The sequence below is a fragment of the Dama dama genome, chromosome 19 (genome assembly GCF_033118175.1).
Source record: "Dama dama isolate Ldn47 chromosome 19, ASM3311817v1, whole genome shotgun sequence".
Taxonomy (NCBI): Eukaryota; Metazoa; Chordata; class Mammalia; order Artiodactyla; family Cervidae; genus Dama; species Dama dama.
The window spans coordinates 79,276,595-80,430,027 of record NC_083699.1 but is presented as its reverse complement, the minus strand read 5'-3'; the positions used below and the strand labels follow the sequence as shown (position 1 = coordinate 80,430,027).

Here is a 1,153,433-nt window from a genome sequence, read left to right as displayed (position 1 = left end):
TTTCTTGTGGAAATGTTTTTCTTAAGCTATGTTAATGAACTATGTATTTACCCTAGACTCTTCCTTCAAGTCGGTTCACCTAAGACTCAGAACAGACTTGACAAACCAGTATGTTTTACTCAACAAACCAGTATGTTTTACTCATGCAAATGTTCTAAGCTATGTTAATGAGACTATGTATTTGCTTGGAAACCTCCTTTTCTTCAAGATTCACGTCAATCGTTTTATGGCCTGGGGTGACTTACCTTGTGCCAATGTTATCTCAAAATGCATGTTGTGAGTGAGGGACATGGTGCCACTCTCTGAGTTTTGAGACATTTCCTTTCTCTAATTAGCAGGCTGCTAATAAGTATGTAACTTCCTGCTAAAGACAAGCTTGGGGGCACTCTTTCAGCTCCCTTCTGATGTCTATGTCAGAAGCTCTCTCTATCTCTTTTATACTTTAATAAAACTTTATTACACAAAAGCTCTGAGCAATCAAACCTTGTCACTGGCCTCAGATTGAATTCCTTTCCTCCAGAGGCAAGGAATCCCAGTGATGTTCACGGCTCAGCAACAGCCTTTTGGTTCTCACTCCAGTCTGAGGATTTTCTTTTGTTCCATGTTCGAGGGCTTTTCCCTTTCTTTGTCTTTTAGCCACCGCCACTTTGGACTCCTTTTTCCTATTCTAACTACCTAACAAGCTGCACTTTATTTCTTTGAGCACGACTGTGGTTTTAGATTGGACATCATATGGGCTTGTTTTATATGGGTTGGAGAAGGGGGCGGTAGAGGATGAGATGGTTGGGTGGCATCACGGACCCAATAACATGAGTTTGAGCAAACTCCAGGAGATAGTGAAGGACAGGGAAGCCTGGCGTGCTGCAGCCCACGGAGTCACAAAGAGTCAAATACAACTTAGCAACTGAACAACAACACTTGTTGATGAGCTGATTTGGTTGAGTGACCAAAGAAGAACAGGGGAAATTTGACATCAGCTCTCTGGGTGTTCCCTCATAGCTCGGCTGGTAAAGAAACTGCCTGCAATGCAGGAGGCCCCAGTTCAATTCCTGGGTCGGGAAGATCCCCTGGAGAAGGGATAGGCTACCCTCTCCAGTATTCTTGGGCTTCCCTGGTGGCTCAGCTGGTAAAGAATCCACCTGCAATGCAGGAGACTTGGGTTCGATCCCTGGGTTGGGAAGATCCCCTGGAGAAAGGAAAGGCTACCCACTCCAGTATTCTGGCCTGGAGAATTCCATGACGTGTATAGTCTAAGGGGTCGCAAAGAGTCAGACACAGCTGTGACTTTCACTTTCACTCCAGGTGTCAGTGTAACTGTCACTCATTCAAGCAGGCTCTGTAGTAGGGGGTCCAGGATAAGAACTCGTATAAGTCAGCTGAGCTATGTGGTAGATGACAAAGGCTTCCATTTTTCTTGGCAGTAGTTGACAAGACTAAGTCACACCCTAGAGACGATAAAATGTACTGTGTAAAAACGACTTCCCACCATAGGTAATGATGTATCACATGGTAGACACATTTTTCTTTCTTTTTTTTTCTTACCATAGGTCTTTCTCATTTAAAAAGTTAGAGGAAATGCTAAATGCCTTTCATGTTCGAGGGACTTTTTTGTATGTCTGATTGAATCCTCACAATAATCCCAAGAGGTAGGATTTATATCCATATTTTACAAATGATGAAAGAAGGCTCAGAGGGGTTAAATAATTTGTTCAAAATTACACAAGTAGTTAGCAGCAGAACCAGCACTTGAAACCCAGGTCACTCTGATTCCAAAGTCTATGAATTTTTGCTCATAGACCACTGCCTTTCTTAGGCAGGGAGTTTCAGTCATATTAGCCAGGAGGGCATTTTCCTCTGAACTTTAAACAAATGTCTCCCAGAGGAGGTTCCTCACATCTTCATATTATGTGTGGATTGAAGGAGAATTAAGTATGTGTGGGGAAAAAAAGTATAGGCAATTAAAGAAAAAAATGTTGATTTTGAGCAAAGTTCATGACACTGAAGAGAAGTGCTAATGCAATATGAGTCTCCCATGACAGAGAAGCCTTCTTTAGAAAGACAGAGACTGGCTTTGATAAATCTTTCACAAGCTGTTTTCCCATCTATCTACACTTTGCACCCCTTACTACTGAATGAGTAACCACACAGAAGATTCTATTGCGGATATATTCTTTAAGGGGAGCTACCACAGTTTAGTTCAACCATTGGCAAAATCTGAATTTGAGTATGGCAATTAAATACAAATATGTTTTAACCTCTCTTGTAATCCTATTAGGAATCTGAATTTGGACGCCAGTGGGAAACTGAGCCAGACTTGCCTGTGAGTGTCCAGGAGTCTCCAGTAGAGCCTTGGGTCCACAGTTTGGTCTCAGGCCAAACAACAGGGAGGGGACACAGCCCTGCCCATCAACAGAAAATTGGATTTGAGATTTACTGAGCATGGCCATGCCCATCAGAACAAGACCCAGTTTCCCCCAGAGTCAGTCTCTCCCATAAGGGAGCTTCCACAAGCCTCTTATCCTCATTCATCAGAGGGAAGACAGAATGAGAACCACAATTACAGAAAATTAACCAAACTGATCACATGGATCAGAGCCTTGTTTAACCCAGTGAAGCTATGAGCCATACTGTGTAGGGTCATCCAAGAAGGATGAGTCATGGTGGAGAGTTCTGACAAAACGTGGTCCACTGGAGAAAGGCGTGGCAAACCACTTCAGCATTCTTGCCTTGAGAACCCCATGAACAGTATGAAAAGGCAAAAAGATATGACGCTGTAAGATGAACTCCCCAGATTAGTAGGTGCCCAAAATGCTACTAGAGTGGAGAAATAACTCCAGAAAGAATGAAGAGATGGAGTCAAAGCAAAAACAACACCCAGCTGTGGATGTGACTGGTGATGGAAGTAGAGTCTGATGCTATAAAGCATAATGCTGCATAAGAACCGGGAATGTTAGTTCCATGAATCAAGGTAAATTGGAAGTGGTCAAACAGGAGATGGCAAGAGTGAACATCAACACTTTAGGAATCAGTGAACTAATGGACTAGAATGGGCAAATTTAATTCAGGTGACCATTATATCTACTACTGTAGGCAAGAATCCCTTATATTCTTGGAGTAGCCCTCATAGTCAACAGAAGAGTCTGAAATGCAGTACTTGGGTGCAATCTCAAAAATCACAGAATGATCTCTGTTTGTTTCCAAGGCAAACCATTCTTATCATGGTAATCCAAGTCTGTGTCTCAACCACTAATGCTGATATGCTGAAGTTGAATGGTTCTAGGATGACCTACAAAACCTTCTAGAACTAATGTCAAAAAAAGATTTCCTTTTCATCACAGGGGACTGGAATGCAAAAGTAGGAAGGAAAGAGATACCTGGAGTAAGAGGCAAGTTTGGCCTTAGAGTACAAAAAGAAGCAGGGAAAAGCTAACAGAGTTTTGCCAAGAGAACGTACTGCTCATAATAAACACTTTCTTCCAGAAACACAACAGACAACACTACACATGGACGTTACCATATGATCAACACTGAAATCAGGTTGATTATATTCTTTTCAGCCAAAGATGGAGAAGCTCTATACAGTCAACAAAAACAAGACCAAGAGCTGACTGTGGCTCAGATCATTAACTCCTTATTGCCAAATTCAGACCTAAATTGAACATAACAGGGAAAACCACTAGACATTTAGATATCACCTAAATTAAATCCCTTACAATTATACAGTGGAAGTGACAAATAGATTCAAGGGATTAGAGTCTTGGAGAACTATAGATGGAGGTTCACGACATTGTACAGGAGGCAGTGATTAAAACTATCCCCAAGAAAAAGAAATGCAAAACAGCAAAATGGTTGTCTGAGGAGGGCTCACAAATAACAGAAAAGAAGAGAAGTTATAGGCAAAGGAGAAAAGGAAAGATATACCTATCTGAATGCAGAGTTCCAAAGAATAGCAAGGAGAGATAAGAAAGCCTTCCTCAGTGGTCAATGCAAAGAATTAGAGAAAAACAATAGAATGGGAAAGACTAGAGATCTCTTCAAGAAAATTAGAGACAAGGGAATATTTCATGCAAAGATGGGCATAATAAAGGACAGAAACTATACGGATGCAGCAGAAGCAGAAATATTAAGAAGAAGTTGCAAGAATACACAGAAAAACTATACAAAAAAGATCTTAATGACCCAGATAACTATGAAGGTTTTATCACTCACCTAGAGCCAGGTATCCTGGAATGCAAAGTCAAGTGGACTTTAGGAATTATCATTAAGAACAAAGCTAGTGGAGGTGATGGAATTCCAGCTGAGCTGTTTCAAGTCGTAAAAGATGATGCTGTGAAAGTGCTGCACTCAATATGCCAGCAAATTTGGAAAACCCAGCAGTGGCCACAGGACTGGAAAAGGTCAGTTTTCATTCCAATCTCAAACATGCCAAAGAATGTTCAGTCACACACTTGTGCTCATCTCACATGCTAGCAAAGTAATGCTCAAAATTCTCCAAGCTAGGCTTCAACAATATGTGAACTGAGAACTTCCAGATGTTCAAGCTGGACTTAGAAAAGGCAGAGGAACCAGAGATCAAATTGTCAACATCTTTTGGATCATCAAAAAAGCAATGAATTCCAGAAAAACACCTGCTTCTGCTTTACTGACTATGCCAAAGCCTTGGACTGTGTGGATCACAATAAACTGTGGAAAATTCTCCAAGAGATGGGAATACTAGACCATCTTACCTGCCTCCTAAGAAATCTGTATTCAGGTCAAGAAGCCACAATTAAAACCGGATGTGGAACAATGGGCTGGTTCCAAATTGGGAAAGGAATATGTCAAGACTGTATATTGTCACCTTGCTTATTTAACTTATATGCAGAGTACATCATGCAAAATGCTGGGCTGAATGAATGACAAGCTGGAATCAAGATTGCTGCGAGAAATATCAATAACCTCAGATATGCAGATGACATACCCTTATGGCAGAAAACGGAGAAGAACTAAAGAGCCTCTTGATGAAAGTCAAACAGGAGAGTGAAAAAGTTAACTTAAAACTCAACATTCAGAAAACTAAGATCATGGCATCTGGTCCCATCACTTCATGGCAAATAGATGGGGAAACAGTAGAAACAGTGACAGACTTTATTTTCTTGGGCTCCAAAATCACTGCAGATGGTGACTGCAGCCATGAAATTAAAGGATGCTTGCTCCTTGGAAGAAAAGCTGTGACCAACCTACTATGCTAACCTTTTTATCATAGTAAAAAGCAGAGGCATTACTTTGCCAACAAAGGTCTGTCTAGTCAAATCTGTGGTGTTTCCAGTAGTCATGTATAGATATGAGAGTTGGACCATAAAGAAAGCTGAGCACTGAAGAATTGATGCTTTTGAACTGTTATATTGGAGAAGACTCTTGAGAGTCCCTTGGACTGCAAGGAGATCCAACTAGTCCATCCTAAAAGAATTCAGTCCTGAATATTCATTGGAAGGACTGATGCAGAAACTGAAACTCCAATACTTTGGCCACCTGATGCAAAGAACTGACTCCTTGGAAAAGACCCTGATGGTGAGAAAGATTGAAGGCAGGAAAAGGGGATGACTAAGGTTGAGATGGTTGGATGGCATCACTGACTCGATGGACATTAGTTTGAGGAAGCTCTGGGAGTTGGTGATGGACAGGGAAGCCTGGCATACTGCAGTCCATGGTGTGGCAGATTTAGACACAATTGAGAGACTGAACTGACTGAACTGATAATTACCTGTAGCTATTTGCTTTTTATGGGCTTACCTGGTCACTCACATGGTAAAGAATCTGTGTGCAATGCTGGAGACCTGGGTTTGAACCCTGGGTTGGGAAAATCCTCTGGAGGAGGGCATGGCAACCCACTCCAGTATTCTTATTTGGAAAATCCTCATGGACAGAGGAGCCTGGGGGGTTATGGTCCATGGGGTCACAAAGAGTCAGACATGACTGAGTGACTGAGCACAAAGAGGATTCCTAGGAGATCTGCATGCACATTAATTTGTGAATCACTGCTCCAGATAGATTGTACCTTGGAGGGCTTGGAGACAGGGCCAGACTGTGACTCCTTCCATCTCCATAATCAAATCACTGAAGCACACTGATAGATTGCTCCTCTTCTTCTTCCCTGTGGACTCTTGTTATAATATTATGAACTGGTTTTCTGCAAACTTGGACAGCACTAAGATTTCTTGCAGAGCAGCCTCAGCTCTTGGTCACAAATATTGAGAGTGGTGCCACTTGAAATATAATCAGTTTGACAGTAGCCAACAGATTGCTATTCAACTTGTTTGCCAGGAGATTTCCCCCTTCTTCAGATACAATTAAGTTTTTCCCCTGCTTTGGTCTGAAGCCAAGGTAATAAAATTTCCAGTGTAAGTGGGTAAAACAGACTTACAAAACAGTAATGGGGAAAATTTAGGATTTTTCAGCCTGGCATTAGGAAGGGTCATACAGCCAAACTGCTTAATAAGATGCTGTAATTCTTTGGTAATAATTGGAAATTAGCTGTTGTTCCCATGCTACCCTTGGCCTCCCAGCTTTTCTTTGGACTCTCCTTAGACCCCATGATCCAGCACTCAATAATTTAAGTATTCTGGCACATTGGGAGTCCCCAGGAACTTAAATAATAGTATCTAAATTTCTTCTAATTTGTCGGTGCTCCTACCTTACTGGTTGTTAGGTACATTCTGCTTATTTAACTTATATGCAGAGCACATCATCTGGACTGGATGAAGCATAAGCTGGAATCAAGATTGGCCGGAGAAATACCAATAACCTCAGATATTCAGATGACATACCCTTATGGCAGAAAGCAGAGAAGAACCTCATCAAGAGCCTCTTGATGATAGTGAAAGAGGAGAGTGAAAAAGTTAGCTTAAAACTCAACATTCAGAAAACTAAGATCATGGAATCTGGTCCAATCACTTCATGGCAAATAGATGGGGAAACAGTAGAAACAGTGATAGACTTTATTTTCTTGGGCTCCAAAATCACTGCAGATGGTGGCTGCAGCCATGGAATTAAAAGACATTTGCTCCTTTGAAGAAAAGTTATGGTCAACCTAGACAGCATATAAAAAGCAGAAGTATTACTTTACCAACAAAGGTCTGTCTAGTCAAAGCTATGGTTTTTTCCAGTAGTCATGTATGGATATGAGAGTTGGACCATAAAGAAAGCTGAGCACCGAAGAATTGATGCTTTTGAACTGTTATGTTGGAGAAGACTCTTGAGAGTCCCTTGGACTGCAAGGAGATCCAACCAGTCCATTCTGAACGAAATCAGTCCTGAATATTTATTGGAAGGACTGATGCTGAAGCTGAAACTCCAATGCTTTGACCACCTGATGCGAACAAATGACTCATTGGAAAAGACCCTGATGCTGGGAAAGATTGAATGTGGGAGGAGAATGGGACGAGAGGATGAGGTAGTTGGATGGCATCACCGACTTGATGGACATGAGTTTGAGTAAACTCCGGGAGTTGGTGACGGACAGGGAGGCCTAGCATGCTGTAGTCCATGGGGTCTCAAAGAGTCGGACATGACTGAACGACTTAACTGAACTGAACTGAGCTACACTCAAACCTCACTATTTGCACATTCTACTTTTGTGAATATGCTTACTTGGTAAAATTTATTTGTAAACCCACATCAATACTCATGTGGCTTTTGGGACTTCCCAGGCAGTCCAGCGGTTAAGACTCCACACTTCTGCTGCAGGGGCCGTGGGTTCAATTCCTGGTCATGGAACTAAGATCCCACATGCCACCCATTGTGACCAAAAAAAAAAAAAGCTATGGGGCTTTTGCCATCATTGGTGGACAAGTGCAGAGTGATGGAAAATATGAATTTTTGGACAAGTACATTCCCTGCTGATATTGAACAAAGTCATGTTCTGCTTGTTTCAATTCTCATACTATAAACTGTCCTTTTCATAGTTTATTTTCTGCCATGTTTTCTGCATTTTATGCTTTGTTGTTGATGACTTCAGTGTTTAAAATGAACCCCAAGTGCTAATGTGCTATCTAGGGTTCTGAAGCACAGAAGCCTTAAAGAGAAAATGGTTTAAAGAGAAAATCTTTAAAAGATGTGCCCTAAAGAGAAAATACTGTATTAGAAAAGTTCCCTTCAGGCATGAATTATAGTGCTGTTGGCCAAAAATTCAATGTTGATCAGCAATGCTTACTAAATAAAGTGCCTTTACAATATGATACTGGTACAGAAAGACAAGTATAGACCAATGGAACAAGATAGAAAGCCTAGAAATAAACCCACACACCTATGGACACCTTCTCTTTGACAAAGGAGGCAAGAATATACAATGGAAAAAAGACTGCCTCTTCAATAAGTGGTGTTGGGAAAACTGGACAGCAATGTTTAAAAAATAAAATTGTAACACTTCTTACAATGTGCACAAAAATAAACTCCAAATGGATTAAAGATCTAAACGTAAGGCAGAAACTATAAAAATCTTAAAGGAAATAATAAGCAAAACACTCTTTGGCATAAATTGCAGCAATATCCTCTTTGACCCACCTCTTAGAGTAATGGAAATAAAAACAAAAATAAACAAATGGGACCTAATTAAACTTAAAAGCTTCTGCACAGCAAAGAAAACTTTTATAAATAAGATGAAAGGGAGAAAATAATTGCAAATGAAGCAACTGACAAAGGATTAATCTCCAGGCAGGTCATGCAGCTCAGTATCAGTAAAACAAGCCAATCAAATGTCAGTATATAAAAACCAAACAACCCAATAAAACAACCAGAAGACCTAAGCAGACATTTCTCCAAAGAAGACATACATATGGCCAACAAACACTTGAAAAAAATGCTCAACATCACTAATTATTAGATAAATGCAAATGAAAACTACAATGAGGTATCACCTCATACCCATCAGAATGGCCATCATCAAAAAATCTACAGACAATAAATACTGGAGAGGATTTGGAGAAAAGGAAACTTCTTGAGCTGTTGAATGTAAATTGATACAGCCACTATGGAGAACTTAGTATGGAGATTCCTTAAAAAACTAGGACAAAGCTACCATATGACCCAGCAATCCCACTCCTGGGCACATACCCCAAGAAAACCATAATTCAAAATGTCACATGCACCCCATTGTTTATTGCAGCACTATTTACAATAGCCAGGAGATGGAAGCAACATAGATGTCCACTGACAAATGAATGGATAAAAATGTTGTGATACACATATACAATGGAGTACTACACAGTCAAAAGAGGAATGCATTTGAATCAGCTGTAGTGAAGTGGATGAACCTAGAGTCTATTATTTAAGTCAGAGAGAGAAAACCAAATATCATATATTAACACATGAATATATATGGAATATAGAAAAATTGTACTGATGAACTTATTTGCAGGGCAAGAATAGAGACACAAACATAGAGAACAGACTTATGAACACAGTGGGAGAAGGAGAGAGTGGGACAAATTGAGAGAGTAGCGTTGACATATATACATTACCATGTGTGAAATAGCTACTGGGAAGCTGCTATTTAACGCAGTGAGCTCAGTTCAGTGCTCTGTGATGACCTAGAGGGGTGGGATGAGGGAGTGGGAAGGAGGCTCAAGAAGGCGGGAGGGAGATATGTATACTTACGGCTGATTCATGTTGTACAGCAGAAACCAACACAACATTGTAAAGCAATTATCCTCCAATTAAAATGAATTTAAGAAAATAATTTAAAAATATAAATAAGTTAAAAATTAGCTGTCTTTAGTCATAAACACATATGAAACAAGGTTCTGTATTGCTTGGGTACCAAAAATGTTGTGATCATAGGCTCCTGGGAAACTAAGCCTAAGGTTGCTTTAGAAGTAGTGGTTCAGGATTCACTAATGCAGTGTGTGTGCTGAATGTATACAACATAGTTGCTGTGAGAAATGAAAATCAGCTGTTTTTAGAATATCACCCTAGGGGTGTGGCCTATAAATGTTTGAATCTAATTCTTTACTCTTCCTAGCTTTGCTGAACACTTAGAGAGCCATCACTTTACCTTCTTGCTGGAGTGTGAGTTTCAAAGTACTTGCTGGATGGAATAGTCAAGTGTTGCACAAGCAAACTCTGCAATTGCACAATCTGAAAATGTGGTGTGTATGTCTTCATCTTTTACAGTAAGTCCCATACATATGAAAAAAATTCCATTCTGGTAGCATGTTCATATGTTTAACAAAGGTTCACCTAGGTACTCAAATAACACAATCAGCTATATAGTACTGTACTTTAATAGATTTATACTATTTTTCACACAAATAATACATTAAAAAAACCACAAAAATAAACATTTTAGTCTTATAGTAAAAGTGATAGTGTTAGTCGTTTAGTCCTGTCCAACTCTTTGCGACCCCTGGATTGTAGCCTGCTAGACTCCACTGTCTATGGGGTTTTCCAGGCAAGAATACTGGAGTGGGTTGCCATTTCCTTCTCCAGGGGATCTTCCCAAAACCCAGGGATTGAGATTAGGTCTCCTGCATTGCAGGTGGACTCTATCATCTGAGCCAGTCTTATACTACAGTACCTTGAAAAGTACAATAGTGCAGTACAGCAGCTGGCATACAGGGGCCGGCATTGAGTGAACAGACAAGAAGAGTTACTGACTGGAGAAACAAAAAGAAGTGGGAGATGGTAGAGCTCAAGGGTCCTTAGCAACAGGAGACAGAGGACAAGCTGCAATTTCAGTCATGTTTGACATTGATAGCACAGGTTCTGGTTTCTTGCTGAGTTCAGTTCTACTCACTTGAAAAATAACCCAGGGCTCTCTGGCTAGTAGCTCTTGTTTTCTCATCATAAATGACACAGTAGCACTGGATTGCATTCTGAACGGCTGCTGCACCCTTCATGTACCATTCTATATTCAGGTCCTGTGCCTCAAAAGCTAACAGTGCCTCCTCAAATACCGAAAATCCCCTTGCCATTTCCTGTGCTATGAATCTCTTTGGTTCACTTGAACAGTTGCACTGAAGAACAGAGTTAGCTAGCCTAAAAACTAGCTGCTTTATAGCTTGGCATCAATTTTTTATTTTTCTGATGTAACTTGAGTCTGGCATCCTTTTCCAGTACAGTCCTGTCTCATCCACACTAAAAACCTGATCGGGTAAATACGTGTCTTCATCAATATCCTGGAAACATTTCAGGAAATTGCCAGGCAGCTACTGTAACTGCACTTGCTGCCTCACCATTTACTTTTCCCTAGCCTTGAACTGATGAAACCAGTCATGGCTGGCATTAAAAGATGCGTCCTCTGATTCCTCACCATGTTTCTTCTTTAAGTCTTCATAAAGGCTTTTGGCTTTCTCTTGAAACAGCCTTATGCTGAAAGGGACACTGATGCTGATCCTGCATCCACACACTAAGAAGTTTCTTCATCTCCTCCATCACTTCTCCACACTTTTTCAATATTATTTTCTACATCATTGGCACAGCAAACTTCACATGTTCCATGATCTTGTCCTTATTCTTCAGAATCATGCTGATGTTTGGACAATTCATGTTATAAGAATGAGCAATGGCTACCATCTTTTTGCCTCACTCCAATCTCTCAATTTTTACTTTTTTTTTTCACTGTTATCTCTTGGTGATTCTTCACAGTACCAGCCACATCATTGCTGTTTTTACGCTTGCTTCCTGATAGCTTGGGCTTGAAGTAAATATACTGTACTATGTACTCTATACAACACTGTACCAGAAAGTACACAAAAGCAGAAGCACTTGTAGAGGTGGAGGAAGCATGCACATGACAATGTGAGGCAGGCACGTGAACTAACTCGTGATTGGACATGTGAACGTCCGTTTACATCTTTAAAGTTTGCAATTTGCATGTTTCTATGTAGCGGACTTACTGTATTTCCAAGGTAGCTAAATGTTTCCAGCTTATAGTTAACTGTATGCTATATACATATATGCATATAGTTATATACATATATATGTCTACATACATATATAGATATACATATAGTTAACTATATGTCAGCTAAATGTTTCCAGGATATAGTTAATTGAACGAAGTCTTAACTGGAAACCCCAATGAACTGGTGATGGAACTGTGAAGAGAGGAAGAGACTCAGTTAGGTCCCTGGACAATGTTCCTTGCAAAAGTTATAATTCCTTTAGCGACAGAGTGGATGCCCTTAGTGGAAAAAAGCCATGAGCAAGACAGACTGTAAATAATTCCCATTCCATAATCATAGCTATAGTCAGATCCCTCTGTATCTGAGAATTCTGCATCCTTGGATTCAACCAACCATGAATTGAAAATACTCAGAAAAAAACTGAGAAAGTTTCAAAATGCAAAACGTGAATTTACAACATCACAGCAACAATTTACATTATATTTACAATTATTTACATAGTATTTGTATTGAATTCACAACTGTCTATATAACATTTACATTGAATTAGGTATTGTTCACTCTTGCCATCTTCTGTTTGACCACTTCCAATTTACCCCCACTCATGGTTCCTATGCAATATTGTTTTTCACAGCATTGGACTTTACTTCCATCACCAGTCACATCCACACTGGGCATTGTTTTTGCTTTGGCTGCATCTCTTCATTCTTTCTGGAGTTATTTCTCCACTCTTCTCTAGTAGCATATTGGGCATCTACCAATCTGGGGAGTTCATCTTACAGCGTCATATCTTTTTTCCTTTTCATACTGTTCATGGCATTCTCAAGGCAAGAATACTTAAGTGGTTTGCGATCCCCTTCTCCAGTGGACCACATTTTGTCAAAACTCTCCACCATGTCCCGTCTGTCTTGGGTGGCCCTACACTGTATGGCTCATAGTTTCATTGAGTTAGACAAGCCTCTGATCCATGTGATCAGTTTGGTTAATTTTCTGTAATTGTGGTTTTCATTCTGTCTTCCCTCTAATGAATGAGGATAAGAGGCTTGTGGAAGCTCCCTAATGGGAGGGACTGGCTGTGGAGGAATCTGGGTCTTGTTCTGTTGGGCAGGGCCATGCTCAGTAAATCTTTAACCCAATTTTCTCTTGAAGGGTGGGGCTGTGTCCCTTCCCTGTTGTTTGGCCTGAGGCCTGAGGCCAAACTATGGTAGGGGTGGCTTCGAGGGTAAAGCATCTGCCTGCAATGTTGGAGACCCGGCTTCAATCCCTGGGTCGGGAAGATCCCCTGGAGAAGGAAATGGCAACCCACTCCAGTACTTTTGCCTGGAAAATCCCATGAATGGACGAGTCTGGTCGGCTACAGTCCATGGGGTCACAAAGAGTTAGACACGACTGAGTGACGACATGTTTAATGGTGGTAACGGTTGCATTCATTGCCCCTGACCCTGCAGCAGGCACTGTCGACCCACGCCTCTGCCAGAGATTCCCAGATACTCACAGGCAAGTCTGGCTCAGTCTCTTGTGGGGTCACTGCTCCTTTCTCCTGGGTCCTGGTGTGCACAAGGTTCTGCTTGTGCCCTCCAAGAGTTTGTTTCCCCAGACCTGAGGAAATTCTGTAATCAAATCCCACTGGCTTCCAAAGTCAAATTCACGGGGGGTTCTCAGTCCCTTTGCTGGATCCCCAGGTTGGGAAATCTGTTGTGGATCCTAGAACTGTCATAACAATGCAAGAACTTCTTTGGTATAATTGTTCTCCAGTGTGTGAGTCATCTTCTCAGTGACTCTATGGTGGGGCTAATGGGGACCTCCTCCAAGAGGACTTATGCCACAAGTTACACCTCCCAGGTCTGCTGCAATCAGAGCCCCTGTCCCCACGGCAGGCCACTGCTGACTTGTGCCTCCACAGGAGACACTCAAATACTCATGGGTAGGTCTGGCTCAGTCTCTTGTGGGATCTCTGGGTCCTGGTGTGCATAAGGTTTTGCTTGAGCCCTCCAAGAATCTCTGGTGGGTTGGGGTTTGACTCTAAATGTGATTTCACCTCTCCTACCATCTTGTTGGAGCTTCTCCTTTACCCTCATAGTCAACAAAAGAGTATGAAATGCAGTACTTGGGCACAATCTCAAAAATGACAGAATGATCTCTGTTTGTTTCCAAGGCAGACCATACAATATCACAAGTCTATGCCCCAACCACTAATGTCAAAGAATTTGAAGTTGAATGGTTCCATGATGACCTACAAGACCTTCCAGAACTAACACCAATCATAGGGGAGTGGAATGCAAAAGTAGGAAGGAAAGAGATACCTGGAGTAACAGGCAAGTTTGGCCCTGGAGTACAAAATAAAGCAGGGCAGGGGCTAACAGAGTTTTCCAAGAGAATGCACTGGTCATAGAAAGCAGCCTCTTCCAGCAACACAAGAGATGACTCTACACATGGACATCATCAGATGGTCAATATTGAACTCAGATTGATTATTTTCTTTGCAGCCAAAGATGGAGAAGCTCTAGACAGTCAGCAAAAACAAGACCAGGAGCTGACTGTGGCTCAGATCATGAATTCCTTATTACCAAATTCAGACTTAAATTGAAGAAAGTAGGGAAAATCACTCAGGTATGACCTAAATCAAATCCCTTATGATTATACAGTGTAAGTGACAAAAAGATTCAAGGGATTAGCTCTGATAGAGTGCTTGGAGAACTATGGATGGAGGTTCATGACATTGTATAGGAGGCAGTGATCAAGACCATCCCCAAGAAAAAGAAATGCAAAACAGCAAAATGGTTGTCTGAGGAAGCCTTACAAATAGCTGAGAAAAGAAGAGAAGCTAAAGGCAAAGGAGAAAAGGAAAGATATGCCCATCTGAATGAAGAGTTCCAAAGAATAGCAAGGAGAGACAAGAAAGCCTTCCTCAGTGGTCAATGCAAAGAATTAGAGGAAAACAACAGAATGGGAAAGACTAGAGATCTCTTCAAGAAAATTAGAGATACCAAGGGAACATTTCATGCAAAGATAGGCACAATAAAAGACAGAAACAGTATGGATCTAACAGAAGCAGAAATATTAAGAAGAAGTGGCAAGAATACCCAGAAGAACTGTACAAAAAAGATCTTAATGACCCAGATAACCATGATGGTTTTATCACTCACTTAGAGCCAGATATCCTGGAGTACAAAGTCAAGTGGGCTTTAGGAAGCATAACTAAGAACAAAGCTAGTGGAGGTGATGGAATTCCAGCTTAGCTGTTTCAAGTCGTAAAAGATGATGCTGTGAAAGTGCTGCACTCAATATGCCAGCAAGTTTGGAAAACTCAGCAGTGGCCACAGACCTGCAAAAGGTCAGTTTTCCAATCTCAAAGAACGGTAATGCCAAAGCATGTTCAAACTACCGCATAATTGTACTCATCTCACATGCTAGCAAAGTAATGCTCAAAATTCTCCAAGCTAGGCTTCAACAGTATGTGAACTGAGAACTTCCAGATGTTCAAGCTGGACTTAGTAAAGGCAGAGGAACAAGAGATCAAATTGTCAACATCTGTTAGATCAAAGAAAAAGCAAGAGAGTTCCAGAAAAACATCTGCTTTTGCTTTATTGACTATGCCAAAGTCTTTGACTGTATGGATCACAACAAACTGGAAAATCCTTAAAAAGATGGGAATACCAAACCACTTTACCTGCCTCCTGAGAACTCTGTATGGAGGTTAAGCAACAGTTAGAACCAGACATGGACTAGTTTCAAATTAGGAAAGAAATATGTCAAGGCTGTATATCGTCAGCATGCTTATTTAATTCATATGCAGAGTACATCTTGCAAAATGCCAGGCTGGAGTCAATATTGCAGGGAGAAATATCAATAACTTCAGATATGTAGATGACATCACCCTGATGGCAGAAAGTGAAGAGCGACTGAAGAGCTTCTTGATGAAAGTATAAGAGGAGAGTGAAAAAAGTAGGCTTAAAACACACGTTCAAAAACTGAAGATCATGGTATACAGTCCCACCATTTCAAGGCAAATAGATGGGGAACAATGGAAACAGTGACAGACTTTATTTTCTTGGGCTCCAAAATCATTGCAGATGGTGACTGCAGCCATGAAATTAAAAGACGCTTGCTCCTTGGAAGAAAAGGTATGACCAACCTAGATAGCATTTTAAAAAGCAGAGACATTACTTTGCTGATGAAGGTCCATCTTGTCAAAGCTATGGTTTTTCCAGTAGTCAAGTATGGATATGTGAGTTGGACTACAAAGAAAGCTGAGCACTGAAGAATTGATGATTTTGAACGGTGGTGTTGGATAAGACTCTTGAGAGTCCCTTGGACTGCAAGGAGATCCAACCAGTCAATCCTAAAGGAAATCAGTCCTGGGTGTTCATTGGAAGGACTGATGTTGAAGCTGAAACTTCAATACTTTGGCCACCTGATGGGAAGAACTGACTCATTTGAAAAGACCCTGATGCTGGGAAAGATTGAAGGCAGGAGGACAAGGGGATGAGACGGTTGGATGACATCACCAACTTGATAGACATGAGTTTGAGCAAGCTCCAGGAGTTGGTGATGGACAGGGAAACCTGGCGTGCTATAGTCCATGAGGTCACAAAGAGTCGGACGCGGCTATGCTACTGAAAATAACTGAGAGTTGAAAAAGTATTTGGAAGGAGGCAGGTAGGTTATAGGCAAATAGTAGGGCTCTTCGTGTCTGTAGTGGTGTTGGGGAGTGTCCTGGGACTAATCTCCTTCAAGTACTGTTTGAAATGTTGTGGGAGAATTTGTGGGAAAACAGAGGAGGAAATGTCTGATTTGTTCCAGGAAATTACAATAGAGAAGGAGAAATTTGAGCTGATTTTTATGTAGGGAGAGGTGTTCTTTAGTTTGGCGAGAGGGTGAGGTTAACTGGGGGCCTGGGATTAGGGAGAATTCCAGCCAGAAGAGCAGAATTGGCAGAGGCAGGAATGTGTCCAGAGTGTGTGTATAGACAGAGGAGGTGTGTAGGAGTTTTGGCAGACAACGAGGGGGCAGTAAATTGGGGATGTGGAGGGGTAGTGGCTAGACCCCATGATCAGGGTTTTGGACTTTTCACTGTAGGTATAGAAAAGCAGTACAAGATCTGAATTTAGGAAAGATCATTCTGGCATCAGTGGGCAAGGTAGATGGGAGGAGCGAGACTTTGTGCTGCCATTGGTACTGGTGACTAATACCCAGCTCCCCCTTCCCCTCCTGAGAGATCTCAGTGCTCTGGGGACTCCACAAGGATGCCTACCTGTGGTCCGTTTCTGTAAAAATCTTACCTTTTCAGACTTGACTGGGCATACAAATCTCATTGGATCACAAATTCTGATTCAGTAGTCCTGAATCAGAATCTGAGTAGTTCTGAATCTGAGTGGGATCCAAGCTTCTGCCACTGCCAGTCCATAGACACACTTTGAGGAGAAAAATTCCAACTTGCTTGCACACGGGAATCACCTGGATTTATAAAAACAAAAACTGATGTCTGGTGCCACCTATGAGATTCTGACTAAATATATGTAAGGTGTGGCATGGCAATGAGCATTTTAAATGTGTCCAAGGTGAAGGTTCAGGTGTCTTCATTTGGTTGTTTTATTTTTAATATTTTACTAGAGGATACTGGAATCTGGAACCACCAGCCATGCAGGATGGATAGTGAATGGAGATTCAGTGTCCTGGGAGGGAAGGAGTAATTACTTCACCCTGGATTTGTGCTGGCTGCTGGAGGTTGGAGTGGGCAGAAATGGAATGGGACTTCCCTGCTCATTGTGTTCCTGAAACTGTGGCCCTTGGGAGGGTGGGGGAAATCCCAGGGATCCCTAATAATTGCCTGGTAGTGGTGGTTTAACCTGTCAGCTAAATCATTACATAAGAGCAAGTGGGGAAACTATTTTCCTAGCTTCTTGGGTTTTCCTTTTAGCTCTTCTCTCCCTGCCTCCATAGTGAGTGATATATATTGACTTTAAACTTCTTGCTTAAGAGCAGTACCAGCTGTCTACTCCCATGCTCTTCTGTATTGCAACAAGCTTTGTTATTTCATATATGTTATTTCTTTCCCATGCCTTAACATGGACCCCCAGTATAGTTTTGCACAGAACTAATGAAAGTGATTGATCTCCCTTGAGTTGTTCCTGACTTTATAAGAAATGATTTTAATGTGTTACACATTCGTTCTTATTTCTGGAGGGAAGGGAGCTAGTTTTTAATAGTTTAAAAAAACTCCTTCTATTTTTGATAGAGTTAGAAATTTTTCTTCTTTTCTAGAAAACTGGAATATTACTGATGTTCATCAAAATTTCTTTTTATCTTTTGAGATGCTGGCACACTTTTCTCTTTATGTTTATTAAGGTGGAGAATTACATTAAAGGATTATCTAATGTTAAACTATCCTTGCATTCCTGGGGAAAAATCCATTTTGTTTGTTATCTTTTATTTACCAGTTTTGCAAAAAAATAGCTTTTGTAAATAGCAATGAATGAGGTTGTCCTGTGGTTCTTCTTATTCATACTCTGTACATTTGGACATCAAGGTTTTGCTAACCTCATTAAATGACTTTATCTTTACCTACTCCTTGAAAGAATTTATATAAGATGGTAAATATTTCTTACTTGAATGTTTGATAAGCTTGATGGTTAAGCTATTGGAGCCTGGGTTTTTTTGTTTTACTTTTGTTTATGGTAGATTTTTAAAAATTTTAATTGGAGGATAGTTGCTTTACAATATTGTGTTGGCTTCTGCTATGCAACAACTGAATCACTCATATGTACACATATGTCTGGGCTTCCCAGGTACTCAGCTGGTAAAGAATCCACCTGTAATGAAGGAGACCCTGGTTCAATTCCTGGGTTGGAAAGATCCCCTGGAGAAGGGCTAGGCTATCCACTCCAGCATTCTTGGGCTTCCCTGGTGCTCAGGCAGTAAAGAATCTGCCTGCAATGCGGGAGATCTGGGTTCAATCCCTGGGTTGGGAAGATCCTCTGGAGGAGGACAGGACAATCCACTCCAGTATTCTCGCCTAGAGAATCCCCATGGACAGAGAACCCTGGTGGGCCCCAGCCCATGGGTTCCAAAGAGTCGGATACAACTGAGCGGCCAAGCACAGCACATGCATGTATCCCCTGCTTCTTGAGCCTCCCCATCCCAACCTGATCCTGTCCCACTAGATTGTCAATAGCACCAGACTGAGTTCCCTAATGACCTAAATTCTGTAATGTTGTGGTTGCTCACTGGTTTCAGCAGTGTAAATTCTCCTACTTTGGCTGACATCAAGCTAACAATAGTGTCAACTTAAAAAAAATGCACAGCATGAGAGTTTCGAGTTAAGTTTTATTTGGGGCAAAATGAAGACTGCAGCTCAGGAGACAGCACCTCTGATAGTTCTGAGAAATTGCTCCAAAGAGGTAGCGGGGAAAGTCAGTATAACATATGTGATTTTAGTGAAGGGGGAAATGCATGCAGTCAAGCACATATTTTTCCAAAAGGCTTTTATGAATCTCATGAAGCTTTTGCTAGTCACAAGGAATAGTCATCACCTTGAAGGATCATGGCATCCGGTCCCATCACTTCATGGCAAATAGATGGGGAAACAGTGGAAACAGTGCCTGACTTTATTTTTGGGGGCTCCAAAATCACTGCGGATGGTGATTGCAGCCATGAAATTAAAAGACGCTTGCTCCTTGGAAGGAAAGTTATGACCAACCTAGAGAGCATATTAAAAAGCAGAGACATTACTTTGCCAACAAAGGTTCATCTAGTCAAGGCTATGGTTTTTCCAGTGGTCATGTATGGATGTGAGAGTTGGACTGTGAAGAAAGCTGAGCACCAAAGAATTGATGTTTTTGAACTGTGGTGTTGGAGAAGGCTCTTGAGAGTCCCTTGGACTGCAAGGAGATCCAACTAGTCCATCCTAAAGATTAGTCCTATGTGTTCATTGGAGGGACTGATGTTGAAGCTGAAACTCCAATACTTTGGCCACCTGATGTGGAGAGCTGACTCATTGGAAAAGACCTTGATGCCAGGAAAGATTGAGGGCAGGAGGAGAAGGGATTGACAGAGGATTAGGTGGTGGGATGGCATCACTGACACAATGGACATGGGTTTGAGGGTACTCCGGGTGTTGGTGATGGACAGGGAGGCCTGGCGTGCTGCGGTTCATGGGGTTGCAAAGAGTCCGACACGACTGAGTGACTGAACTGAACTGAACTGAAGGATTTTAGTGCTTTTCTAGATATGAGGCTCAAGAACTGGGCTCATAAAATTGGCTCCTGAAAATATTTAACTATCTGAAGACTTGTTTTGCCAGGTGGCCCTGCCTCCCACCAAGCACAGAGTGCCTCATTTCTGCTTTCTACACTGAGTTCCTTTCAGGGGTTTTTGGAAGTCAGTAGCTACATCTGCTCATGATTTAATCCTTTTATTTTTAATATTTTGTTTGTTTGTTTTGTTTTTTCCATTTATTTTTATTAATTGGAGGCTAATTACTTTACAATATTGTAGTGGTTTTTGCCATGCATTGACATGAATCAGCCATGGATTTACATGTATTCCTCATCCTGATCCCCCCCTCCCACCTCCCTCTCCACCCGATCCCTCTGGGTCTTCCCAGTGCACCAGCCCCGAGCACTTGTCTCATGCATCCAACCTGGGCTGGTGATCTGTTTTACCCTTGATAATATACATGTTTGGATGCTGTTCTCTCGAAACATCCCACCCTCGCCTTCTCCCACAGAGTCCAAAAGTCTGTTCTGTACATCTGTGTCTCTTTTTCTGTTTTGCATATAGGGTTATCGTTACCATCTTTCTAAATTCCATATATATGCATTAGTATACTGTATTGGTGTTTATCCTTCTGGCTTACTTCACTCTGCATAATGGGCTTCAGTTTCATCCATCTCATTAGAACTGATTCAAATGAATTCTTTTTAATGGCTGAGTAATATTCCATGGTGTATATGTACCACAGCTTCCTTATCCATTCATCTGCTGATGGACATCTAGGTTGATTTAATCCTTTTAGAGGGAGATGGCCGGTGCCAATGTCAAGTGCCAATTTGTAATGGACAACAGCTAACAATCACCTTACAAAACTCCTTAATACTTAATAACTGGCTTCTTAATTTCAAAGTGAGGTGACTCCAGGCCACTCATATAGGGTTACATCTTCTGGGAGTTTTCACTGGAATTGCATTATTTTTCTTCTATAAATTTGTCCATTTAATCTATAGTAAAATTTATTGACATAAAAGTGTTCATAATATTCTCTTGGTGTCTTTTAAATCTCTACATCACATTTAACTCTGTCTTTTTTGTCATTCTTATTATTATGTTGGGAGGGTTTTTTTCTTGATCAATCATGTTAATAGTTTGTCGTCAGCTTTTGTCTTTAGTATATACTTTTTGTATTGGATTGTTTTGTACTGGATTATTTCTACTTTATTTTTTCTTTCATCTACTTTTAAAAAATCTTTTTTGCAAAATTATTTAATTATTAAATTAAATTGTTTATTCCTTTTTCACTTATTGGCTGTGCTGGGTCTTCAATACTGTGTGGGATTTTCTCTAGTTGTCATGAGTAGGAGCTTCTCTCTAGTTGCAGTGCATGGGCTCCTCATTTTGGTGGCTTCTCTTGTAGCTGAGAAAAGACTCTAGGGCATGTGGGCTTCAGTAGTTGCAGTGTGAGAGCTCAGTAGTTGCAACTTCCAGGCTCTAGAGCACAGGCTCTATACTTGTGGCACATGGGCTTAGTTTCCCCACGGCATGTGGGATCTACCCAGCCCAGGGATTGAACCTGTGTCTTCTGCATTGGCAGGAGGATTCTTCACCATTGAGTCACCAGGGAAGCCTTCACCTCTCATCTTCTTTCTTTGAATTTATTGGGTTACTTGGGTTTTATTGGATGCTCTATTAGCCAGAGTACTGGGAGGAAATAGAAGGCATACTCAAAGAAAGGATTAACTGAAGAGACTTCAATGAAGAGAATACACAGATATGGCATGGTTAAGGAAACCAACAAGAGATGAAGCAGTCGAAGTTCATGGCAGTAGGAATCCAGCATTATTCCTCAGCCTGAAATTATGAGGGGAAGGGGCTGTGTTTTCAGACTCGCTGATGAGCCTTGGGAGAGGTGCTGTCCAAGGAGAGCTATGGCCTTAGGCAGAGCAATGTAACCTCTGCCAAAACGAGTAAGAAGGGAGCAGAGAATAAGTAACCTGTTACTCTCTGGGTAAACTCAACTAGAAGTCAGCTGAAACATAGCTGGGATGATGTAGTCCTCAGGGACAAGGCCCTTGGAGGCACAGAATAAGAAAAAGTCAACCAATGGATCTAGAAGGCATACAGAAAGTAATCAGCAGAGATTTAATTCATTTAAGTCCCTCTGCACCCTCACCAATTTGTGTATTTAAGGGTATATAGTTTCCTCTAAGTCCTGTTTGAGCTGCCTCTCATAAATCATGAAATAAGGTATACAGTAGATCTTTATTAGTTATCTATTTTATATATAGTACTGTGAATATGTCAATTCCCATCTCCCACTTTATTTCTCTCTGCTTACCTCCTGTTAGTCATAAGTTTGTTTTCTATACTTGTAACTCTTTCTGTTTTGTAAATAAGGTCATTTGTACCCTTTAAAAAAATCCCACATATAAGCGATATCATATTTATCTTTCTCTGTCTGACTTCATTAAGTATGACAATTTCTAGGTCCATCCATATTGCTGCAAATGACATTATTTCATTTTTATGGCTGAGTAATATTCCATTGTATATACACACCATTCCTCTGTTGATGGATATTGAGTTGCTTTCATATCCTGGCTATTGCAAATAGTGCTGCAATGAACATCAGTGGGCATGTATCTTTTTGAATTATGGTTTTCTCCAGATATATGCCCAGGAGTGGGATTGCTGAATCATATGGTTGCTCTAATTAATAATAGAACTATTAATTCTCTCTTCCCATTTATGTTTCGTCAACACTTAGACCTGCCACATTTAGGTTTTGTATGAATGGCAAACACCCTGGCTGCGGTTAATATTTTTGGCTGCTGCCACAGAGGAGAAGGTAGTTCTGTTCATTGGTATAAGTTTGTTTACAAAAAATTTTACAAGAAATTTGTAATGAAACCCTCCTTTATTCTACTACTCTTAGAAACTCTGTGAGCTCAACACACAAGATCTTTTCTGGGTCTCTAAGAGCTCAGTGATGGTGTGAACAGTAGTCCAGGTTTTTCTTGGTTAGATCCCAATTTTAAGAGAATCAATAGTATAAAATTTCATCCCTGAGTGGGAAATTGATTTTAAAATGACAGATGGGAGAATAAAATTTGATCGATGTTAATTCCTGTATGACTCTCACAGGTTTTTGTGAGAATTGAGAGTGGATTTGTTTTAAAGCATCTGGCCCTTCCTACATTCCTTCCACTTAAGAGTAAAGAGGCAAATTGCTTGGGGAAACCCCCAATCAAGCAGCTACAGTCTTCCTGGAGATGAAATATCAAAATTTTGGTGAGTGTAGTTAGGGATCAAGTGAATCACTGCCTAGTGACATCAACTCATTACCACCTGTGACAGACCAGAAATAGTCACTCCCTTTAAGCAATACTTGGACACAACTGCTTGATCTATGTATCCCAATAAAAAGGGGAGGAAAAAAATGGGAATTTCCTGGCTTTCACCTAGGGAGCTAAGTTTTCCTTTTTAAGGTCCAAAATTACAGTTCTAACAACTATAACGCTCCAAGGAGAAGAGAGCTGGTCTAAAGGATCCTGGGAAAGCCAGGATCCAAGCATCAAGCTGAGAAATTTAGAGGTGAATTCACTCTGGAATGAATTTGATCCAAGAAACAGATGTGAGCTTGTACAATAAGACCCAAATGATTCTCTTAGGAAATATTCTTTAGAATCTCTAGAACCTCTAACATTCTCTAGAATCCCCTTAGATTTGTATCTCTAGGGCTTCCCTGGTGGTTCAGCAGTAAAGAATCTGCCTGACAGTGCAAGACTGTGGGTTCACTCCCTGACTTAGGAAGATCCCCTGGAGAAGGAAATGGCAACCCATTCCATTATTCTTGCCTGAAAAATCCCATGGACAGATGAGCCTGCTAGGATACAGTCCACGGGATCTCATAGAGCTGGACATGACTTAGCAACTAAACAATACACAGGGTCTTTCAGCTTAGAAATGAAGTACTAAGAGTAGTAACAGCTGCCACAGATTGACTATGCGTCAAGCACCCTGACAAGTGCTTTGTTTACATGCACTGTGACTTTTAAACTTAATCTTATGATGTCAGTTTTGTGAGTATCTGTATTTTGTAGATGTCGAAAATGAGGATCGGAAGAGTAAAGCCACCTGCCCAAAGTCACATATAACTAGGATTTGCACTCATTTCTGACACCTGGACCCTTGCTCTGAATCATCATGCCTAACTTCATGTGGGTGCACAGCATTTTGTGAACAGTAATGGCATTTTTCACGTTCAACTTCCCCATCTCTGCTATGATTATGTGAGGCAGGGCCAACTGATATAAGCTACAGTTACTCCCCTGTTGCAGAGGAAGAAACTGAGGCACAGAGGTTGAGTGATTCACTCAAAGTTCTATAGCAGCAAGTGATGGAATCAAGGCTGAGATCTCGATAGTCTCAAGGCCAGTTTCTCCCCACTGCCATGCTGCTCTTGGAAATATGCTGTTTTCTGACCCCTGAAGGCATGGGCAGAGTTTGAGATGAGTGTGAAGTTGAGTCAGAACCCAAATAATTGCTAAGAGTACATTTTAAAGCCCTTAGAATAGAAAGTTGTTATTTTTGTTGTTTTAAAACATCTGATACTTCCCATAAACAAAATGTATAGTTTTAGTTTGGAATACAATTATCTCACTGACCTGCTTTTTAATGCTCAAACAAACCTGATGCAAGATAAGTCTAACAAAACTGAAAGTTGCCTGAACAGAATCAGTTTTTGCTTTATGGTCACTTGTGAAGCCAGAGAGTAGATACAAATATAGAGGCAAGAGAAATAGCAGAGGGGGTGCAGGAAGAGTGTGCAGTGAGGAAGAGAAAGCAAAGAGCTAAAAACCCTTTGAAATGGAGCAATAGAGCATTTAAGAAACTCTTTGTAAATTAAACTTTAGAGGTTTAAAAGACAAAACCAAAAAAAATAAAAATCCTGATAGACTGCAGCCTGGTCAAGGTGCTCATCTCACCTTTTCCTTTTATTGATATACACTGTAATATTTATAGATGAAATGATTATGTCTGAGATTTCATTCTGAATCATCCAGAGGGTGGGGCAGATGAATGGGGTAGGTAAACAAGGTTGGCCAGTTGTTGATAATTGTTGACATTGGGTGATGGATACCTAAGGATTTATTATGATATCTCTATTTCTGTGTGTGTTTAAAAGTTTCCATGGTAAGAAGTTTTAAAATTTTGAGATTCTCTGATGGCTCAGAAGGCAAAGAATCTGCCTTCAATGAGGGAGACTTGGGTTTAAATTTTAAGAAATTCTATTTCATCATAACCAGCTAGTGCCATCTATGGGAGATCTATGGGAACTGTCCTTTAGGGGAGGAAAACCAGAAAGGCTAAACCAGGCTGCAGAGTGACTAAGAAATGAAATGCTTGTGTACTAAGTTACTCCAAAGGACTAAGCAATCGGCAGTTGATGGGTCTGCTCCTAATTTTGGAGTCAGAGGGTTGGAAATAGTATGAATATAAACTTTGCCTGTCTAAGTCACAGGCACAGAACTTAACATGAGATCTGGTCTGCTTTTAGTACTCGCTAATTGCTCATGAATAAATAAATAAATGAGTGATTCCCTCAGACAATAAAGCAGATTTTGCAGGAATGGGTCATATTGCAAAATTCATGGTACGAGTGTTCAAAGTGCTGATTCAGACACTGAAGCTAACTAAACGTTATGATTTCTTCATCTTTATAAACAAATGGCATACTTGTACTTCTTCTTTTCTTTCCTCCCTCACTCCCTTCCTTCCTTCCTTTCTCTTTCTGGGTAGATTTTAGCAACTCAACAGTTTGGAGGGTCACACAAATTCTACTATAAATAACTTTTAATGTTAGAAAATAACTTTTCTGAAATCATGTCTGTACTACTTTTTCTTAATTTTTTCTTCAGTTCAGTTGCTCAGTCGTGTCTGACTCTTTGCAACCCCATGGACTGCAGCATGCCAGGCCACCCTGTCCATCATCAACTCCCGGAGCTTGCTCAAACTCATGTCCATCGAGCCGGTGATGCCGTCCAACCATCTCATCCTCTGTCGCCCTTCTCCTCCCGCCTTCTATCTTTCCCAGCATCAGGGTCTTTTCCAATAAGTCATATCTTCACATCAGGTGGCCAAAGTATTGGAGTTTCAGCTTCAGTTTGTTGTGATCCAGACCTTCAAAGGCTTTGGTGTAGTCAATAAAGCAGAAGTAGATGTTTCTTAGGTAATCTTTCTTAGGTTATTCATAATCTGTAACAGAAGTAGTTATTTTGGAGTTCAGAGGCTCAGGGTCATTGTGTATACTGTGTTCCTTTCACTGAATTGACTCATTTCTGCCCAAATATCCTACTTGAAGATTAAGCATCATTTTTACTGAGAAAAGACATTGGAAGACAACAATTTAGGTATCCATTTTCCCCTGCCTCTTTGCTTTTTCTTATTTAATCCTCACAAACACAATGCCATGTTGGTACTTGTATTTGTTTGCTAGAACTCCAGAACAAATACCCCAGACTGGGTGGCTTAAACAACAGGAATCTATTTTCTCATAGCCCTAGAGCCTAGAAGCCCAACATTAGTTGTCTGCAGAGTTAAGTTTCTTCTGAGACCTATCTCCTTTGGTTGGAGATGGTTGCCTTCTTGCTGTGTCCTCACATGGCCTTTTCTTTTTGAGTGCACCTCTGGTGGTGCCTCTTCCTCTTCTTATAAGGATCCCAGTTCTGTTGGATTAAGGCCCACTCCACTGACCTCAGTTAACCTTAATTATCACTTTAAAGACCTTGTCTCCAAATATAGTCACCTTGTGAGCAACTGAGGTTAGAACTTCAACATATGAATTTTTGTGGAGGATACAATTCAGTTTATAACAGTGTTGTTGTTATTATAATTATTATTCCATTTTTGCCAGTGATGAAGTCAAGAATTGGAGAATTTTTATATTCTGTCAAAACTTCATAATACAAAAATAGCATAGTCTAGATTTGAATCTAGATTATTTGCACACTCTTCTCTCTCCCATATTGCTAGTGTCCTATTTACCCCTTTCTTCATGGAAATAAGCACTTTTCCTGTCTCTGACCTCTTCTTGATGAGCTGGTCATCAGCCTCCCAGGTCACTTACTCTCTTTGTCTTTGAGAACAACAAAGATTTTGTTGTTGTTTTATTTTTAGTGTTAAATTAAGGATTCTTAGCTTACAACTTTTAAATTCAATTGTATTTATTTCAGTAATAAATGAAGTTTTTTACTACTCATTTCTGTAGGGAAATAGGCATGGGCTAACACAAATAGTAGAGTTGGGGCCATAATAAACTCTTGTCCTGATTTTCCTTCTTTGTTGTCCAGGTTACTTTTCTTAGCTGCCTCATCAGGAGCTCTGAGTCTTCCTATTTTCTACTTTCATCCTACAGATAAGCTTTCCACCAGTCTCCATCTCCCTTCATTTTCTTGTCCCATCATTTCTTCTTCCTTTGATCTATTCCTCCAGGAAAATGTCTGTAGTTAGTTTCTAACTAGGGCTTCCCTGGTGGCTCAGATGGTAAAGAATCTGCTTGCAATATGGGAGACCCAGGTTCAATCCCTGGGTCAGGAAAATCCCCTGGAGAAGGGAATGGCAATACACTCCAGCATTCTTGTCTTGAGAATCGCATATACAGAGGAATCTGGCAGGCTCCTCTGGGAGCCTGGGATCACAGAGAGTCAGACTGGACTGAGTGACTCACATTTCATTTCATTTCACTTCCTTACTAAGGTTTGAAGGCTCACTTTGAACTGACCAGCAGTGGTGAGTCAACAGACTTTTGACTTCTTTGAAAGTCCAGGAAGTCAAAAGTCTGTTGACTTCCAATAGTAGTTTATACCTTAAGGGAACCCCAGATGGGTAGCTACCATCTCACTTGACATCTTCTTGGTATAAAAAAATTTTCTTACCTGTCAACAGTAATACTAAGAATAAAACTTCCTGTTTAAGATGGGTGACAGAGCATTCCTGTTTACCTGTCTTCCTTTCCCAAATCCCACATGAAAAACTATAAAAACTGAGTATAACAATATTTTATATTTCTTCTTTCACATACATCCATTTAATTTTTATGACAAATTTGGGAGGTAGGTATTGGGAGGTAGGTATCAGTATTTTCCTTTTTAGTTTTTTTGAAGTATAATTGACTTTCTGTGGGGAGAGAGCAAATTAGCCAAGATGGCACATTCAGGTTCTCTCACCCCATACTTTGTAAGTAATGACTATGCAACAACTAAGCTCATTTATAGCACTGCCCATGTGTGTCACGTGGTACTTGCTTGGCCATGGGCTACTTTTGTTATATAAACTCCACTCAAAAAAGCAGTGGCATTACTGCCACTTCATGGCTGTGTCTGTTGGGTTCAGCCATGAGAGGAGAGAATACAGCGGATCTGCTGCTATGGCTGCTGCTCCAGCCAGGAGAGAATAACTGCTTCTGTGGTTCCTACAGCGCCTCGCATTTTCTTCCAGCCTCTTAGCTCCTGCCTTGCCCACCATGAGTTCAGTGAATTGTGGGCACAGAGCGATACAGTGAGACAACTGGCGCAGTGAGCAGGATCAGCAATAAAATTGGTGTAGTCAGCAAGATATTCAGAGGGTAGAGGAGCCTGAGGCTCCACCGGATGGAGGAAGCCAGTGGCCACCAGATAGCATGTGGTGCCATGTGGCTGCAATCCTCTTGGCTTGGGCTCTGGTGGAAGACTGGGAGGCAGTAGATTCACTGGATAGCATTGAAAAGGCCTTAGAGGCGGTGTTTCCATTTGCTGAACAAGGCAGCCCAGACTGCCGCTGGTACTGTGGGGTGGATTTGTCTGACTGCCCTGAGGCGAATATGGATCATGCTGTCTGGGAGGCTGTGCTGGTATGCAGTGTGCAGAGATGCTTGGAAGAACTAGAGCAACAAATATTGGCATTAGAGCAAGAACTAAAGAACCGAGCACTTCTGATAGCAAGGCGGTAAGTGACGGTAATGATGAACCTTATGGGACTGCAGGTCCCCGCTTGGCAGTGAGGCCCACTGTGCAGGGGAAAGGGAAGCATGAGCAGTCGGTGACCCGTGGGGGACATCCTCTAGGGGTCCCCAAGGTGACCATACGAGTTCCCGACGTATCGACCACATATTCAGGCAGTGTTGGTCGACTTGGGTGAGCAGTTTTGGTAAAAGCAAGAGGAAACCTTGGCAGCTTGGCCTTTGCAACTCTGGGATACAGGGGTGGCCCCAATGCTGGTGGGGGTTTTGCGGGTCCTTAAGAGAAGTCTCTGCTTCTCTTAACGGCATGAGAGATGCCATTTTGAAAGCATGAAGACCCCGAAGTGGGAAGAGCTGGTAAAGACCCCATCCAGGTGACGAGAATGCAAATGTGGGCTGATTTGCTGGCAGTGGGAGTTGACAGAAATAAAATGGATAGACAGCCCAATGCTCTGCTCCTAGAGCTATGGAGGTTATTGAGACTGGGGCAGCAGTTAACCAATTTTGGAAAGCACCCACAGTGAGAGATATGGGCAGTTCAGTTAGAAGATTTCATGGTGCCCAAAGATGTTCCTTTTGATGACACCCTTTTCCGCTTTGAGTAGGACTCAGACCAAGGTGCCCTCCTGAAGAGCTCAAGCAGGGACTGGAGGTCCCATGTAGAGAACTTGCAATTTGCTGGTCACTAACTAAGGTACAAAAAGAGTAATGGCCCTGGCAGACTCTGGTGCTGAATGTAGGCTTGCTTATGGCAAGCCAGGGCAGTTTCCTGGTCCTGGTGCATACAGTGATGGCTTGCTTATGGCAAGCCAGGGCAGTTTCCTGGTCCTGGTGCATACAGCCAAATGATATAGATTTAGACTATAAAGGCTGTGTCCTATGATGTATGATGTAGATTTATGCTGTGTCCTGTGATGTAGATTTAGTGGAACAGTGTGTAAAGACTGTGTCCTGTAATGTGATACTAACCTCTGATTCTCCTGCGGACTTAGAACAGTGTGAAGAAAGCATTTAGAATCATGTAGGTGTGCTGTGAATGCTGAAAAAAAAAAAAATCCCCTCCTTGAAGGGGTGGGCCTGGTGCCCCTGGGGAGAGTTTGTGGGTCCTTAATAAAAAACCCTGAAGGGTGGAAGTTGCCCTTGTGGAGGCTTTCCTGCAATTTCCCAAGGACAGAAGGTGGACTGGACTTGGCCATGGAAGATAAAGTCACACCATATGCAGTGGGTGGCTCTTCCAGCCCCATGAAGGCAAGGACTGCAACATGATACCTGGCATTGGGTTTTGCTATGTATTGGGGATGTAACTGTTGTTGTAGCTACTGCTGATGCAAGATGTAAATCCAAGGGTCAGTGTTACTCACCAAGGGAATATTGCAGAAGATGGACTGCACATAGAATGTGAGGCGAGAGACCCTGAAGAGTGGGGAGAAAGCGAATTAGCCAAGATGGCACGATCAGGCTGTCTTGCCCCATGTTTTGTAAATAATGACTGTGTAATAGCTGAGATCATTTACAGCACCGACATATGCGTGTCACAAGGTACTCGCTTAGACATGGCTACGTTCATTATATAAACTACCCCCAAAAAAGCAGCAACATTATTGCTGCATCACAGGTGTGTCTGTTGGGTCAGCCATGAGAGGAGAAAATATGGTGTGTCTGCTACTATGGCTGCTTTGCCAGCCAGGAGAGAATAAATGCATCTGCAGGTCCCACAACTCTTCGCATTTTCTTCTAGCTTCTTAGCTCACACCTTGCCTACCATGGGTTCAGTGAACAGTGCGCACAGTGAGACACAGCGAGACAATTGCTGCTGTGAGCAGGATCAGCAGTACAATTACTATATTATTTTACTTTCAGGTGTACGACATAGTGATTTGATATTTTTATACATTGTGAGATACCATTTGTCACCCTACAAAGTTGTTACAAAATTATTAACTGTATTCTCTATGCTGTACATTACATTCCCATGGCTTATTTATTTTATGACTGAAAGTATGTACCTTTTCATTACCTTCCCATATTTTTCTATATTTTACTCCCTTGCCCTCTGGTAACCACTGCTTTGTTCTCTGTATCTGTAAGTCTGTTTTGTTATATTTTGTATTTTAGATTTCATTCTACCTTTCAAACCCTAGTTCATTTCCTGCAGCCAGCACACCACCTTGGGTGCCTGCATTCCAGACCTAGGCTTGGGCCAGAAGTCAGGCTTTAGTCTAGGTTTAACTTGCCTACAACACAGGCACTTCTGTATCTTTAAATCAATTGGAATGACATATACTAAGTATCTACTATGTGCCAAAATTATGCCAAGTGTGAACCAAGAAGTGAGTAAGACACAATCCCTGGCCTCAGTGTGTTCTTAGCCAGGAAGCAAGCCTGTGAAATAAGTCAGACGTCTGTGAGTTGTACAAGCTGGGCTAGCTTCAGGCAACTATTACCTCTGTCCAGAGGAGTGAGGTTATAGGTAGTTCCCAAGAAGAGCTGATGGTAAGTCAGGGTCTCAGATAAGAACACTATCTCACCAGAGGGAGGGTGGAGTAGAGGCAGGGATGCACGGAATGGTGGTTGAGTCCCAGGCAAAGAAAACTGTATGGACAGATGCTAGAGCCAGATGGACACAATTGAAAGCAACTGGGGCACAACATGTGACATGGGGAGTGTCATAAGACGAGGCTTAAACTGTGCAGGCAGGCAGGGATCAAAATACAGGAAATCTGTGTTGCGCTAAGAGGCTTGGAGTTTGTCATGGAGGCCTCTGAACAGAAGTCACCTAGATGCACCTGGTTTTAAAGCAACTGCCCTGGGAGTCGTAGGGGATGGATTTGAAGATTGGAGGCCAGAAGGCCATTTAAGAGGCAGTGGCACTGCATGCAGGGGTGGGGATGGACTTAAGTTGATGTCAAAGATAAAATCAACAGTACCCAGTGATTAACTAGAACTGGGGAGGAGAGGTTGAAAGAAGCCCAGAGTTGTGTTACATGTTTTGTAACGCAAATGACTAAGTACGCAGTCACCAATCTAGACAGGAAGGAGGCTGATCAGATGGTAAAATAGGCAGGTCCAGCACCCAGCTCTCAGCCCGCACTGAAATCCTGACTATACCACCCATGAGCTGTGTGGCCACTCTGTGCCTCAGTTTCCTTACTTGAAAAATCAGTGTGCTAACAATAATACCTGTTTTGTGGGACCCTTTGGTGATGATTCAAGAGGAAGTTATGGCTGGCACTTTTAGTACCATGCCTGGCAAGTAACAGGTATTTAGTAAACATGGACTATTATTATTACATCAAAGCAAAATAGGAGGAGATGCAGGTTTGGGCAGGAAGATAGCTGTAGTTTGGGGCATACTAGCTTTGCAGTCTGAGGTTTCTGTAAAACCTCAGAGTAGAGAGGCTGGAAGGGGTTGTCTGCAGCCCTCAGAGAGCTGTGAGCTCCTTAGCTTCACAGCAGCTGATGGGCCTCATCAGGGAGAATTTACTGCAATGACAAATTCCCTTGGCCTTTCTTCTCAATCTTGGAGACACATAAGATTAAAGGTTCTTGGATTGAAGCTCAAAGGACTAAGAATAAGCGGTGAACTTAGGGCTTTTAAACTTTTTTTCCCAACTGTAAAATGAGAGAGAGCTCACCTGGATGAGATCCCCTTGAAAATCTGATGAAATCATGTACAATATACAATACAAGCACACATACAATATTTGCCCGTGATTCATGATTCAGAGTTTAACATGAGCCTCTGCAGTCTAGTTGTGGATACCCAGTTAAGATCCTCTCCATGTCCAATACTTGATTGCAGCTTGTGATATTTACAGCATTCACTGATATGCCCAGATATTTATGGGCAGTTGGTGGTATATTTTAAACACTGGAAACTTAGACTGAGAACACAGCACTGAGCTTTAGGTTCTGAGAAGAGAATGAACACACGTGCTCTGGGAAAATAGGAGGTGGTGTGGCTAGAAGGGCATCAGGGATGAAATTAAATCTGGGAGGAGTCTCAGCCACACAGATATTTACGAAGTATGATGAAACTTATAAAAGTGGGATAAGTACTTTAGAATCAGGGGGGATAGCTCAGTGGTAGAACATTTGACTGCATATCAAGAGGTCCCTGGTTCAAATCCAGATGCCCCCTGTTTTTTTCTTTTGCTCCTTTTAGCAGCTTCATTAAAAAAGTGGATTAGGGTGACTTAAGCAAGGTGCTTAGGACTCAAAATTCAAGGAGGTGCTAACTCTCAGGTTCATGGAGACACCTTGGCTTATTAATCTCCTCACAGTAGAGCTTTGTGCTCATATAAACTCATGCTTCCTACACTAGACACACAGAAACACAGCCACATACCCAGAGACACTCCCATGCTAGATGGCCCCCAACCACACACATACACCAATACACACACAGTCACACACAGATACATAATAGAGAAAAATACACATACGCGTGCACTTTCTCACATGTGCCTTTATTTCTTCTGACCTATATATTCAAGTCTTATCAGTCAGAACTTTCCAGCTTCCTTTCTGCAAACTTTTAATCTTTTAGTAATTTGAGAGTTACAGAAGAGTTGGAATGGTAGTGCAGAGAGGTCCCCTAGAATTTTCACTCAGCTTTCCCTAATGTTGACAAGCTTTCAAAACCATGGCATATTTCTCAAAGCAATGAAATAAACATCAGGGCAGCACTATTAGCCAAACCATAGACTTCATTCAGATTTCACCAAATTTTCCACCAGTGTTTTTTTTCCTGTTCCAGGATTCAGTTCAGTCTCCACCAATCTCTGAGTCTGCTACATTGGTAAAATTTTTAGAGATCCAAAGGTGAGACACATCTGATTATGCCTTCTTAAGTAAGAGACACCACACAAGATAAGGTGTATCACTTGGTGAGCCTCTTCGAGTTTTGGTGGCAATGTATTTGGGTGTGTTTCTCTGGTATGTTTACTAGGCAACAATAATCCATAAGATTATCAAGTTTTCAGTGGATCCCAAAGCAAGAAAATTGCCTGTCTTCAGGCTATGTTGAACAATAAAGATTTGTATCCTATTCATGCACTGTCTTATATGGGTCTGGTGGTCCTTGTCCCTCTTGTAGCTATGTCACCTAGCAAAATGTGGCCCCTACATCCTTGCTCCAGGGGTAGAGAACATCAGTTCATAGCTGCCTTAGCTCAGCTAAGGCATACATCATTTGTGCTCACAGTTTATTGGACAGAACTAGTTATGTGGCCCTAACTTCACTGCATTGGAGGTTAAGGAAAGTAATAAACCATTTGGGCACTTGGTGAGTATGAATTTTCTTTGCCATAACCTATCTGCACATTCCAATATGGGCTCCTAGTTGGTGGCAATTCTTTCTGATTCTTCTTGTTATGACCAGTGACTGGCAAGGACCTTGCCCATAATCGGAGCTCAGAAAAGCATTTGGTGAATAACAGCTTTTGGGCACTTTAGGGAATGAATAAACATTGAAGCTAGATATGTAAAGAAAGCATATTTTTGGCTTCCCTGGTGGCTCGGTGGTAAAGAATACGCCTGCCAATGCAGGAGACTCAGGTTCAATCCCTGGTCCAGGAAAAGCCTACATGCTGCGGAGCAGCTAAAGCCCATGTGCCACAACTACTGAGCCTGTGTTCTAGAGCCCAGGAGTCGCAACTACTGAAGCCCTTGTGCCCAAGAGCCAGTGCTCCATCCACAACAGGAGAAGCCACTGCAATGAGAAACCCACGCACCACAACTGGAGAATAGCTCCCTCTTGCCACAGTTAGGGAAAAGCCTGTGCAGCAGTGAAGACCCAGCGCAGCCAAAAGTAAATAAATAAATAATTATTTTTTAAAAAGAAGTATACTTTTAAATGACTTGTTAACTCTTTTTTTAATAAGGTAAATTATACTTCTCACATTAATACTTTGATACATTGATACTTTTCTAAGCAATCTCTTAAAAGACTGAAACTTTATTAAAGAAGACAATGTTGTCTGTGCCCACCAAGTAAAACACAGAATAATAATTGTTTTTACTGGTTTGCTTTACTTTGAAAAATAGATGTTTCCTACTCTGCCTCCCTTTCTAAAACTGTCCACATCACCTTCAGCCACTGTAAAGTCAAAACACCTTTATTACGTAAAATTTTAAATAGATATCAAAGAATAAAGGAGGGAATAAAATTTGGTTGCTCTTCATCACTGTCTTTCTTCTTATCCTGTTGTCTATTTTTATGTGTGATTGTGTTTGTACATGTGAGTTTGTGTTTCATGAATGAATGTATGTAAATATTTATTAAACAAATATGTATCAGGTATGTCTTAGGCAGCATCTCAGATCCTCTCGGCCTTGACCATTTCTGAGGCCCTTGATCACCTTTTCTGTGCGGGCTGCCACGAGGGTAACAGAGCATGTAAGGACATGTTGGCTCCACCCAGGCGTGCCCTGCAGTCTTCCCTCCTGTCCATGCTGGATGCCCCCGCCTCCCTCTCTCAGCTTCCCTTATACTTTTGAGGTGTGAAAGGTCATGGGCCCAGTTGGTGAGCCTGCATGCAAGGTCTGGAGGTGTTGGAGAATCCATGTACCATGGGAAAATTTTCACCAATGAGGTGCAGAAGCTGAGGCTAAAATCATCTCATTCCTTAAGACAGATTGTCTGGGGATGCAGTAGTTCACACATCCTCTCGAGACAGCTTTATGAGATCAAGTCATCAGTGCACTTGTTACCATGTGAGGGCCAGCTTGGAAATTCACCCTTGAACGGATTGAACCTTCTTTCTCTGCCTCCCATCTTTTTCCCCTCACTCCTGCTCCCTGGGAAGGCACTTTTGGAAAAACTCATAGCACATAAGCTTTTGCTCAAGATCTAGGTTCTGGATATCTGGTTACAGCAGATACTCTGGACACTGCCAGTTTTTCCCTTCAGCCTTTACCACACAGTTCACCTGGACCTGATTCTAACTGCCAGCATCTGCATCTCTTCCCCTGAGGTTTTTTATTTTTTCCTCACCCAGAGCCTACTCTACATCTGTTCATGGCAAGCTGGAAGTGCCAGAGAACTAATGGTCTTGGGAACAATCTTCAGTGACTGACAGAAGGTGCTATTTAAATACCCAGTGCTTTACCCCTTCTGCAGGATCACGCTGAGCCATGATGCTGTCTGCCTGGGTTCCAGAATTCTCAATGAAACTGAGTTGGGTTGTCCGTGGTGGTAGCTTGCGTGACTGTGCAACCTTTATTGGCATTTTCTTCCCTGTCCCACTTCCCCTCTCCTCACAGTGTTCCCCGTGGTCACCTCCAAAATATTAATAAGTTCTTGAATTTGAATTTTTTAAACTGAAGGATAATTGCTTTACAATGTTGTGTTGGTTCCTTCTGTACAACAACATGAATCAGCTATAAGTATGCATATATCTCCTCCCTCTGAAGCCTCCCTCCTCTCATCATCCCACCACTCTAGGTCAACACAGAGCACTGACCTGAGCTTCCTATGCTTTCTATTTTATACATGATAGTGACTTATAGTCTGCTGATGAGAACCCAAACTAAGATAGCAGCCCAAGATAATTTTTTAAGTTGATATGAACTGATTTTTCTTTCATTTAATAACGTATCCTGTACATGATGAATATTCTAAAACTTTTCTACAATATATGAGTTTTAAGAGCTGCATACTGTTTAACATATGGCTTATACAAATACTATGTTGGACATTTCAGTTGTTTCCGAATTTCCTATCCAACTGTAATTAACCAGTGCAAATGGAACTGGACAGGCTTTGTCATTAGGGCAGTGTTGTAAATACACAAGCCATACACAGGTCATGTATGTTCATGGTGGGAAAGAAATAATCAATGTAGAGATTTTCCCTGACTTCTCTTTGATGTTTTTTGAAGGTTGCCATTTAACAGGAGTTCTTTACAGAAAAATCAAAGGAATCTCAATTGTATTCTACTTTAAATGGAAATGGGTTGCATCCAAGCTTTCATTAAATGAAGTATCTCTGTCTGTTTCTCTGAAAAAAATGACAGCTAAAGCTCATCATGTAAGCTACCCAATGGATTTTGTTTCTTTGTGGGAAAACTCTGCCTTCCTGCTTTCAAAGAGATATAACTTTGTCACTGTTACATAGCTAGGGTAACTTCTGAAGGTTTGTTCTAATTTCCTGAATGTTTGGGGCCACTTAACTAATCACTGTAAGCTCTGGGTTCTTTTTATTTGCACATTGGCGATAATAATAGTATTCCCCTTACTAAGTTTGATGCCAAATTGTATAATATAAATAGAGTACATAGTAATGGCTCAGTAAATTAAGGCAATTATTTTACAGCTGAGGCTTCCCTGGTAGCTCAGATGGTGAAGAATCTGCCTGCTATGCAGGAGACCTGTTTTCAATCCCTGGGTTGGGAAGATCCCCTGGAGGAGGGCATGGTAACACACTCCAGGGTTCCTGCCTGGAGAATCCAATGGACAGAGGAGCCTGGCGGGCTACAGTCCATGGGGTTGCAGAGTTGGACATGACTGAGCAACTAAACACAGCACAGCACATTTTACAGTTACTTCATTTTCAGTGGTGAAGCTAATAGCATAGAGTAGAGGGTGAGGCTTAAGAAATATGAAGAAACAAGGAACATAAGGATAGGACATATGAATGTTTAATTAGATTCAGGGAACATGAACACGTCTCTGCTCAAAACAATCTCCTCTCCTTCCTGCTGTGACAGACCTGGGACACAGGCCTGTAGTGCTTCTCAAAGCACCCCAGGAGCATCAGCAACACGTGGGAACTGATTAGAAATGCAGGGGTCCCTTGGATTTTAGGCTCAGAATCTCTTGGGGGGCGGGACCTAGTGATATTTCTTTAAAAAAAAAAAAGCTACTGATGCACTTTAAGGTTTGAAAACTACTGATCTAACTTGAGTCTTTGTACCTGGCCTGCCCTGGGGGTCCTGCCTGATTCAGGATCCCTCTCTCATAGCCTCCATCCTAAGATGTTACTTTTTGCTCTGTCTCAATTATATACACCTTTCTAGCTCTGATTTTGACTCAACTTTTGTGTTGTACAAAGACCTTCAGTCTGCCATGGGATTTCTACTCATGTAATTTTAACTCATCCCTTGGTTTCTATATCTGGTGGTTCCAAACTCCTCATCCTGGGACAGTCTAGCTGCTAGGACCTCAGTTTTCCTAGAGCCAGAGCAGGAAGCCAGCATTTCTACCAGGTTTTGGCCCCTGTGAGAGGATTGGCCTGTTACTAGCCCAACTTCCAGGCTCAGTCCTGCCCCAGGCTCTGCAGCAAAGGGACTCCATGTCAGGGATATAAAAGAACACCTGGGTTCATAGCTCTGTCTCCAGGACTCAGTCAAGCGTGTGGTTCCTCTTGCTTTGACTGCCCCAATTTCCATCCCTGAGTTCCTATTTTTGTTCACAATTCAGTGCCCCCTTTCCTCTTGGGCTGGAGCTCTGCTTGACAATCAGTCTTAGTGACTGGAGTCTTATTGTTCTCAGTATATTAGTTACCTAGTGCTGCCTAAAAATTTACCCCAACACGTATTGACTTAAAACAGTGATGAACATTTGTTATCTTACACAGTTTCTTATTGTCTTACATAATTTCTAAGAGGCAATAACTCAGGAGCAGTTTGCTAGGTGGTTGTGGCTTGGGATCTCTCATGAGGTTGCCATCAAGCTACTGATGGAGGAAAGCTTGACTGCCAGTGGCCATGCCACTTTCAAGAGGCTCAATCATACAGTTGGCAAACTAATACTGGCTGTTGAAAAGAGGCCTCAGCTCTTTGTATCCAGACTCCTCTGCATGAATGCCTGAATATCCTTATGATGTGGCAGCTACATCCCCTATATAAACCATCGTTTTTTTTTTTTTTGTTAGAAGCAAGTCATTAAAGGTAGTCCACACTTTGAAAATGGAAATTAATCTGTGCCTTCTAAAGGGAGGAATATCAGTCAATTTGTGGGCTTATTTTAAGACCACCAATCTTGGGGAAAAGCTTCCTGCCACATACTACCCAATTTATATAAGGGGACAACAGAGGATGAAATGGCTGGATGGCATCACTGACTCAATGGACATGAGTTTGAGTAAACTCCGGGAGTTGGTGATGGACAGGGAGGCCTGGCGTGTTGCAGTCCATGGCGTCACAAAGAGTCAGACACAACTAAGTGACTGAACTGACCTGAACTGATATATTTATATATTATATCTTCTTTCAGATTCTTTTCCATTGTAGGTTGATATTGAATATAGCTCCTTGTTCTATAAAGTAGGTCCTTGTAGTTTATCTATTTTATATACAGTAGTTTGTGTTAATCTCAAATTCCTAATTTATCCCTCCCCCACCTTGCTATCTCCTTTGGTAATCTTTCTTTTCTATGTCTGTGAAACTGTTTCTATTTTGTAAATAAGTTCATTTGTAGCAATTTTTGGATTCCACATATAAGTAATATATATTTGTCTTGTCTGACTGACAATATGATGATCTCTAGGTCCATTCATGTTGTCAAAAATGGCATTATTTTATTCTTTTTTATTTCTGACTAATATTCTACCATATTTATGTATATAAACACAACATCTTCTTTATCCATTCATCTGTCAATGGAATTTAGATGCTTCTATGTCTTGGCTACTGCAAATAGAGCTGCTATAAACATTGACGTACATGTATCATTTTGAATTAGAGTTTTCTCCAGATATATGCCCAGGAGTGGGAGTTCTGGTTCATATGGTAACTCTATTTTTTGTTTTTCTTTTCTTTTAATTAATTTATTTCTTAACTGAAGGATAATTGCTTTACAAAATTTTGTTGTTTTCTGTCAAGCATCAACATGAATCAGCCAAGAAACCTCCATATTGTTTTCCACTGTGGCTGAGGAACCTCCAGACTGTTTTCCATAGCGGCTGCACCAATTTGCATTCCCACCAACAATGTCAGAGGGCTCCGTTTTCTCCACACTCTCCCCAGCATTTATTGTTTGTAGATTTTTTTTGGCTTTCCTGACTGATGTGAGGTGATGTCTCACTGTAGTTCTGATTTGCATTTCTCTAATAATTAGTGATATTAAACATCTTTTCCTGTGCTTTTTCACCATCTGTATGTCTTCTATGGGTTTCCCTGGTAGCTCAGATGGTAAAGAATCTGCCTGCAGTGCAGGAGACCAGGGTTCAGTCTCTGAGTTGGAAAGATCCCTTGGAGAAGGGAATGGCAACCCACTCCAGTATTCTTGCGTGGAGAATTCCATGGACAGAGGAGCCTGGTGGGCTATAGTCTATGGGGTAACAAAGAGCTGGACACCACTGAGCAACTAACACACACATACACGTGTGTCTTCTTTGGAGAAATGTCTGTTTAGGTCTTCTTGACTAATTTTTGACCATTTTTTGACTGAGTTCTTTGTTTTTTTGATATTGAGCTATTTGAGCTGTTTGTATATTTTGGAAATTAATCCCTTGTCAGTTGCATGGTTTATAAATATTTTCTCCCATTCTGTGGGTTGTCTTTTCATTTTGTTTATGGTTTTCTTTGCTATGCAAAACCTTATAAGCTTGCTTAGGTCCCATTTGTTCATTTTTTTTTTTTTTCCCATTACTCTAGGAAATAGATACAAAAAAATTATTGCTGTGAGTATTCTGCCTCTAAGAAGTTAGAGTATCTGGTCTTATATTTAGGTTTTTAACCAATTTTGAGTTTATTTTTGTATATGCTGTTTATTTATTTATTTTTTCATTTATTTTTATTAGTTGGAGGCTAATTACTTCACAATATTGTAGTGGTTTTTGCCATACATTGACATGAATCAGCCATGGATTTACATGTGTTCCCCATCCTGATCCCCCCTCCCAGTTCCCTCCCCATCCAATCCCTCTGGGTCTTCCCAGTGCACCAGCCCTGAGCACTTGTCTCATGCATCCAACCTGGGCTGGCGATCTGTTTCACACTTGATAGTATACTTGTTTCAATGCTATTCTCTCAGAACATCCCACCCTTGCCTTCTCCCACAGAGTCCAAAAGTCTGTTCTGCACATCTGTGTCTCTTTTTCTGTTTTTCATATAGGGTTATCATTACCATCTTTTAAAATTCCATATATATGCGTTAGTATACTGTATTGGTGTTTATCCTTTTAGCTTACTTCACTCTGTATAATGGGCTCCAGTTTCATCCATCTCATTAGAACTGATTCAAATGAATTCTTTTTAATAGCTGAGTAATATTCCATTGTGTATATGTACCATAGCTTCCTTATCCATCCCAATGTTCATCACAGCACTGTTTATAATAACCAGGACATGTATATGCTGTTTAAAAATGTTCTAATTTCATTATTTTACATGTAGATCTATGCTTTTCCATTACTTATTGAAGAGACAGTCTTTTCCTCATTGCATATTCTTGCCTCCTTTGCCATAGATTAATTGATCATAAGTGTGTAGGTTTATTTCTGGGCTTCGATCTCTGTTCCATTGATCTGTATGTCAGTTTTTGTGCCAGTACCGTAATGTTTTGATTATTTTATCTTTGTAGTATAGTATGAAGTCAGGGAGCATGATTCCTCCAGTTCCATTCTTTCTCAAGATTGTATCATCCAATTTTTAAGATGCTCTGTTCTGCTTGCCCATCTCTTGGCAGATTCTAGACACTGGGTTTTGTTTTGGGCCAGGAATACTGCATCACCCACAAGACAGATAGCTCTTTTTATCCATTTTCAGTATTCAGTCTAGGTTGGTATTGATAGCCCAAAAGTCATCTCTTTATGATGATAAAAATCAGTCAACATGGAATACCCATTATGTGAATTGATTAGTGGCTTATTATTGCCTATTTCTAACTGAGTCAGGCATCTTCTAACACAAACAAAGCCTTTGTCAACAGGAAATCAATTTGGGTTAATAAGTTTATGTTAACTGGGCTCAGGGCTGTTACATAAACACATGCAGTTAGAACGAAGCTGCTCAGCTGATAGGAGGAATAGTAGCTGAAATCCAGTCCACACTTCAGTAGCTGAGCTAGTCTGAATTGCACATCTCTACTGAGAAAGAACTCTTTCTCATGGCATTAATGTGCCATTGATTTGCTGAGCATTAAACTCTCAAGGCTATGCCCACCCAGTATGGGTATTTTTCCCCCTTATTCTCATAAAGGTGTATATAAATGAAGAGTGACTGTGGTTAGATTTCTTTTTGTTGCACAGAAACTTAACTCAAACTGTTGCTAGCAAAATAGGAATTTATGTGGAAAATCAAGGTTTTATATTTTACTTTAAATATCACTGGATCCATGTTCATGTTACCAGGAATCTGTTTCTGTCCTTTCCTTGGATCTGCTTTTCTCTGTGTTTACATTATTCTCAGGAAGGGTCTCTCTAAGTAGTGGCCAGTTGACCAAACTGACCTCCTTCCCTCTTTGCCACCAGTTAGGGTTCAGGCTAGGATTAGGACAAAAGGAAGTTTGCCTTCTATTTATTTCTAGCATAAGTCCTATGATTAAGCCTGGCCTGTTTCAGGTAGTAGGGTAGAAAGTCATGACTGCAGCCAGCCGTGTAACAATGGCTGTGGAATTCTGTGACTTGATTGGGTCTTCATTCTTTGCCCATTTCTAGAGCTAGGGAGTTGGTTCTGCCCCATTCAGACCACACTAGGATTGGGAGTGAGTTTTTACCTAAAGAAAATTTGGATGCTTTTACCAGAAAAGAGAAAGTGGACTCAGAACAATGCATTGCTGCTGCATCCATTCACCAAAGTGTCATCACAGGTTGGAGCAGCAGAAGGGGGCTGGAAGGTGATAAAGACAAAGCTTGGGTTTTGCTCATTATCCTGTGGCAGACACAGGTCCCATGCAACTCCTTCTCAGGAAATGGAACAGCTGATCACACAGCTCAGTGAGGCCTCTCAGTGTCAGCAGTATAACTGACTTTCTCACACAGCCTCTGCATTCCTCTCATTTCATTTCATTTCCCATCCAGTTCTTGGTCAGGGTTCCTTGATGTCACTAGCCTTTTCCTTTCTCACTCTAATGCTGCCTCAGTTTTGAGCTTAGATTCCAAGGAGCAGGAGCTGATATTCACAGGTACAGATGCTTCTGAAGAGAGCCCAGAGAGCATCCTTCTCAGGCATAAGAGGCAGTTTGAGCCATCTGAGAAAGGACCAGGAGGGTGCTCAGAGCTCTTGTGGCCAAGAAATGCCTGTTGATGGTGCCACATCTCCCAAAGATTTGATTGAAAGGTTAGGAAACATTCACTTAAGGAGTTTATCCTATTTCAGGCTATATGTTTGGGCTGGCCCATTCTTAGTTTGGGTCACTTAAGGAGTTTATCCCATTTCAGGCTATATGTTCAGGGTAGCCCATTCTTAGTTTGGGACCCTAAGCCCTTCAGACAATTGCATTTCTCTCTCTACAGTAACTGGCTTAGGAGTGGAGCCACAACCCAAGCAGAGCCAATTTTTCCTAAAGGGACTTTTTCTGATTATTTTGGGAAACGGTTCCTTTCTTGTTTACTTCCTGTGCGCCTTGATCCTGGAAGTATGCAAAGCTGGAGCTTTTTGTGCCAACTAAAAACCATAATGGGTAGTCTGTTCTGAGGATGTTACTAGTGACATGATTTCAACCCCTGAAGCAAGTCATGCTAGAAACTAGACAATTTCTGGACTTTTTAGTCATGAGACCCAGTAAATTTCCTTTTGGTTGTAATTCTGTCCCCTGCAAGCAAAAGATTCCTAGCAGTTGCATCTTGATACCACACTACTCTGGCACACTAAATCCTAACATCAGAATTTCATTTACTCCCTCCACCTCACAGAACTCATTTCTCTCTTTGTAAATCTATAATAATGCCAAGCCACCCACCACTTATGGGGGTTGAGAACTAGAAAGCTTGTGAAATTGTTTTTACAAAATGTCAGTAAAGGAGTTCAGTGCTCGCTCTTTTAATATCTCTTACTCTTGATTCTCCTTCATCCCCCTTTTTTGGGGGGGGGTGATATTGAAAACATCTAATAATAAATAAGTTGAAACTTATTTGTATGCTTTAACTAATGATTTTGAATTGTTTTTAATGCAGCTGTTATCACTTTAGCTTTTATTATTATTATTTTTAAATTTATATACTTTTTTGTTGAAGGATAATTGCTTTACAGAATTTTGTTGTTTTCTGTCAAACTTCAACGCGAATCAGCCGCAGGTATACATAAGTCCCCTCCCTTTTGACACCCCTCTTTTTTCAAACAACTCTTCTGCAATGTAAAATTTCTTTTAAAAAATGACCAATTATCTAGATTAACCTCTTAAACTATAAAAATATCCTTCTCTCTGTTAAGAAGTGGGTGGATTCAGGGCCAGACTGGATTTCACTCTCCTGTGTTCTCACTTTTCTTCCTCAACCTTCCTAAATTCTTGACTTTTGGGTTTCCAGTACTGGAAAGAAATGCAGTTTATAACAAAAGCAGCAAGGCATTAACTTGACTTTGTTTTGAATCTAGGTTTATCAGCAATTAGTCTCGTTTTTCCTTGACTTGTGTGAGTAAAACAGATTCATTATGAAGGAAATTAACCATATGATACAGACACTGGGAAAGAAAACGTGGCTGAAATGTAATGGGAAGGAGGAAGACAGGATAAGCAAAAACAGGAGGAAAAGAACATGAATTAAGGTAGAAAATACACTTGGATCAACCTCTGATTATGGTGTCAAATTTTGGTTAAACAGTAGAATATTGGTAGAGTTTCCAGATTTATCAAATATAAATACAGGATACCCAGTTGGATTTTAGATAAATAAGAAATATTTTAGTATAAGTATTTCCCACTTAAATATTGCATGGCCATGCCTAAATGAAGAGTATGGGGATTTTTCTTTTCTAAGGACACTGGATTATTTTACTGACATTCAGGAGACTATAGGTGATACTGACTAGCTCATAGCTTGAGATCATACCATGGAGTAGTTGTATTACAAGTTTCTGGAACTTCTGACCTCTTCCTTGCTTCCACAGATGTCTTCAGCAGGCTGAAATATTCTTTCTTACCTCTCATCTGAGCACTAAAACTGTATTTCTTTTTAAATACTTTTTTTTTATTTTGGAACACTTTCAAATACACACAAAAGTGGAGAGAATTTTCAAGACCTTTCATTTCCCTGTTTAAAGAATTGTCAATGTTTTGCCAACCTTAATTCATTTTTTCTCCACTCCTTTTATTTTGCTTGAGCATTTAAAAAAAATTCTCAAAGTTCTTTTCACCCTTAGAGACTATGTTTCTTTTAAAATATTATGTTCCCTCTCCTGTCCTTCAGTTCAGTTCAGTTGCTCAGTCATGTCTGACTCTTTGCGACCCCATGAATAGCAGCATGCCAGGCCTCCCTGTCCATCACTAGCTCCTGGAGTCCACCCAAACCCATGTCCATTGAGTCGATGATGCCATCGAGCCATCTCATCCTCCGTCATCCCTTTCTCCTACTGCCCCCAATCCCTCCCGCCCCCAGTCCCTCCCAGCATCAGGGTCTTTTCCAATGAGTCAGCTCTTCGCATGAGGTGGCCAAAGTATTGGAGTTTCAGCTTCAGCATCAGTCCTTCCAATGAACACCCAGGACTGATCTCCTTTAGGATGGACTGGTTGGATCTCCTTGCAGTCCAAGGGACTCTCAAGAGTCTTCTCCAACACCACAATTCAAAAACATCAATTCTTCAGTGCTCAGCCTTCTTTATAGTCCAACTCTCACATCCATACATAACCACTGGAAAAACCATAGCCTTGACTAGACGGACCTTTGTTGGCAAAGTAATGTCTCTGCTTTTTAATATGCTGTCTAGGTTAGTCATAACTTTCCTTCTAAGGAGTAAGCGTCTTTTAATTTCATGGCTGCAATCACCATCTGCAGTGATTTTGGAGCCCAGAAAAATAAAGTCAGGCACAGATTCCACTGTTTCCCCATCTATCTGCCATGAAGTGATGGGACCGGATGCCATGATCTTAGTTTTCTGAATGTTGAGCTTTAAGCCAACTTTTTCACTCTCCTCTTTCACTTTCATCAAGAGGCTCTTTAGTTCTTCACTTTCTGCCATAAAGGTGGTGTTATCTGCATATCTGAGGTTATTGATATTTCTCCCGGCAATCTTGATTCTAGCTTGTGCTTCCTCCAGCCCAGCTTTTCTCATGATATGCTCTGCATATAATTTAAATAAGCAAGTATATCTAATTGGCTTAATATGGCCAAGATCCCACTTTTCACTTCTGTCTCCCTTCACATAAAATAGTAAATATAAAATAATATCTGTCTCCCTTTATAAGATATTATTCCTTTGTTTTCTCCCTCAGAGCACCCCTGAAGTTCATGACTTTCCCCTAACTCTGTAGCCTGTTTAGGACCTAAGAAATCTGTTCCACACTGTACTGAGGGGACCATGGGCTGTGGTAGGTGGGAGGAGGGGTAGGGGTGGGAATGAGGATGAAATTGAGATTACCATTTTTTGGCTTTCTCTCAAACTTCCTTCCTAAGAGAAATACTAATTCTTTCTCTCTTTATTTCTAGCTTTATGCATCATGCAAGTCTATACTTTTTAGGGTAACTATTGGGTCCTCTGAATTAACATTTAAATATTCCCAGAAGTAAGTTTCTTGTTTTGCTTTTAATATTCCTAGGAGTGCATTTGAAGATACTGAGAGCGGCATGGTAGCACACAATGGTACTCAAACTTGAATGTGCACAGATTCCCCTGGAGGATTTGTTGAAGCACAGATCCTGAGTTTCTGCTTCAGTAGCCCTGGGGTAAGGCCTGAAATTTTCTATTTCTGCAAGTTCCCAGGTGATGAATTATTGGTAGCCCAGGGAGCACACATGAGAACCACTGGTACAGTAAAACCTAAAGTTATATATAAAGGTTGGTTATAAAAACCTGAAGAAGAATCCTTTCCCTGTGCCCTTGCTTAACCTCTCAGATTTAGTTTCCTTATCTGTGGTCAACACACGTTCCTGCCTTCTCTTTTTTCAACAGCAACTTGCTGTTTTTTTTTTTTTTTTTTTTTTTTTAAAGCAAGAGCTCACCTTTCTTTCATTCTGTTTTGTCAGTGGAAAACTGAATGCAGCTTTTTGCATCTCCAGGGTAGAGCTGTGGATAAACAATAAGATGAGTTCAGGGGATAGTATCCAGGTTCCTGAAGAGAGACAGTGATGAGGAAGTGACTATAACTCATTCATTCAGCAAATACCTATTCATCACCTACTGTGTTTATCATGATGCTATCTAATCAGGAGGTCAGAAGTGCTTTAGAAATATTCAAACTCAATTGGTTCTTAGGTGACAGCAGAAAGTAGCAAATTTAGAGAACCAAAAATGGCAAACTATCTTGCAAATGTTTTTAGATGTCACTATATTTTGTGCCAGAAATAAGTTACCCCTTGATCACATGAAATTATTTGAAGCTCAACCCTGGAATGCTTCCCAGTTTCATTGAACTTACATGTTATTATAAGGTCCATATAGTTAATGATGTAGGTAAGGATAAAAAATGATCTGTTTCTATGTGTTTAAAACAACTAAAAATAAAGAGATAATTCTCCAAAAATGTCAGGTTAGATCTGAAATACAGTTGAGAAAATATAAAGCACTTTTCCTTGCCTTCTGAGAAATAGTCCATTGTGAACAGTTGTCAGCTGGCAAGGTACATTCATATTAAGAACACTGTCATCAACACAGAAGAAAGACTGATTGATTGTATTGAAAGAAAAACTGGATATAATGCACTTTAGGTAATTGTTAGTGAATTAGAAAAAGAAAGTTGACATGAAAATGCTCATGATCACAAATATATAAGAACGACTCAGGCAGTTAGGCAAAGAGGTAGAAGTCATTATTCCTCCATTGAATATGGTTATGCCAAATGTAGGCCTTGTTCTGTTCATAATATAAATGGACAATATTTCTGTTTCTATAGGAAAAACCTTTAAAATATGGTACAATGAAATGTTGGGTGAATTCTATGAGTAGATAGAATGATTTCATGTCTCTTCTAAAAAATAGTTTACATACTCATAAGAATACCCAGTGGTCACTAAATTCAAATGTAATCAGTCACTGACACATGCAAATTAATGACATTGACAAATACTAATAAATGGGTACACATCTATAAGAAGCATACCATATATAAAATTTGATAGCCAGTGGAAATTTGCTATAGGTGGCCGGGAGCTCAAATCCAGTGCTCTGTGACAACCTAGAGGGGTGGGATGGGCTGGGAGGTGGGAGGTAGCTTCATGAGGAAAGGGACTAATAGCTGATTAATAGTAATATATGCAGAAACCAATGCAATATTGTAAAGCAATTATCTTCCAATTAAAAATAAATTTAAACATACTTTAGTATATAATATATAGCATAAAGTCAAATATATTACTATGTTAATATTTAATATAAATCATATCAGGAAATTAACCATGTTGAAGTCAGAAACATATTGATGCAAATAGAATACAATAATATATGTAGTTATGATGGATGATATTGTAAACCAAGTGAAAATTATTGAGAAAGCTCTTCAATGAAATTCTGACTTCATGTAAATGCATGCTTATTTAAAGACCTCCCCGCTTGTCTACAGGTTGTGGGAAAATAACTTCTAAATTTGTTATAGGTATATAAAGCTTTATCAAGTCATAGTAACAAAATTTCTGATATAGCAAATAAAAAAGAAAAACAACAAAATGGGTAGGATAGAATCTACAGCTACAAATACCAGTTCTTTGGGAAAGGGGCTTATGATAAAAAATGAGATTATAGACATCCTAATTTCACCTTTTGAATGATGATATACAAAATTAGATGAAATCTTCAGATTTTGTATTTTAGTAGCAGAAAATTGATTTTCAGTGATTGTATCTAAGTTATACAAAAGCACCTTTTTTGGTCCTTTAATATTTTGAAGGTTTATGTTTTAATATATTTCATCTAAATGGTCTCTAGCAGTATGCAATTGTTGGTGTTTTAAAAACACCAACATTTCTTCAAAAAGATGAATGCACCCCAATGCTCATTGCAAAACTATTTACAATAGCCAAGTTATTTAAGCAACCTAAATGTCCATCCACAGAGGAATGGATAAAGAAGATGTGATAATCATATACAATGGAATATTACTCAAGCATGAAAAGGAACCAAATAGCGTCATTTGAAGAGATGTGGATAGACCTAGATACTCATGCAAACTGAAGTTTTCTGGTCCAGAGAATATCCTGGATTATACCTTCTATGGGATCACAAAGACTCGGACATGACTGAATGACTCTCACTTCACTCAGAGTAAGCAACCTGTTATTCCACTGACTTGCATAGCGCAATCCCCCAGTTCTCCAAGGTATGAATTACAGCTTTAGCCAAGAGTCTTGGGTTTCAAAATTCACACCCAACATGTTTCTACACAGTGTCGAGACTCCCAGAGACCACACTGCTTTCTTCATTAAAAATACTTTCTGTGGTGATAGGTGTGAAGAGCTAATAATCTGCCTATAAATAACTCACTTGGTTGTGTGGAAAAGACACTGAGAGGAGCTGCTAATACGACGTTGCAAGCTGTAGGTTTCTTTCAGAAAACTCCAGGGTAAGACTATGGCACTTGTGGGACTGAATAAAACAAGAGCAACTAAAGTGGTTTTCAGCTCTCTTTCAATGTATAACTAAGTAGCTTTCTGAGGCAGAAAATGGGGTTTACCCTGGAGCTTTCCATTTCATGGTTCATACACACAAGTCCCTGAACAGTATGGAAACTCAAACAGAACATCCTGAATCCTTGTTTATGAGGACTGTTTTGAGAATTGAGTTCTGGCACTAGTGTGAACTCCACATATATCTAATAACCTGGTAGGCAATAATGTCCTCTAAGAAGACCTGCTGAAAATAATTCCAAGCAGGCTGTTTCTTTCAGAAAACTCCAGTCTTAGAGTAAGAAAGTGTAGAAATGAATTAAAGCGAGAACAAATGGTGTGCTTTCTATTAACTTGCAGTCTGCAACTACCAGTTTTTCTACGCTGAGGTACAACTTTAGCCAAGAAGTTCAGATTTCAAAATTCACACCCAGCATGTCTCTGAATGGTGTTGAGACTCCAGCAGACCACACAGGATTCCAGGAATTTGAGAATCCTGGTTTGAGTAGACTGTTTTTGAAGAGCTAATCCTCTGCCTACATATAACTCATTTGGTTTTGCGGAAATGTATACTGAGATAAACTGCTAACATGTTGTTCCAAGGAGCCTGTTCTTCAGAAAACTCCAGGATGAAACTCTGGAAGTTTTGAGACTGTATAATACAAGAGCAACCAAAGCAGTTTTCAGCTAACCTTCAATCTGTAACTAAGTAGCTTTCCAAGGCAGAGAATTCAGCTTTACCTTAGAGCCTTGGACTTCATGGTTCACATACACATGTCCCTAATAAATACAGAAACTTAAACAGGACACCCTGAATCCTTCTTTATGAACACTGGTTTGAGAATTGAGTTCTGGGACTAGAGTGAACTCCACATATATCTAACACCCTGTTTAGGTAAAAAGGGCCTCTGAGAAGACCTAGTGACAAAGAATTATAAGCAGGCTGTTTCTTTCAGGAAACTGCAGTTTTAGAGTATGGAAGTGTAGAACTGAGTAAAGTGAGAGCAGACTACCCACTTGTAGTCTGCAACTAACTCGTTTTTCTGGACCAAAAGTACAACTTTAGCCAGGAGGCTGGGATTTCAAATTTGATGTTGCTAGCAATCTGCGGCTTTCTAGAAACTCCAGTGTTACAGTATACTTAGAAATGTTGAAATGAGTAAAGCTAGAGTGGCTTCCCTGATAGCTAAGTTGCTAAAGCATCCACCTGCAATGCAGAAGACCCTGATTTGATTCCTGGGTTGGGAAGATCCAGTAGAGAAGGGATAGGCTACACACCATTATTTTTTGGCTTCCCTTGTGGCTCAGCTAGGAAAGAATCAGCCTACAGTGTGGGAGACCTTGGTTTGATCCCTGGGTTGAGTAGATCCCCTGGAGAAGGGAAAGGCTACCCACTCCAGTGTTCTGGCCCAGAGAATACCATGGACTGTACAGTCCATGGAATCGTAAAGAGTCGGACACGACTGAGCGGCGTTCACATCATTTCCGAGTAAACAACACGTTATTTCACCAATTTGCATAATACAATCCACTAGTTCTCCATGGTCAAAGGTACAATTTTAGCCAAGAGGCTTGGATTTCAAAATTCATACCCAACATGTTTCTGAACAGTGTCAAGACTCCATCAGAACACACTGGTTTCTTCATTGGGAATGCTGTTTTGAGTAAATAGTTTTGAAGAGCTAATATAAATAACTGAATTGGTTATATGGAAATGTACACTGAGATGAATTGTTAATATGACATTCCAAGCAGTTTGTTCCTTCAGAAAACTCCAGGGTGAAACTATGGAAGTTTTGAGACTGAATAAAACAAGAGGAACCAAAGTAGTTTTCATCTTACTTTCAATCTATAACTAAGTAGCTTTCCAAGGCAGAAAATTCAGCTTTATCCTAGAGACTCAGATTTCATAGTTCACACACACATGTTCCTAAACAATATGGAAATGCAAACAGGGTACACTGAATCCTTTATGAACACTGGTTTGAGAATTGAGTTCTGGCACTAGAGTGAACACACATTAGATAACAGATAATACCCTGGTTAAGTAAAAATGTCCTCTGAGAAGACCTGCTAACAAAGAATTCCAAGCAGGCTGTTTCTCTTGGGAAACTGCAATCTTAGCGTATGGAAGTGTAGCGATGAATAAAGCGACAGCCAACAGCATGTTATTCTACTCACTTGCAGACTTCAACTAATTCGTTTTTTTCTGGACTGAAAATACAGCTTTGGCGAAAAGACTGTGATTTCAAAATTCACATACAGCATGTCTCTGAACAGTGTCGAGACTCAAACAGAACACACTGGGTTCTCGTTTGGAAATCCTGGTTTGAGTAGACCATTTTGGAAGAGCTAATCTTCTGCCTGTAAATAACTCACCTGGCTATGTGGAAATGTATACTTAGATGATGTGCTAACATGTCATTATAAGTAGCTGGTTCTTTCTGGAAACTCCAGTCTTACAGTAAAGAAGTGTTGAAATGAGTAATGCTATAGCAATAGCATGTTATTTCATTATTTCCATAATACAATCAACTAGTTTTCCAAGGTCTAAAGTACAGCTTTAGCCAAGAGTCTCAGATTTTAAAATTCACACCCAGCATGTATCTGAAGACTCTCGAGACTCCACCAGACCACACTGGTTTCTTCATTGGGAATTGAAAAACTAATAATCTGTGTATAAATGGCTGACTTTTTTAACGTGGGAAAGTACTTTGAGATGAGCTGCTAATATGACTTTCCAAGCAATCTGGTTTCTTTCAGAAAAGTGCAGGGTGAGGCTATGGAAGTGGTGGCACTGAATAAAACAAGAGCATTCAAACCGATTTTCAGCTAACTTTCAATCTATTACTAAGTAGCTTTCCAAGGCAGAAAATTCTGCTTTACCCTAGAGGCTCGCATTTCCTGATTCACACTCACATGTTCTGGAACAGTGTCAAGACTCAAACAGGACAAACGGAATGCTTCTCTGGGAACACCAGATTGAGAAATGAGTTCTGGGACTAGGAAGTACTCTACTTACATCTAACTAACCTGGTTAGGTAAAAATGCCCTATGAGATGACATGCTAAAAAGTAGCCTCAAGGAGGCTCTTTCTTTCTGAAAACTTCAGGGTTAGGCTATGGAAGTTGTGGACCTGAATAAAACAAGAGCATCCAAAGCAGTTTTCAGATAACTTGCATGGAACAAGTAATTAGCTTTATGAGGCAGTAAATTCAGCTCTAATCTGGAGGCTCGGATTTCATGATTCACACACACAAGTTTCTGAATCTTATCTCTTATCGAGACTCACACAGGATACCCTCTATCCTTTGGGAATACCTGTTGAGAATTGATTTCTGGGACTAGTGAGTACTCTACCTATATCTAACTTACCTAGTTAGATGTTACCTAGTTCTGAGATGACCTGTTAAAAAGGAGTTCTAAGCAAGCTGCTTCTTTCAGAAAACCTCAGGGTTAGACTATGGAAGTTGTGGGACTGAATAAATCAAGAGCCATCAAAGCAGTTTTCATCTAAATTTCAGTCTATAACTAACTAGCTTTCTGGGGCAGAAAATAAAGGTTTAGCCAAGAGACTTGGTTTTCAAGAGTCGCACACAGCATGTTTCTGAACATTGTCAAAACTCAGAGTACACATCTGATCCTGCTTTGTGAACCCTGGTTTGAGCAGAGATGTCTGGGATAGTGAGTCCTGGTTGGCTGAAAATGTACTCAGACTTCTTACCAGAAGGTCAAGCAGTCTGCTTCTTTCAGGAAACTCCAGTCTTAGAGTCAGGATGTGTGGAAATGAATAAAGCTAAAGCAAACAGTACGTTATTCAACTAACTTGCAGTCAAAACTAGTTTTCCAAGGCCAAAAGTACAGCTTTAGCCACGATGCTGAGATTTCAAAATTGACACATTGCCTGTCTGTGAACAGTGTCGGGACTCAAGACACACTGGATTCTTCTTTGGTTGCTGGTCTAAGTAGACAGTTTGTGACTACCTAGTACTCTGCCTATAAGTAACTCACCTGGTTAGGTGAAAATGTACTCTGAGATGGCCTGCTAACAATAACTTCCAAGCAGCCTGTTTCTTTTAGAAAACTCCTGGGTGAAACAAAGGAAGTGATGAAACTGAACAAAATAAGAGCCAGTAAAGCCATTTTCAGCTAATTTTCACTCTACAACTAACTAGCTCTCTGAGGCAGAAAATTCAGCTTTGGCCTAGAGTTTCAGTTTTCATGATTCATACACACATGTTCCTGAACAGTATCAAGACTCATACACATTGAATCCTTCTTTAGGAATACCAGTTTGAGTGTTGAGTTCAGGGAGTAATGAGTACTCTACCTATATCTAACTTACCCGGTTAGGTAAATATGTCCTCTGACATGACCAGTTAACAAGGAGTTCCATGAAGCTCTTTCAGAAAACTTCAGGATTACATTAGGGAAGTGTGGAACTGAATAATACAAGAGCAACTGAATGAAACAAAAGCGGTTTTCAGCTAACTTTCGGTCTAGAACTAACAAGTTTTCAGAGACAGAAAATAAAGCTTTAGCCAATAGGCTCGGATTTTAAGAGTCACATGCTGCATGTTTCTGAAGAGTGTCTAAACTCAGAGTACACACCAGATCCTGCTTTGCGAACATGGTTTGAACGGAGAGTTCTGAGACTAGTTAGTATTCCACCTATAAGTAACTTACCTCATTGGTTGAGAGAGTCCTCAAAGATGACCTTTTAACCTGAATTCCAAGCAGCCTGCTTCTTTCAGGAAACTCCAGTGTTAGACTAAGGAAGTGGAGCAGAATAAAACTGGTGCAATCAATGTGCTATTGAAGTAACAAGCAGCCTACAACTAACTAGCTTTCTGAGGCTGAATGTAAAGCTTCAGCCATGAGACTCTGTTTTCAAAATTCACACTGCATGTCTCTGAACAGTGTCAAGACTCAAACATAACACACTGGATTCTGTGGCAATGCTGGTTTGAGTAGACTGTTTGTGACTAACTAGTACTCTGCCTGTAAATAACCCAAGCGGTTAGGTGAAAATGTACTCTGAGATGACATGCTAACAAGTTTCAAGCAGCTCTTTCTTGCAGAAAACTCTAGGTTAAGACAAAGTTGTGGAACTGGATAAAGCAAGAGCCACCAAAGCAGTTTTTAGCTAGATTTCAGCCAACAACGAACTTAAATTCCAAAACAGAAAATAAAGTTTTAGCCAAGATCCTTGGAATGCAAGAGTCACACAAAGCATGTTTCTGAAGTGTCAAAACTCAGAGTACCTACCAGTACTCTGCCTTGTGAACCCAGGTTTGAGCAAAGAGTACTTCAAATAGTGACTATTTCACCTAAACTTACTAACATGGTTGGCTGAAGATGTCCTCTGAAAACACTTCCTAAGCCAAATTCCAAGCTAATTGTTTCTTTCAGGAAACTTCAGTCTTAGAGTAAGGACATGTGGAAATGAATAAAACTAGAGAAAACAATGCTTTATCCCACTAACTTGCAGTCTACAAGTAATTAATTTTCCAGGGCTGAAAGTACATAGCCAAGAGACTCAAATTTCAAAATTTACACAGGGCATGTATCTCAACACTGTCCAGATGCAAAGAGAACACCCTGGATACTTCTTCAGGAATGTTGGTTTGAGTAGACAGTCTGTGACTAGCTAGTGTGTGTGTGTTAGTCACTCAGTCGTGTCCGACTGTTTGAGACCCCATGGACTGTAGCCCACCAAGCTCCTCAGTCCATGGGATTCTCCAGGCAAGAACACTGGAGTGGGTTGCCGATTGACTAGTTAGTACTCTGCCTATAAATAATTCACCTGGTTAGGTGAAAATGTACTCTGACATGACCTCCGAGATTCACACACAACAAGTTTCAGAACAGTGTCCAAACAAAAATAGGAACTATTGTATCCTTCTTTGTGAACACTGGTTTGAGCAGACAGTTCTGGGACTAGTTAGTACTTTACCTATATCCATCTAACCTACTTAGGTGAAAATGTCCTCTGAGATGACCTCCTAAGAAGGAACTCCAAGCAACCTGTTTTTTTTTTTTTTCCAGAAAACTCTGGGTTTGGTCTAAAAAGTTGTGGGACTGAATAAACAAGAGCATCCGGGGTGGTTTTCAACTTTCAATCTCAACTAATTATCTTTTCAAGGCAGAAAATACAACTTTAGTCAAGAGACTTGGATTTCAAGATTCACATACATCACGTTTTTGAACAGTGTTGGCATGCGGGGCTCACTAGATCCTTCTTTTTGAACACTGCTTTGAACAGAGAATTGTGGGACTAGTTATAATTCTACCTATAACTAACTAACCTTGTTAGGTAAAAATGTACTCAAACTTCCTGACAAGAAGTTCCAAATAGCCTGTTTCTTTCAGAAAACCTTGAGAGATAGATTCAGGAAGACGTGGAACTGAACAAATCGAGAAAAACCAAAGTGTATTTCAACTAACTTTCAGTCTACAACTAACTTTCCATAGTAGAAAGTACAGCTTTAGCCAAAGAATCATATTTCCAGATTCACACACCCCATGATTCTGAACAGTGAGGATAATAAAACAGGAAACACTGGATCCTTTTTTGTTAACATTGGTTTGAGCAGAGAGTTCTGGGACTAGTTAGTGTTCTACCTACAACAAACTAAACTGGTTAGGTAGAAGATGGCCTTCTAACAAGGACTTCCAAGCAGACTGTTTCTTTAAGAAAACTGCAGGGTTAGACTAAGAAGTTGTGGAACTGAATAAAGAAAGAGCAACCCAAGTGTTTTTCAACTACTTTTCAGTCTGCAACTAACTTGCTAAGGCCAAAAATACAGCTATAGCTAAGAGGCTTGGATTTTAAGATTCACCCACAGCATGTTTCTGAACAGTGTCAAGACTCAAACAGGACAAAGTGGACCCTTCATTGTGAACACTTGTTTGAGCAGAGAGTTCTGGGACTAGTAAATACTCTACTTGTAACTAACTAATGTGGTTATGTTAAAATGCCTGCTCAGATGACCTCCTAACAAGGAGTTCCAAGCAGTATGTTTTACACAAATATTTGTAAGATAAATATAAACTATACCTATTGTGGTGGATCCCATAATTCAGTGAGTAGAAGAATCTTCTAAGGAGCTTATTAGAAGTAAAGATTTCCTTGGCAGTCCCTTCTCTACCCCAAAAGTTTGGCATGAGTCCAAGAATTTGCATTTTTGATGAGCATCCCAGTTACTTCTGATACAGGTCATCCTATTGACCACATTTTGAGAAATATGTACTGCTTTATGAAAACATTGAAATTGAGAATGAAGAGGTCAGATCATAGATTCCCTTTTAAAAGAAGAAAAAGGATAAACACATTTAATATTAGTTTTGATATTTTCTATCCAGAGACATTTGCATCTAAATCAAATGTCAAATGGATTCCAGAATTAGACATTACATGTGGAAATGGGCTGACTTTATGAAGAATAGTGGCTGAGAGGAAAATAATTCCTTGTACTTTAAAATATTTTTTAGTTTGCTGCACACACTTATTAGCAATAATTTGTTTAGCTCTATAATTCAGCACATGGGTAGGTATTGTTTTGCCACAGTTTTGAACAAAATGCCAGTAGAGACTGAATGGAAATCAAGGTCTCTTTCATAACCAGTACACTGCTCTCCATGGCTCTCAATGACCCCTTTCAAGTGTCCCTGAAGAATGCTCTCATTTGATATAAGGAGACAGCTCAATGCCACCATAGTTTACCATTATTGATCTGCCCTAAACTTCCTTTCTTACCAAAATGAAGGACTCTGTATCAGGTGATTTTCACTGAAGAGTGAATCCTCTGGAGAAGAGAAGTGCATGGCATGGCTGCTGTAGTTTGTTGTTCTGTATCCCTGGGAATTAAAAGAGCAGTGAGGGGATCTGGGTTACTTCGAACAGAACAGGAACAAGAGTTGTGAGAGTATGTTGAAGGCATTTTGAATCTCTGGCTTCTTTTTATTTGATTTTGGACATCCCTTATAACTCTATTTAACTTAGTTATTAAGTTCTTAAATGAAAAGAGTTCGTTCCTTATTGGGAGGAAGGGCAAAAGGGACCTTGGTAGACAGGATTTCTTGGAGAGAGTTCTAAGAGTGAGTCTTCACCTGATGGAGAGGAATGGAGAACAGGCCTGCTGGGTGGATATAGATAGGTTGAGGATATAGAGGGGGATATTGCTGGGAGAAATATCAATAACCTCAGATATACAGATGACACCACCCTTATGGCAGAAAGTGAAGAGGAACTAAAAAGCCTCTTGATGAAAGTGAAAGAGGAGAGTGAAAAAGTTGGCTTAAAGCTCAACATTCAGAAAACTAAAATCTTGGCATCTGGTCCCATCACTTCATGGCAAATAGATGGGGAAACAATGAAAACAGAGTCAGACTTTATTTTTTTTGGGCTCCAAATTACTGCAGATGGTGATTGCAGCAATGAAATTAAAAGACGCTTACTCCTTGGAAGGAAGGTTATGGCCAACCTAGATAGCATATTAAAAAGCAGAGACATTACTTTGTCAACAAAGGTCTGTCTAGTCAAGGCTATGGTTTTCCCAGTGGTTATGTATGGATGTGAGAGTAGGACTGTGAGGAAAGCTGAGTGCCGAAATATTGATGCTTTTGAACTGTGGTGTTGGAGAAGACTCTTGAGAGTCCCTTGGACTGCAAGGAGATCCAACCAGTCCATCCTAAAGGAGATCAGTCCTAGGTGTTCATTGGAAGGACTGATGCTGAAGCTGAAACTCCAATACTTTGGCCACCTCATGTGAAGAGTTGACTCACTGGAAAAGACCCTGATGCTGGGAGGGATTGGGGGCAGAAGGAGAAGGGGACGACAGAGGATGAGATGGCTGGATGGCATCACCGACTCAATGAACTTGAGTTTGAGTAAACTTCAGGAGTTGGTGATGGACAGGGAGGCCTGGTGTGCTGTGATTCATGGGGTCACAAAGAGTCGGACATGTCTGAGCAAGTGAAGTGGACTGAACTGAACTGACCAGGAAATGTTAATATGTGAGACAGTACTGACTTCATTCTCTCTCTCAAGGGGAACCCTGACTTGTCTGAGGCTTAGAATTCTGCCTGGTAAAGCTGGAGATTTGCCAGAGCCTTATCATACACTGGTCATTGGGCCTTGCCTTAGACCAACATGAAATTAGATGTGTAATGTAACTTCTTGGATAACGGTGCCAGGACAAATGAAAAAAAAATTCAGAAGCCTCAGACCCAGGTCACAGATCATAGTGTCAGGTGTCAACTATTAGACTGTGCCTTCCTTTGCCTTAACTATTGCCTACTCATAATTGTGTTACTTACCACTGTGTTTATGCTATCTCAGTTTTCATCCATAAGACAGTACAGTTTAACACTTAAAATCAGAGTCAGTAGGGAAGGGACAGGGTCTGGATCTTAGCTTCATGTATTGTGATGGTGGTGAGAGATAGCCAGATGGAAAAGGAACAGGACCCAAGGTAATTGCAAACTCCAGTCCTGGTTGAGGATGAAGTGGTGGAATGACCCTGGAGCTACAGCAGAGATGGCAAATATTGATATGTAGTTTCAGTTATTTTGTAGTTCAGTTGTGTCTGAATCTTTGTGACCCTATGGACTGCAGCACTCCAGGCTTCCCTATCCTTTACCATCTCCTGGAGATTGCTCAAACTCATGTCTATTGAGCTGGTGATATGCCATCCAACCATCTCATCCTCTGTTGTCCCCTTCTCCCCATGCCTTCAATCTTTCCCAGCATGTACTATGTATACATAATCTTTCCAGTTATGTATTACAGTAAAATAAACTTATCCCAAAGTTAATGGTGTAAAACAAAAGTTATTATTATGCTCATGAATTCTGTGTGTCCGGAATTAAGAAGGGGCCTGATTGACATGGCTTGTCTCTATTCACATTGTCTGGGGCCTCATCTTGGAAGACTTAAATGTTGGGGAAGACTTGACACTTGGAGTTAGAATGACCTAAAGACTTGATCACTCACCTGTATTGTTTTTAGACTTGAACTGGGACAGCTGGCCCAAATACATAGGCATGATCTTTCCATATGGTAGCTTGGGATTCCTCATAGCATGGTGGCTGGGGTCCAAGAGCAAGAATTCCAAAAGAAGCAGGTGGAAGCTACACATCCCTTTCTGACCTAACTTTGGAAGTCATACAGCATTACTTCTGCCATACTCTTCTGGTTATAGAGATCCCAAGCCCCTGGTAAGAAGCAAGTGGTGGGGACATGGGACATCACTTTCAATGGGAAGAGTGATGAAGAAAAGTGGGGTCATGTTTTGAAATGAAATCCATCCTCTGACCACAACTGTTTACATTTCTCCCCCATGCAAAATAGTTTCACTCCTTACAAGCCCCTACAAAAGCCTTGCCCCAATATGAAATCAGGTTCAGCCTTAGTGTCTCGATTCACATGGGCTCCTCAAATCCGGGTCCCTGAGGACCATCTTTCTCAATCTGAAGACCTGATTATCTGTCCCACTATTGTGGGACAGGCATGCAGTAACTGCAACAGACACTCCGCTCCCCTTCAAAAAGAAGGAAAACAGGGGGCACACAGCTGCCACTGAAATTCCAAAATCCAACAATTCAGCAAAACACATATACTAGTTTCTTATTAGGATTCAAAGCTACTATCTGGGAATACTAACTCCATGGGTCTTGACTCTGCTCTGTGGGTTCTTTAATTTTAGCCTCAGAGTTACCCTTCTTCATCCACAAGAAATAGACTCATAGGTAATGTGTTTTGGGAAGGAGTTTTGGGAAGGGAGGCAGCCAACACCTGGGCTCCCTGCCCATAGGGAGCAGAGCTTTGGCCTCTGGGTTTGGTTTTGGAGCAGGGATCTGGCATTCCCTTGGGCATAAAGACTGGTTATGCATATAGCCCAGGTCTTTGTTGAGGGGACTAGACAGAAATTAATGTCCAATATCCCTCATACAAAGTGAGGTAGAGGATCCAGGTAGATGAGGGAATTGTATTACATATTGTCTTGTTGCTCACACTGTTCATTGAACCCAGGGTGGATGAGGCACTACTTGGGAAGCTGGAAGAAGACTCGAGAAGAAGCTGTGGGGACTGCAGATGTTTATTCTCTCTGGGTAGCAGCAGCAGCAGTAGCAGGAAATCTTCAAAGATTACTGATATACTAAAATTGAACAAAAGTGGCTCATGGCCAAGTGAGCACACAGGCACAGTGCTACCAAGGTCAGCAATATCATTGTTTACAGAGCATAAGGTAAGAGGCTGTGAGAGAGTGGGGCAGGAAAGCCTGACAGACTCCATGTTGTCAGTTAATTTCCCCACACATAAATAGTGAAGTTATTTCACTCCATGTAAAGTTGGTCAAATGAGAAAAAACTTTATGTTTGCTTTTTTCTCCCCCTCAAAGTTTAATGCACTTCCTAGAAGTCAGTCAGGGCCCTTTGAGAGACGTATTCTTCCCAGCAACATTAAAATAATGTATTAACTGGTTGTTTCCAAGTGTCACAGTGTAGGGAAAGAGCCAAGATGGTGTGGTCAGGCTTTCTCACCCCTCGGTCTCTCACTCTTGCCCCATGTTTTGTAAATAATGACTATATAACAGCTGAGGTCACTTATAGCACTGCACATACATGTCACGGAGGCCAGCAGTCCAGAAAGGAAGATGAATGTGAAGCAGGGGCAAGAAAGGACAAATTAAAACCACAAAGACAAATTTGAATCCACAACAGTCTTCTGATGCCTCCAAACATCCAACCTCAATGATGTGGGTGACCTGCTGGCACACTTCCCTCTGACTCTGCTCATGTACCTGGTTCAGGATTCAGAGAGCTAAGGAGGAGCTCCAGTGAGAAGTGGACAGAACTGTGAGCCTGGGGCTGCCCGAAGCCAAGGTAGGCCATGAGATTGGTGAGTGTGAGTGGACTGCAGCAGCATTTCCCCTGAAATGCATCATGTCTACCCTTATATCTCCTGCCCACTTTCCTGTGGGAGCAGCCCCAACCTGGAACTGTGGAGGGAAGGAGATTCTGGGAGATGCAATTGTCTTGGTCTGTGAATCAGGCCGAAACTGTTCACTAAGTTGGAGCTTGAAAAGAGCTTACAATCCAGTGAGACAGGTGCTTAAGTGTTCCTGCTGTTTCTATAGGGCATATGTGTTTTGTTTTTGTTTCTTCTTTCAGTTCAATCACTCAGTCATGTTTGACTCTTTGTGACTCTCTTCTTTCTTTATCTTTTAAAAAAATCATTTATTTTTAATTGAAGGATAATTGTTTTGCAGTATTGTGATCATTTCTGCCATATGTCAGCATGAATCAGCCATAGGTATACATATATCCCTCCCTCTTGAAACTCCCTTCCACCTCCCACCCCATTCAAGCCCTCTAGGTTCTCACAGAGCCCTTGTTTGAGTTCCCTGAGTCATAAAGCAATACCACTATCTATTATGCATATTGTAGTATATATGTTTCAATGCCACTCTCTCTATTCCTCCCATCCTCTCTCCCCCCCTGCACCATGTTCATAAGTCTGTTCTCTATCTCTGCATCTCTATTGCTGCCCTGAAAGTAACTACATCAGTACCATCTTTTTAGATTCCATATATGTGCTTTAATATATGATATTTGTTTTTCCCTCTCTGACTTACTTCACTCTGTTTAATAGGGTCTAGTTTCATCCAATTCATTAACACTGACTCAGAGGTGTTCCTTTTTATTCCATTGTATACGTGTACCACAGCTTATTTATCCATTCATCTAGGATGCTTCCATGTTCTAACTATTGTAAAGAGTGCTGCAAAGAGTATTGGGGTACATGAGTCTTTTTCAGTTACGATTTTCTCAGGGTGTGTGCCTGGTAGAGGGACTGTTGGGTCATATTTTAGTTTTATTCCTAGTTTTTTAAGGAATCTCCATACTGTTCTCCAAAATTGCTGTATCAATTTACATTTCCAAGAACAGTGCAAGAGTGTTCCCTTTTCTACACTCTCTTCCGCATTTTTGTAGATTTGTTTGTAGATTTTTTGGTGATGGCCATTCTGACCAGTCTGAACTGACACAGTAGTTTTGATTTTTGCATTTCTCTAATAATGAGCAATGTTGAGCATCTTTTCATGTGTTTATTAGCTATCTGTATGTCTTCTTTGGAGAAATGTCTGTTTATGTCTTTGACCACATTTTGATTGGGTTGTTTGTTTTTCTGGTATTGAGTTGCTTGTGCTGCTTATATATTTTGGAAATTAATCCTTTGTCAGTTGTTTCATTTGCTATTATTTTAACCCACTCTGAGGGTTGTCTTTTCACCTTGTTCAGGCTTTCCTTTGCTGTGCAAAAAGCTTTTAAGTTTAATTAGGTCACACTTGTTTATTTTTGTTCTTATTTGATTACTCAAAGAGATGGGTCATAGAGGATCTTGCTGTGATTTATGTCATAGGGTGTTCTATCTGTGTTTTCCTCTAAGAGGTTTACAGTTTCTGATGTTACATTTGAATGAGTAAATTGAGTTCACCTTTGTGTATGGTGTTAGGAAGTGTTCTATTTTCATTCTTTTACACATAGCTATCCAGTTTTGCCAGCATCAGTTATTGAAGAGACTATCATTTCCACATTCTATATTCTTGCCACTTTTGTTAAAAGTAAGGTGCCCATGATTAGTTTTCTGTAATTAGTTAATCATGAGCATCACCACAGCCTTGTCTAACTCAATGAAATTATGAGCCATGCTGTGTAGGGCCACCCAAGATGGACAGGTCATGGTGGAGAGTTCTGACAAAATGTGGTCCACTGGAGAAAGGAATGGCAAACCAATACAGTATTTTTGCTTTGAGAACCCCATGAACAGTATGAAAAGGCAAAAAGATATGACACTGAAAGATAAACTCCTCAGGTCGGTAGGTGCCTAATACTCTATTGGAGAAGAGTGGAGAAATAACTCCAGAAAAAGTGAAGAGACAGAGCCAAAGCGAAAATAACACCCTGTTGTGTGTGTGACTGGTGATGGAAGTAAAGTCCAATGCTGTAAAGAACAATATTGCATAGGAACCTGGAATGTTAGTTCCATGAATCAAGGTAAATTGCAAGAGGTCAAACAGGAGATGGCAAGAGTGAAGATTAACATTTTAGGAATCAGTGAACTAATACAGACTGGAATGGGTGAATTTAATTCAGATGACCGTTATATCTACTACGGTGGACAAAAATCCCTTAGAAGAAATGGAGTAGCCCTCATAGTTAACAAAAGAGTCTGAAGTGCAGTACTTGGGTGCAATCTCAAAGATGACAGAATGATCTCTGTTCATTTCCAAGGCAAATCATTCAATATCACGATAATCCAAGTCTATGTCCCAACCAGTAATGCTGAAGAAGCTGAAGTTGAATGGTTCTATGAAGACCTACAAGACCTCCTAGAACTAATACCCAAAAAAAGACATCCTTTTCATTATAGGGGACTGGAATGCAAAAGTAGGAAGTCAAGAGATATCTGGAGTAACAGGTAAATTTGGCCCTGGAGTACAAAATGAAACAGGGCAAAGCTAACAGAGTTTTGCCAAGAGGATGTGCTAGTCATAGCAAACACCCTCTTCCAACAAAACAAGAGATGACTCTACACATGGACATCACCAGATGGTCAATACCGAAATCAGGTTGATTATATTCTTTGCAGCCAAAGATGGAGAAGCTCTATACAGTCAGCAAAACAAGACCAGGAGCTGACTGTGGCTCAGATCATGAACTCCTTATTGCCAAATTCAGGCTTAAATTGAAGAAAATAGGGAAAACCACTAGACCATTCAGATATGACCTAAATAAAATCCCTTACAATTATATGGTGGAAGTGAAAAATAGATTCAAGGAATTAGATCTGATAGACAGAGTGCCTGAAAAAGCGTGGATGGGGGTTTGTGACATTGTACAGGAGGCAGTGATCAAGACTATCCCCAAGAAAAATAAATGGAAAAAACAAAATGGTTGTCTGAAGAGGCCTTACAAATAGCTGAGAAAAGAAGAGAAGCAAAAGCCAAAAGAGAGAAGGAAAGATATACCCATTTGAATGCAGAGTTCCAAAGAATAGCAAGGAGAGATAAGAAAGCCTTCCTCAGTGATCAGTGCAAAGAAATAGAGGAAGACAATAGAATGGGAAAGACTAGAGATCTCTTCAAGAAAATTAGAGATACCAAGGGAATATTTCATGCAAAGATGGGCCCAATAAAGGACAGAAATGGTATGGACCTAACAGAAGCAGAAGATATTAAGAAGAGGTAGCAAGAATACACAGAAGAACTATGCAAAAAAGATCTTAATGACCCAGATAACCACGATGGTTTGATCACTCACCTAGATCCAGACACCCTGGAATGTGAAGTCAAGTGGGCCTTAGGAAGCATCACTATGAACAAAGCTAATGAAGGTGATGGAATTCCAGTTGAGCTGTTTCAAATCATAAAAGATGATTCTGTGAAAGTACAGCACTCAATCTGCCAGCCAATTTGGAAAACTCAGCAGTGTCTACAGCACTGGAAAAGGTCAGTTTTCATTCCAATCCCAAAGAAAGGAAATGCCAAAGAATGTTCAAACTACTGCACAGTTGCACTCATCTCACATGCTAGCAAAGTAATGCTCAAAATTCTCCAAGACAGGCTTCAACAATACATGAACCATGAAATTCCAGATGTTCAAGTTGGATTTAGAAAAGGCAGAGGAACCAGAGATCAAATTGCAAAATTGGGGGATCATCGAAAAAACAAGAGAGATCCAGAAAAATATCTACTTATGCTTTATTGACTATGTCAGAGCCTTTGACTGTGTGGATCACAACAAACTCTGGAAAATTCTTAAATGGGAATACTAGAGCATCTTACCTGACTCCTGAGAAACCTGTATGCAGGTCAAGAAGCAGCAGTTTGAACATGGAAAAGCAGAGTGGTTCCAAATTGGGAAAGGACTATCAAGGCTGTATATTGTCACCCTGCTTATTTAAGTTTTATACAGAGTACATCATGTGAAAAGCTGGGCTGGTTGAAGCACAAGCTGGAATCAAGATTTCTTGGAGAAATATCAATAACCTGAAATATGTAGATGACACCACACTTGTGGCAGAAAGTAAAGAACTAAAGAGCCTCTTGATGAAAGTGAAAGAGGAGAGGGAAAAAACTGGCTTAAAACTCAACATTCAGAAAACTAAGATCATGACATCTGGTGCCATCACTTCATGGCAAATAGATGGGAAAACAATGGAAACAGTGAGAGATTTTGTTTTCTTGGGCTCCAAAATCACTGCAGATCATGACCGCAGCCATGAAATTAAAAGATGCTTGCCCCTTGGAAGAAAAGCTGTGACCTACCTAGACAGCATATTACAAAACAGACACACTGCTTTGCTGACAAAGCTCCATCTAGTCAAAGTATTGTTTTTCCAGTAGTCATGTATGGATGTGAGAATTGAACTATAAAGAAATCTGAGCACTGAAGAATTGATGCTTTTGAACTGCGGTGTAGGAGAAGACTCTTGAGAGTCCCTTGGACTGGAAGGAGATCCAACCTAATCCTAAAGGAAACCAGTCCTGAATATTCATTAGAAGGACTGATGCTGAAGCTGAAACTCCAATACTTTGGCAACATGATGTGAAGAACTGACTCCTTGAAAAAGACCCTGATGATCAGAAAGACTGAAGCATGAATAGAAGGAGGTGACAGAGGATGAGATGGTTGGATGGCTGACTCGATCACTGACTTGATCGACATGAGTCTGAGCAAGCTCCCGGAGTTGGTGATGGGTAGGGAATCCTGGCATACTGTAGCCCATGGGGTCACAAAGAGTTAGACATGACTGAGCAACTGCACTGAATTGAAGTGAAGTTGCCCATGGATGTGTGGGTTTAATCTCTGGACTTTATATCTTATTCCATTTGTCTATAGTTCTGTTTTTGTGTCAGTACCATATTCTCTTGATGACTGTAACTTTGTAGTATAGTCTGAAGTCAGGAAGCTTGATTCCTCCCACTCCATTCTTCATTCTCAAGATTGCCTTTGCTATTTGGGTTTGTTTGTTTGTTTGTTTTCATACTAGTTGTGAAATGTTTTGTTCTAGTTCTGTGAAAAATGCTCTTGGTAATTTGATAGGGATCACATTGAATCTGTAGATTGCATTTGATAGAATAGTCATTTTCACAGTATTGATTCTTCCAACCCAAGAGCATGGAGTATTTCTCCTTCTGTTTATGTTGTATTTGATTTCTTTCATCAGTGTATATATAGTATTCTGATTACAACTCTTTTTTCTCCTTAGGTAGATTTATTCCTAGGTATTTTATTCATTTTGCTGCATGGTACATGGGATAGATTCCTTAATTTCTCTTTCTAGTTAGTGTATAGGCATGCAAGTGATTTCTGTGTATTGGTTTTAAATCCTGTAACTTCACTAAATTCACTGATTAGCTCTATTAGTTTTCTGATAGTATCTTTAGGGTTTTTTAAAAATATAGTATTGTGTCATCTGTGAAGTGTTTTACTTCTTCTTTTTCAATCTAGATAACTTTTTTTTTTTCCTTCTCTGATTGCTGTAGCTAAGACTTTCAAAACTGTTGACTAATATTGGTGAGAGTGAGCCCTTTTGTCTTGTTCCTGATCTTAGAGGGAATGCTTTCAGTTTTTCACCTTGAGAATAATGTTTCCTGAGGATTTATCATATATATAACCTTTATTATGTTGAGGTAGTTTACTACTGTGCTCAATTTTGAAGAGTTTAAATTATAAATTGCTGCTGAATTTTGCCAAAAGATTTTTCTGCCTCTATTGAGATTATCATATGGTTTTTATTTTTCAATGTATTAATATGTTATAACACATTATTTTGTGTATAGTGGAGAATCCTTACATTCCTAGGATAAAACAGACTTGATCATGCTGTATGATTTTTTAAATGTGCTGTTGAATTCTGTTTGCTAGAATTTTGTTGAGAATTTTTGCATCTATGTTCATCAGTGATACAAGCCTGTAATTTTCTCTTTTTGTGATGTCTTTGTCTACAAGGGTGTTGGTTGCTTTGTAGAATGAGCTTGGAAGTGTTCGTTCCTCTGCAATTTTTTGAGTTTCAGAAGGCTATAGGCAGTATCTCTTCTCTGAATGTTTGGTAGAATTCACCTGTGAAGCTTTGTGGTCCTGAGCTTTTGTTTTTTAGGAGAATTTTGATCACAACTTCTATTTCAGTGTTTATAATTGATTTGTTAATAATTTCTACTTCTTCCCAATTCAGTTCTGGGAGGTTGAACTTTTCTAAGACTGTCCATTTCTTCCAGGTAGTTCATTTTGTTGTCATTAGTTGCTCATGATAGTTTTTTTGTTTTGTTTTTTTTTTTAGTTGGAGGCTAATTACTTCACAACATTTCAGTGGGTTTTGTCATACATTGACATGAATCAGCCATGGAGTTACATGTATTCCCCATCCCGATCCCCCCCTCCCACCTCCCTCTCCACCCAATTCCTCTGGTCTTCCCAGTGCACCAGGCCCGAGCACTTGTCTCATGCATCCCACCTGGGCTGGTGATCTGTTTCACTATAGATAGTATACATGCTGTTCTTTCAAAACATCCCACCCTCACCTTCTCCCACAGAGTCCAAAAGCCTGTTCTGTACTTCTGTGTCTCTTTTTCTGTTTTGCATATAGGGTTTTCGTTACAATCTTTCTAAATTCCATATATATGTGTTAGTATGCTGTAATGTTCTTTATCTTTCTGGCTTACTTCACTCTGTATAATGGGCTCCAGTTTCATCCATCTCATTAGAACTGATTCAAATGAATTCTTTTTAACAGCTGAGTAATATTCCATGGTGTATATGTACCACAGCTTCCTTATCCATTCATCTGCTGATGGGCATCTAGGTTGCTTCCATGTCCTGGCTCTATAGATTCAATGCAATCCCTATCAAGCTACCAACGGTATTTTTCACAGAACTAGACCAAAGAATTTCACAGTTTGTATGGAAATACAAAAAACCTCGAATAGCCAAAGTCATCTTGAGAAAGAAGAATGGAACTGGAGGAATCAACCTGCCTGACTTCAGACTCTACTACAAAGCCACAGTCATCAAGACAGTATGGTACTGGCACAAAGACAGAAATATAGATCAATGGAACAGAATAGAAAGCCCAGAGATAAATCCACGAACCTATGGACACCTTATCTTTGACAAAGGAGGCAAGGATATACAATGGAAAAAAGACAACCTCTTTAACAAGTGGTGCTGGGAAAACTGGTCAACCACTTGTAAAAGAATGAAACTAGAACACTTTCTAACACCATACACAAAAATAAACTCAAAATGGATTAAAGATCTAAATGTAAGACCAGAAACTATAAAACTCCTAGAGGAGAACATAGGCTAAACACTCTCTGACATAAATCATGATAGTCTCTTATGATCCTTTGTCTTTCTGTGTTGTCTGTGTAACCTCTCCTTTTTCATTTCTAATTTTGTTGACTTATTCTTCCCCCATTTTACCTTGATGACTCTGGCTAATAGTTTTGTTTATTTTCTCAAAGAACCAGCATTTACTTTTATTAATCTTTACTATTATTTCCTTCATTTCTTTTTCAATGATTTCTGCTCTAATCTTTATGATTTCCTTCATTCTATAACTTTGGTTTTTGTTGTTGTTGTTCTTCTTCTTCTTTTTCCAGTTGTTTTAGATGTAAAGTTAGATATGTTGTCCTTGTTTCTTGAGGTAGGATTGCATTGCTATAAACTTCCTTCTTAGAACTTATTTTGTTACATCACATAGATTTTGGGTCACGTTTTCATTGTCATTTCTTTCAAGGACAGTTTTTGATTTCTGTTTTTATTTCTTTAGTGACCTCTTCTATTTTAGAACCATATTGTTTAATATCTATGTGCTTGTTTTTTTACAGTTTTTTTTCCCCTGTAATTGATATCTAGTCTCGTAGCATTGTGATCAGAAAAGATGCTTGATATGATTTTTTGTTTTTTATTAAATACATTTATTTTTTAATTAAAGAATAATTGCTTTACAGAATTCTGTTGCTTTCTGTCAAACATCAACAAGAATCGGCCATAGGTATACATATATTTCCTCCCCCTTAAAACTCCCTCCCATCTCCCTCCGTATCCCACCCCTCTAGAATGTTACAGAGCTCCTGTTTGAGTTCCCTGAGACATATCAAAAATTCCCATTAGCCGTCTATTTTGCATATGGTATTATAAGTTTCCATTTTACTATCTCCATACATCTCACCCTCCCCTCCCCTTGTGTCTGTATGTTCTCTATGTCTGCTTCTCCATTGCTGTCCTGTAAATCAATTAATCAGAACCACCTTTCTAGATTCCATATATGTGCATTAGTGTATGATATTCATATTTCTCCTTCAGACTTACATCATTCTGCATAATAGGTTCTAGGTTCATCCAACCCATTAGAACTGACTCAAATGTGTTCCTTTTTATGGCTGAGTAATATTCCACTGAATACATGTATCACAGCTTATTTATCCATTCATCTGTCGGTGCACATCTAGGTTGCTTCCATGTTCTAGCTATTGTAAATAGTGCTGCAATGAACATTGGGGTACATGTGTTTTTTTTCAATTTTTGTGTCCTCAGGCTATATGCCTAGGAGTGGAACTGCTGGGTCATATGGTGGTTTTATTGCTAGCTTTTAAAGCAATCTCCATATCATCTTCCATAGTGGCTGTATCAATTTACATTCCCACCAGCAACGACAAAGTGTTCCCGTTTCTCCACACCCTCTCCAGCAGTATTGTTTGTAGACTTTTTGATGATGGCCATGCTTACTGGTGTGAGGTGGTATCCTGACTGGTGTGAGGTGGTATCTCATTGTAGGTTTAATTTGCATTTCTCTAATAGTGTGTGATGTTGAGCATTTTTTCATGTGTTTGTTAGCCATCTGTATGTGTTCTTTGGAGAAATGTCTGTTTGGGTCTTTTGCCCACTTTCTGATTGGGTTGTTTGTTTTTGTGGTATTGACTTGTATGAGTGGTTTGTATATTTTGGAAATAATTGTCTGTCAGTTATTTCATTTTCTATTATTTTCTCCCATCCTGAGAGTTGTCTTTTCACCTTGTTTGTAGTTTTCTTTGCTGTGCAAAAGCTTTTAAGTTTAATTAGGTCCCACTTGTTTATTTTTGTTTTTATTTCCATTATTCTAGGAGGTGGGTCACAGAGGATCTTGCTTTGATTTATGTCTTTGAGTAACTTGTCTATGATTTCCTCTAATAGTTTTATAGTCTCTGGTCTTATATTTAGGTCTTTAATCCATTTTGAGTTTATCTTTGTGTATGGCATTAGGAAGCATTCTAATTTCATTCCTTTATAAGTTGCAGTCCAGTTTTCCCAGCAACACTTACTGAAGGGGCTATCTTTGCTCAATTGTGTATTCTTGCCTTGTTTGTCAAAAATCAGCTACTAGAGGCACTAGAATTAAAGACTGATAGAGGCATTTTAATAAACTTACTGAAGTATTGGAGAATGAGATGGCGGAGGATTAGGTGGATGTGGAGTACATCTCTCTTCACAGATACATCAGGAATACACCTTCAGACACAGAATTGCACACAACACCAGCTGAGAGTGGACAGGAGGACCTGACCAGTGGAAAAGAATATATAGAACCATGCAAGACTCGGTAGGATGAAGGAACTACAGGACTGGAGTCCTGTAGTTAGTAGGACTGGACCCGCCCTCAGTGGGTGGGGGATCTGAAGCAGGGGTCCAATCCCTATATCAGGGTAATTGTCTGAGTCAGAGGAGAAATATTTAAGACTGCAAGTGAAACAGCTGATATGTGGCAGCCTAAATGGAATGAGAATCAGACAGTCCTTGTTGCAGCCCTACACACTCCAGACAGGGATGCAGGTCCCCTAGAAGGCACAGCAGGTGGGAGCTGGAGTTTAGGGATTGTGGAGCAATCCCAGGGCCAGGGCTGCTGATGATAGCAGAGAGACTGATCGAGGGGATGCGAGGAAGGAGATTGTGGTGGGAAATGCCTGTGGAGGAAAGTAAAGCAGCCATGGAAGCAAGATGACACTGCTGAGTCACGTTTAGTGGGTGGAGCCACCACTATAGCCTCTCTCCCCCGACATGCCAGCATTGGCAGCTGAACAATAGAGAGGCTGGCCCATCAAATGCCTGACACAGTGAACTACAGAGCAGGACCCCACCCAGGGTGCCCTTTTAAGTGCCTGACCCACTGTCTACAGAGTAGGACCCCAGCCAGTGGGGCCCCTCTATGTCCCTGACAGTTGGGGTCCTTTAATGGACCGGAACCTTGTGGTATGGAGACGACGATAAGAAAGTGAGAGAGAAAGAGGCTGATATCCCTTGGTTTACCCAGAGGACCAATAAAGTCCTTAATACAGGACTTGCATCGCTCACGAAGGCACCAGGCGCCCTCTCGAGGGGGTCTTAGAAGCCCGGGCAGAAAAGTGAGCACAACGGGTCTCCACGCTCCAGAGAGTCAGCCAGAAAAAGAGAGAGAGAGAGAAAGAGACAAAAAAGACCCGGGGACCTAAGTTCTGATGGAGCAAAGGTGCTTTAATGATTTTTCTATGAGTATATATAGGCTGCAGTACAAGAAACTTCTTTCGGGAATGATAGAGATCAGAAAACCAAATGTACAGCAACCGTTACCAAGGGAACAAGGGGTAATGTTAGTCACAAGGTCGGGAGACAATCCATATCTCAAGAAAGGGGAAGGAGATTAAGCTGTTTTGTCCTAAGGAGAATGTTTACTAAAGGAGACTCATGCTTGCCTCACACAATGACCTCAGTCCCTGGGAGCAGCGTGCTGTTCCGCTTGAAGAGGGACAAAGGACTCATGAGAGACAGCATGTAGGAATCCTCCCGTCAAACATTCCCTGACACCTGACATGTGGAGCAACAGAGAAGGACCACAGGCAAGAGAGAACTCTAAGTGCCCGAATGGGTGGAGCTACAGAGGAAGACTGGCCAAAGAGGCCTGATTGCCAGCTACCAGAGGCTGGGAAAAAGACTCGTATAAGGCCATAACTCCTGTGGTGGAGGCAGTCCGTGTTCCTGCACACTTGGCGCCACCAGGGTCTCCTTAAGCCAAACAGCTCTGCCACCTTCATGCTCAACCTTCACTGGGGCAGAGCTGCCACAGGCAAGAAAAGTCTTGTGTCTATGCATGCAATATCACTTTGGTCATGTCCAGACTCTGCAAGGACTGTGGCCTGCCAGGCTTCTCGGTCTCAGGGACTCCCCAGGCAAGAATACTGGAGTGTATTGGCCAATATGGTTTCCATACCCATTTAGAGCACTATATTTCCTGCTGCCCTAGCCGCCAACCCCCTGAGTACCTGGTGCTGCCAGAAACCCTATGACCCAAGCAGCTGCACCACCTACACACCTGGCCCTCACAGGGGCAGAACCAAGTCCTCCAGAGCAGCCTCTGGAGAAAAACCCAGTGGACGACCCACATATAGAGGTGGATATAAAACCACAATTGAAACCCAGGGGCAGTGTGTCTAGGGAAGAAGACCCCAAACCTTTCCACCAGCTGTACAAGCTGCAGATTAAATCCACATTATCAACTAGCAGACTCTGTGTCTATGGAATATATAAAAGGACATTGAGAGCTCCCACAAAAGAAAACACACTAGTTCTGAGAGCTGTGGACATCAGAGGCAAGAACACACAGGAGTAGAACCAGATTAGAATCTGAGCTGCCTCCCGCAGCAGGTCCGGAGATGAACACAGTGTGGGAGGGCATCCTAGGGAGCTGAGGTGGACTGTTACTTCCAGCGAGGGGAAAGACTCTGACACCAGTGACTCAAGGAAAACATTTATTATTCTTATGTTTTGATTTGTTCTATAGACTCTTTTGAATTTTTTTTCTTTTCTTTTCCTTCCCACCAACCCCCTTCCTGACCCATTGTAGTTGTGGGTTTTAATGGCACTATGAAATCTGATTAAGCTTTTGAGCTTTTTTTTTCTCCTCAATCACATTTTTTATTGTTGTTATAAACCTCTGCCTCTACATTGGGCATTTGCAGTTCTGTGGAGCTTTTCTTTTTTTTTCTTTCTTTTATTAATTTTATTTTTAAACCTATTGTTATTTTTTCTTCATTTATTCCTTTGTTTGCTTTTCCTACTGTTCTTTTCCCCTTGCAGTTAATCTTTAATGTATGTAAATCTTCTTCATCTACCTCTATTTAATTTTGCATATCTATTCTTTCTTTTCTTTTTTTCCTTTCCTCTCAACATATTTGTTAGTATTGTTTTCACTGGTTTATTCCCCACTTGGCATCTTGCTTTAGCTTTATTTTCCAGTTTGTGCTTTAGTTAGTTTTGTTCTTAACTGGTAAAAATAATTTTTGATTTCCTTTGTTCACTGGGTTGATCTACTGCACTTTATTTTTGTTGGACTGTTTTGATTTTGCTTACAGACGTATATGTATATGTGTATATTCCATTATTTTAACTATTATTTGCCTGATTTTGTAACTGCCATTTATCTGGGTTCATCTTTTGTTTCTCGATTTTGGGTATTTGTTTTAAAATCACTTAATGCCATAAAAAACCATTTGTGCAATCTTCGTTCCTGACCAGAGATCAAGGCCCGAGCCTTTGGAGCAGGAGCACTGACTCCAAGACACTAGGCTACCAGAGAACTAACCCTAGGGAGTATCAGATAGTGAGAACACACACAAAGGAAATCACTTGAATACAAGACCTGGCATCACCCAACCACCAGCAGGACCCTGTGCAGGATGCCTCATCTAAACAATAACCAAAACAAAAATACAAACCCAATCATCAGCAGACAGGATTACCACCTCACTCAGCCTTGCATCAAAGGAAAAACAAACAAACAAAAAAGCCCAGCACAAATCTCACCCTACATGAAGCTTTCACAAACCACTGGGCCAACCTTAGGAGGGAAGAACCAAAAGGAAGAAACAATTCAACATTGAAGACTGGGAAAAGGAGACCTCAAACACAATAAGTTTAAAAAAAAAATGAAAAGGCAGAGAAATACTACACAAATGAAGGAACAAATTAGAAACACAGGGTCCAAATAAATGAAGAGGAAATAGGCAAACTCCCTGATAAAGAATTCAGAATACTGATAGAAAAGATGATCAAAAATCTTGGAAACAAAATGGAGAAATGCAAGAATCAATTAACAAAGACATAGAAGAATTAAAGAATAAATATACAGAGACAAACAACACAATTACTGAAATTAAAAATATTTTGGAAGGAATCAGTAGCAGAATATCTGAAGCAGAAGAATGAATCAGTGAGCTGGAAGATAAAATGGTGGAAATAACCTCTGAAGAGCAGAATAAAGTAAAAAGAATGAAAATAACTGTGAATTGTTTCAGAGACATCTGGGATAATATCAAACACACCAACATTTGAATTATAGGGGGTCCCAGAAGAAGGGGGAGAAAAGGGTATAAGAAAAGTTTTGAAGAGATTATTGTTGAAAATTTCTCCAACATGGAAAAGGACATAATCAATCAAGTCAAAGAGGCACAAAGATTCCCATGTAGGATAAGCCCAAGGAGAAATATGGCAAGACACATACTAACCAAACTAACAAAGAGTAAACACAAAGAAAGATTATTAAAAGAAGCAAGGGAGAAGCAACAAGTAACATACAAGGGAAACCTCATATACTTAACAACTACTTTCAGCAGAAACTCTGCAGGCCAGAAGGGAATGGCAGAAATAAAAGGAATCCAGAACGGAAAACAAGAAGTAAAGCTCACTGTTTGCAGAAGACTTGATACTGTACATAGAAAACCCTAAAGATAGTATCAGAAAATTGCTAGAGCTAATCAGTGAATTTATTAAAGTTGTAGGATACAAAATTAATACACATAAATCACTTGCATTTCTATATACTAACAATGAAAAATCAGAAAGAGCAATTAAGGAATCAATCCCATTCACCATTGAAATAAAATAATTAAATATCTAGGAACAAATTTACCTAAGGAGACAAAAGAACTGTACATAGAAAATTATGGCACTAATGCACTAATGAAAGAAATCAGAGATAACATAAACAAATGGAGAGATATTGCATATTCCTGGGTTGAAAGAATCATATTGTGAAAATGACAATACTATCCAAGGCAATCTACAGATTCAATGCATTCCCTATCAAATTACCAATGATATCTTTCACAGAAGTAGAACAAAAAATTTCACAGTTCATCAGTTCATTTCAGTTCAGTCATTCAATTGTGTCTGGCTCTTTGCGATCCCATGGACTGCAGAATGCCAGGCCTCCCTGTCCAACACCAACTCCCGAAGTGTACTCAAACTCATGTCCACTGAGTTGATGATACTATCCAACAATCTCATCCTCTGTCGTCCCCTTCTCCTCCCACCTTCAATCTTTCCCAGCATCAGGGTCTTTTCCAAGGAGTTAGTTCTTTGCATTAGGTGGCCAAAGTATTGGGGTTTCAGCTTTAGCATCAGTCCTTCCAGTCAAAATTCAGGACTGATTTCCTTTAGGATGGACTGGTTAGATCTCCTTGTTGTCCAAGAGACTCTCAAAAGTCTTCTCCAACACCACAGTTCAAAAGCATAAATTCTTTGGTGGTCAGCTTTCTTTATAGTTCAGCTCTCACATCCATACATGACCACTGGAAAAACCATAGCTTTGACTGGACATACTTTTGTCAGTAAAGTAATGTCTCTGCTGTTTAATATGCTGTCTAGGCTGATCATAACTTTCCTTCCAAGGAGCAAGAGTCTTTTAATTTCACGGCTGCTGTCACCATCTGCTGTGATTTTGGAGCCCCCTGTCCCGAAATAAAATCTGTCACTGTTTCCTCATCTATTTGCCATGAAGTCATGGAACCAGATGCCATGATCTTAGTTTTCTGAAAGTTGAGCTTTAAGCCAACTTTCCCCCTGTCCTCTTTCACTTTCATCAAGAGGCTCTTTAGTTCTTCTTCACTTTCTGCCATAAGGGTGGTGTCATCTGCATATGAGAGGTTATTGATATTTCTCCCGGCAATCTTGATTCCAGCTTGTGCTTTGTCCAGTCCAGCATTTCTCATGATGTACTCTGCATATATGTTAAATAAGCAGAGTGACAATAAACAGCCCTGACGTACTCCTTTCTCTGTTTGGAACCAGTTTGTTGTTTCATGTTGTTCAAGTTTCAACTGTTGCTTCTTGACCTGCATACAGATTTCTCAGGAGGCAGGTAAGGTGGTCTGGTATTCCAATCACTTTAAGAATCTTCCAGAGTTTGTTGTTATCCACACAGTCAAAGGCTTTGGCATAGTCAATAAAGCAGAAATAGATATTTTTCTGGAACTCTCTTGCTTTTTCAATAATCCAATGGATATTGGCAATTTGATCTCTAGTTCCTCTGTCTTTTCTAAATCCAGCTTGAACATCTGGAAGTTCATGGTTCTTGTACTGTTGAAGCCTGTCTTGGAGAATTTTGAGCATTACTTTGCTAGTGTGTGAGTTGAGTGCAATTGTGTGGTAGTTTGAGCATTCTTTGGCATTGCCTTTCTTTGGGATCAGAATGAAAACTGACCTTTTCCAGTCAAGACTCCAAATAGACAAAGCAGTCTTGAGAAAGAAGAGTGGAGCTGGAGGAATCAACCTTACTGACTTGAGATAATACTACAAAGCTACAATCATCAAGATAGTATGGTACTGGCACAAAAACAGAAATATAGACCAATGGAACAAGATAGAAAACCCAGAAATAAATCCATTCACCTATGAGTACCTTATTTTTGACAGAGGAGGCAAGAATATACAATGGGGCCACTCAGCCTCTTCAATAAATGGTGCTGGGAAAACTGGACAGCTCCATGTAAAAGAGTGAAATTAGAACACTTCCTAACACCGTACACAAAAATAAACTCAACATGGATTAAAGACCTAAATGTGAGACCAGGAACAATAAAACTATTAGAGGAAAACAGAGGCAGAACACTTGATGACATAAATCAAAGCAAGATCCTCTATGACCTACCTCTTAGAGTAATGGAAATAAAAACAAAAGTAAGCAAGTGGGACCTAATTAAACTTAAAAGCTTTTGCACAGCAAAGGAAACTACAAACACGGTGAAAAGACAGCCCTCAGAATTGGAGAAAATAATAGCAAATGAAACAACTTACAAAGAATTAATTTCCAAAATATACAAGCAGCTCATACAACTCAATACTAGAAAAACAGACCCAATCAAAAAGTGGGCAAAATTCCTAAACAGACATTTCTCCAAAGAAGATATACAGATGGCTAACAAACACATGAAAAGATGCTCAACATCACTTATTATTAGAGAAATGCAAATCAACGCTACAAAGCGATATTACCTCACACTGGTCAGAATAGCCATCATCAGCTAGAGAAGGTGTGGAGAAAAGGGAACGCTCTTGTGCTGTTGGAAGGAATGTAAATTGATACAGCCACTATGGAAGACGGTATGGAGATTTCTTGAAATGCTAGCAATAAAACCACCATATATCCCAGCAATCCCACTCCTAGGCATATACCCTGAGGAAACCAAAATTGAAAAAACACATGTATCCCATTGTTCATTGCCACACTATTTACAATAGCTAGAACATGGAAGCAACCTAGATGCCCATTGCAGATGAATGCATAAAGAAGTTGTGATATATATACACAATGGAATATTCCTCAGCCATAAAAAGGAACACATCTGAGCCAGTTCTAATGAGGTGGATGTATCTAGAACCTATTATACAGAGTGAATTGAGTCAGAAAGAGAAAGATAAGTATCATATTCTAACGTACAGATATGGAATATAGAACAATGGTACTGAAGAATTTACTTACAGGGCAGCAATGGAGAAATAGACATAGAGAATAGACTTATTGACATGGGAGGAGGGGAGGAGAGGGTGAGTTTTATGGAAAGAGTAACATGGAAACTGACGTTGAGTTCAGTTCAGTCGCTCAGTTGTGTCCAACTATTTGCAACCCCAAGAATCGCAGCATGCCAGGCCTCCCTGTCCATCACGAACTCCCAGAGTTTACTGAAACATTACCATATGTAAAATACCAATGGGAATTTGCTGTATGGCTCAGGAAACTCAAACAGGGGCTCTGTATCAACCTAGAGGGATGGGATGGGGAGGGATATGGGTGGGAGTTTCAAAAGGGAGGGGATGTATGTATATCTATGGTTGAATCATGTTGAGGTTTGACAGAAAACAACAAAATTCTGTAATGCAATTATTCTTCAATAAGAAATAAATTAATTAAAAAAATAAGATACCCATATGTGTGTGGGTTTATCTCTGGGCTCTCTGTCTTGTCCCATTGATTTATATTTCTGTTTTTGTGCCAGTACCATACTATCTTGATGATTGTACTTCGTAGTATAGTGTGAAGTCAGAAAGGTTGATTCCTCCAGTTCCGATATTCTTTCTCAAGACTGCTTTGCCTATTTGGGGTCTTTTGTGTTTCCATATGAATTATGACATTTTTTGTTCTAGTTCTGTGAAATGTCATTGGTAATTTGATAGGAACCACATTAGATTTGTAGATTGCATTTGATAGTATAGTCATTTTCACAATATTGATTCTTCCAACCCAGGAACTTGGAATATCTCTCTAACTGTTTATGTCATCTTTTAGTTCTTTCATCAGTGTCTTATAACTTTCTGTATACAGTTCTTTTGTATCCTTAGGTAAGTTTATTCCTAGATATTTTATTCTTTTTGTTGCAATGGTGAATGGGACTGACACCTTAACTTCTCTTTCTGATTTTTCACTGATAGTATATAGGAATGCAGTGATTTCTGTGTATTGACCATGTATCCCATGACTTTAATAAATTCACTGATTAGGGCTAGTAATTTTCTGATAGCTTCTTTTGAGTTTTCTATCTATAGTATGATGTCATCCACAAACACTGGGAGTTTTGCTTCTTGTTTCCAATCTGGATTCCTTTTATTTCTTTTTCATCTCTAATGCTGGAGCTAGGACTTCTAAAACTATGTTGAATAATAGTGGTGAGAGTAGACACGCTTGTCTTGTTCCTAATCTTAGAGGGGATGATTTTAGTTTTCACCACTGAGAATAGTATTTGCTGTAGACTTATCACATATGGCCTTTACCATGTTGAGGTAGGTTCCTTCTATGCCCATTTTTTGAAATTTTTAAAAATCATAAATTGGTGTTGAATTTTGTCAAAAGCTTTTTCTGCATCTATTGAGATGATCATATGATCTTTATCTTTCAATTTGATATTATGATCTTTATCTTTCAATTTGATATTTTGGTGTATCACATTGTTTGGTTTGCACGTATTAAAGAATCCTTGTATCTCTGGAATAAAACCAACTTGATCATGGTGTATGAGCTTTTTATTGCATTGTTGAATTTTGTTTGCTAGAATTTTGTTGAAGATTTTTGCATCTATGTTCATTAATGATATTGGCCTGTAGTTTTCTTTTTTTGTGTTGTCTTTGCCTGGTTTTGGGATCGGGATGATTGTGGTCTCATAAAATGAGTTTGGAAGTGTTCCTTCCTCTAGAATTTTTTGGAAGAGTTTTTGAAAAATAGGCATAAGTTCTTCTCTAAATGTTTGACAGAATTTGACAGTGCAGCCATCTGGCCCTTGGCTTTTTTTTGGTTGGGGATTTTTTAAAATCACAGTTTCAATTTCAGTGCTTGTTATTGGGTTGTTCATAACTTCTGTTTCTTCCTGGTTCAGTCTCGTGAGGTTGAACTTTTCTAAGAACCTGTCCATTTCCTCTAGGTTGTCCATTTTTTTTGGCATATAGTTGCTCATACTATTCTCTTATGATCCTTTGTATTTCTGTGTTGTCTGTTGTACCCTCTCCTTTTTCATTTCTAAATTTTTTTATTTGATTTTTCTCCTTTTTTTCCCACCTTTGAATCTCACTAGTAGTTTGTCAACTTTGTTTCTATTCTTGAGGAACCAGCATTTAGTTCTATTTATCGTTGCTATTGTTTCCTTCATTTCTTTTTCATTTATTTCTGCCCTTTTCTTTGTGATTTCTTTCCTTCTGCTGACTTTGGGGTTTTTGTTCTTTTTTTTTCCCCCAGCTGCTTTAGATGTAAAGTTAGGTTATCTAGTTGATGCTTTTCTTGTTTCTTGAAGTAGGATTGTATTGCTATAAACTTCCCTCATAGAACTGCTTTTGCTGAATCCTATAGGTTTTAGGTTTTCATGTTTTAATTGTCATTTGTTTCTAGGAATATTTTTATTTCCCTTCTTGTTACTTCAGTATCCTCTTTGTTATTTAGTAATGTATTGTTTAATCTCCATAAGTTTGTGATTTTTTTTTTGTTGTTGCAGTTTTTCCCCCCTGTAGTTGGTATCTAGGCTCATAGCATTGTGGACAGAGAAGATACTTGATATGATTTCAATTTTTTAAATTTTCTGAGGCTTGATTTGTGGCCAAAGATGTGGTCTATCCTGGAGAATGTTCCATGTGCAGTTGAGAAGAAATTGTATTCACATTTGGATGGAAAGTCTTGAAGATATCAATTAGGTCCATTTGGTCTAATGTTTCTTTTAAGGTTTATGTTTCCTGATTGATTCTGTTTTGATTATCTGTCCACTGTTGTAAATGGGGTTTTAAAGTCCACTACTATTATTGTGTTACTGTTGTTTTCCCCTCTTATGCCTATTACTGTTTGCCTTATGTATTGACGTTGGGTGCATAAATATTTACAATTGTTATATATTCTTGGATTGGTCCCTTGATCATTATGTACTGTCCTTCTTTATCTCTCACAATATTCATTATTTTAAAGGCTATTTTGTCTGAAATAAGGTTTGCCACTCTGGCTTTCTTTTGGTTTCCATTCACACATAATATCTTTTTCTGTCCTTTTAATTTCATTCTGTATGTGTCCCTAGGTCTGAAGTGGGTTTCTTGTTGGCAGCATATATGGGTCTTGTTTTTTGCATCTATTCATTTGGTCTGTATCTTTTGGTTGATGCGTCTAATCCATTTACATTTAAAGTAATTATTGATGTATAATTCCCTATTGGCATTTTCTTAGCTGTTTTGGGTTTGTTTGTATAGGTCTTTCCTTTCTCTTGTGTTTACTGGCTTTAGTAGTTGTTGTAGGGCTGGTTAGGTGATGCTAAACTATCTTAACTTTTGCTTGTTTGTAAAGCTTTCAATTTCTCCAAGCTGGAAAATTTTCTGCCAGATATAGTAATCTTGGTTGTAAATTTTTTTTCTTTCAGTACTTTAAATATATCCTGCCATTCCCTTCTGGCATGCGGAATTTCTCCTGAAAGATCTGCTATTAATTGTATGGGTTTTCCCTTGTATGTTACTTGTTGCTTTTCCCTTACTGCTTTTAATATTCTTTCTTTGTGTTTAATCTCTGTTAGCTTGATTACTATCTGTCTCAATATGTTTCTCCTTGGGTTTATCCTGTAAGGGACTCTCTGTGCTTCTTGGACTTGATTGACTATTTCTTTTCACATGTTGGGGAAGTTTTTCAACTATAATTTATTCAAAATTTTTCTCAGTGACTTTCTTTTTTTTCCTTCTTCCTTTGAGACCCCTTTAACTCCCAAAGGTCTCTGAGGCTATCCTCAATTTTTTTTTCATTCTTTTTCCTTTATTTTGCCCTTCAGCAGTTATTTCTCCTATTCTACCTTCCAGCTCATTTATCCTTTCTTCTGTTTCAGTTATTCTGCTGTTGGTTCCTTCTAAAGTATTTTTAATGTCAGTAATTGTGTTATTCATCTCTATTTGCTTATTCTTCATTTCTTCTATGTCGCTGGTAATTGTATTAACTGTTTTAATTGTTTTTGCATTTTCTCCATTCTATTTTCAAGTCTTTGGAGCATCTTTACTATCATTATTCTGAATTCTCTTTCAGGTAGATTGCATATTTCCTCTTTGTTTACTTGATCTTGTGTTTCTACCCTGTTCTTTCATTTGTGCTGTATTTATTTGTCTTCATTTTTTTTTCTAACTTGCTCCGTTTGAGGTCTCATTTTCCCAGGCTTTAGGGTTGCATTCCTTCTTCCTTTTGTTTTTTTCTCCCCAAGGGAAATGTTGGTTGAGGCGTTTGTGTTGACTTCTTGTTAGGGGTGACTCGTGCCTGTGTTCTAGTGGGAGGTGGTGAGGTTTTTTTCTTTTTTTCCTCTATGGGTAGGGCTGTGTGAGGTGGTTTATTTTGAAGTGTCTCGGCAATCCTGTCTGTTGATGATTGTTTTCACATTTTTGTCTTGCTTTCTGTTTAGGTAAAGTGTCCTGGAGTGGATGCTGTCAATGACTGGGTGATACTAGGCTTTGTGTACAGGTGTCAAAGTTCTCAGTATTGAATACTCCCTGGAGTTAGGATTTCTTTGGCAGTCTGGGATCTTAGACTCAATTTTCCTACCTCACTGTTTCAGGTGAAATCCTTGGCCAGGGGACTGGGGCTCCGTAAGTTGCTTGTTATGGATTAAAGTGGGCTAAAGCAAACACATTAAGACACAAAGCAAAACATGACATGAAATAAAAGATGAACTCAGATAGATTAAATTAAATACAAGATTAGGCAGGTAATTACAGAAATAATGGGACACATACACACACTTCCATACACACAGATATAACCAAAGTATTCTAAAGAAAAGAGTACAGGAGATTGACCCTGTGAACAAGGGAAACTAAAAGTGATATTGGCCAATTAAAAGCAGAGCCTACTAATGGTCAATCTGGAAAACTGAGCCTGAACAGAAGGCAAATTGGGGAATATAGAGAGACAGCACAACAGTTTTACCTACATGGTGAAAAAAGAGTGAAGATAAAAAGGGAAAGAAAAAAAAAGCAGAATGGAGAGTAAAGAGAATAGGAAGGGGTGGAAGAGAAGGTTTAAAAAAAGAGAGTAAAGAAAAAATAGAAAAGCAGAGATAAATATACATATGTGAAAAATATTTATACACACACACACACACACACATTCACGAATAGCTACATTGGTAAAGAAGTATTAGAACAGCATTCAAACATAACAAAAACATAATCAAAAAAGACCAGCAAAAAAGAGGGGTGAAAAAAAGTCTTAAAAATTTTTTTGCTTAACAAGAAAAAATAAGAGGAAAACTCCACAGAAATGCAAAAGGCTAATGTAATGGTAGAAATATATAGGGGGAATAAACAGCATGATTTAAAAGAGGAAAAGATAAAGGTTCTCAAGGTTGTGGTTCTTCTTGGTTGTGGAATCCACCCACATGGATCAGGTTGGATTTGTGTGTTGTGATGTTTTCCTGGTTGGGGAGCTTGTGTCTGTGTTCTGGCTGTTGGAGCTGGACCTCATCTCTCTGAAGGTCAGTGCAGTGACCATTAGTAGGTTTTGGGGTGTCTATGGGATCAATATGTCTTCAGGAAGTCCTTCTGGTGTTGGCAATTTTAAACATGTCTATTTCCACAGATGCGTTGAAGTGGCCTCTCAGCATTTCTTCCCTGCCGCCAGCTCTCTACTTGTCCCTGGAATCTTTACCAGTGCTTCTCTTCCCTAGACACACCCTGCCCTGCAGGCCAAAGTTTGCTGGGTAGGTGCTTCTGTGGATCTTTACTTGGCTCCCCAACCCTGCCCTCTGCATTGCAGAGACTTGTGTGGGCTTCTCTTGGTTCCCCAAGCCTGACGTCTGGTCAGGGCCACTCTCCGTGAGCTTCTTATGGCCTGAGAAGTGCAGCTTTCTCTGCAAACTGCCCTCTGGGTCCCTGCTTTGCCTGGTTTTCTGAGATTCCACAGCTCCCCCTTGGCCCACCTATGAGGGAGCTTTCCAGTGCATGGGAACTCTTCCTCCTTCACGACTCCCTCCGTCCCTTGGGGCACAAACTCCTGTCCTGAATTTCTCTGTTTCTTCCCTTTTTATGTCTCCATCCTCTCTTCTACCTCATTCTAGGGAGCTTATCCTGCCCACCCGCCTCCCCCTGCTCCCCCCCCCCAGAGGCCTGGGGTCTTCTTTGTCACCTAAAAGTTGCTTTATAGGAGTTGCTCTATATCTTGATGAGTTTTTGATGTATTTGTGGGGAGGCTGGCCAACTCTTCATCTTACTCCTCTGCCATCTTCTTCTGATCTCTTGATATCATTTTAATTTTCTTAAATTTGCTGAGGCTTGATTAGTGATCCAAGAAAGGTATGTTCCATGTGCACTTAAGAAAATATATTCTGCCTTTGGATGGAATGTCCTGAAGATATCAATTATGTCCTTCTGATGTAATGTGTCATTTAAGGATTGTGTTTCCTTGTTAATTTTCTGTTTTGATGATCTGTCCATTGATGCTAATGGGATGTTAAGTCCCCTACTATTAAGGTGTTACTGTCTTTATGTATATTAGTGTTTGCCTTATATGTTGAGGTTCTCGTTTGTTGGGTGCATAAATAACTACAATTGTTATATCTTTTTTGTGGATTGATCCCTTGATCATTATGTAGTATCCTTCCTTATCTTTTGTAATATTCTTTATTTTAAAGTCTATTTTGTCTGATAGAAGAATTGATACTCCTTCTTTCTTTTGATTTCTACCTGCATGGCATATCTTTTTCCATCCTCTCACTTTTAACCTGTATGTTTCTAGGTCTAAAGTGGGTCTCTTGTAGGCAGCATATATTTGGGTCTTGTTTGGTATCCATTCAGCCAGTCTATGTCTTTTGATTGAGCACTTAACCCATTTACAGTTAAAGTAATTATTAAAATATACATTCCTACTGGCATTTTTTTTTAATTTTTTATTTTATTTATTTATTTATTTTTATTAGTTGGAGGCTAATTACTTCACAACATTTCAGTGGGTTTTGTCATACATTGATATGAATCAGCCATAGATTTACACGTATTCCCCATCCCGATCCCCCCTCCCACCTCCCTCTCCACCCGATTCCTCTGGGTCTTCCCAGTATTTTATTAATTATTTTGGGTTTGTTTTTGGAAGTCTTTTCCTTCTCTTCTATTTCCTGTCTATATAAATCCCTTTAGCATTTGTTGTAAAACTGGTTTGTTGGTATTAAATTCTCTTAACTTTTGCTTGTCTGTAAAGCTTTTGATTTCTCCATCAATTTTTTAAATGAGATCCTTGCTGGGTAGAGTAATTCTAGTTGTAGATTTTCCCCTTTCAGTACTTGAAATATATCTTGCCATTTCCTTCTGGTCTGCAGAGTTTCTGCTGAAAGATCAGCTGTTAAATTTATGGAGTTTCCCTTGTTTGTTGCTTGTTGCTTGTCCCCTGCTGCTTTTAGTATTCTTTCTTTGTTTTTAATATTATTTATTTTGATTAATATGTGTCTTGGTTTGTTTCTCCTTGGGTTTATCCTGTATGGGACTCTTAGCACTTCTTGGACTTGATTAACTATTTCCTTTCCCATGCTGGGGAAGTTTCAATTGTAATCTTGTCAAAAAATTTCTCAGACCCCTTTTTTTTTCTCTTCTTCTCCTGGGACCTCTATAATTTGAATGTTGATGCATTTAATATTGTTCCAGAGGTCTCTGAGACTATCCTCAATCTTTTAATTCTTTTTCCTTTATTCTCTTCTTCAGTAGTTATTTCCTGCATTCTATATTCCAGCTCACTTTTCTGTTCTTCTGCTTCACTTATTCTGCTATTGATTACTTTTAGAATATTTTTAATTTCAATAATGTGTTGCTCATTTCTGTTTGTTTATTCTCTAGGTCCTTGTTAAGTGTGTTTATTGATTTTTTTTCATTTTCTCTATTCTAGTTTTGAAGTTGTGGATCATCTTTATTGTCATTACCCTGAATTCTTTTTCAGGAAGTTTGCCTGTTTCTTCTTTGCTTATTTGGTCTTGTGAGTTTCTACCTTGTTCCTTTATTTGCACAATATTTCTGTCTTTTCATTTTTTCTCTAATGTACTGTGTTTGAGGTATCCTTTTCCCAGGCTTTATGGCCTTCTTCCTTGTGGTTTGTGCCCTCTGTGGGTAAGGTTTGCCCAGTGGTTTGTGTAGGCTTCATGTTGGGAGTGACTTGTGCCTGTGTTCTGGTGGGAGGAGGTGTGTTTTTTTCCCTCTTATTGTCAGGGCTGTGTGAAGTGATATGTTTTGGGGTTGTCTGTGGGGACCCTCTCTGCTTGGATTTGTGTTTTTGCCTTGCTCATTGTTTGTGTGAGGCATCTTCCAATGGGAGTTGCCCACAGTTGGATGATACTGGGTCTTGTATACAGATAGAGGCCCTCATGGGAGTTCTCACTATTAACATTCCCTGGAGTTAGGACTTCTCTGGCAGTCTAAGGTTCTGGACTCAATGCTCCCACTCCCGAGGCTCAGGCTTGAGCTTTGGCCAGGTAACCAAGATTTCACAAGTTGTTTTAGCATTTAAGAGGATTAAAACAAACACAAAAACAAAAAAAAAACAAAAACAAATCAAGGAACAAAAGACCAACCCAAGACAAATGGTAAATAGAAAATCAGACAAACAATAATAGGACACACACAGACACACACACACAAAATCAAAACAATCCAAAGAAAAAAAAAATACAAGAGAGTGATATGGTGAGCAAAGAAAACCAAAAATGATATCAATCAATTAAAAACAAAACTAAAAGGCAAACTAGAAGATAGAACCTAAACAGAGTGCCAATGGGGGAATAAAGCAAAGCAAAGAAAACAGATTAACAAACATGGTGAAAAGAAAAAGAAGAAAAGAAAGAAAAAATAGAAAAGTAAAGTTAAATAGAAGTATATAAGAAGATTTATACATATTAAAGAATAATTATTTATAGCAGGAAAATTACAAAAGTAAAAACAAACAAAATAAAAAGATTTTAAAATTTAATTAAAAAAGAAAAAAAAAAAAGAAATTTAAAATGAGAGGAAAAACCCCCCACAGAACAACAAGAGGCCAACTTATACATAGAAACATATTAAAGAAATAAAAAGTGTGATTAAAAATAAGAGTTCTCAAAAACAGAGTTAATAGTAATAATAAAATCAACAACTACAGTAATGAAAGGAAAAAAAGAAGAAAGAAATCCAAAAGTAACTATAGAGCAAATAAAAATATAAGAATAATAATAAATGTTTTATGTTTTTCTCAGATCTCAGCTGTCAGTGTCCTTTCCTTTGCCCCCTCCCCTTCCAGATATCCTCCAGTACTGGGCTGGTGTCTCTGTATCTTCCAATACTGGCTGGGCTGTGTGGACAGCTCAGACTCTAATCTTGTCCTATTTCCATGTGTTCTTGCCTCCAGTGTCCACAACTGCCAGAGATAGTGCGTTTTCTTTTGTGGAAACTCTCATTATCCTTTCATATATTCCATAGACACAGAGTCTGCCTCGTTGATCTCGTGGATTTAATCTGCAGCTTGTACAGCTGGTGGGAAGGTTTTTTTTTTTTTTTTTTAGAATTCCCCAAAAGTTTATTATTATTTTTTTCCATTTATTTTTATTAGTTGGAGGCTAATTACTTTACAATATTGTAGTGGTTTTTGCCATACATTGACATGAATCAGCCATGGATTTACATGTGTTCCCCATCCCGATCCCCCCTCCCACCTCCCTCTCCACCCGATTCCTCTGGGTCTTCCCAGTGCACCAGCCCTGAGCACTTGCCTCATGCATCCAACCTGGGCTGGTGATCTGTTTAACTCTTGATAGTATACTTGTTTCAAAGCTATTCTCTCAAAACATCCCACCCTCGCCTTCTCCCACAGAGTCCAAGTCTGTACACGCCAGTCAGGATGGCTGCTATCCAAAAGTCTACACACAATAAATGCTGGAAAGGGTGTGGAGAAAAGGGAACCCTCTTACACTGTTGGTGGGAATGCAAACTAGTATAGCCACTACGGAAAACAGTGTGGAGATTCCTTAAAAAACTGGAAATAAAACTGCTATATGACCCAGCAATCCCACTCCTGGGCATATACACCGAGGAAACTAGATCTGAAAGAGACACGTGTACTCCAAAGTTCATCACAGCACTGTTTATAATTGCCAGGACACAGAAGCAACCTAGATGCCCATCAGCAGATGAATGGATAAGGAAGCTATGGTACATATACACAATGGAATATTACTCAGCCATTAAAAAGAATCAGTTCTAATGAGATGGTTGAAACTGGAGCCCATTATACAGAGTGAAGTAAACCAGAAAGATAAACACCAATACAGTATACTAATGCATATATATGGAGTTTAAAAAGATTGTAATGAAAACCCTATATGCAAAACAGAAAAAGAGACACAGATGTACAGAACAGACTTTTGGTGGGAAGGTTTTTGATCCTTTTCCTTAGCCACATTGCCTCTGGAATTCAACTGTGGTTTTATCTCCACCTCTGCATGTGAATCATCCACAGGGGTTTGCTCCTGGGGCTTCCCTGGAGGACTTGGGTGTGCCCCTAGTGAGGGCCAGGTGTAGCGGTGGCACAGCTGCTTGGATCCCAGGTACTCGGTCAGTGCCAAGTACACAAGGGAGCTGGCAGCCAGGAGGAGAAGGAAGTATAGCACTATTAGGTTTTTTTCTAGCTTCTGACAGCTCTGCCCCAGTGGGGGTTAGCATGATGGTGGTGTAGCTGCTTGGATTGTGGGGGCCCTGGATACACCAAGTGTGCAGGGATGTTGGCTGCCTCAGCTGCAGGAGCTATGGTACTATTAGATTCTGTTTCTATCTTCTGGCAGCTGGTATTCAAAGGGGCTCATTGGCTGGCCCTTTTCTGTTTATTGGCCCTTTCAGGTGTTTAAAGGGACCCCCTGATGGGAATCTTCTCTGTTGCTTGGTATGGTAGACACTTGAAGGGCAGTCTCTCCAGGGTCCCTGTTGGTCAGCTGTCAGCACTGGCGTGTGAGAGAGGCTACAGTAATGGCTCCAGCCCCTGCATGTGACTCAGCAGCATCGCCCTGCCTCCGTGACTACCTGGTTTCCCTTCAAAGGCATTTCCCACCAGGATCTCCTCCTTCATGTCCCCTTTGGCCTTCTCCCCACAGTCAACAGCAGACCCTGCCCTGGGATTGCTCTCTGATCCCAATCCTCCAGCTCCCGGCTGTCATGCATTCCAGGAGACTTGCATCCCTGAAGGGATGTGGCAAGGATTGTCTCTGTGATTCGTATTCCCTTCAACCCATCTCAGATCAACTGCTGTACTCTCCAACAGTCTCAAATGCTTCTCCTGTGTCCCAATCAATTGTGTCAATGTTGGGATCTGACATTAAGTCCCCCATCTCCCTGAGTGTAGGCCCAGTCCTGGTCACTCTCCTCTTTCCCCCCTCCTTACTTTATCTTACCGAGATTTGCATGTATCTATACATCCCTTTCCAGTGATCTCCTGCCTGTTTTCAGCTGGTGTTCTGCGAGGTCTTCTGTGTCTGAATGTGTATTCCTGATGCATCCGTGGAGAGAGATGTACTCCATATCCACCTATTTCTCTGCCATCTTGTCTCCTCCATATTTGGTTCTTGAGGTGGTGTGATTTGTTTCTCAATTTCTTTCTAATATTAGAGCATAGATTTTTGGGGATAAAAATATACATAACATTATATTTATCATGATAATCATTTTCTAAGTATACAGTTCATAAATGTTGAGTATTCTTATTGTTGTGCAACAGGTGTCTAGAACATTTTTATCTTGTAATGTAAATCTTTGGAACTTAAGCCAGAATATTTGGCTCCTATATCTTGTAGTTAAAAATGTATTAACTTTTACTTTTGTTTATGTTTTGAAAATGAGAGCAAATTCACGTGTGAAGGTAGCAGGCAGTTAGGAATGAAACTGTACAGAAGCTCCAGTGTCCTTGTCTTTTGAAGTGAAATGCTGACTAAAGAATTAATGATTGGAAAAAAAAGAATTAATGATTGGGAAATGCAAAGATTTAGAAAGAATAGCTGTTGGTATAGGGGACTGGTAACAATTCAGACTATAATTCTGCCTCATAGCAGAATCCCCAAACTCTCAGTTCCTTGAAAATATAAACACCTAACACACATTCCCAAGTTATTTTTAGAAAGCAGACCCCATCCAGATGAAAACTGAGGACCACAAGAACATAGACCCTAAATTAGTTGAAACCACAAGGTTGATGATTCTTGAAACTTCACTTTGATGCCAGCCAATCTCTGCTGATCATGCCTTGCTCCTTGAATACTATAAAACTCCCCACTACCCACTCCAGGGTGGGCCACACAAATTGAGGGCATTAGCCCAATGTGGCCCCTTTTGCTTGGCAAAACACTAAAAGCTTTTCTTTTCTACTTCACTCTGTTTCCATGTTTCTACTCAGAACTAGTGAACAGAGGATAAATTTCCACAAGAATACAACAACAGGTCTTTGTAGTCTTTATTACTGAACCCCCATCTTGTGGCAGATGCTGTTGTGGATCTCATGAAGTATGTGGAATCTCAACAATATGGACAAAAACCTCAAGGTCAGTACAGACCCAGCATTTCTTCCTGGAGCATGTCATGTGTATTCAGGGTCTCCTGAGAAACAGAACCAACAGGTTGTATATATGTATGTAAAGAGACTTATGATAAAGAATTGACTTACATGATTATGGAGGTTCGAAAGTCCCATAACCTGCCATCAACAACCTGGAGACCTAAGTGAGCTGAAATTTCAGTTTGATTCTAAAGGCAGGAAAAGACTGCTCAAAATAGTGGGGCAGAAGGAGGTCTCTCTTGGTCTTTTTTATTCTTATTGAAGTATAGTTGCTTTACAAAATTGTGTTAGTTTCTGGCATACAACATAGTGGTTCAAAATTTTTATAGATTTTAGTCTATTTAAAGTTATTATAAAATATTGACTATACCCCTATGCTGTACATTATATACTTGTAGCTTATTTATTTTATACCTAGTAGTTTGTGTCTTTTTATTCCCTTCCCTCTCCCACTGGTAACCACTAGTTTGTTCTCTGTATCTGTGAGTCTGTTTATGTTTTGTTATATTTATTCATTTGTTTGACTCTTTAGATTTCACTTTTAAGTGGTAACAAAAAATGTTTGTCTTTGCCTGATTTAATTTATTTAGCATAATACCCTCCATATCTATCCATGTTGATGCAAATGTCATTGTTTTATCATTTTTGCTATGGCCGAGTGATATTCCATTGTGTGTATCTATTAGGTTGGCCAAACAGTTTGTTTTGGTTTTTCCACCACATTTTACAGAAAAACCGGAATGAACTTCTTGGCTAACCCTGTAGGTAGGTAGGCAGATAGATAGGAATATATAGATACATATCTTTGTTCATTCATCTGTTGATGGACACTTAGGTTGTTTCTGTGTCTTGGATATTGTGAATAGTGCTGCTATGAACATGGGGGGTGCATGTATATTTTTTAATCAGAGTTTGTCCAAATATATGCCCAGGAGGGAGATTGTAGGATGGTGTGGTAGTTCTGTTTTTAGGTAGTTCTATTATTGAGGAATCTTCATATTGTTCCATCAATTTATACCCTCACAAACAGTGCATGAGGATTTCCTTTTCTCCATACCTTTCCAACATTTGTTATTTGTTTTTTTTTTTTTTTATTTACTTGATCACACTGTGGTTATCACTCAAGGTTTCCAAGATGACATTGGGGACCCTGGACAAATTTAGCATCTATGTGATCTTGGACAAGTTATTTAACTTCTCCGTGCCTCAACTTCCTCATTGTAAAGATGATAATTGCTCCTCTCTCATTGGGTTGTCTCAAGGATTAAATGAATTAGAATTTGTAAAGCACTTAGAAGGGTGCATGGCAAGTTGTAGGTACAACAGGTGTTACATTCAATTTTAACATATCTCTGAAGCTCTATGTTTAGTTTGATGTACAGTACAAATAAATGTAATTGACATGATTTCAAGGATATATTTGCTTAGTATGAGGCTAAATAAAAAGCAGTAAGTTGATTTCAAGACAAATATTAAGTAAATACTAATATAGAACTGGACATGGAACAACAGACTGGTTCCAAATAGGAAAAGGAGTACATCAAGGCTGTATATTGTCACCTTGCTTATTTAACTTATATGAAGAGTACATCATGAGAAATGCTGGGCTGGAAGAAGCACAAGCTAGAATCAAGATTTCTGGGAGAAATATCAATAACCTCAGATAAGCAGATGACACCACCCTTATGGCAGAAAGTGAAGAGGAACTAAAGGGCCTCTTGATGAAAGTGAAAGAGGAGAGTGAAAAAGTTGGCTTAAAGCTCAACATTCAGAAAACTAAGATCATGGCATCCGGTCCCATCACTTCATGGCAAACAGATGGGGAAACTGTGGAAACAATGTCAGACTTTATTTTTTTGGGCTCCAAAATCACTGCAGATGGTGATTGCAGCCATGAAATTAAAAGACACTTACTCCTTGGCAGGAAAGTTATGACCAACCTAGATAACATATTAAAAAGCAGACATTACTTTGTCAACAAAGGTCCATCTAGTCAAGGCTATGGTTTCTCCAGTGGTCATGTATGGATGTTAAAGTTGGACTGTGAAGAAAGCTAAGCACCGAAGAATGGATGCTTTTGAATTGTGATGTTGGAGAAGACTCTTGAGAGTGCCTTGGACTGCAAGGAGATCCAACCAGTCCATCTATAGGAGATCAGTCCTGGGTGTTCATTGGAAGGACTGATGCTGAAGCTGAAACTGAAACTCCAATACTTTGGCCACCTCATGCGCAAAGTTGATTCATTGGAAAAGACCCTGATGTTGGGAGGGATTGGGGGCAGGAGGAGAAGGGGACGACAGAGGATGAGATGGCTGGATGGTATCACTGACTCGATGGATATGAGTTTGAATAATCTCCGGGAGTTTGTGATAGACAGGGAGGCCTGGCGTGCTGTGATTCATGGGGTCGCAAAGAGTCAGACACGTCTGAGCAACTGAACTGAACTGAACTGAATATAGGAGTTACAGGAAAATGGTAAAAAAAAAAAAAAAAAAATATGAGACAGTGAAAAGTGCATGATTAGGTTTTGTAAATACTATGAATGAAAAAAAAAAAAAAGGTCATATCTTTGGAGACCAACCAACCCCAGCCTGGCTTTCTGAGAGGTTTCCTGGGATGCAGTACTTTCAGTACTAAATCCAGAAGAATCCCCAGGAAACCAGGATATTTGCATTGAATCTGTATATTGCTTTCTGTAGTACACTCCTTTTGACAGTACTGATTTTTCCAATCCGTGAACATGGCATATCTTTCTATCTCTTTGTGCCTTTGTTGATTTCTTTCATCAGTATCTAATGGTTTTTAGAGTACAGGTCTTTTGTCTCCTTACGTAGGTTTATTCCTAGGTATTTTATTCTTTTTGACGTGATGGTAAATGGAATTGTTTCTTGGATTTTCCTTTCTGATTTTTCATTGTGAGTGTATAGAAATGCAACAGATTTCTGTGTATTAATATTACAGACTGAAACTTTACCAAATTCATTGATGAGCTCTAGTAGTTTTCTGGTAGCATTTTTAGGACCTTCAATGTATAGTATCATGTCATCTGCAAACAGTGATAGTTTAATTTCTTTTCCAGCTGGATTCCTTTTAGTTTTATTCTCTGATTACAATCGTGAGGACTTCCAAAACTATATTGAGTAAAAGTGGTGAGACTGGACACCCTTGTCTTGTTCCTGATCTTAGAAAAATATGCTTTCAGTTTTTCACCATTGAGTATGATGTTAGTTATAGGTTATCATATATAGCCTTTATTATATTGGGATATGTTCCTCTATGCTCACTTTCTAGAGAGTTTTTATTATAAACCGGTGTTGAATTTTGTAAAAAGCTTTTTCTGCATCTACTGAATGATCATATGGATTTTCTCTTCAATTTATTGATGTGGTATATCACACTGATGATTTACCAATATTAAAAAATCCTTACATCCTTGGGATAAATCCTACTTGATCATGGTGTATGGTCCTTTTAATGTATTGTTGGATTCAGATTGCCAGTATTTTTTGAGGATTTTCACATCTATGTTCATAAGTGATATTGGCCTGTAATTTTCTTTTTGGGGTGGTATGTTTGTCTGATTTTGGTATTAGGATGGTGGTGACCTCATAGAAAGAGTTTGGGAATTTTCTGCAACTTTTTTGGAACAGTTTCAAGAGGATAGGTGTTAGCTTTTCTCTAAATATTTGATAGAGTTCACCTGTCAAGCCATATGGTCCTGGACTTCTGTTTGTTGGGAGTTTTTAAATCACAGATTTAATTTCAGTGCTTGTGATTGCTGTTTATATTTTCTATTTCTTCCTGGTTCAGTCTTGGGAGGCTAGAAGCTATACCTTTCTAATAATTTGTCCATTTCCCCCAGATTGCTCACTTTATGGACATATAGTCGCTTGTAGTACTTTCTTATGATCCTTAGTATTTCTGCAGTGTCAATTATAGTTTCTCCTTTTTCATTTCTAATTTTACTGATTTGTGTCCTCTCCCTTGTTTTCTTGATGAGTCTGGCTAAAGGTTTATCAATTTTATCTTTTGAAAGAACCAGCTTTTAGTTTCATTGATCTTTGATAATGCTTTCTTTATCTCTATTTTATTTATTTCTGCTCTGATCTTTATGTTCTATTTCTTTCTAACTTTAGGTTTTGTACATCTTTCTCTAGTTGTTTTAGGTGTAAGTTTAGGTTGGTTGAAATTTTTTGTTGTTATTGATGTAAGATTGTATTGCTGTAAATGTCCCCCTTAGGACTGCTTTTGTTGCATCCCATAGGTTTTGGATCACTGTTCTTTCCATTATCATTTGTCTCTAGGTATTTTTTTTAAATTTCCTCTTTGATTTCTTCAGTGATCTTTTGGTTGTTTAATAACATATTGTTTACCCTCCACATGTTTCTGTTTTAATAGTTTTTTTTTTTTTTCATTTAGTTTATTTCTAATCTCATAGTGTTGTGATGGAAAAAGATGCTTGATATGATTCCAATTTTCTTAAATTTACCAAGGCTCACCTTGTGGTTCAGCATGTGGTCTATCCGGGAGAATGTTTTGTGTGTACGCAGACGGAATTCTTGAGAAGAATTCCGTCTGCTGCTTTCAGATAGAATGCTCTATAAATATCCGTTCAGTTCGGTTCAGTCACTCAGTCGTGTCCCACTCTTTGTGACCCCATGCATTGCAGCACGCCAGGCCTCCCTGTCCATTACCAACTGCTGGAGTTTACTCAAACTCATGTCCATTGAGTAGGTGATGCCATCCAACCATCTCATCCTCCATCATTCCCTTCTCCTCCCGCCTTCAATCTTTCCCAGCACCAGGGTCTTTTCAAATGAGTCAGTTCTTCGCATCAGGTGGCCAAAGTATTGGATTTTCAGCTTCAGCATCAGTCCTTAAGTTGATTTGATCAAATGTGTCATTTCGGGCCTGTATTTCCTTATTAATCTTCTATCTGGATGATCAGTCCATTGATGAAAGTGAGATGTTAAAGTCCCCCACTATTATTGTGTTAGTGTCAGTTTCTCCCTTTATGGTTGTTAGTGTTTGCCTTACATACTGAAATGCTCCTATGTTGGATGCATACACATTTACAGTTGTCATATGTTCTTACATTGATTCCTTGATCATTATGCAGTGTTGCTTTTTGTCTCTTCCATAAAGTCTTTTTGTCTGATATGAGTATTGCTACTACAGCTTTCATTTGATTTTCTTTTGTGTGGAATAACTTTTCCATCCTCTCACTTTCAGTCTGTATTTATCCCTAGATCTGAGGTGGGTTTCTTGTAGACAGCATATATATGGATCTTTATACACATACACACACACACATAATAAAACATGGATATATACATTTGTATCCATTGAGCCAGTCTACATCTTTTGGTTGGTGCATTTAATCCATTTACATTTAAGGTAGTTATTGACATGTATGCATCTGTTACCATTTTCTTAGCTGTTTGGGTTTGATTTTGCAGGTCTTTTCCTTCTCTTTTGTTTCCTGACTAGACAAATTCCTTTCAGTTCAGATCAGTCACTCAGTTGTGTCCAACTCTTTGTAACCCCATGGACTGCAGCCCACCAGCTTCCCTATCCATCACCAACTCCTGGCGCTTACTCAAAATCATGTCCATAGAGTTGCTGATGTCATCCAACCATCTCATCCTTTGTCGCCCCCTTCTCCTCCTGCTTTCAATCTTTCCCAGCATCAGGGTCTTTTCCTTTAGCATTTGTTTCTAAATTTGCTTTGGCAGTGCTAAATTTTCTTAAAATTTTCTTGTCTGTAAAGCTTTTGATTTCTCCATCAAATCTGAATGACAGTCGCACCGGGTAGAGTATTCTTGGTTGTAGATTCTTCCTTTTCATAACTTTAAATATATCATGCCACTCCTTTCTGGCTTTCAGAATTTCTGTTGAGAAACCCACTGACAACCGTATGGGCATTCCCTTGTGTGTTATTTGTCATTTTTCCCTGTTGCTCTTAATATTTTACATTTGTTTTTAATTTCTGTCTGTTTGATTACTATGTGTTTCAGCATGTTCCTCCTTGGGTTTATCCTGTCTGGAACTTTCTGAACTTCCTGGACTTGGTTGACTATTTCCTTTCCTATATTAGGGAAGGTTTCAGCTATTATATCTTCCAATATTTTCTCAAGTCCTTTCTCTCTTCTCCTTCTGGGATCCCTATAATGCAAATGTTGATGTGTTTACTATTGTACCAGAGGTCTCATAGGCTATCTTCATTTTTTTTTTCATTTTTTTTTTTTTTACTATATTCTTCTCTGTGACAGTGATTTCCACCATTCTGTCTTCCAGGTCACTTATTGATTCTTGTGCCTCTGTTATTGATTCCTTCTAGTGTATTTTTCATTTCAGTTATTGTATTGTTCATCTCTGTTTCTTTGTTCTTTAGTTTTTGGTCTTTGTTAAACATTTTCTGTATCTTCTCAATGTTTACCTACATTCTTTTCCCAAGATCCTTGATCATTTTCACTATCTTTATTCTGAATTCTTTTCCTGAAAGGTTGCCTATCTATACTTCATTTAGTTGTTTTTCCAGGGTTCTATCTTTTTCCTTCATCTGGGACATAATCTTCTGCATTTTCATTTTTTTTAAACTTTCTGTGATTGTGGTTTTAGTTCTGGAGGCTGCAGGATTGTATTCTTCTTGCATCTGCTCTTGCATCTGCTATCTGCTCTCTGTTGGATGAAGCTATCTAAAAGACTTGTGTAAGCTTCCTGATGGGAGTGACTGATGGTGGGTAGAACTGGTGGTTCTTGCTCTGGCGGGCAGGGACATGCTCAGTAAAACTTTAATCTGTTTGCCTGCTGGTGCATGGGGCTGTGTTCCCTCCCTATTAGTTGTTTGGCCTGTGGTGACCTAGCCCTGGCATCTACAGGCTCCCTGGTAGGATTAATGGCAATGACCTCCAGCAAGGTTTACTCCAATGGGTGCTTCCAAGAACTGCTGCTGCCAGTGGCCTTGTCCCTGCACTGAACCACTACCACCCCACACCTCTGCAGGAGACCCTCCGGCAATGGCAGGTAGGTCTGGTTCAGTATCCTGTGGGGTCACTACTCCTTTCCCCTGGGTCCTGGTACACGTAAGATTTTGTGTGTGCCCTCCAAGAGTGGAACGTCTGTTCCCCCAGTCCTGATTGCAAATCAAATCCTGCTGGCCTTTAACAGCAGATTCCCTAGGAATTCCTAGACTCTCCACTGGCTTACTAGGCTGGGAAGACAGATGGCTCAGAACCTTCACAACAGTGAGAGATTATCTGCAGTTATAGTTCTCTAATTTGTAGGTCACTCACTTGGCAGGTATCTGATTTTATCATGATTTCACCCCTCCAACTGTCTCATAGGAGCTTATTCTTTGTCTTTGGGCATGAGATATCTTTTTTTTGGGTGGGTTCCAGGATCTTCCTGTCAATGGTTACTCAACAGTCAGTTGTGATTTCAGTGGTCTTGCAGGAAGGGCAGAGGACACATCTTCTTACTCCATTATCTTGAACTAATTTGGAGCCTTATTTCTCTTCAACAAATGAGATTTTATAATTGGCAGTATTCCAAGTTTCTGGCATGTTATGCTGCACAAGAGTGTATCTCCTTGACCATTGGTTTTTGTTTGAGTAAAATCATCTTACACTTATGTCTTAGAAAAGTTATCTCACTCAAATCTTGTTTACACATATTTTTTCCAGAATCAATTTAATGCAACAAACATTTATTGAATACCAGCTATGAGCTCAGTTCTATGAAGTCAGAAAAGGAATGAGGATCTCAGTTGCTGGGAACCATGACTGTGAATGCATGATAGGAATCCAATTAGCACATAATACTGATGATGTCACTTGTGGCAAATCTGATGATTTTTACCTGGAGCTGAGGTTCACTTTTTATGGGATATGGGAGACAGGCTTGGGGTATGGAAAGTCTAAAAGAGTTTCTAGGCTCAGAGAAATTAATTCTCAGGACTCATGTCATTGTTTATAATGAAATTCTAAGACTTGTGGTGCCGAGACTCTTTCCAGACAGCATTCTCTCTAATTGTATTAATAGCTCCCCTGAGTCCTTGCAGGTTTTAGAAAGACAATGTTGAAAGAGAAAAATAGATTATAAAAACAAGTCCATTTCACTGGGGTTATAACTCAGGGATAGAGTTGCTATAGCTCAGAGATAGAGCATTTGACTGCAGAGCAAGAGGTCCCTGGTTCAAATCCAGATGCCCCCTGAATATTCTTCTTGATTTAGAAAAGTATGGATTGATTTTGACTTTTATCTTCTGTAGTTCATGACTTGTTGAATAATGTCCCTTGTGTGTATGCCAGATGGCAGACTAGGTTCTTTACATTAACTTCTTCCATCTCTTACCAAAATTTTAGAAGGCATATTATGTCAATTTTGCATGAGGAGTCTGAGACTTGGAGATACTACAAAGCACAGGTTCAGGATTTGAACTCAGAACATAGTTCTCAAAGACTTTATTCTACTCTTCATACTGTTTTCTTTCTGTTAAATTCTTTGCCACAAAATCCCACCTAGCGATGCTCCCAAGATGCTAGGACTGTCCATAGACTTTTAGAACATTTTGGCTGCAGGGCAAACCTAATAACTTAGTGGTGGTACCCACACTTTGCAATGTCCTGGGGACAGTCAGGGAATATTGTCCTTTCTCACAAAACACTGCTGAGGATAAACATGAACTGGCCTACAATTTAGGAAATGGCACTCTTTTCTTGCTCTAAAGCTTGTGGATTTTCTACTACCTTTCCACCCCAAGTTCATTTCTTGCAGCAAGCACCCACCATAGGTGCCTGCATTCCAGACCCAGGCTGGGGTCAGAGGTTATGCTTCAGTACAGGTTTAACTCCTGCCTACAGCACAGGAACTGCTGCATAGTAAAATCAGTTTGAATGACATACACTAAGAACCTACTATGTGCCAAAATTGTGCAAGATGTGAGCCCAGAAGTGACACAGCCAGAGACACAGCCTCTGGACAGTGTGCCCTCAACTAGGAAGCAAGCCTGTGAAACAATAGCTGTGAGCTGTACTGAGCTGAGCCAGCTTCAATAACACAGAGGAAAGAGGTTACAGGAGGCTTCCCAGAGGAGCTGTTGGTAAGGCAGCATCTCAAAGAAGAACAATATCTTATCAGAGGGAGGGTGGAGTAGAGGCAAGAGCATGGGGAGTGGCAGAGGCTAGAGCCAGATGGATGCAGTTGGAGGCAACTGGATCCAACATGTGACATGGGGAGTGTCAGAAGAGGAGGCTTAAACTGTGCAAGCAGACAGGGATAAAAATGTAGGAAATTTGTGTTGTGCTAAGAGGTTTGAAATTTATCACGAAGGCCTTTAAACAGGAGTGACCTAGATACACCTGGGTTTCAAACAACTTCCTTGGGAGCCATAGGGGATGGATTTGAGGAATGGAGGCTGTGAGGTCATTTAGGAGGTGGTGGCACTGTGTTCAGGGGTGAGGATGGACGTAAGTGATGTCAAAGATAAATTAACAGTGCCCAGTGATTAACTGGAACTGAGGAGGAGAGGTTGAAAGAAGCCCAGAATTCTTTTAGATATTTTGGCTGAATGACTGAGTACACAGAGGTGTCACCCACCAAGACAGGGCGGAGGCTGATCAGATGGTTAAATAAGCAGGCCCAGCACTCAGCTCTGAGCCCACACTGAAATCCTGGCCCCATCACCTCCCAGCTGTGTGGTCACTCTGTGCCTCAGTTTTCTCAATTGAAAATTCTGTATGCTAGCAATAATACTTGTTCTGTGGGATTTTAAAGTGATGATTCAGCTGGAAGTTATGGCTAGCACTTTTAGTACCATTCTTGGTACATGGAAAGTGTTTAGTAAATATGGACGTTATTGTTATAACAAAGCAAAATAAGAGGAGATGCAGATTTGGGCAGAAAGATAAGTTTAGTTTGGGGCATACAGGGTTTGCAATATGAGGTTTCTGTAAAACCACAGAGTGGAGAGGCTGGGAAGTTCATCTTCAGCCCTCAGGGAACTGTGAGCTGGAGCTCTGGGAACTGTGAGCTCCTTAGCTTCAGAGCAGTCTCATCAGGGAGAATTTGCTGCATTGTCAGAGATTCCCTTGACCTTTCTTTGGAGACACATAAGATTTAAGATTCTCAGATTGAAACTCAAAGAACTAGGAATCAGTAGTGAAGTTTTGACTTTTTAATTGTTTTTCCCAGCTGTAAAATGGGACAGTTCACTTGGATGAGATTCCCTTGAAAATCGGATGAAATCATGCACCATATACAATACATACATAATATACAGTATTTGCCTGTAATGCAGTGTTTAACACAAGCCTCTGAAGTCCAGTTGTGGATACCCAGTTAAGATCCCCTCCATGTCCACGATACTTAGAATACTCATCAATGTGCCCAGAGATTTATGGGCAGTAGCACACATATTTAAATACTGGCTATTAGATTGAGAATACAGCACTTTTCACGCTGGGAAAAGAAGGAAGTGGTGTGGCTTGAAGGGAATGAGGAATAAAGTTAAACCCAAGAATGTCAGCCATAAAGGCATTTAGGAGTATGATGTAACTCATAAAAGTTGAATAAGTACTTGTAGGGGTCACATTATCACCAGGGGGTATAGCTCAGTGGAAGAGCATTTGACTGCAGATCAAGAGGTCCCTGGTTCAAATCCAGGTGCCCCCTATTTCTTTCTTTTGCTCTTCCTGGCAGCTTTATTAAAAGGTTGGATCTAGGGTGAGGGAAGCAATGTGCCTAGGGCTCAGAATTTAATAAGGCAGTAACTCTCAGGTTCATGGAGGCACCTTGGCTTATTAATTTCTCACAGAACTATGTGTTCATATAAACTCATCCGGTCTGCACCAGAGACACACAGGCACACTCAGAGACACATTCATACACACTCCCACACCCTATGTCCCCCAACTACACACGCACACACACACACACACACACACCCCAAAAGACTAAAGCACACACTGCATACATTGCTTACAGTGTCCTATATATTGTCCACAATTGTCCTATACATTGCTCCCTGTCTTATATATTCAAGTTTTATTAACCAGAACTTCCTTTCTTTCTTCCTACAAACTGCTTATCTTTGAGTAATTATAGATTTATAGAAGAGTTGAAAAGACAGTATAGAGAGGCTCCTCATACCCTTTACTCAACATCCCTTAATGTTGATGGCTTACATAACCATGGAACATTTCTCAAAATTACAAAATAAACATCAATGCAGCACTATTAACCAAACCACAGATTTCACCAATTTTTCCATCAGTGTCTTTTTTCTGTTCAAGCATTCAATCCAGGATTCCATATTGCATTTAGTTGTAATGTCTTCTTAGTCTCTATCAACCTCCAATAGTTGATCAGCCTTTCCTTGTGTTTTTTAAGTTGAAGTATAGTTGATTTACAGTGTTGTGTTAATTTCTGATGTATGGCAAAATGATTCATGTATATATATGAATATAAATGATACATGTATATATATATCCTCATTCATGTTCTGTTTCATTATGGTTTATCAGAGGACACTGAATATAGTTCCCTGTGTATAAAGTAGGATCTTGTTGTTTATCCATTCTCTCTCTCTCTCTATATATATATACTATATTCTATATAGTATATAAAATATATATATTCTATATAATAGTTTGCATTTGTTAACCCCAAACTCCCAGTCCATCCCTCCCCTAACCCCTTTCCTCCTTGGCTGTGAACATAGGGGTGCATGTACCTTTATAAATTGGCGTTTTGTCCAGATATATGCCTGGGGTCATATGGTAGCTCTATTCTTAGTTTTTTGAGAACCCTCTATACTGTTCTCCATGGTGGCTACACCAGTTTACATTCTCACCAACAGTGTAGGAAGGTTCCCTTTTCTCTCTTTGTGGGTTTTTTGTACACCTAAAACTTTAAAATCCCTAGCCAGATATTTTGTAGAACACCTCTCACTTTGGGTTTGTCTGATGTTTTCTCATCATTAGACTGGGGTTATGTGCTTTGTGAAAGAAGATCACAAAGATGTTGTGTCCTTTTAGTCACATCTTACTAGGGCTGGAAGAAAAACGCTGCAGGAATTTACTGTTAGTGAGAGACACTAAACAGAACAAGGCTCATTGTTTGGTGAACCCCTTTGGGTTTCAGTGGCAGCACATTTGAGTTTGTTTCTCTGGTATGTTTGTTAGAAAAGGACAACCCATAAGATTGTCAGGGTTTTTGTTTGTTTGTTTGTTTTTGTAGATCCCAAGGCAAGAAAAGAGTCTGCACTCAGCTGTGATGAGCAGTAAAGATTTGTGTCTTTTTCCTGAAAGGGCTGATGCAAGTCTGATGGACTCTGAACCTCTTGTAACTATGTCATCTAGCAAAACGTGGTCCCTAGCATCACCACACTAGTTCATAGTTGCCTTAGCCCAGGAATGACATACATCACTTCTGCTCACAGTTCACCAGACAGAACTAGTCATGTGGTCCCAAACTTTGTTGCACTGGAGGTTGGGAAAGGTAAGAAAACATTTGGGAACTAGGTGAGTTTGCATTTTTTTTTTGTTTGCCATAACCCATCTTATCTATTTCAATATGTAAATTTATATAGTATGTGCTCTGCTCAGCTGTGCCCAACTCTTTGCGAACCTCTGGACTATAATCCAGCAGGCTCCTTTGTCATTGGGATTTTTCAGGCAAAAATATTGGAGTGGGTTGCCGTTTCCTCCTTCAGGGGATCTTCATGACCCATGGATCGAACCTATGTCTCCTGCGTCTACTGCGTTGTAGGAGGATTCTTTACTACTGAGCCGTTGGAGAAGACCCTATGGGCACTTAGCTGGTGATCACTTTTTCTGATTCGTCTTGTCAAGTGACATGCAAGGCCCTTGCCCACAGGAGGGGCTCAGAAAGTATTTGGTGAATAACAGAGAGTATTTGGTGAATTTAGTGAATTAATAAATAAATGAAGCAAGATATATTAATATAAAGAAAGTATACTTGTAAATCATTTGGAAACTATTTTTATTATAAGACAAGAGTTACACCTCTCACATTAAAAACTACTTATTCCCTTTATTTATTTTTTTTTTTTGAGTTTTCTTTTTTTCTTTACTGGTTTATAATAATCTTAAAAACCCCATCACACCCATAAACCACCACAGGTGAGAGGATGAGGGAGATGGAGAATGAATGCTACAGTATGTGGACGGCAGGAGACCCAGATTATTTTCTAGGGGTAGTGTGGAATGGAGGCGCGGGTGTGGATAGGAGGCCCTGGCATGGACCTTTATTGCTGGTTGGGGGTTGGCTGGCAAGGGGGAAGAGGGACTCAGGGTGAACTAGGAAAAATCTCCCACCAAAGGTGAGGGTAGTGGGGGCAGGGGGGTCACAGTACATTTTCCATGCAGACTAGGGGTGGGAGTGAGAGCTTCAGATGCACCCCTACACAGGAAGAGCTGGGTTTGAGGTTTGATTTTTAAGCCCCCAAGTTGGTGTCTGGTCCAATTTCCTAAAATAGCAGCTCACCTTTTGGGGAGAGAGGCATTGGAAAAAAAAATTACAGCAAAAATATCTGGTTTGGAGATCAAGCAGGGGATAAGCTGAGACAGTGGTGTCCTTTCAGAGAATTTAACTCAAAAGAAGCGAGAACTGGAACGGGCCCCTGGGTGAGATGGTGGCCAACACACTGGGAGAAGGCATCGCACCAGAGGCTGCTGGTGCTCCTGGGGGCTCAGGACAGGGAGGTACCAGTGTCTACAGACGGCAGCAAAACAACGGGGAACAATAAGTTAGGGCTCCATGTTGCTATCATTTGGCATAACACAATCAGGCATTATTTTTCCTTGTTTTTTCTCTTTTTAAATATAAGGCAACTTGCCAACACGTAATTTAAAAACTGGTCTGCAGTCACATTGCTTCAGATCACTAGAGAATTTCTGGCTAAGGAACAGTGGATAGTATAGTAAACAAAACCAAGAATCTTAAATAACATCAGCTCACATTCCCCAGAGACAAGAGGAAAGGGTAGGGCTTATTTGGTTTAAAGGAAAAAAAAAAAAAGAAAACAACAGCCCAACTATGTGTCTTTAACAGAAGGGTGCAAAACATTACAACAAAACAATCTAAGTTACAGAAAAGTTTAAAATTTCTAGCCAACTAACTGTCGCCGGGGAACAGACACTCGAGCATGGAGTGGGTGAGGGCGGATGAGGGCGGGCGAGGGTCAGGAGGGGCTGTTTCCAATAGGGGCCCATCTCCAGCTGTTAGAACCATGCTCATTTGGTAAAGGAGAATTCAAAGAGCTTAAGGCTTTGTGTTTTTCTTTCTTCATTAAACAGGGGCTGCGAAAGGTGACTAGACAGTGAATGCACCTGTGGGGCCGCTCACACACATTGCTACTCAAACCCGCCCTACATTCATACAGAAACAGGACGCTTAAAACTTACAGTGTAGAGCAATATTCTTAGCCAGTGTAGAGAACCAAATGCAGTTTAACTTTTTTTTTTTTTTCAGTGTTTTTAATTCCAAACTCCAATGTGATCATCCCACACCTACTACCTAATTCCTCAAGTAAGACTGGCTTTTTGTTTGTTCTGTTTGTGAGGGGGGAGTGGGGCGTGAGGGCAGCAGGTGACTCAGGAGAGAAACAGTGAGGAAGGTCTTGTATATGCCAGACGGTCCTGGCATTTCTCTACTGATGGAAAGGGAGTTAGGAACCAAGGTATCAATGCAAAGACAGGTTCCCCGCCCCCCTGCCATGTCTCAAGGCCACGGCCACATGCTTGCAGGATGCCCTTGAGGAGTGTGGCAAGGACAAGTGTAGTGGCTCTGGGTTCAATGCAGGTGTAAAACAAAGCCTTGAGGAATGGGGAAGGGCTGGGAGGAGATGCAGACCAGGTCAGTTTTGATTTGAGGTCTTTGGGTAAGTAAGAAATAGGCTCCTAGAGCACTTGGGAAGTCTGGCTTCTTAGTCCCAGAAAGAGACAGACAGACAGGAAGAAGCCTAGCTCAGGCGGCTGGATGCTGACTACTACCTCGCCTACGGGACCCTTCCCTTAGCCCATACCTCAGTCCTAAGGGCAACAGTGAGAGGTGCAGGTAAAGATGAAAGGAGGCTGGTGGGAAATGGTCGGGGCGGAGAGGGGGCAGGGACTGGACTGATAAGCAGGCAATGGAGAGTCAAGCTGGGAGCTGAGATTAGGTCCCAACATAAACCCAAAAGCTGCTGGGGCTGGTACAGGGCAAGATGAGGGCGAAGAGGACCCCCCTCTGTCCTCAATTAGATCCCACTGAATTCCCTTTCTTAGACATCTAAGAATGATCACGTTGGAGCAGTGAAACTTTGAAACTATCCATTACTCAAAAGTAAGACTAAACCTAGGAGGGTGATGTATGACATGGGACTTGTGGGGGGCACCAGGGCTCCCTATCTGTACCCTGGGTGCTGAATATGAAGACTTCGACTATCTGTGGGGTCAGGGGCTCGGTTGCCAGGGGCTCGTTGGGCCTTGCTCAGCATGGCCAGGCTCTGTTCTAGGAAGCAGGCCTGCTGGAAATCCCCACTTAGGTAATCCACCGTTTGTATCAAGCTGTTCTGGCTTGCCACCGGACCGCCCCCGGTCCCTGCCCGGAAGTGCACCCCAGCAGCCACCGCTGCACAGTTGAGGGGTGCGCCCGCGGGCTGCCCAGCGTGGAACGGCCCGGCGAGGTCCTGAGACCCCGAGCTGTCGCTATTGGGAGTGGGCAGAATGTTGTTCCACAGGGGTTGGAAGTAGTGACCATTGGGGTAGGCCAGTGGGGCGGCCAGGCCGTTGACGGGTGGGGATGGGGTTGGCTTCTCCAGGGGTGGCTTCAGATGGAAAGACTGTGCCAGGCAGAGTTCCTGCGGGTAGGCAGGGGCCTTGCCCACCAAGCCAGGCCCTGCCAACTCGCGTCCTGCCGCATGCTTGCCTGTCAGGCCAGGGGCCGACGTCCCACCGGCCTCACCGCACATCTGCTGCAGGTGGGCCAGCTGGTGCTGGTTCCAGGCGACTGGCTTGAGGTCGCTAGGGTAGCCAGTGGGGGCGCGCGTGAGGCCCGCGGGCAGGTTGACGGGGCCCGCAGCGGGCAGCGCGGCCCTGGCCGCGTGGGTGTGCTCCATGGGATTGACCACACATGAAGGCATTGGTGTGGGGACGCTGTGGGTCAACACCCGAGTGCTTGCATTGATGAGCAGTCTGCGACTAACGGGGCTGGGGTTGGCGATCTGGCCCTCACACACTGAGGGAGTGCTGACGCCCGCCCGCGTCTGGCAAAACTGGTTGATCTGGTGCACGATGCCGCTCGGGTCCGGGGGCTGGCTGTGCTGCAGGGTGGCCGCCATGGAAAGGGGGATAGTTGAGGTAGACACGATCACATTCGGGGCGGGGGGGGGGGGGGGGCATCTGAGTCTGGCATCTTCCGGCCTCCATGCAGCAAGGGAGTGGGGGGGTGCTGGAGACCCTGGTGAGACAGGGCCTGAGGGTGGACCAAGCCCTGGGTCTGGGCCATGGGCTGAGGGTGCCCCAGGCCCTGAGGCTGCTGGAGGCTCTGGGGGTGCGACAGCGCCTGGGGTGGCGGGATACCCTGAGGGTGCTGCAGCGTCTGGGGAGGGGCATGGGCCAGGGTCTGTGCGTGCTGCAGGGCCTGCTGGCGGGCCAGAGCCTGGGCCTGGGGGTGGGCTAAAGTGCTGGGTGCCACAGTGGCATAGGGCGCCACTGGGGGGTTCATGATGGCCTCGGGGAGCAACCGGGCTCCGGTGCCGTCAAAGTCCTTGAGTATGCTTTTGGCTGGCACTTTGACAATGGCCAGCAGGCCTGCCCTGGTGGCGGCCTGAGTCGGGTAGGGGCTGTAGCGCTGGGCCGATGTGTCCAGGCCGTTCACAGTAGGACGAACGTGTTTCCGCTGGGGAACCTTCCTTCACAATTTCTGAAGTCCAGTGTTCATCTGCGTGTGAGAAAGAAGCTGAAAGGACAGGTCACCTGGCCCTGGTAGACAGGCTAGCATGGCAGACCGGCATCAACACAACATGAGGCAGTCACTCACATGTCGGTGGCTGGGCCCGGCCCTCATGGCTGCTCCATTGCCGCCCGCCGCCGCCACCGCTGCTACATGCCCCGGCCCCTCAGTCACCGCCGCCGCCGTCGGGACTCGCCGGGAGCCGCTCCTGCCTAAAAACTACTTATTCCCTTTAGAAAGATGGTAACGATGACCCTACATGCGAGACAGCAAAAGAGACACAGATGTAAAGAACAGACTTTTGGACTCTGTGGGAGAAGGCGAGGGTGGGATGATCTGAGAGAATAGCATTGAAACATGTATATTACCATATGTGAAATAGATCATCAGTCCAGGTTCGATGCATGAGACCAGGTGCTCAGGGCTGGTGCACTGGGATGATCCTGAGGGATGGGATGGGAGGGAGGCGGGAGGGGGGTTCAGGATGGGGAACACAAGTACACCCATGGCTGATTCGTGTCAATGTATGGCAAAAACCACTACAATATTGTAAAGCAATTAGCCTCCAATTAAAATAAATAAATTTAAAATAATAATAAAAAACCCAAATTACTTATTCCTGCTTTTCTAAACAATTTCTTAAAAGATTAAACCTTTTATTGAAAAGGACAATATTGTCTGTTCCCATCATGAAGAAAAATAATTATTACCAGTTTGTTTTATGCTGAGAAATAAATATTTACTATGCTACTTTCCTTTCTAAAACTGTCCACATGACCTTCAGCCATTGTAAAATCAAAACATCTTCATTATATAAAACTTTAAACATATATAAAATAACATAGGAGGGAATAAAATTTGATTGGCTTTTCACCAATGTCTTTTTAAAAACCTTGCCTTTTTTCCATGTGATTTCATTTGTATATATAAGCATATGTTTTATGTGTGAATGTATATTGATATTTATTTTTTAAAATGCATCAGATACATCTTAGGCAGCATCTCAGATCCTTCTGGCCTTGATCATTTCCGAGGCCCCTGACCACCTTTTCTGTGCTGGCTGCCATGGGGCAACCAAGTATTTAAGGACATGTCAACCCCACCCAGGCAAGCCCTGCAGTCTTCCCTCCTGTCCATGCTGGATGGCACCCACCTCCCACTCTTGGCTTCCTTCTTACTATTGAGGTGTGAGAGGTCAAAAGACCCACTCGGTGACCACACAAGCAGGGTCTGGAGGTGGTGGGAAGTTCATGAATCATGGAGAAACCTTCCACCAATGAGTTTAGATTCCCAAGGATAAAGTCCCCTCATTCCTTAGGACAGATATCTGGGGTTGCAGCCATTCACACATCCTCTCAAGAGATAGCTTTATGAGATCAAGCAATCAGTGCACTTGTTACCATGTGAAATTCACCCTTGACTTGATTGAACTTTCTAGCTCTGCCTCCACACTTTCCCCTCACTCCTGCTCCCTTGGAAGTCACTTTCTGAAAAAATAATAGCACATAAACTTTTGCTCAAGTACTGGGTTCAGGAGTACCCAAGTACAGCAGACACCCTGGACACTTTACCAATTTTCCCCTCAGCCTTTACCATGACAATTCACCCTGGCCTGATTCCTACTGCCAGAATCTGCATCTCTTCTCCTGAGAGTTTTGTTGTTGTTGTTGTTGTTGGTTTTAACCCAGAGCCTACTTCGCATCTGTTCATGGCAAGCTAGACATGCCAGGAGGGACCTTCAAGATGGCAGAAGAGTAAGATATGGCGATCACTTTACTCCCCACAAATATATCAAAAATACATCTGCATGTGGAACAACTCCTACGGAACACTTAATGCTGGCAGAAGACCTCAGGTCTCCAAAAAGGCAAGCTGTTCTCCACATAATGGGGCTAGGGCAAAAGAAATAAGAAGAAAGAGAGACAAAAGAATCAGGATGGGACCTGCACCTTTGGGAGGGAGCTGTGAGGGAGGAAAATTTTTTTCACATGTTCAGAAACCCTCTCATTGGTGGCAAAAATGGTGAGGTTTGGAACCTCAGGAAAGTGTAACAACAGGTGGGTGGAGGACAAATTGGAGAGAATTCTGCACAAAGAGCAGTGCCAACTAGCATCGCCCAGCGTGCACACCTGCTGGGATAGGTGGGGACTGGGTGCTGAGGCTCAGACTTTGGAGGTCAGACCCCAGAGAGAGGAACTGTCTACCATGAAGACAGTTTGAGGGGGCTAGTACAACACAGCTGAAGGAGTCTAGGAAAATTCATGGGCTTGCAAGAGGGACAAGAGAGCCTTGTCGTGGGGTACTCGAGAAGAGTCGGCCAGCCTGGAACTATCTAACTCAGTGTGCTCACAGATGGCAGGGGACTGACTCCAAAGGGCCGGAGGTGGGGCAAGCTGCAGATGCTGTCTCCAACCCCAGAAGTGGGCATGATACTGCTGAAACTGCTACCAAGCTGTGAGCAGGTGCAGGTCACTGCCTACATTTTCCCTGGAGGCTGTAGAGTTGGCACTGCTGAGGAACCCACAACATTAGGGCCAGTTCCCCTGGGAGAGCACATGACTGACCTCAAGCTATGGCAATGTCTTGCAGGCCTCTGCCACTGTAGGTACTCACTGCACATCCCAACTGTGTCTGCTGTATTCTTCTTTCTCCCTGGCCCTAGTGAGCAAGTGAGCCCTAATCAGCTGCTACTTTCACCCTCTCTTGTCCAGGTGGGGAACAGACACTGGAGGGCTGCACATAAACAGAGGCAGGGCCAAAACCAAAGCTGAGCACTAGGGACTGTGTGACCAAAGAAGAGGAAGGGAATTCCTTTGTGCAGTCACAGAAGCAGCAGATAAAATCCCCACAGTTGACTTGGTAAATGTTGCTTCTGTGGAATATCTGAATAAACAATGAATGTTCCCACATTTGAGGCTGTGGACTCTGGGGGCAATTGTGAACTTTGGAAGCAAGTGCAAGTTGGACTAAGTCCAGACCAGGGTCTGAGCTGGCCCCACAGTGCACACAGCAGGTCCACAGACATTCTCAGGTATATTGGAGGGCTTCCTAAACAGGCCAAATGCCAGGATCTCACTGTGAGAGCAAGGATACAGAAAGCTGAGCCACAGAAAAATGTTCTTACTACTTTTCTCTCTGTATTATTCTTTTTTCTTCCCTATTTTGTTCTATTGTTTGAAAAATTATCCCTTTGATTTTTATTTACTTTTTCTTTTTATGCTTCTATTTTCAAATAAATTTATTTTTTCCTATTTCTACACTATGATACTTTTTCTTTATATTGAATTTTCCATGTTTTGCTTTGCTATATTTTATATTTCTCTCCCTTTACTTCTTTGATATTTAATATTTTTTCCTTCTCTTTTCATCTCATTTTTACATTTCACCCCTGTTTTGACCGTATTGATGTGTTTCTTTTCTTTGCCCTTTTTTTAGTTTGCTTTATGCATTTGATTTAATCTTGGTTTTGTTTTGCTAGTTTGTACTGTTCGTTTTCATTTATGGATTTATTTGTTGGTTTGATCACTTTCTTCTTTTTTGTTGCATCTTTTTTCTCTTTTTGTGAGTGTGAGTATGTGAGTTTCTTTGTATGTTTTTGTCTGATTAGTTTTGCTTTTACCGTTTGTCTTGGGTTTTTCTCTGCCCATTCCTTTTCTTAAAAGTTTGGTTTTTCTTATTATTTCTCTTCTGTGCTGTGTAGTTTACAGATGCTTGGTGCTCCAACCAGGGACCAGGTCTCTGAACTTCTGTGTTGGGAGACCTGTGTCCAGGATGTTGGACCACCAAAGAATGAGCGATCCTATGGAATATTAATTGGCAAGAGCTCTCCCAAAAGTTTCCATCTCAGCACTAAGCCCAGGTTCCACCCAATTGGCCAGAAAGTTCCCAACAGCCAGCTGGACACTTTGCACAAAACAACACAGGAACACAACTCCACCCATTAACACACAGACTGCCTAAAGACATACTAAGCTCAAAAACACTCCCAAATATACCACTGGATGTGGCAATGCCCATCAGAGGAAAAAGATCCAGCTCCACCCACAAGAACACAAGCCCCAGTCCCCCCACCAGGAAGCCTTCAAAAGGTACTGGGCCAATCCAACCTACTGGGGGCAGACTCCTGCCTATAGAAAGGAGAACCCAAACACAGTAAGTTAAGAAAAATGACAAAACAGAGAAGCATGCAACAGATGAAGGAACAAGATAAAAACTCACAAGACCAAACAAATGAAGAGGAAATAGGCAGTCCACCTGAAAAACAATTCAAAATAATGAAAATAAGGATGATCCAAAACCTCAGAGATACAGTGGAGGCACAGATAAATCAAATGGAGGCACAGATTGAGAAGATACAAGAAATGTTTAACAAACATCTAGAAGACATAAGGAACAGAAAATCAGTGATGAATAAAACAACATGTGAAATAAAGGATACATGAGAGGGAACCAATAGCAGAATGAGTGAGGGAAAATAATGGATAAATGAGCTGGAAGATAGAATGGTGAACAAAATCGAAGCACAGCGCAATAAAGAAAAAAAGAATGAAAATAAATGAGGGCAATCTCAAGAGACCTCTGGGACAAAATTAAGCCCTCCAACATTCAAATTATAAGGGTCCTCGAAGAAGAGGAGAAAAAGAAAGGGTATGAGAAAATATTTGAGGAGATTATAGTTGAAAACTTCCCTAACATGGCAAAGGAAATATTCCACCCAAGTCCAAGAAGCCCAGAGTCCCATACAGATTAAACGCAGAGAGAAACAAACATGCCAAGACACATATTAATCAATCTAACCAAAATTAAACTCAAAGAAAAATTATTAAAAGCAGCAAGGGAAAAGCAACAAGTAATATATAAGGGAATCCCCATAAGTTTAACAGTTTATGATCTTTTAGCAGAAACTCTGTAGACCAGAAGGAAGTGGCAGGATATAATTAAAGTAATGAAAGGATAAAGCCTACAACCAAGATTACTCTACTGAGCAAGGATCTCATTCAGATTTGACAGAGAAATATAAAGCCTTACAGATAAGAAAATTTAAGAGAATCCAGCACCACCAAACCAGTTTTACAACAAATGCTAAAGGAACTTCTTTAGGTGGGAAGAACAAAAGAAAAGAAAAAAGACCTGCAAAACAAACCCAAAACAATGAAGAAAATGGTAGTAAGATATGTATGATCCTTAAATGTGATGACCTTAAATGTAGATAGATTAAATGCTGCAACCAAAAGATAGAGACTGGCTAAAATGTCACAAAAACAATATCCCTATATATGCTGTCTAAAAGAGACCCACTTCAGACCTAGGGACATGTACAGACTGAAAATGTGGGGCTGGAAAAAGATATTTCATGCAAATGGAAATCAAAAGAAAGCTAGAGTAGCAATACTTATATCAGATAAAATAGACTTTCAAACACAGACTGTTACAAGAGACAAGGAAGGACACTACATAATGATGAAGGGATCAATCCAAGAAGAATATATAACAACTATAAATATATATGTACCAAACATGCATGCATGCTCAGCCACTCAGTCAAGTCTGACTCTGCAACTCTATGAACTTTAGTCCACCTGGCTCTTTTGCCCATGGTATGGTCCTGGTAAGAATACTGGAGTGAGTTGGCATTTTCTCCTCCAACAGATCTTCTAGGTCCAGTGATTGAACCCACAGCTCCTGCATTGGCAGGCAGATTTTTTTTTTTTTTTTTTCCACTGAGCTACCTGGGAAGCCCATGCACCCAGCTTAGGAGCACCTGAATACATAAGGCAAATGCTAACAGCTATAAAGGGAATGTCAACAGTAACATAATAATAGTGGGGGACTTTAACACCCCACTCAGAAAAATAGACATATCATCCATAGAAAATCTAAAGGGAAATGCAAGCCTTCAATGACACATTATACCATATGGACCTAATTGAAAGCTACAGGACACTGAATCCAAAAGTAGCAGAATACAATTTTTTTCTCATAATACATGGAACATTCTCCAGAATACATCACATCTTGGATCACAAATCAAGCCTTGGTAAATGTAAAAACACTGAAATTATATCAAGCATTTTAATGATCTCAACACTATGAGTCTAGATATCAGTTACAGGGAAAAGCTGAAAAAAAATGCAAAAACATAGAGGCTAAACAATATGCTTCTAAATAACCAAGAGGTCATTGAAGAAATCAGAGGAAATTAAAAAACAAAACAAAACAAAACAGAAACACATGAGAATGAAAACCCAGAACCTATGGGATGCACCAAAAGCAGTGCTTAGAGAGAAGCTTGTAGCAATCAAGCTTGCCTCAAGAAGTGAGAAAAATATCAAATAAATAACCTAACCATATCCCCAAAGCAACTAGAAAAAGAGGAACAAAAAACCCCAAAGTTAGTAGAGGGAAAGAAATAATAAATTTCAGAGCAGAAATAAATGATAAAGAAATGAAGAAAACAATAGCAAAGATCAAGAAACACTGAAAGTTATTTCTTTGAGAAGATAAACAAAACTGACAAACTAATAGCCAGAGTTATCATAAAAAGGGGGAAAGACTCACATCAATAAAATTGAGGGGGGGGGGAGAATTTACAACAGGTAGCACAGAAATGCAAAGGATCATAAGGGACTACTATAATCAACTATATGCCAATAAAATGGACAACCTAGAAGAAATGACCAAATTCTTCAAAAAGTACAACCTTCCAAAACTGAAGCAGGAAGGAACAGGAAATATGAATAGACAAACCACAAACACAGAAATCAAAACTGTGATAAAAAAAAAAAATCTTCCAAGTAAAAGCCCAGGGTTAGATGGCTTCACAGGTGAATACTATTAAATGTTTAGAGAACTAACACCTATTCTTTTCAAACTCTTTCAAAAATTTGCAGAGGAAGAAACTCCCAAACTTATCCTATGAGACCACCATCACCATGACACCAAAACTAGACAAAGATGTCATAAAAAAAGAAAATTACAGGTTAATATCACTGATGAACATAGGTGCAAAAATCCTCAACAAAGTTCTAGCAAACAGAATCTAACACAACATTTAAAAGATCATATGCCACAATCAAGTGAAGTTTATCTCAGGGATGCAATGTACATAAATACATGTAATAAATTTAGGTAATATACATAAATCAATCAATGTGATACACCATCTTAACAAATTGAGGGATAAAAACCACATCAATCACTTCCAGTTTAGGATGGTGGAGTAGCAGGACATGCACTCAATCTCCTCCTTGGAGAGCACAAAAATCACAACTAACTGTTGAACAACCATTGACAGGATGATGCTGGAACCTACCAAAAAAGATACCGCATATCCAAAGGCAAAGAAGAAGTCACAGTTAGATGGTAGGAGGGGCACAATCACAATAAAATCAAATCCCATACCCACTTGGATGGGTGACCCACAAACTGGAGGACAATAATACCAAAGAAGTTCTCCCACTATTGTGAAGATTCTGAATCTCATGTCAGGTTTCCCAGCCTGGGGATGTGACAAAGGGACTGGGAAAATCCAGGGAATCTGACCTAGAAGTTCAGCAGGATTTGATTACAAGACTTCCACAGGACTGGGGGAAATGGAGACTCCAGTCTTGGAGGGCACAAACAAAACATTATTTGCACCAAGACTCAGAGGAAAGGAGCAGTGACCCTCATAGGAGACTGAACCAAAACTACCTGCTAGTTTTGGAGGATCTCCTGTGGAGGTGCGGGTCAGCAGGGATTTACCACAGGGATTGGGGCACTGGCAGCAGCAATCTGGGAAGGTGTTAACTCCCTTGGAGGTTGCCATTAACCCAACCAAAACCCTGGGTCGCCTCAAGCCAAAACACTACCAGGGAAAGACTGCAACTCCACCCATGAGTAGATAATTGGATTAAATTACTGGAATTAATTGCTGAGCAAGGCCCTGCCCATCAGAGCAAGATCCAGTTTTTCCCACCACGGAGTCCTTCCCATCAGGGAGCTTAAACAAGCCCTCCAACAGAGGGCAGACAGAAGAAAGAACAACAGTCCCACAGTGACTAAAACAAAACCACGTTACAGAAAGTTAATCAGTATGAAAAAGCAGAAAGTTATGTCACAGATGAAGGGACAAGATAAAATTCCAGAAAACAACTAAATGAAGCAGAGATAGGCAAACTTTCAGAAAAAAAAAAAAATCAGAATAATGATAGTGAAGATGATTTAGAATGTCAGAAAAAGAATGGAGGCAAAGATTGAGAAGATGCAAGAAATGTTTACCAAAGACCCAGAAGAACTACAGATCAAACAATCATAGATGAATAATATGCTAGAAGAAATCAATAGCAGAATAACTGAGGCAGAAGAACAAATAACTGACTTGGAGGACAAAATGGTGGAAATCACTGCTATAGAACAGAATATAGATAAAAGAATGAAAAAAAAAAAAAAAGACAGTCTAAAAGACCTCTGGGACAACATTAAATGCACCAACATTTGCACTATAGGGGTCCCAGAAGATGAGAAAGAGAAAGGACCTGAGGAAATATTTGAAGACGTAGTAGCTGAAAACTTCTCTAACATGGGAAAGGAAATAGTCAAACAAGTCCAGGAAGCACGTTGAATCCCAGGCAGGATAAACCCAAGAAGGAACACACTGAGACATGTAGTAAATTACACATTTTTTCATTTTCACTAAGAACTTTCATAAACAATATGTTCAACATTTTGTTCCACTACCTTCTGCCATTTTCCAAGCAACTTCATAATTCCATCTTCCCAAAACTTTTTATCTTCTTGAGGAAACAACTGTTCCATGTAACTTTTATAGTTGTCCAAGGAATGGAAATTTTCTCCATTAAGAGAATTTTGTAAATACCAAAAGAAATGGAGGTGCAAAATTTGGTGAATACAGCAGATGAATCAGAACTTCCCAACCAAGATGTAATTGTTTTTACCTCGTCAATCAAAAACATGCATTTTGTGTTATCTTGATGGAGGATTATGTATTTTCTGTTGACTAAGATTTTCACTTCAGTGCTGCTTTCAGTCAGTTTAAGTGGGAGCGGTACTTCTTGGAATTACTCTTTTGGTTTTCTGGAAGGAGCTCATAATAGAAGGTTCCCTTCCAATCCTATCATATACACATCACATTCTTTGCATGATGACTGGCCTTATGTGTGGTTGGAGATATTTCACTTGGCCCATAATCTCTTCTTTTCTACATTACTGTACAATTTCTACATTTTACCACCTATTACAATTTGTTTTTTAAATTTATTTACTTTAATTGAACGATAATTGCTTCACAGAATTTTGTTGTTTTCTGCCAAATATCACATGAATCAGTCATATGTATACATATATCCCCTCCCTCTTGAACCTCCTTCCCTTTTCCCTCCCCATCCTACCCCTCTAGATTGTTACAGAGCCCCTGTTTGTGTTCCCTGAGTAATATAGCAAATTCCCAATGACTATCTATTTTACATATTGTAACATAAGTTTCCATGTTACTCCCTCCATACATCTCACACTCTCCTACCTCCCCTAGCCCCCATGTCCATAAGTCTGTTCTCTATGTCCATTTCTCCATTGCTGCCCTGAAAATAAATTAATCAGTACCATCATTCTAGATTCCATATATATGCATTAGTATACAATGTTTATATTTCTCTTTCAGACTTACTTCACTCTGCATAATAGGCTCTATTTTCATCCACCTCATTAATACTGACTCAAATGTGTTCTTTTTATGGCTCAGTAATATTCCATTGAATATATGTACCACCGCTTCTTTATCCATTCATCTGTCAATGGACATCTAGGTTGCCTCCATGTTCTAGCTATTGTAAATAGTGCTGCATTGAATATTGGGGTACATGAGTCTCAGTTTTGGTTTCCTAGGTGTATATGCCTAGGGGAGGGGTTGCTGGGTCAAGCAGTTTTATTCCTAGTTTTTAAAGGGATCTCCATACCATCTTCCCTAGTGACAGTATCAATCTACATTCCCACCAGCAATGCAAGAGGGTTCCCTTTTCTCCACACCCTCTCCAGCATTTATTGTTTGTAGACATTTTGATGGTGGCCATTCTGATCAGTGTGAGGTGATATCTCATTGTAGTTTTGATTTGCCTTTCTCTAACAGAAGCAGAAGACATTAAGAAGAGGTGGCAAGAATACACAGAAGAACTGTACAAAAAAGATCTTCATGACCCAGATAATCACGATGGTGTGATCACACACCTAGAACCAGACTTCCTGGAATGTGAAGTCAAGTGGACCTTAGAAAGCATCACTACGAATAAAGCTAGTGGAGGTGATAGAATTCCAGTTGAGCTATTTCAAATCCTGAAAGATGATGCTGTGAAAGTGCTGCACTCAATATGCCAGCAAATTTGGAAAACTCAGCAGTGGCCACAGGACTGGAAAAGGTCAGTTTTCATTCCAACCTCAAAGAAAGGCAATCCCAAAGACTGCTCAAACTACCACACAATTGCAGTCATCTCACACGCTAGTAAAGTAATTCTTAAAATTCTCCAAGCCAGGCTTCAGCAATACGTGAACCATGAACTTCCAGATGTTCAAGCTGGTTTTAGAAAAGGCAGAGGAACCAGAGATCAAATTGCCAACATCCACTGGATCATTGAAAAAGCAAGAGTTCCAGAAAAACATCTATTTCTGCTTTATTGACTATGCCAAAGCCTTTGACTGTGTGAATCACAATAAACTGTGGAAAATTCTTCAAGAGATGGTAATACCAGACCACCTGACCTCCCTCTTGAGAAATCTGTATGCAGGTCAGGAAGCAATAGTTAGAACTGGATATGGAACAACAGACTGGTTCCAAATAGGAAAAGGAGTGTGTCAAGGCTGTATATTGTCACCCTGCTTATTTGACTTCTATGCAGAGTACATCATGAGAAACGCTGGGCTGGAGGAAGCATAAGCTGGAATCAAGATTTCTGGGAGAAATATCAATAACCTCAGATATGCAGATGACACCACCGTTATGGCAAAAAGTGAAGAGAAACTAAAAAGCCTCTTGATGAAAGTGAAAGAGGAGAGTGAAAAAGTTGGCTAAAAGCTCAACATTCAGAAAACTAAGATCGTGGCATCTGGTCCCATCACCTCATGGGAAATAGATCAGGGAAACAGTGGAAATAGTGACTGACTTTATTTTTTGGGTTCCAAAATCACTGCAGATGGTGATTACAGCCATGAAATTAAAAGACACTTCCTCCTTGGAAGGAAAGTTATGACCAACCTAGACAGCATATTAAAAAGCAGAGACATTACTTTGCCAACAAAGGTCCATCTAGTCAAGTCTATGGTTTTTCCAGTAGTCATGTATGGATGTGAGAGCTGGACTGTGAAGAAAGCTGAGTGCCAGCGAACTGATGCTTTTGAACTGTGGTGTTGGAGAAGACTCTTGAGAGCCCCTTGGACTGCAAGGAGATCCAACCAGTCCATCCTAAAGGAGATCAGTCCTGGGTGTTCACTGGAAGTACTGATGCTGAAGCTGAAACTCCAACACTTTGGCCACCTCATGCGAAGAAGTGACTTATTGGAAAAGACCCTGATACTGGGAGGGATTGGGAGCAGGAGGAGAAGGGGACGACAGAGGATGAGATGGCTGGATGGCATCACCGACTCGATGGACATGTGTTTGGGTAATCTCCGGGAGTTGGTGATGGACAGGGAGGCCTGGTATGCTGTGATTCACGGGGCCACAAAGAGTCGGACACTACTGAGCGACTGAACTGGACTGAATAATGAGTGACGTTGGGCATCTTTTCATGTGTTTGTTAGCTGTCTGTATGTCTCTTTGGAGAAATGTCTGTTTAGGCCTTTTGCCCACTTTTTGATTAGGTTTATTATTTTTCTGATATGGAGTTGTATGAGCTGCTTGTATATTTTAAAAATTAATCCTTTGTCAGTTGTTTCCTTTGCTATTATTTTCTCCCATTCCAAGGGTTGTCTTTTCACCATGTTTGTAGTTTCCTTTGCTGTGTAAAAACTTTTAAGTTTAATTAAGTCCCACTTGTTTACTTTTTTTTTTAATTTCCATTACTTTAGGAGATTGGTCATAGAGGATCTTGCTATGATTTATGTCATCGAGTGTTCTGCCTATGTTTTCCTCTAAGAGTTTTATAGTTTTTGGTCTTATATTTAGGTCTTTAATCCATTTTGAGTTTGTTTTTGTGTATGGTGTTAAGAAGTGTCCTAATTTCATTTCTTTATATGTAGCAGTAGAGTTTTCCCAGCACCATTTATTGAAGAGGCTATATTTTCCCCATTGTATATTCTTGCCTCCTTTGTCAAAAATAAGGTACCCGTAGGTTCATGACTTTATCTCTAGGCCCTCTATCTTGTTCCATTTGTTTGTATTTCTGTTTTTGTGCCAGTCCCATACTGTCTTGATTGCTGTAGCTTTGTAGTATAGTCTGAAGTCAGGAAAGTCGATTCCTCTAGCTCCAGTTCTTCCTCAAGACTACTTTGGCTATTCGGAGTCTTTTGTGTTTCCATATGAACTGTGAAATTTTTTGTTCTAGTTCTGTGAAAAATGCCATTGGTAATTTGATAGGGAGCACATTGAATCTGTAGATTGCATTTGATAGTATGGTCATTTTCACAATATTGATTCTTTCAACCCAGGAACATGGAATATCTCTCCATCTGTTTATGTCGTCTTTGATTCCTTTCATCAGTGTCTTATAATTTTCTTTATACAGCTCTTTTGTATCCTTGAGTGAGTGAAATGGCTCAGTCGTGTCCGACTCTTTGCAACCCCGTGGACTGTAGCCCACCAGGCTCCTCCATCCATGGGATTCTCCAGGCAAGAATACTGGAGTGGGTTGCCATTTCCTTCTCCAGGGGATCTTCCTGATCCAGGGACTGAACCCAGGTCTCCTGCGTTGCAGGCAGACCCTTTAACCTCTGAGCCACCAGGGGGTTCTTTGTGTCCTTAGGTAGGTTTATACATAGATTTTACTCTTTTTGTTGCAATGGTGAATAGGACTGATTCCTTAATTTCTCTCTCTGATTTTTCATTGTTAGTATATAGGAATGCAAGTGATTTCTGTGTATTGACCTTGTATCCCATGACTTTACTAAATTTACTGATTAGCTCTAGTAATTTTCTGATAGTTTCTTTTGAGTTTTCTATGTATATTATCATGTCATCTGCAAACAGTGAGAGCTTTATTTCTTTTCTGATCTGGATTCCTTTTATTTCTTTCTCTTCTCTAATTGCTACAGCTAGGACTTCTAAAACTATGTTGAATAATAGTGGTGAGAGTGAACACACTTGTCTTGTTCCTGGTGTTACAGTGAATGCTTTAAATTTTTCACCGTTGAGAATAATATTTGCTGTTGGCTTATCATATATGGCCTTTACCAGGTTGAGGTAGGTTCCTTCCATGCTCTTTTTTTGAAGCATTTTATCACAAATGGGTGCAGAATTTTGTCAAAAGCTTTTTTTGCATCTATTGAGATGATCATATAGTTTTTAATGTTTCAATTTGTTTATACAGTGTATCACATTGATTGATTTGCATATATTGAAGAATCCTTGCATCCCTGGAATAAACCCAACTTGATCACAGTGTATGAGCTTTTTAACATGCTGTTCAATTCTGATTGCTACAATTTTGTTGAGGATTTTTGCATCTATGTTCATCAGTGATACTGGCCTATAGTTTTCTTTTTTTGTGTTGTCTTTGTCTGGTTTTGATATCAGGGTGATGTTGGTCTCATTGAGGGAGTTTGGAAGTGTTCTTTCTTCTGAAAATTTTTGAAAGAGTTTTAGAAGGACAGACATTAGCTCTTCTCTAAATGTTTGATAGAATTCCCCTGTGTAGCCATCTGACCCCAGGTGTGTGGGCTTTTTTTTTTTTTTTTTTTTTGGTGGGGGGAGTTAGATTTTTTAATTACAGTTTTGATTTCAGTGTTACAATTTCTATTTCTTCCTGGTTAAGTCTTGGAAGATTGAACTTATCTAAGAATCTATCCTTTTCTTCCAGGTTGTCCATTTTATTGCCTTATAGTTGCTCATAAAAGTCCCTTATAATCCTTTGTATTTCTGCATTGTCTGTTGTAATCTCTCCTTTTTCATTTCTGATTTGGTTGATTTGATTCTTCTCTTTTTTCTTGATGAGTCTGGCTAAAGCTTTGTCAATTTTGTTCATTTTCTCAAGAAACCAGCTTTTAGTTTTATTAATCTTTACTATTGTTTCCTTCATTTCTTTTTCATTTATGTATGGTCTGATCTTTGTGATTTCTTTCCTCCTGCTAATTTTTTTTTTGTTTGTTTGCTTTTCTTTTTCCATTTGTTTTAGGTATAAAATTAGGTTGTTTATTCAATGTTTCTCTTGTTTCTTGAGGTAGAATTGTATTGCTATAAATTTATCTCTTAGAACTGCTTTTGCTGCATCCTATAGGCTTTGAGTTGTTGTGTTTTCATTGTCATTTGTTTCTAGGGCTTTTTTAAATTTCCCTTTTGACTTCTTCAGTAACCTGTTCATTATTTAGAAGCATATTATTCAATCTCTAAGTGTTTGTTTTTTTACAGCTTTTTTTCCTTGTAATTGATATCTAGTCTCATAGTGTTGTGGTCAGAAAAGATGCTTGATATGATTTCAATTTTCTTACATTTACTGAGATTTGATTTGTGACCCAAGATGTGGCCTATCCTGGAGAACGTTCCTGTGCACTTGAGAAGAACATGTATTCTTCTGCATTTGGATGGAATGTCCTGAAGATATCAGTGAGATCCCTCTGGTCTCATGTGTCATTTAAGGCTTGTGTTTCCTTATTAATTTTATGTTTTGATGATCTGTTCATTGGTGTAAGTGGGGTATTAATATCTCCTACTATTACTGTATTACTGTCAATTTCTCCTTTTATGTCTCTTGGTATTTTGTCTTATGTATTGAGGTGTTCCTATGCTAGGTGCAAAGATATTTACAATTGTTATGTCTTCCTCTTGAATTGATCCCTTGATCATTATGTAGTGTCCTTCCTTGTCTCTTGTAATATTCTTTATTTTAAGGTCTATTCTGTCTGATATGATGATTGTTACTCCATCTTTCTTTTGATTTCCATTTGCATGAAATATATTTTTCCATCCTCTCACTTTCAGTCTATAAGTGTCTTTAGGTATGACTTGGGTTTCTTGTAGATAGCATATATATGGATCTTGTTTTTGTTTCCATTCAGCCAGTCTGCATCTTTTGGTTGGAGCATTTAATCCATTTACATTTAAAGTAATTATTTATATATATATATATATATATATATATATATATATATATTCCTACTGCCATTTTCTTAATTGTTTATTGTGTTTATAGATATTTTTCTTCTCTTGTATTTCCTGACTATCTCAATCCCTTTAACATTTGTTGTAGAGCTTGTTTGGTGGTACTAAATTCTCTTAACTTTTACTTGTCTGTAAAGCTTTTGATTTCTCCATCAGTTTTGAGTGAGATCCGTCTGGCCTGCAGTTTCTGCTGAATGATCAACTGTTAAACATGTGGGGTTTCCCTTGTATGTTGCTTATTGCTTTTCCCTTGCTGCTTTTAATATTCTTTCTTTGTGTTTAACCTTTGTTAGTTTGATTAGTATATGTCCTGGTGTGTGTCTCCTTGAGCTTATCCTGTATGGGACTCTTTGTGCTTCTTGGGCTTGACTGATTTCCCCAATTTCCCATGTTGGGGAAATTTTCGACTATAATGTCCTTGAAGATTTTCTCACACCCTTTCTTTTTCTCTTTTTCTCTGGGACCCCTGCAATTTGAATGTTGGTGCATTTAACATTGCCCCGGAGGTCTCTTAGATTATCCTCCACTCTTTTCATTCTTTTTACTTTATTCTACTGTTTAGCAGTTATTTCCACTATTCTATCTTCAGGTTCACTTATCCATTCTTCTGCCTCAGATACTCTGCTGTTGATTCCTTCTAGAGTATTTTTAATTTCAGTAACTGTGTTGTTTGTCTATAACTGTGTTTGTCTATGTTTACTTTATTTCTTCTAGGTTTTTGTTAATTGATTATTGCATTGTCTCCATTCTATTTTTGAGATTTTGGATCATCATTACCATCATTATTCTGAATTCTTTTTCAGGTAGTTTGCCTATTTCCTCTTCATTTATTTGGACTTGAGTGTTTTCTAGGTTGTTCCTTCATTTGTGCAGTATTGATCTGCCTTTTGTTTTTTTTTTTAAACTTATTGTGTTTGAATTCTCCCAGGCTACAAGGTTGAATTCTTTCTTCCTTTTGGTTTCTGCCCTCCTAAGTTTGGCCCAGTGGTTTGTGCAAGCTTAGTGTAGGGTATGAATGTGATTGTGTTCTGGTAGGACGTGAGTTTTTATTTTTCCTCTGATTGGCAGGGCTGAGTGAAGTGGTAACCTCATCTGATGATGCTGGGTTTGTATTTTTGTCTTGTTTGCTGTTTGGATGAGGCATTGGCAGGTGGGTGATGTTGGGTCTTGTATACATGGTTGCCTTTGTGTGAGTTCTCACTATTTGATACTCCCCAGGCTTAGGAGTTCTCTGGTAGTCTTGTATCTAGGTGTCAGTGTTCCCACTCCAAAGGCTCAGGGCATGTCCTCTTGTCAGGAACAGAGTTTCCACAATTTGTTATGGCATTAAGTGGGATTAAAGCAGATACACAAAAACAGATGATAATTACAAAATCAGGCAAATAATAACAAAAATAATGGAATATACACACATACATATACACCCATAAACAAAATCAAAACAGTGCAATACATAAATAAAGTAAAATAGATTGACCCAGTGAACAAAGGAAGCTGAAAATTGTATCCACCAGTTAAGAACAAAACTAACTAAAGCATGAACTGGAGAACAAAGCTAAAACAAGATGCTAACTGGGGAATAGAACAACAAAAACAAACTAACTAGCAAGTATGGTGAGAAAAAGAAAGAAAAGACAGACTCTAAATGTAAAGTTAAATAGAGATAGATAAAATATATATATATAATATATATATATTATATATATAATATATATATATATATAATATATATATATTAAAGATTAACTGCAATGGGAAAAGAACAGTAGGAAAAGCAAACAAAGGAAGAAATGTAGAAAAAAATAATAATACACTGAAAAAAATTTAAAGTTAAAATTAAGAAAAACAAAAGAGAGTGGAAAAAAAAGAAAAAAGAATGGGAAAAACAAAGTTAAACCCCACAGAACTGCAAAAAGCCCAATATAGAGGCAGAAGTATACTACTTTTTTTATATACTTCTTTTATAAGAAATAAAAAGTGTGATTAAAAAATTCTCAAAAGCTTAAATGGATTTAAGAGTACTAATAACATTGACAACTACAACAACAGAGGGAAAAAAGTGGGAGAGGGAAAAAAAAGAAAGGAAAAAAAATCCAGAAACAGATACAGAACAAGTCAAAATAATAAATGTTTTTCTTGAATCTCTACTGTCAGCATCCTTTCTCTCACTGGATGTCTCAGCCCACCTTGCCTCCCTAGGGTGCCCTCCAACACTGTGCTCATTCCTGGACCTGCTGCGGGGGGCAGCTCAAACCCTGATCTGGTCTTACTCCTGAATGTTCCTGCCTCCAATATCCACAGGTGTCAGAATTAGTGTGTTTTCTTTTGTGAGAGCTCTCATTGTCTTTTCCATAGATACAGAGTCTGCCTAGTTGATTGTGTGTATTTAATCTGCAGCTTATAGAGCTAGTGGGAAGGTTTTGGGTCCTCTTCCTTAGCCACACTGCCCCTGGATTTTTATTTGTGGTTTTATCTCCACCTCTGCATGTGAGTCATTCACAGGTGTTTGCTACTGAGGCTGCCCTGGAGGGTCTGCCCCAGTGAGGGCCAGGTGTGGAGGTGGCACGGCTGCTTGGGTTGCAGAGGCCCTGGCAGCATCAGGTACTTACAGGAGCCAGTGGCTAGGGCAGCAGGAAATATTATGCTCAAGAAGGTTATGGCAACGCACTCCAGCATTCCTGCCTGACAGAGAAACCTGGCGGCCACAGTCCACAGGGTTGCAAAGAGTTTGATACGACCAAAGTGACCCTGTGTGCACAAATGCAAAACCTCTTCTAGCCTCTGGCAGCTCTCTCCCAGTGGGGATCACGCATAGAGGTTGTGCAGTTGCTTGGATCATGGGGACCCTGGCAATGCCAGCTATGCGGGAGCACTGGTGGCTATTGTCATAGGAGATATGGCGCTACTAGGGCTTTTCCTAGTCTGTGGCAGCTCTGCCCCTGTGAGGATTGACTGTGAAGGTGGCACAGCTGCTTGGGTTACCAGGACCCTGGCAGCACCAAATGTGCAGCAACATGGACTGCCTCAGCTGCAGGAGCTAGGGCCTGTCAGAGTCTTTTCCTAGCCTCTGGCAGCTGGCGATCAGAAGGCCTCTTTAGCTAGCCCTCCGTTGCTCTGCTTGTTCAGGTGCTTAGAGGTCTCCCCTGTCTGGGGTCCTTCTCTGTTGCTCAGCGTGTCAGGCACATAAAGGGGTCACCCTGGCTGGCATCCTACTCTGGTGTTTGGTGCATAAGGCACTAAAGTGCTCCCCTGGCTGGGGTCCTTCTCTATTGGCGCATCAGGCACTTAGAGGGCTCCCCTGTCTGGGGTCCTTCTCTGGTGTTTGGTGCATAAGGCACTAAAGTGCTACCCTGTCTGGGACCCTTCTCTGTTGCTTGATGCATCAGGCACCTGAAGGGCCAGCCTCTCTATTGTTCAGTTGCCTGTGCTGGCCTGTGGGGTGGGAGAGGCTATGGTGATGGCTCTAGCCCCTACGCGTGACTCAGCAGTATTGTCTTTCCTTCATGGCTGCCTGGTTTTCCTCCACAGGCATTTCTCACCACAGTCTCTTCCCTCACATCCCTTTTGGCTGTCTCCCCACAGTCAACATCAGATCTAGCCCTGGGTTTGCTCCACAGTCCCTACCCTCCAGCTTCTAGCCACTGTGCCTTCTAGGTGACCTGCATCCCTGTCTGGGGTATGTATGGCTGCAGCAAGGACTGTCTGTGTGATTCTCATTCCATGTAGGCTGTTGCCAATCAGCTGCTTCACTCTCAGCCCCAAATGTTTCTCCTCTGACCCAAATAATTGCCCCGATATGGGGATTCGACCCCTGCTTCAGTTCCCCCACCCACCAAGTTCAGGTCCAGTCCTACTAACTCTCTTAATCCCACCCCCCCACCCCCACTTCCTTTGTCCTACTGAATTTTGCATGGTTCTATATATTCTTTTCCAGTGGTCAGGTACTCCTGCCCTCTGTCAGCTGGTGTTCTGCAAGCACTTCTGTGTCTGAGGTGTATTCCTTATGTATCTGTGGAGAGAGATGTACTCCACTTCCACCTACTCCTCCACCATCTTTTTCCTCCATCCAATTTCTCTACAATTTGCTTTTAAAATGAAACCTTTTCATTACATTTAGGTAGAGAATCTCATGTAGAAATATAGTCAAGAAGATTTTTTTTCAGTTAACTTATGTGGAACCCAAGCAACCAAGCTGGTGCAAGTGATTTTCGGGGCTTGATTTGGATATCTTGAGTATGTAGACTGTCTTGCATGAAGTATAACATTGATTGCTCTCAATTAATATCTAATCTGATCGCTATCAACTTCAGTTGGTCTACCCAATTCTGGAGCATCATCCAGCTACAAATCTCAAGCACAAAACCTCACAAACCACTTTTGACACATTCATTCAGTCATAGCATTTTCTCCATACACTGTAGAAATCTTTCTTTTGTGTGTGTGTGTCTACCTTTCTTGAAATAATTATGTATAGTATACCAAAATGTTGATTTTTTTTCTTTTATCTTCAATATTAAAATGACTGCCCCGAAATTAACCTTTTTTTTTTGTTTGTTTGTTTTTAATGTGTGCTGTCACAACTGTCACAATACAACCCAACAAAATTGTTTTGAATGAAGTTAAAGACAACTAAGTGCTACCTGAGCCATCTTAGGGAAAAAAGTGAATGGTTTGGCCAATCCAGTATTTACTGAGCACCCACTCTATGAAAAGCTCTGTTTCAGCTGCTAGAGATAACAGTTAGACAAGATCATGCCCTCAGGAAATTTGTATTCTAGTGGGATGAGTGAAAAGAGAAAAATCTTGGTGGGGCCCTAATGAAATAGGAAAAATACAGTGATGAGTCAGCCCAATAAAAACTTTTATTGAATATTATTCTCTTACAGTTCTGGAGACCAGAAGTCCAGGTTTGGTTTCACTGTGCTAAAGATAAATTGTCTGCAGGGCTGTGCTTTCACCGAAGGCTCTAGGGAAGGATTTGCCTCTTTGGAATTTCTAACTTCTAGACCTGCTTTTCTTGGTTCATGGCCCCTTCCTCCAGTTTCAAAGCCAGCAGTATAGTGTTTTCAAACCTTTTGCTTCTGACATATCACTTCCTTCTCCTGGTGTATCAACTGAATATACCGTGAGTTGGTGAAACTCACAGGGTGAAGAACAACCCTGGAAAAATGTGAACAAAGTCTGAAAGCTGTGATTACAACCTGCCATGAGTGTTGCATGGTCCCACGGTAACGATGATGAACATTTATTGGAAGGTTTCCATGTGTCAGGTGTTAACAAGCATTCTCACTTTAATTCATACCAACCCTTTGTCCTGTTTTACATGTAAATAAGACTAGGCTCCTAGTTCAGCTTGCCCAGAATCTCACAGTTACTGCGTGGTAATACCAGGATTGGGCTTCCCTGGTGGGTCAGTGGTAAAGAATCCACCTGCTGATGCAGGAGACTAGGGTTCAATCCATGGGTTGGGAAGATCCCCTGGAGAAGGAAATGGCAACCCACTCCAGTCTTCTTGCCTGAGAAATCCCACGGACAGAAAAGTCTGATGGGCTACAGTCCATGGGGTTGAAAAAGAGTTGGACACAACTTAGTGACTAAACAACGATACTAGGATTACTAGGCGGGCTACAGTCCATGGGGTCGCAAAGAGTCGGACATGACTGAGTAACTAAGCATAGCACAGCCTGCCTCCCAAACAGAAGCCTAATGAAAGCCTTGCTACACTGTATGGTCTGAGAACCAGTAACATCAGAATCACCTAGGGACTTAAAAAATGCAGACTCTCAAGCTCAACCCTAGACTTGCTGAATCAGAATCCGCATTTTAGTAACAGCCTAAGTGATTCCAATGCACTGTAAGGTTCATGAGAAACTAACAAGCAAGGCACTTAAAATGCAATGAAACTATGTTTTCAGCTGCTGTGGGAGCTGGTGGAGATATCCTTCTCTTTCGTGTTTGTTTTCACAGTATGAGGCAGCCCAGTTAGTCTGATGAGTAAGCATCAATTTGAGTAAGCAAATAACAATTTTTTTTAAAAAAAACCTCTCACGTTCATGTCTCCAAACCTAAAGAAGGATGACACAGTGTACTCTAAACAGCAGTTATTTGCCTCCTGGGGACTAAAATATTTGCTGACCATTTTTTATCATCTCTGAGTTCTGCAGGTCCAGGGTGATTATCATAGAGAGAGTTATTAAACTGCAACACTCTCTCTTATATCAGATGCTGGTATTAGGTATATTTTGGGCACTTCAATTGTCACACAACAAGGAGAGAGAATCCTGATTATTGTACTTATAAAAAGATGCTTATTCACAGAAGACTGTCTTTACCCTAGGTCCTTGTGGGCTGCTACTCTATTTCTAAGCCCCGGGATATATAGTTTTGGTTAAATCAGGAGTAGAACAAATAGAAGATGATTCATATCCTAGCATTTCTCGTGAACATTTGCATTAAAGTTATTTGGTACTGGTTAAACATATGGGTCTTTGAGTCCTACCTGGAAAATTAGAGTCTCTAGGGGTGATATTCAGAAATTTTAATTTGTAACAAGCTCACCAGGCAGTTCTTACATAAACTAATAGTTTAGAATTACTATTATTGATGGTCAGACTGACCCTGTTATCATATGGATAGGGAGTCAGAAAAAGAGAGCAATATAATTATGTGCCTAAAACTTCAGTGCCCTGTGTATAGTAAGTTTTCATTTCCATGTATATATATATATGATTATGTATATATAATGAAAGATGTGATTATATTAATAGATAAAGAAAAGCCTAATACAGATGGTCTATTTTTCAGGAGAGCCTTCTATATCCATAGAATCTAATAAAGGCTGGGCTAGCTGATTTTGAGTGTCTGCATATGAGGTAGGCAAGTAAGTACCAAGTGTTTAAGCAGTTAAACTTAAGAATCTCTCTTGTGATGTTGACCATTTGTCACCAGACACGCCCAATCCACAGAATTTTACTAGAATTTATTTTTCATTTTATTAAAGTATCATTGACTTACGTTTCAGGTATAGAGCAAGGTGATTCAGTTATTCATATACACGTATTATTTTTCAGATTATTTTTCATTATAGGATATTAAAAAATATCTTAACTATAGTTCCCTGTACTATACAGCAAATCTTTGTTGCTTGTTGCGTATCTATAAATTTTACTAGAATTGAGAATTAAGGCACCTGGCTGAGTTCCTTGAAAGACCTGATATGCTACAAACTGCCAGAAGAGGGCAGCAGAGAGCTGTCAAATGGCGCTTAGGGGCCAAGTGAGCCAAGGTTGAAGATGTTGGGACAGCAGTCCAAACTGGCTCCTCCCCAAGTCTGCCGAGGACACAACTAATCTGGACAGACTGCAGCTTAGTGAGTCTAAGCAAAGCAGTTACTTCTCATGAAAGGAGGCAAAGGCCAGGCTAGTGTGTGGAGGAAAGAAGATGAAGTCAGAAAGGCAAGCAATCAGGAGTGGGGTGAGAGGTGGGTGTGTCACAGTAGAATGTCAGGAGCCTCAGATTCTCCTCAGGTAATTATCCTGATTCCCAGCATTTTAGGAGCCACTGCCTTGATAAGATCAGGAAACAAAAGGACTCCTGGTGGAGACCATCTCCTAACTAGATGATTAAGAAAAACCTGGAACCTGATAGCTTCTTCCAGAACCCATTTGGTAGTGAGATCTTCATTTTTTTTTTTTTTTTTTTTTGAAGATGACCTAGATGAAAAAAAAAAAAAATAAGGAATACAGGACAGTACATGATTAAATACTGCAATACAATCAATTCTTTCTAAAGAAACTTCAATGAAGGGGGAGATCCATGAAGGTTGGAGTAGCCAAGGAAGGCTTCTTTAAGGAAGTGAAAGTTTATCTGAGCCATAATGGACACATAGTTCAGAAAGTGAGCCAAGGGAGACAATTTCAGTCTGTTTGCAGGCCTGGGGGAGACGATTTGTGTATCAGGGTGCCTGGAACTTGCAGTGAGCTGGAGCATAAAAATAACTGTTTGATCTTTGTCAAACTTTTTTATTTGATGGTCTCCATTATGTTCTAAAGGAACAGGATCCAGCTTCTTTAAGCAGTGGGAGTGCATCATTCATTAAGAGGAAGTAAACATTAAAGTCACATATATCTGAAACAGGGAGCTCACAATGAGAGTTTGCTCAGGAGGATGTGTTCCTGATTTTCCCAGTTGGGGCACCAAAACCACGACTCTACAAATAGGTAGGATCTCCTCAGTTCATGTCTAGATATAGAAGATTATGCCAAGAATTTTATAAACATGATAAAAGGTTTTATTGAACTTGCTTTGTGGTCCAGTGGTTAAGAATCTGCCTTGCAAAAAAAAAAAAAAAAAAAGAATCTGCCTTGCAGTGTGAAGGACATGAGTTCCATTCCTGGTTGGGGAAAAAGGGTTTCATTGATAATTTCATATTCTGTGCTGAGAACCAGGCACAGTTAACTATACACTTACACATTAAAGGACGCAGAGGTCCATCTTTCATCCACTAACAGGCTGGCAATTTTCCCCCTTACAACTGCATTCTACAGAGTAATTACAATGTGCAATTCAGTTCAGCCACTCAGTCGTGTCTGACTGTTTGCGACCCCATGAACTGCAGTACACCAGGCCTCCCTGTCCATCACCAACTCCTGGAGTTACTCAAACTCATGTCCATTGAGTCAATGATGCCATCCAGCCATCTCATCCTCTGTCGTCCCCTTCTCCTCCTGCCCCCAATCCCTCCCAGCATCAGGGTTTTTTCCAATGAGTCAACTCTTCGCATGAGGTGGCCAAAGTATTGGAGTTTCAGCTTCAGCATCAGTCCTTCCAGTGAACACTCAGGACTGATCTCCTTTAGATGGACTGGTTGAATCTCCTTGCAGTCCAAGGGACTCTCAAGAGTCTTCTCCAACACCACAGTTCAAAAGCATCAATTCTTCGGCGCTCAGCTTTCTTTATAGTCCAACTCTCACATCCATACATGACTACTGGAGAAACCATAGCCTTGACTAGATGGACCTTTGTTGGCAAAGTGATGTCTCTGCTTTTTAATATGCTGTCTAGGTTGGTCATAACTTTCCTTCCAAGGAGCAAGTGTCTTTTAATTTCATGGCTGCTATCACTATCTGCAGTGATTTTGGAGCCCAAAAAAATAAAGTCAGCTACTGTTTCCACAGTTTTTTGCCATGAAGTGATGGGACTGGATGCCAGGACCTTAGTTTTCTGAATGCTGAGCTTTAAGCCACCTTTTTCACTCTCCTCTTTCACTTTCATCAAGAGGCTCTTTAGTTCTTCACTTTCTGCCATAAGGGTGGTGTCATCTGCATATCTGAGGTTATTGATATTTCTCCCGGAATCTTGATTCCAGCTTGTGCTTCTTCCAGCCCAGCGTTTCTCATGATGTACTCTGCATACAAATTAAATAAGCAGGGTGACAATATACAGCCTTGACACACTCCTTTTCCTATTTGGAACCAGTCTGTTGTTCCATGTCCAGTTCTAACTGTTGCTTCCTAACCTGCATACAGGTTTCTCAAGAGGCAGGTAAGGTGGTTTGGTATTCCCATCTCTTTCATAATTTTCCACAGTTTATTGTGATCCATACAGTCAAAGGCTTTGGCATAGTCAATAAAGCAGAAATAGATATTTTTCTGGAATTCTCTTGCTTTTTCAATGATCCAGCAGATGTTGGCAATTTGATCTCTGTTTCCTTTGCCTTTTCTAAAACCAGCTTGAACATCTGGAAATTCATGGTTCATATATTGCTGAAGCCTGGCTTGGAGAATTTTGAGCATTACTTTACTAGCATGTGAGTAGTTGGGTAGAATTTCTTTGTATGTCCCCTCTCTACTGGGATGTTAATGACTTATTTTTTATTATTATAGGTCTTTATATTTTTGCATATACACTTATTTAAAACACTCTCTCCTTTTCAATTAATTTTTATAGGGGATTTCATTTCTCTTCAACACATTCTAGAAAGGACTAGCTTATATTTAAATGGCTGACACAGCAACTCTTGTTTCCTTGATGTAGACATTGTTTCACAACTTCTTACTTATCTGTTCTTCTGAGAAGGTTGCAAGATAAAACACTTCCCCATCAGCGATAGTAGCTCCCTTGGGTAGATACTAAAGGGAATGGAGATGGAGTTGGGAGTGAAGTGGGAAAGGACAAGTCACTCATCATAGAGGGAAACATCACAGAGATCCTGGGAAATCCTCCTCTCCAAACCATGTAGGGCTAAGGAGCATTGTTGTAGTTTCAGGATTGGGACACTGTGGACTGTGTCTGTGTGTGTGTACATATTTTGCAGTAATCAATGTTCTCCATCTGCTGTTGGTTTGGGAGGAACATATAAGTCCTTTTTAGTGAATCCCTTTGGTGGCTCAAATCACGCCCTTTTCAGGATCTAAGGGAAAGCATGTCCTCATTGGGCAGCACCAAGGATTCTGGGATGGCTCTTGGACAGAAGCTCTGCATTCCTTCTCACAGTATAAGTTTAAAAGGAGTTCAGAGAGAGGATTATTTAATTATTTAATGTCCAATGTCAGGATAAGCGTTCTTTCAAGAAAGCATTTCCCTTTAGGGTATCCCTTAGGGTGTCAAGACATTAACAAAAGATTATTTGAAGAAAAGAGCTAAAGTCGGGGTCATTTGTTGGAAGTTCCACGTAACAGGAAGGATGCTTTTTTTTTTTTTAATTCTCTTCTCTTATAGTCTATTATAGAATATTGAGTAGAGTTTCCTGTGCTATACAGTAGGTCCTTGTTAGTTATCTATTTTATATATAATAGCATGTTTATGTTAGTCCAAAACTCCTAATTTATCCCTCCTCCTCTTTCCCTTTTGGCAACCATAGGTTTGTTTTCTATGCCTGTGGGTTTATTTCAGTTTTGCATATAAGTTCATTTGTACTTTTTTTTTAAAGATTCCATGTATGAGCAATATCCTATGATTTTTTTTTTTTTTTTTTTTTCTGTATGGGTTACTTCACTCAGTATGATAATCTCTAGGTTGTTGCTACAAATGGCATTCCATTCTTTTTTATGGCCAAGTAGCATTCCATTGCATATATATACCACAATTCCTTTAACCATTCATATGTTAATGGACATTTAGGTTGTTTTCATGTCTGGGCTATTGTTAATAGTTTTGCAATGAACATAAGTATACATGTATCTTTTGAATTAGAGTTTTGCCTGGATATAAGGCATGGGATTCTTATTTTCTGGCCCTGTTCTGCTTTCTGTGGTAGAGGCTGATCTGGGCTGCTCCTGACCTCAGAAAACTCCAATACCAAACGGCATCATCAGGGGGGCATTCAGTTGATATCTGCTGTGAAACCCAATGGTCTGTGCTGTGTTCTTAGTCACTCAGGCATGTTCAACTCTTTGTGACCCTATGGATGATAGTCCACCAGCCCCCCTGTCCATGGGGATTCTCCATGCAAGAATACTAGAGTGGGTTGCTGTGCCCTCCTCCAGGGTTTGAACTCAGGTCTCCCGCATTGCAGGTGGATTCTTTACCACCTGGGCCACGAGGGAAGCCCAAGAATACTGGAGTGGGTATCCTATCCCTTCTCCAGGGGAACTTCCTGACCCAGGAGTTGAACTGAGGTATCCTGCATTGCAGGCAAATTCTTTACCAGCTGAGCTACATAGCCCCAGCCACAGATTTCTCACTCGTTCCCACCTCTAGTTTCTCAGTTCAGGGCAAATTGGAAACCATTTTACATATAAAATCTGTACTTCCACAATATTCCAGGTCATGCTTTATGGAATGAGTAACCTGCTATGCAGGAGTCACAAACCTGGATTCATGCAGAGTTATAAACTTCTCTGGGGACTAGGCCTTGGACAGCTCCCAAGAGACCAAGGTAGGGCTGGAGGAAATGAACTTAAGCCCAACCCTAAAGCTAACCCTCCTAAGCTGATCAACACACCCAACAGCCCAGTGTGGGTATCAGCTTGACTCTAGTGCCATCTTGGAGAGAGACTATCTTGAACTGGGATTCCTCTCTGCGGCCTGATCCAGGACTCAGAATTGGTTCTAGCTGTGGCCCACTGTGGCCCAATGGTCTGGCCCTTCTCATTTTACCTGCAAACTTAGCCCTTGGCCTGGTTCTTACTGTGCTGTGGGTACCCTAAAAGTCTGAGCGAGACTCCCTATTGTGATTGCCTCCATGAAACTCCCCAGACTGACTCTCAGGGGCTTTGGGGAACTTTGGGTACCACCTATGGGACCAGAAGGCAACATTGGAAAGTTAACTGAGAACTTTTCCTCTGTTGAATAATTTCTTATCATGAAATTTTGCTTGAGTCCAGGGGCCTACATTAGGATATTTTCATGCTAGCATTGGAAACCTTAACTTCCTCCTTATACCTCTGTTCTCTGGGACTCAGGTCCAACTAGGATAGGCTGAGGTACAGCTTATCTTCCACTGTCTCCTCTGTTCCTTCTGATCTCAGGTGGCTTTAACCTGCCATGGCTTGAAGCAAGATTTCAGTTCCTGGCCAGAGACTGATATCGGGTCACAGCAGTGAGCATATGGAATCCTAGCCACTAGCCTGCCAGGGACCGGTGGCCAGTGACAAGGCCCTGGATCATCAGCTTTGTGGAAATGAATTTCCACAAAGAAACAGAAAGTAGTGAAGAAAGTAAAGTGTTTATTAGGAGGAAAAAGAGTATGTGTGAATAGATACACACAGGCAAATTCAGAGAAAAATTTGCACCCTCCTGGTGGTTTAAATCACTTACCTAAGGCATATTTTCTGGGTTTCCTTTGGTCAATCATCTTGCTTTGCCTGGTTCTGAGTCTGTGTTTGATTTATTCTGGGGTCCTCCCATATGTGCATATGCATCTCTTAACCACAGTGGATTCTAGCTAAAGGGCCTATGGATAATTTGACTTCACTCCCTTTCTTCCTTTTTGACCTCTAAGGAGCTTTTCTATGCATCTACAGTTGGAAAAGTCTCCTTGACCTCGAGAATGAGAAATACATGGTCTCTTATCCGGGCAGGGCTCAGCTTCTTCTCCCTCTTGCTATTGTCTTCATACTGGAGTATCTGTCCACAGGGCACAAACTCCGGCTGCTCAGCTTGGGACCCATCTACTCTCTTGCCTCATTTCCATTATGCTTGAGATTGGAAAGGGAGAACTTTGGGCTTCCTGCTTCCTCTGTGCTTTATCTTCTTTCCACCTAAGGGCAGCAAGCCTTGTGATGAGCCATCGGACCTGCAGAGTTGTCTCCTTGTGGTGGAGAGAATGCTGTGGTCCATGGACCTGTTCTGGGAGTTGGTGATGGACAGAGAAGCCTGGCATGCTGCAGTCCACGGTGTCGCAAAGAGTTAGACATGACTGAGTGACTGAACTGATGGACCTGCAGAAGCATCACTGGAAGCTTATTAAAATGCACACCTAACTCAGACCTAATAGCTAAGATTCTGCATTTTTAAGAAGATTCTCAGGTAACTTACGTGCACATTAAGGTTTGAGAAGCACAGGTATGTAATAATCACTAAACTTCTCAAGGGAAATGAATGTTTCTGATATGGAGAGTTCAGTATAAGGAAATGCAGAAGAGAAAGCTATTTAATCAAATTAAAATCTTAGCTCTTATAGATTTTTAAAAAGGAAAAGAAAATCACAAAAGATGAAATGAGTAAAGCAGTTAAGTGGATGACAATATAATTTTTATACTTGAGTTTTTCTTTTATAACCTTACCCTGGTGCTATACAGTTTGTAAGTAAAAAGCAAATTTAATTGATTTTTGTCACTATATTCATGCTTCCTAAAGTGAGTTTTGCCAAAGTGCTCTAAAAAGGTGGGTTTCATCAACCAGTTTGCCAAATGCTATGAACCATATGGGGGCTTCCCAGGTGGCTCACTGGTAAAGAATTCACCTGCAATGCAGGAAACACAGGTTCAATCTTGAATCGGGAAGATCCCCTGGAGAAGTAAATGGCAACCGACTCCAGTATTCTTGCCTGGGACGTCCCATGGACAGAGCAGCCTGGCAGGCTACAGTCCATGGGGTTGCAAGAGTCAGATAAAACTTAGGGACTAAACAATTAAAATAAATTAAATAAATAAATAAAATTAATTAATTAAATAAATTCAATAAAACTTAGGGACTATACTTAATTACTTAGTGACTAACAACATGAATGACATATTCTTCTTGGAGACTTCCAATAAGCATTATGACTATAGTCCTGTTGAGAAATCCCTCCGACCTTATCTAATGGATTTCTAAAACACGGTTTGTCCATGGAACTCTGTTTCATGTAATATCCATGAGCAAGCCAAAAAACTGCGTTCTCTTGATCATGGTTTAGACTTTTCTAATCTAAAACAAACCCTTCATATTAAATAAGAAATGGTTGATAAATCTAATTTGCAGTGTCCCCAAGTTCCACCTGGTGCACCATAGAAGGTCCAAACTGAGCCAGATACTCTTTTACTCACCAGCAAGGTCAAGGACCAGAGTCTACAGGACTCTCTCTGCAGTGCCTCTATGCTCTCTGCCCTAAACCCAACTACTATGCTCCAGATACCTCTTTTTGTATTCAGTCCTTATTTTCTGCCTTTCTAATTCAGTTGATATTTTGTATTGTCTACTTGCTCCTCAATTCAGTTTTTCCTCAGATGCTATACCCCTTAGATCTTCCTGAAACCAAAAACGAAGCAGATAATAAAGAAGCTGACAGTGCCTTCTCACAGCCCAGTTCAGACTCTGGGCCAGATTCTTGAGACTTTTGCTGCTGAGGAGGAGAGCTAGACAATTACTGAAGTAAACTTACTCCAAAGAGTCAGCACTGATCACTTGACCATAGACACAAGAGTAAAAGAATTGGCTTTGCAAACCCAAAAGGAGGATACATAATCTGCAAAGAGTTTCTGTGTCATTTCTTTGAAAAATTTTGACCAACTTTCAAATTCTGTGTGAGGATAGTCTTGCAGTTTCAGATTCTTGATAATGTTGCATAGATACAGGATATGTGTATTTAGAAACCACAGGGTTTCTGAGAACCTCTCCTCTTTTTCTCTTGTACAATGTGCTTGAATATCAGGCCAAGTTCTGTGTCATGCATCTAATCAACTGCATATAGACTAGCATGAAGTTGTCTTCCATGGAACTAATTTTGGGAGATAAAAGTCAGAAAAGAGTCCTGTGCACAAAACAAAGTTGGAAACTTCTGGGATGATACTTGAAATGCTGATGGGGTGAGAGCTGGGTGGAAGGGACTCCAAAAAGCTAATGGAGTGTTGGAAGTAGTAGAATTAGACACCCATGCTCAAGCTATAGCCTCATAGTTCCTGCCCCTTGACTAGGGCTTGCCATGTGTCTTGCTTTGGCCAATAGGATGTTAGCTGATCTAATGTGAACAGAAGCTTGAAGTAAGCTTGTGCAAGAGTGTCCCCTGGGCAGCTGCTGCTCCTTTGGTCTGGGTTCCAGTATGGGTGTTCCAGAGGTGGCCTGAGCCCAGAGCCACATCAGTCAATCTTCAGCCTGAAGCAGAGGTGCCCAAATGAGGCCAGTCTTTTACTGACCAAGGTTCTTGTCAACCTGCAGACCAAACCAAAGCCCAGATTTACTGACCAAGTTATTGTCAACCTGCAGACTTCTGAGTATCAGAATAACTGCTTTCTGTAAGACAGAGTTTTGGGGGTTATTTGTTATGCAGCAGTATTGTGGCAATAGCTTCCTGATAACCTGGATTAAACAAAGTTAAAAAGATTTCTCAATTGCATTTTCTCAAAGACCCTAATCAGCTTTATGCATAGCAAGATGGTCATAGAATGAGTGGCATTTCCCACTGCATCTTTATTTTTCATAGCAATTTATGATACCAAGGTAGGTAGAGACCAGAACTGTCCTCTAGAGGAAGGGTAATTAAACCTCCCCTTCTCTACCCCCTAGTGTAACACACACAAAGAAGTCTGGTCCCCTAAGAAGGGTCCCTAATATGATGGGTAACAGATACATAGTTATTGGGTCAGGATTTAGGTACAATAGTTTTGGGTATGCAGAGGGCAAAGGAGAAATTTTTGAGATTGCTCCATGCCTTACCTTTGGGTATACTGCTGCTAATATATCTATAGCAAATATTTATGCTTTGAGAGATGGATACAAAATAGAATATGAAAAGTGTCTGAGGGAGTAGAGATACCCATGAAGAATTAAGAAGGGAAATATGAAGAAAGTCTATGAGAAGCTAAGAAGGGAAATATGAAGGAATTCTATGAGGACTTAAGAAGGGAAATATGAAGTGTGACAATGAAAGAATTCAACTAGCTACCACACTTACTAGCTCACTAGGAGTATGTTTGCTTCCCAAGTTTTTCTAGTGCATCCTTTTCTCTTGTGAGGGCTGATTGGAACTGGGGTTTCAGGGAGAGGAACTTCCTGCCTTGAGAAAGCTTAGGCTGGGAGAAAATTCAAAAGCAAAATAATTTGCAGCAAATTAAACATTACAACTTGATTAATTACAAAGAGGCAAGTGAAATTTGCAAGACAGCTATCAGGAGACTTAAAGCTCTTGTGCATTTCTTGTGAGTTAGAAGGGTAGTCAGCACATTTACCCTTGTGGAAGGTCAGCAGGGTAACTATGATTTCAACTCCATACTAAAGAGACCCACATCACCTGCATGGAAACCTTCCTGCATTTCTGTGCACTTGAAAATTTAATAACACTGCCTCAAAACACTGCCCTGATTTCTTCCGTTTTATGAATTGCCTAAGTTTTGTGCCATCACTTTGTCTTACAGGACACCTGCAGATAGTTCATTTAAGCAAGCGGCAGTAGAGTTCCACAAGCAGTCATTCCTGCTGTTCATGATCCACTTAATTACCAGCTTTTCTAGATCACCCATGAAGTCACCCCAAAATTTTTCCAAAGAAACGGAGAGATTCTAATCAAGGAGAGAGATTTAATGGTTGCCAGCATGTGATGGCATATTCCTGCCTTTGGGGACCAATGAATTCATCTTCAGGCTGCAAAGGTAAATGGGTCTTATTTCCCGCAGGTCCATATGAGAGTGTTGACAGCCTCGGTAGGGAGGCCAGAGGTCCCCAAGCAGCAGGAGGAAATAAACTGCAAGTGCAGAATTTTTTCCCTTTCTACGGACTACACCTGGTTCCGCCTGAACTTTTTTCAGACCTTGAGCTAACCAATGTGTTTTTCTTATGGAAATGTTTTCCTTAAACTTTGCTAATGAAGCTATGTATTTGCTTTGGAATCGGCCTTTCTTCAAATCGGATTCTGCCTAAGACTAACTTTTTTCCTTTTCTCAAACTTTGGGCTGATGATGGCTCAACAAACCAGCATTCAGGTCAAATATTTTATGGCCAGAGATGACACATCTTGTGCCATTCTGTCTCAAAAATACATATTGTGGGAGAGTAGACTGGTGAAACTCCCTCAGTCTTGAGGTGTCTCTTTTATCTGATTAGCAGCTCGCTAACAGACTTAAAGCACCTTGCTAAAAACTAGCAAGCAGGCATTCTTTCTGTCCTCTTCTGACGTCTATGTGTCCAGACTCTTTCCTCATCTCTACTACACTTTAATAAAAGTTTGTACAAAACTGTACAAAAGCTCTGAGCACTCAAGCCTTGTCTCTGGCCCCAGATCGAATTTGTCTCCTCTGGAGGCCACAAATCCTGGTGAGGCACATGACTTGCAACCGCAAACTTTCACATAGAGAGAAGTGTCTTCAGATACTCTGGGAGTATGGAGAATGCAAACAGAGAATTCTATGGGCTAATTAAAAAAATCTCTATCTTTAATTCTATTCTATTGACTCTCCTATAAAATCTAATTAGATAATTTTCCATCTGATACTGTCCCCAAACCTTATGTGCCTTGTTGTCATCTCATTTTGATGCCTAATGAGTAGTATTGGGCTCATGCTTATCAGCTGGTCTTCTTGAGGTCTGCAAAGCCATCTCCAGGGTGAAAAATCACAGGTAACAGTCCCAGTGAGGAGAAGGGGTGTAACTTTCTTCTAAAAGCAGTAGCCTGGGTTACATTTGCTTTGGATTAGTTCTTACTTTCAGCCTCTAAGACAACAATACCTTCTGAAAATCAACTATATAAACAACAGCAATTTTTAAAAATCCAAAAAACCCAAGAAGTAGTCTGTCCAGTGTGGTGAAAGCCTTGGAATTGACCCAAATGGCAATGCAAATTAGATTATTAAAATTGCTTCTTCTTTTGCATTTTTATTAGTGTGACCTAATGAACCTATTAGAAGAGATGCATTTGAAAAGACAGTCTGAGTAAGGTATATGAACATACAATAAAGTCACAAGGTCATACTGCACTTGCCTTTGTTTTTACATCATTTGTCTGTCAGTCTCAGTTTTACCACCAACTATTTGGGCGGGGGAGTTCATCTTCCCCTTTTTGTTTGGAAAATTCCACTCTTCAATTCCAGAGTTACCCAAATTCATGTTACCTAAGTCAGTCAAATTACTGCATGCCTTCTGGCAACGAAGATGAGTTTTATCTGGGTCAAATGTTCACCCATGAGATATCTTTAGATGATTGCTGAGGCATATGAGATAGGGGCAAATGTTCTTTCCACTGGGTTAGAATTAAAAAAAAAAAACCAATGCAGTCTTACGGGTTGTTGTGACCATGTTGCCCTCATGTGAATACAAAGCATGGGTTCAACATCTAGACAGCAGATCCAAGAAATAAAGCGGAAGAAAGATTTCTGGGAACATCGTTGGATCAATTCACACCTGATTTTCCTATGAATATTTTAATTATGTAAGATAACCAATCGTTTCTTGCTTGAGTCACTTTGGGTTGTTTTCTGTTACTTGTAAGCCAGTAAGGCCTAAATATTCAGGTCTAAATGGCCATTATTCATGCTGAAAGGGACTAAAGGATGATGCTCTCCACACTTTATTTCTAGAAGGCATAAAGGTGGGGCACTGACTTGGCACCATGCTGGTGATAGAAGCATATCTAGCCTCTGGGTATTTTTCCTTTCCTACCTTTAAATTAATAACTAGATCCATCAACAGGAGATAAGACACATTCAAGAAAGTCACTTAATCTTTTGAATTTATTCTCATTCAAATGTGCCAGTTCTGCTGTCAGTTTTTAATTTATATATTTTAAAATAAAATTACAACTGGCTTTTCAACTAAAACATATAAATCGGGGCTTCTCTGGTGGCTCAGTGGTGAAAGAGTTCACTTGCCAGAAGATATGGGTTCCATTTCTGATCGGGGAGGATCCCACATAGTGGAGCAATTAGCTGTTATAGCCACGCTTTCCGGGAAACAAACTCACTCAGAAGGACAATGCAGATAGTGGAGTGCAGTTTATTACACCGGTAGGCCCAAGGCAGAGTCTCCTCTTAGCCAAGGGCCCTGACCAGCATTTGTGAAAATCTTTTTTTTTTTTTTTTTTTATTAGTTGGAGGCCAATCACTTCACAACATTTCAGTGGGTTTTTTCATACATTGATATGAATCAGCCATGGATTTACACGTCTTCCCCATCCCAATCCCCCCTCCCACCTCCCTCTCCACCCGATTCCTCTGGGTCTTCCCAGTGCACCAGGCCGGAGCACTTGTCTCATGCATCCCACCTGGGCTGGTGATCTGTTTCACCATAGATAGTATACATGTTGTTCTTTTGAAATATCCCACCCTCACATTCTCCCACAGAGTTCAAAAGTCTGTTCTGTATTTCTGTGTCTCTTTTTCTGTTTTGCATATAGGGTTATCGTTACCATCTTTCTAAATTCCATATATATGTGTTAGTATGCTGTAATGTTCTTTATCTTTCTGGCTTACTTCACTCTGTATAATGGGCTCCAGCTTCATCCATCTCATTAGGACTGGTTCAAATGAATTCTTTTTAATGGCTGAGTAATATTCCATGGTGTATATGTACCACAGCTTCCTTACCCATTCATCTGCTGATGGGCATCTAGGTTGCTTCCATGTCCTGGCTATTATAAACAGTGCTGCGATGAACATTGGGGTGCACGTGTCTCTTTCAGATCTGGTTTCCTCAGTGTGTATGCCCAGAAGTGGGATTGCTGGGTCATATGGCAGTTCTATTTCCAGTTTTTTAAGGAATCTCCACACTGTTTTCCATAGCGGCTGTACTAGTTTGCATTCCCACCAACAGTGTAAGAGGGTTCCCTTTTCTCCACACCCTCTCCAGCATTTATTGCTTGTAGACTTTTGGATAGCAGCCATCCTGACTGGCGTGTACTGGTACCTCATTGTGGTTTTGATTTGCATTTCTCTAATAATGAGTGATGTTGAGCATCTTTTCATGTGTTTGTTAGCCATCTGTATGTCTTCTTTGGAGAAATGTCTGTTTAGTTCTTTGGCCCATTTTTTGATTGGGTCATTTATTTTTCTGCAATTGAGCTGCAGGAGTTGCTTGTATATTTTTGAGATTAATCCTTTGTCTGTTGCTTCATTTGCCGTTATTTTCTCCCAATCTGAGGGCTGTCTTTTCATCTTACTTATAGTTTCCTTTGTAGTGCAAAAGCTTTTAAGTTTCATTAGATCCCATTTGTTTAGTTTTGCTTTTATTTCCAATATTCTGGGAGGTGGGTCATAGAGGATCTTGCTGTGATTTATGTAGGAGAGTGTTTTGCCTATGTTCTCCTCTAGGAGTTTTATAGTTTCTGGTCTTACATTTAGATCTTTAATCCATTTTGAGTTTATTTTTGTGTATGGTGTTAGAAAGTGTTCTAGTTTCATTCTTTTACAAGTGGTTGACCAGTTTTCCCAGCACCACTTGTTAAAGAGGTTGTCTTTTTTCCATTGTATATCCTTGCCTCCTTTGTCAAAGATAAGGTGTCCATAGGTTCGTGGATTTATCTCTGGGCTTTCTATTCTGTTCCATTGATCTATATTTCTGTCTTTGTGCCAGTACCATACTGTCTTGATGACTGTGGCTTTGTAGTAGAGTCTGAAGTCAGGCAGGTTGATTCCTCCAGTTCCATTCTTCTTTCTCAAGATTACTTTGGCTATTCGAGGTTTTTTGTATTTCCATACAAATTGTGAAATTCTTTGGTCTAGTTCTGTGAAAAATACCGTTGGTAGCTTGATAGGGATTGCATTGAATCTATAGACTGCTTTGGGTAGAATAGCCATTTTGACAATATTGATTTTTCCAATCCATGAACACGGTATGTTTCTCCATCTGTTTGTGTCCTCTTTGATTTCTTTCATCAGTGTTTTATAGTTTTCTATGTATAGGTCTTTTGTTTCTTTAGGTAGATATACTCCTAAGTATTTTATTCTTTTTGTTGCAATGGTGAATGGCATTTTTTCCTTAATTTCTCTTTCTGTTTTTTCATTGTTAGTATATAGGAATGCAAGGGATTTCTGTGTGTTAATTTTATATCCTGCAACTTTACTATATTCATTGATTAGCTCTAGTAATTTTCTGGTAGAGTCTTTAGGGTTTTCTATGTAGAGGATCATGTCATCTGCAAACAGCGAGAGTTTCACTTCTTCTTTTCCTATCTGGATTCCTTTTACTTCTTTTTCTGCTCTGATTGCTGTGGCCAAAACTTCCAACACTATGTTGAATAGTAGTGGTGAGAGTGGGCACCCTTGTCTTGTTCCTGATTTCAGGGGAAATGCTTTCAATTTTTCACCATTGAGGGTGATGCTTGCTGTGGGTTTGTCATATATAGCTTTTATTATGTTGAGGTATGTTCCTTCTATTCCTGCTTTTTGGAGAGTTTTAATCATAAATGAGTGTTGAATTTTGTCAAAGGCTTTCTCTGCATCTATTGAGATAATCATATGGTTTTTATCTTTCAATGTGTTAATGTGGTGTATTACATTGATTGATTTGCGGATATTAAAGAATCCTTGCATTCCTGGGATAAAGCCCACTTGGGCATGGTGTATGATTTTTTTAATATGTTGTTGGATTCTGTTTGCTAGAATTTTGTTAAGGATTTTTGCATCTATGTTCATCAGTGATATTGGCCTGTAGTTTTCTTTTTTGGTGGCATCTTTGTCTGGTTTTGGAATTAGGGTGATGGTGGCCTCATAGAATGAGTTTGGAAGCTTACCTTCATCTGCAATTTTCTGGAAGAGTTTGAGTAAGATAGGTGTTAGCTCTTCTCTAAATTTTTGGTAGAATTCAGCTGTGAAGCCATCTGGTCCTGGGCTTTTGTTTGCTGGAAGATTTTTGATTACAGTTTCGATTTCCTTGCTTGTGATGGGTCTGTTAAGATCTTCTATTTCTTCCTGGTTCAGTTTTGGAAAGTTATACTTTTCTAAGAATTTGTCCATTTCATCCAAGTTGTCCATTTTATTGGCATAGAGCTGCTGGTAGTAGTCTCTTGTGATCCTTTGTATTTCAGTGTTTTCTGTTGTGATCTCTCCATTTTCATTTCTAATTGTGTTAATTTGGTTCTTCTCTCTTTGTTTCTTAATGAGTCTTGCTAATGGTTTGTCAATTTTGTTTATTTTTTCAAAAAACCAGCTTTTAGCTTTGTTGATTTTTGCTATGGTCTCTTTTGTTTCTTTTGCATTTATTTCTGCCCTGATTTTTAAGATTTCTTTCCTTCTGCTAACCCTGGGGTTCTTCATTTCTTCCTTCTCTAATTGCTTTAGGTGTAGAGTTAGGTTATTTATTTGGTTTTTTTCTTGTTTCTTGATGTAAGCCTGTAATGCTATGAACCTTCCCCTTAGCACTGCTTTTACAGTGTCCCATAGGTTTTGGGTTGTTGTGTTTTCATTTTCATTCATTTCTATACATATTTTGATTTCTTTTTTGGTTTCTTCTATGATTTGTTGGTTATTCAGAAGTGTGTTATTTAACCTCCATATGTTTGAAGTTTTAACAATTTTTTTCCTGTAATTGAGATCTAATCTTACTGCACTGTGGTCAGAAAAGATGACTGGAATGATTTCAATTTTTTTGAATTTTCCAAGACCAGATTTATGGCCCAGGATGTGATCTATTCTGGAGAAGGTTCCGTGTGCACTTGAGAAAAAGGTGAAGTTGATTGTTTTGGGGTGAAATGTCCTATAGATATCAATTAGGTCTAGCTGGTCCATTGTGTCATTTAAGGTTTGTGTTTCCTTGTTAATTTTCTGTTTAGTTGATCTATCCATAGTTGTGAGTGGGGTGTTAAAGTCTCCCACTATTATTGTGTTACTATTAATTTCCTCTTTCATACTCGTTAGTGTTTGCCGTACATATTGCGGTGCTCCTATGTTGGGTGCATATATATTTATAATTGTTATGTCTTCTTTTTTGATTGATCCTTTGATCATTATGTAGTGTCCTTCTTTGTCTCTTTTCACTTCCTTTATTTGAAAGTCTATTTCATCTGATATGAGTATTGCAACTCCTGCTTTCTTTTGGTCTCTGTTTGCATGAAATATTTTTTTCCAGCCCTTCACTTTTAGTCTGTATGTGTCTCTTGTTTTGAGGTGGGTCTCTTGTAGACAGCATATATAGGGGTCTTGTTTTTGTATCCATTCAGCCAATCTTTGTCTTTTGGTTGGGGCATTCAACCCATTTACATTTAGGGTAATTATTGATAGGTGTGGTCCCGGTGCCATTTACTTTGTTGTTTTGGGTTCACGTTTATACAACCTTTCTGCATTTCCTGTCTAGAGAAGATCCTTTAGCATTTGAGGAAGAGCTGGTTTGGTGGTGCTGAATTCTCTCAGCTTTTGCTTATCTGTAAAGCTTTTGAATTCTCCTTCATATCTGAATGAGATCCTTGCTGGATACAGTAATCTAGGTTGTAGGTTATTCTCCTTCATTACTTTCAGTATGTCCTGCCATTCCCTTCTGGCCTGGAGGGTTTCTATTGATAGATCAGCTGTTATCCTTATGGGAATCCCTTTGTGTGTTATTTGTTGTTTTTCCCTTGCTGCTTTTAATATTTGTTCTTTGTGTTTGATCTTTGTTAATTTGACTAATATGTGTCTTGGGGTGTTTCGCCTTGGGTTTATCCTGTTTGGGACTCTCTGGGTTTCTTGGACTTGGGTGGCTATTTCCTTCCCCATTTTAGGGAAGTTTTCAGCTATTATCTCCTCGAGTATTTTTTCATGGCCTTTCTTTTTGTCTTCTTCTTCTGGAACTCCTATGATTCGAATGTTGGGGCATTTTGTGAAAATCTTTTATACCCCATGTGTACATGTCCAAACCCACCACCCCAAATCCCTTGAGGCTTACAAAGGAAGGGTAAATACAATCACAATAACCCCATCATTCACATGTTCAAACAGTTAATAATCAATAAGCCCGTGGTTACATTCCAACCAGTTAATAACGGATAAGCCTGTGATTACATTTCGATAGATACTGTCCGGAGGCAGGGGTGATTAGTGTCTGTTTTCTCTTCTTCAAGATTCCCCTGCCCAGAGTGGGGTCTTATCCTTCCATTGTCATTCCCACAGGCACTAAGCAGAGAGTTCAGAGTCCACTGGAGAGGTGGCTGCGCACGATCAGCACGGACAGGCCTGAGATGGAGTCCAGGCCGTATGAATTCCTTCTTCAAAGTCAGTAGGCAACAACTACTGAGCCTATGCTCTAGAGCCTGGGAACCTCGACTACTGAGCCCATATGCCACAACTGATGAAACCTTCATGCCCTTGAGCTCATGCTCTGCAACAAGAGAAGCCACCACAGTAAGAAGCTTGCACACCACAACGAAGAGTTGTCACACTTGCCACAACTAGAGAAAAGCCTGTGGAGCAATGAAGACCCAGTACAGCCAAAAACAAATAAATAAAAATGAAAACACACAAACAAAAGAGATATAAACAAACAAAAATAAGAGTCATCATAACAAGCCCTTGGCTTATCAATCTGAGTTGAAACTATAACATCCTCTGTGGCTGTGTGATGGGCCTGGGATAAACCTGGCCTCTGTTAAGGGAACCCCACTCCAGTACTCTTTTGCCTGGAAAATCCCATGGACGGAGGAGCCTGGTAGGCTGCAGTCCATGGGGTCGCTTAAGAGTCGGACACGACTGAGCGACTTCACTTTCAATTTTCACTTTCTTGTGTTGGAGAAGGAAATGGCAACCCACTCCAATGTTCTTGCCTGGAGAATCCCAGGGACGGGGGATCCTGGTGGGCTGCCGTCTATGGGGTCGCACAGAGTCGGACACGACTGAAGTGACGTAGCAGCGGCAGCAGCAGCTGTTACCTGGTAAGTGGTTCCATCTTGCCCATTAGCATCAGACAACTTGACTTTGACCCCAACTCCTTCATGAGTTCTAATCGGCCCAACCTCTGGGATCTAGGGACAGGGCCACATCCTGTTTTTCCTGGAGTCAGTCTCTGTTCAGGGAGACTTCTCCTCAGGGTTGATTCTAAGTCATATCTCTGGTCACCCTTTCTGTCTACTCCTCACTGAACTCTCTCTCTCTGGGACTTTAAATGTGGCCTGAACTCTATTTATCCTATAAACTCAACTTCTGATCCCTTCTGCCTCATTAAAGGACATCTATGGATTTATGGTGTTTTCCCACTCTGATGGCCCCTGGGACTCCTCTGACTATGTTCCTTGGGATGACTGGAATATTTCTTTTTAGGAAATTAAAAGTAAATAAAAACTTTTTTAAGAAATAAAAACTGTGCTATGCTTAGTTTCTCAGTCATGTCTGACTCTTTGTGACCCCATGGACTGTAGCCCACCAGGCTCCTCTGTCCATGGAGATTCTCCAGGCAAGAATACTGGAATGGGTTGCCATGCCCTCTTCCAGAGGATCTTCCCAACCCAGGGATTGAATCCAGGTCTCCCGCATTGCAAGTGGATTCTTTACTATCTGAGCCACGAGGGAAGCCCAAAGAAATAGAGCAATTAGCCTATTTGCTCAGAAGACTTCGGCTAGTACTGAGGTTCTGAGGGCCTAACTAAATTTACAGACTTAAGAAACAGTAATTATAAGGCAATATTTAAAAACCTGTAGGATTTATGTCAGAATTATGCAGTTCTGGACTAGTCCTAGGAAAATTAGATGATCTGGCAACAATGCTTTCCTATTTCATAACTGTGGGGGCCTGTGCCACAGTCCCTAGCATCCCTGTTACATCGCTTCCAGTTCTATCATGGTTTTAACTTTTATACCTGTCCAGTATTTCTATTTGAGTTTGGAACCTCTTCCCAAGTTGGACCTTTCTAACTCTGCTGTCATCTAAATTATGTATTATGAGAGTCTTTATTCTCAAGAAATATGTACTTTTTAACCAAAATATAGTTGATTTACAATGTTGTATTATTTTCAGGTGACAGTACTGTGATTCTTTTATTCTTTTTCAAATTCTTTTCCCTTATAAGGTTATTACCATGTATTGACTACAGTTCCCTTGTTATACAGTAGCTGGTTATCTATTGTATATAGAGTAATGTGTAATTGTTAATCCTAAACTCCTAATTTATCTCCCTCCTCCCCTTTCCTCTTCGGTAACCAAAAGTTTGTTTTCTATGTCTGTGGGTCTATTCCTATTATGTAAATACATTTATTTGAATCTTTTTTGTTTTGCTTTTGTTAAATTCCACATATAAGTGATGTGCTCAGTCAGTTCAGTCATATCCAACTCTCTGTGACCCCATGGACCACAGCCCACCAGGCTCCCCTGTCCATGGGATTCTCCAGGCAAGAATACTGGAGTGGGTTGCCATTTCCTTCTCCAGTGATAAGGTATGAAGTGAGTGAAGTAAAGCCGCTCAGTCGTGTCTGACTCTTTGCAACCCCATGGACTGTAGCCTACCAGGCTCCTCCGTCCATGGGAATTTCCACACAAGAGTACTGGAGTGGGTGCCATTTCCTTTTCTGCATATAAGTGATATCATGTGATATTTGTCTTTTTCTGTCTGGCTTATAAATGAGATATGCTCTTGAAGTTGTATGTACAATTCCCATTGTGAATATATTCATTTTAGTTTTTCTTAGCCTGTTGTTTCTTAAAGAGATGCGAATATCAGACCATCTTACCTGCCTCCTAAGAAACCTGTATGCAGGTCAAGAAGCAACTGTTAATGGACTGGTTCAAAACTGGGAAAGGGGTATGTCAAGTCTGTATATTATCACCCTGTTTTTTAAACTTATATGCAGAGTACATGATGTGACATGCCAAACTGGATAAATCACAAGCTCAGATCAAGATTTCTGGGAGAAATATCAACAGCCTCAGATATGGGCTATGAGTCTATCATTATCCAGAAGGCTGGCCTGAGCTTGTTTCCCTAGTGGCTTGGCAGGGTTCCAAAAAAAAGAGTGTAAGGTCTCTGGAGACATAGGCTCGAAACTGGCACAATGTCACTTCTGCTGTGTGTTCTTGACTAAAACTAGTCCAAGTCCAGCTCAGACTCAAAAGATTAGGAAGTAGACATTTGATGGAAGGGACTGCAAAATCACCTTGCAAACAGATGTAGATGCAGGAAGGCCATATTTGTAAACGATCTACCCAATATCATTCTGTGAGCAAGCAGAGCCCACTATATTGGAATTTAACTCCTCTTCTTGTGGGCACAACCTGTCCAGGCACTCACTGAGTGAGTCAGTGGCAACATGGTGATCACACTGATAGCCTACCGTGAATGGTGTTGGATTCATGATCTCCGAAGAAGATTTAGCTTCAGGACCAGAGACCAGGCTTGATCACTCGAGAGCTTTTGTGTAGCAGAGTTTTATTAAAGTGAGAAAGGAACATAGACATAGACATCAGAAGTGGGACAGGGAGTGCCCCCCCCCCCCCCCCCCCCCCCGGCTAGTTTTAGCCAGGGAGTTATGTAGATTTTTAATTACTTACTACAATAAATCAAAAGAATGTCTCAAGGTTGTAAAGATCTTACTAGACCCACTCCCATAATTTACATTTTAAGATAATAGGATTAGCCAGAAGGTTTTCAGGAAGGAGAAACTGTCCACCAGTGGGATACATTGTTTTTATGTAATCCTTAGTACAGAGTTTAAACTGACTTGTTTGTTATGTAATCATCAGTTCTGGGCTTAGAGAAAAAAATGTTTTATGTGACTAAGACTAAGGAATATAGAGGAAAAAGAAAAAGATGTTTGTTCTTTCCTCCTCCTTGAGAATTCCAGATTCTTATCTCCTCCTTGAGAGCCCCAGACACCTTTCTCCTCCTCAGGAATCCCGGGCTTCTTATCAACCTGCCTAGGAATTGACTCTCTCAACACCATGGCTTGATCTTTGATCTAGATAGCAGGCTTCTTGGTACTGATTACCTTCAATGTTTTTGGTAATGGCTTGCTACCCAAGGAAACCAGTCCTACAAGGAATGCATAATACTAGCAGAAGCAAACAATACAAAAATGGCAGTTGAGTCCCATGACTTCTGGGAATGTCTGATCTCTTTCTCAGTACATGACCGATAGTACCTCAAAGCTGTTAATTATTTAAGCAGTAAACTCCCTAGGTGATGATCTTGGAAAATCTTATTCTGTAAAGAATTTTCTTTTTGTCTCACCCTCACTGTGCCAATGGGAGCTGCCTTTAGGACTTCTTTGTAGCTGAACAAAGCTGGTGACAAAGTTCCATGTATTAATATGTAGTGAACCCATTCCACAGAATGGCCCTTGAATGTCAAATATGCTTTACTGTCTAAACACAGCATGCAACCATCATTAACACTCCTCATGTGCCTTTTGTAAGAATTACAAGCTAATTGGTGCTGGAGAAGACTCTTGAAAGTCCCTTGGACAGCAAGGAGATCAAACCAGTCAATCCTAAGGAAATCAATCCTGAACATTCTTTGGAAGGACTATGCTAACACTGAAGCTCCCATATTTGACCACCTGATGTGTAGAGTCGACTCCTTGGAAAAGACCCTGATGCTGGGAAAGATAGAAGGCAGGAAGAGAAGGGGATGACAGGATGAGATGGTTGGATGGCATCACCAACTCAATGGACATAAGTTTAAGCAAACTCCAGGAGATAGTGAAGGACAGGGAAGCCTGTCATGCTGCCGTCCATGGGGTCACAAAGAGTCAGACACGACTGAGCGACTGAACAACAACACAAACTAATTACAGAATGCATAATTAAGGCTTCATCTTTCAGACGCTGAAAAAAATTACCAAGCATTCCTCGCTTTGAGTTTGATATTACTATTGATGATTAGCAGCATGGTTTACTCTGAAACTGGAGGGGTGCGCTTTGAAGCATACTTTTTGCTTTTCAGACATAATAAGAAGTTGAAAGCTAAGAATGTATGTGTTATTCACTTAGTCGTGTCCGACTCTGTGACCCCATGGACTGTAAGTCCGCCTCTGTCCATGGGGTTCTCCAGACAAGAATACTGGAGGGGGTTGCCATTCCCTTCTCCAGGGAATCTTCCCAAATTTTCCCCTGTAGAAGTAGACTTTTTTATTTGTTTGTTTAATTAATTTATTTATTTTAATTGGAGTATAATTACTTTACAATATTGTTTCTGCCATACATCAACATTAATCAGCCACAGGTATACATGTGTCCTCCCCATCCTGAACATCCCCCTCCCTCCCAACCCTATCCCTCTGGTTGTCACAGAGCACTGACTTTGGGTGCCCTGCTTCATGCATTGAACTTGCACTGGTCATATCTTTCACATATGGTAATGTACATGTTTCAATGCTATTCTCTCAAATCATCCCACCCTTGCCATCTCCCATTGAGTCCAAAAGTCTGTTCTTTACATCTTGATTGGAAACTCTTTTCTTGTCATCCGTTATGAATTATTGTTTAGTTCTTAAGTGGAGTGCAGCCTTTTCTCACTGGCTGAGGCCAAGGTAGGAGATCTGTGAGGCATAAGACAACAACTATTAATGTTAGTGCATAATTTTATAGTTATTAAAACTTGTTGTACCCAAAATTCATTCAGTGCTCACAATAAACTTTTAATGAAGTTGTTTTTAATCTCCATTTTGTAGTAATGTGGTTCAAAGTCTGTAGTTAAAGTCTATTTCAGAGTCTACAAATGTCTAACAATTAAAGGATGATTGAGATCTTTGACCAGGGTCCAGCATGATTCTAGATTCCATGTACTTCCTCCTACAACATTATGGGATGTTGTAGGGATGAGGAGTCAGCTTTAAAAGTTCTGTAGAGGTATGCCTTGGGGTACCAATTTCATCCCTGGAATTCCCCTGTGTCTGATATATTAATAAAAACACTGTTTTTGTGATATCTGGTGATCATCTGGTGAGATTAAAGTGGGAATAATCATTGCAGCACAAAGTAAATAGGCAAATTCATCCACTGAAGGATGTAGATGTAACACTGTATGAATATCGAGATTTGATTGTGGAGTTGAATCTTGTTATAACATGAGTTCCCCTTAAAGTGACTCAGAAAGTGTGGGCATGAGGATGCTTCAAAGTAATTACATATATGGAAAGGGAAAAACCATTCTGTTATTTTTCTACCCACACTCACAGCATTTCTGAAACCAGATGTGTGGGGTTTTGCCACACAAACCAAACCTCTGAGTGTCCTGCAATTCAACTTAGTTCTGACACTCTTCTTGGAGTTAAGAGCACAGTCCTGCAAGTTGGCCCCTACTTCAGATGCAAATCACAAGTCCCAAGTTTTCACCTGTACTTCTGACCAAGCAGCATAAATCTCCTGATCCCTTGCTAAAACAGTTTTCAGGACTCAGGGAAACACTTACTTATGTATCCTGGTTTATTATATAGTAAATGACTTGATAAAGGATATGGATCAACAGCCTGATGAAGAGATATACAAATGAAGGTCTGGAAGGGTCCTGAGCACAAACACTTCTGTGGCACTGGGGTGGGTTACCCTCCTGGCATGCGAAGGTGGTCTCCAACCAAGAGTTCTCCAAATCCTATAGTCTAGTTATTTTTTAAAGAATATTTATTTATTTATTTTTGCCTGGCCTGGGTTTTCATTGTGTGCTTTCTCTAGTTGCATTGAGCAGGGGATATTCTCCAGCTGCATTGTGGTGGCTTCTCTTGTTGCAGAGCACAGGCCCTAGAACTCACAGGCTGTAGGACAGGGACTCAGTAGTTGTGGTGAATGTGATTAGTTGCACACAGCATGTAGGATCTTCCTGGACCAGGGATTGAGCCAGTGTCCCTTGCATTGCAAGGCAGATTCTTAACCACTGGACCACCAGGGAAGCTCTAGTCTAGAGATTTTTACAAAGGCTTTGTCATACAGGCACAACTGATTATTAACTCAATTTCCAGTTCTTCTCCTCTTCTAGGAAAATAGCAGGTAGGGCTGAAAGTTCCAAGCTGCTAGTTATGACTTGGTCTTTCTGATGTCCAGCCCCCATCCAGGCAACCATCTAGAGTTGCCTTATTAGGACAAGAGATGTTTCTACCAGCCAGAAAATTACAAGAAATTCAGGAGTTCTATGTCAGGAACTGGGGTCAAAGACTAAATATTAGCATGAATCAGTATCTTTCTATCTATCTATCTATCTATCTATCATCTATCAATCATCACCATCTATTAATATCTATCATCTACCTAATTTACCAAAGAAGACCTTCACTGACACATAGTAATCACCCAAAGCCCATAGTTTACACTAGGATTCATTCTTGGTGCTGTACATTCTATAAGTTTGGACATGTATCTTTTTAACATCATGCAGAGTATTTTCACTGGCCTAAAAATTCTCTGAGGCTTGCCTAGTCATCTGGATTTTGATCATTCTAATAAGTATGTAGTGATATCTCATTGTCAATTTGACTTGCATTTCCCTGGTGCCTTTTGATGTGGAGCATATTTTCATACCACTGGGTTGGGAAGAACCCCTGGAGGAGGGCATGGCAACCCACTCCAGTATTCTTGCCTGGAGAATCCCATGGATAGAGAAGCCTGGCAGGCTATCATCTGTAGGGCCATGCAGGGCCTGACAGAACCGAAGCGAGTTAGCACTTGCATATATTTTCATATGTTTATTTGCCATCTTTATGTCCTCTATTGTGAGGTGTTTATTGTGATCTTTGACTCCCTTTTTAATTGGGTTGTTTGTTTTCTTATTGTTGAATTTTAAGTGCTCTTTGTACATTTTAAATAACAGTCTTTTATCAAATATGTCTTTTGCAAATATTTTCTCCATGTCTGTGATTTACATCCCAATTTTCTTGATATTGCCTTTTACAGAGCAGAAGTTTTTAATTTTAATGGTGTCCAACTTAATAGCGATTTCTTTCATAGATTGTCTCTTTGTTGTTGTATCTTAAAAAAGGTTTTGCCATACCCAAGAACATCTAGGTTTTCTCCTGTGCTATCTCCTAGGAATTTTATGTTTTTGCTTCTTACATTTAGGTCTGAGATCCATTTTGAGCTTTTTTTCAGATATAAGTGAAATACTTCATTAATATTCATTGCAACTATTGTATTAAATTTATTTTTAATTGAAGGATAATTGCTTTACAATGTTGTGTTGGTTTCCGCTGTACAACAGTGTGAATCAGCCATAAGTATAAATATATCCCCTCCCTCTTGAACCTCCCTCCCACCGCCCACCCCACCTCTCTAGATTCAATTATTTGCATGTAGGCATCCAGTTGTTTCATCACCATTTATTGAAGAGACTATCTTTATTGTATTGCCTTTGCCCCATTGTCAAAGATCAGTTGACTATATTTATGGGAGTCTATTTCTGGGCTCTTTAAACTGTTCATTTGTCTATTCTTTTGCCAATACCGTGCTGTCTTGATTGTTGTAGCTTTATAGTTAAGTCTTTAAGGTGGGTAGTGTCAGTCATCCAAATTTATTCTTGTCTTTCAATATTGTGTTGGTTATTCTGAGTCTATGTCTCTCTATATAAACTTAGAAATCAGTTTAATTACCATAAAATGACTTGATAGGATTTTGATCAGGACCTGATAATGTAATCTTTCTACTCATGAACATGGAACATGACCCCACTTATAGTTTTTCTTTGATTCTGTTCATCAAAGCTTTGTAGTTTTCTTCATACAGATCTTGTACATATTTTTGTTGAATTTATTCCTACTTTATTTTGGAAGGTGTTAATGTAAATGATATTGTGTTTTTAATTTGAAATTCCAGTTGCTCATTGTTGATATATAGGAAAACAGTCAAGTTTTGTAGAACATTTTTTTAAATTTAAAAATTAATTTTGTAAAAAGTATGTTTTTGTTTAAAACGGAATTAAATTGGCAATCAATCACAGAAAGAAGTTTGGGAAACTCACAAGCATGTGGAAATTGACCAATATTCTGAAGTAGACAATGAATCAAAGAAGAAATCACAGGGGAAATTAAGACTAGTTTGAGATGAATGAAAATGAAGATGCAACATACCGAACATTGAGATGCAGCTTAAGTAATACTTAGAGGGAAATTCACAGTTGTAAAATGCCTGTATTAGGAAAGAATAAAGATTTAAAATCAATAACTTAATCTTTAAGGCACTGGGAAAAAGAAAAGAACAAACTAAACCTAAACAAGAAAAAGAAAGGGAATAATAATGATTAGAGTGGAAAGTGAAAGTGAAGTCGTTCAGTCGTGTCCGACTCTTTGCGACCCCATGAACTGTAGCCTACCAGGCTCCTCCGTCCATGGGATTTTTCAGGGAAGAATACTGGAGTGGGTTGCCATTTCCTTCTCCAGGAGATCTTCCTGACCCAGGGATTGAACCCGGGTCTCCCGCATTGTAGGCAGACGCTTTACCGTCTGAGGCCCCAGGGAATGATGATTAGAGTGGAAATGAATGAAATGAAAACATGAAAAACAGTAAAGAAAAATCAACAAAATCAGAAATTATTTTAAAAAATATCAACAAAATAGGCAAAATTTAGCTATATTGACCAGGAAAAAAAAGGAAGACTCAAATTACTAATATCAGAAATTAAAGAGGACACATTATTACTGACTGTCTTAGCTCAGGCTGCTATAATAATAAATTATCATGTACTGGGTGGCATATCAAATGTCAACATTTATTTCTCACAGTTCTAAAGCCTGGGAAGTCTGAGGCCAGGGACCTGTGTGACCAGGTTTTGGTGAGAGTGCTTCAGTGGGCTGCAGATGGCTGACTTCTTACATCCTCACATGGTGGAAAGAGAGTGTGCTAGCTCTCTGGCCTTTCTTATAAGGGCACTAATCCCACTCATGAGGGTGTTGCCTTATTCATCTAATTACCTAAAGCCATACTTCCAAGTATCATCACGTCAAGGATTCGATTCCAATGTAAATTTTGATGGGACACAACACTCAGCTTTAAACACCTTTCATAAATTAAAAAAAAAAAAAAATGGTAAAGGAATACTGTGAACAGCTGTATCCCAATAAGTTAGATAACTTAGAGAAACTGCAATCTATAGAAAGAAACAAATTACCAAAATTAAGTTAGAAGCAGAATGTCTGAATAGGCCTATAATAAGTAAAGAGATTGAATTAGCAGTTTAAAAAAATACAAAGAGAAAAATGACTTTCACTGGTGAATTCTACTGAACATTTATAAAATAATTAATACTGTTTTTTTTTTTTTAATGTGTGTGCAAATTCTTCTGAGAAATAAAAGAGGAACATATGATTAATACAACCTGCTTTTTCAGTTCCCAGGCCTACACTTCAGTCCCTGGTTTATGATGCATCTCCTGCACCTGGGCTTTCTAACACCACTTCAATTTTTCCTTGAAACCCTTAACTGTGAACTGCCAGTGGAGAAATCTAATGAGGTGAAGCCCCAAACCCTAAAGATATTCCTGCCTTTTCTGGTCTTGGACCTCAGAGAACAGACCTGGTTGAGCTTAAATGCTATCTCTCTTTATCACTTCCACTGGTTAAGAAATGATTTAACCAGCCAAGAAACACAGAGACTCTACTCTGTCATGCCTCTGATTGTGTTTAGTCCAATCAACAGGGGTACAGACTCCCTCAGAACATGTGACAACTGATTCTGTGTCATTTTCCATCCAGAATCTGTCTGGTAGCACCAGGTCGAGGGATGGGGCACCACAAGGGTGTGTGAACACCTGTCTAGATTTAGCCTTTTCCAGGAAATTGACCCATCTTCAAGAGGTTCTTGACCTCAACAAGCAGGGCATTTCAGTGGCTGCGTCTGGCTTTATGGTCTATATCAGAAGCTTCTTGGAGTAAATAAAATCATAGGAAGGGCTTATAACAATGTCTGGGATGTAAAAACCCTCAGTAAATATTAACCATTGTTGTTCATTGCTTTTATGATGCCTGGCCCTTAATAGAGACTCAGTCAATGATAATTTATCACTAACAATAATTCATGCTACCCTTCATATCCCATAGAATTTATATGAAATCAAAAAGAAAATAATTCTGTTGGCTGTTAGTAACCTGAAAGGCATGAAACAAATGCAAGGGGAAAAATTCATGGAAATAGCTGCATGCATGATTTTCAAAGAATTATGAGAAAAAATAGCATAGACATGCATTAAAGTATTTTGACTAACTGATTGTTACAAAAAGTTAGACAACACAATCCCTTTAGTGGTACCTGACCTTAGCTCTGCTGTGGAATTAAAGATTCTTAATGACAAGAAAAACATAAGGTGTGTGTGTGTGTGTGTGTGTGTGTGTGTGCACGCATGCTTAGTCATTCAGTCATGTTTGACTCTGTGTCATGGACTGTAGTTTGCCAGGCTCCTCTGTCCATGAAATTTTCCAGGCAAGAACACTGAAGTAGGTTGCTATTTCCCAATCCAGGGTATCTTCCCGACCTAAGGATGGAACTCACTTCTTGGGTTCTTTACCACTGCACCAACTGAGAGGCCCACAATTTTTATATAAGCACAGATTTATCATACGTTGATAGACATTCTAGGATATATAGTTTGAGACAATTCACACTCATTATTCCTTACAGTTTCTTTCTCATTATCTTGTTAGACTTGAGAAGACTGTTTGTGAACTTGAAATCTATGTAAAAAGAATGAGACTCCCATTGTTTTTCAGTCAGTCAGTTCAGTTGCTCAGTCATGTCCGACTCTTTGCGACACCATGAACTGCAGCATGCCAGGCCTCCCTGTCCATCACCAACTCCTGGAGTCCACCCAAACTCATGTCCATTGGGTCAGTAATGCCATCCAACCATCTCATCCTCTGTCGGCCCCTTCTTCACCCACCCTCAATCTTTCCCAGCATCAGGGTCTCCTCAAATGAGTCAGCTCTTCGCATCATGTGGCCAAAGTATTGGAGTTTCAGCTTCAACATTGGTCCTTCCAATGAACACCCAGGACTGATTTCCTTCAGGATGGACTGGTTGGATCTCCTTGCAGTCCAAGGGACTCTCAAGAGTCTCCTCCAACACCACAGTTCAAAAGCATCAGTACCGCTGTGCTCAGCTTTCTTTGTAGTCCAACTCTCACATCCATACATGACCACTGAAAAACCATAGCCTTGACTAGATGGACCTTTGTTGGCAAAGTAATATTTGTGCTTTTTAATATGCTGTCTAGGTTGGGCATGACTTTCCTTCCAAGGAGTAAGCGTCTTTTAATTTCATGGCTGCAATCATCATCTGCAGTGATTTTGGAGCCCCAAAATATAACATCAGCCACTGTTTCCCCATCTATTTCCCATGAAGTGATGGAACCGGATGCCATGATCTCAGTTACTGAATGTTGAACTTTAAGCCAACTTTTTCACTCTCCTCTTTCACTTTTATCAAGAGGCTCTTTAGTTCTTCTTCACTTTCTGCCATAAGGGTGGTGTCATCTGCATATCTGAGATTATTGAAATTTCTCCCAGCAATCCTGATTCCAGCTTGTGTTTCATCCAGCCTAGCATTTCTCATGGCGTACTCTGCATATGAGCTAAATAAGTAGGGTGACAATATAGAGCCTTGACGTTCTCCTTTACCTATTTGGAACCAGTCTGTTGTTCCATGTCCAGTTCTAACTGTTGCTTCCTGACCTGCACACAGATTTCTCAAGAGGCAGGTCAGGTGGTCTGTCATTCCCTTCTCTTTCATAATTTTCCACAGTTTATTGTGATTCACACAGTCAAAGGCTTTGGCATAATCAGTAAAGCAGAAATAGATATTTTTCTGGAACTCCCTTGCTTTTGTGATGATCCAGTGGATGTTGGCAATTTAATCTCTGGTTCCTCTGCCTTCTCTAAAACCAGCTTGAACATCTGGAAGTTCATGGTTCACATATTGCTGAAGCCTGGCTTGGAGAATTTTAAGTATTACTTAACTAGCGTGTGAGATGAGCGCAATTGTCCAGTAGTTTGAGCACTCTTTGGCATTGCCTTTCTTTGGGATTGGGGTGAAAACGGATCTTTTCCAGTCCTGTGGCCACTGCTGAGTTTTCCAAATTTGCTGGCATATTGAGTGCAGCACTTTCACAGCATCATCTTTCAGGATTTGAAATAGTTCAACTGGAATGCCATCACCTCCACTAGCTTTGTTCGTAGTGATGCTTCCTAAGGCCCACTTGACTTCACATTCCAGGATGTCTGGCTCTAGGTGAGTGATCACACCTCCGTGGTTATCTGGGTCGTAAAGATCTTTTTTGTACAGTTCTGTGTATTCTTGCCACCTCTTCTTAGTATCGTCTACTTCTGTTTGGTTCATACCATTTCTGTCCTTTATTGAGCCCATTTTTGCATAAAATGTTCCCTTGATATCTCTAATTTTCTTGAAGAGATCTCTAGTCTTTCCCATTCTATTGTTTTCCTCTATGTCTTTGCATTGATTACTGAGGAAGGCTTTCTTATCTCTCCTTGCTATTCTTTGGAACTCTGCATTCAAATGGATATATCTTTCCTTTTCTCCTTTGCCTTTAGTGTCTCTTCTTTTCTCAGGTATTTGTAAGGCCTTCTCAGACAGCCACCTTGATTTTTTGCATTTCTTTTTCTTGGGGATGGACTTGATTCCTGTCTTCTGTACAATGTCATGAACCTCCGTCTATAGTTCATCAGGCACTCTGTCTATCAGATCTAGTCCCTTAAATCTATTTCTCACTTCCACTGTATAGTCATAAAGGATTTGACCACACTGGAGCATGAGAGGAAAACACTAAAGGCAGATTTGGTCGTGTGAGGGGGCGGGGGGTACTGAGAGGACTGAGACCTGAACCAGGGATCAAGAACACTTGTGAGGAAACCAAGATCCCACCCGGGGATCTTCCCAATCCAGGGATTGAATCCAGGTCTCCTGCATTGCGGGCAGATTCTTTACCAGCTGAGCCACAACGGAAGTCCCCATTGCTTTTAATGTAACCTAAATACTCCAGGCAAAGTCAAAGTCAGCCAAAGATAAAGAACATTTTATAAAAATACCTCCAAATCAGTTTGTTCTCTCTCACCTCTGCTCCCCACCTGTCTGGTGGGATCTTGGTTTCCTCACAAGTGTTCTTGAAATTCCTGGCTCAGGTCTCAGTCCACTCAGTCCCCACCCCCTCCCCCCCAAATAAATCCGCCTTTAGCTTTTTCCTCTCATGCTCCAGTATGGTGTGTTGGCTTCCTCCAAGCCCTGTCCTTCTCCCCAGGAGCTATTGCTACCTCAGTGGTGCCAATTCCTATCCAAAACCACCAACACTTACCCAGGGTGTCCTGTAACCATAGAAACTACCGCTACTCATGTCGTCTTTATGGTCCAAGGAGAGCATAGGCAAGTCTGTACTTGCTCACTAGTTTATTCAACCTTCCCTTTCCATGAATCAGACATGAGCCTACAGAAGTTCTGGAACAATCTTGGGAATGACCTGCTCTTCTCATGAGCAGAACAGAGTGCCTCCACCCCTCACAGCCTGGGTCCCACCCTTGAACCCCGCTGCCCCTCTTCCTTGCCTCCCTCCCCTTTGTCATAGCACACTTCAGATGTCCCAGTAGCCCAAATGCCACAGCAAACACAGCTTGGGGCAAGTCTCAGACACCGGTTGCCACTAATGACGTACAACTGGTAATTAAGTTTTAAAATCAAACAGATCATTTTCTTTGAAGAGGTAAGCACCTTAAAAAGAAGGTGTCATAGTTCTTATTTCCAGAAGATCCTTCACAATTTGTTAACAAAGATTTCCAAACAGCCCCATGGATAGGTGTTACACCAGACATGAGTCCTGAAGTCACTCTGTATTTGAATCTTATCTCTGCCATTTAATTAGTTATATAACCTGGGCAAGGTTCTTAAGTTCTATGAAAGTTGATTTATTCATCTTTAAAAATAAGAATAAAAATAACTTCCTTTAAAAGTCAATTTCCATTTTTTAAAAATTGAAGTATAATTAATTGATTTACAATGTTGTATTAGCTTTAGGTGTACAGCAAAATGATTCAGTTTACATACAAACATGTTATTGTTCAGTTGCTGAGTCATGTCCCACTGTTTGTGACCCCATGAACTGCAACACTCCAGGCTTTCTCTATCTTTCTCTATCTCCTGGAGTTTGCTCAAATTCACGTCCACTGAGTTGAAGATACTATCTAACCACATTATGCTCTGATGGCCCTTCTCTTTTTCCTTCAATTAGGGTCTTTTCTGCCAGCTTTAGGATCTTTTCCAATGAATCAACTCTTTGCATCAGGTGGCCAAAGTATTGGAGCTTCAGCATCAGTCTTTCCAGAATATTTAGGGTTGATTTCTTTTAGGACTGATGCCATCCAAGGGACTCTCTAGAATCTTCTCCAGCACCATAATTCAAAGGTATCAATTCGTCAGTGCTCACTCTTCTTTACGGTCCAACTCTCACATCCATACTTGACAAATGGAAAAACCATAATTTTGACTATACAGGCTGTTTTTGGTAAAGTGATGCCTCTGCTTTTGAATATGCTGTTTGATTTGTCATAGCTTTCCTTCCAAGGAGCAAGCATTTTTAAATTTCATAGCTGCAGTCACCATCTGCAGTGATTCGGGAGCCCAAGAAAATAAAATGTCACTTCTTCTACTTTTCCTTCATCTATTTGTAATGAAGTAATGGGACCAGATATCTTGATCTTCCTTTTTTGAATGTTGTGTTTTAATCCAATTTTTTCATTCTTCTCTTTCACCCTCTTCAAAGGGCTCTTTAGTTCCTTTTCCTTTGTGCTATTAGACTAGTATTATTTGCCTATCTGAGGTAGTTGGTATTTCTCCTGGCAATCTTGATTCCAGCTTGCAATTTATTTAGCCCAGCATTTCACATGATGTTAAATATTCAGGATGACAATATATAGCCTTGTCATACTCCTTTCTCATTTTGAAGCAGTCAGTTGTTCCATGTCCAATTCTAACTGTTGCTTCTTGACCTGCATATAAGTCTCTCAGCAAACAGGTAAAGTGGTCTGGTGTTTCCATCCCTTTACGAGAATTTTCCACAGTTTGTTGTGATCCAACAGTCAAAGGCTTTACTGTAGTCAACAAAGCAGAAGTAGATGCTTTGCTGGAACTCCCTTGCTTTATCCATGATCCAACAAATGTTAGCAATTTGACTTCTGGTTCATCTGCCTTTTATAAACCCAGCTTGTATATCTGGAAGTTCTTGATTCATATACTGCTAAAGCCTAGCCTGAAGGATTTTGAGCACAAAAAACTTGCTAACATGTAAAATGAGTGCAGCTGTACATCACTTTGAACAGTCTTTGGCATTGCTCCTCTTCATAATTGGAATGAAAAGTGACCTTTTCCAGTCCAGTGGCCATGGCTGAGTTTTCCAAATTTGCTGACACATTGAATGCAGGCTTTAACAGCATCATCTTTTGGGATTTGAAACAGCTCAGCTGGAATTCCATCACCTCCACTAACTTTGCTCCTAGTAATGCTTCCTAAGTCTCACTTGACTTCAAACTCCAAGATTTCTGTCTCTAGGTGAGTGAACATACCATCATGGTTATCTGAGTCATTAAGTTTTTTTTTTTTTTTTTTTTTTTGCTATAGTTTTTCTGTGTATTCTTGCCATGTCTTCTTAATCTCTTCTGCTTCTATTAGGTCCTTATCATTTTTCTCCTTTATTGTGCACATCTTTACATGAAATATTTCCTTGATATCTCCGATTTTTTTGAAGAGACTCCTAGTCTTTCCCAATCTGTTGTTTTTCCCTACTTCTTTGCATTGTTCATTTAAAAAGTCCTTCATATCTCTCCTGCTATTCTCTGGAATTCTGCATTCAGTTGGAAGAAAGTCCCTTTCTTCCTTGCCCTTTCTTCTCTTCTTTTTCAGCTATTTGTAAATCCTCCTCAGACAACCACTTTGCCTTCTTGCATTTCTTTTTCCTTTGGGATGGTTTTGGTCATTACGTCCTATACAATGTTACAAACTTCAGTTTATAGTTCTTCAGGCACTCTGTCCACCAGATCTAATGCCTTGATCTGTTGGTCTCCTCCACTGTATAATCTTCAGTATTCTTGCCTTGAAACCCCATGAACAATATGAAAAGGCAAAAAGATGAAAGATGAACTCGCCATGTCGGTAGGTGCCCAATATCCTACTGGAGATCAGTGGAGAAATAACTCCAGAAAGAATGAAGAGACAGAGCCAAAGCAAAAACAACACCCAGCTGTGGATGTGACTAGTGATAGAAGCAAGGTCTGATGCAGTAAATAGCAATATTGCATAGGAACCTGGAATGTTAAGTCCATGGATCAAGGCAAATTGGAAGTGGTCAAACAGGAGATGGCAAGAGTTAACATCAACATTTAAGGAATCAGCGAACTAAAATGTACTGGAATGGGTGACTGAGTAATATTCCATGGTGTAGGAATGGGTGAATTTAACTCTGCTTCTGCTGCTGCTGCTGCTAAGTCGCTTCGGTCGTGTCTGGCTCTGTGCGACCCCATAGACGGCAGCCCACCAGGCTCCCCCATCCATGGGATTTTCCAGGCAAGAGTACTGGAGTGGGGTGCCATTGCCTTCTCTGGAATTTAATTCAGATGACCATTATATCTACCACTGTGGGCAAGAATCCCTTAGGAGAAATGGAGTAGCCATCATAGTCAACAAGAGAGTCCAAAATGCAGTACTTGGATGCAGTCTCAAAAATGACAGAATGATCTCTGTTCGTTTCCAAGGCAAATCATTCAATATAATGGTAATCCAAGGCTATGTCCTGACCAGTAATGATGAAGAACTTGAAGTTGAATGGTTCTATGAAGATCTACAAGACATTTTAGAACTAACACCCCAAAAATGTCCTTTTCATTATAGGGAACTGGAATGCAAAAGTAGGAAGTCAAGAGATACCTGGAGTAACAGGAAAATTTGGCTATGGAATACAGAATGAAGCAGTGCAAAGGCTAACAGAGTTTTGCCAAGAGAATGCACTGCTCATAGCAAACACCCTCTTCCAACAACACAACAAAAGACTCTACACATGGACATCACCAGATGGTCAACACTGAAATCAGATTGATTATATTCTTTGCAGCCAAATATGGAAAAACTCTATACAGTCAACAAAAACAATACTGAGAGCTGACTGTGGCTCAGATTGTGAACTCCTTACTGCCAAATTCAGACTTGAATTGAAGAAAGTAGGGAAAACCAGTAGGCCATTCGGGTATGACCTAAATCACATCCCTTTTGATTATACAGTGGGAGTGAGAAATAGATTTAAGGGACTAGATCTGATAGACAGAGTGCTTAATGAACTATGGATGGAGGTTCATGACATTGTACAGGAGACAGGAATTAAGGCCATCCCCAAGAAAAAGAAATGCAAAAAAGCAAGATGAATGTCTGAGGAGGCCTTACAAAATAGCTGTAACAAGAAAAGAAGCAAAAAGCAAAGGAGAAAATAAAAGATATACCCATTTGAATGCAGAGTTCCAAAGAATAGCAAGGAGAGATAAGAAAGCCTTCCTCAGTGATCAATGCAAAGAAATAGAGGAAAACAATAGAATAGGAAAGACTAGAGATCTCTTCAAGAAAATTAGAGATACCAAGGGAACATTTTATGCAAAAATGGGCTCAATAAAGGACAGAAATGGTATGGACCTAACAGAAGAAGATGATACTAAGAAGAGGTGGCAAGAATACACAGAAGAATGGTACAGAAAAGATCTTCACGATGGAAATTCCATACTGTTTTTCAGAGTAGCTTCTCAAATTTACATTCTCACCCATAGTTGTAGGAGAATTCCTTTTTCTCCTTACCGTCTCCAATATTTATTAGTGTTTATGATCTGGTTGTGAGTACAAGTTGGTACTGGGTGTTTAACAGAGAAAGTGGCCCATTAGTGAACATTATTTTATCAAGTCCAACCTACAGTTTTCATGGCCCTTAGGTCTTGAAATAACTTGAAATAAGACAAAGATTATTTTGGCTTTTTTTTTTTTTTTTGCTAAAGTCTTTATTTTCAGGAAGAGAAGTAAAGGTCATGATATACAAAAGATTGTTAGTCACATAAGTAAAAAAAGTGTGGTAGATTTTCTTCTAAGATACAATTATACTACTGAACTTAATTGCCAACTGTATTTTTCTATAGCAGTAAAACAACACCTGACTATTATTTTACTAAAGCAAAGTAAAAATTATTTATCATGCTATATTTTATCTGAGAAGAATCTATTCTTTAAAATCCTTCTTGTCCCATTAGGTATGTGGGGATTGATAAATATTTTTCTGAAAGAAAGAAATCTACACAGAAAATTCAATAGACATTAGATAGCCTAAAAGTTTAATAAGCCAAGTTACTTAATGTAAAGCCTTCAAGGTATATATATAAGTAGGAAGTTCAACCTCTACAGTTTGATCAAAGAATTGCAATTCTGAGTCTGAAAGTTTGATTTCTGCCATCATGGGTATTCCTTCTACCCTAGGGAAATGTCCCTTTCCTGGTATTATTTTAAAATATAGATATAGATTTATGGGCTTCCCAGGTGGTGATAGTGGTAAAGATTCTGTCTGCCAATGCAGGAGATAAAAGAGACATGGGTTCGATCCCTGAGTCAGGAAGATCCCCTGGTGGAGGGCATGGCAACCCACTCCAGGTTCTTGCCTGGAGAATCCCATGGACAGAGGAGCCTGGCGGGCTACAGTCCATAGTGTCTCACAGAGTCAGACACTACTGAAGCAACTTAGCATGCACACACATGTAGCTATATAGGTATAATTTTTTAGATTAATTTTTATTAAATTTTAAGTGAAGTATAATTATCTTTTTTTTCTAAAATATGCTCAGTTGGTCTCTTCTTTTTTCTTCTTCTGCTTTAATTGGTGGAAAATTGCTTTACAAATTTGTGTTGATTTCTTCCATACAACAATGCAAACCAGTTATAATTATATATAAATTCCTTCCCTCCTGAGCCTCCCTCCCCTCCCCATACCCATGCCTCTAGGTCACCACAGAGCACCAGGCTGGGCTCCTTGTGTTATTTAGCAACTTCCTACTAACTATTTTACACATGATAGTGTATATATGTCAATTCTACTTTCTCAATTCATCCCACCCTCACTTTCCCTAACTTTGTCCACAAGTCCATTTTCTACTAGGTTCATCAGTACCATTTTTCTAGATTCCATATATTTGCATTAATACACAATATTTGTTTTTCTCTTTCTGACTTACTTTATTCCGTTAAACAGGCTCTAGATTCATTCACCTTATTACAACTAATTCAAATTTATTCCTTTCTATGGCTGGGTAATATTCCACTGTATAAATATACCACAGTTTCTCAATCCATTGATCTACTGATGGACATCTAAGTTGCTTCCATGTCCTGGTTATTGTTAACAGTGATACAATGAACATTGGGGTACATGTGTATTTTAGAATTGTGGTTTTCTCAGAGTATATGCCCTGCAGAGAGATTGATGGGTTATATAGTAGATTTCTTCCTAAGTTTTAAAAGAAACTGTTAGGGAAATTTTTAAAAAGTACTCTTGTTTAGGCTTCAGAGACAATGCAGAGCAGGTCTCTGATCCTGCTTCTAACCTGCCTGGACACTGCCCCGACTGGGAATGACTGTGCTTGACTGCCTGCTTCGAGTGCAAGACTTGCAGCACCTTAGATAAGATGGGGGAGGAATCTTGAGATTGTTGAATCCCTGAAGGGGGACTGGCCAACCAAGCCCCAGGCTTAGCACCATTCCAAGTTTCACAAGACAGAGCAAACAGCATTAGCATGAAACCAGGCTTGCAATTTGGCCACAGAGTAATGATGATATCAGTTTGCATCCTGGGATTATAAATGGAATCCCAAACTGCAATCTTTGAAGTCTCACCCGGAGAGCAGAGGTGCTGCCTGGGACCTTTTCCCAACTGGGACTCCAGGTGTGCTGTGACACGGCACTTCCCAGCACTGATTAAGTCTGGATGTTGGTCAAAATCCAATTTGGTGATGTATTCTCTGCTCTTTATATTTCTCTTTTCTTTAATGTTAGCATGTTGAAAGTAAGACAGATAATTCTCTAATAAATATTTGTTATTTATTTATATATAATGAGTGGCTTATTTTGTTAACCAATCCTTTGAACCTGAGATGAAAGTGAAAACTTTTGGCAAAACAGAATCTCCATACTCTATGGACTGTCTCAGTACATAATGACTGATCAGTTTACATTCCTACCAACAGGGTAGAAGGGTTCCCTTTTCTCCACATGCTCGCCAGCATTTATTTGTGGATTTTTTTTTTTTGATGATGGACATTGTGATTGGTGTGAAGTGATACCTCATTGTAGTTTTGACTTGCATTTCTCTGATAATGAGTGATATTTAGCATCTTTTCATGCCTCTATTTGCCATCCATATGTATTCTTTGGAGAAATGTCTGTTAAGGTCTTCTGCTCATTTAAACAAATTCATTTATTTTTAATTGAAAGCTAATCACTTTACAGTACTGTGTTGGTTTCCGCCAAGCATCAACATGAATCAGCCATAAGTGTTCATATGTCCCCTCCCTCTCACACCTCCCTCCCCATCTCACCCCCCTATGTTGTTACAGACTCCGGTTTGATTTCCCTGAATCATACAGCAAATTCTCACTGGCTATCTATTTTACATATGGTAGTGTATATTTGATGTTACTCTGTCCATATGTCCCACCCTCTCCTTCCACCTCACTGTGTCCATAAATCTCTTCTCTATGCCTATGTCTCCATTGCTATCCTGCAAATAATTTCATTAGTACCATCTTTCTAGATTCTATACGTATGAATTAGTATATGATATTTGTTTTTCTTTCTGACTTACCTCACTCTATATAATAGACTCTAGGTTCATCCACCTCATTAGAACTGACTCAAACGCACTCCTTTCTATAGCTGAGTAATATTCCATTGTATGTATGTACCACAGCTTCTTTACCTATTTATCTGTTGATGGACATCTAGGTTGCTGCCATGTCCTAGCTGTTGTAAATAGCACTGCAATGAACACTGGGGTACATGTGTCTTTTTTAGTTTTGGTTTCCTTTCAGGGTATATGCCCAGCAGTGGGATTGTTGGGTCATATGGTGGCTCTATTCCTAGTTTTTAAAGGAATCTCCACACTGTTCTCCACAGTGGCTGAACATTCCTACCAACAGTGCAAGAGGGTCCCCTTTTCTTCGCACCCTCTCCAGCATTTATTGTTTGTAGACTTTTTGATGATGGCCATTTTGACATGTGTGAGGTGATATCTCATTGTAGTTTTGATCTACATTTCTCTAGTAATGAGCAATGTTGAGCATTTTTTCATATGTTTGTTAGCCATCTGTATGTCTTCTTTGGAGAAATGTCTGTTTAGGTCTTTTCCCCACTTTTTGACTGAGTTGTTTGTTTTTCTGGCATTGACTTGTATGAGCTGCTTGTATATTTTGGAAGTTAATCCTTTGTCAGTGGTTTCCTTTGCTATTATTTTCTCCCATTCTGAGGGTGTCCTTTCACTTTGTTTATAGTTTCCTTTGCTGTGCAAAAGCTTTTAAGTTTAATTAGGTCCCATTTGTTTACTTTTGTTTTTATTTCCATTACTCTAGGAGGTGGGTCATAGAACTTGCTGTGATTTATGTCATAGAGTGTTCTACTTATATTTTCCTACAAGAGCTTTATAGTTTTTGGCCTTACATTTAATCCCTTAATCCATTTTGAGTTTATTTTTGTGTATGGTGTTAGGAATGTTCTACTTTCATTCTTTTACACATAGTTAATGAGTTTTCCCAGCACCACTTATTGAACAGACTGTCTTTTTTCCATTGTATATTCTTGCCTCCTTTATCAAAGATAAAGTGCCCATAGGTGTGTGGGTTTATCTCTGTACTTTCTATCTTGTCCCATTGATCTGTATTTCTGTTTTTGTGCCAGTATCATATTGTTTTAATGATTGTAGCTTTGTAGTATAATTGGAAGTCAGGAAGGTTGATTCTTCCAGCTCCATTCATTCTCAAGATTGCTTTGGCCATTTGGGGTCCTTTATGTTTGCATAAAAATTGTGAAATTTTTGTTCTAGTTCTGTGAAAAATTCCTTTGGTAATTTGATAGGCATTGAATCTGTAGAGTGCTTTGGGTAGTATAGTCATTTCAATAATATTCATTCTTACACTACAGGAACATGGTACATCTCCCCATCTGTTTGTGTCATCTTTGATGTCTTTCATCACTGTCTTATGGTTTTCTGCATATACAGGTTTTTGTCTCTTTAGTTAGTTTTAGCCTACATATTTTATTCTTTTTATTTCAATGGGATTGTTTCCTTAATTTTTCTTTCTAATTTCTCATTATTAGTGTATAGGACTGCAAGAGATATCAGTGTATTAATTTTATATATTGTGATTTTACTAAATTCATTCATTCATTAGTTCTAATAGGTTTTTGGTAGCATTTTAAGAGTTTTCTATGTATAGAATCATGCCATCTGCAAACAGTGAAAGTGTTATTTCTTTTCCAATCTGGATTACTTTTATTTCTTTTTCTTCTTTGATTGCCATGGCTAGGATTGCAAAATAGTATAGCTGTGAGAGTGGGCACCTTTGTCTTGTTCCTGATCTTAGTATAAATGCTTTCAGTTTTTCATTGTTGAGAATGTTTGTTTTGGGTTTGTCATACATAGCCTTTATTATGTTGAGGTAGGTTCCTTCTATGCTGATTTTCTGGGAGGTTTTTTTTTTTTTTTAATCATAAATGAGTGTTGAATTTTGTCAAAGGCTTTCTCTGCATCTATTGAGATGATCATATGGCTTTTATCTTTCAATTTGCTAATATGGTGTATTGCATTTATTGATTTGCATATGTTGAAGAATCTTTGGATCCCTAGACTAAATCCCACTTGATTATGGTATATAATTCTTTAAATGTGCTGTTGGATTCTGCTTGGTAGAACTTTGTTAAAGATTTTTGCACCTGTATCCTCAGTGACATTGGCCTATAATTTTCTTTTTTGTGATATTTTTATCTGTTTTGGTATCATGGTGATGGTGGCCTTGGAGAATGAGATTGGGAATTTTTCTCCCTCTACAATATTTTGGAACAGTTTGAGTGGGATTGGTGTTAGCTCTTCTCTGAATTTTGAATAGAACTTGCCTGAATTATGAATACAATTCACCTAGAATCTGTACTTTGACTTTTGTTGGTTGGAAGATTTTTGATCACAGTTTGAATTTCAGTACTTGTGATTGATCTGTTCACATTTTCTACTTCTTCCCGATTCAGTCCTGGAAGGGTGTACTTTCCTAAGAATTTTTCCATTTCTTCCAGGTTGTTTTCTTATTTGGCATATGGTTGCTCATACTAATCTCTTATGATCTTTTGTATTTCTGTGTCTCTATTGTAATTTCTCCTTTTTCATTTCTAATTTTATTGATTTTAGTCTTCTCCCCTTTTTTTCTTGGTGAGTCTGCCTAATGGCTGGCCTGTTTTGTTTACTCTCATAGAACCAGCTTTTAGTTTATTATTATCTTTTCTTTCTTTCTTTCTTTATTTTATTAGTTGGAGGCTAATTACTTCACAACATTTCAGTGGGTTCTGTCATACATTGATATGAATCAGCCATAGATTTACACGTATTCCCCATCCCGATCCCCCCTCCCACCTCCTTCTCCACCCGATTCCTCTGGGTCTTCCCAGTGCACCAGGCCGGAGCACTTGTCTCATGCATCCCACCTGGGCTGGTGATCTGTTTCACCATAGATAATATACATGCTGTTCTTTCAAAACATCCCACCCTCACCTTCTCCCACAGAGTTCAAAAGTCTGTTCTGTATTTCTGTGTCTCTTTTTCTGTTTTGCATATAGGGTTATCGTTACCATCTTTCTAAATTCCATATATATGTGTTAGTATGCTGTAATGTTCTTTATCTTTCTGGCTTACTTCACTCTGTATAATGGGCTCCAGTTTCATCCATCTCATTAGGACTGGTTCAAATGAATTCTTTTTAATGGCTGAGTAATATTCCATGGTGTATATGTACCACAGCTTCCTTACCCATTCATCTGCTGATGGGCATCTAGGTTGCTTCCATGTCCTGGCTATTATAAACAGTGCTGCGATGAACATTGGGGTGCACGTGTCTCTTTCAGATCTGGTTTCCTCAGTGTGTATGCCCAGAAGTGGGATTGCTGGGTCATATGGCAGTTCTATTTCCAGTTTTTAAAGAAATCTCCACACTGTTTTCCATAGTGGCTGTACTAGTTTGCATTCCCACCAACAGTGTAAGAGGGTTCCCTTTTCTCCACACCCTCTGCAGCATTTATTGCTTGTAGACTTTTGGATAGCAGCCATCCTGAATGGCATGTAATGGTACCTCATTGTGGTTTTGATTTGCATTTCTCTAATAATGAGTGATGTTGAGCATCTTTTCATGTGTTTGTTAGCCATCTGTATGTCTTCTTTGGAGAAATGTCTGTTTAGTTCTTTGGCCCATTTTTTGATTGGGTCATTTATTTTTCTGCAATTGAGCTGCAGGAGTTGCTTGTATATTTTTGAGATTAATCCTTTGTTGCTTCATTTGCTATTATTTTCTCCAAATCTGAGGGCTGTCTTTTCATCTTACTTATAGTTTCCTTTGTAGTGCAAAAGCTTTTAAGTTTCATTAGGTCCCATTTGTTTAGTTTTGCTTTTATTTCCAATATTCTGGGAGGTGGGTCATAGAGGATCTTGCTTTGATTTATGTCGGAGAGTGTTTTGCCTATGTTCTCCTCTAGGAGTTTTATAGTTTCTGGTCTTACATTTAGATCTTTAATCCATTTTGAGTTTATTTTTGTGTATGGTGCTAGAAAGTGTTCTAGTTTCATTCTTTTACAAGTGGTTGACCAGTTTTCCCAGCACCACTTGTTAAAGAGGTTGTCTTTTTTCCATTGTATATCCTTGCCTCCTTTGTCAAAGATAAGGTGTCCATAGGTTTGTGGATTTATCTCTGGGCTTTCTATTCTGTTCCATTGATCTATATTTCTGTCTTTGTGCCAGTACCATACTGTCTTGATGACTGTGGCTTTGTAGTAGAGTCTGAAGTCAGGCAGGTTGATTCCTCCAGTTCCATTCTTCTTTCTCAAGATTACTTTGGCTATTCGAGGTTTTTGTATTTCCATACAAATTGTGAAATTCTTTGGTCTAGTTCTGTGAAAAATACCGTTGGTAGCTTGATAGGGATTGCATTGAATCTATAGACTGCTTTGGGTAGAATAGCCATTTTGACAATATTGATTTTTCCAATCCATGAACACGGTATGTTTCTCCATCTGTTTGTGTCCTCTTTGATTTCTTTCATCAGTGTTTTATAGTTTTCTATGTATAGGTCTTTTGTTTCTTTAGGTAGATATACTCCTAAGTATTTTATTCTTTTTGTTGCAATGGTGAATGGCATTTTTTCCTTAATTTCTCTTTCTGTTTTTTCATTGTTAGTATATAGGAATGCAAGGGATTTCTGTGTGTTAATTTTATATCCTGCAACTTTACTATATTCATTGATTAGCTCTAGTAATTTTCTGGTAGAGTCTTTAGGGTTTTCTATGTAGAGGATCATGTCATCTGCAAACAGCGAGAGTTTCACTTCTTCTTTTCCTATCTGGATTCCTTTTACTTCTTTTTCTGCTCTGATTGCTGTGGCCAAAACTTCCAACACTATGTTGAATAGTAGTGGTGAGAGTGGGCACCCTTGTCTTGTTCCTGATTTCAGGGGAAATGCTTTCAATTTTTCACCATTGAGGGTGATGCTTGCTGTGGGTTTGTCATATATAGCTTTTATTATGTTGAGGTATGTTCCTTCTATTCCTGCTTTTTGGAGAGTTTTAATCATAAATGAGTGTTGAATTTTGTCAAAGGCTTTCTCTGCATCTATTGAGATAATCATATGGTTTTTATCTTTCAATGTGTTAATGTGGTGTATTACATTGATTGATTTGCGGATATTAAAGAATTCTTGCATTCCTGGGATAAAGCCCACTTGGTCGTGGTGTAGGATTTTTTTAATATGTTGTTGGATTCTGTTTGCTAGAATTTTGTTAAGGATTTTTGCATCTATGTTCATCAGTGATATTGGCCTGTAGTTTTCTTTTTTGGTGGCATCTTTGTCTGGTTTTGGAATTAGGGTGATGGTGGCCTCATAGAATGAGTTTGGAAGCTTACCTTCATCTGCAATTTTCTGGAAGAGTTTGAGTAAGATAGGTGTTAGCTCTTCTCTAAATTTTTGGTAGAATTCAGCTGTGAAGCCATCTGGTCCTGGGCTTTTGTTTGCTGGAAGATTTTTGATGACAGTTTCGATTTCCTTGCTTGTGATGGGTCTGTTAAGATCTTCTATTTCTTCCTGGTTCAGTTTTGGAAAGTTATACTTTTCTAAGAATTTGTCCATTTCATCCAAGTTGTCCATTTTATTGGCATAGAGCTGCTGGTAGTAGTCTCTTGTGATCCTTTGTATTTCAGTGTTTTCTGTTGTGATCTCTCCATTTTCATTTCTAATTGTGTTAATTTGGTTCTTCTCTCTTTGTTTCTTAATGAGTCTTGCTAATGGTTTGTCAATTTTGTTTATTTTTTCAAAAAAACAGCTTTTAGCTTTGTTGATTTTTGCTATGGTCTCTTTAGTTTCTTTTGCATTTATTTCTGCCCTGATTTTTAAGATTTCTTTCCTTCTGCTAACCCTGGGGTTCTTCATTTCTTCCTTCTCTAATTGCTTTAGGTGTAGAGTTAGGTTATTTATTTGTTTTTTTTTCTTGTTTCTTGATGTAAGCCTGTAATGCTATGAACCTTCCCCTTAGCACTGCTTTTACAGTGTCCCATAGGTTTTGGGTTGTTGTGTTTTCATTTTCATTCATTTCTATGCATATTTTGATTTCTTTTTTGGTTTCTTCTATGATTTGTTGGTTATTCAGAAGTGTGTTATTTAGCCTCCATATGTTTGAATTTTTAACAATTTTTTTCCTGTAATTGAGATCTAATCTTACTGCACTGTGGTCAGAAAAGATGACTGGAATGATTTCAATTTTTTTGAATTTTCCAAGACCAGATTTATGGCCCAGGATGTGATCTATTCTGGAGAAGGTTCCGTGTGCACTTGAGAAAAAGGTGAAGTTGATTGTTTTGGGGTGAAATGTCCTATAGATATTAATTAGGTCTAGCTGGTCCATTGTGTCATTCAAGGTTTGTGTTTCCTTGTTAACTTTCTGTTTAGTTGATCTATCCATAGTTGTGAGTGGGGTGTTAAAGTCTCCCACTATTATTGTGTTACTATTAATTTCCTCTTTCATACTCGTTAGTGTTTGCCGTACATATTGCGGTGCTCCTATGTTGGGTGCATATATATTTATAATTGTTATATCTTCTTCTTGGATTGATCCTTTGATCATTATGTAGTGTCCTTCTTTATCTCTTTACACAGCCTTTATTTTATCTGATATGAGTATTGCAACTCCTGCTTTCTTTTGGTCTCTGTTTGCATGAAATATTTTTTTCCAGCCCTTCATTTTTGTCTGTATGTGTCTCTTGTTTTGAGGTGGGTCTCTTGTAGACAGCATATATAGGGGTCTTGTTTTTGTATCCATTCAGCCAATCTTTGTCTTTTGGTTGGGGCATTCAACCCATTTACATTTAGGGTAATTATTGATAGGTGTGGTCCCATTGCCATTTACTTTGTTGTTTTGGGTTCACGTTTATACAACCTTTCTGCATTTCCTGTCTAGAGAAGATCCTTTAGCATTTGTTGAAGAGCTGGTTTGGTGGTGCTGAATTCTCTCAGCTTTTGCTTATCTGTAAAGCTTTTGAATTCTCCTTCATATCTGAATGAGATCCTTGCTGGATACAGTAATCTAGGTTGTAGGTTATTCTCCTTCATTACTTTCAGTATGTCCTGCCATTCCCTTCTGGCCTGGAGGGTTCCTATTGATAGATCAGCTGTTATCCTTATGGGAATCCCTTTGTGTGTTATTTGTTGTTTTTCCCTTGCTGCTTTTAATATTTGTTCTTTGTGTTTGATCTTTGTTAATTTGATTAATATGTATCTTGGGGTGTTCCGCCTTGGGTTTATCCTGTTTGGGACTCTCTGGGTTTCTTGGACTTGGGTGGCTATTTCCTTCCCCATTTTAGGGAAGTTTTCAGCTATTATCTCCTCGAGTATTTTCTCATGGCCTTTCTTTTTGTCTTCTTCTTCTGGAACTCCTATGATTCAAATGTTGGGGCGTTTCACATTGTCCCAGAGGTCCCTGAGGTTGTCCTCATTTCTTTTGATCCTTTTTTCTTTTTTCCTCTCTGCTTCATTTATTTCCACCATTTTACCTCACTTATCCTATCTTCTGCCTCTGTTATTCTACTCTTGGTTCCCTCCAAAGTGTTTTTGATCTCATTCATTGCATTATTCATTTTTAATTGACTCTTTTTTATTTCTTCTAGGTCTTTATTAAAAATTTCTTGCATCTTTTGAATCTTTGTTTCCAGGCTATTTATCTGTAACTCCATTTTGTTTTCAAGATTTTGGATCACTTTTATTATCATTATTCTAAATTCTTTTTCAGGTAGATTCCCTATCTCCTCCTCTTTTGTTTGACTTGGTGGGCATTTTTGATGTTCCTTTACCTGTTGGGTATTTCTTTGCCTTTTCATCTTGTTTAGATTGCTGTATCTGGAGTGGACTTTCTGTATTCTGGAGGTCTGTGGTTCCTTTTTATTGTGGAGGATTTACCCAGTGGGTGGGGTTAGATGATTGGCTTGTCAAGATTTCCTGGTTAGGGAAGCTTGCGTCAGTGTTCTGGTGCATGGAATTTGATTTCTTCTCTTTGGAGAGCAATGGAGTGCCCAGTAATGAGTTTTGAGATGGGTCTATGTGTTAGGTGTGACCTTGGGCAGCCTGTATGTTGACGTTCAGGGCTATGTTCCTGCATTGCTGGAGAATTTGCGTGGTATGTCTTGCTCTAAAACTTACTGGCTCTTGGGTGGTGGTTGGTTTCAGTGTAGGTATGGAGGCTTTTGGACGGTCACTTATTACTTAAAGTTCCATGTAGTCAGGAGTTTTCTGGTGTTCTCAGGTTTTGGGCTTAAGTCTCCTGCCTCTGGATTTCAGTTTTATTCTTCCTGTAGTCTCAGGACTTCTCCAACTATACAGCACTGATAAGAAAACTTCTAGGTTAATGGTGAAGAGATTCTCCCCCGTTAGGGACACCCAGAGAGGTTCACAGAGTTACATGAAGAAGAGGAGAGGGAGGAGGGAGATAGAGATGAGCAGGAGGAGAAAAAGGGAGACTCAAGAGGAGAGAGACAGATCTACACAGCTGTCTGTTCCCAGAGTGTTCTCCGTAGCCCAGTCACCTACAAAGATTCACAGAATTGGATTGGGAAGAGAAGGGGAAAGGAGGAAATAGAGGTGTTCTGAGGTAGAAAACAGAGAGTCAAGATTGGGAGAGAATAATCTTCGATTTAAAAATAGGGCTTCTCTTCTTTTTTTTTTCTGTAAGATTATAGTGTATTGAAAATGAAAATTAAGGAGTAGTGGAGGAGTACTAGAGGACTTTAAAAGAAATAAGAGAAAAAGAAAAATAGAAAATAGAAGAGCAAAAGGAAATAAAAAAAGAAGAAAAAAGAAAAAAAAGAGAAAAAAAAAGAAAGAAAAAAAATTTTTTTTCCCTAATTAAAAAAAATCATAAAAATCTATGGAAATGAAAGTTAAGGAGTAATGGGGGAGTAGTAGGGAATTTTAAAGGAAAATAAAAGAGAAAAAATAAAAAAGAAAAAATAAAAAAAGAAAAAAAAAGAAAAAGAAAAAAAAGTAAAAATATATCTAGGAGTTTCTCTGGAGCTGTTGCGGTCCGTGTGGGTTCGGCTCAGTTTCAGATAGCTCCTCGTTCCAGCTTACACTTCTCGATATCTACAGGCCCCTTCCGGTGTAGTCGGTGTTTTCTACAGGGATTTTAATCTGTTGCACCAGTCCCTTCTGAAGCGGTTCCCTTTGTTTATTTGGCTTCTGTTTGCCGATCTCTTCAGAGCCTCATTTCCGCCCTGACACAGGCGGGCGGAGGTGGACTCTTATTCAGGTAGCTAGTTCTGTCGCTCTGCGGGGAGGGGCTGGCGCTGCAGGGACGGGCTGGAGCTGCGGGGACGGGCTGGCACTGCCGGGAGGGGCTGACGCTGCTTTCTCCGTCTGCGCTGCTCAGGCTCCCGGCTGTTCTATATGGAGCGCGCCCCGTGCTGCGCGAGGTTCCAGCCCTCGGGTGTTCCACAAAAGCGCGGAACGAAAAGCTGCGCCCGCTCTCTGTGCCTTCCCCGTCAGAGCGGTCCAGGCAGCCAGGGGCTTGATGGGTGCACTCTACCCAGGTGTGGCGCGCCCACTCCCTTCCACGGACCCAGTCTCAGTTTCCGCCGGCGCCAGTCAGGTGCGCGCGCCTTCTGCCCTCTGCGTCCCCAGCCCCAGTCCCCGCCCGCGCCGGTCGGGTGCCTGCGCCCTGTGTCTCGCCGCGACCTTCCCCTCCCCCCTGCCTCCTGCCTCCGGCGGAGCTGGGCCAGTCCGCAGCCTGCGAGCTCTTCTCTGGACTTTCTCGGTCTCTTTGTTCTGCGAACGGCCGGCAGTGTGTTCGGGCCGGTTAATTTTCTCTCTCTCTTTTGGTCTCCCACAGTTCAAGTTGGAAACTCACAGAAGCTCCCTCCGATTGTCCTCAGGGCACTCAGGCCCGGACCCTACCCCAAGCAATGCCGCCTAAGACTCCCTTCCCAGGACGGATCTCCGTCCTTAGCTCTTTTGTCTCACTTTTTATCTTTTATATTTTGTCCTACCTCCTTTCGAAGACAATGGGCTGCTTTTCTGGGCACCTGATGACCTCAGCTAGCGATCAGAAGTTGTTTTGCGAAGTTTGCTCTGCATTCAGTTATTCTTTTGATGAATTTGTAGGAGAGAAAGTGGTCTCCCCGTCCTACTCCTCCGCCATCTTGGCTCCTCCCCCCCAGCTTTTAGTTTATTGATCTTTGCTACTGTTACTTTCATTTTTTTTTCATGTATTACTGCTCTGATCTATGTGATTTCTTTCCTTACACTGACTTTGGGGGTTTTGTCCTTTTTCTAGTTACTTTAGGTTTAAGGTAAGGTTGTTTATGTTTTTCTCATTTCTTGAGGTAGGATTGTATTGGAACAAACTTCCCTCTTGGCACAACTTTACTGCATCCCATAGATTTTGATGTGTTTTCATTGTCATTTTTTCTAGATATTTTAAAATTTCCTCTTTGATTTCTTCAGTGACTTCTTGAGTATTTAGAAGTATGTAGTTTAACCTTTGTATGTTTGTGTTTTTTACAGTCCCCCCCCCCCCCCCCGTAATTGATATCTAATCTTAGAGCATTGCGGTAAAAAATCATGCTTGATACAGTTTCAATATTCTTAAATTTACCAACACTTGATTCATGACCCAAGATGTGATCTATACTGGAGAATGTTCCATGTGCACTTGAAAAAAAATGTATTCTGCCATTTTTGGATGTGATGTTCTATAGATATAAATTAGGTATGTCTTGTTCAATGTGCCATTTTAGTTTTTTTTTTTATTAGTTTTTTGGCTGCATGAACTATCCATTGGTGTGAGTGGGTTGTTAACTACCTCCACTCTTATTGTGTTACTGTTGATTTCTCCTTTTATAGTTGTTATCATTTGCCTCATGTATTGAACTGCTCCTATGTTGAGGGCATATATATTTTTATTTTTATTTATTTATTTATGTTTTTGTCTGAGCCTCATTTTAATATCCAATTGTGGGATTTTTTTTTCATTTATTTTTATTAGTTGGAGGCTAATTACTTTACAATATTGTAGTGGTTTTTGCCATACATTGACATGAATCAGTCATGGATTTACATGTTTTTAATTGTTTTATCTTCTTGGATTGATCCCTGAATCATTGTGTAGTATCCTTCCTTGTCTCTTGTAATGATCTTTATCTTAAGGTTTATTTCATCTGATATTATTATTGATTGTTCTGCTTTCTTTTGATTTCCATTTGCATGGGATACCTTTTTCCAGTCCCTCACTTTCTGTCTGTATATGTCTCTAGGTCTGAAGTGGATTTCTTATATACAGTATATATAGAAGGTCTTGCTTTTTTATCCATTCAGCCAGTCTGTATCTTCTTGGTTGGGCCATTTGATCCATTTACATATTAAGGTAATTATTGATGTGTGCACTTACTTTATTGTTTGGAGTTTGTTTTGTCTTTTCTTTCTCTTGTGTTTCCTGACTAGGGAAGTTCTTTTAACATTTATTGTAGAGCTGGTTTGGTGGTGCTGGATTCTCTTAACTTTAGCTTATCTGTAGAGCTTCTGATTTCTCCATCAAATCCAAATGATATCCTTGCTGAGTACAGTAATCTTGGTTGTAGGTTTTTCCCCTTTTATCACTGTAAGTATGTCCTGCCATTCCCTTCTAGCCTGCAGAGTTTCTGCTGAAATACCATCTGTTAACATCATGGGGATTCCCTTATATGTTACTTGTTGCTTTTCCCTTGCTGCTTTTAATAATTTCACTTTGTGTTTAATTTTTGTTAGCTTGATTAATATGAGTCTCAGTATATTTTTCTTTGGGTTTTTCCTGTGTGCTTCTTTGACATTCAGGGTTATTTCCTTTCCCAAGTTAGGGAATTTTTCATATATAATCTCCTCAAATATTTTCTCATATACTTCCTTTTTCTCTTCTTCTTCTTCCATCACTCATATAATTTGAATGTTCATGCACTTAATGTTGTCCCAGAGGCCTCTGAAACTGTCCTTATTTCATTTTTCTCTTTTTTCTTTATGCTTCTTTGCTTCAGTTTTTTTCAACTATTCTATCTTCCAGCTCACTTATCCATTCTTCTGCCTCAGTTATTCACCTATTGGTCCCCTCTAGTTTGTTTGTTTGTTTGTTTGTTTTGAGAAGGCAATGGCAACCCACTCCAATACTCTTGCCTGGAAAATTCCATGAACGGCAGAGCCTGGTAGGCTGCAGTCCATGGGGTCGCTAAGAGTCAGACATGACTGAGTGGCTTCACTTTGAATTTTCACTTCATGCATTGGAGAAGGAAATGGCAACCCACTCCAGTGTTCTTGCCTGGAGAATCCCAGGGATGGGGGAGCCTGGTAGGCTGCCATCTATGGGGTCGCATAGAGTCACCTCGCACGACTGGAGTGACTTAGCAGCAGCAGCAGTGTTTTTTTTTTTTTTTTAGTTATATATGTTGTTCATTGTTGTTCATTGATTGTCTGTTCTTTATTTATTCTAGCTCCTCGTTAAATGTTTCTTGTATCTTCTCAATCAGGGCCTGCATTCTATTTATCTGCATCACTATTTATTTCTGAGGTTTTGAATCACCTTTACTATCATTACTCTGAATTCTCTTTCAGGTAGACTGCCTATTTCCTCTTCATTTGTTCAGTCTGGTGGGTTTTTATCATGCTCCTTCATCTGCTGAATGTTTCTCTGTCTTTTCATTTTTTTCACTTACTGTGTTTGGGGTCTCCTTTTCAGAGGCTGCAAGGTTGTAGTTCTTCTTACTTGTGAAGTCTACCCCCAGTGTGTGGGATTGGACAGCACCTTGTGAAGATTTCTTGGTGAAGGGGAATTAGTTCTTGTGTTTTGGTGGGTAAAGTTAGATCTCTTATCTCTAAAGGGCAGTGCTGTACCTAGTGGTGTGTTATGACATGTTTGTGAGCTTAGTATGACTTTGGGCAGCTTATCTGCTAATGTGTAGGATTATGTTCCTATTTTGCTAGTTGTTTGGAATGGGGCATTCATCACTAGAGCTTGCTGTCCTCTGGGTGGGGCTAGATCTAGTGTTGAAATGGAGGCCTTTGGGAAAACTCTAGCTGATTAGTATTCCATGGGGTCAGGACTTCTCTAGTGGTCCAACATCCTGGACTCTGGTCTCCCACCTTGGATGTTCAAGCTTGACCCCTTGCTGGAGCACCAAGATGCCATAAGCTGCACAGAAGAGAAAAAGAGGGGAAGAAATGGGGGAATCAAACCAACATACAAAAAAACAGACAGACAAAACCCCAAGACAAATGGTGAAAGCAACACTAGTCAGATAGGAACAAACAAAGAAACTCAAAACTCACACTCACAAAAAGAATAAAAAAGGAAAGAATGAAGAGAAGAACCAAAAAAAGAAGAGAGAAACCAAACCAATAAACAAACCCATAAATGAAACAAATGCTAAAAACTAGAGTAGAAAAAATATAAGGCCAAAACATGGAAAAAATTGCAATACAACAAAAATTTGTTGTAGAAATAGGAAAAAATAAAATGAATTTATTAAAAAAATAAAAGCATTAAAAAAGGAAAAAGTAAGTAAAAATAAAAATTAGAGGATTAACAAAAAGGAACAACAATAGAACAACATGATAAAGGAAAAAACCAAATTTATATATATATATATATACATATTATGTATGTATGTATTCTAGCCTATGTATGTATTTCTCTCTCTAGCAGAGACAGAGAAACAGTGGTAGTAAGAAGCAAGGGGCTTCCTTGGTGGCTCAATGGTAAATAATTCACCTGCCAATGTAGGAGATTTGGGTTCAATCCCTGAGTTAGGAATATATCTTGGAGAAGGAAATGGCAACCCACACTAGTATTCTTGCTTGAAAAATTCCATGAACAGAGGAGTATGGTCAGATCATGGGGTTGGAAAAGAGTCATAAATGACTTAGCAACTAAACAACAAAGTAAGAAGAATATTATCCTGTGAAGACAGTTGTCCTCACCACATGTCCTCACCACATGAACTACAGCCAATCTGCCTACTCAGAAAGTCCTCTAATATTTTTAGGAATGTCTCTGGGCCTGGTGTGGGCACTGTGGGGTCAGCTCCTACTGGCCTTACTCCAGCTTGTTCTTGCTTCCAAAGTCCACAGTCTCAAGCTAATTTTCAGGGATTTAATTCACTGCATCTGTGGCTGCAGGAGTGAATTCCCTTCCTCTTCTTTGTTCACACAGCCCCTGGTGCTCAGTTTTTGTTTTGGCCCCACCTCTGCTTCTAGGCTGCCTTCCAGTGTCTGTTCCTTGCACGGATTAGAGGTGGTGAGGGCTGAGGCTTGTTAGGGCTCACTTGCTCAGTTGGGCTGGGGAGAGAGAGGGGTATAGCAGCCACAATTTGAGTATGTGGGGAGTGCCTGTGGTGGTAGGGACCTGTAGGTAGTTGCTGCACTCTGAGGCGAGTCATGCACTTTCCCAGGGGAATTGGCCCCAGGTTGAGGGTCCCTCAGAAGAGTCAAGATTCATAGACTCCCAGGAAGCTTTTGACAGTGACTTGCACCTGTTCACAGCTTGGTGGCCACTGCAGTGGTCATCATGCCCATCTCTGGGGTCTCAGACCACAGCCCCATCTCGCCCCGTCCCTCTGGCACTTGTGCCAGCCTTGGCAGCAGCAGGTCCACAAGCATGCCCACCTCTGGGATTGCAGATTGCAACCAGCTTGTTCCACCTAGGGCACTCAAGAAGCTGCGTCTTGTTGTCTGCATGTACAGAGTTAAAGTCCCCATGACAATGGTCTCTTACCTCTCTGGCTGATCCAGGCTTTCCCCTGGATTCCCTCAGCTGTGTTGTACTAGCCTCATCAGAGTATCTTCAATGCAATTAACACCAGACCTCTCCATGGGGTCCAACCCCCAAAGCCTGAGCCTTAGTACCTAGTTCCCACTTGTCATGGCAGGTGTGCAAATAGCTTCTCAGCTGGGAAGTACTGGTCAGCACTGGTCTCTGTGCTGACTGCTTTGTCTTCCATGCACTTGTTGCTGTGCTCCCTTCTGAGGTTCTGAAGCTCCTCGCCATCCCTGCCTCTAAGAGGTTTCCAAGTGTTATGAAACTTTTCCTCCTTCACAACTCCCTCCCAGAGGTTCAGGGCCTGTACTATTTTGTCTCTTTTTTGTCTTATTGCTTTTTCCCTACCACTTTATGTGGAGTTTAGCTTGCCTTTTTGGAAGTCTGAGGTCTTCTGCCAGTGTTTAGTAGGTGTTATGTAGGAGTTGTTCCACATGTAGATGTATTTTTGATGTATTTGTGGGGAGGAAGATGATCTCCACATCTTGTTCCTCCACCATCTTCAACCCATCTCATGGGGGTTTTAATATTTTTGTGAATTCAAAGGAAAGACAGAAAAGAAGGTATCTCAGGCCTGCCTCAAAGTGTATGACCTGAAAATAACATTCAATAATAAGAATATTAATATTTATGACAAGAAATATATTTTCCTTGTGCAAAGGATGGGAAGAGGGATATCACTAGTTGAGGTGGGACAAATAAGCCAACTGTTGCCACTTTCCTCTCTTAGGAGGTACACTTAGGGTTGCCAGAGGTAGCAAAGAAAAATAAAGGACACTAAGTGAAGTTTATATTTCAGAAAAGCAACTAATAATTTGTTAATATGAGTAGTGACCAAATATTGCATGAGCATCTTGTATTTTGTTTGGCAATCATAAATCCAATTATAAAACCTTCTATCTCTTCTCTTGAGATCCTGGCACCATCAAGCTTTCTGCTGTAGACATTTTACCAGACATTTTGGTAATGAGTTTGTCTGTCTGTGTCAGAAGATCAGCAGTTACCCTGAATTACAGAGCTCATATATCAAGGCTGCGCTGTTTAATCAGTGAAGAGATGCTGGCTGCAAGGCTTCTGCCTGGCTCAGACCTTGAGAATTATCCTAATCCATTGTCCTTAAGTATGCAGCTCAGAATATATGTGCCTTTGTGGCTGAAGCTAGACCCCAAAACACTTGGTAAATGATGGCAATTATTGTGATCCATATCAGGGTGGATCTGCTGATCACTTGGCATCATCTGCTCTAGCTCCACTGTGTGAGGAATCTTGACAGAAATTCCTGTCCATCACAGCTGGGGCTTTGGGGAGTAGGATTGGTGGCAATTACTTGATAATATATATTTGAGAAGGCTTCCCTGTTGACTCCGTGGTAAAGAATCCACCTGCAACACAGAAGATGCAGGTTTTATCCCTGGGTCAGGAAGATCCCCTGGGGAAGGAAATGGCAACCTACTTCAGTATTCTTATCTGGAAAATCCCATTAACAGAGGAGCCTGATGGGCTACAGTCCACGGGGTCACAAAAGAGTCAGACATGATTAGAGATTAAAGAACAACAATGCATTTGAGAAGCTGCATTGCTTTGTGATAATTATGAAATCATGAGTAAACTATGCTTCCCCCCTTCTTTACATTAATAGTCACATGGACATGTAGAAATTTCAATGATATATTAATGATCTCTCCAGGAAACTCCTTTTCCCAGGCAGCTGGAGTGTTTGGGGACTGGGTAAACTCAGTATGGCAGCTGCTCTTCATCTTTTCAGAATGAACACAGTAGTCTGGAGCTTCCTTAGGGCTTCTTAAGAGGCCACCTATCTTCCTTCCCTTAGTCTCTCCTGACTTAGTGGGGAAGCTGAAATTATTAATAGAAACTCATTGACTGAAGTTTGCAAAAGTCAGTAATAAAACCAGACATTTGTAGAAATTCTTGCAAGATTCCTTCATGCATTTTTTTCCCCTCTTTGTTCCAGTATCCTTGCCTGGAGAATCCCCATTGACAGAGGAGCCCGACAGTCCTGGGGTTGCAAAGAGTCAGACACAACTGAGCGACTAAGCACAGCACAGCATGAAGGAACAAAGAGAAAAAAATGCATGAAGGAACCCAGGTATTCCACATTGCAGGTGGATTCTTTATCATCTGAGCTACCAAGGGAATCCCTTGTTCCTTCATAGCAATCACTAAAATCTCCACTTCACAGAAGAACAAGTGCTAGTGCTTCCCTACAGTAGTTAAATTTCCAGGATTAGAATCCAGATCACCTGACCATTGACAAGAGCACATTATATCTTACTTCCTTTTTAAATTCAAAAAAATTTTTTAAAATTTATTCTTAATTAGAGTGTAATTGATTTACAATATTATGTTGGTTTCTGCTGTATGAAAACAGGAATCAGCCATGTGTGTACATACATCCCTTCCCTTGTGAGCCTCCCTCGTACTCATCCCCACACCTCTAGGTCATTACAGAGCACTGAGCCAAGCTGCCTGTGTTGTACAACAGCTTTATGCTATCTATATTACACATGCTAGTGTATATGTGTCAATGCGACTCTCTCAACTCATTCCCCCATCTCCTTCCCCACTGTGTCCACAAGTGATTCTCTATGTCTGCATCTCTATTTCTGCCCTACGTATCTGACTTCCTTCTGCAGTCACCTTCTAGGAGAGACAAGTTACTTCATTAGCACTTGAAGACAATTTCATGGTTCCAGAAGAAGGTATAATTCCCATTTGGCCCCAAATTTCAATTAAGGCACCATGGAACTCAGAAAATAGTACAAATTGTCTACCCCTCTGTAATGAGTTAAATAATTACCAGTATACCACTGTTAACCCTACAGGACAGGACTTCTCTATCAATTTATATGGTCATTATTTTCTAAAATAAATTTTCGTTACTGTACCTGCACAGTTTGGAATGGAAACACTAGGTATGTGTGTTTTCTGAGCTTTTGAAATGTGGCTGGTTTGGGCTGAGATGTTCTGTGAGTGTAAAATATATACCAAACATTCAAGACTTAGTAGGAAAAATATATCTCATTAATCAAACTATTGACTACATGTTGAAATGATAATATCTTGGCTATGTTTGGTTTAATACAATGCATTGTATGGTAGTTTGACCATTCTTGAACCAGGGTTTCCCTGGTGGTTCAGACAGTAAATAATCTTCCTGCAATGCTGGGCACCTGGGTTTGATCCCTGGTTCAGTAAGATCCTCTGCAGAAGGGAATGGCAACCCACTCCAGTATTCTTGCCTGGAGAATTCCATGGAAACAGAAGCCTGGCAGGTTGTAGTCCATGGGATTGCAGAGTCAGACGTGACTGAGCAACTAACACTTTCACTTTCACTTTGAACATTCTTTGGCATTGTCCTACTTGGGGACTGGAATGAAAACTGATCTTTTCCTGTCCTGTGGCTACGTCTTCCAAATTTGCTGACATATTAAGTGCAGCACTTCCACAGCCTCATCTTTTAGGATTTGAAATAGCTCAGCTGGAATTCCATCACCTCCAGTAACTTTGCTCCTAGTAACGCTTCCTAAGGCCCACTTGACCTCAAACTCCTGGATGTCTGGCTCTAGGTGAGTGACCACACCTTCATGGTTATCCATGGTCATAAAACCTTTTTTATATCATTCTTTATATCATTCTTCTGACAAACTGTGTATTCTTGCCACCTATTCTTAATCTCTTCTGTTTCTATTAGGTCCTTATCATTTCTATCCTTTATATATTTGCCCATCTTTGCATGAAATTTTCCCTTGATATCTCCAATTTTCTTCAAGAGATCTCTAGTCTTTCCCATTCTATTGTTTTCATCTATTTATTAACATTGTTCTTTTAAGAAGGTCTTCTTTTCTCTCCTTGCTATTCTCTAGAACTCTGCATTCAGTTGGATATATCTTTCCCTTTCTCCTTTGCCTTTTGCTTCTCTTTTTTCCCCAGCTATTTGTAAAGCCCCCTCAGGCAATCACTTTGCCTTCTTGCATTTCTTTTTCTTTGGGATGGTTTTGATCACTGCTTCCTGTACAATGTCATGAACTTCAGTTTATAGTTCTTCAGGCACTCTGAAGATCTAATCTTCAGGCACTACCAGATCTAATCACTTGAATCTACTGGTCACCTCCATTGTATAACCATAAGGGATTTGATTTAGGTCATACCTGAATGGCCTAATGGTTTTCCCAGCTTTCTTAAATTTAAGCCTGAATTTTGCAATGAGAAGCTCATAATCTGAGCCATGGTCAGCTCCAGGGCTTGTTTTTGATGACTGTATAGAACTTCTCCATCTTCAGTTGCAAGGAGTGTAATCAATCTGATTTTGGTATTGACCATTTGGTGATGTTCATGTGTAGAGGCATCTCTTACATTGTTGTAGAAGGGTGTTTGTTATGACCAATGAGTTCTCTTGACAAAACTCTATTAGTCTTTGCCTTGCTTCACTTTGTACCCCATGGTCAAGCTTGCCTATTATTCCAGATATCTCTTGACTTCCAACTTTTGTATTCTAGTCCCCTATGATGAAAAGGACATTTTTTTGGTGTTACTTCTATAAGGTGTTGTAGGTCTTCCTAGAAGCAGATAACTTCAGCTTTTGGCATCAGTGGTTGGGGAATAGACTTGGATTACTGTGATGTTGAATAGTTTTCCTTGCAAATGAACCCAGATCTTTCTCTCATTTTTGAGGTTGCACCCAAGTACTGCATTTTGAGCTCTTTTGTTGACTATGAGGGCTACAGAATTTCTTCTAAGGGATTCTTGCCCACAGTAGTAGATATTAAATTTGCCTATTCCCACTCATTTTATCTTACTGATACCTAAAATGTTTGAATTTCATGGCCGCAGTCACAATCCACAGTGATTTTGGAATGCAAGAATCTCCTGCTTGACCATAACCAATTTACCTTGATTCATAAACCTAACAGTCCTGTGAAATATTATTCTTTACCTTATCAGACTTTACTTTCACCGCCAGACACGTCCTCCACTGAGTGTCATTTCCACATTGGCCTACCTCTTCCTTCTTTCTGGAGCTATCATTAATTGCCCTCTGCTCTTGAAGATGGGCAAATCTGGTTTAGAAAAGACAAGAAACCAGAGATCAAATTGCCATCATTCATTGGATCATAGAAAAAACAAGGGGTTTGCAGAAAAACATCTACTTTTGCTTCATTGACAATAAGAAAGTCTTTGACTGTGTGGATCATTGCAAACTGTGGAAAATTCTTCAAAAGATGAGTATACCAGATCATCTTTCCTGTCTCTTGAGAAACCTGTATGTGGGTCAGGATACAACAGTCAGAACCAGTCATGGGACAACTAACTGGTTCAAAATTGGGAAAGGAGTACAACAAGGCTGTATATTGTCATACTGCCTATTTAACTTATATGCAGAGTATATCATGTGAAATGCCAGGCTGGATGAATCACAAGCTGGACTCAAGATTTCCAGGAGAAATATAAGTAACCACAGATAAGCAGATGACACCAACTTTATGGCAGAAAGTGAAGAGGAACTAAATAGCCTCTGGGGGGAATAGAGGAGATTGAAAAAGTTGGTTTAAAACTCAACATTCAGAAAACTAAGATCATGACAACTGGTCCCATCACTTCATGGCAAATAGAAGGAGTAGAAGTGGAATCAGTAACAGATTTTATTTTCTTGCACTCCAAAATCACTATGGATGGTGACTGCAACCATGAAATTCAAAGATGCTTGCTCCTTGGTAATAAAGCTATGACAAACTTGGACAGCATGTTAAAAATCAGAGAAATTACTTTGCCAACAAAAGTCCATACAGTCAAAGTTATGGTTTTTCTAGTCATATATGGATGTGAGAATTGGATCATAAAAAAAGCTAAGTGCCAAAGAATTGATGCTTTTGAATTGTGATGATGGAAGAGACTCTTGAGAGTCCCGTGGATAGCAAGGAGATCAAACCAGTCAATCCTAAAGAAAATCAACCCCAAATATTTACTAGAAGAACTGATCCTGAAATTGAAACTCCAATACTTTGGCTACCTGATGCCAAGAGCTGACTGATTGGAAAAGAGCCTGATGCTGGGAAAGATTGAAGGCAAAAGGAGAAGAGAGCGGCAGAGGGTGAGATGGTTGGATATTGTTGACTCAATGGACATGACATTGATCAAACTCTGGGAGATAGCAGAGGACCGAAGAGCCTGGTGTACTGCAGTCTATGGTGTCAGAAAGAATTGGATATGACTTAATGACTGAACAACAACAACATTATGAGTTATCAGCAGTATATGAATCTTCACACACACATTACTGTGTGTGTGAAGCATGAATTTCACCCTTTATTTTTTGCATTTGTTACTCTGATGACTAGAAAATGTCAGAGGGCATTCATCATTCACATTATATGTAGGATGGGCAGCATTTCTGGACTGTAGGCTCCTTGAGAGCAGGAGCCATATTCCTTGGTAAATAGTGAAGTCTGCTATACAGCAGGTGCTTGATAAATGCATGTTGACCAAATGCCTAGAAGAAGATAAGCAAAAAGAATAACTCTATAGGGGATGATTGAGTGGGATCTTATCATCCATAGACCTGCACAACAATTAGAGCTAAAGGGGTGAGAAGTAATATACATAGACCCAGTTCTTCGGTAGGAACAGATCATCTTAGGATTCCTGGTGAAGGGCACTTGAATTTGCAGAAAAATGTTTGGTGACTGCAAACTAATGCCTTAAGAGGGCATCTATCCCTGGCAGGGCCTTTATTTGCTCCAAGGATCCCCACTGCATAGTCTTGGGCACATGCATCCACAGAATCCCAGCAGCTGCCTCATGGATGAGAGTGGCTCCACATTTTAACTATCTTCCTCTTCCCTGTTGGTCATTGTTGGCCTGTTTCTGGGATCCTTCCTCTTTAACCAGCTATGGGTAGCTTGGTGATCTTTTTGCATATCATCCGGGATTTTGAATGAATTCAAGGTGCCACTGCTTCCTTAGTTGCTCCCTCAGCATCACACATCCAGGTTCTCAAACAAGGAAAGGACTCAGTTTCACCCTCACATGATTTTTCTGGTAAAGATCACTGGCTTGGAGCACCATCCAGAGTTTATGCTGCTTAGACAGGGGAACTGAGGTGGTATCAGTTTACCCTCTCCATTGCTGGAGATATTATCCAGGGGGAATCTTTTTAGCTTTAATTCTCATAATTGCCCTAAGAGACAGGCAGTATTTTTTAAACGGAAGTATTATTGATTCACTATGTTGTGTTAATTTCTGCTGTATAGCAAAGTGATTCAGTTATATATATGTGTGTGTGTGTGTATATATATATATATATGTATATATATATATACACACACACACACATTATTTTTAAAATATTATTTTCCATTATGGTTCATCACAAGATATTGAATGTCGTTCCCTGTGCTATTCAGTATGACCTTGTTGTTCAAGTAGTATTATTAATTCCATTTATACTGATAAAAGAACTAAGCCCTGACAAAATTAAATAACCTACCAAAGCTCATTCAGAAAGAATGACAGAATGGGAATTTGACACAAGTTAAGTCTGATTCCAAAGTCTAAGTTACTAGTCATGTTGCTATGATGTTTTGTAATCAGTTAATTCTGCATTCTGAAGTTCACATTCTCTCCTGCCTTCCTTCACAAGTCTTCCCCTGCTTTCACGGGGTCATCTCTAAAGAGTTTGAAGAAAGCAGTACCTTCCTCCTTTGCCTAATTTATTTCAGACTGATCAATTTTATTTTCTTCTGCTTTTCCTCATCCAGTATGTTGAGTGGGTATGCTGCTACCATCCCATTTCCCCTGTCCAAGCAGCATGAACTGTTAGACCAATCCTATCACTCACACCTTCACTGGGAGTTGGTCATACTTCCATTTTAGAATTAGAAGAAGGGTATATGAGAAAATAACTTATAGCTCTTAAAAAGAATATTTATATATACTCATCTGAGTTTCACAATAACCTTGAGAAGTAGTCTTGATGTTTTTAGTTATTGCAATGATTGCAGACAAGAAATTAAGTGACTTATTCAAAGTTATACATGTGATGAATGAAACAATTAAAATTTTGAGTCTAGACCATCCCATGCAAAGTCCATCTTTTCCCCACTTAAATGTACTAATACATGATGTTTATACTTATTGGCACATTAGCCCTGGTGCTTGGTTTCATGGGTTCCTGTACTAGAGTTCCTTGGAAAGTCTGAGATTATTTTGACAGTAAGATTTACTCTTTCAGAAATATTGCAAAGGCATTGCCATTTATTTTTAAAGAAGCAAGTTTCAAGAGATTAATTGCATTTTTCTAGAAAGCCTTAACTTTAGTTGAGAAACTTTCTTGGATGGTTGGAAAGAAAGACAAGAGACTGAAGGAAACCATTATAAACACCTGGTGAACCAACTCACAGCCCTGTGGACTCCTGGGAGAGCATTTAATAAAGTCTCTGATTGCAGTAGGCTTTCAGCAAGTGTTCATTTCAATAAGTGAACTCATGTAGCCTTACAAAGGTAGAATAGAGCACACTAGCCTTCTTTCCCTGTGTGCAGAGCAATGAGAGCCTGAAAAACTGAGGTAACTTCTCAATATTTAGGAGTATTGAATATTTAATGACTTAGCTAAGGCCAGAGCTCAGATTTATGTATCTGGGCTAGCCCTGGCTTTGGTTACCACCTATATCCTACCAGAGTCCCTTAGAAAGGTCTTTAAGGAGGATGGGTGAATAGTTGTCCTGGTAACCAGGTTCCATGGTAACCAGACACAATTAAGATGGTGATAGTGGTGAAATTATAGCCAGTATATTTCTCCATCACTTCCAATAAAAAGATTGCCTCACAGTTCCTGGGGAGAGGACTAGGGCATGTCCAACAGCAAACAGGTTTCCAACAGAAATGAAGCAGCTTCATAAAGTTTCCTGTAAGATCACCACTGAATTATATTGATCAGCCCTCTAAAAAGTGTTCAGTGTTCTGTTTAACAGCTCTCAGCCATATCATCACTGTGCAGTTAAATGAAATAGCATTTTTTCTGGCTGTCAGGTGAGTTTTCACAACTTAAGTTAGTTTACTGCTCCTTTTGCCTCCACTCATTCACTTGAATACAGTAACACCATTTTTCTTTCCTGGTTGGCATATATTTATAAATGCAGGTTGCTCTGCATTTATATCCAGCTTAGCAATAATGCATGCATAATGATAAAATAATCATGGATGTCAGGGTACTGCTTTGCAGCTCACCAAGTGCTTAGTATAATCATTATATTTCCTCCACATATGACTCCTGGGATGTACTTATGATCCCAGTTTACAGATGAGGCAGAGAATGAGCCTCAGAAAGTGGAAACATCCTATTCAAATCAGGACACTGGTAGTGAAGGGGATGGAACAAAAGAAAGGTCTTTTCAACCTCAAGACTCTATGCCTCCTACCCCACTGCATGGAGCACAACCTCTTGTGTGTCTTTCCAGCTTTTTTTCTTGCTGCTCCTGGAGCCATCCTAATCTGTGCTGTTACATTCATGGGAAACTGTGTGCCTGGTCTCTGAACATCATTCTTCTTCTCTAATTGCTGCCTGTTTTTCTTCTTCAGGACTCTTGTTTAACTTCTGCCCCTGCTGGAAAGTGTCTCAGTCAGTTCAATTCAGTCACTCAGTCGTGTCCGACTCTTTGCGACCCCATGGACTGCAACACGCCAGGCCTCCCTATCCATCATCAACTCCAGGAGTTTACTCAAACTCATGCCCATTGAGTCGGTGATGCCATCCAACCATCTCATCCTCTGTTGTCCCCTTCTCCTCCTGCCTTCAATCTTTCCCAGCATCAGGGTCTTTTCAAATGAAAGTGTCTACTCATCTTTAGAACTAGATAAAGCATCACCCTTCTCCATGAGAGATTCCTTGAACATCTCTGCTTGGCTGAAAAAGACCTGTCATTCTAAGGAATGGCTTTTATCACTTTTCCCATTTGTCTCTCCACTAGGCTATCAATTATTGAGGGTAGGGCTTGCTTCTCTTTGTTTCTGTATTGCCTGGACCTACCTCAGTGTCCAAAACTGGGTAGAAATATAATAAACAACTTTTGAAATGATAGGCCCATGTGTATTCCTTTTTAATTTTAAAATTTATTTTATTGAAGTATAGTTGATTTATAATGTTGAGTTAACTTCTGTACAGAAAAGTGATTCACACATATATATTTTTAAATTTTCTTTTCCATTATGGCAGGATATTGAATATAGTTCTCTGTGCTATACAGTAAGACCTTATTGTTTATTCCTTCTCTATATAATAGTTTGCTTCTGCTAACTCCAACCTTCCAATCCCTTCCTCCCCCTTGGCAACCACAAGTCTATTTTTTTGTTTCTGGGCCCACATGTACTTCTAATGGTTAAATGCAATTCAATTCCAATTGGTTTATGAACGTGTCACTCCTTCCCACGAACTGACATATCCTTGCAGATGATGTTTGGCCTTTCTTGATGGTGAGGACTTCCAACTGACCAGTGTTCAAGTAGCTCATGAGGTACATTTTAATTTTCATGTGGGTTCCAGAATGAGAGTCCTTTTTTTTCCCCGCAGTGGCAAAGTTTATTGGTATTTATTATTAATTTCTACTCTTTAGTCTTTATAGCTCCCATTAGCTTACTTTTCTATAAAATTTTTCTTAACAATTACTGTGTACAGGTCCAATTTATAACCCTTATTACTCAGAGAAATTTGAGAAACAACTTGTTCTAGGCTCAAGAAGGCTGGACACTTTGAAGCTTTCTCATCTCTTTAGAGCAGTGCTAAAAAATAATTTATTTTCTCAGCAAACACAATTTCTCAGTCACCGAATCCCACACTTGTCCTTCTCAGTGAACGTAATGGCCTAAGATGACACTAATTTTCCTAAATGGAAAGAAGAGATTGTAGGCATTACCATTAGGTTTTGACAGCTTTGTTTTGCCTAGAGCTTTCATAGTTCTATTCCTTCATATATGGTGGTAAAAATTTCCTGTGTTTTTAACTAAAGGAGTGTCTTTTTAAAAAATTATATGCTAAGAATTAGACTATAGGGTACTTACATATGCAAAAAGTATCTGTGTTGGTATATGTGGGAGACACTGTGAGTTACTTTCCCTTAGTCCTGGCTAACAGAACTCCAGTTTTTTTAATATATACATTCTTTTTCATTATGGTTTATAACAGGATACTGAATATAGTTCCCTGTGTTATACAGTAGTACCTGTTGCTTATCCATTCTTTGTAATACTTTGCATCCTAAAATATGCTATATTTTAACTATATATAATTATATAATTATTTAACTATAAATAATTATATTTCAACTATAATCCTAAACTCAGAATCCATCCCTCCCCCAATCCTGTCCCCTTTGGCAACCACAAGTTTGTTCTCTATGTCTGTGAGTGGGTTGGTGGGTCACATGATAGCTCTATTTTTAGTTTATCAGGACCCACCATACTATTCTTCATAGTGGTGGCACCAACTTATATTCCCATCAACAGTATAGGAGGGTTAACAGAACCTCAGTTTATTTTCCAGCAGCAGTGTGTCCAGCCTTGACAGAATACTTGTGATTAGTGCAGTGTATCATGGCTTTCTGGTTCTCCTTTCTCTGCCTCCCTGGCCTAGAGGTAGAATTGTGTCAGTGAGTTAATGGGAAGGTTTTCTAAGTAGACTGCTTGCATCCCTATCACTTCTTGCCTTGGGACCTTGAGGTGACAAGCATAAGCTTAAAGAACCAAATCCTTAGAAGGATGGAAGAAAGCATAGACATTGCTGGATCCTTGAGGACACTTCTGAGTTTCTGAACCAGCCATGGGCTCCTCACCTCTGGGCATGTTAGGTAAACGACAAATGTATGGAAAGTTTAAGCCATCATGAGACTTTTCATTACTAGTAGTCTAATTTCCGCATCCATAGCAGTCAGGGACCCTACCTGCTTGCAAGGACCCATCTCTTCCTGGATTATGGTGCTCCTCTAAAATATATTGCTTTTTTCCCTCTGGCTAACATTAAGGTTTGAGAAACACAGGTATATAATAATCACTAACATTATCAAGGGAAATAAATGTTTCTGATATGGGAATTTCAGTATAAGGAAATGTAAAAGAGAAAGCTATTTAATCAAATTAAAATGATAGCCCTAAGGGAAGAGAGGGTGAGATGTATGGAGAAAACAACATGGAAACTTACATTACCATATATAAAATAGAAAGCCAACAGGAATTTGCTGTATGTCTCAGGAAACTCAAACAAGGACTCTGTATCAACCTAGAGGAGTGGGATGGGGAGGGAGATGGGAAGGAGGTTCAAAAGGGAGAGGATATGTGTATACCTATGGCTGATTCATCTTGAGGTTTGACAGAAAACAGCAAAATCCTGTAAAACAATTATTTTTCAGTTAAAAAAATAGATAAATTTTTTCAAAGTTAGCCCTTATAGATTTTGAAAAAAGAAAAGAAAATCACAAAAGATGAAATGAGTATAGCAGTTAAGAGGATGACAATATAATTTGTTATACTTAAGTTTTTCTTTTATAACCTAACTCTGGTGCTATACAATTTCTAAGTAAAAGGCAAATTTAATTGATTTTTGTCACTATATTCATGCTTCCTAAAGTATGTTTTTCTGAAGTGTTCTAAAAAGGTGGGTTTCATCAACCAGTTTGCCGAACGCTATGAACCATATGGGGGCTTCCCAGGTGGCTCAGTGGTAAAGAATTCACCTGCAATGCAGGCGACACAGGTTCAATCCTGAATTGGGAAGATCCCCTGGAGCAGAAAATGGCAACCCACTCCAGTATTCTTGCCTGGGAAATCCCATGAACAGAGGAGCCTAGTGGGCTACAGTCCATGGGATTGCAAGAGTTGGACTTGACTTAGCAACTAAACAATATATTTAATTACTTAGTGACTAAAAATAACAGCAGAACTGTATATTCTTCTTGGAGACCTCCAATAAGCATTATTAATATAAAGGGGCTGCAAAGTCCTGCTGAGAAATCCCTCTGACTTTTTCTAAAACACGGTTGTTCATGGAACTCTGCTTCATGTAATATCCATGAGCAAACCACAAACTGTGTTCTCTTGACCGTGTTTTATTTTTTAAAAATTATTTTATTTATTTTAATTGAAGGATAATTGCAATATTCTGATGGCTTTTGCCATACATTGACATGAATCAGCCATGGGTATACATGCGTTCCCCCAACCTGAGGCCCCCTCCCACCACCCTCTTCACCCTATCCCCATTGGGGTACCTGTATCTCCTTCAATTCTGGTTTCCTCAGGGTGTATGCCCAGCAATGGGATTGCTGGGTCTTATGGCAGTTATATTTCCATTTTTAAAAAGGAATCTCCATACTGGCTGTACCAGTTTTCATTCCCACCAACAGTGTAAAGAGGGTTTCCTTTTCTCCACACCCTATCCAGAATTTATTGTTTGTAGACTTTTTGATGATGGCCGTTTTGACTGGCATGAGATGATACCTTATTGTGGTTTTGATTTGCATTTCTCCAATAATGAGTGATGTTGATCATCTTTTCATGTGTTTATTAGCCATCTGTATGAAGGAAATGGCAACCCACTCCAGTATTCTTTCCTGGAGAATTCCAAGGACAGAGGAGCCTGATGGGTTACAGTCCATGGAGTCACAAAGTGTTGGACACCACTGAGGAACTAACATATTAGTCATCTGTATGTCTTCTTTGGAGAAATGTCTGCTTAGTTCTTTTGCCTACCTTTTGATTGGTTGTTCCTTTATCTGGTATTGAGCTGCATGAGTTGCCCATATATTTTGGAGATTAATTCTTTGTCAGTTGTTTGGTCTATTATTTTCTCCCATTCTGGATGAGAGAGTCAATTCTTAGGTAGGTTAATAAGAAGTCCAGGGTCCTCAAGGAGGAGAAAGGGGTCTGGGACTCTCAAGGAGGAGAAAGGGGTCTGGGGTTCTCAAGGAGGAGAAAAGACAAACTTTTTTTGGTCTACATTCCTTGTCTTAGTCGCCTAAAATGCTTTTATCTTTAAGACCAGAGCTAATGATTACAGAACAAAACAAATCATCTTGCCCAAGGATATGTTTTTCCTTAAACTCTGTACCAAGGATTATATAACAACAATGTATCCGCTTGAGGACATGTTTCTTCTTAATAAGAACCTTCTGACCAATCCTCTCACCTTAAAATGTAAACTGTGGGAGTGGGTCTGGTAAAATCTTTCTATTGTTAACTCTAATCCCATTATCTTAAAATGGATGTTGTGGGAGTGGGTCTGTTAAGACCTTTACAGCACTGAGACATTCTTTAGATTTACTTTAGATTTCAATAACCAATTGAAAAAGTATATATCTCCCTTGCTATGACTAGTGAGGGGGGGCACTCTCCATCCCCCTTCTGATATCTATGTCAGCAGCTTTCTCTGTCCCTTTTCATACTTTAATAAAACTCATACAAAAAACTCTTGAGTGATTGAGCCTGGCCCCTGATTCCAAAGCTAAATCTTCTTTGGAGATCAGGAATCATTCACTGTAAGCTATCATAAGGGCTGTCTTTTCACCTTGCTTATAGTTTCTCTCATTGTAGAAAAGCTTTTAAGTTTAATTGGGTTCCATTTGTTCATTTTTGTTTTTATTTACATTAATCTAGGAAGTGGGTCATAGAGGATCTTGCTGTGATTTATGTCAGAGAGTGTTCTGCCTATGTTTTCTTCTAAACGTTTTATAGTTTCTGGTATTACATTTATATCTTTAATCCGTTTTGAGTTTATTTTTGTGTATTGTGTTAGAAAGTGTTCTAATTTCATTCTATTAGATATGGTTAACCAGTTTTCCCAGCACCACTTGTTGAAGAGACCGTCTTTTCACCATTGTATATTTTCACCTCCTTTGTCAAAGATAAGGTGTCCATAGGTGCATGGATTTATCTCTGGACTTTCTTTTCTGTTCCATTGATCTATATTCCTGTCTTTGTGCCAGTACCATACTGTCTTGATGACTGTAGCTTTGTAGAATAGTCTGAAATCAAGTAGGTTGATTCCTCCAGTTTTATTCTTCTTTCTCAAGATTGCTTTGGCTATTTGAGAGTTTTTGTGTTTTCATATAGATTGTGAAATTATTTGTCCTATTTCTGTGAAAAATGCCATTGGTAATGAGACAGTAATCCAAATTCTTGTCTGCAGAGCTGAAGAGTGGAATCGACAAACATGTAAACAATCACAGTAGCAAGCAAATAGGATTTATTAAAGAGGAAGAAAGCGCAAAGCTCTCAGCAGAGAGGGTAGAGCCCCCCCAAAGTGGAACTTACAGCAGTTTTTATATCCTCCCTTAAATAGCACTAATTTTCATTTCAGTTCAGTCCAGTTGCTCAATCATGTCTGACTCTTTATGACCTCATGGACTGCAGCACACCAGGCTTCATGTCCATCACCAACTCCTGGAGGTTACTCAAACTCATGTCCATCATGTCAGTGATGCCATCCAACCATCTCATCCTCTGTCATCCCCTTCTCCTCCTGCCTTCAATCTTTCCCAGCATCAGGGTCTTTTCCAAGGAGTCAGTTCTTCACATCAGGTGGCCAAAGTGTTGGAGTTTCAGCTTTAGCATCAGTCCTTCCAAAGAACACTCAGGACTGATTTCCTTTAGAATGGACTGGTTGGATCTTCTTGCAGTCCAAGGGACTTTCAAGAGTCTTCTCCAACACCACAGTTTAAAAGCATCAATTCTTCAGCTCTCAGTTTTCTTTATATTCCAACTCTCACATCCATACATGACTACTGGAAAAACCATAGCCTTGACTAGACAGACCTTTGTCGGCAAAGTAATGTCTCTGCTTTTTAATATGCTGTCTAGGTTTGTCATAGCTTTTCTTCCAAGGAGCAAGTGTCTTTTAATTTCATGGCTGCAGTTACCATCTGTAGTGATTTTGGAGCTCCCAAATTAAAATCTGTCACTGTTTCCATTGTTTCCTCATCTATTTGCCATGAAGTGATGGGACTGGATGCCATGATCTTAGTTTTCTGAACGTTGAGTTTTAAGGAGCTTTTTCACTCTCCTCTTTCACTTTCATCAAGAGGCTCTTTAATTCTCCTTTGGTTTCTGCCATAAAGGTGGCATTATCTGCATATCTGAGGTTATTCATATTTCTCCCAGCAATCTTGATCCCAGCTCGTTTCATTCAACCTGGCATTTGGAATGATGTACTCTGCATGGAAATTAAATAAGCAGGGTGACAATATACAGCCTTGATGTACTCCTTTTCCTATTTGGAACCAGTCTCTTTTTCCATGTCCAGTTCTAACTGTTGCTTCTTGACCTGCATACAGATTTCTCAGAAGGCACTTAAGGTGGTCTGGTATTCCTAATCTCTTTCAGAATTTTCCACAGTTTGTTGTGATCCACATAGTCAAAGGCTTTGGCATAGTCAATAAAGCAGAAGTAGATGTTTTTCTGGAACTCTCTTGCTTTTTCAATGATCCAGTGGATGTTGGCAATTTGATATCTGGTTCCTCTGCCTTTTCTAAATCCAGCTTGAACATCTGGTTATTTCTAACCAATCAATTTAAAGGTCAAGATACTTAACATCTTTATGGCTTCTCTTGATCCTTGTATTAACTCACCACCACCCTTTTTCATGCCCTATGGCCATTTTATCATTGACCAGATGTATGGGCTTAAGATTAATGATCACCAGTTGTTTTTCCCTAAAACATATGGGTCAGAATTTAATTACTGTCCTTCCCTAGATCTGAGTGCTGATAATTTATTAGACTAAAGACACATTCCAGGAATTTAGGACAGTGGAGCAGGATGTTTACTGAAAACAAGATCAAGGTCTCAGAGTTCTACACTGGCTTCCTAATAATTTCTACCTCGGTAGTTTTATAGGGATTGCATTGAATCTATAGATTGCTTTGGGTAGTATACTCATTTCACTATATTGATTCTTCCTATCCAAGAACATGGTATATTTCTCCATCTATATGTATCATCTTTGATTTCTTTCATCAGTGCTTTATAGTTTTTTATATACAAGTCTTTTGTTTCTTTAGGTAAATTGGGAAGGGAGCAAAACACACAGCCCATCTCGGGTGCTCCAAGCAGAGCACCTGAGAGCCTGAGCAGCTTAGATCTGGAAAGTGCACAAAACTCAGGACCCTCTTGTGACAGTGTGCTCATGGAGCACTCGGTAGCCTGAGCAGTGTGGATATATCTGTGTTTTAAGGGATATCTGTGTTTTAATCCTATATCCTGCGAATTTACTATATTCATTGATTAGCTGTAGTCATTTTCTGGTGGCATCCTTAGGGTTTTCTATGTAGATGATCACATCATCTGCAAACTGTGAGAGTTTTGCTTCTTCTTTTCTGATCTGGATTTCTTTTATTTATTTATTTTTTCTTCTCTGATTGCTGTGGTTAGGACTTTCAAAGCTATGTTGAATAATAGAGGTGAGATTGGGCACCCTTGTCTTTTGGGTTGGCTCTTGTCTACTAATGTTCCCTGGGGTCAGAAGTTCCTTGATGATCTCAAGTTCTGGAGTTGAGCCTACTGCCTCTGGGTTTTGGTCTCCCTTTTACAGTAGGCTCAAGACTTCTCCATCCACACAGCACAGAAGAGAAAACCCCTAGTTAATGGTGAAACAACTCTCCACAGCCAGGAAAACCCAGAGAGATTCACAGGGTTATATAGAGAAGAGAAGAGGGACAAGGGAGATAGAGATGTCCAGGAAGAGGAAAGGAAAAGTCAAAAGGGGAGAGAGCAATCAAGCCAGTAGTCCAATCCCTAAATGAAAATGCATAGTAAAGATTAGATTCTTAAAGGCACAAAATTGATACCAAATATCAAAAAGCAAAGATCAAAAATCTAGTATAGAGATTAGACTCTCAAAAATGCAATATAAAAAATACAAAACAAAATCGATCAGAAAAACTAAAAGAAATATATGTATATGGGATTTGTTTGAAAAAAAAAAAAACAGTTTTGTTTTTTTTTTAAGGTAGGCTATACAAATTAAAGTTAGAGGAGTAATAAGGAACTAAAATTTAAAAAAAATTAAAAAGTGATAATAGTAAAAATATATCTAGGAATTTCTCTGGAGCATTGTAGGCAGTGTGGGGTCATTTCATTGTCAGATAGTCCCTTGTCCTGGCTTGTACTTGTTCTCAAACTCTATAGTTGCTCCTCAAATGCACAGTCTCAGCTTAACTGCAGGGTTTGAATCTATTTCACCTGTCACTTATGGGATGGTTCCCCCTTCTTTGCTTATTTTGTCTTTCTCTGTTTGGAAGTCTCTTCAGTGTCTAATCTCTGCCCTGCACGAGGGGGTGAAGGTGGCTACTTATTCAAGCTCACTTGCTCAGTTGTACTGTGAAGAGAGAGGGACACTGCAAATACCGCTAACGTATATGGGGTGTGCTCGCAGTGGATGGACCACACTGGGGATGCCACAGCCCAAAGTGGAGGGTACTTCCCAGGTCCACACTGCTCAGGCTACCGAGTGCTCCGTGAGCACAGTGTCGCAAGAGGGCCCTGAGTTTTGTGCACTTTCCAGATCTAAGCCGCTCAGGTGCTCTGCTTGGAGCACCCGAGATGGGCTGTGTGTTTTGCTCCCTTCCCAAGTCCAAGCCACTCGGGTGACTGGGTGCTCCACAAGGGCACTGTCCCAACTGGGTCCTGTGACTTGTGAACTTCCCAGATCTAAGCTGCTTAGCCTCTCGGGTGCTCCACACAGGCACATACCCAGATGGGCTGTGCATTTTTCATCCTTCCCAGGTCCAAGCCTTCCAGGCATCCGGGTGCTCGGCAAGTGCACTGTCCCAGGTGCGCTTATGCACCTCCCAGGTCCCAGTTGCTCAGTTCCCCAGGGGTGGTGCGCTATGAGGGCACAGCTTCAGGTGTGCCATATGTCTCCTCTGGGGAGCTGATCTCAGGCTGTGACTCTCCTGGCCAACGTGAACCGTCCATGATCCCAGGAGGACACGGTTGGCAACTGGCAGCCTGCTCACCGTTTGGTGGGAGGTGTGGTCTCCGGGGCTGAGATTGCAGCAGCCCTTTGCCTTCTGCCTCTGGCTGTTGCACATCTGCCTCTTGGTTCCCGGGTAGGGAGGGTTGTAAATGGCAGCAGTCTTGCTCTCATTTGGTATTTGCTAGGGCGCAACCTTTTGTTCCGTGAGCATACCAGGGGTCACCTACCAGTAGCATTAGGGCCTTCTCTCAGGAAAGTCCTTTTTTTGTTTGTTTGTTTGTTTGTCTCTCTGGCATTCCCACAGTATGAGTTGCTATGTCACATTATCCCCTTCAGATTGTCCTCAGGGCATTTAAGCCCGGTCCTTACCTTAAGGACCAATGATGCAGCCTGCGCCTCTGCGCCCAGCTTCCACTTGCTGCTGGTCGATGGATGTGAGCATCTGAATCATTTCTCTGCTGGTAACTGCAGTTTTGCCTGCATTCTGGGGTGTTGGCTTTTTTTTTTTTTCCAGTTATGTTGTCCTCTGAGATTTCAAAACTCTCCACTTACCCCACCTGTGAGAGGGTTTCCTATTGTGTGGAAGATTATCCTCCTTCACGAATCCCTCCCCAGGATAGGTCTCCTTCCCTAAATCCTTTGTCTCTCTTTTCATCTTTTGTATTTTGTCCTATCTCCTTTCAAAGAGACTGGTTTGCTTTTCTGGGTATCTAGTGTCCTCCACCAGTGTTTATAAGTTGTTTTGTGGAGGTTGCTCCACATTCATATGATCTTTTGATGAATTTGTGGGGGAGAAGGTAGTCTCCCCATCCTATTCCTCTACCATCTTGGTACTGCCCCTTGACCATGTTTTAGACTCTTCTGATAGAAATACCAGTAACCTCAGATATGCAGATGATACCACCCTTATGGCAGAAAGTGAAGAACTAAATAGCCTCTTGATGAAAGTGAAATAGGAGAGTGAAAAAGTTGACTTAAAGCTCAACATTCAGAAAACTAAGATCATGGCATCCGGTCCCATCACTTCATGGCAAATAGATGGGGAAACAGTGGAAACAGTGGCTGACTTTATTTTTTTGGGCTTCAAAATCACTGCAGGTGGTGATTGCAGCCGTGAAATTAAAATACACTTACTCCTTGGAAGGAAAGTGATGACCAACCTAGACAGCATATTAAAAAGCAGAACATTACTTTGCCAACAAATGTCCATCTAGTCAATAGATGCCATCAAAGTCCATCAAACCATCTATGGTTTTTCCATTGGTCATGTATGGATGTGAGAGTTGGACTATAAAGAAAGCTGAGCAATGAAGAATTGATGCTTTTGAACTGTGGTGTTGGAGAAGATCCTTGAGAGTCCCTTGGACTACAAGGAGATCCAACCAGTCCACTCTAAAGGAGATCAGTCCTGGGTGTTCATTGGAAGGACTAATGCTGAAGCTGACACTCCAGTGCTTTGGCCACCTGATGGAAGAGCTGACTCATTTGAAAAGACCCTGATGCTGGGAAAGATTGAGGGCAGGAGGAGAAGGGGACAACAGAGGATGAGATGGTTGGATGGCATCACCGACTGAACGGACATGTGTTTGGGTGGACTCCGGGAGTTGGTGATGGACTGGGAGGCCTGGCGTGCTGTGGTTCATGGGATCACAAAGAGTTGGGCAAGACTGAGGGACTGAACTGAATATGAAACAAACCCTTCATATTAAATATGAAATATATTGCTAAAATTTATTGCTTTATTCCCTCTGGCTAAGTATGTGCCACCCATATCTTTATAAATTCAGCTTGCCTTAATCTTCATTTGATCTGTATTCTATACTCCATCATCTAGGACTGTCTTTGCATTTTGTTTTAATATTTCCAGGCAACAGCAGATGAACCTATCCCAGCAAATATAATGAATGCTTTGTTCTACTTTTCTGACTGCATAACTATCTCTTTCTTTCATCTAGGTCAGTGCTACCCAATAGAAATATAACAAGAGCCCCATGTGTAATTTAAAATGTCCTAAAAGGAGAAAATACATATAGATTACAGTACAATAATATCTTAGGAAATGCAATGGTTAGAGTGAAATGTACTCTTACCAAAATAATAAAGTGTGATAAACAGAAAAATAATTTTTGTATTGCTTCAGTTTAAAAATTGATATTAGTTAATATTAGTTTATTGTATTGGCCATATTCAAATAGCTGTATGTGAAAACTCTATTGGATAGCTTTAAACCTCTTGAGAGCAGAAACTGTGTTCCATGCAGGTCTCCCCTTGGTTTGTTTCCTAGAATACTTCCCAGGTCCCCCAAGACTGGGTTAAGTGCTCCTCTTATGTGCTCCCACAGACCTCTGCACTAACTTGTCAGGCAGTGCTTACCTCCAGCATTGCAATTACTTGTTTACCTGTCTGGAGGCTCCTTACAGCAAAGACTCTTCCTTTCTTTCTCCTTCTTTCTTCTTTTTCTTTTGATGTGCAAGACTCTTTTTTAAAAAATTATTTTTCATCATGGCTTATTACAGGATATTAACTATCCTGTGCTATACAAGAGAATCTAGTTGTTAATCCATTTGTATATACTAGTTTGCATCTGCTAATCCCAAACTCTCAAGTCATCCCTCCCCTTGACAACCATAAGTCTGTTCTCCATGTCTGAATCTGTTCCTGTTTTGCAGATAAGTTCATTTGAGTCCTATTTTAGATTCTACATAAAAGTGATATCATATGGTATTTGTCTTTATCTTTCTGACTTACTTCACTTAGTATGATCATCGCGAGGTCCATCCATGTGGCAAATGGCATTATTTCATTCATTTTAAGGCTGAGTAATATTTCATTGTAAATATGTACCACATCTACCTTATCCATTCATTTGTTGGTGGACATGTACCACCATTTGTTTCTGTGTCTTGGCTATTGTGAATAGTGCTACTATGAACATAAGGATGCAAGTATTTTTCTGAATTATGGTTTCATCCAGATGTATGCCCAGGAGTGGGATTGCTGGATTATATGACAACACAAAATAGTTTTTTGAGGAACCTTTACACTAGTCTTTATAATGGATGCACCAATTTACATTCCCACCAACAGTGTAGGAAGGTTCCCTTTTCTCCACACACGCTAGACAAGAACTGTTTCTAGTTTTCAGTTACATGCTCTGTGCTTAGTATGGGGCCAGGCATATCAATGACACTCATTAAATATTTGTTGCTTTTTTGATGAATTATTAAATTCACCAAAATAAGTTATTTGGGGAATTTTTATCAGAATAAGGATTTCTTGAAGGTAGAGATCATGATTTATTTATCTCTGTAGTCTCTTTACCTGGCATAAAGCTTAGCACATAGTAGGCACTCAGTAAATGTTTGTTGAATGACTATTGAACCCTGTCAAAACTCCAGGCTATCCAGCCCTTCTATCTTCACAGCTATGACTGACTGCAGCCTCAGCTTCTTCCTCAGGGTTTGAGACTTTGAATCACCTTATGAAGACTTGTGTCTGACCCTCTGAGCTGGAGTCTGCCTTGTACCCTCTGTCTGGTGCTGAGGGTCGTCTTGGACTTGTCAAGCTTCCTCTGCCTCCATCATCCTCTTTATGACCAAAGGCAATGGCCCCCTGGCTTTTTGAGTCCAGTCTCCCTTCAGAGTGCTTCATCTTGGATTATGCCTTCCTTTGATTTACAGGCTATGGTGTCCTGATGTAGACTGATTTCTGGCCCATAACCATGGTTGCATGTACACTACCAGGCTAGATTTCCTCAGAAGTTGACCTAACTTATAGTTGTTTGGGTTTTGCAATGACAGAATGCACCTCCAGGGGCAACATTCATTTACCCTAGATATAAATCATTATTTTGACAGCATTCCAGTAGATGGCAGTAAAGTGTTTTAAGCAAAACTTGTCTTTTTTCTAGTTTGCACAATGTCTGCAGACAAGCCAGGATCTGGGCTACCAGTGGGTTCTGCCTGCAAGTCTAGCAGGAGCTTCTAGTTGTGGTTTCTTGTCTGTCTCCTTTTCCCCTTATCCTGGCAATTAATTGTACTTGGCCAGGTATACTGAAGATGTTATAAATAGGAAAACCTTAAGCTTGAAGAATGAAACATATTTCTTTAGGACAATTTCCTATTGCCAAGCATAACAGGGTAGCACAACACGGACCCTCCCCAGCCCTGCCCTGATTCTGGCACTCTGGTCTCATTCTCTCACTTCTTATACTTCATCTGTAGACAACACTTGTGTTCTGTCATAAGTCTGATTAAAGCTCTTTGCATGGAACACGATGGCCCTGGAGATGTCAGAATATTCTATGCAGACTTTTTTTTTAAGAGAAAACTTTTTAAAAACTATCAATAGGAAAGAATACCATTTGCAGCAATATGGGTGAACCTAAAGATTAACATACTAACTGAAGTAAACCAGAGAGAGAAATGTTGTATGATATCACTTTTATGTGGAATTTAAAAAATGGTACAGGTGAACTTATATGTCAAGCAGAATTAGACCTACAGACATAGAAAGCAAACTTATGGTTACCAAAGGGGAAAGGGGGAGGGATAAATTAGGAGTTTGGGATTAATATATACACAATACTATATACAAAATGGATAAACAAAGATCTACTGTACATCACAGGAAACTCTACTCAATACTTCGTAGTAACCTATAGTGGAACAAATCCAAAAAAGAACATATGTATCTGAACAACTTTGCTGTATACCCAAAACTAACACAGCATTATAAATCAATTATATATCAATTTTAAAAATAAGTAAATAAAACCATCAAAAAGAAAGAACAAAGAAATGAAAGGGAACTAGTTAGTGGTTCCAAGAGAAGGAAGGTTCCCAAATGTTTGTGATGCTAATTTTCCTTTTAGACCCAATCCTCTGGACTGTGGAGTCATATCTAACTGTGAGAGATCTGTAAAGCTGTGAGCATCTCTGTGTGTAAGTCCATAGGAGGAACAGAACCCTCCAGTTACTAGCTCTCATGGTGCAGTTTAGAGTGCATTTGGGAAGGAGAATTTAACCCCTGCAAGGCTAGACTCCATCCCTCCACTCAGCAGGCTCCAGAGAGAAGAGCACATCACAATATGAAGCATGTGGTCAGGTCTATCCTGTTTTAGGAGACAACTTCATACTCATGAAGCTCCTTATCCCCAACTCCCCTGGGAATGTATTCCTGCTTAGGAGAGCAGAACCTTGTTTGGTTCTTCCAGGGTTGGATGGTTCTGGGTTATTTCTTAGTGGTTTGTGGGTCAGTTTGATATTGGTGACAAAAGACCATCACCCATTGCTTGGGAGAACTCCCCACTGACCTGGCATAGTGGAGATTTTCTCAGTTTTCTTTCCAAAGGCTGTGTAACAGATATGGACAAGATTAAAGGGAACTTCTCTCATTGTTGTGAAACATTGCTGAGGATAATAAAGAGAATTAGATGGGCAGAAAAGAAAACTGAGGTCTAGCTTTTGATCCTACCTTTCAAGCAGTTACTTAGCTTTGGGAAATTCATCCTTTCTGAATGCTACTTCTTGTACATTAAATGTAAATTTGAAAGAGAGAAAGTTTCCAGAATTATCTGATTTGGGTACTATAAACCAGCAGCCTTTTCCAGTAGAAATACTGAATTATTACGAGCAAGAATGGCAAGTGCCTGGAATGTTGCTGCTACGTTGCCCAAAATCAATCACACTACCCTAGACGTCCCTAGCGGTTTGGTGGTTAAGAATCCACCTGCCAACGCAGGGCACATGGGTTTGATCCCTGGTCCAGGAAGATCCTACATGCTGCAAGGCAACCAAGCTTGTGCACCACAACTGCTGAGCCCACAGGACCTATAGCCCATGCTCCACAACAAGAGAACCCACCAAAATGAGAAGTCCATGCACCACAACTAGAGAGTAGCTCCTGCTCACTGCAACCAGACAATGCCTGTGTGCAGCAATGAAGAGCCCATGAACCATAGCAAAGACCTAGTGCAGCCAAAAAAAAAAAAAAATTACACTACTCTTTCCACTACCAATTAACTGAAGTTGGCTTTCAAGATAGCCATCCCAGACTGTGAGTTCAATGTTCTGCCTCTCTCATCATGCTGGAATTTCCATTTCCCTTAAAGCTACTAAAGATGGTTAGTTGTTCATGACAAGAGTAGTCTCAACAGACTCATTAGCATAAACTCCCATTTCCAGTTTGGGCATATATCAAGGAAAGAATGCCTGAATGTGAAAACAAATGAAATGAACAACAATAAAGACAGAGGCTACATATATCAGTATAAATGAATAACATTGGATTTGTGCTCTATTAAGTAGGAGAAATAGAGAATTTAAAAAAAGATCTAAAATCTAGTTTGGCAAAGTAACCTCACATCTCCAAATAAAGGGGAAAACTCTTTAACTGATGATATATTAACAATTCTGTGTTGCTGATTTGATTTCTTTGCCTTAGTATAAATTGATGCACAGTAGAGTCTGCTGTGTACACTCTCCAGGAACAAGAACCACTATATCCAAGATCTTACATCCTCTATTCTTTAATACGAATCCTTTGCATTTTATTTAGATGCAATATTGTACAGTTCATAACATTGTACAGGAGGTGGTGACCGAAAACATCCCAAAGAAAAAGAAATACAAGAAGGCAAAGTGGTTGTCTGAGGAGGCCTTACAAATAGCTGAGAAAAGAAGAGAAGCAAAAGGCAAGGGAGAAAGGGAAAGATACACTCAACTGAATGCAGAGTTCCAGAGAATAGTAAGGAGAGATAAGTGAACAATGCAAAGAAATAAAAGAAGACAATAGAATGGGAAAGACTAGAGATCTCTTCAAGAAAACTGGAGATATCAAGTGAATATTTCATGCAAAGATGGGCACTATAAAGGACAGAAACAGCAAGACCCTAACAGAAGTAGAACAGATTAAGAAGAGGTGGCAAAAATACACAGAAGGAAAATATAAAAAAGCTCTTAATGACCCAGATAACATGATGTGCCGTCACTCACCTAGAACCAGACATCCTGGAGTGCATAGTCAAGTGGGCCTTAAGAAGCATTACTACAAACAAAGCTAGTGGAAGTGATAGAATTCCAGATGAGCTATTTAAATCCTAAAAGATGATTCTGTTAAAGTGATGCACTCAATATGCCAGCAAATTTGGAAAACTCGGCAGTGGCCAAAGGACTGGAAAAGGTCAGTTTTCATTCCAATCTCAAGAAAGGCAATGCCAAAGAATGCTTAAACTATCATAAAATTGTACTCATTTCACATGCCAACAAGGTAATGCTCAAACTTCTTCAAGCTAGGCTTCAACAGTATGTGAACCAAGAGTTCCAGATGTATAAGCTAGGTTTAAGAAAAGGCAGAGGAACCAGAGATCAAATTGCCAACATCCATTGGATCATAGAAAAAGCAAGGAAATTGCAGAAAATTTCTACTTCTGCTTCATTGACTATGCAAAAACCTTTGATGATGAGAATCACATCAAATTATGAAAAATTCTTAAAGAAATGGGAATACCAAACCACTTTACCTATCTCCTAAGAAACCTGCATGCAGGTCAAGAAGCAACAGTTAGAACCTTACATGGAACAGCAGATTGGTTCAAAATTGGGAAAGGAGTATGACAAGGCTGTATATTGTCACCCTATTTATTTAACTTACATGCAGACTGCAGCCTGGGGTGCTGAAGTTGATGGGGTTGCAAAGAGTCAGAGTATATTATGTGAAATGCTGGGCTGGATGAATCACAAGCTATAATCAAGATTTCTGGGAGAAATATCAACAATCTCAGATATGTAGATGATACCATTCTACTGGCAGAAACTGAAGAGGAACTAAAGAGCCTATTGATGAGGGTGCAAGAGGAGAATGGAAAAGTTGGCTTAAAATGTAACTTTAAAAAACTAAGATCATGGCATTGGGTCCCATTACTCCATGGCAAATAGATGGGGGAAAAGTGGAAACAGTGATAAATTTTATTTTCTTGAGCTCCAAAATCACCAAGGATGGTGACTGCAGCCGTGAAATTAAAAAACGCTTGCTCCTTGGAAGGCAAATCTAGACAGTATATTCAAAAGCACAGACATGCTTTGTTGACAGAGGTCCATATAGTCAAAGCTATGGTTTTTCCAGTAGCCATGGAAAAGTTGGACCATAAGAGGGCTCAGTGTGAGTGATAGTGAGTGGCTCAGTCATGTCTGACTCTTTGTGACCCCATGGACTATAGCTATGTCTTTAAGCCTGTTTCTATTTTGTAGGTCATAAAATAATCTGTTTTGTAGATAAGTTCCTTTGTGTCATACTTTAGGTTCCATATATCAGTGATATCATACGGTATTTGTCTTTCTCAAGTATTTGACTTACTACATCTGTTGCTTAGTTCGAAGGTATCAAATCTTCAGTGCTCAGCCTTTTTAATTGTGCAGCACTCACATCCATATATGACTGCTGGAAAAACCATAGCTTTGACTTAACAGACCTTCTGTAGGCTGTCTAGGTTTGGCATTGCTTTTCTACCAAGGAGCAAGCATCTTTTAATTTCATGGCTGCAGTCACCATCCAGAGTGATTTTGGAGTCCAAGAAAATAAAGTCTATCTCTGTTTCCATTGTTTCCCCATCTATTTTCCATAAAGTGATGAGACTGGATGCCATGATGTTAGGTTTTTGAATGTTGAGTTTTAAACCAGCATTTTCACTTTCCTCTTTTATCTTCATCAAGAGGTTCTTTAATTCCTCTTCTTTTTCTGCCATAAGGGTGGTGTTATCTGCATATCTGAGGTTATTGATATTTCTCTGAGCAATCTTGATTCCAGCTTGTTCCTCAGTCCAGCATTTCAAATGACGTATTCTGCATAGAAGTTAAATAAGCAGGGTGACAATATTCAGCCTTGACATACTCCTTTCCCAATTTGGAACTAGTTCATTGTTCCATGTCCAGTTCTAACTGTTTCTTCTTGACCTGTAAACAGGTTTCCCAGAAAACAGGTAAAGTAGTCTAGTATTCCTATCTATCTCTTTAAGAATTTTCCACAATTTGTTGTGATCTACACAGTCAAAGGCTTTATTGTAGTCAATGAAACAGAAGTAAATGTTTTTGGAATTCTCTTGCTTTTACTGTGATTCAAGGGATGTTGGCAATTTGATCTCTGGTTCCTCTGCCTTTATTAAATCCAGCTTGTACATCTGGAAGTTTTTTGATTCACATACTGTTGAAGCCTAGCTTGAAGGATTTTGAGTGTTACTTTGCAAGCATGTGAAATGAGTGCAATTGTGCAGTAGCTTGAACATTTTTGGGGTGTTGCACTTCTTTGGGATTGGAATAAAAACTGATCTTTTCCGGTCCTGTGGCCATTGCTGAATTTTCTAAATTTGCTGGTATATTGAGTGGGTCACCTTAACAGCATCATCTTTTAGGATTTTGGAAAAGGTCAGCTGAAATTCCATCCCTTCCACTAGCTTTATTCACAGTGATGCTTCCTAAGGCCCACTTGACTTCACATTCCAAGATGTCTGGCTCTAGGTGAGTGATCACACCATCATGGTTATCTGGGTCATTAAGATCATTTTTGTATAGTTCTTCTGTGTATTCTTGCCATCTCTTTTAAATATTTTCTGCTTCTGTTAGGTCCATACAGAACCTAACAGGACTGTATAAAGGACCTATTAGGTCCTTTATTGTGCCCATCTTTGCATGAAATATTCCCTTGGTATCTCTAATTTTCATGAAGAGACCTCTAGTCTTTCCCATTTTACTGTTTTCCTCTATTTCTTTGCATTGTTCACTTAAAAAGGCTTTCTTATCTCTCCTTGCTAGTCTCTGGAACTCTGCTTTAAGATGGATCTATCTTTCCTTTTCTCCTTTGCCTTTTGCTTCTTGTCTTTTCTCAGCTATTTGTAAGGCCTCCTCAGACAACCATTTTGCCTTTTTGCATTTCTTTATCTTGGGCATGGTTTTGATCACCACCTCCTGCACAATGTTATGAAACTCTGTCAACAGTTCTTCAGGCACTATGTCTATCAGATCTAATTCCTTGAATCTATTTGTCACTTCCACTGTATAACCAATCATAAGGGATTTGATTTGGGTCATACCTGAATGGTCTAGTGGTTTTCCCTACTTTCTTCAATTTAAGTTTGAATTGTTCAATAAGAAGTTCATGATCTGAGTCACAGTCAGCTCCTGGTCTTGTTTTTGCTGACTGTATAGAGCTTCTCCATCTTCAGTTATAAAGAATATAATCAATCTGACTTTAATCTTAACCATCTGGTGAAGTCCATATGTAGAATTGTCTCTTGTGTTGTTGGAAGAGGGTGTTTTCTATGACCAGCATGTTCTCTTGGCAAAACTCTGTTAGCCTTTGCCCTGCTTCATTTTGTACTCCAAGGCTAAACTTGCCTGTTACTGCAGGTAACTCTTGACTTCCTACTTTTGCATTCCAGTCTCCTATGATGAAAAGGACATCTTTTTTTGGTGTCAGTTCTAGAAGGTCTTATATGTCATCATAGAACCATTCAACTTCAGCTTCTTTGGCATTAGTGGTTGGGGCATAGACTTGGATCACTGTGATATTGAATGGTTTGCCTTTGCCTTGGAAATGAACAGAGATCATTCTGTCATTTTTGAGATTGCATCCAAGTACTGCATTTCAGACTCTTTTGTTGACTATGAGGGCTACTCCATTTCTTCTAAGAGATTCTTGCCCAGAGTAGTAGACACAATGGTCTTCTCAATTAAATTCACCCATTCTGGTTCATTTTAGTTCACTGATTCCTAAAATTTCAATGTTTACTTTGTCATCTCCTGTTTGATCACTTCCAATTTACCTGGATACATGGATCTAACATTCCAGGCTCCTATGAAATATTGTTCTTTACAGCATCAGGTTTTATTTTTACCACCAGACACATCCACAGTTGGGCATTGTTTCTGCTTTGGTCCATCCTCTTCATTCTTTCTGGAGCTATTTCTCCATTCTTCTTCATTAGCATATTCAACACCTACCTACCTGGGCGGTTCTTCTTTCAGTGTCATGACTTTTTCCTTTTTATGCTGTTTATGGGGTTCTCAAGGCAAAAATGTTGCAGTGGTTTGCCTACTACACTTAGTATGATCACCTCTAGGTCCGTGTTGCTGCAAATGGCATTAATCCTTTCCTTTTTATGGCTGAGTAATATTCCGGTGTGTGCATATGTGTGTGTGCATGTGCATGTGTGTGTATTTCACATCTTCACCCATCCATTCATCGGTCAGTGAACATTTATGTGGCCTCTATGTCTTAGCTACTGTGAATAGTGCTGCTATGAACATTGGGATGCATAAAGATACTGTTTATTTAATTTATATATAACATAAGAAGAAAGGGGTATATATACACTTATCATATATATAGTTATGACTAATTCATGTTGTTGTATGGCAGAAACCAACTCAACATTGTAAAGCAATTTCCTTCTAATTAAAAACTTTAAAAATATATATGTTACAGATTAAGAGATTCTGTGAAAGAATTCCATCAGCTAATCCATATGTCACCAAACCTTTCTAAGGGTCCTTGGCACAGAAGCTTGGTCATTTGGGATATGGAAATGACCAGGTGATTTGAGTGGGAAGTCCACAAAGGATACACAATGACTGAGTTATGTAGAGACTTAACTCATAAGCTTTAGTTTTCTCACATGTAAAATGATGTTGGTTAACATATTCCTAATGGGTTTGATGTAAAGACTGAATTACATGTACAGTTCTTGGCTTGAGGCAGACAATTAACACTGGCTTTCTTTTTGCCTCCATAAGAAATAATGAATGCACTCCTTAGGACATAGACACTGGATAATCTGTATCTTTGTGCTTTCTGCTTAGATTCAGCTTTAATGACCCTGAAGCTGTCCTTCTCTACAGAAGACAGTTTAAGGGACTTTCCACTTGGTGCTATATTGATGCTCTTTTTATTGGTCTGTGCTTCTCTCAAGTGGGTTACCCATTTCTAACACTATCTTCCTCATTAAAAAGATTCTCAGCACTCAAGGAATGATACAGAACAACTACCTCATCTTCTTTCACTTGGAGAGGAACACACAAAGCATCACCCATAATTAGTGTATTTCTGTCTTAATGTTCCCAAGTCAAGCCTACAAGGAGCCAAGGTTATTGTATCCACTTGGAACATCCTTTTCTACCCCTCATCAGGAGACAGCAGAAGGAAGTTTGTGTTTTTCTCTTCCTCTGCAACTATTCTTCAATCTGACACTGAAAACACTCATGCTTGAAGTTTAATTTGAATATCTATGGTATAAAATTACCAGCATTCACATGCCCTAGCATTTTCCTGACAAATTAATTGCCAATACAATTTTCCATGGCAGGGGTATATGGAGGGTGGTGGAGTTGTAGGTTCAGTTTACAGAGGTAATTACAGGTGCACTTGGCCAAGAAGAGCAGAGATGATACAAAGGAGGCCAATGTTAAGGGTAAGCAACACTTGCTTCTTTGCCTACTCCATAGATATGTATGTCTAGGAAAAACATGTAATCTGGAGGGCTTAGCATCTGCCTTTGGTACAGGTAATTCAATTTCTTCAATGTGTTATAATCTGTGGCTTCCACAAGTTCTCTGAAACTACACCCTGTGTCACCATCACCTGGTTCTTAGGTCTTTGCTGTATTTTCTCAGCATTCAGAGTCCTCAAAACATTAGGATAATGACTGCAAATAACAAAACCATGCACTGAGTACATACATGCTAAGTCTCTTCAGTTGTGTCTGACTCTGTGACCCCATGGACTGTAACCCACCAGGCTCCTCTGCCCATGAGATTTCCCAGGCAAGAATACTGGAGTGGGTTGCCATTTCCTACTCCAAAGGCACGGGGTAAATGAGGCTAAGAAGATTCTTCATTTTGACTGGATCTTAGGAAAGGGGTCATGGACAGAAAAGTCTAGGGTTGCAAAGAGTCAGACACAACTGAAGTGACATAGCATGCACGCATGAGGGAAGGGGCAGTTTTGTTGACATATCTGAAAGTAACTGACCTTCACTAAAAAACATGGGGAAATATTCTGTTGGGATGAAGCATCTGTTAGGGTGGCATTATAACCTTTTAAGCAATAGTCTATGCTCATTTCAGAGCCTTCATTGAAAAACCATTTCCCTGAAAGATACACCTTTGGAAAAGATGCATGTGTTTCTTTTTCAGCCAAAGCCTCTTACAGTAGCTGTAATTCTCTTGTGTCAGAGGCATTTCCTGCTGGAGTTATTCTAATTTTTTAGTGTGCTTGTGTGCTAAGTCATTTTAGTCATGTCCAGCTCTTTGAAACTCTGTGGACTCTAACCTGCCAGGCTCCTCTGTCCATGGGATTCTCCAGGCAAGAGTACTGGGGTGGTTTGCCATGTCCTCCTCCAGGGCATCTTCCAGACCCGGAGACTGAACCCTCATCTCTTACCTCTCCTGCATTGGCATGTGGGTTCTTTACCATTAGTGCCACCTGGGAAGCCCTAGATTCCATATTTATGCATTAATATGCTGTATTTATTTTTCTCTTTCTGACTTACTTCACTCTGTATAACCAGCTCTAGGTTCATTCACTAAAGTTCTCAAAGATAATTTTAGAAATAAAGGGTTTTAACATTCAGTTCAGTTCAGTTCAGTTGCTCAGTCATGTCAGATTCTTTGCGACCCCATGGACTGCAGCACGCCAGGCCTCCCTGTCCATCACCAGCTCCCAGAGTTTATCCAAACTCATGTCCATTGAGTCGGTGATGCCATCCAACCATCTCATCCTCTGTTGTCCCCTTCTCCTTCTGCCTTCAATCTTTCTCAATATCAGGGTCTTTTCAAATGAGTCAGTTCTTTGTACCAGGTGGCCAAAGTATTGGAGTTTCAGCTTCAACATCAGTCCTTCCAATGAGTATTCAGGACTGATCTCCTTTAGGATGGACTGGTTGGATCTCCTTGCAGTCCCAGGGACTCTCAAGAGTCTTTTCCAACACCACATTTCAAAAGCTTCAATTCTTCAGTGCTCAGCTTTCTTTATAGCCCAACTCTCACATCCATACATGACTACTTTGTTGCAAAGTAATGTCTCTTCTTTTTAATATGCTGTATATGTTGGTCATAGCTTTTCTTCCAAGGAGTAAGCATCTTTTTATTTCATGGCTGCAGTCACCATCTGCAGTGATTTTGGGGCTATGTGAAAAAAACAACTACAACATAAAACAGAGAAATGCATATATTTGATACCAGTAAGTCTAGTTCTCAAGTTTTCCCTGTGATGTCAGTCACTTTTAAAGATATTAAAGATATAATGAAGATAAGATAACATTTCTGGCACTTTAGTTCCTGGAATAATAAGATTGGAGAGAAGAGCATAAGATTCTTTGTTTGTCAAGGCTAATGAACAAGTACTTCACTTGGTTTTTTGATGAATTTGGATATTATCATCCAAACATCTCATGTCTCTCTAGTGAGGTGGATATCATTCCTAGTTTACAAATAAGAAAATCAAGGTTCAGAAAAGTTAAGCATTTTGCCCAATATCTTTCAGCTGTTAGTGTAAGATTTGAACCCATAAATAAATGATTTCAAGTCCATTTATAGTTTTTCTATTCACTATCTTTGTTTCACCCATCCCAATATTATTTTTGTTACTCCTTCTAGCACCATGAAAACCACAAAGCTGGGTCAAGATAATCGGCCTTATGAACTTACACAGGCATTTGTAGGACATCTACCAAACATGAGTTTTGTGTTTGGTGGGAGAAAAATAACAAAGAAATATGAAAACTTTATATAACTTTATGTTTCATCCTCAGAAACTGGAACATTGCCTGGCTTATGTTATAAATTAGTAAGAGAATGGACAATGGAAAATATTTCATTGCTATTGAAATTTCAACATTTTGATATTAAAAGCTAACATTATTTGCAAGTGTTTATCTAAGCAAACTACCAATCTATATAACAGCATTTTTTTGTTTGTTTGCTGGTCTGAGATAAAGTTCTTTGGGGTTGCAATTCATGAATTAAGAAAAGAAATGTGTGGTAGAGGGAAAATTTTTCTTTTTAAACTTTTACCAGTTTCATATAAATTGATTTAGTTAGGGTGGCATTTAGGGATTTTTTATTTAACTGCCCAGGTGAGTTTTTCTCTAAATATTTATTCAGCATTTCCCTAGAGAAATGCAGATGTTTACCTTTGGCACATGCAAAAATGAGCATGAAACCTTCCCATTTAATTTACAGGCACCTATCATGAAGCAGCTTATTTCTTGGTTAAAAACATCCATTTTGGAGAGAATTCATGCATACTTTATGAGTTAACTCTGCAAGAATCCGCTGCAGATATTCTTAGAATGAAAAGGAAGGTAGCTGCTCTGAATTCTGATGAGACATCCTGGGAAAAGCTCTCACATCTGTGATCTACAAAGGCCCTATAAAAAGGAAAATGAGAAATAAAAACCATCTGATATGCAATATATGTCAGGTGACATAAAAAAATGTGATCTTCTTTTAGCTCTCATTGCAACTTTATGAGTCAATATTGCCCCCATTTTACAGAGTGAGAAGCTGAGCTCGAGGTTAGTATTTAATCCAAGTCATCCACCTGGTGTCTACTTCTGCTTCATTGACTACACTAAAACCTTTGACTGTGTGCATCACAACAAACTGTGGAAAATTCTTCAAGAGATGGAAATACCAGACCACCTTACCTGCCTCCTGAGAAATCAGTATACAGGTCAAGAAGCAACAGTTAGAACTGGACATGGAACAATGGACTGGTTCAAAATTGGGTAAGGAGTACATCAAGGCTGTATATTATCACCTTGCTTACAAGCAGAGTGTATCTTGCAAAATGCTGGACTGGATGAAGCACAAGCTGGAATCAAGATTGCAGGGAGAAATATAAATAACCCCAGATATGCAGATGACACCACCCTTATGGCATAAAGTAAAGAGGAACTAAAGAGCCTCTTGAAAGTGAAAGAGGAAAGTGAAAAAGCTGGTTTAAAACTCAACATTAAAAAAACTAAGATCGTGGCATTTTGTCCCATCACCTCATGGCAAATAGATGAGGAAACAATGCAAACAGTGAGAGACTTTATTTTCTTGGGCTCCAAAATCACTTAAGATGGTGACTGCAGCCATGAAATTAAAAGATGCTTGCTCCTTCTAAGAAAAGCTATGACAAACCTAGACAGCATATTAAAAAACAGAGACATTACCGACAAAGGTCCATACAACCAAAGGTATGGTTTTTCCAGTAGTCATGTATGAATGTGAGAGTTGGACCTTATAGAAGGCTGAATTTTGAAGAATTGAAGCTTTTGAACTGTGGTGTTGGAGAAGACTCTTGAGAGTCACTTGGACTGCAAAGAGATCAAGCCAATCAATCCTAAAGAAAATCAGTCCTGACCATGCATTGAAAGGACTGATGCTGAAGCTGAAGTTCTATTACTTTGGCTACCTGATGTGAAGAACTGACCTATTGGAAAAGACCCTGATGCTGGGAAAGACTGAAGGCAGGAGGAGAAGGGGACAACAGAGGATGAGATGGTTGGATGACATCCCCAACTTGAACATGAGTTTCAGCAAGCTCTGGGAGTTGGTAACGGACAGGGAAGCCTGGGTGCTACAGCTCATGGGGTTGCAAAGAGTCAGACATGACTGAGCAACTGAACTGATCCAGCTGGTAAGCAGGAAATTCAAATCCATGTTCCTTCTACTGTATCACTGTCCCATCATATTTACTCTCATCCTCCACCATCTACTGCCCTTGCTAGGATGTTTCTACTGCTGCCTTTTTACATGAAAACTCTTTTGTGGGAGCCAAATTTCCCACTTACTACAGAAGAACATCCCAGGGATCAATCACATTATAAAGGTTTTATGAGGAAAACAGAAATGATAGTGCAAAGTCTTCCATATTACACAGACAGAAAAGGCTCTCATTCTGGAAATCCAAAAATAGAATTTTGTTTCCCTCACAGGAATTTGGCATGCTTGGTCAGCAGATTCAACCAAAATGTAATTTATCAAGGATTTGAGAGGTCAGCTATTGTGGTTTCCCATACACACATGTATGTTACTCTATTAGTCATACATTGTCCATTTGTTGTTATTGCACATTTGCTAACTGGTGTCCCACTTTTGTGACTCCATGGACTGCAGCACATCAGGCTCCCCCATTCTCCACTATCTCCCTGAGTTTGCTCAAATTAATGTCCATTGAGTCAGTGATGCTATCTAACCATTTCATCATGTGCCTCTCCCTTCTCCTTCTGCCCTCAATCTTTCCCAGCATCAGGGCCTTTTCCAGTGAGTCAGCCTTTCATGATAGGTGGCCAAAGTATTGGAATTTCAGCTTTAGCATCAGTTCTTCCAAGGAATATTCAGGGTTGATTTCCTTTAGGATTGACTGGTTTGATCTCCTTGCTGTCCAAGGGACTCTCCAAGAGTCTTCTACAGCACCACAATTCCAAAGCATAAATTCTTAAAAATTCAGCCTTCTTTATGGTTCAACTCTCACATCCATACATGACTATTGTAAAAAACATAGCTTTGACTTGGATCTTCATTGGCAAAGTGATGGCTCTGATTTTTAATACATTGTCCAGGTTTAGACGTAACTTTCCTTCCAAGGAGCAAGCCTCCTTGAATTTCATGGCTGCAGTCACTGTACACAGTGATTTTTTTTTTTTTTCCACAGTGATTTTTGGAGCCCAAGAAATAAGGTCTGTCAATGTTTCTATTGTTTCCTCATCCATGTGCCATAAAGTGATGGGACTGGATGCCATGATCTTCTGAATGTTGAGTTTTAAGTCAACTTTTTCACTCTCCTTTTTCACCCTCATTAAGAGGTTCTTTAGTTCTTCTTTGCTTTCTGCCACTAGAGTGGAATTATGTGCATATCTGAGGTTGTTGATATTTCTCCTTGCAATCTTGATTGCAGCTTGTGAGCCATCCAGCCTGCATTTCACATGGTGTACTCTGCATATAAGTTAAATAAGCAGAGTGATAGTATACAGCCTTGTCGTACTTCTTTCCCAAGTTTCAACTAGTCTGTTGTTCCATAAGGTTCTAACTGTTGCTTCTTGACTTGCATACAGGTTTCTCAGGAGACAGGTAAGGTGGCCTAGTACTCCCATCTCTTTTAAGAATTTTCTGCAGTTTGTTGTGATCCACACAGTCAAAGGCTTTCTTGTAGTCAATGAAGCAGAAATAGATGCTTTCCTAGAATTCCCTTGTTTTCTCTATGATCCAACAAAACTTGCCAATTTGATCTCTGGTTCCTCTGCCTTTTCTAAGCCCAGCTTGAACATCTAGAATTTCTTGGTTCATGTACTGCTGACAGTGAGCTTGAAAGATTTTGAGTATAACCTTACTCATGTGAAATGGGCGCAATTGTTCAGTAGTTTGGATATTCTTTTGCATTGCCCTTTTATGTGATTGGAATGAAATCCAACTTTTACCAGTCCTGTGGCCACTGCTGAATTTTCCAAATTTGCTGGTATATTAAGTGCAGCACTTTAACAGCATCATCTTTTAGTATTTTAAATAACTCAGCTAGAATTCTATCACCTCCACTAGGTTTATTTGTAGTCATTCTTCCTAAGGCCCACTTGACTTCACACTCCAGGATGTCTGGCTCTTGGTGAGTGACCACACCATTGTGGTTATCCCAGTCATTAAGGCCTTTTTTGTATAGTTCTTCTGTATATTCTTGCCACCTCTTCTTAATCTCTTTTGCCTCTGTTAGGTCCTTACTGTTTCTGTCCTTTATGGGGCCCATCCTTGCATGAAATATTCCCTTGATATTTCCAATTTTCTTGAAGAGATCTCTAGTCTTCCCCATTCTATTGTTTTCCTCTACTTTTGCTGTTCATTCACCAAGTCATGTTTGACTCTTTGCGACCCTGTGGACTAGGCATGCCAGGCTTCCCTGTCCTTCACCATCTCCTGGAGTTTGTTCAAATTCATGTCCATTGTGTTGGTGATGCCATCCAACCATCTCATCTTTGTCACCACCTTCTCCTCCTGCCTTCAAGCTTTACGTTAAATTTTTATTGAAGGATATCTTCTTATCTCTCCTTGCTCTTTTCTGGAACTTTACATTCAGTTGAGTATATCTTTCCCTTTCTCCCTTGCCTTTCACTTCTCTTCTTCCCTCAGCTATTTGTAAAGCCTCCTCAGACAACCACTTTGCCTTCTTGCATTTCTTTTTCTTTGGGATCGTTTTGGTCACTGCCTTCCTGTACAACGTTATGAATCTCTGTCTTCAGGCACTCTGTTTTTCAGGTCCTCTGTCTACCAGATTTAATCCCTTGAATCTAGTCATCACCTCCACTGTATAATCAGGAAGGATTTGATTTAGGTCACACCTGAATGGTCTTGTGGTTTTCCCTACTTTTTTTTTTTTTTTCAATTTGAACCTGTATTTTGCTATAAGGAGCTGATGATCTGAGCCACAGTCAGCTCCAGGTCTTGTTTTTCCTGGCTCTATAAAGTTTCTGCATCTTTAACTGCAAAGAATATAATCAATCTGATTTTGGTATTGAACATTTGGTGATGTCATTGTCAAGTGGAGGACCTAATTCAGACTGGATATACTGTGATCCTATGCTGACAACAGAATACAAAAGAATTTCTAGAACAATGTGATATTCAAAGAATTGAACCTTTCTTTCTAGTCATGTGAAGGCAGTGCAAAGAGGGCAGAGGGTTTCTTGGACACTTTCCCCTCCTTGTTAGATTGTAGAACTAAGACAAAGCCCCCTTATAGACATATTCTGGGACCTTTCTTATTTCCTAAGATGCTAAACTTGCATCTTTCCCACTGAGAATGAACCTATAATTCTATTCCAGAGGCTATGCAAAGGTCCAAGACAAGAATTTCAAGTAAACCCAGAAGGCCACCTAGGTTTCTAGGAGTTTTCTGTTATAAACCATGAGGGCTTTTGCAAAATGAGTCCTGAAAGTGCATTAAAATTTTCCACAACTCTTTGTATAATTCCCACTAGAAGGTGCTCATCAGCAACTTTCTGGCAAGCCTATACTTAGAACTTTTTACAAAAGTACTGCAAAAAGGTTATATTTAAGTTTAAAATCTTTTGGAAAACTAGAGCTTTGTAAAATACATTTCCTCTCATTTCCTGGTTCACAGTCCATTCTTTCAGAAATCGGAATTCAAAGGACAGTAGGGAATGTAGCACTTAGTTTATAAAGTTGCTTTCTTTAGTTTATAAAAATTTTGTTAACTTTAACATTTCCCATGGCTCAGAGAGAAAAAAACATAAAAACAACTAGAGAATGATTCTTCTCCATCTATTCCCATTTTGTTTTCATTCCCACTTAGGGGATGACTGTTCCCCTCCCCCTCCCTGAACAGAATTTTTTTTTTTTTTACTTGTTTTATTGAAGTATAGTTGATTTACAGTGTTGTGTTAATTTCTGCTGTATAGCTAGTGTTTTAACTATACAGTTATAGTTATATAACTTATATAATGGCCCACTTGACTTCGCATGGTTTTTCCAGTAGTCTACTATGGCTGTGAGAGTTGGACTATAAAGAAAGCTGAGTGCCAAAGAATTGATCCTTTTGAACTCTGGTGTTGGAGAGTCCTTTGAACAGCAAGGAGATCCAACCAGTCCATCCTAAAGGAGATCAGTCCTGAATATTCATTGGAAGGACAGATGCTGAAGCCGAGACTCCAATACTTTGCCCACCTGATGTGAAGACCTGACTCATTTGAAAAGACTCTGATGCTGGGAAAGACTGAAGACGGGAGGAAAAGGGGACGACAGAAGATGTGATGGTTGAATGGTATCACCGACTCGAAGGACTTGAGTTTGAGTAAGCTCCAGGAGTTGGTGATGGACAGGGAAGCCTGGCATGCTGTAGTCCATGAGGTTGCAAAGAGTCAGACAGGACTGAGTGACTGAACTGAGTTTATCCATCCTAGTTTGCATCTGTTAATCCTAAACTCCTAATCTCTCTCCCATCCCTACTCCTTGGCAACCAAAAGTTTGTTCTCTATGTCTATGAATCTATTTCTGTTTTGTAGATAAGTTTGTTTGTGTCCTATTTTAGATTTCACATATTATATGTCATTTGTCTTTCTATTCCCGATTCCATTTAGTATGATAATCTCAAAGTCCATCCCAGAGGTTTGTTATATTTTGGCTCAATCCCCAGCCAGGGATTAAACCTACAGCCACTGGAGTGAAAGCACTGAGCGCTAATCAGTTGGCCACAAGGGAACTCCCTCTGGAGGTTTCTATTTGGAGATCATTTGCTTACAACTCAAAGTCCCCCTCTTGAAACAGGTGTTTTAAATAATAGTTGTGAGATATTCAAAAATGCCTGCTCAACCCTTCTTGTGCCAGCAGTCAGAGTCTCAGTATGATTTCAGTAAAATCTAGGCAGTGTTTACCCCATTGTTTTTGAAAATGGATTCTGAAATATTTTACCTAGTGGAGACCCAGTGGCTGAAACAGTTCTTCTGGCACCAGTAATTTAGTGATTTCTTATCTTGGATTATACATAAGGATCTCAGGAGCACTTATATTGTTTTGTTATTTTTTAATGGACAAAGACTGATAGTTCCACTTTCAGAGGTAAACATGAACTTTCTCCCCATCCAGGGCTGTGGGAATACATTATTATTCTACCAAATAATGCTTTTCCCTCAAAATCAAGTCTTCAATAGTTTTCAGTAGCCACAGTTTTATCTTTGGCAGGTGCTGCCCCACAATCAAGTAATCCTTTATAAAGGATAGCTGAGGGGAACATTTGAAGTAGAAAATGCTAAAAATGTAGTTCAGGGTGTAGCAGAATCAAAGGAAAACTTTCATGCTGAGTAATTCACTAAAAATCTTTTAGAAACTGTGGGTCACCTTTATCATTGCTAGTGGGACACCATTTCTTTCTACAGTCAGGCCCTATCTGGTCTAAGAAGAGATGGGGTCCATAGGTTAGGTCTCAAATATTTCCCAAGATTTTAGGATCCAGTTGATCAATCTGATTTTAACACAAAGTACGTTCTCAGCTCTTTGCTAATTCTCACAGGGGCAGAAATGTTAAATTTTAGTGTTAAGTACATAAGAGACAATAAGGCTCTGTTAATAATATGCTATTGTATGCTCAACATCACTAATTATTAGCAAAATGCAGCCTCACTCTGGTCAGAATGGCCATAATCAAAAAGTCTAAAGATAATAAATACTAGAGAGAGTGTGTGGAGAAAAAGGAACCCTCACTATTGGTCAGAATGTAAATTGGCAGCCACTCTGGCAAACAGTGTGAAAAGTGAAAGTCACTCATTCGTGTCTGACTCTTTGTGACCCCATGGACTATACAGTCCATGGAATTCTCCAGACCAGAATACTGAAGTGGGTAGCCTTTCCCTTTTCCAGGGGATCTTCCCAACTCGGGGATTGAACCCAGGTCTCCCTCATTATAGGCAGATTCTTTACCACCTAAGCCACCAGGGAAGTCCAAGAATACTGGAGTAGGTAGCCTATCTCTTCTCTAGCAGGTCTTCCTGACCCAGAAATCGAATCAGGGTCTCCTGCATTACAGGTGGATTCTTTACTAACTGAACTACCAGGGAAGTCCAAACAGTGTGGAGGCTCCTCAAAAAAATGAAAGGGAGTTGCTGTATGATCCAACAATCCCACTCCTGGGCATAACTAAACAAAGCTAGAATTAAAAATGAAACATATACCACAAGTGTTGATTGCAGCACTGATTACAGTAGCCAGGACATGGAAGTAACCCAACTCTCCTTTTGACAGATGAATGGATGAGGATGGTGTGGTACCTATGTACAATGGAATATTACCCAGTCATAAGAAAATAATGAAATAATTCCATCTGCAGCAACATGGATGGACCTAGAGATTATCATAATAAGTGAAGTAAATCAGGCAGAGAAAGACAAATATCACATGTATGGCTTACATGTGGAATCTAAAAGAGAAAAAAAGAAAGAGATATAAATGAGTATATGTAAAACAGAAATAGACACACAGACATAGAAAACAAACTTATGCTTACCAAAGGGTAAGGAAAGAATTTGAAATTTGGGATTAACATATACGCACTACCAGATAAAGGAAAGACGGCAGGGGAGTAAGACAGGGAGATTACCTTTCTCCCCAAAAGTCCATCTGAATATGGAACAACTCCCACAGAACACCTTCTAAATGCTAGCAAAAGACCCCAAACTTTCAAAAAGGCAAGCCAATCTCCTTAGAATGAGGTCAAGCAAAAGATAAAGACAAAAATAAAAGAGACAAAGGATTTCAGGATGAGGATTTGTGTCCTGGGGAGGGAGTCATGAAGGAAGAAAATTTTCTACATACTAGGAAAAACCCCACAAATAGAGCAAGGGGGGTAGTTTTAGAAGCTCAGAGCGGGGTGCAACAGCAGGGGCTCAGAAGGCAAAGCAGAAAACAATTCAACACAAATCACAGCCGAACAGCACTTTCCAGCCAAGAAGCAATGTGCACACCTCTGCCAACAGCAGAGGATGGGGGCAGAGTGCTGGGGCTCAGGCATGGGTGTCAGATCCCAGGGAGATGACCAGGGTTGGCAGCCATGAGGATACTCTGAGAGGGCTACTTCAACAAAGTGGATAAGAGACTGGACCAGACTAGACTTCGCTCAGAGAAAAGACTGGGTGTCCCAGAGTAGCAAGCAGTCATTGTCACTAGGACACTAACTTTATACTAATAGACAGTGGCCGAGTGCCCACCTGCAGCTGCGAAAACCAGCAAAACCATTCAGAGCACCAGCCATGGACTTAGACATGACTGCCACTGCCAAAGCTGGGGAAAGTGCTTGAGACAGCAGGCAAAATGCTACTGATGCAATCCTGATCCCACAGTTGGCAGCTACCACCAGACTGTGAGCAGGCAGAGGCTACTATCTACACCTTGCTGGTAGTTTAAGCATCTTGGCTCTTCCTAGGGACCCACGACCTGGGACCGATTCCTCTGGGAGAGCACATGACTTGCCTCAGACTGTAACAACATCTGGCAGGTCTCTATCACTACAGGCACTCCCTGATACATCCCAGTTGGGGGTGCCTTATCCTCCCCTCACCCTAGCCCAGGGGAGCAAGTGAGCCCTAATAGGCCTCAACCTTCACTCCCTCATGCTTGGGCAGGGAACAGACTGTGGACTCTAGGGTCAACTGTGAACTTTAGGAACAGATACAACCTGGAGTAAGCCCAGATCTGAGACTGAGCTGACCCCATACACTGACCAAGCAACAGGTCCAGAGACCTTCCTATAAATATTGGAGGACTTTGGTGTGAGTCTATCTGGGTGTTCTGGGCTGTTGAGTGTTGCCTTCACCAACAGTCTTAGAGTTTTGTCTTCTGTGCTCTGTGGCTTGTGAGATCTTAGTGCTATAGTTAGGGTTTGGTCTTGAACCCCTGAGGTGGGAGACAGGAGTCCAGGACTTTGAACTATCATAGAACTCCCAACCCCAGGAAACACTAATTGACAAGAGCCCTCCCAAAGGCCTCCATCTCAATATTAAGACCAAACCCCGCCCAAAGGTCAACAAGCTTCAGTGCTGGAAGCCCCATGCCAACCCTTCAACAAAACAGGAGCAAAATCCTGCACATTAGCAGATTGCCCAAAGTCGTACCAAACCCATAGACAACCCAAAACACACACTGCATATTGCACTGCCCTGGAGACAAGATACAGCTCCACCCACCAGAACACAAGCACAAATTCCCCATACTATGAAACCTTCACAAGATCCAACCCCACCCATAATGGGCAAACTCCAAGATTAAGAGAAACTACAACCTCCAGCCTGCAGAAAGGAGACCACAAACATAGTAAATTAAGCAAAATGAAAAGACAGAAACATACAGCAGATGAAGAGACATGATAAAAACCCACAAGACCAAACAAATGAAGAGGGAATGGACAGTCTACCTGAAATATAATCCAGAGTGATGATAGCAAAGATGATCCAAAATCTTGAAATTAAAAAGGAGGCATGGATAAATAGACTGGAGGCATGGGTTGAGAAAATGCAAGAAATGTTTAACAAGGACCTAGAAGAGTTAAGAAAAAACAATCAACACAATAACTGAGATTAGAAATACACAAGAGGGAACAAACATTAGAATAACTGAGGCAGAAGAAGAGAGAAATGAGCTGGAAGATAAAATGATAGAGAATTGAAGCAGAATACAATAAAGAAAAAAGAAAAAAAAGTAATGAAGAGACTCTCAGAGACATCTGGGACAACATTGAGAATAACAACATTCAAATCATAGGAGTCCTAGTAAAAGAACACGAAAGGAAAGGTAATGAGAAAATATTTGAGAGGATTGTAGTTGAAAACTTCCCTAAAATGAGAAAGGAAATAGCCACCCAATCCAGGAAGCCCAGTGTACCCTATACAGGATAAACCCAAGGAGAGGCATGCCAAGACACATATTGATCAAACTAACAAAAATTAAACAGAAAGAGTGAATATTAAAAACAGCAAGGGAAAAGCAACAAATAACATATAAGGGGATTACAACAAGACTAACAGTTGATCTTCTGGGAGAAGCTCTGCAGGCCAGAAGGGAATGGCAGGATATATTTAAAATGATGAGAGGGGAAAGGCTACAACCAAGAATACTCTGCACAGAAAGGCTATCATTCAAATTCCAAGGAGAAGTCAAAAAGTTTATAGATAAGAAAAAATTAAGAGAATTCAGCACCACAAAACCAGCTCTACAACAAATGCTAAAGGAACTTCTCTAGACAAGGAACACAAAAAGAAAAGTATACAAAACATGGATATGAGAGAAAATGAGGATTCAAGGCAACTTAAGTGTTTGGATGGAATAACCAAGGAAAAGGTGATATACTGTCTAACTTAAGAAGGTAGAATAAATTTGGGTACAGATATGATGAAGAGTTTTGGGAAGATTAAGATGCCTATTTGATATCTAAGTGGAGACGTCAGATAAGTTATTGGATGTATATTTTTGATGTACTATCAAAATTGGAATGGTGTCAGAATTGGAAATGAGAATTTTAGGGTAGTGGCATATGAATGGTTTCCATAACCACAGTAATGAAAGAGATTTCTTAAGGAAATAATGTTGATAGAAAAGAGAAAGCCACCAATTAGGTATGAACATTACAGATATTCTCACAGAATGGGAAATGTATCTTCCCAAGCCAGGGATCAAACGTGGGTATCTCACATTGCTGGAGGATCTGCCAGATCCCAGGATCTGGAAGATCCCCTGGAGAAGGAACTGGCAACGCACTCCAGTATTCTTACCTGGAGAATTCCATGGACAGAGGAGCCTGGAAAACTAGAGTCCAAGGGGTTGCAAAGAGTTGACCATGACTGAAAGACTAACACCCGTGAAAGCTGTTGCTTGACCTTTGCTACAAACAAAAGTTTGTTGTCACTCTGAAGGTGATGGGGCAATCTGAATTGAGGAAGAATTTTCTTTAGGAGTGTCTTAGGCACTTCAGTTGCCTTCTCTATTCTAGAAGGGAAGGCTTCTATCCATCCAGTAAAAGTATCTGCAAAGATTAATAAGTATTTGAAACCCCAGAAGGAAGGCATCTGAGTGAAATCTATTTGCCAGTCCTCTCCATGGTAACTCCATAGCTGGACTGGGCTAACAAGAAAGGGAGGCTTGACATTGCCTCCTGGATTACAGGTGGTACAAAGGGCACAGGCTCAAGTTACTCTTTTAAACTGTCTCCAGGAGTCTTTTCCTTATAAAAGTTCAGAAAACTATTATAGATACTGCATCTCTCCCCAGGTGAAGAGAATCATGTAGCACTTTAATAATTTTCAATTAGTTAGAAAGAGGTATGAGCAATTTCTGATCTATGTGCCACAATAAAGGACAGAAATGGTATGAATCTAACAGAAGCAGAAGATATTAAGAAGAGGGGGCAAAAAGACACAGAAGAACTATACAAAAAAGATCTTCACTACCCAGATAACCACAATGGTGTGATCACTCACCCAAAGACAGACATTGTGGAGTGTGAAGTCAAGTGGGCCTTAGGAAGCATCACTACAAACAAAGCTAGTGGAGGTGATGGAATTCCATTTGAGCTATTTAAAATCTTAAACGATGATGCTGCAAAAGTGTTGCACTCAATTTTCCAGCAAATTTGGAAAACTCAGCAGTAGCCATAGGACTGGAAAAAGTCAGTTTTCCTTCCAATCCCAAAGAAAGGCAATGCCAAAGAATGTCCAAGGTACTGCACAACTGCACTCATCTACACACTAGCAAAGTAATGCTCAAAATTCTTCAAGCCAGGCTTGAACATTATGTGAACTGAGAACTTTCAGATGTTCAAGCTGGAATTAGAAAAGACAGAGAAACCAGAGATCAAATTGCCAATATCCACTGAATCATAGAAAAAGCAAGAGAAAATCAAAAGAAATTCTGAAATTTCTACTTCATTGACAATGCTAAACCCTTTGCCTGTGTGGATCACAACAAACTGTGGAAAATTCTTCAAGAAATGGAAATACCAGACTGCCTTATCTGTCTCCCATGAAACCTGTATGCAGGTCAATAAGCAACAGTTAGAACTGGACATAGAACAACGGACTGGTTCAAAATTGAGAAAGGAGTACATCAAGGCTATATATTGTCACCCTGCTTATTTAACTTACATGCAAAGTACATCATGTGAAATGCCAGACTGGATGAAGCACAAGCTAGAATCAAGATTTCTGGGAGAATGTCAATAACCTGAGATACACAGATGACACCACCCTTATGGCAGAAAGTGAAGAGAAACTAAAGAGCCTCTTGATGAAAGAGAAAGAGGAGAGTGAAAAAGTTGGCTTAAAGCTCAACATTCAGAAAACTAAGGTCATGGCATCCAGTCCCATCACTTCATGGCAAATAGATGGGGAAACAATGGAAACAGTGACAGACTTTATTATTTTATTTATTTTTCTAGGCTCCAAAATCACTGCAGATGGTGACTGCAGCCATGCAATTAAAAGATGCTTGCTCCTTGGAAGAAAAGCTACGACCAACCTAGATAGCATATTAAAAAGCAGAGACATTACTTTGCTGACAAAGTCCGTCTAGTCAAAGCTATGGTTTTTCCAGTAGTCATGTATGGATGTGAGTGTTGGGCCATAAAGAAGGCTGTGTTTCAAAGAATTGAAGTTTTTGAACTGTGGTGTTGGAGAAGACTCTTGAGAGTCTCTTAGACTGCAGAGAGATCAAACCAGTCAATTCTAAAGGAAATCAGTCCTGAGTATTCACTGAAAGGACTGATGCTGAAGCTCCATAATTTTGACCACCTGATGGGAAGAGCTGACTCATTAGAAAAGACCTTGATGCTGGGAAAGATTGAAGGTAGGAGGAGAAGGGGATGACAGAGGATGAGATGGCTTGGTGGCATCACTGACACAATGGATGTGAGTTTGAACAAGCTCCAGGAGATGGTGAAGGACAGGGAAGCCTGCCATGCGGCAGTCCATGGGGTCGCAAAGAGTTAGACACAACTGAGTGAAAGGACAACATGTGCCACCAACCATCTGTTCCCTTAGTTTCCCCCTGTCTCGTGCCCAGTTTTCTTCATAAATTGAGTACCTGGATATAATTTTAGGAGGATTAAAGGATTGGAATTAGAGCCATTTTGTTATAGGCATCAGGGCTGCTTTCTTGCTTCCCAAACTTCCCTGTCTTTTCCTCGGGAAATTTGAGAATTTCCTTTTTGGTAGCAGTGGATGACTTCTACCTGTTCTGGTTTCTGGACCACCTCTGTGAGTTGTAAAATCTCAGCCGCCTATTTTATAGGGGAGTTTATTGCATTTAGCAGTTTGTTCTCTTTCAAGATAACTGCATGGGCATATAAGACAAGAGAGGCATATTTTGAGTCTGTGTATATATTTACAACCTTTCCTTCCCCAGATTATGGCTCGGGTTAGAGCTATCAGTTCAGCCTTTTGGGCCAAGGTGTTAGGTGGGCAAAGATTTTGCTTCTGTAATGCTGTGACCATTCAAAATAGCATATCCTGCCCTCCTGGCTCCATCTCTAAAGAAACTACTGCCATCAGTAAACCATTCTTCCTCAGAGTTTTCTATGACCTGGTCTGTTAGGTCAGACCTGCAGGCAAGAATGTGTTAGCTCTGGTCTTTCGGTGGGCATTAAAGTAGTGGGGTTAAGACTGTGGCAGGTTTTTGAGGGTTAACTCTGAGAAGTCAAGGGGCAAAACCTAGTACTTGATAAGGTGGCCTCCAGTTAACCTTTTATCTCTAGAATCCCTTGTACCTGATAAGGGGTCTGGACTTCAAGTAAGCTTGTTAACTTTTTCCACCAATAAAGGCCAGCAGCTACTGCCTAGAAGCAGCCAGGCCAGCCTCGTGCAATGGAGTCTAGTTGCTTGGGAAAGTCTCCTACAGGCTCAGGAACTTCCCCTAACTTCTGTATAAGAACCCTCAAGGCTGTCCCCTGCTTTTCAGCCATGTACAAGAAGAATATGCTGTGCTTAGTCACTCAGTTATGTCTGACTCTTTGCAACCCCATGGACTGTAGCCCACCAGGTTCCTCTGTCCTTGGGGATTCTCCAGGTGAGAACACTGGATTGTATTGCCATGCCCTCCTTCAGAACAAGTATCCTATAGGCTCAGGAACATGAAGAATGGCTTTTATAAATTGGGGAGACCCTGAGCAGGGGCCCTGGTGAGGGCCTGCTTGATATTGTTAAAAGCTTTTCCTGTTCCCCATTCCAGAGCAACTGTTTGGTATCTGGGCCTTTAGTGGCTTCATATAGGGACTTAGCCATTAGCCTGAATCCTCGAATCCAAATTCTAGATAATCCTACCATGCCCAGAGAGTAATGGAGATTTTCTTTGACTTTGGAGTGTTTAGACCCAATATAGCTTGTTTTTTATCTGGAGACAACTGTCTACTTCTGAGATTCTTTACCATGATTGAAAATGGATTCAGAAATACCAGACCTCCAGCTATGTGACCACAGGACTCAACTACAGTCTGAAAATTAACCATCCCTTCAGATAATTTTTCATTGGTGGAGTATAAGAGAGACCCTGTCAGAAAGGGAGGACACTAGTTCTCCTTAAGGGCCAGTCACCCTCTCATTTCCCTCTAATAAATTTCTCTTTTTGCCTGACTGCCCAACTCACTCTTTTTTTCTCTGCACTCAAATATACCATATTTGGTATGACTCAAGATGTCCCATGTGTGTGCACACATCTCAGCCAGGGTGGATTTTATCGAAAAGGTGTCTGGGTAGAACTTCCCTTAACATGACTCCCCGTCAGCCTTCAAGGAGTCTTTCTGTGCACGTGTGGTCAGGGAGGTCTCCTGACTTTGAGAAGGAGAAATATGTGGTCTGGGCAGGGCCCAGGCTCCTTTCTTAATTGTCTTTCTATTCTCTTCATGGAATTTTCCTCAATAGGGAATGAATCTCCAATTGCTTTACCAGCATGGGAGAGCAGGTGGCATCTTCCTCCTGTCTCAGGCTGTTCTTAACATGCTCTACCCTAGTGACTTCATGCAGTGATGGTGAGACATGAGAACTAGGACCAAGCTTGGGTTAGACATCTTGGAAAATGAAAGGAGACATTAGAGCTGGGAAAAAGAAAGTTTCACCGGAAACACTGGGACACTGCTTCGTGAATTCCACTTAATCTCCTCCATTTTCTAACTTTTCTACAAGTACAATGTACTACATTTAACCTTGAACAACACAGGGTTTGGGGTGCAAATCCCCAAAGAGTTGAAAGTCTGCATATAACTTTATAGTCAGCCCTCAGTAATTGCAGTTTCACACCCACAAATTCAACCATCAGAGGATTGTAGTACTGTATTTATTGAAAGGAATCCTTGTATAAGTGAATCCATGCAGTTCAATCCTGTGTTGTTCAAAGTTTAACTGTGGTTGTATCATTTGTAATATTGTGATTTATAATGAATTTGCATTTGGGTTCTGTCCTAAGCACAGAGCTCCTAAAACCCTTGTAATTTCCTGTGAGGAGGGCAATAAAGGTGCCTTTTGTTATGTTAATGAAGTTATATTTGGAAAGCCTCTAAGGAAGGGGACTGTTGCCTTGGGAACCAACTCTTTATTAGAGGGTTGGAACTTTTAGTCCCTGTCCCTCCCCAACATTTGGAAAGAGAAAGGCTGGAGATTGAGTTCAATCACCAACAACCAATGCTTTGAACAATCACACCTATGGAATGAGGCACCTGTAAAAACCCAAAAAGGAGGGCTTTGGACAGCTTCCAGTTCAGTGAACCTAAACTCATCTATGTGCTGTTGTGCTGGGCCTTAAATTCCTTGGACACAGAAGCCCCCTTTGTCCAGGATCTTGCAATGTTTATCTGGCTGTTTCAAGTCTTTTAATATCCCGTGTAATCTAATGAGTAAACTAATTTCTTAACTAATCAAACACAAAGAGTGGGTCATGGGGACCTCTGATTTGTAACCAGCTGGTCAGAAGCACAGATAACGACCTGGATTTGAGATTGGCATCTGAAGTGGAGGCAGTCTTGTGGGACTGAGCCTTTACCTATGACTGCTGATGCTATCTCTGGATAGATGGTGCCAGAATTGAGTTGAATTGTAGGACACCACACTGGTGTTAGAATTGGTTGGTATGAGGAAAAAAAATCCACATCAGGACTGGTGCTAGAATTATATTATTAAAATCACCTTACGTCCCCCAACCCCACATAGGCATTAAATGTATTGAATTTAAGCAAATTGTTTATCATGCATTTATTTAAAATCATTGAGGTCAAAAGGGTGAGACTATGTTTCCAGCTTGGCTTATGCCCAAGACTTGGGTACTTACAGAACTTCTCTATCGAAACAATAGAAGTGTTACCAAGTCCAAGCTCACTCTGCTTGCTGCACGACAGGCCAATGAATCTGAGAGAGTGAGGTGTTGAGGCAAGGAAGAGACTTTAATCCGGGAGCCGGCAGACTGAGAAGACGGCAGGCTAGCGCCTCAAAATAACCATCTTATTTGGGTCTGGATGCCAGGTTCTTTTATATACCAGAGAAAAAGAGGCAATGAGGAACTAAAATCAAAGACAGAATAGAGTGTGAGAGGCAGTTGGGGAAGTAAAGTGAAAGGGTCTTCAGTTTTGCAAAACATTTCCAAGGGAATGGCCAGTCTTCTGAAGGGGTGTGTTAATCTCTTCTATTCATGGATGGGCAGGGACAAACTACCTGTCCATGAGCTGAACAAAGGCACTTTTCTTCAGTCAAGCAGAGGGGCAGGGTACTTCAGGCAAGTCACTGGAGAAAGAAAGTGTCAGTTGCTCAGTTGTGTACGACTCTTTGCAAACTCACGGACGGTAGCCCATCAGACTCCTCCGTACGTGGGATTTCCCAGACAAGAATACTGAACTGGGTTGCCATTCATTTCTCCAGGTGATCTTCCTGATTCAGGGATTGAACCCAGTTCTCCTGCATTGCAGGCAGATTCTTTACCGTCTGAGCTACCACAACAGCCATTAAGTATGCTTATAATAAAAGCAATGAAAAGCAAGACAAAGAAGCAGTTTCCAACATGGAGTCAGAATTGGCTTCCTCCCTGCAACATCAGTACTTACTCAAAGCCAGTGCATCTGAGTTAACTCAAACTTAATTTTTTTCAATTGATTGAAGTAGAGTTGATTTACAATGTTGTGTTAATTTCTGCTATATAGCAATGTGACTCAGTTATACATATATATGTGTGTGTATATATATATATAATTTTTCATATTTTTCCATACTGGTTTATCAAAGGATACTGAATATAGGTCCCTGTACTATATAGAAGGATCTTGTCTATCCATCCTGTATAACAGTTTACATTTGCTAATCCCAATCTCCCAGTCCTTCCCTCCCTCACCAGCTGTCCCCAGTGGCAACCAAAGGTTTAACTCAAACTTTAAAATGTTTATGATTCATCTCAAGATCTTGTTACAATGAAGTTCTGATTCAGGATATATGGAGTGGGGTCTCAGATTCCTCATTTCTAACAGTTCCCAGGATTCTGATATTGCTGCTTCAGGGATTGCATTTGAAGAGTCAGGATCTAGGCTTCTTCAAGGTTGAAATGCTATGATTTTATGGTAGGAGATATAGAAGGTGTGTCATTGGCACCATTCATTCACTCAATACATATTTATTTGCTGCTCATCATGCATCAGGACTTGTGCTAGATATTGGCATTGCAGAGGTGGATGTGGCCCAATCCCTAGTCAAGGAGACAGATGTGCAAACAAACATTTTTCAAAATCAGTCTGACCCAGATTCCTGAACATCTATTTCTTTCATTTCTTTAAAATCCCTATCTAGTCTCTGGCTAAGTCTCTTTTATTCATCCATTCTGAGGCCATCTTGAAAGATATAATGTAGGGCAGATGCTGATAGCCATGTTTCTAATGAAAGGATGAACTCACAGAGTTCTTTGTGAGTCTCAGCTCTTTAACAGCTACAAGATCTTGGGCAAAATTCTCAAGGCCTCAATTCTATTGCAAAATGAGAAGTGTTGTACCCCACTTTCTTATTATATGAAATTTTCATGTAGCTTAGAATGAGATAATGGATGTGAAATGTGTTTGAAACTGTAAAATGAAGTCTAAATGGAAAGAAAACTTCAGCTTATCACATGCACATGAAAAACAATGTTATCTAGCCATAATGATGAAAATATAAATACAAATATTTCAAAAGTGGAACTGCTGTAAGGTTAAGACCTTAGAACTAGGCTAATGGAACTAGTTGTCAGTTGTAGACCATGGCAGTTAAGAGCCTTTGTACCTTCCTGATCCTTCCCTTCCCCAGTGCAGACACCCCAAAGGCCGCACATACAAGATTATCTAACTACATGGTAGAAGCAGCCCTGATTTTCAAGTCACCATTTGGAGGAAAACCACACAGAAAGACCACCTTGATCTTGGGAGTTATTTATTATTAAAGAATAGCCCATCTTATCTTAACTGTGCTCTTATAGCAAAAAATCACAAGGCCAATAGTATGTATTTGTAATTGCCTATATATCAAAATTCACTGAAAGTCTGAAGGAGTGATTTTTTGCCATAAATGTTCCTTTACTGTATATACTGTAGTGCAACTTATTATTTTCACTCAATAATATACTGGAGACATGTTTTAAGTTGTTTAATATAGCTCTACCTTATTCTTTCAGCAGATACAAAATATTCATATTAGATGTGTAGCCTTTCCTACACTGATGGATATTCTATTTTTCACTCTTTTAATTCGATACTGAAATAACTATATTTGTTCCTTGGTGTACATGTGGATGATTTTTTAGAATAGATCCTGAGTTACAGTGCCTGTGTTAATAAATGTTAATAAATACTGCCAAATTGCTCTCCAAATTAACTGTTTTTATATAAAGCATTTGTATACTTTTTTTTTGCTTTTGCATTTTGTATAAACTGAATTTTAGACCCATTAGCAGTATGTGAGAGTGTTCAAATTCCCCACACTTTCCTCTTACTTCTTAAGTAAGAATATCTAAAAATCATTGTTTATCTGTTACTGCATAACAAACCACCCTCAAACTTAGTAGAAACAATAGGCATTTTTATTATTTCTCATGACTCTAGCTTTACTGGATTCCATTGGGCAGTTCTCCTGCTGATTATGTCATAGGCAGAGGCTGCAGTTTTCTGAGGACTCAGCTGCCCTGGAATATCTGAGAAGATTCATTCTTGTGGTTGCCATTGTATCTTCTCCATGTGGCTTAGACATCTGATATTAATGGAAAAGCAGCTGGATTTCTGGAAAGGAAGCAGAAGCTTCCAGTTCTCTTCAGGCCTGGGCTCTGAAGTTCCAAGCATCATTTCCCTCACATTGGTCAAAGAACCCATGGGTCAGCCTAGGTTCAAGAACAAAAGAACTCAGAAATTGTTGGTAGCTCTCTTTAGTGACTATTTACACAGGAATTGTACTATCAAAACAATATTTGTATCTTTGAGTTTGAACCAAGTTGAAGAAATCCTGTCTTCAAAACCTCCAATAAGCTAGTGGAGTTTGGGTAGGTTTCTTGATTAAGAAGTAAATGTGATTTGTGCTGATCAAGTTAGAGAGGTGTGAATTTTGCTAGGAATTATCTCAGCTTGAAGGTCAGTCATTTGACCAGTGACTCTGTAATTCAAGGTGTGAACAAGATGTAATTTTTTTTTTTACCCTCTCACACTATCTAAATGTACCAGTAGAAAATAAAATGAAGGTACAGGTTCAGATTCATTTCCAGGTATGTATAATGTGCTTGGGAGTTTCAAGATGAGATATGATGGGAAGCATTCAAAATAAATGATTCAGACATGTGCAAGATCTGCATCATTCAGAGTGATGGCTCATTAATTAATCTCCTGCTCCAGAGACGGGGTAGGAGGTAAGGCAGATAAAGGGGTTGTGTTGGGAGGGGTGGGAAGCACCACTCAGAGCCTCCTTTAAGAGAGAACTCATTGCCCAACAGGAAGGATAATGTTTGACTAACAGCTTCCAGCTGTAAGCACTTTCACAGACTACCTACACTTTCAAGCCTAGGACATACCATTCTGGGAACAGCCCCAGTCAATGACTGACAGAAGACATGGTAGTGGGAGTCTTGCTATCCTGAAAGCAATCCCTAGCTAATAACTAAGCAAGACATGTGGTTCAAGAATTAGCCATTTTCAACCAGTGTAGGACTCCTCCAGTGGACAATTTCCACCACACCCCAAACTCCCCATTGGGATAGCAGACATTTTGCCAATTCAGCATCACAGTGTTAGCTCTCCCAGGGCCTGCTGGGATTGTGTGTCCAATTATGGATGGACCAGTGATGCCAAAGAGACAAGGTAGAAAGCTGGCAACTCCAATTTATTTATTTATTTAACATGGTGAATTTTATTTTTAATTAATTAGTTTGGCTGTGTTGGGTCTTAGTTGTGGCATGTAGGATCTCTCTGCAGCATGTGGGATCTTAGTTCCTTAACCAGAGATTGAACCCATGTCCCTTGCGTTACCTGCCAGAATCCTCTGTCCATGGAATTCTCCAGACAATAATACTGGAATGGGGTGCCATTTCTTTCTAGGGGATCTTCCCAACCCAGGAATTGAATCCAGGTCCTCTGCATTATAGAGAGATTCTTTACTGTCTGGGACACTAGGGAAGCCCCTGGAAAGAACATAAAGAACATCAAGATCTCATTCTTCCAACCAGCAGAGATGCAGACACTCTTACCTCATCCACTGCTTCAAGAAACTCCACAGCTAAGAAGATTTGTTCAGTTTTATTTATCTATCATTTTTTGTATCAGGGGTAACAAAATAGGAGTATCAGTTTGTAGCAAAACAAACAGTAAATTTCAGTCACTTCAAGCAACAGCGGTTTTTTTTGGCTCACAGATCTATGGGCTGGTTGGTGTTTCATCAGGGCTCAGGCAAGCATCTGTCCTCAGCTATGGGGCGGGTGCTCACATATCTGGCTATTGGCTGATTTGGGGTTGATCTAGGATGCCCTCATCTGGGAGAGCTGAGCTCTCCTCCTCCGGGTGGACTCTTGTCCTTCAGCAGGCTAGTCCAGCTCATTCATATGATGGTGACAGCATTCTAAGAGAATGAAAAGAAGTGTGCAAAGCCTCTTGACCTGGACTTGGAACTTGAAAAACATCAAAACAGGCCAGATCCAAGGGGTGAGAAAATAAACTCCACTTTTTTTTTTTTTTCTCAATTGAAGGATAATTGCTTTACAGAATTTTGTTGTTTTTGGTCAAATCTCAACATGAATTAGCCATAGCTATACATATATTCCCTCCCTTTTGAACCTCCCTCCCCTCTCCCACCCCATCCCACCCGTCTAGATTGATACAGAGCCCCTGTTTGAGTTTCCTGAGCCATACAGCAAATTCCTGTTGGCTGTCTATTTTACATATGCTAATGTAAGTTTCCATGTTACTCTTTCCATACATCTCACCCTCTCCACCCCTCTCCTCATGTCCATAAGTCTATTCTCAATGTCTATCTCTCCGTTGCTGCTCTGAAAATAAATTCTTCAGCACCATTTTTCTAGATCCCCTATACAGGCATTAGAATACAATATTTCTCTTTCTTTCTGGCTCACTTCATTCTGTATAATAGATTCTAGGTTCATTCACCTCATCAGAACTGACTCAAATGTGTTCCTTTTTATGGCTGAGTAATAATCCATTGTGTATATGTACCACAACTTCTTTATCTATTCATCTGTCAATGGATATCTAGGTTGATTTCATGTTCTAGCTATTGTAAATTGTGGTGCAATGAACAATGGGATACATGTGTCTCTTTCAATTTTGGTTTCCTCAGGGTATATCCCTAGGAGTGGTATTGCTGGGTCATACGGTGGGTTTATTCCTAGTTTTTTAAGGAATCTCCATATCATCTTCCATTGTGGCTGTATCAATTTACACTCCCACCAACAGTGCAAAAGCATTCCCTTTTCTCTCATTTCTCTCCACACCCTCTCCACCTTATAGTTTCCTTTGCTACACAAAAGCTTTTAAGTTTAATCAGGTCCCACTTGTTGACTTTTGTTTTTGTTACTGTAGAAGGTGGCTCATAGAGGATCTTGCTTTGATTTATGTCATTGAGTGTTCTGCCTATGTTTTCCTCTAATAGTTTTATAGTTTCTGGCCTTACATTTAAGTCTTTAATCTATTTTGAGTTTATCTTTGTGTATGGTGTTAGGAAGTGTTCTAATTTCATTCTTTTACATGTAGCAGTCCAGTTTTCTCAGCACCATTTATTGAAGAGACTGTCTTTGCCCCATTGTATATTCTTGCCTCCTTTGTTAAAAATAAGGTACCTATAGGTGCGTGGGCTTATTTCTGGGCTTTCTATCTTGTTCTATTGGTCTATATTTCTTTCTGTGCCAGTACCATACTGTCTTGATGACTGTAGCTTTGTAGTGTAATCTGAAGTCAGGAAGGTTGATTCCTCCAGCTCCATTCTTCTTTCTCAAGACTGCTTTGGCTATTTGGGATCTTTTGTGTTTCCATATGAATTGCGAAGTTTTTTGTTCTACTTCTGTAAAAAAATGCCATTGGTAATTTGATAGGGGTTGCATTGAATCTGTAGATTGCATTTGGTAGTATAGTCATTTTCAGAATATTGATTCTTCCTACCCAGGAACATGGAATATCCCTCCATCTGTTTATGTCATCTTTGATTTCCTTCATTAGTGTCTTATAAGTTTCTGTGTGCAGTTCTTTTTCCTCCTTAGGTAAGTTTACTCCTAGGTATTTAATTCTTTTTGTTGCAATGGTGAATGGGATTGAATCTTTAATTTCTCTTTCTGATTTTTCATTGTTAGCATATTGAAATGCAGGTGATTTCTGTGTATTGATTTTGTATCCTGCAACTTTGCTAAATTCGCTGATTAGCTCTAGTAATTTTCTGATAAAGTGGATGACAGAGGATGAGATTGTTGGATGGCATCACTGACTCTATGGCCATAAGTTTGAGTAAGTTCCAGGAGTTGGTAATGGACAGGGAAGCCTGGCATGCTGCAGTCCATGGGGTCGCAAAGAGTCGGACACCACTGAGTGACTGAAATGAACTAAACTGAATTAATCTTTAGGGTTTTCTGGGTACAGTATCATGTCATCTCCAAACAGTGAAAGCTTTACTTCTTCTTTTCTCATCTGATGCTGCTGCTACTAAGTCGCTTCAGTCATGTCCAACTTTGTGTGACCCCATAGATGGAAGCCCACCAGGCTCTCCCATCCCTGGGATTCTCCAGGCAAGAACACTGGAATGGGTTGCCATTTCCTTCTTCAATGCATGAAAGTGAAAAGTGAAAGGGAAGTCACTCAGTCGTGTCTGACTCTTAGTGTCCCCATGGACTGCAGCCTACCAGAGTCCTCTGTCCATGGGATTTTCCAGGCAAGAGTACTGGGGTGGGGAGCCATTGCCTTCTCCGTTTCCCATCTGGATTTCTTTTATTTCTTTTTCTTCTCTGGTTGCTGTAGAAAAGACTTCGAGAACGATGTTGAATAATAGTGGTGAAAGTGGACACCCTTATTCCTGATATTAGGGGGAATGCTTTCAGTTTTTCACCATTGAGAATAATGTTTGCTGCAGGCTTATCATATATGGCCTTTACTATGTTGAGTTAGGTTCCTTTGTGCCCATTTTCTGAAGAGTTTTAATCATAAATGTTTGCTGAATTTTGCCAAAGACTTTTCCTGCATCTATTGAGATTATCATATGGTTTTTATCTTTCAGTTTGTTAATATAGTGTATCACATTGATTGATTTGCATATATTGAAAAATCCTTTCATTCCTGGAATAAACCCAACTTGATCATGGCGTATGAACTTTTTGATGTGTTGCTGAATTTTGTTTGCTAAATTTTGTTGAGGATTTTTGTATCAGTGATGTTGGCCTGTAGCTTTCTTTCTTGTGTTGTCTTTGTCTGGTTTTGGTATCAGGGTGATGGTGGCCTTGTAGAATGAGTTTTGAAGTGTTCCTTCCTCTGCACTTTTTGTAAAGAGTTTTATGATAGGCATTAGCTCTTCTCTAAATGTTTGATAGAATTCTCCTGTGAAGCCATCTGGTCCTGGGCTTTTGTTTTTTGGGAGATTTTTTTAATCACAGCTTCATTTTCAGTGCTTGTAATTGGGTTGTTCATGATTTCTATTTCTTCCTGGTTCAGTCCTGGAAGATTGAACTTTTCTAAGAATCTGTCCATTTCTTCAGGTTATCCATTTTATTGCCATATGGTTGTTCATAATAGTCTCTTACAATCCTTTTTATTTCTGCATTGTTGTAACCTCTCCTTTTCCAAATTTTGTTGATTTGATTCTTCTCTCTTTTTTTCTTGATGAGTCTGACTAAAGGCTTGTCAATTTTGTTTATCTTCTCAAAGAACCAGCTTTTAGTTTACTATTGTTTCTTTCATTTCTTTTTCATTTATTTCTGCTTGGATATTTATGATTTCTTTCCTTATACTAGTTTTGGGGGTGTTTTTGTTCCTTTTTTCATTTGTTTTAGGTGTAAAGTTAAGTTGTATATTCGATGTTTTTCTTCTTTCTTGAGGTAGGATTGTATTGTTATAAACTTCCCTCTTAGAACTGCTTTTGCTGTATCCCATAGGTTTTGAGTTGTCATGTTTTCTAGAAATTTTTTTTATTTCCCTTTTGATTTCTTCAGTAACCTGTTGGTTATTAAGAAATGTGTTGCTTAGTCACCATGTGTTTTTGTTGCTAGCAGTTTTTTTTCTTGTAATTGATATCTAGTCTCATAGTGTTGTGGTCAGAGAAGATGCTTGATACAATTTCAGTTTTCTTAAATTTACTGAGGCTTGATTTGTGGCCCAAGATGTGGTTTATCCTGGATAATATTCCATGTGCATTTGAAAAGGTGTATTCTTCTGCATTTGGATGGATGTCCTGAAGATATCAATGAGATCCATCTCATCTAATGTATCATTTAAGACTTGTGTTTCCCTATTAATTTTCTGTTTTGATGATCTGTCTGTTAGTGTGAACGGGTTGTTAAAGTCTCCTTCTGTTATTGTGTTACTTTCAATTTCTCCTTTTATGTCTGTTAGTGTTTGTCTTATGTATTGAGGTGCTCCCATATTGGGTGCATAGATATTTACAATTGTTATGTCTTCCTCTTGGATTGATTCCTTGATCATTATGTAGTGTCCTTCCTTATCTCTTGTAATCTTCTTTATTTTAAGGCCTATTTTGTCTGATATGAGAATTACTACTCCAGCTTTACTTTGCTTCCCATTTCCATCCTCTCACTTTCAGTCTATATGTGTGTTTATGTCTGAAGTGGGTTCTTGTAGACAGCATATATGTGGGTCTTGTTTTCATATCCATTCAGCCAGTCTGTGTCTTTTGTTTGGAGCATTTAAGCCATTTACATTTAAAGTAATTATTGATACGTATGTTCCTATTGCCATTTTCTTAACTGTTTGGGGTTGATTTTGTAGGTCTTTTTTCTTCTCTTGTATTTCTTGACTTTATAAGTCTGTTTAACATTTGTTGTAAAGCTGGTTTGGCGGTAATGAATTCTCTTAACTTTTGTTTGTCTGAAAAGCATTTTATTTCTCCATCAATTTTGAATTGGTGGGTACTGTAATCTTGGTTGTAGATTTTTCCCTTTCAATACTTTAAGTATATCCTGTTTCCCCTTCTGGACTGCGGAGTTTCTGCTGAAAGATCAGCTGTTAAGCAATGGAGTTTCCCTTGTATGTTACTTGTTACCTCTCCCTTGCTGCTTTTAATATTCTTTCTTTGGGTTTAGTCTTTGTTAGTTTGATTTGTATATGTTGTGGTGTGTTTCTCCTTGGGTTTATCCTGTATGGGACTCTTTGTGCCTCTTGGACTTGATTGACTATTTCCTTTCCCATGTTGGGGAAATTTTCAACAATAATCTCTTAAAAATTTTTCTCATACCCTTTTTTTCCCCTCTTCTTCTGGGACCCCAATAATTCGAATGTTGGTGCATTTGATATTGTCCCAGAGGTCTCTGAGACTATCATCAGTACTTTTCATCCTTTTTATTTTATTCTGCTTTTCAGAAGTTATTTCCACCATTTTATCTTCCAACTCACTGATCCATTCTTCTGCTTAAGATATTCTGTTATTGATTCCTTCTAGAGTATTTTTCATTTCAGTAATTGCATTGTTTGTTTTTGTATGTTTATTTCTTTAATTCTTCTAGCTCTTTGTTAATTGATTCTTATGTTTCTCCATGTTGTTTTCAAGGTTTTTGATCATCTTTACTATCATTATTCTGAATTTTTTCTCAGGTAGTTTGCCTATTTCATCTTCATTTATTTGGACTTCTGTATTTCTAGTTTGTCCTTTCATTTGTGTGGTATTTCTCTGCCTTTTCATTATTTTTTTCAGCTTGTGTTTGAGGTCTTCTTTTCCCAGGCTTCAAGGTTGAATTCTTTCTTTTGGTTTCTTCTCTCCTAAGGTTGCTCCTGTGGTTTGTGTAAGCTTAGTATAGGGTGAGATTGGTGCTGAATTTTTGCCTGTTTTTCCTCTGATGGGCAAGACTGAGTGAGATGGCAATCCTGTCTGCTGATGATTGGGTTCGTATTTTTGTTTTGTTTGTTGTTTAGAAGGCGTCCTGCACAAGGTGCTACTGGTGGTTGGGTGATGCCGGGTCTTGTGTTCAAATGGTTTCCCTTGTGTGAGTTCTCATTATATGATGCTCCCTAGGGTTAGTTCTCTGGTTGTCTTGGTTTTGGAGTCAGTGCTCCCACTGCAAAGGTTCAGGGCTTGATCTCTCTCCAAAGACTATGAAGAGGAATCTCACCTGAAATGAAAGGGCCTTTACTTGAGTTCCAAAAGCTAGTGCACAGGAACTAAATGGAGATCTTTGACTCAGTGGAAGTTCAGTATTCCCTGCCACATGGACAGGCCTCCTTGGATTGTCTAAACTCCACTTCTTGATGAAAGGAGCTGCAAAGCTATGATGCAAAAGATGCAGGCAGATACCGAGAAATGTGAAGAATTATGGACAATTCTGCAAAAAGAAAGACTATGACAGGAATTAAAATATAACTTACATTTTCCCCAAAATATGATCTTTTATTATAAAATAACAATTACACTTTACCTGCATCCTCCCTTTACTTATAACTGCTTCACCTCCTACTACCTTCTTTCCCTTGATACATCATTTACCCGTACATCACAGGTGAGAAGGCCTCAGAAGTTGAAGAGAATTCAGAAGAAAGAAATTCTTCACTTGGCACACAAAAAACCCCACAGAGGCTGGATTTACTGTGTGTGGGAGGAGGACTGTTAGATAAATCAATGAAAGGGAAAAGGACATGAAGTTACCTCTGCAAAATGAGAAGGTATGGCTGGATCATTCTTTACATGCTGTCAGAATGGCCCATATTGATTCACTCTACTATTTCCTTTTTTCACAGAAATCTCACCCAAATAAGAGAAAAGGGTAGTCAGAAGAATGGAGTCTAAAAGTCACTCATGTCATAAAACAAAATAGATGTGGGAAATAGTAACCTAGAGTTATAGAGAGCAAAAGAGAAAAACAGCATTTATTGAGTTCCTCAGATCTGCTAGACTTAGCACTCTGCATCTGCTGATGTATTTTACCTTTCCCACAATCTATGTAACCAGGTAGTAGCAACCTTATTGTACAGGTGAAGAAATGGAGACTCAGGAATATTAAGAAATATGTCCCAAATCTCACAGTTAGTTAGTGGTAACTCTGCTGCTATTTATTTATTGGAGGGTGAGGAATTGCATGGAACTCTGCAACAGAGTTTTGCAGGTGCTGATGGGGGAGAAGTTGCCAAGTTCTGTGGTAATGATTGTGAGCTTCTTGAGGACCTGACCTGTATCAGCTTCACCTTCATATCCCACTGCTCAGCACAGTTCCTGGAGACATTCAAGTGAAGTGAAAGTCTCTCAGTCATGTCTGTTTCTTTGCAACCCCATGGACTATACAGTCCATGGAATTCTACAGGACAGAATACTGGAGTGGGTAGTCTTTCCCTTCTCAGGGGATCTTCCCAACCCAGGGGTCGAACCCAGGTCTCTCACATTGCAGGCAGATTCTTTACCAGCTGAGCCACAGTGGAAGCCCTCCTGTAGGCATAACTGTCTATTATTCTGCAGATAATAACAAGGGCTCCATTGATGTGTAGTGGTCAGAGCACAGTTGAAGTGCTGGGGAATAGACATGAATTTGAGGCATAGTGAAGGTCACGGGAAAATAGAGATGAAAGCCAGAGCCAGGGAAAATAGAGATGAAAACCAGCTGTGGGATGGGACCAAACAAGGGTGAAGAGAGAAGCTACTAGAGTCTAGCTTTCTGCACCCAACAGAATGAGATATCAGAGCCTCCTGGATTTGCTAGAGCCAGTACCAAAGCTTCTCTCATGGCACAAGTGAAGGAAACACTTGGATCTTTAGCTTTGACACAGTTGAGGGGGAAATAGTAATAATGGAAAAGAGAAGATTCTAAGAATGGAATGAAGTATAGGGAGTTGAGACAAACTTCAGACTGCTCCTGTGGGTCATGAGGTAATCCTGCCTTATTATATACTGACAGGTACTGTGCACTAACCAGTTACTGCAGCAGGTATGGAACAAGTGTCCACAGACTCCAGACATGGGTTTAATCCATATGCTTTATTTTTAAACTAAGCAGCCAGTAGTTGTACAATTGAAGACTTTCTTCTAAAAATAATGGAAAGCATAAAAATACCCTGGAAAAATTGTAACATCCAAAGTTTTGCTAGTAGATGATTTACCAGTGTGATTCTAGTTACTGTGATAACAAACAAGACCAAGACTCAATGGCATAAAGTAACTGTCTTCTCATATTTACAGATTTTGTGAGTCAGGAGTCCAGACAGGGCACAGCATTCTCTGATGCTCCTTCAGGTCTGGGTCCTCAGAGTCAAACGCTGGGGTCTCTCAATATCTTGGGGGGCTGGAATTACCTGGAGGTGGAGGTGCCTTCACTCACATGATTGACAGTCAGTTCTGGCTGTTGGCTGGGACCTCAACTGGGCTCTCACCTTAACAGTTACAGGTAGCCTCTCTGTATGTGGTTTATCTTGAGCTCCTTTAAATAAGGTACCTAGATTCCAAGAGAAGTGTCCCAAGAGAGCATGGTAGATGCGAATGGCATTTTCATGGTGTAGCCTCAGAAGATGCATCATTCATCCTGCCCTATTTTTTGAAGAAGCCACTAAGATCTGCCAAAGTTTAAGAGAGGGAACACAGGCTTCATCACTCCCTTGAGAAGTATCGAGGCACAGTGTAGGAAGGGCATGAAGCATAAGGGAGAATGTTGGGGTCATTTTTGGAAAACACAATCTTTCATAAATGCACATTCCCTTTTGATGATTTAATGGCAGTGCTTGTCATAACTGGTACGATTCCTGGTACTAGACTCTTAATACATTAGTACCACCCTGGACATGAGGAGAGCTTCTGGCAGAACTCATCCTAAAAGAACATCCTGGGTTGGAAATCAAGTGGCCAGAATTCCAGATCCAACTCTGCCACAACTATTTGGACCTCAGCCCCTCATCTGTAAAGTGTGAGAGATCTAAGGAATTAAGAACTCTGTTCTTATTAGGGAAAGAAACTTGTTCCCTGGGCATTAAGTTGGATTCTCAGACCTCCCCTTACCCTAGCCCCAGAGATATGGCCCACCTCCCTGCCCCTCACCAGTTTGGCTGTCTATACCCTGGATCCACGACTGTAAGCTGGCTCCATTGGGATTACCCTCTTGGGAATCTGGAATTCTGGGTTGGAATTCCTAAGACAAAGTAGGTGGTCCTGGACATTGAGATAAGAAGTCATGTGGAACCATTAGACATTTCCCACCATAGGCCACTGAAACACAGAATATTGCTTTGCAGAAAGACAGGAGTAAGGCCTTTGTGAAGGCAGAGTAAGAGGAAGGAGTTGGGGAGGGCAAGCTGGGTGGGTAACACTGACTGTGGTTTTATGGTCCCTGGTTTAAGTCTCTCATTAGATCTAATTGCTTTGTCTACTTTAGTTCTAAGAAATCGCTGTATCTTCTTTAGTTGTACAGTGAAAACGACTATAGTTTCTAGGAAATCACCCATCTGCTTGAGAAGTACATTAAATCATTCTATTCTTTTGAAAAAACCCTGCCTGAATAAGATGTGTATTCAGACTTCAGTGTAATGAACTTGACAGTATAACCCAGATGAGACCTGTCCATTTCAGACACTCCTGCCCAGCTCTCACCATTCATAGCTGGGGCCCATATTATAAAATCTAGGGAGAGTATCACCCTGCAGTTTATTATTAAGTGAGGATATAGAACAGAGAAGGAGAACATTTGTAGGTGTCTGTCCTGGAACAGACTTTGGAGATAGTTGAGACCAAGTCTCTCACATTGCAGGGAAGCAAGTGCAGAGAGTGAAGGGACTTGCCCAAGGCTGTGGATTATTATCAGTGGAGCTGGCATGAAATGCATATCTGATTGTTATTTCCGCACCTGTATGACTTTGAATCAGCCAGATCTACTTAGAAGAGAGATAGCAAATGATTGAGCAATCAAACAGTTCTGCATCATTTTTCTCTGCTCCTCTGTTCTCCTGGGAGTCAGGCTATATAGGAAAATCTTTACTGCTCACAATGACAGATTTTGGTTATTGCCTTGATGCAGGGCAGTAAGGGTAGAGGAGAATAAATGAGGCTCATAAAGGGGTCAAATTAAATTTGTGCAAGTCCGGCATGTCTTTTGAAAACTCTAGTGACACAATTGGGGCTATAATATGTCTAAGCATTATATACACTTGCCTACCTCCCAGTGGGGGAGGGACATTGACGTGTCATCATCTTAAGCCACTTCTTGTTCCATGACTCTCATTATGTTGTACCAAAAAGACAAAGGTACTTCTTTTAAAATTTTTATTCTGAATTATCTTAGACATATACAAAAGGGCACAAAATAGTGAACTGAATCTCCAGACAAGAAAGATTTTTTTGTGGTTAATGCAATGGATATTATATCATATCTTAGGTGCATGTTTAACCTTTTAAGAAATTGCTAAACCATCTTCCAAAATACTTTTAGCATTTTGCATTTCCACCAGCACTACAGGAGTGTTCCTGTTCCTCCATATCCTCTCCGACATTTGCTATGGTCAGTTTTAAAAGTTTTAGCCACTCTAATAGACATCAGTGGCATCTGAGATTTTACTTTCAACTTTATAATCGAAATTATAATTATGTTGAGCATCGTTTTAATGTGCTTATTTGACATCCACGTTTCTTCATTGATGAATTGTTGATTCAGGCCTTTTCCTGATTTTTTAAAAATTGGGTGGTTTGTTTTCTTGGAATTTAAATAAAAATTAAATAACTATAAAAAGACCATAAAAAAGTTCTTTTAATACTTGGGTTTATGTTCTTTATCACATATATATATTTGACAAATATTTCTCCCAATCTGTGGCTTGTCTTTTCATTCTCTTAATGGTGGTTTTGTTGTAGGAAGGAGGACCCCTTCTAGGGCCCGAGAGTAGGCTCTTGTCCAACACTCAGAAATCGATTGTCCTAGGAGACACATGCTGGCAAAGCAAAAGATTTTATTGGGAAGGGCATCCAGGCGGAGAATAGTAGGGTAAGGGAACCCAGAAGAACTGCTCTACCACGTGACTCACAGTCTTGGGTTTTATGGTAATGGGATTAGTTTCTGTGTTGTCTTTGGCTGATCATTCTGATTCAGGGTTCTTCCTGGTGGTGCATGCATTGCTCAGCCAACGTGGATGTCAGCAAGAAGGATTCTGGGATGTGGTCAGTTTCAGGGTGTCTCCTTTTGACTTTTCCTGAACTCTTCCAGTTGGTTCACTTCAGTTCAGTTGCTCAGTCATGTTCGACTCTTTGCGGCCCCATGGACTGCAGCACACCAGGCCTCCCTGTCCATCACCAACTCCCAGAGTTTACTCAAACTCATGTCCACTGAGTTGGTGATGCCATCCAACCATCTCATCCTCTGTCGGCACCTTCTCCACCTGCTCTCAATCTTTCCCAGCATCAGGTTCTTTTTATTTTTTATTTATTTTATTTTATTTTTTTATTAGTTGGAGGCTAATTACTTCACAACATTTCAGTGGGTTTTGTCATACATTTACATGAATCAGTCATGGAAATGAGTCAGCTCTTCACATCACGTGGCCGAAGTATTGGGGTCTCAGCTTCAACATCAGTTCTTCCAATGAACACCCAGGACTGATCTCATTTAGGATGGACTGGATGGATCTCCTTGCTGTCCAAGGGACTCTCAAGAGTCTTCTCCAACACCACAGTTCAAAAGCATCAATTCTTCAGCACTCAACTTTCTTTATAGTCCAACTCTCACATCCGTGTATGATTACGGGAAAAACCATAGCCTTGACTAGATGGAAATTTGTTGGCACAGTAATGTCTCTGCTTTTTAATATGCTGTCTAGGTTGGTCATAACTTTTCTTCCAAGGAGTAAGCGTTTTTTAATTTCATGGCTGCAATCACCATCTGCAGTGATTTTGGAGCCCAGGAAAATAAAGTCAACCACTGTTTCCACTGTTTCCCCATTTATTTGCCATGAAGTGATGGGATCAGATGCCATGATCTTAGTTTTCTGAATGTTGAACTTTAAGCCAACTTTTTCCTTCTCCTCTTTCACTTTCATCAAGAGGCTCTTTAGTTCTTTTTCACTTTCTGCCATAAGGGTGGTGTCATCTGCATATCTGAGGTTATTGATATTTCTCCCGGCAATCTTGATTCCAGCTTGTGCTTCATCCAGTCCAGCATTTCTCATGATGTACTCTGCATGTAAGTTAAATAAGCAGGGGAACAATATACAGCTTTGAGGTACTCCTTTCCCTATTTGGAACTAGTCTGTTGTTCCATGTCCAGTTCCAGCTATTGGTTCCTGACCTGCATACAGATTTCTCAGTAGGCAGGTAGGGTGGTCTGGTATTCCCATCGCTTGAAGAATTTTCCACAGTTTGTGGTGATCTACAGAGTCAAAGGCTTTGGCATAGTCAATAAAGCAGAAGTAGATGTTTCTCTTGCTTTTTCAATAATCCAACGGATGTTGACAATTCAATCTCTTGTTCCTCTGCCTTTTCTAAAACCAGCTTGAACATCTGGAAGTTCACGGTTCATGTATGGTTGAAGTCTGGCTTGGAGAATTTCAGGCATTACTTTACTAGTGTGTGAGATGAGTGCAGTTTGGTGTGGTAGTTTGAGCATTCTTTGGGATTGCCTTTCTCAGGGATTGGAATGAAAACTGACCTTTTCCAGGCCTGTGGCCACTGCTGAGTTTTCCAAATTTGCTGGCATGTTGAGTGCAGCACTTTAACAGCATCATCTTTTAGTATTTTAAATAGCTCAACTGGAATTCCATCACCTCCGCTAGCTTTGTTTGTAGTGATGCTTCCTAAGGGCCATTTGACTTTGCACTCCAGGATGTCTGGTTCTAGGTGAGTGATCAAACCACTGTGATTATCTGGGTCGTGAAGATCTTTTTTGTATACTTCTTCTGTGTATTCTTGCCACCTCTTCTTAATATCTTCTGCTTCTGTTAAGTCCATACCATTTCTGTCCTTTATTGGGCCCATCATTGCATGAAATGTTCCCTTGGTATCTCTAATTTTCTTGAAGAAATCTCTAGTCTTTCTCATTCTATTGATTTCCTCTATTTCTTTGCACTGATCACCGAGGAAGGCTTTCTTATCTCTCCTTGCTATTCTCTGGAACTCTGCATTGAAATGGGTATATTATTCCTTTTCTTTTTGCTTTTTGCTTCTCTTCTTTTCACAGCTATTTTTAAGGCCTCCTCAGACAACCATTTTGCTTTTTTGCATTTCTTTTTCTTGGAGATGGTCTTTATCCCTGGCTCCTGTACAGTGTCACAAACCTCCATCCATAGTTCATCAGGCACTTTTTCTATCAGGTCTAATCCCTTGCATCTATTTGTCACTTCCTCTGTATAATCGTAAGGGATTTGATTTAGGGGCTGCAGCTGAATGACGCTGGAGTGGCCATGAGGAGATACCCCACATCCAAGGTCAGAGAAACCCAGCAAGATGGTAAGAGGGGTGAATTTGCATTTAGAATCAAACCCCATTTCCACCAGAGACACTCTGAAGTCTCAAATAAACCTTGTGTGCACCAGGACCCAGAGACCACACAGAGACTGAGACAGAACTGTGTTAGTGTCTCTTATAGAGGTATGGGTCAGCAGTGGACTGCCACAGGGGCATGGGCTCTGGGTGCAGCAGACTTGGGTATGGCATAAGCCCTCTTGGAGGAGGTCACCATAAATCCATAGAGCTGCCAGAACTTACACAGGACTGGGAAATAGACACTTGGAGGGCACAAACAGAACCTTGTATGCACCAGGACCCAGGAGAAAGGAGCAGTGACCCCACAAGAGACTGACCCAGACTTGCCTGGGAGTGTCCAGGAGTCTCCAATGGAGGCGTAGCTTTGTGGTGGCCCGCTGCAGGTTTGGGGGCAGTGAATGTAGCAGTACATGTATGGGATCTTTTGAAAGAGGTCGTGATTATCTTCATTACCTCCACCATAGTTTGGCCCCAGGTAAATAGCAGGGAGGGAACACAGTTCCACCCATCAACAGAAAATTGGATTAAAGATTTACTGTGCAAGACCCAGTTTCCCCCTCAGTCAGTCTCTCCCATCAGGAAGCTTCCGGTTGGTGATGGCTTATAAATTCTGTGTTCCTTACCAGGACCTCATGTTATAAAATAACCCACACAGATGGTTACTATGGTGGTTGGTCAGGGTGGACGGTTTCAATCAGTGTGCTTCCCCTAACAGTTTTAGAAGAGCAAGCATTTTTAATTTTAGTAAAGGCTAAGTTATCAATTGTTTTTTCATGGATCACACTTTTGATATCTTATTTAAGACATCTTTGCCTAATTCATGATAACAAAGTTTTTTTCCTACTTCTTCTTTTAAAATTTTTAGTTATAAGTTTTGTATTTGTCTGTGATCCATTTAAATTATTTTTTAAATTTATTTTTCATTGGAAGATAATTGCTTTACAATGTTGTGTTGGTTTCTGCCCTCCAACAGTGTGAATCAGCTAAGCATGCATATGTTTTTATTTAAGATGCACGATTGGATCAGAGTTTATTTTCTTCACATAGCCAATAATTGTGGTACAATTTGCTGGCAAAACTATCATTTCTCCAGTCAATTGCCCCTGCACTTGTTAAAATGATCCTAGAAGAGTTGAGGAGGAGATGACATTTGTTCTGGATTTTGAAGAATATATAGTTCTGAGGAAGGCTGTTCTTTCAACTCCCACTTAGTCACATAAGAATGAGGTTTAGGTCTTAGCAAGAGCTAAAAGAGCCCAGAGAGCCTGTGCTGGGCTTATCCCCTTGTCTGAGGATATCTTTCTTGGTTTTAGGTGCAATGAATAGTCTTTTCCCTGCCTAAAGTGAGTGTCATGTGACACCTGGCCAGCCTACTGTTACATCTGTCCTCTAAGAGGAAAGTTAGGTTTCCTTCCACTGTAGCACAAGAAAGGTGCACATAGGCAGACTGTCCCGTACTGGCTGCTAGGAGAGTCCTATTGGCCACGAAGGACTGATGCTGTCTATTGAGACTGATCTAGTTTTGTCTCTTATTTATCTAAGGAAGTTGTTGCTCCATCCAGTTCTTGACTGCGTGTTGTGTTTTCTTTGGCAACTCTGATACCAAATTGCTGTGGGTAGAGGGTTTAGAGTCCTTTCTTGGGATTGGCAACCCGTGCATGGCATTATGCTCCCTTGGGATTGAAAACTAGTGCATGGGACTCTGCTTGACAACAAAGACTGTAATGTTTGGGTGAAAGAAAATTCTGAGTTAGGAGGTAGACAGTGTGGAACTCACAGGGCAACAGTAGCACAGAGCTATCTGCGCATCAGACGCTTAGAATTAAACCTGGTCCTAAAGATCTTTCTAAATGCATCTCCTCATGTGACACTGTTTTATTATAAAATCCTCCCATTGGACTCCAATCACCTACACACAAGCACCCTAATGATCTGGCCTGATATATCTCTTGTCAGACCCCTCAACCCTTGTCTCCCAACTTAATATTCAGATAAACGATTTCCAGATTTCTGCAGAAGCCATGTTCTCTCTAGACTATCAGACTTAGTCCATCCTGTTCACTCTGCCTGGAACCTCTCCCTCCTTTTCCCTTGACTCACTTTTCCCAACTATTTCCAACAGCCTCTGAGAACTTAGCTTTTGAATTTTCTTCAAATCCAAACTTTATCCACCTCTAAGTTTTGTTGCTAACAGTGTTGGTTATGTGACTGGCAGAGCCTAGTGGAAAACAAAAATGTGGAGTCTCTTGTTTAAACAGTAGGAGTAAAAGTGCCATTAATAGTACTACAATAAAAAGAGTTTTCTTTCTTTCATAGCCTGTTGTTTAATGTTTGCTATTTGCTATTTATGTGCTATTTAGTGTCATTCTAAGTAAAGAAAGTTTAAATTCTGTGGTGTTAGCATGAATTTTATCATTCATCTCTATAGTGTGCATTGCCAGTTTTATATAAGAACATTTCCCTCATATGTAGGATCATCAAACTCGCAGAATGGATGTTTCACAGCTTGTACATACATATATATTTTGTTCCTATCAAGCAGTGAAAAATATGCACCAAAGTATCTCAACATTACTTCCACCATAGTTTGGCCCCTGGTAAAAAGCAGGGAGGGAACACAGCTCCACCCATCAACAGAAAATTGGATTAAAGATTTACTGAGCATGGCCCATTAGAACAAGACCCAGTTTCCCCCTTAGTAATTCTCCCCCATCAGGAAGCTTCCATAAGCCTCTTATCCTTTTCCATCAGAGGGCAGACAGGCTGAAAACCACAATCACAGAAAACTAACCAATCTAATCTCATGGACCACAGCCTTGTCTAATTCAATGAAACTATGAGCCATGCTGTGTAGGGCCACCCAGGATGGACAGGTCATGGTGGAGAGTTCTGACAAAATGTGGTCCACTGGAGAAGAGAATGGCAAGCCACTTCAGTATTCTTTCCTTGAGAACCCCATGAACAGTATGAAAAGGAAATGGGGTTGCAAAGAGTCAGACACGACTGAGCAACTGAACTGAACTGAACTGATTTCAACACTAAGTTTTGTTTTTTGATAAATACATATTTCCCAGAACTCTCTACCTTCAACTACTGATGATTAAGAAAGGACGAAAGATAAGTAATTGACTGATACACAGAGGTAATATGAATAAACTAGAATATAATAGTGTTTTTTGGCCATATGTATTTGTTAGAATGCCACAGTCTTCTTTTCTGTTGTTTGATGAGACTTTTGGTTAGAACTGTAAGTGTGGCTTCTCAGAGATGTCAGCTGTCCTTTCCCATCTACTTCCTCAGTTGGAGACAAAACAGCTTTATCCTGCACTCACTCTGAGTCTCACTGAGTTCCCATGCATTGTGAGTCCACTGGGATTCATGGGTCAGAGTATCAAGGTGCTGTACATGAATGAAGCAGCAAAGAATAGTGAACGTGCATATTACATGTATCTCCCTCTGCTCATACATGCTCTACATTCCATAAAATTTCATTTACAAAATACAGATTTAAAGATAAAGTTACCAAGATTTTCAAGATCATGATAGTAGAGCATATAAATTAGTCCTTCTGAGTGTAAGTCCCTCTGTGGCTGCATAGGTAATCCACCTGTGAAGCCAGCTCTAGTGCTAATGATCATTAATTATTGTATCATAAATGCTTGATATTGTAGGAGAATTCCAGGAAGTCATATTAGGATTCTACAGAGAGACCCATCTATCTATCTACATGCTTATCTGTCTGTCTGTCTGCTGGGAACCCAGGGAAGAGTTGATGTTGCAAGTTGAGTCTTAAGGCAGTCTAGAAGCAGAATTCCTTCTTCCTTGGGAGATGTCACTCTTAAGGCCTTCAACAGGTTGAATGAGGCCCACCCATATTATGGAATACTGAAAGTCTACTGATTTAAGTTGTTAAGCACATCTGAAAAATACCTTTATAGGAACATTTCATCTATGTTTGAGCAAAACCTGGGTGCCATATCCTAGTCAAGTTGACACAGACAATCAATCGTCATGGAAGTAGAGTCTGAGAGGATATCAATCAGTGGGCAGAGGTTCTATTAAGGAATTCTCTGGGATCAATATTGTGGAAAGGAAGAGGAGGAAGCAGGAGAGGTCAGAGGAAGGAGGTGAACTGTGATACAGTACCAGCATCAGCCAACCTATGGGAAACTCCAAAGAGGAACAATCTTTCAGAAGTGACACAGTTTGGAGCAAGGGGACTGTTCCTTTAGATGCTCAAGTTGATCATGTTGGCTATGAATTCTCAGGAAGTGGGCATGACCTTGGGCAAGGGCGTTCCCTTTGATCCAGGCATTACCTCTAAGGGACTGTCTGTAATTGCAGCAGCTGGGGGAATAAGTCTTTTTCTTTTAAATTTAATTATTTGTTTTATTTTTAGTGGCACTGGCACTTTGTTGTGCTTAGCAGCTTTCTCTAGTTGCAGCAAGTGGGGTCTACTCTCTAACTGCAGTGCATGGGCTTCTCATTGCAATGGCTTCTCTTGTTGCAGAGCATGGGCTCTAGGACATGCAGGCTTTAGCAGTTGTGGTGCACGGGCTTAGTTGCTCTTAGGATGGGCATGTGGGATCTTAGTTCCTGGCAGGTAAGTGAACCCAAGTCACCTGCATTGTCAGGTGGATTCTTAAGCACTGGACTACCAGGGAAATAAGACTTTTGACACCAAAGGGGGATTTGGCTGCCACATCACAGCATCTATTATGCTTAATCTCCTTTTCCTATTGCCTTCACTCCCCTCATGCTTCCCACCCCACCTCACAGACTAAATAGTTTTTGAGAGTCAAGATCTTTATTTCTTCTGTATTTTCCACACAGAACCCATTGTCTGGCACATAGCAGGCTCTCAGCAAACCTTTATTAAATGAATCAACAAAAATATTGAGACAAAAATAATTTTCTCTAACAAAAAGTACATAGATAGGAGAGAATGACTGAATGTTTATACTGCTTTTTCCAGTCTCCACAGGTCTTTCACATTTATCCCATCTAAACTTCACCACAACTTGGTGAGGTAGGGAATGATTGTTTTCATTTTCTAGATGAAGAAGAAGCTCAGAGAAACAGAATGATTTGCCCAGGATCATATAGTTAATTAGTGGCTTTTGCAAGGTATTTTTTGCTGCAGTTTGAAGGGATTGTGTTATGTGAACTAAATGTGTACCAATCTTCTTATCTCTTGAGACCCAGCTCTCATGTGCTCCAAGAACTAAGTGAACAATCAATGCCTTTCCTTCCTTTATCTACTCAAAAGGTGCTACAGATGTGTGTTTCCAGTAGCAGCAGGAGTTAAGGGAGATCCCACCTTTCTGGACTTTATTGCAACTACTGATGTCAACAGTGGTTTAGGTGGCCTCCTCGGGGATAGAACTAGTACCTGTCCTCTTTATGTTACCACACTCTAACTATCAAGGCAAGTGATAAGACAAGATCAGGCTTGAGGCTATTATGAGGAATGAGATTTGTGAGAGCTCTTCTGAATTTCTCCTTTTACTTCCATGGTGCTGACCTTTAAAAATCCTGCAGACCATCAGATGGACATAAAAATAGCCTTTTTTGGCATTGAATAATCTGATTTCCCTTGACAAATAGGTCATAGACTCCTGTCTTTGATATCTTCTTTTTGATTAACTAGTCAAATCTGTTGAGGAAAGAGCATTCACTTCTTTGGAGGAAGAAAAATGGAGATATTTAGGTAAAGGACATCTTTCTTTTTTTTTTTTTTTTATGTTCCTAAAAGGTGACTTCCATTTGATAGTATAGCACACATAAAGTATAGATCTGTGGGTTAGAATGATAGCAACAGAACTAAACTCTATTTTTTGAGAGCAAATAAGATGTACCAAATATGTCTCCTGGTGCTTGCTAAAGAAATTAAAACCTAAAGTAAAGAGCCCATTAATCAGTACTCTTAAAGCCATCTGTGATGTAATGGGAAAACAATAGATTCAGATACAAGTGGATGTTAGTCCATTTACTAGCTCTGTGATTCTAAACCTTAGTTCCACAGCTGTGAATGAAGAATAAAAACATATGCCTTATTGAACTATTTCCCAGATAACATATAAGTGAAAATTCTCTTCAAAGAGTAAAGTTATTTTTACTATGAAGTATTTTATTTATTAACATTTATTTAATTTTTGCTTGTGCCATGTGGCATGTTGGATTTTGGTTCCCTGATCAGAGATTGAACCTATGACCTCAGCAGTGGAAGCTTGGAGTCTTAACCACCAGAAAAGTCCCACCAAGGTACTCTATTATTTGTAGTATAAGTAAGGATGAAAACAGACTTCTAAAGGCCTGTACCAATTAGAATTACTGGGTATCAGGTCTCATGGTTAATTGTACACCATGTTTAATCTAATCATGAATTACATGACAAGCCTCTTGGAATAATATATCAATCACTTGGATTCCAGAAAGTCTTTTGGTATTATCTGAATCTAAAGAGTCTGAGTGATAAAGTGTGGTTTTCAAAGGGTCTCTACCCATTAATGGAGCCAAAATTAACTTATTCATTTAAAACGTACAATTCCATGAATTTTTACTAATGTAGACATCCATTTAACCATCACCATAATGAAGATATGGAATATTTCCATCATCTCCTGAAATTCCCTTGTGCCCTTTGATGGTTAGTCTTCTCTTAGATCCCAGGAACCGCTGGTATTTTTTTTTGTCAGTAAGAGCAGATTTATATAGAATTTTATATAAACAGAATTATATAATATGTACTGTCTTTCATTTATTATAGAGTCTGTGAGTTTCATCCATATTTTGTGTATCAATAGTTTCTCTTTGTTGCAGAGTAATAGTCTTTTGTCAGGATATATCACAATTTGTTTACTCATTCATTTGTTGTTGGTGATGGTTGTTACCTTTTTTAAAATATTTATTTTAGTTGAAGGATAATTACTTTACAATATTGTGAAAGTTTTTGCTATACATCAACATGAATTGATCATAAGTATACATGTGTCCCCCCTCATCCTGAACAACCCTTCCACCTCCCTCCCCACGTATCCCTCTAGATTGTCCCAGAGCTCTGACTTTGGGTGCTCTGGATCATGCTTCAAACTCACACTGGCCGTCTGTTTTACATATGGTAATGTATATGTTTTGATGCTGTTCTCTCAAATCATCCCACCCTCTCCTTCTTCCACTGGGTCCAAAAGTCTGTTCTTTATGTGTCTCCTTTGCTGCCCGTACATAGGATTGTTGGAACCATCATTCTAGATTCCATATATGTGTATTAATATACAGCACTTAGCTTTCTCTTTCTGACTTCACTCTGTGTAGTAGGCTTTAGGTTCATCTACCTCATTAGAACTGACTCAAATGCACTCCTTTCTATAGCTAAGTAATATTCCACTGTGTGTCTGTGCCACAAATTCCTTATCCATTCATCTATCAATGAACATCTTGGTTACTTCCATGTCCTAGCTATTGTAAATTGTGCTGCAATGAACATTGGGGTACATGTGTCTCTTTTGGTTCTGGTTTCCTCAGGGTATATGCCCAGCAGTGGGATTGCTGGGTCATATGGGAGTTCTATTCTCAGTTATTTAAGGAATGTCCACACTGTTCTCCATAGTGGTTGCACCAGTTTGCATTCCCACCAACAGTATAAGAGGGCTCCCTTTGCTTCACACCCTCTCCAGCATTTATTGTTTGTAGACTTTCTGATGATGGGCATTCTGACTAGTGTGAGATGATACCTCATTGTGATTTTGATTTGCTTTTCTTTAATAATGAGGGATATTTAGCATCTTTTCATGTATTTATTAGCCACTTTTATGTCTTCTTTGGAGAAATGTCTATTTAGTTATTTTGCCCAGTTTTTGATTGGGTTGTTAGTTTCTCTGGTATTGAGCTACATGAGTTGCTTGTATATTTTAGAGATTAATCCTTTCTTAGTTGTTTCATTTGCTATTATTTTCTCCGTGAGGGCTGTATTTTCATCTTGCTTATAGTTTCCTTCATAGTTCCAAAGCTTTTAAGTTTTACTAGGCCCCATTTGTTGATTTTTGGTTTTATTCCATTACTCTGGGAGGTGGGCCATAGAGGATCTTGTTGTGATTAATGTTATAGAGTGTCTGCCTATGTTTCCCTCTAAGAGTTTGATAGTTCTGGCCTTACATTTAGATCCTTAATCCATTTTGAGTTCATTTTTGTGTATCATGTTAGAAAATGTTCTAATTTCATTCTTTTACATGTGGTTGACCAGTTTTCCCAGCGCCACTTGTTGAAAAGACTCTTTTCTCCATTGTATATTTTTGCCTCCTTTGTCAAAGATAAAGTATCCATAGGTATGTGGATTTATCTATGGACTTTCCGTTTTGTTCCATTGATCTATATTTCTGTCTTTGTGCCAGTACCATAATGTCTTGATGACTGTAGTTTTGAAGTATGGTCTGAAGTCAGGGAGGTTGATTATTCCAGTTCCATTCTTCTTTCTCAAGATTGTGTTGGCTATTTGGGGTCTTTTGTGTTTCCGTACAAATTGTGAAATAATTTGTTCTAGTTCTGTGAAAAATACCATTGGTAGTTCGATAGAGATTGCATTGAATCCATTGATTGTTTTGGGTAGTATACTCATTTTCACTGTACTGATTCTTTCAATCCAAGATAGTGGTATATTTCTCCATCTATTTGTGTCATCTTTTGTTTCTTTCATCAGTGTTTTACACTTTCCTGAATACAAGTCTTTTGTCTCTTTAGGTAAATTTATTCCTAAGTATTTTATTCTTTTCATTGTGATGGTGAATGGGATTGTTTCCTTAATTTCTCTTCTGATATTTCATTGTTAGCATATAGGGTTTCAAGGGACTTCTGTGTATTAACTTTATATCCTGTGACTTTACTATATTTATTGATTAGCTCTAGTAATTTTCTGATGGCATCTTTAGGGTTTTCTATGTAGACCATTGCGTCATCTGCAAACAGTGAGTTTTACTTCTTTTTTTCCAATTTGGATCGTTTTTGTTTCTTTTTCTTCTCTGATTGCTATGGCTAGGGCTTTCAGAACTATTTTGAATAGTAGTGGTAAGAATGGGCACCCTTGTCTTGTTCCTGATTTTAGAGGAAATGCTTTCAATTTTTTGCTAATGAGGATAATGTTTGCTGTGGGTTTGTCATATTTGGTTTTTATTATGTTGAGGTAGGTTCCTTCTATACCTACATTCTCAAGAGTTTTTATCATAAATGGGTGTTGAATTTTGTCACAGGCTTTCTCTGCCTCTGTTGAAATAATCATACAGTTTTTATCTTTATCTATCTTTTTTATCTTTTATCTTTCACATTGGTTGTTTTGTAAATTTTGAAGGAGAGATGCTGCTAAACATCCTCCAAGGAACAGGCTTATTCCCCAAAGAATGTCACCATTATAAATGTCAATGGTGCCAATACTGGGAAACCCTGATCTACCAATTATCACTACTTATAAATATAGTTTATTTGCATGTTTACTTAATATCTATCTCCTTCACTATACTGGAAAAGATCCTAGTTGATTTATCACTGAACTCAACAGATTATAAAATATGGCATGCCATGTAGAAAGTGCTCACAAAACTTTGTTCAATGGATAAAATAATTCCAAATATAATTCACTCATATTTACTCATTTAAAATATTTTTCAGATATCTACTAAGTGTCAAGCACTGGAAAACCAAGATGAATAAACTTTAGACCTAGCCTCTATACATCTTTCTTGCTGTATTTATTGTATTTACTATGCACAGCTAGTAAACTGTGAACTGTCTCTTCCATAATTCTCTCATTTATGCTTCACAAGGACTTTCTGAAATGGGTATATTATTATGATCATCATTTTCCCATAGTTAGCACTCAGAGAGTTTGGTTGATTTGCCAAATATCACATAGTAAGCACATAGAAAAACCAGAATGCTGCTTCAGTTGCATTGAATTATCAATAGCTCTTTCCAAACTACATCACAGTATTCATTGCTTTAGAATTTACTTTCAACCAAGACTTCGCATTTTTGTTTTATCAGTTGCTTTATTAGAACTAAAATGCAAATGCCCTGAGAGATAATAGGTATAGGGTTTATTGAAACTATTTCATTTTTATTGTTTTTTTTTTTTTTTTTTTAATGTGGACCATTTTTTTTTTAAGGCCATAATTGAATTTGTTACAGTATTGCTTAGGTTTTGGTATTTTTGGCCACAAAGCATATGGGATCTTAACTCCATGACCAGGAATCAAACCCACAACCCCTCCACTGGAAGATAAAGTCTTAACAATTGGACTGCCAAGGAAGTCCTGTAACTGTTTTAAACATGAGGAAAAAAAGTGTGCAGTAAAGCCAATTGATCTGCTGCAGGACATATGTCCAGTAAGTGGCAGAATAAAAAAGGAAATGCAATGTTGATGTTTACCAGCCAAAAACCAGAAGGAACAAACCTGTGATGGAACAAATTGGCTTTACTGACACTTGTTTCAACAAGGTAGGGCATACACCACTGGGAACAAGGGACCTTTCTGCATGAGAAGCTTGCTATGGGATTGAGTTTGGATTAGAAGCATTAGAGGAATACTAAACCATTCAAGGAAGCATGGGTTTATTCTGGATTGAGGAGGAAATTTTAGATAACTGCAGTTGAGTGTCCTAAAAACTTTTATTCAGGAAGTGGGAGAAGTGGTGTACGGATAGAAAGGCAGCAGCCACTCATTTTAGCCACTGCAATAGGATATCTTTGTGGTTTGCGCACTTCTAGAGAGGTTTTGTTTTGTCTTTGACAAAAAATCATTTTGTTAGATGCTAATGTCCTGTAAAATAGTTAACTAGAAAATACCAGGCTTTTCCTGTGAGTGCTGACCAGCTAGTTTGTGGCAGCTGTCAGTAGCTGCTCTTTTTCTTTATGAAAGTCTTGGTACTTCTAATTCAGTGATTTCACTATGCCACACTACCTGCTTATAAGCAATTTTCTTAATACTGTGTCCAGGTTTACAGATGTCTCAGAAAGGGCAATGTGAATGGGGTTGGGAGTGGTGTGTTATGATCCTCCCTCCTCACTGCAGGCCAACAATATGCCTTTTCCTTTTCTCCCTTTACTCAATACTCAGCCATGTAAGTCTTGCCTCCTCCCAGTCCAAACTTGATCCCCGGGACTTCCCTGGTGGTCCAGTGGTTGAGACTTCACCTGCAAGGGGTGCAGGTTGGATCTCTGATCAGGGAGCTAAGATTCCACATGACTTGGGGCCAAAAAACCAAAATGTAAAATAGAACAATATTGTCACAAATTAAATAAAGACTTTAACATGGTCCACATCAAAAAATCTTAAAACAAACAAACAAAAACTTGCTTCTCCAGAAGATATGAAACTGAAAACTCCTTGAGTTGTAATAATTGATGACATTCCCAGAGACCCTAGGCAAAAACAAAATACCAAAGTCCTATCTTCTCTAGAGGATTGTGAAATTTTCACCAGTTTATTTTAAGAAGTCTTTATTTTCATCAGAAAAGTACCATATGCTCACTAAATGAGGAATAAAGAGAACTGTGGAAATTCAGAGTCACTGAGAATCTCACCACCTGAAGAAAAACACTGTCAATATTTTTGAGCCTTTTGTATCAGAATTTTCTCTATACATAATATTGTGTGAGATATTTGTGATGTGTATTGTTTTGATCAGAATCACTCTATAATTTTTGTCCTGTTCTTTTTATTAACTTAGAAAATAAGTTGTAATCAAGATTTCAATGTTGACTTGATACTCCATCATATGGCCATGCCAAATTTGTTTCATATTTTAATTTGGGGGCATTTGCATCAGTTTCATTTTTTAAAATACATGGTTGTCCTTCAGTATCCATGGAGGATTGGCTCTAGGACCAGCCCCCCAAAATATACAGATGTTCAAGTCCCTTATAGAAAACAATATAGCATTTGCACATACATCCTAATATTACTTTAAATCATCTCTAGATAACTTATACTACCTAATACAATGTGAATGCTGTGTAAATTGTTGCAAGCCTGCCAGATTCAAGTTTCACTTTTTGGAACTTTCTGGATTTTTTCCACATATTTTTGATCTGCTGTGGTTGAATCCTGAATGCAGATACAGAGAGCTGACTGTGACAAGCAATGCTGTGGTAAACACCTCCTGTCTCTGTTTTGTTAGACTAAATGGTTATACTGGTGTTGATAAATTGGAGGATATAAACATTTGAAATACTGTTAACATGTATTATTGAACCTGGACAATTATGTTTTGAGAATGAAATCCTTGACTACAGGAATGACAATTTTTAGTAGAATTCCAGGTGTTGGGCAGCTGGTGGGTGGGGGCGAGGGGGGAAGTAATGTGAGACATGAGTTTTCCTGAAAAGCACCTCATTCTTTCTCTTCCACATGAGGTTGGTTCAGGTGTTCAGAAGGTCTCTGGAGAAAGTCTAGCAGACCAAGAGGGCAAAGGGGCTGAAGAATTAGAAGGTCAAAGAGAAGAAATCCAAGATTTATCCTGAAAGTAGTGACCTTGCTTTAATTTAATCCCCCCACCCCAACCTGGTAGCTCAGCTGGTAAGGAACTGGCCTGCAATGCAGGAGACCCTTGTTCGATTCCTGAGTTAGGAAGATTCCCTGGAGAAGGGATAGGCCACCCACTCCAGTATTCTTGGGCTTCCCTGGTAGCTAAGCTGGTAAAGAATCCTCCTGCAATGAAGGAGGCCTGGGATTGATCCCTGGGTTGGGAAGATCCTCTGGAGAAGGGAATGGCTACCCACTCCAGTGTTCTGGCCTGGAGAATTCCATGGACTGTATAGTCTATGGGGTTGCAAAGAGTCAGACACGACTGAGTGACTTTCACACATGCACCGCCACCCTGAAGGAGCATTGCTTTGAGCTGCTCACAGAGCTGAGGGCTGCAGCAAGGATCCCAGGCCCTCACCTAAGGCTGTTGAGACGGGGAGAGTGATTGGTATTCATTAGCATTTGCCCAAAATGAGACATGGGAAAAGGGAAATACACATTGGCAGTCAGATCTTAAGCTGCAATTGGTGTTAAGGCCAAAGCTTCCCATTCTCAGCTGCACCTCATTCAAGACATCTTAATTCCCCCTTGTCCCCTGGTGAGGCATTAACTACACAGCCAAGGGAAGCCTGTGAACTCTAGGTGTCAGCAGAGAACATTAACTAATTCTTTTCTGGTTGGCAATTCTCATTCTCTCTCTCTCTGTCTCATGACCTCACTATTAAGAATCCTGGAGGCTCTTTGAAAGTCTGATGTTGCAGCGCGGGCGAAGAGAGGAGGTTGCGGTGCACAAGAGGCTGCGGAGACCAGAAAGTCTGATGTTGCTTAGTATAATCTATAGTATCTTAAATGAAAGGTGGAAACCAAGATGATATCACTTTCAGAAGGGCACCAGCAAGTGGAGAAGCTAGCAGGACTTGGCACTTTCCTGGAGCTGTAAACCAAAGTGCAGGCAGGTTATGTTATCAAACCCAGGTTTGGTTATTCATCACTCAAAGCCATTCAAGAGGACAGGTTGGTGGAAAGTTTGCTTTATTTTGGATTCCAGGAACCTTGGGGTGGGAGAGAGACATTTGTCTGAAAGCTGACTCCCTTATGTCTGAACAATCAGTGGAAAGGAGCTTTTATAGGTTGAGGGAGGGGGCTACATGTAAAAGCAGAAGAGTCAGCTCTGACAGTCATCTTGAAATTGGTCATTTGTGGTCTGACAACTGTCATCTTGATTGTTTTAGGTATAGTTAATCTTCAGCTCCACAGTCAGTTGTTTCCATTTCTTTAAGGCTAATTCTCAGAATTGTGGCAGCTTATGTCATGACTTCCCTCATGGCTCAGACAGTAAAGAATCCGTCTGCAATGTGGGAGACCTGGGTTTGATTCCTGGGTTTGGAAGATCCCCCAGAGGGCATGGCAAGCCGCTCCAGTATTCTTGTTTGGAGAATCTGCATGGACAGAGAAGCTTGGCAGGCTAAAGTCCATGGGGTTGCAAAAAATAGGACACAACTGAACGACTAAGCACAGCATGTCATGGCTGGACTTCCCTGGTGGCACATTGATAAAGAATTTGTCTGCCAGTGCAGGAGATACAAATGATGCGGGTCTGTTCCCTGTGTTGGGAAGATACCTTGGAGGAGGAAGTGGCCATCCACTCCAGTATTCTTGCCTGGAAAATTCCATGGGCAGAGGAGACTGGAGGGCTACAGTCCATGGGGTTGCAAAGAGTCAGACATGACTGAGGGGCTGACCACACATACACGAATCTCATGCCTACAGTCTGGTCATCATGCAGTTTACTTCTTCCATCTGGTGGGGATTTCAGTGTCTATAAGACAGCTCACAGAATATGGCTCAGAATGTTATCTATAGCCCTTGAGAAGGAACTGGAAGTCCTTGATTATGCTTAAAGACTAAACTATTGTTCTTTGGTCTCCTTTGACTGTTTTCCCTTGCTTCTGAATTTTCTCACTTCTCTGATTAAACTTATTCTTTGGCTAAAGTTTCTCCACAGACAAAAGACAGGCAGAGGGCATGAGGGTCAAGGACCATAGAGTCTTGCTCTTTTCAGTTATAGACCAGAGAGGTGGAGGCATGCATTCTGCCAAGACAGCAGGGGAAAAATCACTGCTGTGGAATACTGTCACCTGGTAGAAGTGTTAGAGTTGCAATGTGCAAATTAGTTACCAAATGTTATACTACAAGAAAGAGAAGGAAGGAAGAAAATGAATATTTATCAAGCATCTATTAATTAATAGGACCCTGATTGTCACTGATCTTATACTTTCTCATTCATGTCCCAACTTGTTCTATGAAACAGGTGTGTAAATAATAATAAAATTCATCTTTAATGTGAGAAAATAGAGTTTCAGAGAGGTTTGCTGCATGCTGAATTCACAGAGCTGATGTGAGTGGGAACAAGGATGCAGAAGTAAAGCTGATGCCAGTATAACATATGTAATGTATATGGAAATGCATAAAAATGCATTGAAAGAAATAATATGTAAGTTTTAAAAGTTAAACATTCAGGTGTGCTTTATTTAGTTGTAGTTTACATACCTTGAAGATCATCCACTGGGGGGGGGGGCGGTGGGAATCACCATTTATAAATCACCATTTATGGTTAAAAAATAACCATTTAGAATGGTTTTAGTAAATTTATGAAATTGTGTAACTATCATCACAAGCCAGTTTTTTTAAGATTTCTATCCAGGTGTACTTCTTTTTATGCAATAAGGTTATGACTGAAGATATAGGTAGAGAAAAATACTGTAATTTCTATTGATTGCCTATATTATCTTTTCTAGATTCTAGAAAATACGATGTTGACCCAGGGTACAGAGAGTCATGACAGCTTCTTAGAACAAACCAAAGCTGGGTGAAATTTCCAGAAAGATAACTAAAAATCAATGATGCCCCATATGACATCACTACAAAATAAACTCTGTAGTGCAAACTAATGCTCTCCTAGTATTAGTTAAATAGACATGCAACATTAACACTTTAAATTACTGGCCTGTTGTTATAAAGTTCTATTTATATTTCATGTTAATCTTAAACATTCTAGGATATTAAAGTATGTGGATGTAAAAAGCTGAAATGATCATGACTCAGTCTGTACTGTTTTTTCCTTTCCCCTGTGATCTACTTTGCTGGTACTTGCTTGGTCATTACTTCCTCTGGGCATATAGTTCTGACCTTCTTTCTCTTCTTCCTAAGTATGGTTTGTATTTCCCTATAAAATCCTGTGATTATTGCTACCATATTATCATACTGTATGCTTTTATCCCTCTACGTTTATTTGTTCCCCATTAGACACTAAGACACTTTAAGGCATAGGAATAATTTTTTTCTACATTCAGGGGTAAAAAATTCACTTAGATTTCATTTGATTCTAGCTCACCTAGAGAATTGAAAAGCTATAAAGATCACATATTCCTTTAAATTTTTTTAGAAGGGGGTGTCAACTTAAAAAATAGTCACAACCTAAAAGTTGAGAGTTATGTTTTACCCAACAGGAATTTTTAGGACTTCAAGCCCAGGAGATAGCATCTCAAGTAACTGCTTTGAGGATGTTGGGGCAGGAGTCAGGTTATAAAGAGACTGGCAAAAAAGGGTAGGTAGTCTGAACATCAAAAGTAGTTTGGGGAATTAAAGAAAATCAGATATCCCAAGTTAAAGAATTTAGCAATTTCTATGTCTGGGAATATGCAAGAGTGTGGGCTTACTGAAATTATTCCTTTTGTGTTCATTGCAGCTACCTGGGAGTCAGTATCCTCTGTTTTTCACATCCTGAGTTCCTCAGGGCTTACCATAGGGAGTGGTTACAGCCTGATGGCTGCCAGATCGCAGGTATTCTTCTCCTTTCTAAGTGCACTTTATGGATTGAATTAAAGTCGCTCAGTCGTGTCCGACTCTTTGTGACCCCATGGACTGTAGCCTACCAGGCTCCTCCATCCATGGGATTTTCCAAGCAAGGATACTGGAGTGGATTTAAGTGCACTTAGGAATCAGGAATTCACATTTGAAGGGCTGGAATTTCTGATAACTGTGACATCCTTATTTACTGATATGGCAGGAAGTACTCCATTTCTCGGGTCTAGAAAAGACTGAAAAGTATTAGGGCAGAATTCTCTGGTGGTCCAGTGATTAGGACTTAACACAGAAATTGAGTATTTCCTGCCATATCAGTAAACAAAGGATGTCACAGTCATCAGCAATTGCAGCCGCCACAGATGGTGAGCTGGTGAGCCCTGAGGGAACTCAGGAAGGAAAGAATACCTGCCATCTAGCAGCTATCAGACTTCAGTCAGTCCCTGCAGTGAGCCCTGAGGAAACTCACTGTATGGAATGGCTCTTGCATCTTCTCATACATAGAAAAGTGCTAAATTTCTTAACTTGAGATATCTGGTTTTCTTTAATAAACAATAATCTTTTGATGTTCAGACTACTTACCTTTTGTTGCAAAACTTCTATATAAACTGGCTCCTCCCCTCACTTTACCAGAACAGTTCTCTCAGGGTTACTTGAAATGCTGTCTTTTGGGTGAGAAGTCCTAAAAATTCCCACTGAATAAAACATAACTTTCAATTTTTAGGTTTTGAATATTTTTTAAATCCATAGTGCTTTCATTGCCAAGGGTGTGGGTACAGTCCCTGGTTGAGAAATAAGATCTGGCAAGCCCTGCAGTGAAACAAACAAACAAACAAGCAAAACAACAACAACAAGAACAAAACAGCGTTGGGGCCATTGTCATCTAAAGGAGAAGAAAGCCCATTGGAAAAGAATATGAAATATTCCTAAATTTTCAATGTCATTAAATGGGACTATATAACAGTTTGGGGATGGGAGTTGTTTAAGAAAATTCCCAGGTCTCCCCACGCAGTTCAGTGGAAAGAATCTACTTGCCAGTGCAGGAGATGCAAGAGATTGGAGTTTGATTGATCCCTGGGTCAGGAAGATCCCCTGGAGGAGGAAATGACAGCCTATTCCAGTGTTCATGCCTGGAAAAATCCGTGGACAGAGAAGCCCAGTGGACCATAGGACACAAAGATTTGGACACGACTGAGTGACTGAGGCACAAGAAAATTTCCAGTTATTAAAAAAAAAAAATGTGTTTCATAAATTCACATATGGAATATAGAATCCTCAAAACTTCCAAATTATTTAGAAATTATTTATCTTACCATCTCCTTTATACTAGAAATCTTGAAATTTTCCTAGAGTTAACATTTAACAGTAACTTTAAGCAAAGCTCTTGAATTTTCATTTGATTCAATTTTATGTAACTATAGTCCTCACTTTTTAAAAATATTTAATACTGTACAATATATTGCCTGAAAAATGACTTTTCAAGTGATGTTTGCAAATGTTCTACCACAGCAATATGATTTTCTTTTGGCTATCATATGACTGTATGCTAAATGAATGTCTGGGATTTTATCTTAAACATGAAATTGGATAATAGTAATTATTCAATATGTGAAGTTCTTGTTGCAATGTTCAGTTCAGTTCAGTTCAGTTCATTCGCTCAGTCATGTCCAACTCTTTGCGACCTCATGGACCACAGCACGCCAGGCCTCCCTGTCCATCACCGACTCCCAGAGTCTGCTCAAACTCATCTTCATTGAGTCGGTGATGCCATCCAACCATCTCATCCTCTGTTGTCCCTTCTCCTCCTGCCCTCAATCTTTCCCAGCATCAGGGTCTTTTCCAATGAGTCAGCTTTTCGCATCAGGTGGTCAAATTATTGGAGTTTCAGCTTCAGCATCAGTCCTTCCAATGAACACCCAGGACTGATCTCCCTTAGGATGGACTGGTTGGATCTCCCTTGCAAGGGACTCTCAAGAGTCTTCTCCAACACCACAGTTCAAAAGCATCAATTCTTCAGCACTCAACTTTCTTTATAGTCCAACTCTCACATCCATACATGACTACTGGAAAAACCATAGCCTTGACTAGACAGACCTTTGTTGGCAAAGTAATGTCTCTGCTTTTTAATATGCTGTCTAGGTTGGTTGTACTTTTTACTTCCTTGTACACTCTGTACTCTATATGACTGACTCTTCTGCTGATTCATATTTAAACAACTGTTTGCACACCTCAACAGAATTCCTCCCAGTTTTCTTGTGCCTTTTGTTATGCTCTAGAAAATATTTTTTACTTGTTGAAGCTATTTTTTTTTCTTATTGCTCATTGGCAGCAAATGTAACTGCTTCTGATTTCTTTATTTGCTTTCTTATTTGCTTGTTTATTAAGAACTAGGGAGTCTTCAGTCTGGATGATAATTTAGGAGGTTAACTGTCTCCAATTATCTTTCTTAGAACAACCAATTATCTTTTCCTGATTTGGCTATTTCCTGGAATTTCTTCACCTAATTGAGGGATAACTGGGAAGCCACAGCAGAGTCATTACTAAAAAGGTTTCAACTTTGGTTGCAAAGGTAGAAGGATGGGTTAGCATTGTGTTTCCCCCCCAAGTTACTATCTACCTTTTTCCTCTCTGTCTGTGGCAGTCATTTATTTTTATACTAAGCTGGTTCAGATGTAATCACAACCATTATTTGTACCGATCTTTTCTCCTGGAAGCTAAAGATGGAACTGGGCTCTTACTGAACAGCTCATGTGGCTTAGAGCTCTTCAGAATCACAGAGGAAGAATTGAACTGAATGATAGAAACTGCCAAACTTCCCTGGAATTCAGGGGGTTTCATCCAATGATAATGGCAGAATCTTGACTGAAAGAGCCTAAAGATTATTATCAAGCTCAGTATTTTCCCATTACCCTGTTTGCTATGCAGTACATACTGTATTTGTTTGGACCTCAGATGCATGGAGTTAAGATCAACATTCTTTTCAGTTCATGGTGCACTATCACTAGAGTTCCAACTCTTTTTTTTTTAACTAAAAAAAATTTTTTTTTGAGTATATGATTCAGTGGTAAAGAATCCACCTGCTAATGAAGGAGACTCAGTTCCAATCCTTGGGTTGGGAAGATCCCATAGAGGAGGAAATGCAACCCATTCCAGTATTCTTGCCTGTAAAATCCCATTGACAGAGAAGCCTGGTGGGCTACAGTCCATGGGGTCACAAAAGAGTTGGACATGACTTAGTGAATAAACAACAACAGCAACAATGCTGTTATACAGCAAAGTGATTTGATTTTATACATGTGTGTATATATATATACAGTCTGTTTTAAATATTCTTTTCCATTATGGTTTATCATAGTATATATTGTTTTAATTGTAGGATAATTGCTTTACAACGTTGTGTTAGTTTCTGCTGTTCAACAATGTGAGTCAGCTATATGTATGTGTGTATATATCCCCTCCCTCTTGAACCTCCCTCCTATCCCCCCATCCCACCCACCTAGGTCATCACAGAGTACCATGCTGAGCTCCCTATGTTATGCAGCAGCTTCCCACCAGCTATCTTTCCTGCTCTTGTTATATTTTTATTTTCTCTTTTATGCCTTAGCCTCTCTTCCCACTCTTTATCTATAATATGTTGCTCACTAGGTAGCCTGTTTAATGTGTCAGATGCATATCTTTAAGTTTTTGTGGATTCTTAGTGTCTAAAATGGTAATCACAACCTGAAAGTCAGGAATTCTGAGGACTGCAAGCCCAGGAGACAACATCTCAGGTGACCTTGTTTTCGAGGAGGTGGGTGGGGAGGAACCAGGCTATATGGAAGGAGCCTGGTAATCTGAATTTGTAGATTATTATTAATTAAATAAACCAGATATCTTTTGTTAAGGGACTTAGCACTCTTCTATTTATGGAAAATGCAAACATTTGGGCTCACTGAATTCATTCCTTTCATGGGATGTCAAAAGTCAGACAGGACTTAGTGACTAAACCACCACCACCACCAAATGCATTTCAGCTATTTGGGGTCAAATTCTTCTTAAAAAGCAGAGACATTACTTTGCCAACAAAGGTCCATCTAGTCAAGGCTATGGTTTTTCCAGTGGTCATGTATGGATGTGAGAGTTGGACTGTGAAGAAAGCTGAGCACCGAAGAATTGATGCTTTTGAACTGTGGTGTTGGAGAAGACTCTTGAGAGTCCCTTGGACTGCAAAGGAGAGCCAACCAGTCCATCCTAAAGGTGATCAGTCCTGGGTGTTCATTGGAAGGACTGATGCTGAAGCTGAAACTCCAATACTTTGGCCACCTCATGCGAAGAGTTGACTCACTGGAAAAGACCGTGATGCTGGGAGGGATTGGGGGCAGGAGGAGAAGGGGACGACAGAGGATGAGATGGCTGGATAGCATCACCGACTCGATGGACATGAGTTTGAGTAAGTTCCGGGAGTTGGTGATGGACAGGGAGGCCTGGCGTGCTGAGGTTCATGGGGTGGCAAATAGTCGGACACGACTGAGTGACTGAACTGAACTGAACTCTGCTTCTTGCTTATTCACACCCTTAATTCCTCATTCACCTTTTATCATATAGCAAATGGCTGCCTCTTGCACTTTCTCACATCACTCCCCCCACCCCTAACTTCTCAGCACTAAAGGGGAAGTGGCTAATGGCCGCCTGATAGTGCAGTATTGTTTTCCTGGGCTCAGAAACTTACATTAGAAAGGCTGGAATACCTAATGGCTGTGACTTTCTTCTTTACAGGTATAGCAGGAAATATTTCATATCATATTAGAAAACATAATGTGTGTGTTCTTTGGGGTGGTTTTATATTGTAGCCTTTATTATTATTATTTTTTAAAATTTGTATTTATTTATTTATTTTTGACTGCTCAAGGTCTTAGTCATGGCACACGGGAGCTTCGATCTTTGTTGTGACATGCTGGATATATTTAGTTGCAGCGTGTGAGATCTTTTTAGATGTGGCATGCAAACTCTTAGTTTCAGCCTGTGGGATCCAGTTCCCTGACCACGGATCAAACCCAAACCCCCTGCATTGGCAGAGGAGAGTCTTAGCCACTGGACCACCTGTAGCCTTCATTATGATTTTTACTTTTATCACTTGACACTAACTTTCTGAGATTTAGTTATTTTTTCTAATTAATTAATTTATTTTAATTGGAAGTTAATTACTTTATAATATTGTAGTTGTGGTTATGTTGTTTTATCATGTTGAACATCTAGTTCATTGTTTCTAATTCCAATGAAATACTCTACAGTTTGGGTCTACATTTGATTTCTTCATTCCCCTAATGAATAAACCACACTGCCTCCAATTTCCTACTTCCACAAAAAGGATTCAAACATCCTTGACTCCTTTTGGACCAAGACAAGGATTTCTTTAGGGAATATGCCTTGGATTGGTGATGCTGTGATTTCAAGGATGCACACAATTATCTTTACTATCTACAACCAGATTTATTTCCAAAATGGCTATACTGGGTCATAATTCCAGTAGCCATGTATCAAGTTTCCCATTTCTGCATGTTCTTTCCAATACTTGGTATCACATAATTTTTTTCTTTTTTTACTTTTACTAATGTGATGAACAAGAAGTAGCATTTTATTTTGATTTGTATTTCTCTGATTATTAGTAATGTTAGCTTGGGGGTTTCACTTTTTTGAACTACCTATTCATATTTTTCTGGTCATTTGTTTTTATTAGTATTTTCATCTTTTATAGCAAACTGCATTTTGTTGGGTATAAATGAGTAATAATGAATCATTTTCCTATTTCACTATACCTAGAGCTCTGCCTATCTTTCCATCTACTGACCATGGCTTCCTATCAGTCTTTCTAATCAATGAATTGGTATAATTCCAGCTAAAATAAGACTTATTTATCCATTGATTCATAAGGTTGTATGCTAATATAAACAGAATTTCCACTAGCCTTTTCAAATACTTGTGGGTAGAACACTGATGACACACCTCTAAGAACTCCTAGAAACCCATCTGGTAATCATGGATTTAACTCCCTAAAAGGAATTAAAATCTTCCTAAAACCTAGAGTACTTTTTTCCTGGATTTAGCATCTTTAGGGCTGATCACTTGACTAATCAATGAAATGCTATTGCTCCATAAAGGAAGGTCATTATAAAGATACACTGGGTGCCTATAAAGTAAGTGATGCTGTTAAAATTAGATATGTAAGTCCTGGTTTGGCTTTCCTTCAAGAAGCATTTGTTTAAGAATATTTATTAAGAAGAATCAGATATGAATTCTTCCCTCATGTACAATTTAGTTATCATTCAAATTTCCACCTTTGGAGGTAGCATCTTTTATCCAATGATGCTATATTGTTCAAAATATTGTGGTATTCTTCAGTTCAGTTCAGTCATTTATCTGTACCCAACTCTTTGCAACCCCATGGACTGCAGCATGCCAAGCTTCTCTGTCCATCACCAAGTCTGGGAGCTTGCTCAAACTCATGTCCATCGAGTCGGTGATGCCATCCAACCATCTCATCCTCTGTCATCCCCTTCTCCTCCTGCCTTCGATCTTTACCAGCATCAGGGTCCTTTCCAATGAGTCAGTTCTTCACATCAGGTAGCCTAAATATTGGAGATTCATTTTCAGCATTAGTCTTCCTAATGGACTGATTTCCTTTAGGATTGACTGGTTTGATCTCCTTGCAGTCTAAGAGATTCTCAAGAGTCTTCTCCAACACCACAGTTCAAAAGTATCAATTCTTTGGTGCTCAGCTTTCTTTATGGTCCAACTCTCACTTGGTCCAACAGCTTTCTTTATGGTCCAACTCTCACTTTTTCCCAATAGTGGTATTCTTACTGTTTTATAGTTATTGAAAAATCCAAGTGATTACATGCAGCCACCACTGTTTGTAGCTGGGAATTCTGAACTACTCTTCAAGAAAGCCGAGTTAACATGCAGCTTTATCATTCTTAGTTGTGAGGTGCTGTGCATGGTGTGTATGTAATGTGTACGGATTTCACTTTTCTAGGGCAACAGAGATCCCTCACTCACAGGGCTGGTGAGGAAGATAAACAAGATAACTCATGGGGAAAGTCCTAGCACAGTGATGGGTACAGAATTAATGTTTACAAATATTTCTTATATTGGAATCCAAATTTGTGTCAAAATCATAGTGAGCTTCCTAGAGTAGCCTTTGTCTAAGTTCTGAAATGTACTGAGGCAGAATGTAGGTGAATATCTCAAAGTTTTGTTTTGGTATTCACTTGTATGTTGGTGAGATGCCATATTTGCCATCCTTTTTGTGGAAGCAGGTCCATCCTGTTTACATCCTGACAGTGCCATCTGTTATGGGGTAGCAATAGTTCTAAGTTTGGGTAGTTAAACAGAGTGTATTCAGAAACCTACCAGGGAGAGGGCTCTCCGTTTCTATCTGAAGTGGGTTCACCTAATACAATATTCTCTAACAATGGTTGATGGAAACTAAAAGCCCAGCTTGGATTCTAGGGGCAGATTTCTACCCTGTCATTCAGATGAAGCAGCTTTAGACTTTTGGAAAATGTTTGCCATTGGTAGTTGTCTTATAGAAGTTCTCCTGTTGTCACATTTATCATTTGGGTTCTAAGAACACAATCGAGTAGGTCCATCTTCCAACTTGCATCCTCATTTTAACCAGCCACATGACCTTGAATGAGTCTAATCTATTTCAGCCCCATTTTTTAAATTTACAAAAGTAAAAAAGAGATCTCGCAGGGCCACCATAAGGATTAAATAAATTAATGCATGAAAATCCTAAGCACTTTGGCAGGCCTACTGTAGGTCTTTAGGAAATTTTACTTGCTTTCTGATTCACTTAGCCACAGAAAAAGTAGGCTGTTCTGTAAGTGGAAAGCCAGTGTGCCCCGGCACCTCATGCCTTATTCCAAATTGGGCCTGTTTCTCAGATGCCTGCCAGGTGCTCTAACCTCCATTCTTGTTTTGACAGAGGCTGGATTCTGGATTTACAAAGACCATTCTGAGACCTGCTGAGTATAGAAATGAAGCCTCTCCAACAGCTGCTGAATGTCAGGAAGTAGCACTTCTGCCAAAGACTATCAGTGTGCTCTCTTTTGCCATCACTGCTCTGAGCTCTCGGAGCACCTTTTAAAATTTCAAAAACCAATGAACTTCAAGGGCTTGCCAAGGCAGGACTCAAGCTTTCTCACTGTAGCCTGAGAGGCATGGTTAGACATAAGGATGCACTGGTGAGAGGCTCAGGGAAGTACTCATGACCTGAGCTGGGGTTCCAATACCATGGGCTCAGAGCACATACTTTTGAGGGAGAAGAGAAAGGTGCTAACTCTCATTAGGTGTGATGGGGAACAGTGGCCTCCTTTACTTATAGGGAGGGTCTTTCTGCTCAGTGTGCCAGGGATCCATTTCCCAAGCCCTAGGATCCACGACAATGGTGTGACTCCATGGTGAAGAGGAGGAAAGTGAAGCCCATTTCAAGGAATATGGTTCATAAGGCTTCACTAAGTAGTAGAGGTCTTTACTCATGACAGACAGACATTTGTAAACAGACCACAAAACTAGAAACAAAGAAAGACAGAAACTCTATACTATTTATAAGTTGTCTTTGCATCTCTTAGCTGACATCCAATGCTTTTCTCTAGCTTTGACCTGGGCTTGCCCTTGGCTCCTCTCATGCACAAATGTCAGAAGCTAGACATCATCATTATTATCATTGCAACAACAGTAGCAATAATGGTAATATTTTAAGATCTGGTACAGGTTACATTGTATGTGAGTAGGTCTTACAGCTTGAAGGGATCAGGCAGAATTTTATAACTGGCTTCAATGACGTATTTTTGGTTTTTGGCTAGTGTAGTGGTTAGCTATTGCTGTTTAACAAACAACTATAAAAAAATCTCAGTTGTTAAGGATAAGTGTTAGCTTACATGTCTTCCGGTTTGCCAGGGTGTCATTGCCTTAAGTTGAGGTTCCAGCTGCTGCATATGCTTTGTTCTAAGGTTAGGATCAAGAACAGCTACTTCTTAAGGCAATGGCAGAGACACAAAACAGAAATAAAAATACATGTGGCCTCTGAAGGTTGAGCCTTGAAACTGGCACTCCTGCCTGTGTATAATTGGATAAAGAAAGTAACAAAATCAAGTCCAAAGGCAAAGGTTAGAGAACTGTGTGCCATCAATGGAGGCAGGAGGAAATTTCTTTTTTTGAAAACTCATAGCATAGGGCTTGAATATATGGAAGAGTGAAGAATTGGGGCCAGCAATTCCTACCAGGAATTAACAGGAAGACTTTCTGTTTTCAGTTCAGTTCAGTTCAGTTCAGTTCAGTTCAGTCTCTCAGTCGTGTCTGACTCCTTGTGACCCCATGAACCGCAGCATGCCTCTCCTCCCTGTCCACCACCAACTCCCGGAGTCTGCTCAAATTCATCTCCATTGAGTCAGTGATGCCATCCAGCCATCTCATCCTCTATCGTCCCCTTCTCCTCCTGCCCTCAATCTTTCCCAGCATCAGGGTCTTTTCAAATGTGTCAGCTCTCTGCATCAGGTGGCCAAAGTATTGGAGTTTCAGCTTCGACATCAGTCCTTCCAATGAACACCCAGGACTGATCTCCTTTAGGATGGACTGGTTATATCTCCTTGCAGCTCAAGGGACTCTCAAGAGTCTTCTCCAAAACCACAGTTCAAAAGCATCAGTTCCTCAGCGCTCAGCTTTATTTATATTCCAACTCTCACATCCACACATGACTACTTGAAAAACCATACCCTTGACTAGATGGACCTTTGTTGGCAAAGTAATGTCTCTGCTTTTTAATATGCTGTCTAGGTTGGTCATAACTTTCCTTCCAAGGAGCAAGCATCTTTTAATTTCATGGCTGCAATCACCATCTGCAGTGATTTTGTAGCCCAGAAAAATAAAGTCAGTCACTGTTTCCACTGTTTCCCCATCTATTTGCCATCTATTTTATTAAATGTAATTTGTATTTATTTACTTAGCAGATTACTTTGTGATTTGTGGTACTGCATTGAGGGCTAATGTTTCCCTCAAGCACACACATGCCAGCCAGAGTGGGATATGAGATATATGTGCTATTTCTCCATTCCAACTAATATTCATGAAGGTAAACCATAACTGAAATTAAGTGAAGTTCCTAGAGTTTTCTTTTAAAAATGTTGCTCATGATTAATGATTAATTTGTTGCTCATGATTAATATACATTCCAAAATTCCACATAGTGTACACATCATGAGGGCATAGCTTGAAGTTGTTGTTCAGTCGCTAAGTTATGTCCAGTTCTTTGCAGCCCCATGTACTGCAGCATGCCAGGCTTCCCTGTCCTTCACTATATCCTTGAGTTTATTCAAATTCATGTTTGTTTGAGTCTATAATGCCATCCAACCATCTCATCTTCTGTGTTCCGCTTCTCCTCCTGCCCTCAATCTTTCCCAGCATCAGGGTCTTTTTAGATGAGTCAGTTCTTCGCATCAGGTGGCCAAAGTATTAGAGCTTCAGCTTCAGCATCAGTGCTTCCAATGAACATTCCAGGTTGATTTTCTATAGGATTGACTGGTTTGATCTTGCAGTCCAAGGGACTCTCAAAAGTCTCCAATACCACAGTTCAAAAGCATTAATTCCTTGGCACTCAGACTTCATTATGGTCTAACGCTCACACTTATACATGACTTAATAGCTTTAGTTCAGTTCAGTTCCATCATTCAGTCCTGTCCGACTCTTTGCAACCCCATGGATCGCAGCACGCCAGGGCTCCATGTCCATCACCAACTCCCGGAGTTTACTCAAACTTATGTCCATCAAGTCGGTGATGCCATCTAGCCATCTCATCTTCTGTCATCCCCTTCCCCTCCTGCCCCCAATCCCTCCCAGCATCAGGGTCTTTTCCAATGAGTCAACTCTTCGATGAGGTGGCCAAAGTACTGGAGTTTTAGCATCCAATGAACACCCAGGACTGATCTTTAGGATAGACTGGTTGGATCTCCTTGCAGTCGAAGGGACTCTCAAGTGTCTTCTCCAACACCACAGTTCAAAAGCATCGATTTTTTTTGGTGCTCAGTTTTCTTCACAATCCAACTCTCACATCCATACATGACCACTGGAAAAACCATAGCCTTGACTAGACGGACCTTTGTTGGCAAAGTAATGTCTCTACATTTTATTGCAGCCATGAAATTAAAAGACATTTACTCTTTGGAAGGAAAGTTATGACCAACCTAGATAGCATATTAAAAAGCAGAGACATTACTTCCCAACGAAGGTCTGTGTGGTCAAGGCTATGGTTTTTCCAGTGGTCATGTATGGATGTGAGAGTTGGACTGTGAAGACAGCTGAGCGCCAAAAAATTGACGCTTTTGAACTGTGGTGTTGGAGAAGACACTTGAGAGTCCCTTGGACTGCAAGGAGATCTAACCAGCCCATCCTAAAGTAGATCAGTCCTGAGTGTTCATTGGAAGGACTGATGCTGAAGCTGAAATTCTAGTACTTTGGCCACTTCATATGAAGAGTTGACTCATTGGAAAAGACCCTGATGCTGGGAAGTGTTGGGGGCAGGAGGAGAAGGGGATGACAGAGATGGCTGGATGGCTTCACCGACTCGATGGACATGAGTTTGGGTAAACTCCGGGAGTTGGTGATGGACATGGAGGCCTGGCATGCTGCGATTCATGGGGTTGCAAAGAGTCGGACACGACTGAGTGACTGAACTGAACTGAACTGAGGTTGGTCATAACATTCCTTCCAAGAAGTAAGCATCTTTTAATTTCATGGCTGCAATCACGATCTGCAGTGATTTTGGAGCCCCCCAAAATAAAGTATGACACTGGTTACACTGTCTCCCCATCTACTTTCCATTGAAGTGATGGGACCAGATGCCATGATCTTAGGTTTTTGAATGCTGAGCTTTAAGCCAACTTTTTCAATCTCCTCTTTCACTTTTATCAAGAGGTTTTTTAGTTCTTCTTCACTTTCTGCCATAAAGGTGGTGTAATCTGCATATCTGAGGTTATTGATATTTCTCCCAGAAATCTTGATTCCAGCTTGTGCTTCTTTCAGCCCAGCATTTCTCATGATGTACTCTGCATATAAGTTAAATAAGCAGGGTGACAATATACAGCCTTGGCATACTCCTTTTCCTATTTGGAACCAGTCTGTTGTTCCATGTCCAGTTCTAACTGTTGCTTCCTGACCTGCATACGGGTTTCTCAAGAGGTAGGTCAGGTGGTCTGGTATTCCCATATTTTGAAGAACTTTCCACAGTTTATTGTGATCCACACAGTCGAAGGCTTTGGCATAGTCAATAAAGCAGAAACAGATGTTTTTCTGGAATTCTTGCTTTTTCAATGATCCAGCAGATGTTGGCAGTTTGATTTCTGGTTCATCTGTGTTTTCTAAAACCAGCTTGAACATCTGGAAGTCATGGTTCACATATTACTGAAGCCTGGCTTGGAGAATTTTGAGCATTACTTTACTAGCGTGTGAGATGAGTGCAATTGTGCAGTAGTTTGAGCGTTCTCTGGGATTGCCTTTCTTAGGGATTGGAATGAAAACTGACCTTTTCCAGTCCTGTGACCACTGGTGAGTTTTCCAAATTTGCTGGCATATTGAGTGCAGGACTTTCACAGCGTCATCTTTCAGGATTTGAAATAGCTCAACTGGAATTCCATCACCTCCACTAGCTTTGTTTGTAGTGACATATTCTAAGGCCCACTTGACTTCACATTCCACGATTTCTGACTCTAGGTGAGTGATCACACCACAGTGATTATCTGGGTCATGAAGATCTTTTTTGTACAGTTCTTCTGTGTATTCTTGCCACCTCTTCTTAGTATCTTCTGCTTCTCTTAGGTCCATACCATTTCTGTCCTTTATTGATCCCATCTTTGCATGAAATGTTCCCTTGGTATTTCTAGTTTTCTTGAACAGATCTCTAGTCTTTCCCATTCTGTTTTTTTCCTCTATTTCTTTGCACTGGTTGCTGAGGAAGGCTTTCTTATCTCTCCTTGCTATTCTTTGGAACTCTGCATTCAAATGGGAATATTTTTTCTTTTCTCCTTTGCTTTTCCCTTTTCTTCTTTTCACAGCTATTTGTAAGGCCTCCTCAGAAAACCATTTTGCCGTTTTGCATTTCTTTTCCATGGGGATGGTCTTGATCCCTGTCTCCTGTACAATGTCACAAACTTCCGTCCATAGTTCATCAGGCACTCTGTCTATCAGATCTAGTCCCTTAAATCTATTTCTCACTTCCACTGTATAATCATAAGGGATTTGATTTAGGTCATACCTGAATGGTCTAGTGGTTTTCCCTACTTTCTTCAATTTAAGTCTGAATTTGGCAATAGGGAGTTCATGATCAGAGCCACAGTCAGCTCCCAGTCTTGTTTTTGCTGACTGTATAGAGTTTCTCCATCTTTGGCTGCAAAGAATATAATCAATCTGATTTCAGTGTTGACCATCTGGTGATGTCCATGTGCAGAGTCTTCTCTTATGTTTTTGGAAGAGGGTGTTTCCTATGACCAGTGCGTTCTCTTTGCAGAACTCTATTAGCCTTTGCCCTGCTTCATTCCGTACTCCAAGGCCAAATTTGCCTGTTACTCCAAGTGTTTCTTGACTTCGTACTTTTGCATTCCAGTCCCCTATAATGAAAAGGACATCTTTTTTGGGTGTTAGTTCTAAAAGGTCTAGTAGGTCTTCATAGAACTGTTCAACTTCAGCTTCTTCTGCATTACTGGTTGGGGCATAGGCTTGGATTACCGTGATATTGAATGGTTTGCCTTGGAAACGAATAGAGATCATTCTGTCATTTTTGAGATTGCATCCAAGTACTGCATTTTGAACTCTTTTATTGACCATGATCTCTACTCCATCTCTTCTAAGGGATTCCTGCCCACAGTAGTAGATATAATGGTCATCTGAGTTAAATTCACCCATAGCTTAAAGAGTTCTTATTAATACTAATTGAGCACAGCAGTGTAACCAGCATGTAGATGAATTAACAAAATCTAATCAGTATCCTGGAAGTCTACTTTATACCATCTTCCAGTTGATATATCCTAAGTGTAGCCACTGTCTAGACTTCTAGCATTATTGATGAAATTTAGGACTTTATATGAATGGATCATATCATAGCCAGATTCTGTCTTGTGAGCCTCCAGTTTCTCCTTTACATGGATTTCATAAGTTCTCCCTTTTCAAGTTTCAGGAGTCTTTAGCTTTCACATCCTTCTTGTTAAAGGATTCTATAGTTCATTGACACTTAGCTTGGTATGCAGTATCAGCAATGTGGTAGTATTTAAAATTATTTTATTTCTAAATACCTATAGAAGATGTGTCCCCTGATACAGACATGATTGGTAATGGTATGAAGACAGGGTCAATTGTTCAGTATACTTATTGATGTTATCTAGTTATTCTACTATTTTTGAGAGAGTTGTGTTAACGTTTTTGGGTAGAGTGGGTTTTTTTGTCTCTTTCTTTAGTTTCATCAATTTTTGTTTCATACATTTTGAATTTTTATTAGATGTGTAGCATTTATAATTGTTGTATCTTCCTGACTTTGACACCTTTATTATCCTAAAAATCCCCTTTAGCCTATTAACCTATTTTGATCTGAGATGATCCCAGGGATACAGAGCCAAGTGTCACACTAGTATGTCCCTTCCTGAGACCACCCTGACCAGAGAGGGGAACCTTTGTATAGGTCAGGTCATGGTCATGGAGGGAAATGGATGACACAATTGAAAGTTTTAGGTGGAGAGAAGTTGATGAATGTGGATTGAGATAAAGCAAACCCTGAAGGATGGGTAAACACCCAGAGATTGGCAACATAGAAGGGCTGTGAACTGCCCAGGCCTAGAGAGCGGAGAGAGGAGACATTGTGATCACAGTCTGGAGAGTTGCTGCCCAGCAGGAACAGATGAGGAAGTAACCTTGGCTGGCACTGTAAGGAGGACAAAGGATTAAGGGCAGGAAATTGGGAATAATTATCCTCTTCTCTCCCTCTCATCTCATGTCAGCCCGTTGCAATGTCTAGCCAGAATCCTGAGGTCAAGGGAACCTGGGTGATGCAGGCAGCGTTCAGTCTGTGGGACACAGAGGAAGGCAGAGAAGGGTGCATACTGCTAAGTTGAGGGGAGATAGAGGATAACCAGTGAATGCTTCAACCTGAGGTCCATCAGGGTTCCTACAGTGTCCTGGGAGAGAGAGTGGAGAGCAACGCACTTAGGAACCCAGACTCTAGAGCCAGATTGCCAAGGTTCAAACCATGCATCTATCACTCATCTTGTACTAAAACATACTTGTTCTATCACATCCTTATTCTATACTATAATGTATAGGATATACATCCTATGCTATAACATACTTGTCCTATACAATAATGTCCTTGTCCTGTACTATAATGTACTATATCCTATACTGTGATGCCCTTATCCTATACTATCACATACTGTATCCTTTATTATAATGTCTTGTAATGTATACTATGATGTCCTTGTCCTATACTATAATGTACTATATTCTGTACTATAATGTCCTTATCCTATACTATAGCATCCTCATCCTATGTTGTAATGTTCTTATCCTATACTATCATGTACTATATCCTAATGTGCTTAACTTCTCTTCCCCTCACTTCCACTCCTCCCCTTAAAGGTGACTATAATAATAGCATGCTGTTTTTGCATTTATTGTAAAAACATATAATATATTTTCTAAAAAACTGCCTCACAGGGTAGTTTTGTGGAAATTAAATGAGCAAATGTATGTAAAACACTTAGAAGAGTTCTGGACACATAACACTACAGAGACGATGCTTTCATATTTACAGTCCAATGGCTAGGAAATCTTGCTTGTTTAAGAGTCCTTGCCTTGTCCTTGTCTCTGGGTCATAGTACTTTGGTGTGTCAGTAACTTTGAAACAAGGATAGAGGGGAGCATGGGTTGATTGGATTAAGTGAAGAAGATGCTGGGTGCAGAACAGGGCTCCGTAAATATTTATAGATTAGTAAATTGAGTAACCCTGCAAGTCATGCCCACAGTTTGCCTTTAAAATGTCATAGCCTTTTCTACTTATGTAAAAATGATGATATATCAGTCAACACCAGTCACTGTGTGCCACCTTTCCAGAATTTCCTTATCATCCTTTCTTGCCTTCATTATCTTCCCAGTAAATGGCTCAAATAAACTGATGGGCTACATAGCTTCAATATTCCTTAGAAAGTTCCTCTTGTTAATTAGGAATATGTTCATCTGAAAATAAAATATCAGCTGAGAGAAGTTGAAAAAAGGATTTTTCTCAATAAAAAACAGCAAGGAAGTGTTGCAGTTACCAGTCCCAGAGATGGCCCTGGGGACTCAGGCTCTGTCTCCATCCTGGCTGGGTCAGCCTTCATCCCCCTGCTGGTCACCTATTGGTTGAAGATGGTGAAGTGGTTATGTCTCTAGGCCTCACAATTGCAGAAAGTAATGTGAATGGTGGTGGGGTGTCTTTTTAGCAAGGCTTAGCTCTTTTATCCATGGGTGTTAGCCTATATTTAATCAGTCAGGCATGTGCAATAGGACTACCTCTATCTACAAGGGAGTAAATTGTAGATGGTTACATTACTGTGCTGAACAAATCAGGTTAGCAAGGAAGAAGCAAGTGTGAGCTAAGGGGGAAGATGGAAGGAGTGGGTGATATTAGGGGGGTATAGACATTGAATAGATAATTAGCAATGTCTATGCCAAGAATTTACCAATCCCATGGTTTTAGCAATGGGTTTTCTGTTCTGCTCACACAAACCCAGAAGACTGCCCTGATTTATGCTCATACAGAATGAGTAAGGCAGAATTTATAACCCAGTAGACAGCTTCAGCAGAAGATCCTGGAGGTAAGCTAGACTTTCTGTTTCACTTTTGTCCATCTTAAAGAATAATTTGAGTGTGAGATAGTCACTCATTTTGCAGTAAATTTCAGACAGTAATTGGGGTACACGCTACATGTGGCAAGTGAAAAATCAACCCCTCTGTTGTTGCAGTGGAAATCAATAAAGAGAATCACTAGTCTAACAGTTGGAGGGCTTTGATATTTTTAGTAGGAATCCCTTCCAGATAAAGGGACTTCCACTGTGTTCTTTGCTTGGACTTAGCTTCTGTCTCAAGCATATCATTCTTGAGTTTTTCTCCCTTGCAACCAACCAGCTCACAAACAGACCAACCCTCTCACTGAACCAAGAAGTCCGTGTCACATGAGAGAAATGATAATACCATAATATCACCTTGCATTTAAAGTCCCTTGCATTTCATAGCCTTTTCTACAAGTATCACTTTTTTTTAACAATCGTGTAGTGGGAGTTCGGGTACAGCCCTAGGAAAAAATCTCAATTCATTCTCTTTGTAGATAGGCAGACTGAGGCTGTAAGAGAGGAACTTTGTTAAATCCACTGAACTGGTACTTGCCCAACTTCTGATCCTCACCCCACTGAACCAGGAACTTTTTTATGGAACCAGCTGTCACTTAATTTAAAAAGCCACAAACACTAGCTGACATTTTTGATGATTTGATGCTCATCTCCTGTGTTTTCTTTTCTTCCTAAATCTCTATTTTTAACTCTGTACATCTTTCTAACTTGAAAATATTTGGGATTATTTTTAATTCTCTTCTTGATCTTGAACCTGGGTTCCAACACAGTTTGATATGCCCTTACTCCTTGTGATCCCAGGCCTCCTTGGGCTCTTACTAAGGGGCAAACCATGCAGTGACCTTTGTACCAACTTGCCTCCTCATCTTTATACCATCTTACAAGTCACAGTGCAGTTGTTTGGAATAAAACCATAACCAGAATAATACCGCCCTTCAATCTTTTAATGATCAATAACAAACACAAGCTTTTCAGACTAGCATTGCATTTTACATTCAGTTTATCTGGAAGTCTGATTCATTCTCTTGCTTTTGCTTGGCAGTGGCCCAAACAGTTTTCTCCCCTTTTAATATTCACCCAGTAGTTCTCAGGATTTTCATGAATTCTGTTCCCTGTTCTCTATCTCTTTCTTATGTGGAAAATCTGTGTAGCGATTTGAATTCTGCTCACCCATCCTCCTCTGTCAGGAGCCTACCCAACCATGGTTTTAGTAAATTCTTTCTTGCCACCTTGTACCTATTTTCTGCCCTCTGTTTTCTTGTCCCTGGCAACAATGTTCCTGGTGCTTAATATCTAATTTTCAATTTCTCCATCATGCATCTTTCAACAGAGAGGTCTTACAGTGTGGTGGGAGACCTAGGAAGGAAAAAAATTTCCAAATGACAGCAGGCATTTGTTGTCTTCATTCTTGATCATATTTCTGCCTGCCAGCTATACACAATTTCCTTGCTGACTGCAGCTTCCTTAGTCAGGGGCCCTATGCCACATTTCCAGAGGAGGTTACTGTTAGCATGTCTCTCTCAGTTTTTTTCCACCTGATAAAAATGGATGAAAAACTGGTTGCCAGGGACTTCTCTGGTGGGCCAGTGGTTAAGGAGATGCCTGCCAATGTAGGGAATGCAGATTCAATCCCTGGTCCGGGAAGACTCCACATGCCACAGAGCAACTGAACTGTGTACCACAACTGCCAAGCCTGTGCCCTAGAGCCCATGAGCCACAACTACTGAGCACACAAACTGCAATTACTGAAGTCTATGTGCCCTAGGACCTGTGCTCTGGATTAAGTGAGGCGGCCACAATGCGAAGCCAACACACCGCAACTAGAGAAAGACCATATGCAACAGTGAAGACTTAGTACAGCCAAAAAAAAAAAAAAAAAAAGAACTGATGGCTTCCTTGGCCCAGAGCCAGGAAGTAGAAAGGCTGAGTTAAAAATTAAAATTCACTCAGTTGTGTCTGACTCTTTGCAACCCCATGGACTATAGCCTGCCAGGCTCTTCTCTCCATGGGGATTCTCCAGATAAGAATACTGGAGTGGGTTGCCATGCCCTCCTCCAGGGGATCTTCCCAATCCAGGGATTAAACCCAGATTTCTTGCCTTGCAGGCAGATTCTTTACCATCTGAGTCACCAGGGAAGCCCAAGAATACTGGAGTGGGTAGCCTATCCTTTCTCCATGGGATCTTCCTGATCTAGGAATTGAACTGGGATCTCCTGCATTGCAGGCAGATTCTTTACCAGCTGAGTTACCAGGGAAGCCCAGGAAGTAGAAAGGCTGAATTAAAAATTAAAATTCTCTTCAGAATATGGAAATTAAAATCATCTCAAACTTACAGTGTCTCCAAAGAGGAAAAAGCAGCAGTTCTATATCTGATGGTTCTTGTGAAGTGCAGCAAAAGAATAGGAGACCAAAAGAATAAGCACGACTAGATACTGGGGAACCTGTTCTATTGCAGACTTTGTGCTAACCAACTAGTTTTGCGATTGGAGCAAATAAGTAAACCTTTCTGAGTCTTATGATTGGACTAGTCTGTTTCCAGCTTTAAAATGCTGAAAAAGGAAGAACTCAATGTGTTCATTTCCCTTCAATGTTAGTAGCTCAGTCATGTCCAACTCTTTGCAACCCCATGGACTTTGGCTCATCCGGCTCCTCTGTCCATGGAATTCTTCAGGCAAGAACACTAGAGTAGGTTGCCATTTCCTACTCCATGGGATCTTCCCAGCCCAGGGATTGAACCCAGGTCTCCTGCATTGCAGGCAGATTCTATACCATCTAAGCCACTAGGGAAATCTCCCTCTAGGGCATCAGCTATTCCTGCTTACCATTCTCTATGTTTCATGCTCAAAATGTATTAGAAGTAGGAGCCAGGGTCTGAGCTAGATGTCCAGGGTCTATGCTTTTTTAATGAAGAGTCTGCTACCATCAGCACCTTTTTCATTTTACACAATAGGCCTATGTCCTCTTTTATTGTGAATCAGTCTGGCACAAGGCAGGGGTTCTCAAATTTGCGTGTACATGAGAGTTGCTCAGAAACCTAATAAAATATAAGTTGTGTGTCCCACTCCCAGAGCTATTATTTAGAAGTCTGGGGGCAAGACCTCCAAATTTTTATTTGTGACAAATTCCCAGGTAATGCTGATACTGACAGAGTGGGGCTCACACTTTCAGACTTTGACGCTGGAGTGAGCAGAGATCTTCCAAACAGATAGTTCAAATGTTGACTCTGTCATTTACTGTTTGTGTGACTTTGGGCAAGTTATTTCATTCATCTAAGCTTTGGTTTCCTCACAAAAGGAGAAAAAATATTTTTTAGGTCACTGTAATATTAAACAGTTGCCATGTATTAGTGTCTGGTAGTTTTACAAAATTCATTTCCTATTCCCTTATTCTTTTTCTCCTCCACTTTAAATCTTCCAGGAAAATAATCAAATCATGGATCATTGTTGCAGACAGTGACCATAATTTCACAAGCAGAATGAAAGGAAACAAGCCTCTATTCTAAGATTCTTCCTAAAGGTTATAATTTTAGTGTGCTTGATAAAAGCCTTCTTGAACACTCAAGAAAATCTTTAATAGGAATCTTCCCATCTGAAACTCTTAAATATTTGTCAGTTATAGCATATATGGCCAACACTTTAGCCTTTATTACTCATTCAGAGTCCTATAAATCAGGCCAGAACTAAAATGAAGCACAAAATCTTGAAGAAATTGGTAATTATCATTTACTTTCTCTTAACTTAAACATGTGGGACTTATGTATCTGAGTGGATGACTAAGAATTTTGGTATCTACTAGATAAATTACATGTTCTCTTAGCCTAGTCATACAAAGAATCACGGGTGAATCACAATGAATGACTCTTTCATGGATCACAGTCTTGTTGTGGTGAAGGGGCTTGTGTAACTCAATAAAGCTATAAGACATGCCCTGCAGGGCCACCCAAGACCAGCGGGTCATAGTGGAGAGTCACAAAATGTAGTCCACTGGAGGAGGGAATGACAAACCACTCCAGTATTCTTGCTATGAGAACCACATAAACAGTACAAAAAGCCAAAAATATATGACACTGAAAGATGAGTCCCATAGGTTTCAAGGTGTCCAACACACTACTTGGGAAGAGTTGAAAGCAATTACTAATAGCTCCAGAGACAATGAAGCCACTGGGCTAAAGCAGAAACATTGCTCAGTGATGGGCGTGTCTGGCGGTGAAAATAATGTCCAATGCTGAAAGAACAGTATTGAACAGAAATCTGGAATGTTAGGTCCATGAATCAGATAAACTGGATGTGGTCAAGCAGGAGATAGCAAGAGTGAACATAGACATCTTAGGAATCAGTGAACTAAAATGGACAAGAATGGGTGAATTTATTTCAGTTGACCATTTTATCTACTACTGTGGACAAGAATCACTTAGAAGAAATGGAGTAACCCTTATAGTCAACAAAAGATTCCAAAATGCGGTTCAGTTCAGTTCACTTCAGTCACTCAGTCGCATCTAACTCTTGGCGACTCCATGAACCACAGCACGCCAGGCCTTCCTATCCATCACCAACTCCCAGAGTCTGCTCAAACTCATCTTCATTGAATCGGTGATGCCATCCAACCATCTCATCCTCTGTTGTCCCCTTCTCCTCCCACCCTCAATCTTTCCCAGCATCAGGGTCTTTTCAAGTGAGTCAGCTCTTTGCATCAGGTGGCCAAAGTATTGGAGTTTCAGCTTCAACATCAGTCCTTCCAATGAACACCCAGGACTGATCACCTTTAGGATGGACTGGTTGGATCTCCTTGCAGTCCAAGGGACTCTCAAGAGTCTTCCCTAACACCACAGTTCAAAAGCATCAATTTTTCTATGCTCAGCTTTCTTTATAGTCCAACTCTCACATCCATACATCTATACATGACTCATGATGTACTCTGCATATAAGTTAAATAAGCAGGGGACAATATACAGCCTTGAAGTACTCCTTTCTCTATTTGGAACCAGTGTGTTGTTCCATGTCCAGCAGTACTTGTATGCAAGCTCAAAAATGACAGAACAGAATGATATTGATTGGTTTCAAAGACAAATCATTCAACAACACAGTAATCCAAGTCTATGCCCAAACACTGATGCTGAAGAAGCTGAAGTTGACCAATTCTATGAAGAAGTTCTAGAACTAACACCAATAAAAGATATCCTTTTCATTATAGGGAATTGGAAAGCAGAAGTAAGAAGTCAAGAGATATCTGGAATAACCAGCTAGTTTGGCCTTGGAGGTTTTTTTTTTTTTTTTTTTTTTTTCATTTATTTTTATTAGTTGGAGGCTAATTACTTTACATTGTTGTAGTGGTTTTTGTCATACATTGACATGAATCAGCCATGGATTTACATGTATTCCCCATCCCGATCCCCTCTCCCACCTCCCTCTCTACCCGATCCTTCTGGGTTTTCCCAGTGCACCAGGCCCGAGCACTTGTCTCATGCATCCAACCTGGGCTGGTGATCTGTTTCTCCCTAGATAATATACATGAGGAAACCAGATCTGAAAGAGACATGTGCACCCTAGTATTCATCACAGCACTGTTTATAATAGTCAGGACATGGAAGCAACCTAGATGCCCATCTGCAGACGAATGGATAAGGAAGCTGTGGTACATATACACCATGGAATATTACTCAGCCATTAAAAAGAATTCATTTGAATCAGTTCTAATGAGATGGATGAAATTAGAGTCCATTATACAGAGTGAAGTAAGCCAGAAAGATAAAGACCATTACAGCATACTAACACATATATATGGAATTTAGAAATATGGTAATAATAACCCTATATGCAAAACAGAAAAAGAGATACAGATGTACAGAACAGACTTTTGGACTCTGTGGGAGAAGGTGAGGGTGGGATCTGTCGAGAGATCAGCATCGAAACATGTATATTATCTAGAGGCCTTGGAATTTAAAATGAGCAGGACAAAAGATAACAGAATTTTGCCAAGAGAATACACTAGTCATATCAAACAACCTTTTGCAACCACACAGAGAAGACTCTACACATGGACATTATCAAATGGTCAATACCAAAATCAGATTGATTATATTCTTTGCAGTCAAAGATGGATCTATACAGTCAACAGCAACAACTAAAAAACCTGGATCTCACTTTGGCTCAGATCATCACTTGCTTCCTGCAAAATTCAGGCTTAAGTTGAAGAATTTAGGGAAAACCATGAGCCCATTCAGTTCAGTTCTGTTCAGTCACTCAGTCGTTTCTGACTTTTTGCGACCCCATGGACTGCAGCACGCCAGGCTTCCCTATCCATTATCAACTCCCAGAGTTTGCTCAAACTTATGTCCATTGAATCAGTGATGCCATCCAACTGTCTGTCCTCTGTTATCCCCTTCTTCTCCTGCCTTCAATCTTTCCCAGCAGCAGGGTCTTTTCCAATGAGTTAGTTCATCGCATCAGGCTAAAGTATTGGAATTTCAGCTTCAGCATCAGAACTTCCAATGATTATTCAGGACCAGTTTCCATTAGGATTGAGTGGTTGGATTTCCTTGCAGTCCAAGGGACTCTCAAGAGTCTGTTCCAACACCACAGTTCAAAAGCATCAATTCTTCAGAGCTCAGCCTTCCTGTGGTCTAACTCTCACACCCATACATAACTACTGGAAAAGCCATAGCTTTGACTTTTGTAGGCAAAGTAATATCTCTGCTTTTTAATATGCTGTCTAGGTTTGCCATAGCTTCTCTTCCAAGGAGCAAGAGTCTTTTAATTTCATGGCTGCAGTCACCATCTGCATTGATTTTGGAGGACCCCCCCCCCAAAAGTCTGTCACTGTTTTCATTGTTTCCCCACCTATTTGTCATGAAGTGATGGGACCAGGTGCCATGATCTTAGTTTTCTGAATGCTGAGTTTTAAGCCAACTTTTTCCACTCTCCTCTTTCACTTTCATCAAGAGTCTCTTTAGTTCTTCTTCGATTTCTGCCATAAGGGTGGTGTCATCTGCACATCTGAGGTTATTGATATTTCTCCCGGCATCTTGGTTCCAGCTTGCACTTCATCCAGCCTGGCATTTTGCATGATGTACTCTGCATATAAGTTAAGTAAGCAGGGTGACTATATACAGCCTTGACATGGTCCTATCTAAATTTGGAACCAGTTTGTTGTTCCATGTCCAGCTCTAGCTGTTTCTTCTTGATGTGCATACAGATTTCTCAGGAGTCAGTGGACTGGTATTCCCATAACTTTAAAAATTTCCACAGTTTGTTATGATCTATATAGTCAAAGACTTTGTCATAGTCAATAAATCATAAGTAGATGTTTTTCTGGGAACTCTCGCCTTTTCTATGACCCAACAGATGTTGGCAATTTTTCCTCTGGTTCCTCTGCCTTTTCTAAATCCAGCTTGAACATTTGGAAGTTCTCAGTTCACATACTGCTGAAGCCTGGTTGGAGAATTTTGAGCATTACTTTGCTAGCATGTGAGATGAGTACAATTATGCAGTAGTTTGAACACTCTTTGACATTGTCTTTCTTTGGGATTGGAATGAACACTGACCTGTTCCATTCCTGTGGCCACTGTTGAGTTTTCCAAATTTGCTGACATGTTGAGTGCAGCACTTTCAAAGCCTCATCTTTAGCATTTGAAATAGCTCAACTGGAATTGCATCACCTCCACTAGCTTGTTTGTAGTGATGCTTCCTAAGGCCCACTTGACTTTGCACTCCAGGATGTCTGGTTCTAGATGAGTGATCACACTATTGTGGTTATCTGGGTCATGAAGATCTTTTTTGCATAGTTCTTCTGTGTATTCTTGCCACCTCTTCTTAATATCTTTTGCTTCTGTTAGGTCCATACCTTTTACGTCCTTTATTGTGCCCATCTTTGCATGAGATGTTCCCTTGGTATCTCTAATTTTCTTGAAGAGATCTCTAGTGTTTCCCATCCTATTGTTTTCCTCTATTTCTTTGCACTGATCCCTGAGGTAGGCTTTGTCATCTCTCCTTGTTATTTTTTGGAACTCTGCCTTCATACAGGTATATCTTTCCTTTTTCCTTTGTTTTCAGCTTCTCTTCTTTTCTCAGCTATTTGTAAGGCCTCTTCAGACAACCGTTTTGCCTTTTTCATTACTTTTTCTTGGGAATGGTCTTGCTCATCTCCTCTGGTACAATGTCATGAACCTCCATAGTTCTTCACACACTCTGTCTATCAGATCTAAGCCCCTTGAATCTATTTGTCACTTCCACTGATTAATTGTAAGGGATTTGATTTAGGTCATACCTAAATGGTGCAGTGGTTTTACCTACTTTTTTTTTTTTTTTTTTTCATTTTAAGCCCGATTTTTGCAATAAGGAGTTCATGATCTGAGCCACAGTTAGCTGCTGCTCTTGTTTTTGGCTGACTGTATAGAGCCCTCCATCTTCAGCTACAAAGAATAAAATCAATCTGATTTTGGTATTGACCATCTGGTGATGTCCATGTGTAGAGTATCTTTTGTGTTTTGGAAGAGGGTGTTTTCTCTGACCAGTATGCTCTCTTGGCAAACTCTGTTAGTCTTTGCCCTGCTCCATTTTGTACTCCAAGACCAAACTTGCCTGTTACTGCAGGTATCTCTTGACTTCCTACTTTTTCATTCCAGTCCCTTATGATGAAGAGGACTTTTTCTTTTTCTTTTTTTTTGGTGTTAGTTCTAGAAGGTCTTTTAAGTCATCATAGAACTGTTCAACTTCAGCTTCTTCGGCATTAGTGGTTGGGGCATAGAATTGGATTACTTTGATATTGAATGGCTTGCTTTGGAACCGAACAGAGATCATTCTGACATTTTTAGATTGTACCCATGTACTTCATTTTGGACTCTTTTGTTGACTATGAAGACTATTCCATTTCTTCTAACAGATTCTTTCTCACATTAGTAGATACAATGGTCATCTGAATTAAATTCTGGACATTTTAGTTCACTGATTCCTAAAATGCTAATGTTTACTCTTGCCATCTCCTGTTTGACCACTTCCAATTTGCCTTGATTCGTGGACCCAGCATTCCAGGTTCCTATGCAATATATTGTTCTTTACAGCATCAGACTTCACTTCCATCACTAGTCACATTCACAACTGGTGGAGAGTTCTGAACAAAATGTAGTCCACTGGAGAAGGGAATGGCAAACCTGTTCAGTAATATTGCCTTGAGAACCCCGTTAACAGTATGAAAAGGCAAAGAGATATGACACTAAAAGATGAACTCCCCAGGTTGGTAGGCCATTTAAGTATGACTTAAATCAAATGCCTTAAGATTATGCAGTGGAAGTGATGAATAGATCCAAGGAATTAGATCTGGCACAGAGAGAAGGAAGAACTATAGACAGGGGCTCATAACATTGTACAGGAAGCAGTGACCAAAACTATCCCAAAGGAAAAGAATACAAGAAAACAAATTGGTTGTCTGAGGAGGTTTTACAAATAGCTGAGGAAAAAAGGGAAGTGAAAGGCAAAGGAAAAAGGGAAAGATATACACAATTCAGAATTCCACAGAATAGCAAGGAGAGATAAGAAGGACTTCTTCAATTATCAGTGCAAAGTAATAGAGGAAAACTATATAATGGGAGAGACTAGAGATCTCTTCAAGAAAATTGGAGATATTCAGGGAACATTTCATGCAAGGATGGGCACAATAAAGAATAGAAATGGTATGGACCTAATGGAGGCAGAAGAGATTAAGAAGAGGTGGCAAGAATATACAAAAAAATGTCTTAATGACCCAGATAATCTTGATGGAGTGGTCACTCACCAAGAGAAAGACATCCTGGAGTGCAAAGTCAAGTGGGCCTTAGGAAGCATTACTATGAACAAAGCTAGTGGAGGTGATGGAATTCCTGTTGGGCTATTTCAAATCCTAAAAGATGGTGCTGTAAAAGTGCTGCACTCGATATGCCAGCAAATTTGGAAAACTCAGCAGTGGCCACAGGACTGGTAAAGGTCAGTGTTCATTCCAATCTCAAAGAAGGGCAGTGTCAAAAAACATACAGACCACTGGAAAATTGTGCTCATTTCCCATGCTCGTAAGGTTATGCTCAAAATCCTTCAAGTTAAACTTCTCTGTTCATTTACTGAGAACTTCCAGATGTTAAAGCTGGATTTAGAAAAGGCAGAGGAACCAGAGATAGAATTGCCAACCTTTGTTAGATCATAGATAAAGCAAAGGAATTCAAAAATTCTACCTCTGCTTCATTGGCTATGAGAAAGTCTTTCCTGTGTGGATCATAACAAACTGTGGGAAATTCTTAAAGAGATGGGAATATCAGACCACCTTTCCTGCCTCCTGAGAAACCTATGCAGATCAAGAAGCGACAGTTAGAACCTTACATGGAAAAACTGACTGGTTCAAAATTGGGAAAGGAGTATGATAAGACTGTATATAGTCACCCTGCTTATTTAACTTAAATGCAGAATACATCATGTAAAATGCCAGGCTGGATGAAGCACAAGCTGAAATCAAGATTTCTGGGAGATATATCAATAACCTCAAATATGCAGATGATACCATTCTAATGGCAGAAAGCAAGAGGAAGTAAAGAGCCTCTTGATGAGGGAAAAAAGGAGAGTGAAAAAGTTGGCTTAAAACTCAACATTCAGAAACCTAAGATCATGGCATCTGGTCCCATCACTTCATATAAGTGGGAAAAGTGGAAGCAGTGACAGACTTTATTTTCCTGGAATCCAAGATCACTGCAGATGGTGACTACAGCCATGAAATAGAAGACACTTGCTCCTTGGAAGAAAAGCTATGACAAACCTAGACAGCATATTAAAAAGCAAAGACTTCACTTAGATGACAAAGGCTCATGCAGTCAAAGCTATGGTTTTTCCAGTAGTCATGTAGGGATGTGAGAGTTGGGCCATAAAGAAGGCTGAACACCGAGGAATTGTTGCTTTCAAACTGTGGTGCTGGAGAAGACTCCTGAGAGTCCCTTGGACTGCAAGGAGGTCAAATCAGTCAATCCTAAAGGAAATCAACCCTGACTATTCATCGGAAGGGCTGTTGCTACCTGAAGCTCCAATACCTAGGCCACCTGATGCAAAGAACTGACTCATTGGAAAAGACCCTGATACTGGGACAGATTGAAGACAAAAGGTGAAGAGGGTGGCAGAGGATGGGATAGTTAGATAACATCCCCAACTCAATGGACTTGAACTTGAGCACACTCCAGGAGATTGTGAAGGACAGGGAGCTTGGCCTGCTGTAGTCCATAGGGTTGCAAAAAGTCAGCCATGACTGAGAGACTGAACAACAAGAAATTTCTGTTCTTTTATTTCACTCTTACAATGAATCATAGTAGGAATCAGCAGGGTTTTCTGAATTCAGGAAATACAGAAGTCCTTAATAAAGAGAATTGAAAAGTGTTCAGATATACTGGGGGCTTCCCAGGTGGTGCTAGTGTTAAAAGAACCCACTTGCCAATGTAGGAGATGTAAGAGACATAGGTTCCATCCCTGGGTCAGAAAGATCCCTTGGAGAAGGGCACAGCAACCTACTCCAGTATTCTTGCCTGCAGAATCCCATGGACAGATGAGCCTGGCAGACTACAATCCATAGGATCCCACATAGTTGGACACTACTGAAGTGACTTAGCATGCCCACACAGATATTATTACTAGGAGGAAGTTTTCCAATATTTCTTTAATCCAGAGTCAGAAAATCAATTATCTGACTTGTTCAGATATGCATCCTTGTTATCATTTGATTCATTAGATCAATTTAACTTACATTTATTTAACTCAGATTCACTTTTATTATTTTTAAAATCTTGAACCTAGAAAAAGAAAATTGACTCTAACATGGAGATACGTTTTCTCTCATTCACTTAAAATGCATGTCCAGATTTTTTTTTTTCTGTTTTCTTTTCTTCCAGCTTATTCTATTTAACTTTTTAAGATTTTTTTATGTGGACCATTTTTAAAGTCTTTATAGAATTTGTTACACTGTCACTTCTGTGTTATGGTTTGGTTTCTTTTGGTCTCAAGGCATGTGTGAGCTTATCTCCTTGAGCAGGGATTGAACCCACACCCCCTGCACTGGAAGGCAAAATCTTAACCACTGGACTGGCAGGTTAGTCCCTCTTCCAACTCATTTTAGAGATATGAAAAAGAACTTGATATTATATTTAACTTATTTAATAAAAGTGAAAATGAAAGTTGCTCAGTAGTTTCTGACTCTTTGCTACCCCATGGTCTATACAGTCCATGGAATTCTTTAGGCCAGAATACTGGAGCTGGTAGCCATTCCCTTCTCCAGGGGATCATCCCACTCTAGGAATCAAACCCAGGTCTCCCATATTTCAGGTGGATTCTTTACCACTGAGCCACAAGGGAAGCCCAAGAATACTGGAGTGGGTAGTGACAGGTTGCTGCTGGAAGCCGTGTGTTATGCTGGGATTCGTGACCTCCAAAGGAGAGGATTTCCGTCTGGGGTCAGAGGTGAGGTTTGACTACTTGGAGCTTTTTGTGTAGCAAAGTTTTATTAAAAGTATAACAGAGATAGCGAAAGCTTCTAACATAGACCTCAGAAGGGGACAGAAAGAGTGCTCCCTTGCTAGTTTTTAGCAAGCTGTTTTATGTCTATTTAGGCTTCCCTGGTGGCTCAGATGGTAAAGCATCTGCCTGCAAAGCGGGAGACCTGGGTTTGATCTCTGGGTCCAGAAGATCCCCTGGATAAGGAAATGGCAACCCACTCCAGTACTCTTGCTGGAAAATTCCATGGACAGAGGAGTCTGGTGGGCTACAGTTCATGGGGACACAACTGAGCGACTTCACTTTATGTCTGTTAGAAAGCTATTAATCAGTTTCATCCATCTGATTAGAACTGATTCAAATGAATTATTTTTAATGGCTGAGTAATATTCCATAGTGTATATGTACCATAGCTTCCTTATCCATTCATCTGCTGATGGGCATCTAGGTTGCTTCCATGTCCTGGCTATTATAAACAGTGCTGCGATGAACATTGGGGTACATGTGTCTCTTTCAGATCTGGTTTCCTTGGTGTGTATGCCCAGGAGTGGGATTGCTGGGTCATATGGCAGTTCTATTTCCAGTTTTTTAAGGAATCTCCACACTGGAACCCATTAAACAGAGTGAAGTAAGCCAGAAGGATAAAGACCAATACAGTATACTAATGCATATATATGGAATTTAGAAAGATGGTAATGATAACCCAATATGCAAAACAGAAAAAGAGGCACAGATGTACAGAACAGACTTTTGGACTCTGTGGGAGAAGGCGAGGGTGGGATATTCTGAGAGAATAGCATTGAAACAAGTATACTATCAAGGGTGAAACAGATCACCAGCCCAGGTTGGATGCATGAGACAAGTGCTCAGGGCTGGTGCACTGGGAAGACCCAGAGGGATGGGATGGAGAGGGAGGCAGGAGGGGAGATCAGGATGGGGATGTAAATCCCCATGGGGATGTAAATGGGGATTTACACATGTAAATCCATGGCTGATTCATGTCAATGTATGGCAAAACCCACTACAATATTGTAATGTAATTAGCCTCCAACTAATAAAAATAAATGGAAAAAATAAATAGATAAATTGTATGGTCAAAACTAAAAAAAGAAAGAAAGAAAGAAAGGAAAAAAAGCTATTAATCAAATAAAAGAGACACCTTAAGGCTGAAGGAGTTTCACCAGGCCCCTCTCCCATAATATACATTTTTTAGATAGGATGGCATAAAACAACTGACAGGAATACTGCTGTGTTCAGCCATTATCAGCCCTAGGTTTGAGAAAAGAAAAAAAGTTATTCTCAGGTGGAACCATTTTGAAGAAAGGTAAATTCCAAAGCAAATACATAGTTTTATTAACATAGCTTAAGAAAGAGGTACTGGTTAGCTCAAGGCAGAACCAGGTGTTGTCAACACAAAATTAAAAGAAGTCTCTTTTTAATTTTGTGTAGAGAAGGAAAAAAACATCTGCCACTTGCAGTTTATTTCCTCCTGCCTCTTGGGGGCCTCTGGCCTTCCTACCTGTTACCCTCTCAGTAGCCTATCCCTTCTTCTAGGGATCTTCTAGACCCATGAATTGAACCGGAGTCTCTTGCATTACAGGCAGATTCTTTACCAGCTGAGCTAAAAAAGGCAATACATGTGTGGTGATAAATGGAAACTGTTGCTCAGTCTTAGGATAAAGAAGATGAAAAGGCAGGGGACAGATAGTGAGTAACTAAAACCTCAGGCCCTGCCTTTAGACACAGCTGCTACACACCCAGAGCAGATCTCTGTCATGTGAAAAGAAATGAACCCATGACCTCTTTACTACCCAATTAATAATAAAATTTAGTTGAGGAATTCGAGAAGGGGAGCTGGGTCAGGGTCAGGAGTAACACCGCAATCAGCAAATGACATGTCTTCCATCTCCTTGTCCCTACTGTGTTTGGTATGCTGGGCACTGGGGCCCTGGAAGTGCAGGTATGTATAAATGGTATACATGGCCCTACCTCGTGAAAGATTCTTCTTGAGCATTTTACATGGGGTGGTAGGTGGGGGAGAAGCTTCGCCTTTGATTTTTTTTTTGGTATAAATGAGGAGAGGCAGAGAATAAGTATCTTCATTCAGCCTAGGAATGGAAGAAAGGGATGGGGCACCAGGGTCGGGGGGAAGGGTGGAGCATGCTACTTCACAGAATTAGAATTCACTAGTGATAATGACCTACGTGAAGACATCTCCCTTAACACCTGAGATAGCAGGGTGCAACATTTAGACCCAGTTCAGCTCAGTTCAGTTGTTCAGTTGTGTCTGAATCTGTGACCCCATGGACTACAGCACGCCAGGCTTCCCTGTATGTCACCAACTCCCAGAGCTTGCTCAAACTCATGTCCATTAAGTCGGTGATGCCATCCAACCATCTCATCCTCTGTTAACCCCTTCTCCTCTGTTGACCCCTTCTCCTCCTGCCTTCAATATTTACCAGCATCAGGGTCATTTTCAATGAGTCAGTTCTTTGCATCAGGTGGCCAAAATATTGGAGTTTCAGATTCAGCATCAGTCCTTTCAATGAATATTCAGCACTGGTTTCCATTAGGATTAACTGGTTTGATCTCCTTTCAGTCCAAGGGACTCTCAAGAGTCTCCTTCAACACCACAGTTCAAAACCATCAATTCTTCAGCGCTTAGCTTTGTTTATAGTCCAGCTCTCACATCCATACATGACTACTGGAAAAACCATAGCTTTGAGTAGATGGACTTTTGTCAGGAAAGTAATGTCTTCGCCTTTTAATATGCTGTGTAGGTTTGTCATAGCTTTTCTTCCAAGGAGCAAGTGACTTTTAATTTCATGACTGTGGTCACCGTCTGCAGTGATTTTGGAGCCCAAGAAAATAAAGTCAGCCACTGTTTCCATTGTTTCCCCCATCTAATCACCATGGAGTGATGAGACCGGATGCCATGATCTTAGTTTTCTGAATGTTGAATTATAAGCCAGCTTTTTCACTCTCCTCTTTCACTTTCATCAATAGGCTCTTTAGTTCCTCTTTGTTTTCTGCCATAAGGGTGGTGTCATCTGCATATCTGAGGTTACTGATATTTCTCCCGGCTATCTTGACTCCAGCTTTTGCTTCATCCAGCCTGGCATTTCTCATGATGTACTTTGCATATAAGTTAAGTAAGTAGGGTGACAATATACAGCCTTGATTCACTCCTATCCCAATTTGGAAACAGGCTGTTGTTCCATGTCTTGTTCTAACCTACATCTTGATGTGCATATAGACTTCTCAGGAGGCAGGTAAGGTGGTCTGGTATTCCCATCTCTTGAAGAATTTTCCATAGTTTTTTGTGATCCAGATAGTCAAAGTCTTTGCCACAGTCAATAAATCAGAAGTAGATGTTTTTCTGGGAACTCTCTTGATTCTTTTTTTATGATCCAATAGATGTTGGCAATTTGATTTCTTGTTCCTCTGCCATTTCTAAATTCAGCTTGAACATCTGGAAGTTCTTGGTTCATGTAATATTGAAACATTGCTTGGAAAATTTTAAACATTAATTTGCTAGCATGTAGATGAACACAATTGTGTGGTAGCTTGAACATTCTTTGGCATTATCTTTCTTTGGGATTGGAATGAAAACGGACCTGGTCTGGTTCTGTGACCACTGCTGAGTTTCCCAAATTTGCTGGCATACTGAGTGCAACACTTTAACAGCATCATCTTTAAGGATTTGAAATAGCTCAACTGGAACTCCATCCCCTCCACTGGATTTGTTCATAGTGATGCTTCCTACATCAAGTCAAGGCCCACTTACTTTGCATTCAGTGATCACACCATCGTGGTTATCTAAGTCATGAAGATCTTTTTTGTATAGTTCTTCTGTGTATTCTTGCCACCTCTTCTTAATATCTTCTGCTTCTGTTAGGTCCCAACCATTTCTGTCCTTTATTGACCCCGTCTTTGCATGAAATGCTCCCTTAGTATCTCTAATTTTCTTGAGAGATCTCTAGTCTTTCCCATTCTAATTTTTTTTCCTATTTCTTTGCATTGATCCCCGAGGAAGGCTTTCTTATCTATCTTTGCTATTTTTTTGGAACTCTGCCTTCAGATAGGCATATCTTTCCTTTCCTCCTTTGCTTTCAGCTTCTCTTCTTTTTTTTTTTTTTTTTTTACTTTTATTATTATTATTTTTTTTTCCAGTGGGTTTTGTCATACATTGATATGAATCAGCCATAGATTTACATGTATTCCCAATCCCGATCCCCCCTCCCACCTCCCTCTCCACCCGATTCCTCTGGGTCTTCCCAGTGCACCAGGCCCGAGCACTTGTCTCGTGCATCCCACTTGGGCTGGTGATCTGTTTCACCATAGATAGTATACATGCTGTTCTTTTGAAATATCCCACCCTCACATTCTCCCACAGAATTCAAAAGTCTGTTCTGTATTTCTGTGTCTCTTTTTCTGTTTGGCATATAGGGTTATCGTTATCACCTTTCTAAATTCCATATAAATGTGTTAGTATGCTGTAATGTTCTTTATCTTTCTGGCTTACTTCACTCTGTATAATGGGCTCCAGCTTCATCCATCTCATTAGGACTGGTTCAAATGAATTCTTTTTAATGGCTGAGTAATATTCCATGGTGTATATGTACCACAGCTTCCTTATCCATTCATCTGCTGATGGGCATCTAGGTTGCTTCCATGTCCTGGCTATTATAAACAGTGCTGCGATGAACATTGGGGTGCACGTGTCTCTTTCAGATCTGGTTTCCTCAGTGTGTATGCCCAGAAGTGGGATTGCTGGGTCATACGGCAGTTCTATTTCCAGTTTTTTAAGAAATCTCCACACTGTTTTCCATTCAGCTTCTCTTCTTTTCTCAGCTATTTGTAAGCCCTCCTGATACAACCATTTTGCCTTCTTGCATTACTTTTTCTTGGGGATGGTCTTGCTCATCACCTCTAGTACAATGTCATGAACCTACATAGTTCTTCAGGCACTCAGTCTATCAAATCTAATCCCTTGAATCTATTTGTCACTTCCACTGGTTAATTGTAAGGGATTTGATCTAGGTCATACATGAATGGTCTAGTGGTTTTCCCTGTTTTCTTCCATTTAAGTCTGAACTTTACAATAAGAAGTTCATGATCTGAGCCACAGCCAGCTCCCAGTATTGTTTTTGCTGACTGTATAGCGCTTCTCCATCTTTGGCTAAAAAGAATATAATCAATCTGATTTTGGTCTTGACTATCTGGTGATATCCATGTGTAGAGTTTTCTATTGTATTGTTGGAAGAGGGTGTTTGCTATGACCTGTGCATTCTCTTGGCAAAACTCTCTTAGACTTTGCCCTGCTTTATTTTGTACTCCAAGGCCAAAGTTGCCTGTTACTCCAGGTATCTCTTGATTCCTACTTTTTCATTCTAGTCCCCTATGATGGAAAGCAAGTCTTTTTTTAGTGTTAGTTCTAGAAGGTCTTTTAAGTCATCATAGAACTGTTCAACCTCAACTTTTTCAGCATTAGTCATTGGGGCATAGACTTGGAATGTTGTGATATTGAATGGTTTGCCTTGGAATTGAACAGAGATCATTCTGTCATTTTTGAGATTGTACCCAAGTACTCATTTCAGAAGAGAAGTTATGACAAACCTAGACACCATATTAAAAAGAGCAGACATTACTTTGCTAACAAAGGTCCATCTGGTCAAAACTGTGATTTTTCCAGTAGTCATGTATGGATGTGAGAGTTTGACCATAAAGAAAACTGAGCACTGAAGAATTGATGCTTTTGAACTGTGGTGTTGAGAGTCTTGAGAGTTCCTTGGACTGTGAGGTGATCCAACCAATCAATCCTAAAGGATATCCGTACTGAATATTCATTGGAAGGACTGATGCTGAATCTGAAACTCCAATCTTTGGCCACCTGATGTGAAGAACTAATGCATTTGAAAAGACCCTGATCCTAGGAGATAGTGAAGGCAGGAGGAGAAGGGGACAATAGGGGATGAAATGGTTGGATGGGATCACCAACTTGACAGACATGAATTTGAGAATCTCTGGGAGTTGGTGATGGACAGGGAAGCCTGGCATGCTGTAATACATATGTTCGCAAAGAGTTGGTCATGATGTAGCAACTGAACTGACTGACTGACTGCATTTCGGACTCGCTTGTTGACTATGAGGGCTATTCCATTTATTCTAAGGGATTCTTGCCCACAGTAGTAGATGCAATGGTCATCTGAATTAAAGTTGCCTGTTCCAGTCCATTTTAGTTCACTGATTCCTAAAATGTCGCTGTTCACTTTTGCCGTCTCCTGTTTGTCACTTCCAATTTGCCTTGATTCATGGACCTAACCTTCCAGATTCCTATGCAGTACTGTTCTTACAACATCAGACTTTACTTCCACCACCAGTCACATCCACAGTGGACATTGTTTTCACTTAGGCTTCTTCCTGGAGTTATTTTTCCAATGATCTCCAGTAGTATATTGGGCACCTACCGACCTGGGGAATTCATCTTCCAGTGTCATATCTTTTTGCCTTGTCACATTGTTCATTGGGTTCTCGAGGCAAGAATGTTGAAGTGGTTTGCCATTCCCCTCTCCAGTGGACCATATTTTGTCAGAATTCTCCACCATGACCTGTCTGTCTTGGGTGGCCCTATATGGCATGGCTGATAGTTTCATTGAGTTAGACCAGACTGTGATACACATGATTAGTTTGGTAGGTTTTCTGTGATTGTGTTTTTCATTCTGTCTTCCCTCTGATGGATAAGGATAAGAGGCTTGTGGAAACTTCCTGACGGGAGAGACTGATTGTGGGGGAATCTGGGTCTTGTTCTGATGAGCAGGGCTATGTTCAGTTCAGTTCGGTTGCTCAGTTGTGTCCGACTCTTTGTGACCCCATGAACCGAAGCACGCCAGGCCTCCTTGTCCATCACCAACTCCCAGAGTCTACCCAAACCCATGTCCATAGAGTCAGTGATGCTGTCCAACCATCTCATCCTCTGTCGTCCCCTTCTCCTCCTGCCCTCAATCTTTCCCAGCATCAGGGTCTTTTCCAATGAATCAGCTTTTTGCATCACGTGCCAATGTATTGGAGTTTCAGCTTCAACATCAGTCCTTCCAATGAACACCCAGGACTGATCTCCTTCAGGATGGAATGGTTGGGTCTCTTTGCAGTCCAAGGGACTCTTAAGAGTCTTCTCCAACACCACAGTTCAAAAGCATCAATTCTTCAGCGCTCAGCTTTCTTTATAGTCCAACTCTCACATCCATACATGATCACTGGAAAAACCATACCTTGATTAGATGGACCTTTGTTGGCAAAGTAACGTCTCTGCTTTTTAATATGCTGTCTAGGTTGATCATAACTTTCCTTCCAAGGAGTAAGTGTCTTTTAATTTCATTGCTGCAATCACCATCTGCAGTGATGTTGGAGCCCCCAAAAATAAAGTCAGCTATTGTTTTCACTGTTTCCCCATCTATTTGCCATGAAGTGATGGGGCCAGATGCCATGATCTCAGTTTTCTGAATGTTGAGGTTTAAGCCAACTTTTTCACTCTCCTCCTTCACTTTTACCAACAAGCTCTTTAGCTTTTCTTCACTTTCTGCTATAAGGGTGGTGTCATCTGCATATCTGAGGTTATTGATATTTCTCCTGGCAATCTTGATTCCAGCTTGTGCTTCCTCCAGCCCAGCGTTTTTCATGATGTACTCTAAGTACATCATGAGTTAAGTTAAATAAGTTATAAGTTAAGTAAGTTAAGTTAAATAAGCAGAGTGACAATATACAGCCTTGACACACTCCTTTTCCTATTTGGAACCAGTCTGTTGTTCCATGTCCGGTTCTACCTGTTGCTTCCTGACCTGCATACAGGTTTCTCAAGAGTCAGGTCAGGTGGTCTGGTATTCCCATCTCTTTCAGAATTTTCCACAGTTTATTGTGATCCACACAGTCGAAGGCTTTGGCATAGTCAATAAAGCAGAAATAGATGTTTTTCTGGAGCTCTCTTGCTTTTTCGATGACCCAGCAGATGTTGGCAATTTGATCTCTGGTTCCTTTGCCTTTTCTAAAGCCAGCTTGAACATCTGGAAGTTCACAGTTCACGTATTGCTGAAGCCTGGCTTGGAGAATTTTAAGCATTACTTTACTAGCATGTGAGATGAGTGCAACAGTGTGGTAGTTTGATCATTTTTTGGCGTTGCCTTTCTTAGGGATTGGAATGAAAACTGACCTTTTTCAGTCCTGTGGCCACTGCTGAGTTTTCCAGATTTCCTGTATATTGAGTGCAGCATTTTCACAGTGTCATCTTTCAGGATTTGAAGTAGCTCAACTGAAATTCCATATAACCTCCACTAGCTTTGTTCATAGTGATGCTTCCTAAGACCCACTTGACTTCACATTCCGGGATGTCTGGCTCTAGGTGAGTGATCACACCATCGTGATTATCTGGGTCATGTAGATCTTCTTTGTATAGTTCTTCTGTGTATTCTTGCCACCTCTTCTTAATATCTTCTGTTTCTGTTAGGTCCCTACCATTTCTGCCCTTTATTGATCCCATCTTTGCATGAAATGTTCCCTTGGTATCTCTAATTTTCTTGAAGAGATCTCTAGTCTTTCCCATTCTATTGTTTACCTCTATTTCTTTGCATTGATTGCTGAGGAAGGCTTTCTTATCTCTCATTGCTATTCTTTGGGACTCTGCCATCAAATGGGTGTATCTTTCCTTTTCTCTTTTGCTTTTTGCTTCCCTTCTTTTCACAGCTATTTGTAAGGCCTCCTCAGACAGCCATTTTGCTTTTTGCATTTCTTTTTCTTGGGGATGGTCCTGATTCTTGTCTCCTCTACAGTGTCACATACCTCCATCCATAGTTCATCAGGCACTCTGTCTATCAAATCTAGTCCCTTAAATCTATTTCTCACTTCCACTGTATAATCATAAGGGATTTGATTTAGGTCACACCTGAATGGTCTAGTAGTTTTCTCCACCCACTTTCTTCAATTTCAGTCTAAAATTGGCAATAAGGGATTCATGATATGAGCCAGTCTTGTTTTTGCTGACTGTATAGAGCTTTTCCATCTTTGGCTGCAAAGAATACAACCAATCTGATTTCAGTGTCGACCATCTGGTGATGTCCATGTGTAGAGTCTTCTCTTGTGTTGTTGGAAGAGGGTGTTTGCTATGACCAGTGTGTTCTCTTGGCAGAACTCTATTAGCCTTTGCCCTGCTTTATTCTGTACTCCAAGGCCAAATTTGCCTGTTACTCCTGGTGTTTCTTGACTTCGTACTTTTGCATTCCAGTCCCCTATAATGAAAAGGACATCTTTTTTGGGTGTTAGTTCTAGAAGGTCTTGTAGGTCTTCACAGAACTGCTCAACTTCATATTCTTCAGCGTTACTGGTCAAGGCATAGACTTGGATTACCGTGATATTGAATGGTTTGCCTTGGAAACAAACAGAGATCATTCTGTCGCTTTTGAGATTGCCTCCAAGTACTGCATTTCGGACTCTTTTGTTGACTATGATAGCTACTGCATTTCTTCTAAGGGATTCCTGCCCACAGTAGTAGATATAATGGTCATCTGAGTTAAATTCACCCATTCCAGACCATCTTAGTTCACTGATTCCTAGAATGTTGATGTTCAGTCTTGTCATCTCCTGTTTGACCACTTCCAATTTGCCTGGATTCATGGACCTAACATTCCAGGTTCCTATGCAGTATTGCTCTTTACAGCATCGAACCCTGCTTCCATCACCAGTCCCATTCAAAACTGGGTGTTGTTTTTGCTTTGGCTCCATCCCTTCATTCTTTCTGGAGTTATTTCTCCATTGATCTCCAGTAGTATATTGGGCACCTACTGACCTGGGGAGTTCATCTTTCAGTGTTCTATATTTTTGCCTTTTCACACTGTTCATGGGGTTCTCAAGGCAAGAATGCTGAAGTGGTTTACCATTCCCTTCTCCAGTGGACCACATTCTGTCAGACCTCTCCACTGCTACCCAGCCGTCTTGGGTGGCCCCACCAGGAATGGCTTAGTTTCATTGGGTTAGACAAGGCTTTGTTTCATGTGATCTGATTGGCTAGTTGTCTGTGGTTGTAGTTTCAGTCTGTCTGCCCTCTGATCTCCTCTCTCAGTGCCTATGCCCTTACTTGGGTTTCTCTTACCTTGGATGTGGGGTCTCTCTTCACAGCTGCTCCAGCAAAGCACAGGGCCATGTTCAGTAAATCTTTAGTCCAGTTTTCTGTTGATGGGCAGGGCTGGGTTTCCTCACTGTTGTTTGCCCTGAGGCCAAACTATGGTAGGTGTAATGGTGGTAATAACGTCCTCCTTCAAAACGACTTCTGCCCACACTCTTGCATTCAGTGTCCCTGACCCCCCAGCAGGCAACTGTTGACCCATGCCTCCACTGGAGACTCCCGGACACACCCAGGCAAGTCTGGCTCAGTCTTTTGTGGGGACACTGCTCTTTTCTCAGACCCAATGCTGGCCCAGAAATGGGGGCTCAGTGGCAAAGCCCACTAGTGTGCTAACAGCCTTTACCAGTAGCTCCCACCAGCTCACCTGGTGCCACCTCACTTCACACACATGAGCTAGTAGTGCCCACATGCTTTTGCTCTGCACTTTATGCTCAGCTTGCAGTGCTCTTGTGAAAAGCATTCCCCGGAATCATTGCTAATCAACTGATTTTTTAAACTTAAAAATAAGTTTAGCCTTATCCTAAGCAATAATATCCATGAAATTGTTACCGAGTCTAAGCTCACTCTGCTCACCACATGACAGCCTAATGAATCTGAGAGATGAAGTGTTGAGGCGAAGAATATGACTTTATTTGGAAAGCCCACTAACCGAGAAGATGGCAAACTAATGTCTCAGAGTAACCATCTTATTGAGATTTGGAAGCCAGGTTAGCCGGGGAGCCCAGTTAGTGTTCTTTGTTCAGACAAACAGATGAGATATTCTGGGTATTCTGGGTATAGTTTTCAGGTAAAGCGAGGTTGTTGAATTGAAGTGTAGTGAGGGAAAGAAAGAGTCATGATTAACTCCAGAGTTTTAAACTGAATGATGAGAAAGATGCAGTTGCCATCAATTGAAATGGAGCAAGTTTGAGTAAGTTTGAGAGGGAAAATCAGGAGTATTGGACACATTGAATTTCAGATGCCTATTGGAATCCAAGCGGCTAGACATTAGGATCTAGGAGAAAGCTCTGAACTCAAGATGCACATTTAGAAGTAGCTATCGTTTATGTGTTATTAAACCCATGAAACTAGATTTAACTGTCTGATAGACTGCATAAACAGAGAAGAAGAGCTGACCAAGGACTCAGCTCTGAGGAACCTCAACATTAAGAGGTCAAGTATAAGAGAAATCAGGAGACTAAGAAGGTGCTGCTAGGGGGATAGAAGCATGAGCATGTGGTGTCCTGAGATCCAAGTAAACGAAGTGTTATTAAGAAGGAGGGAGCGAGGAACCATTAAATGCTGCTGATGGATCGAGAAAGATGAGGACTGGACACTGACCGTAGGACTAGACCACAGAGGACACCTTCATATGAGCAGTCCTGGTGGAGCAGCCATGGAAAAAGTGAATTTGGAGGAGTGCATTTAGGTGAAAAAAGAATTTTAGTTAGTTTGTATGACCAACACTTTCAAAGGGTTTTGCTGCAAGGAAAGGTAGCTAGAGGTAAAGTGGGAGCTAGTGGACAAGATGTTTTTCATTGAAGTATATAGCTAATTTATAATGTTTTGTTAATTTCTGCTGTATAGAAAAGTGATTCAGTTATACTTATGTCAGATATATATATATATATATTATATTATATTTTCCATCATGGTTTATCACAAGATATTGAATATAGTTCCCTGTGTTGTACAGTAGGACCTTGTTTTTTATTTATTCTATATATAATAGTTTGCATCTGCTAATCCCAAACTCCCAGTCCATCCCTCCCCCCAAACCCCCAACCTTGGCAACCACAATTTTGTTCTCTATGTGTAAGTCTGTTTCTGTTTTATAGATAAGTTCATTTGTGTCCTATTTTAGATTCCATATATAAATGTCATCATATGGTATTTGTCTTTCTCTTTTGGACTTACTTCACTTATGATAATCTCTAGGCCCATCTAGAGAGCTTTTTGTAAGATGGAAGATATAAAGTGTTTGTAAACTGATGTAGGTAATTTCAAAGAGGGTGAAAATTTGCTGATGTTGGGAGAGAATGGGGCTTCCCAGGTGGCACTAATGATAAAGAATGTGCCTGCCAATGCAGGAGACATATGAGATGTGGGTTCGATCTCTGGGTGGGGAAGATCCCCTGAAGAAGGGCATGGCAACCCACTTCAGTATTCTTGCCTGGAGAATTCCATGGACAGAGAAACCTGGCAGGCTACAGTCCATAGGATTACAGAGAGTCAGACATGACTGAAGCCACTTAGCACACAAGCATGCAGGAGAAAGCAACTAATTGTTAGGAGAATATTGCTAGGAAAACATCTTTCAATACCAGATGGGATGTGACCAAGTATAGAGGGAGGGTTTTTAGACAGGAGTGTGGTTAATTCACATGTTAGCAGATGAACAGATAGGAAATGTGGCCTTGGAGATGGTAGATAGGTAGAACCAGTGGTAGGGTTTGCCTCACTTCTATACTTCCAAACTTCTCCAGGAAGAAGCAAGTGAGAATTGGCTAAAAATAAGAATGTGGGAGGTTTCTTGAGAGTTTGAGAGAAGGTGTGAGAGAGTCCTTTCAAAGGGTAGGAAGTGAATGGACTGAAAAAGTAGAGTATGATCTCTCTCTCTTCCCCCCACTTCTCTTCCTACTTTCCTCCCTCAATCCCTCCCATCTTCCCTTCCTTTAATCCAGCTTCCTCTTGTGTGTCTCTAACACACCAAGCACTGGATATATGTAAACAGAGGCACAAACATTTTTCTCAGTGAATTCTAGAGGAAGAGGGAGCCTGTTCCAAGTTGGTATCATAAATTAAATAATCAGGTGTCAGACCCATCCCAAAGTCTTCAAAGCTGTTGCTAGCAAGCAACAAAGGATGGTTAAAAATGGGCAGTAAAAATAACAGCTGAGTTTTACAGGAGAGTAGAAATCCAAACTCCAGCAGTGAAGCTGAGTTTGCCTCCCTCCCACACATAGGTTTTAAATTTCATTTTCAAGGGAGGCTGTTCTCATTAGTCTAGTTGACTAGAAATTTAATTTGGATTATTTCTCAGAGCTAGATGAAAAATATTTTTTTATAATGTAGCATTTTCAGACTGTATCCAAGCCAAGGAAATCCATCAAATGAATCAGCTAAAGATTGTTGGTCAATATATCTTCCTCAAATACCATCAGGATTTTCAACACCTTCTGAGTGCTTGGAGCCTGTAATAGGGATTAGTTCTTGTTGTTCATGTCCAACTCTTTGCGACCCCATGGATTCCAGCATGCCAGGCTTCCCTGTCCTTTACCATATCCCAAAGCTTTCTCAAACTCAAGTCCATTGAGTCGGTGATGCCATCCAACCACCTTGTCCTTTGTCATCCCTTTCTTCTCCTGCCTTTACTCTTTCCCAGCATCAGGGTCCAATAGGGGTTGGACATTGTCTGTATTCATAGGGACCCAAGACAGAACAATATAGCATTTGTAGAGTGAATCTCAGGTGGGAAGTTAAAACCTTCACTGGAAAACAGAATGGCTAGGTACCTTATCCTAAATAGCTTCTCTCCTTTCTTAAAATTCTGAGGGTTAAACAACAATATGAGTTTGGTTGCTTTTAATCTTTCCAGGCACACCATTTTGGCTCACAGTTTCATTATGTTGGCCCCTCTGTCACCTCTTATGTTAAGGTGTTAATGTACTTCTGATAGTTGAGTGGCCTAAAGGTGGTCAAGATAGTTGAGTGAATCCAGATCCATGGTTCTTACTAGAAATGCATTTTAGAGGTTTGATTAGAAAGTGATTGCATTAATTTTTCCACATTTCAATTACAATGTAGTTTTCAATTGAAGTATAGTTGATTTACAGTGTTGTGTTAGTTTTAGGTGTACAGGAAAGTGATATATATACATATTTTTTTCCAGATTCTTTTCCCTTATGTATTATTACAGAACATTGAGTATAGTTCCCTGTGTTATACAATAGGTCACTGTTGATTATCTATCTTATATATAGTGGTGTGCATATGTTAATCCCAAACTCCTAATTTATCTCTCCCTCCCTTTCCCCTATGGTAACCACAAGTTTGTTTTCTATGTCTGCAGGTCTATTCCTGTTTTGATTATAAGTTCATTTGTATCATTTTTTTTTTTTAGATTCTACATGTAAGTTGTCTATCTATCTATCTATCTATATCTATCTATCTATCTATATATCTTTGTATGGCTCACTTAGTATTATCATCTCTTTTCAGTTCAGCTCAGTCTCTCAGTCGTGTCTGACTCTTTATGACCCCATGGACTGCAGAACACCAGGCCTCCCTGTCCATCACCAACTCCTGGAGTTTACTCAAACTCGTGTTCATTGAGTTTGTGCATTGTTCATTGAGCATTGTGATGCTATCCAACCATCTCATCCTCTGTCATCCCCTTCTCCTCCTGCCTTCAATCTTTCCCAGCATCAGGGTATCATCTCTTCAGATCCATCTATTTTGCTGCAAGTGGCATTATTTCATTCTTTTTAAAGACTGAGTAATATTCAATTGTATATATTTACCTGGAAAAGGTCAGTTTTCATTCCAATCCCTAAGAAAGGCAATCCCAGAGAACGCTCAAACTACTGCACAATTGCACTCATCTCACACAATAGTAAAGTAATGCTCAAAATTCTCCAAGCTAGGCTTCAGCAATACGTGAACCATGAACTTCCAGATGTTCAAGCTGGTTTTAGAAAAGGCAGAGGAACCAGAGATCAAATTGCCAAATATCCGCTGGATCATCGAAAAAGCAAGAGAGTTCCAGAAAAACATCTATTTCTGCTTTATTGACTATGCCAAAGCCTTTGACTGTGTGGATCACAATACACTGTGGAAAATTCTGAAAGAGATGGGAATACCAGACCACCTGACCTGACTCTTGAGAAACCTGTATGCAGGTCAGGAAGCAACAGTTAGAACTGGACATGGAACAACAGACTGGTTCCAAATAGGAAAAGGAGTATGTCAAGGCTGTATATTGTCAACCTGCTTATTTAACTTATATGTAGAGTACATCATGAGAAATGCTGGACTGGAGGAAGCACAAGCTGGAATCAAGATTGCTGGGAGAAATATCAGTAACCTCAGATATGCAGATGACACCACCCTTATGGAAGAAAGTAAAGAGGAACTAAAAAGCCTCTTGATGAAAGTGAAAGAGGAGAGTGAAAACGTTGACTTAAAGCTTAACATTCAGAAAACTAAGATCATGGCATCTGGTCCCATCATCTCATGGGAAATAGATGGGGAGACAGTGGAAACAGAGTCAGATTTTATTTTTCTGGGCTCCAAAATCACTGCAGATGGTGACTTCAGCCATGAAATTAAAAGACTCTTACTCCTTGGAAGGAAAGTGATGACCAACCTAGATAGCATGTTAAAAAGCAAAGACATTACTTTGCCAACAAAGGTCCATCTAATCAAGGCTATGGTTTTTCCAGTGGTCATGTATGGATGTGAGAGTTGGATTGTGAAGAAAGCTGAGCACCAAAACATTGATGCTTTTGAACTGTGGTGTTGGAGAAGACTCTTGAGAGTCCCTTGGACTGCAAGGAGATCCAACCAGTCCATCCTAAAGGAGATCAGTCCTGGGTGTTCATTGGAAGGACTGGTGCTGAAGCTGAAACTCCAGTACTTTGGCCACCTCATACGAAGAACTGACTCATTGGAAAAGACCCTGATGCTGGGAAGGATTGAGGGCAGGAGGAGAAGGGGACGACAGAGGATGAGATGGCTGGATGGCATCTCTGACTCAATGGGTATAAGTTTGAGTAAACTCTGGGAGCTGGTGATGGACAGGGAGGCCTGGCATGCTGCGATTCATAGAGTCACAAAAAGTCGGACACTACTGAGCAACTGAACTGAACTGAACTGAACCATATCTTCTTTATTCATTCATCTGTTACGGGATATTTAGGTTGCTTTCATGTCTTGGCTATTGTGACAGTGCTATGAACTTTAGGGTTCATGTACCTTCTTTAATTGGAGAAGGCAATTGCAGTCCACTCCAGTACCCTTGCCTGGAAAATCCCATGGATGGAGGAGCCTGGTAGGCTTCAGTCCATGGGGTCGCTAAAAGTCGGAGAGGACTGAGCGACTTCACTTTCACTTTTCACTTTCATGCACTGGAGAAGGAAATGGCAACCCACTCCGGTATTCTTGCCTGGAGAATCCCAGGGATGGGAGAGCCTGGTGGGCTACCATCTATGGGGTCACACAGAGTCGAACACGACTGAAGCGATTTAGCAGCAGCAGCAGCAGCAGCATCTTCTTTAATTAGAGTTTTCTCTGCATGTATGCCCAGGAGTGGTATTGCAGCATCATCTGGTAGCTCTATTTTTAGTTTTTTAAGGAACCTCCATACTTTTTTCCATGTTGTCTAGGAAGTGCTTGTGTTTCTAGGGGACTTAATTTTTTATTGTAATGAGCTAAGGTCATATTACAATACAGATGGTACCATGGCATCATTGTTCCATTTGCCAGTAAATCATGGAGTGACTTGTGGTTGTGTTCACTGTTGAATCTGTCCTGAGTTCAAGTCTAGGTTCCTCCACCCTCTGACATGATATCTTGATTAATTGATGTGGGTCCTCTCTTGCTTTGTTATTGGTCACTTATGGAACTCCCTGGGACAGCCCCCTTGGAGGGACATGACTCCCTCGTTGTGGGTTCATCCAAAGGCTGGATGTGGAACAGATAACATTCCTTCCTGCCCACCCCCAATTACACTGTCCTCAACATATACCTCTCCAAGTGGCATGGGATTGCTGCTCTTTATTGGAGAGTTCAGAGAGAGAGTTTTTAAAACTGTATTTTATTGAAGTTGAGTTGATTTACAATGCAGTGTTAATTTCTGCTGTACAGCAATTTCATTTGGTTTTAATTATGTATTTTTCATATTTTTTCCATTATGTCTTATCACAGGATATTGAATGTAGTTCCCTGTGCTATACAATAGGACCCATGCTATATACAATAGTTTGCATATACTAATCCCCAACTCCCAATCATTCCTTCCCCTACTCCCCACTCCCTTGACAAACACAAATCTCTATGTCTGTGAGTCTGTTTATGTTTTGTAGATATGTTCATTTGTGTCATATTTTAAACTCCACATATTAGTGATATCGTATGGTATTTGTCTGGCTTATTTCATTTAGTATGATAATATATAAATGGCATCATTGCATTCTTTTTTATGGCTGAGTTATATTCCATTATATATATGTATCACATCTTCTTCATTCATCTGTCGATGGGTATTTACCTTGCTTCTGTCTTGGTTATGGTGAATAGTCCTGCTACAAACACTAAACATTGGGGGTACATATATATTTTTAAATTAGAGTTTTCTTAGATATATGCCCAGGAGTGGGATTGCAAGAGCATATGGTAGCTCTATTTTTATTTTTTTAAGGAACTTTCATACTATTTTCCATAGTGGCTGTACCAGTTTACATTCCTACCAACAGTGTAGGAAGCTTCTCTTTTCAGAGAGGAAATGTTAAACTGTAGATTAAATTTAACTTTTGGCAATTTTCAAGGGAAAAACAGGAGAATCAGACCTTTCTAAAGGTTGTCAGGCAAAGACCCCTCTGGTTACTAGTCCTACGCTGCCAGGTGCTTGCCTCTGCCTGGCATAATTGATCCCTTTTTTTTTTTTCCAACCTCAGGTCTGTGGCTTTCTGTCCAACTTGTTGGAAACCTCATTTCTTATATGGTTAGGTTTCAGATTCTTGACCTATTCAGTGAACCACTTAGGTCTACCATGAAACTATCTTTCTTCAAGATCTTCCTCAAATAGTCCTAGAGTCCCACATTTTGAGGTCTTGACAACCTCCATCCCCTTCTCTGTTGAGCAACCCCTTTCTTTGAGGGCCTTCAGGGGAATTCTTCTCTTCTTCCTTCATTCCCCACTGAGACATATAATATAACTTAAAGGAGTTTGGGCTTTCACCGCGACAGAAATATGTTTCATCATATGCATCACTAGAAACTTCAGCTTTCTGCTCAGTAATCACTCTCTGCGAATTACAAGGAATTAAAAAGAGCTTGTCTACTTTCTTGAAGTGGAAATGGGAGAGGAGGTAAAAATTCAGAAACAAAAATAAAATAATATCCTGTGAAACATGAGAAATACAAATGGTATAGTTAATAACACTGGTGGAATTAAAAGTAAATACTTTAGCCATGAGCCTCCCACACCAAACCAGTTTTTTTTTTTTTTTTTTTTTTTAAAGATCATCAAGACTAGGGGATGGGTCACTTAAAGCAGAAATCTGATTTTTCATGTGGTTCATCAAATGTGTTACATTAAAGGATTTATCAGGTATGAAAATACAGCATTCACTTTGAACTATAGCACAGATATCTCCCTGAGATGCTATAAGGTGTCAAGGGCCTTGCAGTTGTGTAACACTGCCTTTCTCATCATAGAGATCTCAGAATTCAATAAGCTAAGAGCCCAGTTGCTATCATTTAAAGCTTATGAAAGTTATTAAGGCTTTGATATGGCCAATTACATCCTCTAACCACAATGAAGACATACACACACCAAAAACAGCTGCTAAATAGTCATGCCAGTAGAATACAGATCTTTGACCCACTGGGATCATACCAATAGTAGATTGGATGGGATTACCTCTAATTTGTTAACATATATGACCTTAAATTCATGGGAATCCCAGGCTACACCTTCATATCCATCCCTGTAGATGTGAAAGCCATAAATTAGTACCACAAATCCACTGAGTTCCACGTCAATCACTCTCTCTAAAGGTAATAATAGGCATATTTCATAAAGCACCCAGCCTTGTCTCATAATTACCAGATTGATCATTTTCATTATGATTTAACCCTTCCCAATATAGAGGAGATTTTAATCGTAAATGACCATAGCCTGGTGTTACTATGTTTGTGGGAATTTTCCCTTTAATAGGTGAGAGGTTTTTGTTGTTTTTTTGTTTTGTTTTGTTTTGTTTTTGAGACTTAGCTCCTCACACTGATTGAGTTTTAATGACCCTAAGAGAGAACTTAACTCTATGGCCAGCATCAGAGCAGGTATTATTAACTGGCCAGGTGAGAGGATCCCATCTAGTAATATCATGAAAATAGAACAGGATGGAACACTCATCTAAAATAATTCCTTAGAGGGTATCCAATCAGAGCCCTAGAGAACAGAAATCCACTAAGGTAACCCAGAAATACTAGACGCAGGTAATTGGCCACAACCAAACAATTGGACTGAATTTTAAACTAGCATAGAATCATGTCCATGATAGAAAACATTTGATTGATAGACATAGGTCCAAGGAATCAACAACATTATAAATGATCCTACAAGTCAGCTCAGCATCTGTCTACTTCTGATGTCGTCTTCTTCTCATCCTAGTGTAGTTTCCTCTGTTTGAGCATTGTTTTAAGGTGAGTTTGAGGTTAGTAGGCCTCTTTATAGACCAGTCCAGCTTAGGGGCCTTTGGAAGTGGGAGTTGACACAAGAGTCAGTTTCCCTTCAATTTCACTGGGCATGAGCTAGTTAGGAGTACCTGATAGACAGGTTCTTCCTTTTTATTATTAAATAAGATTATCATTTCTTGTATTACCAAGTGTATGACTGAGCCTCCAATGAAAATAATGATGACTAGGCTTGAAGCAGTTGATCAAATGTATAGATGTATAGCTTGATATATGATCAATGATTGTAATAGTGGGTTCAGGGAGAAGAATTACCGCCCATTTCTCAATGGGCTTTAGGGAAATTTCATGCCATTCTAGGGTTGGTCACAGCTTATCTTTCAAAGAGCAAGTGTCTTTTAATTTTGTGGCTACAGTTACCATCTACAGTGATTTTGGAGCCCAAGAAAATAAAGTTTTTCACTGTTTCCATTGTTTCCCCATCCATTTCCCATGAAGTGATGGGACCGACTGACTTTTTTTTGGCGGGCGGGGGTGGGGGGGGCGGGGGGCTCCAAAATCACTGTAGATGGTGATTGCAGCCATGAAATTAAAAGACGCTTACTCCTTGGAAGGAAAGTTATGACCAATCTAGATAGCATATTAAAAAACAGAGACATTACTTTGTCAACAAGGGTCCGTCTAGTCAAGGCTATGGTTTTTCCAGTAGTCATGTATGGATGTGAGAGTTGGGCTGTTAAGAAAGCTGAGCACAGAAGAATTGATGCTTTTGGACTATGGTGTTGAAGACTCTTGAGAGTCCTTTGGACTGCAAGGAGATCCAACCACTCCATCCAAAAGGAAATAAGTCCCGGGTGTTCATTGGAAGGACTGACGTTGAAGCTGAAAGTGCAATACTTTGGCCACCTAATGCGGAGAGCTGACTCATTTGAAAAGACCCTGATGTTGGGAAAGATTGAAGGCAGGAGGAGAAGGGGATGACAGAGGGTGAGATGGTTAGATGGCATCACCAACTCAATGGACATGAGATTGGGTAAACTCGGGGAGTTGTTGATGGACAGGGAGGCCTGCCGTGCTGCAGTTAATGGGGTCGCAAAGAGTCGGACACGACTGAGCGATTGAACTGAACTGAACTGAACTGATGGTTTTTATGATTTAGTTAGTTTTTTGAATGTTGATTTAAGCCAGCTTTTTCCCTCTCCTCTTTCATGTTCATCAAGAGGCTCCTCAGTTCCTCTTCACTTTCTGCCATAAGAGAGGTGTCATCTGCATATCTGAGGTTACTGATATTTCTCCCAGCAATCTTGATTCCAGCTTGTGCTTCATCCAGTCTGGCATTTCACATGATGTACTCTGCATATAAGTTAAATAAGCAGGGTGACAATATACAGCCTTGATGTACTCCTTTCCCTATTTGGAACCAGTCTGTTGTTCCATGTCCAGTTCTGTTGCTTCTTGATGTGCATGCAGATTTCTCAGGAGGCAGGTAGGATGGTCTGGTATTCCCATCGCTTGAAGAATTTTCCACAGTTTGTTGTGATCTATACAGTCAAAGGCTTTGGCATAAACAATAAAGCAGTAATAGATGTTTTACTGGAATTCTCTTGCTTTTTTATGATACAATGGATGTTAGCAATTTGATCTCTGATTCCTCTGTCTTTTCTAAATCCAGCTTGAACATCTGGAAGTTCTTAGTTCATGTACTGTTGAAGCCTGGTTGGAGAATTTTGAGCATTACTTTGCTAGCATGTGAGATGAATGCAACTGTGCAGTAGTGTGAACATTCTTTGGCATTGCCTTTCTTTGGGATTGGAATGAACACTGACCTGTTCCAGTCCTGTGGCCACTGCTGAGTTTTCCAAAATTACTAGCATATTGAGTGCAGCACTTTAATAGCATCATCTTTTAGGATTTGAAATAGCTCAACTGGAATTCTGTCACCTCCACTAGCTTTGTTTGCAGTGATGCTTCCTAAGGCCCACTTGACTTCACATTCCAGGGTGTCTGGCTCTAGTGAGTGATGACACTGTGGTGGTTTTCTGGGCCATGCAGATTTTTTTGTACAGTTCTTCTGTGTATTCTTGCCACCTACTCTTAGTATCTTCTGTTTCTGTTAGGCCCATACCATTTCTGTCCTTTATTGTGCCCATCTTTGCATGAAAAATTCCTTTGGTATCTCTAATTTTCTTGAAGAGATCTCTAGTCTTTTCCATTCTATTGTTTTCCTCTATTTCTTTGCATTGATCACTGAGGAAGGCTTTCTTATCTCCCTTTGCTATTCTCTGGAACTCTACATTCAAGTGGGTATATCTTTCCCTTTCTCCTTTGCCTTTCACTTCTCTTCTTTTCACAGCTGTTTGTAAGGCCTCCTGAGACAAACTTTTTGCACTTTTTTTTCTTGTGATGGTCTTGATCACTGCCTTTTGTACAATGTCATGAACCCCCATCCATAGTTCTTCAGGTGCTCTGTCTATCAGATCTAATCATTTGAATCTATTTGTTACTTCCACTGATTAATTGTAAGGGATTTGATTAGGTCATACCTGAATGGTCTAATGGTTTTCCCTACTTTCTTCCATTTAAGCAAAATTGGCAATATGGAGTGCATGATCTGAGCCACAGACAGCTCCTGGTATTGTTTTTGCTAATTGTATAGAGCTTCTCCATCTTCGACTGCAAAGAATAAAATCAACATGATTTCGGTATTGACCATCTTGTGATGTCCATGTGTAGAATCTTCTCTTGTGTTTTGGAAAAAAGGTGTTTGCCCTGATCAGTGCATTCTCTTGGCAAATTCTGTTAGCCTTTGACCTGCTTCATTGTGTACTCCATGGCCAAATTTGCCTGTTACTCCAGGTATCTCTTGACTTCCTACTTTTGCATTCCAGTTCCCTATAATGAAAAGGACATCTTTTTGGGGTGCTAGTTCTAAAAGGTCTTGTAAGTCTTCATAGAGCCATTCAGCTTTAGCTTCTTAAGCATTACTGGTTGGGACATAGACTTGGATTACTGTAATACTGAATGGTTTGCCTTGGAAATGAACAGAGATTATTCTGTCATTTTTGAGATTGCACCCAAGTACTGCATTTCAGTTTCTTGTTGACTATGAGGGCTACTCCATTTCCTCTAAGGGATTCTTGCCCACAGTAGTAGATATAATGGTCATCTGAATTAAATTCACCCTATCGAGACCATTTTAATTCATTGATTCCTAAAATACTGATGTTCACTTTTGCCATCTCCTATTTAACCATTTTTTGTTTACCTTGATTCATGGACCTAACATTCCAGGTTCCTATGCAATGTTGTTCTTTACAGCATCAGACTTTACTTCCATCACCAGTCACATTCACAACTGGGTTTTGCTTTCTCTTTGACTCTGTCTCTTCATTCTTCCTGAAGTTATTTCTCCACTCTTCTACAGTAGCATATTGGGCACCTACTGACTAGGGAGTTCGTCTTTCAATGTCCTATCTTTTTGCCTTGTCATACTGTTCACGGGTTCTCAAGGCAAGAATGCTGAAGTGGTTTACCATTGCCTTCTCCAGTGGACCATGTTTTGTCAGAACTCTCCACCATGACCCATCCATATTGTGTAACTCTACAGTGCATGGCTCATAGTTTCGTTGAGTTAGACAAGGCTGTGGTCCATTTGATGATTTTGATTAGTTTTCTAATCAGGGAGGGAACAGAGCCTCACTCATCAACAAAAAATTGGATTCAAGATTTACTAAGCTTGGCCCTTGGAGAGTCCCTTGTACTGCAGGGAGATCCAACCAGTCCATCCTGAAGGAGATCAGTCCTGGGTGCTCATTGGAAGGACTGATGCTGAAGCTGAAACTCCAGTACTTTGGCCACCTCATGTGAAGAGTTGACTCATTAGAAAAGACCCCGATGCTGGGAGGGATTGGGGGCAGGAGGAGAAGGGGACGACAGAGGATGAGATGGCTGGATGACATCACCGACTCGATGGGCATGAGTTTGAGTAAACTCCGGGAGTTTGTGATGGACAGGGAGGCCTGGTGTGCTGCGATTCATGGGGTCGCAAAGAGTCGGACACGACTGAGTGACTGAACTTAAATGAACTGAACTGACCTGAACCTTAGCCCTGCCCATCAGAACAAGACCCAGTTTCCTCCACAGTCTCTCCCATCAGGTAGCCTCCAGAAGCCTCTTATCCTTATCCTTCAGAGGGGGGACAGAATGAAAATGCTGGTGTAGTTCATGAATAACTTCCGCCAGAGTTGAGCCTCAACATCAGAGACCATAGCTTATCTGTTTTTGAATGTTTTGCCTGGAGAACTATGTTGAATTCATAGTAGCTGCTCAATAAATGTTTATTGTATAAAAGAATAGAGTCATTTAAATTCCATCTGACCCAACCCTCAAGGACAGTTCCAAGTTCATGAAGAAAAGGGACTAAGAAAACTAAGAAGCCTGTGATTTCACAATAAGCTTTATAAAGCTGCTGGTGACTGTGGCTACAGCCCCTGACCCCAGCTGGCAGAAATGGCATGCATAACACCAGTGGCCCCAGCAAGGTCGGAGTCCATGGAGAAGGAGCCGAAGGAAGCAACAGCTGTTGTATAAAGCCACTGTGCATTGGGTTGGATATAACTCCATTGGTAACAGTAAAAACAATAATAATGGCTACTATTGTTATAATTATTAATATAACAGTCACAACAATTATACATTAGCTAAATTTACTAGAGCACCATGTGCTGCTGTATGTGCTAAGGAGTTTAGAAAAATAAATCTCTATAATCTCAAAAACCATCAAGTAAGATAGGCATATTATTATCGTTATATTTTAGAGGTCAGAGCTCTGATCAAGAAAGATTAAGTAATTTTACCAATAACACATATCTATTAAGAACAGAACTGGTATTTGAACCAAAGTTGATCTGACCCAAAAGTCTGTGATCATTCCTCTGTATCTTGTGTCCTTCCTAGGAAACTTTCAATGACTGCTGGGGAATGTCAGATCCCTCCTGGAATAAATTAAGGATTTCCAGGTTTGGAGTGTCAGGGATTCTCAGGGTTGAGATAATTGAAATAGTTACCCAGTTCTTGACTGCTCTGACCTAGAAAACAAAGGATATATTAAAATACAGAATATGAATAAATATCTCACTCAGAAGGAAAACTTTCTTTCTGAGCACTTCAATTTCCTATACTTCAATGCTCTGCATCTTGAAGACACATCCCCTTAAAATCTTTACCTGAATGGGATGGCATGCATTGATTGCCATTTCATTTCATCCCTGGAGCATCTCAAACCATTTCATTATTTATTTGCAAATGGTCATTCAAGTAAAGTTGTATTCACTCTGGGTTTATGAACATGGAAATCTATTTCCTATTCATTTTGCTTCAAGCATTACTTACGGATTTACCTCCATCATAAGTAAATCATTTTAAGTCAGTTTTTAAAGTATTCACTTTCATCAAAGATTTACATGCCGATGATTTAACAAGTCAAACTGTGATATAAAGTTTGGTAAAAAAAAGAGTAGCACTGCTCCTCTACCCAGATTTCTTTCTTTTAAGAGGGAGAAGCATTCGTGAATTCTTTTGATATTTACTGCCTTGTTTTAAAATAACATTTTCCCATTAGGCATTATCTATTGACTTCTGAACAAGAGAATTTAACTCTCTGTCTCAATCCCTGTAACCCTAACACTCACACTTCCCATTTTCCTGTCATACTATATTTATAAGTTAGAGCAACACTCAGAGTTTACACTATGTGAATGTAAGGAGTTTACAACTGAGCCATGTAATGCTCTAGAATAACTATTTTGCACTGCTTTTTGTTTTCAGCAGTGAAATTGTCTCTTGTTTCCTTGCTTTCTATGTACCTTTCCCTAAATTCAGTCCAAATTTTCATAGGCTATCCAATTCACCTCTCAATATATATTCATATACATCAGCATTAATACAATTTCATTTTCTTGAAGAAAATTATTCTCAAGCTGTCTTACTTGCCCCAGTATGGATGGATTGCTTTCTTTCCTGGGTAGCAACTGCTTGGGGATTCTGGTGTTATTTTTCCCTGTTTCCTGAACCCAAGCCTTTTTTGTCTGGTTTATTTCTCTTTTAAATAACACATATCCATCAGAAAATACCAAGAAATGTTGCATTAAAAAGTCAACTATAATTTTAGAGATACATGTTTGGGTAGTAAATCTATAAAGTAGAAAAAAAAAAAATTTAGGATAATGGTTACCTAGAGGGGAAAGCAGTGGTAGAGATTGGGAAGGTCCAATGACAGTTTCTAAATATGGTAATGTTCTTCTTTTTTCCAAACCCAGATGGTGGATGTTCCCCCACTAAGCTATTGAACTATGCATTTTTGTTTTGTCCGCCACTCTGTATGGATAAGATATTTGACCATGTGTGTGTATTGTGTGTGTTCAGTCACTAGGTCACGTCTGACTGTTTGTGACCCCATGGACTATAGCCCACTAGGATCCTCTGTCCATGGAATTTTTCAGGCAAGAATACTGGACTGGGTTGCCATTTCCTCCTCCAGGGGATCTTCCAAAACCAGGGATCAAACCTGAGTCTATTGCATCTTCTGCATTGGTAGGCAGATTCTTTATCACTGTGACACCTGGGAAGCCACATATTTGACCATAAAAGGCATTTTATTTTATTTTATTTTCAGGAATTTTTTTTTTCATTTATTTTTATTAGTTGGAAGCTAATTACTTCACAACATTTCAGTGGGTTCTGTCATACATTGACATGAATCAGCCATGGAGTTACATGTATTCCTCCCTCCCACCTCCCTCTCCACCCGATTCCTCTGGGTCTCCCCAGTGTACCAGGCCCGAGAACTTGTCACATGCATCCCACCTGGGCTGGTGATCTGTTTCACTATAGATAATATTCATGCTGTTCTCTCAAAACATCCCACCCTCGCCTTCTCCCACAGAGTCCAAAAGTCTGTTCTGTACATCTGTGTCTCTTTTTCTGTTTTGCATATAGGGTTATCATTATCATCTTTCTAAATCCATATATATGCGTTAGTATGCTGTAATGATCTTTATCTTTCTGGCTTACTTCACTCTGTATAATGGGCTCCAGTTTCATCCATCTCATTAGAACTGATTCAAATGAATTCTTTTTAACGGCTGAGTAATATTCCATGGTGTATATGTACCACAGCTTCCTTATCCATTCATCTGCTGATGGGCATCTAGGTTGCTTCCATGTCCTGGCTATTATAAACAGTGCTGTGATGAACATTGGGGTGCACGTGTCTCTTTCAGATCTGGTTTCCTCAGTGTGTATGCCCAGAAGTGGGATTGCTGGGTCATATGGGAGTTCTATTTCCAGTTTTTTAGGAAATCTCCACACTGTTTTCCATAGCGGCTGTACTAGTTTGCATTCCCACCAACAGTGTAAGAGGGTTCCCTTTTCTCCACACCCTCTCCAGCATTTATTGCTTGTAGACTTTTGGATAGCAGCCACACTGACGGGCGTGTAATGGTACCTCATTGTGGTTTTGATTTGCATTTCTCTAATACTGAGTGATGTGGAGCATCTTTTCATGTGTTTGTTAGCCATCTGTATGTCTTCTTTGGAGAAATGTCTGTTTAGTTCTTTGGCCCATTTTTTGATTGGGTCATTTATTTTTCTGGAATTGAGCTGCAGGAGTTGCTTGTATATTTTTGAGATTAATCCTTTGTCTGTTGCTTCATTTGCTATTATTTTCTCCCAATCTGAGGGCTGTCTTTTCACCTTGCTTGTAGTTTTCTTTGTTGTGCAAAAGCTTTTAAGTTTAATTAGGTCCCATTTGTTTATTTTTGCTTTTATTTCCAATATTCTTGGAGGTGGGTCATAGAGGATCTTGCTGTGATTTATGTCGGAGAGTGTTTTGCCTATGTTCTCCTCTAGGAGTTTTATAGTTTCTGGTCTTACATTTAGATCTTTAATCCATTTTGAGTTTATTTTTGTGTATGGTGTTAGAAAGTGTTTTAGTTTCATTCTTTTACAAGTGGTTGACCAGTTTTCCCAGCACCACTTGTTAAAGAGGTTGTCTTTTTTCCATTGTATATCCTTGCCTCCTTTGTCAAAGATAAGGTGTCCATAGGTTCGTGGATTTATCTCTGGGCTTTCTATTATGTTCCATTGATCTATATTTCTGTCTTTGTGCCAGGACCATACTGTCTTGATGACTGTGGCTTTGTAGTAGAGCCTGAAGTCAGGCAGGTTGATTCCTCCAGTTCCATTCTTCTTTCTCAAGATTACTTTGGCTATTCGAGGTTTTTTATATTTCCATACAAATTGTGAAATTATTTGTTCTAGTTCTGTGAAGAATATCGTTGGTAGCTTGATAGGGATTGCATTGAATCTATAGATTGCTTTGGGTAGAATAGCCATTTTGACAATATTGATTCTTCCAATCCATGAACACGGTATGTTTCTCCATCTGTTTGTGTCCTCTTTGATTTCTTTCATCAGTGTTTTATAGTTTTCTATGTATAGGTCTTTTGTTTCTTTAGGTAGATGTACTCCTAAGTATTTTATTCTTTTTGTTGCAATGGTGAATGGTATTGTTTCCTTAATTTCTCTGTCTGTTTTCTCATTGTTAGTGTATAGGAATGCAAGGGATTTCTGTGTGTTAATTTTATATCCTGCAACTTTACTATATTCGTTGATTAGCTCTAGTAATTTTCTGGTAGAGTCTTTAGGGTTTTCTATGTAGAGGATCATGTCATCTGCAAACAGCGAGAGTTTCACTTCTTCTTTTCCTATGTGGATTCCTTTTACTTCTTTTTCTGCTCTGATTGCTGTGGCCAAAACTTCCACCACTATGTTGAATAGTAGTGGTGAGAGTGGGCACCCTTGTCTTGTTCATGATTTCAGGGGAAATGCTTTCAATTTTTCACCATTGAGGGTGATGCTTGCTGTGGGTTTGTCATATATAGCTTTTATTATGTTGAGGTATGTTCCTTCTATTCCTGCTTTCTGGAGAGTTTTAATCATAAATGAGTGTTGAATTTTGTCAAAGGCTTTTTCTGCATCTATTGAGATAATCATATGGTTTTTATCTTTCAATTTGTTAATGTGGTGTATTACATTGATTGATTTGCGGATATTAAAGAATCCTTGCATTCCTGGGATAAAGCCCACTTGGTCATGGTGTGTGATTTTTTTAATATGTTGTTGGACTCTGTTTGCTAGAATTTTGTTAAGGATTTTTGCATCTATGTTCATCAGTGATATTGGCCTGTAGTTTTCTTTTTTTTGTGGCATCTTTGTCTGGTTTTGGAATTAGGGTGATGGTGGCCTCATAGAATGAATTTGGAAGTTTACCTTCTTCTGCAATTTTCTGGAAGAGTTTGAGTAAGATAGGTGTTAGCTCTTCTCTGAATTTTTGGTAGAATTCAGCTGTGAAGCCATCTGGTCCTGGGCTTTTGTTTGCTGGAAGATTTCTGATTACAGTTTCGATTTCCTTGCTTGTGATGGCTCTGTCAAGATCTTCTATTTCTTCCTGGTTTGGTTTTGGAAAGTTATACTTTTCTAAGAATTTGTCCATTTCATCCAAGTTGTCCATTTTATTGGCATAGAGCTGCTGGTAGTAGTCTCTTATGATCCTTTGTATTTCAGTGTTGTCTGTTGTGATCTCTCCATTTTCATTTCTAATTTTGTTAATTTGGTTCTTCTCTCTTTGTTTCTTAATGAGTCTTGCTAATGGTTTGTCAATTTTGTTTATTTTTTCAAAAAACCAGCTTTTAGCTTTGTTGATTTTTGCTATGGTCTCTTTAGTTTCTTTTGCATTTATTTCTGCCCTGATTTTTAAGATTTCTTTCCTTCTGCTAACCCTGGGGTTCTTCATTTCTTCCTTCTCTAATTGCTTTAGGTGTAGAGTTAGGTTATTTATTTGGCTTTTTTCTTGTTTCTTGATGTAAGCCTGTAACACTATGAACCTTCCCCTTAGCACTGCTTTTACAGTGTCCCATAGGTTTTGGGTTGTTGTGTTTTCATTTTCTTTCATTTCTATGCATATTTTGATTTCTTTTTTGATTTCTTCTATGATTTGTTGGTTATTCAGAAGCGTGTTATTTAGCCTCCATATGTTTGAATTTTTAACAATTTTTTTCCTGTAATTGAGATCTAATCTTACTGCACTGTGGTCAGAAAAGATGACTGGGATGATTTCAATTTTTTTTTGAATTTTCCAAGACCAGATTTATGGCCCAGGATGTGATCTATTCTGGAGAAGGTTCTGTGTGCACTTGAGAAATAAAAGGCATTTTAAAAGATAGTTTAAACCAATGGTTAATCTGTAGTACACCTTCAGGAAATGTTTGCTGTTAGTGTACTGTTAAAGCAGCAGTTTTCAACTAGTGGAAATTTCACCACGCTGGGGACATTTGGCAATTTCTAGAGCATCACCAACTCCACGGAGATGAGTTTAGGTAAACTCCAGGAGTTGGTGACGGACAGGGAGGCCTGGCATGCTGCAATTCATGGGATCACAAAGAGTCGGACACGACTGAGCTACTGAACTGAACTGATCTAAACTGAGAGATATTTTTGGTTGTTTCAGCTGAGAAGAAGAATGGTGTTACTGAATCTATTGGGTTGAGACCAGAGATCCCGTTAACATGGTACAGTGTACAGGAAAGCCCCCGATAGCTAAGAATTATTTGAACCAAAATGTCAATAAATTATGCTGAGGTTGAGAAACTCTGTTGTAAAGCCTCTCATATCATATGTAATGCCCAGAAGACCTTAATTAATGGTGATCACCACCCTCACCACAAATTATATTCTTTACTTATATCTGTTTATAGCCTTCTTATCAATTACATCACTGCTTCAATATGATAATAATTCAGGGCTTCTGATTCCTTCAAGGTCAAATACTGGATGAACTCTAAATAGATGAGAATAATGAAATGGACATGATTTTCTCTTAAATCACTTAGGTGGGATAATGTTTTATTTGCTAACAATTAACTGGGCTCTCCAGAGAGTTATCAGATTTACTAGGTATATGCTGCATCTGTCGTTTCTTCTGAATAAACAATGGTCATCCTTTGTTTTGTTGAAGGCTTTTTCCTGTAAATTCAGTATGCATCATTGCAGGCCTGGCTCCTCAGGCAGTATTGGCAAAGGGTTCATGGATGTCACTTGCATAATCTTTACTTAAGCACCAGAGATTTAGACCAGTGGGTACAACTCAAGGGGCATTGGCACATCTAATGTTTCTTCTCTGGACATAACTAAAGATCTGTTGGGTTACAGTAACTGACTTTACCAAGTCATAATGGTCAGTTTATTAGATCAAGATAATCACAAATTATAATAATTTTTAAAAACTCACTTAGAGAAGATTACAGATAATCCAAAATTAGTGTGGCAGTGGTATAGGAAAAACCTCAAAATGGAAGCAAGAGAAGCTTCTGGTTCAAGATGGCAGAGTAGAAGGACATGCACCAATCTCCTCCTGAGAGTGCACCAAAATTGTTGAACAATCATAGACAGGAGAACAGCAGAACCCACCAAAAATATACTCCAGTCCAAAGACAAAGAAAACACTGCAATGAGATGGTAGGAGTGGTGCAGTCATGATATAATCAAATCCCATACTCCCCAGGTGGATGACCTACAAGTTGGAGAACAATAATACCAAAGAAGTTCTCCCACTGTTGTGAAGGTTCTGAACCCCGTGTCAGGCTTCCCAGCCTGGGGATCTGAAAAAGAGACTGGGAATCCCCAGGGAACCTGACCTTGAAGGCCAGTGGGATTTGATTATAGGATTTCCACAGGACTGGGGAAAATAGAGACTCCAGTTTTGGAGGGCACAAACAAAATGTTGCATGCACCAAGAGTCAGAGGAAAGGAGCAGTGACCCCACAGGAGACGGAACCAAAACTACCTGCTAGCGATGGGAGGGGCTCTCCTGTGGAGGCATGGGTTGGCAGGGGTTTACCAGATGGATGGGGGCGCTGGCTGCAGCACTCCTAGAAAGTCCTCCTTGGCATAAGCCCTCTTGGAATGCACCATAAATCCTAGCATAGCGTCCATAGACCCCAGGGCTGGGTTGCCCCAGGCCAAACAACTAATAGGGAGAGAGTGCAACCCCACCCACCCATTTTAATCCAGATAATCTGAGCAAGGCTCTGCCCATCAGAGTAAAGTGAAGAAGTGAAGTTGCTCAGTCATGTCTGACTCTTTGCGACCCCGTAGATTGTAGCCTACCAGGCTCCCCACTCCATGGGATTCTCCAGGCAAGAATACTGGAGTGGGTTGCCATTTCCTTCTCCAGGGGATCTTCCCGACCCAGGGATCGAACCCAGGTCTCCCACATTGGAGGCAGACACTTTAACCTCTGAGCCACAGGGAAGCCCGTCAGAGTAAGACCCAGCTTTTCCCATGCCAGTCCCTCCCATCAGGAAGCTTATACAAGCCTTTTAGCTTCCTCCATCAGAGGGCAGATAGAAGAAGCAAGAAGAACCACAGTCTCACAACTATAACAAAAATCACATTACAGAAAGTTAATCAGGATGAAAAAGCAGAAAGTTATGTCCCAGATGAAGAGAAAAGATAAAACCCTAGAAAAACAACTAAATGAAATGGATATAGGCAACCTTCCAGAAAAAGAATTAAAAATAATGATAGTCAAGATGATCCAGGATCTTGGGGGAAAAAATGGAAGCAAAGATTGAGAAGATGCAGAAAATGTTTTCCAAAGACCTAGAAGAACTAATGAACAAACAAATAGAGATGAATAGAACACTAGAAGGAATCAATAGCAGGATAATTGAGGCAGAAGAATGAATAAATGACCTGGAGGACACAATGGTGAAAGTCACTGCCACAGAACAGAATATAGAAAAAAGAATAAAAGAAATGAAGACAACCTAAGAGACCTCTGGGACAACATTAAAACAAACATTCACATTATAGGGGTCCCAGAAGGAGAAGAAAGAGAAAGTTCCTGATAAAGTATTTGAAAAGATGATAGCTGAAAAATTCCCTAACATGGGAAAGAAAATAGTCAACCAAGTCCAGAAAGCAGAGAATCTCAGGCAAGATAAACCCAAGGAGGAACACACTGAGACACATAGTAATCAAACTGACAAAAATTAAAGACAAAGAGAAAATATTAAAAGCAACAAGGGAAAAACAACCAATAACATAGATGGGAACTCCCATCAGGTTATCAGCTGATTTCTCAACAGAAATTCTACAAACCAGAAGGGAAAGCCACAATATATTTAAAATGATGAAAGTGAAGAACCTACAATCAAGAATACTCTACCCTGTAAGAGTAAGTCTCCTTCGGATTTGATGGAGAAATCAAAAGCTTTCCAAACAAGCAAAAGTTAAGAGAATTCAGTACCACCAAACCAGCTTTACAGCAAATGCCAACGGAACTTCTCTAGGCAGGAAACACAAGAGAAGGAAAAGACTTACGGAAATAAACCCAAAATAATTAAGAATTTGGTAATATGATCATATAAATCAATAATTACCTTAAATGTAAATGGACTAAATGCACCAACCAAAAGACATAGACTGGCTGGGCAGATTAAAACATGTCCATGTATGCATTTCCACTCATCACGTCACTTTGCTTGAACCCCTCAATTGTATGTAATTATTTTATATTGTTAGGTTAATCATGTTCCCATTATGGTTTGCAATTTTAATTATCTTTTCTTTTTTTGTCTGGCTATTGATTGTAAAAACTGATAAACATCTTTTACTATTGTGATTAGGTAACTATTACTCACTTAATACCATTGTATCATGATTGGTCAACAGAAGAGTAATAGAATTCTATATCATCAAACTACCACTTCATAGAAAACCTGTAATCACTTTTTAAAATCCAGATGCATATCAGAATTATCTTGGAGTTTTTGAAAAATACAAATGCCCAGGTATTTCTCTTTTTCTCCAAAGCTCCAGATATGTTTCTAATGAACAGCCATGTTTAAAAACAACTGGACTATACGATGATCTTTTATCTAGTTTGTTTCACTTTTTCTATTTCACATTCAGTGCTTCTATTTCATTTAGTTTGTTTTCCAATTTCTCCATCTTTTCTTTTTTTTTGTTGCTGTTTTTCTCAAGCCTTTATCAAGTGTAGCAGAAAAGTTTTTGTATGCATATAGTATGTATAACATATAAATATTTTAGAAATCATGAATTTTTGCCTAACTAAAAAAATTATGATATTTTGATTCCACTTGTTTGACTTAATATAAATTGAAGGCTAGATTTCTAATCTAAAAAAAAATAGGTATGCAACATGCCACAAAGGTTTACTGTATAGCACAGGAAACTATAGTCAATATCTTGTAATGACCTATAATGGAAAATAATCTCAAAAACAATATATGTGTATATGTATAACTGAATCACTTTGCTGTGCACCTGAAACACTGTGTCAACCATACTTCAATAAAATATATATTAAGATAAAAAAGGGAAGAAAGAAGCTGAATCAATATTTATCTATATTTATTTGGTGGAACAATTGTGAGGCAGGCAGTGATTAATTTGGGTGTTCTGTAAAGTTTTTTTATATGCCTTCATAATAAGTAAAATAATACACTTGAAACTTGTTAAGTGAAATCCTTTTCTTATAAGTTATTTCATCCCTTCTTTAAACCACTCTCCCTGATAAAAGTAATGCTTTATCAGCTTAGGAATTCCACAAGCTGGACTAGGTATGATTCAACAAGCCACACTCTCAGTTGGGACCAGATTCTGATATCACACCTGTGGTTTTGTGTTTTTCCCTGTGTGCGTAAGACAACAACTTTCTCATGGAGGTTGCCCCTAGATCTGCAGCCTTCCTGTCAGAAGCTATCCCTGGATACAAAGTTTAGATAAACATCAAATAACAAGGGATTCTGATTATTTTGGTCTGACTCTTTTGTGCCAGGATAGAGGAATGTTCTCTTTCTCTACTATTATCATTTCACCACAGTTTGAAGCAAGTTTTCATGGTACAATTAAAATAACAAAGATTTTGGCTTTGTTGGATCCCAATTCTGCCATTTACTGACTGCATGGGAACATTCATTTAAACTCTCTATGTCTAAATTTCCTCATCAGTAAAAGGAACAGATATTTTGAACAGCTATGAGAATGGGGAAGGAGGTGTCATGGGCTTTTAGATGGACAATTTTAAGAAGTGGTGTGGGAGAGCCAGGGAATTAAAAACATCTCTTAGTAACTAGGGACTAGGAATTATGTTCTGAAGAAAAGTTAAAGACTTAAGATTTAATTTGGGTGACTGTAGAGAGAGGAAAAGAGAACATAAAGCATCTTTGTGAATGTCTATATGCCCATCATATATGCTAGGTACATTTACTCATTTTCACCTTGTTTAAATTTTTACAATAGTCCTACAAAGTGAATATTAGTTTGTTCCTTTTTCAGTTGAACCATAGGTTTGCCAGAGACCTGTATATAATATGGCCTTGACTTCAAAGATGAACTGGACCCATCAGGCCCTGTTTCTTGGAAATCAGGAAACAGAGAGAAAGGGAGAGAAGGAGAGAAAATGAGAGGGGAAGAAGGAGGGAGAGAAGAGAAGGGAGAGAGGTGGAGAAAGAAGGAGAGGAAGAATACAGCTCAGGAACTGGAGGACAGGTACCCAGTCTACATGGCTGCCAAGGTGCTGTCAAATCCTTCAGTTCCAAGTCAAATGTATCCTCGCCTAATCCCGAACCTCCTGTATGTATTCAAAGATAAAATCATTTGGGCTGTTCTCCGAGATCCTAGTTAACATTGTAATATCATAAACACGTACACAATCCTGAACAAGCCTCTCCTGAGTGTTGCTTGTGAGCAAGGCAGTGTGCACAAACAGACAAATGTAGCTATCATGGCCACAGAGATATACTTGGGTCTTTCCTCAGGGTTTCTCTGCATATTTTCTCACTTCTTCACAGCTGGCTCCTAACTTCTGGCCTTGCCTGACCAATGAGAATGAATGAATGAATGGGTTTTTCTTTTTTTCATTTATTTTTATTAGTTGGAGGCTAATTACTTTACAATATTGTAGTGGGTTTTGTCATACATTGACATGAATCAGCCATGGTTTTACATGTATTCCCCATCCCGATCCCCCCTCCCACCTCCCTCTCTACCCGCTCCCTCTGGGTCTTCCCAGTGCACCAGGCCCGAGCACTTGTCTCATGCATGAAGCTGTGGTACATATACACCATGGAATATTACTCAGCCATTAAAAAGAATTCATTTGAATCAATTCTAATGAAATGGATGAAACTGGAGCCCATTATACAGAGTGAAGTAAGCCAGAAAGATAAAGAACATTACAGCATACTAACACATATATATTGCATTTAGAAAGATGGTAATGATAACCCTATATGCAAAACAGAAAAAGGGTTTTTCTTTTGAATGGGGTTCTTAATCTCATGGAGCTACACACTGTATCCAGCACCACAGTAGGGAGTTATTAGGACCTGATCAACTCCTCTTCTCACATTGTGTATGGTCTTCTCTGCCTCTTGCCCTTTCTGCCAGGCCAGTTTTCCCAAATACTTAAAAAAGCCAAATAAAACAACTGTGTGTGCTTGTAGCCACCACCTGGAACTTATCCCCACCTCTGCTCCTGACCGTTTGATTGTTCCTGGTTTTCTCTAGCCTTTGATACTCACCCTCTGATTTCCCAGTTCATCTCCAACCATGAACTTGTCCTCACTTCTGGTCTTCAGATCTACAGTTCTGTTGTGTTGTTCAGTTGCTAAGCTGTGTCCAACTCTGGGACTCCATGAACTGCAGCGTGGCAGACTCCCCTGTCCTTTACTATCTCCCAGAGTTTGCTCAAATCATGTCCATTGAGTCAGTGATGCCATCCAACCATCTCATCCTCTGTCACCCCCTTCTCCTCTTGACCTCAAACTTTCCCAGCATCAGGGTCTTTTCCAATGAGTTGGCCCTTCATATCAGGTGGCCAAAGTATTGGAACTTCAGCATCAGTCTTTTCAATGAATATTCAGGGTTGATTTCCTTTAGGATTGACAGGTTTGATCTCCTTGCTGTCCAAGGGACTCTCAAGAGTCTTTAGCACCATATTGAACGCATCAGTTTTTAGGTGCTCAGCCTTCTTTATGGTCCAGTTCTCATATCCAAGGTTCTGTAGCAGGGTTGTCTAGTGTTTAAACCTTGATAGCCTTTCCCATTCAGAATTTATTGTAATATAATTGTTCATCATACTGGCTAAAGTACCCTGACTAGCAGTTGTACCATCCATAGTCCCTTGTAAGATGACGAGGGGCATGCAGGCATTCTCACAAAGTAAATTTTTCAACATCTGCACTGGTAGGATTTAGTAACCCAGTAGAGTAGCCTGTATATGAGTCCATGTCTGAAAGGGCTGGGATGAAAGGCAGGGAAAAGAATTGAAATGAAATCAGAAATTTGAGGTGAAGAGCTAGTGAATTTTTATCTTTCATTGGAGACTTTAACAGGAATCTGTTAAATCTGTTAAAGAGAGGAATCTGGCAGGTTAGAGGTTTATCCTGGTGCCCTGAATAACTCAAGTGTATGACAAGAATCCAGCATTGTTGATAAGCTGATTGATGGCTTCTTTTGGCTATTCATTCTCTTGTTCATCACACATTTATTAAGTATCTGCCATGTGCCTGGAACCCAGTTTAAAAACACATCTTTTCTGCTTTCATGCAATGCTTCAACTACTGGATTTCCAAAAATAAGCATTGTAATCTTGACCATGTGTTAGACGAAGGTGAGAACAGGAGGTCTCCATTTTCAAACTGTGCTGTGGCTAAGAATTTACCAGGACAATTATGTTTGCTCTCTTTTCCCAACAGCCAGCTGCATGGTGCAATCTGAGCTCTAGTGAAGGAAGCAAAAGGGCTTTGCTATAGAGTCTGTGTGGAAGAAGTGCCTTGCTTGAATGGGACAGTTAGAATAGGGACTCTAATCTGGGCTTAGTCAGTGAGTGAGCTATTCTCTGCATATAGAAAACGTACAAAAGTCTAGAGAAGAATTTTATATTTTCTATGACCTTAACCTTCTGACACAATTTTGTGTACAAATAAGGTTACAAGATATATGTATGCTATTTGTATCAAGTGCTTCCCATTATGTCTTGAAAACTTTCCCACTTCATTAAATATTTCTAGGATATATATTTTTAAAAATTTATTTCATTGAAGTATTGCATTGGCCAGCAGATTCTTTACCACTAGTGCCACCCAGGGCTTCCCAGGTGTTAAAGAATTTGTTAATGCAGGAGACACAAGCAAAGTGAGTTCAATCCCTGGATTGGGAAGAACCCCAGAGTAGGATATGGAAACCTCCTCCAGTATTCTTGCCTGGAAAATTCCATGGACAGAGCAACCTGACAGGCTACAGTCATGGGGCTGCAGAGTCCAACATGACTGAGCAACTGAGCACATACTTATTGTTGATTTACAACATTGTGTTAACGTCTACTCTACAGCAAAGTGATTCAGCTATACATATTTTTATATAAGTTCTTCTTCATTTTATTTTTCATTATAGCTTATTGATAATGAATATAGTTCCCTGTCCTGTGAAGTAGGACCTCATTGTTTATCCATTCTCTATATGATAGTTTGTATCTGCTAATCTCAGATTCTCAATCCATCCCTACCCAAGACCCTCCCCCTTAGAAACCACAAGTCTGTTTCTGTTTTGTAGGTAGGTTGATTTGTGTCCTATTTTATTTTTTTATCTGTTTTCTTTTACTTATGTGAATTTCTGTCTTATACATTTGGTATAAAATTAATTATTTTATTTTTGGCTCCACTTTATTTTGGCTTAAGGTCTTCATTGCTGTGCAAGGAGTCTCTCTAGTTGCGGTGAGCAGAACCAATCTCCAGCTGTGCTGCACACGCTTCTCTCCTTGCAGAGTGCAGGCTTTATGCACACCGGCTTCAGTAGTTACAGCTTGCCGGGCTCAGTAGTTGTAGCCCCTGGGCTTTAGTTGCCCTATGGCATGTGGAATCCTCCTAGACCAAGGATCTCACCTATGTTCCCTGCACTGGCAGGCAGATTCTTCATTACTGGCCCACCAGGAAAGTCCTGTGTCCTATTTTAGATCCTACATATGAGTGATATCATATGGTATTGGTCTTTCTCTGCCTGACTTACTTCACTTGATATGATCATTTCTAGGTCCACTCATGTTGCTGCAAATGGCATTATTTCATTCTTTTCGTGTCTGAGTAATAGTCCATGGTATATATAAACTTTATCCATTCCTCTGTCAATGGGCACTTATATTGCTTTCATGTTTTGGCTATTAAACAGTTCTGCTATAACACTGGGGTGCACATATCTTTTCAAATTATGGTTTTCTCCAGATTTATAACCAGGAGTTGGTTTATAGGACCATATGATAATTTTATTTTTAGTTTTTTAAGGAACCTCCATACCATTTTCTATGAACACTGCCACTGTGTAGCTGAGATGGTAAAGAATTTGCCTGCAGTGCAGGATTGACCCAGGTTCAATCCCTGCATTGAAGGGTCTCCAGGAAGATCCCCTGGAGAAGGAAATGGCAACCTACTCTGATATTCTTGCCTGGAGAATTTCATGGCAGAGGAGCCTGGTGGGCTACAGTCAGACACAACTAAGCGACTAACACACACATACACACATAATTTTAATGGCTACATACATTTCATTATTTGAATGTGTCTTAATTTATTTAACAATATTATTGATTTTTTTTATCATAAATGGTGCTTTTATGAATGTTCTTTGCCTGCATCCCTAACTACTTTTGTAGGTAGATTCTTAGAAGTACTGAGTTTAGGAATTTTAACTTCTAATATTTTTGAGGCCTACTACAAAAAGTAAGATTTTTCAGACCGAAAGTCCCCATATGCATCCCAACAGCAAAGTATAAAGATGATTGAAAAACCACACTGTCTCCAATATTGTGTATCATTTAAAAAATTCTTCTATGATTGAATTAGTTGTTGCATTATTGGTTGGAGGCCAAAAAGAGTTACTTGTTGCATGTGAGGGTTTATTATCCTTTTCTGACTCTTTCCCTGGGAAAGACGAAGCGATTGAGCAGGTATCCACAATGTCATAACTTTTTGTTTTCTGTCATGTGCCTTCATCTTGCTGCCAAGAAATGTTGTAAATGATTCCTGTTCCTCTTCACCTCTCCCCACTCAGAACACTTGTCTCAGTGATATGATGATTTCTCTCCTCTCATTCTGGCTGATAAAGAAGTCAGAATGTTCTTGGGGTAAGATATAATTTGAAGCTGCTGATTGGGACCTGGGAAAGGAAAGGTTATTAAGACCTTAGCATTTTGACCCTGCCTTAAAATTTTACTTCAAGAATGCAGTCTTATTTTGGTTTTGTAATACTGAGGGATATTTTCATTTTTAACCAAAATTGCCACAAAATCTTTTTTTTCCAAAAGTAATTTAATATATTTACCTTGAAAATTAGCTTAAAAAAAACTTTTTAGGAAGAAAAGTATGATAAAACCAAACAAATGAAGTGGGGTTTCTAACCCCCCTAAAGATTGGCAAACAGTTCCCTAACAGTCAAGAATTTTCCTCTGTGTGGGATGCTTTTACACAGCTAGGGATGTGGAGTCTTGTTTGTTTGCATGTTTGCTTTTTCTGAGAATAGTGAGGTAAAGTTGACTGGGATGAGACCAGAGCTAGGATTATCTGCTTTTGGGGATCAGATGGCAGTTTAGGGGAGAGAGTTAACTGTGGAAGTTGGAAAAAAATGTAGCCTATCTGTATAAAATAGTACTTAAATAATATGGTAACAAATACTAAATAATATGGCAATTGGTGATACACAAAGTGGGTTTCAACAGGAAATAATGGGAACATCCCAAGTGGTGGGTGCAACGCAGTGTGAAAGTAGATGGCTATTGTGATCCAGCCAATGTGGTCAGCATTTCTATCAAGGCTTTCAGAAGTTTGTTTGTGTCCAGACATTATGAATATAGGACTGAACCCTGGTTCCTATCTTCCTGGGAGAGTAACATGGCTGAAGGACCTGCAAAGATTGGGATCCTAGGCAGAAGGGCAGGTAACCAGACTACTGCATAAGATTGTCAACTTATTTAGAAAAGAGGACTTCAAGTTTAAGTACAGAACTGCTTCACAACCCAGATGCAAAGCTGGATGGTGGCATTGGGCAAGAGCTTATGATAATATGCCTGCCTGGAATTGACTTGGTCCTAGTACAGGCTGATAATGGATGCCTCTGGGGACCCTGTTTCCAGGGTGAAGCAATTGAGCTGGGATTAAGAGCCAAGCAGGCTTGACTCTAAACTAGGAAGATGGCATGGATAATGCATTTCATGCTAAATGTCCCTGTTTGGCCTCAGCACAATATCTTATCTTTTGAATGTATGGATGGATTATGAAGACAGTGTTACATCCATCCCTCTTATCTTCCCTTTTCTCATTTATCTGCCAGAAGTCAATCATTAGCACTCTGTTGAAGAGGAAAAAAGAGAGGCCTGAGAAGAAAGTGCATCAAATACACCTCACCAATGTCACACTTGTCAGAAGGTAGATGAGGGCTGCAGGGATAGCACATCCATCTTTTCCCACTCGACTGTTCTTAAAAAAGTGATTCATGGGACCAGAGCAGCCCTCCATCATAGGACATTTAGCCCTTACCATAACTGTGCAAAGTTAGAAAAGTTTTGTGCAAGTAGAATTTGGGGGAAAATGCTCTGAATTTAAGAGGAACATAGATACTGTTATTTTTCTCCTCACCTTGATCAAATCATCTGTCTATGTTTCAAAGCATCTGCAGTGTCATGCAGGGGATACAGCATGAATTTGTGGGTCAAATAGACCTTAAATCACCACTTTTTACCTGAAACTGATTCCCAGTTTCCTCAATTATAAACCTTTCTCTTCTTTGCTGTCTTCTAGGATTGTTTTGCATTTCAGTTGGAATAATGCAGGTAGAAATGCTCTGCATAGTGAAAAGTGCTACATAAAAATGACAGCTACTAAGTGAAAAGAACAAGTAAAATAATGAGTCATCTGTCCTTCAAGTTGACTTTCCACCTCCCACTTTAACCCTGGTCAGAACTTGGAGATAAGTAGGGCAGTGCTTTCAGGTCCCAGATCAGCAGAGCTAAAGTCAGCCTGCAGGACCACACAGGGCCATTTCACACACAGTCCTGTGCCAGGAAGGGAAGAACCAGCAGGAGACCTTCTATCCACTCTCTTTTTATTGGGGGTGATACTCCAGGGAAAGAAAGAGAGCAAGAGATACAATCAAATTTCCTAGTAAAGAAGCTAATGACAGATTTCCTAGAAAATATGTTCAGTCCTTGTCTATAGGATGTTTTTGGAGGGTTTCAAGGATTTTATCCTAAATCTAAATCTTAGGAAAAGATATAGGACCTATCCTAAACCTGTATCTAGGGATTAATAGATTAATAGGTCACAGATCCTTAGGAAATGGGAGGTAAGTTGAGTTCTGCACAGTTCTATGTAAGTGATATGAATTGTGCACATTGCTCAGAGACTCATAGGTTAGTCTGGGCCTGAAGTGAGATGGATCAGAAGTCAGTGTCTGAAGTCTCCAGGCCTCCCTTTGCTTTGTCTGGGTCTTGTAGTTACCTACATCTTTGAAATTATTAGAAAAGTTTGATAACTGGGTACGATTTCGGTTACATGTTGGTATGTTTTGACAATCTGATTTTCATGTAATCTCAAATACCTTCCTTAAAAATGAGCTGAAGCTCTGTAACAGGAATGACCTGTTATTCTCTTCAGAGTGCTTGTTCTCATGGGCACTAAGATATGCCATTCAGGTATGACCTAAATCAAAACACATACAGTTATACCATGGAAGTACAAATAGATTCAAGGGATTAGATCTGATAGACAGAGTCCCTGAAGAACTATGGATGGAGGTTCCTAACATTGGACATGAGGCAGTGATCAAAACAATCCCCAGGATAAAGAAATTTTAAAAGACAAAATGGCTGTCTGAAGAAGCCTTACAAATAGCTGGGAAATGAAGAGAAGTGAAAGGCAAAGGAGAAAGGAAAGATAAACCCAACTAAATGGAGAGTTCTAAAGAATAGAAAAGAGAGAAAAGAAAGCCTTCCTGTATTCCCCATCCCGATCCCATATTGTAAAGTTATTAGCCACCAACTAATAAAAATAAATGAAAAAAAAAGATGAAACATATAAAAATAAAACAAACAAACAAAAGCCTTCCTAAGTGAACAATGCAAAGACACAGAAGAGCAAAATAGAATGGGAGAGACTAGAGATCTCTTCAAGAAAATTAGAATACCAAGGGAACATTTCATGCAAAGGTGAGCACAATAAAGGACCAAAACAGTATGGGCCTAATAGAAGCAGAAGATATTAGGAAGAGGTGGCAAGAATACACAGAAGAACTATACAAAAAAGATCTTAGTGACCCAGATAACCATGATGGTTTTATCACTCATCTAGAGCCAGACACTGTGGAGTGCAAAGTCAACTGGGCCTTAGGAAGCATCGCTACAAACAAAGCTAGTGGAGAGGATGGAATTCAGTTGAGCTATTTCAAATCCTAAAAGATGATGCTGTGTAAGTGTTGCACTCAACATGACAGCAAATTTGGAAACAGGTCAGTTTTCATCAAGGTAATGCTCAAAATTCTCCAAGATACGCTTCAGCAGTACATCAACCAAGAAATTCCAGATGTATAAGCTGCATTTCGAAAAGGCAGAGGAACCGGAGATCAAATTGCAATCATCCGTTGGATCATCGAAAAAGCAAGCAAATTCCAGAGAAACATCTGCCTCGACTTCAATGACTATGTTAAAGCCTTTGACTGTGTGGATCACAACAAACTGTGGAAAATTCTTAAAGAGATGGAAATACTGGAACACCTTACCTGCTTCCTGAGAGACCTGTAGGCAGGTCAAGAAGCAACAGTTAGAACCAGACATGGAATAATGGACTGGTTCCAAATTGGGAAAGGAGTGTGTCAAGGCTGTATATTGTCACTCTGCATATTTAACTTATATGCAGAATACATCATGTGAAATGTCGGGCTGGATGAAGCACAAGCTGGAAGCAAGATTGCCGGGAGAAATATCATTACCCTCAGATATGCAGATGACACCACCCTTATGGCAGAAAGCAAAGAGGAACTAAAGAACCTCTTGACAAAAGTGAAAAAGGAGAGGGGAAAACCTGGCTTAAAACTAAACAATCAAAAAACTAAGATAATGGCATCTGGTCCCATCACTTCATGGCAAATAGATGGGGAAACAATGGAAACAGTGAGAGACTTTATTTTCTTAGGTTCCAAAATCACCACAGATGGTGACTGCAGCCACAAAATTAAAAGACACTCACTCCTTGGAAGAAAAGCTATGGACAACCTAGACAGAATATTAAAAAGCAGAGATATTACCTTGCCAACAAAGGTCCATATAGTCAAAGCTATGGTTTTTCCAGTAGTCAAGTATGGCTATGAGAGTTGGACTGTAAAGAAGGCTGAGCATGGAAGAATTGATGTTTTTGAAGTGTTGGAGAAGACTCTTGAGAATCCCGTGGATTGGCAAGGGGTCAATCATTTGGGGATTGACTCTTTCCCAGTCAATACTAAAGGAAATAAACCCTGAACATTCATTGAAAGGAATGATGATGAAGCTAGAGCTCCAATATTTTGGCCACCTAATACAAACAGCAGACTCACTGGAAAAGACCCTGATGCTGGGAAAGATTGAAGGCAGGAGGAAAAGGGGATGACAGAGGACAAGATGGTTGGATGGCATTACCAACTCAATGGACATGAGTTTGAGCAATCTCTGGGAGATGGTTGAGGACAGGGAAGCCTGGCATGCTGCAGTCCACAGGGTCACAAAGAGGCAGACATGATTGAGCAATGGAACAACAACAAAAATAGGTGTAGCTTGTTCACGACTCAGTGATCCAGTAGCAAATTTTGTGTCAAACAAAAGCAATATTGATCAGTTTGGTCATCAGTTCAGTCAGTTCAGTTCAGTTGCTCAGTTGTATATGACTCTTTGTGACCCCATGGACTACAGCACGCCAGTCTTCCCTGTCCGTCATCAACTCCCAGTGCTTACTCAAACTCATGTCCACTTAGTGGTGATGCCATCCAACCATCTCATCCTCTGTCGTCCCCTTCTCCTCCCACCTTCAATCTTTCCCACCATCAGGATCTTTTCAAATGAGTCAGTTCTTTTCATGAGGTGGCCAAAGTATTGGAGTTTCAGCTTCAGCATCAGTCCTTCCAATGAATAGTCAGGACTGATTTCCTTTAGGATAGACTGGATGGATCTCCTTGCTGTCCAAGGGCTCTCAAGAGTCTTCTCCAACATCATAGTTCAAAAGTATCGATTCTTTGGCACTCAGCTTTCTTTATAGTCCAGCTCGCACATCCATACATGACTACTGGAAAAACCAAAGTTTTGACTAGATGGACCTTTGTTGGCAAAGTAATGTCTCTGCTTTGTAATATGCTGTCTAGGTTGGTTATAGCTTTTCTTCCAAGGAGCAAGTGTCTTTTTATTTTGTGGCTGCAGTCACCATCTGCAGTGATTTTGGAGCCCCCCAAAAATAAAGTGTCTCACTGTTTCCACTGTTTCCCCATCTATTTGCCATGAAATGATGGGACCGGATGTCATGATCTTAGTTTTCTGAATGTTGAACTTTAAGCCGACTTTTTCACTATCCTCATTCACTTTCATCAAGAAGCTCTTTAGTTCTTCACTTTCTGTCATAAGGGTGGTGTCATCTGCATATCTGAGGTTATTGATATTTCTCCTGGCAATCTTGATTCCAGCTTGTGCTTCATCCAGCCCAGCGTTTCTCATGATGTACTCTGCATAGAAGTTAAGTAAGCAGGGTGACAATATACAGCCTTGATGTACTCCTTTCCTGATTTAGAACCAGTCTGTTGTTCCATGTCCAGTTCTAACTGTTGTTTCTTGTCCTGCATACAGATTTCTCAGGAGGCAGGTCAGGTGGTCTGGTATTCTCATCTCCAAGAATTTTCCACAGTTTGTTGTGGTCCACACAGTCAAAGACTTTGGCATAGTCAATAAAGCAGAATTAGATGTTTTTCTGGGAACTATCTTGTTTTTTTCATGATCCAACGGATGTTGGCAATTTGACCTCTGGTTCCTCTGCCTTTTCTAAATCCAGCTTGAACACCTGGAAGTTCATGGTTCATGTACTGTTGAAGCCTTGCTTGGAGAATTTTGAGAATTACTTTGCTAGCGTGTGAGATTAGTGCAACTGTGCGGTAGTTTGAGCACTCTTTGGCATTGCCTTTCTTTGGGATTGGTATGAAATTTGGTCATACTGATTCCTTTTCCCCTCTGTCTTTCTCTGCCTTTGCTTCCTCCCTGAAATCTCCCTCCTAGAACCCTGTTCATCATGTCCTGATCTGCCTCAGTTTACTATTTCTTCATTGGACCTCAGCTTCCCAGGTGGTGCTAGTGGTAAAGAACCCACCTACCAGTGCAGGAGACATAAGAGAGGCAGATCAATCCCTGGGTTGGGAAGATCCTCTGGAGGAGGACATGGCAGTCCTCCCATGACAACCCACTTTAGTATTTTTGCCTGGAGAATTCCATGGAGAGAGGAACCTCACAGGCCACAGTCCATAGTGTCACAGAGTCAGACATGACTGAAGCTATTTAGCACTCATTGGGCCTCGTTAGCATTGAAATTAGTAGAGTCCTGCAGCTGTCTTGAGAGAGACTTGAGATGTTATCTAATCAATCAACTTTGAATTTCCATCTATGTCTATTGAATATGCCAGGGGTCTGCAATCCCCAAGCCGTAACCATTGTGGCCTGTTAGGAACCAAGCCACACAGCAGGAGCTGAGCAGTGACAAGTGAGAGAAGCTTCATGTGTATCTATAGCTCCTCCCCATTACTTGCATTGTGCTCTGTGCTGTGTCACTTCAGTTGAGTCCAACTCTTTGAGACACTATGGACTGTAGCCTGCAAGGTGCCTTTGTCCATGAGGTTCTCCAGGCAAGCATACTGAGTGGGTTGCCATGCCCTCCTTCAGGGGACCTTCCCAACCCAGGGATGAAACCCACGTCTCCTATGTCTCCTGTATTGGCAAGCAGATTCTTTACCACTATGGCCACCTACTGCCTAAAATTGCAAATGACAGTGGCCCTAAAAGTATGTTTGAGACAACTTCAAATCTCCCTAAATTCTGGATTAAAGTCAAGGCAGAATATCCTGAGATTGCCACAAATGCACTGAAAAGTCTGCTTCCACTTCCAACATCCTATCTTTGTGAAGCAGGGTTTTCTGCAGTGACAACAAGAAAAATGAGGTTATAGAGTAGACTGGACCTAAGCAACATACTTTGAGTGTCACTGTCTCCCATAACCCTCAGATGAGAACATCTAATTGCAGGAAAACAAGTTCAGGGCTCCCACTTATTCTGTGTTATGGTGAGCTGTATACTTATTTCATTATCTCTCACAATGTAATTATAATAGAAATAAAGTACACAATAAATGTACTGTGCTTGAATCATCTTGAAACCATCCCCCATCCCTGGCCCATGGAAAAATTCTTTCATGAAACCAGTCCCTAATGCCAAAAAGGTTGGGGATGGCTGGAATATGTGACCCTTGTGTAGATTCTTCATTCTCTTCTTGGATTGGCCACTCAGTGGTCACAGGAACTCAGAGGTTCCTGTCCCCCCCACAACTTTCATTACATGGGTTGAGAACTATACAGCTGAAGTTCACACAGAGACAGTTATAGACTCAATAATACACTTTGCACGTCCACACTGTTTCCTAATCTTCACAGCTCACATGCAATCATCAGAATAAAGATTCACGTATTGGTAAGGAATTGCTTTAAAGCTTCTCACAGACAAATAGTTAACTTCCTGCTCTACCCTGATTGGGAGAGATGGCCTTCCTAAAATCTTTGATAAATGAACCTGTTCTTCTGTACTACTCTGCCCTTGTGGATTTGTTCTATTAGAGAGGTCCTTGGTATTTAAAAATCAGTTTGAGAGGGGAAAGATGTTGCTACATGGGAAGAACAACATCTGATTCTAATTTTTTAAAGTGTGTATTGAAAGCTTTGGAGTCCTATCTGGGATGACTCTGTGTCCTTTTCATCATTCTTCTTGTGCCTCTTGGAGGGAGGAGCTAGGTAGTGTTGTGAGATAGTAAAAGGATGGAAGGACAGGAAACTTTAAGCCACCAGGTTGTGAAGTGAAGAGAACCTCCTTCCATTTAGTCACTGTGTGGCCTTGGGCCCATCCTTTTTCCTCTCTGAGTCACACTTGCCTTATGTATAAAATTGAAATAAATATATACATTGATGGATGGTTGGGAAGGTCAAATGTGACGGTGAATATGAAAGCATTTTGTAAACTACAAAGTGCTACAAAGAAATGTTCTGATTTGGTATTTTAAATAAAAGGTCCTGATTGTTTCTGGGGCTTTCTAAGCTATCTTTATTACCCCTGCTCCCACCCTGATCAGAGGTTCCATAAACATTTAACATGGGAGTGTAGTATGCTCTATCAGGCTCATGGCAGACTATCTGCTAAATGAATCCTGAAATCTGTCCAAAAGAGGGCAGAAATTCAGTGAACCAAAGTACACATAGATGATTGTGTACATGCACACACTCACACAGGCACACGCACACACACACCCTTCCCCTCAAATCTCATGTGTGTGTACTAAGCTGCTCAGTCATGTCTGATTCTTTGCAACCCAATGGACTGTAGCCTGCCAGGATCCTCCGTCCATGGGATTCTCAGGCAAGAATACTGGAGAGGGTTGCCATGCCCTCTTCTAGGGCATTTTCCCAACCTATGGATGGAACTACATCTCTTAAGTCTCCTACATTGGCAGGTGGGCTCTTTACCACTAGCACCACCTAGAAAGCCCCCCACCAAAAAAATTCAGAGCTACCATTTCTTAAAGTTATGTAATGAAAATAAAATCAGATTGTTTCTCCACAGCAATTTATAATGCCAGCTGGAAAGCAGCATTCGTGCCTTTTGAGGTGGTGCCTCCATGCCGGAGGCATGACTGTGAGGTCCGAAGTGGGGGAGAAACAGGACGCTCCCACAGAAAGGGTCACCTTGGGATCAGAAACCAGAATTAGAACTCAAGATTGCAAAGCTCAATTTTCATCCTGGCATAGACTTTCTGGGGACTTATTCCTTACCTCCATCCCCGTCTCTGAGGCTTCCTGCTGTTATCTCTTGGGGATGGTCTGGAAGAGAGTGGGGAGCTCCAGTGAGCTTCTGGGATGGAGTCAGAGAGCAGGACAGCCTTGGCATGTCCCCTAGGGATAGAGGACATTGGAATCAGGTTACTCATGAGTACAAAGTCACGCCCAGGATATTTTTCATTATCCTAGATCTTTGTGGTTCAAACCAGGTTTGCGCATCTCAGAGTAGCTATATAATTCTTTCACTTTTCATTGGGCAAATCTTCATTTTTTGTCAAAAATAAGACTTAGAAAAACTAGCTTGAATTATGGTTTCCCTTCAGTGCTGTTCCTAGATATTTGGTACAATGGAACTAAACAGATTTGAGTTCAAATCCCACTAACTAGTTCCAAGGCTACGGGCAAGATGGCTATGCTCTCTGCAGGCAATTTCTTTATTTGTAAAATGTGGATAATAATGTTGACAAAATCACACAATTGTTGCCAGTTTTGGAGTAGATACTCACTAAATGTTAGTTCTTTTCCAGGCCCCATTTCTTCTTCAGGTCTCTTTGTTGGGTCTCTCCAGGAAAACTCCCTCCACCCGTAACTGCTCTTTAGAGTCAGATTATTTCAAACTCATTTGGTTATTTGTCCAATTGTTTTTGAGGTAATGGAGATAAAAAAGAACCTCAGAGGGCCTATCACATGGGTCCATTGTAAAGGATGAATGATGTATATTTATTTTACAAATAAAGCAGTACTGAGCTTGGCAAGTAGGAGGTAGATGCAGGCTAGCAAAATGTATCATCCTTCTGATAAGGGAAGAAAAGACAGTCCTTGAGTCACCCATCAACTCCATCTCTAATTGTTCCCTTGGCGCCATCTCCGTAAGTCAGTAATCCTATTTGAATCAGGAAGTCTTTAAAGTAGTGTACCTATTCTGAGTGACCTGACACTACAGAAACATTTCAAGTCAACTAGAGCCTTGTCTTTGTTCTGTTTACCCTGCACACCTTCATTGTTTGGCTTATTGCAATTTGAATTGTTGAGAAGGCAAGACGCTTCTACCATTCCCAAAGAGTAGAGAATGAAATGCTCCAGAAAATTCTGTGCTGGGCTTTTTGTGTTTCAGTGGGCTCATATTGTGAGGATGAGATGTCAGGGTCTGGAAACCCTACCTTTTACAAAGGAAGACACACTTTAATTTTATCATTTTCTGGTTCTAACTTCAGATCACAATGCAAAGTCAAATCCACCACCCTCAACACACCTTCGGCAACCTAGGGATGGCACCTGATTCCAAATTATAACTTCTGGATGCCAATTCCTCAGAAGCTCTGCTTTCTTTTGATACTGATATTATTGGGACTCATTTTTTCTAATTTCAAGAGAACAGAATATGTAATAACACTGATCAAGAAAGGTAAAAGATTCCTACCTGGAAATGAATATTTGTGGCATCAGAAACATGCAGCTATTTTTAGGTATGTATAGAACTGGTCCATTGGACAACAGAATAAAGAAATGCTTCCCTAAATATCAGTATGCAGAGAATGGAAGATGTCATATTAATCAGGAAACAAAAAGAAAAATTACCATTTTAAACAGCAGAAAAATGAAAGCAGCCAGTTTTTTAGGCTGGGGAGAGTTTTATTTTACATCAAAAGAGGTGGGGAATTAAGATGGAGAATTAAGAATCAATCTTGATTGTTTCTTTGTAGGTGGAATCTGAAGGCTCTTCATCATAAGACATCAACTTAAGGGAGAAACAGTAAGATGGGTGGATAGCAGGATTGCTCTGCACAATAAGCCTAATAAATCTGGAGTGGGGGATTTTGGATTTCTAAGGGCCACCCAGGAAGAGCTAAGATATGTAAAGATGCAAGGAAACTAGGAGATGTGTGTGCATGTGTGCATGCTCAGTTGTATCTGATTCCTTGCGATCCCATGGACCATCCCATGAACGATCCCAGGCTCCTCTGTCCATGGAATTTTCCAGACAGGAGAGGGGAGATAGCCAAATGAGGGTTCAGGCAGCCAGGGGTCCCTACATTGGCAGGAAGCCTAAAGGAACGAACGCAGCCAGCAAGAGATTGTGAGAGGGAAGGATGTATTTTGGAGTAAGATGCATGATTTTGCTGATGTGCAAGAAGACAGAGCAGTTGCAGGAGGAGGGATGCAGAAGCAGGACACTGGCTGTAGGATAAGATGAACAAAGGACAGATTAAGCCCTTTGTGAATCCTCAGAAATATCGCAAGGGTGGGGGCAGTGAGAAGGGAAGAGTGTAAGTGTTGGATTTTCTAAAGAAATTAAGAGAAGCACTTTAGATTCTGTTGGAAAATTAAAGGACAAATGAGTCCCTGAAAGCTTGAAGATGCAGGTCCCCCAGAGACAGCTGATTTGTGTGTATGTAGTGGTTGTGGGGAAATCCTCAGGTAAGGCAATTAACAAATGCTGATACCTTTTTTATTTTTTATTTTTTTTTATTTTTTTATTTTTATTATTATTATTTTTTTACCTTGGTAAAAGATTTTTTTTTGTTGTTTTTTTTTGTTTTGTTTTTATTATTATTATTATTTTTTTTTTTTTCCAGTGGGTTTTGTCATACATTGATATGAATCAGCCATGGATTTACATGTATTCCCAATCCCGATCCCCCCTCCCACCTCCCTCTCCACCCGATTCCTCTGGGTCTTCCCAGTGCACCAGGCCGGAGCACTTGTCTCGTGCATCCCACCTGGGCTGGTGATCTGTTTCACCATAGATAGTATACATGCTGTTTTTTGAAATATCCCACCCTCATATTCTCCCACAAAGTTCAAAAGTCTGTTCTGTATTTCTGTGTCTCTTTTTCTGTTCTGCATATAGGGTTATTGTTATCACCTTTCTAAATTCCATATACATGTGTCAGTATGCTGTAATGTTCTTTATCTTTCTGACTTACTTCACTCTGTATAAGGGTCTCCAGCTTCATCCATCTCATTAGGACTGGTTCAAATGAATTCTTTTTAACGGCTGAGTAATATTCCATGGTGTATATGTACCACAGCTTCCTTATCCATTCATCTGCTGATGGGCATCTAGGTTGCTTCCATGTCCTGGCTATTATAAACAGTGCTGCGATGAACATTGGGGTGCATGTGTCTCTTTCAGATCTGGTTTCCTCAGTGTGTATGCCCAGAAGTGGGATTGCTGGGTCATATGGCAGTTCTATTTCCAGTTTTTTAAGAAATCTCCACACTGTTTTCCATAGCGGCTGTACTAGTTTGCATTCCCACCAACAGTGTAAGAGGGTTCCCTTTTCTCCACACCCTCTCCAGCATTTATTGCTTGTAGACTTTTGGATAGCAGCCATCCTGACTGGTGTGTAAAAGGAATCCAGATAGGAAAAGAAGAAATAAAACTCTCACTGTTTGCAGATGACATGATCCTCTACATAGAAAACCCTAAAGACTCTACCAGAAAATTACTAGAGCTAATCAATGAATATAGTAAAGTTGCAGGATATAAAATTAACACACAGAAATCCCTTGCATTCCTATATACTAACAATGAAAAAACAGACAGAGAAATTAAGGAAACAATACCATTCACCATTGCAACAAAAAGAATAAAATACTTAGGAGTATATCTACCTAAAGAAACAAAGGACCTATACATAGAAAACTATAAAACACTGATGAAAGAAATCAAAGAGGACACAAACAGATGGAGAAACATACCGTGTTCATGGATTGGAAGAATTAATATTGTCAAAATGGCTATTCTACCCAAAGCAGTCTATAGATTCAATGCAATCCCTATCAAGCTACCAACGGTATTTTTCACAGAACTAGACCAAAGAATTTCACAATTTGTATGGAAATACAAAAAACCTCGAATAGCCAAAGTAATCTTGAGAAAGAAGAATGGAGCTGGAGGAATCAACCTGCCTGACTTCAGACTCTACTACAAAGCCACAGTCATCAAGACAGTATGGTACTGGCACAAAGACAGAAATATAGATCAATGGAACAGAATAGAAAGCCCAGAGATAAATCCACGAACCTATGGACACCTTATCTTTGACAAAGGAGGCAAGGATATACAATGGAAAAAAGACAACCTCTTTAACAAGTGGTGCTGGGAAAACTGGTCAACCACTTGTAAAAGAATGAAACTAGAACACTTTCTAACACCATACACAAAAATAAACTCAAAATGGATTAAAGATCTAAATGTAAGACCAGAAACTATAAAACTCCTAGAGGAGAACATAGGCAAAACACTCTCCGACATAAATCAAAGCAAGATCCTCTATGACCCACCTCCCAGAATATTGATACCTTTTATAAACATCATTTGTACTTGAGAGAGCTATTTTGTATAAATCATAAGGCTAAAAACAGAGCCTGAAAGCCTTGTTATGTGGTTCTGGTTCTTGACAGTAAACTATTCCACACTGGCATATTGGAGGTAATCTAGCTGCCACACACAAATAGGTCAGATCAGAGGTGAACTCATTTTGTAGACAAACTTAAGATCCTTTTATAAAAGAGGATCAATTAGATTATGCTTCAGTTAGGTTGTGATAACCAGTTAAGATTGTGTTGTTTTATCCTGCAACTGTGCTATAGCTTCCTTGGCAGGTGGTGCTACTGTGTAGACAGCTATTTTTTGTGTACCTGGCCTAGGTGGTAGTGGAGAGTTAATACCAGCCTTCACTCATCTTGAGAAATTGTCTGTTACCTAGTGGGCCCCAGAGCCTTGAAAGTAAAAGGCATTATCTCATTGTCATCACTCTTTTTATTTTACTTCTTTTGTGTCTTTTTGTAATTCTTAGTTCAATGGTTCTTTGTGCAATGTACCTTCAGAATATTCTTATTGATGGGCCAAACTTTTAAACTCAATCATTTTGTCCTCTCTGAGGTGACATGCTTCAATTTCCTCAACTTCTAAAAAAAAAAAAAAAAAGAGAGAGAGACCTTGAAATACTATACAAAGTATCCACTTGGCAAGTTCTTATGCTTTTCTTAAGGAAAATAAAGCAATTATTTCATAGGAAACTTGGAAAATGAAAGTTTTCAATAAGAACTCATCATATCTATGGTTTGCATGGCCTATCATATTCTTTAGAATGACTTTAGAATTTCATATATTGCAACTTGACCATACCAGCCGGAGTACAAATCTAAATGGAAAGGGGCCAAGCTCACACTCTAAGGCTAGGATAACAAGATTACATTTTGGTATGATTGGTAGTAACTGCCCTGAGCAGTGTGTTGTAAAGATGATAGGGCTATATTCAAGCTGACTCAGGACTGGATGGCCACAGGCCATTAGTGGTGCCTGCTGTAGATATGAAAGAGTAGGGTATATGCCATGTGGTATTATGTGGTCCTGCTCTAGGCCCTTTTTATAGTATTGAACAGAATAGGTACTCAATAAAACTTTTCTTTGTTTCATAAATTAAGACAAAATAAATTGCTACCAAAGGAATGCTGGAATTCTCACATTACCCAATTTCTGTCTGTATAGGACAATAAAGTGTATACCTACAATCACATGGTTTATTGTTCAAATTTTTCAAAAATTCTTTTCTATCATGGCTTATCACAGATATTGCATATAGTTCCCTGTGCTACACAGTAGGACCTTGCTGTTTAATCCTATACATAATAACTTGTATCTACTAATCCCAAACTCCCACTCCATCCCTTCCCCACACCCTTGTCCCTTGGCAACCACAGGTCTGTTCTCTATGTCTGTGAATCTGTCAAACTTGTACACTCTTGTAGTGAAATAGCTAGTATTAACTATTTCCTGGGACAGAGGATATTTGGGATTCCTCTGGGTGGCTCAGATGGTAAAGAATCTGCCTGCAATGTGGGACACCTGGGTTCGATCCCTAGGTTGGGAAGATCCCCTGAAGGAGGGCATGGCAACCTACTCCAGTATTCTTGCCTGGAGAATCCCCACGGACAGAAGTGCCTGCCAGGCTACAGTCCATGGGGTCACAAAGAGTCAGACATGACTGAGTTACTAAGCACATTTACTGGGACTGCTGCTGATAAACAAGACATATGGATCACCCTACATATCTCCTTGAAGTGACTCTGTAGGGTAAATTAATATTTCTTCTAATCCAAGGGTTAGCAAACTATGACCCATAGGCCAAAAACAACCAGCCATCTGGTTTTACAAATAAAGTTTTATTGGAACTTTGCAATGCCTATGTATTTATGTTTTGTGTCTCTAGTTTCTCTTGCTACAACAGTGTTGAGTAGTCATGACATAGACTGTATGGCCTGCAAAGCCAAAAATATTTACTATGTATCTGGCTCTTTACAGGAAAAGTGCTGACACCTCCTAATCAATGATGTGCTTGTTGTCAGAAGGGTCTGTGAGCTGGCTTCTTGGAAAAGAAAATGAATGTACTAGGACTTACTATGTGCTGAGCCTCATGCTACACACTTCACATTGTGATCTCATTTAATCTCAGATGACATCAAGACACATGCATAATCGCCAATGAACTTGGGCTTTTCCTGGCTACCAAGGACAAAAGAAATGAGACTTCCTGACCAGCAGTGTTCAGAATCTTTTCCTGTAAACCCTCTGACCACCTGTAAGGCATTCATAACATTCCATAGCCAAACCAGCAGCAAATCCTGTGGACTCCACTTTCAAATTTTATATCTAGAATTTGACCACTTCTCATCATCTTCATGCCCTGGATGCGGCAACCCCTATCTGAAGTTTCATGCAGAATCCACTGTCACCTCTTACTTGAATTGCGTCAGCTTTCTCACTTTCTCCAAGCCTACTCTTGAGCCTACAGCTGTTGTCACTGTATTATCAACAGTGATCATTTAACCCAGCTCACTCATATGCTCTGATCCAGTTTATTCCCCTCTTATTCAGAGTAAGAACCAAAATCTTGATAAGGGCTCACCTTCACTGCCCAATATGGTGGCCCCATGGAGTTCTTTAAACATATGAAAATTAAATAAAATTAATAATTGAGTTTTTCAGTCACACTAGCCCCATCTCAAATGCTCAGCAGCACACATGACTGATGGCTATCTTGGACAACACAGGCATGGAACACTTCTATCATCACAGAAAGTTCTTCTAAATGGCACTGGGACCCGTTCCCTTCTTGTCTCTCATTGCTCTTCCTGCTCCATCTCAGTAACATGCTCTCCTGGCTGTTTCTTAAACATCCGTGCCTCAGGGTCTTCAAACACATTTCATAAATCTGTTGTGAATGCTCTAAATATATACATCCCCTCCATTTCCAATCACTTTAACATGACTTCTAATGAGACAGCTTTAAGAATTTTGGGTTTTGATTGTCTTTTCCCCATGACTTTCCCCAGCTCACAGCAATGAACTCAAAGTGTCTGATGAAAGAAAGAATGAATGAATGAATATTCAGCTTAGAAGCCTACCTAACTTTCTCCACATTGTACCACACTGTTTCTTCACCCACTAGTCTTGCTTTGTTCTGTAATTGACTGTGGTCCTGTCTCTCCTCCCTGCTCGTCTTCAGGAGTACACAGTCCCTGTCTATAATTCTTCTGCCTCCTTCTCCAGTGCTCAGAGTGCCTTCAGACCTACTTTTGCTGACTCACTGGTGTCCATCAAACCAAGAACCCTTAAGTTACTCTCCTAACTCAAAGCAGTAGGAATATATTAGGTTGCCAATATTTCTTCTTCATTGCTGCTTCTAAGAGCTATTTTCCCATTGCCATGAGAAAACTGATGTGCACTAGTGCCATTACGCTAATGGAGGAGAGTTTGTATTATTTTAATTAATCAAAGTTCCACATGTACACAAAAGAAAAGATCTAATGAAAGATCATTTTCATGGCAACATGTAATTGTAGTATGCCAGTGGAGGAATATTTGTCCATCAGAAGTTATGTCATCCTGTCCTTTGACAGGAATTTGGATCAGATGAAGCTGGGTCTTGACTACTGTTACTATGCAAAATGGTGAAAAAATTTTTACCTGGTTTTAAGACACACATGTTCTAGAGAATGAAGTGTGACTGAATGCTTAGTGACTCAGTCATGTCCAACTCTTTGTGACCCCATGGACTGTAGCCTCACAGGCTCCTCTGTCCATGGGGATTCTCCAGGCAAGAATGCTTCCATCACCAGTCCCATCACAACTGGGTATTGTTTTTGCTTTGGCTCCATCCCTTCATTCTTTCTGGAGTTATTTCTCCACTGATCTCCAGTAGCATATTGGGCACCTACCGACTTGGGGAGTTCCTCTTTCAGTATCCTATTATTTTGCCTTTTCACACTGTTCATGGGGTTCTCAAGGCAAGAATGCTGAAGTGGTTTACCATTCCCTTCTTCAATGGACCACATTCTGTCAGACCTCTCCACCATAACCCGTCCGTCTTGGGTGGCCCCACATGGCATGGCTTAGTTTCATTGAGATAGACAAGACTGTGGTTCATGTGATCAGATTGCCTAGTTTTCTGTGATTATGGTTTCAGTCTGTCTGCCCTCTGATGCCCTCTCACATCATTACCTTTATTAGGTAGGTCACTTCAAATGTTCAGTTCAGTTCAGTTCAGTTGCTCACTTGTGTCCAACTCTTTGCGACTCCATGGATTGCAGCACTCCAGGCCTTCCTGTCCATCACCAACTCCCGGGGTTTACCCAAACTCATATCCATTGAGTTGGTGATGTCATCCAACCATCTGATCCTCTGTCATCCACTTCTCCTCCTGCCTTCAATCTTTCCCAGCATCAGGGTCTTTTCAAAGGAGTCAATTCTTTGCATCAGGTGGCCAAAGTATTGGAGTTTCAGCTTCAACATCAGTCCTGCCAATGAACACTCAGGACTGATCTCCTTTACAATGGACTGGTTAGATCTCCTTGCAGTCCAAGGGACTCTCAAGAGTCTTCTCCAACACCCCAGTTCAAAAGCATTAATTATTCGGCACTCAGCTTTCTTTATAGTACAACTCTCACATCCACACATGACTACTGGAAAAACAATAGCCTTGACTAGATGGTCCTTTGTTGGCAAAGTAATGTCTCTGCTTTTTAGTATGCTATCTAGGTTGGTCACAACTTTCCTTCCAAGAGGTAAGCATCTTTCAATTTCATGGCTGTTGTCACCTTCTGCAGTGATTTTGGAGCCCCAAAAAACTAAAGTCTCTCACTATTTCCACTGTATCCCCATCTATTTGCCTTGAAGGGGTGGGATCAGATGTCATGATCTTAGTTTTCTGATTGTTGAGTTTTAAGCCACCTTTTTCACTCACCTCATTCAATTTTATCAAGAGTTTCTTTATTTCTTTGCTTTCTGCCATAAGGGTGGTGCCATCTGCATATCTGAGGTTATTGATATTTCTCCCGGCAATCTTGATTCCAGTTTGTGCTTCATCCAGTCCAGAGTTTCTATGATGTATTCTGCATATAAGTTAAATATGGGTGACAATATATAGCCTTGATGTACTCCTTTTCCTATTTGGAACCAGTCTATTGTTCCATGTCCAGTTCTAACTGTTGCTTCCTGACCTGCATACAGGTTTCTCAAGAGGCAGGTCAGGTGGTCTGGTATGCCCATCTCTTTCAGGATTTTTCACAGTTTATTGTGATCCACACAGTCAAAGGCTTTGGCATAGTCAGTGAAACAGAAACAGATGTTTTTCTGGAACTCTCTTGCTTTTTCAATGATCCAGCAGATGTTGGCAATTTGATGTCTGGTTCCTCTGCATTTTCTAAAACCAGCTTGAACATCTGGAAGTTCACGGTTCACATATTACTGAAGCCTGGTTTGGTGAATTTTGAGCATTACTTTGCTACCATGTGAGATGAGTGCAATTGTGTGGTAGCTTAAGGATTCTTTGGGATTGGAATGAAAACTGGCCTTTTAAAATCCTGTGATCACTGCTGAGTTTTCCAAAGTTGCTGGCATATTGAGTGCAGCACTTTCACAGCATTATCTTTCAGGATTTGAAATAGCTCAACTGGAATTCCATCACCTCCACTAACTTTGTAGTGATGCTTCCTAAGGCCCACTTGACTTCACATTCCAGGATGTCTGGCTCTAGGTGAGTGATACACGATCATGATTATCTGGGTCATGAAGATCTTTTTTGTACAGTTCTGTGTATTCTTGCTACCTCTTCTTAATATCTTCTGCTTCTGTTAGGTCTCTACCGTTTCTGTCCTTTATCAAGCTCATCTTTGCATGAAGTGTTCCCTTGGTATCTCTAGTTTTCTTGAAGAGTTCTCTAGTCTTTCCCATTCTATTGTTTTCCTCTGTGCCTTTGCACTGGTCACTGAGGAAGGCTTTCTTAACTCTCCTAGCTATTCTTTGGAACTCTGCCATCAAATGGGTGTATTTTCCTTTTCTCCTTTGCTTTTCACTTCTCTTTTTTTCACAGTTATTTGTAAGGTCTCCTCAGACAGCCATTTTGCTTTTTTGCATTTCTTTTTCTTGGGGATGATCTTGATTCCCGTCTCTTGTACAATGTCATGAACCTCCATCCGTAGTTCATCAGGCACTCTGTCTATCAGATCTAGTCCCTTAAATCTATTTCTCACTTCCACTGTATAATCATAAGGGATTTGATTTAGGTCATTCCTGAATGGTCTGGTGGTTTTCCCTACTTTCTTCAATTTAAGTCTGAATTTATCCCACGTTCAAGGTAAGAGAGACCCCAGTAAGATGGTAGGCACTGAGAGAGGGCATTAGAGGGCAGACAGACTGAAACCACAATCCCAGAAAACTAACAAATCTAATCACATGGACCACAGCCTTGTCTAAGTCAATGAAACTAAGTCATGCTGTGTAGGGCCACCCATGATGGACCAGTTATGGTGGAGAATTCTGACAAAATGTGGTCCACTGGAGAAGGGAATGGCAAATCACTTCAGTATTCTTGCCTTGAGAACCCCATGAACAGTATGTAAAGGCAAAAAAATAAGACATTGAAAGATGAACTCCCCAGGTCAGTAGGTGCCCAATATGCTACTGGAGAACAGTGGAGAAATAACTCCAGAAAGAATGAAGAGACGGAGCCAAAGCAAAAATAACACCCAGTTGTGGATATGACTGGTGATAGAAGCAAGGTCCGATGCTGTAAAGAACAATATTGCATAGAAACCTGGAATGTTAGGTCCATGAATCAAGGCAAATTGGAAGTGGTTAAACAGGAGATGGCAAGAGTGAACATTGACATTTTAGGAATCCGTGAACTGAAATGGATTGGAATGGGTGAATTTAACTCAGATGACCATTATATCTACTACTGTGGGCAAGAATCCCTTAGAAGAAATGGAGTTGCCCTCATAGTCAACAAAGGAGTCTGAAATGCAGTACTTGGATGCAATCTCAAAAATGACAGGATGATCTCTGTTCATTTCCAAGGCAAACCATTCAATATCACGGTAATCTAAGTCTATGTCTCAACCAGTGAAGAAGCTGAAGTTGAATGATTCTATAAAGACCTACAAGACCTTTTAGAACTAACACCCAAAAAAAAAGACGTCCTTTTCATTATAGGGGACTAGAATGCAAAAGTAGGAAGTCAAGAAACTCCTGGAGTAACAGACAAATTTGGCCTTGGAGTACAGAATGAAGCAGGGCAAAGGCTAAAAAGTTTTGCCAAGAGAACACACTGGTCATAGCAAACATCCTCTTCCAACAACACAAGAGAAGACTCTACACATGGACATCACCAGATGACCAACATCAAAGTCAGATTGATTATATTCTTTGCAGTCAAAGATGGAGAAGCTCTATATAGTCAGCAAAAATAAGATCGCGATCTGACTGTTACTCAGATCACGAACTTCTTACTGTCAAATTCAGAGTTAAATTGAAGAAAGTAGTTAAAGAGTTAAATTGAAGAACCACTTCAAATGTAGATTTTTCTTTTTCATCTATAAAATGCAGAGTTGGACAACATGGATGCTTTTTTTACATCTCTTCTATACTTAACATTTGAGAATTCAACTGTATTTGCACTCATAACACTGTTTTTATTTTAGAATCCTCTGGGTTTTGTTCATCTTCCTCTGAGTGTTCACTTTATCATCCATGCAATAACTCTTCGCTTTTGTTTCCCCAGGATGTGATTCTTGACACCCCCAAGCATAGCCCTGAGCTATATGGAATCAGCCTGAGTGAACTCTCATTCTTGCTTCTCCCCCTCCAAGTCATTTCTTAGGTAAGCTAACATCCTTTAGAACTTGCTATGGCTTTCCATCTTATGCATTTAAAGTTTATGTGGGAGCTCCTGGGTTGCCTACATTTTAGATAATGCATCAGATGCTCATTTGGATGGCCATTGAACATTGCTGTTAGTGTTTACCTGTTTGGATGATGCCTAGTCAACCTAGATTTAAGACAGAAAGCCTAGTGCTCAGCTCAGGATATAACCAGGCTGTACCTATGTACCTAATGTTATACAACTAGTTAGAGGTGGAAAACAGTTCTGGGATCCAGGTCTTCCAATTCCAAACCCAGTATGTACCTTGATGTTTTTACTGGGAACATCTGGGTATACCATATAGAAATGCTATACATCCTTTGATTCATCAAGTTTGGCAGACTTGATAGAAAATGAACTTAGAAGGGAAAAGCTATGAAATGGTGACATTCTCAAGATTTCAAAGAAGATAGTTGGGGATTACAGGCTGCATTTACCTAGGCTTCCATTTGTAATTAGTCTGAAGGGCTTCCCTGGTAGCTCAGATGGTAAAGCGTCTGCCTACAATGCAGGAGACCCAGGTTCGATCCCTGGGTCAGGAAGATTCCCTGGAGAAGGAAATGGCAACCCACTCCAGTATTCATGCCCAGAAAATCCCATGGACCAAGGAGCCTGGGGGCTACAGTCCATGTGGTCGCAAAGAGTCGGACACGACTGAGCAACTTCAGCTCAGTTCAGCTCAGTAGACCAGAACTTGACCCAGGTGTTAGAAAAACAGATCAGTTAGGAAAAGTCATGGTGAAACTTCTACAATCAAACAAGAATAGGAGGAACGGTCAACGGATGAGGCTGGACACACTGCACTGAGTGCTTTGCTTTACTCTCACTTCAGTGGTGGTTATATCATCTGTGTTTCATTCACTGATGGAAAGTTATCCTGAAGTTGAGATATAATTTGGCAACTCATAGAGTTTGAGCAAGCTCCAGAAATTGGTAATGGACAGGAAAGCCTGGTGTGCTGAAGTTCATGGGGTCACAAAGAGTTGGACATGACTGAGCGGCTGAACTGAACTGAATTGGAAATACTGTATTTTTGCTTCTTTCTCATTTTCAACTCTGGAACCATGCATAAAAATGTACTCATCAGCCACGTGGGAGAAGGATTTTCTTTATTTAACAGCTAAATGTACCCAACATTATGTTAGACATTTGCAAAACATACCTAGAGAGTGGGAATTAAAGTGGTTCAGGGGAAATTTGGGGTCTCAGAAAAAGGAGTGAGAAAAACAATGAAGTGTCTTTTGTGACATTGGATTAGGATGAGATTGGAGGTTGTAAAATCTCAAAGGTTATGAAAAGTCTTAATATGAGTTTGTTCAACAAAACCCCTAAGAAATTGGAAGAACCAGTTCTGGAATCACTAAAGAGAGACATGATTCCACGCAGGAGACAGCAAACTTTTAAGATTTGTAACAGAAGGTAGCAGAGTTGAAAATGCTGTTTCTCTGCAAGAATATAGATATATCCATGGGTGAAAACTCCATTCAAAGTTGTTAGTAGAAATGAGGGTTGTTTGAACTGAATTGCTGACCTCATATGGCTGATGTCATTGGAGACCATCATGAACTTCAAAATACATTTCTTGGGGTTCCTCTGAGAAATGGAATTCTAAATCAAATAAATTGTGTTTCTGAACTGGAAGTTTATTGTTGTTAATGACCTCACTATTTTATAAAAATGTTTCATAGACTCAACCTAAGAGATTCAAAGAATATAAAAAGTACAAGTAACTATCATCAACATCAAGTGAACATTATTATAAAACATCTCTCTCTCTCCTCTTCCCTCTTTCTTTCTCCATATATATACAAAAAAGAAAAGTGGGTGGTTTAGGTGGAAATGATGATTACATTAAGAGATCATACTATATATATATATGTCATTTTATGTAAAATTATTAAATCCCCTTAAATGTAAACTGAAATAATGATTTCCCAAGAGAATCTAGCTCCTAAAGGCTCCTACTAAGACAATGGTCTCTGGACCAGCAGCATCAACAATTCCTGAGAACTTGCTAGAAATGCAGGTTCTTGGGCATCAACTCAAACCTGCTGAAGTGGAAAATCATGTGAGCCCAGCAAGCTGTATTGTAACAAATCTTCCAGATAACTTTGTGCATAGTAAGATTTCAGACCTGGGCTTCCGAGGTGGTGCAGTGGTAAAGAATCTCCATGTCAGTGTAGGAGATGCAAGAGACATGGGTTGGGAAGATCCCCTGGAGTAGGAAATGGCAGCGCACTCTAGTATTCTTGCCTGGAAAATTCCGTGGGCCAAGGAACCTGGTGGGTTACAATCCATGGGATTGCAAAGAGTCAGATACAACTAAGCGACTAAACACACACACAAGATTTGAGACCCACTGTTCTACTAATAAGAAAACAGTTGGTAGAAATGTTGACAGATACAAGTCCTACATGGTTTTTAACTGTGTTCCATGTTTGTGCAATGCTGATTACTTCTCTATTATGAAAAATGAAAAAAACTTGCACATTTATATTTTCCCCTATTTTCCTTTCCCTTATGTCCTAATTTCCTTTAGCTATATGTTGTGTTTAAGTTGTCAAGATCTATAACATTTACTTCTATTTTTTACAGTTCCCATAATTGTTTAATCCTAGTTTATGGAAAGAAATTAGTCCCTTTTACTTCAGTTTCTATATTTTTGTATTTTGTATTTCATTTTAACTCTCCGTTGGTTTGTTTTGACCATCTGTGGGTTTTTTTTTTTTTTTTCTCAAGGTTTCTCAGGCATTATAATCCCTTAACTCCTTCATGGTAAAAGCAATTTTTTGTTTCTTCTATATTTGAAAGACATCTTGATTTTGCAAGATAGTCAGGTCAGAATTTCTTGAACTCAGAAATTTGTAGCCATTGATAATTGGTTTCTGTCATTAAATTTTGCTGTGGAGGTTCTGATGACATACTCTATTTTTTCTCCTAATGACTTGCTTTTTTGTCTACTAAATACCTGAAGAATTTTATTTTAGCCTTAGAGCCCAATAACTTAATGATGATTTCATTAATTCTCTCACAATCATTAATTTTTCCTGGAACATTTTATATCCTTTCAGTCTGTAGATTATTTTCCTAATTTCAAGGAAAATCTCTTCAATAACTTTTAAATGCATTTTTGCCCCATTTATTTGAATTTTCTATTTCTGGAAGAATAATATGCCTTTTGAGGGCAATTGGCTTTTTTCCCCTCTCTTTCTGTTTTCTGCATTTATTACCTTTTAATCTTATTGATTTAGGTTCTTGGGTTTTGTTTTGTTTTTGGTGCTGTTTTATTCTTGGAGTTCCCGCCCGCCGCCCGCCCCCGCCCCCCCCCCCCCCCGAAGTCCTTGTGATTTCTTCCTTACATGTTAATAAATGTTTTTAGCTGTGTCTATTACATTCCTTGTTCCATAATGGGTTGTTTTGGTCTTTGGCTTCTTTGCCTGTCATTACAATCTCAATTTTCATCTCATCCTTTTGTTTTATTATCTTTGGTTTGTGGTCTTATTTTATAGATTTCATTTTCCATAGAGGCCCATAGAAAAATTATAGCATGAAACATTGCCAGAGAATTTCTTCCACATTAGCTTTAGGAAGAGTTTTGGCATATTCTGAACTGCTTCTCCCCTCCTTGCTCCCCTCACTTTCACTCCTGCTGTGCCTTCTTTTAAGGTCACACTTTTATTTGCATCTTCAATGCCTGATGGGGACAACCTTTCCTAGAGTTTCTATTGGTTCTAACAATGTGGACATATTTTCCTTGACCCTTTTCTTGTGCTATCTGTGACTTGTTTGTCCTTCTCTTCTGAGCTACTTTGAAGTGTAGCAGCTTGTGAATTCCCCTCATTTTCAAAAATAGCCTGGAGAGGTGGGCGGGATCTTGGAGAGAAAAGCTTGGGTCATGTGCAACTTTCATAGGATCTGAGACTTCTCTTCCTTCCAAAGCTTTGTAATTGTCCTGTGTCAAACCTCACTGCACTTGGTTGGCTGGTTTCTATTCATGTGCAGGTGAGTGAGGACAAGGATGGCATCTTTCTTTGGTCTTTTCTCCAAGTCAGTGTTGACCTTACTTAATCAGAGTAATTGTCATATCTCCATTCCCACTAATCTTCTTTTCTCAATAGCTTTTTCTTTCCCACAGTTAGAAGAAGAAAAAGGACAATGATTAGAACTACCCAGATCTAACCTTTCCAACAATAACAGAGACAGCAGAACAAGACAAAAAATGTGCTCCTAGGGTACAGAGAGGGTGCTCTGAGAGGCCTGGATGAAGACTCCCTTCTCTGTTCAAAACTGAAGAAGGACCCAAATCTCAAGAAGACCTTTTTAAATTTAAATTTATTTTATATTAATATATATTATATTATTAGATTCTTTATTAAACTTGGAGGTGCCCCAAACTGGCTGATTAGAGCAACAGTGATTGTTTATTGATATGTTGTATAAATTTGAAGTTGGAGAACATTGGGGGTGGGGGTGGTGTGGTGGTTAACACTGGTATCCTTGAAATAGTCCCACATGACATTGTCCAGATACTAGGAAATGATCTTACTGAAAGTTCCATCAGGAAAAGCTTTCTCTGCCTTTGGGGAATATTCACATGAAACAGTAAAAATGGCTTGAAATCAAATGGTGTAGTGAAGAAATATGAACATTGAAGCCAAACAGGCCTAAGTTATGTCCAAGCTTTATCATACACACTTATGTGACATTTAACCACCATAACTTCAGATTCTTCACCCGTGAATGAGAAGAAATGTCCCTTGCTGTGTAGATTAATGGGGAGGATTCAATGGGATGGCACATTCAAAGCACTGGGTCTACATCTGACATGACTCTGTTGCTGGGAAATGTGGTTCCTTTTCCCCCTCCCCCACCAATGCCTTCCTCTATCCTTTCTGATCTGCAGACACAACCATCAGGAAATGAGGAGGGATGACTAGTATCCTGACACACACATATTATGTGTCACCGATGCTTTTCTTGCCTTGTATTATCTCATCTAACATAAGGAGTATGAGGTGAAATCAAGTCACGGGCAGGTGGTGGGGGGGAAGTATTTTACTTTTTGACCTATCCCTAGATAGTGGGTGTGTTTTCCTTTAAACTTCAATTTGTGTAAAGTCCAAAAAGGCATATAAAGTACTAAAATACACTAAACTACTTGTTCTCCCAGCAAAGATTAACACATTAATATAGCATAGCTGTTTAATTTTTAGATGATTTGCAATGGGCATAACTCCCTCTGCTTGCCCCCAGTCACTGGTGAAGATAGAGGCCCTGGCAAGGAAGGCAGGAACATGACTTGACTAGAATCTAATATTCTACTCATCTGCCCTCCAGAAGAATGGTCCTGAGTGGGATCTGGCCATTTGCCTCTGTTGAGTGAAAAGAATGATTTGAAAGAGACAAAGGAGTATACATGAGTATATATGAGTACAAAGTCTCTTTCAGTTAATAAATTAGATGAAAGTGAAATGCTTAATTTGAGTTTCCCCAAAAGCTAACCCTGAGACAAGGATTTTGGCACAAGTGGTTTATTTGGGAGGTGACCCTAAAAGACTATGGAGAAGATGCCAAGAGTCGTCTCACACAAAGACAAGTAAACTAGGGTGTTTATCTACAAACTTCCATTCCTCTTTGGCAGAGGGTCACTCCTGAAGCACTGATTTACAGCCAGTAGTCAGAATACCCCTAGACACAAATGCAGAGAACTCTGTGTGTATGAATTGTCTGCAGGTAATCTCAGATGTGGGCAGAGGTATTGTGGATCCACATTAAATGGCCCCAAGCCAGTTTTTGTCTTATGAATATCTCTGGAATTACTCAGCCTTCTCACTTCACTCTCACCAACATCATCTTTTCCCAAGATCACTGCCACCGTCTTAAGTAAGCAGTCTCTTGACCTTAAATCAGTTCTCCACCCAACTGGTAGAAGGGGCTTTCTAACATAGAAATAAAATCATGCTCAATTCAGTTAGGCCGCTCAGTCATGTGCGACTCTTTGTGACCCCACGGACTGCAGCACGCCAGGCTTCCCTGTCCATCACCAACTCCCGGAGTTTACTCAAACTCATGTCCATTGAGCCGGTGATGCCATCAAACCATTTCATCCTCTGTCGTCCCCTTCTCCTCCCACCTTCAATCTTTCCCATCATTAGGGTCTTTTCAAATGAGTCAGTTCTTCCCATCAGGTGGCCAAAGTACTGGAGCTTCAGCTTTAGCATCAGTCCTTCCAATGAACACTCAGGACTGATTTCCTTTAGAATGGACTGGTTGGATCTCCTTGCTGTCCAAGGGACTCCCAAGAGTCTTCTCCAACACCACATTTCAAAAGCATCAATTCTTTGGTGCTCAACTTTCTTTATAATCCAACTCTCACATCCATACATGACTACTGGGAAAACCATAGCTTTGACTAGATGGACCTTTGCTGGCAAAGTAATGTCTCTGCTTTTTAATATGCTATCTAGTTTGGTCATAACTTTCCTTCCAAGGAGCAAATGTCTTTTTAAATTTCATGTCTGCAGTCACCATCTGCAGTCATTTTGGAACCCCCCAAAATAAAGTCTCTCACTGTTTCCAATATTTCCTCATCTATTTGCCATGAAGTGATGGGATCAGATGCCGTGATCTTAGTTTTCTGAATGTTGAGTTTTAAGACAACTTTTCCACTCTCCTCTTTCACTTTCATCAAGAGGCTCTTTAGTTCTTCTTCACTTTCTGCCATAAGGGTGGTGTCATCTGCATATCTGAGGTTATTGATATTTCTCCTGGCAATCTTGACTCTAGCTTGTGCTTCATCCAGTCCAGCATTTCTTATGATGTACACTGTTTATAAGCTAAATAAGCAGGGTAACAGTTCACAACCTTGACATATTTCTTTCCCTATTTGGAACCAGTCTATTGTTCCATGTCCAGTTCTAACTGTTGCTTTTTGACCTGCATACAAATTTCTCAGGAGGCAGGTCAGGTGGTACGGTATTCCCATCTCTTTCAGAATTTTCCACAGTTTGTTGTGATCCACACAGTCAAAGGCTTTGGCATAGTCAATGAGGCAGAATTAGATGTTTTTCTGGAACTGTCTTGCTTTTTTGATGATCCAGCAGATGTTGGCAATTCAATATCTGCTTTCTCTACCTTTTCTAAATCCAGCTTGAACATCTGGAAGTTCACAGTTCACATACTGTTGAAGCCTGGTTGGAGAATTTTGAGCGTTACTTTGCTAGTGTGTGAGATGAGTGCAATTGTGCGGTAGTTTGAGCAATCTTTGGCATTGCCTTTCTTTGGGATTGGAATGAAAACTGATCTTTTCCAGTCCTGTGGCCACTGCTGAGTTTTCCAAATTTGCTGGCATATTGAGTGCAGCACTTTCACAGCATCATCTTTTAGGACTTGAAATAGTTCAACTGTAATTCCATCAACTCCACTAGCTTTGTTCATAGTGATGCTTCCTAAGGCCCACTTGACTTCGCATTCCAGGATGTCTAGCTCTAGATGAGTCACACCGTCGTGATTATCTAGGTCATGAAGATCTTTTTTGTAGAGTTCTTCTGTGTATTCTTGCCACCTCTTCTTAATATCTTCTGCTTCTGTCAGGTCCATGCCACTTCTCTCCTTTATTGTGCCCATCTTTGCATGAAAAGTTCCCTTGGTATCTCTAATTTTCTTGAAGAGATCTCTTGTCTTTGCCTTTCTATTGTTTTCTTCTATTTTTTTTGCACTGATCACTAAGGAAGGCTTTCTTATCTCTCCTTGCTATTCGTTGGAACTCTGCATTCAAATGGGTGTATCTTTTCTTTCCTCCTTTGTCTTTCACTTCTCTTCTTTTCATAGCTGTTTTTAAGGCTTCTTCAGACAACCATTTTGCCTTTTTGTATTTCTTTTTCTTGGGGGTGGTCTTGATTCCTGTCTCCTCTACAATGTCACGAACCTCTATCCATAGTTCTTCAGATATAATCGCTTGAATCTATTTGTCACTTCCACTGTATAGTCATAAGGGATTTGATTTAGGTCATACCTGAATGGTCTGGTGGTTTTCCCTACTTTCTTCAATTTAAGTCTAAATTTGTAAATAAGGAGTTCATGACCTGAGCCACAGTCAGATCCTGGTCTTGTTTTTGCTGACTGTATAGAGCTTCTCCACCTTTGGCTGCAAAGAATATAATTAATGTGATTTCAGTATTGACCATCTGGTGATGTCCATGTGTAGAGTCTTCTCTTGTGTTGTTGGAAGAGGGTGTTTGCTTTGACCAGTGCATTCTATTGGCAAAACTCTGTTAGCCTTTTCCCTGCTTCATTTTGTACTCTAAGGCCAAATTTGTCTGTTACTCCAGGTGTTCCTTGACTTCCTACTTTTGCATTCCTGCCCACTATAATGAAAAGGACATCTTTTTGGGGTGTTAGTTCCAAAAAGTCTTGTAGGTCTGCATAGAACCATTGAATTTCTGCTTCTTCAGCATTACTGGTTGGGGCATAAACTTGGATTACTGTAATATTGAATGGTTTGCATTGGTAATGAACAGAGATCATTCTGTCGCTTTTGAGATTGCATCCAAGTACGGCATTTTGGACTCTTTTGTTGACTATGATGGTTACTCTATTTCTTCTAAGGGATTCTTGCCCACAGTAGTAAATATAATGGTCATCTGAGTTAAATTCACCTATTCCAGTGCATTTTAGTTCACTGCTCCCTAAAATGCCGATGTTCACTCTTGCCATCTCCTGTTTGACCACTTCCAATTTTCCTTGATTCATAGACCTAACATTCCAGGTTCCTATGTAATAATGCTCTTTGCAGCATTGGACCTTACTTCCATCACTAGTCACATCCACAACTGGGTGTTGTTTTTGCATTGGCTCCATCTCTTCACTCTTTCTGGAGTTATTTCTCCACTGATCTCCAGTAGCATATTGGGCACCTACCGACCTAGGGGGTTCATCTTTCAATATCCTATCGTTTTGCCTTTTCATACTGTTCATGGGGTTCTCAAGGCAAGAATACTGAAGTGGTTTGCCATTCCCTTCTCCAGTGGGCCACATTTTATCAGAGCTCCATCATGACCCATCCATCTTGGGTGGGCTTAACACACCATGGCTCATAGTTTCATTGAGTTATACAAGGCTGTGGTCCATGTGATTCGATTGGTTAGTTTTTTGTTATTCTGTTTTTCATTCTGTCTGCCCTCTGATGGAAAAGGATAAGAGGCTTATGGAAGCTTCCTGATGGGAGAGAATCATGCTATTCCCCCTTTAAAATTTTTCAATGATTCCTTAAAGTCTGCTCTTGAATGGCCTTGTAAGATCTCCCATTGTCTGTCCCTTCCCCCTCTTGATTCTCATGGAACATTTTGCCATCTCTTTTTCCAATCTGCAACCCCTCCCTTAACTTGCCAACGTGCCTCTTTCTTCCAACTCTCTCCCCAGTCAATTTTATCTCCACATTACAACCCTTTCTCTGCCTTTTCCTCCTCCCTCAATACCGTTTTCCTGACCAACTTATGCTAACCCTTTAAGTCTAAGTCTCAATCTTACCTCTTAAGGAAATCTTTCCATTTCTGTTTCTTTAGATCATGTTAACTTCTCATAACCCTGATGCTTCCTTGCAGCCCTGAATATTCTCTATCATAATCTCACCATGCTTTATTAGATCAATCTGACTATGACCATCACTCCATACAAGTTTATTTTATTTTTCCCATCTCTCCAGTGACAGGAAAAGGACCTGGCATATAGAAAGTGCTCATCAATACTAAATGAATGAATGATGATTAACACTTGCCTTTGATTCTGTGCTTCTCTATTCCCTGAATTCAAGAAGAAATAAATCATGAATAAATTGCCATGCTCTTGTGGCAACTCTAATAAGAGGCTGTGAAAACATAGTGTCTGTTCCATCCTTGCTCTCATTTCTGATAGATGAAAAAATATTTACAAAGCAAAGGTCATTTTGAATACTATAAAAAGCAGAGATATTTTGAGGTGTTGAATCACTTTCTACAAATCTGATGGCCTGAATCACACCATTAAATGACCTGACCATCATCTTTCTTTATCCTGCATGTGTGCTAGTTGTTCAGTCATGTCCAACTCCTTGTGATTTTATGGACTGTAGCCAGGCTCCTCTGTCCATGGGATGGTCCAGGCAAGAATACTGGAGTGGATTGCCATTTCCTCCTCCAGGGGATCTTCCTGACCTGGGAATTGAACGTACATTTCCTGTGTCTCCTGGGGGACTTGGTTTTAGTTTGAGCCTCACTGGACTGCAAGGAGATCCAACCAGTCCATCCTAAAGGAGATCAGTCTTGGGTGTTCATTGGAAGGACTGATGTTGAAGCTGAAACTTCAATACTTTGGCCATCTGATGTGAAGAGCTGACTCATTGGAAAAGACCCTGATGCTGGGAAAGATTAAGGGCAGGAGGAGAAGGGGCCAAGAGGATGAGATGTTTGGATGGCATTACCGACCCAATGGACATGGGTTTGGATGGACTCCGAGAGTTGGTGATGGACAGGGAAGCCTGGTGTGCTGAGGTTCATGGGGTCACAAAGAGTCGGACATGACTGAGCGATTGAACTGAACCAAACTGAAAGCTACTTTTTCTGTCCCCAAAGAGCAGAATGTCAAATCCTTTTCCACTGTTGCAGATAAAGTGAAATACAGAGACTTCCTATAAGAATAATACAGAAATAAAGAAGCAGAAGAAGATGGCAGAGGAGTAAGATGGGGAGATCAGCAGCCGACACACAAATACATCAAAAATTCATCAAGATACAGAATAACTACTACAGAGAAACCTTTAGGAGACAGCAGAAGACCTCAGGTCTCCAGCGGGACAGACTAAGCTCCCTGGTGAGGTACGAGAGAGGATGGTGACATAAAAAAGGAAAAGAGGGAGAAATTCTGGATGGAAGCTTATGCCCTGAGAGAGGCAGTGAGTCATGAAGCAGGAAGAGTTCTGGTGCACTGGGAAGCTCCCTCACAGGGGGCCCAAAGGGGAGCTGTGGAATCTCAGAAAGCTGGGCAAAGCAGAGACTTAGAGGGCAGAAAACAGAGAAAATTGCACTTCTCAGCCTATGAACAACTCGTGGGCTGTGGCTCCGACCAGACGGCAGACTCGGGGAACCAAGAGAAGACCACAGAAGCCTCATGCAGAGGTTGGGCCTGGGGAGGAGGGGAGATGAGAGAGGCATGGTATACAAGCCTCTCAAGTGCACATGACCCTCGAGGAGCAGAGGGTAGGCCCAGGTAGCTTGAAGAAGAACACTCAATATCCAAGACATAGAGGGCAGGCCCAGGGAACAGAGAAAAGTGCACACAAGCCCTGCAATATGGTGGGTGAGCTCAGGGGCCTGAGGGAAGCCCACCCAAGTGTCCACGACACACAGGGCAGGACTGGGGAGCTGCCACACAAGCCCCTGCCTAGCAAGCTTTGGCTTGTAGTGCACGGCAGGACCAGGGAACAGAAGCACCAGCGAAGATTCCAGGGACAGTATGAGGCTGGCGGCAGTGAAGTTACGCTGAGAGGGCCACTTTGATGAGGCTGCAGATACAGATGTGTCTAACATGGCCAAAGCCAGAAGGACTCCCCAGAGATGTATTGAACCCATAGACAGCTCGAAACCTACTTACTGGCCACTGCACTGCTCTTCAGAGACATGAGATTCAGCTCCATCAACATACAAGCACAAGCTCCGCCAACAAGGAAAACATCACAGGACACTAATCCAACCCCATCCACAAGAGCAGACTCCACAACGAAAAAGAACTATGACCCAAAGAATTTTTTTTTTCTTATAAATCACACTGTTTATTCCCCTTACTTATTTCTACATTCACTTTAGCCTTTTGCAGTGCTGTGGAGTTTTCTTCTTTGCTTTTCTTGTTAAAAAAATTGTTTTCAAGTTTTTTATCATGCCACCACCCCTTTTTTGTGGTGTTTCTGATTTTGTTTTTGATACATTTGACTGCTTTTTTAATAGTTTTTTTTTTTTTTTTTTTACTGGCTAGGGCTATCCCTGAGTGTACATAAATCTCTTTCACATATGTCTATCTTTGATTTTCTACTTTTCCTTTTCCCTCTTTTTTTTTTAAACCATCTTCCACCCCTTCCTCTTCTCTTTTCTCTCCTTTCTCCTCTTTTTTCCTTCACTCTTTATTTTTTCACCATGTAGTTTATGTTGTTGTGCTGTCTTTGCTATATTCCCCAGTTGGCAATTTGCTCAGGCTCAGATTTCCAGATTGAGTGTTAGTTGACTCTGCTTTTAATTCATCAATATCACTTTTGGTTTCCCTTGTTCACCAAGTCAATCTCCTGTACTCTTTTCCTTAGAATACTTTGGTTATAACCGTATGTGTGGAAGTGTGTTTATATGCCCCATTATTTCTGCAACTACCTGCTTGATCTACTTGATCTTCTCCCAGTAGAACACAGGCACAAGTCACCCCTAACAAGAAATCAGTGTAAACCACTTTACCAACCTTTCCCTTTCCCTCCAAGGGAAAAAACCAAAAGGAAGTTGGAATATAACCCTAAAACTTGGGAAAAGGAAACCTCAAGTGGAACAAGTTAGAGAAAAGATTATGAAAATAAAGAGAAATACAGCACAAATGAAAGAACAAGCAAGAAACTCACAAGACAAATAAATGAAGAGGAAATAAGCAATCTACATGAAAAAGAATTCAGAATAATGATAGTAAAACTGCTCTGAGGACTTGAAAATAGAATGGAAAAGATTCAAGAAAAGATTAACACAGTTATTATAATCACCAAGGACATAGACAAAATAAAGAATAAGCAAACAGAGATGAATAACACAATTACTGAAATTAAAACTACTCTAGAAGGAACCAAGCCAGGCTTCAACAGTACATGAACTGTGAATTTCCAGATGTTCAAGCTGGATTTAGAAAAAGCAGAGGAACCAGAGATCAAATTGCCAACATCTGTTGGATCATCGAAAAAGCAACACAGTTCCAGAAAAACATCTAATTCTGCCTTATTGACTATACCAAAGCATTTGACTTTGTGGACCACAACAAACTGTGGAAAATTCTGAAAGAGATGGGAATACCAGACCACCTGACCTGCCTCCTGAGAAATCTGTATGCAGGTCAAAAAGCAACAGTTAGAACTGGCCATGGAACAACAGACTGGTTCCAAATAGGGAAAGGAGTACATCAAGGATGTATATTGTCACCTTGCTTATTTAACTTATATGCAGAATGCATCATGAGAAACGCTGGACTGGATGAAGCACAAGCTAGAGTCAAGATTGCCAGGAGAAATATCAATAACCTCAGATATGCAGATGACACCACCCTTATGGCAGAAAGTGAAGAAGAACTAAAGAGCCTCTTGATGAAAGTGAAAGAGGAGAGTGGAAAAGTTGTCTTAAAACTCAACATTCAGAAAACTAAGATCACGGCATCTGATCCCATCACTTCATGGCAAATAGATGAGGAAACATTGGAAACAGTGAGAGACTTTTTTTTGGCGGGGGGGGGGGGGCTTCAAAATCATTGCAGATGGTGACTGCAGACATGAAATTTAAAAAGACGCTTGCTCCTTGGGAGAAAAGTTATGACCAACCTAGAAAACATATAAAAAGAAGAGACATTACTTTGCCAACAAAGGTCTATCTAGTCAAGGCTATGGTTTTCCCAGTAGTCATGTATGGATGTGAGAGTTGGACTATAAAGAAAGCTGAGCACCAAAGAATTGATGCTTTTGAAATGTGGTGTTGGAGAAGACTCTTGAGAGTCCCTTGGACTGCAAGGAGATCCAACCAGTCTGTCTTAAAGGAAATCAGTCCTGACTATTCATTGGAAGGACTGATGCTAAAGCTGAAGCTCCAATACTTTGGCCACCTGATGTGAAGAACTGACTCATTGGAAAAGACCCTGATGCTGGGAAAGATTGAAGGCAGGTGGAGAAGGGGACAACAGAGGATGAGATGGTTTGATGACATCATTGACTCAATTGACATGATTTTGAGTAAACTCTGGGAGTTGGTGATGGACAGGGAAGCCTGGCCTGCTGCAGTCCATGGGGTTGCAGAGAGTTGGACATGACTGAGTGACTGAACTGAACTGAACTGAGAAGGAACCAATAACAGAAATAACTGAGGTAGAAGAATGGATAGATGAGCTGGAACAGAGAATGGTGTAAATAACTGCTGAAGAGCAGAATAAGGGAAAAAGAATGAAAAGAATTGAGGACAGCCTCAGTAACCTCTGGGTCAATTTGGACAATATTAAATGCATGAAGATTCAAGTTATAGTGGTCCCAGAAGAAGAAGAAAAAAGAAAGGCACTGAGAAAATTTTTGAAGAAATTATAGTTGAAAATTTCCCTAACATTGGAAAGGAAATCATCAAGTCCAAGAAGCACAGAGAATCCCTTACAGGATAAACCCAAGGAGAAACACATGGAGACACATGATAATCAAGCTGACAGAGATTAAACACAAAGAAAAAATATTACAAGCAGCAAAGGAAAGGCAACAAATAACATTTAGGGGAAAACTGATAAGATTAACAGCAGATCTTTCAGCAGAAACACTGCAGACCAGAACTCTGTAGGCCAGAAGGGAATGGCAGGATTTGTTTAAAGTACAAAAGAGAAAAAAAAAAAAAAAAAACTACAACCAAGATTACTTTACCCAGAAAATATTTCATTCAAAGTTGTTGGAGAAATCAGAAGTTTCACAGACAAGCAAAAGTTAAGAGAATTTAGCACCACTGAACCAGCCTTACAACAAACACAAGAGAAGTGAACGACCTACAAAAACAAACTCAAAAGAATTAAGAAAATGCCAATAGGAACATATATATCATTAATTACTTTAAATGTAAACAGATTAAATGCACCAACCAAAAGATACAGACTGATGGATATAAAAACAAGATCCATATATATGCTGCCTACAAGAGACCCACTTCACACTAGGTGTGACACATACATACTGAAAGTAAAAGGATGGAAAAAGATATTCCATGTGAATGGAAACCAAAAGAAAGTTGCAGTGGCAATCCTTATTTCAGACAAAATAGACTTTAAAATAAAGAATATTATAAAACACAAAGAAGGACACTACATAAAGATCAAAGGATCAAAAAAAGAAGACATAACAATTGTAAATATTTATTCTCCCAACATAGAAGCACCTCAATACATAAGGCAAACACTAACAGGGATAAGGGGGGAAATCAACAGTAACACAATAATAGTAGAGGACTTTAACGCTCCGTTTACACCAATGGGCAGATCACTAAAACAGAGAATCAATAAGGAAACGCAAACCTTAAATGAAACATTAGACCAAATGGACCTAATTCATATCTTGAGGACTTGACATCCAAATGCAGAAGAATACACCTTCTTCTCAAGTGCACATGGAATATTCTCCCGGATAGACTACATCTTGGATCACAAATCAAGTCTCAGTAATTTTAAGAAAATTGAAATCATACCAAGTATCTTGTCTGACCACAGTGCTATGAGACTAGATAACAACTACAGGAAAAAAAAAATGCAAAAGCACAAACTCATGGAGATTAAACAAAACATTACTAAATACTGAAGAAGTTACTGAAGAAATAAGAGAAATCAAAAGATTCCTGGAAACAAATGACAACAAAAGCAAGATGACCCAAACCTATGGGATTTAGCAAAAGTAGTTCTAGGAGGGAAGTTTATAGCAATATAATCCTACCTCAAAAAGCAAGAAAAGCATCAACTGACAACCTATATCTACATCCAAAGCAAGCTGGAGAAAGAAGAAGAAGAACAGCAGCAACAACAAAACAACCCAAAATCAGCAGCAGAAAAAAAAAAAAAAAAATCATAAAGACCAGAGCAGAAATAAATGAAAAAGAAAAGAAGGGATAAATTGAAAGATTAGTGAAACTAAAAGCTGTTTTTTTGAGAAGACAAACCAAATTGACAAACCACTAGTCAACTCAACAAAAAAAAAAAAAAAAAAAAAAAAAAGAGGGAGAAAAATAAAATCAAAATTAGAAATGAATAAGGAGAGGCTACCACAGCACAGAAATACAAAGGATCATAAGAGAATATTATGAGCAACTATATGCCAATTAAATTGACAACCTAGAGGAAATGGACAGATTCTTAGAAAAGTTCAACCTCACAAGACTGAACCAGGAAGAAACAAAAATCATGAACAAGCCAATTACAAACACTGAAATTGAAACTGTGATTAAAAAAAAAAAAAAACTCTCCCAAAAAGCAAAAGTCCAGGCCAGGGCCACGACAGCTTCATAGGGGAATTCTATCAAACATTTAGAGAAGAGCTAATATCTATTTTTCTGAAACTCTGCCAAAAGAAATTGTAGAGGAAGTAACATTTTCAAACTCATCCTACGAGGCCATAATCACCCTGATACCAAAGCCAGGCAAAGACAGCACAAAAGAAGAAAATTACAGGCCAATATTACTGGTGAACATAGACACAAAAATCCTCAACAAAATTCTAGCAATCAGAATTCAACAACACATGAAAAAGTTCATACACCATGATCAAGTTGAGTTTATTTCAGGGACGCAAGTGTTCTTCAGTATACACAAATATATCAATATGATACACCATATTAACAAATTTAATGGTAAAAACCATATGATTTCAATAGATGCAGGAAAAGGCTTTGACAAAATTCAGCATTCATTTATGATTTAAAAAAAAAAAAAGACACTTCAAAAAGAATGGCGTAGAAAGAACCTACCTCAACATAGTAAAGGCAATTTATGATAAGTCCACAGCAAACATTATTCTCAGTGGTGAAAAACTAAAAGCAGTCCCTCTAAGATCAGGGACAATAAAAGGGTGTCCTCTCTCACCACTATTATTCAACGTAGTTTTGGAAGTCTTAGCTATGGCAATTAGAGAAGAAAAAGAAAGAAGAGGAATCCAGATCAGAAAATAAGTAAAACTCTCACTATTTGCAGATGACATGATACTATACATAGAAAACCCAAAAGAAACTATCAGAAAATTACTAGAGCTAATCAGCGAATTTAACAAAGTTTCAGGATACAAGGTCAATACACAGAAAACACTTAGATTCCTAAAATATACTAACAATGAAAAATCAGAAAGAGCAATTAGGGAATCAATCCCATTCACCATTGCAACAAAAAGAATAAAACATCTAGGAATATGAGACCAAAAAGAACTGTATATAGCAAATCGTAAGACACTGATGAAAGAAATCAAAGATGACATAAACAGATGTAGAGATATTCCATGTTCCTGGTAGGAAGAATCAATATTGTGAAAATGACTATACTTCCAAATGCAATCTACAGATTCAATGCAAGTAAAAGTCGCTCAGTCATGTCCAACTCTTTGTGACCCCATGGACTATGGAATTCTCCAGGCAAGAATACTGGAGTGGGTAGCCATTTCCTTCTCCAGGGGATCTTCCCAACCCAGGGATTGACCCAGGTCTCCTGCATTGCAGGCAGATTCTTTACCAGCTGAGCCACAAGGGAAACCCAAGAATACTCTAGTGGGTAGCCTATCCCTTCTCCAGCAGATCTCCCAACCCAGGAATCAAACCAGGGTCTCCTGCATTGCAGGCAGATTCTTTACCAGCTGAGCTACCATGGAAGCCCCCAGATTCAATGTGATCCCTATCAAATTACTAATGGCATTTTTCACAGAACTAGAACAAAAAATTTCACAATTCATATGGAAACACAAAAGACCCTGAATAGTCAATGCAATCTTAAGAAAGAAGAGTGGAACTGGAGGAATCAACCTTCCTGACTTCAGACTATGCTACAAAGCTATAGTCATTAAGACAGTTTATGGTACTGGGACAAAAACAGAAATATAGAACAATGGAATAAGATGGAGAGCCCAGAGATAAACCCACACACATATGGGTACCTTATTTTTGACAAAGGAGGTAAGAATATACAATTGGGCAAAGACAGCCTCTTCAGTCAGTGGTGCTGGGTAAACTGAACAGCTATGTGTAAAAGAATGAAATTAGAACATGTCCTAATGCCATACACAAAGATAAACTTGAAATGGATTAGAAACCTAAATGTGAGACTGGAAGCTATAAAACTCTTAGAGGAAAGCATAGGCAGAACACTCAATGACATAAATCAAAGCAAGATCCTGTATGACCCACCTCCTAGAGTAATGGAAATAAAAACAAAAATAAACAAATGGAAACTAATTAAACTTAAAAGCTTTTGTGCAGCAATGGAAACCACAAACAAGGTGAAAAGACAACCCTCAGAATGGGAGAAAATAATAGCAAAGGAAGCAACTGAAAAGGATTAATTTCCCAAATATACAAGCAGTCATACAACTCAATACCATAAAAACCAACAACCCAATCAATATGTGGAAAAAAGATCTAAACAGACATTTGTCTGAAGAAGACATACAGAATTCTAACAAATATATGAAAAGATGCTCAACATCAATAATTATTAGAGAAATGCAAATCAAAACTACAATGAGATATCACCTCACACCAGTCAGAATGGCCACCATCAAAAAGTCTACAAACAATAAATGCTGAAGAGGGTATGGAGAAAAGGGAACACTCTTGCACTACTGGTGCATGAAATGTAAATTGATACAGCCATTATGGAAGACAGTATGGAGTTTCCTTAAAAAAAAAACTAGGGATAAAACCACTATATGACCCAGCAAATCCACTCCTAGGCATATGCACTTAGGAAACCAAATTGAAAAAGACACATGTACCCCAATGTTCATTGCAGCACTATTTACAATAGCTAGAACACAGAAGCAACCTAGATGTCCATCAACAGATGAATGGATAAAGAAGCTGTGATACATACGTACAACAGAATATTATTCTCCCATAAAAAGAGCACATTTGAGTCAGTTCTAATGAGGTGGAAGAAAATAGAGCCTGTTATACACAGTGAGTGAAAGTCACTCAGTCATGTCTGACTCTTTGTGGCCCCATGGTTATAGAGTCCATGGAATTCTCCAGGCCAGAATACTGGAATGGGTAGCCTTTCCATTCTCCAGGGGATCTTCCCAACCCAGGGGTCAAACCCAGGTCTCCTGCATTGCAGGCGGATTCTTTACTAGATGAGCAACAAGGGAAGCCCAATAATGTATTAACCCCCATTAAATTTTAACAAAGTAGAATTAGTCCACTTAAATAATGTTCTAATGTCACAGTAAGTTGTGAATTGCTGAGGCAAGCCACAAACATAAGGAAGCAAACTAAAGACAGGTGGGCATGAAAGAATTCTGATGGTCATAAGGCAATCAAGTATGTTAAGTAAGTCTATGCAGATGCTGAATATAAAAGTTAATATTTGGGGACTCTGGGGTTTTCATGTTGTTGTTTAGTTGCTAAGTCATGTCTGACTCTTGTGACTCCTTGGACTGTAGTCTGCCAGGCTCCTCTGTCCGTGGGATTTCTCAGGCAAGCCTACTGTAGTGGGTTGCCATTTCCTACTCCAATACTGAGTAAAGTAAGTCACAAAGAGAAAGATAAATATCACACACTAATGCATATTATATGGAATTTAGAAAGATGATACTGATGAATTTACTTGCAGGGTAGCAATGGAGAAACAGGCATAGAGAACAGATTTATGGACATGGTGGGGAGGACAGGAGGAAGAGGGTGAGAGGTATGGAAAGAGTAACATGGAAACTTACAAAACCATATGTAAAATAGATAGCCAATGGGAATTTGCTGTGTGAATCAGGGAACTCAAACAGAGGCTCTGTAACAACCCATAAGGGTGGGATGGGGAGGTATGGGAGGGAGACTTGGGAGGGAGGGGACATGGGTGTACCTATGGATAGTTATTGTTGATGTTTGACAGAAAAGAGCAAAATCTTGTCAAGCAATTATCCTTGAATTTAAAAATTAATTAATTAAAAAAAAGAAATGAAAAATAAGACCCAAAAGAGAAAAGTCATTCCCAAAGCCAGGAACAACCAGCAGCTGGAGCTGGTAGAGCAGATTTGAAGAACTGCTTTTTAGAAATAGTTGATGAAGCCTCTGCATTTAAAATGTTAACTTTGAGTGATTATCCATCAAGAGGCTGTAGAGTTTCTGCCAATCATAATAAAGGAGCCCTACTTTGAGCACTGTTCCATCACAGAATGATGTTGCGATGGAGCTCAGCAGAATTTGTATAATGTGAGACATATTGAGAGCAGATCACACACAGAACGTACGTCCTGTGAATCATCATGAATTCAGTCATGGAAAACAATGTGGTGACAAATGCAGAGTCATTGTTAGTTAGAGCTGATACACATGACTTTTTTTTTTTTTTTTTTAATACTTGTTATGAGGAAAGATTTTCTTTTTCAAATATATTTTATTGAAATACAGTTGATTTACAATGTGGTTTTATTTCTGCTGTATAGAAAATTATTCAGTTGTACATGTTCAGTTCAGTTCAGTCGCTCAGTCATGTTTGACTCTTTGGGAACCCATGAACATGAGATATCACCAAGGAGGCACGCCAGGCCTCCCTGTCCATCACCAACTCCCAGAGTTTACCCAAAATCATGTCCATTGAGTCAGTGATACCATCCAACCATCTCATCCTCCGTCGTCCCTTTCTCTTCCTGCCCTCAATCCAAATTTGCTCACATATTGAGTGCAGCACTTTCACAGCATCATCATTTAGGATTTGAAATAGCTTAACTGGAATTCCACCACCTCCACTAGCTTTGTTCATAGTGATGCTTCCTAAGGCCCACTTGACTTCACATTCCAGGATGTCTGGCTCTAGGTGAGTGATCACACCATCGTGATTATCTGGGTCATGATCTTTTTTTGTACATTGTATGTACAGTCTTTTGTATGTGTATATATATATATATATATATATATATATATATATATATATTCACATTCTTTTCCATTATGGGTTATCACAGGATATTGAATATAATTCCCCGTGCTCTAAAGTAAGACCTTGTTGCTTATCCATCTCTATATAATAATTTGTATCTGCAAATCCCAAATTCTGAATCCATCAATCCCTTACTGTAACCACCCCCTGCCCTTGGTAACCACAAGTCTGTTCTCTATGTCTGTGAGCACATGAACTCTTTTCTCAATGTTGGCCACTACTTCCCCACACAACCCACTTATTTTTGGAGTGGGAAGATTAAGCCATCAGCATTTCACATTATCTTGCTCCCAGCATTGACCCTTTGATGGTTATATGGCCTAAGTGATCCAATCAGAATAGACCTAGGAAGTTTTGCTTAGGGTTTCTGGACAAAAGTAGTTCCTTACATCCTCTGAATCTGTGAATGTGTAACCTGAGCAGTTAGTTACATGATAGCTCAGTTGGTAAAGAATCTACCTGCAATGCAGGAAATCCCAGTTCAATTCCTGGGTCAGGAAGATCCTCTGGAAAAGGGAATGGCTACCCACTCCAGTATTCCTGGGCTTCCCTTGTGGCTCAGCTGGTAAAGAATCTGCCTGCAATGCAGGAGACCTGGGTTTGATCTCTGGGTTGGGAAGATCCCCTGGAGAAGGGAATGGCTATCCACTCCAGTATTCTAAGGTGGATAATTCCATGGACTGTGAAGTCCATGGGGTCGCAAAGAGTCGGATATGACTGAGTGACTTTCACTTTCACTTCACTTTCTGTTAGAGCCGTAAGACAGCCAGAGTTTCTGGCTAAAAATCATCTGATTATTATCCTGCCTATTCTGTCTTTCAAATACCTAAGCCAATCAATTCCTGGCTTTTTATGCTAGCTTGTGTTCCTTTTTCTATTACTCATTACCAAAAAATATTCTAACTTTGCTTTCTTGTGTGCTGAGTCTTAAAAACCATGAAAACTCTCTTGAAGTTAAATCACACATAAGGAAGAATAATGACATATGATTCATATATTCAATGAATATTTACTGAGAGTCTACTACATGCAAAACTCTGTGACAGCCCTAGGTATACAATGGCAAATAAAACAGACAGTATGTTAAGGGATATGAGTAGTTAAACCAGCAAATACAGTACTGAGTGATAAATGCTATCATAGGGTAGTACAGGCTACTCGTGGGAACATAATGAGACCGTGTTATCTTGTTTAAGACATTCAGGGCAAGATTCTTAGCAGAAGGGAAATTTCTTCTAAGACTTAAAAAAAATATGTGTGTGTGTGTCTATGTGTGTATGTGTGCTCACATACTTCAAAGGACTTCCCACTTGAGACAATAGCATATGTCAAGAAGAAAGGCTCAGAAATAGGAGCTAAAGGACCTGAAATAAGTCCAATCTAGCTAAAGTGTGTATGTCAGGAGCTGTATGAGGTCATAGTATGAGAAAAGTCAGAAAAGTAGGAAAAACTGGGTCATGTAGGAACTACTTTGCCGAGTTAAGGAGTTCAGACTCTCCCGAGAACAATAGAAAAGGGCTGAAGGGTTTTAACCAGAGGAATGTCATGATCTAATTCATTGTCTTTCGGAGCCAAAGAAAGAAGTAATGAACTAGAAGAATGACAAAATCAAGGCCGGACAATGAAGTTATCAAACTCTGTCACTGACCAGCAGTTGCTTGATATCCAGCTCAGGTATAGCTGCTTCCTCCTCTCAATCTCAGTCTTGCAGGGACCCTGGACCTACAACACCACGTAGGGCACTTTCACCCTGAGACATAGGCCTGCAGCAGTAAGTAGTCTGGTGAGCAGCTTGGCAGTGGACCCAATGAGCTTATGCTCCAGGCTCTCTTTGAGGTCTACAGAAATGTCAAAAGTTCTTACTTTTGTGTTGAACTTGTTAAGGTTGGCCTGCCACAGGAGGTTCAGATTCGTGCAGGAGCCCCAACACTTCCCCAAGTTTATCCAAGCTTATTCAAACTTCCGGGGCTGAGGATGTTAGAGTAGAACCTACACTGCTTCATCAGGGGGTATTTCTTATCATTACCTGTCAGGGGCAACTTCCTGGGCTGCCCCAAGTCTGAGGGCATGGGTGGGGCCATAGCAGGGGTAAAGGTGGAGTCTTGGGGTCAGGGCTTGGAGGAAATGTCTCCGACCCAGAATCTGGTTCCTGAAGAATGCTTCCCAGGTTATGCTCCATGTTTCTCAGAGTACACGCTTGGCCCATAGGAGTTAGGGGAATGGGGCTATTAGGCATTAATTAAACTACTTTTATTTGTGTTGTGACAGATAGAAAGTGAAAGGACATGCACAGGACACAAAAGGAGAAAGGTATGGAAAAAGAGACAAGGCACAAAGGAGGGATGAATAGAAGAGCCCCACAAGGAGAGGGGAAGGGAGTGCTGAGGGGTAATTGGCCTTGCTTTTAAAGAGTAACAGGCCAGTTTGCCAAAAGCAAATCATTTCTCATTGTGAGGTGATTACATTTTTACACCAAGGTTAATGCATTTGTTTCAGACTATGTTATTGAAGTTAAAAAATAGCTGTCTCTCACCCTTCTCTCCATTGAATGCATCATTCTTAACAAAGGTACATACATGCACCCATGCTGTTCACTAATGGCAGAAAGCTAGGGAAGGAACTCTAGTTTTATTACATTCAAGTAACTGTGACACTTGGTTGTGTTGGTTTTTATTCTTGTTTTCATTCCATGGACAGGGGTTCAGTAGAGGTCTTGGATTTATTTAGTCCTTGGGTTGACTCCTGACTTTCCCCACTTATTAACTGTGTGGCTTTGGAGACCTTATTCAATCTTTCTATGCCTTAGTTTTCTTTTAACTTAAAAAGAAAGTTGACTATCTTCTTGTACTTTTGATAAAAAACGAACCACTTTCAAAACTCGGTGTCTTAAAATATGAAGCATTTATGAGCTCAATCTTTTGCCCAGACTCAGTTGTTTATGGCATGGCTGATTCATGTGTCTACGGCCAATCAAGGACTGTCTGAGAGCCAGTTTGCTGATCTTGCCTAGGTTGTCTCACATGACTGGGCTTCAATTGCAGTAGCTCATCTCCACTCATCTGTTAATCCCCCTCCAACAGGATGGACCAGACTTTTTCTGGTGACTGAGTGGAAATATGCCAGTCCTTTTAGAAGTCTAGGCTCAGAGCTGGCACCAAACTTCTGCAGCTTTCTCTTGAACACAAGGTCAGCTTAGATTTAAAACATTTAACTGCCCCCCCCCCCCAACCCTACTCAACTGGAGGAGTTGTAAAGCCACCTGGCAAGGGATACATCCACATATATCCACATATTTATTTGCATATATGTATGAAGGTGAAGAATAGTGATCATTTTTTGGAATCTCCCACTCTGTTACCCTGCACTGTTGGGAAAAATCAATGAGAACACATCTGAAGAGGCCTAGTACAGTGCCTGGTTTTCAGATGCTTAGGACCTGCTAATGTCTCTCTTCCCATAAATACCAACAGCAAGATCAGACACAATGGAGATCACCCTGCTGCATGCTGCTGCCAGTGGAGGTGATAGAAACAAAACAGATGAACTTTTTAATATAGGCCTCAGCATTACTTATGCCTCTCCCAATAGGCAAGTGTTTTTAAAAAAGATTTTCAAAAGAGCAAAATTACAGGCCTCACTTTTAGAAGAAAGAGGCAGTGTGGTCTTTCTCTGGCTCATCTTTTCTTTTCCTCCAAGAACACCCTCAGAATGATAGGATTTCACCTTCTCTTCTCTGGAGGAACAATGTGTTATTTTGGTCTGCCTTTGATCACCAGTGATTCACTTTAAAGGCAGTGCTGCTGGGAAAATGCAAAAAGCAGAGTTGCAATCAGAAAAATGACTATGTACAAACGACATCCTCTGACTTTCTGTCCTTGTTTCGCAGGTGTTTTGTTTTGTTTTGTTTTGTTTTCCTGGTCACTTCTTCTTAATTCCTTTGCCCTATGGGAACCAACCAGGCTAGGAAAGTTGGGCTGGTTCTTAAATCTTTGGCCATTCTCATCAGTATTCTCTCTGAGTTCTGTGGAGAAAACTGGGAAATGTTTTCCTGTGGAATTTGCCAAGGAGACATTTGACTTGAAGATGCCAAGCAGATAAAGTAAGGTTTTTGCTGACAAAGTAGGCAAAAATGATGCCTTAAGATAAATAACCATTAATTTCACAAAATTTATCCAGAGCATGAAAATTTTGCAAAGGCTTAACTTCAACTAGTCTAACTTTATCTCAAGGAGACAAGTGGAAATGTTGTATGTTTTTTAAAAATAGAGTTTTAATTGGGGATAATTTTAGATTTATGGAAAAATTATAAAGAACAATACAGAGAATTTCCATACAGTTATCACCCATTTTCCCCTAGTGCTAACAGATCATGTATATTACCATAGGACATTTGTCATAACTAAGAAATCAACACTGGTGCATTACTATTAGGTAGACTCTAGACTGTATTTCACCGGTTTTCCCATTACATTATAGGCAAGTAGCTGTCTCTACAACATAGTGATAGTTGCATAATGACACTCCTTAAACCCAAAGGAATGGAGTTTTCATGTATTTATCACTCTGGAGTGGTGTAGCAGAGCAGACATGATGTTGCTGAAAAGCAGAATCCCAGAACTGAAGATCAATTCAAATGTCTTCCTTTTACAACGAGGAAACTGAGAGCTGGCCAAGAGGCCTAATTAAATGCAAACTCAAACTATTTTATATATAGGATGGATAAATAACAAGGTCCTACCATAGCACACAGGAAATATAGTATGTAGTCAGTATCCTATGATAAACCATAATGGAAAATATATGAAAAAATATAGATGAATCACTGTGTTGTACAGTAGAAACTAACACAACTCTGTAAATCAACTAAACTTCAATAAAGAGATGAATGGTTTCCTTTGTTGTGCAAAAGCTTTTAAATTTAATTAGGTCCCATTTGTTTAGTTTTGCTTTTATTTCCAATATTCTGGGAGGTGGGTCATAGAGGATCCTGCTGTGATTTATGTCAGAGAGTGTTTTGACTATATTCTCCTTTAGGAGTTTTATAGTTTCTGGCCTTACATTTAGATCTTTAATCCATTTGAGTTTATTTTTGTGTATGGTGTTAGAAAGTGTTCTAGTTTCATTCTTTTACAAGTGGTTGACCAGTTTTCCCAGCACCACTTGAAAAGAGGTTGTCTTTTTTCCACTGTATATCCTTGCCTCCTTTGTCGAAGATAAGGTGTCCATAGGTACGTGGATTTATCTCTGGGCTTTCTATTCTGTTCCATTGATCTATATTTCTGTCTTTGTGCCAGGACCATACTGTCTTGATGACTGTGGCTTTGTAGTAGAGCCTGAAGTCAGGCAGGTTGATTCCTCCAGTTCCATTCTTCTTTCTCAAGATTACTTTGGCTATTCGAGGTTTTTTCCCTGGAATAATTTCCATACAAATTGTGAAATGCTTTGGTCTAGTTCTGTGAAAAATACCGTTGGTAGCTTGATAGGGATTGCATTGAATTTATAGATTGCTTTGGGTAATATAGTCATTTTCACAATATTGATTCTTCCAATCCATGAATACGGTATATTTCTCCATCTATTTGTGTCCTCTTTGATTTCTTTTATCAGTGTTTTTATAGTTTTCTATATATAGGTCTTTTGTTTCTTTAGGTAGATATACTCCTAAGTATTTTATTCTTTTTGTTGCAATGGTGAATGGTATTGTTTCCTTAATTTCTCTTTCTGTTTTCTCATTGTTAGTGTATAGGAATGCAAGGGATTTGTGTGTTAATTTTATATACTGCAACATTACTGTATTCACTGATTAGCTCTGATAATTTTCTGGTAGAGTCTTTAGGGTTTTCTATGTTAAGGATCATGTTGTCTGCAAACAGTGAGAGTTTTACTTCTTCTTTTCCTATCTGGATTCCTTTTATTTCTTTTTCTGCTCTGATTGCTATGGCCAACACTTCCAAAACTATGTTGAATAGTAGTGGTGAGAGTGGGCACCCTTGTCTTGTTCCTGACTTTAAGGGAAATGCTTTCAATTTTTCACCATTGAGGATAATGTTTGAATCAGTTCTAATGAGATGGATGAAACTGGAGCCCATTATACAGAGTGAAGTAAGCCAGAAAGATAAACACCAATACAGTATACTAACACATATATATGGAATTTAAAAAGATGGTAACGATAACCCTATATGCAAAACAGAAAAAGAGACACAGATGTACAGAAGAGACTTTGGGACTCTATGGGAGAAGGCGAGGGTGGGATGTTCTGAGAGAATAGCATTGAAACAAGTATACTATCAAGGATGAAACAGATTACCAGCCCAGGTTGGATGCATGAGACAAGCACTCAGGGCTGGTGCACTGGGAGGACCCAGAGGGATGGGATGGGGAGGGAGGTGGGAGGGGGGATCGGGATGGGGAACACATGTAAATCCATGGCTGATTCATGTCAATGTATGGCAAAAGCCACTACAATATTGTAAAGTAATTAGCCTCCAACTAATAAAAATAAATGAAAAAAATAAAAATAAAAAAGAAATAAATGGGGTAATCTGCTCTGAAATAATAGAAAGATAATTTAATGTTTTTAAAACATCACCCATGGTAAAATATAAAATCTCAGAAAGAAAACACTCTCTGCCAATGATTTTTAAAAAGCAATGAAGAGCTAAAGGGATTCTGATGCCACCTATTGGTAGACAAAAGAATAGGGCACCCCTTCATGACTGGGAGATTGTGACTGGTGGATAGGTGCCTGAGGTCTTCACATAAAAGAATGACAGAAGTAGAAGATATCATCTCGACACAAGCTTGGAATGTGCATATCAGCTCTCCACTGACTCTCAGCATCTTAGAAGGACTTTCTTAGAGCATTCCTCTCTGCTTTCCAGTAACATAACCCATTTCAGGCATATATAGAAACACCAGAGGAAGACATATTAGTCAATTCTCAAAATCACATAAATAGAAAAAAGAACACATTTTATGTATATAAATAACCCTGGGGGGGAGGAATGCAAGATTCTTTTCTGATCCAAAGTCTCCAAAATAAGTCCTGTTATTTATAGCAGTCTCTTTGACTGGTTGAGGATGCAAAAAAGAAAAGATAAGAAAGAAAGAAAAAAAGAAAATAGGAATTCAATTTCAAAACAAAATGCTCACCCTGAATCATTCAGGGAAAAATCTAAGGTTTCCAATACAGGGCACTGATTCTCTGCCTGTTTTTCCCCTTCATCATCTGTCACCCTTAAAAAAATGGGATCAATTGAATTGGTAAGAATCCACATTTTTTCCCTTTTCATTTCCTGGCTTCATTCCAGTACTGCACTTGTCACACTGATGGGAGGGGTGCCTTTCATATTGGCATAGGACAGTAAGCAAATGCCTCCCCTTATGTTATCAAACAGAGATCCAGTGAGAGGATCTGCACAGAACTGGAGGCTCCGTTTGCGACTTGGGAATGCCAGTGGTGCCGTGACCCCGCGGCTTTCTTTAGATCATTTTAACTATGTCTGTAGAGCCCAGCAGCTCAGAATCCACGAAGAGGAGAGTTGGAAGGAGGTGAGTGATACCGATCGGGGGTTTTGATGTAACAGTAGTTGACGGGACTCCAGCGAATGAGCAACTTGCAGTGACTGCGACCTGAGTTCATGAGCTGGTTATAGATCTTCATTTGTAGAGATGGGCTGGACTGTTAGTTTCATGGGTGAGGTGGGAGAGAATTTTGCTTTCTGTGCCTGGCAGAGAGCCTCTTTGAATTTACCTTCAGTGTAATTTTTTTCCTTGAGAAAAAAAAAAAATCCAAATTTCTGGCTAGAGTTGCCCGTGTGTTCTGCACACTGGTTTGCAGGCAACTGTTTCTAATTAGGGAGCTGAAGCCTGCTGGCAGAGGAAACCGTATTTGTCACAAGCAGTGGCACTGTGTTCAGCTTGTGTGTTTGTGCCTTTAGCACGGGGACTAACAATGGTTATACTGGACTCTTCCTGTGGTTCTGTCTAATTTGCCCTGTGGTTCCTGGGTATGTCATTTTTAGTTGTGCTTTCAGAGCCTGCTTCCATCAACACTGTGTTCTCTGGTCTGTGCATCTGACCACCCAAACCCTGGGCTTTTTGTGAAGATAATAAAATCTATGTGGGCAACTGGTGGTGATCCATAGAGTAGCTTACAGATTGCCTGGAAATAGTACATGATCAACATACCTTAATGTCTTTTCTCTCACCTTAATTCCTTTTCCCATAAGATGCTTGTGTTCAATAAACTCTAAGGCATTTTTGTAAATTTAACAAATGTTTATTGACTATCTGCTAAGTGACAGACATTGCAATGGCATCAGGGTTGTGATCACAAGACAACAAAACAGACCATCACCTGCCTTCATGGGACTTAGATTTCAGAGGACACAATCAACATGCAAGGAAATACATAATCACTTTCCTTTTTCTTTCCCTCATTTTTGCAAATTCAATCCAGCTCAACTTTATCTCCAAGGCTACTTCTTTATTAAACTGGAAAGGAATATTTTCTTACTTAGTATTTCCACATTCAGTAAACATATGCTGACTTTGCCTGCACAGCACCTATCCCTCGTTTTCTTGTAGTACAACAGTGAATTTCCTTCGGGGGACCATCCTGTGTCTCATGCTCAGCTGCTGTGGATCAGGCAGAGCTCCACGTCGGCTCCAGAAGTGCAGCAGAGCACAGTGAATGCTCCCTAGCTCTGCGGAAGGCCTGTAGCATAAAGGGAATCCTGTGAGGCCACAATGATTGACTTGTGCTTAACCACCTGACCCAAGTTTCTCCAATCAAAGTGAATCAAAGGAACTTACTATACAGACAAGCTCCCTAAGTGTCTTTCTAGGGTCGATATTTTGTGGCTGAAGGTCTCAAGACCTTCAAAATGGCATACTTGAGAGGTAACCTGGGGGAAGAGAAATATTATCTTCCTCTGCCTCTCAAAGATCTTCCTAATTGGCTCTACAGAACCATAAGTGAGGTTCCTGTTCCTCTTCCAATTATTTCTTTTCTGGTCTTTGAAATTTAGAACACTGTGGTTGGTAAAAGTCCTTGGCTGATAACCTCTTTAAATGAAGAGAGGTCTTGTTAGACGTGCCTTAGGAAGATGGGGAGGAAGACCCGGCTATGTCCCTGTCTCCCGGTCCACATCGTGTGCAATATCCTCCATGTCATTCCAGTGTCGGACAGAGACAGATTTTTCTGAACCTTATGGATTCTTAAGTCCAATGTGTGGTTCTGACAATACCCTCCATGCTGAGAGAACGTAACTGTCTAGTTTATCTACTATTTTTGGAACAATCAAGAGCAGTGCACAGTATACATCTGAACCACTTACTTGCCTGAATTCGACCTAAGTTTGGAGCAGAAAAGTCATACTTTCTTTCTAAAGTGCTTCATAACATGTGGTCATGGTTAACCTCTTAACATAAGACGGCATGTTTATACTTATTTTTAAGCAGTGATATTCCCCAAGCAGTTCTTTATCTTATATTATTTGTAAAGCGGATGTATTCCGGAAGATATTATGAGATGAAAAAGAGCCTCAATATCCATTCATTTATTCATGCATTTATTTACTAAAAAATAACTACCAGGCTCCTACCATACGCCAAGCACTCTTGTAGACATAGAGGATTCAGAGATGAACGATCTCGTCACCGCTTTTGGTGGCAGATGAGCATCCATCCAAGAAGTTTCTAGGAATGTGTGCAAAAAGTAGCATCATTGCTACCTCTTTCCAGATATTTCCGATTTCTTCTGAAATGAAGAGGAGGTCTCTAGGGTGACTTGACCCCAGGACTCCGGGGTGAGCGACTGGGCCTCGAGGGGAGCTAGGGCTGCAGCTGCCACCAGCGTGACCGCTATCCAGGGCTCAACAGCGGCTCAGGATCCGCTCCCGGAGGGCGGGGCAGCGCCCTCAGCTCCCGGCCGCGCCCTCCTCCGAGGCCCCCAGGGGGCGCTCGCTCCCAGGCCTCAGAGCCGGCTGCGCGCGGGCGGCGGGGCGCGCGGGTTTCGTCAGAAGGTGGAAGCTCTCTGTCGAGTCGTAGTTCCCCGCCGCGGGGTCCCGCCCTGCCTCCCCGCTCCCGCTCCGCCCCGCTCTCCAGCCCCCCCACCTCTCCCCCGGAGTGACCGAGGGCCGAGCGACTCCGCCCCCGCCCCCGGCATGATGCCCGGGTCCCCGCGCCGCCCGAACTCCCAGCTCGGCGCCTCTTCGTTCGGCGGTTGCTGAGCTGCCTAAGAGCCCGAGGGGAGGGCGGCACGACCCCCGAGCCCGACCACGTCCCCGCCCCCGGCCGCACCGCAGCTGCGTCCAGGTCGCCCGCCGAAGCCCAGTCCGCCTTCGGGGCCCGCGCCAGGTAAGTTGGTTGGGACCCTGCACCGCGTACGGAGACCAACTTTTGAGGTGCGGGGCTTCGCTCCGAGCCGGCGCTGCTGTCTAGGAAGAGCCGCGCGCCGCCTCTTGGTCCAGGGGAACTTCGGTCCCTCCCCTCGCCCCTCTCCTCCGCCCGGCGGGCTCGGCTAGTGGGGGTTGGGGAGGGGGTGGATCTGCCAGTCCGGAGGCAATCGGGACCTGGAAGCGCAGCATCTATCCTCCTGACGGCGGGAAAGCGAGGAGGATGAGGGTGGGGGTTGTGCGGGGTCCCGGGGCTGGACCGCCGCGGTGAGACTCAGCCTCTCAGCCTCCTAACCTCCCCTCCTCCTCCCTAATCCCCCTAGGATAGGGTGCGATAATAATTGTATTTCGGGCTCTCTGGCTTAAAACTCATCCATGGTTCTCAGGTTCCTTGATTCAGCCACATCCCTCTGCACTCCTTCCTCTATTAGTTAAAGTACCACGGGGAGGGAACGGGGTTGGGACTGAGGGACCTCTGAAGCGCTGGCCGCAGCCCAGTGAAGAGGTCGGGACCAAAGCTGTCACAGAAGCCCAAGGACCCTTAGGGTGAAATTGAAGAAGACAGTTAGGAGTTGGTACCTGCGGGGTCAAGTGTGTATTGATCACCGTCGTTTGGGGAGGAGGCTGACCTCTGAAAAGTGCTGTTAGGAAGATCCGTTCCTTCCTCGCCTTGAAGAACGAGGGTGGGCTTTAAAGGTTTCAGTTCCCCCACCCTTCCTCCAGGTCCCACCGCGCCTCCAGCGGCCTTGGAAGCCTGACTTCCAGCCTCCGAACTTGCCAGGCTCCGGGAAGAATCCAGGCTGCAGAGATGGTCCCTAGGGGCTCGAGCATAAAAAGTGCTGCCCCCGGGGTACCGGAGGTGGAGGGAGGAAGGGTGAATGGTAGTGAGGTGGTGTAGGGAGGAATGAGTGTCCTGGGAGACTTGAAGAGAGAAATACCCTCCGCCCACGCCCCCAGCAACTGACCCATTGATGCCAGAGCTGATGCTTCTGCTTCTTTCCTCCTGTATTCAAAATTATGCAAAACCAGCTCCTCATCCTCTTGCTGCTTTGCCAGGAGTTGTTTTTTTTTTTTTGCTTTTTCTGCATTTATTGAGATAATTGTAAGATTTTTCTTTTTTATTCTATGTAGTGAATAACATTGGTTTTCTTTTTTTTTTGGATGATATTTATATTTTTATTTTATTTTATTTATTTATTTATTTTTATTAGTTGGAGGCTAATTACTTCACAACATTTCAGTGGGTTTTGTCATACATTGATATGAATCAGCCATAGATTTACACGTATTCCCGATCCCGATCCCGATCCCCCGTCCCACCTCCCTCTCCACCCGATTCCTCTGGGTCTTCCCAGTGCACCAGGTCCGAGCACTTGTCTCATGCATCCCACCTGGGCTGGTGATCTGTTTCAACATAGATAGTATACATGCTGTTCTTTTGAAATATCCCACCCTCACATTCTCCCACAGAATTCAAAAGTCTGTTCTGTATTTCTGTGTCTCTTTTTCTGTTTGGCATATAGGGTTATTGTTACCATCTTTCTAAATTCCATATATATGTGTTAGTATGCTGTAATGTTCTTTATCTTTCTGGCTTACTTCACTCTGTATAAGGGGCTCCAGTTTCATCCATCTCATTAGGACTGGTTCAAATGAATTCTTTTTAATGGCTGAGTAATATTCCATGGTGTATATGTACCACAGCTTCCTTATCCATTCGTCTGCTGATGGGCATCTAGGTTGCTTCCATGTCCTGGCTATTATAAACAGTGCTGCGATGAACATTGGGGTGCACGTGTCTCTTTCAGATCTGGTTTCCTCAGTGTGTATGCCCAGAAGTGGGATTGCTGGGTCATATGGCAGTTCTATTTCCAGTTTTTTAAGAAATCTCCACACTGTTTTCCATAGCGGCTGTACTAGTTTGCATTCCCACCAACAGTGTAAGAGGGTTCCCTTTTCTCCACACCCTCTCCAGCATTTATTGCTTGTAGACTTTTGGATAGCAGCCATCCTGACTGGCGTGTAATGGTACCTCATTGTGGTTTTGATTTGCATTTCTCTAATACTGAGTGATGTGGAGCATCTTTTCATGTGTTTGTTAGCCATCTGTATGTCTTCTTTGGAGAAATGTCTGTTTAGTTCTTTGGCCCATTTTTTGATTGGGTCATTTATTTTTCTGGAATTGAGCTGCAGGAGTTGCTTGTATATTTTTGAGATTAATCCTCTGTCTGTTGCTTCATTTGCTATTATTTTCTCCCAATCTGAGGGCTGTCTTTTCACCTTACTTATAGTTTCCTTTGTAGTGCAAAAGCTTTTAAGTTTCATTAGGTCCCATTTGTTTAGTTTTGCTTTTATTTCCAATATTCTGGGAGGTGGGTCATAGAGGATCTTGCTGTGGTTTATGTCGGAGAGTGTTTTGCCTATGTTCTCCTCTAGGAGTTTTATAGTTTCTGGTCTTACATTTAGATCTTTAATCCATTTTGAGTTTATTTTTGTGTATGGTGTTAGAAAGTGTTCTAGTTTCATTCTTTTACAAGTGGTTGACCAGTTTTCCCAGCACCACTTGTTAAAGAGGTTGTCTTTTTTCCATTGTATATCCTTGCCTCCTTTGTCAAAGATAAGGTGTCCATAGGTTCGTGGATTTATCTCTGGGCTTTCTATTCTGTTCCATTGATCTATATTTCTGTCTTTGTGCCAGTACCATACTGTCTTGATGACTGTGGCTTTGTAGTATAGTCTGAAGTCAGGCAGGTTGATTCCTCCAGTTCCATTCTTCTTTCTCAAGATTACTTTGGCTATTCGAGGTTTTTTGTATTTCCATACAAATTGTGAAATTCTTTGGTCTAGTTCTGTGAAAAATACCATTGGTAGCTTGATAGGGATTGCATTTTGAAGCACTGCTGTGGCTCACTTGGGTTTTGGTTCCCTTACCAGGAGTTTTGAGCTGTCCAAGGTATTTTAAAGTGTTCTCCTGAAGCTGATACTAAACCCTATTCTTTTGGAAAAGCTACCTTCACTTCAGAGGAGATGTTCTTTTCTCCCCATTCCTTCTCTCTACTGTCCTCTTAACAATCTCTGTTCTCAAGGACCGGTTTTGTGTTTTACTTTTTTGCTTTATGTTAAAACAACCTCCCCCCCCACCCTGCACTCTCCCACTCCCCCCCCACCCCTGAAAACAACAACAATGACACCAAAAAAACTTTCCTAGAACACAGATGTTTCAAATCCATGCCAATGTTTTGTACTTCATGTACACTGGTTGAAAAGACCCTGATGCTGGGGAAGATTGAAGGCGGGAGGAGAAGGGGACGACAGAGTATGAGATGGTTGGATGGCATCACCAACTCAATGGACATGAGTTTGAGTAGGCTCCGGGAGTTGGTGTGGACAGGGAAGCCTGGCGTGCTGCCGTTCGTGGGATCACGAAGAGTCGGACACGACTGAGCAACTGAACTGACTGACTGGTTAAGCTTCATAAGATCCCCTCAAAAGCCAGAGGCAAACAATGTTGCTTACTTCATTTGATGTTCTTCAAGCTTAGGAAGGTTCCATTTTATTACCCAGCAGATAAGACAGAGCTCTGGATGGCTGTGGTTGTGATTAGCTAACTTCTGATGTTTTCATTTCCCTTACCGAACTGCTGCTTCTAGGTTAAATTCATTTTATTATCAGTCCATTTTTAAAGAAAGACCTACAAAGTCACTCTAATAGACAGGTCTGAGTTCAGAGCAGATGAAAGGTACCTACATGTAGGGAGGTGGATAAAAATAGGTTTGGGAAGTACAGCTAGGACACCTGTGTTCATTGTGCATATTAATAAAGGCCAGGATCTCCTCATTTTTCTCTGGAGGGAACTTCTGAGGGTTTCATAGGACCAAACTCAAACCACATGAAAGCTAGTTGATTTCCCCTAAGCCTTACATGAAAAGAAGTATCCCTCCACAGTGGGAGTGGCTGTTGAATCCTGGGCTGGTTTTAATGGTTCAGTGAGAAGTTGTTGAGTCACTAAGTTGTGTCTGACTCTTTTGCAATCCCATGGACTTAGCCTACCAGGCTCCTCTGTCCATGGGATTTCCCAGGCAAGAATATTGGAGTGGGATACCATTTTCTTCTTTAGGGGATCTTCCCAACCTGGGGTTCAAACCCTCATCCCTTAAGTTGCCTGCATTGGTAGGTGGCTTCTTTACTACCAAGCCATCAGGGAAATCATCAGTCAGAAGAGCTTTCCTGTAATGGAAACAAAGGTCTGCTAATGTGTTGCCCTGTGAAAAGGTTCACGGACGTCAAACCTATACCATTCCTGTGAGTGCTCATCCTGGCATAATTTTTTGGGAGCAGTGATCTTCCCAGCATAAGACAAGCAGTTTCCTGCAGTTGCTGAATATCTCTTTAAAAATAGTTGCTCTGAGATTTGTGTGTTTCTTTTTATTTATTTATTTTTAAATTGAAGGATAATTACTTTGCAGAATTTTGTTGGTTTCTGCCAAACATCAACATGAATCAGCCATATGTCCCCACTCTCTTGAACCTCCCTCCCATCTCCCTTCCCATCCCACCCCTCTAGGTTGTTACAGACTTCCTGTTTATCTTCAGGTCTCAGGTAGTAGCATGGCATTTTGCTTGAATCCTTGGTTTGTCTTAAGGAGACCCTGCTTCTGGAGGTTTTGATTAAAAAATGCCTTGTTTGACAGGTTTCTTGATCTGCATGTGGGCATCTGATTTTAAGATACTGTACTTTAGTTAGTGGGAAGCAAAGTTGTTATCTGTTTCCAAAGTAGTTTCATGGAGTATTCCAGGAAATAGAGGCTGTATCCTTCTCATTATCCAGTGATTGAGTCCACTTTCATGACTGAAAAACTTTAGATTCTACTAGCTAGAAGGAATCACAGAGGGGGAAAAAAATGGGTCAGTGGTGAAATCTTTATTCTCATCTATATTGGAATCTTTTGAAACTCAGCTGAAGGTATTTATAGACTTTGCACCATGCATTTCTCTGTCTTCTCTTTGCAAGTTTTCTGAAATATAATACGCTGGACCTTTAACCACCTTTATTCTCATAAAGAAAGGATTTTCCCATTTGGAGATAAAACACATTGGCGGTTAGTAGCTAATATGGTGTATAATCAGTGTACCATACTTTCACAGGGGCCTCAATCCAGAACAAAAACATAAGAGAACTCTGGTGGTACCAGCCTCACTGGTTGAGAGAAAGTCTCTAAACCAGTTTGGAAAGTCACTTCACAAATCTTTGTATTTTTAAATCAGAGATGTGACCAGAGGGTCTGTATTTCATGCATTTTGAAAAGGAAAGGGGCTGAATTTATTCTCTATATTTACTTTTCCCATTTTTGTCATGTTAATATTTAATAAAAAGCAACAACAACAAAAACAAAAACCTCTTTGGATCCCTGCAGTAACCCAAAGTCATATTTCCTTGGCAACAGTAGCCAGTGTATTAGAGTCACAAAATATCTATCAAGACAGAAAAGTTTCAATGCACTTAAAATAAAATGTCACATAGTTCAAGACCATGCTATAGTGCATTAAAACTGACCTGCCAGCATATGATAATAGAGTTGCCTTTAACTTTGCCTTTCTTCTGATTGAATGCATATAGTAAAGACAGATTATAGAACTTTGATTCTTTTTAGCATGATCTAAAAATTCTGGAATGGTCTTTCTTTTGAGGGAAGTATGTTATCAAAATTAAGGGGGCTGGAGTAACATATCCTTTCTTTGAGTGAGAAGTTCTTGTGGAGGTTGGTAAGTCCAAAATCAAGCCCAATCAATGGGTTGGGCAAAATGTTATATTTTCTGTGTTGTTTGAAATAGAATATATAGTAGAACCTCAGTTAGCATTAAATTCAACCAATCTGCTAAAACTTGTGACTGCAGAGTAAAAACATAGTAATGCCTACATATACTTTTAGTCTTTTCTGTACTAGAAATCACATTTATGTGGGAGCTTTCCGCTACGAACTACTAAATATATATGACATATAGTATATGTTTTCCCTAAGTTAGCAAATGCTGGGAAGTCTTTTCTTTGGTGGTGTAGTCTTGGGAAAGCATCTTGAGAACCACTAGCTTTTTAACTGAGTAAACATAGAAGGCCTGAAGGCAAGTCTTGAAGAGTGGAACGTGATAAGGATGACTTATTTGGGAAGGTTTATCCTTGTCCTATGATTTTGGTGCCCTTGTATGGGTCGGGTAGCCCCTCTAAGCTGGGCTGTGGTGGGCTTATCTCTGAACTGTGAACAACAATTTTATCACTTTGAATCTTTGACTGTCAGAACCGGAAGAGAGCTTGGGGATCATCTATTGACTCCAGCTGTTTAATTTGACAGATGTGGGAACTGAGCCTCAGAGAGATGACATGCTCAAGATCAGGGAACTCACTAAGCAACCCTCTTGATTACTAAGCAAGTCTCTTGATTCTGAGAAGAGACTCACATTCCCTGGAGATAATTACTGTGGTGGTGGCCATGAGTACTGATGATCTTGACGAAGTCCAAGTCGGGGATGATGGTGGGGGAGGGGTTCTCCTACCTTCACTGGGTGTCTTGAGTCTTAATATTTTGCTGTCTCTTGGAGCCAGTGCAGTATTTACTCAATAGATGTGATTCAATTTGTACAAAGTCATTGTCTGCAGCCATCCCTGTTAATGTTCATGTTTTATGAAGAATTGCTCATGCTCAGTCCTAACTTTCTATTTTAAATGTCACAATTGAGTCAATAAAGTAAATAGAGATTTTATGTGTATCCAGTTTAAGAAAGTCCACAGGGGAATCCTTTATTCTGTCTTAAATGAAAGATCCATTCAAAAAGAACAAACTTTCTAAAATGTTGCTTTTGCATCTCTTGCTCAGAACATCATATTGCTGACTTTCTTCTGACTTAGAAAACTAGAGCTGCAGCTTCAAACATCAGGAGAAAAATGTAGTACTTAAGGTTAATTCTAGAAGCAACCTTCTCAGGTTTAAGGTGTATTGACTAAAAGAGCTTCCTTATTCAAGAGATGCTAACCTCTGTAGGGCACTTCATCGCACTTGGAGAAGAGGAACAAAATCAGGCTGGCTAGTGCCCAAGGCGAGTGCATCCCCCAGAACTGGAGAGGGAGGAGGAAGGGCTGAGAGATGGCGTTAGAGCGGACTGCCGCGAGAGGGCGCCGGAGCACCAGCGGAGCCCTCCTGCGGCTCCCAGGCCCAACCTCTTGGCTGGGGCGTGGGGTTGGAGATCGGGGTGACAGAACCCCAAGGAGATGCCCAGAGAGGAGGGGTTGGTTACGGGGCACCTCTGACTCTCTGGCTCAAACCACGTTGCTTCACAGAGGAGACAGAGATCTGCCTTCAGTATCGGATGGGGCACCCCAGCCTGGTCGGGTCCTAGTGTCTGGACACCTGACATGCTGTCTATAGTCTCACAGCCCTTTGTTTCTCTGGAGGCAGGACTCCAGACCCAGAAATGCCTGACTCGAATCTCGGGCTTGCAGGTTTGCAAGCTGCAGGCCTGCGTGGATGTTGGCCTGTGGAAAATGAAGCTTGTGGTGGTGAATGTGGAGTGTGTAGAAGTGGTGTTTTAGTGGGCAGGCTGTCCTCATCCCTGTGACCTTTCTCTTGAGAGTTCTCCCTAAACTTCCTTCTTCTCTTTCCATCTGAGCCTTTTCCTCCTGTCCCCATACCCCTCCCTTCAGCAGAAGCGTCTCACGTATCCATCTGTTGAACAATCGCTGAACTCAGCCTCTATGCTCTAGGCTGAGTTAGGTACTGGAATCAGTCAATATGGAGTTCCCCTGGCTTGGAGTTGTGGCTTGAGGGGCAGATGGTGATCATGAGGGAGAGATGAACAAACCTTGTGGGTTGAGAGAGACTGAGTCATTTGCTTTGTCTCAGAGACCCCAAGAAATGGTCTCTCAAGTTCTTTACACTCATGTTTTTTTTCATCTCCCTGCATTTTAAGGAATCTGGTGTATAGAGGGTAGTTCTGAGGGAGGGAAAAGGGGATGAAATCTCTCTCAGCATGTGCTTTGGTTTATATATATATTTAACTGTGCTAATAGAGGTTCTTAAGTCCAACCAACCTGTACTACTGCCCTCTATGTGTTGTTTTCATCAGTATCATTAAGATAAATGCCTATATAACTGACTTAATTTCATTTAAGCAGGAAAATGATTTTTATTTATTTTTTTTTTAGGAAAATGATTTTTAAAGGAAACAGAAATATAACAGCAAAATCCTTACTTCTAAAGGTTGGGTCTGGAACAACCTAAATCAGGGTTCTGTTTTTAAAGTATTGCAGATGTGGTCAATACAAATGACAAAAATGAAAAATAATGAGGGCAGCAGAATGGTTGCAAGAAATACTTTATCATTAAAGTGACAGAAAACTGTTTATTAGTAAGCACTGGGGAAAACTGTTTATTAGTAGGCACTGGGGACAGAGGATGCCTGATTTGATGTCTTTGTTATATTTCTGCAGTTATTTCAATAAGTAACTTGAAGACAAAATGGGAAAACAAGGTTTGTGCCTGAGGTGGTGGGGTTTTTTTAATTTAATTTTATTTATTTTTGGCTGTGCTTGGCCTTCCGTTGCAGCACGAGGGCTTTCTCTAGTTGTGGCAAGTGAGGGCCACTCTCTAGTTGGGCTGTGCAGTCTTCTGTAGTGGAGCACCTCTTGGGGAGCACCGGCTTTAGGTGCACAGGCTTCAGTAGTTGCAGGTCTCGGGCTCTATAGAGTGCAGGCTCAGTAGTTGTGGCGCATGGGCTTAACTGTTCTGCAGCACGTGGAATCGAATCCAGTGTATTGGCAGGTGCATGCTTAACTATTGAACCACCAGGAAAGTCTGAGATGGTGTCGATGTGAAACCAGGTATGGCCACCTGGGCCAGGTGAGTTAAGTTTACTTGGCCAGGTAGATAGCAGCACTCCGGAAAAACCAGGGTGGTCATTCTTCTGCTGGGTGCCCTGTAGGTTCTGTGACTTGACTGACTGTGAATTATGTTGGCAGGAAGGCCTGCTCAGAGAAAAAGGGTGGAAACAGTTGATTTGGGGAGCAGCTAACAACATTTATCACATTTCATAGCCTGACTGAATTTTAAAGAGAGAGGAAAACAAACACTTCTTATGGAATCAGAGAATGTGAGAGCTGAAGTATCTCATAAAATTAGGAACACTTCTTCCCATTTTCCAGTTGAGAAAACAGAGGCCCAGCAAGATGAAATTCATTACTCAACCTGCACCCATTTCTCCTCCCAACTATGTGCTTCCCAGGAGGCAGAACTCCTCCTGTCTTGTTCACTGCTGAACCCCAAACAGGGCCAGGCATCTGGCTGCTGCTCCAGGAAGTTTGATCAGCTACATTAATAATGCTATTTCTTTTTCTTTCACCCTTATTCTGGATCACTAGGCTGTAATATAATTGATAAAGATAAATATTTATTGAGTTTTTTTAAGATAAGGGCTTAGGTTTAGATGGTAAACAGACTTGCTTCAGATCCTGGTTCTGCCACTCAACAGCTGTTTGGTTTTGGGAAGATTACTAAATCTCTCAAGTTGTATTTGCTCATTTGTAAAAATGAGGATAAAACTGTGTAAGGCAGCAGAGGACCTGGACTGAGTGTTGGTTTTTCTCAGCCTTCCATTCCTGCTGTGTTCTTCCCAGAGAAGATTAAAGGGGGATATAATGCTTTTTTAAAAGGAGTTTTAATTTCTTACAGATAATACACATTTGCAGAAAAGATTATTCCACTATAGAAATATAAATGCCTGAAATCACTACAAATACATATTCTGTGGGTTAGATATTAGTTCCATTTTATAAATAATTGGACTAATGCCAAAGCGCTAGAAACAGGAGGAAGAAGACTCAAACCTAGGATGCCCCCCATCCCATTTTCAAGACGAGAGAATTGTTTTTCTTTTTTTTTTTCCTTCTTCATTTCCATAGGATATGGACTATAGTTCCCTATGCTAAACAGCAGGCCTTGTTTTTTATCCATTCTGTATAATAGTTTGCCTCTGCTAACCCCATACCCCGAATCCATCTCCCTGACTCCCTCTCCCTTGGCAACCACAAGTCTGTTCTATATGTCTGTGAGTCTGTTTCTATTTGATAGGTGAGTTCATTTGTATCATGTTTTGGACTCCACATATAAGTGACATCATATAATATTTGCCTTTCTTTGGCTGACGTTTTTACTTGGCGTGATCATCTCCAGATCCATCCATGTTGCTGCAGATGGCATTATTTCAATCTTTTTTTTTTTTTTTTATGGCTGAGTAATATTTCATTGTGTATGTATGTACCACATCTTCTTTGTCAGTTCATCTGTTGTTGGACATTTAGGTTACTTCTGCGTCCTGGCTATTGTAAACAGTGCTGCAGTAAACATTGGGGTGCATGTACTTTTTCAAATTATGTTTTTTATTTTTCCCAGATGTGTACCCAGGAGTGGAACTGCTGGATCATATGGCAGCTCTATTTTTAGTTAGCTCTATACTGCTCTCCATAGTGGCTGCACCAATTTACATTTCCACCAACAGTGTAGGAGGGTTCAACTAGGGTGTTTTTTTAAAATCCTTGTTTCATATGGTCTTTGTATCTCATTTATCCTTCTGTGTGTGAGTCTCTCAAGAAGGCTCGAATCCTCCCTTTTCACATCCTCCTGAATGGCTGCTCTCTAGCCCCAGTTGTGTGACACTGGTGTGCACGCGTGTGCCTGCCACCCCCGTGTACCATGGGCGTTGCCAGGTAGTGGCTGTACTGTGTGCTGCTTGCTGTGACCAGAGTGCTTAGAACGTTCTGGTACATAGGGTGCTCCTTCTGTGCCTGTGTCCTTATTGTACATCCTGCATCTGAGTCAGGTTTATTAGTGACTGCAGTGTACATTTAGTTTCCTCAAAATAAACTCCACACCCTCAATTACTTGTTAAAAATACTCACATTGCATTTTGATTGTTTGCTTTCTATTATATAATCTAATGTGTGACGTATAGATATATTACTGTGTGCTGTCATAGTGTCATGTAAGGTACTTGGTGAACAATTTATGGGATTTTTTTCAAAAATCATTTTGACTTTGAATCATAGCCCTTCCCTAAAGTGTGCTCTATTATATTGTGTTCTGTGTGGGTAGGTAGACTCATTAGTGTTCCTGAGTTTGAATTCCAGCTCTGCTTAATCTGTTGAAGCTCAGTTTCTACAGATGTAAAATGAGAATAATGTGAGAGCCTGTGCCCTGGAGTTGTTGTGAGCCTTGGAAGATGTGTGCATCCCAAGATCTGATCATATTGTGGGCACATGGAAATTCCTCAGTGACAACTGTTGTTGTTGGCTGATGGCATCCCTTTAAGGTTTGTGTTTAGGAGCAATTACCCTAAAGGCAGTGGTTTGCTGTGTTGTGAGGGAGTTGTGAATACTAGAAGAAGTATGTGATAGTACAGTAAAAACTAGCAAAAAATATGTGCTCTTACAGCTTCTAGCACAATCATTCACCATCCTTTCATTCCCCCTCACCTCTGTTTCCACACACTAGCCACAGAGATGACTCAAGGACTATGCTAGGGTTTCTCCAAGGTAAAACCGCCTGCTGATTCCAGATTTACTTCAAATGCAAAGTATGTTTAGCACTGGCCCCCAGATATACAGCCAGAATACACAATGAATCACTCTGCCCTACAAGACTTCACATTAGACATTTATTGTATTTATACATCTCCTGTGTGTGTGTGTGTGTGTGTGTGTGCATGCTCAGTCATGTCTGATTCTTTATGACCCCATGGACTCATCTGTCCATGGGATTTTCCAGGCAAGAATACCAAAATGGGTTGCCATTTTCTTCTCCAGGGATATATCTCCTCTATCTTTACCCAAAAGATTCTGGGCAGCCAGCAACAGATAGCATATTGGGTACACTGTACTGTCAAATCCACAATTCTGCTAGCACAAGATATTCTTTTTTTAGGGAGACCCCATTCATATTGTAAAGCCATGGTTCTCACACTGGAGAAGGAATCGAGAAACTCCTGCAGGCCTTTTGTTATAACACTGATCTATGGGCCCCACCATCAGAGTTTCTGATTTGGAGGGTATAGTGTTAAGAGTCAAATAATTTGTATCTCTGACAATATCCCAGGTGATGCTGATGCTGCTGGTTTGGGAACCACACTTTGAGGACCAGTGCCTTAGATATTCGCTTTATTTGGATAATCTGTGCATTTTCTCTCCTGTGGGGTGTGACTGAGAATAGCATTGATGATGAGGAAAGGGATCTGACATTTGCTGAGCACCTGTGACATTTGCCGTATTCCAGGTACCTCAGTAGCACTTTACACATATTATCCTATTTAAGCCTCACAAGTGCCCCACCAACCAATTCACAGTTGTTTATTGAGACCCTGTCGTGTATCATGTGCAGTGCTAGGTGCTGGGGGTGTGGAATCAACACCACAGACATAATCAGGTAATGAGCAGGTAATTATGAGGGTGATTAGTCTGATCCATAGAAAATGGAAGATTGGAGAGTTAAGTAACTGGGCTCAGGTGACACAGCTGGTGGGAAACAAAGGAGACAAACTTCAAAAACATTTTACTCAAAAATGTACAATCCCTCCACTAAAGCGGAGGTTCTTAGATTTTTGGTCTCAGGTCACCTTTATGCTCTCATAAATTATTAAAGACCTCAAAGATTTTTTTTTTTTTTTGCTTATTTAGGTTAAATCTATCAACATTTACAGTATTAGAATATAAAACAATGTGGTTCATACTTTGAGAACTGTTACACTAAACCAGGCTGTGAATAGTACCATTTTCTTATGCTCTAAACCCTGACTTGTTTTAATGACTTCTGTAAGCCATCAAAGATAAGAAGCTTCTCCTAAACTATTTTTATTTTTTTTTTAAAGCACAAGGGCCTCAGTCTTTACTTCTAGTGCTGATGCCTTCCTAAAGACAGGGCTGACCTGCTTTGGAATCACAAATGTATGTGTGTGGGACTTCCCTGGTGCTCTAGGGTCTAAGACTCTGCATTCCCAATGCAGGAGGTTGAGGTTCTATCCCTGGTCAGGGAACTGGATCTCACATGCCCCCAACTAAAGATTCTGAGTGCCAAAACTAAGACCTGGTAAAGCCAAATAAATAAATATTAAATTAAATAAATGTATGTGTGTTTATGATAAGTAAAAGCAACAGTTAAATGACCAGTTGCAGAAAAAAACAAGATGTGGTGGCTTTATTGTTCACCGAAGGGTCCCTATCCCAGCCGGTGTTATTTAAAAAGTTACAGTTCACACGAGTTACTGACATGCATTGCCTTCAGTGTTCCTTGGGGCAAATGCCATGGCCAGAGAAGCACTGTGGGATCACTCTTGCTGTCTCGTTACAGTGAGAGAAATAGATGGAGGACTGGACTCAAGTCTGGCAGTTTGTATGTAATGTTGGCAGCTGAATCATGTTTAATTGTGGGTTAATGACTAAAATACTGCCTTTCCCATCATTTGGATTCATTGTCTAATGAGCATGAGATGGCCTAGTAGATACTCACCCTCTGTGTGTAACAGTCTGTGGTTGTTCAGATACCAGTTCTCTGCCTGACTCTGAATGTTTTATGGCCTTGTTAAGTTTTACTGAGTAAAACCACCAAATCAGGGCTGCCATAACTCAATGCAATTCTTGGTGGATGATCAATGAGATCAGATCTCCTTTTATTTTTATAGAAACCAATGAACCAGCAGCAGGGGAAGGGGGCTTCTCCAGCAAGACCTGTGCAGTTATTTAAATGTAGTAGACCCTAGGATGAGAAGCAGGAAAGAGAAACCTCCAGTCATCTGACTGTGTGGTCTTCTTGACACCAAACATATGGATCACTGGTTCATGGGCAAACTTTTAAAATGTTTATCCAGGTATTTTGTGTCACACATGCACATTCCACAGATAAATCAAAGTAAATGAGAAAAATGAGTGATGCTGGATAATCATTCATCATCTTCCTTAAAGGCTGAATTTTGACACCAAGCATCTCTGTTGGTCAACCTGAGGTAACATGGAGTCCTTCACATGGCATTTCTGCAGAGGGCCTGTTTTGCCTGGTGACTGTAACATTTTAGAGGAAATATTTTCCTGGAAAGAGGCAATTGTAGGAAGATCCAAGACATGAGGCAAGTTGAATCTCCTTTTTACCGTCACATCAAATGGGAGACTCCGTTACATCCCCTGAGGGGCCATCTCCTGGGAATCCTTTTAGCTAAGTTTCTTTTGCTGTTTGTAAATCATGAGGTTCTTGCCCAGAATTCTGTTTCTGAGTCCATGGGCTCATGTGAGCAGTTCTCAGTGATGAACCCTGTTGGCTTTGCAGATTGTTAGGTCCATTTTCTAGAACCCCTATTTTCTAAAGCAAGCACAAGGAATTGCCTCTCTGTCCAATGATTAGGACTACCAAGGGCATGAGTTTAACCCTTGGTTGGGGAACTAAGATCCTGCAAGCCATGTGGCCAAAAAATAAAAAGATAAAAATAAAGCAGGCACAACCATGAAAGGTAGCTGGGCCTCTGCTCCTCACCAGCCCTCCTTGTCCAGGGATGGGGCTCAGGGGAAACCAGACCTGCTCACTGACCCTCCATGTCTGTTGTGTGTCTGCCTTGCCAACAGTCAGCCTCAGTTTCTGCCCAGCGAACAGTTGCAGGAAGGGATGGGGTTATTATCTATGGGGATGGAATAATGGAAATCCACCTGACATCATGGGAACATTGTCTTCCCTAAGTTGGGGAGAAGACACAGCATTTATTTAGGGAGGTGCAGTGTGGTTACTTAGGTTTCCCAGGTGACACTAGTGGTGAAGAACCTGCCTACCAATGCAGGAGACTTAAGAGACTTGGGTTTGATCCCTGGGTCAAGAAGATCCCGTGGAGTAGGAAATGGCACCCCACTCCAGTATTCTTGTTGGGAGAATGCCATGGACAGAGGAGCCCTGGTGGGCTACAGTCCATAGGGTTGTAAAGAGTCAGACACTACTGAAGTGACTGAACATATAGCATGCAATGTGGTTACTTAGGAGGAATCTTAAAATATTAGAGGAGGTGAACATTTATGCTTTGCACCCTAGTCTGCAGTGACAGCTACAGCCTCTTGAATCCTCATCAGTCATGTTCATTCAGCATGAACCAGAGTTATTCAGTTCAGTTCAGTCGCTCAGTTGTGTCTGACTCTTTGTGACCCCATGGACTGCAGCACGCCAGGCCTCCCTGTCCATCACCAACTCTCGGAGTTCACTCAAACTCATGCCCATCGAGTCGGTGATGCTATTCAGCCATCTCATCCTCTGTCGTCCCCTTCTCTTCCTGTCCCCAATCCCTCCCAGCATCAGGGTCTTTTCCAATGAGTCAACTCTTCACATGAGGTGGCCAAAGTACTGGAGTTTCAGATTCAGCATCGGTCCTTCCTATGAACACCCAGGACTGATCTTTAGGATGGACTGGTTGTATCTCCTTGCAGTCCAAGGGACTCTCAAGAGTCTTCTCCAACACCACAGTTCAAAAGCATCAATTTTTTGGCGCTCAGCTTTCTTTGTAGTCCAAATCTCACATCCATACGTGACCACTGGAAAAACCATAGCCTTGACTAGATGGACCTTTGTTGGCAAAGTAATGTCTCTGCTTTTTAATATGCTATCTAGGTTGGTCATAACTTTCCTTCCAAGGAGTAAGCGTCTTTTAATTTCATGGCTGAAGTCACCATCTGCAGTGATTTTGGAGCCTCCAAAAATAAAGTCTGACACTGTTTCCACTTTCTTCCCATCTATTTCCCATGAGGTGATGGGACCAGATGTCATGATCTTAGTTTTCTGAATGTTAAGCTTTAAGCCAACTTTTTCACTCTCCTCTTTCACTTTCATCAAGAGGCTTTTTAGTTCCTCTTCACTTTCTGCTGTAAGGGTCGTGTCATCTGCATATCTGAGGTTATTGATATTTCTCCTGGCAATCTTGATTTCCAGCTTGTGCTTCATCCAGCCCAGCGTTTCTCATGATGTACTCTGCATATAAGTTAAATAAGCAGGGTGACAGAGTTATTAGGCAATGTCAAAAAGCATGACCATCTGCTGCTACTATGTATCGAGTGTCTTATATGGAGAGAAACAAGGAGGGTTAAGAGTTGAGAGCATCCAAATTATGCTTAATGGCTGTTTGGAGTTGCTTTGTGGAGCATTGTTTGTGTTCTGCAGCTCGTGGTGTGACCTTGGGTATGTGCCAGATGTCCCAAATCACAGAAGGGTGGTGAGTGGTAGATGGATGATGTGGTGGGGGATGGAGGGAAGGAGAGGTGATGGCAGTAGTCTTCCACTTAGGGAGAAACGTGAGCTGTGCTATGGGGGAGAAAGGCTCATGCTCCATCGTGTGATCTGGCAGCAGACTACTGATTTAAAGTTTATTCTGTTCCTTCCTTTAGGACCTGGAGTTCCTATGGTCCCCTTTCCTAAGGAGATAGCCAGAGTTCCCGTCTGCTTAGCTCCACAGGGTTGACTGTGGGGTCATCATTTATTCATTCATTCGTTTGGGAGGGTGACAGGCTGCCTCTGCTGATATGTAAGCAGGCCCCAGCCTTTGCATCTGTATCCAGGCTGCGCCTGGGTTTTCCTTTCAGGAGCTGCAGCCTTCAGAGCCCTGGGATTCAGCTGAGTGGCCCTGCCTTCTCCCATCCCACACTGTGGCAGGTCTGAAGGCTAAGGTCAAGCAGGATGTGAGCAGCCCAGGGCTGAGGAAGGGGAGGCCTGCTCACTGGCTCTTGGCGTTCATGTGCAGGACCCTTTGGGAAGAGAAGGGCAGAAAGGACAGGACCAGCATGGAGCACTGTATAGTTTGTGCTGTGTTCTGACTCTCATACCTTTAAGCTTCATGGCTAGGAGGCATGTTGCAGTGACAGACTGCCTAGTCCTGCTGGAGGAGCAGAATTTGTTCATTCTAGATTTTTAATTTCTGAGAGCTCATAGTTCTTAGAACTTCTGAAATTTTTTTAATCTTAGGACTGGAGGTAGAGGGATTGATCTGCTGAAGTGTGGTTAAATTTGCAGTTCAGGAAATTGCATGATTAGGTCAAGTGAGAAAATTAAAGCACATTCTCATTAGTTTTATATTGGTTGCTTCTGTTGTCTTTAAAAGTAAGTATCTAATTGCAAACTCTCCTTCTTCCTTTATATGTGTATCTTCATGTTTCCCGTGAATGTATATTTACCTTTATTTATCAAATTTATTTTTCAGATATATTGTATGACATACTGATGCAATACCATGCCCATTACTTTGAACCAGTTATTTAAGTCTTTCATGTGAAATAACAGTTATCTGAGTATTTCTGATACTTACTACTTAGGGCTTAGAAGATTTCATGTGCAGTTGAGGCAAAGTCCTACAGTAGAAGGGATGGCATGCTTTCTAAAGCTTGGAAATGAAGATACTAATACTCAGCTTCACAAAATTGTACATAATTTAAAACTGCATACTTTCTTGCTTGCTTTATTTTTAAATGTTGATCCTGGCACTCAGAATCTCAGAGCTCCTATTTTCTTATTTTACAACTCCTAAGGAATGTGCAAAAGGAAAGGTAATAACGGACTATCTTTTCAAGATAAAAACATGAATCATAAAGGTGACAGCCATGCCATATGTGAGAAGTGATTAATAGCTGTCGTGTCTGCTAATGGCTTTTTAAAAATAAAATGATAAAGCAGATTTTCCTATTATTTAGTGTTTCAGTGCTTGCTCAAGTACATTGCCCTGATTCTTTTTCATACCCCAGCAGTGCTGTGTTAGAGCTTACTTAACTATTTCACATAGCTCCATGGTTATTCTTCTAGTATATTTTAAGTTTCAGGACAATGATGTGGTATGTTAAAACCATAACCGCCACTTTTTATTTCTGGAGAGTGCAATTGGATGGACAGAAGGCAAAGTATTTTCAAGGTTTGCTCATTTGGAATTTCATCCAGAGCAGTAATGAACCAGTAGTCATGCACTTAATCAAGCACATGCACACATTTCGATGGCCTTCCCTTGCCATCCTCAGCAGATCTGCTGCAGGCCTCATGGGGACAGACAAACAGGCCTGAAGACCTCTGAGTGAAGGATGGAAGGGGAAGAAAGCTCTTATTTTAAAATTCAGTTGTCTTGCCTTTCTCTAATAATGAGTGAGGTTGAGCATCTTTTCATGTGTTTATTAGCCATCAGTATGTCTTCAGCCACTATAGAAGACAGTATGGAGACTCCTTAAAAAACTAGGATTAAATTCAGTTGTCATCTTAGCAAAATTGGTTAGTTCTAGGAAATGCATCTCCATGAAATTCTATTGTTTTTGGCAAATAACCAAACCCTTTCCCCTTCACTGATAAGCTCCTTGTATATGTCGGTAGTTTTCCTCTTGTTTGGGTCACAGTTTCCTTTGAGAATCTCCTGAAAGCCATAGATTCTCTCACCTAAAAACTGAAGACACTTACTTGTACACAAAAGTCTGCATCCAGTTTCAGGAGTTTACAGACCTCCCTGAGGCTGAGACCTTTCTCTTTTCCCATCAAGAACCCCTTCGTTGTTTTTCCAGTGGATGTGTTCTTCATGGTAAATTTCTTTGAAAAAATACCTACATTAAACCTGTGACATGGCAGCGTTTCTTTTAGAGGAAAGGGAGCAGTGGAACTGGGGACATGTTATTACCATAAATAGCTGTGCATTGTGTTGTCTGGGGCACAGTCTGCATTGAGCATCTGGCTCCTCAGCTCCTGGGGATGCTTGGAGGAAGCAGGTGCAGGAGGGGTGAGGGCAGTGCCTTGGGTGTTGGCAGTGAGGGAGGCATGGCTGCGTGCCAGTCATTGTCCTCAGGGGCGCTCCCTGCCCCCACTCTGTGAAGTCCAGGAGGCCTGATCCCTGACGGGCTGCCCAGGAAGCTAGTGAGTTGAATGCATCATGTGATGCCTTGCCACAAATAAGAGGAGAAGGCCTCCTGCCGCATTCCTGGTGGAGGGCCAGCAGCGCCCAGGCTTTTGCCCAGATAGCCTCCAGAGCTCCAAGCCCTGGGTCATGAGACACAGCGTTTCTGGGACCTGCTTCCCTAGACCAGGGCTGCTGTGCTCACAGGAGATAGTGGCTGCTTACCAGTGAAGCTAATTGGCCTTGGATGTGGTTCCCACACATCTTTATGCAGGTACATCAGCCAGCCTGGAACTAGGTGCTGGGTGCCTTGTAAGGTCCCAAGAGATACTTTGGAAATAGAGAGGGAAGGAGAATGAACATGGAGGACCTGGAAGCTCAAGGGTAAGATGTGTCCTCCATCCCTTTATCTCCCCCCTTTTCACACTCCTTCTTCCTTCCTCCTGCTCCTTCCTCCATCGTTCTGTCCATCTTTCTTTCCTTCCTTTCTTTCATCCTTCTCTCCTCCTTCCCTCTCTTTCTCCTTCTTCTTTCTCTATTTTTCTTTCCCCTCCTCTCTTTCTTCCCAATATTCTTTCTTTCAGTCTTTTCTTCTTTTCCGTCCCTCCTTTCAAAAAAATGTGTTCGGGCATCTGCCTGGGTCTGCTGGTTCTCAGCTGGAGTGGAATTTTGGTGCCCTTTCTGGGTCCAGCTCTTCCTACCAGGGAGCATTTTTGTACTGTGTTGCCTTCCCCTGCTCCTTCCTTCATCAATATATTGAACAGCTGTCTTTAGAGAAAAAAAAGCTAAAATGATTATGGACTTCACTTTCAGGAAGGAAGATTAAAATCAAATTTAGGAATTGAGGTACAAGTATATGAAAAGCTAAATAATAGTGGGATAATGACATGATGTCTTCAAACAAGAAGGTGACATGCCAGAAGACAGAATGAGCATTATTCTTAAATGAGTGAAACGAGACATGTTTGAGTTAGGAGAATTGAGTAGTTTTTGTGGAATAGGTGGGTTTGGGAAAGTTTTAGAGAGAAAGAGTGTAAACTGGGGTTCCAAATAGGGTTTTCATATTTGGAAAAGAAAGAGAATTTCAGTCCAGGAAAGGGGAATGACGTGGGTAAAATCTTAGTGGTGTTGGTCTCTTTCTTTGGTCTCCTACATTTTCCAAGGGAACTTTCCAGTCCAGGGAACCTCTTTTTCTCTCCTGGTCATGGCTATCTTGTCTCCAGTCTGTATCTTTTCCCACATCTTAAATTCAGCTGTTGATGTGCTCAGGGGAAGCACCTGGCGTGTCTTAGCTCCTGCCCTGATCAGCAGACTGGTCATTTTCTGCTACATGTAAGGAGCTACTTGGGGGGAGATATTTAAACTGAAGAGAGGGCATTGAACCATCTTTCCCAGCTTAGTGGTTGAAATTCCAATAGTAATTTTTTTTTATCAGCCCTTGGGGACCAGAGCACTGCTTTTAGCACTCATGATTTAATATGCTGGAGGTCTCAGAGCACCTGAAGTCAAGGCTTTGGATTGGCATTCTTTATGTGACTTGTCCAGTGTGATTGAGTCCAATCTAGGAAACACTCTCATTTTTCTTGCACATTTTATGTACATTTAGCCATTGTTCTTGTAAGTTTTCATAGTAGATAGGTATTATAAGCTGAAGCCAATCTATATTCTTTTGTTCCAGCATCTTGAGTCCTTGAAAAAATAGTTGATTTTTTAAGATGCCTGATGAGCTTTGTACCTAGCCTGGTGTCTGGGTCTTTCCTAGCAGTGACTTGAGTCAAATCTGACTAATATACTGTGGTAACACCTGGGCTGTGAAAGTTGAAGATTCTAAGTTTAATCCCTCTGAGTCTCGAATTTCTCTTTGATTGTTCCATTGGATCCTTTCCAAGGCTTAGCCTCTTTGGCAACATTGCTGGGGAGATAGAGGGTTGCTGGGATTCTCCTAGGCATATGAGCTTTTGATATTTGCCCCTAAGTAAAAGAAATAATTCCTTTACAGAATACTTGCTAGTTGTCCAGAATTGAAATTTTCTGATTGGTCCATTACATTTAATTATTGAAAAGTTCACATTCAGGCATTATATATGTCATGTGTTGTGTGTGTGTGTGTGTGCGTGAAGAAAATTCTTTTTCCTTTCAAGAATAGTGTGGTGATTCTCAGGATCTAGTTGATCTTCTCTTCTTTCATAATCTGGTTTAAAAGGTTACTTTGGAGCAGAAGGGAAGGGGGATGATGACCCTGGTGGTAAATGTAAGCCTAACTGAAAGCTGTCCTAGAATGCTATTGTCAGAGGACAATTTTGAAAGTTTTAATTCAGCTCCCCATGTTATGCAAAAAGGAAAACGTAGGTCCAGGAATGTGAAGTGATTTCTGCCAATACGATGCAACAGATTTAAAGACAAACCAGGATCTGAGTATAGGTTCTCTGACTGTTAGAAATAATTACATGTACAGAATCTGTGCAGCCTGTTATCAAAATATGTAGGACAAAGAAAGCAATGATAAATAGTTTTCAGCAGAATAAAGGAAACAGCTTTGTGCCACATTTAATTAGGAGTGATTTAACAACATGTTTCAGAAAAAATTTTAAATTGGAGGATAAATATTTCTCAAGAATACAAAGATCTTTTGCTAGGATATTTAGGGTCTGTTTGAAAAATACTATCAGTTAAAAAAAGCAATCAGACTTCTTGCCCATGACATTCTCATAACACCATATAATGACTTTGGAGGTGTAGAGTGCTAAGCTAATCAAAAGCTATTCAGTTGCTTGAAAACTATTAAATAACTGTTTTTGTGAAAGAAGCCAAGTACACAATATATTAAAAGATACTAGAAGTGCAGTCTTCTCATATACCATGGGATGCAGTCAAAACTGTAATTAGACTGTATTTCCTGTTCCCGAAGCCAGTGTTAGACAAAAGAAGAGATTAAAATAGCTTCTGAATCAAAAATATTTTAAGTAAAAAAGAAAGAAAAAGGAAAGAAAAATCAAAATCATTTGGGTATTGAGGAAGGAGAAAGCAAATGGTCTAATGAACAAAGCTATCATTTGTAGCCCAGCTTGATGGTGCCTCCTCCCACCTCTCCTTCTCAGCTGCCCCTCATTCTCACCCCAGTCTCTGAGAAATGCCTGGCCCCTGTACTCCACTAGGATCTTGGGGAGGTGTGGAGAGGAGGCAGGGACTACCCTGGCCATTTTCTGTGCTCTGTTGCCTCAGGGAAGGCTCTCGGAGGGTCAGAGAGAGAGCACTGTTCGCAGTTGTAGGCACATATCCAGGGCCTGGGAGGTGGCTGAAGAAAGATCTTCTTTATGAGCTGCAGACAGGCCTTCTTTCAGCTCCTCCAGTAGCAGCCACCCTCTTAGAGCTGAGTTTGGGTGCAGAGCCCTCAAGATAGTCCTGGGTTCCCCACCCAGGAGAGTGTGCAGAGTGAGCTCATGGCACAGTTTGGTTTAGCTTCAATCCAGATCTCTTCCTTTGCTCTCCTTCTCTCAGAGTCACTACTGTCATCTACCCCAAACATGTGCTGATCACCTGTGCTGTTGCATTGTTCGGAAGCTATGGTATAAATAGAGCAGAAGGGCACTGGCTCTGGAGCTGCAATACCTGGGCCCATATCTGGACTCCACACTTAGTAGCGCATGGTTTGGGGCAAGTTATGCAATTTCTCTGGGCCTCAGTTTCATTATCTGTGAACATGGAATAATAATGATGTGTGAGTGCTTAGTCACTCAGTTGTATCTGATTCTTTGCAACCCTAACGACTTAGCCTCCCAGGCTCCTCTGTCCATGGGATTCGCCAGGCAAGAATACTGGAATGGGTTGCCATTTCCTATGCCAGAAGATCTTCCCGACCCAGGGATCAAATCTGGCTCTCCTGCATCAGCAGGCAGGTTCTTTACCACTGAGTCACCAGGGAAGCCCTGGAATAATAATGATAATAAATCCCAAGACATGGGTTGTGAGGTTCTTAAATGAGAAGGGAAAAGCACTGTGATCGTGCCTGGCATGGAATAGCGGCTCCTCAGATATTAGTGATGATTATTACTCTAACCTGTATGGATGCTGGGAAAGAATATAAATACCATCCCTGCCCTGGATGGATTATGCTGTAATCTGGGAAACTGGACATTTTTCAGTCATGGAGAAGGAAGTTGGTCTTATAAAGCTGGTCTAGTGGAGCTGAATTCTCTTAATTTTCACTTGTCTGTAAAGCTTTTGATTTCTCTGTCAAATTTGAATGAGAGCCTTGCTGGGTAGAGTGATCTTGGTTATAGGTTTTTCCCTTTCATCGCTTTAAATATATCTTGCCACTCCCTTCTGACCTACAGTTTCTGCTGAAAAATCAGCAGATAATCTTATGGGGTTTCCCTTGTATGTTATTTGTTGCTTTTCCCTTGTTGCTTTTAATATTTTTTCTTTGTATTTAATTTTTGTTCATTTGATTACTGTGTGTCTTGGTGTGTTTCTCCTTGCATCTATCCTGCCTGGGGCTCCCTGTCCTTCCGTGACTTGGGTGACAGTTTCCTTTCCCATGGTTGGGAAGTTTTCAACTGTAATCTCTTCATATATTTTCTCAGACCCTTTCTCTTTTTCTTCTTCTTCTGAGACTTCTAAAATTCAGATGCTGATGTGTTGGAAGTTGGTCTTATGACCTTGTGTGTCTAGCAAAGGATCACTTTTATGTCTGAGGGTGGATTGCTGGCCTTGCCTGTGCGATCTAGCATGGATGGAGCAGAGGGTCCTTATTTTTCAAAAGAGCTAAGCCCTCTAATCATGTTACTTTTTCCAGATCTTAGCTTCTGAGAAATCCTGTCTGGGTTTCATTCACTCTTTAGGAAAAAAAATAAAAAGCACGTGGTTACATAGGAATAACTACGTGTAACTGGCCAAAGAAATAGAATACATGTGAATTCTTAAATATGCTACTGTTTTCAAGGTCATCTTTTTGATTGTGCCCCTTTGGTATCCTGGGAAAATGCAGAGGGAAGACCAGTCTGTTTTGTGGACTCTTGTATGAATTTATCAATCTCATAATGCCTAGAAGATGCATCTCTTAGAATGAAGCCTCCATGTTCTAGTAAGTCCCTCCTCTTATTGTGTGATGCCAGTCTTTTCAGGGAAGGATTTCACACCATTGCCATTTTGGATACTAACTTCTGTTTGGCTGGTAGCGTCAACTCTTGGTGGCTTTCCTGGCTCCTGTCAGTGAACTGGGGCTCAGGTTCTGCCCACTCTATGCTCAGCACTGCCTCAAGCAGAGGTCAGCAAACTAACCAAGGAGCCCAATCTAGTCTGCCACCAGTCTTTATACATAAAGCTTTATTGAGGCGCAGCCACAGCCATGAATTCACATATTACCTATGACTGCTTTTGTGCTACAAATGCAGCATTAAGTAGTACTTGGGAGAGGCCATATGGTCCACAATACCTAGAAAAAGTCCTGTCCAACCTGCTGATCCTCGACCTAAAGATTAGATGTAGAGAGAGGGGGAGTCCTCCCAAGGCCACATGGGGAGGCAGAGATCACAACTGCTCAACTGTAGGGAAATTCAGGACAAGAAAGTATAAGATGAGAGTAAGAAAGTTGCCTGTAGAATCAAGGAGATGAAGTAGAAGCTGAACTGTTTGGATACAGGCTTCTGCTGTGGTATGTAACAACTTATCAAATTCCACCGGAAGTTGCCCCGATCGTATGTTTTTCTCATCACAGGAGTCACATGAAATCCTCCAGTGAAGGGAAATGTACTGGGTCTGTGACACGATTCCCTGTCTCCCTGCAGCTCTGCTGTGATGGCCGGTTCCAGTCTCCAAACAAAACTGCCCTTTGAGATTTGACCTTACATTTCTGTGTTGACTCAGAACTGGGTAATGAGATTCCTGTATTTCCAGCTACCAGAGCCCCCTCACTCCTTTGAAAATGCTGTGTGAAGTATCCCTGAGGAAGCCACACCACTCCAAGTGTCTGCCTTTCCCCTTTCTGTCATTGAAAGGGTCACAAGAAGACAGAGTATGAAATCCAGTCCTGTTGACCCACGAATCTTGCTTTGCAAGGAGAGCAGCGGCTTAGGAGCCACTCATTTTCCGTATATTACTGACTCCATCTCTACTAAGAGCTTGTCAGTCTGATCTCAGCTCTGTGACAACCCCTTCCCAGAGCTTCTTCACAGGACTCTCTGCTGGCCTGGGATCTCTGCTGGTTGCTGGCTGTTCACTGTGGCCCAGGACTGCCTCCATCCTGATGGCCACCATTTCCAACTTACACAAGGCATCCTGTGGACTGGCAGCAGTCCTGGGTCCTGTTCCTTTCCCTCTCTGAGCTTCGGTGTTGCCTGCTTGGGGAAACTGAGCTAGATGGCTTCTAAGGCATCTCTTAACTGTTTGATTTGTAGTCCTTTTGAGGAGTCTGTGTGGCTGGTGAAGTTCCCTTCATGCTCTGTGGTGCTTCCCTGCCTGGAGTGCCTTTGAAACCAGCAGGAAAAGCTGTGCACCAGGAAATCCAAGGGCTTGAGAAGAGAAGGGCTGTTGGGTTGCTCTGGAGACTGGACGTGACAGGGTCAAGGCAAATACTGGCTTCGAGTGTCAGACCAAGGGCAGATATGGCTAAGCCTGGACTGCTCTTCTCAACATCAGAGCAGGAGAAAAGCTGGAGCCCCTCTGGCTCCCTGTGCAGGGAGAACAGCAGCATGTGCCCAAGCGTCTTCTCTCCCTGACCAGACCATGGCTGGAGTCTGACAGCAGAGATCTGGACGCCAGAGTGACGAGATGCCTGGGCTGAGCGAAGGGACAGTCTTAGGGAGGGGAACAAGGCACCCTGTGGGTGTAAATACGCAGAGGTGAGGCTCACTGAGGCCTCAGACCCTCTAGGGAAGAGGCATCTCTGAGCTTCCTGAGATCTTGTCAAACCCACACTCCAGTTCCTTTAGATTACTAAAGTGTTTGGTGTATTTTCCTTTTTAAAAAAATTTATCTGTTTATTTATTTTACTTTACAATATTGTATTGGTTTTGCCATACATTGACTTGAATCCGCCACGGGTGTACATGTGTCCCCATCCTGAACCCCCCTCCCACCTCCCTGCCCATCCCATCCCTCTGGGTCATCCCAGTGCACCAGCCCTGAGCACCCTGTTTCACGCATCGAACCTGGACTGGCGGTTCGTTTCACATATGATAATGTACATGTTTCAGTGCCATTCTCCCACATCATCCCGCCCTCACCTTCTCCCACAGAGTCCAAAAGACTGTTCAATACATCTGTGTGTCTCTTTTGCTGTCTCGCATACAGGGTTATCGTTACCATCTTTCTAAATTCCATATGTATGGGTATAATAGGCTCAGTTTCATCCACCTCATTAGAACTGATTCAAATATAGAACTGCCATATGACCCAGCAATCCCACTGCTGGGCATAAACACTGAGGAAACCAGAATTGAAAGAGACATGTGTACCCCAATGTTCATCGCGGCACTGTTTATAATAGCCAGGACATGGAAGCAACCTAGATGTCCATCAGCGGATGAATGTATTTTTCTTAAAAACCTTGTTTTCTTCTGTGTTGTCCCTACTTTGTTGGGTGTTGATAATGATGGATGTGGACCTGTTGCTAAATGATTTCCTATTATCTCATGTAATTTAAACCTCACACGGCTAGCTGTGGCCAGTTCTCTCTACATTTGGCAGAAGAGACAACCATGGCTCACTGGAATTAGATCATCTGCCCAAAGCTATAGGGCTAGAAAGTTCTGCAGCTGAAATTCCAACCCAGACCTTCCACCTGGATGATACTGCTTTTAAATGCTGTGTCCCGATGCCAGTCCACATGGGCTTGAATGTGGCTAATGGAATTGCTAGTGCAATGAGGTTGCAGGAGCAGGGGGAGCTTTCTTACCTGTGCAGAGTTAACAGAACTCAGGGGTCCTTAACAGCACCTCTAACACTGGGGCAGAGGATTCTTTGGGTGGGGGGACTTTGCGGTGCACTGTGGGAAATTTAGCAGCATCCCTACTCTCCACCCAGTAGGTACCAGTAGCATCCTCGTCTCCACCCACTTGTGACAACCCAGGATGTCTCCAGACTTTGTTCAGTATTCCCTGGGAGACAAAGCTGATCTTGGTCCAGTGAGAATCACTGACATGTTAATTTGTCAATAATGAAAAAAAAAATCTCTCATATGTAATTCTTTTATTGTCTACCTTTTTTCTCCTTTTACACCAAAATTCTACCCTTCAGGGCTTGAGCCCTTCTTCCTGCTTGGCTGACATCCTGAACTGTGTCACTGGGAACACTTTACCTTGCTGGCATCTTGTCCAGACACTCTCTCTTTGAGCCTGGAGCCTCCTAGGGGAAGTATTAAGAGACAACGAGCTATGAAAACAGTGTGTTCTTCCTTGTGCTAAGTGCCTCTGCTCTGGCAGTAAAACGCTTCAGTGGTGTGAACATATGGCATCAACTCAGCCTCTGAAAACCATGCTGGGCATCTAACATGCATGGAGGAAAGGAGACAGGCTGTGTGAGCTCTGGAAGCTTTTGGAAGGGACTCCCCTCTCCCCAGGAGCAGCTGGGTTGGGATTCCTCGGAGATCTTGACTCCACACAGGCCAAGGCTTTGCAGGCCTTGAAGCCATTGCATTTTGCTCCTTTAATTAAACTCCCTGCAGCCCTTGACATCTGCCACAGAGGAAGGCCTAGAGCAGAGCAGCCTAGTGGTTCAGTACCAGCCCTCATCTTGGCTCCAGGCAGGCGTCTGTTAAGGGAAGGGTCAGGGCACACCAGTAGGAACCCACTGCCTTCTGTCTGCACAGGCTTCTGACGGTGGGGTGTCACTTGGAGACTTCTAGGCCAATAAACAGCCTGGGGCATTGGTCTCAGAGCAGGGTGTCTGAGCTGCTCAGCCACCCAGTTTAATAGTCCCAGCTGTAAAAGTTTAGCGAGGTCAGGGGTTTAATGTGCCAGAAAGTGATGGCTGTGAATTTTCACCAACATGCTTCCTGGGGATATCCTCATGGGATCTGAAAATGAGTTTTAAAATAGTCTTTTTTTTTTTTTTTTTCAGAACATAAATCTTTGGAGCTAAATAGAATTATCAGGAGAAATCTTTGAAAGCTTAGTCCACAGGGATTATATACATGTCCTGAACCCTGGCTGTAGGTGGGTGTACACGTGCCCGAACCTTTATGTCCATGTGCACACATGCGCTTGTCTCCATGTGAAGGATGAGGGGCTTAAGGCCAGATGAGCCTGTTTCACATTCCAGGTCAAGTCAGTTGCTGCATATACCCATGGACGAGTTACTTATGATCTCTGAGCCTGTTTCCTTATCCTTAAAATAGGAATAATTATACTGACATCCATGGCACTGTTGTGAAGGTTACCAATAACGTGTTTGAAGTTAACAAAGCATAGAAGACACTCAATAAATGATGTTGTTGTTTCTATCACAATATCCTGTTGTGAATTGTTAGGGAAAAGATACCAAGTCTAAGGTAGAACTGAATTTCTTAGATTCAGTTCAGTCGCTCAGTCATGTCTGACTCTCTGCGACTCCATAAACCACAGCATGCCAGGCCTCCCTGTCCATCACCAACTCCCGGAGTCCACCCAAACCCATGTCCATCGAGTCGATGATGCCATCCAGCCATCTCATCTTCTGTCGTCCCCTTCTCCTCCTGCCCCCAATCCCTCCCAGCATCAGGGTCTTTTCCAATGAGTCAATTCTTTGCATGAGGTGGCCAAAGTATTGGGGTTTCAGCTTCAACATCAGTCCTCCCAATGAACACCCAGGACTGATCTCCTTTAGGATGGACTGGTTGGATCTCTTCAATGATTAGGTTACTATATCTCATACTTCCTTCATTTCACTCTTGGGACTGGATGTGAATATATTCAATTTCAAAATATTCTCTCATTCAATAATAATAACATGATCTTTCAGGAACTTGACTTTTCCCTTAACGCCTCCAAAGGCTCCTGTTTTGTGTTCATTACTGTGAACCTTTATGAAGTGTGTACTGTGTGCCAGACCCTTTAACTCCAGAGTTCCTGCTTGGAGAATAGGAGAAAAGAGTAGCTTAAAAGGAAACTTAATGGTTTGGGTCTTGTCTTTTAGAACAAAATGCTTGGGTCTCTGAGGTCAAAAGAGACTCATCTGGTCCAGTGCTGTTATCTTTTTTATTATTAATTTTATTAATAATACATATGGTGTATTTACCACCTCTACTAGATGGGTTTTTATGGGGTCTGGGATCCATGCTTCCCTTAAGGAGAGGATGGAGTGCTTAGAGTGCTTTCAGTGTCTCTACTTCAGAGAGACACTGAAATGGTTACTTTTCCAGGTTTCAGGCTCCAGGTCACAAGCTTAGTGAGACCCTTGCCCTGTTTTCTCCACCGTGATCACATCACACTCTAAGCACTCCATCCTCTCCTTAAGGGAAGCATGGATCCCAGACCCCATAAAAACCCATCTAGTAGAGGTGGTAAATACACCATATGTATTATTAACAAAATTAATAATAAAAAAGATAACAGCACTGGACCAGATGAGTATTATCATGTCCAGTGTTATTGCAGTGGACACTCAGCCCCTTGGCCAGGAGATGACGTCCAGCTCAGATGTGCTGTTTCTTTTATAAAAAAGTTTAGCCTGTCTCCATTCCTGACTCAGCAATAAGCTAGATCATGCACTGCCATGTTGGTGTCCTGTCAGGACTGTGAGCTCACAGGACCTTCCCCGCACTGCCCTCTGAAGTCTCAGCACCTCATGCTCCTGTGTGATCCTGGAAACTGGCAGGAGTAGGGGGTCGACTGACTGCACCTGATTGCTAGTTGCTCTTAAAACGCAGTTTATTTCTCATCAGATTCATAATGTATCCGTTCAGTCTAGAGAATTGCAGTTCTTAGGTGAAAGAAAACTTTATGGCAGGTTAAGTAGAGTTGTAGATAACAGTGAATGCAATTTTAAAATTTCAGGAAATGGAGGGTTAGAAATTGCATGGCTTTTGAAGGGGAATGTAGTCTGCCTGCTTTGGAAACATCCAGCTTCTTATACTGTTCTTCAAATTCCAGAAGCTGTAGGATTCTTAGAGATAATCTACTTACAGTTGTAGACAGGCTTTACCTCTTTAGTTTGGTTATCTTAGAGAAAGAAGGGGAGTGGTGAGAAAGAGAATTATATTTCTGAGTTATGCACTTGATTTCCTTAATTTCTTTCAAGGGTCCTGACAATGAGATATTATTGTCTCAATTTTACTGTTGATGAAACTGAGGTCCTCAGAAGTCCCAGGGCCCAGGGTGTGTGTTCAAGCTTTTTGTCTCTGGACTGCTCATGCCCTTTCTGTAGTAATGTTTATTTTTGCACTCAGGGAGGGAGTTTTCTTAAATAGAAGGAGGAGCATTTCTGTTTTAACTAATATCTACTCTAGGTAAATAAAAACAATAATGGGTATTTAATGAGTAGTTGCTATGTTAGACGCTATGCTAGGTGTTGTATTTTCCTGATGAGGAAGGCACTGTTTTTCCGTATTTGACAAGTAATGGAGCTGAAGCTCAGGGGCAGATGATTCCCTAGAGTGGTACAGGTGTTAGAAGCACTCTGTCTTTATACTCATGTATTCTTTGTACCTTCCTTCCTTCTCTGAAGCATAGTGGCTTACAGCTCATATGTATGTATGACAGGAATGGAATGTTCTTTTTGTGTGTGTGTGTGACTGTGTTAGTCAGGATAATAACAGGTTGTGCTAACTTGACAAATAACCACAGCAGATTGGTATCTTGGAGCAGCTTTCTAGGGTCCCTGTCCCCCATCATCAGTGGTGTAAGATGTGCCTTGACCTTTGGCTCTGCATTTCCACATAAAGCCCTTTCATAGTCACCCCAGTGGGACAGCTGGGTGCTGGGACTGTCCTGCCCTGGTCATTGAAGAGAAATACATCATACTGGTCACATCCTATCAAGCTGAAATTAGTTGTATGCCCCTAGACAGCAAAGAAAGTGGAGAGGAGGAATTCTGCCCTCTGCACAGAAGAGGAAAGTTAGATGTAATTGATCTTGAAGACTCTAGTCCACTGGTACTGATGCTTTGTTTTATTCCCTCTACTGAGTATAGAAAAAGTTAAAGGTAGCAGTTATAATACTATGATATCTCTTCGGAATACTTTCATGGATTTGCAGTTCCATTTGGCAAATGATACTAATTTCAATTCCATATGTTTAACCACAGTGACTCATGTCCAACTCTGGCTATTTTAAATTTTTGTATGTTGGCTATACCAGTAACTGCAATTTTTTTAAAGGATAAGATACTTCTTCTAAACTGTCAAAAATGTTTTAGCTCAGGAAATTGTTCTATTTTCTTGATAATATCTCAAATTATGCCTTAACTGGAGTTCTCAACTTTTTTAAACATCAGTGTAAAAATATTTTCCAACAGATTGTTAAAATCCTTCACAAAATGCTAAGTGAACCTAACAAAATATTAAACTATATATATTATGATTCCAAATTGCTGTGTCTCTCTGATAATTGTTGTTTGTGTCACTCTGTCTTCTATACACACACACACACACACACACACACACACACACACATATCCATATTGTAAATCAGTATATCAAAATATTAAAAGCTATAGTATCTGAGCCTAATGATTACTTTTATTATATTTTCCAATCTTTTTGGAATTAAAAAAAACTTTATACCAAAATATCTTTTAAAAAATTAACATAATTTTCTCAGATCTATTATAACCAGAAAAATGCATTTTATATGTTTATATAAATATAGAATGATTATGTATTTCTTGTTATTCTGTCTCACAGAACAGAATTCAATGGTTGCTCACCATAGATTATTCCTTGTTTCCTTTTTCAAGTCATTTAGAACTTGGAGGCAGTGTTGAGAACAGGAAAGGAGAGATGCCATTCAGAGATGAAGGGAATATCATTTGCATCATGAAATCCAGTTTAATTAGGGTCAGCCAGTCCCCACATCACTCTCCTCTTGTCTTCTTCCTGGATAGTTACTGGTGTCTTCTGATGAATGTCATCTTGCAGTTAGCATGCTGGTGCTGGCGACTTTCAGCATCTCACCTGCTATGGCTCCTAGGTGTCCGCAGCCTTGTCTTTTCAGTTAGGACCTATGTGGCTCTGTTTATTCAAGTAACTTTGTACTTCCCCAGATTCTAGTGAATTTGGATGGAGAAGAGGGACACTAGTTGAATTTTAGTTTAGTCACTTGCCTGTTGGGAAACATGCTAAAAAGATGGCATTAGGATGGTTCGTACAAGGCCAGGATAAGGCATCTGCTGGCGCCTGATTCCTACTGACTTGTCAGCCTGGTACAGAGCACTGAGGGTGAGCATCAGGCCTGCCACCTGGGAGCAGAAAGTGAGGATGGCTTTCCTTGAAAGAAGGAGAGAAAGGCAGCCCATGGCTGTTAAGGTCATCCTAATCCTTGCTGTCTGAGTTGTGAGTGGAAGGGGATATGGCCTCCACATGCTTGCTCCCTGGGAACAAATGACTGAGGCAAGGTGCTTGCTGGGATCAGTGGAGGATGAGCTGATTGATGAGGGCTTTCTGAAGAGGCTGATCAGACTGACAGCTCAGAGTCATCACAAATAGACTGAGAAGTTGTGGTCTGTGACAGATGCCTCCTCTCCTCCATCTCCCCTTACTTGTCACCTTAACTGCATGGAGTCCCTCAAGCAGCACCTGTGTTGTCATCTGCTTGACCTGTGTGGCTGGGTGGCCTTACAGTGTGGCCAGCACTGGGCTGACCAGCAGGGTGTGCTGGCGGTGATGAGTTCCATTCAAAACCTGAGAACTCACTCAGGGAACTCAAGGCTCTTGAGCCTCAAAGTGCAGACAGATCATCTGGGGATCTTGAAAAATGCAGATTCTGTCTCAGTAGGCCTGAAGTGGAGCCTGAGAGTCTGCATTGCAGCAGGTTTTCAGGTGATATTGAGACTGCAGATTGCAGGACCCCTCTTTTGAGTTGTCTTTACTGGGGCCAACAGCCTATTAGGATACTGGCAAAGCTTGGCTTCTTGTATACATTCTTCTATTTGAATTTTATCTGGGACTTTCCTGGTGGTCCAGTAGTTAGAATCCACTTTGAAATGCAGGGCACGTGGGTTTGATCCCTGGTCAGGGAAATAAGATCCCACATGCCACAGAGCAGCTAAGCGTGCATGCCAATGTTACACAGGGAGCCTATGTTACACAGCGAAGACCCTGCATGCCACAACTAAGATCCATGGCAGTCAGATAAATCAATCACATAAACAAACACATATAAATAAATTTTTATCTATTGCAGAGGATGATTGCTTTAATGTAGCCTTTGATAGGGAATGGCGACTCACTCCGGTATTCTTGCCCAGGAAATCCCGTGGACAGAGGAATCTGGTGAGATACAGTCCTTGGGGTCGCAAAGAGTCAGACATGACTGAGCGACCAGTTCACTCTGATGTAAAAATAGATCTTAAAGGGATTGATTCATGATTGAGTTTCTTTCTGGTTGTTTGTTTAGTTGGAAGTGGAAGTGCCTAGATGGGCACTGTGGTCTCATTTTCTGCAAGAGGAGGAACACGTTACCTTATCTAAATATTGCAACCCTAATTCCCTAAGTTGTAAGCTTCTGGAGAACAAGGGCCAATACTTGTGCAAACTGGTGCTTAATAAAAACTTTCTTATCATAATCTGTGTACACTTTTTGATGTGATCTATCTGGGCAAAGAATAAAAAAGATGTAGGCGATTGAGTGAAATATGACAAGAAAAATTGAAGCAGTGTCTCTGGAATGTCATGCCTTATTTTCCTACTTAAATCAGAGTTCAGCTCCTTACAAGACTCCCATGAAAGTGGCAAGTTGGCGACACATTAATGAGAACTTTGTCCCTGTTTCTTTCTGGCTCCCTCTGAGGCTTTCTGGTGAGGCATAGGTTTAATGTAATACCCCCCCCCCCCCATCTCCATAGCAGTTGGTTTTTGGCCATCTCAGACTGTGTTCTGAATGCCATGGTATACTGGTGAGATGACAATTGGGGCAGATAAAGGAAGTCAAGCACGTAGCTCTGGGAGGCTGTTGCCATGGGGCATGGGTGCCAGAACTGATGATGAGATTGGCAGCCTAATGGATTTTATTATCTAGTATCAGTTGTGTCTGCAGTGATCTCATCCCTTCAGAAAGGAGCTCAAGACTCACTGGGAACAACATAACCTGGTTAAGAAAAATAAAAATGTTTGGAAAGAATCACACATGGGAAAACATTCTATTCAGTAGCAGCTGACTTAGAGAAGGTAGAAAAATGAACTCAGTTGCACGTGGGTCACCATAGTTAACATCCAATGATTTCTTGCACTGAGCAAGAGTTAAATAACCTCCATGACTTGGGGGACTCAGTGATGTGACCCAAGGATGTGGGTTTTAGCCTTGATGTAGCCCCCACATCTCTGGATGTCATCCTCATTTGTGGAGTGTGCAGAGGGAAGAAGGGTTGAGCCTGTCTTCCATCTACTTTATCCAGGCATAAAGTATTTTTGGACTTGTTACTTTGCATCCAAGTTTTTCAGAATTGTTGCTTTGCATCTGTATTCAAAGCATGGATGGAAGTTTTTCTAAATGCTGAGAACTATAGGTGTTTCCTATGGTCTGGGCCAGTGGGCTTGGAGTTTCTGATTAGGTCATATTTGTTGTCTGTGGTCTGTTGATTAAAACAACCACATTGCTGACAGTATCTACTCACCATACTTTGATAAGATTCCCCTCTCTGCCCCTTCATGAAAGTGTCTTATTCTGGTTCTTGTGAATCAAGACTAATCAACATCTTTATCCGTTCAAGTTGAGTAATCTTTCGGTTGACTTAGTTAACTGTCTTGCTCTCAAGCCAGCAGAGTAAATCATTTAGTATCAGAATTTTATTGAATTTGCTTCACTTTGCTTTCTTGATCAGGTTATAATATTTGGAACCTTAGACTTTTTTTCTCCATGCAACACTTGCATCTCCAAAGCAAAGAACAGAGACTTTAATTGTACATTAGAGCATGGTACATGATCACAACTAATTCTACTGAGGGTTTGTTTTGAGTGGATTGAGTGTATCTTAACATTTCTGTGCTTTATTTTTCTCACCTGTCAAATGTGGATTATTATAGCTCATAGAGTTTATGACTGTGGAATTAAGTGAGATTATAATGTCTTCCCCACTTTTCCAACATTTGTTCTGTCTGCCTAGAATGTTCTCCCTTCCCAAACTCTAATCACCAGTTAACTCTTTTATGTTTTTACTCAAGAATTCCCTTCTCGGACTTCCTTGATAGTCCAGTAGTTAAGAATCTGCCTTTCATTGCAGGAGATGTGGGTTCAATCCCTGGTTGGGGAATTAGGATCCCACATGCCGTGTGGCAACTAAGCCCATGTGCTGTAACTACTGAACCCACGAGCTGCAACTAGAGAGAAGCCCAAGCGTGAAAACAAAAGATTCTGCATGCTGCAACTAAAACCTGAAGAAGACAAATAAATAAATAAAATGTTAAAGAAAGAATTCCCTTCTCAATGAGTTTGCCTTATCTACAATGTCACCTGCCCGATAATTCACATACTCTTTCTCTGTTAATTCTTTGTCTTAGATCTTATCACTACTATTAAGCTGGGCATTTTGTTTATTTATCTTATTTATTGACTGTCACTCCCTCTCTCCAAACCACCCTGTTTAACTTGTAGCACTTGAGGATAAAGTAAATATGGCTAGTGTGCACGCTAAGTTGATACAGTTGTGTCTGACTCTTTGTGGCCCAATGGACCCAGGGATCCAATGCCTTGGACTTTCCAGGTGGTGCTAGTGGTAAAGAACTTGCCTGCCAATGCAGGATACATAAGATATGCATGTTTGATTCCTGGATTTGGAAGATTCCCTAGAGGAGGGCATGGCACCCACTCCAGTATTCTTGCCTGGAGAATCCCCATGGACAGAGGAGCCTGGTGGGCTGCAGTCCTTGGGGTTGCAAAGAGTCATTCACAGTTGAGGCAGCTTAGCACAGCGTGCACACTATGCTTCAGGCACAGAGGCTGCTTAATAAACATCACATGGTGGCCGCCTTCTTTCTGCTGATTGTCTGTGCTCCACAGCTGAATCCAATTTCATCACCTTTCTTTCTGGGTCCACTCAGATGCCCTCCTCTTGCCAGCTGCTTTCTTTAAATTCCTTTTTTTATTTTGAAAAAAGAGTTTTTAAAGATTTTTTTTTGATGTGGACCATTTAAAAAGTCTCTATTGAATTTGTTACAATATTATGTCTATTTTATGTTTTGGTTCTTTTTTTTTTTTTTTTTGGCCACCAGGCACGTGGGGTCTTAGTTCCCTCTCAAGGGATCAAACCCACACCCACACGAGAAAGCAGGAAGTCCCCAAATCCCAGTTTTTATGATAGCATTATCTGTTTATTTTCCCTAACTTGTTCTCTGATTATTTCATACAAGTTGGTCCAGTTGTGTCGACTGTATCTACAGGTTTCTTGTGGGGAATAAATAGCTCGTACTTCTGCCCTATTTGCTTCAGCATAGTGCCCAAGGCATAGTGAGTAGTCACTGAATATTGTTTCTGTATCAATCTGCATTGAGGAAATGATGTGTGACTACAGAATTTACTGTTTACTAACTAGAAACCATGACACCAGTTGAATGAAGGGAAAGAAGTATTCAACCAAAAATCACATTGGTGAAATGTTTACTTGTGTGAGTGATTTGATCAATACTTGTCTCCATCACATTAGGGTACTCTAGCTGCACTGGCCATCTTCTTGTCTTTCCCAAGCTGTCATTGTAAAAAATTTTAAATATCAGAAAAGTTGAAAGAATTTTACAGTAAATACCTAAGTACCCACTAATTAGATTCTACTATTAAAAATTTTAGTTTATGTCATGTGTAAAATAGTTAGTGGGAAGTTGCTATAAAACACAGGGAGTCTTTAGGGAACATTCTAATAGCAAATGTTACTATGCAGGGAAAAGAAGCCTATCATAGATAAACTGCTTTGTCACTCAAAAAAAAAATAAAACCACACACACACACAGGGAGCCCAGCCTGGCATTCTGTAATGACCTAGAGGGATGGGATTGGGGGGAGGGAGGGAGATTCAGGAGGGAAGGGACATATATGTAATTATGACTGACTCATGTTGTTGTACAGTAGAAACCAACACAAAATTGTAAAGCAATTTTCTACCAATTAAAAACAATAAAAAATTTAAAAAATTAGTCTAGTTGCATTATCACATTCTTCTGCCTATTAATCAAACATATATTTTGGTGCATTTCAAAGTAAAACGAAGGAACTTCCCTGGCAGTCCAGTGGTCAGGACTCCACTGTGCGTCCCCTTCAGTGGGCACAGGTTTGATCCCTGGTAGGGGAACTAAGATCAGCATCCCTGCCTAAAGAGCATGGCTACATAGATAAGTAGATAAGTAAATAATTGAGTAAATAAATAAATAAAATATTGATAGGAAATTCCCTGGCAGTCCAGTTGTTAGAACTCGTGGTTTCACTGCTGAGGGCTCAGGGAACTAAGATCCCACAAGCAGCTACCGGGAAAAGGGGGAGGCGGTGGGCAAGTAAACTGATGACATCAGTATATTTCTGCCTAATTGCTCAGCATATATTGAAATGGAGTTGATTGTATAAGTGGAAATTCGTCATGTACTATCTTGTTGCATGAGGCTTGCTCACTAAACAGCGTTCCTAAGATTTATCCATGTTCTTGTAAGCTCCTTCCTTTCCACTCTTGAGTTCCATACTTTGTCTTGCCCTAGCTGCTGCATGTTGTGACCTATTTGGGTGCTATCCATGTGTGTTTGTGTGCAAAGCTATCTTCTACGCCTTGGATTTCAAACACCTCAGATGAGATTTCTGGGTCATAGAGCACACTCTTTCTTGTTTGTCCTCAGACATACCGAGCTTTTCCCTACCTTAACACCTTGGGCATTCACTCTTTCCTGTGTTTGGAATGCTGTTCTGTGTATGAAATATTTTTGCTCCTTATTCTCATGTAACATGACTTTGTTGTATCACTTAGATCATAGGCTCCCCTGACAGACATTCTGAAGTAATCATGTAGTCTCTCTTTAGCACGTGATACTTTTATAATTATCTGCATAGCATTTCTCATCCTGTGATAATTTTGTTTTCCCCTAATGTAAGGCATGAGATGTTAAAGATGGGATGGTTAGATAGCATCACCAATTCAATGGACATGAATCTGAGCAAACTCCGGTGGAGATGGTAGAGGATAGAGGAGCCTGGAGTGCTGCAGTCCACTGGGTCGCAGTTTGACCACAGAGTAATCTAAAACTATTAAAGCCTAAACTGTCGTTGAGCACTTTAGGTTATAGAATGAGAAAAGTAAAGCTGACAGGCCCTTTCCCTAGCTTACATTGTTCTTTGTTCAGTCACTCAGTTGTGTCTGACTCTTTGTGACCCCATGGACTTTGTGACCCCATGGACTTTGTGACCCCAGGGACCCCATGGAACCATGTAACCCCCAGGCTCCTCTGTCCATGAAATTCTCCAGGCCAGAATACTGGAGTGGGTTGCCATTTCCTTCTCCAAGGGATCTTCCCGACCCAGGGATTGAAACCCCATCTCTTGCATCTCCTACATTTGCAGGTATATTCTTTACCACTGCACCACCTAGCAAGCTGTAGTAGGCACTCAAAAAACATTTCATGAAGAAGTGAATACAGGGATGAATACACAGTTCTGAGTTGCTGGACCCCATCCACCTTGTTTATTGTTTAATCCTCAGTACCCAGCATGTGGCAAGTGTACCCCATCTATTTGAGGGTAGTTCTATTCCTTGGTAGATCATAAACTCCTAAAATGCCACTCTGGAAAAATATCTTCTTTCATGCCTTGTCACATGAAAGGAGTTAACTCAATTCCTTAAACATGTTCAAAACCTGGGTAAAAATATCTCACAGTTGGAGATTCGAGGTATCTGTCATCTGTCTTGATATCCAGCAGGATGTTTCTGGTGGCAAAGTGGAAAACACATTTATAAGCTGCCTTTAACATATTGGCTCACTAACCTGGTTTTTAATGCTGCTAAAATATCTTTCTCCAAATTTAATTACTAATAGTTACCCTGATTCAGGGAGTAGGGGTGAAGGAGAAAGGACTTATGTGCCTATAGGGCAGTTAGTACAAACGGCGGGGTTGGCGACTGGACTTGGGTTTCTTGTCTTGCTCAGGCATTGTCATCCAGCATGCCCACAGCCATAGCAATAGGAGATCTTTGAAGTCTGAGGGAAGGAAAAATCAGCATTTTATGCTCATACAGTCCTGGGGTGGTGGAGAGGGACAAGAAAGAAAGACTTCCTGGTGACATCTGCCTCTAGGTTCTCCCTTTTTCAGTTTGGCTGACCTTGTACTATCTGGGAGCAAAGAGCTGGACATGCTCGTCCTGCAAATTGAGAAAGAGTCCTTGTATCTTCCAATACTCCACCAAAGAAGTGGAAAACCAGTGGGGACAGTGGAGGAAAATCTTCCCAGTATCAGCTTCCTTCTACCTTGGCCACTGTTGTGCATGTGTCCTGAGCATTATTATAGGCAGAGGTATGAAAAAAGGCAAGGCAGAAGTTATGGTTGAAGTGAATAGCCCCCAAAACAGTGCTACCCCCTTATCCCTGGCCCTACCACAGTGGCCAGAAAAGAATCTGCTTATATGGAGATCAGACTCAAGCAACCACCTTCCACTGTGTCTTTCACTATTTATCCCTCTCTCAGGAAGAACTGGATCCAGATATTAAGGCCTTGCTTAGTGTCCAAGTTGAACCAAACCATATCTGTTAAATTCCTCCATTTGAGGGAAAGGAAAATGAGGGAAAGGACAATCAAGACACTCTAGGGCAGCTTGATGAGGGAGGAGGGGAATCTTACGTGGGCTTCTCTTTCTGCACTAGGCATAACCATGAAATAGCCAAGCACTCACAAGGTTCTCTTTGTTTGTTTTTTAAATACCAGGCTATGGTAATTCTAAGGAGGTGCCAGCTACTCTTAATGTAACATTTTGCAAAATAGAGTTTTTCTGTAATATGAGTAACCATCCTACATTGTATCCTTTAGAACCTTGGACTTTCATCTTTTTAGCTGTACTTGAATAATGTTTGAGTTCAGGGGACAATTTGTGGTAAGGGACTCTGGGAAGATGCAGCTTGAAGGTGTATCCTTCGTGTCAGTCCCTCTTGATTCCAAATTATCTGCATCTCATGGGCCAAGTAGCAGATGGGATTGACACTGGAGGTATTATTGAGGCCACTTTTCCTGGGATTTTGGATAAGGGAGCAAGCTTAGGACTTTATTACCTTTGGGCCAGATGTTGTTTAGTTGCTAAGTCATGTCTGACTCTTTGCAACCCCATGGACTGTAGCACACCAGGCTCCTCTGTCCTCCACCATGTCCTGGAGTTTGCTCAAATTCATGTCCATTGAGTCTGTGATGCCATCTAACCATCTCATCTTCTGCCACCCCCTTCTTTTACTTTTAATCTTCCTAGCATCAGAGTCTTTTCCAGTGAGTCTGCTTTTCACATCAGGTGGCCAAAGTATTGGAGCTTCAGTTTCAGCATCTGTCCTTCCAGTGAGTATTCAGGGTTGATTTCCTTTAAGATTGACTGGTTTGATAGTCTTCTCCAGCATCACAATTCAGAAGCATCAATTCTTTGGCACTCAGCCTTCTTTTTTTTTTTTGGATTTTCTCCCAGTACTTTATTTTATTTTTTTTATTTTATCATCTTTTTTTTTTTTTTTATTAGTTGGAGGCTAATTACTTCACAACATTTCAGTGGGTTTTGTCATACATTGATATGAATCAGCCATAGATTTACACGTATTCCCGATCCCGATCCCCCCCTCCCACCTCCCTCTCCACCCGATTCCTCTGGGTCTTCCCATTGCACCAGGCCCGAGCACTTGTCTCATGCATCCCACCTGGGCTGGTGATCTGTTTCACCATAGATAATATACATGCTGTTCTTTTGAAATATCCCACCCTCACATTCTCCCACAGAGTTCAAAAGTCTGTTTTGTATTTCTGTGTCTCTTTTTCTGTTTTGCATATAGGGTTATCGTTACCATCTTTCTAAATTCCATATATATGTGTTAGTATGCTGTAATGTTCTTTATCTTTCTGGCTTACTTCACTCTGTATAAGGGGCTCCAGTTTCATCCATCTCATTAGGACTGGTTCAAATGAATTCTTTTTAACGGCTGGGCACTCAGCCTTCTTTATGGTCCACCTCTCACATCTGTAGATGACTACCGGGAAAACTATGACTTTGACTGTCCAGACCTTTGTTAGCAAAGTGATGTGTCTGCTTCTTAATACGCTGTCTAGGTTTGTCATAGCTTTCCTAAAAAGAAGCAAGAGTCTTTTAATTCATGACTGCAGTCACCATCTGCAGTGATTTTGGAGCCCAAGAAAATAGGTTCTAGGAAATACAGAGACTGAGAGGCCAGGGGCAAAGAGTGGTTAGAGATAGGCATAGGAGAGATGAAAGGACCTCCATAAGGAGGGAGTCCAAGTAGAGTCTTCGATGGCGGGCCTGATGGATCTTCCTGGACCCTGAGTAGCTGCCTGGGAGATAATTGGATGGGATGAAATCCTCAAATCTTCAAGTCTAGGAGACAACCAACTCTTGTAGCTCAGGTGGTCTGGATGTGGAGGCTTCCTCGGGAAGAAGGAATAGAAAATGGACGGTTGCTGACCAGTGCTTCACCAGCCCCCAGTGACTGCTGCAAGTTTCCTGCTATCTTGGGTAACACTTACTTGATTGCTGGAAGGTGGGAGAAGTGTGGGAAGATTCTAAGTCATGATTAGTCAGAGGAGACAGTAGTGCAGCTGGAGAGAGGAGGGCAACAAATGTTGCCTAATGAAATTGAACTGCTGGATATACAAGCTGACCAATGACAATGAGACTAGTAAGGATATTTAGGAAAATTTTCTTACCAGGTAAAAAAGTTATTGGGATTTAAAAATTATTTTTAAATTAAAAATGCAGTAGTTCAACTGAAAGAGAATAATTGCTATTAAAAAAAAGTGGCTTGGAAGGTGAATGAGAAAAAATATTTCAAAGTACAGACTAAGGAGATAAAAATATGAAAGTAAGGAGGGATGCCAAAAGACCCAGAGGACAGTCTGAGATCCTCACTAGGCATTTCAGAAGGTCTGTAAAAGAACAAGTGGTAGAGAGACAGTTATTTTTTAAAATGATGAAAAAAAAATTCCTTACTTTGAAGAAAAACTTGTCTATAAACTGAAGGTCCTCACTGAGTTCTGGAAAGGATTAATTATAAAGATATACATCTGGATTTCAAAAATATGGATGTAACTGTCAAAAGCTTCCAAACATCAAGAAATGACTGATAAGCTCAGACTAGCATCAGACTTGTCTTCTGCAGCTCTAGAATCTAGAGTGTGGTAGAAATAACATCTATGGAAAATCTGTTTTTTTATATCTGATGTCGAACTCTCTGAGAAGAGATGATTACTGGCTTGAGACTACATTGATATAGAAATGTTAACTGTTTTATTGAGTTAGAACTTGGAAGACTAGTGGGCACTCCTACTGATACTGTCACTACAGAAAAAGTCTTTTGATTGCATTTTCTGGCAAGACTTACCATTTCTTCCTGGGAAATTTCTTCCCAGTATCACTGAAGACAGTTCTTGAAAATAGAATTATTTGAGAATTCCAGACTGCAAATGGCTCTTCTGTATTATCTGGTTCTACTGCTACCTTACAGAGACTAGGAAACTAAAAATATCAAATAAGTTAACAAAGGTTTCATAAGGAATGAGTATACAAGTCAGGATAAGAACATGGATCTGGTTTCCAGTCTAATCAGCCTTCCAGTTTAGTTGAGGAGAGGAAGTCCTTTACTTCTGTGATCGATTTCACATCCTTTGATATATTTCTTTCTTGAATAAAAGTCTATCTGTTCTCTCAGTTTCAATAGTAGCATATAATCATATGATTACTAACTTGGTATTTCTAGGCATGACCTTTTCCTCTGCTTTCAATATCTCAAATTTCCTAAAAGAAGTCTCTCTCTGCAGGACTTACTCATTTTTTCAGATTCAGCAGGCATCAAGTCAGACTCACAATGTCATTTCCAAAATCAGTGTTTTCTTCATGTTCCTGCTTATGTCACCTATATCACTTACTCTAGGAATCCACATCACTTTTCATGAAACATTTTCATTGTCATTCTCTTCCTCAGAAACCTCTGCCTTTCTTTGCTGCTTGCAAGATCTTGTATGTTAACACCTTGGCTTAGCAGTCAAGTTCCTATCAAATCTCATTATTTTATTGTCATTAATCTATGACCATATCTGTGACCATACTGGACATTCCAATCTAAAGTGAATTTCCCTACCTGAGAATTTTTTTGCATATTGCATGTAAAAAAAGATCTAGCTAGTATTGTACAGCAACTATCAGTTCAGCTCAGTCATGTCCAACTCTTTGCAACCCCATGGATTGCAGCACACCAGTCTTCCCTGTCCATCATCAGCTCCTGGAGCTTGCTCAAACTCATGTCTGTAGAGTTGGTGATGCCATCCATCTCATCCTCTGTCGTCCCCTTCTCCTCCCGCCTTCAGTCTTTCCCAGCAACAGGGTCTTTTCTAGTGAATTCAGTTCTTCACATCAGGTGGCCAAAGTATGGGAGCTTCAGCTTCAGCATCAGTCCTTCCAATGAATATTCAGGACTGATTTCCTTTAGGATTGACTGGTTGGATCTCCTTGCAGTCCAACGGACTCTCAAGAGTCTTTTCCAACACCACAGTTCAAAAGCATCAATTTCTTTATGGTCCAACTCTCACATCCTTACATGACTATTGGAAAAACCATAGCTTTGACAAGATGGATCTTTGTCCGCAAAATTGACGTATAGTTGCTGTCAATTAAAAAAAAAAAAGCTCTGGCTTTGTGCTTAAAATCAAAGATTTAGTTCCACTAATCCTGGCTATCGGTCCTTGAAGCTTCAGTTATTTTTATCTATAAAATATGCACATTTTCTGTTCTAGGCCAGACCTTTCATTTTTATTCATATAATAGAAAAATAAGACAGAGAATTTTAAGGACTCGATCAAGGTCATGTTGCTTCCAAACAGAAGAAAGCTAAATGAATGTGAGATGCTACATTCTCAGGAGGACTGTTTCTCAGGAGTCCCCTGCCTGCTGCTGCTTGTAGCCTTAAGCATATTCAGCTGTGAAGATCGGTCAGTACACTGGGGATAGAGTGGGTGAGGGGAACGATTTGGGCAGAGTCTGATCTGTAAAGTTTGTTTCAGTCTTTAGTATAACAGCAGCTATTGGAAATTTATTTCTGAGTGACCTGCCCTTTCCACTGATGGTTAAAAACAGACTTTTAATATGTTGGGAAATATTTTTTCAGGGAGGCAAATTAGAAAGTTGGAAAGCATGCTAGAATCCAGAGACCTTGATGTGAAAATGGGTTCCATTGAAACCACGGTGGAGGGAGGGACTCTTAACCATACTGAGTTGAAAGCATTTCTGGTCATAATGCCAGTGTCTACACGGATTATGTGCCCCCCTCACCCCATAGGTCTCCCTGTATTATTATTTATGTGTACGAGTTTTTGGTATTACCCAGTCATTCTCATCACCAACATGTAGGTCTCCATCCTTCTTGAGGCAAGTGTTTTGCACATTTAGAATTTCTTGAAATTCTCTAATTTCAAGAATGCTAGTGCAAACCCTCCAGGTTTCCTGAAATTCAGGCTGTTCCATTTCTGGACAGAAACACTTTTCAAAAAGGTGTGGCCATTGCTTCATTATCCCACCTCCTAACTCAGAGACCAGATTGTGCCTTGTACGTCTGTGACATCGCACTCCCAGGAGGTTGGGGATGCCACAGTCAGTATCAACTGATGAGGTCTGCTCTCATACATAACCCACCTGACAGATCTGAACAGTTCACGCCTGGGCTCTGCAGACAGGTGCAAGGTGAGCTGAGAGGTAATGATTGAAGTGCAAGGGGCGTTAAACACTCTCCCTGACCATGTGAGGTTTGCTTGTATACTTGTTGTCTTGGGGCTTACTCCCCTCCCCTCCTTATTACCCTCCCCATTTCACACTGTCATTGGGCTTCTCCTTCTGCCTTCGCCAGGTGCGCTGATTCCTTTCCCTCCTACTTGTTGACTTTTTCATCTCAAGTCCTCCTGCCTTCCAGCCTGAGTTCATTTTATTTTTAATGGAATTTCTCCTCTGGTTCTCTTCTCTCTCCTCCTACTCTCTGTGTTCTTCTACAGTCCCTAAGCTATAAATAACCCAAGGCATCCAACCTTTTGCTCTCATGGAGAAATGAATAATTAAAACTCCAAAGGAAGACACGTGGATTAAATCAGGCACTTAATTCCTTCAAAACACAGAAAGTATTTTGTGATGTCCTGTGCAAATAGATGAGTCATAGCCAATTACTTCCAGAGTGAGAGAAAGCTGCGGTTTGATTTGGTCAACAGCGTAATTAAAAAAATGGAGCATGCTCATGAATGTCAGATGTTGGATGGGAATAATGCTCCTCCCACATTCAGCAGCGTGAGCCCTGGAGTCCCAACTGTAACACATGTGAAAGTGATAGAGTTTACTGACCAGTGATTTGTAGAATGTTTCTCTACGCTGTTTCATTTACATTATCAAATATGACAGATTTGAGTTCTTTCTTATTAAATGTACCTCATCAACAGTTCATTTGTTAGCCAATGCTCTGTTTGGTGAACTGGAGAATTGAGATTCTCTTAGAGACGTTGTTGAGATGATGGCTTATGGGACTTTTTAATAGTCAGTGCTCAGAAAGCTTAGGGATGTCTCAGGAATGGGTCCTCAAAGGAGGCTGGCGGTTGCCAGGCTGAATGGTTCTCACTGGCTCCCCTTATGGTGTAAGTTCTTCAGCTTTCCAGAAACTGCCTGTGTTCCTTCCAGAATGGTCTCATTTTATGGTGTCTTGTCTTACCCCAAGACATCTTGCTGATGTTGTCAAAAAAGCGCAGGCATCAGGATCCACTATGCCAGGCTCCTGTTCTGCTGCTTTGTAAAGAGACTTTCTGAAGGAAAGTCTTTCAACCTGGATGAAGTCTACAGAGCCTTTTATGGGAGGCCAGGGGCTCTGCAGAACCTTGAAGGGTGAGGTATCATTCAGAGACCCATGAAGAGAAAAGGCCTGGGTACTGGATTCAGAAGTAAAATACACACACAACCCTAAAGAAGATATTGGTAATTTTACAGAAATATCTCAGACCTGGCTCAACCCAGGAAATAGCCATGTGTTGGAACTCTCAAAAGAACAGGGTGTGTGTGTGAATTCTGCTTTGAGAACAGATAACATAAAAACTGCCTTAGAGGAAATTACTCAGTGAGGTAGGAGGGAAGGAAGAGTGACATCTTAAAAACTGAGCAGTAAGGAGGGCAGTAGACTTATATTTTTATTAAAAAAATCATTTGGCAGCATGTGCTTTTGTTAAATCCCTTCTTCTCTTTGAACAGTGATTAGCTGCTTTTCTCTGCAAATGAGTTTCATTATAGAAAAACATGTTTTCATTTGTTTATCTCCCCTTGCTCATATGCTACACTTTCAAAGTTTAGGTCCTTTGGAGGAGTAGGTGTTAATTAAGCTAATTATTTCCTTCAGTTTATTCAGACCTTAGAGATGGCTTTAGGGCCCAGTGCACAGGGCTCTCCCAAAGAAACATGTCTTTGAAATAATTTGTTTCTTTTATGTACACTTTGCTGCTGAATAAGGGGAAAGATTTTGGATGAGGGTAAGTTGTTTGGGGAAGGGCTGAAGGTGGAAGTCAGGAACACAGTGCTTCTTAAACCTGAGTGTGTACACGGATTGAACTGCCAGGGCATTTTGTTAACAAGGCAGGTTCTGGTTGGGCAGGGCTACTAGACGGCGCCACTGCTGCTGGTTCTGAACCACACTTTGAGAACAAGGAGCTGGCATTTCAAACTGTGATTCCATCACAATTGCAGCTCACAGTTATCTTTACTTCTTCTTAGCTAAGTTTATTTTTTATAATACATAACCACAAAACTCACCTTCCTGATACTTTGATGGGTGTTGAATTGAGTCTCTCTCTCTCTCTTTAGTCTCTAAGTCGTGTCCGACTCTTGTGACCCCATGGACTATAGCTTGCCAGGCTCCTCTGTCCATGGGATTCTCCAGGCAAGAATACTGGAGTGGATTGCCATTTCCTTCTTCAGGGGATCTTCCCGACCCAGGAATAGAAACTGGGTCCCCTGCCGTGCAGGCAGATTCTTTACCAACTGAGCTATGAACTGAGTGTGTACAACAATATCCAGTCTTCTGATATATTTCCATTTATTTAGGTCTTCTTTGATTTTTCTTGTTAATGTTTTGTGCTTTTCAGCATATAACCTTGGGAGAATCTTGCTAGATTTAAATCTTTATCTAAATTTAAAATTCATCTAGATTTAAATTTCATGTTTTTGGTGCCACTGTTAATAGTAATTTTTTTAAAATGTTACTCTTCCATTTCATGGCTATTATATGGACATGCTGTTGTTTCTTATATGTTGTCTTTGGATCGGCAATTTGCTAATAAGTTTACTGTTAGTACTAATAGTTTTTTTGTAGACTTTTGGGATTTCTTACATAGATAGTCATTTTGTCCAAGGACAGAGACAGCATTATTTCTTTCTTGCTGAAGCGACTTAGCACTTAGCACATAGCATGCAACCTGTATGCCTTGCCATTTCTCGTTTCTGGCATTTTTACATCAGCAAAGATCACTAATATGATGTTGAATAGGAGTGTCTTACTAGTTTTTTTAAAGCTAGGAATATTATTTTAAGCAATAATTAAAGCAGATCTATTATTTTTATTTTAAGCAATAATTAAAGCAGAGGAGAAGGGGATGACAGAGGATGAGATGGTTGGATGGCATCACTGACTCAATGGACATGAATTTTAGTAAGCTCTGGGAGTTGGTGATGGACAGGGAAGTCTGGCATACTGCAGTCCGTGGGGTCGCAAAGAGTCAGACACGACTGAGTGACTTAACTGACCTGAAAGCAGATCTAAGAGTGGTATCTTAAATTGAGGGTTGTTGCCTATTAATATATCTTCAGGCGATTTTTTTCAGTTACTGCAAAAAGAGACTCTTCTCTGTTAGAGGGTTAGAAACCTTCTAGGGCTCATCCTCTTCCCGAGTTTAGTTCTTGCTTCTGCTATACTTGAGATGTCAGTGTTTGCTCAGACACCCTCACTTCACAAAGTCACGCTGGTGATGGCTGGACCTCTGGCGCTCAGTCTCTGAGCTGTGCTGTCTCTTACCATTCCTGCCACAAAAGGGGGGTGTCCTCTTCTGCCAAGGCATCCCACAATTGAATAGCTCTAACTGACAGCACTTTTTCTGATTGTTTTCTGCCTTCTCAAAAGGTTGCTGAATGTGAAATAAAAATCACAAGTTTCCTGTGCTCTAATTTTAAAAAGGGCCTGAACCCAGGTAGCATATAACCTTGGGAGAATCTTGCTAGATTTAGATCTTTATCTAAATTTAAAATTCATCTAGGTTTAAATTTCATGTTTTTGGTGCCACTGTTAATAGTAATTTTTTAATAATGTTACTCTTCCATTTCATGGCTATTATATGGACATGCTGTTGTTTCTTATATGTTGTCAGTCTATATATTTCTTATATGTTGACAGTCAGAACATGTCAGTCTACTTAGCTTCCATAGCAAAGGACACAGCAAATAATGTACTCACTTCAGAACTGGAAAATCGTCTGTGATGCCTTCACATCAGTGAGGTAGAAGAGAGCAGACAGTTTTGTGTGGGCCCACCACCTCCTAAATCACAGCGATGCAGTTCCTTATGGTTCTGCAGAGCTATCACTGGGAACTTCCTCCAGCCCTGCCCTGTGCTTTATGCTTCATTAGCTTTTCAGCCTCTCTGTACTCCTTTTCTAGTAATATCTTTGTCAATAAATATCCTGGACAAAGAAATTGCACTGGGAGCAAAGGGTCGCTAGTGATTTTTTGAATCTATTTTTGAACTATAAATCTCCAAATCAGATATTTATTATAAGAGATCAAGGAAGATAAGAAGGCGAACTTTTTTTACATTTTCACTTTGTACTGGCATCATGTTGTAAAGTCAAGGAACATTTCTGTTGCATTTTTCATTGAATATGTCCTTGAAAAGCTTCCTACAATTGTTATTGTATTTGCTGGAGGATTTTAAAGGGAAAAGGAACTTAAGACAACATTTATTCCACATGTATAACATTTCAGTCAGTTCAGTCACTCAGTCGTCTCTGACTCTTTGCAGTCCCGTGGACTGCAGCACACCAGGCGTCCCCGTCCATCACCAACTCCTAGAGCTTGCTCAAACTCATGTCCATGGAGTTGGTGATGCAAGATGGTGGAGTAGAAGGACGTGGGCTCATCATCTCCTGTGAGAACCCCAAAATTACAACTCACTGCTGAGCAGCCATTCACAGGAGAATGTTGTATCCCACCAAAATAAGATACCCCACATCCAAAGGCAAAGGAGAAGCCCCAGCAAGACAGTAGGAGGGGCAAAATCACGTTTAGAATCAAACCCCATACCCACCAGGGAGGCTTGGAGGGTTCGAACAAAACCTCGTGTGCACCAGGACCCAGAGACCCCACAGAGACTGAGCCAGACCTGCCTTTGAGTGTTTGAGTGTCTCCCGTGGAGGAACAGGTCAGCAGTGGCCTGCCGCAGGGGCAGGGACTCTGGGTGCAGCAGACCTGGGTCACACAGCGTGTGGCATAAGCCCTCTTGGAGGAGGTCGCCATTACCTCCACTGTAGAGCCACTGAGCAGACGACCCACAAACTGCAGAACAATTTTACCAAATAAATTTTTGCACTGTTAAGAAAGTTCTAGGACCCAAAATAGATTTTCCAACCTGGGAATCTGGCAAAGGGACTGAGAACCCCCAGGGAATTTGATTTTGGAGGCCAGTGGGATTTGATTACCGCTTACACAGGACTGGGGAAACAGACTCTTGGAGGGCACAAGTAAAACATTGTGCACACCAGGACCCAGGAGAAAGGAGCAGTGATCCCAGAAGAGACTGACTCAGACTTGCCTGTGAGGGTCCAGGAGTCTCCGGCAGTGGGTTGGTGGTGGCCTGCTGCAGGGTCGGGGCACTGAGTGTGGCAATGGGTGCATGGGACCTTTTGAAGGAGGTTGCCATTATCTTCATTACCTCTACCATAGTTTGGTCTCAGGTCAAACAAGGGAGAGGGAACACAGCCCCGCCCATCAACAGAAAACTGGATTAAAGATTTACTGAGCATGGCCCTGCCCATCAGAACAAGACCCAGTTTTCCCCACCATCAGTCTCTCCCATCAGGAAGCTTCCATCAGCTTCTTATCCTTATCGTCAGAGGGCAAACAGAATGAAAACCACAATCACAGAAAGCTAATAAAACTGATCACGTGGACCACAGCCTTGGCTAACTCAGTGAAACTATGAGCATGCCATGTAGGGCGACCTATGACAGGCAGGTCTTGCTGGAGAGTTCTGACAAAACGTGGTCCCTTGGAGAAGGGAATGGTAAACTACTCCAGTATTCTTGCCTTGAGAACCCCATGAACAGTATAACATTTATCCTCTCTCTATTCAATAATGGCCATTTGGACTTAGTTGCTACAAAATTGGGTAAAACCCCAAACTCACCTCAGCCCTCAAACCAAGAAGTGTTTAGGGAAATAAGAACCTTTCTATGGCACATAAAATCACAATTTAGATACTGAAATTCTTTTTACAAAATAAAACCTATTGACTCTCTTTTTTCTGTAAGAAACCTGAAATTAGATTATTATTTTTCCCTTTTGGAGATATAGTCATGTAAGTTTCTAGAGGCTTGTATGATAAGCAGAAAATGATAAATGACGATGTGCAATTTTAAATCTTTGGTATTGTTATTCAGTCGCTAAATCATGTCTGACTCTTTATGACCCCATGAACTGCAGCTCACCAAAATTCCTTCTCTCTCTTTGTAGCACTAATTTCATTCTGTTTGGGTTATCTTTCTTCTTACCATGTCTGTCTCCTGGCAAATTACATTTCCATGAGGATAGGACTCTTGGTTTATGTGTCCCCAAATTTGCACTGGGTTTTGGCTATTTTTGGTGCTCAAGAAGTATTCTTAAAACAAGTGTATTTTATTTAAAAAATTATCTGGGATACACATTATCTGGGGTACATACATTGATGTATGTATATAACAAAGCTATTGCCACAAGAAGTTATTAATGCCTGAGACTCTCTCCAAGTGAATTAAACCACAATATATGGAACAGCAGTTCTCAGTCTTCACTGCAGTCTGGATCCACCTGGGGAACTTTAAAAACCATGGATTCCTGGGTCTCACTCCAGAGATTCTGATGAAAACCCTCAAGGTGATGCTGAAGTACAGCCATGGTTGAGAACCATTGGTCTAATTGGCATGGGTATTTTTATAGCTCTGTGTGATTCAGATGAACATCTAGGGTTGAGAACCACTGCTAGAAACTAATGGTTCTAAAAGATGAATGTGCCTAAGAATCACTGGTGAAATGTAGTTTTAAAAAAAAAAGTATGTGTATTTGTAGCCAAAGCCTCTTGTGATACACCCAAAATGGTTGATGGAAATTCAGCGTTTATGTTTCAGATTCCAGAGGAGCATTTTGTGCCTGAAACAAGCTTGTGTGCTTCTAGGGGCATTTGGTTGACTTACCTTTAGACACCCCAGGCAGCTCTAAACTCCCATATTTTTATGTTGCATGTGATCTCAGTAGCCACCAAAAGTGGATGCACTATAATGAACCCAGGACTGTGGCTTGTCTCCTAGAGGTCATGTTCATCATCATCTTTGCAAGGTACCTGCTGTCATCCAGGAAGTGGGCTCTGAATGTACATTAAAAATGCATGCTGTTGTGCTCGCTTCGGCAGCACATATACTAAAAATGCATGCTGTACACTTTAAAAATGTACAGCTTTTATTTGTCAAGTATACCTTAATGAAGCTGGAGAAAAAACTTCACAGTTTTACATGTTAAAAAATACATTACTCTGGAAAGTAAATTCAGCACATTGCAAGTCAGAAGAACACACAATTATGAGCAATTTCCTAAATGTGTGTCTTCATATTACAGTAGTCAACTACTGATTTATGAGAGCTAAAGGGAAGAAGGAAGGGATGCACAAACAGAAGGATTATTTGGATCCAGTTTTTGAGTTTTGGGGGCTTTATATTCACAGTGAAGTGTAAGAGGACTTGGCATTACAGTGATCCGTGGTTATGTGGAAAGAGCTATACATACATAGGGAAAGAGCTGTGCTGACCATTGGAAAAGAGATGCCATTGTTGTCAAGCTGTTTTTTAATTTCGTGTGTTTATTTCTAGGAAAAGTCTTATATTGATAAGCTGTGTTTACTGGAAAATAATAAATTTGTATGAAATTGGGAGTACCCTGGAAAGCCTTAAAAATATGGAAATAATAAGCATAATGTTCTTCACCTTTGCAAATGACATCCCCAGTTTTATTAGAGTTGTGCAAATGAAAAGACTCAGACTCATCTTTGACAGCCTCGTTGTCAGTCTTTAATGAAGACTTGCTCGTGTTCCTAGATAAGTATCCTTAAACCATCACTGTCTCTATAGCTGTCACCCTTGTCCAAGGTAAAGTCACCTCTCCTCTGGTCTACTAGATTAGGCTTCTCTCCTGGCACCCTCTAAGGGTTCTCCACACTGGAGTTAGAGTGATCTTTTTAAAAATGCAAATCTGATTATGCCATCCCTCAGCTTAAAACCTTTCAAAGGCTTCCCATTGCTCCTCAGATAACGACTAGAATCCTTACTGTGGCTCTCAAACTCTGGCCGCTGCTTGCATCAGTGAACCCATTGCTTAACTGCTGACCATCACTCCTGACTTTCCAGCCACATTGGACTTATTTCTGCAAACTCAGTTTTACGCTGGTCTTATAGCACTTCTGCCAGTTTGGATGAGTGAATATTTAGGATGAGCATTTTCTGGTCTAATAACTCTGGGGAGGGGAAACAGGCACCTGCTCATAGCAAATGGCAGAGACTCACTGAGATTTTTTTTTTTCAGTTAGTGAGTTTTTTTTAAACTTTTTATTTTATTTTATTATATTTTTTTTTATTTTATAGTGGAGTATAGCTGATTAATATCGTTGTGATAGTTTCAGGTGGAAAGCAAAAGGACTTGGCCATACATACATATACATGTATGCATTCTTCCCTAAACTGTCTTCCCATCCAGGCTGCCACATAACAGTGAACAAAGTTCCCTGGCTATATAGTAGTACCTTGTTTATCCATTTAAAATATAGCAGTGTGTACATGTCAATCCCAAACGCCCTTTCACTTCCCATCCTTTTCCCTGACAACATACATTTGTTCTCTAAGTCTGTGTGTCTGTTTCTGTTTTATAAATAAATTCATTTGTATTATGTCTTTTTAGATTACTCACATAAGAGATGTCATATGATATTTCTCCTTCTCTGTCTGACTTTCTTCAGTGAGTGAATTTCTTGTACGAAAAGTGTTGGACTGTGACTTCTTCAAGGATAGTGTATGCTGGAGACATGTCCAGGGCCTGTTGTTCATACCAGCTGGGCCCAGCCCTGCAGCTGGCACACATGGGCACTGGGTAAGCATTTGTAGCACATTTACTTTAAGTCACAAAGACTCTAGCTGAGAGCCTTAAGACTCAGACAAGCATCATCAGCATTGCTTGGGAGCTTATTAGATCCAGATTCTCTCCAGCCTTACCAAATCAGGTTCTGATTTCCCCCCTAGACCCACTATTTAATTGTTGAAGTGTAGCATGTATAAAGTATGTAAATTGTACTGAACTTCAGTGCATGACTTAATGTGTTACCACTTCTCAGATCAGAGGTAGAACATTCCCAGCACCCAAGAGGATTTCTTTCTTCCTGTTGTTTTGCCAAAAGTTTTCACTTTCGTCTCAGGTTCAAAGGATTTGTTAACAAAATAAGCCATTCGTTGTATACAAATAAATAATACCAGTATTTATTAGAGAATTATCTAGCTTACTTTCAATATCCTAACATTAAAAGTAAAATAGAGCAGAAGATACATCACCAAATTGGATTTTGACCAACATCCGACCTTAATCAGCCAAGGGAAGTACCGTATCACGGCACATCTGGAGTCGAGTCCCAATTGGGAAAGGGTCCCAGGCAGCATCTCTGCTCTGTGGGTGAGACTTCAAAGATTGCAATTTGGGGTTCCACTTATAATCCAAAAGATGGGCTCAATAAAGGACAGAAATGGTATGGACCTAACAAGCAGAAGATATTAAGATGAGGTGGCAAGAATACACAGAAGAACTGTACAAAAAAGATCTTCACGACCCAGATAATCACGATGGTGTGATCACTCATCTAGAGCCAGACATCCTGGAATGTGAAGTCAAGTGGGCCTTAGGAAGCATCACTACGAACAAAGCAAATGGAGGTGATGGATTTCCAGTAGAGCTATTTCAAATCCTAAAAGATGATGCTGTGAAAGTTCTGCACTCGATATGCCAGCAAATTTGGAAAACTCAGCAGTGACCACAGGACTAGAAAAGGTCAGTTTTTATTCCAATCCCTAAGAAAGGCAATCCCAAAGAATGTTCAAACTACTGCACAGTTGTACTCATCTCACAAGCCAGCAAAGTAATGCTCAAAAGTCTCCAAGTCAGGCTTCAACAATATGTGAACTATGAACTTCCAGATGTTCAAGCTGCTTTTAGAAAAGGCAGAGGAACCAGAGATCAAATTGCCAATGTTTGCTGGATCATTGAAAATGCAAGAGAGTTCCAGGAAAACACCTATTTCTGCTTAATTGACTATGCCAAAGCCTTTGACTGTGTGGATCACAATAAACTGTGGAAAATTCTGAAAGAGATGGGAATACCAGACCACCTGACCTGCCTCCCGAGAAATCTCTATGCAGGTCAGGAAGCAACAGTTAGAACTGGACATGGAACAACAGACTGGTTCCAAATAGGAAAATGAGTACATCAAGTCTGTATATTGTCACTCTGCTTATTTAACTTCTATGCAGAATACATCATGAGAAATGCTGGACTGGAGGAAGCACAAGCTGGAATCAAGATTTCTGGGAGAAATATCAATAACCTCAGATATGCAGATGACAGCACCCTTATGCCAGAAAGTGAAGAACTAAAGGGCCTCTTGATGAAAGTGAAAGAGGAGAGTGAAAAAGTTGGCTTAAAGCTCAAGATTCAGAAAACTAAGATCATGGCATCCGGTTCCATCACTCCATGGCAAATAGATGGGGAAACAGTGAAAACATTGACAGACTTTATTTATGGGGGCTCCAAAATCACTGCAGATGGTGACTGCAGCCATGAAATAAAAAGAAACTTACTCTTTGGAAGGAAAGTTATAACCATCCTAGACAGCATATTAAAAAGCAGAGACATTACTTTGCCAACAAAGATCTGTTTATCAAGGCTATGGTTTTTCCAGTTGTTATGTATAAATGTGAGAGTTGGACTATAAAGAAGGCTAAGCGCCGAAGAATTGATGCTTTTGAACTGTGGTGTTGGAGAAGACTCTTGAGAGTCCCTTGGACTGCAAGGAGATCCAACCAGTCCATCCTAAAGTAGATTAGTCCTGAGTGTTCATTGGAAGGACTGATGTTGAAGCTGAAACTCCGATACTTCGGCCACCTGATGAGAAGAACTGACTCATTTGAAAAGCCCCTGATGCTAGGAATGATTGAAGGTGGGAGGAGAAGGGGAAGACAGAGGATGAGATGGTTGGATGGCATCACCGACTCAAGGGACATGAATTTGAGTAAACTCTGGGAGTTGGTGATGGACAGGGAAGCCTGGCATGGTGCAGTCGGTGGGGTAGCAAAGAGTTGGACATGACTGAGGGACTGAAGTGAACTGAACTGAATTTATAATCATGGGATGCAAACTTATATCAATCTGTGAGCAAATTGCAGTTCTGGTTTCATGTTCATGTTGTTTGTTTTGTTATGTAAAACTTGGAATGTTGTTAAGCCCAGGGCTTGATTGGCCAGGCCCTCTCCAGTGCCTTAGCAAATTCCAAGATCCACTCCCTGTCTCTCTGTTGTTTCTCTTCTGACACTCACTGCAGGGGTGGCAGACACCCACAGCAGTAGTCTGGGCACTGTCCTGGTAGGTCAGAAACAAGGTCAGAGGGCTGCTCTGCTGTTTTGTCTCTGAAGCCTGAGCAAAGCTACTTCCATTTAATTTCCCTAACATTTATTTTCAGTCAGTACTCTCTCAGAAGGAACCACTCATCTTACTTCTCTCTTTATTAATTAGCTTTTCATGTTCTTGAATTTACAGGGTGCACTTTTTTACTTAACATTTTCAGAATCTGCATTTTCACAAAAAACCTAAGTGAGTTGCATTCAGGTTCAAGTTTGAGAAGTATTTCTAGAGAGCTTTAGTTCTTACTCCTGGCGGTATATTGGGTCAATTGGTGCCCAGGTACTGCCCTCACTGATGCTGATTTAATTGGTCTTGGGTGAGCCCTAGGCAGTAATTTTTTTTTTTTTAAATCCTGAAGGAATTCTAATTTGCAGCAAAATTGAAGACTACTCTCTGTTTCCTATGTCAGCCAGTGCTCGCTGCCTCTCTAGTCCATGCTGGGAAAGAACAGTCATTACCTCTCTGAGTGAAACAGATATCACCCAGGGCAGATTTTGTCAGCTTTCTCAGTTTACTGCTTTTCTCACCTCCCATCTTCCCTAGGACCTAGAGAAGATACACTTAAGCCTTTGAGTTGTGTTTTCATCACTCCATGGGAGTAGTGGTGTGCCAGAGCTGGCTCATACAGGCTTGTGAAGGCAGACTTTGTGCTTCTCTTTCCAAGTGTGCGTTAAAGAATCCCATGTTGGCAGCTCAAAATTGGCCATGGTGGGAGTTTATTTACACCACAGAAATGGGCAAACATGGCCATTCAGGTTCTGTTTCTTCCCCTGTCTCTTCCTGGAGAGTTGGTTTGCATCACATATTCCCTTATATAGGAAAAGTACTTTTCAAGTGGTTCCCAGTGTCCACTCATTCTTTCACTTCTGCCAACCCTTAACTTACCACTTGGCATTTCATTGTATGTTTCAGTAATATTGGCAGTGCATCCACTGCTTTGGGAATATAAGAAGATGGGCATGATTATCATGTTTCTTCCATCCAGTGGAAATCCCTAGATGTACGCTTCCAGGGTCACTACTGTCTTGCCTTATTTAGGCCATCAGTATGTGAATAATGAAGCAGACGTCAGTGAGAACATTCATTACGGTACCTCACTTAAGATTTTTCATTGCATCTAGTATTCTCTTGGAGTTGTTCAGCATTTGACTTATCTGATTTCTATTGACCATTGGATACAACTGATTACAAAGTGATTCAGGATATGTTGCAGACATTTTGTAAGTATATCTGTTGGTCAACACTGATAAAAGATTTATGGTTCTTAGTAGTTAAAACCAAGACTTTTAAGTCAGATAGATTTGTGTATTAATTGTGACTCATGCCCTCCTAACTGAACGATGGTTGGTCTGTTATAACATCTCTAAGTTTCTGATTCCTCATCTGTAAAATGAATGTAAAAATCCACTGTGGAATTGTTATGAAGATTAATTAAGGTAAAATAGGCAATGCACTAGGATTCAAACCTGACACATAGTCAAAGTTTATTCATTGTCTTAGGTTGGGTCCCAAGGAATAGACCCCAAGACAAGGACTTGGGTGGAAGTAGTTTGAGATGTGATCTCAGGAAATATAGGTGGGTAAAGGGTAGAAAAGCGAGACAAGCAAGAGCTGGAAACTAATAAAAGGTGCCATTGTCAAGCCACTTTACACTGTTAGCAATTGGAACTTAATCCTACTGGGAAACTCTGAGGAACAATGTAAAACAGTGGTCCCCAACCTTTTTGTCACCAGAGATCTGTTTTGTGGAAGACAATTTTTGCATGGACTAGAGTGGGGGAGATGGTTTCAGGATTATTCAAACACATTACATTTATTCTGTACTTTATCTCTATTACTATTACATCAGCTCCACCTCAGATCATTAGGCATTAGATTCTGGAGGTTGAGAACCCCTGATATAGAAGACAGAACTCAGGTTTGTCCCATTAGAAGGTAGAGGAAGTGGTGGTATTAATCCATCAACCCAATAGTAATAGCTGTGTATGGGAAAGTTTCCCATACCAGATGTTTGTTTTTCTGATCCATTACTCTGATAAAGGCAGGATAGTGTAGCCAGAGGAACATTAGTTCATCTCCTAAGGTTTGTTCTAGCTCTGTTATTCACAAATAGTCTCTTGGCTTAATTTCATTTTGTATTCGCAAACATTACTGCTGGTATTGAATTAAAATCGCATTCACACATACACTCACACATGCAGAAAACCCTTGTACAGTTTTGCTTTTCTTAGTGTAGTGATAGGAAACAGTAGCTATTCAGCTGTAATATCCTGAAGCATAGATTTGTCTAGAGGCAGTGTGGCTCCATTGTAATACCACAGGGTAAGGAGTTAGGAGGCTTTTGTGGAATCTTGACTCAGTCACTTACTATTTTTGTAGTCCTTAAAAGGAGCAAAATTTCCATGAAACTGCTGAAGGGGAAGAATTTACCTGCCAAGTTAATTCTTTGTGGTGAGAAGAACAAGGGTAGTGCTTTAAAAAGGGGTTGTCTTATATGCTGTGGTCTATATTAAAGGAGCCAAGTCTCCATCAGTCATCAGAGCAAGGTGCTTCTGGTTGCTTTTGGCAGGATTCTTGAATTCCTGTAGGACTTGGGAGTTACCTTGTTATTCTCCTGTATCCACAGTATTGCAGTAATTTGTAGCCTAAAGACATGGTGACTCTTGGGAGACCCTAAGACACCCTGATGTAAATCTGCTGGTTCCAAGGATTCTGTGAGTCTCTTGGCTTCAGTGGAGGGTGTGGCTGCAACAACTTTCTTTAGTTTCTCCTAGGAAACAGTATTGATATCAGTCTGACATCCTGGAATATTTCCTTGGCTCCTCAGACATGAAGGAGAAGAAGGACAAATACTTACACAACTTTATTCTTCCTTGTTCTCAAATCCCAGGAATGATCATGTTGGACTTGGACAGAAGCTTCTTTGCCCTCAACATGTCCATCACTTTATGAATTAAGTTCTGTATGCATATAAGGTCTTTAATTACTGAACTGATTGTCACTGTGTAAATATTTAGAGGGCGCCCAGGTTGCTTTATTGACTATGCCAAAGCCTTCAACTGTGTGGATCACAATAAACTGTGGAAAATTCTGAAAGAGATGGGAATACCAGAGCACTTGACCTGCCTCTTGAGAAACCTGTATGCAGGTCAGGAAGCAACAGTTAGAACTGGACATGGAACAACAGACTGGTTCCAAATAGCAAAAGGAGTGAATCAAGGCTGTATGTTGTCACCCTGCTTATTGAACTTCTATGCAGAGTAAATCATGAGAAACGCTGGGCTGGATGAAGCACAAGCTGGAATCAAGATTGCTGGGAGAAATATCAATAACCTCAGATATGCAGATGACAGCACCCTTATGGCAGAAAGTGAAGAAGAACTAAAGAGCCTCTTGATGAAAGTGAAAGAGGAGAGTGAAAAAGTTGGCTTAAAGTTCAACATTCAGAAAACTAAGATCATGACATCCGGTCCCATCACTTCATGGGTGCAAATAGATGGGGAAACAGTGGCTGACTTTATTTTTCTGGCCTCCAAAATCACTGCAGCTGGTGATTCCAGCCATGAAATTAAAAGACTTACTCCTTGGAAGGAAAGTTATAACTAACCTAGACAGCATGTTGAAAAGCAGAGATATTACTTTGCCAGCAAATTTCCATCTAGTCAAGGCTATGGTTTTTCCAGTGGTCATGTATGGATGTGAGAGTTGGACTATAAATAAAGCTGAGTGCCGAAGAATTGATGCTTTTGAAATATGGTGTTGGAGAAGACTCTTAAGAGTTCCTTGGACTGCCAGGAGATCAAACCAGTCCATCCTAAAGGAGATCAGTCCTGGGTTTTCATTGGAAGGACTGATGTTGAAGCTGAAACTCCAATACTTTGGTCACCTGATGCGAAGTGCTGACTCATTTGAGAAGGCCCTGATGCTGGGAAAGATTGAGGGCAGGAGGAGAAGGGGAAGACAGAGGATGAGATGGTTGGATGGCATCACCGACTCAAGGGACATGGGTTTGGGTGGACTCCAGGAGTTGGTGATGGACAGGGAGGCCTGGCGTGCTGTGGTTCATGGGGTCACAAAGAGTCAGACATGACTGAACGACTGAACTGAACTGAACAGGTTGCTCAGTGGTAAAGAATGTGCCAACTGATGCAGGAGACATTAGAATGGGAAAGACTAGAGATCTCTTCAAGAAACTTAGAGATACCAAGGTACCAAGGGAACATTTCATGCAAGGATGGGCACAATAAAGGACAGAAATGATATGAACCTAAAAGAACCAGAAGATATTAAGAAAATGTGGTAAGAATATATAGAACTGTACAAAAAAGGTCTTAATGACTCGGATAACCATGATGGTGTGATCACTCATCTATAGCCAGACATCATGGAATGTGAAGTCAGGTGGAACGTAGGAAGCATTACTATGAACAAAGCTAGTGGAGATGAAGGAATTCCAGCTGAGGTATTTCAAATCCTAAAAGATGATGCTGTTAAAGTGCTGCACTCAATATGCTGGCAAATTTGGAAAACTCAGCAATGGCTACAGGACTGGAAAGGGCCAGTTTTCATTCCAATTCCAAAGAAGGACAGGACCAAAGAATGTTCAAGCTACCGCATAATTGCGCTCATTTCACATGCTAGCAAGATTATGCTCAAAATCCTTCAAGCTAGGCTTCAGTAGTATGTGAACTGAGAATTTCCTCCAGATGTCCAAGCTGGATTTTGAAACGGCAGAGGAACCATAGATCAAATTGCCAACATCTGCTGGATCATAGAAAAAGCAAGGGAATTCCAGAAAAACATCTATTTCTGTTTCATTAACTGTTCTAAAGCCTTTGACTGTGTGGATCACAACAAACTGTGGAAAATTCTTAAAGAGTTGGGAATACCAGAGCACCTTACCTGTCTCCTGAGAAACCTGTATGCAGGTCAAGAAGCAACAGGTAGAACTGGACTTGGAACAACTGACTGGTTCCAGATTGGGAAAGGAGTATGTCAAGGCTGTATATTGTCACCCTGTTTATTTAACTTCTATGTAGAGTACCTCATGTGACATGCCAGGCTGGTTGAAGCTCAAGCTGGAGTCAAAATTGCAGGGAGAAATATCAGTAACCTCAGGTATGCAGATGATACCACTCCAGTGACAGAAAGCGAAGAAGAACTTAGGGTTAGAGCCTCTTGATGAAGATAAAAGAAGATAGCAACAAAACTGGCTTAAAACTCAACATGCAGAAAATGAAGATCATGACATCTGGTCCCATCACTTCATGGCGAATAGATGGGGAAGCAATGGAAACAGTGACAGGCTTTATTTTCTTGGGCTCCAAAATTACTATGCATGTTGACTGCAGCCATGAAATTAAAAAACGCTTGCTCCTTGGGAGAAAAGCTATGACAAATCTTAAAGCTTCCCTATTGGTTCAGCAAGTAAAGAATCTGCCTGCAGTAGAGGAGACACAAGAGATGCTGGTTTGATCCCTGGGTCAGGAAGATCCCCTGGAGAAGGAAATGGCAAGCCACGTCAGTATTCTTGCCTGGAAAACCCCATGGACAGAGGAGCCTGGTGGGCTACAGTCCACAGGGTTGCAAAGAGTCAGACATGACTGAGTTACTAAGCATAACACTTATATACAATGTCTGGAAATGACAAATCTAGACAGTGTATTAAAAAGCAGAGACATCACTTTGCCAACAAAGGTCCAAATAGTCAAAGCTTTGGTTTTTCCAGTTGTCATGTATAGATGTGAGAATTGGACCATAAAGAAGGCTGAGTGCCAAAGAACTGATGCTTTTAAACTGTGGTGCTGGAGAAGAATCTTGAGAATCCCTTGGACTGCAAGGAGATCAAACCAGTCAATCCTAAAGGAAATCAACCCTGAATATTCATTGGAAGAACTGATGCTGAAATTGAATCTCCAAGACTTTGGCCACTTGATGCAAAGAATTGCCTCATTGGAAATGACCCTGATGTTGGGAAAGATTGAAGGCAGGAGGAGAAGGGAACGACAGAGGATGAGATGGTTGGATGACATAATCGACTCAATGGACATGAGTTTTAGAAAACTCTGGGAGATAGTGAAAGACAGGAAAGCCTGGAATGCTGTAGTCCATGGGGTTGCAAAGAGTTGGACATGGCTGAGCAACTGAACAACAAAATATTTAGATGGAAAACTTTGGAATTATAAGACTTTATTCCATGTTTTGAACTTTAAAAAGGTCCTTTTCTATAAATTAGGTTGTCCAACATAAGTTTTTCTTGCAGCTCCATGTGGGAGCAAGAAACTTATATTATGTATTTACTTTAAAGATGCAGTGTAGCATTTTAACAATTAAAGGATCTCAATATAATGTAAATGTAAATTAATCTCATCAGATTCTATGTTTTAAATTGCAGTGAAAAACTATATACATTTTAATGATGGACCTACTGTTAGGAAAAAAACACTATTTTTAAAAAAATAAATGTAGACAATATAGAGCAAGCTAGAATTAACTAGAGTTGATTCTCAAGTCCCTAAACTTAAGTACTTGAAAATTTAGATATTTATAAGTTAGTAGTTTTTAATTGGAAAGTCTAATGCTTACCAAAACTATTATTCAGTATTAATGTAGTTACAATATTTTTAGTTTCATTTTCTAAAAAAAAAAAATTAGTGAGTTTTAGAAAGTAAAAATTATGACACAAAGATCATAGGAAATAATTATATCATCCTTTTTTAAGTTGGTTTTACTTGTTTAAATCAGCATTATCTCTAACTTCAGCATAAGCATACATTTCAGAGTATCCATAAAGATAATGTGTGCAGAATATTTATAGATAGTTTCTTATATAGAACATGTATAATAGCTTTATTGTGAGCCAATTAGAAGTTTGTTGAATATTGCACATATAAATTAAAATAAATATGGCTCTTTTTCTATCAATGGAATTTTTTATACATGAGCAAAAGAACAGCTCTTATGAGCAAATACTAATAATAGGCCACCAATGATCCCACAGTGAAGTATACAAATAAAGTGGAAGTTATGATTTTCCTTTAACCATAAACTCTAATCATGGCAAAGGGGATAAAACAACATTGTTTTTAATAATTCAGTATTTAATAATTATATTTGCTAAACTGATTATTCCTTTTATGTGACCTCACTTTCTAAATCTAACACTTCAGTTTTGTTAGTGGAAGGACCTGCATATTGCATGCAATATATAGAAATTGTACACTGAATAACTGTAAATTGATTGGACTCTTTTGACTTTTTTAGTCATTTTAAAAATTGAAGTATAGTTGATTTACAATGTTATGTTAGTGTCTGGTGTATAGCAAAGTGACTTGGAGATATATATATATATATATATATATTCTTTCTCAGATTCTTTTCCATTATAAGTTATTATATGATATTGAATATAGATCCCTTTGCTATATAGTAGGACCCTGTTGTTATCTATTTTATATATAGTAGCTTATATTTGCTAATCCCCAACTCCTCATTTATCCCTCTCTCTGCTTCCCTTTTTGGTAATTTTAAATTTGTTTTCTGTGTCTATCAATCCATTTCTGTTTTGTAAGTAAGTCCATTTGTATCATTTGTAACTGGAATCACAAGATTCCAGTTATAATACATTTGTCTTTCCCTGACTTCACTTGGTATGATAATCTTTGGGCCCATCCAAGTGGCTGCAAATGGCATTATCTCATTCTTTTTATGGCTGAGTAATAATATTCCACTGTGGGCTTCCCAGGTGCCTCAGTGGTAAGGAATCTGCCTGCCAGTTCAAGAGATGCAGGAGACATGGATTCGCTCCTGGGCTGGGGAGATCCTCTGGGAAAGGGAATGGCAACACAGCCTAGTATTCTTGCCTGGAAAATTTCACGGATAGCGGAGCTTGGCAGGCCACAGTCCATGGGGTCATAAAGAGTCGACCACGACAGAGCACGCACGCTGTGTTCCATTGTACATATGTACATCTTCTAACCTAAATGGACGCATTTAGGTTGCTTCCATATAGTGCTGCTACACTATTGGGTGTATAGGTTGGAATGCATGTATCTTTTCAAATTCAAGTTTTCTCCAGTTCTATGCCCAGAAGCACGATTGTTGGATCATAAGGCAACTCTAATTTTTAGTGTTTTAAGGAACCTCCATACTGTTTTCCAGTGGTTGCCCTAATTTATATTTCCACCAACAGTGTAGGAAGTTTCCTTTTCTGATTGGACCCTTTTGAATTCTACTATGTTCACTAACTTATCTCTATGACACTTTATTTGTATCTTTGTGTTTTTTTAAAATTAATTAATATATTCTAATTGGATGATAATTACTTTACAGTATTATGATGGTTTTTGCCATACATTCACATTAACCAGCCATAGGTGTAAACATCTGTCCCCTCCATCCTGAACCCCACTCCCACATCACTCCCCACTCTATCCCTCTGGCTTTGGGTGCCCTTCCTAATGCATCAAATTTTTGGAGTGTTTTTATTAAGTCATGTTATTTATGTAAGACTTTCTGGTTGTTTAAAAGGACTAATCTATTAAGAGATCTGAACAGATAAGTCTTAGTAATAAGAGAATTTACCTCATAGGTTCCATTGGTAAATGAAGCTTAGGGATATATAGTTAGAAATTTTTAGAGCTTTCAGTGATCAAACAATGGACATTTTAAAGACCATTTACAGGAGATGCCTGAAGCTAAATAGCTTTGCAGTGGTTTCTATGTGGTGGATCAGTGAGGAAGTATTTTCCTCCTTGGGTGATTTATTGTCAAATATGGATTGACTGGATATTCAGCACAGGCTGTCACCTTAATCACAGGTCCTCACTGAGGTGTGAGCTTCTATTCTAATGCTACTTTTCACAGCCCTGAAAGGAGAAGGTTTCCTGGTGGCTAATTATTACTCTATCTTGTTATTACTGTCACAACAAAATGGTATCTTGCTTGATTTAATCATCAGTCCATGTGGTGAAGATTCCTTCCTGGGACTTAGCAACTTATTAAACGGTTGACCTGCAGTTTTGCGGAGAGTGGTGTTTATCATCCGGTGTCTGCTGCCATCATGCTCTTGTAAGTAACAGGAAACTGTGGTCTCTAATTCCTGTCTCACTTTGGTTCCTTTGCTTCAAGTCCAGCATCCTTGAATACTGGATAGAATTAGTTCATATGTGATTTTCATCTTTACAAAGAGTGTTGAGGAAAAGAACAAAATAAATTTCACCTAAAATAGCTTTATCAGAAATGATAGTGTTTTTTTCTTTATTACCCACTAATTTTTCAGTATTGGATGTTTGTTCCTTTCAGATATTTAGAAGCCAGTTGCCAAATCCTTCACCAGCCATTACACAACCAGGTCATTTCCTTTGGTGCCAACTTGGAAATAATTTCCTTGATCATTTATGCAATATTCCCTCCTGAGCTTCCCTTATTTACTCTTCCTTTTAGATACGGTGCAGCCTGGGATGCTAGATAAAATTCTGACAATCATTTCAGAAAACTACTTAGGGGGACAGATTTCTTATTTCTTTTTGTGCCCTCCTCCTTCATTCTCAAATAAATAAAACCAAAGCCAGAAAACAAAGAACCAAAACACTTTTTCTTAGTGTCTCAGGCTGCAACTGCCACAAATAGGCTGATATCTTAAAGAAAAAATAGCTGAGGTAAACTCTGAAAGTTTTTGTTGTCTAGTGTTGGGTTTTTATTGTTTGCTGGTTTTTATGTGAACCATTTTTTAATTGGAAAAGTAAACCATAGTCATAGTATGAAAAAAATAAACCCCATAGCAGTGTATTTCTGTCCCAACTCAGACTCCTGACCCCCGATGCTTCTGTTGAAGTGATAGATATGCTGATTTCAACGAATAAGGCCTTCTTACAGGAGAGAAAGATGAGGCAGTTATTTTGTAGCATGTTTAACTACCTCATTGCATTTATCTTTCCCCAAATCAGTGACTTTCCAAATTCAGTGATTTGTGCCTGAAGACACGGTGGTGACTCTCCAGAGACAGGAAGACACACTTAAGTAAATCCACTGGTTCTAAGGAGTCTATGAGTCTCTTGGCTTCAGTGGAAAGTGTGGCTGCAATGGCTTTGTCAGTTTCCTCCTGGAAGGCAGTATTGATATCAGTCTGACATCCTGGAATATTTCCTTGGCTTCTCAGACATTAAAGAGAAAAATCAGGGACAAATACTTATGTAACTTTATTCTTCCTTGTTCTCAAATTCCAGGAATGATCATGTTGGATTTGGACAGAAGCTTCTTTGCCTTCAACATATCCATCACCTCATGAATTAAGTTGTATATGCATACAAGATATTGGCTTTCAGTTACTGAACAGCTTGTCACTGGGTAAATACTTAGGTAGAAGACTTTGGAGTTGCAAGACTTTACTACATATTTTGAACTTTAAAGAGCCTTCCCCCCACTAAGTTAGGATTACTTGTGATCCTAGAACTACTTCAAGGATTGAATGTTACATGGGAAAGGGGATAGGAGAGAATGAAAGGAAGAGAGAGCATTCCCTTTTTTAAAAAGATTAATAGTGACAGCCTAAGTTTTTTTTTTTTTTAAAACTCAACTATATATTTTAGAGGTCTTTCTATATCAACATCCATAAGTCTACTTTATGCTTCATCACAACTGCGTAGTATGGATAAGTTATCATCTATTTGGGCTATTCTTTATCAGTGGACATTTCAATTATTTCATTCATTCATTCATTTTGACTGTTAAAGTCATGCTGTAGTGATTGCCCTTATTGATACACCTTATACCTTGTGTATACTTGTCAAATAAAATTCTGTGCATGCTACATATAAATGTCTTCATATGCAAATATGGTATAACTGCATGTATACTCAAGCAGAAGCATTAAGAATGCAGTTCTGCATCACCCTAATTTCTTCACTTTACAAAATATCTTAGGACGGCAGCAGGTACAGAGCCATCTCATTCTTCAGGTTTTCTTGCCTTTCCCTCCGTTCAGTCCTGCAGAAGTAGCATGAGTAGATGCCCCCTGGATATGAAACAAATGGGCTGAAGAGGTTGGAACCAGTGGCAGGCATGCTTGTTGTAGTTCAGAAGACTGGGCTCTTGGTCATGGGAGAGACAATGGGGTAGTGGAACCCAAGCCCTCATTCTCTGAGTGGAGGAACTGGACATCCAGGCAGGGTCATTCTCATGCCAGAGTCACTTATCCAGTGAGGGGCAGAGCCTCCCAGTTTTCTACTCAGGGCTTTTTCTACTACCCATGGAAAACTCCATGTGTTGTCTATTTCTTGTTTGTTGACTCTCCTGTTCTTTATTATTTCTCCTTGTGACCTTGACTGGGTTCTTTTGACCCAATTGAAGGGATATTTAAACACCATCCCACTCAACTTCTAGAACATAGTTAAAATTTGACAGGCAGTTTTGTCTTGCAAGAGAGAGTTTTGCCAACTTCTCTAAGGCCCCCATCTTAGTTTAATAATAATAATTTCCAAATCATTGCTAAAAAATAAAAGTGATATAACTTTGGAGGAGGGGAAAGGGAGAGTGAGACAAATTGGGAGATGAAGATTGACATATACAATGTGTGTATAAAACTACTGTGTGTAAAACAGATTGCTAGTGGGAACCTGCTATAAAGCACAGGGAGCTCAACTTTGTGCTCTGTGATGAGCTCGAGGGGTAGGATGAGCAGGGTGGGATGGAGGTCTGAGAGGGAGGGGATATATGTATACATGTAGCTAATTTACTTCATTGTACAGCATAAATGAATACAGCCTTGTAAAGCAGTGATATTCCAATAAAATATGTATCTCTATATATAATCTTAAAATATAACTTTGGGGGAAAAATGGTGGTTCTCTGTCTTTCCCTCTTTTGCATCCCATTTGAAGATGCTTAGGTGATGGGGGAATAATGGGCAGCCAGGCCTGGCCCTGTTGATATGGTATGGGGGAGGGGAAGAAGCAGTGGTAACCTTAATGAACCAGATCACATCTGTGTGGGCCCTTCTCTCATGGAGCTCAGAGAAGAGAAGATGCTGCTTGGTATCCTTTCTCAGCTGAACTCAGCCTCCAGGTGGACAGGCATCTTTCAGAATCATGAGCTGAGAGTACTGTGGTGAAAGGAAGATGGGAAGTCAGGAAATATCCATCATCATTTGAATGTGCATGTTGTAAATATATACAGACATGAATTTGCTATATATATATATGCATGCCATGTACATGTATGTGTGTGTACAAATGGGGCATATACACATGGCCTGTCTATGCACACACATTGATTTTACAGTGTATGGCTGTGAAGGGAAGAAGAAGATAAGGACTCACTCAACCCTCTTCCATGTAGGAAAGAAAAATAAAACCACCTGTATTAATAAGATTTGAGAACAGAAAGTTCTGACAAAAGCAAGGTTGTTTGTCTTCCTAAAGTGAAAGATCTCCCACAGGACAGATTATCTCCAAATACCCACTTTCTATCACAAGCAGGATTTTAATGACAGCCCTTCTTCTATTTGTTTACATGGGGGCATCTCCACTGACACTGGTTGCCATGGTAATTTGAAGCAACTGATCTGGGCCTGTAGTTTAGGATAATATATTTTGAATAGGCAGGGTAAATAAGGAGCCCAGAGAATGCACATTTGTGGCCTGGCATCTTGCTAATCTGTGCTGAATTCTTAGGGTTAAAAAAATATATATGCCAGTGGTATACTGTGTGAACCAGTTTCTTTTGACAAGTGCTCGAGACATGTCTGCTTTTCCCAGGTAATTGATCTGCAGATTAAATTGACCTTAGGGATAAACAGTCACACTCATTCCTCCATGGTGATGATAACTATTCAAAACCTTCCTTCCGAGTTTCTCTGAACAAGATTCCCATGTGGGAAGATGTTGTGGAAGCACTGACTCATGTCCAATTACCTGGGTTTGAATCCCAGCTCTGCCACTTACTGGCTGGGAGGCCTTGAGAAAATTATTTAAACTTTTGGGTCCTCAGCTTTCTTACCTGCTATTGGGAATGAGGATAGTCTCTACCATTTGGGGTTGTATTGAAGAAAAATTATTTGATATACAGAAAGCAGTTAGAATTATGTCTGGTCCATACTACAGGTTACATAAATGTCAGATATCACCATCATATTTCTGTTATTATTATCATATTTAATTTTTATTGGGAAGACTTGACTTTTTTTCTCCATCCTACACTTTGATGAACTCAGGGAGAAAAAAGACAATAAAGTTCCTAGAGTGGAGTCTGAGTGGAAGCTTGAAATCTCAGGAATTCTTTGAGATAACCTGAAAATCTTCTTGAACACACCTGAGAACCTCCAGCCTTTCTTTCTTCTCTTAAACTGAGATTTTGGTAGCTTTTGAAGTTTTGAAGTAGCCATCTTTCCACTTATTGGTTATAGAAGTGTTTTTTCTCCAAGCCACTGGAGGCAACTGAGATTCTATACTCAGTCACACTCTGCTACTACAACCAGTTGTAGTTTTTTGAGCCAGGAGATGAGTAGGGAGTATTTGTACATGTGAGGGGGAGAAGATGGGATCAAACTGAAGTTGTTATGGGTCTTTGTTATTTCTAATCCCCCCCCCCCTTTTTTTTTTACAGTATATAAGAAGGCTGAGTTCAGGGAAAGATTGAGAGTAGAACTCATTGTGCAATGGTTTCTTAGGAACTGTGATCTCATAATGACAAAGCTGGGATGAGTCCATTGGGAATATTCGCTTCTATACTCTGCAGGTAAAACATGGAGATGGACCTGCAGGGACAAGCACAACTCTAGCATAGTAGGACTTTTGTAAATGAATCTAGATGACCCTCTTGGGCTAAAAGGAAAGCATTTAAACTCATAGGGAATTACTATTTGCTCATTAAAGCTTAATGTTATTACTGGTGTTTTTTTTTTTTAAATCTAATGATATCTTAGGGAATCAGAGAAGCAGTCAAGAGGGTGCTCTTTCATGGTATAATACATATAATTACAGATGCTTTGTTTGCCCTGGCACTGAGTTGCAGAATTTAATTCCCCTTCCTATCAACTAGACATAGCCTTTTTTTCACGAGTAAATCTCAGCAGAAGTGAACTTCTGGGACTTTTAAAGCTAGATCCTAAGAAGCCTTGCAGATTCTACGTTGGAACACTCTTAAGAAATCCAGTTTCCTGAGATGACCATGTTAGACTAGGTCCTGGATTTAACATAATCAGATGAATCCCTGTCTTCCAGCCATCCCTACTACAGTTCCAGACATGTAAGGGAAGACATCTTGGACTTGCTAGACCAGCCTCTTCGCCAGATAAGCACCAGTAGATGGCCTCATCTATGCTACTGAGCAGAGCCCTTCCCAAATTTCCCACTCACAGAACCAGTGGTATACAATGAAATGATTGTTGTTTTAACACACTAAGTTTTGAGGTAACTAATTAAGCAGGAGTAAATATTTGGGAAATGCCCTTACCATTTATGTCCACACTGTTAACAGGGGCTGGCAATGACCCTCCGCCAACCCCTATACACAGAGATACTAACACATACCACTTTAATTTTGCAATTCCGTTCTCAGCAATCTAGGCAGGTAATTGAGTCTAATGTGAAGCTGTTGATTCTGGATGAATTTTGAATTTGGGGAATGGAGAAATCAGTAAAGAGCAGCACCGCCAGTTAACCTGTGCAGCCTGGGGACAGTGCTCAGATGTGTCTGACTCTTTGCAACTCCATGGTCTCTCAGTCCATGGAATTCTCCAGGCCAGAATACTGGAGTGCATAGCTGTTCTCTTCTCCAGCCCAGGGATCGAACCCAGGTCTCCCACATTGCAGGCAGATTCTTCACCAGCTGAGCCACCACAGAACCCTGGGGACAGTGCAGTGAGACCAGTGAGATCAGAAAAGGAATGAATATTAGTAAACAAGGTACTGGTCAGAATATACTGGACTATGCCACTGTAGCAAACTCCAGATCTCAGTGACTTTATACAGGTAAAGCTTTTCTCCTGCTCTTCCATAGGTCCAACTCAGGTTGGTGTGTGTGTGTGTGTGTTGGGGGGGGGGGGGGAGGGTTGTCTCCATTTATTGAAGTTACTCAGAGACACAGAATAACTGAGCTTCACACAGTTTATGCTTCCACCGTATCCTGAGCTTCAGGAAAGGTAAATGGCAGCTCACATATGGTCCTTTAAGCTTAATTTGGACTAAAAGAGAGACCTTCCATTCACACTTCACTGGCCAAAGCAAGTTATTGGTGGGGGGGGTGGGTGGTGCAAGCTAAATTGCTTTAGTCATGTCTGACTCTTTGTGACCCTCTGGACTGTAGCCCCCCAGGCTCCTGTTGTTCATGGGATTCTCCAGGCAAGAGTACTGGAGTGGATTGCCATTTCCTCTTCCAGGGGATCTTCCTGACCTAGGGATCTAAACCACATCTCTTAAACCTCTTTCACTGGCAGGAGGGTTCTTTCCCACTAGTGCCACCCAGGTAAAAAGGGCAGGGACTTCTCCTGGGAGACAGTAGAATGGGTAACCCTTGGTGAGGAGCACTGGTTATGACAACGAGAGTGTGTTATGGGACAGGCACTCTACCAGGCATGTCTCACTGAATTCTAACAAAACTCCATTTTATAGGTAGAAAAGAGGCCTGTGGAGTGAAGCAAGCTGTTCATGGTCACAGCTGATATTTATAAGGAGGGCCTGAGACCGGGGTCCTTGGATCAGATTCCAAAGGGAAGACTCTTTTTGACATGATACTTAACCAAGCATATTCATATTACTGAGGAACAAGAACAGACAAGAGGAAGTGAGGAGAATTTGATAATTATTTGTATTTTGCAGCAACTTTCATCTTAATAAGGCACTTTGCTTCTCCTTTGACCTATGCTGTGAGATACATTGAGATGCTTGGTAAGTTACAGAGGCCTCACTGTTTTCAGGGCACTGTTCTTGGTCTGAGCAAAAGAAAGAAATCAGAACACAATATCCTTGTAGAGTTTATTATACTCTAGTAAAAGGAGACATACTTTAAAAGAATAAGGATTCCTTTTATATACAAATATGTGTGGAACTTGCTCAGATATAAATGTATATTGTTCCAAGCAGATTTTAGAACAGTGGTTCTTAATTTTTTTAATGTGCTGAAAGCTATTCTCTTTCCTATAAAAGTAAATTTGCATACTTGAACATTTTTCACAGTTTCTAGGTCTCCATAAATGCATTTTCCTCTAGAAGCTCATCCATTTGCTCAGGACTCCATGATTTAGTCAGTTATTCATTGGAAGGACTGATGTTGAAGCTGAAACTCTAGTACTTTGGCCACCTGATGCGAAGAGCTGACTCATTTGAAAAGACCCTGATGCTGGGAAAGATTGAAGGCAGGAGGAGAAGGGGATGATAGAGGATGAGATGGTTGGATGACATCACTGACTCAATGGACATGTGTTTGAGTAAACTCCGGGAGTTGGTGATGGATAGGGAGGCCTGGCATGCTGCAGTCCATGGGGTCGCAAAGAGTCGGAGATGACTGAGCGACTGAAGTGAACTGATACATTTTTAAGTTCCTAAAGCTGTACCTACCCCCTATCAGGTGCTCTCTGTCTCTTTCTCTCTCTCTCTATATATATATATATGAAATATATATATATAATATATATATGAAATATATATATATAATATATATATTTTAAATCAACTGTACAGTTGATCTACAATGTTTTGGGTGTACATCAAAGTGAATGACTGGGAAGAGAAGGAAGGAATATTTAGATGTAGTTCTAATATATGCTCATCCTTATATGGATGTCACTCAGAAGTATGGTCTGTATTTTCTCTGGGGCATCTTAGCACATTTTTGTTGTTGTTGTTCATGTTCATAGCATGAGAATTGGGCCCCATGGAACTGAGAGAAGATCAATGACTGAATGGAGAATAAAGCAATGGATTGATTTTTAACTGTCAGAGTAGTTGCTGTTAGGCTTGTTGCTGAAACATGTAACAAATTCTGTGGGAAGAAGATATTTCATCATCTACCCTTGACTGAGCATCCACTAAGCACCAAGCACTTGTTGGATGGGCACTTAGGAAATAGAAATTAAAGGGAAAATTATTATCTTGAGAGGCCCGTAGTCTAATGGATGAAACAGAAGGGAACAACTGCCTACAATGCATTGTGAGAACAGCGGCAGGGACTTGAGTGACTTGGAGTAAGTGGTGTTCCTGGATCCAGTTCCCGTGTGTGTGTGTGTTTGACAGGGTCCTTCCTCATGCCAACAAGGACATCCTGCCGGTGTCTGATAATTCAATTCAGTTTTGACACTCTCTTCCTGGAGATAGATATGAGAAGATACAAGAATTTGGGCTCATAAAATCTTTGGAAAAGAACTTTTTTAAAGGCCTTATTCTGCAAAGTTTTCGCAGAGCACAGAGTATCTCGTTCCTGATCTCCACCCTAAATTCTCTCACAAGGTATTGAAGTTCAGTGGCTGCAGTGGCCACTGACTTAGTTCCTGCAGAGGCAGATGGCAGGTGCCAATTTTCAGTTGGCAGGGCCCCTTCAGGGTCATATACTTGACCATGATACTGTGGGTGGTATTTCATTACCATTTTGTCCCATGGTGCTCAGAATGCTTATTCCCAGGTATGGCAAAGATTTCACTGATAGGCCACCCAATGTGCTATTATTGGACTAGGCCTTATTATCAGTGCCAAAAGACTCTGGACCACCTGTTTTACTAGTCTCTTACATTCCAGGAAAATATGCCCTCTTGTTGCTTCTTCCCATATTTAGGGTTATACTAATACAACTATTGACGTCATATGAAGCTATATATCATCATTTTTTCGGAGGCTCACATTGGTAATGGAAGAAATAATTTTGTAAAATAGGCAAAATAAAAAATAATATAGCTAGCAGTATTTGTAAGGTCCTAGGTAAGAATTTAAGAACTTCCATTAGGTGCGGCCCAGTATATCCTAGATCGTCTGGCTTTGTCTGCTCCCTATCAATCCTATGTTTAAGGAAAATTATATATTTACGTTGTCCGAAAGTTTCCCAGTGCAGTTTCCTAGTGTTACTAGGCTAGTTATCCCTAGTATGGTTTAATTGTCTCCAACATAAGGCAGCCTTCAAATTTAAATAACCATAGTCTGGTGTTAACCTCCTGGTTGTAGATCATGGAGCATCTGATCTTCAACCAAAGATAGATTACTGAGTTAAACTTCAGAAACAAACTTAAAGTGTCCTTTTAATAATTCAATTAAACCTGCAGTTCAGTTCAGTCGCTTAGTCATGTCTGACTCTTTGTGACCCCATGGACTGAAGCACGCCAGGCCTCCCTGTCCATCACCAACTCCTGGAGTCTACTCAAATTCATGTCCATTGAGTCGGTGATGCCATCTAACCATCTCATCCTCTCTCATCCCCTTCTCCTCCCACCCTCAATCTTTCCCAGCATCAGGGTCTTTTCCAGTGAGTCAGTTCTTCATATCAGGTGGCCAAAGTATTGGAGTTTCAGCTTCAACATCAGTCTTTCCAGTGAATATTCAGGACTGATTTTCTTTAGGATGGACTAGTTGCATCTCCTTGCAGTCCAAGGGACTCTCAAGAGTCTTCTCCAACATAACAGTTTAAAAGCATCAATTCTTCGGCGCTCAGCTTTCTTTATAGTCCCAATTAAACCTTACAACAATGTAACATAACAGCAAGGAACTATCTGAAAAGTGAGTCTTAGTGAATACAGACCTCAGTAAACAGAATTACATTTTGGTGTCCATTGAAACGTCTCTTTCTCTCTAAAATTGCTCTCATTTTTATCAAATATAGTCAAATCAATATTAACTTTTCCACAAATTAATTTTAATTAATTGACAAAAGGCCTGCCTGGGCCAGGAAAGCCTCACCAAAGGCTTGTCACAGATTTAGGTAAAGTCCTCCCTTTTTGAGGTCTACAGAATACCCTCAGCTTCGCCCGCCTGTTAGGAGGTGGCATTCCTGACTTATCTTAATTGCTAGAAACCTAAGAATTTAGGAAGGATTAGGTAAAGAGAAAACAGAACTGTTTCAACTCTGCTTACAAAGGTATAATTTACCAAATTGCTGTAAGTAATAATTAGTTTGAGAGGCGTTATATTAGTTATATTTGAAAAGTAGATGCTGTTTTTCACTTGCTAAGTTGTGTTTGACACTTTGCAACCACATGCACTGAAGCATTCCAGGCTTCCCTGTCCTTCACTATCTCCTGGAGTTTGCTCAGACCCATGTGCATTGAGTCAGTGATGCTATCTAACCATTTCATTCTCTGTCATCCCCTTCTCCTCTTGCCCTCAATCTTTCCCAGTATCATGGTCTTTTTCAATGAGTAGGCTCTTCACATCAGGTGGCCAAAGTCTTGGACCTGCAGCATCAGTCCTTCCAATGAATATTTAGGGTTGATTTCCTTTAGGATTGACTGGTTTGATCTCCTCGCTGTCCAAGGGAATCTCAAGAGTCTTTTCCAGAGCACAATTCAAAAGCATCAGTTCTTCGGCACTCAACCTTCTTTATGGTTGAACTCTCACATCCATCCATGACTACTGGAAAAACTATAGCTTTGACACATGGACTTTTGTTGGCCAAATGATGTCTTTAGTTTTTAAGACGCTGTCTAGATTTCTTATAGTTTGTCTTACAAGGAGCAAGCATCTTTTAATTTCATGGTTGCAGTCACCATCCAGAGTGATTTTGGAGCCCAAGAAAATAAAGTCTGTCACTGTTTGCATTGTTTCCCCATCTATTTGCCATAAAGTTATGGGACTGGATGCCATGATCTTAAGTTTTTTTTTTTTTTTGTTATCTATTTTATTTTTTTAATTTTTTTTCATTGTTCAAAAATTACTATATTTGGCTTATAGAACTATTCATATAGAATACAGTTATGACAATGTTCATAGGAATCATAAATTTGAAACATAGGACAGTGGTTCTACTTATAGAGAGGAGGAGAGAAGAGAGTATTGGGGAGGTATACACAGTGGGCTTCAAATGAAACTTTAACACATATTTTAAAACTAAAGAATTTAAAGCATTTTTTAAAAACTAAAGTATTAAATTTGACAAAGACTTAACAAATATCAAAACTAGTTCATAGGTACATGAATGCTTATTACATTATCCTTTCCACCTCCCTATGCTTGATCTTAAGTTTTTGAATGTTGAGTTTTAAGCCAGTTTTTTCACTTTCATCTTTCACTTTCATCAAGAAGATCTTTAGTTCCTCTTTGCTTTCTTTCATTACAGTGGTATCATCTGCATGTCACAGGTTGATATTTCTCCTAGCAATCTTGATTCCAGCTTGTGAGACATCCAGCCTGGCATTTCACATGATGTGCTCAGTATAGAATTTAAATAAGCAGGGTGAAATTATACAGCCTTGACACACTCTTTTCCCAATTTTGAACCAGTCCATTATTCCACGTCTGGATCTAGCTGTTGCTTCTCGATCTGCATACCAGTTTCTCAGGAGACAGGTAAGGTAGTCTGGTATTCCTATCTCTTTAAGACCTTTCTACAGTTTGTTGTGGTCCACACAGTAAAAGGCTTTAGAGTAGTCAATGAGCAGAGGTAGATGGTTTTCATGAATCCCCTAGCTTTTTCTATGATCCAGTTGTATGTTGACAATTTGATCTTTGGTTCTTGTGACTTTTCAAAATCCAGCTTGTACATCTGGAAGTTCTCGGTTCATGTACTGTTGAAGTCTATCTTGAAGGATTTTGAGCATAAACTTGCTAGCAGGTGAAATGAGTGCAGTTGTATGGTAATTTGAACATTCTTTGGCATTGCCTGTCTTTGAATTGGAGTGAAAACTGACATTTTCCAGTCCTGTGGCCACTGCCACGTTTACCAAATTGGCTGGTGTATTGGGCGCAGCACTTTAACAGCATCATCTTTTAGGATTTGAGCTAGCTCTGCTGGAATTCCATCACCTCTGCCAACTTTGTTTGTAGTAATGCTTCCTAAGGCCTACTTGACTTTACACTACAGGATGTCTGGCTCTAGCTGAGTGACCAAACCATCATGGTTATCTGGGTCATTAAGACCTTTTTTGTATAGTTCTGTGTATTCTTGCGCTTGCCTTTATTTCTGACCTTTATTGTGCCCAACTTTGCGTGAAATGTTCCCTTTGTATCTCCAACTTTCTTGAAGAGATCTCTAATCTTTCCATTCAGTTGTTTTCCTGTTTCTTTACATTGTTCACTTAAGAAGGCTTTCTTATTTCTCCTTGCTATTCTCTGGTACTCTGCATTCAATTGGATATATTTTTCCCTTTTTCCTTTGCCTTTTGCTTCTCTTCTATTCTCAGCTATTTGTAAGGCCTTCTCAGACAATTACTTTGCCTTCTTGGATTTCCTTTTCTTGGGGATGGCTTTGCTCACCACCTCTTATACTATGTTATGAGCCTCTGTCCTGGTTCTTCATGCACTCTGTCTACCAGATCTAATCCCTTGAATCTATTTGTCACCTCCATTGTATAATCATAAGGGATTTGATTGTGGTCATACCTGAATGGCTTAGTGGTTTTCCCTACTTCCTTCAATTTAAGCTTGAATTTTGCAATGAGAAGCTCATCATCGGAGCCACAGTCAGCTCCTGGTCTTGTTTTTGCTGACTGTATAGAGCCTATCCATCTTCAACTGCAAAGAATATAATGAATCTGATTTTGATATTGACTTTCTGGTGATTTCTCTCTGTGTAGAGTCTTCTCTTGTGTTGTTGGAAGAGGGTGTTTGCTATGAGCAGTGCATTCTCTTGGCAAAACTCTGTTAACCATTTACCTGCCTATTTTGTAGTCCTAGGCCAAACTTGCCTGTTCCTCCAGGTATCTCTTGACTTCCTACTTTTTCCTTCCAATCCCCTATTATGAAAAGAACATCTTTTTTGGTTGTTAGTTCTAGAATGTCTTCATTCAATGTCAGCTTCCTTGGCATTAGTGATTGGAGTATAGACTTGGGTAAGTGTGATATTGAATGGTTTGCCTTGGAAAGGAACTGAGATCATCCTGTCATTTTTGAGATCTCATCCAAGTACTGCATTTTGGAGTCTTTTGTTAACTGTGAGGGCTACTGCATTTCTTTTAGAGGATTCTGGCCTGCAGTAATAGATATAATGCTTATCTGAGTTAACTGTGCCCATTTCCATCCATTTTAGTTCACTGATTCCTAAAATGTCGATGTTTAGTCTTGCCGTCTCCTGCTTGACCACGTCCAATTCAATTCATCTTGATTCATGCATCTAACATTCCAGGTTCCCATACAAAATTGTTCTTTGCAATACTGGACTTTTTTTCACCACCAGACACATCCACAGCTGAGTGATGTTTCTGCTTTATCCCAGCCTCTTCATTATTAGTGGAGCTGTTTCTTTGCTCTTTGCCAGTACCATTTTGGACACCTACTGACCTTGAGGGCTCATCTTCTGGTGTCATATCTTTTTGCCTTTTCATTGTATTCATGGGGTTCTCAAGGCAAGAGTACTGATGTGGCTTGCATTCCCTTCTTGAGTGGACCACATTTTGTCAGGCCCTGACTAGCAGAGACATGTCCTTCAGCTGCTCCATGTAGCCGGATGACATGCCTGGCACCCTGGTTGTCCCACTGCTGGTCCTCATTGACTGTGTAAACCTTCACTGATCACTGGGTGTCAGCCAACATGCTGCCCAGGGGCCGGGGCAAAGCCCCTGCTGGAGTCAATGGGAAGGGGATGGGGGAAAGGCTGGAGACAAGGTTGGAGGACACCCAGGAGTGGATGGGCCCTGGCATCACTGCTGCTGCTGGCTGCCCTGGGGCAGCTCTTTCACACAAGAGTAGGTAAAACTCATAAAAATTATAAACATATTCACTAGTTCACTCCGTAACTAATACTTTAATCAACTTTTTATGAAGCCATCAGGTTTTTCTTTAAGAGTCAATAATTTCTTATGGAATTCAGCATTATGGTCTGAAAGTTAGATTTCATATTTATGCAAAAGTCAAGGGAATTTCAGAAAAACATCTATCTCTGTTTCATTGACTACACTAAAGCCTTTGACTGTGTGGATCTTGAAAAACTGTGGAAAGCTCTTAAAGAGATGGGAATACCAGACCATCTTACCTGTCTCCTGAGAAACCTGTATGCGGGTCAAGAAGTAACAGTTAGAACCCTATATAGAACAACTGATTGTTTCAAGATCGAGACAGGAGTACAACTGGGCTTTCTGCTCTCATCCTGTTTGTTTAACCTATAGCCTGAGCACATCATGAGAAATGCTGAGCTGGATGAGTGACAAGATGGAATCAAGATAGTTGGGAGAAATATCAACAACCTCTGATATTCGGATGATACCATTCTGATGGCAGAAAGCAAAGAGGAACCAAAGAGCCTCTTGATGAGGGTGAAGGAGAGTGAAAGAGACAACTTAAGACTAAATATAAAAACTAAGATCATGGCATCCAGCCCCATTACTGCATGGCAAATAGAAGGGGAAAAGGTAGAAGTAGTAACAGAATTCCTCTTCTTGGGCTCCAAAATCACTGGATTTTGGTGACTGCAACCATGAAATTAAAAGACATTTGCTTCTTGACAGGAAAGTGATGACAAACCTAGATGGTGTGTTGGAAAGTAGAGACATTACTCTGCCGACACAGGTCCATATAGTCAAGGCTTTGGTCTTCCCATTGGTCACACATGGTTGTGAGGAGCTGGATCATAAAGAAGGCAGAGCGCCAAAGAATTGATGCCTTTGAACTGTGGTGCTGGAGAAGACTCCTGAAAGTCCTTTGGGCAGCAAGGAGCTCAAACCAGTCAATCTTAAGGGAAATCAAGCCTGAATATTCACTGGATGGACTGATGCTGAAGCTGAAGCTCTGGTATTTTGGTCATCTGATGCACACAGATGACTCACTGGAAAAGTCTTTGATGCTGGGAAAGATTGATGACATAAGGAGAAGAGGGCATCAGAGAATGAGATGGCTGGACAGCAACACCAATGCAGTGAACATGAACTTGGGTAAAAGCTGGGAGATGGTGAGGAACAGGGAGGCCTGGTGTGCTACAGTCCATGTGGTCTCAAAGAGTCAGACACGACTGGGCAACTGAACAACAATAACCTTTCTATAAATCTTCTTGAAGAGGAAGCATTTTTGCAGAGACATCACAGTGAAACCATAACTGTCTATAATGCAGAACACTTAAGAGTACACATTTAAATCTGATTACAGTGCAGTTGACAAAGTAACTTGGTTACTGCTATGACATACAACTTTCAGATAAAAAGTAGCATTATGATGGATAACATTTTACCAGGACATATGAGATTTTTAGGAACTCCATATAATTTCTAGAATACCTATATTAGTAACACTTATCATACAGTATAACTTAAGATTTATTACTCATTTGACAATATTTCCCATATAATTTAACGTACCTAATGAACCTAATTAGCTTAATATCTCTCTTTGGGATGTTTTAGGGGCCCTTTGAAATTAGCTAAAGGTCAAAAGGATTTCATTAGAATTTGATGTGGGAAATTTTTTGTCAAAAAATATCAAAAGGATTTAGAACTCTTAGTCAGATAGAATCATAGGTCACTGCGAGACAATAGTTATTCACTTAGCCAATGACAATAAAAAATTTCAAAGGCAAATATAGAACAGATCACTTAAAAAGTCAAGAAGCTTAAAATCTGTTGTCAAAAGCAGTTTAACATTTTAAGAAAACTTGTTCTTTTAACAGAGAGAAAGGCCACATTCAGGTTTTGTACCAGCTTACTTTTTTTTTTTTCAGAAAAAATGGCCAGAATAAATTTCAAGTTAAATGAGATCTAGGAAATACTCAACAGAAGTTAAAGGTATCAATTACTAAACAGAGAAACCAAGAGTATTTGGGACTATTAGTTAATATGGTTGGTGCCACCCTGAGAAGTTCCCTATTTTAAAAAATGCTTTTAGAAATTATCATTGGTATTTATGTTTACCAATTTACACAGCACTAATGTAAAAGACAGTTCATAATTGCTTACTTCTTAATTTTCACAAGAAATTAAGTTTTTAAGAGCTGAGGAGTCTAAAATATGTAATTAAAGCTACTAGAAATAATAAAGGAAACATTTCAGTATACAGTAGGAAAGTAGGATGTGTGTTTTAAATAAAGAAGATGTGAGGAATGGAATTGTACTTTATTAAGGGAAAGGAAAGTAAGTAACTACTTTTTTTTCTAGATGGAGAAGAGAATGGGGGACAGACTAACTGGATACAGAAAGTGATGGAATGTTTGTGGATGATCAGTGCTGGCCACGTTTAGATTGAAGTTAACTGAGTAAATAAATTAAAAAAGTAAGCTGGTGACAACTCTACAACAAATTCTGAAGGAACTTCTCTAGGCAGGAAACACAAGAGAAGGAAAAGACTTACAAAAAATAAACACAAAACAAATAAGAAAACGGTAATAGGATCACACATATTGACAGTTACCATAAATGGAAATGGATTAAATGCACCAAGCATGGCATAGACTGGCTGGGTAGATGAAAATACGTGCATATACTGTTTATAATAGCCAGGACATGGAAGCAACGTAGATGCCCATCAGCAGATGAATGGATAAGGAAGCTGTGGTACATATACACCATGGAATATTACTCAGCCGTTAAAAAGAATTCATTTGAATCAGTTCTAATGAGATGGATGGAACTGGAGCCCATTATACAGAGTGAAGTAAGCCAGAAAGATAAAGAACATTATAGCATACTAACACATATATATGGAATTTAGAAAGATGGTAACGACAACCCTTTATGCAAAACAGAAAAAGAGACACAGAAGTACAGAACAAACTTTTGAACTCTGTGGGAGAAGGTGAGGGTGGGATGTTGCGAAAGAACAGCATGTATATTATCTATGGTGAAACAGGTCACCAGCCCAGGTGGGATGCATGAGACAAGTGCTCGGGCCTGGTGCACTGGGAAGACCCAGAGGAATCGGGTGGAGAGGGAGGTGGGAGGGGGGATCGGGATGGGGAATACGTGTAAATCTGTTGCTGATTCATGTCAATGTATGACAAAACCCACTGAAAAAATAAATTAATTAATTAATTTAAAAAAAAGAAAAGAAAAAATAATTTTTACATTAGTATTTAAAATATCCAACTCTCAAAAATTAATATAATGAATACAAAAGTAGAAGAATATAGTAGATCTGAAAAGCGGTATGAACCAGTTCAACATAATTAAGATTTAATGCAGTTTTCACACAACAGCAGGTTTCAAATTCTGTTCAAGTTCCCAGGGACATAAAACATGGTGCAGAAATTTCATGGTCTAAAGGTATTGAAATCATTCAGAATTTGTTCTTTTATCAATGTGGAACTGTGTATTAGAAATCAATATCAAAAGATACTTGAAAATAACCGACATATTTTTAAGTGCAATGTGACATTTACCAAGAGAGATCTTTTACTTAACCACCGAAAGCCTCAATAAAATTAAAAGGGTGAAGAAACACAGAGGGTGATTGCAAAGAAGAAAGCATCTAAATGAGAAATTAGTATCAAAGGTGCTTTAAAAATACCTTGTATTTGGATATTAAATGTCCACTTTTAAATGATGGTATATCTAAGAAGTCATAACAAGGAAAATTACAAAATATTTGTAATGGAATAAAAATGAAAAAAGTATTTATTAGAATTTGTTGCATACTGCTGAAGCTGCTCAATGAAAACAAATACAATGTGAAATCTTAAATAAGGTATGGAAATAAATAATGGACATTAACAAAATTTTGTGAGATTTGAATAAAATATGTACTTAATAGTACTGTATCACATGTTAATTTCCAGTTTGTTTGTTTTTTTGTTTTTTTTTTGCAACATAGTATTTCTTTATAGTCTCAGAATTGGATTAGATGTTTCAAGTTTCATTCAATTTTTTGAAAAAAAAAATCACTAAAATAATAAGCTTTCTAGACTTTTAGCAGTAATACTAGATGCCAGAATAAATGGAACTATATCAAAGTTTTGAGTGAATGTAAAGTCTAGCATTCTATTTATACTTAGTCAAACAGGTGGAACCAAAATGTCATAAATTTTTTAGCTAAGCAAAATTTTATAAGTTTTCTAAAGCATATGTATTACATATTATATATATGTATATATATACATACACACACATATATATGTATCAGAAGTTTTTCTACTACATTTGATAAAGGCTTGGAAAGACTCTTGAGTGTCCCTTGGACTGCAGGGAGATCCAAGCAGTCAATCCTAAAGGAAATCAGTCCTGTATTGAATATTCATTGGAAGGACTGATACTGAAGCTGAAGCTCCAATATTTTGGCCACCTGATGTGAAGAACTGACTCACTGGAAGAGACCCTGATGCTGGGAAATATAGCAGGCAGGAGGAGAAGGAGATAACAGAGGATGAGATGGCGGGATGGCTTCATTCTCTCAAAACTATGGACATGTAAATCCATGGCTGATTCATGTCAATGTATGGCAAAAACCACTACAATATTGTAAAGTAATTAGCCTCCAACTAATAAAAATAAATGGAAAAAAAAGAAACTATGGACATGAGTTTGAGCAAGCTCTGGGAGTTGGAGATAGACAGGGAAGCCTGGTGTGCTGTAGTCCATGGGGTCGCAGAGTTGGACATGACTGAGCGACTGCTGAACTGAGAAAGAATAACAAAAAGAGACAGAGAAATTGGGAAACATAAACTAAATGAAATGGGAGCACTGAATATGAAGTAGAAAAGGTGAAACAAACTAGATAAAAGATCATCATATAGTCCAGTTATTTTTAAACATGACTGCTCATTAGAATCGCATCTGGAGCTTTGGAGAAAAAAACAGTTCTTGGGCATTTGTATTTTTCAAAAAATTCCAAGATAATTCTAATGTGCATCTGGATTTTTAAAAGTGATTACAGATTTTTCTATTAAGTGGTAGTTTTAGAATCCTCAATTCTTAAAGCTGTATAGAATTTTATTATTTTCTATTGCCCAATCATGATACAGTGATAGTAAAACAAATAATAGTTACATAATCTCAGTAGTAAAAGATGTTTATCAGTTTTTGCAATCAATAGCTAGACAAAAAATAAAAGATAATTATAATTGCAAGCCATAATGGAAACTTGATTAACCTAACGATATAAAATAATTACATACAATTTGGGGGAAGGTCAAGGAGAGTGATATGGTAAGTGGAAGTGCATATATGCACATATTTTCATCTACCCAGCCAGTCTATGCCATGCTTAGTGCATTTAATCCATTTCCATTTAAGGTAATTGTCAATATGTGTGATCCTATTACAGTTTTCTTATTTGTTTTGTGTTTATTTTTTGTAAGTCTTTTCCTTCTCTTGTGTTTCCTGCCTAGAGAAGTTCCTTCAGAATTTGTTGTAGAGTTGTCACCAGCTTACTTTTATAATTATTTACTCAGTTAACTTCAATCTAAACGTGGCCAGCACTGATCATCCACAAACATTCCATCACTTTCTGTATCCAATTAGTCTTTCCCCCATTCTCTTCTCCATCTAGAAAAAAAAAGTAGTTACTTACTTTCCTTTCCCTTAATAAAGTACAATTCCATTCCTCACATCTTCTTTATTTAAAACACACATCCTACTTTCCTACTGTATACTGAAATGTTTCCTTTATTATTTCTAGTATTACATATTTAAGTTAGACTCCTCAGCTCTTAAAAACTTAATTTCTTGTGAAAATTAAGAAGTAAGCAATTATGAACTGTCTTTTACATTAGTGCTGTGTAAATTGGTAAACATAAATACCAATGATAATTTCTAAAAGCATTTTTTAAAACAGAGAACTTCTCAGGGTAGCACCGACCATATTCACTAATAGTCCCAAATACTCTTGGTTTCTCTGTTTAGTAATTGATACCTTTAACTTCTGTTGAGTATTTCCTAGATCTAATTTAACTTGAAATTTATTCTGGCCATTTTTATACTTCTGATTATACAAGTGCTTTGTTTAAGCCAATTAAGTAGAGCCTAATTTGGTTATATTTTTGGTTATACCGTACATCTACGACATACATAGATACATACATACACACACATAGAGAGACCTCATAGTCCTCATTTCAAAATTTCAGCCCTGAGTCAGGTACAACAACATAAAATCCATCAGTTACAATGGTTTGGGTTCATATTGGGCTTCTGGCAGATGGAACAAATCAAGGTCATTTGTCTAGATGGCTAAACCCTTTTTTACTAATATTTACAGAAAAGACACTTAGGGTTTCTACTACTCCTTGCAAGTCAGTTCAATTAATTTACCTCCTTTTGCAAAATTTGCATTTTAAAAAGATGGTAGAGATAAGGGTTCCTGAGTAGACCAGGTAAGACATTGTATCTCAAAGGTACAGGCAACTATATATGCCAAAAGAAACAGTTTTAGAATTTTCAAGACTTTTTCCTACACCAGTTTTTTCCAAAGTCTAAAGAATATGATGGCCACTCACTGTCATAATAAAATACTACCTCTTTCTTAGACATGGGGTCATACTTAGAATATTCCCAGTCACACAGAATTCGTTCAAGAAGGCTCCACAGTGGAACAGAACCAGAATTTCCCATTTGACAGTGCAGAATGACCATCACAAGACACCACACAGAACCCAAAGTGTAAAGCACACAGGCATGGCTGTCCTAATCGGACATTCCCTTCAGTACAAGATTTCAGTCTCTCAAAAAAAAAAAAAATCTCACACAGAAACATAGCTAAGAACTGACAAAGAGGAAATGGAAATATCTTGAATCTTCAAAAATTTCAAAGGGAGGAAAGGAGGCCAGATTGAAAGAAGGGAAGGGGAGGGGACAAAAGTGGCCTTATGGCTGTCTTCTGCCACCTGCAGATACCCAGGCATTATAGGGCTTTTCCTTGGGCTTCCAAGGAGGATTGGAACTTGGCCCTACCAGAAACCAGATTGTTGTTTAGTCGTTAAGTCATGTCTGACTCTTTTGCAACCCAATGGACTATAGCCAGCTAGACTTCTCTGTCCATGGGATTTCCCAGGCAAGAGTACTGGAGTGGGTTGCCATTTCCTTCTCCAGGGGATCTTCCCGACCTGGGGACTGAATCAATGTCTCCTGCATTGGCAGGTCAATTCTTTACCATTGAGCCACCAGAGAAGCCCTCAGAAACCGATACAAGACCAGACCAGAATTTGAGTTCTCTGCCCACTGAAGGTGATCAGGCCCTAACCCTCAGATCGGGCAACAGTCCTTCAATTGGACTGTTGAATCCAGGACCTGGCGAGAGAAGAAGGGTAGGATAGGAGAGGTTGAAAAGAGGAAAGGAAGAAGAAGGGGGAAAGAGGTCGATAAAGCCTCTTATTTCTTACCCCATCAGAGTACTCTGCATCAAGAGACCAGGGACAAAAGGTTTCAGTTGTGGCTGCTGGGTCTGGTCCATTGGTAGGTCAGCTGGTCCCCAAGAGTGATCAGGACGTTAGTTGTGGCGAAAGAGAGGTCCTGCCAGAGTCACCATTTGTTGCAGGAAGGGGGACCCTTTCTAGGGCCTGAGAGTGGGCTTTTGTCTCACATTCAGAAATGAATTGTCTGAGGAGACACTTGTGCTAACAAAGCAAAAGACTATTGGGAAGGTTGCCCTGGCAGAGAGCAGCAGGGTAAGGGGACCCAGGAGAACTGTTCTGCCACGTAGCTTGCAGTCTTGGGTTTTATGGTAATGGGGCTAGTTTCTGGGTTGTCTCTGCCCAATCATTCTGACTCAGGCTCCTTCCTGGTGGTGCACATGGCTGCACCGAGATGAATTCCAGGGAGGAGGACTCTGGGAGGTTGGTAGGACATGTGGACTGGTATCTCCTCTCTCCTTCTGACCTTTCCCAAATTCTTCCAGTTGGTGGTAGCTTTACAATTCCAAGCTCCTTACCAGGGCCTCCTATTGTAAGATAATTTGTACAAGTGGCTACTGTCTTGCCTGGCCACAGCGGGCAGGTTCAGTCAGTGCTTCCTCTAACAACAGGGCTCACTCGCTCTCTTCCCTCACACAGCATATTGCCAGACTCACAGTTCTTTTCTTTTCAAGGCTGAGTCATTTAAATGACCTGACTCTTTAGAAGCACCACATAGTATGACATATTACTTGATTTGTTATGGGTTTTGGTATTCAGAAGATATATTTCTTAAAATAAGGGATTAATCAGTCAAAGATAGTTCTTTTAGACATTCATATCCATAGCTCACTGTTATTGTAATTCAGGGCACTGTATAACATTTAATTTAGGTGGCTTTATATAAGAGTGGGCAGGAAGGGGTGGTAAAGGGGAGCAAAAGGATTTTGCCTTAATTGCATCTGAGAGTGGAAAACATTCTTTATACCTTCCATTGTTTTGCAAAGGTGCCATCATGCTTTGGTGTTACAGGCAGTTACACCGGCAAGTTAGACTGAGGGGAGGAGAGACTTTTTAATTGGGAACTGCACTTTCTCCCTTACGGTCCCATGGACAGAAGTCTGCCAGGCTTCTCTGTCCATGGAATTTTTCAGACAAGAATGCTGAAGTGGGTTGCCATTTCCTACTCCAGGGGCTCTTTCCAACCCAGGGATCAAACTCGTGTCTCTTGTGTCTCCTGCACTGCAGGCTGATTCTTTACTGCGGAGCCGTCAGGGAAGCTTCCCCCTTTCATAGTGGTCCTCTAATGAGAATGTTGTCAACTGAAAGAAAAAAAAATGCACAACGTGAGAGTTTGAGTTAGGTTTTATCTGGGGCAAAATGATATACAGCCTGGAAGACAGAATTTCAGGTAATTCTGATAAACTGATAAACTGCTTCAAAGAGATGGAGAGGAAGGTCAGTGTTATATATGATTTTAGTGAGGGAGGATACGTGTAGTCACACATTTTTGCAAAGACTTGCTGCTAGTCACAAGGAGCAGATGTCTCTGTTAATGATTTTAGTGCTTTTCTAGATATGAGGAGATGAAAGAATTGTCTCAAGCCCTGTTCTGCCAGTCTTCCCGGAGCACAGAGCGCCTGAACACAGCCTGCAGCAGCTCATGATGTATTCCTTGTAGAGGGAGATGGCAAGTGCCAGTTTGTGGTTAGCAATGTTTAGGAAGCTGGTGGCTGTGCCTTGGTGATTGGTCGTCTGTTCTGAAAGGGCAGTGTTTGAGTTTGTGATTTTTCTCTTCTATGGGTTTTTATTAGAAGCAGCCTGCCTTTTCTTTCTTACCCTTCTTGTCCCCCTGCTGCCTAGATATTGAAATATTACACTCATTTCCCTACTGTTTGATGTTTTTGAACTTTGGTGCGCAGGGATGCCTGGCTCCTGTGGACCTCTGCACATGTTAATCCCAATCCCTCCAACCTTTTTTTTTGCTAACTTGTTCATTTTGGTCAGAGAATTGTTACTTAATTCACAGCCTATGGCCAGTTTACATCCAGATATCATTTATGGAGCCTTCACTGCTCTAGGTTCTTGCATGTGTCTCATTATATTCAGTATAAAACCCACTAGGATTGGGGAATACAGGGTTACTTATTACTAACTCCATTTTTTAATACAGAAGAATTGAAGCTTAGGAAGGTATATAGATTGTCACAGGTCACACAGCTGGCACATAGGAGAGCTAGAATTTCATTCCAGATAACTGACTTAAGAGTCTGGGATAGAGCAATGGTTCTCAGGCATCATGTGGGTCAGAACCCTGAAGGGCCTGCTAAAAATAGTGTCCTGGACCCTAGCCTCAGTTTCTTAATCAGCTTGTTAGGGACAGGACCTGGAAATTTGCATTTCTAGTATGACCCTGTGTGATGACCATACAGCCAGTTTGACACTGGAAACAAAAATGTACAAAGAAAGGATTTCTAGAGTCAGTCTATCTGGATTTAAATACAGATTCCATTACTAATTAAGGGAAAGTGCAGTAGAACATCACTTGGTCTCTGAAATACTCATTGCTCCTCTAGACCTGCTTCAGAGAGTTATAGTAAGAATGACATGAAATAAAGCATTCCAAATGGTTCACAGAGTGCCTGAGATATGTGAAGTTTCATATTGTTACCACTCTTAGTGAATATCTCTGCCAGAACTCTGCAAGTCTTTCTCATGCTCTGAGACATCACATTTTCTATTCTTGAAGTCCTATGATTTGCTTAATGCACTCATGTTGTTTTCTGTCAGACTTCTCCTGGCTCACTTCCGATCCAAAGTACAATGTTGAGAAGCTTCTGCAACCACATGGGTAGCATAAAACTCCCAATGTCAACTTTATCTCCAACTGTTTTCTGCTACCTTCTGACGCAGAAGATGCAGTAGAATCATTTGACTTCAGAACTTTTCTTCTAGAATAAGCTCCTGGAAGACAGGTGTGGTGTGCAACAAATCCTTGATCCTCTGCAATGCCTCTCACTGTTAGCAGGACCCTAACACATACCTGGTGAGCGAATAACTAAGTGAAGGAACTGGAAGGCATGAGGTCAGAAAGAGCCTTGCTACCTAGGGTGGATTATTTTCCCATTGTGGGTTTTGGTTTCCTCAATGAAAGGCTTGAATTTGAATTTTAAAAAAATATAAATGCGTGCCTTTTCTATTACATCTGTACACACCTCAGGTCAAATTATTTCCTATTCAGTAGTTTGATAATAATGCGGGTAACCAAAGGCTCTATGCATGCTCCTCTTTTCTTATTTTACTATAAGTCTCCTTGCATATCTGGTGCTGAACAAAAGGCAGGACTTGCTAGTGACCATTCTGGTGACTTTTCTTTTTCAAAATCCCCGTGATTCAATTCAAGAAGCTATTATATTTGTCCCAGGATCAGGCTGACTGGCATGGGGACAGCATTCTCCTTCAGTAAGGTTTGCTTTATTTCAGTTTAGAAGTTGCCCTAGATGTACTCTGACAGGCCTAAAGTTCTAGTGGGGACGTGTTCTGATACCAGTTTTAGGTATCAGCAGTTTCTCCTCAAGTTGCAGTGTTGGGTTATTTTGTATCCCTGCTCAGTAAGTAGGACATAGCATTGCATTAGTGGAGCTAACACCCCATCCTGGATCAGCGTGGCTTTAAAAACAAGGATGAATTTTTAAAATCTGTTATAATATGTTTTCTTCCTGATGGTAGAAGTATCATTCGTGTTCATGATAAAATATATATGTAACAATTTAATGAAAAATATAGCAAGGTTAAAACTTTGGGATATGTACTATGAGTCTTTTATTCTCTCTCCTCTTTTCCTTTCCCTCTGTCTCTTCCTCCCTTTCTCTTTCTGTCTCTCCCCTTCCCTCCTCCCTCCCTCTCTCTTATTTGCAGACAAAAGTAATAGAATATATAATTTTTTTCACCTTTCAACCATAATATTCTCTCACACTCTCTAAATATTATTCAAGAATATAGCTTTTGTTGGCTCTGTGGCATTTAATTGAGTGGATATAATACTTTGCTGAAAACAATCTCAATTTTTAATATTTATATTGTTTCCAAAATTATTGGTGTTATAATAAGTACTGTATTGAACTTCCATCCCTATGTATAAATTTTGTGTATCTTTTTGATAATTTCAGTCAGTAAACTAAAGTAGAATTTTACTGGATCACAGGGCTTGAATGTGCTGTGCTGTTCCATAGATCTCAAACTACATTTTTTATGCAAGCCATTTTAATACTTAAGATTTTATTGACTGAAGGTGACATAGAAAACCACAGTGAGCAATATCCATTAAAGAAATAGTCTTTGTAGTTAAAAATATGCCTCCATCAATTCTATACCTCTAAAGAATAAGAACTACATCAGGCCACTAAAAGTTGAACCCAGGTTTCATCAAACATCAACCGGTAGTCTCTATCTTATACATATTTTAGAGAACACAAAAAGAAAGAAAATTATAGATTTTTTTAAGCTATATTATCTTGATACTACAACCAATACTCAGAATTTAAAGAAAAGGCTACTATAGACTAATTTCACTTAGGATCATAAACGAATAATTCCTAAATGAAATGCTAGTGCATGAAATCCAGTATTTTTAAAATATATCATGTCCAAGGAGAATTTATCCTGAGGGTGAAGGATCGGTTGACATCAGTCTTTATATCAGTATATATCAGCATATCAATGTCAGAGATTAAAAGAGAAAAATGTTACCACTGTCTTAGTAGATGTGCTAGGTTTTAGTCTGAGTACCCTAGGCTGGATCTGCTAGAAAGCAGAGCCTGGGGTGCAGATTACAAAGTTGACACTTTGAGGGGGTGCAGATTTCAGCAGGAAGAATGAGAAAACAGGTGACATCTGGCAAGGAAAGTTGTGAAGTAGTTGTACTGTTGCCATATTAGCCACAACTGCCAAATAGATTACAGACATTCAGTCTTGTGACTTCAGCTTATGGGAATTTACACAAAAGGTTTGCAAGAAGGAAGTGCCCCCATTGAGCAGATCCATAGAGGAGCAAAGGGAGGGTAAATTTATCTGCCTGACTTCCTCTTGACTTTGTTTCCCATTAGTCATGGTCTATTCCGCAGAGACCTGATGCTTTTTTATACCTGGTAAGATGGGGACAACTAAATAAGCCCCATTGTGTGATATTTCATCCAAGTCCAGAGCAGAGGGCAGATTCAGCTGGTTGGAGGACCAACAAAGAGAGCAAAGGAGGAGGCAGCTGAGGGAAACAGGTGATACACAAAAACTTTAGATGCAGTGCAACTTGAAACACTGGATGTGATGTAACACTTATGATAAAAATAAGTAAAACCAAAGGAAAATTTCATCATTAACATGGTCAATATATCTATCAAAAAGCTCTTGTAAATTTCAGGTTTTAAAAGCTTAGAGATAGTTCCATTAAGTCAGATATAAGACAAGGATGCCCACTTTTCTGCTACTATTCCATCTTTAACTGAAGATTCTAGCCTTACCCTTGTGGTTCAGCTGGTAAAGAATCTGCCTGCAATGTGGGATACCTGGGTTCAGTCCCTGGGTTGGGAAGATCCCCTGGAGAAGGGAAAGGCTACCCACTCCTTGTATCCTGGCCTGGAGAATTCTGTGGACTGTATAGTCCATGGGGTTGCAAAGAGTTGGACACCACTGAGCAACTTTCCCTTTCCCTTTATAGCCTTACCACTTAAAAAACTGAAGTGAAAACAAAAACAGAGGGCTTCCCTGGTGGTCCAGTGGCTAAGACTCTACCCTCCCAATTCAGGGGGTGTGGGTCTGATTTCTGATCAGGGGAGTAGATCCCACATGTAACGAAGAGTTTGTATGCCACAGCTAGATATCTTGCGCACTGCAACTAAGACACAGCACAGCCAAATAAATAAATATTTTATTTTTAAGTTTCATTAGGTCCCATTTGTTTAGTTTTGCTTTTATTTCCAATATTCTGGGAGGTGGGTCATAGAGGATCTTGCTGTGATTTATGTCGGAGAGTGTTTTGCCTATGTTCTCCTCTAGGAGTTTTATAGTTTCTGGTCTTACATTTAGATCTTTAATCCATTTTGAGTTTATTTTTGTGTATGGTGTTAGAAAGTGTTCTAGTTTCATTCTTTTACAAGTGGTTGACCAGTTTTCCCAGCACCACTTGTTAAAGAGGTTGTCTTTTTTCCATTGTATATCCTTGCCTCCTTTGTCAAAGATAAGAAAACCAATAACTTAATCACATGATTACAAGGGAGCCTAAAATATGTTATGTTTAGCTGGTGGCCATGTACTTAGCTAAAACAGGTGTGTGTATTGGGGGGAAGGCCTTTTACCAAAATGAAAATATGGTGAGTGGGTGCTGGGACCATAATTAGCACTTTCTGCCCCATCGATGTGGGAAAAGTACCAATAGTATCTATAAACAATAATCAAAAATAATAGAGCTCAGTGGTTCCAAATAAAACATTAACAAAAACTTTAATAGTGTGAGAATGTAAATTAGTACAGTCATTATGAAAAACAGTGTGAAGGTTCCTCAGTAAATTACAGTTAAATCTACCATTTGTTGTTGTTGTCCAGTCACTCAGCCGTGTCTCTTTGCAACACCATGGACTGCAGCACAACAGGCTTTCCTGTCCTTTGCCATCTACTGGAGCTTGCTCAAACTTACGTCCATTGAGTCAGTGATGCTATCCAACCATCCCATCCTCTGTACCCCACTTCTCCTCCTGCCTTCAACCTTTCCCAGCATCAGGGTCTTTTCTGATGAATCGGCTGTTCACATCAGGTGGCCAAAGTATTAGAGCTTCAGCTTCAGCATCAGTCCTTCCAACGAATATTCAGGGTTGATTCCCTTTATGATTTACTGGTTTGATCTCCTTGCAGTCCAAGGGACTTTCAAGAATATTCTCCAGCACCACAGTTTGAAGGCATCAGCTCTTTGGCACTCAGCATTTTCAATTGTCTAGCTCTCACATTGGCACATGACTATTGGAAAAACCATAGCTTTGACTATACGGACCTTTGTCAGCAAAGTAATGTCTCTGCTTTTTAATATGCTGTCTATTTTAATTTCATGCCTGTAGTCACTATCCACAGTGATTTTAGAGTCCAGAAGAATCCAGCAATTCTAATTCTGGGTACATTACATATCCAAAGAAAACAAAAATACTGTCTTGAGATATTTCTGCTACCCCCATGTTCATTGTATAATTATTTACAGTAACCAAGACATGGAAACACACCATGGTCTGTGTCCATCAGCAGATGAATGGATAAATAAAATGTAATTGATGACATCCATTGGATCATAGAGAAAACAAAGGAATTCCAGATAAACTTCTATTTCTGCTTCATTGACTATGCTGAAGTCTTTGACTGTGTGAATCACAACAAACTGTAGAGAATTCTTTAATAGGTGGGAATACCAGGCCACTTTACCTGCTTCCTAAGAAACCTGTATGCAGGTCAAGAGGCAACAGTTAGAACCAGACATAAAACAATGGACTGGTTCAAAATTAGGAAAGGAGTATATTGTCACAAGGCTGTACATTGTCACCCTACTTATTTAACTTCTATGCAGAGTACATTGGGTGAAATGCCAGGCTGGATAACTCACAAGTTGGAATCAGGATTGCTGGGAGAGATATCAACAACCTCACATATGCAGATGATAACACTAATGGCAGAAAGCAAAGCGGAAATAAAGAGGCTCTTAGTGAAGGTGGCAGATGAGAGTGAAAAATCTAGCTTAAAACAGCGTTCAAAAACTAAAATCATGGCATTTGATCCTATTACTGCATAGCAAATAAAAGGGGAAACAGTGACAGATTTTATTGTCTTGGGTTCCAAAATCACTGCAGATGGTGACCACAGTCATGAAATTAAAACATTGGTTCCTTGGGAAAAAAGCAATGAGAAACCTAGTGTATTAAAAAGCAGAGACATCACTTTGCCAATAAAAGTTTGGATAGTCAATGCTATCGTTTTTCCAGTAATTATATATGGATGTGAGAGTTGGACCATGAAGAAGACTGAGTGCCAAAGAACTAATGTTTTCGAATTCTGGTGCTGGAGAAGATGCTTGAGAGTTCCTTGAACAGCAAGGAGATCAAATCAGTCAATCCTAAAGAAAATCAACCCTGAATATTCATCAAAAAGACTGATGCTGAAGCTCCAATACTTTAGCCACGTGATACAAAGAGCTGACTCTGGAAAAGATTGAGGGCAGGAGTGGAAGGGGGTGGCCAGAGGATGAGATGGTTAGATGCCATCACAGACTCAATGGGCATGAGTTTGAGCAAACCCCAGAGACCATGAAGGACTGGAAAGCCTAGCATGTTGCAGTCCATGGGACCACAGAGAATCAGGCACGACTTACTGACTGAACAATAGCAACTATATATATATATATATATATATATATGCATGTGTGTGTGTGTATATATACACACACACACACATATACACATGGACTTCTCTGATATCTCAGGTGGTAAAGAATCCACCTGCAAGGCAGGAGATGCTGTTTCAATTCCTGGGTCAGGAAGATCTGCTGGAGAAGGGATAGGCTACCCCCTCCAGTATTTTTGGGCTTCCCTTGTGGCTCGCTGGTAAAGAAACCACCTGCAATGCGGGAGACGTGGGTTTGATCCCTAAGTTGGGAAGATACCTTGGAGAAGGGAAAGGCTACCCACTCCAGTATTCTGGCCTGGAGAATTCCATGGATGGCCCATGGGGTCACAAAGAGTCGGACACGGCTTATTGATCGAACAACAGCGACAGTATACACGCACACACACATATGTGTATATAAAAATGAACTATTATTCAGCCATAACAAAATGAAGAAGAACTAAAGAGCCTCTTGATGAAAGTAAAAGAGAAGAGTGAGAAAGTTGGCTTAAAGCTCAACATTCAGAAAACTAAGATCATGACATCCAGTCCCATCATTTCATGGCAAATAGATCGGGAAACAGTGGAAACAGTGTCAGACTTTATTTTTGGAGGCTCCAAAATCACTGCAGATGGTGATTGCAGCCATGAAATTAAAAGACGCTTATTCCTTGGAAGGAAAATTATGACCAACCTAGACAGCATATTGAAAAGCAGAGACATTACTTTGTCAACAAAGGTCCATCTAGTCAAGGCTATGGTTTTTCCAGTAGTCATGTATGGATGTGAGAGTTGAACTATAAAGAAAACTGAGTGCGGAAGAATTGATGCTTTTGAACTGTGGTGTTGGAGAAGACTCTTGAGAGTCCCTTGGACTGCAAGAAGATCCAACCAGTCCATCCTAAAGGAGATCAGTGCTGGGTGTTCACTGGTAGGACTGATGTTGAAGCAGAAACTCCAATACTTTGGCCACCTGATATGAAGAGCTGCCTCATTTGAAAAGACCCTGATGCTGGGAAAGATTGAGGGCAGGAGAAGGGGACGACAGAGGATGAGATGGTTGGATGACATCACTGACTCGATGGACATGGGTTTGGGTGGACTCTGGGAGTTGGTGATGGACAGGGAGGCCTGGCCTACGGCAATTCATGGGCCCGCAAAGAGTTGGACATGACTGAGTGACTGAACTGAACTGATTCAGCCATAAAAAAGAAGGAAATCCTGCCGTATAAAATAATCTAGATGTACCTTGAATTCATTATGCCAAGTGAACAAATAAAGACAAATACTATAAACCTAAGTTAATCTCACTTATATGTGAAATCTTAAAAAAACAAACTCGTAGAAACAGAAAGCAGACTGGTCATTACCAGAGGTGGTGGGGGGGGGGCGGTCAGAATCGGGTGCTAAGCTGCTAAGAAAGCAGATCTTAAAAGTTCTCATCACAAGAGAAATATATAACTATGTGAGGTGATGAATATTAACTAAACTTATTGACATGATCATTTGGCAATATATATGTATATCAAATCAATGTGTTATATGCTTTAAATGAATGCAATGTTTATGTCAATTATATCTCAGTAAGAAAATTTTTAGTAATGAGCCCTATAGCAATAGTAATCAATTAGAAAATGCTATGGGGATATATAAATTATAACAAAAACTATGCAGTGCTAGAAATAAATTTAATTCCCAAATGTACAATATTTTTCCATAGAAAAATCACAAAACATCTCTGAAATACATAAAAGAAGATAGTAATAGATCTTTTAACAATGTTATTTCTCCTCAAACTGACCTATAAAATCAATGCAATTCTAATAAATTTTCCAACAGAATTTTTTTTAAAAGTGGGCAAACCTGTTCTAAAATTTGTATGTTGAGGTATATATCCAAAGATAACCAAAACAAACCAATCAGCAAACAATAGGAAAATGGGAAATGAGCATCTGGGCAATTCATAAAGGACAAAATTTATAAAGGGGTTCTCAATCTTATTAGTAATCTGATAAATCCACCTTTAAGCAACCAACCAAAAATTGCCATTTTAAGTGCCCTGGATTGACAGAAGTTAAAAACAGTAACAATACTAAAGGTTGGAAATGATGTGGGGACATTAGATGGGGTGCAACTTGTGATGGAAGTGAAAGAGGTACAACCGTTTTGAGCAACAATGTGCCAACACCTAATAAATCTGGAAGATGGCTATAGGTTAATGTCTAGCCAGATTTGCAAATTTGCCCACTTGCTAAAATGCATTTGTAATCCTCAAATCAGTGCCTATAGTGCTTTCACAGTCACTTGTAGATGAAGAGCGGCAGGAGTTTGCATCCATTCATGTGCACAGTCCCAGCTGAGGCCACAACAAGGTGACACTCTGCCTTGAGAAATGGAATATTTCCTTCTACATCAGTAAACAATGGATGTCACAGTCATCAGCAATTACAGCTACTTTGGATAGTGAGCTGGTAAGCCCTGTGGGAACTCAGGATGCTGTGAAAACACAGGATTATTTCCCCAGTTAGCTGAGGTATGTATCAAAGAATGATTTCAGTGAGCACAGACTCTTAGATCTTTCCATACAGAGAAAAGCACTGAATTCCTTAACTTGGGATATCTGATTTTCTTTAATTAACAGTAATATTTTGATGTTCAGACTACCTGCCCTTTGTTGTAAAATTTCTGTTTAACCTGGCTCCTTCTCCTTGCCTCCTCAGAGCAGTTCTCTCTGGGTCACTTGAGTTGCTGTCTCCTGGACTTGAAGTCCTAAAAGTCTCCACTGAGTAAAACATAACTCAGCTTTTAGGTTGTGAATATTTTTGAAGTCCACAGCCTTCTTGTTTTGTTTGCAAATGAGTGTCCTTCCAGTCATGGTCTTTTTTGTGTGTGTGTGAATTTTGTTGGTGATTTCACTTATAAAATGCTCCCCCCTCCCCCCAATATATGCTGGAGTGCTGTCTCATGTTCCTAAATTCAGGAAGGCTGCTTGTGTTAAATATACTTTGTTTAGCCATGAGTCACAGTGCTTTTGACTGTGAATTCAATGTCAGTGAATTCAGTAGCACATATATAAGGGGTCTTGAAACAGAAATACACATAAAACAAGAATTGATTGACAAAAATATTGTGACCAGAGGTTTTCAGGGATCTAACCCTGTGTTTCCTCTAGGAGCAGTAAGTACAGTTCAGTTCGGTTCAGTTCAGTCACTCATTTGTGTCCGACTCTTTGCGACCCCATGAATCACAGCACACCAGGCCTCCCTGTGCGTCACCAACTCCCAGAGTTTACTCAAACTCATGTCCATCGAGTTGGTGATGCCATCCAGCCATCTCATCCTCTGTCATCCCCTTCTTCTTCTGCCCCCAATCCCTCCCAGCATCAGGGTCTTTTCTAATGAGTCAACTCTTCGCATGAGGTGGTCAAAGTATTGGAGTTTCAGCCTCAGCATCAGTCCTTCCAATGAACACCCAGGACTGATCTCCTTTAGGATGGACTGGTTAGATCTCCTTGCAGTCCAAGGGACTCGCAAGAGTCTTCAATATCTGGTAATTCAGTGTTTGCAGTACTTTATAAGACACAACTACTGCAAATAACAAGAATCAACTGTAAAGCACAGAGAAACTCTCATATGTGAATAAAAAGACATAAAGAACATTCATTATTTGTAATGGTGAAAATGTAGATATGATGCTGATGTCTTTCATGCAGCGAATGGATGAATGCATTATGGTATATCCTTGCAATGAAACACTCTCATGGTGCTAGCATTTTGGTGGAGAGACATACAATAAACAAAATAACTATGTAAAGTATATAATTTGTTAAAAGGTAGTGCATGCTGTGGAGGAAAATTAGGTAGAGAAAAATTTCAAGTCCTGCTTTGAAATTTTAAATAATGTGGCCAAGCAATGCCTTCCTGCAAAGATGTAAAGTAATTAATATTTGATATTCTCTTATTTCATAAGATAGAACTTCTAGAATTTATTAAATAATGATTAGTGATAGCACATTTTTTTACTCCTGGCTCAGAATCTAGCAAATAATAGGGGATGAATGAATGTTTACATAATGAATGTCTCTGATGTTTCACCTAAATATGATTTTGGTTAATGTCCAATACATCCACATTTCAGTGCTCTAGGAATTTTGCATATTTTGCATGTTTTATTATTTCAGTTGGAAGAACTGTTGTAGGTTTTCCTGGCTTTCCTCCATTCTGAGCTGGAGTTCCTTGACTGACATTTTAATGTAAGTGAAGCATTGGGCCTGACATGAATTAACACTCAATAAATGTTTTTTAATTGAACTAATGAAGAAACTGAGAGGGGGAAGGGAATACAATGTTTACCTTGATTTGTACTTTTTAAACAATCATATATTTATTAACTAAGCCTCTTTTTCTCCTTTTGCCATGAGCTCTGCAGATGGTAGGGGTGGGCTTAGCCAAGGGAACTAGTATTTGTCAGCTGCAAGTATATTCTTTTTTTTTTTTTTTTATTAGTTGGAGGCCAATCACTTCACAACATTTCAGTGGGTTTTGTCATACATTGATATGAATCAGCCATAGATTTACACGTATTCCCCATCCCGATCCCCCCTCCCACCTCCCTCTCCACCCGATTCCTCTGGGTCTTCCCAGTGCACCAGGCCCGAGCACTTGTCTCATGCATCCCACCTGGGCTGGTGATCTGTTTCACCATAGATAGTATACATGCTGTTCTTTTGAAATATCCCTCCCTCACATTCTCCCACAGAGTTCAAAAGTCTGTTCTGTATTTCTGTGTCTCTTTTTCTGTTTTGCATATAGGGTTATCGTTACCATCTTTCTAAATTCCACATATATGTGTTAGTATTCTGTAATGTTCTTTATCTTTCTGGCTTACTTCACTCTGTATAAGGGGCTCCAGCTTCATCCATCTCATTAGGACTGGTTCAAATGAATTCTTTTTAACGGCTGAGTAATATTCCATGGTGTATATGTACCACAGCTTCCTTATCCATTCATCTGCTGATGGGCATCTAGGTTGCTTCCATGTCCTGGCTATTATAAACAGTGCTGCGATGAACATTGGGGTGCATGTGTCTCTTTCAGATCTGGTTTCCTCAGTGTGTATGCCCAGAAGTGGAATTGCTGGGTCATATGGCAGTTCTATTTCCAGTTTTTTAAGAAATCTCCACACTGTTCTCCATAGCGGCTGTACTAGTTTGCATTCCCACCAACAGTGTAAGAGGGTTCCCTTTTCTCCACACCCTCTCCAGCATTTATTGCTTGTAGACTTTTGGATAGCAGCCATCCTGACTGGCGTGTAATGGTACCTCATTGTGGTTTTGATTTGCATTTCTCTAATACTGAGTGATGTGGAGCATCTTTTCATGTGTTTGTTAGCCATCTGTATGTCTTCTTTGGAGAAATGTCTGTTTAGTTCTTTGGCCCATTTTTTGATTGGGTCATTTATTTTTCTGGAATTGAGCTGCAGGAGTTGCTTGTATATTTTTGAGATTAATCCTTTGTCTGTTTCTTCATTTGCTATTATTTTCTCCCAATCTGAGGGCTGTCTTTTCACCTTACTTATAGTTTCCTTTGTAGTGCAAAAGCTTTTAAGTTTCATTAGGTCCCATTTGTTTAGTTTTGCTTTTATTTCCAATATTCTGGGAGGTGGGTCATAGAGGATCTTGCTGTGGTTTATGTCGGAGAGTGTTTTGCCTATGTTCTCCTCTAGGAGTTTTATAGTTTCTGGTCTTACATTTAGATCTTTAATCCATTTTGAGTTTATTTTTGTGTATGGTGTTAGAAAGTGTTCTAGTTTCATTCTTTTACAAGTGGTTGACCAGTTTTCCCAGCACCACTTGTTAAAGAGGTTGTCTTTTTTCCATTGTATATCCTTGCCTCCTTTGTCAAAGATAAGGTGTCCATAGGTTCTTGGATTTATCTCTGGGCTTTCTATTCTGTTCCATTGATCTATATTTCTGTCTTTGTGCCAGGACCATACTGTCTTGATGACTGTGGCTTTGTAGTATAGTCTGAAGTCAGGCAGATTGATTCCTCCAGCTCCATTCTTCTTTCTCAAGATGACTTTGGCTATTCGAGGTTTTTTGTATTTCCATACAAATTGTAAAATTCTTTGGTCTAGTTCTATGAAAAATACCATTGGTAGCTTGATAGGGATTGCATTGAATCTATAGACTGCTTTGGGTAGAATAGCCATTTTGACAATATTGATTCTTCCAATCCATGAACACGGTATGTTTCTCCATCTGTTTGTGTCCTCTTTGATTTCTTTCATCAGTGTTTTATAGTTTTCTATGTATAGGTCTTTTGTTTCTTTAGGTAGATATACTCCTAAGTATTTTATTCTTTTTGTTGCAATGGTGAATGGTATTGTTTCCTTAATTTCTCTTTCTGTTTTTTCATTGTTAGTATATAGGAATGCAAGGGATTTCTGTGTGTTAATTTTATATCCTGCAACTTTACTATATTCATTGATTAGCTCTAGTAATTTTCTGGTAGAGTCTTTAGGGTTTTCTATGTAGAGGATCATGTCATCTGCAAACAGTGAGAGTTTCACTTCTTCTTTTCCTATCTGGATTCCTTTTACTTCTTTTTCTGCTCTGATTGCTGTGGCCAGAACTTCCACCACTATGTTGAATAGTAGTGGTGAGAGTGGGCACCCTTGTCTTGTTCCTGATTTCAGGGGAAATGCTTTCAATTTTTCACCATTGAGGGTGATGCTTGCTGTGGGTTTGTCATATATAGCTTTTATTATGTTGAGGTATGTTCCTTCTATTCCTGCTTTTTGGAGAGTTTTAATCATAAATGAGTGTTGAATTTTGTCAAAGGCTTTCTCTGCATCTATTCCAAAACCAGACAAAGATGCCACAAAAAAAAAAAAAAAAAGAAAAGAAAACTACAGGCCAATATCACTGATGAACATAGATGCAAAAATCCTTAACAAAATTCTAGCAAACAGAATCCAACAACATATTAAAAAAATCATACCCCATGACCAAGTGGGCTTTATCCCAGGAATGCAAGGATTCTTTAATATCCACAAATCAATCAATGTAATACACCACATTAAGAAATTGCAAGTATATTCTAAGTACAGAGTGCAGCCCTTCACATGTAATCATAACAAAACCCTGCAAGGCTGATATTATTTCTACAGAAAAGGAAATAGTTTCAAAGAGGTTATACAAATTTCTCAATGTGATACAACCCAAATCATAGCAGAGCTGGATATTCCAACCTAGTTGGTCTAACACCAAAACCTGCTGTTTCCTTCACATAATGGTGCTGGTTCCTAGAAACATATCAGAGTGTTCAGAACTGTCTGTGTATTTTTGCTTGCTTTTTCCTCCATTGGCATCTTATACTCAGCATTGCCATGCCAAAGCATATCAGCATATAGGGAAAAATCAGTTCTTGTTTTCAATTTAATAAATACTTAGAGTTCCTACATTGATTATTTTCAATACTTTATAAAAAATATGACCTTCTCAACATGATAAAAGGCATTTATAAAAAACCCACAGCTGACATCATGCTCAGTGGTGGGAGATTTAAAGTTTTCCCCTTAAGGTGGGGAACGGACAAGGATGCTTGCTTTTACCACTGATATCCAATATTGTACTGGAAGTTGTAGTTAGAGAAATTTTTTAGGAAAATAAAAGGCAATGAAATTGAAATGGAAAAAGTAAAATTATCTCAATCTGCATATGACATGATCCTGTATATCTCAAAGAATCTACAAAAAAACTGTTAGAGCTAATAAATTTAGCAGAGTTGCAGCATGCAAGATCAACACACAAAAACCAGTTGTGTTTTTAAACTCCAGCCATGAACAATCTGAAAAGGAAATTAAGGAATCAGTTTCATTTACTATCCCCAAAAAGAGTACAATACCCAGGAATGAACTTAGCCAAAGATGCTAAAGACTGTGTGGTATAAAACATTGCTGAAAGAAATTAAAGAAAACTTATATAAATGGGAAGACATCTATGTTTATGGATTAGAAGACTTATTCAGATATCAGTATGATTCACAGTAAACTATAGATTCAGTGTAATCCTTATCAAAATTTCATTTTTGGCAGAAATGTAGAAGCTGATCTTCAGATTCATTTGGAATTGTAATATCCCTCAAATAGCCCCCAAAAATCTTGAAAAAGACAAACAGCTTCTTGATTTCAACATTTACTACAAAGCTTCAATAGTTAAAATTGTGGTACTGGTACAAAGATAAACTTATGGTCCAGTGGAATAGAATTGAGAGTTCAGATGTGATTTCATACCAAATTATGGTATATTCATGCAATGGAATATTATTTAGTCATAAAAAGGGATTAAATACTGATATCTGCTGCAAAACAGATGAACCTCCAAAACCTCAAGTTAAGTACAAGAGGCCAGACACAAAATGACAAATATTGTATGATTCCATTAATATGATATCTTTAGAACTGAGAATTTCATAGAGATTACAGATTGGTGGTCACCAAGGACTGGGGAAAGTTGGGAGTAGGGAGAAACCATTTAATGAATAAGAGGTTTTGTAAGTGATGGAAATGTCTTAGAACTAGATAGAGAAGATGATCTCAAGAAAACTTTGAAGATACTAAATGACACTGAATTATTCTCTTTAAAATGGTTGATTTCATTGAATGTGATTTTCACCCCAATAAATTACTTTTTTAAAGTCATGACCAATCTCAGAGATTCCAGTAGGTCTGAGATGGGTATCAACTCTGTTTTGTAAACATAGCACTAGTGGTTCAGATATATATCAAAGATTGTGAACTTTTGGTCTCCATGCCACCAGTGTCCTGAATAAAGGAGGAAGAAAACAGATTTGGTGGAAAAGGCTTTCAGAGTGTGATGCAAATCTGATACCTATGAAAGGGGAACCAAAAGGAAGAGGGCTTGAGGAGGAAAAGCCTCAGACTTCAATGCAGCCCTGGGAAATGCTCATCTAGGCAATAAGATCCCCAGAGTAGATTGCCCATCAGAGGAATTCTCAGGATGGAATGGCCCATCTCTTGTACCTGAATTATTCCCTTTCATTGGCCAGGAGCAGCTCTGGGAGGGAGTGGTCTCAGGGATGGATGCTGCTGCATATTTGAGTATAAGGCACCTGGAGAATGTCCACCAACCAACCTTCTTGCAGCAGGTTTTCTTGAAAGATCTGAGTACAGCACGTACACCGCCACCAATAGCATGATACTGGGAAAGTCTTGTAATTGCTCTGAACCTTATTTGCAAAATGGAGTTCATGTCATTTCCATCACAGGTTTATGTGAAGACAAACTTATATAAGTAAAAGTACTGTTGAGGTATTTGGAGTGAATATAAGTGATTGGCAGTTCTTCCTTTTCCCGTCAAACATGTGAGCAAACTGTGGCTGAGAGAAAACTGACCTTCCTGAAGGTTGCAAACCTCCTGAGTAGCAGATGCATGATTAAAACCCAGCTTGACTTCATGTCCTACACATGTTCTATTTAATAGTATAGTTATACAAAATTTTTATCCCAGTACCTGGAACGGGGATCTACATGAACTTTCAGTAAAGCTGTCTGTGGAGACACGTCTGTCAGCTCTGGGTGTGCAATACATACTTTTACTTTATTTCCTCATGTCTTCCTTTCCATTGGCACACCACAGAAAAGAGCCAAACATCTTATGTCATCTTTAAAGAGAATTTTTCTGTTCCTTTCTTGTTTAGATACCCTTCATTTGTTTTTATGGACTAATTGTGCTGGCTAGGAATTCTGTTACACATGGAATAGAAGTTCTGAGAATGGACATCTTTGTCTTATTCCTGGTCCTAGAGGAAAAGCTTCCAGCTTTTCATTGTTGTGTATGGTGATAGCTATGGACTTCTTATATGTGGCCTTTATTATGTTGAGGTATGTTTCTTCTGTTTATATTGTTGAGAATTTTTTATAAAAGGATGTCAGATTTCATCAAATGTGAGATGATCATATGATTCTTTGTTTTATGTGGTGGGTGATTCATGAATTCTGAGGCCTATAGCTCCCAGAGCTGGGTAGTTTGTAATCCAGTCCCTCAGAGACAGCTGTAACAGTTGGGGTGCTAGGTATGGACAGGCTCCTTCCAGGGAGAAGCTCAAAACTTGATTTCACTTGCAGTGAACCAGGAGAGGTAGTGGGGGATGTGCCCATGAGCTGTTTCAGGCTCATGGGAGGATCCCAGTCTCTTTCCACATTCAGGCTGATTAGAAGCCAGAGCCTCTGGCAGCAGCTGGGAAAGCATGCAATAAATCCAATCCATGGAGAGACTGGGAGATGGGTATTTTTGCCTTCTCCTTCTTCAGTAAATCTGGAGAGGGTAGCTTCAGGAAGTGCTTATGCAGCTGTTTGAAAACTGGGTGGGTTTTTTCCCCTTTGTTTATTATGTTTCTGTGGGACTCGTGAACGCTGAGCTCATTGGCTATCAGAACCAGATGATTTGAGGGTCCATGTCTTGTTTGGCAGCTTCAAAAGTATGGACAATCTCCTTGGACCCTTGGTTTTGCTGTTGAAACTAGGTGGAGAAAGTGTCCTTTCAGACTCCCAGGAGAATCCAAGTCAGCCCTAAAATTCAGGCTGATTAGAAGCTAAGCCTTCAGACAGCAGCTAGGAGAGTATTGTAATCAAATCTCTTTCAAGAAAAAAACTGGGAGTTGGGCGTTTTTGTTTGTTCCATGTACACTGAACCTGGAGGGGATGTCCAAAAGGAGTGCTTCTGTTCTTTGTTTGCTACAGTCCTGTGGGACTTTGAAATTCAAACCTCACTTGCTGTCAGAGCTGGGTGATTATGTTGTCCATCCCTCAAGTGACAGCTTTAAAAGTTGGTACACTCCATGTGTGGCCCAAACCCTTTGCTTCTCATAGAGAAGCTGTCGGCTTCCTTCTCAACTGTATGGTATTGTGCTTAGGGCAGAGATCATGGTGAGAACGTGTTTCAGTCTTTCCTATGCATTTCAATGTGAGCATTTTCTCAGTTGCCTGATGCCCAGGAGTCACTCAACTTCTTTTTGGATTTTCCTCAGAGGGAAGTGATACATGTATAGCTGTATATTTAGTGCATCTGTAGGAGGAGGCTAAGTCAGGAGCCTCCTAGATCATCATCTTGGTCAGTCCTTCATTTCCATCAGCAGAAGCATTTAATAGTGACCAGTAAATATACTGATTCTTTCCCTTCTTTCTGGCTTTTTTCTCTTTTATCACTTTATTTGAATCATTAATATTATCTTTCTTATTAACTTTGTACTATTAAATATGCCTTTATTTTTCTTAATTGATATATCAGTTTTAAATGACATGCGGCATGTTTTTTTCTGTCAGATGCTCGATAGAGCAGACAACACTTTTTTTTTTTTTTTTAAAGGCGGCTAACTTTTACTTATTTATTTACTTAATTTTGGCTGAACTAGGTCTGGGCCTTCACTGCAGCATGCTGGCTTTCTCTAGTTGTGGATGGGGGTGGGGGCTTCTCTCTACTTGCAGCATGTAGGCTCTGTTGTGCCACAGCATGTGGAATCTTCCCAGACCAAGGATCAAGCCTGTGACCCCTGGTAGATTCTTAACCACTGGACCACCAGGATAGTCCTAGATACCATATTTTCTTTATCTCCCAATTTCTTTCCTCTTTGCTCCGTCATATTTCTGTTATTTACCTAATTTATGTGATCAAGATGTTGATAGATACATTTTGTTTTGGCATCTTAATTCTCACTTAGTTTTTCTCTTAATTGGAGAGTTAAATACCTTCAATGTTCCTTTGCCATAGTTCTTCAGTCATTTTGTAATTGGTTTGTCTTCTAGTATTTCCTCAAGAAAATCTCAGTAGTACAACATACCTAGAAGTTGCAAAGTGCTAGTCAATGACCTTTTAACCTAAGGTATCAGTTCAGTTCAGTTCAGTTCAGTCGCTCAGTCATGTCTGACTCTTTGTGACCCCATGAACAGCAGCACGCCAGGCCTCCCTGTCCATCACCAACTCCCGGAGTTCACCCAAACCCATGTCTGTTGTGTTAGTGATGCCATCCAACCATCTTATCCTCTGTCGTCCCCTTCTCCTCCTGACCTCAATCTTTCCCAACTTCAGGGTCTTTTCAAATGAGTCAGCTCTCCGCATCAGGTGGCCAAAGTATTGGAGTTTCTGCTTCAACATCAGTCCTTCCAATGAACACCCAGGACTGATCTCCTTTAGGATGGACTGGTTGGATCTCCTTGCAGTCCAAGGGACTCTCAAGAGTCTTCTCCAACACCACAGTTCAAAAGCATCAATTCTTCTGGGCTCAGTTTTCTTTATCATCCAATGCTCACATCCATACATGATTACTGGAAAAACCATAGCCTTGACTGGATGGACATTTGTTGGCAAAGTAATGTCTCTGCTTTTTAATATTCTGTCTAGGTTGGTCATAACTTTCCTTCCAAGGAGCAGGCGTCTTTAAATTTCATGGCTGCAATCAACATCAGCAGTGATTTGGAACCCCCAAAAATAAAGTCAGCCACTGTTTCCATTGTTTCCCCATCTATTTGGCATGAAGCGATGGGACCGGATGCCATGATCTTAGTTTTCTGAATCTTGAGCTTTAAGCCAACTTTTTCACTCTCTTCTTTCCCTTTCATCAAGAGTCTCTTTAGTTCCTCTTCACTGTCTACCATAGGGTGGTGTCATCTGCATATCTGAGGTTATTGATATTTCTCCTGGCAATCTTGATTCCAGCTTATGCTTCCTCCAGCCCAGCATTTCTCATGATGTACTCTGCATAGAAGTTAAATAAGCAGGGTGACAATATATAGCCTTGATGTACTCCTTTCCCTATTTGGAACCAGTCTGTTGTTCCATGTCTTGCATACAGATTTCTCAAGAGGCAGGTCAGGTGGTCTGGTATTCCCATCTCTTTCAGAATTTTCCACAGTTTATTGTGATCCACACAGTCAAAGGCTTTGGCATAGTCAATAAAGCAGAAATAGATGTTTTTCTGGAACTCTCTTGCTTTTTCAATGATCCAGTGGATGTTGGAAATCTGATTTCTGGTTCCTCTGCCTTTTCTAAAACCAGCTTGAACATCTGGAAGTTCATGGTTCACGTATTGCTGAAGCCTGGCTTGGAGAATTTTGAGCATTACTTTACTAGCGTGTGAGATGAGTACAATTATGCGGTAGTTTGAGCATTCTTTGGCATTACCTTTTTTGGGATTGGAATGAAAACTGACCTTTTCCAGTCCTGTGGCCACTGCTGAGTTTTCCAAATTTGCTGACATATTGAGTGCAGCACTTTCACAGCATCATCTTTTAGGATTTGAAATAGCTCAACTGGAATTCCGTCTCCTCCACTAGCTTTGTTCATAGTGATGCTTCCTAAGGCCCACCTGACTTCACATTCCAGGATGTCCGGCTCTAGGTGAGTGGAATTGATCACACCTTCGTGAAACCTAAAGTATAGTTTGGCTATACTTGAAATCCTTGGCTTATCATTTCATTCTTTCAGAACCTTGTAAGTGCTACTACATTATGTTCACTGTAGAATTTCTCTGTAGAGAAATCTAATGCCAGTCTGATTTATCCTCCATAGTTATCCTACATAGTTGTTCAAATAGTTACTTAAAGTGTGATAACTTCACTGGGATATGTCTTTGTTGTTGTTCTTTAGTCACTCAGTTGTGTCTGACTCTGCAACCCTGTGATCTGCAGCATGCCAGGCCTCCCTGTCCTTCAGCATGTTCTGGAGCTTACTCAAAGTCATGTTCATTGAGTCAGTGATGCCATCCAACCATCTCATCCTGTATTGTCCCCTTCTCCTCCTATCTTCAATCTTTCCCAGCATCAAGGTTTTTTCCAATGAACTGGCTCTTCATATCAGGTGGCCAAAGCATTGGAACTTCAGCTTCAGCATCAGTCCTTCCAGTGAATATTCAGGGTTGATTTTCTTTAGGATTGACTTATTTGATCTCCTATGTCCAAGGGACTCTGAACTTCAGTCTTCTCCAACACCACAGTTTGAAGGCCTCAATTCTTTGGCTCTCAGCCTTTTTTATTGTCTGTGACAATAGACAGATGGATAAAGATTGCATTAATATACAGTGGAATATTACTCAACCCTAAAAATAATGAAATTTTGTCATGGCTTTGACTATACAGATTTTTTGTAGGCAAAGTAATGTCTCCACTTTTTAATATGCTCTCTAGCTTCGTCACAGCTTTTCTTCCAAGGAGCAAGTGTCTTTTAATTCCATGGCTGCACACAATGATTTTGGAGCCCCCCCCCCAAATATGTATTTTTATTGTCTATTTTTGTATACATTTCCTAGTGCATGTACTATACTTTTGATAAATATATTGAAACATTTTATTTCAGGTAACTTTTCTTAACCATATTAAATTAGTTTTACTGTGTCTTTGTTTGGTTTTCATCTAGTTTTATAAGTGGGGAACTGAACATTTGCAAGTTGGCTTTTTTTTTTCTTTTCACATAATTTTTATTGTCTGTCTAATCCCTAATTCATTTTTGTGGCTTTTTTCAGTTTTGATTCTTGTTTTTTTTTTTTTTTTTTTTTCTTTTAAATATCTGGTGTCTGTTCCATTCCTGTGCTAGCTGTGATGTCTCCTTTTCTCATGTTCTTTCAAATTGCATCTTTACATCTGTGATTATTTTTTCCTCTGCTTATTTCCTAGGTTCTGCCAGCTAATTTTTTCTTGTTTTTTCCATCTTTTTTCTAAGATTACTTTATTAAAATTATTATGATTTGTTGTAAAATATTTTAATGACAGTTTTGATATGCCTATGACACTTTCTGATGTCTAGTTTTTGTCTTAGCAAGTTTTTTCTCCCCTTTTCCACATTTTCTGTGCATCCTGTCTGTGCCAATTCACTTTCAAATCATTGAAGTATAGTTGGCTTACAGTGTTCTCTTTGTTTCAGATATACAACATGGTAATTTAGTATTTTTATAGACTATACTCTATTTAAGGGTATTGCAAGATAATGACATTTCCCTAAGCTTACAATATATTCTCATTGCTTATTTACTTTATACACAGTAGTTTATGTCTCTTAATCCTCCACCCCATCTTCCCCCTCCCCCCTTACTTTTCCCCCCTGGTAACTCCCAGTTTATTCTCTATATCTGTGGAACCTGTTTCTGTTTTGCTATATACATTCTTTTGTTTTAATTTTTAGATTTCACCTATAAGTGATAACATACAGTATTTGTCTTTTTCTGTGTGACTTATTTCATTAAGTTCTCTCAGTTAATCCATGTTGTTGAAAATGACAAAATTTCATTCTTTTTATGGCTGAATAATATTCCATTGTACATTTATGCAATCTTTTTCCATTTGTCTGTTGATGGACACAAGTTGCTTCACTTTGTTGGCTATTGTAAATAGGTGTCCATGAAAATTGCAATGCATGTAGTCTTTTTGAATTTGCATTTGCATTTTCTTTAGATATATACCTCAAGTGAAATTATTCTATCATATAGTAGTTCTGTGAACTTCCCTTTTGGCTCAGTGGTAAAAAATTGGCCTGTCAATGAAGGAGATGTAGATTTGATCCTTGGGTTGGGAAGATCCCTGAAGAGGGAAATGGCAACCTACTCCCAGTTTCTTGCCTAGGAAATCCTCTAAGGACAGAGGAAACTGGTGGACTACAGTACATGGGATCACAAAAGAGTTGGACATGACTTAGTGACTAAACGAAACAACAACAATAGTAATTCTGTTTTTAATTTTTTTGTGGACCCTCCATACTGTTCTCTGTAGTGGCTGCACCAATTTACACTTACATTTCCACCAGCAGTTGTGGGAGGGTTTCCTTTTCTTCACATCCTTTCCAGCATTTATTGTTAGTAGACTTTTTAATGATGGCCATTCTTACTGGTGTGAGGTGATACCTTATTGTAGTTTTTTTTTTCTCTGATAATTAATGATGTTAAGTAATTTTTTCATATGTCTGTTGGCTATGTGTATATCTTTTTGGAAAATATTGAAAGGTTGTTACTGAACGATAAGACACTGGGATTCTTGGCCTCCAGAGGAGACGATTCAATCCGGGGCCAGAGACGAGGCTGGATCGCTCAGAGGTTTTGTGAAATAAAGTTTTATTAAAGTATAAAGGAGATAGAGAAAGCTTCTGACATAAACATCAGAAGGGGCAGAAAGAGTACCCCCTGCTAGTCTTCAGCTGGATGTTATATAGTCACTAGCAGTCTGTTAATGAAAAGAAAGGAATGTCTTAAAACTCAGAATGGCACCAGGCCCCTTGTCCATAACATGCATTTTGGGATAATCTTGGCACCAGCGGATTCATCCCAGGCCATAAAATGATTGACTTGAATCTTGTAGAAGGGCAGATTGCCATACAGATAGTTTCGTTTACATAGATTAGGGGAACAATATCTGAGTATAACATACTGGTTTGTCAAGTAGGTTCTGAGCCATTAGGCAGAACCGACTTGAAGACAGAGTCTGGGGTAAACGCATAGCACATTAACATAGCTTAGGACAAACATTTCCGTAAGAAAAATGTATTGGTTAACTCAAGGTTTGAGAATAGTTAGCTTCAGGTGAAACCAGATGTCATGGCAACACAGTATTTTAAGAGAAATCTCCTTTTAAATTTGTATAGAGAAGGAAAAAAATATCGCTAGTTTGTTTCCTCCTGCCGCTTAAGAGAGATAAAAATGTCTGACACTTGCAGCCTATTTCCTTCATTTGGAGACCCCTGGCCTTCCTGCCTGTTAACCTTTCACTATCTATTTAGGTCTTATGTTCATTTTTAAAATTGGTTTGTTTGCTTTTTTGATACTGAATTATGTGAGCTATTTATATATTGTGGATATTAACCCCTTGTCAATCATATTTGCAAATATTTTTTCCCATTCTTTAGGTGGTCTTTTGTTTTGTTTATGGTTTCCTTTGCTGTGTAAAAGATTTTAAATTTAATTAGGTCCCATTTGTTTATTTTTTCTTTTTTTCAGATCAGAAAATATAGTTATGATTTTTGTCAAATGTGTTCTGCCTATTTTCTCTTCTAGGAATTTTATGGTTTCTAGTCTTACATTAAGTCCTAAATCCATTTTGAGTTTATTTTTGTATATCGTGTGAGGAGCTGTTCTAATTTCATTCTTTTTACATGTAGCTGTCGAATTTTCCCAGCACCACTGTCCAGCCTTTTCGTCATTTGTATGTTCTTGCCTCCTTTGTCATAGATTAATTGACCATAAGTGTGTGGGTTTGTTTCTTGGCTGTCTCTTCTGTTCCATTGATCTGTGTGTCTGCCTTTGTGCCAGTGCCATGCTGTTTTGGTTATTGTAGGTTTGTAGTATAATCTGAAGTCAGGGAACATGATACCGCCAGCTTTTTTCCTTTTGTCTCAAGATTGCTTTGGCACAATTAACCTTTTATTACTCTTAAGTAAGAAAGTTGGATTTCTCTGAGCTAGTTATATTTAGAAAGTTTCTCTTTGAGGCGGTATGGGTCCAAGGTAAACTTACAAGCATCCCAGTCCAAATATTCTCTCCTTTCCTGCTGCCACACACACCCATTCTAGTGTGTCTTGTGTAATCCCCTCTTATCTTGTCTGAACCAGGCTTAGTAGAACAGGTTTTCTGCTAGCAGCCCTACTCACCCAGTCCACACTGATTATTGCAGAGCCAAGTCATACCTTGCTCTCTTCAGGTGAAGCCCTCACCTTTAAGTGAATTGTTGCTTATCCCTTCAATGCTGAGTTCCCTTATCTGTTTATTCACTTTTCACCCCGTAGAAGGCTTCTTCTCAGATGCTTTAACGTGTTTTGACTCTCTGTGGATTAAATCTCTCTTTTCTCACAAAAATAGAGTTTGAAGATTTTATTTTTCTTTATTGCTTTTTTTAATGATTTTCATGAGGAAAACAGTAACATACTTACATAGCTATTATCATACTGGAAGTCCTGAATAATATTTCTGCCAAAAACAACATAAAATGCAGTAGGAGGCCCCTAATTATGGAATTTACATTGGATTTCCCTGCCTTTAATCTTTAAAAGGAAATTTATACCCCTTCACTAATCCACACATCTTCTTTACATACTTCTTTCTGTAGTGCACTAAACACTACCCCTCCTCTCCAAAACCTGCTTCTAGTTGGTGCTTCTTAGAATTCTTCAAATAATGAACTTCTTTAACTTTTATACTTCTAATGGAAAATTTCCATCCTCTAATTTGCCTAGGTTAATATATGTTTGAATCCCTAAGACAGCACTTTTTCTGTGTCCTTCTCAAGCAGAGTCTATTTATCAAAGCCATGCTGTCATGCCCAGTCTCCTTATTATACCCTTGCTATTACTGAAGGCTTCACTCAATCTTCCTCAGTTCCTTGCTTTCAGCTATCATCCTTGAAAATTGACATCTGCTTGAACATCCTCCAAAGGGCTCGGACCTCTCATTTTCTTATTTTAATTTTTTCTATCCCCAGTGACCCTTTGTTGTCTTCAACTTTGTTGATCTCATCTGTTATTTATGTTGTTGACTTTGGTGATTAATTCAAAGTACCCCACCTCCAGTATTGCTAATTCATTCAACCCACTGTCCAGCTTATTTGTTCAATTATCTCTCCACAATGATTGTGTGACCACATGAAGATGTCCAGTCTATTGGTATCTCCAATTTCTCTCTTGACTTCTTCCTGTTTTATTTCCATCCTATCCAGATCATATTTTATTGGCCTTGATTTTTTTAATTTATTTTTTATATATGTATATTTATATTTAATTAATTTTATTTTAATTGAAGGATAATTGCTCTACAGAATTTTGCTGTTTTCTATCAAACTTCAACATGAATCAGCCATAGGTATACATATAGCCCCTCCCTTTTGAACCTCCCTCCCATCTCTTTCCCCATCCTGCTCCTCTAGGTAGATACAGAGCTCCTGTTTGAGTTTCCTGAGACATATAGCAATTTCTTGTTGGCTATCTATTTTACATTTGGTTATGTAAGTTTCCATTTCCCTGTCACCTCCCCTCTCCCCATGTCCATAAGTCTATTCTCTATGTCTGTTTCTCCATTGCTGCCCTATAAATAAATTCTTCAGTACCATTTTTCTAGATTCTGTATATATGTGTTAATATACAATATTTATCTTTCTCTTTCTGACTTACTTCACTCTGTATAGTAGGCTCTAGGTTCATCCAACTCATCAGAACTGACTCACATTTGTTCATTTTTATGTCTGAGTGATATTCCATTGTGTATATGCACCACAACTTCTTTATCCATTCTTCTGTCGATGGACATCTAGGTTGCTTCCATGATCTAGTTGTTGTAAATAGTGCTTCAGTGAACAATCAGATACATGTGTCTTTTTCAATTTTGGTTTCCTCAGGGTATATACCTAGGAGTGGGATTGCTGGGTCATATGGTGGTTTTATTCCTAGTTTTTTTAAGAAATCTATACCATCTTCCATAGTGGCTGTATCAGTTGACATTCCCACCAACAGTGGGACAGTGTTCCCTTTTCTTCACACCCTCTCCAGCATTAATTGTTTGTAAACTTTTTGGTGATGGCCATTCTGACTGGTATGAGGTGATATCTCATTGTAGTTTTGATTTTCATTTCTCTAATAATGAGTATTATGGATGTGAGTGTTGGACTGTGAAGAAAGCTGAGTGCCGAAAAATTGATGCTTTTGAACTATGGTGTTGGAGGAGACTCTTGAGAGTCCCTTGGACTGCAAGGAGATCCAACCAGTCCATCCTGAAGGAGATCAGTCCTAGATGTTCATTGAAAGGACTGATGCTGAAGCTGAAACTCCAATACTTTGGCCACCTCATGCAAAGAGTTGACTCATCTGAAAAGACCCTGATGCTGGGAGGGATTGGGGGCAGGAGGAGAAGGGGATGATAGAGGATGAGATGGCTGCATGGCATCACTGGCTCGATGGGCATGAGTTTGAGTAAACTCTGGGAGTTGGTGATGGACAGGGAGGCCTGGTGTGCTGTGATTCATGGGGTTGCAAAGAGTCGGACACAACTGAGTGACCGAACTGAACTGAACTGAATAATGAGTAATGTTGAGCATGTTTTTATGTGTTTGTTAGTCTTCTGTATGTCTTCTTTGGAGAAATGTCTGTTTATGTCTTATCCCCACTTTTTGATTAGGTTGATTGTTTTTCTGGTGTTGAGTTGTATGGCTGCTTGTATATTTTGGAAGTTAATCCTTTGTCTGTTGTTTTATTTGCTGTTATTTTCTCCCATTCTGAGGATTGTCTTTTCACCACGTTTGTAGTTTCTTTTGCTGTGCAAAAGCTAAGTTTAATCAAGTCCCACTTGTTTACTTTTGTTTTTATTTCCATTAATCTTGGAGGTGGATCATACATGATCTTGCTTTAATTTATGTCATCAAGTGTTCTGCCTATGTTTTCCTCTAAGAAATTGATAGTTTCCAGTCTTACATTTAGGTCTTTAATCCATTTTCATTTTATCTTTGTGTATGGTATTAAGAAGTGTTCTAATTTCATTCTTTTAATGTAGCTGTCCATTTTTTCAAGCACCATTTGTTGAAGAGGCTATCCTTGCCCCATTGTTTATTCTTGCCTCCTTTGTCAAAAACAAGGTATTCATAGGTGCATGAGTTTATTTCTGGGCTTTCTATCTTGTTCTGTTGATCTATATTTCTGTTTTTGGCCAGTACTATACTGTCTTCATGACTGTAGCTTTGTGGTATAATCTGAAGTCAGGAAGGTTGATTCCTAGAGCTCCATTCTTCTTTCTCAAGACTGCTGTGGCTGTTCAGGGTCTTTTGTGTTTCCATATGAATTGTGAAATTTTTTGTTCTAGTTCTGTGAAAAATGCCATTGGTAATTTGATAGGGATTGCATTGAATCTGTAGATTGCATTTAGTCATATAGTCATTTTCACAATATTGATTCTTCCTACCCAGAAATATGGAATATCTCTCCATCTGTTTATGTCATCTTTGATTTCTTTCATTAGTATCATAATTTTCTGTGTACATTTCTTTTGTCTCCTTAGGTAAGTTTATTCCTACATACTTAATTCTTTTTGTTGCAGTAATGAATAGGGTTGATTCCTTAATTTTCTTTCTGATTTTCCATTGTTAGCATATAGAATTGCAAGCGATTTCTGTGTATTGATTTTGTATCCTGCAACTTTGCTAAATTCAATGATTAGCTGTAGTAATTTTCTGATAGTATATTTAGGGTTTTCTATATACAGTATCATGTCATCTGCAAACAGTGAGAGCTTTATTTCTTTTCTGATCTGGATTTCTTTTCTTTCTTTTTCTTCTCTGATCATTGTAGCTAGGACTTCCAAAACTACGTTGAGTTACAGAGGTGAAAGTGGACACCCTTGTCTTGTTCTTGATCTTAGTGGGAATGCTTCCAGGTTTTTACCATTGAGAGTAATGTTTGCTGTGGGCTTATCATATATGACCTTTACTATGTTGAGGTAAGTTCCTTCTCTGCCCATTTTTTGAAGAGTTTTCATCATAAATGGGTGCTAAATTTCTTTAAAGGCTTTTTCTGCATCTATTGAGATTATCATATGGTTTTTATCCTTCAATTTGTTAATATGCTATATCACATTGTTTCATTTGCATATATTGAAGAATCCTTGTATCCCTGGAATAAACCCAACTTGATCACGATGTATGAGCCTTTTAATGTATTATTGAATTCTGTTTGGTAAAATTTTGTTGAGGATATTTGCATCTATATTCATCAGTGATATTGGCCTGTAGTTTTCTTTTTTGTGTGTTGTCTTTGTCTAGTTTTGGTATCAGGGTGATGGTAGCCTTGTAAAATGAGTTTGGAACTATTCCTTCCTCTGCAGTTTTTGAAAGAGTTTTAGAAGGATAGGCATTAACTCTTGTCTAAATATTTGATAGAATTCTTCTGTGAAGCCATCTGGCCCTGGACTTTTGTTTTTTGGGAGACTTTTGATCACAGCTTCAATCAGTACTTGTAATTGGGTTATTTATAATTTCTATTTCTTACTGGTTGAGTCTTGGAGATTGAACCTTTCTAAAATCTGTCTATTTCTTCCAGGTTATCCATTTTATTGCTATATAGTTGTTCATAATAGTCTCTTATAATCCTTTGTATTTCTGCACTGTCTGTTGTAACCTCTCCTTTCTCATTTCTAATTTTGTTGACTTGATTCTTCTCTCTTTTTTTCTTGATGAAGCTAGCTAAAGGTTTGTCAATTTTATTTATTTTCTCAATGAACCAGCTAGTTTTATTAATTTTAACTGTTGTTTATTTCATTTCTTTTTCATTTATTTCTGCTCTGAACTTTATGATTTCTTTCCTTCTGCTAATTTTGACATTCTTTTGTTTTTCTTTTTCCAGTTGTTTTAGGTGTATACTTAGGTTGTCTATTCGATGTCTCTCTTGTCTCTTGAGGTAAGATTGTATTGCTATAAACTTCCCTCTTAGAACTGCTTTTGCTGCATCCCATAGGTTTTGAGTTGTCATGTTTTCATTGTCATTTGTTTCTAGAAATTTGTTTATTTCTCTTTTGGTCTTTCTTTGGTCTTCCAAAGAAGACCAAAGATTTCTTTGGATTTCTTTCTTTGGTCTTCCCTTGTGGCTCAGCCTGTAAAGGATTGCCTGAAATGTGGGAGACCTGGGTTCGATTCCTGGGTTGGGAAGATCACCTGGAGAAGAAAAAGGCTACCCCCTCCTGTATTCTGGCCTGAAGAATTCCATGGACTGTATAGTCCATGGGGTTGCAAAGAATCAGACATGACTGAGTGACTTTCACTTTCATTTTTTATTTCTTCAGTAGCCTGTTCATTATTTAGAAACATATTGTTTGATCTTCATGTGTTTGTGTTTTTAACAGTTTTTTTTCCTTGTAATTGATATCTAGTGTCATAATATGTAGTCAGAAAAGATACTTGATACGATTTCAATTTTCTTAAATTTACTGATGTTTGATTTGTGACTCAAGATGTGGTCTATCCTGGAGAATGTTCCATGTGAACTTGAGAAGGTGTATTCTTCTGTATTTGGATGGAATGTCCTGAAGATATCAAGGAGATCCATCTCATCTAATGTATCATTTAAGCCTTGTGTTTCCTTATTGATTTTCCGTTTTGATGATCTGTCAGTTGGTGTGTGTGGGGTGTTAAAATTTCCTACTATTATTGTGTTACTGTCCATTTCTCCTTTTATGTCTGTTAGTGTTTGTTTTATGTATTGAGGTGCTCCTGTGTTGGGTGCATAGATATTTACAATTGTTATGTTTTCCTCTTGAGTTGATCCCTTGATCATTATGTAGTGTCCTTCCTTATCTCTTGTAATCTTCTTTAAGGTCTGTTTTGTCTGACATGAGGATTGCTACTCCAACTTTCTTTTGCTTTCCATCTGCATGGGATATATTTTTCCATCCTCTCACTTTCAGTATATATGTGTCTTTAGGTCTGAACTGCGTTTCTTGTAGATAGCATATATATGGGTCTTTTTAGCCATTCAGCCAGTCTGTGTCTTTTGGTTGGAGCATTTCATCCATTTACATTTAAATTAATTAGTGATATATATGTTCCTATTGCCATTTTCTTAATTGTTTGGGATTTGATTTAGTAGTTTTTTCTTCTCTTGTATTTCCTGACTATATAAGCCCCTTTAACATTTATTGTAAAGCTGATTTGGTGGTACTGAATTCTCTTAACGTTTGCTTGTCTGAAAAACTTTTAATTTCTCCATCAATTTAGAATGAGATCCTTGCTGGGTACAGTAATCTTGGTTGCAAATTTTTCCCTTTCAGTGCTTTAAGTATATCCTGCCATTCCCTTCTGGCCTGCAGAGTTTCTGCTGAAAGATCAGCTATTAATCGTATTGGGTTTCCCTTGTATGTTACTTATTGCTTCACCCTTGCTGCTTTTAATATTCTTTCTTTGTGTTTAGTCTTTGTTAGTTTGATTATTGTGTGTCTTGGTGTGTTTCTCCTTGAGTTTATCATGTGTGGAACTCTTTGCACCTGTTGGACTTGATTGACTATTTCCTTTTCCTTGTTGGGGAAATTTTCAGCTATGATCTCTTCAAAAATTTTCTCATACCCTTTCTTTTTCTCTTCTGTTTCTGGGACAGTATAAATCAAATGTTGGTGCCTTTGATATTGTCCCAGATGTCTCTGAAACTGTCCTCAGTTCTTTTCATTCTTTTTTGCTTTATTCTGCTCTTCAGGAGTTATTTCCACTATTTCATCTTCCAGTTCACTGATTTGTTCTTCTGCTTCAGATAGTCTATTGATTCCTTTTAGCGTATTTTTCATTTCAACAATTGTGTTGTTTGCCTCTGTATGTTTCTTCTTTAATTCTTGTAGGTATTTATTAATTGATTCTTGCATTTTCTCCATTCTCTTTTCAAGGTTTCTGACCATCTTAACTATCATTATTCTGAATTCTTTTTCAGATAGTTTGCCTCTTTACTCTTCATTTATTTGGACTTCTGTGTTTTTAGTTTGTTTCTTCTTTTGTGCATTATTTCTCTGTCTTTTCATTAGTTTCTCATTTTAAACTTGTTGTGTTTGAGGTCTCCTTTTCCCAGGTTTCAAGGTTTAATTATTTCTTCCTTTTAGTTTCTGCCCTCCTAAGGTTGGTCCAGTGGTTTGTGTAAGCTTCCTATACAGTGAGATTTTTTCTGAGGTTTTTTTTTTTTTTTTTTTTTTCTCCTCTGATGGGCAAGACTGAGTGAGGTGATAATCCTGTCTGCTGATGACTGAGTTTGTATTTTTATTTTGTTTATTGTTTGGATGATGTGTCCTCCTCAAGGTTCTACTGGTGGTTGGGTGATACCAGGTCTTGTATTCAAGTGGTTTCCTTTGCGGGAGTTCTCACTATTTGATACTCCCTAGGGTTAGTTCTCTGGTAGTCTAGATTCTTGGAGTCAGTGCTCTAGCTCCAGCAGCTCAGGGCTGATCTCTGGTCAGGAATGAAGATTCCACAAGTGATTCGTTATGGCATTAAGTGCGATTAAACTAATACCCAAAAATGAGAAACCAAAGATGAACCCCAGACAAATGCCAGTTACAAAATCAGGCAAATAATAATTTAAAGAATAGAATACAAACACATACACACACACATATACACACACACACACCCATAAGCAAAATAAAAACAGTCCAACACAAATAAAGTAAAATAGATTGACCTGGTGAACAAAGGAATCCAAAAATTATATCTACCAGTTAAGAACAAGACTAGATAAGTCCAAACTGAGAAGAACAAGTAAAGTAAGGTGCTAAGTCAGGAATAAAGCAATGAAAACAAAACTAGCAAATATGGTGAGAGGAAAGGAAAGAAAGAAAGAATAGCTATGCAAAGTGAAATAGAGGTAAATAAAGATTTATATCCATTAAAGAGTAACTTCAAGGGGAAAAGAACAGTTGGAAAAACCAACAAAGTAATAAATGCAGAAGAAATAATGACATGTTTAAAAAAATTAAAAATTCATGTTAAAAAAGGAGATGGGAAAAAAAGAAGGAAAAGAAGAAAGGAAAACTCCACAGAACTGCAAAAGCCCATGAGGCAGAGGTTTATAACAATAATAAAATGTTTGATTGAAAAAAAGTAAATGGCTCAAAGCTTAATTAGATTTCATAGTACCAACAAAATCAACAACTATGACAGAGGGGGAAACAAAAGGGAAAAGAAACGGAAAAAAAAAAAAAGACAAAAAATCCAAAACATACTACATAACAATCAAAACATAATAATATTAAATATTTTTCCTGAGTCATTGCTGTTAGGGTCCTTTCCCTTGCTGTGAGTCACAGTCACCTCATCTCCCTAGGTTACCCTCCAAAACTGTGCTGGTCTCTGGATCTGCTGTGGGGAGCAGCTCAGATTTTAATCTGGTCCTACTCCTGTGTGTTCTTGCCTCCAGTGTCCACAGCTATCAGAACTTGTGTGTTTTCTTTTGTGGGAGCTCTCAATGCCCTGTTATATATTCCATAGTCACAGAGTCTGCCTAGTTGATCGTGTGGATTTAATCTGCAGATTGTACAGGTGGTGGGAAGGTCTTGGGTCTTCTTCCTTAGCCACACTGCCCCTGGGTTTCAATTGTGGTTTTATTTCCACCTCTGCATGTGGGTCATCCACTGGGATTTGCTCCTGAGGCTGCCCTGGAGAACTTGGGTCTGCCCCAGTGAGGGCCAGGTGTGGAGATGGCGCTGCTTGGGTTACAGGGTTTCTGGCAGCACATATTCAGGGGAGTTGGTGACTAGGACAGCAGGAAATATAGCGCTTTAGAAGGATATGGCAACCAGTATTGGCCACTACATTCCAGTATTCCTGCCTGGAGAACCCCACTGACAGAGAAGCCTGGCAGAGCACAGTCCTCAGGTTCACAAAGAGTTGGACATGACCGAAGCAATCCCATGTGCACCGACGCAAGACTGTTTGCCTGTTGTAGCTCTGCCCCAGTGAGGGTTGAGCGTGAAGGTGGCACAGCTGCTCGGGTCATGGGGACCCTGGATGTGCTTAGTGTGCTGGGACACGGACTGCCTCAGCTGCAGGAGTTATAGGCCTACCAAAGTGTTTTTTCACGCCTCTGGTAGCTGGCAATCAGAAGGCCTCTTTGACCAGTCTTTCTCCGTAGCTCCACCTATTCAGGCACTTAGAGGGCTTCCTTGCCTGGGTTTCTTCTCTGCTGTTCGGCGCATTAGGCACTTAAAGGGGCATCTTGGGTGGGGTCCTACTCTGTAGTTCAGTGTATCAGTCACTTAAAGGAGCACCCTGGAGGGATCCTACTCTGTAGTTCAGTGCATCAGGCATTTGATGAGCCAGCCTCTCTATTGTTCAGCTGCGGATCCTGGCGTGTGGGGAGAGAGGCTATGGTGATGGCTCCACCCACTATGCGTGACTCAGCAGTATTGCCTCACTTCTGTGGCTGCCTGGGTTTCCTTCACAGGCATTTCCCACCACAGTCTCCTCCTTCACATTCCCTCGACCCATCTCTCCGCAGTCAACAGCATTCTCACCCTGGGATAGCTCCCCAATTCCTTAAACTCCAGCTCCCAGCCGCTGTGCCTTCTAGGGGACCTGCATCCCTGTCCAAGGTATGTATGGTTGTGGCAAGGACTATCTGATTCTCATTCCACTTAGGCTGCCACAGATAAGCTGTTTCACTCTCAGTCTTAAGTGTTTCTCCTCTAACTCAAGACAGTTGCCCTGATCTGGGGCTTGGACCCTTGCTTCAGTTGCCCCACCCACTGAGGGCAGGTCCAGTACTACCAACCCTCTTTTTTTTTCCCCTAGTTCCTTCATCCTACCAAGTTTTGCATGGTTCTATATATTTTTTTCTGCTGGTCAGGTACTCCTGTCCACTCTCAGCTGGTGTTCTGCATGCATTTCTGTGTCTGAGGGTGTAGTCCTGATGTATCCGTGGAGAGAGATGTACTCTACATTCACCTACTCCTCCGCCATCTTGTTCCCTGCCACCTGGCCTTCAATTTAATGTCTCTTTTGCAAATACTCTAATGTTCTTTGACCTTCTCTCTATCATTATGGCTGCTTGATCTCAGCTCAGCTAAACCACTTATGTGTCTACACCCAAGAGCTAGGTCAGGTTCTCTTGAGAATATCACACATTGGTAAAAAGTGGTGATTTGTAAATCCATGACCACCATCCTTCAACTGGGCTGTCAATAATGCCAAAATAGCTTGTTTATGTTTTCTTATTGAGGTTTTTCTTCATCATTAAACTAATATTGCACCTCCTCCATGCTCCTTATATCTCTAGACACCTTTCCCACAATGTGCATCAAATGGCATTTTTCTTTTTTAAATTAATTTTATTGGAGTATAGTTGATTTACAAGTGTTATGTTAATTTTTGCTGTACATCAAAGTGAGTCAGTCATACATAAACACAAACATATATAAATCCACTCATTTTTAGATTCTATTCCTATATGTCACTACAGAGTATTGAGTAGCATTCCCATGTCATCCAGCAGATTCTTTGTTTTTGGACAGGCATTTTTTAAATTAGAGGATAATTGCTTTGTAATGCTGTGTTATTTACAACAGTGTGAATCAGTCATTTGAAGGCCAGAGAAGTAAAGTGATTTCACCAAGGTCACATGGTTATGAGACCCCTTTGTCCACACTGTTCACTTCATGTGCATGCCAGCTTTAGATCAGTTTCCTTTGGAATGTTTTTTGAGTTGGAAAAAAGTAGAGCAGAATGAAAATGGGGATGAAATGGGTATGAGAACTTAAACATCATTGTGATTAGAGGGAAAGGCTCGAGTTCTGCCTCTCTCAGTGTTGAAGGAGATCTCACAAGTCATTAAGCCAAAGTAGTGTGGCAGATCCTATAAACCCAGCAGTATGAAGCTCAGTCAGTCAGTTCAGTCACTTGGTCGTGTCCGACTCTTGCAACCCCATGGACTGCAGCATGCCCGGCTTTGCTGTCCATCAACGATTCCCAGAGTTTGCTCAAACTTATGTCCATTGAGTTGGTGATGCCATCCAACCATCTCATCCTCTGTCGTCCCCTTCTCCTCCTGCCTACAATCATTCCCAGCATCAGGGTTTTTTCTAATGAGGCAGATCTTCCCATCAGGTGGCAGAAGTATTGGATTTTCAGTTTTAGCATCAATCCTTCCAATGAGTATTCAGGACTGAACTCCTTTAGGATGGACTGATTGGATCTCCTTACAGTTCAAGGGACTCTCAACAGTTTTCTGCAACACCACAGTTCAAAAGCATCATTCTTCAGTGCTCAGCTCTCTTTATGGTGCAACTCTCACATCCATACATGACTACTGGAAAAACCATAACTTTGACTATTTGGACCTTTGTCAGCAAAGTAATGTCTCTGCTTTTTAATATGCTGTCTTGGTTTGTCATAGCTTTTCTTCCAAAGAGCAAGCATGTTTTAATTTCATGGATGCAGTCACCATCCACAGTGATTTTGGAGTCCAGGAAAATAAAATCTGTCACTGTTTCCATTATTTCCCCATCTGTTTGCCATGAAGTGATAAGACTGGATGCCATAATCTTCATTTTTTGAATGTTGAGTTTTAAGCCTGCTTTTTCACTCTTCTCTTTCACTTTCATCAAGAGGCTTTTTAGTTCCTCTTTGCTTTCTGTATAAGGGTGGTGTCATCTGCATATCTGAGGTTATTGCATTTTTCCTATATAACTCTCTTTCCCTGCATTCTAGCTCCTCCTGTTGTCTGTTTATTGTATTATCCCTTGAATTTTCCCTGTATCACACTTACCCTAATTTGAGTGTGCCATTTTTTTCCTTGTAAAGCCCCTAACTAATACAAGCTAGATATCAAGATGAAGTCTGTCTCACTGGAAAGTTAATATCCTTACCATAGACAAAACAGGAACTGAGTTCTTGTTCATGGAGCTGAAGAATGAACTTCATGAACATGCAAACACTCACAGTAGCAAACAGGCAGAATTTATTCTAAAGAAAAGCACAAAGCTCTTAGCATAGACACTGAGAGGGGGTGAAGTGCCCTGAAAAGGCGGAACTTACAGCAGTTTATATCCTTATTCGTATTGATCTATACATTTTTGGTTGATGCTTAGCCTTAACGTATGTCATTTCTCACCAATGAGTTTACAGTGCTTAACTTGACATCTTTATGGCTTTTTTGATCCCCAATTTCTAAGTCTCCTTGAACATTGAATCGCCATCCTGTGACCCTGTCTTATGACCCTTGGCCATTTCACAAAGGACCAGGTATCGGCCAAAAGTTGATGGTCTGCCTATTGTTTTTCTTTTAATAAGAGGACCAGGAGTTAATGGTTGTTCTGTGCTGGATCTGGTTATTTTATGATCTAATAGGCCAAAGAAGCATTCCTCTGAAAGTCAGGAAACTGGAACAAAGGGTATGGCTTTAGGTTAATGGAGTAATGGAGTAATAGGTTTATTGAAAGAAAAAAAAAAAAAAGAACGAGGTCTTAGAGTCTTACACTGACTGCCTAGCAATTTCTACCTTACTTCTCTCTCTTGATAATACCTATTGAAAAGGGCTAGTACTTTCATGTCAATGTCTGTTAAGTGGAGTCTCTGGCAAGGACCTCCAGGATGGTAGATGCTAGTTGCTTACTTGCAAATCTTCACAGCTCATTTATAGTAGCACTTGTGGCCAAAAAGCCCTGCTGTCTATATGCATGCCATATATGATTCTCAAGTGATTTCCTAATAAGACACGTTACAATAGTCCTTCCTGTGGAAAGGCTCCCCTGCTCACAGCATCTTGTCAGGCAGCCAGTGCTGTTAATGCAGATGCATTCCACAGCTCTAAGGTTTGCATCTAGGAGTGTTCAGTTAAAGACTTAAAAAGCTCTGTCAGGGGAGAGAGTACACACTTGTGACAGAATGGCTAATTTCTTGGTGTGCTTTCCAACAAGTTAGCTAGGTGGAGAGAATGGAATGCAGAAAGGGTTGACTGTGATAAGGGGGAGAGAATATGCAGAACAACTCTGTGTTGATAGCGGGTCTGTGCAGGTGAACGGGATGGTGAGGGGTCAGGGGGGCCAAGGGCACACCTGATGGAGTGGGCAGGAAGACATAGGAGTTCTAGAAAACAGATGTGGAACAAAGTGGAATCTCCACCTCCGTTAGAGGTTCTTTTTTTTGCCCTGAATGATATCATTATAGATCTCTGGCCAGTCATCGTCCTGGCTTAGAGTTTAATCTTTTCACCTCATGATGAAAGTCACTCTGATTTCCTACTTAATTTTCAGCAGAAGTGGAGTTCAAGGCAGACAGATTATCATGAGTGAGTCAGTAGGCTAGAGGGCATCTCCATGAAAGAGATCCCAAGAGCAGGAGAGGTTGGCACACTTTCTGAGAGGATGCATTCTTTCTTTAGTTGTTTATCCTTTGAATTAGGTGCAGGGTTATGGGTAGGGGCTACCAAGAAACCATGGAGCCTATATAAGTGCCACCTCTGTCTCATCCTCTGTAGCCATAAGGAGAAAGTGGATGGAATGGAAAGATAGAGGTGATATACAGCGGGTGGAAGGACCATGGAAGGAAAGCAGTGGCTAAGCTCAAGCTCTGATAGCAGATTCTGATATCGCTACTACTGTTACTGCAACTGCTGCTGCGAGTACTCCCACTGCTACTGCTGCGGCTCTTACGACTGTGCACCTCCCAGGTTTGCTGTGAGAGTTAAAGAAATTAAGTGCTTAGCGCAATTCCTGGCCCACACTAAGAGCTCACGCTGTGCTGGCCATCATAATTATTGTTGCTGTTACGCAGAAAGGGAAGGAAGGACTATTAACAGTTGGCGAGAGGTTGCCAGAAAAACTTTCCCCACTTGAGTTTGGCTGGAACTAGTCCTGGTTGTGTAACTCAGAACCACCTTTTGGATCCCTTTTGTTATTTATTCACCCATTCAAGAAATATTTCTTGAATGTCTGCAACATGCTAAACATATGAGGAGGTGGCTTTGTGATGGGGAATGTTTATAGTCTCTCATGTAACTCAAAAGTGAAGGAGAGCTTGGAGAACAGATTATTACATACAAGAGGGCACGTGCTTTATTAGGGGTGGAGCATGTTAAGTGTATATGGAGAAGGAAGACAGGAGAAGGCGGTGGGAATTTAAGTTGGCTTGGAACAATGTCCAGGTTGGCTTCCCACTGATACTGACTAACCCCTTAGCTGAAGAAGACTGATACAGATATACCTTGTTTTATTAGCCTTTACTTTATTACACTTTGCAGATGGTGTTTTTTTTTTTTTAAACAAATTGAAAGTTTATGGCAACTCCATGGCAAGCAAATCTATTGGCATCATTTTTCCAACAGCATTTGCTTACTTGATTTCTCTGTGCCATATTTTGATAATTCTTGCAATATTTATAACTTTTTATTATTATTATACTTGTTATGGTAATCTGCTATCAGGGGTATTTTTTATATTAATATTGTAATTATTTGGGGGCATCACAAACTGTGCCCATATAGAATGATGAAATTAATAAATGTTCTGTGTGTTCTGAATGTTCTTTCTTCCTATCCCCGGGCCTGCTTCTTCCCTGAGATGCAACAATACTGAAGTTAGACCAATTAACAATTCTAAAATGACGTCCAAGTGTTTAGGTGAAAGGAAGAGTTCGTGTCTTTAAATCAAAACTTAGAAATGATTAAGCTTAGTGAGCAATGTTGAAAGCCCAAACAGGCTGAAAGCTAGGACTCTTGCTCTAAACAGTTAGCCAAGCTGTAAATGAATGCAAAGGAAAAGTTCTTGAAGGAAATTAAAAGTACTGCTGCTGTGAACACACCAATGATAAGAAAGCGAAAGAACCTTACTATGGACATGGAGAAAGTCTGAGTGGTCTGGATAGGGGATATAACCAGCCATAACATTCCCTTAAACCAAAGCCTGATCTGGAGAAAGGCCCTAACTCTCTTTAAGTCTATGAAGGCTGAGAAAAGTGAGGAAGCTGCAGAAAAGAAGTTTGAAGCTAGCAGAGGTTACTTCATGAGGTTTAAGGAAAGAAGCCATCTCTATGACTTCAAAAGGCAAGGTAGAGCAGTGAGTGCTGATGAAGAAGCTGAGGCAGTTATCCAGAAGATTGAGCTAAGATTATTAAAGGTGGCTACATTAAACAACAACTTTTCAGTGTAGATGAGACAGGCTTCTACTGAAAGTAGATGCCATCTAGGACTTCCACAACTAGAGAGGAGAAGTCAATGCCTGCCTTCCAAGCTTCAAAGGACAGGCTCACTGTTGTTAGAGGCTGATGCAGCTGGTAACTGAGATAAAGTCAGTGCTCATTTATCATTCCTAAAATCCTAGGGCCCCTAAGAATTACTCTAAATCTTTTCTGCCTGTGTTCTATAAATAGAACAACAAAGCCTGGGTGACGGCATATCTGCTTACAGCATGGTTTTCTGAATATTTTAAGCCCACTGCTGAGACCTATTGCTAGAAAACAAAATTCCTTTTGAAATATGACTGTTCATTGACAAGACACCTAGTTACTCAAGAGCTCTGGTGGAGATGTACAATAAGATTATTATTGTTTTCTTGCCTACTAATGCAACATCTATTCTCAGGCAGTGGATCTAGGAATTGTTTTCACTTTCAAGTCTTCTTATTTAAGAAATACATTTCAAAAAGCCATAACTGTCATAGATAATTATTCTTCTGATGAATATTGAAAAATAAATTAAAAACCTTCTGGGAAGTATTCACAAGTGTGATTCATGAGAAGAGGTCAAACTATCAACATTATCAGAAATTTGGAAGAAATTTATTCCATCCTCCTGGCTGACTTTATGAGGTTCGAGACTTCAGTGGAGGAAGTAACTGCAGATGTGGTAGAAATAGCAAGAGAACTAGAATTAAAAGTGGAGCCTGAAGATGGGACTTAGTTACTATACTTTCAGGATAAAACTTAAATGGTTGAGAATTGCTGCTTATCAATAAAACAGAGAAAGTGGTTTCTCTTTTCTGGTGAAGATGCTGTGAAAATTGTTGGAATGACAAAGGGTTTAGAATATTAAACTTAACTGATAAAGCAGTGACAGGATTTGAGAGGATTGATTATACTTTTGAAGGAAGTTATGCTGTGGGTAAAATGCCACCAAACAGCATTTCATGCTAGAGAGAAATCAGTCCTGAAATTGATGTGGCATCCTTCATTGTCTTAGCTTTAAAAATCGCCACAACCACCTCAACCACCACCCTGATCAGTCAGTAGCCATCATATCAACTTCAGACTCTCCACCAGCAAAGATATTATCATTTGCTGAAAACTGAGATAATGGTTAGCCTTCTTTAACAGTAAAATATTCTTAGGTTAAAATAGGCACATTGATTTTTATGCATAATGCTATTGCACACTTAATAAACTACAGTATAGTATAAACATAACTTTTATGTGCTCAGGAAACCAAAAACTTCCTGTGACTCTCTGTATTATGATATTCACTCTTTTGCAGTTCTGGAACAAAACCTGCAATATCTCTGAGGTCTTCCTGTAGCTGTGCATTAAGCAGTATTCCCATGGTCAAAGTTACTTTACTGATTAATTCAATAAGTGTTTATTGAACACACCTCCCTGGAAGCCATCAAATGAGATGCTTTAAAACTCCATGAGGTCAGAGAATTTACCTCTGTTACTCTCTTCTTGGTCAGTAGTCTGAGAAACTCAGAGATCCAGATAATACCAAAAGTCTTTTGAATCTGTCTTTCCTAGGAGTCTCTGGTCCCTATGGGCTTGGTGTTTGTAATAAGGTGATGAGTGGGTTTCTTTTCTGGCACAAATGAATGTGCAGGGAGTAAGTGCAGCTCTTCAACTCAGTGGTATCATCCAAACACAGCATGTCTTTCTTTGTGGACACAAGTTGGGGACTGGCGATTGTTGAAGAAAGATGAATGTCAGAATGTGTGACATACGAATCAGGCTGAACTGAAAAATCTTAATGATTCAGAGGCATCTCCTCTGGCTTGATGAGCATTGGAAATCTGAGTGAGTTTCATTGCAGCCATTGTTTGGAAAATGCTCAGCTCTGCTTCTCCTCAGCTGGTCCTGGGACAAGCCTTCTCTGCTGGACCCAGTCCAGCGTTTCCTTACTCACTGTTTATACCAGAAGCTGGACTTTGATGCTGGATCAGCCAGCTGCTGCTTTTTACTTCAGTTTTTCTGTATCTTGACAACTGTGTCAAGAAACATGACTTCTCACATGACAGCTTTCCCTGGTTTAGGCCTGAGAGGCTCAATATTCTTCCACCTCTTCTAATCAGGCCTAGAGAAAATGTGGACAGCAGGTAGTCCCTCATGGATGTTGCCTTAGCAAGCGTTGTCAGGTACAGTTACGGAAGGATACAGGCCCTGTTTCCTTGTGGTGGTCACACTTCAGGCACTCCCAGTTGGACACAGCCCCGAGTCTCGAGGTTGGCTTTGGGACACAGGCTGTAAGCAGTCACTGCAGGGTTCTGTTGTCCTCTTGTACCTCTGTCTATAACAGAGAGGCACCTCTTGCTGCTGAATGGCAGAGGAGAATAGTGGGGGCCACCAGCTTGAAAGGCTTTTTCCTTTCAGCTGCTTTGATTATAAAATTCCCTTAGGATTTCATAGTCGAGTAGATTTAAAGCATGAGTTATAAAGCTTTCGTGTTAAATACAATCCCAATTTTATGTGCAAACTATTTTTTTTTTTTTTTTGAAAAGCAGACTGTTCTAAATTTTGACTTATCTCTACTTTAATTCACTGATATGGTATGTATAATTACTACATGCTTATTCTAGATTTTGAACATTGATATAATGTAAGAGCTCATCTATAGAGTTTGTTTAATGCTTAAAATGTAATACTTATTGTATTTTTGTTATAAAAGTAATGTATGCATGTATATTATCTACAATTTAGAAATATCAAAATGTGAAACACTGAAAATTAAAACCATCTATAAGCCTATTACTCTGAAATAGATTAAGATTAGCATTGTAGTGTATTTTCTTCTGTGTTTTTATCCAGTGCATCCATCTAGTATGTTTTTTTTTTTTTTTTTAATTTTTTTATTAGTTGGAGGCTAATTACTTCACAACATTTCAGTGGGTTTTGTCATACATTGATATGAATCAGCCATGGATTTACACGTCTTCCCCATCCCAATCCCCGCTCCCACCTCCCTCTCCACCCGATTCCTCTCGAAACATCCCACCCTCGCCTTCTCCCACAGAGTTCAAAAGTCTGTTCTGTATTTCTGTGTCTCTTTTTCTGTTTTGCATATAGGGTTATCGTTACCATCTTTCTAAATTCCATATATATGTGTTAGTATGCTGTAATGTTCTTTATCTTTCTGGCTTACTTCACTCTGTATAAGGGGCTCCAGTTTCATCCATCTCATTAGGACTGGTTCAAATGAATTCTTTTTAATGGCTGAGTAATATTCCATGGTGTATATGTACCACAGCTTCCTTATCCATTCATCTGCTGATGGGCATCTAGGTTGCTTCCATGTCCTGGCTATTATAAACAGTGCTGCGATGAACATTGGGGTGCACGTGTCTCTTTCAGATCTGGTTTCCTCAGTGTGTATGCCCAGAAGTGGGATTGCTGGGTCATATGGCAGTTCTATTTCCAGTTTTTTAAGAAATCTCCACACTGTTTTCCATAGCGGCTGTACTAGTTTGCATTCCCACCAACAGTGTAAGAGGGTTCCCTTTTCTCCACACCCTCTCCAGCATTTATTGCTTGTAGACTTTTGGATAGCAGCCATCCTGACTGGCGTGTAATGGTACCTCATTGTGGTTTTGATTTGCATTTCTCTGATAATGAGTGATGTTGAGCATCTTTTCATGTGTTTGTTAGCCATCTGTATGTCTTCTTTGGAGAAATGTCTGTTTAGTCCTTTGGCCCATTTTTTGATTGGGTCATTTATTTTTCTGGAATTGAGCTGCAGGAGTTGCTTGTATATTTTTGAGATTAATCCTCTGTCTGTTGCTTCATTTGCTATTATTTTCTCCCAATCTGAGGGCTGTCTTTTCACCTTACTTATAGTTTCCTTTGTAGTGCAAAAGCTTTTAAGTTTCATTAGGTCCCATTTGTTTAGTTTTGCTTTTATTTCCAATATTCTGGGAGGTGGGTCATAGAGGATCTTGCTGTGATTTATGTCGGAGAGTGTTTTGCCTATGTTCTCCTCTAGGAGTTTTATAGTTTCTGGTCTTACATTTAGATCTTTAATCCATTTTGAGTTTATTTTTGTGTATGGTGTTAGAAAGTGTTCTAGTTTCATTCTTTTACAAGTGGTTGACCAGTTTTCCCAGCACCACTTGTTAAAGAGGTTGTCTTTTTTCCATTGTATATCCTTGCCTCCTTTGTCGAAGATAAGGTGTCCATAGGTTCGTGGATTTATCTCTGGGCTTTCTATTCTGTTCCATTGATCTATATTTCTGTCTTTGTGCCAGGACCATACTGTCTTGATGACTGTGGCTTTGTAGTAGAGTCTGAAGTCAGGCAGGTTGATTCCTCCAGTTCCATTCTTCTTTCTCAAGATGACTTTGGCTATTCGAGGTTTTTTGTATTTCCATACAAATTGTGAAATTATTTGGTCTAGTTCTGTGAAAAATACCATACCATGTTCATCTAGTATGTTTTTGAATGATTTTTACATATAAAACTTGTATCAAGAATGTAGGCAAAAGAAAATAGAATTGCTTTTCTTACCTCTTGGCAAGATTATCTTTGAATGAATGGTCTTTCAGATATAACCCAGCCACCTGTACTTCCTGCTACAAAAGCAGAAAACCATGGTGGGGAAGTGGAATGTGGGGACTGGCAGAGAAAATTGAAACTCTGGTTACTATCCAAAACAGAAGGTCAAATATACATACAGAATGTATTTATATAGTAACCAAAGATGATGTGATTGATTGACTCATTCATCCATTCAGCAAACTTTGATTGAGCCCTCGTTTTGAACCATGTATTGTACTTGGCAATAGGATAAAAATACAAATAGGACCCAGCCTTGACCTTTAAGAGGGCAAGATGAATAATTCAGCAGTGACAATGAGATGTCTTTGAGTTATGAATGTTAGAAAATACAAGCCATTTGCAGTGGATGGGGAGAGGTATTTGAGGAGATGGGGCAGGAGAAGGGCTCTGTGTTAACGTGATACTAGGTAGTTTGTTTTTAATCCTTAAAGCACATGGATGATTGTAAAGAGGAGAGTTAAATGATCACTTTTGTATTTTGGCTAGCACTGTTGGGATCCCTGGGTGTCTCAGTGGTAAAGAATCCGCCTGCCAGTGTAGGAGACACAGGAGACATGGGTTCAATCCCTGGGTCAGGAAGATCCCCTAGAAGAAGAAATGGCAACCTACTCCAGTATTATAGTCAAGAAAATCCCATGGACAGAGGAACCTGGTGGGCTACAGTCCATGGGCTTGCAAAGAGTCAGAACCAATTGAGCATGTGCACATGATGCCTACTGGAAACAAACAGGATTTTGATGTTACATAGATCTACAATCCTCTGAAAAGCAAACAAAACTACTGAAACCCAAGCAAATCAACAAACATGATTCTCCAAACCTCAGTCTGGTCTTCTGTAAAATGGGAACAGTAACTGCCTGTAAGGTTGTTGTGAGAGAGAAGACAATATGGTGGAGCAGAAGGATATAAGCTCACCTCTTCTTATGGAAGTACCAAAATCACAGCTAACTGCTAAACAACCAATGACAAGAAACAAAGCAAAACAAAAAAAACGCTGGAACCTATCAAAAGAGCTAGCCTACATTCAAAGACAAAGAAGCTGCAACCAGGCAGTAAAGGGATACAATCATGATCAAAATGAATTCCATACACTCCAAGTGGGAGCCCCACAAACTGGAAAATAATTATGCCACAGATGTCATCTCACTGGTGTGAAAGTCTTGAGGCCCACCATAGGCTCCCCAGCCTGGGGGCCCGGGGTTGGGAGGAGACCCCAGAGAATCAGGCTTTGAAGGCCAGTGGGGTTTAATTGCAAGAATTCCACAGGGCTGGGATAAGCAGAAACTCTACTCTTGTATGGTACACACAGGAACTCACGTACACCGGGACACAGGGTAAAAAGTGGTGACCTTGTAAGACTTCAGTTCAGTTCAGCCACTCAGTCATGTCTGACTCTTTGCAACCCCATGGATTTTGGCATGCCAGGCTTCTCTGTCCATCTCCAGTTCCAGGAGCTTGCTCAAATTCATGTTCATTGAGTTGGTGATGCCATCCAACCATCTCATCCTCTGTTGTGCCTTCTATTCCTGCCTTCAATCTTTCGCAGCATCAGGGTCTTATCCAAGGAGTCAGTTCTTCGCATCAGGTGGCCAAAGTATTGAAGTTTCAGCTTCAGCATCAGGCCTTCTAATGAATATTCAGTACTGATTTCCTTTAGGATTGACTGGTTTGATCTCCTTACTGTCTAAGGGACTCTCAAGAGTCTTCTTCAACACCAAAGTTCAAAAGCATCAGCTTTCTTTATAGGCCAACTCTCACATCCATACATGACTACTGGAAAAACCATACCTTTGACTAGATAGTCCTTTTTTGGCAAAGTAATGCCTCTGCTTTTTAATATGCTGTCTAGGTTTGTCATAGCTTTTCTTCCAAGGAGCAAGTGTCTTTTAATTTCATGGCTGCAGTCACCATCTGCAGTGATTTTGGAGCCCCCCAAAATAAAGTCAGTCACTGTTTCCACTGTTTCCCCATCTATTTGCCATGAAGTATGGGGCCAGATGCCATGATCTTAGTTTTCTGAATGTTGAGCTTTAAGCCAACTTTTTCACCCTCCTCTTTCACTTTCATCAAGAGGCTCTTTAGTCCTTCTTCACTTTCTGCCATAAGGGTGGTGTCTTCTGTGTATCTGAGGTTGCTGATATTTCTCCCGGCAGTCTTGGTTCCAGCTTGTGCTTCATCCAGGCTGGCATTTCTCATGATGTACTCTGCATGTAAGTTAAATAAGCAGGGTGACAATATACAGCCTTGACATACTCCTTTCCCAATTTGGAATCGGTCTGTTGTTCCATGTCCAGTTCTAACTGTTGCCTTTTGACCTGCATACAGATTTCTCAGGAGGCAGGTAAGTGGTCTGATATTCCTATCTCTTTAAGAATTTTTCAGGTGGTTGTGATCCACACAGTCAAAATCTTTGGCGTAGGCAGTAAAGCAGAAGTAGATGTTTTTCTGGAATTCTCTTGCTTTTTCAGTGATCCAATGGATGTTGGCAATTTGATCTCTGTTTCCTCTGCCTTTTTAAAATACTGCTTGAACATTTGGAGTTTCATGGTTCACATACTGTTGAATCCTGGCCTGGAGAATTTTGAGCATTGTAAGACTTACTTGCTGGTATTGGATGGTCTCTGTGGAGAGAGTGGACAGCTGTGGCTCACTGTGGGGACAAGGACAGTGGTGGTGACCTCAGCGTTAGCCCTCCTTGAGGCCACTGTTTTCTCATCAAGACCTGCCCACCCCCCCCCACCCCCACAACAACCTAAAGTCTCCAGTGCTTGGACACTTCAGTCAAAAAAACAACAGAGTAGGAACACAGCCTCACCCATCAGAAGACAGGCTCCTTAAAGTCTCTCTCAGCACACAATTGGTTGACAAACACACTCTGACATGGTTCTGCCCACTAGATGGACAAGATACACCTCCACTCCCCATAGGCAGGCACCAATCCCTCCCACTGGGAAGCCTGTGAAGCCTCTTAACAGCTTCTTTAACCAGAGGACAGAGACCAGAAGCAAGAACTGTAACTCAGCAATCTGTGGAACAGAAACAGCAAATCACAGAAAGTTAGACAGAATGAGAGAGCAGAGGAATGTGTCCCAGATGAAGGAACAAGCTAGAGGCAAAGAAAAACAACTAAAAGAAATGGATACTTAGCAGATATACATTCTACCTGAAAAGAATTCAGAGAATTGATAGTAACGATGACCCAAGATCTTGGAAAAAGAACAGAGGCACAGATCAAGAAGTACAAGAAATGATTCTAGTACAAAGACCTAGAAGAACTAAAGAATAAAGAAATATCATTGAGCTAGGCAATAACTGAAATGAAAAATACACTAAAATGGATCAACAGCAGGAAAACTGAGGCTGAAGAATGGAGAAGTCACCTGGAAGAGACAATGGTGGAAATTGCTACCATGGAGCAGAATAAAGAAAACAAGTTGAAATTAAATGAAAACAGTCTGAGATCCCCTTGGGACAGTCTTAAGCACACCAACGTTCACATTATAGGGGCCCTAGAAAGAGAACAGAGAGAGGATCTGGGAAAATAATTGAAGAGATAATAACTGAAAATTATACTAACATGGGAAAGGAAATAGTCACCAAATTCCAGGAAGTATAGAGTTTCAGGTAGGATAACTCAAGGAGGAACACACTGAGATAATTAGTAATCAAATTGACAAAAATTAAAGGTGAGAAAAAATATTAAAACTACAAAGGAAAAGCAATATCCATCTAATGTGCGAGAGAACTCCCTTAAGGATATTAGCTGTTTTCTCAGCAGAAACTCTGCAGACCAGGAAAAAGTGGCATGATACATTTGAAGTGATGGAAAGGAAGAGCCTACAACCAAGAACACTGAACCCAGCAAGTCTCTCATTCAAATTCAATGGAGGAATAAAAAGCTTTATAGACAAGCAAAATCTAAGAGAATTCAGTGCCACCAGACCAGCCTCACAGCAAATGCTAAAGGAACTTCTCTAGGTGGAAAAGAAAAGCCTCAGTCACTCAGTCGTGTCTGACTCTCTGCAACCTCATGGACTGTAGCCCACCAGGTTCCTCTGTCCATGGGATTCTTCAGGCGAGAATACTGGAATGGGTTGTCATGCCCTCCTCCAGGGGATCTTCCTGATCCAGAGATTGAGCCAGTATCTCCTGTATTGGCAGGTGGATTCTTTACCACTGAGCCACCTGGGCCCATAATTATATGTATGTTTTAATTGCCATTTTGTTAAATGTGTTCACTTTGTTTTTGTATGTCTTTTTCCTTCCCTTCCTCTTTTGTTCTCTTTTCATGTCAATTGATGACTAACTTTAATATTGTGTGTGTGTGTGTGTGTGTGTGACTGAATACATGATTGATAATTACTTTAAATGTAAACAAATTAAATGCTGAAACCAAAGGACACAGACTGGCTGAATAGATACAAAAACAAGACCATCATATATGCTGTCTACAGAAGACCCATTTCAGATCTAGGGATACATATAGACTGAACATGAGGGGATGGAAAAAGTTATTCCAGGCAAATAGGAATCAAAAAGAAGCTGCAGTAGCAATATCCATATCAGACAAAACAGACTTTAAAATAGACTGTTGCAGGAGACAAAGAAGAACACTACGTAATGATCAAGGGATCAATCCAAGAATATATAACAGTTGTAAATATATATCCTCCAATACTTCCAATACTTTGAAGCTCCAATACTTTGGCCACCTGATGAAGAGCCAACTCAGTGGAAAGGACTCTGATGCTGGGAAAGATTGAAGGCAGGAGGAGAAGGGAATGACAGAGGATGAGGTGGTTGGATTGCATCACCAACTCAATGAACATGAGTTTGAGCAGACTCCAGGACATAGGGAAGGACAGGGAAGCCTGGCATACTGCAGTCCACGGAGTTGCAAAGAGTTGGACATGACTTAGCTACTGAACAAGAATAACACATATATATGCACTCAGCATAGGAGCACTTTAATATATAAGGCAAATACTAACAGTCATAAAAGAATAAATCAATAGTAAAACATAATAATGGGGGACTTTTAACACTCTATTTTCATCAGTGGAGATATCATTCAGGCAGAAAATAAGGAAACACAGGCCTTAAATGACACATTAGACCAGATGGAATTAATTGACATTTATGGAGCATACCATTCAAAAGCCACAGAATGAACATTCTTCTCAAGTGCACATGGAGCATTCTCCAGAATTGACCACATTCTGGGCCACTAAGCAACCCTCAGTAAACTTAAGAAAATTGAAATCATATCAAGCATCATATCAATCATATCCAGCACCACAATACTGTTGGAAACAGCACTAGATTAGAAATCAACTACAAGCATTAGATTAGAAATCAGCTACAAGGAGGGGAAAAAAAGCTGTAAACAAACCCAAACATGTGGAGGCTAAACAATATGCTGCCGCTGCGGCTGTCACATCAGCTGTGTCTGACTCTGTGCGACCCCATAGACAGCAGCCCACCAGGCTCCCCCGTCTCTGGAATTCTCCAGGCAAGAACCCTGGAGTGAGCTGCCATTTCCTTCTCCAATGCATGAAAGTGAAAAGTGAAAGTGAAGTCGCTCAGTCGTGTCTGACTCAGAAACCCCATGGACTGAAGCCTACAAGGCTCCTCTGTCCATGAGATTTTCCAGGCAAGAGTACTGGAGTGGGTTGCTATTGCCTTCTCCGAAACAATATGCTGCTAAATGCAAATGGACTGCTGAAGAAGCCAAGAAAAGAAATAAAAAAATACCTAGTGACTGTGAAAACAAAGGCACAATGATCCAAAACTGATGAGATTCAAAGAAAGCAGTTCTAAGAGGAAAGTTTATGGCAGTACAGTCTTACCTCAGGAAACAAGAAAAATCTCAAATAAACAACCTAACCTTACATCTAAAGCTACTAGAGAAAGAAGAAGAAGAAGAACAACAACAACAACAACAAAAAATTAGTAGAAGGAAAGAAGTAATAAAGATCAGAGCAGAAATAGATGAAATGGAGATGTAGAAAACAAGAGCTAAGATCAGTGAAACTAAAAGCTGGTTTTTTGAAAAGACAAACAAAATTGCCAAGCCTTTAGTGAGATTCATCAAGAAAAAAGAGGGAGAGGACTCAATCAAAATTAGAAATAAAAACGAAGTTACAGCTGGCACTGCAGAAATATGAAGAATCATAAGAGACTTACTACAAGCAACTGTTTGTCAATAAAATGGGCAACCTAGAAGAAATGGACAAATTAGAAAAGTACAGCTTTCCAAGACTGAATCAGGAAGAGTTAAGAAGCATGAACAGACCAATCACAAGTAATGAAATTGAAACTGATTTTTAAAAAATCTTCTAGTAAAAGAAGTCCAGGATTAGACGACTTCACAGGTGAATTCTGTCAAACATTTAGAGAAAGACCTATCCTTCTCAAAGTCCTCCAAAAAGTTGCAGAGGGAGGAATTCTCCCAAGCTCATTCTGAGGCTACTATCACCCTGATACCAAAACTAGACAAAGATATCACAAAAAAAGAAAATTAAAGTCCAATATCTTGATGACCATAGAAGCAAAAATCCTCAAGATTCTAGCAAACCAATTTGACAACACATTAAAAGGATTATGCATCATGATCAGAGGCTTCCCAGGTAGTACTATTGGTGGGGGAAAAAAAAACACCTGCCAATGCAGGAAATGTAAGAGATGTGGGCTCTATCCCTGGGCAGGACGACCCTCTGGAGGAGAGCATGGGAACCCACTCCAGTATTCTTGCCTGGAGAATCCCGTAGACAGAGGAGCCTGGTGGGCTCCAGTCCATAGTGTTGCAAAGAGTCAGACATGACTGAGTGACTAAGCATGCATGCATGCACACCATGATCAAGTGGAATTTATCCCAGGGATGCAAGGATTCTTCAGTATACATAAATCAATCACTGGGGTACAGTACATTAACAAATGAAGGATAAAAACCATAGTATCATCTCAGTAGATGCAGAAAAAGGTTTTGACAAAATTCAGCACACATTTATGAAGAAAAAAAAAAGACTTTCCAGAAAGTGGGCCTAGAGGGAACATACCTCAACATAATAAAGGCCATGGATGACAAACCTGCACTAAATATTATTCTCAGTGGTGAAAAATGGAAAGGTTTTCCTTTGAGATCAGGAACAAGACATGGATGTCCACTCTTACCACCTAAACTTAACATAGTTTTGGAAGTCTTAGCCATGGCAATTAGAGAAGAAAAAGGAAAGAAATCCAAATTGGAAAAGAAGAAAACTGTCACTGTTTCCAGATGACATGATACTGTACATAGATATCCTAAAGATGCCACTAGAAAGCCACTAGAGCTCATCAGTGAATTTGGTAATATTCAGTTCAGTTCAGTTGCTCATTCATATCTGACTCTTTGTGACCCCATGGACTGCAGCATGCCAAAATTATTACACAAAAATCTCTTACATTCTAATGAGTGATCAGAAAGAGACATTCAAGAAACAGTCTTGTTTACCATCACATCAAAAAGAATAAAATACCTAGAAATAAACCTACCTAAAGAGACAAGAGAGTTCTACTCAGAAAACTCTTATTAGATACTGATGAAAGAAATTAAAGATGACACAAACAGATGGCGAGACATACTATGTTCTTGGTTTGGAAGAATCAATATTGTAAAAATGACTATACTACCCAAAGCAATCTACAGAGTCAGTGCAATTTCTCTAAAATTACCAATAATATTTTTCACAGAGTTAGAATAAAAAATTCTACAATTTGTATAGAAATACAAAAGAACCTAAATAGCCAAAACAATTTTGAGAAAGAAAAATGGATCTGGAGGAATTATGCTCGATGAAATTAGACTACACTACAAAGCTACAGTAATCAAGACAACAGGGTACTGGCACAAAAGCAAAAATATAGATAGATGGAACAAGATAGCAAACCCAGAGATAAAACCATGCATTTATGGGCACTTTAAGAAGTGGATGGCCACTTGCAGTTTTCCCCATCAACTGTTACAAAGTTAGTGCTCAGTGTACCATGGCATCACTGATTCAATGGACATGAACTTGGCAAACTCTGGTTGATGGTGAGAGGCAGGGAGGCCTAACATGCTGCAGTCCATGGGGTCGCAAATAGTTGGGCACAAATTAGTGACAGAACAACAAATGGGCACATTGTCTTTGACAAAGGAGGCAAAACTATAAATGGAGGAAAGATAGCCTCTTTAATAGTTCAATATCGAAAAACCAAACAACTCAATTGAAAAATTGGTGGATGATCTAAATAGGCATTTCTCAAAGAAGACATAGAGATGACCAAAAAGTACATGAAAAAATCCTCAGCTTTACTAATTATTTTTTGAAAGTTGCTCAGTTGTGTCTGGCTCTTTGTGACCCCATGAACTATACATGGTCATGGAATGACCATGGAATTATCCAGACCAGAATACTGGAGTAGGCAGCCGTTCCCATCTCCAGGGCATCTCCCTAACCCAGGGATCGAACCTAGGTCTCCTGCATTGCAGGGAGATTCTTTACCAGCTGATCCATGAGGGAAGCCCAAGAATAGTGGAGTGGGTAGCCTTTCCCTTCTTCACCTAGGAATTGAACTGGGGTTTCCTGCATTGCAGGCAGGTTCTTTACTAGCTGAGCTACCAGGGAAGCCCTGGTGCTTACTAATTATTAGAGAAATGCAAATCAAAACTACAATGAGGTAAATCACCTCAACACCAGTCAGAATGGCCATCATCAAAAAAAATCTACAGACCGATAAATGCTGGAGGGGGATGGAGAAAAAGGTAACCCTCCTATAGTGCTAAAGGGAATGTAACTTGGTATAGGCACTGTGGAAAAGAGTGTGAAGGTTCCATAAAAAACCAAAAGTAGAGCTACCATATGATCTAACAGTCTCACTCCTGGGCATGTATCCAGAGAAATCTTTAATTTGAAAAGATATATGCACCCTAACATTCATGGCAGCACTGTTTGCAATAGCCAGGGCATGGAATCAGTCTAAATGTCCATGACAGAGGAATGGATAAAGTTGATGTGGTATATATCTATAATGGAATATTACTGAGCCATAAAAAGTAAAATAATACCATTTGCAACAACATGGATGGACCTAGAGATTGTTATATGGAGTTAAGTAAGTCAGTTCAGTTCAGTTCAGTCACTCAGTCATGTCCAGCTCTTTGTGACCCCATGGACTGCAGCACGCCAGGCCTCCCTGTCCATCACCAACTCCCGGAGTTTACTCAAACTCATGCCCATTGAGTTGGTGATGCCATCCAACTATCTCATCCTCTGTTATCCCCTTCTCCTCCTGCCTTCAATCTTTCCCAGCATCAGGGTCTTTTCAAGAATCAGCTCTTTGCATCAGGTGGCCAAAGTATTGGAGTTTCAGCTTCAGCATCAGTCCTTCCAGTGAATATTCAGGACTGATTTCTTTTAGGATGGACTGGTTGGATCTCCTTGCAGTCCAAGGGACTCTCAAGAGAAAGATAAATGTTATATGATATCACTCATATGTGAAATCTGGAAAATTTTTAGAAGTGAACTTATTTACAAAACAGAAATACAGTCACAGATTTAGAAAATAAATTATGGTTACCAACAGGGAACAGGGGGAAGGGATAAATTGGGAGTTTGGTATTGACATATACATACTACTGTATATAAAATAGATGATAACTAATAAGGACCCCTGTAAAGCACGGGTGACTCTGCTCAAATATCTGTAATAACATATATGAGAAAATAATCTAAAAAAGAATGGATATATATAGGTAAAGCTGATTCACTTTGCTGTAAAGCAAAAGCCAAATAACATTGTAAATCAACTATACTGCAAACAAACAAACAAACAAAAAAACTTAGCTGATATTTCCCATTTGCCTGCAATTTTCTTGGATTAGTGACCCTGTCCTTTCCTCTTTGTATCTGCCAGTACCCAGCATGGTTCCCAGCACATATTTGAAATGTTAAATAAATATTTTATGAATGAATGAATGAGATATAACTCTCTGGGACTGTCAATCTTAAGGGACTCATCTACAATTAGAAACTGAACTGGGATGTTAAAGTTTACAGGGGAGGCCAAATAACATTACAGGCTGAATCCTGTAACTTTGGAGTTAAAAGAATCTGATTGAATCCTGTGATCTAGGAATTTACTTAGATTTTCTGACTCTCAGTTTTCTCATCTGTAGAACTGAAATAATACTGAGTTACCCTTCATAGCGATTGAAAGGATTGAATGTACTGGTGTAACTGGCAGCACTGAGAACAGTGCTGGTCACGCAAATATCCAAGAACAGTTGTGGCTGGTTTCATCGGTACTATTGTGGTTGTCCTTGTGGCACTTGTTTGTTTCTATGCTGTGTCTCTGCCTACCCTGGAACCTGTAGGCTTACCTGTGTTCATAATTATCCTTAAAGTCAGTGAGGATGGAAATCTGTGGAACTTCCAGCCCCTACACACATGGCTTCAGTCAGGTTTCTTTGCCATCTCATCATGTCTTGCAAATGCCTTGTCCAGGTGCTGAAACTTGATCCATTCGGTCAGTATCTCTTCCTGCTCCCAGCAGATGCCTGAAGTTTCTCAGCGCTCATGAGGAAACGGTACTTTTCCTTTTCAGACTCCTCCACTAAATGTAAATTTTTCATGTTGTTACACAAAAGCAGCCCCACTTTGTACTCTGGAAATTCACTGGGAGAAAGAGGGAGAGAATTAATGTGTGCATGTGTCCACATGTGAATACTGACATGCAGATACCATACCTTTCACATCTGCTATTTGCTTTTGAAGCATCATGATTTGTACTTACAACAGATATCTGAGACAGGTAATGATGCTAACCTCCAGAACAGCTTGCCTTTCCAGCAGTCCTCTCTCCACTCCCAGATCTCACCCTGTCTACATAGTACTCCTACCTTAGTTATCATCTCTTATTTGTTTTCATCCATTGCTATTCTAGCAAGGCCATAAGCTTATGTCTTGCCATTTTGAAACTTTATATAGAAACGTCATTACACATCAAGCATAAAGGTTCAGTTCGGTTCGGTTCAGTTCAGTTCAGTTCAGTCGCTCAGTCATGTCCGACTCTTTGCGACCCCATGAACTGCAGCACGCCAGGCCTCCCTGTCTGTCACCAGCTCCCAGAGTCCACCCAAACCCATGTCCATAGAGTCAATGATGCCATCCAACCATCTCATCCTCTGTTGTCCCCTTCTCCTCCTGCCCTCAAATCTTTCCCAGCATCAGAGTCTTTTCCAACGAGTCAGCTCTTCTCATCAGGTGGCCAAAGTATTGGAGTTTCAGCTTCAACATCAGTCCTTCCAATGAACATCCAGGACTGATCTCCTTTAGGATGGACTGGTTGGATCTCCTTGCAGTCCAAGGGACTCTCGAGAGTCTTCTCCAACACCACAGTTCAAAAGCATAAATTTTTCAGCACTCAGCTTTCTTTATAGTCCAACTCTCAAATCCATACATGACCACTGGAAAACCATAGCCTTGACCAAATGGACATTTGTTGGCAAAGTAATGTTCTGTTTTTTAATATGCTGTCTAGGTTGGTCATAACTTTGCTTCCAAGGAGTAAGTGTCTTTTAATTTCATTGCTGCAGTCACCATCTGCAGTGATTTTGGAGCCCAGAAAAATAAGTCACCTACTGTTTCCACTGTTTCCTCATCTATCTGCCATGAAGTGTAATGCCACATTAAAAAAAAAAATTCTAATTTCTTAAGGAAACTCCATAGTATTTTTCATAGTGGCTGCATTAGTTTACATTCCTACCAGCAGTATAGGAGGATTCCCTTCTCTTCACACCCTCTCCAGCATTTATTGTTTGTGAATTTTTTGATGATGGCCATTCTGACCAATGTGAGGTGATACCTCATTGTAGTTTTGATTTGCATTTCTCTAGTAACTAGTTACATTGAGCATCTTTTCATATGTCTCTTGACCACATATATGCCTTCTTTGGGGAAATGTCTATTTAGGTCTTCTTCTGTTCAATTTTTTTTATTGGGTTGTTTGTTTTGATGATATTAACATGTGTGCTGTTTATAAATTTGGAAACTAATCCATATGATCCTGAAATCCCACTCCTGAGCATATACCTAGAGAAAAAAATTGTCCAAAAGGATACATGTGCCCCTGTGTTCATAGCAGAACTATTTACAATAGCCAAGACATGGAAGCAACCTAAATGTCTATCAACAGAGGAATGGATAAAGAAGATGTAATACATAAATACAATGGAATATTACACAGCCATTAAAAAGAATTAAATAATGCCATTTACAGAAATACAGATGGATCTAGAGATTGTCATACTGAATAAAGCAAGTCAGACAGAAAGAGAAATATTGTATGATATCACTTTTAGGTGGGATCTTAAAAAAATGAAACAAATGACTGTTTTACAAAACAGACTCACAGACTTAGAGAATGAACTTGTGGTTAACGGGGGAAGGTTGGGAGAAAGGGATAACTAGGGAGTTTGGGATCAACAGGTACACACTTCTGTGTTTAAAATGGATAACCAACAAGGACCTACTGTATAGCACAGGTAACTCTGCTCAGTATTCTGAAACAACCTAAATGGGAAAAGAATTTAAAAAAAAAAAAAGATACATGTATGTGTATAAGTGAATCACTCTGCTATATACTTGAAAATAACACATTATTCATCAACTCCAATATAATATAACAAGTTTAAAAAAGAAGTTCCAAGGAGAAGCACACTCCAGTATCTTCCATAAGCTGCTACATCCCCAAACTGTGTGGATGGCTGCTGCTGCTGCTAAATCGCTTCAGTTATTTCCGACTCTTTGCGACCCTATAGACGGCAGCCCACCAGGCTCTGCCGCCCCTGGGATTCTCCAGGCAAGAACACTGGAGTGGGTTGCCATTTCCTTCTCCAATGCATGAAAGTGAAAAGTGAAAGTGAAGTCGCTCAGTCGTGTCCGACTCTTCACAACCCCGTGGACTGCAGCCTACCAGGCTCCTCCGTCCATGGGATTTTCCAGGCGAGAGTACTGGAGTGGGGTGCCACTGCCTTCTCCGGTGTGGGTGGCAGCCATTGTTAATTAACACTCTTTCTCCTGCAGTCTGTCTCTGTGCATTCACCACTAATCAACTGGCCCTGGAAAATGAGGAAAAACCTATGGCCCAAACCGGGACCCACCAGGTCCTTATAGTACCTCTGTGTCCAGTCTCACTAAAGAGTGGGAAGTCAATTTCTTTAAAAAAGAATCCTGTTTCCGTGACTTACTTTGAGGTGAGGTCCTTGACATCACATTCATGCTGGAAGGTTCTTTTGAGCAGCAGCATTCAGGTTTAGTCTTCAGTAGAAACAAAGGGAAAAAAAGAAAGCTATGAACAGTGGTTTAATACAGTATGTCAAGGACATGTCAGTTATGGTAGCCATCAGCCATAGGTAGCTATTTAATTTTCAAATGAAATAAAATTAAATATTCATTTCCTCAGTTGCACTAACCCCAGTTCAAGTACTCATGGCTGCTATATTGGACAGTGTAGATAAAGAAGATATCCATCATCACATATTTCTATGGGGCAGTGCAGAACTAGAGGTTGTGTTTTGTACCCTACAAGATAGTTCTTTTTATACTTTGTAACCTAGTAACCCCCTTCTTCCTTCCCAAAACACAAGAGACTGCCCTGTGCTAACTAAGCAAAAGCCTGTTAATGCTAGGATGTCATTCAAAGCAGAAGCAAGTCTTAAACGAGGTGTAGGAGCAGAACAAGACCCATCAGTAGATCTGTTATGATGCTTTTTCAAGGAAATTTGCTTCTGGCTTCTTATACTATCCATAGTGTCTCCTGGTGAACATAAAAATAATGTTGTTCCTTTTTGCTTTTAAATTTAGCCACATATATGAGACTAGAAACACACAGTCCATTTTGTGAGTCTTCAGCTTCCTGTTAACATGACGTTAGTAGAAGAATTCACCCTGTGATTATATGAAAAAGGAAAATAACTGAACAAAAGAAGACTGGGATTTGATTTTCCTATTGGCTAAATTTAGTTGCCTGAGAAACAGGAGGAAATTATTTCAGTACCAAAATAATAAAACATCATCTAAATTTGCTTTTTCTCTTTTATTCAGGAGCTATAGTTGCCTTTGGTGTGGTAGGAGAAGGAAGGGCTGTTAAAAGGAAGAGACAGCCATTCATACAATTTCCTTTAACATTTTGTTCATGTTTCCCTTTTAAAACTTTCTGTCAGCCTTTATAATCATCCAGTTAAATTTGTCTATCCAGTTCTCCTAAAACTGGGTGGCATTTGAGTGCTATAAAATTAATATGAATGTGATGCAATGGACATAATTGCTTTCTAGAAAAATCTCATCCTTATGATTCATTGTCAGAGACACAACTGTGAGCCCAGAAGTTCCTAGAACATTGATATATCTGATTCCTCATGTACATTAAACCAAAAAAAGCTCTTTTTCAGGAAATAGGATCTCTGCTGGATTTTTTTCTTTTGGTTTTTTGGTTGTCTCAAATTAGAAAGTAAGGAAATTTCTGAAATAATAATTTACTGCACTTGTGTGATTTGGCATAGTATATTTCAAGAAAAACATTCAAATCCACACGTTGTCAATTTTGAATCTTATTTGTTAGCACCATGGTCTTTTGAGGTTGATGTGGTTTTATTTCCAGGTTTGCTGGTGTTGTAGCCCCACCATCCGTAACCCATCGATGAAATCATGAGGCCACTGAGTTCTCAGACCCCTCAGCCTCTTGATGATGCTATTGTTAAAGAGTTCCAAAATGACTTGGGCTGCCTTGAGAGTAAGGGGAGAAAAGAAAAGTGAATTTTTCAAGGCTGCTGGAGCAAAAGGTCATTAATGATCACAGTGCACCTTAGAGATTTATTAAAATTGTAACAAGTTTGAAGTTTGCCTTTGCATAATCTAGAAGGAAAATAATTGTTAAGCTAACTAAGAGTATAAATCATTTTATAAGAAATGATCAGAAACACAGATTGTGGAGTCCATTAGACCCAGGCTTAATTCCTAACTCTGTCACTTAGCAGCTGTGACTTCACCATCATGAGCCTTATTTTTACATCTACAAAGTGAGGCTGACAATACTTACCTCAAGAGACTTTCTCAAGAACTATGTGAAACATTGTGCGGTTTGTTATTAGTGTTAGTATTAGTGGTTTTTAAAAGAGATTTATAGAACATTATAGGCTTCATGAAAACAAAAAGTATAAATGTTTCCAGCTTTTCTCTCTTTTCAGCTCTCATGGGAAGATTCAGTGTTTATGCACTGAAAGCAGGAATCAAGGGGACCTGAGCAAGATTAAAGTTGTGAGAGGAAAGGAACCTAGAGGGCAGATTAATTTGTAAAGTAAAGAGCTCTCTATGAAGGAAAAATAATAAGTAATCTAAAAGTTTTGAGGACTGAGAGAGAATGGTCCTAGAAGTTAAGGGGATAGCCAGAAAGAGGGAGAAGCATAGCAGTGTGACACTTAGGAAAACCAGATAAGTCAGGAACATCTGAGGAAGTGTTGTGCAGTGTAATTCCCCAGTTGCCACTTTTATTGAGAGTCTTCTTTAAAAAAAAAAACTTTTTTTTAATTGAAGTATAGTTGATTTATAATATTGTCTTAATGTCTACTAGAGAGTGATTCAGTTATACATATATACATTCTTTTTCATATTTTTTCCGTTATGGTTTATCACAGAGTATTGAATAGAGTTCTTTGTGCTATGCAGTAGAACCTTGTTGTTTATCCATTCTATATGTAATACTTGGCATGTGCTAATCCCAAACTCCAATCCATCCCTCCCCCAGTGCCCCCTTGGCAACTACAAGTCCGTTCTCTATCTCTGAGTCTGTTTCTCTTTTGCATATAAGTTAATTTGTGTCATATTTTAGAGTTCACACACAATTGATACATGTAGTATTTTTCTTTCTCTGTCTGACTTAGTTTAGTATGATAACCTCTAGGTCCATCCATGTTGCTGAAAATGGCATTTACTCATTCTTTTTATGGTTGAGTAGTATTCCATTATTGTGTGTGCGTGTGTGTGTGTGTGTCACATCTTCTCCATCCATTCATCTGCTGCTGGATTTCCACATCTTGGCTATTGTTAATGGTGCTGCTATGAACATAAGGATGTATGTATTTTTTGAGTTATTGCTTTGTCCATAAACATGCCAGGAGTGGGATTGCTGGATAATATGGCAGGTCTATTTTTAGTTTTATGGAAAACCTTCATACTGTTCTGCATAGTGGCTACACCAATGTGGCTACACCACATTCCCACCAACAGTGTGGTAGTTGTTGTTCAGTCACTCAGTTGTTTCCAACTTTTTGCAGCCCCATGGATTGCAGCACACCAGGCTTCCCTGTCCTTCACCATCTCCTGGAGCTTGCTCAAACTCATGTCCATTGAGTTGGTGATGGTGGTCTAACCATCTCATCCTCTGTCATCCCTTCCTCTTCCTGCCTTCAGTCTTACCAGGATCAGGATCTTTTCCAGTGAGTTGGCTGTTCACATCAGGTGGCCAAAGTATTGGAGCCTCAGCCTCAGCCTCAGTCCCTCCAATTAATATTTAGGATTTATTTCCTTTAGGATTGACTGGTTTGATCTCCTTGCTATCCAAGGGACTCTCAAGAGTCTTCTCCAACACCACAGTTCAAAAGCATCAATTCTTTGAAACACAGCCTTCTTTATGGTCCAACTCTCACATTCATACATGACTACTGAAAAAATCATAGCTTTGACACACGGAGTTTGTTGGCCAAATGATGTCTCTGCTTTTTAATATGCTGTCTAGGTTTGTCATAGCTTTTCTTCCAAGGAGCAAGTGTCTTTTAATTTCATGGCTACACTCACCATCTGCAGTGATTTTGAAGCCCAAGAAAATAAAGTCTGTCACTGTTTCCACTGCTTCCCCATCTATTTGCCATTAAGTGATGGGACCAGATGCCATGATTTTGGTTTTTTGAATATTGAGTTTTAAGCCAGCTTTTTCACTCTCCTCTTTCACTTTCATCAAGAGGCTCCTTAGTTCCTCTTTACTTTCTGCCGTAAAGGTGGTGTCATCTGCATATTTGAGGTTATTGATATTTCTCCCAGTCTTGATTCCAGCTTGTGCTGCATCCGGCCCAGCATTTCACATGATGTACTCTGCATATAAGTTAAATAAGCTGGGTAGCAGCATGTAGCCTTAACGTACTGCTTTCCCAATTTGGAACCAGTCCGTTGTTCTATGTCTGGTTCTGAAGACATTATGAGGATTAATTCATTTAATTTAGTACAGCTCTACAAGGCAGGAGCTATGATTATTTTCATTCCACAGATGTTAAAACTGAGGTACAGAGGAGTCAGTTAACTTGGCCAAAGTCATACACAGGGAGTAGCAGGGCTTGTGTTAGCATCAAACATTCTAATGCTGGATCCATACTCTCGTCCTCTATACCAGAGTTACCCAATTCCCAGGCTATGGACCAGTACCCAGTAACAGTCTGTGGCCTGTTAGGAATCAGGCCATGTGGCAAGAGGTGAGTAGCTCTTCAGAGAGTGAAGCTTCATCTATATTTACAGCTACTCCCCATCACTCACATTACCGCCTGAGTTCTGCCTCCTGTCGGATCAGTGGTGCCATTAGATTCTCATAGGAACATAAATTCTAGTGTACTTGAATTATCCTGAAATCATCCCCACCAGGTATGTGGAAAAATTGTCTTTCATGAAACCAGTCCCTGGTACCAAAAAGGTTGGGGACTCATATGTAAGATGAACAACCTCAATGGCAGTTTGCCTTGTTTCATAAATGGTTGGTTTGTAGTCAGCAATCTTGCCACTCAAGTGTGGTCCATAGGCAGTGGGATCAGTGACATCTGGGAACAGTCTCAGGCCCCCCACTCCGGACTCTTGAAATAGGAACTATGTCTTAACAAGCTTTCCACGTGACCCATGAACATGCATAGCCTGAGAAGCTGCTCCAGGATATGAATATGTAGGAGATGGACTGTCTTATTAGTATCCATCATCATGCTTGCCGCCTATGAGTAGAGTTACTGTTAATCTACAAATAGGTTGAATAGGAAATAAATTCACAAGTTGAGGGACTAATACCTGCTTTCTCATCAACTGAGTGAATGATGCCTGTGGCCTCTGGACCCACTGCAACAATAGGCACATAGTAGATTCCCCATCATATTTCTTGCACTGAGATGAAAATGTTGTGTGATAGAGACATCCAGCATAGTAGCATTCTGCTGCAACGTTTAAAAAGGCTAGATAATGCCAGGGCAAGCAGAACGGAGATTATGCACTTAATCTTAATGCAGCTTTAAGACAAGCTCTGCTCAGCTGGTTCCCCTGTGAACTGGAGGTGATTCTCTTCTCTCTTGGGCTCTCTATTGTCTTGGTGCTGTGTGCAACTCATTCAGAAACTAATTAAGTTTCAGGATCAGTTTGTCCTGTTAAAAGAGTGTATATATGCTGAAGAGGTGGTTTTTTTTTTTTTTTTTAATAACTTAAGTTTTCCAAGTGAAAGGACAATTATAATTTGCTGCTAAAATTAGCCAAAAGTCAGCTTTCATCAAAATAATTCTCAGCAGACATTAGTCTCTGTAAAACCAGAGTATTGTAAGGAAGGCAACAAACAGATTTACATAGGCCATGTAAAATGTATTGATAATCTGGCCATATTAATCCTGTCCTCTAACAGAGTGTGAAATTACTTGTTTACTCCACTTATCTGGGGCTGGAGGTAGCTGATCACTGGTTGACAGAGCTGTATTTTGTGATCACCTTTCAACCATGAGCTTCAGCTGGGCCAAGGCCAAACAGTCTGACTTCACTGGCCTGTATACCACCTCCAAAGTCAAGGTCAGGACTCCTGCTACATCTGGGCAGCCAGAGGAATTCATGATCTCCAATATGTCCATCTAGGTATGGCTTTCACTTGTGCATAGGTATGTCCTATATCCCATCCCCTGAAAGTAAGGGTCTATAGTGGTTTCATCATCAGTATATAAATATTATCAAGGTGAACACTATTAGGGATACAATAAAGTATAAGAAGTAGTCCCTAACCTAAAGTAGACTAACCACTGTTGTAAAATAGACCCTGCTGATACTCTGCCCAGTTTCCCTTTATCAAGGTAGTGCATCTATCCTCCAGTGCCCAATACATGTGAGTGCTGGCTGCCAATGGCTCACAGCTGCCCTTTTTCTGGAGACTTGACCAATTGCTCTCAGCTCATGGGCGACTGGGACCAAATCTGAGGGGTTATGGTTCCCCAACTCTAGCATAACTGTAAGCCTGAAGGAGCCAAAGAAAGAACCTGTATTCCCAAAGCATTGTGAGAGCCATGGAAATGGAGCCGCCCTGCAAGACTGGGTCATGTTGGGGTTTGGCTCACATTTCTGGTGGCTAGACATCCCAAGATCAGAGTGCCATCGTGGTTGGATGAGGGCTCTTTTCCCACTGTGTTTTCACATGGCAGAATGGCCTGGAGAGTTCTGTGGGTCTCTTTTATAAGAGCACTAATGTCATTCATGAGGGTTCCACCCTCTTGAGGCTCCACCTTCTAATCTCACCACCTTCAGGGATTAGGATTTCAACCTTGGGGGTGGGGCACATTCAGACCATAGCAACAAGAAGCTAGCCAACAGTGGTCTGTTATTCAGCGGAGATCAGTCTCTTAGGTCCCCGAACAAAAGAAGAAGGGGGAAATAAATGAGAAAAGGAGAAATAAATAATGACCTTATACAGCCTTAGACAGTCATAAGTTTTTTTTCTCCTCTAGTTCAACCATTGTATTGGCACTAGATTGATTTTTCTTGAATGATTATTTCATCATCTATTTTCCAAGCTCTCAATCCTCCAAATCTTCACCATCGCCTAAAAGAAATATTCATTAAAAAGTTTTTGGATCATATACCCAATTGGTTAAAAGAAAGTCTCTAAACATGTGCCTCCTATTCATTTTTTTTATTCACTTACCGACAATTTAAATTTACTATCAACTTAGAATACTCAGAATAGCTCAGAATACTACATACACTTATAGCTTAGGATGTCATTCATGGTTATGGCATAAAAGAAGCTTTCCTAATAGTTTTAAATTATTTTAGGCAGCTTTTGGCCTATGTGATCAGATTGTCACATGTTTTACTATCTACCTTCAAAATATGTGAGAGTTATCAGCTAATCAATGTATATGAATCCTCAGACAAACTACTGATTTGAGAGGCAGCTCTGTGCTCTTAGGTGGAAAGTGTTATGCCCAGACTGTGGACTGAAAAGACAGAATGAATTTAAGGGGTCAAGTAGAAGCTTGAGCCTAGAGTAATAGCAGAAAATCTGAGAGAGTTCCAGTTGGCAGTGGGAGAATGAGTGATTTAACCTTGAGAGCAGTCAAATTACAATAATAATAGCTCCACTTTTGGAGCATCTACTGTATACTTGGGCTTCCCTGATAGCTCAGTTGGTAAAGAATCTGCCCGTGATGCAGGAGACCCTTGTTTGATTCCTGGGTCAGGAGGATTCACTGTAGAAGGGATAAGCTATCCACCCCAGTATTCTTGGGCTTCCCTGTGGCTCAGCTGGCAAAGAATCTGTCTGCAATGTGAAAGACCTGGATTTGACTCATGGGGTTGGGAAGATCACCTGGAGAAGGGAAAGGCTACCCACTCCAGTATTCTGGCCTAAAGAATTCCATGGACTACATTCCATGGAGTCGCAAAGAGTTGGACACAACTGAATGACTTTCACTTTCACTATATGCTTGGCATTGTGCTAATCACTTTAAATGTATTATTTCATCTGCCCTTCATATCAGCTTCAAGGTAGGTATCACTACAAGAGGGGTTAAGAATCCTGTTCAAGTTTACATAGTAAGTAAAGGAGCCAGGATTTGACCCTGGAAGGAACTATGGGTCTTGACAGTCTTTTTTCCATCACATCCCAAGACGCAGCCTTAGAGTAGGTGTCCCATTCTATAACCACACTTGTTTTATATAGAAAGGAGTCCTGGATGGGGAATACATGTAAATCCATGGCTGATTCATATCAATGTATGACAAAACCCACTACAATATTGTAAAGTAATTAGCCTCCAACTAATAAAAATAAATGAAAAAAAAAGAAAGAAAGAAAGGAGTCCTGGATGAAAGGAGCCAGACTGAAAAGGTTCCCATCTTTGTGACATTCTGGAAAAGGCAAAACTGTGGAAACAGTAAAAAGAATCAGTGGTTGCCAGGAGTTAGGAGGTATGAATAAGTAGAGTACAGAGGATTCTTAGGGTGGTGAAACTACTCGGTATGGTACTATAATGTGTGTTCAAGTTCAGTTCAGTTCAGTTGCTCAGTCGTGTCCAACTCTTTGCGACCCCATGAATCGCAGCACACCAGGCCTCCCTGTACATCACCAACTCCCGAAGTTTACTCAAACTCATGTCCATTGAGTCGGTGATGCCATCCATCCATCTCATCCTCTGTCATCCCCTTCTCCTCCTGCCTCCAATCCCTCCCAGCATCAGGGTCTTTTCCAATGAGTCAACTCTTCGCATGAGATGGCCAAAGTATTGGAGTTTCAGCTTCAGCATCAGTCCTTCCAATGAACACCCAGGACTGATCTCCTTTAGGATGGACTGATTGGATCTCCTTACAGTCCAAGGGACTTTCAAGAGTCCTCTCCAACACCATAGTTCAAAAGCATCAATTCTTTGGCACTCAGCTTTCTTTATAGTCCAACTCTCACATCCATACATGACCACTGGAAAAACCATAGCCTTGACTAGACGGACCTTTGTTGGCAAAGTAATGTCTCTGCTTTTTAATATGCTATCTAGGAAAGTAATGGGTGTACACATTATTATACATTTGCCCAAACTCATGGAACATGTGACTCCAAGAATTAACCCTGATGTGAACTGTGGACTTTGGGTGACTATGATGTGTCAGTGGAGGTTCACTGATTGTAACAAACATCATTTCAGTTCAGTCGCTCAGTTGTGTCCGACTTTTTGTGACCCCATGGACCGCAGCGCACCAGGCTTCCCTGTCCATCACCACCAACACCAACATAATGGAGATAAAAAGTGGCAAATGGGATATCCCTGAATCTTCCTCTCAAAATTGTTACAAACCTAGAACAGCTCTAAAAAAAAACAGTGTTTAAGAAAAATTGTTGGGAAGGGATGGAGGGGATGGACATGGCTATGAGTCTATAAGGATAGGGCCAGTTAGAAAGAGGTAACAATGCCTCCCAGAGATAGAAGAGGCCACTCAGAACTCAGCAGAGCATTATGGATCCAAGGAGCCAGTTAATGCTTTGGGAAAGCAGAATTCATGAAGGATAATCTGTTCTTATCAGAAAGTTGATAGTTAAATTTTTTTTTCCCAGTATTGTCTGATACAAAGCCTCCTCATACTTGGCTATTTTTCCTCTGTGTGCCTTTTTATAAATCAGAGTTCATATATGCTATGCCTTCTATGTTGCTCTAATAATTGGTCTGCTCACAGTCTGTAAAAATAGAGGAACCATCGTTTACTAAGCTGTGCATTTATGATTTGTGCATTTTCTACATATGAATAGAATTTATTTAAAAAATAGAATGATTCTGTATGGAAGTTGAAATAAGTCAAGGATATTGTCATATTCACTGTTGCTTGGTAGATTCAAACAATTCTTCAGTCAACCATTTCACATATGATAAATACTAGTGTGGGCTAAGAGATAGAAAACTGGCATTCCAGTCTTAGCTCTGCTGTTATAATAACTGTGTGACACAGTTAAGGTACCCAGTCCCCTCTGAGCTTGGATTTCCTCATGTATAAAAAGCAAATGCCCCAAATTCCCTATAATTTTCAGTATGATAGAGGATAGAGCAATTCTCACCCTCAAACTAATCCCATAGCACATATTGAAATAGAATCCCAGCTCTTCCCAACTGCAGACTCCCCTTACCTGATATTTTAGAGCAGAGGTTGGGAAACATTTCTAATTGGAAGGGCCAGGGAGTAGGTGTTTCAGGCTTTGCAGGCCATGAGGCTCTGTTGAAAGTACTCTGAGCTGCTGTCTATTAAGGTATCCACATACACTATGTAAATGCATGACAAGGCCTGTGTTCCAACAAAACTTTATGTATCAAAGCAGGTGGCAAGACAGATTGGGCACACAGGCCATAGTTTACCCATTTCTGTTCTAGGACATAACTTTTTGGGATTCAGTTCAACTTCCCTTCAGCATATATGGAAAAAAACCATCTGTTCACAATAATTAAATAAAATAGGGGATGAGAGACTTGGAGGGCTTCCCTGGTAACTCAGCTGGTAAAGAATCTTCCTACAATGCAGGAGACCTCAGTTTGATTCCTGGGTCAGGAATATCTCCTGGAGAAGGGATAGGCTACATACTCCAGCATTCTTGGGCTTCCCTGATGCCTTAGATGGTAAAGAATCTGCCTGCAATGCAGGAGACCTGGGTTTGATCCCTGGATTGGAAAGATCCCCTGGAGGAGGGCATGACTATCCACTCCAGTATCCTTGCCTGGAGAACCCCCATGGGCAGAGGAGCCTGGCGGGTACAGTTCATGGGGTCACAAGGAGTTGGACATGACTGAGCAGCTAAGCACAGCACAGCACAGAGACTTGGAATGTACAAGGGAGGGAGAGTAGAGAGCCTTATGATGCAGGACTGGGAGAGAAAATTCCAGTGATATCTGCTATGAAGAAGAGGCATTGTCACTTTGGAAAAATTGGTTTTGGCATGGAGCTAGCTGCTAAGTTTGGAGAAACCAGCTGGTGTATGTGTGTGTGTGTGTGTTTGCAGGTGTGTGGGTACATGTATGTGTAGGAGGTTACAGTGTACTCCAGCCTACTGTGGTATCAGATACCAAGGGGACTCACTGACTATTTGTTGAGAAAGGGAAGGAAGAAGGATGGATTATCCTCATTTATAGATGAAGAAATTCCACTGTGGGACTCCAGTGTTGTTTCTCATAAGGAAGCTACAGGGAAGCAGAATTTCATGGGAAGGATATTGATCTCACCCTGGAGAGGATCTGTCAACATCTCTACAGGCCCAGCCCTTCTCAGAAGAGGAGAGTATTGGGCTCAGAGTTCCCTATAATCCTGAGCTGCGGTCATGCAAAGTGTCAGTGAAAGGTGGCCATGTGAAGGCAGGAAGGGGGGCTGCAGTTATTACTGTGGCAGCTGTTTCCATAGGTTAGGCTTTATGCTCTCCCTAAATGGTCACAGTCGCATTTCTGACACGGCAGCAGGAGCAGGGAAGGGAAACGGACTTATGAAAATGGACTTAAGCGTTTGAGTCAGGAAATCAGAAACATCTTGGGAAAGGAGGCCAGAGCTTGGAGAAAGGAAAATTGTCCTTCTCTGTGCCATCACGCAGAAGCTGGATTTGGGGGAAATCTTAACGTCTTGGAATGTCTTTAAATTGATGAATTAACAACTATGTAAAATTTCACACAAGCCATGCTCTTACTACAGAGCTGATTAAGGTTTGCAGTCTGCTGCACTTATTCAGTAACAGAATTTCATAGACTAAAAATTTTGCTATGCAAATGTATGCAAATCATATAAGAAAATAGTGTTCTTAGCCAAGTGCATTAGCACCTATTTCTTTGGTTTTGTTTGTTTGTTTCACTGGAACTCTGGCCCTACTAGATAAATAATATATTCAGTACTCAAAAGTGTGTGTTTAACATTTTCCTGAAGGGTGATTGAGAGACTTTCTCTTTTGACAAATACTGTAGTGATTGGCATGTCTGTTTTCCTCTTTTTCTTGCCTAAAACAGAATGAAGAAGATGAGCAACATTTATGAGTCAGCTGCCAATACACTGGGAATCTTTAACAGCCCCTGCCTGACCAAAGTTGAGCTACGTGTGGCATGCAAGGGCATTTCCGACAGAGATGCCCTTTCCAAACCAGACCCCTGTGTCATCCTCAAGATGCAGTCCCATGGGCAGTGGTTCGAGGTAGGCATGTCCAGTGAAATGGAGAGAAGCATGGCAGGAGGAGAGATTCGAAAATGTTTTGGCATTTCCTGTCTTCAGGTGGTTTATTTCGGTGAGACAGAAAATTCTAGAAATGAATATGATCACATTTCTGCTCGTATCATGATTTTTGAAATTTATTTATATATTTATTTAAATTAAAAAACTCATATTAGAGTATAGTTGATTAACAATGTTATATTAGTTTCAGGTGTAGAGCAAAGTGATTCAGTTGTACGTATATATGTATCTATTCTTTTTCAAATTAGTTTCCCATTTATGTTATTACAAAATATTGAGCAGAGGTCCTTGTGCTATGCAATAGGTCCTTGTTGATTATTTGTTTTATATATAGCAGTGTGTATATGTTAATCACAAACTCCCAATCTACCCCTCCCCTCCATCCTTCCCCCTTTGCTAACCATAAATTCATTCTCTAAGTCTGTGAGTCTGTTTCTATTCTATAAATAAGTTCATTTATATAATTTTTTTAGATTCCACATATAAGCAATATCATATGATATTTGTTGTTTGGTATCTGAATTTTTTCACTTAGTATGATAATCTCTAGGTCCATCCATGTTTCTACAAATGGCGATATTCCTTTCTTCTTATGGCTGAGTAGTGTTCCTCTGTGTTTATGTACCATATCTTCTTTAGCCATTCATCTGTCAATGGACATTTAGGTTGCTTCCATAGCATGATGTTTTAATACTGTAGATATTTTGACATTTACCATTAATTTGTGTGCTCGTTGTGGATATAGTATCTTTGGGGGATGGGCAGCAGGGACTGCTTTACTGGGGCCACATCACACACTTATTTTGGGGGAATAAACTTAATATTAGCTAAACTTTATTGGGTGCTTATTAAGTATCAGGCACTGTTCTAAGTGCATTATGTAAAACAACTAATTTCATCTGTACAATAATCCTTTGAGGAAACAGAAAGATTAAGGATTTGCCCAGGATCATCCAGTTTATAAGTGGAATAGCTAACATTTCCCAGTAAAGCTCCAGGGCCTGAGCTCTTTATTGCTATTTTATACTTACAGTGCCCATTGGTGTGGCCTTTGATATTTTGTGTGGCAATACAGCATGTTGAATTCTGCAGTTGGGTTTTGTTGGTTTATTTAAAATTGAAACAAATTGAACAAGGACTGGTTTTTAAGTTTGGGGGGGTAGTTATTGTTTTCTTTGTTATGCTGCTGCTGCTGCTGCTGCTAAGTCGCTTCAGTCGTTCCTGACTCTGTGCGACCCCATAGACAGCAGCCCACCAGGCTCCCCCCGTCCCTGGGATTCTCCAGGCAAGAACACTGGAGTGGGTTGCCATTTCCTTCTCCAATGCATGAAAGTGAAAAGTGAAAGTGAAGTCGCCCAGTCGTATCCGGCTCTTAGCGACCCCATGGACTGCAGCCTACCAGGCTCCTCCGTCCATGGGATTTTCCAGGCAAGAGGACTGGAGTGGGCGCCACTGCCTTCTCCATTCTTTATTCTCGGTACCTGGTTCAGTTCAGTTTAGTCTCTCAGTTGTGTCCAATTCTTTGTGACCCCATGGACTGCAGCATACCAGGCTTCCCTGTCCATCACCAACTCCCAGCACTTGCTCAAATTCATGTCTATTGAGTCGGTGATACTATTCAACCATCTCATCCTCTGTTATCCCCTTCTCCTCCTGTCTTCAATCTTTCCCAGCATCAGGGTCTTTTCAAATGAATCAGCTCTTCACATCAAGTGGCCAAAGTATTGGAGCTCCAGCTTCAGCATCAGTCCTTCTAATGAATAGTCAGGACTGATTTTCCTTAAGGATGGACAGGTTGGATCTCCTTGCAGTCCAAGGGATGGACTCTCAAGAGTCTTCTCCAACACCACTGTTCAAAAGCATCAATTCTTTGGTGCTCAGCTTTCTTTATGGTCTAACTCTCACTTCCATACATGGCTACTGTTAGCAATGTTTTAAAAAGATCTGGTCTCAGGTGAAATTTGGGATAGGGAGGAATAGGGGATGCAGCTGTGGAAGCAATTATTATCATCTCTAAGGGAACGAGATGACCAGCAGAATTTGGATGAGGGTTTTGGATCCATGCTGAGTAGGGCAAGTGTACACAAATACCTTGCTTGGATCCCTCAGGACAGACTTCAGTCCTGTTTCTATCTGTTTGCATGGAGCTGACAGGTGCTTCTTTCGGGGCCAAGGTCTTCACTCCACAGTAAGAAAAAGGTTCAGAAGATCTCATAGGTAGTAGGTTTACTTACTTGTCCATATGTGATAAAATGTACTTCTCTGAAAGGACAGTTTGATAGAAGTTGGTGAGCAGATGAAATGCAGGTGAGAAGGCAACAACACACAAGGAAACCAATGACAGATGGCAGATTGGGGATCTTCCTTTAACCTCCATCTTATCCAGGGCTTATATTGTAAATATAAAATAGCATTCACAGGAATCTTAATGTGTAATGTCTCTTTTTCCCCTTCTAAATATTCTCCCTGACTTTGTTGGTGGACTTCCCTGTCTTTTATTTTTTGTTTAACAAAACAAAGTGGAATACCTACATTAGGAAAAAGAGACTCATGGAAAATTAGAGGAAAAGACTTCATCTCCTAAGACTCCTTTCACATTGTTTGTTTATTTGTATATATTTCTTTTCAGTCTTTTCCTTCTGGCATTCATATTCTTACATGATATTTATGGTGCACATAAAATTTTCTTTTGTGATTTTATTACCTAGCAGAATATGTTTTTTCCATATTGCTATAATATTCATAATTTTAATTTTAAGCCTGCACTATATCCCATCAAGTAGATTTAGTTGATCATTTTCCTTTTTTTTTTTCACTTTTTAGTTGTTTTCAAAATTACCCTATTTTAAATAATGCTGCAGTATCCATCTTTGAGTACAAGGCTTTCCCCTTCCTTTTAGATTAGTTCCTATGAGAGTCTGTCAAAGTGGAACTAGTGGAACAGGATAGGACACTGTGGGGGCTTTGGTGCATTTGCCAAATTGCTTTTCCAAAGCATTCTTCTACAGAGTTACTTGAAGTGTGTGTGCACACAGCTACCAGCTTGCAAACATTTTGTTACCAGTGCACAGTGAAATCAGAAACTTGTGCCACACTGTAAGCTAATTCACTGCTTCCTTCATCTCTAAACTCTTCCTTTTTAAATAGTGTCAGCTGAACTTTCAGCATCCTTAGTGACATGACTGAGTTATATTTTGGAACTTTTGAGAAGCACTTCTCTAATAAATTTTAGTCTTAAGAGTGTACATTTAGGGTATAGTTGGGAAAATAGAGCCTACACCAAGTAACTAATAGAAAAGATTTAATACAAATCTTTGGAAATGTTGAGAAGCTAAATAGGCACTGTATGAAAACCCAGAGATTAACAATAAGGAGGTGCTGGTTGATTTAGGGTAGAGCAGTGATGTGCTGAAGCTAGCTCATAGAGGTTTATGTGTCAGTTGTTAAATCTTCAGGAATTTTGCAAGCCTGGGTGTAAGTATTTATACCATAGATATTGGCAAACATTTCAAATCAGAACTTTACTTCCCATCAAGAGAACCAGTTGTTGAGCATTTACTGGCATACCACTGGGATAGAGGGACAAATGTTAGTACCAGCTGGACCACCCAGCAGAAGCTGGATTTGTGGAAGGAGGGCCTATGTAATGGGAGCCAGAAAGGTAGAGGAAATGCAGGTAGTGCTGGAAACATTGCCAGAAAAGGATATGAGGAAGGAGTGGCATCCCAGGTCTCCCATCTGTGTCTTCCAGTGACCACACCCCTGGTGGAAACCTGTTACCAAGGTTGCAGGAAGAGTCTGGAACACATTTGAAAATACCAAGGTAACTGACTAGCTGCGAAAAATATCTATAACCTCAGATATGCAGATGACACCACCATTATGGCAGAAAGTGAAGAAGAACTAAAGAGCCTCTTGATGAAAGTGAAAGAGGAGAGTGAAAAAGTTGGCTTAAAGCTCAACATTCAGAAAACAAAGATCATGGCATCCAGTCCCATCACTTCATGGCAAATAGATGGGAAAACAGTGGAAACAGAGGCAAACTTTATTTTTTGAGGCTCCAAAATCACTGCAGATGGTGATTGCAGCCATGAAATTAAAAGACGCTTACTCCTTGGAAGGAAAGTTATGACCAACCTAGACAGCATATTAAAAATCAGATACATTATTTTGCCAACAAATGTCCATCTAGTCAAGGCTGTGGTTTTTCCAGTGGCTATATATGGATGTGAGAGTTGGACTATAAAGAAAGCTGAGTGCTGAAGAATTGATGCTTTTGAACTGTGGTGTTGGCGAAGACTCTTGAGAGTCCCTTGGACTGTAAGGAGATCCAACCAATCCATCCTAAAGGAGATCAGTCCTGGATGTTCATTGGAAGGACTGATGCTGAAGCTGAAACTCCAATACTTTGGCCACCTGATGCAAAGAGCTGACTCATTTGAAACGGCTCTGATGCTGGGAAATATTGAGGACTGGAGGAGAAGGGGATGACAGAGGATGAGATGATTGGATGACATCACTGACTCGATGGACATGAGTTTGAGTAAACTCCGGGAGTTGGTGGTGGACAGGGAGGCCTGGCATGCTGTGGTTCATGGGGTTGCAAAGAGTTGGACACGACTGAGTGACTGAGCTGAACTGAACTGACTAGCACATAGACCTTCTGACAACTCTCAGTAAGTGAGAAAATCACGCACTCAGTCATGAAGTAGTACATATTTATTTAGTGCTAACACATGCCTTTTAGTGCCAGTTCAGTGGGTGGTCCGGTGCTCAAAGTGAGAAGCACCTGACAATCTATTTAAATCACACACCTCCTACATTCTATGTTTAGTGAAAGCTGGCAAATGTGGACATTGCCCTGGGACATAACTGATGCACATTCTTCTGTATCTGTCTCTTGGAACAAGACTGGATTTACATCTCTGTTCTTCCTGAAGAACTACAGAATTCAGAGAATGCCTTGCAGAATATAATTCACGCTGGCTGTGCCAGTTCCTGGGTGTCTTTGTTATGTGGAATTTGGTAACTAAGTGAGGAAAGAAAGAAAAAACCTGGGAGGCTGAACTTCTTTGCATAATAAAGAGATTGTTGGGGGTGTCAGGGTGAGAGAGAGAAAAACGGGGTGAACTTCTGTTTCAGAGAATTTTGAAGCTTGGCAAAAGAGACTCCGTGGAGATAAGCACCGTCCACCAGAACTTCCTACAGTGATGGGAATGTTCTGCATGTGTCCTGGCCAGGAGGTAGTTGCTGGTCACAGGTGGCTCCTGAGCAGTTGAAAGGTGGACTGTATAACTGAGGAACGGAAAAATTTAATTACTTAAATTTAATAAATTTGAGGGTAAATAAGTAGCTGGTGTGATATCAGAGTCTCCTTGGGTGGTAAAGAATTAAGGTATGTGGGGAGATGAGGAAAGGGAGTTTGTTAACATGCTATATTCACAGGATGTTGTTTTTACAGCTAAAATTCTTTTGGAGGAGATATACCTAGAGATTGGCATCCCTTTGTTATTACTTGTGATTGCTGGCCTTTTGCTTTTTGTAATAGTATTCCATCCAGAAAAGGCGCTGTTATGCCCTCATTTACAGCTCCGGTACTACTGCAGTAATTATAACTACCTTCAGATGCCCTGCTCATATATGGTGAGGGGAAGTGCTCTTTAATTGGCTGTAGCCTGTTTGCAATTGAAGAGAACATTTGATCTCTGAAGTGTATCATAAAAATGTAAGCCTGATTGTCAGACTCTAAAGGACCTACAATCTGACCTTCTGTGTTATTAACCATTGTTGTTGCTCAGTTGCTAGGTTGTGTTAACGCTTTGTGACCCCATGGACTGCAGCATGGCCAGACTTCTCTGTCCTCCACTGTCTTCCGGAGTTTGCTCAAATTTTTGTCCATTGAGTCAGTGATACTATCTAATCATCTCATCCTCTGTTAATGGTATTGAGTCAATAAGAATACATAGTAGTTTGTGTCTCTTAAACCCCCTCCCCTATATTATCCTTCCCCACTTCCATCTCCCTGCATGTAACCACTAGTTTATTCTCTGTATCTGTGAGTCTGTTTCTGTTTTGCTATATACATTCCTTTGTTTTATTTTTTAGATTCCACCTGTAAGTGATAACATACAGTATTTGTCTTCCTCTGACTTATTTTGCTAAGCATAATACTTCCTAGGCCCATCCATGTTATTGTAAATGGCAGGATTTCAATTTTTGGGGGAGGCGAGTAATATTTCATTGTATATATATACACCACTTCAATTTATCCATTAAGGATATATTGTACAGTATAAGGAGTTATAGCCATTATTTTGTAGTAACTTTAAATAGAGTATAATCTATGAAACTACTGAATCACTTTGCTGTAAACCTGAAACTAATATAATATTGTGCATCAATTATACTTCAAAAAAAGAGTTGAAGATAAATTGTGTCTTTGAAATATTGGGAATCAGTTATTCTGAAATGTAGAACAGACTGTCGCTCTTTGCAGACCAGCAGGGTTTGGAGTGTATGTCTGAGGGCTGAGGAGCTGGAAAGGATGCTTTTTGTTTCTTCTCAGAGGATAAACATGAGATGGTAAAACTTCTGGTAAATCTTTAATGACCATGATTGTAACTCTCAAAAAGGAATGGAAAGGAAAACTTGTAGCTTGGAAATATATTCCCAATGGAGAATTTCAGGCCTGTCATTTAATTTCCCTAATTTAATTCATACCCGTTTTAAAAATCACTCCTGCTTCTCAACATGTAATTGTGACAGTAAATGGTACAGTTCAGTGTGGTGAGGATAATTTAGAACACATTTCGTCTTCCAATGAAGGATGGAAATATTTCCCTCTGACTTCTAGTGAGTGCTGATATTCACTAACTCCCGGAAATGAAGCTTCTTATGTAAATAGAATAAATTGACACTTCTCAGGGATTTGAAAGGCAAGAGCCCTTGTGAACTGGAGACTTTTATTCAGTTTCCAGGAGCACATCCTCTCTTCCCTGGACGCGCTGGATGTTCTCCATGAAGCAGAGCTACACTCCTGGTACCCTGGCCTTTGGCAGAGATCTTGTAAATAGCATAGCACTTGTCCTCACTGGAAAAAGCCTAATGATTCCCCACACTACTAGAATGTTGTTCCATCACCTCTAATTCCATTTTCCATTTAATTCCATCATAGGAAGCTCTAAATAATTCTGAAGATGAATTACCCTTGGATAAATTCCATATGAAAGCATATTATGATGAATCACATGCTTTGGTAAATTGTTGGTACTAATTGTTAATAATCAATGTGGTTATATTCAATACGTTATCAGTGGATATTAATGCAAGATTACTATTGTTTGTAATAATAAAGTATGCATATCATACTTTATTTCATTTATTTCTCATAATAGCCCTGTAAAAAGGTGGCACAGACATTGAAATTAACCCTAGCGTGAACTGAGTACTATGAAAAAGACGTGGTCTGTGTCCTCAATGACTTCAGGGTCCAGTAGAACAAAGCCCATCTCAGAGACAGAGGCTTTGGAGACTTAGAAGGTCATGTGAACTTGAGAAACGGGGCTCAAAACAAGGTCCTACCTTAAACCCCTTGCCTTCCTTGAATGTGTGGAGGATAGTCTATTTCAAAGGCTCCTAGGCTACCTTTGTTTGAGGTAGAACTAAAAATCAATCATTCCTCCATCCCTCCACTATTTCCCATCTTCTCTCACCACTCCCCACCTACCCAGATGTAGGGTCTATATACCACATGACCCAGCATCCCTGCTGGCAGCACCAGGAGAAATACGGGTCCATGGTGGTGGGCTTGCCCACTCCCAGATAAGCAGGCTGTGAACTGTTTTCAGAGGTTCTTTCTTGACTGGAGGGCTCATGGAGGAGTGGAACTTGTGGAACAAGTTTCTTTCATGCTTGGGTAAAGAGTGAGGCAGGATCCTTTTGTGTATTGAACCAGGAGATAGTCCAAGATAGTAGTTTCACATATATTGGAGATTTTCAATTTTCTGTTGCTCCGAAGTACTAGAATTTTATGAAAATGTGTTAGACAATGTGAACATTTAGGTGTAACAAGATAAAGTAATCATCTCTAATTGTTAATACCAGCCATGTATCCATCATTTTATGTGTTTTCCTTCTAATCCTCATGACTGCTCTGCAATGCAGACTTTATTAACCAGGTGAGAAAACTGAGGCTTGGGCCGAATTAATAAATCCCCAGGTTCCACAGCTAGTCAGTGGTAAAGCTGGAATCTGGTTGACTCTAAAACCCACATTCTCTCTGTTTTCCCAGAGGTCGAGAATTTAAAGCTAAAGACCTCTATTTAATCTCCAGACATGTTTGAACTTCATGGTGTTTCAGCAAATTTTGTACTGGTTTACAAAATTTAAAGACCAGGAGATTTTTCATAAAACTCCAGATCTTTTGTTCCTTTTGTCAGGAAGACTGGCAACATTAATTCTTGTGAAGTGATGGTCAGCAGCTGCCCCCTATCCAGAGTCTAAGTATGTCCTTGTGCTCACTTGGAGGATGCCTTCTTCTCTCACTGGGATGGCTTGAATGGCCCCCTGGAGGTGTTTGAGTTCAGACCATACTCCTGCAACTGCTGGGCTGGGCCTCTGAAACAGCTAACCTCTCAGTTGTGGACTCAGACAAGAGTTGAAAAATGAAAATTAAGTCAATTAAAGCATTCCCTCTGGATATCACAAACAAGCTCCTTTCTTGAAAGATTTTCTGTTCACACTTTGTTGACTCGCAGCATTTGAGTAGGTAACACCTAGCATGATGGATGATAAAAAACAAGTTTCTTGCAGTTATTCACAAAGTTTCCACTGTGGTTTCACATCAAACTGCTATTTGGGTAACCTTTGATGTTGCTTTCCACCTCCCCCTCAACACATCCTTAAATGAGAATAATTTCTTTTCTTTAAAAAAAAAAAAGGAAATTAATTTTGGTGATATTAGAAACCTTACCCTGAGCACTGAATAGGAAAGGAAACAAAATATTAGAAGCAGAAAATATTTCCTTCCTGCCGCTGGTGGTTACATCCCTATGACCAGGGACTGCACTGCTGTGATGCTCACTCCAATTATGATGCTTCTTGGATGAAAGGGAAGATTACTGGATTGTGTAATATGTGACTAAGTAGTTTTTTTAATCATTGAAATCAAGTTGTCAGTGTTATGATATCTGAGAGCAGAATGACACAATATGGGAAATTTGAGGTTGCAAATGAGAAAAAAACCAATTTGAATGGAAACTTTTTTTTACTACTAATTCTCTCGGGAACCTGGAAGGTGATTTATCAGCGAAGGATAATATCAGGCCTCCTGCAAAGAGGAAAGCACCATGATATGGGTTTCACTGCCTCCTTACCTCAAACAACTGGCAAGGTACACTCTGGATAGAAACTCAGCATTGGTTGTCATGGGTTTTGTAATGTGTCTTGATTTCCTATGTTGAGTGTTTGAAAATGTGATTCTGGGCAGGGAAAGAAGATATCTGTGATTTAGAGCTCTCTGACTGTAGCTCAAACCACCTGCAACATTTCAAAGGAGATATTTTTCAACACCTTTTCTGGGTATTCATTTTAATATTTATCTAGTCACTATGATAATCATCTTAAAATTATCTTTCCTTTGTAATTTCAATCAATCTTATCTTTTTATTAACTGTAATGGTGGTTTACTGATGATGATACCTTAAATATATTGCAAGTTATCATGAGATGTATAAGGCACTCTTTTTAAGCACTTTACATGTGTCATCCTATATAAATATCAAAACAACCCTACAAATTGTCATATTAAGTGTAGATATTTTATAGAGAGGCACAGAAGATTTAAGCAACTTGCTCAATGGTCACACAAGTTATGAATGGAGAAGCTGTGACAAATTGAATCCAGACTGCTTGACTGCAGACCCTGCTGCGAGGATCCTTCACTGCCCATCTCTGAGAATAACGCATCCCAGTCATTGGGTGTCTGCTGTGTGCCATGTGCTGTATTTTTACATACATATTCACAGAGTTCTCACAACAAAGTTAGCAGACAGGAACTGATTACCCATTTTACAGGTAAAAAAAATGACACTCACATAGGAAAGGTACATGTCCAAGGTCACAAGGCTAGTCAGAAGTGGTATTGGGACTTGAATTCAAATCTTCATATCTCCAGTGCCCACGGAGCTAGAGTGACCTTGGAATGCCTCCTAATTTATTATTGGCCGGCAGGATAGTGATAGTGTTGATGCTATAGGCTCTGCAATTAGACGATTTGGGTCATATGTAAACTTACATAGAAGCCTTACCTTTCCTGGCCCTGCGTTCCTCCATCTACAACATGGAGGTAACAATACAACCTGCTCCCTGAGTTTACTGTTAATGCAAGGATAGAATGAAATGATCCTTAACAGAGTCCCTGTGGCATAAACATTAAATGTTACTTTGCTTAAAGAATATAATGTGTGCAAAACTAACATGGTTCGTATATTACGTAGGATTCATATGTAGAAGATGTTATGAGGTGATACCTACCTGAGGTGTGTTTAACGCCAGCAACACGTTTTTGCTGGCTGCCTCATCCAAGTGTTTTTGGTTCCATTCTTTGTGTTAAAATAAGAACTTTCAATCAAAAATTTTGACAGGTCTCTAAGTTTCTCCCAAGCCTCTGACTAACCACTTTGATTGATCTGTTTTGGCTCTCCTGGTAGGGAATTATCTAAGCCTCTTCCTCCCCTGCACTCCCTGCATCTTGAAGAAGATGAATAGTTTTGAAGCAACTTCATTTTCCTTGTCTGCGTTCTCTAATCTGTGAATGGGAATCAGAGAGGCTGTTCTGATAACCTTGCCTTTCCATCTTTGCTTCTGTACCAATGTCAGCTAGCACTGTTCAGCAGTCTTAGAAGAGAAGTGACAAGAAAATGCTTCCTTCAGGAAGCTCCAGATGTTCTCAGGGTCAGTTTATAGGCTAATTAAATATTTTATCTCTGTTCAAGCTCAGAAATGTTCAGCTGCCTGTCTTGGCTAGTCTGTTTTCAAATACTTGATGTTTCAAGACCTTCTTCCAATTTGAGAATTCAGTCTTAGTTTCTTCTTGAGTGTGAAGACTAGTTCTTATTAAAAGATTATAGTTTGAGAACTATGTATATAAATAAGAATTTTTTTAACTTTTAATTTTATTTTTAGAAATTTATTTATGTATTTAAATTGAAAGATAATTACTTTACAATATTGTGATGGGTTTTGCCATACATTAGTATGAATCAGCCATAGATATACATGTGTCCCCTCCATCCTGAACCCCGCTCCCACCTCCCTCCCCACCCTATCCCTCTAGGGTGTCACAGTGCACTGGCTTTGGGTGCCCTGCTTCATGCATCAAACTTGCACTGGTTATCTGTTTTACATATGGTAATGTATATGTCTGAATGCTACTCTCTCAAATCATCCCACCCTCTTCTCCCACTGAGTCCAAAGTCCGTTCTTCATGTCTGTGTCTCCTTTGCTGCCCTGTATAACTGATTAACAATGTTGTGGTAGTTTCAGGTGGACAACAAAGGGACTCAAGCTTCCTTGGTGGCTCAGACTGTGAAGAATCTGCCTACCATTTAGGAGACCTGGGTTCAATCCCTAGGTTAGGAAGATCCCCTGGAGAAGGAAATGACAACCCACTCCAGTATTCTTGCTTGGAGAATTCCATGGACAGAGCAGCCTGGTGGGCTGCAGTCCATGGGGTCACAAAGAGTCAGACACAACTGAGCCACTAACACTTCTATACGTAAACATGCATCCATGTGCCCTCAAAGTCCCCTCCCATCCAGGCTGCAGAGTTCACTGTGCTATACAGAGGGTCCTTTTTGGTTATCCATTTTAAATACAGCAGTGAATATGTCGATCCCAAACTCCCTTTCCCCCATCCTTCCGCCTGGCAACAAGTTCATTCTCTAAGTCTGTGAGTCTGTTTCTGTGTTGTACAAAGTTCATTTGTATCATTTTTTTTCTAGATTCCAAATATAAATGAAATCATATGAGATCTGTCTTTATCTGACTTACTTAGTATGATAATCTCTGTATCCATCCATGTTGCTGAAAATGGCATCATTTTTTATGGCTGAGTAATATTCCATTATATGTGTATATATATATATATATGTATATATATGTGCATATATATATATATATATATATATATATATATATAATACCATATCTTCTTTTTTAAAATTTATTTATTTTAATTGGAGGCTAATTATTTTACAATATTGTGGTGGTTTCTGTCATACATCGACATGAATCAGCTGTGGGTGTACATGTGTCCCTCTAATACTCCATATGTAATATTCTATAATGTTGTATTCCATTGTATATACATACCATATCTTCTTTACCCATTCATTTGTCAATGGACATTTAGGTTGGAAGCAAGAAAATTTGGTACCTTGGAAATACTCACTTGGAATTCTAGCCTTTTCAGAACAACTTCTGAGGAACTGGGATTTGTGGTAGGAGAACCAATATAAGTCTACCTTTCTTGAAGCTTTCCTTTTCCAGTTTGTTCCAATTACTTCCGTTGTATAAGAATCACCCTAAATTTTAACAGCTTGAAACTACGATTTTTTTAAATATGATGGATTCTGTGACCTCAGACAGGGCCCAGTGGTGCTGGCTTATCTCTGACCCCCAGGGTCCAGGGCCTCAACTGGGAAAACTAGAGAGGATGGCAGGACTTGAGGCTAGGGTTCAAATCACCTGAAGGCCCTTCACTCTCATATCAGTCTAGGACTTCCAACTGGAGCATCTGCATGTGGCCTTTTATGTATGGTGATCTCAGGGCAATAAGTAAAGTGTTGCATGCTTCCTATCCTGTTAAACTATGGACGATGAAGGCTGAAGTCCCTCTTCTGCTTCCTGACACCAGTTTTAAGAATAATGTATAAGAAATAGAGATGATGACATAGAGAACAAACATATGGTCACCAAAGGAGGAAAAAGTGTGGGATGAATTGGGAGATTTGGACTGACATGTATTCATTGCTATGCATGGGATAGGTAACTAGTGAGAGCCTGTTGTATACCACAGGGAAGTCTATGGTGATCTAGATGGGCGGGAATCCCAGAAAGGAGGGGATATGTGTAAACATATGGCTATACAGCAGAAACTAGCAGAACACTGTGAAAATAAACTGGAAAAAAAGAACAATGCATAAATATTATCGCATTAAATATAAAGAAGAAATAAAGGCATAGCCCTTCCACTATTTTTTCATAGATTCCCCATATCAATCTATGAAAGTCAGTACTGTTATTTTTACAGCCAGTTTACAGATGAGAATCTGAGATTCAGAGATCCCATAATAAAATTTCCAAGATCATATAGTCTATTTATATGGTACCTGCTCTCCAAAATCTTCTGACTCAAAGTTTGGGATCCTTTAGTTGCATAATAAATCCTCTCCCACTAGTATTCATCATTCAAATCCTGGCCCTTTCTGAGAACCCAGTTCACCCATGGCTGTGGGAGCCACTTGAGCCCAAACACAACTCTCTATATCTATTTGCACTTCATTGTTTACTTGCCCACTCCCTGCCTGCTGCCTTGAAATTTGCTCAACTACATCTTCCAATCCCAGTAAATACTTTCCACACTGATTTACTGGCAAGAGAACAGTTTATCCCATGGGTCAGCCATGATTCACCTACCATGGTACACATGTAAGTGGTTCATTTTTTATTCATTTAGCAAACACTCATTGAATTTCTACTATGTGCCAGACACTGTGCCATCCATGAGCTGGAAGAACAGCAGGTAGTTACACACAGCCCCAGCCTTTTGTGCAAGTGAAGGGAATAGAAAGTAAACAATGAATGTATAACCTCCTGTCAGGTAGTGGCAGTACTGGGAAGAAAAATGAAGCAAAGAAGAGGATGAAGAATGCTGAGAGCATCAGCTTAAAAATTATGATTAGGGAAGACTTCTCTGACTATTAAATTGTGCATGGGTAAACAGTATTCTAACAGAGGGTTGGGCAGAGGCCATGGTGACACAGGTTTGCTAGACTTTCTAAGGAATAGCAGGGAGGCAGGATGGATAGAGAACAGTGGTGTTGGAAGGCAGAAGTGAGAGGAATGTTGTAGGGAGGCAGTGAAGGGCTAGGTCCTATAGAGACTTACAGGCCACAGTAAGGATCCTGGGGTTTCCTGAATTTTATCCCAACATGGAGAGCATGGAAGGCTTGGGGCAGGGAGTTCAGTTCAGTTCAGTCGATCAGTCATCTCCGACTCTTTCCAACCCCATGGCCTGCAGTATGCCAGGCTTGCCTGTTCATCACCAACTCCTGGAGCTTGCTCAAACTCATGTCCATCAAGTCGGTGATGCCATCCAACCATCTCATCCTCTATTGTCCCCTTCTCCTCCTGCCTGCAATCTTTCCCAGCATCAGGGGCTTTTCCAGTGAGTTGGCTCTTCGAATCAGGTGGTCAGAGTATTGGAGCTTCAGCTTAAGCATCAGTCCTTCCAATGGGTATTCAGGACTAGTGACCTTTAGGATTGACTAGCTTGACCTCTTTGCTGTCCAAGGGACACTCAAGAGTCTTCTCCAACACCACAGTTCAAAAACCAATTCTTCAGCACTCAGCTTTCTTTACGGTGCAACTTTCACGTCCATACATGACTACTGGAGAAACCATAGCTTTGCCTAGATGGACCTTTGTCAGCAAAGTAATGTCTCTGCTTTTCAACATGCTGTCTAGGTTTGTCATAGCTTTTGTTGCAAGGAGCAAACGTCTTTTAAATTTCATGGCTGCAGTCACCATCCACAGTGATTTTGGAGCCCAAGAAAATAAAGTCTGTCACTGTTTCCCTTGTTTCCCCATATATTTGCCATGAAATGATTCGACTGGATGCCATGGCGTTCGTTTTTAGAATGTTGAGTTTTAAGCAAGCTTTTTAACTCTCTTCTTTCTCTTTCATCAAGAGGCTCTTTAGTACCTCTTTGCTTTCTGCCATAAGGGTGGTGTCATCTTCATATTTGAGGTTATTGACATTTCTCCCCGCTGTTTTGATTCCAGCGTGTGCTTCATCCATCCTGGAATTTTCCATGAGGTGCTCTGCATAGAAGTTAAGTAAGCAGGACAACCATATGCAGCTTTGTTGTACTCTTTTTCCCAAGTTGGAACCAGTCCGTTGTTCCATGTCTGGTTCTAACTGTTGCTTCTTGACCTGCATACAGATTTCTCAGGGGGCAGGTAAGGTGGTTTTGTATTCCCGTTTCTTTTTGAATTTTCCACAGTGTGTTGTGGTCCACACAGCCAAAGGCTTTGGTATAGTCAATGAAGAGTAGATGTTTTTTCTGGAACTCTTGCTTTTTCAATAATCCATGTATGTTTGGTAGTTTGATCTCTGGTTCCTCTGCCTTTTTTAAATTCAACTTGAACATCTGGAAGTTCTTGGTTCACATACTGTTGAAACCTAGCTTGGAGAATTTTGAGTATTACTTTGCTAGCATGTGAGATGAATGCAGTTGTGCAGTAGTTTGAACATTCTTTGCCATTGCCTTTCTTTGGGATTGGAGTGAAAATTTACCTTTTCCAGTGCTGTGGCCACTGCTGAGTTTTACAGATTTGCTGGCATTTGAGTGTAACACTTTCACAACATCATCTTTTAGGATTTGAAATAGATCAGCTGGAATTTTGTCACATCCACTAGCTTTGTTTGCAGTGATGCTTTCTAAGGCCTACTTGACTTTGTATTCCAGAATGGCTCTAGGTGAGTAATCACACCATCGTGGTTATCCAGGTCATTAAGGTCTTTTTTGTATAGTTCTTCTGTATATTCTTGCCACCTCTTCTTAATAGCTTCTGCTTCTGTTAGGTCTGTACTGTTTCTGTCCTTTATTGTGCCCATCTTTGCATGAAATGTTCCCTTGGTATCTCTAATATTTGTGAAAAGGTCTCTAGGTCTTTCCATTCTATTGGTTTCCTCTATTTCTTTGCATTGATCACTTAGGAAGACTTTTTTATCTCTCCTTGCTATTCTTTTTAACCCTGCATTCAGATGGATATATCCTTCTTTTTGTACTTTGCCTTTCACTTCTCTTCTTTTCTCAGCTATTTGTAAGGCCTCCTCAGACAACCATTTTTCCTTTTGGCATTTCTTTTTCTTGGGGATGGCTTTGATCACCTACTCCTGTTCAGTGTCACTAACCCCTGTCCATAGTTTTCTGGCACTCTATCAGATCTAATCCCTTGAATCTATTTTTCACTTCTACTGTATAATCATAAGGAATTTGATTTAGGTAATACCTGAATGGTCTAGTGGTTTTCCCTATTTTCTTCCATTTAAGTTTTGAATTTTGCAATAAGGAGTTCACGATCTGAGCCACAGTCAGATCCCAGTCTTATTTTTGCTGACTGTATAGAGCTTCTCCATCTTTGGCTGCAAATAATATAATTAATGTGATTTTGGTATTCACCATCTGCTCATGTCCCTGTGTAGAGTCGTCTCTTGTGTTGCTGGAAGAGGGTGTTTGCTATGACCAGTGTGTTCTCTGGGGAAAACTGTGTCAGCCTTTGCCCTGCTTCATTTTATACTCCAAGGCCAAATTTGGGCAGGGAAGTGATTGGGATTTTAAGAGATAACACTGTTTGTTGTGCCAGTGTACAGAGACTACATTTGTCTAAGGGAGAGAGATTGTAGTTTGGTAACCGTGGAGATGAGAAGTGGTTGGAAATGATATCTATTTAAAAAATAGAATATACAGTTTGCTGATGGATTGGATGTAGAGTGTGAGAAGAAGAGAGGAATCAAGTATGATTCCAGAGGCCTAAGTACCTAGGTCACTGATGACAATACTGGGGGAAAGGGGAAGTATGATGATAATCCTATGATGAACATGTTTCTAGTAGTGAGAGTCAGGGTGGTGCATTTACAGTGTGAGTCAGGAACATCTACATTAGAATCCCAGCTCTGTTATTTATCTGCTGTAAGATCTTACCCAGGGATCTTTCTGACCCAGGGATTGAACCCAGGTCTCTGGCATTTCAGGCAGTTTCTTTACCCTCTGAGCCACCAGGGAAGCCCTTACCCAAGTCAGTTAGATCCATTTTCTTACCTATGTAGTGGAGACCCTGATTCTGGGAAATATTGAAGGCAGGAGGAAAAGGGGACGACAGAGGATGACATGGTTGAATAGCATCACCAACTCAACGGACATGAGTTTGAGCAAGCTCTAGGAGTTGGTGATGGACAGGGAAAGCTGGCGTGCTGCATTCCATGGGGTCGCAAAGCGTTGGACATGACTGAGCAACTGAAATGAACTGATAGTGGAGACGATAAAAGTACCTATATTGTCAGGTTGTTTGGGAGACTTAATACATAGTAGTACCTAGCACTTAATTGCCAGCCATCAGTGTCATTATAAACATAAATCTGTTAATACTTAGATTGCTTTCTTAGGGTAAGTGCTGGATCAAAGGATATACACACATATTAAGCCTTTAAAATTATCCAATTCCCTATCTAGAATGATCATATCCATATGTTCCTTACAGCAAACTCTGAAATGCAAAGTAGGCAATTCTTTGTTTAAAATTTTTAAAAAATATTTAGCATTTAATATATAGGCTCCCCAGACCTCTGTTGCCCACTCCTGCCCCAGTCATAGAGGGAGGCTTTCTTTAGTTTGACATGACTTGAGCTCACATAAGGGGTTCTAATCACACTTCTGCCCTTCTCCTTCCAAAAGTATCATTATATTAATACATATTAACTATTAAAATAATATACTATGCCTAATATAATAAAACACTAATATGATTAAACATAACTAATTGTTACTACTTTTTATTACCATACAGTGTGAGTTTGTGAGACTGAGAGCTTGAATGAGAGAGATGTGGGTTTTGTGTGCATGTTAGGACTGGAGACTGAATCCAAATATCTCTAGGTTGTCATCTCTAATTCTGAAAGATCACTGTTCTTGATGCTGTGCTTTATTTAAAAAGAGGGAGAGAAATTGATTTAATAATCTGTCATATTATACAACACAAGAAGAAGTTGGGAAGAAAAAGTGCTCTGGTATTCTCAGTGGGAAGAAAAATATTATGACAGCTCCATGGAGAAATCTTTGTACAAAGAATGCTGGTAGAAATTATGGTGGTGAGCTGAGGATCTTAGTAAAATGTACTGCTTCCATAGAAAAAGTGTGACCACTACGCCAGAGAGCTTTCTTTTATAGAAAACTATTTCCCTCTCTCATCTAAGGGAGTAAGAAAATAGAAACTCTGATTGTTCCTTCTCTTATTCTAATTCCTTAAAATAATTTATCCCAGCATCATTTCCTCTGGGGATTTCTAAATATTTTATTTACCTGAGGTGGGACAGAATATCAACAAATTTTGATAATAATAGGATAGAATTGTAAAATTTAATCACGAGACTTTAATATCTTAGTGCAATGATCTACAGCCTTTTTGGCACCAGGGATCAGTTTCACAGAATACATTTTTTCCCATGGACCGGGGAGCAGGGGATGGTTTTAGGGTTCGTGCTTCTGTGAGGATCTACTGCCACAGGTGACCTGGCAGAAGGCAAAGTTCAGGTGGTATTGTGAGTGATGGAGAGTGGCTGTAAATACAGGTAAAACTTCACTCACAAATGCCCGCTGCTCACCTCCTGCTATACGGCCTGGTTTCTAACAGGCCACCAGTCCATGGCCTGGTGGTTGGGGGACCTTTGTCTTGGTGTAAATGCTGGCAGTTGGGAGAACTTAGTTTGTACATTAGTGAACTGATAAATGTATGGGAATAATACTCTCCAGCCACCAGAAAGACACCTATAGTTGAACAAGCTGGACTTGTTGCTTTTTGCCCCATAAGAACACTGTCTTTGGGGAACTCTGAGGCATCTTAGAGAGTTTAAGAAAGGACTTATAGAACTTGGGCTATTGTTCAGTGATCTGTGGAGAATTTAAGGAAGGACAACTTTTTTCTGGATTGGGTAGAAGCCAGGACAATTCTGTAATTGAGTACTATAATAGGTTTTATCTAGGAGAGCAGAATAGACCAAGGCTGAAGCTATAATTGATAAAGAAGCAGCAATTAGTCATTTTAACCAGGATGAGAGATGTTTGGTCATTTTTGTGGTTTGGACAGGGTTTGTGTTTTTGTATGGCTCCAGCATGGTAATGAAGTAGTCTAGTTTTTGCCTTGCTCCATCATGGCCTTGTGATATATTGGTGTTCTGTGAAAGGGTTTTGTTTCACAGGACACTGAAACCTAGCTGTAAGTGCCAGGCCAGCTGCTAGCAGCACCAAAGTCAAGTTAGTAGCACTGAGATGTCAAGGGATGCTATCCTCTGGCTCAGAGTGAAACTCAAATGTTAAGCTGTTCTACTTAAAAATCATATTCTTAACAATAGACCAACTTGTTGACTAAGCAAAATATAAACCATAACAAGTCTTAAATCCAAATAAAATAACCTTTTACTTCTCAACTGTCCTTATTATCCAAAAAATTGTAGTTATGATATTCAACATATATAGATTCTGTTAAGTTAATATTAGTTCAATTTAACCCCAAATCTCCCATATATATTAAAATAATATATAAACATATAAATATTTACTATATAAAAATATATACATATAAAAATATATATATTTAAATCTCATATATATGTGAGATTTTATAATACCATAAATATGTATATATATTTAAGTCTACATTATATACTTAGAAATGTCTCTTAATAATAGGCTTCCCTGGTGCCTCAGATGGTAAAGAATCTGCCTGCAGTGTAGGAGACCTGTGTTCAAACCTGGATCGGGAAGATCCCCTGGAGAAGGAAATGGCAACCCAATCGGGTATTCTTGCCTGGAGAATTCCATGGACGGAGGAGCCTGACAGGCTACAGATAATAAGGTCGCAAAGAGTTAGACATGACTGAGCGATTATCACTCACTCCCTTTTTTTCTCTATCTCCCTGTTTAGAGGGAAAATTCCCAGTAGCTCTTGTGAAAACATTCAAGTTTCTGTTCATCTTTTCTCTAGAAATCTCTTTAAGTTGTATCCTCAGCCCATCAGATAGGACATGCATTTTCACTAGATATCTGGGCAGGATAATTTTTTTTGAAGATGAGATAGAGGGCTTAATTTCTATCACATTTATTAAGCCAGCTCTAGTTAGTTATGTTTGGGGGGAAGTTATTTTCCAGAAGGTCCATTTTATAAGCACCATATGGTCACTGACATTCATTCAACAAATGGCTAATGAATACCTGCCATGTGCCATACACCCTCCTTGCCACTGGATATGAAAATTGGCAATTATGGTCCCTGTCTTCATAAAACTCATAGTTCTCAAAGGACAAGAAAATGTGTGACCCAAAATATTCTTTCAAAGCTTGGAGGAGTCAGAGGCAAGTATATTCAAATCTAGATTGAGAAGGGGAACCAGGGAGGGTTTTATTAAGAAGATGTGACTTAATTAGATCTTAGGTGATGAGTCTACCATGTAGATAAAATAAGGAATAACATTGCTTAAAAAGGGAAAAATTATTCTATGTGCAAAAGATTGACTTTGACAGGAGCATCAAATAACCTCTACAATCACCAAGCCTGGATAATTTTGATAGATGTCTCTTGATAGGACTTTATGAAAGGACCATCTTCTTGGCTAGAGCTCTTCATAAGCTATACTTCAAGAAGAGAATATCTCTCCTATTTTTAAAGACTTTTTGAGGAGTCCACAGTCAACCTGGGAGGTCCACAGCTTTGAGTCACAGAACCTTATTAACACAGATGGTGTTTAACAACTCTCAGTGTGGGAAGGAAGGGATTTTCCAAGAGGGATCCAGGGCCAGTTTTGAGGGTTTAATACTTTGAATAGAGAATAACCTTGATGCAGCCATGAGCTAGGGTTTTCCATGAATATACCACAGGAGACAGGATATGGTAATGTCAGATGAAACAGCTAACTTTTTTTAAATCTTGGGGAACAATGGGGGAGTTTAAGGAAAGACTCATTAATGGAAGTAGATTTCTGTTAGTCACAAGATTTCAGCCTTGGTTACATGTACCCTTACTCATGGATTCCCTAGAGTGTTCCACGCTCCCTTCCTTCACTTTACTTCGTCATATTATAAGTTGTCTCTTAGACAATCTCACATGCTCTGTGTGGTTTAAGATCAGTGACAAACTCAAACCCTCTGAGTCTGTCTGTGCTTTTTACAAAGACACACACACCATTATACACATTTAGATCCAATTCATAGTTAACTCGAGTTAAGTGACCTTATTAGCAAATGAAACTGAGTCAAGAAGTCTTGACTATCTATATGGCCTATACAAAGGAGGCAGTTTCAGCTATACTTTTGATGGAATTACCTAGGATAAACAAGTGAAGTTTTTAGATGTTTTTTGTTCTGGAACTTAGAGGAAGGCAACGTAAGATCCATAAGGGTGAGATTTTCATCTATCTTACTCATCACTGAATCTCCAGCTCTTAAAATAGTGTCTGATATCTAGCAGTCACTAAACAGATGTTTGAATGTATAATTGAGTGAGGTTTTCTCTTCCTTGTAGAGACTGTTGGTGTTTCATCATTGCTGAATTTGATCATTTAGAAGTTCTTTTGTAGAGATCAGTGAACCTTGTCTAGTTTTAGCATGTTTGTTCTTTTTTTAAATATATATATATGTATATTTTATTCAAGTATAGTTGACTATGTTTCAGGTACACAGCAAGGTGATTCAGTTATACAAATACACATATATTATTTTTGAAATTATTTTCCATCATAGGTTATTACAAGATATTGACTATAGTTCCCTATGCTATACAGTAAACCTTAGTGGGTTTTTTTTTTTGTATATCTATTTTTAATTAGTAATCTAGCATTCTATTCATACTAAGTCGAACAAGTTGAATCAAAATATCATAATATTTTTAGTTAGGCAAAAATCAATGTTTTCTGAAATATATATTATACATACATATATGTATACAAAAGCTTTTTTTACTGCACTTGATAAAGGCTTGAGAAAAACAGCAAAAAAAAAAAAAAAGAAGAGATGGATAAATTGGAGAACATAAACTAATGAAATGGGAGCACTGAATATAAAGTAGAAAAAGTGAAACAAACTACATAAAAAGATCAACATATGGTCCAGTAGTTTTTAAACATGACTGCTCATTGGAAACATATATGGAGCTTTGGAGAAAAAAAGCAATACCTGAGCATTTGTATTTTTCAAAAAAAAAATTGAGATAATTCTGATATGCATCTGGATTTTAAAAACTGATTACAGGTCTTTCTGTTTGATTCTAGTTTTGGTGATATAGAGTTCTATTATTTTTCTGTTGACCAATCATGATACAATGGTATTAAGTGAGTAATAGTTATATAATCACAATAGTAAAAGATGTTTATCAGTTGTTACAATCAATAGCCAGGCAAAAAATAAAAGATAATTATAATTGCAAACCATAATGTGAACGTGATTAACTTAACAATATAAAATAATTACATACATTTTAGGGAGGTCAAGCAGAGTGATGTGGTAAGTGGAAGTGCATACATGCATATGTTTTCATCCACTTGGTCTATGTCTTTTGGTTGTTGCATTTATTCCATTTACATTTAAGGCAATTATCAATATGTATGATCCTATTACCATTTTCTTGATTGTTGGGGGTTTATTTTCTGTAGCGTTTTTCCTTCTCTTGTGTTTCCTGCCTAGAGGAGTTCCTTTAGCATTTGTTTTAAAGCTGGTTTGCTGTTGCTGAATTCTCTTAACTTTTATTGGAAAGCTTTTGATTTCTCTATCAAATCTGAAGGAGAGACTTGCTGGGTAGAGTATTCTTGGTTGTAGTTTCTTCTCTTTCATCACTTTAAATACATCATGTCATTCCCTTCTGGCTTGTAGAGTTACTGTTGAGAAATCAGCTGATAGCCTGATGGGAGTTCCCTTGTATGTTATTTGTCATTTTTCCCTGATTGCTTTTAATATTTTATCTCTGTCTTTAATTTTTGTCAATGTGATTACTATGTGGCTTTGTGTATTCTTCCTTGGGTTTATCCTTCTTGGGGCTCTCCGTTTCTTGGACCTGGTTGATTATTTCCTTTCCCATGTTAGGGAGGTTTTCAGTTATCATCTCTTCAGATATTTTCTTAGGTCCTTCTTCTCTCTCTTCTCCTTCTGGGACCCCTATAGTGTGAATGTTTGTGTGTTTAATGCTGGTCCAGAGGTCTCTTAGACTATCTTCATTTCTTTTCTTTTCTTTTTTCTATATTCTGTACTGTGGCAGTAATTTCCACCATTCTGTCCTCCAGGTCGTTTATTCATTCTTCTGCCTCAGTTATTCTGCTATTGATTCCTTCTAGTGTATATTCACCTCTGTTTGTTTGTTCTTTAGTTGTTTAGTTTTTTAGTTGTTTGTCCTAGGTCTTTGGTAAATGGTAAACATTTCTTGCATCTTTTCAATCTTTGCCTCCATTCTTTCCCTGAGATCCTGGATCATCTTCTCTATCATTATTCTGAGTCCTTTTTCTGGAAGGTTGCCTGTCTGTACTTCATTTAGTTGTTTTTCTGGGGTTTCATCTTGTCCCTTCTTCTGGAACATAACTTTCTGCTTTTTCATCGTGATTAACTTTCTGTAATATGGTTTTTGTTTTAGCTGCTGTGAGATTGTGTTTCTTCTTGGCTCTTCTGTGTTGCTTCTGATGGATGAGGCTAAGATGCTTGTGTAAGCTTCTTGATTGGAGGGACTGGCGATGGGAAAAACTAGGTCTTGCTCTGCTTGGCAGATCCTTGCTCAGTAACACTTAATCCAAGTATTGGCTATTGGGTGGTGTTGCACTCCCCTGAGGCAACTCAACCCTGAGGTCTATGGTAGGGATAATCAGTTCAGTTCAGTCGCTCAGTCTGTCCCACTCTTTGCGACGCCATGAATTGCAGCATGCCAGGCCTCCCTGTCCATCACAAACTCCCGGAGTTTACTCAAACTCATGCCCATCGAGTCGGTGATGCCATCCAGCCATCTCATCCTCTGTCGTCCCCTTCTCCTCCTGCCCCCAAGCCCTCCCAGGATCAGGGTCTTTTCCAAAGAGTCAACTCTTCACATGAGGTGGCCAAAGTATTGGAGTTTCAGCTTCAGCATCAGTCCTACCAGTGAACATCTAGGACTTATCTCCTTCAGGATGGACTGGTTGGATCTCCCTGCAGTCCAAGGGACTCTCAAGAGTCTTCTCCAACACCATAGTTCAAAAGCATCAATTTTTCAGCACTCAGCTTTCTTCACAGTCCAACTCTCACATCCATACATGACCACTGGAAAAACCATAGCCTTAACCAGATGGACCTTTGTTGGCAGAGTAATGTCTCTGCTTTTTAATTTGCTATCTAGGTTGGTCATAACTTTCCTTCCAAGGAGTAAGCGTCTTTTAATTTCATGGCTGAAGTCACCATCTGCAGTGATTTTGCAGCCAAAAAAAATAAAGTCTGACACTGTTTCCACTGTCTCCCCATCTATTTCCCATGAAGTGATGGGACCAGATGCCAAGATCTTAGTTTTCTGAATGTTGAGCTTTAAGCCAACTTTTTCACTCTCCTCTTTCACTTTCATCAAGAGGCTTTTTAGTTCTTCTTCACTTTCTGCCATAAGGGTGGTGTCATCTGCATGTCTGAGGTTACTGATATTTCTCCCGGCAATCTTGATTCCAGCTTGTGCTTCATCCAGCCCAGCGTTTCTCATGATGTACTCTGCGTAGAAGTTAAATAAGCAGTGTGAAAATATACAGCCTTGACATACTCCTTTTCCTATTTGGAACCAGTCCAGTTCCATGTCCAGTACTAACTGTTGCTTCCTGACCTGCATACAGGTTTTTCAAGATGCAGGTCAGGTGGTCTGATATTCCCATCTCTTTCAGAATTTTCCACAGTTTATTGTGATCCACACAGTCGAAGGCTTTGGCGTAGTCAATAAAGCAGAAATAAATGTTTTTCTGGAACTCTCTTGCTTTTTCGATGATCCAGCAGATATTGGCAATCTGATCTCTGGTTCCTCTGCCTTTTCTAAAAGCAGCTTGAACATCTGGAAGTTCTCGGTTCACGTATTGCTGAAGCCTGGCTTGGAGAATTTTGAGCATTACTTTACTATCGTGTGAGATGAGGGTAGGGATAATGGTGAATTCCAAGATAACACCAGGGGCCCCCATCCCTGTGGTGAGTCGTGCCAACTCACACCTTCACCGGAGGCCCTCTAACACTAGCAGGTAGTTTTGGTTCAGTCTCCTATGAGTCACTGTCCTCTCCTCTGGGTCTTGGTGTGCACAAAATTTTGGTTGTGCCCTCTAAGACTGAAGTCTCTGTTTCCCTCAGTCCTCTGGAAGGCCATTAATCAAATCTGATGGCTCTCAAGGCCAGATTCCCTGGGGATTTCCAGTCCCTTTGTCAGATCCCCAGGCTGGGAAGCCTGACTTGGGATTCAGAACCTTCACAATAGTGAGATAACTTCTTTGGTATTATTGTTCTCGAGTCTGTGGCTCACCCACCTGGCGGTTATGGGATTTGGTTTGATTATACCCCTCCTACCATCTCACTGTGGCTTCTTCTTTGTCTTTGGATGTGGGCTATCTTTTTTTGGTGGATTCCAGTGTCCTCCTGTCAATGGTTGTTCAACAGCCAGTTGTGATTTTGGTGCTTTCGCAGGAGGATATGAGCACATGTCCTTCCACTCCGCCATCTTGAACTGGAAGCCCAGCATGTTTGTTCTTAATAGAACATATGATAGCATATGAGTTGAGTATATGCCCTTTTGTTATTTTAATCACATAGCTGATGTGAAATTGTGTCAGTTTGCCTTTGTGGAAACATTCACCAATAATTATTTTAGGTAAACTTAATTTTACATGTTGCAAGTGTTCAACTCAAGGTATTTTCAGGAAATGAATCCAATTGTAGAACCAACACCTAGATTAATAATCAGAACATCAGCACAACCACAGAGCCCCTCTTGTGTCTTCTGTTTACTACCTCTCCACCTGTGTCAGGAGTAAACACTGCTGACATCTAACAGCATCGATAGCTTTTGCTGATCTTTGACTTTTATACAAATTGAGCATGCAGTTTGTACTCTTTAATGTTGACCTTCTTCCATTGAGCATTATATTTATGAGATTCTTGATACTGCATGTAGTCTGGTTCATTCTTATTGCTGTATACCATTCTGTTATATGGATATGCCCCAGTTGATAAATCCATTCAGCTGTTAATGGACATTTGAGTTGTTTCCAGTTTAGGGCTTTTATGAGTAATTATGCTATGAACATTCTTTGGGATGATTTTTAATGAGTATATTGATGTGTTGGTCTTGGACAAATACCTAGGAGTTTGATTGCTGGGTCTTAAGGTAAGCAAAGAATGAGCTTTAGTAGATATTTCCAAACAGGCTTTCAGAATGGTTATATAAAAGTCATCCCCATGAGTAGTGTTGGGAGTTCTAATTGCTTCACATCTTCAATCTTTGATATTATTGCCTGTCTTTTTAAGCGTAGCTATCTAGGTAGTATGTAGTCCTAGCCCATTGGGATTTTAATCTGCATGCTCCTGGTGAATAAAAAGATAATCTCTTTCATTTATTTGTTAGGCAAAGTTTTTTTTTTTTTTTTTTAATTGTATCTCTCTTGGGCATATATGTTTCCAACCCCAACAGTCACTCTCTTTTCAACCTATTTTAATTCACTCCCACCATAGTTATTATTGTAGTTATTATTGTTATAAACAGGGTAATTCTTAGCTATCACAGTCATTTTTGCCATCACTCTTATTGTGGAACTTCACACTTAAAATTGTTTATATTATTGATTATTATTTATAGTATTGATATATCCTTCTGTTTAAAATGCTATTCCTAAAAAAAAAAAATAAGGTGCTATTCTTGACTCATAATTGTTATCATCATCCATATTACATCATTAGACTTTATAGTAAACCACATTACATCTCTGTACCAGCTAAAAATACTTTCTGTTTTGATAAAAGGAGGCTAGAAGGGTTTTGAAGAAATAGGGGTTCATTTTTCTCATAAAAGAAGAAGTTATTTGTGTTGGGTCAGTTACTCCACATCACTGTCAGAAGTTGAGATTTTTTCTGCATTTTCTTTGTGCTACTTTTAGTTAAATTATGCATTTTCTTCCCTATAGCTGTTGCCTCTTAGACACAAGTCGGTTGTTGAATTGCCAAATATGATGCCAACATTCCTACCATTCAGGAAAAATGGTGTAGGCAGAAGGCTGTGCCAGCCTTTTCTGGTGGGCATAGTTTTGTTTCTAGAACTCTGATCTGCTTACATATTAGGGATCACTTGATGGTAACGATGTCACTTGTTACTACTAGATGCAAGGCAAGCTGGGAGATTGAGATTAGTGGTTTACTTTGTAGCCCTAAAAGCAGAATTCGAGAGAGAGGGGTGTGGTTTTGGTGTCAAGGAAACAAAATACACAATCTACTGTCGATTATTAGAAAAAAGAAGGCACAAACAGCATGATATGATCAACTCCTATTTAGCCTTGAAAAATATAGCTCGGGAATGGCTTTTAAAAAGATAGATGATGTCCTTTGCTGGTGCTTGTGTACTTTATACCTGGTGCTCAGAGTTTGATTTAGGGAGTACTTGCCAGGTTGTCCCTAGCTGTTCCTCGTGATTAGTGATGCCACACATGGTTCATTAGGCTCTGTCACCTTCTGTCACCTACCACACAGATTAACCTTTAGTAAAACTGATGATGAAACACACACAGACACACAGTCTCTCTGAAAAGGGGGAAAGAACATCTCATAGCAATAAACAGCTCTCACCAAAAAAAAAAAAAAATGAAAGCCTTGCCTTCCATTTGGTTGTCATTGGAGTTTTGTGTACACTAGATAAATATTATTTGCCTTTGTCTTTTATAGGTAAATATGGGACCTTGTTTGTCTGTGGAAAAGTGGATTATTTATTTTTTAAACTGCACTAGTGAGAAAATAAAATGAAAATACCAACCAGAAAAATCCAACAGCCTGTTTTAAAGATTTTAAAAACTCATTGAAATTTTTTATAGTAAGAGGCAAAATGGTTTCAATTCATAAAATTCTTTTCTAGCCTTATTGAGGTATGGTTGACAAATAAAAGTTATCTTTATTTATGTTGTACAAGGTAATTTTAAGCTGTGCAATATGATGATCTAATATATGTATATTGTGAAATGATCACCACAATCAAATTAACTAACACATCCATTACCTCATGTAGACCTTAATGTGTGTGTTTGATGAGAACACTTAAAATGTATTTTAAAACATGCTCTTTTACAAATTTCAAGTATACAGTGAAGTATTATTAACTATGATCACCATGCTGTACATTAGATCCCCAGAAATTATTCATCTTATAACTGAAAGTTTGCACCCGTTGACCAACATGTCCATATTTCCTATCCTCTACTATTCTACTGGTTCTATGAGTTTGACTTTTTTAAATTCTACATATAAGTGAGAACATACAGCATTTATTTTTCTGTGTCTGACTTATTTCACTTAGTATAATATCTCCCAGGCTTATCCATATTGTCATAATAGCAGGATTTCCTTCTTTTCTATGACTTGATAAATCCATTGTGTGTGTGAATCCACATACATATGTGTATTGTTAGTTGCTCAGTCATATCTGACTCTTTCTGATCCCATGGACTGTAGCCCACCACTTCCTTTGTCCATGAAATTCTCCAGGCAAGAATACTGAAGTGCGTAGCCATTCCCTTCTCCAGGGGATTTTCCTGATCCAGGGATTGAACCAAAGTCTCCTGCAGGCAAATTCTTTATGATCTGAGCCACCACAGAAGCCCATTATGTGTGTGTGTGTGTCTGTGTGTGTGTGTCTGTGTGTGTGTGTCTATGTGTATACATATGTGCATTATCAATCTTCTTTATCCATTCATTCATTTATAGATACTTAAGTTGCTTCCATGTCTTGTATAGTGTAAATAATGCTACAGTGAACATAGGACTGCAGATATTTCTTGCTGACTTCATTTCTTCTGGATGTATACCAGAAGTGGGCTTGCATGACTGTATATAGTAGTTCTATTTTTAATTTTTTGAGAAACTGCCATACCGCTTTCCATAATGGCTGTACCAATTTACATTCCCAACAATAGTGCATGAGGGTTCCTTTTTCTCCACATCCTTGCCAACACTTACTATTTTCTGTGTTTTTGATAGTAGTCATTCTAACAGGTGTGAGGTGTTATCTCATTGTGGATTTAGATCTGCATTTTCCTGATGATTACATTGAGAACATTTTTATAGACCTGTTGTCTTTGAAAAATATCTGTTCAGGTCCTTTGCTCATTTTAAAAAATCAGGTTATTTGTTTTGTTTGCTATTGAGTTGTATGAATTCCTTAATATAAGCATTTTGGATATTAACCTCTTATCCAATATATGGTTTGCAAATGTTTTATCCAATTCCATAGGTTGATTTTTATTTTGTGGAATAATTTCTTTGTTTTGTATAGCTTTTTAGTTTTATATAGTCTCACTTGTTTATTTTTATTTATTTATTTTTGCCTACACCTTTCATGTCAAATCTAAAAAAAATCATTATCAAGACCAAAGTCAAGATGCTTGCCCCCTATGTTTTCTTTTAGAAGCTTTACGACTTCAAGTCTTATATTTAAGTCTTTAACCAATCCAATCCAAGTTAATTTTTGTGTATGGTGGGAGACAAGAGTACAGTATCATTTTCTTCCACCTGGGAATACAGTTTTGTCATCTTCACTTATTAAACAGACTATCCTTTTTCTATCATGTATTCTTGACATCCTTGTCAAAAAAATAGTTAACCTTATACATGTGTTTTTGTTTTGTTTTTAAATTGGTGCTCTCTATTCTGTTCTTTGGGCTATGAATCTCTCTTTATGACAGTACCAGGATGTTTTCACTATTATAGTTTTGTATCAGAGTTTGAAGTCAGGAAGTGTAATGTCTCCAGCTTTGTTATTCTTCCACAAGATTACTTTAGCTATTTAATGTTTTCTGTGGTTCCACACAAGATTTAGGAGTTTTGTGTGTGTGAGAGAGAAATGCCATTGGGATTTTGATAGGCATTGCATTGAATATGTGGATTGTTTTGGATACTTTGGGCATTTTAACAATATTAATTCTTCCAATACATGAACATAAGATCTTTTTCTATTTATTTATATCTTCCTCAATTTCTTTCTTAAATGTCTTATAGTTTTTTTGTTTGTTTGTTTTGACCTTTTCATTTTTTTTCCATTTATTTTTATTAGTGGAGGCTAATTACTTTACAATATTTTTCTTTGTTTTTTAAAATTTATTTATTTTTTAATTGAAGGATAATTGCTTTACAGAACTTTCTTGTTTTCTGTCAAAACTCAACATGAGTCAGCCATAGGTATGCATAAATCCCCTCCCTCTTGAAACTCCCTCCTATCTCCCTCCCCATCCCACCTCTCTAGGTTGATACAGAACCCCTGTTTGACTTTCCTGAGGCATAAAGCAAATTTCCATTGGCTATCTATTTAACATATGGTAATGTAAGTTTCTGTGTTACTCTCTCCATATATATCACCCTCGTCTTCCCTCTCCCCATTTTCATAAGTCTGTTGTGTGTGTCTGATTCTTCATTGCTGCCCTGCAAATAAATTCTTCAATACCGTCTTTCTAGATTCTGGATATATGCCTTAGTATACAATATTTATCTTTCTTTTTCTGACTTATTTCACTCTGTATAATAGGCTCTAGGTTCATCCACTTCATTAGAAGTGACTCAATGTGTTCCTTTTTATGGCTGAGTAATATCCCATTGTGTATATGTACCAGGACTTCTTTACCATTCATCTATCAATGAGCAACTAGGTTGCTTCCATGTTCCAGTTATAGTAAATAGTGCTTCAGTGAACAATGGGATACATGTGTCTCTTTCAAGTTTGGTTTCCTCAGGGTATGTGCTGAGGAGTGGGATTGCTGGGTCATGTGGTGGATTTATTACTAGTTTTGTTTTTGTTTTGTTTTTTTTTAAAGAATCTCCATACTGTCTTTGATAGCGGCTGCTGTATCAATTTACATTCCCACCAACCGTGTAAGTGTTCCCTTTTCTCCACACCCTCTCCAGCATTTACCATTTGTAGACTTTTTGATGATGGCCATTCTGACTGGTGTGAGGTGATATCTCAGTGTAGTTTTGATTTTCATTTCTCAAATAATGAGTGATGTTGAGCATCTTTTCATGTGTTTGTTAGCCATCTGTATGTCTTCTTTGGAGAAATGTCTGTCTAGATCTTTTCCCCACTTTTTGATTGGGTTCTTTGTTTTTCTGGTATTGAGTTGTATGAGCTGCTTGTATATTTTGGAAATTAATCCCTTGTCCATTGTTTCATTGGCTATTATTTTCTCCCATTCTGAGGGTTGTCTTTTCACCTTGTTTGTAGTTTCTTTTGCTGTGCAAAAGCTTTTAAGTTTAATCAGGTCCCATTTGTTTACTTTTGTTTTTATTGCCATTACTCTAGGAGGTAGGTCATAAAGGATCTTGCTTTGGTTTAATGTCATTGAGTGTTCTGCCTATGTTTTTCTCTTAAGAGTTTTATAGTTTCTGGTCTTATATTTAGGTCTTTAATCAATTTTGAGTTTACTTTGTGTATGATGTTAGAAACTGTTCTAATTTCATTCTTTTCAATGTAACAGTCCAGTTTTCCCAGCAACACTTACTGAAGATGTTGTCTTTGCCCCATTGTATATTCTTGCCTCCTTTGTCAAAAATAAGGTACCCGTAGGTGCAAGGGTTTATTTCTGGGCTTTCTATCTTGTTATATTGATCTCTATTTCTGTTTTTGGCCAGTGCCATACTGTCTTGATGACTGCAACTTTGTAGTATAATCTGAAGTCAGGAAGGTTGATTCCTCCAGCTCCATTCTTCTTTCTCAAGACTGCTTTGGCTATTCGGGGTCTTTTGTGTTTCCTTATGAATTGTGAAATTTTTTGTTCTAGTTCTGTGAAAAATGCCATTGATAATTTGATAGGGATCACACTGAATCTGTAGATTGCATTTGGTAGTATAGTCATTTTCACAGTATTGCTCCTTCCTACACAGGAACATGGGATATCTCTCCATCTGTTTATGTCCTCTTTGATTTATTTCATCAGGGTCTTATAATTTTCTGTATACTGTTCTTTTGTCTCCTTAGGTAAGTTTATTCCTAAATATTTTATTCTTTTTGTTGCAATGGTGAATGGGATTTTTTCATTGTTAGTATATAGGAATGCAAGTGATTTCTGTATAGGGATTTTATATCCTGTGACTTTGCTAAACTTACTGATTAGCTCTAGTAATTTTCTGCTACTATCTTTAGGGTTTTCTATGAATAGTATCATGTCATCTGCGAACAGTGACAGCTTTACTACTTCTTTTCCAATCTTGATTACTTTTGTTTCTTTTTCTTCTCTGATTGCTCTCTCTAGGACTTCCAAAACTATGTTGAATAATAGTGGTGAAAGTGGACACCCTTATCTTGTTTCTAATTGTAGGGGGAATGCTTTCATTTTTTCACCATTGAGAGTAATGTTTGCTGTAGGCTTATCATATATGGTCCTTACTATGATGGGGTAAGTTCCTTTAATGCCCATTTTTTTAAGGGTTTTAATCATAAATGGGTGCTGAATTTTTTTCAAAGGCTTTTTCTGCATCTATTGTGATTATCATATGGTTTTTATCCTTCAATTTGTTAATATAGTGTATTCACATTGATTGACTTCCATATATTGAAGAATCCTTGCATCCCTGAAATAAACCCAACTTGATCATGGTGTATGAGGATTTTAATGTGTTGTTGAATACTGTTTGCTAAAATTTTGTTGAGGATATTTCCATCTATGTTAATCAGTGATATTGCCTTGTAGTTTTCTTTTCTGTGTGTTGTATTTGGTTTGGTATCAGGGTGATGGTGGCCTTGTAGAATGAGTTTGGAAGTGTTCCTTCCTCTGCAATTTTTTGAAAGAGTTTTAGAAGGATAGGCATTAGCTCTTGTCTGAGTGTTTGATAGAATTCTCCAGTGAAGCCATCTGGTCTTGGACTTTGGTTTTTTAGGAAATTTTTGATCACTGCTTTGAAATCCATGCTTGTAATTGGATTGTTTATCATTTCTATTTCTTCCTGATTCAGTCTGGAAGGATTGAGCTTTTCTAACAATCTTTCCATTTCTTCCAGGTTATCCATTTTATTGCTATATAATAATTCCTAGTGGTCTTTCATACTCCTTTGCATTTCTGCATCGTCTGTTGTAACCTTTCCTTTTTCATTTCTAATTTTGTTGATTTGATTCTTCTCTCTTTTTTTCCTTGACGAGTCTGGCTAAAGGTTTGTCAATTTTGTTCATCTTCTCAAAGAACCAGCTTCTAGTTTTATTAATTTTTACTATTCTTTCATTTCTTTTTCATTTATTTCTGTTCTGATCTTTATGATGTCTTTCCTTCTGCTAATTTTTGGGGTGCCGGGGTCCAGCCCCAGCAGGATCCAGGGGGTACCCTCAGGATGAATGGCGTCAGCGAGAGATAGAAGACACGTGAGACCAGCCTTGATAGGGCCCAGTCTGCGAGGGAGAGAGAGAGAGAGTGTGTGTGTGAATGACCAGACGGGGGTGCAGAGAGTCTGGCAGAATCTGGCAATGCTTTATTTTTTACCATAGCTTTTATACCCTAAGTTAGTACATTTCTAAGGGGAAGATAGTTTAACATTACGTCAGCTTGTCCTTCATGAAACCAGGGTGTTTTCTGCATACTTCTTTGTTTATGAGGGTCTTGTACATTATCTTCTGGCCTTGGGGCCTATTAACATTTTTGCAGGTCAGGTGAATGTAAACCTATTTTCTGTTTTTATGGTGACCTTAACTGAAAGGTAACAGTGTCATAGGGAAATAGTACACAGTAGAATTATATTCTTGTTAATACAAGAATTAATCTTTCTGCAAAAGTTGTCAGTTGCGTTTATCTAAGAAGTTTACCCCATACTGACTCTGCGACTTTGGTGAGGCAGCTTCTGCCTAGCACTCCTGATTGACAATTAACAACCATCTCATTGTTACCACACTAGGGCTAAGTCCTTATTTCTCTAGATCTTTAACTATATTAACAATGGTTTCTATAACACAACCTTAGCACATTAAAAGCAAAAACACAACAAGCAAAACATAGCAAGTCTTAACCCAATAACCACCTATAGAATAATTTTTCTTATGTTTTCTAATAGGACTCCTTTACCCCTTAAAAAGGCTCTATGTCTATTAGGCTTTTATATAATCAGGTTCTTTATGCTATTTTATGATTAGGATATTATAAGCAATCATGTATATTAGTACCAAGCGCATAAATGCATTTGGCTAACAAAACTACCAGCAAAGGAGTTTGAATTAAAACACTCCTTTCACCCTGAATAACCTCATAAAATACCACCACCTGGGAAACTTATTGATTAAAGTTCTAAATTGATTCTTATTTGGGAAGAGATCGGGGAAGGCCTTCCTGCCTGTGTCAGAGAAATTAGGGAGTAGTCCATTGAGGCAGGCATCAGAAAGACAGATATCATCTTTAGGGTGAGAGCCGGGGGCAGCTTTTCGAAATCCCTGAAAACCTGATCTGCCTTGCCTGCCAGGCTTTCTCCTCATGACCTTGTCATGGGTGGGATCTCGTGAGCTGGCCTTTTCGAAAACCCCCTGAAAACCTGATCCGCCTTGCCCATCAGGTTTTCTCCCTTACGGCCTTGTTAGGGGCAGGGTCTCATGAGGTGACTTTTTCGAAACCCCTGAAAACCTGATCCGCCTTGCCCGTCAGGTTTTCTCCCCTATGGCCTTTTTAGGGGTAGGGTCTCATGTGTTGGCTCCCGGCATTGGGGTATTTGGTTCTTTTTCTAGCTATTTTAGGTACAAAATTAGGTTACTACTAGATGTTTTTCTTCTTTCTTTCTTTTTTTTTTTTTTGAGGTAGGATTGTATTGCTATAAACGTCCCTCTTAGAACTGCTTTTGCTGCATCCCATAGGTTTTGACTTGTCATGCTTTCATTGTGATTTGTTTCTAGGAATTTTTTGATTTCCCTTTTGATTTCTTCAGTAACCTGTTTGTTATTTAAAACTGTATTGTTTTATCTCCATGTGTTTGTGTTTTTTATAGTTTTTTTTCTTGTAGTTGATATCTAGTCTCATACCATCGTGGTTGGAAAAGATGCTTGATACGAGTTCAATTCTCTTAAATTTACTGAGGTTTTATTTGTGACCCAAGATATGGTCTATCCTGAAGAATGTTCCTTGTGCACTTGAGAAGAAGGTGTGTTCTTCTGCATTTGGATGGAATGTCCTGAAGATATCAATGAGATCCATCTCATCTAATGTATCATTTATGACTTGTGTTTCCTTATTAATTTTCTGTTTTGATGATCTGTCCACTGGTGTAATTGGGGTGTTAAAGTCTCCTATTATTATTGTGTTATTGTCAATTTTTCCTTTCATGTCTGTTAGTATTTGTCTGATGTATTGAGTTTCTCCTATGTTGGGTGCATAGATCTTTACAATTATTATGTCTTCCTCTTGGATCGATCCTTGATCATTATGTTGTGTCCTTCCTTATCTCTTGGAATCTTCCTTATTTTAAGGTCTAGTTTGTCTGATATGAGGATTGCTACTCCAGCCTTCTTTTGATTTTCATTTGCATGGAATATAGTTTTCCATCCTCTCACTTTCATTGTGTATGTGTCTTTATGTCTGAAATGCATTTCTTGTAGACAGCATGTCTTGTTTTTTATCCATTTAGCCAGTCTGTCTTTCGGTTGGAGCATTGAATACATTTACATTTAAAGTAATTAGTGATATATATGTTACTATTGCTATTTTCTTAATTGTTTCGGGTTTGTTTTTGTAGATCTTTTTCTTCTCTTGTATTTCCTAAGTCCCTTTAACATTTGTTGTAAAGCTGGTTTGGTGGTACTAAATTCTTTTATCCTTTGCTTGTCTGAAAAGCTTTTTTTCCCCCATTAATTTTGAATGAGATCCTTGCCAGGTACAGTAATCTTGGTTGTGAATTTTTCTCGTTCAGTACTTTAAAGATATCCTGCCATTCCCTTCTGGCCTGCAGAGTTTCCGCTGAAAGATCAGCTGTTAAGCATATGGAGTTTCCCTTTGTTGCTTGTTGCTTTTCCCTTGCTGCTTTTAATATTCTTTCTTTGTGTTTAGCCTTTGTAAGTTTGATTATTATGTGTCTTGGCGTGTTTCTCCTTGGGTTTATCCTGTACGGGACTCTTTGCACCTGTTGGATTTGATTGACTATTTCCTTTTCCATGTTGGGGAAATTTTCAGCTACAATCTCTTCAAAGATTTTCTCATACCTTTTTTTTTTTCTCTTCTTTTTCTGGGACCCCTATAATTTGAACGTTGGTGCGTTTGATAATGTCCCAGAGGACTCTGAGACTATCCTCAATAGTTTTCATTCTTTTTACTTTATTCTGCTCTTCAGAAGTTATTTCCACCATTTTATCTTCCAGCTCACTGATCCGTTCTTCTGCTTCAGACATCCTGCTATTGATTCCTTCTAGACTGTTTTTCATTTCAGCAATTGTATTGTTTGTCTCTGTATGTTTCTTCATTAATTCTTTTCTGCTGGTCAGGTACTCCTGTCCACTTTCAGCTGTGTTCTGCAAGCAATACTGTGTCTAAAGGTGTATTCCTCATGTATCTGTAGAGAGAGATGTAACCCACATTCACTTACCCCTCTGCCATCTGTTCTGTTTTATAGTTTTTAATTTATAGATCTTTCACCTCCCTGGTTAAATTTTTCCTAAGTAGGGTTAGTAGGAATTGAATACGTGAAAGAGTAAATAGGAGACACTATGGTATCCAAATGATAGCATCTGAAGGAGGCAGGCTTAGCCCTTAGAGCTGGAGGAACAAGGGGGAAAAATGGGCTAAAACCCAGGCCTCTGAGGAGGAGATGGTGCCATGTCCATGAAGGGTGTGATAGGCTGGTTCTGTGAATGTTAGAGAAACTTAAAGTAGATTCAACAGCTACCAAGGGAAGTGCCTTTGTTGGAGTGAGAAGTGTTGGTGAGGGAAGACTGCTGATGCTCCTGGGGTGTGGGAGCCAGCCCCCTCCACTTCTCCATTCTTCCCACACCTCTAAGGGACCCTGCTTGGCACTGACAGGGTTCTGGTTGCCAAAACAGACAGTGGTTTTCAGAGTTCTCAGCTTTGACCTCACAAAGAAATATAGAAAGGTGAGTGAAACTGAGAGACAAGTTTAGTAATTGGCAAACCCACCTAGCTTCCCCAAGCTGTCAGTCACAGAGTATGAGTGTCTTTAATTATTCCGCAAGACAGCTAAGCTCCTATCCTGGCCACAGCTAATACTTAATCAAGTTTCATCCTCGTACTATCAGTGGTCCTAGGTAGGTTTCAGGGGTGGATAGAGCAAAATAAGATGGGTTCTCTGAAAATTCATCTGCCCAACAAATATTTATTGCCCTGTTCTAGGTCTTGGAGACATACAAGTAAAATGACATGATTCCAGCCATTTGAGATTTCCCAATCTTGTGATTGATAAAGTGATCAAGTTATAATATAGTGTGATAAGACCAATGATTTCATTAAAATGAGTACTGTAGAGTCATGAAAGATGGCTTAAGGCAACAAAAATTATTTATTATCTCTCACCTTTTCTGTTGGTAAAGGATTAAGGCAGGGCACCTCAGGGAGAGTTTGTCTCCTCTCTACAATGTCTGAAGTCTTTAGCAGAAAATTTGAAGGCTAAGGGCTGAAATCACTTGAAGGTTCATTCACTCACATGTGGGATATGTTGGCTGGGGGCCGAGCTGGGGCTCTTGCTCAGAACATATGGTCTCTTCATACAGTCTGAGCTTCTTCAGAACATGGCATCTGGGTTCCTAAGGCAATTATGCCAAGAGAGAGCCAGGCAGAAGCCACATTGCCTTTTACGACCTAGTTTCACCTGCCATGTACTTCCATCACAATGTTTCTGAGACATGACAAAGATCTACTTAGGTCAGTGTAGGGGAACCAATTTCCCACCTTTCTATGGAGAAATGTCAGTGTCATGATATAAGGAAGGGCATGTGCAGTGGGATATATATCAGTGCAGGCATCTTTGGAAAATATCATCTGCCATAGTATCTAACCCAATCCATGGTTGGAGTACAAGGTAGTCAGAAAATATTCTTAGAGGAAATGGCATTCCTGATGGATTCTGAAGACCCAGAAGGATTTCATCAATGAAAAAGAGAGGAAGGTTATTTCAGATTTTAAAAAAAGTCCCATTAAGGGGACTTACTTAAGGTAGATTTATGTCTAGAAAAGTGCCTATAGTTCATTGTGTTTAATTTTATTTGAATGGTAGAGTCTCTGTTTGCCAAGTCTTTCTCTTTCAGAAGAAAGTCAGGCTGATGATGGGAGGAATAGAGTCTGGCATTCTAAGGGTAGTCCACCCACACTCATCCTCCCTTCTCTGTCTGGACACACAAAAAGTGTTGAGATGCTCTGGGTAGTCAGTTTCCTGTTGCCACAGGACTGTATCTCAGGGCCCGGGTGTGAAATGCTGGGGAAGGAAATGCCTTATATTAGCAACCCTACTCCAAACCTGCTCACCTGGCTCTCTGCATCATTCTGAAGAATCCAGAAAAATTCTTGATGCTGACACCAAAAATACAGTCTTCTTCTAAAGATCTCTTCAGTCTTTTATTGCTATACCTTATTGCAATCCCCTCAACTCTTCTGATTAGGAAAAATACCAATTGATCCTTATTTTCTAACTGAGATCACCTCCTGGGAACACGTCATCCTGTTCTGTGTTAACTCAGCAAAGTTATATTGCCCTTAGCTACCATCAAGTCCTAAGTACCTCTTATAAATATCTTCTTCTTGCTAGTTCTTTCTCCCTTATTCTCCCTACTTTATCCAATCAAACTCTGCAGTATTTTTTTCTTCTTTCATTCTTTTATATCTCCTTTGCCCTCACTCTAGACTTTTAGAATTTTCTTCTTCGATTTTTAAGGTGGTTTAATAATTGGTCACCCAACCCTTTGTCTTTTCCCACTCTCAAGCATACTTAGCATCACTAAGACCTCTTTGCAGAGGCCATTCAACTTGGTTGATTTTTCCTAGGAGGCGAATTGCTCCCAAGCTGGATGTTCCCTAAGGTACCCCCCTGCACCCTGTATGTCTCTAAACATGGCTCAGTGTGATGTCTGCTGCTGAGCTAAATGACTTCTAGATAGAAACCTTCCAGTTTCTGGCACCATCATTAACTAGCATTCATTCATCAGAACATTTAAGCGAAATTAGTTGGACGAATAATGTGCTCCCACACAAAACTAATGAAACATGAAAGTTAGCAACATTAAATAAAATAGATAAGTGCATGCAGCCTTTGTTGGTTAATTGCTCATGCAGAGTTTACCAGACATACCTCTTTTCGACCTCTCCTTGCTATCCCTTGACCCTTACCTACTGCCTTCTGGTCCTCTCTCTTTAGAATTACGACTGTGACCATACTCAGTCATGTCCGACTCTTAGCAACTCCAGCCTCCTCTGTCCGTGGGATTTTCCAGGAAAGAATACTGGAATGGGTTGCCATTTGCTCCTTCAGGGGATCTTCCAACCCAGGGATCAAATCAGATTCTCCTGCATCTCTTGCATTGGCAGGCAGATTCTTTACCACTGAGTCACCTGGGAAGCCTCAGAATTAAGACTATTTGTGTTTTAAAGATCACATTGTGTCCTGTTCATGCTTGATTGATTATTAACAGCTGCAACTCTCAAAACATCAATTTAAGCCCAGACTGCCTCTGTTGACGAAGTTTGTTTCTCCTCAAGGATAGCGACCATTTCTTATGTGTCCCTCTAGGCTCTGTAAGTCGGCTCTTTGCACTGGAGGCCAAAGTAATGGAGCTTCAACGTTAGCATCAGTCCCTACAGTGAACACTGAGGATTGATTTTCTTCAGGATTGACTAGTTTGATCTCCCTGCTGTCCAAGGAACTCTCAGGAGTCTTCTCCAGCACCACAGTTCAAAGGCATCAATCTTTGTCACTCAGCTTTTTTTTTTACTGTCCAGCTCTCACATTCATACAAGACTACTGGAAAAACGATAGCTTTGACTATTTGGACCTTTGTCAGCAAAGTCATGTCTGTGCTTTTTAATACACTGTCTAGGTTTGTCATTGCTTTTCTTCCAAGGAGCAAGCATCTTTTAATTTCATGGCTGTAGTCACCATCCACAGTGACTTTGGAGCCCAAGAAAATAAAAAGTCTGTCACTGTTTTCATTGTTTTCTCATCTATTTGCCATGAAGTGATGGGGTCTGATGCTGTGATCTCACATTTTTAGATGTTGAGTTTTAAGCCAGCTCCTTCACCCTCATCAAGAGACTATTTCCTCTTCGCTTTCTGCCGTAAGGGTGGTGTCATGTGCACATCCGAGGTTACTGACATTTCTCCTGGCAATCTTGATTTCAGCTTGTGATTCATCCACCCTGGCATTTCACATGATGTATTCTGCATGTAAGTCAAATAACCAGGGTGACAATACTCAGCCCTCACACACGCTGCTCCCAATTCTGAACCAGTCCGTTGTTCCATGTCTTGCTCCAACTGCTTCTTCCTGAACTGCACAGGCTTCACAGGAGGCAGGTAAGATGGTCTGGTATTCCCTTTCTCTAAGAAATTTCCACACTTTGTTGTGATCCACATAATCAAAAGCTTTAATATAGTCAAAGAAGCAGAAGTAGATGTTTTTCTGGAATTCTGCAGCTTTTTCTATAATGCAATGGATGTTGGCAATTTGATCTCTGATTCCTCTGCCCTTTCTAAATCCAGCTTGTATGTCTGGAAGTTTTCAGTTCACATACTGCTGCAGACCAGCCTGAAGGACTCTGAGCATCACCCTGTTGCATGTGAAATGAGTGCAACTGCACGGCAGTTTGTGCATTCTTTGGCATTGCCCTTCTCTGGGACTGAAATGAAAACTGACATTTTCCAGTCCTGTGGCCTCTGCTGAGTTTTCCAAATTCGCTGGCATATTGAGTGCAGCACTTTCACAGCATCAACTTTTAGGATTTGAAATACCTCAGCTGGAATTCTATCACCTCCACTAGCTTTGTTCTTAGTGATTCTTCCTAAGGCCCACTTGACTTCACATTCCATTATGTCTGGCTCTAGGTGAGTGATGACACCATCGTGGTTACCTGGGTCATTAAGATTTTTTTTATATAGTTCTCCTGTGTGTTCTTGCTACCTCTTTTTAATATCTTCTGCTTCTGGTAGGTCCATACCATTTCTGTCCTTTGCTGTGCCTATCTTTGCATGAAGTGTTCCCTTGGCATCTCTAATTTTCTTGAAGAGATCTCTAGTCATTCTCACTCTACTGTTTTCCTCTACTTCTTTGCATTGTTCAGTCAAAAAGGCTTTTCTTATCTTTCCTCACTATTCTTTGGAAGTCTGCATTCAAATGGGTATATCTTTCCTTTTCTCCTTTGCCTTTTGCTTCTCTTTTCTCATCTATTGGCAAGGTCTCCTCAGACAACCATTTTGCCTTTTTGTATTTCTTCTTCTTGGGGATGGTCTTGATCCCTGCCTCCTGTACAATGTTAGGAACTTACGTCAGTAGTTCTTCAGGCACTCTATCAGATCTAATTCCTTGAATCTATTTGTCATTTCCACTGTATAATCATATGGGATTTAATTTAGGTCTTGAGAGTCCTTTAGGCGGCAAGGAGATCTAACCAGTTCATCCTAAAGGGGATCAGTCCTGAGTGTTCATTGGAAGGACTGATGTGGATGCTGAAACTCCAATACTTTGACCACGTGATGCGAAGAGCTGACTCATTTGAAAAGACCCTGATGGTGAGAAAGATTGAGGGCAGGAGAAGAATGGCAGCAGAGGATGAGATGGTTAGATGGCATCACCAACTTAATGGACGTGAGTTCGGGTAAATTCTGGGAGTTTGTGATGGACAGGGAGGCCTGGCATGCTGTGGTCCATGGGGTCACAAAGAGTTGGACACAACTGAGCAACTGAACTGAACTGAACTGATTTGTCACTTCCACTGTATAACCATATGGGATTTGATTTAGGTCATACCTGGATGGCCTAATGGTTTTCTCTATATTCTGCACTCATCTCACACACCAGTAAAGTAATGCTCAAAATTTTCCAAGCCAGGCTTCAGCAATACATGAACTATGAACTTACAGATGTTCAAGCTGGTTTTAGAAAAGGCAGAGGAACCAGAGATCAAATTGCCAATATCTGCTGGATCATCAAAAAAGCAAGAGAGTTCCAGAAAAACATCTATTTCTGCTTTATTGACTATGCCAAAGCCTTCGACTGTGTGGATCACAATAAACTGTGGAAAATTCTGAAAGAGATGGGAATACCAGACCACCTGACCTGCCTCTTCAGAAACCTGTATGCAGGTCAGGAAGCAACAGTTAGAACTGGACATGGAACTGGACTGGTTCCAAATAGGAAAAGGAGTATGTCAAGGCTGTATATTCTCACACTGCTTATTTAACTTCTACGCCGAGTACATCATGAGAAACGCTGGGCTGGATGAAGCACAAGCTGGAATCAAGATTGCCGGGAGAAATATCAATAACCTCAGATATGCAGATGACACCACCCTTATGGCAGAAAGTGAAGAAGAACTAAAAAGCCTCTTGATGAAAGTGAAAGAGGAGACTGAAAAGGTTAACTTAAAGCTTAACATTCAGAAAACTAAGATCTTGGCATCTGGTCCCATCACTTCATGGGAAATAGATGGGGAGACAGTGGAAACAGTGTCAGACTTTATCTTTTTGGGCTCCAAAATCAGTGCAGATGGTGATTGCAGCCATGAAATTAAAAGACTCTTACTCCTTGGAAGGAAAGTTATGACCAACCTAGATAGCATATTAAAAAGCAGAGACATTACTCTGCCAACAAAGGTCCATCTGGTCAAAGCTATGGTTTTTCCAGTGGTCATGTATGGATGTGAGAGTTGGACTGTGAAGAAAGCTGAGCACCGAAAAATTGATGCTTTTGAACTGTGGTGTTGGAGAAGACTCTTGAGAGTCCCTTGGACTGCAAGGAGATCCAACCAGTCCATCCTAAAGGAGATCAGTCCTAGGTGTTCATTGGAAGGACTGATGCTGAAGCTGGAACTCCAGTACTTTAGCCACCTCATGCGAAGAGTTGACTCATTGGAAAAGACCCTGATGCTGGGAGGGATTGGGGGCAGGAGGAGAAGGGGACGACAGAGGATGAGATGGCTGAATGGCTTCACCGATTCGATGGGCATGGGTTTGGGTAGACTTTGGGAGTTTGTGATGGACAGGGAGGCCTGGCGTGCTGTGATTCATGGGGTGGCAAAGAGGTGGACATGACTGAGCGACTGAACTGAACTGAACTGATCTGTGAAGAACACATAGAAGACTTTAAACAGTTTGAGCCTAAAGACTTTTAATTGAAATACACTACATGGGAGGATGTAAGGCTATGGGATCCTTTGCTTACAAAAAAGCAGGACTGTTGGATAAAACCTTTTTGCTGCAGTGCTTGCCCATTTTCTTTAAAGTTTTTCTCTGCCTACAAAAGTCATTACCAGAATGTCCATAGTGAAGGCTTTGAAGATAGGATTCTCCTTAATTGTCCCTACTGTACGTTCAATGCAGACAAAAAGACTTTGGAAACACATTAAGATATTTTCATGCTCCAAACGCCAGCGCACCAGGTAGCCTCAGCACATTCAAAGATAAAAGCAAAAGTGATGGCCTTAAACCTAAGCAGGTTGTCAGTGTAGAGCAAGCTGTACCGAGATCCTCTTTAAGAAATAGTTAGGAAGCACATTTATAGGGAACATTTTCAGCATGTGGTAGCACTTTACACAGCAAGGGCAGGAGAAAAATCATTCAGTGCTGCAGTCCCTTTAGACGCAGATGCCAGGGAAGAAAGTAGTATTCACTGCAAGTGATGCCTTTTTATGCCAAAGTCCTACAGAGCTTTGGTACAACATGTTGTTGAAGACCACGAACACACAGGCTATCAGATCACTGCCATGATTAGCCACACAAGTGGGTGGTTCCTGGATCCAAACCCTTGATGCTAATTGCTCTCAAACCTCAAGAGAAGGTGGTCATGGGACTCCAATCAGGAATTGGTTCCCTCACTTCTGGAAAAGTCAGGTCTTTGCAATCACAGCAGATGGTGAATTGACTCAATACCAGAGCCTAACTTAAATTCAACAGATGTCAACATGCTGTCCAATGTTCACCTGTAGCAGAACAACTATGGAGTCAAATCTGTAGGCCAGGGCTATGTGTTGGTCAGTCAATGAGACTGGGGCTAAATGGCACGGCACCTGTTTCCATCCCTCAATAGTCTCAGTCTGTGAAACAGTTACTTTCAAGTGGAAATGGAAGATCTTACTGTCTTGGGTCAGAACAGAGGACCCAGGTACCAGCAACATACTCACAGCAGTCTCCAAATGCCCCATCTTTCTCTTCAGACCAGTTAAAGTCTCCTTTCCTCTGCCAGTCACATGCATCCAGAGTATTAGGTCAGTCCAGCTCCAAGCTGACTGCAGCTGCCACTGGCCCTCCACCACCCAATACTTTCTCAACTCAGAAGTGGAAAATATGTACATTCTGTAATGAGCTTTTTCCTGACAATGTGTATAGCATGCACTTCGAAAAAGAACATAAAGCTGAAAATGTCCCAGCAGTGGCAAACTACAGTATGAAAATACACAATTTCACCAGCAAATGCCTCTGCTATAATCACTATTTGCCCACAGACACTTTGCTCAACCGTATGTTAACTCATGATCTGTCATGTCCATATTGCTGGTCAACCTTCAGTGATATGGAAAAGATGGCGGCACACATGGGGTTGGTTCACTTTAATGAAGAGATGGGGCCTAAAACAGATTCTACTCTGAGTTTTGATTTGGCATTGCAGCAGGGTAGTCATACTAACATCTATCTGCTTATAACCACGTATAACCTGAGGGATGCTCCCACTGAATCTGTTGCTTACCATGCCCAAAATAACCCACCCATCCCTCCAAAGCCACAGCCAAAAGTGCAGGAAAAGGCAGATATCCCTGTTAAAAGTTCACCTCAAGCTGCAGTGCCCTATAAAAAACATGTTGGAAAAACCCTTTGCCCTCTTTGCTTTTCAGTCCTAAAAGGACCCGTATCTGATGCACTTGCACATCACTTATGAGAGAGGCACCAAGTTATTCAGATGGTTCATCCAGTGGAGAAAAAGCTCACCTACGAGTGCATCCACTGCCTTGGTGTGTACACCAGCAACATGACGCCTTGACTGTCACTCTGCATCTGCTTCACTGCAAGGGTGCTGGGAAGACCCAAAATGGCCAAGACAAGACAAATGCTTAACCAGTCACCAGACCTGGCACCTGTGACGCGCACTTATGAGCAAATGGAATTTCCTTTGCTGAAGAAGTGAAAGTTAGATGAAGATAGTGATCCACCTGGCTTCTCTGAAGAGAGCCTGAGGAGCCTGTTGCTTTAGCTTTAGACCCTAAGGGTCATGAAGATGATTCCTATGAAGCCAGGAAAAGCTTCCTAACAAAATATTTCAACAAACAACCCTATCCCACCAGGAGTGAAGTTGAGAAGCTGGCAGCCAGCCTATGGTTGTGGAAGAGTGACATTGCTTTCCATTTTAGTAAGCAAGAGGAAGAAGTGTGTCTGAGACTGTGAAAAGTATAAGCCTGGTGTGTTACTGGGCTTCAACATGAAATAATTTTTAAGAAGTTAAGCATAGATGGATTTTGATGCTGAGTGGCTATTTGAAAACCATGATGAGAAGGATTCCAGAGTCAATGCTAGTAAAACAGCAGACAAAAAGCTCAATCTTGACAAAGAAGATGACAGTTCCTCAGATAGCTTTGAAAATTTGGAAGAAGAATCCAATGGAAGTGATTGTCCTTTTAACCCTGTTTTTAAAGTCGAGTCTAAAATCCCTGATGATAACCCAGATGAATACATACTGAAGGTAATTTCTGAAGATGCTTTAGGATCTGAGAAGCTAGACCAAAAGGAGGAGGATGGTTCAAAATATGAAGCTATTCATTTTACTGAGTAACCAACCAAACTAATGCATGATGCCTCTGATAGTGAGGTTGGCCAAGATGATATTGTTGAGTGGAAAGATGGTGCTTCTCCATCTGAGAGTGGCCCTGGTTCCCAACAAGTGTCAGACTTTGAGGACAACACATGTGAGATGAAAATAGGAACCTGGTCCATTGAGTCTTCCCAAAGTGAAGATGCAAGGAGCAGTAAGGCAGCTGCCAAAAAAAAAAAAAGGGGGGGGGGGGCTACTGTGCAGGATGACAGAGAGCTGATGAAATGGAAGAATAGTTCCTATAGAAAAGTTGAAGGGTTTTGGTCCAAGGACCAGTCATGGTGGAAGAATGCAACTGAAAATGATGAGCACTTATCCACCCCACAGATTGAGTGGCAGAATAGCACAATTGACAGTGAGGATGGGGAGCAGTTTGACAACATGACTGATGGAGTAACTGAGCTGATGCATGGCAGCTTGATGGGAGTTAAACTGAGCAGCCTTAAGGGCCAGGTTCTCTGGCATTGGTGACAAATGCTGCAGCCTGGAACTCTGTTCTCCTTACAGCTATGACTGCAAAGCTATGTTCTAACTGGTACTGCCTTTTGAGTGCTGGGTCATCAGGCTGTGGGGACATGTGGCCACTCCAATCCCAATGGTTATTTCTAAGTCTGTGACACATGATTGGCTCATCTTGCTTGAGAACATTCTGTGACAGACACAGTAACTAAATGTGAAAAACCAATAAGCTTGTGGCTCATGAATGCACACGAGAAAAAGCATAGGTTTGTTTTATCTGCCTTCTCCACATTTTTTTCCCTCTGTAAAACAGTGTTTGGTTGGATGTCCTTGAGAGATGTTCTCCTGATTAAAATGGCAGTGTAGAGCCAACACACAAGCTATCAGTCCAAAGTGTACAGTAGACTTTGGGGAAATCAATTTTTTTTTCATGTATTCATTCTAAATAGTTGAAATGTATATTTGTACAGTCTTTTAAGACCTATTCAAGTGATGCTTATGATATTGTTATGGTATACCCATCATAGATTCATGTCTTTTTTTAGTGTTGCCCTTGCTGTGTAATAAGCATTGTATCTGGTTGACCTACCAAAAGCCTGAAACTATACTAGTGTGGACTTAGGGACAGACTTATTTTTTGCACATAACCTTGTACAATCTTGTGACAGAGACCAGCCACATAAGACATATATCTGGACTCTCTTGTATTATAGAATTTTTCTTGTTCTGAGTACGCTTGACATTACAGCTGACAAAAACAAAAACTGGTATTGCAGATGTTTTCTAAAATCTTTTAAGCTAAATGTCACATGCAGTATTGACTTTGCAGCTACTAATTTTGACACCTTTTAGATCTGTGTGGAAATGTGTTGTATTGAAGCAGCAAACCAATGAGTGCTGCTTTTTGGATATTTGGTTTTATTTTTGTTAAACACCACCCTGGTGTATTCATTTATACCATCTAATATATGACACACTGTTGTAGTATGTATAATTTTGTGATCTTTATTTTCCTTTGTATTCATTTTAAGCATCTAAATAGATTGCTGTATTGTGCTTTAAAAAAATTGTCCTGTATTTATATGTTAGCTCTCTAAACTTTCAGCAACTTATTAAATTTGTAAAATAAAGCTGTTAGTTCCTATATTTGTATCATTTAGGAATTATTTGGGCTGCAAGGGAAATAAAAGTATTAGTTATTTATACAAAACATAAGTTTATTTTGCTCACATATTATCCAGGGTCAGCTAAAGCAAATTCTGGGGTCATTTGGAATCAAGGCATTTTATCCTGTTGCTTTGCCGTATTTCACCTGGAGTTTCTACTTTGGTCCAAGATGTTGCTTGACTTCTACCAACTGGTCTGCATCTCAGCCAACAGGAAGGAGATGGAGGAAAGAACTGCATGGCCACCTATTTTAAAGGATGTTTTCTGGAAATTATATCACTGCTTCTGCCAGAAGTTAGAGAGTATCACACCTAGCTGTGTGAGGAGGTTGGGAAAGGCATTTGTCATTTCAGGTGTGGTTATAGGTTACAACAAAAACCAGGAGCTGACTCCTCTGAGGACAAAAAGAATGGATACAGGGAGACAATTAAAAGCCTTTTCCACCACTCCTCACCTTAATATTGTAGAGATTAAGTGATACAAATGCATTTCATAAACTTAAATCCTGTATCCTTGACAGATTTTGTTTTTAAGATACTAATAAAAAAATTTAAAAAATAAAATAAAAAAATAAGATACTAGTAGCACTATTCTCATGGGTGGCAATTCAGAAAACTAAATAGAAGTTAAAAGAATTGCCTTCTTAAAAGGACAATTGCTAGATAAAATCTGATTCTGAAGAGTGATTGTTGCGATTTGTTTTTGAAGCATTCAGTTCAGTTCAGTTCAGTCGCTCGGTCGTGTCTGACTCTTTACGACCCCATGAACTGCAGCACGCCAGGCTTCCGTGTCCATCACCAACTCCCAGAGTTTACCCAAACTCATGTCCATTGAGTCGGTGATGCCATTCAGCCATCTCATCCTCTGTCGTCCCCTTCTCTTCCTGCCTTCAATCCTTCCCAACATCGGGGTCTTTTCAAATGAGTCAGTTCTTCACATCAGGTGGCCAAAATATTGGAGTTTCAGCATCAACATCAGTCCTTCTAATGAACACCCAGGACTGATTTCCTTTAGGATGAACTGGTTGGATCTCCTTGCAGTCCAAGGGACTCTCAAGAGTCTTCTCCAACACCACAGTTCAAAAGCATTAATTCTCTGGCCCTCAGCTTTCTTTATAGTCCAACTCTCACATCCATACATGACTATTGGAAAAATCATAGCCTTGACTAGACAGACCTTTGTTGACAAAGTAATGTCTCTGCTTTTTAATATCCTGTCTAGGTTGGTCATAACTTTCCTTCCAAGCATTTTTATAAGGAAAATACGTACTGTTCATTGCATGCTGCTCAGTTGCTTCAGTTGTGTCCGACTCTTTGTGACTCTACAGACTGTAGTCCGACAGGCTCCCCTGACTGTGGGATTCTCCAGGCAAGAATACTGGAGTGGGTTACCATGCCCTCCTCAAGGGGATCTTCCTGACCCAGGGATCGAACCCACGTCTTCTGCATCTCCTGCATTGCAGGTTTTGCCGCTGAGCCCCTGAGGAAGACCTATTGTTCACTGCCTATCTACATAAAGGATGGAGGGGACTGGGAGATGGATGGTGTATCGGTTTCATTTTACAGATGAAGAAATGAAATCCAGAGAGGGGATGCTATTTTTCCAAGGTTATAGAGCTAGTTAGTGGTAGAGCCAAAATTAAAATTCAAGATCTCTTGAAGAATATTAAATATCTTATCCAATGTACACCCCTACCTTCCCAAAATGGAAATCAGTTGTAAAACGAAGGTTGATTAAACTGTCAAGGAAAGTTGCTAGAATTTTCTGAGACTGGCTAAGGGGACCTCTTCAGGTCACCTCAGCTCCAGGTTTTTCTTGGGACTGGAGTTAAAATAATGAGTGGCTCATTTAACATTGTCTCCCTGTCCTTTTGTTTCTTAGTGGCAGAGTTGATTTTGGCCCCCCATGACTACACTGTGGGGGTCCACTCTTTTTCACTTCTTGAAATTTAATGTTTTACTTGTCCTTTGGTTGAGGACAAGTACATTCTGAATTCAAGGATTCTCAACCTATCAGCTCCCGGTGCTCTTTGTCCTTACAGCTTTCCTTACCCATTCCACCAGCAGCCATTCCCCAAGGGCTGTGGGGGTGTCAGTTCTTCCTGAGTGTCACAGCCCTTTTCCCATCTCTTTCCTAGCATCAGGAAAACCTATTTCTATCTCAGAGTGTGAGTTATAGCTTCTTGTATGAACATAGGCAGCAGACTCTTCCCTCTCTCCCAGTAGCACCAGCTGCCTCTCTCAATTGTCACCTGAAATTCTGAATGTTGCTGACTAGTTGCTGAGGTATCGGTGCTTCATGTTTTATGCTTGCTGTTTTGTTTTAATGTTTAGTGGTATCTTTTTCTCATTTTGCCCTTTTCTTTGTATTCTTTTCTTTGCTCTCTCTCATTGAAGATGACTTTGATTCTTTATCGCAGAAATTTGTTTTCTGCTGTGTCAGGAGCTGGGTGCAACTCTTCCCCTAATCTCCTTTGGCAAGCTTAATTAATTCATATAATTGTGTTTTGCTAAGTGGGAAACGGTCACTTTACAAAACAACAATTACCTTATGAATCTACCCTGTCTCCATGTTATCTAATCTTATTACATGTCACTTGTTTCTCCTTTAAATGTGTATTTTTTAATTAATTAATATTTTTATCAAAGGATAATTGCTTTACAGAATTTTGTTGTTTTCTGTCAAAACACAACATGAACCAGCCGTAGGTATACGTATATCCCCTCCCCTTTGAGCCTCTCTTCCATCTCCCTCCCCATCTCACCTCTATAGGTTGATACAGAACCCCTGTTTGAGTTTTCTGAGCCATACAGCAAATTCCCGTTGGCTATCTATTTTACGTATGGTAATGTAAGTTTCCATGTTACTCTTTCCATACATCTCAGCCTCTCCTCCCCTCTCCCCATGTCCATAAGTCTATTCTCTATGTCTGTTTCTCCACTGCTGCCCTATGAATAAATTCTTCAGTACCATTTTCCTAGATTCCATATATATGTGTTAGAATATGATATTTATCTTTCTCTTTCTGACTTATTTCACTATGTATAATAGGTTCTAGGTTCATCCACCTCATTAGAACTGACTCAAATTTGTTCCTTTTTATGGCTGAGTAATATTCCATTGTGTATATGTACCACAACTTCTTTATCCATTCATCTGTCGATGGACATCTGGGTTGCTTCCATGTTCTAGCTATTGTATGTTCAGCACTATTGTAAATAGTGCTGCAATGAACAATGGAATACATGTGTCTTTCAATTTTGGTTTCCTCAGGGTGTATATGCCTAGGAGTGAGATTGCTGGGTCATATGGTGGTTTTATTTCTAGTTTTATAAGGAATCTCCATACAGTCTGCCATACGGGCTGTATCAATTTACATTTTCACCAACAGTGCAAGAGTGTTCCCTTTTCTCCACACCCTCTCCAGCATTTATTGTTTGTAGACTTTTTGATGCTGGCCGTTCTGACCAGTGTGAGGTGATATATCATTGTGGTTTTCATTTGCATTTCTTGAATAATGAGCGATGTTGAGCATCTTTTCATATGTTTGTTAGTCATCTGTATGACTTCTTTGAAGAAATGTCTGTTTAGGTCTTTTCTCCACTTTTTTATTGGGTTCTTTGTTTTTCTGGTATTGAGTTGTATGAGCTGCTTGTATATTTTGGAAATTAATCCTTTGTCCATTGTTTCATTGGCTATTATTTTCTCCCATTCTGAGGGTTGTCTTTTCACCTTGTTTGAAGTTTCCTTTGCTGTGCAAAAGCTTTTAAGTTTAATCAGGTCCCATTTGTTTACTTTTGTTTTTATTTCCATTAATCTAGGAGGTGGGTCATACAGGATCTTGCTTTGATTTATCTCATTGAGTATTCTGCCTATGATTTCCTCTAAAGGTTTTATAGTTTCTGCTCTTACATTTAGGTCTTTAATTCATTTTGAGTTTATCTTTGTATGTAGTGTTAGGAAGTGTTCTAATTTCATTCTTTTAATGTAGCTGTCCAGTTTTCCCAGCACCATTTATTGAAGAGGCTGTCTTTTCCCCATTGTATATTCTTGCCTCCTTTGTCAAAAATAAGTTACCCATAGGTGCATGGCTTTATTTCTGAACTTTCTATCTTGTTCCATTGGTCTATATTTCTGTTTTTGTGCCAGCACCATACTATGTTCATGACTGTAGCTTTGTAGTATAATCTGAAGTCAGGAAGGTTGATTCCTCCAGCTCCATTCTTCTTTCTCAAGACTGCTTTGGCTATTCGGGGTCTTTTGTGTTTCCATATGAATTGTGAAATTTTTTGTTCTAGTTCTGTGAAAAATGCCATTGGTAATTTGATAGGGATTGCATTTAATCTGTAGATTGCATTTGGTAGTATAGTCATTTTCACAATATTGATTCTTCCTACCCAGGAACATGGAATATCTCTCCATCTCTTTATGTCATCTTTGATTTCTTTTATTAGTGTCATAATTTTCTGTGTACAGCTCTTTTGTCTCCTTAGGTAAGGAGACAAAATAAAGGAGACATTTGTCTCCTAGATATTTCTTTTTTTTTTTTTTTTTTTGAATGGTGATGGAATTGATTCCTTAATTTCTCATTCTGATTTTTCATTGTTAGTATATAGAAATGCAAGTGATTACTGTGCATTGATTTTGTATCCTGCAACTTTGCTAAATTCACTGATTAGCTCTAGTAATTTTCTGCTACTATCTTTAGGGTTTCCTATATACAGTATCATGTCATCTGCAAACAGTGAGAGCTTTACTTCTTCTTTTCTGATCTGAATTTCTTTTATTTCTTTTTAATCTCTGATTACTGTAGCTAGGACTTTTAAAACTATGTTGAATAATAGTGGTGTAGGTGGACACCCTTGTCTTGTTCCTGATCTTAGGGGGGATACTTTCATTTTTTCACCATTGAGCATAATGTTTGCTGTAATCTTATCATATATGGCCTTTACTATGTTGAGGTAGATTCCTTGTATGCCCATTTTTTTGAAGAGCTTTCATCATAAATGGCTGCTGAATTTTTTCAAAGGCTTTTTCTGCATCTATTGAGATGATCATATAGTTTTTATCTTTGTGTTTGTGAATATGGTGTATCACATTGATTGATTTGCATATATTGAAGAATCCTTGCATCCCTGGAATAAACCCAACTTGATCATGGTGTATGAGCTTTTTGATGTGTTGCTGAATTCTGGTTGCTAAAATTTTGTTGAGGATATTTGCATCTATGTTCATCAGTGATATTGGCCTGTAGTTTTCTTTTTTCGTATTGTCTTTATCTGGTTTTGGTATCAGGCTGATAGTGGCCTCATAGAATTAGTTTGGAAGTGTTCCTTCTTCTGCAATTTTTTAAAAGAGTTTTAGAAGAATAGGCATTAGCTGTTGTCTAAATGTTTGATAGAATTCTCCAGTGAAGCCATCTGGTTCTGGTCTTTTCTTTTTGGGAGATTTTTTATCACAGCTTCACTTTCAGTGCTTGTAATTGGGTTGTTCATAACTTCTATTTCTTCCTGGTTCAGTCTTGGAAAATTGAACTTTTCTAAGAATCTGTCTATTTCTTCCCGGTTATCCATTTTATTGTCATATAGTTGTTCATAATAGTCTCTTATAATGCTTTGTATTCCTTCATTGTCACTTGTAACCTCTTGTTTTTAATTTCTAATTTTGTTGATTTGATTCTTCTTTTTTCTTGATGAATCTCGCTAGAGGTTTGTCAAATTTGTTTATCTTCTCAAAGAACCAAGTTTTAGTTTTTGTTTTATTAAGAGCTTTTAGCTTTTAGTCTTATTAAAAGGAAAACTCCACAGAACTGCAAAAGCCCACTGTAGAGACAGAAGTTTATAAGAACAATAAAAATTAAGACCAAATATATAGATATAAACATACACCCATAAGCAAAATCAAAACAGTCCAACAAAAATAAAGTACTGTAGATTGACCTGGTGAACAAAGGAAACCAAAAATTATATCTATCAGAACAAACCTAACTAAAGCACAAACTGGAAAACAAAACTAAAGCAAGGTGGCAATTGGGGATTAAAGCAAAGAAAATAAACTAACAAATATGTTGAGAGGAAAGTAGAGAAAGTGAAGAAAGAAAGAATAGATATGCAAAGTTAAATAGAGATACATAAAGAAGATTTATATACAATCAAGATTAACTACAAGGGGAAAAGAACAGCAGGAAAAGCAAACAAAGGAATAAATGTATAAAAAATAATAATAGGTTTAAAATATAGAAGTTAAAATTTAAAAAAAGAGAGAGAAAAAAAGGAAAACTCCACAGAATTGCAAAAACCCAATGTAGAGGTGGGAGTTTGTAACAGCAATAAAAATGTGACATAAATAAGAAATAAGTCAATTTTCTTATTTCTGTGCAATAAGAAAACAAGAAAAGCTCAGCAGCAGCAGCAGTGCCAATAAAATCAACAACTACAACAGAGGTGGGAAAAAGAAAAGAAATTAAAAAATCCAAAAGAATCTACAGAACAAGTCAAAACATAAGAATAATAAATGTTTTTCTTGAGTCACTGCTGTCAGAGTCCTTACCCTCGCTGGAAGTCAGAGTCCACCTCACCCCTCTAGGGTGCTTTCCAACACTGCACTGGTCTCTGGACCTGCAGTGGGGGCAACTCAGACTCTCATATGTTTCTACTCCTGTATGTTCTTGCCTCCAATGTCCACAGCTATCAGAACTAGTGTGTTTTCTTTTGTGGGAGCTCTCAGTGTCCCTTTATATATTTCATAGACACAGAGTCTGCCTAGTTGATCATGTGGATTTAATCTACAGCTTGTATAGCTGGTGGGAAGGTTTTTGGTCTTTTTTGTTAGCCACGCTGTCCCTGGATTTCAATTGGGATTTTATTTCCACCTCTGCAGGTGGGTCGTCCACTGGGGATTGCTCCTGAGGCTGCCCTGGAGGACTTGAGTCTGCTCCTGTGAGGGCCAGGTGTGGAGGTGGTGCAGGTGCTTGGGTCTCAGGGATTCTGGGAGCACCAGGTACTCAGCAGAGTTGGCAGCTAGGACAGCAGGAAATACAGCGCTCTAGAAGGGTATGGCAGCCAATGTTGGCCAATACACTCCAAAATCTTGCCTGGAGAACCCCCATCCCTGAATGAGAAGCCTGGCAGGCCACAGTCTACACGGTCGCAGAGTCCCGACATGACCAAAGTGACCCTACACACATAGACCTCCTACCATATAAAGTAGGAGGTAAAGGGCATCAAAAAGGGAAGAGTATCCATTAAAGGGCACATGGCTTGAAAGGGCATGGCATGATTAAAAAAGACAATTGATTTTCTGGCAGGTGGGGAGACAGGTGATTTGAAGCCTGATAGTGGAAGACATTATATAAGTCTTTGACAATTCATTGGTCTTTGTAAGAGTCAAGGTTTTATGATAATTTGAGAACTGATGAAAGACCAACTGTAGGTCATGTGAAAGACTGTTGGTCATGTAGGAAGAATCAGGGTTAGGCAAATCAGCAAGTGCTCTTTGTTAGCTTATCCAGGCAGTAAGTGATGGGAGTCTAAACTAAGATAAGGACTGTAAGTACAGAGAGGGTGTGATGGATTTCGGAAATTTGAGTAGAGGAATCAAGAGGGCTTGTAATCTATATTGATGTAGATAGTAAGAAAGTCAAAGATGACTGAGAATTTTGGCTTATGAGATGTGGTTATGGTAGTCTCAAAAGCCAAAAGAGGGATTAAAATAAATTTGCTAAGATTGATGTCAAAGAGCATACTATCTTATGTTTTCTTCTAGTTTTGTTTTTTGTTTTTTTTTTAATGGTTTCAGTTCTTAGATTTAAGTCTTTAGAATATTTGGAGTTCATTTTTGTATATGGTCTGAGAAAGTAGTCCAGTTTGATTATTTTGTGTATGGCTGTCCAGTTTTCCCAACACTGTTTATTGAAGAGTTATTTCCCAACACTTTTCCACATTGTATGTTCTTGCATTCTTGTCATAGATTAATTGACCATATAAACATGTGTTTACTTCTTGACTATTTTGATTCATCGATTTGTGTGTCTTTTTTTGTGTTAGAACCAAGCTGATTTGATTACTGTAGCTTTTTTGATACTGTAGTATATTTTGAAATCAGGGTGAATGATACTTCCCTCTTTGTTATTCTCTGTAATGTTTGTTTTGACTATTTGCTGTCTTTTGTGTTTTTATACAAATTTTGATTTATTTGTTCTAGTTCTGTGCAAAATGCCACTGGTAATTTCATAGGGATTGCACTGAATCCATAGATTTCCTTGGGGAATACTGTTATTTTAACATTAATTCTTGTAATCCATGAGCATGGTGTGTCTTTCCATTTGTTTGTATTGTCTTCAATTGCATTCATCAATGTCTCATAATTTTATTAGGAAAGGACTTTTGCCTCCTTAATTATACTTATTCCTAAGTGTTTTATTCTTTTAGATACAGATGTAAATGGGTTTTTTTTTTTAATTTCTTTTCTGATAGTTTTTTTGGTTTGTTTGTTTTTTTAGTGTATAGAAACACAACAGATTTTTGTATGTTAAGTTTGTGTTCTGTAACTTACTGAGTTCATTTATTAGTTCCACTAATTTTTTGGTATTGTCTTTAGGATGTCATCTGGGAAACAATGACAATTTTACATCTTCCTTTATAATTTGAATCTCTCTCTCTCTTTTTTTTTTTCTTGTCTGATTGCTGTGGTTAGGACCTCTAATACTATAATAAATAAAAGTGGTAAGAGTGAGCATCCATGTCTTGTTTATGATTGTAAAAGAAATGCTTTCAGCTATTCACGGTTGTTGGCTCTATGTTTGTCATATATAGTCTTTACTATGTTGAGTTATGTTTCTTCTATACCCACCTTCTGAAGAGGTTTTATCATAAATGGATGTTGAATTTTGTCAAAAGCTTTTTTTGAATCACTGAAATGATTATATAATTTTGATTCTTCAGTTTATTATGTGGCCTGTAACACTGATTGATTTTTTGATATTGAACCATTCTTGCATTCCTGGGATAAATCCCACTTTATCATGGTGTATTATCCTTTTAATGTATTGTTGAATTTGGTTTGCTAATATTTGTTGAGGATTTTTGTATCTATGGGCATGAGTAATACTGACTATAATTTTCTTTTCTTATGGTGCCTTTGGCAATGTGGTATCAAGGTGATGCTAGCCTTATAGAGTGAGTTCAGAAGCACCCCTTTCTCTTAAAATTTTTGGAATAGTTTGAGAAATACAGGTGTTAATTATTCCTTAATTTTTGATAGGATTTACCTGTGAAGCTGTCTGGTCCTGGAATTTTGTTTGGTAAAGTTGTTTTTTCTTAAATTACTTATTCAATTTCATACTGGTAATCAGTCTGTTCATATTTTCTATTTCTTTCTGAGTCAGTCTGGGGATATTGTGTATTTCTAGGAATTTATCCTAGAAATTGCACTCATCTCACATACTAGCAAATACTCAAAATTCTCCAAGCTAAGCTTCAAGAGTACATGAACCGAGAACTTCCAGATGTTCAAGCTGAATTTAGAAAGGGCAGAGAAACCAGAGATCAAATTGCCAACATTTGTTGGATAATAGAAAAAGCAAGAGAAGTCCAGAAAAGCATATACTTCTGCTTAATTGACTACAAAAAAGCCTTTGACTGTGTGGATCACAACAAACTGTGGAAAATTCTTAAAGAGATGAGGATCCCAGACCACCTTACCTGCCTCCTGAGAAACGTGTATGCAGGTCAAGAAGCAACAGACTGGTTGCAAATCAGGAAAGGAGTACATCAAGGCTGCATATTGTCACCTTGCTCATTTAACTTATATGCAGGGTATATCATGCGAAATACTGGGTTGGATGAAGCACAAGCTGGAATCAAGATTGCTGGGAGAAATATCAATAACCTCAGCTATGGAGATGACACCACCCTTATGGCAGAAAGCGAAGAGGAACTAAAGAGCCTCTTGATGAAAGAGAAAGAAGAGAGTGAAAAAGCTGGCTTAAAACTCAATATTCAGAAGACAAAGATCATGGCATCCAGTCCCATCACTTCATGGCAAATAGATGGGGAAATAATGGAAACAGTGACAGACTTTATTTTCTTGGACTCCAAAATCACTGTGGATGTTGATTGCAGCCATGAAATTAAAAGACACTTGTTCCTTGGGAGAAAAGCTATGAAAAAACCTAGAAAGCATATTAAAAAGCAGAGACATTACTTTGGTGACAAAAGTCCATCTAGTCAAAGCTATGGTTTTTCCAGTAGTCGTGTATGGATGTGAGAGTTGGACTATAAAGAAAGCTGAGCACAGAATTTATGCTTTTCAACTGTGATGTTGGAGAAGACTCTTGAGAGTCCCTTGGACTGCAAGGAGATCAAACTCGTCCATCCTAAAAGAAATAAGTCCTGAAGATTCATTGGAAGGACTGATGTTTAAGCTGAAGCTCCAATACTCTGGCCACCTGATGTAAAGAACTGACTCATTGAAAAAGACCCTGATGCTGGGAAAGATTGAAGGCAGGAAGAGAAGGAGACAATAGAGGATGATATGTTGGATGGCATCATCAACCCAATAGGCATGAATTTGAGCAAGCTTTGGAAGTTGTTGATCAATAGGGAAGCCTGGCATGCTGCAGTCCATGTGGTCACAAAGAGTTGGACATGACTGAGCAACTGAACTGAAGTGAGGAATTTATCCATTTTCTCTGGTTATCTGTTTCATCAGTGTATAATTGTTTATAGTAATCTCTTAACAAATGAACAAAATGAAGGAGGGCAAATGTTGACTGAATTCTGCCAAAAGAATGCACTAGTCATAGCAAATACTCTTTTTCAACAACACAAGAGACAACTTGATACATGGACATCACCAAATGGTCAATACCAAAGTCAAATTGATGACATTCTTTGCAGCCAAATATGGAGAAGCTGTATACAGTCAGCAAAAACAAGACCAGACCTCGAGCTAACTGTGGCTTAGATCATCAGCTTCTCATAGCAAAATTCAGACATAACATAAAGAAAACCAGGAAAACAATAGGCCGGCCAGGTATGGCTTAAATCCTTATGAATTCACAGTAGAAATAATGAATAGATTCAAGGGACTAGATCTAGTTAACCATTTGTCTGAAGAACTATGGACAGAGGCCTGTAATATTGTACAGTAGGTGGTGAACAAAATCATCCCAAAGAAAAAGAATAGCAGGAAGGCAAAGTAGTTTTCTGACAAGGCTTTACGAATAGCAGAAGAATGAAGATAAGCAAAAAGCAAAGGAGAGAGGGATAAGTACATCCAATTAAATGCAGAGTTCCAAAATATAGCTAGATAAGACAAAAAGACCTTTTTCAATGAACAGTGCTTAATAATAGAAGAAAACAATAAAAGGGGAAAGACTAGAGATCTCTTCAGGAAAATTGGAAACATCAAGGGAGGATTGTGCCCAAAGATTGACACAATATAGGGTAAAAGATGGTAGAGACCTAGTAGATGCTGAAGAGATCAAGAAGAGATGGAAGGAATACACAGAAGAACTAGAAGAACTATTTAAAAAAAAATCAATGAACCTGATTGCTATGATGGTGTGGTTAGTCACCCAGAGCCAGACATTCTGGAGTATGAAGTGAAGTGGGCCTTAAAAAACATTGCTGTTAATAAAACTAGTGGATGTGATGAAATTCCTGTAGAACTATTCAAATCCCTAAAGGAGGATGCCATCAAGGTTTTGCATTCATTATGAAAGCAAATCAGGAAGACCCTGCAGTGGACACAGGACTGGAAAAGTTCAATCCTCATCCCAGTTCCCAAGAGGGGTAGTGCCAAAGAATGTGCTAACAATAAGACAGTTGCACTCATCTCCCATGTTAGTAAGGTCATGCTTAAAATCTTGCATGAGCGACTTCAGCATTCTGTGAACCAAGAACTTTCAGATGCCTGAGCTGGGTTGAGAAAAGGAAGAGAAATTAGAGAGCAAATTGCCAGCATTCACTGGGTTATAGAGAAAGCAAGGGGATTTCAGAAAACCATCTATGTCTGTTTCATCAATTATGCTAATGACTTTGACTGTGTGGATCCTGACAAACTGTGGAAAGCTATTACAGAGATGGGAATATGAGACCATCTTATCTGTCTCCTGAGAAACCTGTATTTGGGTCAAGAAGCAACAGTTAGAACCCAATATGGAACAACTGATTGGTTCAAGATGGGAAAAAGGTGGAAATAGTGACAGATTTCCTCTTTCTAGGCTCCAGAATCACTGCAGATGGTAACTGCAGCCTTGAAATCAGAAGACAGTTGTTTCTTGGCAGGAAAACAATGACAAACCTAGACAGTGTGTTGAAAAGCAGAGCCATTACCCTGCTGACAGAGGTCCATATAGTCTAGGCTATGGTGTTCCTAGTGGTCACATATGGATGTGAGAGCTGGACCATAAAGAAGGCAGAGAGCCAAAAAAATTGATGCCTATGAACTGTGGTGCTGGAGAAGACTTTTAAAAGTCTCTTGGACAGCAAGGAGCTCAAACCAGTCAATCTTGAGGGAGATCAACCCTGAATATTCACTGGTTGGCCTGATGCTGAAGCTTAAACTCCAGTATTTTGGTCATCTAATGTGCACAGATGACTCATTGGATAAGTCCCTGATGCTGGGAAAGATTAATGGCAGAAGGAGAAGAGGGTGTCAGAGAATGAGATGGCTGGGTGGCATCACCGATGCAATGAACATGAACTTGGGCAAACTCTGGGAAATGATGAGGGACAGGAAGGCCTAGTGTGCTGCAGTCCATGGGGTTGCAAAGAGTCAGACACAACAGGGTGACTGAACCGCAACCGCAACAACTATCTTTATGATCGTTTGTGTTTCTGTGGTGCCAGATGTAACTCCTCTTTCATCTCTGATTCTATTTATTTGGGCTCTTTTTCCTGATGAGTCTGGTTAAAGGTTTATCAATTTTTTTTTTAATCTTTTCAAAAAAGAATGTTAGTTTCATTGATTTTTTATTTTTATTTATTTATTTATTTTTTGGTCTGTTTCATTTATTTCTACTCTAATATTTACTGATTTCTTAAGTGGTTCAGCTGGTAAAGAATCCTCATACAATGTGGGAGACCTGGGTTCCATCCCTGGAGAATAGAATGGCTACCCACTCCAGTATTCTGGCCTGGAGAATTCAATGGACTATATAGTCTATGTGATCTCACAGAGTTGGACACGACTGGGCACCTTTCACTTTCACTTTACTTTCTACTTTGAGTTTTGTCTGTTTTTCTTTTTCCAAGTTCCTTTAGGTATAAGATTATATTGTTTGAGATTTTTTCTTATTTTCTGGCATAGGTGTGTGTCACCATAAACTTCCCTCTTAGAACTTGTTTTATGAACTCCATAGATTTTTATTTAGATCATTATATTTCCATTTTCATTTGTTTCAATGTATTTTTTGCTTTGCTCTTTGATATCATCAGTGATCATTGGTTATTTAGTAGTGCTGTTTTTTTTTTTTTTCTAATAGTTTACTTCCAGTATCTTAGTATTGAGGTCAGAAAAGATATTTGAGGTGATTTCAGTCTTCTTAATTTTACTGAGACTTGTTTTGTGCCCTACATGTGATCTATCCTGGAGAATATTCCATATGCACTTGAAAAGAATGTATATTCTGCTGTTTGTAGATGAATGTTCTGTAAATATTAAGTACATCTTAATAACCATACTTAATTAAAAAGTATCTTATATGGCTAGTGTTTTCTTTTTTATGTCTGAATATTTGTCCATTGATGTGAGTGTTAAAGTCATCTAGTTTTGTTATGTTACAGTCAATTTGTTTTTTTATGCTTGTTAAAATTTCTTTATGTTTTTATACACCCAATCCTATTTAGAATGCATATTTATATTTTCAATTGCTATATGTCTTATTAGGTTGATCTCATTATGTAATGTCCTTTGTCTATTCTAGTCTTTCTTTTAAAGTCTACTTTATCTAAGTACAGCTACCCCAGTTTTCTGTCTGATATAGAATTGTTAGCCCAGTTTTTCTTTTTTCATTTGAATGGAATTATCTTTGTCCATTCCCTCACTTTCAGTCTGTTTATATCTCTAGATCTGAAGTGGGTCTGTTGTTGATGGCATATATATGGGTATTTTTTTTTTTTTAGGCCATTCACCAATCTCTGTTTTTTTCTTTTTTTCCATTTATTTTTATTAGTTGAAGGCTAATTACTTTCTCTTTTTCTGTTTTGCATATAGGGTTATCATTACCATCTTTCTAAATTCCATATATATGTGTAAGTATACTGCATTGGTCTTTATCTTTCTGGCTTACTTCACTCTGTATAATGGGCTCCAGTTTCATCCATTTCATTAGAACTGATTCAAATGAATTCTTTTTAATGGCTGAGTAATATTCCATGAATTGGAGCATTCAGTCCATTTACACTTAGACTAATTATTGATAAGCATATACTTATTTCCAGCTTTGTTGTTTTCTGGTTGTTTTGTGGGTTTTTCTTTCTTTTTTTCCTCCTATCTCCTTGTTTTCCTCTCTTTCCATGATTTTATGCCTATCTTTAGTGCTATCTTTGGATTTCATTCTCTTTTTTTGTGTGTGTATCTATTAAGGGTATTTGGATTGCAGTTACCATGAGGTTTATATATAACATTGTGTGTGTATATACATGACTACTTGAAATTGATAGTCTCTTTAGTTCAAGTGCATTTTAACAACCCTATATATTTACTCCCGTCACCTACATGTAATGTTTTTGGTCATATTACATATCTTTTTGTTTTGTATATTCCTTAACTACTTACTGTGGATATAGATGTTTTACTACTCTTACCTTTCAATCTTCCTACTAGCTTTATACGTGATTGATCCACCACCTTTACTGCTTGTTTGCCTTTACCAGTGAGATTTTTTTTTCATAATTTTCGTATTTCTAATTGTGACTTTCTCTGCATAGAGAAATTCCTTTAACAATTATTGTAAAGCCTATTTAATGTTGCTTAACCCTTTTTATTTTAGCTCCTTAAAATCTGAAAAATAACCTTGCTGGATAGAGTATTCTCAGTTGTAGGCTTTTTTCCTTTCATTATTTTGAATATAAAATGCCATGCCCTTCTGGCCTGTGAAGTTTCTACTGAAAATTCATGTGATACCTTTATGGGAGTTTTCTTGTATATAACTGGTTACTTTTCTCTTGCCACTTTTAAAATTATCTCTAATATTTGCTATTTTAATTTCAGTGTGTCTTGATGTGGACCTCTTTGGGTTCATCTTGTTTGGGACTCTCTGTGATTCCTGGACCTAGATGTCTGTTTTCTTTCCCTGTTTAGGGAACTTTTCAGCTATTGTCTCTTTAAATAAATTATCTGTGTCTTTCTTTATTCTCCTTCTTGGATCTCTCTAATGCAGATGTTAATATGCTTGATATTATTCTAGAGGTCTCATAAACTATCCTCATTTTTAAAAATTCTTTTTTCTGTTCAGCTGGGATGATTTCCACTTCTTTGTCTTCCACTTCACTATTCATTTTCCCATAACATCTAACCTAGTATTGACTCCTTCCAGTGTAATTTTAAAAATTAATTTATTTTTAATTGAAGGATAATTCCTTTAAAGAATTTTATTGTTTTCTGTCAAACCTCAACATGAATCAGCCATAGGTATACATATGTCCCCTCCTTCTTGAACCTCCCTTACATCTCCCTGCCCATCCCACCTCTCTAGGTTGATACAGAGTCCCTGTTTGAGTTTACTGAGACATACAGCAAATTCCCATTGGCTATCTATTTTACATATAGTAATATAAGTTTGCATGTTACTCTTTCCATAACTCAGAAAGCTAAGATCATGGCATCTGGTCCCATCACCTCATGGGAAATAGATGGGGAGACAGTGGAAACAGTGTCAGACTTTATTTTTGGGGGGCCCCCAAATCACTGCAGATGGTGACTTCAGCCATGAAATTAAAAGATGCTTACTCTTGGAAGGAAAGTTATGACCAACCTAGATAGCATATTAAAAAGCAGAGACATTACTTTGTCAACAAAGGTCCGTCTGGTTAAGGCTATGGTTTTTCCAGTGGTCATGTATAGATATGAGAGTTGGACTGTGAAGAAAGCTAAGCGCCGAAAAATCGATGCTTTTGAACTATGGTGTTGGAAGACCATAGTTCTCCAACTCTTGAGAGTCCCTTGGACTGCAAGGAGATCCAACCAGTCCATCCTAAAGGAGATCAGTCCTGGGTGTTCATTGGAAGGACTGATGCTGAAGCTGGAACTCCAGTACTTTAGCCATCTCATGCGAAGAGTTGACTCATTGGAAAAGACCCTGATGTTGGGAGGGACTGGGGGCAGGAGAAGAAGGGAACGACAGATGAGATAGCTGGATGGCATCACCAACTCGATGGGCATGGGTTTGGGTAGACTCCAGGAGTTGGTGATGGACAGGGAGGCCTGGCATGCTGCGATCCATGTGGTCACAAAGAGTCAGATACGACTGAGCGACTGAACTGAACTGAACTGAGCTTTCCATCCATCTCACTCTAGTTTTTATTTCCATTATTGTATTCTTCAATACTGGTTGTTTCTTCCTTATATTTTCTTAAGTCTTTCTTAAACTTCTCACTGTGTTTATTAGTTCTTCTCCTGAGTTTATTGAACTTCTATGACCATTTCCTTGAAATGTTTACGGGAAGATTGCTTATCTTCTCTTCACTAAGTTCTTCTTCTGGAGTTTTGCCTGCTTCCTGGTTTAGAACATATTCCTCTGTCTCCTCATTTTACCTAATTTATCTGTGTTTTTTACCCCCTATGTATAAATAGGTCTGTTATGTTTCCCAAGCTCAGAGAAGTGGCCTTATGTAGGAGAAATCCTCTGGGGCCCAGCAACACTCCCCTCTGATCACATGAGCTGCATGCCCCCTATGTGCACTGCACAGGCCCTTCTGTTGTGACATAACTGATTACTGTGGGTGTGTTGGTCAGCAGAGCTGGCATCTGGCCTGGTCGGCTCCCAGGAGCTGCTTCATGTGTCAGTTGTCAGCCTGCTTTGGGTCATTCGTTGCTGGGTCTCTGCAGGGCTGGCTGCTTGTCTCTGGAGTCCCAGGTTGGTGCCAGTCCACTGGTGCACTAGTGGGGCTGCATCACTGCACTGCTGGCTATGCAGCCCTGTGGGCTGGTGCTGATGCTTGCCAACTGGTGGGCAGGTAAGCCTCTGGCTTTAATGGGCTGGGAGGAAGCACTCCAAAATGATGTGTGTCAGCATAGTGTCATGGTAGAATGAACTCGCCCAAATGTCTGCTACTCTGTGTCCCCAGGAGCAGTCCCAGTTGCCTGTTGCCTTTCTGGGAGGCTCTCCAAGATCAGCAGGTATGTCTGACTCAGGGTCCTTTCCAACTACTGCCTTTGTGCTAGGACTGGATTATGCCAGATTTTGCATATATCCTTTGAGAGCAGAGTCACTGTTTCCTTCACACCTGTGACTCTCCCATAGGGGTGCCCTGCTTCCTTTTAAATTTAGTTTTAAATTTAAAGCTAAATGTTCTGGGCACTCTTATACCTGGTAAATGACCCTTGGCTTGCAGAACCTGATATGGGGCTTGGACCCCTCACTGCTTCAGAAGAACCTCTGTGATCATCCTTTTGTTTTGAGTTACCCACCCAGAATTGTGAGTTCTGATTATGCTGCATCTCCACCCCTCCTAATCATCTTGTTGTGGCTCCTTCTTTATATCTTCAGTTGTACAAAATATCTTCTGCTGGTCTCCAGGTCATTCCCAAAGATATTAGCTCTGCAAATTGGTATAATTTTGGTGTATCTGTGGGAGGAGGTAAGCTCAGGGTTTTTCTGCTCTGCCATCTAGGCCACATCAATGTCAATATGTTTATGTTTGTACTCAGCAATGACACCTGGAAATTTTTATATGAAATTATACCTGAGTCTTTTCAGGCTGCTATAACAGAATATCATAGACTGGGTGGCTTGAAAATGACAAAAAATGTATTTCTCACAGTCCTGGAGGATAGGAAGTCCAAGATTAAAACACCAACAGACTTGGTGTCTGGTGAGGATTCACTTCTGGCTCAGAAACAGCTGTCTTCTCTCTTGTATCCCTACTTTGCAGAAGAGACAGGATAGTTCTTTGGGGGTTCCTTGATAAAGGCACTAATCCCATTCATGAAACCTCCACCCTCATGACCTTCTGAAAGGCCATAATCACTTCTGAAAGGCTTCACCTCTTCAGTTCAGTTCCGTCACTCAGTTGTGTCCAACTCTTTGCAACCCCATAGACTGCAGCACACTAGGCTTCCCTGTCCATCACCAGCTCCCAGAACTTCCTCAAACTCATGTCCGTTGAGTCAGTGATGCAACCCAACCATCTCATCCTCTGTCATCCCCTTCTTCTCCCACCTTCAATCTTTCCCAGCATCAGGGTCTTTTCCAGTGAGTCAGTTCTTTGCATCAGGTGGCCAAAGTATTAGAGTTTCAGCTTCAGTATTAGTCCTTCCAATGAATATTCAGGACTGATTTCCTTTAGGATTGACTTATTGGATCCCCTTGCAGTCCAAGGGACTCTCAAGAGTCTTCTCCAACATCACAGTTCAAAAGCATCAATTCTTTGGCTCTCAGCTTTCTTTATACTCCAATTCTCACGTCGACACATGACTACTGGAAAAACCACAGCTTTGACTAGAAGGACTTTTGTTGGCAGAGTAATATATCTGCTTTTATTATGTTTTCTAGGTTTGTCATAGGTTTTCTTCCAAGGATAAAGCGTCTTTTAATTTCATGACTGCAGTCACCATCTGCAGTGATTTTGGAGTCCAAAAATATAAAGTCTGTCTCTATTTCCTTTGATTCCCCATCCATTTATGATAAAGTGATGGGACTGGATGCCATGATCTTAGATTTCTTTTTTTTTTTTTTCTTTTTTTTTCATTTATTTTTATTAGTTGGTGGATGAAACTGGAGCCCATTATACAGAGTGAAGTAAGCCAGAAAGATAAAGAACATTACAGCATACTAGCACATATATATGGAATTTAGAAAGATGGTAATGATAACCCTATATGCAAAACAGAAAAAGAGACACAGATGTACAGATCTTAGATTTCTTAATGTTGAGTTTTTTTTTTAATCTTGTCTTTCTTTTTTTCCATTTATTTTTTTATTTTTATTTTTTTTTTATTTTTTTTAAATTTTTTTTTTTATTATTATTATTATTTTTTTCCAGTGGGTTTTGTCATACATTGATATGAATCAGCCATGGATTTACATGTATTCCCAATCCTGATCCCCCCTCCCACCTCCCTCTCCACCCGATTCCTCTGGGTCTTCCCAGTGCACCAGGCCGGAGCACTTGTCTCGTGCATCCCACCTGGGCTGGTGATCTGTTTCACCCTAGATAATATACATGGTTCGATGCTGTTCTCTCAAAACATCCCACCCTTGCCTCTCCCACAGAGTCCAAAAGTCTGTTCTGTACATCTGTGTCTCTTTTCCTATTTTGCATATAGGGTTATTGTTACCATCTTTCTAAATTCCATATATATACATTAGTATACTGTATTGGTCTTTACCTTTCTGGCTTACTTCACTCTGTATAATGGGCTCCAGTTTCATCCATCTCATTAGAACTGATTCAAATGAATTCTTTTTAATGGCTGAGTAATATTCCATGGTGTATACGTACCACAGCTTCCTTATCCATTTTTCTGCTAATGGGCATCTAGGTTGCTTCCATGTCCTGGCTATTATAAACAGTGCTGCGATGAACATTGGGGTGCACGTGTCTCTTTCAGATCTGGTTTCCTCAGTGTGTATGCCCAGGAGTGGGATTACTGGGTCACATGGCAGTTCTATTTCCAGTTTTTTAAGAAATCTCCACACTGTTCTCCATAGCGGCTGTACTAGTTTGCATCCCCACCAACAGTGTAAGGGGGTTCCCTCTTCTCCATTAATGTTGAGTTTTAAGCCAACTTTTTCACTCTCTTCTTTCACTTTCATCAAGAGGCTCTTTAGTTCTTCTTTGCTTTCTTCCATAAGGGTGGTGCCATCTGTGTGTCTGAGTTTATTGATGTTTCTTCCAGCAATCTTGATTCCTACTTTTACTTCACCCAGCCTGGCATTTTGCATGATGAACTCTGCATACAAGTTAAATAAGCAGGGTGCAATATACAGCCTTGACATACTCCTTTTCCTATTTGGAACCAGTCTGTTGTTCCATGTCCAGTTCTAACTGTTGCTTCTTGACCTGCATACAGATTTCTCAAGAGGCAGGTAAGGTGGTCTGGTATTCCAGTGTCTTAAAGAATTTTCCACAGTTTTCTGTGATCCACACTGTCAAAGGCTTTGATGTAGTCAATAAAGCAGAAGTAGATGTTTATCTGGAATTCTCTTGCTTTTTTGATGATCCAACATATGTTGACAATTTTATCTCTGGTTCCTCTGCCTTTTCTAAATCGAGTTTGACCATCTGGGATTTCATGGTTCACAGGCTCTTGAAGCCTGGCTTTGAGAATTTTGAGCAGTACTTTTCTAGTGTGTGATATGAGTGCAATTGTGTAGTAGTTTGAACATTCTTTGGCATTGCCTTTCGTTGGGATTGGAATGAAAACTGATCTTTTCTAGTCCTGTGGGCATTGCTGAGTTTTCCAAATTAGCTGGCATATTGAGTACAGCACTTACACAGCATCATCTTTTAGGATTTGATATAGCTCAACAGGAATTCCATCCCCTCCATTAGCTATGTTTGTAGTGATGCTTCCTAAGGTCCACTTGACTTCACATTCCAGGACGTCTGGCTCTAGGTAAGTGATCACACCATCGTGGTTATCTGGACTGTGAAGATCTTCTTTGTATAGTTCTTCTGTGTATTCTTGCCACCTCTTCTTAATATCTTCTGCTTCTGTTAGTTTCATACCATTTCTGTTCTTTATTTTGCCCATCTTTGCATGAAATATTCCCTTGATATCTCTAATTTTCTTGAAGAGATCTCTAGTCTTTCCCATTCTATTGTTTTCCTCTATTTCTTTGCAGTGATCACAAGGAAGGCTTTCTTATCTCTCCTTGCTATTCTTTGGGTATATCTTTCCTCTTCTCCTTTCCCTTTAGCTTCTCTTCTTTTCTCAGCTATTTTTAAGGCCTCCTCAGACAACCACTTTGCCTTTTTGCATTTCTTTGTCTTGGGGATGGCACTGATCCCTGCCTCCTGTACAGTGTCACAAACCTCCTTCCATAGTTCTTCAGGCACTCTGTCTATCAGACCTAATCCCTTGTATTTATCTCTTCCACTGTATAGTCATAAGGGGTTTGATTTAGGTCATACATGAGTAATCTAGTGGTTTTCTGTACTTTCTTCAATGAAGTCTGAATTTGGCAATAAAGAATTCATGATCCAAGTCACAGTCAGCTTTTGATCTTGTTTTTGCTGACTGTATAGAGCTTCTCCATGTTTGCCTGCAAAGAGTGTAATCAATCTGATTTCAGTATTCACCATCTGGTGATGTCCATGTGTAGAGTCTTCTCTTGTCTTGTTGGAAGAGGGTTGTTTGCTATGACCAGTGTGTTTTCTTGACAAAACTCTGTTAGCCTTTGCCCTGCTTCAGTTTGCACTCGAAGGCCAAATTTGCCTGTTAATCCAGTTATCTCTTGACTTCCTACTTTTGCATTCCATATTGGAATGCAAATTTTGCATATTGGAAATTGGTTTCAATATAAGAATTTGGGGTGGAGGACAGTCAATGATTTCATAGCAGGTAAATAGAAATTCACTAAGTCAGTGATAACAAAGGCAGCAGGGCATAATGGAGATGTGATTCATATACTGAAACTAACTGCTTAGGAAATTAGCATTTGCACTGATGTCCAGAAATCTCTGGGGCTTCCCAGGTGGCTCAGTGGTAAAGAATCTGCCTGCCAATGCTGTAGATGTAGGAAATGCAGGTTTTATCCCTGGGTCAGGAAGACACCCTGTAGTAGGTAATGGTAACCTACTCCAGCATTCTTGCCTGGAAGATCCCATGGACAGAGGAGCCTGGCAGACTACGAATTGAACATGACTGAGTGATTGAGCATGCACACTAATGCATCAGTTCAGTTCAGTTCAGTTCAGTTACTCAGTTGTGTCCGACTCTTTGCGAGCCCATTAATCACAGCATGCCAGGCCCCCCTGTCCATCACCAACTCCCGGAGTTTACTCAAACTCATGCCCATCGAGTTGATGATGCCATCTAGCCATCTCATCCTCTGTCTCCCCCTTCTCCTCCTGCCCCCAGTCCCTCCCAGCATCAGGGTCTTTTCCAATGAGTCAACTCTTTGCATGAGGTGGCCAAAGTACTGGAGTTTCAGCTTCAGCATCAGTCCTTCCAATGAACACCCAGGACTGATCTCCTTTAGGATGGACTGGTTAGATCTCCTTGCAGCCCAAGGGACTCTCAAGAGTCTTCTCCAATACCACAGTTCAAAAGCTATACTAGTGCAAAATCATACGATGTTCTTTTTCATCAGTTATTAAAGACATACTCATTAAACAGGTGTTATTCATTCAAAGACAGATTCACCTTTCACTTTTGAGTATTCTGTGTGCTAAGTACTGTGGTTTATTTTGTTGTTTTGCATTGCTTAGCACAGGGAAGATACAAATTATTTTATTCTTTCAGGATCTTCTGTGACATAAGCAGTATAACCTCCATTAACAAATGAGGAAAAAAAGACTCTTTGTACTTGACTGACTTAGTCACCACAATCTAGATCTCTTATTCACACTGAGGTCAAATTGACTCAAAGTCCTATACATTTTAAAACATGTGCACACTGTTTCCGTTAAATCCTTCATTAAAAATATATGCATAACCTAAGTAAAGGGAAGTAAATACTATTTTCAGATTTCTTTATTATCTTTGTTTATCATCCATGCCAGGATCAGGAACTGTTGGGGGACATGCAGACGTTGTTTCAACTGTTTCCCATTGCAGATCCTGCCATTTCTTTTAGAGGTTTATAACAGTCATTTAAATGAGTCTGTCTTTGACTTTTTTGTATCTTAGCCCTCTTATCCTTATGTTTTGCACAAGTAATCCTCAGTTAATATCTAATCTGCTTCCAAATGTTATTATTGTAACTTAGTAACTCTTTTATTTTGTAAGGCTATAGCCTTAGAAACATCTAACTCTGGTGGATTGAGTCTTTATTATGGCCATCTTTCTCTCTTCAGAATAACTTCTGAGGCATTCGTTGTCATGCTTTGTTGGGTGATGTGCCAGCATCACTTTATAGACATGAAAGAACTGACTGATAACAAACAGTTAAAGGCTCAAGTGCCCCAGCTTGTCTAAATAATGACTTGGGTTTGATATAATTATGTGTACACGAGAGATGGAACCCAGGAGAAGGTGATTTGTTTGAAATAAAGGAAAGGGATGAGGAAATAATTGCTGAGTGAGAAAGTATAGGATAACTAGGTCATTCTGTGGATGGATTTGCATTGATGTTTTCTGTGTTAGTTTATGCCCTAGGTTGTGGTGGATCAAAATCATTATTATTTCTTTTAGCAGTACCAGTGTTTTTCTGTGCATCTTTTCCCATTGGACACAAGTTTTGCATTTTGTTGTAAGGTTCTTAAAAAATAGAAGAGTTTGGACATCAGTGAACTCACTGAGAGTATTATGAATTGGACAGAGTTCAATGGATAACAACATTATCTCCTTTTTGTAATTGCCCAGAGTGTACTGGGTCTCAATTGTGGCTATACACTCATCTTAAAAAAAATTCTGATGCCTTATGTTTAACCCTCAGAGATTCTAGTTTTATATACCTGGGATGTGGCTTTGTTGCTATTCTGTTGCTTAATCATGTCCAGATCTTTGCAACCCCATTGACTGTAGCACACCAGGCTTCCCTATCCTTCACCATCTCCCAAAGTTTGCTAAAACTCATGTCCATTGAGTCAGTGATGCCATCCAAACATCTCATCCTCTGTCATCCCCTTCTCCTGCCTTCAGCCTTTCCCAGCATCAGGGTCTTTTCCAGTGAGTCAGTTCTTTGCATCAGGTGGTCAAAGTATTGGAGCTTCAGCTTCAGCAGTAGTCCTTCTAATGAATATTCAGGACTTTCCTTTAGGATTTCCTTTAGGATTGACTGATTTGATCTCCTTGCAGCTGAAGAGACCCTCAGGTGTCTTTTGCAACACCCTCAAGAGTTCAAAACCATCGATTCTTTGGCACTCATCTTTCTTTCTAGTCCAACTCTCATGTCCATAAATGACTACTGGAAAAACCATAGCTTTGACTGTATGACCTTTGTCAGCCAAGTAACATCTCTGCTTATTAATATGCTGTCCTGGTTTGTCATAGCTTTTTTTCTAAGGAGCAAGCATCTTTTAGTTTCATGGCTGCAGTCACCATCTGCACTGATTTTGTAGCCCAAGAAAATAAAGTCTGTCACTGTTTCCATTTTTTCCCCATCTATTTGCCATGAAGTGATGGGACCAGATGCCATGATCTTTGTTTTTTGAATGTTGATTTAAGCCAGCTTTTTCACTCTCCTCTTTCACTTTCATCAAGAGGCTTTTTTGTTCTTCTTCACTTTCTGCCATAAGGGTAGTGTCATCTACATGTCTGAGGTTATTGATATTTCTCCCAACAATCTTGATTCCAGCTTGTGCTTCATCCAGCCCAGCATTTCACATGATGTACTCTGCATATAGGGCTTCTCTGGTAGCTCAGCAGAGAAGGAAATGGCAACCCACTTCAGTACTCTTGCCTGGAAAATCCCATGGACGGAGGAGCCTGGTAGGCTGCAGTCCATGGGATCGCTGAGAGTCGGATACGACTGAGCGACTTCACTTTCACTTTTCACTTTTGTGCACTGGAGAAGGAAATGGCAACCCATTCCAGTGTTCTTTCCTGGAGAATCCCAGGGACGGGGAAGCCTGGTGGGCTGCCGTCTTTGGGGTCGCACAGAGATGGACATGACTAAAGCAACTTAGCAGCAGCAGCAGCTGGTAACTCAGCTGATAAAGAATCTGCCTGCAATGCAGGAGACCCAGGTTCAAGTCCTGGGTTGGGTAGATCCCCTGGAGGAGGTCATGGCAACCCACTCCAGTATTCTTGCCTGGAGAAACCCCAAAGTCAGAGAAGCCTGGCGGACTACAGTCTATGGGGTCACAGAGAGTTGGACACGACTGAGCAACTAAGTACAGCACAGCACTCTGCATATAAGTTAAATAAACAGGGTAAAAATATATAACCTTGAAGTACGCTGTTCCCAGTTTGGAACCAGTCCATTATTCCATGTCCAGTTCTAAGTGTTGCTTCTTGACTTGCATATGGTTTCTCAAGAGGCAGGTAAGGTGGTCTGGTATTCCCATCTCTTTAAGAATTTTCCACAGTTTGTTGTGATCTATACATTCAAAGTCTTGATGTAGACAATGAAGCGGAAGTAAGTGTTTTTCTGGAATCTTCTTGCTTTTTCTATGATCTAGTGGATGTTGACAGTTTGATCTTTTGTTCCTCAGCCTTCTAAATCCAGCTTGTGCATCTGGAAGTTCTTGCTGCACATACTGTTGAAGGCTAGCTTGAAGGATCTTGAGCATTACTTTGCTAGCATGTGAAATATGTGCAGTTGTGTGGTAGTTTGGACATTCTTTGGCGTTGCCCATCTTTGGGGTTGGAATGAGAACTGAACTTTTTCAGTCCTGTGGCCAATGCTGAGTTTTCCAAATTTGTTGGCACATTGAGGGCAGTACTGTCACAGCATCATCTTTTAGGATTTGAAATAGCTCAGCTGGAATTCCATCGTCCTCACTAGCTTTGTTCATAGTAATGCTTCCTAATGCCCACTTGACTTTGTACTCTAAGATGTCTAGTTCAGGTGACTGATCACACCATCGTGACTTTGTGGGTCATGAAGATCTTTTTTGTATAGTTTTTCTGTGTATTCTTGCCACCTGTTCTTAATATCCTCTGCTTCTGTTAGGCCCTTGCTGTTTCTGTCCTTTACTGTGCCCGTCTTTGAATGAAATGTTCCCTTGTTATCTTCAATTTTCTTGAGGAGATCTCTAGTCATTCTTGTTCTGTTGTTTTCCTCTATTTCTTTGCATTGTTCACACAGAAAGGCTTTCTCTTCCCTTCTTGCTTTTCTTTGTAACTGTGCATTCAGATGCATATATCTTTCCTTTTGTCCTTTGTGTTTTACTTCCCTTCATTTCTGAACTATTTGTAAGGCCTCCTCTGACAACCATTTTGCCTTTTTGTATTTCATTGTTGGGTGAGGTTTTGATCACTACCTCCTGTACAGTGTTATGAACCTCCATCCATAGTTCTTCGGGCACTGTGTCCATCAGATCTAATCCCTTGAATCTATTTGTCACTTCCACTGTACAATCATAATGTATTTAATTTAGGTCAGACCTGAATGACCTAGTGGTTTTCCCTACCTTCCTTAATTTAAGTCTGCATTTTGCAATAAGGAGTTCATGATCTGGGCTGCAGTCAGTGTCTTGGTCTTATTTTTGCCTACTCTGTAGAGGTGCTTGAAAATTTAATCTGTCCTGCAGTTTCTAATGTGTTGTGAGAACCACTCAGATAGAGGTTGAGAATCACTGAGATCAATCCTTAATTTGGTAGAAGATAGTATGGGAGAGCAGAGAAGGCTATGGCAACCCACTCCAGTACTCTTGCCTGGAAAATCCCATGGGCGTAGGAGCCTGGTGGGCTGCCGTCTCTGGGGTCGCACAGAGTCGGACACGACTGAAGCAACGCAGCAGCAGTATGGGAGAGGAAGAAGAATGGAACTGGAGGAATCAACCTGCCTGACTTCAAATTATACTACAAAGCTAATCGTCAAGACAGTATGGTACTGGCACAAAGACGAAAATACAGATCAGTGGAACAAAGTAGAAAACCAGAGATAAATCCACGCACCTAGGGACACCTTATCTTACACACAGGAGGCAAAAATATGCAATGGAGAAAAGGCAATCTCTTTAACAAGTGGTGCTGGGAAAACTGGTCAACCACCTGTAACATAATGAAACTAGAACACTTTCTAACAAAAATAAACTCAAAGTGGATTAAAGATCTAAATGCAAGACCAGAAACTATAAAACTCCTAGAGGAAAACATAGGTGGAACGCTCTCTGACATAAATCACAGCAAGATCCTCTATGACCCACCTCCCAGAGTAATGGAAATAAAAGCAAAAATAAACAAATGAGACAAAAACTTTTAAGTTTTTGCACAATGAAGGAAACTATAAGCAAGGTGAAAAGTCAGGCTTCAGAGTGGGAGAAAATAATAGCAAACAGAACAACTGACAAAGAATCTCAAAAATATGTGAAGTAATTAGCCTCCAACTAATAAAAATAAATGAAAAAAAAAAAAAGAATCTCCAAAATATACATGCAGCTCAGTACCAGAAAAATAAATAATCCAATCAAAAAATGGGCCAAAGAACTAAACAGACATTTCTTCAAGGAAGACATAAACATGGCTGATAAACACATGAAAGATGCTCAACATCACTCATTATCAGAGAAATGCAAGTCAAAACACAATGAGGTATCATCTCACGCCAGTCAGAGTGGCTGCCATCAAAATGTCTACAAACAGTAAATGCTGGAGAGAGTGTGGAGAAAACAGAACCTTCTTATGCTGTTGGTGGGAATGCAAACTAATATAGCCACTATGGAGAACAGAGTGGAGATTCCTTAAAAAACTGGAAATGGGTTATCGTTACCATCTTTCTAAATTCCATATATATGTGTTAGTATGCTGTAATGTTCTTTATCTTTCTGGCTTACTTCACTCTGTATAATGGGCTCCAGTTTCATCCATCTCATTAGGACTGATTCAAATGAATTCTTTTTAATGGCTGAGTAATATTCCATGGTGTATATGTACCACAGCTTCCTTATCCATTCATCTGCTGATGGGCATCTAGGTTGCTTCCATGTCCTGGCTATTATAAACAGTGCTGCGATGAACATTGGGGTGCACGTGTCTCTTTCAGATCTGGTTTCCTCAGTGTGTATGCCCAGAAGTGGGATTGCTGGGTCATATGAAGTAATTAGCCTCCAACTAATAAAAAAAAAAAAAAAAAAACTGGAAATGGAACTCCCATACGACCCAACAATCCTACTGCTGGGCATACACACTGAGGAAACCAGAACTGAAAGAAACATGTGCACCCCAGTGTTCAATGCAGCACTGTTTACAGTAGCTAGGACATGGAAGCAACCTAGATGTCCATCGGCAGGTGAATGGATAAGAAAGTTGTGGTATATATACATAATGGAATATTACTCAGCTATAAAAAAAGAATGCATTTGAGTCAGTTCTAATGAGGTGGATGAAACTGGAGCATATTATACAGAGTAAAATAAGTCAGAAAGGAAAATACCAGTATAGTATATTAATACATATATATGGAATTTATTTATATTCAGCTGTGAATATATATATATACTGAATATATATATATATTCAGTAGTACTGATTCAGCAGTACTTATTCAGATCTTACTCCAACTCATTGGAAAGGACTCTGATGATGGGAAAGAGTGGAGTTAAAAGGAGAAGGAGGCTAGAGGATGAGATGACTAGATAGCATCACTGACTCAATGGATATGAATTTGAGCAAACTGTAGGAAATATAGAGTAATAAACTTTCTGAATTGCCTTTGTTGAAAATCATTTGAAAGTGTTTGTGTCGGTTCATTTCCAGACTTTCCTCTGCTCTGTTGATTACTTTTCTGTCTTTAAAACAGTATCAGACTTTCTTGGTTAGTGTATCTTTATAGTATGTTTTAAATTTGTATACTGAGGGTCCTCAAACATTTTTATTTTTCAGGATTGTTTTGGCTATTCTAGATCATGTGCATTTTCACAAAAATTTAAGATCAGCTTAACAATGTCTTCAAAATTTTTGGCTTGTATTTTGTTGAGATTGCTTTAAATTTTACATCAGTCAGGGAATAATTGACATTTAACATGTATATCTTAAAATGAGCTGTCATTCTTTAATTTTTTTAAATTCCTCCCAGAAATTTTAAATAATTTTTACTATACAGGTCTATGCATGTTTTGTTCATTTTATTTCTATGTATTTTTATGCTATTTTAAATTATATCTTATTTTCTAATTATTTATTATTAGTAAATGAAAATGCAATTGATTTTTGTACATGACTTTGTATCCCGTGAATTTCATAATTTGTTTTATTAGTTTATTTTTTAGATTCCATAGGAATTTCTGAGTACACAATAATATTGTCTAAAGTAATGATCATTCTCCTTTTAATCCTTTTTCTTTTTGTCGAAAACTGTGTAGAACTTCTAGTACACTTGTGAATACATGTAAGGAAAGTGGAAATCTCTACATTTTTCCTAATCTTGGGTAAAAATGGCTGGTAATTCAACATTAAATATGTTAGCTCTAGGTTTTTCATAGGTGCCCTTTATCACACTCAGGAAACTCCCATCTATTTCCAGTTTCCTGAGAGGTTTTAATATCAATAGACTTTTCTGCATTTCTTGTTATGATGTTTTTTCTCTTTTGTTCTGTTAATGTGGTGAATTATAATGATTCATTTTCAATGTTAATGTGATCATGAATCCCACATGATCTATTACCCTTCTTGTATATTGCTGGATTTTATATATTGCTTATATATTGCTAATATTGTCAGGGGCACAAAATCATCATACTCTCCTATTAGATATAGTTCTTGAGAAGGGAATTTATTTCTAATCTGTGAAAGTTTCCATTACTGTATCATACTCTTAATGACCAATAAGTGCATATAAAATGTTTTATTTTAGGAATAAATGAATTCATAAATAAATAAATATATATGCCTTTGTTCTCACATGTCTCTTCCAAGAGTAGGCTTTACTTAATAAAAAACTTGGGATATATAACATCCTTGTACTGTAGCACATGATAAATATAATTAATACCATTGTATATGAGAGTAAGTCCTAAGAGTTCTCATCACAGGGAAGAAAACTTTTTTCTCTTTCTTTCATGTTCTATGTATGTGAGATGTGGATGTTCACTGTATGTATTGTGGACATATTTTCATGATGTTTGTCAGTCCAGTCATCATGCTGTACACCTTACACTTACACAGTGCTTTACATCAATTATATCTCAATAAAATGGGATCAATAAAATGGGAAGGAAATAAGAAAGCTCACGCTCAGCGCCTTCCCCTTTGGACAGGTCTGAGTGCCTTATACGGATGTGAACATTGTAGCTGTCTGTGGTGTGCACGTCATCCCAGTGGCTCCGTTTTCATCCATGAATGAGGACTCAGCTCTGCGTGTATGGTGATCAAGGAGGGTTCTGCTGGTGTCTCAGCCTGGGCTCCAGGAGAACTGCTACCAGGAGGATTTGAGCAATCTACCTCCTGCCCTTGTCTTCATTTCCTCATCTGTGAAGTGAGAAAGGCCTTGGGTCTCTAAGACCTTCTTTGAGTGTCAGATATTCCGTGTCTGAAGGTGGCAGTGAATTATAGGAAGACCAAAAACAGATCCAGGTCTCCTCGGGCTGAGCCGCTGTCTCCTCCACTGCAACGCTCTGTCTTCCTCTTTTAATGCTCACTGTTTCATGCTGGCTGTTTGAAGACTTATACTAAAATTTTTCAGTTCAGGAGATGTTTACTTTTCCCTCTTCCATCGCCAATTCCCAGGAAGTGACTGTGTAAATGTTTTTTTATGCCCATTCACTATTAATATAAGGGTAGTAGTCAAACTGTTATTTTTAGCTTAATTGAGGTATATTTGACTAATAAAATTATAAGATATTTAAATTACTCACTCCGTTTCTTACTGCCCTGTTAATCCTTCAGTGTCTTTCAGCATTTCTGTATGTATGATTTGTCTGGGGAGTGATGGTCCTATCTATGTTTTATGATTTTCTGGCTCTAATTTTTCAGCTTGACAAATTTCCTCCGTCAAACTGTTATGCAGCTCATGCTAAGCTCATAGAATATTCTTCCAGTCAGCCTTTGGAGTTTCTCACTGAATTTTTTGTTAGGAAGGGATTAAAAATATTAATTTTTAGTTTAATGAGGAATATATAAATGCAGCCTAATTTTAAAAGCCAGCCCCTTGTTTCCTGGTCACTTCTCAAGAGGTTATCGGTGTGGTAACTTTTCTCATATATTTACATATATACGTACATGTACCTAAAAAAGTCTGAAATCATAACACAAATGGCATCTGGCAATGCTCATTTTTCATTACCTTTCCTCATTGTATTGTTTCAGTTTATCAGTATTGTAAACAGTTCTGCAGTGAACCAAGTTCTTAGACACATTGTCTTGCACACGGGAGCAGGCAGAGCCAGCAGGAAGCAGGATTTCTGTGTCATGGAGCTTGTGCATATTTACTTTAATAAATACCATCATAGCAGAGGAGTAAGAGCATGGGCCCTGGATCCAGACTACCTAGGTTTGAATCTCTGCTCTGCTGCTTCCTAACTATGCAACTCGGAGGCTGCTCTGCAAAATGGGGATAAGATCTCACGAGATTGTTAAGGGGATTTAATGAGATGATAAAATAGTACCCACTCCAGAGTGTTGTCTGCTACACTTTAGTTCACTAAAGCTGTGAATCATGTCTTACTCATGTTGTATCCTCAGTAAAGCACTATATTTAGCACATATTAGAAATTCAGAGATCCTATTAATTGTAATTCAGCCCCAAAATGTTTTGTTTTGTTTTGTTTCACGTAGTCATAGTAGCTCCTTGAATAAGATAGGAAGGGAGTCAGACTAAAAAAGAAACAAATACTTATTCTGTTACTTGCATATGTCAGGTATCAGGCTGGGTATTCTACATTTCTTACCTCATTTAATGCCCCATGAGATCTCATTTTATCAATTAAATAATTGAGCCTCAGAGAGGTTAAGTAACTTGTTCGAGGCCATGCAGCTAATGATTATGATTCAAATTCAGCATTGTCTACTTTCTGATCTAATGAATATCCTTCCAGAACAAACAGCAGGATGCCTTCAGTTTCTATAGGCATAGTCCCATTGGGGGAAGATGCGCTTTTTCTAGAGGTGTCATAACCCTACACCAAGAACTCTTAGAGAGCATTTTTTTCAAAACCAAGCCCCATTTTAAGATATAGTTAACATTAAGCGGTTGAGAGGAGTTCTAAATCTTAGCCAAAAAGCTAAAACTTGTTTTAAAATTTAGGAAAATGGAAGTGATGAATTGTGCAGACTGCTGCAACCCAAAAAGGTACTCTCAGTATTGAGGAGATGCTGGTCATGAATACTGTACTCACAATGAAAGGCGGACTTATAGCACCAAACCAAGGATAGGATACCCCTAGCTCTCAGAGCTACTGGATAGTACTGTGAGAGTCTGCTGTAGCTATGATCATTCTGTGGAACAAATAACCACAGAAGCTCAGTGGCACAGAGATGAGTTAGGTGTGTCTGTGGGTTGACTGAGAGCCAGATGGTTTGAGCTGGGCTCCTTCACATTCTTTTTGGTTGAAGCAGCTCTGTTCCATGAATTTTTCATCCTCCTCCTGGGACCAGAGGGCTAAAAGGGGAATGGTGATGGCAAAAGTCCCAAAGAGCAACAAGTCCCAAAGAGGCCCATGCATCACACAAGCCCTCTTAAAGCTGGACTCAGAGCTAGCATACTGCTCCTGCCACTTCATTCAATGGCCAAAGAAAGTAACATGGACAAAGCAAAGTCAATGTGTGGAGAAACATACTCATTACCTTTACAGGGAGGACTTCAAAATCACTTGTAAAAGTGCATGGATTTGGGCAGGGTGAAAAATGGAGACCAGTGATGCAATTTACCTTGAAGATTAGTCACATTCCCCTTGTTGCTATGTATTTGCTCTTCCAGCGTTGGTTGAGCAGCTAAGACAGAAAGAAGTGGCTGAATCTCATCTGTGTCTTATCTATTTTTTTTTTTTTAATCACCACTGTCATTCTACTAGTGATGGAAAATGCCTTCTTCAATTCTCCCTCCCCTGTGGTCACATGGAATGAAGAGTAATTTAAAATGAACAGACTGCTTTAGATTTTTCAGAACACCTGTATCTTATTTTAGAAGCAATTGATGCTCTTGGCCTGGTTTGTACTTGAGCAATTTGGAGTGATTAAAGAATTTTATATTTCTCAAGTGCTTCTGTGTTGAGATGAGCCAAATACAGGTTAGATGCAAATTTTCTTCAGTGCTTTTTTTTTTTTGAGACATTTAAAATTACTAATCACCTAATAAAGTGGCTAAGATATGAAGCTCCCAGTGTTCCAGTTTGAATTCACAGCAGAACAAATTTAGAAGCCCTCCTGGCAAATTCTACTTCATTGGCTTAGTATTTTTTCCCCTTTCCCTTTTTATTTTTATCAACAAGGAGTCCTTGCCTGTCTCTGTGTTTGTCATTTTTGTCCACATGATGTAGGCTTAAAGAAAGTCAGCTTAAAAGTATTGCTCTCTTAAATGAGATTATTTTGGGATGGGGACTGGTGGAGTGAGATGAAGTGGGAAAAAAAGAGTGGGGGCATCATGAATGGGGTGGAAGCCACAAGCAAGATTAACCACTGGTAATATTTGCTTAGCAATAGACAAATAACCTAGAGATAAATGGACATGATGCAAAGGAAACAGCAACATCTGAAGTTTTTAAAATGAAGCTATCTTCCAAAGAGGGTGAAAGAAAAGAAAGTGAAGTCGCTCAGTCGTGTCCAACTCTTTGCGACCCTATGGACTGTAGCCTACCAGGCTCCTCCATCCATGGGATTTTCCAGGCAAGGGTACTGGAGTGGGTTGCCATTTCCTTCTCCAGGAGATCTTCCTGACCCAGAGGTTGAACCCAGGTCTCCCGCATTGTAGGCAGATACTTTACCGTCTGAGCCACCAGGCAAGTCAAAGAAGGTGGATTGTACCAAATAGTAGTTCAATTTTTTGTGCAATACATTGGATTTAGAAAGGCAAAAAGTGAGTGTGGGAATGTAACTCGGCATTAAGAGCCTGGAAGAGCAGAACTGATCTGTGTGAAACAAAATTACAAAATTTCCCAAAGCCTTCCACAGAGTATTGTCTTGGAACCAGCATGGGCTACAACCACGAACTTGTCAGAAATGGAGAATCTTGGACCCAAACGGCCTTTTGGATCATAAGCTACAATGCACCAAGATCCCCAGATGTTTCGTATTGAAGGTGAACTACCTTAGAACAGGACTATTTGATTTTACACCTGAGTCTAGGTGGGAAAGACTAGAAACAGCAATGCAACAAGGCAGGGTGACTCAGTACCTGAGGGAACCTATTAGAATTGGGAGTCTGGGATAAGAGACCACTAAGGTGATGTTGATACAATGAGGGTGTTTTAGAACTTAATGTTTTCCCCTTTAGCATGTGCTTGTGACCTCCACATCAACTAAAAGAAACCTTTGCCTCAAGGAGTATTGGTATTATTAAAGCCACAGGGCAATCAGAGATGCTCAGTATGCAAATTCCAGGTGTCTTCACAATTCCAAGAATTTCCTAAATTATAGATGCTTCCCATTACATATCAAGACTCTGACTTATCTGGCTGTAGTCATAGCATTTTATTGTAAACTCTGGTGTAGAGAAGATCCAGACTATAATCTTGAAGAAGGGACCATGTGACAAGAAATGGATTCCTAATCCAGGAATCCAGTTTCTCCACTGAATTGGATTTACTCAGGGGAGCTTAGAAGTAAGAAATCTCAGTTAGGTTGAAGAAGTCAACAGTGAAAGGGCCTCTATCTGCTTTCTCCTTATGACTCTGGGAAGAGATGTGGCTGCGATGCCTCAGTGTGATATATGGTGACCACAGTAGGATTGATGTGGCATTGTTCAATGTGGAGTGAAAACTTGACATGATTTCTCCCTCACATCCACCACACTGTTCTTAAGACTTGTGGTAAAAAGGAAAGGACCAGGCTGTACTTCTATGCTCAGTGAAAATATGGTATATAACTGAAGAACACTCTGGCAAGTTCTGGCCAAAGTGACTCTGTGGCCAAGGGCTTGAAGTAGGGCAGGCTAAGCTGGCAGTTAAATTGGAGTCATGGTCAGAGCTCAGAAGATTTGCTAAGTCTGTGTGAGCTGCTGAGATTGGGAGGAGAACCCAGGCCTCAACCACAGGAGACCTGAACTCCAGAGAGCAGTGGTTACACTGAGGATAGGGGTCACTGCCTAAATCCTTGGTGAGGTGAGCTGTCCTCAGCCTTGAGCTTATCAAGGACCATGAGGAAGGACACTATAGGACCCGACACCCCTTCCCCTGCTGCCAGCAAGATATGAGCTTCACCTTACTCCCAGATAGGCTTATAGAAAGATGGGGTGGTGGTGGTGATCGTGGTGGGGAGATCCTTTAAGAAAACAGAGAAATACCATTGATGATGGGTATTTTACACTTAAATTGACAAAGTACTTGCCCAAAGAAGTTAAAATAACTAGAAAGTTAATTCTAATGTATACTTTTAAAATTAGAGATGCCAAGGAAACATTTCATGCAAAGATGGGCACAATAAAGAACAGAAACAGTATGGACCTAACAGAAGCAGAAGATGTTAAGAAGAGGTGGCAAGAATAAACAGAAGAATTATACAAAAAAAGATCTTCATGACTGCAATACTGTGATCATGCTCCTAGAGCTAGACATCTTGGAGTGTGAAATCAAGTGGGCCTTGGGAAGCATCACTATGAACAAAGCTAGTGGAGGTGATGGAATTCCAGCTGAGCTATTTAACATCCTAAAAAATGATGCTGTTAAAATGCTGCACTCAATATGCCAGCAAATTTTGAAAACTTCGTAATGGCCACAGGACTGTAAAACATTAGTTTTTATTCCAATCACAAAGAAAGGCAGTTCACACTACTGCACAATTGCACTCATTTAACATGCTAGCAAAGTAATGCTCAAAATTCTCCATGCTAGGCTTCAAAAGTCTGTGAGGCAATTGCTTCCGGATGTTTAAGCTCTATTAAGAAAAGATAGAGGAACCAAAGATTGAATTGCTGACATCTGTTGGATCATATAAAAGCAAAAGCATTCCAGAAAAACATCTACTTCTGCTTAATTGACTATACTAAAGCCTTTTGACTGTGTGGATCACAACAAACTGTGGAAAATTCTTGAAGAGATGGGAATACCAGTCCACCTTACCTGCCTCCTGAGAAATCTGTATGCAGGTCAAGAAGCGACAACTTAGAACCAGACATGGAACAATGGGCTGGTTCAAAATTGGGAAAGGAGTCAATAAAGGCTGTATATTGTCACCTTGTTTATTTAACTTATATGCAGAGTACATCATGCAAAATACCAGGCTGGATGAAGCACAAGCTGGAATCAAGATTGCCAGAAGAAATATCAATTAAACTCAGATATGTAGATGACACCACCATTATGGCAGAAAGCAAAGAGGAACTAAAGGGCCTCTTGATGAAGGTGAGAAAGGAAAGTGAAGAAGCTGGCTTAAAACTCAACATTGAGAAAACAAATATCATGGCATCCAGTCCCATCACTTTATGGCAAATGGATGGGGAAACAAAGGAAATAGAGACAGACTTTATCTTCTGGGGCTCCAAAATCACCATAGATGGTGACTATAGCCATGAAATTAAAGGATACTTGCTCCTTGGAAGAAAAACTGTGACAAACCTAGACAACATATTAAAAAGCAGAGATATTACTTTGCCAACAAAGGTCCATCTGATGGGAGAGTTGGGCAATAAAGAAGACTGAGTGTCGAAGAACTGATGTTTTTGAGCCATGGTATGGGAGAAGACTCTTGGACTGCAAGGAGATCAAACCAGTTAATCCTAAAGGAAATCTACCCTGAATATTCACTGGAAGGACTGATGCTGAAGCTCAATACTTTGGCCACCTGATGTGAAGAGCTGATTCATTAGAAAAGGCCCTGATGCTGGGAAAGAGTGAAGACAGGAGAAGAAGGGGACAACAGAGGACAAGATGGTTGGATGTCATCACCGACTCAATGGCCATGAGTTTGAGCAAGCTCTGGGAGTTGGTGAAGGACAAGGAAGCCTGGCATGCTACAGTCCATAGGGTCACAAAGAGTCAGAGATGACTGAGCGACTCAACAAAAACAATATTTTTAATGTGAAGAGTGTGACTTTTAATTGGTATGTGCATATTTTCTTCCAAAATTGAATAAAAAAATGATGAGCTGAATTAACAGAAGATAGAGGAAACTACATTTTTTGCAATCTGACATGTTGAGTTAAATCTCGCTGTCCAGCTTCCCTGAAACATAGACACACAAGCACACATACAAACACACACTCATGCAGCGTGCACATTTCTGAGAATTTTTAAAAAAGATACGAAGGACATCTTTAATTGTTCCACAGTATAGGAAGTTGGAGCTTTCAGTCTTCATGGGCACTGAGACCCCAAATGATATCCAAGTGACAGTAGATGTCAAGTACTTGAGTATCTTTTGTGCTGATACTTAATACACTATTTAAAATACCTTTTACAGAAAAGTCTGATTTATTAATAGGTGGTGGTATTCCAGTTTACAGATGGGAAACCAGAGGCTCAGAATGGCTGGTTTACAAGTAACTTGCCCAGTGTAATCTGGCCAATAAGTAACCACATTGGGACTCCAACCCAGATTTAACTCCAGAGTTTGTTTATATCTCACAGTCTATATTTAATACTCTCCTAAATGTATGCTTGCAGCATAAGAGCCTTTCCTATTCCTTCCTCCTTCTAGGTTCTGCATTTCTATTTTTTCTCCTTTTGCTTGCTCCATTTGTAGTTGCATGATGACTGTTTGTCTCTGGGCATTAGCACAAGCATTAGCATCTGCTATTACATGCACTCCCCTGGGCTGAGTCCTGTGTCCTAACTGGACCTTTTTCAGTGGTCCTCATACATGAAGAAGAGAAATGTGTAACCCAGTGTCCATGCAGGTCTCCCTGGAGACACAAGTGTGGCCGAGCATCTGTCATGGTTCCTGGTACTGTGGCCTCCCATTTACCTTCTAGAAAATGGCCAGGGTGCCTCAGCCAGGGAGCCACCCTTGTGTTGGCTGACATTGACTTTGGTTGGTTGTTTTCTCTCTAAGTGCTGGGAACTCTGAATGCCTCCTGGACTTTTGTTGCTGTGCTTTATGACAGCAGTGGACTTGCAGGTTCTGCTATTACATGAGAGCTGTAAAACTTCCTCCTTCCTCTCTCACTGGCTCACTTATTCCCTGAACATACCTTCCTTTGTCCCACTTCTGTTCCCCAGAATCTCACATAGAATTAATATCTAAGGATTCAGTGATTGAGTGAAATATTGTATGTAGTTATTATCAAGCCTCCCTAGAGTGATGAGACCTGGGATAATTTGAAAACGCTGCTTATTCAGGCTGTAAAATCAGAAGTTTTAAAGAAGAACAGACAAATCAAGAGATAGCTTTGTTTTTATTTCTCTCATAATGTCTTTATTTTAGGAAGCTGGTCTACAAAGTAGGGGCTTTCCAAGTGGCGCTAGTGGTAAAGAACTCGCCTGCTGATGTAAGAGATGTGGGTTCAATCCCTAGGTCAGGAAGGTGCCCTGGAGTAGAAAATGGCAACCTGCTCCCATATTCTTGCTGGAAAATTCCATGGATAGAGGAACCTGGCAGGCTACAGTCCATGGGGCCTCAAAGAGATATGACTAAGTGAGCACTACAAAGCAATCTTGTACCACTGTTTTATAGGGTCACACTACTACCTGTATTCTGATTCTTCATGAGTTACCCTTATTTGCTATCCATGTTTCTCTCAGATTAGCAATTTATATCACAAGAGATGTCAAAATATATGTCAATGTCTTGCTTTGCAAAAGAGGGGATGACATGACACTGCCTAAGAACACAGAGGCTATGCAGGACATAGAAACAGATTGGCTGAAAGACAGGGGTGAGCTGTGCAAATGAAAATGCAGTACTAGTTATCCTCAGTATAAATCACTGAAGGGAGCCAAGATGAACAAACATTTTCATATTTTTTGAACTCGATTATTCCATTTTTGGGAATCTTTCCTAAAGGAGTAATGAAAGATATAGATGAAACTGCACTGATTAGGTAATATGGGATTTACTAAGTCCTTGAATACTTTATAGAATTTACCTGTAAAACCATAATGACTTAGCATGCTTTAGGGGGAACTACTTCATGAACTTTCTAATTTCTTTAATGGTTATTAGACAATTCAATTTTTTTTTTCTTGTGTCAATCTTGGTACTTAATATTTCTCACCAATAGTCCACTCCATCAAACTTGCCACATTCCTTTTGAGTTTCTTAAGTCTTCTCCATGTCTGTGGTAATAAGATTTCACTAACATTGTATTGTGAAACTTCAAGCATTCAGAATGTTGGAAAGATTTTATAATGAGCACCCATACACTCACTACCAAGATTCTACCACTAACATTTTACCATGTTTGCTTTATCACGCTTCTCTCCATCACTCCATCTTTTTAAAATGAATTCCAAAGTAAATTGCAGACATAGTATTAGGATTTTTAACATGAAAAGAAAATTGCTTTAATCTCTGAGTAGTGTAATAGCATTAGTATTATTAGTTGACATATCTGAGATTCATGGAAGTAAAGAGATGGTATGTACTACTGAAGACTGTTCACAAAGATGGGAATGGTGCCACCCCAAAGCATTGGGGCACCAATGCAACCCTGGGACCTAGAGGGGCAGCTAAAGAGGGCACTCACTAGAACTAGGTACAGAACTGTATGGAGGCAGCTGCCTCACAGAGAAAGTGCAGGTAGGAGCCTGGAAGACTAGACACCAGCTTCACCTGCCTCTCTCCCTTCAGTCTCCTACTGGTGCTCCCATTGCCCAAACCCAGCCAGAAGCCAGAAGGCAAGGTTAGCTATTGGAGCACATAGCAGGGTGGAGAAGGGTAGAGAGTAGATCAGGAGGGGACTGTCTAAGTGACATAAATTCTAGGTAGAACATAGCATGTTCAGCAATAACCTGGATTTGGAAAACCTTGGCATATGTAGCTCAAGCAGATATATACATAGTAGGTGTCCAGGAAATGCAAGTTAAGTTAATATCAGAGTTGTGAAAAGCTTAATTTACAGTGATTAAATCCTGGAAAACCCATCAGCATTGTAGCAGAAAGGCTTCTGTGTGGTAGAGGTGACTGTGAGGGAAGGAGACTGCAAGATAACCATGAGGTTGATTGATCACACTGTCAGCTTTTTTGTGTGTGTGTTTCTAGTGGGTCTTCTGCCTCACTGGATGCTCCCAGCCTTATACATTTGGCCCCCTCCTGACTCATTTAGCCGGCCTGCTGGCTTCACAGCCAAGAAAGTCAATGCCCTTTCTAGGAGGTGTTCAAGACATTATGTCTTTGTATCTGGGAGTCTTCTGGAAGGCACCATCCTAGATACTATGGGGAATTCAGGTAGGGAAGGCTGCCTGCAAGGAGCGTCTCATCAGTTAATGAGCTATAAGGAGGCATAATTGACATCTTACTTGCTGGTGTCATTGAGACGTGATCCCCGGGTGTGCCCAGGTCATCACTGATTTCTGCTTCATCCTAACACTGCAGGTCAGGCCAATGACAAAGAGAGAAGAGGCCCCCCACTATAAAGTGTAACAGGTGCTTCACTTTTGTTTCAGCTGCTCACCTGCCACCTCTTTCTGTAATGGGAAATCTCCATCTCAAGAGTTTGGGTTGTGCATGCAAGCCTCCTCCTTCCTGTGGAGTCTAAGGCTTAGTTAATTGGCCATGCTGGTTCCAGACTTTGACTCAAAATCAAGTGAAATGAGACACAAAGAACCAGGAGTTTCTCTCTCTCTCTCTCTCTCTGGTGGCTGTTGTATAGGAGCAGTAGTTTCTTGACCAGAATCAATTGAAAAGGGAGATGTTAGTCATATTTCCTGGCTGCTTAGCCTCAAGGTTAGTTTTCAAGCCTTCCCAAAGACACTAGGAACTACCTCAAATCTTTTTTAAAATAACCGTGTTTCTTCCTTCTTTCTTTATTTCCTTCCTTCTTCTTTCTTTCTCTCTTTATTCCTTGCAGTTAAAAGCCCTGACTTATACATAAATTCCTGCTTCAGATATTATCATCACATGCCAACAGATACATGTGCACAAACTATGAGCAGAATTCCCAAAGCAGACTCTTAAATGGCTAATAAACACATAAAAATATTCTATTCTATTAATAATCAAATAAATATGAATATAAAATAAGATACAATTTTTCAATTATTGTAATCCCTTAAGTTTTAAAAATGATAAAAAGTGTTTTTGAGAGTACAAGGGGGAGATATTCTAAACTTTTTATTTTTGCTGATGAAAATAGGATCTAATTAATATGTGAACCTTAGGTATAGAGAAGGTTGCTCCTCACAGTGGTGGTTATAATAGTGGAAATATGAAAACAGCTTATATGTACAACAATAGGAAAGTGATTACATAAATTATATTCATACAGTTCAATAGTGATCAGCTATTAACAGTGAAATTTTGAAGCAATATTTAATAATATAGATAATTAAATAGCACTTTAAAAAGAAGGGTGTAAGGGTAATATGATCCCATATCTGTCAAAATTATGAAATAATATATGTTACAATATACACAAAATTATCAGGAAAAAATTCACCAAAGGTACATACGTTTATCTGAGCTGTGAGCAAATAAGAGATTTTATTTTTTCTTTATTCATGTTGGTATATTCCAAATAGTCTTCAATAATCAAGTAAAAATTTTAAATCCATGGTTATCATTTTCTCCCTTACCACTTATCTAGTAGCCCATCTGCTACAATTAGCATCTGTTTCTCCATGTGAATTTTTGATATACTATTTGAAATAGTGGATGTTTTAAACATTTGGGTCTCTAAAGTGGATGTGTAATTTTTATGTTTCTGTGCTGGCTTCTAACACTCATTGCAACCCCTTGGACAAATCCCGGTATGTGGGATTTGAATGAAATCCCATTGGTCTGGCCTTTTAACACAATTAAAGTGGCCTTGAATTCAATCTCTACTGATCTATGATTCTATTCCAGCTCCGTCTCAAGTTGGAAAATATCTAGATTTATTCTCTGAATACACAGTGTCAGCAATGCATTCAATTGTACTTATTTCTATATGCTCAGGATTGTGAGGAAATTCATCATTAAGAACATTGGTTCCAGAACTAGTAATACTAGATATAGGGCTTTCCTGGTGATTCAGATGGTAAAGAATCTGCCTGCAATGCTGGAAACCTGGGTTTGATCCCTGAGTTGGAAAGATCCCTTGGAGAAGGGAATGGCAACTCACTCTAGTATCTTGCCTGGAGAATTCCAGGGACAGAGGAGCCTGACAGGCTACTGTCCATGGGGTCACAAAGAGTCGGATGTGACTGAGTGACTAATGCTTTTTCACTTTCAATACTAGGTATGACTAACAATGAACTAAATGGAATTTGCTTCTCTGTTGGAAGAGAAACAGAGAGGCAAAGGATATGTATGTAAAACTCATATTAGACAAAACTGACCCTGAGTGGAAATAGTGGTGATGAACAAAACCAAGTCCAGTTGGGCACCAGGGCCCAGGGCACAGCCATGAGGGGAAGATGAGATGGAAGTTTCAGGGTACCAGTGTCCACAAGAAGAATGGCAGGCAGACACTTTTGAAGAGCCAGTAATGAGATGACACCATGCGTGAGAGCTGGAGTTGGGGAAGCAGGTATTTAGCAGATTGTGTCTTCCAAAGATGGCTACGAAAATTGGACCCTTCGTCATGCTCTTCCTGTAATAGGACTTTGACATCCCACCTTTCAAGGTGTGAGATCTGGGTAGACTTGTGACTGTAGTGAATTTGTGCACCTCTGAGGCTGGATTATGGGAGTAAATACAGCTTCTGCCTGGTTTGGGGCAACACTTGCTCTTGAAACCCAGCAGTCATGGTGTGAGGAGCTCACACAATCCATGAGCATGTTGAAATGGTTGCTCTATACCACTGTGTTTGGGATGTTTGTTACAGAGGATACTAACTGGAATAGGAAGATGTAAACATAAATGAAATGAGTCACAATCTGGGAATTTGGTGCAGAATTAAGGCTGGACCCCACAGGCTAGAATCATGTGGCTAAAGAAGGGTAAAAACAAAATTATCTAAAATAAAAATGACATTTAGCTTGTAGTAACTCTATGCTGCATTATCACAAAAACACAGAAGAAAATCTACAGCACCTCCAAATATGAAGAAAGACTATCACTGTTGGGGTTTTCACATGCTTCAAATCTCACAGAGCTGAATTGGGAATCTCAATAAGCAGCCTGCCATCTGAAGCCATTCCTCACTGTGAAGGAAGCAGGAAATACTTTCTTACTTCCTTACTAGGGTCTGAACCAGGCAGAAAACTGAACAGCTTTTTACTGTGTGGGTGATCTCAGGAAACAGCCACTTATTCTATCCTTGCCGCACCTGCTATATGTGTTCCTAGTAAATTCTAATCTGATTCATTACCTTTACCCACCTCCTGAATAAGGCCAAGCCCTTAGACCTCTCTTACTATTGATGCATCTATTCTGAGACACGTTTTCCCTGTCAACAAAAAATGGAGGGTAACAGGAAGTGGGTTGTACTAGGGAAGCTTTAGGGTGAAGCAGAGGAGTTTTAGAGGTAGACTTCTGACAATAAAGCATAGGAACTAAAAGACAAAAAACGAACTCAGGTAGCTGGACATGAGGGGTAGATTTTTGTTAGTTTATTTCATCAAGAGAGTTGGTAGTTTCTAGTGGCACCACCCTCTTTGGAACCAAAAACTGGTTGGAAGGAAAATAACAGACCAAAGACCAGGTTGGGGGATAGTCATTTGGGAATGACTCAAATGCATTACATTTATCGTGCACTTTATTTCTATTATTATTATATAACTCCACCTCAGATCATCAGGCATTAGATCTTGGAGGTTGGGGACCCTTGCTATCATCAGTAAGGAAAGAAGATATCAGCTCATTCTGGAGGATCTGTGCTAAACAAATGCCTCTTTCAGTTCAGTTCAGTTCAGTCATTCAGTCGTGTCCGACTCTTTGCGACCCCATGAACGGCAGCACTCCAGGCCTCCCTGTCCATCGCCAACTCCCGGAGTCTACCCAAACCCATGTCCATCGAGTCGGTGATGCCATCCAACCATCTTATCCTCTGTCGTCCCCTTCTCCTCCTGCCCTCAATCTTTCCCAGCATCAGGGTCTTTTCAAATAAGTCAGCTCTTCGCATCAGGTGGCCGAAGTATTGGAGTTTCAACTTCAACATCAGTCCTTCCAATGAACACCCAGGACTGATCTCCTCCTTGGACCCTAGAAATTATACTAGATGTTCTTGAAAAATATATATTTAGTGCCAAGCACTTCTAAATAATGTACATGTATTAACTCATAATACCTCCATTAATTAAGTGCATTATTTCCTCCGTTTTACATGTAGGAAAATAGGCACAAAAAGGTTAAATGCCTTGTCCAAAATTGTATGGTTTGTGAAAGTGAAAATTTAGGCAATCTGGCTCTAATCCCAGTGCTGTTGACCTCTGTTCTATCAGACTTCAAATGCTTGATTTAATTCCATTTAACTTTCCAGAACTGAGAATGAAATCAAGGATGCAAATTTAAAGGTTTTGTCCCATTTCAATAAAAATAACAGAAGGAAGACTCAGTCCTCTGCTCAATATTCTGTGTGCTGTGTTGTACTTAGTCGCTCAGTCATGTCTGACTCTTTGTGACCCTACGGAGTGTAGCCCTCCAGGCTCCTCTGTCCATTCGGGATTCTCCAGGCAAGAATACTGGAGTGGGTTGCCATGCCATCCTCCAGGTGGCATCAAACCCAGGTCCCCCACATTGTGGCAGATTCTTTACCGTCTGAACCACCAAGGAAGTTCTTATAGGGAATATTCTATAGTAACCTAAATGGGAAAATAATTTGGAAAAAAAAAAAGGTATATGTATAACTGAGTCACTTTGCTGTACATCTGAAACTAACACAACTTTGTAAATTAAATATAGTACAATATAAGATAAAAATTTAAACAAAACAGTCAACTCAGTGTAACTAAATTTTTCTCACTAAGCAAAAATGCAAAGCATATGAACATCCAGGAATTGTAAACATATCCTAAAGGGAATCTAAATCAAGCTATTTTCCAATTCCTGCTTCATTAAATACCAGAAGAGAAACCAAACAGCATCTACATTGTCTTTGAACAGGAAAGGTATGGACCGACAAGTTTATGGATGCCTAATTATTACTTCATTGATCATTCATTCAATAAGCATACATATTAAGCATCTATTATTGTAAAGGGAGTACATGAAAGTAGTAGAAAAATATTCTTAGACATATTTTAACTTCATTGGACCTATGTTCCATCTTTGAACCTCTTGTCTTCCTGGATTCTTAAAGGTACGGCATGTTTCTCATGACAAAGTTAAGTAGCTTAATGGAATTGTGTTACGGTTAACTTTAGCTTTCAGGAGATTTGACTACAGTTAGGTGGGTGAGCAGTATAACCTTGGAAGGCATATTGCATGGTTAAGAGCAAAATATTTTATGCCAGAGAATGCTGAGTTTGAGTACTATGTCTGCTACTCAGATGTGACCTCAAGTAAAATAATTATCTCTTTTAAACCTTATTTTCCTCATTATCAAATGGAGTTAATATATCATAGAGTTGTGAAAATTAAGTGGGGTAATATATTTGAATGGTTGAACCTGGTACCTGGTATAGAATTAATATTCAACATAAGTCGATGGTGTTGATGGTTATGATGATGGCCTATTTGTATATGGTGAAGAGTCAGTATTTAAATCCGTCTACTAAAGCTTTTCAGCAAGTGCTTTTTGAGTTTTTTTTTTTATTGAAGTGTAGTTGATTTACAATGTTGTGTTAGTTTTAGGTATACAGCAAAGTGATTCATATGAATTCATATATATATATATATGAATATAGAGATGAGTATATATATATATTCATTTTCAGATTCTTTCTCCCTATAGGTAATTACAGGATACTGAATATGTTTCCCTGTGCTATACAGGAGGTTCTTGTTGGTTATCTATCTTACATATACTAGTGTGTATCTGTTAATCTCAAACTGCTAATTTATCTCTCCCCCCTTTTCCAATTTGGTAATCATAAGCTTGCTTTCTATGTCTATGAGTCTATTTCTGTTTTGTACATAAGTTTGTTTCAGTTTTTAAATTCCACATACAAGTGGTATCAATCCAAATACAAGTGGTATTTGTTTTTCTTTTCTGACTTACTTTGCTTTGTATTATAATTTCTGGGTCCATCTATGTTGCCGCAAATGGCATTATTTCACTATTTTTTATGGCTGAGTAATATTCCATTGTATATATATATATATATATATATATATATATATATATATATATATATATATATACTACATCTTCTTTATCCATTCCTTAATCAATGGACGCTTAGGTTGCTTCCCTGCTTTGGCTATTGTAGATAGGCAGCAAGTCTTATACCCAGTAAAAATACATAAATGAAATCAAAACATTGACTGAGTCTCTTTGGTTTGTTTGTTTGTTTGTTTTTTTAGCTATTACTCCAAACCATCTTTTTATCTCACCTAATGTTGAAATGTAGTATGAAAGAACTAATAACTAAAGTGACTTTCCTAAGTAACAAAGGTATAAACTGGGAGTAGCAGATTCAATGAAACTTATAGCTCATAGTAACCACTTCTCCAAGTGTGGTGACTTGAACGGTATCCAGAATATGTGTTAGTGTCATGTGGAAGCCATTATGAAGAACTTTTAAAAGCAAGTTTGTGGCTAGAGAAAATGCACCATGGTTATTTATATAAGATCCCCCCCCCCACACCCTCTCAATCTTCACTGCTTACTACTCATATCTCTGTCTCTCTAAGTCTCACTCTAGGTTTCTCTAACACAGGCAGTTTTTATTTCCTCACAGTGCAGCAGGAAACACCTTCAAGTTTATATCCTGATTTCTGGTACTCCTGGTTCATAGCTGGCTGCACAACTGAGGTGATCCCTGAGGAAGATGGTACTGAGGTTGGGGCAGCAACTCATTCCATGGAGGATCTGGGTGGTGCATTTCCAATTGCATCACACTGATGGTGGCTTCTCTGCTAAGTGATGTAATTACTGTTGTCTTTCTTTCTGTGCTCATCTGAATACCTTAAGTTATATTCTCATGTAGGAAAATCTTTGCCTCATTGCATTGAAAGGAGGAGGCCAGTTTCTGCTCCTTTGGGAGGCCTAGTCACTTTCTAATGGGAATATGAACCAAAAATTGATTTTCTGTACTCTCTTCTCCCCTTGTACTTCCCTATGTAACATTATTTAATTCCCCCTGTTGCTAAAGGAGCTCAATGGTTCCTTTTTAGCCACTCCAGGCTTACTGTGGTTTTTCCAACTATAATTTTTCTGGTAGTCATATATGGATGTGAGTTGGACCATAAAGAAGGGCAAGTGCCAAAGAATTGATGCTTTTGAGCTATGATGCTGGAGAAGACTCTTAAGAATCCCTTGGAGACCAAGGAGATCAAACCAGTCAATCATAAAGGAAATCACTCCTGAATATTCATTGGAAGGACTGATGCTGAAGCTGAAGCTGCAATACTTTGGTCACCTGATGTGAAGAGCTGACTCATTGGAAAAGACCCTGATGCTGGAAAAGATTGAAGGCAGGAGGAGACGGCGATGACAGAGGATGAGATGGTTGGGTGGCATTACTGACTCAGTGGACATGAATTTGAGCAAACTCTGGGAGATGGCAAAGGATAGGGAAGCCTGGTGTGCTGCAGTCTATGGGGTGTGAAGAGTTGGATATGACTGAGCAACTGAACAAGGCTTACTGTGATGAGTTGTTTCAGGAACTGGAAAGACAGCATTTATCCTCCTTTGGAGGTGGTGATGGTTTGAGGAAGAACTCTTTTTAGAAGGGAGTATGAGTGCAAGGCAGGAGGGAGACAGCAGAAAGGTTGAAAGGAAGCTACCTCACTCACTCCTTGTGAAGTTCCCCCAAAGGAATGAAACAGCAGGTAGCCCCATTCAGATGAATGATCACATCCAAGCTCCCCGCCCCCCACCCCATAGTGTGAATGCCTGTTTGTAAATTACTACTGGACAGACTACTCCAGGTTCATTTCCTGTGAAGGTTAGGTCATCAACAGGCCAGAATCTGTGTTCTACAAGACCACTTTGGGGATGCGGGTACATTCAACTGGTATGATGTAAAATGTCATATAATAAACTCCCAAAAGGACTCTGTGAAAGGTTGCTAAGGACTCAGATTGGTGTCTGTGTTCAAGAGCATTGCCATCTGAAGTTGGCAACAAAACACTCATGCAAATATTTGTCTTGCTGCTTTGAAAGTCCTTTGATTAGAAATGTTACCAGCTAGATATACCACATACTTAGCTGAGCAGAAATTTAAATCAAACTGTAGAATTAAAATCCTGTTGATAAATATTTTGGCTGACTGTTTCATAGTGAGCCTGGCATTTAGCCAACATCTTTGTGGTTCTGTGTCACTCTTACACTTCTGACAGGATTCACTGCAGAGGAAATTGAAATAAAAACTAATAAAGATTCAAAAAACTAATGGAATAAAATTGGAAGCCAATTGAGAAAATTATAGAGGGGAACACCAATTGATTTTGCAAAATCCTTCATGAAAATGTTTCTGCTCAACCTGCGAGATGTGTCTTCTCCTCTGCAAACATCATGACTCCCAGTAAATTCTCCCTCATGAACAATGGATTTAGACATGTACATGATTGTTTCCCCTAACTAGATAGTAATGTGTTTGAGGTTCAGTTCACATTTTGCATCTTGCATGGCCTTGTATCAGTTCACTTCAGTTGCTCAGTCACGTCTGACTCTGCGACCCCATAGACTGCAGCATGCCAGGCTTCCTTGTCTATCACCAACTCCTGGGGCTTGCTCAAACTCATGTCTGTCAAGTTGGTGATACCATCCAACCATCTCATTTGCCTTCTGTAGTGCCTCACATAGTCTAGGTAATTGAACTGTAAAATAATAGAGCTAACAGGAACTCTGAGATGACATAAATCATTCCTCCTTTCAGAGGACAGGGACGTTTTGTAAGGTTGATCCAAAAGTAATTGCAGTTTTGCATTGTTGAATTTTGCTGTATGATATTGAATTACATTCTTAAATGTGATCATGTTATACATTATTTTAATGCAAATTTCTAGCTTTGTGTTTTTTTTTCCTAATTATTCAGTTCAGCCACTCACTCCTGTCCAACTCTTTGCAACTCCATGGACAGCACGCCTGGCTTCACTGTGCATCACCAACTCCCAAAGCTTGCTCAAGCTTATGTCCATCGAGTTGGTGATGCCATCCAACCATCTCATCCTTTGTCATCCCCTTCTCCTGCCTTCAATCTTTCCCAGCATCAGAGTCTTTTCCAATGAGTTAGTTCTTGGCATCAGGTGGACAAAGTATGGAGCTTCAGCTTCAGCATCAGTCCTTCCAATGAATATTCAGTATTGATTTCCTTTAGGATGGACTGGTTTGATTTCCTTGCAGTCCAAGGGACTCTCGGGAGTCTTCTCCAATGCCACTGACAAAAACATCAATTCTTGAGTGCTCAGCTTTCTTTATGGTCCAACACTAATATCCATACATGACTATTGGAAAAACCATAGCTTTGACTTGACAGACCTTTGTTGGCAAAGTAATATCTCTGCTTTTTAATATGCTGTCTATTTGGTCATAGCTTTTCTCCCAAGGAACAAGTGTCTTTTAATTTCGTGGCTGCAGACACCATCTACAGTTATTTTGGAGCTCAAGAAAATAAAGTCAGTCACTGTTTCCATTGTTTCCCCGTCTATTTGCCATGAAGTGATGGGACTGGATGCCATGACCTTCAGTTTTTGAATGTTGAGTTTTAAGCTAGCTTTTTCACTCTCCTGTTTCACATACATCAAGAGGCTCTTTAGTTTGTCTTTGCTTTCTGCCATAAGGATGGTGTCATCTGGGTATCTGAGGTTATTGATATTTCTCCCAGCAATCTTGATTCCAGCCTGTGCATCATCCAGCCCTACATTTTGCATGATGTACTCTTCATATAAGTTAAATAAGCAGGGTGACAATATACTGCCTTGATGTACTCCTTTCCCAATTTGAAACCAGTCCATTTTTCCATGTAGCTTTTTGACCTGCATACAGATTTCTCATGAGGCAGGTTAGGTGGTCTGGTATTCCCATCTCTTAAAGAATTTTCCATGGTTTGTTGTGATCTTCATAGTCAAAGGCTTTGGCATATCCATAAAGCAGAAGTAGATGTTTTTCTGGAACTCTCTTGTTTTTCTCTTGCTCAAACTCATGTTCATCGAGTCAGTGATGCCATCCAACCATCTCATCCTCTGTCACCCCCTTGTCCTCCTGCCTTCAGTTTTTCCCAGTGCTCAGGGTCTTTTCCAAGGAGTTAGTTCTTTGCATCAGGTACTTTTTCAATGATTCAGCAGATGTTGGCAATTTGATCTCTGGTTCCTCTGCCTTTTCTAAATCCAGCTTGAACATCTGGAAGTTCACAGTTCACATACTGTTGAAGCCTTGCTTGGAGAATTTTGAGCATTATTTTGCTGCATGTGAGATGAGTGCAATTGTGCAGTAGTTTGAACATTTTTTGGCATTGCCTTTCTTTGAGATTGAAATGAAAACTGATCTTTTCCAGTCCTGTGGCTACTGCTGAGTTTTCCAAATTTGCTGGCATATTGAGTGCAGAACTTTCACAGCATCATCTTTCAGTATTTGAAATAGCTTAGCTGGAATTCCATCACCCCCCACTAGCATTGTTCATATTGATGCTTCCTAAGGCCCACTTTACTTTGCATTCCAGGATGTCTGGCTCTAGGTGAGTGATCACACCATCATGGTTTTCTGGGTCATGAAGATATTTTTTGTATAGTTCTTCTGTGTATTTTTACCACCTCTTCTTAGTATCTTCTGCTTCTGTTCGGTCCATACTGTTTCTGTCCTTTACTCTGCCCATCTTTGCATGAAATGTTCCCTTGGTATCTCTAATTTTCTTGAAGAGATCTCTAGTCTTTCCCATTCTATTGTTTTCTTCTTTTCTTTGCAGTAATCACTGTGGAAGGCTTTCTTATCTTTGATTGCTATTCTTTGGAACTCTGCATTCATTCGGGTGTATCTTTCCTTTTCTCCTTTGCTTTTAGCTTCTCTTCTTTTCTCAGCTATTTGTAAGTCCTCCTCAGACAATCATTTTGTATTTTTACATTTGTCTTTCTTGGGGATAGTCTTGATCACTGCCTCCTGTATGATGTCATGAACCTCTGTCCATAGTTCTTCAGGCACTGTGTCTATCAGATCTAATCCCTTGAATATATTTGTCAGTTCCATTGTATAATCATAAGGGATTTGATTTATGTCATACCTCAATGGTCTAGTCTTTTCCCTACTGCTGCTGCTGCTGCTAAGTCGCTTCAGTCGTGTCCGACTTTGTGCGACCCCATAGACGGCAGCCCACCAGGCTCCCCTGTGCCTGGGATTCTCCAGGCAAGAACACTGAGGTGGGTTGCCATTTCCTTCTCCAATGCATGAAAGTGAAGTTGCTCAGTCATGTCCAACTCCCAGCAACCCCATGGACTGCAGCCCACCAGGCCCCTGCATCCATGGGATTTTCCAGGCAAGAGTACTGGAGTGGGCCGCCTTTGCCTTCCCTCTACTTTGTTCAATTTATGTCTGAATTTTGCAATAAGGAGTGATTGCTATTTATTTTTTATTTATTGTAGACTATAGAAATGATATTAGACAAAAAGCACATTTGAGTGATTTTTTTTTTTTATTTGAGTTCAAATGGGTTGTAAAGCAGTAGAGACAATTTGCAACATCAGGAAAGCATTTGGCCCAGGAATGGCTAACGAGCATACAATGCAGTGGTGGTTAAAGAAGTTTTGCAAAGGAGATGAGATCCTTGAAGATGAGGAGCACACTAGTTGGCCATCAGACTTCATAGTATACTACAAAGCTATAGTCATCAAGACAATACGGTACTGACACAAAAAAACAGAAATATAGATCAATGGAACAAGACAGAAAGCCCAGAAATAAAGATAAACCCACACACCTATGGATACCTTACTTTTGAGAAAGGAGGCAAGAATATACAATGGGACAAAGACAGCCTCTTCAATAAGTGGTGCTGGGAAAACTGGACAGCTACATGTAAAAGAATGAAATTAGAACACTTCCTAACACCATACACAAAGATAAGCTGAAAATGAATTAAAGACCTAAATGTAAGACCAGAAACTATAAAACTCTTAGAGGAAAACATAGCTAGAACACTCGATGACATAAAGCAAGATCCTGTATGACCCACCTCTTAGAGTAATGGAAATAAAAACAAAAATAAACAAGTGGGACCTAATTAAACATAAAATCTTTTGCACAGAAAAGGAAACTATAAACAAGGTGAGAAGACAACCCTCAGAATGGGAGAAAATAATAACAAATGAAACAACTGACAAAGGATTAATATCAAAAACATACAAGCAACTCATATAAGTAAATACCAAAAAACCAAACAACCCATTCAAAAACAGGGAAAAAGAGCTAAACAGACATTTATCCAAAGAAGACATACAAATGCTAATAAACACATGAAAAGATGCTCAACATCACTCATTATTAGAGAAATGCAAATCAAAACTATAATGAGATATCACCTCACACCAGTCAGAATGGCCCTCATGAAAAAATCTACAAAAAATCTAAATGCTGGAGAGGGTGTAGAGATAAGGGAACCTTCTTGCACTGTTGGTGGGAATGTCAATTGATACAGCCACTATGGAGAACAGTATGAAGATTCCTTTAAAACCTGGGAATAAAACCACCATATGACCCACTCCTAGGGATATACCCTGCGGAAAGCAAAACTGAAAAAGACACATGTATCCCAATGTTCATTGTGGCTCTATTCTCAGTAGTTAGGACATGGAAGCAACCTAGACATTCATCATTGACAGATGAATCGTTCATTGACAGATGAATCCAATCATTGACAGATGAATCCAATCATTGACAGACAGATGAATGGATAAAGAATCTGTGGTACATCTATACAATGAAATATCACTCAGCCATAAAAAGGAATACATTTGAGTCAGTTCTATTGAGGCTGATGAGCCTCAAGCCTATTGTACAGAGTAAAGTAAGTCAGAAAAACAAATGTTATATACTAACAAATATATATGGAAACTAGGAAGATGGTACTGATGAACCTATTTGCAAAGAGCAGTGGAGACACAGACATAGAGAACAGACTTATGGAAATGGCTAGAGGGGGAGGGAAGTAGAGGGTGGAATGTATTTAGAGAGTAATATGGAAACATACATTACCATGTGTAAAATAGATGGTCAATGGGAATTTGCTTTATGACTCAGGGAACTCAAACTGGGGTTCAGTAACAACCTAGAGGAGCGGGATGCAGAGGGAGGTGGGAGGGATGTTCAAGTGGGAGGGGACATAGGCAAACCTATGGCTGATTCATGTTGATGTTTGGTAGAAACCAACACAATGCTATAAAGCAATCATCCATATATATATATATATATATATATATATAATTTGACAGTGACCAATTGAGAGGATTATTTCTTCCCATCAGGTGGCCAAAGTATTGGAGCTTCAGCATCAGTCCTTCCAATGAATATTCAGGATTGACTTCCTTTAGAATTGACTGGTTTGATCTCCTTGTTGTCCAAGGGACTCTCAAGAGTCTTTTCCAGCACCACAATTCCAAAACATCAGTTGTTTGGTGTTCAGCCAACTCTCACATCCATACATGACTACTGAAAAAAAACCATAGCTTTGGCTAGATGGACCTTTGTTGGCAAAATGATGTATCTGCTTTTTAATATGCTGTCTAGGTTTGTCATAGCTCTTCTTTCAAGGAATGAGCCTCTTTTAATTTCATGCTGCAGTCACTGTCCACAGTGATTTTGGAGCCCCCCAGAAAGGAAAATCTGTAGGTGTGTCCATTTTTTCCCCATCTATTTGCCATGAAGTGATGAGACTAGATGCCATGATCTTAGTTTTTTAACATGTTGAGTTTTAAGCCAGCTTTTTCTCTCTCCTCTTTCACCCTCATCAAGAAGCTCTTTAGTTCCCCTTCACTTTCTGTCATTAGAGTGGTATCATCTGCACATCTCAGGTTGTTGATATTTCTTCTGGCAATCTTGATTCCAGCTTGTGAGCCTTCCAGCCCAGCATGTCGCATGATATACTCTGCATATAAGTTCAATAGCAGGATGACAATAAATAGCCTTAAAATACTACTTTCTGAATTTTGAACCAGTCCATTATTCTACGTCTGGTTCTAACTCTTGCTTCTTGACCTGCATACCGTTTTCTCAGTAGATACAGAAGGTGATCTGGTATTCCTATCTCTTTAAGAATTTTCCTCAGTTTGTTGGGATCCACACAGTCAAAGATTTTAGCATAGTCAAGGAAGTAGATGTTTTTCTGGAATTCCCTTTCTTTATTTATGACCCGGAAGATGTTGGCAAGTTGATCTCTGGTTCTTCTGCCTTTTCTAAATCCAACTTAAACAGCTGGAAGTTCTCAGTTCATGTACTGTTGAAGCCTAACTTAGGATTTTGAGCATTACCTTGCTAGTATGTGAAGTGAATGCAATTATGCAGTAGTTTGAACATTCTTTGGCATTGTCTTTATTTGGGATTGGAATGAAAACTGACCTTTTCCAGTCCTGTGGCCACTGCTGAATTTTCCAAATTTGCTGATGTAATGAGTGCAGCACTTTCACAGCATTATCTTTTCAGATTTGAAATAGCTCAACTGGAATTCCATCACCTCCACTAGCTTTGTTCATACTAATGTTTCCTAAGGCCCAATTGACTTCACACTCCAGGATGTCTGGCTCTAGGTGAGTGATCACACCATCAGGGTTATCTGAGTCATTAAGAACTTTTTGTGCAGTTTTTCTGTGTATTCTTGCCACTCCTTAATATCTTCTGCTTCTGTTAGGTCCTTGCTGTTTCTATCCTTTATTGTGCTCATCCTTGCATGAAATGTTCCCTTGGTATCTTCAATTTTCTTGATGAGATCTCTAGTCTTTCTCACTCTATTGTTTCCCTCTATTTCTTTGCATTGATCCGGGTAAGGAAGGCTTTCTTGTCTCTCCTTGCTGTTCTTTGGGACTCTGCGTTCAAATGGGTATATCTTTCCTTTTCTCCTTTGCCTTTCACTTCTCTTCTTTTCCTCAGCTATTTGTAAGGCCTCCTCAGATAACCATTTTGCCTTTTTGCATTTCTGTTTTCTTGGGGATGGTTTTGATCACCCTCTCCTGTACAATATTAGGAACCTCTGTCCATAGTTCTTCAGGCACTCTGTCTATCAGATCTAATTCCTTGAATCTATTTGTTACTTTCATTGTACAATCATATGGCATTTTATTTAGGTCATACCTGAATGAGCTAGTGGTTTTCCCTACTTTCTTCAATTTAAGCCTGAATTTTTCAATAAGGAAAAAACTATAGTTTTGTAAAAACTGTATGTCAAAAACATATAAAAAGCAAAAATTATGGAGAAGTTTTATAGTAAATTAAATTATTGTAAGCAATTCATATATATAAAGCATTCATATTAAATAATTAGAAAAACATTTAAATATCATTTGAGATTGAGCAAAGGATATGAATGTTGTTCAAAGAAGAAGAAATAAAAATTAACAAATATTGAAAACAAAGTCAATCTCACTAGTAATGAAAATAAAATGATAGGAGTTTCTCTATCTCATCAAGATGGAATAAATACATTTTATCCTACTTCTGTTAATTATAACTAAAACCCTGGGCCCACAGAAAGCAATTATCAGAAGATTTTAAAAGGTGAAACTAAGAAAGCCAAGGAAGAAGAAAGATTTATGGTGAACTCCCTGAGCTTTATTTATTTATTTCTCATTTACATCCTTGTCTGGGTGCTAGAATGTCCTGGAACTCAGAATCACCACAGGACACAATAAAAAAAAAAATCAGTTATTCCCAGGAGAAGCCTGCTCCCTCCATCCAGAAGACTGAGAGGAGGAAGCTCTTTGATGACATCCTTTTAACCCCGCTTTGCCTACTAGCACCTCAGAAGAGGCAGCTCTGGGCAGAGTCCCTTTTTTTGCTTATACTGAAGAGTCTTGGAGTGTAGCCCCCATCAAAGCACTCCTTTTTACTGAACAAATGACGGCAAGGAAGCAGTACCCTCTCCCCATCCTCACACCCTAATCTGGCATTACTGCTGCATATACAGTGGTAGAGTTCCATCCGCTTCACTGAGCAAATGCAGGAGAGGCAGCATCTTGTCTCTCTGTGCTTCCCCCTAACTAGAGACTGGGGAGATCACTGAGAAGACAAGCAAGAGAAAGAGACCTTTGCATCTGTGTCTGTAGTCCCAGGCTCAGCCTGAAGTGGCCTATGCATAAAACTGACCATGAATGAACACAGTGAATGCTTTGAGAACTGAATTATAACATAAAACATTACCCAGGTTTTAGGCTGGCCTCTACATAGGACCAGAATTGGAATTGCAAAGGTTTTAAAATATAATTGGCATTTGAACCACAGATCTCCTGGTCATAGATTCAAAAAGTTTTAACAAATATTTGTAAATATGTAAAGGAACAAAACATTATGACCAAACGGGTCAAAGTTGTTTCAGAAATGAATTAATGCAAACTGCCATGCAGACTCTAGAGGAAAAAAACCCACATGATCATATTGATTGAGGCATAAATGTCTTGTGAGAAAATTTAACACCCACTCATGCTAAAACCTCCCAGCAAAGTAGAAATAGAAACTTCAACATGATAAAAAGTATCTACAAAACAACAGTAGCTCACATTGTATTTGATGTAGCAGACTGAATGTTTCTCCAGAAGTCTAAGACCAGTGTGTCTACTTTCACCAGTCTTATTCAACATAAGGGTGTTCCACTCTGTGCAATAAAGCAAGCAAAAAAAAAAAAAAGGAGTTTGGAAAAGAGAAAATAAAATTTCCAGTCACGACCAGGGGTGAGGCAAAGAATACTTAGATATACCATCAAAAACATAATTCATAATAGAGCTGATCAAGTAGACTTTATCAAAACAAAACCACTCTTGCTAGGCTAAAGGCAATGTTAAGAGAATGAAAAGATATGCTACAGACTGGGAGAAAACATTATAAATCACATGTCTAACAAAGGAATTGTATCCAGAATATATAAAGAATTCTCTGAATTCAACAGTAAAAATTAAGTAGTCCAGTTTAAAAATGGATAATATATTTGAATATAAGCTTCACCACAGATATGCTGATGGAAAACAAGCAAATGAAAAGATTTCAACATCACTAGACCTTAGGAATATGCAAATTAAAGCCACAATGAGATACCACTACACATCTATTAGAATGGCTAAAGTAACAAAAGACTTGAAATAGTAGGTGTTCACAAGAGAACAGAGCATCTAGATCTCTCATACACTGCTGGTCAGAATGTAAAAGGGTGCCGCCATCCTAGGAAACGTCCAGTAGTTTTCTGAGCGTTTACCGTATAGAACAAAGATTTACATTTACACAAACACTTGTACATAAATGTTCATAGCCTAAAACTGGAAACAACCTCAACGTCCTGCACGAGGTGAATAGATAAACAAACTGTTGGATGTCTGTACCGTGGAACACTAACTGCAGCCCTAAAGAAGGCCACACTCCAGATACACACAACAACGGTCATGGCTTCAAGAGCATTACCCTGAGGGAAAAAGGCCAATCTCAAATGGCTGTATGGTGTGATTTCACTTTACATAAAATTAAATACACTGTGACAAGATCTTAGTGATGGTGAATAAATTAGTGATTGCCACTGGGGTTATGATAGGGAGGGATTGACTGGAACGGACAGCTCAATGTTTGTGAGAGGTGATGGAACATCTCTGTAACTATGAGACTGGTGACACAAATTTACACATGTAATAAAAATAATAGAATATATGCCCCCACTGCAAAATAACAAAGGGAAAGAGTATGGAAAAAAACACTGATGAAATCCACATTATACTTGTCACTCAGGTAATACTGTTATACCAGTGTCAAACTGATGGTATTGATAACTGCACTAAGGTTATTTAGTGGCCACAGGACTGAAAGGGTCAGTTTTCATTCCAGTCCCAAAGAAAGGCAATGCCAAAGAATGCTCAAACTACCGCGTAATTGCACTCACTCACACGCTAGTAAAGTAATGCTCAAAATTCTCCAAGCCAGGCTTCAGCAATATGTGAACTGTGAATTTCCAGATGTTCAAGCTGGTTTTAGAAAAGGCAGAGGAACCAGAGATCAAATTGCCAACATCTGCTGGATCATCAAAAAAGCAAGAGAGTTCCAGAAAAATATCTATTTCTGCTTTATTGACTATGCCAAAGCCTTTGACTCTGTGGATCACAATAAACTGTGGAAAATTCTGAAAGAGATGGAAATACCAGACCACCTGACCTGCCTCTTGAGAAACCTATAAGCAGGTCAGGAAGCAACAGTTAGAACTGTACATGGAACAACAGACTGGTTCCAAATCCGGAAAGTAGTACGTAAAGGCTATATATTGTCACCCTGCTTATTTAACTTATATGCAGAGTATATCATGAGAAACGCTGGGCTAGAAGAAGCACAAGCTGGAATCAAGATTGCTGGGAGAAATATCATTAACCTAAGATATGCAGATGACACCACCCTTATGGCAGAAAGTGAAGAGGAACTAAAAAGCCTCTTGATGAAAGTGAAAGAGGAGAGTGAAAAAGTTGGCTAAAAGCTCAACATTCAGAAAACTAAGATCATGGCATCCGGTCCCATCACTTCATGGCAAATAGATGGGGAAACAATGGAAAGAGTGGCTGAGTTTATTTTTTCTGGGCTGCAAAATCACTGCAGATGGTGACTTCAGCCATGAAATTAAAACACGCTTACTCCTTGGAAGGAAAGTTATGACCAACCTAGACAGCATATTAAAAAGCAGAGACATTACTTTGTCAACAAAGGTCCATCTAGTAAAGGCTATGGTTTTTCCAGTAGTCATGTATGGATGTGAGAGTTGGAATATAAAGAAGGCCGAGCACCGAAGAATTAATGCTTTTGAAGTACAGTGTTGGAGAAGACTTTTGAGAGTCCCTTGGGCTGCAAGGAGATCCAACCAGTCCATCCTAAAGGAAATCAGTCCTGAATATTCATTGGAACGACTGGTTTTGAAACTGAACCTGCAATACTTTGTCCACCTGATGCTAAGAATTGACTCATTGGAAAAGACCCTGATGCTGGGAAAGATTGAAGGCGGGAGGAGAAGGGGACCACAGAGGATGAGATGGTTGGATGGCATCACCGACTCAATGGACATGAGTTTGAGTCAACTCAAAGAGTTGGTGATGGACAGGGAAGCCTGGCATGCTGCGGTCCATGGGATCGCAAAGAGTCGGACACAACTGAGCAACTGAACTGAAGTAATCGTGAGCTTAAGATACTGTACTACTACCTCTATACAGTACTGTACAGTAAAACACAAAAGCATGACCACTTGTAAAGGGTGCAGGCACGTGACAGGGTACACCAGACACATGAACTAACATTATTGCACATGCAAACACATGTTCACATCTTTGAAAGTTCTCGACTTGAAGGTTTGCATATAGGACTTACTGTAAAGTCTTGAAAATATCAATTAAGTCTAACTGTTCTGTTGTATCATGTAGGATTTCTGTTGCCTTACTGATTTTCTGTCTCAAAGATTTGTTCATTAATGTGAGTGAGGTGTTAAAATCTCCTACTATTATTGTATTCTTGTCAGTTTCTCCCTTTAAATACTAACAAATACTAATCTGTTTTGTTTGTATTTGTTTTATGTATCTGAGTGATCCTGTATTAGGTGTATATATTTTGACGAGTGCAATAGCCTCTTCTTGTGTTGATCCTTTTATCATTATATAGTATCCTTCTTTATCTTCCTTTATGGTCTTTGTTTTGAAATCTATTTTGTCTGACATGAGTATTGTGATGCCCACTTTTGTGTCATTTCCATTCATATGAAATATATGTCTCCATTCCCTCACTTTCAGTCTATGTGTGTCCTTTGCCCTACTGTGGGTCTCTTATAGACGGCATATTGTAGGCCTCTTTTTGTTTGTTTGTTTAATCCAATCTCCCACTCTGTTTCTTTTGATTGGAATATTTTGTCCTTGCCATGTAAGGGTAATTATTGATAGATATGTACTTATTGTCATTTTAAGCCTAGTTTTCCCATTGATTTTATATTTTTTCTTTATCCCCTTTTTTCCCCCTTTTGTTGTTTGATGATTTTCTTTGACATTATACTTACTCCCCTACATTTTATAATTTTGATATCCTCTTTTACATTTTCATGTTCATTCTTTTGCTTTTCATTCTTTGCTGTTCATTAAAAAAATTCTTTATTTTTTTTAATCTGTATGAAGTAAAAGTTGTTCAGTCATGTCCAACTATTTGAGACCCCATGGACTATACAGTCCATGGAATTCTCCAGACCAGAATACTGTAGTGGGTAGCCTTTCCCTTCTCCAGGGGATCTTCCCAACCCAGGGATCGAACCCAAGTCTCCTGAGTTGCAGGCGGATTCTTTACCAGCTAAGCCACAAGGGAAGCCCAAGAATACTGGAGTGGGTAGCCTATCCCTTTTCCAGGGGATCTTCCTGACCCAGGTATCAAACCAGGGTGTCCTGCATTGCAGGCAGATTCTTTACCAACTGAGTTACCAGGAAAGCATTAATACTTTCCAATTGTGATTTTCCTTTTTCCTATAGATTCTTACCTCTTTTCTATTTAGAGAAGAATTTTCAATATTTCCTTTAGGATAGGTTTAGTATAGCTCTATTTTTTTTTTTTTTTTTTTTTTTAGTTTTTGCTTGTCTGAGAAATTCTTTCTCTCTCCTTCTGTTCTAAATGATAACCTTGCTGGTTAGAGTATCCCAGGTTGCAAAATTTTCACTTTCAAGACTTTGAATATATCTTGCTGCTCTCCTCTGGCCTGCAGTGTTTCTGTAGAGAAATCAGCTTGTAGCCTTATGGGGGGTCCCCTTGTAATTAACTCTTTTGTTTTTCTCTTGTTGCCTTTAGAATCCTCTCTTTATCTTTAATCATAGTGTGTCTTGGTGTATGTCTGTTTGGTTTTATTTTGTTTGGGACCCTCTGTGCTTCCTGTACCTGGATATCTGTTTCCTTCTTTAGGTTTGGGAAGTTTTCAGCCATAATTTCTTCAAATATATTTTCCATTCCCTTTTCTCTTTTTTCCCCTTCTGGAATCCCTATTATGCATAGATTGGCACACTTTTATGTTATTCCATAGGACTTGTATTGCTTTTTTTTTTTTTTTTTCATTTGACTTTCTGTCTGCTGTACTGATTGGGTAGTTTCTATTATTCTATCTACCAGGTCACTTATTCATTCTTCTGCATTATTCATTCTGCTATTTATTGCCTTTAGCTCAGCTTTTGTCTCAGCAAGTAAAAAGTGAAAGTGAAGTCACTCAGTCATGTCTGACTCTTTGCAACCCCATGGACTGTAGCCTACCAGGCTTCTCCGTCCATGGGATTTTCAAGGCAAGAATACTGGAGTGGGTTGCCGTTTCCTTCTCCAGGAGATCTTTCTAACCCAGGGATTGAACCCCCGTCTCCCGCATTGTAGGCAGATGCTTTACCATCACAGTCACCAGGGAAGTCCAGCAAGTGAGTTTTCTAATTTTCCTGGTTCCCCTTTATAATTTCTAGTCCCTTTTTACAGTAATCTTCATTTCTGTTGATATAGCCTTTCATTATTTTCATTATCTACTTTTAGAAATCCATGTCCTTTGACTCAAAAGATCTGTTTCATTGTGTTTTTTCAGGGGAATTCTCTTGGTTGTTTTTTTTTTTTTTTTAATTTGGTTATGCCAGGTCTTAGCTGCAGCATGAGGGATCTTCAATCTTTGTTGCAGCATGAGGGACCTTTTACTTGCAGCATGCAGACTCATAGTTGTGGAATGTGGGATCTAGTTCCTTGACCAGGAATCGAACCTGGGCTCCCTGCATTGGGAATGTGGAGTCTTAGCCACTGGACCACCAGGGAAGTCTCTCTCTTGGTCCTTTAACTGGGAGTTGTTCCTCTGCTTCTTCATTTTAATTTTCTTTTCCTTACTTTGAGAGTTTTGGAGAAGCAGTTATCTACTGTGTTCTTGGAGGGCTGTTTATGTAGGAATATCTCTGTGTAGCTCGTGTGGTTTTAATATTTTTTGTTTTATGTTTAGTATGGATGCCTGTTGCCTCTTCCCTCAGTGTGTGCTGGTCATTATCTCCTTGGTAGGGAGTGTACAGATGTGGTCGTTGGTGTCTGGTCCTGGAGTTCTCAGCAGCAGCAGTGGCTCACATGCCTCCCAGAGCATACAGTTAAGGAGGAAGTAGCTTGTGGCCGCTCCTGAAGCTCAGGACGTGGCAGCAGCAGCTCATAGCCACTCCTAGATCTTGTATAGGTCATGCCCTGCCACCTGACAGCATTCACAGGGGAAAAGCCTGCAGTGGTGGGTCCCAGCCCTCCCCATATGCACCCCCTAACAGTGGCACCTGGCCTCTAGGGCAGTCCAGGCTTCACATATGCCCTCAGTTGCAGTCATACCAGACTCCAGCTTCTTCAGGCTGTTTTGTACAACCAACCCCAATGTTCTCCCCTAGGTTTGATATCTGAAGTCTGTGCTTCAGCACCCAGCCCCCACCTGAAACAGCAGATGTGTGTCTCAGGCTGGAGAGTGTAGGGTGGCGGCACTGACCATCTGTGCAGGTCTCTCTTCATTCTGGCTGCCACAAAGCAGTTGCTGTGTTCTCCTCTGAGGCTCTGAAGCTCCCAGTCCGTCTTTGCTGATCTCCCTGATGGTGAGGGACATCCCAGTGTGTGGGAACGTTTCCTCTTTTACAGCTCCTCCCCAGGGGCACAGCTTCCATCCAGATTATTTTCTTATTTTCTTTTTCTTTTCTCCTACCAAGTCACATGGAGGCTTTCTTGCCTTTTCAGAAGTCTAAGGTCTTCTCCTAGTCTTCAGTAGACATACTTTGTGAATCATTACATGTGTAGATGTATTTTTGATATATTTGTGGGAGGAAGTGAGCTTTACGTTCTGCTACTTCTCTATCTTGATCAGCAACAAATTTATTTTCAGTCTTTTGTGAGAAGTGATGTAACTTGATCTTTCTTCCAAATAATTGTCTCAGCATCTTTCTTTATTTAGTGATCCTTTTTCTCTACTAACAGATGTAATTATTGAATGAATAAACCCTTTTTCCTTCAAAGAAGAATTTCTTTGCCACCCACACTTTCAAGCCCAATAAACTCTCTTTTTGAATCAAAATAATAAAATATAATCTAACTTCTCTCATAAAAGGTGACATAGAAAGAATCTCCTTGTCTTCTCTTTTCTACTCCCCACATACCAGTCCAGTCCACATTAAAGAGATAAACAAGTAAATGAGCCAAACAAAGAAATAAGAGGAATTTAAAAGAAGATAATTAAATCTGGCTTTCCTGTGATGTTAATAAAGGAAGAAAATACAGAAAGATAAAGATTATTATAAAATCTAAAACGAGAATTTAAACCACAGGCTTTCACTGTAGTCTGCATTTTCCTCCTAGCTACTGCCTTTTTAAAAATGAAAAACATGAACATTTATTGCCATCTTTTCAAAATGTGGAATTAAAATTGGTGTTTCATAGAGAAGTAAAACTATTGTATTTTAGTTTGTAGACATTTCTGCTTTTCCTGTTTAATTTTTTGAGTTATTCAAATAATTTTAATTGGCCATTTTAATAATTATATGAATTTAGAGGTATATCACAGCCCTCAATTGCCCCTGCTTTTATTCAGATGGGGAAAATATACTCAAAATGCGAGTTTCCTCTTGCTGGGATCCATATTACTCGGTAAAGGAAGGAATCATGGTGAAATGTATGGTAAAGAAGAGGAAACGGTGAATGTTCTTGATGAATCAATGGTGACCTTTGCAAATTACCTCAGTTCAATGAATTATTCTAGAGCAAGTCAGCCAAGCCAAGTTTTATACCTTGAATACTCTGAGCCAGCCCTCTTCTGGCAGAGATAACATTTTTAACAGTAAAGGCTGAGATATCATCTTTGTTCCCCAAACAGACTCACTTGACCCAGCATTTCCTGTCATACTCCACTCAAACCACCAGACTATGATGACATATTGACATAAATGTCAATTATACAATATAAACCATAAGCCCATCAAATAGAACTTTGAGCCCTTGACAGTGAGGACACAAGCATGGCCTGAACAGGGTTTTAGTCATTGATATTAATGTCCAAGACTCTTTTTTGATCAGAAGAGTTCTTGTTATTCAGTCAGTAGTGTCTGGTCTTTACAACCCCATGGACTGCAGAACACCAGGCTTCCCTGTCCTTTACCATCTCCCAGAACTTGCTCAAACTTATGTCCATTGAGTCGATGATGCCATCCAATCATCTGTTCTCCATAATGGCTATACCAATTTACATTCCCACCAACAGTAGAGGAAGGTTCCCTTTTCACCACACTCTCTCCAGCATTTCAGTTCAGTTCGCTTCAGTTGCTCAGTTGTTTCCATCTCTTTGCAACCCAATGGATTGCAGCACACCATGCTTCTCTGTCAATCACCAACTCCCGGAGCTCGCTCAAACTCATGTCTATCGAGTCGGTGATGCAATCCAACCATCTCATCTTCTGTCATCCCCTTCTCCTCCTGCCTTCAATCTTTCCTAGCATCAGGGTCTTTTCCAAGGAGTCAGTTCTTTGCATCAGGTGGCCAAAGTATTGGAATTTCAGCTTCAGCATGAGTCCTTCCAATGAATATTCAGGACTTATTTCCTTTAGGATGAACTGGTTGGATCTCCTTGCTGTCCAAGGGACTCTCAAGAGTCTTCTCCAACACCACAGTTCAAAAGCATCAATTCTCCAATGCTCAGATTTCTTTTTAGTCCAACTCTCACATCCATACTTGACTACTGGAAAAATCATAGCTTTGATAGACAGACCTTTGTTGGTAAAGTAATGTCTCTTCTTTTTAATATACTATCTAGATTGGTCTTAGATTTTCCTCCAAGGAGCAAGCATCTTTTAATTTCATGACTGCAGTCACCACCCAGAGTGATTTTGGAGCCCAAGAAAATGAAGTCTGTTTCTATTTCCTTTGTTTCCCCATTTATTTGCCATGAAGTGATGGGACTGGATGCCATGATCTTCATTTTTTAAATGTTGAGTTTTAAACCAGCTTTTTCACTCCTCTTTCACTTTCATCAAGAAACTGTTTAGTTCCTCTTCTCTTTCTGCCATAAGAATGGTGTCATCTGCATATCTGAGGTTAATTGATATTTCTCCTGGTAATCTTGATTCCAGCCTGTGCTTCATCGAGCCCAGCATTTCACATGATGTACTCTGCATATAAGTTAAATAAGCAAGGTGACAATATACAGCCTTGATGTACTCCTTTCCCAATTTGGAACCAGTCCGTTGTTCCATGACCGGTTCTAACTATTGCTTCTTGACCTGTGTACAGATTTCTCAGGAGGCAGGTCAGGTGGTCTTGTATTCCCGTTACTTGAAGAATTTTCCACATTGTATTGTGATCCCCCCAGTCAAAGGCTTTAGCACAGTCAATATAGCAGAAGTAGATGTTTTTCTGGAATTTCCTTGCTTTTTCTATGATCCAGTGGATATTGGCAGTTTGATCTCTGGTTCTTCTGCCTTTTCTAAATCCAGCTTGAACATCTGGGACTTCTTGGTTCATGTACAGTTGAAGCCTATCTTGGAGAATTTTGAGCATTACTTTGCTAGCATTTGATAAAGAGTGCAATTATGTGGTAGTTTGAACATTCTTTGGCATTATCCTTCTTCAGAATTGGAATGAAAACTGACCTTTTCCAGTCCTGTGACCACTGCTGAGTCTTCCAAATTTGCTGGCATATTGAGTACAACACTTTAGTATCATCATCTTTTAAGATTTGAAATAGCTCAGCTGGAATTCCATCACCTCAACTAGCTTTATTTATACTAATGCTTCTTAAGTCCCACTTGACTTTGCACAGTGCAAGAACTTCTTTGGTATAATTGTTCTCCAGTTTGTGGGTTATCTGCTCGGCTGTTCCTATAGTGGGACCAGAAGAGTACCAGTATTTAAGAGCCTTTGCTCAGCAGTTTCTCATATTCTACTTTCTGTCACATCAGTCTTCAAAATAGTCACTATTGGCCCCAATTCACAGGTGAGGGAAAATGAAACTTGGAGAGATATGGCTCCAGCTCAAATTTTCAAAGTTGGTAAGTGATGGACTTGGCATTTAAATCTGTGTTTTGGACTCCAGAGCCAACACTAAACTACTCTAAGGTTCTAGGAACACAGAGATGATTTTAGGGGGAATCTGGATGAAGAATTAAGTAATCCTGAATCACATAGTGAAACAGTTAGCCCTTCTAAATTCTCTTTCTTTTCTTCTGGTGCTGTCCAAAAAGTTTTGTTTTGGTGTTGTACATTTTCATATCTTTTTAACATTTTATGTCCTCCATTTTCAATAAAGAAAGCGAAGATCTCAGACCCAAAGTATTGGACCAACAAAAGTATCTGGCTAGAATTTATTTATTTGCTTTCATTATATGTATTTTTATTTTTCTCTTTTATTTTTGGCTGTATTTATTTGTCTATTATTTTATTTAAATTTTATTTTAAATATTTTTTAAAATTTTATTTTAAATTTAAAAATTTAAATTATTGAAAATTTTCCATGTATGGTAGTGATGTAAAGCTTCACTTGTTTGGATCAATATACTTAATTTTTTAACCTGTCAATTTAAAGGAAAGTAGTATTTAAATGCAAGTATGAGTAGTATATGAAAGACTAATATGTGGAAAACACATATTTTGTTTTAGATATGATACTATAAATTCTTAGGATAATTTCAGTGCTTGAACAATATGATGTATGCTCCCTTACTCTAGGGCCCACATTCATCCAAATATGCCATGGACCACTGGATATAAGAAATGTCAGTACCAGAACACAATAGCATTTTTCTTGCAGGATAAAGAAAAACGTATTGTTCTCCATTTTGAGACATTCCTAACAATATTATGATACTAGACGTATTGCATTTTTATTTTCTTCCTTTAAAAGCCCTCCTCCACTTCTGGGTACAATTTTTACCCAAGATTCTACATGTAATATAAAAATTGGCCTTCAACAATAAATCTAACACTATCTCTCAATATATTTTTAAAATTTTCCATAGTGAAGTCAACTTCAGGGAAGGCCTTCATTAACAGAAGCATCAAATGCAAATTTTTCATTTGTTCAACAAATGTTTTTTGAGTACATATTGTATGCTAAGCATACACTTAGGATATATCAGTGAACAAAATATATAAGAATTTGTAGATCCCGCCTTTGTGAAGATAGTTAGAGAAAATAGACAATAGATAACATATATAATAGGTGAGTCTAAAAATGTGGCAAAGACTATGGTGTGAGGATTGGGAAGGGAGCAGGGGTTAGAATTTCATTAGGGGGTCTGAGCAGGCTTTACTGAAAGGGAATATTTGAACAAAGACTTGAAAGTGGTAAATAAGAAGTAAGGAGGAGGAAATACCATTGCAGTTGTAGAGAATAAGTATATCCAGGAATGTTTTAGGTATATTAAGGAAGCCTGAGTCACAATAGTGTGGGATGTAAAGAAGTGGAATGAAAGGAGGTGAAGAATTTGGAAGAAAACAGAGGAACAATGATCCATCTTATCTCTTAGAAGACTCATGCTGTCAGCTTGGGAATAAGCTGTTGAGCTGTTGAAGAACAAGAATGAAATCAGGAACCCAGGTAGAATGGTACTGTAGTCATATAGATGAGACCTTGTGATGAGTTGGACTAGGGAAGAGGTGCAGAAAACTAGTCATTTTCTGGATGTATGCTGAATGTCAATGGATTTCTCAATGAGTTGAATGTAGAGTGTGAAAGAACTTGTACATCAGCAAATGAATGGATAAGAAAGCTGTGGTACATATACACAATGGAATATTACTCAGCCATAAAAAAAATACATTTGAATCAGTTTTAATGAGGTGGATGAAACTGGAGCCTATTATACAGAGTGAAGTAAGTCAGAAAGAAAAACACCAATACAGTATACTAACGCATATATACGGAATTTAGAAAGATGATAATGATAACCCTGTATGCGAGACAGCAAGAGAGACACAGATGTATTTAACAGTCTTTTGCACTCTGTTGGAGAGGGTGAGGGCGGGATGATATGGGAGAATGGCATTGAAACATGTAAATTATATGTGAAACGAATTGCCAGTCCAGGTTCGATGCATGATACAGGATGCTTGGGGCTGGTGCACTGGATGATCCAGAGGGATGGGATGGAGAGGGAGGTGGGAGGGGGGTTCAGGATGGGGAAACACATGTACCCCCATGGCAGATTCAAGTCACTGTATGGCAAAAACCAATACAATGTTGTAAAGTAAAATTAATTAATTAATTAATTAAAAAAATAAATAAATATAAAAAAGAAAGAAAGAACTTGTCAACAAGAGGGCAGCACAGAATGGTATATCTGGGAGAGACAGTAGCAAAGGCATAAATTCAGGGGAGAATATGGTCCTTAAGCAGCCACATTGTGATGAAATTTTATAAGCTCCAAAGAGTGAATTTAAGAGAAGAGACCCATAAAATGCTTGATTTTTGCCTGTAGAGCTGTGTACGTCTAAATGATGATCACCACTTCTTGCAGGAATCTTCCAGTGTTAACTTTTGGAGGTGTGTTTGCATGCATGTAGGGTCTTTCCAGTTTCCACCTAAAAACTATCACCTAGTGGCTTGATTGAAATGCAGTACCACATTCTACTGGTGAATAGTCCTGGTGACAGTGATGCGTATAAAGTTATTTCAACAGTCAATGACATATATAAATCCAACGAATTTCTCGGTGTCCTTTTGTGAAGGGGTGTTGCTTCTGATTTATTCAAATTTAACATCTTCAACACTTGTCAAGTAATGTACCATTTGGACTTGTTACTCCTTGGTTTATTGATTTTTTTAGTGTAGTTATAGTATCATTTTATAGAATCATCTGGTTAATGTTCTGGGTATCCTTTTTGTCTTTACTACCTCATCAGCTCTATATAGGATTTGAATGTTAATTTCTTGTTCTTGTAATTTGTCACCTTGCACTGATGAAGTTGGTTTGTGGATAAGAGGGAATAACTAAACTGCACCAATGAAGTTAAATTTGAGCAACTCAGAAGAAGCACACATTTTATTTGAAAAATTACACTCCAGTCAGGATGGCTGCTATCCAAAAGTCTACAAGCAATAAATGCTGGAGAGGGTGTGGAGAAAAGGGAACCCTCTTACACTCTTGGTGGGAATGCAAACTAGTACAGCCACTATGGAAAACAGTGTGGAGATTTCTTAAAAAACTGGAATTAGAACTGCCATATGACCCAGCAATCCCACTTCTGGGCATACACACTGAGGAAACCACATCTGAAAGAGACATTTGCACCCCAATGTTCATCGCAGCACTGTTTATAATAGCCAGGACATGGAAGCAACCTAGATGCCCATCAGCAGATGAATGGATAAGGAAGCTGTGGTACATATACACCATGGAATATTACTCAGCCATTAAAAAGAATTCATTTGAATCAGTTCTAATGAGATGGATGAAACTGGAGCCCATTATACAGAGTGAAGTAAGCCAGAAAGATAAAGACCAATACAGTATACTAATGTATATATATGGAATTTAGAAAGATGGTAACAATAACCCTATATGCAAAACAGAAAAAGAGACACAGATGTACAGAACAGACTTTTGGACTCTGTGGGAGAAGGCGAGGGTGGGATGTTTCGAGAGAACAGCATCGAAACATGTGTATTATCTAGGGTGAAACAGATCACCAGCCCAGGCTGGATGCATGAGACAAGTGCTCGGGCCTGGTGCACTGGGAAGACCCAGAGGAATCGGGCGGAGAGGGAGGAGGGAGGGGGGATCAGGATGGGGAATACTTGTAAATCCATGGCTGATTCATGTCAATGTATGACAAAAACCACTACAATATTGTAAAGTAATTAGCCTCCAACTAATAAAAATAAATGAAAAAAAATAAAAAAGAAAAATACTAACTTCTGGCCATGTGCCAGGCACTGGGATCATAATGATGAAAAGATACATACCATCCCTACATCAAGGTGGAGTATTCCAGGTCAATGATGATAAGACCTAGCTTAAAGCAATGACATTGATAGTTGATGAGAGAGGAGATGGATTTGAAAAGTGTGTCATCCATGTATATATAAAAAAAAGATATTTTACAGGAGTTTTCAAGAAACACACCATTTTTTAAGATACATAATGCTTACCAAACTTTCCAGCATTCTAATATGTGACCCTGATTACCAAAAGATTAATCAAAACAGGAGTCTGAGAATAAAATGTGTGAAGTCAATTATCCCCCTATTTGTATTCATCCAAGAAGAAAGATATATACATATAAAGACATGTAGGAATGTTCATTACAGCTTTATTTATAATAGCCCTTACTGGAGGCAATCTAAATTTCTTCAATTTGAGAATGAATAAATAAATTGTAATATATTCATACAATGGAACACACACAGCAATAAAAAGAAAAATACAATGCATATAGTAACGGATAAATCTCATAATTTTTTTTTAATTGAAGGAAAGCAAATGTAAAAGATCTTCGTTGGTGGCTCAGATGGCAAAGAATCTGCCTGCCAGTGCAGGAGATCCCAGTTCCAGCCCTGGGTGGGGAAGATCCCCTGGAGAAGGAAATGGCAACCCACTCCAGTATTCTTGCCTGGAGAATCCCATGGACAGAGGAGCATGGCAGGCTACAGTCCATGGGGTCACAACGAGTTGAACACGACTGAGAGACTGACATTTTCAAATGTAGAAGAGTACATACTCTATGATTCTATGTATATTAACCAAAAATAAGCAAATAAAAGCTAGGATGATAGAAATCAGTTTAGGAAAGAACTTGCTTGTGTTATGGAAATGTACCATTTTGATTGTGGTACTGATTGCACTAATATATAAAGTTGCCAAAACTCATTGAACTGTGCTCTTGAAATCTGTGCATTTCAATGCTGGTAAATTATTCCTCAGTAAGGAAAGACTAGAGATGACAGATAAAATTTGAGGATGAAACAATTAGAAGATTATATCAAGCAAATTTAGGATTCAAGTAATACAGTGTTATACTGGCTTGTCCTAGACTGACAGGGTTACCATTACCATATTAATGAATTACTGTTTTAACTATGGCTCCTAATTCTTTCTCCTTCATTGAAATATGAACTCATCAGTCTCTGATTTATTGTAATGGAGAGCATAATGCATGTCACAAAGTATTTTCTTGGAATTTCATGGCCTCAGCCGAAGAAAACCATACAAGATACCAAGGTTTGTGCTTGTGCCTTGCTTGATCCAGATCAGCCCCATGTTAATTCCTATTGTTTTATCTTATTAACTTCCTGTTTGTTTCTGCTACAAATTCAACCTGAAGAGCTATCCCTTTCCTATACTTCAGCCCCAACTCAACACTTTTCCTTTTGATATAATGAAATAAGGGTAAAGACTGAAATCAGGTACTCTAAGACATGACAGTTATTGTGGCAAAAATGTGAGAATTCACGAGTGGATTTGACTTACTCTTCTTTATGTTGCAGTTTTTTATTTATGGCTATGTTGTTTACATCATAAAATGCTTTATATTTTGCTATGCTGTCAGTTGTATCCTATTTATCCATTGCTGCTGTTTTCTACAAATATAATAAAGCCAGAGGCTACTGCTGTGATGAGCCCACAGATTACTGTGTCTTGCCTCACCCTTGAGTATATGCACATTCAAGTCATGTGTAGTGAGGCAGATTTCCGTTACTGGCAAAGCCAAGAAACCTTAAAATAAATAGGTCATTTTCATAATGCAAAGTCTTATTTCTTCCTAGAACACATTTTAGGTAATTTAGTATCTGTGGTTGGACATAGAAACAATTGGGAACTGTGTTGACAAGGTTTTATGGTATTTTTTTTCACATATCATCCTCACACATTTTCCTTTTTCCTCCCAAATATGTATCTTTGACACTAAAATTTTAGATGCATCTTTTTTTAATCCCATAAAAATTCCTCAAGATAATTCAAATTCTCCCACTTTGAAAGTGAGGTATGATGTATTTTGTAACTTCAAATCACATGGAACAATCTTCATAAAAACGGGAAGATTAAGAGGGGTGGGATGAGGTGGGAGGCAGGTTCAAGAGGGAGCGGGCATATGTATACTTGTGACTGATTCATGTTGATGTATGGCAGAAACCAACACAATATTGTAAAGCAATTATCCTCCAATTAAAATATGAAAAAGCAAAGATTTAACGAGTACATCATCAAAATAACCTATGATAACTATATAAGACTTTACTAATTAAAACATTTTTTAAAAAATAGAACAGTAGGAAAGAAAAACTCAGGATGCCTATGGAGACAAAAAGCTCATTGGATTTTAGTAACTAAGAAAAAGAGAGTTTTTGTGATACAGTATATAGTACATCAGTGTGTTTATATTCACAAGGTAGGAGCGGCTGTGAAGACCTCAGTGGATGGCCTGTGGAATAAAAACAATGTTTAAGGATGAGATTTAGGGAAGGATGTTAGCTTAAAGAATAAATGACCCTAATTTTTTTAATTTACTTCGTCTCCCTCAGTCTGAGTGACCTGGTACAAGGGAGCGCATCTCACATGAGAGCTGGAAGAACCAAGATACACTGAACTCAAAAGCTGGATGGGAATCTTCCCTGAGAAATTGTTTTTCTCTTCCCAGGTCCATCTTACTGTTTTCCTTTTGTTCTGACCTTTATGTTGTAAGGGAATGGATGAAGAGTGGCCTTCATAAAGCCCTGCAGTGGGAAGCCTGCTTAGTGTTAAAAGTCACAGAACAGAGTCACAAGAACTGTGTTCAGTCCCACATTGTCTTAGGCAAATACATCTTTGTACTCAAGCCCTTTTTGTAATAGGAAAAATAAGGGTTTTCTAAGTTTCCTTCCAGCCCACTGTGACTTTCTGTGACTCTTGCTAAAACCTTTCTCAGGTATGAAATTACCTTAAACCTTTTCTTTCTAAGCCACCCAACTGTCCTCAGGTGGTTTAGTTTGCATTCTTTAACCATTTGCATTACTCTTACCCAGAAGATCCCCAGATACACTGGAATACCTTTAGATCATGAAGAGCCTAAACAAACTTTGATTACCTACTTACTGTAGGCCCATGTGCGTGCATACACATGTACACATACAAACACACACACACACACACAGGCAATTTTACCTTATACTCACCCACAATCACATTAAATAGGCATTATTTATCCTATATTTGGGTTGGGGGGATAGAGGTGTACAGCAATTAAACAATTTACCCAAAATTTAGCTTATGTAAGTCAGAACTAGACTCCAGGGCTCATAATCTCCCCTCTTATTTTGCTTCAGCTCCTGAAATACTAATTTCACTTATTTATTCATGCGACCAGAATTTGTATCAAACACTTACTATATACTTGTCTCTGTGCTGGGATTTGGGGTGTCCCTAGTGTCTACAAAATATTAATTCAGGCATTTTCTTTCCTTCAGAAGTGAAAATAGTCCACCAAAACTTTTGTAGAGTTCTCTGTTTTTATCACAAGCATTTATGGAGCCCTTTCTCTTTTGTTTTGTCCATTTCTGCCTTCACACAATGCTGTTATTATTTCATTCATTTTAATGGCTGAGGAATATTCCATTTTGTATATCTACCACATCTTTTTTTTTTAATTAATAATTTTAATTGAAGGATAGTTAAAATATTGTGATGGTTTTTGCCATACATCAACACGAGTAGGCCACAGGTATACATGTGTCTCCCACCTCCCTCCCCACCCTATCCCTCTGGGTTGTCCCAAAGCAATGGCTTTGGGTGCCCTGCCTCATGCTTGAACTTGCACTGGTTGTCTATTTTACATATGGTAATGTACGTGTTTCAATGCTATTCTCTCAAATCACCCCACCCTCTCCTTCTCACACTGAGTCTAAAAGTCTGTTATTTACATCTGTGTCTCCTTTGCTGCCCTGCATGTAGGATCATTGGTATTGTCTTTCTAAATTCCATATGTATGCATTAATATGCAGTATTTGTCTCTCTCTTTCTGACTTACTTCATTCTGTAAATAGGCTCCAGCAAAATACTAAAGAAAATTTAAATGACTTTACCCAACTAATCAGCTGTAGGAATCAGGCTTTCTATCATCCGTACTAGTGTTTTTAATTCTCTGAAAGTTCAACGTATTAAAGATTCTTAGTCTTGAGAATAAGGAATCAGACTCTCGTTCATTTATTCATTCAACACGGCTTTGTTATAGATCTTTTCTATGCTAGGTGATAAAATGGCTCCGAAGAATCATGAAACAGGTCTTCACAGTTTCATGAACAGTCTTACAGTCTTGTTCTAAGTTCCAGTATGCATACGAGTGCCTCTGTTTCTTTCTTTCTTTTTTTATTTCTTTCTTTTCATTTAAATTATTGAAGAGAAGAAATATCTGGCTTGCCACCCTTGATATCAGCATGAAAAGAAAATATAGATTCGATGGTCTTATTTATTTATTTATTTATTTATTTTTCTTTTCTTTTCTTTTCTTTTTTTTTTTTTATTAGTTGGAGGCTAATTACTTCACAACATTTCAGTGGGTTTTGTCATACATTGATATGAATCAGCCATAGATTTACACGTATTCCCCATCCCGATCCCCGCTCCCACCTCCCTCTCCACCCGATTCCTCTGGGTCTTCCCAGTGCACCAGGCCCGAGCACTTGTCTCATGCATCCCACCTGGGCTGGTGATCTGTTTCACCATAGATAGTATACATGCTGTTCTTTTGAAATATCCCACCCTCACCTTCTCCCACAGAGTTCAAAAGTCTGTTCTGTATTTCTGTGTCTCTTTTTCTGTTTTGCATGTAGGGTTGTCGTTACCATCTTTCTAAATTCCATATATATGTGTTAGTATGCTGTAATGTTCTTTATCTTTCTGGCTTACTTCACTCTGTATAAGGAGCTTCAGTTTCATCCATCTCATTAGGACTGGTTCAAATGAATTCTTTTTAACGGCTGAGTAATATTCCATGGTGTATATGTACCACAGCTTCCTTATCCATTCATCTGCTGATGGGCATCTAGGTTGCTTCCATGTCCTGGCTATTATAAACAGTGCTGCGATGAACATTGGGGTGCACGTGTCTCTTTCAGATCTGGTTTCCTCAGTGTGTATGCCCAGAAGTGGGATTGCTGGGTCATATGGCAGTTCTATTTCCAGTTTTTTAAGAAATCTCCACACTGTTTTCCATAGCGGCTGTACTAGTTTGCATTCCCACCAACAGTGTAAGAGGGTTCCCTTTTCTCCACACCCTCTCCAGCATTTATTGCTTGTAGACTTTTGGATAGCAGCCATCCTGACTGGCGTGTAATGGTACCTCATTGTGGTTTTGATTTGCATTTCTCTAATAATGAGTGATGTTGAGCATCTTTTCATGTGTTTGTTAGCCATCTGTATGTCTTCTTTGGAGAAATGTCTGTTTAGTTCTTTGGCCCATTTTTTGATTGGGTCATTTATTTTTCTGGACTTGAGCTGCAGGAGTTGCTTGTATATTTTTGAGATTAATCCTTTGTCTGTTTCTTCATTTGCTATTATTTTCTCCCAATCTGAGGGCTGTCTTTTCACCTTACTTGTAGTTTCCTTTGTAGTGCAAAAGCTTTTAAGTTTCATTAGGTCCCATTTGTTTAGTTTTGCTTTTATTTCCAATATTCTGGGAGGTGGGTCATAGAGGATCTTGCTGTGATTTATGTCGGAGAGTGTTTTGCCTATGTTCTCCTCTAGGAGTTTTATAGTTTCTGGTCTTACATTTAGATCTTTAATCCATTTTGAGTTTATTTTTGTGTATGGTGTTAGAAAGTGTTCTAGTTTCATTCTTTTACAAGTGGTTGACCAGTTTTCCCAGCACCACTTGTTAAAGAGGTTGTCTTTTTTCCATTGTATATCCTTGCCTCCTTTGTCAAAGATAAGGTGTCCATAGGTTCGTGGATTTATCTCTGGGCTTTCTATTCTGTTCCATTGATCTATATTTCTGTCTTTGTGCCAGTACCATACTGTCTTGATGACTGTGGCTTTGTAGTAGAGTCTGAAGTGAGGCAGATTGATTCCTCCAGTTCCATTCTTCTTTCTCAAGGTTACTTTGGCTATTCGAGGTTTTTTGTATTTCCATACAAATTGTAAAATTCTTTGGTCTAGTTCTGTGAAAAATACCGTTGGTAGCTTGATAGGGATTGCATTGAATCTATAGACTGCTTTGGGTAGAATAGCCACTTTGACAATATTGATTCTTCCAATCCATGAACACGGTATGTTTCTCCATCTGTTTGTGTCCTCTTTGATTTCTTTCATCAGTGTTTTATAGTTTTCTATGTATAGGTCTTTTGTTTCTTTAGGTAGATATACTCCTAAGTATTTTATTCTTTTTGTTGCAATGGTGAATGGTATTGCTTCCTTAATTTCTCTTTCTGTTTTTTCATTGTTAGTATATAGGAATGCAAGGGATTTCTGTGGGTTAATTTTATATCCTGCAACTTTACTATATTCATTGATTAGCTCTAGTAATTTTCTGGTAGAGTCTTTAGGGTTTTCTATGTAGAGGATCATGTCATCTGCAAACAGTGAGAGTTTCACTTCTTCTTTTCCTATCTGGATTCCTTTTACTTCTTTTTCTGCTCTGATTGCTGTGGCCAGAACTTCCACCACTATGTTGAATAGTAGTGGTGAGAGTGGGCACCCTTGTCTTGTTCCTGATTTCAGGGGAAATGCTTTCAACTTTTCACCATTGAGGGTGATGCTTGCTGTGGGTTTGTCATATATAGCTTTTATTATGTTGAGGTATATTCCTTCTATTCCTGCTTTTTTGGAGAGTTTTAATCATAAATGAGTGTTGAATTTTGTCAAAGGCTTTCTCTACATCTATTGAGATAATCATATGGTTTTTATCTTTCAATTTGTTAATATGGTGTATTACATTGATTGATTTGCAGATATTAAAGAATCCTTGCATTCCTGGGATAAAGCCCACTTGGGAATGGTGTATGATTTTTTTAATATGTTGTTGGATTCTGTTTGCTAGAATTTTGTTAAGGATTTTTGCATCTATGTTCATCAGTGATATTGGCCTGTAGTTTTCTTTTTTTGTGGCATCTTTGTCTGGTTTTGGAATTAGGGTGATGGTGGCCTCATAGAATGAGTTTGAAAGCTTACCTTCATCTGCAATTTTCTGGAAGAGTTTGAGTAAGATAGGTGTTAGCTCTTCTCTGAATTTTTGGTAGAATTCAGCTGTGAAGCCATCTGGTCCTGGGCTTTTGTTTGCTGGAACATTTTTGATTACACTTTCGATTTCCTTGCTTGTGATGGGTCTGTTGAGATCTTCTATTTCTTCCTGGTTCAGTTTTGGAAAGTTATACTTTTCTAAGAATTTGTCCATTTCATCCAAGTTGTCCATTTTATTGGCATAGAGCTGCTGGTAGTAGTCTCTTATGATCCTTTGTATTTCAGTGTTGTCTGTTGTGATCTCTCCATTTTCATTTCTAATTTTGTTAATTTGGTTCTTCTCTCTTTGTTTCTTAATGAGTCTTGCTAATGGTTTGTCAATTTTGTTTATTTTTTCAAAAAACCTGCTTTTAGCTTTGTTGATTTTTGCTATGGTCTCTCTAGTTTCTTTTGCATTTATTTCTGCCCTGATTTTTAAGATTTCTTTCCTTCTGCTAACCCTGGGGTTCTTCATTTCTTCCTTTTCTAATTGCTTTAGGTGTAGAGTTAGGTTATTTATTTGGTTTTTTTCTTGTTTCTTGTTGTAAGCCTGTAATGCTATGAACCTTCCCCTTAGCACTGCTTTTACAGTGTCCCATAGGTTTTGGGTTGTTGTGTTTTCATTTTCGTTCATTTCTATGCATATTTTGATTTCTTTTTTGGTTTCTTCTATGATTTGTTGGTTATTCAGAAGCGTGTTATTTAGCCTCCATATGTTTGAATTTTTAACTATTTTTTTTCCTGTAATTGAGATCTAATCTTACTGCACTGTGGTCAGAAAAGATGATTGGAATGATTTCAATTTTTTTGAATTTTCCAAGACCAGATTTATGGCCCAGGATGTGATCTATTCTGGAGAAGGTTCCGTGTGCACTTGAGAAAAAGGTGAAGTTGATTGTTTTGGGGTGAAATGTCCTATAGATATCAATTAGGTCTAGCTGGTCCATTGTGTCATTTAAGGTTTGTGTTTCCTTGTTAATTTTCTGTTTAGTTGATCTATCCATAGTTGTGAGTGGGGTATTAAGGTCTCCCACTATTATTGGGTTACTATTAATTTCCTCTTTCATACTCGTTAGTGTTTGCCGTACATATTGTGGTGCTCCTATGTTGGGTGCATATATATTTATAATTGTTATATCTTCTTCTTGGATTGATCCTTTGATCATTAGGTAGTGTCCTTCTTTGTCTCTTTTCACATCCTTTATTTGAAAGTCTATTTTATCTGATATGAGTATTGCGACTCCTGCTTTCTTTTGGTCTCCATTTGCATCAAATAATTTTTCCAGCCCTTCACTTTTAGTCTGTATGTGTCTCTTGTTTTGAGGTGGGTCTCTTGTAGACAGCATATATAGGGGTCTTGTTTTTGTATCCATTCAGCCAATCTTTGTCTTTTGGTTGGGGCATTCAACCCATTTACATTTAGGGTAATTATTGACCAGTTTTCCCAGCACCACTTGTTAAAGAGGTTGTCTTTTTTCCATTGTATATCCTTGCCTCCTTTGTCAAAGATAACCTCTTTAACAAGTGGTGCTGGGAAAACTGGTCAACCACTTGTAAAAGAATGAAACTAGAACACTTTCTAGCACCATACACAAAAATAAACTCAAAATGGATTAAAGATCTAAATGTAAGACCAGAAACTATAAAACTCCTAGAGGAGAACATAGGCAAAACACTCTCCGACATAAATCACAGCAAGATCCTCTATGACCCACCTCCCAGAATATTGGAAATAAAAGCAAAACTAAACAAATGGGACCTAATGAAACTTAAAAGCTTTTGCACTACAAAGGAAACTACAAGTAAGGTGAAAAGACAGCCCTCAGATTGGGAGAAAATAATAGCAAATGAAGAAACAGACAAAGGATTAATCTCAAAAATATACAAGCAACTCCTGCAGCTCAAGTCCAGAAAAATAAATGACCCAATCAAAAAATGGGCCAAAGAACTAAACAGACATTTCTCCAAAGAAGACATACAGATGGCTAACAAACACTTGAAAAGATGCTCAACATCACTCATTATTAGAGAAATGCAAATCAAAACCACAATGAGGTACCATTACACGCCAGTCAGGATGGCTGCTATCCAAAAGTCTACAAGCAATAAATGCTGGAGAGGGTGTGGAGAAAAGGGAACCCTCTTACACTGTTGGTGGGAATGTAAACTAGTACAGCCGCTATGGAAAACAGTGTGGAGATTTCTTAAAAAACTGGAAATAGAACTGCCATATGACCCAGCAATCCCACTTCTGGGCATACACACTGAGGAAACCAGATCTGAAAGAGACACGTGCACCCCAATGTTCATCGCAGCACTGTTTATAATAGCCAGGACATGGAAGCAACCTAGATGCCCATCAGCAGATGAATGGATAAGGAAGCTGTGGTACATATACACCATGGAATATTACTCAGCCGTTAAAAAGAATTCATTTGAACCAGTCCTAATGAGATGGATGAAACTGGAGCCCCTTATACAGAGTGAAGTAAGCCAGAAAGATAAAGAACATTACAGCATACTAACACATATATATGGAATTTAGAAAGATGGTAACGATAACACTTTATGCAAAACAGAAAAAGAGGCACAGAAATACAGAACAGACTTTTGAACTCTGTGGGAGAAGGTGAGGGTGGGATATTTCAAAAGAACAGCATGTATACTATCTATGGTGAAACAGATCACCAGCCCAGGTGGGATGCATGAGACAAGTGCTCGGGCCTGGTGCACTGGGAAGACCCAGGGAATCGGGTGGAGAGGGAGGTGGGAGGGGGGATCAGCATGGGGAATACGTGTAAATATATGGCTGATTCATATCAATGTATGACCAAAAAAAATAATAATAATAAAAAATAAATAAATAAATAAAAAATACATTTAGGATAATTATTGATAGGTGTGGTCCCGTTGCCATTTACTTTGTTGTTTTCGTTCACGTTTATACAAGCTTTCTACATTTCCTGTCTAGAGAAGATCCTTTAGCATTTGTTGAAGAGCTGGTTTGGTGGTGCTGAATTCTCTCAGCTTTTGCTTATCTGTAAACTTTTGAATTCTCCTTCATATCTGAATGAGATCCTTGCTCTATACAGTAATCTAGGTTGTAGGTTATTCTCTTTCATTACTTTCAGTAAGTCCTGCCATTCCCTTCTGGCCTGGAGGGTTTCTATTGATAGATCAGCTGTTATCCTTATGGGAATCCCTTTGTGTGTTATTTGTTGTTTTTCCCTTGCTGCTTTTAATATTTGTTCTTTGTGTTTGATCTTTGTTAATTTGATTAATATGTATCTTGGGGTGTTTCGCCTTGCGTTTATCCTGTTTGGGACTCTCTGTGTTTCTTGGACTTCGGTGGCTATTTCCTTCCCCATTTTAGGGAAGTTTTCAGCTATTATCTCCTCGAGTATTTTCTCATGGCCTTTCTTTTTGTCTTCTTCTGGAACTCCTATGATTCGAATGTTGGGGCGTTTCACATTGTCCCAGAGGTCCCTGAGGTTGTCCTCATTTCTTTTGATCCTTTTTTCTTTTTTCCTCTCTGCTTCATTTATTTCCACCATTTTATCTTCTACCTCACTTATCCTATCTTCTGCCTCCATTATCTACTCTTGGTTCCCTCCAAAGTGTTTTTGATCTCATTCATTGCATTATTCATTTTTAATTGACTCTTTTTTCTTTCTTCTAGGTCTTTATTAAACATTTCTTGTATCTTTTCAATCTTTGTTTCCAGGCTATTTATCTGTAATTCCATTTTGTTTTCAAGATTTTGGATCATTTTTATTATCATTATTCTAAATTCTTTTTCAGGTAGATTCCCTATCTCCTCCTCTTTTGTTTGGCTTGGTGGGCATTTTTGATGTTCCTTTACCTGTTGGGTATTTCTTTGCCTTTTCATCTTGTTTAGATTGCTGTGTCTGGAGTGGGCTTTCTGTGTTCTGGAGGTCTGTGGTTCCTTTTTATTGTGGAGGATTTACCCAGTGGGTGGGGTTAGACGATTGGCTTCTCAAGGTTTCCTGGTTAGGGAAGCTTGCAACAGTGTTCTGGTGCGTGGAACTTGATTTCTTCTCTTTGGAGAGCAATGGAGTGCCCAGTAATGGGTTTTGAGATGGGTCTATGTGTTAGGTGTGACCTTGGGCAGCCTGTATGTTGATGTTCAGGGCTATGTTCCTGCGTTGCTGGAGAATTTGCGTGGTATGTCTTGCTCTAAAACTTATTGGCTCTTGGGTGGTGGTTGGTTTCAGTGTAGGTATGGAGGCTTTTGGACAGTCACTTATTACTTAAAGTTCCATGTAGTCAGGAGTTTTCTGGTGTTCTCAGGTTTTGGGCTTAAGTCTCCTGCCTCTGGATTTCAGTTTTATTCTTCCTGTAGTCTCAGGACTTCTCCAATTATACAGCACTGATAAGAAAACTTCTAGGTTAATGGCGAAAAGATTCTCCCCCATTAGGGACACCCAGAGAGTTTCACAGAGTTACATGAAGAAGAGGAGAGGGAGGAGGGAGATAGAGATGAGCAGGAGGAGAAAAAGGGGGACTCAAGAGGAGAGAGACAGATCTACGCAGCTGTCTGTTCCCAGAGTGTTCTCCGTAGCCCAGTCACCTACAAAGATTCACAGAATTGGATTGGGAAGAGAAGGGGAAAGGAGGAAATAGAGGTGTTCTGAGGTAGAAAACAGAGAGTCAAGATTGGGAGAGAATAATCTTTGGTTTAAAAATAGGGCTTCTCTTCTTTTTTTTTTTGTAAGGTTATAGTGTATTGAAAATCAAAATTAAGGAGTAGTAGAGGAGTACTAGAGGACTTTAAAAGAAATAAGAGAAAAAGAAAAATAGAAAATAGAAGAGAAAAAGGAAAGAGAAAAAAGGAAGAAAAAAGAAAAAAAAAAAGAAAAAAAAAATTTTTTTTTCCCCTAATTAAAAAAATCGTAAAAATCTATGGAAATGAAAGTTAAGGAGTAATGCGGGAGTAATAGAGGATTTTAAAGGAAAATAAAAGAGAAAAAATAAAAAAGAAAAAAGAAAAAAAAAAAGAGAAAAAAGTAAAATTATATCTAGGAGTTTCTCTGGAGCTGTTGCGGTCAGTGTGGGTTCGGCTCGTTTCAGATAGCTCCTCGTTCCAGCTTACACTTCTCGATATCTACAGGCCCCTTCCGGTGTAGTCGGTGTTTTCTAGAGGGATTTTAATCTGTTGCACCAGTCCCTTCTGAAGCGGTTCCCTTTGTTTATTTGTCTTCTGTTTGCCGGTCTCTTCAGACCTTCAGACCTCTCCTCATTTCCGCCCTGACACAGGCCGGCGGAAGTGGACTCTTATTCAGGTAGCTAGTTCCGTCGCTCTGCGGGGAGGGGCTGGCGCCGTGGGGAAGGGCTTGCGCTGCTGGGAGGGGCTGGCGCTGCCGGGAGGGGCTGACGCTGCTTTCTCCGTCTGCGCCGCTCAGGCTTCCAGCTGTTCTATATGGAGCGCGCCCTGCGCTGCGCGAGGTTCCAGCCCTTGGGTGTTCCACAAAAGCGCGGAACGAAAAGCTGCGCCTGCTCTCTGTGCCTTCCCCGTCAGAGCGGTCCAGGCAGCCAGGGGCTTGGTGGGCGCACTCTCCCCAGGTGTGGCGCGCCCACTCCCTTCCTCGGACCCAGTCTCAGTTTCCGCTGGCGCCAGTCAGGTGCGTGCGCCTTCTGCCCTCCGCGTCCCCAGCCCCAGTCCCCGCCCGCGCCGGTCGGGTGCCTGCGCCCTGTGACTCGCCGCAACCTTCCCCTCCCCCCTGCCTCCTGCCTCCAGCTTGGCTGGGCCGGTCCGCAGCCTGCGAGCTCTTCTCTGGATTTTCTCCGTCTCTTTGTTCTGCGAACGGCCGGCAGTGTGTTCCGGCCGGTTAATTTACTCTCTCTCTTTTGGTCTCCCACAGTTTAAGTTGGCAACTCACAGAAGCTCCCTCCGATTGTCCTCAGGGCACTCAGGCCCGGACCCTACCCCAAGCAATGCCGCCTAAGACTCCCTTCCCGGGACGGACCTCCGTTCTTAGCTCTTTTGTCTCACTTTTTATCTTTTATATTTTGTCCTACCTCCTTTTGAAGACAATGGGCTGCTTTTCTGGGCGCCTGATGACCTCAGCTAGCGATCAGAAGTTGTTTTGCGAAGTTTGCTCTGTGTTCAGTTATTCTTTTGATGAATTTGTAGAAGAGAAAGTGGTCTCCCCGTCCTACTCCTCCGCCATCTTGGCTCCTCCTTGATGATGGTCTTATTTAAATCCCGCAACATGTTCTTGTCTTTACATAAATATGCAGTATGGCTGATGAAAGTAACTTGGTCTTCATGCCTAACCTTTAAGGAGGGTGTGATTGCAACATGATTTTGCAACTCTGGTAATTTTTGCATTCATTAGAAAGTGCTTCAGTGGTGCTTCAACGTTCACCCTCCATCATTTGCTTTTAGGAAGGTATTTAATTGTCATGCACTCAGTGAAAATGAAAGTCTTGTCCCTCTCTTCTGAGCAGGTGATACATTTCAGTTCCAACATATCAACAAGTGATACACTTCAGCTCACCATGGTGGTGTCTGTAGTGATGTGACAAGGTGATTTCTGAACTATGGCACCATCACACTTACGTCTTGCTGGCAGTGTCATAGTGGAAAGCTCACAAGTGCTGTTGTCACAGTCAAATGCAGACTTGCCAGTTATAAACTGTGGAATCTCGAGCAAGTTGCTAACATTTCCAAATGTCCATTCAGTGACTATAACCCAGCATCCTGCAGGGTTGTAGTGAGGACAGAATGATACACAAGGCATCTAGCAATGCCTGGCACATAGAAAGTTTTCAATAAATGATAGATTTTTCCCCACTTCTCTTGCATTAAAAAAAAAAAAATTGAGATGATGTGTGAGTTGCCATTTATTTCTGCCTCCTTCCTGAGAAGTGGGGAAATTATTTTAGAGATCTCATACTGGACACAATAACAAGTTGAAGCATATGAAACAGGAATACTTCCCAAATGATCATAAGTGGATGGGTTTTTCTGGGGTTGCAATAGTGAGGTGATGACCTTGATAGGTGTTACCTTTATGTGAACAACGTACTTCCTGACTCCATAAAACTATGTCTAGACAGGCATTTGGTTCCCTGTGCAGGTAAAAAAGCCAGTTCACGCCCCAAGGCAGACAAGAACATTAACTTGGATGGCTGAATAACAAACTCCTCCAAATTCTCTCCACATGTTAAATTAGTGCATCTGGAATTACATGGGGATTTAGGAGTAGGGTGGATATTTAAGGAGAAAAGAATATATCAATTATTTTCTAACCCTTGTTCGTTCATTCCTTTGGAATATCACCCACTTGTGCTAAGGCTGGAATTACAATCACTGGTCTGTGCTGGTCTAAGTGTCAGAGCAGTCAGTATATTTAGCATATAAAAATCCCTCTTTGGGATTTCAGAACAAAGAACCAAATTCCACATCTTCCTACAAAGGCATAACCAAATACATTTTGTTGTAGCCTGACTAGAGGTTAAAATTTTAAGTAGTTTACTTGCAACCTGAAAAAGAGTTCTATTTCACATAATCAGCTGGTTCGTCAGCGCCATTGCCTTGTCTTGAAAATACAGTTTCACTGAATTTCTAGAATTTGAGAATTAAATGGCTTCTTCTTCCTCAGTTATCAGGAGTATATATAAAATAACAATTTCCCCAGATATTTGGAATATTTACCAAGTCCTTCTTACACCTGGAAATATTATTTAACATTACACTTCTCTTGGTAATAAGGGAATAAGCAATCCCTTGAAGAACTACTCAGGGTTGATTTGTCCAGTTTTCCTATTTTCCAAAAGAGTTTATCAGATATAAATGGAAAGCGTAAGAACCCCCGGAGAGACCTAGGGCCTGGGAAGCAGAGTCCTGAGATGATTTGGACAGCTTCAGAATACAAAGAAGAAGTTGATTTGCTTCCTGGACATAAGTCTGAGGAAGCAGCCTTGCACTAAGTGTGGACATTTGTATTGCAATGCCCAGTCACATTCCCCTTTCCAAATATACCCTGGTTTCCTTTTGTGAAGTAAAATCTCCCCAAATTTGTGATGCTTTGGCGGGAGAAAAATTCCATGTGTCCTCACCTACAGTGGAAACGAAAGGGCTTGTGGCCTCTCTGTCCTCACCTGGTATATTATGGGGCAGTTTAGCAGATGATTTCTCTTCAGACTTCCCATTCTGGGTGAGTGATAAAGGGTGGAAGGAGTACTTGGGAGTCATTTTTCTGTGGCTACACTAACACCATGGATAGCACCTGTCCAGGCTTCTTGCAATGAGCAGACAGCTGGCTTCCTGATTGCCAGTCCCCAGGGACTGCATCGTTCTGCCAGTTCCACTGACTCCCTAAACTCTTAGCATTCTCCAGAGTATTCTTTTGCATAACTTAGCCAAAGCTAGTTTTCATAGCATGCAACCATAACTGACCTAGACCTGTGTTCTAAGCTTGTCTCAAAGTATATTACACTCCACCTATTAATATGCTGGATTATCAGTGGAGAATTCTCAAGTCAAAAGGGGTTCTAGTGGTGCTTTAATCCAATCACCTTCTGCAGTTCTTGGGGGCAGTGGGGAGATGGGGCATGGGTTGATTATACTTTACAATGTAATCATTGTAACATAAAGGGAACATTGTGACATAAACATTAAGTGAGTTGGCAAGATATATGTGTCACCTTTCTCAACAAACAGGAAGAAAGGGAACACAGTTCCCTTGAACCTTTGTTGTTCAACTGTTGATGGGTTGAGCTGAGGTTGGACAGGCACATCAGTGGTGTAGCAAGAAGTGCTATTAAAAACCTGTCCAATATCCTGTCCTTTCACTCTCAACCACTCATCAGAACTAGTTCTACTTACTGTCTGCACTTGTGTCTTCAACTGTAAGATATAAATGAACTTTATCTCATGGAGTTATTGAGAAGTTTAAATGACATCAGTATGGGTTTCAAAAGCCCGGGGCCCAGGATCTAACAAAGGACTAAAAGCTATTTTTAAGAACAGAGAACCAAAATTGATAAGATGTTAATCATAATAGCATCTTTCTGGACACCAGAATCTCTATTTGTAAAAGAAGTTTTTAAAGATTGTGTAAGCAAAGGATAGGAAATAAACATGACTTGCAGAGTATGTGTTGGATGAAGGGACACAGCACCCAAATCCCCTGTTAAGGGGTTTGTCACCTTGCTGCCGAGAGTGCTGTCTGCCCCTTCAGGGATTGACTTGGCTGCAGAGAACCCCCTCACCCGAGGTCATGTTCTTCCCTGAGCTGCCCATCTCTATTGACTGACTGATGGGTGTGGGATAACTATCTGGCTGTTTCAACCCACTGCCAGACAGTTGTGTCAGGCCATGTAAGCTCCGGAGTTATGAGGTCAGCCAAGTCCATTGTTGGGGCTCATTGCAGCATCTCCTTCTGTCCCTTCTGCTCCTTTTCCTTTCCTTCCACAGATGTTTTGGCCCCGAGGGCATTCCCTAACACGTCTACTGAAAGGTAAACTCAGAACCTGCTTCAGAAGGAACTTAATCTACAACACCCTTGGTTGGACATTTATTTTACACTGAATTCTTGCAAGAAACCTTGTGAAACATCTCTTATTTCCCCACTGTAACAGATGAAGGAATTGAAGCTCAGTGAAGTCAGCAGCTTGTCTCAGGAAACACATTACGTGACCAAGCTGGCATCCAAATCTAGTTCAGTTTGGCTATAAGGACTGTGTTTCAAGAAATTATTAACATATCTTTTCTTGGCCTGAAAAAACAGTTTTCTCTCCCAGAGTGAGCAGCTGGGCTCAGTGCTTGGTCAGAATCATTCTGTCCACATAACTGTCTAGGTTGTTTCAGATGAGATTCCCTTTCCTTTTGCCTTTATTAGTTTGCATCCTTCTTTTGTTCCCTGAGTTAATATCTATTGTTTAGCTTAAAAATAGCAAGTGTCAGTTTCTACACATTTTCAAAAATGTCAACGTAATCACTTAAAAATAGGCGCTGAAATTTTGTTTTCTCTCTGTTGGCAACCACAGTTGCTATGGAGTTCAAGTAATAGATTGTGATGTTTAACACTGAATTAATTACTACTCCTCGCTTGCAGGGAACATCTAATTATACGTATTCATGCCAAGCAGGATTTGATTTTCTTACGGAAAGTGTGGTGTGGTGTGTGTGTGTGTCCTTTTACTATATAAGATACATGGGGGAAGGGTCTTGGTTTGTAGTCTTCTAGAAAAAGACTTCTCTTTCCTTCTTAACTGCAGTTTTTCCTAACTAGATCTGACCTATATTGAGATCATACTTCTCTCTTACACACCTGAATGAATTTTCGTTCATGCAAATGGCGGCCTTTTTCTTTTATTTTAAACATCTTGGTGAAGAAAGCATGAAGCTATCCTCTCATTTCATCCCCTAGCCTTCTCCTCTTGGACACATGTTTTAGGAGCTGGAGACAGCATATTATCTGTTAGAATCAGATATACCTGAGTCTGACTTCTGGTTTTGTAACTTAATTGATTTGGAGCCAAATCAGGTCAGGACTGAATTTCAACTCCTTAATTGATGAAATGGGAATGATTTTATCTACCACTTGGAGCTTTTGCAAAGATTAAATTATAGTTTAAGTAAACTTAGCACCATGCTTCTCAAACTTTAATGTGCAAGATGGAGCTCTTGTTAAATGGCAGATTCTGATTCAGCTGGTTAGGTTTGGGGTCCAAAGTCCATGTCTAACTGGCTCCCATCTGATGCTGCTGCTGCGGGCCTATGGCTCACACTGTGAGTACTAAGAATGTACATGACGCTGAACACAGAGAATGAGGTAAGTGCGTTTGTAGCTATTAGTACAAACTCTTAATTTGTTACCCGATACCTTTTGGACAGAAGAGCACAAAATTCACACCCACCAGCCAGATGGCGAAACAGAGGCATGGGCAAGCAGACTGTCACCAAGAGGATGCCACGGGGTGTCTCTGCCGTGAGTGGCCTTCCCTTGTAAAGATTCTGTTTTTCCCTTATGTGAGCTGTGGCAACTCCTACTGTTACTAATGGGAGTCACCCAGACATGTGGAGGAAAGAACATAAATTCTGTGGTGTTTCTATCTGCTCAGCTAATAAAGCACTTTTGTATTTTGCTGAAGAGAAACCAGTTTCTTGACAGTAAGCTGTTGAGAAATTTTCTTTCAATTGGCCCATCAGGTGACTAGTTTGTTTTTTTTTTAAATTGAACTCATGGTGTTCACTTGAAACGCGACTGTGACTCAAAGGCTTGGGGGACCTAAGTGGTTGAGGTTGTGCAACACAGCACTGAGTTTTTTAAGATTAGAAGGCAACCTCTTGCTGAAAAGATCCAGGGATTCTTACAAAACAGGAGTTGGCAACCTTTCAGATGTGGGTAGGTGGTATTTCTTTTATTTATACACTTCATTTAGGGGAGATGGTAAATTGCCATCTTCCTTTGTCAGTGGCTCAAGGAAATACATCTGTATTTAATGTCTGCCATGGACATCGTCATAGTTTCCCACCTCCTGGGCTTCCTGACTTCTTTCCTAGAACTTCTGTGTCTTTCTGGCCTGCCCTTTTGAAGCTTGTATCCCTTGCTGCTCTATCCTTTTGATCCAGGATGGAGCAGGAAAGGTCAGAAAGGAATACATCTGATCCATCCTTGGACCAGGACCAAAACATACCTGCCACCTTCCCCTTAGCTGATGACTCTGCTGACCCCTGCTGGCCTAACCACACGACCATACCACATGGTAAAATAACGGTAATAACCAGAGTCCTCCAGTGGCCATCTGCAGCCAGCTTGGTTTAATTCCACCATGATCTCTCTTGCCTGCAATCCTCCTATTCACTCACTTCTCACGCTCCAGTCCTGGCCTCCTTGGTGTTCCCTGACTGTGTGAGCTATATTCCAGCATCAGTGCTGGATTGTTGCCATAGCTGCCCCCTTTACCTGGAACTCTTTCGCCTGAGTTAACTCTCTCCCCTCCTTCAAGGCATACCTTCTCAGTGAAGGCTTGCCTGATTTACTCCTTTAAATTACAAACTGCAAATTAAGGCCATCCCCACTCCACCATTCCTGATCCGGTTACCCTCTTTCCTTTTTCTTTTTTTCCATAGGGCTATAACCTTCCGTTCCTGTGCAGTAAACTGCAATTCCAGTAGAAAACACTCCTCACTCCCTCTCCCTCTCTCAACATTATTGATTTGGTTTGAAAATTCCTTTCCCCCCACAGAGGGTGAATCTGTCTTCAGAAACAGCAGAAATAATTTTTCCTCAAGAAAAGTTCAGGCTTTTGTGTGTCTCGATTTTGGTGGTAGCTACACAGGTGTACACATTTGTCAAAACTTATCCAGCTACTTTAATGAAGTTGATTTTTAAAAAAGAGGATGTAACTGTTCCTTTCATCACGTGGGTTAGGTGTGAGGTGGGCTGATATTATAGGGTAGATGTAGTTGTTGGCATTTTGGAAGGTAAGTTTCTTCCTCAGAAATAGTGTGGACAAAGAAGTCAGTACAAATGTATATCATGTGAATCACTCCCTCTGGCTTTGAATGATAAGAGCAAATATTTGGTGTTTATAGATCTGCATTGTCCCTGCTGACTCTTCTTTATTTGCAGAGTGACTCTCAGAAACCCAAAGATTAGAAATTTTCAGGTCAGTTTAGTTTTATTATTTTCTAAAGTGAATTGATCCCTGTTGCATTCCTATAAAGATGGTGTGGATTAGAACTCTTCACTCTGAAAACATAGTTTTCTCTTGGATAAACAAAAACAGAAACAAACAAAACCTCTTATCTTTCTTGGTTGAAAAACAAGTTGGGAAAAGGTAAATGATTGAACTTTCTTGTTGTAATACAGGAAACAACCAACAGGAGAACAGCTAGCAAACTCCCCAGATGTACACACTCAGGTATCTAAAGATGACCATTCTCCCTGCTCAGCCCAATTTCAGTTTTCAACTTTTCAAAATGAGTCAGACAAATCTTTGTTATGAGGATGCAAGGAAGTAAAGGAAAGATATGTCTAAATTCTACCATCTCTGAAACAGCTACCATGACAGCATGGAAGGTTTGAAAAACACTGTCAGTACCTGAGTATTGATATTAGTCCTGGACATATTAAAACCTTTGGTTCTAGACTTGAAAAAGAATTAAAATGCTTACAGAAGTATCTTTATCCATCAAACAGTGTTAGTCGCTCAGTCATGTTAGACTCTTTGCAACTACAAGGACTATAGCCCACCACGCTCCTCTATCCATGAAATTCTCCAGGCAAGAATACTGGAATGGGTTGCCATTTCCTTCTCCAGAGGGTCTTCCCAACCCAGGTATCAAACTCAGGCCTCCTGCATTGCAGGCAGGTTCTTTACCCTCTGAGCCATAGAGGTAAGTCCATAGAAACATCTTCAGTTCAGTTCAGTTCAGTCGCTCAGTCGTGTCCGATTTTTTGCAACCCCATGAACAGCAGCACGCCAGGCCTCCCTGTCCATCACCAACTCCCGGAGTTCACCCAAACCCATGTCCATTGAGTCAGTGATGCGATCCAACCATCTCATCCTCTGTCTTCCTCTTCTCCTCCTGCTCTCAATCTTTCCCAGCATCAGGGTCTTTTCAAATGAGTCAGCTCTTCACATCAGGTGGCCAAAGTATTAGAGTTTCAGCTTCAACATCAGTCCTTCCAATGAACACCCAGGGCTGATCTCCTTTAGGATGGACTGGTTGGATATCCTTGCAGTCCAAGGGACTCTCAAGAGACTTCTCCAGTACCACAGTTCAAAAGCATCAATTCTTCGGCGCTCAGTTTTCTTTATAGTCCAACTCTTACATCCATACATGACCACTGGAAAAACCATAGCTTTGACTAGATGGACCTTTGTTGACAAAGTAATGTCTCTTCTTTTTAATATGTTGTCTAGGTTGGTCGCAACTTCCCTTCCAAGGAGCAAGCGTCTTTTAATTTCATGGCTGCAGTCACCATCTGCAGTGATTTTGGAGGCCAGAAAAATAAAGTCAGCCACTGTTTCCACTGTTTCCCCATCTATTTGCTGGAACCGGATGCCATGATCTTAGTTTTCTGAATGTTGAGCTTTAAGCCAGCTTTTTCCCTCTCCTCTTTCACTTTCATCAAGAGGCTTTTTAGTTCTTCTTCACTTTCTGCAATAAGGATGGTGTCATCTGCATATCTGAGGTTATTGATATTTCTCCCAGCAATCTTGATTCCAGCTTGTGCTTCATCCAGCCCAGCATTTCTCATGATGTACTCTGCATATAAGTTAAATAAGCAGGGTGACAATATACAGCCTTGACGTACTCCTTTTCCTATTTGGAACCAGTCTGTTGTTCCATGTCCAGTTCTTACTGTATTCTTCCTGACCTGCATACAGGTTTCTCAAGAGGCAGGTCAGGTGGTCTTGTATTCCCATCTCTTTCAGAATTGTCCACAGTTTATTGTGATCCACAGTCAAAGTCTTTGTCATAGTCACTAAAGCAGAAATAGATGTTTTTCTGGAACTCTCTTGCTTTTTTGATGATCCAGCAGATGTTGGCAATCTGATCTCTGGTTCCTCTGCCTTTTCTAAAACCAGCTTGAACATCTGGAAGTTCACAGTTCACATGTTGCTGAAGGCTGGCTTGGAGAATTTTCGGCATTACTTTACTAGCGTGTGAGATGAGTGAAATTGTGTGGTAGTTTGAGCATTCTCTGGCATTGCCTTTCTTTGGGATTGGAATGAAAACTGACCTTTTCCAGTCCTGTGGCTACTGTTGAGTTTTCCAAATTTGCTGACATATTGAGTGCAGCACTTTCACAGCATCATCTTCAGGATTTGAAATAGACATCTTAAGTAATTCTAATTAATGTAGATACTAGGACTTTCTCCCAAACATTCTGCAAGTATTAAGTATAGCAGCAGCCCCCAGCCTTTTTGGTGCCAGGGACCAGTTTCATGGAAGACAATTTTTTCTTGACAGGGGGTGAGGAATGATTTCAGACTGATTCAAGCACATTACATATATTGTGTACTTTATGTCTATTATTATTATATCAGCTCTACCTCAGATCATCAGGCATTAAATCCCAGAGTTTGAGGTGAATGTGCGTGCTAAGTCACTTCAGTCGTGTCTGACTTTTTGCGACCCTATGGGCTGTAGCTCTCCAGGCTCCTCTGTCCATGGGGATTCTCCAGGCAAGAATACTGGAGTGGGTTGCCATTCCCTCCTCCAGGGGCTCTTCCCAACCCAGGGATTGGACCTGTGTCTCTTATGTCTCTTGCATTGGCAGGTAGGTTCTTTACCACTAGCACCGCCTGGGACCCCTGGTATATAGGCAGGTTCTGGAATCTTCCCATAGTGGAGTAGAGGGAGGGTTCCTTATAAAGTGCACCAAAATTGAAGTAACAGCATCTTAATGTGCAGTGTTCTTATGAAGATCTAAATAAATAACAGCTACAATAGCACTTTGCAAGACAGTTAAGAGCTATGCAGGTAATAATAAAGAGTAAGCAAGTGATCAGAATCTGGGGAGCCCATAGTGTAGTGTAATCACTTACCCTTAATCTCATTAAAAATCAGTCTTATCCATTCATCTGTCGATGGACAACTAGGGTGCTTCCATGCACTAGCTATTGTAAACAGTGCTGCAGTGAACATTGGGGTACATGTGTCTCTTTCAGTTCTGGCTTCCTCAGTGTGTATGCCCAGCAGTGGATGTATGGCAAAAACAACCACAATATTGTAAAGTAATTATTCTTCAATTAGAATAAACAAATTTATTTTTTAAAAAGAAAAAAAAATCAATTTTAGTAAATCTCTGTGTAAGTTTTTTAAAAAAGCCTCAGTTGCTCTAAACTCTCAGTAGTGTTATTAAGAGGGTGGCATAAGCTTCCTTCCCACCCCTTCAAGTTAAAATCAGTCAGGAACTTCTTACATGAATTTGGGGCCCTCCGTTTTCATCCTGGATGGCTCCAACCCTCTTCAGTTCTTATCCATTGGATTTTTTTTTTCCTGTCTTCACAAGGAAAAAGTATTCAAAGTGCTTCTGTCTCTTTCACTTTATTTATATCATTAGCATTGTCCAATTTCATGATCCCAGAGCCTATTTCCTTATATATCTCTCTAGAATGCCTAGTTATACTTTCTGATTTTCATGCTCAATAATTCTCCCTCTGGTCCTTTACATCTGGTGGATATTTTTAGATTGCTACCCATCCACCTCCACCACCCACTGTTGCTCCCCACTGAGTAGGCTCAGCCAAACTATACATATTTAATTCTTCTAATCTTCCTTTATCCACCAGACTCACCAGTCTCTTAAAATTGTTTTGTACTTTTTGAGACCTCCTCCTGATTTTTGCTGCCCTGTGACCCTGTAGACTGTCTCTCGGAGATGGTGTTAGAAGGCACATCTCAGTGAAGCCTGACTCTGTTAAAAATAAACAGTGGAGACACTGCTTTGGGGAAGCAACTGTTCCCCTTACTTGCTGCAAGTGATAAATCCTTCTCTAAAAAATAATAATAGTAAACAGTGGAGAAAGGAAGATTTTTATGGCAGCCATTAACAATATTTATCCAGTTCTTTGCCTTCTGAACATTCAGTAGGATTTCACTTCCTGGGCCCTTGTCATTGTTAGAAACTTGTGACCAATTTGGGGAACTGAATTATGGGTAATGAAACACTTCCAGGCCAGCAAGACCCTTGAGTACTGTCTTCTCTCAGGAAAAGTGTCTGCCAGTGTTCAGGGTAGTGATTGCTCAATATAAACCATTGCATATAGAATGGATAAATAACAGGTCCTACTGTATAGCACAGGGAAGTATATTCAATAACCTGTGATAAACCATGATGGTAAAGGATGTGAAAGAGAATATATTTATGTGTATAGATGAATAATTTTGCTGTAAAGCAGAAATTAATACAACATCGTAAATCAACTATACTTTATTTTTTTACTTTATTTTTAGTAGTTGGATTGTAAATCAACTGTACTTTAATAAAGAAGATAGTGGCTGCTTCAATAGCCTGATTCCTTGAGCTACTGAAGTGAGTTGAGACACCCAACCCCACCCTGCCAACCTATGCTATCCATGCAACAAGAACAAAGAATATACTTTCATTGTTTTAAGCCTCTGAGGTGGGAGGGCTGTTTGTCACTGCAGAATAACCTAACCTCTGCTGACTGATACAACTCTAATAGATGCCCTGAGTTGCTCCATATGTAGAGAGGTCTGTGTCATGCCTAGCAACCTGTTACAGTGCAGTTTTGTTTGTGGATATAGCAAATCTCTATTGGATGCAGTTAATATTTAGTTGAAGGCTTCACTTAGACCCTTGCCATTTATCAGTCATAGAGAAATCAGGTCCGAAGCAATGACACAAATGGAACATCTTGCCAAAGACTCAAGATACAAAAAACTTAGGTACCCCCCATATCTTATTGCAAAGCCATCTTGGGTGTAATTAAGCACATCACATCTCAGATCCAGATACTGTGACAGCAGCAGGAATAAGTAAGTTTTCTGGAACTTTTCTTCCCAAAACCTGCAGCTTCACAACATGGGAATCACTACCACTTCAGTTGACTGCTCTTCCATATTTCTGTTGAACAATGGAACTTCTTGATTTAAGAATGGAAACAGTGAACTTCTTATTTCCCTGGGGGGGGAAAAATAGGTTAATGTGTTTCTTTCAGACTTAGACTAAATGGAATATTTTAGAAAAGTGACTAAACCACTTTTAAAGGATTCTGATGAATTTGCTATCACTTTGGTTCACCAAAATTTAAATCTGTACATACTTATGTGTATGCATAGATGCCTATATTATATACACATATGTATAAATTAATATGAATGGATTCTCATTTCAGTTTTCTTTTTCATCATTGTCAACACAGAAACATTTTACATTCTTGAATTTATGTTATATGTGGAACATCTGTTATTTGTATTTTACCTGTCATTTTATGAATTCTTTTTTCTGTTTCTACATAGTCTTTACAGATTTTCTGCCATTTTCATTGGAATAACTACTGTTAGGCTGAAATTTCATTGGGTTAAATAATGTGAAACTATTCTTCGGTGGTTGAGCATGTTGATTGTTTCCATGTTTGAATTTCAGAGTAAATCTGGTTTCAGTATCTTCATGTGCTGTGCTTAGTCATGTCTGCCTCTTTGCAAGCCCATGGACTTTAGCCCTCCAGGTTCCTCTGTCCATTGGGATTCTCCAGGCAAGAATACTGGAGTGGGTAGCCATTCCCTTCTCCAGGAAGTCTTCTCAACCCAGGGATCGAACCCAGGTCTCCTACATTGCAGGTAGATTCTTTACTATCTGAGCCACCAGGGAAGCTCCAATATTTTCATACATTTATTTAAAATCTGTTTTCTTGGCATTTATTCCCACATATTGTCTTACTGAATAAGATGTTTATTTTTTCTTTTTTTTTTCGCTGACGAGTTCCTATGTATATTTTGAGATCCAACTCAAATTGCTCCCTGTTTGTGAAGGGGTCCAGTGTTCTTGACTCCCCCAGCAGTACTGTGCCTATTCTGAAGCACTATCTATTCTGTAGATCTTGAAATGTTTAGTCTGCCAGTCTGCCTTCTTGGCCTCTAGCTTCTGTGCTGCATCTTACTGTCCTATAGGCCACTAATGCTGTCAACAGTGCTTGGGGTACAGTTAGTGCTCAATGTACACTTGTGAAATGGAACAAACCAAATGCTGAGCACACTCCCGGGTACCTAACATTTCCATGTGAGTTCAATATTTATTGCCAAGGCTGTTGATCTAAGGCAGAACTCAGGGAAACTCAGATTCTCTCAGTTTTATTTGAGTAAGGGTGAAGTGGGTTTTGGGCTAACTGATAAAATAGCAGCCTCCGGTATCTTTGTTTTTGTCCCTAAACCCTGATTGCTACCTTGACTTGACCTTCAACTGGCTTTCCATCAGACTGTACTAAATATGTGTGCTTTACTTTCATCTTTCTGTCCCTAACTTTATTGATTTTTTGAATAGAATTGTGGTTCAGACTTTGTGGGCTTTTCCCTCCCAATTTGGCCAACTTAATTTCTATTTTCTTTATTTTCCCTTCAGTTCAGTCCACTCTCTCAGTCATGTCCATCTCTTTGAGACTCCATGAATTGCAACATGCCAGGCTTCCTTGTCTATCACCAACTCCCGGAGCTTGCTCAAACTCATGTCCATCAAGTCGATGATGCTATCTGGATATCTCATCCTCTGTCATCCCCTTCTCCTCCTGCCTTCAATCTTTCCCAGCATCAGGGTGTTTTCTAATGAGTCAGTTCTTTGCATCAGCCGGCCAAAGTGTTGGGGCTTCAGCTTCAGCATCAGTCCTTCCAATGAATATTCAGGACTGATTCGCTTTCAGACTGACTCTTTCCTCTTGGGAAGTACAAACACTGAATTCTAATTATAGTCCTCAATGATTTGAGCATCAGTTAGGGTACAGGAATAAAATTGCTTAATTTATTCTTTATACCCAAAGACACTCAAGCAGGGGGCATACTGGGATTTCTAGCAAGGAATATTGATTTCCATGCCCTTGCACATGGACAGTTCACTCTCTTTTACTGCAATATCAAGCAGTATCCTTCTGCCTTTCTGAAAAGCTATGTTTCCCCCTTTGCTGACTGTTACCCATGTGACCTTTGGAAAGATCCAGTTTCCTGATCAGGATAGTTATAAACTACCACATAAAGATGAGGGGGTTAAATGAGGTGATGGATTTAAAAGCTAAACTTCTAACATGGTACCTAACATGACATCAGTTCTTTATCAGTATTGATGTCCTCTTCATTTGGGACCATGTTCCTTTTGGTTCACTATACTAACTGTTAATTTGAGAAAGTCTACATGGTGCCCTTCCTCTGGGACACTTAGAAAATTAAGAACTTTTATATAAAGACTAATTTGAATAACATTCTCAGAGAAAGAATTAGAGACAAGATTGAGGCAGAAGAGAACCACAGAGAGGTAGAATCTCATGAGAGAGCTTTGAATGCACAGCAGAAATTCCAGTTGATACCAGACAGCTGTCCTGAATTGAAGCCAGTGACCTAACTGTCTTCCCATCAGTCCTCTCTCCAGGTCCCAGTTCCAACCTATCATATTTAGGTTATTTCCAAGATCAACATCTTTATACTTTTATGTCTCTTCTACTTCTTTCTTTTCCTCCTTCCCCTTATTCTCCTCTTCCTTTGACTCATTTTCAATTTTTTCCCTCATGTATCCCCATGTAGGGATGTAATCTCCTTATTTAAATAAATCAAAGATATTCAATGACTGAGGAAGCACTGTTTGTCTTTTAACCTATTTGAACTTAATTCAGTTCAGTTCAATTGCTCAGTCATGTCCAACTCTTTGCGACCCCATGGACTATAGCATGCCAGGCCTCCCTGTCCATCACTAACTCTCAGAGTTTACTCAAACTCATGTCCACTGAGTTGATGATGCCATCTAACGATCTCATCTTCTGTCATCCCCTTCCCCTACCTCCATCAATCTTTCCCAGCATCAGGGTCTTTTCAAATGAGTCAGTTCTTTGCATCAGGTGGCCAAAGTATTGGAGTTTCAGCCTCAGCATGAGTCCTTCCAATGAATATTCAGGACTGATTTCCTTTAGGGTGGACTGGTTGGATCTCCTTGCTGTCCAAGGGACTCTCAAAAGTCTTCTCCAACACCACAGTTCAAAAGCATCAATTCTTCAGCACTCAGCTTTCTTTATAGTCCAACTCTCACATCCATGCATGCCTACTGGAAAAATCATAGCTTTGACCAAATGGACCTTTGTTGGCTTAAAACTCAACATTTTCTAAAACTAAGATCATGGCATCCAGTCCCATCACCTCATGGCAAATAGATGGGGAAACAGTGGAAACAGTGACAGACTTTATTTTTTTGGACTCCAAAATCACTGCAGATGGTGACTGCAGCCATGAAGTTAAAAGATGCTTGCTCCTTGGAAGAAAAGTTATGACCAATCTAGACAGCATATTAGAGTTCAGTTCTAACTGCTGCTTCTTGACATGCATACAGATTTCTCAGGAGGCAGGTACGATGGTCTGGTATTCCCACCTCTTGAAGTGGTGGGAATTTTTTGTGGTCTTGAATTTTTTGTGGTCTATACAGTCAAAGAATTTGACATAGTCAATAAAGCAAAAGTAGATGTCTTTCTGTAACTCTCTTGCTTTTTCAATGATCCAATGGATGTTGGCAATTTGATCTCTGGTTCCTCTGCCTTTTCTAAATCCAGCTTGAATATCTTGGAAGTTCATGATTCATGTTGAACCCTGGCTTGGAGAATTTTGAGCATTACTTTGTGTGAGATGAGTACAATTATGCAGTTGTTTAAACATTCTTTGGCATTGCCTTTTTTTGGAACTGAAATGAAAACTCACCTGTTCCAGTCCTGTGGCCTCTGCTGAATTTTCCAAATTTGCTAGCATATTGAGGGCAGCACTTTAACTGCATCATCTTTTAGGATTTGAAATAGCTCAACTGGAATTGATGTTCATAGTGATGCTTCCTAAGGCCCACTTGACTTTGAAATTATTTACTCCTTCTTTATATTAAATTTGCAAATTTCTGCAATAATATATCAGATAATTATGATCTGTCCACCCTTATACATGAACATTGTGGCTTATGGGTGTTTGTACATATTTGGCTACTTGTTTGCCCACATTCCCCTTATTTCTCACTAACCCTGATGCACATATTGTCAATCTCATCCAAGTTTTATCACCACACAGTTCCTAGGTATTTATTGAAGCTCTGTGGATGAATGGAGAATGCATATTCATTTGCTATTGTAACAAATTACCATAAACTTAATGACTTGAAACAACACACATTTAGCTCACAGTCTCTATAAGTCTGACATGAGTCTTAATGACTAAAACCAGGATGAGGGCAGAGCTGTGCTCTCTTCTGGAAGCCTTGAAAAGAGAATCAATTTCCTTTCTTCTGTAGCTTCTAGAGGACACCTGCTTTTCATGACCCTTCCTCCTCTTCAAACCAGTAATGATTGGTTGAATTTTTCACAGTTTAGAGTACTCTGACCTACTGTTTGACCTCCCTCTTCTACTTAAAACTTTTATTATTTTTTATTTTTTTACTGTGCTGAGTCTTCATTGCAGCATGCAGGCTACTCATGTTGGTGGCTTCTTGTGTAGAGGGGCTTGGGCCATAGAGCAGTTGGGCTTCAGTAGTTGTGGTGCATGGGCTAGTTATTTCACAGCATGCGATCTCTTCCTGGACCAGGAATTGAACCTGTGTTCCTGCATTAGCAGGCAGATTCCTAACCTCTGGATCACTGGGGAAGTCCTTCCTATTCTACTTTTAAAGACACTTGTGGTTACATTGGACCCACCTGAATAATCCAAGATAATCTGCCTATTTTTATCTCGATGTCCTCTCTAACACTTGTTATTTTTTGTTTTTATTTTGAAAATTGCCATTTTAATGGCTATGAGGTGATATCACATTGTTTTAATTTGAATTTTCCTGATAATCAGTGATGTTGAGCATCTTTTCATGTATCTGTTGCCCATATGTGTTTTCTGTTTTGGAAAACTGTCTATTCAGATTTTCTGCCAATTTTTAATGTATTTTTTAGTTGGAGACAAGTAGTTTTACAATTTTGTATTGGTTTCTGCTGTACTACAATGCAAATAAGCCACAATTGTACACATATCCCCTCCCTCTAAAACCTCCCTCCCCTGCCCCCATCTGACCCATCTAGGTCATGACAGAGCACAAGGCTGGACTGAGCTCCCTTTGTTATATAGCAACTTCTCATCAGCTGTCTGTATTACACATGATAATATATATATGTCAGTGCTGTTTGCTCCATCTTTCCCAATCTATCCTTCCCCCATTGTGTCCACAAGTCCATTCTCTACATCTGTGTCTCCTCTACTTCCATGGAAATAGGATTATCATTCTAGATTCCATATATATGTATTAATATACGACATTTGTTTTTCTCTTTCTAACTTCACTATTTGTTTTTCTCTTTCTAACTTCACTCTAACAAGTTCCAGGTTCATCCACCTCACTAGAACTGACTCAAATTCATTCTTTTTTTTATGGTTAAGTAATACTCAACTGTATACGTGTACCACCTTTTCTTTATCCACTCATCTATAGATGGACATCTAGGATATTTCCATGTCCTGGCTATTGTAAATAGTGCTAGAATGAACATTGGGGTACATGTGTCTTTTAGGATTTTCATTTTATCAGGGTATATTGCCAGTAGCAGGATTCCTGGGTTGTATGGTGACCAAAACCATCCCAAAGAAAAAGAAAGGCAAAAGGCAAAATGATTCTCTGAGGAGGTCTTACAAATACCTGAAATAAGAAGAGAAGCAAAAGTCAAAGGAGAAAAGGAAAGATATAGCCAACTGTATGCAGACTTCCAGAGAATAGCAAGGAGAGATAAGAAAGTCTTCTTAAGTGAACAATGCAAAAAAAAAAAAAAAAAAAAAAAATAGAGGAAAACAATAGAATGGGAAAGACTAGAGATTTCTTCAAGGAAATTAGGAATACCAAGGGAGCATTTCATGCAAAGATGAGTTCAATAAAGGACAGAAACAGCAAGGACCTACAAGAATACACAGAAGAACTGTACAAAAAAGGTTTTAATGACTTGGATAACCATGATGGTGTGATCACTTACCTAGAGCAAGACATGCTAGAGTGTGAAGTCAAGTGGGCTATAGGAAGTGATACAAACAAAGCTAGTGGAGGTAATGAAATTCCAGATGAGCTGTTTCAAATCCTAAAAGATGATGCTGTGAAAGTGCTACACTCAATATGGCAGCAAATTTGGAAAACTCAACAGTGGTCACAGGACTGGAGAAGGTCAGTTTTCATTCCACTACCAAAGAAAACCAGTGCCAAAGAATGTTGAAACTACCATACAATTGCACTTGTTTCATATGCTAGCAAGGTAATGCTCAAAATCCATCAAACTAGGCTTCAACAGTGTATCAACCAAGAACATCCAGATGTACAAGCTGGATTTAAAAAAGACAGAGAGGAAGCAGAGATAAACAGCAATCTTTGGATACTGGAAAAATCAAGGGAATTCCAGAGAAACATCTACTTCTGCTTCATTTACTACACTAAATCCTTTGCCTGTGTGGATCACAACAAACTCTGGAACACTCTTAAAGAGACGGGAATCCCAAACTACCTTACCTGCCTCCTGAGAAACCTGTATGCAGGTCAAGAAGCAACAATTAGAACTGGGCATGAAACAACTGACTGGTTCAAAATTAATGAAGTATGTCAAAGCTATATGTTGTCACCTATTTATTCAATTTATTAATAAATGCAGAGTACATCACGTGATATGCCAGGCGGTATGATTCACAAGCTGGAATAAAGATTGCCGGGAGAAATATCAGCAACCTCAGATATTCAGATGATACCACTGTAATGGCAGAAAGTGAAGAGGAACTGAAAAGCTTCTTGATGAGGGTGAAAGAGAAAAGTGAACACGTTGACTTAAAACTCAACATTCAGAAAACGAAGATCATGGCATCTGGTCCCATCACTTCATGGCAAATAGACGGGGAAACAGTGGAAACAGTGACAGACTTTATCCAACATCACTGCAGATGGTGACTGCAGCCATGAAATTAAAGGATGCTTGTTCCTTAGAAGAAAAGCTATGACTAACCTAGACAGCATATTAAAAAGCAGAGACATTACTTTGCCAACAAAGGTCCATCTAGTCAAAGCTATGATTTTTCCATTAGTCATCTATGGATGTGAGATTTGAACTATAAAGAAAGCTAAGCACCGAAGAATTGATGCTTTTGAACTGTGGTGTTGGAGAAGACTCTTGAGAGTCCCTTGGACAGCAAGAGATCAAACCAGTCCATCCTAACGGAAAATCAGTCCTGAATATTCATTGAAAGGACTGATGCTGAAGCTGAAACTCCAATACTTTGGCCACTGATGTGAAAAGCTGACTCATTTGAAAAGACCCTGATGCTGGGAAAGATTGAAGGCAGGAGGAGAAGGGGGCGACAGAGAGTGAGATGGTTGGATGACATCACCGACACAATGGACATGAGTTTGAGCAAATCCTGGAGATAGTGAAGAACAGTGAAGCCTGGCATGCTTCAGTCTGTGGGGTCCCAAAGAGTTGGACATAACTTAGTGACTAAGCAGTGAACATGGTAGCAAACTTATTCCTAGATTTTTTAAGGAATCTCCATAATGTTCTCCATAATGGCTGTGTCTGTTTACATTCCCACCAACAGTGTAAAGGGGTTCCCTTTTCTCCATATGTTCTTCCATGTTTGTAGATTTTCTGACTGGCATGAGGTGATACCTCATTGTAGTTTTGATTTGCATTCTCTAATAATTATTGATGTTGAGGATCTTTTCTTGTGTTTATTGACCACCTGTGAGTCTTCTTTGGAGAAATGTCTGTTTACAACTTCTTCCAATTTTTTGATTGAGCTGTTCATTTTTGTGGTATTGAGCTGTGTGTGCAGCATATATATTTTTAAGATTAATCCTTTTGTCAGTTGCTTCATTTGCAATTATTTTCTCCTATTCTGAGGATTGTCTTTTAATCTTCTTTATTGTTTTCTTTGCCGTGCAAAAGCTTTTAAGTTTAATAAGATACCATTTGTTTATTTTTGTTTTTATTTCCCTTACTCTAGGAGATGGGTCAAAGAGGATCTTGCTGTGATTTATGTCAAGGAGTGTACTGCCTATGTTTTTGTCTAAGAGCTTTATAGTTTGTGACCTTACATTTAAGTCTTTAATTCATATTTTGTTTATTTTTGTGTGTGGTGTTAGGTAATATTCTAGTTTCATTCTTTTACATGTTTTCTCTCCCATTTTCCCAGGACCACTTATTAAAGAGGCTGTCTTTTCTCCACTGAATGTTCTTTTCCTTCTTCATCAAAAATAATGTACTCATATGTGTATGGGTTTATCTCTAGACTTTCTCTCTTGTTCCATTGGTTTATATTTCTGTTTTTGTGTTAGTACCATACTATCTTCATGACAGTAACTTTGTAGTATAGTCTGAAGTCAGGAAGGCTAATTACTCCAGCTGTTTTCCTTTTTCATGATTTCTTTGGCTATTCAGGGTCTTTTGTGTTTCCATACAAATTGTGAAATTTTTGTTCTAGTTCTGTGAAAAATACCATTGGTATCAATAGTTTGATAGGGATTGCATTAAATCTTTTATTAATATAGTCATTTTTACAATATTAATTATTCCAAGAACATGGTTTATCTCTCCTTATGTTTGTGTCTTCTTTGATTTCTTTCATCAGTGTCTTATGGTTTTCTGCATACAGATCTTGTGTCTCTTTAGGTAGGTTTATTCCTAGGTATTTTATTCTTTTTGTTGCAATGGTGAATGGAGTTGTTTCCTTAACTTCTCTTCTGATTTTTCATTACTAATGTATAGGAGTACAAGAGATTTCTGTGTATTGATTTTATATCCTGCAACTTTACTGTATTCACTGACTCGCTCTAGTAATTTTCTGATTTTCTTTAGGGTTTTTTATGTATAATAGCATGTCATCTGCAAACAGAGTTTTATTTCTTTTTTTTCCAGTCTGGATTCCTTTTGTTTATTTTTCTTCTCTGATTGCTGTGGCTAGGACTTCCAAAACTATACTGAGTAATAATGGCAAGAGTGAGCACCCTAGTCTTGTTCCTGATTGTAGAGGAAATGCTTTGTTTTTCAACATTGATAATAATGTTTTCTGTGGGTTTGTTATATATGGCCTTTATTATGTTGAGGTATGTTCATCCTATGCCTACTTTCTGGAGAGTTTTTATCATAAATGGGTATTGAATTTTGTCAAAAATTTTCTATTGAGATGATCATATCATTTTTATCTTTCAGTTTCTTAATATCAAATTGATTGATTTGTATATATTGAAGAATATATCCCAGGCTTTCATCCCTGGGATGAAGCCCACTTGATCATGATGTATGATCCCTTTAATGTGTTATTGGCTTCTCTTTGCTAGAAATTTGTTGAGGATTTTTGCTTCTATGTTCAGCAGTGATGTTGGCCTGTAATTTTTTTTTTTCTTTCTTTTTTTTTGTGTGTGTAGTATCTTTGTCCAGTTTTGGTATCAGGATGCTGGTGGCTTGTAGAATGAGTTTGGGAGTTTTCCTTCCTCTGCAATTTTCTGGAAGATTTTGAGTTTGATAAGTGTTAGCTCTTCTCTAAACTTTTGGTAGAATTCATCTGTGAAGCCATCTTGCCCTGTGCTTTGTTTTTTGGAAGATTTTGATTAGAGTTTTGATTCCTTTGCTTGTTATTGGTCTGTTCGTATTGTCTATTTCTTCCTGATTCAGTCTTGGAAGGTTATTCTTTTTAAGAATTTGCCCATTTCTTCCAGGTTGTCCATTTTATTGGTATATAGTTCCTCATAGTAGTCTTTTATGATCTTTTATATATCTGTGTTGTCTGTTCTAACTTCTTTTTCATTTCTAATTTTATTGATTGAGTCTTCTCCTTTTTTTTCCTTGATGGGTCTGGCTAATGGGTTGTCAATTTGTTTATCTTCTCAGAGAACCATGTTTCAGTTGTATTGATCTCTTCTTTTGTCTCCTTCAGTTTTTTCATTTATTTTTTATCTGACCTTTATGATTTCTATCCTTGTACTAACTTTGGGGTTTTTTTGTTCTTCTTTTTCTAGTTGCTTTAAGTGTAAGGTTAGGTTTTTTATGTGTTGTCTCTCTTGTTTCTTGAGGTAGGCTTGTATTGCTGTAAACTTCTCTCTTAGCACTGCTTTTACTGCATCAGTTTGAGTTGTGTTTTCATCATCATGTGTTTATAGGTGTTTTTTTATTCTCTCTTTGATTTCTTCAGTGACTTCTTGAGTATTCAGAAACATAGTGCTTAGCTTCCGTGTGTTTGTGTTTTTTACCACTTTTCCCCTGTACTTGATATCTAATCTCTAGTGTTGTGGTCAGAAACTATGTTTGAAATAATTTCAATTTTTAAAAATTTACCAAGGCTTGATTTGTGACCAAAGATGTGATCTGTTTTGGAGAATATTCCATGCGCACTTGAGAAAAAAAGTGAAATCTACTGTTTTTGGATGAAATGCTCTGTAGATACCAATTAAGTCCAAAGGTCTAATATATAGTTTAAAGCTTGTGTTTCCTTATTAATTTTCTGTTTGGATGACCTGTCCATTGGTGTGAGTGGGGTGTTAAAGTCCCAAATTATTATTATGTTACTGTCAATCTGCCATTTAATAGTTGTTAGTATTTGCCTTATGTGTTGAGATGCTCCTATATTTAGGTACATATATATTTATCATTCTTATGTCTTCTTCTTGGACTGACCCATTGATCATTATGTGCTGTCCTTTTCTGTCTCTTGTAACAGTCTTTATTTTAAAGTCTATTTTGTCTGGTATGAATGTTGCTTCTCCTGCTTTCTTTTGATTTCCATTTTCATGGAATATCTTTTTCAAGTCCCTCACTTTCAGTCCATGTGTGTCCATAGGTCTGAAGTGGACCTCTTGTAGACAGAATATATATGCATCTTATTTTTGTATCCGTTCAGTCAGTCTGTGTCTTTTGGTTGAAGCATTTAATCCATTTATATTTAAGGTAATTGTGGATATATGTTCTTATTTATGGTGTCTTTCCCCCATGGGTGGGGTTGGACCAGTGCCTTTTGATGGTTTCCTGGTTGGGGAGACTTGTGCCTGTGTTCTAGTGGATGGAGCTGGATTTTGTCTCTCTAAAGGGCAGTGCCGTGTTCATTAGTGTGTGTTTTGGAGTATCTGTGGGTTTGGTATGGCTTTGGGCAGCCTGTCTGCTATTGTGCAGGTTTATGTTCCTATTTTGCTGAAGGTTGGCGTGAGGCATTTGGCACTGGAGCTTACTGGTCTTTGATGGGAGTCTGGTGTCAGTGTTGAGGCCTTAGGGAGAGCTCTCTTAATGATCCATGGCATTGGGAGTTCTCTGGCAGTCCAAAGCTCTGGACTTGGATCTCCCACTTCTGAGGTTTAGGCCCAACTCCTTACTATAAAACCAAGGCTCCACAAGCCACACAGCACAGAAGACAAAACCCCAAGAAAATGGGAAAGCAACACTCAACAGACAGAAACACCCAAAGAAACTCATACAATTACAAAGAGAAAAGAAGAGAGAAAAGAGAGGGAAAAAAGAATAAAAACAAGAATAAAAAAGTCTCCCAATTTTTAACTGGCCTGTTTGGTTTTTTGCTATTCATTGTATGGGTTCTTTGTATTTTTTTTTTCATTTATTTTTATTAGTTGGAGGCTAATTACTTTACAATATTGTGGTGGTTTTTGTCATACATTGACATGAATCAGCCATGGATTTACATGTATTCCCCATCCCGATCCCCCCTCCCACCTCCCTCTCCACCCGATCCCTCTGGGTCTTCCCAGTGCACCAGGCCCGAGCACTTGTCTCATGCATCCAACCTGGGCTGGTGATCTGTTTCACCCTAGGTAATATACATGTTTCGATGCTGTTCTCGCGAAACATCCCACCCTCGCCTTCTCCCACAGAGTCCAAAAGTCTGTTCTGTACATCTGTGTCTCTTTTTCTGTTTTGCATATAGGGTTATCGTTACCATCTTTCTAAATTCCAAATATATGCATTAGTATACTGTATTGGTCTTTATCTTTCTGGCTTACTTCACTCTATATAATGGGCTCCAGTTTCATCCATCTCATTAGAACTGATTCAAATGAATTCTTTTTAATGGCTGAGTAATATTCTCAAAAATATACAAGCAAGTCCTGCAGCTCAATTCCAGAAAAATAAATGACCCAATCAAAAAATGGGCCAAAGAACTAAACAGACATTTCTCCAAAGAAGACATACAGATGGCTAACAAACACATGAAAAGATGCTCAACATCACTCATTATCAGAGAAATGTATATTTTTTATATTGGCCCTTTTCAGGGATATGATTTGAAAATATTTTCTTCCATGTTGTAGGTTGCCTTTTCATTTGGTTGATGATTTCCTTAGCTGTGCAGAAGCTTTTCGTTTGATTTAGTCTCATTTGTTCATTTTTGCTTTTATTGCCTTTGCTTTTGGAGTTCGATCCAATAAGTTATTGCCAAGACTGGTGTCGAGGAGCTTATCACGTGTTTTCTTCTAAGAATTTTATGGTTTCAGGTCTCACATTCAAGTCTTTAATTCATTCTGAGTTAATTTTATGTATTTGCATTAATATAGTGGTCTAATTGCATTCTCTTGTATTTGGCTGCCCAGTTTTCCAAAACCATTTACTAGAAAGTCAGTCCTTTACTTATTGTAGGTTCTTGGCTCCTTTGTTGTAAACCACTTGACCATATATACATCAGTTTATATCTGGCTTCTTGATTCTGCTTTTGTTCTGTTTTTACACTCAAACCATACTGAGTTCTTCTTACCTACACTTGTGGTGGCCTTGTCTTCCTCTCATGCCCTGTACTCCATCTCCCCTTGCAGACACTTTCCTTTAGACTTCAGGCTGCTTTGTACCCTGTGACCTCGGTTTGGTTTAAGAGAAGTTGTGAATATTTAGATTAGTTGGCTTTTTCTGATTGTTAGAGTAGAAACAGTGCTCTTCCCAGCTATGAACATTGTAGGCAGAAATCCTCACTTCAAAAAGATTTGAGAAAGATTAACTCCTTCCATTTTCTTGTTATGGTTAGTTCATTTATTCAATCATTCATCAAGTAATCCTAATTAAATATCTTCTATTATGTACCAGGAAGAGTTCTAATTTATATGTATATAAAATTAAAGACAGGGAATTTTCTTGCTTTCTTGGAGGATACATTTGGACATTTTCTAATATTTCCTTTGCTCTTGAAATTCATCATAAATTTTTAAATATTGGTTTTATGTATATATATGAAAATGTGGAGAAACAAGTTATCTCATATTTTGCAGATTAAGATACTAATTACTACACCCACTTTAGAAGATAATTAGTCAAGACTAAAATTATATACCTTAAAAAATGCATTCCCTATGACCCAGGAATTTCTTTATTTTCTCTAGAGAGATACATGAACTTGTTCACAAAGAGATTATCACAAGGACATTCACTGCCATATTATTTTAGGGAAAAATTGGGGAAGAAAATATCTGTCAATAGGAGAATGTATTCTATTTTGTGTCCAGATTATGAAATAATGTGCAAACAGATACAATAGGGTGGGTCTATAGGTAGTGGCCTAATATTTTTTTTTCCATTTATTTTTATTAGTTGGAGGCTAATTACTTTACAATATTCTAGTGGTTTTTGTCATACATTGACATGAATCAGCCAAGGATTTACATGTATTCATAATATTTTTAAAAGGTATGAAATGATATATGTAATCTGATACTTTTTAGAAAACCCAGACTTTGTAAATGATGTTGAATGATGAATAGTTGAAATAACTGCTTAGGGACATATCAGATAAATTTTAATAATGCTGGGGAGAGGAGGAGTTCCTCATAAATCCACTATTCAGATATTCATTAAGAAACTGGATGTCCTCATGAATTCCTTAATTGAATAGACAGATAATTGTACCACATAACTTGAAAGTCTTTTCTAATTCTGAAATTATACAGAAACACTTTGTTAAAAAACAAAAGGGAAAGCAATCTTGGACTTGTATTTTTAAGCTTAATAATCAAGTTAGCAAATGTACCCCTAAAACTTGATACATGAGTACAACTTAAGTTCTAACAGGAAGTGTTATGGCTAAAGAGAACTGACTGAGAAAAATAAAATATGGGCTGTGAAGTAGACAAATGCTTTCATGGAGCTTTATTTTAGCAGCTTATCCCAAAACTTAATGGCATGAACAATAAGGGGTTTTGGTCTCTTCCTGTTTCTGTAGGTCAGGAAACCAAGAGCAGTGTTGCTGGTTGGTTCTGGCTCAAGGTCTCTCTTGAGATTACAGTCAGATAGTGGCCGTGGCTGCAGTATCCTGGAAGCTTGGCCAGGTTTGAAGCAATTGCTTCTAAGATGGTCCCTTTATGGGGATGGGGAGTCAGTGCTGGCTCAGGCAGAAGGCCTCAGCTTCTCACCACAGGGACCTTCCCACAGGAATATCTGGTTGCCCTCATGTTTATTAGTTGTTTCCCCTAGAGCAAGTGACCCAAGAGGGAGCAAGGTGAACACTCACCTGGCCTCAGGAGCCACACCTCTATTGATTGTGCAAGCTGGCCCCATTCAGTGTGAGAGGGAGCTACATAGGAAATGGGAATCATTGGAAACTATCTTGGATATTGACTATCACAGAATTTTTTTCCAACTTTTTAAGCCACGTATCTGAAGGAAGTGGTGTACAGACTAGAGCAGACAAGGAAAGTGATTTCCAATTCCATCACATTTTATGATACATCAGTAAATAAAAATGGAATTTTTTCCCATGATTTTTCCTTCAAGTTGTTGTTGTTCAGTTGCTAAGTCACATCCAGCTCCTTGGGACCCCATGGACTGCAGCATACCAGGCTTCCCTCTCCTTCACTAACTCCTGGAGTTTGCTCAAATTCTTCCATTGAGTTGGTGTTACCACCCAACAATCTTATCCTCTGTCACCCCCTTCTCCTCTTGCCCTCAATCTTTCCCAGCATCAGGGTCTTTTCCAATGAGTTGGCTCTTTGTGTCAGGTAGCCAAAGTATTGGGGCTTCAGCTTCAGCATCAATCATTTCAATGAATATTCAAGGTTGATTTCCTTTAGGATTGATTGGTTTTATCTCCTTGCTGTCCAAGGGACTCTCAAGAGTCTTCTCCAACACCACAGTTCAAAAGCATAAATTCTTTGGTGCCCAACCTTCTTTATAGTCCAACTCTCACATCTGTACATGACTAATGGAAAAACCGTATCTTTGACTAGATGGACCTTTGTTGGCCTTCAACTTAATTATATTCAAATTGTCCAGTCTTTCATGATTGCCTATAATATGCATAGATAGGAGGTGAAGACTAACATATCTGGATGCTACTTCACAGTGACCTTTGCACATTTGTCATAATTAAACTGTTCAAAAGTCCTATACAGAAGTATGCTTTGTTTCATATCATGGATAACAAAATTGAGATTAAATGAAATACTCATAATACACACCCAGTCAGTAGGATCATCAGGATTTGAACCCAAAACTACCTGTCTCCAGGTATTCTTTCTCCTAAACTGGGATGAAAGATACTTCCTCCTTCTCTAATTTTCTGTCCACTAATGTAAAATTAATTTTCTTAAAATTAAGAAAATGGTAACTACAAAAATATTTATTTTTCAAATAACAATGCAGTGGTTATGAAGTTTAGTCTACAAACTGGTGAGTAAGAAATATAACTTGCTTCATTTTCATTAATGTTAAATATTAATACAATTTAATATTTACGATCATAGTCTCACTAAGCTAATAGGAAGCTTCAGCACCTGTTTTTTCTGTGACTCCCTGAACCCATCTTATTCCAGCTATATGGTGTCCGAGTTGGGCAAGAAACATGGACCATGTGACCCAGAAAGGTCCCTGACATGTGCTTTGCTACATGGCCTTGAGGTCTTGTGACTGTATGAGGTTTCTGTGTCTGGTTGGAGCAAGGGTTCTTTTGTTCAAAATGGCACCTCCCCCGCCATACCCACCATAACCATTGCTCCTCATGGATTTGTGTGCCCCCCTTCTCTCTAGCACCTTAAATCACTTGCAGCTTAGATCACCAGTTACTGATCTCTAAGCTCTCCCACATCTCTCTGAATTTTCATGGCCTTGCCAGGAATGCATGTTCCCTTGCTCTCCTGTTATGCATGCCTTTTTTCTCTTCTCTCTTCCTTCTAACCTTGGGAAATCTCTGGTTATAAGCAGAATCTTTTCACCTCCTGATTCATTTGAGAATTTTTGTGATAACTACAAGCTTACTCCTTTCTCATCCATTCCCCTGGATGAGATGTTAGGTTTTTGAAAGCACATCCAGGGAGACTTATAAGTAATTCACTCACCCTTACCCCCGCCACATCCTTAGAAGGCAGGGGAACTGGAGTAGACCACCTATGACAAATCAAAGTAAGGAAATGCAACAGTAACTTTGCTGCAGTTTGTGGCTTCATAAAGTGTCTAAGAGTCTTTTGATGTTGTTGAACATTTTCCCTGCACCTGGGATTTAATTTAGTTGACCAAGTTGGCTGTGGTTTGGCTTTTTTTTTAAATCCAGGCAGAGGCTGACAACAGTAAAATTGCTGTGTTCTGAAGTTAATACTTTACAGCAAAATTCATATTTTTAAATTAAATATCATTTAGTTGTGTGTGGAAAGATGGTATCCAGCCAACAGAAAGGTTCTCATCAACTTTCAAGATGCTTTTAGGCAGACTCAGATCAGGCAAGTTTCAAGTTCTAGTCAAGACCTGGCTGAATATGGCCATACAGTATTTAATGTCTAAATCATTAGTAGGATTCTAACTACCTGTTAATAAAATGTCTCGCTTAGGGCAAGGAAAACTGACTCAGAAATTTCCTGATTTCCTATTATTTATCTTCACATCTGAAAGGTTTTATTTTCCACTGAAGGCTGTAATAACATCTCCCACCCTACATGTTTTTCTTTAAATGTGACCTTTCCAGATCCATGAGTACTAGAGGTAGAATCTATGTCCCTTTTTCTTGCACCTAGGCATACCTTTTTGACTGAGTACAGTTCAATAGATCATAGTGTCAATTTCACAGTAGAAGCAATACTGTGACCCCTGAGGCATTAAAGGAGTTGCAACTTCTCCCTAGCTATCTCTCAGAGCACTTATTTTTGGTGCCCGATCACCCTGCTGTGAAGAACCCCAAACCACGTAAAGAGCCCACTTGTAGATTGTCCAGCTGGCATGAGCCACCAGCCAGGTGAGTGGAGAATGTTCAAGGTGACTTCATTGCCACTTCTAATTGGGCTGCAGCTTCATGAGAGATCCCAGTTGAGAATCACATAGTTGAGCCCAGAACCGTAAGAGAGAATAATAATAAGTGATGATTTTTTTCCCTATACTATTACAATTAAGATTTTTTTTTTCCCAGATAGTTACAAGAAACTAGAATAGCACGTTGGCCCAGGGACAAAAACGCCCTGAACTGAAGGTGTCAAAGTTGGTGGAATCATCTGCTTGTGGTCTCACTGTAGCTCTAGATGTTAATCTTCTTCCATTCACCTGTTTATCTTGCCATAAATACTTGTAAAGCATGGGTGCTCCCTGTCATATACATCTCTGTAAAATTATTCTTCAGATCAGGTATCCAGAATAATGTATCTCCCCAAGGCACAAGGCAAGTAAGACAATGCATCTCTCTAGGTTTTACTGTGTGATTCATTTATGGATTGAGAAAGAGGAATGAGGAAAGAAAACTCACAAATGGGAAACTAGAATTCTGGCTGGACTTATGGTAGATGAATCTGGGAAGTGCCCAGAATTCTGCTCATTTTGGAATCTAGTTTGCTTCTGTTTCACTTAAGTAATAAACCATCCAAAATATAGTGGCTTAAAACAACCACCATTTATTTAATTCAGTATGTGGGCAGCAGTGTGTGCTGTGCTTAGCTGAGCATTCTGGTCTCAGATGAACTTTCTCATCTGTATGTCTTAAACCGCATTAAGGCTTGGCTAATGGAAAAGATAATGGGAGTGATCGGGCCACATGTTCCCTTACTGTGCTGCAGTATACCCTGGGATCTGTCACATGGCAGTGGTTTAGCTCCAAGAGAAAGAGCAGAAGCCAACAAGTGTCTTACAGCTAGGCTTAGAATTGTCAACAATACTTCTGCCACATCCCACTGGCTAAAGCAAGTCACAAGGCTAGCCCAGAAGCAGAAGGTGGGGAAATCCACTCACTGTACATGATGTTGAGATGAGTTGAAGAGTCACATTGTAAAGATGTGGGCCATGGGGAATGGTTATATATACATATATATGTATGTATGTATATATGTGTATATATATATGTGTGTGTGTATATATGTGTATATATATGTGTGTGTGTATATATATATATATATGTATATGTATGTATGTATATGTATATATTCATTTTGCAATCACTTAGTCCTGGCCTTGATTGACCAGTAGTAAAAATCTTTGTGCTAGTTCTATGGATAAGACTAAGGAGGGCAGTCTAAGAATGAAAAAGAGCCAGGTGCTTACCATTGATTCTTAAGGCTGTGGTCATACTCAGGAGAGATATACCTTCCTGTTTGAAAGGCATTTTCAAATCACATATTCAGTAGATATTTACAATTTGTGTTTTGGTAATACTTGCCCACTCCTTGACATTAACATTTCTGCAACTGCATTTGGCTAAGTCATGTGAATTCTTCTTAGGGCCAGCAACTGGACTCCACAGAGGTGTAAATACTGATGATGATAAAATGTGAATGGGTAGGGAAGGCAGAAATAGTAACAACTCTCAGAATTTGTACATGATGGTTGAATCAAAGAATCTCAAACTGTCAGTGCTCAGAGGAAATTTCCACTTCAACTCTGTTGGGATAGATTAATTAATATACAAGTGTGTGTATGTGTGTGTGAGGGGCTTCCCGGGTGGTGCTAGTGGTAAAGAACCCACCTGCCAAAGTAGGAGACACAAGAGATGTGGCTTCAATCCCTGAGTGAAGATGTGTCTTCAATCCCTTCAATTTCTATGGCTCCAAGATCCCCTGAAGGAGAGCATGGCAACCCACTCCAGTATTCTTGCCTGGAGAATTCCATAGATAGAAGAGCCTGGTGGACTACAGTTCATGGGGTCGCAAAGAGTCAGACATGACTGAAGTGACTGAGCATGCATACGTGTGCATGGGTATGTGCGTGAGAGAGAGAGAGAGACAGACAGACAGAAACAGAGATACAGAAAGACAGAGGTTGACTCTAGGTACTGCAAATGATAAATCAAGGTGAGGAAAAAGAGCTGAAGTGTACTGTGTCAAGAAGTCTATCTTACAGATCCTCAGGGATGGAGTCACACCTTAATAAGAACCTGAATTTCTTATTCAGGAAGAAGATGGTTCTTATTTATAGTTGTCCATTCTTTTCACAACCATCATGTGGTCACTGCATAATGCTCCAGCAATTAGAAGTACATCTACCTGTTGTTAAGTATTTGTATTGTGTCTGGTTTCTTATTATTATAAATAATGTTGCAATAAACATTTCTGAGCAGAGCTATGTTCTCCCCAACTTGCGTGTAAGTGTCAGGAGATCTGAGAATTGTTCATCTTTATATCTCTAGTGCCTAGAACAGTGCCTGGCACAGAGTAGGTGACTAACAATATTTTTAAAATATCTTTCCTCACATTTTAAATTCTTTATTTGGAAAAGATTACCAGATGTCTATATCTTCAAAGTGTTCTTATCCAAATATCACCTTTAAGGACCAGAACAAATCACATACTCAGTTTTTCTGTCATTGAAGAACTTTATAGAAGCAATTATCAGCAAAACGTCCTCAATATTTTTGCGTTTGGGGGGTGGGGGCTAAATTTACATAGAGCTGAGTGGACAAAGAATGGGGAGAGACTTCAGGTTTCCTTTCACCTGTCACATGCCCAGCACTGTGCAAAGCATGGTGCTGCATCATCATCATCTTCATGACAACCAAGATGTGGGTGAAGTCATGCCCATATCCAAACCTCCAGGAGATTATGCAACTTGTCCAATTCCAAGGCCATCCAGCAAGCTAATAGCAGAGCCATGTTTGAATTCACATTTGTCTGATTTCAAAGTACTCTTTAATTTTACCTTTCACTACTCCTCTGGAAACCAATTTGGAATTATAAGGTAGAAAATGTTTGAAGTCAACCTTGGAAACTTCTAATTCCAGTCCTGTGTTCATCAAAGTTTTCAGACTAAGGCCAGGATGCCAAGACTTGAAGTACTCATTCAGGGCTGGTTTTCACTGTGAGTGCTGACCTATTCTGCTGCGGCTCTGTGTTATTATAACCTAGTCTCTGCAAGTCATCAGGAGCAAAACAGCATCTTTTTCAGTGTCTATAATGCTGAATATTCTGTCTTGACTGCCCATCTGACTCTTGCCGTCTCCTCTGGGGATTCTAGCAATGAGACTCTCACTTTCTCTCCAGTCCTGTTGGCTTCTGGCTTAGTTTCTTTTGAGCTCAGGGTCACTAGTCAGTGTACCCAGACTAGGTCCTGACACTGAACATTTACTAAGTACCTATCAGCCCTCCCAAGCCTGAGAAAACACTCATGAATTACACTACATTTTATATCCCAGAACTTTTTACACAGCGATGCCCTGTATTTGAAGAGTGCACCAGTGGTCGAGTCCTGTGTTTGGTAAGAAGTCATGGCCCAGAGTCCCCCTTGTTTCTCCCCTGTTGACACAAAACTCTGGCAGAGAGCTGAGCCGATGGAACATCTGGATTGGATTCCAGATATTGTTTGATGCCTGTTTAAAGACACAAGGCAACTTTTTTTTTTTTTTTTTGGCCTGTATTGTATAGATTTATCTCTTCTACAGTGATCTAAATGGTTTGGAGTGGTTGGACAGGAAGTTATTGTAAAATACAGTTAAGTACAAAAATAAACCTGACCCCATTTCAGTCAGAAAAGCAGCGTGAGCTTTTTAGAAAATTCCAGGCATCACCTGCATAGTGACTGATTGGCCTGCTGTGGGCATTGCTGATAGAAGCAGGTCACTCCTCCCAGTCCCCAAGACAAATGATAGAGGCTGCCTAGAGGCGCCACTGAGGAAATACATGTCCATGCCTGTGCTGCAGCGTCTGGATACTGATTCCACTTGATATATAAGCCCCTGCTGGCATTTTGAATGAGCCCTTTGGAAGTCATTCTAGATGATTTCTTTCTGGGGTGATATGGTGAGTTCACTCCTATGATAGCTCTCAATCTCACACTCTCATGGAAGCTTTTTCACTTCTCATAAAAGATGGAGTAGATGCCAGTTAAGCATGTCCACCTTTGTCTCCAGCCTTCTCCTGTCACTGCCAGAGGTAGTTCCACAATATATATCAATCCTGTCACTTATCCCAAGCATTCATCCAATAATACCTCTCTTTTGTTCAGAACTTCATCCTGAAATTAAGGCCGCACACTTCAGCTAACATTGAAAGCCTCCCAGTTGTAACCACTGTATTTCTTTTCTGTGTTATCTTCACCCAGACCTTCCCATGCCACTCTTGGGCAACACTAGTGAGAAGCACACGGTGGAAGGGCTGCAGCAGGATTGAAAGAGGCCCTCCTTTTATTACCCATCAAATATTAACACAAGTAATGTCTTGGCTCCATTCTAACCCTGACATTGTAAGTGTCCATAAAATTAAAATATTGGTACATTTAGGATCAAAATCCTAAATATTGTTTCCTTTTATGCCAGTAGTGGATTAATTGAATGTGACAGAACTATCAGGATTTGTGAAAAACTGTTTCTTCTGTCACTTTATTGTGAGGCTACAACCCCAAAGCCATTCCACCACTTATCTACCATAGAACAACTACTATATGCTCAGTAGTTAATATAGATCAGTAGAAGATATAGATCCTTAAGATAAATGGACCCTGTCTTCAAGCATCTAACCATGTGATAGTGATGGAGACCTGTAAGCAGAGCTATATTATTAGGTGTTATGAGAGCTGCTAAAACACTCTTTATGGTTACAGAGGGAGCACAAACTCCTGGGGAGGTTAGGGAAGGCTTCTGGAAGGAGACATATGAAATACACACGTATACAATGAACAGTCCATTTGAAGCCTAAGACCTGGTGTCTAGGGCTCTTGGATACCAAAGCCCACTCCAGTCCTAAACTTTACATTTTTTCCACAACAATATAGAGAAGGCAATAACTCTAGCTGCTGGCACTGGCCATTACTTCACTAACCCTAGGATGACCTGCAGGCCACTGAATTATCATTCCAGGTATGTTTCACCAGTAGTCATACTAGGGGGAGGGAATCTAGGCCATCACTGAAAATGATGATTATATTTGACTCTTGTGTCAATGCTGGAGCATCATTTGTGGGAGCCGAAAGGTGGGAGAAAGAGAGGAGATCATGGAAGAAAATTATTCCAGTTCTTTTCATAACTCAATTTGGAGATTGAGGAGTAACAGCAAAATATTAGAAAAGAAAAAAAAAAATGAAACAAAACCCAAGAGCAGGTAGAAAATAATGATCTCTTATTATCATATGTAACTATTCTATGACTCATTCTTGCTTGTAGTAAGGACTCAGTGAGATGGGACTGAATACACCCCTGAAGGCTCTCATGGGAGAATTCTGAGCTCAGTTCAGCACCTTGGATAAGATTATGATGATGGCCCCATTCAGTATTGTAGCTCCACTTCATGCATTGGTCTTAAAGACACTGCATAGAGTTTAAACCTTTAATAAGTTTATTTTTACCACAGGAGCAAGTCCTGGTCCAGCTGTCTGTGTCTTTTCTAAATCAATTATGCCCAGTCTCTCATGAGATAACTCTTAAAGTTAAAAATGTATCCACAGTAGTGATCATAACATTTTTTTTTCTTTCAGAGCCAGTTTTCAAAACCCCACAAGTTGAGCAAATACATCTTAAGCTCTTTGGAAATGTCAGAAGAGTTTAGAGAAAAATGACTTTAGTTGACTGTGGGGCATAACAAGTTCAATTTAAATTCTAAGGTGCAATGGAATTGAATCTTGCACAATTTTATCTTATTTTATTCTATGTTTTTAGATTAAAAAGTAGAAGAAATAAAAACATCCAAGCAATTATTTTTTGTGTGTGAAATTCAAGCTATGATGTTAGTAGTATTAATGCCATATTAACAAAACATTGCCAGTTTTCTACCACCTTGTCAATACTTCACAGTCAATAGCTATAGAAAGTGGGTTAACTACTTTACTTACATTAAGAATGACAGTATTTGTGTCAGCGATGTTCTGAAATAGACAGACTGCAGTGTTCAGACACAGCACATCAATGCCTCTTACAACAAAATTCCCTGACTGAGTCATGTCAAGGCTTGCCCGAAGTGACCAGTTGGGCAGAAAAACTGCCCACTGAGTGGACATGAGAACTCAGATGCTCTGCCACTGAACCAATAATATAATTATGAGATGAACACTCCTCAAAAGCTTCAGTCACAGGCTTCTGCCAATTAAGATCGGTCTATGGACATGTACACAATAATTCATTGAATCACCATCAAGGACCTATTTTGTACCATGGCTTATGCAAGATAATAGGAAGATAAGCAGGAATATCACTATATAAGAGAGAGACATAAACAGATACTTAGTAAATATTTTAAACAGATACAGATTAAATAGTCTTAAGAGTGATGTTTAAAGTGACTTCCCTGGTGGCTCAGTGGTCAAGAATACGCCTGCCAATGCAGGAGATGTGGGTTCTATGCCTGGATTAGTAAGATCCACTGGAGAAGGAAATGGCAACCCGCTCCAGTATTGCTGTCTGGAAATTCCATGGACAGAGTGGCCTGGCAGGCTACACAGTCCATTGGATTGCAAAAGGGTTAGACATGACTTAGTGACTAAGCAACAACAACGATGTTAAAGAATGCATGTGAAGTGTTAGTGTAAATGTTAAGATAATGAAAGTGTTAGTCACTCAGTCACATCTGACTCTGTGACCTCACGGACTGTAGCTTCTGTCCATGCATAGAGTGATATAAAAAATCACATGTAGTAGCATCATCTAACCTGACCTATGAAGGGTGGTAGGAGGTTGAGCTGAGTGAGAGATAAGAGTTTTCTGAGATGGTTGGGAGTCTGAGGAAGAAGTTTTTCAACCTTACAATTTTTTTTCAACTAGGTATGTGTTTAAGTCTGAAGTTTGCAATAAGGAGTTTATTATCTGAGCCACAGTCAGCTCCCAATATTGTTTTTACTGACTGTATAAAGCTTTTCCATCTGTGGCTGCAAAGCATATAATGAATCTGATTTCAGTATTGACCATCTGGTACTGTCCATGTGTAGAGTCTTCTCTTATGTTGTTGGAGGAGGGTGTTTGCTATGACCAGTGCATTCTCTTGGCAAAACTGTTAGCCTTTGAGCTGCTTCATTTTGTACTCCTAGACCAAACTTCTACTGTTAGTAGAAGTATCTCTTGACTTCCTGCTATTGCATCCCAGTTCCCAGTGATAAAAAGGACAACCTTTTTTGCTGTTAGTTCCAGAAGGTCTTGTAGGTCTTCATAGACCTGTTAAACTTCAGCTTATTCAGCATTACTGGTTGGGGCATAGACTTGGATTACTATGATATTGAATGGTTTGCCTTGGAAACAAACAGAGATCATTCTGTCATTTTTGAGATTGCACCGAAGTACTGCATTTCAGCCTTTTTTGTTTACTATGAGGGCTACTCCATTTCTTCTAAGGGATTCCTCCCCACAGTAGTAGATATAATGGTCATCTGAATTAAATTCACCAATTTCAGTCCATTTTAGGACACTGATTCTTAAAATGTCGATGCTCACTCTTGCCATCTCCCGTTTGACCACTTCTAATTTACCTTGATTCATGAACCTAACATCCAGGTTCCTATGCAATATTCACTTCAGTTGAAGAAAGTAGGGAGAACCACTAGGCCATTAAAGAAAGAAAGTTAGTTACCCAGTTGTGTCCAACTCTTTGGGACCCCATGGACTGTAGACCATCAGACTCCTCTGTTCATGGAATTCTCCAGGCAAGAATACAGGAGTGGGTTGCCTTTCCCTTCTCCAGGGGATCTTCCTGACCAAGGGATTGAACCTGGGTATCCTGCATAGCAGTCAGATTCTTTCCATTTGAGCCACCAGGAAAGCCCAAGCCATTAAGGTTTGACCTAAATCAAACCCCTTATGATTATACAGTAGAAATGACAAATAGATTCAAGGGGTTAGATCTGATAGAGTGCCTGAAGAACTGTGAATAGAGGTTCATGACATTGTACAGGAGGTGGTGGTCAAAACCATCCTCAAGAAAAAGAAATGTAAAAAGGCAAAATGGTGTCTCAGGAGGCCTCATAAATAGCTGAGAAAACCAGAGAAGCTAAAGGCAAAGGAGAAAAGGAAAGATATAACCATCTGAATACAGAGTTCCAAAGAATAGCAAGGAGAGATAAGAAAGTCTTCCTAAGGGAACAATCGCTGAAGAATTGATGCTTTTGAACTATGGTGTTGGAGAAGACTCTTGAGAGTCCCTTGGACTTCAGGGAGATCCAACCAGTCCATCCTAAAGGAAATCAGTCCTGGGTTTTCATTGGAAGGACTGATATATGAAGCTGAAACTCCAATACTTTGGCCACCTGGTGCGAAGAACTGACTCATTGGAAAAGACCCTGATGCTGGGAAAGATTGAAGGCAGGAGGAGAAGGGGATGACAGAGGATGAGATGGTTGGATGGCATCACCGACTCAATGGTCATGGGTTTGGGTGAACTCCAGGAGTTGGTGATGGATAGGGAAGCCTGGCATGCTGCAGTTCATGGAGTCACAAAGAGTCAGACATGACTGCACAACTGAACTGAACCGAACTAAAGTGAACAATGCAAAGAAATAGAGGAAAACAATAGAATGGGCAAGACTAGAGATCTCTTCAAAAAAATTAGAGGTACCAAGGGAATATTTCATGCAAAGATGGGCACAATAAAGGACAAAAACAGTATGGACCTAACAGAAGCAGAAGATATTAAGAAGAGGTAGCAAGAATACACAGAAGAACTATATAATAAAGGTCTTCATGACCCAGATAACCACGATGGTGTGATCACTTACCTAGAGCCAGACATCCTCAAGTCCAAAATCAAGTGGGCCTTAGGAAGCATCATTATGAACAAAGCTAGTGGAGGGGATGGAATTCCAATTAATCTATTTCAAATCCTAAAAGATAATGCTGTGAAAGTGCTGCACTCAATATTCCTGCAAATATAGATAACTCAGCAGTGGCCACAGGACTGGAAAAGGTGAGTTTTCATTCTAATCCGTGTCCAACTCTTGCGACCCTATGGATGATAGCCTGCCAGTTTCCTCTGTCCGAGGGAGTCTCCAGGCAAGAATACTGGAATGGGCTGTTCGTGGCAGTCTCCAGGCAAAAATACTAGAGTGGGCTGCCATTTCCTTCTCCAGGGGATCTTCCCACCCCAGGAATCAAACATAGGTCTCCAGCATTGCAGGCAGATTCTTTGCCAACTGACCTACATGGGAAGCCCTTTCCAGTCCCAGAGAAGCGCATTGCCAAAGAATGTTCAAACTACTGCACAACTGCACTCATTTCACATGCTAGCAAAGTAATGCTCAAAATTCTCCAAGCCAGGCTTCAACAGTATGAGAACTTCCAGATGTTCAAACTGGATTTAGAAAAGGCAGAGGAACCAGAGATCGAATTGTCAATATCCATTGGATCATGGAAAAGAAAGAGAGTTCCAGAAAAACATATACTTCTGCTTCATTGACTACTCTAAAGCCTTTGACTGTGTAGTAGTAGTAGTGAAAGTTGCTCAGTCATGTCTGATTCTTTGTGACCCCATGGACTGTATAGTCCATGGACATTTCCTGGCCAGAATACTGGAGTGGGTAGCCTTTCCCTTCTCCAGGGGATCTTTCCAACCCAGAGATCAAATCCAGGTCTCCCACACTGCAGGCAGATTCTTTTCTAGCTGAGCCACAAGGGAAGCCCAAGAATACTGGAGCAGGTAGCCTATCCCTTCTCCAGCAGATCTTCCTGACCCAGGAATCAAACTGGGGTCTCCTGCACTGCAGGCGGATTCTTTACCAACTGAGACTGTGTGGATCACAACAAACTGTGGAAAATTCTGAAAGAGATGGGAATACCAGACCACCTTACCTGCCTCTTGAGAAGTCTGTATGCAGGTCAAGAAGCAACAGTTAGAACTGGACATGGAACACAGACTGGTTCCAAATCGGAAAAGGAATACATCAAGGCTGTATATTGTCACCCTGCTTACTTAACTTATATTCAGAGTGCATCATGCAAAATACTGTGCTGGATGAAGCACAAACTGGAATCAAGATTGTTGGGAGAAATATCAATAACCTCAGATATGCAGATGACACCACCCTTATGACAGAAAGCAAAGAGGAACTAAAGAGCCTCTTGATGAAAGTGAAAGAAGAGAGTGAAAAAGTTGGCTTAAAACTCAACATTCAAAAAGCTAAGATCATGATATCTGGTCCAATCACTTCACGGTAAATAGATGGGGAAACAATGGAAACAGTGACAGAGTCTAGTTTCTTGAGCTCCAAAATCAGTGCAGATGGTGACTGCAGCTATGAAATTTAAAAGGTACTTGCTTCTTTTAAGAAAAGCTATGACTAAACTAGACAGCATATTAAAAAGTAGAGATATCAGTTTGCTGACGAAGGTCCATATAGCAAAACTATGGTTTTTCCAATAGTCATGTATGGATATGAGAGTTGGACCATAAAGAAGGCTGAATGCCAAGACTCTTGAGAGTCCCTTGGACTGCAAGGAGATCAAACTAGTCAATCCTAAAGGAAAGCAGTCCTGAAAATTCATTAGGAGGACTGATGATGAAGCTGACGCTCCAATATTTTGGCGACCTAATGGAAAGTGTCAACTCAGTAGAACAGTCCATGATACTGGGAAAGACTGAAGGCAGGAGGAGAAGAGGATAACAGAGGATGGCATCTCTGACACAATGGACATGAGTTTGAGCAAACTCTGGGAAATGGTGAAGGACAGGGAAGTCTGGCATGGTATGGTTCATGAGGTCGCAAAGAGTCAGACATGACTGAGTGACTGAACAACAGCAAGGTATGTGTTTGGAAGAAATAAAGCAGGTACCTCTTAGTCTCTCTCTCAGCCTGATCAAATAATTTTTACAGCTGAATTAGGACATTTAAAAAGGCACTGTGCTGGGTGCATGCTCAGTCATTGCCTGGTTCTTTGTGACCCCAGGAACTCTAGCCTTCCAGGCTGCTCTGTCCATGGAATTTTCCAGGTGAGATTACTAGAGTGGTTTGCCGTTTCCTACTCTAGCGGATCCTACTGATCCAGGAATAGAACCTGCATCTCTTGTGTCTCCTGCATTGGCAGGCAGATTCTTTATAACTGAACCACCAAGGAAGCTACTTTAAACATCACACTTAGACTATTTAATATGTATCTGTTTATTATATTTATTAGTATCTGTTTATGTGTCTCTCTTATATTGTGGTATTCCTGAGCGTGGAAGCTGTGCCCTGCTTATATTCCTATTGTCTTGCACAGGTCATGGTACAGTGTAGGTACTTGATGGTGATTGAGTGAATTATTGTACATGTCCATAGACTAATCTTAGTTGGCAGAAGCCTGTAATTGAGGCTTTGAGGAGCACTCTTCTCATAATTTTATCATTGGTTCAGTGGCAGAGCATCAGAGTTCTCATGTCCACTCAGTGGGAAGTTTTGCTACTTGACATGACTCATTCAGGAAGTTTTGTTTGTAAGAAGCATTGATGTGCTGTGTCTGACTGGGAAGTTAGTCTATCTCAGAACATCACTGACACAAATACTGCCATTCCTAATATAAGTAAAATACTTACCCCACTATCTATAGACTCTAAAGTATTGTAAGGTATGTAATAGAGCCCCTTTGTTTCCATGTTCCTATTTCCTACAGAATAAAGCAAAAACAAATAATAGGTGTCCTGATAGTTGGACCCCTCTAGTGTGTTCATTTGGAAAATTTGTAGTGAAATCTAAACTTTCCTACGCTTTGGGAGGAATCCCTGTGATAGGATAAACCAATCAGTCTTGATTAGCCACTGTCATGAAGTTAGCTACATCATGGTCCATTCATGCTTGAGATATCATGAGCAGATACACAGTGAGCTGAATGTGTCCTGTGTTACCCTCCTCAGCTCCCTCCCTTTGCCAGTTTGGGGATACTTGCTTTGGAAATACTAAATCCAAGAAAGCAGGTCATTGCAAATGATGAGGGGTCTGAAGTATCCTAATTTCAGCCGAACTGTCCTTGACAAATGAGAATGACAAGAAGATGCTGTTGATGTGGCCAGCATTTCAATCCAGAATTCACATTTCTGTAGCTTAATAAAACCAGAGCCATTGTGACCTGCAGAGTGTAATCATACAGTGTGGAATGATTGAAACCTAAGTAAACTCCTGTCCGAGGCTGGCACTGACCAGTGCCATCTGGAGTTAATATAAACCACTCAGACCCCTCTCCAAAGAAAGATTAGTATTCTGGTTGGAGGCACAGAGCTGTTACTTTTGCAAAGAAAGTTAAACTTGTCCAACATCATTAGAGGAAAAGAATATATTTGCATTATTCTTACAACAAAGCAGTGGCTTGAAGAGGAAGACTCTTGTGGTCTACCTCTGTGAACTGCAATGCCCCTGATGTTCTTTGAGTGGGAGGTTTCTGTTCATTTGATATTTTCAGCTTTTTGTGCCAGAAACAGAAGCACCTTGGGAAACTTGTGGGTGAGTGCATTCTTCCTAGAGAGCAGCAGATAAGGTTAAATCCATGTACCGATGGAGGGCCTGGGGATAAAGGTGAGGAGCAGGAGAGGAAGGGGCAGATGGATGTGTGGCAATGAACTGACTTAAAGAATAGTTGCTTTCCAGCCTTCCTCCAAGACTTCAGGGACAAAGCTTGGGAAACATGTCTTTCAGCAGAAAGCTATGGGGTAGTTCTTGTTCTTGACCTGAGGGAGCAGGTCCAGAATAGATTAATGTGTCTGAATAGTCAGGGTTGGGACACCTGACTTCATCCAAAATGTGGCAGAAGTTGTCTCACAAAATGGCTTTGATTCAGTAATCTTGGACAGTACATATTTGGATGCAGAAAATTTGGTACCAGGCCTCCTCTGAGGTTTTCATGATTCCGTCAGAAAAAACATCTATATGATTTCTTTGAAAGATGTTATGCTCTTAATCAGTGTGAGTCCCTTTAAGATACTGAAAGTGGTGTATGACAGGTATGCCCTTTTATAGCCAAATTGTGCTTGGGCATCTAAGTTGAAGCTCATTCTACTCCTGAGAGCTTTATACCCCAGTCAACTGCATCTCTGAAAAAGTAGCTTCCTAGTGGTAATCCTGATGGCATCTCAGGAAGTCTGTGCACCATAGGCAAGGAAACAGGAGGGCAGCCCATGGCAATGAGCTCATAGAAACAGGACACACGATACAGCCATCACTGGGGCACGCACACTGGTAAATCCTCATAAAGGACTTTGATCTCATGTACACAGACATGCAGATTTACAAGTCTGTTGCCCAGTTCTCTGTGACTCTCTTCTTTGAAGAGGTGATATTTGAACAGAGAACTGAAAGGTGACCCGGAACCAGCCAATATGAAAATCTGGGAATAAAGCATTCCAGAGAGAGGAAACAGCTAGTGCAAAGATCCTGGGGCTAGCACAGATTTGCTGCATTCAAAAAGAGATTTGAATCAGTATGCTTGGATTTTAGTGAGTGAGAGAGGCCGTGATAGAACAAATGGTCAGGGCAGGAGACAGAAGTCTTATCATGTTGAACAGTGGTTGTTACCCATCACTGTGTATCATAAATGTAGGCACTCTCCCTGCATTGATTCCCATTGAGGTAGTCTAGGATGGGGCATTACTGTTTGATTCTTATTTTCATTGTTGTGGCTATTCCTGCTCTTGTGGTTATTTTATGTCTCCAGGTGATTAAAATCACAGGTGAAAAATCACTGATGAGGAGCCTTATAGGTTCTTCTAAAAGTTTGGATTTTATTTGAGGAACAATTTTTTAAAAAACCACAAAGGATTTTAAGCAGGGAGGTGACATGATATGATTTCCATGTTGAAAATGTCATTCTTGCCCCTGTGTAGAGAATTAATTAAAAGAGGCAAGAATGAGAGAAACTCTTAGAAGTCCATTGCCAATATCTGTGGAACCTTGGTCTATTAGAGGAAGAGCTGAATGGAAAAAGGAAGCATGGAGGTTTGTCCTACACATTTTATAAGATATTTGTGTGCTGATGGATTGGATTTGGAGTATGGAAAAGATGAATGGCCAACAGATTTTTTTAGAAATTCAGTGCATTTTGGTGCCATTTACAGAAATAGGACACCCTGAGGAGAAGCACATCTTTTGGAGGATGAGGAGTGAAATAAAAACGTCCATCCTGGAGTGTTATGTTGAGACCACATGTTGATTCACAATAGGAATTTAGGGGAGAGATACAGACTATGCATAGAAAATTGTGAGTTTGTATGGTACATCAAGCTATAGGTTGAGATTTCCTTGCATTCAAATGTGGAGAGTGAGGGGGTGTGGCAATGTTTAGAGGATCTAAGGTAACTGGGTGCTTTTTTGTGTGTGAATTAAAATTGGGAATAATGGATCTGTGCAGAGCATTCTTGTACTGGTATTAAAATATTTCTTGAAGAAATAAAAGAATCTGAAGTGGAAGATGAAACTGAAGAGTTTGTTGTATTTTAAATAAGCCCGTGTTGGTCGTCTTTTCTCTATAGAAAGAAATGAAACTAGGTATGAAATGACATGAGGGTGGGGGCAGTAACAAACTTTTTAGTGACAGCAGCCTTGATTCCAGAGACAACTCTTTGAAGATGAATCACTGTGTCCTGTTCCTTTTCTGCCCCTCACCCCAGGCTGATTCTCCTGCCAAGTGAGGGGGTACTTTCAGATTCTGCTGCTACTGCTGCTAAGTCACATCAGTTGTGTCTGACTCTGCGCGACCCCATAGACAGCAGCCCACCAGGCCCCCGTCCCTGGGATTCTCCAGGCAAGAATACTGGAGTGGGTTGCCATTTCCTTCTCCAGTGCATGAAAGTGAAAAGTGAAAGTGAAGTCGCTCAGTCGTGTCCGACTCTTAGCGACCCCGTGGACTGTAGCCTACCAGGCTCCTCCGTCCATGGGATTTCCCAGGCAAGAGTACTAGTTCCCTTTAATTCTGCTTCAACTGCCAGTTTTGTGACTATAGTCCAGTATCTTGACAGTGTCTTCAGACAACCTTAATACCAGTGAAGTGGTTCACCTAATGATAAAAATAAGTCCTTTTCTTAAAGAAAACAACTGAAATCACTGAGGAGCCATGGCTTGGTGATGGCAGGCAGCCCTGGAGAGGTGAAACCTGCCTCTAGCATGGCTCCTGAGCACCCAGTGGCTGTGGCCACAGGGGGGGTGGGGGGTGGGGCGGGTTGGGGGATGGTACCTTCCCCCACACAGTGAATTTCTCCGTTCCACAACCACATCAGTACTTTTCCTCCTTTCCCAATCTTGTATGGTCTGTTGATTAGTTGACTTAGAGCAATATTCTTCAGACCCTAGAGGCACATGCTCTAAGGAAACATGAAGATTTTCCAGAGTACAAGGGCATAATTACAGACCTTCCTGTTCCATCTGCACTGCTTCCTAAGAATTGAACTGTGTAGGAATTCTCCGTTCTCCTACCTTATCAAATAAAGAAACTTGCTCCTGGACTCTGTCTAGTGGTGCATTGCCCAGTGGTTTACAAAAGCTTCCTAAATGCTAAACAAGGGGCTGTTGGAATGTTAGTATAGATACTGAGAAAATGGAGGACAGTCCTGACAAATCTTTCTGCAAGTCAGGTTTTCCAAGTCTTTGATTTTACGAAATTGAAGATGGACTAATTGACTTGTCAGCTGCTAGATCATTAAAAATAATTCTGATGATAAATCACTTTGTGATTTTGGGATACAACTTGAAAGGTGTACAAAAAGTAAATGGCACTTCTATTACAAAACTCATTCATGTCTGTTTATTTACAAGAAAAAATCTTTCAGTTCTAGTTGTTGTTCAGTCGCTAAGTCGTATCTAATTCTTTGCGATCCCATGAACTTCAACATGCCAAACTTCCCTGTTCCTCACTCTATCCTGGAGTTTGCTCAGACTCACTTCCATTGAGTCAGTGAAGCCATCCAACCATCTCATCCTCTGCTGCCCCCTTCTCCTCTTGCCCTCAATCTTTCCTACCATCAGAGTCTTTTCCAGTAACCAGCTCTTTGCATCAGGTGATCAAATTGTTGGAGCTTCAGCTTCAGCATCAGTCCTTCCAATGAATATCCAGTGTTGATTTCCTTTAGGATTGACTGGTTTGGTCTCCTTGCAGTCCAAGGGACTCTCAAGAGTCTTCTCCAACACCAGTTTGAAAGCATCAATTCTTCAGTGCTTAGCCTTCTTTATAATCTTATTCTCAAAATCCATACATGACTACTGGAAAAACCATAGCTTTGACTACATGGACTTTTTTGGCAAGGTGATGTCTCTGCTTTTTAATATGCTGTCTAGGTTTGTCATAGCTATTCTTCCAAGGAGCAAATGTCTTTTAAGGTCATAGCTACAGCCACCATCCACATTGATTTTGGAGCCCAGGGAAATAAAATCTGACACTGTTTTCACATTTTCCCCATTTCTTTGTCATGAAGTGATAGAACCAGATACCATGATCTTCATTTTTTGAATGCTGAGTTTTAAGCCAGCTTTTTCACTCTCCTCTTTCACCTTCAATAAGATGGTTTTTAGTTCCTCTTTACTTTCTGCCATTAAAGTGGAATCATATGCATGTCTGAGATTGTTGCTATTTCTCCTGGCAATCTTGATTCCAGCTTGTGATTCATCAAGCCCAGCATTTTGCATGATGCACTGTGCATATAAGTTAAATCAGCAGAGTGACAATACAGCTTTAAAGTACTCCTTTCCCGATGTTGAACCAGTCCATTGTTCAATGTCCTTGTTGCTTCTTGTCCTGCATACAGGTTTCTCAGGAGGCAGGTATTGTGGTCTGGTATTCTCATCTCACAAAGAATATCCAACAGTTTTTTGTGATCCATAGTCAAAGGCTTTAGCATAGTCAATAAAACAGAAGTAGTTTTTTTGCAATTTTCTTGCTTTTTCTATGATACAGTGTATGTTGGTATATGCTCAGTTCTAAACATTTATAAAAATAAAAAGGAATGCAATGGAGATGATATCTGATTTATGCTAGAGATTGGTTATATTTATTCATTTATATATGAAGTAATTATCATTCATAACACTAAGAAATGCATTTTGAATTATAATTTTAACTAATAATTATTAATCAAAATTTAAGATATGTTTCATTGTTTTGACCAATGCTATATTCATAATTCTCTTATCCTTATCTGTCAGAGGGCAGATAGAAGGAAAATCACAATCACAGAAAATTAATCAAACTGATCACATGGGCCACAGCCTTGTCTAACTCAATGAAACTGTGAGCCATGCCATGTAGGGCCACACAAGATGAGTGGGTCATAGTGGAGAGTTCTGATAAAATGTGGTCCACTGGAGGAGGGGATGGCAAACAACTGCAGTATTCTTGCCTTGAGAGCCTCATGAAGAGTATGAAAAGGCAAAAAGATATGATGAACTGAAAGATGAACTCCCCCAGTCAGTAGGTGCCCAAAATGCTATGGGAGAAGAGTGGAGAAATAACACCAGAAAGAATGAAGAGACAGAGCCAAAGGAAAAAGAACACCAAGTTGTGGATGTGACTAGTGATAGAAGTAAGTCCAATGCTATTAAGAACAATATTGCATAGGAATCTGAAACGTTAGGTTCATGAATCAAGGTAAATTAGAAGTGGTCAGATGGGAGATGGCAAGAGTGAACATCAACATTTCAGGAATCAGTGAACTAAAATGGACTGGAAACAGTGAATTTGACTCAGATGACCATTAAATCTACTACTATAGGCAAGAATCCCTTCAAAGATGGAGCAGCCCTTATAGTCAAAAAAAGAGTCCAAAATGCGGTACTTGGGTTCAATCTCAAAAACGACAGAATGATCTCTGTTTGTTTCCAAGGAACACCATTCAATATCACAGTAATCCAAGTCTGTAGCCCAACCAGTAATGCTGAATAAGCTGAAATTGAACAGGTCTATGAAGACCTACAAGATATTCTGGAACTAACATCAAAAAAGTTTGTCCTTTTTTGTCCGACTCTTGTGACCCCATGGAGTACAGCATGCCAGGCCTCCCTGTCCATCATCAACCCCCAGAGTTTACCCAAACTCATGTCCATTGAGTTGGTGATGCCATCCAGCCATCTCATCCTCTGTCGTCCCCTTCTCTTCCTGCCTTCAATATTTCCCAGCATCAGGGTCTTTTCAAATGAGTCACCTCTTCGCATCAGGTGGCCAAAGTATTAGAGTTTCAGCTTCAACATCAGTCCTTCCAATGAACACTCAGAACTGATCTTGTTTATGATGGACAGGTTAGATCTCCTTGCAGTCCAAGGAACACTCAGAGTCTTCTCCAACACCACAATTCAAAACCATAAATTCTTTGGCAAGCAACTTTCTTTACAGTCCAACTCTCACATCCATACATGACTACTGGAAAAACCATAGCCTTGACTAGACGGACCTTTGTTGGCAAAGTAATGCTTTTGAATATGCTGTCTAGGTTGGTCATAACTTGCCTTCCAAGGAGCAAGTGTCTTTTAATTTCATGACTGCAGTCACCATCTGCAGTGATTTTGGAGCCCCCCAAAATAAAGCCTGCCACTATTTCCACTGTTTCCCTATCTACTTGCCATGAAGTGATGGGACCAGATGCCATGATCTTAGTTTTCTGAATGTTGACCTTTAAGCCAACTTTTTCACTCTCCTCTTTCACTTTCATCAAGAGGCTCTTTAGTTCCTCTTCACTTTCTGCCATAAGGGTGGTATCATCTGCATGATATTTTTGTTTTTGATATTTCTCCCAGCAATCTTGATTCCAGCTTGTGCTTCATCCAGTCCAGGGTTTCTCATGATGTATTCTGCATATCAGTTAAATAAGCAGGGTGACAATATACAGCCTTGACGTACTACTTTTCCTATTTGGAACCAGTCTGTTTCAAATAGGAACAATTCATGTCCATGTTGTTCCCTTTCCAGTTCTAACTGTTGCCTCTTGACCTGCATACAGATTCCTCAGGAGGCAGGTCAGGTGGTCTGGTATTCCCATCTCTTTCAGAATTTTCCACAGTTTATTGTGATCCACAGAGTCAAAGGCTTTGCATAGTCAATAAAGCAGAAATAGATGTTTTTCTGGAACTCTCTTTCTTTTTCGATGATCCAGCAGATGTTGGCAATTTGATCTCTGGTTCCTCTGCGTTTTCTAAAACCAGCTTGAACATCTGGAAGTTCATGGTTCACATATTACTGAACCTGGCTTGGAGAATTTTAAGCGTTACTTTACTAGCATGTGAGATGAGTGCAATTGTGGGGTAGTTTAAGCATTCTTTGGCATTGCCTTTCTTTGAGGTTGGAATGAAAACTAATGTTTTCCAGTCCTGTGGCCACTGCTGAGTTTTCCAAATTTGCTGGAATATTCAGTGCAGCACTTTCACAGCATCATCTTTTAGGACGTGAAATAGCTCAACTGGAATTCCATCACCTCCACTAGCTTTGTTTGTAGTGATGCTTCCTAAGTCCCACTTGACTTCACATTCCAGGATGTCTGGCTCTAGGTGAGTGATCACACCATCATGATTATCTGAATTCTGAAGATCTTTTTTGTACAGTTCTGTGTATTCTTGCCACCTCTTCTTAATATCTTCTGCTTCTGTTAGGCCCATACCATTTCTGTCCTTTATTGAGCCCATCTTTGACCAAAATCATATTGGTGATATTCTTTGCAGCCAGTGATGGAGAAGCTCTATACAGTCAGTAAAAACAATATTGAGAGCTGACTGTGGCTCAGATCATTGAGCACATTTTTGCAAAATTAAGACTTACGTTGAAGAAAGTATGGAAAACTTCTAGATCATTCAGTTGTGACCTAAATCAAATCCCTTATGATTATACAGAGGAAGTGACAAGTAGATTCAAGGGATTAGATCTGATAGACCATGTGCCCGAAGAACTATGAACAGAAGTTTGTGACATTGTACAGGGGGCTGTGATCAAGACCATCCCCAAGAAAAAGAAATGCAAAAGGCAAAATGGTTGTCTCAGGACGTCTTACAAATAGCTGAGAAAAGAAGAGAAGCTAAAGGCAAAAGAGAGAAGGAAGGATATACCCATTTGAATGCACAGTTCCAAAGAATAGCAAGGAGTAATAAGAAAGCCTTCCTAAGTGATCAATCCAAAGAAATAGAGGGAAACAATAGAATGGGAAAGACTAGAGGACTTGTCAAGAAAATTAGAGATACCAAGGGAACATTTTATGCAAAGATGTACACAATAAAGGACAGTAGTGGTATGGACATAACAGAAGCAGAAGATATAAGAAGAGGTGGCAAGAATACACAGAACTGTACAAAAATGATCTTTATGACCCAGATAACTACAATAGTGTGATCACTCACCTATAGCCAATCATCCTGGAATGCAAAGTAAAGTGGGCCTTAGGAAGCATCACTACAAACAAAGCTAGTGGAGGTGATGGAATTCCAGTTGAACTATTTCAAGTCCTAAAAGATGATGCTATGAAAGTGCGGCACTGAATATTCCAGCAAATTTGGAAAACTTACCAGTGGCCACAGGACTGGAAAAAGTCAGTTTTCATTCTCAGCCGAAAGAAAGGTAATGCCAAAGAATGTTCAAACTACCACACAGTTGCACTCATCTCATGCACTAACAAAGGAATGCTGAAAGTTCTCCAAGCCAGGCCTCAACAGTACGTGAACTTCCAGATGTTCAAACTGGATTTAGAAAAGGCAGAGGAACCAGAGATCAAACTGCCAACATCCGTTGGATCATTAAAAAAGCAAAAGAGTTCCATAAAAACATCTCCTTCTGCTTTTTTGACTATTCCAAAGCCTTTGACTGTGTGGATCACAATACACAGTGGAAAATTCTGAAAGAGATGGGAATGCCAGACCACCTGACCTGCCTCCTGAGGAATCTGTTTGCAGGTAAAGAAAAAAAATGAAGTCAGTCAGTCGTGTCTAACTCTTTGTGACTCCATGGGCTGTAGCCTACCAGGCTCCTCCATCCATGGGATTTTCCAGGCAAGAGTACTAGAGTGGATTGCCATTTCCTTCTCCAGGGAATCTTCCCAACCCAGGGATCGAACCCAGGACTCCTGCATTGCAGACAGATGCTTTAACATCTGAACCACCAGGGATGCACATGCAGGTCAAGAGGCAACAGTTAGAATTGGACATGGAACAACAGACTCGTTCCAAATAGCTAAAGGAGTACATCAAGGCTGTATATTGTCACCCTGCTTATTTAATTTATATGCATAGTGCATCATGAGAATTGCTAGACTGGATGAAGCACAAGCTGGAATCAAGATCGCTGGGAGAAATATCAATAACCTCAGTTATGCAGATGACACTACCCTTATGGCAGAAAATGAAGAAGAACTAAAGAGCCTCTTGATGAAAGTGAAAGAGGAGAGTGAAAATGTTGACTTAAAACTCAACACTCAGCTAACTGTGGTCATGACATCTGCCCATCATTTCATGGCAAATAGATGGGGAAACAATGGAAACAGTGAAAGACTTTATTTTGGGGGGGGCTCCAGAATCATTGCAGATGGTGACTGCAGCCATGAAATTAAAAGACGCTTCCTCCTTGGAGGAAAGCTATGACCAACCTAGACAGCATATTTAAAAGCAGAGACATTACTTTGTCAACAAAAATGATCCATCTAGTCAAAGCTATGGTTTTTCCAGTAGTCATATATGGATGTGAGAGTTGGACTATAAAGAAAGTTGAGCGCTGAAGAATTGATGCTTTTGAAGTGTGGTGTTGGAGAAGACCCTTGAGAGTCCCTTGGAGTACAAGGAGATCAAATCAGTCAATCCTAAAGAAAATCAACCCTGAATATTCACTGGAAGGACTGATGCTGAAGCAGAAACTCCAGTACTTTGGCCACCTAATGCGAAGAGCTGGCTCATTTGAAAAGACCCTGATGCTGGGAAAGATTGAGGGCAGGAGGAGAAACAGAAGACAGAGGATGAGATGGTTGGATGGCATCACCGAATCGATGAACATGAGTTTGAGCAAGCTTTGGGAGTTGGTGACTGACATGGAAACCTGGCGTGCTGCAGTCCGTGGGGCTGCAAAGATTTGGACATGACTGAGTGGCTGTACTAATACTCATAATTGTAATGATAACTCAATCCAAATTAAAATCTTTAACACTTAGGGTTACCAAAAACTTTTTAAAAATGTTTACATTTATAGACATATTTTTGCCACAAAAAATATTATAGACCAATGAGTAAAACAATTTAACACATAAAATTGTATTTCATGAGATAAAATTCTATGAGGAAAATAAAAGGGAAAATAAATTTGAAGGGGCCCAAGGAACTTTGTAAAATTTGTTAATGAAGAACTTGTCCATGTATTTTTCAATGGATAGTAACATTAAGTCACCATGGCATCAAATTTCTGCTCTTGAGAGTTCAAGCCATTTTAAGATGGCAGTGTATCAAAATACTCTGAACGCTATATATTATGAAAGCTGGTGATGAAATATTTCAGATGCCAGCTTACAAGTGTTTTAGTGGATTCACGGCTTTTCAAACTTCTTTTAAGGGGGAATCTAGAGGCTGAGATGGCTGGATGGCATCACCGACTTGATGGATTTGAGTCTGAGTAAACTCTGGGAGTTGGTGATGGACAGGGACGCCTGGTGTTCTGCGATTCATGGGTTCGCAAAGAATCGGACAGGACTGAGCGACTGAACTGAACTAAACTAAGCACAAAGGTAGAAGATGACTCTCAGAGCATGTGCCAGATCTTCCCACAAGTTGTTTAGGTTCCTCTGATGCCAGGGACACAAATCTTCATTCAATTTTTTTTTTAAGTTTTTATTTTATTGGAGTATAGCCAGTTAACAACGCTGTGGTAATTTCAGTTGGACAGCAACGGAGGACTTAGCCATACATATACATGTATCCATTCTCCCCCAACTCCCTTCCCATCAAGGCTGCCACATGACATTGAGCAGAGTTCTCTGTGCTACACAGTATGTCCTTGTTGGTTATCCATTTTAAATATAGCAGTGTGTACATGTCCATTCTATACTCCCTAACTACCCCTTTCTCCCTACAAATCCTTATTTTAAATGGCCACTCTCAGGTCATTGAGCCTTGGTGTTGCAGTCTTAGTTCAGGACAATTTCAAAGTGACCACTGGGGGGATATAGACAGACAGACAATATACATAACATAAAGTTTACCATTTTAACTATCTTCAAATGCACAATTCTCTGATATTAAGTACATTCACACTGTTGTGTGTCCTTCACCACTATGAAAACATGTATTTTAAAAAATATTTAGCACCTCAAATCTTTACCATCAGTGAGTTGTATTTTATTGGTGTTTTCTGAGAGAGAATTCAGCAAATAAGAATTTGCATCTTAGTTTCTGTATAGTTCTGACTGAGAATTTTGTTTGCTCTGTACTGCCATTTAAGTTCAATGTGAGATACCTCCTAGCATTGAGGTCTTGGAAAGAATTTCATTTTAAAAGTATTATCAGTGGCTGGGCTCTTTGTTTTATTTTTCTGCATTAAAAAAAGCCTATAACAATCATGTATTCCTTATGTGGTAAAATATAAAACAAGAGAGAGTTTGAAGGCCTTTTATTGAGGGTAATAAGCTATATGTTCAGCTTTACATGACTAAGGTGGTCCTCTGTGAAGCCCTGAGAGTCTTAGCAGGAGTCTGTAGGACGCATTTCTGCCCACGATTTGCTCTATTATCTTTTTTTTTTCTTTTTTAGAGTTCAGTAGTTGTGCATGTTTTTTTGTTTTGTTTTGTTTTGTTTTGTTTTATTAGTTGGAGGCCAATCACTTCACAACATTTCAGTGGGTTTTGTCATACATTTATATGAATCAGCCATGGATTTACACGTATTCCCCATCCCGATCCCCGCTCCCACCTCCCTCTCCACCCGATTCCCCCGGGTCCTCCCAGTGCACCAGGCTGGAGCACTTGTCTCATGCATCCCACCTGGGCTGGTGATCTGTTTCACCATAGATAGTATACATGCTGTTCTTTTGAAATATCCCACCCTCACCTTCTCCCACAGAGTTCAAAAGTCTGTTCTGTATTTCTGTGTCTCTTTATCTGTTTTGCATATAGGGTTATCATTACCACCTTTCTAAACATTAAGTTGTATACCTGATTTGTATGAAAAGTTCACTTTTTCATTCACTCATTTATTATTCACTCATCAAATGCTGATTGGACACCTGTTATATGCCATGTCACCACCATGCTGGCACTGGATTGCAGGTAAAAGATATAAGAACCACACTTACAAAAATTCATGATTTAAAGTAGGAAAGAGAATTCTAAATGTTACTGGTGGGATTAGTGCTGTTGCTAATGGTACCTAACTGAGCCAGGAAGCAGAGTCAGAGACTGGGTTTCAGAAGGGGTGATGCCATAGTTGAGATTCAGCAGACATAAGGAATCAGCATGGTGGAGAGAAGAAGGACAGGATTTCTAGCCAGAGGGAGCAGCTGGCCTTTCCAAAGAGCTCTCCCTAGGCTTGGCCCATTCTTGACCTGCACTGGAGAGATTTGAACTTCTAAATTAGACTCCTAAGAAAGGTACCAGTTAGAGGCAGGCATGGAGTGACTGGAAAACAAAATCAGCTGTTTTGGGGTAGGGAGTATCCAGACAGGTCCTGTTTGGCCTGAAGAACAAAGAAGTACCCCTGGGGATGTTGGATATTGACTAAGCGGCTTAGTTAATTTTCAGACGTCCTGTGTTCCTAAAACTCTGTGACAGCAAGACATGGGTATTTACTGCTTTGTGAGTAGAAGAGTTAGCATGGCCTTTCACTAAAGGTCAACCCAACCCACAGAGGGGAAGTACAGAACTCCCATATCTGGCAAGAGCAGGAGAAACAGCCTGGAAATGGCAAATACATGTCAAAAATGAGTGCAAATTTGTAGTGAACTACCACTTACCTACAGTGGGTGTGGGAAAGTGAACTGGAAGAAAAGCAAGCATGTCTGTTCCTCATTCCCTCTCCTGTTTCTTATTACCTAGTCTCCCCATAGGATTGACAAGAAGAGATAATTAGCAGAGTGGAATAGAAGAAGAAATGGACGTGTGTGAGATACATACTGTGTGCATCATAATCAGTATCACTTCCTTCTCTGAACTCTTAGACTAGATGGATGAAAAGTCCCTTTTTGTGCCCCTAGAGTGCCCTGTACAGACTCCAACCTGATTTACTTTATTCTATTTGGGAACTTTTTTTTTCTTTCTATATGTGCCTCCTTCTCAAAATCATGACTTTCCCAAAAGCAGAGGTTATATATTCTGCTATTGTGGATTCCTTAGAAGGACTTGGCACATAGTAGATATTCAGATTCTGGATTAACTGAATTGCATCTCTTTAATCATGTTTTACACCTGATGCCTCATTGAATTATTGTGGAAAGCATGGGCTTAGTGTGCACCATATACCAGGATGGATCTAAGTGTTTCTTAATCCATATGCTTCTCCTAAAACCCTGTAAAGCGGACACTCTTATTATCTCCCATTAAATAGGCAGCCACCATATCTCATAAAGGTTAAATAACTTGGCCTGGTCCCACAGTTAGCAGGTAACCAAGCTGGGATTTGAACTGAGGCAGCCTGATTCCTGAGTTTGTGCTTTGAACCAGTTGAACAGTTATTCCCATCCTGTTCTTGTCACATTAATGTTGGGTAGATATTTATAACCATGTAACCTTGCTTTATGAAGAAGGAAAGTAAGTCTCACAGAACACAAGAGAGCTGCCCAAGAGACACAGCTTGTAATTACCTAGCCTGAGGTTCACATTCAAACTTGTGCAATTCCAAAGTTGTGTCTCTTACACTCCACAGCAGTCTGCACACTCTCAGCTCTGGACAGTCATCTCAAGTGTTTTGACTAAAGATGCTGAGAAGGTGAAGCTGTCATTTCTTCAAGAATCTAGAGTGAGTAGCTGAAGATGGGTGGCTGGTGAAAGAGCAGGAGCAGACTTAACTTCCTCTGTTATTAGCTTCCTATTTAAAAGTGTGTGTGTTGAGTTATCTGAAATGCACAAAGTGTAAAAGTTTTGAATACAGAAAGAAATGAATAAAAAAAGCCATCATTACCATTCCACCCTCCTGACATAATCACTACTAACTTCTATGCATGTAGTATGTATATGCTGCTGCTGCTGCTAAGTCGCTTCAGTCTTGTCCAACTCTGTGCAACCCCATAGACGGCAGCCCACCAGGCTCCTCTGTCTCTGGGATTCTCTGGGCAAGAATACTTGAGTGGGTTGCCATTTCCTTCTCCAAGTATGTATATGTATGTGTGTAAATAAATATATTTATAAGTGAATTTAGGCTTACAATGTTTTCTGTTGACTTTTTACAACTTAACATTATAACCTAAGCACTTTCTAATTTCATTAATTATTCTTCAATTAGGTGCTTTTTAATAGCTTCACAGTAAGTGGATAAATCATTATTTAATCCTAATTCCTCTATTGGTGGACGTTTATCAGTGTTTACATCTCAGGTAATTTTACAGAAAAATTTTAAAGTTAGAATAGTTGGATCACAGACTTTTTATGCACACAGAAAATATCCTTAACAAAGATGGTATAAACTTATTTTTCCTCCCAATCTATATGTAAATCTCATCTCCCCAATCTTTGTCTACAGTATTATCTTTTCAAAATTTGTAGTTGGATAGATTAAAAAACTTTTTCTTCAGTTTTAAAATTGCAGCCATTTGATTATTATAAAGTGGTTAGATGTTTTCTGTATATTTCTTGGTCATTGTATTTCTTCTTTTTGGAAAAGTCCTTGCATACCATTTTTTTTTCCATTAGTATATTTTTATTATCCTAATTACCTTTTCTGAACTCTTATTAAAAGGAAGACTTTATCTGTTACAAATATTTTCCAAATTATTTGCTTTAATTTTTTTCTTGCTTTTTGCATATGGAAGTTTAAACATTATGAAAGCAAACTCTGAATTTGCTTTGGGATTTCTTTCTTTGCTTCTAAAATTTGAAAATATCAAAATCATATGTCCCTGCTTTCTTTATTATTATATTTATTTATTTTTAATTGACTGATGATTGTGTGACGATATTGGTTTCATTTCTGTCATACATCAACATGAATTAGCCATAGGTGTACATATGTCCCCTCTCTCTTGAACCCTCCTTCCACCTCCCACCCTCTCCCACCCCATCAGGTTGTTACAAAGCCCGTCTGAGTTCTCTGAGTCATATAGAAAATCTCCACTGGCTCTCTGTTCTACATGTGTTAGTTTATATGCTTCCATGATACTCTCTCCATTCATCTTACCCTCTCCTTCCTCTCCCCCACCCTTTTCCTTATGTCTGCTCTCTATGTCTGTGTCTTCATTGCTGACATGCAAATAATTTCATCAGCAGCATCTTTCTAGATTCCATATATATATGTATTAATATATGGTATTTGTTTTCCTCTTTCTGACTTATTCACTCTGTATAATAGGCTCTCGGTTTATTCACCTCCTTATAAATGACTCAAATGCATTCCTTTTTATAGCTGGATAATATTCCATTATATATATGTACCACAGTTTATCCATTCATCTGTCGATGGACAGCTAGGTTGCTTTCATGTCCTAGCTATTGTAAATGGTGCTGCAATGAACACTGGGGTATATGTGTCTTTTTCAGTTTTGATTTCCTCAGAGTTTATGCCTAGATGTGGTATTACTATGTCATACAGTGACTTTTCAGATATACCTGTTTTCTTACACTGTGGTTTCAGTTTTTACCCATTCAATTCAGTCACTCAGTCATGTCCAACTCTTAGAAACCCCATGGACTGCAGCATGCCAGGCTTCCCTGTCCGTAACCAGACAGCATATTAAAACTCATGTCCATGAGTCCATGTCATGCTCAAACTCATATCCATTGAGTCGGTGATGCCATCCAACCATCTCATCCTCTGTCATCCCCTTCTCCTACCACCTTCAATCTTTCCCAGCATTAGGGTCTTTTCCAGTGAGTCAGTTCTTCCCATCAGTGGCCAAAGTATTGGAGTTTCAGCTTCAGCATCAGTTCTTCCAATGAATATTCAGGACCAATTTCCTTTAGGATTGACTAGTTTGATCTCCTTGCTGTCCAAGGGACTCTCAAGAGTCTTCTCTAATACCACAGTTCAAAAACACCAATTCTTCAACGCTCAACTTTCTTTATAGTCCAATTCTCACATCCATACATGACTAGTGGAAAAACCATAGCTTTGACCAGATGGACCTTTGCAGTAAAGCAATGTCTCTGCTTGTTAATATGCTGTTTAGGTTGGTCATAACTTTTCTTCCAAGGAGTAAGCATCTTTTAATTTCATGGCTGCAGTCACATCTGCACTGATTTTGGAACCCCCCAAAATAAAGTCTCTTACTGTTTCCATTGTTTCCCCATCTATTTGTCATGAAGTAATGGGACCAGATGCTATGATCTTAGTTTTATAAATGTTGAGTTTTAAGCCAACTTTTTCACTCTCCTCTCTCACTTTCATCAAGATGCTCTTTAGTTCTTCTTCACTTTCTGCCGTAAGGGTAGTGTCATCTGCATATCTGAGGTTATTGGTATTTCTCCCGGCAACCTTGATTCCAGCTTGTGCTTCATCCAGCCCAGCATTTCACATAAGGTACTCTGCACATAAGTTAAATAAGCAGGGTGACAATATATGGCTTTGACACAGTCCTTTCGCTATTTGGAACGAGTCTGTTGTTCCATGTCCAGTTCTAACTGTTGCTTCTTTACCTGCATACAGATTTCTCAGGAGGCAGGTAACACCTATTCCCATCTCTGGTATCCCCATCTCTTGAAGAATTTTTCAGTTTGTTGTGATCCACACAAAGACTTTGGCATAGTCAATATACCAGCAGTAGATGTTTTTCTGGAACTCTCTTGCTTTTTTGATGATCTAATGGATGTTGGCAATTTGATCTTTTGTTCCTCTGCCTTTTCTAAATCCAGTTTGAACATCTGGAAGTTCTTGGTTCATGTACTGTTGAAACCTGGCTTGGAGAATTTTGAGCATTGCTTTGCTAGTGTGTGAGATGAGTACAACTGTGTGGTAGTTTGAACGTTTGTTTGGCATTCCTTTCTTTGACATTGGAATGAAAACTGATATTTTCCAGTCCTGTGGCCACTGCTGAGTTTTCCAGATTTGCTGGCATATCGAGTGCAGCACTTTCACAGGATTATCTTTTAGGATTTATTTTTATAGTATACTTTGATACATTTGCCATTAATTTTGGTACATGATATAAGTGCCAATTAATCTTTTCTTTTTCACAATTAAACAATTGTTCAATAATTATTTGCTGACAAATATCCATGTAGTCAAGGCTGCAGTCTTCCCAGTTGTCACATACGGTTGTGAGAGCTGGACTTTAAAGAAGGCAGAATGCCAAAGAATTGATGCCTTCAAACTGTGATGCTGGAAAAGACTCCTGGGAGTCCCTTGGACAGCAAGGGGATCAAACCAGTCAATCTTAAGGGGGATCAACCCTGAATATTCATGGAAGGACTGATGCTAAAGCTGAAGCGCCAGTATTTTGGTCATTTGATGCACATAAACGACTCATTGGAAAAGTCCCTGATGCTGGGAAAACTTGAGGGCAGAAGGAGACGAGGGCATCAGAGGATGAGATGGCTGGATGGTACCACTGATGCAATGACCATGAACTTTGGCAAACTCCAGGAAATGGTGAGGGGCAGGGAGGCCTGGTGTGCTGCAGTCCATGGGATCACAAAGAGTTGCACATGACTGGGTGACTGAACAACAACAACATCAATAATGATCTACTGAGCAGTCCTTTTCCCCATGGCCCTTGGTAGAATTCTCCCCCAGTTTTGTACTTAACGACATCTACATCTTCCTCGTCATATAAAGAGGGGATCCTATGGGTTGTGGGATCTTCAGATGAATAATCCCTAGCTTCTGTCCTCTAGGAATGTGTAACACCATGGGGAAGGTCAAGCTATTGAATTAACTCCTGCACAAGAGAGAAGGAAGAAGAGTGATCATTTTGGTCAAGGCCTCCAGGTTTTCTTTATAATATTGATGAAATCTCAGGTCTAATTTCAACATCCATGCAGAAGTTGTAGAGATTCACCACCCCGACCTCCTTCAAGGAAGCATGATACTCAGCAGTGGGGAGGGACAGTCATCAGAGAACCTTAAACTGCCATAGCCTTCAGGGTTGCCTGGGTGCAGAAGAATGCTCACCCAAGAACATGCCCTTTCCAAAGCATCTGGTGCCTAGGTGAGGCCGGTTGTAAACACCAAGCTGTCTGGACTTAATGTAGGGTGATCCTGACAGGCAGTATTTGCTCCAGAGCTCCCCACGAATTGGCCAACACTTTATCATCTCTGCATTGCCATTCATCTTCTTCCTCTGCCAAATCTGCCTTTCCCCTGCTTCCTCTCATAGGAGTTAATCCTTGATAAACCAACTTCAACATCTGCTTCTCGACTCCCTAACTATAGATTCTCCCTCCTCCTGAGCATCACCCTGGACCAAAGGGGGCTAATCAAACCTTCCAAGGCATCCATAGAAACTTAATTCTGGATATCAAGGGGAAACCTTACAAATGACTTCAATGTGCCAGGAAATGAGTGCATCAGCATCAGTTAGCAAGCACTATGAACTTAAAATGTGTGAAGATACAAAAGAGAAACAGAAGTTCAAGCTGGTAATAACTGATATGTTCCCAGAAGGTGTACAGGCAACCACCTGGCAGTCAGAAACATGTGCTGGTGCTAACTTTTTAGGACCCGATGAAAGAAGCATAGACTCATTGACTCATATTCACAGAGAGGATATTCACTTTCCCTGCACTATACAAGCATGATTTCTAAATGGGTGCTGTGTGATAGCAGTAACATTTACAGAGTACACCATGTACAGGCACTGAAATAGGCACTTTATTTTTTTTTTTCATTTATTTTTATTAGTTGAAGGCTAATTACTTTACAATATTGTAGTGGTTTTTGCCATACATTGACATGAATCAGCCATGGATTTACATGTGTTCCCCATCCTGATCCCCCCTCCCACCTTCCTCCCCATCCCATCCGTCTGGGTCATCCCAGTGCTGAAGGATAATTGATTTACAGAATGTTGTTGTTTTCTGTCAAAACTCAACATGAATCAGCCATAGGTGTACATATATCCCCTCTTTTCAATCTCCCTCCCCATCCTACCCCTCTAGGTTGATACAGAGCCCCTGTGTGAGTTTCCTGAGCCATACAGCAAATTCCTGTTGGCTATCTATTTTACATAGGGTAATGTAAGTTTCCATGTTACTCTTTCCATACATCTCACCCTCTCCTCCCCTCTCCCCTTGTCCATAAGTCTATTCTCTATGTCTGTTTCTACATTGCTGCACTGTAAATAAATTCTTCAGACCCATTTTTCTAGATTCCGTATATGTGCTTTAGAATACAATATTTATCTTTTTCTTTCTGACTCACGTCATTCTTTATAATAGGTTCATCCACCTCATCAGAACTGATTCAAATGTGTTCCTTTTTATGGCTGAGTAATATTCCATTGTATATATGTACCACAACTTCTTTACCCATTCATCTGTCGATGGACATCTAGGTTGCTTCCATGTTCTAGCCATTGTAAATAGTGCTGCAGTGAACAATGGGATACATGTGTGTTTTCCAACCCTGGTTTCCTCAGGGTATGTGCCTAGGAGTGGGATTGCTGGGTCACATGGTGGTTTTATTCCTTGTGTTTTAAGGAATCCCCATATCATCTTCTGTAGTAGCTGCGTCAATTGACATTCCCACCAACAGTGCAAGAGTGTTCCCTTTTCACCACACCCTCTCAAGCATTTATGGTTCATAGACTTTTTGATGGTGGCCATTCTGACCAGTGTGAGGTGATATTTCATTATGATTTTGATTTGCATTTCTCTAATAATGAGCAATGTTGAGCATCTTTTCATGTGTTTGTTAGCCATCTGTATGTCTTCTTTGGAGAAATATCTGTTTAGCTCTTTTTCCAACTTTTTGATTGGGTTGTTTGTTTTCCTGGTTTTGAGTTGTCCAAGCTGCTTGTATATTTTGGAAATTAATCCTTTGTCCATTGTTTTGTTTGCTATTATTTTCTCCCATTCTGAAGGTTGTCTTTTCACCTTGCTTTTAGTTTCCTTTGCTGTGCAAAAACTTTTAAGTTTATTCAGGTCTCACTTGTTTAGTTTTCTTTTTATTTCCATTACTCTAGGTGGTGGGTCATAGAGGATCTTACTTTGATTTATCTCATCGACTGTTCTACCTATGTTTTCCTCTAAGAGTTTTATAGTTTCTGGTCTTACATTTAGGTCTTTAATGCATTTTCAGTTTATCTTTGCATATGGTGTTAGGAAGTGTTCTAATTTCAGTCTTTTACATGTAACTGTCCAGTTTTCCCAGCACCATTTATTGAAGAGGCTGTCTTTGTCCCTTTGTATATTCTTGCCTCCTTTGTCAAAAATAAGGCACCCATAGGTGCATGGGTTTTGTTCTGGGCTTTCTATCTTGTTACATTGGTCTATATTTCTGCTTTTGTGCCAGTACCACACTGTCTTGATGACTGTAGCTTTGTAATATAATCTGAAGTCAGGAAGGTTAATTCCTCCAGCTCCATTCTTCTTTCTCAAGACTGCTTTGGCTATTTGGGGTCTTTTGTGCTTCCATATGAACTGTGAATTTTTTTGTTCTAGTTCTGTGAAAAATGCCATTGATAATTTGATAGGGATTACATTGAATCTGTAGATTGCATTTGGTAGTATAGTCATTTTCACAATATTGATTCTTCATACCCAGGAACATGGAATATCTCTGCATCTTTGTATGTCATCTTTGATTTCTTTCGTCAGTGTCTTATAATTTTCTGTGTGCACTTCTTTTGTCTCCTTAGGTAAGTTTACTCCTAGATATTTAATTCTTTTTGTTGCAATGGTGAATGGGATTGATTCCTTAATTTCTCTTTCTGATGTTTCATTGTTAGTATATAGAAATGCAAGTGATTTCTGTGTACTGATTTTGTAACTTTGCTAAATTCAATGATTAGCTCTAGTAATTTTCTGAATGTACTTTAGGGTTTTCTGTGTACAGTGTCATGCCATCTGCAAACAGTGAGAGCTTATTCTTTTCTGATCTGGATTCCTTTTATTTCTTTTTCTTCTCTGATTGCTGTAGCTAAGACTTCCAGGACTATGTTGAATAATCGTGGTGAAAGTGGACACCCTTGTCTTGTTCCTGATCTTAGGGGGAATGCTTTCAGTTTCTCAACACTGTGAATAATGTTTGCTCTAGGCTTATCATATATGGCCTTTACTATGTTGAGGTAGGTTCCTTCTATGCCCATTGTTTGAAGAGTTTTCATCATAAATGAATGCTGAATTCTGTCAAAGGCTATTTCTGCATCTATTGAGATGATCATATAGTTTTTATCTTTCAATTTGTTAATATGGTGTATCACATTGATTGATTTGAGTGTATTGAAGAATCCTTGCATTCCTGGAATAAACCCAACTTGATCATGGTGTATGAGCTTTTTGGTGTGTTGCTGAATTCTGGTTGCTAAAATTTTGTTGAGGGTTTTTGCATCTATGTTCATCAGTGATATTGGCCTGTAGTTTTCTTTTCTTTTTTCTTTTTTTTGTATTGTCTTTGTCTGGTTTGGTATCAGGGTGATGGTGGCCTCGTAGAATGGGTTTGGAAGTGTTTTAGAAGGATAGGTATTAGCTCTTGTCTAAATGTTTGATAGAATTCTCCTGTGAAGCCATCTGGTCCTGGGCTTTTGCTTTTTGGGAAAATTTTTATCATAGCGTCAGTTTCAGTGCTTATAATTGGGTTGTTCATAATTTCTATTTCTTCCTGGTTCAGTCTTGGAAGATTGAACTTTTCTAAGAATCTGTCCATTTCTTCCAGGTTATCCATTTTATTGCCATATAGTTGTTCATAATAGTTACATAATACTGTATATTTCTACATTGTCTCTTGTAATCTCTCCTTTTTCATTTCTAATTTTGGTGATTTGATTCTTCTCTTTTTTTCTTGATGAGTCTGGCTAAAGGTTAATCAATTTTGTTTATCTTCTCAAAGAATCAGCTTTTAGTATTATTCATCTTTACTATTGTTTCTTTCATTTCTTTTTCCTTTACTTCTGCTCGAATCTTTATGATTTCTTTTCTTCTACTAATTTTGGTTTTTTTTTTGTTCTTCTTTTCCCAGTTGTTTTAGGTGTAAAGTTAGGCTGTCTATTCAATTTTTTTCTTGTTTCTTGAGGTAGGATTGTACTGCTATAAACCTTCCTCTTAAAACTGCTTTTGCTGCATCCCATAGGTTTTGAGTTGTTGTGTTTTCATTGTCATTTATTTCTAGAAATTTTTTTATTTCACTTTTGATTTCTTCAGCAACCTGTTGGCTATTTAGAAACATGTTGTTTAATCTCCATGTGTTTGTGTTTCTTACAGTTTTTTTTTTTTCTTTTAATTGATATCTAGTCTCATAGTGTTGTGGTAGGAGAAGATGCTTGATATGATTTCAATTTTCAGAAATTTACTGAGGTTTGATTTGTGACCCAAGATGTGGTCTATGCTGGGAATGTGCACTTGAGAAGAAGGTATATTCTTCTGCATTTGGATGGAATGCCCTGAAGATATCAAGGAGATCCATCTCATCTAATGGATCATTTAAGACTTGTGTTTCCTTATTAATTTTCTTTTTTGATGATCTGTCCATTGGTGTGAGTGGGGTGTTAAAGTCTCCTATTATTATTGTGTTACTGTCCATTTCTCCTTTTATGTCTGTTAGTGTTTGTCTTATGTACTGAGGTGCTTCTATTTTGGGTGCATATATTTACAGCTGTTATGTCTTCCTCTTGGATTGATCCTTGATCATTATGTAGTGTCCTACCTTCCCTTGTAATCTTCCTTATTTTAAGGTCTGTTTTGTCTGATATGAGAGTTGCTACTCCAGCTTTCTTTTGCTTCCCATTTGCATGGAATATATTTTCCCATCCTCTCACTTTCAGTCTATATGCGTGTTTAGATCTGAAGTGGTTTCTTGTAGACATCATATATATGGGTCTTGTTATTGTATACATTCAGCCAGTATGTGTCTTTTGGTTGGAGCATTTAATCTATTTACATTTAAAGTGATTATTGATATATATGTTCCTACTGCCATTTTCTTAATGGTTTAGGGTTGGTTTTGTAGTTCTTTTTTCTTCTCTTGTATTTCTTGACTATATAAGTCCATTTAACATTTGTTGTGAAGCTGGTTTGATGGTACTGAATTCTCTTAACTTTTGCTTGTCTGGAAAGCTTTTTATTTCTCCATCAATTTTGAATGAGATCCTTGCCAGGTAGAGTAATCTTGGTTGTAGATTTTTCCGTTTCAGTACTTTAAATATATCCTGCCATTCCCTTCTGGCCTGCAGAGTTCCTTCTGACAGATCAGCTGTTAAGCGTATTGGGTTTCCCTTGTATGTAACTTGTTGTTCTCTCTTGCTGCTTTTTAATATTCTTTCTTTGTGTTTAGTCTTTGTTAGTTTGATTAGTATGTGTCTTGGTGTGTTTCTCTTTGGGTTTATCCTGTATGGGACTCTTTGTGCTTCTTGGCCTTGATTGACTATTTCCTTTTCCATTTGGGGGAAATTTTCAGCTATAATCTTTTCAAAAAATTTCTAATACCCTTTCTTTTTCTCATCTTCTTCTGGGACCCCTATAATTTGAATGTTGGTGTGTTTGATATTGTCTCAGAGGTCTCTGACACTATACTCAGTTCTTTTCATTCTTTTTACTTTATTCTGCTTTTCAGGAGTTATTTCCACCATTTTATCTTCCAGCTCACTGATTCGTTCTTCTGCTTCAGATATTCTGCTATTGATTCCTTCTAGAGTATTTTTCATTTCAGTAATTGTGTTGTTTGTCTCTGCATGTTTATTCTTTAATTCTTGTAGGTCTTTGTTAATTGATTATTGCATTTTCTCCATTTTGCTTTCAAGGTTTTCTATCATCTTTACTATCATTATTCTTAATTCTTTTTCAGGTAAATTTGCCTATTTCCTCTTTATTTATTTGGAGTTCTGTTGTGTTTCTAGTCTGTCCCTTCATTTGTGTAGTATTTCTCTGCCTTTTCTTTTCTTTTATTTTTTTTTACTTATTGTGTTTGAGGTCTCCTTTTCCCAGGCTTCAAGGTTGAATTCTTACCTCCTTTTGGTTTCTGCCCTCTAAGTTTGGTCCAGTGGTTTGTGTAAGCTTCTTATAGGGTGAGGTTTATGCTGAGTTTTCATTTGTTTGCTTTTCCTCTGATGGGCTAGGCTGAGTGAGGTGGTAATCCTGTCTCCTGATGACTAAGTTTGTATTTTTGTTTTGTTTGTTGTTTAGATGAGGCATCCTGCATAGGGTGCTATTGGTAGTTGGGTGATGCTGGATCTTGTATTACAGTGGTTTCCTTTGTGTGAGTTCTCACTATTTGATACCCCCTAGGGTTAGTTCTCTGGTAGTCTGGGGTCTTGGCATTAGTGCTCCCCCTCCAAAGGCTCAGGGCTTGGTCTCTCTCATAACGTTGGACAATCACTTCCTTTTTCTGTGCCTCAGTCTCCTTTTCAGCAGCTACAGAGAGTTTGCATGGATAAATTCTGCTAGAAGAGCCTCCAGAGTAGGAAGCTTGCGGCCTGAGAGGACAGAGCCCACTTCAGGCCTCTGAACTAGGCACTTTCTAATCTTCACACGAGCATTATCATCACCCTCAGTTTCCTTAGAAGGCATAAGTACCTGGCCAAAGTCATGCATATTTTAAGAGGTGTACTTAGCACAGGACCCTGAGATTTGAATATAGTTTTTTTTTATTTATTTAATTTTTATTTTTTTTTAAAAAATTGTAATATAATTGCTTTACAATGTTGTGTTAGTTTCTACTGTACCACAAAGTGAATCAGCTATATGTATACATACGTACATATATGTAAACATACAGCTATATATGTACATGTATCCCCTCCCTCTTAAGTCTCCCTCCCATGCCACTCCAGTCACACCACTCTAGGTCATCAATGAGTTCCCTGTGCTATATGGCAGCTTCCTACCAGCTATCTGTTTTACACATGATAATGTATATATGTCAATGCTGCACTCTCAATTTGTCCCACCCTCTCCTTCCACCGCTGTGTCCACAAGTTTTCTCTACATATGCAGCTTTATTCCTGCCTTACAAATAGGTTCATTAGTACCATGTTTTTAGATTTCACATATATGCAATATTTGCTTTTCTCTTTTTGACTTACTTCACTCTGTATGACAGATTCTAGGGTCATCCACATCTCTACAAATGACCCAGGTTCCTTCTTTTTTATGACTGACTAACATTTCATTGTATATATGTACCACATCTTTATTTGGGAGGAGATGCCAAGAAGTAGGCATGAAGGAATTTGGAGAAGGAGACAGGAAAGAGAAAAAGACAGTAAAGGCTCTTCTAGAATGGGCAGCTGGGGCCCCCTTATACTAAGGACTTCCTGAGGAATTGTGTAGCATGCATCTCAGAGCTGTCTCTCCAAAGTGTGGGAGGCTGGTTAAGGTCACTCAGGGGAGTGGTACTCACCACACATCTAGGCCGCCTCCAGATGGGCTCCCACAGCTTCAGATAAAGTCCAGATCCTTTGCTCTTTCTTTCCAGAGAAAATATCAGCAATGAATGAAATACTTAGAGATCTACATTTTCACCCATTGTTCCCTACCAAAGGGACCTAGAATCTCTGATCCCAGCCCCCAGCTGCTAGCTCTTTCACAATATATCACATTCTTTTAAAAAATATTTTAAATCTAGTTGCCTAATTTGAAAAACCATGTATGGCCTTTTTGGAATAAAATTAATCTTTTCAAAATAACTAGGAACAAATGAACTATGTGTTTGCATGTATGTGTATATTGTACTTAAATGAGATAAACCAAACTGAAATTATTCAGATATATTCAAAGTGCATCAAATAGTGGAAGGGTATAAATTAAATTAGTAATAATTTCAATATAGTTATAAGTTATTTATAAGATATGACATGTTTGTTGTTATTGTTGTTCAGTTGCTAAGTCACGTCTGACTTTACCACACCATGGATCGCAATATGCCAGGCTCCCCTGTCCTTCACTGTCTCCTGGAGTTTGCTCAGATTCATATTCATTCAGTTGGTTATCCCATCCAACCATCTCATCCTCTATTGTTCATGTCTCCTTTTGCCTTCAATCTTTCTCAGCGTCAGGGTCTATTCCAATGAGTCGACTTTTTGCATCAGGTGGCCAAAGTATTGCAGCTTTAGCATCAGTCCTTCCAATGAATATTCAGGGTTGATTTCCTTTAGGATTGACTGATTTGATCTCTTTACTGTCCAAGGGAGTCTCAATAGTCCTCTCCAGCACCACAATTAGAAAGCATCAATTATTTGGCAGTCAGCCTTCTTTATAGTCCAACTCTCACATCTAACTGACTACTGGAAAAACCATAGCTTTGACTATGTAGACATTTGTCGGCAAAGTAATATCTCTGTTTTTTAATATGCTGTCTAGGTTTGCTGTAGCTTTTCTTCCAAAGAGCAAGTGCCCTTTAATTTCCTGGCTGCAGTCACTGTCCGCAGTGATTTTTAGAACCCAAGAAAATAAAATCTGTCACTGCTTCCATTTTTTTCCCGTTCTATTTGCCATGAAGTTATGGGACCAAATGGCCTGATCTTAGTTTTTTGAATGTTGAGTTTTAAGTCAGCTTTTCCACTCCCTTCTTTTACTCTCATCAAGAGGCTCTTTAGTTCCTCTTCACTTTCTGCCAGTAGGGTGGTACCATATGCATATCTGAGGGTGTTGATGTTTTTCCTGGCCGTCTTGATTCCAGTTTGTGCTTCTTCCAGCCAGGCATTTAGTATGATATCCTCTGCATATAAGTGAAATAAGCAGGGTGACAACATACAGCCTTGTCATATTCCTTTCCTAATTTTGAACCAGTCTGTTGTTCCATGTCTGGTTCTAACTGTTGCTTCTTGACCCTCACACAAGTTTCTCAGGAGACAGGTAAGATGGTCTGGTACTCCCATCTCTTTAAGAATTTTCCAGTTTATTGTGATCCATACAGTCAAAGGCATTAGCGCAGTTAATGAAACAGAATTAGATGTTTTTCTGGAATTCCCTTGGTTTTTCTATGATCCAAAGGATATTGTTGATCTCTGGCTCTTTTCTAAATCCAGCTTGTATATCTGGAAGTTCTTGGTTCACGTACTACTGAGGCCTATGACAAGACGTGTTAGGGACCATTAAATCTGTTTGAAGAGATGAGACAGTAATAGTATATGAAAATCTTTTGTGTTGGAGGTCTCTTTTCACTAAGATATTCTATTTTATTATGAATTTTAGAAACTGTTATTTTCAGAGTTGACCAAATTGATATTACTAAGTTTGATCTCCTTGGTTTGATGTACTCATCTGCTTTTAATTTTGAGGATGCTTAAGAGCATGATAAATATTTGGGAGAGATCTGATTATTGAAAAGGAGAAATGAAGAATGACAGAAATAGTTTATTTTTAAGTCATTTAACCATTTCAAAGTATTTCCATATTATTTAGCTCTTATCCTCATCTACTCAGTGATTTTAACAGACAGTAACTACTGAACCCTCTATGTGCCAGAATCAGTGGCAGGCACTTGGAGGTAAAGATTCAAAAAACCTATCTCTACTTCAAGAAACTCTGGTAGCAGGGTTCTGGCATGCATGGTGAGGTCCTGTGTGATGAGGGGATGAGACTAAACAGATGAAACCATTTACCCAAGAGAACAGGTTGTTAGTATTTGAAAGGGCTAAAATTTTAATCATGTCTCCAGCTTAAGCAGGAAGCTTTTTTTTTTTTTTTTTTTAAGATGGTACATTTAATAACAGTTTCACTTGGCATTTAGACCTAGAACGTTGATTTCTGAGCCAGGTCTGACCCAGTGGGAAAATAGTAGGAGAACAGAATATGCGAGAATTTCCACTTACATATCCTCACTTCAGGGAGTGTTGTTTTTTTTTTTACTTCACTTGACTTTGCACTCCTTTGCATATCTTAGCTATGTACATTTTAAATTTAATTTTTCAATATGTTATTTAGAAGGACTCTGTACTCTGCTTTGTACTTTGTACTGTACTTTGATTGTGTGGATCACAATAAACTGTGGACAATTCTGAAAGAGATGGGCATACCAGACCACCTGACCCACCTCTTGAGAAACCTATATGCAGGTCAGGAAGCAACAGTTAGAACTGGACATGGAACAACAGAATAGATCCAGATAGGAAAAGCAGTACGTCAAGGCTGTATATGGTCACCCTGCTTATTTAACTTATATGCAGAGTATATCATGAGAAATGCTGGGCTGGAGGAAGCACAAGCTGGAATCAAGATTGCTGGGAGAAATATCAATAACCTCAGATATGCAGGTGACACCACCCTTATGGCAGAAAGTGAAGAGGAACTAAAAAGCCTCTTGATGAAAGTGAAAGAGGAGAGTGAAAAAGTTGGCTTAACACTCAACATTCAGAAAACTAAGATCATGGCATCTGGTCCCATCACTTCATGGCAAATAGATGGGGAAATAGTGGAAGCTGTGTCAGACTTTATTTTGGGGGGCTCCAAAATCACTGCAGATGGTGACTGCAGCCATGAAATTAAAAGACGCTTACTCCTTGGAAGGAAAGTTATGACAAACCTAGATAGCATATTAAAAAGCAGAGACATTACTTTGCCAACACAGGTCCATCTAGTCAAGGCTATGGTTTTTCCAGTGGTCATGTATGGATGTGAGAGTTGGACTGTGAAGAAAGCTGAGCGCTGAAAAATTGATGATTTGAACTGTAGTGTTGGAGAAGACTCTTGAGAGTCTCTTGGACTGCAAGGAGATCCAACCAGTTCATCCTAAAGGAGATCAATCCTGGGTGTTCATTGGAAGGACTGATGCTGAAGCTGAAACTCCAATACTTTGGCCACCTCATGCGAAGAGTTGACTCATTGGAAGAGATACTGATGCTGGGAGGGATTGGGGGCAAGAGGAGAAGGGGATGACAGAGGATGAGATGGCTGGATGGCATCACTGATTCAATAGACATGAGTTTGAGTAAACTCTGGGAGTTGGTGTTGAACAGGGAGGCCTGGCGTGCTGCGCTTCATGGGGTCGCAAAGAGTTAAACATGACTGAGCGACTGAACTGAACTGTACTCTTCTGTGCCATGAAGATTCTGAATGGCCTCTGCATATTTATTGTGCATTGCTTTCTTCATCTTAGATATTCAAATGACTAGGATACAGCGGGAAGCTTTAACTCGGATAAACACAAGATGGGGTCCAGTTCGATGATGTCCTCATCCTTATGGAGGAGCCCCTGGTGGCTCAGCAGTAAAGAATCCACCTCAAAGCAAGAGTTGCAAGAGATCCAGGTTTGATCCCTGGGTCAGAAAGGTCCCCTGTAGGAGGGCATGGCAACCCACTCCAGTATTTTTGCCTGGAGAATCCCATGAACAGAGGAGCCTGGCAGGGTACAGGCTATAGGGTCACAAAAGAGTCGGACATGACTGAAAGGCAGGCATCTTTGTAAAAGACAGGCTAGACTTCCAAGTTTTCTGCTCTTTTAACATATTTGTTCATGAAAATTGTCTGCCTCTAGGCTTATTCAGGCAACTAGTATAAGAACTCAGTGAAATATTCCTTATCTTTGCTGCATTCCTAAAAATTTTGCTCGACTTCTTGGTAAAAATGGAGTCAAAGTTAGACCAAATTTCATTTTATCATCACCTCAGTTTACCAATGGCAGGGACATATTTATTCAGAGGGAATTTTGTCTCCTTCTGTCCCCTACTTCAGAGAAACATTGAGTTGGTTTCACTCATGCAATTGTCAGGGAGTCCCTGAGCAAACTGATTCTCACCACAGCCAAGATCATGGCCTGTCCTTTTGCAGCCTCCCAACCTCCATTCATCTGTTTGACATCAGTCCAGGTTCACATGCACCCTCCTGGACCTGATGGCAGGCGTATCTTTTCTCATTTGCTCCTGGGTATTCCTCCCTTGATTTTGTATTACCCTCTAGCTCAATAAGCCGTCCAGTCCGACCTCCCCAACTCCAAAGAGGGGAGATAAGATGGGTGTGGGAGAGCATTACTTGCTCTCCACTGTGTCTGGTCATGTTGGGGATTTTCTCAGCATGTTGTGTCATGGGTGCTTTTTCTAATCAATCACCCTTGGAATTTGAACAGGAGGCCAACTGTGGAGGGAGCAGATATACCTGCCATTTATTGAGGATCTGCCATCCTCTATTCTGTATTCTCTATTCTGCATGCAAAATGCACTTTACATGTACTTCCTGTGTGGCAGTGATTATAATCCCCACTTTTCAGGAAATGAAACTGAGTTTCAAGAAGGTTATATGACTTGTCCAATGTCATATCATTTGCAAGTGACAGGAGTTGAGCCTTACTCCAAACCCATACTCTGTACAGAACAGGCTGCATCTCACCAGATTGAACTAGACATGCGCTTCTGGAAGGAGTGCCTGATGGAGAGTGGGGGCAGTGGGTGTTCAGGAAGTTTATCGGGCAAGCAGCTGGCCCCAAGGCAGTGCATCATCCCTAAAGGAAGAATGTAGGAGTAGAGCGAGCCTTGTGAGATCTGTCTTTGGCCTCCAGGGATAAGCCTGATGCTTGAGGTCAGCCACACTCTAGTCCAGAGGACAAGGCAGGACCCTTTGCATGAGGAGTGCAGTCACTGGAGAGCAAAAGCCAGTCCTGCTGGGAAAACTGGATTTGACAGTTGGGCCAGAGTCTTACAGAACCAGTGTGAAGCCCTTTCCTGAAGACAGCTATGAAACTCCCCCAACACATCATCACTAAGTAGCAACCTCAATAAAGGGGTGTGTTTTACCTCCAGACCTGCTCAGGAGAAGGTCTCTGCATGTTTCCTTCAACTTTGCCCAAGGATAGGTGTCAAATGCTTTCTATTCCACTCCCTAGCTTCTTTCAGGTGCCAAACCACCACCCTTGGTCTTGGGGGAGGGGGTTTTAAGGTTCCCCTGGAATGTGGATAAGTGCTGCCCATAAAGGGTGGGACCACCTGTGATTGCATGAAGTCCTGGGGTGCATACTGGGTCCCAGCAGCTGCTGTCAATAAGACACCCTCCCCAGGGAGGACAGCCTCTATGCCTTCTGATGAGCAGTGAGCCAGGAGTCTCCTCCTGGGTCCCTCTCAGCCTGGGTCCTCAGTGTGATCCATAATCCAGTGAAACAGCTCTCATCTACACTCTGGGGAGGCCTTCCTGCTCTCCCGTTGTTTCTCCCAATTATTTATAAAAAGCCTTGCTTTTGTTATTTGAAATTTCTGGGCTCTTGAAACTAAAAAAAAAAAAAAAAAGAAAGAAAGAAATCTGGAAATGCTGTCATCTCTGGTCCAAACTTTTACTTAAAAACTCAAAGGTAAACACACCTCACATATTTTTCTGTCTTCATGTCTACCATTTCAGATGTACCTGAGAGCAGGGTATGTTGAATGTTCCTCCTGCTTTGTGAGTGCTGGGATAGGTCGGGTTCAAGTTCTTATCTTACAAGGGAAAGATTAACACGGTTACTCTAATAATGACACCTCACCCCACAACCTCCCAAGGGAAAAAAAGAAACACTTCCACGTGAAAGATATATTTACTGTGAGAAGAGCCCCTCTTTGGGGAAGATTAATGTGTGTATTCAGAATACATCTTGGACCAGGCAAGTCTGCAGGTGAGGTATGGTCCAATGGCTGTGCTCTGAGGATGGAGGAGCATGGCCTCTCCAGCTGGAAAGTGTAAAAACTCAGCAGCTTCTGACCAGCTTTCCTGTGTACCAGGGGACAGGTGTATCTTTAACTGATATAAAGCTTGATGAATTACCCTATCACTCTTTAATTCAATCTGTACACTTGCTTCAATGTACTTCTTAATGTTGAACAGTTCGCCCTAAATCTGTGTGTACCAGGTAGAAGATGAGGAAGGGAGTTGCTTTCTCCCTAAAGATAGGTCCTTAATCAGCTGTCAGCTTGTGATGAATAAAAGGCCATTGTCCAGCAAGATGTGACAAAGCAGTGTGTTAGGCAAGGTGGCCTCGTCCTCGGTGTTTTGTGTAAGCTGGGTTGGCTTTTAAAGATACTGATTGCTTCTCGTCTGAGTGCTTTTGTCCAGCGCTTTCCCTAAATTGGCATTTCCTTTATCTCTGGGGTTATCTCTCTCGCTTGGCTTCAGTGCATCAGTTTGAAGCTGACTGGAATGGGTTTGTAAAGTTCCCATCATTCCACTCTCTCCTCGTCTCTGGTGGGTGGTGGCAGGGTGCTGAGGTGAAAAACGTCCAGCCATGATGCTAACAGCCTCCTCTCTCTCCTGTTCAGGCTTCAATTTCTGGAATCCTCTGACTAGGACTTTGAAATGTCCTCAGCTAGTGAAAAGAGTCACCCAGTTGGAATCCTGGCCTCCCACTTGCTATAAGTGAAAATCAGAAAATGTCAAAATTTCTGATCCTTGGCTTCCTGACTTATGAGAAGGGAAACAGTTTTATTGGAGGAGATTGGAATCACCTACATTGATATCATGTAGTCACCTACATGACAAATACACGAAGAGGCTGACATCTGATCATCTAAGATGCTTGGTTGGTTTGGGAAGCTTATTGGAAAGCTAGTGAGAAGTTGGGTTTGGACTTACCTGGACCTCCCAAGTGGTGCAGTGGTAAAGAATCTGCTTGCCTCTTCTCCTACAGGAGCTGTAGGAGATGTAGGGTCTATCCCTGGGTCAGAAACATGCCCTGGCATAGAAAATGACAACCCACTCCAGTATTCTTGCCAGCATAATCCCATGAACAGAGGAGCCTGGCGGGCTACAGTCCATGGGGTCACAAAGAATCAGACTGAAACACAACTGAGCATGCACACACATTTACCTTCTCCTGGATCACACTGTGCATAGAGGCTGAGGGAGGACAGGTCAGCCCGTCTGGGCTGGTGCATTTATTTCACACTTACTTTCATGCTGGCCCACAAAGGCCTCTCCTATCTGCATATCCTGACATTCTCCCAAACACAGTGAAGACACGACATCTGCACTGTTTCTCTCACCTTTTAATTCTGAAGTCTGAGATTTTGGATTGAGGTAAATAAAGAAGAAAAAGAAAAAGGAGAGCCCTGAAATTTCCTTGTTTTCCAGCTGGAATATTTTTTGATTTTTTTTTTTCCCGCAATTTGCTCTCTGACCCTGTGCAAGTTGCCATCGGGAACCCTAGTCCAGAGAAAACAAAATCTGAAGAATCAGGGCTTTCAGACATCATGTCCATCTCTCACTTGAAAACCTGGACAATTCAGGTTCCAGCCTCCCAAAGAAGTGGGATGGCTCCAATGACATCTTTAAGAGTACTTTTAAATTTCTACCTTTATTTATTTTTGACTGTGCTGGGTCTTTGTTGCTGTGTGAGGGCTTTCTGTAGTTACAGTGTACTGGCTTCTTTCTTGTTGTGGAGCATGAGCTTAGTTGCTCCGCAGCATGTGGAAACTTCCCAGACCAGGGATTGAACCCAAGCATTGGCAGTCAGATTCTTAACCACTGGACCATTAGGGAAGTCCCTCCAAAATGACATTTAAACTGATGGGAGAGGTTATTGGAACACTCTGCCTCACTCTGCCCCTTCCCACAACCTGTCTCTTTCTCTAGTGTCCTTTAGACATATATTGTGTATGAACCAAAATTCCACACCCCCAAAGGTGGTTAATTCCTCTGGAACAAAAGAAAATAGTCACCGAAATCTGTCTCAGGAAGAATCTAAAATTTTAAAGAACATATGCTCTGGTTGTTTCCACAGTAGAGTCAGATGCTACTGCATCATGAACTCTCTCTTTTCTACAGGAACTGTGGTCATTTCACTCCTCTTCAGTACCTTCCCTAACAGGTGAAAAGTACAAGGGAAAAGAAGAGGGTGCTTAGAACACAAAACAAAGTGATTTTAACTATTTAATAGCTCAGAGGAAGAGAGATCTAGATAAGAAAGAAGACGTTAGATCAACTCAGTTAAGGAATGATTTCTGAGTTGCCTTTGGATTTCATCTTTCCTTCCTTTCTGCCCCATACCTTATCAGTAAAAATCACTGAAGCAAAATTTAGACCATGATTTTAAGGGTAGTCTTCTTAAGCAGAAGAAAACCATCTGTTCAGAATTAGCTTGAAGAAAAAAAAAATCTGTCTTCAAAGAGGCTGCATAGAGTGATGAAATGGTTCGCCATTATTTTTAATCAGGAAAAACTTTCTAAGAACAGTATCTAACTCTGAACTTCTACATGTTAAACAGTGAAGTGGAGGAGGGGTCAGGGGAGGGGGTATCTCCAGTGTAGCTCCTCCCTCGTTCTTGCCAGCACTTCTGAGGTACAAGGTTTGAGCTTTGTACTCAGTCAGGCCTGTGTTTAAAAATCTCATTTCTGTCACTCTTCCAGCTAGAATGCTCTTGATTACAAGTAGAAGAATACTCAGTTATTTGTTAACTATTATTAATAATTAATGTCCTACAAACCCAGGACCTTTCCTCCTATTCTCTCCTCCATCCAGAGCATGTTGGCATCACATTCAGGCTGTTTCTGCAGGACTGTAAGTTGGGGTCCATAGCTCAGACATTATGCTCTCACTCTGCTATGTCCACGGGGAGAAAAGAGGTTCTTTTGCTCTGCCTCTCTCCTTTTTTTACGGGTAGAAAACATGTAGCAGAGGTCTTCAACAGACGTTCCTGCTATATTTTTGGCTGGACTAGACAGAGGCTCACCTCTAGATGAATCACTGATCAAAGAGAATGAGGTTACCATTTTGAGTTTTGACCAGTCATGCTCCAACTCAGGGTGAGGGCCCATCTCCCCTGTGGATCTGTTAGTGGTAGATAAGGCAGCACAGGCCAGGGGTAACCAGCCATCAGTGGATGGAGCTTATGGGTGCCCCCAAACACATTCACAATGAGCCTACAAATCCCATGTTCTCAAAAAAGAGCAAAATTCCAACAGGAACAGAATGGAAGGACTGTGCTGACATTGACTCACATGCAGTAAGGTCTAGGGTGCCTCCGCATCCCTCTCCACTGCTCTCGTTCCTTTCTGTTGACAGGATGTTACAAAGCGATCTGCGTTTCACAAATCTTAGTAGAAAGACCAGGGACTTCACATTAATAATTTAAGTTCCAAAGGAAAAATTATGACTTCTGTGCCTGCAGCAGCCTGATAAGTCTGTGGGGGAAGAGAGGCATGTAGTGATTCTGATGCTTTGAGGGAATTCCTTTGCACATGTCTAACATGGTGATGCTGCCTCGTAGCTCACGTGCCCCCATGGACACTCTCAACAGAGCTTCCATAACCATACTTTGGCAGCAAGACTCTTTTTTAAAGAGGTTTTGTTTTTTTTGTTTTGTTTTTTGTTTTTTTTTAAGAATACCCATTTAATCAACAGAAAGTCATATATATATATATATATATAAAGAGGTTTTGTTTTAACTGAAGTATAGTTGGCTTACAGTGTTGTGTTACAGCATCGTGTACAGTTTCTGCTGCACAGAAAAGTGATTCAGTGCTATATGTGTGTGCTAAGTCATTTCAGTCGTGCCTGACTCTTTGCAACCCTATGGACTGTAGCCCGCCAGGCTCCTCTGTCCATGGGATTCTCCAGGCAAGAATACTGGAGTGGGTTGCCATGCCCTCCTCCGGGGATCTTTCCAACCCAGGGATTGAACCTGCATCCCTTATGTCTCCTGCATTGGCAGGCAGGTTCTTTACCACTGGTGCCACGTGGGAAGTCATACAAATATATAGTTTTTAGATTCTTTTACATTATAGATTATTACAGTAGCCTATTATTTCCATTGTAGATTATTTTATAGTGCAGGGAGCTATACTGAATATAGTTCCCTGCACTATACAATAGGACTTTTTCGTTTAACCATTCTGGCTATAATAATTCATATCTGCTAATCCCAAACTCCTAATTTATTCCTCCTCCCCTATCCCCTTTGATAATCATAAGTTTATTCTCTAGGTCTGTGAACCTGTTTCTGTTTTGTAAATAAGTTCATTTGTGTCATATTTTAGATTCTACATATAACTGATATAATTTGACATTTGTATTTCTCTTTCTGAATTACTTAATATGGTCATCTCTAGTTGACCCATATTGCTGCATTATCTCGTTCTCCCTTATGACTGAGTGGTGGTCCATTTTGTATATGTACCAGATCTTCTTTATCCATTCATCTCTCACTGGATACTTAGGTTGTTTACATGTCTTGGCTCTTGTACACAGTGCTGCTATGAACATAGGGGTGCATGTATATTTTCTAATTAGAGTTTTGTCCAGATATATTCCCAGGAGCGGGAGGGTGGCAAAGCTCTTGAAGTCTCACTCTGTAGTTCCTTCCTAATGCCAATGAGCACTTATATTAACATGTATCACATTTGTTCCTTCATGTAACATACCTTTGTTGGCCACCTGCTCCACACTGGGCACTGTTCTTAGTGTGAGGTATGTACATGCCACTTAGCTTTGTTTGCTCTATCAATCCCTTCCTCTCTGTCTCAATGAAGATAGTTCCCTCAAACCTGTGATGTTGCCGCCCCTTGTGGCCCAACTCCTGTGGTAGAATGAGGAGCCTGCTTTGGGACACTAAACATGGTCAATTCCTGGGACACCATGTGGAGATTCCTTTCAGGAGATTCCTGTGGCCTCTCTCTTCTGTTTTTTGGTCATTTGCTTGCTGATTGTGAGGGATGCTAGCGATTGTTCATGTTAACTAGTTGACCTTCATGTAGACTCAGAAGCAGGAATGATTGTATCTGAAAATGTGTGTGTTGGAAAAAAAAAATCAAACCTAATGCTAACCCCAAACTGTGCCTCAGGCATCTGAGAAAGAGTCAGGAGAACATGGAACCATTTTCAGATAGTATTGACTTCTTCAGAATAGGGATTTTGAAAATTCAATATGGATTATAGACCCAATTTCTTTATGTCTGGTATAAATAAATTCCTTATAGCTCAGATATGTCTGTTTGAGGCATTATAAAGTTCATTTATTGTTTCTTCAAGTATTTGTTAAACATCTATTATGTGGCATATTTTGCCATAGACACTGAGGGTGACAGCATCAAAGGATTAGAAGTGCTTCTCATTTTCGTGGGGCTTACAACTTGGTGGGGGCAAAACTTTAACAAACAGACATACAGAAATAAGAAATTACAATCAAGATGAAGAGTATAATGTTTATCAGACATTACATTTAGCCATTACTTTCACCTTTTTATTAAGTATAGTAGATTTACAGTGTTGTACCAATCTCTACTGCACAACAAAGAACTTCAGTCACACACACACACACATATTCTTTTTCATTATCATTTATCACAGGATATTGTGTTTAGTTCCCTGTGCTATACATTAGGACCTTGTTATTTATCCATCTTGTATATAATAGTTTGAATCTACCAAGCCCAAACTCCCAGTCCATCCCTCTTTCTCCCCCACTCCCCCTTAGCAACCAAAACTCTGTTCTCTATGTCAGTGAATCTTTTTGTTTTGTAGATAGATCCATGTGTGCCATATTTTAGCTTCTACATGGGAGTAATATCATATATTTGTCTCTTTCTGAACTACTTAGTATGATAATCTCTAGTTGGATTCATGTTGCTATAAATGACATTATTTAATTCCTCTTTATGGCCAAGTAGTATTCCATTGTGTATATCTATGGCATCTTCTTCATCCATTCATCTGCTGATGGTTTTTTCTACGTTTTGGCTATTTTGAACAGTGCGGCCATGAACTTAGGGGTGCATGTATCTTTTTTAATTATAGTGCTGCCTGGATATGTACCCAAGAGTGGGATTACTGTATCATATGGTAATACAATTTTTGTTTTTCTAAGGTATCTCCATATTTTCCATAGTGGATGCACCAATTTATATTCCCCCCAACACTGTAGGAGGGTTTCCTTTTCTCCACACCCTCTCCAAAATTTCTATTTGTAGACTTTTTATTATTATTTTTGTAGACTTTTTAATGATGGCCATTCTCACCAGTATGAGGTGGTACCTCATTGTAGTTTTGATTTGCATTTATCTATGCAGCCAAAGATGGAGAAGCTCAATACAGTCAGCAAAAACATGACCAGGAGCTGACTGTGACCCAGATCATGAACTCCTTATTGCCAAATTCAGATTTAAATTGAAGAAAGTGGGGAAAACCACTAGGCCATTCAGGTATGACCTAAATCAAATCCCTTATGATTACACAGTATAAGTGAGAAATAGATTTAAGGGACTAGATCTGATAGACAGGGTGCCTGATGAACTATGGATGGAGGTTCATAACATTGTACAGGAGACAGGGATCAAGACCATCCCCAAGAAAAACAAATGCAAAAAAGCAAAATGGCTGTCTGAGGAGGCCTTGAAAAACTAGCTGTGAAAAGAAGAGAAGTGAAAAGCAAAGGAGAAAAAGAAAGATATACCCATTTGAATGCAGACTTCCAAAGAATAGCAAAGACAGATAAGAAAGCCTTCCTCAGTGATCAATGTGAAGAAATACAGGAAAGCAATAGTATGGGAAAGACTAGAGATCTCTTCAAGAAAATTAGAGATTCCAAGGGACCATTTCATGCAAATATGACCTCAATAAAGGACAGAAATGGTATGGACCTAACAGAAGCAGAAGATATTAAGAAGAGATGGCAAGAATACACAGAAGAACTGTACAAAAAATATCTTCATGACCCAGATAATCACGATGATGTGATGACTTACCTAGAGCCAGACATCTTGGAATGTGAAGTCAAGACGGCCTTAGGAAGCATCACTATGAACAAAGCTAGTGGAGGTGATGGAATTCCAGTTGAGCTATTTCAAATCCTAAAAGGTGCTGCTGTGAAAGTGATGCACTCAATATGCCAGCAAATTTGGAAAACTCAGCAGTGGCCACAGGACTGCAAAAGGTCAGTTCTCATTCTAATCCCAAAGAAAGGCAATGCCAAAGAACGCTCAATCTACCCCACAATTGCACTCATCTCACATGCTAATAAGGTAATGCTCAAAATTCTCCAAGCCAGGCTTCAGCAATACATGAACTATGAACTTCCAGATGTTCAAGTTGCTTTTAGAAAAGGCAGAGGAACCAGAGATCAAATTGCCAACATCTGCTGGATCATCGAAAAAGCAAGAGTTCCAGAAAAACATCTATTTCTGCTTTATTGTGTGGATCACAATAAACTGTGGAAAATTCTGAAAGAGATGGGCATACCAGACCACCTGACCTGCCTCTTGAGAAACCTGTATGCAGGTCAGGAAGCAGCAGTTAGAACTGGACATGGAACAACAGACTGGTTCCAAATAGGAAAAGGAGTATGTCAAGGCTGTATATTGTCACCCTGCTTATTTAACTTATATGCAGAGTATATCATGAGAAATGCTGGGCTGGAGGAAGCACAAGCTGGAATCAAGATTGCCGGGAGAAATATCAATAACCTCAGATATGCAGATGCCACCACCCTTATGGCATAAAGTGAGGAGGAACCAAAGAGCCTCTTGATGAAAGTGAAAGAGGAGAGTGAAAAAGTTGGCTTAAAGCTCAACATTCAGAAAACTAAGATCATGGCATCTGGTCCCATCACTTCATGGCAAATAGATGGGGAAACAGTGGAAACAGTGGCTGACTTTATTTTTTGGCTCCAGAATCACTGCAGATAGTGATTGCAGCCATGAAATTAAAAGACACTTACTCCTTGAAAGGAAAGTTATGACCAACCTAGATAGCATATTAAAAAGCAGAGACATTACTTTGCCAACAAAGGTCCGTCTAGTCAAGGCTATGGTTTTTCCAGTAATCATGTATGGATGTGAGAGTTGGACTATAAAGAAAGCTGAGCACCAAAGAATTGATGCTTTTGAACTGTGGTGTTGGAGAAGACTCTTGAGAGTCTCTTGGACTGCAAGGGGATCCAACCAGTCCATCCTAAAGGAGATCAATCCTGGGTGTTCATTGAAAGGACTGATGCTGAAGCTGAAACTCCAATACTTTGGCCACCTGATGCGAGGAGCTGACTCATTGGAAAAAACCCTGATGCTGGGAACGATTGAAGGCAGGCGGTGAAGGGGATGACAGAGGATGAGATGGTTGGATGGCATCACCGACTCAATGACCATGAATTTGGGTAAACTCTGGGAGTTGGTGATGGACAGGGAGGCCTGGCATGCTGCGGTTCATGGGGTTTCAGAGTCAGGCATGACCGAGCGACTGACCTGAACTGAATAGTTAGTAATGTTGAGCATCTTTTCATGTAGTAGCCATCTGTATGTGTTCTTTGGAGAAATATCTATTAAGATATTCTGCTGCTCTTTCAATTGGGTTGTTTGGCTTTTGTTGTTGTTGAGTTGTATGAGCTGTTTGTATATTTTGGAGATTAAGCCCCTGTCTCTCACATCATGTGCAAGTATCTTCTCCCATTCTGTCGATTCTTCTTTTTATTTCCTTCGTGGTGCAAAAGCTTTTAACCTTGATTATGTCTCATTTGTTTATTTTTGGTTTTATTTCCATTTCCTCAGTAGACTGACCTAAGAAAATATTGGTATGATTTTTGTAAGAGAATGTTTTTCCTGTACTCTCTTCTAAAACTTTTAAGTGTCATGTCTTATGTTTAAATCTTTAAGACACTTTGAGTTTATTTTTGTGTATGGTGTAAGGGTATATTCTAACTTCATTGATTTACATACAGGTGTCCAACTTTCCCAGCAGCACTTGCTGAAGAGATTGTCTTTCCCTCATTTTATATTCTTGCTTCCTCTGTTGAGGAGTAATCGACCATAGGTATGTGAGCTAGTCATTACTTTCATAAGCAGATTTTCATGTGTTCTGATTTGACCAATAAAATGAAACATCCAATTTATGAAAAAAAAAAAAAAAAAACATGTGATCTCTCCATATTTGCAGCCAGACAAGTCTAGTAAATGTCTTGTGATGGGTGGGAAGGCTTCAGCAATTTAGATTCAGGGGTCCATCCATGACCTATAACTCAGATAAGTAAGTCAGTGAAGTTTTCCAAGATAAGAACTTTTGGTGGCAGGGCCCAGCTTAAACTGGTTCCAGGGTGGCAGAAATCTCAGGATATCAGCTTTATAAATTGCTCTAGGATTAAATGCCAGCAGGTGGTCACAGCACTGGGCAGAGGCTCCAAGCCCTCTTCACTCTTGTCTTTAGAGGATTATCCCATGATTTCCTGGAACTTCTGGAGCCTCAGTTGACCCTCAATAGTAGGATTCATCCAAGGCAGTTCAGTGATGCCTGACTTCCTGGATATCATGTGACCAACAGAAATAACACCCATCTTTGTCACACCAAATGGTAGATTCATTAGCCAACTTGCCAACTCTTTTCTTTCACTGCTCAGATTGGTGTCAAGGAAATATTAGCAAACCACTGCATAAGCAGGTGGCCAACCAAGGATCCCCTTCCTGCTAGCCCTCTCAGTTTCTGAGGAGAGTTCTCCTGCAGGAACTCTGCTCCCCTAACTTTGCAGAGTGAAGCTTTACCTACCTTGAGGGAGGAGATGGCAGTCCCCACACTGGTCATCAGCCCATAAGAAGAAATCCAGCCCTTCTTGGCCCTACCTTCCTTCCTTAATCATAAGCTTAAATTGGAGGCACTGATGATTATGGGTTTGGTCATGTCAGAGAGGTGTTTGACTCCCAATTTATCCCACTCTTAAAATATGAAGTAACTGATGTTTGTGTTCTCAGCTAGAGGTAATTCCAGGGTAATAGGAGAAGCTCCATTTAAAGTTCCTTCACATGTGTAACATACCAACACAAACCCAAAGCCAAACAACATCTTGTGAATCCACATGATAGCTGGGTCAGTGCTCAGAACACATTTTGTGCTATGAAAATAAACAAACAAACAAAAAATCCTCACATACATTTAGAAATGGAGTATCTTAAAATCATTCAAAAGCTCAAGATTCATGCTTTGTAAATGCATCATGAACTGATTGAGTGTTTTGGGGCCCAGACCAAGAGTAACTTAGCTCAGACAATAAGTCAAAGATTATCTTTGGCCCTATTTGGCAAAAAATATATAGGTAAGGGGAAATAAACAGTCGGTTAGTTCCGTTCAGTCACTCAGTTGTGTCTGACTCTTTGCAACACACAACACCTAGTCCACTGGAGAAGGGAAGGGCACACCACTTCAGTATTCCTGCCTTGAAAACCCCATGAACAGTATGCAAATAAACAATGTTCATATCATAATGCAGTTTTAATTATTTGACTTTTACAGAAGTCTGTTTAAGAGATAAGGCACAGAAACCATTATTCATAGTCCAGTTACTAGAGAAAGGAGAGAACTCCCTCCCATCAGTAGTGGCCAAAGGATGGCCCCCATTGCCCTCTAAATCCTAGGACCAGTCAAATTGGTCATTCAGGAAGGAGCAGCAGGAGGAAGAGAGCAGATACGAAGGAAGAAAGAAGCTTCTTAAACAGTCTTGTTGACTCCCCAAACAGTAGTCATCGCCACTGTGGCTTGGGGAGTCTCAGGTTACCATTCCTTTCTGGACATAATTCACATCTCAACTTCTTACTAATTTATCATAAGGAAAAGCTTGATTGTTTCTTTTTCAACACAGACCAATCAACTACTGTCAGCTATATCATCTACAAAAGTAAAGGTTAGATTTAGTATGTACATATTCTCCACACAAGTGTGCATCCTCATTTACAGACAGCCAAGCCCTATGGGGCTTCCTTGGTGGTCCAATAGTTAAGACTTCTCCTTCCAGTGCAGGGGGTGTGGGTTCAATCCCTGGTTGGAAAGCTAAGATCCCATCCATACACTTTGGGGACAAAAATCCAAAACATAAAACAGAAGCAACATTGTAATAAATTAAGACTTAAAAATGTGTTGCCCTTTTTTAAGAAAAGAAGAAGTAAAAGGGAACCTGGCACTTAAGTTTTCTTTACATCTTGCCACAACCCTGAGAGATACCCCCACCAGTTATGTTCTTCTGTTTTCACTGTTCAGTAACCTGACTTTAAAGTACCGAAAACCTGTCCCTGAGCTTGCATGATGATACTAATTCCAGAAGAGGGTCACTGAGCCAACATCACCTCATCTAACTCTATGGATTCCATTAGCACTGGATTTTTTTGGTGGCTCAGATGTTAAAGAATCTGCCTGCAATGCGGGAGACCTGGGTTCAATCCCTAGGTTGGGAAGATCCCCTGGAGGAGGGCATGGCAACCCACTCCAGTATTCTTGCCTGAAAAATCCCATGGACAGAGGAGCCTGGCGGGCTACAGTCCATGGGGTCGCAAAGAGATGGACACTAGTAAGAGACTAAGCACAGCACAGCACTGGAAAATTCCATGGGCAACAGAACGTGGGAATGTTTACCAGCACCAATGGGTGAACACTGGTTGGGTGAGGTCAAGCTTTGTAGATAGTTGATGGAAATCCACATACTTACACCAGCATATACCTAAATATAATAACTATGTGCCCTGGCAGTCCTCAGGGCTAAGAAACGTTTGGAATGCCTTTTTGTAGCATAGTCAAGCTATTAAAAAAACTAGAATTTTCCCTGAGTAAGCAAATTGCTTTGAGTGGGGTACAAGCAGCCTTTCTTTCTAGCTGATCCAGTTTTGGGGCTCGAGTTTACTTCCAGGAGATTCATTCAGTATTCATGTCCAGTCTGGTTGTACTGCAGGGAAGTCTGGCGTTAAATTCATGGATAATAGAAAACAAGGCAAAATCGTCTTCAACAGCAGAAGCAATTCTGTTTGTCCCAGGCCTTTCAACAGCTGATCAGTGGGAGCCAGTCCCCATCCTGCTTAAGATGAAGTTGTTCAGCAGACTTCCCTCTGATTAAAGTGGGTTTTGCAGATAGTGTTAGCTAAATCTCAGCCAGTTCAAGGTCCTGAAGTGCTGCAATTTCTCAAAATTGAGAGATCCTATCTGATACCACCACAGCACTGAGAGGAAAGAATAGATCACCATGAAGGACATTTACACAAAGGAGAGTTTCTGATTCAATTTCTATCCCAATGGATGGACTCATTCTGGGCTCAGGATATTACATTTGCAGTAGGATTTTTTCAAGTCTCTCCTGAACCCAGTTTAGCCTTCCTAGTGGTCTGTCTTCATTTCCACCTTTCCTTGCAAAACTAGGAATTGAAACTCCTGGATTCTGATGGAATCTCTCTTACTGGGCATCCTTAGTGACTGTACAAGCCACTGGAAGTCAGAGTTGGGTTCTAGAACTTGTTATTGTTGTTGTTTAGTTGCTAAGTCATGTCCAACTCTTAAGTGATCCCATAGACCATAGCCTGACAGGCTTCTCCATGGAATTTTCCAGGCAAGAACACTGGAGTGGGTTGCCATTTCCATCTCCAGGAGATCTTCCTGACCGAGGGGTCGAACCCTCATCTCCTGTGTCTCCTGTATTGCCAAGTAAACTCTTTACCACTGAGCCACCAGGAAAGCCCTGGGTTCTAATAGAATAAGTGAGTAGAAACATCCTCAAGACCAGCCTGTGGTTTTCTGCAGAAACATTGAAACTTCCAATAAATGCAAACTGACTTCAGCTTGATAACAATCACAAGTTGTAGCCTCCTCTTCCACCAAGCTTTGGAATTCCAGGTATCCTGGCCAATAGCTACAGGGAATGGTCTTTCTTTCCCTGTCTTCTCCTTAACCAGACCTGGGAGGACAAATAAAGCAAGATAACAGAAAAGCCTAAAACCCCAAAAGTCCACAAACTGGTTTCCAAATAAAATAATAGGGTGCAGGTTCAGTTTGATAAGGATATCGGCTTGGTTTTTTACTTTCTGGATACAAGCACTCAAAACATATTTCTCCTAATACCTGTGAAATCTGAATGTGGGTGTTTGGGGAGGGGATTTGGGGAACTGAAAAAAATCCTTCTAGAAAGTTCACTCCTTGGTAGGCAGATTGGATCTGAAGCTCTTGTTTTGAAGAAATACTCACTGAGGTGGCAGAGGGGAAATTACAACTGTGATTTTTTTTTTTTCCCCTCTCAAGTCTGACAAAGTATGAGCAGCACTCTTTCCTTGCCTAAAGGAGATAGGGGTCACGGCTACACCCAGTCCCCATCAGTGCCCCAGTCAAGCTGAAGGGAGCCAACTTGGCTCTTTGTTTAAAAAAAAAAAAAAAAAAAAGCTGCTCACTGGATCCCAATGGGTCCAGCCCTTCATTATTGAGTCCTGATTTTTTTTAAACAATCCAAACTGGTTTCCTTCAACTTTTCTTTTAAGTGCCAGCTCTAAATATATGTCTCAGTCTGGTTTATCACTTTGTTGTTGTTTTTTCCCCCAAACTTTAAACTTTTTCTTTTGTATTGGGGTATAGCCGATTAACAATGTTGTGGTAGTTTCAGGTGAAGAGTGACGGTACTCAGCCATGTATATACATGTATCCATTTTCTCCCAACCTCTCCTATCCAGGCTGGCACATAATATTGAGCAGAGTTCCATGTGCTATACTATAAGTCCTTGTTGGCTGTCCATTTTAAGTTCAGTAGTGTGTACATGACCTTCTCAAGGTCCTTAACTATCCCTTCCCCCTAGCAACCATACATTTTCTAAGTCTGTGAGTCATTTTCTGTTTTGTAAGTAAGTTCATTTGTATCATTTCTTTTTAGGTCCCATGTATAAGGGATGTCATACAATATTTCTCCTTTTCTGCCTTACTTACTTCACTCAATATGAACCTCTCTAGGTCCATCTGTGTTGCTTCAAATGGCATTATTTCCTTATTTTTCATGGCTGAGTAATATTCCATTGTATATATGTACCACATCTTCTTTATCCATTCCTCTGTTGATGGACATTTAGGTTGATTCCATGTCTTGGCTATTGTAAACAGTGCTGAAATCAACACTGGGGTGTGTATATCCTTCTGGATCATGTTTTTCTCCAGAGATATGCCCAGGAGTGGGTTTCTCACTTTGGGTTAGAGGTTAAACTATGCTGACAAGTGATGTAAGTTTTGTGTGTGTGTGTGTTTACTAAATATCTGAATACAATACACATGCACACCACACACACATGCACACATCTAACACTTTCCACACTTTGTGCTTTTATTGCCCCATAATCAGATGTCTTAGATACTAAGTTACAGACCAAAGACAAAGGAAGGAAGGAAGGTGGGAGGGAGGATAGGCTTTTCCCCTTTCTTGCACACATGCTTTTATGTCCAGGTTAATAGTCTGTTTTAAAGTTTCAGTGATTTATTGTTTGTACAACATGAACAGGCATCCAAATGAATGGAAGAATTCCCTTATGGGATTCCTTCAACAACAAATCAAACGGTGTTCACTTTATTCTTTTCCTATCCCCATCCCAATGTTGGCATCAATTTATCTGTCCTTTACTGTTGATTCTAGAGAAGCATAGCTTATGTGGGGCACCACTGATAAAATAACTGCTTTTCAGAAAAACAACAAATACATGGAACAATGTTAAGTGGAGATTTAAGATGCACAGTGACCACAGAAAATCAGCATAACTCTGAAAACCATGCATCTTAGAATCAAGGAAGGGACTCCTCTCGTGGCCCAGCAGTCAAGAATCTACCTTCCAATGCAGGGGACAGGAGTTTGATCCCTCGTCCCGGAACTAGAATCCCATATGCCACAGCGCAACTAAGCCCATGCGTCACAACTACTGAAGTCCATGGGCTTTAGAGCCTGTGTACCACAAGATAGTAGCCCCTGCTCACCACAGCTAGAGAAAACCTGCCTGCAACAACAAAGACCCAGAGCAGCCAAAAATAAATCAATAAGAATCAAGGAATCCTGTGGGTTACCATTTCATTACAGATATCGTTTTGAATCTAGACTTTTTATTATGGTAAGCTTTTTGTAGGGCTGTATCTAGTCTTTATAATTCTAATTTCCATAACATATGTTATCGAGGGACTATTCTTCCACAGATATTTAAGCCTCCCCACAGTGGTGAGCAGTGCTTGTGCCAGCTCAAGGGGTCCCTCATTCATATCTCATCTCTACCCCAGCTTCAGAGACTTCAGTTGGTGTCTTCGAATTGCCATGATAGGAACTTCTACACCATGAAAGTTGGCAAACATGACCAGTTTACTAGCACTCCACTACTCATTTCTAAAACTTTCCCTATTATATGTAATACCAAAATGATTGACTAAGCATCCCAATTTTTTCTTATTCTACATCTGGAATAATTCCGCTCAGGGGATAATGATAATTTAGTAGTAATAAGTAAACACTAACTTTTCCTGAGTGCTTACTAAACCAGATACCATGTCAGCTACCTTATTTATCCATCTTCTAACATCCTACATCAAATTAGGAATTATTTGTAAATTCACTTTACAGATGAGAAGACTGAGGCTTTTAGAACTGTTTAGATAACAGTCAAGCAGCTTACCTAGCATTACAACACTAGTGAGTGGCAGGAACAGAGTGCAGGCAGTCTGAAGCCAGAGGCCACCCTCCTAATTCACAGTGAGGTCAAAAGGATTCCTGAGCATCTGACTCTGGTCCCCAACAAACCGACTCTCTGAAGCCCAAGCCTGCCAGCTCCCTCCCCTACCCCGTCACAAGCTCACACAAGGGTTCACGCTGTCCTTGGCTGCCCTGAAGCTGCTGGGGCCAGATCTGCTTGTTCTCTTCTGTCTTCCTTGCACCATCTGGTTCCGGCACTCTGTGAATTGATTCAGTTTCTCCATTCTCAGGGTTTCTGATGCTTTTTCTCACAGGTCTTCTTCTTTCCCTGCCTTCCAGATACTGTGGCTCATCCTTCTCAGGGCTCTAGGGTTTTCTTCCACTTCAGCAACATCACTGCCACCACCTCACCCATTCCTCTCACTTCCAGTTTCTCCTCCTGTTCCTTGGCTTCAGAGGACTTGAGAGGAATATGCAAAAGACCCTGAAATCCTGCTGGTCAGGAAAGCAGAGTTTGTTAAATTTGCTTCAGTGAAGGACAAGGCCACCTGGACAGTCTTAGGAGATTCTCAGGGAAATGAGAGGATGTTCAAAGGCTTCAGGGTCTGGGCTCTATGATTCAAGGTAGGTCTTTAGAGGCAAGGAACTAGTCAGGGTTGGGGAGACTTTACAGGCTTTTGGTTTGTGGGCACAGTCAGGGATCACCTAAAACCACTCCTGATCTGCCAGCCACTAATCCTCATCAATAAGCTCTCCTGTGGTTCATGTTGTCATCTTTTCACTGCAAGCACTTCCCAGAGCAATTAAGCAAGTTGCTTGTGTGAGTTCCCAATACTGTGTTTAGCACAGAAAAGGGAAATACATTTGCTCCCAGTATTGTTTATCAGAGAGATAAAAGTGATACTTTAGTTCTCAGGAGAAAGAGGCCCTTTCTGCATCTGCGCTTTATGATCCCAGTGGGTTGGTAGAAGCCTGATCATGTCCCTGAAGCCCAGACAGGTGACAGGATCTCTGAAGGCCATCTCTCCCATAAGCCACTGGCATTCCTGGAATTAAGTCTAGTCTGCACTTTTTCTGGGTGGGTTTCCTGGCCTTTAGGACACCAGAACTTTGGTAGGAGGTTTTGGTCAACCACACAGTTTCCTTCAGTATGTCTGGTCATTGTCTTCCCTCATACACCCATTGGAAAGCTGTGCAGAGGGGGGCCTAGTAGCCTGCCAGCCTCTTGGGGTTCTCCTAGCAGACACACAAATTAAATATTTCAGTTTTGTATTTCTTACTATGTGCATAAAGCAGTTTGCTTCTTCTGAGTTGTGATCATAAGATAATGTCCACAAGCGGGACCACAGAGTTAACAGGAAATGAAGATTTTCATGAATGATTTTCATTGCCAGCTTAATTTCTATAGAGGTTCATAACAATTTATACTGTGAGCAGCAGTGCATGATTGAATTGGTTTCACCACAATATGGTTGACATTACATTTTATGGTTCAAAACATATATACTATAATTATACTATTATTTCTTGTACTTAAATTTCAATGTGTTTGACTTCTAAGGTGCTTAACATTTAAACACATGGTCTTTGTAACAATGATTAGAACTAAGAGAGAAGCAAAGAGAAAATTTCAGAAGCATCTAAACATGCTGCCCCAAAGAAACCACTGTCAATACAGTTGGTTGTAAAAGATCTTTGGGTTTATTTCTTTCTACGAATACTCTCTTCTTTTTTCTGTGAAAACAGGGTCACACTGTTATTTTACAACCTGTTTTTTTTTTTTTTTTTTTTTTACTAACCTCCATATTCTAACACTTTTTCATGAAATGGCACGTCACCCTAACACCAACATTGCCAATGGAACATTGTCTCATTGTTGTGAGGCAGTGTTAAGTGATGATTAAAAACACAGACCATAGTGCCCAGTTCAGTTAGACACTCAGTCGTTTCTGACTCTTTGTGACCACACAGACCGCAGCATGCCAGGCTTCCCTGTCCATCACTAACTCCCAGAGCTTGCTCAAATTCATGTCTATCAGTTGGTGACGCCATCCAACCATCTCATCCTCTGTCGTCCCCTTCTCCTCCTGCCTTCAATCGTTCCCAGCATCACGGTCTTTTCCAATGAGTCAGCTCTTCGCATCAGGTGGCCAAAGTATTGGAGTTTCAGCTTCAACATCAGTCCTTCCAATGAACACCCAGGACTGATCTCCTTTAGGATGGACTGGTTGGATTGCCTTGCAGTCCAAGAGACTCTCAAGAGTCTTCTCCAACACCACAGTTCAAAAGCATCAATTCTTTGGCACTCAGCTTTCATTATAGTCCAACTCTCACATCCATACAAGACTACTGGAAAAATCATAGCTTTGACTAGATGGACCTTTGTCGGTAAAATAATGTCTCTGCTTTTTAATATGTTGTCTAGGTTGGTAATAGCTTTTCTTCCAAGGAGCCTTTTAATTTCATGGAAATTCTTTCCAAGTAGTATTTTAATTTAACAGCTGCAGTCACGATCTGCAGTCATTTTGGAGTCCCCAAAAATAAAGTCTGTCACTGTTTCCATTGTTTCCCCATCTATTTGCCATGAGGTGATGGAAATGGATGCCATAATCTTAGTTTTTTGAATGTTGAGTTTTAAGCTAGCTTTTTCACTCTCCTTTTTCACTTTCATCAAAAGGCTTTTTAATTCTGCCTCACTTTCTGCCATAAGGGTGGTGTCACCTGCATATCTGAGGTTATTGATATTTCTCCCAGCAATCTTGATTCCAGCTTGTGCTTCACCCAGTCTGGCATTTCGCATGATAAGTTAAATAGGCAGGGTGACAATATACAGCCTTGACATACTCCTTTCCCAATTTGGAACCAGTCCATTTTTTCCAGGTCCAGTTCTAACTGTTGCTTCTTGACCTGAATACAGATTTTCCAAGAAGCAGGGAAGATGGTCTGGTATTCTCATTGCTTAAAGAATTTCCCGCAGTTTGTTGTGGTCCACACAGTCAAAGGTTTTGACATATCAATAAAGCAGAAGTAGCTGTTTTACTTGTACTCTCTTGCTTTTCCGATGTTCCAACGGATTTTGGAAATTTGATCTCTGATTCCTCTGTGTTTTCTAAATTCAGCTTGAAAATCCGGGAGTTCATGGTTCATGTACTGTTGAAGCCTGGCTTAGAGAATTTTAAGCATTACTTGTTAGCATGTGAGATGAGTGCAATTGTGCAATAGTTTGAACATTCTTTGGCATTGCCTTTTTTTGGAATTGGAATGAAAACTGATCTTTTCTAGTCCTGTGGCCTCTATTGAGTTTCCAAATTTGATGGCTTGAGTGCAGCACTTTCATAGCATCATATCTTTTAGGATTTGAAATAGCTCAACTGGAATGCCATCACCTCCATTAGCTTTGTTCATAGTGATGCTTCCTAAGGCCCACTTGAGTTCTCATTCCAGGATGTCTGGCTCTAGGTGAGTGATCACAACATCATGTTTATCTGGGTCATAAAGATCTTTGTATAGTTCTGTGTAGTTTGCCACCTCTTTGTAGTATCTTCTGCTTCTGTTAGGTCCATATCATTTCTGATCTTTATTGTGCCCATCTTTGCATGAAATGTTCCCTTGGTATCTCTAATATTCTCGAAGAGATGTCTAGTATTTCCCATTTTATTGCTTTCCTTTGTTTCTTTGCATTGATCGCTGAGGAAGGCTTTCTTATCTCTCCTTGCTACTCTTTGGAACTCTGCATTCAAATTAATATTTTTCCTTTTCTCCTTTGCCTTTTGCTTCTCTTCTTTTCACCGCTATTTGTAAGGCCTCTGCAGACAACCATTTTGCCTTTTTGTATTTATTTTTCTTGGGGATGGTCTTGGTCATTGCCTTCTGTACAATGTCACAAACCTCTGTCCATAGTTCTTCAGGCACTCTATCAAATCTAATCCCTTGAATCTATTTGTCACTTCCACTGTATAATTGTCAGGCATTTGATTTGGGTCATACCAGAATGGTTTAGTTGTTTTCCATACTTTCTTCAATTTAAGTCTGAATTTTGCAATAAAGAGTTCATGAACTGAGCCACAGTCAGCTCCCAGTCTTGTTCTTGCTAGAGCTTCTCCATCTTTGGCTGCAAATAATACAGTCAATCTGAAATCAGTATTGACTATCTGGTAATGTCCTTGTGTAGAGTCTTCTCTTGTGTTGTTGGAAGTAGTTGTTTGCTATGACCAGTGCATTCTCTTGGCAAAACTCTGTAGGCTTTGTCCTGCTCCATTTTGTACTCCAAGGCCAAACTTGTCTGTTGCTCCAGGAATCTCTTGACTTCCTACTTTTCATTCCAGTCCCCTATGATGAAAAGGACATCTTTGGGGATATTAGTAGTAAAAGGCAGTGCCCAGCTGCTGGATTCAAGTGCCAGGTTAGCCATGTGGAAGCTGTGTAACCATGACTAGGTTATTTATATCCTTGTGACTCAGTTTACTCACTTGTGAAATAGAGATCATGATAGTATTGCTTCATAGGGTTTTTTTGGAAATTAAATAAGTTAAAACATGCAATACTCAGTCTGAAACACTATGTGCTTGTTTCCTGGAAACATTGGGTATGCAGTAAATAATTCACCAAACTCTATTATTGGACATTTCAGCTGTTTTCCTTTTTCTTCTGTTACAGAAAATGCCGTAATGATTTCCTGAATATTAAATTACTTTGTCAAAGAATACATGCCTATTTAAGGCTTTTATTACATATTGCTAACTTTCCTTTAAAAACTATATCTCATAAATAGTATTGTTATTGTTCAGTTGCTAAGTCATGTCTGAGTCTTTGTGACCCCATGCATTACAGCATGCCAGGCTTCCCTGTCCTTCAGTATCTCCCTAAGTTTTCTCAAACTCATGTCCATTGAGTTAGTGATACTATTCAACCATCTCATCTTCTGTTACCCCCTTCTCCTCTTGCCATCAGTCTTTCTCAGCATTGGGGCCTTTTCCTAAGAATCGGCTCTTTGCATCAGGTGGCCAAAGAGTTGGAGCTTCAGCTTCAGCATCAGTCCTTCTAATAAATATTCAGAGTTGATTTCCTTTAGTATTGACTGGTTTGATCTCCTTGCAGTCCAAGGGACTCTCAAGAATCTTCTCCAGCACCACAGTTTGAAAGCATCAATTCTTCAGTGCTCAACCTTCTTTATGGTCCAATTCTCACATCTGTACCTGACTACTGGAAAAACCATAGCTTTGACTATATGGACCTTTGTATGGACTTGCTTTTTTATATGTTTTCTAGGTTGGTCATAGCTTTCCTTCCAAGGAGCAAGCATCTTTTAACTTCATGGCTGCAGTTACTGTCTGCATTGATTTTAGAGTCCAAGAAAATAAAATCTGTCACTGTTTCCATTTTTTCCCCATCTACTTGCCATGAAGTGATGGGACCAGATGCCATGATCTTCGTTTTTTGAATGCTGAGTTTTAAGCCAGATTCTTCACGCTCCTCTTTCATCTTCAAAAGTCTCTCTAGTTCTTCTTCACTTTCTGCCATTAAAGTGGTATCATATGCATATCTGAGGTTGTTGATATCTCTCTCCTATATGAGTAGTATATATAGGAGAGTACAATTTCTTCCCTGATGTTAGCAACAAGTGTCCTTTATATTCTTTGTCTACCTGAGAAAGGCAAAGTCTGGAAGGTAAACATGAGCTGACTCAAGAGCCAGGAGTGCAATTTCCTGTGGCCTCTCTGTTCTGCCCATCATGATCTCCTCTTTAGCTGACCTAGACTCTACCTAAAGCAGGGAACATTCACCCTTTAGGCACCTTTTAAAGTGAGAAATAATAACTGGTAATATTGCAGTTAGGGTTATCATTAGCTTGAACTAAATTACAAGGAGACAACTCCAGAAGCAAGTGGAAGACTTGAAGGAATAACAGTGTAATCTATTACAGCTCCATATGCCCACAGAGAGTACTGGGTGAGCAGGCTCACCACAATCGGGACTTCAGAGCATGGGCTTCAGACCAGCCTCATCTTACAAAGCCTGCTTGACGTGGCAGGTGTGGTTCGTGTTATCTCAGGTATTAAGTCAGTTGGTAAATCACATTTATCATGAATCCTTATTACTTGTCCAGATTAAAGAGGAAAAACGAATTGCAAAGAGAATCAAACACCAGCTTCTTTATCATAATTAAGTATGCAAGTACAACAGAATTTCTTTGAGGAATATGCATTATTGAATTTGAAGGAGATTCTAGATGGTCATGTCCGGGTTGAAAAGGTAGTTTTATTTTCCGGAAAAAAAATTTTTGTGATATATACATTCTTTCTTGCCTTATCTCCTTCACCATCAGAATTTCAGTGGGATTTTCTAGTCACTTCTGTGTGTGTGGCTTTTTTTCCTGCCTTGACAGGTACAAGTTTATTTGTAATATTGAAAAGATCATGAGATTTTGCCCACTGTAACTTGGTCAAGGGAAAAAAAAAAATAATGTATACCTAAAGTAAGAGGGAAACAGTTGATTTTTTTATGTTATTACCTGAGTTTTCCCACCAAAAGGAATTAAACTGTGTTTATCATATCTTTGTATTCCAAGGAGTGGTTATCTAGTTCTTATTTACTCTTGTTTGGAAATCATCTCCCTTCATTTCTGGTTATCCTCTTTGGGTCACGTGCCTGATTATTAACTTGTTAATCCGTGAGAAAAAAGCTAGAATATGAATGTCATCACACTGTCTTTTTTGTCTGTGCTGAGTCATCATTGCATTGCGCAGGCTTAGTTGCCTGTGGCATGTAGGATCTTAGTTCCCTGACCAGGGATCAAACCCATGATCCCTGCATTGGAAGGCAGATTCTCAACTACTGAACCACCAGGGAAGTTCCCATATTGTCCTTCTTAAGCTGCTCTGGAGAGAAGTTTGAAGAGGAGGTTGAAGCTCTTGGGGTGCATGAGGTGGCTGAATAATCTCCATCCCTGACACATTTATTCCCTCAAACCATGCAGATGGTGACTGCTTATGAGTGACTGTCATTTACAGTATTCAGAGCATGTATGACTCACTCTGTTATTCAGGAAACAAAGGTCTAGAAAGTTGTGTGTTTTGACTAAGATCAGAAAAAGATGAGACAAGACTCTAACCAACATATGTTGAACATCAATTACAGACTAGACTTGCTAATACGTGGCAAATGAATTAACCTCAGCCCACAGCAGTGAGATAAGGTAGGAACATATCCTGGCCTGGCAGATGTGAAATGCATCATCCAGGTCCATAAAGGCCACAGGTGTTTTAGTTAATTGTAGTTGGTCTCCAGGTATATTGCAGAACTTATCAGAGTCTTCAACTTGCTGGTTAGTATTGTGTATCTTTAAGAAGGGGACATAATTTTCAGAATTTTCCAGCTGTCTTGCATACCTTCCCCCCCTACACATACACACACACACACACACACACACACATATATATATAAAACCCACAAACAGGCGTAATTTTAAAAAAATAATACATTTTCAGTTAATGTTCCATAAAGCACATTTGAAAAATACTCTTCACTGTACTGGTGAGATATGAGAGACCCAGAGTGGCTAAGCAACTTTCTCAACCTCACAGAGATTTTGAGGTAGAATTGGCACTTAGTCCCACCAATATAAATCTTAAACTTAAGCTGTTATAGCAGTGCTTTAACAATAATCCTCACACAGTGGCCAAAACTTGAACTCTAGCTGATAGTTTCTCCTCTGGTTTCTTTTTTTCCTACATTTTAATATTACTCAATATTAATTCTCAACTTCAGTTATCAATGTATGACAAAACCCACTGGAAAAAAAAATAATAATAATAATAAAAAAAATAAATAAATAAATAAAAAACTAAATATTAAAAAAATAAAAAAAATAAAAAAAAAAAAATAAAAAAAAAAAATAAAAAATCAAGTCATTCCTTGTTTGTCCTAAGCAAAAGATTGTAAGATACTGAACCTTAGATGAGGATGAGATGTGGTAGAGAAGCTTATCAGTCACTGATGTGACCAGACATTCCACAGTGATGAAAGACACAGCCTTTAGTGGAGACATGAAGCCCTGATCATACCTGGCTCTGTCACTTGACTGCTGAGCTTTTTAAGTTAATGAGGGCCTAAGATGGTTTTGCTCAATAGCATATATCCACTTTTGGCTTACAGACCATTAAGGAATAATAGTTAAGCATACACATATGATATATTTCATATGTGCTCAGTCGTGTCCAATTTTTTGTAACCCCATGGACTGGAACCTGCCAGGCTCCTCTGTCCATGGAATTTTCCAGGCAAGAATACTAGAGCAAACTGCCATTTCCCTCTCCAGGGGGTCTTCCTAACCCAGGAATCGAACCCGTGTGTCCTGCATTTGCAGGCAGATTCTTTACCACTGAGCCACCTAGGAACAATAAAATATGACATATTATACATTATATATTGGATTAACCAAAAAGTTCATTTGGGTTTTTCCGTAATACTTACAGAAGCGTCCATATATTTTCCCCCCATTCCAACCCTCCAATGGCCTTGCACATCTCATTGAGCCAAAGTGCTTACAGTGGAGAAGTAAATGGCAATGCACTCCAGTATTCTCGCCAGGAAAATCCCACAGAGAGAGGAGCCTGGCAGGCTACAGTCCATGGGGTCGCAAAGAGTTGGACATGACTGAGACGGAGCACACACCCACACGTACACACAGTTGATGGAAATTAAGGATTTTGAATGTTGAACTAAACCTACAGGTCCTCTTATGAAATTCTCTTTCATCTACAATGTTAAATATTGGTTAAAAATAAATTGAATACATAAAAATATCAAAGAGAAAACAAAACAAACAAAAATAACTTAGTCCTTCCAATGCAGGGGGTGTGGGTTTGATCCCTGGTCAGAGAGCTAAGATCCCACATGCCCCATGGCCAAAAACCAGAACCAATGTTGTAATAAAATTCAATAAAGACTTTACAATGTATTGAATTTATTTCTAAAAGTGTTTACTGTGACTGGCCTGCAGAGTCACACATCTCTCTAACTTGATGCACTTTTGCTCTCCCCTTCATTGAGTCTGCTGCAGCCACGGTGGCCTCATCATTCCTTGAGCCCTCCAGGTCTACTCAGGGCCTGTGAAAGTCTGTTCCCTCTGCCTAAAATGCCCTTTCTAAAACAAGTTGCTCTCTAACCCTGTTTGTGCCATTACCCAAAAGTCACCTTCCTTCTGGTTATCAATCACTATGTAGGAAAGAGCCCCCAAAATTAATGGTGTAAATAACAATGATTAATTACTGTTAGAAGTGATTGATTCTGCAGAAAATAAGGCAGAACAGAGGAAATTTGTTTCTGAACCCCAAATTCTGTGGCCTCAGCTGGGATGACTTACATAGATGAAGATAGGAACAGCTTGGGGATGGCTCTCTCTCTCCCTCCACATTTCTTGCTGTGCATAGCCTGGGTTTCCTTTTAGCACGGCACCCCTAAAGTAGTTCTTGCGTAGCAGCTCAGAGAAAAAGGAGACCAAAGTGGAGGCTTCATCTTGAAGCTGCTCCAGCAACTAGGCACAGCATAACTTCTACCAAATACTGCTACATTTGGTAACAATTACATAGACACTGAACATCCCAGATTCTAGAAGAAGGTTGTCAATAGCACCCTGCTTTTAATAAGAGGAACAGCAAAGAATCTTGCCCTATGTAACCTACTACTTACTTCAATAAGGCCTTCTCAGTCTATCTTACTTAAAACTGCAACCCCCCCTAATGCATTTAATCACCTATTATTGCTGTATTTTTCTCTATGATGACATAATCATTTCATATATTTTATATCTTTCATGTTTAGTTTATTGTCTGTAACTCCCACTTATTTATGAATTCCATGTGTCCAGGGATTTTTTTATATTGTGTTCACTGTTACAATCTTCATCAACTAGTATACTGTGTGACACATAGTAAGAACTCTATAAATAGTTATAGAAAGGAAGGAAGGAAAGAAGAAAGAAGGAAAGGATGAGGTTGGAGGAGGGAGGAGAATAAACCTGGGGTAAATCATGAAATTAAAAGACACTTGCTCCTGGGAAGAAAAGCTATGACAAATGTATACTGCATATTAAAAAGGAGAGGCATCACTTTGCCTATAAAGTTATGAATAGTCAAAGTTATGGTTTTTCCAGTAGTCATGTATGGATGTGAGAGTTGGACCATAAAGAGGGCTGAGCACCAAAGAATTGATGCTTTCGAACTGTGGTGCTGGAGAAGACTCTTGAGAGTCCCTTGGACTGCAAGGAGATCAAATCAGTCAATCCTAAAGGAAATCAACCCTGAATTTTCATTGGAGGACTGATGCTGAAGCTGAAGCTCCAATACTTTGGCCACCTAATGCAAAGGGCTGACTCATTGGGAAAGATCCTGAGGTTGGGAAAGATTGAGGGCAGGTGGAGAAGGAGACAACAGAGAATGAGAAGGCTGGGTAGCATCACTGATTCAATGGGCATGAGTTTGAGGAAGCTCCGGGAGATAGTGAAGGACAGGGAAGACTGGCGTGCTGCAGTCCATGAAGTCACCAAGAGTTGGACATGATTGAGTGACTGAACAACAGCAACAAAGGGAGAGCAAGGATTTAATGAAAGGGATAGGAGCGACTTATTTTAAAAACAGAGTTCCTTTTGAAGTGAACGACAAAGTTGCTAGAAAGATCCTTAATAAAATGGACATGTGGATGAGTCACTGTATGTGTTTCACTGAGGAGGGAAACCTCATTTGAGTGCTATCATCTGCTCCCTAATTGACTGACTATAAATAGTATTTCAATCATTTATTTCCACTCAGAAAAAAGCCTACTAATTTGCTCATGAGAGCCTTAAAGCAGTGCTAATGCAGAGTTTCATCTCCTCTCTGCTAGAGAATCATGGTTTGGTAGGTCTATTTTTTGTTTATTTGTTTTTGAGAAATGTCCAGAATTCTACCTGCCTCCATTTCTACATCAGTTTTTGCTTCTTCTTCGTCTTTCACTTGACCAAAGTTCACTCAAGATTTCATTGTGGGGTGGTGGTGAGAGTCCCAGTGTTCTCAGAGAGGCAAAGAGAACGAGAAATCAAGAATACAGAGTTGTAAAGCTACCAGTGCAGCTAAAGGCTTCCGTGAGAATCTGGGTGAACTTGGCCCAAGCTTTCATAGCTGTGGGAGCCACACCCTGTCCCCCGCCAGTGGATAGACGTTCTCAGAAGCTTACTTCCTTACTTCCTTTGAACTCTGCCTCCATAACCACCAGTTTTCTCCTGTAGTACCAATCTGTCACTCCAGACAATGTGCCCAGGCTTTTCGTGACTTAGTATTCCTTTTTATCAAGTGTTTTGTGACTTTCTTTGATAATCTGATTAGGAAGGAGGCTGGGAAATGATGTGGAATTACTTCATAATCAAAGAGCCCTTTCCTCAGTTTTTCTGCTCTACTCTCTTCCCTGTCTCTCTCTCCCTTACTGGCTTCTCCCTCTTTGGAGGAAAAAAAATAAATGCTACCCCAAGTCTCAGGCTAAACAATTTTATCCTCATTCTGGCCCTGAAGGTTCAGAGTCTATCCCAAAATGGACTTATTTGGGCACCTACTCAACAAGGAAGGCATATATCTTCCCATGGAAGGCATTTATCTTCTTGGATTAACTGCCAAGAAAATGAAATCATCACCTGAATCTCCTTTTCTTGCCTGAACAAAGTTCATAACTCCATATAATTTGTTGTCCTGTTGGCCCAGTCACCACCCAAAAACATGAGAATGAACAGGACCCTGACCTTGATCTTGACATTGGGAATATATATGTGAACTTTCAAAGCTTTGCTTAGCAAATCATCCTCAAGAGCAAAAGGATTTATCCCATCCCATGAAATATGCAAATAAGCATGTACCCTGCACCTCGAGGGTGACACAGTGTTTCAGGAGATGGAAATGGAGAAAAGTGCAGGCTTTCTGCTACATTTGGGGCTAAGATTTAAGCTCTCTAAAGTGGGTAGCTCAGCTGGTAAAGAATTTACCTGCAATGCAGGAGACCCTGGTTTGATTCTTGGGTTGGGAAGATCCTCTGGAGAAGGGATAGGCTATCCACTCCAGTATTCTGGCCTGGAGTATTCCATGGACAGATGAACCTGGCAGGCTACAGTCCATGGGATCCCAAAAAGTCAGATACAACCGAGTGACTTTCACTTTCACTTTCAAAGTGAAATTTAGAAACGTGTCACATGGGAACCTGGGTTTGATTAGTGAAAAGGAACAGACACCATTTTTTTGCGGTTTTGTGTGTGTGTGTGTGTGTGTGTGTGTGTGTGTTTTAACAGTTAACTTTAAGAAAAGGGTCAGGTTCAAATCTGCAACTTAGCAGGTGGGCATCCTTGAGCCAGTTATAAGCCCTCCCTGAGCCTCTTTTCTCTCATTTGTACAGTAGTAAGGAGGATGCCCACTCTACAGGGATGCTAAGAGGATTAAGTTCTGTAAACACACAAGAAGGTCAGAAAAAATGCCAGGCTCATCATTTCCTCCCTTAAGTCAGAAAAAAAAAATCCTACAGTTATAATTTATATGGACTTCATTGTCAGTCATTTCATTCTTGGGTATCATAGTGACCAAGGCATTTTCTTTACAATGGAGGATGTACTGTTTCAGAAGTGCAAAGCTGCTTAAAGTCATTCCTATAAAATAGACACTTGGCAAAGCCATAATATTGACAGCTAGCTGCAAGCCACAGCACCTAATCTATATTAGAGCGCAGTCTTTAGAACAACCAGCAATGTGCCTTGTAGATTTATTCCCGTTTATAGGAGGGATGGTGCTGATTTGAGCTGTTCCTTGCTGCCCAGTAACTTACACTGACTCTTGTTTCCTGACTTGTTCTTTCCTTCTTGCTTGACTCCATCCACTTTCTGCTGTCCCTATTATCTAACTGGAATTCCACTGGTGTCCTAACCTGCCTGGTTTTCTCTTTGATTTAGACCCTTTTCAGCCCTCAATTCCAGGCCTTCAACTCAAGTCTTTGCTATTGAGTTGCTAAATCCCCCAAAACTATAACTAATGGCCCAGTCCCACAAGGGACCCCAAAAGGATCTGCCTTCTCCATGAGATACTCTGTCCTGCCATCCCTTGGTCAAAGGTGAGCTACCAGCTGCCACCCTCTGCTCCTTCTTTTCATCCCAAGGACATCATGGATGGATGATAATGGAATTTAACTTTCTAGGAGAAGGCATTTTGGGATAAGAGGGTATCAGCACAGTAGCATAAGCTCTGCCCTCTAATGGTATTTAAAATTTGGCCCTGGTTAGAGATAGTGCCAGAGTCTGGTGGGTTCCTGTGTGGGTCTGGTGGACGCTGAACGTTTAGTATTTATGAAGTGAAAATTGAAACTTGAGCTAAGAATAAATACCCTTGAGAAAAACCTCTTTTTTTTATTTTTTTTTCCAGCATCTTACAAAAGAGTACTGAACAGGGTAAATATACAGTTGTCAATTTTATGAAATCATTTTTACTTTAGCACTAATGAGTATTTGTGGGTCTAATTACCGATATGTATCAATGCTTCTTATGTTTGGCCAAAGAGATATCAAAGTGTTTTGGACACCAAATCTTCTTGGCCTTTTTTACCCACTGTCTCTTTCTGGCCACCCATAAAGCCCTAGCATGACTCTTGGCACACACTTGTTCCTGGTGTTAGGATGATTATTGGAACAGGAGGACTTAGATGAGCTTACTCACCTTCTTTCAGGGTGAAATAGAGAATTTATGGAAGCACACTGTCAAGATTTCTTTGGGCCATGCCAGGGCTTTTAGAAATTGGTTTTGCTTTTGGAAATTGGTTTGCAGAATCTCTCAGAAAATGCTTCACAATACTAGCAACCCTGACAGTCTCCAGGATAAGAGTGCCTAATATAAGGGGGCAGATGATTCTAATATGATTTATTTAATAATGATATAATAAGGTGGGCATGCAACCTTTATATTTAAAAAAATCCCATTACAAAACACACAGAGGAAGTAATCAAACACTAGAATGTGCAAACTCTGAAGAGATCTGACACCTGGTTTCTGAATATTGAGAAACTTGTCAAACTTACTGTGTCTCCTAGCAAGGCAGTGCTCAGATTTATGATGCCTGAAAACCCAATGTATCAGTAATCAATTTGTAATTGTTTGTATTCTTTTCTCCCTACAGGTTGTAATGGAGACAGTAAATGGAATAGCAGTTAACTTTTGGGGGTTAATATGAGTAAAGTCAGTGTCAGCACATTTAGCATTAAAAGAATTCTTTTAACAGCTTTATAGAGGAAAGACTTTATTGTATTTTAGTAGTGATCATCCATCGCAGGCCCATTAATGATTTTCATAGCAGTTGCCACCATTGGCCTCCTTCCTTGTGGAGGTTTGAGTTGCTTAGCTTCATCTCTATCATCTTGTAGCAGGGGATGCTCTCACAGCCTTTTTAGTGGCTCAGTAATTTTCTTATGAGCCTCTCTGGTGGTTCAGTGGTAAAGAATCCACCTGCAAATGCAGGAGACACAGTTCGATCTGAGGGTTGGGAAGATGCCCCGGAGAAGGAAACGGCAACCCACTCCAGTATTCTTACCTGGGAAATCCCATGGACAAAGGAGCCCAGCAGGCTACAGTCTACAGGTTACAAAGAGTCCAAAATGACTTAGCGACTAAAAATAAATTTCTTACAATGTGTCTAGGCTGAAAGAAATACCAGTTCCATCTATTAAGTAATTAGGTCCAAGCAACTAAAAAAGGCATTTGAAAAAGTAATACACATAAATTGAAAGAAAAAATATTCAAAACTGTATTCTTTAGTAATCATAGATACTTGATAGCAGAGTGTATGTGACTTTTGGGCACACATTTTCAGACCTTGAAATGCTATCAGACCACACCACTCTTATTTCCTGTTTCACATTTTGGCAACTGCCAAAACACCTAGTTTCACAAGGATATCATGACTTTGAAAGAAATGTAGTAAAGTGGGTCTAATGTTGAAAATGTAAACTACTTAAAGTTTGCAAGATATCCATCAGATATCAGATATCAAATGTCCCTGTACTTCTCTTGAAAATATATGTTGCTGTGAGCTCACTCTAATACCCTGGGTGCCATGATGTACAGAGTTTGGAGCCATAATGCATAGATTCGTGTCGCAGGAGCACTTTACTTATATAAATTCAACTATAGTAGCCCCCTCTTATCTATGGGTCATATGTTCTAAGACCCTCAGGTGGTGGTTTAGTCGCTGAGTCATGTCCGACTCTTGTGACCCCATGAACTGTAGCCCTCCAGACTCCTCTGCCCATGGGATTTTTCAGGCAAGAATACTGGAGTCGGTTGCCATTTCCTTCTACAGAAGATCTTCCCGACCTAGAAATCTAACCTAGGTCTTCTTCATTTCAGGCAGATTCTTTTCTGACTGAGCTACAAGGGAAGTCTGAAACCACAGACAGTACTGAACCCAATATATATTATGTTTTTTCCTATGCATACATATCTAAAGTGAAGTGAAGTCGCTCAGTCGTGTCAAACTCTTTGCAACCCCACGGACTGTAGCCCACCAGGCTTCTCTGTCCATGGAATTTTCCAGGCAAGAGTACTTGAGTGGATTGCCCCCCCCTCCCCATTTCCTTCTCCAGGGGATCTTCCCCACCCAGGGATCGAACCTGGGTCTCCTTCATTGCAGGCAGACGCTTTATCATCTGAGCCACCAGGAAGCATACATGTCTATGGTAAAGTTTATTTTATAAATTAGAGATTTAGAGAGGTTTTATTTGACTTTTTTCTTGTTTCTTGAGGTAAGCCTGTAATGTTATGAACCTTCCCCATAGCACTGCTTTTACAGTGTCCCATAGGTTTTGGGTTATTGTGTTTTCATTGTCATTCATTTCTATACATATTTTGATTTCTTTTTTGATTTCTTCTATGATTTGTTGATTATTCAGAAGCATGTTATTTAGCCTCCATATGTTTGAATTTTTAATAATTTTTTTTCCTGTAATTGAGATCTAATCTTACTGCACTGTGGTCAGAAAAGATGACTGGAATGATTTCAATTTTTTTGAATTTACCAAGGCTAGATTTATGGCCCAGGATGTGGTGTATTCTGGAGAAGGTTCCGTGTGCACTTGAGAAAAAGGTGAAGTTGATTGTTTTGGGGTGAAATGTCTTATAGATATCAATTAGGTCTAGCTGGCCCATTGTATACAAACACCACTACAATATTGTAAAGTAATTAGCCTCCAACTAATAAAAATAAATGGAAAAAAATAAATTAGAGATTTATAGAGATTTTAAAGAGTAACAGCAGTAACTGATAATAAACTAGAAGTTATAATACTGTAATCAGTTATGTGAATGTGGCCTCTTTCTCAAAATATCTTATTGTACTATATACTCAGCCTTCCTCTTGTGATGATGTGAGATGATAAAATGCCTACTTTATGAGCTGAAGTCAGGTGAATGACATAGGCATTATGAAATAGCTTTAGGCTGCTAGTGAAATTCTGCCAGTGTGTCCCAAGGAGCATCACCTGCTTGGGTGATCCTGTTTTATGGAGCCGTGAATTAACGGTTGGATATCAGGAGTAGATGATGTCAATGGTGGGGGATCCCAGGTGGGACAGAGCAGCATGGCATGAGATTTCATCACTCTGCTCAGAACCACATAAAGCAAATTAAAACTGATTGTTTATTTCTGGGATTTTCCATTTAATATTTTTGGACCACAGTTGATAGTAGGTAACTGAAACTGTAGAAAGCAAAGCCACACATAAGAGGGGACTACTGTACCCTCCCTTGCTGCTAAAAGCTATTCCTGTGTCCAAAGTTACATATTTTTTTTTCACAGTTACATATTTTTAATACAGCATGGTCTACAAATGTAAATCAACTAATTCAACTTACCTCACACAAAGAATCAGAGTCTATTCCAACATGGGCAGAAAAGTTAATTGTTTTGGATATACTGAAAGGTTATGTCTATATTTTATGGGTAATTTGGGTATTTTTAAAATTTTTAAACTTAAAAAAATTACACGATACTTATACACACAAATGTATATATAGTTTTATATAAATATACAAGTGAGAGCCTATCTTTACCTTATAAGAACAATCTCTCTTTTTCTTGTACGTTTTTTGCTTGATTTCACCATCATCTTCTTCAGTCTTTCAATGTGTATTCTTACTCTGATATAAACAACTTAGATTATAAACTTTTAGATTTTTCTCTTTTTTTCATGTAATCTTAAACACTGTGTTGATAAACACAGTGATATGGACACTAATCATTGATTTACATGATGGATATATATTTCTGTTTGTTTTTTAATATTCTTGGGGGAGAATGGATACATGTATATGCATGATTGAGTCCCCTCACTGCCCACCCAAAACCATCACAACAGTGTCAGTCAGCTACACTTCAATACACGACAAAAAGTCCAAAGAAAAAAATAACACCTTCCCTCAGACTTGCAAGGCTATAGAGAAGAGCCTGGAATGTAAAATAACATGTGAGAAAGTACTTTGTAGATTATTGTTTAATGGGCAGAGAATTTCAGTGTCACAAGTTTAGAAGAGTTATAGAGTTGGATTGGTGATGGTTGCCCACCGAAGTGACTGTACTTAATATTTCTAAATTATACACCTGAAAATTACTAACAGGGTAAGTTTTATGTTATGTGCATTTATATATACACTGTCTCTTGTGTCTTGCATTTTTAAATGCAAAGTGCCAGGTTGGTTGATATGTTAATTTATTTTTTCAAATGGCTGCATAATATCCCACGGTGTGGATGACGGTGTATCCAGCCATGCTCTTGTTAATGAGCCTTCACCATGTTTTCAGTTTATCCAGCCCCAGAACAGCTCTACAGTCCACAGTTTTGTTCATGTTTTCTCACATACTCAGTGGTTTTATTTCTAAGGGCTACATTCTTAGGTGGAGAATTGCTGTGCTGAAGGGCATAATCACATTAATTTTTTAAAAATGGATGTTGTTAAATGGCTTTTATTTTTATTTATTCTATTTAGATTTGATTTGTTTCTGCTTTTTGAAGTAGTTTTCAGCCATTCCTCTTTCACTTAGTAACATTGTTTTCAGCTTCTATAGATCTGGTCACATGGTTTCCTCCATTTGATGTATTGATATAATTAATTACATTAATAAATTTCCTAATGCTTCATTTGTATCACAGGAATAAACTATGTGGTCATAATGTATTTTTGTGTACACGCTGGATTCTTTTGCCAATATTTGATTTATAATTTTCACAATATTCCAAATGAGGTTAGCGTATACTTTTCTGTTTTTCTACTATTCCTTCTCAGATTTTAGTATGACATTTGTGCTTGTTCTATAAAATTAATTGGGGAGCTGTCTACTTTTTTCTATAGCCTGGAAGAGTTAAAGTAGCATTATAATTATTCTATAAAGTTTAGCTCAATCTCAGTTGTGATCCCATCTGGTCCCAGTGCCCTCCTCAATGTTAGATCTCTAACCACCTTCACAAGCTTGTCTATATTTGCTTGTCTATTCAGGTTTTCCATTTCTTCTTAGATAAGTTTGAGTAATTTATATTTTGCTATAAAATAATTTCTTCTTGGAAATATTTAATATTAAGTATTGTTTTAGTCTTCTTAATATCCCTTTAATCCTTTTGTGTCTGTGATTGTTCTTTCTCTTGTATCTATAATTAGGCTGCTAGGTGTTGGTCTGTTTTACTTTACATTGTTTTCCAAAGAGCTGTCTCCCAAATTTGTTTATCCTTTCTAATATTTGTATTGCCTTATTTTCTATTTTCTTGACATAAGCTCCCATTTTCATTAGTTCCTTCTCCTAGTTTCTTCTGATTTATTTTATTCTTCTAGTTTCTTAAGATGAGTAGTACCAAGTTTCTAAGAAATTTTTTTATTCTTTAGTGGTAAAAGCATTTAAGACTAAATTTTTTCCAAAGAGTAAAATTTTCGGAGTCCCATAAATTTTGATTATTCATTTAGTTGCTTTCTAGAATGTTTGAAATTTCTATTTATTTCCTCTTAACATATACATGTCTATAAATTTTGTTTCTAACTTTCTTTTTTTTTGTTTTGTTTCTAATTTTCAAAGTAAATAAGATTTTTGGTCACATTTTCATTTTTTACTTTTATTTTTGTTGGATTTGGCTCAGAGAATGTGTCTATAGAATCTTTACTGTTTACATTTTCTGAATTAATTTTTATTAGAGTGTATTTGCTTATAATATTGTGTTAGTTTCTGTTGTAGAACAAAGTGGATCAGCTATAAGTATACATATATCCCCTCTTTTTTATTTCCTTCCCATCTTAAGTCACCATAGAGCACTGAATAGGGTTCCTGAGCTATACAGTACATTCTCAATAGCTATCTGTTTCATACTAAGTATCAATAGTGTATGTGTCAATCCCAATTTTCCAATCCATTCCACCTCCCCTTTCCACCTTGGTGTCCATATGCTTGTTCTCTACATCTGAGTCTCTATTTCTGCCTTGCAAATAAGATCATCTATATCATTTTTCTGTATTCCACATATATGTGTTAATATTAATTGATTTGTTTTTATCTTTCTGACTTCACTCTGTATGACAGTCTCTAGGTTTATCCATGTCTCTACCAATGACCCAATTTTTAAAATTTATTTATTTATTTTAATTGGAGGCTAATTGCTTTATGATATTGTGGTGGTCTTTGCCATGTATCAACATGAATCAGCCACAGATGTACATGTGTCCCACCATCCTGAAACCCCCTCCCACCTCCCTCCCCACCCCATCCCTCTACGTTTTTCCAGTGTACTGACTTTGGGTGTCCTGCTTCATGCATTGAATTTGTACTGTTGATCTATTTTACATATGGTAATATACATGTATCAGTGCTATTCTCTCATATTGTCCCACCCTCTCCTTCTCCCACAGAGTCCAAAAATCTATTCTTTACATCTGTATCTCATTTGCTGACTTGCATATAGGGTCATCATTACTGTCTTTATAAATTCCATATATATGCAGTAGTATACTGTATTGTTGTTTTTCTTTCCGGTTTACTTCACTCTGTATAATAGGCTCCAGTTTCATCCACCTCATTAGAACTGACTCAAATGCATTCTTTGTTTTAGCTGAGTAATATTCCATTGTGTATATGTACCACAACTTCATTATCCATTTGTCTGCAAATGGACCTCTAGGTTGCTTTCATGTCCTAGCTATTGTGAACAGTGCTACAGTGTACATTGGGATATATGTGTCTCTTTCAATTCTGGTTTCCTCAGTGTGTATACCCACCAGTGTGATTGCTGGGTCATATGGCAGTTCTATTTCCAGGTTTTTAAGGAATCTCCACACTGTTCTCCATAGTGGCTGTACATAGTTTGCATTCCCAGCAACAGTGTAGGAGGGTTCCCTTTTCTGCACATCCCCTCCAGCATTTATTGTTTGTAGACTTTGATGGCAGCCATTCTGACTGATGTGAGATGGTATCTCATTGTAGTTTTGCAAATAACCCAATTTTGTTCATTTTTATGGCTGAGTAATGTTCCATTGTATAAATGTACCATTTCTTCTTACTAAGTTTCAGTTGGTGGATAATTATAAAGCCAATTTGCATAAATGTTCCATAGATGTAAAGAAAAATAACCTTCTATTCAATGAGGATAAGGCCTATATATATATAAAAACACATATGTCTGTATGTGTATGCATGTGTATATATTCACAAATATACATGCATACATGTGTGTATGTGTGTGCATATATATATACAATTATTCTTTGTATATATAACAAGTACCTCTGTGGCTTTACTTATTATCTAATAAATCAGCTCTTTCTGAGACATGTGTATTGAAGAATCCAATAGTAATTCCATTTTTGCAGCATTCTCTTGCATAGGTTTTGTTTTAATATATGGGTGATCTTTATGTGTGTGTGCATTCAGGTTTATAGCACATATCTTTTTCACAAATTGTTTAACATAACTACACAGCACCTGTTTACTCTGTCCATCTTGTTTGCTATCAATACCAGCAATCCTGCTTTCTTTAGGTTTTTATTTTACTGAATTCCTTCTCTATGTTTAATCTTTATTATTTTCTTTGTGTTTCTTGTAAACTGCATTCAAACTGTTTTCTTTTTAAGCAGTAATATGGTCTTTGTATTTTAATTGGGGAAATAAATCTATTTACATTTATTCATTGATTTTTATGCTTTATTTTTTTATTTGATCTTGATTTATTATTTTACATTTTTATTTCTTCTTGTTTATTTTCTTTGTTTTTACTCATATGATAAAGTTGCTACTCATTTCTCTTCATCAGTTTGGTAAAATTGTTTCCTTATTTTTCTTAGAAAAATCAGGAGTGGTTATCAGGAACTCTGTTTAGGAATGTGAAGTTTGAAATGCCTGCAAAATATTAAGCAGGGCAGGGGCTTGGAGACTGCCTATAGAGTTCAGGAAGTTTCCGTTTTGCCTCCTTTTCAACCACAAGGCAGTAGCTCTGAGGCCGTATCTCCAGGGTGTCCTGAGAGGGCTCATCCTTGAGTATGCCAAGTTTCTCAGACCATTAGGGGTAGATGTGATTTTATTTTGAAAGCCTGGCTTCCTCGGAGTCATCTCTGGGTCAGCATAGCTTAATATTCATCTAGGGTTTGTCTGAATTTGTTCTTAATCCCCTTGAGCTCATAAGGCCCCTGTATTTGCTGATGAATCAAGTGTGACTAGGAACATGCGTTTGAGTCTATTCCATTTTCTGCTCTGAATGTTTCTGAATAGGTGCAGCCCAGTGAACGTCCACAGCCTTCCTGACCCCCAGAAGGGTTTTTCTTGTCTGTCTTTTTCCCTGGTTCTCAGTGTTAAATTTCTTGTTGTTCTGCCAGGTAGCTTGTTGCTACTAGTATCATGATTACTAACCCTTTCTTACTGGTTTGAAAAATGTAAAATGAATGCCAGCCAATAGGGGCTGTTCCTAGTTGTCTGAATCATGGCTCTGGAGTGGTCAGGGCAGGGGAGTCATGGTGGAGAGTGAAAAAGCTGGATAAGGAGGTGATGGGGGTGGGGCGAGGCTCTGGGTTGGTTGGTTTGCATGTGAAATTGTGCCGTCCAGGTTTCTTACTCTCTCAGAATTGGCCAGTCCTGACAAGGACAGTCCCTTCAGCGTCAGCGAGGACCAAGATGTCAAAGCATAAAAATGTAGAAAAAAGATGTCATGATTAATACACACATTCTGTTTCATTTATGTTTGTGCATATTTGCTGGACCAAGAAAAATAGGTCTTATGTTGGAGCAAGCAAAATCAGGGAGAATCCATAACACTAAATTATTCTTGAGGTAATTAAAACTATCCATTCTCTGGATATCAAAGCCAGTTTTTAAAAAGTCCATATTTAGATTTAGGGATAAGATTAGAACTGCAGAGCTAGAATAAAACTTAAGAATTAATCTGGTCCTCCCCCACACCCACATCTGTTGTTTAATCTCTTCCTTATTTCTGCAAAAGTGAAAGTGAAGTCACTCAGTCATTTCTGACTCTGCGACATCATGGCTCCTCCATCCATGGGATTTTCCAGGCAAGAGTACTGGAGTGGCTTGCCATTTTCTTCTCCAGAGGATCTTCCCGACCCAGGGATCAAACCCGGGTCTCCCGCATTGCAGGTAGAAACTTTACCATCTGAGCCACCAGGGAAGCCCCCATTTCTGCTAAGGTGGCATGAAAAAAACCTGAAAAACCTCCTTCAGGTTTTTCTGATTGTAAGTAAAATTCCTCTCTTTATGGAGCCAAGATTTGCTTTGATTTGTACTTGGCCTGTTAATTCCTAAAAGCCTGATGACTTTCTGTACAAACACAAAAAAACACTCGGCCCAGCCCCCTGAATAACTGCCGGATCAAACTATGTGTAGTGAGCTTGTGGAACTGACAAAGGACACTTGTATTTTCTTTCTCTGAGTGGGGCAGGAAAATGTCCACTGTAGGGAACCCCAGGGTGTTGCCAATAGCCACTGCTACATAAAGTTTCCTTCCCACAGAACAGATGGGACATTGAGTAGGACACCTGTATTATAAATTGAAGTCTTGACTTTGAGAGGTATGGTATATAGTTTAATGCTGAATCCCTAAGGTCTAGCTAAGTGCTGGAAAAATCACGGGTACTCATTAAATCTTCATCTAGTTGTGCTTCCATTGCAGGGGGCATGGGTTTGAACCCTGGTGGGGGAGCTAAGATCCCACATGCTCAATGCAGCTAAAAACATCTTCATCGAGTGAATGAGAGGATACATGGAAATGAATATGAAGTGCTAATCAAAGGCATTGCAAATAAGTAAAACAAGAAAAGAAGCTTTGGGTTGCTAATAGAAGGAAAAAGCAGTCCTCCAGGGAACCGAAGTTAGGCACTGAAATCACTAGTGTTGCTCCAAGAAGGCAATATATTCTTTTCAAATTTAAATTTATTTATTTTTAGTTGGAGGATAATTGCTTTGCAATATTGTGTTGGTTTCTGCCATATATCACCATGAATCGGACATAGGTGTATGGCTATACTTTCCCCCGTCTTGAACCTCCCTCCCACCCCGTCTCACCCATCTAGGCTGTCACAGAATACCAGATTTGAGCTCCCTGCATAATACAACAAATTTCCATTGGCTATCTAATTTTATTAGGTTTTCTCACCTGTTGAGTGAAGGCCGACATAGAAGATTGTTGTCTAGCTTTAAAGAAAGAATGAGCATTAGGAACTTTGCACAGAGCCCATGATGAATAGTCAAAGCACTCCCGCTATTGTTGATTTGCTACTTCTGTATACAGTGGACTCCTGAACAACTTGGGGGTTTGGGGTGCCAACCCCCTCATGCAACCAAAAATTAACATATAACTTTTGACTAAAACTGAACTACTAATAGCCTACTGTTGGCTGGAAGCCTTACCAATAACATAAACAGTCAATTAACACATATTTTGTATGTTATATGTATTATCTACTGTATCATTAAAATAAAGTAAGCTAGAGAAAATAAAATGTTAAAAATTATAAAGAAGAGAAAATACATTTACAGTACTGTATTAAACTGTAAACCTCATCATCTGTTTGCAAAATGAATAATCTGTTAGTACCTATATCAATATTGTCTTATACAATATAAAAGACTGTAGCTGTTAAATGTATTACTACCACTAGGCATCAAAAACGAAAAGATGATTTGAAAAAGCAATTTATATTTAGATACAGGTATAACGAATCATTCATTGATAATAGAGAAGCAGTAGAAATATTTCTTCATGGTCACCTAAGAATGAATTGTTATAAAATGTTTGTGGCATACAGTATCACAATCATATTCATAATACAGTATTGGAAACATATTAGTGCATTAAAAAAAAACTTACTACCTATGATGATAGGCTGATATGCAGTTTCTCCAACTATGAGACAGAGAAAGAGGTATACTGTACAGTAACATAATTCTTTGAAAGCAAAGTTATAAAACAGTAAAAAAAAAAAAAAAGCTAGCATATTATTAACTTTATATTCCATACTACTTACCTAGTGCTTATGTAATGATAGGTTATCCACTTCAGTACAAGTCTTATACACAATGTTCTACATGATGAACACTTAGGAGATGGTGACGATGATAATACAAAAATGCCTACACCATTCTTGCTGAATAGTTATTAGAGTTCACACCAAAATGCATACGTACTCCTGGCAGGTAAGTTTATCAACTGTATGACATGATAATTATTTACTATTCATTTTGTGAAAGTGGATCATCTTTATCTCATGTCTGCACACTGAGTGAGCTGAATGGGAGGAGAAGGCATTGGTCTTGCTGTCCTGCTTGGGTGGCAGAGGTGAAGGCGGTGGAAGTTCAGACAGGAGGCAGCCACACTGAGTGTAAACTTATACATCATAGTTTATATGTATACTACAGATCATATAGAAATACATCATAGTTTCTGACTTTTTTCAGTTCAGTTCAGTTCTGTCACTCAGTCACATCCAACTCGTTGTGACCCCGTGGACTGCAACATTCCAGGCTTCCCTGTCCATCACCAACTCCCGGAGCTTGCTTAAACTCGTGTCCATCGAGTTGGTGATGCCATCCAACCATCTCATCCTCTACCATCCCCTTCTCCTCCTGCCGTCAGTCTTTCCCAGCATCATGGCCTTTCCCAAGGAGTCAGTTCTTTGCATCAGGTGGCCAAAGTATTGGAGTTTCAGCCTCAGCATGAGTCCTTCCGATGAATATTCAGGACTGATTTCATTTAGGATGGACTGGTTGGATCTCCTTGCACTCCAAGGGACTCTCAAGGGTCTTCTCCAACAGTTCAAAAGCATCAATTTTTCGGTGCTCAGCTTTCTTTATAGTCCAGCTCTCACATCCATACATGACCACTGGAAAAACCATAGCCTTGACTAGACAGATCTTTGTTGGCAAAGTCATGTCTCTGCTTTTTAATTTGCTATCTAGGTTGGTCATAGATTTTCTTCCAAGGAGCAAGTGTCCTTTAATTTCATGGCTGCAGTCACCATCTGCAGTGATTTTGGAGCCCAAGAGTAAAGTCTGTCACTGTTTCCGTTGTTCCCCATCTATTAGCCATGAAGTGATGGGACCAGATGCCATGATCTTTGTTTTTTGAAAATTGAGCTTTAAGTCAATTTTTTCACTCTCCTCTTTTTCTTTCATCAAGAGGCTTTCTAGTTTCTCTCCACTTTCTGCCATAAGGGTGGTGTCCTCTGTGTATTTCAGATCATTGATATTTCTCCCGGCAACCTTGATTCCACCTTGTACTTTATGCAGGCTGGCATTTTGCGTGATGTATGCTGTATATAAATTAAATAAGCAAGGTGACAACATACAGCCTTGACAAACTCCTTTCCTAGTTTCTAGCTGTTGCTTTTTGACCTGCATCAGATTTCTCAGGAGGCAGGTAAGGTAGTCAGGTATTCCCATCTCTTTCAGAATTTTCCACAGTTTGCTGTGATCCACACAGTCAAAGGCTTTATCATAGTCAATGAAGCAGAAGTAAATGTTTTTCTGGAACTCTTTTGCTCTTTTGATGATCCAACAGATGTTGGCAGTTGGATCTCTGGTTCCTCTGCCTTTTCTAAATCCAGATTGAACATCTGTGTGTTCTCAATTCACATTCTGTTGAAACATAGCTTGGAGAATTTTGAGCATTACTTTGCTAGCATGTGAGATGAGTGCAATTGTGCAGTAGTTTGATCATTCTTTGACATGGACTTTCTTTGGGATTGGAATGAAAACTGACCTTTCCAGTCCTGTGGCCACTGTTGAATTTTCCAAATTGGCTGGCATATCCAGTGCAGCACTTTCACAGCATCATCTTTTAGGATTTGAAATAGCTCAACTGGAATTCCATCACCTCCACTAGCTTGGCTCTTAGTGATCCTTCCTAAGGCTCACTTGACTTAAAACTCCAGGATGTCTGACTCTACGTGAGTGATCACACCATCGTGGTTATCTGGTTCATGAAGATCTTTTTTGTATAGTTCTTCTGTGTATTCTTGCCACCTCTTCTTAATATCTTCTGCTTCTGTTAGGTCCATACTGTTTCTGTCATTTATTGAGCCCATCTTTGCTTGAAATGTTCCCTTGGTATCTCTAATTATCTTGAAGAGAGCTCTAGTCTTTCCCATTCTATTGTTTTCCTCTATTTCTTTGCATTGTCACTGAGGAGGGCTTTCTTATGTCTCCTTGCTATTCTTTGGAACTCTGCATTCAGATATTTTTTCTTTTCTCCTTTGCCTTTTGCTTCTTTTCTTCTCAGCTATTTGTAAGGTCTCCTCACACAACCATTTTTCCTTTCTTGCATTTAATTTTCTTGGGGATGGTTTTGATCACCACCTCCTTTAGAGCACAGGTTCAGTAGTTGGGGTGCAGGGACTTAGTTATCCCATGATATGTGAAATCTTCCCGTCAGGTGGATTCTTAATCAGTGGACAACCAAGGAAATCCCTCAGTGATTTTTTTCATGGTCACTGGACACTTACCTATGGTCTCTTGGTTGGCAGAATTTGCTTCTACTATTATGTCGACATTTTTAAAACCAAGCGTCTTTCTAAAATTATCAATCCATCCTTTATTGGCATTAAATTCTCCAGTTTTAAATTCTTCATCTTCCATTTATTTTAAGTTGTCATGTAATGATTTTATGTTTTCTCAAATCATATTGCAGTCTTAGGTGTACCTCTCTTTTGAAATTTTTACCTCTTTATTTTATTTTATTTTTGGCTGTGCTGGGTCTTCATTGCTGCACATGGGCTTTCTCTGTGGCACATGGGGGCTACTCTCTAGTTGTGATGTGCAGCCTTCTCATTACAGTGGCTTCTCTTTTATTTTTATATTTTTATTGGAGAACATTTGCTTTACAATGTTGTGCTAGTGTCTGCTGTACAATGAAGTTAATAAGCTACATGTATACGTGTATGCCTCCCTTTTGGACCTCCCTCCCACCTCCCCCATCCCAAGCATCTAGACGATCACAGAGCCGCAAGCTGAGCTCCCTGTGCTATGCAGTAGCTTCCCACTAGCTATCTGTTTTACACATGGTCGTGTATATATGTCAATGCTACTCTCCCAATTCAACCCACTCTCTCCTTCCCCCTCTGTGTCCACAAGTCCATTCTCTACATCTGTGTCTCTATTCCTGCCCCGCAAATAGGTTCATCAGTACTGTTTTCCCAGATTCTCTATATATGCATCCACATGCTGCCTTTTCTCAAAAAATTAAATGCTATTTCCCAAAAAGTGCAAGATTTTCACAGCTGCTGGTGTAGCAGAAGCAATCGCTTCACAAATTTCCTTTTCTTTTTTTACAATGGTCCTTACACTGGATTTGGGCTTCCCTTGTGGCTCAGCTGGTAAAGAATCCACCTGTAATGTGGGAGACCTGGGTTCGATCCCTGGGTTAGGAAGATCCCCTGGAGAAGGAAACATCTACCGACTCCAGTATTCTGGCCTGGAGAATTCCATGGACCTATCCATGGGGTTGCAAAGAGTCAGACACGACTGAGCAACTTGCACTTTACACTGGATTCATTCATCTTGAGAGATGGTAATCACAGTTGCAGGCCTCAATCTAGGGTACATATCAAGCAACTGAACTTTTCCTTGTAATGTCATGACTTTCTCTGCTATTTGAGAGCACTGCCAGCATCACCAGTGGCACTTTCTGTGGGCCCCATAGGTGCTAAGGTTCATGGCATTGAACTAATAATAAACATGATGAAAAATACTCAACAACTGCAAGGGGTCACTTTCTATTGCCATGTGCAATTTACTAGAGACAAACTATTCACATGGAAATGACTAGCATAACATGGCATCTTAAGCAGATACTTGAAAACACTTGAGCTCATCACAATAGCAACAGAAGACTACAAATTGTTACAGTAGCACATTATGTACTACAGCTCACTTTCTGCAGATATGATTGGATACTGCATCCTTACATTTGTTTACATTTCTCTCAACTGAGAATGGCAGCATGATGGTCTGTAAGTGTTTGTGTATGTAACTTTTGATAAATTTTAACTTTTTAGATTAGATTTGTATATGTTTTATGGTGGTAAATGATGAAATAGACTAGTATCTACATATATTTTATGCATTAATGACATATCTAACTTTTCCTTATTTTTTCCAGTATTTCTAGATCGTGTAGTATGTGAGTTTTCCAAATTGTCACAGATCTTCAAAATATTTTCCAATATATTTATTGAAAAAAATCCACTTATAAGTGGACCCTTCTGTTGGGGTTCTTTAAAGGACCGGAACCTGGTGGTCTGGAGTTGACGATAAGAAAGTGAAAGAAGGAAAGAGGCTAATATTCCCTGGGTTACACAGCCAGCCTTCATGCTCCAGGGAATCAGCCAGAGATAGAGAGATAAAGAGAGAGAGAGAGAGAAGGACACGGGGACCCAAGTCTCTGGTGGACCAAGGGTGCTTTATTGAATTCTGTAAGAGTATATATACTGTATTACAAGGTACCTCTTTCAGATAAAGATCAAAAGACCCGACTTTACAAGTTACCAAGGAAACAAGGAGCAATAGAGGCCATGAGGCCAAAAGGCAATCCATATCAAAAGAGGGTTATAAATAATCCCTATCACCAAATGGAAAAGCTAGTAGAGGAAATGCTATGCAAGCATCCCATCTCTATGATCTCAGTCCTGGGAGTGGCTTGCCAGCTCCTCTTGCCCCTGCTAGGGACTGATAAGGAACAGAGGGCTCAAGAGAGATAGGAAACAGCACACAGGAATCCTACTGTTAAACATGCCCTGACAGTTCCCCCTATTTTATTATATTTATAGAAAAGGTTCTGACCATTTGAGTTTGTTTAGTTTTAATGATTTTTGCAGAAAGGCAATGGTAAACAGTAAATATGATTGCCAAGACAATTGCTAGAGTTCCAGACCCGATGCTGTGGATGATGCTTTGAAACCATCCTCGTGGGTCTAGCCCAGATAATTGATCAGCTAAGTGTTCAGCTAAAATTTCCAGATTGGTGGATGAGGGCAGACTTTTTGAGAAGGTTTCAAAGATTTCTTTTTGTAATAATTGTACATTCAGAGAGGCATTATCATGTATATTTTGTAAATGAAATTTGATTTGCTCCCAGTTATAGGCACTATGATTGAATTCAACAGGAGTAACACAAAATTGAGTAGAATTCCAATCACATTTTAGTATCACTTGTTTTTGTACATCTATTAATTGATCTCCAACCCATTTGATGGCTGTTTTTAGTTCCTCTATTTCATCTTGAATATCCTCATCTACCTGAACGTGAGTGGCCCACATAGTATGAGCATCTTTAGTACAATTGTGGATAAAATTATGTATTTGAATTCAGGTTTGTAAAGCAATACAAGTGAGGGCAGCAGTGATGCAAATAGCTATTAATCCCAAAATGCCAAGAATCCGCCATCCAGTGAATCGTTTAGATCATCAAAGTAATTTAGTAAGTAACCGGGAAGCAAGCCCAGCCTTGGGACCTTCTTCCCAGGGCCGTTGGAGATTTACTGGTAACCACAAATTACGTAGAGGTTGAAGAATCAAAAGGGATTCATTTCTTAAGGAAATAGAAGAGTTAAGACAGGTATCAGTTCAAGTCAGATCAGTCACTCAGTCGTGTCTGACTCTTTGCAACCCCATGAATCGCAGCATACCAGGTCTCCCTGTCCATCATCAACTCCTGTAGTTTATCAAACCCATGTCCATCGAGTCAGTGATGCCATCCAACCATCTCATCCTCTGTCGTCCCCTTCTGCTCCTACCCCCAATCCCTCCCAGCATCAGGGTCTTTACCAATGAGTCAACTCTTCTCATAAGGTGGCCAAAGTATTGGAGTTTCAGCTTCAGCATCAGTCCTTCCAGTGAACACCCAGGACTGATCTCCTTTAGGATGGACTGGTTGGATCTCCTTGCAGTCCAAGGGACTCTCAAGAGTCTTCTCCAACACTACAGTTCAAAAGCATCAATTTTTCGGTGCTCAGCTTTCTTTATAGTCCAACTCTTACATCCATACATGACCACTGGAAAAACCATAGCCTTGACTAGACGGACCTTTGTTGGCAAAGTAATGTCTCTGCTTTTTAATATGCTATCTAGGTTGGTCATAACTTTCCTTCCAAGGAGTAAGCGTCTTTTAATTTCATGACTGCAATCACCATCTGCAGTGATTTTAAAACCAGCTTGAACATCTGGAAGTTCTTGGTTCACGTATTGCTGAAGCCTGGCTTGGAGAATTTTGAGCATTACTTTACTAGCATGTGGGATGACTGCAATTGTGTAGTAGTTTGAGCATTCTTTGGAATTGCCTTTCTTAGGGATTGAAATGAAAACTGACCTTTTCCATTCCTGTGGCCACTGCTGAGTTTTCCAATTTTGCTGGCATATTGAGTGCAGCACTTTCACAACATCATCTTTCAGGATTTGAAATAGCTCAACTGGAATTCCATCACATCCACTGGCTTTGTTCTTAGTGATGCTTTCTAAGGCCCACTTGACTTCACATTCCAGGATGTCTGGCTCTTGATGAGTGATCACACCATTGTGATTATCTGGGTCGTGAAGATATTTTTTGTACAGTTCTTCTGTGTATTCTTGCCACCTCTTCTTGATATCTTCTGCTTCTGTTACATCCATACCATTTCTGTCCTTTATCGAACCCATGTTTGCATGAAATGTTCACTAGATATCTCTAATTTTCTTGAAGAGATCTCTAGTCTTTCCCATTCTGTTTTTTCCCTCTATTTCTTTGCATTGATCACTAAGGAAGGCTTTCTTATCTCTCTTGGCTATTGTTTGGAAATGTGCATTCAAATGGGAATATCTTTCCTTTTCTCCTTTGCTTTTTGCTTCTCTTCTTTTCACAGCTATTTGTAAGTTCTCCTCAGACAACCATTTTGCCTTTTTGCATTTCTTTTCCATGGGGATGGTCTTGATCCCTGTCTCCTTACAATGTCACAAACCTCCATCCATAGTTCATCAGGCTCTCTGTCTATCAGATCCAGTCCCTTAAATGTATTTCTCACTTCCACTGTATCAAATCAGGGATTTGATTTAGGTCATACCTGAATGGTCTAGTGGTTTCCCCTACTTTTTTCAGTTTAAGTCTGAACTTGGCAATAAGGAGTTCATGATCTGAGCCACAATCAGCTCCCGGTCTTGTTTTTGCTGACTGTATAGAGCTTCTCCATCTTTGGCTGCAAGGAATATAATCAATCTGATTTCGGTGTTGACCATCTGGTGATGTCCATGTATAGAGTCTTTTTGCAATTTATACAAGTTACAGAACATAAAGTCTTATTAAACTGTAAGTTTCCTATAGCTAAAACAAAAGGAAGGGGACTACAAGCTTGTATGAAATACGACTGATTATAGCGAAAGAAATAATTACTATGACTATGCCTGGTTCCTGTGAAATGTCCAGTCCAAGTTCCAAGTTCTTCGGTGCTTGCAGCAAGTTTCCACAAGTCCCATTGTTCAGGCCCAATTTGTTTACCGAGGATGATCCGAGGAGGAAGGGTTGCCATTCCACTGTCAAGCCAGCCAAGAAGTCCTTGTCATGGTAATGTTCCATCGTAGTGTTAGTAACTTTCCATGCCATTTGACTAGCATAATCACACACAGTGCTGTTAATATCATTTGAGCAGTTAGACAACCACATACCATGGGGTCCCCAATCGACAATGGTGTGGCTAGCCACAAATATTAGTTTTCCTGATTTGGCTTGACATTTGGCCCAATGAACAGGAGTATATTTAAAGTTCTTATAAGTAAACCCCTTACATAATGTTCTTTGTTCTTTCCCTAACTCTTTCCCTAAAGTTTCAGTGGTATAAACATGGTTCACAGACAAAGAAAGGGCAGTAAATAATCCAAGCAATGTCCGAAAGTCTTCTTTTGGAGGCAGGATGAAAGCCCAAGTTTGTCGGCTGACATTTATGCATAATACCCCTGAGCCCAGGCACAATGAAAGGACTTCATAGCCTAAAGAAATGTTAATTAGTTTTCCCTCCTCCCCAGGGTGTGAGGGTCTCTGGAGTCATTGGTTCATATGATTGGTCCTTTCTCCATCCATTCTATGACCTGCAGTAAGGGGGATGTGGGGGGCTGGGTGGGTAAGTAAGCCCAGTAAGTGTGATTAAGTTAATCAGGCTCAAGCGGGGTCAACAGAGCAAGCATAGGGATAAGAAGGTTTTCAGGACTCGGAGGCATTCCCTGTTGAGAAACCAGATTTTCAGCTTGATTAGTAAGGGTTTTTATCTGTCCCCAAGAGGGGAGGTCATAATGTTGATGTTGCTGAGGGCGGTGCTTCCTGGAGATCTTTAGAGCCAATATGGCCCATATTGGAATTTCTTCCTCCTGGAGTTTTTGTTGTTTCATCTTCATTTTGAATGCCGTGGGCCCCCTTGGGTCGAATCTTCCGAAGAGGAAGCCATGTGAGTTCGTTGGATCCATCTGGGGAAATATAAGCATATGCCTTTCCCTGTAAGATTAATTCCTTATATTTCCATTGTTTATTGAACCCGTCTTGTTACCAAATGGGCAGAGGAAGAGAAGTGTCCTTCAATTCCTCAAAATGTTTTTCTGCTCTTGTCAAGATATCTCCTTGTGGTAAGTTTAAAAAATTTAAAACAAATAAAGCTGTATTAACAATAGTTATAGGTTTAGAGAATATCTTATGTTGGAATCTAGTACAGTCTGCTTTAGAAAGGGAAGGTAGCAATGTTCCAGTATATTCCCCCTTTTTAACTTTTTTTATTTGCAATTTTAGTGTGTGATGTGAATAAGAGCATATAATTTGTTTTGGTGAGCAGAATGGAATTTAGTGTAAAAAACTTTATATTCTTTGAGAGACCAAATTGAGGCTTTAGCATTCTTAGTCCCATCTATATAGAAAACTTCAGCTTAAGGTATTGACTGTGAGTTGACAATGTATGAAATAATAAATTCAATATTTTTGAAGAAATTCCATAGCTTGTTAGAGGGATAATGAAATGAAATTTCTCCAAAATATCCCGGAAAAGCTATTTGGAAATCAGTAGAAGTTTGTAAGGCATTCTCGAATTGAGATTTATTGACAGGTATCACAATTTTATGGGGATGGAGCCAATTAGAGTTTTAATCCTATTTCTTCCATTGATAATGATTAGAGCAATTAAATCAAGGTAGGGTGTAAGTGACTTTATTCCTCTAAAATAAGTATAGATCCATTCTATTGGGTGTTCTTGTTGGGCAAGAAGTCCTGTGGGAGAATGAAGAGAGGGGAGTACAAATAGTTCTGAAGGTAAATCTAGTTTAATGTGAGTAAGAAATTACTTTTGTAATTTATTTTGTAACAAATAGAGTGCCTCTTGAGAAAGTGCTCGGGGGCTATTTAAATCAGGATCTCTTTTCCAAAGTATTAAATAGATTAGTCAGTTGATAATTAGCAATGCCTAAAGAGGGTCTAATCCAATTTATATCACCTAAGAGTTTCTGAAAATCATTTAATGTTGATAATTTATCAGTACGAATCTGAGTTACCTGGGGAGTAATATGTTGTCTATTAACAACAAATCCTAAGTAATGATAAGGAGGAGAGGTTTGGATTTTTTTCAGGGGCAATAATTAATCCAGAGTTTTTTAAGCATTGTTGAGCTATATCAAACATGTGTTGAGTTTCTAAAACGAATGGAGCCGAAAACAAGATATCATCCAAATAATGGATAACAAGAAAGTCAGGAAATTGTTTTCTCACAGGCTCAAGGACTTTAGCTACATAGTACTGACACATGGTGGGAGAATTCATCATTCCTTGAGGCAATATAGTCCATTGGTATATTTATGAGGCCCAATATGATTAGGATAAAGGAGAGAGAAAGCGAATCTCTCTCGGTCTAAAGGGTGTAGAGGTATATTTAAAAAGCAGTCTTGCAAATCAATAATAATAATGTGCCAATTTTGAGGAATAGTGGTAGGTGAGGGGATTCCTGGTTGTAATGCACCCATAGGTTTCATAGATGCATTAACTTTTCCAAGGTCTGTTAAGAGACGCCATTTGTTAAATTTCTTTTTTATAACAAAAATAGGAGAGTTCCAAGGAGAGCAAGATTCCTCAATATGTTTCAGTTCTAATTGTGTATCTGTAAGTTCTTTAGCAGCCTGTAGTTTCTCTTTCATAAGGGGCCACTGCTCTGTCCAAATGGGCTCGTCCTACTTCCAAGTTATTTTAATGATTATTTGTTAAATGAGCAGTGGCCCCTAGGAAAAATGTGGAATGTAAATCTGAGTTTGCCATTGCATAAGTAAATCCCTTTCTATTAAATTAAGGGGTGCATCTATCACATAAGGTTTTAATGTTGCAGGTTGGCCTTTTGGTCCCTCACATGGGTAGATTTGAACACTTTGATAAACTTCTTGTACTTTTGAGCAATTCCTGCAATTTGGCAAGAGATTTTTTGTATAGGCCAGGATTTGGGCCATAAATGTTTGTATATAATAGTAGTATCAGATCCAGTATCGAGGAGACCAGAAAATCTTTTACCATTAATTTTGATATTTATATTCAGATGGGCAAATTCAGATACCAATGATGTCCATAAGGACTGTTTTTGATCTGTATTGCCGAATCCACCTGTCCGTACATCATTAGAGGAGTTAATAGAAATGTAAGGTAAAAGGAGTAACTGAGCAATTTTGTCCCCCTTTTTGAATTGCCAAAAATCCGAGATGATGTCATAATTTGAATTTCTCCTTTATAATCTGAATCAGTTACTCCAGGGTGAACAGTAATCCCTTTAGAAGTCAAACTAGATCGGCCAAGTAAAAGACCGAAGGTTTGTGGGCACAGGGGCCCAAAAAGTCCGGTAGGTATTCTAGAAGGGACTGCTTGAGGGTAAAGGAGAAAATCATTTAAGGCTGGTTTATCGACGGCAGCACTGCCAGATGTTGAGGTTTTTAGGGAAAAGATGGATTTTGCCCCTGGTTTTTGTTGAAGGGGGCCTGGGGGATCCCTTGCTTGGAGTTTCCCGATATAGGCTTTCCTACAATATCAATTTTAGATTTACACTCTTTGGCCCAATGCATTCCACTACGACAGCGGGGGCAGACTTTTGGAGGTTTTTTATTAGCTTTCTTAGGGCAATCCCTTTTTAAATGGTTCTTTTCCCCGCATATAAAACATCCCTCATTTCTCTTTTAAAGCAAGCAGCCATTGTTTCAGCTAGCATTTGCATTTTTTGAGTTTCTGATCCTAGATTGCGAAAAGCCTTCAAATAATCAATAATAATTCCTCTCTCACGAATTGGGGCTATAGGCTTTTGACATTCCTGATTTGCATTTTCATAAGCAAGTAATTTCTCTAGTTGCCTTTTAGCTTCTTCTTCGATTACAGTACGGGAAATAGCAGTTTCTAATCTAGCTAAAAAATCAGCACAAATTTCATTAGGTCCTTGCAATATTTTAGTGTAGCTACCTGTAGGTTCCCCTTGAGGAGTAATTCGACCCCAGGCTTCAAGGGCCACTGTTTTTAATTGTTCATGAAACAAAGGAGGCATTGTATTTGAGTTTCTATAGTGTCAAATTGTCTGGTGCCAGTTAACATTTCAAAAGTAATTTGATTTTGGGGAGCACCAGCTTGAGCATTTTTGTTAGCATGATCTCTTGCTATATCTTGAAACCTCATTGTCCACTGAAGATATTCTCCTGGTTTAAAAAGAGCTTTTATTAAAATTCGTCAATCATAGGGAATAAAGGTTCCAATAGAAGACACCATAGCATTTAGAATCTCTCTAGTAAAAGGTGAATGTGGGCCATACATAGTTACAGCATTTTTCATTTGTTGCATGTGAAAAAAGTTAATACCTTCATATTGAGGTATTATTTGCCCTTGAGTGTCAGCATTTCTTAAAACTGGAAAGGCGGAAAAACCATCGGCTTCAGAGACGTGTGATTGCAAAGCCAGCAATTCAGAGAGCCTCTGTCGCGAAGGAGAGTGAGTAGGTAGCAATTTTTTGCAAATATGAGTTTGTGCTAAGGACTTATCATTGTTATCCAGAAAAATATTGCCAGTTTTGGTGTCAAAAAGTGTCTCAGGAGAGTCGTTGTTAGGTTCTAGTAAAGGAGAGACTTTTGGATTCATGCCTGTTGGCAGAGGAGGAGTATTTGGAGCAGCCGGGGCAGAGCTTGTAGGAAAATTCTGAAATATTTTATGTTGTTCTAATTGGGCCTTTTGTAGTTACATCATCTAATTCATATTCATGTAATAAGCTCTCTCTGTTGTCAAATATTGGGAGGGCTACAATTGCCTTGAAATGGCAGAATTACAGCTTTAATGAGAGCCCACAGGGGCCAGAAATCAATTGGAAAATTTTTTCCCCTTCTGGCGGCTCGTTCAACATTCTCTTTGACCCGGTGCCAAATTTCTAAGTCAAAACTGCCTTCATCAGGGAATCGGGGATTATATTCAACTATTGTTTGAAGGCAAACCTCTATTCGCTGGCGTGAAACCCAAAGTCCCTGAACTTTAAATAAGTGATGAAGTAAAGTAGAAAAGTGATGGGGCTTTCCAGCCATTTGACCCATGTCCTTGTACTTACCGACCTCAGTAGGTCCTGACCTCAATAGGCCCTGAGTCACTCTGTCCAAAGTGCCACATATACCAGGCCCCTGTTCTGGGCGCCACTTGTTGGGGTCCTTTAATGGACCAGAACCTGGTGGTCTGGAGTTGACGATAAGAAAATGAAAGAAGGAAAGAGGCTAATATTCCCTGGGTTACACACCCAGCCTTTGCGCTCCAGGGAATCAGCCAGAAATAAAGAGAGAGAGAGAGAGAGAGAAGGACACAGGGACCCAAGTCTCTGGTGGACCAAGGGTGCTTTATTGAATTCTGTAAGAGTATATATATCGTATTACAAGGTAGCTTCTTCAGATAAAGATCAAAAGACCCGACTTTACAAGTTACCAAGGAAACAAGGAGCAATAGAGGCCATAAGGCCAAAAGGCAATCCATATCAAAAGAGGGTTATAAATAATCCCTATCACCAAATGGAAAAGCTAATAAAGGAAATGCTATGCAAACATCCCATCTCTATGATCTCAGTCCTGGGAGTGGCTTGCCAGCTCCTCTTGCCCCTGCTAGGGACTGATAAGGAACAGAGGGCTCAAGAGAGATAGGAAACAGCACACAGGAATCCTACTGTTAAACATGCCCTGATACCCTTGCAGTTCAAGCCCGTATTGTTCAAGGGCCAGCTGTAATCATAAGAGTATCTAACCCCCATGCTTATAAAATGTAGGCATGCAATAAATATTAGTCACAGATGATCATTTGAATGATGCTGATGGTGATGAGAGTGTGACTCTACTCCTGATAGTGCTTGTACCTAGTGAAGGACCCAGCAATGTAAGCTTTTCAGTGTCAACATAATTAATGACAAATAAGAGCAGTGTCACAGCATCTCTAGGAGATGCCTCTAAAAGAGACTTGTGCTTTGTAAAGAAGCCTTGTATGCTGTATATATATGTTTATTTAAAGTTAGAGGAAGTAGATGTTTGAGAATGTGAAAGATAAAAAGAAAGAGATTGAATATTTTTACCTCTTCTGATGTTATCTTGTGACAGTCTTAGAATAACTGTGGTCATAAAGTGATCATAAAGAATCAGTCTGGGGGCTTCCCTGGTGTCTCTGTGGTAAAGAATTTGCCTGCCAAGGCAAGAAACATAGATTCAATCCCTGGTCCAGGAATATCGTACATGAGCAACTAAACCTGTGTGCCTCAGCTGTTGAGCCTATTCTCTAGAGCCTGGGAACCACAATTACTGAGTCCATGCACTGCAACTACTAAACCCCACAGGCCCTAGAGCCCATGCTCTGCCACAAGAGAAGCCACCACAGTGAGAAGCCTGAGCGCTGTAACAAAGAGTAGCCCCCACTTGTCACAACTAGAGAAAAGCCTGTGCAGCAGCAAAGACCCAGCACAGCCAAAAATAAATAAATAGATAAAATTTTAAAATGGTCCTCATTGAAAAATATTTTTATTGAAAAAAAAAAAAAGAATCAGTCTGCCCAAGTGTTTGGCAGTAAATTGAAAAATCCATTGAGATTAATTTTAGGATTACCAGTCCTTTCCATTTATCAGAAGCTCTCTCTGTTGCTTACAAGGAAATATAGGAATGGGGGAAATATATATATACAATTAAAGAGCTTTGTGGTATGTGGAGTGGCTTGAATCTTGTGGGGTGATGCCACAGCAGTCACCATCCACATTGGCCTTGAACATTCCAGTATTCACCTTATTGTAGGGTAGACTCAGGACTTGACAAGGAGAATGTACATCCTACACTCTGGGTGTCCGTCCCACCATGTTCTCTCTCAGCCCTGTGTAGGCAGCTTCAACTTTTAAATTAATTAATGCAGTAAATATATTCAGTCACTAAGTTGTGTCCGACTCTTTGTGTTCCCATGGACTGCAGCACACCAGTCTCCTCTGTCCTCCACTATGTCCCAGAGTTTGCTCAAATTCATGTCCATTGAGTTGGTGATGCTATCTAACCATCTCATCCTCTGCCACTCCCTTCTCCTTTTGCGTTCAATCTTTCCCAGCATCAGTGTCTTTTCCAATGAGGTGACCAAAGTGTTGGAGCTTCAGCTTTCCCATTATATAATGAATCCAATTTCTTGGATTCTAAAAGAAGTCTTTCAGGGACTGGTAAAATGAAAAGTAAAATATGTGGAAATGGGACAAAAAGAAGGCAGCGGGGGTGAGGGGGTGCTGATTGTTGAGTCTCAGTGGAAGGAGAACCTGGTTGAATGGCTGGACTGACAGACATCCCCCACACTTGTCACCGGGTGTGGCCTGTGTCTAAACAAAGCTGTTTGATCTGAATTGAGTGTGGCGAGAAGGCAGGGAGCTGTGACACATGTCAGGATCCACCCTAGGCTGAGAAGAAACTCAGCTTTCCTACTGTCTTTTAGTAACTGAGCTAGAGTTTCATGATGATAACAACTTATGGTAACTTGGGTTTTGCTTCAGGTAGAAGCTCAACACTTTAAAGAGGAGCTCAGAGAGAGAAGCTGATCGAGAGAAACATCAGGCAAGATGAGAGGCAAGGACCACAGAAACTGCAAAACATTGAACACACTCAGTGGTTTATTGTGTATCATTAATTTAATAAATACTGAGCAAACAGTTTGTGTTTTGCACTGTGCCTGTGTGGAGCATGTAAGTCAACACATCCTACTTGTATTGTAACTTCTTTGCCCTTAGAGAAAGTAAAAGATATCTATTTTCTTAATACTTCAGTGCAAACTCCTTCAAGTGTGTTTTGTTGGATATTAATATATATATATATATATATATATATATATATATATTGGGAGAAGGGGAAAGGAGGGTTAAGTACACTTGGAAAATTTTAGGCAAGTTAACACATTAATTACTGCAGAATCCTTCAGGAGCCTGTAACATACTACACTATGCATGACAACTTTCTAAGAAATGGGTACAGTGGACAGTGAAGTGTAAAGTGAAAGTGTTAGTCACTCAGTCATGTCTGACTCTTTGCAACCCCATGGACTGTAGATTGACAGACTCCTCTGTCCATGGAATTCTTCAGGCAGGAATGCTGGAGTGGATTGCCATTCCCTTCTCCAGGGAATCTTCCCAATGCAGGGATTGAACCTGTGTCTCCTGCACTGCAGGTAGATTCTTTACCATCTGAGCCACCACTATTCTTGCCCAGAGAATTTCATGGGTAGAGGAGTCTGGTGGACTACAGTCCATGCTGTCACAAGGGGTCAGACATGACTGAGCGACTAAAACAGTGGACAAGACTTCCAAAATTATTTTGACTGCAGATGCCTTATGTCTAGGAGGTACTTGTTGAACTCAAGGTTGTATAGCACGCTTCTGTGTGGATTCTGCTGTAAAGCTCTGATCAGGGACTTCCCTGGTTGTCTAGTGGTTAAGACTCTGTGCTTCCACTGAGGGGACATGGGTTATTTCCCTGGTTGGGGAGTTACGATCTCATGTGCTGTGCAGGGATAGGATGCTATTATCCTTATACCTCAGAAGGCAAACAGAATGAAAACTACAATCACAGAAAACTAATAAAACTGATCACATGGACCACAGCCTTGTCTAACTCATGAAACTATAAGCCATGCTGTGTAGGGCCACACAAGATGAATGGATCATGGTGGAGAGTTCTGGCAAAATGTGGTCCACTGGAGAAGGGAATGGCAAACCACTTCAATATTCTTGCCTTGAGAACCCCAAGAACAGTATGAAAAGATGGAAAGATATGACACTGAAAGATTAACTCCCTGGTCGTTAGGTGCCCAATATGCTACTGGAGATCAGTGGAGAAATAACACCAGAAAGAATGAAGAGATGGATCCAAAGGGAAAACAACACCAAGTTGTGGATGTGACTGGTGATGGAAGTAAAGTCCGATGCTGTAAAGAACAATATTGCATAAGAACTTGGAATGTTAGGTCCATTAGTCAAAGTAAATTGAAAGTAGTCAAATGGGAGATGGCAAGAGTGGACATCAACATTTTAGGAGTCAGTGAACTAAAATGGACTGGAATCAGTGAATTTAATTCAGATGACTATTATATCTACTACTGTGGGTAAGAAACCCTTTGAAGAAATGGAACAGCCATAGTGAACAAGAGTCCAAAATGCAGTACTTGGGTGCAGTCTCAAAAATGACAGAATGACCTCTGTTTGTTTCCAAGGCAAACCATTCAATATCACAGTAATCCAAGTCTATGCCCCAACCAGTAAACTCAAGAAGCAGAAGTTGAATGGTTCTATGAAGACCTACAAGACCTTCTAGAACTAACAACAAAAAAAGGTGCCATTTTCATTATAGGGGATTGGAGTGCAAAAGTAGGAAGTCAAAAGATACCTGGTAACAGGAAAATTTGGCCTAGGAGTACAAAACAAAGTAGGACAAAGGCTAACAGAGTTTTACCAAGAGAACGTACTGGGCATAGCAAAACCCTCTTCCAACAACACAAGAGAAGACTCTATACATGGACATCACCAGATGGTCAATACAGAAATCACATTGATTATATTCTTTGCAGCCAAAGATACAGTCAGGAAAAACAAGACCAGGAGATGACTGTGGCTCAGATCATGAACTCCCTGTTGCAAAATTCAGACTTAGATTGAAGAAAGTATGGAAAACCATGAGACCATACACTTAGGACCTAAATCACATCCTTTATGATTATACAGTGAAAGTAATAAACAGATTCAAGGAATTAGATCTGACAGACAGAGTGCATGAAGAACTATGGACAGAGGTTTGTGACATTGTACAGGAGGCAGTGATCAAGACCATCCCCCCAAAAAAGAAATGCAAACAGGCAAAATGGTTGACTGAGGAGGCCTTACAAATAGATGAGAAAAGAAGAGAAGCTAAAGGCAAAGGAGAAAAGGAAAGATATACCCATTTGAATGCAGAGTTCCAAAGAATAGCAAGGAGAGATAAGAAAGCCTTCCTCAGTCATCAATGCAAAGAAATAGAGGGAAACAATAGAATGGGAACTAGAGATCTCTTCAAGAAAATTAGAGATACCAAGGGAACATTTCATCCAAAGATGGGCTCAATAAAGGACAGAAACAGTATGAACCTAACAGAAGCAGAGGGTATTAAGAAGAGGTGGCAAGAATACACAGAAGAACTATGCAAAAAAAAATCTTCATGACCCAGATAACCACGATGGTGTGCTCACTCATCTAGAGCCAGACGTCCTGGAATGGGAAGTCAAGTGGACCTTAGGAAGCATCACTATGAGCAAAGCTAGTAGAGGTGATGGAATTCAAGTTGAGCTATTTCAAATCTTAAAAGAGGATGCTGTGAGAGTGCTGCCTTCAATATGCCAGCCAATTTGGAAAACTCAGCAGTGGCCACAGGACTGGAAAAGATCGACTTGCATTCTAATCCCAAAGAAAGTCCATGCCAAAGAATGTTCACGATTGCACTCATCTCACATGCTAGCAAAGTAATGCTCAAAATTCTCCAAGCCAGGCTTCAACAGTACATGAACAATGAACTTCCAGATGTCCAATCCGAATTTAGAAAAGGTAGAGGAACCAGATATCAAATTGCCAACATCCATTGGATCATCAAAAAAGCAAGAGAGTTCCAGAAAAACATCTACTTCCACCTTATTGATATGCCAATGCCTTTGACTGTGTGGATCACAACAAACAGTGGAAAATTTTTCAAGAGATGAGAATACCTGACCACCTTACCTGCCCCCTGAAAAATCTGTATGCAGGTCCAGAAGCAACAGTTAGAACTGAACACAGAACAGCAGAGTGGTTCCAAATAGGGAAAGGAGTATGTCAAGGCTATATATTGTCACCTTGCTTATTTAACTTATATGCAGATTATATCATGCAAAATTCTGGGCCGGATGAAGCACAAGCTGAAATCAAAATTGCTGGGAGAAATACCAATAACCTCAGATATGCAGATGACACCACCCTTATGGCAGAAAGTGAAGAAGAACTAAAGAACCTCTTGATGAAAGAGGATAGTGAAAAACCTGATTTAAAACTCAACATTCAAAAAACAAAGATCATGGCATACAGTCCCATCATTTCATGGCAAATAGATGGAGAAACAATGGAAGCAGTGACAGACTTTATTTTCTTGTGCTCCAAAATCACTGAAGATGTTGATTGCAGCCATGAAATTAAAAGACACTTTATCCTTGGAGGGCTTCCCTGTGGCTCAGCTGGTAAAGAATTCACCTGCAATGTGGGAGACCTGGGTTCGATCCCTGGATTGGGAAGATCCCTTGGAGAAGGGAATGGCTACCCGCTCCAGTATTCTGGCCTGGAGAATTCCATGGACTATATAGTCCATGGAGTCACAAAGAGTCGGACACGACTGAATGACCTTCACTTCACTTCACTTTATCCTTGGAAGAAAACCTATGACCAACCTAGACAGTATATTAAAAAGCAGAGACATCACTTTGCCAACAAAGGTCTATCTAGTCAAAGCTATGGTTTTTCAAGTAATCACGAATGAATGTGAAAGTTGGACTATAAAGAAAGCTGAGTGCCAAAGTGTTTATTGATGTTTTTGAACTGTGGTGTTGGGGAAGACTCTTGAGAGCCCATTGGACTGCAAGGAGATCAAACCAGTCAATCCTAAAGGAAATCAGTCCTGAATATTCATTGGAAGGACTGATCCTGAAGCTGAAACTCTAATACTTTGGCTACCTGATGCAAAGAACTGACTCCTTGGATAAGACCCTGATGCTGGGAAAGATTGAAGGCAGGAGGAGAGGGGGACAAAAGAGGATGAGATTTTTGGATGGCATCACCAACTCAATGGACATGAGTTTGAGCAAGCTTCAAGAGTTGTTGTTTGTAGGGTAGCCTGACATGCTGCAGTCCATGGGGTTAGAAAGAGTCAGATACAATGAGCGACTGAACTGAACTGATGCTGTGCAGTGCAACAAAAGAATAAGTTAAATAATAATAATAAAGCACTGATCATCCCATTTGGGGTAGGCAGGATGCCTGACTGGGCACTGCTCTGTTAAGCAAACATCCTAATCTATCTGGCTGCATGGTCACCTCTGAATGATGCTTGGGTTGAGAGGCATCTGGAGTGGTTTAGCTCATTTCCTAAGATTGCATTCCCTGTCATGGCCTGGTTCCATAGTGTTGTCCCCTTTAGGGAACCTGGCTTTTAGAAGGTTGTTTCAGATGTTGTGGGATTAGCCCTCATTAACCAAAACCACAAAAAATAATTGAATGTGTCAGTGTTTGTTTTGAACTTTGAAGTCTATATGCTGGGGCCCGGGACCCATAAGCATCTGTGTAGCTGTGTAGGCAGTTGTGAAATAAGCAGTTTGGCGTGGGGAGACCAAGTGGTGAACCAGCAGGCACGGAACCTGGTTTATCCACATGCCTACCTATCAGTCTATAGCTTTAGGAGTTTGCAAATATTGTTTTACTATTCATGGGCCTCAGTTTCCTCTGTTACAAGTTGAATCACCAGAGTAGAAGAAAAATGACACATATTTGACACCTGAGCCATCCTACCCCTCCCACACCTAGGGCCGACGTTGCTAAGCAACCATCTTCCTTGTAAACACAGAGATGGCCTCAGGCACTTTTGCAGTACACCCACCAACCACTCAGAACCAAGAGGAAGGATGAAAAGTGAAAGTGAAGTCCCTCACTCGTGACAGACTCTTTGCAACCCCATGGACTGTAGCCTACCATGCTCCTCTGTCCATGGTATTTTCCAAGCAAGACTACTGGAGTGGATTGCCATTTCCTTCTCCAGAGGATCTTCCCGACCCAGGGATCGAACCCAGGTCTCCCACGTTGTAGGCAGACGCTTTACCGTCTGAGCCACCTCTCTCTCATTAGCTGCTGCCATCCTTGGACTGGATGAATGCTAGGATCTGAGATTATCACTATCAACAACATCTACTTTCTGAGAAAAGCCAAGGAGAGGTGAGTGCCCCCAGTGAATGGGGGAGCACTGTGGGGAAGAACCTCAGGCATAGGATGATCTGCTCCTCCCTCGTCAATGGCATTCAGAGAAGGTCCATTTGGATCATTTCACAATCTGGGCAGTCAAGAGCTGACTTATAAGCAGAGTGGATGTTGATTATTCTAAAGGAGTCAGGGGAGGAGGAGCTGGAGCCTAGAAGATTGACCCCAAGCCACAGGACCACCCCCACTGCTTCATTCCTGCATGTGGGCACCTGTTGTAAGGACGGGGAGGCAGCCTCTAGAGCCTACCTGCAGTCAGCTAGTTGGTGCACATGTGGGACTTGGCACGCATATGCAGCATCCTGCAGATGAGTTTCTTTTCACTATTTCACATCAGTCAATAAGAAAGCTAATGCTCTCCAGTCTTGGATGACCTTTCCCAAGGTCTCTAGAACTGTGATAGAGAGGGGAGATGATGGGACCATTCTGTTTATAACCAGCATCTGAGTGAAGTGCAAATTTCTTTCCACTTATGTGGGCTTAACCTTCAAGCTCCCTTGTGAGGAGGATCTGACAGGAGCTGCAAACTCAGAGTGGCCTGCAATCCAGCCCCTTCCCATTCCTGTCTCAGCAGGGTCTAACTCACTTTAGAAGACAGGTATGAGTTTTGTAAGGGAGTTTCTGATTGTTTGATATTCATGTGCCAGCTTATAGCTGGAGTCCGATAGAAGGCAGTTAGTTTAGGATTCAAAACATCTTTTATGTTATAGACTCTTCTTAAGTCCTATCCACTTAAAGCATCCAGATTTCTCCTGAGCCATCCTCAAGGGAAATGAGCTAAGTGGAAGAACAAAATATAAAGGAGGGGGAAGAGAAGGTTTGAAGACAGGGAGAGGCATGCTGGACACCCCCGCAGTCACATCGAGACAACTTTTCTGGGTCTGTCACCCAGCTTAAGATGGTAGAGATTGTTTTCCTTTCAAAGAATATTTAGAGTCTTGAGTGTTGGGATGGACTCTGCTTGAGACCATTATGTTCAGAAGGTACCTGAAGAGATGTGTCCTCATCAAGAAAGATGGTCATGTCCCAGGGAAGAGCTTTAAAGAAAATTCCACATGGCTCAATCACTTACACCTGAGTGACTGTGGCAGGTTAACCCCTTGACCCTATGTTTTCTCATGTGCGAAATAGTGATAGTGGTACTATATGGTTGTTGGGAGGACTAATGGGATAATACTTGTGAATTGGTTAGAAAAATGCCTGTGGCATATTAAGTGTTCAGCAATGTCCCTTGTGATCTATTACAGAACCTGGTTGAGGAATAGACGTTGAGGCTAAGAGGAAGTTACCACATGAATCATATATTGATCACCAGTTTTCAGACTCTTAAAAGAGCATATAATGCATTCATTGTGAGCCACCAGACTGGACTCAATTTTGCCTGCCCTTGGGATTCTGAAAGTTCTTCCAGAAGACATGTTATGACACAGATAGGGATGTGTGTGCAGAGTTAAAGGGATCAGCAAGGAATGCTGAGATGCTCTGGGAATAGCAATAGTGGGAAGGTGCCACTAGGCTTGATGGGCAGGTGGAGATGGCAGTGTTACTAGAACCCAGTGAGAGCTAGAACCTTGCAGGCAGGCTACTATCAGAGGACTGTGGGATGGGAAGACACAGTCACTGTACAGTTGCACTGGGGGACAGGGAGAGGGACAAGAAAAACACACTGACCTCTCTTTCCTCCCCCTTTCTAATCTCCTACTGATGCATCCCATTGGCTGAAGGAGGCAAGCTGGCACAGAAATCCTAACAAAGCAATTCATGCAGCCAGTCTGCTGGGGGCACAGAGTAGAGCAGAAAATCTGTGGATGCAAAGGAGGCTAATCACCACATTCACTAAGTCATCTCACAAACTGGGAGTGTTCCAGTTAATGGAGTGCTTGGATGGATAAACCTTCAACTAAATCAGCTCACAGTTTAGTTATTTCCTTTAGTCTTCATATCCTGTAGCACAATGAGCAGCAGTCAAGATGGCAGCTCCCAAGAAAGCAGAAATGTGCCAACACACAATTGAGCAGGAGGTGGGGGTACTCAGAGTAGATCACGTGATACTTTCTGGTCACCATGATCTTGGAGCTGAGCCATAGCACCTGGCAATATAATATTATTAGTTCTCAAACTTAACTGTGCATTGGTTAAGATTTCTAAATTACATAATTACAAATTTTAATTACATAAAAAGTTTAAAGATCACCTTGTGTCTTAGTCTGTTAGGGCTGCTAAAACAGAATACCATAGACTGGACAACTCGTAAACAAAAGAAATTTGTTTCTTACAGTTCTGGAGGCTGGAAGTCCAAATCAAGGCATCAGCAGATTTGGTGTCTGGTGAGAGCCTGCTTCTTGGCTACTAAACACTGAGGTGTCTTCTTGCCATGTCTTCATGTTGCAGATGGGCCAAGGGAGTTCTTTGGGGGCTCTTTTTTTAAGGGCACTAATCCCATTTGTGAGCATTCCACACTCATGACTTAATTACCTCCACAAAGCCCCATTTCCTAATAACATCACACTGGGGCTTCTGTTTTAAATAGGAATTTTTGACCATGGAAACTAAGCCACACACACTGGGCACTCATATTGGGGAGAGGAACACCTGATGAGGATGCAGAGGTGGATACTTGAGACCCCTGCCAATAGGGGCTGAGGAGGCCAGCAAAGGAAGAGGAAGACCCAGGAAGCCTGCCTCTGGCACCTCTCTGAAGGTGCTTCTAGGTGGTGCTCATTTCATTCATTTCTGAGCTACAATCTTCAATTAGGTGATGTGACTCCACTGTTTACTCTGAGCAGTACAAACCCAGCTGAGACTAGTGGTTAAAGGACTGCCTCACACCAGGTCCTCCAGCAGGCTAATCCCACGGGCTGCATAAAGAGAACCCAGCTTACACAAGGAACTTTGTTCCTTGAGAGGAAGATGAAGTGCAGAGCAGAAAGATAAATGATTTGTGTGTGTTGGGGGTGGGGTGGGTTGGGGATTGGCAATGGATTGACTTTGGTAATTCTAGATTAAATTCATTCAATTTAATCTAGAACATTTGAAGATTTTTCTGTGGGGTGGGTGAGGAATGCCTTTTCAGAGATGAATCTTTTTTTAATTGGACTAAAATTGCTTTACAATGTTTTGTTAGTTTCTACTGGATAGCATTGTGAATCAGGTATGTGTATACAGATATCCCCTTCCTCTTGAGTCTCCCTCCACCTCACCCCCATCCCACCCCTCTAGGTCACCACAGAGCACCGAGCTGAGCTCCCTATGTGGTACAGAAGCTTCCCGCTAACTATTTCACACATAGTAGTGTATATGTCAGTGCCACACTCCCAATTTGTCCCTCCTGCTTTCCCCCCCTCCCATGTCTACAAGTCAATTCTCTATGTCTGTATCTCTATTCCTGCTCTGCAAATAGGTTTATCTGTACCAGTTATAGAGATTCCATGTGTATGTGTTAATATATATTTGTTTTTCTCTTTCTGACTTACTTCAGTCTGTACAACAGACTCTATGTTCTTTCACATCACTCCAAATGATTCAATGTCATTCCTTTTAGTGACTAATATTCCATTGTATATAGGTACCGCGTGCACACACGCTAAGTCACTTCAGTCATGTCTGACTCTTTGTGACCCTGTGGACTGTGGCTGGTGAGGCTCCTCTGTCCATGGGATTCTCTCCAGGCAACAGTACTGGAGTGGGTTGCCATGCTCTCCTCCAGGGGATCTTCCCAACTCAGAGACTGAACCTGCATCTCTTATATCTCCTGCATTGGCATGTGGGTTCTTTACCATTAGCACCATCTTGGAAGCCTGTATATATGTATCACATCATCTTTATCCATTCATCTTTTATTGGACATTTAGATTGTTCCTGTTCTCTTGATGTTGTTCAGTCCCTAAGTTGTATCCAACTCTTTGTGACCCTAGGGACTGCACCATGCCAGGCTTTTCTGTTCTTCACTGTCTCCTGTAGTTTTCTCTAACTCAAGTCCATTGAGTCATTAATGCCATCCAAGCATCTTATCCTCTGTCACCCCCTTCTTTTACTGCCCTTAATATTTCCTAGCACCAGGATTTTTTCTAATGATTTGGCTCTTCACATCAGGTGGCCAAAGTATTGGTGCTCAGCTTCAGCATCAGTCCTTATAATGATAATTCAGAGTTGATTTCCTTTAGGGTTAACTGGTTTGATCTCCTTACTGTCCAAGGGACTCACAAGAGTCTTCTCCAACACCACAGCTCAAAAGCATCAATTCTTTGGCACTCAGCTTCTTTATCGTCCAGCTCTCATATCTGTTCATGACTACTGGAAAAACCATAGCTTTGACTATAAAGAACTTTTTCAGCCAAGTGATGCCACTGCTTTTTAATATGCTTTCTAGATTTGTCATTGCTCTCCTTCCAAGGAGCAAACGTCTTTTAATTTCGTGGCTACAGTCACCATCCACAGTGAGTTTGGAGCCCACGACAATAAAGTCTGCCACTGTTCCCTTTTCTCCTTCTATTTGTGATGAAGTGATGGGACCAGTTGCCATGATTTTCATTTTTTTGAATGTTGAATTTTAAGCCAACTTTTTCACTCTCCTCTTTCACCCTCATCAAAAGGCTCTTTCATTCCTCTTAGCTTTCTGCCATTAGTGATATCATCTGCATATCTGAGGTTGTTGATATTTCTCCTGGCAACCTTGATTCCAGCTTGTGAGTCATCCAGCTTGGCCTTCACACAGTATACTCTGCATATAAGTTAAATAAGCACGGTGACCATATACAGCCTTGACGTACTCCTTTCCCAATTTTGAACCAGCCCATTCCTCCATGCCCGGTTCTAGTTGTTATTTCTTGACCTGCATACAGGTTTCTCAGAAGACAGGTAAGGTGGTGTGGGATTCCCATCTCTTTAAGAATTTTCCACAGTTGGTTGTGATCCACACAGTCAAAGGCTTTAGCATAGTCAGTGAAGCAGAAGTAGATATATTTCTGGAATTCCCATACTTTCTCTATGATCCAAAGGATATTGGCAATTTAATCTCTGGTTCATTGGCCTTTTCTAAATCCAGCTTGTACATCTGGAATTTCTCATTTCACATACTGGTGAAATCTAGCTTGAAGTATTTTTTTGAGCATTACTTTGCTAGCATGTGAAATGAGTACAATTGTATGGTAGTTTGAACATTCTTTGGCATTTCCTTTCTTTGGGACTGAAATGAAAACTGACCTTTTCCAGTCCTGTGGCCACTGCCAAGTCTTCCAAATTTGCTGGCATATTGAATGCAACACTTTAACAGTATCGTTTTTTAGGATTTTAAATAGCTCAGATAGAATTTCATCACCTCCACTAGCTTTGTTCAAAGTAATGCTTCCTGAGGCCTACTTGACTTCACACTCCAGGATATCTGGCTCTAGGTGAGTGACCACACTATCATGGTTATCTGGGTCATGAATATCTTTTTTGTACAGTTCTTCTGTGTATTCTTGCCACCTCTTCATAATATCTTCTGCTTCTGTTAGGTCCTTGCCATTTCTATTCTTTTTCATGTTCATTCTTGCATGAAATGTTCCCATGGTATCTCCAGTTTCCTTGAAGAGATCTCTAGTCTTTACCACTCTATTGTTTTCCTCTATTTCTTTGCACTGTTCACCTAAGAAGGCTTTCTTATCTCACTCTCCTTTGGAACTCTGCATTCAGATGGGTATATCTTCTCTTTTCTCCTGTGCCTTTCACTTCTTTCCTTTTCTCATCTATTTGTAAGGCCTCCTAAGACACTTTGCCTTCTTGCATTTCTTTTTCTTTGGGTTAGTTTTGGTCCCTGCCTCCTGTACAATATTCCATCTACCAGATCTAATCCCTTGAATCTATTCCTCACCTCCACTGTATAATCATGAGGGATTTGATTTAAGTCATACCAGAATGGCCTAGTGGTTTTCCCTGCTTTCTTCATTTTAATCCTGGATTTTTCAATAAGGAGCTCATGATCTGAGCCATAGCTATTACAAGTCTTGTTTTTGCTGACTGTATAGATCTTCTCCATCTTTGGCTGCAAAGAATATAATCAATCTGATTTCAGTATTGACCATCTGGTGATGTCCATGTGTGGACATCACATGGAAGAGGGTGTTTGCTATGACCAGTGCATTCTCTTGACTAAACTCTGTTAGCCTTTGCCCTGCTTCATTGTGTACTCCAAGGCCATACCTGCCTGTCACTCCAGGTATCTGTTGACTTCCTACTTTTGCATTCCAATCCTCTATGATGAAAAACATCTTTTTTTGGTGTTAGTTCTAGAAGCTGTTGTAGGTCTTCATAGAACCATTCAACCTCACCTTCTTTGGCATTAATGGTTGGGGCATAGACTTGGATTATGTGATGTTGAATGGTTTGCCTTGCAAATGAACTGAGATTACTGTCATTTTTGAGACTGCACCCAAGTACTGCATTGTAAACTCCCTTATTGACTATGAAGGCTGCTTCATTTCTTCTAGGGCTTTTTGCCCACAATATTAGGTAAAATGGTCATGTGATTTAAACTCACCATTCCCATCCATTTTAGTTCATTGATTCCTAAGATGTTGATGTTCAATCTTACCATCTCCTCCTTGATCACATCCAATTTACATTGATTCATGGACCAAATACTCGAGGTGCCTATGCAGTATTATTCTTTACAACATCAGTTTATACTTTCACCACCAGACACATCCACCACTGAGCATTGTTTCAGCTTTGGCTCATCCTCTTCATTCTTCCTGGAGCTATTTCTTCCCTCTTCCCCATAGCATACTGGACACCTACTGACCTAGGGGGTTACAGCAATATGACACCTTCTGGTGTCATATCATTTTGCCTTTTCATACTGTTCATGGGGTTGAGATCCATGGCCATGTTCTGGTATTATAATATTGTAAATATAATATTGTAAATATACATGCCCTGGCTATTGTAAATGTTACTGCACTGAACATTGGAGTACATGTATCCTTTTGAATTATGGTTTTCTGGATCATATGGTTGTTCTATGTTTACTTTTAAAAGGCTCTCCATACTGTTCTCCACAGTTGCTATATCAATTTACATTTCTTGAGATAGGTAGAATGACGTCTATTTTAACAGGACTGTAGTAAGAAACTACCATAGACTGGGTGGCTTAGAAGACAGAAACTTGTCTCACAGTTCTGGAGGCTAGAAGTCCAGGATCAAGGCATAACCAGGTTTTGACCTTTCTGAGGGCATTAGGGAGAATCTGCTCTATATGTCTCTTCTGGCTTCCAGTAGTTTGCTGGCCATCATTGTTGCTTCATGGGTTGTAAGTGCATCACTCCAGTCTCTTCCTTCATGTCCAAATGGCATCTCCCTGTATTCATATCTGTATATCTGAATATCCCTATTTATAGGACACCAGTTCATATAAGATCAGGGCTCCTCCCTATTCTAGTATGACTTCACCCTAACTTCTAACTTCAGTAACAACTGTATCTTCAAATAAGATCACATTCTGATGTACTCAACATATGAACTTTGAGGGACATAATTCAACCCATAATAAATCTTAAGGTAGAAAGAGCATATATTTTTTTAGTTGGACAGACTGAGTTTGATCCTTTCCTTTACCAATGCTTTTCTGATTCAGTTTTATTTTGTCACCTGCAAAATAAGGATGATGCTTTAATAGATTTATTGGTTAAATAATAAACGTATAATTATTATTATTTATATATAATTATAAATAATATACTTATATTACAATTTTATAATAAATAAATATAATTTATATTATAATTTTATAATAAATAAAATAGTGTAATTATATATAAATAAAATATAATTTATATAATAAAATTATAATTATTTTATAATTATATATTATTTATAATATATTATATATAATTATATAATATATAAATAAAACATAATTTATTTAATAAAATTGTAATTATTTTATAATTATATAATTATATATCTTTATTCCTCTCTTGGCTAGTAAGTCAAGTGCTTGGTTCTGAGGCCCAAACACCCTTGGATAAGTTTATTTGTTTAGTTGGAGTTGAAAGTGGGTTGGACAAATAGAAGATACCACTAGCTTTGGAGAGTGTTTAGTTCTGGGTTGACTAGAACTAATCTCCACATTGTAGGATATTTGGCATCCAGTGATGTTACCCCATCATTGTGACAACCCAAGACACCTCTATGCATTTACACATGCTCCCTAGGAAAGTGAGTATTGCCTCCACTGAGGACCATATATGTCCAGGTGCAAGGTCAGCTTTAGCCCAGGATATTATAAGTGAGGGAGAAGCAAAGGTTGACAAATACTCAGGTATATTTTCATTCCTAGTGAACAGGAACCATCCATGTGGCAAGCCACCAGAATGATGCAAGCACAAAGACATAGCGCAAAAATGGTGTCAGGAAACTCAGGTTCCCACGTGTGACTTCTTATGTAACCAGCAAAATGTTAAAGAGTGTTAGTCCTGTTCAAGTAGAAAACCCACTACAATGAAAATAAAAGCCATATCTCACCAGCACCAACCTATCTCCCCCTGTTGAGTGATTTTCAAGACCAGTGACTTGTTTCCTGCAGCTGTAGGGCAAGCCCACAAACCCCACAGCCAGCACTTGAAAGCATCTGAAGCTGAATAATGCTAATTCCTGTGACTCAGTGACTTATCTTAATATCTAAATTCTATGTGGTTTAATATGTCCCTTTGGCAGTTACATGGTTTGAAAAATTGTCTGTAATCAATCCTTTATTTTTGATCCTAACATTATCCTTTCTTTATTCAGAGAAAATTAGTTTCTCCTCACCCTCACTAAATAAATATTGAGAAAATATTTAAGGAATATAAGTTTTAAATAATATCTAATTATAAGCCTGCCCTACCTAGGGGTTAGGTTATGTCTCTCTCTGGCACATGATATCACTCTTCTCCAGCCCTGTTATCCTTGGGATAAAGACTTGTACTTCTCCAGGAAACCTTAGACCGTTCAGTGAGACATCAGTTTTGGCTCCTGTCTTTAGTTTTTCCCCATTAATAGCATCACATTGTTTAGTGCTCACCTCTCAGTCCCCTCACCTCCTTTGCCTCTGTCAGTCCCAGCCCTTGGGGGCCTCAGGGAGCAGATGGCCATTATCTGTGTTGAGTTATTTTTGATGATAGACTGAGCTTGTCTCATAAACAATTCCCTGGGCAGTGTGTGGGGCTCCCATTGTATCTCCAATATGCCAGCGGACAAACTAGAGACACAACTACAGCCTCATTCGCTAACTTTCCCCATTAGTTCCATATCCATGTCTGTTGTTTATTTTGTACAAAAGGATTTAGGTGAAAAAGCTTCAAATTTGCATGACTATTTAGCATAAAGATGAAAAATCCTACCTCTCATAAGCTGTATGAAATTGGAAAAGGTATGAGGGTCTATCTACCTCTCAGGAAAGGGGATGATAATAGTACCTACATCACAATAAGGTTGAAAAGAGAGTCAGAAGATTTGAACATACACTTCACCAAAAGAGACAGATAGCAAATAAGCACTTGAAAAGATGCTATTACAGCCCTCATGAGTTATTAGGAAAACACAAATTAAAACCACAATGTGATACCCCTACACACCAGTTAGAATTTTAGAAGTGAAACATATACCTATTTCACTCCTAGAAAGAAGAAATATAAAGTCCATACAAATTTTTTACATGAATATTCGTGGCAGTTTTATGTGTAACGGCCAAACTGGAAACAGTTCATCAATGAAATATTACTCTGAAATAAAAAAGATGAACCACTGATGCACAATGAATAAATTTCAAAATGATTACCCTGAATGATAGAATAAAGGCAAAAAGACTACACAATGTGCAGTTAATTTATATGCCATTATAGAGGATACAAACTGATTATGGTAACAGAACAGATTGGTAGTTGCTTGGGAGCAAAGGCAGGGAGGAGTGAGAGGAAGGTTTTTAGGGGACATGAAGACACTGGAGGGGGTCATGGTGCCTTCACTTGCTTGTGGGGATGGTTTCACATATCAAACCTTACTGAATTGTGTACTTTAAATAGATGTGGTTTATTTTATGTAAATTATACCTCAATAATGCCTTTTTAAAAAGTGAGTGCCTGTGACACACCAGGCCTTCCATAAGCATTAGCTATCATAAACTTTACTGGTATACTGAAAAATGTTTTAGATGAAAGTCTTTCAAAGAGTATCTCATCAAAAGCAATATTCAATGATTAATTGTATCATCATGATATCATAACACAGCTACATTGTTTCTTTCCTTCTAGGGATGCTTATGAATAAAGATGAATTAAGAAAATAGTCCAGACTTTGCATCAAAAGGCCTGAGCTTATTGCCCATTCTGTCATCCAGTACTTTGTCCTGATGTCTGACCTTGATTTTACTCTTATATAAAATAATATAAATCTACAGCATACGGTTGTTCTAAGAATCAAACAAAAATGGGTGTGAATATGTTCTGCAAACCATAAGCAACACTAGGATATCAGTCATTACAACTGCAGAGGAAAGAAGCAGAGAGAAGTGTTGACAGTTTTGCAGACTCGGTAACAGAAAGAAAGCAAAATTTTTAAAACCTTGACCAAAAAACAAAACAAAACAAAACCCCACATAAGAGCAAGAGCTAGACCCTCCATCTCTTCAATTCTTTTACTCTGATATTCTCGCGTTCAGATTGCCTAGGACACCTTTAAAATACACATTTCTAGGATCCCCTACTCTTATTGAATCAGAACCCCAAGTGTAGGGATCATGAATCGAAGTGAAGTGAAACATATACCTGAAGTGAAACCTGCCCCAGTGATTCTGATGCAGCTGGCAGCACCAGGCAAAGGGTGGTCCTTTGGAAACAACTGCCTTGACCTTGAGGCCTCTCAATGAGAAACAACAGCCATCCTAGGCTCTGTTGCTCAGGTTAAACCTGACTTCAGTCTCCAGAAAAGATAATTGTATCTTCCATAATGACTAAAAATGCCAGATGTTTTAAAACATCAACAAGTGTTACAAGCATTTCCCCATCACCATTCTCCTTCTAACCATGAGCATCCATACTCAGGAGTCTCACTGGTCCTGAGATTACCCTTGTAATTATCTGTGTTGGTAATGCAAATGTGTATTACTTAACTTCTTTCCAAATCAGTCCTTTCCCTCACAAGATGAAGTCATTCAGTATTGCCTTGGATGGTCCATCTGAGGTGTGGTGTGATGTTTGTGTGGAATCAGCATTTGAAAATCAAGAAGTGAGAAGAAAACCAGCAGGACTGATGCACATCAGTCATTTGTGCCCTTTGGGGTGGTTAAAGCAGAGCAATAAAGACCTGAGTTTCCATCTCCTATCTCTGATAAGCTAAACCTCGCCGGGACTCTATTCCTTCAGCCACAAGAAAAGAATCTTTTCTGTGTCTTGAGAATCCACCTATAAGTTACTTCTTGGGGATTGTTGTTTCAAAACCCTCTATCGAAAGGCACTACATGAATGCAGTTAAATCTCTTATTATATGGTTCATGATTCTATGAAGTTTGACCGAGTGTTGCAACAATGCCTCTAGGCGTCAGATGGGAGAATTCATTGAAGATTAAGAGCTTGGAAAATGGAGAAAGAATGCCCATCTGAATGGGGCAGCCCCCAATTGGTTTCCATGTACAAATCCAGCCCCAGGTTGCCAGATAATCTGTTTTTTTATCCCCCAAAGGTAGGGCAATAGAAATAGTACTTCTGTTCTGTTGGCAAATTAAGGGAAAACTACTTTTTCTTTTTTTTGAGTTACAGCTCAGTTTTATTGGGAAAAACAAAGGATAGTACACCCACGAGGAGTGAGGGCGGGCTGACCCCAAAGGAGAGGACTCGATCCTTCTAGGCTTCTTCCTTTTATACTCCTCCCCCCCCCCAAAAAAAAAAATATATATATATATACTCCTCCCCCCAGAGCCTGCCCTATGCAAACTGGGCTAGCCAAGAAGGGGGAGTGTTTGTTTCACCTGAAGTTCTCTTCACCTGAAGTTCTCACTCCCGTCCACGGATTTCCTTCTGTTCCACTTTCGTGGGCTTTTTCCTTTCTTTGTCTTTTAGCCACTGCCATTTTAGACTCCCTTTTCCTATTTTAACTACCTAACATTCCCCCGTCAAGAGATGGGAGGCCCAATTCTTTGGCAATGGAGTGCCATGGTCTCTCTGGCTACTTCCTGCTGAGCTGGGACAGCGAGGGGCATTGGGCCTCCCCCTCTTTCTAGTCTCAAGCCTCAGAGTCCTTATAACAATGTCCATCTAAGAATGAGTGATATTTTCTGTGGTCAGGTGTAGTTTTATAAATCCTTGTTGAACTGGCATTGTGTGTTGTAGCTTGTTGACCTGGGCAGAGACAAAATGGGTTAGACATATGATAATACATGGAGCAATCATAAGCAGCATCAATGTGGTAATAACACGGATTAGTAGGCACATTAGCCAACTCCAAATTCCCCTTTGCCAGGAGAAAGATCCCCCAAATAGAGGTTATAGCCACCCCAAGAACTCTCCAGCTGATTCTTGGCGATCTTATAGGATCTGAATATTTTTCTTGAGGTCTGTAAGACCTTCTTCAACTTAACTGGAGGTATTTACCCAGAAACAATATGTCTCATTCAAGGTGGTTCAAGTCCCTCCATTTTCAGGGATCAGGAGATCTATCTCCTGCCTATTTTGGAGTACCACCCCTGCCAAGCTGTTTTGGCTCTTTAGAGCTATCCTGAGAGATCTTATCTCCAAAAACTTAATTTGAGGAGTTTTCATTAGAATGGTGCTCATTTGTAGTTCTGAATAGGTATCTGAGATCTCCCAGGGGCTCACAGGTATATTGAGTGTCCTCTTCTGTTTTCTTCCACAGATTGAGTCATGAGTAGTGAATCCAGGAGTTGTGTCCTGGTACCTTGACTGCTGTGGGGTAGAAAGTATTACAGGTAGGGGCCCTTCCATGTGGGCTGGAGTTGAGCCTTTGTGGACCCATCTTTCCAGACTTTAATTAGGACTTGAGTCCCTGGAGCATATAGTGGTAGCTCTTTAGAATCTTTTGGGTCCTGGTTGACACCTGCAAGCGTATATCTCGTTGGAGTTGCCCAATGGCCATAGTATAAGACTGGAGGGTCTGAGCCTCTGGATCTAGGAAGAGGTCATTGGCATAAACAGAAGGTCTCCTATATACCATTTCATAAGGACTAAGACCAACCTGTTCCTTGGGGGCAATATGGATGCAAAGGAGAGCTATTGGTAAAGCCTCCTGTCCCAGGGAGGTCTCCTGGGTTATCTTTTTTATCGTTGATTTTAAGAATTGGTTGCCTCTTTCTACTTTTCCTAAAGGCTGAGGCCTCCTGGCACAATGGAGGTAATAAGTAATGCCCAATGCTTTAGAGACCCCTTGGGTGACCTTAGAAGAAAATGGTGCCCCGTTGTCACTTTGTAATGACCTGCACAGACCAAATCTCGGAATTATTTCATGGAGCAGTTGTGTTTTGTTTTGTTTTGTTTTGTTTTGTTTTGTTTTGTTTTTTACCACCTCCTCAGCCTTCTCAGTCTGGGTGGGAAAGCCTTCAATCCATCCTGTGAATGTATCTATCATAACTAATAGGTATTTATACCCTTGAGAAACTGACATCTGGGTGAAGTCCATCTGCCAGTCCTCTCCTGAGTAGGTCCTACCCCATTGGATGGGCTGGGCCAGCTGGGGTCTTCAAGCTCCTTGGGGGTTGTTTAATTGGCAAGTGGGACAAGAGGAAACCATTTGCCTTATAGTTGTTTGCAGGCCTGTTCCTCTGAAGGACCTTTCTAGTAATCTTTGGAGAGCCTTCTCCCCTAAATGAGTGGTGGCATGTAAGGAGATAACCAACTTCCACTGAAGGTTCCCACACAGAAAAAGAAGTCCCTCCTTTTGGAACCACCCCATATGATCTTCTTAAAAGCCCTCACTCTTAGCTTTAAGAGTATCACCTTCAGTATATGAAGGAGTTTCTGGCAAATTAGTCTGTGAAACTAAGGTGGCAACCCCTACTAGGTCATGGTTCTGTAATGCTGCTCTCATAGCTGCCTGATTGGCTGCTTGGTTCCCTCATGCTGCTTCTGTGCTCCCGTTTTGGTGTCCTTTTCAATGAGAGACTGAAACCTCAGCAGGCAGATGGGCTGCCTCCAAGAGCCTAAGGATTTGATCATCATATTTGATTGTGGACCCTTGTGTGGTCAAGTGGCCCCTTTCTTTCCAAATAGCAGCATGTGCATGTAGCACCAGAAAGGCATACTTGGATTCAGTGTAAATGGCTATTCCTTTTCCTTTTCCCAGCTCTAAAGCTTGAGTCAGGGCTATGAGCTCAGCCAATTGGGCTGAAGTACCTGGTGGCAAAAGTTTGGCCTCTCTGATCTCGAAATTGGAGACTACTGCATATCCAACTCTTCTTTTTCCATCTAAGACAAAGCTGCTTCCATCAGCGTACCAGATTTCCTCAGGATTGGTCAAAGGATCTTCTGACAATCCCTCTCTGGGTTTTGTCCAGTGGTCCAAGGTTTCTTAACTGCAGGTCTTCTGGAATCTGAGACTGAGTCGCATGAGCTTTCTGCCCAGTTTGTTTTTGCTGTCCCGGTTTCCAGCCTTCTGGGCTTCTTGTTATTTCCACTGGACTAGGTTTTCTTTGTGTTCAGCTTCCACTGTGTGAGATTTCACCAAGTTGGGCTTCTGCTGTGCTTGGCCTCTGCTTCACAGAGGCTGAGCCAAGGTTGTTTCAGACAGATTAAATCTGAGAAATGGCACCATATATGTCGGAGGAGTGGGTAATTTCCTTGATTCTGTCTCGCCACAGCAAAGATTTGAAATGGCAGACCAGTTTTACAGCTGACTTATGGCTCAGTTTTATTAGGAAAAACTCAAGGCACAAGCGGGGAAGGCAATGGCACCCCACTCCAGTACTCTTGCCTGGAAAACCTCATAGTCGGAGGAGCCTGAAAAGCTGCGGTCCATGGGGTCAATGAGGGTCGGACATGACTGAGTGATTTCTCTTTCACTTTTCACTTTCATGCATTGGAGAAGGAGATCCCAGGGACTGGGGAGCATGGTGGGCTGCCGTTTATGGGTTCGCACAGAGTCAGACACGACTGAAGTGACTGAGCAGCAGCAGCAGGGCACAAGGGCAGGCTGAAAGGAGAGGGCCAAAGGAGAGGCTGAAAACTACTTTTAAGTGGAATGCGTGAAATACCTCCAGGTCACTGTGAACTTATAGGCCTCTGATTTTTGCTATTATTCAAAAGTATAATCTCTTAACAACAACAATAACAAAAGTATACCAATATAATAAATCTTGTACCCACATAATTAGTCAATAACATATACAATCCTGCCTCCCAGAATGAACATTTTAAAGAATATAATTTAAGCTCAAATAGCTGACTCTTCATGGAAAGAGTCAAATAACCATTGGTCTGAACAGTAGCTTGCTGTCGAATCCTAATCGGCAGTGGATTGAGGTTTGGTTTTCTGTCTCTTGCAGCAGGATGTAAAAGAACCATATTCTCCCCCTCACAACCAGGATCATCCATCCCACCAGAAATAGCAGAAGGTACTCCTTACGGGGTAGCCCTATCTCAGACAGGGCCCTGCATAGGAAGAGATGGGGCCAGGGATCAAACCCCGAGATCGAGTGTATCAGATTTTTTCTTTGCTGGATAACATGTACATGCATGATATGGTAAAAAAATGGCTTCCCTCATTTTATTGAGAAACTCTTTGTACTGTAATGAAAGTGGGGAAGTGTTTTTCACAGTTGGTGCTTATGAATGACTCTTGGGAAGTATCCAATAAACTGTCGACTGAAAAAAATTGCACAACATAAAAGTTGAGAATTATATTTTATTCAGAGGGCATTCTGAGCACTTCAAGCCTGAGAAATAACATCTCAAATAACTCTGAGAAACTGCTCCCAAGAAGCAAGGTGAGGAGCCAGTATATACAGGAGTTTTTGCAACAAAGACCAGGTAGTGGGAACATCAAAAGATAACTATTAATTAAAGAAAAACAGCTATCTCAAGCTAATGAAATTCAGCACTTTCCTATGTATGGGAAGATGCAACAGTCCAGGCTCACTGAAACCACTCCTTTGATATGCACTTCAGCTACCTGGGGCCAGAACCCTGCTTCTCTCCATCCTGAGTCCCCTCAGGGTACCCCATGGGGCTGCTGCAGTGGCTGAAGGCTTGGCAGCTGGCAGTCCATTTTTCTCCATCCTGAGTTCCCTCAGGGCTCACCATCAGGGCGATTGTATTGTGATGGCTTGGTGGCTGCAACATCCTTTGTTTGCTGATATGACAGGCAATATTTTTCATTCACAAAATGATGTTTCTGTTTGAAATCCGAGAGTACTTGTAAGGTCCAATTGACCTATGAAATGTGAGTGATGGATATCTCCAGTTGAGAACTACTGTAGGATCTTGAGTTATCTGTAACTTGGTCTTCTAAGACTTTACAGAATATAAGTGGTGTTGGGTATTCTCGTTTGGGACAGATGTGGAAGAGATGAACTTTAGTGGTTGGGGTACTAGCAGAGAGCAGAGTACCCTATTGGCATTCCCAGAGTTTCCCTCAAAAGGCCGAACTCTTCACACAGAAGCTCTTTGCATGGGCATGGGATAAGGGAGTCAACCAAGGATACTGTGGCAGCTGCAGAAAGTCATCACCATCCCTTGATCTGAAGGTCAGGTCCGTGTCACCAGATCCTGGTGGCAGCTCCCTCTATGGAATGGAGTTGCTAGCAGACTGTGTAGAGAGGTGCAGAGACACTGCCCATGTCCTTCTGATCTCCTGCCAAGTCCCTCCTCAGGCTTCCTCCCTCCTCTGACATCCAGAGGTCCAGGGAACCCAGGAATCCATAGAGGCCAGTCAGTCTCCTAGGGCACAGAGTGGGGCAGAGAGTGAGGGAGAAATGAGAGTTATTATCTCAGAAGGCTGGGGAAATCTTCACTCCTGGAACATTAGAGACTAGGAGTTTTTCAACTTCTAATATAGAGGTCCCCGATCCCCAGGCCAGGAACTGGTACCAGTCCATGGCATGTAAAGAACTGAGCCACACAGCAGGAGGTGAATGGCAGGTAAGTGAGCAAAGTTTCATCTATACTTACCACCACTCTCCATTGCTCACATCCCCCTAGATGGGACTGTCTAATTGCAGGAAAAGAAGCTCAGGGCTCCCACTGATTCTGCATTATAGTGAGCTGTATGTTTATTTCATCATATATCACAATATAATAATAATTATAGAAGTAGAATGCACAGTAAATGTAATGTATCTGAATCATCCCCAAACCCCCTCCCCCTTACCCTGGCCTGTGGGAAAATTGTTTTCCAGGAAACCGGTCCCTGGTGACAGAGTGGGGACTACTGCTCTAATCCTCTAGCCCTCACTGGTTGATGAGGGGACTGAGACAGAGGGATTGAACTATTGAGTCAACATGTGTAAACCCAATAAGAGGCACACTTGAGACCACAGGGATCCATATGACCCTGGGATTCACATGACTCTAACGCTAGAATAGGGTTGGCTAAAAGGGGCATCTATGAGGTTATTTGCCCAACTGTGCCCCTAAGACATCAGGAATTGAGTGCGGATTTTTTTCCTCCTGAGCCAAAACATGCCCTCAGACTTTTTCCTGAGGCTCCAGGTGGCCCCTAATAATCAGTCCGCCTTCTTGCCCTATTACTTAACAATACAAGGTGCTCTAAACCCCTTAGACATAAAGCTCAGATTATTCTGTGATTTTCCTCCTTGAACCATGACTCATTCTTAGAAGGTATATCCTTGAAGATGTCCAGACTGCTCACCCTGGTGACTTGGTGGAGGGCACTGACATTTTGGAAGGAGACAGAGCACCATAAAATGAAGCTTCCTGAAGGATAACAATACAAGGCCTTGATCCCCTGATGGGTTTTCTCTTCCTTTGTCCCGCAGGTTGACAGAACAGAGGTGATTCGCACCTGCATCAACCCAGTCTATTCAAAACTGTTCACAGTGGACTTTTACTTCGAGGAGGTGCAGCGCCTGCGGTTTGAGGTCCATGACATCAGCAGCACCCACAATGGGCTGAAGGAGGCCGATTTTCTGGGCAGCATGGAGTGCACGCTTGGCCAGGTGGGTCCGTGACACCCTCCCTCCCCTTTAGCCTTCTGAGGGCCTTTCTCCCTCCTTTTTTTCCCTCTCCCCTCATTCAGTCTTTGCTTTCTTTCTCCTGTTGATTTATTTCCTTTAACAGGTAGCATTGTGTGACATGCACTGCCATGTCCATTATAGTCAGTGTTACACTTTCATGTGGATGATGGTGCAGATATGTCAGGTGTCACTTATTTTGCAAAGCTAATCATTTTTGTTTCTGAATTCCTTCATTCTGTCAATCATTTATTTAACAACTACTTATGGAGCACCTGCTCTGCTCCAGTTGTATGTCTGCTATTGCCTTATCCTGATACATCATAATCTTCCATCTCCCAACTCAACTATGTGAACCATTACACATGGAGTATCGCTCAGTCACAGCTATCCCAAGCCTCTGGTGCCAAAAGCAGCCCAAGAGAGGGCTAAATAGATACATGGTAAATGAGTAAATGCTTTACTTAATCCTCACAACAATGTTGGGAAATAAACATTCATTTGTCAGAGAGACTCAGAAGTAATCGACTTGCCAGAGACCCCACACTAACAAGGGCAGAGTTACACCCAAGTGGGCCTTACCCCAAACCCCATGATCTTGCCTTTGGAACACCTTTCCTTTTTCCCTTCCTTCCTGCTGTACCCAGAACTCGAATAAGTGCTGAGGTGGGATCTAAGTGGAAATAGTCCCTGTGCTCAAGACTAATTGGAGAAGGCTCAGTGCGTGCCCCTCAAACAGAGCCACTTATGATGTGCTCTAAGCTCTCATGAGACAACTCATCCTGGGAGCTATATACGGTTATGGGCCTGCAGGGAAGGGAGAGCTTTCTGCTGGGGAGAATGACAAAAGGCATTGTGGAACCAAACTTTGAAAAAATATGGTCCAGGGGTTGAAGAAGGAGGAGGGATGTCTTCAGGTAAAAAGGCAATGCAAACAAGGCATAGAGGTCATAGCAACCATGCAGAGCTAAGGGTTGAGAGGACCAGCCACCCTTAATCAAGGTCAGAGGCTGATTTACTGGGAAACTAGTGCAGCTTAAAATTCAGAGAACTTCACTTATGTAGACACTTCCAAAGTTCTGTATCATGTTTTTATTTGTAGTGTTGTACTTTTTCCACAAAGAAAGATTCCAAATTATATAAGCCTCAAGCCTCACAAAACCTGCATTAATCCCATGTAGAGGTAAGGATCTTGTTTAGGGATTAGTAAGAAAGAGTTTAAGTTGTCTTAAAACTCAACATTCAGAAAACTTAAGATCATGGCATCCAGTCCCATCACTTCATGGCAAATAGATGGGGAAACAATGGAAACAGTGACAGACTTTATTTTGGCGGGGGGAGGGCTCCAGTATCACTGCAGATGGTTACTGCAGCCATGAGATTAAAAGACACTTGCTCCTTGGAAAAAAAGTTATGACCAACCTAGACAGCATATTAAAAAGCAGAGACCTATGCCAACAAAGGTCCATCTAGTCGAAGCTATGGTTTTTCCAGTGGACATGTATGGATGTGAGGGTTGGACTATAAAGCTGCACTCCTCTTCCTGCCTCACTTCTCTACTCCACTGTGGTGCTTCCTTCACCTTCTTTGACTTTCAGTCTCAGAGTCAGTTTTTTGGTAAATCCAAGCAAAGATACTCTGCAGCATATGCCAAACTCCTTCCTGAATCCAGACTGTATGCAGTGTTCCCATCTGCTCAGAATGTGCTTCCTTTCCCTGCTCACACTCATGCTCCCTTCCCAAATTCAGTGGAAATGTCACTTCTTTCTGGAAGCCTTCTCTGAGCTCTTGTCTGCTTGATACCATCCTGTCAATGTTTGCTTCCTCTTCTGTGCTTCTCCCTAAGAATGGCTGTGATTTATTTGTGTAATTATTTGTTTTACATCTTTATCCCCAACTAGTTGTGAGCTGTTTGAAGGCAAAGACAATGTCACTGGCCCCTGGCACACTGCCTGGCATGAGTAGAGGGTCAAGGACTGGTTGGACATGGGAAGATAAGCCTTACAAAAGAGGTAATTTTGAGGATCATTCACACAGACAAAATTGTGAAAGCTTTGGATAAACAAGATCTTTTATTCACATGACTTAGTGGATCTACATTTACTTCTTGGGACAGCATATAACTTTTATGCATAGGTGGGATGCTCATTGCTAAGTGAGAATCTTAAAATGGTTCCTTTATATCTGCAAAATGCCATTTTAATCACCTTTTAAGTTTATTTATTATTTATTTAAGTTTACTTAAGTTGGAAGGACTGATGTTGAAGCTGAAACTCCAATACTTTGGCCACCTGATGAGAAGAGCTGACTCATTGGAAAAGACTCTGGTGCTGGGAACGATTGAGGGCAGGAAGAGAGGGGGACAACAGAGGATGAGATGGTTGGTTGGCATCACTGACTCAATGGACATGGGTTTGTGTGGACTCCGGGAGTTGGTGATGGACAAGGAGGCCTGGCATGCTGTGGTTCATGGGGTCGCAAAGAGTCAGACACGACTGAGCGACTGAACTGAACTGAGCTGAAGTTTATTTATACATTACAGAATTTCACCTCAAATCCACTATTCATTCATTCATTCATTGCCTACTTATAGTGCACTGTACCTATCAAGAACTACGTGCTCTTGACTCTTTCCAAAAGTAACGAGAGAGATATACAATGATGATTATATAATATATGATGGAGAATATCCCCGGAACCCACCTTCTTGTGGACTTCTCCTCAGGAGGGAATAAGGTGTCCTGCTGTCAAAGCCCTTTGGGGTGAGGTTTCCCATTACTTAAGTGAAAAGCATCAGGGTTGATATGGAGAAATGGCCAGATGGCCTTGAGTGGGAGAAAGAGAGAAACTGAGGGGTTCATTCACGCAATCTTCTTAATCTGTCGAGATGAGAAATATGTAGACCTGAGCACTTAAGGTGAATTACCAACAGTCCTTCCTAAGTATACTTTGATGCTTTTGAAAGGGCTTTCAAACTGATCCTTTCTCTTGGCTTTTTAAAAATTTCTTTCTTTTAGAAGTATAGTTGAGTTACAATGTTGTGTTAATTTCTGCTGTACGGCAAAGTGACTCAGCTGTACATGTATATACATTCTTTTTCATATTCTTTTCCATTCTGGTTTATCATAAGGTGTTGAATATAGTTCCCTGTGACATACAATAGGACCTTGTTCTTTATCCATCTTATATATGCTAGTTTGCCTCTGAGTTGAGAAAACTAAGAATCAGAAAGATTCCATGCCTTGACAGAGCCAAGACCAGAAGTCAAGAGCTCTTTATCTTTAATTCAGAGCTCTTTCTTCTGCTATGATTTAGGAAAAGGATAATGCAGGGAGGCTGCATGTTGTGAGAAATTTTGTTGACATGGTGGCTTAGGAGGGAAAAAAGACATGAGCAGCAAGTCAGCCATGCCTCCTGAGCCATACTGCTGCACCCCCCTGGTGATTTGCTGGCCTGACTGGGTATCCTGTATATTTTTAAACAACCACCCTCTCATAATATCAGCCATGTGATTGGTGCTATTGACCTGGCCCACACTTTGGGATGCCACTGACTTAAATCAATCAGAATGTCTCAATTTTGTGGCAACAGTGATTGATTCAGGGAAGCTATGTAACTCATCAGGCATAATGAGATGTAAATATATATTGGCTGGAGCCTTATAGGAAAGAAAAGGTAGGGTTGTGAGGTGGAAGTGGACCCTGCAAAAGAAAAACGTGGGTGCTATTGGAGAAAAAGAGAGAAACTGAATGGTGTTCTTTGCACCCTAGATAGAGTCTATCTGAAGCCAGCCTGTCCTCAAAATTTCAACCATTATCTTCTCTTTGCTGTTTGAACTACTATAGGCTAATTCATTTTGCCGCTTGCAAAGTGAAGTCTAACATATTGAATTATATTCCACAGAACCCCTTTCCCAGACCATAGTGATCTCTATAAACTCCAAACTCCTATAACCCAACTTTATTTCATTCATGTAAATCATTCTACATTGCACTGAGAAGTTCCTTTTTATCAGTTCATCAAAATAATTTCTCTCTTAATTAGCACTTATTGTTATAGTTACCTGGTCCGTCCCCAGATTACAAGTTTTTAGAGCCGGAGGCCACAGGCCACATTCAGCACTTCTTTGGGTCTAAAGCAATATCATGCTTTATATATCATGTGCTCAAGTCAAATTTATTGATCAGTTAATTTTGAAAATTTCAGATCAGTATGAACTCATACTTTGACATGATAAATTTAATTCTTTTACGTATTCATTTTTTTCAGCAAATATTTAGGAAGGACCCCAGGCATAAAAAAATACCATGCTAGGTGCTACAGTCACAAAGATGAAAAAGACAGGGGCCTTGCTCCAGAAGAGCTTATAATTAGCTAGGAGATACAGACTAATAAAGAAATCATCAAAATGCATATTACTAAGTGCTGCATAATGAGTTGTGTTTCAAGGGCTCTGAGGGAAAGACTTACCTCTGCCTAAAGGCAATCGAGGAGGTCTTACAAGAAAATTGTCTCACTCTGGACCTGAGTCTCAAAGAGTGAGTAGGGATTCACCAGCAGAGAAAAGAAATAAGGACTCTCTGGGCAAAATGACTGGTATACATCAATGCACAGCAGTATGAGAATGTCAGAGAACTCTGAGTGAACCAGCTTGGTGGGATGGGCAAGTGAGTTGGGAAAGGGATAAAGGAGGCCAGACAGGAGAGGGTGAGCTGAGCTGACCACATGCTTTTATGAGCTTTTCATTAAAGTTTGGAGAGCTTGGACTGGATGCACAAAAGGCCGTGAGGGGCTTTAACAAGGGGAGGGCCAGGACTGAATGTGTGTACTGGAAAGATCACTTTGGTATTCCTATAAATGGTGGATGGGAGAGGACTGATGTGGAGGCAGATAAGCAAGTTAGAAGGCTGTTAAAACAATAAAGACGAGTTGGGGAGGAAAGTCATGATGAAAGTTGAGAAGAGGAGGTACAGAGGGGAATGTGTCTGAGAGCACAACCAACAAGTTTTCGAACCTGGGTGAGGGATGCAGGGTCTTCTGGCATCTGACAAAGGTTACTGGAGGAGCGACTTGCTGTCATTGAGGGGAATCAGATTGAGGAATGAGATGGGGAGTAGGATGTGGTGCCAACACCTTAAGCTCAGGATGTCTGTGAAAAGTCCAGAGGAAGTTGCCACTTGGTGGCTTTACCACATGGATCTGATGATGACACAGATTTGGAAGCTGACTCCCTACAAATGGTAGTTGGTAGCAGAAAGTCAAAATCCTTTTCTATATGTAGAGTTCTTTGGATGGTTATTTAGAATTGGATAAGTAAAACAGTCATGTGATTAAAACAAGATTTGATATTGCTATACTACATAAAGGGGGCTTCCCTCATAGCTCAGTAGGTAAAGAATTTGCCTGCGATGCAGGAGACCTGGGTTAGATTCATGGTTCAGGAAGATCCCCTGGAGAAGGAAATGGCAACCCACTCCAGTATTCTTGCCTGGAGAATCCCATGGACAGAGCCTGGAAGGCTACAGTCCATGGGGTCACAAGAGTCAGACATGACTTAGCGACTAGCACAACAGACAAATGCATTTGTCATGAGAGCTCTGCAAAGGGTAGGCAGACCTCCCTCACTCTTCACAATTTGACAGTTTGTTACCCCTTGGTGAGAATGGGAATTTTCTCGCTTTTTCCAAATTATTCTCTCTAATGTGATCAAGCAAAAAAAAAAAAAAAAATCAACATTTTCCTTCTTTGTAACTTCAGCAGTGAGAGAAGATTCCTTTTCCTTGCACTGCTTAGTTGGGCAGGGAATGGTGGACATGGGAGCTGTAGGAACGGTGTGGTGGGGGCCCAAGGTGCTGTTTCATGATGCTGCAACACAGAGCTGAGTGGACTAGTGTCAGATCCCAGCTCAGCCATGCTCAGTTGTATGTCCAGAGGCAAACTCCTGCAGCCATTTAAACCTCAGTCTCTTCATTTGCACAGTGATTATAATAGTTCTGACCTCAAGAAATAGTGTGAGGATCAAGTGAAAAAAATACATATAAGGTGCTAAGCAGCGTCCCTGGCATTCAGCATCTGAAACCTGTTATTAAGGAGATACCACTATGGACATTTGTAATGACCAACATTGTTTCAGGAGTAAATGTGGAAGGAAAAAAAAAGTGAAAACGTTATGATAGAACCCATGTCCTGGGCAATTAGTAAAACTGAACTTATAATTTTGCATTAAGATTGTTGCATAATTTATATAGTTAAAGATTCAGTGTGTGTAATATTTACTCTTATCAGGCTACTTTTAGTAAAAAATAGTTTCTCTGAAATAATTTGGGACATATGTTCCTGATCCTGTCTTCCACAACTGAAGCCCAAGACAAAAGATAAAATGACTTCCAAGAACCCATCCAGAAAGTCACACATTCAGAGCCTCTCAAGTACCTACTCTGTCTGAATTTGTCACATTTCCATTCTGCCATGTGAATCAGCAGGGCTCATGGTATTTGGGAAGGGAAAATAGCAGCCCTCAGCATGCTAGAAACTGGCATTGGCCATAACACTGGGTACTGGCAGTGCAAGTACCCAGTGAGTGGTGGTACCAGATGAAGCTTCATGTCCTCTAAAAGCACTCAAGGCAGAACTGTGTGTTCTCAGCAGATGGATGAAGAGGGCGAATCATAGATGCAGGGTGCTCAGAAAGCTGTGTATGCCTTCTGTGTCAGTGTGGAGACCTTCCTTGGGTTGCTGTTGGCTGAAAGAATACCAGAAACTAAGCCCTGCTCCTGCTGCACCCATCAGAGGGCAAGCTAGGGAGAGACTCGACCCCTCACCATCTCGAACAGCAAGCCAACCTTCTTTTTTATTTAACTTTATTTCTTTATTATTTTATATAAATGTATTTATTCTTAATTGAAATATAATGGCTTTCAACATTGTGTTGGTTTCTGCCAAACGTCAAGATGAATTAGCCATAAGTATACCTATGCCCCCTCCTTCTGAACCTGCCTTTCACTTCACTCCCCATCCCACCCCTCTAGGTTGTTACAGAGCACAGGTTTGAATTCCCTGAGTCATTCAGCAAATTCCCATTGGCTATCTATTTTACATATGGTAATATATATGTTTCCATGTTACTCACGCCATTATCCCACCCACTCTTTCCTCCTCCCAACCCTGTCCATATGTCTGTTCTCATTGTCTGTGCCTCCATTTCTACCATACAAATAGGTTCATTAAATCCATCTTTCTAGATTCCACACATATGTGTTAACATACAATATTTTTCTCTTTTTTACTTACTTCATTCTGTATAAGAGGCTCTAGGTTCATCCACCTCAATAGAACTGAGTCAAATGTGTTCCATTTTATGGCTGAGAAATATTCCATTATATATATATATATATATACCACAGCTTCTTTATCCATTCATCTGCTGATGGACATCTAGGCTACCTCCGTGTTCTACCATTGTAAATTGTGCTGCCATGAACATTGGGGTACATGTGCCTTTTACAATTTTGGTTTCCCCAGGGTATAAACCTAGTAGTGAGATTACTGGGTCATATGCTGGTTTTATTCCTCACTTTTTAAGGAATCTCCATCTGTCTTTCATAGTGGCTGTATCAGTTTATATTCCCACCAACAGTGCAGAGGGTTTCCTTTTCTCCACACCCTCTCCAGCATTTAATGTTTGGAGACTTTTGATGATGGCCGTTCTAACTGGTGTGAGGTGATATCCAGTGTAGTTTTGATTTGCATTGCTCTAATAATAAGCAAAATTGAGCATCTTTTCATGTGTTTGTTAGCCATCTGTATGTCTTTCTTGGAGAAATGTCTGCTTAGGTCTTTTGCCTGCTTTTTGATTGTTTGTTTGTTTTTCTGGTATTGAGTTGTATGAACTGCTTGTATATTTTGGAAATTAATCCTTTGTCAGTTGTTTCATTTGCTATCATTTTCTCACATTCTAAGGACTGTCTTTTTACCTTGTTAATAGTTTCCTTTGCTGTGCAAAAGCTTTTAAGTGTAATTAGGTCCCACTTGTTTATTTTTATTTCCATTGCTCTAGGAGGTGAGTCATAGAGGGTCTTGCTGTGATTTATGTCATAGAGTATTCTGCCTATGTTTTCCTACACAGAAATAACTTGCATTCCTATGCACTAACAATGTTTTCCTAGTTTTATAGTTTCTGGTCTTACATTTAGGCCTTTAATCCATTTTGAGATTATCTTTGTATATGGTGTTAGGAAGTGTTCTGATTTCATTCTTTTATATGTAGCTTTCCAGTTTTCCCAGCAGCACTTCTTGAGGAGACTAGATATCTTTGCCCCACTTTGTCAAAATTGAGGTACCCGTAAGTATGTGGGTTTATCTCTGGTCTTTCTAGCTTATTCCACTGGTCTATGTTTCTGTTTTTGTGCCATTAACTTACTGTCTTCAAGACTGTATATTTGTAGTATAGTCTGAAGTCAGGAAGGTTGATTCCTCCAGCTCCATTCTTCTTTCTCAAGATTACTTTGGCTCTTTAGGGTCTTACATGCTTCCTTATGAAATGTGAAAGTTTTTGTTCTAGTTCTTTGGGAAATGTCATGGGTAATTTGGTAGAGATCACACTGAATCTGTATATTGCATTAGGTAGTATAGTCATTTTCACAACATTGATTCTTCCAACCCAGGAACATGGGATATCTCTCCATTTGGTTATGTTGTCTTTGATTTTTTTATCAGTGTTTTATAATTTTCTGTATACAGCTCTTTTGTCTCCTTAAGTAGGTTTATTCCTAGGTATTTTATTCTTTTTGTTGCAGTGGTAAATGAGATTGATTCCTTAGTTTCTCTTTCTGATTTTTCATTGTTAGTGCATAGGAATGCAAGTGATTTCTATGTATTGATTTTGCACCCTCAACTGTGCTGAATTTACTGATTAGCTCTAGTTATTTTCTGATAATATATTTAGGGTTTTCTATGTATATTATCATGCTGCAAACAGTGAGAGTTTTATTTCTTCGTTTCCAATCTGATTTCCTTTTATTTCTTTTTCTTCTCTAATTGTGGTGGCTAGGACTTCCAAAACTTTGTTGAGTAATAGTGGTGACAGCGGATGCACTTTTCTTGTTCCTGATGTTACAGGGACTGCCTTAAGTTTTTCAACATTGAGAATAATGTTTGATGTGGTTTTATCACATATGGCCTGTATTAGTTAAGGTAGGTTACTTCTATGCCCATTTTATAAGAGTTTTTATCATAAATTGGTACTGAATTTTGTCAAACACCTTTTCTGCATCTATTGAAATGATCATATGGTTTTTATCTTCCAACTCGTTAATATGGTGTATCATATTGATTGATTTGCGTATATTGAAGAACCCTTGCATCCCTGGGATAAACTCAAATTGATCATGGTGTATGATCTTTTCAATGTGTTGTTGAATTCTGTTTGCTAGGATTTTGTTGAGGATATTTTCATCTATTTTTATCAGTTATTTTGGCCTATAATTTTCTTTTTTGTGCATTGTCTCTCTCCGGTGTTTGTATCAGGGTGATAGTGGCCTCACAGAATGAGTTTAGACGGGTTTCTTCCTCTGAAATTTTTTGCAAGAGTTTTAAAAGACTAGAAATCAGCTTTTCTCTAAATGTATGGCAGAATTCACCTTTGAAGCCATCTGGCCCTGGGTTTTTGTTTTTTGGTAATTTTTTTTTTTTTTTTTTTTTTTTTAATCACAGTTTCAGTTTCAGTGCTTGTAGTTGGCTTGTTCATAATTTCTCTTTCTTCCTGGGTCAGTCTTGGAAGCTTGAAGTTTTCTAAGTATCTGTCTATTTCTTCCAGGTTGTCCATTTTATTGGCATGTAGTTGTTTGTAATAGTCTCTAATGATCCTTTGTATTTCTGCATTGTCTGTTGTAACCTCTCCCTTTTTGTTTATAATTTTGTTGATTTGATTCTTCTCCCTTTTTTCTTGATGAGTCTGGCTAATGGTTTGTCAATTTTGTTTATCTTCTCAAAGAACCAGCTTTTAGTTTTATTAATCTTTACTATTGCTTTCTTCATTTCTTTTTCATTTATTTCTGCTCTGAGCTTTATGATTTTTTTTTCTTCTACTAACTTTAGGGGTTCTTGTTCTTCTTCTTCCACTTGTTTCAGGTGTAAAGTTAGTTTATATGTTTGATGTTTTTCTTGTTTCTTGCAATATGGTTGTATCACTATAAACTTTCCTCTTAGAACTGCTTTTGCTGCATCCCATAGGTTTTGAGTTGTCATGCTTTTATTGTAATTTGTTTCTAGGAATTTTTTTATTTCCCTTTTGACTTCTTTAGTAACCTGTTTGTTATTTAGAAATATATTATTTAATCTCTATTCGTTTGTGTTTTTTACACTTTTTTTCCCCCTGTAATTTATAGCTAGTGTCATAGCATTGTGGTCAGAAAAGATGCTTCATATGATTAATTTTCTTAGATTTACTGAGGTTTGATATGTGATATGGTCTATCCTGGAGAATGTTCCATGTGCACTTGAGAAGAAAGCATATTCTTTTGTATTTGGATGGAATGTCCTGAAGATATAAACTAGATCCTTTTGATATAATGTGTCATTTAAGACTAGTCTTTCCTTACTAATTTTCTGTTTTGGTGATTTGTCCATTGGTGTAAGTGGGATGTTAAGGTCCACTATCTTTATTGTGTTACTGTAAATTTCTTCTTTTATTCTGTTCATGTTTATCTTATGCATTGAGGTGCTCCTATGTTGGATGCATAGATAATTACAGTTGTTATGTCTTCCTCTTGGATTGATCCCTTGATCATTAGGTAGTGTCCTTCCTATCTCTTGTAATACTCTTTATTTTAAGGCCTATTTTGTCTGATAAGAGGATTGTTACTCTGACTTTCTTTTGATTTCCATTTGCATGAAATGTTTTCTTCCATCCTCTCACTTTCAGTCTGTACCTGTCTCTAGGTCTGAAGTGGATCTCATAGATAGCATATATATGGGTCTTATTTTTGTACCCATTCAGGCAGTCTGCGTCTTTTGGTTGGAGCATTTAAACCATTTACATTTAAAGTAATTATTGATATTTATATTCCTGTTGCCATTTTCTTAGTTGTTTAGGGTTTGTTTTTGTAAGTATTTTCCTTCTCTTGTGTTTCCTGTCCATATAAATCTCTTTAATATCTGTTGTCAAGCAGTTTGGTGGTACTATATTCACTTTTGCTTGCCTATAAAGTTTTTGATTTTTCCATCAATTTTGAATGAGATCCTTGCTGGGTAGAGTAATCTTGGTTGTAGATTTTTCCCTTTTAGTACTTTAAGTATATCCTGTCATTCCCTCTGGCTTGCAGAGTTTCTGCTGAAAGACTCTTTGTTAATCATATGGGGTTTCCTTTGTATGTCACTTGTTGCTTTTCCCTTGCTGCTTTTAATAGTCATTCTTTGTGTTTAATCTTTGTTAGTTTGATTAGTATGCATCTTGGCGTGTTTCTACTTGAATTTATCCTGTATGGGACTCTCTGCACTTCTTGGACTTGATTAATCGTTTCCTTTCCCATGTTGGGAAAATTTTCAATTATACTCTCTTCAAAATTTTTCTCAGACCCTTTCTTTTTCTCTTCTTCTTCTGGGACCCATGTAATTTGAATGTTGGTGCATTTAATATTGTCCCAGGGGTCTCTAGGGCTATCCTCAGTCCTTTTCATTCTTTTTCCTTTATTCTGCTCTTCAGCAGTTTTTTCCACCATTCTGTCTTCTGGCCCACTTATGGATTCTTCTGCCTTGTATATTCTGCTACTGATTCCCTCTAGAGTATTTTTAATTTCAGTAATAGTGTTGTTCATCTCTGTTTATATTTTATTTCTTCTGAGTCCTTGTTAAATGTGTTAATTGATTCTTGCATTTTCTCCATTCTATTTTTGAGGTTTTGGATCATCTTTACTATCATTATTCTGAATTTTTTTTTCAGGTAGTTTGCCTATTTCCTCTTTGTTTATTTGGTCTTATGTGTTTCTAGCTTGTCCCTTCATTTGCACAATATTTTTCTGCCTTTTCTTTTCTTTTTTTATCTTACTGTGTTTGAGGTCTCCTTTTCCCAGGGTTCAAGGTCAAATTCCTTCTTCCTTTTGGTTTCTGCTCTCGGTGGGTAGGTTTGGCTCAGTGGTTTGTGTAGGCTATGTGTTGGGTGTGGCTTGCGCTTGTGGGAGGAGGTGGTGGGTATTTTCTCCCCCTCTGATGTGCAGGGCTGTGTGAGGTGGTAACCCTGCCTGCTGATGATTGGTTTGTGTTTTTTCCTTGTTTGTTGTTTAGGTGAGGCATCCTGCATCAGACAGTTGGGTGGTCCTGGTCTTGCATACAGGTGGAGGCCTTTTGGGGAGTTCTCTCTTATTAAAACTCCCTGTGTTTAGAAGTTCTCTGTCAGCCTAGGGTTTTGCATCAAAATGCTTACTCCAAGGGCTCAAGGCCTAATCTCTGGCTGGGGAACTGAGATTCCACAAGTGGTTTGTTATGGCATTAAAGGGGATTAAAACACACAGAGAAAAACAAAACAAAAAAAAAAAACGAAACAAAAAATGAACCCTAGACAAATGGCAAATACAAAATCAAGCAAATAATAACAAAAATAATGGAATATACACACACATATACACACATAAACAAAACCAAAACATCCCAAAAGAATAAAGTACAAGAGATTCACCCAGCAAGCAAAAGAAACTAAAAATGATATCAACCAGTTAAAAACAAAACTAACTAAAACACACAGGAAAGCAAAACCAAAGCAAGGTACCAACTGGAGGATAAAGCAGCAAAAACAAAACAAACTAATAAACATAGTGAGAAAAAGAAAGAAAAGAAAGAATAGAAAATCAAGATTAAATAGAGGTAGATAAAAAAAGGTTTATATATATTAAAGAATAACTGCAGCAGTAAAGAGCAAAAAGAAAAGTAAACAAAAGAATAAATATAAAAAATAATAAATTAAAAAAAAATTTTTTTAAAGAAAAAAACCCCACAGAACCACAAAAAGCCAACGTAGAGGCAGAAGCAAATAAAGGAAATAAAAAATGTAATTAAAAAAAAAATTTCAAAAGCTTAAATAGATTTAATAGTACTAATAAAATCAACAAATACAGTCACAGGGTGGCGGGGGGGGGGGGGGGGCGGTAGGGGGAGAAAGAAAAAGAAGAAAATCCAGAAGCAGCTACAGAACAAGTCAAAACATAAGAATAATAATAAAATGTTTTTCTTGGATCTCAGCTGTCAGAACCTTTCCCTTGCTTTGAGTCACATTCTACCTCACCTCCCTAGGATGCCATCCAGTACTGCACTGGTCTCAGACCTGCTGTGGGGGCAGCTCAAACTCTAATCTGGTCTTATTTCTGCATGTTCTTGCCTCCAGTGTCCACAGCTGCCAGAGCTAGTGAGTTTTCTTGTGTGTGAACTCTCATTGTCCTTTTACATATTCCATAGACACTCTGCCTAGTTGATCATGTGGATTTAATCTGCAGCTTATATAGCTGGTGGGAAGGTTTTGGGTCCTCTTCCTTAGCCACACTGCCCCTGAGTTTCAATTGTGTTTTTATCCCCACCTCTGTATATGAGTCATCCACAGGGATTTGCTCCTGAGGTTGCCCTGGAGGACTTGGGCATGCCCCAGTGAGGACCAGGTGTGGAAGTGACACAGCTGCTTAGATCATAGGGGCCATGACAGCACTAGGTATGTAGGGAAGCTGGCAGCTAGGGCAGCAGAAAATATGGTGCTCTTATGGTTTTTTTTTTTTTTCCCCCCTAGTCTCTGGCAGCTCTGTCCCAGTGGGAATCCACTGTGAAGGTGGTGTGATTGCTTGGGTCACAGGGACCCTGGCAATGCCTGTTACACAGGGGCGAGGGCCTCTATTATCACAGAAGATATGGTGCTATTAGGGTTTTTTTCTGGCCTCTGACAGCTCTGCCCTAGTGAATATTGAGTGTGGAGGTGGCACAGCTGCTTGGTTCATGGGGACCCTGGTGGTGCCAAGTGTCCAGAGACACTGACTGCCTCAGCCATAGGAGCTACGGCCTTATAGAGTCTCTTTATAGCCTCTGGTAGCTGGCAATCAGAGGGCCTCTTTAGCTGGTCCTTCTCTGTTGCTTGGCACATCAGGCATTTAAATGGCTACCCTGGCTGGGGTCCTTTGCTATTGCTTGGCACTTCAGGCACTTAAATGGCCAGCTGACTGGTGGTAGTTTAGTCTCTAAGTTGTGTCCAACTCTTGCAATCCCATGGACTGTAGCCTGTCAGGCTGCTCTGTCCATGCCATTCTCCAGGCAAGAATACTGGAGTGCGTTGCCATTTCCTTCTCCAGGGGATCTTCTTGACCCAGGACTCCAACCCAGTTCTCCTATATTGCAGGCAGATTCTTTAGCAACTGAGCTGTGAGGGAAGCCCAAAAGTGAAACTGTTAGTCATTCAGTTGTGTTTGACTCTTTGTGACCCCGTGGACCCCAGGCTCTTCTGTCCATGGAATTCTTCAGGCAAGATTACTGGAATGGGTAGCCATGCCTTACTCCAGGGGATCTTCCCAACCCAGGGATCGAACCCAGGTCTCCTGTGGTCCTCCACTATTGCTCCACGAGTTAGGCAGTTAAAGGACCACCCTCTGTGGGGTCTTCTTTATTGTTCAGCTGCCAGTGCTGGTGTGGCTATTGTGATGGCTCCACCCCCTGAACATGACTCCATAGTATCACTTTGCCTCTGTGGCTGCCTGGTTTTCCTCCACAGGCATTTCCCACCACAGTCTCCTCCCTCACATCCCCTCGTGCCATCTCCTGGTAGTCAACAGCAGCCCTTGCCCTGGGATTGCTCTTCAATCCCTACACTCCAGGTCCCAGGAACTGCACTTTTTAGGGGACTTGCATCCCTGTCCAGGGTATGTAAGGCTGTGGCAAGGATTATCTGTGTGATTCTCATTCCACTCAAACTGTCACAGATCAGTTGCTTCACTCTCCAACAGCCTCAAATGCTTCTCCTCTGTCCCAAATAATTGCCCTGATATGGGAACTGACCCCTACTTCATTTCCCCCATCCCACTCCCGCCCCAGGTGCAGGTCCTGTCCTGCTCACCCTCATCTTCTTTTTTCCCTTCCTTCCTTTATCCTACTGAGTTTTTGCATCAGTCTATATATTCTTTTCCAGTGGTCGGGTATTCCTGCCCACTCTCAACTGGCGTTCTTCAAGATCTTCTGTGTCTGAAAGTATATTCCTGATATATCCTTGCAGAGTGATGTACTCCATGTCTACCTACTCCTCTGCCATCTTGTTCTCAATTATCCAAGCTGACCTTTAATGTGATGCTTTCATTTTCTGTCACTGCTTATAAACTCATTCATTCATCCCCATATTTCTCCACTCTGTCATGCACCTATACAGTGGACAGTGAGTCAGAAATAATAAAAATAATAAACATAGCAGCCAACTTTCTCTGTGGTGGTTTAGTCACTAAGTTATGTCTGACTCTTGCAACCCCATGAATTGTAGCCTTCAAGGCTCCTCTGTCCAGGGGATTCTCCAGGCAAGAATACTGGAGTGGATTGCCATGCCCTTCTCCAGGGGATCTCCCTGACCCAGGACCCAGGGATCGAGCAGGCATCTCTTATGTTACCTGCATTGACGGGTAGGTTCTTTACCACAAGCGCCACCTGGGAAGCATTTTTATTTACCAGCCACTGGCCTGGGTACTCACTAGACTTCAACTCATTGATCAGCACAGCATCCCTGCAAGGTAGACACTACCATTATGTCTACTTCCATTTGAGGAAGCTGATACAGTAAAGCTTGGTAGGTTCTTCAAAGTCATGTAGCTGCTGAGGGGTCTAGCTGGAATCTGAATACAGATCTCTTTGGGCTCCTACGGCCCCCAGGGTCTTTTACATTTACCCTAATAGCTTATCACTAACTACTATAAATTATGATGTAGTGGCTATTAATGCAAATCCATATTGGAGTTTACCTTACTGGGTTTTTTTTTTTTCTTTTCTTTTTGTTGTTTTTTTTTTTTTTTTTGTAGTTTGTTTGTCTTGTGCAAAATTGATAGAGGCAATACAGGAATCCTCTTGGGATGAAAAATAGCTTTGGTTATCTCTCCTCAAGATTTGCACATTGAATTCACTTTAAATATAACATGACTTCTTAAGTTTTTCATAATGTGCTCTGCATATAAGTTAAATAAGCAGGGTGACAGTATATAGCCTTGACATACTCCTTTCCCAATATGGAACCAGTCTGTCATTCCATATCCAGTTCTAACAGGTGCTTCTTGACCTGCATACACATTTCTCAGGAGGCAGGTAAGGTGGTCTGGTATTCCCATCTCTTTAAGAATTTTCCACAGTTTGATGTGATCCACACAGTCAAAGTCTTCAGCATAGTCAATAAAGCAGAAGTAGACGTTTTTCTGGAACTCTTGCTTTTTCAATGATCCAATGGATGTTGGCAATTTGATCTCTGGTTCCTCTGCCTTTTCTAAATCCAGCATGAACATCTGGAAGTTCTCGGGTCACATACATTGAAGCCTAGCTTGGAGAATTCTGAGCATTACTTTCTTTGCATGTGAGAGGAGTGCAATTGTGCAGTAGTTTGAACATTCTTTGGCATTGCCTTTCTTTGGGATTGGAATGAAAACTGACCTTTTTCCAGTCCTGTGGCCACTGCTGAATTTTCGAAATTTGCTGGCATATTCAGTGCAGCACTTTAACAGTTGAAGCACAAGCTGAAATCAAGATTGCCAGGAGAAATATCAATAACTTCAGAAATGCACATGACACCACCCTTATGGCAGAAGGTGAACAGGAACTGAATAGCCTCTTGATGAAAGTGAAAGAAGAGAGTGAAAAAGCTGGCTTAAAACTCAACATGAAGAAAACTAAGATCATGGCATCTGGTCCCATTACTTCATGGCAAATAGATGGGGAAACAATGGAAACAGTGACAGACTTTATTTTCTTGGGCTCCAAAATCACTGCAGATGGTGACTGCAGCCATGAAATTAAAAGACACTTGCTCCTTGGAAGAAAAGCTATGACCAATCTAGACAGTATATTAAAAAGCAGAGACGTTACTTTGCCAACAAAGATCCATCTAGTCAAAGCTATGGTTTTTCCAGTAGTCATTTATGGATGAGAGGGTTGGACTATAAAGAAAGCTGAGCACCAAAGAATTGATGCTTTTGAACTGTGGTGTTGGAGAAAACTCCTGAGAGTCCCTTGAACTGCAAGGAGATCCAACCAGTCCATCCTAAAGGAAATCAGTCCTGAATATTCTTTGGAAGGACTGATGTTGAAGCTGAAACTCCAATACTTTGGCCACTGATGCAAAGAACTGACTCCTTGAAAAGACCCTGATGCTGGGAAATACTGAAGGCAGGAGGAGAAGGGATGACAGAGAATGAGATGGTTGGATGGCATCACCGACTCGATGGACGTGAGTTTGAGCAAGCTCCAGGAGTTTGGTGATGGACAGGGAAGCCTGGTGTGCTGCAGTCCATGGGGTTGAAAAGAGTCAGACACGACTGAACTGACTGACTTCTTAAATAGTGTGTTAACCTCACAAAACAATAACCTTACAAATTCAGTACCCAGAGGTGGTCCTTCCTGGTCTTTTCACCCTCAACAATGTTGTATAAGCCCATTATCCGACTTCAGTGCTTGCCCTGAATTTCATCATTGCTGTTTTTGCAGGCATTTTCTCTCCTCATGGCTGGGAGGACAGTTACTCTGTGTGGAGTCCTCTCCTCATTGTCCTGTGGCTGTTCTTTTGGTATTTCTCCTCTAAATGTCAGAGAATATATGTTAACACCAAGAACTTCCTGTCATCATAAGTGAGCAGGAAATCTTTAACCCCTCAGAGTAGTCTGAGACTCTCTGGGGACTCTGACTCTTACTCATGAAAGAAGAATCATGTGCCATCTTCCCACAAAGCAGGGGTTCTCAAGCTTGATCTTACCAGAGTCACCTGGAGGCTTATTAAAACATGGAGTATGGGACCCACTCTCAGAGTTTCTGATTCAGAAGCTTTAGCGAGAACACAAGTGATTTGCCTTTCTGAGTTCCCAGGTGATGGAGATGCTACTGGTCACACTTTGAGAATCACTGCCCCAGAGTCTTGGGGGAAGAATGCTAACTTGAAGAAATGCTAATCTTGGACAGTCCATCTTATAATAGCAAAAGAACTAATGTTTGGAGGCAATTATCTAGAGAAATTAAGGAGAATAAAGAAAACATCTGGAGAGCAGGAAAAAAATTACTTCATGAAGTGTTCAGTCACCCAAAGAAGCATGCATTTGGCTTTGGGTGAATCTTGATTTCCAAAGTTTGTTTCTCCTAACCACTCAATGTAGTTGAATGGACCTGTTATCTAGACTATTGGTTCCTCTCCTGACACAAGTGAATGCTAGGCTTAGATAAGCCACAGTGACTCCTGAAAGGATTTTAGACCACAAGCTGTCAACGATCTACATGCATTTGGTTTCAGGCTGGGATGGGCTCAGTCAGTGGGCACTGTGGAGGTTTAATGGTACAGAGGGTGCTATGCAAACTCAATGTAAAGTCCAAAGTGAGATTCCCAAGGTTGATTTTTTGCTACATAACATGCAGTATCCTCATGACATAAAACTGATGGCCCCGGGAAGTCAAATTTACACTTTAAGGTAGGCAGCTCATTTTCCTTCTGCTGCTTACATAGAAAGCTTTCTCTAATTTTGCAGAATTGCTGCAAGCAGAAGCCGCATGAGTGATGATGTCATCAATAAATGTCACTATCTTGGCTCCCATGGACCAGTTGAGAAATCTTGGGAAGCAGTGCTGCTTCCATGCTGACTGTGGGATTCACACAGTGGAATTGTGAGTGAGCACACCTCAGCTCTCCAAGAAGAAGAAAACTAATTCTTGCCTTTTTCTTTGCTATCTTTGCCCAGCAAGTAGTCTTCTTACATTTGACTACTAGGGAAACCCCTCTGCTTTCTCTAGAGTCTCCTTTTGTACCTTTAAATCTCCTCTATGGTCTCCTAGACTGGCATCATAAGCCCAGGCCTGGATCTGCCACCAAGCCCCTGTGGGATCTTAGTGATGTAGTGACCTCATCTGTTGTTGTTGTTGTTGTTAAGTTGCTCAGTCATGTCCAACTCTTTGCCATCCCATGGACTGCATCACACCAGGCTTCCCTGTCCTTCACTATCTCCGAGTTTACTCAAACTCATATTCATTGAACTGATGATGCCATCCAACCATCTCATCCTCTGTCGTTCCATTCTCTTCCTGCCTTCAATCTTTCCCAGCATCAGGGTCTTTTCAAATGCGTCAGTTCTTCCCAGCAGGTGGTCAAAGTATTGGAGTTTTAGCTTCAGCATCAGTCTTTCCAGTGAATATTCAGGACTGATTTCCTTTAGGATTGACTGGTTTGATCTCCTGGCTGTGCAAGGGACTTTCAAGTCTTCTCCAACAGCACAGTTCCTCAGTGGTGAGTGTTCTTTATGGTCCAACTCTCACATCCATACATGACTACTGGAAAAGCCATGGCATTGACTAGACCTCATCTGTAGAGGGAAGGTTTTGTATTGATTAATCTCCAAGTTCCTTCCAGTTCTACTAGTAAGTGATTCTCACTCATCTCTTATCTCCCCCTTGTTTCTGAAAGTAAAGCATCCCTCCCTGCCCCCTCATCCCTTTGCAAGGTGCTCTCTGCTCACCTTCCCTCAATTCCCCACCCCAATGCTTCTCTTCTCATCCAGGACTGACCCTGCCAATCACAGACGTCATTCAGCCACATATTGTCTCTCCCGCATGAGTGCCCCCTGGGAAGCAGCTCCTCGTGTCTACTTAATTTCAAAGATAACTTTCAAAAGATATATTTAGTGACAATTAAACTGAGTCTGTGTATACAGGCCCTCTCCCACATACATTCACAGGAATAAGATACCTCTCCTATCTCAATATAAGTAAAAGAGAGGAGGACAAGTGACCTGAAACTGAGTGAGAATTGCAAGATCTGACATATTACTGCTGAAAAGCAGCTCCACGTGTTTGACCTGGTCTCAACACATTGAAATAGGCCAGTGCAGGCCCTCAATCTTCAGCCTACCTGGTCAGGGTGCCCTGGGCCTGTGTACGCGTACGGGGAGCCACAAGTGCCAGCTGGGTTTGAAGGCAGCTACTGGGACCAGACCTACCCCTTCTTCTTATTGCCAGCTAGCCTTCATTCCAATCAGTCTTCCACGCAACACAACTACTGACTGTAAAAACCCACCCTGACCCTGTCTTTTCGGTATTCACACAGGCTTGCTTCACTATGTGGTCCTGGCCTGTATTCTCAGCAATGTCTGGTTGCACCTTCTCAATTATCAGCATTCTGAGCACCTTAAACAAAAGTGTCCTAGACTTGTCTCAACTCTTAAGGCTGAGACACTACAACACTATGAACCAAATCCTCAATATGCCAAATGGCCAATTTGCTGAAGTCAAATAACCAGAAAGTCAATCTACCAAATAATATAGTAGCCCCCAAATTAATTCTCTACCAAATATTTTTATTTAGCAAAAATAGTTTTTAATATATTTGTGTTTTATTGACATTATTTTAAAACTTGAGAAGATTACTGAATTTTTTTTAGCTTGGCTGCTTATGAAATTTAGTTATCAGTTACCATAAACTCCCCTGAACATTAAATGTAGCCATCAGAAGAGGAACTCTTCTTGGTCTTCTCTCTCAAATGCGTGTATGGGGCAGGGGGAATGGGGATGTTACTAGCTCTTAAAGTCCTAATTTCTTCATAGGCCAAAGGACTAGGACTTGTCAATTTTAAATGACAAGAATGAAAATGTGGAGTGTAGGGTTATGAGTGATTTTTAGTGTCACCTCCATAATTTTTTATATTTTCTAAAAAGAATATATATCACCTTTATAATCAAGAAAAAATTACAACAAATATTAGTAAAAACATAGTAATTTTTTTTTTTAAAGCCAGGCCTGCATGATGCCTTGGAAGAATTCATATTCACACAGAAAAATATGACACCTAGTATTGTATAAATTTCAAACTTTTGAAGAATTTAAAACGTGTAAAGGTGCTTAATTTAGGGAATTGGTCAGAAATGCTTTTGAGTAAGGTATCTGCTGAGTTTGTGCTTTATGTTTATGTATATTTTTGTTGAAGTATGGTTGATTTACAATGTTGTCTTACTTTAGGTATATATGCCACAGTGACTGAGATAGCTATCTATAGGTATATATTCTTTTTCAGATTCTTTTCCCTTATAAGTTTTACAAAATATCAAGCATAGTTCCCCAAGCTATTTGTACATTCCTGTTGGTTATCTATTTTGTATATGTTGTTGTTTGGTTGCAAAGTCATGTCAAACTCTTGCAACACCACAGACTGTAGCCTGCCAGGCTCTTCTGTCCACAGGGTTTCCCAGGCAAGAATACTTGAGTGGGTTACTATTTCCTTCTCTGGGGGATTCCAGGGGATATTCCCAACCCACAGATCAAACCTTAATCTCCTGCATTGGAGGGGGATTCTCTACCACCAAGCCACCAAGAAAACCCTATTTTATATATAGTAGTATGTATATGTTGATCTCAACCTCCTAATTTATTTTCCTCGCCATAAATTTGTTTTCTAAGTCTGTGGTCTACTTTGTAAATAAGTTTATTTGTATCTTTTTTTTTTATTCCACATGTAACTGATATAATATGGTACTTATCTTTCTCTTTCTGGCTTACTTTACTTAGTATAGTAAACTTTCAGTCCATCCATGTTCCATTTGTTATATATATCTCACATCTTTATCCATTCCTCTGCTGATGGACATTTAGGTTGCTTCCATGTCATAGATATTTTAAACAGTGCTTGCTATGAATATTCAGTTCAGTTCAGTTGTTCAGTCATGTCCAACTCTTTGCGACCGCATGAACTGCAGCACACCAGGCCTCCCTGTCCATCACCAAACTCCCGGAGTTTACTCAAATTCATGTCCATTGGGTTGGTGATGCCATCCAAACATCTCATCCTCTGTCTTCCCATTCTCCACCCACCTTCAATCTTTGCCAGCATCAGGGTCTTTTCAGATGAGTCACCTCTTCGAATCAGGTGGCCAAAGTATTGGAGTTTCAGCTTCAATATCAGTCCTTCCAATGAATATTCAGGACTGATTTCGTTTAGGATGGACAGGTTAGATCTCCTTGCAGTCCAAGGGACTCTCAGGAGTCTTCAACAACACAGTTCAAAAGCATCAATTCTTTGGTGCTCAACTTTCTTTATAGTTCAACTCTCACATCCATACATGATCACTGGAAAAACCATAGCCTAGACTAGACAGACCTTTCTTGGCAAAGTAATGTCTCTGCTTTTTAACCTGCTGCCTAGGTTGGTCATAACTTTCCTTCCAAGGAGTAAGCATCTTTTAATTACATGGCTGCAGTCACCATCTGCAGTGATTTTGGAGCCCAGAAAAATAAAGTCAGCCACTGTTTCCACTGTTTCCCAACTATTTGCCATGAAATAATGGGACTGTATTCCATGATCTTTGTTCTTTGAATGTTGAGTTTAAAATCAGGTTTTTCACTCACCTCTTTCACTTTCATCAAGAGGCTCTTTAGTTCTTCTCCACTTTCTGCCATAAGGGTGGTGTTATCTGCATATCTGAGCTTATTAATATTTCTCCTGGCAATCTTGATTCCAGCTTGTGCTTCATCCAGCCCAGTGTTTCTCATGATGTACTCTGCATGTAAGTTAAATAAGCAGGGTGACAATATACAGCCTTGACGTTCTCCTTTTCCTATTTGGAACCAGTCTGTTTTTCCATGTCCAATTCCAACTGTTGCTTCCTGACCTGCACACAGATTTCTCAAGAGACAGGTCAGGTGGTCTGGTATACCCATCTCTTTCAGAATTTTCCACACTTTATGGTGATCCACACAGTCAAAGGCTTTGGCATAGTCAATAAAGCAGAAATAGATGTTTTTCTGGAACTCTCTTGCTTTTTTGATGATCCAGCAGATGTTGGCAATTTGACGTCTTGTTCCTCTGCCTTTTCTAAGACCAGCTTGAACATCTGGAAGTTCATGGTTCACGTGTTGCTGAAGCCTGGCTTGGAGAATTTTGAGCATTACTTTACTAGAGTGTGAGATGAGTGCAATTGTGCGATAGTTTGAGCATTCTTTGGCATTGCCTTTCTTTGGGGTTGGAATGAAACTGACCTTTTCCAGTCCTGTGGCCACTGCTGAGTTTTCCAAATTTGCTGGTACATGGACTGTAGCACTTTCACAGCATCATCTTTTAGGATTTGAAATAGCTCAACTGGAATTCCATCACCTCCACTAGCTTTGTTCATAGTGATGCTTCCTAAGGCCCACTTGACTTCACATTCCAGGATGTTTGGTTCTAGGTGAGTGATCATACCATCGTGATTATCTGAGTCATGAAGATCATTTTTGTACAGTTCTGTGTATTCTTGCCACCTCTCCTTAATATCTTCTTTTTCTGTTTGGTCCATACCATTTCTGTCCTTTATTGTGCCCATCTTTGCATGAAATGTTCCCTTGGTATCTCTAATTTTCTTGAAGAGATCTCTAGTCTTTCCCATTCTATTGTTTTCCTCTATTTCTTTGCACTGATCACTGAGGAGGGCTTTTGTATCTCTCCTTGCTATTCTTTGGAACTCTGCATTCAAATGGGTATATCTTTCCTTTTCTTTTTTGCTTTTCACTTCTCTTCTTTTCATGGTTATTTGTAAGGCCTCCTCAGACAGCCAGTTTGCTTGGGATGGTCTTAATCACTGTCTCCTGTACAATGTAATGAACCTCCCTCCATAGTTCATCAGGCACTCTGTGTATCAGATCTAGTCCCTTAAATTTACTTCTCACTTCCACTGTTTAATCGTAAGGGATTTGATTTAGGTTATACATGAATGGTCTAGTGGTTTTCCCTACTTTCTTCAATTTAAGTCTGAACTTGGCAGTAAGGAGTTCATGATCTGAGCCACAGTCAGCTCCCAGTGTTGTTTTTGCTGACTGTATAGAGCTTCTAAAACTTTGGCTGCAAATAATGTAATCAGTCTGATTTCAGTGTTGACCATCTGGTGATGTCCATGTGTAGAGTCTTCTCCTGTGTCATTTGAAGAGGGTGTTTGCTATGATCAGTACATTCTCTTGGCAAAACTCTAATAGCCTTTGCCCTGCTTCATTCTGTACTCCAGGGCCAAATTTGCCTGTTACTCCAGGTATCTCTTGACTTCCTACTTTTGCATTCCAGTCCCCTATAATGAAAAGGACATCCTTTTTGGGTGTTAATCCTAGAAGGTCTTGTAGGTCTTCATAGAAGCGTTCGACTTCAGCTTCAGCATTACTGGTCAGGGCATAGACTTGGATTACTGTGATATTGAATGGTTTTCCTTGGAAATGAACAGAGATCATTCTGTTGTTTTTGAGATTGCATCCAAGTACTGCATTTCACATTATTTTATTGACTTATGAGGGAAACTCCATTTTTTTCTAAGAGATATACTGCCCCCAGTAGTAGATATAGTGGTCATCTGAGTTAAATTCACCCATTCCAGTCCATCTTAGTTCGCTGATTCCTAGAATGTCGATGTTCACTCTTGTCATCTCCTAGACCTAACATTCCAGGTTCCTATGCAGTATTTCTCTTCACAGCATTGGACCTTGCTTCCATCACCAGTCACATCCACAACTGGGTGTTTTTGCTTTGGCTCTGTCTCTTCATTCTTTCTGGAGTTATTCCTCCACCGATCTCCCATAGCATAGGGCACCTTACTGACCTGGGGATTTGATCTTTCACTGTCCTAACTTTTTGCCTTTTCATGCTGTTCATGGATTCTCAAGGCAAGAATACTGAAGTGGTTTTCCATTCCCTTCTCCAGTGGACTACATTTTGTCAGAGCTCTCTACCATTACCCGTCCATCCTGGGTGGCCCTACACAACATGGCTCATAGTTTCATTGAGTTAGACAAGGCAGTGATCCATGTGATTAGATTGTTAGTTTTCTGTGTTTGAACATTGGCATTCGTGAATCTTTTTAAATTAGAGTTTTATCTAGATATACACCCAGGAGTGTGATTGCAGGAATGTATGGTAACTCTATTTTCAGTTTTTTAAGGAACCTCTATATTGTTCTCCATAGTGGCTGCACCAAAATACATCTTCACCAACAGTGTAGGAGGGTTCCTTTTTCTGTACAGCCCACTTCAGGATTTATTACTTGGGTACTTTTTTATGATGAGGCTGTCCTTTTTGTTAGCTTTTTGAGAAAGAATTTTGTAGGTGCTGCAGGTAAAGCCTTGATTCCCATGCCACTGCCCACAGGGAGGAGGTTTTCCTTGGGTAATCTGTTTCTGATCTTTCATAGTATTGCTTTTGATTACAGAAGAGACCCAAGAGGACTTGGAGCACTAATAATGAATAAGTTAAGCAAGCTTCATTAGAATCACAAAGAGGTTCTGACATTCCCCCAAACTCCAGTTCAAGCCTAATTTGAAAAAGAGAATATTTTATTTTGAATTAAACTAATAAAGTTTAAAGGGAGAAAAAACAATAACTGCTTGGGTTACAAAATCATTCCCAAGAGTCTTGGGTTCAGATTCAAGGGCAAAATGAGGCCAAGTATGAATTCATTAACTTTGTTTTGGATGGAATGTGAGCCTTTGAGGTTCCTCTGTCCTCCTGGGCAGGTCAGGTGAGGCCTCAAGTGAAATGATTATAGTGCTCACTACTCTTTCCTGGCATCTGCCCACCAGGAGACTGAGGGCATCACATACTCCTAAGCCAGTTTTCAGCAACAAATGAATGGAAATCATTCAGACCTGTCTCCCCATAATAAGATTTGAACCAGGAAAACTAACACTATGGTGAACTTGCAGATATGGTTCCAGTGGAATCAGAAAAGCTTGAAATTGGGAGGAAGACCAAAGTCCAGCGTGGGTTCAGCCAGCATTATGCAGGTGTCAGCCCTCATGCTCCTGGCTTCAGCTTAAGTACTTCCAAGGAGGGGAATTCATCCTTACTGTAAGGTATCCCATAAGGATATGGTAACCTAGACTCCATTTGCCCTAGGCCATCTTGGTTCACACCTATTGTCATGGTTTAATTATTTTTTTTCATTTATTTTTATTATTTGGAGGGTAATTACTTCACAACATTTCAGTGGATTTTGTCATACATTAACATGAATCAGCCATAGAGTTACACGTATTCCCCATCCCGATCCCCCCCTCCCACCTCCCTCTCCACCCGATTCCTCTGGGTCTTCCCAGTGCACCAGGCCCGAGCACTTGTCTCATGCATCCAGCCTGGGCTGGTGATCTGTTTCACCCTAGATAATACACATGTTTCGATGCTGTTCTCTCGAAACATCCCACCCTCCCCTTCTCCCACAGAGTCCAAAAGTCTGTTCTGTACATCTGTGTCTCTTTTTCTGTTTTGCATATAGGGTTATTGTTACCATCTTTCTAAATTCCATATATATACATTAGTATACTGTATTGGTCTTTATCTTTCTGGCTTACTTCACTCTGTATAATGGGCTCCAGTTTCATCCATCTCATTAGAACTGATTCAAATGAATTCTTTTTAATGGCTGAGTAATATTCCATGGTGTATATGTACCACAGCTTCCTTATCCATTCGTCTGCTGATGGGCATCTAGGTTGCTTCCATGTCCTGGCTATTATAAACAGTGCTGCGATGAACATTGGGGTGCACATGTCTCTTTCAGATCTGGTTTCCTCGGTGTGTATGCCCAGAAGTGGGATTGCTGGGTCATATGGCAGTTCTAATTCCAGTTTTTTAAGAAATCTCCACACTGTTTTCCATAGTGGCTGTACTAGTTTGCATTCCCACCAACAGTGTAAGAGGGTTCCCTTTTCTCCACACCCTCTCCAGCATTTATTGCTTGTAGACTTTTGGATAGCAGCCATCCTGACTGGCGTATACTGGTACCTCATTGTGGTTTTGATTTGCAGTTCTCTGACAATGAGTGATGTTGAGCATCTTTTCATATGTTTGTTAGCCATCTGTATGTCTTCTTTGGAGAAATGTCTGTTTAGTTCTTTGGCCCATTTTTTGATTGGGTCATTTATTTTTCTGGAATTGAGCTGCAGGAGTTGTTTGTATATTTTTGAGATTAATCCTTTGTCTGTTGCTTGATTTGCTATTATTTTCTCCCAATCTGAGGGCTGTCTTTTCACCTTGCTTATAGTTTCCTTTGTTGTGCAAAAGCTTTTAAGTTTCATTAGGTCCTATTTGTTTATTTTTGCTTTTATTTCCAATATTCTTGGAAATAGAGGATCCTGCTGTGATTCATGTCAGAGAATGTTTTGCCTATGTCCTCCTCTAGGAGTTTTATAGTTTCTGGTCTTACATTTAGATCTTTAATCCATTTTGAGTTTATTTTTGTGTATGGTGTTAGAAAGTGTTCTCGTTTCATTCTTTTTTTTTTTTTTTTTTTTCGTTTCATTCTTTTACAAGTGGTTGACCGGTTTTCCCAGCACCACTTGTTAAAGAGGTTGTCTTTTTTCCACTGTATATCCTTGCCTCCTTTGTTGAAGATAAGGTGTCCATAGGTTCGTGGATTTATCTCTGGGCTTTCTATTCTGTTCCATTGACCTATATTTCTGTCTTTGTGCCAATACCATACTGTCTTGATAACTGTGGCTTTGTAGTAGAGTCTGAAATCAGGCAGGCTGATTCCTCCAGTTTCATTCTTCTTTCTCAAGATTGCTTTGGCTGTTCGAGGTTTTTTGTATTTCCATACAAATTGTGAAATTATTTGTTCTAGTTCTGTGAAAAGTACCGTTGGTAGCTTGATAGGGATTGCATTGAATCTATAGACTGCTTTGGGTAGTATAGCCATTTTGACAATATTGATTCTTCTAATCCACGAACACGGTATGTTTCTCCATCTGTTTGTGTCCTCTTTGATTTCTTTCATCAGTGTTTTATAGTTTTCTATGTATAGGTCTTTTGTTTCTTTAGGTAGATATACTCCTAAGTATTTTATTCTTTTTGTTGCAATGGTGAATGGTATTGTTTCCTTAATTTCTCTTTCTGTTTTCTCATTGTTAGTATATAGGAATGCAAGGGATTTCTGTGTGTTAATTTTATATCCTGCGACTTTACTATATTATGGTTTAATTATTAACACTGTTCTCTTTCATTTTCAAGTGTCCAAATTAGGACAATATATTTTACAGTCCCTTCATTATAATAAATCCTTTTCATAGCTGATATTTATCAAGTGTTGATCATATGCCAGGCATTCATGAGCTTGGTGCTGTCAACACCATCATCATAGTTCATCACTGATCATCATCATCATCACCAGACCAAGATCCACAGCTCCTGAGTCAGAGTCAAGGTGTAATAGCTGGCTTCTGGATTCAGAGTCAGAGCCCTAAATTCTTCCTCTCTTATCTCTAAACTTCACTACCTCTGAACTTCTGTTTTGTATACCTAAAGAAAAACATCCATATCTCTCTCCAGATGTCCCCACCACTGACTTTCTCTTAAGTGCTCAGTTGAGGGAGGAGACTGAGTGATATCTGAGGGCCTTGCATATCTCAGGTGCTCTGTTACCTGATAAATCAAGAACTGGGCTCTGAGAGCTCAACTAATTCATCTGCACTCATGTTGCCAGCAAGTTGTGGAACTAAAATTCAAACCCAAGTAGACCTGATATTGCTACTTGCCTTCCCAGTATGCCATTTTCCTATCCCCATTGCATTCAGTTCCTACAACTCTTTGCAGATTGGAAAAACTGGAGAATAATCCTCCCTAAATGTAAACTGCAGTAACTGCTCAGTGAGGTCAGGAAGAAAGCGACCCTTTCCGTTTGTTAATAAATTGACTTCTGTATCTTTTTCCCAGCTCAGGAAAACCTATGACATCCATCTGTAAGTGTTTTTCTTCAATACTCCTGGACCACAGAATCTGAGCCACTTACAGTATTCAGGCCTCACCCTTTCCTAGGCACAGACCTTTTGTTCATGTACCAGATATGGATAACAATCAGATAAAAATAGCTGATATATATTCATTTATTCATCCATTCAGTGAATAACACAGTCAATGCAAACAATAATAATAATAAGCTAATATATATTTATTCACTCATTCAAATAAATATGTATCCATTCATTTATTGAGCCCTTACTATATGCCAGACACTCCTCTAGACTCTAGAGCATCAGCTGTGAATAAAGGGGACAAAGCCCTGTTATCATGGAGTTTACCTGTTGCTACATAAAATAACAACAGCAATAGTCCTATGAAGGAAAAAATCTTGACAGGGTAAGGAATAGAGTGATGGGAAGGGATGGGTGCTAATTTAAATAAGGGTTCTGGGAGGCCCTTTTGAGCTGAGATCAGAATAAAGTATTGGCATAATCCATGCAGAGAATTGTAGGAAAGCAGTCCAGGCAACGAGCACAGTGACCACCCATACATACTTCCCTATGCTGAAAACTGTGCCAACCAACCATCTCATTTCATTCTAACAGGACCCCTGAGGGGAAAGTGCCATATTTTCACATTTTCTGCTAAACACCCAAACCTTGAAGTGACTTGCTTAAATGCAAGCCGTTTTCAAGTGGGTGAGGATAAACCCAGGCCCCCTGACACCCAGATGATGTCTCCACTGCAGCTCCTGGGCACTTCTGTGCCTTTGCCTGTGGGTGACACCCACCAGGCTTTCAACACAAGATTTAGAGGTTGACCAGGAAGCAACCTCTATAAAGCCTGCATCATCCATCTTATTCTGCATCTGGTTCTGACCTTTGTTACATATTTTTGATTATAGAAGAGACCCTGGTGGGCTTGGAGCACTAATAATGGATAAGTTAAGGACCCTCAAGGCCCATAAAGATGGAAAGTTTAACTCTCCATGTCCCAGGTTCACCAATCAAGCCACAGGCAAGCAGAAATCTTTGATCTGGGGCCAGGCCTGTAGTAGATGGATTAGGAAGAACAACACACTGGGAGCCTTCCCTTGTGCCACTCACTCCCTCTGCCCCACAGCCCACCCGTTCCGCTTTCCCAATGCCCATTGTTATCCACACTGAGATTAACTCAGTGTCTTAAATATCTTTACTCTCTACCTCTTTTTCCAGTCTACCTCCAGGACCCCAGTCCAAGCCAGTCAATGACTATAATCATCTCTTTGTGGGAATTGATTAGATGGGAGAGAAAAGAAGAGGAAAGAGTATTTCCTTAGCATCTCATGTACCTGATGCTGGAATTTTATTGGTACTCATTATGCACATGATAATAAACCAAGGGAGTGGATAGTATTGTCACCATTTCACAGAAAAGAAAACTGAGGCTTGAGGAGGTTACCCTGCTTGCCCTATACCAGGTTCAGCATTTGGAGCCTCATGTGTGATTGTTTTTAAAATTAATATATCTTCATTTTTAATTGAAATATAGTTGATTTAGAATAGTGTGTTAACTTCATGTGATTAATTGTATATCCTTTTTTTCAGATATATCCTTTTTTTTTCAGATTTTTCCCTTATAGATTATTATAAGATATTGAATATAGTTCCGTGTGCTATACAATAGGACCTTATTGGTTATCTATTTTATATGTAGTAGTGTCTACATGTTAATCTCAAACTCCCAATTTGTCCCTCTCCCCTTTCCTCTTTGGTAACCATAAGTTTGTTTTTATGTCTGTAAATCTATTCCTGTTTTATAAATAAGTTTATTTGTATCATTTTTTTTAGATTCCACATATAAGTGGCATCATATATTATTTGTCTTTCTCTGTCTGACTTCACTTAGTAAGATAATCTCTAGGCCCCTCCATGTTTCTCACTCAACATTATATAGCAAGAGTGAAGCATGAAGCTAGGGCACAAGTTAAGTGGCTTCTGCAGTGGTCTGAGGGAGAGGGAACACCCCTCTGAGGTTAGCTTCTCCAGGTTGAGGAGTGGGTATGAATTACTGCATACATCTGGCAGTAGTGCAGGATCAAGTCTAGCTTCTGTCATTTACAGGAGGCAGCAGAGAAGGGATGGACTCTGGCTGGACTGACTGGATTCAAATCTCTGGCTGTGGAACCTTGAGCAAGTCACCTAGCCTCTCTATAGTGGACTGAATGGTGGCCACCCCCAAAATATGTCTGCATCCTCAACCCTGCAGTCTGTGAATGTGACTTTATTTGGACAAAAAGTCTCTGCAGATCTAGTTAAGTAAGGGTTAGCAAGATGCAGAGGTCATCCTGGGTTATCCATGTGGGATAATTCCAATAACAAGTGTCCATACAAAAGAACCACAGAGGAGGCCCACAGACAGGAGAAGGCCACAGGAAGGAGGTGGAGTGATGCAGACACAGGCCAGGGGACAGTGGCAGGCACCGGACTCTGGAACAGGGACAAGAAATAGAAACCGCCTTCAGAGCCCCTGGAGGGAGCATGGCCCCCACAGACACCTTGATTTCAAACTCTGCCCTTAAAACCAATGTATGACAAAACCCACTGAAATGTTGTGAAGTAATTAGCCTCCAACTAATAAAAATAAATAAATTAATAAAAATTTAAAAAATTAAAAATAAATTTAAAAAAAAAAAACATGAGAGAAGATGGTTCTGTTTTTTTATGTCAATTTATGGTAATTTGTTATAGCAGCCCTAGCAAAACAATACACTCTTTATACTTTGTTTTCTTATCTGCAAATGGTCATAATTCTTACTTTATAGGGCTGTTATGAGAATTAAATTAATCAATACACTTAAGTCACTACAGAGCAGTGGCTGGCACACATTAAGTGCTCTTCCTGCAGTAGGATTATTACACTTTGACAGTTGTGTGACTTAATTATCTCTGATCTTCCGGTCTCTTCACCTGTTAACTGATAATAAAAATACTTGATCTAATAACCTGAAAGTTGGAATTTGCATCCTTCACTTAAAAGTAGTCCAGGGATTTCTCCCATCCTTCTCTTCCTGTAGACTACTAGTACCTACTTGCCAGCCTCAGTGACAATGAGTCACCCCCTGCCAAAGGTGAGGATGGTTGAAAAGCTGCTTTGTGCCCTTGACCTGACACAAGGCCCTCCCCTGGGCAGCGGCTGCTTAGAGATGAAGCTCTTCCTCTTTCTCCTGATCGCCATGTGGTATTCCTCAGCTTGGGGTGGGCAGATGGCTTCTGGGCCAGATCATTGGTGATGAGGAGGCAAAGGTGCAGAATACACAGGCAGTTCTTAAATCCTTTTCTAAACATCTCTCCATCCCTTACTAATGAAGTCAGAGAAAGGGTAAAAGCCTGTAATTACACTGGAAGTAATTAGAACACTGCTTAATAGAAAGCCGGAGACAGGAAGCCCAAGTGAGCAGATTACCCATCATGCCTGTGACTTGAAATCATTCTTGCTGGGCTGGTCCACGTAGGTCTCCATTGGGAAGCTGGGGACCAGACTGAGTTTATGTAAAACGTGCATGCACACATGTGTTGCCATTCTCTCTCCTGAATATCTGAGAAAGCTTCTAAGCTACTACAACTTTACTCTTAATCAAAGTCTAAATCAGCAGAATGGATTCATTTTAAAACACTTTTCTAAAAATCCTTTAAATCTGATCATACTGTACTGAAATTTGACATGAAATGTCGACATGTAATTCTCACTTCTAGCTCAGTGCTTATCACTTTTAATGTACATGCAGGTCACCTGGCGACCTCATCAAAATGAAGATTCTGGCTCAGTAGGTCTGCAGTGGGCCCTGAGAGTCTGCCTTTCTAGCCATGCAGGCTGTGCTGCTGCAGCTGGATAGTAGCCAGCTAGGATGAGGAGGGGAGGACAAGTGAGGGGAGAAGGAATAATTCTCTCTCCTACGGGTGACTCCGCATCCCTCCTATCACAGCAACCACTCCAAGCTCCTGATGAAGATCATAAAAATGAATAAAATTTGCCAGTTGAGGGGAGAGGGAACAGCATAAGAAAAAGCATAGCTCTTCAAAGGCTATTTTAAAATGATCTTTAAAACAATGGTAAAGTTTCCCTTTACTGGTAGTACATACAAGATGCCAAGCTTCTCAGGCATTATTCTGTGCTCAGATAGGATTGTGGCTGCTCTGGGTTGGTTGTGGAAGCCAGGTGACCAGAAAAGGGAGGGAGAGTGTCAAGGCTAGGGCCTTCAGGCATATTTATCTTAGCAAGTCTGATGTCTACTAGGTGAAGTTCTATTGCCCAGCAGTCTTGGAAGGGAAATGAGAAGGTAGGGATTTCCCTAAAATCAGTCATCATCAAAGCCATCATCACATCTTTTCCTGGGACTTTGAACCTAGTCATGGGCTAGGTCAGTATTAGTTCCCTGTGTTTACTGTTACAAATGATCACAAGCTTGGTGGCTTGAAACAACAAATTTATTCTCTCACAATTCTGGGGGAAGAAGTCCAAAATCAGGGTGTGAGCAGGGCCATGCTCCTTCTGAAGGCTTTAGGGGAGAATCCATTCCTTGCCTTGTCCATCATCTTCAAATATTTCTCTGCTCTGTCTTCATATTTCTGTCCTTTCTAAGTGTATGTTATCATATCTCCTTCTGATTCCTTAGATTACATTTAGAGTCCACCCAGATAATCCAGGATTATCTCCACATTTTAAGATCCTTAACTTAATTACATCTATAATGACTTTTTTGCCATATTGAGTAATACACACAGGTTTCAGTGATTTAGGGTATGGATATCTTTATGTTTAGTCGTGTCTGACTCTTTGTGACACCCTGGACCAGAGCACCAGGCTCCTCTGTCCTTGGGATTTTCCAGGCAAGAATACTAGAGTAGGTTGCCATTTCCTCTTCCAGGGGATATTCCAGACTTAGGGATCAAATCCACATCTCCTGCATTGGCAGGCAGATTCTTTACTACTGAGCCACTTGGGAACCCCATGGATATCTTTAAGGGGTCATTTTTAACCTACCCCAGCCAACATTGCTAAAGTACCTAGTGTCAGTCAGAGGACAGCACTGCCAGGAACCTGGTCTGTAGAAATAAAGGAAAAGTCTTCTTTTCTGCCTTGTATATTCACCCTGATCCTCATATTCATACATGGCCTTGGTAGCTACCATTCCCTCTCCTCTTTGACTCCTCAGTTGTCATCCATGAGCCTTCAGGTCAGGAGCAATTTCTTCAGAAGTGCCTCACCTGACCTTCTGGATCAGGTGAGCTTCCTCTCATGGCACGGCATTGCTTCTCCTTGCAAAGTCGGAATTTGACACTTGTTTTGTGTTGCTATCTCGAGGGCAGTGTGTGCCTGCCTTGTGCCATCATGTTATTCTCAATATCCAGCATATGATAGATACTCAATAAATAGGATGCTCAGTGAAGGAGCAAACCTTGGCCTCAAATCTTATAGCTTTGTGTATTAGTCTGTTAGAACTGCCATAACAAAATATCACACACTAGTGACTTCAACAACTGCAATTTATTTATTATATTTCTGGAGGCTGGAATTCCAAGATCAAGGTGACAGCAGGGTGAATTCGTGGTGAGACCTCTCCTGCCTTCTCATGGTCTCCTCATGAACATTTTCCTCTGTGCATAGACATAGAGAGAGACAGAGAAAGAGGGACTTCTAATATATCGTTCTCTTTTATAAGGACACTAGTCCTGTTGGATTAGGGCCCCACACTTATGACCTCATTTAACCTCAGTTATCTCCATTATAAGCCCTGTCTTCAAATACATCGTGGGAAGGGACACAGTTCAGTCCATAATGCTCTGTGAACTTAGATAAACACCCTAATTTCTCAAAGTCTTGCTTCTCTCATCCCTGTTTGTCTGGGCAAGATAGAGTTTTGCTCATTGTGCTGAGTTGCTCAGTCGTGTCCAACTCTTTGCAACCCCATAGACTATAACCTGCCAGGCTCCTTTGTCAACAGGGATTCTCCAGGCAAGAAGACTGGAATGGGTTGCCATGTCCTCCTCCAGGGGATCTTCCCAACCCAGGAATAGAACTGGGGTTTCCTGCATTGCAAGCGGATTTAATATTTTGCTCATTAAATGACAGTAAATGATATCATGTATATGAAACACTCAGCACATTATCTGACAGAGTAGAATGTCAGTAGTGTCTCCCAGAAGCAGACAAGCATTGAGAAAAGATTATTTGGAAAGTAAAAGAAACACTAGAAAGGGAGTGGAGAAGTGGCAGGAAAGGAGGAGGAGTCAATAAAGCAAAGGCTGTGATGTCTAAGGAATCACCACCAGGAGTAACTGGAGCTCCATCCACGGGGGAAACTCAGCTTCTGTGCAGAGCAAACACCACAGAGTTACCCCCATACCTGGGCGAAAGGAGCTGGGGCATTTCTGTCCGCTCCCAAGGGTGTTAATCCCCTCCATTTGCAGCTTTCTGAGCCAGTGGACACAGTGGACACAGACTCCAGGGGAACCTGCAGGCAAAGAGATGCCGATGTCAGCATCTGTTGGGATGCTGTTGGGATGTTGGGAGCCCAGCCAGCCTTGCAAGAATCCAGCCTGAGGGGACCTGGGATTGTCCCCTTCTGTTGCTATAGGAGCCATCAGGAATGCTTGGTTATACACTGTAGTGATGGGAGTAGTAACTGCTACTTTACAGAGCATCAGGGATGCTCCTTGACAAAAGGTTCTGGGGCCAAAAAAGTATAAAGAATACTCCTACCATGGCTGTGCTCAGGGTGATTCAAAACTAGAGCTCTGTTGATGTCCTTCGGTTAAGATGTCAAGCTTTGTACTAATCCTATGATTTCCAGACTTATCTACACAAAGACTTTCTCATACAATATTTACTTACCTTTTAAGGGATGAATGTTCTCTGACACATGCTTTGCTGTTGTTATTGTTTAGTCACTAAGTTGTGTCTGAATCTTTTGCAACCCCATGAACTGTAGCCTGCCAGGCTCCTCTGTCCATGGGATTTTCCAATTAAGAATACTGGAGTCGGTTGACATTTCCTTCTCCAGGGATCGTCCTGATCCAGGGATTGAACCCATGCATCCAGTGTTGGCAGGAAGATTCTTTTTTTACCTGGGAGTAGTAAAGCCATTGGGGAAGCCAACGCATGCTTTGGGCATTCTCAGCTCTGGCTAACAGAAGTGTGATTGTCCTGTATTGTAAATATGTTCTCATCTGTCCACCTCTGTTGTCTCAGAGCAGCATCCAGCACAGAAAAGATGTTCAATAAATGTTTGTTTTGCAATAAATTCCTAAAGAAATTTCCAGAAATGATCTGGAGATATTTTCAGTAAAAGGAGCTCATGAAAAGCAACTGTCTAGTCCCCAAAATGACTGCTTTGAAAGCCTTTGTATGCAAATCCAGCTGAATATACATGTTAAAATATTGACCAAAATGTTTTTTATTCACCTGGATTTTTTCCCATTTATCTAAGTGAAACAGTGGACTTGCCTAAAAAATGAGGATGCCTGCTCTTAGAATACTGTTCACTTCAGAAGGAGAGAAGCATTTCCTCTATAGATTCATGTGTGAATGCAGATCAGAGACTTAACAGTGGTAGTGTCCGTCTGATCTGACTTTGCTAATAAGAGTGTTTGCTCCCCCTATACTTCACCTTTCTCAGGATTGCAGCTATGACCCCACTCTAGGGTGAGAAGAATCAAATGAGAGGACTTCTGACAAGTGTATCCCCTTCAGCCCAGTGCTAAATACTGCCTATTTATTGGCATCAATGTCAGCTGGGATGAGGGTGAGTCCTTGTCATTCAAATCCCCTCATCCTCTGACAAGAGAAAAGGTTTTTCTTCAGTCTGATGCAGTTGCTTCAGTTTCAACAAAGCCTGTGTGAGATGGGGATTGGCACGAATAGGCTTTTCTTCAAAGATCACTGCTCCAGCTGGGTATCCTACTGTTCTTGCCCAAATGCCCAAAAACAGCAGTGCCAATGGGAACTCATTGTCAATCATTATTACAATGAGAGATTTGAGACTTTAATTGTTACTCATTTTTTGGAGCTAAGATGGAGGCCTGGAACTGTAAAATATGTTTGTTTGAATACCTGCTTGATTAGCCACTTGTGTACTCAAAGGCCCATCTCTTAAGAAGGAGAGATTTTTCTGGGATATTGCTTGTCTTCCTAGCATTCATAAAAGGCAGGAGGTGGTACATGGTAGCATTCTCTTCAGGCCCTACCAATGGAAATGTTAGCATTTCGAAATAAGTTCTTCTTCTTCTCCTGTGAGAACTCCAAAACAACAACTCACTGCTGAACAACCGTCTACTAGAGAATGTTGGATCCCACCAAAAAAAGATACCGCATGTCCAAGGGCAAAGGAGAACCCCCAGCATGATGGTAGGAAGGGTGAAATCGTATTTAGAATCAAACAAACCCCTTACCCACCAGAGATGCTCAGAGGGTTCAAACCAACCTTCTGTGCACCAGGAACCAGAGACCCCACAGAGACTGAGCCAGAACTGTGTTTGAGTGTTTCCTGTGAGGGTGCAGGTCAGCAGTGGCCTGCCACAGGGGCAGGGGCTCTAGGTGCAGCAGACTTGGGTATGACATAAGCCCTCTTGGAGGACATCACCATTAATCCCACCATTGAGCTGCAGATCTCTAGCAGACAGTTTTTCAACAGCAAGTTGTTGTTTTGGAGTTCTTGCAAGAGAAGAAGAAGAACTTATTTAGAAATGCTAACATTTCCATTGGTAGGGCCTGAAAAGAATGCCGCAGACTGGGGAAACAGACTCTTAAAGGGCACAAACAGAACCTTGTGTGCTTCAGAACCCAGGAGAAAGGAGCAGTGACCCCACAAGAGACAGACCCAGACCTGCCCATGAGTGTCCAGGAGTCTCTGGCAGAGGCATGGGTCAACGGTGTCCTGCTGCAGGGTCGGGGGCACTGAGTTTGGCAGTGCATACATGGGACATTTTGAAGGAGGTACCTCCATCATAGTTTGGCCTCAGGTCAAACAACAGGGAGGGAACACATCCCAGCCCATCAACAGAAAATTGGATTAAAGATTTACTGAGCATAGCCTGGCCCATCAGAACAAGACCCAGTTTCCCCCTCAGTCAGTCTCTCCCATCAGGAAGCTTCCATAAGCCTCTTATCCTTATACATCAGAGGGTAGACAAAATGAAAACCACAATCACAGAAAACTAACCAAACTGATCACATGGACCACAGCCTTGTCTAACTCAATGAAACTATGAGCCATGCCGCATAGGGCCACCCAAGATGGACGGGTCATAGTGGACAGTTTTGACAAAACGTGGTCCACTGGAGAAGAGAATGGCAAACCACTTCAGTATTATTGCCTTGAGAACCCCATGAACAGCATGAAAAGGCAAAAAAGATAGGACACTGGAAGATGAACTCCCCATGTCGGTAGGTGCCCAATACGCTACTGGAGATCAGTGGAGAAATAACTCCAGAAAGAATGAACAGACAGAGCCAAAGCAAAAACAACACCCAGTTGTGGATGTGACTGGTGATGGAAGTAAAGTCCGATGCTGTAAAGAGCAATACCCATAGGAACCTGGATTGTTAAGTCCATGAATCAAGGCAAATTGTAAGTGGTCAAACAGGACATAGCAAGAGTGAATATCGACATTTTAGGAATCAGTGAACTAAAATGGACTGGAATCAGTGAATTTAACTCAGGTGACCATTAGATATACTATGATGGGAAAGAATCCCTTCAAAGAAATGGAGTAGCCTTCATAGTCAGAGTCAACAAAAGAGTCCAAAATGCAGTACTTGGATGCAATCTCAAAAACGATATAATGATCTCTGTTCATTTCCAAGGCAAATCATTCAACAGCACAATAATCCAAGCCTATTCCCCAACCAGTAATGCCGAAGACACTGAAGTTGAATGATTCTGTGAAGGCCTACAAGACCTTCTAGAACTAACACCAAAAAAAGATATCCATTTCATTATAGGGAACTGGAATGCAAAAGTAGGAAGTCACGAGATACCTGGAGTAACAGGCAACTTTGGCCTTGAAGTACAAAATGAAGCAGGGGAAAGGCTAACAGCATTTTGCCAAGAGAACACACTGGTCCTAGCAAACACCCTCTTCCAACAACACAAGAGAAGGCTCCACACATGGACATCACCAGATGGTCAACACCGAAATCAGATTGATTATATTCTTTGCAGCCAAAGTTTTAGAAGCTCTATACAGTCAGCAAAAACAAGACTGGGAGCTGACTGTGACTCAGATCATGAACTCCTTATTGCCAAATTCAGACTTAAATTGAAGGAAGTAGGGAAAACCACTGGAATATTCAGGTATGACCTAAATCAAATGACTTACAACTATACAGTGGAAAGGACAAATAGATTCAAGGGATTAGATCTGACAGAGTACTTGAAGACTATGGATGGAGGTTCATGACAGTGTATGGTAGGCAATGATCAAGACCATCTCTAAGAAAAAGAAAGGCAAAATGATTGTCTGAGGAGGCCTTACAAATAGACTAGAAAAGAAGAGAAGTTAAAGGCAAAGCAGAAAAGGAAAGATACCCATTTGAATGCAGAGTTCCAAAGAATAGGAAGGAGAGATAGGAAAGTCTTCCTCAGTGATCAATGCAAAGAAATAGAGGAAAACAATAGAATGGGAAAGACTAGAGATCTCTTCAAGAAAATTAGAGACACCAAGGGAACATTTCATGCAATGATGGGCACAATAAAGAACAGAAATGGTATGGACCTAACAGAAGCAGAAGATAGTAAGAAGAGGTGGCAAGAATACACAGAAGAACTTCTGACCCAGACCCAAAAAAGATCTTCATAACCCAGATAACCATGATGGTGTGATCACTCACCTAGAACCAGACATCCTGGAATGCAAAGTCTAGTGGACCTTAGGAAGCATCACTAGGAATGAAGCTAGTGAAGGTGATGGAATTCCAGTTGAGCTCTTTCAAATCCTAAAAGATGATGCTGTAAAAGTTCTGCACTCAATATGCCAGCAAATTTGGAAAACTCAGCAGTGACCACAGGACTGGAAAAGATCAGTTTTCACTCCAGTCCCAAGGAAAGGCAATGCCAAAGAATGTTCAAACTACTACACAGTTGCACTTATCTCACAGGCTAGCAAAGTAATGCTCAAAATTCTCCAAGCCAGGTTTCAACTGTACATAAACTGTGAACTTCCAAATGTTCAACCTAGATTTAGAAAGGTTGAGGAACCAGAGATCAAATTGCCAACATCCATTGTATCATTGAAAAAGCAAGAGAGTTCCAGAAAAACATCTACTTCTGCTTTATTAAATATGCCAAAGCCTTTGACTGTGTGGATCACAACAAACTGTGGAAAATTCTGAAAGAGATGGGAATACCAGACCATCCGACCTGCCTCCTGAGAAATATGTATGCAGGTCAAGAAGTAACAGTTAGAACTGGACATGGAACAACAGGCTGGTTTCAAATTGGGAAAGGAGTATGTCAAGGCTGTATAATGTCACCCTGTTTATTTAACCTATACATAGAGTACATCATGGGAAATACTGGGCTGGATGAAACACAAGATGGAATCAAGATTGCTGGGAGAAATATTAATAACCTCAGATATGCAGATGACACCACCCTTATGGCAGAAAGTGAAGAAGAACTAAAGAGCCTCTTGATGAAAGTGAAAGAGGAGAGTGAAAATGTTGGCTTAAAACTCAGCATTCAGAAAACTAAGATCATGGCATCCGGTCCCATCGCTTCATGGCAAATAGATGGGGAAACAGTGACAGACTTTATTTTCTTGGGCTCCCAAATCACTGCAGATGGTGACTGCAGCCATGAAATTAAAAAACGCTTGCTCCTTGGAAGAAAAGCTATGACCAACTTAGGCAGCATATTAAAAAGCAGAGACATTACTTTGCCAACAAAGGCCCATCTAGTCAAAGCTATGGTTTTTCCGGTGGTCATGTATGGATGTGAGAGTTGGACTATAAAGAAAGCTGAGTGCCAAAGAATTGTTGCTTTTGAAATGTGGTTTTGGAGGAGACTCTTGAGAGTCTTCTGCAAGCAGATCCAACCAATCAATCCTAAAGGAAATCAGTCCTGAATATTCACTGGAAGGACTGATACTGAAGCTGAAATTCCAATACTTTGTCCACCTGATGTGAAGAAGTGACTCATTGGAACTGACTCTGATGCTGGGAAAGATGGAAGGCAGAAGGATAAGGGGATGACAGAGGATGAGATTGTTGCATGGTATCACTGACTTGATGGACATGAGGGTGAGTAAACTGTGGGAGTTGGTGATGGACAGGGAAGCCTGGTGTGCTGCAGTCCAAAGGGTAGCAAAGAGTCGGACATGACTGAGTTACTGAACTGACTTACTGGCTAAGTAAGAGTGAGAAGAGAGACCTAAGACCATAGTTGATCTTCCTTGAAGAGATTGTGGATCTTGGAAGACACAATCTGTAAAGGCAGTCTACCAACATGTGGTAATCCAATGCATGGATCATCTCAGTGCTGAGAGGATTGTTGGGGTCATTTGGAGCTATTGGAATGGGTAACAAATGCGGATGGAACACAATAACACTGGACCAAATTATTTTTTGAAATTTATTTTATCATGTCGTATCTTAGTTGCATCACATGGGTTCTTTGTTGCTTCATGTGTGTTCTTTCGTTGAGGCACACAGATTCTCTAGTTGTGGTGCATGGCCTCTGGAGTGCATGGTCTTAGTAGTCGCAGCATTTGAACTTAGTTGCTCTGTGACATGTGAGATCTTAGTTCCCCAACCAGGAATTGAACCTGCATCCCCTGCTTTGCAAGGTGGATTTTTAACCATTGGACTACAGGGAAGTCCTGTCCAAAGTATTCCTGAGACCAGATTTATTTGGGAACGGGGAATAATATTGCCTTTCTTTAGACAGATATTGACCTGGCTACTTCTTATCAATGACTCTTGTTTTGTCATCTATTCATGTGTCTTCCCCTCTACCCCTCTACTTAAAAACCACTGGAGAGAAAGTCTTCCTAATGTTGTTTTACTGTTTGTGTTCTGTGCTTTGGTTTATTTCAAGTTTAAAAAATAATGTCTACATTATTCTAGGAAATGGTAGCTTTTCTACAGTGAGTGATAATCTGGGAATGAGGTAAGGGGGATAATGATTTTGCCAATAAGACTAAAAACATTGAAACATTCTAATGATAGGGTGGGAAAGGTGAGGAGTTTGGGTTCAAAATTAACTTTGGGAAGGAAAGCCAATTCCTTTATCATCTTAATTTTTCATGTCATTTTATTGATAGCTATACATAAAAATCCTATGTTCTTTTTTTTGGAATATAATTGTTTTACAATGTTTTATTAGTTTGTGCTGTATAACAAAGTGAATCAGCTATATGTACACATATATTCCCTCCCTCTTGAGCCTCCTTCCCACCCTATCCCCACATCCCACCCCTCTAGGTCATCACAGAGCACTGAGCTGAGCTCTCTGTATTATATAGCAGCTTCCCACTAGCTATCTATTTTGCACATGATAGTGTATATATGTCAGTGCTACTCTCTCAGTTCATCCCACTCTCTCCTTCCCACCCTGTGTACACATGTCCAATCTCTACATCTGTGTCTCTACTCCTAAGCTGCAAATAGTTTCATCTGAATCATTATTCTAGGTTCTATATATGTGTGTTAATATTTGTTTTTACTCTTTCTGACTTACTTCACTCCATGTGACAGATTCTAGGTCCATCTAGATCACTACAAGTGACCCAATTTAATTCTTTTTTATGGCTGAGTAATATTCCATTATATATATTAAATATATATATATACACATATATATCCATCAATAGATGAGTGGATAAAGAAAATATGTTACATATTTACAATGGAAGACCTATGTTCTTAGTCATTATGCCACAGTGAGCTTAACCAAAGCCAGTGCCTTTAGATTACTTCATTCTTAAGGTTTAACTTAATTATTTCATTACCATCTTCTCCATGCTTAAACATTGAGACTTAAGCACTAACATGAGATCTAGGGCTTAAAAGCAAACACATGTAGTACAAACCCCACTGTGAACATTTTCTGAATCTCTTTTAGGAGTTTCCTTGCCAGTCATAATGTAACTGGAGATCAGTGTTTGGAGTCAGACCCAGGTTCAAATCCCAGCTACATTCCCTCTTATCTCTATAACCTTAGGAGAGTTACTTAAACTCTCTGTGTCCAACTTTGCTCCTCTATCAAAAGAAACTAATAATACCAAATTTGTAGGGCTGTAAAGTTAGCAACAAAGTGATCACTAAGACAAAAACCTTAGTGAATTTCTTCTTCCCCTCAGGGTCTATTCTCTCTTCTCCACTTTATAGCAAAACTTATTGAAAGAATTATCTTCTTATTCATTCCCTTCCTCTTTTTCTCTTCATCAACTTACTCCAGTGTGTTTTCTGCCTCAAACTTTGTTCTTTGCCTTCCAACTTAATATCCTCTTCGTTGACTCAACTCAATGAAGGGCATTTCTGTCTGATTCAATGATGCCTTTAGGATGCCTTCCACTCTCTCCATATTCAATCCATTTCCAAATTTTGACTATTTTACATTTATCTCATAGATCCAGTCTTTTCCCTCCATCTCCGCAGTCACTGTTACCTCTCACCTGGCCTGTTGCCAGAGATTTATAAATGGTTCATCTTCAATTATCCCATTCATAATCCCCACCATGGCCAGGACATCTCTCCTTTGTGACAAGTTACATTTGTTTGACCATTTGGTTTGTTACTTGTGCTCGTGCTGAGTCACTTCAGTCATGTCCGACTCTTTGTGATCCCTTAGACAGTAGTCTGCCAGGTTCCTCTGTCCATGGGATTCTCTAGGTAAGAATGCTAGAGAGGGCTGCTGTTTCCTCTTCCAGGGGATCTTCCCGACCCAGGGATCAAACCCTCATCTCTTACGCCTCCTGCATTGACAGCTTATTTACTACTAGCATCACCTGGGAAGCCCTGGTTTATTGCTATCTCCTCTGCTAAAAATGTAAGCTCCATGAGGTCAGAGATTGTATCTGACTTTGCTTACCACTCTATTCTTAGGGCGTAGCACCAAGTTTGTCATACAATAGGGGCTAAATAATTATTTTTGGAATGAATAAGGCATCTGCCATCTGTGTTCTTACATGGGAGCTCCCATTGTTTTCCTTGATGTCATCATCATCATCATCAGTGGTGATATTTTACAGAAACACTCCTTCCTCTCCAGAGGATAGCAAACTGAACATTAGGATATTTCAATCTGCTTGGCCTAGGGAAGTTCTCTGAACTTTTTTGCATTGGATATTAGCACACTCCTGATATTGCTCTAACACAGAGACAAAATAAGGATTTCACTGAATAAGGTTATGCCCCCACTTTTCACAGTGATCTCGTTCCCTATCTTATGTGTACTTTTACTGATTCCTGCATCAAAGATTACCCCAAAACTTGAAAGCTTAAAAACAAACATTTATTATCTCACAGTTTTTGTGTGTCAGGAGTTGCAGCAATGGTCCTCTGGACCAGTGTCTCTCACAGGCTATTGTCAAGGTACAGTTATCTCAAAGCTCATCTGTGGGGAGGACCTACTCCTTGCTTACCTATGTGGCTGCAGATCAGCTTCTGGTTCTCACTGGCTATTGAGTGGGGACATAAGTTCCTGGTCATGCGGGCTGCTCTTAGAGGGCTCTTCACAACCTAGCAGCCTGCATTCCCCAGAGCAAAGACTCTAAGACAGAGAAAGAGAGATGGTGAGCAAGAAAGAAGTCACGGTGATTTCAGAAACTAATCTTTGAAGTGATATCCCGTCACTTTTGTGGTATTCTGTTCACTAGAAGCAAATCACTGGATCCACCCAACACTCGGGAGAGGGAATTACACAAAGGCAAGAACTCCAGGAAGCAAGGATCACTGGGGCCATTGCAGATAGAAAGCACCACCAGCAACTGGGGACTTCTCCCTCCTGAGAGCATGGCTTTCACTCAAGTCTTTTAAGCCTTGTTCCCTTTAGGAATCACGGGGTACATCTGGGCCTCAATGCCTTGCCATCTTTCCCTTCCAGAAAAGAAAAGAAAACAAGAGGGTGGGTTCTATTCTCGTTTTCTTGTTCAAGAAAACAAGATGCGGTGGGTTCTAATGAGAATAACTGCCAGTGGACTGATACTTTTAGTTGACACTGAATTGTGGAGAGGACCCCAATTACTCCTTTTGGCTTGTCTGAACATCAGTCTCCTGATGACTTACTTTATAGCTTCATAATGAATATATTAAAAATAGAACTCTAGAGGTTATAGATATGTATTTAGACCTTGAGTTTCTTTTCTCCCCTCACCCCATCCCCCACTCTGCACAGAGGTTTTAGTGCTAATTTGAGATCATTCTGAAATTTCATCTTCTTTATCTTAATTTACATACCCAACATGTTTTGTCTAATTTTAATATAAATGTCTCAGCCATGATTAAGCCACCTCCTAAGTGACTAAATTATCCATAATCCTTCACTCACACAGCTCAGGCTGTAAGAGGAAAGGAGAGAATGACTTGTATTTAGCAAAGGTTTGTGGAAGAACCTTGGAAAATAAGTGGACATTGATGTCTTAATTTAAAGGAGAACTGTAAATGTAAAATTCTGTAAGAGAAATACTGAACTGCATACCTGCAAGTATATGACTATTATCTCCACCTTGTGTTTCCTTCATACAGATTGTTTCCCAGAGAAAGCTGTCCAAATCCTTATTGAAGCATGGGAACACGGCAGGGAAATCTTCCATCACGGTGAGCCCTCCCTCAGCAGCCACCAGCTCAGGTGCCCAGATGGAGCCTGCTGGTCTAACCCAGCCTCATGGGAAGCTGACCCTCTGGATGTTAGGGGTTGATCCCCTAACTGCTCAGCTATACCAGTCGCCTCTTTTTTTTTCTATCTTTCTCCTTCCTAATAATACAATTTTGACCTTTTCACTGTAAGAAAAAGTATTTGAAAGTGAGGCCATTCACTTCAAGTAAGCACTTCTATATTTAAATATAGGTTTTAGCAGGGAACAAAGAAAGACGTTATTGATCATAGTAAGAATATGGAATTGTCTGGCATTTTCAAATTATCAAAACTACCTATCCCAGCTTCTCAGTTTCTTGAGAAAAAACATCTAATAGCATTTTAGTCCAAGGTTTGGTCTGTTGCCTAATGATCAGAGAGCCCAGCATTTAACTCTTCTTTTTAATATGATAGTTTGGAGCTGCGCATTCTATTTGGTAGCCATGTGATTTTTCAACTTAAAATTATTTAAAATTAAATAAAAGCAGATAGTCATTCCTTACACTGGCCACATATCAAGTGCTCAGTAGATCCATATGCTGGACAATGCAGATTACAGAACATTTCTGTCATTACAGAATGTTCTCTTGGGAAAAACTGGAAGTATTTCTACATAAAACGTGCAATGTTCAAGAAGAACTCCAAGATTTAAAACTTTGGCGTCTTGTATCAAAGTTCTTGAGAAAGATAAAGTAGTCTAACCATTTAGTTGTGTGGGCAAAAAATAATAATAGGTTAAAAAAGTGCCAGAAGAATTTGAGTTGCTCACAAGGCAAATTGCCTTAGGAGGAAAACCTAAGTTCTTTGAACATTCCTTTTTAACTCAAAAGTGACTGATTCATTAAAAAAAAATTAAGCCATTTTTTAAGGAAGAATTTTAAAATATTTTATTTCTACTGGTGAAAGTTAGGACTGTTCTCACAAGAACTTAGCTGAGTTTGTTGGTTTGGATATTTTAAATGAGCAGTCATATCAGATCTGTTTCTTGACTACCATTTTCAATCATGAACAAGTGGTTCAAATGGTCTTTGACGAAGCCACTAGTGCTCTAAAAATCTCACACCCAAAGCCCACGGTCCTAGAAAAGACTTGGGATGGTGAACCCAGTTATGAGATCTGCCACAGTTCCTTCCCAGGAAAACAAAAGCTCATCTGCCCACCTTTTCTCTAAGAAGTATTGGGAATTTCCTTTCTCTACACAGCCCATAAAAACTCAATCTCCTTCCTAATTTTAAATATTTAAAAACTCCTCTTGATTTTGGATCCTTGGGTCAGAACAACTTCCATAGCTTCTGGAAAACACTTGAAAATAAGTGCAAATTTTTCTAGGCTTTGCAGATGAAAGTCATAACTTTCATCATCTTTACAAAGGTGTCTGTAACACAGGATAGTTGAAGACCATAGCTCAAGTGGAGTGTAAGAGGCATTAAAGGACAAAAGAGAATCAAATGAACCACCTAAATATGATCATTCCTGGCTTATCAAGTCATTCTTGAGTTTTTGCTGTAAACTTGAGTTTTTGAGTTTTGTCTGGACCCATGTTCTCTACTCCTCAAGTGCTTACACCTTTGGAGGGGTCCTTCCCTCTTTAGATAGCTCTTTTAGCTTTAATTTTATGCATAAAATCAAAATTTCCAGAGGCTACCAGTGTGTACTCAGAACAGATGAATGCAACTCATAATGAAACAGTTTAGCTCAGATAGAATGGAGATAAAATTGAATTAAAACTCAATGTCTTCACATAATAACTTTGATAAGGGTGTCCACAAGGTCAGAGGCACTGTGGCCTCTGAATGCATAGTGAAATCTTAACATGACTTAGAAGCAGTTTAACCTGTATGCAACCACATTGGTCCCATATTTGGTTGTTGTCATTGTTTTTCTCCTTCTTTTCCCATCAATTTCTGCTTTAAGGGTTTAAGAGTCATTATTCAATATTAGGAAGTGATCTTTTTATGAAACAGGCTTTTAGATACTATTATCTCTTTGCTTATGTCAAAGTTGTTGTCAAGAATTCTGTTCTTTGGAGTTAAGGGTTTAGATCCTTGTTCTCTTTCTTCCCTCTGCCCCTCCCCCCCCCACCCACTCCTCTTTCCCTCTCCATCTCAAAAAAGCCCAGGAACAGTCTTTTTTGAAGCATTGTAATTAGAACTTTCTTTGATAACCTTATAACATTTGGTCTGGAAGGGCCATACAGACCAGTTTATTTCACAATCCTTTGTGGGTCTGGTTGAAAACAGTGGAGGAATATTGTTGCCTGCTCCTCATTTTTTGGCCACTTCCCAAAGAAGAAAATATATATAATTATTTATGGACATGCTGTTCAGTGCTGTGTGGCCTTTGAAGGAGAAGCTCTTCCTAATTACTCCTCTAAAACTTCTTCCTCCAGCTTACACCCCATATTTCATGTTCTCATGCTCAACACCAGTGAGGTCTACTTATCTTCTGTGGTCTGTTCTAGGGAGTTCCCTTGTACACCTGGAGATGCTGCCCCACATTCACTGGATTATGGGAAACTCCATGCCAGGTGTCAGTCTTTGTTAATTTTTGGATCAAACACGAGCAAAATTGTTCATGAATCCCTGGGTTGAGTGGTCCAACTGCCACTGCACCTGATGAATGCTTTTCTTCCTTTAGGTGATTGCTGAGGAATTATCTGGTAATGATGACTATGTGGAACTTGCCTTCAATGCACGGAAGCTGGATGATAAGGTAAAGTGTTTGGCATCAGCCTTATTGAAGAAAGTAATAAAGCTAGCACACAAAGCTTAATAAGATTTCCCCTCACAGCTATTTTTTCCCTTTCAACTCACATTATTAAACAGATCAATGATTTCAGAGAGGATGGAAAGTAAGACTTCCTCCCAATTGAGAGGCAGTTAATGAGAAGAAGGAAGGACTATAATTAAAACAATTTTATAATTAAGTTTATAATTAATAATTATAATTAATTTAATTTATAATTAAGACAATTTTATTACACTAAGACTTCATTTGTTCCCAAATGCTACAGGTCACATGGCATAGGTGAATGTGATTTAAACCCATTGCTAGGAACTTTTCAAAGGAAAAAAGAAGATGGGAAAGGGAAGAAAAATGGTATTTTTTAAGCATCATATTTGCAGGCATGGGGAGCCTTTCAAGCATGATCACAGTTAATCATTCTTATGGCACCCTTGTAACAGGTATATTAACTCTGTTTCACAGGTGAAGTAACAGATTGAAAGATGAAGTAATTGTCTAAAGTCACTCCCTGTGTTAGTCCAAATAATCCAAGAAATAGACACCAAGAAAGAGTTAATGATGCAAGAAGGATTTTATTAGGAGAAATGCCTGTGTAGGGAACACAAGAAGGAAATCTAGGAGAGCTGACAGACCACAGTGCAAGTCTGAATACAAGTAAAGAAGAGAGGGAAAGAGGTGGCAGTTTCTGCAACACCACGTAGTCTAAGGAAGGTTCTACAAAGCCAGCAAGGAGTCCTGTCTGTCTCCCATGAGTGCCTTTATAGCCCCTACACATGCAGCAATGGCTAGGAGCAGCCATGTGCAGCCTGGCCTTGGAATGAGGGCAGGACTGGATTTCAGAGTACAAAAGCACTCAGTTACATTCCCTAAGTGGGAGGTCTGCAAAGCACGAGCCAAAGTGCTAGTTGGTGGTAACTCTGAGGACTCAGTCCCCAGTCAGCCTGACTTCCATCTGTACTCTTCTGGTTATATCTCGAAGCTTCCATGCAGTCACAGGCCATGTTAGTCTTGTATATACAGAAAAAATCCTATAGACTCCACCCCTTTAAAAAAATGTTTCCTCTCCAACCATAACATCAGCATCCCTGGTGGCTCAGACAGTAAAAGCATCCACATGCAGTGCAGAAGACCTGGGTTCCATCCCTGGGTTGGGAAGATCCCCTGGAGAAGGAAATGGCAACCCACTCCAGTACTCTTGCCTGGAAAATCCCATGGATGTAGGAGCCTGATAGGCTACAGTCCATGGGGTCACAAAGAGTCAGACATGACTGAATGACTTCACTCACTCACAACTATAACATCATATCCACCAGTGTATTCACAGAGGACTCCATTTTCCTAGCATACAACTAAAGAGGTGATTTGGGGATGTGGTGCTACTTTTTCAAACAATTGCTTGTAGGAGTTAGAAAAAGGAAAAACTGTTTTCACAGCTCCCCATAGTATTAAGCAGCAGCTCATATCCTGGCATAGTTCATTTTCATACACAAAGAGTACTCAGCCTAATTATGTGTTCATTAATTCACTCTCCTATCTGTTCATTTATTCACTCCTTCATCATTCACTTACCAAACCTTTGTTGTGTGCTTGTCATGCATCTGTTGGTGGGAAATGGGAATCCCTGGAACCATTCTTATATCCAAAACCTGTAATTCACCATCCAAGTGACACATCAATTTAAACAACAAATGACATAATGATACTAAAGCTATAAGAGGATGATACAAAATCAGAGTGTCCTGAAAAGGGTAATCCATTCTGCCTTGGAATAATAGGAAAGACTTTGTTCTTAAGAAGAAATTATAGTTGGATTTTCTTGTTATCCTGAGTGGATTGTGTGACACTTTCACACACTGTCACCTTTTGACATTAGCTGAATGAGGTACTGGGAACTATAGAGTGCAATGGTGTCAATGGAGTGTAAGATCTTACCACTCACTTCCTGTGCTTATCGGGCTCTTTCTCTCTATCATCTTCAAGTTTCAGAATAATTCACCAGACTCCTTTGTAGTATCTTGCCTGGGGACATTATAAGCCATTGGGTCAATGTGTAGCAGTTTTAAACTACTCACTTCATGGCTTCTCATGACTTCTTTCCACTTAGTCATGCACCCCAACTGATTTATGTTACAGAGCAAGAGGACATGGGGGTTTGTCAGTGGGCCCATCAGCTCTAAGGTGTATAAGCAGTTTCCCTTCATCCAAATGAGCACTTGCTCACAGAACTGAAAGATCCCCATCCACACCTGCCATGGTTCTTGATGGCTGTGCCCACCTTGGACTGTGTAGATTGCTCATTACTGAGACCCCAATACCCTGGAGCCACAGACCACAGGTCCTCTATAATGAGGTGGGGTCTTTCCCAGACTCAGTCACCCAGAGAGGAGTGGGCCCTGTTCATAACAAAGTAGAAGCCATTGCTCCAGTGTGGACTAGGAGGTGAATGGTCTCAGATGGATAGAGATTGTAGAGATGAGGAGCAAGATGATACCATGATGATCAGCTCACACAACCTCTTCAGGAAACAGAGGCTCAGCAAGGCCTGATGATTTGCACCAAGACACTGCTGTCTGGTTATTTATTACTGTGTCACAAACTACCTCAAAACCTGGTGGCTTTGATTAACAGCTACTTTTTTATATGTCATCATTTTGAGGGTCAGAAATTCAGGCAGGGTTCAACTGGGCAATTCTTCTGTTCCTTATGACATTGACAGAAGTCACTCAGTTAGGGACTTCCCTTGTTGAATTGTTCCCAATTGTTCCCAATTCACCTGCCAATGCAGGGGATGTGGGTTCAATCCCTGTCTAAGAAGATTCCACATTCTGTGGGGCAACTAAGCCCATACACCACAATTATGGAGCCTGAACTCTAGAGCCTATGAACCACAGCTACTGAAACCCATGCACCCTAGAGCCCGTGCTCCACAACATGATAAGCTACTGCCATGAGAAGTCTGCCCACCGCAACTAGAGAGTAGCCCCTGCTTGCTGCAACTAGAGGAAGCATGTGCCCAGCAACAAAGACCTAGCACAGTCAAAAATAAATAATAAAATTAAAAAGAGGTCACTCAGTTATATTCAGCTGGTGGAAGAGCTTTACTTGCATGCTTGGCACGTAGGATTGCTGGAAGGCTGGGCTCCACCAGGTTGGTCAGTCGGAGTGCCTTCATGGTGGTCTTAGGTTTATCACATTTTCTATATGGTGGCTAGCTTGAGATATCATTCCAAGAGAAGCCACTGAAAGCCATGTGGTCTTTCCTTTTTTTAATTTTTTATTTTGAGGATAATTGCTTTACAGTGTCATGTTAGTTTCTGCTGTACAGAGCAGGGGAAGGAGATGGTAGGACGGACTGAGAAAGTTGCACTGACATAAGAACACTGTCATGTGTATGGCCTTTTCTGACCTAGCCTTGAAAGTCATGCATTAGCCCTTCTGCTGCTTCTGTTGGTTACAAGTGAGTCATAAGGCTGCCCAGAGTCGAGGGGAGGAAAATGACTCCATGTCTTGGTAGGGGTGTGGCAAAATCATAATGCATAAAAAAGCGTGTGGACATTGTAGTGGAAAATGCAACCTGCCACAGTATTTTTGTGACAGAATCACAATAAGAGAGGACAATTATTTCATGTCACAGCTAGTAAAATAGTTCCCAGCGGTTCGCAAGGAAGACCTCCTTCTAGCCTTAGCGCCAAATGAGGTTATCGCCCCCTTCATGTTAACAGTTAAACTTATGTCTATTAATTGAGAAAACAGACCATGACTAAAAGCCACTGAGGTAAACAGATCTCTTAATTTAAAACATTTTGCTAATTAGCATCATGAGAGCAACTAATTTCTACCTACATTTGAAAAATTGCAGTATGAATATGCTATATCCAATTCAGAATAGTTATGGACATCTGGGCCCCCAGTCTCCTTGAAGTAATTCTCCAGTTATCCACATACCTCTGGTGGAAAACTCTGGCCTAATGCAAATAGCCTTCTTTTACATATGAAAATGTCAAAGTTTAGGATGTGAAATGACTTACCCAAGGTCAGAGATGCTCACACCCACATGCACAATCAATGACAGAGAGGGACTCAATCAGTTTGCCCGAAAATCTTTTTTTCGGGGCAGAGATTTAATGAACACAGGTTAGACTGGTCTTGGGCTGTGGAGAACTTGGTTATATTCCCATGTATTTCAGGGAAGAGGGGATTCAGGGAAGAGGAAGATAAGGGTATGTATGCTATTAGGCAGCAGTCCTCAAGGTGTGGTCCCAGGTCCCAAGACCCTTTCAGAAGAATGTATAAGGTCAAAACCATTTTCATAGCAATGCTAGGACATTATTTTCTGTATTCATTCTCATTCTGTCACATGTGTACAGTGATTTTCCAGAAATTACTTGATGCCTAGTATCACAAGAGATTGAATACAGCAGCAGATATGAGAATCCCACTGCCTTCTACTGATCCAGTCATTAAGTTAATTTACAAAGATGTAACATAATGGCATTCTTCTGAAACTTTTATACATTTGGAAAATATAATTATATTCCATTAAAATGCTATTTTATTATGATATGATGGATTTATCTTTATTATTTTAAAAATGATATAACAAATGAATATTTTTAAAATTTCTCAGCTTTAGCTTATAATATGGTAAAATATTGTTGGATATAATCCACATAAACAAAAGCTTCTTGGTGTCCTCAATAATTTAAGTGTATAAAATGGTCCTAAGACCAAAAAGTTTGAGTATATTACTTTTGCAAACCACGAAGACAAGTAAATGTCTATTTTCTTTTGATAGAAGTAGTTTTAAAAAAAAATCGCAGATGAGAATCATTCATTTTTTCAGAGCTTGTAATGGCTTTACAATATTGTGTTGGTTTCTTCCATACATCAACATGTATCAGCCATAGGTACACACATGTCCCCTCCTTCCTGACCCTTCCTCCCACCTCCCACCCCATCCCATCTCACTAGGTTGTCACAGAGCACCAGATTTGAGCTCCATGGGTCATACAAAAAATTTCCACTGGCTATCTAATTTTATATATGGTAATGTATATGTTTCAGTGCTACTCTCTGAATTAATCCTACCCTCCATGTCCACATATCTGTTCTCTATGTCTGTGTCTCTATTGTTGCCCTGCAAATAGTTTCATCAGTAGCATCTTTCTAGATTCTATGTGTGTGTGTGTGTGCTTAGTCATGTCCAGCTCTTTGCAACCCCATGGAATGTAGCTATATATGTGTTAATATGCAATATTTCTTTCTTTTTCTGACTTACTTCACTCTGTATAACAGGCTCTAAGTTTATCCACCTTATTAGAATTGAATCAAATGTTTTCCTTGTTATGGCTGAGAAATACTCCATTGTATATATGTACCACAATTTTTTTATCCATTTATCTGTTAATAGACATCTACTTGCTTCCATGTCATATCTATTGTAAATAGTACTGTAGTGAACATTAGAGTACCTGTGTCTTTTTCAGTTATGGTTTCCTCAGGGTATATGAACAGTAGTGGGATTGTTGGGTCATATGGTAGTTCTATTCCTAATTTTTTAAGGAATTGACATACTGTTCTCCAAAGTGGATGTATCATTTTACATTCTTACCAACAGTGCAAGAGGATTCCCTTTTCTCCACACCTTCTCCAACATTTATTCTTTGTAGATTTTTTAATGATGGCCTTTTTGACAGGTGTGAGGTGATACTTCATTGTAGCTTTGATTTGCATTTCTCTAATAATGACTGGTAAGGAGCATCTTTTCATGTGTTTGTTGGTCATCTGTATCTCTTCTTTAGAGAAATGTCTGTTTAGATCTGCCACATATTTTTTTTTTTAATTGGGTTGTTTGTTTTTCTGGTATTCAGCTGCATGATCTGCTTGTATATTCTGGAGATTAATCATTTGTCAGTTGTTTCAACTTGCAGTTATTTCCTCCCATCCTGAGGGTTGTCTTTTCACCTTGCTTATAGTTTCCTTCATTGTTCAAGAGCTTTGAAGTTTAATTAGGTCCCATTTGTTTACATTTGTTTTTATTTCCATTACAATGACCCAATGAGGTGGGTCATTGCTGTGATTGATGTATGTTGAAGAGTGTACTGCCTATGTTTTACACTAAGAGCTTTATGTTTCTGGCCTTACATTTAAATTTAAGTCTTTAACTTATTTTGAGTTTATTTTGTATAGGGTGTTAGGAAGTGTTCTAGTTTCATTCTTTTGCATGTAGCTGTCCAGTTTTCCCAGAACCACTTATTGAAGAGGCTGTCTTTTCTCCATTGTATATTCTTGCATCCTTTGTCAAAGATAAGCTGCCCATAGGTGTGTGGGTTTATCTTTGAGCTTTCCATTTTGTTCCATTGGTCTATATTTCTGTTTCTGTGCCAGTATCATACTGTCTTGATGACTGTAGCTTTGTAGGATAGTCTGAAGTCAGGAAGGTTGAGTCATCCAGTTGTATTCTTCTTTCTCAAGATTGCTTTGGCTATTTGGGGTCTTTTGTGTTTCCATACAAATTGTGAAATTTTTGTTCTAGTTCTGTTTTAAAAAAAAATATCATTGGTAGTTTGATAGGAGTTGCATTGAATCTGTAGATTGCTTTGGGTAGTATAGTCATTATCACAATATTGATTCTTCTAATACAAGAATGTGGTATATCTCTCCATCTGTTTGTATCATCTTTGATTTCTTTTATCAGGGTCTTATAGTTTTTTGCCTACAGGGCTTTTTTTCTCTTTAGGTGGGTTTATTCCTAAGTATTTTATTCTCTTTGTTACAATGGTCAATGATAATATTTCCTTAACATGTATTTCTGAATTTTCATTGTTAGTGTAAAGGAATACAAGGGATTTCTATGTATTAATTTTATATCCTGAAACTTTACTATATTCACGGATTGACTCTAGTAATTTTCTGGCAGAATCTTTAGGGTTTTCTATGTAGGAAATCATGTCATCAGCAAACTGTGTGTGTTTTACTTCTTCTTTTCCAGTTCTGATTCTTTTTATTTCTTCTCTGATTTCTGTGGCTAGGAATTCCAAAACTATATTGAATGATAGTGGTGAGACTGGGCACCCCTGTCTTATTTCTGATCTTAGAGGAAATGCTTTCAGTTTTTCATTATTGAGAATAGTGTTTGCTCTGGGTTTGTTGTATATGGCCTTGATTATGTTAAGGTAGGTTCCTTCTATGCCCACTTTCTGGAGAGCTTTTTATCATACATGGGCATTAAATTTTATCAAAAGATTTACCTGCATGTATCAAGAAGATCATATGACTTTTATCTTTCAGTTTGTTGATATGATATATCACACTGATTGATTTATGTATATTGAAGAATTCTTGCATCTCTGGATAAATCCCACTTAACCATGGTGTACAATCATTTTATGCATTATTGGATTCTGTTTGCTGGGATTTTGTTGAGGATTTTTGCATCTATGTTCATCAGTGATATTGGCATATATATATTTTTGTGGTATATTTGTCTGGTTTTGGTATCACAGTGATATTGGCCTCGTAGAATGAATTTAAATATATTCTGCCACTCACTTCTGGACTGCAGATTTTCTGTTGAAAAATTCACTATTAGCCTTATAGGGATTCCTTTGTATGTTATTTTTTGCTTTTCACTTGTAGCTTCTTATGTTTATTTTTTGTTAGTTTTATTAATATTGTCTTGGTGTACTTCTCTTTGGATTTATCCCTTATGGGACTCTCTGGGCTTCCTGGATCTGGGTGGCTATTTCCTTTTCCATGTTAAGGAAGTTTTCAACAATAATCTCCTCAAATATTTTCTCATACCCTTTCTTTTTCTCTTCTTCTGGGACCCCTATAATTTGAGTGTTAGTACATTTAATATTGTCCCAGAGGTCTCTAAGACTGTCCTCAATTCTTTTCATTCTTTTTTCTTTACCCTGCTCCTTGGCAGCTATTTCTGTCATTCTACCTTCCAGCTCACTTATCTGTTCTGCCTCAGTTATTCTGCTATCCATAGAGCATTTTTAATTTCAATGAATGTGTTCTTCATCACTGTTTATTCTTTATTTCTTCTAGGTTTCTGTTAAATGTTTTAAATGTCTCTTGCATTTTCTCCATTTTATTTTCAATATTTTGAAAATTCTTTACTATCATTACTCTAAATTCTTTTTCAGATAGGTTGCCTATTTCCTCTTCATTTATTTGGTCTTGTAGTTTTTTCCCTTACTCATTCATCTGTAACATATTTTTTTTTTTTTGTCATTTCATTTTCCTTTTTGATGAGTGGAACTGTGTTCCTATCTCACTAGTTGTTTGACCTAAGGTTTCCAGAAGTGGAGTTTGCAAGCAGTTGGGTAGATCTGGGTCTTAGTGTTGAGATGTAGACCTCTGAGATCCCTCACTCTGATGAATATTCTCTGGGACCTGACACTCTCTATTGTTTCAGCAGTTCAGACTCAGTGCTCCCACCTCAGGGGCTCAGGCCTGATCTCTGGCCAATGAACTGGGATCCCACAGCCATGAGCTGTGGGGAAAAAATTTTACAAAAAAGGTGGGGGCGGGGCAGAAAATAACAAAATATAGCAACCCCCAAAGGTAAAAATATATTTCATTAGTAAAGAGAGAGAAGAAGAAAAAGGGGGAGGGGGGGGGGGGGAAATATATATATATATATATATATATATGTGTGTGTAAATAAGGGGGCAGAATAATAACAAAGACTAAAAAGTACTAAAATAAGTTTGGAAAACTAACAGAAATAGTAGAAAAAATAAGTATATATATGAAACAACTACTGGAGAGTAAAACCAAGCTCCACTGGTAAATAGTAAAGATAATAAAAACCAAAAGGCAGAAAAAACCTTGGCTGTAAAGGGCGGGGCTTAGGTGGGAATGGCTTAAGGGGTGGCAGTTTTTAGGTGGGGGTGGGAGTCACATGAGGGTGAGGTCCTGACTCAGGACCCAAGCCTCCAGAAAAGGCCCTGGATGGGGGTGGAGGGAGGCCCAGGCTCCACGCAACTGAGGTGGCCTTTGGCTTTGGGGAGTAGAAGATAAGGTCCAAGTCCCAGGAGGCTCCCAGGGCTGAGTGGGTGGCGGAACATCAGATGGATTCCCCTTTCCTCCACACCTGCGGGAACCCCCTTCCCTGCTGGCCCTATTCTGTCTTCCCTCCCTCCTGTACCCGCAGGCCCTATGTGGGCAGTGTGTGCCCTTGACGGTAGCCCTGAAGGACAGAGGGGCCCCCAGAGAGAGGAGATGGATCCCCAGAGGGCAGAGGGCTCAGCCTGGAAAGCAGAGGGGAGGTCAGAGGGAGAGGGGCCCTGGAGGATGGAGGGGGTGCCCCCTGGAAGGAGGAGGGAACCAGAGGGTTTAAGGGGGTCCCAGATGGTGGACAGCCAGGTGCAGAGGGCAGTCAGGGCCCTTGGAGGGGTGAGAGACCCACAGAGGACAGGAACCCTGGAGGGAGGAAGAACATGGAGAACAGAGAAGGACTCTGGAGGGTGCAGTGGGGTGTCCTGTATGGCTGAGGGCTCAGCCTGGAGGGATGACGGTGCCTGAGAGACAGGGGAGGGCCTTCAAGGGTAGAGGGGAACCCCAGGGGTTTCCCAGAGCGGGTAGGAAACTGGAAGGTGGAGAGCAGAGGGAGGCCTGGAGAAGTCCTTGGAAGATGACGTGGGCCCTGGAGGGCAGAAGTGGTCCCAAAGGGCAGAGAGAGGTCAGCCTGGGGGCCTTAGGAAGCTTCCCAGGGCCCATGGGCAGGGGTCCGCCAGGCAGTTCCCTATTCCTGGAACACCACAGGAGCCTCCCCACTCCTCATATGCAGATAACCCACAGGTGTTGGGGGTAAGCAGTGGGGGTGGGGAATCCCTGAAGAGCAAGGCGCCCCAGAGAACAAAGGGAAGATGGCTCAGTGGGAGAGTAGAGAGGGCCACGGAGGGCAGAGGAGCCCCCAGAAGGCAGATACCCTGACCCCTGGCCCCAGAAGACTCCCTGGGGTCAAGTGCAACGGGAACCCCAGGAGGGTTCCCCACTGGATCTTCCAGCCCTCTCAGGGGCCCCTCCTCCTCCAGTCGAGCAGGCATACTGCTCTGGATGCCCAAAGGCACCCAAACCATTCCCAGCTTGTCGCCCAAACCTCTTCCCATCCCCCAGCAGCCCTGTACTCCTTCCGTTGGAATGAAAGGGAAACCCCACGGGCTTCCTCCAACCCTTGAGGATCCCTCCCCATCCCGGCCGAGCAGGCATGCTGCTCTTGGCACCCAAGGGCTCCCAAACCGCTCCCAATGTGCCCAAATGGCTGCTGCACCCAAACTGCTTCCCCTCCCGCAGCAGCGCCTCTGTCCTCGGGGGGGGAGTGAAAGAGAAGTACGTCCCTCCCTCTCCCAGCCAAGCAGGCACACTGCTCCAGGCACCCAAAGGCACCTAAGCAGCTCCTGGCACCCAAAAGTTCCCCGAGCCCCAACTGCTCCCCCACCCCCAGCAGCCCCTCTGTCTCTGGTCCTCTGGCCTGGACCTTCCCTCACTCCCCACTTCTGGTACCTGGTCCCCTCTGGGGCTCTTCCCGGCAGGCTATCTACCAGAGATCCCTCACTAGTGCCTGATAAGTCCTTTCCAATGCTGTCCAGACCAGCAGCTATCTACTCAAGACAGAAATCCAGTAGGCTTCATGAGATTCACACATAAAATAGGTGAGGTTTGCAGGAAATAATGGTTTTAGTATAATGTTAATGTAATTCACTTAGTGGAGAGATGGACTTTTTAACTCCTAAAACTCCTCATTACATTAGCAGTTACTAACAAGTAGCGATATGAATTGAATTACTTTGGAGCATTCAAGCTGACAAAGTGTTCTTTCCCCTCTCTTTCCTGAGAAAGTATTCTTGTTGGTATGTGAGAACTGATTCTTGCACTGGTGCTCTTCACATCTGTAATCATGATCATTATATGTTGTATTTTTTAATGTTGCCGTGATGCTAGTTTGATGGGGTGCTATATAAGCAGCTAAATGTCTCTAAAGTAGAGGTTGGCAAACTTTTCCCGTAGAGGACCAGATGGTGAATAGTTTAGACTTTGCAGATTGTATGGTCTCTGCCCCAACAACGTGTCTTTGCTTTTGCGGCATGAAAACAGCCATGTGCTGTGCTGTGCTTCATTGCTCAGTCATGACAATACATGAATGAATGAGCGTGACAATGTTCCAATAAAACTTTATTTACAAAACAACGGTGGGCTGAATTTGGGCCATATGCCATAGTTTGCTGACCCCTGTTCTATAGCAATGGTAACTGTCACGCTGTGCTGTGATTTTACCATGTTCAAATATGCCTGCCTGAACACTAATCCACCTACATTAGTGATACAAATTTTCATTCATGAGCATCTACAGTATACCAAGTGTCAGGCGTCAGCCTGCATCACTCCCAAAACGTAACCATATTCTTAACAATGGGTCTTATTATTTCCAGTCTACAGATGAAGCACAGTGAGGCCAAACCATTTTCCCGAAGTCACAAGGTGGAGAAGTCACAGTGTCTGAATATGACCCCAGATCATTCAGGCCTTTCCAGTTCCAATATTCTATTTTCATGATCACTGTCATGGCTGGGCACTGCTTACTTTTCTCTTTCAAACCTCGACTGACATCTCCCTTAACTAAATTTCTTTCATATTGGACTAAAAGAGGAAGGGCATATAGCCTCCAAGTTATTTCACTATGAACATTTCACTATAGCAAAACTTTAGTAAAATGCCTCTATCATTAATTTTCATTGTACTGAACTGCCCTAAAGGCCTTCTTAATACTGATGGTCAAAACAAGAAAGCTGAAAATTCCAGATTGTGGTCAAGTAACTATACAATTAGATGCAGGTTTGTTGTTTTTAACTATGAATCTCTGAGTGTACATTTGAGATGCTTTTGAGCTGCGTATAAGTAGTTTTATTTCCAGCAATCAGATGGAAGTAATGCTAAATTCTTAATAGTAATTATCCCTGATATTTGTATAGTGCTTTTCTAAGTGTCCTCATGTATTCTATCTTTTATTGGTAATAATAAATAGCAGTAATGCTTTCTGAGTGCTGATCATGTGCCAGGCACTGGACTCAAAACTTTATGTGCATCACTTCCTCTAATCCTTCTGCATTGCTATTAGGAAAGGTTGATATCCTTTCCAATTAATGGATAAGAAGACTGAGATGTGAAAAAATTAAATATCCTGTCCTAGATCATCCCAATTGTATATGGTGGAATCAGGATTTGAAAGACAGTGCACTACACGTTAGATTTTTAGTTGCTTGAAGGTGAAGATTGTATCTGATCTTTCTTTTCTTGATTTATAGTACCTCCTTCTGACAATTCCATGCCAATCCTAAATAGTATCTTAAAAGAATATGAAATGAAGTTAAAAAAAATTACAGTATGCTTCCATTAGGAAAAATAAGATGCTAAAATGTATGTAGAGTACAGTTACAAGTATTTTTTAATAAGAAAAAAAAGAAAATTATATATAGATTCTAGAAAAAAATATCAAACTGTTATTGATAGTTGTGGTATTATGGGTGAGATTATGGACCTTTTTTTCTTCTATTTTTTTCATATTTCTATTTTTTTTCATTTATTTTTATTAGTTTGATGCTAATTACTTTACAATATTGTAGTGATTTTTGCCATACATTGACGTGAATCAGCCATGGATTTACATGTGTTCCCCATCCCGATCCCACCTCCCATCTCCCTCCCTACCCCATCCCTCTGGGTCTTCCGAGTGCACCAGCCCTGAGCACTTGTCTCATGGATCCAACCTGGGCTGGTGATCTGTTTCACCCTTGATAGTATACTGTTTCAATGCTGTTCTCTCAGAACATCCCACCCTCGCCTTCTCCCACAGAGTCCCAAAGTCTATTCTGTACATCTGTGTCTCTTTTTCTGTTTTGCATATAGGGTTATCGTTACCATCTTTTTAAATTCCATATATATGCGTTAGTATACTGTATTGGTCTTTATCTTTCTGGCTTACTTCACTCTGTATAATGGGCTCCAGTTTCATCCATCTCATTAGAACTGATTCAAATGAATTTCTTTTTAATGGCTCAGTAATATCCCATTGTGTATATGTTTCTATTTTTATATATATTTTCTATTTTTTAAAATAATGATAGCAAAAAGTTTAAAATGATCAATAAAAGGAAAAATAAAAACAACTGATAAGAGTTCCTCCAATATATTAGGAACCAACAGTCTATCCCCCCTGGAGGAGGGCCCCAAGGGCACACAGAACATGCTAGTGTGTCCATACTAGGAAGTGAGGAGGGGGCTCCAGTTCTTTAACATAGGGGATGAAACACAAATAGACTTGAGGGGTGAATGTCTTGAGCAGATGCATGTTTGTGTGTCCCTGCACAGTGAGGCCAAACAAACCAAAACATTGGATTTTGGAGCAGAGAAAGATTTCTTTCAGGGCCAAACAAGGAGAGATGGGTGGCTTATGCTCTAAAGTTTGACAAAACTTTTTTTTTTTTTTTTTTTGGCTACACCACTTAGCTTGTAGAATCTTAGTCCCCTGACCAGGAATTGAACTTGTACCATTGACAGTGAAAACCCGGAGCCCTAACCACTGCACACACTGCACCACCAGGGAATTTCCTCAGCAAAGCATTTTTAAAATGCCAGGGAAGGAAGAGGGTCCCAGGTATGCAATCAGCTCATGCAGAATTCTCGGATTGGTTGATGGTGGTGAGATAACAGGAAGGTGTCACAGGGGTTAACATGATCAATCCTTGGGTTCCAGGAGGCCTGGGTGCTACGTGCTGAAGGTCATTCTGTAGTTCACGTCTTCTGTTGGGTGGGAGGTTTTCACATCTGTGGAACAACTCAGGACATGTACATCAAATACTGTTATCTGGGTACTTCAGAGAGGAGCTAAAGTACAGGATGTGGTGGAAGGGTTTGTCTCAGAAAGGCCTCATAGGATCCTGCTCAGTTACACAAAGAGGTAGCCATCAGATAGAAATGTGTCTGGGAGGAGGCAGGAGCTGTTTCTGTGGAGAGACACGGTTTGCAGGGCAGACTTACTGATGAACGCAAGTGTCAATCAGGCACCTTCAAAAATAGAGAGGAAGGGTATTTTCCAGACTCTGTGCATTTGGTCCTGGTTGGGTGGGAAGGCAGATATCCCCACCTCCCTCCTCTTTCTAAAGTATCCTACAAAGTTTTCACTATAGAGCCAATCACATTACTTCCCTGCTTAAAATCCTCCAGTGGCTCCCCGCTGCCTCTCAGGTGAATGCAAACACTTGGGATGCACCTGTAAGGTCCTCCACTTCATGGAGCTGCTCCACCAGTATTGCCTCCAACTCTTCCCCTGCACAACCTTAGGCTGCAGCATAATTTAGCTATTTGGTGTGTCTTTTCTCTTTTACACCTTCCGTCAGTCTATTCCCTCCCTAGAAACATCCTCCTCACAACTGCGTACTTAATATTCATAACCTAAAAGTTAAGAGTTATGTTTTATTTGGTGAAAATTTTTAGGACTTCAAGCCCAGGTATATAGAAGTTTTCTACAAAGTCCAGGTAGTCTTAACATCAAAAGATTATTGTTAATTAAAGAAAACAGATATCCCAAGTTAAGGAACTAAATACTTTTCTATGTATGGGAAGATGAAGGAGTCTGGGCTCACTGAAATAATCTCTTTGATATGCACCTCAGCTATCTGGGACCAGTATCCTCTGTTTTCTCATCCTGAGTTTCCTCAGGGTTCACTGCAGAGAGTGGCTGTGGTCTGATGGCTACGAGATGGCTGGTATTCTTACCTTCCTGAGTCCCCTCAGGGTTCACCAGCTCACCACCCCTGGTGGCTGCAATTGCTGATGACTGTGACATCCTTTGTTTTCCTTTTCTCAAAACCATATTTTATAGTCACAGTCCGTCAACTTGCCCTCTTCTCTGCTGTTCATTCATTCATTCATACTTAACCTTTGGTGATGTTTATGTGTATACTCAGCACCAAACTAGATAACACGTTGGAGGGCTGAGAAAAGTTTTTACCCTTCCTTGAATCTTAATATCAAGCACAAGTTTCCATGATCAATATATTCCCTGAGAGTATTTTTTTGACCTAATGACTAAGATGGCTGTAGGCTTTATTCTACTTTGCTGCCACCTGGATTTCTGGGACAGGGAATAACCTGGTGAAATACATAGTAAGAATGTGATGACTAAAGCTGCATCTCAGATAACCTCCTGTTATGTACACAGTGTTCATGTCACTCATTCATTCACCTATGTATTCATTCATATATCCAGTAAATATGTCTGCCACTAAAAACTAGATGCTATAGAAGATGCTATAGGAAAATGTAGAAATATAAAGGAAAATAAGACATAATTTCTCTTCTCTGAAGAGTTTATAATCTATTAGGGTGAAAAGCAAACTTAAAAGAAAGGTATGCTACTTCCAGTATTAAAATGCCTGTTTGTTTTATGTTATTCTGCCACTGAAAATGACTATAAACACTGAACAAGATACAAGGGATGTCTCTTTGGGAGTCTTTAAAGGCAGTCAAGATTTAGGAGTGGAGAAGCTGGGAAGAAGAGAAATCCATTGAGATGATTCAGATAGTCTGTGCAGATTTTCCACTCAAGGCAATTCCATAAGGCTGAGTCATAAAACCTAGGGATGGAGAACCTGGGAAGCCTAGCGGAAAACAATTACTAAGAAATAAGAAACTGAGCCATGGTTTTGATAGTCTCATGGGGTTGGGGAAGCAAAGCTGGAACTCAGGGTTACAGGGACAGCTTGGGTTATTTGTAGAGGCTTCAGAGGAGGGAAGCAGCCCAACAGTTGGAGTGGCTTACTCTCTCAGGGCATTCACTAATTAGCAAATGGCAACTTAGAAACTGAACCAAGAACTGTGGAGCCAAGAGATTATGGCCTAGAGCCTGTTATACAGAGTGAAGTACGTCAGAAAGAGAAAAATGAATATCATGTTTTTTAAAAAATAGAACAACAAATAACACATGTACATGAAATCTAGAAAAATGGTACAGATGAACCTATTTGCAGGGAAGGAATAGAAACACAGACATAGAGAACAGACAGACTTGTGGACACAGTGTGGGGAAGGATAGGGTAGGGTGAATTGAGAGAGTATCATTGACATATACACTACCATGTGTAAAACAGCTAGTGGGAAACCTCTTTCTAACACAGGGAGCCCAGCCTGGTGCTTTGTGATGACCTAGAGGGGTGGGATGGAGGAGGGGTAGAAGGAAGGCTCAAGAGGGAGGGGAATATGTGTGTGTGTGTGTGTGTGTGTGTGTGTGTATATATATATATATATATATGTATATATATACATATATATACTTATATACATATACTTATATACATATACATATACTCATGTACATATACATATATATACTTATGGCTGATTCACATTGTTGTATGGCAGAAATCAGTACAACATTGTAAAGCAATTATCCTCCAACTTAAGAATTTTTTTAAGTAAAAGAGAAAAAAAGAAATAACAGAAATAAACAGTCTTTCAGAGAGTCTCACAAACAAAAATGAGTATTGATGGCTTTTCAAGGAGAAACATCCCTCATAAACAGTGAGTTTTTGAATGACAGTCTTAAAGGACTATACCTAAGGAATAAAGAAATCAGAACTACATCAGACTTCTAAAGACTTTTGAAAAAACCAACCTCTAAAGAACTCAATCCTAATTGGAATCAGGTGACCGCCCCCATTCTAACTGCTTATTAGAGCTGAACTCTCATCTAAAACCTTTATAAGTGTTTTATATGGTATCTAGTATTACACGATGTCTACCTAACAGAAGCAGAAGATATTAAGAAGAGGTGGCAAGAATACACAGAAGAACTATGCAAAAAAGATCTTCATGACCCAGATAACCACGATGCTGTGATCACTCACCTAGAACCAGACATCCTGGAATGTGAAGTCAGGTGGGCCTCAGAAAGCATCACTACGAACAAAGCTACTGGAGGTGATAGAATTCCAGTTGAGCTATTTCAAATTCTAAAAGATGATGCTGTGAAAGTGCTGCACTCAGTATGACAGCAAATTTGGAAAACTCAGCAGTGGCCGGACTGGAAAAGGTCAGTTTTCATTCCAATCCCAAAGAAAGGCAATGCCAAAGAATGTTCAAGCTACCACACAGTTGCACTCATCTCACATGCTAGTAAAGTAATGCTCAAAATTCTCCAAGCCAGGCTTCAACAATACACCAACCAAGAACTTCCAGATGTTCAAGCTGGTTTTAGAAAAGGCAGAAGAACCAGAGATCAAATTGCCAACATCCACTGGATCATCGAAAAAGCGAGAGAGTTCCAGAAAAACATCTATTTCTGCTTTTGACTATGCCAAAGCCTTTGACTGTATGGATCACAATAAACTGGAAAATTCTGAAAGAGATGGGAATACCAGACCACCTGACCTGCCTCTTGAGAAATCTGTATGCAGATCAGGAAGCAATAGTTAGAACTGGACATGAAACAACAGACTGGCTCCAAATTGGGAAAGCAGTACATCAAGGCTGTATATTGTCACCCTGCTTATTTAACTTATATGCAGAGTACATCATGAGAAACACGAGGATGGATGAAGCACAAGCTGGAATGAAGATTGCTGGGAGAAATATCAATAATCTCAGATATGCAGATGATACCACCCTTATGGCAGAAAGCAAAGAACTAAAGAGCCTCTTGATGAAAGTGAAAGAGGAGGGTAAAAAAGCTGGCTTAAAGCCTAACATTCAGAAAACTAAGATCACTGCATCTGGTCCCATCACTTCATGCAAATAGATGGGGAAACAATGGAAACAGTGACAGACTTTATTTTTGGGGGCTCCAAAATCACTGCAGATGGTGACTGCAGCCATGAGATTAAAACATACTTGCTCCTTGGAAGAAAAGCTGACCAACCTAGACAGCATATTAAAAAGCAGAGACATTACTTTGCCAACAAACATCCATATAGTCAAAGCTATGGTTTTTCCAGTAGTCATGTATGGATGTGAGAGTTGGACTATAAAGAAAGTTGAGCGCTGAAGAACTGATGCTTTTGAACTGTGGTTATGGAGAAGACTCTTGAGAGTCCCTTGGACTGCAAGGAGATCGAACTAGTCAATCCTAAAGGAAATCAGCCCTGATTATTCATTGGAAGGACTGGTCTTAAGCTGAATCTCCAATCCTTTGGCCACCTGATGAAAAGAACTGATTCCTTGGAAAAGACCCTGATGCTGGGAAAGGTTGAAGGCAGGAGAAGGGGACGAAAGAGGATGAGATGGTTGGATGGCATCACCGACTCGATGGACATAAGTTTTAGTAATCTCTGGGAGTTGGTGATGGAAAGGGAAGCCTGGTGTGCCACAGTCCATGGAATCAGAAAGAGTCAGACATGACTGAGTGGCTGAACTGAACTGTCTAGTATTTAATAAAAATTAACAGGCATAATAAGAGGCAGAACAGAGAAACAGATAATAACAGACCCACAGTGTCTGTAGTCATTGTCAACTTAAAAAATAGCCAAAACCTTAAATTTGAGAGTTATGTTTTATTTTGTGGGAATTTTTAGGATTTCAAGCCTGGGAGACAGCATCTCACATGACCCTGAGAGATGGAGGGTCTCTCCATCTGTTTCATGGTGGCAGGCGGGATGGGGAATCAGGTTATAAAGAAATTTGCCACAAGGGGCAGGTAGTCTGAACAAAGAAAATTATTGTTAATTAAGGAAAATTATTTCCTTATAATTTATTAAGGAAATGTTTCTTTAGATCTTTTGAGTTAAGAAATTTAGTGCTTTTCTATGTATAGGAAGATGCAAGAGTCTGTACTTAATGCAATCATTCCTTTAATATGCATCTCAGCTATTGGGGCCAGCATCCTGCAACTTGATTTTTCACATCCTTAGTTCCTCATTCACCACAGGGAGTGGGGACAGCTTGTGGCAGCAGCTTAATGGCTGCCAGATTGGAGGCATTGCTCTTCCTCGGTGTCTTCCGGGCCTAAAAATTAAATTTGGAGGCTCAGAATAGCTGATGACTGTGACATCCTTGTTTACTATGGCAAGAAATGCTCTGTTTCACACATCAGACACAGGCTTTACAATAACTACGACGAACCTGTTTAAGACAGCAGATACACTGCTTCTTAGAGAACTGGCATTTGAGCTGATCTTTGAAGACTGCTTGGGACTTCAATCAACCAAGTCCTTTCTTCTGAAAGAACTTGGGGGTTCACATACAGCTCCTTCTAGCCAAAGATGATGAAGACAAAAGCAAGGAAGGGTCAAATTCAGGGGTATTTTATCCAGGACTGTATCGAATGTGTTTGTGCAAGGCGAGAGAAAAAAACTCATTTTTGCTTATCTGTTTTAGGATTTCTTCAGTAAATCTGACCCATTTCTGGAAATTTTTCGAATGAATGATGATGCAACTCAGCAGCTTGTGCACCGAACTGAGGTGAGAAGTGCCATCTTCAGTTTTGCCGTCTCATTTCCTTAAGATGATACACTGACCTTACCTTTCTTAATGTCTATAGCTCTCCCCCAAGACCTATGGTCTTCCCAGTCCTCTCTTTCTTCTGAATGTGGGTGTTATAAGAGGAGACCCTTTCTCACCCATATTCTCCACTACTGACCTTTAATACAGAAAGCCAGCAACTTATTAATAATAAAAATATGAATCCTAGTTAACATTTAAGGAGCGTGACTAGGTGCCAAGCAATCTGCCAAGTGATTTTGCATACATCATTTATTTACTTCTCACAACTATGCCCTGACATGGTTATTATTACCCCATATTACTGATGAAGAAGCTGAACTTTGAGGAGGTTAATTCACCTTACAGTTCTCACAGTGAGCAAGAGGTAAAGCTAAGGTTTGAATTATGTGTGTTTGACCCTGAGCTTTGCAGTAGTTTGAGAAGCCAGTCAGCCTCCCCGGGAAAGTCCACACACAGTACTGATGTCAGGTCTGCATGTGAACAGCTGCCCTGTGTCAGCAGGCACTTGATCTGGCTGCATCTCCCTCGCATACTCCCACCTTCTCTCCACATGTCTGTGAACCTCATCCTTCAGTGTCCCACCCACCACTGCCCGTGGCCACACACCCACTTCACAACCAACCCTAGACTCCACTTTGTGTTGTATTTTACGTATAAGCTAGTTCAAGAGAGAGACTTGTTGGGGTGAGACGCGCCTTGGCAAGGAGAGATGGCTTGGAGCTGAGAGAACTGTTGTGCTTGCAGGGAAGGGCAGAGGAGGAAGGGACTGTCATGTCCCCTACAGGGTTATAGCGGGCGCTGTGTTCCCACACCTCACACCGGAAATCCAGTTCCTTTTTCCTGAAGTGGTAGAGTTTCACGTAGCATTAGGGGAACATTTCATGTCATATTTAAGGTAAGCAAAAACTGAATAATCTTGGACAGGCTCGTCTGTGAATGTCATTTGGTACATGGTTAGCATTTAATAAAAGAATGAATACATGAATGGAGTTGAATATAGATAGTATGTCCAGTGCCTGTACAGTGTGACTCTTTGGACAGTCACAAACTATTCCCTAGGGAATAGTTTCAAATGCAACTTGGATGGTTACCCTGAGGGGCACCTCATCACCACCACCAAGTAGAACTTTTTCCCCACATAAAGGTTCCTTTGATGGAACAAATTTCTTGCAGAAGAAGTAACTAAATGTTGGAGAGAATCAGAAGTGGTAGCCATTCATGCCTTTGCCCAGCCAGTGCATGGGGACTTGAATGTACGGGGAGAAGGAAAAGGGGTAGTATCATATTAGACTTCTTCTCTCCTGACAGCGGCCGTCCTCTCAGTTTTAGTTCTGGTAAGTTCCCCTGTTCCCAGAGTCTCTAACACTTCCCCATACCCCATTGTGAGGGGCTCCTGGAGTCTCGCAGAAATGTGATTGTAAAGTTTCCGATGAATCAATCAACATAACATTGCTTTTTCCTCTTTCTTACTCAATAGATAGAAAATAACCAGGCAATACTATTCTCCCTGGGTAAGCACATGTGTACACACACACATACAGATTTTAATTTCAGAGGAAATTTCTAGTAGAAATTTTGATTTTCTATTGAGTTTTACATAACTGTTGCAATGAAACATCTTCACTCTTAATATTTCTATAAAGGTGAGAGATTTAACCAAAATAATTTTATCTAACTTTTCTTCCCACTATCACTTTGATCATTCAAGGAATGAGAACAAAAAGCAAAGTCACACAGGAACATTATTTTTCTACTCTTTAATGCACTACAAGAAATTTAATAATGAGCCTGCTGTATACTCAATAATTCATCATTATATTAAGGAATTCAGAAGAAGAGGGAATCACTTATAAAATAATTATGTTGGATAGAGAATTAATTTTTTTTTGCAATACTAAGATTTCTGCTAACTAAAAATTTCTTATGAAGAGAAATCAATATGACAAAATTCCATTTAACTTCATTTGTATGTCCCCTGGAACAGTGGTTCTCATATCATGCATCAGGATCACCTAATGACCCACCTAGGGAGTTTCTGTCAGTATATCTGGTTGAAATCTAGGAATTTGTATTTAACAAGTTCCTGAAGTTCCCAGAATCATACTTTGGGACCAGCCCCCAGAGCATACAGTACAATCCTAGATACAGAGCAAATACTCACACATTCTAAACCAAAATGAATTATTTGAATCATTTGATGGCAGAATAAGGCTTGACTCAAATGGACCCTCAGGCAGGATTTAACCAAGTTCATGATCAGTAAACTGCTTTTAAAAGGATTATACTCCATTATAGTCTCAGTTTGTGATCCTGAAATTCTGAAGATCTATCTTCATGCCTTCCAAGCATACTCCTAGGATTTTTCTTCTGACTTGCAATCTGATCTAACCAAGGTCACGGGTTACCAAAGATCACTCAACTTCAGCAATAGAATTTCCCATCTATAGGCTTTATGTATGCTGACTTCAGTAGAAGGGAATTTATGCCATAGCACTGAGCTTCAGAACGGGGGATCCTTTACCAGAGGCAGAGGCAGCCCATCTCCTTAATCCTACCCTCTTTTGATACAGAAGGGGTCATCTCCAACACCCACATACTGTACAACATTATTGTTAGTATTCATAAAACAGCATCCAGGCTAGTGATCACAGGAGTTCTGCCCATAATGTTCACTTAGTGAGCACCTTTCAAAGGTTTACTACTTCAAGTTTTCATTAAGGCACCTGTTGCAGACAATTGTCCGTTTCATAAGTTTCTCAAGCTTTCAATGCTTCTCAAGTAGTTTTTATGTTGAAAGTGAAAATGTCAAGCATTTCCTGTCCTACCCACCACTCCTTTCTTTTTTCCTCAGGTTGTGATGAATAACTTAAGCCCTGCCTGGAAATCATTCAAAGTATCTGTAAACTCTCTATGCAGTGGCGATCCCGACCGCCGGCTGAAGGTCAGAAATCTGTCTATGTCTAAGAAATGCAGTTTTACATATTTAACCCTCCTGTTTCTCCTCAAGTGAATGTTGGCAGACTCAAAATTTTCTGTAGCTTTTACCTAGATCTCTTAGCATCTTGATGGAAAAATACAAGGGGTTTCCTTCTGCTAGAGCCTTTGTGGCTCCTGAGATAATAAGAGATAAATCCCAGTTGTGTTAAGTTGAGAGGCAAATCCCATGGCTTCTCAGAGGGAAATGTGGCAATAAGTTCAAGGACTAATTAGGAGTTATTATAAACACAAATACTGTTGTTGTCAGTTATCTACTGCTGCATAAAATACTACTCCTAAATTTAATATTTAAAACTATAGCCATTTATTTAGCTTATGATTCCATGCATTGGCAAGCTGAGTTCATCTAAGAGGCTCTTCTGGAGAAAGGCAATGGCAACCCACTGCACTATTTCTTGCCTAGAAACTCTCATGGACAGAGGGGTCTGCTAGGCTATAGTCTATGGGGTCACAAAGAGCTGGACATGACTGAGCACATGCACACCATGCCACAAGAGGATCTTCTCTTGGTCTCGGGTGGACTTCCTCATGTATATACAGTCAGCTGTACCAAGCAGAATGCCTCTCTTCCTGGGGTTTGTCTGGCTGTCCTCTGGAATGATCAAGCTGGTGGGGACATTTGTTTCTCATCATTCAGCAGGTTAGCTTGGACTGATACACTAAGCAACTTTAAGGTCCAAAGGATCCAGGACAGAAGATGCACATGTCTTGAGACCCAGTCTCAGATTCATATGAGGTCACTTCCTCTGTGTTCTACTGGCCAGTCACGTGGCCATCTGAGATTCAGGGATGAGGAAATAGGACATGGACTCCACTTCTTGGTGGAAGGAGCTGCAGAGTATGGTGGCCACTTTTTTCAATCTGCCACACATGTTTTTGAGTATAGTGGGAATGTAGAAGTTGGAAGAAAAGATGTGTTATGACAATCAGGATGACCAAAGAGGACAATAAAAAAAAAAAAAAAGTGCCAGAAGCAGATGCCCAGAGGCGTTCCTTTTGGTTCTTGGTCTGGCTCTCACTCTACCTTGGAAGTCCAGAACTCCATGTTGTCAGAGTTCCAGAGGTTATTCTATCTATCAGGATGACTAAGTAGATTCAATAGAGGCCAGAGCTATAAACCAAAAGACCAGTTGGTTCATGTTTAGTGAAAAACCCTCAAGCAGACTCAACATTCGTATCAGCTTTACCAGGTCATTTTCTCCATGTGGGTTAACTATGGGGAGGACAGTTATTAGGGGGTGGTGTGAGAGCCTGAAAACAGAGCCAAGGAAGCTGGACAATGGAAATGGTTAATGGCTTCAGACTTTAAAAGTCTGGGGCACCTACTACCACGGTGGAATAATAATAAGCAGACGAAACATTCATATTGGAGGCACCAGCTTCCCTGGAAAGTGTTGGATGGGCACTGCCAATGCCTATATTTGTAACTTTACACTTTCCTTACTCTTTTTGCCCTGTAAACCTTTTTCTAGTGGATATAATTATTGGATTTGTCAATGTTATCCTTCAGATCAGAATCCAATCTGTCGGTTACTCCCAGACCCTTCATGTGACTTTACATCTTTGCTTAAAAGCATTCTGTATGGACTTTGTACTATCTGTGGACATGCTTACTTCTGTGGTCTTGAGGAAGAGTTCAGAGTTATCCCTGATATCTCTTGTGGAAGCCTCCAATTTCACTGCAACTGTCTTTCATGCCAAAATCAAGACTCCTGGTAGTTGGGCCTCAGGTGTAAGCTTATGTGCAGGGTGGCCAAGACCTACAGCTTCAGGTCTGAGGTGGGGCCTGTCACCTATACTCTGAGCCACCCCATCCCACTCCCAGGAAGAGAAATGGACCCTTTGGGGCAAAAATAAGATAATGCCTATGTTAACCACAGGTCAACTTAGTCATGGGGAATTGCTAATTCAATAAAAGGAGGTGGTTATCTGTAACTGAGTAAATAACAAAAATGTGGAGAAGGAGCATTTGGTGGTTTTTTGAGTGCTCTGCTGTCTGTCTGTAAAGGACAAGTGGGAATAAAAAAGAGACAAGAAGGAAGGAAGACACAGACAGAGAAAGGGAGGATCGGGATTTCTCAACAGCCGCACCATTGACATTTGGATTTTTCTGGCAGGGGCGGGGCGGGGTGGGGGGAGGTTGTCCTGTGCACTCACTGTAGGATGTTTGGCATCATCCCAGGCTACTAAACACTAGTAGTAGTACTTTAGCCCTGTCAATCATACAGACCAAAGTGTATTCAGACACTACTAAATGTCCCATGGAGGGTAAAATCGTTTGGAGAATCACCTAGAAGGCTAGTTAAAGCAGATTCTTGGGCATTACCCACAGGGTTTCTGATTAAGCAGGTCTGGGTTGAGCCTGAGAATTTGCATTCTAGAACTTCCTGGGTGATGCTAATGTTGCTGGCCCCAGACCACACTGAGACCCCCGGTACAGACATTTGCTCCTTCATTATAGCCCTTCCTCAGCTTAGTGCCCACCACCACTTTCCACCACCCAGTCTCCCCTCCACAATCTTTTCTCTGCCCAGCACTCATGCCCACCTTGTCCTCCCCAGGCCTTCAGGACTGGGCACATGCCTCTCCCTGTCTGGGATGCTTTCCTCACTCTCCTACTTTTCTTGGATTATCATCATCGCTACTTTCCTTCGGGTCTCTTCAATATCCCTCCACTTCCAGAAACCTTCCCTGATGTCTTTAGCTTCTAAGGGTGCCCTCCAGTTCTCTGCACCCACCTCAGGGAGACACCTCTCCACTTGTTTAGAACCTTTCTGTTTCCATCTCTTTCCTGAGCAGGTGACTTGTTCCTGGATTGCTCCTGCAGCATGAGAATCATATTTCTTTCCACGCGTATCCATGCATCCAGCCCAGTGCTTGGCATAGGGTATACACAGAAGCTGTTTCTAGAGGGAATGGATGGAGAACAGGGAGGTGCTAAAAGGTTGACAGCGAGAGGGAATACCCAGGTGTGCTGAGCTCCCTAGGTGACAAACCCAATATCATCACTCACCTGCAGCTTTTTTGAGAGGCAGGAGAGACTTCCTATATTATTCTTTATTTGTATTCATTATCTTGTCACAAATGCCATTGTGAAATTCTGATAGTGTTGTTCCCCTTTAGCTTTCCCTAATATAAAATGGTGCCATATAACATATTGGAAGGCAGCACCTCCTTGCCACCACAAAATTTAAAAAAAGAAAGTGAACTTTTAAATTAAAAAAAGTTTTAAGCCCTCTGTCCATTTATATTCTCAGTCTTAGCAAAACTCTAACAATGAGATCTTGGTCCCAAATGAGACTTGATATCTTTAGCTCTCATTTATTCAGGGTCACAGTAACACCAAGTTGAAGTAAAGCCAGGGTTTTCTTTTGTTTTATTTTTCCTATTCCTCCTTTGTGGGGGAAAAAAATTTAAGCAAATAAGTATTTTTCAGAAATTAATGTTTTGATTTATTATGAAAATTTTTAAACATCCATAAAAGTAGTGACTTATCTGTTTACAATAGCCAAGACATGGATGCAAACTTAATGTCCATCAACAGAGGAATGGATAAAAAAGATGTGGTGCATATATATAATGGAATACTACTCAACCTAAAAAATGATGAAATAATGCCATTTGTAGCAACATGGAAATGCCTGGGGATTACCATGCTGAGTGAAGTAAGTGAGACAGAGAAGGAGAAATATTGTATGACACTTCTTTTATGCAGAATCTAAAAAGAAATGATACAAATGAACTTATTTACAAAGCAGAAAGACTCATAGACTTAGAAAATGAATTTATGGTTGCCAGGTAGGAAGAATAGGAGATAGAGATAGTTAGGGAGTTTGGAATGGACGTGTACATGGACATGTACACACTATTATGTTTAAAATAGATAACCAACAATGACCTACTGTATAGCACAAGGAATTCTGATCAATGTTATGTGGCAGGCTGGATAAGAGGGAATTTTGAGAGAGATTGGATACATGTATACCTATAGCTAAGTCCCTTTGCTGTCCACTGAAACTATTACAACATTGTTACTCAAATATATTCCTCTCACCCTCAATCTTTCCCAGCATCACAGTCTTTCCAATAAGATGGTTCTTCACATCAGGTGGCCAAAGTATTGGAGCTTCAGCATCAATCTTTCCAATGAATATTTAGTGTTGATTTCCTTTAGGATTGACTGGTTTGATTTCCTTGCAGTTCAAGAGACTCTCAAGAGACTTCCCCAGCACCACAGTTTCAAGGCATCAATTCTTTGGTGCTCAGCCTTTTATTGTCCAACTCTCACATCCATGCATGACTACTAGAAAAGTATTAGCTCTGACTATACAGAACTTTGGCACAGAGTGATGTTTCTGCTTTTTAATATGCTGTCTAGGTATGTCATAGCTTTTCTTCCAAGGTGCAAGTGTCTTTAATTTCATTGCTTTAATCACCATCTGCAGTGATTTTGGAGCCCAAGATAATAAAGTCTGTCACTGTTTCCATTGTTTCCCTATTTGCCATGAAGTGATGGGGCTGAATACCATGATCTTAGTTTTTTTAATGTTGAGTTTTAAGCCAGTTTTTTTCCTCTTTCACTTTCATTAAGAGGCTCTTTATTTCCTCTTCGCTTTCTGTCATAAGTGTTGTGTCATCTGTGTATCTGAGGTTATTGATATTTCTCCTGGCAATGTTGATTCCAGCTTATGACTCATTCAGTCCAGCATTTCACATGATATAGTCTATATAGAAGTTAAATAAGCAGGGTGACAACAGCTTTGACATACTCCTTTCCCAATTTTGAACCAGTCTGTTGTTCCATGTCCAGTTCTAATTGTTGCTTCTTATCCTGCATACAGGTTTCTCAAGAGACAGGTGGTCGGGCATTCCCATCTCTTTAAGAATTTTCCAGTTTGTTATAATCCACATAATCAAAGGCATTAGCATAGTCAATGAAGCAGAAGTACATTTTTTCTGGAATTCTCTTCCTTTACATATGATTGAACAAATGTTGGCAATTGGATCTCTGGTTCCTCTGCCTTTTCTAAACCCAGCTTGTGCAACTGGAAGTTCTCAGTTCATGTACTGTTGAAGTCTAGCTTGAAGGATTTTGAGCATTACCTTGCTAGCTTGTGAAATGAGTGCAATTGGGCAGTAGTTTGAACATCCTTTGGCATTGCCATTCTTGGGGACTGGAATGAAAACTGACCTTTTCCAGTCCTGTGGCTGCTGCTGAGTTTTCCATTGAGTGCAGCACTTTAACAGCATCATTTTTTGATATTTGAAATAACTCAGTTGGAGTTCCATCACCTCCTCTAGCTTTGTTCATAGTAATGGTTCCTAAGATGACTTGACTTCACACTACAGGATGTCTGGTTCTGGGTGAGTGGCCAAACCATCATAGTTATCTGGGTCATTAAGACTTTTCTTGTACAGTTTGTCTGTGTATTCTTGCCACCTCTTCTTAGTCTCTTCTGCTTCTGTTAGGTCCTTACCATTTCTGTCCTTTATTGTGCCCATCTTTGCATGAAATGTCCCCTTGGTATCTCCAATTTTCTTGAAGAGATCTATAGTCTTTCGCATTCTATCGTTTTCTCTATTTCTTTGTACTGTTCACTTAAGAAGGCCTTCTTATCTCTCCTTGCTATTCTCTGGAACTCTACATTCAGCTGGGTATATCTTTCCTTTTTTCCTTTGCCTTTTGCTTCTCTTCTTTTCTTAGCTATTTGTAAGGCCTCCTCAGACAACCATTTTGCCTTTTTGCATTTCTTTTTCTTGGGGATGGTTTTGGTCACTGTCCATAGCTCTTCAGGCACTCTATCTATCAGATCTAATCTCTTGAATCTATTTGTCACTTTTACTGTATAATCATAAGGCATTTGGTTTAGGTCACATCAGAATGGCTTAGTGGTTTTCCCTACTTTCTTCAAGTTATGTCTGAATTTTGCAATAAGGAGCTCATGATCTGAGCCACAGTCAACTCCAGGTCTTATTTTTGCATACTGTATAGAGCTTCTCCATCTTCAGCTACAAACAATATAATCAATCTGATTTTGGTATTAACCATCTAGTAACGTTCCTGTGTAGAGTTGTCTCTTGTTGGAAGAGGGTCTTTGCTATGACCAATGCATTCTATTGGCAAAACTCTGTTAGTCTTTGACCCGCTTCATTCTGTACTCCAAGGCCAAACTTTCCCATTACTCCAGGTGTCTCTTGACTTCCTACTTTTGCATTCCAGTCCCTTAGGATGAAAAGGACATCTTCTATTGGTGTTAGTTCTAGAAAGTCTTTCAGGTCATCATAGAACCACTCAGCTTCAGCTTCTTTGGCACTAGTGGTTGGGGCATAGACTTGGATTACTGTAATGTTGAATGTTTTGCTTGGAAATAATCCAGTATCATTCTGTTGCTTTTGAGATTGCACCAAATTAGTGCATTTTGGACTCTTTTGTTGACTATGAGGGCTACTCCATTTCTTCCAAAGGATTCTTACCCACAGTAGCAGACATAATGGTCATGTGAATTAAATTCACCCATTCCTGTCCATTTTAATTCACTCCTAAAATGTTGATGTTCACTCTTGCCATCTCCTGTTTGACCAAGTTCAATTTACCTCAATTCATGGACCTAACATTCCAGGTTCCTATGCAATGTTGTTCTTTACAGCTTTGGAATTTACTTTCACCATTAGACACATCCTTAACTGGGTATTGTTGTTTCCACTTTGGCTCAGCTTCCTCATTCTTTCTGGAGTTATTTTTCTGCTCTTCCCCAGTAGCATATCGGTCACCTACCAACCTGAGGGGCTCATCTTGCAGTGTCATATCTTTTTGCCTTTTCATACTGTCCATGGGGTTCTCAAGGCAAGAGTGCTAAATTTGGGGTTTGTGGGGTATTTTTTCAAATTAATATGTGAACAGGGTCCAAGCTTTGCATTTGACTGAAATGTCTCCAATCTCTTTCAGTCTCTCTCCCTCTTTTTTATCCTTGCAACTTACTGAAGAAACCAGCCTGTTTTTTTCTCTGTGTACCCTGTAAATAGCTAGCTGGGTTTGATCAGATTCAGGGATTGTTTTGTAGCAAGAATGTTTTACAAGGGATGGTGCTCTTTTATGATCTTAACAGTCACTGAGGCATATTGCCTAGATACATTATTTCATTAGAATTTCCAAAATGGTAGTTTTCTAATTCTGTTATTCCTTCTTTATTATTTAGAGTTCTTTACAGAAAAACTGTTTGGTTAACAGTTCAACACCTATTTGGTTCCCTAAGGTGTGATTTGTATAAGAAAGACAGGAAAATGCTTTATTCTTTCTTCTTTAAAAATAATTTTCAGAATAACATGTTTCTACTCTAGCATCCTTCATTGGTGACTAATGGGATCCCTCATAATATCAAAAATTCATGATTTTTTAATGTATTCTAGTGTTTCAATCTATTTCAGTTAATATTATTCCTTTGAAATCTTATATCGTTCCATGTTTATTGGTTAAAACCTCTTTAAATTGTCTCTTGAGTTCTTTTGATGTAAGCTTAGTAGTTTGAATAGGGTAGGGGGTGGAAAGGAGGTTCAAGAGGGACGGGACATATGTATACCTATGCCTGATTCATGTTGATGTATGATAGAAACCAACACAACATTGTAAGCAATTATCCTCCAATTAAATATATTTTAAAAAATAGTTTCCTTGCTTTCTGGTATCAATTTTTTAAGTTCAAGAGTTTGAATTTTTTTCTGTAAGATATGTATCTCCTTACGGATGCTCAATCATGCTTTAAAGTCTAGAGATAATTCCTCTCCATGGTTGAAGCTCTAACCCATGGAACTGTTGGGTTTCTTTGTTTCATTTTGCTTTCAGCTTTTAGAATTTAATTTTCAATGAAATTAGTTTTATAATTATATAAAATGCTTACATGATTCTAAAGTCAAAACTACAAAACAAAATATATTCAGACAAACTTAGCTCCTATTCTGTTTCTTCTAGTTTTTACTCTCTTCCTGTATAAGTAATTGTTATGTAGAACATTTTAATACCTGATAGAACCAGCTTTTCTCACTTCTGTATTCTTTGTCTTTTAAGGATTTTCTTGAATATTTTCTTGTTACTCTTTCCAGTCAGTTCTTTCACTGAATTTATAAGCAACTAGTTGTTCAGTCACCTAGCCATGTCTGACTCTTCGTGACCCCAGAGACTGCAGCATGCCAGGCCTCTCTGTCCATCACCATCTCCCAGAGTTTGCCCAAGTTCATGTCCCATTGAATCGGTGATGCCATCTGACCATCGCATCCTCTGTCGCCCTCTTCTCCATCTGCCTTCAATCTTTCCCAGCAACAAGGTCTTTTCCAGTGAGTCAGCTCTTCACATCAGGTGGCCAAAGTATTAGAGCTTCAGCTTCAGCATCAGTCCTCTCAATGAGTATTCAGTGTTGATTTTCTTTAAGTTTGACTGATTTGATCTCCTTGCTGTCCAGTGGACTCTCAAGAGTTTTCTCCAGCACCACAGTTAGAAAGCATCAATTCTTTGGTGCTCTGCTTTCTTTGTGGTCCAGTTCTCACATCCACACATGACTACTGGAAAGACCACAGCCTTGGCTATATGGACCTTTGTCGGAAGAGTGACACGCTGTCTAGCTTTGCATAATATTCCTGCTGAGAAGCAACCATATTCTAATTTAATAACTGCAGTCACCATCCACAGTGATTTTAGAGCCCAAGAAGAGGAAATCTGTCACTGCTGCCACCTTTCCCCTTCTATTTGCCATGAAGTGATGGGACTAGATGCCATGATCTTATTTTTTTAATATTTAGTTTTTTTTTTTTATTTTTTTTTATTATTATTATTTTTTTTTTTTTTCCAGTGGGTTTTGTCATACATTGATATGAATCAGCCATAGATTTACATGTATTCCCAATCCCGATCCCCCCTCCCACCTCCCTCTCCACCCGATTCCTCTGGGTCTTCCCAGTGCACCAGGCCGGAGCACTTGTCTCGTGCATCCCACCTGGGCTGGTGATCTGTTTCACCATAGATAGTATACATGCTGTTCTTTTGAAATATCCCACCCTCACCTTCTCCCACAAAGTTCAAAAGTCTGTTCTGTATTTCTGTGTCTCTTTTTCTGTTCTGCATATAGGGTTATCGTTATCACCTTTCTAAATTCCATATACATGTGTCAGTATGCTGTAATGTTCTTTATCTTTCTGGCTTACTTCACTCTGTATAAGGGGCTCCAGCTTCATCCATCTCATTAGGACTGGTTCAAATGAATTCTTTTTAATGGCTGAGTAATATTCCATGGTGTATATGTACCACAGCTTCCTTATCCATTCATCTGCTGATGGGCATCTAGGTTGCTTCCATGTCCTGGCTATTATAAACAGTGCTGCGATGAACATTGGGGTGCACGTGTCTCTTTCAGATCTGGTTTCCTCAGTGTGTATGCCCAGAAGTGGGATTGCTGGGTCATATGGCAGTTCTATTTCCAGTTTTTTAAGAAATCTCCACACTGTTTTCCATAGCGGCTGTACTAGTTTGCATTCCCACCAACAGTGTAAGAGGGTTCCCTTTTCTCCACACCCTCTCCAGCATTTATTGCTTGTAGACTTTTGGATAGCAGCCATCCTGACTGGCGTGTAATGGTACCTCATTGTGGTTTTGATTTGCATTTCTCTAATACTGAGTGATGTTGAGCATCTTTTCATGTGTTTGTTAGCCATCTGTATGTCTTCTTTGGAGAAATGTCTGTTTAGTTCTTTGGCCCATTTTTTGATTGGGTCATTTATTTTTCTGGAATTGAGCTGCAGGAGTTGCTTGTATATTTTTGAGATTAATCCTCTGTCTGTTTCTTCATTTGCTATTATTTTCTCCCAATCTGAGGGCTGTCTTTTCACCTTACTTATAGTTTCCTTTGTAGTGCAAAAGCTTTTAAGTTTCATTAGGTCCCATTTGTTTAGTTTTGCTTTTATTTCCAATATTCTGGGAGGTGGGTCATAGAGGATCTTGCTGTGGTTTATGTCGGAGAGTGTTTTGCCTATGTTCTCCTCTAGGAGTTTTATAGTTTCTGGTCTTACATTTAGATCTTTAATCCATTTTGAGTTTATTTTTGTGTATGGTGTTAGAAAGTGTTCTAGTTTCATTCTTTTACAAGTGGTTGACCAGTTTTCCCAGCACCACTTGTTAAAGAGGTTGTCTTTTTTCCATTGTATATCCTTGCCTCCTTTGTCAAAGATAAGGTGTCCATAGGTTCGTGGATTTATCTCTGGGCTTTCTATTCTGTTCCATTGATCTATATTTCTATCTTTGTGCCAGTACCATACTGTCTTGATGACTGTGGCTTTGTAGTAGAGTCTGAAGTCAGGCAGGTTGATTCCTCCAGTTCCATTCTTCTTTCTCAAGATTACTTTGGCTATTCGAGGTTTTTTGTATTTCCATACAAATTGTGAAATTCTTTGGTCTAGTTCTGTGAAAAATACCGTTGGTAGCTTGATAGGGATTGCATTGAATCTATAGACTGCTTTGGGTAGAATAGCCATTTTGACAATATTAATTCTTCCAATCCATGAACACGGTATGTTTCTCCATCTGTTTGTGTCCTCTTTGATTTCTTTCATCAGTGTTTTATAGTTTTCTATGTATAGGTCCTTTGTTTCTTTAGGTAGATATACTCCTAAGTATTTTATTCTTTTTGTTGCAATGGTGAATGGTATTGTTTCCTTAATTTCTCTGTCTGTTTTTTCATTGTTAGTATATAGGAATGCAAGGGATTTCTGTGTGTTAATTTTATATCCTGCAACTTTACTATATTCATTGATTAGCTCTAGTAATTTTCTGGTAGAGTCTTTAGGGTTTTCTATGTAGAGGATCATGTCATCTGCAAACAGTGAGAGTTTTACTTCTTCTTTTCCTATCTGGATTCCTTTTACTTCTTTTTCTGCTCTGATTGCTGTGGCCAGCACTTCCAACACTATGTTGAATAGTAGTGGTGAGAGTGGGCACCCTTGTCTTGTTCCTGATTTCAGGGGAAATGCCTTCAATTTTTCACCATTGAGGGTGATGCTTGCTGTGGGTTTGTCATATATAGCTTTTATTATGTTGAGGTATGTTCCTTCTATTCCTGCTTTTTGGAGAGTTTTAATCATAAATGAGTGTTGAATTTTGTCAAAGGCTTTCTCTGCATCTATTGAGATAATCATATGGTTTTTATCTTTCAATTTGTTAATGTGGTGTATTACATTGATTGATTTGCGGATATTAAAGAATCCTTGCATTCCTGGGATAAAGCCCACTTGGTCATGGTGTATGATTTTTTTAATATGTTGTTGGATTCTGTTTGCTAGAATTTTGTTAAGGATTTTTGCATCTATGTTCATCAGTGATATTGACCTGTAGTTTTCTTTTTTTGTGGCATCTTTGTCTGGTTTTGGAATTAGGGTGATGGTGGCCTCATAGAATGAGTTTGGAAGCTTACCTTCTTCTGCAATTTTCTGGAAGAGTTTGAGTAAGATAGGTGTTAGCTCTTCTCTAAATTTTTGGTAGAATTCAGCTGTGAAGCCATCTGGTCCTGGGCTTTTGTTTGCTGGAAGATTTTTTATTACACTTTCGATTTCCTTGCTTGTGATGGGTCTGTTAAGATCTTCTATTTCTTCCTGGTTCAGTTTTGGAAAGTTATACTTTTCTAAGAATTTCATCCAAGTTGTCCATTTTATTGGCATAGAGCTGCTGGTAGTAGTCTCTTATGATCCTTTGTATTTCAGTGTTGTCTGTTGTGATCTCTCCATTTTCATTTCTAATTTTGTTAATTTGGTTTTTCTCTCTTTGTTTCTTAATGAGTCTTGCTAATGGTTTGTCAATTTTGTTTATTTTTTCAAAAAACCAGCTTTTAGCTTTGTTGATTTTTGCTATGGTCTCTTTAGTTTCTTTTGCATTTATTTCTGCCCTGATTTTTAAGATTTCTTTCCTTCTGCTAACTCTGGGGTTCTTCATTTCTTCCTTCTCTAATTGCTTTAGGTGTAGAGTTAGGTTATTTAATTGGTTTTTTTCCTGTTTCTTGATGTAAGCCTGTAATGCTATGAACCTTCCCCTTAGCACTGCTTTTACAGTGTCCCATAGGTTTTGGGTTGTTGTGTTTTCATTTTCATTCATTTCTATACATATTTTGATTTCTTTTTTGATTTCTTCTATGATTTGTTGGTTATTCAGAAGCGTGTTATTTAGCCTCCATATGTTTGAAGTTTTAACAATTTTTTCCCTGTAATTGAGATCTAATCTTACTGCACTGTGGTCAGAAAAGATGACTGGAATGATTTCAATTTTTTTGAATTTTCCAAGACCAGATTTATGGCCCAGGATGTGATCTATTCTGGAGAATGTTCCGTGTGCACTTGAGAAAAAGGTGAAGTTGATTGTTTTGGGGTGAAATGTCCTATAGATATCAATTAGGTCTAGCTGGTCCATTGTGTCATTTAAGGTTTGTGTTTCCTTGTTAATTTTCTGTTTAGTTGATCTATCCATAGTTGTGAGTGGGGTATTAAAGTCTCCCACTATTATTGTGTTACTATTAATTTCCTCTTTCATACTTGTTAGCGTTTGCCGTACATATTGCGGTGCTCCTATGTTGGGTGCATATATATTTATAATTGTTATATCTTCTTTTTTGATTGATCCTTTGATCATTATGTAGTGTCCTTCTTTGTCTCTTTTCACTTCCTTTATTTGAAAGTCTATTTTATCTGATATGAGTATTGCGACTCCTGCTTTCTTTTGGTCTCCGTTTGCATGAAATATTTTTTTCCAGCCCTTCACTTTTAGTCTGTATGTGTCTCTTGTTTTGAGGTGGGTCTCTTGTAGACAGCATATATAGGGGTCTTGTTTTTGTATCCATTCAGCCAATCTTTGTCTTTTGGTTGGGGCATTCAACCCATTTACATTTAGGGTAATTATTGATAGGTGTGGTCCTGTTGCCATTTACTTTGTTGTTTTGGGTTCACATTTATAAAACCTTTCTGCATTTCCTGTCTAGAGAAGATCCTTTAGCATTTGTTGAAGAGCTGGTTTGGTGGTGCTGAATTCTCTCAGCTTTTGCTTATCTGTAAAGCTTTTGAATTCTCCTTCATATCTGAATGAGATCCTTGCTGGATACAGTAATCTAGGTTGTAGGTTATTCTCTTTCATTACTTTCAGTACGTCCTGCCATTCCCTTCTGGCCTGGAGGGTTTCTATTGATAGATCAGCTGTTATCCTTATGGGAATCCCTCTGTGTGTTATTTGTTGTTTTTCCCTTGCTGCTTTTAATATTTGTTCTTTGTGTTTGATCTTTGTTAATTTGATTAATATGTCTCTTGGGGTGTTTGCCTTGGGTTTATCCTGTTTGGGACTCTCTGGGTTTCTTGGATTTGGGTGGCTATTTCCTTCCCCATTTTAGGGAAGTTTTCAGCTATTATCTCCTCGAGTATTTTCTCATGGCCCTTCTTTTTGTCTTCTTCTTCTGGAACTCCTATGATTCGAATGTTGGGGCGTTTCACAGTGTCCCAGAGGTCCCTGAGGTTGTCCTCATTTCTTTTGATCCTTTTTTCTTTTTTCCTCTCTGCTTCATTTATTTCCACCATTTTATCTTCTACCTCACTTATCCTATCTTCTGCCTCCGTTATTCTACTCTTGGTTCCCTCCAAAGTGTTTTTGATCTCATTCATTGCATTATTCATTTGTAATTGACTCTTTTTTATTTCTTCTAGGTCTTTATTAAACAGTTCTTGAATCTTTTCAATCTTTGTTTCCAGGCTATTTATCTGTAACTCCATTTTGTTTTCAAGATTTTGGATCATTTTTATTATCATTATTCTAAATTCTTTTTCAGGTAGATTCCCTATCTCCTCCTCTTTTGTTTGACTTGGTGGGCATTTTTCATGTTCCTTTACCTTTTGGGTATTTCTTTGCCTTTTCATCTTGTTTAGATTGCTGTATCTGGAGTGGGCTTTCTGTATTCTGGAGGTCTGTGGTTCCTTTTTGTTGTGGAGGATTAACCCAGTGGATGGGGTTAGACGATTGGCTTGTCAAGGTTTCCTGGTTAGGGAAGCTTGCATCAGTGTTCTGGTGCGTGGAACTTGATTTCTACTCTTTGGAGAGCAATGGAGTGCCCAGTAATGAGTTTTGAGATGGGTCTATGTGTTAGGTGTGACCTTGGGCAGCCTGTATGTTGATGTTCAGGGCTATGTTCCTGCGTTGCTGGAGAATTTGCGTGGTATGTCTTGCTCTAAAACTTATTGGCTCTTGTGTGGTGGTTGGTTTCAGTGTAGGTATGGAGGCTTTTGGACAGTCACTTATCACTTAAAGTTCCTTGTAGTCAGGAGTTTTCTGGTGTTCTCAGGTTTTGGGCTTAAGTCTCCTGCCTCTGGATTTCAGTTTTATTCTTCCTGTAGTCTCAGGACTTCTCCAACTATGCAGCCCTGATAAGAAAACTTCTAGGTTAATGGCTAAAAGATTCTCCCCCGTTAGGGACACCCAGAGAGGTTCACAGAGTCACATGAAGAAGAGGAGAGGGAGGAGGGAGATAGAGATGAACAGGAGGAGAAAAAGGGGGACTCAAGAGGAGAGAGACAGATCTACACAGCTGTCTGTTCCCAGAGTGTTCTCCGTAGCCCAGTCACCTACAAAGATTCACAGAATTGGATTGGGAAGAGAAGGGGAAAGGAGGAAATAGAGGTGTTCTGAGGTAGAAAACAGAGTCAAGATTGGGAGAGAATAATCTTCGGTTTAAAAATAGGGCTTCTCTTCTTTTTTTTTTTTTTTTTTTGTAAGGTTATAGTGTATTGAAAATGAAAATTAAGGAGTAGTAGAGGAGTACTAGAGGACTTTAAAAGAAATAAGAGAAAAAGAAAAATAGAAAATAGAAGAGAAAAAGGAAAGAAAAAAAAGAAAAAAAAAAGAAAAAAAAAAAAAAGGAAAAAAAAATTTTTTTTTTTCCCCCTAATTAAAAAATCGTAAAAGTCTATGGAAATGAAAGTTAAGGAGTAATGGGGGAGTAATAGGGGATTTTAAAGGAAAATAAAAGAGAAAAAATAAAAAAGAAAAAAGAAAAAAAGAAAAAAAAAATTAAAAAAAGAGAAAAAAGTAAAATTATATCTAGGAGTTTCTCTGGAGCTGTTGCGGTCAGTGTGGGTTCGGCTCAGTTTCAGATAGCTCCTCGTTCCAGCTTACGCTTCTCGATATCTACAGGCTCCTCCGGTGTAGTCAATGTTTCCTAGAGGGATTTTAATCTGTTGCACCAGTCCCTTCTGAAGCGGTTCCCTTTGTTTATTTGGCTTCTGTTTGCCGGTCTCTTCAGAGCCTCATTTCCGCCCTGACACAGGCGGGCGGAGGTGGACTCTTATTCAGGTAGCTAGTTCCGTCGCTCTGCGGGGAGGGGCTTGCGCCGCGGGGCTTGCGCCGCGGGGATGGGCTGGGGCTGCCAGGAGGGGCTGACGCTGCTCTCTCCTCTGCGCTGCTCAGGCTCCCGGCTGTTCTATATGGAGCGCGCCCCGCGCTGCGCGAGGTTCCAGCCCTCGGATGTTCCACAAAAGCGCGGAGGGAAAAGCTGCGCCTGCTCTCTGTGCCTTCCCCGTCAGAGCGGTCCAGGCAGCCAGGGGCTTGGTGGGCGCACCCCCCCCAGGTGTGGCGCGCCCACTCCCTTCCGCGGACCCAGTCTCAGTTTCCGCTGGCGCCAGTCGGGTGCGCGCGCCTTCTGCCCTCCGCGTCCCCAGCCCCAGTCCCCGCCCGCGCCGGTCGGGTGCCTGCGCCCTGTGTCTCGCCGCGACCTTCCCCTCCCCACTGCCTCCTGCCTCCGGCGGGGCTGGGCCGGGCCGGTCCGCAGCCTGCGAGCTCCTCTCTGGACCCTCTCGGTCTCTTTGTTCTGCGAACGGCCGGCAGTGTGTTCGGGCCGGCTAATTTACTCTCTCTCCTTTGGTCTCCCACAGTTCAAGTTGGCAACTCACAGAAGCTCCCTCCGATTGTCCTCAGGGCACTCAGGCCCGGACCCTACCCCAAGCAATGCCGCCTAAGAGCTCCCGGGACGGATCTCCGTCCTTAGCTCTTTTGTCTCACTTTTTATCTTTTATATTTTGTCCTACCTCCTTTCGAAGACAATGGGCTGCTTTTCTGGGCGCCTGATGACCTCAGCTAGCGATCAGAAGTTGTTTTGCGAAGTTTGCTCTGTGTTCAGTTATTCTTTTGATGAATTTGTAGGAGAGAAAGGGGTCTCCCCGTCCTACTCCTCTGCCATCTTGGCTCCTCCCCTAATATTTAGTTTTAAGATGGCTTTATCACCTCCTCCTTTACCCTTATCAAGAAGCTCTTTAGTTCCTCTTCACTTTCTGCCATTAGAGTGATATCATCTGCATATCACTGAGGTTGTTGATATTTCTCCTGGCAATCTTGAGTCCAGCTTATAACTCATCCAGCCTGGCATTTCTCATCATGTGCTCTGTGTATAAGTTAAATAAACATGGTGACAATAAGCAGATTTGTCATACTCCTTTCTCAATCCTGAACCAGTCAGTTGTTCCATACAGGGTTCTAACAGTTGCTTCTTGACCTGCATACAGGTTTCTCAGGAGACAGGTAAGATGGTCTGGAATTCCCATCTCTTTAAGAGTTTTCCACAGTTTCTTATTATCCACACAGTCAAAGGCTTTAGCATAGTCGATGAAACAAAGGTAGATATTTTTTCTGGATTTCCCTTGCTTTCTCTATGATCCAGCAAATGTTGGCAATTTGATCTCTGTTTCCCCTGTCTTTTTGAAACCCATCTTGGACATCTGTAAGTTTTGGTTCATTTAATGCTGAAGCCTAGCCTGCAGGATATTGAGCATAAGCTTACTAGCATGGGAGATGAGTGCAATTGTCCAGTGATTTGAACATTCTTTAGTACCGCACTGCCCTTCTTGAAAATTGGAATAAGGATAGACCTTTTCCAGTCCTGTGGACACCACTGTTGGGTTTTCCAAATTTGCTGATATAAGCAACTAGTACCAGAAGGCAAAAACTGATAGTATTTTTATTGAAATTGCAAAGGAAATCTCTTCTAATGCTGTGCTCCCAGCCCAGAACATGACTTTTCTTCCAGTTCATTCAAGTCTCCTTTTGTGTTTGCAAGAGCACTAGTGTTCCTCTTAGACGTTTAGAATCTTTAAATTTATGCCTAGTTTATTTGTGTGTGTCTTTCTTTCTCTTCCGTTACTCCTTCAGACTATTGTTTGTAAACATAAAAGCTATTGAATTGTTTCCTCAAATTACTATTTTACTGTTTTATTGTTGTTTATAGTAATTTTCTGTAATTTTTTAGAGTTTTAAAAATATATTTCATCTGGAAATAGTGATAGTTTTGCCCCTACTTACTTACCTAGTGATTCTGCTTATTTCTTTATGTGTGTGGACCAGAGCTCCCAACACAGTGTTAAATAGTAGTAGAGAATGGAGGGCATCCTCGTTAGCCTTATCCATCACTATAATGAAAAAACCTCTGGTGTTTCCCTATTAATTCTGAGAGGTTAATTTTCTAAAGTAATTGTGAAGGTGTCAGAGATTTAGAATTTTCTTAACCATGTCTACTGAGCCTTAAATACCTGTGGTAGGATTCATAGAGGATTCTTTCTTGGTAACTCAAGAGACGATGCTGCAACCAGCTGAAATGTCTTCTGAAGTATGTAAAAGACTTTGCACCACTTCCTGAGTAGATTTAGGGTTACACTTAATGTAATCTATTTAGCAAAGTATTCTAGTAGTCATGTATAGATGTGAGAGTTGGACCACAAAGAAAGCTGAGCACCAAAGAATTGATGCTTTTGAACTGTGGTGTTGGAGAAGACTCTTGAGAGTCCCTTGAACTGCCAGGAGATCCAACCAGTCCATCCTAAAGGAAATCAGTCCAGAATATTCATTGGAAGGACTGATGCTGAAACTGAAGCTTTGGCCACCTGATACAAAGAACTGACTCCTTGGAAAAGACTCTGATGCTGGGAAAGATCAAAGGCAGCAGAAGAAGGGGACAACAGAGGTTGAGATGGTTGGATGGGATCACCAACTTGATTGACATAAGTTTGAGCAAGGTCCAGGAGTCAGTGATGGACAGGGAAGCCTGGAGTGAAGCCCTAAAACTGAACTGATGTATTTAATATCTAATACTACCTATTTAATGAAATATGTTTAATAATTTATATTAGTTATTTAATGAAATTCATATTTTATATTAGCTATTCAGTGAATTATATTTAACATTAGCAATTGAATGAAATTATCCATGATTTCAATGGCATATTGGTTCAGTTCAGTTCAGTAACTCAGTCATGTCTAGCTTTTTGAAACCCCATGTACTGTAGCATGCCAGGCCTCCCTGTCCATCACCAACTCCCAGAGATTACTCAGACTCATGTCCGTCGAGTTGGTGATGCCATCCAACCATCTCATCCTCTGTCATTCCCTTCTCCTCCCACCTTCAATCTTTCCCAGCATCAGGGTCTTTTCCAATGAGTCATTTCTTCGCATCAGCTGGCCAAAGTATTGGAGTTTCAGCTTCAGCATCAGTCCTTCCAATGAATATTCTGGACTGATTTCCTTTAGGATGGACTGCTTGGATCTCCTTGCAGTCCAAGGGACTCTCAAGAGTCTTCTCCAACACCACAGTTCCAAAGCATCAAATCTTCGGTGCTCAGCTTTCTTCACAGTCCAACTCTCACATCCATATATGACTACTGGAAAAACCATCAAAATCACAACTTCATTTACTTCTAACCAAATTATGAGGTAGAGTCCATGTGTTCATTTTACAGTTGAAAAAAACTAAGGCTCAAAATTCCGTGCATTCAAATGCCAAATTTCATGCTTTTTGTTGAATTGTACTGCCTATATTTTGTTGTATTTCTTATGAAATAAGTCATCCTTACTTTATAATATCATTATATCCATATCCCATTAATCTCCCCCAACCAAAATGGTTATCATCATTCAAATATTTAATAGAAGGACTTGTCTCTATGTAACATATTTCATAAAATCTGAGAAGCTATCAACTATTCACTATACCACTAAAGGGAGAAAAAACACTCTCAGTGAAGATATAACACAGTGCTTTCCTACCAATTTGTGGGTTGTTAAGAAAATTAATATGTGTCTCTTTGATCCTGTGAAATATGATATGAATCATTTCCTTTGATTTTATCAACACATTATTAATACCTAGTATATATTATCAACACATTATTAATACCTAGTATATATTTGTTAGGAGACACTGCTGGTATTTAGAATAGATTCTTCCAGAAGAGAATCTTAAAGAGGAAGAGAGGGAAAGGGGACCACCAGCAATAACACCCTAACACTGGGGGAAAGAACATGCAGAACAACCCAAATACCGTGTAAACACCCTGAGGCCATTTCCTGTCCTGTTCTCTGGTGCTCAAACTGTACAGGTAACTTGTAGATTTTCCCCTAGTGAGTTTATCAGGCATCCTCTGAGGATAACTGATAGAAGCTAGTTGTTTTGAAGAGGAGTCTAGGATGATGAAGACCAGTTGTTTCTGTATAAACTTGCCACCCAGCCTTATTCAGCAGAGAGGCCCAGGTTATTAACTGAGGTCATGGTGGGGTGGGCACAAGCTAGACAGAACCAGGAGAAATAAATAGTAGAAAAGAAAGAGAAGCAGGTCCCCAAAGTCAAAGCAGAGGCAAGAATTTCAGAAAACCATGAGGGTTGAGAGGAGGCCTGGACACACATCTGAAGCAATGGCATCTTGGCATACAATGGTATCTTCGCCCACTGCTTATCTTGCTCTTTCTTTGTGCCCTCCCTCTTCTGCAGCCATGCCTGGGTGATTTAAAGCAGCATGTTTACAAGCTCCCTCCTAACACCTCAAAGTCAGATTCCTGGTCAGTCAGCATAGTGCTCTGTGGAATCAGAATCCCAGTGGTCCCAGAAGTTTCAGTGTAAAGGTTTTCCTAAGCAGTGCTGGTGCAGGCCATTTGCCAAGCATACATGGATAAACAGTCTTCTTACTGAATCTCCAAACTAAGCTGGCTTCCTGGCACTTCTATTAGGTAGCTCAGTGTTTTTCCTGCCACTTCAGTGCAAAGCTAATGTTTGCTCCTCCTCTATAGGGCAATCTTAGCATTTGTCCTTGTCTTCTATCCAGCTGTTCCTGTCCTCTCTTCTCACGTGTGACTAGGCCATCTTCTCCGGAAAATCCATGTCTTTGCTTTGGACTCTCTGAGCCAGAGTGTCACACAACTGCTTAATGGATTGGACTCCTGGAGTTTGCCCAAAACATTCCCCCTTTATTCCCAACACCCATGTGACTCCTTACTCCTGGACCCTAAGTGTTGCTGAACCTTTGGATTTAGTTGCCATATTTTTTTCACCCTTAACAAACCCCACTTCTTACTGCTTGGAAAGGAAGAAACCCCACCCCTGCTCCAACCCCAGGATCTTAATCCTTGGCAGTGGCCCCAATTCAGCCCCATAGTTGCCCCAAACTCATAGAAGGGGTTTTAATCATTAGAAAACCCATGGCTTACACCAGCATTTCCTGATTTTTGGTAAAAACAGAGCAAGTTGGAATTGAGAGGTTCATCACTATGTTCAGTGTTGCTGGAAACCCCCCTAGTAAAGAACCTGACATTCCCAGGCAGTTGGGAAGCAAGTTCGCTTCCTTCTCTGCCTACCTGATAATAGAAAGGGAAAAATTGGGGGGTGGCTCAGGGTCCTGTGAAGCTTTCTCAATATCTGTTAAAATGTAAGTGCTTTCTTGATGGCCTTTGGACTCTAGGGCTGCTGGTTTTATGCCTGTCGATAGCCTGCTTAACCTAGATGCCCTGAAATTACCAGAAGACTGCACTCACCAAGGTGTGTCTGTATTGGATCAGCCCTGGCTCAAGAATTCTCAATGCTACTTTAAGTAAATGGCACCTGAGCCCAGCAGGCTGCCCCTCCTGAGATCCGTAATCAATACAGTACTGCAGCAAGAAAAAGCAACAGCTAGCTTAAAGAATGTTCAATCATGCAGGAAGAGAGGTTTCTGAATGAGAGAAAAACTACACAGTCTGTTCATTTTAATAATATTTTTCCTTTTCATTAATATTGTTTCCCTCTTTACAGATCAGTGATTTAAAAGTCTGTTTGAGGAAATTGCTTAAGATTACTTAGCAAACTAAGTACAGCCTTAGTTTAAAACCAGGTCTCACATGCTGTATCATTGTGGTTCTTCACTGTTAAAGGACAGTTAACATTCACTGAGCATGCACCCACCAGCTCCCAGGTGCTATGTTGGACACTGCTTAAATTATCTCATTTAAGCCTATAATTATCTTAGGTTAAACAATGCTGCAGTAACAAAGAGCCTCCATGCAATATAAGCTTATGTCTTGCTCACATAACAGTTAGAACTAGAACTTTCTAATCAGTGTCTGATTAGAAAGCCTCTCCTCTGTGCAGTGATTCAGAACCCAAGTTGCTTCTATCTTGTGGCTCCTCCAGACTCTAGGGCCTCAGTGTTACTTGCATTGACAGGAAGGTAAAAAATGGGGAGAGTGCAGTCTGTAGAAGTTTTAGCTGAAAACAGCACTTGGCACTGCTGCCTATATTCCAATGATTAGAGCTCAGTCAAATGGCCACACTGAACTGCAGTAGAGGCTGAGAAATGTGGTCTAGTTGGATTTTGTGTGGTTTTTTGATGGCTAGTGAGCTGGCTTTTCCACAGGGTGACTCTCTTAATATCCCCATTTTGCAGATGAGAAAACTGAGGCTTGGAAAAGGGAAATCATTTGACTCAATTCACAGAACTTGGAAGAGACATAACCAGAATCGTGTCTGTCTGACTCTGTCCAATAAAACTCTCTGTGATGGAATATTTTGTATCTATGATGATCAAGAAAGTAGCCACTGCCCATATGTGGCCAGAGCAATCCTCTCTCACCTTCTCCTCTCTTTCTCTTCAAAGAGCCTTCCTATAGCCACTCATCCCATCCTGGGAACCCATTCCTTCTTCTCCAAAAAACACCATCCCAGGAGAAAATTTCTCCCTCTTCATGTGTTGAGTACTCACTGTTCATGGGAGACATTCTCTGCCCAGTCTCCAATGATTCCAAATGGGGAGGAATGGGTGTCCTGAAAATCAGGTCAAAAGTAGGTACTTCAATGCAAAGATAATTTTTTCATCATGGGGAATCAAGTCTGATTTCCTCAATATCTAAGAAAAGAGAACACCTTTTCAAAGTGCTGTGTTCCTCCCCTAGGAAGCTATACCATCTGGTCTTCCATAAAAAAGGAACCTTGCAAGTTAGTGCTTAATACTTAATGGGTATACATTTTCAGTGGGGAAGATGAAAAAGTCTGAAGATGGATGGTGGTGATGGGTACACAGCAGTGTGAATATACTTAATGCCACAGAGCTATGCACTTAAAATGGTTAAAAGTAGATTTTGTGTTATTTAGCTTTTTCTACAATGGAAAAAAAATGTGTGCAGAAAAAGAATCTTCTTAAAAAAAAAAAAAGAAGAATCTTCTTCCTGCTGATGTGACTTAGAACTTGGTGCTTGTGAAACACCTGCTTGGCATTACTGTACTAAAGAGCATTTGAGTGCTGCCCACACCTGGGACACCACACCTAGGATGGCTCTTGCTAGCACGGTAACCTGGGATGAGGGTGTGGCAACTCCTCAGACCCCCAGACTCCCCCTTTCCCTCTTAGAAACCATTGTGGGGTGTAGAGGAGGTCCTTCCTTGCCACATTATGAGTGAAAACGGTAGAAGAGTTGGCACAATCTAGCCCAACTGTTTTGTGGGGATAATTGTCAATGGTTATGCTCCAATTAACTCAAAAAAGATTTTTGAGGAAACTACCTTTGGAAAATACTTTGAAGTTCTGAACTAAGAAAACCAAATAAACACTAATCAGTGCCCTGGTGAGATCTCTCATGTAAAGAGGGAGCCCTCTTGCCATCCACGGTGGACATTTCCCACTAAAGAGAACATCTATTTCAATAAATTGTAATTTATTGCTCTGATGAGAAGCAATTTCCTCACATTATTTAACCCATCAATTCCTGCCTCTTCACTGAAAATTAAGATAGCTAACTCACTCTGGACCAAGTTGCTGAATGAAGGCAAGGAAGGAATGCACTATGAGGATGCTCTGTACAGCCTTCAGGCACAATTCAACCCGACGGGGCTCCCTGCTCCGATGAATGATGCTGTGTGCAGGTGACATGGGCATTTCCCTTATGCTGGTTGCTCTTGTTTGCTTATGTGTTTGTATTTATTTAGGTCACTGTTCATCGCTCATTGTACCACTGTGTTAGCGTTGAAGCTGAAAAAGTTGTTGCCTCAAGATCTCAATTTTCATGTTTGTACTTTCGAAAATGTTTTTAAATGTAGCCTTGTCAATAGGAAAGTTTTCATAAACTGGGTTGACATCCCGAGAGGTCATTGTATTGAGTCCATTTCTGTAGGGCATTCAGCTACTCTCCAACATTTTAAACATTAAAGAGGAATGTAGGTTTAAATAAATAAGGATTGCAATCTGCAGCCATCCTGGGCATTTCTTGTGAAAAGTCTTTTCAATAGAATTTCAAATAAAACATTAACAGAGCCCTCTTTTATGAGGAAGGATGACTTTTATAGAGAGTTGTTGAGGCCTAGATAAATGACCTTTTCACAGGTGCTGGGGGTCCACAGGCCTTCCTCCTCAGGAGCTGGAGGAGGTGTCAACATCTCTTCATGGCCACTGTGCTCATGAAATCCCAGCTGCTGAAAGGTGCTCAGGCTTCTGAAAAAGGGTTGGAGAAGGCTAAGATTTTGTCTGTGGGGAGTACATGAAACGATTGTCAGGGGAGAGCAGACTGACTGACATCATAAGAAATAAAATATTTGTCCCCTGGGAGCATGTGAGTTCCTTCCTTCCTGTGACCTTAAACTCATGACAGAGGTTGCAGATGTCCATCCCAATGAGGAAAATAAAGCTAGAATGATCATCAGCCCTCCTCTACCCAACAAGTTAGAAACAAGTGAGATGCTTTTTGTGTTGCCTAGATTGGCCGCTCAGCTAAACAACTCCTGCTGGGCCCCTGTCCACCTGCTGTGGTCTGTCTCTAGCTTCTTTTATTATTCAGCCACTCAGACTTGATGGGTCCTGAAAGAAGTGACCCCTGTTAGAATTAGATGCATACATCAGGAGACCAATATATGAATTTATAAAATGTTCAATAATTTAACAAAACTATAATCTCGTTCATGGGGAACCTGGTGCTAAACCATTCGTAGATGACCTGCTTCTGGGTCAGGGTTTCGTACGTAGCAGAGCAGCTCCCTCGCTGCGATCTATTGAAAGTCAGCCCTCGACACAAGGGTTAAAAAAAAAAAAAAAAAACTATAATCTCCATGCTCCACACAAGGTACTCATTTCCTGATATCTAAAACTTTAAGAAGCAGAGTTAGCCATCAGAACATTGCTTGAAAAATCAAGGCCAGGGCATATGAGGAATCTTGAAAGATACTACTGTGGTTAGCAGTGGACAGAAAAACCCCCTTGGAGAGTCTGAGTAATAGAATATTTGCCTTTTAAAATGCTGACAATTTCAGGGCTACACATACTCATTAAGGCTGATCTCTGGCCCAGAGCCCTGGGCTGAGCTATGGAGAGTCTTGTCAAAATATAATTTTCCAAAAGTTAAAAGCATGACTCATTTGACTATCAGTGATCACATATCAAAAATTTTAATCAACTCATTCATTGTTGAGGAAACCAATATGATGATACACTATTTTCTAAGAGGAATAGGGTTTATACAATCTTTTTATTTAAACATGACTAGACTAAGATTTCTAAACACAAAATTGGTCAGTGTTCCTCACAGCAACAAATTATAAATTTCAAGGTTATCTTTGCTATTATATAGAAATCACTGCATCATATGTAAGTTTAACATATATAACTTTGCAGAGTCTGAGCTCTCAATTAATAAGTAATAAATAGCAAAATCTTGCGATGGTACATTCTTGTAGAAAAATCAATCATCCTTGGACCTGTTAAACAAAGCTTCAGTATACCTTTGAAAGGACTTGCAGAGTCACTGTTGATGTGTTTCCAGGTTATGGATAATTTTTTTAAATTCATTGGCCCCCTAGTTCACATTTCTGGAACTTGATATATGCTTGAAATTTCTGTCTGTCCTCCTTCGCTCCCTGTCCATCTCCGAATGGCTGTAACATTCTTAACTTTCAGATGTCAGCTCAAAACCCGGCCACTCAGAAATGTCTGAGGGGTTCATACATACATTTGTTCAAGTACTGTCTCTCTCACCACCCTATTAATCTCTCTGATGGCACTTGTCATCCTCATGTTTACTTGTTTACATGTTTATTGTCTGTCTCCTATCCTGAAATGCATGTACCAAAGTCCAAGGGAAAGGAATTGGCCTATCTAAATCACCTTTATATCCTTAGCTCCTAAAGCAGTACTGAGCATTATAGTTGATGCTTGATAAATATTTGCCTAATGGATGGATGCAGGCATGCCTGGATTAATGCATGGATAGATGGTGTATATGCATGCCCACAGTTACACTAGCAAGATCTTTTGGAAGCATTCTGCAAGTTTTTGCTCTTTGGTCTACCCTTTTAAGGGTTTTGGAACCCTTGGAACCCTACCTTTTAAGGGTTCCAAGAAAAACACTCCTCTCATCCACTTACTTATTCTTACTCTCACATATATTGACACTATTAACTTCTTATTGCCATCCATCACTTTGACCTGGAACACTTCCTTTCATGTAAGGCAAGTCTAAATGCATTACAGAAACATTCCTTCCTCATTGCCAGTGTCTTGGAGAACACCCCACTACAGACCATTTACCATCATGTCCCTCTCCTGGTAGTTTCTCCCGTAAATTTAAGCACATCTTTCCTTCTACCGGGCATGTAGGATTGCAAGAAGGAAAGAAAGAAGAGGGCAGTCTGAATGAGGGGGAAACAAAGAGGAAAAGACACTCCTTCAGGACGAAGAGCTAGAATGAAAGCCACAAAGACGATAAACTAGATCTTGGCCTCAGCTAGCTCTCACGGCATAGCTCTTGGAGGCCAGTTGGGCCAAAATTCCTCTCAGAAAAGAAAGGGAAGGAAAGTAGCCTTGTGAATTTTACAAATGCTAAATCTCAGACAGTCTCTAAAATAGCGGGGACCAAATCTAGGACTGGGAATGAAAAATTCTAGTTCATCTGTAAGCTGTAAGATTTTCAATGGAAAAAGTCAGGAGACAGAGGTAGGGTGAATGAAACAAGCAGGATTCAATTAAGTCCCCCAGAGTAGGTGAGAAAAGAAAGGACCATCTTCTATATTCTCATCCTCAGAACTTTTTCTATAATTTCATTTTCTTTTTTTTTTTACTTGTATTTCCCCTGGCAATTAAACATCTATCCAAATTTTATTGCTGTTGACCACCCAGATGCCTGGTTGCACTGTCATTTAAAATATGTTATGACAGCTATCCCACGAAAGAGTAAAATCACTAAATGGACTTGTCAGGAAGCATTACCTACAGCTCATCTCCCCTGCAGACCAGCTGGTCCTCTTCATACGCTCTCTTACAATTCACTAACCCCTGCTGCTCCCTATAATGAAACCAACTCTTGGAGGCCAAACCACAACAGACCTTTTTACAGGTCAGCATATGATCTGCAGTCCATGGGGTGGCAAAGAGTTGGACACAACTAAGCAACTGAACTGAACTGATATGATCTAGAACAGTGTTGTCAAACTTGGGCATGCATCAGAATCTCCTGGAGGGCTTGTTAAAACACACATATCTGGGTTCTAACCCCAGAGTTTCTGACTCAGTCCATTCAGAGTAGAGCCAGAGAATTTCTATTTCTCACATTTACCATGGTATGCTGATGCTGCTGGTCCAGAGTTCACATTCAGAGAATCACTGACATTGAAGCAGCAGTTCAGAGACAACCTCAACAACATTTCCTTCAAGTCATCCATCTCCACCTTAAACTTTCTCAATATCTGCATCCATTGTTTTCTTCTTGCCAAAACTAACTTATTCATTCATCCACTCTAGTTTCTCATAATACTCAAAGACTCTTTCATGGCTGGTCATCAATACAAGTATTTTTAAAATTTATTTAAAGTAAAGCTGATTTACAATGTTGTGTTAATTTCTTCTGTGGAGCAAAGTGATTCAGTTACACATGTACATGTGTTCTTTTTAATATTCTTTACCACTATGGTTTATCACAGGATATTGAATGTAGTTCTCTGTGCCATCAGTAGGACCTTGCTCTTTATCCATTCTACATATAACAGTTTGCATCTACTAATCCCAAACTCACAATACATCCCTCCACTAGTCCCTTCCCCCTTGGCAACCACAAACCAAGTTTGTTCTCTGTGTCTCTGAGTATGTTTCTGTAGAGAAGTTCATATGGTATTTGTCTTTCTCTTTCTGACTTACTTCACTTAGTATGATAATCTCTAGTTTCATCCATGTTGCTGCAAATGGCATTATTTCATTCTTTTTTATGGATACATACTGAAATCACCTGGGGACCTTTAAAAAGTATTGATCCCACTTCAGACTAATTAAGTAATTTCTAGGTATGAGCCCAAAGAATCAGAAATTTTGAAAAGCTGCCAAAGTGATTCTAATGTCCACCGAAGGTGGAGGACCACTGCTTTAACCAGAGTCCCTGGTTGGTTATATCTTAAAGGTAATGAAGAGAGAACAGTCTGATACAAGATCTCCCAGGAAGTTTTGTAAGTCTTTTTTAGTCAACTAGTCTTCAAACTTCTGCTGCCATGTAACTTAAATTTATTATAAGGAGCATAAAATATTTACAGGCTTCAAAGCAGGCTTCATGTGAGAGTAGAGCATCTAAGTTAGGACCTTGAAGATGTATTAAAAAACACAGAAGTTCATTGTTAATAGGCCCAATGCATCAATATTTTAATGTGTTGAGGAAGAGGGCCCAGGGGAGGATTAGAGGTGGGCTAACAGAACCCTATGGGTCATGTTAAGGAATTTGGATTTTTATCCTGAGAGCACTGAGAGGCACTGGAGTGTCTATGCAGGAGAGTAACATGATCATATTTGAATTCTTGGGATCAGTACTCTGCCTATTTGTGGAATTTGGATTGAAGGAGGAAGGCTTGAAGCAGAACATCTAGTTGGAAGTCACAGCAGCCATCGAGGTAAGAGTTACTTACCAGACAGGGATGATGAGACTTGATACCAGATTGGCTGTTGGATGGAGAGACAGAAAGAAGAAGGTCTCAAGCATCAGTCCCCAACTCCTGGCATGGTCCAGTGGATGGAAAATGGTATCACTCCTTGAGATCTGATCATCAAAAGAGCAGTAATTTTAAGGTGGGAATGATGAGCTCTGTTTTGTACCTGATAAGCTTGAGGTATGTATGGGTCATCCAGTGACAGTTGGCCCAAGGTTGTCCCAGTTTTAGCACAGAAAGTCCTGCATCCCAGGAAACTACTTTTGTATTGTTATCCCGAGAGCAATGGGAGGCACTGGAGTTTGTATGCACTGGTACCATTTACCATCCATGTGACTAAGCCAAGAGTTAGAGACTGATGCTTGAAGCCTTCTTCTTCCTGTTTCTCCATCCAACAGCCAATCTGGTACCAAGTCTTATCATCCCTGTCTGGTTTCATCCCTGGTCTTAGGCAAACCAGGACACTTGGACCTGGCAGATATCTAGGTGAGTTTGACTCTCAGAAGAGAAAGCTGGCTGAATATAAGAGTTGTTAATGAATAGATGGTGTGTGTGTGTGTGTGTGTGTGTGTGTGTGTGTGAGCATGTGTGAAGTACACATGTGCATATGATTAGAAGAAAACACACCAAAATGATGTTAACAGTCCATATTACTCAGTGACTGAATAAATAAAGCAATTTTTAAGAATTAAAAAAATATTCTACCTTAAGAATTGCAACAAGGAAAAAGACAAGATCAGTTTAAAATACACACACAATTTTTAGTATCCATGCCAACACTGTCTATTTGCTTAGTCCTTTTTACTTCCTATTAAAAAAGTAAAATTTGAAGTAATTATTTTTAAAAATCCCTGAGGGTTTTCCTAGTGATAGGCAAACATACCTTAGTTTTGTATACAAAATTTATTTCTGTATTTATGCCTTATCTTTGTATAATTTTGCATACCTTATACAAAATTAGGAAATAGACTATAAATCAATGTAGCTTATCTTCTCTTAAATTCCATTGTCTTCTTAGGCTTAGAGAAATCTGGCAATATAGAGTGATTATCTGGTGACACAAACTCACACAAGAAAAGTACTGTCCCTCTATACTTGTGTTAGTTTTCTGAAATGGGTTTGTCTTTACCCCATTTCTGCATTCTTCAGTCTTGACCACAACCTATTCTGAGGGCTGAGTGTGCATTTGAAACTGTAGCTACAGCATCTAACTTCTGTACAAACTGTGTGGCCACAGATTTCATCAACTGCTCTTTAAAATCAGTGGGCTGGGAATGACGACACTGAAATGAGGAGGATGATATGGAGGACACTGCCATGACTTGTCCCAGATCTTGTGGGATCTCATGCAGCAGTGCTGTTTGAACCTGGAGCTCCTTAGAATTATGGAATGGAGCCCCAGGGAGGAGAAAGTACTGGCCCTTGACCACATGGCTCATTAGAAGCCAAATCATGACTTGAACCTGGACTTAACAGAAGAGAAAAGAGCATTAAGACACTACTCTGTGCCTACTGTATGCCAGGAACTATGCCAGGTACTTTCCCATTTTCCATCCCCTCTAATCCACACAACAAAATCTCAAGGCTAACAAAGAGGGAAACCAAAGCTCAGAAAGTTGAACAAGCCCCTCAGAATTCACAAATCTCTTAAGACCTGAGCCCAGATCTGGTTGACTCCAAAGTCTATCTGATACTTCCTGAAGGTTTCCAGAGGTCCTTCTTTTATATTTCCTATTCTGAAGATTGAAGGCAGAAGGAGAAGGGGACAATAGAGGATGACATGGTTGGATGGCATCACCGACTCAATGGACATGAGTTTGAATAAGCTCTGGGAGTTGATGATGGACAGGGAAGCCTGGCATGCTGCAGTCCCTGGGGTTGCAAAGAGTTGGACACGACTGAGCGACTGAACTGAACTGAACTGATTCTGATGCCTGGGAGAAATGGAAGAACGGGTTCAACTGCTGTCTTCAAGGAAGGAGAAAAAACAAAATAGGAGATTTATTTTCCCATAATTGTCAATGATTAAAGGACGAGGGAAGAGGAGAAATGCCAAAGACTTTCCTGCAACTTACTATCACCCATCACATTTCAGGTGAAGTGCCCTTGCAGCAAACAGCCAGGAAACAGGAACCTAAAGGGATTTTGTAAGCTTGTTGTAAAATCCCGGAGAGCCCTATAGTATTTTCAATCTCCTGTGGGGGACCCTGTATATATGTTGGAGAAATCAAGTATAGACAGAAAGAAGATGCACCTTCAACAGTTCTTTCTTGCTTTTCTTAGTGTAAATTTAGAGATGATAACCTACTTTTAGGTTTCCTGCTTTTCTGCCTACTTTGTATGTATTGTGTCTATTTCCAAATGTTTCCCAACATTTTCTCTTCAGGATCTCATCAGGGAGGTAGACAGGGCTGGAATTATTATTCCCATTTCTGCACATGAAGAAGCTGAGTCATAGATTAAGTAATTAGTGTAAATTGCATAGGATTTCACAGATAATTAGCAAAAGATAGAAGAGAAATTAGGGGAAACGTCAAGATAAATGCTTGAAATCATTTATAATTTTTATGGTGCATTTCTATCAATAAAAGCACTTTTAGTATATACATAGTTTATTAATTATACACCTTTACTCTTATACTAATACAGTATGCACACTTTAAATTGTATACAATAATAGAATTTTCAAGGCTATGATAGAAATGAATACAAATGCAAGTGCTAATATTTTCCCCATTGACTCCAGTTGTGAGCAACCAGGATATGGTGATTGCCACCCTGCAGTATCCGTGTCTTTGTGTATTTGCCTCCCCTCGAGTGTGGGCAGGACCTGTGACCTTTTAGCCAGTAAATATATCAAAGTGGTGGGACATTATTCTTGCAGTTGTGGTACATTATATGGCAAAGGTGAAAGTGTCATTAAGATCCCTAATCAGTTGACATTAATTGCTCAGAAGGGAGATTATCCTGGTGAACCTGATCTAATTAAAAGCCCTTTAAAAGAGGGCCTGTGCCTTCCCTGAAATCAGAGACTTCAAGTAGCAGACACCCCATATCTCTGTTTCTGTCTTTCAAGAAACAAACTGCTATGAATTCTACAGCCACAAATTCTCCCTAGTCAAGCATCCAGATGATAATGCAGCCCAGCCCACACCTAGACCTCAGCCTGTGAGAGCCTGAGTAAGGACGCAGCTAAGATGTCTCTGGACTCCTGATGCAAGGATATTGTGAGATAGCAAGTGTGTGTTCTAAGTCACTGTGTTGTAGTAATTTGTTACACAATGACATCAAATGAATACACCAGAGGGTGGTCTCTGTACCCCCTTGTTTTTGTAGAATTTACTTTCTAGCAAAAAATTGGAGCATCAAGCAAAGAGGCATTCTGCTCAGCACTTTACCTGTAAGATGTCATTTAATCCTCCCTACCTTAAGGAGTTAGTATTTTTGTACCTAGTTGGGAGTGATAAATCTGAAATCAGTAGGATTAAGCAATCTTCCCCAGGCTCCACAGTCAGAAATGAAAGTCAAGGGTCATGACCCTCAGCTTGGAGCTGAGAATAAAACCAGTTACTCTCTTCCCTTTTGTTGCATCCAGATGACATTACAGAAGACAACAATGGTAAACTTATTTCCCACGGCTTTGTCTACTTATGAAATGCTGATCATGAGCAACTACTCTAAATATGAAAATTTACACATATCAGACCACCCTATTTTTGCCCACAATTTGGCTAAGAGAATAACAACAAAATGCTTTTTGCTTAAGGGATCTAGTCTGCAACCATCTTTTTTTTTTTTTTTTTTTTTGCTTTTAAAGTTTCTATTTTATATTGCAATATAGCTGATTAACAATGTGAGTTTCAGGTGGACAGCAAAGGGACTCAGCTATAGATATACATGTATCCATTCTCTCCCAAACTCTTCTCCCATCCAGGCTGCCACATTACATTGAGCAGAGTTCTCTGTGCTATACAGTAGGTCCTTGTTGGTTATCCATTTTAAACATAGCAGTATATATGTGTTGACCCCAAACTCCCAGCTATCCCTTCCCGCTGTCCTTCTCCCTAGCAACCATAAGTTCATTCTCTAAGTCTGTGAGTCTCACAAACATGTTTTAATACTAAGTCTCTGGCAGTGTGTTTTCTTTCCACATTTTTCTAGGGCAGAGCTAACAGCTTGTTCTCTTAAGGAGAGAGCTGAAAATTATTTTCTCCTCTGTACCTTTCAGGATGCTGACAGGACATTTAATGAAGGACTACTCTACAGATGTAAAATGAGAGATGGTTAAGTGTCCAGGAATAACAATAGCAGGAAGCTTTTACCATCCCAGGTCTAAAGGAACAAGGACAGGGGATTATGTTATGAGAGAGTGAAGCTGTAGAACTCATCTCCTTTCCCCACACCCAGGAGCTGTAGCAACAAAGGAACACAGGTGTTCCACAACCTCAGCGTGGCAGGGAGGGAGCAGAAGTAGATGCCCTGATACTCCCCTCTCCTGATGGTGCTTCCTATTATAGGAAGGGAGTCAGCCTTTCACTAGCCTTTCTACTGGATTTCCATTCATGCTATTCACACTGTCCTGAATAAATTTATTGTAGCACTGATGCATTGTGTGTCCAAAACGCTTCACTTGCAACAGTGGGTTCTGTATGTAGTAGTTACTCATGAGAATGGGTCTGTGTAAGAACCATCTGTCCAGGCAAAAAATATATTGAGGTGGGAAGTTCAAACAGTTGAATGATTGAGTATCAGTGGAGCTTGGAGCTCTTGGAAACAATTTGATATGACCTCCCTTTCATTCTATTGTGATGTGTTGATAAAATAGAACAGTGTGCCCCAAACTGCTGCTTACTGCAAATCAGCTTTTCACCTGTCAACAGCTATCCTAGCAGCTGCTGTTTCTGCATTGCCATGTTCCAAACCTTGAAAATCCATCACTAATCAACACCAAGAAAATAGAGCAAAGTAGGAAAATTCTTTCACATTCATCAAGAGGCTCTTTAGGTCCTCTTCACTTTCTGCCATAAGGGTAGTGTCATCTGCGTATTTGAGATTATTGATATTTCCCCCAGCAATCTTGATTCCAGCTTGTGCTTCATCCAGCCCAGCATTTGGCATGATATACTCTGTATATAAGTTAAATAAGCAGGGTGACAACATACAGCCTTGACGTACTCCTTTCCCAATTTTTTTTTAATTTATTTAATTGGAGGCTAATTACAATATTATAGTGGTTTTTGCCATACATTGACATGAATCAGCCATGGGTGTACATGTGTTCCCCATCCCGATCCTCCCTCTCACCTCCCTCCCCATCCCATCCCTCAGGGTCATCCCAGTGCACCAACCCTGAACACCCTGTCTCATGCCTTGAACCTTGACTGGTGATCTGTTTCACCTATGATAATATACATGTTTCACTGCTATTCTCTCAAATCATCCCACCCTGTCCTTCTCCCACAGAGTCCAAAAGTCTGTTCTTTACATCTGTGTCTCTTTTGCTGTCTTGCATATATGGTTATTGTTACCATCTTTCTCTCTAAATTCCATATATATATGTTAGTATACTGTATTGGTGTTTTTCTTTCTGACTTACTTCACTCTGTATAATAGGCTCCAGTTTCATCCACCTCATTAGAACTGATTCAAATGTATTCTTTTTAATGGCTGGGTAATATTCCATTCTGTATATGTATCACAGCTTTCTTATCCATTCATCTGCCAGTGTACATCTAGGTTGCTTCCATGCCCCGGCTATTGTAAACAGTGCTGTGATGAACACTGGGGTACACATGTCTCTTTCAATTCTGGTTTCTTCTGTGTGTATGCCCAGCAGTGGGATTGCTGGGTCATATGGCAGTCCTTTCCCAACTTGGAAGCAGTCTGTTGTTCCATGTCCAGTTCAAACTGTTGCTTCTTGACCTGCATAAAGATTTCTCAGGAGGCAGGTAAGGTGGTGTGGTATTCTACCTTAAAGCTGGCTTAAAACTCAACATTCAAAAAATGAAGATCATGGCATCAAGTCCCATCCCTTCATGGCAAATAGATGGGGGAAACAATGAAAACAGTGACAGCCTTTACTTTCCTGAGCTCCAAAATCACTGCAGATGGTGAAGCCTTGACTTTAAAAGACATTTGCTCCTTGGAAGAAAAGCTGTGACCAACCTAGACAGCATATGAAAAAGCAGAGACATTACTTTGCTAACAAAGGTCCATCTAGTCAAAGCTGTGGTTTTTCCAGTAGTCATGTATGGAGGTGAGAGTTGGACTATAAAGAAAGCTGAGAGTGGGCACCCTTGTCTTGTTCCTGATCACTACTATTCAACATAGTGTTGGAAGTTCTGGCCACAGCAATCAGAGCAGAAAAAGAAGTAAAAGGAATCCAGATAGGAAAAGAAGAAGTAAAACTCTCACTGTTTGCAGATGACATGATCCTTTACATAGAAAACCCTAAAGACTCTACCAGAAAATTACTAGAGCTAATCAATGAATATAGTAAAGTTGCAGGATATAAAATTAACACACAGAAATCCCTTGCATTCCTATATACTAACAATGAAAAAACAGAAAGAGAAATTAAGAAAACAATACCATTCACCATTGCAACAAAAAGAATAAAATACTTAGGAGTATATCTACCTAAAGAAACAAAGGACCTATACATAGAAAACTATAAAACACTGATGAAAGAAATCAAAGAGGACACAAACAGATGGAGAAACATACCGTGTTCATGGATTGGAAGAATTAATATTGTCAAAATGGCTATTCTACCCAAAGCAGTCTATAGATTCAATGCAATCCCTATCAAGCTACCAACGGTATTTTTCACAGAACTAGACCAAAGAATTTCACAGTTTGTATGGAAATACAAAAAACCTCGAATAGCCAAAGTCATCTTGAGAAAGAAGAATGGAACTGGAGGAATCAACCTGCCTGACTTCAGACTCTACTACAAAGCCACAGTCATCAAGACAGTATGGTACTGGCACAAAGACAGAAATATAGATCAATGGAACAGAATAGAAAGCCCAGAGATAAATCCACGAACCTATGGACACCTTATCTTTGACAAAGGAGGCAAGGATATACAATGGAAAAAAGACAGCCTCTTTAACAAGTGGTGCTGGGAAAACTGGTCAACCACTTGTAAAAGAATGAAACTAGAACACTTTCTAACACCATACACAAAAATAAACTCAAAATGGATTAAAGATCTAAATGTAAGACCAGAAACTATAAAACTCCTAGAGGAGAACATAGGCAAAACACTCTCCGACATAAACCACAGCAAGATCCTCTATGACCCACCTCCCAGAATATTGGAAATAAAAGCAAAACTAAACAAATGGGACCTAATGAAACTTAAAAGCTTTTGCACTACAAAGGAAACTATAAGTAAGGTGAAAAGACAGCCCTCAGATTGGGAGAAAATAATAGCAAATGAAGAAACAGACAGAGGATTAATCTCAAAAATATACAAGCAACTCCTGCAGCTCAATTCCAGAAAAATAAATGACCCAATCAAAAAATGGGCCAAAGAACTAAACAGACATTTCTCCAAAGAAGACATACAGATGGCTAACAAACACATGAAAAGATGCTCAACATCACTCAGTATTAGAGAAATGCAAATCAAAACCACAATGAGGTACCATTACACGCCAGTCAGGATGGCTGCTATCCAAAAGTCTACAAGCAATAAATGCTGGAGAGGGTGTGGAGAAAAGGGAACCCTCTTACACTGTTGGTGGGAATGCAAACTAGTACAGCCGCTATGGAAAACAGTGTGGAGATTTCTTAAAAAACTGGAAATAGAACTGCCATATGACCCAGCAATCCCACTTCTGGGCATACACACTGAGGAAACCAGATCTGAAAGAGACACGTGCACCCCAATGTTCATCGCAGCACCAGGACATGGAAGCAACCTAGATGCCCATCAGCAGATGAATGGATAAGGAAGCTGTGGTACATATACACCATGGAATATTACTCAGCCATTAAAAAGAATTCATTTGAACCAGTCCTAATGAGATGGATGAAGCTGGAGCCCATTATACAGAGTGAGGTAGGCCAGAAAGACAAAGAACATTACAGCATACTGACACATGTATATGGAATTTAGAAAGGTGATAACGGTAGCCCTATATGCAAAACAGAAAAAGAGACACAGAAATACAGAACAGACTTTTGAACTTTGTGGGAGAATGTGAGGGTGGGATATTTCAAAAGAACAGCATGTATACTATCTATGGTGAAACAGATCGCCAGCCCAGGTGGGATGCATGAGACGGGTGCTCCGGCCTGGTGCACTGGGAAGACCCAGAGGAATCGGGTGGAGAGGGAGGTTGGAGAGGGGATCGGGATTGGGAATACATGTAAATCCATGGCTGATTCATATCAATGTACGACAAAACCCACTGGAAAAAAAAAAAATAATAATAAAAATAAATAAAAAAAGAAAAAAAAAAAGATCTAGTCCCTTAGCAAACTTGATGTTTATAATATAGTACTATTGTTTATAACCTCTATAAAGTGCATTAGATCGCCAGAGCTTATTTATCTACTAGTTACAAGTTTGTACTGTTAGACAATATCTCTCATATTCCACTATTCCCCACTATTCCTCAGCTTCTGTTAACTACCATTCTACTCGCTATTTTTATGAGTTTGACTTTTAGATTACACATATAAATGATAAAAAAAATAAAGAAAGAAAGAAAGCTGAGTGCTGAAGAATTGATGCTTTTGAACTGTGATGTTGGAGAAGACTCTTGAGAGTCCCTTGAAGTGCAAGGGGTTCAAACCGGTCAATCCTAAATGAAATCAGTCCTGAATATTCATTGGAAGGACTGATGCTGAAGCTGAAACTCCAATACTTTGGCCACCTGATATGAAGAATTGACTCCTTGGAAAAGACTCTGATGCTGGGAAAGATTGAGGGCAGGAGGAGAAGGGGATGACAGAGGATGAGATGGTTGGATGGCATCACTGACTAAATGGACATGGGTTTGGGTAGACTCCGGGAGTTGGTGATGGACAGAGAAGCCTGGCCTGCTGCAATCCATGGGGTCGCAAAGAGTCAGACATGACTGAGCGACTGAAAAGAACTGAGGAAAATTCTTCATTTCCATACTTGCCCAGCTGGTTACATTGTGTTCTGGTGAGGAAGGACTTTTGCAGAACATAGTGGCAGGCCAGCCATCAGGACTTAGTTCAGGCCCTGCCACCTACTTCCACGTGATGGGCCTCCTTGGGCATGTCCCAAAGCTTAGCAGCAACTTATCTAAGCTAAGCCTTACTCTCTTCCTCAGTCAAATGGAGATAATAGTCCTTTCCCTTATTCCAGAGGATTCATTCATTCATTCAACAAATCTTGGATCCCCTAGACAGTCTTAACAATTCACATCAAAGAAAAAAAAATTGTCATCAAGTAGCAAAACCAGTGCTTCCCTGGTGCCTCAGTGCCAAAGAATCTGCCTGCCAGTGAGGGAAGTACATATTTGATCCCTGGTCCAGGAAGATCCCATGTGCCATAGAGCCACTAAGCCCATGCACCACAACTATTGAGCCTGTGCTCTGGAGCCTGGGAGCTGCAACTACTAATGAGCCCACAGGCAGAAACTACTGGAGCCTGCACTACTAGAAACTGCTAGAGCCCATGCTCTGCAACAAGAGCATACACCACAGTGAGAAGCCCAGGCACTGCAATAGGGAGTAGCCCCTGCTTGCCGCAACCAGAGAAAGGCCTGCACAATCTCAAAGATCCAGCGTTACCAAAAATAAACAAACAAATAAATAAATTATTTTGAAAAAAAGGAGCAAAACCAGCATTTTCAGAACCATCTCAATTTTAACTATTCAAACCATTTAGTCCTTGAAAGTGATAATCATTTGCTGAATAGCTTTAAGTGCCAGCTTCTTAATACATTAAATATGTGATCATTTATTTAATTATATATGTTTCCATTCAAGCCCTATAAAGAAGATTTGACATATACATATATATACACACACAGTGGAATATTACTCATAAATATAATCATAATTACTCAAATTACTCAAATATAATCAAATTATAATCATAATCAAATTACTCATAAATATAAGAAAGAATGAACTAATATCATTTGCAGCAACATGGATGGACCTAGAGATTGTCATAACAAGTAAAGTAAATCAGATATAGAAAGACAGATATTACTTATAAGTAGAATCTAAAAAATAATACAAATGAACTTATATACAAAACAGAAATAGACCCACAGACATAGAAAAGAAGCTTAAGGTTATCAAAGGGGAAATGGGGATGCAGGGATAAATTAGGAGTTTGGCATAACATAAACACACTACTGTATATAAAATAGATAACCAGCAAGGATCTGTATAGCACTAGGGAATATACTCAATATTTTGTAATAACCTATAAGGGAAAATAATCTGAAAAGGTATATTTGTATATATATATACATACATATATACACACACACACATATGTATATATAGAGCTTCTCTGGTGGCCCAGCTATAAAGAATTGGCCTGCAGTGCAGAAGATGTAAGAGACATGGGTTCAATCCCTGGGTTGCCATTTCCTTACCCACTCCAGTATTCCTGCCTGGACAATCACATGGACAGAGGAGCCTAGTAGGCTACAGTCCATGAGGTCACAAAGCATCAAACAGGACTGAACAACTAATACACACACACACACACATACACACACACACACACACACACACACAAATGACTTTGCTATAAACCTGAAACTAACACAACATTGCAAATCCAAAAAAAGAAAAAAAAAAAGAGAGAGAGAGAGAGAGACCTCCTCTCTGTGAAGCACCATGCCAGTTTCTGGAGGTAGAGTTCAATGTCTCCACCATAAGGGAATTCAAAGTGTGATGAGGAAACTTGATCACAGCATATAAGCAAACAGATATATCTTTAAAGTGCAGAAATACCAGAAAAAGAAAAATCTATAGGACACCCATCCTGGGCTCTGAGACATGGAAACTGTAGTCAGATTCACATTTCTGATAGTTAATCTGACTCCCTGAACTTGAACAAGAAAAAAAGCCATTGTGTTTCTGTGGTCCAGGCAAGAAATAGAGGTCCTGCAGTGCAGCGATGTTGAGTGTAAGAGAGCAAAGTAGTCTTTTGGAGACTAGATAGTATGTTTTACAGTAAACTATGAGGGCCTTGATATCACATGGGGAAGAAGAGAAAGGGAAGGGGGACTAGTATTCCTCTCTGATTTCTTGCTTGAGTAATCTTACTAATTCCCCTCTTCAGCCCTACAGGGTAGGTATTCTTATTAGCATTTTACTCAGAGCCTCAAGATCAAGTAGCTAGTAAGGTCAGGGCCAAGATTCATACCCACAGCCTGATTCCAAAGCCCATGCTGTTGTACTACAAACCCATCCCCCTCCAGGATCTTCTTATCAGTCTTTCCATGAAACCCTCTTCTTAGATTCAGAAGTCTGCTCCCTGGACCATTAGATGTGACAAGGGAAAAGAAAGGGTATGGCAGGATTTGAGATGACAGAGGGAAGGAGACATGTGGGGCTGCTAACCAGTCTTATCTCCCTCCCATCATCTGAATCCCTTCCCCACCTCTCTTCTCTACCAGCAGGTGCATGATTCTTGGAGCTCAGTGCCCTCCTGATAACCTGGTCCTCTCTATAGGAATCAACACAGTCAGTCTCTGCAGTGTCCCCTGACAGTCAATTTGATGGGGTTTCTCACAGCATCACCAGGTTTGGGGATATCTAATGTGCACCGAAGGGAATGGTTTAAGAGATGAGAATCAAGAAACTCTAGTTTGCTGTTTGCTTACCAGCATTCTTAGGCTCCATCCTCACTCCAGTTGTCACGTGCAAGGCAGAATTTTCTTTCTGGCTAAAGCAGTATCTTGACAAGTGGGTGGGAGCCATTTTAGCCTTCAGAGTTTCCTCTGGATCTGCACAGCAGTTTTAAAATTTCTGGAGGCAGAGTGGAAAGGCTTTCTTTCTCCATCTTTTCCATAATGCTCTGCTCCCAAAGACTGGGGGCTAATGGTTCAAATGACAGGATGGTGTCATCCGTGGACTGAAGTTCTGCATCATCAATGATTTCCAAGGTAGCAAAGATGTTACCTAGCAGTAACAGAGCTCACTGGCTGCTCAGCCTTTTCCCTCATCCTGATGTGTCTCATTTCTCTTCTTCAACTTGTCTATTTACTACTGCTCCAAATTGCCAATGAAAATATCAAATAATGCTAATAGCTCAGATTTGAGTGGGTTTCTAATACTGGACACACTGTAGGTGTCCTCGGCAGGACTCACTCTCTGAATTTAGCCTGTGGCATTTGTTGAGCCTTTGGAGACCTGGGAGAGGGTTTTTGAGGAAATTTCCTGAGGACAGAATTCTAACTTGTGAACTCTTCTGCTGTCATAGTAGGAGAGGAATTTTCCTTGTTTCACAGAGTAGGTGGTTTCAGTGAAAGTCATCAATACAATTATCTAAAACATTTAGATAATTTCATTCCATTTTATAATAAGAAATACATTGCTATGGATGGGGGGAAAATCCTTTGGCCTAACTCTTAATTCTTGGGGCACTGTATGTTTTAAGAGAAATGTAACCAGAACTCTTCAGCATTTTAGCCTGATATGCACCAAAAGGTTTTCTTTTATTTTCCTTCTATTTGTATGTGGTTTGTCACCCTTTTTGTAGCAGAGTTTGTGTTCTTAGTTAGTCACAAAGAGTGATTCTGACTTCTTTCTGGGCACAGTAACCTCCTATGTTAGAAACTGGATATTCTGCAGCAGTTGAAAAGAGGTCTTTTATGGGCAGTTTCCTGAGTCCTCTCCAAGTCAAGGTCTGATTTCCACTCACAATTCTGAAACTCTCCTTACTGACTTCGGATTAATAGCTTTCTTGTGCTTAAATTGCATCGTCTACAAAAGAAAGATGATAATGTCTGCCCCCCACCCCGTCCCAATTTTTTTTCAGTCAATGAGAAAGTCTGAAAGCACTTGGATTGCTCTATGGGACCTATTTTAGAAGTGCTTTATTATCAGCCAGGACAGTCAGACAGATGCCACAAAGGCTCAAATGCTGAGACTTCAAATAATGAAAACCTAGCTCATAGATCACTTTATCCAAACTCTATACTTGAAAGTTTGGATTTATTTAATTTATAACCAGGCAAGATACTTCTCTCAACTTTCATCATTGGCATAAAATAGTACCTGCTTTATAGAGATGTTGTCAGATTAAAGGAAGAAATGCAGACAACTCACGCAGCATATAAGTGCTCAGGAAACATAGGCTACATTACCTGTATTATATGTTATGATAGATCACTCATTAAGATGTTGTATTGGCCAGGGGCCAAATAAAATCAAATGTACCTATGTTCTCTGAGGTACCACCAGCCACTGCCACAAACAGTGTCAGGATTTCCAAGAAAAAATATGGCTAATCTTGAAAGATATGGCAATACTATCTGTAACTGGTAACCAAGAAGGCATCTGTGTAGATAACTCCAGCTCTTAGTGGTGAAGACCTCATCTCCTCTGAAGGTATATGCAGTGTTAGTTTGAACATTACAGATGGACAGTGGATGGATCAGTCAGTCAGTTCAGTTGCTCAGTCATGTCTGACCCTTCGCAACCCCATGGACCGCAGCATGTCAGGCCTCCCTGTCCATCACCAACTCCCAGAGTTTATCGAAATTCATGTCCATTGAGTTGGTGATGCCATCCAACCATCTCATCCTCAGTTGTCCCCTTCTCCTCCTGCCTTCAATCTTTCCCAGCATCAGGGTCTTTTCAAATGAGTCAGCTCTTCACGTTAGGTGGCCAAAGTATTAGCATTTCAGCTTCAACATCAGCCCTTCCAATGAACACTCAAGAATGATCTCCTTTAGGATGGACTTGTTGGATCTCCTTGCAGTCAAAGGAACTCGCAAGAGTCTTCTTCAACACCACAGTTCAAAAGCATCAAATCTTTGGTGCTCAGCTTTCTTTATAGTCCAACTCTTACATCCAAACATGACTACTGGAAAAACCATAGCCTTGACTAGACGGACCTTTGTTGGCAAAGTAATGTCTCTGCTTTTTAATATGCTGTCTAGGTTGGTCATAACTTTCCTTCCAAGGAGTAAGTGTCTTCTAATTTCATGGCTGCAGTCATTATCTGCAGTGATTTTGGAGCCCCCAAAAATAAAGTTAGCCACTGCTTCCATGGTTTCCCCATCTATTTGCCATGAAGTGATGAGACCAGATGCCATGATCTTAGTTTTCTGAATGTTGAGCTTTAAGCCAACTTTTACACTCTCCTCTTTCACTTTCATCAAGAGGCTCTTTAGTTCTTCACTTTCTGCCATAAGGGTGGTGTCATCTGCATATCTGAGATTCATATTTCTCCTGGCATTCTTGATTCCAGCTGTGCTTCACCCAGCCCAGCATTTCTCATGATGTACTCTGCATATAAGTTAAATAAGCAGGGTGACAATATACAGCCTTGACGTACTCCTTTCCCTATTTGGAACCAGCCTGTTGTTCCATTTCCAGTTCTGTTGCTTCCTGACCTGCATACAGATTTCTCAAGAGGCAGGTCAGATGGTCTGGTATTCCCATCTCTTTCAGAATTTTCCACAGTTTACTGTGATATATGCAGTCAAAGGCTTTGGCATAGTTGATAAAGCGGAAGGAGATGTTTTTCTGGAACTCTCTTGCTTTTTCAGTGATCCAACGGATGTTGGCAATTTGATCTCTGGTTCCTCTGCCTTTTCTAAATCCAGCTTGAACATCTAGAAGTTCTCAGGCCACGTACTGTTGAAGCCTGGCTTGGAGAATTTTGAGCATTACTTTACTAGGGTGTGAGATGAGTGCAATTGTGCGGTACTTGGAGCATTCTTTGGCATTGCCTTTCTTTGGGATTGGAATGAAAACTGACCTTTCCCAGTCCTGTGGCCTCTGCTGAGTTTTCCAAATTTGCGGGCATGTTGAGTGCAGCACTTTCACAGCATCATCCTTCAGGATTTGAAATAGCTCAACTGGAATTCCATCACCTCCAATAGCTTTGCTTATAGTGATGCTTCCTAAGGCCCACCTGACTTCACATTCCAGGATGTCTGGCTCTAGGTGAGTGATCACACCATCCTGATTATATGGATCGTGAAGATCTTTCTTGTACATTTCTGTGTATTCTTGCCACCTCTTCTTAATATCTTCTGCTTCTGTTAGATCCATACCATTTCTGTCCTTTATTGAGCCCATTTTTATATGAAATATTCTTTTGGTATCCCTAATTTTCTTGAAGAGGTCTCTAGTCTTTCCCATTCTATTGTTTTCCTCTATTTCTTTGCACTGATCACTGAAGAAGGCTTTCTTATCTCTCCTTGCTATTCTTTGGAACTGTGCATTCAAATGGATATATCTTTCCTTTTCTCCTTTGCTTTTCACTTCTCTTCTTTTCACAGCTATTTGTAAGGCCTCCTCAGACAGCCATTTTGCTTTTTTGCATTTCTTTTTCTTCGGGATAGTCTTGATCCCTGTCTCCTGTACAATGTCATGAACCTCCATCCATAGTTCATCAGGCACTCTATCTATCAGATCTAGTCCCTTAAATCTGTTTCTCACTTCCACTGTATAATCGTAAGGGTTTTGTTTAGATCATACCTGAATGGTCTAGTGGTTTTCCCTACTTTCTTCAATTTAAGTCTGAATTTGGCAATAAGGAGTTCATGATCTGAGCCACAGTCAGCTTCCAGTCTTGTTTTTGCTGACTGTATAGAGCTTCTCCATCTTTGGCTGCAAAGAATATAATCAATCTGATTTCGGTGTTGGCCATCTGGTGATGTCCATGTGTAGAGTCTTCTCTTGTGTTGTTGGAAGAGGGTGTTTGCTATGACCAGTGTGTTCTCTTGGAAAAACCCTATTAGCCTTTGCCCTGCTTCATACTGTACTCCAAGGCCAAATTTGCCTGTTACTCCAGGTGTTTCTTGACTTCCTACTTTTGCATTCCAGTCCCCTATAATGAAAAGTACATATTTTTTGGGTGTTAATTCTAAAAGGTCTTGTAGATCTTCATAGAACCATTCAACTTCAGTGTCTTCAGCATTACTAGTCAGGGTATAGACTTGGATTACCATGCTATTGAATGATTTGCCTTGGAAACAAACAGAGATCATTCTGTCATTTTTGAGATTGCATCCAAGTACTGCATTTCAGACTCTTTTGTTCACTATGATGGCTACTCTATTTCTTCTAAGGGATTCTTGCCCACAATAGTAGATATAATGGCCATCTGAGTTAAATTCACCCATTCCAGTCCATTTTAGTTCTCTGATTCCTAAAATGTTGACATTCACTCTTGCCATCTCCTGTTTGACTATTTCCAATTTGCCTTGATTCATGGACCCTAACATTCCAGATGCCTATGCAATATTGGATGGCTAACAACACAGAAATGTGATTTAAGTCATCTGTGTCCTTTAAGTTGGAGGACTTCCCAAGGTGATTTCAGCCTTCCAACTTTTTCCTGTTTCCTCTTCCAGGCAATGATGGTTTGGTGCCTCAAGCATCTCTCTTGGCAATAGATTCCCAGGCCTGGTTCATCAGAGGCAAATCATTAGTTCAGTATCACTCTCCGTCTCTTCCCTTATTATCTGAAAACTGTTTTTTGTTGAGCTGTGGTTGTATTATATAAAGCTGTAATAATTTGTTTGCTGTTTCTTTTTTCTGTCCATTACCAGAAAGCCTTTTAAACTTTAAATTGTTCCCAACTATTCTTGACTTTTTTTGATTTTGCCTCTCTTCCATTCATGCTAATTTTTTCTAGAGTTCATATCATCCTTAGACCTTAAACCTCCTTTGGCCAAGAGGATTGTATGGCTTACTTGAAATCACAGATTCAATCCACAGGCTGAAACAAGAAGCAAGGACTCCTAATTCATCATTCTAGAATCATTTTACTTTCTATATGGATGATCCTTTCTTCCATAAACATGAATGTGACTCAGAACTCCAAACTGGACATGGGAAATGGCCTAAGTTAAAAATAATGATTAGCAAGCATTAGCAAGAAGCTAGTATTTCTCAAAGTGTGATCCTCTAACCAGTAGCATCAGCACCGCTGAGGAACTTGTTAGAAATTCAGAATCTCAGGCTCCACCCAAGACTTATGGAAGCAGAAGCCACCAGGGAAGTCCTCTTCATCGGTAATATAAATATTTAAGGCCTTAAATTTTCATTGAAGGATCACTTTAACCACATTATACAAATTCTGATATTTAGTATCTTCATTGTTATCTAGTTCTGAGTTATTTTCAGTTATCATTATTACTTCTTTTTTCATGAATTATTTTGATTAATAAAATTTATTTAAAAATTAGAATATGAAGATGTAGTTGTGTTTTAAAATCAAGTTTTAACTTAGTAGTAATAAGTAAGACATAAGTATCAGACAGAGGCTTCTGGTTCAAGATGGCAGAGTAGAAGGATGTGCGCTCATCTCCTCCTGTGAAAGCACCAAAGTTGCAATTAGCTGTTGAACAGCTATCAACAGGAGGATGCTGTAACCCACCAGAAAAATTTACCCTACATTCAAAGAAAATAAAGAAGCCACAGCAAGATGGTAGGAGGGGCACAATCATGACAAAATCAAATTCCATACCCACAGGGTGGGTGACCCACAAACTGCAGAACAATAATACTAAAAAATCCTCCCACTGTTGTAAAGGTTCTGAAATGTCAGGCTTCCCAGCCTGTGGATTTCACAAAGGGACTGGGAATCCCAGTACAGGTTATCTGACCTTGAAGACCAGCAGGATTTGATTATAGGACTTCATAGGACCAGGGGAAACAAGGACTCCAGTCTTGGAGGGCACAAACAAAATCTTGAAAAGATCCAGAGGGAAGGAGCAGTGAGTCCACAGGAAACTGATTCAAAACTATCTGCTAGTGTTGGAGGGTCTCCTGTGGAGGTGTGGGTCAGGGGGTCTCACCACAGGGATGGGGGCACTGGCAGCAGCAGTCCTGGAAGGTCTCACTTGGCATAAGCCCTTTTGGAGGTCACCATTAACCCTGCCATAGAGCCTGTAGATCCCAGGGCTGGGTCACCTCAGGCCAAACAACTAACAGGGAGGAAGCACAACCCCACCCATCAAGAGATAATTGGATTAAAACTTCAATGAGCAAGGTCTTGCCCACCAGAGCAAGACCCAGTTTTTTCCCACTGCCAGTCCATCCCATCAAGAAGCTTACACAAGCTTCTTAGCCTCCTCCATGAGAAGTCAGACAGAAGAAGCAGGAAGAACCACAATCCCACAGCTAGAACAAAGCCACATTACAGAACATTAATCAGGATGAAAAAGCAGAAAGTTATACCCCAGATGAAAGGACAATTTCTCCCCTTTACAAAAGTGGGAGAACTTTTTTATTATTATTGTTCTGCAGTTTGTGGGCCACCCACCCAGCGGGCATGGGATTTGATTTTATCATGATTGTGCCCCTCCTACCATCTTGCTGTGGCTTCTTCTTTTTCTTTAAAATCCCCCCAGAAAAACAACTAAATGAAGTGGAGATAGGCAATTTTTCAGAATAAGAATTGAGAATAATGATAGTGAAGATGATTCATGATCTCAGGAAAACAATGGAGAAGATGCAATAAATGTTTACCAAAGGCCTACAAGAACTAGAGAACAAACACAGATAAATAATATACTAGAAGGAATCAATAGCAGAATAACTGAGGCAGAAGAATGGATGAATGACCTGGAGAACAGAATAGTGGAAATCACTGCCACAGAACAGAAAATAGAAAAAAGAATGAAAAGAAATGAAGGCAGCCTAAGAGACCTCTGGGACGACATTAAATGCACCAACATTTGCATTATAGGAGTCCTGGAAGGAGAAGGAAGAGAGAAAGGATCTGAGAAAATATTTGAAGAGATAATAGCTGAAAACTTCCTGAGTATGGGAAAGGAAATAGTCAACTAAGTCCAAGAAGTACAGAGAGTCTCAGGCAGGATAAACCCAAGGAGGAACACACTAAGACACATAGTAATCAAACTTACAAAAATTAAAGACAGAGATAAAATATTAAAAGAAACAAGGGAAAAATGACAAATAACATACAAGGGAACTCCTATCAGTCTATCAACCAATTTCTCAACAGAAACTCTACAAACCAGAAAGGAATGGCATGATACGTTTTAAGTGATGAAAGGCAAGAACCTACAACCAAGAACATTATACCCAGTAAGACTCTCCTTCAGATCTGATGGAGAGATCAAAAGCTTTCCAGACAAGCAAAAGTTAAGAGAATTAAGCACCACCAAACCAGCTTTGCAACAAATGCTAAAGGAATTTCTCTAGGCAGGAAACACGAAGGAAAAGCCCTACAGAAAATAAACCCCAAACAATTAAGAAAATGGGAGTAGGATCATACATATTGATAATTACCTTAAATGTAAATGGATTAAATGCACCAACCAAAAGACATAGACTGGCTGGGTAGATGAAAACATGTGCCTGTATGCACTTCTACTTACCACATCACTCTGCTTGACACCCAAACTGTATGTAATTATTTTCTATTGTTAGATTAATCATGTTCCCATTATGGCTTGCAACTGTAATTATCTTTTATTTTTTATCTGGCTATTGATGGTGAAAATTGATAAACATCTTTTACTGTTGTGATTTTGAAACTGTTACTCACTTAATACCATTGTATCATAACGGGTCAACAGAAAAATAATAGATTCTTATATCACCAAAACTACCATTTAATAGAAAAACCTGTAATCACTTTTTAAAATCCAGGTACATATCAGAAGTATCTTGGAATTTTTTGAAAAATACAAATGCCCAGATACTGTTTTTTTCCTCCACAGCTCCAGATATGTTTCTAATGAGCAGTCATATTTAAAAACAACTGGATTATATGATGATCTTATACTTTTCTCTAGTTTGTTTCATGTTTTCTATTATATATTCACTGCTTTCATTTCATTTAGTTTATGTTTTCCAATTTTTCATCTCTTCTCCTTATTTTCTGATGTTCTTTCTCAAACCTTTATCAAGCATAGTATAAAAGATTGTGTGTGTGTGTGTGTGTATATATATATATGTGTGTGTGTGTGTGTATATATATATATATATATATATAACTTATCTTAAGAAAACTTCTGAATTTTTGCCTAACTAAAAAATTTATGACACTTTGACTCCACTTGTTTGACTTAGTATGAGTTGAATGCTAGATTTCTAATTTAAAAAATAGATATACAACAAGCAACAAAGATTTACTGTATAACACAGGGAGCTATAGTCGATATCTTTTAATAACCTGTAATGGAAAATAATCTGAAAAATAATACATGTGTATATGTATAACTGAATGTGTACCTGAAATATTAAGTCAACTATACTTCAATAAAATATAAATATATGTATTATGAAAAAGTAAAAAAAAAAAAAAGTAAATGTTTTAAAGCCATAAGAAAAGACATAAGTATAATACAGATAAGTAATAAGACAGAACAAAATCTGTCTTGTACTGATTCTTTGACTTTTTGAGCCAGAGGTCAATTTTCATAAATATTTCATGTGCACTTGAAAAGAGTATGATTCCTCAACATGGAAGGTATTCCTATGGTAGAGTGGGAATGATTGTGGGGAGGTGATAGAATTAGAAAGGGGAAAGCATGGAAGGAAAGAGACAAGTTAGGAGGCTATTATGATTTAAAAATTGTGGCTTGGACCAGGAAGTGAGTAGTGGAAGTGATGAGATGCAATTGGATTATGGATGTATTTTCAAAGTAAAACCAAGCAGAATTTCCTAAAGGACTGAATGTGGGAGAGAAAAGTCTTGCCTGAGCAACTGAAATGGATTGGACCATAGGTGGAACTGATTTAGGGTCAAAGACTCAAGGAGAGTTCATATTACACACCCAGATTGAGAGGTCGAGGAGGCAGAGGAGAGGTCTGAACTGAAGATACAAACTTGGAATATAAGCTTGGGTATTTTGCACTTGCTGGTGGTTTTTAAAGCCAAAAAATTAGCTGAGAATACCTAGGACAATGGTTTTCAACTGGGAGTGACTGAGGTGGTTGCTACTGAAATGTAATGATTCCACTACAAGGGATGGGATGCTGCTAAACAGGGCGTCCCAAATGGGGCTAGTGGTAAAGAACCCACTTGCCAATGCAGGAGTCATAAGAGATGCAGGTTCAATCCCTGGGTCAAGCAGATCCCCTGGAGGAGGGCGTGGCAACACATTCCAGAATTCTTGCCTGAAAAATCCCGTGGACAGAGGAGCCTGGCAGGCTACAGTCCATAGGGTCTCAAAAAGTTGGATGCAGCTGAAGCGACTTAGCTTGCAAGCATGCATGCTGCTAAACATTCTGTCAAAGCACTGGATTGTTCCATCGTAACAAGGAAGTATCTGGCCCAGAAGACCTAAATAGACATTTCTCCGAAGAAGACATACATATGGCTAATAAACATATGAAAATATGCTCAACGTTGCTTATTATTAGAGAAATCAAAACTACAAGCAGATACCATCTCACACCAGTCAGAATGGCGATCACCAGTCTACAAATAATAAATGCTGGAGAAGGTGTGGAGAAAAAGCAACCCTCTTGCACTGTTGGTGGGAATGCAAATTGATACAGCCAATATGGAGAAGAGTATGGAGATTCCTTAAAAAAAACTAGGACCAAAATTACCATTTGATCCAGAAATACTACTACTGGTCATATACTCTCAGGAAACCAAAATTGAAAAAGGCACATGTACCCCAATGTTCATTGCAGCACTATTTACAATAGCTAGATCATGGAAACAACCTAGATGTCCATTGACAGATGAATGGATAAAGAAGTTGTGGTACGTATACACAATGGAATATTCATGCTCATGCTCAGTCACTTCAGTCGTGTACGACTCTTTGCGACCTGATGGACTGTAGCCCACTAGGGTCCTCTGTCCACAGGATCACTCAGCTATAAAAAGGAATGCATTTGAGTCAGTTCTAATGAGGTAGGTGAACCTACAACCTATCATACAAATTGAATTAGGTTGGAAAGAGAAAAACAAACATTGTATATTAATGCATGTATATGAAGTCTAGAAAGATGGTACTGATGAACCTAATGCACGGCAGCAATGTAGGCACAGACATAGAGAACAGACCTTGGACACAGAGTGGGGAATGAGAGGGTGGGACAAATGAGAAAGTAGCATGAAAACATATACATCATCATATGTAAAATAGATAGTGGGAATTTGCTCTATGACTTAGGGAGCTCAAACTGTGGCTCTGTGACAACCTAGAAGAGTGAGATGAGGTGAGAGGTGGGAGGAAGGTTCAAGAGGGAGGAGGCATATGTATACCTATGGCTGATTCATACTGATGCATGGCAGAAACTAATGCAATATTGTAAAGCAATTATTTTCCAATTAAAAATATTTTTAATTTTAAAAAACAAATAAAATCGAGTTATTAATTTTTAAAAAGAGGAATTATCTGGCCCAGATGTCAGTACTCCCAAGGTTGATAAAACACGACCCTGGGAAATGAGAACATGAGCATAGCTGGAGAAGAGGAGCTACTTAGAGACTCAGCTCTGGGGCACTCCTTCCTAGGCATTCAAGAAGATGAGAAACAGTCAAAGGAATGGGAGGGTTTATGTCCATACACTAGAAACCACATCTAGAAAGTCTATTACAGAGTAGAAAGTGATCAGCTATATCAAATGCTTAAGATAAGTCAAGAAAGATGAGGACTGAAAATCAGCCATTGAATTTTTCATCATAGCGTCATTAACAAGACCCACACGTTGACAAGAGTAGTTTACCAGAGTGGTGTTAGCAAAAGTTCATTGAGTGACCTTGGGCAACCTATTTAGCCTCTCTAAGTTTTAGTTTCCTCAGTCATAAGATGAAAATAATTGCCTATATCACAGAGTTGCATGAGATGATGTAAACAAGGTATGTAAACCACCAGCCCAGAACTGGCACCAAGTAGGTACTCAGGAAATGTAAGATCTTCTTCCACAATTTTTGCATCATTTCCAACTTCTATCCTCCTGCACCTCTACACTCACGTACAAATCCACTGCTTCAGTGTTTTATCACACACTATAGTATTATAAGAGGTAGTTCTTGCATTGAAACACTTTAAGATAGGAACTATATTTCAATTATCTATCATGAATCAAAGAAAAAGAAATGTGTTAATAACTTCAGGTTTTCTGTATAAGGTGATAAAGTGTACTAAGAGAACCAGGCAGCAGTTTGAAAATATAGATAATCACAAAGTAATTTCTCATGAATTTAAGCTTTCTCTTGTTAAGTTGCATTATGTATGAAGTCTCAGGTTTTGGAACTGTGCAAGCCTGAAACAGTAACCCCATTTTCTAAGTCTACTTATAGCTTCACACATTTTCCTCACATAAAACTCTTATATTTCCAACTCACAGTCAAAATAAAAAACCCTCAGAGAGATGTCAAAGGATGGAGATTGGGGGAAATCTAGAAAGGTGGATATTCACTCTTTAAAACCTTTTACTCTAGAAACTCCCACTGATATTTTTTTCTCTTGGGACTCGGAAACTAATTATATCACTCTAATGACTGCATAATAACTTTACAAAAATGAATTGAATTTCAAGAAGTCAAAGGTAGCTATACTGTGGAAAAAACTATCCAAAAAGATGTCATTCTATATTCAATTCTAATTTTCATAGAACTAAGGTCCCTGGAAGGTCATCCAAGTAATGAGACTTTGTGCTAACTCCCAGCCCAATACAAACAATAGGTCTCAGCCCAAGTGGCTCCTGACTGCTCTAGAAGCTCAGAAAACTGAAGAGGAATTCTCCATGATTTGGAAGTTCTAGATACCTGGACTCAGTTCCAAGTGATTCTCAGGCAACCTGATTCTCATATCTGCCAGTTCCTCAAAGCAAAGCTTTCAATCATCTCTCTACTTCTGCACCTACTGTATTCCACTGAGTCTCAAGGAGCACACTTGTCTCAAATTCTTGTCTCAGAAATCAGACTATTTCATACAATTAATGGCTTTTTACTGTTGCTGTTGGTCTGTCCTGTCCAAAAGAACACTTTCTATGTTGGAATTATTCAAATACTGCTGGTTTGTTCTATCTAATATGGACACCATTAGTCACTCATAGCTTTTGAACACTTGAAATGTAGCTGGTGCAATTGAATAAGTGAATTTTAAATTTTATTTAATTTTCATTGTTTTGAATTTAAATAGCCACATGGGGCTAGTGGCCACCATATTGGACAACACAAGTCAAGTTGAATTCTTCTAAGGAGTATTTACATTTGTTTCTTCTACACACTGGAGGAATGATGAGCTTGAGAGTCTTTTAAATTTAATTCTCTGCTTGAGGCTTTTTTGCACTACTCTGGTGGTACAATTTCAGATCATGGCCCTGAGTAAATACCAGGTTTGGCTCAAATTCTCAGGGGGGGGATTTTTCTTTTCCTCCATTTAACCAGTGCCAGTATTGACATATGTAAATTTTCCTGCCATCCCTTCCTGTATGGTGGGCTTATTTTTGTACTCATTTGCTCTTACCCTCAGAGAGTGGCCCTTGAGTTCCAACATGCAGAAATAATTTACTATTAAAAAATATCATGGATGTTTTTTAGTTTCATATTGAAACCAAAAACAATGATGCTTCTTTCAACCAGTAATAACTAAGAACAAATGAAATATAGTAATATAATTTCTGATGGATAGTAGAAGCTTAATAGAGATTGGAAGAGAAAAGGCATACAGCAAAGGAAATCAGTAACAAAATAAAAAGCAACCTATTAAGTAAGAGATAATATTTGCAAATCATATACCTGAGCAGGGGTTAATATCCAAAATGTATAAAGAACTTATACAACTCAATATCAAAAAATCTCATTTTTAAATGGTCAGAGAATCTGAACAGACATTTTCCCAAAGATACACATATGGCCAATAGGCACATGAAAAGATGTTCAGCATTACTAATCATAAAGGAAATGGAAATCAAAACAATGATGTGATGTTACTTCACACCTGTTAGAATGGCTATTATCAAAAAGACAAGAAATAACAAATCTTGTTGAGGATGTAGAGAAAAGGGAATACTTGTGCACCTTTAGTAAGAATGTAAATTGCTGTAGCCACTATGAAAAATAGTATGGCAGTTCCTCAAAAAATTGAGAAAAGAACTACCATATGATCTAGCAATCCCACTTATGGGTACATATCCAAAGAAAATGAAAACATTAATTCAAAAACATGTACGCATCCCCATTTACAATAGCCAAGCTATGGGAAAAACCTAAATGTCCACTGGTGTATGAATGGATAAAGAAGACATGAAATAGATACACATGGAATACTATTCAGCCATAATAAAGAAAGAAATCTTGTCATTTGTGACAAGATGGATGGACCTTGAGGGCATTGATAGTGATACAGTGTTTGGTGAATGGTGCTAGATTTGTTGTCTCTGAAGGAGAAAATTTCACTCTTGGGCCAAAGACACAATCTTAGTCACTCAGAGCTTTGTGTAGATTTTATTAAAGTGAAAGTGATAGAAAAAACTTCTGACATAGACATCAGAAAAGGATAGAAAGAGTACCTGCCTCACTAGTTTCAGCAGAACATTATATACTTTTCAACTGGCTGCTGAGAATAGATTAAAAAAAATCTCAAAGTTGTGAAAGTTTCATCAAATGTCTTTTCCCATAACATACATCTTGAGCTTAAAAAAAGCATGTCCTTGAGGAAGAGATATTGCTTACAAGGCCTATGTGACTAAAGCAAAAGAATGTGAAAAAGAAAGAATGTTCACCTCCTCCTTAAAGGGACCTTGGACTCCCTATCAACCTGCCTAAGTTAACTCTCTCAGCATTATGCTAAATGGAATAAGTTGGACAGAGAAAGAAAATACCATATGATCTCATTTATAAGTGGAATATAGAAACAAAACAAAAACAGACAAAAACAAGCTTAAAGATACAGAGAACAGATTGGTGTTTGCCAGCAGTGTGATTGGAGGTAAGTAAAATGGATGAAGGGAATCCAGAAGTGTGATTTTCCAGTTCTAAAATAAATAAGTCTTGGGATGTGTGTGTGTGTGTGTGAGTGAGAGAGAGAAAGAGACAGAGAGAGACAGAAGAGAGGAGCAAGGGAAGACCATATTTGGTCACAGAATTTGTTTCTAAAAGTGATGGTTCTGTGACCACCTAGTTATTTTAAAGAAGGGAGGTGTTAAATGCACTGTTAACTTCTGTTTTAATAAAAGAAGAGAGAAATTGGAGAGAGAGTATGTATATATAATCCTTATAGGGTACAAGGCTTCCCTGGTGGATCAGATGGTAAAGTGTCTGCCTGCAATGCAGGAGACCTAGGTTCAATCCCTGGGTCAGGAAGATCCCCTGGAGAAGGAAATGGACCACTTCAGTACTCTTGCCTAGAAAATTCCATGGACTGAGGAGCCTGGTAGGCTACAGTCCATGGGGTCACAAAGAGCTGGACATGACTGAACGACTTCACCTTCTTTTCTTTCTTTTTTATGGGGTACAGGATAGAGAAAACTTAATACTTAGTGTATCAGTCAGAGTCCAGGCAACAAAGAGTTGGTACACAACAGGGAGATGAGACAGCATCACCCTGGCCTGGTTTCTTGAACTGAGCTGGAGCTCTGTTTGCACAGGGGGAGACTGGAAGCTAAAGACACTGTTTCATGAGCATCTTTATGAGCTTCTGTGTGTAAGAAGCACAAATTTGGGACTCACAAATGCAGGGTGCAAGCAGGGGTTCCTCTTTACTTATGCAAAATCCATCCCTCTGGGTGCTGACCTGCCATGTCTTGGAGCTTAGAGAACTTTGTGGGCCACTTTCCTTGATGGGTGTTTCGCTGGTGGCTTAGATGGTAAAGAATCTGCCTGCAGTATGGGAGACCCAGGTTCAGTCTCTGAGCCAGGACGATCCCCTGGAGAAGGGCATGGCAATCCACTCCAGTATTCTTTCCTGGAGAGTTCTATGGACAGAAGAACCTGGTGGGCTACAGTCCATGGCGTTGCAAAGAGTCAGACAAGACTGAATGGCTAACACTTTCACTTCTCCTTCATGGAGGCATCATTCTGGATGCTAATGACAGCTGTAATCACAAGGCAACCCAAAGTGACTAAGGAGGAGGCTGAACAAGAAAAGAAGAAACATGACCATACCCCATGGGGATGTGGCTGGACAGGTTGGCTTCTGTATGTAACTGAAGACTCTCTAAGATACTTGGGATATGAGGGTGACTATGTAACTCTGCAAATTACCATCATTTATGCTTGAACACATGTACTCATTGACAGAAAGATTTTTCTGTTGTTGTTGTTTAGTCACTGTCGTGTCTGACTCTTTGCAGCCCCATGGACTGTAGTCTGCAAGTCTCCTCTGCCCATGGATTTTCCCAGGCAAGAATACTGGAGTGGGTTGCCATTTTCCTCTCCAGGGTATCTTCTTGACCTAGGGACCAAACCCACAGCTCCTGCATTGCAGGCAGATTCTTTACCACTGAGCCACCTGGGAAGACCCAGAAAGATTTTAGTTCATAATATTTATGTGATCTCACTTCAGTTGAGGAGAGGATGAGAACTGGGATATTCAGATCATGAGAGAACGAAAATAAAGGGAAAAAGTGTAGTTAGCTATTCCCAAGGCTGAAACTGAAATTGTGGAGGAAAACGTGTATGTCCCTTTTTGTCTGATTCATTCAGATTTTATCCAGCAGATGCAAAACCTGGGAAACCCATTTGAGGATTACTGGAAAGTTGTAAGCCTGTGGGCCCAAGACATAAGACCAGAATTTTTGCAGAGTCCATTTTTGGCATCTGGGTTGTTGGGCATCGAAGTAACAATCCTTTGTCTCCACTAGGGCATATCAGGCATTATAGACAGATAGCACCAGTTTTGGGTTAAGACTTGGATTTGAGTCAATTCTGTCAAAGGTACAGTGAATTCACTTAACTTTCCAACTATGAGATCCTCATCTGAAAATAGGATCTCATAGTTGGAAAGTTAAGTGAAAAAACACTCCTATAAGACTTCACAGCTTCTGTAATGTCATCAAATGAGACAATAGAAATTCAGTAAAGTCCTATATGAATGTATGAGTGAAAGAGTATGTTTTAAACAGAGCCCCTCTATGTTGTTGCTCAGTTGCTAGGTTGTGTCCAACTCATTTCAACCCCATGGATTGAGACACACCAGGCTTCCCTGTCCTTCACCATCTCTTGGAGGTTGCTCAAACTCATTTCCATTGAGTCAGTGATACCATCTGACCATCTCATCCTCTGTTGCCCCTTTCTCCTTCCATCTTCAATCTTTCCCAGCATCAGGGTCTTTTCCAATGAGTCAGCTCTTTGCATCAGGTAGCCAAAGTACTAGAGCTTCAGCTTCAGCATCATTCCTTTCAATGTATATTCAGGGTTGATTTCCTTTCGGATTGACTGGTTTAATCTCCTCACTGTCCAAGGAACTCTCAAGAATCTTCTCCCACACCATAGTTCAAAAGCATCCATTCTTGGGCTCTCAGCCTTCTTTATGGTTCAACTCTTACATCCATACTTGAGTACTGGAAAAAACATAGCTTTGACTATATGGACTTTGTCAGCAAAATGATGTCTCTGCTTTTTAATGCACTGTCTAGGTTTGTGATAGATTTTCTTCCAAGGAGCAAGTATCTTTTAATTTTATGGCTTCTGTCATCTATGGTGAAATGTTACTCCATTAAAGAGAGTAAAAAGCACAAATGATGCTCATCTGAAAAATTACTCCAAATTAAAATCTGTAGTTGTGAGTCCAACTCTCTCAACTTATTGAATCTACATGTATTTGGGGTTGAATTGAATATGCAGTAAGTTCTGTCAGTGATAAAAGAGAATGAAAAGGATGTGGAAAGTTAACAGGCTGTCTAAAAACTAGACCTATTTGCTATTCCAGTTGTGGCTCATTACTCTATTATTGGAAAGAAACACTTAAATTTGAGAAGGGACCAAAAGAAGCTCTGGAAAAAAGATCTACTTTGTGTGGTTGGAAAATAAAGCCTTTTGTTTCCCTGTCAAGGGCAGGTTACTTCTCCCAAAGGTATGTTGCTAAGTCTCTAGGGACAGCCACAATTCCTAGAACCTGGACACAGATCTCAGTAGCAACTAGGATAGTATATGTCTCACAGTTAAAAGTGAGAAAGTTGGTCTTCTCTGGTGGTCCACTTGTTAAGAATCTCCTTGCCAATGCAAGGGACACGGCTTCAATCCCTGGTCCAGGAAGACCCCACATGCCATGGGGCAACGAGGCCCATGTGCCACAACTACTGAGCCTGTGCCCTTGAACCTGTGCTCCACAAGAGAAGCCACACAGTGAGAAGCCCACCCACCACAGCTAGAGAGTAGAGTCTGCTCGCCACAACTAGAGGAATGCCTGTGCATGGCAATGAAGACCCAGTGCAGTCAAAATAAACAAGTAAATGATTTTTTTTAATGAGAAAGTTATGTTCCAAGGCCAGATGTAACAAGGGCACATGGGCACAGAGAAGAGAGCCTCAAGGCAGAACATGATGATCAGAAAGATGTCACAAATTATAATCAGAAAATTCAGATGGATTCATGACAGCACAAAAGAGAAAAACAGTCAAATTATCAGGAAAATTTTAGAAAAACACGTAGCAGAGAATAAAGCCAGGTCAGATACCCAAAATTAAAGAGAATGGGAAGAAAGGGGAAGGCAAATCAGAGCCAAATGTCAGGGCAAGGTAGTGAACAAGTGTCATAGCAAATAGAAAGAAAAGGAACTGTACCCTCTCTACCTTTTGTCCATAGAACCTAGGGAAGTGCCTAATATAGAGTAGAGACCCACTACTAAATGAATGCATAAACCCAGAAACAGGATACTGAAAACTGACTTTTCTAATTCAACCAACTAATAGCCTAAATTGAGAAGCCTAAAGTTTCTCTAACTTTAATGTGCACACATATCACTCAGGGATCTTCCAGGGTGCCTGGGGTAAGTCTGGGGTGGGGCCTAAGTGTGACTGCGCCTGTGACTATAATGCTCCTGATCCACAGATACACTGATTCACCCCATAATTTGAATATTAAGGGCCTTGACTCAACTCAGCAACTTGTATTAGCTTTTTGTTAAGACAGAAATCTATTGCAAGAAAGACTGCAAGTGGAAATAAGGAAAGTATTGTCCAGGAGTAAGGAAGTCAAGTTTGGACAAGAATAACAATTTCTGAATAGAATGATTTGGGGAACTTTCCTGGGACAGTGGCTGCCAACAGCCTTGTGCCCAGAAAGAGGATACCATGGTGGTCCAGAATTATATTGATACATGCAGATTTGGAGGAATGCAAAATTTGTAAAATGGCTTATCCACTGTAGCCATTACAATTTTTCAGAACCTGACAGAAGTCATTACCCAATGATGGAGTTCATTTCAGCATGCCCCACCTATCTTACTGCATAAAAGTAAAACCTCAGGTTTATTTTCTTTAGTTTGAGTATATCACTACGGTGGAGTTTACTAAGTGACAAAGAAAGCTGATATAGAGTTGTGTGTGTAGCAAAAGGGTAGAAATGGGAAGCTGTAGACACTGCAGACAGAGAATTGTCACATGAACTCTCTAATCTCCCATTTACTGGTCCCTCCTTTACCTCATACCTATTGTCTTCTGTGAACTATAGCATGCAATCTGGGTTTAAAGAGAACTTGGAGAATACCTTCGTCTCTAATAGATGACCCTAGGTGTGGCTACAAAGCAACAATTCCAAGCAGTGGTGCAGAATCAACCCCAAATTGACTGCGATGAAATTCTGTGTTCTGTGATCAGCAACTTCAGCACCAGGGACAGAGGCAAATCCCGGTGAACATACAACTCTGATTTCAGTATGAGGCTTTCAGAGCATCTTGACCCTCTTGCCACTGTGCAGAGGACAGTCACTTCTGACCTGCCCTATCAAGTTCACACCTTCCCTGCCAATCATGTTCCCATTCTTTATATGACTGTTCCCTGCTATGCTTATGCATACAAGACAACATACTCCTTTTCCCATGGGCAGACTTTGCCATTTTAATTCCAGGAATTAGGCATTCATATGTCAAACAAGTTTTCCAGGATGCATCACTAGCTCATAGACTGTTTAATACTGATTGTCTACTCTGCTTTGGTGTCTCAGCTATTAGCTGTCAGATGACGTCTGCTCATGTACGTTGGAGTAGGAGATGGTCTTCAAGACTTTTACTTGAGGCACACTTTGTGACAATCAATGACATGTTTCACAGCACAACAATCTTTAGGTCGTGTGTGGGTGCTTAGATATTCTAATCCATTTACAAACTGAGCAAAATCAAGCTGCCACTCTAGTGAAATCCCCTTTAGAGCAGGGGATTAACTGCATGCACCCCACTAAGACCAAAATTGGAGTAAGAAAGTGAAGTTAAAAAAGGTTCCTGAGAGTGGTGAAACCAGGCAGAAGACAAAAACCAAAATTAGTGCTGATGACTACATATAAGAAACTCTCTGAGTTACAGAGAGTCATGAGGCATAGGTCTCAGCTAAGGGAGCTGTTGATTATAATTAGGAAAGGACACATTAGAATGAGACACCTAGACACAAATGGCCTTGTTTCTAGCAAACATTTAATTTCCTCAGAATGAGATTTGCAGACTGAAATGGTCAATGGGAAAGATTTTCTGAAGCCGGCCATGAGCACTACAGTTTCAAAGAGATAATGGCCTAGGGGACACCTGAAGTGGCAGCATCCGGAGAAGTAAGAGTAGATGGCCATAGGGAAAGTCTTGAGACGGGACACTGTTACTAGTAGTCATACAGAATAAAAGCACTGGGACTTTCCTGGTTGTTTAGTGGTTAAAAATCCACTTGCTAATGCAGAGAACATTGATCCCCAGCCCAGGAAGATTCCACATGCCTCAGAGCAAACTAAGCCCGTGTGCCATAGCTACTGAGCCCTGCATGTCTCAGAGCCCATGCTCCACAGCAAGAGGCCACCAAAATGAGAAGCCCATGCACTGCAACTAGAGAAACCCTGCATGCAGCAGCAAAGACCCAGCACATCTAAAATAATAATAATAATAAATTTTTTAAAAAGACTAAAAACCCCATGGATCTTGTAGTTGAGGGAGGAAATTGGGGCTTTTTGCCCAATAGTGGTTCTAAGTCAGAGTCAGTGCCATGGACTTTGAACTTGAGGCTTAATTTGACCCCCATGCTGGCTTCTCCTAAGGATCCCACTTGGCCTCAAGAGCCTTCCTAGTCAACATGGAAATAACGAACAAAAGCCTGATGGTGTATTGATTTCCTATTTCTTCTGTAACAAAGTACTACAAACTTGGTGGCTTAACACAACACAAATCTATTATTTTACAGTTCTGGAGATCTGAAATCCAAAATGAGTCTCTCTCTAGGCTAAATTAGGTGCCATCAGAGCTGCATCTCTTATGAAGTCTCAAGGGGAGGATATGTTTCATTGCCTTTTTCAGCTTCTGGAGGATGCCTATACCCCTTGGTTCATGGCCTCTTTCCAGCACTCACATCACTCTGACCTCTGTTTCCATCATCACATCTTTTTCTCTGATTCTGACCTTCTTGCCTCCCTCTAACCTAAGGACCCTTTAGATTACATTGGTCTTACCAGGATAATCTAGAGGGATCTTCCCATCTCAATATTTTTAACTTCATCACATCTGCAAATTCCCTATTGCCTTATAAAGTAACATATTCACAGGTTCCAGGGGTTAGGATGTAGGTATTTTGAGGAACCATTACTTTGCCTGTCTTCACTGAAGAAACCTTCACTGAAGATGGTGATATCTTCACTGAAGCCCCCAAAAAATTAGCAAATATTAATCTGATCTTCAAGTAGCTGGTAACTCTGGACCCAAGGGCTCAGGGAAAACAACCTGCCGTGCTAAAAGGAAAAGGATTTACCCTGGTACAATTTGGTCCATTTAAAACCTTTTAAAACTTACTTAATTCCTTGCTCCAAGAAACTCTCTCTTCAAATCATCTCATTGCAATACATCATCATCGTTAGCTTCTAAATCAACCAAACAATTACAGTAATTTTTGTGTTCTGGAAACATGGGCATGATAGTTGGCTACTCTCCCAAAACCCTTTTACATTGCTTTCCACCTATGAGTATGATGAATATCGTCTCCAGATGTGTACACCTGCATGCTACTATGCTTGGCTGAAGCTCTCTTGAGGGCTCACACTCAGGGGAATGTAGCAGGGCCATTCTCTGCTTTTGTCCTGCTCAGAGAAGGATGTGGGTGAGACGCAGGGACTTAGAGCCCACAGAACGTGTTGATGAGTTATTGGAGACTTTGCTTTCTTACAGTCACAGTCCAATCAGACAGTTCTACCTTCTTAATCTCTTTCTGGGCTTCTCTGGTAGCTCACCTGGCAAAGAATCCACCTGCAAGGCAGGAGATCTAAGTTCGATTCCTGGTCAGGAAGATTCCCTGGAGAAAGGATAAGCTACCCACTCCAGTATTCTTGGGCTTCCCTGCTTGGCTCAGACAGTAAAGAATCCGCCTGCAATGCGGGACACCTAGGTTCGATCCCTGGGTTGGGAAGGTCGCGTGGAGGAGGACATGGCAACCCACTCCAGTATCCTTGCCTGGAGAATCCCCATGGGCAAAGGAGTCTGGCAGGCTACAGTCCATGAGGTCACAAAGAGTTGGATATGATTGAACAGCTAAGCACAGCACAGCACAATCTCTCTCTGTGCCATCACACTTCCTCTCCAACCTCATGCCACTTGTCAAGGCAATGTGATACATTGTAAGACTTCTCCCAAATGACCTGATCTTACAAAATGCCTGGGATGTGTATAAAACATCCCAGACACTCCACTTAGAAAATCTGATTCTAACTCTTGCAGGGGGCTTGGAATTTGCAAGCAATTCTTATTATCTGGCAAGAATGGGCAAGACGCATTTCCACCCTGAGCCAAGAAATCAGGCACATTTTTTTTTAATGTTCCTCAAACTGGTGAACTTGGGCAAGTTATTTAAGCTTCCCAGAACCTGTACAGTGAAGAGTTCACAGGTTATTTGGAGAATTTGATAGAATCTTGTGCACATTTCACTGAACACAGAGCCCAGAGTTTAATAATTGTGAATTATCTTCTTTCCCTGCCCTTCATGCCTCTCCCCCTCAGTGCCTGCCATATTGTGATTTTCAAAGCTGGGAGATGTTGGCTGACTCTGCAAATGTCAAAAATGACAATGAGCAACACTTGGTTAATCTTTTTGCCAGGAACCTCCCTACCCTATCCAGTTATCAACATTATGGTATAATTACATGGGCTTTCAGAGGTTTCCCTGCCATAAAGCTTCCTCTAGTCTACAAGAAAATGTCCACAAAGATTCCCCTTTCTTCACAGTACCCAAAGAAAGCTAATCTTCCCCCATAGCTGTGTCATTCATAGTCAACCAGCTTCATAGTTCTAGGAATTGTCTCCAGGAAGTGCTTGACTTTTATTCTTCAAGAGAAAGAATCATTACAGTTTTACTCCTCAGCAGGCTGAGACTAGGATTGGACCCTAGACAGGGGCACCTGTTGGCTGGAGAGTTTCTTTACCATTCCCAAAGTCTCATGTCTCCCTGCATCAAGAATGTATGTCACAAGCCACAGGCCACATGCTGCTGTGATATATACATTTAGCATATGCTGTAGAATCAGCTCAGTTTTTAAGTACCATTCCCATTTTATTTTTGGCAATTTTAGGCTTGGTATGAATGAGGGAGCAATTTTATTTTTTAGTGGCTCCAAAGAATCTTGGGAGTATATGATGACTGGTGCTCTATTTTATCCTTTTTCTTTTTCAACCACTTATCTCAATTTTCTTTTTATTCTTAAAGTTATAGCAATGGGTACAGAGTGATGATCACACTCTTATAGTAGTTTGTATCTCTTAACCCCCACCCCTATATTGCCCCTCACCCTCTCCCCACTCGTAACCACTGGTTTGTTCTCTGTACCTGTGAATCTGCTCCTTTTTTTGTTATATTCACTAGTTTGTTGTATTTTTTATATTCCACATATAAGTGATATCATACAGTTTTTCTCTTTCTCTGTCTGATTTATTTCATTTAGCATAATACCATACAAATCCACGCGTGTTGTTGTAAATGGCAAAATTTAATTCTTTTTTATAGCTGAGTAAGATTCTATCAGTGCTTCCCAGGTGGTACAGTGGTAAAGAATTTGCCTGCAATGCAGGAGACTCAGGAGATGTAGATTCAGTCCCTAGGTCAGGAAGATTACTTGGAGGAGGAAATGGCAACTCATTCCAGTATTCTTGCCTGGGAAGTCCCATGGACAGAGGAGCCTTGTCCGCTACAATCTATAGGGTTGCAAAGTGTCAAACATGACTACGTATGCACATATGTGTGTAGGATTCCATTGTATATATGTATCGTATCTTCTTTATCCATTCATCCCATCTGTTGATGGACACTTAGGCTGCCTTCATACCTTGGCTATTGTAAATAATGCTTCTATGAACATTTTCAAATTAGTGTTTTTGTTTTTTTCCCATTATATACTCGGGAGTGGAATTGCTTGGCCATATGGTAGTTCTATTTTTAGTTTTTTGAGAAATTCTTCCCCAAATCACTAATATCTCTTTCTCTCTGTGTTTCCCACTCCTGACACTATAGCAAAGTGTCAAAGTGTAGCCTCTAGGCCAGCAGCATTACCTGAGCACTTGTTAGAAATGCAAATTTGGGCTCTACCCCAGATCTGCTGAGTCAGAAATTCTGAGAATGAGGTTCAAAGATCTGCACTTTAAAAGCCCTAGGTGTCAGGATGGGGGGACATATGTATACCTGTGGCCAATTCATGTCGATGTGTGACAAAAACCACCACAATATTGTAAAGTAATTGTTCTCCAACTAAAATAAATTTTTAGAAAATCCTTAGGTGATTCATATGCTCTCTAGTTTGAGGTTTGTCATCCTGTAGCCATTTCCTGTCTATCAGCCATCTCCTGAAAGCACCTTTACAGTATATCTTGTTTTTAGTAGTTTGGAATGCCACCAACATCTCCACAGAATGCTTAGGTATCCTCCCCACCATTCCAACTGATCTCATTTTAATTCCCTTTTCTCCCACCCCATGTACATGGGCCACTATCTCATTCTCCATACCCACCTCCCCAAACTTTAAGGCACAAAAAGCTAACCTGGAAATCACGTGAGAGATAATCTAAGCCAAATGTGGCAGTGGTGTCTCAGTTGTGAGTTCTGAGCCACTGATAGTAAGCTACTTAGACTGCCAATGGTATTCTGAGGTCATGTCCAAGTTCAGTTAGTAAATCTGGCAGTTACTGATGGGTACTATTGGGGTTATAAGGGAAAGTGGCAGCGAAGTGCCCTACATAAGCTTTACCAATGTAGACTACCCATAGCCCAGGATTTTAGGGGAGGAAACTGAGGCCCAGGGAAAGGAAGTGAATTGTGTAAAGTCTCACAGTGAGTGATGGTAGAGATGCTTCCTGAAACCATGAATATACTCTTCTCACAAGACCCATGTTCTTTCCCTTTGCTCTCCCTCTGTTTCTCCTTTTCTTGACTCTCCATCACACTTGTAGACTTTCTGCTCATCATTAACATGATTACCACAAATGAATCAAGGAAATGGGGGTGGGGTGGTGAGAATCAACAGACTGAGCTCCTTTATACTGAGGAGTCTTGAAGAGAGGACAGGTGGAAACCAATTGCTCCATATAATGTGCTATGGGGGACTTCCCTGGTGATCCAGTGGCTAAGAATCCACCTGCCAATGCAGGGAACATGGGTTCAATTCCTGGTCCAGGAAGATTCCACATGCTGTGGGGCAACTAAGCCTGTGCACCACAACTAGAGAAAGCCTGCACAGTAATGAAGACCCAGTGCAGCCAAAAATCCAAAAATAAAATAAAAATTTTTTAAAATGTGCTATGGGTCTTCCTCATCAATCTCTCTACCGCATGAAAGTAAACATGCCTTTCTTCCTTTTCTTTCCTTCTTTCTCTCCTCCTTCTTTACTTTCTTTCAGCAATAAATTTTTGTTGGGTACATATTAAGTCCAGGCATTTTTAGAAGCTCAGAGCACAGCATTAATGAAACACCAAAAAAAATTCTGCCTTCATGGTCCTTGAATTCTAGTAAGGAAGACAGAAAACAAATAATTAAGCAGAATATGTGGCATGTCAGATGGCAACAAGTCTTACAGAGACAAATTAAACAGGCAAGACAAATAAGAGGAGCAGAGAGGAGGACAGTTGTCACTAGGATGGTCTAGCACAAACCAGGAGGGAAGGGAGCAGGCCACACGCAATCTGTGAGGAAAATGTGTTAGGACGAGCGAACGCAAGCACCAAGTCCATGAGACAAGCATGTTCCAAACAGCTTTGAGGGGATAGGAGGAACCATATGTGGAGCAGAATGAGCAAGGGCAGAGGTGGTAGAAGATGTCACTAGGGAATTTCTGGAGGGATGCCTTGTGTAAAGTTCTGTACACCATTGTGGAACTTGGGACTTTTTCCAGCCCTGTTAGGAAGTCCTTTCTGGGTCTTTTAAGCCCAGCCTTCCTTATACTCTCCATATTTTACCTATAGTTGCAACTCCCTTGCCCAACAATTCCTTTCTTCCAAGCTCTCTTTGCTCAGAAAGATTATTCCACCACCCCCCCCCCATTATGTGGGCAGCCACTTCACAAGCTCATCTGCAATGCTTCCTACCCTTTCACTGGCCACACTGCTTGTTCTTCAAGTTCAAACTTTACTGTTTGCCATAAAACCTTCTCCAGCCTCCCTAAGGTAAAGTCAATGGTCCCTAATCCTGGGTTACACACAAGCCCTTGGATGTGAACGACTGTTTATTGCTCGCTCAGCCAGTGGTCATAGGCCAATGATGTCTCCCTCCTTGGAGACAGGGGACTCTTCTTCTTCCCTTGCCCCAGTAATGGATATCCCATGAATATATAGGGTTTTGACGGGTACTCAAGTATTTGGGAAATGTCTTTTCTAATGTAGACATACTCAGACACCTAGGAGTTGGACCATAAAGAAGGCTGAGTTCCAAAAATTGATGCCTTTGAACCGTGGTGCTGGAGCAGACGAGAGTCTCTTGGACTGTGAAGAGATCAAACCAGTCAATCCTAAATGAAATCAACCCAAATACCCCTTGAAAGGATCATACTGAACTGAAGTTCCAATACTTTGGCTACGTGATGCAAAGAGCCAGCTCACTGAAAGGACCCTGATGCTGGGAAAGATTGAGGGTAGGAGGATAAGGTGGTGACAGAGGATGAGACAGTTGGATGGCATCATCAACTCTATGGACATGAGTCTGAGCAAACTCCAGGAGACAGTGAAGGACAGGGAAGTCTGGTGTGCTGCAGTCCATGGGGTCACAAAGAGTTGGACATGACTGAGTGAATGAACTACAACAATAGAATATAGAACAGGTTCCTGGAAGTTTAGAACAAAGGAAGAAAAAACATTCTGCTGTAATTGCACTTTCTCCAAAAATATCCTTGAAGTGCTCCAAGAAGTCCCAGTTACTACAGTACATACAGGTGGAAAACCAAAGGACCAATATAGTTCTCAGAAGCACATAGGACAGTAAGAGCAGAGATATCTAGAGTGTCATCCCTTGCTACACTTTTAGCATTGGCTCTGTCCTCCCAAATCATCTGTGTACTCACCCCCAAACCCCTTAAAGTTACTCAAAGTCTCCCATTATGAACCCCTTCAGAAATTCCCTGTAGATCCAGGATTTATTTTTTACCTTTTTTTTTTTAACCCAACTCCAAGCTGATGTCTCAGTTCTCTTACAGTTTTTGGTGGTGGCAAAGCTGCTCATAATTGATAAAATAATGAACTCTAAGGTTGTGACAATAGATTGTGCTTTCTTATCAGAAGTCTCTGCCATAAAACTTTGCCCCACTTATGGTGGACACTCTGGCTCCTAAGAGAAAAATATTTTAGAAGCAGAGGGATCTTTGGGGAGTGCCCCTTTGAACCTATCAGACAGATCTTTTCTGTATTTATGTAAGACCATAAGACCAAGGGAAGCTTATTCTCCCAAATTACTGTGCAGTTAAATAGCTCAGGACTGTATGAAGCTCAACTTTATTCCTTTTGGTCTGTCAGTGCACACAGAAAACAAAGATAAAAGAGCCTATTTCTAATTTAAAGAGAAACATATTTGGGAAGAGAGAAGCAGTGCTCAGGATACTTAGTGATAGTGGTAGCATTAGTCTCTCAGTCGTGTCTGACTCTTTGTGACCCCATGAAGTGTCTCCTAAGAAATCTGTATGCAGGTCAAGAAGCAACAGTTAAAACCAGACATGGAACAACAGACTCATTTCAAATTGGGAAAGAAATACATCAAGGCTGTATATTGTCACCCTGCTTATTTAAATTATATGCAGAGTACATCATGAGAAGTGCCAGGCTGGATGAAGCACAAGCTGGAATCAAGGTTGCCAGGAGAAATATCAATAACCTCAGATATGCAGTTGACACCACCTTTATGACAGAAAGCGAAGAACTAAAGAGCCTCTTGATGAAAGTGAAAGAGGAGAGTGAAAAAGCTGGCTTTAAACTCAACATTCAAAAAACAAAGATCATTGCATCCAGTCCCATCACTTCATGGCAAATAGTTGGGAAAATAGTTGAGAAACTTTATTTCGAGGGGCTCCAAAATCACTGCAGATGGTAATTGCAGCCGTGAAATTAAAAGACGCTTGCTCCTTGAAATAAAATCTATGACCAACCTAGACAGCATATTAAAAAGCACAGACATTGCTTTGCCAATATAGGTCCATCTAATCAAAGCTATGGTTTTTTCCAGTAGTCATGTATGGATGTGAGAGTCGTACTATAAAGAAAGCTGAGCACCAAAGAATTGATGCTTTTCAACTGTGGTGTTTGAGAAGACCCTTGAGAGTCCCTTGGATTGCAAGGAGATCCAGCCAGTCAATCCTAAAGGAAATCAGTCCTGAATATTCAGTGGAAGGATTGATGCTGAAGCTGAAACTCCTATACTTTGTCTGTTGTTCCATGTCCGGTTCTAGCTGTTGCTTCTTGACCTGCATACAGATTTCTCAAGAGACACTTCATAGGGTCACAACAAGTCAGACACGACTGAGAAACCAACACTATCACTAAGTATCCTGAGCACTGCTGCCCCCTCCCCAAATATGTTTCTCTTTAAATTAGAAATAGACTTTTTTGTCTTTGTTTTCTGTGCACACTGACAGGCCAAAGGGAATAAGTTTGGGCTTCACACAGTCCAAAGAAGAAGTGACTCATTGGAAAAATCCTGATTCTGGGAAAGATTGAAGGCAGGAGGAGAAGGGGATGACAGAAGATAAGATGGTTGGATAGCCTCACCAACTCGATGGACATGAGTTTGAGCAAGCTCTGGTGATGGACAGGGAGGCCTGATGAGCTGCAGTCCATGGGGTCGCAAAGAGTCAGACACAACTGAGTGACTGAACTGAACTGAAATATAGTCCACCAGGCTCCTCTGTCCATGGAATTCTCAAGGCAAGAATATTGGGGTGGGTTGCCATGCCCTCCTACAGGGGATCTTCCCAACCCAGGAATCGAAGCAGGTCTCTCCACATTGCAGGCAGAGTCTTTACCATCTGAGCCATCAGGGAAGCCTGAGACTTGGGCTTGAGTTATCCCAGTCAATGACTGCCTGTCTTTGGGATACTCACTTAATTTCAATGAGTGTCTGCTTATCTGTAAAATGAATCCTTGGACAAAACACTTTTAAGAAAATTATATAACTTAATATAACTTTAGGCTGAGATATCAGCAAGACTTCATTATTATTCCTCCTTGATCCTTCCCCTTTTGCCATAGAAGTTTCCCTCATATGGCAGAATATAGAGCTATAAAGAAGCATTCCCTGCCATCTGTAGCCATCTTGACTTGCACCAAGAGCTCTCCTGCAGATTCAGAAAGGCAGGTGATCCTTACAGAGGGTTTGTTCCCAGGAAGAGAACAAAATGCCTTCTCTGACCCCTCTTTCGGATTTAGAACCTTCTTCTGTGTTTTCACAGTATCCTGTCCTCACCTTTACTATAGCAAAGATATTTTCATTGTTGGTGTAGTTTCCTGTCTCACCTTTTCCCCCCTCCTCCACTTAGTACCTCACCTCCCTAAATTACACTAAATTATAACCTCCTGGGAAAAGAGGTATTCTGCCTTGTCATCTTTTTATCTTCAGCCTTTAACACAGTGTCTGGCACATAGCAGTTGCCTACAAAATGATGAATGAATGAATAAACAAATGGTTTTGGTGGTGGTAGGTTAATGCTAGTGTCAAAAAGAAGTCTCTGAAGAAAATGGTCACAGTGATTTAACCAAGGCTCAGAATGGTTTGGGGAGAAATTTTTAAAGTCACCAACATTCCAAATGATCTTATTTATAATCCACTGGAGATTCTGACTTAATTTGTGGAAAATCCCTGTAATTTCAAAGTGTGCAGAGAACTGAAGATGCAAAGAAGACACTGTCTTTAAGGATGGACCCTTGCAGTAGTCCAGAGAATATGACATGGGGCTTAAGGTGAGGGCTGTAATAAAGACTAGCATTTCTATTTCAAATTTTAGTTTACAAATTGTTTTCAAATATGTTCTCTGTTGGAAAGGCATCTGGACTACACATCAGAAAATCTAGGTTTTGGAAAAGTGGCCTAGCCTTTCTCAGCTTTATCCTCTTCAATTGTAAAATGGAAATGATACCTCTGCCCATCTCAAAAAGTGGTTGAAAGGAGCAAATGAGATAAGATATATGACAGCTATTTAAAAACTTACAAGTATAGCTGCTGGTGTGGAAGAGTAAGTGTGGGGAGATATTATAAATGACTCCAGAAATTAAGTGACTGAATAGATTGTTAAGATAAAGTTTTTACTTCCTCTGAGCTAAGAATAAGTAGAACAAGACTTTAAAACAATACTATCATGAATAAATTTAGTAATGTTTGCTCTCATTTTCTTATCCTTAAAATTAGAGAGTCCTAATGCAATGATCCCCAAATTACTATTGAACTACTAAAATTCTGGTGACACTTGAGACAGGCATGGTGAGTAAGTCCCCATTCAATGAATCTAAGAATATCAGAACTCCTCAAAACAGTGCGCAGACCCTATAAATCTACATTACATGAGTGCAGAGTAAGTATCTGGAACACACTGTCCTCTGGCTCATGTTATAGCTGAGCTTGTTGGCAGCAGTCCTAGCCCTCATTATCCCTAGTGGGCCTGGACCAATTGTCCAAAACCTCACAGTGGCTGGCAGAGCTAATTATTTCTGATGCAACTCATCAACGCTTTGCACCTTCTTTTGTGTTGAGGGCTGATCTCCTGACTCCCATTCTTCCTTTCTCTTTTATGTACTGTCTGTGCCTTAATTCCTTGCATTTTGATGTGCCTTCAGTTCTGATGAATTCAAAGCTCTGAGGATTTTAATGTCCCCATCCATCAGTTGCAGTGATCAGTGGGGAGAAGAGAGAAATACTATCCCAAATCTGCAACTATGTGCCAAATCTGTCACTGGGGGATTTCCACTGGAGTTTATGTCATTTAGGCTACTTTTATTAAAAGGAATTTTGATGGCCTTTAGTTTGGGTGAGTTAGGTAGGAATTCACCTGAATAAAAGGAAGAAGATATTAGGGGTTTTGCTACAGTCTCAGGATTCTAGGAACTGCTAAACTACCAGGTCTCACAGAACTTACTAAATAGTTCAAGACTCAATAAATCATTCAGAATTCAGAGTGGCAAAAGTGACTGAGTCATTTGGTCAACCTCCTAAGCAACAGGGGTTCACAAATACCTATTCTCATGCTCTACCATTGTGGCAACTTGTGTGGACAGAAACCCTCAGAAGAGGTATATACAAGAAGCAGATGTTTTGAAGCCCAGCCTTCAGTATAAATCCAACTTAAAAGGCACAAAGACTTTAAGAACGCCTTTATGCACAATTTCATTATTTTTATGCCATGCTACTCTATTATTCTTTGGTTAAAGATCATTCAATTAGTTAAGTTCCCAATGTACTGAAATAAATTTATCTAAACTTAGTGGTATGTAACTTCTTAGTATCAATCTCTCAAGACAGAGTGAAGCACACATGTTCAAGGTTGTGTTTGATTTAACTGGTGGTTTGGCCATGGTGTTATTTTTTGTGATTTTTCATGAAGAACTGAGTACATTAGCTATATTTCAGGTGATCTGGGCTTTTATGGTGACCTGGAGACCTAAATACTATTTAACTTTGTTGTTCTGAGTTCTCAGCATCCAATTAACAGCAGGAACTTCTGAGTTACAACCGTTTATACATTGAAAATCAATGCAGTTTTATTCCAGAAATCTTACACCATCTGAACAACTTTGAAACAACTGCCTTCAGCAAACATTTTTAAAAGGTCTGATCATCACAGATATCTTATGGCATTTGATTCTATGTCTTGGGGAATGGTGTAAATATGAGGGAAAGATAACTGTGTATTTATCTAAAACAGTGGTTTTCAAACTGTGGTCCCAGATCTAGCAGATCAGCATCACCAGAGGATGTGTTAGAAGTACAAATCCTCATGTCTTACCCCAAATGTGCTGAATCAGAAATTTTGTTGATGGGACCCAGAAATCTATGTTTTAACAATCTTTCCAAAAGATTCTTGTGTATACTAACGTTTGAGAATGCTGAGTAAGACTTTTGTGAGCTCCAAAAGACCCCCAGGAAGACATAAGAACAACACAACATCCTCATCATGTGGTTAGGAACAAGAGCATGTATTGTTTCTCTAAGTACTTCTGACTGGAGTCAGATTTGGGGAGAAGTCCAAACCAAAGATCAATGTCACCAGTGTACGCTGTTTCTCTTTCTGTATTCTCTGTCCTTCCCTTCAGCTCCAGCAGGTTATCCCCTCACTATTTCTAAGCTCCTTCAGTTTCCTACATAGAATTTCCTCCTCCTTCCTCTTTGTTGACCCAACCTCCATATTTCCTTCAAGTTCTGCTTCAAAAAAGATCTCCTCCAAGAATCTTCCATGTTTCCTCTCAGTTGCATTCATCAAGTATTTATTAAATACACTTACTTTTTTTCCTGGCACACGTTTCAAAGAAAAGACTTTGTCCCTGTTCTCATGTGCAGTGAGAACCCACAACACAGCATGCTTCTGTTGCTTTCACTCCAACCTTTCTCCACAGTTCCTAATAAACTGCCAGACAACTTCACTCTGGTTTTAGGTTACTTCCAATATGTGTTTCAGCTTCCCTACTAGATAGCAAGCTCCTTGAGGGCAGTGACACAGTTTTAAACTCATTTTGTACATTTTGTGTTTCTTGGCAGACTGTGGAGGAATGTGTTAGGGGATGTTATTGAGTTGAATGAATGAGTAATGGTTGAAACAATAGTATAGATGTGCACAGAATGGACTTAGTACCTTCATAGTGAATCTTTCTGTCTTTTCTTTATCAGCCTTTTGATTGACTCCTACCTACTTACGTAGGGTATGAAACCAATAAAATCCCAAAGACAACTCGCTTGAATGAAAGTGGATTCATGTTTCTCAGTTCTGGGCTGCAGAGGAGAGGGGAATCCCAAGAAGTGCCAAGTCAGACATCAGGTCAAATGCCAATTAAAAGTTTAAAAAATGTATCTTAAATCTGTATCTTAATTCCACCCTGTGCTTTTGGTTGTGATGATGTTTGGGCTTTGAAGAAAAATTTTGTAGAATCCTGACTCAGGGCCAAAAAGACCAATAGTTTGCCCTTAATTAGTGGAATTACAAAGAACCTATCAAATGAATGATTTGTATAAAACCAGAGAGACACAGAGGAGAATGATGCTCCATTTAGTAGTTATTATGTGTCCAAATCTTTTAAGAAACCTAGATTACATGCCAAGCTGAATCTTCCAAGAGTACCTGCCTGCAGGTAGCTTACAAATTCTCTTTTGATTCACATGTCAAATCAGTACTTAGGTTTATAGAGCACATGCTTGCCAAGGTAATTGTTTGTGAATATGAATAATAAGATATTAAAAACTCTACATTTGCCAATTTGTTCACCTCTTCATAGATCAAAGCTCCAGAGAGCATCTTAAAAGCTAACCTTTTGAGTAGAACAGGAGAAGACGACAAGTTTCCTGTGGTTCTCTTAGAAACTCATGCCAGGGAAATCATCACCATCAATACTATATCCATTGGATGTTGGGGCTTGAGTCATTAGGGAGCTCTGAGATTTGGTACCTGACCTAAAATTAGAAGGACTTGTCATGGAAAACACATGACTTTGTGAAAATGAGAGGTGGAAAGAAGATGGATAGGATGGTAATTTCTGTGAATGAAATATTTTTTGCTGCCTCATTATGATTCTTGAGTCTTGTCAAGGTGGCAAAAATAGCAGCTACTTTCTTTAATAAAATAGAACACTATGGATCGCTAAAGTTGTCAGTAGGAGGAAGAATCACAGAGCAAGAAAAAGCAGCTGAACTATAGGACCTACATTTCCTAGGAGTGTTTATTAATTAGTAGTCTCAAGGTAACCAGCTTCCCACTTAACTCTGACCCAAGCATGGCTATACGCTTCTCCTCTGGGTGTTATGTGGTCCAGCTATGACAAAGTCGAATTATTCAAACCATATGTTGCTAAAAGGCAGGTAGGAACAAAGAAAATAAACCCAGTGAGTACAGTTAAGTGAAAATGATGTGGTTTACAAGATATGGCTCACTCTTCAGGGCTTCTATCCCTGCTTCAATGGGTAAGACAATGACATTCAGGTAGTTCCTTTCCTCCTAGAAACCACCCTACAAACATGCATCCTGACTCATCAAACTTGAAACTGACAACAGGAAACAGGTTTTAATCTTATAGTCCAACAGTGAATAATAGATAAGGACTGCCTGGGATGCTGGATTGGGGGGAATGCTATGTCCGTGCCAGGTATTTGCCATCCTGACCAAGACCTAAGAAAGAAATGCCAAAACGGAGGTATAGAATCCTCTGTCTCTCCACTCTTCTATTATAATCCTCTTTTATAATCTTCTATTATAATCCCCTGTCTCTTCTTCTATTATTGATATTTGAAATAATGCCTCTGCATTTCAGGGAAGACTCCACCTAAGCACAGGGTCCAGTTTCTATAGGCAGCCTTGTCAGATTCTTGCATATCAGCCTCAGTATTCACACAGGAAAAAAAAAAAAAAAAAAACTCATTCTGATGGAGAGGCATATCTTTCCATCAGACGTTTTTCTCTCTGGATTGACTCTCAATAACTATCTCAGTCTTTCTTCTGGCCCCACAGGATATGGAGTTTCTAAGTTACAAGTAACTGTCTTAGGCAGAGGGCTAACCCCACAGGGTGACTAAACTTTACAAAACAGCTCCTGCTTGGGGGGAAACTCTGACACAGTCTCCTCTACCCTTGCTCATGGTGAAGTTGTTCCTGATCAGCTTAAAGAGGAGGACAAGTTAAAAAATAGCTCTAGTGAAGGGAAACACAAAATAGCTGCAGTGAGGGGAAACTTGGAGAAGAGTGGAAATTGATTACTTTAAAGGCAAATGGCAAAAGGAAAACAGTAAAAGCAGAGATTCATGGGCAAAGGAAAAACTCATGACTTGGTGGGGACCTAAAAAGAGGAGGCATTCTAAATAAGCGGGAACTGGCAAATTCTCCATACCAGCCCCCTCCCAAAGATTAAGCTAGAATGCAAGATGATACTGAATATCAAAGTAGAACTACCAACTTTGACTCTGGATCTAAGAATAAAGTTCCCTTCAGTGGTGGCCCCACACCAGCTTGGAGCAACAGTCTAGACAGGGAAGCACTGAAATACCACAAGTCAACCTTTACGTTCCATGTGTAGCCTGGTAACAAGTGTTTATAAAATATGATTGATCACCATGCAGTTTGTTATGTCAATCAGTCATGGAGTTAAGTACATGTTACTCTTGGGCACTATTATAAATAATGATATGGCAAACACAGCTAGGTTTAATGGTCCTTCGCATTCAGCTATTAAATTGATGACATAGCATCAGTATTGATGAACAGGGATTTTCTCTATCAAGGATAATTTGTATTCCTATGTCTAATGGGCTGTCCCACTCCCATTTTTGCCAAGGCATCATTCACACTGATACAGGCAATAAATCCATCAACAAAGAAGAAACAAATACATTAAAAAAAAAAAAAAATAAGAACCCTGATAAATGCTGCTCATGAGGAAACAGGGATTTTTGCATTGCTGACACAGAGGTTACAGAAAATGTGAACTCACCATAAAATTGCCAAAACAGTAAAATTAAGGTGGATTCAGGAGAAAGAATTTGCACCCAAAGAAGCACAGCTTCTCCAGAATGTGCTGTCCACCTGCCGAGGACATCCTTCTTTTCTACCTATTCCACAAATACATATACAAGTTCCTTGACCAAGTAAGTTGTGTATTATATACTGCGTATATGCCCTAATCTTGGAAGTTATTCACAATACAAATTAGTAGGATGTGGAGTAAGAGAAGGCAAAAGGAGTATTGATGCAAAATTTAAGGAAGAACTCACTCTCAACTTCATGCAAGTGACAACCCTGTGTTTGTGGTGCCCTAAGAACAAGTGCTTCCTTAAATTTTGTGCCCTTGTTGACTGGTTGGCCTCATGCTCGCATTTCAAAGTCTGCAAAACAGGGAAAACTGTTTAACTTGGATAACCCAAGATTATTTGAGGATTCAGCCCTTTTTTGTTGATACCTTATTAACCTCCCATAAAATAGGTCCTCTATGAAATGAACTTTTAAAATGCTTTGCTACCATATAGATTTTGATTTCTGCTCTTTAAAATAATAACCTTGATGTGGAGAATGGAATTTAGATGGAAACTTGGGTCCATTTATCAAATACCACCATTGAAAATGTGCTATTATGAAAGCCAGAAAGAAATCTAACTGGTTTCCACTATTTTTCCTGGCTTTTAAAGTAGTTATTGATGACCCTGTTACTAGGAGGGCCTTCCCATCAGTGAATGGACAAATTTACACTTCCAGGTGAGGAAATTCTGTGTCACCTCCCCAGAGACAAATAAAACTATTGGTCTGTTTGGTGATAGAAATGGAATGAGAAGAAAAAAGGTTCAATTACTTGGGAAATAAGCTTGATAAGATAGGTCAGTGGCCCAGCTTAACACTGTCAAAATCTCAGCTTTCTGCTTGTCCATCTTCCAAATGTGTTTCTGACTTCATCTAGATGAAAAAATAGGGTTTCTTCCTGGATAACTCAGAATCAAGCCCTCCTATCTCTCAGGGAAGTGTTCAACTCAAAAATATGTCTATAATAATACTGCTTAGAAGAGGAAAAATGATTCTCTCTGACCAGGAGAGTTTCACCAGTAGCCATTGGAAGCTAGCTACTTAGTACCATTGTTTGGTTTTCTTGTTTCATCCTGGAACTCCATAGTCTTCTCCTTACACTCACTTACTAGGCAGCATTGCTCAGAGAGGCACAGATTGACCAGGAACAGCTGGTACTATGTAGAAAGGCTGACTGACAGAGGAACCTCTTCACAAGGAACTAAATGAAACTAAAAGCAAAAGTTTTGGATTTCCCTAAGCTTGGTTTCTCATACGAGAAATGCTGGGCTGGAAGAAGCATAAGCTGGAATCAAGATTGCCGGGAGAAATATCAATAACCTCACATATGCAGATGACACCACCCTTATGGCAGAAAGTGAAGATGAACTGAAGAGCCTCTTGATGAAAGTGAAAGAGAAGAGTCAAAAAGTTGGCTTAAAGTTCAACATTCAGAAAACTAAGATCATGGCATCTGGTTCCATCACTTCATGGGAAGTAGATGGGGAGACAGTGGAAACAGTGTCAGACTTTATTTTGGGGGGCTTCAAAATCACTGCAGATGGTGATTGCAGCCATGAAATTAAAAGATGCTTATTCCTTGGAAGGAAAGTTATGACCAACCTAGATAGCATATTAAAAAGCAGAGACATTACTTTGCCAACAAAGGTCCGTCTGGTCAAGGCTGTGGTTTTTCCAGTGGTCATGTATGAATGTGAGAGTTGGACTGTGAGGAAAGCTGAGTGCCGAAAAATTGAAGGTTTTGAACTATGGTGTTGGAGAAGACTCTTGAGAGTCCCTTGGACTGCAAGGAGAGCCAACCAATTCATCCTAAAGGAGATCAGTCCTGGGTGTTCACTGGAAGGACTGATGCTGAAGCTGAAACTCCAATACTTTGACCACCTCATGTGAAGACTTGACTCATTGGAAAAGACCCTGATGCTGGGAGGGATTGGGGGCAGGAAGAGAAGGGGATGATAGAGGATGAGATGGCTGGATGGCATCACCGACTCGATGGGCATGAGTTTGAGTGAACTCCGGGAGTTTGTGATGGACAGGGCGGCCTGGTGTGCTGTGATTCATGGGGTCGCAAAGAGTCGGACATGACTGAGCGACTGAACTGAACTGAACTGAACTGAAGCTTGGTTTCAAAGGTGTTGGAGTAAATTTTAACAAGACTTCAGTCAGTAGTCAATTCCTGGATGAGCCACACCAAGGTCAGATGTGATGTCTGCCCACAAGAGACCTGAGTGAGAGTGTCCCAAGGTGGAGCCAGAACCTGAAGAGATGAGCATGCATGGGGGCCCGATAAATTAGCATGGCCAGAGAAGCCAAAGAAACATTATAAACACAGGGACATAGCACAGGCCAGTCTGTGGTGGTGATAAGCCAGGAGAATCCGGAACAATATTTGTGAATCTGACTGGGATGCCTGAGATATTTTATACTGTCTATGGAGAAGGCAATGGCAACCCATTCCAGTACTCTTGCCTGGAAAATCCCATGTACAGAGGAGCCTGGTAGGCTGCAGTCCATGGGGTCACGAAGAGTCGGACATGACTGAGTGACTTCACTTTCACTTTTCACTTTCATGCATTGGAGAAGGAAATGGCAACCCACTCCCGTGTTCTTGCCTGGAGAATCCCAGGGACGGTGGAGCCTGCTGGGCTGCCGTCTATGGGGTTGCACAGAGTTGGACACGACTGAAGCGACTTAGCAGCAGCAGCAGCATGGATAGATTGGTGTTGTTCAGTCACTAAATCATGTCTAACTCTTTGAAAACCCCTAGACTCCAACACACCAGTCTTCCCTGTCCTTCACCATTTCCCAAAGTTTGCTTAAATTCATGTCCATTGAGTCAGTGATGCCATCCAACCATCTCATCCTCTGTTGCCCCCTTCTCCTCCTGCCCTCAGTCTTTCCCAGCATCAGGGTCTTTTACAATGATTTGGCTTTTTGCATCAGGTGGCCAAAGTATTGGAGCTTCAGCTTCAGCACCAGTCCTTCCAATGAATATTCAGGGTTGATTTCCTTTAGGATTGACTGGTTGGATCTTCTTGCTGTCCAAGGGACTCTCAAGAGTCTTCTCCAGCACCACAGTTCAAAAGCATCAGTTCTTCAGCACTCAGTCTTCTTTATGATCCAATTCTCACATCCATGTGTGACTACTGGAGAAACCATAGCTTTGACTATATGGACCTTTGTCAGCAAAGTGATGTCTCTGCTTTTTAATACACTATGTTTGTCATAACTTTCCTTCCAAGGAGAAAGCAACTTTTTATTTCATGACTGCAGCCACTGTCCATAGTGATTTTGGAGCCCAAGAAAATAAAATCTGCCACTGTTTCCATTTTTAGTTGAATTCAAACTCCCAGAATTGGCTTGGATGTGGCAGCCACAAAACTGTTTTCCATAAATCATTTCTTGGGATTGGTTAGGAACGGCTCCCTTCTCCATGATTTTAGGGTCTAAATTTTGTCCCCTTGTTTTATTTTTTTTTTTTCGTTTATTTTTATTAGTTGGAGGCGAATTACTTTACAATATTGTAGTGGCTTTTGCCATACATTGACATGAATCAGCCATGGATTTACATGTGTTCCCCATCCCAATCCCCCGTCCCGCCTCCCTCCCCACCCCAGCCCTCTGGGTCTTCCCAGTGCACCAGCCCCGAGCACTTGTCTCATGCATCCAACCTGGGCTGGTGATCTGTTTTACCCTTGATAATATAACCCTATATGCAAAACAGAAAAAGAGACACAGATGTACAGAACAGACTTTTGGACTCTGTGGGAGAAGGCAAGGGTAGGATGTCCCCTTGTTTTAAAACCTCCAAATCTTGAACACCTATGATGGTCTCAAGGGCTTCCCTCATGGCTCAGCTGGTGAAGAATTCATCTGCAATGTGGGAGCCCTGAGTTTGATTCCTTGGCTGGGAAGATCCCCTGGAGAAAGGAAGGGCTACCCACTCTAGTATTCTGGCCTGGAGAATCCCATGGATTTTATAGTTCATGGGGTCGCAAACAGTCAGACACGACTGAGTGACTTTCACTTCACTGTGATGGTTCCAAGGGCAATAATTAAACAAGAGAAGTGAGTAAATGAGCTTACATGGGAAGCACACAGTAATGAAGTTGCCTGGCTGAGCCAAGACTCGCTCCTGGCTGTCAGTGAGCCCCATGCTGCCAGCTTGTGGTTTCCAGACTGATTAAGCCATATGAATGGAGTCATCTGTTCTTTTCTGGTCTTCAAGTGCCTTTTCCTCCTCAGGGACCAATAGGAGGTTGCCTCCAGGCATTAAATTAGAGCAATCAATAAACCATGAGCAGCATGGCTCATTTAGAAATAGACACAGGCATTTTTCTAGAAGAAACAATGATTACCTGTCTTGAGTACAGAGATTCATGGTGTTTATTAAAGGTCAGAAATGTGGGAGTCTACATTCGACATAGCCAAATACTAAACCAACCCTTGGGCCTGCCAGTGACTGGCATTCAGGTGAATGGTACATTGGATCACTCAGACCAGCAGCTTGCATGTAATATCAATTTCTTCTTTTTCTTTTCTCTCAACTCCAACCTCTACTTAGAGATTGAGACCCATAGCTGCCATTTCTGTAATATCTCTATTCCCATGCCATACATTTACTGCAGGCCATCTCTGGACTTCTAGCCCCCACTCCTTTTATTCTTACTCCACTTGGCAGTCACAATAATCTCTCTGCACTGCTAGTCTGATTATGTCATTCCCCTGTTTAGAATAGTTTACAACAGATCACCAGTCCAGGTTTGATGCATGAGACAGGTGCTCAGGGCTGGTGCACTAGGATGACCCAGGGGGATGGGATGGGGAGGGAGGTGGGAGGGGGTTTCAGGATGGGGAACACATGTAAATCCATGGCCGATTCATATCAGTGTATGGCAAAACCACTACAATATTGTAAAGTAATTCGCCTCCAACTAATACAAATAAATGAAAAAAAAAATTTTTTTTAAAGAATAGTTTACATCTCAGATTTGCCTGCAGCTAAGGAATTCTATAGGATTCTCTGGGACTTGATAAATGCTGGAGTGGTAGACTTCATAAAAATAGTGAAATGGCATTCTGTCTCAATTGTAATGTACCCAGAAAGTTACAGAAAACACAACAGTTAATAAATATCCATTTAATGATGAGTAAAAATGCAGTGTGGTATACGAAAAAGCATGGGGTCTTTCCCAAGAGATCAGGGTTCAAACCTCAACTTTATCACTTTCTAGCTGAGTGACCTCTGGAAAATTACCTTATGTCACTGGGCTTCAGTTTTCTTCAAATGTTGTTATCAACTCTTGCCTAACAGGTTTATTATGAGGATTAAATGAGATGTACTTAGAGGACTTGGCCAGTGAGTGCCTGGTGCTTAGAAATAACTCAAACACCAATACAATACCAATTGTATTTATTAAAAAACAGATAAACTAACAGAGCAATAAGCATGTATCCATTAGGCATCACCTAGGCAATGGCACCCCACTCCAGTACTCTTGCCTGGAAAATCCCACGGACAGGGGAGCCTGGTGGGCTGCAGTCCATGGAGTCGCTAAGAGTCGGACACGACTGAGTGACTTCCCTTTCACTTTTCACTTTCATGCATTGGAGAAGGAAATGGCAACCCACTCCAGTGTTCTTGCCTGGAGAATCCCAGGGACAGCAGAGCCTGCTGGGCTGCCGTCTATGGGGTCGCACAGAGTCGGACACGACTGACCTGACTTAGCAGCAGCAGCAGCAGCAGCATAGAGGGTACTTTACAAGGAAATGGGGGAGTTGTGACCTCTGACCTGCAGGACTTAAAACCTACATTGCACAGAGAGCACTTACTCAAGGCTCATCATGCAACTACAATCTGGGCTTTTTGAACAGGGCTAAAGAATCTAACACAGCACATATTGTGGATACCATGTCTGACCCTGGAGTCCTAGGGTGGCTTTTCTATCTTAAAATTCTGAGGTTTGGTTGAGGCTATGAGTTATGTACCTAATCTGAATTCTAAATGAAAGTGGTTTTAAACTGGATCCCACTGATCCTCCAAAATATTTGGAGGGAATTATGGCTTAGCATTTGTGAAGTTCTCCAAGGTCCTTAAATAAAAGATCTCCTTTGCATGTTGGTGTCATTACACATTCATTTATCTAACCAACTCTTACTGAGACCCAGTGATATACCCATTTTAATTTTACATTTTTTTCTATATGTGATTAATGTCTGCTTTTACCACTGGACTATGAGATTTTTTTTTAATTGGAGTATAATTTTTTTTTACAATATAGTGTTGGTTACTACTATACAATGAAGTGAATCTGCTATACGTATACATATATCCCCTCCCTCTTCACTCTTCCTCCCACTCCCTTCATCCCACTCTTCTAGATCACTACAGAGCACTGAGCTGAGCTCCTTGTGCTATACAGCAGATTGGCTCTCTATACACGATCACATGATAGTGTTTATATGTCAATGTTACTCTCTCAATTTGTCCCACCCTCTCCATCCAGCCCTGTGTTCACTCATCTGTTCTCTATATCTGTGTCTCTATTCCTGTCCTGCAAATAGGTTTATCTGTGCCATTTCTCTTCATATATATGATATTTGTTTTTCTCTTTCTGTCTTACTTCACTCTGTACAACAGACTCTAGATTCATCCACATCACTACAAATAACCCATTTTTTTCCTTTTTATGGCTAAGTAATATTCCATTGAAAAATGTACCACACTTTTTTTATCCATTCATCTGTTGGTGGACATTTTGCATGGTTCCTTCCATGCTAGACTGTGAACGTTATATAGGTAGAGACCAGTTCATCTATCTGTCCCATGTGTTGCTCCATGGACTACATCTAGTTCATTTCCTGACACATTGGAAGTAGTCAATAAAGGTTTGATAATGAATTAAAGGAAACCATCAGATAGGAAAAATAAAACCTATTTTTTCACTTTTCTGCCTCCTATTATAGAATACATCAAATTCATCCAACATAGGTCTCAGGAAATACATAGAGGATGGAGATATAGATATAAGAGGCAGAGGGACCAAAGAGAGAAAGGAGAGACACTTGCAATTTCAGAATTCCTTGAGGATAGAAGTGCTTCATCAGATGTTCAGAAGAGTATGCATCATACTGCAACAGCCCACTGGACTGTCTGGTATTATCAAATATCTATTTTTTGAGTAGGGATTATATTCACATTTGCAGTTCACCCAAGGAAGTTTCCTGAGTTCAACTACTCATCAGTCCTCTTATTGACTATCAGCTTCTCAGATAGATCTAACACCTGTAAATTTGGTAGAAGTATAGAACAGGTTGAGCCAACACAAAGTAACCAATCATGGAGTTGGAGCTCCTGACAAAAGCTTGGGACACAAGTCGCTATCAAAGCTGGCCTCTTCACTCCACCCACACAACTCTAGGGCTTTCAGTCTTCCTAAAGACTCGTGAGGTGTGAAGTTAAAATGGTTTGGACAAGCATTTGGAGGCCCCTGAAGCTTATCTGAACTAATCAAATCTCCCAAAGTCATACATTTCCAATGAAAGCATCCAAGGGTGGCACACCTCACTGTGGAATGTCTCCAGGCTTGGCTGCAGTCCAGAAGAGAAGAGACGTATGCACTAGCAAGATAAACAGACAGGTGCATGACCCTTCCTCCTGGGCATCTCTCAGTCCAGCTCTTGTGAGCATAACATTTCAGGATTTTTCGCTGCCTATTTAGAGTGGTGCTACATTGAATGATCCTTAAGGAATGAGGATGGCCTTTGAATATTGCTTTCCATCTGTGATCAGGTTTCTTATTGATTTGAAGAAAACAGAGTGTAAGCCAGAATGTTGTTGTTCAGTCAACAAGTTGTGTCTGACTTTTTGCAACCCCATGGACGGCAGCATGTCAGGCTTCCCTGTCCCTCACCATCTCCTGGAGTTTGCCCAAGTTCATGTCCATTAAATCCGTGATGCCATCCAACCATCTTATCCTCTGTCATCCTCTTATCCTTCTGCCTTCAACCTTTCCCAGTATCAGGGTCTTTTATAAGGATATAATTGTAATTATTGCCACCATTGTCACAAGCCATGGACTCCTGAATTTTCTGTCCAGTGTTTCTCAATGTGTCCAGAAACTACATACATCCAAACTGACAAGTTGCTTGCTTCTAAATCAGGTTCTTGGGGCCCTCCTCCAGAAAACTGAATCAGAATCTCTGAAGGCAAATCCCAGAAATCTGAAAATTAATAAGCTCTCCTTAGACATATTAAAGACTTGACTCTTGACTGTTGCAGGTCAGGAAGCAAGTTAGAGCTGTACATGAAACAACAGACTGGTTTCAAATCAGGAAAGCAGTACATCAAGGCTGTGTATTGTCACCCTGCTTATTTAAATTATATGCAGAGTACATCATGCAAAATGCTGGGCTGGGTGGAGCACAGGCTGGAGTCAAGATTGCTGGGAGAAGTATCAATAACCTCAGATATGCAGATGACATTACCTTTATGGCAGAAAGCTAAGAAGAACTAAAGAGCCTCTTGATGAAAGTGAAAGAGGAGAGTGAAAAAGCTGGCTTAAAGCTCAACATTCAGAAAACTAAGATCACGGTATCCGGTCCCATCACTTCATGGCAAATAGATGGGGAAATAATGGAAACAGTGAGAGACTTTATTTTCTTGGACTCCAAAATCACTGCAGATGATGACTGCAGCCATGAAATTAAAAGACACTTGCTCCTTGGAGGAAAAGCTATGACCAACCTAGACAGCATATTAAAAAGCAGAGGAACCACCCTTTGGGAATGGAGTGTCATTGCCACAGGCGAGTGACTAGCCTAGAGCCATTAAGGCCTCCACATGACCACCATAATTGCCAACAAAGGTCCATCTAGTCAAGGCTATGGTTTTTCCAGTAGTCATTTATGGATGTGAGAGTTGGACTAGAAAGAAAGCTGAGTGCCGAAGAGTTGATGCTTTTGAAATGTGGTGTTGGAGAAGACTCTTGAGAGTCCCTTGAACAGCAAGGAGATCCAACCAGTCCATCCAAAAGGAAATCAGTCCTGAATATTCATTGGAAGGACTCATGCTCAAGCTGAAATTCCAATACTTTGGCCACCTGATGCGAAGAACTGACTCCTTGGAAAAGACCCTGATGCTGGGAAAGATTGAAGGCAAGAGGAGAAGAGGATGACAGAGGATGAGATAGTTGGATGGCATCACCAACTCGACGGACATGAGTTTGAGTAAACTCTGGAGTTAATGATGGACAGGGAAGCCTGGCATACTGCAGTCCATGGGGTCACAACTGAGCAACTGAACTGAACTGACTGAGACATATTAAAACCATAGGCATAAAAATTATATCACTCTTCCTCCAATACAAGGTAGTCATTCTAACAATGAGAACTGAAACCCAGGGAGATGGAATGACCTGCCCAATATCTCACAGATATTAGCATCACAGGCCATAACAGGACCCACATCTTGGGACATTCATCATAGCATAGTACAAGGTCCTGCAGAGATGCATTCTGATAGGCTTGTCCTTTTGCTGGGACATGTAATTTGAGGGGAGAGGAGAGACTCAATTAGGTTACATTCCTGTTGCATGCAGGCTTGAGTGTGAACAAGAGGAAGAAGAAAGTACCTCTGCATCCTCCACTGGTCCCATCAGGCAGATGCTCCCCTGCTGTATCTGTCCCTGCCTCACAGAAAGGTCTGATTTTAGTTATTTGTCTTTCTGTGTGAATGAGATCAAGACCCCTTATGCTTCCATATGCTGTTCTCTGGGGGCTCTTTTCTGATTTGTTCTCTGACTTGCCTGTCCTCAGTGAAGACTCCCAGACTTGGTGCAACCCTCCAGTTTAGCCATTTCTGCTCTATTTGCACATCCATCTCCTGCACAACATCATCAGCATCTTGAGAACAGGAGCTAAGTCCCTCATTTCTTTTCCCCATTGCCAGCGTGATTACTAGTCCATGGTTCAGTTCAATTCAGTCGCTCAGTCATGTTCAACTCTTTGCAACCCCATGAATCGCAGCACACCAGGCCTCCCTGTCCATCACCAACTCCCGGAGTCCACCCAAACCCATGTCCATTGAATCTATGATGCCATCCAACCATCTCATCCTCTGTCATCCCCTTCTCCTCCTGCCCTCAATCCTTCCCAGCATCAGGGTCTTTTCCAATGAGTCAGCTCCTCGCATCAGGTGGCCAAAGTACTGGAGTTTCAGCGTCAACATCAGTCCTTCCAATGAACACCCAGGACTGATCTCCTTTAGGATGGCCAGGTTGGATCTCCTTGCAGCTCAAGGGACTCACAAGAGTCTTCCCCAACACCACATTTCGAAAGCATCAATTCTTCGTTGCTAAACTTTCTTTCCAGTTCAACTCTCACATCCATACGTGACCACTGGAAAAACCATAGCCTTGACTAGACGGACCTTTGTTGGCAACGTAATGTCTCTGCTTTTTAATATGCTCTCTAGGTTGGTCATAACTTTCCTTCCAAGGAGCAAGCATCTTTTAATTTCATGGCTGCAATCACCATCTGCAGTAATTTTGGAGCCCAGAAAAATAAAATCTGACACTGTTTCCACTGTTTCCCCATCTATCTGCCATGAAGTGATGGGACCGGATGCCTTGATCTTAGTTTTCTGAATGTTGAGCTTTAAGCCAACTTTTTCACTCTCCTCTTTCACTTTCATCAAGAGGTTCTTTAGTTCTTCTTCACCTTCTGCCATTAAGGTAGTGTCATCTGCATATCTGAAGTTATTGATATTTCTCCCAGCAATCTTGATTCCAGCTTATGATTCCTCCAGCCCAGCATTTCTCATAATGTACTCTGCATATAAGTTAAGTAAGCAGGGTGATCATATACAGCCTTGACGTACTCCTTTTCCTATTTGAAACCAGTCTGTTGTTCCATGTCCAGTTCTAACTGTTGCTTCCTGACCTGTATACAGGTCTCTCAAGCGGCAGGTCAGGTGGTCTGGTATGCCCATCTCTTTCAGAATTTTCCACAGTTTATTGCCATCCACACAGTCAAAGGCTTTGGCATAGTCAATAAAGCAGAAATAGATGTTTTTCTGGAACTCTCTTGCTTTTTCAATGATCCAGCAGATGTTGGCAATTTGATCTCTGACTCCTCTGCCTTTTCTAAAACCAGCTTGAACATCTGGAAGTTCACGGTTCACATATTGCTGAAGCCTGGCTTGGAGAATTTTGAGCATTACTTTACTAGCGTGTGAGATGAGTGCAATTGTGTGGTAGTTTGAACATTCTTTGGCATTGTCTTTCTTTGGGATTGGAATGAAAACTGACCTTTTCCAGTCCTGTGGCTACTGCTGAGTTTTCCAAATTTGCTGGCATATTGAGTGCAGCACTTTCACAGCATCATCTTTCAGGACTTGAAATAGCTCACCTGGAATTCCATCACCTCACTAGCTTTGCTCGTAGTGATGCTTCCTAAAGCCCACTTGACTTCACATTCTAGGATGTCTGGCCCTAGGTGAGTTATCACACCATTGTGATTATCTGGGTTGTGAAGATCCATGGTAGGTGATAAATAAATAACATGTAAATGTCTAATAAGTCCTCACGACAACCTAGCGAGTGGAGAGGAGTTATCATCCCTACCTTAGAGATGAGTAAACTGATGGCAGGGGGAGGGAGACAGCGTGACCTGGGGATGATTACACAGTTGTCTAGGGAAAGAGAGGAGATTTGAATCAAATTCTGAATGATTCCACTAGCAAATTCCTCCCAGGATCAAGGTATTTCCTCCCTTGGAGGCATGTACGTTTTTAACCAACAACTCTATAATTTAGAAAAGGAAACTGTGCCCCATTTTGGAAAGGTAGTTAGGCAAATGCAAAATATAAATCAAGAGCATATTTAGAAGAAAAAGCAATGAAGTCAACAGCAGTGGAGTCTGGAACCTGAAGATCAAGGTGTAAGGAGCAGATTGAGGTACATGGCTCTGACCCAAGCCTGCAGGGAAACTTGTGCTTTGAACTGCTTCTCCCACTGAGCACCTGAGCTCATTTTCAGGATTAGAGGGATCCCCATCAGTCTGGACACAGGGCACTGATAGGGAAGGTGGTGTACCCCCAGGATGGACACAACGCACCTCCCCACTGCTGCTGGACTGCATGTCCCAGACACTCTGTATTTCCTCTTGAGGTGGAGTCAGCAAGTGAGGGCAGGCTGGGCAGGGAAAACAGGTGGTGGATGACTGCACAGACTCATGTAAGGGTCTGCATCTGAGTTAAGACAAGTTGATGTATCCAATATTTAGTATGGATTTGAAAATAAAGACTAGTGGTAGAGACTACATTTTTCTTTGTCTTGCTCCATCAACTAAAGCAGGATCTCTGACCTCCCCTTCCCTTTAAAGGCCACCCGTCAACTATTTCTTGAATTTTTCAAGCTGGTTCTTGCACATATTCACCCACATGTCATTTCTGCTACCTCTGGCTTGGGCCATGCCTCTTCCTGTGCATCACCTCCTGCTTCTGCCTCCCTTGAAGCCCACTGAGCGCCCTTCCCCACTCTCACTGTATCAGAAGCTCATGGGAAGTATTAGCCCCCAGACCAAAGGGTGTCATCTTCCATGGATACCTAAGATTTCAGCAACATTTTCTCTCCACTGCTACTGCTCCTGCCTTGGTACCCAGGTGCCTGAGTGTGTGGAGACCCAGACTGTGCTCTCTAAGCTGCCAGACAACCCTGCAGTGGCTGCCCTGCCATCCCCCTGCCCTCAGCCCCCAGTAGCACATCCCCTGCATGTAGATACACTGAGCTCTCAGCATACTCAAATCTGGGCCTCTTTCTGCATCTAACTCCCTCTCTTCTCCTGACCTACATATGACCCTGCTATTTTGTGAAAACTGCTCAGGCTACCTTTCTACTTACGACTCCCTCCCTAGAACTCAGACATGAATCTATGGGGTTAAACTTATGCAAAATTCTGAGCAATGGTCACCAGATTCTGTGCAGCCTTGCCCACTCCTTGAAAAAGCAGTTCTTTGTTCCTGGGCCCATCTTGTTGTCCTACTCTCTCTTCCCCTTAGGTTGAGTCCCAAGAAGATACTCAGGCTCTCAGATAGACAGACGTCCACTAGTCCTGCCCACCAGCCCAGCAAAGGTGACTCCCAGAGATGCAGATGGCTGAGGCCCCAGGCCTGTCACATTCCTGTGGCTATCCCTACATTATGTTCGTTTGAGAGACTCTTCCCTCCATCCAGATGCTGCATGTGCCCATCTCCCAGGGTTAGGCTTCATCCCTGCTCTACTGGGAAGATTTCTTTCTAAACTCCCTATGCAGCCTGTCCTGCCAAACTCAGAGATCCAAATCAGAGTGTTTACATTACAAATGGAGAAACTACTTTAACTCCCATCCTAGTAACTGAGTTGATGTTAGAAAGTTACTGCCAAGTCTGCAGTGAGTAAAAACAATCAAGTAATGATAAAATAATCAAAGGAGTGTGGACCCTCTTCTCATGGACACACCTCACCTAGGTCTGTCTGTGTCCACGTCACAACCACCAAATAAACAAATAGACATTTAATACTCCTTTTTATAGATGTTTACAGTCCTGTGTAAATCATTAAACCAATTTTGTGTTAAGGGTAGTCATTGAATTTTAACAAAAAAGAAGACATTCCAAGTACTAAACTATGAATGAAATTCTCCCAAATGCATAGTCATACTTTCCTAAAATACAGTTGTGTATATTTGCCTAAAACTCCTTAAAATGATAGAGCATTGACTGATTTCCAAAAAGTTGCAGTTAGGAGACTGGTCTGGACTAAGTAATATGAAAACACAGTCTGATTCCTATATTACTGATTCTGTTAGCATTTAATTTTAATGGTCTCTATTTATTTATTTATTTTCATTTATTTTTATTAGTTGGAGGCTAATTACTTTACAATATTGTAGTGATTTTTGCCATACATTGACGTGAATCAGCCATGGATTTACATGTATTCCCCATCCCGATCCCCCCTCCCACCTCCCTCCCCATCCCATCCCTCTGGGTCTTCCCAGTGCACCAGCCCTGAGCACTTGTCTCATGCATCCAACCTGGGCTGGTGGTCTGCTTCACCCTTGATAATATACTTGTTTCAATGCTATTCTGTCAGAACATCCCACCCTCACCTTCTCCCACAGAGTCCCAAAGTCTGTTGTGTACATCTGTGTCTCTTTTTCTGTTTTGCATATAGGGTTATCATTACCATCTTTTTAAAATCCGCATATATGTGTTAGTATACTGTATTGGTCTTTATCTTTCTGGCTTACTTCACTCTGTATAATGGGCTCCAGTTTCATCCATCTCATTAGAACTGATTCAAATGTATTCTTTTTGATGTCTGAGTAATATTCCATTGTGTATATGTACCATAGCTTCCTTATCCATTTGTCTGCTGATGGGCATCTAGGTTGCTTCCATGTCCTGGCAATTGTAAACAGTGCTGTGATGAACATTGGGGTGCACGTCTCTTTCAGATCTAGTTTCCTCGGTGTGTATGCCCAGGAGTGGTAATGCTGGGTCATATGGCAGTTCTATTTCCAGTTCTTTAAGGAATCTCCACACTATTCTCCATAGTGGCTGTACTAGTTTGCATTCCCACCAACAGTGTAAGAGGGTTCCCTTTTCTCCACACCCTCTCCAGCATTTATTGCTTGTAGACTTTTGGATAGCAACCATCCTGACTGGCGTGTAATGGTACCTCATTGTAGTTTCGATTTGCATTTCTCTGATAATGAGTGATGTTGAGCAGCTTTTCACATGTTTGTCAGCCATCTGTATGTCTTCTTTGGAGATATGTCTGTTTAGATCTTTGGCCCGTTTTTTGATTGGGTCATTAATTTTTTCTGGAATTGAGTTGCAGGAGTTAATTGTATTTTTTTTACATTAATCCTTTGTCTGTTGCTTCATTTGCTATTACTTTCTCCCATTCTGAGGGCTGTCTTTTCACCTTACTTATAGGTTCCTTTGTTGTGCAAAAGCTTTTAAGTTTAATTAGGTCTCATTTGTTTATTTTTGCTTTTATTTCCAATATTCTGGGAGGTGGATCATAGAGGATCCTGCTGTGATTTATGTCGGAGAATGTTTGGCCAATGTTCTCCTCTAGGGGTTTTATAGTTTCTGGTCTTACATTTAGATCTTTAATCCATTTTGAGTTTATTTTTGTGTATGGTGTTAGAAAGTGTTCTAGTTTCATTCTTTTACAAGTGGTTGACCAATAAACAAAAGCCCAGGACCAGATGGCTTCACAGCTGAATTCTACCAAAAATTTAGAGAAGAGCTAACACCTATCTTACTCAAACTCTTCCAGAAAATTGCAGAAGAAGGCAAACTTCCAAACTCATTCTATGAGGCCACCATCACCCTAATACCAAAACCAGACAAAGATGCCACAAAAAAAGAAAACTACAGGCCAATATCACTGATGAACATAGATGCAAAAATCCTTAACAAAATTCTAGCAAACAGAATCCAACAACATTTTAAAAAGATCATACATCATAGCCAAGTGGGCTTTATACCAGGAATGCAAGGATTCTTTAATATCCACAAATCAATCAATGTAATACACCACATTAACAAATTGAAAGATAAAAACCATATGATTATCTCAATCGATACAGAGAAAGCCTTTGACAAAATTCAGCATCCATTTATGATAAAAACTCTCCAGAAAGCAGAAATAGAAGGAACATACCTCAACATAATAAAAGCTATATATGAAAAACGCACAGCAAACATTATCCTCAATGGTGAAAAGTTAAAAACATTTCCCTTAACGTCAGGAACAAGACAAGGGTGCCCACTCTCACCACTACTATTCAACATAGTTTTGGAAGTGTTGGCCACAGCAATCAGAGCAGAAAAAGAAATAAAAGGAATCCAGATAGGAAAAGAAGAAGTGAAACTCTCACTGTTTGCAGATGACATGATCTTCTACATAGAAAACCCTAAAGACTCCACCAGAAAATTACTAGAGCTAATCAATGAATATAGTAAAGTTGCAGGATATAAAATTAACACACAGAAATCCCTTGCATTCCTATACACTAACAATGAGAAAACAGAAAGAGAAATTAAGGAAACAATACCACTCACCATTGCAACAAAAAGAATAAAATACTTAGGAGTATATCTACCTAAAGAAACAAAAGACCTATACATAGAAAACTATAAAACACTGATGAAAGAAATCAAAGAGGACACAAATAGATGGAGAAATGTACCGTGTTCATGGATTGGAAGAATCAATATAGTGAAAACGAGTGTACTACCCAAAGCAGTCTATAGATTCAGTGCAATCCCTATCAAGCTACCAACGGTATTTTTCACAGAACTAGAACAAATAATTTAACAATTTGTATGGAAATACAAAAAATCTCGAATAGCCAAAGTAATCTTGAGAAAGAAGAATGGAACTGGAGGAATCAACCTGCCTGACTTCAGACTCTATAACAAAGCCACAGTCATCAAGACAGTATGGTACTGGCACAAAGACAGAAATATAGATCAATGGAACAAACTAGAAAACCCAGAGATGAATCCATGCACCTATGGACACTTTATCTTTGACAAAGGAGGCAAGAATATATGATGGAGAAAAGATAATCTCTTTAACAAGTGGTGCTGGGAAAACTGGTCAACCACTTGTAAAAGAATGAAACTAGAACACTTTCTAACATCATACACAAAAATAAACTCAAAATGGATTAAAGATCTAAACATGAGACCAGAAACTATAAAACTCCTAGAGGAAAACATAGGCAAAACACTCTCTGACATATATCACAGCAGGATCCTCTATGGCCCACCTCCCAGAGTAATGGGAATGAAAGCAAAAATAAACAAGGACCTGATTAAACTTAGAAGCTTTTGCACAACGAAGGAAACTATAAGCAAGGGGAAAAGACAGCCTTCAGAATGGGAGAAAATAATAGCAAATGAGGCAACTGACAAAGAATTAATCTCAAAAATATACAAGCAACTCCTGCAGCTCAATTCCAGAAAAATAAACAACCCAATAAAAAAAAAAATGGGCCAAAGAACAAACAGAGATTTCTCCAAAGACATACAGATGGCTAACAAACACTTGAAAAGATGCTCAACATCACTCATTATCAGAGAAATGCAAATCAAAACCACAATGAGGTACCATCTCACGCCAATCAGAATGGCTGCTATCCAAAAACTCTACAAGCAATAAATGCTAGAGAGAGTGTGGAGAAAAGGGAACCCTCTTACACTGTTGGTGGGAATGCAAACTAGTACAGCCACTATGGAGAATAGTGTGGAGATTCCTTAAAAAACTGGGAATAGAACTGCCATATGATCCGGCAATCCCACTGCTGGGCATACACACTGAGGAAACCAGAATTAAGAGACACGTGTATTTCAATGTTTATCACAGCACTGTTTATAATATCCAGGACATGGAAGTAACCTAGATGTCTTAGCAGACGAATGGATAAGAAAGCTATAGTACATATATACAACAGAATATTACTCAGCCATTAAAAAGAACACATTTGAGTCAGTTCTAACGAGGTGGATGAAAGTGCAGCCTGTTATACAGAGCGAAGTAAGTCAGAAAGAAAAATACCAACACAGTATACTAACACATATATATAGAATTTAGAAACATAGTACCAATAACCCTATATGCTAGACAGCAAAAGAGATACAGATGTATAGAACGGTCTTTTGGACTCTGTGGGAGAAGGCGAGGGTAGGATGATCTGAGAGAATAGCATTGAAACATGTATATTATCATATGTGAAACAGATCACCAGTCCAGGTTTGATGCATGAGACAGGATGCTCAGGGCTGGTGCCCTGGGATGACCCAGAGGGATAGGATGGGGAGGGAGGCGGGAGGGGGGTTCAGGATGGGGAACACATGTACACCCATGGCTGATTCATGTCAATGTATGGCAAAAACCACTACAATATTGTAACATAATTAGCCTCCAGTTAAAATAAATTTTAAAAAATTTAAAATAAAGAAAGAAAAAAGGAAGAGGAAAAGCCTGCCATTGAAAAGGCACCTGCCATGAGTATATTATGAAGCTATGTAGTGTAATGAAAAGGACCCTGGATATGGAGAAATAAACCCAGGTCCAGAGGCTAATTCAATTCTTGGGAATAAGCCACTTTTAGTTGTGTTATTGCATTTTAGCAACATCACCTGTGAAAATGGACCTGCCATGTCATGATGCTCTTGTGAGGATCACCATGAGAAGATTAATAATTGAATTTCAGTTGTTCAAGGGGTGTAAAGATACCTTGCAAATACAATAAAGGCAGTAGTGTTACATTAATCAGATAATTAATAATTTTATAACTTTAATATGATCATCTCAGACTTTGGAACAGAAAATTGCAAAAGGAATAAAGGACTTCCCTGCTGGTCCAGTGGTTAAGAATCCTCCTGGCAATGCAGGGGACACAAGTTTGATCTCTGGTCTGGGAAGATCCCACTTGCCTCAGGGCAACTAAACCTGTGCCACAACTACTGAGCCCACCCTCTACAGCCCACATGCCACAACTACCAAAGCCACCACAATAAGTCTGCCCACCACAACTAGAGAGTAGCCCCCACTCACCATAACTAAAGACTGCACATAACAGCAAAGACTCAGCATAGCCAAGATAAATAACTATTTCAAAACATATTACCTAGTTTAATCATCTCTTTTAATAAAAATTAACCAGTTGATTTTGATACCTTCCCTTTGCAGTGTGGCAACTGGACCGATTTGAGAACTGCCATGCACTTAACTTAAGGAGAAAGACCTTTTTCATGAACTCATCACAGATTTATCTGAGTTCTTGCTTGTGACCAAGAATTTAACTAAACTCTGATAGAAAGCTCAGTACTCAGAAGTTTCCTTCAAGTCGTGGATATAGACCAGTGGTGACCATGTAGCCAGAGACATGTCAAAGCAGATATAAACAGATTGCACTGGAAGCTTTGGGGATGGTATAACCAAGGAGCCTAGAGAAAGTCAACAGTGAACCCTACTTTACCTGGACAAATGACAGGTTACAATGTTAAACATATGTAAAAATTTAAAAAGCAAGGGAAGAAGAATAGATTCCATTTTACTATAAGGACTCTGCAGTGAAGAGCTGCAGTTTTGTAGTTTCATAAACACAGTTTGGGTAGCTAGCTTGTCCTGGCCTTCCAGGAAATGAATCACATTCAGATCCCAAGAGCTTTGATCTCAAAGCCAGTTGTAGTTTAAACACCAAAATATTCCATAACAGTAGATCATTTCTCTCTGTGTGTCTAAGCTTCCTATCTGTAAAGTGGAGATGACAATAATAGTGTCCCACTAATGGTGTTACTGTGAAGATTAAGTATCAGAGCTTAGAACAATGCCCAGGACAAAGTTAAGGGTTCAATAGACATTGGCATATCAGTGCAAGAAGACCAATTGTCACTGAAAACTCACATGAAGTTATGAATATCAAGGCAGAAGGCGAGGGGAAGTGCGTAGGCCAGATTAACCCGAGAAACAGAACCAGTGGATGATAGACATTAATAGATTTATTGCAAGGAACTGGCTTATGCTGTTGTGGGGGGCTAGCTGCACAAGTCTGAAATCCCTAGAGCAGCCCCTCAGGAAGGTCAGACTGGAACCCTCCAGTGGAACTAAAGTTAAGTTATGATCCCAAGGCAAAATTTCTCCTCCTTCAGGGAAGCCTCATTCTGCTCTTAAGGCTTTCAACTGATTATATCAGACCCACCCAGACTGTTGAGGAAAATCTCTATTTGAGATTCTTTGACAGCTTTATTTAATTGACATATAAAGAATTATACATATTTAATGCATATGATTTTATGAATTTGGACCTGTGAAACCATCACCAGAATCAAGGTAACAGACAGATCCTACACATCCCAATGTTTCTTTATGTCTTTTTGGCTTGTTTTGTGATATAAACATGTGACATGAGATCTACACTCTTAACAAGTTTTGAAGTGCACAGCACTAATGTTATAAGCTATAGGCACAGTGCTGTACAGCAGGTCTCTAGAGCTAATTAACTTGAGTGACTAAAACTTTGTACACACTACAACAGCACCCAATTTCACCCACCCCTCAGCAGCCTCTACTGTATTATCTGCTTCTATGAGTTTGACTGTTATATATGCCTCATAAAAGTGGAATCAGACACTATCATCCATCAGTAATTGGCTTATTTCAGTTAACATAATGCCCATCCACGTTACAAATGGCAAGATTTTCTTCTTTAAGGCTGAATAATACTCTTTAAAAAATTTTTTTTTAATTACAAAACTATGGTAACACATTTACAAGAGACTTGGAAAATATAGAAGAAAGTTACATATAGCTCCACTATATAATTATTTTTAAGTAGATAAATTAAGATTTTTAGCTGAAGTTTCAATATCAAACTCTCAAAAATTAATAGACTCAATACAGAAAAATAGAAGGATATAGTAGATCTGAAAAGCACTAAGAACCAGTTGAACATAAGAGTTATATAATTTTCACACAACAGCAGGATACAAATTCTACTCAAGTTCTTATAGACTATAAACCGGGAGACACAGGAACACATCCAGGGACATAAAACAAGGTGCAAAAATTTCATGGTTTAAAGGTATTGAAATTATACAGAATCTGTTCTATTACTGTGGAATTATGTTAGAAATCAATATCATAAGATACTTGAGAATAACCCACATATTTTCAAGTGCAATGTGACATTTACCAAGAAAGATCTTGACTTAGCTATTGAAAGCCTCAATAAATTTAAAAGACTAAAAAGACACAGAGGGTGATTGCAGAGAAGAAAGCATATAAATAAGAAGCTAATATCAATATTAGAAATTAATATCAAAGATACTTTTAAAAAAACACCATGCTCATTAGAATCACATCTGGAGCTTTGGAGGAAAAAAAAAAAATACCTGGGCACTTGCATTTTTCAAAAAATTCAAAGATAATTCTAATGTGCATCTGGATTTTTAAAAGTGATTACAGGTTTTTCTATTAAATGATAGTTTTATTGATATAGAAGTCTATTATTTTCTGTTGACCAATCATGATAGTTACAAAATCACAGTATTAAAAGATGCTTATCAGTTATCACAATCAATAATATGACAAAAAATAAAAGATAATTACAATTCCAAGCCATAATGGAAGCATGATTAACCTAACAGTATAAAATGGTGGCAATATTTAGTTGCTAAGTCATGTCCAACTCTTGTGACCCCCTGGACTGCAGCCTTCCAGGCTACTCTGTCCATGGGATTTTCCAGGCAAGGACACTGGAATGGGTTGCATTTCCTTCTCCAACAATATAAAATAATTACATACAATTTATGGGGTTAAGTAGAGTGATATGATAAGTAGAAATGCATACATGTTCATGTTTTCTTCCACTTGGCCAGTCTAGGTATTTTGGTTGGTGTATTTAATCCATTTACATTTAAGGTAATTATCAATATGTAAGGTCCTATTACTATTTTCTTAATTGTTCAGGGTTTACTTTTGTAGATCATTTCCTTCTCTTGTGTTTCCTTCCTAGAGAAGTTCTATCACAATTGGTGATAAAGCTGGTTTGGTGGTGCCAAATTCTCTTAACTTTGGCTTGTCTGTAAAGCCTTTGATTTCTCTTGTCAAATCAGAATAAGAGTCTTGCTGGGTAAAGTATTCTTGGTTGTAGGTTCTTCCCTTTCATCCCTTTAAGTATATCATGCTATTCCCTTCTGGCTTGTAGAGTTTCTACTGAGAAGTCAGCTGATAACCTTGTGGGAGTTCCCTTGTATGTTATTTTGTCATTTTGCCTTGTTTTTAATATTTTATCTCTGTCTTTAATTTTGGCAATTTGATTACAATGTGTCTTGGTATATTCCGCCTTGGGTTTATCCTGCCTGGGACACTCTGCATTTCCTGGGATTGGTTGACTATTTCCTCTCCCATGTTAGGGAAGTTTTCAACTATTATCTCTTCAAATATTTTCTCAGGTCTTTTCTCCCTCTCTTCTCCTCCTGGGACCCCTATAATGCAGATATTGGTGTATTTAATGTTGTCCCAGAGGTCTCTTAGACTGTCTACAGTCTTTTTTCTTTCATTCCTTTTTCTATATTCTGTTTTGTGGCAGTGATTTCTACCATTCTGTCTTCCAAGTAACATATCCATTCTTCTGCCTCAATTATTCTGCTACTGATTCCTTCCAGTGTATTGTTCATCTGTCTGTTTATTCTTTGGTTCTTCTAGGTCTTTGATAAACACTCCTTGCATCTTCTCTATTCTTTTTCCAAGATTCTGGATCATCTTCACTATCATTTTTCTGATTTTCTTTTCTGGAAGGTTGCCTATCTTTACTTCATTTAGTTGTTTTTCTGATGCTTTGTCTTGTCCCTTCATCTTGGAAATAATCTGTTGCTTTTTCATTTTGATTAAATTTCTGTGATGTGGTTTTCTTCTGGTAAAAGGAAAATTATAATTCTTGCTTCTTCTATCTGTCCTTTGGTGGATGAGGCTTAGGGCCTTGTCTAAGCTTCTTGATGGGAGAGACTAGTGCTGGGGAAAATTGTGTCTTGCTCTGGTGGGTAGGGCCATGCTCAGTAAAACTTCAATCTGATTGTCTGCTGATGGGTGGGGCTGTACTCCTTCCCTGTTAGTTGTTTTGCCTGAGGTCACCCAACCCTGAGGTCTACAGGCTCTATGGTAGAGTTAATGGTGACCTCTAAGAGGGTTTATGCCAAGGGGCACCTCCCAGAGCTGCTGCTGCTGCCAGTGCCCCCATCCCCACAGTGAGCCACCACTGATGCATGCCTCCACAGGAGACTCTACAACCCTAGCAGGTAGGTCTGGTTTAGTCTCCTGTGGGTTCACTACTCCTTTCCCCTGGGACCTGGTGCACACAAGATTTTGTTTGTGCCCCCCAAAAGTGGAATCTCTGTTTCCCTTGGTCCTTTGAAAGGTCTGTAATCAAATCCCACTGGCCTTCAAAGTCAGATTCTCTGGGGACTCCTAATCCCTTTGCCAGATCTCTAGGCTGGGAAGCCTGAGGTGGGGCTCAGAACCCTCACAACAGTGGGAGAACTTTTTTGGTATTATTGTTCTACAGTTTGTAGGTCACCTACTCAGCATGCTTGGGATTTGATTTTACCATGATTGCACCCCCTCCTACCATCTCACTGCAGTTTCTCCTTTGTCTTTGGACAAGGGGTATCTTTTCTGGTGGGTTCCAGCATCCTTCTGTCAATAGTTGTTCAAAAGTTGCAATTTTGGTGCTTTCACAGGAGAAAATGAGTGCACATCCTTCTATTCTGCCATCTTGAGTCAATCTCTAAGGCTAAATAATATTCTATTGTACAGGTATACCATATTTTCTTTAGTCATACATGGGTTGTTTTCCTATCTTAGCTGTCATGAATAATGCTGCTGAAGTTAGCATGGGAACGAAGGTATCTCTTTGAGATCTTGACTTCAGTTCTTTGAATATATACACAAAAATGAGATTGTTGGATCACATAGTGGTTCTATTTTTGATTTTTTAAGGAACTACCACTGTACTCTTTTCCTTGGATGCTGCATTGTTTTATATTCCCACCAACAGTTACAATGGCTTGAATTTTTCCATATCTTTGTCAACAATTGTTATCTTTTGCATAACTGTTATCCTAATAAATATGAGGTTGTATCTCATTGTCATTTTGATTTGCATTTCCTAATAGTTAATGACTATGAGCATATTTTCATCTACCTGTTGGCCATATGTGTATCTTCTTTGGAGAAACATATTCAAGTTCTTTGACAATTTTTAAATCAGGTTATTGGGGAATTTTTTGATAATGAGTTGTAGAATTTCCTTATATATTTTGGAAATTAATCCCTTATTAGATATACAGTTTGAAAAGATCTTCTCCCATTCTGTAGGATGACTTTTCACTTTATTGATGGTTTCCTTTGCTATGCAGAAGATTTTTATAGTTCCTGTAGGAGTTTGATGTAGTCCCACTTGCCTATTTTTGCTTTTGTTGCGTGTGCTTTTGGTATCATAGCCAAGAAATCATTGCCTAGGCAAACGTCAAGAATATTTTCCCCTGTTTTTTTGTTTTTTTTTTTCCCTAGGAGTTTTACAGTTTCAAGTCTCATGATTAAGCCTTCAATCCATTTTGAGTTGATTTTTATGTATGATGTAAGGTAGGGATTCAATTTCGTTTTTTTGGTATGGGGATATTCAATTTTCAAAAAATCACCTGTTAAAGGGACTACATTTTCCCCACTGTGTATTCATGACACCTTATCAAATATCAGCTGACCATACATGCATGGCTATTTCTGGGCTATCTATTCTGTTCCATTGGCCTACAGATCTGTCTTTATGGGAGTACCATGATGTTTTAATTCCTATGTCTTTGTAATATATTTTGAAATCAGAAAGTGACGTCTTCAGCCTCATTCTTTCTCTCAAGATTGCTTTAGCAATTCTGTGTCAACAAAATTCAACAACTTTTCATGGTAAAAATGCTCAAAAAATTAGAGATTACTTCAACATAATAAAGGCTGCATATGACAAGCCCACAGCTAATATCTTACTCAACTGTGAAAATGTTAAAGCTTTTTCTCCAAGATTAGAAATGAGACAAGAATGCCTGCTCTTGCCCCTTCTTTTCAACATAATGCTGAAAGTCCATGTCAGAGCAACTGGACAAGAACAAGAAATAAAATCCATCTTTTCACTTTCTATATGTCTAGTCAAGTCTTTAATCTCTCTAAACCTGTGACCAATGTGGAGTCTAAGATGGCGGAGTAGGACATTCACTCATCTTCTCCTGTGAGAACTCCAAAATTAAAACTCACTGCTGAACAACCATCAACAGGAGACTGTTGGATCCCACCAAAAAAGATACCCCACATCCAAGGGCAAAGGAGAAGTACCAGCAAGATGGAAGGAGGGGTGAAATCACATTGAAAATCAAACCCCATATGCACCAGAGATGCTCAGAGGGCTCAAACAAAACCTTGTGTGCACCAGGACCCAGAGACCCCACAAAGACTGAGCCAGAAATGTGTTTGAGTGTCTCCTGTGGAACTACAGGTCAGCAGTGGCTTAACACAGCGGCAAGGGCTCTGGGTGCAGGAGACCTGGTCACACACCCTGTGGCATAAGCCCTCTTGGAGGAAGTCACCATTAACCCCACCACAGAGCCACCAAGCAGATGTCCCACAAACTGCAGAACAATTATATGAAAGAAATTCTCTCACTGTTAAGAAAGTTCTAAGACTCACAACAGATTTCCCAACCCGGGGATCTGGCAAAGGGACTGAGAACCCCTAGCAAATTTGACTTTAGAGGTCAGTGGGATTTGATTACAGAACTTATACAGGACTGGGGAAACAGACTCTTGGAGGGCACAAACAAAACCTTGTGCACACCAGGACCCAGGAGGAAGGAGCAGTGACCCTACAAGAGATTGAGCCAGACTTGCCTGTGAGGGTCCAGGAGTCTCAGGCATGGGTTGGCGGTGGTCTGCTGCAGGGTGGGGCACTGAGTGTGGCAGTGCATGCATGGAACCTTTTGAAGGAGGTCACCATTATCCTAGTAACTTCCACCATAGTTTTGTCTCAGGTCAAACAACAGGGAGGGAACACAGTCCCACCCATCAACAGAAAATTGGATTAAAGATTTACTGAGCATGGCCCTGCCCATCAGAACAAGACTCTATCCCCTACAGTCAGTCTCTCCCAAAGGGAAGCTCTCCCAACAGGAACAGAATGATCTCTGTTCATTTCCAAGGCAAGTCATTCAATATTGCAGTAATCCAAGTCTATGCCTATCAGTAATGCTGACAGTTTTATGAAGACCTACAAGACCTTCTAGAATTAACACCCCCAAAAGATGTCCATTTCATCATAAAGGACTGGAATGCAAAAATAGGAAGTCAAGAGATACCTGGAATAAAAGGCAAATTTGGCCTTGGGATAAAAAATGAAGCAGGGCAAAGCCTAACCGAGTTTTACCAAGAGAACACACTGGTCATAGCAAACACCCTCTTCCAACATTACAAGAGAAGACTCTACACAAGGACCTCACCAGATGGTCAATACTGAAATCAGTTTGATTATATTCCTTGCAGCCAAAGATGGAGAAGCTCTATACAGTCAGCAAAAAAAAGACCAGGAGCTGACTGTGGCTGAGATCATGAACTCCTTATTGTAAAATTCAGACTTAACTTGAAGGAAGTAGGGAAAACCACTAAATCATTCGGATATGATGTAAATCAAATCCCTTACAATTATACAGTGGAAGTGACAAATAGATTCAAGGAATTATATCTGATAGACAGTGCCTGAAGAACTATGGATGGAGGTTGATGACATTGTATAGGAGGTAGTAATCAAGACCATCCCCAAGAAAAAAGAAATGGAAAAAGCCAAAATGGTTGTCTGAGGAGGCCTTACAAATAGCTGAGAAAAGAAGAGAAGCTAAAGGCAAAGGAGAAAAGGAAAGATATACCCATTTGAATGCAGAGTTCCAAAGAATAGCAAGGATAGTTAAGAAAGCCTTCGTAAGTGATCAATGCGAAGAAATAGAGGAAAACAATACTGGGAAAGACTAGAGATCTCTTCAAGAAAATTAGAGATACAAAAGGAATACTTCATGCAAAGATTGGCACAATAAAGGACAGAAATGGTATGGACCTAGCAGAAGCAAAAGATATTAAGAAAAGGTGGCAAGAATACACAGAAGAACTATACAAAAAAGATCATGACCCAGATAACCGCGATGGTGTGATCACTCACCTAGAGCCAGACATCCTGGAATGCAAAGTCAAGTGGACCTTAGGAAGCATCACTACAAAAAAAAGCTAGTGGACGTGATGGAATTCCAGTTGAGTTATTTCAAATCCTAAAAGATGATGCTGCACTTAATATGTCAGCAAATTTGGAAAACTCAGCAGTGGCCACAAGACTGGAAAAGGTCAGTTTTCATTCCAATCCCAAGAAAGGCAATGCTGAAGAATGTTCAAACTACTGCACAATTGCACTTATCTCACAGGCTAGCAAAGTAATGCTCAAAATTCTCCAAGCAAGGCTTCAACACTACATGAACTGTGAACTTCCAGATGTTAAACATGGATTTAGAAAAGGCAGAGGAATCAGAGGTCAAATTGCCAACATTCATTGGACCATCAAAAAAGCAAGAGAATACAAAAAAACAAAAACTTTTGTTTTATTGATTACGCCAAAGCCTTTGACTGTGTAGATCACAAAAAAACTGTGGAAAATTCTTCAAGAGATGGAAATACCAGACCACCTTACAGGCCTTCTGAGGAATCTGTATGTATGTCAAGAAGGAACAGTTAGAACCAGACATGGAATAACAGACTGGTTCCAAATTGGGAAAGGAGTACATCAAAGCTGTATATTGTCACCCTGCTTATTTAGCTTATATGCAGAGTACATCATGTGAAATGTCAGACTGGGTGAAGCACAAACTGGAATCAAGATTTTGGGGAGAAATACCAATAACCTCAGATTTGCACATGACACCACCCTTATGGCATAAAGTGAAGAGGACCTAAAGAGCCTCTTGATGAAAGTGAAAGAGAAGAGTGGAAAAGTTGGCTTAAGACTCAGCATTCAAAAAACTAAGATCATGGCATCTGGTCCCATTACTTCATGGCAAATAGATGGGGAAACAGTGGAAACAGTGAGAGATTTTATTTTTGAAGGCTCCAAAATGACTGCAGGTGGTGACTGCAGCCGTGAAATTAAAAGGGGCTTGCTCCTTGAAAAAAAAGCTATGACCAACCTAGTCAACATGTTAAAAAGTGGAAACGTTACTTTGCCGACAAAGGTCCATCTAGTTAAAGCTATGGTTTTTCCAATGGTTATGTATGGATGTGAGAGTTGGACTATAAAGAAAGCTGAGCACTGAAGAATTGATGCTTTTGAACTGTGGTGTTGAAGAAAACTCTTGAGAATCCCTTGGACTGCAAAGAGATCCAAATAGTCCATCCTAAAGGAAATCAGTCCTGAATATTCTTTGGAAGGACTGATGCTGAAGCTGAAACTCCAATCCTTTGGCCGTTGATGCAAAGAACTGACTCCTTGAAAAGACCCTGATGCTGGGAAAGATTGAAGGCAGGAGGAGAAGGGGACGACAGATGATGAGATGGTTGGATGGCATCACCAACTTGATGCATGTGAGTTTGAGCAAGCTTCGGGAGTTAGTGACGGACAGAGAAGCCTGACCTGCTCAGTCCATGGGATCACAAAGAGTCAGACATGACTGAGTGACTGAAGTGAACTGAACTGAACCCTGTGACTGATATCTGTAAATGATAACAATAATATTGTCACTTCAAGATTAATGTACAGGATTAGAGACCATAAAAACGAATTGCTTAGGTTCATATGAAATGATCAGTTACAGCAAACTCTAAAGTTTAACTTCTGTTCATTCAAAGATTACCTATTGTTAGATATGTAGTTTAGAAAACTTACTTCACCTATCTGTGCCTTGGTTTCCTCATCTGTAAAATGGGCATAATGAAAATTGTTCTGGGTGATACGTGAATCTGGGTAAAGTATTCAGAACAGTTTCTGGCACATAGTAAGCACTGTATGTGTTGTAATTATTATAATTTGATGTTTTGTGGCTGGGTGGATATTAGGTAGGTAGGAAACCTGGACTTCATCTCCATCCTGTACTGGATGAACTTGTAGGAGTCACTTCCCTTCTCTTTCATTAATTTCCTTCTCTGTAAACAAGGGCGTTGATAAGACCATCTATCAAGCTTAGACATTTTAAGATGATAAACTCCACTGTGAGCTTAAGAACTTGAGAAGGCCTTCTGGCTTGTAGATAGTTTTGAGCTGCTACTCTCTCACCAGTCTGTCAAGGCTTCCTTATTGATTTACACCAAGAACCCTGCCTCTGTCTCAACTTTTCTGCAGAGCAGTTGATCTGTTTACTCTTCACCAAGATGCATTCTTCTGTCAGTTGCATCAGAGCTGTCATATAAGCCAGCTTCATGGCAGGGAGAGAGAGGAAAATAGTGTTTTTATGTTTATGCCTCACTGTGTCTTCCTTCCTCTGGGATCCCTTCTGAAAAAGGTCAAAACAGAATTCTGCAACTGCCCTGATGAGAAATGACACTGATTGAAGAAGCAGAGCCTATGTAAGCAGTCGTGCCCACCCAATGAGGCGGGGCCTGGAGCCCTGCTGGGCCTGACTCATCCTCCACCCCAGGGGGGTTCTGCCCCTAAAGAGAGCAAACGTCTTGAACGTCATGGCAGCAGATGGAAGAAGGGCAGTAACTAACAGAAGCATGATTGGAAACCTAAGACAGGGCAGAGAAGAAGTGATAGTTCTGCTTCAGATTCAGTGACAAACCAAAGTATTATATACATTCTCTCCTGCTTTGCCTATATTCTTCTTTGTTTGTTTGTTTTTGTTTCATTTATTTATATTTGTTGGAGGCTAATTACTTTACAATATTGTAGTGGTTTTTGCCATACATTGACATGAATCAGCCATGGGTTTACATGTGTTCCCCATCCTGATCCCCCCCTCCCACGTCCCTCCCCATCCCATCCCTCTGGGTCATCCTAGTGCACCAGCCCTGAGCACTTGTCTCATGCATCCAACCTGGACTGGCGATCTGTTTCACACTTGATAATATACATGTTTCAAAACTATTCTCTCAGATAATTGCTTTACAATGATGTGTCAGTTTCTGCTATACAACAAAGTGAAATCAGCCATAAGTATACATATATCTCCACCCTCTTGGACCTCTGCCCTCCCTATCCCACCCACCTAGGTCATCACAGAACACAAGGCTGAGGTCCCTGTGCTATATACACAGCAGCTTCCCACTAGCTAGCTATTTTACACATGGTAGTGTATACATATGTCAATCCTACTCTCCTGCTTTTCCTATATCCTAGGGAAGAGTTAAAAAGAAACACAGTAAGACACAAGGGAGTGTAGAATAGTCTGCTTTCTCTTCTCTTCACTTACTGGTTTTGACCCCTTTGCATTTTTATCTGCTTCTCCCCAAGACAGAAGACTGGGTATCTGACCATCAGACTCAGGTGTCCCAGGGCTGAGTTCACTCCTGGGCAAAGTTAAGAGCCTAAAAGAAAGAGCCCCAGGAACCCACTTCCTTCTCTTTCTGTGTCCAAGCTGGACAAGCTTTCCTTTGCTTCTGGCTCCAGGCAATGACTGTGTGAGTGCCAGGGTCAGTGGGCAGGAGCTGACAGAGAGAGAAAAAAAACCCCTGTGGTGAGTAGCTGAGATCAGTGGACAAGTGTTTGACAGTGTGCTGTTCACAGAGTGCTTCCTGAGTGATGTTACCCACTGGATGGAAGTTGATAAATCCACTGTGACAGAAAATAAATGAGTAGGAATAAATTTGAAAGAAAAGAAAGAAAGTGAAAGTTACTCAGTTATGTCTGACTCTTTGCGACCTCAAGATCTATACAGTCCATGGAATTCTCCAGGCCAGAATACTGGAGTGGGTAGCCTTTCCCTTCTCCAGGAGATCTTCCCAACCCAGGGGTTGAATCCAGGTCTCCTGCATTACACGCAGATTCTTTACCAGCTGAGCCACAAGGGAAGCCCAGGAATAAGTTTAGGGGGAGATTATGTTTTGTTTGGGGCAGTATTTCATTTTAGGTCTGTGCAGTATCCCACAGAATCAGAAAATAGATTTACACATCAAGTTTGCCAGGAAGGACTGACCAGCATGTTCTTCATCCCATGAAAAAGCCAGGATGCCCCATATACCCCAATATTCCAGGGAAAACCTCTGAGGTAAATGTCTCATTTACTCCCTTGAGCTTATATGAGGTCTGGGGTTCCTGATTGCAAATCCCTGGTTTAAGATGTAGAAGTGATATTTGAAGTGCTTGAGACCCTAGTCCAACCTCCACACTAGAAAATATGGGGACTCCCTCTTTATCTAAGAGCATGTGACCAAGCAAAGGGGTGGCTACTGATTTAACCTGCATTACTCTGCAAAGTGTTACTTGGGAGCCCAGAAGGTAGCATTAGCACTATTAGATGGAGCCCTCCTGTTGGAAGGTCGTGTCTTAACTGTGGTGGATGCCTGCTTTTTAACCAATGTAACACACCTCTTTGTCTTTCACCCATTTTTTGCTTGGGTATAATTAATGATTTCACTTTTTGGCTCTCTTACTCATTTTTGTTAGCATTGCTCTTTTGCCTGCAGAAAAAAAAAAGAAAAAGAAAATGTGATTCATATGATCAAATCATTGCTGCCACTGTGGAAGCTACAGGCATGAACTCAGGCAACCTGGTTCCATCTGCAAACCACAGAGGGTCTGCTGTGGGAAAAGCATTAGAGTTGGAGTCAGGATACCTACTTTCAAATCCCAGACTTTTCATTCACTGCATGGTACCTTTGGCAAGTCACTTATCTCCTTTTGGTCTTACTGGACTTATCTGAAAAATGGGCAAATTATTAGTCACTGTTGCAGAACAGGGCTTCTGGAGATCATGGCAAAAATGCTAAGTAAAGCCAGTGGAAACCAAAGGCATACATCATCCCACAGGCTGCAATCTTAGACTTTTGACCCAGAAAGTTTTCATTGTCTTCAGCTGCTGTGGACACTTTCTTAAGTTTAAAAAAAAAAAAAAATACTTCTTTTCTATTGCAGTGCATAGTATGGGACTGGGACTCCAATGGCAAACATGACTTCATTGGAGAATTCACTTCAACCTTCAAGGAGATGAGAGGAGCAATGGAAGGCAAACAGGTATGTGATGAGCACCCTGTGGTATTTCTCCAAGCCTCGCCTGTCACGATGCGTCGTTAGCACCCAGACAGAGCAGCTAGAGGTGAAATATTAGTGTGTAATTAAATGAGGCCAGGAGGGAGCATGGAGGGATCCAAAACCCAGGTTCTAGTGCCAACCCATCCTGCAGCAATTAGTGTGACTTTGGACAGGACCCTGCCAGTGTGATACCATTCCTCCACTGGCAAAGTGGAGAAGTCGAATGAGGATGGTTCAAATATTCTTTAGCTGTGTAGCCCTGGACAAATGACTTAGTCTCTCTGTGCCTCAGCTTTCTCACTTAAAAAAATTAAGGTGATAATGGTACCTACCTGTGAAGACTAAATGAGATAATTCATGATTCGCACTTGGCAGGGTGTCTGGCACTTACAAAATATGCACTATTGTTACTATCTAGTAGCAGTACTCTTTCCAGCTCTACATTTCCATAACCTGATAGCGTTAATTACACATTTAATGCTTTGGACAAACTGATTCCTTCAAGTTTGAATTTTGGGCACCAGATTTTCATCTCGTCTCACCATTTCATTCTTACACTCTTGATACCAAGACATAAATCTGAACACTACCACATACCACAGGGGCACATAGGGATTTCATTGCATCATGCAAAAGCCTGCCCCTTCTCTGTGTATCTTTTAGGCACCTGTACTTTGATAGATACATACATGCATCTATTATTTGGTTGCTGTCGTCCAGACCCTGACCATGTAACTTCTGCTGTGACCTGTTCAGGGTTAACCTGCCCAACTTCAGCTACAGAACCTGAATCTCTTTGCTTGAGAGCTTTTTCTGGCTGCTGAATCCTGCTCTGCACCTGCCAAGAGCAGGCTGAATGTGTCGGGGAAGATGTACATATTTCAGACAGCTGCCCTCAAAAATAGCTAGTGGTAAGCAGGATATAACACCCCATCTCTATTGCCCTTCAGGCGGCAGAACTCTGAGGTGTGCTCTGAGCAGCTGCCCACAGCTCACCAGCAGGGAGTGGCCCTGGCTGACAATGGCATCCCTGACTTGATCACACGCTCCTTTTTGGCTGCTTCCCTCTCCCAGTTCCCCACTCTTCTACTGTTGTTTCCTGGAAATACCGACTAGATGAATTTTTCTTGTTGTTGTTGTGCAGTTGCTAAGTCATATGTGACTCTTTGTGACCCCACGGACTGCAGCACACCAGGCTCCTCTGTCTTCCACTATCTCCTGGAGCTTGCTCAAATTCATGTCTATTGAGTCGGTGATGCTATCTAACTATCTCATCTTCTGCCACCACTTTCTCCTTTTGCCTTCAATCTTTCCCAGCATCAAAGTCTTTTCCAGTGAGTCAGTTCTTCATATCAGGTGGCCAAAGTACTGAAGCTTCAGCTTCAGCACCAGTCTTTCCAATGAACATTCAGGGTTGATTTCCTTCAGGATTGACTGGTTTGATCTCCTTGTCATCCAAGGAACTCTCAAGTCTTCCCCAGTACCACAAATCAAAAGCATCTATTCTTCAGGGCTCAACCCCTTCTTTATGGTCCAGCTCTCACATTTGTTTATGACTACTGGATAAACCATAGTTTTGACTATATTGACCTTTGTTGGCAAAGTGATGTTTCTGCTTTTTAATACACAGTCTAGGTTTGTCGTAACTTTCCTTACAAGGAGCAAGCGTCTTTTAATTTCATAGGTACAGTCACCATCCACAGTGATTTTGGAGACCAAGAAAATAATATCTGTCACTGTCTCTACTTTTCCCCCTTCTATTTGCCATGAGGTGATGAGACCAGATGCCATGATCTTCATTTTTGAACATTGAGTTCTAAACCAGCTTTTTCACTCTCCTCTTTCACCTTTATCAAGAGGCTCTTTAGTTCCTCTCACTTTTGGTCACTAGAGTGGTATCATCTGCATATCTTAGGTTGTTGATATTTCTCCTGGCAATCTTGATTACAGCTTGTAATTCATCTAGCCCAGCATTTCACATGATGTACTCTGCATGTAAGTGAAATAAGCAGGGTGACAATATACAGCCTTGTCATACTCCCTTCCCAGTTCTGAACCAGTCCATTGTTCCATGTCCAGTTCGAACTGTGCTTCTTGACCCACGCACAGGTTTCTCAGGAAACAGGTAAGGTAGTCTGGTTCTCCTATCTCTTTAAGAACTTCCATAGTTTGTTGTGATTCACCCAAAGGTTTTAGCACAGTCAATGAAACAGAAGTAACTGTTTTTGGGGAACTCCCTTGCTTTCCCCATGATCCAATGAATGTTGGCAATTTGATCTCTGGTTCCTCTACTTCTTCAAAACCCAGATTGTATATCTGGAAATTATCAGTTCACATACTGCTGAAGCCTAGCTTGAAGAATTTTGAGCATAACTTAGGTAGCATGTCAAATCAGCACAATTTTATGGTAGTTTGAACATTCTTTGACATTGACCTTCTTTAGGATTGGAATGAAAGCTGACCTTTTCCAGTCCTATAGCCACTGCTGAGTTTTTCCAAATTTGCTGGCATATTGAGTACAACACTTTAACAGCATCTTCTTTTAGGATTTTAAATAGCTCAGCTACTTGAACTTAAATCTTTGCTTCAGCATTAGCTTCTGGAAGAATTCAAACCAAGATACCTGCCATCCTTACTCTGGGACCACGAGACCCATAGACCAGAAAAGAATGATAGCAAAGAAAGACTTTTTCTGTAAGAGATAAGACTCTGTGCCTGGTCTGCTCAGAATTTTACTGCTCAGGGAAAATGTCCCAACTCATTGTTCAAGTCTCTCCTTTCAGATATTAAGTCAAGGTATAACCAGCCTGGATGGACATAAATTAATATCCTTTAGGATCAGAGTCTTAATCAGAATCAGACCATTTGTTGAATACCTTTCAATGGCCTGAGAAGTCAAGGGCAGTTCTCCACATAGCTTCCACAACCCACTCTATATACTGCTGTACACCCAGCATTGCAAGAAATTTTTCAGATGCACAGAGGCCTTCACCCATGAGCAGACTTTCTGAGTTTCAGGACTATAATTAAAACCAACAGTAAACTAGAAATAAAGTGACTCCCCCAAATAACTAGGAATTTATCCAGAGATGTTGTTGGTTCTTTGAATGCACAAGACAAGGCCCCTTGAGTTAATAAATTAATGACAGTTATCCACATCACCCTCTGGAGTTTTAAAGAGTTAGACCAAGTTTTGCCTTGTTCTCCTTTCCAAAGAGAAATAAACAAACCAATAAACATGGGAAATATTACATCTTTAGAATGTTGGGAACATATTAAAAGTAAGATTATAGCATACATCAAAATTGAAGCATACTGAAGTCTGATGCTTTAAAACAAACAAGAAAGAGTCTTTAAGTGCCTCTGAGGAAATGGATCATATGTTCTTTTTTTTTTTTTTTCATTTATTTTTATTAGTTGAAGGCTAATTACTTCACAACATTGCAGTGGGTTTTGTCATACATTGGCATGAAGGAAATGGATCATATGTTCTTGTTCAGGCATTAAGATGTGTCCAAATCTCTGCAGCCCCAAGGACTGCAGCATGCCAGGCTTCCCAGTCTTTCACTATCTCCCTGAGTTTGCTCAAGCTCATGTCCACTTAGTCAGTGATGCCATCAAACCATATCATCTTCTGTCATTCCCTTTTCCTCCTGACCTCAATCTTTCCCAGTATCAGAGTGTTTTCCAATGAGTTGACTCTTTGCATCATGTGGCTAATGTACTGGAGATTCAGCTTCAGTATCAGTCCTTCAAATGAATATTCAGGGTTGATTTCCCTCAGGATTGACTGGTTTGATCTCCTTGCTGCCCAAGGGACTCTCATAAGCCTTTTCCAACACCACAGTTTGAAAGCATCAGTTTTTCAGCACTCAGCCCTTTCTCTACGGTCCAACTCATGAGATGTGAATCTGTACGTGACTACTGGAAAAACCATAGCTTTGACTATGTGGACCCTTGTTGGCAAAGTGATGTCTCTCCTTTTTTAATACGCTGTCTAGGTTTGAACTGTGGTATTGGAGAAGACTCTTGAGAGTCCCTTTGACTGCAGTGAGATCCAACCAGTCCATCCTAAAGGAAATCAGTTTTGAATATTCATTGTAAGGACTGATGCTGAAGATGAATCTCCAATACTTTGGCCACCTGATGTGAAGAACTGACTCATTGGAAAAGACCCTGATGCTGGAAAAGACTGAAGACGGGAGGAGAAGGGGACGACATAGGATGAGATGGTTGGATGGCATCACCGACTCAATGGACATGAGTTTGAGCAAGCTCCAGGAGTTGGTAATGGATAGGGAAGCTTGGCGTGCTGCAGTCCGTGCGGTCACAAAGAGTCAGACATGACTGATCAACTGAACTGAACTGAACTACGTTTGTCATATCTTTTCTTCAAAGGAGCAAGCATCATTTAATTTCATGGCTGCAGTCATGGTATGCACTGATTTTGGAGCCTAGGAAAAGGAAATCTGCCAGTGGTTCTACACTTTTCCCCTTCTATTAGCCATGAAGTGATGACTGGATGCCATGAATTAGTCTTTTCAATATTGAGTTTTAAGCCAGCTTTTCACTCTCCTCTTTCACCCTCCTTAAGAGGCCCTTTAATTCCTCTTTGCTTTATGCCATTAGAGTGGTATCATCTGCATATCTGAGGTTGTTGATATTTCTCCTGGGAATCTTGATTCCAGCTTGTGCTTCATCTAGCCCAGCATTTTTGCATGATGTACTCTATATATAAGTTAAATAAGCAGGGTGACAATATACAGCCTTGACATACTCCTTTCCCAATCTGGACCCCAGTACATTGTTTGATGTCTAGTTTGAACTGTTACTTCTTGACATTCTTAACCTCCAGTTTCTCAGGAGACAGGTAAAGGTGGTATAGTATTTCTATTTCTTGAAGAATTTTCCACAGTTTGTTGTGATCCACACAAAAGCTTTCACCTAGTCAATGAAGCAGAAGTAGATTTTTTCTGTAATTCCCTTTTTCTGTGATCCAATGGATTTTGGCAATTTGATCTTTGGTTCCTCCGCCTTTTCTATTCCAGCTTGTATATCTGGAAGTTCTCAGTTCACGTAGTGTTGAAGCCTAATTTGAAGGATTTTGAGCATTATCTTGAGGATGTGAGATAAGTGCAATTATACAGTAGTTTGAACATTTTTTGGTGTTGCTTTCTTTAAGATTGGAATGAAAACTGAATTTTTCCAGCCCTGTGGCCATTGCTGAGTTTTCTAAATTTGCTTTCATAATGACTGCAGTACTTTAACAGCATCATTTTTTAGGATTTTAAATAACTCAACTGGAATTCCATCACCTTCACTAGCTTTGTTTGTAGTAATGCTTCCTAAGGCCTACTTGACTTCACACTCCAAGATGCCTGGTCCAGGTGAGTTTCCACACCACCATGGTTATCCAGGTCATTAAGGCTTTTTTTTTTTTTTTTTTTTTTTTTGTATAGTTCTTCTGTGTATTCTTGCCAGAATCTCTTTTAATCTCTTCTGCTTCTGTTAATTCCTTGCCATTTCTGTCCTTTATTGTGCCCCATCCTTGCAAGAAATGTTCCCTTGGTATCTCCAATTTGCTTGAAGAAATCACTAGTCTTTCCCATTCTATTATTTTCCTCTGTTTCTTTGCATTATTCACTTAAGAAGTTTTCTAATGTCTCCTTGCTATTCTCTAGAACTATGCATTCAGTTGGGTATATCTTTCCCTTTCTCCTATGCTTTGTGTTTCTCTTCTTTTCTCAGCTATTTATAAGGCCTCCTCAGACAACCATTTTGCCTTCTTGGCATTTCTTTTTCTTTGAGATGGTTTTGGTCACCACCTCCTCTACAATGTTATGAAACGCTATCCATAGTTCTTCAGGCACTCTGTCTCCCATATCTAGCCCCTTGGATCTATTTGTCTCTTCTACCAGAGTAAGACCCAGTTTTCCCCACAGTCAATCTTTCCCATCAGGAAGCTTGCCTTTTATCCTCATCCATCAGAAGGCAGACAGAATAAGCAAGAACTACAATACCACTGCTTTTGGAATGAAAGCAAAAATCACAGAAAGCTAACCAAAACGATCACATGGATCACAGCCTTGTGTAACTCAATGAAGCTATGGGCCAGGCCATCCAGGGCCACCCAAGATGGACAGGTCATAGTGGAGAATTCTGACAAAATGTGGTTCACTGGAGAAGGGAATGGCAAATCACGTTAGTGTTCTTGCCTTGAGAAACCCATGAATAGTATGAAAAGGCAAAAATATATTATACCTGAAGATGAGCCCCACCCTGACCCCCCTCCCCCCCGCCCCGCCCAGGTCAGTAGGTATGCTATGGGGAAGAGTGGACAAATAGCTCCAGAAAGAATGAAGAGGCTGGGCCAAAGCAGAAACAACACTCATTTGTGGATGTGTCACCACTAGGTCAAAGTAAAATCCAGTGCAGTAAAGAATAATGCTGCATAGGCACCTGAAATGTTAGGTCCATGAATTGGATGTGGTCAAGCAAGAGACAGCAAGATTGAACACTGACATCTTAGAACTAAATGAACTATAATGGATGGGAATGGGTGAGTTTAATTCACATGACCATTATATCACCTACTGTGGGCAACAATCCTTTAGAAGAAAAAGTAGCCCTCACAGTCAATGTACTGTGTGCTTAGTTGCTCAGTCATGTCTGAATTTTTGTGACCCCAGGGACTGCAGCCTGCTAGGCTCCTCTGTCTATGGGTATTCTCCAGACAAGAATACGGGAGTGGGTTGTCATGACCTCCTCCAGGGGATCTTCCCAACCCAGGGATCGAACCCAGATCTCCCACATTGCAGGAGGATTATTTACCGTCTGAGCTACCAGGGAAGCCCAAGAATACTGGAGTGGGTAGCCTATCCCTTCTCCAGGCAATCTTCCCAACCCAGGATTCAAATCAGGGTCTCCTGCACTGCAGGCAGATTCTTTACCAACTGAGCTACCATGGAAGCCCAATAAGACAGTCTAAAATGCAGTACTTGGGTGCAATCTCAAAAACAACAGAATGATCTTGGTTTTTTTTCAAGCAAACCATTCAACACCACAGTAATCCATATCTATACCCCAACAACTGATGCCGAGCTGAAGTTGACCAGTGCTATGAAGACCTACAACAACTTCTAGAACTAACACTCAAAAAAGGTGTCCTTTTCATCATTAGGGATTGGAATGCAAAAGTAGGAAGTCGAGAGATACCCAGATTAACATGCAAGTTTGGCCTTTGGGTACAAAATAAAGCAGGGCAAAGGCTAACAGAGTTTTGTCAAGAGAACAGGCTGATCATAACATATACCCTTTGCCAACAACACTAGAGATGTCTCTACAAATGGACATCATCAGATGGTCAAAATCAAAATCAGATTGACTATGTTCTTTGCAGCCAAAGGTGGAGAATCTCTATACAGTCAGTAAAAACAAGATCTTGGTGCTAACTGTGGCTCAGATCATAAACTGCTTATTGTAAAATTCAGGCTTAAATTGAAGAAAGTAGGGAAAACCACTAGGCCATTCAGATATGACCTAACTCAAATCCCTTATGATTTTACAATGGAGGTGACAAATAGATTCAAGGGATTAGATCTGGTAGGCAGAGTGCTTGAAGAACTGGGGACAGAAGTTTGTAACACTGTACAGGAGTCAGTGACCAAAACCATCCCCAAGAAAAAGAAATGCACAAGGGCAAAGTGGTTGTCTGAGGAGGCTTTACAAATACCTGAGGAAAGAAGAAAAGCAAAAAGCAAGGGAGAGAGGAATAGATATACCAAACTGAATGCAGAGTTGCAGAGAATAGCAAGGAAAGATAAGAAGGGCTTCTTAAATGAACAATAAAAGAAATAGGGGGAAACAATAGAATGGGAAAGACTAAAAACCTCTTCAAGAAAAGTGGAGATATCAAGGGAAATTTTCATGCAGGGATGGGTATAATAAAGGACAGAAACAGCAAGGACCTAAAGACACAGGAGAGATTAAGAAGAGGTGGCAAGAATAAACAGAAAAACTGTACAATTAAGGTCTTAATGACCCAGAAAACAATGATGGTGTGCTCCCTCTTCCTGAGCTGGACATCATGGAGTATGAAGTCAAGAAGACATTACTACAAACAAAGCTAGTGGAGGTGATAAAATTCCATCTGAGCTATTTAAAATCCTAAAAGATGATGCTGTTAAAGTGCTGCACTCATAGTTCTATGTCAGCAAATTTGGAAAACTCAGCAGTGGCCACCGGTAAAGAATCTGCCTGCAGTGCAGGAGACCCCAGTTTGATTCCTGGGTCGGAAAATTGCCCTGGAGAAGGGATAGGCTACCCACTCCAGTATTCTCAGACTTCCTTGTGGCTCAGCTGGTAAAGAATCTGCCTGCAATGCAGGAGACCTGGGTTTGATCCCAGGGTTGGAAGATCCCCTGGAGGAGGGCATGGCAACCCACTCCAGTACTCTTGCCTGGAGAATCCCCATGGACAAAGGAGCCTGGCGGGCTACTGGGGTGGTAAAGAGTAGACACGACTGAGAGGCTAAGCACAGCAACACTGCACAGCAGTGGCCACGGGACTGGGAAAGGTCAGTTTTCATTCCAATCCCAAAGGGCAATGCCAAAGAATGTTCACACTACTGTACAATTGCATTCATTTCACATGCTAACAAGGTTATGCTCAAAATCCTTCAAGCTAGGCTTCAGCAGCATGTCAACCAAGATCTTCCAGATGTACGATTTGGGTTTCCAAGAGGCAGAGATACCGGAAATCAAATTGAGGCCATTCATTAGATCATAGGGCAGGCAAGCGTGTTCCAGAAAAACACCTACTTCTGCTTCATTGACTACACTAAATCCTTTGGCTGTGTGAATCACAACAAAATGTAGTAAATTCTTAAAGAGATGGGAGTACCAGACCACCTTACCTGTCTCCTGAGAAACCTGTGTGTGGGTCAAGAAGCAACAGTTTGAACTGGACTTGGAACAATTGACTGGTTCAAAAAAGGAAACGGAGTACTTCAAGGCTGTATATTGTTACCATACTTCTTTCACTTATTAATATATGCAGAGTACATTATGTGAATGCTGGACTAGATGAATCACAAGCTGTAATCAAGATTGCTGAGAGAAATATCAACAACCTCAGTATGCAGATGATACCATTCTAGTGGCAGAAAGTGAAGAGGAATTAAAGAGCCTCTTGATGAAGGTGAAAGAGGAGAATGAAAAAGTTGGCTTGAAATGCAACATTTCAAAAACTAATATCATGGCATGCAGTTCCATCACTTCATGGCAAATAGAAGGGGGGAAAGTGGAAGCAGTGGCAGATTTTCTTTCCTTGGCTTCCAAAAGTCACTGTGGAGGTTATTGCAGCCATGAGATTAAAAGACCTTTGCTCCTTGTAAGGAAAGCTGTGACAAACCTAGCATATTAAAAGGCACAGGTATCACTTCACTGACAAAGGTCAATATAGGTAATGCTTTGGTTTTGTCAGTAGTCATGTGTGGATGTGAGACTTGAACAGTAAAGAAGTGTCTGAGTCTGGAAGAATTGATAGTTTGGAATTTTGGTGCTGAGAAGACCCTTGAGAGTTTCTTGCACTACAAGATCAAACCAGTCAATCCTGAAAAAGGAAATCAACCTGGAATATTCATTGGAAAGACTGATGCTGAAGCTGAAGCTCCAATACTTTGGCCACCTGATGCAAAGAGCAGACTCATTGGAAAATACCCTGATGCTGGGAAACATTGAAGGCAAAAGAGAAGGGGTAGCAGAGGATGAGGTGGTTAGATAACATCAACAACTCAATGGACGGGAGTCTATGCAAACTCCAGGATGTAGTGGAGGACAGAGGAGCCCAGAGTACTACAGTCCATGGAGTTGTAAAGTGTCAAACATGACTTAATGACTGAACAACAACAAAACAAAAACTGTAATTATACATTGTGACAAATGTTATTAAAAAACTGAGCCATTTTAGTTGTAAAGATGTAACATAAAACAGATCACCTGAAAAAAAATGAAACTGAACACGAGGGCCCTTAAAAATGAAATGTCAACCATGTAAAAAGCAAAGAAATAGCATTTCAGGTAGAGGGAAATTTGCAAATTACTGAGTCAGAAAAGAGTTTGGTGTGTTTAAGGATCTGTAAAGAGACCAGTTTATCTGTAGCAGAGAGGGTGAGGGAGCCATGCATGAGATGTGATCAAGGACAGAGGCAGAGGCCAAGAAAAGAAGGTTCTGATAGCTTGGAGAAAAGAGTTTATATTTTCCTATAAATGTATTGAGAGCACACTGAAGACTCTCCAATTTAGCAGCCACTACCTATATACACTTATCTCAGTTTTAATAAGTTTTAAGTTAAATTCAGTTAAATTTCAGTTCTCTCTTTCTCACTCACACACACACATACACACACATATCAAGTGTTCATGTGGCTAGTGTCTTTCACGTGGTTGGTACAGATGTGGAATCTTCTCATTATTGTAGAAAGTTTTATTGGGCAATGCTATGAAGGAGTCTAGGCTGGAGAATGAAAAGACTGGAGAATGACATTAATTTTTTTCAAGATTACTCTGGCTATTGTATAGAGAATCAGTTATAATGAGATGAGAGTGAGGCAGGGAGATATTTCAGGAAGCCACAGCTATAGGCAGGACAAGAGGTCAGCAATCTGGGCTGAGTTCCTCTGGGAAGCGCCTCTCGGCTCCAAACAATGCCAAGGGGACTCACTCCTGCATTTGTGCCTCTGCAGCTGGGGTAGTTGAGATGTTTCTCAACGTGCTCTTTCGTCCTCTGGAACACCAGCCTAGGCTAATTTCACATGGTGTTGAAAACATCCAATCAGCAAGAGCAGGGCAAGCCCCAGTGCATAGGCACTTGTGAAACCTCTGCTCATATCACTTTTGTTAAAGTCCCATCAGTCAGAACAAGTCATCTGACGAAGTTCAGAGTCATTGTGCGCTGGGAAGAATGGGTCATTGTGGACAGTGCTGTATAAGCCTATCCACTAACATCTGCCTCAGAAATGTCTTTGTTTTCAGACACTTCCAATTGTCAGGGGGTGAAAATTTGTCTTCTGAGTGGAAATCCAAGGATGACTCCTGTAGGACAGTGGGCAGGAGCAATTTGGTGACACTTGGATGTTTGACTTTGTCAGTGGTCAAAATGCAGTTAGCTTTGTCCCATGAAGTCTTGTGTAGAAAGGTTGAGCTCTGTTCACCCATTCACTCTGTTCTCCCAACTGCCTCCTCAGTTCTGACTCTATCCCTCACAGAAGGCCCTCTGGAGAAAGTGCCACCATTGTGACATGTATCAATCCATCATTTTAGTCCTCTGCGAAGTTAAGCCAACTCATTATCCCCATCAGCTTCCTATAACCAGTATTCAATGTTCCTCAGTTTTCCTGCCTCTTAAGTCTATTCCCAGACACTAAGACTCAGCATTTGGGTTACTCAGCTCTGTGTCCCAAGATCTCTCCTTCCCTCTGCTTTTTGATTTGACCCCATTCATAGCAAGCATTTATAAGTGTCAGGCACTGTTCTAAATGTATTATACGGGCTACTCATTCAATCCTCACAGTAACCCTATGAGATAGCTATAATTATGGGCTCCATTTTACAGAGGCAATATGCAAGGTGTGAGAGAATCGAGTCATTTGTCAAAGGTCACACATCTGGAAAGTGAAGAGCTGGGTTTCAAACCAGGCAGACGATGTCAGAGTCTTCCTCTCACCACTTCTCCTTTCTTCCCCTCCAGATGCAAGGGGATCAGCTAGAGAGCAGGTGTCAGCCCTCAGGACCGCCTGCAACAGTACCCAGGGGCCTCCTCATTAATGACTCTACTTCTTCCTGAGCTGGCAATCATAGAATAACCTTTCTTATTGCAGGTGCAGTGGGAGTGTATCAACCCCAAGTACAAAGCCAAGAAGAAGAATTATAAGAACTCGGGCATTGTGATTTTGAATCAGTGCAAGGTATAAACATAGCCCCTGTCTTCCAGGAGTTTGAAGCTAAGGCTGTCTGGGAGGAAGACTCAGGTGGTCTGCACAGAAAGAGAGAGTGTCAAGAAGATATGATCTTTCAAAATAAAAAAATCAGAAAGTCAAGGTATTAGTGGACATACATTATAAGTTTGGGTGGCTTTGGAGCTCTGGTAGGCCAATGCCTCCATCACCTCAACAAAGACAGTCCTGCCCAAAAATAACAGAGTCCTGGTCACAAGTCAGGTTCTTCTCTGCCTAGGACAGCACCAGAGGGAGGTCCCCAAATGGGGGCAACCAACATTTCTAAAGCACCTGAGTGAGTGAGTGAAAGTTGTTCAGTTGAGTCCAACTCTTTGCAACCCCATGGACTATACAGTCCATGGAATTCTCCAGGCCAGAATACTGGAGTGGGTAGCTGTCCCCTTCTTCAGAGGATCATTCCAACCTAGGAATCGAACCCAGGTCTCCTTCATTGCAGGCGAATTCTTCACCAGCTGAACCACCAGGAAAGCCCAAGAATACTGGAGTGGGTAGCCTATCCCTTCTCCAGGGGATCTTCCTGACCCAGGAATCGAACCAGGGTCTCCTGCATTGCAGGCAGATTCTTTACCAGCTGCTAAATGGAAGCCCCCATTTACATGTAATGAGCACTAAGTTTTTAACAAAAGAAGATTTTAAATAGAATAGTTAATATTACCAGAACTGTACCAAGACAATGTAATACCATAAAAAGTTATGGAAAATAGCAATAATCTGCCAATAACAGGATTATTTCTATTACATTCTAAATTCAAATTTTATCTTCACTTATGCATATTTCACAAAAGAAAACACTAATATTAAGTTTTAGAGTAAATTTTTACTCTTATTTTTTTGTACTTTTATTCCATAGCTACATTAAAGTATTGCCATTTCAAACAAACATCTACAGCTTCCCAGAAGAACTAGTTTTAATACTGGCAGTCTTCCTGTTCAAAACACACCAATATAAATCTTTTCTTGTCAGAGAGCTCAATATTAAGTACTCTACACCAGGCTTTTTTGTTCTGTGTTTTCTTCTCCTCTTGGGTGCTGTGAACTCTGCTTTACTAAAACTTTCGTTCTCCATTTCCTCTTCCGTAACCACAGGCATACTCAGACTTAAAGATTTATCTTCCTTATGTATATTCTGTGTGCCACCTCTGTCTCTGGAAGACACTTTCCTTCCTGCTTACACTTTCTAAAGTGTCACTTTTAGACACATTCTAAATCACCTACTCTGTGCTTATCACACAAAGTGATAATCGCTAGTACTTACCACTCAATGCTTTGTATGTGGCACCTCCTCCATGCTGAAGCGATACCATGAAAACAAGACATGGGGGATGAGTAAAGCACCTAAAAATTTCTCCCAGAGGGGCTCTAACTTTGCAGAAAATCCCCTCTGAGAATAATTTTGCCACCAGTTGAGTACTTACTGTAGTAAAAATAACTACAATACCTTCTGTTATTCTTACCACAACTCTGAGATTTCTACCTTTGAATGTGATGGTAACTAGTTCGTTGTCACACACATGGCAAGAGCTGAGATTTTAATCTCTGTCTGTCTGACTCCATGATGTAAGACTTCCATGCCATCCAGTCTCTCTCTAAATATATCAGGTTCCTTTTCTCAGAGTTGGCATTCCTGGCTGCCAGGAGCTGTAGAAGCCCATTCTCACATAATGGAAGAGTCGGGGAAAAGACTGATGGGTCTAGCTTAAGTCAGAGGCCTATCTTATGAACTAATCACTGGAACTAGATGATAACAATGCTTACGATTGGCCATCTGGGGTCATTGTTTTGATAATGTTTGCTGTATTTTATGATGCTTTGATATCTTGGGGACTTGCATACTGATAGGAACTGCCCCTCTTAGGTTTACCTAATTCCTCTAGATAGCAATCAGCGTGCCTATGAGCCCATCTTTGACATGCAGACAGAGCAATCCAGAGCTTGTATCCCTAGCCACCCCCTTTCCTGAGCTCTCACACACCAAGCCAATATTGCCCCTGCCCTGTGTCACCCCAGAGCCAGCTTCAGACAATCAGAGATGATCCCTATTGCCCAGAGCCTCCAGAATCACTCATTATTCAGTCCTAAACCTGCTTAACTGCTTACCTTGCCTCACTCATTCCTCCTGACAAAAACCACCATAATGACTTTGGTCTGTGCTTCCCCTGCACGCCTCCTACCTCCTGACTAACCCAGTGCTATCCCATGTGGCCGCCTTGTGTGGCAGGACATGCCTTCAGTCCTTTGGGGAGCAGTGAATAATAAACTCTTCTTTCAAAGGCAGTTGTCTCTGGTCATCTTACCTACCTACCTATACAGACCAAATCCTGGTGCATTCAGAACACTCCTGTGCCCATAGAAGCAGGAGAAAAGACGATCCAGATGAGTCAGTTCAACTGTCCATGTCTGTAAGGTGACTGTGCATATAACTGTTTCGATCTAAGAGTCTAGCACTCAGAGGACATGGTACTGGTAGGGATATAGTAGTAGGGCCACCCACTCCAGTATTCTTGGGCTTCCATGGTGGCTCAGACAGTAAAGAATCTGCCTGCACTGGGGGAGATCTGGGTTTGATCCCTGGGTTGGGAAGATCCCCTGCAGGAGGGCATGGCAACCCACTCCAGTATTCTTGCCTGGAGAATCCCCATGGACAGAGGAGCCTGGCAGGCTACAGTCCATGGGGTCTCAAAGAGTCAGACACGACTGAGTGACTAAGTACAGCACAGCATCTCAACTATCAGGCAAAGCATCCCCATAAGGAAGCCGGGAGCAGGCACTGCTCTGAGGGCCCAGGAAACATCAGCCCTGAGACAAGTCTGCTGATAGATGTGTGCCACCTGGAGGTGGTGCCTGGAAATGCCACCACGGGGTTTTGTGGGTCAGTCTTTGAGAAGCTGCCGTGAGCCTCAGATGTAATATGAGAAGTGAGGTTCAAAAATCAGCTGATTACTGGTTGCACCAGTAAAACGATCCAGATCGTGAGCTCTATAACTGCAGGTACCGTGCCTGTTTCTCTTCTCCCTGTATCCTTAGCATCCAGGGCACGGTGGAGGCTCAATAAATCCTTGTCAAATAACTGCGTAGATGAATGTCACCAAGACTCAAGCAGCAGAATCATAATTTAGCAGAAATGAAGACTAGAAATCAGTGAAGTGTGTGAGAACACAGAAGCTGGGGGTGGGGCAGGAAGCAGGAAGACTATGGACTTCCAGCCCAGAGGTTAAAAGGATGTATTTGCATCCCACCTCCACCATCTAGATATGTGATCTTAGCCTCAGTTTCCTCGTGGATAAAATGGACACAATAATAATCATAGAATCACCTTCACAGGCTCGCTCTAAGAATTAAATGAGATCATGTATGTTAAGAGCTTGGCATACACTTAGTACTCAGTAAATATAAATCCTTGTTCTTCATGGCAAGGGAGGAATCTCACTCACTAGAAGCTTACAGTGGAGAGCTTCTTGGACAATTGTGACCTTGAAGCTGTTTGTCTTTTTCACTGTGGTGTTAGGAACGTTACCAGAACTGGGACTTAGACACGGGCAGCAAGACTGAAGCTAAGCATGAGACTTCATGTATTTCAAACCAGTGGTGACCCATGAAAACACAGTACCAGTCGCACTCCAGAGGCAGAGGCTGATTAAAATCATGTAAACCCAAGAAGAGTGAGAAAGAGGATGGATGGTTGCAGCCCTCACAGGCCCATCTGTTTTCTTTCTCTCCTCTCATGAAAGATAATCAGCTGACTCATCTTTTCCCCGCAGGCCTTTCTCTGATCTTCCCTCTAGGTCAGCAAACCTCATGTTTAGGCCTCTAATGTGTAAGTACTTGGATCACACTGTTCTAATAGAGCTTCCTCTCCTCCCGTGCAGATCCACAAGATGCATTCTTTCTTGGACTACATCATGGGTGGCTGCCAAATCCAGTTTACAGTGAGTTGTTTGTTTGTTCTTACTCAGGGAGCGAGGTTGGGGGTCAGTGCTGGGTGTGGGCCACAAGGACCCACAGTCTGTTAAGACCCTGGGCTGTAAGACCCTGGGCTGGCTTCGCTCAGGTCTCACCGCTGAAATATCATATCAGTAACATATCTTTGCAATGAGGTCACACTTCTGTTTTCCCCATGACTATTTTTTCAGCATCCTATCAGGAAATGCATGCCGTTTAACCTCGGGGGGTTTGGGGAACCAGTCTATTATGCTTTCCATTCTTTCAGTAACTGCAGGAGGCAGTGGGTGGGTTGCCAGATTCCATCACTGGGTGAAAAGGGTTGGGGGTGGGGTGAACCGTGCTAAAACGTCCCACTGAACCATGGCTGACATCTTGGTTGTGTTCACGTAGACAGAACAAAACCTTACATGTCAAGCCCAATGTCAGTGCCAAGAGTAAGCCATCCAGATGATTCACTGGGCAATGAAAAAGTGAATTCCAAAAGACTGGAGAACCAGTCTGTCAATGTTGAGAAATAGAATTAATGAGTGGACTAAGGATCTTCTCCGTGAGCCCATGGGATTTGGATACTCCTAATAATGTATTTGGTGGTGGGCTGGGTCTTTGTTAAGTGTCTGGGTGGGCCAAGATTGTAAGTACACCTGCCCTGGCACAATTTGCTCTCAGTGGCTACGTATTCAAAATCCTTCTAGTTTCCAGCAGACATGACCTGCAAAGAGAGAATACCCAGATGACAAGAAATAGATCTGTTAAAACCTGTGGGAAGGTCACGTGGATATAAACAAGTTGTACAGCATCTGTGCCCCATCTTACAGAAGGGTACTTGTGAAGTTCAGCCCTATTTAGCACCCTAGATGGGCTCAGTCATGTGAGGAAGAAAAAGAGAATGGTTTGAGCCCAAGAGCCAACTGGACCAATGTGTTCCTGAGACTAAAGGTCAGTTCAGATCAGTCGCTCAGTCGTGTCCGACTCTTTGCGACCCCATAATCTGCAGCACGCAGGCCTCCCTATCCAACACCAACTCCCGGAGCCCACCCAGACTCATGTCCATTGAGTCGGAGATGCCATCCAACCATCTCATCCTCTGTCGTCCCCTTCTCCTTCTGCCCTCAAACTTTCCCAGCATCAGGGTCTTTTCCAATAAGTCAGCTCTTTGCATCAAGTGGCCATAGTATTGGAGTTTCAGCTTCAACATCAGTCCTTTAAATGAACACCCAGGACTGATCCCCTTTAGGATGGACTGGTTGGATCTCCTTGCAGGCCAAGGGACTCTCAAGAGTCTTCTCCAACACCACAGTTCAAAAGTATAAATTATTCGGCCCTCAGCTTTCTTTATAGTCCAACTTTCACATCCATACATGACTACTGGAAAAACCATAGCCTTGACTAGATGGACCATTGTCGGCAAAGTAAGGTCTCTGCTTTTTAATATGCTGTCTAGGTTGGTCATAACTTTCCTTCCAAGGAGCAAGTGTCTTTTAATTTCATGGCTGCAATCATAATCTGCAGTGATTTTGGTGCCCCTAAAAATACAATCTCTCTGTTTCCAGTGTTTCCTCATCTATTTGCCATGAAGTGATGGGACCAGATGCCATGATCTTAGTTTTCTGAATGTTGAGCTTTAAGCCAACATTTGTACTCTCCTCTTTCACTTTCATCAAGAGGCTCTTTAGTTCTTCTTCACTCTCTGCCATAAGGGTGGTGTCATCTGCATATCTGAGGTTATTGATATTTCTCCAAGAAATCTTGATTCCAGCTTGTGCTTCTTCCAGCCCAGCATTTCTCATGATGTACTCTGCATATAAGTTAAATAAGCAGGGTGACAATATACAGCCTTGACGTACTCCTTTTCCTATCGGGAACCAGTCTGTTGTTCCATGTCCAGTTCTAACTATTGCTTCCTGACCTGCATACAGGTTTTTTATGAGGCAGGTCGGATGGTCTGGTATTCCCATCTCTTTCAGAATTTTCCACAGTATATGGTGATCCACACAGTCAAAGGCTTTGACATAGTCAGTAAAGCAGAAATAGATGTTTTTCTGGAACTCTCTTGCTTTTTTGAAGATCCAACAGATGTTGGCAATTTGATCTCTGGTTCCTCTGACTTTTCTAAAACCAGCTGGAACATCTGGAAGTTCACGGTTCATGTATTGCTGAAGCCTGGCTTGGAGAATTTTGGGCATTACTTTACTAGCGTGTGAGATGAGTACAATTGTGCAGTAGTTTGAGCATTCTTTGGCATTGCCTTTCTTTGGGAATGGAATTAAAATTGACCTTTTCCAATCCTGTGGCCCCTACTGAGTTTTCCAAATTTGCTGGCATATTGAGTTCAGCACTTTCACAGCATCATATTTTAGGATTTGAAATAGCTCAACTGGAATTCCGTCACCTCCACTAGCTTTGTTTGCAGTGATGCTTCCTAAGGCCCACTTGACTTCACATTCCAGGATGTCTGGCTCTAGGTGAGTGATCACACCATCGTGGTTATCTGGGTCATGAAGATCTTTTTTGTACCGTTCTTCTGTGTATTCTTGCCACCTCTTCTTAATATCTTCTGCTTCTGTCAGATCCATACCATTTCTGTCCTTTATGGAGCCCATCTTTGCATGAAATGTTCCCTTGGTATCTCTGATTTTCTTAAAGAGATCTCTAGTCTTTCCCATTCTGTTTTTTTCCTCTATTTCTTTGCACTGATCACTGAAGAAGGCTTTCTTATCTCTCCTTGCTATTCTTTGGAACTCTGCATTCAAATGTGTATATCTTTCCTTTTCTCCTTGGCTTTTCGCTTCTCTTCTTTTCACAGCTATTTGTAAGGCCTCCTCAGACAGCCATTTTGCTTTTTTGTGTTTCTTTTTCCTGGGAATGGTCTTGATCCCTGTCTCCTGTACAATATAATGAATCTCCACCTATAGTTCATCAGGCACTCTGTCTACCAGATCTAGTCCCTTAAGTCTATTTCTCACTTCCACTGTATAGTCATAAGGGATTTGATTTAGGTCATACCTGAATGGTCTAGTGGTTTTCCCTACTTTCTTCAATTTCAGTCTGAATTTGGCAATAAGGAGTTCATGATCTGAGCCACAGTCTGCTCCTGGTCTTGTTTTTGCTGACTGTATAGAGCTTCTCCATCTTTGGCTGCAAAGAATATAATCAGATTTCGGTGTTGGCCATCTGGTGATGTCCAAGTGTAGAGTCTTCTCTTGTGTTGTTGGAAGAGGGTGTTTGCTATGACCAGTGTGTTCTCTTAGCAAAACTCTATTAGCCTTTGCCCTGCTTCATTCTGTACATCAAGGCCAAATTTGCCTGTTACTCCAGGTGTTTCTTGACTTCCTACTTTTGTATTCCAGTCCCCTATAATGAAAAGGACATCTTTTTGGGGTGTTAGTTCTAAAAGATCTTGTAGGTCTTCATAGAACCATTCAACTTCAGCTTCTTCAACATTACTGGTTGGGGCATAGACTTGGATTACCGTGATATTGAATGGTTTGCCTTGGAAACGAACAGAGATCATTCTGTCATTTTTGAGATTGCACCCAAGTACTGCATTTTGGACTCTTTTGTTGACTATGATGGCTACTCCATTTCTTCTAAGGGATTCCTGTCCACAGTAGTAGATATAATGATCATCTGAGTTAAAGTCACCCATTCCAGTCCATTTTAGTTCACTGATTCCTAGAATTTCCACATTCACTCTTGCCATCTCCTGTTTGACCGCTTCCAATTTGCCTTGATTCATGGACCTAACATTCCAGGTTCCTATGCAATATTGCTCCTTACAGCATCAAATCATACTTCTATCACTAGTCCCATCCACAACTAGGTGTTGTTTTTGCTTTGGTTCCATCCCTTCATTCTTTAAGTTATTTCTCCAATGATCTCCAGTAGAATATTGGGCACCTACTGACCTGGGGAGTTCATCTTTCAGTGTCCTATCTTTTTGCCCTTTCATACTGTTCATGGGGTTCTCAAGGCAAGAATACTGAAATGGTTTGCCATTCCCTTCTCCAGTGGACCGCATTCTGTCAGACCTCTCCACCATGACCCGTCCGTCTTGGATGGCCCTGCACTAAAGACTAAAGGTAGTGGAACCAAAGGATTTCAGAGGGAGGTTCTCCAATGGGATGAGATAAGGCCTCTCCCTAGATAGAGGCTAGGCATTTGCTGTAACCTCAGAGCAGAGGGGTCTACCTATGTCCTGCCTAAACTCAGGCCATTGTTCATTTGCCACTGAATACTTATAGGAGTTAATTATAGATTATGGTCATTTCTTTAAAATTTAAGGTTCTCTAAAGGCACAGCCATAGAGCATCCTACCCCCATATACACACTGGCATGTTTAGAAGGTAGCAACCATGTACATTGTGGGCATACACCCCGACCCCTGTCTGTCCTGGGCTCTTGGAGGTGGAGGAGCCAGCAATGTCACAGAGGAGACAGTGTCCCATGATCTTAGGCAAAGGGCTGGTTTCAGGAAACTATTTATAGATTTTCAAGTGAAAGCTCTATTGATTTGGGTCTGTTTTAGGTTCTATAGATCCCATGCTTTTGAACAAATCTTTAGTCAACTTTCAGGGGCTTGCTTTGCCCTTGGAGTTGGGCTGCAAAGAGTCAGCCCCAGTGAAAACTGGAAGTTTGAGCCCAGAGGGTTTCCAGCTCTACACCCTGGCTCACAGAGGAGAGGGGAGGTCGTGTGGTTCCCCTGACCCAAGGAGATTATCCTTCTGTCGTTGCTCTCCCCTCCTTCTCACTTTTAAAAAATGTGCTTGAGTAATAAGAAACCTATTTTTTAAAACTAGTTACTTGCCAATTAACTTTTTATTTTTTAACTCTATTTATTTTGGCTGCACTGGGTCTTTGTTGCTACATGTGGGTTTTCTCTAGTTGTGGCAAGTAGGGGCTACTCTTCATGGCAGTGTACAGATTTCTCATTGTTGTGGCTTCAGTAGTTGTGGCTAGCAGGCTCTAGAGAACAGGCTTAGTTGCATGTGGAATCTTCCTGGAGCAGCGATCAAACCTGTGTCCCCTGCATTGGCAGGCAGATACTAAACCACCGGATCACCAGATGCCCAATCCTTCTCACTTTTGCTGACCTTCCCCAACTTGGAGGGACCACCTCAGCGGTTATCACCACCACTTCCCCAGCCTCCACTTCCCAGCCCTCCAGGGTCCACAGAGGGACCTACAGGAAGTCTGCAATGAGTGAGGAGCAAGATCTCTGAAGAGGGAGAGCAGGTGCAGATAAATGCCAAGGAGAAGGGGCCAGACCATAAGCAGTGCCTAAAACAAAGCCCTTCCTCCTGGAGGGCTCTAGGCCAGGGATGCAGGAGAAGGTGCTAGGTGTTCTATTTTGAGGTTTCTGTTAAAGAAAGCATAAGAATCACCTCATTGTCATTTTCTCTAAAATTAAGTCAATAATTTCTTATTACTCAAGCATTGCCAGCTAATGTAAATGATCAACTGTAATGCAAACTATTAATAACAATTGACCTGCCTTACTTAATTTGGCCTCTAAGTATTTATTATCTGCCCAGTCATTTCATTGAAGACATCTGGCAAAATGAAAGGAACATTGCAGAGGGATAAGAAATGAGAAGAGGGCTTCCTTGTGTGGAGATGGGCAGAACAGAGGAAGTGAGTCCAGGATGACTCAAATGTTTTGTGCCTGAAGACAAAGCATGTCGGCCCCATTCACAGAAATATAGAACTCAAGATTAGCTGCCAGACAGCAGAATGAACTTCCCTGCAGATGTGGTGGGGGTGTTTTCAGGCATCCCAGTGAGATGGCATTTATAAATATGGACGTTGGTTTCAGGAGAAAGGTGGAAGCTACACATATATAGGTCTGGAGGAGACAGCTAAAGAGAAGAAGACAGAAAGATAGGGATGCCTGGTAACAGAATGTTATGGAAAATCTGCATTCAGCAACAGGGGAAAGAGGAGCCAACAGTAAGATAAGATGCACCAGAGGAAAAGGTCCCAGAGGAGGCAGTAACTCAGATGATCAGGAGAAAGCCTTATAGGATCAAGGACAATAATCTCATATGCTAAAGAAAAGATAAGGTGAAGAATGAAAATCAGTGACTGGGCCATGTGATGAGTAAGCACAAGTCCTCTTCAGAAGAGCAACTTCAGCAGAATGAAATAGGAGGCCCAGGTGTTGGGGTGTAACAGACAGTGAGGACATGAACACAGTGGGTATAGCTACTCGTTCAAGACAGCCGACAGTGAAGGAAAGACAAGAGGCGGAAAGTAGGTGCCAACCTGAGGATGAGAAGAGGGGAATTTCAAGTAATAAAATAAGCAGAAAAGATCCCAGGGAGGGAAGCAGATAAAGGATGCTAAAAAGAGCCCCCATCCATGATTCTTCCCCTTTTTCAGTCCCATGGACCACTTGAAATCTGACACAAGGTCTACATCCTCTCACTGGAAACTGCACACACTCCATCCCACACACAGCTACAGGATGTCAAGGGCACCCATGAGGAACCTTTGTTCCTTGTGTGAATTCTTGAGTCATAAGGACTCTGGAGCAACAGTCATGTCGTGGCCTTGGAAGAGCCGGGCGGAGGTAGAGCAGAGACTGAGGGAGAGAGACTGGGTTCCCTGCATTCGGCACAAAGCACAGCAGCCAAAAGGAAACCAGACACTAGAATTTCACCAACAATCCACAGCTGTAAACAGCACAGATGAGCCCAGGCTCCGTAAGATATCTGGGAAGACAATGGTAGAAGAGTTAAATATTTCTTTTGAAAGTTACTGCCTTTCCAGATGCAAAAACCGTTCACTGTAAAATGGATTTTCACTGAATCAGGTTATAAGCAACACAAACGTCCAACAATGAGGTAACGGCTATATAAATCATAGTAGCTCATTTAGGTGGGCTATGATAAAGCCATTTTAAGTGATAATTATAATGATTTGTAATCACATGGGGATATGTTAATGTCATAATATTAAGTGAAGAAAAAAAGAATATAAAGCAAAGCTACCCTATGATTACAACTATGTTAAATGTCTTTATGTATTATACATATTTTTTACATATAAAATTTTAAAATATTTTGTATTTATATATATGTAAGACTAAAAAGGAAAAATATGACTTACTGAACTAGTAGAATCCTGAGTGGTCATTTTTCTCTTATTATATTCAGATGATCCTTTTTATTATTTGTAATATTTTTAAATTAAAAGGGGTATTGCTAGGACTTCCCTGGTGGTCCAGTGGTTGGGACTTTGCCTTCCAATGCAGGGGGTAGGGGTTCAATCCCTGGTCAGGAAGCTTAGATGCCACATGCCTTGCGGCCAGGGAACCAAAGCATAAAACAGAAACAATATTGTTACAAATTCAATAAAGGCTTTAAAAATGGCCCACATCAAAAAAATCTTAAAAAGGGCGAGTATCACTTTTCATTATCTCTGATTTCATTATCTATTTTTTTAATAATATGATATAACAAGCTAAATGTGGCTAAGCTTGAAGATTAGCCTTCAAACCTAAGAAAAGATCACCTATTAAAGGTCCTCTCATGTCATCTTTTCTGACCTTAATACACTTAGGATATCCTATGCCCACACTGTGTCTCAGTTTAGTTTTAAATCCTGATTTTAAATGCCAGGCTAAATAGTGAGGGACTCTTGTGTAGACCTCTGAGACGTAAGACTGAGTCCTGGGTTGAAGAGGAGAATGTTTTGCACATTCCAGGAAGTGAACCAGACAACATCCAGGTTCTTTCTCATCTTGTCTTGGTTCTTATTTCTTTCCTGCTATGGAGTTTTGAGGAAGCAGAAAAGCACAAGAATTATATGTATTATTTAAGAAATGGTCCAAACTGAACAGTATCACCACCTATAAGGTTCATTGTATAGGCCCAAACTATATACAGACTTAAAAAGAAAAACGAACAGCTGCCCTATAGCAGATGATATCACAAAGGTTTCAGAGAGATCAGACAACTAACCGGAGATGGGTTCAGAGCAGCTTTCCCCAAAAAAACATCCAGGTGGGTCTCAAATGCCCCAATTGTCAGAAGCAGGGAAGGGATCTGAGGCATGGGCTCGGTTCAGGTAAGAAGCTAAAAATATCCAAGGAAGGATACCATTGTTAGCATCCAGCCTTTTTCGGAAGCAGTTCCTCACACTGGGGACTTGGCAGCATAGAGAAAGTAAGCACTTTGCTCTCATACTTTACAAGATTTTGCAAAACTGCTCCATGGCTCTGCTTAATGAACAGCGAGGCCTCCTGGACAGAAGGGGAGACAAAGGAGGCCTGCTCTGGGGCTGCCCACTGGGAAGATGGGCGTGCACACCAAAACCGCAGGCTTTCCTAAATGCTTCACAGCGGAAGATGAAAACAGTAGCTCTGCAAGCCTGCCACATTCAGGAAGCCAGGAATCAAGAGCCTCCTCCACAAACTGGCATTTTTCAGTCATTTTCTTGCTTTTATTTCTCAACTTAGTCCCATCTTTCACAGCCTCCCTGTTGCTTTTTAAAATAAATCTAACCTTTCTCGCTGTTCTCTTTGCACTCATGCTAACTTAAAGAGCACAGAGAATTCGTGGTAGAAGACCACCTCCTGAAGAAAAAATTCTTATCTCCAGCCTCATCAGGGAAACTTTAGGAACCATCACTTGCCAGGTGGGGGGAAGAAAAAAATCTTTGAGCTGTGTTGTACCTGAGACTGTCTATTTACTGTCAAGTCAAATGATAAAGTGACACGAGGTAGCCGAGAACTATACAAAAAGATCTTAATGACCCAGATAACCACGATGGTGTGATCACTCATCTAGAGCCAGACATCTTGGAGGAAGTGTGAAGTCAAGTGGGCCTTAGGAAGCATCACTACAAACAAAGCTAGTGGAGGCGATGGAATTCCAGTTGAGCTATTTCAAATCCTAAAAGATGATGCTGTGATAGTGCTGCACTCATTATGCCAGCAAATTTGGAAAACTCAGAAGTGGCCACAGGACTGGAAAAGGTCAGTTTTCATTCCAATACCAGAGAAAGGTAATGCCAAAAACTATTACACAATTGCACTCATCTCACACACTAGTAAAGTAACGCTCAAAATTCTCCAAGCTAGGCTTCAAGAGTATGTGAACCGAGAACTTCCAGATGTTCAAGCTGGATTTAGAAAAGGCAGAGGAACCAGAGATCAAATTGCCAACATCTGCTGGATCATTGAAAAAGCAAGAGAATTCCAGAAAAATATATACTTCTGCTTCATTGACTACGCTAAAACCACTGACTGTATGGATCACAACAAACTGTGGAAAATTCTTCGGGAGATGGGAATACCAGGCCACCTTACCTGCCTCCTGAGAAACCTGTATGAAGGTCAAGAAGCAGCTGTTAGAACCGGACATGGAAAAACAGACTGGTTCCAAATTAGGAAAAGAGTACATCAGGGCTGTATATTGTCACCTGGCTTATTTAACTTCCATGCAGAGTACATCATGCAAAATGCTGGGCTGGAAGAAGCACAAGCTGGAATCAAGATTCCTAGGAGAAATATCAATAACCTCAGATATGCAGATGACACCACCCTCATGGCAGAAAGCAAAGAGGAACTAAAGAGCCTCATGATGAAGGTGAAACAGGAGAGTGAAAAAGCTGGCTTAAAACTCAACATTCAAAAAACTAATATCATGGCATCCTGCCCCATCACTTCATGGCAAATAGATAGGGAAAAAAATGGAAACAGTGAAAGTCTTTATTTTTGGGGACTTCAAAATCACTGCAGGTGTTGACTACAGCCATGAAATTAAAAGATGCTTGCTCCTTGGAAGAAAAGCTATGACCAACCTAGATAGCATGTTAAAAAGCAGAGACATTACTTTGCCGACAAAGGTCTGTCTAGTCAAAGCTATGGTTTTTCCAGTAGTCGTTTGGATGTGAGAGTTGGGCTATAAAGAAAGCTGAGCACCGAAGAACTGATGCTTTTGAACTGTGGTGCTGGAGAAAACTCCTGAGAGTCCCTTGGACTGCAAGGAGAGCAAACCAGTCAATCCTAAAGGAAATCAACCCTGAATATTCATCGGAAGGACTGATGCTGAAGCTGAAACTCCAATATTTTGGCCACCTGATGTGAAGAGCTGACTCATTGGAAAAGACCCTGATGCTGGGAAAGATTGAAGGCGGGAAGAGAAGGGGACGACAAAGGATGAGATGATTGGATGGCATCACTGACTCATGGACATGAGTTTGAGCAAGCTCTAGGAGTTGATAAAGGACAGGGAAGCCTGCCATACTGGAGTTCATGGGGTTGCAAAGAATTGGACACAACTGAGTGACTGAACAACAACAACAAATGATAAAATATTTTTATGAGCAGAGGGAACTATAGAAAGCAGCATGTAATAGGGATCATTATTTTATTTCTTTTTTTATCAGATAATTTTTAGGTTAATACACTTCCCCAAAGTTTCATCAGCATCTCCTGAGCTTGAATAGCCTCTGTGGTTGTCATAAATAAGGGGGCCATCCCCACAGAAAGAATGCAAACCCCAGAGGCCTGCATAAAAATAAAAAGCAATTTCCATTGGGCATGTTTTTCTCTACAGCACCACCAGGAACAGGCAACTCAATACTGCCTACTAACCTTGAACTTCAAGTTACCCCACTTCATAATCTCCTTCATCCCCAAGGAGATCTGGCCACTCCCTTCCCTAACTGCCATCCAACTTCAGAATCAATGAATATCCTATTTCTATTCCATGCTTAATATATTCCATCACAATCCTCTTCTCACCACCATCTCTGCCTCCCCCTAGTTTATTAAGCATTAGGGAATTATTCCAAGCCTAAGGATGAAGAGTTGATAGAAATGAAAAGATGTAGAGCACTGGGACCAGAGTGAAGAAAGAGAGGAAGCCACCTAGGATGCAAAATTTAAGCAGGCATCACTCAGTTTGGGCAAGTGTAGGATCAGCTCAGATGAGTGCCTTCCTGAGTTTATGCCCTAGTCACCTCTCTTGTCTTACCCTAATCCCAGTGCTATGATTTTTTTCAAAATTTAATATAGTTGTTGCCAAAATTTTTAACGCTCATCCAGATGTTACATACACTTCTTCCCACACCACAGGGACTCATCCAGATGATACACCTGGGCTCAAATGCTGCCTCTTGGTGCCTACATGCTTGGAGCATCTCGCCCGCGCTTAGGAGGATTAGATGTTCAATTATGTTTCTTGAATTGCCATTTTTCTTTATGGAGGTTTTCCCCTCTATTCTTTATATTATCTGATTTATCTGATTTCATTCTCTGATTTTACATCAGGATACCAGCATGTTTTTGTCATCATGAGACACCCTTGACAATCTGGTAGTCAACACACATGGGACAACTGCAGTATTTCAAAACACAAGTAGATTGGAATGTCAGTGATTTGCAATATTTGCAGTGATGCCAATAAATCAGAGCAGAATCAAGTTTGTGTGTGTGTGTGTTGTCACTTCAGTCATGTCTGGCTCTGTGACCCTATGGACTATAGCCCACCAGGCTCCTCTGTCCATGGGATATTCCAGACAAGAATACTGGAGTGAGTTGCCATTTCCTTCTCCAGATGATCTTCCTGACCCAGGGATTGAACCCACATCTCTTATGTTTCCTGCATTGGCAGGCAGGTTCTTTACCACTAGCGCTATCTGAGAATCAAGTTTATCTCTGCAACATCCTTGCAGTCTCTAGAATTTTCTACAGTTCTAAAGTGCTTTCCACAGTAGGAAAGAAAAAGATGCTTTACTTCTAGCCTTCCCAGCACTATTTTTACTTTTTAAACACTATGTGCGCCTGTGAGGTGCCATGATCTCTTAAGTGTGTCTTGTCAGGACAGAAGTCAAGAGTGGTAGGTGTGTGTTGAAGCTTAGCAAATCCAGGAGGCCTGAGATGCTTGATTTCTCCAAACCCTGTCTCTTGGGTACCTTTCGAGTGTCTTCCTTGGAGAAGTTTTCCAGGGATTGTCTGAATGTATCTGGACCTTTGTCTGGTTTGTGCCCCATAGGTGTGACCTAGAATGCCCTTTGATTGCAAAATGCATGTAGACTCCCCACCCCCAAGTAACTTTTCACCACAGTTCATGTTGTCTTCCTCTCTCTTTTCACTGGCTTGGCTTTCACCTTCAGGATGAAGTCTATCTCAGAAGATATTGGATTTCACTGGTCCTTTTAGGTCACTCCCAATCATCCTCAGTCACCTATTATCCCACTGTTTTTTTTTTCTTTTTAAAAATTATGTTATTTTAATGTTTTTATTGAAGTATAGTTGATTTACAATGTTGTTTTAATTTCTGCTCTATAGTAAAGTAATTCAGTTATGCATATATATATACACTTTTTTAAAATATTATTTTCCATTACAGTTTATCATAGGATACTGAATACAGTCATCTGCAATATACAGTAGGACCTTGCTGTTTATCCAGTCTATATATAATAGTTTACAGTTTGTTGTTGTTGAGTCATCAAGTCATAAAGTCATCTTTACGACCCCATGGACTCTAGCACACCAGACTTCTCTGTCCTTCACTATCTCCTGGAGGTTGCTCAAACTCATGTCCATTGAGTCAGTGATGCCATCCAACTGTCTCATCCTGTTGCCCCCTTCTGCTGCGCTCAATCTTTCCCATCATCAGTGTCTTTTCCAATGAGTTGGCTCTTCACATCAGTGTTGGAGCTTCAGCTTCAGCATCCATCCTTCCAGTGAACATTCAGGGTTGACTCCCTTTAGTTTACAGCTGCTAACCCCAAACTCCCACTCCATCCTCCCCCACACCCTCTCCCCCTTGGTAACCACAAGTCTGTCCCCCATGCCCCTGAGTATGTTTCTGTTTGTACATAAGCTCATCTATGTCATATTTTAGATTCTACATGTAAGTGATATCATATTTGTCTTTCTCTTTCTGACTTACTTTTCGCTTAGTATGAGAATCTCTAGTTGCATCCATGTTGCTACAAATGCATTATTTCATTCTTTTTATGGTCAATTAGTATTCTGCTGTATATATGTACCATATCTTCTTTATCCTTTTATCTGTGGATGGACGTTTAGGTTGATTCTCTGTCATGGCTATTGTGAATACCACTGCTATGAACATAGAGGGTGCATGTATCTTTTTGAAATAGAGTTTTGTCTGGATATACGCTCAGGAGTGGGATTGCTAGATCATATGGTAACTCTATTTTTAGTATCCTGAGGAACCTCCGTAAGAACCTCCATACTGTTTTCCATAGTGGCCGCACCAATTTACATTCCCACCAAGAGTATAGGAGGGTGCCCTTCTCGCCACATCCTCTCCAACATTTGAACAACTAGTTTTTAAAGCTAATGAATTTCTTCTCTAACTCTGCTTGTCAGCAGGATGTGTAACATACCACTTTCCCCCTCCCTCAGGCTGCATCACTGTCAAGGTTAAATGAAATATGTTCACTTTAAATACACCCACTCTCCTATCTTCTCTTCCAGGTAGCTATAGATTTCACGGCCTCAAATGGGGACCCCAGGAACAGCTGTTCCCTGCACTACATCCACCCCTACCAGCCCAATGAGTACCTGAAGGCCTTGGTGGCAGTGGGAGAGATTTGCCAAGACTATGACAGGTATGAGACTTCCCATCTCTGGGGGTTCTTGTGGCCCCTAGCTGATCCTGGGCAGAATAATGGAAATGAAGTTATGCTGAGGCTCATGAGGGGACAAAATAAAGCCTGGCTCTTCACCTCTGGAGGAACTGAGTTCATGCCAAGCTCACATTGGCCACCAAAAAATCCTTTCTTCCCTTACTTGGCTGGCAGGACCACTGGATAGAGATTTTGGTTTCTCTTTTGTGAAGTTTCATTATGTGCCTTACTACATACAGAAACTTGCAAAGTTGGGTGCATTGACCAGCAACATAATGTCACAGAACATCAAGCTCCACTTGAACATCTAAGTCAGCACCTGCACTGTAACATGATTCCCAGATGATTTGTGTGCAATTTGGGATTTGAGAAGCACCGGTTTATTGGGCACTATTCTTTATGGTCCTCATACTAACCCTTCTGTCATGGGTGTTGTTTAACAGAAGAGGAAAACTGTGCAGGGAGGGGAAGTGGTGTGTACCCTGACCTACAGCCAAGGGCAGGATTTAAACCCAGAGCCAGCTCCTTCCACAGCATAAGCTCGTAATCATGGGATTTCACTGACCTCAAGAGCTATTGGTAACTTTAGCAGAGGTGTGTGTGTGCCCACGACAGTGTTTATATGTGTTTGTATGCCTGTATAGAAAACACACAATTTTGAGTTCAGATCAGTATTATATTTATTTTTACTTGATGGCAAACATTGACCTTGCCCACCAAGAGAATTCCTTGTAAGAAGTGATTTACATAAACTACATTGAACTGAATTTATTTTGCCTTTCCAGTATTTCTAGATTGAGGTGAAGTTGTTCACATGTTTGATTAAGACGGCTCTTTGAAATAGAACCAGTGTAAATATATTATGGGTAAATCTCAGTTGGCAGCCTGATGTGATTGTAAAACAGGACTAGTTAGTAATAAGCAGCAACTAAGTGACGTGAAAGTTGCTCAGTCATGTCCAACTCTTTGCGACCCCATGGACTATACCGTCCATGGAATTCTCCAGGCCAGAATGCTGGAGTGGGTAGCCTTTCCCTTCTCCAGGGATCTTCCCAACCCAGGAATTGAACCCAGGTCTCCTGCATTGCAGGCAGATTCTTTACCAGCTGAGCCACCAGGGAAGCCCAAGCTGTAACTAATTGACCAGGAAAATAAAGGAAGTGACTCTGTCCTCCACTTTCAGAGAGATTTCATGAAATAGCCTGATTTCTATTCTTTCTAGTCTCATAATTGGTGATAACCATATTAAAAACCTGGTACCCAGGCACTTAGGGAGTGACACAACCTAGTGACCAGAAGGTGCATGAGTGTCCTTCCCACTGGAGAGTCTCTGGATTCGGATTGGTCGTCACCAGTAACTCAGATGTGTACGAAGCTAGCTGGGGATGAACTAACAGATGCAGTCAAATCAGATAGTGCTAAACCTGAGGCCCTTGCCAACACTTCCCCTCCACGTTTGGAACAGAGAGCAGTAATAGCATTTTAAATTACCCTGTTGAAATGATACTTGTACTTAACCTTGAAATATTGTCTGTGAGGGCAACTTGAATTTCAGCTCTGATTTCTTCAGGCCCCAATTCAGGAAGGATTCTTAGAAAGGCTCAAGTCATATGGAGATTTTTACCAAGAGGGAAAAAAACAGACAGATTGCAATTCCCACTGTTGGAAACTCCTCCAAATAGCCCCCAAAATACCACCACAGTAATTCCCCCCTTTCTTTCTTTCTCTTTCTCTCTACCCTCCCCCCTCCCCCAAATACACAAAATGTTATCTAGTGTCATAATGTGTCCATTTAAGAGAAGAATAGTTAGAACTTCTTCGGGATTCCTAACAACTTTTAAATATTGAAATACTCATAAAGTAAAGTAGGTAAAAGCACTTAATACAACACAACAGACACTTAGTTGAGTCAGTAAAGTTGACCTTGACTGACTCTGCAGACACAAGGAAGCCTAGTAATGAATTCCAAAGAGCAAATTGGTGGCTTGGCCAGAAATTAAGATGCCAACACCCAGAGCCCTTGCTGTGGTTCTGCAGCAGATTTATTGGACAGGCTACAGAGCTTCTGTTTCCTGATTACCTCAAACTCCAAATGCAGATAAGATAGTCAGAGGGATCCACACATCTTTTGGAGCTATTATCCCTTTATAATATGAGCCAGACAAACCTGGGGAGGATTTTTGTATTTTCTCAAAAGTACAGATAAAAGTAAGAGATGACACCTTCGGGTTACATAAAGAATCATCTTAGATGATTCTGTGAAAAAACTGATTCATGTTATATGTGGCAAAAACCATCAAAATATTGTAATTACTCTCCAATTCAAATAAATTAATTTTTAAAAAAATTTTAAAGGAAAATACCAAAGTTGTTGGTCCCAACTGGCCAAGAAAATCAGATTTCTTCAACTCGGTGGAGCATTTTTATTTTTCATGTAAAGAAAGCGCCTCAGCATTGAAATCAGCACACTAATCACTTCATGAAAACTGACAAGTTTCCCTCGCTCCTCTGTGTGGGTGGAAAGACAATAGACAGACAGTCAGGACATTGCAAGCAGGGGCTTTGGAATTAATTTATTTTTGCATCAAAGTCAGAGAGGTTGCTGCTCAAAAAGAAACAGCTGAGTAAAAACTGACAGAAGGCTCCATTTGCCCACCTGCAGCAACACAGAGGCATTTAATCCCCAGGAAACTTGAAATTCCTCTCAGCCTCTGACAGCCAAGAGTTTTCTTCCTGCCTTGTACATTCACTGCTCATGGGTCATGACGAGCTGATCCATGAAGCTGAACAGCTTGAGAGACGCGTGACCTCAGCCTCAGGGGAGGCTCAGGTCCTAAGCCTGGAAGGCAGCTCTGCGAGCCCATTTTCTCTGTGCTTCTGAGAGAGAGACCCCTGCCTTCTGTCTCCTCCAGCTCCCCAAGTGTGTGTCTCACAAACAAGCTCATCTGTTCCCAGTCGGTTGTAGCCCTCCCCCCAGCTCCTACAAGCAACATGGTCTCTTTAGGCTGCTCAAGGCCAGGGAGGCATCGATTCCTAGGGCTCGGCAGAGATGTGAGTCTCTGACAAGCGTCTCTTCCAAAGAGTGCTGGGTAGGGTGCTGCGAGGGATAGTTAGAACTGAAACAGGCTGGAATGCAGAGGATTGGGTTAGAAGTCAGAAGTCACATCACAGTGCTGCCTTTTTCACTCTGCAGACACCAATCCATTGTTCTCTTGGCTCCACTTTGGAACCACTAGGGAAGCCTTAAGGCAGGCTGGTGCCTGGGCCCTATCCCCAGGTTTAATTAGTCTGGTGCACATCCTGAGGTAACTCCTTGGGCCTTGTTTCCCTGACAGCAAATGAAAGATTCAGCTAACTTCCCCTGCAGAGTAGTTGTAAGAATTAGATATAAAAGTTCTGCCTTTTGTACATTCTTAATAAATAATAGAGGCTTATTAAGTGATAGAGGCTTATACTCTTTACTTAAAACAGCAACTGACACAAAGGGAAAAGAACAATAGTGTCAGACCTAAAAGTCGTTTTGGACCAATGACCTTTAAAATTTTTGGCTCACATACCCCTAAAAAAAGATGTTTGAATATATAATCTTCACACCCTATTACATTGAAATCTAACATTTTCCATCATGAGTTTAAATAGTGACAAAGAATGAAAATTCTAATATAATGTAAATATGGACATTTAAAAATAAAACTCTTACGTAACTCTGTTGAATGCATACAGCAGAACTAAACACCGCTTGATACCCACCATCATCCATTTAAAAACTGCATGAACAAGTTCATCAGTTTGAGTTGAGAATTCTGTTTCTTCTTTTTCATGAGGTCATATTTTCATTCCCTTCTCCTATAGAATTTCATCCCTATGTATCTTTAAAATTTGCTTTGAAAGTCCTTAATTGATCACTGTATTATTTCTTTAATTAAAATTTGAATATAAATTTTTAAATTTCTAATTTCTAAAATTTACTGTAATGAAAAGATTTGAAGCATTTAAAAATATCTTCTGGTTTAGTTTTTATTATAATCATTATTGTTGCCTAATTGATCATAAATATTTTGGAAATTTCAATAACTGATTATTGCCTATAAAAACTTTTTTTAAATCTTAATGAAACAGATACTAGGTTTTTTCCCCAGTTAGTTTACATATCTGTGGGTAACTGTCCCCTCTGACCAGAATGGAAAAGTCCAGCATCAATTCTAATTCGATTTTTTGTTTTATCAATGTAAATACCAAGAAAGTTGTTTTTATAAGTCCATGGTAATGAAAAGAGTTTGCCTAGCAGTGTTATGCATTTCTTTCAATTCAAAGTTTTATATAAAAAATTACATATCTATCATTAAAAGATGTTTTTAATGGTCTACCAGCTCTTCCAACAATTCTTTTAAGTAAAAACTGGCAACTACCTGACACACAAAAGGATTTGTTTGCTAGCAAGTCATTCTCATCAGGAAATGTCCCTTTGTATTCTGCTGTGCAGCTTCTACAAAGGGGAGCAGTGCACACAGTGCCTGAGATTCTGAGTGGGTGAGCAGAGGGCAACTGGGAAAGGGGAGGTGTGGATGAGGAGCAGGTACTTCAATCACAGACGTTCCCAGATCAATTTCAGCAAAGAATACATGGAGAGGTAAAGGAGCTGAATATTGATTTCCTTTAAAAGCAGCCATGCTCTTATTTCTATAGAAGGGCTTTGCACCTCCACATACCCCAACTCGAAGACCACCGCTTTAGAGAACAGCCTTTATTTAATGTCTAGCTGTTCTAAAATGCAGTTTTACTGAGTTCATCTCCATTTCCTTATGGACACAGTCTTTCCTTTGAATCATCTCTTGCTTTAGCCCCCTCTTCCTTACCTGGGAAGATAAAAATGCATCTCCCATTGGCAGATCATCTGACCAAGGTCTTTCCCTAAGTTCAAGACCGCAAGCTCATTGCCACTGAAAATCCTGGGCTCTTTGATCGTATTTTATACTATTTTATTCCGATAGTAAGAAATACTACCTTCAGAAAATTCAATCTGCCTTGAAGTTTCCAGGTTGGGATGTTCCACCAGTCATCTCAGTAGTTTCTAAACGGCCCCTTTATAAGTGCTGGTAGGTCTCGTTTTAAGTTCTCTGATGTGTTGGCAAGCTTTTACTGCCTGTGTGCTCACCTTGCCTTCCCTTTCTCTGTTTAGTTTTATTTTTAATCAGGGAAAGTGAATGCTTAAATCTATTGTCCTTAGGCTTGACTTTTTTATTTCTTTAGTATGCTTATTAGAGTCTGTGTGGTGGTTAACTTCAGAGAATTGACACCCTCATGACTCATTAATTATTCCCCTTGTAGGTGAGACATTTTCCCTACCTTCCTGCTGTTGAAACTCAATTGTGTAACAGTGCCTCATGCTCAGTAAACTTCAAATCCCCAAGGGTGGCTTGAAGGTATAAAATCTGAAACACTGGTTTGCTGATTAGAAACAGAATACTAGATCTCACCTCTCTTAAACTCATCAAAGAAAACAAAAGGTGTGGAGCTTCCTAACTTTCTCTGCTTTGACTTCTGAGCCATCTGAGTTGGAAGAAGCTGGACCCATCCTCCACCCAGAACAGGTTTCTTCCAGACCTAACTAGAAAGTACCTCTAAAAACTCCCTCACATTCATCACCCTTATTGTAGCTAAGAAGGAATCTCTGAAACAAAGCATTTCAATATTTCCACGGCCCAGAAGTCTTTCAGACCTGTGTCTAATCGTTTATAAGCTTTTTATGATTTTCTGTTTATCATCATTAATACCCTAATACCTTCTGAAAGTGAAAGTGAAGTCGCTCAGTCGTGTCCGACTCTTTGCGACACCATGGACTATAGCCTACCAGGCTCCTCAGTCCAAGGAATTTTCCAGGCAAGAGTACTGGAGTGGGTTGCCATTTCCTTCTCCAAGGGACCTTCCCAACCCAGGGAATGAACCCAGGTCTCCCACACTGCGGGCAGACGCTTTACCATCTGAGCCACCAGGGAAGCCCTAGATACCTTCTAGATGTATGCAAAGTCCATATCTATATAACAGAAAGGGAAAGGAGGAACTGGTAATTTTCTGACAAATTTAGCCTCTGATTTCAAAGAATTCTGATTTCCCTCAATCTCCCAACACCTGCCCCAAATTTGGTCAAATTGAATGTATTTTGGTGAAGTTCTATCAAAGCCATCTTTGGCTACCAGTGACCTCTATCTAAATCAGTAGATGGTGATGAGTGACAGTCTGACTTTGATCCTTTGACTTCTCAGCCTGGGGCTCCCCTTTTGCTTCCAGAGACATTCCAGGGACAGTGAGCCCTTATCTGAGTTTCTTCTTCTCCCTGACTGACTCTGCAAGAATTGAGAAATGGAGGAATTGTTCCAAGAACAAATCTCAAATGAGCCTTTAATGGGAGAGAAAATAAAAAGTAGGTGTCCTGAGAAGGACATGCCCTCTTCAAAGAGCAATATTCCTGAGCTCCACTGCAACAGTCCCCTGACAGCACAAAATTCACTTAAGAAGTGTTTTGTTTGTGGTCTGATCAGGGGCCCAGTTACAGAAAGCACAAGAGGAAACCACATTTAATGCTGTACATATTCATTAAGTTTTGATGGTATAATAGAAAATTCATAGGCTTTGGAATTAGACAGTGCTTACTAGTAAACACCTTAGTTCACTTTGTTAGACTTTCTGAGACTCAGTTTATTCATCAGTAAAATAGGAATAAAAAGTAGGTGTACCTTCAAATGTTGTATGAAAATTAACTAAGTATAGACATGGCCTAGCATCATATCTGGTGTATTGTAGTGCCAATCATTGTTCGTTCTTCTCCTACTCACTTCTCACTTGTAATATAGAAAAGCAGTAAAGTGATGAGCTTTGGGGATTATTTCTTTATTTCAGTTTTCCACTCTATTGCTGTGCCCTGTTACCGCAGGCTATCAAAAAGCATGAGTTAGCATTTGGCATAGTGACCTGTTCCAGGGAGGCAATGCAGAGTTATGTTTTTCTTTCTCATTAGATGAAAAAATGCAGCAACTTCTTTTTTTAATTTCAGTGACAAGATGTTCCCAGCCTTTGGGTTCGGTGCCAGGATACCCCCAGAGTACACGGTGAGTGGGTGTTTTACTATAAACAAAGGATGGCATGGGTTTCCCTCACAGGAGTCTCACAGTTTCAACCTTTAGCATAATTATGTAAAGGCCCATAGTCAGAAATGATCTTCACAACCAGTGAGGTTACCTCCTTGAGCTGATGTGTAGATGTTACCCCTTCACCTGGGGGTCTTGATGGGCTGTCTCAGAGTCAATTCCAAATGAAAACTTCCATGGTTTAGCTTCATAAGACAAGTCAGAGACTGTGGAAACACTTGGAAGTTGATCTTCAGTGGCTCAGAGCCCATCTATTCAGCTCTCCCCTGGAGAAAGACCCTATTGACCATTCTGACAGTGAAAGTCCATGACAGTGAAGTCTACAGACTCCCTCACCCCAAGTTCATAAGTACCAGTCTTGTGTGGGAGAAACATAGAAATCCTGAGGAAAGAGCTACTTGGGTTCAAAGAATTTGGAGCTGAAAGGCTACTGTAAAAACACTGGAATCCTATTGGACCTTAATGCCAATTTCTCATGACACAAAGAAGGTAAAGACTGTATATGGAGAGATTTGTGCTGCAGTGGGGCTGAGGCACTCTCCCATGGTATACCAGATGCCCCGCATGGGAGACTCTTGGAAAGGAGCAGGGCCTTCTGTTCTTTAGGAGGCCTCTGCGGTCCCAGATAAATGCAAGCAATACTGTCCAGTCATCAATTTCTCTTTTACTAACCTAATCTGAGCTGCACATCAAGAGGCAGATGCCAACTTTTGCTCCCACCCCACAGCAGTCAGACCGAAGGCCTTTCATGAAAAAAGGAGTTCACCTTCCTTTTCCTGCTGGAGTGAGTAGTGATGGAGCAGCCTGTCTCCATGATCTGTCCTCCTTCTTGTTTGCCTATGGCCCACACTGTTCTCCCTGCTGGCCATGCTACAGAATTCTAGAAGCATTTGTTGGAAATGGAGCACCTGGTGGGGGAAGAATATAGATCAAGTGTTGTCAACTGTTGGCTTATAGATGTTAATCAGGCCACAAATATATTCTGACACATAGTTTTGGTGTTTTTTTTAAAGAATTAGACAATTTCATGAAAATGTCAGATTTCTGGCTTCTCTGGAAAAACTGAAAGGCCTGGCAATACTAAAATTGAAAGATCATACATAAAAGAATTAACCAGAGCCCAGGAGATGCAGTCCCCTTCAGATGGGGTATCAGTTCCAGGATGTGGGCAGGTGGGTGCCCACCTTCCTCACAGAACCTCTAAGCCTCTAGCCTGGAATTGAACCTGGACAACCACCGGTCCAGCTGCCCTGAGATGCATAAGCATACTCCCCAATCCCCCTAGGTAGCCTTGACCCAGTGGGGCTGAGGATAGAGGTGCGCAGCATACCTGGCTCCAGGCCTTCCTGTCCTCATCCCTGACATCCGCCTGGTCCCCTTCCTAAAGCAACTTCTTCTTCTAGCTGTTAGCTAAAGTCCTGATCCCCATCCTGATCCACTCTGCATGACAGCTAACTTCTTCTTCCTGCTACCCTACCAGGCATCCCTCATGCATCCTCACTCTATTCCCTCAAAGCCATTCAGATACCCCTTTTCCATGCCTCATCTCCATGCCTCATCTCCCGTCTGCCCCAGACAGACCCTGATGGTCTCAGCAACTCAGGTGCCCCCAGAGAATTTATATAAGGTTACCATGACTTACTTCTTCAGGATGAAATCTCAGTTTGCATTGAAACTGAGTCACAATCACCTCTGTCTTAGTTTGGACTCTCCAGGGACCTTGCAGCAAGGATTAAGTTTACTTGAGAGGTGTAGAGAGCCTCAGTAGACAGAGGGGAAATGGGAAGAAGTCAACACAGGGTGTACTAACAAGTCATTACCAGCATGGACAGACAAAGCCAAATCCTGGGAGACAGTGCAGAGTTCACATAGACCCCAAGGAATTAGAGGACTGGGATACTGATTCACAGCCTCCTGTCAGCCCATGATGAAGAGCTACTCTCTAGGGACATTACTCTTAGGGGACATTAATTCCCCATCACTTTTTGCCTGTCACTTGGGTAAGCCACGCCAGCTCTGGAAGTCCAAGAAAAACTTAAGGTAAATCAACCAGGTAAGATGACTGACAGTTGATTGAGTTACCTGGAAGAGCCAAGGGCAAGGGAATGTGGGTAAGGCACCAATAGCATCAGCGCTGACCCGCACTGGGAAAAAAGGGATTTTTACCACAATGACCTATTTTCTAGGCCCCAGAGAGTCAGTGCTTTGGGAAATAGCCTTTGAAATGGAAACCTCAGTAAAATTCCATGTGACCCAATAAAAATGTCTAGATGCCAGGGCACACCTCATGTTTTAGAAAGAAAAAAATAAGCCAAGTATTATTTGACCTTGTATTGTACGTAGGTCCCACCAGGTAGAGGAATCTGTGTTGGAAGTTTCCAAATTATGTTACTTTATTACTTTTCCAAAAGCTAGAGTCTATTTTTACCTGTATGTATGTGAAAATCCTCTGGCCCAGCAGTTCTATATATTATGTTAGAATGAGTCGTAAATGTCAACAGCTTAGCTGGAGCCTTTGTAAGCATAGCCATCTCCAGCAGACAGCTTGGGTTATTGAGTTATCATTTTTTAATCACTTGGTCCAAATAGAATTCAGCCAAATCTAGCCTCTGTTCTGAGGCCACTTCTCTCTTGAAGCTATTTGGAGTTAACATTTTTCTGAAATCTTTCCTTGTTTTTTTTTTTTTTTTCATATACCTTATTGTCCCTCCCCTGCCAGCATTTATCTGGTTCTAGAAAATCTCCCTGTCACCTCAGCTCCACAGGGAGCTTAGAATCCACCCTCCATCTCAGAGAGATGCTGTAAAGGCTTAAAGTGGTTCCTGCTGCTTGACACAAAATGAACGTAATGAGCGTCTGTTTGCAGACTCTAACCCCAGTGCCTTCTGACTGGATTAATGTTGTCATTCTCCTGTCTTCCTTTTGTAAATTTTAATTGGTGTCCAGGTCTCTCATGACTTTGCCATCAACTTTAATGAAGACAACCCGGAATGTGCAGGTAAATCATGATGTGAAACGAAGCCAGGGTCCCACAGCCCTTCCCTTCCCCCTTTTCCCATCTTAATTTCTCCTGATGCAGTATGTCAGTGATGATTGCCCACAGCAGAGAATTAGGCTCCCTGGACCCAAATAATAACAGAGCAGACGTATAAGAGCTGGAAAAGACAGAATGCAGAAGAGGTCTTGAGCTTAGAGCAAGAATATCAATCCCAATTCTGGATTCCTCTGGCCAAAAAAAAAAAAAAAAACACTTGAGGGAAGGGTCACCTGATGGGCAGTGATGAGGTAACCCCCTTTCTGCTTTCCAAGTTGTCATCAAGTATTTATTTTTCACAGCTTCCCGTGTAATAATAAAAAGAGGGTGAAGTATGGGCATCATATGACAATCTTACCATATTGGTAATGGAGTCGTTTCAATGGTTTTGTGCCAGAAAGAGCTCCTCAAAGGCTTTGATCCCTATTCTGTTATTTCCAGCTGGAGAGTCTCCAACACATTCCACAAAATAATGATGATGACTATGATGATAAATTGTATCCTAGAATCATTTTTCCTGGTTTCTAAATGATAAATAGAGCCAAGCACACCTGTTGCTATGAAAATGGTAAGACATTTTTACAGTGGGCTGGTGGAAATGTTTGTGTCTCTCCTCCTTCCTGTCAAGGAGGAACCCAGAACAGAGTTAATTCAGATCCTGTGGGGGATGTCGAGCTTTCTGCAGTTTCTTTCACAAATCTGGCACTAACTGTCCAAGAACATGACATCAGTATCCCCAGATCTGCACAGAACAACCTCTGAGACCAGATCTCCATTTGACTCTTATTCCCTTTCACCATCCTTCATGCCAAGTTTATTACAATTTAAGCTTCCCTCATCTGGAACCATCCCTGCTCTTCAACTGTAAGAGTGATTTTTCATCAAAGCAGAGTGAAGGGCATATCCCATGTTAACCTGTTTCACATGTTAGAATTTATCTGCCTGCTACCTTTGAAAGAGAATTCAAACTTGCTTATCTTAAGCAAAAACTCAAGGGCCAAAAAAGATAAAGAACTTCTATTCAGTACCACTTAACTTCAAAACCAGGCTGTGTATATTGATTTGGTATCTGTCTTTAGAATGGCAGACTAAAGAGAATGGAACACTTTCAGTCATTTTCATACACACTTGTTACATGCGTGTGTATAAAGGTAAAACAGAATACAGCTACATCCAAGATGCCCAAAAGCTGGTTAGAAAGATATGGACAGAAAACAATCACAGGAGGGACTTTGTGAGTCTCTCTGGCCTGAAACTAGACCAGTGTGCTGTTTTAGGGTACAGAGGGCTTTAGGAGGATGAGATGAAACAGGGGAAGGGAGAGGGAACAGAGGCACAGGCATGGACAGGACCCTTTGAACAAAAATCACTGGTAACGGGACTGTGTCACTGTGGGATCGTGATTAGAACCTTCACTGTGCAGTCAAGACTCAGGCTGGGAGAAGCTCCACAAGCAAAGCCTACCTGTCATGATGTTTGGGTGGAAGCCCCCTTAAATGAGGGGTGCCTATGGTGATGAGTGTCACTTGTCTGTATTACAGTCCCCAACAGATAACAGTAACAGTCATTTTCCTCATCCATCACACATTTAGGGAGCAGCTACTATGTGCCTGACATGCCTTGAGCTTATGAGAGAGGAAGGTGCAATTCCTGCCCACAAAGACTTTAGCCTCTGGAGAGACGGCTGTATGTACACGTTACTCACATAGGTGGCCTGGGGTGGGTGTACTACAGTCAACAGGGTGCTCCAAAAACTGGAGAAATGTTAAAGCCTTGAGCATGGCCCTTAGAGCCAGACACACCTGGTGTGAATCCTGAGTCTGCAACAAACCTCTCTGAGCCTCAGTTTCTTCACCTGTAAAAATGATCACTTTTGACGTGAACCTTTTAAGAGGATGAGTTCTGACTGAAAAATTTCTCTCTGAGTTTTAAGTTGTAGGGTTGCAAAATATCCCCAGCATGAACCCCTTATTTTTGAAAGTGTAGAAAAGTTTTGGGAATACATAGGTTTGTAACTGACATTTTTTAAACTGGGTCTAGAATATTCTCTTTGTCATAAAAAAACTTGGTCGTATTCTGTAGGAAACACAATCATTTGTTAATAAATTCTTCCCAAACCAATATAAAAAAATAACTAAAATGCATAAAGAGAATGATTTTAGTGGAATGGAGGCAGTAACACCAGCCCAGATGTGATGTTTTCTTTTTTATCTTAAGGACATAAATGTGCTGTTGATAAGGACTCTTTGAGGGAAGTTAATGCTTCGTGTGTGTGTGTGTGTGTTTGAATTTAAATATATTTAGAAGACTATTTAGCTATTGATCTTTGCCGATTTTACCTCAGGGATTCAAGGAGTTGTGGAAGCCTATCAGAGCTGCCTTCCCAAACTCCAGCTGTATGGCCCCACCAACATCGCTCCCATCATCCAGAAGGTGGCCAAGTCAGCATCAGAGGAGACCAACACCAAGGAGGCGTCGGTAAGGAGACGGGTGGTCTACCCACTAGTGGGTACCTACCCTTCCTCCTCTGGATACTGGCCATGGCACCCACCCCACTCTGACAATGAATTTGCACTTTTACCTGCATAAGTTTGAATAAATGATTTAACCCAGTCCTCAGTCTCCTCATCTGAAAAATGGGGATAATCATGCCTGTCTCTGCTGGATTAACATGAGGTTTAGGGATGACACAACTCAAATGTCTTCAACATTACCTGAACGCAGGAGGCACCGAACAAGGGAAGCCTCTGTACTCTCTGGAGTGTAGGTCTATGTCACAATGCTCAACTCACCTTCAGTTCCTGGGAAAGAAAAAAAAACTGTCCAAAACTAAGCTTACCTTCCAGGGTATCCAGACTACAGATGGAAGTGAAATAAAATGATGGGTTATTTTTCTACCTAGTAGTCAAGTGAAGTAACACACAACATCATGGGGAAGATTTGTTTGAGGTCCTATGGGTGGTTTTCTTAAGAAAAATGTAAACCAAAGCTGAAGGGCCAGAGTTTGGTTTTTTTCCTAATATGTGGTGTGCATGCTAAGTCACTTCAGTTGTGTCCGACTCTTTGTGACCTCATGGACTGTAGCCTGCCAGACTGTCTGTCCATGGGATTCTCCAAACAAGAATATTGGAATGGATTGCCATGCCCTTCTCCAAGGGATCTTCCCAACCCAGGGATCAAACTTGTGTCTCTTACATCTCCTGCACAGGCAGGCAGGTTCTTTAACACTAGCACCACCTGGGAAGTGCCACCCAATTACATTAGAGTTACATATATTACCATAATATAATAATTTTTCTATGTATCTTTTTTCAATACCATCATTATGTCCCTTTTTATGGTTTTATTAAATTTTTTTCAGATTTAGCAGAATATTAATGATGTCTGAAATTTTCTTTATGATTTTATCCTGGGTTCCACACCACTGGATTTACATAAAGAACATCTCTCCTTATCATCTATTTCTCTTTCTACTGAAGACTCACTCCTATTAGCAAATAAAACATGTTGTAATATCTCTTAAGTTCAAAGCTCTCCCTTGACACCACTCTACCCTTCAGTTACTGTCCCTTATTTTACTCTTTTTGAGCAAAATTCATTGAAAGAACTGCCCATACTCACCATCTCCATCTCTCTTTCCACTGGTGCCTCTACCCATACCATCCAAACTTTGCTCCTGACATCACTCTGAAGACCACACTTGTCAAAGTCAATAGCAGCTCCGTCTTACCAAACCCAAGAGGCCTTGGAGAAATTTTGAATCCTCACAGACGCAAGGTTTAGGGATAGGGCTGGACACTATCAGTATTTCATTTATTTTAGCCCCTTTTAAATCACCAGAACCTCAAGTTCTTCAAATAATATCTTGTTTAGAAACCAAACATATAGATTTTAAGAAAACAGACTGTTCTGACTGAATCTGGTCTAAGGGGTGGGGTCCACACTTGTCTATTCTCCTTAGCTGCTTTATTCTTAAGAGGATCCAAGGCATCCCTAGGGCTCCATGGAGCCCAGTTTGAGAACTGAGTTATCTCAGCCTCTCTAGGGTACCAACACTCACAGGAGTAAAGAGAATCTGACATAAGTGCGCATTCTGGATTAATAGAAACCAGAATGAGGTTTTGGCATCACTTACTCCTCCAGGATCAGGTGGATCTGCTCCGAAAGGACAGATCAGAAAACAGTACTGGAAGGATCTAATCCACATCTTCTCAAATAACTCATTCCTGTATTCCAGGAACACTGATGCTTTCCCCCAGAGTTTCTGTTATCTTATTAACAGAGTGTGGTCCAGGGCCCCTTGTTATCACTGATTGCTAAGTGTCCTAACCTTGAACCTTGTAGGCAAGTGGTGTCAGGAAGTCTGTGGCTATAGGATTTTCTCCCCAGTTTTATGAAACTCTTCTAGAAAGGAAAAAAATCCCCTCCTTATTTAAACAGGACCTCAAGTACATTCAGACTATAATGTTTCACCCATGAGCATTTTCCTAGCCTGACTTTGGAAGCAACTGTTACTGCAAGCTTTACTGGGAATTTCCATCAGGGTTTCGATCCAGCAGTCTGCAGCCTATTACCTTTAGCTAGATTAAACCTGGAAGGATCAGGTCTAGAATCTTGACAGTCTCTTCAGACCAGAGCTTCTTAACCCTTTTTGATCCATGGACACCATTAGCAGCTGGTGAAGCCCATGGACTCCCTCCTCAGAATGGCCTTTAAATGGACATTACTTTATATGTTATAAAATAAACCAATTATGTTGAAATGCAGTTAACTAAATATTTTTAAATGTGACATAGAAGCATCATAAGTATAGCAATAAATTTAAATTATGAGAATTAGTGGCTGGCCTAATAATTCTGTTATTTCTAAGTAATATTGAATGTAAATGATACACTCTATTATAACAGGAACATATTTTGTGATTTCTATTGGTGACTCAGTCATAAGTACAGTTAAAACCAATTTTATTTGCTGATTATACTCAGAATTGAAAAATGATGCATTTTTAGTTAAAGGTAAGTGAAAATAGAACTTTAATTTACCCCAACTATGCAGATGGCCTGAAATTATTTCAATTCAACAGTCTGCAAGCCCAAGTTAAGAATCCCTGCTCTACCTCTTAAACCTCCCTCCCATCTCCCTCACCATCCCACCTCTCTAGGTTGTTACATATGTATACCTATGGCTGCTTCATCCTGATGTTTGGCAGAAACAAACAAACAAAAAAAAAACCTGTATAGCAATTATCCTTCAGTTAAAAAAAAATTTTTTTAAATGAAATCAAGGCAAATGAGAGAGAAATAAAGAATGAATAAATAATACTAGGGGGAAAAAAAGGAATCCCTGCTCTAAATGAAAAGTCAGCAACATTCTGCAATCTGTTTTTCAGTTAGCTAGAATGGCTTCTACAGTTTTAAATGGTTGAAAAAAAATCAAAAGGAGAATCATATTTCATGGCACGCAAAAGTTATATGACATCCAAACTTGTGTCCCTCAATAAAGTTTTATTGGAACACAGCCATGCACATTCCTGTTAAGTAATATCTATGGCTATTTTCATTCTAACTGGCAGAGTTAGGTCATTACCATGGACATGATTATGGCCCACATAGCCTAAAGTATTTATTATAGCCCCTTTACAGAAAATATTTTCCCAACGCCTGATCTAGACAGTGACAACTCTAAATGCCTCGATATGGTGGTGTGGTTGTCAGGTTGTTTGCTCCTGGAGGTGTTGTAGGGGACAGGTAGGGGAGATCCATGCCCTGAACCATGGAGATCAGATCAGACAGGAGTTAGGGGAGGGTGAGGAGTGAATGGTGGGGGTGCAGAAGTGTGATTCACTCACAAGGCCACCTCTCAGGGATCAGGAGGAGTCTCCAGCCAGATTTGGTGCCTGTTATAGCCTCCAAGGTGCACCCTGAAAAGAGTCATTTATAGTCTGGTATTTCCTACGTCATATCCGTCCATCCCTAAGCCACCAAGTTGCCTCCTTTGGCCCCTTCTCCCTGCACCTCCCTAGCTCCTCCATCACTTTCCCTGATTAAAACCTTCCTCCAAACTCCCAGGCCACTTTCTCTGTGAATGTATAAGACTCCAAAAGCATCAGTATGGATGAAAATTGATAACTCAAATGAATTTAAAAATTGTTCAGTTAGAACTAGGGGTGGGTAATTAGCAGACATGGAACAGAATTTGCCTCTATATTAAACTGTATGAAAAGCATTAAGGACACATGTCTGTCTTCATCATAGTATGAATTTCTCTTCTCTCCAGTTGTATTTTGACCGGGTTGTTTTGTTTAAAAATATTTTTTTCAGACTCACAGAGAAAAATGGGAACTCTCTAGCACTGCCAGCCCTATATGCAACCTTTTAAGTGTGATTCTCAAAACCAGATGTGTTCAACATGTGATTTTCTATCTAGTCTTTCTCCTTTGAAATGTGGCAACTTGAAGTGATTTCACCATCCCACACTTATTCCCTGTAGATGAGCATATTGCGAAGGTTGCATTAAAAGTTCTTTAGAGTTTGGTGTGAGCAGCATCTCAGTAACCTCATTTCTGAATCCCCTCTCATCCGAGAGGCTGTCATGATGCCTCTAACAACTAAGGACAGTGAGGTCCTTCCTGAACTTTCCCTCTTCAGACCCCATAGCCCTTCCCTAGTCCCCCGTGTGCTGATGAGTATGGAGCCTCCTGCCCCGTCTCTGTCTCAGATGAGACTCCCACAAGCCTGTTCAGCCATAACAGAGCAGTAAGAGCCTTCCGCCCCCATCCCCGGGGAAGGGCAGCCACCCGCAGACCACTTACCAGTCCAGGGCACACGACCTAAAGAAGGAGAGCCCACAATCCTCACCTCTCCTAGGGCTTTAGTGCGGTGCCACCCTCTAGAAATAGAGTGGGAGGTGTGCAGAAATTTTTAATTCTCCAGTAGTCACAGTTTAAAGCTGAACAGAAACAGGGGAATTCATTTTAGTAACATATTTTATTTAACCCAGCATAACTAAAACCATCATCTTAAGAGGTACTCCATATAAAAATTATTGATAAAGTATTTTAAGTTATTTTTTGTACTAAGTCTTCAAAATCTAGTGTGTATTTTATCATTATATCATCTCAATTTGGATGCTAAATTGTCATCAAAAATACTTGATCCTTATATAGATTCAATAAATTGATAATTGAAAAAGTAGATTCACATATTTTTAAATTTATTTTTTAATCCAAGGATAATTGCTTTACAGAATTTTGTTGTTTTCTGTCAAACATCAACAAGAATCAGACATAGGTATACATATGTCCCCTAGATTCACATATTTATAGTTGTGCAAATATACTTAAAAAGATTTCCAGTAAATCAATCAGGTATCCATTTTTTTAAGTTAAATTTAAATTTATTTGAATGAGATAAAATTTAAAATTCTGTTTCTCCATTGCTTTCATGGCATTTCAAGCCCTCAGTAGTCACAAGGAGCTGTTGGCTAAATTAGGCAGCTCCACTTTAAACTTGCAAATCTCCAAGCTGAAGAGGACCCTATGAATGATCCAGCTCCACCACTCACTTGAGAGATGAAAAGGGTGAGACCCAGAGGATTCAGGAGAAAATTCCCACCATTTCAGAGAACGAGGCTTTGAAACCAGCCCCCTGACTCCTCTACTGTTCTGTCTATACCCTGTGCTTTATAAACATCACTAAGGTGATTATTTGGATTTACTTGCAATTACTGAGCCGGCCTTTAAGCTCCATTCATCCTAAGTCTTTGGTGTTTAGGGCTGTAAACTCAGGCATTCAGGAAAAGTTAGTCATCACTTTTGCTGCGGTCAGTGTGCACTGGAGCCACCTGAGTGTGTAACTGGCTTTGTCCTTGTCTCCCCCGCCTCTCTGTCCCTATTGTCTCCTGATGTCCGACTCATGGCAGCAATACTTCATCCTGCTGATCCTGACGGATGGGGTCATCACAGACATGGCCGACACGCGGGAGGCCATCGTCCATGCCTCCCACCTCCCCATGTCAGTCATCATCGTGGGAGTAGGCAACGCAGACTTCAGCGACATGCAGATGCTGGACGGTGATGATGGGATTCTGAGATCCCCCAAGGGAGAGCCTGTCCTCCGTGACATCGTCCAGTTCGTGCCCTTCAGGAACTTCAAACACGTATGCATATTTTGGGGGCTTCCCTTGGGAGAGCAGAAACACCCCATTTTTCTACCAGTGTTGGTAGTAAAGCAATGCCAGCCGTACCTGCCTGGGCCAGGCCAACTCCCAGCTAGAACATGTAAAGCTTGACTCATTGGAGAAAGATGTATGCTTGAGCTATGGATGAGGAGTCATGCTAACTATGTAGCCAAACTTTCATTGGAACCTGGCCTCGTCTACATAATTTAGGGTCTTCAGTGTTCCCAAGGCTGGCATATACAGTTGGACAGGTTGTTTCCTGCTCAAGGGTGCCCGGCTGAAGTAGTAAAGAGGAGCTGAAATGCAGCCTCAGTTCTCCTTGTCAAGCCATGTGCCCTGGCAGAGACCTGTGTTTGCCTTGGCAAAGTATGTTTTCAAAATGATAGAATCCTAAATCCTCTATAAATATATAGTAAGCAGAATCAAAGATTTATTTAATTCAGTAGTGAAAGAACCAGCAAGATGACAAAGTTAGTTTAAAGGATAATATTAAACAGTTGATTGTGATCAGTCGGGGAAAATGCTGGAATCGGTCTGCCAAGGTAGACTCAAAACTGGTTCATGCCCAACGGGTTTAAAAAGAAATGTTTTTTTTTCTGACTCACACGAAGTTTCCCTCTGGGTTGGTGGTGGCCCTGAAGAGCCCTGCTGGGTTATAGAGTCCCCTGTGTTCTTTCATTCCACGCCCCTTGTGAAAGCTGCCACAAATGTGGGCAGTAAGCCTGGGGGAAGGGTCCCTTTGCTACCATAGCCTATCTTCAACTTGCCCAAGGGGAGGTTTCAAGCCCCCAAAGTGTCTGCACAGGAAAGCAAGGAGGGGCATCTCTGTCAAGTCGGGGTGTGCTGGAGCTGAAGCCCCTACAGTTGTGTCCATCAATGAAGCTAGTTGCTAGGGTGATGCCAAGGTGGGAGAAAGTGTTTTTCCAGACCATAGTGTCCTGCCCCATCTTGTCAGCTGACAGAAGTACCACAGGAGTGACCACCACCCGCAATATTGCCTGAATGATGAGGGGTTCAGGAGTTTCCCCAAACCACTCTCTGCCTACCCGCTGCAGACACACACTCACACACACACACACACGCACACACAAACATGCCTCATTGCCATGTAGGGCTGCAGCCTTTGCTCCAGCCCCTGCTCTCCCTCACACACTTACAGACTGCCTGCTGCGCGCTTGCACTGGGACCACAGTGAGATAAGGAGCCATGGGCCCAACTTCCTCCAGGAACTTACTGGAGAATTGCCCAGTTGGAACACAGGTGTCCACCTAAGTGATCCGTGGGTGGTTGAGGAGGGCTACCCTGTCACTACAAAACTTCAGAGACGTGGCCGGAGTTGGGACATGAGGAGGCAGACCTTGGTGGCGTTGGGACAGGAAGGAGGCAGACCTTGGTGGAGTTGGGACATGAAGGAGGCAGACCTTGGTGGGGTGGCAGGAGGGGAAGAGGGACACCTGCAATAAGGAAGTGCCTCATGGGGCCAGGAAGGGGGTGTGCTGGCCGTCCCTCTGCCCCAGGGCCCTAGCTTCCTGTGGACGGCAGAGCAGAGCACCAGGAGCTCAACACCCACCTTATCTTCCTGAATTTCAAATTAGATTCTGAGAACCATTTCATTATCCAAACTAACCTACTCTGAATTCAATAAACCATAAATAAAGCACAAGATGAGGTGCTGATATCATTTCATACAGCCAGGAACCCATGAATTGCCTCTTTTTCTGCTCTGCAAAGTAACTCAGACCTTCAGACAGGCAGAGGCTGCGGGCTGTTGTGACTCAAGCCAATTTACTTAACCTCTCTGTGTCACAGACTTTCATTTGTAAAATGGGGTAAATGACACTCACTTTGGAAGATTAGAGGAAGGGCCTGTATAAAGCTCAGCACAGTGCCTGGTGCATGTAGGAGGTTAATAAATGCAGCTGTTATTTCTGTTGTTGCCAGATACTTTCATATTTTCTTCCTTTTCCCAACCTAAGGACCTCTAAGCAGACTTTGCTCACCAGAACCACCAGTACAGATGTGCAAAGGGCAGGAGAATCACTGGGAGCTGTGCCATCCAACACGGTAGCAAAGGGCCACATGTGGTTATTTAAATTTAAATTCATTAAAATTTAAAAATTGGTTTTTCAGTCATACTAGCCATATCGCAGAGGCTCAGAGACACCATGTGTCTGGTGACTACCACATTGGACAGCATAGATACAGAATACTTTTATCACCCAAGCAAGTTCTATTTGACACACTGGTCAGGAATATTTTTGTCTTAAAATAATAGCAAACCCATATCACAGTGGATCACATGAGTTGTTCTTAACCAAGGATGATTTTTCTCCCCAGAAAAACTTGGCAATGGCTAGAGACATTTTTGACAGCTACTTGCATCCAATAGGCAGAGGCCAGAGAGGCTTGTAAGCATCCTATGCTTATAAGAGGAATAGTCCTCTTCCAGAGGAATAGTCCCCACATGAAAAATAATCAAACATATCTAGTATAGCAAAATAGAAATAGTGCCAAAATTGATTATGTAAGTACAAATATACTTTTCTCATGTAACTAAATATTAGGGGCTAGTGGCTACTGGCTAGTTTTTTCAGTTATTCAGTAGTGTCAGTACCACTTAGAGATTCTTTTTGCTATTCCCTCATAATGATAAAATGGTTGCCAAAGCTCTAGAAATCACATTCTAATTCAAGGTAAAAAGGAAGGGGAAAGAGATATAGAACTGATGATGTCTATTGAAGAGCTTTCCAAGAAACAGCCCCCAGGAAACTTCACTTGGGTCTCAAATAGTGAAATTGGGTCACGTGGCATCCCTACATGCCAGGAAGACTGGGAAATCAAGTCTTTATCTTTCTAACCTTTGTGTGAGCAACAACCAGAGAGAAAAGGGAGGAAATGACTCTTGTGTCTTCCCCAGTGTACAAGTTGGCCATGATCTAACACCTGAGCAGTTATTTATAAAATAAGAGTATTAATGGATGCCAATGGCCAGCATACTGACATCTTCAAAATGTGAGCAGTCACTTTAGAAGCACAGTATTTTCAGATTGTTTTTGAAATTTTTAAGATCTCTTGCATTTTGAGCCACCTAGAATATTTGAGGTAGAATGAATTCCTATTCTTTCCTTTCTTGTCTCAAAACATCAGGGCTTAGCAAAGTTGAATGGCTGAGTGACAAGGAAGGCAAGAGCTAGAAACCTCGTCACCTGGCATTTAGGCCAGCCCTCTTTCCTTCAGGATTTTTCCTGAGGGACTTCAAACCTTTCACTCTGCCTCAAGTTCTCAACCTCTGCAGTAACTGCTAATGAGGAGATTCAGGCAATCTTACTTGCCCAGGGGCTGGGCAGTTAATAATGAGAGCCAGGGTCAGAGGTCAGGCCCAGCTCTGCATGAGTCCAGAGTCCATGCAGAATGTCAGCCTCCACCTTCCTCTGCCGCAAGGCTTAGAATCTATAATGCTGATAGAAGAAAGGCTACATAAACTAGCGCAGTATTCAAGACATTCCATCACTCAGACACGAGCTCATTTTCCAGCCGAATGCACAGCCAATCCTGCATCCCTAATACACACTTCCTTCAGAGCCCCATCAGATGACTCACTGTCCCTAGAATGATCAAACGCCAGTCCTCTCCTTCTCCCTGTTTCAAAACGTACCCAACTTAAACGCTATCTCCTCTTGGAAGCCTGCTGTGATCTCTTAGATGACTTACTCTCCTGATTTTCTGTGCTCTGGTCACACAGTGTTTGTGACTCCCTACGGCAGTGCTTCTCAAATTTCAATATGCATAGGAGTCACCTAGGCATTGAGTTAAAACTCAGATTCTTGATTCATTAGCTCTGGGATGGGTTTAAGGATCTTAGTTTCTAATAAGTTCACATGTGATGTGATCTGCTGCTCTGTGGCATGGATCGTGTTCTGCCTCATGGGAGGGTTCATTTCAGCCCCACCAGGCTCCCCTCACATGACTGTGTGTGTGTGTGCATGTGTGTTAGTCACTCAGTTGTGTCTCTTTGTTACCCATAGACTGTAACCTACCAGACTCCTCTGTCCGTGGAATTCTCCAAGCAAGAATACTGGAGTGGGTTGCTATTTCCTCCCCCAGAGGATCTTCCCAAACCCAGGGATCAAACCTGCATCTCCTACATCGCTATCATATTCTTTAACGTCTAAGCCACCAAGGAGGGAGAAGGCAATGGCAACCCACTCCAGGGTTCTTGCCTGGAGAATCCCAAGGATGGAGGAGCCTGGTGGGCTGCCGTCTATGGGGTCGCACAAAGTTGGACACGACTGCTGCGACTTAGCAGCAGCAGCAAGCCACCAAGGAAATCCTTCACACAACTGCAACTTCCCTAATGGCAAGAACCACAGACACTATGAACACTCCCAGAGTGCCTGGAACATAAATAGGTGTCTGGATTTGAATGTAATTCAAACACAAAACTGCAAGGCAGTTCTTCCTACCATCCAATGTTCACCCATCCTCAGATGTGAATTGTTCCTTACAGATACGAAACAAAAAACAGTTACGAAATTAAAAGCTCACTTTCCAACAATCTGACAACTCTTGCTTGGAGTAGAAGCTGACAAGTACAGAATGAATGATGAATAAATGAATGAGTGAATGAAACCTGCTGTTCAGAGCAGGATTCAAGTGTTTTAGGCTGATTTGGGTCAGATTAGTTCAACCAGGTGCCGGAGTCATGCTGATTTCTTCTTCCCTGCAGGCATCTCCAGCTGCCCTGGCAAAGAGCGTGTTGGCTGAAGTCCCAAACCAAGTCGTGGACTATTACAATGGCAAAGGGATTAAGCCAAAATGTTCATCAGAAATGTATGAATCTTCCCGGACACTGGCTCCATGAACTGTACACACTTTTACTGAGTTCTCAGATACTATTCCTGCTAATATTTAATACTTCTATTACTCCTGTACTTAAAAAGACACACAAATACACATTTAAAAATAGCACGTTTGGTGATTTTTAACTAACTGACAATTTTTTTTGCATGTGTAGCCCTGAGGCCTGGATCTGTTAATCCCTTGTATTGTTAAAGACTTTTTACAAAGAAACACAGATAATTATAACTTACTCTTTACATTACAGCATGTTGCCTTGAAATAAAAAGTTATCTGTATCTGTTTTTTATACAGGTTTGTTGAAATTTTGCTAAATTTCTTATTATCTTTACACTGTAAAGCATTTTGAAACATTTCTTGAATGTTGATAGCCAAAACATATTTGGTTTTATCTGCTACAGGATGAGAGACTTTTTAAAATGGCAGATGCATGGACTGTATTTTGCATGTTTAAAATAAAAAAAAAAAAAAAAACCATACTGTTTTTGCAGTTGTCATCTATAATTCCTCCCTGCTGGGAATGGTGTCTTCCCTGAAGAAGATGTTTATCCAGCTAGAGGTGATCTTCTTAAAGTGGGGCTGGGGCACCCAGTCCAGCACTTCTTAGACTTCCTTGTGTATACAGTTCACCAGAGGATCTTGTTAAAATTTAGACTGTAATGCAATAGGTCTGTGTGAGCCCAAGATCCAAGCAGATGTAACAGAATCCCAGGTGATGCCAATTCAGGCCCCATGTTTATGTCAATCCTTAGGTGTGACCTCAAAGAGTCTTCAGTAGACCCGTGACAGTGGAGACTTGTCCACAGAAAATGGCCATGTGGTGTGGCTCCTCAGAGAGGTGGCCCACCAGACTGATCTTTAAGCTTAGTCTTGGGCTTCTTTGTGTTTCTTATCACTCCTGAGAGCAAATTGAATCATCAACACAAATGCTTGGGACTGTTTTGGGTAGAGGTGTTTTGTTTTGATATAACCTGGCCACCCTTGAACCTAAAGAATGAATGTTTCACTTGTATAATCATCTTATAGAGAAATTGGCAAGCTTTTTGCAAGTATAAAATGCCCAAGGGGAAGCCTACTTTTGTTCAGAGATACAGGAAGGTAAATGACAAGGCACAATAGATCTGTTTGTTGTTTGGTAAGGGGGGGAATATTTAACGTACAAATCAAATGCCTTGTATGATTTCCAGTATTATAAATATAGATCTTAACCTTACAAATATATGTCGGCCAAAAGCATATTTGGGAATGATGGTAAATATATGACTTAAAAAAATCATAAATATTGAAAATGTATTATTTTATGAATAAATTGGGTACTTACAGAATTTTTTCTAAGAGTTATAGTCTTGTTTATCTTTTCAAGGCCGTTTCTGAACAGTGATTTATTTCAAGTATGTTACTTGGTCTCAGGTTAGGAATAAATCTTTCAACAGTCCCATAGAAACATGTGGATTGTTGTTTGTGACAGACAAGGAATTAAAATACTTAGACCCCGTTCACCAGAAATAGCTGGTGGTTGTTTCTAACCCAAAACAAGGACATGAGCTTCCATGTCTATGTGCCAGGAACATAGTAAGCAATATGTTTAATGAATAAAAAATGAATAAAAAAAATAAATTCAATAGATTGATGCTTAACGAATAAATAGAATACTAACCAACTGGGTAAATGCATGAAAGAACAAATGAATGGACTTATTAATATGCCTCATGAGCAACATCAAATCCACTATAGATTTTTTAAATTGTTTTAAATTTTATTGAAGTATAGTTGATTTACAGTATTGTGTTAGTTTCAGGCATACAGCAAAGTGATTTAGCTTTATATATATATATATATATTCCTTTTTAGATTTTTTTCCCATTATATATTATTACAAGATATTGAATATAGTTCCTCTGTGCCATAGAGTAGGTCCTTGCTTACTATCTATTTTCTATACAGGAGTGTGCATGTTCTAGTCCCAAACTCCTAATTTATCTCTCCATTCCTCCCTTTCTCCTTTGGTGATCATAAGTTTGCTTTCCATGTCTGTGAGTCTGTTTCTGTCTTGTAAATAAGCTCATCTGTATCATTTTTTATATTCCACATATAAGCAGTATCATATGGTAGTTCTCTCTGTCTGGCTTACTTCACTTGGTATGATAATCTCTAGGTTCATCCATGTTGCTGCAAATGGCATTATTTCATTGCATATGTATGTGCCACGTCTTCTTTATCCATTCAGCTGTCGATGGACAGTTAGGCTGTTTCCATGACTTGGCTATTATAAACAGTCCTGCAGTGAAATTGTGGTGTATATATCTTTTTGATTTATGGTTTCTCTGGATACATGCCCAGGAGTTGGATTGCTGAATCATATTCAGCAGGTAAAGAATCTGCCTGCAATGCAGGAGACACAGGAGATGCAGGTTCAGTCTCTGGGTCGGGAAGATCCCCTGGAGAAGGAAATGACAACAACTCCAGTATTCTTGTCTGGAGAATTTCATGAACAGAAGACCCTGAAGGGCTACAGTCCAATGGGTCGCAAACAGTCAGACATGACTGAGCGACTAAGCATAATGCAACTGATAAATGGTAGCTGTATTTTTAGTTTTTTGAGGAACCTCCATACTGTTCTCCATAGTGACTGCACCAATTTACATTTCCACCAACAGTGCAGGAGGGTTCCCTTTTCTCCTTACCCTCTCCAGCACTTACTGTTTGTGGATTATTTTGCTGATGTCCATTCTGACTGGTTGAAGTGACAGCTCATTGTAATTTTGATTTGCATTTCTCTAATAATTAGTGGTGTTGAATGTCTTTTCATGTACCTGTTGGTCATCTGTATGTCTTCTTTGGAGAAATGTCTATTGAGGTACTTCTGCCAAATCCACTGTAGATTTAACAGGTATGAATTGAATAACTGTGCCTGTCAATCAAGATGAGTCACCATGTCATTCTCAAATATCTTTTGGGATCCACTGCATTCATATCAGGATGCCTGGGATCTGGGAGATAGGGTGGAAAGGACAAAGTCCAGGTTTTCTGGCAGAACCTAAGGCAGCCGACTTTCCCTTTCATAGCCAGGCTCAAGCCCAGCTCAAAAGAATAATGAAAATAACAGCTAACAATCATTGAAAGCCTCTTTTGTGCCAGCCACTATTCTAAGTGCCTGTCACATACTGCCTCATTTAATTTTTCCAACAACCCAATGAGGTAGATAATATAAGTCTCATTTTTCATTTATTACATTTATTTATTTATTGAAACTAAACACACAGAGTTTGGATAACTCATCCAAGGTCACAAGACTATCAAAAGGTTTATTTATAACCAGGATTTGAACACAAATGCTCTGGCTCTTGAGCAAAAACTCATTTTTAAACCCCCATTTCAGCTACTCTCCTGACACCTTACCCATCCACTTGCCATATTCAGCAGCAGGTTATAAAGATATTTGAGAAAATGAGTCTTAAAATATGACTTTTGCCTCCATTTCAAAAATCCCTGTCTCTAAAAAAAAAAAAATCCCTGTCTCATCTGGTGATCTTATCTTCTTTTCATGGGCTTTTGGCATCTTGTGATATATAACATTCCCCAAGGAGCAGTGGAAGAGTCTCGAAACACACCCAGGTCTTCCCAGCTTCTTGCTACTGAGGATACCATGTAAATGAGATATTTCAAACACAGATGTTTCTAGGAGCTGAGAAACCATGTGGACAACTGAGGAGGAATAGGTTTAAAGGGAGGAATGTAAAGAATGGGATGTGGTAAGAATTGAGGGACACTGGAAGGCATGCATGCAGAGGAAGGCTACTCCACCCAACTGCAGGGGCCAGACAGGATGTGGACCCAGTAAAGCCAGGCCATTCAGTTTTTCAAGACAACTGAAAAATGTGATATTTCACATAAAAACTGCCAATTTGTAAATAGAGAAAACTCATTCAAAATTCAACAATTGTCTTACATAGTAAAAGGGCTAAAGTCAAATGAAAAGTACTCTGGTTTTACATTGGCTCTGGAGTGCAAATTTGGAACTATTGAGTTACATACATGTGTGGCCTGTCCTCCAACAAGCCTCAGTAGATACCATCCACTCTAAAATTTCTGAGGACTCCAAAAAGATTTTATTTCTGTGGTTTATGTCTATTAATATTTGCACTATTTGAAGTTGAAACAGAAATTATAATTAATTGATTAATTCATTTATATCAATAATGAACCCATTATATATTAACATAAAATATTTTTAGAAAAAAATCTATATTTTCAAAACCAAAAAATAGTGAGACAAGATGCATTGTGTCTCTTGCTTAACAAAAGACCACTGGATTCTTATTTCTGCCTCTGCATTCAACCTGTTGTGAAATGAGGTCTTGGCTAAAGTACAATGAAGCAAATCGAGCCGCATGTGGCTTTGTAGTTGGTAAGGGGAGGAATATTTTTAAGATAATTGTGCTATTCTTCTTTTTACCACAACTTAAACTCAACAAGTTTCTTAAAGGTTAGTTGCAATTTGGAATATGGAAGCATATCAATAAACACTTCTGGCATTTTCCATGGTTCCTTTACCCATGCATGATTCTGTAACATTGATCATTTGGAAAATAATGACCTACTGTTATTCACATGCTGCAAATCCTTACACACTTTATTTTACACTCTAAAAAAAAAAATCACACTCTTTTGCTGTGTAATATCACAGTTGATCTCATCAGACAGTCTGAGTATTGAGGATCAGTCAAATTCCAGCAGCAGACTCAGATTTTCCAAAATTCTATTCTTTGCTTGAAAGCTCAAATACTGTCATCAGAAACTAAATACTGTCAGTTGTTTTTCTTGAAGTGGCAGGCTCACTTCATTCATTTTCAAGAAAATATCTCCTGAATACCCATGTCTGAGTAACTCTCATTTCTGTATCAGTCTTTTGTTAAATAAAAATGATGTTCCATGAAAGAAAAGGCACAAGTGCTTTTCTTCAAGGCACTTTCTGGTGCTTTCATCACCCAGCATATGGAGAAGACATGGATAAGACATGGATTTAAGGGTCAAGATTTAATTTGTTTCGTTTTGTTCAGTAGCTCAGTCATGTCCGAGTCTGCGACCCCATTGACTGCAGCATGCCAGGCTTCCCTATCCTTCACTGTCTTTCAGAGTTTGCTAAAACTTATATCCATTTAATAACACTAAGAATTTTTCTGCTCCTTAAGAGCATCCTTAAGTGAAACTTCATGTTCTTTCCTTCAAGGTTGTGCTGGCAAAACCAGAATTACCACTGGTAAAGTGATGCTACCTTGACATAATCCAAGACACCAGTGGTTTTCCCCATCGATGCTTTTGCACTACTGGTGCAAATGTCAACAAGGTGAAAAAGGCAAATACCATCTTAGTGTTACTGTGAAAATCATCTTCCCTTCACAGACTTTCTGAGAGAGTCTAAGGGACCTTCAGGAATCACACTTTAAGAAGCGCTTGCTATAGAGGAATGAATAAAGATGTGGTACATATGCACACTAGAATAGTACTCAGCCATTAAAGAGAAAGAAATCATGTCATTTGGAGCTACATGGATGGACCTAGAGATTGCCTTACTGAGTAATGTAACTCAGAGAGGGAAAAATAGGACATCGCTTACATGCAGAATCTAAAAAGTGATGATACAAATGAACTTATTTACAAAACAAAAACAGATTCACAGACTTAGAGAATAACCATATGGTTGCCAGGGGGAAGGATAGGGAAAGGGATAGTTAGGGAGTCGGGGATGGACATGCGTACACTGTTATATTTTAAATGGATAACCAACAGAACCAACAGGACTTGGCTATACAGTGTAGCTAGGAAACTGTTCAATGTTATATGGCAGCCTGGATGGGAAGGGAGTTTGAAGGAGAATGAACACATGTCTATGTATGGCTGAGTCCCTTTGCTGTCCACATGAAACAACATTGTTAATTAGTTATATTCTCATATAAAATAAAAAATTAAAGAAAAGAAAAATAGTCCAGGCAGAATCGGCTGGGTTCTCTCAGCCTTCTAAGGCTGAAATCAAGATGTCAGCGGGACTGCATTCTTCACTGAATGCCCAGAGAAAAAAAATCTGCTTCCTGGCTCATTCAGGTTGAAGTCCCATCTCCTCACTAGCTGTCAGCTGGGAGGTGGGGGCGGGTGGGGAGTGGTCTTTACTCCTAGAGGCCCCTGATCCCCCTTATCTCTTCCCATGTGGCCCTCCAGCCTTGCATTGGTGTGTCAAACTCCTCTGAAACATTGACACTCCCTCACTTGTTCTGCAGCATCCCTCTGACTCCAGCAAAAGAAATTTCTCTGCCTTTAAGGTTCATGTGATCACATTGAACCACCAGATAATCCAGGATTCACTATCCGAAAATCTATAACCTTAATAACACCTGCAAAGTCCCTGATGTCATGGATACAACATGTTTAAAGCTTCTAAAGAGTAAGGCCTGGACATCTTTGGGGGGCCATTCTGCCTATCCCAGAGGGAGCGCAGGATATTGCCAGATGATTCTATAAGGAAACTTTGGGTTTTCAAGAACTGTAAAAAGGCTCCCAGGAAAAAGAAAGAGAATCCAGACAAGAACAAGGAGTGATGGTAAAAATATACATTGATTCCACATTGCTGCCCAGGAGAGCTTCCTCTGAGTCTGTTTAAACATCTTGCTTCAGGCTTTCCATCACTTGTTAAATACAAAACTGTACTAAGTTTGGGGGTGGGGATGGGCAAGAAGGGAGGAGTTAGGAATAAAGGAAGCAGAAGAAATACATGATCTCTGTGTCCAGAGGAGCTCCCAACCCAGAACTGCTTATTCTAGGGCTTTGGATCCTGCTAGACATACCGTACATGACTTAACATTAAAACACACAAGATTTAAAAACTTTCTCATGAAGATCCTCTCAAATATTAAAAGGAGAAGAGTAGTGGAAGGAGATAGGTGGGGACACGTGTGAGAGGAAACGTGAGGCTGACCAACCATTCTCATGATCCTCCTCCTCCCTGCCCCCAGCATGAGACAGACCTTCAAATCAGTTCTGAAAAAAAATTCTAATTTTCATAGAAAGATGAGCACAATAAAGGACATATATAGTAAAGACCTAACAGAAGCAGAAGAGGTTAAGAAGAGGTGGCAAGAATACACAGAAGAATTCTACAAAACAGGTCTTAATGACTCGGATAACCACGATGGTGTGGTCACTTACCTAGAGCCAGACATCCTGGAATGTGATATCAAGTGAGCCTTAGGAAGCACTACTAGGAACAAAGCTAGTGGAGATGATGGGATTCCAGCTGAGCTATTTAAAGATGTAAAAGATCATGCTGTTAAAGTGCTGCACTCAGTATGCCAGCAAATTTGGAAAACTCAACAGTGGCCACAGGACTGGAAAAGGCCAGTTTTCACCCCAGTCCTAAAGAAGGATAATACTAAAGAATGTTCAAACTACCATACAACACACTAGCAAGGTTAGGCTCAAAATCCTTCAAGCTAGGCTTCAGCAATATGTGAACCGGGGAACATCCAGATGTACAAGCTAGGTGTCGAAGAGGGAGAGGAACCAGAGATCAAATTGTCAATGTTCATTGGATCATAGAGAAAACAAGGAAATTCCAGAAAAACACCTACTTCTGCCTCATTGACTACAATAAACCCTTTGACTGTGTCAATCAAAACAAACTGGATACCAGATCACCATACTTCTCTCCTGAGAAACCTATATGAAGGTAAAGAAGCAACAGTTAGAATCAGACATGGAACAGGTGACTGGTTCAAAATTAGGAAAGGAGAATGACAAGACTCTATGTTGCCACCTTGCTTATTTCACATATATTGAGAGTGTCTTATTCTTCTTCAGTTGCTCAGTAGTGTCCGACTCTTTGTGGCTCCGTGGACTGGAGCACACCAGGCCTCCCTGTCCTTCACTATCTCCTAGAGTTTGATCAAAATCATGTCCATTGAGTCAGTGATGCCATCCAACCATCTCATCCTCTGTCATCCCCTTTTCCTCCTGCCTTCAATCTTTCCCAGCATCAGGGTCTTTTCCAATGAGTCTTCTCTTTGCATCAGTTCAGTTCAGTTCAGTCGCTCAGTCATGTCCGATTCTTTGCGACCCCATGAACCTCAACACGCCAGGCCTCCTTGTCCATAACCAACTCCCACGGTCCACCCAAACCCAAGTCCAAAGATTGGTGATACCATCCAACCATCTCATCCTCTGTCGTCCCCTTCTCCTCCTGCCCTCAATCTTTCCCAGCATCAGGGTCTTTTCCAATGAGTCAACTCTTCACATCAGGTGGCCAAAGTATTGGAGTTTCATCTTCAACATCAGTCCTTCCAATGAACACCCAGGACTGATCTCCTTTAGGATGGACTAGTTTGATCTCCTTGCAGTCCAAGGAACCCTCAAGAGTCTTCTCCAACACCACAGTTCAAAAATATCAATTCTTCAGTGCTCAGCTTTCTTTCTAGTCCAACTCCAACACGCACACATGACCACTGGAAAAACGAGAGCCTTGACTAGACAGACCTTTGTTGACAAAGTAATGTCTCTTCTTTTTAATATGCTGTCTAGGTTGGTCATAACTTTCCTTCCAAGGAGCAAGCATCTTTTAATTTCATGGCTGCAATCACCATCTGCAGTGATTTTGGAGCCCAAAAAAATAAAGTCAGCTACTGTTTCCACTATTTCCCTATCTATTTGTCATGAAGTGATGGGACCAGATGCCAAGATCTTAGTTTTCTGAACATTGAGCTTTAACCCAACATTTTCACTCTCCTCTTTCACTTTCACCAACAGGCTCTTTAGTTCTTCTTCACTTTCTGTCATAAGGGTTGTGTCATCTGCATATCTGAGGTTATTGATATTTCTCCCAGAAATCTTGATTCCAGCTCGAGCTTCATCCAGCCCAGCGTTTCTCATGATGTACTCTGCATATAAGTTAAATAAGCAGGGTGACAATATACAGCCTTGAAGTTCTCCTTTTCCTATTTGGAATCAGTCTGTTGTTCCATGTCCAGTTCTAATTGTAGCTTCCTGGCCTACATACAGGTTTCTCAAGAGGCAAGTCAGGTGGTCTGGTATACCCCTCTCTTTCAGAATTTTCCACAGTTTATTGTGATGCATACAGTCAAAAGCTTTGGCATAGTCAATAAAGCAGAAATACATGTTTTTCTGGAACTCTCTTGCTTTTTCAATGATCTGGTGGATGTTGGCAATTTGATCTCTGGTTCCTCTGCCTTTTCTAAAACCAGCTTGAACATCTGGAAGTTCACAGTTCATGTATTGCTGAAGACTGGCTTGGAGAATTTTGAGCATTACTTTACTAGCATGGGAGATGAGTACAATTGTGTGGTAGTTTGAGCATTCTTTGGCATTTCCTTTCTTTGGGATTGGAATGAAAACTGACATTTTCCAGTCCTGTGGCCACTGCTGAGTTTTCCAAATTTGCTGGCATATTGAGTACAGCCCTTTAACAGCATCATCTTTCAGGACTTTAAATAGCTCAACTGGAATTCCATCATCTCTACTAGGAATTCCATCACCTCTTCATAGTGATGCTTCTTAAGGCCCACTTGACTTCACATCCCAAGGTGTCTGGCTCTAGGTGAGTGATCACACCATCGTGATTATCTGGGTCATGAAGATCTTTTTTTGTACAGTTCTTCTGTGTATTATTGCCACCTCTTCTTAATATCTTCTGCTTCTCTTAGGTCCCTACCATTCTGTCCTTTATTGAGCCCATCTTTGCATGAAATGATCCCTTGGTATCTCTAATTTTCTTGAAGAGATCTCTAGTCTTTCCCATTCTATTGTTTTCCTATATTTCTTTGCATTGATCACTGAGGAAGACTTTCTTATCTCTCCTTGATATTCTTTGGTACTGTTCATTCAAGATATACTGGGTATATCTTTCCTTTTCTCCTTTTCACAGCTATTTGTAAGGCCTCCTCAGACAGCCATTTTGCTTTTTTGCAGTTCTTTTTCTTGGGGTTGTCTTGATTCCTGTCTCCTGTACAATGTCACGAACCTCTGTCCATAGCTCATCAGGCACTCTGTCTATCAGATCTAGTCCCTTAAATCTATTTCTCACTTCCACTCTAGAGTCATAAGGGATTTGACTTAGGTCATACCTGAATGGTCTAGTGGTTTTCTCCACTTTCTTCAATTTCAGTCTGAATTTGGCAATAAGGAGTTCACGATCTGAGCCACAGTCAGCTCCTGGTCTTGTTTTTGCTGACAGATTAGAGCTTCTCCATCTTTGGTTCCAAGCAATATAATGAATCTGATTTTGGAGTCGACCATCTGGTGATGTCCATGTGTAGAATCTTCTCTTGTGTTTTTGGGAGAGGGTGTTTGCTATGACCAGTGCATTCTCTTGGAAGAACTCTGTTAGCCTTTGCCCTGCTTCAATCTGTACTCCAAGGCCAAATTTGCCTGTTACTCCAGGTGTTTCTTGACTTCTTACTTTTGCATTCCAGTCCCCTATAATGAAAAGGACATCTGTATGTCTTCATAGAACTGTTCAACTTCAGCTTCTTCAGCATCACGGGTCAGGGCATAGACTTGGATTACCGTGATATTGAATGGTTTGCCTTGGAAACGAACAGAGATCATTCTCTCGTTTTTGAGATTGCATACAAGTACTGCATTTTCGACTCTTGATGACTATGATGGCTACTCCATTTCTTCTAAGGGATTCCTGCCCACAGTAGTAGATATAATGGTCATCTGAGTTAAATTCACCCATTCCAGTCCATATTAGTTAGCTGATTCCTAGAATGGCCACATTCACTCTTGCCATCTCCTGTTTGACCACTTCCAATTTGCCTTGATTCATGGACCTAACATTCCAGGTTCCTATACAATATTGCTCTTTACAGCATTGGACCTCGCTTCTATCACCAGTCCCATCCACAACTGGGTGTTGTTTTTGCTTTGGCTGCATTCCTTCATTCTTTCTGGATTTATTTCTCCACTGATCTCCAGTAGCATATTGGGCACCTACCGACCTGGGGAGTTCATCTTTCAGCGTCCTATCCTTTTGCCTTTTCATACTGTTCATCCAGTTCTCAAGGCAAGAATACTGAAGTGGTTTACCATTCCCTCCTCCAGTGGACCATATTCTGTCAGACCTCTCCACCATGTGGTGTCTGTCTTGGGTTGCCCCACACGGCATGGCTGTTTCATTGAGTTAAACAAGGCTGTGGCCTGTGTGATTAGATTGGCTAGTTGTTTGTGATTGTGGTTTCAATCTGTCTGCCCTCTGATGCCCTCTCTCAGTGCCTACCATCTTACTTGTGTTTCTCTTACCTTGGACGTGGGGTATCTCTTCATGGCTGCTCCAGCAAAGCACAGCTGCTGCTCCTTACCTTGGGCGTGGGGTAGCTCCTCTCGGCAGTGCTTCTGTGCCATTGCAGCCGCCGTGCTTCTGATGCAATCTTTGCATCAGGTGGCCAAAATATTGGAGTTTCAGCTTCAGCATCAGTCCTTCCTATGAATATCCTTTAGAGCTGACTGGTTTGATTTCCTTGCAGTCCAAGGGACTCTCAAGAGTCTTCTCCAACACCACAGTTCAAAAGCATCCATTCTTTGGTACTCAGCCTGTTTTATGGTCCAACTGTCACATCCATATGTGACTAGTGGAAGAACCATAGCTTTGACTATATGGACCTTGGTCTACAAAGTAATCTCTCCACTTTTTAATATGCTGTCCAAGTTTGCCATAACTTTTCTTCCAAGGAGCAAGCCTCTTTTAATTTCATGGTTGCAGTCACCATTCACAATGATTTTGGAGCACAAGAAAATAAAGTCTGTCACTGTTTCCATTGTTTCCCCATCTATTTGCCGTGAAATGATGGGACCAGACGCCATGATCTTCGTTTTCTGAATGTTGAGTTTTATGACAGCTTTTTCGTTCTCCTCTTTCACCCTCATCAAGAGGCTCTTTAGTTCCTCTTCCCTTTCTGCCATAAGGGTGGTATCATCTGTGTATCTGAAGTTATTGATATTTCTCCTGGCAATCTTGATTCCAGCTTGTGTATCATCCAGCCCAGTATTTCTCATGATGTACTCTACATATAAGTTAAATAGTAGGGTGACAATATACAGCCTTGATGTACTCCTTCCCCAATTTGGACACAGTGCTTTGTTCCATGGTACTGGAGAGTTGGTTGATATCTCTGAGCCTCAACTTTCCCATCTGTGGAATGGGGAGAATAATTTCTACCTTGACACGTTTCCGTAGGGTGTGAGATACTGTGTGTAAGCACTTAGAATCCTATTGCATGTTTCCCAAGAAGTGAACTCAAAGAATAAGATTAGTGTGCAGGTAGGTTATTGAGTGCTGTTAAGAGAAAATCCTTGGAAGTAAGACCTGTGGAAGGAGAGAGAAGTAAGTGATCCTGGGCAGAGGAAATGTTGGGTTGCAACAGGTGGATTTGAAGCTGGGATAGTCTTTCCAAGTTACCTCGAGTTGGGGCAAGACGGCCAGGTCTTTATACTCCCTTATAGACCAGACAGTGACGTGAGCTGCCTCAAGATGAGAGGTGGTTTGGAGTCAAATCCTTCAACCCTGAAGGGGAAATCTGAGTTGCACAGCACAACACCCATGACACCTGGCCTATGGCAAGTATGTACCATATTGTAACACTTGCTATTTTAATTGTCAGCATCATTTTAATCCTTCTTTTCATAGTCACTGCCCTGATTCAGTTTGAGTCTTCATCATGTCTTGTCTGGAATATAAAAGAGCCTCCTAACTGCTTTTCCTCATTTACATTGTCTCCCTCAGACCTGTCCTCCATACCCTTCCAGAGTGATGATTATAATCTAAGCCTCTCACCACCCTGCTTAAAACCTCCAGTTGCTCCCCACCAACTTCAGAATAAAATAGCTCACTTTAAAGTGACCTTGAACATAATATGTACCTGACATTTCCATCTGATCCACTTTCCCCACCTACCTCAACCATCTCTCTGCTACCTAATCACCTCTTCACACGCCATTTGTTGAAGCTTCCCCCACTCTTCTCTTCACTCAGTTGGCTTCTGCTTATCTTTCAGTTCTCAGCTAAGGTGACAACTCCTCTCAGAAGCCCTCCCAAACCAAGTCGTAGCTAAGTATTCTTCCTACCAGTTCCCTTTTCATCTGGGCATAACTCTGTCAAAACTCTCTCCAACTAGGACCTGAGTTTCTCCCAGAGAGCAGAGCCTTCGGGTCCTAATGTCAGCACAGATACAATATCAGAGTGTGCAGGGCTAAACCAGTAAGAGGAGGTGCCCTTCTGGTCAGTGACAGACCTCCCCACAGTCTTTTGAGAAACACAACTGCCAAGCCCATATCAGATTCTGGTGCAATAACCACCACCATCACCACCATGGACACAGTCATGCTTAATTTTCCAAAATATAGCCAAGAAGAGAACAGCACTCAGCAAAGCTTTCCTAAATGTTTGTACTGAACAAAGAACATTTTTAATATGATGGAGATACATTTTTAAGGGGAATGCACTGTTTGCTCTTAGAACTCATGGATTACAAGATAAATCATTCATCTAATAACTCTGAAGAGAAAAAGAAACACCATAAAATATTTACAAGAATTTCACATTTGCCCATAATAGCACACATTCATCCCCACAATCCCATTCTTCTTTCTTCTTCATAGTCAAAATGCATCTAAGCCTTCTTCACATTGTGATGTGCTTCTGCTACTTACAAGTAAGCTACTGTTTAGTCGCTTAGTCTTGTCTGATTCTCTTAGGCCCCATGGACTGTAGTTTGCCAATATCTTCTGTGGCTGAAATTTTCCAGGCAAGCATACTGAAGTGGGTTGCCATTTCCTACTCCGGGGTCTCCTCCCAACACAGGGATCGAACCCACATTTCTTGAGTCTCCTGCATTGGGAGGCGGATTCTTTATCACTAGTGCCACTTGGGAAGCCCTACATGTAAGCAGAACATCAGGAATAAATATTGAGATTTGTAACTGCTTGGGACCTTGATCTTTTGAGGTCTTCAGGGCAGATAATATAATTCTGCAGTTTACCCAAGAACACTGCTGTTTCAAACGTGGTTCCAATTTGGTGAAACTTTAGTTAAAATTAAAATTAAAAGTTAAAATTAAAATTAAAAGTTAAAATTAAAATTAGTGATTTCTAATTTTAATAGCCCAGGGTGGATTCACAAAGGAATACCAGTCTGCCATTTCATTCCTGCCTGTTTCTGTGACTCCTGAGAACATAAAAGTGTCCTAAAGTTGCAGTTGTGTTGATGGAATGAAAAACCTCTCCCCAGAACGTAAACACAGCTTCAAGTTCAGATGGCATGAATAATTTCTTTAGTCTTGCCCAAAAATTTCAAAAAGAAAAATAAAACAGATTCAAGCATACATTGTTTTCTTATAGTATATGGAGTGCTTTTTTCTTTTATACATCTACGTACACATATGCACATGTAGTCATTAGCTTTCACTTTGTAAAATTTAAAGCAGAGCTGAAGGTTGGCTGAGTTCCCTCTAATACAAACAGACAGGACTTCCCCCATTATCACCCTATCCTGATGGCCACATGAGATTTCTAAGAAAGGAATTTCTTTCACAGATGATTAAAAGGCATGGCATACTTCAAAAGAAAGATCTTTTCTTCCCTCTTGCATATTGAATGATTTTTCTAAGTGACATAAAATGCTAAAGAGGACCTTCTGCATACATTAACAATCCACAGGTAAATCTTTGGCAACTGGGACCCACTGAGACTGCAATCCCTGCATTACAGAAAGCCACCAAAGTCAAACTCAGGTGGACTGGAGTGCAGGATATGAAAAATATGTACACCCACAGGGACTGAATTAGCCTGAGAAAATAATTTCATAATCTAAACTAATTAATTTAAAGTTGAATACAAATCAGATGAATTGGAAGTGATTAAAAATGTCATCAAATATAGCCACAGTCCAAAAATTAACATCATGTTCAGTTTAAGTTTCTTTTGTTAGGTAGTTAGAATAGGAAAAAATGAGTCCAAAATGGAGGTGGATAAAAGACAAAGAAGGGAGAGGCACACAAAAAGTGGAACAAAGGAAGGTCTGAGGACTAGAGTGAGAACCTCAGGTGAAACAAACAGCCATGCTGGCTGGCCCAGTTTACATAGGGCAGGTTCAGGGAGAGGAGAAAAAACATTAAAAGCGGAGCCAAAACTGAGCCCCTCTCTTCTTTTGGATTGGCCCACCCTCACACTTCAAGGATGTATTTTCCTTTGCTTGCCAAATAAAACTGAGCTGTAACGGAGCTGTAACACTGGTTCACCGTTTCAAATTTTTATTGCGGTGAGACAGAACCAAGAAAATTACATACTCCGCCGATATATCTGGTGCCGTTTCTCGGATTTCACCTGGCTGAAACAACCTCCGGTTGGCCCCCATAAGGCGGAGGCCAAGCACAGCAGAAGCCCAACTCAGTGAAAGCTGATGAAGTGGAAGCTGAATGCAAAGAAAATGCAATGCAGTGGAAGTGACAAGAAGCCCAGCATGCTGGAAACAGGGCCAGCCAAAACAAACTCAGCAGAGGGCTCATGCAGCTCAGTCCCTGATTCCAGAAGACCTCTGGTTAAGGTAGGAGGTCCTTGCTCCTATGGCTGGAAGGACATATGGCTAACAAAATCTTAATTCCTTTACAATCTCTTGTTTCTTATTTCCTTGAACCCCCTGTGAACAGGTGAGCAGCAGTGGGTGCAATTGAAGAACTCTGGCAGGGGCTACACCCCAGTGTGTCCTGAAGGCTCCACTATCTGCTATGACCTAGTAGCTGTTGCCCAAGTGGGTGAAGGTTCTTCTGTCTTTAACCTCCTTTGTGCCAAGGATCAGGTCAATGAAAATTCTGGGCACAGGTCAGGCATTAAGCAGATTTTCCAACAGGTTATGAAGGAGATTCCTCAACATGTTTTTCCCACTGCTTTTTCCTCTTGTCCTTCAGCTCCTCTCTCCATCTATTCCACTGCTTCCAAAGTATTGGGCAGCTCATAATCTTCCCATTTCTGAAAGTTGTGTTTGAAATCGTTTACCTAAGATTGGGACTCAAACCCACGCGGCAGGGACTCTGCTATGCTTAGTCATTTAGTCATATTCAACTGGGATTTGAGCCTGGCCTAAACCTACAGTGCCTGGTTTCAGGACCTAATGAAGTTCAGGTTTTTGATGTCTCATTGCAAAAAAATTCAGTGAGAGGCACAGCGATAGGTAAGAGGTAGATTTGTTCAGATTCACAGAGAAGCACAGTCCACAGAGTATATGCCATCACAGAGGGTGTATCCGGCAGCCATGAAATGTGGTGTTTTCCTGAGCTGGGTGATTTCATATGCTAATGAGTGGGAAGATCATTCCAACAATTGGGAAACCACCCACTCCTTGGTCTTTTGATAGTGCCTGGGAACTATCATGGTGCTTCTGGGTGTGTCATTTAGCTTGCAGATTGAGAAGCAAGGTTTAGTTGAATTTGACTTGTCTGTCATTTTGAACCCATTTGATTTTAATCAGTTTATGTTTTGCCCTTGGGCTATCTCATTCTTTCAAAAGCTGTGCCCTAACCCCTTTGTTCCTGTTTCATGCTCTTTTCCTGAGCCCCGTCGAGGCCCACAGTGTTGCCTCTACAATCTTTTGGAGGGACAACCAGAAAATATCTGGCCCTTGGGAGGGAAATACTGTATAATATCCAATCTCTCTAGGTATTCAGGCCTTCATCTTCCATGTTTCCTACAACATGTGCAACAACAGCATCTCTCAGTGAACCTGCTGCAGCAGGTGACAGGCACACCATCCCTGCTAGAAGTCCATCTGTTGGTGGCATCCCCTCAAGGACAATTGGGCTTCTGGGTATAGTGTTTGCCACCTTGGGAGTTAGCCTTGCAAGCCATTTGGGCCCAAACCCTTACCACTCTTCTCCTAAATTTACACACATACCCCTGGATCAAATCTCCACTCCACTTTTATGGAACATCTGGTCTGTTGCCTCTTATCAATTTGTCCTCAAGCCACTTACTAACTCCTACAACTAGGACCCTGCCTCCTTGTAGGCAACTTCACTCCACCCCACTTATTATTAAAATACTCTTAATGCCCCAAACAGGACCAGGTAACCCACTCCTTTGTCATTACTTCTGTTATTATTTAGAGGGAGTCTATGACAATGAAATGTTTACCATTGGAAACACCCTAAACTGCTCTTGTGGAGGACTAGGGGAAGAAATCAGTGACTTGCATTCCTTCAGACCCTTAAAATAATAAGGTTTATGGCTGTTTAGCCAGGTTCCCAGTCTCAGGACACAGGCTTGCATTGCTTTACATCATGGTATCTATTCCCATCCACGGTGGACAAGCCAGCAATGATGTAAGATTACAATGCCTTAATCCTACCCAGCACTAGTCATGCTGGAGAGCCTGGGGATGCCCAGCTCCAGTCTGGGGTCCTAGGAGGTCAAATCTGCCTCAACCTGCCTAGGGATCTGGTTCCTGGAAGATTGTCACACCTCAGCCTGCTCAGGGATCCACCAGCCCGGGATCCCAGGAACTCAACTTGCTTCGACCTGCCTAGGATCGGGTCCTTGGGAGGTTGTCATGCCTAAACCTGCTTGGGGATCCACCAGTACAGGGGTCCCAGGAGGTTGTCATGCCTTGACCTACCCAGGGACCCAATTCTCAGGAGCCTGACATGCCTTGACCTGCCAGGGGATTCAATCTCCAGGAGGCTGTAATGCCTCAGCCTGCCTGGGGATCTGCACCCTGACCTGGGGACACCCAGATCTCAGGTTGCAACAGTACTGGGAAGGATAAGCTTCAGAAAGACTCACCCTTAAGAAAGTCCACCCATGGAAAATAGAAGGAAGCCTATTAGTTGTGGGACAGTGACTGTTCTTAGCAATAACTCAGGAGTCCAATGAGAACCCCACTGCCTTTCTGGAAAGTCTAAAAGAGGACCTCTAAAAGTTTACTAAACTGGACTTAGACTCTTACGAGGGACAGGTGATTTTAAAGGACAAATTCCTATCCCAGTGTACCCCAGACTTCAGGATAAAGTTACAATAGCTACAGCAACAGGATCCTGCTGCCTCTTAAGATGAGATGGTCCAGACAGCCACCAATACCTTTTATAACAGAATAAGAGAGGGAGGCCAATGCCCAGGAAAAGGAGAAAAGCAAAGAGACAAGGCATGCCCAGATGCTGGCCACGCTCCAAGGAAGCCCTATGGCTTCCTTGGAGGACAAGGCTTGAGGAAAATGCCTAATCTAGACAGGTGGGACATTGGGCCAAGGAGTGTCAAAACCATTGTAACTCTCCTAAAATGGCTTGCTACAAATGCCATCAATTGGAACATTGGAAGGCACTCTGCCCTCAGGACTCAAGAGCCTCAAGGTCAAGCGCCAAGCCTTCACTCATGATGGTTCAACAGAACTGAAGTGGCCCACTCCAGCTAGCCCGCCTGGATAGCCATCATGGGACTGGAGCCAAGGGTGCAACTGAATGTGGCAGGTAGGTCTGAGAATTTCTTGTTTGACATAGGGGCTACCTACTCTGTCCTGACCTCCTGCTCCAGAGCCTTCTCCTCCCAAACCTGTATCATTTTGGTTGCTACAGGAAAAATAATTAGAAAAAGATTCACCTGAGCACTTTGTTGCTCGGATGGACAAATATTTTCTCACCAGTTTCTGGCGGTCCCTGAGTTCCTGCTCCCTTATTGGGAAGAGATTTTTCCCTGCCTTTGAAATCTTGCAGCTACTGCAGTCCTGATAGAAGATGCTTTAAAACTCTCTTTTGGGGGCAAACTAACTATTTTTACGAGCCACCAAGTGAAACAACTCTTGAATGCGAGAAGCCATTTATGGAAGTTTGATCAAAGGATCCTCAGATATCAAGTAGTGCTGATGAAAAATCCAGGCCTGACTATATCCCCTTGTGAGATTCTTAACCCAGCTACCCTCCTACCTACCCGAGGGCTCTCTCCCCTTTCACTCTTGCCAAGAAACTTTGGACCATTGGACAAAACCCCAAGAGGAGTTGTCAGAAGATCCTCTGACCAATTCTAAGGAAATTTGGTACTCTGATGGAAGCAGCTTTGTCTTAGATGGAAAAAGAAGAGCCAGATATGCAGTAGTCTCCAATTTCAGGACCATAGAGGCTAAGCCTTTGACACCAGGTACTTCAGCCCAGTTGGCTGAGCTCCTAACCCTGACTCAAGCTTTAGAGCTGGGAAAAGGAAAAAGAGCAGCCATTTACACTGAATCCAAATATGCCTTTCTGGTGCTACATGCACATGCAGCTATTTGGAAAGAAAGAGGACACTTGACCACCCGAGGGTCCCCAATCAAAAATGGTGATCAAATTCTTAGGCTCTTGGAGGCAGTCCATCTGCTCACTGAGGTTTCAGTCTCCCATTGTAAAGGACACCAAAAAGGGAGCTCGGAAGTGGCATGAGGGAACCACGCAGCTGATCAGGCAACTAAGAGAGAAACATTACAGGACCGTGACCTAATAGGGGTTGCTACCTTAGTTCCACAGACTAATTCGCCAGAAACTGCTTCATATACTGAAGGTGAGACTCTTAAAGCTAAGAGTGAGGGCTTTCAAGAGGATCATATGGGGTGGTTCCAAAAGGAGGGACTCCTTTTTCTGCCTGGGAACCCCCAGTGGAAGTTGGTTAACTCCTTACATGCCACCACTCATTTAGGGGAGAAGACCCTCCAAAGATTACTGGAAAGGACTTTCAGAGGAACAGGCCTCCAAAAGAATATAAGGCAAGTGGTCTCCTCCTGTCCCACTTGCCAATTAAACAACCCCCAAGGAGCTCGAAGACTCCAGCTTGTCCAGCATGTCCAACAGTGTGGGATCTACTCAGGAGAGGGCTGGCAGATGGACTTCACCCAGATGCCAGTTTCTCAAGCATATAAAGACCTACTAGTTATGATAAATACATTCACAGGATGGGTTGAAGGCTTTCCCATCCAGACTGAGAAGGCTGAGAGAGTAGTAAAGAAACAGCTCCATGAATTCATTCTGACATTTGGTCTACCCAGGTCATTACAAAATGACAGTGGGACATTATTTACTTCTAGGGTCACCCAAGGGGTCTCTAAAGCATTGGGCATTACTTATGACCTCCATTGTGCCTGGAGGCCTCAGTCTTCAAGAAAAGTAGATAAAGCCAAAGATAACCCAGGAGACCTCCCTGGGATGAAAGGAGGCTTTACCAATAGCTCTCCTCTGCACCCATATTGCCCCTAAGAAACAGGTTGGTTTTAGTCCTTATGAAATGCTATATGGGAGACCTTTTGTTTATGTCAATGACCTCTTCTTAGATCCAGAGGCTCAGACCCCCCAGTCTTATACCATAGCCATTGGGCAATTCCAAAAGGATATACACTTGTGGGGTATCAACCAGGACCCAAAAGTTTCTAAAGAGCTACCACTATATGCTCCAGGGACTCAAGTCCTAATTAAAGTCTGGAAAGATGGGTCCCCAAAGGCTCAATCCCAGCTCACATGGAAGGGCCCCTACCCTGTAATACTTTCTACCTCCACAACAGCCAAGGTACCAGGACATGACTCCTGGATTCCCTACTCATGAGTCAAGCTGTGGAAGAAAGCAGAAGAGGACATTCAATACATCTGTGAGCCCCTGGGAGATCTCAGATACCTATTCAGGACTACAAATGAGCACCATTCTAATGAACACCCCCAAAATTAAATTTCTGGGGATAAGATTTCTCAGAATAGCTCTAAAAAGCCAACATAGCTTGGTAGGGGTTGTACTCCAAAATAGACAGGAGATAGATCTCCCGACCCCTGAACAAGGAGGCACTTGGGACATCTTGAGTGAGACATGTTGTTTCTGGATAAATACCTCCAGCTAAGTTAAAGAAAGCCTCACAGTCCTCAAGAAAAGCATTCAGATCCTACAGGATCTCAAAGAATGAGCTGGAGAGTTCTCAGGATGGCTACAATCTTTCTTTGGGGGCTCCTTCTCCTAGTGAGGGGGAATTTGGAGTGGCTAATGCCCCTACTAATCCCTGTTATCACCATATTGATGCTGCTTATGATTACTCCATATATTATCAACTGTCTAACCCGTTTTGTCTCTGCCCAGGTCAACAAGCTACAACATGCAATGCCAATTCAACAAAGATATATGAAACTACACCCAACCACAGAAATATCACTCACCCTTAGATGGACACCACTATTAAGACTCTGAGGCTTGAGACTAGCGAGAAGGGGAGGCCAAATGCCCCTCACCATCTCAGCTCAGCAGGAAGCAGCCAAAGAAACCTCAATGCCCCTACTCCCAAAGAATTGGGTCTTCCATCTCTTGAGGGGGGAATGTTAAATAGTTAGAATAGGAAAAAGAGTCCAAAATGGTGGTGGATAAAAGACAAAGAAAAGAGAAGCCCATAAAAATGGAACAAAGGAAGGTCCAAGGACTGGAGTAAGAACCTCAGGTGAAACAAACAGCCCTCCTGGCTAGTCCAATCTACATAGGGAAGGCTCAGGGGGAGGAGAAGAGACATATAAGAGGAGCCAAAATTGAGTCCTTCTGCTCTTTTGAGTCAGCCTGCCCTCATGCCTCGAAGATGTATTTTCCTTTGCTTGCCAAATAAAACTGAGCTGTAACCAAACTGTAACACTGGTCTGCCATTTCAAATTTTTGCTGTGGCAAGATAGAGCCAAGGAAATTACACACTTCCCCAACACTTTATTTAATAACTTCAGGATCAGAATGAACTTATGGCAGAAAGTGAGGAAGAACTAAAGAGCCTCTTGATGAAAGTGAAAGAAGAGAGTGAAAAAGTTGGCTTAAAGCTCAACATTCAGAAAACTAAGATCATGGCATCCGGTCCCATCACTTCATGGCAAATATATAGGAAAACAGTGGAAACAGTGGCTGACTTTATTTTTCTGGCCTCCAAAATCACTGCAGATGGTGATTTCAGCCATGAAATTAAAAGACACTTACTTCTTGGAAGGAAAGTTATGGCCAACCTAGACAGCATATTAAGAAGCAGAGACATTATTTTGCCAATAAAGGTCCGTCTAGTCAAGGCTATGGTTTTTCCAGTGGTCATGTATGGATGTGAGAGTTGGACTATAAAGAAAGCTGAGTGATGAAGAATTGATGCTTTTGAACTGTGGTGTTGGGGAAGACTCTTGAGAGTCCCTAGGATTGCAAGGAGATCCAACCAGTCCATCCTAAAGAAGATCAGTCCTGGGTGTTCATTGGAAGGACTGATGTTGAAGCTGAAACTCCAATCCTTTGGTCACCTGATGCGAAGAGGTAACTCATTTGAAAAGATCCTGATGCTGGGGAAGATTGAGGGCAGGAGGAGAAGGGGACAACAGAGGATGAGATGGTTGGATGGCATCACTGACTCAATGGACATGGGTTTGGGTAGGCTCCGGGATTGGTGATGGACAGAGAAGCCTGGTGTGCTGCAGTTCATGGGGTCGCAAAGAATTGGACATGACTGAGCGACTGAACTGAACTGAGGTGCCATCCTTCAGGTCTCAATTTATTCTGGAATATGCATCATTTGAGAAAGAGGAGTTAAGAAGCTGGTCCAACCCTCTTGAAGAAGGCTGACTTCTGATGGTTATGAGCAAGTGTTTTGGTGTCAGGCCCAAATACGTTTTGTAGAGAATATAAATTTAGTTATCTTCTCTGATCCTCAGATTTCTCATCTCCAAAGTGGAAATGATACTGTCTCTAAGAGTCGTTGTGAAGACTCCAGGAAATAATATCTTTAAAATATTTATCTCAATGCATGGCATCTAATAAGTAGTCTCTAAGTAAGTATTTGTAGCATAATGGGCCAGATGTGTAGACTGAAAGACAAAGAGATGGCTAAAAACTTATTCAAGTAAGCACAAAACTATAGCCTTTGATGGTCCTTCTCACAGTGATTGGCTCAAGGATAAACATGTGACCTGAGCCAGGCCAAAAACTCCAACCCCAGGACTTTGGCTGGAGCTCCCAGGAGAGAGTAACTGTGCCTTGATGTTGCTGCTCTGTAAGGACATGATCCTGCAGGTATGGAAGCATCCTCACTGCCTCATGGGAACCAGTCCAGTGCAGAAGGAAGAGGTGAAAAGGGGAAAGGAATGACTTCAGCCAGGCTCTGGATCCAACCTTGCCCCTGGAATTGAATTCTCAATGACCAAAGCCCTTAGTTATCCTTTCACCTAGTCTAGTTGAAGTCGGACTTCTGTTGCTCACAACCAGAGATGGAACTCAGCTTTGGACAGAGAGGGAAGCCGGCAGGGAAGCAGTGTAGGGAGATGGTGCTACGCAGCTATTCCTTCTCCCTCTAGCCATGAAGGGAACCCATTCTCCTCACTTCTTTCTGGTTGCTGAACCCTTGCAAGGATGAGAAGTATCTAAATTAATAAGAATTACTCATCTATTAATATTTTGTTGTAGGTTTTCTGCCTTAGGACTCTGGAGAACAGGCTCTGTCCCTGAAGGATTTCGCATACAGATAGCAGGTGGAATGTGAAACAAAAGAAGTCCTTCCATGTTCATTGAATGAACAGATATGTTGTCCATTCTTTAAGACCTCTTCCTTGTGTGAGACAGAAAAGAAACAGAGGATATACAACTTGTTTGTGGAATGGATCAAATCATGCAAGTTGTCACTGCAGGGAAAGAACAAAAGGAAAGTCTTCCTGTCCTCTGCCTACAGGAGCCCACCATGTTCCTTCTTAACATTCTATATCTACCACCTCTTACTATTTCTCTTGGTATTTATTATATGATGGCCCATTACACTTCTCATTTCAGGATATGGAATAAGATAATTCAGAAACAATGAAGAGATTAAAATCTTTCTCACATCCTTGAAAGCAGGAAGGACATTCTAAATTTGTTAGAAGTTCAAGGAGGGAAACTGGGAGAAGTTTCAGGGAGAATGGCTCCTTGTCCATGGCCTAGCCTCTTTTTCCTTCTCAAGAAAAGCCACTCTTTTGAAGTCCAAGAAAGCATCCATCAGGACTGGCATCTCTCTGCTATCTGAGACCGCCAACTTTCCAGTGACAGGATGCTCCCCTCTGTTCATGGAAGGAAGAGCCGAGTTTTGGTGGCAAAGTCAATTTCCCCAAGAATCAATTTCTGATATATTTTAGTTTGTTTGTGACCAAATCTCAAACTCCCTTTTGCAGAAACCTTGCCTACTCAGAATGACATTTTACATTAGTTCCAATCTAGCTGATATTTCATTTTAAAGATCATCCCTCCCCACTTTTCTACTGGCATAACTTCTGTTTTCAGTCACCTAAAACAGCAAACCCAAGAGCACAGCAACATATAAAGTGGTGAAATAGAACAGGAATTAGGACACCTGGTTTTAAAGTTGACTGGGCTAGGTACATGGCTTTCCTATGGATGTTTGTCCATGTTTGTCCTGTTGTCCATCTTGGACAATTTATCTAACCTCTCCAGTCACAGTACTTTCTCCATAGATTATTGCAGGAATTAAATGAAATAATATTTGCAAAACATTTAACATTACACCCAACACTATATAAGTGATTCAAAAAATTACTATGAGCCTTTTCATTACTACTATTAGTATTGCTACCATATAAGTGGTTTGTTTTCCAAAAAACTCATATTCTGTCATACAAATTACTGCTCCCATAATGACTGATGCATTTGAAGGAAACTTGAAGGCAAAGTTTGCCGACCCACATCTGGCATTCTCTGCACTGCTCCTAGACTAGAGAATGTGGATTTGAAGAGTAAGTAAAGAAATGGAAGGAAGAGAGAGGAATAGGCTTAGCATACTACACCTTGTCCAAAAAGGAGCCCAGGCTCCTTGATGGTAGTGTGATAATGATGATGATAAAGATGATGTTGAAGATGGTGGAGATTATAATAAAGATGATAAAGAAGGTGGTGATGATGGTGATAAGGCTGATAATGGTGGTGGTGCTGCTGCTGATGATAATAATAAAATGATGATGACTATGATAATGGTGATGTTTTTAAACAATGAAAACACTATCCTTTCATATGTTGTATTTCTGTAGTATTGGGAGGAGATCAGCAAACATGGCGATAAAGGACACTACAGGCAAATCAAGGACAAAGAGATCTAACACCTGTTAGGAATCTTGTCTGATTGGATCAAGATGAATTTGTTCATGAAGAAAATATTAATGAGAGAGTTTGAAAAGGATAAGCCAAGACTTTTCATTATTATTGCAGTATCTAACAGAAAGTAAATGTAAATATTATTAATAGTAAGAGTAGTTGACTTTTTTCTTTTGGTTATTACTATATGCCCACTACTGTGTTAAGCATTTTGCATGCATCATTTCCCCTGTATTGTTGCCTCTAGAGGGGTTTTTTTTTTCTCCTGATTTTATAGATGGAAACTCAAAGAAACTAAGCAATTCCTCCAGGTGCATGGAAATAGTAGAGACACAGGATCTGAACCCAGACTTTCCCATTTGTAAAAACAAGTCTGCTCCTAGGTATTATATGAGTAGACCAAATCCTTTGCCCCTGATGTTGGTGGAGGAGACAAAAGAAGCATGTTGGTGAGCAAGACAGACTCTTTTCCTTTTGTTGGTCATTTGGTCACCCAAGTTCAGGCCCTTTCACCCAAGCTATTGTTCTGGAGTTGTGTCTACTTCTGTTGGGTTCTGACTACTTTTGATTTTTCACATCACATTCAAGTATTTGTTACTGAGGCATAACTCACAAAGTTCAAATCCTCCCTTTCAAAGTGTATACCTCAGTGGTTTTTAGTATATTCACAAAGTTGTGCCACCATCACCACTAAAATTTTCAAGTGTTTCTGGAGCTCTTATTATATATATTTTTTCCTTTTTTAATGATATGGCGAGGTGCCACGTGGCTTGCAGGATCTTAGTTCACCAACTAGGAATGGAACCTGCACCCTTGGCAGTGAAAGTATGGAGTCTTAATGACTGAACTGCCAGGGAACTCCCCTGGAGCTCTTATTATACATGTAAGATTTCTGGGAGAACTGAGGAAATATATTACCCTGCCTTGAAAGTTTGCAATGGGTTGTAAACTTAAGGCTACTTACTACTTATAATAAAAGAGAATAATATTGTATAAGAATGTAATACATAAAATGCTAAGAGAGAAGAATTAACAGGCAGGGCTAGTGATGATAAGGGAGTCTTCAGTGGGGAGGCAGTCTTTGGAGATGAGGAAAAATGGAGAAGTGGTGTGAGCAGGAGGGCATCAGATGCAAGAAACTGTCAGGCTAAACAGCCAAAGTGTTAAACTCTTGCCAAGCTAACTATTTGCCCTACTGAGAGACTAGCTGGGACTGCAATAGGAAATAGAAAAGAGATGAGATGAAGACCATTGATATCAGCCAGAGATGGCCTGGCCTATTTGAAGGTAATTTATATAATAGTGACCAGCAGCTCCTCTCAGAAACTAGGGTGTGATGCTCGTTGGTTTCAGCAGGATGTATGTTTTGCAGAGCAAAGACAGCATTTGGCTCTTAGTGGAAATTCCTGCTTTAAAAAGCCATTTTGTTCCATTTTGAAATAAAGTGGGAGTGAAAGTCATGCCCCACGATGCTTCATGGTTAACAAAACTGCAAAGGCATTTCTGCCTGGGCATAAAAGATTATTTTAAGCATCATCTCCTGGGCTCCTCAGTTACTAAGAGAATCCTGTCTCAGCTCAGCGGTGCAGACGGGCGAGTTGCCATGACAATCATGCTAGGCCTGGTTGGAGTCTAAATACCACAGAGGTAGGAAATGCTGTCACTGCCTGACCCCTGAGCAGCTTGGCAGTGTCCTCCCCACCCCTGCAGCCAGTCACTCCTCCTGGATCCACCTCTGCTGCACAGTCCTTGCCACTAAGAGGCACAGGCATGGCTGTGGGCATTCAAGGGTCAGTAGCTCAACCTGTTCGATGGTCAGTCTCCTCTTGCATCCCAGAATGTGCTGTTCATGCTGAGTCATATTCAAGTCTTCCTGAATGCTCATAGTCCCTCAAGACTGGCCTTTGTCTCTCCAAATAGAGGCTGCTGCTGCTGCTGCTAAGTCGCTTCAGTCGTGTCTGACTCTGTGCGACCCCATAGACAGCAGCCCACCAGGCTCCCCCGTCCCTGGGATTCTCCAGGCAAGGACACTGGAGTGGGTTGCCATTTCCTTCTCCAATGCATGAAAGTGAAAAGTGAAAGTGAAGTCACTCAGTCATATCCGACTCTTCATGACCCCATGGACTGCAACCTCTCAGGCTCCTCCATCCATGGGATTTTCCAGGCAAGAGTACTGGAGTGGGGTGCCATTGCCTTCTCCCCAAATAGAGGAAACACTAGATATTTACCAAGAAGTTGCCCTAGGAAGCAGGAGAAAATCTTGAATGAATCTTACTCTTTTTCCAGCCAGATTATGTGTAGTCAGACATAATCTGAAGCTTTTTCACAGAGGACACCTGTCATGGTATTGGTCAATCAACAATTGACCAGCAATTGATCAATCCCTGCAATTGCCTAGGTGCCATTCTATCCTTTCACGTGGATGCACATAGTGTTTGTGAGCAAACAATGCTTTCTAAGGATGGCAGTAACCATGTCTTCCATCTCTTGTGCTCTTCAACAATTCAACTCAATGCTCACACTGAGGCATGGATCTATCTTCTTCAAATCTGGGCCAGTATGTGTCTGAAGTGAAGTAGTGACGTGATTTCTAAGGTTAGGTCATAAAAAGTAACACAGATTACATCTGGTTCTCTTGGGATGCTTGTTCTTGGGATCCAATGCTCATGTTATGAGGAACCCCAAGCAGCCACATGACAGGACCACCTACAGATGTTCCAGAGAACAGCCTAGTAGAGGTCCTGACTGACACGTAGCATCAAACACCAGACGTGAAGTGAAGAAACCTTCAAAATACTTCAGCCCCATAGCTGACATTACCCCCAGTCTTCCATCATCTCAGCAGAGCTCCCAAACATAACGAAGCAGAAAAAAAATTGTCCTCACTATGCCCTTTCTGAATTCCTGACCAACAGAAAGCATGCAAAAAGTAAGAGAAATTGTTCTATGCCAAAAAGTTTGTGATGATTTAGAGAAAGGGAAAGACATAGCTGAACTGAATGCAGAGCTCCAGAGAATAGTAAGGAGAGATAAGAAGGCTTTTTTCAATGAACAATGCTAATAAATAGAGAAAAACAACAGAATGGGAAAGACTAGAGATCTCTTCAAGAAAATTGGAGATAAAAGGGAACACTTCATGCAAAGATGGGCTCGATAAAGGACAGACATGGTAAAGACCTAAACCAGAAGAAGAGATTAAGAAGAGGTTGCAAGAACACACAGAAGTATACCCCAAAAGCCTTTATGATCTGGATAACCATGATGGTGTGCTCATTCACTTAGAGCCAGAAATCCTGGAGTGTGAAGTCCAGTGGACCTTAGGAATTATTACTACACTCAAAGCCAGTGGAAGTAACAGAATTCCAGATGAGCTATTTAAAATTCTGAAAGATCATGCTGTGGAAGTGCTGCACTCAATATGGCAGCAAATTTGGAAAACTCAGCAGGGGCCACAGGACTGGAAAATGCCAGTTTTCATTCCAACTCCAAAGAAAGGTAATGCCAAAGAATGTTCAAACCATCACACACTTGCACTGAATTAACATGCTAACAAGGTTATGCTCAAAATCCTTCAAGCTAGCCTTCAGCATTACATGAACCAAGAACTTCCAGATGTACAAGCTGGGTTTCGAAGCAGTAGAGGAACCAAAGGTCAAATTGCCAACATCAGTTGGATCACAGAGAAAGCAAGGGAATTTCAGAAAAACACTTACTTCACTGACTATGCTAAAGCCTTTGACTGTGTGGATCACAACAAACTGTGGAAAGTTCTTAAAGAGATGGGAGTACCAGATCCCTTACTCGTCTCCTGAGAAAACTGTATGCAGGTCAAGAAACAATGGTTAGAACCGGACGTGGGACAACAGAATGGTTCAAAATTGGGAAACATATATGACAAGGCTGATTATTTCACTTCTATGTGAAATGCTGGACTGGATGAATCACAAGCAAGAATTAAGATCGCCAGGAGAAACATCAACAACCTCAGATACACAGATGATACCACTGTAATGCAGAAAGTGAAAAGGAACTAAAGAGCCTCTTGATGAGGGTGAAAGAGGAGAGTGAAAAAGCTGGTTTAAAACTCAAAATTAATAAAACTAGAAATTAGATAACCATAACCCTATATGCGAGACAGCAAAAGAGACACAGAGGTATAGAACAGTCTTTTGGACTCTGTGGGAGAGGGTGAGGGTGAGATGATTTGGGAGAATGGCATTGAAACATGCATATTATCATATGTGAAATGGATCACCAGTCCAGGTTTGATGCATAAGACAGGGTGCTGGGGGCTGGTGCACTGGGATGACCCAGAGGGATGAGATGGGGAGGGAGGTGGGAGGGGGGCTTCAGGATGGGGAATACATGTACACCCGTGGCTGATCCATGTCAATGTATGGCAAAACTACTATAATATTGTAAAGTAATTAGACTCCAATTAAAATGAATAAATTTATTATACAATAAAAAATAAAATTATACATGAAAAAAAATAATAGAAAAACTAAGTTTATGGCACATGGTCCCATCACTTCATGGCAGATAGAAAGGGAAAAAGTGGAAGCAGTGACAGATTTTCTTTTCTTGGGCTCCAAAATAACTGCAGACAGTGACTGTAGCCATGAAATTAAAAGATGCTTGTTCCTTGGAAAGAAAGCTTGACAAACCTAAACAGTGTATTAAAAAAACAGAAACATCACTTTGCCAACAAAGGTTGGGATAGTCAAAGCTATGGTTTTTCCAGTAGTCATGTACAGATGTGGGAGTTGGACCATAAGGAAGAGTAAGCACTAAAGAACCAATGCTTCTGAACTGTAGTGCTGGAGAAGACTCCTGAGAGTCCCTTAGAATACAAGGGGATCCAACCAGTCAATCCTAAAGGAAATCAACCCTGTATATTGACTGGAAGGACTGATGTTGAAGCTGAAGCTCCAGTACTTTGGCCACCTAACAGTAGAGCCGACTCATTGGAAAAGACCCTAATGTCGGGAAAGATTGAAGGCAAAAGGAGAAGGGGTGGCAGAGGATAAGATGGTTAGATAGCATCACCAACTCAATAGACTTGAAGCAAACTCTGGGAGATAGTGGAGGACAGAGGGGGCTGGCATTAAGTCACTAGGAGTCAGACATGACTTAGTGACTGAACAACGACAGCAAAGCGCTAAAAGAAGATAACAGGGTTATCTTTTTTTCCAGTGAGAAACTGAAGTCCCAGAGAGGCAAAATGGTATCAGGGTCCAAGGGCCCATGGTACTCTCTGAAGGATGATGTCAGAAATGCTGGGAAGCTGGAGATCAGTGCCCTAGAGAAGCCCTGGCTAGGTCCCTCAAGAACTAGATTGGTTCTTGTCAATTAGCAGTATACTGTAGTGATGAAATTAATACTTGCCAGACGCAGCTATCAATCAGGAAATATGTGACAGCAGACAGAGCATGTTTTGCTTTGATTTGGTTTAGCAATGTTGTCTGCTAAGGATTTCTTCACTCAAGGTTGCCATCATGGGCTAGGAGAGTTTTGGCACTAGAAGCAAAGGTTAGACTGACTGGCTGCCTCCTCAGGCCTCACAGACTGCCATGTGTGATATGATTACTTACCAATTTTCCTCTCAGCAATATAGGAATTCCAATGCAAGGGTAATAACATACTTGTCTTAGAGAATCAAAGAAACAGAATGGCTAGGAACACAGCCTCTGTGATCACACTGCTGAGATTTAAATCTTGGCCCTAACTAGTCAAATAAACTTAAGTCATGTAGTCTCTCTGTGTTTATCTTCTAAACTGTAAAATGCAGATAATTATAGTATTATCATATGGGGTTATTATAAAGATCAAATGAGGAAATACACTGAAGAGTGAACATGAATTCTGTTAGGAATCAGACTTGTGTTTAATTTATAATGGAATGTCAACAAAATACTTCTAACAGACCACACCCAAGGCCACACTCCAGTTACAAAACAGTTCTTTCCTCTAAAACATCTTATCCTCAAAACAGATCTGCTCCCTCACCATCATTATCCCTAGTTTCACGTTGTCCTTCCTACCTCCAACAAAATTACTGTGATGCCCAAATGCTGAACTTTTGCTGAATAGTATCCATTTCAAAAGAAGTCTGTTTCCTTCATGCCACCCAGTGTAAGTCCAAATATTACAACTCATTTGTAGGTGTATGCTCTCTCTCGCTGCAGGGAGCTAGTGAAACTTAAACTCATGAATTCAAGTGTGCTCGTGGTAGTCTCTGACTGAGATTTCCAGGGCTTCCACAATACTCACCCCATATTATATGCTCAAGAAATGCTAGCCATTGGCAGTTGTAGGCAAGTCTTTTTATTCCCAGCTTCTTGCATACAGCATACCTCAAGACATGCTTGTTCAGTAAAGGGCTGTTCTCAAATAACTGGGAAGCCAGGCTAGCATAAGCAAACAAAGATTTTGAGACCATTCTTTGTTTTCTTTTATCGTTACAGAACAGTTCAAGTAGTTATCAGGAATTGACCATGGCCTGGACTTTTTAAGCCAGCATAGCCATATTTCAGATAAAAGAGGGTCTTGAAATAGCTTAGTCTTTTTATTTCTGAATTTCTACAAGCACTCATCTGATAAAGAAGGAAACAAAGTAATAGAATGAATACTCAAGATCACACATGGTGATTAGGCTGACTCGAACCCAGGACAAGGGTTTATTTGTACTGAAAATATATTAGGAATAAATGCTTGCACAAAATAATTTAGTAATCATTTACTCTCTCCAGGAGTTTCTCCTGGTCAGGAACCCAGGAGTTTCTTGGCTGAGTGGTTCAGACCCGGTCTTTCATGACTGCAGTCATTGGAAATGTTGCCTGGAACCAGAGGAATCCCTTCCTAAGTGGTTAATTCCTAGTTGGCAAGATGGTTCCTCTTCACATGGGCCCCTCCATAGGGATGTTTGAGTGCCTGCAGGACAAGACTGCTGGCTTCCCTCGTAGAGAGCCGTCCAAGAGCCCAAGACACACTAGCAAATACATTTTATGATCCACCCCTGGAAGTGATACCATATCAACTTGGCCATATTCTACTAGCACTATGTCAGTCCTGTTTCAGTACCAATTCTTCCATCTGTTTTGAACCAACACTGTCTGTATTCCTTCATTTGTAATATAAAAGTAACGACCTTCATTCAGGGATGTTTTGAACATAACCCAATATAAGAATATCAAGAGCTGCTTAGTACAATGAGCCGCCCCACAAGGGGCTCTACTTAGAAGTGACTTCGCTTCCTTAAGAAGCCTGTCCCTAGTTTGCCTCATTCTCCTAAAGTTTAAATTCAGTTTTTTTTTCCATCCCGTGGAGAGCCAGATCCCACCCTCCCCACTCAACTCAGAGCCAAAGTTAGGACTATTTCGGAGGCGGAACTCTAGTTCTTGGAGCCGATCCCGGCACCGGCGCGCTTTGCGAGCGGACCGGAAAAGGCTCCGGCAGTTCTTTCTCGTCCGGGAAGGCAGTGTGAGAAGCTGCGGGACAGCTCTGGACGGTTCACAGGACTGGGATACGGTCGCTGGGGCGCCGTGAAAGCCAAGCTGAGCGGCAGGGCGCCCGAGAGTGAAGGGGCTGCGTTCTCCCGGCCTCACCATGCCCAGTTGGAGGCTCCTGGCTTGGGCCGGCGCCCGGGTGTTGGACCGCGGCACGGGTGGCCTGGGCACTGCCCTGGGCTCGGGAAACAGGTGGGTGCTGAGGAGAGACGAGCGTGGGGGATTATCCTTGCACTCGCGGTCACGGACTGTGGCCTGGCCCGGCCCAGGGTAGGAGGGAGCTCCGTCCAGGCCTGAAGAGTTAAGAATCACTACTCAAAGGACGTGCCCTTTGAAGGGTTGAAGGGGTAGTTTTTTTTTTACTTTTAATGCTGATGAGCCAGCGACTGGCAGCAAGCAGTACCAACAGCAATGATACTATCTTCCAGTTAGTGAGTGTTTACTCTGTAATAAATGTTCTGTTAGAAACATTAGGCGCCTTGGCTCATGTAGCCTCATGAGAGCTGTTATCATCCGTTTTACAGATACCACCATTATTCCGTCCTATCATTATTCAGTTTTACAGATGAAGAGTCTTAGAGACAAGCGCTTTGCCCAAGGTCACTTAACTAATAAGTGCAGAATTGAGACTCTAGCCTGGATATATCTTCCTGTCTACAAAAGAGATAGACCTCAAAAAGCTTTACTTCTTTTCTGACCCTCCTCTCGAGAATTATACACCTCTTTCCTGACCTCCGTCCCCTAAAGTCTTTCTTGGGGTGTCCAACTAGTAGAGTTCAGGTCTTTTAAGGATTTTTAGAATTTGCACACTCCGTTTTTTCACCATTCTGAGCCTAGGCCATGTCATTACAGATAAGAGGTGAGTTTATCAGAAAAATATCAGTAAGCCCACATTCTGTCACCGCCACTGGATGTAAACTGTTAAGGTACATGATCAAATGGGCCTGTGACTTCTTTTGTCTACACAGGACTACCCTGTTGGAAATCTGTTTATCCCAGAGGAGAAAGGGAGAACTTTTCCTCCAGGATATGCATTAACATATGCCCCGTTATTTTCATGAGGGCTGTCAGTGAAAAGAACTGGAACAGGATGCAAACCTTTTCCTAAGGCCCTGACTATACTTTCCAGCTCATGTAACCTCCTGTACATTAAATGGGGAAACTTTTGAATTGTGCTTTGTTCTCTAATTTTATTTTTACAGAACAGACATCTGGGTTTTGGTTAGAAGTCTCCATGGCAAGAGTGGTACTTGGTGGGATGAGCATCTTTCTGAAGAGAATGTTTCCTTTGTTAAGCAATTGGTCTCTGATGAAAATAAAGCCCAATTAGCAAGTAAACTCTGTCCTCTGAAAGATGAGCCGTGGCCTATACATCCTTGGGAACCAGGTGGTTATTTTGTGTATGTTGTGTTCTCATTGCCTGATTACTGTCTGACTGGCACATTTAAAGTCATAGGGACTTCTGGATAAATTTGTCATTTCTGTTTTTCATGACATAACTGAGTCTGTTTCATTGTGGTTTGGTTTGCAAGTATATTTCCAGCATCCTAGTCTATTGTTAGTGAATATCTGATGATCATCAAAACTTCCTCAAGAAATTGCATAGTAGGTGCAAAGAGAATCATTCTGCAAATGTTTTCTTATTTTCTTCAGATAAAAAATAAAATAGAAAAGAAAAGCTGGAAGAGTGTGGTGAACTAAAATGTATCACTCAGAGATTTGCATTTGAGGTGTTCTAGCACTCAATGCCTGCCAAGCATAACCCCAGAATCAGCTCTTAGTGCCAGACAGAGTGCTATATCCATCTGTGGCCAGACCAAAAAGCATAAGACCTTTCCTCTTGAGGGTGTTGTCTTTGATTGGGGGTTATTGTGGCTGTCAAATTGTTTAATGACTAGACATCTTAGTGGAGCAACTTCATCAATTTATACAACAGACTGAGTGTCATGGTTGATGCTAACGTTTTTTAGAGACAAAACCACTTATGTCATCTCTGTAACTTCAGCTAACTTCTTAGAGTTTGAGTAGTAGATATTTCCTGATTAATGAGGTTGGATATGAATTGATACTAGGAAAGCAAAGCATAAAGGTGGATTCATCATGCCCTCTATTAATTACCACTATTCTAAATACTAGAATATATCACTTTAACTGTTTTCTTTATTTTGTATAGTTGTCTTATATTTTTTATTTTACAGAGGTTTATTGAGTAATACTATGTCAGGCATGGTTGAAGGCACTTATATCTGAAAGGAACAGTTGTATTTTACTCTATGGATATATCAGCATGTTTGTTATCTGCCTGCTTCTTATATGAAACCAAAATTTAGGAAATCCTGTAGTATCAAGTTGACAAATGTTGGAAAAAACTGTGTGAATACTGATTTGTCTTTAATTGCCAGGTTCCTCTAGAGTGGGCCTTATTGCACTGAAGTTAGGCATGATGCCTTTATGGACCAAAGATGGTAAGAAGCATGTGGTCACATTACTTCAGGTGAGAAAGAAATAGAAGATAATAGCAAATCTGTTGTGTGTGCTATCTTTTTGTGCAAACCTGTTGCACAATAAACAATATTTGTGTACTGAAACATGTGAAGAAGAGGTAGAATGGAGCATAAATTCTGTGAAAGAGGTTTACTTCTGAGGATGTCAGTGAATGTTCTTACTCATGCCTGAGTGATGGCTTTCTTGATACTGGTGTTGGGATAACTGGAGCAATAAAAAAAAAAAAAAATGTGTAACCTAATTTCTTACAGATCTACTAGTTTAACTCACAGTCAGAAAAAAGTCTCAGTCCCGTCTTATTTTCATTTATGCAGTTCTTTCAATTCCAAGTTGTAATTTTCATCTCTTTACTACCTCAGAGTGTAACACTTACCTGGAGAAGCAGCATTTTGTTATCTGAAATAAAGTTAATGGTTGAGAATGTAGTCCCTGGAACCTGAATATCTCATATCTTGGTTATGCCATTTCCTAGCTGTGTTTTTTGAAGCACTGTCTCATCTGTAAAAGATAGGATTTTATTCTTCAAGAGAAATCACAATGACCTCCCCCAAAGGGTTACTGTGAGGCTTGCACAAGATGATAAATGTCAGGCACTTAAAATTTAAAACAATGTTCAATGTCCATCCAGCATTAACTGTTGCTGTCTTTATCATTATTACAAAAATCACTGGTAAGTTGAGACCATCATTCTCCAGATCACTTTGAACTGCTCACTTCATCTTTGGAGTTAAGCCTTGGACAAGTGATTAGGCAAGTGATGGAGATTAAAGTGAGAGCCCATACATGGAAGTGCTTCCAGTACTGTCCGGCATAGGTGGCCTGCAAGCCCTTAATAAGTTTTTACTGACTCCGAATGATCAAGGAAAGAATTATATCAATAGTTTCTAGAACTCTACAGAACTTTGGGAACTTTAAGGAATGATGGGTAGGATTGTAAATTGGAACAACTACTTCAGGAAATAGCTTAGCATTAGGGAAAGTTGAGGTAGGTGAACCTATGGTCTTCCAGTTTCACTCCTGAGTGTTACTAGAAAACTCAAACAGATGAGATATAGCAGCATTACCCTTAATACTCTGAAAATAGAAATAACTCATGTTTCCATCGTGGTAGAATGGATAAAGAAATCATGGTATATTTACATGATAAAGTGCTGGGTGGCAGTGAAAATGTACAGAATGGAGCTGCAAAAAGCAGTGTGGGTGAACCTTACCAATAGAATCTTGAGCAAAAGCAGGAAAATCTGGAGAAGTCTATGTGGTCTGACTTACATGAAGTTTCAACAGATAGCTCTAAACTATAGGATTAAGCAGTGCTTTCAAAGGCAGTAATTATAATGAAAAGTTAAATGAATTATTATCACAGTGTCAAGAGGGATGGTTATTTATTTGAGGGGCAGTGCATCTCAAACTTTTCTGTACCTCAGAATCACCTGGGAGGCTCAGAAAACACAGGTTCTGTTGTAATGGGTTCTCACAGGGGCCTGAGTTCCCAGGTAATGCTGATGCTGCTTGTCTAGGGACCACACTTTAAGAACCACTGCCCAAGGGGTAAAAAGGACAGGGAGGAATGGGTGTGAGGTGGGGATTGGGGAGAGACACAGAGGTTTGGGGGATTTTTGATATGGGTAGTGGTTATACACATAATTTCTTTGTAAATACTCCATTTTGTTTTATATTTGTGTTTCATGCATGTTGTGTACTGTGGTTAATAGTTTTTTTAGATTGTGATTGGTTTTAGAGGGATGATGAGATCAGAAACTTTAGAGAATTCCTAACTGTCCTAGGGACTCAATGTGGCTGGTATGTAATATTAACATGTATTCCAGCACATTGATTTTGTGTGTGTGTTTTTGTTTTCTAGGTACAAGACTGTCATGTCCTAAAATATACTCCAAAGGAAAATCATAATGGAAAAATGGCAGCCCTGACTGTAGGAGGAAAAACTGTGTCACGTTTCCATGTAAGGATGCATTTTCATTTCTAGAATACTGCATTTCATTAGCTTTAGATCTGAATTCTTTGAAATTCTGAATTAAGTTTTGAGACTATCCCATAGTCATAAACTTGTCCTGTAGGTAAACTGTGGATTTGGGGGAAGACAGTCTGATAGAGGGGCTTCCTTGATGGCTCAGACGGTAAAGAATCTGCCTGCGATCCGGGAGACCTGGATTCAGTCCCTGGATTGGGAAGATCCCCTGGATAAGGGAATGGCAACCCACTCCAATATTCTTGCCTGGAGAATTCCATAGACAGAGAAGCCAAGGAGAGACAAGAAGGCCTACTTCAATGAACAGTGTATAAAAATAGAGGAAAACAACAGAAGGAGAAAGACGAGATCGCTTCTGGAAAATTGGAAATACCAAGGGAACATTTCACCCAAAGATGGGCACAATAAAGGACAGAAGTGGTAGAGATCTAGTAGATGCTGAAGAGATCAAGAAGAGATGGAAAGAACACACAGAAAGACTGTACAAAAAAGGACTGTACAAAAAAGATCTTAAGAACTGAATAACTAGTTCATGTTACCCAGAGCTAGGCATTCTGGAGTGTGAAGTCAAGTGGGCCTTAGGAAGCACTGCTGTGAATAAAGCTAGTGGATGCAATGGAATTCCAGTAGAGCTATTCAAAATCCTAAAGGATGATGCCATCAGAGTGTTGCACTGAATATGTCAGCAAATCTGGAAGACCTAGCAGTGGCCACAGGACTGGAAAAGGTCAGTCCTCACCCCAATTCCCAAGAAGGGATGGGACTAAAGCATGTTTAGTACTTTAGTACTAAAGTAAAAAAGAATGTTCTAACCATCTGACAGTTCCACTCATCTCTCATGCTAGTAAGGTCATGCTTAAAATCTTGCATGCCAGGCTTTAGCATTATGCAAACCAAGAACTTCCAGATGTCCAGGCTGGGTTTAGAAAAGGCAGGGGAACCAGAGATCAAATTGCTAACGTTTGCTGGATCATAGAGAAAGCAAGGGAATTCCAGAAAAACATCTACTCTGTTTCATTAACTTCGCTAAAGCCTTTGACTGTGTGGATCATAACAAACTGTGGAAAGCTCTTAAAGAGATGGGAATACTAGACCATCTTACCTATCTCCTGAGAAACCTGTATGCGGGTCAGGAGCAACAGTTAGAATCCTGTATGGAACAACTGATTGGCTCAGGATTGAGAAAGGAGTGCAACAGGGCTGTCTGCTGTCATCTTGTTTATTTAACTCATACACTGAGCACAGCATGAGAAATGCTGGACTGGATGAGTTACAAGCTGGAATCAAGATAGGCAGGAGAAACACCAACAACCTCAGATACGCAGATGGTACCACTCTAATTGCAGAAAGTGAAAAGGAACTAAAGAGCCTCTTGATGAGGGTGAAGGAGGAGAGTGAAAGAGCAGGCTTAAACTAAACATTAGGGAAAAAACACACTAAGATCTTGGCATCAGCCCCATTACTTCATGGTAAATAAAAGGGGAAAAAGTGGAAGTAGTGACAGATTTCCTCTTCTTGGGCTCTAAAATCACTGTGGATGGTGACTGCAGCCAAATCAGAAGATGTTTGCTTCTTGGCGGGAGAGCTATGACAAATCTAGGCAGTGTGCTGAAAAGCCAAAACATTACTGTGCTGACAAAGATTAGTATATAAAGGCTATAGTCTTTTCAATGGTCACATGCGGTTGTGAGAGCTGGACCGTAAAGAAGACAGAGCACCAAAGAATTGATGCCTTCAAACTGTGGTCTGGAGAAGACTCCTGAGAGTCCCTTGGACAGCAAGGAGATCAAACCAGTCAATCTTAAGGGAAATCAACCCTGAATACTCATTGGAAGGACTGATGGTAAAGCTGAAGCAACAATATATGGCCACCTGATGCAAAGAGCCAACTCATTGGAAAAGACTCTGATGCTGGGAAAGATTGAAGACAGGAGGGGAAGGGGATGACAGAAGATAAGGTGGTTGGATGGCATCCCAACTCAATGAACATGACTTTGAGTAAACTTCAGGAGTTGGTGATGGACAGGGAGGCCTGGTGTGCTGCAGTCCACGGGGTTGCAAAGAGTTGGACACGACTGAGCGACTGAACTGAACTGTAGTCATATTGTTATCATGGTTAACTAAATTAGAAAATCCCCCGTGCTGGGAGGACATTTAAGGGGTGAGCCCTCTAGGAGAGTTCATAAAAGTCTTTTGCCCTGGAGCAGTTGCTTTGGACTTGGGAGAGGCAAGCATTATAAAACCAGGTTAGGATGAGCTGGTGGGACAGGACCCGGCAGGTCAGTGCTGATGCTGTGACCTGGGACAGAGACAAGGAACGGATTGCTTTGGAGGAAAGATATAAAGAGTTTACAGAAAAAGCAGGTGGAACTGTCCTGTAGGTAGTGGGGTATGTGTGCTAAGTCACTTCAGTCGTGTTCGACTGTTTGTGACCCCATGGACTACAGCCCGTCAAGGTCCTCTGTCCATGGAGATTCTCAGGCAAGAATACTGGGCGTGGGTTGTCATGACTCCTCCATGAGATCTCCCGGACCCAGGGGTAGAATCTCTTAGGTCTCTTGCATTGGCAGGCGGATACTTTACCACTAGCGCCACATGGGATATACTGATCAGTAAATTGGCAATGGTTGAAGTCCTATGGTTTAATAGGTCTATCTCATAAGTATTAGAAGACTTATTTTTGCATATTATGGTAGTATGGTTAGCTTATTTTTCATTAAGACTTCATAGTAATATCTGCTACTCTTGACAGTTTATTGACTAATAATTATGGGGTTCAGATAATGTAGTTAAAAGTACAATGTGATATTTTTGGAAACTTTTTAAAAAAATGTCAAATGTTTGAATTTTTAAGTGTAAATATTTGCCAGACCTCCTGTGAATCATATGAACAATTCTTTAGTTTGCTAGATACCACTGTTTTCTAATTGATTATATTTCTGTGTTTTTGTTAAGGCTAACACTGTCATCTTTATTTCATTACCAATTTTGTAAGTTTCTGGCTCTATAGCCTCCATATTTGTAAATCAGGTGTCATGTTGGGGTAATCCATTCTGTAGTAGCAGATTTGTGAACATTACCTCCTCAGGACTGTGAGATAGTGGGAAATGAGTGGGCATGGCATCAGAAGAGCTGAGTTCTGTTTCTGTGGCTGCTATTAGCTCTTTCATGCCACCTTTGAGAACATCCATTTTCTTACCCACCAAAACAAGCAATTGGACTTGATGGTCTCTGAATTCCTTCCCAGTTCTAGAAGTTTCACACTGATTCTCAAATACTTTAGTTTTTAACAAAAAACAAAAGTTCCCCTCCTACTTGCCAGCTCAATTTATTTATTTTCCTTAATGATGAAGACAGTCTTGTTGATAAAATCTTAATAACTAAACTATCAGAGAAATGTTAATACTTTTATTTCTGCTTTTGTACTAGAGACTGGTCTTCATACCTTAAATTTTATCTCACCAGGGAATGTATAGCACAGCAGGATGCTGATTTGGATGCCGATTCTTAAACTGTAGTGAATTTTAAACACATAACTGACATGAATTTTTTAAACTATTCACTACTGTGGTATAGGAAGTTCTTCAGAGGCCCATTTATTCTTCAAGATATTAATTTTCTAGGTCTAGAGGTCATGTATTGCAATATTAAGAAACAAGTTTGTCTTTGAATGACCTTTTGTCAGAATAGGATGTGAAAATGAAGTTCTAGAATTCTTTAGAAGTAAAGCATTTTGGTTCAGAAAGACAGATTTTTGAAAATCAATGTATACAAACTTCAGACTTTCATTTGCACATCGTAACCCTCAGTGAAACTGCAAGTACATTGATTTTAGAGGATCTGAGAGAGAGAGAGAGATCTATGAATATTAAATAGTTTAGCATTTTAAAATGAGTTGATTAAATCAGTTTTATTTCTACTAAGGCTAGAATGTTATTTTTCTTAATCTGTAAAGAATTTATGCCTCCAAGAAATTAAGCTACTTGGCTTTTGCTATTTGTGTACCATATTATAAATAAAAACTGATGTGGTACATAATGTTTTTGAATAAAGAAGTTTAAGTGGCCTTACAGGTTGATTAAATCAATTCATATTTGGGGCAGAGAAGCATTTTCATTGTGAGAAGGATAATTGAAGAGGGAGGAAAAAAAGTGCAGCCTTGTGGATGGGATTATCCAAGTGTGACACTGCTCTCAGTCTTTAAATTGCCTTTTGAAATCATGTATTTGGAAGTTAGGGAAAAAACCCTCTGTAACACTACTGTTGACTTCAGCTCAGCTTGAACATTTGGTTTTTCTCAGGACAGATGCCTGATTAGTTTTATGATATTTTTATTTAAAAGAAAAAATGATTTAACTTTAGTGAAATTGGAAGATAATCAGGAAGTATGTATTACCTTTCTCCTCCTTATGTCTCAGTCTAGAGTTACTTAGTCAGGATGTTTGTCTAGTCCATTTTGTATTACTGAAAAACAAGATTTTTCTCATTAGCCTCCTGGAATACTTAAAAACTGATATTAATAAAATATGTTTTTTAAATTGCCAAGTAGAATATGTGAAGGTCAAATATAAAATTGAAATTCTGTTCTAAAATTTAATAAATCTGAATCTGATACATCACAGAAATAATTTTAAGTATCCACATTTTTAGATGTTTTATTGAAGTTAAATTGATCTAAAACACTTATAGTTACAGATCTACAACATACTGATTCAGAATTTCTGTGCATTACAAAATGATTGCCATGATCAGTATAGTTACCATCTGTTGCCATTCAAAGTTATTACAATATTGTTGACTATGTCCTCCGTGCTATACATTTCATCCTCAACACTCATTTATTTTGTAACTGGAAGTTTACCTCTTAACTGCCCTCACTATTTCATTCATCCCCCCAACCCCTCCCGTCTGGCAACCACCTGTTTGTTCTCTGTATCTATTAGTCTGTTTCTGTTTTGTTATCTTCCATTCATTTGTTTTTTAGATTCTGCATATAAGTGAAATCATATGGTATTTGTCTTTCTCCATCTGACTTACTTCACTTCACATAATATCCTCTAGACCCATACATGTTGTTGCAAATGGCAAGATTTTCTTTTTTTCATGGCTGAGTAATATTCCATTTTGTGTGTGTGTGTGTGTGTGTGTGTGTGTGTGTGTGTGTGTGTGCGTGCAGTTCAGTTCAGTGGCTCACTCGTGTCCTACTCTTTGCAACCCCATGAATTGCAGCACACCAGGCCTCCCTGTCCATCACCAACTCCCGGAGTTTACTCAAACTCATGCCCATCAAGTCGGTAATGCCATCCAGCCATCTCATCCTCTGTCATCCCCTTCTCCTCCTGCCCGTAATCCCTCCCAGCATCAGGGTCTTTTCCAATGAGTCAACTCTTCGTATGAGGTGGCCAAAGTATTGGAGCTTCAGCTTCAGCATCAGTCCTTCCATGAACACCCAGGACTGATCTCCTTTAGGATGGACTGGTTGGATCTCCTTGCAGTTCAAGGGACACCTAAGAGTCTTCTCCAACACCACAGTTGAAAAGCATCAATTCTTCGGCACTCAGGTTTTTTCACAGTTCAACTCTCACATCCATGCATGACCACTGGAAAAACCATAGCTTTGACTAGACGGACCTTTATTGGCAAAGTAATGTCTCTGCATTTTAATATGCTGTCTAGGTTGGTCATAACTTTCCTTCCAAGGAGTAAGCATCTTTTATTTTCATGGCTGCAGTCACCATCTGCAGTGATTTTGGAGCCCCCAAAAATAAACTCTCTCACTTTTCCATTGTTTCCCCATCTATTTCCCATGAAATGATGGGACCAGATGCCTTGATCTTAGTTTTCTGAATGTTGAGCTTTAAGCCAACTTTTTCACTCTCCTCTTTCACTTTTATCAAGAGGCTCTTTAGTTCTTCACTTTCTGCCATAAGGGTGGTGTCATCTGCATATCTGAGGTTATTGATATTTCTCCTGGCAATCTTGATTCCAGCTTGTGCTTCCTCCAGCCGAGCGTTTCTCATGATGCACTCTGCATATAAGTTAAATAAGCAGGGTGACAATATACAGCCTTGACATACTCCTTTTCCTCTTTGGAACCAGTCTGTTGTTCCATGTCCAGTTCTACCTGTTGCTTCCTGACATGCATACAGATTTCTCAAGAGGCAGGTCAGGTGGTCTGGGATTCCCATCTCTTTCAGAATTTTCCACAGTTTATTGTGATCCATACAGTCAAAAGCTTTGGCATAGTCAATAAAGCAGAAATAGGTGTTTTTCTGGAACTCTCTTGCTTTTTCAATGATCCAGTGGATGTTGGCAATTTGATCTCTGGTTCCTCTGCCTTTTCTAAAACCAGCTTGAACATCTGGAAGTTCATGGTTCACGTATTGCTGAAGCCTGGCTTGGAGAATTTTGAGCATTACTTTGCTAGTGTGTGAGATGAGTGCAATTGTGCGATAGTTTGAGCATTCTTTGGCATTGCCTTTCTTTGGGATTGAAATGAAAACTGACCTTTTCCAGTCTGGTGGCCACTGCTGAGTTTTCCAAATTTGCTGGCATATTGAGTACAGGACTTTCACAGCATCATATTTTAGGATTTGAAATAGCTCAACTGGAATTCCATCACCTCCTCTAGCTTTGTTTGTAGTGATGCTTCCTATGGCCCATTTGACTTCACATTCCAGGATGTCTGGCTCTAGGTGAATGATCACACCATCGTGATTATCCAGGTAGTGGAGATCTTTTTTGTACAGTTCTTCTGTGTATTCTTGCCACTTCTTAATACCTTCTGCTTCTGTTAGGCCCCTACCATTTCTTTTATTGAGCCCATCTTTGCATGAAATGATCCCTTGGTATCTCTAATTTTCTTGAAGAGATCTCTAGTCTTTCCCATTCTATTGTTTTCCTATATTTCTTTGCACTGATTGCTGAGGAAGGCTTTCTTATCTCTCCTGGCTGTTCTTTGGAACTCTGTATTCAAATGCATATATCTTTCCTTTTCTCCTTTGCTTTTCGCTTCCTCTTCTTGTCACAGCTATTTGTAAGGCCTCCTCAGACAGCCATTTTGCTTTTCTTCAGTTCCTTTTCTTGGGGATGGTCTTGCTTCCTGTCTCCTGTACAATGTCATGGACCTCCGTCCATAGTTCATCAGGCACTCTGTCAGATCTAGTCCCTTAAATCTATTTCTCACTTCCACTCTAGAGTCATAAGGGATTTGACTTAGGTCATAACCTGAATGGTCTAGGGCTTTTCCCCACTTTCTTCAATTTAAGTCTGAATTTGGCAATAAGGAGCTCATGATCTGAGCCACAGTCAGCTCCTGATCTTGTTTTTGCTGACTGTATAGAGCTTTTCCATCTTTGGCTGAAAGAATATAATGACTCTAATTTCAGTGTTGGCCATCTGGTGATGTTCATGTGTAGAGTCTTTTCTTATGTTGTTGGAAGAGGGTGTTTGCTATGACCAGTGTGTTCTCTTGGAAGAACTCTGTTAGCCTTTGCCCTGCTTCATTCTGTACTCCAAGGCCAAATTTGCCTGTTACTCCAGGTGTTTCTTGACTTCCTACTTTTGCATTCCAGTCCCCTATAATGAAAAGGACATCTTTTTTGGGTGTTAGTTCTAAAAGGTCTTGTAGGTCCTCATAGAACCTTTCAACTTCAGCTTCTTCATCATTGCTGGTTGGGCATAGACTTGGATTACCATGATATTGAATGGTTTGCCTTGGAAACGAATAGAGATCATTCTGTCATTTTGAGATTGCATCCAACTACTGCATTTCGGACTCTTGTTGACTATGATGGCTACTTCATTTCTTCTCAGGGATTCCTGCCCATGGTAGTGGATATAATGGTCATCTGAGTTAAATTCACCTATTCCAGTCCATTTTAGTTTGCTGATTCCTAGAATGTTGACTTTCACTCTTGCCATCTCCTGTTTGACCACTTCCAATTTGCCTTAATTCATGGACCTAACATTCCAGGTTCCTATACAATATTGCTCTTTACATCATTGGACCTTGCTTCTATCACCAGTCCCATCCACAACTGGGTGTTCTTTTTGCTTTGGCTCCGTCCCTTCATTCTTTCTGGAGTTCTTTCTCCACTGATCACCGTAGCATATTGGGCACCTACCGACCTGGGGAGTTCATCTTTCAGTGTCCTATCTTTTTGCCTTTTCATACTGCTCATGGTATTCTCAAGGCAAGAATACTGAAGTGGTTTGCCATTCCCGTCTCCAGTGGACCACATTTTGTCAGAATTCTCCACTGTGACCCATCCATCTTGGATGGCCCTACATGGAGTGGCTTTGTTTCATTGAGTTAGACAAGGCTGTGGTCCATGTGATCAGATTGGCCAGTTTTCTGTGATTGTGGTTTCAGTCTGTCTGCCCTCTGACGCCCTCTCTCAGCACCTACTGTCTTACTGGGGTTTCTCTTACCTTGGATGTGGAGTATCTCTTCATGGCTGCTCCAGCAAAGTGCCGCCCTTGCTCCTTACCTTGGACGTGGGGTATCTCCTCTGGGCCGGCTCTCCTGACCTCGGATGTGGGGTATCTTCTCTTGGCTGCTCTGGCACTGCACAGCGCGCCACCGCTCCTGGGGTAGTATGATTATCTTAACAGTATTCTTTCAGTCCATTAGCACAGTATATCTTTCCATTTCTTTGTGTCATCTTCAGTTTCTTTCATCAGTGTCTTTTAGTTGTCCAAGTATATATTTATTCCTAGTTTTTTGTGTTTTTTTGGGTACAATTGCATATGGAATTTGTTTTCTTAATTTCTCTTTCTGTTCATTGTTAGTATACAGAAAAACAACAGATTTCTATATATTAATTTTGTTTGCTGCCTCTTTACTGAATTCATTTTTTCTAAAAGTTTTTAAAAAATTTTCCATATATAGTATTATGTCATCTGCCAACAGCGATAGTTTTACTTCTTCCTTTCCTGTCTGGATTCCTTTTATTTCTCTTTCAAGGAGCTATATTTTTAAATGAAAACTTTGATGTTTGCTTTCATAGAAGAATTGAGTATGATTGAAGATGGAAAGCAGGGTCCTTGGTGATGTTGAATATCAGTCTTAGATTTCAGCATATGGGAAGTGAAACCATAGAGAGTAACAGGAATGAATGTATATTATCACTGTTGGAAGAAAGGACAGCTTCTGAGGGGCCTGTGAGGTAGAAAACAGTCTTCTGTGGACATCCAGAGCAGAACTGCTCAGTATTTGTTACGTGGTGTCACTGTGGGGCTCCAGGGGGATTCTCAGGCTGGGGAGGTGGGTGGCGTGGGGACTGATCCGAAACCACAGTTCTCTGCCCTCAGGCCAGTGCCACCCGATTTCATGTCACCTAAGGGCAGTGACATGGTGAGTTATAAAGGGGCACAGTTCATATTTCAAACTGAAGTTAGCAAGTACCTTAAGTTTGCTGCATATTCAAATACATGTTCTTCAGATAAGAGTGACTTATCACTGGAGCTGGGACTGGACATGTATTTAACAGACTTGCAGTAAGCTTTTCTGGGCATGTATTTAACAGAAAGTAGTACATAGTGGGAGGAGATTATGGACCAAGAGACTGGGACAGGCAGGCACAGCTAAGCATATATAGAGTACTGTGGCTCATCAGGGCCTTGCAAGTGCTTTGTGTTGGATCAGAGGGGAAGCTGAGGGAGAGGGAACAGCAGGAAGATAAATACTGTTGATTATATTCTCATGAAAGAGGCTCTTCACATCAGGAAGTGTAAAGTGGTACAACTTTTTGGGTAAGTCTTACAGCAATCTATGTCAAGTGTGTTAATTTAAAAAGATAGGACATTATGTTAAGGAAATAAGTTGTCCATAAAATCTTCTATTCAAGAGTATTCACAATAGCACACACAAAAAAGTGAGAGTGGAGGGAAGAGCAGACAGCAGGACCTACCAGGAGCTCGGGATGGAACAGCCATTAGTGTCTGCTCTCTGGAAGCGTACATTTTGGTGCAGTTGGGTGTGAGTCAGAAGCTATTGTACAGAAAAGAAACAACTCAGAAATATATATTATGACAGATGGAGGGAAGTGCTTTGAAGATTAATAAAGTGAGTTCAGGATATTGCAAGAGACAGAAAGTGGTGCCATCTATTTTAGGTAAAATAATTAGGAAAGGTAGATTGATATTTGGGTGGAGACCTGAATAAAATGGGGGAGCATATCATACCAAAATCTGGCAGAGGCATGAGGAGAGACATAAAGTGAGGGAGGTTAAGAGGTACAGACTTCCAGTTGCAAAATAAATGAGTCATGGGTATGAAATGTACAGTGCGGGGAAGACAGTCAGTAATTATGTAATATCTTTGTATGTGACAGATGGTAACTAGGCTTATCATACTGATCCTTATGTAATGTATAGGAATATTGCATCACTTTGTTTTATACCAGGAACTAATAGTGTTATAGGTCAATTATACTTTAACAAACAAATTCATAGAAAAAGTTTCCAGATTTGTGGTTACCAGAGGCAGGTGATAGTGGGAAGGGGAATTGGATGAAGTCGGTCAAAAGATACAAGTTTTCAGTTATAAGGTAAATAAATACCAGGGTTAAAATGTACAATATGATAAATATAATTAACGCTATGGTGCATTACATGTGTAAGCTAATCTTCTAACAGTTTTCATCAAAAAGAAAAAATTTGTTTTCCTTTAATTTTTTATCTACATGAGATGATGGATGGTCACTAAACTCATTGTGATAGTCATTCTGTGATGTATGTAAGTCAAATCATTATTCTGTACACCTTAAACTTACACAGTATGGTATGTCAGCTATGTCTCAATAAAACTGGAAGAAAAAATAGAAACAAATGGGCCAAATTTTGATAATTATTGACTCTGAATGTCAGCATTCATGCATATGTTTGAAATTTTCCTTAACAAAAGTGTACTCCTAAATTAAAAAAAAGTAAATCTCCCGTCTACAGTGGATAGAAGTGGTACAAACTTAAAAGAACAGGCATGTTAAATTTGCATAACATATAGAATTCATATAGAATCCATAGCCTACTGGGGGAGAAGACTGAAATCCTGGAAAAGCATAGAAAATGTTTCCTTCTTGCCCTTTTTTAAAATAGTGAGGCAGACATTTTCCACAGCTGTAAATAGGATAGGCAGTTTAAGACTTTGAAGAAGAAAAGGAAAGGGGAAAACAAATCTGGCAGAATGGCCTTGTAGGCAGAGGGCCAGTAGGTGTGGAGGACCTGAGGTGGCTGTTTAGTGAGTTCTTAGACTGGTAAGGAGCACATTGTCCCTGAGGCAGGGCAGGTTGGGAGAGCAGGTGGTGTTAGAACTTAGGACTTGATTCTGCATAAGATGCACACCATTGGGGAGATTGATGTAGCTTGAATTTAGGATTGTGCCAGCCTGTGAATGGAAAATAGACCAGGGAGTCAGTCAGGATTATGGAAGTTGAAGAACTAATAGGAGGCTACTGAAATAATCCAGACAATATACAACTGGCTGGGATGGGGGTGAGAAGTGGTTGATGTGGCCTGTGTGTTTAAATAGAAGCTACAGGAATGGCTGTTTGATGGACATGAGATGTGCAAAAGAGAGGAGTTGTAGGTGACCACAGAATTTTTGGTCTAAAGAGAAGTACAGAGCTGCTGTTGAGACTCAGAAGAAGTAAGCAGACCTCATAGGGTAGGGCACATGTTGAGTTCAAGTTTAAGATGTGTTGAACTTGAGTTGTTCTATGATATCAAAGTGAAATGTTACCTTGGCAGTAGGGCAGAAGAATCTGTAGTTCAGAATAGAATTTGGGATGGATATTGGAGAAGTGGGTCATTAACTTGTCCAAAAACCAGAGGGTAGTAGCTGGAAGTCAAGTGGAGGCCTTCCAAGGAGAGAGTGACTGCCTGTGCCCATTTTTCCTCACGTTTACCAGTGTCTGGTGATTTTAACCAGCATGTTTCACAGGGGCTAGAAGCCCTTGGTGAAAGTAGGTCTGAGAAAGGGAGGAGTGTTTGTGGCTGAAGAAAAGTTTTTGTTTTAATATGAGTTATTGTGATTCTTTGTATGCTGATAGGAAAGTTCCAGTGGAAAGGGGGAAATTATTGATTCAGAAGGTGATGGGGATGATTTCAGGAGTAAAGCCACTGATGGTGAGAGGGCTTAAGAATTAGTCCACAGTGGAGGATTTGGCTTTATGAGAGCATTGACAGTTCATCTGTCATTGTGGTTCCCAGCCCCAGATTCACATCAGAAACATAGGGAATGCTGAAAACACACTGCTGCCTGGCTGCCCCCCAGACCAGTGAAGTTACAGGCTCCAAGCTAAGGCCCTGGCACTGGTGTTCTCTGAGAGCTCCCTTTGTGCCTCTTGGCACCTGGAGAGGGGTGGGAGGATGACAATGTGTAAGGTTGATGCAGGCAGTTTGATCAGCTTGGTGAAAAAAGCTTGCGGAAGGTCTCTCAGTTTTCTTTTTTCAGTGAAGTGAGAAGCAACATTATAAGCTCAAAGCGGGGAGGAGAAGGGAAGAGTGCAATGGATGAAACTCTCACCTCCCTTAAATAAGGGGAATGCGGTACTCTTTGTTCATTAGCGAAGCAGAGTGCACTCTGATTTGTTTTCTGGGCTGTTAGTAACTTAATTTAGATTTCTATGCATTAAATTCCACCTTTTTATTAAATTTTCTATGCATTAAATTCCACATATTTAATGTGTTGTTTATATGTGCTGTTTTTCCTCTAGAAATCTACATCTATATTGGAATTTTACCAGGAACTTGGATTGCCACCAAAGCAGAAAGTTAAAATGTTTAATGTAACAGATAATGCTGTTATTAAGCCAGGTAATCTGAGATCGGGGAGAGGAGGGAGGTAAAAATACCCAAATATGTGATTTGTTTAATGTCAGCCCTTTTAATAAAGCTGAGTTCACAATACAAAGTCCCAAACATTTATTTTTAAATATAAAACCGTGTCTGATTTAATCACTAGGGACAAAGAGGTCTTTTTCTTTTTTAAGTGGAAGGAACTGTAGAGAACTCTTTGTTTTCCATGAAAGGAGGAGGAACGCTTTTGTTTTTAATGTACAGAGTGTTTCACATTTGGAAAAGCCTCTCCAAGTAAGTAAGTGAACTTTTAAAATGTGAAGTTCACTGTTTGTAGGCTGGTATTTTATTAAGTGAGGAATAGTTTCTCACTGCGATAGAATAAGAAAATATAGCCAGAAACAGAAAAGTGACTGACCATGGCACCTTGATGTAAAGATTCTTACTTAAAAATTCCAAAGTATTTTACCTACTCCATGGAATATCAAAAAGTCACATTTGGCAATATGATTATATTAGTTAATGGCATTTTGATGTCTTTGAACTTTAGAAAAGCTTCCTAATGTCTTGAACTTGGGTTCTTGAGAAGTGGACTGTAGAAGGATGTTTTAAGATTTGATATTTTACTACCTAAACTGAATTTCTTGAGGTAGAATACAGTTGCAGTAGGCCTTGTTAATTGGGGTGATAGAGTCAACCTTAATGAAAGCTAGAATTGAAGGTTTTTTTTTTAAGTGCAAATTTTTCATCTTTGAGGTAAAGTAAATGGAGTTAACTAGTATAAACATGAAGTCTGCGTTAACTTTTGCTATAGCTCAAACTGTATGATACTGGGTTTTTTTTGTGGATGAAAAATGGCCAAATATCAATTTAGGTGATTCAGCCTCATAGAAATTTGATCATTTTCAATCTCTCTATTTTTTCTTAATTTAAGGTTTTTCTCTGCCCATATAAATCCACGTTGGGTCCTACTTAAAGGACCCTATCCTCTGAAACCCTGCAGCACTTTACTCCTTGTTTTAAAACAAACACAAATTAGCTTTTGATTATATTGTCTACTATGTTGGTTGCAGTTTTTTTTTTTTTTTGAAGTCTTACTGAGTGATGTTAATGTTGAGTCCTATTTTTGGATAACTTACCTCCAATAGGAAAAAAAGAAAAGCCTTTGATATCCTACGTTTTTTTAGTCATTCTCTTATTTTTATTTTTCTTATTAGAAATGGGAAATATATCTTAATATATTGTTACTCACAAGAAAAAAACAAAGAATCTCATGTATTTACCAGCAGGAACAATACTGTCACAGGAGTTGCCTGCTTCACCCAGTATCGTGGTGGCCTCTGAATGCACGAGCACATCAGTGGCTGTGGCTTGCTGACCACTCGAGCACCATGTGCCCCATGCTTCAGCCTCCGTACTGTCCATTAGAATGCATTTATTGAGCACTTTTATTATTTTATTGTTGATGTTTCTAATCATTAAAATTGCAGAAGAGACTATCCTGACATTTTGAAATCTGGTAGCTAGAAAGCTTCCTGTCTAGTTTGTTTAATGAAGTTGTTTCTGAGCTGACAAATTTCATATTGATTTTTTGTTTTCTTTTCATAAAGGCACTCCTCTTTATGCTGCTCACTTTCGCCCAGGACAATATGTGGATGTCACAGCCAAAACGTAGGTCCACATAACAGGTTTTTTCGTTTTGTTTTCCTTGTACATTAAAAAACAACAGAGTGAGTGAAAGAAGTGCAGTCTTTCAAAGTCAGTGAATAAAAGATAAGTAATCATTATTCTCATTCATAATTCTAATCTTTAATGTAACTGATGGTACCAGTTTTTAAATTGCACTGAATTAGTTATGCCTGAAGAGTTTACATTTTAAATTGAGATGTGTGCTTCTTGAGATGGGACTAAGAGAAAGGTTACATTATTCAAGTTCCTTGTGGGCTGGGCCCACATCTATTTGAAGACAAAAGGCTGCATATATTATGTTGGTAAAAGATACAGGAAGTAGTTAAATTACAAACATCTTGTACTGTAGAGCATTTTTGGAACTGTGTTAAAATCCCATTAGAAACTGGGAGAAGAAAACAGAATCACACCTTAGGCCTCTTCAGTAGCATGACATCATCTTTTGGCACTAGAAGGGACAAAATATTTTGTCATACATAAAGAAGAGTTCAGATTTGGTAGAAATGAACACTTATTTGTCACTCTAATAGAAATGCTGACTTTGTATCATACTTTAAGTTCAGCACTGGCTACATAATCTCCAGGAAACTTTAGAACTTATAGAAGTAGTTTTTTAAAAATCAGTTGTGACAACCTAGAGCAGTGGAATGGGAAGGACAGGGGAGGCTCAAGTGGAAGGGATATATCTGTACTTCGGCTAGTTCACATTGTGTGAATGTGAATGCTTTACAACATTGTAAAGCAGTTATTGTCCAGTTAAACATTTAAAAAAATGAGTTGATGTTAACTCACTATGGAATAAAGTCACCAAGCCCTTTTCAGTATCATTTCTTACAATCCACATGATCTAGGCTAAGCTTAACTCCAGATATCAGCTCTCGTCCATTCTTTTGTTTGGCCATGCCATAAGGCTTGTGGGATCTTAAGTTCCCCTACAGGGATTGAACCCCCAATCCATGGTAGTGAAAGCGTGTAGTCCTAACTACTGGACTGCCAGGGAATTCCCAAGCTCTCATTCACTCTTATTTCTTGTTCTATTAACATTGACAACAGTTTCACTGCTTTATGTGTCTCGGTTTTCCTTTTGTCATTTCACAAGGTATGCAGCCTGTGTTCCAGGGATATGCTGACTGAGAACCGTTTGAAAATGAAAGTAGCCTCGAGGTGCTCTGGGGTAACCTTAGATCATAGTGACTGAGCCAGAGCTGCTGCTTGTGTCCACGGAAACCAGATAAATCTAGTGTCAGTTTCCTAAATGCAGTCAGATACTTCTTCACTTCCTCATTATTATTGCCTACTTTGAAATATGGGCCATGGCACACAGGTCCTAGGGACCTTAGGTTTTGATTAGCTATTTAGAAATGGAGGGGGTTTGGCCTGGAGAGGAGAGTAACGCTTTAAAGAGACTGTGAACCGTCCTCTTCTCCCTTCTTCCTGATTGTTGTGAACTCATTCCTACTTGTTGGGGCCTCTGAAATTACTGGTCTCACGGTAATGTTTGTCCTGCGTACCCTTGTGAAGAAGTCAAAATATTGGAACTGTAAATCTTTGGTTTGGGTAGATAGGGAGACATGTGTTATGAATAATATGGTTTTACTTTTTAAATTACTAAATTATTACATATAATAAAATACTTCATGGTAATTTGTTAACTTACAGTTAATAATGTATGCTTTCCACTACATATTTTGTAGGATAAATGAGATATTCAGGAAGCCCCACAAAATCAGTTTCCTTTGTTAGCAGATGCCTTATGGCAGTGTTTGTGACTAGCTTGGATTGGAGCCTGGCCTTTTTAGTGTCTGTGTTCAGTAGATGCTTTTATTTCATATGGTGTTGTTGGGTTTCTTTGACTTCTTTTTTTTTTTTTTTAGTTTTTTAATTGAAGGAAGATTGCTTTACCATGTCGTGTTGGTTTCTGCCGTACAGCAGTGCAAATCAGTCAGAGTTACACATATATCACTCCCGTCTTGAGCCTCCCTCCCCTCCCCCCCATTCCTTAGCTTCTCAGAAGCTGTTTTTAAAACTTCAGCCTTCTTGTGAGAGTGTGTTGGTTTTGTGTTTTAAGAGCATGTATCTAGAAGACAAGAGTGTGTACAGCCATGTGCGTTTCAGCCTCAGGACTAAACAGCTGATGAGAACTGAGAGAGGAACTAGCCTTGGGCTTTAAACTGTGGAGAAGGGGGACCTACGTTTGTTGTGTGGCTGTTGTACCGCCTTCTGTCTGACTGTAATGTGCGCACGGTACTCTAGAGTGTGTACCTTTTGGGGGTGTTACCTGAGATCAAAATGAAACAGACTGATCTTTCGCTAAATGCTGCTGATGGCTATAGTTTTCATAGCTGTCATGTTATTATGGCCTCAGGGTGCTTGTAAGTGCTTTCAGATTTACAGAACTATGTCCTCCTCATGTGAAGGTGTTTTGGATCTCTCCTGAGCAGGCTTGCATCTAAGCTACACACGGTCCTGGTGGCAGCTGTCACTGCCATTGACTTTCCCCATATGTGTGTGTACCTATGTACATGCACGCACACATGAATCTGCTTGCTTTTCTTTCTCCTCTTTGAATTCTTCTATCTCCTTCCATGATGCTTCTCTCTTTTTGAACAGTTCCCCCAGCTTGGAGTTTTAGTCCTTTACAGCCAGTGAGAATGTTTTTTCCTTGTTGACTATAAACGGAACCATTATCTTTTGGACATAGGCTCCAAGTTGTGGCAGTCAACTTTGTCCTCCTTTTTTGTACTTTGTCCTCCTTTTGCAGCCCCTGTTTTAATATTTTGAAACTTCTGGGTTCCATCATCTTGATTATTAATGATGTTACAGATGTACACACTGGAGAAAAAGTGTTGCACTGACATAGCTGGGTCAGATGAGGGACAAGGGTTCATAGCCTGGAGCAGCAGTTTCCACGCTTGAGTGGGCTTCAGCATCTCCAAGAAGGCTTGTTACACAATCTTCTGTCTCCTGCCAGTCTTCAGATTCATTAGATCTGGGGAAGTACCTGAGAATTTGCATTTCCAGCAAGTTCCCAGGTTGTGTGGATGCTGCTAGTCCCGGGACCACATTGAGAACCACCAGACTGGAGAACAGGAACTCATCAGTGAACTTGCTTTTCTGTGCTCCTTTACCCAGCACGGAGTCCCAGCGCCTCCCTTTTCTCAGCTCTACTCAAATTAGTCCTGAGAAATCTGTATGCAGGTCAAGAAGCAGCAGCTAGAACCAGACATGGAACAACAGACTGGTTCCAAGTTGGGAAAGGAGTATGTCAAGGCTGAATATTGTCACCCTGCTTATTTAAATTATATGCAGAGTAAATCATGTGAAATGCTGAGCTGGATGAAACACAAGCTAGAATCAGGATTGCCAGGAGAAATACCAATAACCTCAGATATGCAGATGACACCATCCTTATGGTAGAAAGTGAAGAAGAACTAAAGAACCTCTTGATGAAAGTGAAAGAGGAGAGTAAACAAGTTGGCTTAAAACTCAGCATTCAAAAAACAAAGATCATGGCATCCAGTCCCATCACTACATGGCGATTAGATGAGGAAACAGTGGAAACAGTGGCAGACGTTTTTTTTTTTGGGCTCCAAAATCACTGCAGATGGTGACTGCAGCCATGAAATTAAAAGACACTTGCTCATTGGAATAAAAGCTATGACCAACCTAGACAACATATTAAAAAGCAGGAACATTTCTTTGCCCACAAAGGTCCATCTAGTCAAAGCTGTGGTTCTTCCAGTAGTCATGTATGGATGTGAGAGTTGGGTCATAAAGAAAGCTGAGCACGAAAGAATTGATTTTTGAAATGTGGTGTTGGAGAAGATTCTTGAGGGTCCCTTGGACTGCAAGGAGATCCAACCAATCCGTCCTAAAGGAAATCAGTCCTGAATATTCAGTGGAAGGACTGATGCTGAAGCTGAAGTTCCAGTACTTTGGCCACCTGAAGTGAAGAGCTGACCCATTGGGAAAGACGCTGATGCTGGGAAAGATTGAAGGCAGAAGAAGGGGGTGACAGAGGATGAGATGGTTGGATGGCATCACCAACTCTATGGACATGTGTTTGAGCAAGCTCCAGGGTGATGGACAGGGAAGCCTGGTATGCTGCATTCCATGGGGTCGGACACAACTGAGCAACTGAACTGAACTGAACTCAAATGATAACATATGGACATCTGTTTTAAAGTACGCAGGTCTAATCAATCTGATTTCAAATAACATTGCAGTAATAGTAAGCCTGTGTATCACCTACATTTTAGTTAGCATGAAACTGAAAACTGGTTTCTTTAGTAACTGGCTTCATCATCTCCTTTCCATTAGAGATTAATTTGAGACTTGTTTCTAATTGAAATTTACTTTTCTCATGTTGTAATAATTACATTTAATTGTTAAGTCTACACTTATATTTTGAGTATTTTAAATTTTTTACCATATATTTTCAGTTTTAATTACTGGATTAAATCTATGTTAGAAATAACTTAAGAAAAATTTAAAATAGAAAAATACTAATTTAAGAAAATATAGTGTTAATAGAATCTATCTACTTGAAGAACAAAATTGTCCACAGACATTGTCTTTTAAGTGACCAGTAACCAACACTAGCAACCCCTTCTTTTTTTACATTTAAAAAAAAAATTATTTATTTTTAATTGGAAGATAATTGCTTCACAGTATTGCATTGGTTTCTGCCATGCATCAACGTGAATCAGCCATAGGCATACATATGTCCCTTCCCTTTTGAACCTCTGTCTCACCCCTCTAGGTTGTCACAAAGCCCCAGCTCAAGTTCCGTGCATCATATAGCAAATTCCCACTGGCTATCTGTTTTACATATGGTAAACGTATATGTTTTCATGCTACTCTCTCCATTTGTCCCATCGTCTCCTTCGCCCACTTTGTCCCCAAGTCTGTTCTCTATGTCTGCATCTCCATTGCTGCTCTGCAAATAGGTTCATCAGTACCATCTTTCTACATTCCATATATATGCCTTAATATATGATATTTGTTTTTCTCTTTCTGACTTACTTCATTCTGCATAATAGGCTCTAGGTTCATCTGCCTTATTAGAACTGGCTCAAATGGATTCCTTTTTATGGCTAGGAGTCTCTTCTTGAAGACTTCCGTAAATTGTCTTTTCACTTTGTAATTATCTTTAATGTCCAGAGTTTATAATTCAGGGGCCAGAGCTTTCTCCCAGACTGAAATTTATAAATTCTCATTTGGCTTGTGAGGCTAATAGGAGTACTTTTTCTTGTCTAATATGGTTTCTGGGAAAACTTCATTGAAGAATGTCCTCAGTGGTCATCTGATCAAGTGTTATTATGTTCCTCATCTTCTCCAGCTCTTTCTCATATTCCTCAATTCTGGTCTTTGAGAGAGACAGAAACTCAGCACAGCTTTTCACATCTTTTTCTTCATTGTCTTCCTGGGCAGTGTATTTATCCTCTGGCAAAGGAACCTTCGGGGCATTAACTTCTTCTCAAAGGCATCTTTCAAGCCAGCCTTTGTCACATTGGCCTTGTAAGCCCAGTCAATGGCAGGTGGTTTCTCAGGCAGGTTAGCCAACCTGGAGGTGAGGGTCTCATTCCAGAATTTCAAGGAATTAGCAGTGGCCTTTGGGAGATAATCTCCCTGAAAGCTACCCAGTCAATGGCTTTTAGAGCAAGTTGCCATCCAGCTATCTTGAGGACCTTTATTGACCCGGGGCCCACAGTCCACAACAGGCTTCCCTGCATTTTTAAAATGTTCCTCTCTTAATGATTATGTTGGAAAATCTGCTTACATTGAAAAAAAACATTGTGTTTACCTGTGCTGTATTTTTAAACCAGAAATAGTTTTTTATCTAGAGTCTGAGAATACAAATTCTATTTAGATTATGTGGGAAAGCTCCTTAACACCTAATATGTAAAACTATTCTATCAGAATAATTTTTCAGTTTTCATTATTCTATAAATAGACAATAAGTATCAGTTTTATGTAATTTATTCTAATTAAAGTCTAACATATATAATGACGCATTCCCCACACTACTACGACTGCCACTAGGTAGTGGTACTACCTGGTGTACTAGGACCCTTTTAAAGACTATATTCTTGTTCTGTAATGGCGATTGTATTCCACTGTAAGTTCTAACAGATGATGGGTTTGGAGGCTCAATGTTTTCCCTTTTCTTTCTCTCTCAATTTTGAGGAGGAAACATCTCTAGATAATGTAGAAAGAGTCACTAAGATAAAATATGACTGTTGATTCTACCCTTAACATATGATGTTTAGTCCATTGTTTTCTGTTGAATTCTAGCAGTGCTTATTTTAACTTTTGAGTTTTTCTTTTTTCTTTTTTTTTTTTAAAGGAGAAAACTCAGGAAAGAATGAAAGTAAGATAAACAAAAAGAAAACTGTAAATACACATTCTGCATTGTTTAGGAGAAAAATGTTAGCTCTCTCTTAAAGAACTTGGAAGACACTGGTGATAGTGATGAGCCTATACTGGTGGGCATGGGACACTTTCCTGCCAGGTGTCTTACTGAACTTTGAATTCATGACAGTGGCATGCCTGAAATAATTTCTCAAATCTCAGATTGAAATTAGAAAACAGGTCATTCAGTTACTTAAAATATTTTTTTCTTTCTGTATGTTAAGATCATCTAAAAATCTGTCTATGAGTCTGGGCTAATGGAAACAGCCCATATGTTTTCAGGCATAATCTTATTACTTAAAATAGCAATTTCTGACATAATCTTAGAATTTTTGAAGTTATCAGTGTCCTTTAAATCCTCATTACCCTTTGGCTCAAAATAGAAAAATATGTATGTATGCTCAGTCATGTTTGATTCTTTGTGACACAGTGGACTGTAGCCCACCAGGCTCCTCTGTCCATGGGATTTCCCAGGCAAGAATACTGGAATGGGTTGCCATTTCCTTCTCCAAGGGATCTTCCTGACCCAGGGATCGAACCCACGTCTCTTGTGTCTCCTGCATTGGCAGGCAGATTCTTTACCACTGAGCCACCTGGGAAGCCCAAAGAGAAGCAGCTGCCAGGAGAGACAGATAGGGTACTTACTTTGATAATGTTGTCACTGATAGTAAAAATGAAAGGAGTAAGGAAGAGTTAATTTGGGTTCTTTCATTAAAACATCAAAATATATATAGAAATATTGTTCAGCAGAGCCTTCAGGTGATTAAAAAGCTAGGTAGGTTCTAACAAAGTGGAGACTCTTTTGAGCTGTGTGCTCAGTCCTACATACTGTTCAGAGAAGGGTGCTTCCACACTCTTCAGAAGCTCAAGGGAAAACAAGATACATGCTGCCTTCAGGGAACAATTGTTCTCCAGCCCTGCACATTTTAATAAGTTACTTTACTTACTGGTTATTCAAAGCAGTAAAATTTTAAGCATATTAGTGAAAATTTTCTAAATGAATAAACTATAGAGGGAAATAGTCTCTGTGAAAAAACTATTTTCTCAGTCAAAGTGAGGTGGTCTAGGGAGCGTGGTCAAAGCATGGCTCTGCTTCTCAGCAGCTCTGTGACCTAGACAGCTTTCTTAACCTCTTTGTCACCTCATCTTTGTTGTTGTTCAGTTGCTTAGTTATGTCCGACTCTTTGCCACCCCACGGACTGCAGCACACCAGGCTTCCCTGTCCTTCATTGTCTCCTGGAGTTTGCTCAAACTCATGTCCATTGAATCAGTGATGCCATCCAACCATCTCATCCTCTGTCTCCCCCTTCTTTTGCCTTCAGTCTTTCCCAGCATCAGGGTCCTTTCCAATGAGTTGGCTCTTCGCATCAGGTGGCCAAAGTATTGGAGCTTCAGCATCAGTCCTTCCAATGAATATTCAGGATTGATTTCCTTTAGGATTGACTGATTTGATCTCCTTGCTGTCCACAGGACTCTCAAGAGTCTTCTCTAGCATCACAGTTAGAAAGCATCAGTTCTTCAGCACTCAGCCTTCTTTATGGTCCAACTCTCACATCCATACATGACTGCTGGAGAAACCATAGCTTTGACTATATGGACCTTTATTGGCAACGTGATAATTCTCCTGTTTTCATATGCTGTCTAGATTGGTCATAGCTTTCCTTCCAAGCAGCAAGCATCTTTTAATTTCATGACTGCAATCACCATCTGCAGTGATTTTGGAGCCCAAGAAAATAAAGTCTCTCACTGTTTGCATTTTTCCCCTGTCGTGTTTGCCGTGAAGTGATGGGACTGGATGCCATGATCTGTTTTTTTGAATGTTGAGTTTTAAGCCAGCTTTTTCACTCACCTCTTTGACTTTCATCAAGAGCCTCATCTTTAACATGAGACTAATCATACCACCTGCCTCATAGCCTCCTAGTGTTAAGATTGAATGAAATAATGCACATAAGGCTCTTAGCTCAAGATCTGGGATGTAGTAAATGCTCGAAAGTATTGGCTGCTGTCACTATTACTGTTTTTTCATTTGTTTCAAATATTTTGTTTTGGTTTCAAAATTCTAAAGGAAAAATCTCTGTTTTCCTCAATAGGAAATATCTTTTAAAATGAATTAACTACATTAAGTTATTTAGAATTCAATTGTGATGTTTTCTGATACATCAAGTTATTGCCTCTTAAACTGTTTTGTATAGCCAAGTAGTAACCTTACAAAGCACTCTAGGTAATTTTAAGAATACATAATACCTGCCACATTTAGAATTTACAGTGTAATGAGGATGCCCTTGAAATAGCTCCATGCTTCTCTGATATGCTGCTTTATTTTTGCTTTACTCTGTTTATCAGGAGGCAGTGTGACCTGGGTTGAAAGCATAACCAGATGCTTTCATTTACCAGGGATTTAACCTTGGGCAAGTGACTTAACTTCTCTGGATACATTTCATTATCTTTAACATAAAGGTTTAGGATTAAATGGTTTCTAAATTTCTTCTTTTTTTTTCAAATGTGGGTTTTGGGTTTTTTTTTTAATTTTTTATTTAGCTTTTTTTTTTTTTAATTGCAAATCAATCCATTTATTTAAAGTATGCATTATAGAACAGCTTATAGAATAATGTAAGGCCTACTTTCTGATGTTGTGAATAGAGCTGTGCATTCAATTAAAAGTTAAATTCTAAATTAAAATTTCCTATTTGGAACAAAAAAAAATTCTTCTTTGGTACAGAAAAGTCTCAAGTCTAAGACAATAAACTGATTTTTTATGCACATCTGTAATTTTTTTTTTTTTTTTGCATCTGGATTTTTTTTTTTTTTTTTTAATTACTTGGAGGCTAATTACTTCACAACATTTCAGTGGGTTTTGTCATACATTGATATGAATCAGCCATAGATTTACACGTATTCCCCATCCCGATCCCCCCTCCCACCTCCCTCTCCACCCGATTCCTCTGGGTCTTCCCAGTGCACCAGGCCCGAGCACTTGTCTCATGCATCCCACCTGGGCTGGTGATCTGTTTCACCATAGATAGTATACATGCTGTTCTTTTGAAATATCCCACCCTCACCTTCTCCCACAGAGTTCAAAAGTCTGTTTTGTATTTCTGTGTCTCTTTTTCTGTTTTGCATGTAGGGTTGTCATTACCATCTTTCTAAATTCCATATATATGTGTTAGTATGCTGTAATGTTCTTTATCTTTCTGGCTTACTTCACTCTGTATAAGGGGCTCCAGTTTCATCCATCTCATTAGTACTGGTTCAAATGAATTCTTTTTAATGGCTGAGTAATATTCCATGGTGTATATGTACCACAGCTTCCTTATCCATTCATCTGCTGATGGGCATCTAGGTTGCTTCCATGTCCTGGTGCTGCGATGAACATTGGGGTGCACGTGTCTCTTTCAGATCTGGTTTCCTCAGTGTGTATGCCCAGAAGTGGGATTGCTGGGTCATATAGCAGTTCTATTTCCAGTTTTTTAAGGAATCTCCACACTGTTTTCCATAGCGGCTGTACTAGTTTGCATTCCCACCAACAGTGTAAGAGGGTTCCCTTTTCTCCACACCCTCTCCAGCATTTATTGCTTGTAGACTTTTGGATAGCAGCCATCCTGACTGGCGTGTAATGGTACCTCATTGTGGTTTTGATTTGCATTTCACTAATACTGAGTGATGTTGAGCATCTTTTCATGTGTTTGTTAGCCATCTGTATGTCTTCTTTGGAGAAATGTCTGTTTAGTTCTTTGGCCCATTTTTTGATTGGGTCATTTATTTTTCTGGAATTGAGCTGCAGGAGTTGCTTGTATATTTTTGAGATTAATCCTTTGTCTGTTTCTTCATTTGCTATTATTTTCTCCCAATCTGAAGGCTGTCTTTTCACCTTACTTATAGTTTCCTTTGTAGTGCAAAAGCTTTTAAGTTTCATTAGGTCCCATTTGTTTAGTTTTGCTTTTATTTCCAATATTCTGGGAGGTGGGTCATAGAGGATCTTGCTGTGATTTATGTCGGAGAGTGTTTTGCCTATGTTCTCCTCTAGGAGTTTTATAGTTTCTGGTCTTACATTTAGATCTTTAATCCATTTTGAGTTTATTTTTGTGTATGGTGTTAGAAAGTGTTCTAGTTTCATTCTTTTACAAGTGGTTGACCAGTTTTCCCAGCACCACTTGTTAAAGAGGTTATCTGTGACAAAGGAGGCAAGGATATACAATGGAAAAAAGACAACCTCTTTAACAAGTGGTGCTGGGAAAACTGGTCAATAATTACCCTAAATGTAAATGGGTTGAATGCCCCAACCAAAAGACAAAGATTGGCTGAATGGATACAAAAACAAGACCCCTATATATGCTGTCTACAAGAGACCCACCTCAAAACAAGAGACACATACACACTAAAAGTGAAGGGCTGGAAAAAAATATTTCATGCAAACGGAGACCAAAAGAAAGCAGGAGTCGCAATACTCATATCAGATAAAATAGACTTTCAAGTAAAGGATGTGAAAAGAGACAAAGAAGGACACTACCTAATCATCAATGGATCAATCCAAGAAGAAGATATAACAATTATAAATATATATGCACCCAACATAGGAGCACCGCAATATGTACGGCAAACACTAACGAGTATGAAAGAGGAAATTAATAGTAACCCAATAATAGTGGGAGACTTTAATACCCCACTCACAACTATGGATAGATCAACTAAACAGAAAATTAACAAGGAAACACAAACCTTAAATGACACAATGGACCAGCTAGACCTAATTGATATCTATAGGACATTTCACCCCAAAACAATCAACTTCACCTTTTTCTCAAGTGCACACGGAACCTTCTCCAGAATAGATCACATCCTGGGCCATAGATCTGGTCTTGGAAAATTCAAAAAAATTGAAATCATTCCAATCATCTTTTCTGACCACAGTGCAGTAAGATTAGATCTCAATTACAGGAAAAAAAATAGTTAAAAATTCAAACATATGGAGGCTAAATAACACGCTTCTGAATAACCAACAAATCATAGAAGAAAGCAAAAAAGAAATCAAAATATGCATAGAAATGAATGAAAATGAAAACACAACAACCCAAAACCTATGGGGCACTGTAAAAGCAGTGCTAAGGGGAAGGTTCATAGCATTACAGGCTTACATCAAGAAACAAGAAAAAAACCAAATAAATAACCTAACTCTACACCTAAAGCAATTAGAGAAGGAAGAAATGAAGAACCCCAGGGTTAGCAGAAGGAAAGAAATCTTAAAAATCAGGGCAGAAATAAATGCAAAAGAAACTAAAGAGACCATAGCAAAAATCAACAAAGCTAAAAGCTGGTTTTTTGAAAAAATAAACAAAATTTAAAAACCATTAGCAAGACTCATTAAGAAACAAAGAGAGAAAAACCAAATTAACAAAATTAGAAATGAAAATGGAGAGATCACAACAGACAACAATGAAATACAAAGGATCATAAGAGACTACTACCAGCAGCTCTATGCCAATAAAATATTTAGCTTTTTTTTAAAGTACAGTCGATTGACAATATTATGTTAGTTTTAGGTATACAGCAAAGTGATTGCATTATGTATATACATCCTTTTTCATATTCTTTTTCATTATGGTTTATCACAAGATACTGAATATAGTTCCCTGTACTGTATGGTGGGACTTTGTTGATTATCTGTTGTATACATAGTAGTTTGTGTCTGCTAATCCCAAACTCCCAATATATCCCTCTCCTACCCTTTTCCCTTTTAGTAACCATAAGTTTGTGTTCTGTATCTGTGAGTCTATTTCTGTTTTTTAAATAAGTTCATTTGTATCAGGGTTTTTATTTTTAGATTCTACATATTTCTAAGTTCCTTTCAGTTATATAAATCTGTTTCCAAAAAATAATCCCTCAATTTCCCAAGTGGCATAATTCACTGTTTTCTATATTAATGAAGAAGTAATACTCAGAAAACTGTTTTGTCTTTTCATGATGTTACTTGAATTATTTGAGTTTTCTGTTTGGAGAAGAACAGACTGAACTTAGGACAGCAAACATGGTGTCTGGGTTTAATTAGGACAGCCAGAAAATGTTCCCTTCTATAAAAGGGCTGAAAAGAATCACTGCACATTTGGCTCTTTGTCCTACTGAATGAGGGACTTCCCTGGTAGCTCAAATGGTAAAGACTCTGCCTGCAATGCAGGAGACGCAGGTTCGATCCTTGTGTCGGGAAGATCCCCCGGAGAAGGAGTGGCAACCCACTCTAGTATTCTTGCCTGGAGGATCCCATGGACAGAGGAGCCTGGCAGGATACAATCCATAGGGTCGCCAATGAGTTGGACACAACTTAGCAACTTAAACAACAACTAATGAATGATCTAGATTTAATGTCAGAAAGCTGTAAGCAGGGCACACTTAGCAGTCAGTTGTTGATAAAATTATTCCCAGATATTGATGGGAGCTTTATAGTTTTTCGACAGAAACAGAATACCTCCTGTTCAGGTCATGCTGTCTCAAAATCATCCTGGGGAGTAACAGCCAAACAGATCTTCCATGCTAGCTTTTACCTTGTGTGTGATGAAACACAGAGCACCTGAAACATTCCATGATGACACCTGTGTGCTCAGGAGCTGTTTTACATCTCTGATTGAATAGAATTAGACAAGAATGCTGCATTGGGTGGAAACTGACTTCAGACATTTACAGGGGTCTTCAGTGGCCAGGGCAAGACTTGGTGAAATTCCTTCAAAATTCCTCAGAGGACGCAGAATGGATGGACTTGAGAGTACTCCTCACCTATAGATCTTTTATTTTATCCTCATATACAAGTGTATCCAGAACCATGCAATCAAAGGTAGTTACCAAAGGTCCGTCTAGTCAAGGCTATGGTTTTTCCAGTGGTCATGTATGGATGTGAGAGTTGGACAGTGAAGAAAGCTGAGCAACGAAGAATTGATGCTTTTGAACTGTGGTGTTGGAGAAGACTCTTGAGAGTCCCTTGGACTGCAAGGAGATCCAACCAGTCCATCCTAAAGGAGATCAGTCCTGGGTGTTCATTGGAAGGACTGATGTTGAAGCTGAAACTCCAGTATTTTGGCCACCACATGCAAAGAGTTGACTCATTGGAAAAGACCCTAATGCTGGGAAGGATTGGGGGCAGGAGGAGAAGGGGACAACAGAGGATGAGATGGCTGGATGGCATCACTGACTCGATGGACATGGGTTTGGGTAGACTTCGGGAGTTGGTGATGGACAGGGAGGCCTGGCGTGCTGCAATTCACGGGGTCGCAAAGAGTCAGACACAACTGAGTGACTGAACTGAACTGAACTGAACCCACTAAGTAGGGAAATATTTGATGGATGTGTATTAAATGTTTATATCTGCTGGTAGACATTTAGGTGTTTGTCAGAGTGTGACAGGGAAATGAAATTCATAGTAGTAATCTCTGGAGATTTATGAAATACAGTTAGAAACACTAAATTATGCATTGTCTTCTGCAAAGTTCTTAATAGTCATACCTTCACGCCCTTCCTCCCCTTTTCTTAATACAGTCTTCTTAAACTTTTATTGAAAAGCCTGTTATATACAGCATTTGAAAACTATAGAACCAAATCAAGGAAATAATTATTTCTTCCAGACACAGTTAAAGCCAGTAACAGAGTTACTCTGAGTTCTGGTAGGTAGGGCACTACTTTTAGATGCTGCACAATCCCTGTGCTTCATGAACTTAAAGTATAGTGAGGAAAAACACCAAGAAACAAGGACAATAAAGTCTAAATTTAAATCATATCTCTCAGATTTTTTTACATTTTGTTTTCGCAAGTATGAATGCTGAAATAAGTACACTTTTTGTTTTCCTAATTTTCATATATGTTTCACTAGATTTGGATCTTAACGTTGTGTTCTTAGCTGATTTGAATTTTCCTTTATTTCATTTATTCCGCTGTCATTAAAAATGGCAGTAAAAAAGGGGTGGGTGAGATGAAAGCATATTATGTATTTTGTATCCCTTTTAGTGAGATGAAGGTTTTATTTTATGCGACCTGTGAAAATCCTATGTTGGAACTGTGCATGGGTATACTAAGTGTATATTCCTTCATTTCCTGCTTTTGTTTTGTTTTTGTTCTCCAGTTGGGTGACAACTGAGAGAAACAAAGGAATAGACACCTGTTCTGCACCCCCACCCCCCACCCTGGAGCAACAGGTGCCTTTTGTTCTCTACGGTCTCAATTCAGCCAGTGATTTGTCACATCATGTGTGTCTTATCCTTTTGTTTAAAGGTTATTTATTGAAGAGGCTTCCATTGTACGCAGTATAACAACATGATGTGTTCTAGAACTAGATTGAAAAACAGTCTGTAATTAGCTGACAGTAATTAACACTTTCAGGATACCACTTTGATTTTGTAATCATCTGCTGGTAAAATGAGCTAAATTATCTTCTGAAACTTACCCAGAATGTGTTTTTTTTTTTTTTTTTAACCAGTGCACACTTGCATGCTCTCTCTATAAGCAGGGGCTGAATCAGTTTGAGAACTCAGAAGATACCAACAAACTTTCTACCAAGAATGACCACTGTTAGTGTTTTGAAACCATGCTCACTGTAGATTTGGCATTGCCACTCCCTTCCCTTTTTTTCTTTAAAGTGTTATTTGCTGAACAGTACCATAAGTTCAAGTGGCTTTTTAGGTACTTTTCTATTTTTAAATTGCAAAGCATTTATTTTTCAAAGACATTCTAAAATTCAGTGTTAAGTTTCTGAAGCAAAACTGCAGTAAAATATCTTATTATTTACTTTCTAGATGCTAGTCTTCCAAAGTTTGTGGTGACTTTTCAGTGAATATTAAAATTTATTAAATTTCTACTTTACCTCTTTGATCAATGGTAAGCATTATTTTGAGTTCTTGAAGCCAAAAAGAATTATGTACAGGCACGCCTTGGATATATTACAGTTCAGTTCCAGACCACTGTGGTAAAGCAAGTCAAACAGATTTTTTCGTTTCCTAGTGCATGTAGAAGTTATATATTATACATACACTGTATTATAGTCTGTTAAGTGTGCAATAGCATTATGTCTATAAAAACAATGTATGTGCCTTAATTTAAAAATACTTCATGGCTTTTTAAAAAGAAACCATCATCTGATCACACAAGGTTGCCACAAGCCTTTCAAATTGTAAAATCCACAGTATCTGTGGAGCCCAATAAAACAAAGTATGCTGGTCAGTGTATACCATAAGTGATGTGTTAGTTGATTAATGTGTAAAAAAGCTACATTTAAATTATTCATATACAAATAGCTTTGACCTGTGATTTGATAATATTCAGCTGTTATATCCTATACATATTTGTATTGTTTTTATGTTGATATCATCTTCATTTGTCCAAAACAAGTCGTCTTAGTCAGGTGAGCTTATTTACTTCAATTCGTTACTCTCTGATGATTATTTATTTAGTGATAGTTTTGTTAAATTAAGGGAACATAACATTTAAAAAGGTTGACATATTATTAATATCTAATGAAAGGTAGAGAAATTGTTTTTATCTTAAGGGTATATAAAATATACCTGATAGAGTCTTACAGCTCATTCTAGGCATTTCTTTGTATCATTCATCCTGATATATTTGATAATCAGAGACAAACTTTAATACTTTTTGAAACTTAATATTGTTTCTGTCTACATTGCATGATGTTTCTCTAGTTAGCAGAATTTGAAAATAGAATGGTTTTGTTTAAAAATTGAAATATTAGACTTTTAAGAAATTGTTAGTGTCTGATTTTATTTCTCCATTGGCTTCTGATTCAGACCTTGAAGCCAAGATCCAACTTCTCATCTTGCTGAGCATTTAGGGCATTATTAATATTTTATTTCATGTTCTATTGTATATTCCTGCCTGGAGTTTTAAAACACAATTGCCTGAAACAATAAGCATTTATTACCTCACAGTTTCTGTGATCATGACTCCCAGTACAGCTTAGCTGGGTGTCTCTGGCTCAGGGTCTCTCAGGAAGCTGCAGCTGATGCATCACTCAAGACTGCAGTCATCTCCGAGTTCAGCTTGGGGAGAATTGCCTACAAGCTCATTAATGTGGCCACTGGTGAGCATCAGGCCCACAGTTGTTGGCTACAGAAATCTTTGCTGCATGACTCTCAATAGGATAGCTTATGTTATGGCACCTGGCTTCTTTCAGAGCCGAGAGCACAGAGATGAAGCCAGTCTCTTTGTAATGTAGAGTCAGAAGTGATGTTTATCACTTCCGCCATAGTTTATTGCTCAGAGGTGAGTTGCTGGTCTACACAGACTCAAGGGGAGGTGATTAGATCATACAGGGGCATGCATACTGGGAGGTCGAGGATTTTTTTGTTTTGTTTTGCTTTTTTAATTTTTATTGGAGTACAGTTGCTTTATAGGAGGTGGGGATCCGAATGGTTGCCTGCTGCATCTCTTGCAATGAACTTCTAAAATGTCCCACTTTTACTGTGTTGTTACATAGGATTAGGATGATAGAACTTCTGATTAACTTGCTGTTGTCTTACAATCTTTATATAGAATGAGACTCCAGGAAGTGGTGCAATCAGGAGAAAGATAAAGGCATGTTCTTTTGCAATTTTGCTTGTATGGCCTTTTCTAGTTATATAGATAAGGAACTTTGCTGAAATTCTAAAATACTGTCAAAGTATGCGGTTGGGGATATTTTACCTCTCTTCATTATGTAAATTGTAACCCATTTATCTTGCTCAGTATTGGTAAAGGTTTTCAAGGTGTCATGAAAAGATGGGGATTTAAAGGCCAGCCGGCTACTCATGGTCAAACAAAAACCCACAGGAGGCCTGGAGCTATTTCAACTGGTGTAAGTATAACTTAGTGATCCTCTTTTTAGTGGTGAACATTCAGCTTTTGTGTATATGGTGCTTTGGTCTGTCTTTGGGATCAAGTCACATAATTTGAATATTATTTCAGGTGGGTCCTAGTAAAAGTCACACTTCCATGGGTTCTGGCCTTTATTACTTTCCAAGGCCAGATGTGAATTATCTGGTTATATCCTATGTACTTACAGCCAGTGTTTTCAGTACTGTCTGCCTACTTTCTTTCCCATCTCTGCCTCCCATGCTATATTCTGAAGTCTGCTGAAGTGATCAGGAATCAGTGCTCTTCCATCTGGCCTCACTGGTTCCTTAACAGGTTTGTTTCTGCCTTAAAAGAGACCATTGGTAAAGTTGTCAAGGACAATATAATGATAAAGGGGAAAATAGTAGAGAAAGAAATGAGAAATAGACAATAGGGGCATAGGAAGGAGAGAAGGAGTTTCCTACTACTAATTCAGCCCTAGTGAACACCTCCCAAAGGTATAGCCTAAAGAACCTGCAGGAATGTTACTCTTTGGAGCATCAGAGGATGCAAGGTCAATTCTACTTCTTATAAGGATGCAATGTATTCTACTTCTTATAAGAGAGATGCAGTTTAAAAACACTCTTGAGTTAATTTCTCACCTAGCAGATTGTGCTGTCAAGCTGTTTAATTTTTTCCACTCTCTTGACAAGGATGTTCTCTCATCCATTGCTGATGGAAATATAAAAGAGCGTATTCTTTATGGGGGGAAATGTGGTGATATCTAACAAACCACACATGTATTTGCTTTTGACACAGCAATCCTACTTCTCAGAATTTACCCTGAAGATATTCTCCCAAAAATATAAAGATGCAGTTGTATAAAATTAGTCATTGTAACATTATTTTTAATTTATAAGCATAAATGTCCATACCTGGGAGTTTGGATGAACTCATCTGAACTCTCAGGTATAGTGGAATACTATGCTCCTGAAAAACAAACAGCAAGGTCATTGTGAAACAATGACATGATTTCCAGGATATAACAAATGCACACGTTACCTGCTTATTTTTGCAAAAAGAAGGACAGAAAAGATAAACCAGAAACTAATGAGATTGATTACCTACTAATTATGAGTTAGAACAGCGTTGAAGAACTCAGTAGTGGCAGGAGTGACGCTGAAGATGTATTTTTTTATTACACTTTTTACTTTGGAACCATGTTAATGTTTTACATATTCAAAGTAAAATAAAAACAGGGGTGGAGGGATCCATAATGGAATATAATTAGAAAATGAACCTATTTCAGATGAGTAACAGACTCTCACTAAAGTGGAGGACTGGAGTGGACTAACTCAAGTAACTTGTGAACACAGTTGTTGGCTGTATACCCAGAAACTAAATTTAAAATGTTCTTTGTGCAAGTATTGAGTTCTAATTATGTTTTTTGAAGTAGTGTTAATTAGCCATTCTGAGATAATTTTCTGTGAACTATAGGATTGACCAGATGAATAAATATATTGATAATGGAAGCCAAGTTTCTCACTGTTGGAGATGACTGAGTCTGTCCTTCAGTCACTCTGCAGAAAGATAGTAACATCAAAAGCAGGGGTGGGAGAGTAGGACCATTCCAGCTGCAGTGGATGGATGGAGTTCAAGTCAGTTACAGAAGATTCATGAAAACAGGCCAGGCAGTCCACATTTTTTCTTTGAATGATAGTGAGATGTGTTTGTATGTCCTTCTTAACACCTTGTTTGCTGCTGTCTTGTTACTGAAGTTTTCTCCTAAAGATGTTCTCAGTCTCTGTTTTTATTGTTCTAATCTAATTTAGAAAGGGAATTTTCTAGGGGTAAATGTGACTAAATCCATGTTTAGTTTTTTACTGGGACCTAGCAAAATGGGGGAGAGGGCGTGGAATATTTTTATGACTTATTTCTTATTTGCATTTTGGTTTGATTGGTACTGTTTGAAATTGAGAGGCACTACTTGGAAAGTGCTAATTTGGGTTCTCTTCTTTAGGATGTTGCCAGAGTCTGGCCTGGAACTAAAATGCCTGGACAATTGGGGAATGTGGATAGGACAGCATTTGGACTAAAAGTAAGTTTCTGGAGTGACTCTTTTTAGGAATAAATTAATGCCTAAATGCAAATGTAACAGTATATGTATTTTAACATGTGTCAGTGTATGGTTTTACAGTTACCAAGGGGTGGGGCTACATGAGCTGTGTGTGTGTGTGTGTGTGTATGTGTGTGTGTGTGCATGTGTTGGAGTTGCTATCATATATATTCATTTAACATCCAAGCCATGGAAAATGCACTCATTAAAAAGAAAAAGTTAATTATCTATTATTTGACCTGGAAGATTTCCACAAGGTGTTATGTGAAAAAATGAATATTCAGAGAGGGAGGTGGGAGGGGGGATCGGGATGGGGAATACATGTAAATCTATTGCTGATTCATGTCAATATATGACAAAACCCACTGAAAAAATAAATTAATTAATTAATTAAAAAATAAATAAATATTCAGAATATTATGTGTAATAGTCTTATAATAAACATAAGCTCCCTACATATATGTTGCCACGCCATGTAAACAGAGAGTAGATGGTTATATACCAGATTATTTTTGATTAAATGTCAAATGTGTGGGTGGATGTGGGTGAGGAAAAGAGAGGGAGACAATAGAGACAATCAAGTTAGGGGGAAAAGTACTAAAAAAGCATTGTGCTCTGCACCCATTGTTGTAAAGTAATTATATATTTAAAAGGGGGGAGTTAAATTCACTCTCTTTGAACTTGAGGAATATATGTAATATCTAAGTGAAAATGATTTGTAGATAATAGGTGCCATATAATTATATTTTTGTTAAAACAACTAATCTGTGTATATGTATGAAACACCTAGAAAGTACAAAGAAGAAAATAAGCCATTCAAAAGAAACACCTCCGAAGATAATCATTGGTAACATTTTGGTGCACATTCTTTCATTCTTGTTCTACATATATGTTATTTATAAATTTTAACCAGCAGAAGTTTTTTAAATTTCATATAATTAAATATAAGATTATTTTTCTTCTTCTGGTACTTTTATATGTGCCAGTTCAGTTCAGTCTCTCAGTCGTGTCCAACTCTTTGTGACCCCATGAACTGCAGCATGCCAGGCTTCCCTGTCTATCACCAGCTCCCAGAGCTTACTCAAACTTATGTCTATCAAGTTGGTGATGCCATCCAACCATCTCATCCTCTGTCGTCCCCTTCTCTTCCCACCTTCACTCTTTCCCAGCATCAAGGTCTTTTCCAGTGAGTCAGTTCTTCACATCAGGTGGCCAAAATATTGGAGTTTCAGCTTCAGCATCAGTCCTTCCAATGAATATTCAGGACTGATTTCCTTTAGGATAGACTGGTTAGATCTCCTTGCAGTCCAAGAGACTCTGAAGAGTCTTCTCCAACACCACAGGTCAAAAGCATCAATTCTTCAGCACTCAGCTTTCTTTATAGTCCAACTCTCACATCCATACATACTATTAGAAAAACCATAGCTTTGACTAGATGGACCTTTGTCAACAAATCTGCTTTTTAATATGCTGTGTAGGTTGGTCATAGCTTTTTTTAATTTCATGGCTGCAGTCACCATCTGCAGTAATTTTGGAGCCCAAGAAAATAGTCTGTCACTATTTCCATTGTTTCCTCATGTATTTGCCTTGAAGTGATGGGACCGGATGCCATGATCTTCATTTTCTGAATGTTGAGTTTTTAAGTCAACTTTTTCACTCTCCTCTTTACACAGACATCTATTTGTATCTACTCTGTGTATTTTCTTTTCGTGTATGCATGTGTGGGACAGGAGAGATTTCAGTTTCCCTAGTATTTAACATTTACCCATGAGGTGTGGGTCAAACTGGATTTTCCCCCAACCCCTTTCTCAGTACTATTTCTTGACTATTCTCACTTGTGTAAATGTTTTCCCCGTGTAAAGATCTGTTTGAAGGCCATCTGCTCAGCACACTTTTTTAAAAAATTAGACCCAGAGAGATGATGGCTCCCCAGTTTCTAGTTGCAAACTCATATTAACTAAAAATAAACTTGAATTTCCACTTGTTACTCTTAATGGTGCCAGTAGAATATTGAGATATCCTAGTAGTCTTGGTTGTTCAGTCACATTTATATTTAAAATGAGAGTTTTCTACCACTTATATGAGACATGTGTTGTGGTATTATAACACAAGTCATCCATAGGATTTGAAATTTTTATTCTCATTCAATATTTTGAGTTGCTAACATGATTCTGACTCCAGGCTACTTATAGCCTCAGCTTTTGTTTGTATTAATGTAAGTATATTCTCATACTTTTAACTCTTAAAGTTTGATTTTATTTCTACTTTAGGTGTGGCGAATAAACACAAAGCACAATATAATCTATGTCAATGGTTCTGTACCTGGACACAAAAACTGCTTAGTAAAGGTATGTATGACTATCCTTATTTTCTCTTGTTCAGAGATGTGGATGTGTGCCATAAGTTCTCTTCTTACCCATGTGTGACTTGAAAATAAGTAGCTGTTGCCCCACGTGTTCTTTGCTAATTTTTCTACTTAAGTAGTAGCACCTGAGTGAGAAAATTGTGTAAAATAACCTATAGGTTATGTCTCTAAAACCATAGACCCACACAAAGGGTAGGTCTATTAAGAGGCTCTTTAGAAATACAAAAACGTTATTAGCAAAACTACTTATAAAAAATACCAATATATCTCTGTCCTTCCAAAAACTTTTTCATTTTTTAAGAGTACTTTGACATGGGAACTGGAATTATGTGAGGTGAAAGTTAAATGATAATCAACAAAAAAGGTGGTTTGAAGTGGACATTTTGAGAGATTTATTATTATCACTAGCATTGCTCTGTCTTTTCCTTGAAAACGCATTTTTGTGTTCAAACATGAAGAGAAGAAAACATGTCATACAAGATAGACTTGAAAAAAGTTCTTAAGCTCTTAGAGACTTTTTTTTTCCATCAAATAAAAATAAAATAAATATTCAACCTGGAATTTAAGTCAACATAATACAAAATGAGAGATCACTTGTGAATTTTGAATCGTCCATTCTGAAAAATCAACTTGTAGTAGAAGTGTATCTGCAGTTCCCAGAAATAGGCTCTTCATTAATTTTCTAACAAGAACAACGAAATAGGCTGAAACTTAAATCCCAGATTTTTCCAGTCAGGTCAAGTAGGTTGCATTACTAGCACAAGGTACCAAATTTGTTTCAGTCTTACAGTAATTAAAATTCACTTTCTGGCTTCTCAGGCGGCTCAGATGGTAAAGAATCCACCTGCAATGCAGGCACCTTGTGTTCGATCCCTGGGTTGGAAAGATCCCTGGAGGAGGGCATGGCAACCCACTCCAGTATTCTTGCCTAGAGAATCCCATGGATGGAGGAGCCTGGCAGGCTGTAGTCCGTAAGGTCACAAAGAACTGGGCATGACTAAGTGACTAACACTTTCACTTTTCTGGAACTCTTCACTTCTTTGATTGAATTCTCATTTTTTTTTTTAAGGAAAAACAAATGCATTTGATTGATTATTGCAAGATTTGGGCGGGTTTTTGCTTTTTGTTTGTTTGGTTTTGGTTTTTTTTTTTTTTTTTTTGGTTTTCAGGTTTTTAGGTTTAAGTGTTTCCATGCTCCAGGTCACCCAAGTCATACTGGTACTGGAAGCCAACAGATTGTCATTGTGCTTCTCCTAACATTTTGGCCTCAGAATTCAATGCATTTCTATCTCCAGATTTTAGTACATCATTTTAAACATCACAACCTAATAAAAGAGAAAAAAGTAAAATGATCATTTTTCATAATAAATTATACTGGATAGCAGATGAAATTTTAAACATTACCAAATCCTCCTTTTCTCTCCATTTGCTGCATACAGTTCTAGGCTAGCTTCCAGCTAAGAGCTGCTCAGGTTTACCTCAGTATTGTCCTTGACACCAACATGGATGAATAGGTCAACTACCTTGAAATACCATATGTGCAGGGTTCAGATCTGGTTGTTATAAACAATTTAGAATCAACAACACTTACTGCTTAGATTTTCCATCCACTTCAACAAAGATTGCCTCCAAAAACTCAATCCACTTAATGACTGGTGGCTTGCTACCTCTAAAGATGTTCAGAAAGTACACTGAAGGCAATTCCAAAAGAGGAATCCAAATACATTTTGCGAAACTGTACCATCAGAGAAATGTCTGGCCACTTTGAAGTGTTAACACATGAGTGAATATATTTCCAACAAACAGATTTTGATAACAGAACTGATCTTGAAAAAAGTCTTTGAAATATAGTATCCTTTAACTGTCTTTTATAACCTTAAATGTCCATCCCAAATGTTAAAGTGTGGGTTTAGGGGAGTGTTTTGTGGGCTTGTGCTTTAAAGGTCAAAAGTTTGGTAAATCTTCTGAAAATATTCACCCCACTTTGTCCATTCTTCCCGATGATTCCATAGCAGGTGAATAAGCCCCTTGTCCTTGGGGGTTGAGGCTCTTCTTGCTGGACTGGCAGCCTCATTAATCCACTCACTCCACTGGAGCTTTTGGCTCCATCAGAATACAGAGTACTAGGCTGCCAATAACTTTTTTTTTCATTCTAAAGTTAGTAAGTATCTTAGGGATAATAAAACCTGTTTAATTAATGTAAGCTTTTTGTTGTTGGAATTCACTAACTCTATTAAGAGAGCCTAAAGAACAGTTTTTTACAACATAATGTACTTACTATGCATGTGTGCTTGTCCCTATATCCTGATTTATAATGTGAGTTTATTTTCCTGTTTATTTTTGCCTGTTTCACGTGTGTGTTCTACCTCCAGCTTTCCTAAAAAGGATTTGAACTGGTTTACCAATATACATAAATATAAAAGAATGAAAGAGAGGGTCCTGAAGGCAGGGAAATAATAAAGCCAGTGGTAAGATTCAGTACACAAAAACATGTACCAGCAACTTTGGCAAAAGATAGTGGAGTAGAGGGACCTTGAGTTCACCTCTTATGAGCATACCAAAATCACAGCTAACTGCTGACCAACCATCAGTTAAAAAAAAAAAAGACTGGAACCTCCCAAAAAAGATACTCTACATCCGATGATATAAAGGAGAAACCACAATGAGGTGGTAGAGAGTGCACTTGTGATATAATCAAATCCTTACCACCTGGCTACCCACAAACTGGAGAATGAGTATATCACAGAAGTTCTCCCACAGGAGTGGGTTCTGAACCTAATGTTAGGCCTCCCCTGTCAGGCCTTCAGAAAGAGAAGCTCCCAGAGAGAGCATTTGGCTTTGAAGGCCAGCAGAGCTTGATAGCAGGAGCTCCAAAGAACTGGGGGAAGCAGAGACCTTATTCTTGAAGGGAACATGCAAAATCCTATGTGCACCTGGAACCATGGCAAAAGCAGTGATTTCATAGGAGCCTGGGTCAGACCTACCTGGTGGTCTTGGAGGATTTCCTGGAAGTTGTCAGGCAGCTGTGGTTCAACCTGGGGATGTAAAAATCAGTGGCAGATATATTAGGGAATATTCGTCATGAACTCTCATTGGAGGCTGATGGCTTGCTTGGGTCTTTAGTACAAAGACCTGGCCCCACCCAACAGCCTGTAGGCTCCAATGCTAGGACACCTGGGGGCCAAGCAACCAAGTGGGCAAAGACACAGCTGCATCCATCAACAGACAGGCTGCCTAAAGACTTCCTGAGCCCATAGCCGCCTTTGGACACACCTCTTGACACAGACCTACCCACCAGAGGGCCAAGAACCAGCTCTACCCATCAATGAGCAGACACCAACCCCTCTCCCTCCAAGAAGCCTGCACAAGTTTATAGAGCAGCCCCATCCAGCAGGGGACAGATACCAGAAACAAGAAAACTAAATGACACAGCCTATGGAACTGAGTCTGCAAACAAATCAGACCACCCGCTGGAACCAACTGGTCCCTGAGCCTTCGATGATAAGCTAGGACTATGCTGCTGGTATACACAGGACATCGCATATAGAGGGCCACTTCTGCAAGATTGAGAAACCTACCTAACCTACCACACACATAAAAATACAAGTAGAAATTTAGACAAATGAGGCAACAGAGGAGTATGTTTCAGATGGAGGAACAAGATAAAACCCCTAAAGAACAACTAAGTGAAGTGAAGTTTAGGCATTGTGTTCAAGGAGTTCAAAGTAATGATTAAAAGATGATCCAAGAACTTAGAAAAAGAATGGATATGCAGAGCAAGAAGTTAGAAGTTTTTAACAGAATCAGAAAATAGAAAACAAGCAAACAGAGATGAATAATGAGGACAGTTGAAGAGACCTTTGGTCCAACATCAGGCACACTAACATTCTTATTATAGGGATCATAGAAGAGTGAAAGGGCATGAGAAAATATTTGAAGAGATAATAGCTGAAATTTTCTATAACCTGGGAAAGGAAACAATCACCCAAGTCCAGGAGGTGAAGAAAGTCTCATATAGGATTAACCAAAAGAGGGGACACACCAGGACACATAAGAATCAAATTGACAATAATTAAAGATAGATAAAATATTAACAGCTACAAGGGAAAAACTATAACATACAAGGTAACTCCCATAAGACTGTCTGCTGATTTTTGAACAGAAATTCTGCAGGCCAGAAAAGAATGGCATGATATAGTTAAAGTGATGAAAAAATCTACAACCAAGAATAGCCAGCAAGACTCTCATTCAGATTTAGTGGAGAACTCAGAAGTTTTACCAACAAGCAAAAGATACAGATTTCATTTCAGCATCAAACCAGCTTTATAGCAAATCCTAAAGGAAGTTCTCTAATCAGGATTGCTGGGAGAAATATCAATAACCTCAGATATGCAGATGACACCACACTTATAGCAGAAAGTGAAGAACTAAAGAGCCTCTTGATGAAAAGAGGAGAGTGAAAAAGTTGGCTTAAAGGTCAACATTCAGAAAACTAAGATCATGGCATCTGGTCCCATTATTTCACTGCAGATAGATGGGGAACCAAGGGAAACAGTGACAGACTTTATTTTGGGGGCTCCAAAATCACTGCAGATGGTGACTGCAACCATGAAATTAAAAGACACTTGCTTCTTGGAAGAAAAGTTATGACCAACCTAGACAGCATATTAAAAAGCAGAGACATTACTTTGCCAGCAAAGGTCTAGTCAAAGCTATGGTTTTTCCAGTAGTCACATGTGGATATGAGAGTTGGACCATAAGGAAAGCTGAGTGCCGAAGAATTGATGTTTTTGAACGCTGGTGTTGGAGAAGACTCTTGAGAGTCCCTTGAACTGCAAGGAGATCCAACCGGTCCATGCTAAAGAAAATCAGTCCTGAATATTCATTGGAAGGACTGATATTGAAGCTGAAACTCCAGTACTTTGGCCACCTGATGCGAAAAGACCCTGATGCTGGGAAAGATTGAAGACAGGAGGGGAAGGGGATGACAGAGGATGAGATTGTTGTTGACATCACCGACTCAATGGACATGAGTTTGTGTAAGCTCCAGGAGTTGGTGATGGACAGGGATGCCTGGTGTGCTGCAGTCCATGAGGTCGCAAAGAGTCAGACACAACTGAGCGACTGAACTGAACTGAAGGGGGTTAATTGCTCTAATCAGAAGGCATAGACTGGCTAAATGGATACAGAAACTAGACATGTATGTGTATTGTCTAGAGGAGACCCACTTCAGTTCTAGAGACATACAAACTGAAAGCAGTAGGATGGAAAAAGTCAATCCATGTAAATGGAAATTAAAAGAAAGCTGGAGTAGCAATATTCATATAAGACCACTTTTAAAAATAAAGAAATGTTGAAAGAGACAAAGAAGGACATTACATAATCATCAAGCAAAGAAGATGTAACAATCATGAGTATATACACTCCCAACATAGGATCACTGCAACAAGTAAGACATATTAATAGACATAAAAATGGAAATTTACAGTAATACTAGTGGGGAACTTTAATGCCCCACTTATATCAATGGACAGATCATCCAGACAGAAAAATCACTAAGGAAACACAGGCCTTAAATGACACACTAGACCAGATGGAAATATACGTGTCAAGGGCACATGTAACATTCTTCAGGTTTGGTCATGTGTTGGGTCACAAAGCAAGCCTTGGTAAAGTTAAGAAAACTGAAATTGCATCAAGCATCTTTTCTGATCACAATGCTATGAGATTAGAAAGCAACCAGGGAATTCCCTAGTGACCCAGTGGATAGGACTCAGTACTTTCTCTGCTGAGGATGTGGATTCATTCCTTGGCCATGGAACTAATATCCCACAAGCTGTTTGGTACAGACAATGAAAAAGAAAACAACCACAAAAAAAAAAATAAAAAAAAACAGAAACACGTGAAAGCTAAACAGTATGCTACTAAATGACCAATGGGTCACTGAAGAAATAAAAAAATACCTAGAGAAAAATGAAAATGAAATCACAATAATTGAAAACCTATTGAACAAAAGCAGTTCTAAGAAGGAAATCTATAGTGGTACAAACTTGGTGTAGGAAATAGGAAAAATATCGACATAGCTTTACACCTAAAGCAACTAGAGAAAGAAAAAAAATTGAAATCCAAAGTTAGTAGAAAGTAAGAAATCATGAAGGTCAGAGCAGAAATAAATGAAATAGACACTAAAAAAAAAAAAAATAGTAGAAAAGATCAATGAAACTAAAAGCTGATTCTTAAAAAGATAAAATTGATAAACTTTTAGCTAGATTCACTATGGGAAAAAAAACAGAGAAGGACCCAAATCAGAAATGAAAAAGCAGAAGTTAAAGCCTATACGACAGAAATACAAAAGATCATAAGAGGCTGCTACAAGCAAGTATTACAGAAGTAAATGGCAACCCACTCGAGTATTCTGGCCTGCAGAATCCCATGGACGGGGAGCCTGGTGTGCGTTCATGAGGTCGCAAGAGTTGGACACGAGTTAGCAACTAAACCACCACAAGCAAGTATGTAACTATAAAATGGAGAACCTGGAAGAAATGGACAAATTCTTAAGAAGGTGCAGTCTGCCAAGACTAAGCAAGGAAGAAACAGAAAATATGAACAGACCAATTACCAGTATTGAAATTGAAGCAGTAATTTTAAAACTGAACAGACAGAAGTCCAGAACCAGATAACTTCACAGAAAAATTCTATCAAACATTTAAAGAAGAGTTAACACCTATCCTTCTGAAGGAGTTTCAGAAAATTGCAGAGGAAGAAGCACTTCTGAACTCATTCTTTGAAGCTACCATCACCCTGGGCTTCCCAGGTGGTGCTAGTGGTAAAGAACCAACCTGCCAGTGCAGGAGACACGAGACGCAGGTTCAGTCCCTGGGTTGGGAAGATCCCCTGGAGAAGGACATGGCAACCCACTCCAGTACTCTTGACTGGAGAATTCCATAGACAGAGGAGCCTGGCAGGCTACAAGTCCATAGGGTCATACAGAGTCTGAGATGAGTGAAACAACTTAGCACACATGCACCATCACCCTGATACCAAAGTCAAAGATAATTACAAAAAAAAAGAAAATTACAGGCCAATATCACTGATGATCATAGGTGTAAAACTCCCACATTAAAAAAAAAAAAAAATCTAGCCAGCTGAATCCAAAAATATATTAAAAGGATCATACACCACAATCAAGTGGGATTTATCCCAATGATTTTTCAGTATCTTCAAATCAGTTAGTATCATACAGCACATTAACAAGTTGAAGAATAAAAATAATATGGTCATCTCAATACATGCAGAAAAATATTTTGATAAAATTCAACATCCATTTATGGTAAAAACTCTCCAGAAAGCAGCCATTGAGGGAACCTCCCTCAACATAATAAAGGCCATATATGACAAACCCACAACTAGCATCATAATCAACAGCAAAAAGCTGAAAGCATTTCCTCTAAGATCAGGCAGAAGACAAGTATCCAGTCTTGCCGCTAGTTTTGGAACTTCTGGCCACAGCAATCAGAAGAAAAAGAATCCAGATTGCAAAAGGTGTAATAAAATTGTCACTGTTTGCAGATGAAATGAGACTGTACATAGAAAATCCTGAAGATGCTATCAGAAAACTACTAGATCTCGTCAATGAATTTAGTAAAATTGCAAGATACAAAATTAATACACAGAAGTCTGTTGTACTTCTTCACACTAATAACAAAAATCAAATGATAAAATTATGGAAATAATCCCATTTATCATCACATCAAAAAGAATAAAATACTTAGGAACAAACCTACTTAAGGAGGCAAAATACCTATACTCAGAAAATTGAGATGCTGATGAAGAAAATTAAAGAAGTCACAAACAGATGAAAAGATACACCGTGTTCTTGGATTGGAGGTATCAACATTATTAAAATGATCATACTGTCCAAGGCAATCTATAGACTCAATGTATTCCTATGAAATCTACAATGGCATTTTTCACAGAACTAGAAAAGAAATTTTAAATTTTGTATGGAAACACAAAATCCAGTATAGGCAAATTCAATCTTAAGAAAAAAGTACAGAGCTGAGGGAATCAGGTTACCTGACTTTATACAGTAATCCAAACAGTTTGGTACTGGCACAAAGACATGTATAGATCAACATAGTAGGATAGAAAGCCCCAAAATAAAGGCACACACCTATGGTCAGCTAACCTACATAAAAGAGACAATAATATACAATGGAGAAAGATAGTCTTTTCAATAAGTAGTGCTGGTAGAACTGGACAATTACATATATAAGATTAGAGCATTCTCTAACACCATTTACAGAAATGAATTGGATTAAAGATCTAAAAATAATATGGGATGCTATAAACTTTTAGAGGAAAAGAGGCAAAACACTCTGACATAAATCACAGCAATATCTTTTTGATCCATCTCATAGAGTAATGGAGATACAAAAATAAACAAATGGAACCTAATGAAACTTAAAAGCTTTTCACAACAAAGGAAGCCATAAACAAAGTGAAAAAACAACCTGGAGAATGGAAGAAAATATTAGCAAATGATGCTACCAACAGAGAATAATTTCCAAAATATATAAACAGTTCATACAGCTCAACTTCAAAAAAAACAAACAGCCCAATCAACAGGCAAAAGATCTAAGTAGGCATTTCTCCAAAGAAGACATACAGTTAGCTAAAAGGCATAAAAAAAAAAAAAAAAAAAAAAGCTAGACATTGTTAATTAGTAGGGAAATGCAAATCAAAACTACAGTAAGAAAATCACCTCATACCAGTCAGAATGACCATCATTAAAATGTCTGTCAGTAATAAATGCTGGAGTTGGTATGGAGATAAGGGAACCCTCCTACACTGTTGGTGGGAATGTAAATTGGTGCAGCTACTATAGGAAACAGTATGGAAATTCCTTAAACTAAAAATTTGAGTTACCATATAGCCCAGCAGTCTGACTGCTGGATGTATAACCAGAGAAAATGATAATTCAAAGAGGTACATGCTTGCCATTGTTCATCACAACCCTATTTACAGTAGCCAAGACATGGAAACAACCTAAATGTACATAGAAAAAGATAAAGAATCCATGGTACATTTATACAGTGGAAAATTGTGTGTGTGTGTGTGTGTGCGTGCACTCAGTTACTCGGTCATGTCCAACTCTTTGCAACCCCATGGACTGTAACCCACCAGGCTCCTCTGTCCATGGCGTTTTCCAGACAAGAATACTGGAGTGGGTTGCCATTTCCTACTCCAGGGGATCTTGCCAATCCTGGGATCAAATCTGTGTCTCCTGCATTGACAGGAGAATTCTTTACCACTGTACCACCTGGGAAGCCCACAGTGGAATATTACTCAGCTATAAAAAAAGAAAATGCCATTTGCAGCAACATGGGTGAACCTAGAGATTACCATACTAAGTCAAATGAAGAGAAATATCATCTGTCACTTATTTGTGGCATCTAAAAATATTATATAAATGAACTTATTTACAAAAACAGAAATAGACTCACAAACATAGAACACAAACTTGTGGTTACCAAAGGGGAAACGAGTAGGAGAGGGATAAATTAGTCGTTTGGAACTAGCAGATGCAGACTACTAAATATCAAAACAGATAACCAACAAGGACCTACTGTATGGCAAAAGGAAGTATACTCAATATCTTGCAGTAAGTTGCCACAGAAAGTTTTGTTGTTCACTTTATTGTGTATTTGCTTGGGTTTTCTTTTATAAATTCTGAGACAGTTTAACTGGTAAGAATAACTTTTTTTTCCAAGTTAAAGTTGAACCCAGGACTGGTGAATTGGAAAAAAAATTAAAACAAGTGTTTCCTTTTGGGCAACTGACTGATAATTTCTAACAATTTTAATAAGAGAAATGAATATAGATGTTTTCCTGTACTTTGGTATTCCTAGCAGCTGTGTACTAACGTCAACCAAATTATTCATTTCTTATTGCCAAAATGTCTTATTAATTAAATGTGTGTATAATTAACATGTAATTTTTATTTATCTCTGAATGGAGGTTGTGGAATGAGTCAGAAGCTTTAAAGAATCCAATAATATTTTCCAAAAATGTAACCAGATTTTAGATCATATCCATATCTGTACTATTCCTCAGTTTATGAATTCACAAATGTAATTAGAATATTTTTAGAATATAAAGATTAGTTAATAGAGCTAATTTAGAGACTCTGGGTTTATTATTGTTTTTGTTAAATACTACTCTATCCTTAGCTACTCAGAGAGAACACTACTTGTTAAATATATGCTAATTTCCTTAATAAAACTTGTTATTTGGGGTTATGTGTTAGAATTCGGGGTTATTTTTTAGAATTAAGACTAACAAAAGTACTGGATAAATTTTATTTTCTTTAATCTGAGCTCAAAAAATTCTATGGTAGAATATAGAATAATAATAATGTTGGTTGGCAAAAAAGTTGGTTCAGTTCATTTTTTTCCCATAAGATGGTTCTCAGCACTTGTGTGCATTTGTGCTCAGTCACTTCAGTTGTGTCCGACTCTGCAATCCTATGGACTGTAGCCCACCAGCCTCCTCTATCCATGGAATTCTCATGAGGTAGTTGATTAACTTGAGGAAGTCTATGTTTCTGTGTCATTGGATTAGTTAAGTTTATTGAAATAAATATACATATATATAAAGAAAGAGGAACTCAGTGTATAACAGCTATATTATTCACATTAGAAAATGTAGAAACAAAAAACAAAGAAAAAATGAGAGAACAGATATTCTAGGATTATGAATAAGTAAACCAGACCATCTTTAAATAACTTATTAATAAGATCTTTGCTTCCCCCACCCCCCAGATCAAAGATTCTATACTGCCTGCATATAAGGATTTCTGTAAAAATCTACCATTTCCAACATATTTCCCTGATGAGGACGAAAAGGAGCTACCAGAAGATTTGTATGATGAAGAAGTGTGTCAGCCTGGAGCACCTTCTATTACGTTTGCTTGACCTCATTGGCCATGAGAGAACCCCACATATGCTGTGAATTCTGATGAGCCAGAACAGTAATATAACCAGGAATTATGGGGGGTTTTTCCTTAGTTACAACATAGCACACTGGTTATCCTTTAAGCTGTGTATTTCTCAAATTATCTTAAATGTTTATAAATTTAACTTCTACTAAAGATTTGTCTGTCTTTGTGAAAGGGTGGTTGTCGAATGGTGTCAAGTCATACGGAGACTAGATAACTTACCTAGATTAAAAAAGAAAACCATTTCTTGAGCCTCAAAAGCAGGGGAATTCAGTTCTTTATCTAAACTATAGAAATATTTATGTCATAGTTAAAGGCCTGACACATAATAAAATCACAAATTATGGGTCTTATATATTACAATTGTGTTGGGAGGTATAGTTATTTTTTTAGCTTGATCACTCAACTATAACTTTTTTTTTGGCTGTGTCTCACAGCATACAGTGGTTAAGGCTCTGCACTGAATCATCAGGGAAGTCTTGTAATCATTTTTCCTTGATGCCTTCCAAAAGGAATTTGAAACAACCTGGGTGTGCATTCAACGAACTTATTAACCACCTGTTACTCAAAATGTTAATAGCTCCTAGGTTTCTCTTCATTGTATGAAATGAAAATATTTACTAATGACTACTTATGATGGATAATTAAGCCTAACAGTGTTAGTATCATGCTCATGTTCAGTTGTTCAGTCATGTCCGCCTCTTTGCAACTTCATGGACATAGCCTGCCAGGCTCCTCTGTCTATGGAATTTTCCAGGCAAGGATACTGGAGTGGGTTACCATTTCCTGTTCCAGAGGATATTGCCAATCCAGAGATCAAACCCGAGTCCCTTGCATCTCTTGAATTGGCAAGCAGATTCTTTACCTCTGAGCCATGCTGTAGGCCAATGTAACTAGAAGCAGGCCTTACTTAACTACTGGATTTCCTCTGGACTAGATTCCTGAGGATACACAGAATTTTAACTTTTTAAACTTCAGGTGTCTTCTAAGACGATGCACATAGCCACCCAAGAGACTTACTAACCACAGTGTTACACCTTTTAATAACAAATTCATTAGTTATCAGGAAATCACACAAAGACCTACCAGTATTTTCAGGTCCACATTGCATTTCTTATTCTTAATTTTAAATCCAGCTGAAGTCACATCTCAAAGTTTTCATTTATACTTCATCTCTTTTTATTAAAGATTTATGGTAGTTGACAGAGCCATGCATTAAAATAGTAAAGTAAGGGGAAAACATGTAGGATGATATAAATTAGTATAGGTGGGGGGTTGAGAAGGAATGGTGCCAATATAATACAGTTGAGCAGGCTGAAAACTGATAACATTGATTCGTTTCATGTTTCTCTTTAATTACGAGGTCCTCAAGAGGAGTCATTTTAAACTGCAGTAAATCTTGTTTAGCACATTATTTTTTATTAAAAATAATTTATCAAACTAGAAATTTCTGAACTTGTTAAAAATAAACATATTCCAGGGTAAAATATTAGACACATTCTTGTCAAAGATCAAATAAGGCTATCCTTTACTACTTCTAGACAACAATGGTTTTGGAGTTCTTAGCCAATGCAGTAAAACAAGAAAGAGTAGTGATACAGATACAGGGAAATGGGAATAAATCTCATTTGTAAGAAATATGATCTACCTAGAAGATTTAAGAGAGTCAACTGATAAGCTGTCAGAACCAATGAAGACAGTTCTGGTGACTAAATACAGCATCAACATACAAACATGAACAGAGGAGCCTAGTGGGCTACAGTCCATGGGTCACAAAGTATAAATAACTGAGTGACTAACACACTGTATACAAACATGTAATAGCAATATTAGGAAATTCTATGGTATGAAAGTGAATACCATCCACAGCAGCAATTTTTTAAAAGTTACTGAGGAAAGAAGCCTAACATATTCTAAGGTCTTACTGGAGAACTAAAAATGTAATTGAAGAACATGAAAGAAAACTGTGATGGTCCTCTCTATTATTTAAGTTATGAACGGGAAGATGTAATATTGTAAAGAATTTAGCTTAATCCTGTTTTTTAAATTTCAATATGACTTACCATAGAACTACTCAAACTGATTGTAAAATTGGAATGAATGCATAAATTCAAGAATAACCAAAACTTAAAATGGTACCCATTCATTAGGTTTGCCCCATTGTTTGTTTAGGGATTATTTATATCTATTTAATTTTGAAACTCAGAATATTGTGTACATCAGTTCACTCCTTTAACTGCATTTGATGAAAAGATTTTAGTAAACTTATAGATGTATCAAGGTTGCTGATGAAATGGTGGGAAGTAGTTGTTAACCTACAAGACAAATGAACAGTTATTGCTGGAGAACATAAAATCTTGTTTCTGAATAAGGTATTTGCTGAAGTTTGTATCAGGAGTCCCCAGGCTCTTCTGAATGAAAAACTGTTTAATTTCCCAGAAGCCATTGATGGGGGAAATCATTACTCAGAAAGGATACTTTACACAGTGCAGGAAACGAATCATATCATCTGAAAGCAGCCAGATGACAGAAGAAGGGCAGAATATGTGGCCTTTTGAAGAAGTCAGGAAATCCTCTATACCAGAGAACCTGCCCCAGACTCATCATCATCTTTCACCAGAGTCTGTGTTACCCAGTCCAACCTTGTACTGCTCACCCCACAACAGGCCAGCAAATCAGGAGATGAGTTGTTGGGGCAAGGAAAGCCAGCAGACCAAGAAGATGCTGGGCTCATGTCCCAAAAAAACAATGTTGCCTGAGTTAGAATTCAAGTTTCTTCTATACTAAAAGGATAGGGAGTAAAGTCAAAAACCCCCAGGTTCTGGTCAGACTCTTGAGAGGATGTTTTAATTTCTTCCTTCCTTCAGTCATTCACAGGTGGGCCTGGTTACGGTGTTTCCTCTGAGCTAAACAGAGGTAGTTTAGCTTACTGCGAGGCAGGGTTCCAAGAGATGGGCCATTATGTATAATTTAACCTTATAGGCAGCATTAGTTAGTTAGTGATTAACTTGTAACAGAATACAGTTTCTTACCCATTAAAATTCCCTATAATCAGCATCCATTCCCATGAGAAAAGGGATAAAGACAGTTGTGTCTACTTCCTGCTGAACAGGGGCAATGAATATTCTTTAGAATCTTTACAACTATTTAGACCTGATGGAAACTCTTAGCTCTTTGCTTCTAATTTGTAATTGAACATAGGGTTGTACATAGGGATGGACTTGGGTTCCAGTTCTCAATACATATATACTAAATGCCTATGCTATAAAATAAAACAAATACATTGACTCCTTTCCAGCCATAATGAAATTACCATTTACGTCAGTTGAGGAGGCAGACCTGTTGGAGGCAAATTCATGAGGAATGTTTAGTATAATGTGCAAAGTTTTAATATAATTGTCAACTTCTAGGTCTTTCATTTATAGATTTATCCCATCCAGGTAGATGCTAAGAAAAAACCACCATACAGTATTTCAAAGGGACTTAATTTAATCCTGTTTCTGAGAGCAGCTGATCCGCAGCAAGCCTTGTTGTCATTGTTCAGTCGCTAAGTCATGTCTGACTCTTTGCGACCCCATGGACTGCAGCATGCCAGGTACATCTGTCCTCCACTGTCTCCCAGATTCATTCATTCTCCCAAATTGATAGCCATTGAGTCAGTGATGCTATCTAAACATCTTTTCCTCTGTCGTCCCTGTCTTCTCCTGCCCTTAATCTTTTGTAGCATCAAGGTCTTTTCTAATGAGTTAGCTCCTCACATCAGGTGACCAAAGTTTTGGAACTTCACCTTTAGCAACAGTCCTTCCAGTGAATATTCAGGGTTGATATCCTTTAGGATTGACTGGTTTGATCTCTTTGTAGTACAAGGAACTCTCAAGAGTTTTCTCCAGCACCACAATTCAAAAGCATCAATTCTTCAGCACTCAGCCTTCTTTATGGACCAATTCTCGCATCTGTACATGATTACTGGGAATACCATAGTATTAACTATATGGAACTTTGTCAGCAAAGTGATGTCTCTGCTTTTCAATATTTAATCTAGGTTTCTATAGTGATCTTTCCAAGGAACAAGTGTCTGAATATCATGGCTGCAATCAACGTCTGCAATGATTTGGGAGCCCCCAAAAGTAAAATCTATCACTACTTCTACTTTTTCCCTTCTATTTGCCAGGAAGTGATAGGAACAGATGCTGTGATCTTAGTTTTATTGTTTGTTTTTTTGTTTAATTTATTTTAATTGGAGGCTAATTGCTTTACAGTATTGTGATTTTTTTTGCCATTCATCAACATGAATCAGCCATGGGTGTACATGTGTCCCCCCATTCCTGAGCCCCCCTCCTACCTCCCTCTCCACCCCATCGCTCTGGGTTGTCCCAGAGCACCAGCTTTGAGTGCCCTATTCATGCAACAGTTTGCACTGGTCATCTGTTTTATATATGGTAATATACATGTCTCAGTGCTATTCGCAAATCATCCCATCCTCATCTTCTCCCACAGAGTCCAAAAGTCTGTTCTTTACATCTGTGTCTCTTGCTGTCTTGCATATAGGGTCATCACCATCTTTCTAAATTCCATATATATGTATAATATGCTGTATTGGTGTTTCTGTTTCTGATATACTTCACTCTGTGTAATAGGCTCCAGTTTTATCCACCTCATTAGAACTGACTCAAATGTGTTCTTTTTTATAGCTGAATAATATTCCGTTGTGTTTATGTGCCACTACTTCCTTATCCATTCGTGTGCTGATGGGCATCTAGGTTGCTTCCACGTCCTAGCTATTGTAAACAGTGCTGCAATGAGCATTGGGGTACATCTGTCTATTTCAGTTCTGGTTTCCTCGGTGTGTATGCCTAGCAGTGGGATTGCTGGGTCTTATGGCAGTTCTATTTCCAGTTTTTTAAGGAATCTCCGCACTGTTCTTCATAGTGGCTGTACTAGTTTGCATTCCCACCAACAGTGTAAGAGGGTTTCCTTTTCTCCACACCCTTTCCAGCATTTATTGTTTGTTGACTTTTTGATAGCAGCCATTCTGACTGGCATGAGATGGTACCTCATTGTGGTTTTGATTTGCATTTCTCTGATAATGAGTGATGTTGAGCATCTTCTCATTGTTTGTTAGCCATCTGTATATCTCTTTGGAGAAATGTCTGTTTAGTTTTTTGGCCCACTTTTTGATTGAGTAGTTTATTTTTCTGGTATTGAGCTGCATGAGCTGTTTGTATATTTTGGATATTAATTCTTTGTCAGTAGTTTCATTTGCTATTATGTTCTCCCATTCTGAAGGCTGCCTTTCACCTTAATTACAGTTTACTTTGTTGTGCAAAAAAGTTTAATTAGGTCCCACTTGTTTGTTTTTGTTTTTATTTCCATTACTCTGGAAAGTGGGTCATAGAGGATCTTGCTGTGATTTATGTCGGAGAATGTTCTGCCTGTTTTCCTCTAAGAGGTTTATAGTTTCTGGTCTTACATTTAAATCTTTAGACCATTTTGAGTTTATTTTTATGTATGATGTTAGAAAGTGTTCTAGTTTCATTGTTTTACAGGTGGTTGACCAGTTTTCCCAGCACCACTTGTTAAAGAGATTGCCTTTTCTCCATTGTATATTTTTGCCTCCTTTGTCAAAGATAAGGCATCCATAGGTGCGTGGATTTATCTCTGGGCTTTCTATGTTCCATTGATATATATTTCTGTCTTTGTGCCTGTACCATACCATCTTGATAACTGTAGCTTTGTGGTATAGTCTGAAGTCAGCAAGGTTGATTCCTCCAGTTCCATTCTTCTTTCTCAAGATTGATTTTGCTATCGAAAGTTTTTTTGTGTTTCCATACAAATTGTGAAATTATTTGTTCAAGTTCTGTGAAAAATGCCATTGGTGACTCTGTAGGGATTGCATTGAATCTATAGATTGCTTTGAGTAGTAAACTCATTTTCACTATATTGATTCTTCCAATCCATGAACATGGTATATGTCTCCATCTATTTGTGTCATCTTTGATTTCTTTCATCAGTGTTTTATAGTTTTCTACATGTAGGTCTTTCATTTCTTTAGGTAAATTTTTTCCTATTTTATTCTTTACATTGCAATGGTGAATGGCATTGTTTCCTTAATTTCTTTCTGTTTTTTCATTGTTAGTATATAGAAATGCAAGGGAGTTCTGTGTATTAATTTTATATCCTGCAACTTTACTATTTTCATTGATTAGCTCTAGTAATTTTCTGGTGATGTCTTTAGGGTTTTCTATGTAGAGGATCAGGTCATCTGCAAACAGTGAGAGTTTACTTCTTTTCCAATCTAGATTCCTTTTCTTTTTCTTCTCTGATTGCTGTGGCTAGGACTTCCAAAACTATGTTGGATAGTATGGTGAGAGTGGGCACCCTTGTCTTATTCCTGATTTTAGAGGAAATGCTTTCAATTTTTCACCACTGAGGATAATGTTTGCTGTGGGTTTGTCGTATATGGCTTCTATTATGTTGTGGTATGTTCCTTCTTTGCCTGCTTTCTGGAAAGTTTTTATCGTAAATCGGTGTTGAATTTTATCAAAGGCTTTCTCTGCATCTATTGAGATAAT

The 1,153,433-nt window shown here is 40.1% G+C and overlaps 2 protein-coding genes, 2 non-coding genes and 3 pseudogenes across 6 annotated transcripts; 5 read left to right on the top strand and 2 right to left on the bottom strand.

The window, feature by feature from the left end:
- The first annotated feature begins 101,720 nt into the window (after positions 1-101,720).
- On the top strand, positions 101,721-101,792 carry TRNAC-GCA (transfer RNA cysteine (anticodon GCA)). The gene has a single exon. It is a non-coding gene; the product is annotated as a tRNA-Cys (tRNA).
- Positions 101,793-106,527: 4,735 nt separating this feature from the next.
- Positions 106,528-108,269, bottom strand: LOC133074020 (protein FAM222B-like; annotated as a pseudogene).
- A 251,804-nt stretch (positions 108,270-360,073) lies between these two features.
- TRNAC-ACA (transfer RNA cysteine (anticodon ACA)) lies at positions 360,074-360,146 on the top strand. Its single transcript has one exon. It is a non-coding gene; the product is annotated as a tRNA-Cys (tRNA).
- Positions 360,147-390,770: 30,624 nt separating this feature from the next.
- Positions 390,771-1,062,985, top strand: CPNE4 (copine 4). 3 transcript variants are annotated; one of them, XM_061167590.1, is made up of 16 exons: positions 390,771-390,866; positions 547,947-548,127; positions 831,055-831,234; positions 876,888-876,959; positions 879,634-879,708; positions 899,122-899,205; positions 902,099-902,188; positions 1,009,653-1,009,751; positions 1,021,648-1,021,734; positions 1,025,652-1,025,711; positions 1,039,190-1,039,323; positions 1,046,393-1,046,447; positions 1,049,433-1,049,484; positions 1,051,865-1,051,998; positions 1,057,441-1,057,677; positions 1,062,425-1,062,985. In XM_061167590.1, the coding sequence occupies exons 2-16, from the start codon at positions 547,948-547,950 to the stop codon at positions 1,062,557-1,062,559; spliced, it is 1,674 nt and encodes a 557-aa protein (XP_061023573.1). In that variant the 5' UTR covers positions 390,771-390,866; position 547,947; the 3' UTR covers positions 1,062,560-1,062,985. The 3 variants fall into 3 exon arrangements, with proteins under 3 accessions (XP_061023573.1, XP_061023572.1, XP_061023574.1); XM_061167589.1 differs by lacking the exon at positions 390,771-390,866 and adding an exon at positions 409,957-410,194; XM_061167591.1 differs by lacking the exon at positions 390,771-390,866 and adding an exon at positions 414,782-414,893.
- LOC133073829 (activity-dependent neuroprotector homeobox protein-like) lies at positions 588,847-594,870 on the top strand (annotated as a pseudogene).
- A 32,145-nt stretch (positions 1,062,986-1,095,130) lies between the features above and the next one.
- MRPL3 (mitochondrial ribosomal protein L3) lies at positions 1,095,131-1,147,014 on the top strand. The gene is made up of 10 exons (XM_061167593.1): positions 1,095,131-1,095,380; positions 1,096,391-1,096,575; positions 1,097,591-1,097,682; positions 1,099,555-1,099,653; positions 1,112,400-1,112,499; positions 1,114,092-1,114,152; positions 1,131,295-1,131,403; positions 1,133,402-1,133,479; positions 1,135,768-1,135,845; positions 1,146,686-1,147,014. Exons 1-10 carry the CDS (start codon positions 1,095,289-1,095,291, stop codon positions 1,146,836-1,146,838), a joined length of 1,047 nt encoding a protein of 348 aa, XP_061023576.1. The 5' UTR covers positions 1,095,131-1,095,288; the 3' UTR covers positions 1,146,839-1,147,014.
- Positions 1,114,162-1,124,593, bottom strand: LOC133073718 (ATP synthase subunit d, mitochondrial-like; annotated as a pseudogene).
- Positions 1,147,015-1,153,433: the final 6,419 nt, after the last annotated feature.

Bases quoted from the DNA above. Each gene is read 5' to 3' on its own strand.
- CPNE4 (XM_061167589.1), top strand. From the start codon at position 410,166: ATGAACATGGAGGACCTGGAAGCTCAAGG. The intron at 1,039,324-1,046,392 runs GTATGAGACTTC...TTTTAATTTCAG, and splicing joins ATTTGCCAAGACTATGACAG to TGACAAGATGTTCCCAGCCT. The intron at 1,046,448-1,049,432 runs GTGAGTGGGTGT...ATTGGTGTCCAG, and splicing joins GGATACCCCCAGAGTACACG to GTCTCTCATGACTTTGCCAT.
- MRPL3 (XM_061167593.1), top strand. From the start codon at position 1,095,289: ATGCCCAGTTGGAGGCTCCTGGCTTGGGCCGGCGCCCGGGTGTTGGAC. The intron at 1,131,404-1,133,401 runs GTAAGTATAACT...TCTCTTCTTTAG, and splicing joins CTGGAGCTATTTCAACTGGT to GATGTTGCCAGAGTCTGGCC. The intron at 1,133,480-1,135,767 runs GTAAGTTTCTGG...TTTCTACTTTAG, and splicing joins GGACAGCATTTGGACTAAAA to GTGTGGCGAATAAACACAAA.